The 965,776-nt window shown below is 39.0% G+C and overlaps 8 protein-coding genes and 6 long non-coding RNA genes across 27 annotated transcripts in view; 7 read left to right on the forward strand and 7 right to left on the reverse strand.

Moving 5' to 3' along the window:
* Positions 1–11,518: 11,518 nt before the first annotated feature.
* LOC144293472 (uncharacterized) lies at positions 11,519–12,713 on the reverse strand. The gene is made up of 2 exons (XR_013360698.1): positions 12,393–12,713; positions 11,519–12,052 (listed from the first exon to the last, which is right to left on the reverse strand). It is a non-coding gene; the product is annotated as an uncharacterized LOC144293472 (long non-coding RNA).
* A 29,625-nt stretch (positions 12,714–42,338) lies between these two features.
* Positions 42,339–44,621, reverse strand: LOC144292931 (uncharacterized). The gene is made up of 2 exons (XR_013360334.1): positions 44,482–44,621; positions 42,339–43,683 (listed from the first exon to the last, which is right to left on the reverse strand). It is a non-coding gene; the product is annotated as an uncharacterized LOC144292931 (long non-coding RNA).
* A 9-nt stretch (positions 44,622–44,630) lies between these two features.
* PMPCB (peptidase, mitochondrial processing subunit beta) lies at positions 44,631–57,524 on the forward strand. Its single transcript, XM_077863955.1, has 13 exons — positions 44,631–44,816; positions 45,355–45,495; positions 46,409–46,495; positions 47,084–47,213; positions 49,997–50,195; positions 50,593–50,672; positions 53,423–53,535; positions 54,524–54,667; positions 55,648–55,808; positions 56,627–56,712; positions 56,793–56,881; positions 57,044–57,119; positions 57,202–57,524. The coding sequence occupies exons 1-13, from the start codon at positions 44,646–44,648 to the stop codon at positions 57,264–57,266; spliced, it is 1,542 nt and encodes a 513-aa protein (XP_077720081.1). The 5' UTR covers positions 44,631–44,645; the 3' UTR covers positions 57,267–57,524.
* DNAJC2 (DnaJ heat shock protein family (Hsp40) member C2) lies at positions 55,828–97,235 on the reverse strand. 2 transcript variants are annotated; one of them, XM_077863953.1, is made up of 18 exons: positions 97,079–97,235; positions 92,457–92,925; positions 90,154–90,344; positions 84,844–84,919; positions 73,302–73,400; positions 72,076–72,217; positions 70,139–70,219; positions 68,942–69,007; positions 68,567–68,658; positions 68,366–68,487; positions 67,309–67,458; positions 63,614–63,702; positions 63,475–63,544; positions 61,633–61,817; positions 60,447–60,547; positions 60,241–60,348; positions 57,850–58,004; positions 55,828–57,611 (listed from the first exon to the last, which is right to left on the reverse strand). In XM_077863953.1, the coding sequence occupies exons 2-18, from the start codon at positions 92,518–92,520 to the stop codon at positions 57,537–57,539; spliced, it is 1,866 nt and encodes a 621-aa protein (XP_077720079.1). In that variant the 5' UTR covers positions 92,521–92,925; positions 97,079–97,235; the 3' UTR covers positions 55,828–57,536. The 2 variants fall into 2 exon arrangements, with proteins under 2 accessions (XP_077720079.1, XP_077720080.1); XM_077863954.1 differs by lacking the exon at positions 97,079–97,235 and having other exon boundaries at positions 90,154–90,255; positions 92,457–92,711.
* A 247-nt stretch (positions 97,236–97,482) lies between these two features.
* PSMC2 (proteasome 26S subunit, ATPase 2) lies at positions 97,483–110,855 on the forward strand. The gene is made up of 12 exons (XM_077863956.1): positions 97,483–97,673; positions 99,469–99,506; positions 100,076–100,157; positions 100,950–101,049; positions 105,387–105,518; positions 105,962–106,034; positions 106,429–106,524; positions 107,158–107,322; positions 108,108–108,195; positions 110,101–110,303; positions 110,407–110,503; positions 110,592–110,855. Exons 1-12 carry the CDS (start codon positions 97,604–97,606, stop codon positions 110,747–110,749), a joined length of 1,302 nt encoding a protein of 433 aa, XP_077720082.1. The 5' UTR covers positions 97,483–97,603; the 3' UTR covers positions 110,750–110,855.
* A 773-nt stretch (positions 110,856–111,628) lies between these two features.
* On the reverse strand, positions 111,629–172,726 carry SLC26A5 (solute carrier family 26 member 5). Of its 7 annotated transcripts, XM_077863948.1 has the most exons (23): positions 172,608–172,720; positions 171,572–171,656; positions 169,151–169,277; positions 167,656–167,760; positions 147,934–148,008; positions 147,066–147,270; positions 145,071–145,210; positions 138,996–139,106; positions 137,698–137,864; positions 137,020–137,184; positions 133,748–133,900; positions 132,513–132,595; positions 127,991–128,138; positions 125,814–125,927; positions 124,326–124,403; positions 123,539–123,634; positions 122,981–123,087; positions 121,844–121,913; positions 120,823–120,915; positions 119,638–119,745; positions 118,787–118,987; positions 118,148–118,202; positions 111,629–116,701 (listed from the first exon to the last, which is right to left on the reverse strand). In XM_077863948.1, exons 6-23 carry the CDS (start codon positions 147,215–147,217, stop codon positions 116,508–116,510), a joined length of 2,235 nt encoding a protein of 744 aa, XP_077720074.1. In that variant the 5' UTR covers positions 147,218–147,270; positions 147,934–148,008; positions 167,656–167,760; positions 169,151–169,277; positions 171,572–171,656; positions 172,608–172,720; the 3' UTR covers positions 111,629–116,507. The 7 variants fall into 7 exon arrangements, with proteins under 7 accessions (XP_077720074.1, XP_077720072.1, XP_077720073.1 ...); XM_077863946.1 differs by lacking the exon at positions 171,572–171,656 and having other exon boundaries at positions 172,608–172,726; XM_077863947.1 differs by lacking the exons at positions 147,934–148,008; positions 171,572–171,656 and having other exon boundaries at positions 172,608–172,726.
* Positions 172,727–182,667: 9,941 nt separating this feature from the next.
* On the reverse strand, positions 182,668–681,250 carry RELN (reelin). 2 transcript variants are annotated; one of them, XR_013360335.1, is made up of 65 exons: positions 680,983–681,250; positions 609,575–609,685; positions 532,859–532,994; positions 469,496–469,566; positions 451,027–451,059; positions 448,068–448,146; positions 427,401–427,497; positions 422,235–422,286; positions 396,697–396,793; positions 393,736–393,976; positions 371,709–371,854; positions 354,469–354,620; positions 346,825–346,937; positions 345,069–345,277; positions 344,081–344,209; positions 342,885–342,994; positions 338,964–339,030; positions 334,824–335,057; positions 333,998–334,159; positions 329,441–329,677; positions 313,481–313,673; positions 312,181–312,293; positions 305,600–305,737; positions 304,544–304,730; positions 298,443–298,648; positions 294,004–294,175; positions 293,297–293,497; positions 288,480–288,712; positions 280,296–280,453; positions 278,833–279,040; positions 277,362–277,438; positions 270,328–270,486; positions 269,953–270,141; positions 269,170–269,443; positions 266,354–266,494; positions 266,072–266,249; positions 262,379–262,463; positions 261,327–261,509; positions 258,846–259,017; positions 258,644–258,746; positions 256,429–256,658; positions 251,096–251,316; positions 248,802–248,949; positions 246,230–246,488; positions 245,122–245,371; positions 241,136–241,304; positions 227,903–228,043; positions 226,489–226,666; positions 224,508–224,701; positions 220,988–221,244; positions 217,800–217,954; positions 216,557–216,771; positions 213,828–214,005; positions 210,751–210,926; positions 210,496–210,602; positions 209,164–209,406; positions 208,024–208,199; positions 200,974–201,047; positions 200,016–200,177; positions 199,116–199,273; positions 196,454–196,673; positions 194,174–194,371; positions 193,425–193,523; positions 188,912–192,788; positions 182,668–183,778 (listed from the first exon to the last, which is right to left on the reverse strand). XR_013360335.1 is itself a non-coding variant. In XM_077863957.1 (64 exons), the coding sequence occupies exons 1-64, from the start codon at positions 681,248–681,250 to the stop codon at positions 183,682–183,684; spliced, it is 10,419 nt and encodes a 3,472-aa protein (XP_077720083.1). In that variant the 3' UTR covers positions 182,668–183,681. The 2 variants fall into 2 exon arrangements, 1 of the variants encoding a protein (XP_077720083.1); XM_077863957.1 differs by lacking the exon at positions 188,912–192,788.
* On the forward strand, positions 507,074–512,196 carry LOC144293473 (uncharacterized). The gene is made up of 3 exons (XR_013360699.1): positions 507,074–507,401; positions 509,957–510,052; positions 511,508–512,196. It is a non-coding gene; the product is annotated as an uncharacterized LOC144293473 (long non-coding RNA).
* On the forward strand, positions 680,112–696,215 carry LOC144292934 (uncharacterized). Its single transcript, XR_013360336.1, has 3 exons — positions 680,112–680,650; positions 694,886–694,950; positions 695,609–696,215. It is a non-coding gene; the product is annotated as an uncharacterized LOC144292934 (long non-coding RNA).
* A 34,086-nt stretch (positions 696,216–730,301) lies between these two features.
* LOC144292938 (uncharacterized) lies at positions 730,302–747,885 on the forward strand. Its single transcript, XR_013360340.1, has 2 exons — positions 730,302–730,401; positions 747,541–747,885. It is a non-coding gene; the product is annotated as an uncharacterized LOC144292938 (long non-coding RNA).
* On the reverse strand, positions 736,576–773,476 carry LOC144292936 (uncharacterized). The gene is made up of 3 exons (XM_077863962.1): positions 772,897–773,476; positions 754,276–754,360; positions 736,576–737,952 (listed from the first exon to the last, which is right to left on the reverse strand). Exons 1-3 carry the CDS (start codon positions 773,159–773,161, stop codon positions 737,871–737,873), a joined length of 432 nt encoding a protein of 143 aa, XP_077720088.1. The 5' UTR covers positions 773,162–773,476; the 3' UTR covers positions 736,576–737,870.
* Positions 773,477–773,860: 384 nt separating this feature from the next.
* On the reverse strand, positions 773,861–869,085 carry ORC5 (origin recognition complex subunit 5). Of its 4 annotated transcripts, none has more exons than XM_077863960.1 (14): positions 868,914–869,085; positions 865,477–865,569; positions 864,093–864,293; positions 855,862–855,936; positions 852,251–852,362; positions 846,426–846,556; positions 838,711–838,759; positions 838,531–838,621; positions 833,728–833,780; positions 831,853–831,965; positions 830,826–830,873; positions 826,205–826,315; positions 800,639–800,751; positions 773,861–774,042 (listed from the first exon to the last, which is right to left on the reverse strand). In XM_077863960.1, exons 1-14 carry the CDS (start codon positions 868,983–868,985, stop codon positions 774,039–774,041), a joined length of 1,266 nt encoding a protein of 421 aa, XP_077720086.1. In that variant the 5' UTR covers positions 868,986–869,085; the 3' UTR covers positions 773,861–774,038. The 4 variants fall into 4 exon arrangements, with proteins under 4 accessions (XP_077720086.1, XP_077720084.1, XP_077720085.1 ...); XM_077863958.1 differs by lacking the exon at positions 773,861–774,042 and adding an exon at positions 779,188–779,926; XM_077863959.1 differs by lacking the exon at positions 773,861–774,042 and adding an exon at positions 789,884–790,684 and having other exon boundaries at positions 868,914–869,084.
* On the forward strand, positions 798,518–800,745 carry LOC144292937 (uncharacterized). The gene is made up of 2 exons (XR_013360338.1): positions 798,518–798,754; positions 799,437–800,745. It is a non-coding gene; the product is annotated as an uncharacterized LOC144292937 (long non-coding RNA).
* Positions 869,086–963,051: 93,966 nt separating the features above from the next.
* Positions 963,052–965,776, forward strand: part of LHFPL3 (LHFPL tetraspan subfamily member 3) — a 560,027-nt gene continuing 557,302 nt past the window's right edge. For 2 of the 3 annotated variants that reach the window (XM_077863964.1, XM_077863965.1), the window contains exon 1: positions 963,052–963,547. In XM_077863964.1, the coding sequence (XP_077720090.1) occupies positions 963,109–963,547 (439 nt within the window). In that variant the 5' untranslated portion in view covers positions 963,052–963,108. The remainder of the gene's footprint in view (positions 963,548–965,776) is intronic. The other variant, XM_077863963.1, reaches the window with a different exon arrangement.

Consider the following 965,776-nt stretch of genomic DNA (forward strand, 5'->3'; position numbering starts at 1 on the left):
ATAGATAGATAGATAGATGATAAAATGATGTCACAGCCTATTTGGTACACACAGTTCTTGGGTTGTTTGGGTTTTTTTTCCCTCTCTCAGGTTAAAGAGCATGAAATTGTGATTCCGAGTTTCTCCCAGAATTTTAAGATTGTACTTTTTTTTTTTTTTTTTTTTTTTTTGAGAGACAGCACAAGCAAGGGGTGCAGAGGGAGAAGGAGAAGCAGCCCCACTGCGAGCTGGAGCCCCGGAGCCCGGGGTCATGACCTGCAGGGAAGCAGACACTTCTCGGACTGCACCATCCAGGGATCCCCTGGGATCTTCTTTTTAAACTGCAGGATCACATTATCTGTTTCAAGTAGTATAAACAGGTTGAAATCGCGGTGAAGTTAACTTGAACAGCAGATGGTTGGGCAAGAAGATTCCTTCCTAAGCGTCTTCTGTTTGTGCCTCTGGAACTCGGGGGGTGCGGTGGTACGTTGGAAAGGAACACACGGGCCCCAGATGCAGATGGAGCTGCGGGAAAATGCAATAGTCTGATGGCAGACTATTTTGCCATCTGAAAGTGAAGGTGCAGGGGTTACACTGGAGAAGTACAGGGATCGGCTCAGGTGTGAACCTTACCCTCCTGCAGGCTGGGCTGATGGCATTCGATATTCAGTCCATAGTCAAGTTCCTAGGATTGTCCCAAGAACATGGTTTATAACTTTCTCCCTCTGAGCTAGGATACTCTCTAAACTCATGTGTTGCATTTGCTAACTATGCTTAAGAAGTGGTTTGGCGGAAAAAAAAAAAAAAAAAAAAAAAAAAAGGTGGTTTGAGGGCAGCCCGGGTGGCTCAGTGGTTTAGCGCCACCTTCAGCCCAGGGCGCGATCCTGGAGTCCCGGGATCCAGTCCCACGTCGGGCTCCCGGTAGGGAGCCTGCTTCTCCCTCTGCCTGTGTCTCTGCCTTTCTGTGTGTGTGTCTCACGAATAAATACATAAAATCTTTAAAAAAAAAAAAAAAAAAAAGTGGTTTGAAAAGTTCACTTCCTAACCCTTCTCTCCATATACTCACAGGTACTATGAAGAGAGGAATGTTCACCGGGCGGGCTTGTTTCCTTGAGAGCAGGTACTTCAGATAAGCACATCTCTATAAATCAGTGGAGTTTAGGAGGAATAAATGGTCTTTTAACACAACATTGAGATTTTAATTGAAGCTGTATTCGTTTAGTAGGAGTAATGTTTATGCTTGTTTAACTCCTGGAATACTACATAAACTTTATGGATTGTGTTGTAATCACTGCTCAACACAACTTCTAAAGCTAAATGGTTGGATTTTTTTTTTTTCTAGACCTAGAAAAGCTGATTAGTGTAACAATTTAGATCACTCCAGGCAAAATTTCTACTTTGCCCTGCTTCCCAGTACAGGGCAAAATGAATACTGCACCCTGTGCATTTTACTCATGGTTTAATTTTAGATCCTGACTTGCTGAACTGAGCCTTATTTGTCCTTCCCTCTCTGCCACCCCTAGGAAGTCAGGCACTTAGCATATAATGCTAACTATTTGTCTTCAAATTGTTACTGTTAAAAACCGGTAACAGGCCCCAAATTGAGTCACTCACGCTAAGCTTCACATCTCCGAACTGAGAATTCGATTTTACCGCTCTCAGAAATGGAATCTTTTTTTTTTTTTAAGATTTTATTTGGGATCCCTGGGTGGCGCAGCGGTTTGGCGCCTGCCTTTGGCCCGGTGCGTGATTCTGGAGACCTGGGATCAAATCCCACGTCGGGCTCCTGGTGCATGGAGCCTGCTTCTCCCTCTGCCTGTGTCTCTGCCTCTCTGTCTCTCTCTGTGTGACTATCATGAATAAATAAATAAAATCTTTAAAAAAAAAAAGATTTTATTTATTTATTCATAGAGACCCAGAGAGGCAGACACACAGGCAGAGGGAGAAGCAGGCTTCATGCAGGGAGCCTAATGTGGGACTCTATCCCAGGTCTCCAGGATCAGGCCCTGGACTGAAGGCAGGCGCTCAACCGCTGAACCATCCAGGCTGCCCCAGAAATAGAATCTTAAACCAATGAGGAAATCACCCAGTCAGTCAGCACTGGTGAGATCATCTGCCTGACGGACCCCTGCCATCACCTAAGGGAGAGACCTTGCCATACCAATCCACTTTTTGCTCATGGAAATTTTTTGTCCTGCTCCCTTGGAAACTGCTACAGAAACGTCAAGATGGATGGAAATTAAGATGGACACACTAATGCTTCAGCAAGGCTTGACTTTAAACTGGCAGTTTTCCTTCCTCCTTCATGAAGCCTCCCCCTCCCCTTCCCTTAATTTTCTATAGAACCCCTTGTTCCAGAAGCTCCGTTCAGATGTTGACAACTTGCTGACCACAATGTACAGGATATTTAATAACAACACTCAGGTGGCCAGTGCTAGTCTTGAGACCACCTTGAAGACCGTGAATGGGGCTGGAAACCCAGGCCAGATTCCTAAGGAAACTGCTTGGATCCTGTACTTTCCTATAAAACCCCTCGGCCTTTTGCCCCAGGCACATCCGCAGTGTTGAAGGCCTTAGCCTGTGGCAGCCTCCTTCACCTGGCAAAGTAACACAATGATCTTTGCCCTTTATCGCCAAGCTCTGTTCTATTTCAGCTCCAGGATAGAGATTGGTTTTCAGCACCTTCTGCCTACAAGTCTTTCATTTTGTACAGCTCCTCAGAACTCCTTTCTATCTGCTGGATGTGATGCTGCCCGACTCCTGAATCCTTGAATAAAGCCAGTGAGATCTGGAAAATGTACTCAGTTGAGGGGTACCTGGGTGGCACAGATGTGGCCAACTCTTGGGTTCGGCACAGGTCCTGATCTCAGGGTCATGAGATCGAGCCCCACACTCTCTCCCTCTGCCACTCCCACTCATGTATTCGCTTTCTCTCTCTTGCTCTCTAAAAAAAATAAATCTTTAAAAAAATTTACTCAGGGGCACCTGAGTGTCTCAGTGATTGAGCATCTCCTTGGGCTCAAGTTGTGATCCTAGAGTTCTGGGATCGAGTCCCACATCGGGCTGCACGCAGGGAGCCTGCTTCTCCCTCTGCCTGTGTCTCTGCCCCTCTCTCTGTGTGTCTCTCATGAATAATAAATTTTAATAAATAAATTTAAAAATTAAAAAAAAAAACGTTCCCTAAAGTTTCCCTGGGAGTGGCTAGTCACCAATGTGACTTTTCTGGAGATCAATATTAAATAAAATTATTTTTATATTTAACAATGTTAGGTGCTACTTACATTACTTTGGAAAACCACATATAAAACAATTTTAACATAACGGCTCTCACCTTTAAAATGAGGTCTGTGGGGCAGCCTGGGTGGCACAGCGGTTTAGCGCCTGCCTGCAGCCCAGGGTGTGATCCTGGAGACCCGGGATCGAGTCCCACGTTGGGCTCCCTGCATGGAGACTGCTTCTCCTTCTGCCAGTGTCTCTGCCTCTCTTTCTCTCTCTCTCTCTCTCTCTCAAGAATAAGTAAATAAAATCTTAAAAATAAAATAAAATAAAATAAAATAAAATAAGGTCTGTAATTAGTACTATCCGTTCTCCTCCTCGCTCCAGGCCTAAAGGCACAGAACACAAGACTAGTTACTGGAGGATTTTAATTCAATACATATATTTAGAGCAGCACCTGTGGAATTCAGTTAACTTCTATCCTCACCTCCAGTCAAATCAAAGATGGTTTTCATGATCATTAAGAATCTAGAGGTAAAAAAAAAAAAAAAAGAATCTAGAGGTAACTCCAAACAGCAAGAAAGACCTTAAGTAGCTAAATTCTAATTGATGCTCTGCCACTAACTCCTCTTTGACCTTGGAAAATACCCATCTTACCTCCCCAGACTCCCCTACCTCAAAAATAACTCTAAGCCTCTATAGCCACTTGCAATGTAACATTTGGTGACTTTTTTTTTTTTTTTTTTTAAGATTTTATTTATCTGGGATGCCTGGGTGGCTCAGCGATTGAGTGTCTGCCTTTGGCTCAGGTCATGATCCTGGGGTCCGGGATCAAGTCCTGCATCAGGCTCCTTGCAGGGAGCCTGCTTCTCCCTCTGCCTGTGTCTCTGCCCCGCCCCCCCCCCTCTCTGTCTCTCATGAATGGATAAATAGGAGACACAGAGAGAGAGGCAGAGACACAGGCAGAGAGAGAAAGAAGCAGGCTCCCTGCAAGGAGCCTGATGCAGGACTTGATCCCGGACCCCAGGATCATGACCTGAGCCAAAGGCAGACACTCAATCGCTGAGCCACCCAGGCATCCCATATTTGGTGGCTATTTGAAAAAAAAAAGCTTTGAGAGAAAATCTATGAAGACCGGGTGATTACAGGGGGAGTTGAATTGTGTTAGGCCAAGAGTCAGCAAATATTTTCCATTCAAAGTTTTTCAGAATGAAAAATCCTCAACTTTCATTATAATGTTACTTTTTCTCTTTTTATTGGAGTAAAAAAGACTTAAATTTTAACATCTTAACAATTTTTTGTTAAGTGCATGGTTCAGTAGTGTTAAGTATATTCACATTGCTGGGAAAACAGATCTCCAGAACTTTTCATCTTGCAAATCTGAAACTCTATACCATTATTTAAGACTTTATTTATTTGAGAGAGCACATGAGGAGCATGAGCCTAGGGAGAGAGAGAAGCAGACTTCCTATTGAGCAGGGAGCCCGATGCAGGACTCGATCCCAGGACCCAAGAATCATGACCTGAGCGGAAGTCAAACACTTAACCAACTGAGCCACCCAGATGCCCCTGAAACTCTATACGATTAAATACTCCCCTTTCCCCCTTTACCCCTAGATCCTAATAAAGTATTCTACTTTGTTTATGTGAATTTGATTATTTAAGTATCTCCTATAAGTCACATCATCCAGTATGTCTTTGGAACTGGGTTTTTCCACTAGGCATGTCCTCAAGATTTATCCATGTGGTAGTGTGGGATGGGACATTCTTCCTTTAAGGCTGAATAATATTTTATTGTATTTCTTTACCACATTATTAATCCATTTACCCACTGATGGATACTTGGGTGGCTTTTCCCTCTTGGCTGTTGTGATTAGTGATGCTATCAACAAGGATGTGCAAAGATTTCTTCAAACCCTCCTCTTCATTCTTTTAGATATGTACCCAGAAGTGGGGTTGCTGGATCATTTGGCACTATTACTTTTAATTACTTGAGGATCCTCCATGCTGTTTCCATAGTGGCTGCATCATTTTACATTCCCAGTACCAATGCACAAGGGCTCCAGTATCTCCACATCCTCACCAACATTTGTTAATTTTTGATTGGTAGTAGCCATCCTAATGGGTCTGAGTAGATCTCATTGTGGTTTCTACTAGCAATTTTCTGGTGATTAGGAATGTTGAACATCTTTTTGTATACTCGTTGGACATTTGTATAGCATATTTGGAGAAATGTCTATTCAAGGCCTTTGTCCATTTTTAATTAGACCATCTTTTGTTGTTAAGTTGTAGGATTCTTGGGCAGCCCTGGTGGCGCAGCAGTTTAGCGCCGCCTGAAGCCTGGGGTGTGATCCTGGAGACTCAGGATCGAGTCCCACATCAGGCTCCTTGCATGGAAGCTGCTTCTCCCTCTGCCTGTGTCTCTGCCTCTCTGTTTGTCTCTCATGAATAAATAAATAAAATATTTTTTAAAAAGTTGTAGAATTCTTTATATAGTCTGGATATTAACCCTTTATCAGATGTAGGGCTTGCAAATATTTTCTTCCATTCTATAGATTGCCTTTTCATTCTAATTGTGTCCTCGATGCAAAAGTTTAAGATAATCCCATTTGTCTTTTTGCTTTTGTTGCCTGTGCTTTTGGTATCATACCTGAGAAACCACTGCCAAGTCCAAGGTCATGAAGTTTTATTCTGTTTTCTTCTAGCAGTTTTATAGTTTGAGATAGCAGATATTTTGGTATGGCCTGTGAACTAAGAATGGCTTTTACAGTATTACATGGTTGGCAGAGGGGGATGGGAATCAAAGGAAAAATATGTGACATCTGAAAATTATGTAAAATTCAAATTGCAGTGTCCATAGAGTTTTATTGTCACACAACATTCATTCATTTACACTTTGTCTAACTGGTTTTGCCCTACAAGGGCAGAGCTGAGTTCTTGCACCAGAGATGTTTGATCCACAAAGTCTAATGGATTAACAATCTGACCCCTTTACCAAGCAAGTTGGCTGATCTCTACGTGCGGCTACTTTTCTTCCCATAGTCTCAGTATCTAACATGGGCCAGAAAAGGAAAGGTATAGAGTCAGAGACAAGGACTGTGTTCCAACTAAAAGAAAGACACCATTAAGTAAAAGCTCTCCAAACCTTCTCTCCTTTTATTTTTTTTAAGATTTTATCTATTCATTCATGAGAGACACACAGAGAGAGAGAGAGAAAGAGGCAGAGACACAGGCAGAGGGAGAAGCAGGCTCCATGTGGAGAGCCCAATGTGGGACTCGATCCCAGGACCCCAGAATGATGCCCCAGACCAAAGGCAGGTGCTAAACTGCTGAGCCACCCAGGGATCCCCTCTTCTCTCCTTTTAAAAGCAGAAATAGCAGGGGCACCTGGGTGGCTCAGTCAGTAAGGCACCTGCCTTTAGCTCAGGTCATGATCCCAGGAGAGGGAGGCTGCTCCTGTTTCTCCCTCTCCTTCTTCCTACCACTCCCCCTGTTTGTGCCCGCTTGCTCTGTCAAATAAATAAAACCTTTAAAAAAAATTATGAGAGCAGAAACAGTAGCCAAGAGAAGTCAAATGATGTCACCTTACAGCCATAGCTTCCCAGGTGGGTTCCCCCAACCCAGTGGGTATGCAGGAAGAAAGAACCTCTGTTTATCTTTTTAAATCTTTTGTGCTTTCTGATCTTGAGCTTCACAGTAATATGTATGTATCTGTAAATAACATATTATAAAATTAAAAAACAAATATGCGATATTTGTATGACATTCACAATAAAAATTGGAGACCACTGCAGATCTTTAAATTAGGAAAGTATAGTAGCAACTGGAGAAGGCAGTTGATCTGAAGAAATAACTAAAAATTAAGCCCTTTTGCTTCTTAAGATTAATTTCACACACTACAGTTGTGAGATCATACTTTCAATTTCATTTAGCATTTATCCCACTAGAGAAGAGTCTAGCCAGATAGTATAGTGTTACAATTGTATGAAAAGTAATATATACCTCTTGCTGGTAGCTGGCCAGTTTATTTCACTTTTTTTCTTTTTTTTTTTTAATTTATTTTTTATTGGTGTTCAATTTACTAACATACAGAATAACCCCCAGTGCCCGTCACCCATTCACTCCCACCCCCCGCCCTCCTCCCCTTCTACCACCCCTAGTTCGTTTCCCAGAGTTAGCAGTCTTTACGTTCTGTCTCCCTTTCTGATATTTCCCACACATTTCTTCTCCCTTCCCTTATATTCCCTTTCACTATTATTTATATTCCCCAAATGAATGAGAACATATAATGTTTGTCCTTCTCCGACTGACTTACTTCACTCAGCTATTTCACTTTTTTTCAATCTAAAAGACTCAGGGTATAATCTCCAAACTGGAGAATCTAAGCCCCAGGTAAACTCACCAAGTAATGCTGATTGCTTTGACAACTTTAAAAATCAGAATTTTTCTGAGAAATAGAATTTTCTGTGGATTAACACCACAAAAAATACACGAGAAAATTCCAGAAGCAGAGGGATGAGTCTGCCACCATCACTATCTATTCTACCTGGAAAATTCTGTGCTTCCAGGAATAACACTGAGATAGTACAAGTTAGCAGGCTACTTCGAATCATGAAACTTGAGACATACTTAAAAAAAAAAAAAAGAAAAAAAAAAAAAAAAAAAAAGTTCCTGGATGGCTCCGTCAATAGAGCATGAGACTGGATCTCAGGGTTATGAGTTTGAGCTCCTACTTTGAGCATGAGATTACTTAAAAAAAAAAAAAACCTAAAGCAACCAGTAAATATTTCATGATTAAGAATTTTAAACTTCTGGGGGGTATTTTTTTATGTTTGAATTTATTTTTCATGAATAGTTTTTTAAAGATTTATTTTAGGGATCCCTGGGTGGCACAGTGGTTTGGCGCCTGCCTTTGGCCCAGGGCGCGATCCTGGAGACCCGGGATCGAATCCCACGGCGGGCTCCCGGTGCATGGAGCCTGCTTCTCCCTCTGCCTGTGTCTCTGCCTCTCTCTCTCTCTCTCTCTGTGTGACTATCATAAATAAATAAAAATTTAAAAAAATTTTATTTTAATTTATTTGAGAGATACAGAGAGAACACTCAGGCAGAGTGAGGAGGGGGAAGGAAGTGCAGAAGGAAGGGGAGAGTCTCAAGCACACTCCGAACTGAGGGTGAGGCTAACGTGGGCCTCAATCCCAGGACCCTGAGATCATGACCTGAGCCGAAATCAAGAGTTGCATGCTTAACTGACTGAGGCACCCAGGCGCCCTAAATTTATTATTCATTTAAAATACTAATTTAGGGCAGCCCCGGTGGCCCAGAGGTTTAGTACCACCTTCAGCCCAGGGTGTGATCCTGGAGACCCGGGATAGTGTCCCATGTCAGGCTCCCTGCACGGAGCCTGCTTCTCCCTTGGCCTGTGTCTCTGCCTCTCTCTCCCTCTCTCTCTCTACCTATCATGAATAAATAAAAAATAAAAAATAAAAATCTTTAAAAAATACTAATTTAAAAAAGTAAAGGGATCCCTGGGTGGCGCAGAGGTTTAGCGCCTGCCTTTGGCCCAGGGCGCGATCCTGGAGACTCGGGATCGAATCCCACATCGGGCTCCTGGTGCATGGAGCCTGCTTCTCCCTCTGCCTATGTCTCTGCCTCTCTCTCTCTCTCTCTCTGTGACTATCATAAATAAATAAAAATTTTAAAAAAGTAAATAAATAATACAGTAAAATACTAATTTTAACTTTTATTTATTTTTTTAAAGATTTATTTTTATTTATTCATGATAGACACAGAGAGAGAGAGAGGCCGAGACACAGGCAGAGGGAGAAGCAGGCTCCATGCAGGGAGCCCGATGCGGGACTCGATCCCGGGACTCCAGGATCGCGCCCTGGGCCAAAGGCAGGCGTGAAATCGCTGAGCCACCCAGGGATCCCCTAACTTTAACTTTTAAAAAGATATTAGGCTTGAATGTAGACTTCAGTTTTTAGTCTTCACGTTAATTCAATTAGGAGAAATACATTGATAAGTCAACAAAGAGAATTTGGTTTTCTCCAGGGAGAAACTCTCCACACCTAAGTGGTTCACAGACTAGGATCTGAGTGAAGTCTTCAGGCAGCACACTGATTATATGAAAAATCATGTATTCTTTTGATCTTAGTTTTTGGTTAACATTAGTTTTAGTTCCCATGGAGCTGAATTACCTAGTATACAATGTAAGATTGTAATTCAGAATAAAGAACCAAACATATTCCAAATCTAAACACTAAAACCCAATTGTTAATGTTGAAGGCATTAAATTGTATTCATCTCCTTCAGCCCAGCTAACTAAACACCCTATGTTATAAAGGTTGAGGCCCTGGGATATTTTCCTAATGACTTGAAGGATTAATTGAACATTTTACATTCCATTGAATGCCCAAAGAACTGAAGACTTGATTCCTTCCTATGGCAGTGCTTTGCTTGTGCTGCCTTGTGCAACATGGCCTACCTGTCACGTAGGCATTGCTGTTTGTAGCAGTGAGCGTAGTTCTGGCCAACCTGCCACTAATACACACAGAGCCTGAGGTAAGCGTATTAATGAGGCATCCATCCTACATCTCTAATTATTGACACATTAGACACCAGATTGAAACGGTTAAGTGAAAGATATTCAATCCTCCTACCTTACCAAAATACACTTTCATGAGAATGGGGCCCAGGTCCTTGAGTTTTCTACCTCCTTAGAGCTCTCCACCAAACCCTCGAGCTCACTTGGGGAGACCATGCAACCGGTCCATGATACTGGTTTCAAGTTTTTGTCCTTTACTGTGATGGCCTGGAGCTTACCCATGTAGACCGTCCCCAATGTCTATGTCCCACCCATGCCCAACAGAAGGCCACCCTGGGCCTTGGGGTACACACAGTAGTGTGTTCCCTGACCTCATGAGGACAGACATAGGGTGAGGCTGGTGCAGGCCTGGGACCATTGTGGCAGGACTCCAATTCCTGGGTACCTGGAAAATGGTTGGGGATGGAGCTTGGGCTCTCAGAGAACACATCCCCATGGCACAGTTAGGGGTGCAGTAAAAGGAGGCCAGAGTGGGTCCTGGAGCATGGGCCCCTCTTAACTAGGTCTAAGGATGGTTATGCTCTCAGACTAAAGGCATGTGCCAATCCAGCATCAGAAACTCTGAATCTGGGATCCCTGGGTGGCGCAGCGGCTTAGCACCTGCCTTTGGCCCAGGGTGCGATCCTGGAGACCCGGGATCGAATCCCATGTCTGGCTCCCAGTGCATGGAGCCTGCTTCTCTCTCTGCCTATGTCTCTGCCTCTCTCTCCCTCTCTCTCTCTCTCTCTGTGACTATCATAAATAAATAAAAATTTAAAAAAAAAAAAAGAAAGAAACTCTGAATCTGGGCAGCCCCGGTGGCTCAGTGGTTTAGCACCGCCTGCAGCTCAGGGCGTGATCCTGGAGACCCTGGATCGAGTCCCACGTCAGGCTCCCTGCATGGAGCCTGCTCCTCCCTCTGCCTGTGTCTCTGCCTCTCTCTCTAGCTGTGTCTCTATGAATAAATAAATAAAATCTTAAAAAAAAAAAAAAGAAAGAAAGAAACTCTGAATCTTCAGTATATCCACATCAAGACAACTTATTCCCAGTGCTCAGCCAGTCATGTGGCTCTGCCATTCGTCTTCAGCAAGCAAAAATTTCAGGAGTCCTCTAAGCCTTTATAAGTTGCCCAACACATTTCCAATACAAGGGTAATCCGACTTGGATGGCTTTGGGCAGAGAGAGAAAAACTATTGCCTTCTCCACAAAGGTCTGACCTATCCCTCAGGTATCTGATTCTCCATAGACTCCAGTAAATGATGAGGGTACTTGTCCTGGCTGTTCCCATCCACCCCCCGAATTTCCAAATTCCCAGCCACAAACAGGTATGTGTGGTCTGCACACTTCAACCCAGGGACAGAGAGTACTACTATCGGTAGTAAACAGAACAATCCTCTTTCTCCTTAAAATATCCACCTCCTAATTCCCAGAATCTGTGAATGTTACCCTATGCGGCAAAAGAGACCTTAGGCATGTGATAAAATGGTTTCAGCAAGACATCCAGACTCTGGAGAAAAAGAGGTGGCTGAGGGATCCCTGGGTGGCTCAGCGGTTTAGCGCCTGCCTTTGGCCCAGGGCGCGATCCTGGAGTCCTGGGATCGGGTCCTGCATCGGGCTCCCTGCTTGGAGCCTGCTTCTCCCTCTGCCTGTGTCTTTGCCTCTCTCTCTCCTGCTCTCTCTCTCTGTGTCTCTCATGAATAAATAAATAAAAAATCTTTAAAAAAAAAAAAAAGAGGTGGCTGATTTGTGTGATGATTTAATGAGGGAGGTTAGCCTGGATTATCTAGGTGGTCCCTAACTGTAATCACAAGGGTTCTTATAAGAGGGAGGCAAGAAGGTCAAAGAGAGAAAAGTAGTATGATGACAGCAGCAAAGATCAAGGGGAAGCAGCCACTGCCAAGGACACACTCAGCCTCTGGGAGGAACCAGTCCTGTGATACCTTGACCTCAGCCCAGGGAAATGGATTTTGGCTTTTGGCCTCCAGAACTCTAAGAAAAAACTTGTATAAACCACCAAGCTTATGGTCATTTGTTACAGCAGCAATGGAAAACTCACACACTCTCCTGTAAGCAGTCTTTGATGTCTGATAACAATTTCTTTAAAATATTGATGTCGGGATCCCTGGGTGGCGCAGCAGTTTGGCGCCTGCCTTTGGCCCAGGGCGTGATCCTGGAGACCCGGGATCGAATCCCACATCGGGCTCCTGGTGCATGGAGCCTGCTTCTCCCTCTGCCTGTGTCTCTGCCTCTCTCTCTCTCTCTCTCACTGTGTGCCTATCATAAATAAAAAATAAAAAAAAATTTAAAAAAAATAAAATAAAATAAAATAAAATAAAATATTGATGTCACACTAACTTGACAAATGAGTAGATACATAGATCTAAACTCCAAACTGTGGCTTCCAGGTTGAACTCAGACACCCAATTTCCGAGCGTTATAGAAATAACTTGCAAGGTTGCAGCTAGGGTTCATGGTTGGAGAAAGGAAGGGACCTAGCCCTGGAAGGGATTGCTCTGGTCCTGGTGTGAACAAGTCCTTGACTGCCCTGTGCCACCATGATCACTAAGATCCCTTCTGATTCTAAGATTCGAATCTGGAGCCAAGCAGGTCTTACCTTTAAACTTCACATTCATATGGTCCTATTACAATCTCTCTCCAGTCTTCGCATCCACCAGATGTTCTTCACGCCAACTGCCCACAAGTCCGAGCTTGCACACACGTTACTACTTCTGCTCAGAATTCTCTTCCTGCCTTCATCCTCTGAGCACTCAGGCTCATCCCTCAACACACAGATGGAGAATCATCACCTTTGAGCAGATCTCCCACCTTCCCAAAGCAGAATGGTCATCTCTGACCTTGGTGCTTTCAGAGAACTATTCAAGCAGTTATTATAGTGTGACTCTTTGTTTCCATTTCTGTCTCCCTAACCAGAATGTGGGCTCCTCACATACAAATACTCTGATCCGTATTTATACCTCTGGCCCCTATTTCTGGGGTTGGCACACAGCCCACACTCCTATTATAGCTGTCGACTAGATAAAACAGATGAAAGATTATTCCCTGAATTCTGAAGAGCCTCGTTGGGGCTGGCTCAGGGTGGAAAGTGGGGAGAGATGGAGGTGAAGTATGAGAGGACAGGAAACTCATGTTTCAGCAAGACATCCAGAGCCCTGGGGAAAAAGAGGCGGCTGATTTGTGTGATGATTTAATTCAAGACTATCCTCAGATGCTCATTGCACATGCAATTTGGCATCTCTCTTGACCTTGCTTCAAAGTCAGTTTCTAAGTGGAGTTAACAGTATGAGCTACCTCGCACAGCAATCTGCTGATTAGAAGCTCTTAACTGGGGCGGATGGCAGGCAGCCATACACGATTTGTCAGCTCTGCATCCTTGCATGCCTCTAGGCAGAGGCTACAACTTAAGAATTTTATGGAAGCTAGCTAACAAACTCTGTCCTCATAGACCATTCTGGACAACTCAAAACACTCAGCTTTCCTTCTTAGCCCTTAAAAATGCTCTCACCCCAACTCCTTGAGGGCTGCAGACAGATCTTGCATTTTCTTGACACAAAGTACAAAGGCCAGGGGAACCTGGGTGGCTCAGTGGTTGAGCATATACCTTTGGCTCAGGTCGTGACCCCAGGGTCCTGGGACCATGTCTCACGTCAGGGTCCCCGCAGGGAGCCTGCTTCTCCCTCTCTGCCTGTGTCTCTCATGAATAAAATCTTTTAAAAAAATAATAAAAATCATTTTATTTTTATTATTTGTTTTATTTTTTAAAAAGTACAAAGGCCAAACCCACTCAGAAAACCTCCTTGAAGTAGAAATGAGGCTGTCATTTCCATGCACCTAGAAAAACCATGAAATCACACTTTTCACAATATATAGATGTTAATTTATAATGTGTCCTTGATCATGCAGCACTCTTCATTCGTTATGATGGAGTCCTCTCTGTGTATTCCTTTGCCATTTAGACCTATGTTGGTTTAGAGTTTTACATTTCCAGTTTGGCTTTTTCAAGGTCCACTTTTGTACATTTTCCATGTCCCAGACACTATGCTAAGTACTTTACAATTCTCAATCTTCATAATAAACTCAGACACTAGGCATCATTACACTCTCCTTTTAGAGGAGAAAATGGAGATTTAGAGAGACTAATTAGCTTTCCCGAGGGCACAAATCTAGTAAGATGTGGAAGCAAGATTCAGGCCTATTTCTCTTGGAGGGAGGGATCTAATAATTAGACTAATGTGACATTATATTGCTTAATAAATACTACTCAGCAGTTAACAATAGCCTGGGGCGGAATGGGGAGGGGAAATGAAAAAATGTAATCCTTGTTTCCAAAATTCAAGATTTCTACAATTTCCATTGTGGAAAAGCAAAGGCACCGCCATCATGTAGCATATCATTTAGTACTATCATCTAGGTGGGTAGAGCCGCGTACTCCCCATGCTCAGGGTCTTCCAGCATTAAGGGCTAATGGTTTACCCTCTTAGAAAACAAACTGCTCTGTTTAATTCTTAAAGTTACAGAGAGCAGAGTTAGAGCCCCAAGGATTTTCTACATAGATCTAGGCCAAAAATGAAATACAGGTTTATCATGTAATATAAATGTACATTGAGGGGAACATTAGTGGAAATTATAACACAGTAGAAATTCACAGTAACCTCCAATTTCGGTCAGATTCTGTGCCATCATTAAGACAAAATCCAGGGATCCCTGGGTGGCGCAGCGGTTTGGCGCCTGCCTTTGGCCCAGGGCGTGATCCTGGAGACCCGGGATCGAATCCCACATCGGGCTCCCGGGGCATAGAGCCTGCTTCTCCCTCTGCCTATGTCTCTGCCTCTCTCTCTTTCTCTGTGTGACTATCATAAATAAATAAAAATTAAAAAAAAAGACGAAATCCACTGTGAATTAGGATTTATTTTTTAAGATTTTATTTGAGAGAGAGGAAAAAAAATACGAATGGAAGGGGGTGGTGAGGAGCAGAGGGAGAGGGAGAAGCAGACTCCCCACTGAGCCAAGAGCCTGACAGAGGACTCGATCCCAGGACCTAAGCCAAAGGCAGACACTCAACCAACTGAACCATCCAGGTGCCCCTGGGATTGACTATTTAGTAAACACAATCTGTATAGTATCCTGCAACCTAGATCTTCCATGGAGGGATAAGGACCGTGAAAGAATTTCTAACACAAGCACAGTGAATTTAGGGTTTGCAGATTATTCCAGATTTGCAAGGACAGCCTAAGATTTACTCTTGGCTTGGTCTTGGCTCCTACAAGAAGCTATTCAATTCCCCAAGAATAAGAATAATAGACCTTAGTGATTTCCCAGAGGTCTAGGAGCAAGCCCAGATGATTGCCTAAAAATCACTCGGAATGTGTGTTTAAAATACAGACAGAGAGGCCCCACCAGCATTAGTCTTGGTAATAGCAAGAAGCAGGACTTTATACAGTAGTGTTTACTATGTTCCAGGCACTCTTCAAAAGAATTCATAAACATCAGCTCACTTAACCTGCTCAACAATCCTTTGAGGGCAATATTGTTATCACCACCTATCGATGAGGAAACTGAGGCACAGGGAGGTTAAAGAAGTTGCCTGAGGCCACCCAGCTAGTCAGGGCCCGAGCCAGATTTGCACATAAGTTGCCTGGCTCCAGACTGTGCACTTTCAACCTCTATGCTCTGTTCTCCAGACCCCATACGTGAGCAAGTTTCCCAGGTGATTCCCATGTGTAATAAGGCTCAGAAAGCCCGACAATCCTCCACGGAGTATGAATCTCCTTCTCTAACCACCCTGTACCTGGCAGCCTCTGAGCTAGGATTGGGAGCCAACTACCTCAGGACAACCTGGTTTTTGAATTTCTAGTCATTAGCTATTGCATCCTCTGCTCTGTGAAGACCAGCTCTGATCCTGGAATGAAGCATATAGAAAAGAGTGTAGATGGGGAGTAAATAAAGATATAATGTGGAAGAGCTGTTTGTGTGCATATCTTCCCAACCTTATTTTTTTTTTTTTTTTTTTTTTTTTAGGATTTTATGTATTTGAGATAGAGAGTGAGCACTAGAGGGAGAGGCACAGAGGGAGAAGGAAAACCAGGCTCCTCACTGAGCAGGGAGCCTGATGTGGGGCCCGATCCCAGGACTCTGAGATCATGACCTGAGCCAAAGGTAGACACTTAACTGACTGAGCCACCAGGCGCCCCCACCAACCCTATGTTTAATAGCATTATGTTGATGGCTTGAACTCCCCCCCCCCCCCCCCCCCCCCCCCCCCCGCCATGGGAGTAGTTACACCAGAGAAATCAGCCAACACTACAAACCAGGGTTTCTGTTTTCCCGGAGAGCCAGCAGTTAAACCTCACCAACACACCACTGGATTGGGAGCATAAATCCTAGCTCCACCATCTGTTGGCTACATCACTTTGGGCGCATTTTAAAACACCCCAAGCCTCGGTTTTCTGGTTTGTGAAAATGGAAGGAAAGACTGTGGAAATCAAATGCAGAAGCATTGGACAAAGCTTTGAAGAGATGGATCAAGCGTGGGCACCTTCCCAATATTCTCTGCTTTGCATTTCCCAGTTGCTCCCAAACAATGGAAGGCATCTATTATATTCCCCCATGCCTGCTTTCCCAGGCTCAATTTCTTTCAACTATTACTCATTTGTCAGCATTTCCAGACTTTTTCATATTTTGAGATCCATCACAGAGATCACAGCTCTAGCTCCCGTGAGAAGCATTTTGGTTATTTCCCCGAGTTCCCAAGTCTCACTTTTGCTCCCAGTCTGGACAGCTGCCCTTCCTTCTCCAGCTCACTCTGCTGGCACCATCTCCACCTGCAGCCCTGCTGCCGGTGCCAGACTCCTCCGTCACTTCTGGGTACCGTTACTGGTGCACCAGAGTCCAGGGAAGTTCATGGTCTTGTGGCAAAGCAGGAAGACTGCCCCCCACACCCAGATGGTTGACTCTCTTCCACAAGCACAGAGAACATGTTGCTTAGCCCCCAAATCTGGAAGTGTTTTGGTCAAATTGCTGTTAACAGTTTTGCTCCTGTGTCCTCTCAATAGGAATCAAGTATGAATTTGAGGAAGAGGGATTGCCTGAATCAGGAGATAAATTTAAGTGATAAACAAAATTTAAGATGATGTAATGCATAGCACGGGGAATAGAGTCCATAATACTTTAACACTGGGTGGCAACAGATGGTAACCAGACTTACCCGAGTAACCATTTGGTAACATGTATAAACATCAAATCACTGTCGTACACTTGAAACTGGTACATTGTTGGTCAACTCTTCAATTAGAAAAACCCGTTGGGCCACCTGGGTGGCTCAGTGGTTGAGCATCTGCCTTTGGCTCAGGGTGTGATCCCAGGGTCCTGGGTTCGAGTCCCACATCAGGCCTCCCTGCAGGGAGCCTGCCTCTCCCTCTGCCTTCATCTCTGCCTCTTTCTGTGTCTCTCATGAATAAATAAATAAAATCTTTAAAAAAATAACTTTGAAGGAAGAGGGAGAGGGACATAAACACACTGAGATAGAGAAGAAAAACCATGCTAGAAGGAGCGGGAAGGAAAAGGATGCCCTTGGCACACTCTTACGTTAGGTCTCTATGCAAAGACAAAAGGCATTAGCAAGCTTTTGGACAGTAATTCTAATTATTACCCATGAACACTATTGTCAGAATGACTTTTGAAGACTCTGTTAGTCATACATAGGACACTCTAGCTCTGCTAAAGCTGGGAGTGCAAACATATCCCTTGTTTTCTCAGTTAGAGACTTGCATCCTTTTGACCCCTCACTATCATGACACTCATGCTATATATCTGGAGGCCAGGAAGTCCAAGATCAAGGTGCCAGCACCATCACATTCTGGAAAATCATCTTTGGGATCTTATGAGGAACATCTTATGGCGTGTGAAGTCTGGAAGTAAGATCTGCAGTGGTTTTCCTTAAGCACCATGCAAAGACCTGGGGATACTACAGTGTAGAAGTAGACACAATCTCTGGAATATTTACTTAAGTAAAAAAGAATGACTTACATTAGAAACAAACAGCAACAACAACAAAAAACTCTTAGGATAAAAAAAAAAGAAAAACACCGAAAATCCTCCTGCCAGACCACTCATCCCTTGACACTTAAGGCTTCATGAGTGAGTCGGGGTTAGTTGCCTGACTCTTCCTTTTGCTTCCATTCTCTCCTGAGAGGCTCATTTGTCAACCACCCAGACTCACCGGTGTGGATCTGCATTTCAGCACTAAGTTCTGATAGGTTCACCCCGGGGGGGGGGGGGGGGGCTCCTGTAAAATTTCTCAAGTATATACCCAGAGTGGAACACCTAACATCCTTTTATGGGCAAAAATATGACTAAAGTGATGGGTTTTTACTGAAAGATACAGGAAAAAGGCCTCAAGGCAGACTGGACAAACGTTTAACATTTAGGGTACAGCAGTAGCTCTTGGGCCCAAAACCTCTGGCAACCCAAGGCAATTCAAATGTTAGTGACACCAGTATTTCTGAAGCCCTGCATCTGTCTTTGTTTCCTTGTCTTTCTATGATCATTGCTCTCTTTGATCTACTCCACTTTGTATAAGGATCCATCAGGTAACAACTGATGTTAATTCTCAGGGTTTCCACCGAATTAGTGAAATGGCCCCACAAGAATGTTGAAGCTACTACCAGGTCCTGTCACTCTAAGAGTATTCATGTTTTTTGTTTTGTCTTTAAAGATTTGAGGGATCCCTGGGTGGCTCAGCGGTTGAGCGCCTCCCTTCGGCCCAGGGAATGATCCTGGGGTCCTGGGATCAAGTCCCTCGTCGGGCTCCCTGCATGGGGCCTGCTTCTCCCTCTGCCTGTGTCTCTCATGAATAAATGGATAAAATCTTAAAAAAAAAAAAAAAAAGATTTGAGAGAGTGGGAAGGAGAGAGAGAGTGTGCACGCATGCACGCAAAAGTTGGAAGAGAGGGGAGGGAGGAGCAGACTCCCCGCTGAGCAGGGAGCCTGTCGTGGGGCTTGATCCCAGGATCCTGGGATCATGACCTGAACCAAAGGCAGATGCTTAACCAATTGAGACACCCAGGTGCCTCACATGTTTTCTTACAGTAATGACCATTTCCTGTTATTTTGATATGGAACTGTATTATTGGATACTACCAGCTTGATGCTTGAGCACACTTCTCCACCATTTGGGGGCACCTGAGTAGCTCAGGCAGTTGCGCATCCAACTCTTGGTTTCTGGCTCAGGTGCTGGTCTCCTGGGCCATGGGAATGAAGCCCACCTTGGGCTCTGCGCTCAGCGGGGAGTCTGCTTGAGCATTCGCTCCCTCTGCTCCTCCCTCCACTCACATTCTCACTCTCTAAAGTAAATCAATATTTTAAAAAATCACCATTTTAACATGAATCATAGGTTGCTTATATTGATGTTTCCCCAAAGAACAAAGAAATTGGAGCCAACGGTGCTCATTCACATACAGTAAAGAGTGTTGTTCGTGGAATAGAAAGATTGTCAGCTTGGACTTAGGCAGACTTCAACTTGCCTCTTCTTAACTCTATGAACTTGGGCTATTATGTGTCCTCATTTATATTAAGCCTCCTTATTTATAAATTAGAAATAATTTTTTTAAAAAGAAATAATTGGTACATTTGGGTGGCTCAGCAGTTGAGCGTCTGCCTTCGGCTCAGGTCATGATTCCAGGATCCTGGTATCAAGCCCCACATCTGGCTCCCCATTCAGCAGGGAGGCTGCTTCTCCCTTTCCCTCTGTCTGCTACTCTCCCTGCTTGTGCTCTGTCGAATAAATAAAATCTTTTAAAAAATGTTTTAAAAAAGACACAAGTACACCTACCTTGCAGAAGTGTTTTGAGGTCAATGATAATGGCTGCAAAGTCCTAGAGCAGTGTCTGACACATAGTAGGTGCTCAGCACATAGTTTATTATTCAGGTTCTATCTGTCCCCAACTATCTAATCCCTCCTCTGACTCAAGCCTGATGCCACCTCACACCCCCTCCAGGCCCTGCTTCCCACCAAATTGCTAAACTCTGGATTGGTGTTTAGGCTAATCTGAACCTCATAATCAACCCTTTCCAGCTGCTAGTTTTCCTCCCGTGCCCCCCACCCCCCCACACACTGTGCTTTGAGATGTGGACCGCTGCCCTGCTCCTGTAGGCCTGAGCCTTGGTGCTCCATCCAGTATCAGGTCTGTCTCTTTGGAAATCCTCCTGTCACACCTTCCAGACCCACAGTGCTTCCTCCACAGGGAGGATCAAGGCCAAGGCCAGGAGGCCAATCCCATGATGTGGCCCAAACACCTTGTTAGGCCCACCAGCTAACAAGCATCCGAGATCCACTGCCGGGATTTCCAAGTATCACCTGTTCTGGACTACAAGGCCTCATCCCTCACCATCTGGTATATTCCCATTGGTTGGGGCTAGACCCCCTCACTTGGCTTGGATAGCATATCCTTCCAGATCCACCTTTCACCCAGGACATGTTCCCCCAACACATATCCCAACCCAGTTATCAGGCCTAACTCCTGAATGTGGTTCATTCCCCCTGCCTGTTCATATTGTAGATGTCAGAATAGTGAAACTACTCTACCAAAGTCTTTGGGGGTGCGGGGGACGGAGGGTCACATGGGGGTAAGATCTAATTAGCCTCTGACCTTTTGACCTTGTGAATGATAATGAAGCCTGCCAATATTAGGATCCAGGCAAGTCACCACTTGTGGGGAGCTCTAAGTTAATCTCAAAAGTTCATGTAACAAAGAGCTAGAGTTTGGTTTCTCTTCACATTAATGGTTCACTAAAGACAGCTTCAGTTTAGATGGTAGATTAGTGTTGTTCTAGTAGCACAAAATCTTGAAAAAAAAACAACACAGCTGTCGATTGTTGACTATATTTAGGAGCTAAAAAGTAATGTGCAGGCGGGGCTGGTACTGTTTTGCCAACACTGCCTCAGAGTATGCCCAACTCACACCCAGCAAGTCGCTGGACTTGGTCACCCTCTCTTCCTGATGAAGCGTCTGGGCAAATTTCAAGCACTGTATGTTGTTAAAAGACATGTTTTTCTAACTTTTCTATCTGCCGATTGACCCGTAATCTAAGTAACAAAAAAGACAAAGAACATTTAATGATAAAAATAAAGCATGTTTACTTTAGAACCTCAGTACAGTGAAGCACTAAGAAGCACTAAAATCCTCATCATCTCAGCACGAAGAGGTAAGCGCTGCTGACATTTTAAGCTACAGGAATGAAAGCAAACAAGATAACTTCACATGTGTTTATTAGGAAACAGTATTTGGAGGGGAAAAAAGCAATAAACGTGCCAGCCTCTCTACTAAGTGCTTTCATATTTATCATCTTATTTAATTATCCCAAGAGCCCTGTGGGGTAAACAAAAGCAGTTTCAAGCCAGGCAGCCTGCCTGGAGCAGGTGTTCTAACCCAACAGAACATACGAAGACAAAAACAGCGACTACTCCTATTCCTAGGACTCCGAGGACCAATTTCGAATGTTACATTTTAAGAAACTGATTTTGAAATTCATCAGAAGAGACACCTCTGGTGATTTAGGGAACCGCAGCGATGTCAAGTACAAAGCATCAGCGTGGGTAATGGTTCTTGGACACGGTCTCTCGCAGGCAGGATGCTGGCCTAACTCACCTGGTCGGCTCCCTCGCTTCTTCCTGCAGCACCTGTGGGCCCAAGCAGCGACCGGAGGAAGTGTGGAGGAAGGACAGGAACGTAGAGGAGCGCGCCTGACCTGGGGCGCAGGTGAACTCCCCGCCCTAAGGCCACCTCCTCGCCCAGCGCAGCCTTCCCTGCAGGGCCGCAGGGGGCGCAGGGGGCCGCAGAGGGAGCAGGGCCACAGGGGGTGCAGGGGCCGCGGGGGTGCGCAGGGGGCGCAGGGGGCCGCAGAGGGTGCAGGGCCCGCAGGGGGTGCAGGGGGCCGCAGAGGGTGCAGGGCCACAGGGGATGCAGGGGCCGCGGGGAGCACAGGGGGCGCAGGGGCCGCAGGGGGCCTCAGGGGCCGCAGAGGGTGCAGGGCCACAGGGGGTGCAGGGGCCGCAGGGGGCCGCAGGGGGTGCAGGGGGCCGCAGAGGGTGCAGGGCCACAGGGGATGCAGGGGCCGCGGGGGGTGCAGGGGCCGCGGGGGGCCGCAGAGGGTGCAGGGCCACAGGGGGTGCAGGGGCCGCGGGGGGCTGCAGAGGGTGCAGGGGGCGCAGGGGCCGCAGGGAGCCGCAGAGGGTGCAGGGCCACAGGGGGTGCAGGGGCCGCAGGGGGTGCAGGGGGCCGCAGAGGGTGCAGGGCCACAGGGGATGCAGGGGCCGCGGGGAGCACAGGGGCCGCAGGGGGCCGCAGGGGGTGCAGGGGCCGCAGATGGTGCAGGGCCACAGGGGGTGCAGGGGCGCAGGGGGCGCAGGGGGCGGCTTGCGGCTCTAGCAGTGCCCACTCAGGCCTCTCTGCAGAACAGACACAGCGGCCTCGTTACACATCCAGCTGGGGTGCCTCTTGGGGTGCCAAGCCCCTTATCTGCCCCCCTGACCCTGTGGGCCTCCTCCCGACTGCACACGCTGGGTCCCCGTGACCCCCCCACCCCGTCCCTCCGGCAGCCGCTCTCGAGCCCTCCGCCTGGTCACGGCCACAAGCTGCTTCTCCTGCCTGCGCTCGGAGGCCCCCCCGGAGGAGGTGGCTTTCCAGACCCGCCGCAGAGACCAGCTCCCTCGGGTGGGTTAGGGCACCGTCCCCCCTCTTTCCCAGCGCAGCCCACAGTTCCAGTTTGACACTGGATATCAGTCTCCTTGTCTAGAGCATGAACCCCGAGAAAACAGGCTCCATGTCAGCAAGAGCTCCCAGGGCTGGCGGAGGCCCCAGTAGGCTCCCCCCAACAGTAGGCTCCCCCAAAAATGAGTGAAGGGGGCCCGCCTGGCTCAATCAGGAGGGCTTAGGACTCCTGATTCCCCAGGTTGTGACCTTGACCTCCACACTCGGTATAGAGATTATTTGGAAAAAAAATTTTTTTTTTACTGGAAAGTTTACTAGCTGTTAGTTTTAAAGTAAGTTGCTTATGTGAATTACTGCGTCATTAACGTGGTAGGAAACTGAGCATTAAGCTGATTTTTAATGTCCAGCAAAGGCTAGAAAGCCAATTCCACAGAGAGGGCTTCAGCTCTATGGGATGGAGCCTTAAGGAACCAGGTGTTCCAGGCTTTAAAGCCACCTCCACAAACAGTCCACAGGCTGAGGGGTCCTAACCAGTGGGACGCAGTGGCAGAGCTAAGTCACAGACTGCTGCTGACATTTCACCGTCAGGGCGCTTCGCTTACTTACAAGTACTTACTTACTTACAAGTATTCCAAGAAAAAAGTATTCTATTTCTTTCTTCTGGAGTCCTGACTGCTACCTTGATGTTTCTCGTGCCTTCCACAGCTCAGACTTCTGCAGATCCTTTTTTTTTTTTTTTTTTTTTACTTCTGCAGATCCTTGCAGGGAGAAGTCCTCAAGGAAGACGGGGACTTCTTTTATCTGGTAGGACATTGGGCTGCGTTCACCTGTAAAACGAGGCCAAGGTTCTCTTCCTCAAAAGTTTCTTCTGCAAGATGAAGAGGACTCAAGGGAGATAGTGGATCATATTCTTAGTAGAGACCACTTAGATTTTATTGAGAATGCTGTCCGTGATTTAAATGATAAAATTGGGGGGATCTCTGGGTGGCTCAGCGGTTTGGCACCTGCCTTCAGCCCAGGGCGTGATCCTGGAGACTCGGGATAGAGTCCCACGTCGGGCTCCCTGCATGGAGCCTGCTTCTCTTTCTCTCCCCCTCTCTCTCTCTGTCTCTGTGTCTCTCATGAATAAATAAATAAAATCTTTAAAAAATAATAAATAAATGATAAAATTAGGGGCAGCCTGGGTGGCTCAGCAGTTTAGTGCCGCTTTCAGCCCAGGGCCTGATCCTGGAGACCCGGGATCGAGTCCCATGTCGGGCTCCCTGCATGGAGCCTGCTTCTCACTCTGCCTGTGTCTCTGTCTCTCTCATGAGTAAATAAATAAAATCTTTAAAAAATAATTTAAAAAAATGATAAAATTGGTTTTACTTGAAGACTAGCATACCAAGCCCCTCTAAGTGGTGCTATGCTCCTAAAGACTATTCCCATTTCTTTATTGATATTCTAAATTAGGTCTTTTATGGAAAAGCTCCATAAACAAGTTTTTCTTTATTATTTTTAAATGATTTAAATTTTTAAATGAAATGATGCCTTCAGTACCATAAAATTCAAAGCTAAGGTTGTTTGGAGAGATTCCTTAGACATCTCATGAAAGTGAAGACTTAGGGATGGCAGGGGCGTCCATAAAGCAGAGAATTTGGTCAGAGCTCTGGGTTCTTTTCAGCATCACACCATGATTTCTTAGAAGCTAGGTGATCTCAGAGCCTCCTCTGTAAACTGGCTGTGATAGTATCAGCTGCTCACCACCTTATTGCAAAGACCAGCATTTTATGGGAAATGGTCGACTCCCATACATACTGAGTAACTCTTACTTGTTCTATAAAAATAGCACTTTTATAAAAATAGCTAGGCCTAGTTCTCCACAGAAACCCACATTGCCTCCACCATTGTCAGCAAGTAGATCCTGTGGGCCTTATAAAGCTCAATGTACCTAACTGTTAGGGGACCCGAAACACCAATGTAAAAGATGACCACATGACTGTAGGAGGCTGAAAACCATAATACTGGCATATTTTTCCAAGAAGATGTCCAATCTCTAGTCACCCAGGAAGGAGTACATCAATATTATACATGAATACAGTGTCCCCATCTGATTAAAATTGAAGGCATCATATTGTTGCTAGCCTAAATGAAAACAGTGAGAATATATATGTAAGATTTGGTGGGAAATAAGCACAAGAGTCTAAAAACAGACTTATTAAATTTAATCCCATATGAATACTGGCTTTAAAAGAAAGTCAACATAGACTTGATGAAACATCTGCATTCTCTGTCTCTGTAGGTACATATGAACATATATGTGCATACAGTATATATACACATACATACAGATGGACTGTTCTCCCCAAAGCATTTTTCATTTATTTGCACAAATGAATCGTTTTGTCATTCCCCTCATCCATTTTTAGAGCGGGGAAAGGACTTCATGAATCATTCAAAGTATTTTTTTTATGCCTGAGAAAGTTCTAGCTCTCTTAGAAGCAGGCTGATTTGAGACAAAATGACAGGCCTACTTTTTGTGGGTCTCTTAAAATGCTGAGTAGCTGACATCTACCAGTAAAATCTGTGTGTGAAGACTTTGCAGCCTGATCCTCCCTGAAGGAAAATCCTAATCACCAATTTCAAAAGCCTGAGCTTCGCTAACGAGCAACAATGCAATCTGCAGCCATTATGTTTTACTTGAAACCAGATATCCATCCAACTCCAAGTGCAAAGAATCAATCTCAATGCCCTGAAGACTCTTCAGGCTATTGCTCAGTGATTAATCATGGGAAAAAACCCTATTTTCAGCTTAATTGGTTGGAGGGCAATCCATAGATATAAAAAATGCAATTCACAGCCCACTAATGAACAGCTATTCAAGAAATGCACATGTTGAAAACACTATATACGTTATAGGGAACACATAAAGCCGAATACTGCTTCATTCACTCAATCTTGTTGGTCTTATTTGCTTGTTCTATTTTTTTTTTTTTTTTTTTTTAGTTCCTATCTGCTCCTTCAGTAAGTGAAAAGAACCTCTAGGCAGGAGCCATTGAAACACTCTTTATGTGCATATTTTTATTAAACACTCCAGGCTGAATCACAAGCGCTGATGCTGGCCAAGTAGTCACAGGAGAACAAGGGGGACTTTGTGTCTGTGTGTACGCGTGTGTGCGCGCATGCGCTTGGTCTTTTCAACACTTCTTTATTATTATGAAGCTTTGGGGGATCAGTGAGGGTTTGACCACCTGTGTAGCCAGCTCATTTTGTTGGATTTCAAAAGCAGCCAGAAAATCCTCCATCAAGACTTACAGTGGTTGAGTCTCAGGGTCGGAAGGGACCCTTTATCAGTGAGGGTTTTGGCAGAAAGGCAGCATTGCAGGCAGAGGGTGTACCTGAAGATTACTTCACGGCCAGGTGAGATGTAGGGATGTGGGCAGCATTGAGGGATCCAAAAAGTGTTGAGGAAGCACCCAGGGCTCACCGTGGGGCTGTTACCACCCGGGCCTTGAAGGGAGAATGCAGAAGATGGTTCTGAGAACCAGGAGAGCTGGAGCCATGGAGGGATCTGTAGTCCCACCCAGAGGAAGACACCATCGCTGTTGGAACCTTAGCTGCTGAGGCCGGGAAGCAGCAGGAAAGGCCTCCCGCCTTCCCTCTCTCCCAGTCTCCATCCCTTGGCGGTGCCTCGCAGTGGATGAGCCGAGGGAAAGCAGACGCAGGCATGCTGAGAAGGCCCAGCTCCTGCCTGGGGGAACAGACCAGGGTGGAGAAGGCCAGAGGATGGACTAACCCAAGAGACCCCTAAAGATCGGTGAGCCTAGTGGTTCTCAGACGTGTGCAGGTGGCCAAGCACACGGTCGGCTTATTTCCTGTACGATACATTTAGTGCCATCAACTTTAACTGCCTGCCCACCGTGTGCTCAACCCCGCTAAAAGCAGGTAAATTCAGAGCTGCTTAAAGCATCATTCCCGGTCCCAGAGGGACCTCCAGCCTAGGCCAGGACAGACTAGTGAGGAAATCATTCAGGTTTCACAGACATGTGCAAACCGATGCCTCTTTGCATTCATCTACTACAGTGGGGTTTGTAACAGCCAGAATTAGAAATAAATTTCTGCCAGTTGGGGATTGGTTAAATAAATGGGACCTCAATTCGGTGGAATCCTCTGTAGTTGTGTGTTTATTTATTTATTTATTTATTTAAAGATTTTTTTTTTTTTTTTATTTAAAGATTTTATTTATTTATTCATGAGAGACACAGAGAGAGAGAGAGGCAGAGACACAGGCAGAGGGAGAAGCAGGCTCCACGCAGGGAGCCCGATGGGGGACTCGATCCCAGGTTCCTAGCATATGTGCTACCGAAGTGAGCACAGATCCCAGGTCCCTACGATCATGCCCTGGGCCGAAGGTGGCGATAAACCGCTGAGCCACCTGGGCTGCCCTGTAGTTGTGTATTTAAAACAAAGATCTTAAAAAAATAAAAAATAAAAATAAATAAAACAAAACAAAGATCTTTATATAGTGCTATAGAGAGATCATGGAGTTCTATGGTTTAAAAATCAGGAGCTGAAGGGGCACCGGGCTGTCTTAGTTGGTAAAAGCAGAAGACTCTTGATCTCAGGGTTGTAAGGTCAAGCCTTCCATTGGGTGTAGGGATTACTTAAAAAAATAAAAGCTCAGGGACGCCTGGGTGGCTCAGTGTTTGAACGTCTGCCTTCGGCCCGGAGCATGATCCCGAGAGGTCCTGGGATCGAGTCCTGCATAAGGCTCCCCATAGAGCCAGCCTCTCCCTCCACCTATGCCTCTGCTTCTTGGTCTCTCATGAATAAATAAAATCTTTGAAAAAAAATGAAAGTTCAAATGAAAAAATAAACACAGGAGCTGGAAGTTGTTAATGATATGCCGCCGTTTGTCTAAAAGGAAGGGAGGGGGAAAAAAGAACAGTATGTATGTTGCTTTTGTACACTGGTCAAGGCCTCAAAGGAGTAATGAGAAAGGGGGACATAGGTGGTCTCTGTGGAAGGGAGACGTGGCCAGGACACAGGGTAAAGTGGAGGCACAGTATTTACTTCCTTTTGAATTTTGATCCATGTGCAAGTATTAAAACAATAAATGAATGAAAATTAAAAACTTTAAGTCCGGGCAGCCCAGGTGGCTCAGCGGTTTAGCGTCGCCTTCAGCCCGGGGCTGATCCTGGAGACCCAGGATTGAGTCCCACATCAGGCTCCCTGCATGGAGCCTGCTTCTCCCTCTGCCTGGGTCTCTGCTTCTGTCTCTCATGAATAAATAAATAAATCTTAAAAAAAAAAAACAAACCTGTCATCTTTGCTTGCTGTTGGTTCACGCATTTTGACAGGTTTAAGAAGAGAGTTCCTAGAAATAACTGAAATGGAGAACGTTCTACCAAATAGCTTACCAGGATGGGAGAAGACGCTCACGTTGATGCAGGGGCAGAGCACCTGGTCAACACAGCACTACTTTTCTGAGGGACACAGGGCAAGAAGCACAGCTCTCCTCCAACCCACAGCCCAGTGCCACCAAACCTGACCAACTCAGAGGAGCTGCTGGGGGAGGGACCATCGGACCCCAGAACATACCTCCAACCCTCCACCCAGTCCACAGAGGAGTAAAGGATCCCAGCATTTAAAGTTACAGCTTGGGATGCCTGGGTCGCCCAGCGGTTGAGCACCTCCCTTAGGCCCAGGGTGTGATCCTGGGGTGCCAGGATTGAGTCCCACATCGGGCTCCCTGCATGGGGCCTGCTTCTCCCTCTGCCTGTGTCTCTGCCTCTCTCTCTCTCTCATGAATAAATAAATAAAATCTAAAAAAAAAAAGTTACAGCTTTAGTTTCTGGTCACAGATTGCTTCCTCATTTATTATAGGAGTTGGGCAAGCACTTAGAGCTCTGGTTTCCACATCTATAAAACAGGGGTATTTATACCTGCCTTGCCGATTTCACTGATATTGCCAGAAGAAACTGAAAAACGGTTTGTGAATGTGCTCCAAGAAAAATAAATGAGGAGTTAATAAAAATCCACTGATGACCGTCCCAGACACAAAGCAGACTTGTCAAGCTCATCAGCCTGGACTTATTGAGCATTCAATTACAACCAGAAATAAGGAAACAAAATCTACCATTAATTTCCCCGTTAGTCACGGGGAGACCCATGCTCCACACATTATAGACGTTCAGTAAAATAACAGATCGACTAACGGTAGTTCACAGGACTAACCGGATCCCAGGACTTCTATCTAGTTTTGACATTAACTCAAGCAAAGGAGTCTCCTTAAGCCTTTTACTTAGATGTACTTCAAGGTCATTTAATCAGTAGCTTGAAAGGAAATGAGGTAGGAAAGAAAGACAGGTGTGTTAGAGGCCAAAAGCCCTGGAATCCATTGACAAAGCAGACTGTCCCTTGTTCTGTGTCCTGAGCGAGTGGCCTCGTGCCCCCAAACATCAGTTTTCTCAACACTCCCAGGGGAAGAAACAAACACTACCACTTGACTATACTATTTTCTCCTTTTCTTCCTCCTCCTCCTCCCTCTTCACATGAGGCAAGAATCCAAGTTAATGAAGACTGGTTTTCTAAGTGCTTCCACTTATAAACACGTAACTTGCCAGTCATGGTCCAAGACACAACGTGAGCCTTACATCCACTGCCGGTCATGCTCATCTTGAGAGAAAAACCCCAAAGTCACCCCCTCATTCATCCATTCGACTTATTATCTCCCCCAGGATACAGGGGCCAGGTGCCACTGCCGGGGATACAGAGGTGAACGAAACAGGCGGGTCCCCCCACCGGCCACTCATGGGGCTCACGGCTAAAAGGGACACAAAATGAATAAACCCACAAACAAATATAAAGTTACTATTCTTATATAGGGCGATGAAGGCAAAGAGGGTCTATGTAGGTGGTCGTGGAGAAGGCCATTTCCATTTGGGGCCTCTTAGAGCAGGTTCTCTAGAAGCAGAGTCAGGGGGTGGGGATGCTTGTGCAAGTCATTCATTGAGAGAGTGCTCTCAGGAGAAGCCTGAGAGTGCAAGGGGGAGAATCAGGGTTTCAGGAGAACTCCAGCCTCAGTCTGGTGTCACTGAGAGCTCTGGGCGATTAACGGCAGGACCAACCCTGTCCCACTCACAGGCAAGGGGGCTGAAGGATTTTACCCCCTATCAATTGATAGTTGGCCCAGGTTGCCCTCTGGGGCCAGAATACCCTCCCAGGCATCTCCCAGGAGGCGGTGCCCTCAGGCCAAGGCTCTGCTCTGGGGCAGGGGCAGGTGTGCCGCGGCTGAGGCCTGGGAGCACCGTGAGGTGCAGGTGAGTTGGGCAGGGCACGGGAGCATCCGCAACAGAGCGTCTGGGGAGGCTCCTCCAAAGTCATTTCTGAGCCAAGACTCGGAAGAGGGGTCGGAGTTGGCCAGCAAGAGACTCCAGGCTGCAGAGACCGCAGGAGCATGAAGGGAAACAGAAGATCTCCAGGGCGGGAGAGTTGTGAGGGGAGAAAAAGTGGATTGTGGTTACTTGAGGGAGAGCCTACATCATTTTGGATTTTATCCTATTTTATCCTAAGGACCACAGGAAACTACCAAAGGGTTTTAAGAAGTGAAGGGATGGGGCACCTGGGTGGCTCAGTCGGTTGAGCATCCAACTTGGGATTTCGTCTCAGGTCATGATCTCAGGATTGGGAGAAGGAGCCCTGCCTTGAGCTCTGGGCTGGGTGTGGAACCTGTTTAAGATTCTCTCTCTCCCTCTGTCCCGCCCCCACCCTTGCATGTTCTCTCAAAAAACAAGAGACACAATCCTCCCATTTTTTAAGATTTTATTTATTCATGAGAGACACACACACACAGAGAGGCAGAGACACAGGCAGAGGGAGAAACAGGCTCCATGCAGGGAGCCCGACGTGGGACTTGATCCCAGGACTCCAGGATCATGACCTGAGCCGAAGGCGGCGCTAAACCACTGAGCCACCAGGTGCCCCTCCCCCGTATTTTATTATCATTTCAGATTGGCAGACAACATGGTGTGAGAGCAAAGGGAAGATGCTGGGGGCCGTGCAAGAGGCTGGTTTGTGGTTGTCTGGGCTGTGATGGTGGCTTGGGGGGATGGAAAGGAAAAGAGGGCTCAGGATGATTTCAGAGGTAGAATCAACAGGACTTGGTAGTGAATGGCCTGTGGTGAGGGAAGTTCTATATCTTGATGGGAGATAGAGGTAGAAATTTTTGTTTATAAAATTTTTCCTCTTTTTATCTCTTATATGCAAAACACAGGCCTCTGTTTTGTTTCTGTCTGTTAGCTGGTAAGGCATCCTGAAAAAAACGGACAATGGAAGTAAGGCCACAAAGCAGCCAAGCTCTGGAGATTAAAAGCCACATTTGCTTAATACTGCTGCAGCACACACGCACACGCGCACACACACACACTCAGCAGCTTACTTCACGCATGTGGCCTCCCAGCTTCCTGGGCGCGGAGCTGAGCCAGGCTTAGCTGGGTTTTCCTCTCCAGGGTCTCACAAGGCTGTCACCACAGCGTCAGGCAGGGCTGGGGTCTCACAGCAGACTTGGGGGGTTTCTTCCAAGTTCACACGGTTGTCGAAAGTCTTCATGTCTTTTGGTGGCTTGCTACTCCAGGGCCAGCAGGAGAATCTCTTCTAGACCCTTTGAAAGTGCTCACCTGACTACGTAACCCCAGCCCCCCCCCCAGAGGACTGTTTGATTAACTTAAACTCAGCTGATTAGGTATTTTTACTCCACATGAAAGATCCCTTTACCGTGGCCCTATGATGAGACCTAATCACAGGAATGAGATTCCATGGGAAGGCATTATATGGGGGTACGGGTCACTGAGGGTTATCTTAGAATTCCAGCTACCACATGCGGAAAATCAAAAGAGATCAATTATAGAAGAACGTTTCATGCGAGCTTAGGGATTTGTAGGAATTTTTTTTTTTAAGATTTTATTTATTTATTCGAGAGAGAGAGAGACAGAGGCAGAGACACAGACACAGGCAGAGGGAAAAGCAGGCCCCATGCAGGGAGCCCGATGCAGGACTCGATCCCGGGACTCCAGGATCACGCCCTGGGCTGAAGAAAGGCGCTAAATCGCTGAGCCACCCAGGGATCCCAATTTGTAGGAATTAAAAAAAAAAAAAAAACCTTTATCATTAAATTTCTACTTTAAGATCTCTACCCATATTTGGTGAAATCAGCCAAGGGTAAGAAGCAGGGGTACACACAGGAGATTCGGGTAGGTAGGTAATCAAGCTGACTTGACTATCTTGTGTCCCTGGAAATCTAAGGGTTTTTGTTTTGTTTTAAAGATTTTTATTTATTTATCCATGAGAGACACAGAGACATAGGAAGAGGGAGAAGCAGGGTCCCTGTGGGGAGCCCGGTGTGGGACTCGATCCCAGGGCCCCGGGATCACGACCGGAGTCAAAGGCAGATGTCAACGGCTGAGCCACCTGGCTGCCCCTGGAGGTCTAGGTCAACTGGTAAGTCATCATCCCTACAGCTTCTGACTCTCGTCTTTTCTCAGATACCAGGAAACCGAGAAGATATAAATAGGTTTGACCTACTTTTGCATGAATCGTATACCCAGATCTGAAGCAGCACATCTTGGGGCCCACGTGCTTTAGATATTTGATATTCTTGCAAATTTGTTTTGAGATCGTCATTGAAGCTCTTCCCACATTAAATTATTATTATTTTTAAAATTTTTTTATTTATTTATGATAGTCATACAGAGAGAAAGAGAGAGAGCCAGAGACACAGGGAGAAGCAGGCTCCATGCACCAGGAGCCCGACGTGGGATTCGATCCCGGGTCTCCAGGATCACGCCCTGGGCCAAAGGCAGGCGCCAAACCGCTGCGCCACCCAGGGATCCCCCCACATTAAATTAGAACCTAGACTGTGTCTTCCTCTTTCCCTCTTTGTCAACCCCCTTGGACTCTTCTCTTGAAGATTTAGTGAGTTTAAGTCTATCCTATGGGTGCCACTGGAGACATCTGGAGCAAAACCTGTGTCCAGAAGGCACTGTTGGTCTCCACTACAGGAAACACAGAGCCCCTAGAAGGTTGTGGAGTGCTTAGAAACCAGGGGCAGAAACATTCAATATACATCAATCTGCTGTGAATCAAGGAGCGTAAAATGAATGAACAAAGAGAAGAACAAAACATGCAGGCAATTCCTGATTTGAATTGATCCCAGGAAGACCCCTGGGTGTGGAAAACCCCTCGTAATTTGAGGTCATCTAGGCCAAGAGGAAATGCAAGTGAGAAAGATAGAAAATCAGAGTTTGCTGGCGACCTAACTGCTGGACTCCATTCATGGGAAGAGAGAAGGTGGCCTGGGTAGGGGTAGGTGGGAGTTCAGATTTTGCAGAAATAACTTTTCTTTTCCTACACTCCAGTAGAATTGATTCCTAGCTAAGAAGCAGTAACCGGTCATTTGAAGGATGTGAAGCTGCTTGTCTAAGGCGCCCTGCGTTACCTCCTGCCTCGTCCTCAAGGACCCACCAGCTGCCCTTGTGCCTTGGTGCACAGGCCCACAAACCCACACTCCATTCAGGAACATTCGGTTCGCAGGGAAGTGCAGGAGCCGAGCCCCACGCTGACAATAGACAGGGGCTGCACTGCGGCCTCAGTTCCCATGGTGATGATGCCTCTCGGGCCTACTGCCCCTCGGCACAGCCTCCTTAGAGACTAGGAACAAGAAGAAACAAAGCCCAAACACCTCCCTGCATCCAGATGCAGGGGGCTCCCCCCCCCCCCCCCCCTGCAGCTCGCTAATTGCTCGCTCAGCACCAGGGGGCCCCTGCGGGACAGGCCACATCGGGAACCAGCAAAGATGTTTTTGCTCCAATTCATTTGCGGTTCCTTTTATTACTTTGTTAGTTATGGCCGGATGAACAATGTGGAATCTCCCTGCCTATTTCAGTCTGTACAGGAAACCGTGTGACCGTGCGTGTGTGCGTGTGTGCACCTGTGCAAGCCATGACCCTGGCTGCTGCTCAGTCAAAGGCCTCACTCTTCCCACACCGGTCCTCTCTCCTAACAAAAGCATTTCTTTAGAATTGTAACTTCAGGTTTTCTTTTGACCCGACTTTTTTTTTTTTTTTTTAAGATTTTATTTATTTATTCATGACAGACACACAGAGAGAGGCAGAGACACAGGCAGAGGGAGAAGCAGGCTCTCTAAAGGGAGCCTGAGGTGGGACTCGATCCTGGGACCCCGGGGTCACCACCTGAGCCGAAGGCAGATGTTCAACCACTGAGCCACCCAGGTGCCCCTGATTCAACTTATTTTGAGATCATTGTAGGTTCACATGTGGTTGTTAGAAATAATCCAGACATCTCATGTACCCTCCATCTATTTTGACCCAATGGTACCACCTTGCCTGACTACACCCCAACCAGGAGACTGACATGGACATAACTCCCGTAACTCGCCCTCTCATTTTGCCAGTTTACATGCATTCATTAGTGTGTATCCTGTGAAATTGTATCACGTGTGGAGATTCGTGCCACCATCACCATATTCAAGATAGAGAATAGTTTCAGCACCTCCAAGGTGGCTCACACTACCCTTTAATGGCCATGCTTACCTCACTCTTGTCTCCGCCCTCCTCCCCTCCCTACCTCACACCCTGGCAATCACTAATCTCTTCTCCATCTCTATAATTTTGTCTGTTCAAGAATGTTACATAAATGGAATCAAATAGTATATAACTTTTAAGATTGGCGTAATCCTTTTGAGGTCCGTGCATGTTGTTGCGTTTATCAGGAATTTATTTCTTGGGGCACCTGGGTGGCTCAGTCGGTTAAGCCTCTGCCTTCAGCTCAGGGAGCCCCACATTGGGCTCCTTGCTCAGGCGGGGCGGGGGGGGGGGGGGGGGGAGTCTGTTTCTCCCCATTCATGTTCTCTCTCAAATAAATAAAATATATTTTTTTAAAAAGTTCATTTCGGGGATCCCTGGGTGGCGCAGTGGTTTAGCGCCTGCCTTTGGCCCAGGGCGCGATCCTGGAGACCCGGGATCGAATCCCATGTCGGGCTCCCGGTGCATGGAGCCTGCTTCTCTCTCTGCCTGTGTCTCTGCCTCTCTCTCTCTCTCTCTGTGTGTGTGTGACTATCATAAATAAATAAAAAAATTAAAAAAAAAGTTCATTTCCTTTTAGTGCTGGGTAATATTTCATAGTATGGGTGCACTTTTGTTTAACCATTTAATGATTTAACCATTTACCTGTTGAAGGACATCTGGGTTCTTTCCAGTTTTTGGCTATCGCAATTCAAGCTATTAATAACCACATAGATGTTTTCATCTCTCTGGGATAAATGCCCAAGAGTGCAATTGCTGGGTTGTTGGGTAAACATATATTTAATTGTATTAAAAAAAAAAACCTGCTGAAAAAAAAAAACCTGCTGAGCTATTTTTCATAATGACTGTACCACTCTGGAATTTTACATTTCCACCAGGATTGTAGGAGAAATCTCGTTTCTCTGCATCCTCACCAACAATATGGTATTAAGGCTATTTTTTACTTGAGCCTTTCGACTGTATGTGTAGTGATCTATTATGATTTTAATTCAGATTTCTCTAATGGCTAATGATGTTGATCATTTCATGTGCTTATTTGCCATCTGTATTTCTTTGCCAGTGAATTATCTCTTCATGTCTCTTGCCCATTCTTAATTGGATTGGTTTATTTGTTTAAAAAAAATTTTTTTTTACTATTTTGAGGGTTATTTATATATCATAGACATGAGTCATTTGTTGCATGTATGGCTTGCAATTATTTTCTCTGTCTATAGTTTGTCTTTTCATCCTCTAGCAGTGTCTTTTGCAGAGCAAAAATTCTTACTTTTTTTTTTTAAGATTTTATTTATTTATTCGTGAGAGACACAGAGAGAGAGACAGGGTCAGAGACCCAGGCAGAGGAGATCCCAGGTCTCCAGGATCATGCCCTGGGCCAAAGGCGGTGCTTTACCGCTGAGCCACCCGGGCTGCCCCAAGTTCTTACTTTTGATGAAATTCCGTTTATCAGTTTTTCCTTTTATGGATTATGCTTTTGGTGCCAAGCCTAAAATCTCTTTCTTTAGCCTTCCATCCCAAAGATTTTATCCTATGCATTTTTCTAAAAATTTTATAGTTTTTTTTTTAAATTTTTATTTATTTATGATAGTCACAGAGAGAGAGAGAGAGAGAGGCAGAGACACAGGCAGAGGGAGAAGCAGGCTCCATGCACCGGGAGCCCGACATGGGATTCGATCCTGAGTCTCCATGATCACACCCTGGGCCAAAGGCAGGCGCCAAACCACTGTACCACCCAGGGATCCCATTTTATAGTTTTATATTTAAGTCTCTGACTCATTTTGAATTAATTTTTATAGAGAGTGTGAAGCTTAGGTTGAGGTTCGTTTTGGAAAGAAGAGGGCCGAGGAATATACAATTGCTTCAGCACTGTTTGTGGATAGGCTATCCTATAGCCATTGCATTACTTGTGTGTCTTTGCAAAAAATTAGTTGGGCAGATAAATTATTTTTCAGGTATAAAAAAGTTGCATGCTCCACTTACTGGGTGAGCTAGGTGCCCTCATATTTCAATTTAAACAATAGCTTCTGGGATGCCTGGGTGGCTCAATGGTTGAGCATCTGCCTTTGGCTCAGGTCGTGATCCCAGGGTCCGGGATCGAGTCCCACACCTGGCTCCCCACAGGGAGTCTGCTTCTTCCTCTGCCTATGTCTCTGCCTCTCCTCTGTGTCTCTCATGAATAAATAAGTAAAATATTTAAAAAAATAAACAATAGCTCCTGACCTCTAAAGAGGTAGCTTTTGGGGAATAATGTCTCTTGTGGTGAAGAAATCTTTGATGTTCAATGATTCCTTCAATTTCATTTTAGTTTTTGTTTTCTTCTATTAAATTAAAATTAAATACTGACAAATTATAGTGCTATGAAATCAATTGGCATCCTATTACTGCTCATTCACACTAATATTGATTAACACAAATTTAAAACTTTCAACCAGTCTCATTTCCAGCTTATCCAAGTGGGTTTAATTTGAAGAAAGTTTAACAAGGGGGCTTTTTACAAGGTAGGGATGGTGTTTAGAGAAACCAAAAAGGGGAAGTGCAGTATTCCAGAACTAGCCTTAGAAGAGACCTGTCCCCATTTAGCCTCCAAGGTAGAAGAAGAAGAGAAGACTACTAGAGTGCAGAGGATGGCTGGAGAAGAGGCTGTTCCCTTGGCAGACAGATGCGAGTCCCAGGGAGGAAACTGAGGGATGAACCTCACTTCTCCAGGCTTTTGTATCCTGCTGTGACTTTCATTGGCTAACCCCACCTGAAAAACCCACCTGAAAACCCGATGATTCAAGCAGTCTGTAGGCTGGCTCCCTAAAGAATAGAGTGGGAAAGGATGGGGAGTGAGGATGAAAGGAAGATACCCAGATACTAGTAATAAACATAGCATTAACAAATATCTTTTATCCCATTCTTTTAAAGACTATTGATTGAGAATTCCATCACCACAGCTATGTACTCATCCATCCACCCATCCATGCATCCATCAATCTGTCTAACCCTCCTACCTTTCTAGTTACACATACACATAAAAAGTTATCTAGAATGTTATACCCTAATGTTATTGGTGATACTTTTTGAATGGCAGGATTTGGGGTATTTTTTTAAATTGAGATATAATTTATGTACTATAGAATTTACCCTTTGAAAATGAAATAGTCAATGGATTTTAGTATATTCATAAAGTCTCTACAACCATCACCATTAAATATTTCCAGAAAATTTTCATCATCCCTCATGAAACCCATAACCATTAGCAGTCATTCCTCATTCCTCCTTGCCCCTGACCCCTAGTGAACACTAATCTACTTTCTGTTTCTTTGGATTTCCTATTCTGGACATTTCATACAAATGAAACATATAATATGTGGCCTTTTATGGCTAGCTTCCCTCATAGCATGATGTTTTCAAACATCCATATTGTAACATGTATCAGTACTTCACCCTCTCTTTTTTTTTAAAGTAAGCTCTATGCCCAATGTGGGGATTGAACTGATGTCCTTTCTACTGATTGAGCCAGCCAGATGTCCCAATACTTCGTTCCTTTTTGTCACTGCATAATATTCCATTTGTAGAGATATACCACATTGTGTTTATCCGTTCATCAGTTAATGGACATTTGAATTGCTTTCACTTTTAGGCTATTCTGAATAATGCCATATGGACATTTCTGTATGATTTTTTGTGTGGACCCATGTTTTCATTTCTGGGGCATATACCTAGGAGTGGAATTAACTCTATGCTTAACTTTTTGAAGAATGGCCCAACTGTTTTCCATAGTGGTTGTACCATTTCACATTCCATTTCACATTCCTCAACCAGCAATGTTGAGGGCTGCAGTTTCTCCATATCCTCATCAACACTTGTTACTGTCTTTTTCATTATAACCATCTTGGTGTGTATGAAACAGCAGCTTATTAGAGCTTTGATATACATTTTTTGATGGCATCTTCATGCGCTTATTGTCTGTATATCTTTTTTGGAAAAATATCTGTTCAAATCCTTTGTCCAATATTTGGTAATAGTTTTACTGAGATATAATTTCACACATCATATAATTCACCCACTTAAAGTTTACAGTTCAATGGCTCTCAGCATACTCATAGAGTTGTGCCACTAATTGTAAAGATGTATTTATTTTGAGAGAGAGAGAGAGAGCATGAGCATGAGGGACAGGGGTGGGTAGGAAGACCCAGGCAGACTCTGTGCTGAACCCAGAACCAGCATGGGGCTTGATCTCAGGACCCTGAGATCATGACCTGAATTCAAGCCAAGAATCTGACACTTAACTGACTGTGCCATGCAGGTGCCCCTAATTCCATGATATTTTAATCACCTCAAGAAAGAAACCCTATACCCATTAGCTGCCAACCTCCAGTCTTCCCATTAATCCCAACCCTCAACAATCACTAATGTACTTTATTTCTCTATAGATTTGCCTATTCTAGGCATTTCATAGACAATGTGGCCTTTCATATAATCATTGAATATACTGCTTCTTTCACTTAACGTAATGTTTTTGAGGTTCATCCATGTGATAGTGTGTATGAGTCCTTGGAGTAGAATTTCTGGGTTAGATGGTAACTCTGTTTAATTTTTTGAGCAACCACCAGATTGTTTTCCAAAGTGGCTGTACCATTTTTCATCCCCAATAACAGTGCTTAGAGATTCCAGATTCCAGATTCCACATCCTCACCAGCACTTTTTATTGTCTTTTTAATTTTAGCCATCCTGGTAGAGGTAAAAGGGTATCTCCTTGGTGTTTTGATGTTGACTTTGATTTTCGAGGGAGAGCAGGGGTAGTGAAGAAAAGAGGTACAGCAAAAGTAACCCTAAGACCCTAAGAATATTGGAAGCACCATGCTCCCAACGATGGCAGTGCCTTTGACATCCTGGCCTTTTTTGGTTCCTGCTCATTTTCCAAGCTTGCTTCTCCAGTTCCTCCATTGATTCTGTGAAGCACAAAAGTTTTTAATTTGTTGAAGTCCAATTTATGATTTTTTTCTTGGCTGCTTGGGTGTTAGATGTCATGTCTAAAAAAACTTTCACTGTCCTCTCCTTCTGGGACTCCTGGTATGTGTATGTTGGTAGGCTTGAGGGTCCTACAGCATTCTGAGACTTTGTTCACTTTGCTCAATTCTTTTTTAATTCTTCAGACTGATAATCTCCGTTGACCTGTCTTTAATTCTCTGATTCTTTCTTCCATCAGTTCACACCTCCTGTTGAATCCCTCTGGTAAATTTTTCATTTCAGTTACTGTATTTTTTAATTCCAGAACTGTGATGTTTTTTGAAGATTTTATTTATTTATTCATGAGAGACAGAGAGAGAGAGAGAGAGAGAAGCAGAGACACAGGCAGAGGGAGAAGCAGGCCCCGTGCAGGGAGCCCGATGCAGGACTTGATCCCGGGACTCCAGGATCACGCTCTGGGTGGAAGGCAGGTGCTAAACCTCTGAGTCATCCAGGGATCCCAAGAACTGTGATTAAAAAAAACAAACAAACTATTTCTTTATTAATATTTTATATTTGGTAAGCCGTCATCCTCTACTTTCCTTTAGTTGTTTTTTTCATTATTTCCTTTAGTTCTGTGAACATTTTTATTTTTATTTATTTATTTTTAAAGATTTTATTATTTATTAATTTATTCATGAGAGACACACAGAGACAGAGGCAGAGACAAAGGCAGAGGGAGAAGCAGGCTCCTTGCAGGGAGCCTGACATGGGACTCGATCCTGGGACTCCAGGATCACGCCCTAGGCCTAAGGCAGGCGCTAAACCACTGAGCCACCCAGGGATCCCCTGAACATTTTTATTTTTATTTTTATTTTTATTTTTTTTATTTTTATTTTTTTTAAAGGAGCAGCATTAGCATTGATTAGTGCTCTAATTGGCACTTTATTTATTATTATTATTATTATTATTATTATTATTATTATTTTTATTATAGTCACACAGAGAGAGGCAGAGGGAGAAGCAGGCTCCATGCACTAGGAACCCGATGTGGGATTCGATCCCAGGTCTCCAGGATCGTGCCCTGGGCCAAAGGCAGGCACTAAACCGCTTCGCCACCCAGGGATCCCCCCCTGAACATTTTTAAATAGCTTTCTTTCTTTCTTTCTTTCTTTCTTTCTTTCTTTCTTTCTTTCTTTCTTTCTTTCTTTTCTTTCTTTCTTCTTCTTCTTTCTTCATCAGAGACACACACAGAGAGAGAGGTAGAGACATAGGCAGCTAGAGAAGTAGGCTCCCTGCAGGGAGCCTGATGCACAACTTGATCCCAGGACCCTGGGATCATGACCTGAGCTGCAGGCAAACACTCAACCACTGAGCCACCCAGATGTCCCTAAATAGCTTATTTTAAAAGTCTTTGTTAAGTCCAATGTCTAGCCTTCCTTGGGGACACTTTTTTTTAATTTTTTAAAAATTTTTAAAGATTTATTTATTTATTTATCATAGACAGATAGAGAGAGAGAGAGAGAGAGGCAGAGACACAGGCAGAGGGAGAAGCAGACTCCATGCCGGGAGCCCGATGTGGGACTCGATCCCGAGACTCCAGGACCGGGCACCGCGCCCTGGGCCAAAGGCAGGCGCCAAACCGCTGAGTCACCCAGGGATCCCCCCCTTGTTCATTTCTTGGGGACACTTTATTTTTTTAAAGATTTATTTATTTATTCATGAGAGACACAGAGAGAGAGAGAGAGAGAGAGAGAGGCAGAGACACAGGCAGAGGGAGAAGCAGGCTCCATGCAGGGAGCCCAACACGGGACTCGATCCCAGGTCTCCAGGATCACATCCTGGGCTGACGGCGGCACTAAACCGCTGAGCCACCCGGGCTGCCCTTGGGGACACTTTATATTGATTTTCTCCCCCCTGAATATGACCATAGTTTCTTAGTTCTTTGCATATCTTATAATTTTTGGTTAATAACTAGCATAAAATACAGTGTGGCAATCCTAATATCCAACTCCACCCCATCCCAAGCTTTGTCATTGCTGTTTGCTTTTGTATGTTTGCTTAGTGGCTTTTCTGATGAATTCCTTAAAGTCCTGTATGACTGCTGGGGTCTGGTTAGCTTACTGGTAAGGTAATGATTGGACAGATTCCTCCTAAATGCCTGGAAACAATGACTTTCCCAGTCATGGTGTTTGTTTGTTTATGTATATAAGTAATCTCTACACTCAGTGTGGAACTCAACCTCTTGAGCCCAAGATCAAGAGTTGCATGCTCTACTGACTGAGCCAGCCAGGTGCCCCCCCACCCAGTCTTTGTTGAGGAGCTCTGCCTGCCACATACCATACCATCAATACTTAGCTAGGTAGTTGACAACTATGCCTTAACCTTGACTTCCTGTTTACAGAACCTCAACTTCAGCCAGCGAGGAGAGTGTAGGGCCTTCTCAGGTCTTACCTGGGCAGGCGCACAGCCCTGGCGATGCATATACAGTTATACACATGTGTATGGTCGTGAAGAGTTTCCAGTATGTGTCTGAGTTTTTCAAAGCCTCTATAGGCCCCTCAGGCCTTACCTTTCCGTTTTAGGCTTTTTCTTTTAGCTATTGTTCGCCTCTGCTGTTTTTTTGTTTTGTTTTGTTTTTACCACCTCCAGGTAGCCACAAAGTGAAATACAAATAACTACCTCTACATATTTTCACCCACACCCCCAGAAAAAGACTTTTTGCTTTGAGTCAGGTCAAACAAAGGCAAACTTGCAGTGAGGTCTTCAAAAGAACCACAGGATAGATCAAATAATTTCAGTTCTCTGGGCTTGGGGCTTTGAAGGAGCTTCCACCCAATTCTGCTTTCTCTGGTGGCTGCTGGGTGTAGGACGTGGGTTTTTTCTTTCCTTTTTTTTTTAAGACAGAGAATGTGAGCACACAATTGTGCGCATGCGCACAAGGGAAGGGGACTGATGGGAAGAGGAGGGGGGAGGGACAGAGGAAGGGCAAGAATCTTAAGCAGGCTCCACGCCCAAGAGTTGGGGGCTTGATGTCTCTGCCTGAGGTCAAGACCTGAGCCAAAATCTGGAGAGTGGCAGGGATGCTAAACTGGCTGAGCCCCTGAGGAGCTCTGAGATGTGGCTTTTTAATAATACCGTGAAATTAGAGGAAGGGGGTTCCAGATAAAATAAAGCACTATGAAGCTACTCTTCTTGAGGTTTAGCTGTTTTTAGTAAATGGAAGCTCCCTAGATTACCAAAAGCTTTTGTTTAATTTCCAGAGTTCTGAAAATGTTGCTTCTGGCCATTTTTTAATTAAAATTTTTATTTAATTTTTTAAAAAATTTTTATTTATTTATGATAGTCACATAGAGAGAGAGAGAGGCCGAGACATAGGCAGAGGGAGAAGCAGGCTCCATGCACCGGGAGCCCAACGTGGGATTCGATCCCGGGTCTCCAGGATCACGCCCTGGGCCAAAGGCAGGCGCCAAACCGCTGCGCCACCCAGGGATCCCTAAAATTTTTATTTAAATTCAATTCAAGTAATCTATACTGCATTATTAGTTTCAGAGGTAGAATTTAGTGATTCATCAGTTGTATATAACACCCAGTGCTCATTACATCGAGTTCCCTCCTAAATGCCCATCACCCAGTTACCCCATCCCCCACTCCTTTCTCCTCCAGCAATCCTCAGTTTGTTTCCAGAGTAAAATTTCTGGCCATTTTATTATTATTATTTTTTTTAATTTTTTTAAATTTATTTATGATAGTCACACAGAGAGAGAGAGAGAGAGAGAGAGGAAGAGACACAGGCAGAGGGAGAAGCAGGCTCCATGTACCGGGAGCCCGACGTGGGATTCGATCCTGGGTCTCCAGGATCGCGCCCTGGACCAAAGGCAGGCGCCAAACCGCTGCGCCACCCAGGGATCCCTCTGGCCATTTTAAAAACCAGTTTTCTCATTTCCTCTATGAGAAAAAGAGGTCATTCTGTCATTTTCCTTGACATTCCAAATTAATTTTAAGTGAAAATGGGCTTAAATTTCCCAGGTGCTTCCTGTGATTATACCTAAATATTTGTGTATATATATTTGTATGTTTGCATTTCTTTATTAACAGTTAACACACATTTGTTTTGGAAACATGAAGGAATAACCTTGGCTGTCCTTATTATGTAATAGAGCCTGTGGGCTGAATCTGTGAATCACAGCACCAAGGGGAGGTGGAGAGAGAGGAGTCCAGAAACATAAGTGGGAATCAGATCATTAAGGGCCCTATCTGCCCTATACTAAGGAGCCTCCACTTTATCCTGACCACGGAGTTACTGGAGGAATTCTCATAATAGGACTGTCGTGCTAAAAGTTGCATTCTAAAAAGATCCTTTGGACAACAATCTGAAAAACTGTGACCACTGGGCTGGAACAGATTCAAGAGGCAGGAGAGGGTTGTGTCAGTTGGAGGCAGAGAGGAGAAAAGAGAGGTGGTAAGGCTCGGATCCAGGTTTTTGGTGTGGATGTCTTCATGATTGTAAGTCTCCTTGGCTGTTTTGCATTGGACATAGAGGAACTGAAGTTTGGACAAATTGATCTTGAGCTGCCAGTAGGGGAGTCAGGTGCAGTTTTCTAGTCATTGAATGCTGAGTCCTGGGCCTGGTGCTCAGGAGAAAGGCCTCCAGATAGACCGGGAAGTCCTGTGGGAATAGAAACTGTTGGGGAGAGTGTGCAGAAGAGGCCCAGGTCCGTCAGGCTGCAGAACACCAACTTTCAGGGCAAAGGGTTCAGAATTTAATAGCACAGGCTTTGCAGCCAGACCGCCTCTTGTTGGCATGGTGACCTCAGGCCATTTACTTTACCTTAATTTCCACATCTGTAAATGCGCATAAGAATAGCAGTTAGGAGAGTGCTTACTTTATTTTTTTAAAGCATTAATTAATTAATTAATTCATTCATAAGAGACACAGAGAGAGGCAGAGACTCAGGCAGAGGGAGAAGGAGGCCCCATGCAGGGAGCCCGACGCGAGACTCGATCCCAGGATCCGGGATCATGACCTGGGCCAAAGGCAGAAGCCACCCAGGTGCCCCAGCGCTTATTACTTTAGTTTCATTAAGTGATCTGTGAGTAAAGAACTGCCTGAGAAAGTAAAGAAGGAACTATGAAAAGGAGGAGGAAAATTTCCGATCTACGACGTTCCGCCTTTAGGGCCGTGAGACACGGTCCGTGAAGCCTCCACGGCGAAGCAAGCAGTGGCCTCAGCAAGAGCAATCTCTGTGGCACGAAGTGAACCAGACTAAAAGGCTGAAGAGGGAGTAGGTCGACGACCCACCCTCCCGCCGCGACCACCGTGTCTCTTCCTTAGGGACAGTCTGGGGTCGCTTGCCCTGGGCTTAACCAAGTCCACGGCCGATGGGACAATGGGTCGCAGCGGCGACCTTGAGCTGCTCCACCCCGGAGCCTCCCGCGCCACAGGGGCTCCCGCATTCCCGCTAACCCGACGGCTCGGGCCGGGAGCCCAGCCGCAGGCCCCGCTCCGCGTCTTCCCGGGCGCTCCAGGGAGCGTCATTTCCGCCGCGGCCGGAAGGCGGGGCGCGGCCTCTGCCACGGGCCTCGGGTCACGACCCCGGAAGCACATCCCCCTCGCGGTCCCGAGCGGAGATGGCGGCGGTGACGGCGGTGACGGCGGTGTCGGCGGCGGCCCGGGGGCGGCTGTTCTCCGCAGCGCGGCGGCGGCCCTGGGCCTTCGCGGAGAGGCGCGCGGTCGGAGGCGCCGCCGGGAGGGCGAGCCGCCCTCCGCGTGTGTGGGTGCCGCCCGCGCGCGGCCTGCCGGTGAGGGGCCCGGTCGGGCGGGAGTCGGCCCTGAAGGCCGTGGTGGCACGGAGCCGCCTTTCAGAGCCGGAGCGGGGTTCTGAGCCCGAGGCTGAGCTCCCGCCGCCGCGGGGCCTCCGCTCACTCCCCCAGGGCCGCGGGCGGCCGCCTCGCTTCCCCTCGTGCGTGTCCAGGGCGCCCCGCTTGCCCGGAACCGCGCCCGCGCCGCGCGTAGCGACCCCTCCTCCCCTCCTCCCCTCCCTGCAGCGGCCCCGAAGCCCCGCAGCCCCGCAGCGCCTCCTTGGCTTCCTCTCCGAATAGGAAAGGTTTCTGGGGGAGGCGCTGAAATAAAAAGCGGTTTCTTCCGCGTGAGGGTCCTTTCTGGTTTTCCCCTAAGGGTTGGGCAGGAGGGGCGCCAGGTGCGGGCTGCAGGAGTGCGGAGCGAGGCCCCGAGGCGGCGGGGGTGGAGGAGAGACGAGGGCCCCCGGGGCGGACTTGGCGCTCTGAGCGGCGCGCGGGGTCGGGCCAGTGACGGCCTCGCCTCCTCCCCCCCGACCAGTCGCTGTGTTTAGGAGGGAGTCGCTGGAGAAGTACACAGGCTGCTCCCCAGGTGGTTCTGAATGTTCCTGAGACGCGAGTAACGCGTCTGGACAATGGACTCCGAGTGGCCTCCGAGGACTCTGGGCTCTCGACGTGCACGGTACGTGATGACGGCGACCCCTTCTCTGGGGACAGCAGGTCGATTCCTTTTGTAAGATTTTATTTATTGCTTCATGAGAGACGCAGAGAGAGAGAGGCAGAGATACAGGCAGAGGGGAAAGAGGGCTCCTGCAGGGAGCCCGACGCAGGACTCGATCCCGGGTCTCCAGGATCAGGCCCTGGGCTGAAGGCAGGTGCTCAACCACTGAGCCAGCCAGGCGTCCCAAGAAACACATTATTTTATTATTATTATTTTTTTAAGATTTTATTTATTCATGAAAGAGACAGAGAGAGGCAGAGACAAAGGCAGAGGGAGAAGGAGGCTCCTGCAGGGAGCCCGACGCGGGACTCGATCCCGGACCCCGGGATCACGCCCTGGGCTGAAAACGGCAGGGTCCACCCGGGCTGCCCAAGAAGCAGGTTCTTTAGGCTGCTCTGTGCCAGCTGTTCTTACATAGATTGTCCTGTTTGATCTTCAGTCCTTTGTAGTAGGCATAATCACACCCAATTGAGGGGCAAGTTGAGCAAAGTTAAATGTTTTTTTCCAAGGTCACAGAGCTAAGACATGACAGAGCCAGGATTTGAACCTAGATTTCCTGACAGTCTCTGATGTTCTTTATAACTGTAGTTGTCCGTTGGCTGTACTAACAAGTTGGGCTACAAATCTGGGTCCTCAGTAAAATTGGCAAGTGGATAACTTTAGCTTCCAGGAAAAGCCCAAAGACCAACATTTTTAAATCTCATCGTCCACTGGAATGTGTTGTCAATCCACTGAAGTAAAAAAATCTTTAGTGTTAGGACTGGAAAGCATTTGCCAATAAAAGGAAGGAGCCTGCCCTCTCTCTCCACTTCCATTCCCCCCCCCCCCATAAAGAAAATGATGTTTTATTTAATTTTTCCTTGACTGCATTAAGGTTGGGCTCTGGATTGACGCCGGAAGTCGATATGAAAATGAGAAGAATAATGGCACTGCTCACTTTTTGGAGCATATGGCTTTCAAGGCAAGTTGTAAGATTTTATGAATTTTCTTTAAGAGGCATCAAGCACAAAATCTCATTCTGAGGCAAAGAGAACTACTTCAGTAGCCTGGTTTGTGTACATATGTATTTTTTTTTAGATTTATTTGAGAGGGAGAATGCATGTGTGCGCCTGGGGTCAGGAGGGGCAAAGGGAGAGAATCTCCAGCAGACTCCTGGCTGAGCGCAGAGCCCCACACAGGGCTTGATCTCATGACCCTGAAATCGTGACCTGAACTGAAATGAAGTCGGATGCTCAATGGACTGAGCCACCCAAGCACCCCTAATAGTATAGTATGTTTTATGTATTTAATCTTTTTTTTTTCCAGGATAATTACCTGAAATAATTACTGAAATTTGCTTTGTAGAGTTGAAACAAGGATTTTCTCTTGGCATGTAAGGGTTATCTGAAAGTATACCATTGTTTTTGAGACCCGATGCATTTTAGGAATCAGAGTCGGTCCTTGCATGAAACTGATGATGCTTATGTCCTCAAATTCGTTGTCTGAAGTGCTTAGAATAGGTGAGAAAGAAAGGAAGGTATCATAATTTTCGTCTTCTTCTTTGTTTCAGGGCACTAAAAAGAGATCCCAATTAGATCTGGAACTTGAGATTGAAAACATGGGTGCTCATCTCAATGCCTATACTTCCAGAGAGCAGACTGTGTATTATGCCAAAGCATTCTCTAAGGATTTGCCAAGAGGTATTGTCACTATGTATACTGCAGTTAGGTAATTTCCACAGGTTCAAAAATACTCTAGTACTGTTTTTACTATGTCTGTTGTGAAAGAGTAACCCTTAGAAATGTGAAAAAAAAAAATCAAATTCTGGGTGAGGGGGCACCTATTTTTTATTTTTATTCTCTAAGTATGACAAATGATATCAAATAGTTGTAAGTTGCAAGACTCGTACAAACCAGGCTCTAGCACTTGTTTCAAAAATACTTTTTCCAGATCCTTATGTGTGTAGTGAAACAGTTTTAATGCTTTTGCAGTTTGTTGATGATTTCCTTTGCAGTGCAGAAGTTTTTTAGTGTGATGTAGTCTCACTTGTTTTTTATTTTGTTGTCAGTTTCAAAAATAAAAAATAAAAATAAAAAAAATCGCTAAGACCTCTGTCAAGGTACTTTACTGCCTATGTTTTCTTCTAGCAGTTGTATAGTTTCAGATCTTAATGTTCAAGCCTTTAACCCATTTTTAGTTAGTTTTTGTGTAGTGTGTTAGATAATGATAGTTTCATTCTTTTGGATGTGGCTCTCCAGTTTCCCAACAGCATTTATTGAAGAAACTGTCCTTTTCCTGTGCATATTCTTGATTCCATTGTTGTAAATTAATTGACCATACATGTGTGGGTGTATTTCTGGGTTCTCTGTTCTATTCTTCTGTGTATCTATTTCTATGCCAATATATACTGTTTTGATTACTGTAGCTCTGTAATAGAGTTTGAAGGGAAGGGAGTATGATGTCTCCAGCTTTGTTCTTTCTCAAGATTGCTTTGGCTCTTTGGGACGTTTTGTGGTTTGATACAAATTTTAAGATTCTTTGTTTTAATCCTGTGAAAAGTGCCACTGGAATTTTGGTAGAGATTGCATTGAATCTGTAGATTGCTTGGGTTAGTGATGGGCATTTGAATATTCTCCCAACCCAAGATTGCTTGGGTTAGTGATGGGCATTTGAATATTCTCCCAATCCCAATGGAAGAGCTTTCCATTTACTTGTGTCATCTTCAGTTTCTTTCCTTAATGTCTTGTAATATTCAGAGTTTAGGTCTCTTACCTCCTTCATAAGTTTAATCCTGGATATTTCTTTTGGATGCAGTTGTAAATGAGATTGTTTTCTTAGTTTTTCTTTCTGCTAGTTTGTTATTATTGTATAGAAATGCAACAGGTTTTTATATTTTGATTTTGCATCCTGCAACTTTACTGGATTTATTCATTCTAAAGTTTTTTTTTTTTTTTTTTGATGGAATCTTTAGGGTTTTCAATGTATGTTATGACAGCTTTGCTTGTTTCTAATTTGGATACCTTCTATTTCATTTTCTTGCCTAATTGCTCTGGTTATTAGGAGCATTTTTTTTTTTTTAATTTCCCTGTTCTATACAAAAACAAACTACCACCTGCAAGTAAATAAAATAAAAATTTTATAACATGGTAGTTTAACTTGCATTATAACCAATTAAAATGACAATAGTGGGGAGCATGTTTTGGTTTGACTTGTAAAAAATTGGTAAGATTCTTAATGATTTCCTCAGAAATGTTTTACTCTAGGACTAGTTAGGGATTAACAACAGAGGGTAGACCAGGCTGCTCTAAAGGGTTGTTTATTCTAGCTCATCCCTCTCTTTTTACACAGGAAACAGCAGGGAAAGCAAAAAAAGAGGGCTAGAGAGAGGACAAGACAAGGGAGAAACCACTTTTTTCCTCCTGGCTTCCGGTTGGGAAGGACAGAGCCCCTGCCAGTGCAGTGGAAAAGCCAGGAACCTTCTTGATCGGAAGTGCTCTCTGAAGTAGCTCTTTCAGGGAGTTTGCTTACGGTTTTTATCCCCTCTGTTGGGTGAAGCCTGGTGTATGAGGTCATAACAAGATATTCAGACTAAGGCTTTCCCAAATGTCCATGATCACCCATCCTTGTCGGTAAGAGATTTGGTTACACATCAGGATAGGTATATTTACAAATTAAATACATGTACTAAACACATAGAATATCAAACATATGTTAAAAAGATTCTGATTAAAACAAATTCCAGGGAATTTGAACTCCCACTTGAACAAATACCAGTCCAGACTACCAATTCTACATAAAATAGAGTCTTCACACAGGATTCCTTGTCCTCCCATGTCTTTGGGCTCTTGGGCACCCACATGGCCTCTGGTTCTCGTCTGGACAGATGGTTTTTATTTGATTTTTGCAGATAATTTTTTCCCTTCCTTTGGTCATGATTTCTGCCCCAACATACTTTGGTGTGGCAGTCTTTTTTCCTCATGGGCAAAATGAGGGCAGTCTAGAGGTAACTAATGATAGTTGGAATGTAACCTAATTGCTTCTGAGACAAGGCCCCTTAAAGTGAACTTAAAAGGAACAAAAGTTTGCAGTAAAGAAATTAAAAAAAAATTTTTTTAAGATTTTATTTAATTATTAATGAGAGACACAGAGAGGGAGAAAGTGAGAGAGGTCGAGACACAGGCAGAGGGAGAAGCAGGCTCCATGCAGGGAGCCCGATGTGGGACTCGATCTCGGGACTCCAGGATCACACCCTGGGCCGAAGGCGGCGCTAAACCGCTGAGCCACCCGGTCTGCCCTATGTTTTATATTTTTAATTTTAATAGTGTCCTTGTAGGTATATTGAATGTATAGAAAAATTTGTTTCTTTGTGGTTTAATTATTTAGTCAGAATCGAAGGATGATCAGTGTCGTGGTTTCTGATGCTAGTTTAATCTTAATATTGAAAATTAAGATTCTTGGTGTTTCTTGCTTTATTTTCAATTAGCTGTAGAAATTCTTGCTGATATAATACAAAACAGCACATTGGGAGAAGCAGAGATTGAACGTGAACGTGGAGTAATCCTTAGAGAGATGCAGGAAGTTGAAACCAATTTACAGGAAGTTGTTTTTGATTATCTTCATGCCACAGCTTATCAAAATACTGCACTTGGACGGACAATTTTGGGACCAACTGAAAATATCAAGTAGGTAAAATTCTCAGGATTTTTTTTTTTTTTTTTTGGAGAAAAATTTGAGTTTTGAAAATGAACATTCAGAAACATTCAAAAAGTGTGTTTCAAAATGTACTTTTTTCTTCCCTGATATTCCAGATGAAACTAGTTAGCTATATTTTAGCCCCACCTAACTCTCAGGTATCAGGGGCTCATGGTTACTACTGAAATAACAAGTGATGGTATTGGATTTTTTTTTTTTTTTGATATAAAAAAGTTGAACTTGTTCTGATACTTGTTACCTTTATCTCATTTCTGACTGCCATTTAACTTAGAGGCTTTAAGGGCCAATTTAATGTGAGGTGTGTATTATGTGAAGATCAGTGCCTTTTAGTTTTCTTTTATATTGCTATTCTTACTCCATTTACAGATCTATAAATCGTAAGGACTTGGTGGATTATATAACCACACATTATAAGGGGCCAAGAATAGTACTTGCTGCTGCTGGAGGTTAGTTGATTTAAATTTCTTTATGTTTTATTTTATTTCTTATTGTTTTAAAGATTTATTTATTTATTCATGAGAGGGGGCGGGGGCAGAGACACAGGCAGAGGGAGAAGCAGGCTCCTTGCAGGGAGCCAACATGGCACTCGATCCCGCAGCCTGGGATCATGACTTGAGCCAAAGGCAGGCACCCAACCGCTGAGCCACCCAGGCGTCCCTCTGTCTGTTTGAAACACATAGAGTGATGTGCTTATTACTTGGATCCTGTTGGGATATGTCTTGGGATTTTTTATTTACCAAGCAAATTATTTGATATGCTGTTTAAAGGAAATGTGGAGCACTGGAAATCAACTTTTCCTGTCTTCTCTTCAGTAGAAGTTTTTTAATAGAAAAATTTACGTAGGTGTACACACATAATGGAATTTACTTGCAAGGAAAGGGGCAAATGAACAAACTGGGAGTTAATGGCATTTGCAAGAAGGTGTGTTAGAGTTTGGGAATCTCTTGAGATTTTAAATTATTGAGAACCAACTTCATCCTTGGTCAGGCATGAAATGGGTATGTTGTTCATCCTTTGATTTGTTCATTCACTCAGTAGATGTAGTTACTGAGAAAGGGAAGTTTATAGGGAACCATGAGAGTGTTTAATGGGAACCCAAACATGCAGACGGCATTAGGACAAGGCTTCCTTGGGGATGGGTTTTGAAGCCAGTGGATGGAAGAAAATTCCTGTTAGATTCTGCTGGATTTCCTGGCAGTCTGAATTTAGGCAAACAGTATATTTTATTGGTTTCCAGTTTATTTACTCTTGGTCTTTTTAGGGCAAGACAAAGATAGACGGTGTTCTTTTGTGTAAATTTAATTTCTCTTTTTAGAAATGATAGTAAATTAAAAATCTAGTTGCCTTGGATAGATTTCTGTGCTAATTACTTGGGAATAATAGAGAAAATGAAAATGATGGTTAAGTATATCTCTAACATGTTATTCATTGGCCTCTGAAACTAAATCATGTGACCTTTGTAATAGTAGGCAGTTCCCTCTATCTCAAGAGAATTTAAGAGAATCTCAGGAGAATTCTAAAATGGCTGGTGCTGAGTGGGGGCGTGGGGGTGGAGCCCACAGTTGAAACTGCCTGAGAAACAGGAAGACAGAGGAAGCCTCAACCACTGTGCTCTTTGGAATGTCTCTGTTATTGTTGGTGGCATATGGACACAGCAGGTTTTATCATAGTTCATGGGTTCATTTTGACATTGCTAGAGTTGGGATATCTTATAGTTAATGGCCTGTCCTATGTGAATTATCGGCAATCTATCTTGGTACATAAATGATGAACCTTATAAACAACTGCGTCTTAAATTCAGTGAAAAAGACCAGAACTAGCTTTGTTAAAAAAAATTACTGGCTCCCTGCGTTATGGATAAGGAAACGCAGAGGTTTTGGAGCAGGAACTGAGCACCTGAAATGTCCAATCAGGAGGACTGTAGGTGAACTTAGTAATAAAACAGTGGAAGTTTGTGTCGTCAGGTGCTGAGAACTGTGTGCACGTCCATGATTTTTCACTCTCTGCTTGTCATTCTTGGGACACCAGGGTCTTCCTGGTGTTTCATCACCCTCTGGATTGATAGCCAGGGTGGCTCTCCTACACAGTGCTTCTGAAAACATGCAATCAATCATACATGGTCTTGTTTTGTACCAGATTTGTTTGGGAAATATGGGTGTAAGTTGTACTTTTACATTCTAAAGGAATGTTTCCTATGAAGAACCCTTGGAGGAATTTTTTTTTTTTTTTTAATTTTTATTTACTTATGATAGAGAGAGAGGCAGAGACACAGGCAGAGGGAGAAGCAGGCTCCATGCACTGGGATCCCGATGTGGGATTCGATCCCGGGTCTCCAGGATCGCGCCCTGGGCCAAAGGCAGGCGCCAAACCGCTGTGCCACCCAGGGATCCCCGGAGGAATATTTTTTAAAGCACTTGCTGCATACCTAAATTTGTTTTCTAAATTTGTCTTTGTGTTTAAGAATCCTTCACTGACTGTGTTTGGGTCATGAGTTTGAATAGTCATGTATATAGAACCTATTCTTCTCAAGTTTTGGATGGCCAGCAGTGAATATTTGGATAGCTCTGGATTTATTCAGAAATTTAGATGCAATTATTTTATTCCTGAATTCTGATAGCAGAGCTCAGAGAACACTCATATTTATATTCTTTTCCACTTTAAAAAAATGTACTGAGGGATCCCTGGGTGGCTCGGCAGTTTAGCGCCTACCTTTGGCCCAGGGCGTGATCCTGGAGCCCCGGGATCGAGTCCCGCGTCAGGCTCCCAGCACGGAGCCTGCTTCTCCCTCTGCCTGTGTCTCTGCCTCTCTCTCTCTCTGTGTGTGTGTGTATCTATCATGAATGAATGAATGAATGAATGAATGAATGAATAAGTAAATCTTAAAAAGTACTGAAAAGTGTTTTTGCTAATTTGCATTTTGGGACTTTAAGTAACTTAACATGATTTTGTATGGAATGTCGTATTTACCATCTTTAGCTGTGAATTTATGTTGATGAAAACTGTTAATTATTCTACAGACTAAGAAAGCTGTGCAACCCCTAACCTTATAATAGCAAGGAAAGTGTGCTGTGAGCTTACTCTTTAATGGCTTTAAGCACATTATACCACCTTGAGCTTACTAACAAAGCTTGGCAGTTAGTTGTCTGCTTTAGGTTGTGTTGCTACTAGATATATGAAATATTTTCCTTCAATTTAGGAGTTTCCCATGATGAACTGCTTGAGTTAGCAAAATTTCATTTTGGTGATTCTTTGTCCACACACAAAGGAGAAATACCAGCTCTGCCTCCCTGCAAATTCACAGGAAGTGAGGTAGGGCGAGCCTCCTTAGCTAGTATTTATATTTAGCCCTTTGGGTTTCTTGTGTTGTATTTATGAATGAGTATACAAAATGTGCTTGTTTCTAACAGGAGTAAAATGGAAGAAACCAGAGGCTTAAATTAAAAAGGGAAGAGGTGGGATCCCTGGGTGGCTCAGCGGTTTGGTGCCTGCCTTTGGCCCGGGGTGTGATCCTGGAGTCCCAGGATCGAATCCCATGTCGGGCTCCCTGCATGGAGCCTGTTTCACCTTCTGCCTGTGTCTCTGCCTCTCTCTCCCTCTCTGTGTCTCTCATGAATAAATGAATAAAAAATTTTAAAACATTATAAAAAAAAAAAAAAGGGAAGAGGTTGTATTCACGTGCTTATATTCCATATTATTAACCACCTCTCTTTCCTAAGGAAGCACGGTTTTGAGAGAAATGTTGTAATTTGCTTTTTGTGCTTTTTCTTTGACGCTATGCCCATTTATATATTGTGAGGTATAAAAATGTTATTCTTAAAATGCCCCAAATTTTGACTTTCATCTTGGGTTTACTCCTGGTTAAGTTCTGCCCACAGTATATTTCTGTGAGAATTGGCTACTTGTCAGCTGTAGCCTGAAGCTCATCAGAGGCCTCCTTTGCCACATTAGGGATGATACTGAAAGTACATGGAGAGAGGTGTCTGATGTTGGTAGAGGCACAGGGCTGTGTAGCATCAGTGGCACAAAAATAAGCCTGTTATGTCAGTATTAGAATAGTACTGATTTCTACCAGTGAAATAACCTAATACTTTTTGACCACGTCATCAGTCCTCTGGTGGCTGTCTGTAGTATTTCATTTGGAGACCTTTTGGTGAGGTGTTCTTTCCAGAACCCAAGAAATTTTTCCAGATTAGATTGTTCAATGTAACATGGTGGTGGCATGATTAAATCCTCTTTCTTATTAAGCCTATTAAACAGTGGCAGGCTTAACTGGAGTTTTGTTTTGTTTCCTAACTAGATTCGAGTGAGGGACGACAAGATGCCTTTGGCACATCTTGCAGTAGCTGTTGAGGCCGTTGGTTGGGCACATCCAGATACAATCTGTCTCATGGTTGCAAACACACTCATTGGCAACTGGGATCGCTCTTTTGGGGGAGGAATGGTAAGTTATTTTAAAAATGATTTTCCATAATAAATGACAAGGTGGAACTTTACTGTGACTAGACTTGTAAAATATAAACTGATCCTGAATATCAGAAAGGGAGACAGAACATAAAGACTCCTAACTCTGGGAAATGAACTAGGGGTGGTGGAAGGGGAGGGCAGGAAGTGGGGGTGACTGGGTGGCGGGCACTGAGGGGGGCACTTGACGGGATGAGCACTGGGTGTTATTCTGTATGTTGGCAAATTGAACACCAATAAAAAATAAATTTATTATTAAAAAAATAAATAAACTGATCCTGGATTGTGTCCTGGGCCAGAAAAAATTTTTTGTGTGTATATAATAAAGTTTGTAAGTTGGATAAGTAGTAAAATTTGAATAAGGATAGAATGCACTAATAGTATCATATCAATGTTAATATTCTGTATGGAGGCTAATTTCCTTGTTTTTCAGACGTGTACACAAAACATTTAAGGGTAAAAAATCAGATCTCTGTACTCAAACAGCTGAGAAAATTTGTTAATGATAAACATGGTGAAGTAACAGTTCTTAGGGAATTTGGATAAAGGGAATTTCTTGTACTATTTTTGTAACTCTTCTAAAATTCAAAATACAAAGTATGTTTGTACTCAAGATTTCAGCAGAAAATAGTTCATATAAATATCTTAGGATTCACATGTAATAGATTTTCAAATCTTTAAGCATACACAGCCAAGAGCCCTGCAAATTGGGTTGATAACAGCAGTGAATTACGTTAGAGGTGGTGGGGCTACTATGTTAATTAAAAGATTTCACTGCTTTTACATCGTGACTTTCTGAGGACTTAAGTCTCCTTGAATTTTAAGTTCTTGTTGAGATGTTGCTAGATGAAACAAACAGTCTCTGGGGGGCATTCACTATTTGCCATAGGACTCATTTTTCTTTCTGGTAATTTGGGCACATATACCTATAGATGTCTTGGACAAATTTTTTCCTTACAGAATCTGTCTAGCAAGCTGGCCCAACTCACCTGTCATGGCAACCTCTGTCATAGCTTCCAATCCTTCAACACTTCCTACACAGATACAGGATTATGGGGAATCTATATGGTTTGTGAACCAGCCACCATTGCGGACATGCTACATGTTGTTCAAAAAGAATGGTGAGAACATGAATCTTGCTTAGAATTCACACTTTTAAACTAGTTTCCGCCTCACATGGTTGGTGATTGGTTTTGATGATAGCATTTAATCAAGAGAATAAGACTGAAGAATAGCAGTGTTTGCCATGTTTTTAAAGATCTAAGTCTCATGTGTAGCAGACTTAACTAGAGGAAATTCTTAATCCTTAAACAGATTACTTAAGAAAGGAGATCCTAAAAGTTTGTTTGGAAAGTATGTCTATAAGTTATCTGTCTTGGAAAGGTGGTGTTATGCAAATGAATCCAAAGTTGTCATTGCTAAAAGAAAAATGTATTGTTTTACTCCGAACTAGTGCCTTGAGACAGAGACAGAAAGTCTGATGCTGCTTGGAAAATTTTTTCTTAGCTCTGGTTCCTCTCCTCCACCATTCTGAAATGGCTTACAGGTCTATAAATCTCATCAACTGGGTAATTATTAGATTCAGCTGGATTCTTTTGAGAAACTAGTGGCCTCCAGACCCATCCTTTAGCATGTCAGATCCTAGCATGGGGATTGGGAAGTCTCAAAACGATTGTAACATTTCTCAAAATGTGGTCAGCCTATTTTCATGTTATATTGAAATGCTATCTGTAATCATACTACTTTTGAGAGATTAATGATCCTGGGAAAAGAATCCATGATATTTTAGCTTGTGTGTAGCTACCGAGTTGAAGTCCTAATCACTTCTATGTCTTGGTATAGGATGTGGACTACAGCATCATATCTTTAAGACATTAATTCAAAAAGCACATAACATTTTCAAACTACTTGACATTCTGATTTTTCCAAATGGTTTTAGGATGCGACTCTGTACAAGTATAACTGAAAGTGAAGTTGCACGAGCCAAAAATCTTCTGAAAACAAACATGTTGTTGCAGCTTGACGGTAAGAATAAAGACCTAATTCTGTTCTCATATGGTTGATCTGTATTCCAATATTTAGTTTTTCCTTCTGTTTTTAAACAGGTTCCACTCCAATCTGTGAAGATATTGGTAGGCAAATGTTATGCTATAACAGAAGAATTCCCATCCCTGAGCTTGAAGCAAGAATTGATGTGAGTAGTCTCTAGATACTATAGGGGCTTGTAGAAAAGTTCCTTGTTACAAAAGCTGAAAAGTATGTATCTTAAATCCCTGCTTTAGTTCTAAAAAGTTCCAGGTATAGACTTTGTCTTTACCATAAAAAACTCTGAATGCCGGTATCTTCTCTATTTCAGGCTGTAAATGCTGAGACAATTCAAGAAGTGTGCACCAAATATATTTATGATAAGAGTCCAGCTCTTGCTGCTGTTGGTAAGCCCGGCTCCTGTTCTCTCCGCACAGAGTGCCTAAGTACTGGTCTTTTATTCACTTTCTGTCTTCTTTTAATCCTTAGGTCCCATTGAACAACTGCCAGACTTTAACCAGATTCGCAGGAACATGTGCTGGCTTCGTGATTAAAATGCTCCTATTCTAAATATTTTGGACATGTATATTTATAAAGCTAACTGATCTGCAAGTTTTAAGCTACCAGTCCCTAAAGAAAAAAATAAAAACATGTACTTGGAAATTTGAGTGAACAACTACTGCATCAGACTTTGGAAGGATAAGACCACCACAGTGAATGGTACATCACACTTTCAAATCATCACTATAATCTTAAGAATGAAAATTTGTACAATATTTTCAGTTTTATTATAAAAATGCACACACAACAAAGATTGTCATAAGTCATTTCTTGGCTCTACTTGCATTCAGCACTTGCTCTTGAGCAGCTTTCTTTGCTTTTACCATCTCGACAAGTTCCTAAGAGGGGAGAAAGGTGTTAGTTTAAGATGTTGTCAGAATTTGCATACTTTCCTAATATTTGCTTTGGTACAATTATGTAAAACATTCTCATTGGGTAAATCTATAATTAAGACACCAATGGAAAGGCTTATTTTTACTAACTGCCAGGCTAGAAAGCTTCAAGGTTTGTCATTTCTTTGGAATATAATTTAAATGGTAATGGAATCAAATCCATAAGCTCTGAAAAGTCGATCACCTTATATCGCTTCATGCAGTCCTTCTTTGTCCTGCCAGGCACTGCTTCTGCTATTTTTTCCCATCTTTCAGGTGTATTTACTGGGTATGTTTTTAAAGCCTGTTCCAAAAGCTTCTGTTCTTCCGTTGTCCAAGGGGTGAAATCTGTGCATGGGCCTGTTCAAGAAAAATTTCTATTTGAAACCTCTTATTTTATTTATTTTTTAAAGAAAGTGGTACAGAGAAGCCAGTCCACTTATTTCAAAAAAAATTTTTTTTTAAGATTTATTTATTTATGATAGAGAGAGAGAGAGGCAGAGACACAGGAGGAGGGAGAAGCAGGCTCCATGCCGGGAGCCAGACGCGGGACTCAATCCCGGGACTCTAGGATCGTGCCCTGTGCCAAAGGCAGGCACTGAGCCACTCAGGGATCTCCTGAAACCTCTTATTTTGATAGAAAATTCTGAAAAAAAAAAAAAAAAAAAAAAAAGAAAATTCTGTTGCAGCACCTTCCCGGGGGAGTCTTCTGGTGCACAGGTATCTATTCAAATCTGTGGTAATTTTCAAGAAACTTTTAGGATAGCTCACATTCCCTAAAATATCTCAAATATCTGCCTTATGTTCCTGGTCTCTTACAACCTAATAAATATCCTACCACACTGGTTCAAAAAAGCACAAGTCATATAAGAGCTGCCTCAAACTTTAGGTGGGTGAGACCCTGAAAAACATTCTCTTTGTATACTGGAGGAAAGAACCTAGCAAAATTAAACGCCCAAGGCTTCAGTGCTCCAGGGGCATTAGATTCTGCGTTCCAGTGTGGCATTTTCACATCCATCCACCAAGTTCTTTTGGAGCTACTACTCTACTAAACTAACCTCTTTGTGCTTGACAAGACCTACAGGTATCAGAAAATGTAGGTCTTCCTAAGGATGTAAGTATTACATATCACATTTCTGTAGGAAAATGAAAATGCTAAATTGTTAAAAAGCTGAAGTCAGCTTTTAATTCCAGGAAGCCCTTTGTGGAATTTCTTTTCATTGGTCTCAGGCCCACATTTAACACCACAGATTGAACTCATTTCCTCTCTGGGAACAAAGACACAGGGAGAGGACACAGGGAGAGGAAAACTCCCTTTAGAGTGCCCTCTGCGTGTTCTGGAACTTCCCTTTGTGACTTACCTTAAAACCGCCTAAATAATGCCCAGCCTACACAAAAAAAACCCCAGAAACACTGATTTTTGCAATCACAGTGTGATTTTTTTTTTAATACAAAATAAGCCTCTTTAATACTGAAATTTTGGGATAGTACCAGATTAAGAATACAGGAAAAGTGGGACTTAGAGGACAGGGATAGGTTATCACATAGAGTTAGTTAATGCCGAAACATATTTGGAACTGACCTGGAAAGCATATCCCAAGATTAGTTTAGGGGGGAGAAGAGATTGGTGGCTCACAAATGTAGCAAGTGAAATAGAACTTTCTACATTTTTGTTACTACTCACAGAAAAGAGTCACACACCCTAAATGCACATGTAAAACATGGACAAAAGTTTTACAAATAATGCCCACTTTTTAAAATAAGGTATAATGAATGCACTCTGATATTTGCTATTTGTGACCCATCTATGGGCCATAATTTACAGTTTGAAGCACATTAGTCCAAGGTAATCAAATTAGCTATAACACCGAGACGTCAGCACCCTAACAGGTTTTAACTAAGTTTAATTTTGAAATAACCCCTGTACATGTTACTCAGATTCCCCAAATCTGAACATAATCTTTACCATGCTTGCTTTTTTTCTATATTAACAGAGGTAATTTATTCTGAACCATGTTAAGTTGTAGACATGATGCTCTTTACTCCCTCATTTTTCCTTAAGAACATTTCCTTAATTATAGGGTATTTTTCAAAGTCTGGAAATTAAGCTTGATAAAATACTATTATCTAGTCTGTAGACCTCATTCAAATTTCAGCTGGCCCCCTAAATATCCTTTAATACTGATTAGCAAAATTTGTTAAACGAACCCAGCCCCTCCGCTAACGCATCTGAAACGGAAGAACTGCAGTTCACAGTGGTGTTGGGTGAAGTCAATCTGTGAATGTCCTAGATATGCTTGCTTTCCATTATCACAGTGTGAGCACATGGCTAGCATTTTCTTTCTTTATCTATCTATCTATCTATCTATCTATCTATCTATCATCTATCTATTTATTTATTTATTACAGTCACACAGAGAGAGAGAGAGAGGCAGAGACACAGGCAGAGGGAGAAGCAGGCTCCATGCACCGGGAGCCCGATGTGGGATTCGATCCCGGGTCTCCAGGATCGCGCCCTGGGCCAAAGGCAGGCGCCAAACCGCTGCGCCACCCAGGGATCCCCCATGGCTAGCATTTTCTAAAGAAAAACCATTACCTTCAAATCGTTCTGAAGGTGTTGCATTGTCGGCTTGAGGCACCACTCCATGCTCTTTTTTAAATTTATCAAAAGCCTTTTTGTTTATGTCATCTTTTTGATGAGGGTCTGAAACATGAAAATTACAGTTCTCATTTAGTCTTTCATTAAATTGCATAGATTTTAAAAATATTTATTATAGTTAGCAAAGAAATTGATTCGCTCACCAAGTTTTTGAAGACTCTTTGCTTTGCCAATAACATCTTTGGCAGTTCTCTTGACTCCAGAAGAAGAGTGTATGTTCATATAATTAGCGATAACTTCCCATCTAGAGACATCAATATAGTAAGTTAAAGGGTAAAAATGCCCAAATAAAATTTAGAATGACCCAGATATCTAATACAGAATTAGCTTTAAACTGGTGGTCTCATTATTACCATCTGGACTATAATACCTCTTGCTTTTCATATGTTTAAACCAATTGTATATAATCTTGGTTTCAAGTCTATAAAAAAACCTTACTGATACCTGTGTACAAACCAAGAGAAACGAAATCCTACATTTGTGTGTACTGCCATTTGGACACAAATTCTGTGAACAGTCTGTTTCCTCATCTACAGAAAGAGGGAGGCTGGATCTCAAAGGCTTCTTTTGAGGATTCTTTTTTTTAATAAATATTTTATTTATTCATGAGAGAGAGGCAGAGACACAGGCAGAGGGAGAAGCAGGCTCCATGCAGGGAGCTGGATGCAGGACTCGATCCCAGGACCCCAGGATCACACCCTGGGCTGAAGGTAGATGCTCAACTGCTGAGCCACCCAGGCGTCCCTTCTTTTGAGTTCTAAACTCAGACTTTGCAGTAAGTTCCAGTTTGAGGTGGGAAGCAAGAAAGAAGGATTAAGACTGACTAACTTTGGAACACAACCTAGTCCCCAGTACTAGCCATGGTGGAGTAAGCCAGTGTGAGAGTCAAGGTTTATGTCTCATAATCTTTAATTTCCTGAGAAATTGGTGATGTAAACTGCAAAAACCTGCAGGTTCAAAATGTACTCTGCTTTTCACACTTTTTACTGTGGCACTGAACTCAGCGGACCACAGTCTGTCTAGACTCAAGCATAGCCCTGGAAGTTTCTGCTGTAACCAATGTTATTTGGGTGTTGTCTGCATTTCCCCCAGGCTCCAGTTTGTGCTCAAGAGAAGTGTCAACAGGGGCACCTGGGTGGCTCAGCCGGTTAAATATCTGCTTTCGGCTCAGGTCATGTTCCCAGGGTCCCAGGATTGAGCCCTGTGTGGGCTCCCCTGCTGAGGAGGCCGGTGGGAGTCTGCTTCTCCCTCTGCCCCTCCTGTTTGCGCACTCTCTCTCATGAATAAATAAAATCACTTAAGAAAAAGAAGTTTCATTAAGACCAGTACCTTGAATTTGTTCCAGCAGGGAAGAGGTTCACAGCTTTAATTAGTAATTGCAAATCATCTTCTGACCAGTTTTTACTGCCATTTCCACTTCCACCAGTTGATTTCTCTGCATTCTTGGATGCTTGTCGCATTCGAGCCTCAGCTTCCTCTTTCTCTTTTCTAATCTGCTCATTTATTTCTTCTATCTACACAAATACCACAGGTAAGTCAGGGACTTAAAACATCTTGCTACGCTCTGGTTCTCACTTCTCAGTACCCTCCTAACAACGTCCTACAGGCCTCCCAAGCCAACCCCAGGACGGGCCATCAGCTTCTCTCTCGAGCTTTGCCTCACTCGGGCTTCCAGGCTGCATAGCTCTGCTTGAGGAACCAAGGACCACCCTCAACTTGACCTGTCTTGTGTTCGTGTTGTGTGACTTCTACTTGCGTTGGACACTACTTATCAAGTATACAGTCACTGGGTTATTCACCCATAAGGGTCATTTCAAAGCTCTCTTTAAGCTCATATCCATTGTTTCAGAAGATAACCTCATTTATTCTCTACGAAAAGGTAATGACCTAGAAAGTGGCCTGTTTTATCTTGACCTTTCACCTGTTACATTGTTACGTCCAGGCAACCTTTAAACATGTGCACAAGTAATAAAACCTTTAATGGGCCTTGTTGCCTCTGTCCACAGCTCTCTTGGGGTCATCTGTGACTCATTTCCCCCGTCCATTCCTCAGAACTAGTCACCCAGTGCCAGTGGCTCCAGACTCTCCTCACCTCTCACAGCCCAAGTCCTAGTGAGAATCTTTTAACTAGTCCCACTTGTCCAGCACATCTTGCCAGCAAATGCCAGATTCATAGCACATTAACCCTTTGCTACTTAATTTATCTCCAGTAATGGAAAACAGTTATCATGGTATTAAAAACCTTAACTGGGCGCTACTTTTCCTCACCATTTTTATCTCTCACTTCTTCCTGCTCCGCCCTCTATGGTACGGTTCATGCTTCCCTCTGACCTTCATCTTAGCACTGTCTATCCTTCAAGATGGGATCAATGGGACGCCTGGGTAGCTCAGAGGTTGAGTGTCTGCCTTCAGCTCATGGCATGGTCCCAAGGTCCTGGGATCGAGCCCCACATTGGGCTCCATGTGGGGAGCCTGCTTCTCCCTCTGCCTGTGTCTCTACCTCTCTCTGTGTCTCTCATGAATGAATAAATAAAATCTTAAAAAAAAAAAAAAAAAAAAAAAAAAGCCAGGCTCCAGCCCTTCACTGAGCCTTGCCTGACCACTGTGCCCTGCACTGGGCACTTCCTGTCTAGCCTACAGCATTTACTGCAGACCCTCCATCTTCTGGTCCTCAGGCCTTTTCTCTTCAGTGTAACTTCCTAAACTCCTCTGGAGCAGCAACAGCACTAGGCTTTCCTCCAAACAACCTACACATAGTGCTGTATATTGTAGGTACTAATACTTGTTACACTGAATTGAATTTCTGAGCCTGTTTCCTCACCTGTAAAATAAAAGGTGAACACCAGACAGAACAAAGATTTCTTTTGGTCCTAAATGTTACTGTCCTACAAAGATGTTCAAGGAGAAATCAAAACATTAATTTTTCTAACAATGACTGAAAAAACTATAATGTGCTAGATACCACAAATCCAACACCATCCATGGTAACAACTCCTAGCTAAATCCAGTTAAAGTAACGAGCACTTACTGGAAGCAAAACATACTGGGGGACACAAAAGATTCTTTGCTGTTACTCGTAATTTATATGTTAGGTGGGGAAATACTAAGTGAAAGCAACACTATGAACAGAATCAAATGCTAAATAAAGGTAGAAGTGATGTGTTCTATTACCTGTTTTTCCAGAGCAGCCTTTCCTACTTCCTTTGTAGATGATGTGAGTGTTTCATTCAAGCACTGTAAGCTAAAGGAAAAAAGGGGATGAAACTGTATCCTAAGCCCACAGCAAGACTTCAGCAGCACTTAGTTATACCTTGCTAGTTCAAGCCGATCACAAAGTTTTTCCACTTCTTCCATCATTTTAACCCGCTCTGCCTCATTATCAGAGAAGTGATTCCAGGCCTAGAGGCACAAACACAAACATTTTCATATTTTATCTACCAGCACTGAAGCACATGTCCATAAACACAAATGCAGAGCATGACGTTCTCAAGAGATTCCTAGGTGGATGGAATGCGTGGCCTTCTGACCATTACCAACCACACTCCGGGGCTCTCCCGGTCTGCCCGCAACACAGAGCCGTTACCAAGACGGGGGAGGGCAAAACAAAAAAGGTGATGGCGTGGAAGATCTCTGGATGGTATAAGTCAGGATGATTCCTCAGAGAACCACTTAAATTTTGTATGACGACTCAAAATTCTGTTAGGCTGCCTCTTCTATCTTTGTGCTGAACTGTAAAATTTTATTTTATTATTTTATTTTATTTTAATTAATTAATTATAGACACACAGAGAGAGAGAGGCAGAGGGTGAAGCAGGCTCCATGCCGGGAGCCCGATGTGGGACTCGATCCCCGGACTCCAGGATCACGCCCTGGGCCAAAGGCAGGCGCCAAACCGCTGAGCCACCCAGGGATCCTCTGAACTGTAAAATTTTAAATGTGAAATTAAAAAAAATTCTAATCCCTCCTATTCCTTAACACATTACATTATCTTTTTTATCTATTTATTTTTATTTATTTATTCATGAGAGACACAGAGAGAAAGAGAGAGAGGCAGAGACACAGGCAGAGGGAGAAGCAGGCTCCATGCAGGGAGCCCGATGTGGGACTCGATCCTGGATCTCCAGGATCACGCCCTGGGCCGAAGGCAGCACTAAACCACCCGGGGATCCCATATTAGAAAAATTTTAAGATTGTGCTCAATGTCTCCCATTCCTCACTTTTCCATGTTTCCTTAATCCACACAGTCTGGCTCTTATGAGGGTCCCAATGCTGCTTTTACTGTTGACCCGTCTCTAGTGTCCAGAAGCACTACTGATTTTCTTCCTACCTGCCTGGTCACTGCTTCCCTGGCTCCTCTTCGTTTATCAGTATTTTATTATTTTTTAAATATTTTATTTATTTATTCATGAGAGACAGAGAGAAAGAGAGAGGCGGAGACACTGGCAGAGGGAGAAGCAGGCTCCCTGCAGGGAGCCCAATGTGGGACTCGATCCGGGACCCTGGAATCACACCCCAGGCGGAAGGCGGTGCTAAACCACTGGGCCACCAGGGCTGCCTGTTTATCAGTATTTTAAGTAGGGTGTTTGCATCCTCCATCCTCCTCCCTCTTAATCCTTTTCCTTGGTGATCTCACATGGTTCCTAGTGGCATTGAGATAAAGACTGTTCGAGATCCCACTCAAACTCCAGGCTTGTACGCCCAACCACCTACTCATAATTACTACCTGAGCATCTCAATGCGCTCAACATGTTCTAAACTAAAGTCAACTGGTACAGGTGGAAATGGCAGGAGACTGAACTCATTTCCTTTCAGCTTTTTCCTTTGTTTCCTATTTCATTCAATTACACCATCATCCACCTAGTGCTCCACGCAGGAAACCAGGACTATGTAAATCCTCCTTTACTAACCACCTCCAAAATATGATCAATGGCACACAGGCAGCAGCCACGTCTATCTCCTAAATACTCATTCATTTCCTCCTATTCTATTCCGACCCTCTCAGCTGAAGGCACCATACTCGGGATGCCTGGGTTACCTGTTAAATCCTTCAGGACCCGGTTCCTTACCTCTTCAGCTGCCTCTTGTCTGGGTGCTTCCTGAATCTCTGCCTTCTTTCTGTGTTCCCTGACATCCCTTATCTCTGATCTCATACATATACTGCTTTGGTTAAATCCTACCAGATCCAAAAGCCTGCCTTGACTACCATTCTTGTGGTACTTTCTCATCCTAGTGCTCATCATAATGTGTTTGGTTTTAATTCTCATTAACCAGATTTCTAGAAGGCAAAGACCATATCATTATATGTACATAAATTTTAAGTGCTTGGCACATAATAAGTGCTCACCAGCTATCTGATGAATCCATGAACTCCTGCTAGAAAAGAGCAATAAAAGAGTTACCTAATGCCAGAACACTTAACCCTCATTTATGCATCATGTCTAGGTACTATTCACACTTTCTATTTTCTAATTAGCCTTTTTAGGTTTTTACAGATTTCTCATATGCCAAATGTGCTAAATACTGCATGTGAATAATCTCATATAAACTTCACAACTCAGGGGATCCCTGGATGGCGCAGCGGTTTAGCGCCTGCCTTTGGCCCAGGACGCAATCCTGGAGACCCGGGATCGAGTCCCACGTCGGGCTCCCGGTGCATGGAGCCTGCTTCTCCCTTTGCCTGTGTCTCTGCCTCTCTCTCTATCATGAATAAGTAAAAATATTAAAAAAAAATAAACTTCACAACTCTACTACTAGGTACTGTTGAGCTACTGTATAGATGAGGAAATTGAGGCACAAAAGTAACCTCCCGAGGGCCCACAGACAGTTAAGTGTCTGGTGGAGAATGACTTCAAACCCAGGTAGTTTGCTCTCACACATACTTTATCACTATGATCCAATGCATCCTTCTCAAAATAATTTCCTGGGTGAAATCCAAGGAAAATACTTCATTTTTTTTTCTATTTTATTTCCTCTTGCTGACCAAAAGCCTGAAGAGGCCACTTGTGCTTTTATTTTGACTGAACCGTTTTCAAAGCTTACTGATGGGGCAGGTTAATTTCAATTACATTATTAAGTGAAGATTCAGGATGGTATAAATTAAAATATATATCCAATATCTAGGGCCTCTGGACGGTGACATGGAAGAGAATGTTTCCACACACAGTAAGCACTTACACACTCGCTGAAGTTAACTCCGTGGAATAGTACATAATACTGTATGGCAACCTCTCCCTATACCTTGGCGTTCATTAATTTATTCATTTAGTGCTATTTGATAAAAAACAATACCGGTCTCTACCAGTTTAAATTGTAAGAACAGCTCTTGGGCATAACTACATTTGAAAACTTCTGGGATTTTTTGGTCAGTATTTTTTAGTGAAAACTATCTGAATGCAAAATACTAGTATTCTCCCAAACAATATTTTGATAAAAGTGAAATCTTTAAGCTCCTTAAAAAGAACCCAAGATTAACTTCTAAAAGAACTTTTTCTAAGATAAAAATAGACTTAACTCCAATAAGGAAGCAACCAGCCAAAACCAAAGTCTGGGACATTAGCAGAACAAATGATCTGGTTTTTCGACAAATGAACGGCAATGAGAAACAGGAAGAGAGGTGGTGATGGTGGGGGGACCTGTCACAGACACAACTGAAGCCTCTGTAATGATCCTCTTTAGATCCTAATTTGAATAAATCAACCACACAAAGACATTACTGGAATAATCAAAGACATAAATACAGACTATTAGAATAATTGAACAAGATTATTTTTAGGTTTGAAAATAAACACGATGTTTATGTCAAAAAAACCCAATTACCACAGTTGCCTACTGAAATATGCACATGTAAAGTTTTTAAAAAGTGAATTTAAATTATTTAAGAAGTTTAAATAAGATAAAATGTGTCAAACAGCATATGTTTGCACAGTGGAAGAAAAGAAAAATTCTTAAGTCTACTCAGCAATTAGATTTGTTACCTAGTGTTGGTTCAGTCACAATCTGACGTACCTTGCAGGAGTTTCGAAGTTTTTGCCTTTCCTTCTTAATGGCTTTTTTCTGGATATCTTTTTCCTTCTTCGCCAATAATGCCTGTTGTCTAACTTCCTCCTCTTCTTTCTCTTTAGCTAACCGAGCAGCTTCTAACTCAGCTTGTCTTTGCTTTAATAATGGAAAATAAAATCATTTTAATACGAAACTTAGAATTTCTAAATATCTATAATCGTATTTAAAAAAATCAACCTTAAAATAAATTAGGAAAAAAGGGGACATGTCACCTTATGGAAGACTGAAGGTTGAACTGAGAAAAGCAGCTGGTACAGTTCTACATTTATTAGAAATGTAAAATAGGCCCATTAGAAATAAGCATAGTATTTTTAAAAAAATTTAATTTATTTATTCATGAGAGATCCATGTAGGAGCCTGATGCGGGACTCGATCCCGGAACTCCAGGATCATGTCCTGAGCCAAAGGCAGATGCCCAACCGCTGAGCCACCTAGGTGTCCCTAGAAATAAGCATAGTATCAAAGGATATATACGACATCCTTCTGCTTAGTAAGAATTTGCTGGTAAGGAATATCCCTGTAATTATCAATGGTATCAACTTATTAAGATTTATTCACACAACACCTAATTCTCTACTTCAAGATTATAGTAGTTGTTTTTAAAGTAGGCTCCACACCCAGCATGGAGCCCAACACAGGGCTTAACTCATGACTCTGAGATCAAGAGTTGGATACTTAACCGACTGAGCGACCCAGGCACCCCTCAAAATTAAAATTTTTTTTTTTTTAATTTATTTATGAGAGTCACAGAGAGAGAGAGAGAGAGGCAGAGACATAGGCAGAGGGAGAAGCAGGCTCCATGCACCGGGAGCCTGATGTGGGATTCGATCCCGGGTCTCCAGGATCGCGCCCTGGGCCAAAGGCAGGCGCCAAACCGCTGCGCCACCCAGGGATCCCAACACCCCTCAAAATTATAGCTTTTTACATAGATCTGAAGATTGAAGATTTTATGAATGCTTAAAGCCCAACTTCATCATCTTAGTTTCATAAGATGTCCTCTTACTTTTTCTTTAGCTTCTTGCTCCTTCCGTTTTGCTTCTGCTTTTGCTTTCTTTTCTGCTTCTTTCTTGGCTTTTTCTTCTTCCTTAAATTTTTTAATTCTTGGATCACAGCTATATGCATTGTCTACCAGAGAAAAAGGTTAACTTTTTCAATTTCTAGTATCTGATTAAAGAACCTTTTAAAAAATATTAATTATACTTACCAACTAATGTTCTTATTCTGTTCATCTCTTCTTTTTTTCTTTGTGCCCTTGTTGCTCTGTTCTGCTTTTCAATCCATCTCCTCTCATCACGACTAAAAAACAGAAAATATTGCAAACAAATTACTGAGGTTAAAATGCCATGTCACTATTAACATTAGTTAAAGGGTGTTCTACTTAATGTTAATTTTGGTTGATTTTTGGGGGAATATTCATGTTAAAAGTATTTAACTTGTGAGATGGGGTCTCAAAATACTACTAAAAAACTCAAAAACAGATACACAGAGAAAATTATTTAAGAAAATATATGTAGTATATTTATTCATCATCACAACAAAGAACCAAATATCTTCCTTTATTAGTACCTTACATACATACCATTCTGCTTTTTCTTTTTCTTCTTCATCTAAATAAGAAAATTCTCTCCAAGAATCAAAATTATACCTAATATAAAAACAAAATAAAGTTAAGCCAAAACAAACGAAAAAAAATTTCCTTTTAAAATTAAATTAGATGCATGTAATTCTAAGAAACTTTAATAGCGAATGGATGAGTTCGTGTTAGTAGATCCCACCCATCCTTGGCGGAACTAACACTATGCTCAAGTCATCTTCTGTTTCATCTTTCTGAAATGACTCTGTTATTTGGTATCAAAACCTAAAAGTAGGGATCCCTGGGTGGCGCAGCGGTTTGGCGCCTGCCTTTGGCCCAGGGCGCGATCCTGGAGACCCGGGATCGAATCCCACGTCGGGCTCCCGGTGCATGGAGCCTGCTTCTCCCTCTGCCTGTGTCTCTGCCTCTCTCTCTCTCTCTCTCTGTGACTATCATAAATAAATAAAAATTAAAAAAAACAAAACAAAACAAAACAAAACAAAAAAAACCTAAAAGTACACTCATCACCCATAAATTAAAATCACAACTCCTTGCCATCTCCATTAGCTTTCTCTCTTGCCTGGGACTTGTTACAGTTCTCCCTATCTCACCTATCCTAATCTGTCAAGTTGTAGGGTAACCCTCAAAGTGGTTACTGTATCTCTGATTTGTAATCCTCTGAAGGGAAAAGCAACTATAACTGTTAGAGCTAAATTTGGTCACTTTTGTTTCACAATAATTTTATGTTTTCATTTTCTGTATGCTTAATGAGAAAATATAGCACATGTATTCTAAATTGGCCATGAATACTATTTATTAAACATTAGTGAATCAGTTACAGAGACAAAGCACTGCCTTCCACATGTATTCAAGTATTTTTTAAAATAAGACAAATGAAAATGTATTTATTTTTATTGAAATCCAGTGGCTCCTTATTTTTCATTTTTTACCACTATAGTATGCTTGATATTAAGGGATCTGATTATTAGAAAACAGATTAAAAAATCATAAAAGCTTAAACGTCACATACGAGATAATATAGCATTTTGTGAAAACCTTTTATGATTATTTCTGCATAAAGTGCTTTTGTTCAGGAAAGGTTCTGTGATCCTCTTATCCTTCAATTAGTTTATGAACCAAATATTTACTGAATACTTAGCCTTTTAAATATGACAGCATCATAGAAATAGTGTATTCATTTACCAGAAAGAATAAAACGCATCTACATCTTCAAATGATGAATTCATATCACCAAGTTTAGGGACACTTTTTTTATTTGACCACCTGAAACAATAAAAGAGAAAAATTCAGTTTAAAATTTTGTACAAAGGTCAAGAAACTAATTTATTAAAAAAGCACTTTTGGGACGCCTAGGTGGTTCAGTGGTTGGGCATGTGCCTTCAGCCCAGGGTGTGATCCTGGCGTCCCAGGCTCGAGTCCCACATCGGGCTCCTTGCATGGAGCCTGCTTCTCCTGTCTCTGCCTCTCATGAATAAGTAAATAAAAATATTAAAAAATAGAAGTTTTTACTAATCCCCTATAATCTCCCTCCCCTGTGACTAAGAGATGGAGCTGGAAGATGAGCAGTGGGGTGTTGAACAATGCAGGTGTAATGAGGACAAGGGTACACAGGGTTGGAGAGGAAACAATGAAACCATGTTCTCATCATCAAGTTGTCTTCAGCTCTACAAATTAGCAGCTGTCACACTGCCTACGTAAAACAGGTTTGGAAAAACCCCTTTCCCAAGCATACTTACTCCTGCCTCTAAACAGGCAGTACAAAAGCAAGGTGAAGGCCCAAATTAAAAAAATAATGTTAATAGAGAGATGATTCCCACCTCATCATCACCATGACCATTCCCCTAAGAGTCAGACTTCTCAGTTCAGCACCTCACTCATCATCTCTGAAAGGATCCTGAAGCTGTCACTGACCTATGTTTTCTACTCTATGAAACCATTCCACAACAAAATATATTACACTATTTTGTTTTTACCACCTTCAACACGATTACAAAACAAAAATGAGAAGAGTGGAGAAAATATTAAGCTGCACTAAACCAATAAGGTGGGTCTCAAACCTGACTGCACATTAGAATCACCTGGGAGTATTCAGATACCCAACAGGCATTCCAAACTCATTAAGTCGAAATCACAATTAAATCACAAGCTCTCCAGGCGGAACACAGCCATCAGGAGTTTTTCAAGCTCTTCAGGTGATTCCAATGTGCAGCCACGCTGTGATCTAAGGAAATCTTGCAGCGTAGATGGAATAATAAAAAAAGTAGAATAGTGATATACATCACTAAAAAACTGACTTTAGGGGCACCTGGGTGAATCAGTCGGTCAAGCGCCTGCCTTCGGCTCAGGTCATGATCCTAGGGTCCTGGAATCGAGTCCTGCATCAGCAGGGAACCTGCTCCCTCCACCCCCGCTTATGTGCGCTCTCTCTAATAAGTAAATAAAGTCTTAAACAAACCTGACTTTAATGAAATAAATTATATATACACTAACATTAAAGATCTATCATCCTTTGTTAGAGACCCTTATGATAATGAAATGCTCCAAGAAATAGCTCAGAAAGAACAAAAACTTTATCAAATGATAAGGGGCTAAACTGAGTACATGCACATCAGTAAAGGGCGAGCAAAAGAATGGGAAGTTACTGTCACCTAAGTAATAATATTGCATTACATAAAGTCAGCTATTGCTCTTTCCCACAAAGGAAATCAGAAAGAAAAACATCCCCTGAGGTGTAAGGGAATTTCGCCATGGAGACGCAGAACTTCTGTTTGGAGAGCAAAATAAGAGCAGTCTGGGGATCCCTGGGTGGCGCAGCGGTTTAGCGCCTGCCTTTGGCCCAGGGCGTGATCCTAGTAGACCCGGGATCGAATCCCACGTCGGGCTTCCGGTGCTTGGAGCCTGCTTCTCCCTCTGCCTATGTCTCTGCCTCTCTCTCTCTCTCTCTCTCTCTGTGACTATCATAAAAAAATTAAAAAATTAAAAAAAAAAAAAAAGAGCAGTCTGTTCACCAGCGGGGCTCAATTCTGTTAAGAGGAGGAGGAGGAGGAAGAGAGCAAAACTCTTACCAGAGGAAACAAGCCAATACAGCATTATGGTCACAAGGAGATCCCTTAACTCACCTAGAATTCCTTTCAAACACTGGGGAGAACACTTCGAAGAAATTGTCCTTGGCTTCACTTTTAGAAGGAACTGAGTTATCAAAAGTAGGATCTACACTGTTGAATGCCCGTCTTTTCACTGGATCAGATAACATTTCATAAGCTGAGGAGAAAATGATAAGGTCACATCACCACGACTCTACATTTTTTTTCCTTTGAAACCACTCATAAGTGAGAAAAAAAATTCCCTTCCTTAATAAAAAGTTATTTTTCATATTTAAAAATTTTGTGTGCTTGTGGGAAGGAAAAGATGGACTCTAACTACTGACACCTCCAGCACTTATGGGATCTAATCTCACTTCACAACTTCTTTCAGTACCTCTTCTGGAAGGCACGTAACAAAAACAATGGTTAAATACTCATCCCTTAAGAATGCATGACTCTAAGGAAAAACAAATAGAAAATTAGCTGCTAGATTCCAAGGATGTAAAAAAAAATCAAAGAATCTTTAGCATCTTGAGCACTGTGTAAGAATGGGCCAAAAAGTTAAGTTTGAAACATATGTACACAATTTAAAAAATTTAGCATCTAAATGTACAATCAGGGGCTCCTGGGTGGCTCAGTCAGTTAAGCATCCAATTCTTGATCTCAGCTCAGATCTTGACCTCGGGGTCGTGCGTTCAAGCCCCATATTGGGAGTAAAATCACATTTAAGGACACATTTAGAAATGGCAACAACCTATACTAATTTGCTGAATGAAGATATGGTTATATAAACAGCAATAAACAGTTGTAGGGTCCAAAGGAGGATATAATCAATTTTTGGATTTAAATTAGCAAAACATCCGAGGAATAATTTAGTCCTACTAAGTAGCTGAAATGGAGAAACTAGTATTCTTGTTAGACCTAACACTTAGGATGAATTAACTCTAAGATGAGCTTCTTTAAGAATCACCTGATGATCTTGTTAAAATGCAGTCTGTGTCAGTAGATCTGGGGTGGGGCCCAAGCTTCTGCATTCCTGATAAGCTGTCAGGTACTGCTGATGCTGCTGGTTGGGAGAACCTCACTTTGTTATAGTGAGGCTCTGGGGCAGATTATCAGAAACAACCAGATATAAATGAAAATGTTTTGAAATGTCATGGTGTAGTTAAATTAACTACAGAATATATACTAGGAATCCAATCCCAGCACTTAATAAACATCACCACTATTAGAAATTCCGGACTCTAAAAGTATTTTCTTACCTTTAGTTATGCAAGTGAAGTAGTCATTATCTCCTTCTTTTATTGGTTCACCAGCTGCTTTCCGTTTGTCTGGGTGATGTTTTAAAACCATTGCTTTATCTGCAAAACAGGCCAGATTTAGACAATTTGTCACTTCATGCATCAAAACTAAAAATAAAGATGAAGAGCTTGGGAAGATGGCGGCGTAGGAGGATCCTGAGCTCATCTCCTCCCACGAACCCATCAAGACTGCAACTCACTCTGAAAAGGACCTGAAGACCCAACAGAACAGCTTTTTCATAGCTAAAGATGTAAAGAAAAAGCCACATTGACAGGGGAAGAGATGCTATCCAGAACCAAATCCCCAGTGTGGCAGGAAGGATATTTCAGGTACAGAGGTCCTCCCTGAGGAATGAGGGGATCAAGTGCCCACTGGGCTCCCTTGCCCTGGAGTTTCATACAGAGAAGAGGAGGCCCCATAACATCTAGCTTTAAAATCAGTGGGGCTTAATTCCAGGAGCTAGAAGGCTATACTAAGACTCTGCTTTTACAGGGCCAGTGCACTACATCACTCACCCTGAAACCCAGCACAGAGGCAGCAATCTTTTTTTTTTTTTTTTTTTAACAGAGGCAGCAATCTTAATAGTACATGGGTTGTATGTGACAGAGGTTTACTAACTACAGGGCAAATGCCAGACAGACAGGGACCTGGAGGCACTTTCTGCAGAAGGAAAAGTGCTAGCAGTTGCCATTTTCCTTGCCCTTCTCCAGCCTTGCTGTTCTGATGTTGGTGGGAGCTGGTTGTGACATTCTCCATTTACCTTGCTAACACTAGTTGCCCCACTCCATGCTCCCCTCAGAACCACTCCTCCCAAAGGCGCTCATCCTAAATGACTCCTGACCCACCACCACACCTGGTAGGTAGGTAGCCTGGGTCATCCCCATCCACCTTAAACAATTGTAATCTGACCTCCAAACCAGCTGTGCTAGGAGCAAGCCTGGCCTCCACTGCATCCACAGCAGTCTTGGACCAGTCACAGGAGGGGGCATGCAGTCCCCACACTAAACATTTCTGGAGGGCCTAGTTCTGGTGACGAGGGTGGGGAATGCACTACTGGGCACCACAGGACACTTCTAACATAAGGCAACTACTTTCAAGAACAAGAGAGGGAGAGGACTGACCAAACACACAGACACACAGAGTAACAAACCAAGGAGATAGGAATATGATCCAAATGGAAGAGCAAAACAAGAGCCAAGAAAAAAGAGCTATTAAGCAAAATGGAAATAAGCAATCAACCTGATTAAAGGCTCAAAGTAATGGTCATAAAGATATTCATTGGGTTGGAGGGAAGAGTGGATGATTCAGTGAGTACTTTAACAAAGAGACAGAAATACGAAAAACAAACTAGAAAGGATCAATGCCAGATTAGAGAATGCAGAAGAATGATCAGCGATTAGAAGGACAGGGTAATGGAAAACAATGAACAGCAAAAAGAAAAAAAAAATTTAAAAAATGAGGTTATGTTTAAGGGACCTCTGCAACAACATCAAGTATGATAACATCTGGATAAAGAGGTCACAGAAGGACAGAGATAGGGACAGAAGATTTATTTGAAGAAATAATGGTTGAAAATTTCCCTAACCTGTAAAAGGAAACAGATATCCAGTTTCAGAACACAAAGGAAGCCCATAAAGGAGATGGAAACCCAGAAGGTCTACCCCAACACATAATTAATTGGCAAAAATTAAAGATAAACACAGAATCTTAAAGCAGTAAGAGAAAAGGAAACAGTTAGGAACCCGATAAGGTTGATTTTTCAGCAGAAACTTTGCAGGCCAGAAGAGAGTGCCATGATATATTCAAAGTGCTGGGGGAAAAAAAATCTAAAACCAAGAATATTATACCCAGCAAGGTTACCATTCAGAATTAAAGGAGAAAGAGTTTGCAAGATAAAAGTTGAAGGAGTCCATTACTCTAAACCAGCCTTACAAGAAATGTTAAAGGGAATTCTTTAAGTGAAAAGAATAGGCCATAAACAGAAGAAAATAGTGAAAGGAAAACTTCATTGGTAAAAGCAAACATACAGTGAAGATAGATCACCTATAAAGCTAGGATGAAGGTAAAAAGACAAAAGTCATAAAATCAATTGTATCAACAAAAATCAGTCAAAAAATACACAAAATAAAGAGATGTAAAATATGACAACATATACATAAAAAGCATGTGGGGGAGTAAAAAAGTAGTGTTTTTAATTTTAAAATTTATTTATTCATGAGAGACAGAGAGAGAGAGAGAGAGAGAGGCAGAGACACAGGCAGAGGGAAAAGCAGGCTCCATGCAGGGAGCCTGACATGGGACTTGATCCGGGGTCCCCAGGATCACGCCCTGGGCTGAAGGTGGCGCTAAACCACTGCGCCACCAGGGCTGCCCCAAATAAGAATTTTAGTACAAATGGAACACACTGTCCAGTGTCCTAGAACCACTAGCACTTGTTACAATACTAAGTGAAAGAAAAACCAGCACTAAACTGCTGAGCCACCCAGGGATCCCTCCTTCAAAAAATTTTAATCATTATTTAGTAAAGTACTTCAAGTAGATTTATCATAATTTGACTATTCATTTTTGGATAGATTGCTTCCAATTTTCCACTACTATAAATAAATGCCAATTTTAATAATTTTGTAGAGACGTATTTGCACATATTCTGGATTCTTTGTCCTTAGGATATATTTACAGAGGTGAAATTAGTGAGTGAAAATATAGAACAAGTTCCTTTCTAAATAATGGACCACTTCATACTTCTATGTGAACATGTATTTTACACTGCAGCCTCACAAGCACAAGGTATTAATCATTTAAACCTCTATTATTGAGGAGCAACAATTTTTCTTGTTTCTAACTTTCATCCTTCATCTATGGAGGAAGGAAAAGTTCTTTTAGTTTCTCAGTCTATATGACTGGCTAGCTACAATAACATATAGCTAGCTGTCAATATCTATTGAGCATTTAATATGTGCTAGGCACCATTTATTAATCTTCTCAATAACCCTATGAAGAAAGTGTTATTATTTTCTTCATTTTACAGAACAGGAAATTGAGGCAAAATAGTTAAGTAACCATGACCACTGCAACCCATCATCCATAGTCCCTGGCAAATCAAGCTTCAACCCAGGCAGCCTGATTCTTCAGGTTGTGCTTGTATACTGCCTCTCTCAATCCATAATGCTTGACACTAATGCTTTTTCCATCTGCTGTGATTACCTTCTGTATTTTTTCAACATTTAAAATTTTTGCTTATTTATTTATTAGAAAGATCACAAGCGGGCCGGAGAGTGGTGGTGGGGGAGAGAGAGAACCTTAAGCAGGCTCCACCCCCCAGTATGATGCTCAACCTGGGGCTTGATCTCACAGACGCTGAGATCATGACTTGAGTTGAAATCAAGAGTTGGGGCGCCTGGGTGGCTTAGTCGGTTAAGCATCTGTGTTCTGCTCAGGTTATGGTCCCAGGGTCCTGGGATGGAGCCCCATGTGGTGCTCCTTGCTCAGTGGTGAGCCTGATTCTCCTCCCTCTGCCTGTGGCTCTGCCTATTTGCTCCATCAAATAAATAAACAGAAATCTTAAAAAAAAAAAAAAAATCAAGAATCAGACACTTAACTGGCTGAGCCACCCAGGTGCCCCTGATGACACTTATGTTTTAAAAAAGCATTTTTTTTCCCTTTGGTTAAGTTTCCTCTCTATATATCCCCCATGAGAATCACAAGCTATTTATGTATTTTATAAAGATTTTATTTATTTACTCATGAGAGAGAGAGAGAGAGAGAGACATAGGCAGAGGGAGAAGCAGGCTCCATGCAGGGAGCCCGATGCAGGGTTCAATCACAGGACTCCAGGATTCGCCCTGGGCCAAAGGCAGGTGCTAAACCACTGAGCTACCCAGGGATCCCTTACAAGCTATTTATTACTTACTGTTGTATCAGATAAAGGTTTTAAGTAATACGTGATTTAACATGTATTTTATTTTATTTTTTAAGATTTACTTATTTATTTATGATAGACATAGAGAGGCAGAGACACAGGAGGGAGAAGCAGCTCCATGCCGGGAGCCCGAAGTGGGACTCGATCCCAGGACTCCAGGATGGCACCCTGGGCCAAAGGCAGGTGCTAAACCGCTGAGCCACCCAGGGATCCCCTAAAACAAAAGTTATTTTAAAACAAGTGATCAAAAAAAGTAAATAAATAAAAAATAAAACAAGTGATCACTTCCTTTAAACTCCTAAGTTCTATTAATAAACTTTTTGGCAAATGTAAAGTGCTCAGTTACTAATTCAGAGAAATATGCTTTAAGAGTGATCAACAGATTCTTTAAAAATATTCCTTGCCTGAACTGTTCACTGTACAAGGACCTTAGCTCAATTATTTTGTCACTGTGCCCTGTTAACTCTTACTCATTTGCTTGGAATTACCTCCTGTCTTCATTCACCTAGACCAAATTCATCCATCTCTCAAAGTCATTTTTTACTTATGTCTTCCATGAACATTTTCCTGAATATGGAAATGACTTCTAGATTTTCTACAGTAATTTGGGCTGTAAAATGGCTTATGAGGAACTAATGTAGAATTTTAGAACTAGAAGGGATGCTTTATCTAGTCACACTTTAAATTTTACAGTGAAAAGGGCAGCCCTGGTAGCCCAGCGGTTTAGCGCCGCCTTCAGTCCAGGGTGTGATCCTGGGGACCTGGGATCAAGTCCCACGCAGGGAACCCGCTTCTCCCTATGCCTGTGTCTTGCCTCTCCGCCCCCCTCTCTGTGTCTGTCATGAATAAATAATGTTTAAAAAAATAAATTTTACAGTGAAAAAACTGAGACCCGCAAACTCCTTACTGTTCTATTCCTGCTCAGTAAAGCTCAATTTTCTTACTACCTCAGCTTTAATTTAAAAAGGGATTATCGGGATCCCTGGGTGGCGCAGCGGTTTAGCGCCTGTCTTTGGCCCAGGGCGCGATCCTGGAGACCCGGGATCGAATCCCACATCGGGCTCCCGGTGCATGGAGCCTGCTTCTCCCTCTGCCTGTGTCTCTGCCTCTCTCTCTCTCTGTGACTATCATAAATAAATAAAACATTAAAAAAAAAATAAAAAAAATAAAAAGGGATTATCTACTGTATGTTTCTAAAATGTTTTTTTTTTTTTTTAAGATTTTAAAAATTTATTCATTCATGATAGATAGAGAAAGAAAGGCAGAGACACAGGCAGAGGGAGAAGCAGGCTCCTCCCCGGGAGCCCGACGTGGGACTCGATCCTGGGACCCCAGGATCATGCCCTGGGCCAAAGGCAGACGCTGAATCGCTGAGCCACCCAGGGATCCCTAAAATGCTTTTTCTATGAATATTGTAATTTTGTGATATACATCATACATTCTACATATATCATAACATATATACGTTATTTATACGTATGCAAAACTTTGACTTTTTGAGATGGGGGACTTTCACAGCTAAGTAACCTAATGGGAACTCTAAATAATGGCGCAAAATCCTCAAAATAGAAGTTTTACATGTATAATAACATATATGCATATGTCATATGTATGTAAAGTCACACACATTTGTATACCATATATATCATTTTCATTTATGATTACTGATCATTTCCTTTATAATTTTTTTCAGTACTGATAAACTTATAAAGTACTTTATTCTCAACAATTTTAATATTTTGTAGTTTCATTATTTTTTAGGGTTAGAACTGAAAAAATTTTTATTTTTTTTCTTTTTTTTTTTCTTTTTTTTATTTTTTTTATTTTTATTTATTTATGATAGTCACACACAGAGAGAGAGAGAGAGAGAGGCAGAGACACAGGCAGAGGGAGAAGCAGGCTCCATGCACTGGGAGCCCGATGTGGGACTCGATCCCGGGTCTCCAGGATCGCGCCCTGGGCCAAAGGCAGGCGCCAAACCGCTGCGCCACCCAGGGATCCCTGAAAAAATTTTTAAATTTTAGAATTTTAACATATTCAAGTAAATATCTAAAGCTTTCTAAGTTCTAATAACATCTAATAATCCTTCCCTTCTCCAATGACGTATGTCTCCTTTATTATAGTAAATTTAATCATGGTTTGTTTCTAATTACCTATTCTTGCCCTGGGATCATCTTTAAAATGATTATGCCCTCCTAACAAATTTTTTTAAAATTTTTATTTATTTATGATAGTCACACACAGAAAGAGAGAGAGAGAGGCAGAGACACAGGCAGAGGGAGAAGCAGGCTCCATGCACCGGGAGCCCGACGTGGGATTCGATCCCGGTGCTCCAGGATCGCGCCCCGGGCCAAAGTCAGGCGCTAAACCGCTGCGCCACCCAGGGATCCCCCTCCTAACAAATTTGATGGAAACTTCCAAAAATTATTATTTCTGCGTATTTCTCCTGCATTTAGCTATTTGACTCAACCCCTTTTGGTTTTCTAGATAGATCCCGTATTACCTACAAATAATGTTTTTTCTCTCCTTTCTGATCGTTCTTTTAATATCTTAATTCACTAAACCACACTCCTAAAATAGCATAAACAATAATAGGCAGGTTAGCTTCTCCCATGCATTTATTTTTAAAGATTTGAAAGAGAGCATATGCGCAGAGGGAAGAGGTGGGGTGGGGTAGGGGGAGAAGCAGGCTCCTTGCTCAGCAGGGAACCTAATGTGGGGGCTCAATTACAAAGGCAGATGCCTAATGGACTGAGCGACCCAGGCACCCCCCTCCCATGGATTTTAAAGGTAATTATCATTAACACCACATGATTAAGTTTGTTGGTTGTGGGGCAGCCCAGGTGGCTCAGCGGTTTAGCGCCACCTTCCTCCCAGGGCCTGATCTTGGAGATCTAGGATGGAGTCCCACGTCGGGCTCCCTGCATGGAGCCTGCTTCTCCCTCTGCCTCTCTCTCTCTCTCATGAATAAATAAAATCTTAAAAAAAAAAAAAAAAAAGTTTGTTGGTTGGGTGTGACTTACCAAAGTAGGAAATTAACTGTATTTGTTTGCAAAGTTCTATTTATCAAAAAGGAATGTGTATTAAATTACATTCTATATTTTCACTAATTAGGAAATCATGTATTACTAACCTATAAATAAACTTAGGTATATTAATATATTTCCTAAATTAGATTCCTGAGAGAAATCCTACCTGTTCGTGGGTATCATTCCTTTAATGTGCTGTTGAATTGTATTTGCTATTATTTTTAAAAGCTTATTTTAGTAATCTCTACACTTACTGTGAGGCTTGAACTCACAACCTCAAGATCAAGGATTGCATGCTCTGCTGAGCCAGCCAGGCTCCCCTAAAAACTTTTTTTTTTCAGGAGGTTAACACTTTGATGACTTTTCAGATTTCTTCCTACTTACTGATGCCTGAGTGGCTCAGTTGGTTAAACATCTGACTCTTGGTTTGGGCTCAGCTCATGATCTTGGGATTGTGAGATCAAGCTCCATGTCAGGCTCCAAGCTCAGTGCAGAGTCTGCTGGAGATTCTTTCTCTCCCTATGCACTCCCCATTCATGTATATGCTCTAAAATAAATAAAATCTTTAGAACATCTGCCTTTAAAATTTCTTCCCGATTGTTTTTTTAAAGATTTATTTATTCATGAGAGACACAGAGAGAGAGAGGCAGAGACATAGGCAGAGGGAGAAGCAGGCTCCCTGCAGAGAGCCCGATGTGGGACTCAATCCCGGGACTCCAGGATCAAGCCCCAAGCCGAAGGCAGATGCTCAAACACTGAGCCACCGAGGTGTCCCCCTTCCCCAATTTCAAGAAAGTTAATAAAAAATTTTGAATCTATATTACATTTAATAGTGGTCTCAATCAAAAATATCTTCTGTCATGGTTTTCTTTTTGTATTTCACTATTTTTTTTTCTTCTTGTAAATCCATTTTGGGATATTGTTGTTTTATCTCTTCTATTTTTCTCTCCATGTTCCATAGTGCTATTCTTTTAAACGTATGAATTGGATACCCATTTTATTTTTCCCTCTTTTTAAAAAGTAACCGTAGTTTATTTCTTTTTACTTTTTATTTTTTTTAGTAACAGTAGTTTAAATCAATGAACTTACTTATGGTACAGCTTTAATCACCATTCCTTAAGTTTTGACAGGCAATGACTTTACTCCTACACAAAAGGAATCCCTTAACACAATTTTTGTATATTTCTAGGCTGCAAAGAGTGTAAACGATTTCCCGAGTAATTGTTATTTTGCTTTGTTTAATTACATCTGCTAAATTAAAATTTACATTGAGTTTTGACAATTGTATACACCCCTGTAACTACCACCAAAGAAAATACAGACCATTTCTTTTTTTATTTTTAAAAACATTTTATTTGTTTATTCATGAGATACACAGAGAGAGAGAGGCAGAGACACAGGCAGAGGGAGAAGCAGGCTCCATGCAGAGAGCCAGAAGTGGGACTCGATCCCAGGACTCCAGGATCACACCCTGAACCAAAGGCGGACGCTTAACCACTGAGCCACCCATGTATCCCAATACAGACCATTCTATTACCGAGTTTCCCTTTACCCTTTCTAGTCAACTCCCATACGCTACCCACCTGATTTCCTTTACCACAGACAACTTTTTGCATGCTCTTGAACTTCATGTAAATGGAATTAGAGTTTTTTGTATTTGATTTCCGCTCAAGCTAATGTTTTGTTATTCATCACCATTCTTGCATGTCTTAGTTATCTGTTTTTTTTTTCAAGATTTTATTTATTTATTTATTCATGAGAGACAGAGAGAGAGAGAGGCAGAGACTCAGGCAGAGGGAGAAGCAGGCTCCATGCAGGGAGCCCGACGTGGAACTCGATCCCAGGTCTCCAGGATCACGCCCCGGGCCAAAGGCAGAGCTAAACCACTGAGCCACCTGGCGGGGCTGCCCCTGTTTTTCTAACTGTAGGTTCTGCTCTTCTGTTTTCAGTGTCCATGCAATTCTTTTTAATTTCCCCTAGTCTTTTTCTGCAATGTCTACACCACCCCCCAAAGCAGTGTCTTCGTATTTTATTGACAACATGGGAAGATAGTTAAATCTTCTTTTGAACCTTATGATAGAAGTCTGAGCCATGATGTCTCAATTTTTTGTTGGATAGTCTCCTCTTACGCTGCACAGGATTTTTCTTCATTGAATTCTCTGCCTAATCTTTACTCATGCATGTATGCTAGAGTCTGAGACGGTTCTATACCGTCTCTTGGGGAGGGGACAAAAGATATTTCTCAATATTGAAAATAAAGGAGCCAAAGAACAACTGAAAAAGAAACAAGGGTACTTTGGGAACAGCAGTTGATTACTGAAATCTCAAAGATGCCCCCCGCTCCTCCCACTGAATACAGTTTCTAGGATGTTCTGAGAGAACCGTAGCAAAAAGGCTTATTGTACATTCATATTGCTACTATTATAAGATGTCTCTGAACAGGACTTTTAATTTTTAAGAAGCATAATGAACAGCTTCAGTTTAAAATGCCAGAAATATTTTAAACTAAATTATTAAATTTAGAAAATCCAAGTCACCAAAGACTTTATTTCCATGCAAAGAATATCAGACCTACATGCATCATTTGCCAGTGTAGCTATTTTACTTCAAAACAAAATTATGTAAGCAACTGAAATACCACTTTTAGTATTCAAGTACTTTCTCTTAACCCGTCATTCAACTTTTCTAATGACTTATTCTTTTTAGAGAAGGAAAAAAATGACCACTTACTTTATTCACCCTTAACTGGCTAATTTTCATTACAGCAATTCAAATTACATTAAAAAAAAAAAACTCTTTTATGTGCACAATAGGATGTAAGAATTTGAAAGATTGCAAACGCAGTTAAGACTTTTTAACTGAGCCTACTTCTTTGTGCTAACAGTAACGATTTATAAACACTAACTTTGCATTTTTACTTTTGGACTAAATTTCAGAAAGCAGTAAAGCAGCAACAGCCTATTTTATAACGATAGAGGTAAGAGAATGACTGTTGCCTTTTGAATAAATACTGAAAATACACAGTGGCAGAAAGTGAATTATAATTCTACTTAATGTCAATAATCTGTGTACCAAGGTTGCAAAGCTTCTGGCTATAGAGTATTCAATTAATTTCTATTATGCCAATTTAAGTGATTGGAATTAGAAACAAATGAATGTTTCTTTTAGAGCTTATTGTACGTTTTTTATCTTTAGAGAAAAAAACAATTCCTTCACCTTAAAACATCAACTATTTTCACAGTTCTAAATCACTTCTAATTCTTTCACAAATTTATTTATTTATTTTTATTTATTTTTTTTAATTTAAATTTTTATTTATTTATGATAGTCACACAGAGAGAGAGAGAGAGGCAGAGACACAGGCAGAGGGAGAAGCAGGCTCCATGCACCGGGAGCCCGACGTGGGATTCGATCCCGGGTCTCTAGGATCGCGCCCTGGGCCAAAGGCAGGCGCCAAACCGCTGCGCCACCCAGGGTTCCCTCACAAATTTATATGTTCCAAGACTCATTTGGTATTTGTATGCTGTTCTTTCACATAGCAAGACTTTGCAAGTATTTTCCCATGGCAAATGAATTTCCCTGGCATTCATGTATTTTTCAATGACTCTTCATATACATTAACATATGCTTAGTCTAAAACTATGCCAGCTTTTTAAGAAACCAAATAATAGATCTAAAATAATCTCATAAATTCCATTTCCTTGATAAAAATATTTCCCGTGTTTTTCCTAAATATAGGCATTAATGGAGAAAACTTTGAGTTTATCTACTACACTGAATATCAACTAGTATTTTTCAACATGAGACGGGTGTCATTCAGCCATCTTCACCCAAGTACTCTACTTTCTCCTCTTGACTGGCCTTAACTCCCTAACTCCTTTTTCATATGGTCACAATCTTACCTCCTCTGACCTCAATATCTATTCTCTAGAGTGGAGGGTAGAACATTCTCTTAAAACACAGAAAACTAATCACCTTCATCTTGTTCATCAAACTTTACTAACCAGGTGAACCGAGTGGTGTGAAGGGCACTAAGGGGCTGGTGTTTTATAAGGCATGTGAAGACCAGGTTTCCAACAACTCCCCCCCAATTTTTAATCTTGTTAGTGAAGAGGATAGTAAAACATCATATAATTCTTCCTTGGGCAGAACAGACAGGGTGGTATCAATAAAAATGTAACCTAAACTACAAAATAACATCAAAAAACCTAAGTAACAAGTCAGCTCCCACTAAATACAGCTGGCCATACTTCTAAAGAGAAATGAAACATTTTTTAAAAGCCTGCGTTGGAAAAATGTTTTTTATCTTGGTCACAAACACACCCACCCATGCACCCTCTGATTTCTTATCTCAGTGAGAAAGTCCATGCATGAGATTGTTTTTTTTTTCTGTTCTGAAGGTAAAAAGAGTGTGGTTATGCATCATTATGACAACATAACAAATGCTGTTGAATCTAGATTTATCACTATAGACTATGATTGCGCATACCTTTTCAAAAGGATAACAGTTCCTATACCAGATACTGCATTATTTCAAAACAACTAAGTACTTACGAGCTGCTTTGATCTGTCTCTGTGTAGCCTTGTATCTTACATGTCCAAGTCCAAGTACTGCATAATGATCTTGGTTCTGATAAAGACACGAAAGATAGTCAAATGTGAAATGGAGCAACATATCTTATCCCTTGTGCTGGTATCCTAAAATAGTGCTTCCCATACTAGGAGTCCAATGAGACGGTGCATATAAATGGATTCTGTTCTAAGTCTAGGAAATGTGGACAGTGATACAGCCTTCATGATTTTAATGTACATAAACCTAATAAAGACTCTGAGAAGTCCTGCAATTAAAAAAAAAAAAAAAAAAAAACACCAAGCAAACAGAAACCTATAAAACCCAGCATTTTCTAAACTTACTTGAGAAAATCCCTGGGTGGCTCAGCGGTTTAGCACCTGCCTTCGGCCCAGGGCATGATCCTGGAGTTCCGGGGTTGAGTCCCAGTCAGGCTCCCTGCATGGAGCCTGCTTCTCCCTCTGCCTGTGTCTCTGGCCCTCTCTCTGTGTCTTTCATGAATAAATAAATAAAATCTTAAAAAAAAAAAAAAAACTTACTTGACCACTGAGCCCTTTTTTCTGTTAACACCTACTAATATCTTCTGGTCACCCTAAATCAAAGTATAGCCAGAAAGGGGATCCCTGGGTGGCGCAGCGGTTTAGCGCCTGCCTTTGGCCCAGGGCGCGATCCTGGAGACCCGGGATCGAATCCCACATCGGGCTCTCGGTGCATGGAGCCTGCTTCTCCCTCTGCCTATGTCTCTGCCTCTCTCTCTCTGTGACTATCGTAAATAAATAAAAAATTAAAAAAAACAAAAAAACAAAGTATAGCCAGAAAGATTTCAAAACAAAGGGAAGCATTATTACAGCCCCACAGGTTTGGGCCAGGGCAATGACAGGACTAGGAGTCACGTAGAGCAAAGAAGGTAGGTTGGATGGAAATTTTGAGAAAGTGAGGGATGAGGATTCTCTGGAGAGGAAATACCTACTTTCATTTCTGCTTTGGTTAATGACCTTGTGAATTTTCAAATTGAAGGAGTAACTGCAGTCTCCCTACAAAACTCAAAGGGTGTATCTAGTATTGGAGAAGTGAATGGGGAGGAAAGGAAGTCAAGGGCATGAAACATGGGACAAAAAAGTCAGTTGGGCTGACTGGTTTCCCCTAAATTCAGGACTGCAAAATTCATATGGATGGCCTTCTTCATTATGCCTGGCAATCGTACTTGGTTCTAGTTGGTTTACCTTTCCACTCCCTAAGGTTCCTATTTCTCTAGTCTCCTCAAACCTCACAGATCCTTCTCTACCTTATCAACAGCCCTGCCTCCTGCTTAACTAAAAATGTAAATTATCCCACTCAAATTCCTACTCAATCTTTCTACCACCTGACTTGCATCCATGTATCTTTTCCCTTTCCCTCCACTAAAAATTGAAAAAACCTGTTCTACCAAGACAAGCTACTCCATCCTTCCCGTTGGTTCTGAACACTGTCTTCTCTAAGTCTCCTCAAAACACTAGCATCTTCTATTTTCTAAATTTCAACTGGATTATCTTCATCTGTATAAAAGATGATGTTAGCTTTTTTTTTTTTTTAAAGAAAGATTTGATCAATTTGAGAGAGAGAGAGAGAGAGAGAGAACACCCATGAGCAGGGGGGAGGGACAGAGGAAGGAGAAGCAGGCTCTCTGCTGAGCAGAGAGCCCAATGGTTCTATCCCAGGACCCCGGGATCATTACCTGAGCCAAAGACATCAGCCAGGCGCCCCCATTAGCCCTCATCCTTAAAAACACTTCCATGATTTCCCTTTCCAGCTGCTGCTCTGCTCTCTATTTCTCTGCTGTCAATGAAAAACTTCTTGAAAAACCCATCCCCATGTTTTACCCCCCAAACCACTGCACTTTGGTTCTGCTCCATCCGCTCCCACCGCGGATGTGGTAAGGCTGCTCTCTTCAGTATGAATTTCCGGAGACCAAATCCAAGCTCACTCATCTGCCCTCACTTGACTTCAGCTCTAAGTGGCAGCACAGCAGACTCCTTCCTTGAAATATTACCCTCCTCTAGTGTTTCTGTGATTCACTGTTTTCCTCCCACATTCCAGTACCTTCTTTCAGCTGCTCTGGCTTCTCCAGGACCTACAAGGCTCAGTTCTGGGGTTTCTCTTGTCTATAATTTAGTCCTTGGTGACATGAGCCAGTGCCAGGCCTAGAATACAGTCCTGTGTATGCTTATGACTCCTCAGTTGACTTGAGCACAGACCTTTCCTCTGAGCCCCAAATGCACAGAGCACCTCTAACTCTCGCTATTGCGGGCCTCTTACTCTCTAGTGTTGCAGTTCACCACAGATGTCAAGCTCTTTCTCCTCACGTACCGTTCTCCCCACCTAGCACATCCCCCTCTCTCCATGTGGCTGCCATCTTCTCATCCTTCAGTCTCAGCTTGAATGTTATCACCTTATTTAGAATAAACAACCGTCTCTCCCCATCTCTGTTCCTTCGTGTTCCCTCTAGGGTACTTAAAAATTGTCATTGCTTCAAACTCTCCAATGCCTTTCCAGTGACTATTGTTCCTTACCTCCTCACCACGCCCTTATACACTATTCCACCCATTTGCCTTCTTTAGTTCCTGGCACACTTCAAACTTCTTTCTGCCCCTGCACAAGCTCTCTGCCTGGAATCCACTCACCGATTTTTGTGTGTCATTCAGGTTTGATCTTAAATGTACTCCACCAGCCTTCTCCACCCACTCAGTCTAAGCAGTCACCTGGACACTCTACCCAGCACCCTATTCTACTTCTTTGCCTAGCACCTGGTGACCATGTCCTTGATGGTTTGCTTATCATCTATCTCCTATATAAGCCACGTGGAAGCAGTGACACTGTCTTGTTCATCAGACTCCTCAGCTCCCAGAACAGTGTCTGACACGAACCAGATGCTTGATCCCTGTTTGTTGAAAGAAACAATTAACTGAACCATTGTATGGACCTTACTACCTTGTTCTGACGTCATCTACTCTTTTCTGTATCAAAGATTTTCTCCATCATTCTTTTTCCCTTGTAGACCTCAATGGTCCCTGCCTTTCTCTCAAGTTAGTATTTTCTCTACATCCCATTTTTAAAAGCATATTTCGCACTGTCTCCACTTCATCACCTTCTAATCACTCAACCCAATGTATGGCAACCCAACCGCTTGCCATCTCAACCATTTTACTGGAACTGCTTTCAATGTGGCCACCTGATGTTCATTTGCCAAACCCGTTGACTTTTATTATTATTCATGTTACGTGATGACTGACCTCTCCAAAGCAGTGACACTGGTGACTGTTTTGTCCTTCTTGAGACTTACCCCTCTCTTAGTTTCTGCAATAGTCTAGTGCCTGATGTTTAATATACCTTTGTTGAACTAACAAATGTCTTTTTGTTTTCTTTCTACCTCTTTCACCCTTCTTAGTATCTTTTGCTGCTTTTCCTCCTCTGCCCACCCCTTAAATATGCAGGCTCCTCAATGTTCAGTCCTTTTCTTTTAAAATTGATACGGACAGTATGTGAATCAGCTAATGTTTTGAGTGCTTATCTACTTTTCTAAGCACTTTACACATACACCTCATTTAATCCTAACAAGCTAGGAGATAAGAACTCACTATCCACTATCTGTTCAGTATTTATCACGTGTCAAGTACTACATTAAGTGCTTTATATGCATCACTGCATTAATCTTTGCTATATTCCTTTGAACTGTTAGCAATCTCTCTTTTTTAAAAGATTTTATTTATTCATGAGAGACAGAGAAAGAGAGGCAGAGACACTGGCAAAGGGAGAAGCAGACTCCATGCAGGGAGCCCGATGCGGAACTCGATCCCGGAACTCCGGGATCACACCTTGAGCCAAAGGCAGATGCTCAACTGCTGAACCACCCAGGCGTCCCAAGCTGTTAGCAATCTCATTGCACGAAACAGATTTGTCAACTCTCCCAAGGTCCCAGTGCACTAATGGGCAGAACCAGATTTGAATTTTGACACTCTTAGTTCTACAGTATATATACTGCATATTGTATACTTAAACTGTATGCTACCTACCTGCCTATATCCTTCTCCTCAGCTGATGTCACTCAATTCGCCCAGTTTCAACTACCACCTACGACTTACCAAAGACTTGCAAATGTTTTTGGCTTTATCCTCCTTTCGGAATCACAGACTGATTTTTTTTTTTTTTTAAGATTTTATTTATTTATTCATGAGAGAGACACAGAGAGAGAGAGAGGCAGAGACACAGGCAGAGGGAGAAGCAGGCTCCATGCAAGGAGCCTGATGTGGGACTCGATCCAGGGTCTCCAGGATCACGCCCTGGGCTGCAGGCAGTGCTAAACCTCTGCGCCACCGGGCTGCCCCACAGACCGATTTTTAACCACCTACTAGAAGATTTCACCAGTATTTTTACTAGAACATCAATTTTGACAGAGCCAAACTTGAACACAAACACCATATTCCCCACAAACTCCCTTTTTCCTACATCCCAATTTGGTGGCTGGCATCACATTCCAGCAGGTCATTCAAACTGGAATGCTCAGAGGTCTTCTGAGTACGTCTTCTCTAGTGCCACACAGCCAAGGTCACCAAGCTCTATCAAGTCTACCTCCAAAAAAAGCACATGTTCCCTCTTCCTCAAAACCCGGGCATAAATTTAGCTCAAGTATGCATTCGCAGGCTTGGATTATCGCACTAGCCCTGGAACAGCAAACGATTCACTTCCCCTCCAGCCCTGCTCTCCCTTTTCAAGCAATTTTCTGTACTGCTAGGAGAATTACTTTGCTAAAATTAGCTTAGAAACTTTTGATGACTTCCTACTGCCCTGAAAAATCAAATCTGAGTTTCTTCCTTAGCATGGCATAAAAAGGCCACTACAACTACAATCTGGTCTAGAATCTTGTTTTAGGACTAATTTCTCACGACCACCATTCAAGCACCCTACCCACTCTACTCTTCACTAGTCCCCAAAGAGGCAGTATACATTCTTTTCTCCTGTGTCCTTGCAGATCTATTCCTTCTACCCAGAACACCCTTTCTCCCTTCTCTGCTTAACAAACTGCCCTTCATCCTTTTAAGGCCAGCTCAAACATTACGCTTCTGTGAAAATGTCCAGAATTTTTCCAGCAGAGACAGTATCCTATGATGAGTGCTATCCTACTCCAAGCTTAACAATAAATGAGTGCTCAATTATGGTGCTCTTGTTGAGCATCTTAACTTAGTGTCAGAAAACTTATGGGAAAACCTCCTACACTTAACAAAGCATCTGACTGAACAAAAGATTCAGATATTAAATACCTTCCAGTCTTTGGGATCAAGTGTTTTCAACATGGGAAACTCTTCTAATTGCAATTCTTCATCTTCTGATTCCTCTGATAACTCTTTCTTATCCTCCAGTTCCTGAAAAGAGGCAGAAGCATTTCTGTTTCTCCTCTTAACAAAAGCTTCAAACCATCTTCCCACAGGTTCAACTTGACAGAGTGTTGAGGCTGTGATTGAAAGCGTTAAGAGAGGCTTCAATGTATTGCATGGAATAAATCTATTTCAAGGCAATATAAGATTAAAACAGAGACAGCATCAGAATATAATTTAAAGACCATCAACTAAGGAAATAATTACACTACAGGGATACCTGGGATAGTGCAGGTTTGGTTCTAGACCACCACAAAAATGCAAATACTGCAAAAAAAAAAGGTGAATCTAATATATTTTTTGGTTTCCCAGTGCATACAAAAAATTATGTTTTACACTAGATTGTGGTCTATTAAGAATCCAATAGTATTACGTGTAAAGAAAACAACGTATATACCTTAATTTTAAAATACTTCATTGCTAAATAACGGTAACCACCATCTGAGCTGTCAGGGAGTCATAATCACTGATCTCAGATCACCACAACAGTGTTGAAAAATTTAAAAGCCTCTATTACCAAAATGTGACAGAGACACAGAGTAAGCAAACACTGCTGGAAAAGTTGTGCGGATAGACTTGCTCCACACCGGATTGCCACAAACCTTCAAGTTGTTTAAAAAAAAAAAAAAAAAAAAAAGAGCAGTATCACCCAAGCACAATAAAGTGCCATAAAACAAGGAATGCCTGCAATCCAGTAAACATGAGGGCTAGCAATAATCATTTCCTAGTATTTACAGAATATTCAATCAACCTCTTCCAGTTATCAGACAAATATTCAGCAATATCAACAATGAATCAAAACTTTCCTGAGAATGTAAGAGGAAGGTGAGGAACAGGGAATAAATGCTGCCAACTGCTTTACTTTCAAATCAATAATTGTTAAAAAAAAAAAAACAAACAAACAAATGATAAACTGTCCTAAAAAACTATCATAAAAAAAAAAAAAAAAAGGTTTTCTGAAAACAAGTCAAAATACCTTAATTAAAACCTCGAATTCAGGTTGCTTTTAAAAATGTTAAGAATTTGCTAGCAATGGTTTGTCCTGGAAGACAGCTCTCCAAGCAGCTCATGAGGATCTACTAAGACAGCGACGCTACAGTGAAACTCGCTCTAGATGTGAAGTGAGCAGCTCTGGATTTCGTCTAGGTCTGACACTCGGGGGCTGTGGAGAATGAGCCAGAGATGTACTGCAAAACCAGAACGGTATCTATCTTGCATGGTTCCGTGTTAGACTGAGTGACAAACCACACTTTGAAAACCACAAAGTGTCCTATCAGAGCAAGGCGTCCTCGTCATTCCTGAGAAGCAGGGATAAATCACTGTACGTGCGTGTATGAGCAGTTCAAAAAAAGGGTAATCTGAGTCAGGAAAAGGAAAACAACCCCCCAACACCACTTTGATTTCATGGGTCCGTATGACTGCAAAAAGCTTCCCTGTGTCCAGCAGTCAGCAACTCCGATCCAAGTCTCCCCTTGTACCCGATGCCCACAGCTTTCTAAAAATAAAAATAACTGATTTTTTCGTGCTTTAGTTGCTTGGGAAATTAAGCGTTCCTGTCCCCTACGGAGGAGAGGATTCAACACAGAGTTCGAGGAGCGCTGGCTGCGCAGCACGCGCCGGGGCTCTAAGAGCCTCCTCTCCGGAGCTTTCCCTTCGGGCGGACGCGGACTCCGGCTTCGGCGGGCGGACGCCGCGCACACCCCGCCCCGGGGCCGGCTGTCTGCGCGGCGCGGGTCACTACGGGGCCGCGGGAGGCCGACACGCACCGACCCAACGGCTCCCGCAGCAGCGCGGCCGCGACCTGTCCACGCCGAGGGGCTGCGGGGAGCGGCGTCCGAGTCCTGACACTTGGGGAAACAAAGCCGCCGCGAGCGCGGGGCCGGAGCACGGTGCGCAGCGGCCGAGCAGCGGGGGCCCGGGCAGCCTGCCGCCCCGGCGCCGACACGCTCAGGGGCCTCCTTGGGGGCCGCGGGCTCCGCTGCCGACCCGGGAGTCAGCAGCCGCCACGCGGGGACGACGCCCCCTCCCTCCCTCCGTTCAGCCGGGGCAGGATTTCTCCACCGCCCGCTGCGAAGAGGCCCCGGCGTCCCGGCCCCACGCGCCGGCCGCTCGTCGCCGGGGCCGCGCAGGCGGAGGACGGCGGCAAGGGCGGCCGCGGCGGGACGGAGCGGGGCTGGGCGGGCACGTACCCGAGGTCAGAGCGTGGCTGATGGCGGTGCCCTGGCCGTCCGCGGCGCTCGGCAGGAGCAGCATGATGGCGCCGCGGCCCGGGCGCAGGGCGCTTGGCGTCCTCTCCGGCTCTACCTCTCCGTCCGAGCCTCGCGCCCTGGCTCCGCGACGCCCGGGAGCCGGCGCATGGAGACGACCGACAACTACTTCCGGGATGGACCTTTCGCGGTGCGGCGGCCGAAGCCACCCCCGCACGCCGCGCCAACGTGGGCGGCAGCCCGGTCCGGCCGCTGTCTCGGTCCGGCTGGGGACCAACGCTCACAAAACAAAGGTTCCTAGACGCCTCCGTTCCGCGGCGAAAAGGAGTCTTCTCCACCACCAGGGGCTATACCCGTGAAGCAGGATTTTCCCAAGCGGCTCTTAAAATATTATTTTTAAATCACTCAGTTAGCCCGAACCTAACCGATGATTTTTCCAGTAGCTCTACTCCTAAGAATAGAAAATGAAAGGATATGTACAAATTAGTGTTGAGAATTATTGTACTCTACATCTGTGGAGAATTTTGTACCTACATCTGTAATGTCTTTGCATCTACCTAAGTAATGTCAACTAAGGACGCCTGGGTGGCCCAGTGGTTGAGCATATGCCTTCGTGATGCCCAGGGCGTGACCCCAAAGTCCTGGGATCGAGTCCCACGTCGGGTTCCCCACAGAGAGCTTGCTTCTCTGCCTGTGTCTCTGCCTCTCTCTGTCTCGTGAGTAAATAAAATCTTAAAAAAAAGTCAACTAATGTTTGTTGCGATATTACTAAGTTATTTACCTGTGTTGTCTCATCTAAACCTCATAACATTTAGTGAAAATCACCTCCTCACTGTTAAGATTCTATTCTAAAGCCGGCAATCTTTTTTTACTCTGCTTTAAAAGCAGGAAGTTTTTTGTTTTTCCCAAGATATTACCAATTATAGGGCCCTGGAACTTAGTTGTTTAATGTAAAAATCAGTTGTACCCCTACTATAATTCCTTCTGGGTGGGGATCCCTGGGTGGCGCAGCGGTTTGGCGCCTGCCTTTGGCCCAGGGCGCAATCCTGGAGACCCGGGATCGAATCCCACGTCGGGCTCCCTGCATGGAGCCTGCTTCTCCCTCTGCCTGTGTCTCTGCCTCTCTCTCTCTCTCTATCATAAATAAAAAAACAAAAAAAAATTAATTCCTTCTGGGATTGAGGTCAAACACAAGAACTAGCAAAAGGGAACCAGTACATGAAGAGTCACCCCTCTCTCCACCGCCACCAGCCACGTAGCAATACCTGGAATAGGTTGAGCAAAATCAGAGAATCCGTGTGTTACAGAATACCAGATGTTAAGAGCTTTATTCTCTAGGAATGATATTTTCACTGTTAAATAAGTCGAATTGGCCTGCTGTCTACCACATGATGAAAATGTCACTTCAAATTCGACATTTCTAAAAAAGATTGAGAGACAGAGAGAGAGAGAGGCAGAGACGCAGGCAGAGGGAGAAGCAGGCTCCATGCAGGGAGCCCAACGTGGGGCTTGATCCCAAGTCTCCAGGATCACACCCTGGGCGGAAGGCAGACACTAAACTGCTGAGCCACCCGGGCTGCCCCAAAATCAACATTTCAAAAAGTAAGTTAATTATCTCCCCCTAAACCACCTCCTGACCCTTTTCTTTATTAATATAACCGCTTATGAAAAAAAAATCTTTAAGGGGCACCTGGGTGGCTCAGTTGGTTAAGCATCTGCCTATCGCTCAGGTCATTATCTGAGGGTCCTGGGACCCGGCCCCAGGTTGGGCTCAATGCTCAGTGGTGAGTCTACTTCTCCCTCCCGCCTCTCCTTCCCTTGCTCATGCTCTGTCAAATAAAATCTTAAAAAAAGAAAAAAGAAAAAAAAAAAAAAAACAGGAAATAGCCTGACTCCACTTTAATTTTTTCTCACTCCTACCCCATCCTTTTTTTTTTTTTCACACCTACACATCTGTTCTTACAGTTTCTCTAAGGTCATATGGGATTTTTCAAAATTGTGGTAAAATACACATAGCATGAAATTCACATCCTAACCATTTTTTAATGTACAGTTTAGCGTTAAATACATTCATTTTGTTGTGCAACCAATTGTCAGAATTCTTTTCAACTTGCAAAACTGAAACTCTAGACTCATTAAATAACAACTTCCCATTTTGGCTTCCCTGCAGGCTCTGGCAACCACCATTTTAACTTGTCTCTAAGAATTGTTTTCTTTTTAAATATTTTATTTATTGAGAGAGCATAGTATGCGCACACAAGCAGGGCGAGGGGCAGAAGTGGCAGCAGCAGACTCCCCGCTGGCTGAGCCGGGAGCAGGGCGAGGGGCTCCATCCCGGGACCTTGAGATCATGACCTGAGCCAAAGGCAGCAACCCAGGTGCCCTGCTCTAAGAATCTGACTACTCTAGGTACCTCATAGAAGTGGAATCACTTGCAAGACGCTGTCTTTTCGTGACTGGCTAATTACCTGGCATAATATCTTTACAATTGTACTATGTGTCCGAATTTCTTTCCTTTTTTTTTAAGATTTTTTTTACTCATTTATGATAGACATAGAGAGAGAGAGAGAGAGACAGAGACAGAGAGACAAGAGGAGGGAGAAGCAGACTCCATGCAGGGAGCCCGACGCAGGACTCGATCCCAAGATTCCAGGATCGCGCTCCCGGCCAAAGGCAGGCGCCAAACCGCTGAGCCACCCAGGGATCCCAATTACTTTTTTTTTTAATTTTTTAAATTTTTATTTATTTATGATAGTCAGAGAGAGAGAGAGAGAGAGAGAGGCAGAGACATAGGCAGAGGGAGAAGCAGGCTCCATGCACCAGGAGCCCAACGTGGGACTCGATCCCGAGTCTGCAGGATCGCGCCCTGCGCCAAAGGCAGGAGCTAAACCGCTGCGCCACCCAGGGATCCCTACTTTTCTTTTTAAGGCCAAATACTATCTCACGGTATGTACACTTTCCTTACCCGTTCATCTGCCTATTGGGTTGCTTTCACCTTTTGGCTATTGTAATGCTGCTACGAAAATGGAGATATAAAATTTTTTTTGAGACCTGGCTTTTGGTTCTTTGGAGTATATCCAGAGCTGAAATTGCTAGATCATAGGGTAATTTATATTTTTAATTTTTTTTTTTTGAGGAACTGCCATACTACTTTCCAGTTATATCTCTTTTTATTCTCACCAACAGTAGGGAGGGGTTTCTTTTCTTCACATCCTCCCCAACACTTATTTCCTTTCTCCTCCCCCCTCCCCCCTTCCCCCCCTTTTTTCGTAGTAGCCATTCTATTGGGTGTAAGGCGGTATTTCCCGGTTTGGATTTGCATTTCCCAGTGGCTGGTGCTGTTGAGTATCTTTTTCACGTGCTTGCTGGCTATTGTATTTTTTTTTAAGATTTTATTTATTTATTCATGACAGAGGGAGAGAGAGGCAGAGACAGGCAGAGGGAGAAGCAGGCTCCCTGCAGGGAGCCCGACACAGAACTTGATCCTAGGTCTCCAGGATCACACCCCGGGCTGAAGGCGGCGCTAAACCGCTGCGCCACCCAGGCTGCCCTGTATTTTTTTTTTTTTTTTTTTTAAGATTTATTTATTCATGAGAGAGACACAGAGAGGCAGAGACACAGGCAGAGGGAGAAGCAGGCTCCCTACTGGGAGTCCGACGTGCAGTCGGATCCCGGGACCCTAGGGTCACGCCCTGGGCCAAAGGCAGGCGCCAAACCGCTGAGCCACTCAGGGATCCCCTATTGTATATCTTCTTTGGAGAGATGTTTGAGTCCATTGCCCATTTCTAGTTATTTTTTCAAGATTTTATTTACGTATTTGAGAGTGAGCAGGGGAGGAGCAGCGGGAGACCAGGCGATTTCATGCTGAGTGCCTAGCTCATGCGAGATCCCACCCTGGGGCCCTGAGAGCATAACCTAAGCCAAAATCCAGAGTCCAAGGCTCAACCCGCGGGGCCACCCTGGCGCCCCCAACGCCCCTTTTTAAAAATGGGGCTGTCTGGGGATCCCCGGTGGCTCAGCGGTTTAGCGCTGCCTTCAGCCCAGGGCGTGATCCTGGAGACTCAGGATCGAGTCCCATGTCGGGCTCCCTGCATGGAGCCTGCTTCTCCCTCTGCCTGTGTCTCTGCCTCTCTCTCTCTGTGTATCATAAATAAATAAAATCCTTTTAAAAAACGAGGCTGTCTCTTGTTGAATTGGTTTTTCATATATCCAAGATATTAATCCCTTATGGGATTTATGACGTGCGGATACTTCCTCTCACCTGCAGGTCACAGTTTCACTCTATTCGCTGTCAGGCTTTTCATTTCCAAACTTACAGTTGTTTCCTAACTACTCACTTCTGTTCCTCACCTGATTTTTTTAAAAGAAAATTATATCATTTATTATTTGTCATTCATTCATTCATTCAGTCATTCCTGAGAGACACAGGGAGAGGCAGAGACCCAGGCAGGGGGAGAAGCAGGCCCCCGCGGGGAGCCCGACGTGGGGCCCGATCCCGAGACCCCGGGGCCCCGACCCGAGCCGCGGGCAGGCGCTCGACCGCCGAGGCCCCCGGCGTCCCTAACTTCCTTCCAACGCTGCGCTCTGCCGCAGCTGCCCTGTACCGGAGCACGGGCCTCCCCGCTCCTGACAGGACGTCCAGAATTCCAGACTGTTCACCGCCTGCCCACGCGGACAGCGAACTAACGAGAGCTTCCGCTCCCCTCGCGGCTCCGCCACTCGCTGCGCAGCCCGCGCGCCACAGGCTGAGTTACGGTAACGTCCGGGTGAGGTAAGGGCGGCCCGGGGCGCGGAGCGGTCACCCCAGGCGCCCCGCAAGGCAACGGCTAGACGCGGCGTTGAACGCGGGGACGCGGCCGGGCGGGTCTCGGAAGCTGGAGCCCGGGCCCGCGCCGCTCGAGGCCGGGGCCCACCCGCGTGCCCCACACCGAGCAGTCGCCCCACGGCGCCCACACGCGCAGGACGCGGGCGCCTGGCGTCCGGCCACCCGCTTCCGGTTGTCGTGCGCAGACCAAAACGGTCCCCCGAGCCCGGCTTACTTCCGGCCCGGAAGGGAAGGAGCGGCGCCACCGGAAGCGGCCGAGGTGCTGTGTAATCCCCGCGGAGCCCAGGCCCTCGGAGCTCCGAAAATGCCGGATTACCTCGGTGCGGATCAGCGCAAAACCAAAGAGGACGAGAAGGACGACAAGCCCATCCGAGGTCAGTGGACACAGGCCGGCGCCCGCGGGCCCGGGAGGGGGGCGCGTGCGGGGCGGGCGCTGCGTCCCTGCGGCCGCCGCCCCAGCCCGCCTGCCTCCCGCGCGCCCCCCGTGCGGCCCCGCGTTGCGCTCCGCCCCGCCGCCGTGGCCGCCGGGGCTTTGGGGGCCTTGGGGGCCTTGGGGGCCTTGGGGCCTCGCGGGCCTCGCCGGTCCTCGCTTCCCCGCTGGCGGCGCTCGGTCCCCGCGTCCCCGCCCCCCGCCCCAGGGCACCGCGCGCCGCCCCGGCGCAGCCCGGACCCTGACACGTTGTTTTCTTTAAAACCAAAACAGAACCGTCCTTTGACCGGCTCGTATTCGAACAGGTGAAAACACTTAGGGCGTGAAACGCAGAACACTGAGAAGTGCCTCGTCCTCGGCCCCGGCCAACCATTACAACCGGTGCTGCCATTTTGCGTAGATCTCTCTAGACCTTGTCTGTGCGTCTACAAGCGCTTGTTTTATTTATTTTTACATACATGTAGCATACTGTACGTCTTGCTCCCCCCTCCCCTCAATCTTAGGGCGTCTTAGGGATAAGCTCATACCGTTATAAAGTCAGTGATGTCTGCCTGCCTGCATCTGCATACTTTCCCACTTCATTGGATGAGCAGTAGAATAGATCTGATTAGTCCTCTCGGGGCGCCAGGGTGGCTCAGTCTGTTAAGTATCTGCCTTCGCCCCGGGTCCTGATCTCACACTCCCTGCTCCGTGGGGAGCCGGCCTCTCCCTCTGCGCCTCCCTCTGCTTGCGAGCGCGCTCTCCTTCTGTCAAATAACTAAAATCCTTAAAAAAAAAAACAAAAACAAAAAAAACAACCGCTTGTTGATGCACATGTATATTTCTTCCACAATGATGGCCATTCCAGAGCAATGAGTAACTTTGTTCCTATTACTTTTTTTTTAAAAAAAGATTTTATTTATTTATGAGAGAGAGGCAGAGACACAGGCAGAGGGAGGAGCAGACTCCATGCAGGGAGCTCGACGTGGGACTCGATCCGGGTCTCCAGGGTCTCGCCCTGGGCTGAAGGCGGGCTAAACCGCTGAGCCACCCAGGCTGCCCTGTTCCTATAACTTTTACCGCAGGCACAAACACAAGCTTTGGAGTAGATTTTATTTATTTATTTATTTTTTAAAATTTTTATTTATTTATGATAGTCACACAGGGAGAGAGAGAGAGAGGCAGAGACATAGGCAGAGGGCTCCATGCACCGGGAGCCTGACGTGGGATTCGATCCCGGGTCTCCAGGATCGCGCCCTGGGCCAAAGGCAGGCGCCAAACCGCTGCGCCACCCAGGGATCCCTGGAGTAGATTTTAGAGGTGGAGTTGTCATTTTGATATTGGGAAATTACTCTCTGGCACTTCTGCCAACAGTGCAGGAGATCATGCACACCAAGCCCCCCCCCCCCCCATTTCTTCCCCTTTTAGTCTCTGATTGATTGATTTTATTCATTCATGAGAGACAGAGAGAGGCAGTCACAGGTAGAGGGAGAAGCAGGCTCCCTATGGGGAGCCCAATTCAGGATTCCATCCCACTGAGCCACTCTAGCATCCCTATGTTACACACTTTGTAAAAATCTGCCTTGACCAAATTAGGTAAAAGTTCCTTGAGTCCAGAAACTTTTTGTTGGTTTTATTTAAATTGTTACAACTTTGCATACTTTTTGTCACTCAATAAATGCAATTTAAATTGAACAGAAAATAACTGTCATCTTTAATTTCCTCTTTTTGAAACTAATATATTCATTCTCTTATTTTAGCTCTGGATGAGGGAGATATTGCCTTGCTGAAAACTTATGTAAGTCCTTTCATTGTCTACCAAATATAGATGTTTTATGTTGAAATAAGAACTGTTGTTGATATTATCCTTCCAAAATAATTCAAGGACAGTGTCTAGCAGATTATAATAATCCTTCCTGAAAGAAGTTAGGTATCACACTTTCTCTCTAGATTAGATCAGAGAGTAAATATTCCTGCATGTTAAAGCTTGTACATGTGGTAATATATTGAAGAATATTTGAAATAGTTTTCACAAGTGTTTACTACATTTAAAATGTATATAACTGAACTAGATCTGAAATGGAAAGTTTTAATGCATAGAAATGAGCTTGTAGTTGTGGTTAATTTCAGGCATGATTTTCATTTGTTAGTTTGCATAATAATGGAGTGTTGTCTGGGGGGAAAATACTGGTTTAGAAATACCTATGAAAGATAAGCTCAAAAAAATAGAAAGATAAGCTCTCTCTACTTCCACTTCACAAGGGTTAGGTCAATAATAGCTATTAAAATTGTAACTTAAAAGTTTCTGTCTGCAGTGTAACAAATTGTTGTCTTAATGTTCTAATTAAAGTGATCTTTATTTCCTAGGGTCAAAGCACTTACTCTAGGCAGATAAAGCAAGTTGAAGATGACATTCAACAGCTTCTCAAGAAAATTAATGAGCTCACTGGTATGTATTTCTTTATTTTTATCTCCTGTCTTTAAATGTCATGTGTTAATTATATCAAAATAGTTTAAATACAAATGTTACTCTTTCATGAATTGCAGATTTAAAAAATTATTATCCTTCCTCTCTGTTAAGAAAGTAGATCTCCTTTAATAATTTTTCACTACCTCTTAAAACCAAATTCAGTGTTTAAGTAGTTAAGCAACATCATCCTTTATTTATTTATGTATGTATGTATTTATTTATTTATTTATCTATTTATTTTCCAACATCATCCTTTAAACAAGTAATGTTTATGTTGGTCAGAACCATGTTCGGTAAACTAATAAACAAGTAAAAATTTCTTAGTGAATAAAAATGTGGTCTCACATGGTATTGCTTGAAGTATGTGGGCTGTTGCTTAGCCGTTGGAAACTTTTCTACTTAGTAATTTGAGTGGTGAAGTTTTATAGTTGACCTGCACAAATTTTTCAGATATGGTGTTGAATTTTGGCTTGTGGCTACTTTAGGGTGGTGGTTTTCAAATGGGGTGATTTTGTCGAGTGCCAAGCTTCCTTCAGGACATTTGGCAATGCTAGAGATACTCTTGATTCTCATGACTTGAGGGGGAGGTGGTGCTGGTGGTATCTGGTGGCTAGCGGCCCGTGATGTTCCTATATGAAAATGCACAGGACAACTCCCACAACAAATTATTCAGTTCAAAATGTCAGTAGTGCTGAGGTTAAGAAAGCTTGCTTGCAGGTGATGCATTATGTTCTGGTGAATTTTGTTACCTTTTTTTTATGTTTTATGTAGGTATTAAAGAATCTGATACTGGCCTGGCCCCACCAGCACTCTGGGATTTGGCTGCAGATAAGCAAACACTGCAGAGTGAACAGCCTTTGCAGGTTGCGAGGTATGGATAGCATGCTGGACATTTATTTTTATCTATACTTCCAAGCACTTTTTAGATCTAGGATATAATGCAATAGTTCATAAAAACGTTTTATTCCAAATTCTTTTTATTTATTTTTATTTTTAATTAATTAATTAATTAATTTATTTATTTTTATTCCAAATTCTAACTACATAAAGATTTCTACAGAATTATCAGGGATTAAATTTTATGCCTTCGACAATTATTCAAGAAGTAGGTGAAGACATAATCATATGAAAGATTCAGATGGTACAAAAAGATGAGATGAAAATAGCTAAACCTCCCTTCGCATTTTCACTGTCCTATTGCCCTTTCCTCAGCTGTAACTGGAAATAGTTTGGTCCTCTTAGTCCTTCCTTGTATCTTCATATGTATATTTATGTGCAAAGGAGCATATCCTGATATTTTTTTAAGGACTTCTTTTTCTTGTTTCTCTTGTTTTTAAAAAATTACTCATCTGTAGATTTTGATTTTCAGTTTGTTACTTTACATGGTGCTACCTGAATGTTTATGTTAAATGTTTCTCTGTGTGTGCATATACTTCTGTAGTGTAGCTTATTAGCAGTGGAATTGTGAGATCAAAGGCATTTATGGTTTTGAAAATCTGGAAAGAGGTGGTTTGACCAGTTTACACTCCTTAATATGAGGTTTTGAGGCAAATGCCTGTTTGCCTGATTAGTATAAGATACATGATTTTCTGTTTTTATGCTTTTACCATTTGGGGGTAAAGAAATCTCATTTTAATTTGCATCTTCTGATTGCTAGTATGACAGCTTCTTATACTTACTAAACATTTGTATTTCTGTGTCCGTTCATGTTTTGTTCTATTGGGTTGTTTCTTGTGAATTTTTAGGAGCACTTTTATATATTGTATATATTAATCTTTTTTCAATATGTTACAAATATCTTTTCCCATTCTATCATTTGACTTTTCACTTCTCAGTACCTTTTGTTGTATTAATGTTTAAAATATTTAGGAGGTTAATAAAATACATGAATATTTTCATTATTAATTTTGGTTTTGATTGTTGCTCAAGAAGGCTTAATTGGCCCGATCCAAGATTATAATCTCCTGTGTTTTATTCTAATCATTGAAAATTTTGTTTCAGTTTTACGTCTTTACTATAGCTAAAAATTAGTTTTCCTTTCCTCTTTTCCTTCTATCCTCACTCCCTTTTTTCTGTCTCTCCTTTCCACTTACTGGTTTATTTTTAAGTTTCATCGTGGTTTTATTTATTTTTTTATTTTTTTATTTTATTTTATTTTATTTTTTTCATCGTGGTTTTAAAGAATTAAATAATTCTAGGGCAGTAGCTGTCTTTCCCAATTCCTCTTCCCGGAAGACACCTATTTTCAAAATTTTTAACTGGTTATTTGGTTTCTAACTTCATGATTCTTACACAGTTCTTGTATATTGTAGGTTACATCTTTTTTTCTTTTTAATTTTAGGTATTTTCTGTTGGCTTGAGGATTTTGTTTTGTTTCCTCTGCCTTCCTCCCAAAGACATACCTTTCCCATCCCTACATCCTCCTAATATAATTACATTAAAATTTTGGTTAGAGCAGTAGTCATTGTTTTTGTTGTAACTGTGGCTAAGTAATGCTGTTCACAAAGAGGCAAGTAGTAAAACTGTGATTACTTTTTCTTTCTTGTACCACTTTCTGTTTTCCTTGTCATAATTGTCTTATTTTCTCGTTTGCCTATGTATGTAAAAACTATTGGGTTGTTTTCTATGTATGTAAAAACTCAATCCTCCAGTTTTTCCTGATTGTCTAAATTGCTCTTCAGATGCGTTAGGTCCATCAGGTTTTTTCTCATGTATGCTTCAGGTGCATCAGCTGTGCCACAGGTTCTCTCAGGTCCATCTTCCTGAAGAAGTCTTTCCCAGCACCTGCCGACCCACTTCGGTTTGCACTGTGGCCTATTGCACCTGCTACATCACAACCATCCTGGAGCTTTCTTTGCCTCTCTCCTGTTGCTTGCATAGGAGTTTCTCTTTTTGGTTTACTTACACTCGCATTAGGTGAGCTCTATTCTTTGGAGCTCCCTGAAAGAGGTGAGTTGGGAGGCAGTATTTTGAGACCACATATGTCTGAAAATATCTCAGCTGGTATAAAGTTCCTTCTTCTTCAGAACTTTGAAGACATCATTGAATTGTCTTCCACCTCCCGGTGTTTTTGGTCTGAAGCTGTTCTGATTCCCATTTCTCTATATGTGACTTGTGCTTCATCTGAATGTTGTAATGTCTCCTTGCTCTCATTCTGAAACTTCATGATGACATGCCTCAGTATTGGTCTATTTTCATCCAGGGTACTGGGCTTCAGTGTCCTTCACTGTGGCAGGTTTTTTGGAAATTATTTAATTATTTCTTTCCATTTTCTTGTTTCTCTATCCCAGACTTACAAGCTTTTGGGCCCTTTTGATATCTCTGCTAGTATGCTAGTCTTTTCCTCTGTGTGTGTGTGTGTGTGTGTGTGTGTGTGTGTTTCTCTTTTTGTCTTACTGTTTGTGAGATTTTCTTCACTTTAAGTCCTCTTTTTTTTCCTTCCTGTATTTCTTCCCAAGTTTTTAATTTCTAAGAGCTCTTTATTCTTTCAATACATGTGTTTTGTTGTTTTTCTGAATGTCCTCTATTTTTGAATCATGGTTGTAATATGTTCTCATCTCTAAGGAAATTAATGATAACTGCAAAGTTTCTACTTCATCCAAGATGCTTTTTTCCCCTTTGCTTGTTTGATGTCCATCTTTTGTGCTAGATCTGGTAATCGTACATTGGGATTTGGTTTTAGTGGGAGACTTAAAAGCTGAGAGAAACTAGATTCCTTAGTGAGGCATGTCAGTCGTAAGCTTCACTATAGCTTATGTGATTGGATATTTACTTGGGGAGCCTTCAGTGTCAGTATCTTTAGATCTTTTCATTTGGATGGTCATTTTTCCCAGAGAAGGTTTCAGTCTCCTATAGTATCTAATGTCTAATGTTTGGGAAGAACAGTGAACTAGAGGGCTAGTGAATTTTGGCAACGGGTTCACTTATACTCACCCTTGCCCTCTCCTCTCCCCACTCTCCTCATTTTCAGTAGTTACACCACCACCATCCCACCCGACCCCAGCATTGTTTGATACTTTTGTTTTATTCTCTTCAGATCATTTTCATCACCCCCAAAAGAAACCCCATACCCATTAGCCATCCCTATTCCCCTCTCCCTTCACCCCTAGTAACTATGAATCTCCTGTCTATGGGTTTGCCTATCTTGAACATTTCATGTAAATGGAGTCATACAGTATATGACCTTTTGTTTCTGGATTCTTCCACATAGCATAATGTTTTAGGTTTCATGCTATAGCATGTATCAGGACGTAATTTCTTTTTAAAGCCATAAATATATGAGCCAAACTTTCCTGTTTCAATGTCTCATAATTTTTTGATGGAAACTAGACATTTTAAATAATGTAATATGTCAGCTCTGGAAATTAGATTTCTGTTTTCCCCAGGGTGTGTTATTGTTGCTGTTTTTCCTTTGAATTTTTTGTCAGCCTCTTAATAGCCACAACTGGTAATGCCACCTCACAGTTTGGATATTAAACAATTGCCACTGATAGTCACTAACAAATGCCCTGTTGGTAGGGGTGTTCACACAGGGTGAGCTCTGAGTCAGGCAATAAACAGAAGTCCTGAGAATGGAGCTCTTTGGTTAGCTGCCAGACAGGTCAAATAGTGACATGTCCCTTATGCTTGGGCTTTTGGGGAACCCCAAACCCATTCAGGTATCCCCATCCCCACCCTATCAGTAGCTGCTAGGTTACTGTTTTTCACGATTACCATGGTTGCAAGGCTGTTGGCTTTCAAGTCTATTGCAGAGCTGAGGAAAGAAGACGAGATACAGGCAAGCTGGAACACAGCTAGGCTCACTGTTCCTAAAGGGATGCAGCCATTTTTCTTGAATGCACATTCTTTGGATTGTTACCAGACTGTAATTAATTTCCAGAGTTCTGAAAATGATGACCTTGACTGTTTTACAAGATGACTATCTTCTTGGAAAATAAAATGCGGAGTAACTTAAGATACAGAGGAGTACTATCCTAGGAGAGGAATACAGTTATGAAAATCAAGAAATTAGAGAACTGTCTTAATGATGAAATATGTGGTTTAACTTAATTTTTTATAGAAAAGGATTTTTAACAGTGACCTAATTTCTGCAGTTCTGGTTTGTACCTGCTTGTTAGTATCCTGCTTGCCCAGGAGAGAATCTAGTTACTTGAATTCATTATTAGTGGTTTAGTTTCCTGACACTAATCAAGCCTTCTGTTGTGTTAGGTGTACAAAGATAATCAATGCTGATTCGGAGGACCCAAAGTACATTATAAACGTGAAGCAGTTTGCCAAGTTTGTGGTGGACCTCAGTGATCAAGTAGCACCTACGGACATTGAAGAAGGGATGAGAGTGGGGTGAGATTCTATTTGCAGTAAATACTTTCCTTTCATTGAAGATATGACGTCACAACACATCCTTGGCTTTCTTTTGAATGAATGAACTGGTTGCTGCAGAGTACCAAGAAGTACTCCCATAGAGCACTACTATTGAACATCCTTTCTTCTGCATCTGCTGCTTTGCCCTAACCCCACTAGGGCTTTTTGTGAATGGCTTTAATTTTTTTTAAGATTTTATTTTTTTAATTTTCAATTTGTGAATGGCTTTAAATGTCATATTCAAGTGTAGGACTTTAGAGTTGAGTTTGGCAGTCTATTTAAGGTAATGTGGTGTAAGCAGATGAAACACTTGCTCTGGGATAGTTAGGATTAAATAAGTTAATGTATATACAATACATGATAATTAGCCTAGTAAAGTTTTTGAGTACTTTGAGTGAGGATCTTTTTTATTACCTCCTTAGTGTGGACAGAAATAAGTATCAGATTCATATTCCGCTGCCTCCTAAGATTGACCCAACAGTTACCATGATGCAGGTAAGAAAAGAAAATATGGGAGGGAAAAGGAATGACATGACTATGAATACAGTTGCATCCATCTCAAAGAGTTTTAAAACTTTGACTAGTAAACTGTCAATATGTGGGCCTATACTGAAGAGTTACAAAAATGTTTTGAACAATATTTCAATGAGAAAGTTTTTAAATCAATCCTTTTTTTTTAACTGGTTTTTCTTTCACTTAGTGTTGTAACAAGTGATATTGCAAGTGGTTCTAGGACACTGGACAGTGTGTTCCATTTTTACTAAAATTCTTATTTGCCATGAGTCTGATTTTTCTTTTAGCGTATTGGGTCTGCTTTACTGCATAGAACATTTGAACTAGTATTCAAAAGCCTGTGGCTGTGTATTACACATTTTCATCTTTATCTTAGGTGGAGGAAAAACCTGATGTCACATACAGTGATGTGGGTGGCTGTAAGGAACAGATTGAGAAACTTCGAGAAGTAGTTGAAACCCCATTACTTCATGTAAGTAGCTAAGTCCGTGCATTAAATTGCCTGTTATTTGATAGCTTTAAAAATTTTATGTTTAGTGAAAATTTTTGAGGGGGTACAGGATAGAGAGGTGGTGAGCTGGTACATTCCAGAAGAGAGAAAGCAGAAGGATTGAGTGATCTGACCTATTCAGAAACAGAAAGATCTGCTATTTTGAGGGACAGAGGAGGTTGAGGTGGAACCTTTAGCAATATGCTAACTCTGTTATAAGTTATTATAGAAGAAACCATGTGTTTTAATGATACCAAGAGCAAATAGGCTTAAATGGAGTCAAATTCAGCTTGGGAGGATAATGGAAAACTAGGATATTAAACACCAGATAATACTTTTGTTTATTAAAACACTGTAATTTGTTTAAACTGGGGGGAAAATGTTTGTTAAGCCTGGATTGGAGAAATACCTTTAAAAGCTGTTCAGCATTGTGTATTGATAGGAGTCTAGTTTAGATCTCATGTCTTAGAATAAGTAAAATTCTTACTTAGATCAAGTATATAGGTTGTGGACTTAATTTTTATTTAAATATAATATTTATAGATATGATACAGAAGTAATTCTGTGTTTATTATACAGAAGTGATGACTGTAAAAATAATGTTTCCCATCACAGCCAGAGAGGTTTGTTAACCTCGGCATTGAGCCTCCCAAGGGTGTGCTGCTTTTTGGTCCGCCGGGTACAGGCAAGACACTCTGTGCTCGAGCAGTTGCTAACAGGACTGACGCTTGCTTCATTCGAGTTATTGGATCTGAACTTGTACAGAAGTACGTCGGTGAGGTAAAGTAAATTGACCAGAATCTAAGAATATGTAACCCTGTGAAAGATTTATCATGTGGAATAGCAGTTCCTCATTGAAGGATGGAGACAGGATTGGTGGATTGTGAGGAGGAGTTCAGAAGCCACCAGCCTTCCCTTGGTCATTGGAAACTACTGCCTGAAACTTTTAACCAGTATGCTCCTTCTTCAGAAAGATGACCTTTTCTACAGATTTGGTTTCTAAGACCCCAGAAATGTGGTGAATACATTCAAAAGTATACTTCCATTTCAGGGGCAGCATTTCATATTCTACTGAGAGAGAACATAATCGTCTTTGTATGTGCGAGGGTATATACACATCCATACATGTATACATACGTATTTTTTTGTTAAGTCTAGGACTATATCGCATCTGAAACATTAACGATTAATATACTTAGAATAAGAATTAGTAAAAGAGCTGCATTCTTCTATTCCTTGATCAAAACATACAAAGCAAATAGGTGATTAGAAATGCCAAGTGGTAAAATCAGATGCTTTCATTCATTTCAAGTTTAATGAAGTGCCTTTATTCGACAGTATTCATTTGACCTCTTCAGGTCTTGATGTATTGGCTATTTAATAGGTACAGAATCATGAAATTAATCCTGTTTTTGAAGGTAGTGAGATTCTTCTGATGGAATAGGTAACTTGTTTCTTTTGAAAAAGTTTAGGTAATAATTGAGAATATTGTTAGGAACATTGAAAAGCTTCTTACCATATTTAAAAAATGTTTTAAACCAACTCTGAATTATTTTTCTCATTAGGGGGCTCGAATGGTTCGTGAGCTCTTTGAAATGGCCAGGACCAAAAAAGCCTGTCTTATCTTCTTTGATGAAATCGATGCTATTGGAGGTATGAGTGGTATTTTAGAGAACTGCTTTAGGATTGGTTTTTGTGAACATTCTAAAGTAACATATGTAGAGTTCTCTTGGTAATCTTGTATAAAATTTTAATTCCAACTCTTCTATGGGCTCTGGCATGTCTGAGCTACAGATCTAATAAACAAGAGATACACTGTAAAGGAAAAAAATATAGAGCATTGCTATTTCTCAAGTCTTTATACTTTCCTAATTTCATTCACATGACAACATTTTTAACAACTCCTAACTTGGGATATAGCTCACATTTTAACAACTCCTAACTTGGGATATAGCTTCATTTACTATGTCATAAGAAAGCACTGGGGCGGGCATAACTTAGTTGATGGATTTTCATAAAGTATACATAAAATAAATGTCATTGTTGGCTTCATAGATTTGATGAAATACAGTATTAGCAGTGAGATCTAGACAGGTTATTCTAACTATGAGCCACTGTTCACTTGTCTTATAAAGAGAACAGTTCCTGCCTTGTTTATTTCATGGTTTTTTTAGGGGTTTAAAGTAATAGGGGCACCTGGGTGGCTCAGTTGGTTAATAAGCATCCAACTCTTGATCTCAGCTCAGGTCTTGATCTCAGGGTTATGAGTTCAAGCCTTGCATTGGGTTCCATGCTGGGTATGGAGCTTACTAAAAAAAAAAAAAAAATTGAGAGACTTTGAAAATTAAAGTGTTCTGTAGGCCTAGTAATAGTTTGAGAGTGATCTTTTTTTTTTTTTAGGAGGGGAGGGGCAGAGGGAGAAGGAAGAGAATCTCAAGCAGGCTCCATGCCCAGCACTGAGTGTAATGCAGGGCTCAATCTCATGACCCTAAGATCATGATTTAAGCCAAAATCAAGAGTTGGACACTTAACTGTGACTGAGCTACCCAGGTCCTGAGAGTAATAATTCTTAATAACTCGAGAGATATCATATGTTCAGTTATTTAACAAACAAAAATGACTTGAAAACATGGTGCACCCTGTAAGGCTCTTTGAGGACTGCAGTTAGGTTACCTAGGGTCTTGTCTTTACACTGAATGGGTATTGTTGGGTTTGGAAATCTGTGATTAATGTCTCAGAGGGGCATAACGTGACCACAGTGTATCAGTTGTATGTTGTGACTCTGAAGTTATTTATATAGTATTTTTGGAGTAAGCCTTCTGATGTCAGGATGCTCTGAAGCGGTGGTTTCCAAAGTAGATTGTGTATAAAGTAGTATTAGGGGCAGCCCGGGTGGCTCAGCGTTTTAGCGCCGCCTTCAGCCCAGGGCGTGATCCCTGCATGGAGCCTGCTTCTCCCTCTGCCTGTGTCTCTGCCTCTCTCTCTCTCTCTCTGTGTCTCTCACAAATAAATAAAATCTTTAAAAAAAAAAAAAAAGTAGTATTAGGGTACAGGAGGGAAACCTAGAATTTTTCTTTATACTTTTAATCTCATTTAAAAATTGTTTTTGTTTTATAATGTATGCAATACATTAATTACAATCATATGTAGTTATACAACCTAAAAATGAAATATGTATTTGGAGGCCTTTTGTTTGTTTTTTGCTGTTTTGGTTGAAATGAGAGATTGACATTAATGCTAAGGTCTGCATGTATTTATTCTGTTGCCTTATCCAGGTGTATATATCATGCTGAAAATGGAAGTGTTCTTGAGTGATTTAAAAAAATTCCTAAAAGAGGTTTAAAAAAAAAAACTTTAAAGGAGCCTCTGTTAAATAAATCTATGATGAGTCCTTTTGGAAGATGGACTTTCTAATTAGTTTTGTGTATAGTAGGCTGTTCTTACAGGATGTGCTTCAGAGTGAGCTGTTCCTGATGTGAGCTGAGGCGTACAGTACTTTGGAGTCCCACATAGTGCTCCTCCTGAGTGGACATGAAGAGCTTCTTTCCGTCTTCTCAGGGGCTCGTTTTGATGATGGTGCTGGAGGAGACAATGAAGTACAGAGGACGATGCTGGAACTGATCAATCAGCTGGATGGTTTTGATCCTCGAGGTAACATTAAAGTGCTGATGGCCACTAACAGACCTGATACTTTGGATCCTGCACTGATGAGGCCAGGGAGATTGGACAGGAAGATTGAATTTAGCTTACCTGATCTAGAGGTAAGAAAAGCATTTCATTTTAGAGAATTCAAGAATCCCTACTCTTGAAAATTTTTTTCCAATGATATTTTTCCACTTTAATATTTATCAATTTCACTTTTAGGGTCGGACTCACATTTTTAAGATTCATGCTCGTTCAATGAGTGTTGAAAGAGATATCAGATTTGAATTGTTAGCACGACTGTGTCCAAATAGCACTGGTAGGTGAAAAGGTCTTGCTTGTTATATTTGCTGGTATGTCTATTCAGGCTGCTTTAATAAGCCTGTTGTTTTCTTTTTGTTTGAAAGGTGCTGAGATTAGAAGCGTCTGCACAGAAGCTGGTATGTTTGCCATCAGAGCACGGCGAAAAATTGCTACTGAGAAGGATTTCTTGGAGGCTGTAAATAAGGTCATTAAGTCTTATGCCAAATTCAGCGCTACTCCCCGCTATATGACATACAACTGAGCCCTGAAGGCTTTCATGAAAACACTTTTCATTGGAATCCTAACTTAATTAAATAGACTTGTTAATAACCATTACACACACAAAAATAAAGTGTTTCAAAACTGGATGCTTTTTTCAGATGTCTTTTCTTTGTAGTACAATAGAAGGTGTTACCTGGTGTCGCTAGGGAGAAAAGCTTATTACAATGTATGCGGTGTTTTGATCCACTACCATTTAAGGGTCCCATATCATGAAGTGCTTGTTCAGACCACGTACATTCTAGGCATCTGCTGGCTGAGTGCTGATTGTATCTTCCCATGTGCCCAGTGAGGTGGACCTAATGCATCTTGGTAGAAGGCACACAAAAACTTTCCTACTTCTCACACTTGTAGCAGAGCTGGGATTCAAGTCCCAGTCTGTCAGCTCCACTCCTGTGTTCCTCACCTTCATGCTCTTCCGCCCCCCATCAAAACAGCTCATCTAGGCACAGGACCACGTGTGTCGATGCTTTTTAAAATTTTTTTCTTACCACATTTAAAGTGGAAGAAGCATCTGATATATTATTAGGTTTTACTATGTCATTTGAGTTGATTTCAAATTAATCAAGAAGAATTAGTGACTTTAATGACCAGCAAAGTAGTAAAGCATAAAGAAAAATACATACACATAATCTAATTTAGAAAATACAGAATTGGTTTCATATAGAAAAGTACTTATTTTCATTTTATAAATTAATGGTTTAAAATTTTGGTAAAGCTTCTGTTAGACTTCTGGTGAAGCGAAGTATTTGTAAAACTAAAGTTGTATTGGATCCTCAGCAGATCTAAAATGCAGCCATCACCAAATCCCCTCCCATCTTTCATCACAGTTAGCCTCCCTGCCCAAATACTGAGACCCAAGCACAATAAGGAATGTTTTTATTGCAGTTCAGTATTCATAAATAAGTAGCAAGAGCTGGATACATTTTAATTGACAGGAAAAAGTTGAAAACATAGAAAATGCTTTAAATGTTGTATTGAAATATTTAAAACATGAACATTTTCAAAGAGAAAAACAAAAGCTTTTCATAAAATCCAATCAGCATTCTTTTCTCTTTTTTTTTTTTTTTTGTGAAATGGATCAGAAAGATTTTTCTAAGCCTGCCCTGGTGTTCCATGAGGTACGAAACAGAGCAAGCCACTTCTAGGTGTTATAGAAGGCTTATAATAGAATATACTCCAGTAAATGACTGATGTATGTTTTTGTAATGTTTTAATAAACATAAGCATTTACATCACACTCAGAAGTCTTACCAATTTTTCAGGTATCAGATGCACCAATGTGGGATAACTCAAACTGGCTATGTTGAGCTCACTCAGGCCTAACATGTTACAGGCTCTGAAAAATCTTCATCTGTTACATGATGAAAATCTAACTGGCTACACATCAAACTGACAATTACTTGAAATATTTGAGTGTTTCTGCCCAATACCATTAACCCTATCTAGATTAGCATCTTTGTACTCCACTTTACAAGATAAAATGAACACGCATTTCACCAGTAACCCCCTCCACCTAATCTATATGTGTGTACATATACATGTGTATATGGATGTGTATGGACACATGTATGTTTGACATTCATCAGGGGGCTGATAAAATACAAAGAGTTGATGACTAGAAAAATACTGATGACTACAAATTACTTTCTAATAAGCATTTTAAAAATGTGATTGGATTTATAAAACTTTAATTTCCACAAAGCTCAGGTTTATGTTACATAAGGTGAAATGAAAAGCCTCGTAATGCTTTTTTTTTCAAAGGCAAGATAGGTTTTTGAGATGCTCAAACTTGATTAAATTCAAGTCAGAAAGCCGGGAGGTTACCTGCTACAATGCTGAGCTTTTGAACATTCTATTGTTGGGATCTGAGGGGTTTCAAAGCCATTGCATGCACTTTGGTTGGCTATATGGAGAATTAAGGTAGTACTTTGATCAGTTTTCATACAACTTTTATCAGCACTCAAACCACAATATCAAGAATCTAAACATACTGAATCCTAAAAGCATTCCTGAAAGCTACACTAAAAAGAACCAACAGCATTTTTGCACTCAAACCACACAGTCTCACACCAAGGACATTTTTGAATTTAAAATTTAAATTGATTTACAATCTTTAAAGGGGCAGATATAATAGATAAAACCTTCCCTTCCACGTGCCCTATATTCCCTCTCCCTGACCTCACTCAAGGGCATACAGGACCCCCACCCCCCCAAAAAAACCAAAAACACACCTACCCACTCCATGGCAGATTCTTTGGGTTTGTTACCTTCGCCTTTATCCACACATGAGGGCAAACTCATTTCCTCAAAATGTACCTTTGGAGGCAGGCACCTCCTTTATCTGTTGAACAGGTAAGAATACAGGATCAAACCACATGGAATTGATATTTTAGATGTCACCTGAAAATTAAAATGAGCTACTCACAGGGCTTGCAGAGGATTCATATCCTTTCTTTTTTCTCTGAGTCCCACTGCAGATGATACTGACCATTTCGATCCTACTCTAAGCTGTCCTAAGTTGTCTTTGTCACAAAGAGTTGTTTCCCCGGTCCTTGTTCGCAATTATTTTCAAACATATTCCGTCTATCCACGAGGCAGAAATCAACCACTATCATATTGTGTAGTATTTGAGAAAAACAAAGGACTTCTCTATGTGGGACCCTACCTGAACACAGGGCTTTTCCCTATTGCCATAAAAGACTTGCCAAGTCCCAATATCTATCATTGTGGATTATGCCCATTTTGGCAGTGCAGTAAGACGGAGTTTGAACCAGCGCTGAGAAACAGGAAGCATATGCTAGCAGCTAGTAAGGTCCAGAAAGAAGAACATAGAGGCATACTTAAGGTAAAAAAAAAGTCAGGAAAATTTCCCCTATATTAAATAATTTTACGTAAAGCATTCCAACATATTTACATACAGATAAAACATTTTGAAATGTACTCTTAAATTCTTAGAGGCATGCTGAAAATAAAACAGACTTCCCTTCAGTAAAACTAAGGTGCTTTTTATGTACATGGTAATATTCCACTCACAACAGGTTGAACATTAAAGAACAAAAGTTAAATACAAATCTGTTAGATACTGGTAAATACGGTTTTTGTGCACTACGTTCAATCTACCAACTACTAGGACGTGAATATCTACTGTGTGTGAAGCATTTGCTGAAGACAGGTGTTAAAGTATATGGGGTGAAGTATTGTAGACTTGTTTAAAATCTGAAGTTCTGCTTTAATGGCTGAAATGGTGCCGGCCCTTTGACAAAAGCTTCCACTAAAGCAGAGGTTCTACAAATAAGTGCTCTTTCAGAAGGCAGTCTGTACCAGAATGCAGATGTATCTGCTCTTGTGTGTGGTGATTGCAAGGGAGTAACTGGATGGGAACCTAGTTTCACTCAAGATCTACATGAAGTACTGATTAGAAAGGAGGGGGTCTACTTTAAGTTAAATTAGTAAAGTCACTGAGCAACCCCATAGTTAAAGCAAACCAACCACAGGGTTTGGTTGGAGTAGACCCATGCTAACCATTCTTTCTTGGGATCTGACCACACCACTTTTCCCCTGGCAGTGTTTTCTTCAGGAAAACTAAAACAAGAATAAATAAGAAAACATATTTTAAAAACTGTTAGGGGAAAAAACAAACAAAAACAAACAAAAACTGTTAGGGGCATCTGGGTGGCTCAGTTGGTTAAGTGTCTGCCTTCGGCTCAGGTCATGATGCTGGGGTCCTGGGATCAGGTTCCCTACTCAGCAGGGGAGCGCCTGCTTCTCCCTCTCCCTCTGCTTCTTCTGCTCCTGCTCTCACGTTCTCTCTCAAATAAATAAATACATAAGTAAAATCTTAAAAAAGAACCACAAACTATTAGCAGGAAATCTCAGCAGAGGAGGCTTTAGGCAGGTTAGCTAAAACTTGTGCTTTGATCTGGAATAAGGAGGTAGTTGGAACTACAAGAACAAGACCTTTTGATGACAAATTGGCTTGAAGTTCTCCCCAACTCCTTTTGGACAACTATAAAGAGTGCCTCAAATAGGCATTTAACTTAATCATAGGCTTAACTCTGGGTTTGATGAAGAATTAACTGATAACTCTTATGGACTTCCAAGAAGATACTAAATTATACATAAGAGTCAGCTTTCTTAAGGTTACCTTACTATCAGCAACAACAAAACTTGTGGTCACAGTTGTGACAATTTGAAAAGCAAAAAAGAACAATTATAATGGACTGAAGAACACTCAAACTATAAAAATTCATGAGCCTATAATATGCCAAAAAAAAAAAAAGAGAGAGATGTAAAAGAACCTAATTTGTCATGTTAAACTGACTCCTTACTTTGAAGTTGATAATTAAACAGAAAAAACATCTAACCTGCCTTTTCCAGTAAGAGATGTATTTAAGGATGACCAGACAACTGAAGTGGAGGAGGAATAGTTGTAGTTTACAAAGAAACACCAACTGATAAATGCTGAAGAAATGAGAGAATTAGAAAAAAATCACAAACAATAAAATTATTGATTTGGGCAAGGATTATCACCAGATGTTAAAACCCCTGGGTGAATGGCTAATGGGAAACCGGGTATTCGTTCAATGCCAAAGGAACACCATAAAGTAACTCACTAGTCACAAAGGGAAAACCTAAATGGGGTATCAGGCCGTCCTGTCAATCCAGGGATCTACCTCCGCATCATTAATTGTAGGTCAACTAGATGTTATGTGTTTTCTGATGTGATGAGATTTGAAGCATATGTCTCATCTATGATATATTCTAGCAAAAAAAAGTTTTATTTAAATCCATGAAACTTTTAGATAGAACTTTTAGATTACAGGTAGTTCCGGAAATAAAGGGACAAAAGAAATAACACTTTGAAAAAACCAGATGGGATTCTAAGGACAACTGCCCCAATCTAACTCACGGTCATAAAAGGGATGATGCTGGATTAAGATAGACTTAAGGGACTTGAAAGGACATGACCAGCTGTAGTGTTAGGTCACAGAATGAATACTAGTTTGGACAGACCAACTACAAATTTGAGGATGATGGGAAATTTGAATATAGTCTGAGGTGAAAGTATTCTGGAATGAGAAAGCAAGGATTACTGATGTGGAAAAAATGGGTTACAGAACACTATGTTGAATATGACCTTACTTTGGTTAAAAGATAAAAATATATATGCACGGAAAAAGATGTGGAAAGAGACGCATTCAAGTGTTACTGATAATCTTTGGGTGGTAGTAATATAATGTTTTTCTTCTATTTTTTCTAATCTTTTGATTGTTCTTTGATAATAAAAGGTAATTTTAAAAGAACTTCTAAAAAATTGTGGGTTCGCTCCTTCTGTTAGATAACTCTGATTACAAAAATCCTGTAAATCAACAATTTCGAGAGCAAGGAGCCACTAACCATCTGAGGACAGCATATCTGATCTGTAGGTGAAGTTACTTAAAGGAAATAACTTCTTAAATGCTCAGTTTATGAAGTTAATACTAAAGAGTAACAGAAATGTCACTGCACAATAGATGCAGCTGAGAGGACAATTTATCTTTGAAATATTCCATTAAAAATAAAAACACAAGTAAGATACATCTTGCTACGCGTCATTCACCCTCCAAATCAAGCCTTGACTGCTAGGAGAGAAATCTAATGATACCCTTAGAAAACCAATCTAATGTCTAGTACTTAAAATTTGTAACAATGAGCAATTTCATGAGAGGCCCGTAGCCCATCCCAGCTGAGTTCCTCATCTACGCTTCGGGAGTGGTGGGAGTGGCGTTGGGCTCGGAGTCCTCCTGGGGAGGAAGAGCCGAGGCTTCTTGTTCAGCCAGTGCTTCCCGAAGTTGGCTGCCTAAGACTGCATCGTGGATGCTGTGGAACAGCAGCTCCTTTAACGCAGGGTTTTCAAAAAATCGATTTTGAGTGAGGTCGTTTACAACTTGTGCTATAAAAGAAGGAAGGAAAATCAGTCCACATTCTGGGTACCAGTCTTGAACATTAAAAAAATTCACACTCATATAGTTTCAATACCACAGTGATATACTAAAAAACTGTCACTCCAATCCTGTCCTCATGATATCACACACCAGTAGCAGGAAACTACTTTCTTTTTTTTTTAATTTCAATTTCTTAAAGTTTTTGTTTAAATTTATGGTTAAAATTTATGGCAAAATTGGTTTCTAGAGTAGAATTTAGTGATTCATCATTTACATGTAACACCCATGCTCATCCCAACAAGTGCCCTCTGTAATGTTCATCACCCACTTACCCTATCCCCCTACTCCCCTCCCCTCCAGCAACAGTTTGTTGTCTATAGTTCAGGGTGTCTTATGGTCCACCTCCCTCTCCGTTTTTATCTTATTTTATTTTTCCCTTCCTTTCCCCTATGTTCATCTATATTGTTCTTAAAGTCCACGAGTGAAATCCTATGGTATTTGTCTTTCTCTGACTTATTTCACTGAGCATAATACCCTCTAGTGTCATCCACATCGTTGCAAATGGCAAGATTTCATTCTTTTGATGGCTGAGTAATATTCCATTGTGTGTGTATACACATATCTGTATACATATCACATTTTTTTATTCTAGAAATTATTCTTTTTGTATTTATACAAATAATACAAATCTATATTATTTTTCCTTTTTTCTTACCCAAAAGTATCTCTTTAGCATTATATAAAATATTATACATATATAAGACATGATAATACATAGTATAGGTATAAGAGAAATTATATATTATATATATTTTTTCTGGATTTTTTTTTACTTTTTTTTTTTTTTTTTTTACCACTGCATGATATTCTATTGTGTAGATGTACCCTAGTTGAAGGCTGTTCCATTTTGCACTCCTGCCAGCAGTGTCTAGGAGTACCTGTTGCCCCACGGTACGCCTACAGAGCGTGTTGTCAGACACTTTTCCTTTCTGCCATTCTGGCAGGTGAAAAGTGATGCCTTTATGTAGGTTTCATTTTCAGGCACTGTTTCAACCCAAAGTTTATTATAAAGCAAAAATAGCAGGTGTTGTATGGAAGAACCTAAATAATTTTACAGAACTATGTTTAAAGCAACCCTTAAATAATTACTAAAAAATGGACCAGCCCAGAACAATGGTTTATAAGCTCCTTCTATCCAGTACAGGCCAGGAAGCCCTGCCATAATTGCCTGGCGCGGGGGGTTGCCCATGAGTGACTAATTTCAAAGCTAGCTTTAGAGTGATTTTCAGAAGAACATTTCTCATCTTTTTCCCTCCCCGCCTCTGAATAATTTTCATTTTGGCCAAAAACTGAAATTAAGGGAAAAATATTTCCAAACTTTTAAAAAGTTATTTAAAAAAAGAGAAATGAAACTAAAATGTTAAAACTTCTCCCCATTCTGGAAGTGTACTCACCGCTGCATCCTGCTAAATACACATAAATACCGACATCTCCATATTCTTTTACAATCTGTAATAATGTTGAAATAAAGTTTAGTTTCTCTTGACTACATGCCAGATTTAAGTCTCTTTCTACCAGTATGTAGTCAGTGATACAAGACACTAATTCATTCACCTGAGCTACTTATGCATTTTTGAGCTAACCATTTAAAACTAATTTTGTATTTAATTTTTATATGGACAGTGATAATGAGGGCTAGCAAAGAATTCTTGTTAAATTTTATGTAGGTGTAATAAAGGTATAATGGTACTGATTGGTAAAAGAATCTTCTCCTTGTAGAGCTATATCCTGAAATAGTCACGAAGAGGCGGTGACTGGGATGTGCTTTAGAGTCAGAGAAGTGCAAAGTGGGTTGGGGGGGTGAACCGAACAAGACTGCCCACAAACTGATGAGCTGTAGCAGCAGAGTGGGAGTCCTGTGGGGCTTCATGACACTGTGCTCTTTATTCTCATACAGTTTGGAAATTTTCCACAACCAAGAGTTGAAAACAACAACAAAGAATTTTAAGAGTTGAAAAAGGACACCTAGATCAACTCTCTGATCTTACTGATGGCACAGAGATATGAAACGACTCATTTAAGAGGATGCTTACCCCAGCCAGGGTTTTGACACCAACGGAATCGATAAAATTGACTTGGGTAAAATCCAGAATGACGGTGTGGATGGTATCCCCAGGGGGCATAAATCTTTGCAGTTCTTCAGGGAAAGTGCTCTTGATGACTATTGGGGGATATTTTACTTCATCATCCTCTTGTTCGGGTTTTGTGGCATCTTCTCCATCCACTTCTGCATCCTGTCAACACATAAACCAAACCAGAAGTCTATGAACACCTCGCATGTTGGTTCAGAGAAAGATTCATAAGGGAAAATTAGTTGCCATACTGTCAGGCTCCTGACTCCACCAGACCTCTTCTAAGATATTTGCTGAATCCCATACTTACAATGTGACGGAAAAAGGATGTGTACATAATATGCAGTTTTAGCTCAGTTTCTTTTCTTCTCTTCTCCTTTTGTTGTTGTCCAATGAAATCCACTCTCCTTAGTCATCATATCCAATCTCTCCTCACCTCTAAAATGGTTCCATTAACTTCAGCACAACCACAAGTTACCATAAGCTTGAACAACAAAATCTAGCCTTTGAGGTTTTTTTGTTTTTGTTACTATCAGCTGACTGAATCTATGACAAAGTAGCTATGGTAAAATTTATTAAGATACTACTGTGTGATCTTTTTTTTTTTAAACAGTATTTTCCGGGGTTCATATCCCTACTTTTTTCATAATTGGCCTTATCATATGTCTTTAATAGATAAAGGATACTGAAATGGTTTTGAAGCTTTCCTATCTTAGGGGCTTCCTGCTGTGTTAAGACCTCAATCATGAATGAAGGTGGGGCGTGGTGCAGATTAAGAGAGAAGGAAAAGTTACAGGGAAGAGACCACTCACCACTTTGACAACAGTTGCATTGGCCACATTTGCATTTCCAACTTCCTTGGCATACTTCCTCATGGCCTTTCTTCTTGCTCCCATTATGACTGCTGGGTTCACTCCAGTCTTTGCAGAAGAGCGATACATGCAAAATCATTTGTTGGCACCCAGGAACCCACGCAAATGCAATAAATCTTCAAGTCCCCCCCCCATCTATTTTCTATGCCAAGTTATCACTCCACCTCTTGCTCTACCATTCCCTCAGGCACCCTGAACTGAGTTATTCCCTTAATAAAGGAACATGAGTAACTCTCCTTATTCTTATGTGCATTTAGCAGGATATGGCAGTGATACACTAAAGTATCAAGGGGAATTTTTAAAGCAGTGTTTTTCAAATTCACTCTCAGATTCTCATATTTAAGAGACTCTGGGGGTTGACTGAGAGATTTTCTTATATACTGGGCAGTGTGGGGTCAAGTTCTAAACACCACCAAAGGAACCCACGTTATCTAAAGAGTGAAAAACCTAAATTTATTTTTTCACTTTTTTTTTTAAGATTTTATTTATTCAGGAGAGACACACAGAGGAGAGGCAGAGACACAGGCAGAGGGAGAAGCAGGCTCCCTGTAGGGGAGCCTGATGCAGAACTCGATCCCAGGACCCTGGGATCATGCCCTGGGCCAAAGGCAGACAGATGCTCAACTACTGAACCACCTAGGCGTCCCTCACTTTTTTTCTTAAAATTTTTTTGAAAAGGTAATATGTGCACAAGAGAAGAGAATGACTAGTGGTTTTGGCTGCATAACAGTGTGAATATAAATTCCATCTGCTGAATGATAAATTTACTGAAGATGGTAAAGTTTATGTATATTTTACTGAGAGCGAGTGAGAGAGAGGGAGGAAGGGAGAGAATGGAACAGTATAAAAGGTATATCAAGGCATTTAAATGTCCCTTACATTCCTGTCAATCCACAGGTCCCCTCAAAAATAATCAATTTCTTGGGGCACCTGGGTGGCTTAGTAGGGTAAGCGTCTGCCTTCAGCTCAGGTCATGATCTTAGGGTCCCAGGATCAAGCGAGCCCCTATTGGGCTCCCTCTCAGCCTCTCCCTCACCCTCTTTCTCTCTGTGCCTTTTCTCTCTTTCACACTCTCTCAAGTAAATAAATAAAAATCATTAAAAAAATCAATTTCTTGTGACTCACCTTTCTTTTCAAAGCATTGCTATATAAGTCGCTATTTGCATAATAAATTGGAGCATTTATTTGGAATATTTTTATTCCAGGAATTTCTTTCACCTGAAATAAAATGTCAGTGAATTTAACACAGGGAAATATTTCAGAGTCAAAACTGCACCTGCTTCCCTCCTCCAACCTGAAAATCTACACAGAAGTTGCTCAAGGCCCTCTCTTATAGGGTTTAGATAAAATGGTCACTGTGTCCTACTTACTCGTGTCCTGGACAAAGGAGTTCTGAGAAGAGAGCCTTTAATACACACATCTTCACATTTCTCCTAAGTCTTTGTTTCATATTCACCATAAAACACAAAGAAGGAACCAAAAACTATTAAAAACAAAGAAAAGGAAACAGATAAGAGAAGGGAGGCTGGCACTCAGACCCTGAGGAATAAGCAGAAGGAGAGGTTATGTTGGTGACTCCAGGAATGCAGACGGGCTGAAACAGACCCAAGAGCAACAGAGAAGCCAGAAGCCTCTAGAATGCAGTTTAGAAATGAGAAATCCAGCACATAATTCTCTAGAAGGAGGGAAAATGAGCAATCCTCAAAGCAGTCTCATCTCCCAGTATCTTATAGTGGGTCTGAGAATGTCTTCCCAAACATAAAACAAATCAAAGAGAACTAATTTTAAGAGGTTCTGTAAAAGTCTTTGAGACCCTCTGTAAGGATACTAAAAATCAAGGGAATTTTAAGGCATAATTTTAACATACAAAGCATCCTCTCAGTATTTTGTAAATATATACTTTAATTCCAAGAATATATACTTATCATTACAGAAAAGGGAAAAATAAATATTAGGAGGTTGACTAATTATAGTATAAACTCTAAAACTGAATCCAGATAGTAAATCTCAGTTCATACTTTTCATTCTGACCACTACACCTCCCTACTTTTCAGCTCCACTTTTTGTCCTGTGTAAAAATACTATTTAGTCTGCCCATCACATGACATGCTTACAACCATCTAAAATGACAGGAAAAAGGTCCTACCTCCTCATAGGCATCTATATCAATGTACACATCCGTGTCGGGAAGCTGTCCAAGGACTTTGTAGCTGGGACTAAAGATACAGGGACAGTGTGTTACAATACTATTGTGTTGAGGCCCAGTATGTGATTTAAACATGAGGTTTTCCATGTTCACATGTCATGTATGGACTTGCTAATGAACTCAGGAAGACATGATCCTTATATGGTTACCTTTGCAAAGGGCTTCACATGGATCACATTCTCAGGGCCATTCCCAGCATGCCCCCACACCCTGCCCCCAAGGTACAGGACACACTCACCCTACACACACACTCACACACACATCCCTCACATATCACACAATCTGGTTAGGACAAAAGACTCAGGCATTTAAAGATGGAGGCTAAAGTGAACTGTGCAGAGTTCAAGTCATGCCAGGGAATGTGTAACTCAAATTCTCATCTACTCAATAGAATTGTCTTTCTACTCTCAGTCTAAAGCAGGAGAGGAGTTTTTCTTTTTGTTGCTAATAAAAGGCTCTGACTCATGGGAGTGGTTGTCAACTGAGGGTATGGGAAGAAAAGAAAAAACAACCCTCAAAGTAGCATGGAAGTTTTTTTAAGTTTGGCTCGAATAGATTTTAAACATTGTTTCTGGAGAGCCCTCCTCTTTTTATAGGACAATCTGGCTCAAACTGGATACTGTAATGATGACAGATACTACTGCTTGAGCACCTCATATTACCTTATCATATCCTACATACTAGACTTATTTCTGCTGTTGTATGGCTGAGACGTTGAGGCCTACTGGAGTGTGTTGGTCATTGTCAGAGGGATTGGCAAAGATAAAATATGGCTCAAGGTCTTGATATGACGTTCCATGGACTTGCTACAATGCCCTGGTGCTTCTTAGCAGTATGCACAAGTGCTTTCTGTATTAGAATATATAATATGAATGTGAGCTGTTTTTTCTGGGTGGAGTCTCTCAGTAAGCTTTCAGAAAATATACACTATATGCCCGGGACTGGACTCTGGGAATATCGCCTCCACAATCAAGATGCTCACACTCTAGTGGGGTCTGTTGATAATTATAATAAAATTAAAGTCAATACTGCAATTTCAGGCAGGACAATCACGTCCATCCCAATTTGTACACTTACCTCTGTGTTCTGTAAATCACAGTTAGCAGAGCAATGATCACAGCTGTAATCAGACCATAGTCCAGCCCCAGAAACAAGGAGGAAACAAAAGTGGTAAGCCAGATGGTCTGCACAAAAGACAGAAAACTTTATGTGAGATCACGCTAAAAATTTTCTAAGAGTCTGTCATGCAAACACACACACACACACACACACACACACACACACACACACACACAGTACCTAATGTTGCCTAACTAGATGCTACACATAACAAATGACTGCATTAGCTTATTTTTCTCACATTTTAAAAAGATTTTATTTATTCATGAGAGAGAGAAAGAGTGAGGGAGAGAGACATGAGAGCACACAACCAGGGGGAGGGCCAGAGGGAGAAGCAGACTCCTCCTTACAGGGAGCCTGACGTGGGGCTCCATCCCAAGACCCCAGGATCATTACCTGAGCCAAAGGCAGATGCCTTACTGACTGAGCGACCCAGCCCCACCTTTCTTACATTTTTAGCAGCACATCCATGTGTTGCAATGACATATTAACCTAACACTCATCTTTGTTACTTACCAGTTCTATTTTGCTTGTTCTCCAGAAAAAGGGGAGATCTGAGAATTGCATAAACATTCCTTTCAGGTTGACAATCACAATGGCCGACAGCACAGCCTGAAACAGAGCACATCCCGCATGCCTCTCCTTTTGTGTCCACAGAGCCTCCTTTGCTGGCTCCTCACTGTCCTCCTGCTGCCCTCCCCATGTCTTCTCCCCACTCACTTCCCATGTAGCAGCGATGGTACGTTTGGAGCCTGGACACCTGGATTTTCAGGACTTGGTTAGCTAAAATGGGTCTTGGAAAACCCATTGGACAGGCTTATATCATAGTAGCAAACCTGCGTGGCGGTCAAGAGGTTCAGAGTTTAACTTGGTACTCCAGGAATGATTTGATGATTTGACCCATGGTTTTCCTACATTGTGATTTTCTCCATTCTATATTGTCCCTCATCTCTACTAGATTAAACAGATCAGCAAACAAACGTCTTAGAAGTGGAGGCCATCTCAGAGTTTTAATGGAAGTGCAAGGTCACAGAAGATCAAAGAGAGAAGGAACCTTGGAGATTAATCAGTCCAAACTCTCACTTGCAGATAAGGAAACGGAGGCCCAAAGATGTTGAGATGGTTTTCCCAGGGGCAGGACTGTAGATTGTGGAGCGGGATCTTGATCCCAGCCTTGCTCATTCTTATACCACTCTGCTAGAGTTACAGTAAAAAGGCACGAGATGGCCACAAAAATATAAACAAATAAAACAGCAAAATCTCTACACATGGTAACACCTCACACCAAGTTCAAGCTACGCACCTGGGGTAATGATTCGAAGAGGAATCCAGTGGCTAATATGACCAGCAGAATCATTAGTGAGGCCAAACAACCTGCAAGCTGAATGAGAAAGGATCCATGGAAGGGGCTTTTAGGAGATATGAGTAAGAGGCAAGGCAGAGGGTGATCTCAGTCTTTTTAAAAAAATTTTATTTATTTATGAGAGAGAGAGAGAGAGAGAGAGAGAGAGAGGCAGAGACACAGGCAGAGGGAGAAGCAGGCTCCATGCAGGGAGCCCGATGTGGGACTCGATCCCAGGTCTCCGGGATCACGCCCTGGGCTGAAGGCGGTGCTAAACCGCTGACCCACCCAGGCTGCCCTGATCTTAGTCTTTTGATAATCACTGAAGGAAGATCAAGAAAATATGGATTCAAACAAGTCATCAAAACCAGTGCATAAACCTGTAACTCCTTCATACTCCCTTTCTGAAGTTTTAGTTTCTCTTATAGCTTTTATTTTATTTTATTTTATTTATTTATTTATTTTTATTTTTTACATTTTATTTATTTATTCATGAGAGACACAGAGAGAGAGAGGCAGAGACCTAGGCAGAGAGAGAAGCAGGCTCCATGCAGGAAGCCCGATGTGGGACTCGATCCTGGGACTCCGGGATCATATCCTGAACCAAAGGCAGGCACTCAACCCCCGAGCCACCCAGGCATCCCCTCTTATAGCTTTTAAATAGAGGCTGAGGGGCGCCTGGGTGGCTCAGTCAGTGAAGCACCTGCCTTTGTCTCAGTTCAGGATCCTGGGGTCCTGGGATCGAGCCCCAGGTCGGGCTTCCTGTTCAGCAGGGAGTCTGCTTCTCCCCCTCCTTCTGTGCTCTCTTTCTCAAATAAATAAAATCTTTAAAAATAAATAAATAGAGGCTGACATGATTAAAAACCCTGACTGAAATGCCCTTGCCAGGGGTGAGGAAAAGGAGATAATGACCCAAGCAAGATCCACAAGGGCCAGAAGAATAAAATGGTACCCTGCTGTCCAATGACCACTAGCCACATTCAGTTATTATATTTTTAAAATTAAAATTAAATACAACTAAAAATTCTGGTCTTGGTTGCATTTCTCACATTTCAACTGCTCAAGGACCCCATGTGGCTAAAAGCTGTCATACTGGACAGTGAAAATAGTGAACTTTCCATCATTGCAGGAAGTTCTACTGGACGTGCTGGCATCTTGACCATACTAGGTCTCAGACTTTCATAGCAACATCCTATGTCTGGACTGTGAGGTTTACTGGCAGCAGAGACTGTTGTATAATTTTCAATTTAACTGGAGAATATACCTCTTTCCTATATATTCAGTTCCTGTGTTTCGCTCTGACCATTCATGCCCTTCTCTGATTCACTGCATAGCTCAATAGAGCGTCAATCTTGAGATGGAGCAGCTTTGTTTGGGTTCAGAATAGAATCAAGGGATTAAAGTTTACCACCCCAAATCACCGTCCTGAGAGGCCGGTTGTATACACACCTGTGTCTTGCCTCCGGTTCCCTCCTGAACAAGGCTTCGAGACAAGGAGCACGAAATGGAGAAAGTCTGGAAGAGTGAGCCAATGGAATTGCACAGTCCCAGGGCAATGAGCTCCTTTTTCCATGTGGAAACAAAGCACACCAGAGGTCAGTCATTCTTCAGAAAAAAAGGCAAGATGGCCCATTTTAGACACATTTTCGGCAGTGTAGGGTGTCTCTTTATTCTCTTTACAAATATAAAAGTTTGCTTAGCATGAGTTTAAAATAGACATTCTTAAGATGAGAGAAAAACCACTTAGGGCTTTTGTTCTGCAAGATAAAAGCTGCACTCACTACTTAGTCCCCTCTTTCCCAGACACACTTTCTTACACAAATAATGTTTTTGTCTTTTTTTTTTTTTAAAGAAAACTGCAGCAAAAAGGAACAGAATATTTTTGTTGTAAGTTTTTGGTATAGAATTGTTGGCATCTCCTAAATGCCTCGACTCTTGCCCTTCAATGAGTACATGACATTGTCCTCTTGGGACCAGTGAGTGAGACCTGCTTTCAGGGCTACTTCTGGTCTTTCTAGTTGGATCGTGTCCTTGGGATTGTGGAGCATTTAACATTCTCCTAGAAACACACAGTGTGTTTTTTTTTTTTTTTTTTTAATTTTTATTTATTTATGATAGTCACAGAGAGAGAGAGAGGCAGAGACACAGGCAGAGGGAGAAGCAGGCTCCATGCACCGGGAGCCCGACGTGGGATTCGATCCCGGGTCTCCAGGATCGCGCCCTGGGCCAAAGGCAGGCGCCAAACCGCTGCGCCACCCAGGGATCCCAACACACAGTGTGTTAAAGTAGACACTGTCATGCCAAAATTATGCCTAATGGTATTCAGCTTATCTATTGATAGGTTATAAAAGGAGGTGGCGGGGCACCTGGGAGGCCCAGCCATTTAGCGACTCTTGATTTTGGCTCAGGTCATCTTGATCTTATGGTCATGAGTTCGAGCCCCACATTGGGCTCCATGCTGGGTGTGGAGTCTGCTTGAAGATTCTCTCTCTTCCTCTCCCTTTGTCCCTCCCCCCATCCTCTCTAAAAAACAAAAAAATTTAAAAAGGAGGTGGCAGTTTTCCAGAGTGGCTGCACCAGTTTACATTCCCATCAACTGTGTGGAGGTTCCTCAAAGAGTTAAAAATAGATCTGCCCTACGACCCAGCAATTGCACTGTTGGGGATTTACCCCAGATACAGATGCATTGACACGCTGGGACACCTGCACCCCGATGTTTATAGCAGCAATGTCCACAATAGCCAAACTGTGGGAGGAACCTCGGTGTCCATCGAAAGATGAATGGATAAAGATGTGGTTTATGTATACAATGGAATATTACTCAGCCATTAGAAACAACAAATACCCACCATTTGCTTTGACGTGGATGGAACTGGAGGGTATCATGCTGAGTGAAGTAAGTCAATCAGAGAAGGACAAACATTATATGGTCTCATTCATTTGGGGAATATAAAAAATAGTGAAAGGGAATAAAGGGGAAAGGAGAAAAAATGAGTGGGAAATATCAGAAGGGAAGACAGAACATGAGAGACTCATAACTCTGGGAAATGAACTAGGGGTGGTGGAAGGGGAGGTGGGCAGGGGGTGGGGGTGACTGCGTGACGGGCACTGAGGTGGGCACTTGATGGATGAGCACTGGGTATCATTCTACATATTGGCAAATTGAACACCAATAAAAAATAAATTTATAAAAAAAAGGAGGTGGCAAAGAATATAATGTGGAGTTTGAGTGATGAATCATATATTCCAAGTTCAATGAACAAGGAAATGTCTTCCCAGAAATGGTTCTAGATAAATATTTACTTCTCAGGCTGTGAGCTTTGAAAAATAGGGATAACATCTGTTGGAGTATGGCAAACTGAAAGCCTCATATCCAAAGGTTACATCTTCCTAGCAGGACCCCTACCTGTGACATGAGGTAGGACTGTATCTCAGTGCTCTGATGATCTAATGCACATAATGAAAAAAAAATTGTAGTGTTGAATAAATACATGTTTCCAATACCTCCATCATCAAACTAGAAGTTTTTCTATTGAGACAGAGAAATTCCAATCATTTGCCTTCCACAGCACAGCAGGATGATTATACCATAATGAAACATCTGGAGGGAATTAATGATTTCCTACCTGATTGCCATCAACCTGGTAGCCATGTTTATTTGCCAGGGTCTTGGCCATTGATATGGTCACTGAAAATCCAACAATGGCTATGGCGATGGCATCCACGTACACAAGGTGGAAGAGGCTGGTGTCCGGGTTGGCTGGAGGTAGTAGCCTGAAAGGTCAAGCTGACTTTAACTCAAGCATTGTGACCATGGGGGAAAAAACATGCAACTAGAGGGGAGCATTTCAGGACAGCATCATCTGCAAATGAGGTGATCAATGCTTGGATACCTGTGTGCTCTGGTTTGTCAAAAAGAAACACCCTCTTTGACACACAAAGGTTCTTTTTAGGCTCCAACCCTATTATTACTAGCTTTCTACCTGAATGGGTTATCAGCAGACATCAGATGCGGTTTTATTTAGAAAAGGAGTAACCTCATACCTCATGACACCCTGTATGGCAGGTGTAAGTAAGACACCGAACAGGAAGAAGAGAGGGTCAGCGAAGTGCTCAGATGGCACAAGACATTTGAACCAAAGTCTGAGGGTAGGAAGTCTATCTTAGAGGAGAACTACTGTCAAGACTGTTTCCTTTTGTTATTTCAAGTAAAGACTCTGTTTTCCAGGATCCCTTTAAGTGAATTTCCAACATGGGAAAGGAGCCACAGGTTATCCACTTTGGGTCTCACCTGGTAGTCCTGGGAATCTAGAGGGACCAATGGGGAATCCAGTTTTTGTGGTCCATGCTTATAGTTTGAAACCCTTGTCCTAAAGGAACAGAATAGGGATTTCCTGGAATGGTATGGGGTAAGGGGCAATAGAGGTTTTTCAAAAGCATCTGATTCAATACAAGACATTGGGCTAGATAATAATACTAACCAGTTTAGGTACCATATAATTCTTTTTTACATTAACAACCATTTATTAGGTGCTTCCCCTGTGCCAGGTTCTGTGCTTATTTATCTCAGACAGCCCAGTGAGCTAGGCACCAGTATATTCCTCAGTTTACAGATGATGAGGCATAGTGAGACTAAGCAACTTGTCTAAGGTCAAATGGCTCATGTACACATCGCCACCAGTACAACAAAAACCATGAAGAACTGGCCTCCTTGTGCCTATTTCTCTTACTGTGTCATATCACGGTGATAAAGGGGGTGTCTCAGGTACTGGGGTAAGGGAAAGGGAAGGGGAGAAGGAAAAAAAATTGAACATATAGTGAGCCTACATTTTGTGCTGTATGCCTGAAATACATCATCTCATCTGTCCTCATAGCAATCCTATTAGATGGGTGCCATTAATATCCTAATTTATAGGTAAAAAAATGGATACCTGCAGATGTTATTTGTCCAAGATGGAGCAAGGAGTTAAACCCAGGAGGTCCCACTGCAAAACTTATTGTCTTTCCCTTGCATTTTGCTATAGAAGCACTTGCCATGAGGAAAGCCCTAGCAGCAGACTTGGGACTGCAGAATAAAAGAATGTATTTTTGAATGAGTTAAGGAAAGTAGACCAAGAAACAGGATATATTGCCAAGATTGGGATCTTTAAGAGTCAACAGTCACTTTCTGGACACGTGCTGTGTGTGTATTTGTGGGTGTGTATAGATGCATAGTTTGCTTTCAAATATGGCTGCCAACAGTTCCTCCCATACTTGTATGTGCTGCTTGTCCCCTGAGGCTGGGAGGATCTGTTTCTCCTCTGGTGAGTCTGGGCTGGTCTTGTGATTTGATTGAGCCAACTGAATGTGGTGCAAGTGATGCTGTATGAGTGCTTTTAGCAGCATGGCACCTCCTATTTTTCTGTCTTGTTTCCTTGAGTCACCATATAAGAGTCTGGCTATCCAGCCAGAGTCACCATGTGGGGAGAAGATGCCAGCCAGTCATCACCCATTCCAGGCCTCCACCTGAGGTGTCAGACACGTGAGTGAAGTCCTCCTGGATCCTCCAGCACCAGGCACCCCTTCAGACATCTGTGGCTGCATGAGAGACCCTAAGTGACACCAGGAGATCACCCAGTTCCCTACCTAGGTTGTGAATTGTGAGCAAATAAATGGCTGTTGTTTTGAGATGTTTTGGAGCTGTTACTGAGCAGTAAGACTCATAGATAACTGAAACAGTATGATTACATGTAGATATGTAAATAGGTAAGCATTACTTATTTCCTGCTTAGTTTTGGGCAAAGTTTCAGAAAGTGTAGCCAAGTTATAGAAGGGTAAAAAAAATTTTTTTAAAGTATGGCTCTCACATATGGAGGAAAAGCAACATATTTCGGTACAAAGCAACAGGAAAAGGAAGGTATTGGGTAGAAACGGTGGTGAATTGCATGTAAATTTTTAAAAGGAGAAATCTAACCGTAAGAATTCACATTTAACCAAATTATTTGTGATCAGTTGTTGAATAGAATTGTCTACTGGATCTAGTCAAAGACTAATGTGTAGCACTCGATTAATTATGTTAGGGACCCAGGTGTGAGGTAATGGAAACAGCAAACAACTGAGCATCGGAAGACTGTATTCTGGGTCCAGGCTGGGACTCACCTGTGAGCCACTAAACCTCATCCACATCTCTCAAATGTCACCCTCTCTGGTAGCCTACTTAACAAAGCAGCCCAGCCCCTTCTATCCCTTAGCAGGCCTCCCTTTTCTGCATAGCACTTCTCACTACTTTTTCTCCACCCACCCATCCCTCCACCACCGGAGAATATAAACTTCAAGGTAGCAGACACTTTTTTGCTTGCATGGCTGCTTTTGTTTTTAACTGCTGTGTCTCTGGTACATAGTAGGCACTCAATAAACATATGCCAAATAAATGAACTTCTTTACCTTATAAAATGTATGTATGTCAATAGTGTTATTGTGAGCACCCACTGAGATGGCAGGTATAAAAGTATTTTATAAATCTTAAGTCCAAACAGAAAAAATAGGTGTTATTACTGTGTTTTAGGCCTACACTGAATCATAAGTAACATGTTCATAACAGCAACCCATTATTTTGAAGGGGAGTGCATGCTTCCTCCTTCAACACTTGCTCTGGGGTAGGGGTGGGAGTTAGGGGTGAACTCTGGCTTCCTGAGCAACTCCTGCCCTTGCGCCTCCCAGGAAATTCTCAGATAGAACCAGAGGCAAGGCTTGATGCAGTATGCCAGGTTCATCAGTGGCCAACATCTGGGCAAACATCTGATTCTGCTCATCTGGGAAGAGAGAAGAAGGCAAGAGAAAGAGACAGTACAAGAGACAGAAAGAGACAGAGAGAGCAATACAGAGATAGCCAGAGCGTGTCGGAGAGGAACAGAATGAGATGAGAAGAGAGGCTCATAGTTATGCTAGCTCCTTCAAATATAAAAAGAAGAATAAAAACATTTGAAAGGTAGAGTTAAAGAAGATTGACAAAGCATATATGACTTGAAACTAGAAAATCTGTTGAAAAAATGAGCCACAGAACTTCCAATTAGCATGTCTTCAAGGCTTCGAGGTACACGCTAGGTGGTGCTTTATGTGCACTATCTCCGGTGGCCTCACCATTACCCTTGACACAGGACTTGATTACCATGCTACCCTGGCAGGGGAGGAGGCTGGGGCTTTAAGAGGGTCAGTGACCTGCCCAAAGTCACACAGCTAGTAAGCGTCAGGCTAGATTTAGGTATTTTTGCTCTTAATTCTGATGCCCTTCTCTTAAAGAGAGATTTTAAAAACCAGTAAGTGCTAAACAATATGAAACAAAACACTACGTACCACTGTTGGTGGGACTTTAAAATGGTGTGATCACTACAGAAGATAGTATGCAAGTTCCTCAAAAAGTTGAAAATTGAACTATCACTTGATCCAGCAATCCCACTTCTGGGACTATATCCAGAAGACCTGCAAGTAGGGGTCTGAGGACATATTTGCACATTCCATGTTCACAGCAGTAACATTCACAATCGCTAAGAGGTGGAAGCAACCCAAATGTCCATTGTTGGGTGAACAGATAAATGTGATTGACATATATATATATTGTATACATACACACACACACAGTGAAATTTTATTCAGCTTTAAAAAGGAAGGACACTGTCACTTGCTACAACATAGATGAATTCTGGGGATTTTATGCTGAATGAAATAAGGAGTCGCAAAAAGGTAAATAGAATTCCACTTATATAAGTTATCAAGAGTAGTTAATTTGTACAGAGAAAAAGAATGGTGGTTTCCAGGGGCTGGGAGGAAGGGAGAATAGGGAATTATTGTTTAATTATTGTTGGGTATAGTTTCAGATTTGCAAGATGAGAAAGTTCTGCAGATCTGTTTCACGACAATGTGAATATACTTAACATACTGAAGTGTATGCATCCAAAGGATTAAGATGGTAAATTTTCTGTTACATGTTTTTTTTAACCACAATTAAAAAAAAAAGGCTAAAACTCAAAAAACCCAAAGCCTCAGCTATTTGATACATAGGAAAAAAAAAAAGATTTTGGATTGTAAGCATACTAAAGCAGGAGTTAGAAACAATAATAGATCTATTGATTATTCAAGTCGCACTATCACTTAAAATAAAACTTTTCCTACCCCAGTGGAAGTGTCCCGACGACATCCACGTTGTATGACTCTTTCAAGTTAAACCCAGCTGAAATGCCAGTTCCCATCACCACCTAAAACAGACACAAATCCAAATGCGCCTTCATAGATGAAAATTCAACTGCCACAAAAGTAAGGTTCAAACAGTTGGTCAGCCAGGTTAAAACCTACTTTCACTTTTAACTCAAAACCTTTTAGGAGTTGCCTTTGCCTTTGGCAGTCGAAAGAGTCTCTGGCTAAGATGGCATCAACAAAGGACGTTGAGAAGTGTATTGTGAGGGTGGTACACTGACAGGGAGTCTGTACAGAACCTATGTTTGGACCTATGTTTGTGTCCATGGCACAGCACCAACTGTGGTTACAGGCCTCTGCTGTTACAAGCACCCACCTCAGCTACAGTCAGGGTCACGGAGTTCCATTGTGTGTAAGCCCTCCTGGACAGTCAGGGCAATGTAGAACGAGCTGGTGTGTCAAGTGCAACCCTTACTGAAGTAAGTGCAATGGAAAAATAACAGAAGGAGAAGTAATACTTTTCATCTTGAAGAACTATTGCTCTAGAACTTTCTGAGTGGGTCATCCAGGAGAGTTAGGGCTGGTCAGGGTAGGGAGCCAGGGCCTCACAGTAGTGGCCGCTGCGGGAAACCAGTAATAAGGTAATGTTATAATGAAACAGTTGTGGTCATTTAAGAAGATAATAGAGTATATAGCAGGTTCATTGCATGTGCATTGTTTTTACAATGGTTCCTAAGTTGTTAGATGGAAGTATGTTTTACGTTGTAAATATGTATTAAGTACTAATACATGGAACTGTTGGGTATTTCTTTTGGCCTAGGAGTGCCGGGAACCAAGAAAAATCTGGGAACCTTTGGTCTCTTGCTCTTTTAAAAAATGGAAACAGCTTAATTTTTTCAGGTTATTAAAGTTGTAGGTGTTCATTATAACACAATCAGATGATAAAAATTTGAGGAAGAAAAATATTCCATAATCTCATCACTCAGAGATGATTCATATTAAAATTTTTATGGATGACCTCCACCTATATTTTAAAAATCATCCCTGTCTCTAATAGATTTCCTTTTCTTTCAGCATATTTGTGGAAGTTCCCCTTGACAAATTCTAACCTTCCCTTTGGCAGATCTGGGAGAAAAAAGGTAGAACTTCCTGTTCCTCCTCTGTCCAGATCCTTCTCCAGAATAGCTAGGTGTGTGTGGCCAAAGTTGACTTACCGCAAAGAACTCTAAAGGAATGGGTGCCGGCAATTTCTCTTTAAATCTCTCATTAAACTCCTTGCCACCCAACAGCAAACCAAAAACCATCAGCCCGACGCCTAGAGAACACACGTTGAGGTTTTTAACATTCTGCAACACAGCAACTGTACTCTGTAACACAGTGAACACTGGATGTTTATATCAAGCAACAGCCCCTGAACAGAGACACTAGTGCACTAATTCATACCAGCCATCCCATCACCATGCATTTCTAGTTAAAAGAAAGCTCTCAGACTGAGAGTTCTCTGTCCTACCAAGTAGGAGGCATTTTTACCCAGTCATATAACTTTATAGTTTCTTTTTCTTTTTCTTTCTGAGAGAGAGCACAGGTGAGCAGGGGAGAGGGAGGGAGAGAATCCCAAGCAGTCTCCGCACTGGGCTCAATCTCACATAGGGATCTCATGACCCTGAGACCATGATAGGGCCAAAATCAAGTTGGATGCTTAATTTACTGAGCCACGCAGATGCCCCCATAGTTATAGTTCTTAACCAACAATCTTATACTATAAGTGTTCTTTGATTTGGTAATGGCTCAATGTAGTATATTCAGAAAAGTACCCCTTAAATTAAGTCCTGAGCATTAGAAAAAATTAAAGGTTGATATCAGCAAAATAATGCAAAGATAAATATACAGAAAAATTTTAAAGAAGATTTTATTTATTTTTTTGAGAGAGCGCCAGAGCCCGAGCTGGGTGACGGGCAGAGGGAGACTCCACGCTGAACAGGGAGCCCAATGTGGGGCTCTGGGGCTCAATCCCAGGATGCTGGGATCATGACCTGAGCTGAAGACAGACACCCAAGCGACTGAGCCACTCAGGTGCCCCCACAGAAAAGTTTTAGGAAGGTCAAAGGGGGAGAAAGAAGTCACGGGTAGCAGATGAGAGAGGGATCAGGTGCATTTCAAAGGCGAGAGAGTGCTGAAGTTTGGAAGAAGCCCAGTAGAGTTAGAAAGGAAAGTCTCCTATTTGTATCCTAGGGTTGCAGCCTCAGCACCCCAAATATGGTCAGTACTCATCCTGGACCCCGGAAGAGTGGGTCACAGTGAGCCCAGGCTACACACCACGCCTGCCAATATTTAGAGTGCACTCAGGTGCTGATCTGCTTCCTCTGCAGCAAAGTACTGAGAGAACTCCCGGAGTAGGAAGCATGGCCTCAGCAACTATGAGAAATGAAGGATTTAGTTATTTAAGGGATGTTCCCACAGTTTGATACCATTCTAATCAATCGAGGACTCAATTTAAAATGTCACTGCTGGGGGAATCCCTGGATGGATGGCTCAGCGGTTTAGTGCCTGCCTTTGGCCTAGGATGCGATCCTGGAGTCCCAGGATCAAGTCCCAAGTCGGGCTCCCAGCATGGAGCCTGCTTCTCCCTCCTTCTGTGTCTCCACTTCTCTCTCTCTATTAAATAAAAAAATAAAAAAATAAAATAAAATAAAATAAAAATAAAAAATAAATAAAATAAATCTTAAAAAAAAAAAAAAAAGTCACTTCCTGGGGATCCCTGGGTGGCTCAGCGGTTGAGCGCCTGCCTTTGGCCCAAGGTGTGATCCTGGAGACCCGGGATTGAGTCCCGCATCGGGCTCCCTGCATGGAGCCTGCTTCTCCCTCTACCTGTGTCTCTGCTTCTCTCTCTCTCATGAATAAATAAAATCTTAAATAAAATAAAATAAAATAAATAAAATAAAATAAAATAAAATAAAATAAAATAAAATAAAATAAAATAAAATAAAATAAAATGTCACTTCCTTAGAGTGATTTTCTTAGACCTCGAATCAAAAGGTGTCCCTATGCAACTTTTGGAGCAGTCTGTACCTTTCCTCCATAGCATGTAACACGGTTGTTTTTTTTTTTTTTTTTTTTTTTTTATGATAGTCACAGAGAGAGAGAGAGGTAGAGACACAGGCAGAGGGAGAAGCAGGCTCCATGCACCGGGAGCCCGACGTGGGATTCGATCCCGGGTCTCCAGGATCGCGCCCTGGGCCAAAGGCAGGCGCCAAACCGCTGCGCCACCCAGGGATCCGTGTAACACGGTTTGTAATTCATTACCTATTTTTGCAATTCGTGGTTTACCATCTGTCTTCCCATTGGACTGTGGGCTCCAAGAGGCAAGGGCCATATTTGCCCACTCACTGCTATGTCTGGCATTGTGAATGGCACCTAAACACCTGCAAAGGCCATTGGTCCTTCTGTCCAAGATTAGCTTTAGCAGCATTTGACTGTCATTTGGTTTTAATTATTTCATAATTTCCTCTTTATCCAGGGACTAACCAGAAGAAGGTTTATTGTTTTCCAAATGTATGGGGGTTTTAAAGGTATATTTAGTTATCGGTTGCTGCACTGTGTGAGAAAATACTGAATTTTTAGAACTTGTGATCAGTTTCAACATGATCAGTTCTTGCCATTGTTCCCTCTGTACCTGCAAATAATTTATATTTTCTCGGACCTAGAGGCAAGGGTCTACATATATTTTATTATATTCAATGGGTAATTGTGTTAGTTAAATCTTTTATAGATTTACTTAAAATTTTTTTTGCCTGTTCGAGTAAGCAGTTTCTGAGAGAGATGTGTTCTTCTTCCACGATGCATTTAAATTATGTTAGTTCCCAAAGTGAACACAATTTGGTTTTATTATTATTTTTTTAAAGATTTATTTATCTATCTATCTATCTATCTATCTATTTATCTATCTATCTATCTATGAATGAGAGAGAGAGAGAGAGAGAGAGAGAGAGAGAGGCAGAGACACAGGAGGAGGGAGAAGCAGGCCCCATGCCGAAAGCCCAATGCGGGACTCGATCCTGGGACTCCAGGATCATGCCCTGGGCCAAAGGCAGGTGCTAAACCGCTGAGCCACCCAGGGATTCACCCACAATTTGGTTTTAAGAAAAAGTGGTCTCTTCTGCTAATTAGGGTGAAGATGCAGTCACCAAATAAAGGCCTAGTAAAAAAATTCCTTGTGAGGCATCACATGTTAATAAAATGGGACTGTAAAGTTTAATTCCCCTTGTAGGGTTCTCAGAAAAGTCTTAGAATAATGAAATCTTTTCCATTTTTATTGTATTTTTTAAAAATATTTTTATATATTTGAGAGAGAGCAGACTAGAAAGAGCCTGCTTCTCCCTCTGCCTCTATCATAAGTAAATAAATCTTTAAAAAAAAAAAAGAAGAGAAGAGGAGAAAATAAAGGAGGAAAAACAAGTACCAATAAGTCAGCAAATAGCTTACTTACATACACCACTGAAAAGATCCCACTGTACCGCTTTGTTTTCACTCCAAACAAGTATTTTAACATGGAGGTGAAGACATGCACAGCTGCCGCGGTGGTAAACCCACGGACCAGGGGCTCTGTGAGATATATGGCCACAAATCCAAACCTACAGACACCTAGGCAAAACTATTTTTTTTAATGACAAAGAAACAAATAAGTCATATGATAGATCAGGAAGTAAAAACCAATAGAAAACAAAACAAAAGTTCCTTCTGGACTACTTTCTAACACTACACTCCTGCATCTGCAGTGGCCAGAAAACAGTGGAAGGTTTGGAGAGGCTTGGAGCCCCATGGAGCACTGGGCACACTCACCCTTTCCCTGTCCTTCAGAACTGGGGGCACATTTAGTCAATGAACTTCCTGCTCCTTCCAAGCAGACAAGAGATGTCTTCTTTCCATTACTAATTGTTCCTGCTTTAAACTTTTCTTGCTTTTAGAATCTCTGAAGTACCCAACTGAAGCTTGCTCGTTCCTAATAAATACCAACTTAGGGAAAGCATGCAGTGGGACTGGTGATACCGAGTGCTCTGAATTTTGCTAGCTGGACCCTACCCACCACGTAGACCAGCCACGAAGACTCAATAGATATTTATGAAGTGAACAAATAAGAGCCAATTTTTCCATCTATGAATATTACCTGGATGATTCCTGAAAGTAAGGTCACAGACATGGCGACTTTCACTCTCAAGGCATCTCTTGCCTCTGTGCCATTGGTCGCATTTACTCCTCCTGGAATGACTATATCATCAGGGACTAATCTAACAGCCACACCGCCAATCATCAGGCTAATCACAGCAAATGGACCTGAAATAGTGAGGCATTAAATTAAGGAAACCATTTTCAGTGCATCTCATGTGGTTGCTGGGTCTCCAGGAGACATGGGTGAGGTCAATTAAAAAGCATCACTGATGTGAAATTGCACTGCCCTCCTTCAGACTTCCTCCCCTGGGTTATGAGTAAGCTGTGTTTGTATAGATCATATTCTCAAAAAATGAACATGATGATATCTTCCCTCCCATGGACTCTTCTGGAACCTGGACATCTGCCCATTAGGAGGTAGTCAAATTCCTCTCTCCTTGAATCTGGGTGCACTTGCGACATGTTAATCACCACAAGAATGCAGGAAAAGTGATACTGTGTGGCTTTGGAGGCTAGGTAACAAGGTGATGCTGCTTCTAACTGACAGCTATACTACTTGTTTATGCTTGGGCCCTGAGTGTGAGCAAGCTCAGTTAGGATCATGGGGAGAGAAGGATAGAGGGCGGAGAGGGTGGGAAGAGTGAGTAGCTGCTCCAGCTCCTCCTCTGATTCTCAGCTGCATGACAGACTCAGAGCCGGAACTGCCCAAGAAGAGTGCTTCCTAAATCCTGACCCATAGCAACTGTGCAAGATAATCGAATAAGTATTTTAATCTGCTATATTTGGGGGTATTTGTTACCCAGCACCAGTTATCGGAAACATCATGTGTGGACTTGCTGGTGGCAGTCTCATGCAGCACCAACACTGTTATGAAGTCCATGTAAATCTTATCCTAAATACACTGGGAAAAATCATGTATAATTCAGAGCCTAAAAGAGGATGAAAAGCAATACATGCATAAGTAATCAGGAACATGCAATAACACCAATAAAATAAAATAAGAAAAACCAGGTATAAGCAAATTGTATTATGAACGAAGGTACTTACTTCCCAGATTTCAACAATTGCTCTTTTTACACAAGAAAATGGTCTTTTATTTTCTTGTCATGCCAAGGTTATAAGAAAGCTATTAGTTCTAGAAATCTGGGGGAGGGGGTGTATTTTTATAAAGCACCTACTGGGTATGCTGTAACAAACGTTACCATTTAACAGATGTTCTGATAACAAACATGCTCTTTCTTTGGCACACTGCAAATCTTGGAAATCCAAACTAAAATACCAACTCTAAGCTTTTACCTATGGATATGTGTCTGGAAGTTCCAAGGAAACAATACATGATAACAGGGTAAAATGAAGAGTACAGGCCAAACACGGGAGGCACAGCAGCCAGCATTGCAAAGGCTAACCCTGTGGGATCGAAACCAAACAGAAACGGACAGATCATTAGAAAGCAGAGGGTAATGTGTATTTGTCGCCTGGCTCTCTATGATGAAGAGGTGAAAGCCACATTAATTTCAGCAGCTGTATCTTCACCTGCCCACCCCCTTACATCCCAATCCTACACCTAGGCTGAGACCATTTTCCTGGTCATTTCCTCTTTGCCAAGGGGTGGGTTTTTCTGTTTTATTCTTTCCCAACCTAAGTAAGGGTGGAAAGTCTTACTTGATTGGTGGAGCTATGATCTGCATTGATGGCCAAATGCTGGCTGTTTCTCTAATGGGGTGTTTTTGTGGATTTTTTGCTGATCCCTTTTCAATAAGGAATTCCCAGGTGCCAGTTCTTACACCTCCTCCAGGTCCTCTCTGCTGGCATATGCTCCTCTGTAGGCAGTCTTCTTGGGTAGGTACCTTTCAAATGAGCCAAGCCTTGTTACCTTCCAGAGCACCCACTTATCCAATGGGAAAGCTTGGCAACTTTACGCCAAGCAACTTCAGAAGTGCAAGCCATGCCCACTGGAGGGCTCTCCATTCCGCTTACATGGGTGGTTTACACCTTTTTTTACCTGTAGATTTTTTTTTTTGCAAGAATTAGGCAACAATCCCCCAAAACTCCAGGGGACACATGTCCAGCGCTCTGAGTGGTTCTCTTGCAGTCCCTCGTACCTAGACTTTACATGGAGGAGAAACGTATAGTGCTTTTACCTAGAAAGCACTAGAAAATTCTAGAAATCCTAGAAAATTCTCATTCCAAATCTATTATCATATACCTGGTCCCCAAATATATCCTGTTGAAGTGATGCACTAAAGAGTCTGGTGTCATTCACTCATAGTTTTTGCATCAGTGGTCTGGTATCTTTTTCAGGACATGGAGACAATAAACACCCTTGTTCTCAGCTTAGGGGGCTTAGCCAAATATCTGGGACAACCAGAAAATTCACTTAATACACTGTCATGTTGTGAAGAGAAAAAAATTTTTAGCAAAGAAGAATAGGGGAAGCATCCCTAACCCACATATAATATTATCATTTTAATGTTGTCCTTTTTAAAAACAAATTCTACTTTTAATTAAAAAAAATTAAAATTTAAAATTTTTATTTCAAAGATATGCATGCTCATAGTTTAAAAAGCCAGTACTAAAAGGCCCTGAAGAAAAGCCTCATCTCCAGGTTCTGCTCGCCAGAGGCACTCACTTTCAATTTGTTTAGCTCTTTTTCTATCATTTATCTCATTTCTCTGAATCAGTCATTCTCAACTGAGAGGATTTTGCCCCCTAGGGGACATTTGACAATGTCAGGAGACATATTTTATTATTGTCACTGAGAGGGTGGGGCTGTTCCTGGCATGGTGTGGGTGGAGAAACTTTGCTCTAATGTTACTACTGTTATTCTTAGTTTTTTAGATTCAGATGTTAACCACTATTTTTTTTCAGCTTCCACTTAGTTATATCCTAATTACATGACTTCCCCCCCCCCAAGAAGCTTTGAAATCTTCTATTTATCCCTGATATTCTGAGTTTATTATGCTCTACCTCGTTTGTTTGTTGTTTATTTATTCCCTCCCTCATTCTGCTGGGTACTTGGTGGTTTCTTGCAGTCTGAAAACTCATGTATTTCAATTCTGAAAATATTCCTTAATAGTCTCTTCCCCTCTGTTTATCCTCTTCTTTCTGGAATTGCCAGTGGATGACGGAACACCAGGATTGATCCTCTGGTATTTTTATCTTGTCTTTCTTATTGTGCTTGTATTCATCTTTTTCTTTGACTTCCAGATTTCCTCTATCTTCGAACCCTTTGATTGAATATTTTATTTCACCTATCATATCTTTTTAAAAAGATTTTATTTATTTATTCATGAGAGACACACAGAGAGAGGCAGACACACAGGCAGAGGGAGAAGCAGGCTCCCTCTGGGGAGCCTGACACGGGACTCGATCCCAGGACCCCAGGATCATGCCCTGAGCCGAAGGCAGACGCTCAGCCACTGAGCCACTCAAGTGCCCCTTCCAGCTATCATATTTTTAATTTCTATGAGCACGTTCTTGTTCTCTGAAGGCTCTTTTTAAAAATCACATCCTAGGGTGCCTGGGCGGCTCAGCTGGTTAAGTATTCAACTCTTGTTTTCAGCTCAGGTCATGGTCTCAGGGTCCTGAGATGAAGCCATGTGTAGGCTCTGTGCTTAGCATGGAATCTGCTTGATATTCTCTCTCTCCTCTGCATCTGCCCCTTCCCCTGATCATGCTCTCTCTCAAAATAAATAAAATTTAAAAAATCACATTGTGTTCTTATGTCATGGATTCAATATGTTTTCAGATCTTGCTGAGGATATTACAGAGCAAATGTTTTATTTTGCCCACTCCATTAGTTATGTGCCCAATGAGCTTTCTGTTTGGTTTGTTTTCTTCTTTGAAGCTTTGTGCACATTGGCTCCCTTTGTCTACTGATCAGCTTTACTGTATGGCAACTGGGGGCACCCGCCAGCATCTTGGCCAGAGAACCTCCAGTTGGCACTATAGCTTTTTCTTTCTGGGGGTGGTTCATTGTTTGCCTTGGGCTGTAGGTTCTGACAGGCTCTTTGGAGCTGCCAAGGACAAGGAAGAGCCTTTGTCAGCGCACAGGTCAATGTGTAGACTTCATTCTTTCAACATCTTTCAGTGTTTTCACCCTCCTATCCACTGCACAGTACCGGGGTGGGGACCTGGGTGTCCATGTGCTCACAACTTAGGATAAAGACTTCAAACAATCCTCTTGCTTCTAGCCATCTGCCTGACTCTCACCTTTGACAATCCTTGGAGCTGCCAATTTCCCAATGTTCTCCAAGGCAGACCCCAGGATCTTTCTCAGCTCTGATTAATTCAGCTTCCTCAGCTCTGATAATTCAGTTCTCACTTGTCTATAACTTGCCTTTTTTTTTTTTTTCCTGCTCCATGGTGTTGGCTTTCCCTTTGTGGGAAAAGTGGTGTCCCATTCCCTTTGTCCTTGCTAGTTTACACCATTTCCCCTGTCCCTTACCATCATTTTTTTTTTAATTTTTTTAAATTTTTATTTATTTATTTATGATAGTCACACAGAGAGAGAGAGGCAGAGACACAGGCAGAGGGAGAAGCAGGCTCCATGCACCGGGAGCCCGACGTGGGATTCGATCCCGGGTCTCCAGGATCGCGCCCTGGGCCAAAGGCAGGCGCTAAACCGCTGCGCCACCCAGGGATCCCGAATTAGAGGGATTTTAAATGAATTAGAGAAGCACGTATTGTTTCAATTTGATTCCATTAATGAATCAATTCAACACTTAACAAAGTCTTTTTACTGACAACCAACCAGGAGAAATTAACTTACTATATCTTGCATCTCTGTGTTTGCTACATTTTGTTCTTCCTATTTACCTATCTTCACTGACTAGTGATGGGCAGAAAAACACCTTTTCCATACAAATTTGATTGTGGGATGATTTACAACTCTTAGTGTTCAGCCTACTGGGTCATTCCTTCTTCCTTTCTGTAATACCAAAGGCTCATGGTTCTCCTTCCCCTTTCCAGATGCTTCTTTCTTTTTCAGTTTCTTCTGCTGATTCTTCCTTTTTTGTTTGGCCTTTAATGTTGGATAAAGTTTGATCCTGCTTCTCTTGTCTTTCACTCCACTTTCTCTTCTTAGGTGACCTTGTCTATTGCTATGGTTTAAATGTCCTGTGTATGTCAAAGATCCCCAAACTGACATCTATAATCCATAGCTCTCTTTTTAGCTCATCATATTTTTTCCATATTTTAAATATAAACATATAAACGTTTGTCTATCTCACAAGCATTTCAAATTTAACATGTTCAAACTTACCCTTCAAATCCATTCCTCCTGCAGTCTTTACTATATCTGCAATTAGCCCCTCCAACCCTCAGATGTTAGATCCAGAAACCTGAGAGTCACTCTTGACCATCCTTCTTCTTCTATGTACCCACATGCAACTCATCAACCCAGACACCTTAAAGTAATTCTTGACATGCTTTGCTTCCCCATTCTCCTACCAATCAATCCAACAGCTAGTCTGGCTGGCTTTACCATAAAATATAGCATGTATCTTGAAAATTCTTTTCATTTTATAGCCACCACCCTAGTTTAAGATGGAAGACAGCTAACCAGTCAAAAACAAATTTGTGGAATGCCATTTTAGTGAAAACTCAAATAGGCACAATCCTGAAGATCTCTTTTAAGTATTAATTGACATGGGGCAGTCACTTCCTGTAGCTTTATCTGTCCCACGTTACTGAATGTTAGTTTCACTTGTTTCCCATTTCAGATACTGAGCCTTTGTGCGCTCTGCTCCCCGCCCCTATCTCTGCCTTTGATCTTGTCCCCTTCTCTGCCCTTGGGGTGTTGGTACCAAATGCATGTGAAAAACCATCCTAAACCTGCTGTAAGGATTTCGTTTAAAAGATTTGGTAAATCAGTCACTTGGAAAATTAAAAATGCAGCTAACAGGGGGAAGGGGAAGGGTGTTTGTATGTTTGTGTTTTGTGTGTGTGTGTGTGTGTGTGTGTGTGTGTGTTTTTAATAAATTGATCATTTGGTAATTAATTTTGGGGAAACTGGAGAAGGGAATAGATTCTTGGCCAACTGACCTAGAGGCTATTCAAGCCATTATCACCTTTTGCCTACACTAAGTCACTGTAACCCCTAATTGGTCTCCTCATTTTCATTCTGGTACCTCTCCCACCAACCAAAGCCATTCCTTTCCTGCGAACAGCAGTCTCGGTGACCTCTTAGAAAGAAACCCCAAGTGAAAGCATGGTGATAGCTTTCAGTGCACTCACTCAGAGTGGAATCCAAGAAGTGGCTAACAAGGCTCTGCAGACCTGCCACTGCCTCCACATCTCTCTTCTTCACACCCTACACTCCTAGCAAACTGCTTTTCTGTTAGTTCTTCAAACTGAGTCTTCACTCAGTTCTTTTCCTGTTATGTGTCTTCACACATGCTATTCCTTCTGCCACAAATGCACTTCCTCTCATTCTTTACCTGCCTCCTGCTCACCCTTCAGGGCTCAGCTCAAATCTCTCTTAAAGGGTGCGTGGGTGGCTCAGTGGTTGAGTGTCTGCTTTTAGCTTGGGTCATGGTCCTGGGGTCCCAGGATCGAGTCCCACACTGGGCTCCCTACAAGGAGCCTGCTTCTGCCTCTGTCTCTGCCTCTCATGAATAAATACATTTTTAAAAATCTTAAAAAAAATCTCTCTTAAAGAAGTTTCTGTGACTTACCTAGTTAAGTTCCCCTGTTTTTTTTTTTTAATTTTTATTTATTTATGATTGTCACAGAGAGAGAGAGAGAGAGAGAGAGGCAGAGACATAGGCAGAGGGAGAAGCAGGCTCCATGCACCGGGAGCCTGATGTGGGATTCGATCCCGGGTCTCCAGGATCGTGCCCTGGGCCAAAGGCAGGCGCCAAACCGCTGCACCACCCAGGGATCCCCTTAAGTTCCCCTGTTATTATCTTCTGGTACTCTGTATATTCCTTCATTGTGCTAACATCATTTGTAATCAAACATTGTAATTAAACATTTATATGTGCTTTTATTTACTTCCTGCCTTTCTGCCTAATTGGACATTAGAATGTGGACTTACAAGCCAAGAACCTTAACAATGACAACTCCATCAGCACATTCATTGGGTGACTGATGAACTTAGCAAGAAGTAAGGCCATGTCCAGCCAGTTCCTATAAATATACTGATCTGCAAAACTAGTATCACCATATGCTATTACCACTGTCTTTGGCCATTTATGGGTTAAATGTTTCTGAAGAATTCCTTTAGACAGGAAAAGGTTACTAGAATGATACAATTAAAAACCATGAATTTCCAATCATGATGAAATTAAACAGAAGAGAAGGTCAACAATTGTTGGAAGAGATGGTAGCAAGGGAAACAACAAAAAAGAAATAAACATAGCTACTAACCTTGAGGAAGCTGAAGTACCCCTGTGCTTATGCCTGAGACCAAGTCACCCAACACATACTCTTTGAACTTGTATGCTGGCAACCACTTAGTTATGGGCAGGAACATATAAATGATATTTCGTATCTTCTTAGGAGTACACCTGGGAGGGCAAAAACAAAAAACCAAAAAACGAGATAAAATGAGGAACATTTCTGTGAAATTCACACCAAGGTATTGTCCCTTCCTTATATTCTGGAGGAATAAGGAAAAATTTACATTTAATGTAAAGAATGACCTTTCCACTCTGCAGAGATCAGAAACCAGATGACCTTCATGCAACTTTTTTTTTTTTTAATAGGAACATCTGAATTGGCTCTATAATAATGCTCTACAACTTACCATGAAAAATAAGAAAAATTTAGTTTCAAAATAATTGAGATACCCTGGAAACTATGATTTTAATAGATGAAATCCTAAATGTACCTTCTGTGTTGGTGTAAAAACAAAGTAAGGGGAAAAAAAGCAGGGGAATTATTTACTGATTGAGTAAATTTTTGAATGTGGAACCACTGATCAGCAGGCCCATTTAGTTTCCCCTGTCCTTACACAATGAAGGAAATTTACTCAAGTACTATGAACTTCATGAATATATTTTCAATGCTTTAGGGCCTTTGATCAGATAAACTCAAAAAAACACCATTTGTCACTGGAGTGTGTATTAACAGATTCTATGTATGGCTGTCTTGATTAAGTGGAACATCATGCTGATAAAATCAAGGCCTTGTATTTAATCCCTATATAGTTCAATTGATTTTGAAACATAGACTATGTTCTGGGGCATGGCCAGTCCTTTTGCCAGTCTATGCCAATAACCAAAGACATCACCAAATAAAAGCATGGACAAACAAGTTCCATCACCACTATGACAGCCCCAAGTCCTCCTGGTGACAAGGAAGCAATTTATTCCATTCAAAAGACAGTGCATTCTTGCAGCATGCATGGTACTTTATATAATGTCTTCAGTGGCCAAAAGTATCTGATCATCAGGTGAAGGAAGATATTAGAAGCAAATTTGGGGCATCTGTGGCAAGAGCCATGAATTTGAGTGAAACTAGATTAGATGCCAGTCATCTTGTTTAATAGCTACATTTATGTTTAATAATAGCTACATTTATGTAGTGCTTGCCATGTGCTTTGTACTTTGCATATATGCACATGGAAGCACTACATAAGTGCTAGTAACTCTATGAGTATTATTATTATTATAGTAACCCCTAATAACTATGAGCTTAAGTATGATTATTATCCCCATTTTACAGAGCTGGAAACTCAAGCACACAGTGGGTACATGGTTGGGTCTAGAATTAAAACTCAGACAGTCTGACTCCAGTGATTACATTTTAAACCTCTCCTGATGATCATACCTAGAGCTGAGGGTCCCTGTGAAGTTTACATGAACATAGAGCACAGATCTGTGGTCCCAAGGGCCCAGAACGCAGCAATCAAACCTAAACCTGGGAGCGATCAGGAGACACACGTCTCAAGCACACATGTACTAGCATTCCCAGGTCTGCAACATAGCTGTGTAAGCGTCTCCAAAGTGAAGAGTCCTAGGACACTGAGTGTCCTTGACAGCCGGGGTTGGCACTTAGATTCAGGATGTTGCCAAGTAGAAGTCAGGGTGGACAAAATGACAGAGTGATTGGAACATTCCTGAGAGACAAGGAGAAGAGGTGGATATTTTGAAGGTGGTGAAGTACCGGAAAGCAAGGTGTTTCGAGGAGCTGTTAAACAGATGCAAGTGTAATCAGAATTTAATATATAAGATGAATTATATGTTGAAGCTGGGGTTCAATCAAATACTTATCTCTGAGCGAACCATGTGGACAGTTCTGCAAATCCTAAGCGCTCACCATTTTTTTTTCCCGCCACACCAGATTTTCTTGATACATTTGACCTTGCTTCTGTCATAACTGGATGCCAGGATAAAGGAAATAGGTTAAAACACAACCTACGTGAATGCCTGTTTCAGCTTATCCCCGATGGAATCCGAAATCTTGTCTTTCTTGTGCAGTCTTTCCTGGAGGACCGGGTGACTAAAGATAGGTCTTTCCACATAGTACCTCTGGCTTGCTGTGAGGATTTCATTTTCTTCAGCATGATCCATAGTCCTCTGAGATTATGCATCAACAGCAGGAGACAAGCATTGCCTGAGCGTCACTAAGGGAGAAAATAAAGAGCCTATTTCAGATGCCAAAATCCGACCAATGACTGTCCTAAGCATCTCTTCCTTGTGGGATTGTGAGTTCTTCAGAGGACTTCTTCATCTTGGACCTCAGAGCACCTACCACAGGACTCAGTACCTAGCAGCCACTAATAAACCAAATGAAGTCAAAAATCAATTAAGAAAAAATCCCACACGTGACGTATTTCCTCCCAGGGCAATACATGGTAATGTGTATACTTTCAATAAAAGCTTGTATTAAATTCAGTGACTAAATACTGCAGTCAGCTGGTTCTAGGTTCCTATGGGAGAAATAGTGACTCAGGCTGACTCTGACCATTTACATGTCAAGGAAACAGGATAAGGGGCAAGATCAGTCCTTAAATTGATCCCAAATTTGTTTGTTTGTTTGTTTGTTTGTTTTTATTCTTTTTTAAACATTTTATTTATTTACTCATGAAAGACCCAGAGAGAGAGTCAGAGACATAGGCAGAGGGAGAAGCAGGCTCCATGCAGGGAGCCCAATGTGGGACTTGATCCCGGGACGCCAGGATCACACCCTGGGCCTAAGGCAGATGCTCAACCACTGAGCCACCCAGGCATCCCTGATCCCAAGTTTCTTGAAGGTATATCACCCTCCTCTTCAATTCTGTACTCACATTTGATTACTCCTTAAATTCTCCCATGGTTCAGAATTGACGTTCATACATCTCCATGAGGGAAATTCCTGGTGACTAGTGAGAAGTTACAAGTTGAAAATATCAGTGCAATATTATGATATTGTTTTAAAGGTGATGATATTGTCATGTTTGAGACAATTAGGATGATTTATACATAAATATACATATTATGTGTTATATATATTTAGCATACAGCGCATATATATATATGCTATAAAATGAATGCTACTAATATGAGTAAAAGAAATGATTAAGGAATAAAAACCCAATATATTTGTACAAATGAAAATGTGTGCAAAGATGTTAACTACAGCTTTATTATATTGAAAAATTGGGGGAAAAAACCCTCAAATGTCCTAACTGTACAAAATAAAAAGTAAATCTTGGTATAGTGATATGTTGCATGCTATAAAGTAGTTCTAAAAACTGAACTAAATCTATTTGTGTCATCAATAAATCTCAAAAACTTAATTTTCAATAAAAATGCAAGGCACAGATAGATACTTCAAGGATGCAGTAATCTAAACAAAGTTTAAAAATGTATAAAGCAATATTATATGTTGTTTATGGACACATATATGTAATAAATGTATAAAACCATGAATGATAATGAAAAACACTAGGATCAGGATGGTGGTTCCTTCAGAGAGAAGGGGAATCAGACTCAGGGGAGACAGAGTTTTAACTTACTGTATCTACAATGCTTTAGTTTATAAAAACAATTGGTGCAAACAGAGCAAAATGTTCAGATTTGATTAAGCCTTGCAGTCAGTAAATGGGTGTTACATGATTCTTAGTATTTGTCTGTATATTTGAACTATAAACCTTATAATAAAAATTGAATGCACAACAACTAAAGCCAGTGTTCCCAACTGAAGGAAGTTGACAGCAGAGGTGATGGGGGTTAGCATGAGTTAATGGTTAGTGTCTATGCAGTGACCATAGGAGTGTGGGGGATTACTGATGTGGCTTAAGACCATTCCTGCCTGATGAAAAGTCAACTTTTCACCAACCTGAAATTACATTCACACTGAACTCAGGCTTGTGTGATCAACCACAAAACATCACACAAAAATAAATGCCTATGTCCAAGGAGGTTAAAAATTCCAGAGTCTAGATTAAAAAGGAAGTCTAACAGCAAATGCAGGCAAGTACCGAATAAGGATGGAGAACGAGGATTTTGCAGCAGATCTGACAGATATCATGTGTCTTTTGTTTCAGGCTAGCAAGGCTGGTTGGCCATCTCTCAGCTAACTTTTTATGGCCACTCTAGGAATGCATCATAATAGCCAAAGAATGACAGCACTGATGTATGTGAGTGGAGTCTGACATGGGGCAACACAACCACTCTGCCTTCCACCTGCCCCAACTCCTCCAGAACCTTAGATGAAAGCATTGTAGAACCATCTGTAATTCAGGCAACATATACCATGCTGGTTTACGCCACTGTGCCCACACATACAGTTCCATCCACTCTGAAAAGAAATGCGATTTCCCCCCTCACTCTCCTTCCATTGTCCCTACACCCTAATCATTGTATCTTTCAAAAGCCTGGTTTTGTCTTCTGTTTCTCTTTAGTCTTCCCTTACCACTAATCCCCTGTGGACTGGGTCTATACTTACTAATATAATTTTCCAGTTTTCTTCCACTGATTATAATTAACGGTCTCTCTAGATTGTAATGCCTGAGGCCATATCATACCCTGAGTTCCAAGGGCCTAGCTCAGTCCCAGTCTCTTAGCAGGTGCTCAGTATTTGACGAATGCACGGTATCTTTGGATTGGTGCTCATGACTGCTGATTATGTAGGTCATGCTTCCTCTCTGTTATAGAAGATTAAACCTGCTTTAAAATGTATTATTATTAATTTTTCTATACACCTCCATGGTCATCTTCTGTTCCATTTGAGATATATCTTCCTTCATAAAGCCACTCCAAGAGAAAAAGACAAGGTTGATCTGAGGGAGGTCTAAAAATTAGAGTCAGACTTTTTTTCCCCCTGTTGCAAAGACCCTGTTTTACCATTGATTTTACTGTTCCCCAACATAAATTCACCCAGATGTCAATGGGATGGGTTGTGAGAAACATTGTCTAAGGATGTTGTAACATCTATACTCAGTGGAACCAAACCTGGCCCCTTGCCACAGTGGTCTGGGGAAGATTTTAAGTACTGATGCCAGGGCTTCACTTTGAACCTCCTGAAATAGGATTTCCAGGGTTAGAACCTGGACAGTGGATATTCACTCTCCGTGGGAACGGGCATGCATTGCTGTATGTACCCATATGTGACAGACTTCTCCAAAGATTTCAGAGCAGCAGAATAGGTTTACACTGAAACATAGTAGAGGAAAGAAAATATTTTTTTATTTATTTTATTTTTTAAAGATTTATTTATTTATTTATGATAGACAGAGAGAGAGAGAGAGAGAGAGAGAGGCAGAGACACAGGAGGAGGGAGAAGCAGGCTCCATGCCGGGAGCCCGACTTGGGACTCGATCCCAGGACTCTAGGATAGCGCCCTGGGCCAAAGGCAGGCGCCAAACTGCTGAGCCACCCAGGGATCCCCAATATTTCTTTTTTTAAGATATTTTATTTATTTGAGAGAGAGAGCAGGATCAGGGGAGGAGCAGAGGAGAAAGAGAGAGAAGCAGACTCCCTACAGAGCATGGAGCCCAACGTGGGGCTTGATCCCAGGACTCTGACGCCATGACCTGAGCCAAAGTCAGATGCTTAACCTACTGAGCCACCAGGTGTCCCGAAAATATAATATTTCTGAAGTATTAGACATTCTTATCCTTATTCTCAAAAGTCTTTTGGCTATTCTTGACAGGATTCCTCATTTACATCCATTACTCTGAAGGTCATTTGCCAATACCTCATTTCTCCTCCTCTTTGAACCTCAAAATTCCTTCTACTTTATTAGGCAGGGCAATTACATGTATTTTATTTGTTTTTATTTTTTTAATTTTTAAAAAATATTTTATTTATTTATTCATGAGAGACACACACAGAGAGGCAGAGACACAGGCAGAGGGAGAAGCAAGCCCCACAGGGAGCCAGATGTGGGACTCGATCCCAGGACCCCAGAATCATGCCCTGAGCCGAAGGCAGATGCTCTACTGCTGAGCCACCTAGGCGTCCCTCCATGTGTGTTTTAAAAGTTACCTAGATGCTGGCTCTTGTGTATAAGCAGGACCTGCCTTCGGGAGGACAAGGACAGCACACCCCCGTCCACTGCAGGAAGACAGAGCATCTGGATACAAATGCGCTTAGGCTGGTAGATCTGGTGCTAGAAAGGTGCGTTGTTTCTCTTCTATGAACTGTATTGAAAGGGAGAAGGACGGCACCTGAGTGGCTCAGTCGGTTGGGTGTCAGACACTTGATTTTAGCTCAGGTCATGGTCTCAGGGGTGCTTAGTGGGGAGTCTGCTTGAGATTGTCTCCCTCTCCCTCAGCCCTCCCCACTGATCTTAGAAATAAATAAATCTTAAAAAAAAAAGAAAGAAGGAAAGAGAGGCTGTTGGAGTTCTGAGGAAAGAGAAATTAGACCAGAGATGGACAAGGTATTGCCAGGTAGGAATGGGTCTACTTCTTCTAACTAGAAGAAGTTAGAAGAAACTAATAAACACACAAATTTGTTTTCTTCCACTAAAAAAATAATAAAAATAAAAAATATATTTTTAAAAGATTTTTTTATTTATTCATGAGAGAGAGAGAGAGAGAGAGAGAGAGAGAGAGAGACAGGCAAAGGGAGAAACAGGCTCCATGCAGGGAGCCCGACGCAGGGACTCAATCTCAGGATCCCGGGATTACAACCTGAGCCAAAGGAAATGCTCAACTGCTGAGCCACCCAGGTGCCCCCCCCCCAAAAAAAAATTTTTTTAAAAAGTTCCCCAGGAGATTCAGATGATCAGCTAAATAAGTATTTGACATATTTAAAAAAAAAAAACCACTGGCTTTTAACTCTGCCTAAACTCAATCTCCTCAGGTGCTTTTAAAAACAAGAAATTCAGGTGACTGGGTGATGGGCACCGAGGGGAGCACTTGATGGGATGAGCACTAGGTATTATACTATATGTTGGCAAATTGAACTCCAATAAAAAAAAATATACAAAAAAGCAAAACAAAACAAGAAATCCTAGGCCCTATACCAGACCAATTAGGGCACAACCTCCAGGAGGGGAGCTCAGGCATTTTCTTTAAAAGCATCCTAAGAGGATTTTAATGAGTAAAGAACCACTGATTTAAAACCTAAGAGAGACAGAGGAATACATATTAAAAAGATATAAGAAAACCACAAGTAACTTGAAACGATTTTGAAGATGAATTTGAAATATAAGGACATGATTTAGCAGTAAAAATATTTCTTTGAATTTGCCATTTTCATTTAGGGAAGAGGTTCTCAGCCCCAGCTACTCACTGGAATCACCCGGGCAGCTACTGATGTCTGACTCTACTGCCAGGGATTCTGATTTAATTGGTCTGGGAGGCAGGCAGGGGCTGAGAATTTAAAAAGCTGTCCAGGGGATGATAACTCACAGCTAAAGTTCAAAATCACTGACTTAGTGACTTAGGGAATGGCAATATAAACACCCCACATCCAAACAAAAAAGGAAAACTGGATAGGGTGTAAATAAATTGTGTGCAATGCATTATATCACCATCTTTGATTCTGTGTGTCTTTGAAATATTTAATAAAAAATTACAAAAAATATGTAGCTAAAGTTTTTCAAGCAAAGTTTTCTTTCTATTCTTATATTCTCAAAACAAGAGGGGGCTGTGTGTAGGTGGGCAGTGCAATACCCGCTAAAGTTTATGCAAATATAGTCTCAGTCGTTACAAACATTTCATCTCGGGTTGAAATTAGGAGTAAGTCTCAAAGTTAGACCTCAAAACATTAGATGGATTTAGGAAAGCATTAGGGTATGTACACTCTGTAGGGTTGCCAAATAAAACATAGGATGTCCAATTAATTTTCAATGCCAGACAAGCACCAAATAATTTTTTAGGGTAGGTATGTTCCAAATATTGCATAGAGCATACTTATATTAAAATTTTATCCTTTGGGACACCTGGGTGGCTCAGCGGTTGAGCATCTGCCTTTGGCTCAGGGCGTGATCCCAGAGTACTTGGATTGAGTCCCACATCGGGCTCCCTACTCTTCCCTCTGTCTCTCTCTCTGTCTCTCATGAATAAATAAATAAAATCTTCAAAAAACTTTTTATCCTTTATCTCAACTTAAAAAGAAAAGGCTTTATTTATTTGTGTGAGAGAGAGAAACAGCGATACTGACAGGAAGAGCAGGGAGGAGAGGGCAAAGTAGGCTCTCCACAGAGCAGGGAGCCGGACTCAGAGCTTGAGCTTGATCCTAGGACCCTGGGGATCAGGACCAGAGCTGAAGACAGATACTTAACTAAGTGAGCCACCCAGGTGCCTCCCCGTATCTCAACTGTAACTGGTATCTTATATCTTTGCTAAATGTGGCAACTGTAACACTTTATAGGTTAGGAAGAGACAGAGAAAAGAGGGGATTCTCAAATATTTTTGAGGTGTTAGGACCCTGGCTATAGTCTATGTCTCCTTGAGATATCTGTTTGGCAGTTTCTTCTTACCTGGGAAAGGAAAGGAATGCTGGAAAGGGTAAGAATAGGACAGAAAAGAGGGTGTTATAAAGAAAGGCTGTCCTTTGGGGGAACTCTTAATGCTCATCAATAATGGTTAAATAATTAAAGCCATGAAGGCTATCAATAACCACCTTATCAGAAGAAGAATGGCAAAGAAACCAAGGGACCAACATGAGCAGATCAAATGACCAGGCTCTTATCTGACAGATACTGAGGTTCCAGTGTGCTGATTGAAATATAAATCACCAATTGTAAAACTACACAAACTCTCACATGAGAAAAGTCACTTTCAAGTTGGTCTAAAGGGACAAATCTTCTGACAGGTCTTCCAACAAAAATACTAGTGACAGAAAAAAGAGATGACCTACAGGTTCAAATCCTGTTTTCCATAGCTATGACAGAAGGAATTTAAAAACTATTTAGAACATCTTTCATCAGATTTCTAGATCTGAAAGTAATCTTGAAGATGATCCAATTCAACCCCCTCCCTTGGCAAGTGAGAAAACAGATCCATCTACTCTCATGTGGGGGCTAAGTGACTTCTCCAAAAATATTCACAAAAAACAAACCTTATTTCCTATTTCCTATTCCTTATTTCCTATTTCCTAATCATCAAGTTGAAAAGGCACAAATGTTTATAAATAAAAACTACAACAAAATGGTGGGAATTTTAAACTTCAAACTCAAAGCAAGAATTAGTTGCTTGCCGATAATGGAGATTCACCATGGTTTTGTGGGAGATGCTCCAAAGTGGAGGTCACAGTCAAGGTCCATCCAGGCCTACTTCTGCATCTCAAGTGTCTGAGCCATTCAATACTATTATGGCGGGGCCAACTAGACCAGGGCTTTCCATACTTGAAAGCATGTCTAAATCACCTAGGGAGCTTGAAACGACAGATTTCCAGGTCCTTTAGAGATTCTGATTTAGTAATTCTGGAATCTGCATTGTTTAAAACTCATGGAGGGAGACTGATGAACAACCTGTTGGGAAACTCGACTGTGAGCAGAAACCCAATGCCGTGGATTTCTGTTCAGTGATGGTTATTTAGAACTCCAAAATGCTTGTTGAATGAATATAGGAAAACAACTTTCCTCTTTTGGGTCTTAGTATTGTCTTCATCTCTAAATGATATTTCCAGTGAGAACATTCTGAGAACTGTGTTTGGCAAGTTTGTTCAAAATGCCAATTAAGGGGCAGCCCTGGTGGCGCAGCGGTTTGGCGCCACCTGCAGCCCGGGGTGTGATCCTGGAGACCTGGGATGGAGTCCCACATCGGGTTCCCTGCATGGAGCCTGCTTCTCCCTCTGCCTGCGTCTTTGCCTCTCTCTCTCTCTGTGTCTCTATGAATAAATAAATAAAAATATAAAAAAACAAAACAAAACAAAATGCCAATTAAATCTCTGTGAATTTAGCCAGAATGGATTCAGTTGTCTGAAACTAAGACACCCCACCCCATCATCATATACACATCAGTTCAATAAATCCTTTTAAGTTGGAAAGTAAACATTTTTCACTGTGGACTGGAGGTATCCGAAGACACACTCAGGGCATCCATCCACCTATTCAAAGTAATCAACTTACCTATCTATAGCTCTAATTATAACTATATAATTAATTAATCAATTAATTAGTCTTAATGCCTGTGTTGACCTTTTCATTCCAAGCATGCAAGCACTTGCCCAAACTTACTATAATCTTTCAAATAATTTCTCTACGGGCAATTTCTCTATGAACAACTAACAAAAATAAATGTTATTTAATGGGGCACCTGGATGGTTCAGTCAGGCATCTAGGTTACGATCTCAGGGTCCTGGGATCAAGCTCTGCATCGGGGTCCCTGCTTAGTGGGGAGCCTGCTTCTCCCTCTCCCCCTGCCCCTCCTTTCTTCTCTCTCTTTCTCCCTCTCCTCCCTCTGTGGATCTCTCCCTCAAATAAACAGAGTGCAAAAAAATGTTATATATTATGAAAATTTTCTACACTGCCCAGGGCATAAACTTTACTATAATGGACATAGCATATAGAAAAGGCTCATGACTTAGAATCCAGAAAAAAAATTTTTCACTTATGACTTTATCAGCCTTTTCCTGAAAGCAATTTGAAAAAAAAAAAACAAACCTGCTTCCTTTTCTCTATTCTTTTGGGACTCTTCATATATTATCTGCTTTTTCATATTAACAATCATTGCTTAACTGCAGTGGCCAATATGTACAAAGAGCCAAAGGCCCTAAAATCTATGCGAGCTGCTCCTGAATGTGGGCAGTAGGCTCTGTGAGGCCAGGCCCACTGTCTCTGTGACACAGCACACACTCCAGCATGCAGCAGGCTCCCAGACATTTGGTATTTGCATGGTAGGGGCTAAAGGTGCCAGAGTACCTAGCTTGGGTTCTACCCAACGTTTCCTTCTTCTATTTATCATACTTTTCTCAAATTCCTCTGCTTTGGGACACCTGGGTGGCTCAACAGTTGAGTGTCAGCCTTTGGCTTGTTCGTGATCCCAGAGTCTGTGGATCAAGTTCTGCATCAGGCTCCCTGCTTCTTCCTCTGCCTGTGTCTCTGCCTCTCTGTGTGTCTCATGAATAAATAAATAAAATCTAAAAAAGAAAAAAAAAAGATTTCTATCCAGAGATGCAGCATCATAATGTAGGCGTTGGGTTCAGAAGGACTATGTTTAGATGATGGAACTGGAGCTTAATAGATATATGTTTTTTGCGAAGTACGTAAGTTTTCTGTCCCTTCATTTGCTTATCTGTAAATGGCAGTTGGGCACATAGGCTGTGGAGTCACACAGACCACAGTTCTGATTCTGCCATTAGGACAGGACATCTGGCACATTATTTGACTTCTCTAAGTAGAGTGACTGTAAGCCCTGGCCTATGCTTGCTGTCCCAAAGTAATTATTACTTTCCAAAGTGTCCTAGATGGGAAAATAAATTCTGTTTCCTTTAGATTCTTCAGCTGTAACACTGAAAAAAAATCTCAATATAGATCCATGAGGAATTAGAGAATGTTTCTAAAGTACTTATCAAGGGGCCTGTCACACAGTAGATGCTCAATAAGTGACTATTATTATTACTACTGTAGGCAGGGTACCTAATTTCCTTCAATCTCAGGTTGCTTATACATAAATGGGAATAATGATTTTCTTCTGTTTTTATTTAATTATCTTTCTGAATTACTACTCTATTCACATAGCTCAAAAATTCACATATAAAAAGAATTAAAGTGCAATCTCACTTCCATATCACAATAAGAGTCCTCATTTTTTACAGGTTTATTTATTCACTTGAGAGAGGGGGGAGAGTGCAAGACTGCATGTGGTGGAGGGGAAGAGGGAGAGAGAATCTCAAGCAGACTCCTCGCTAAGCATGGAGCTGGATCTCATGACCCTGAAATCATGACCCAAACTGAAACCAAGAGTCAATACCCAACTGACTGAACTACCCAGGCACCTCCCTCATTGTTCTGTTTTTTAAACAGCTGCATAGCATGCCATTATGTGGATGCTCATAATTTGTCTAGCCAGTCCCAACAGTGCTGCACTGGGGATTAACATAAGAATTATAAAGCACTTAGAATAAAAGGACTCAAGAGACACCTATGATTACCTTTTAAATCAATCTCACCTTTATTTCCTTTCACCTGCTCCATTTCTCAATGCCTTGGGTCTCCATTCATTCAATATGATTCTCCACCTCCAGTTTGGCTGTCACATTCAAGTTTGTGTAGAGATCAATAGGCCATAGTTTACATGCCCTCAGGAACCTTGTCATCTAATGTTTTTGCAGCATTCTACATCCTCTTAAGGATTTTTTTCGAAGATTTTATTTATTCATGAGAGAGAGAGAGAGAGTGAGAGAGAGAGAGGCAGAGGGAGAAGCAGGTTCCATGCAGGGAGCCCGATGTGAGACTCGATCCCAGGACCCCGGGATCAGACCCTGAGCTGAAGGCAGACGCTCAACCGCTGAGCCACCCAGGCATCCCCTTTTAAGGATTTTTTTTTCTTTTAAGGATTTCTTACAGGTAGGTAGAAGCATATGAAATGATAGAGCATATAGGGGAATAAAGAAAGTTCTGGGGATGGGAGTAAGGGATTGTCAGCAAGAAAATATCATTTAGGAAATGAGACAGGGCATCTGATATATAAATTATGGGTTTTTTTCCTCATTATAAAATAAATGAGCACTGTGGAAATTTGGAAATTTTCCATTTTTTCTCATGCATAAATAATACATATTGAATCTGAATACATATATTTGTACATATATATTTACATGGCTGGATATTATCTTAATAGTTTTGCAGTAAAAAAATTTTTTTTAAAGATTTTCTTTATTTATTTGAGAAAGACGGAGAGGGGGTCAATCTGAAATAGATTCCATGCTAAGCATGGAGCCAGACACAAGGCTCTATATCATGATCCTGATACCATGACCTGAGTTGAAATCAAGAGTCAACGCCCAACTGACTGAACCACCCAAGTGCCCCTGCATTAAATATTTTTCACTTAATGTGATATCATAAACATTTTGCCATGTTAATAAGCAGCTTCAGAAGCATAATTTTTAATGGTTGCATAATATTTTCTAATATACACATCTATGCCTTAGTTAACCACCATCCTTATTATTGGACACTTTGGCTACTTTAAGTAAGCTCTACACCCAACGTGGGGCTTGAAACCATAACCCTGAGATCAAGAATCACATGATCTACACACTGAGACAGCCAGGCAACCCCCAATTTTTCGTATTACAAGTAGAATTCTGGCTATGGTCTGTGTGAGTTCACATGCGATAGTAAAAAAAAAAAAATAAATAAAAATAAAAAAAAAATAAAAAAAATAAAAAATATTCACCTGTAAACAATGTTAATACTCATTTCAAGTATTGGGTAATTACAAAGGGAGTACATAAAAACTTACAAGTGGACTTAAAATAATATGAATGGTAGACATTTATGTGAGCTGCTTCTTTATGCACAATAGTTAAACATAATTATAGCAGCTAACATTTACTGAGACTGTGATTACAGAATCACAGTATCCATGAGAGGAAAGAATTATCCACATTTTTCAGATGATGTATTTGTGGCTCTGGTGGAACAGGGATGGGATTCAGGTGTTTTGATTTCAGAAACCCTATATGTATGTAAGGCTGCCTCATTAACCGTGTGTCAGACTGGTCATGCCAGAATGTTTATCTAATTTTATCTAAATTATACTAATTAGAGGCATGTATTCTCACTTGTTATTTGAGGTAATGAGGTATGGTGGTTTTAAGCACATTACAAGTGAGAGCAGAGGTCAAGGAAGGCTTCAGAGAGGATACTGGATTTGAATTTTGGGTAGAAGGCAGAAGACAGGGCATGTGATTCTGCATAGAGAAGTGAGAGGTAAAAATTAATACAAAATGTTCGTAGAATACCAAAAGCACCGTAGAGAAATTATGTTTTAAGTGGTTACAGAAAATGAAACTGGAGAGGTTGATCAGAGCCAGGTGTTATAGGACGGTAAGGGGCCGGCTCTAAGCTTCAAATGAATCCATATGCTCTAGTTATTTGATTCTATTCACGTTCTGCTTTGTTCTAAGTAGAACTACTGATCAGGACGCCCGGGTGGCTCAGCAGTTGAGCGTCTGCCTTTGGCTCAGGGCATGATCCCGGTTCTGAGATCGAGTCCCACATCGGGCTCCTTATAAGGAGCTGCTTATTAGGAGCTGCTTCTGTCTCTGCCTCTGTGTATCTCTCATGAATAAATAAAGTCTTAAAAAAAATGGAACTACTGATCAAAACCACTCTGCCATGGAAAAATTATTTAATTTTATTAAAAAAATGAAGCCCCCCTCCAGCATTAATTTGCTATGACTCCATAAGTTGATAAATTCTAAAATTTATTTTTCAACTGGAACACCTGAAAGATCATTAATACTCACAAGATATGCTTCCAGAATCATCTTTGGGGTAAAAAGCTCAGCAACTGAAATTGATGCTCAGGTTTGAGTGACAGATATTTTAATAAGAAAAAGTTCTGAACTTTATGTAAAAATGGAAGAAGAATCTAGTGGTTTACCAGTCATTTCTTTTTCTGAAATGGTAACTTTAGTCAAAACACTACAGACATGATAAAGCTGCAAGTATTATGGGAGGGCTAGTCATGAAAAACAACAGTTTTCCACCCCTCTTCTCCCCAAGTCTAGCCCAACTTCTTGGAACTATTTTCTTAAAATTATTGTTTTTAGTTCCTCTGGCGGGTTTATTTTGAACTCTATGTCAGTATTTCTCAAAAAGAGTGCTGTTAGTATTCTGGGGGGACTTGTGTGGAACTGCCCTGTGTATTTAGCGCTTTTGTCCCTGACACTCAATGCTAGGAGCACCTTCAGTCACTTTGACACATTTCCAAATCTAAGTTTGGGAACTACTTCCTCAAAAAGTTAGAGCTATCCTATGACCCAGCACTTGCACTATGGGTATTTATCCAAAGGATACAAACATAGTGATCCAAAGGGGCACCTGCTCCCTAATGTTCACAGCAGCAATGTCCACAATAGCCAAACTATGGAAAGAGCCCAGATGTCCACTGACAGATGAATGGATAAAGATGTGGTGTGTGTATGTAATATATGTATATATATGTGTGTGTGTGTAATATGTGTATATATATGTAATATATGTATATATATATTACATATATTACACACACACACAATGGAATATTAGCCATCAGAAAGGATGAAATCTTGCCATTTGTAATGATGTGGATGGAACCAGAGGGTATTATGCTAAGCAAAATACGTCTGTCAGAGAAAGACAAATAACCATATGATTTCACTTATATGTGGAATTTAAGAAACAATATGGATGAACATAGGGGAAGGGAAGTAAAAACAGAAAGGGAGGCAAACTCTAAGAGACTCTTAACTCTAGGAAACAGAGTTATTGGAGGGGAAGAGAAGGAGGAGACGGGCATTAAGGAGGGCACTTGATGTAATGAGCACTGGGTGCAATATGCAACTGATGAATCACTAAATTCTACCCCTGAAACTATAATACACTATATGTTAACTAAATTGAGTTTAAATTAAAAAATTCAAAAATACTAAAAAAAAAATAAAGATTGAGAATTACTATTCTGAGTAATAGAATGATATGGCTATTTTTTAAATCATGGAATTTAGGCATTATCTACGAATGCTTATCATTATAAATGAATATTTAAGTCTCCTTCCCATTATTTTTGCTAGGTTTTTTTTTTTTTAAGATTTTATTTATTTATGAGAGACACACACAGAGAGAGAGAGAGAGAGAGAGAGAGAGAGGCAGAGACACAGGCAGAGAGAAAAGCAGGCTCCATGCAGGGAGCCTGATGTGGGACTCGATCCTGGGACTCCAGGATCACGCCCTGGGCCGAAGGCAGGCACTAAACCGCTGAGCCACCCAGGGATCCCCTTTGCTAGGTTTTATTACTATTTCATTTTGTTTACTTATGGAACAAATACAGGCGAATTCAGTCTCTTACCCCCTTCTAGAATTTCTATTAGACATTGATTGGAACTTCTTGTATCATTGTGTTTTTTAAACCTCTGACATTTCTCATCTTTTTACTTCAACGAGCTGATTCCAGATAACTTTTCTCAGATTTGGCTTCCAATTCACTAATCTACCTTTGGCTCCAATATGTTATTTAGCTAGAATATTAATTTTTAAAAAATCAATGTTTGTATTTTTATTTCTATATCTTCTTTTTGAAATATGCTGGTCTTTTTTTCATAGTGTACTATTTTCCCTTTAGTCTTATATTCATCTCTTTAAAGTTTTTAACACACTTAATATTTTGTCCATTTATTTCCATTATCTTCTATTCTTGAGAATCTAACTCTTCTATTTGTTTTTTTGTTGATACTCCCTTATGGTTGTTGGCAGGTTTTTAAAATAATGAGCTCATATTAAATGGGAGGAGGGGTGGTTCCTTATCTCTTTAGGCCTGAGGCCATGTCTTCTTTCCAGGTCTGAATGTGTGACCCCATCCCTACACCCTAGGATCCAGATCCCACAGAGAGATGCCTATGGGTTGTGCTGAGCATGAGATTGCACATACTGCTCTTTAAAAACATTTTTCTGCATTCTTCTGGTACTCTTTATTTAAAATTCACTATATATTTAAACATTTAATTGTGTTTTAGCCTTTGTTTTTGTGAGTCTGTACCGAGGGGAGGTCCATAAAACTCAGCTTAATCAATCCTTCATGTTGCCAGAAGTTCCATTATTATAATTGTGTGCAAACTCCCCATCACTGGTTCTATCTAGTGAATGGAAGTCAAGTCATTCTTCTTGGAGCTCACTGACTATTTGACCTAATTTGTATTAATTTCTTTCTAAGTCTGGTTAGCATCTTTCAGTCCAGGATTTATTTTAATTGCACTTGAGGAGTTACACTTTTAACTCTCATTTTGCTGGAGCACATCCTTAGGTAATTGATTCAGGAAGTATACATCTAAGTAAAGGGTTAGAACCTTTGAATGTCTGAAATGTCTTCATTTCATGGATAATTTCATGGGCAATAGAATTTTAAGTTCAAAATACTTTTTCCTCATATTTTTTTATTTTTGAGAGACAGAGAGAGAGTGTGCGACCAAGGGTAGGAGCAGAGTGAGAGAGAATCTTAAGCTGGCTTCATGCTCAGCACAGAGCCCAATGTGGGGCTTGATCTCACGATCCTGAGATCATGACCTGAGCTGAGATCAAGAGTCTGATGCTTAATGCAGTTAGCCACCCAGGTGCCCCTTCCATCATAATTTCAAAGGCATGGCTTTATTACATTTTAGTATCCAGTTCATTGATGAGAAATTTTATGTCAATCTTAAGTGACTTTATATTCCCTTTTAGATACTAATTTTAGGAGCCTCTCTATATTCTTGGGACTCTGAAATTTTATAACAATTGTATGTTTGTATGGATGTTATTTTCCCAATCACTTGATAGATCCTTTTTGTCATACTTCTTAAGTACACGGATTTTTTTCCCTAGTATTTCTTTGTCAATCTCTTTCTCTCCATCTTTAAAAATTTTTTTCTTTCTAGAGCTCCAATAGGTTGATATTGGACTTACTGGTCTGCTCCTCATATGTTTTTTTTAATCTTTTCTAGCATATATATTCTCTGTCTCTATGACATTTAGTTGTATCTTTCAGGAGATTTCTTAAACTTTTTTTTTTTAATTCTGGTATAGTTAATATTACTATGTTATATACTAGATTCCTTAAACTTTATCTTTTAGTCCTTCTAATTATTTTTATCATAGCAATCTTTTTTTTAAAAAAAGATTTTTTTTGGTCTGTTATTTTTCTTCTAAAAGAATTCTGTCTAAAAATAAAATAAAATAAAAGAATTCTGTCTTTGTGCATGGAAGTATCTTCTTAATCACTCTGAGGTTACTCAGATTTTTAAAAAACTATTTTGAATGACTGCCCTGAATGATCTCCCCTCTGGCATTAGTAACTATCATTTTTAATACTCCTTCATATGTCAGGTTATTCGTAGTTATATATTTATATTTACAAATCAAAGACTTCATTGACTTTTCTGGTTTTCCTCCATTATCATCTATCAAGTGTTTCCAGCATAGGACCCTTCCCTGAATGAAATGGTGATCAGGAGGCTATTGCACCAGAGTTGGCTCTGCTGAGTGCTTGTTTGACTTTAGGGTTTTTCGGGCAAGAACTGGTCTGTAGGCTAGGGCTCACCCTCTTTCCAAGAGCTAGGAAGAAAAAGGATTTATCTATAATACCAAACTCATATTAGAAGCACTGGTTCATTTTATTTAATGCACAAGAATTTCCATTAATCTCTCTGCTTTAATGCCTCTGCTCATCCCTGCTCTGTCCTTGCTGACTTCATGCCCAGAGCTTCTTTCTAGAAGATCACGCTCATTCCCACCGTGGTCCTTCTTGTGCTAATCTTTAGTTCTGTTTCACGGTTACTTTCCTCCAACCGTTTGTCTATCTCATTCTCTTCAGAGTTCTATTCTTTGCATAATTTTATAGCCTTTTAAAAAGAGTTACAGGATAAAGAGGCAAATGCTTGTGCTTAATCCTTCACTTACTTTTTTTTTTCATTTTGAAAATTGAGGTGTGTGCTAAGTTTATCAATCAAATGTATTTTTAATATAAAATGTATAGGGGGATCCCTGAGTGGCTCAGCGGTTTAGCGCCTGCTTTTGGCCCAGGGCGCAATCCTGGAGTCCCGGGATCGAGTCCCGCATCGGGCTCCTGGCATGAGGCCTGCTTCTCCCTCCTCCTGTGTCTCTGCCTCTCTCTCTATGTCTATCATAAATAAATAAATCTTTAAAAAAAATAAAATGCATAGAAGTATGAGAAGGATTTGAGAGCATTTACTACCAAATTGTAAACAGAGGTTACGTTTGGGTGGTGGAATAGTGGGTAACTTTATTTTTATTTTACTTTCTAGGATTCCCATAGTACACACTATTATTTTTGTGACAAATGTAACAAAAGCAAGTTGTAAGTGCTGATAGGAGTAAAAGGGACTTTTCTGTATCCTCTCAGGGGAGGTGTCTGCAAACACAGGAGACCCTTGGTGGAAGGGTGAGAGTCATGTCCAGAGGCCTCTCAGAACCCTAAGTTTGAGAATAGCACTGAGAGATGGATGTGGATATATATGCTGGTTGACCAATCTAAGCTATCAGGTCTGTTTTCATACTTCACTTATAACCCTGGAGGCAGGTACTATTTTTTCTGCTGCCAATTACACATATCAGGCCCCCTACAGATTCGCTCACCACTGATAGCTGAAACCAAAACCACTGAGAGTCTGCTGTGGGAATCATACAGGAGGGTCCAGGTAGGTAACGACAATGACTGAGGTGAACCAAGTGAGTCTGTGCCAATCTAGAGAGTGCATGCCAACCCAGCCCCTGCTGCATACTGGCTTCCATTTAAACATTTTCTTTATATTTAGGTTCAGTTTACATAGAGCAAACTGCACAAGTCAGTGTATTGTTTAATGAGTGCCACCATGCATTTCAGACTATTATGAATAGAACCTTTCTGTCACCCAGAAATTTTCCTCATGCTCCTAGTCAATCCCTAGTACATCCCTAAAATCATCAAAGATTAGTTTTGCCTATTCTACAACTTTATATAAAGATTCATTTATTTGAGAGCAAGCGAGCGAGCATGCACGCATGCAAACTGGGTGAGGGGGAGTGGGAGAGAGAGAAACTTAAGCAGGCTCTGTGCTGACTGTGAAGTCCAAAGTGGGGCTCGATCTCAGGACCCTGAGATCATGACCTGAGTGGAAACCAGGAGTCAGATGCTTACCTAGCTGCGCCACCCAAGTGCCCCATTCTAACACTTTATTTAATAGAACACCCAATTTTTAAAGAGAACTTGAAACTACGCTTTAATAAAACTTTATCAACTTTTAAATGTCAGAGGCCAACACAGGAATTTATAAAACAATGTGCAGACCCAACAAAACACACAGGCTAAATTCAGCCTACCAGCAATGTGGCCCCTTTCTGCCTGGCCTACCATATAAAGCAAGATATATATTGCACAAACTTCTTAATTTTGCTCATGATTGTTGGCTTTGATAATCTACCCTACACTTTTTATTCTTTAGCAACTAATAGTGCGTTCTTTACGAAGGAAGGGAAACAGGGCATCTGGGTGGCTCAGTCGGGCATCTGCCTTCGGCTCAGGTTATGATCCCAGGATCTAGGGATCAAGACTGGTCTGGAGCTGCCTGTTCAGCAGGGGCACCTGTTTTTTCCTCTCCCTCTGCTCCTCCTCCTGCTTGTACTCCCACCCCTATCCAATCAATAAATCAATCTTAAAGAAAAAAAAAGGGAGAGCCTCATCTGCAGGGTAGCAAGCAAGCAAGGGGAAGGAATGGGAGACTCAATCCTACTCCATAGCCACCTTGGGAAGAAAGGAATCCCAAGGGAAGGAATGGGTAGAGGCTGATTGGTGAGGAAAAGAAAGCTGAAGACCACCCTGAGGGCAGGCGTAAGAAAGAAGAAACATTACAAAGCTGCCAGGATGTTGACAAAACAGTAAGAAGCCTCATCTTCCCATCACTTCATAAGCATCCCACCTGAAAAGGCCCCAAAAGACCCTTAAAGATGACTTTAGCCTCTCCCAAGCTCCTGCCCCACACCCCCCACTCTCCCAGATGGCCTGTCCTTCCCCTTCCCACCTTGCTTTAGCCACCTACCTCCCTGCCATGCTGTGTGCCAGGCACATGCCTGCCTCAGGCTCCTGTCCTAGAGCTGCTCAGAACCTTCTCCTTCACCACCTTCAGGCCTGGGCACACCATCATTTTCTCCAATGGAGCTTTCCCTAACTACCTGAAATTTTTTTTTTTATTATTTTTTTTTATTCATGATAGTCACACAGAGAGAGAGAGAGAGAGAGAGAGAGAGGCAGAGACACAGGCAGAGGGAGAAGCAGGCTCCATGCACCGGGAGCCTGATGTGGGACTCGATCCCAGGTCTCCAGGATCGCGGCCTGGGCCAAAGGCAGGCGCTAAACCGCTGCGCCACCCAGGGATCCCAGCTAACTACCTGATTTTAAAAACTGCCCAGCTAGCTCCTTCACTGCCTTCTCCCGGCTTTATTTTCATCCAGAGCATGCATCGCCCTCTCACCCACACTGTATGTCACTTCATTGTCTGTCTTTGAGAATGAAAGCTATGTAAGGACAGGTACATAATAGGAATTTACGGGACATTTATTGAATGAATGGGTGAAATCAAGGAGGGAGGGAAGAAAGAAATGAAAACCCCTGCTAGCTTTGGAGACTGTTGTTAAGTGTTCAATCAGACAGGGACCAGTTAAGAAAATTTTATCTTTTCTAATTGTCTTGCAACATTTCCACTGGATATTCTTTTCTAATTATCTTGCAACATTTAATTGTTTTGAGGGAGTAAAGATTTAAAAAGCAAACTAATAAGAATCCTAGGGACCAGACCAACCCTAAAAATACTTATTAACTTCAAAAATTAAGTTTGTGGGAGGAAAAAATGCTTAAGCACACAACTGAGCATTTGAGTTTAGTAATAATTTTTTTACTTAAAGTTTTAAGTTAAAGTTTTAAGTTAAAGTTATAAGGACAAAACCCATCTTTTCATAGTACATTTACTCCTGCCTCTTTTAAAAAAGATTTTTAGGGCAGCCCAGGTGGCTCAGTGGTTTGGTGCCGCCTTCAGCCCAGGGCCTAATCCTGGAGACCTGGGATCAAGTTCCACGTCCGGCTCCCTGCTGGAGCATGCTTCTCCCTCTGCCTGTGTCTCTGCTGCTCTCTCTGTGTGTCTCTCATTAATAAATAGATAAAATATTTTTAAAAAATAAAAAATAAGATTTTTAGTAATCTCTACACCTAACATGGGGCTCAAACTCATAACCTTCAGATCAAGAGTCACATGCTCCACTGTCTGAGCCAACCAGGTGCCCCACATTTACTCTACCTTAATTTAAGAAGAAGGTAAAGAATAAATTATGAAATAACAAAATAGCATGTGCCTAATATTACTAAATATTTGAGAATAATGATCAGCAATAAGCATATGAAAATGAATACAAGACTTTTTTTAATGGCAGGGATCCGGCTCAAGATAGATGGAGAGGTGGGAGCTAGCTGGTTCTGTTGGTCTGCATTAGGTCTTGGATACCAGGTAAGGGCAGTTCCTCTAAAACACAAAGGTAAAGAACTCTGGTGTCAGTAGCTTTCCTAGGTTAAGAAAAAAAAATATTCCTCAACCCAAGACACCATTTAGAATTAACTCAGGCCCTGGGATCGGTCAGTGCTGGATTAGACCAAGTGTGTTCAGGCTGCCAATTCACCTATAGAGACACCCCTCCATCCACCATGATTGGAAGATGGCAGGGAACATGCTGGAATCATGGGCCACAAGTCCATATTTTCCAACACATAGCAGGTGAAATACAATGATTTGCCTACGTTTTAGAAAGCCTGAAAATGAATCTGGAGCAGCTATAAGGCCAGCAGCAGAAAGAAGAGAAAGAAATCAAGGGCAGCTCCCTTGCAATCCATGGGCCCTCTTACCCTTGGTTCTATGTCTCCTCCTTAATGCCTTTCCATCTTTTGTCAACTCATGTCCGTTTCTCTTTTACTGATCTGACAGTCACACATACATACTGTTTTTTTCGTCTTCTAGGTGTTTTGGGATGTGAAGGGCAATAGGAGAAAAAAAGAGTAGGATAAACAGAAATGAATTTCATGGATTACAATTTAATAAGTTATATCTTTAAATCTGAGAATAATTTTCAAAGTGTTAACATCTACAGAATTAACAACATAATGGCAACAAGACCGGGTCCCAACGAATGACTAAGGTAAACAATATGCTCTTTTTTTTTCCTATCCCAGTTCTGGTAACTGGATAGTCTACAACTACCTGAGAAGGTGCGAGGATCACCTTTTTTATCTTAGTTTGGACACAGAAGCTCACATTTCAGCAACGATCAAGGTCATCATCTTTATCCCTTGCTGACACTTTTCTCCCATACCCCTACCAGTCACAGATCACCTCTAGGAAAAAATTTCAACAGGCTATTGAACACTGGCATGGATACCCAGAGGAGAGAGACAATCGTCTCTGGGGACACTGAGGAACAGCTAGTCATCCTGGATGGGCAAAGTTACACCGAGTTCAGTCCATCACACGCACTGGGCACTAAGGACTCGCAAAGCACTGTGGGAATACTGAAGCAGTGAGAAGGCACAGCACCTTCCCTGAATGAACTGAAATGGCCCGGTGCAGACTGCTTCTTAGGAAGGCATATTTAGGCTTGGTTACCACTGAGTGTATGGAATCCTGGGCCAGGCTATGGAGACCAGGGATTTTGTGGGCCTGCTTTCTATCTTCAGGTGACATGATCTTAGAATCAGTTCTTGGTGAGTACTTAACCCAATGATTCTCAATCTTGGCAAGACATTAGTGTTTCCTGGTTGCGGGCGGGGGGTGGGGGGGCTGCTTTTAAAAAACAGAGATGTCTGGGCCTGCCCTAGTCCAATTTAAATCAGAATCTCTGATCCAGTTGCTTTCTTTTTTTTTTTTAATAAACTTTTCCTGTGATTCAAATGCATAGAATTATACAACTACTGATCCCATATGACACAGAAAAAAAAATTAATAAAAAAAATTAATCTCTAAAGAACTGACTTGTTACTTGTCCAAGATCAGACACCTAGTTACAGATACACCTTGGATTAAAACCATGGTCTCCACCAATTTACTCATCCAATTAACATCTATCAATGGCATTGTAAGGTTGGGACCAACCACCTAGCTGTCACTCAAGAATAAGGTAAGTCAAAGCTGCTTCATATCTAAGGATCAGTTAGGCTGGTCCTGATCTAAGTTAAAAGGAGAGGGTAAGCTGTGCTGCTTCTGGCAATCTCTCTCTTACCCTTTCCTTCCAAATAGTGGTGTACGATTCAGGACTCTGGAAATGTTAAGAAATCCTGTGCTCTGCATAAAATCTATCACTACCCATGACCTGCTTTCCCATTTTATTAGTTCTAGGGGGCCCTCTACCTACCCAAATCCAATGTGCAGCACAAAGGGCCGGGGACAGGTCCCCAGATGAGAGATCTGGTATAGTTCAGTGAAACCTTGATTAGTAGGGCTGAGAGCTGGAGAATGGAGAGCTCGCTCCTCGGCCCTAGGACAGAAGAAAGGGAAGGTAAGCCAGTGGTTGCTGGTTTGTTCTTTGAAGGAAGTGATGCCCAAAATGTTTCTTAATGTGGTCCATTCATTCCTAATGCCAACCAACTCTCTCCCAAGACACTACTGCTATCGCAGTGGTTTATATGGAATATGGTAGTTATGTAATACAAAATACACACACAAACACACATATACATGTCCTTCCCAAAGGTGAACACTGGTGTGTGTGTGTGTGTGTGTGTGTGTGAGAAGGCAAGTTCAAATTCTGAATTCAACCATTCCCATCCTGAGCAATTCATGGTTACAAAAGTCAGTATGTGAGAAACTGCTCTGAGTAGGGCATTGGTACCAGGAGAAGAATCTCAGAAGCACTTTTCTTGAGAAGAACAAGAAAAAAAAAATGAGATTCATGATGTTCAAGATAGAGGCTGATACTGATCAACTAAAAAATTAACAGGGCAACTCTTTCATCTTTTACAAATAATACAATTATTACTTTCTATTTACAGAGCACTTACTCAAAAGGCCAAGTATTTATTCCATTCCAAAGTAAATGAAGTTGTATCCACTCTGTGGATTTACCCATATCTTTGCTTCATTTCCATTTCCCTCTGACTGAATCACTGCCCCCGTCAAGGGAGGTCTTATTCCCCTGAAAGATATACAGCATTTTGTGTGTGTTTTTAAATATTTTATTTATTTATTTGAGAGACAGAGTGAGCATGGGAGAGAGCACATGAGCAGGGGCAGAGGGAAAAGCAGACCCCTGCTGAACAGGAAGCCCAACACTGGGCTCAATCCCAGGACCCCAGGGATCAGGACCTGAGCCGAAGGCAGATGCTTCACTGAGTCACCCAAGCACTCCAGATATGCAACATTTTGAATAGTGTATGTATTTTCTAGGAAAAAAGTCCTTAGCTTTGACAATATTAAAAAAAATCTGTCTCCTCCCCCAACCCCATTCCCTAATACAACTGTTTATGAGGGTGAAGCTAAAGAGAAGATGATGTAGTTGATGATTGCTGGTATCTACAATGAGTTTCTGAAATTGGAGATTTTCTGGAAGTGTCTTCCAAAAGAACTGAAGGATGTCATGAAATTGGATCTATCCTCCAAAAGGATGAACTTAGATAAAATATAATTTGGGAAGCACCAGAGGATTACATTTATCCATGCTGACTTTGTCTTCTTTTGTGCACAGCTGTACTAGTTTGAAACCAAAGGAAAATCATCTCCTAACTTTGTTGATTTTGACTTTATTAACTTGATGATAATGCAAACACTAGGGAAGATGGACATATCTTCTTATTTAGTTCTATCTCCTAGAAAATCTCTTATTTGGAATAAAATGCTAGAAAAACTACAAAATGATTAGGATATTAGGGGGACACACATGGCATTTAGGGTGAGATAAAAACTCAACTTGTTTTTCCCATATTTCAAGCTACATAACAAAGCTGCAGACATCAGAACAATATGGTATTGGCTGAAAAACAGACACACAGATCAACAAAACAGAGTAGAGAGCCTGGAAATAAACCCGCACATACGTGATCAGTTAATCTACAACAAAGGAGGCAAGAATATATAATGGGGGAAAAGACAGTCTCTTCAATAAATGATGCTGGGAAAACTGAGCAGCTACATGCAGAAGAATGAAACTGGACCACTGTCTCACACCACACACAATAAACTCAAAATTAAGGACCTAGATGTGTGGCCTGAAACCACAAGATTCCCAGGAGAAAACACATTAGGCCTGGAAAACTCAATTTTTAAAAATGATTTTATTTATTTATTCATGAGAGACACACAGAGAGGCAGAGACAGAGAGAGAAGCAGGTTCCCTGCAGGGAGCCCGATGTGGGACAGGGACTCTAGGGTCACGCCCTGGGCCGAAGGCAGACGCTCAAGCGCTGGGCCACCCAGGTGTCCCTCAACTGGTTTTGATTTAAATTGAAGACGCAGCACAAACCTGCGTCTACACCTGACAGGTGAGTCCACTGTTGTTGCTGTGGTTTTAATTGGAAAATTCTTCTATCTTCCATTCTTCTGCAGCGTTTAGCAAAGTGTCCCATACAGGGAAGGTGCTCGAATACTTGCTGGATTGAGGCAATTCTTCGGTATCGCTCATAAATTAATGAGCAACTTGTAACTCTGTATAGTTTCAGAGTAGTTAAAGAGAAAAAAAAGAGATGCTACATCACAGGATTGGGCCTTGAGGTGTTCCCTAACAGACCAGAAGGCTTTCCAGCAGTGCACTTAAGATAGCAGGCAGAGCAACCTTACCTAGGCGGTCTTCCCTCGGAGCTTTTTTCTAATGCAAATTAGTCTGACTTTCTCTCCCGGGCCTCTGGCCTCCCACCTGAGTCTTCTGAACAAAGAAATACTACAGTCATTAGACGGACTGCCCGGCAAAAAGCGATTCCAAGTTTCATTTCAAATAGGCCTCTGCTTCCTGGGGCATACTTCAGCTTGCCCTCTATTTCCAAGCTTAACTTAAATTGTGGATATTATGTGCATTTTTAAAAATTTTATTTACTTATTCGAAAGAGAGAGAGGCCGAGACACAGGCAGAGGGAGGAGCAGGCTCCATGCACCGGCAGCCCGACGTGGGACTCGATCCCGGGTCTCCAGGATCACGCCCTGGGTCGAAGGCAGGCGCTTAACCGCTGGGCCACCAGGGCTGCCTTATTATGTGCATTTTTTAAAAAAAGATTTTATTTATTTATTCATGAGAGACACAGGGAGACAGAGGCAGAGGGAGGAGCAGGCTCTGTGCAGGGAGCCCGACGCGGGGCTCGATCCCAGCCACCCCCCCATCCCGCCCTGGGCCGACGGCGGCGCTGAGCCGCGGAGCCCCCGGGGTCCCTACACACTCGGTGCGCTTCTGGCTAAGGCACGGGCCTCCCGGTTCTCATGGGGGGAAACAGCTGAACCTCGGTGCTCTGCAGCCCCAACTACCATTTCTGCTACGAGCGCTCCCATCCACGGGGGACCAGCGCCAGACCCCGAAGCCACAACCCGCCCCGGCCCCCGCCCCCGCCCCGGCGGCCCTCCCTCCGCCCGCTCCCCCCGCTGCGCGCCCGCGACTCCCGAGCGCCGCTCTTTCCCGGCGTGTAAGGGGGCGCGGGCGGCGGTCGGGGGCGTCTACGAGGAAAGCCCGCGGACTGTAGGCGGCGGCCACTCGGTCGCCTCTTCAGCTTCAGGGAGTCTGAGCGCCGCGGACAGACGGCGCGCCCCGCGGCCCGGCCCCCGCCGCCCCTCCTCCCGGCCCGCGCCCGCGCCCCCGCCCCCGGACGCCGCGCCCCTCGCGCGCACTCACCGGCCGGCGCTGCCCGGGGGAGCCCAGGGCCCAGCCGCCTCGACCCGCGCCTCAGCCTCCGCGCGCGGCTCTCGGAGGAGGCGCCGACCTGCTGTGCGGCCAGAACGCCCCGCGCGCCGCCCGCAGCCCGAGCCCGCCCGGGCCCCGCCCCCTCCGCCCGGGCCCCGCCCCCTCCCGGGCCCCGCCCCCTCCGCCCGGGGACCCCGCGAGCCCGACGGCTCCTGGCCGACGGCTGGAACTTCGGGGCGGGGCGTGCCTGGCGCTAGAAGCCGGGCTGTGGCCTCCCGCTGCTCCGGAGCGGCCGCCCCGCCTCCGCCTCCGCCTCCGCCGCCGCCTCCGCCTCCCGCTGGCCGCGCCCCCGCGGGGCCTCGTGCGGCACAGGGCGGCCCGGGGTCGGCCGAGACGCCGCTTAGTCGTACCGCCGGGGAGCGTGGTCCCCGCGCGGCCACCCCGGCGACCCTGGGACTCACGGCCGGGGGCCGCGGAGACGCAGCGGGGCCGGCTCCCTCCCTAAGGCGCCGTGGCCGCCTGCCCTGAACACTTCCTCTCGCAGGAAGGCACAGATCCGTTCTTGAGCCATTCGAGTCAGAATGTACAAAACATCTTGAAAAAAGAAAAAGTAAAAAAGAAGCAAAGCAGGCGCGCCTTCCACTCGGGAGAAAGGCAGACACCGGGGGGCGGCGGCGGCGAACCGGCCTCGTGTCTCGGGCCGGAGCCGGCGGCGGAGCGCTGCGTCCTGGACGGCGCGGCCCGGGCGCCCCCGCCCCGCCCCCGCCCCGCCCCCGCCCCGCCCCCGCCCCGCCCCCGGGAGCGTGCTCCTGCCGCTAGGTGGGGACGAGGCCCGGCTGCTCCCGCGGCGTCCCCCCGCCGAAGCCTCGGGCGCCTCTGCGCAGGCGGTCGGCTCGCTGCCCGGGACGCAGGGGCGCCGCAGCCCCCGCCCCAGCGGAGCCCCCCCCCCCCGCAGGGGCCGACCCTCGTCTGCGCCCCGCTCCGCGCGGGGGCCCCATCTTCACGGAGACCCGGATCCCGGGCCGAGGACCGACCGCGGGCCCCTGTCCTCACAGAAGGGCGTCCGCAGGGGGCACTGGGTTCCTGCGACAGGGCTGCTGGTGTTCCTTACACATTGGACACTTGGCCTTGCCCATCGTAGCAGGTCCTCTTGTCACCTGCGTGTCTGGGAGCCCAGGACAAGCTATGAGGCAGATTCCAGTCACCTGGGGGTCTTGTTAAAAAGCAGATTCTGGGATCCCTGGGTGGCTCAGCGGTTGAGCGCCTGCCTTGGGTCCAGGGCGTGATCCTGGAGCCCCGGGGTCGAGTCCCGCACCGGGCTCCCTGCATGGAGCCTGCTTTTCCCTCTGCCTGTGTCTCTGCCTCTCTCTCTCTCTCTCTCTCTGTCTCTCATGAATAAATAAATAAAAAATAAATAAAATCTTAAAACAAAAAACAACCTGGATTCTAATTCAGTGGGCCTGGAACGGGGGCTGACATAAGCCCTAGGTCGAGCTGATTATTTATTTATCTATCTATCTATCTATCTATCTATCTATTTATTTATTTATTTATTTTTATTTAGGTGCTGATGTATTTAAAATTTTTTGAATTTAAAAAGAGCACAAGCGTGGGGAGGGGCAGGGGCAGAGGGAGATGGAGAGACAGAAGCTCAAGCGGACTCCCAGATGAGCACCCAGCCCTGGCAGGGGCTCCATCTCACCATCCTGAGACAATGACCTGAGCCAGAATGAAGGGTAGGACATTCACCCCCTGAGCCCCCCAGTGCCCCCGTTGTGCTTTGGGAAATAGCACTGGGTTGCCTGCTGTCACAACGCTTGTCTTAGACACTATGTGGCCGACCCTGGGAGCAAGGAGCACTTTGCTCTCTCCTAGAGTTTACAGCCTAGCAGGAGAGGAGACACTTTACTCAATCACATTAAGAAAAGTGTAACTGCGAATTTGGAAACTCTCAAGGCGAGCAGAGCAAAGCCAGACGCGTGACCACAGGTCAATACAGAATCCAATCCAGATCCGGATGGTGTCGATTGTCCCCCGAAACAGGCAGAGGTGACACGGGGAGGAGCTGGCAGGTGCCGGGGCCCTGTAGGTGTGAGCAGTGCAGCTCCAGGGGGGAGGAGCAGGGGTGGGGGCACAGAGGGCCGTGGAACTGGCCACTGTGGATGGAGCTCGCAGAGTGGGGGAGCACGAGGTAAAGCTGGAGAGGAAGGCGCAGCCAGACTTGTGAGCCCTGGTGGGTCAGATGCTGAGTTTAGGTTTGGGGAACCCTTTGAAGAGTTGGAGCAGGAGGGGTCATGATCATAGGTGCACGCTGAAAAAGGATCAATCCAGTCACTGCTTGAAGAATGGGTTGCAAGGGACCAAAACGGACGTAGAGGACGGTCGGGTGCTGGTTACTGTAATAATCCAAGTGGAAGAGGCCTAGTCTGTCAAGGAGACCAGGATAACACAGAACAGTAAGAGGAAACCTAGAAGGAGAGGCCAAGACCACGGCCAGATCCTAGAAGAACTGGAGAGATTACGGCCTCCCTGGGGGTCTTGTGTCTTCTCTCAGCATCCGTGCAACAGTGGGAAGCTGACCCGGGCGGGGGCTTGCAAACAGGGTAAAGTCTCAGGCTCTTCCCGGTTCCTGCCAGTAAGTTTTCTGAGAAGGCAGGATGGGATTGAACTCAGAGCAGTAGGGGAGAATTTGTCTTAGATTGGGAACGGGAGAGGGGCGCCTGGGGGGCTTGGCGGTTGAGCATCTGCCTTTGGCTCAGTATGTGATCCTGGGGTCCTGAGATCGAGTCCTGCATTGGGCTCCCTGCAGGGAGCCTGCTTCTCCCTCTGCCTGTGTCTCTGCCTCTCTCTGTGTGTCTGTCATGAAGGAAAAAAAAATTGGGACTGGGACAATGATTAAGGTTTTTCTCTTTATCAGCGGTTTTTTTTAATAAGGATTTTTTTGATTTTTCATGAGAGACACAGAGAGAAGGAGAGGCAGAGACACAGGCAGAGGGAGAAGCAGGCTTCATGCAGGGAGCCCGATGTGGGACTCGATCCCAGATCTCCAGGGTCACGCCCTGGACTGAAGGCAGCACTAAACTGCTGAGCCACCCAGGCTGTCCTTTATCAGCAGTTTAAAAAAAACTTTTTTTTAGGGATTTTATTTATTTGGTAGAGAGAGCACAAGCAAGGAGAGCGGCAGAGGGAGATGGAGAAGCAGGACTCCGCTGATGGAGTCCCATGCAGGACTTGATCCCAGGACCACAGGATCATGACGTGAGCCCAAGGCAGATGCTTGAGCAGCTGAGCCTCAGAGGTGCCCCATACTAGCAGTTTTTATCCACTTAATTATGTATGATATGCAGCAGAGCGCTTTTCTTTGCGCTTACCCTGTTTAAAGTTTGCTGTGCCTTTTGGATCTATAGATTGATAGATTTTGTCAAATTTAGAAGCATTTTAGTTATTAGCTCTTCATATCAATAGTTCATTTCTGTGTGAAGGTGCCTGGTTTCTGTATCTTACTGTATTGGATACAGATTGGTGTTTCTGACCCGTCTTACTGAAGTCTGGCAGTTCCAGATAATGTCTATGATGTTTCTCAGCTTTCAAAACTGTGTACATTTGGAATGTGTTGTGATTCATTTTCCTTTTCTAAATAAATATATAAATATAATGGTACCTAATTTTGCATTTATAACTTTGAGTTCTTTCTTTAGGATTATTTATTTATTTGAGAACAAGAGAGAGAACACAGAGGGAGAGGCTAAGGGAGAAGCAGACTCCTTGCTGAGTGGGGAGCCTGATGTGGAGCTTGATCCCAGGACCCTGAGATCATAACCTGAGCCGAAGGCAGATGCTGACCCCACTGAGCCACCCAGGTGCCCCTTGAGTTCCTTCTCTTAAACAGAGGTACATCAAATTGTATAAGCTTCAAGCCCATAAAACCTAGCCCTGCCCGGGTCACTAGCAGCATGGAGGTAATAAGGACTTGAGAAGAAAGTGACCTCCAAGGATTAGAGATAATGTATTGATATAATTGTCTATTTCCTTCTCTTTTTTTAATTTTAATTTTAATTTCAAAAAAAATTTTTTAATTGTCTATTTCTGGCTTACACGGTGATTGAACATCTCTTTATTTGAAGATCAGGTTCATTTTCTGGATCATAAAGGCTCTTGATTATAAGAGGCAAGGGAGGGAAGCTACTCCACTGGAGGTACTTAAAGTATCAAAAAGCAAGTGTTTGTATGAACTAAGGGTTTGGAACGGGTGCAGCGGACTGGCCTGTAGGTCAGGGCTTACAGGCTCTCCACTCCATCAGAGTGGAAGACTTTAACGGCATTTTTGCCAAAACATCGCCTCGGTCACCTGAACAAATAACCTGAAATTTCACCACTGAAGCACTCCTTCTTTTGGCTCTTGAAGCTTTTCTTTTCTTTCTGAACAGAATTTGTTGTGTGACTTACCACGATACGTCTGCCTTCCCTGATGGTAACATCTATCCTGTGCTAACTTCCACCTAAGTTAGTTTACTGGCCCTATTACGAGGCAGTATTTCCTGCACACAGTTCTGTGCCTTTTTATTATTCACACATATATCCATATATTATTCTTCCAGTACTCTTTCCATAAAAAAGTCATGTTTTCAGACGCAGCTTCCTCTTTCTGTGCTGCACCGACATGATTTCTAGACAGTGGATGCAGACCCCGAGATCGCGTAATGAGGCCCCCAGGCAGTGGCCGACTTCCCCACGACTGCGTGCTCTCTGTGTCTATAGAGAGAGCATCAATCTCCATCAGGTTGCATTAAAAAAAACTGTAAAAATTCATTCCTAATAAGTACCCAAAGGACTAAATGGAAGATGCAGTAAGATGACAAAGCCCTCGCACCTCTGAACTGGAAGTCTTTTCTGAATTTTCCGAATTTTAATAATTCTTTCCCTGCACGATAAATAAACTCATGGTTGCTTTTGCATTCACTACTGTATTTTGTAGGTGAGGCAGTTTGTAGTTACTCCGGAGAAGCGTGAATCCTTAGTACAGTTCTTTTCAGATGATTTAAAATTAGACCTCAGCTGTTGTCCCAGATCTACCCATGAATTCCAGTGTCCCAGCTTCCTTCGTCAACTGACTCCGACCGCTCTCCATCCCCTGGTCAGGATGGATTTATCCAAAGGTCATGTGCCCAAAGCCCCCCAGCAGCTTCCTGGTGCCTCTGAATTAAAGCTGAAGTTCCTTGGTGTGAGAAATTGCTTCCTCTCCCTGGCTCCCGGCTCCCCCCACCCCACCAAGTACTAGTCTCCCGCACTCTCTCTGGGTTGCTCCCCAGATGCCCCCTCCACAAATTCAAGAGAGCTGAGACCACCCCTCCGTATTTCCTGCACACATTGCTCATTCTTAGAATAGGTCTCCCCAGTGAATCTGCCTGACAAATCCTATTGATTCTTTACTATTCTTGCTGTAACACTCAGGTCTTCCCATGAAAATGGAGAATAAGACAAAAAATACTTTTGTATGCACACAACTCTTTCACAGCTGAATATTTTGCTGTATCTTATTCTGACTTTTAAAAAAAGAAAGAAAACATTTTAGATAGAGTTGACGTCTTCTACATGCCCCTCTCTGATCTTACTCCCCTGCCTGGGGAAACCACTGTCATGAATTTGTATTTACTATTCCCACACATGCTCTTGCATTTTTGCTGCATATGCATGTATTTCGTAAGCAGCAAGTAGTACAGTTGACCCTTGAACAACATGGGGGTGGGGGTATCAACCCCAGTGGAGCTGAAAATCTGAGTATAACTTTTGGGTCCCCCCAAAACTTTACTACTAGCCTATTGTTACTGCCTTACCCATAACATAACCAATCGATTAACACGTTTTGTATGTTTTAGATCTTATATATTGTATTTTTATAATAAAGTAAGCCAGAGAAAAGAACATGTTATTAAGATCATCAGTACAGTACAGTACAGTAACGTACTGTATTTACCCAAAAAAACTACATGTAAGTGGACCCACGCAGTTCAAACCCATGTTGTTCACGGGTCAACAATATTTGTTTGCAAAGTTGAAAAATCAGATAAATGGCATCGTGCTATATAATTCTGCAGCTTGTTTTGTTGTTATTGTTAATGGGCATGTTCACTTTAACACCATAAAGTATTATATAAATAAATCACAATTTATCCATTTTCTTGTTGATGGACACTTGGCTTTTGATTATTTGCAATTACAATCAATGCTGCTGCGAACATTCTTGCACACATCTCTCTGTGTATACATGTGAGAGTTTTCCTGTGATAAATATCTAGAAGTAGCTGCATTATGCTGCATGTACGTTCAACCTCACTGATATCGTAACATATTCAGTGTTACTGATATCACACTGCTCTCTACAGAGATTTGTATTAGCTACATTTTCTTCTTCTCTTTTTTAATATATATGTGTATATATATATATATATATATTTTTTTTTTTTTTTTTTTTTAAGTAATCCCAACACCCAATGTAGGGCTCGAACTTACAACTGGAGATCAAGAGTCACATGCTCTACTGACTGAGCCCGCCTAGTGCCCCCTTATTTTCTATATTCTTGATGCCCTCACATCTGCAGCCTTACTGAGATTGCCCCTCCAAGGGCTAGCAAACAACTCTCCAAGGATTACGCCTTTCACATGCCAATGAACCAATGGACTGCCCTTCCTTGAAATGCTTCCTTCTGCTAGCTCTTAAGTTTCAGGAGGCAATATTCCTCTGCCCTAATCATTCCAGGGCCTTAGAAACAGTCCCTAATCCCCAGAGCCTGCAGAAGTGATTCTAAGTAGCCAATTGTGAGTGTGCTTACCTTGCCTTGCCTTCCTCTCCCAGGGAGACACAATAGAGGCTCAAGCCCATGCTTTCCCCTCATCCTTTCTGCCTCTTTGCCGACCCTAGTGATGCCCCGTGACCACTGTGTGGTCGCGCATGCCCCCTCCTCTTGGGAACTGTGTGAAACAAACTATCTTTTCAATGGCAATTGTATCCTGACCTGCTGGTCTCACCAGGCGTGGAAAATAATAAAACCTACATTTTAAAAACAAGGTTGTACCAATGTAAACCAGCAAGGTATGAGAGTTCCTTCCAGCACCACTATGTTTGGGTTGATTTTGCCTCCTTGGTTAGGTATGGCATCATTGTTGTTTTAAATGATGTTTCCACGGTTGTTAGTGAGATTGAACACCTTAATCTTTTGCCATTTCAGTTTTTTCCTTCAGTGAATTTTCATCCCTATTCTTTGTGATTTAAAGAAAATTACATTATTACCTTTTAAAAAAAAGATTTTATCATTTTTTTAAAGTAATCTCTACGCCCAGCGTGGGGCTTGAACTCACAACCTTGAGATCAGGGGTGCATGCTCCACCAACTGAGCCAGATGGGTGCCCCCCAAATTATGTCATTACCTTCCATTATCTATTTGTGTGAGTTCTTTATATTTTCTAGAGACCAGTCCTTTATTGATTGCATATTGTGGCTTTATCATCTCCTATTCAGTGGCTGGTTTTTCAACTTTGTGGTCTCTTCTGTTATGCAGAAGCTCGAGAAATGAATCCAAACTACAGACCAATTACCCTATAATCTTTTCTTATGGTTTGTCTGTTTTATGCCATGTTTAAGAAAATCCATTCTTCTCATGATCCCACATGATATTCTCTTCTAAAAGTTGTAAAGTTTCACTTCTGCCATTTATGTCTTTAACTGGGGTTTATTTTTTTTAAAAGATCTTATTTATTTATTCATGAGAGACACACAGAGAGAGGCAGAGACACAGGCAGAGGGAGAAGCAGGCTCCCTGCGGGGAGCCCGACGTGGGACTAGATCCCAGGACCCCAGGATCATGACCTGAGCCAAAGGCAGATGCTCAACCACTGCGCTACCCAGGTGCCTTAAGGGGGTTTATTTTTGTGTAATGATATGTCTAGGGATTTAGTTTTGTTTTTTCACTGGAAAAACAAATTGTCTTAGTACCACTTGTTGACTAGGCCATCCTTTCTCCACTTCTGACAATGAAAGCTACTATGAGTAAGAAAGGCTGATGGGAGCTAATTGTGTGAGCAAGCTGATCTGGCTGGTTCATTACAGAATTCCTCAAAATTCAGTCCATATGTCTTTTTTCAAGAGAAGAATCCTTCAGTGTTCTGTCTGGATGATAGAGGCCCGATTCCAGGATTCGGGGAGTTGAAAGATTCGGGGAGTTGAAAGGGTGGTGTGGTGAGGGAGAGAAGGTCTTGCCCTTCAACTGCTAGGCTTTTGCTTAATACCTTAAAAAAAAAAATACTACACTTATCCTGCTTCCTGAAATCTCTACATCTTTTTCAACCTCTCCGATTCAAGATATCCAAAAAATAAACCTGTCCCTTGCCAGGATGGGAAAGATAGTTTCCTGTTGATGTTGGGATGAATGAAATCGTTCCTTATTCAGAATTTTAACCACTACCCTTATTTTTATCCTCTTGCCTATTCCTTGCTTCCAGAGGCAGTTTTCTCTCCAGTTTCTACATCGTCTGTGTTCTGTGATGTAACTCCCTTCCCTGTAGACAGTTGAGTGTTAGCTTCTTACAGTATGATTATTTACCGCTGGTCCATTCACACTTTTCATTTTCCAAAAGTTTGTTGGCATCAATTATGTTTGTCTCCATCCTATAGTTTGTCCTTTTATGGTTTTATATCATTTAAAATTTTCTAATCATTGTTTAATTTGGATATTGGGACTTAGTCTATTTCCTTTTTTTTTCTTTACTCCATTGGTGGTTTATTATTTTTTTTCTATTTGGTTATACATTATGTTTAGAAATGCTGTTCATTTTTATATATTGATCTTGTTTCTAGCAACTTCAACTTATTAATTTCCATGCTTTTATCTTCAGAGTTCCTTGGGCTTCTGATGAAGATAAGTTTATCAACTGCAACTAAGGAGAGTTTTATCTCCTCTTTTTAAAGTCTTGTATCTCTTATTTCTTCTTCTTGTTTTATTGCCATTGCTATAGCTTCCAATATTAGTTAAGCATGCTTCAAGTCCTACTCTAACTGCCTACATTTTCAAATTAAATAAGCCAATTACATGTAAGTCCCCACTTACACTATTAAAATTTTGAGGAGATGGACTGGTAGGGAGTTCAACCCTGTTCTGATGGTAGGAAGACAGGTGGAGGGGAGCACTATAAAATATCTTAGCCCTAGTCGCCTGGTAGCTCTATGGCACACACCCAAGACTTGGAAAGACAGGCTTTGAGAAAAATTCAACCCCTTCTACCAACTAGAAAATGAACCAAATATGCCATCAAATGGTAAACCAGCAGCAGACAATTTGTGAACCAAGAAAAGAGAATCAACAATTAAGATACAATGGTTACAAACATTCGTGAGCCAAGTACTGCAATTAATTATAAAATATATAATATGTTAAATTAGGCAGAGAAAAGAAGGCCTTGTAGCTCAAAAGCAATGATTCACAAAGGATTTGATACTGACTCAAAATACATTTTAGCTCAACTTCTCAGAGGGATCATCCTTTATCCTTTTCCTGTTCAACGAGAATTACTACTGCCTTCTATTATTCTATTATGCAGATATTTTTTTATCCTCTGGGAAATCACACATTCAACAGTATTGATATACTTTTTATTTTGTAGACATTAGAAGCAGGGAAAATGCCTCAATGGCCATTTTTATTGTCAACATGTAACACAGTGCCTGTCACATAGCAAGCAATCAACAAATACTTGCTGAATGAATGCATGCGTTCTTACTATAAACCAGGCATTATGTTAGCAGCTAACGAAATTCTCAGGAATTCAATAATTTTCAGAACTCTTTATTGACTTTTCTTGGTGTAATTACAGAGTGATTAATAGAAAAAGCTGAATGAGAGAAACATAGCTACACTGAGAGTGTGGCTTCATAATTGTTATTAACAATGACGAAACAACACAGTGAATATATTTGACACCTTCCTTTCCCAAACTGATCGGGCTTACAAATCCTACACAAGATTTAATTAAAAATGAATAAAGACAAATGAGTCTCAAATGGCTTATGGACATAATTTTTATTTAAGCATGGGCTTTTAGCTTGGTTCACCCTAGAGTACAACCTTTCAGTTAGGTTAAAGAAGAGTTCAGGGCTACAGGGCCATTATACTGTTGCTGGTGTTAGCACAACTTCTTCAGAAGGAATGAGTATGACCCACAGGAAAAACAGTCCACGAAGAGAACACAATGAGAACATCCACTGTTTTACAAATCACTCTGTTACCACAGACACGAAATGGCAGTTACTGTTAGTAAATCAGCCACAGAACACTTTAAAAAACCCTTAGACAAGGAGATGGGAACTTTGTGGGAGATAGGGTTTTCATCCACAATTTTTAAGTAGAAAATATTTCAAGGTCAAGCATTTTTCTTATCCACAAAACAACGCTAAACCAACATACATTTTAAGGAGTATATTAAAGGAGATACAATATCTTTACAACTATCTTCTTGAGTAGGTATCTCGATGAATTTTCTGCAGAATAGAAGTAGCCCGAAATTCAGCAGCAAAATATTGCAACAAAACAAGTAAATACAGTGTCAATGTATTATACTGTAGAAGAGAATACATAAAAGAACAAACAATGATAATTTAATCATATAAAACATGATACAGAGCTGAAATACAGTCCACTTAAATAGCTTTGTGACCAAGAAGGTGAAATTCTGTACTAAATGCCATTTTAAACATAAAATCTCTTAAATTTTTGTGCTTAAACTTTTTTTTCTGTTAAACTATTTCTTATTTTCCATACTGCCACTGTAACTGATATTACAACAGATCACAATTTTCACGGACACAGCAACATGAAGACATTTACTTATGAGAAAATAAGTCACTTGTCATTAGTTCACAGTGTGGGAAAGTGGTATACACTCGGTCTTGAGAAGGGCTTCCAGTTAGTCACCAAGTCCTTCATAGAATTTTCCTGATACCAGATGCAGTGCGCGATTTAAAAGAACGGGAAGCAACACATCACATGTTGGAAGGAAAAATAAAATTTTTGATTCTTCAGGGGTATCGTCTAAGTGACCTTCGTCTTCTGTTGTAGAAGTGCCTGAGCCCATGTTGTCGTGAAAAATTCATCATGTAATTTTGTTTGCGAGTGCTGTTGGGATCAGAAAGGATAGAGGTGGGGAGGCAAAGGAGAAAGAGCATGTAAGTCCCATCATTGAAAGTGCAATCTCATCTACATTCTAAGTTACCCTGATAGTTACTGGAAAATTTTCATGGTTAATAGGTCATGCTAACATTGCTACCCCAGGACAGAATAACTCGAGGTTGACACCTGTCTTCACTGCCTTTGGCCTTGAGGAAATCCCCTTCTTTTCAGTAGTGATCTCCAACCAGAAAAAAAAAAAAAAAAGGTAAGTTCTCTTGATCCACAGTGGAAGTAGATGGGAATTATTTTGGCTCTTTGAATTATATTCTTGAACTTTTACATTTACTTGGGTGGATTTCATTTGAGAGGAAGTGTGTGCTATACCCATTACCTTATTTAGACACGTCTCTAACAAGTAGGAAACATCATTTGATTCCTTTAGCAAACATTCTCATTTAAAGCTTAAAAGGCAAAAACAAAGTTGTTAGCTGAACCAGGCTGCCCTTCCTGTTTCATTAGACTTGGGCAAAATAAAGTAAGTTTTTCTCATGGCCTTCTACAAACAGTAAGCATCTGGGGCCTATAAACACGGTCTCATGGAAAGGAGACTCCACTGGAGAGATTATCACAAAATACTAAGAAGATGTAATTAATTGTATAATTGTGTGCATGTCATATATATTTCCTCCACATATGTACATACATATGCATACATACATATGTGAAGCTGATAAAAGTACTGAAAATAGATTTTCAGAGTCTGTAGGAAGTTGCATAATATTGATAGAGATAGCTGTTAAAGGTTTTGGTATGGAAAACATACTTTAAAAAGGATCATTAACTATAACATCACTGAAAAGAATCATACTGCTTTCACACACTGACGCCCAAGTGACAACATATCTATATATGGCATCAAAATGTGGTTTATAAGTATAAGCCTATCAATATTTTTCAAATTCACTGAGTCTCATAAATGCTGTCTAGACACAAAATATTTTCCTCCTTAATTTCATGGAAACATAAAATGTATCTGGAGTGAGATGATGTCATGTGATGTGATTTCATCATGAAGGTCAATAGGACATGAACTTGAGTCAGGGTAAAGAGGAGGGAATGGGTAATTTTGCACTGAGCAGCATATTCTGAGTTATGATCAATATACTAGGCAAGGTGTAAAATGGTACTGTTTTACCTAGTATATTAGGTATTATATTTAAGCACGTTATACTAACATTTATAACACACAAAAACCTTTAAAATGAGGGTCTTATAGTTGTCTGACCATTTGAAAACAAAATTTATAATAAAATGTCTCAAAGGCAAATACATAAAGTGAATGTCATCAAATATGCTTTGTCAAAAAGCAACAGCATCTATACTGAAACCTGATTAAAAGACTCACATTGAAATATATTTTATAAAATAAAATGAAGTGCTAATAACTTTCTACTCTAGGTGGTTTCTATTTTATGAAAAGACTAGAAACTATAGAATGGAAGGTAGAGTACACTCTGAAGACACTGTAGAGAAAAACACCAAACAATTAGGTTTATCTTCAGTAGCTTCACTAGCCCTCCTTCTTCCCCTGATGTGACAGTGCTACATACAGCATCGAAGTTCTCAGTTCCAATTTCATAGTTGAAGGATGAAATGAATTTATCCATGACTTATTATTTGATGTAAATACTAATTGCTGCCTATGTAAAGTCCAATTACAAAAAAAGGGCAATGACCTTTTAGTCTGGATCTAATTACTCATGAACTAATCAAGTGTCAGGAGAAAGAATCTACCTCTTTGGTCACAAAATACAGGGCCTGGCACTAGCCATCTTCCTCGCAGCATGGCAGATCACCTTGTAGCCTTTTCCTTGGGTTATTACAGTGGCCCTCTAAACTAGCCTCCTCATTCTCTCTCCTTATGAAAAAAACAGCCCTAAAGAGAAACCATAAGATCCCATACATGGCATGTACGTGTGTGCCTATCTTCCCACATACATACAGTGTATCTGGCACTCCAGTACCAGTAAACTTTCCCTCAAATGCTGGCTTTACCTTTTATTTTTTTTTTATTTTTTATTTTTTTTTTTTATTTATGATAGTCACAAAGAGAGAGAGAGAGAGAGGCAGAGTGTACACAGGCAGAGGGAGAAGCAGGCTCCATGCACCGGGAGCCCGACGTGGGATTCGATCCCGGGTCTCCAGGATCGCGCCCTGCGCCAAAGGCAGGCGCCAAACCGCTGCACCACCCAGGGATCCCCTGGCTTTACCTTTTAATAAGCCACTTACAATCAAACCTCTTGTCCATGAAGCCACATCTAAGCCAATTTAGCCATATACTTGGAGTCCTCTCTGCATTTAATCTTATTCTGTCAAGGACTTTCTTCCACTACATTCCCATGTAGACCACTCTATTCAAACTCACCCTGAACCTCTTCCACCTATCTCACTTGACCAATATCATTTCTTCAATGTCTACCTTTTTTCCCCAAGTATCACATTTTATTTATTGCTCGCTGAAGGGATTTCCCGGGTACTTTGAATCCTCATTGTGCTCATTTTCTGCTTTGAATGGAGATGAATTGCGTTCTGTTGGTGGAGTGGTCTTTCCCCATCCCCCCACCCCCATACCACAGCACTGAGCCTCCTGCCTCACCCGTGGGTGGTCAAGGCAAGTTTGTTGACCTTTTGGTGACTTACTGATTGGATTCCTGTTGTAAATCATTACTCTTTAACTATAAAGAATAATTGCAAGGTTAAAGCAACGAAAATTATTCTGTTGAAAACATCTTTAAAGATATAAGGTACTCAAAGAGAATTGAAAATAGTTAAAAGATTTGACATAGGAAAAAAAAAAAAACCACCTCAGAACACCCAAGATATTTAGTTATCCCAGTGCAACCTAGATTGACATAAAAGTGATCTCAATATATGGGAACAAAGGAACATTCAATTTTTAACAAAAATTGATATGCATGTTTAATGGCTTTAAAGCAACTTCTCTATAGAACTATTTACTCATTATTCTCCATCTTTATATATAAGAAAATAAATATTAACAGATTGCAGATCTTTAATACCATGACAGTCAGTCCAGCATGGAAGCTTACATGTCATTTAGAAGGCATTTTGATTCATTGGATACCCTTTAATTTTGAATACATTTATAAATCAGCGGCATATCTTTGGATCCCTGAGAATGTTGATCCAAAAATCATGTTTGCTATAGATGCCTCATGTTTATCTAGTCACATTAAAAATGGCCACCTTTTCAAAGCATCCTTGAAACTAACTAGTAATTTCATATGTAAAATATAAATATTTCTGGAGCCTGTTAGGTCAGAATCTAACAAAGCAGGGTTTTCCAGTTCATAAGCTTTTTAAAATCAAGCACTATGGGAAGCTATACTAAAATGGTGCCTGCCTCTTGGACAATTTAATAAACTGATGTGGTCATTGAACAGTTATTTGTGGCTTCTAAAATGTCTAACTTACAGGATTGGGCAATCTTAAGTTGAAAGATCTCATGTTTACTTATTTTTTTGAGTCTGTTCTTATTTCTGATACATGTAGATATATAGCCATAGATGAACTTATGACTAAAATAATAATAGATGGAATTAAGATGTGTTTATCCACTGTAATTACAGGGAAAGTAATTTTTTAAAATTATAAGTCCAATGAAGGCAGGTAATGCTCATCCCAGGACATATCAACTACACCATCTGACCTTTCGATTTGCTCTGGCTGTGTACAGAACTTGGTCCATTTTAAAATTCTCCTCTTGTAAGTCATTAAAAGAAGGCAGAATGAACATCAGTGGTTCTTGGAAATGCTGACTTAAATGTCCACTAACGCTGAGTGAGTTTAGGGACTTAGATGATATGGAGATATAAGATACTTCTCTGTATCTGTATAGGAAATGTGGATATTGCAAGAATTTTCAAGACCGACTGTGCTTTTTTGAATTGTCACTCCTCACTGGAGCCACTGTCTTAGCTCATTAATTTTTTTTTTCTTAGCTCATTAATTATTACAGAAAAAATTCAGTTGATTTTTTAGTGGATTCTAATGGAAATTCTTCTAATGGAAGATAGAGACTTAGTAGAAGTAATTTGAGCTCATAGAAATGTAGGTATTTTTACTGATCCATAATTTATATATTACCAAAACATATGATACAATAAATAACACCTCATATGAAGAAATAAGAATTCAGCGGACTGACGCATCTTCCAGAGAAATATTGGTGAGTGTACGATGAAAAGCTGCTGTTCAAACTAATCAATGAAACTCCCCTGCATAGAGGATGCTAGATATTTTACTTTTAAGACCATGCATTTTCAGGAAGTCTACACAGAAATAAGTGTAGGCTCATATATTTCACAAATATTGAAGATTTGATATTTATTTTCTCTGCTAAGTGGGAAGGAGAATAATATTTGGTAACGTGTACCTCAGGGGGTTTTGTGGATTAAATGCAAACTTCCAGCATAATATGCAAGTGATTAATAAATGATAATAATTTTAACTTCTTTCCTAAGTCTTAAAGTATCTCCATTAGAGGACAGATGCAACTATATATTAAAGAAGGCAAATCTTACGTAAGGATACGATCTAGAACTCACAAATATTATGAATAAGTCCACCAAGCTCTGCCAATTCACTTATTAACTTAGAATAGAATTAAAAAGGCAAGTTACCCTCACGCATCTCCAGCACAAGAGATCTTTTGAAAGATATTACATTTAGTCAGACCCCTAGGTCTTTTGCACACATTTCTAGTTTTAACTTCCCCTTACAACAAGCTTTTGAACTATGAACACTTCAAAAGCACCTAATACAGTCCCAGGCACAGAGCCAAATTTGCTACCTAATGAAGCAATGCTGATTAGCATTCTCTCTATGTTGTTGTACCCAATATTGCATATACATTAGAGAATCACCACAGTGTTGCTGAACTCTGACTTTACATGACATAGGTTTCAAATGTCCTGGTATATCTCATTATCATATATAACTTTGTTTTTACAGATTTCTTTTTTAATTGCAAATGTCTTTGACAACATTTCTGTTAACGTAGGTAACACTGATGAGACTATTAGTCAACAGTTACCCAGAATTAGTAAGAGGACTTACCTTACTCTAGTGGAAAACCAATGACAGCAAATAATGAAATATAACACAAGTTAAAAAATGCCTTTCAATGCATGCAGCACTGTGATTAGTCATAAAAGTCTGATCAGGTTTAGATGCAATATAGGATTTTTCATCTCTTTTGAAAATAAAAATTAAAGAAGTTATTTCTTATTCTTCTATACCTAATATATACATATATTTAACTTTTTAATGTAATGCAACATGCAATATTTGCTCATAACCATATGTCAAGGTACATGTAGCTTAGTACTACATTTGGCATAAATGTTGCATGTAAAGTATAAATACGAAAGTAGTCATTAATAACTAACATTAATTTTACTATCTGTTTTTTAAATTGTTTATGTTTTAGAAAATACTTATTTCTGAGTATATTAAAGAATGGGCTTTAAAAAATACAGAAGTCCTCTACATCAGGTAATACAGTCAAATTAATAAAGGATAAATATGCTTTGCAACAAATGTACTATGCTCATTTCCATAAATCATTTGTGCCAAAAATGACAGTATTTTGATAATGAATAGCATGAGGGGATGGTCATGATGGTACTCATATTATTAAAATCTGATAAATGCATTTAAGACCATAGTTGGCAACATATTGGTTTTCGTTCTCTCATTAAATGTGGTAATAATTCACTTTTAAGTAAATCAATTCACAAAGGCTCTTTACTGAGCAATTTGCTTTCAAGGTACACATGCAAAAATTGGCCCACTTCATTATACACATGACAGGTTGTGACTTAGACACGTACACAAAAAAATGTGATGTGTGAATGAAATGCATAGTTGGGTGAGGGAGATTCTTAGGATAGAAGGGTGAGTGCCCACCAAAAAAGATTAAGACCAATAATTTTCTTTTATCCTAAGAAGAACCCCACCAGCATGGATCTTGTGAGGGGTCTGCCCAAGTGTGTTCATAAACATTTACTGAAAAACATTCTATATTAGTAAGTGAATTCAGAAAGTTAGGTTTCTGACATGACTGTCAGTGACCGTGTTATGCTACATCACTCAGACTTTATAGAATAAGGCCTTTTGGTAAGCTAGTGAGGCTGGATAAAAGTCATCTGTCAATTCAGTCCATCTATTTTATGCCAGAATAGCAGGAGCCAATCATCATGAAGTGCTTTTCATGGGCAGGTTTTATTGAAAAACATCACCAGAATGAAAAGATTTCACTCTCAAACAAGCATAAAGTGTAAGCAACTTTGCTTGTTCAATGCTAAATGGTGCTTTTTATCTTTATGGTGTGGGGTCTGTCATTCTGTACATCCATATTTATGAAACGCAAATCCTTCCACATGGGGATTATTTGAGAATTAAACCATTAAATTACACATTTATTATGTATGTTGTCAATTTAGGATGCAGTCCTAAACCCTGAAATATTTTCAAAAGTGCTGAATTTGTTCTCATCAAACTCATTTCTCTTCTTAGTTAATATGGGCAGTAGTGAGGTTAAACTCAAGATACCATGCGTGACCACACTTTTTCTTTCTAGGGATTTTTAGCATGTGTCCTTAGTGCACATGCACAGAAGCAAAACTATGGTAATAAAGCTAGATTAAGGCCAGTCTGCACTAGAAAAGAAAATACATTTTTAAAAATGTAATGGTTTTCCAACCATTAGTTGCAAAAACATATTAGCAGCCCTCTTTGCAGTAATCAGTTAGGTAGGGCTTGAATCTCTTTAGATTTGCACCCCAGTCTTCTCTCCCATCCACACTTGAGAAGTTAGCCAGACTAGTTTACCTAGCTAAATGCTATCATATAAAAGTATAGTGAATTCGAGCATAGTTTAAATTATTAGGGATATATGGGAGTATTCTATCTCTATTTCTAAATATATATCCGCTCTAGCAAAATTATAATTAGTAATATTTGTGAATCATGAAATTAACTGGCTAGTTTCTTTGTGCCTCATTTGGTTGAAAGGCCCTCTGGAAAATTGTTTTATTTTTCTGAATTCTCTGGAACTTTTTCATTTTAAGTTTATCAAATGAATAACCTAAAGTAATTATTCTGTAGAGCTATCAAGGGCATATTAATCAGTGAGTGCCTTAAAACTTTTCACTCTTCTGAAAAGAAGTACTTTAAAAGGGTACAGCGGTATAGAAATGTTAAATCCTAAGACAAGAGTAAAATATCAAAAAGATAGTTCTGAAAATATAATTTCTCTGTGTTGGTATTTTTCTCAAAAAAAAAAAAAAGAAGAAAGAGAGAAAAGGAAAGAAAACCAAATAACTCCTTTAATTTGAACAAAATTTTAATGTCATTAAAGAGATAGCATTTGCTTTATTTATTTTTTTAGCAGCTGCTTTAAAAATTATCTGTGTAATATATAAAAATAAAATTATATGGTGATAAGTGTGAAGCTAAAATTTTTAAATTATTCACTGAAATTATTCACGTGTGGCGATGCTCTTTTCTCACTCAAAACGTTTTAGTGCCCTGAAAGTCTGAGAGTATAATGCAGACTAAGAGCAGACAGGTGCCCGGTAAGTGATAAATTCTTCAAAGTACTAAAATTCTGGAGATGGAATAAAAGTGAAGTCTTTAAAAATACAGATTGTTTCTCCAGAAAAACACCAGAAACAATAGGTATGATTGATATGATAGGCTTCAGATAATCTGAACTTAATTCTTATAGTAAAATCGTGATGCTGGTGGCTGCTTATAAACATTAATACCAACATCAGGTATTCCAGAAAGTCCCTTGGGAGCTACATGGTAAGGCTTCCTGCTGATGCTCTGAGAGTCTCTGAGGCAGCAAGTCAACAGGGAACAAAGAGCAGAGTATTATGGTGATGATGTGCCTCTGAAATCCAAAATTGTTAACTGAAATTGCTTGGCTGGGTGGCAGGAGAAGAAATATCTACTTGCACACATGATACGTAAGAATTATCATGTCTACCCCAGGGCAGTATTAGCTGCCTTCTTTTGAGGACTGTCAAGCTTTGAAGTTTCCATAGGAGTTGGTAATGCTTTGTCAGGCACAGGAAGCCCCATTAATGTAAACTGACTCGGCAAGACACTTGAAAGATAAAAAGTGTTTATCGACTCTAAATCTGAGTCTCAACCAGTTTATTAGAATCACCTGAGGTGCCTTTAAAAAAGACTGACACTCAGGTCCCACTGCAGATCAGTTTAAATCAAATCATCTGTAGGGATGCTCCTTCCAAAACCTTCTAAGTGATTCTGATGTTCAATCAGACTGGGAAGCGCTGCTCTGAAGGGGAAGTATTTAGGGCAGAAAGGTTCTAGGGGTGGTTTTTGGTCTATTTCGACATCTCTCTCTGGCCTTACTATGTATATACGTATATGTATTCGTTTTAGAGCCCAGGTGATTCTATTCACCTGGAATAGTGTATTCTAAGGAAATGAATATCTAAGTAAACCATCAGCCTCATATATAGATCCAAATAGTTTGGACTGTTATTTTAAACCTTGACTTCGTCTTGTGGGGGCAGAGCCCAGCAAGTTGTCCAAAGCAGCAGAGCGCACAGTGGGGGCTTGTGTAGGGACCAGGTTGCTCTTGGATTTGGAGGTTGATATGGATGCCATGCAAGCAGGTGCCTCAGTGAAAACTAAGACGAGGGCTAACTCAAGACTGAAAAATTCAGCTCATGGCTATGATTGAAAGAAAACAAATCTGGTAGTTTTCCTACCAATTAATCATTTAAGTTTGCTTTCAAAATGCCTGAAATCAGCCAAAGGGCTGATTTCATTTTTGATTTGGTAAACAGAATGAACGTTTGAACCTATCTACCGAGAAGATTCGCCTCTCCTTGCCAACCACTTGGAGCCATCAGTCCGAACCCGTCGAGACATAAGCATTCCAGTTCTACAGGGACTAGATCGTTAGAGAAAAAGCAAGTCATCTCTCTGCGGAACAGTCAACCCGGCGAGGTGAGAGTGGTGCCAACTTTATTACATGGGAGAAACCATGGGGGAACACCCTCAACCTGCTAGGTGCTGGGACTGGTTGGGGGGAATCTGAAACCACAAACTCCATGCTCTAGTTGCAATCGAGTCATTAAACCAAAGAATGCCTCAGGCACCTGGGGCTCAGACAGGTGTTTGTAATGGGGCGTACTAAAGCTAGAAATACTCTGTACCCCGGCCAGTAGGGATCCGTTCTCTTTTAAGGACGTCATGCCATTTTATAAGGCAACCTGGATATGGCAAAGACACAGTTTCCCATTTACCTTGAGACTTCCGTTTCATCCAATTTAACTAACATGGTCAAATCCACAGGTAAATCTTTTGCTTATTGAAGTTTTCTAAGGCATATTAAATGGCTTTTGGGACTTTGCTATCTCAGGTTGGCTTGAGCTACAGATTGCAGCTGCCAAAGAGTGTAGGGCAAAGTCTCATGGGAGCTTCTCATCAAGAACAGTTGTTACTGAATTAAGGAGCATGCCATATCAAAAGAATTTCAAACCTTCCTGAAATGGACAGGGGATGCTACTATGTATCAGATACTCACAGGACGACCTCCACATGGTCCAAAGCCCATTGATCATGACCTGTTCCATTGTGGCGTGGTTGCCACCAGCGCAATAAAACTCCTTTCATCCGTGCCTCCCTGGGTCACAGAAGGACAAAGAGGTTATGTGCTAGAAAACAAAACTTTCTGGCATGCTATTTCCAGACTTCAAAGAGCATAGGACAATTCCAATCAACAAAACTTAAGGTATGGAATTCAGATTTGCCTAGGCGACAGTGCTCTCTAAGGAGCATTACATTTTATTGGCTACTCAAGGACTTGTCATACCTTTCCATCTCCCTCCCTGCTTTCCCTCGCTCCAGCAGGACCTGGAGAGCACAGCATTCGGTCAACATACACACCGTGCCCTCCGTGTGACAGGCGCTGTGCTAGAAGCTGGGAGTAGGATACTAAACACAAGTGACATAGTTGCCTATCCTCGGAAAACTTTCAAATGAGTGCATCTAGAAAATCAGACATGTTCTTTTCTTAAGGACTAGACATATCGGTTAGAGAAAGGGAGAGATGCCCAAAGTGCTTCTGCATGGAGTTGTTCCGGTCTGTTCCCTCCTGCACCCACTCCTGGCCCAACAGAACACTGCCACACAACTTGGGAGAGCTGGCTTAGTCGTGCTCCTGCCCGCCCCTACTTTTGCGTTGTTGCTCCAGTAACCTCACACTTCCAGCTCCATCTCTATGATTCTAAGGGAGCACGGGTGACACCCTGCCTTTCCGTTCAGGCCACTTACAGGGGGACGTTGTAAGACACCCTCTGAGCCTGCGTGAAGTCCTTGGGCTGGTGCTGCGCGATGACGTGCCAGGTGATCCCGTTGTTGACGCTGTACTGCAGCAGCACTGCCTTGTCTACGGCGTGCGGGCCACTCACGTCACTGTTGCAACTGTCCGTCTGCGACGTGCTTCCAATTTGCAAAACAAACATGATTTTGCTGAAAATACAGGGAAATGAGCATTAGGTAGTTATTAAAAGAATTGTATCTTCTAAGTTTTTTCCTTACCTTTCCTGATCCTAAGGTCCATAATTTTTGATGTCAGAGACTAGAAACAGAAGTCTTATAACCAAATCATGTTAACAAAAAAATGTATTTGGGATATCTGGGTGGCTCACTGGTTGAGCCTCTGCCCAAATTTAGCTCAGGTCGTGATCCTGGGGTTCTGAGATCGAGTCCTGCATCAGGCTCCCTGCAGGGAGCCGTGGCTCTGCCTTTCTCATTTATAAATAAATAAAATCCTTAAAAAATGTGTTATATTAACCTTCACCTTATACATATGAGAAATAATCTCAGAAAACTGAGTTTCTACACAAAGAAAACAATTTTGACTTTCAAGGACCCGTGTTCTTGTCTTGTTAGAGTTTCACCTGATATACCTTCTGTTCTCTGGAAGGTAATACGGGCCAAACAGGCATGAGGACATAGGACAAAGTATAAAGCCACAGTATTTTTTATTACATACTTTTTTTTTTTTAACAAATACCTTCAAGTTGAACAGCATGTGCACAAGGATAAATCATCATGGCTATTTTAGGAGAGGATGTCTGGAGATCAGAGCAGAGGGAAAACCGAGTTGGATATGCAGGCTCTGGACCATGTCTGCTATTCTGTTTGAAGTGTCTTTTTGCTCTTCACAGGCATCCTTGCCCTTAGAAGATACAGCTTTTAAACATATGAAATCTATCCTAATGGGAGTCCTAGTGCTTAATAGAGCAGTCCCATTTATGGAAGCTGGTGAAATAAAGCAGTAGACTTAGAACTTGTAAATGCCTAAATTAACTTAAAACAAACTTGCTTGCACAACATGGTGAGCAATTGTTAATTGACAGCTGGTTGTAGCTGTCTATGGGGTCAAGGAAAACATCAAGCTGTTCCCAGATTAAGTCCATCCTTTTGGTAGGAAAAAACAGGACGGGTGAGCACAGCTTTTGGCACCTCCATAGTTACCATATAGGACTTAATTGTATTTTCATTGTTTATTATACTAAAAGGCTGTAAACTTGCCTTTCTGCCTCTGAAAATACATCACTAATAGTTTCCAAAGTCAAACGCCTTAAGTAAATGTCTACATTTATGTTAACCAAGCATCTAATTGTCAAGTATACTTGAAGTTACTGAACATTGGCACTCATCAGTGAATACTTTAGTCCAGGACTTTGCAATCTTTATAAAGTCTTGGAATATATATATATATATATATATATATATATATATATATATGTATATGTATATATATATATTTTAGTTACACAGGCAAAAAAGTCATGTTTGCATTGGATGAGATGGGAGAGCTGTGAAGAGCAGGTGCAGAAGGAAATCCACCCTTCCTGGGGTCCCTTTTTCTCTTTCACTTCCCTGGTCTATTTGCACAGTCTCTGTCCACTCTATTCTGCATTAATAAGCATCTCCTAGAGCATATGAATTTTATTTATTTATTTATTTCTGAGCATATGAATTTTAAAAGTTCTTATCCATCCATCCATCTATTGATCTTCCATTCTGTTTACTGTAACTACATATGCTAAATATAGGTATATGTTTGCCTGACTACAAACCTACTTCACATGTACATTTATATTCACATACTTGCAAAGAGTCAACATTAAATTATCTATATTTATCTACAGCCAATTTAATTTTTTTTGTTATTTTTTCAACTTTATTGAGACACAATTGACACAAAACATTGTGTAGGTTTAAGGTATACATCATGTTGATTTGATCTGCTGCTGATTTTTTCCATTTGGCCATTTCTCTTGGTTTATGCCTATATCACCACCACTCAGCCAGCGTACGTGAAGAAAAACAAGGTAATTCTACAATAAATTTAGGCACAGTATAATTCTGAGTCATGAAAACAAACAATGTTTCTTCATACCAAATTCAAGCAGCATTTAGGTCTCCCCTGTTTCATGACACACAGGCCATGAAGTTCATGGTTATATTTAACAGACCGCAGAAAGTGACCGGTCTCATGACCAATGCCAGGTCTGAACTACAACACAGGAGTTTTGTTACCTTGCTCGAGTGAGATCCAGAGGCTTGGTGGCCGCCTGCCTTATCTGACAGCCATTAAAATAGAGGGAGTCTCCATGGGCATAGGGTGCCAGCTGCCCACAGCCACTTCCTATTACCCCGCCTTGAATGGTCTCCCAGTTTGCTTCTGTGACTCTTGCTGACTCAAAATTATCTTTAATATAACTGGGAAGATCATGACTGAAAACAGAGCAATCATCACCTAGAGGGAAGGGAATAATTGCAAAAGTTAGCTAGGAGAAGCAGAATCATTAAAGATGCAAGTATTTGATTTTAGGTTTAATCTATCCTTGTTACTATAACAATGACAACGTACTAAGCAGATGCAGACTCCCAGAAATAAATGTTTCTCTGGTATTTTAGCAATTACTGGCTTACGTTCTTGAAAAAAAAATCCCATAATCTTTGAATCAATGTGTACTATGTGTGTAGGTGCTAATGTGCTTAGTGCTCACGTAAATCTATTGCTTAAATACCATAGCATCTGGCTGGGCCCGCATGTTTAGCAATGATGGGACTTCATGGAGAGCTCTCACCCTGGCATGGGAGGCCCACAGAATTTCTTTCTCTCTAGCATGATCTGTAGCAGAATATAGGATAAATCATGTTCTTGTTCTTCTCCCAGCTGTATACTTGATTCTTGAGAGCAGAGTCTGCATTTTTTCATTGTTGGATTCTACAGCACCTAACACAACACTTAGCGCATATAAGATATGCAATAACAAGGGGAGATAAATAAATGAACAGTGAACAGGCTGGCAAGATGAGACCACTGAGCTGAAATACTGGCATTTTAGACAGAGCATCAGCAAATGTGTATGTGTTTGCGTTTGCCCTTGATTTGAACAGCACAACTTCTCTAAACATCTATAATAGTTCTAGATCAAAGGGTTATAGTTCTGTTGTATTAGGGGAGAGGGCAGATTCCAGACACCTGGAACACCTCGTGAGACGTCTAATGTGTTCATTTGCCTAAAGTTCAAATGCTTCAGCTAACACATGGACAGATCCAGCTGGTCTCAGAGATAATGAGATCAGAGGAAGGGATGATGGTTAAGTCATTTCTGGCATGAGAGATGTTCAGCCGTCTATATTAATTGCACTCGTTTCATTTGGAGGCCAGGAAATAGCGTCAACTGAGAAATCTAAATATATTCTACTCCAAAAGTTAAATCTGTGGATTTTTACGTTGTAAAAACTTCTCCCTGGGGGACGTTGTAGAATTCTGCTCCTCTTCGGATAAATCTCTCAGTTATGAGAGACAGCAAAGTTGACTGCAAAGAACAACCGAGTAAAGGTCTTCTTTCTGATATTGACTAGCTGTGTCATCTTAGGCAAGTCACTTAAGTTCCCTGAGTCTCAGTTTCTTTACCTGTGAAGTGGGAATAATTATATTAACCATAGCTAACTTATGGGGACATCATAAGTACTGAATGACTGTGCTGAATAAATTGTGGACACTGTGGAAATAGTAAAGTATGAGGCAATGTAAGAATTCATTCAAAAAAGATTTACTGAGCGCTGCAACATGCCAAGTGTTAGGCTCTGGGGATATAATGGTAATTATGTGGACTTTGTTACAACAGAAACCCCTTAGAAACATTGTGCCAAAGGAAAACAGGCTGCAGGCCTTCTATCAGGCCAATGGAGCAATCTCCTATGATGTCAGGAGTTGAGAAGATACTCCATCCCAAATCATATACTCAGCTTCTACAAGCATAAACAGAAATATATATATATATATATATATATATATTTCTTTTTTGAGTCATGGGTGTGTGTGTGTGTGTGTGTGTGTGTGTGTGAGTGACAAAATGACCTGGAAAACAATATCTTGAATCGTCAGCTATGTCTTCGGAGGTCAGTGGCACTGCTATTGGAGAGACCGAGAAAGAAGGAATATTGGCAGAGTATCCAGGGATGGACAGCTAGGCCAGGAAGGAGAGAGGCCCAGAAATGAAAATGAAGTGTGGGGGATTGGGGCAGGGAGTTATGTGGAGGATGGGGAATGCGAAGTGATATAGAATTCTGCATTTTATTTTATTTTAAAAAAGATTTTATTGATTGATAGAGAAAGTGCATGAGCAGGGGGAGGGCAGAAAGAGAGGGAGAGAGAGAATCTTAAGCTGCATGTGGAGCCTGATGTGGGGCTTGTTTTCATGATCCTGAAATCATGACCTGAGCCAAAATCAAGAGTCAGCTGTCTAACTGACTGAGCCACCCAGGTGCCCTAGAATGCTGCTTTTTAAAAAATACTTCAAGGAACATGGCAGAGGGGCAGCCTGGGTGGCTCAGTGGTTTAGCACCGCCTTCAGCCCAGGGCCTGACCCTGGAGACCCAGGATCGAGTCCTGCATCGGGCTCCCTGCATGGAGCCTGCTTCTCCCTCTGCCTGTGCCTCTCTCTCTCTCTCTGTCTCTCATGAATAAATAAATAAAATTAAAAAAAAAAAGAGGAACATGGCAGAAAATTATCCTTGCTGCTTCATTCCAGAGATAAATAACTGTGTAATCAGAGTGTGTCATCCATCTCAAATCACTCAGGCCTGGAGTTTTTCTTTCTTTCCTAGTGGCCTTTGTATACATGTTGAAATGAGGAGAACCTTGTGGTCTTCTATATTAAAAATGACAGTCTGGGCTTCAGACCTTGGAAACTCTCATCACAGATGCAGACGGCGCCAGTGGTGCAGTATCCGTGCCCACTGCAGAGCTTGGGGCAAGCCTCTCCGATGTACACATGGTCAATCGCCCAGCTCTGCTTCTCAGTTTCTTCTCCCTTCTGGATCCAGCGGAACTGTGTTGCACTGAAAGTCCCAGAGAGAGCAGAAGGGATTCAATAGGCTGTTATTTCCCATGGCTGTGTCCAGCCCTAGGAATGGGGACTGTTTCTGAAAAAAGGACTTCCCCAGGCTTCTCCTTAAAGTGCCTAAGTAGAGATGAATGAACTTGTACCACTCAGACTCTGGAAATATATCCCAAAGTGCCACTCTGGAAGCTTCTATCTTCCCTGAGTTTTATTGAATTTCCTATTCTATTCCATAATAAATTTGTGTCCATGTTTCTTATAGAGGTATATCATTTTCTGAATCTTTGAGTAAAGTGAATGCTGCTCTAGGAGGATTGTACTCTACTATGTTTATCCGGTGGCTCTGTGTAACCAAACCAACCCTGCACACTCCAGAGGTTATCTGTATAGGGGATGAGCATACAGCTTTTGGGAATCACAGAGCACTGGAGCAGATAGGGTGCCAACTCCAGGTCTTTGAATGTCTGGGATTTGGGGCCTGTGATTTGAGTTTGGCATGTGCTGTGGTATTTCATCAAAGGCAAATCTGAGATGTGCAGCATTTCCACAAAAGATCCTATATCACTTATTTTTTTTTTCTTGGGACATGCAATTGGCATTTGGGGCATGGGTTGGTAAAAGGAGGGGGGGGGTACTACAGCTGTAATGAATTCTCTGGCCTTAGTTGTTTCAGCTCACTGCATGAGCTCTGTAGAGACTGCCAGATAATTCCACAAAGTTTACCTTAGTATGCAATTTACCTGGAGGAGACATGGTCAGGCAGCTGAATGGTGATTCTCTTCCAGCTTGAGCTGTTGACAGCATTGTAGATGGTGGCTTCATGGAACTGGAAGGGGGAGCAGCCAATGCTGTTTGAAGAGGAAGGAAGGCACTGGGTCTGAACGAGCTGCCAGGAATCAGACCTGCAGAAACCACAGAGGCTGTGTTAGACAACTCTTAGGAGAAATAGATGGCCTGACTAATGTCAACATAACACTTTGGGGGTGAGTTACACTGATGTATTTTTATGTAAATTTTCTATTTCCTATATATATTTATACAGACAATGAAAATAAAAATTGAAAATAATTTCACACAAGATTAACTCTTTATAAGCATAAGAATATATTTACAGATAACAGAATAAAATAGTAGCATGCATGGTGCTGCATTCTAGTGGCTTCCTCTTGCTGATATGTTACCAGAAGTATACTTGGAGTCGATTGACAAAATTCTCTGTTTACCCAAACTTAACTCCCCATAGTCCATTTTCAAATGTGGTGGTGGGAGACAGGCTATCAATATCCCAATAAAACAACGGCACTGTGTCAGACTTTTATTATGCTTTAGGACGTGTCTCTGACTGAAGCATATTTAGATCTTTTATTGATTTAAATTCTCATTAAGGTTGGTTGAAAATGAGCAACATGAATAACTAAGAATTCAACTTTGAAGACTAACATAGTTTCTTATTTTAAAAGAAAAAAGTTTTTTGGCTTGCAGCCAGCCTAGTATGAAAAGTAATTTCTCTTGGTTTGAAGGAAACATTTGAAAATAAGATATACATGTAAATTTTATATAAATGAAGTTAATACATGTGAAATAAACATAAACTGTACTTTTAATATAAAAGGTTGCTCCTCTGTAGTTGCTTTGAAAATAGACAACTGTTTGAAGTTATATTCAAGTTTGGAAGAATGTAAAAAATTATTTACAAACCTTGCATCCTTAGTGTACTCCAACATTACAGAGTGAAGGTCACCACAAGAAGTGGCTTCGCAACCCACAACAATCTAAAACAAACATAAACAACAAATATATGTAGGGAAGATTAAATACCTATCATTAATTAGAAATTCCCTCTCTCTAAATTATCACTCTAAGAAGTAATCAACAAATATTCAGAGAAGCTTTTACAGAGGAGCCTGGCAGAGCACCAACAATATATTTTTTTGAATTCTGTTAAAAACCTGCAACTTTGTGTGAGGATGAGAATTGAAATTTAAAAAAGTACTAAGATTTATTTATTTATTCGAGAGAGAGAGAGAGCACATGTGAGTAGGGGGAGGGGCAGAGGGAGAGAATATTCAAGAAGACTCTGCTGAGCGTGGAACCCAATGTGGGGCTCAATCCCACCACCCATGAGACCACAACCTGAGCCAAACCAAGATTTGGACACTTAACTGACTGAGCCACCCAGGTGCCCCAGTCAATACTTTTTTTTTTTTTAAAGGTTATTTATTTATTTATTCATGATAGACACAGAGAGAAAGAGAGAGAGAGAGAGAGAGAGAGAGAGGCAGAGATACAGGCAGAGGGAGAAGCAGGCTCCATGCCAGGAGCCCGACACGAGACTCGATCCTGGGACTCCAGGATCGCACCTTGGGCCAAAGGCAGGCGTCAAACCACTGAGCCACCCAGGGATCCCCAATACTCTTTTTTTTTTAAAAAGGTTTTATTTTTAAATAATTTCTACAACCACCATGGGGCTTGAACTCACAACCCTGAGATCAAGAGTTGCATGTTCCACTGACTGAGCCAACAAGGATGAACATAGCTGCAGAAATCCTCAACAAAATATTAGCAAACGGAATTCAACAATACACTAAAAAAATCATTCACCATAATCAAGTGAGATTTATTCCAGAAATGCAAGGATGGTTCAAAATTTGCAAATCAAATGATACATAACATTAACAAGAGAAATGATAAAAACTTTATGATTATCACAATAAATGCAGAAAAATATTTGACAAAATTCAACATCTGCTCATGATAAAGACTCTCAACAAAGTGGATTTAGAGGAAACATATCTCAACATATTAAAGGCCATATATGAAAAACCCACAGCTAACATCATACTCGGTGAAAAACAGAGCTTTCTGTCTAAAATCAGGAACAAGACAAGCATGTCCTCTCTCACCACTTTTACTTAACACAGTATTGGAAGTTCTAGCTGCAACAATCAGACAAGAAAAGGAAATGAAAGGTGTCCAAATTGGAAAGAAAAAGTAAAGCTGCAGCTCTTTGCAGATGACACACTATATATAAGAAAACTCTAAAGACTCCACCAAAAAACTAGTAGTTCTGATAAATGAATTCAGTGAAGATATAGGATACAAAATTAATATATTGCATTTCTCTATGTTAATAGCAAAGTAGCAGAAACAGAAATGAAGAAAATAATCCCATTCACAATCATCTCCCCAAAATATCTAGGAGTAAATTTAACCAAGGAGGTAAAAAACCCTATACTCTGAAAACTGTAAGACATTGATGCATGAAACTGAAGACAGCATAAACAAATGGAAAGATACCATGTTCATGGATTAGAAGAATTAATATTGTTAAAATGTCCATACCACCCAAAACAATCTACAGATTCAATACAATACCAATCAAAATACCAATAGCACTTTTCACAGAACTAGAACAAATAATCCCAAAATATGTATGGAACTATGAAACACCCCAAATAGCCAAAGCATTCTTGAGAAAAAAAGCACAAAGCTGGAGGTATCACAATTTCAGATTTCAAGATATACTACAAAGCTGTCGTAATCAATACAGTATGATACTGGCAGGTCAAAGAGCCAAGAAATAAGACCACATTTATATGGTCAACTAACCTATGACAAAGGAGGCAAGAATACACAATGGGGAAAAGATAGTGTCTTCAACAAATGATGTGAAAATTGGACAGCTATGCAAAAGAGTGAAACTGGACTACTTTCATACACCATATACAAAAATAAATTCAAAATGGATTAAAGACCTATATGTAAGACTGAATTCTTAAAAAAAAAAAACCCCAAAACATGGGAAGTAATATCTTGGACATCAACCTTAAAAACATATTTATGGATATGTCTCCTCAGGCAAGGGAAAAGACAAAAATAAATTATTGAGACTACACCAAAATAAAAAGCTTTTGCACAATGAAGGAAACCATCAGCAAAGCAAAAAGGCAACCTACTGAATGAGAGAAAATATTTGCAAATGATGTATCTTATAAGGGGTTAATAGTCAAGATATATAAAGAACTTATGCAATCAAAACCAAAAAAATATAATAAAATAAAAACGAAGCCAAACTCTGATTAAAGAATGGGCAGAGAACTTGAACAGACATGTTTCCAAAGAAGACATACAGATGGCCAGTAGACACATAAAAAGATGCTCAATATTACTAATCACCAGGGAAATGCAAATCAAAACCACAGTGAGGTATTACCTCACACAAGTCAGAATGGCTAGTATCAAGAAGATAAGAAATAACAAGTGTTGGAAAGGATGTGGAGAAAAGGGAACTCTTGTGCACAGCTGGGAATGTAAATTGGTGCAGCCACTGTGGAAAACAGTATGGAGGTTCCTCAAAAAATTAAAAATAGAAATACCAAATTATTTAGTAATTCCACTGCTAAGTCTTTATCAAAGAAAAGGAAAACACTAACTCAAAAAGATATATGCACCTCTATGTTTATTGCAGCATTATTTATGACAGCCAAGATATGGAAGTAGCCCCAGTGTCCATGAATAGATGAATGGATAAAGATAAGGGGTATATATACAATGGAATATCACTTAGGCATAAAAAAGAATAAGATTTTGCCATTTGTGACAACATGGATGGACCTATGGGGTATTATCCTAAGTGAAATAAGTCAGAGGAAGATAAATACCATTTGATTTCACTTACTTGTGTATCTAAAAAATAAAACAAATGAACAAACAGAAATAGACTGATAAATACAGAGAATGAACTGTTGATTGCCAGAGGGGAGGAAGAAGGGGAGAATGGAGGAAATAGGTGAAAATTCTGTAATAACATTGTTAAGGTGACAGACAGTGACTATTCTTATCATGGTGAGCATCGAGCGATGTATATAAGTGTTGAATTGCTACATCATACACCCGAAACTAATATAACATTTCAATAATAAAAACAAAAAAAGTTAAAAAATCAAGCTTTTAACCTTTGAGAAGTTTTTTCTTAAAGAATAAAAGTTTTTTTTACAGAAATGACCAGGCCCAAATTTTATGTCTCTCTACCTACCTATCTAATTTTAGTATTTCTGGATTTAGCTATTGTTCTCCAGTTTTACTACCTGCCAAATTGACCATTTTGGTAAGACAGTCAGATGCTTCTCCAAACCAAAACACGTTTCATACCAATCAGAGCTCGCTGCAAACAGAATGATACCAATGGCTAAGTAGTAAAACAAACAAAAAAAGTACTATTTCTGTTTACTTAATTAATATAAGAACATATTAATCATGAATTTGGGGAAGATAATTTGGCCAAAAGGAAAGTAACATTTGGAAAATTAATACAAAGAAACTCAAAGTGTCATTGGTTCAAAACATTTTCATTGATATCCTAACTTCATGATGCTACTATTGAATTTCTATTTATAACTAAAAATAGCAATTTTTAATTATTTATTTTTTTTTTAAAGATTTTTTTTAAAATTTTTATTTATGATAGTCACACAGAGAGAGAGAGAGAGAGAGGCAGAGACACAGGCAGAGGGAGAAGCAGGCTCCATGCACCGGGAGCCCGATGTGGGTTTCGATCCCAGGTCTCCAGGATCGCGCCCTGGGCCAAAGGCAGGCGCCAAACCGCCGCGCCACCCAGGGATCCCAATTTTTAATTATTTAATACTCATTCTCAGAGTTTTTTCATTTCCATATGAATAAAAGCTTTCCATGTTATATGCAGTTAAATGTTTGAGTCATTAATAATGCACAAGTGCTGTAAACCTTTGGTGATTTAAATTTAAGTCCTAATCATCTACTTAGTTAACATGTACTATTTTAGTGCTGATACTGGGAAAGGTTATTGCTAAAAGTTTCAGGCCATACACTCATGAATAAAACAACCCTGGCTTCACAGAGAATAAGAAGCATATTCCAATAATGGAAATGGAAATTTAAAAGATATAACTAAAATGCTGTGGTGCTTCATAAGAAGGAGAGATTGTATTTGATTAAATGGATTAGAAAATAACTCCTCAGAAGCGGAAGATGTTATATTCCAACCCCAAGAAAGAAATGATAATTATGTGACATGATAGAGGTGCTATCACTATAATGGCAATCATATTACAAAATACATATGTACCAAATCAACACACTGTACAATTTAAATCTGCACAAAGGGGCAGCCCCGGTGGCGTGGTGGTTTAGCGCTGCCTGCAGCCTGGGGTGTGATCCTGGAAACCTGGGATCGAGTCCCACATCAGGCTTCCTGTGGGGGGCGTGCTTCTCCCTCTGCCTGTGTCTCTGCCTCTCTCTCTCTCTCTCTATCTCTATGAATAAATAAACAACAAAAAAATCTGCACAAAGTTATATGTCAAATATACTCCAATTAAAAAAAGAACAGAATAGAATTCATCAAGTAGGGTGCATGTGAGCTGCCTCTAGAGAATGGGAAGAGTCTGAGAGGTGGAGATAGGAGAAACATGCTTAGTTAGAAATAGTGTGAGCAAAGACACATATGTGGGAAGGCACTGTGGCATGTCTACAGCAGAGCATGTGGTATGTTTTGGTCCAGGTGTAGAATGTGTAGACTATTGGGAGAGGAGGTGAGAGAGATTAGTTGAGTTTGGTAGACCATGAACTGTAGTCTGTGGCTTTTGACTTTAATTTGATAGGCAACAGGGAGCCATTAAAGGTTTATGAGCAATGGAATGATGTGCTCAGAGCTGTGCTCTATAAAGATCAGTCTGACTGCATTGTTGAAGACAAGTGGGAGCAGAAAGAAAGACTAGTAACTGGACTACTGATTTAATAAGGGCCAGATTGCAAGGTGGTATTAGTGCAAACAGAGAAGATGGGATGGGTGAGAGGCACACTGGAAATTAGAATCAAAAGGCTGTAGTCACTGATTAGATGTGAAAAGTGAAAAATCGAAGACTACTTCAACCTTTAAAGCTGATGAACAGGTCAAAGGTAGTGTCATCGATAGAAACAGGAGCATCAGAAAGAGGAGCTTGTAAGGAGAGGGAAGATATGAAGTTCACCGTTTGATGTGGTGAATTGAGATGCTGGTACGATGAAGGCAGACAAATGTACACAGAAAGATAAATGTATTGAATTAATTGTTGGTGAGCCAGTCAAGATTGGAAAGGCAGATCTGGGAGCTGGTCTTAAAGACAGACCAGAAGCCAAAGGATGGATGGAATTCCCAATGGTGAGAGTATCTAAGAGAGAAGAGAGCAGAGAAGTACTGCAAAATGCTGACATTTAGGGCGTTGCAGGGAGAAGAAGGGCCAAAAAGGAGGCAGAAGAAGATTCCAAGGAGGTAAGAGGAGAACTGGCAGAGAACCCAGAGCCAAGGGGCAAGAGCATAGCACCAGCTGGAGAGGGCGAAGACAAGGGTTCAGTGGTACAGATCAGAAAGGAAAGGTAAGAAATGGGTGAAATTTAGAAAGTCTGTGGTGACTTGCAACATGCAGTTTTGGTGATACTTTAAGTATTACATTTTTGGGGAAAAACTTTGTTCTTTTTTTTTTTTAATGACTTGGCTAGAGAAGAAAATGTCCATCTCTTCAGTTCTGGGTTGACAGAGGCAGCTAGACAGGAGGCTCCAATCAACTCAATCAAATATGATGACTTTGATAGTGGCCCAGTGTGGGCCTGCCAGAGGGAAAAATCTTAAAGGAGGTGACTTGGAATTAGGGGTGGTGTAACACCGGATATGATCTTAAGCATCCTTCATGCAACTAAGTTAAGGACAGTCCTAGGGAGTGGTAGCATTTGGGGAGATTGCCTCACCCTGTAGTCTCTGAAGGAAGGTTTAACATAAAGCTGAGCAAACAGTAAATACCCCTAACACCTCTCTTTTTTGGAAAAGATCTGAACTTTTAAATCTTGCAAAACTGAAGCTCTATACCCATTAGACAGCAGCTCCCCATTTTTCTCCCCTACTAGCTGTGAATACATTTTTATCTCTCCTAGAAAGGATTCTTACTATTAACCATCATTGCAGGACATCTCTTTAAAACCTTTAAATAAATATTTAAAAATAAACAACCAACGTTTGTCTTTAAAATGATCTAATAACAAAGTATATTATTTCTGTAATGCCCTTTTTTTAAAAGAAAGTGTTTTATCATGAGAAAGACATCAAGTGATATTGCTTTATCTTTCTCCTGATTATCTGACTATTAATGATCTCCTATGGCTTCCCTTTTACCCTCCTGTATGAATAAAATATGCATGTGAAAGATCTGAGAGTTCTTTTAAATGTGAGGATTTGGAGGAATTCCAACTGGGCTACTGTACATGTTTGTGTTTGGAAGTCAGAGGCAAAAAAGAAAATTGAAAGACATGATGGAAAAGGATAGGTAAAGAAGCAAAGTGGATTGATATATGAAATCAGTGTAGAGTAAGAGAAAGAGGTACGGAAACTGTGGGGAGAGAGAGAAAGAGGGAAAGAAAGAGAAATAGGCAGAGTAGACAGGGGTACCTAGATTAGCTTTTCATTTCCATGGTTTGGGAAACTGAGCTCAAGATTATATATATGAAATACAATAGAGTTACATTTCTTTCTATGTCCCAAAATACGAATTGATTTTATCTGTGCCCAAATAATCCTGTCTGATACAGGCCTTTCCTAAAGATGACTTCTTTTATTCATAAGGTAAAGTGTCATTAATGAATGAAATCAATCATACCCTTACAGTTGTTCAAATAAGCATTCTCTCCACCCTCTAACCCCAAATGTAATACCATATTCTGTTTTGAAGAGCTACTTCCCCTTACTTTAAACTGCATCATATATCCTGGCTGTATAATGAGTTCTCTGGAGGAGAGAGCATTGTGGGTCTTGTCCTTCTTTTTATTCGGCCAGTATAGGTGGAAGGATGGATTGCCACAGAATCCTGCTGTCCTCACTGCATTAGGGTAAAAACTCCAATTTTCTTCATGGGAAGTACCTTCTGTTGAGGTAAATTGGAAGCAATATGGCATGTTATTCTTTTGAACTGATTGGTTTACTGTTGAATTACTTAGATGTCTACACTCTGCCTTTTTGCTTACCTTTTAAAATTGATTTTTATTTAACTGGTATAATAAATAAATCCAAGATGATCAATCAAATTTAGGAAATATTATTTAAAGCTAGCATAATGAATACCCAACTTTTAAAAAAGTGTAATTACCAGTCTGCTTGACTTACACCATTACAAAACTTTTGACACACTTTTATTTTATTTTATTTTTTTATAATAAATTTATTTTTTATTGGTGTTCAATTTGCCAACATACAGAATGACACCCAGTGCTCATCCCGTCAGGTGCCCCCCTCAGTGCCCGTCACCCATTCACCCCCACCCCCCGCCCTCCTCCCCTTCCACCACCCCTAGTTCGTTTCCCAGAGTTAAGAGTCTCTCATGTTCTGTCTCCCTTTCTGATATTTCCCACACACTTCTTCTTCCTTCCCTTATATTCCCTTTCACTATTATTTATATTCCCCAAATGAATGAGAACATATAATGTTTGTCCTTCTCCGATTGACTTATTTCACTCAGCATAATACCCTCCAGTTCCATCCACGTTGAAGCAAATGGTGGGTATTTTTGACACACTTTTAAAACAATGCAATGTGTATCTCTGCAGTGCAGAAATTCCTAAAGACACTAAAATTGTTTTGGATGTTGAAATTTCAAATTATACTTAGAGATAGACATCTTATCTTTAACATACTTTATTAAATTCTCAGCTGACATTTCAACAGTTAATTTTGAAGACTTATAAACCCCTGGGTAGAGTAGTAGCTAATGCTCATTGAGCAGTGAATATGTGCCAGGTACTCTTCTGAATGCTTTTCACGTAGTAACTCATCTAAAGACATAAGCAGACAAAAGGCTCACAAAAAAGACAGTTGAATGTCTTGTTTCTTACCATCATCAAAAGTATCGACCAGTTGACTAGGATTGATTTCTGCTCCTCCAATCAGTATGTTGTCCAGAGCCCACTGGGCACGCTCTACCCCAGAGACCACAAGTCCATTGCTGATCACAAAAGGCTGCCACCAGCGAAGTCGAGTTGTGTTGGTGAGGGCGTCCTCAGGAAGAAGTATGTAGTCATGTCTAACAGAAATGTATTTCTGGTAGTCCATCTCATGAAGCAAAGTCCATGTAATTCCTATAGTAACAAATACACCAATGTAGTAACATATCTGGAAAAAATGCCATAAAGCAACAGTATACTGCAGCTACCTAAGCTTCCCAAAGAAATCTTCAACAAGGAAATGGGAATTGATTTCATTGACTTTAATATAAGTGTTCACCACTGTTTCAAAACCAGGCTAATAGTAATGAGGGGATGGGTAGTTAGAAATATTTGGCCAAGAATAAAGACACTGCAGCAAAAATTATATATTTTCTGCTCTTAAAATTTTGTTCTAGATTGGTATGTGCATTATTTTCGTAAATAATAAGATATATCCATGTTTTGCATGTTTCTGGACAGGAACTCCTAGTAATTCGAAATTTTAGTTTAGCTATTTTAATTCTACGCAATTTTTATTTGATAGAAGTTTCCCTCTTATCAGTTGACAAGACTGTAGGTAGGATATTTAATTACTTAAGGAAATACTTTTGAATACCCTAAAATACTTTAAGTTCATCTATTTTTCTGCTAGTTATTAAAATGATACCTGCTAAACTGTTTTCTAAGAACTTCATGGTATTTTGGTCTGGTTTTAGCTACTTCAAAATAATGTAACAGAATTTTATTGAAATCTTCTCTGAAAGGGTCATGAATTCAGACTATCTTCTTTCACAGTAAAGTTTTCTTAGAGAGTTATTACATACTTGTTCACATAAAAGCTTTTAAAAATACTTTAAAATGTTTTAAAAATGATCTTACTTGGAAAACCACATAAAATTTATTTCTTAATTGTATCATTTATTGTCAAGTTTCAGTTAAACACACAGATTTTTTTCTTCATTCATTCATTCTTTCTTTCAAGTTTGGAGCTTATATATATATATTTTTTTTGAGCTTATTTTGTAATGTGATTTTTCTTTTATCCCCTTGTGGGTAGATTCTGTGTAACACACAAGTTGCCTGTATGGAAGTTTAATGTGTTTAAGATCTATAGCTTTTTCTTTGTGACTTTCCCTATTTTCACTGCAAAGTCAGCAAAGCTTTGCAAACATTTTTCTGAGGAGCATTGGATGTAAATCGGGAAATCTGCTCTAAGGTGTGGCTTTCACCCCTGAAACGTGCCTCCATCGGTAGAGTAGTCCAACAGCACGCCTTCCTTCCGGCAGATGGGCCGATGGCAGGAGGTCATATTGTTTTCACTCCCGATGCGCCCCCAGTATTGTAGGAATCTGAACACAAGCACATATTATCCATCAGAATTGTTAATTAGAACAAATAGTCTACTCAAGTCCTGGATAACAACTTCTTCCATAAATGTGTTCCTTACTTTGGTGCCAATTTGCTGTGCTGTGATAAAAATAACAAAAAAAGACTTACTTTGCCCCTCTGAGATCCAAATCTTGAGTAATAGCTTGTCTCACAGTGGATCCCCCAAAATAGAGTGCAGTGTCCTCAGCAAGAATCCCACACTCAGTACAAGTACTTCCACCTTCTAAGGACATCCATAAATCAGGCTTGATTTCTTCACTATCAAAGCGTTCCTTCAGGAAAGTCTGGGAAAAAATAAGTGGGATGTGGTTAAAAATAACAATTTTAGATAATGATTACGGAATAGTTTAGACAACACAGGTTCATCTTGGTCTTTAAAAAAATACAACTTATTTCAAATGTTGTATCTCTACAAAACATCTCTACAACATTCTTTTCCATCATATATTAAGATCATCTAAAGTGATTAAAGAATGTTTAATCATTGGAATTTGAAGTTTAGAAAAAATTTTAAAATAAAACAATTGCAACCCCCCCCCGCCCAAAATAAAACAATTGCAAGTTGGCTATTGTAACACTCCTATTTGTGAAGCTACTTAAGCATATATTCTGCTCTAAATATGTATATTTATTTATATTGTGTATAAAAGTACAATTATGATATGAAACATGCACAAAAAATGAAAATTTAAATGAATAAGATAGAATAAAACAGATGTTCTAGCACTTTTTTCCCTAATATTTTTCAGTGGATTGTTTTGTTTTTCCCCAGGAGTGTGTGCCCCTCACTCTGGAGACTACTTTAAGCAACCAGGACCCTTTAGCTTCTAGGACAGTGTGAACTTGGAATGTCTGTATGGTCAGGCAGGGACATTTGAAAGCAAAGCTTTTTGTATGAATTCAGAGGAAAATCAACCTTGGAAGTCAGTTTTTACATGTTTATCAGGGTGAAGATTCCGGACACTAAGTATTCAAAATATAGAACATTTTCCCTGGGTCGCTAGTTTATCCTTCTAACTAAGAATGACCAACAAACAGGAATAGTCTATTTTCCAAAGAGGGAGATAAATAAAATTCTAGGCTTCATTATGGCTACATTTTATGCAAAATTATTTCATCCCCTCGCATTATAGTAAACATTTTGATTTTTCTATTAATTTTGTCCATAATACATTATTTTGTCCATAATAGTTTTGGACTGTGTTGAGGCATGATTCTTTTGTTTTTTGTTTTTTAAATGGTAGAAATCATATATCATGAAAACAATGTTACAGTTGCAAATTGCAGTAACCATATACAGAAAACCTGTACTTTTTCATTTTTTTAGATGAAGTGTCTAGTTGGTATCTTACTGTGTAGTTAAAATGGTTTAAATGGACCCTCTTCAAACACAGAACATAATCATCTCTAAAGTCAAGCACATGTAGTCACGTGTCAATCTTACCTTACCTCACTGATTTTAGCAAATAAATGCAATATTTTTTTAGAGTAGGCTCCATGCTCAGCCTGGAGCCCAACACGGCTTGAACTCATGCCCCTGAGATCAAGACCTAAACTGTGATCAAGAGTCGGATGCTTAACCAACTGAGCCACCCAGGCACCTCAGCAAATAAATGCAATTTTAAAAATGGAGATTTACACGTAAGAAACATAAGAGTCAGAAGACATGCACTATTAACCATGTAAAATCTCATTGGAAAGGCGTAATCAGAGTTCATAATATACATTTATATAATTTCTTATCCAACTGAGGAATACTAATGAAATTTGAATGCTAATGAAAGAAACTAGAGGTGTGTGTGTGTTTTTTTAAAAAGATTTTATTTAATTATTCATGATAGACATAGAGAGAGAGAGAGAGAGGCACAGGCAGAGGGAGAAGCAGGCTCCATGCCGGGAACCCAACATGGACTCGATCTCGGGACTCCAGGATCACACCCTGGGCCAAAGGCAGGCGCCAAACTGCTGAGCCACCCAGGAATCCCCTAGAGGTTTTTTTTAAAGTTAATTCATTATCTATGGCTCAGTTTCTCATGTTATAATCTCATTTGATAACAAATAGACCAACAGCTTCAGACACAAGTGTTATTGTTCCAATGTTATTTTTTAAAATTTATTAACTCCAAAGTTGTCAGTGTACTCTATAAAAAAATGACAGAACAGATTTTGTTTATAGTTTGCCACTTAAATGTTTGATTTCAGCCATTTGTGCTTTTTGTAGCTTAGTCATTTTTCTGTTATTACAGTGATGAATGCACTATATTTGTTCACAGAAATAGAATGCATATATGGCAAATGTGTTGGGCAAGTGTATTTACTTTGCACATTAAATAATGATGTAACAGCTAAAGTTTCCAAGAATGACCTCTATATTCTTAACACACAACCACAATGTAGCAGTCAGCACCTCAGAACACTGAATTTTCTGAGCAGAAATTCTGGTAATGATAATATGGTGATACTGTTATATGGTGACATAATGGAAACTACACTTATCGTGGTGAGCACTGAGTAATGTATAGAAGTGTCCAATCACTATGTTGCATACCTGAACTAAAATAACACTGTATGCCAATTATAATTCAGTAAAAAGTTCAGGAACTGTTTAGTCATTTTTGAAAGCTTGTTTCTTTGTGATAATGAATCTAGGTTATTTGCTTCATGACATCAGCATCTTCCTTCAAAAGTACATCTACTGAAAAAGTGAAGTAAAGAGGACTTAATATTGATTTCAAATTCAGAGTCTGTTTTTAAAAAGCAGAGTATATATGTTCTTTAATCAATACAGTCTGGCTTATTTTATTATTTATTATTATTATTTTTAACAAAGATTTTCTTTATTTATTTGAGAGAGAGTATGAGCCTAGGGGAGGGGCAGAGGGAGAGGGAGAAGGAGAAACAGACTCCTCACTGAGTAATGAGCCAGACGCAGGGCTTGATCCCAGGATCCTGAGATCATGACCTAAGCCAAAGTCAGATGCTTAACTTACTGAGCCACACAGGTGCCCCTGGTTTATTTTTAAACTGAGTAAATTATACCAGACTTGATCCAAATATTTTTGTATCTACGAAACCTAAGACATATTCTTTTGCCAATCCAAAGGATTTATTTACTGGGGCCCCCAAAGAGTGCTGTGATAAAGTAGTAGTGTGAGTAAATGCTTCCTTCGGGGCTTTAACATTACCTTCAGAGTGTGAGTCAAGTAGCAGTTAGGCCCAGAGTATCCCGGATCACAGATGCACTGTTCCTTTAAGCAATCTCCATGGCCCCTACAGTTGTCCACGCATCCAGGGCCCAGGTAGAAATTATCGATTGCCCACTGCACATCTGAGTACTTCTGATAGAACCTTAATCTTACTGGACTGTTGACAACAAAAAAGCAAAGGAGTGAGAACAAAAGTTAACTTTATTCAGGTCCATTTTCCTATGTGTACATTCAGTACTCAAGGGAAAAAAAAAAAACATTTAAGACACTCTGGCAGGATGCAATGGATAAATAAAAAATATCTTCTGACCATAATTATCTATTCCTAGTAATGGAAGTTTAAAGCCAGTTTCATTTAAATTTTATGATATGTGAACAAATTTGTAAAACAAAATGAAAATTCAGTGGAATCTCTATTTCAAGCAATAGGAACATTTTCTTTTCTTTTTTAGATTTTATTTATTTATTCATGAGAGACAAAGAGAGAGAGAGGCAGAGACACGGGCAGAGGGAGAATGAGGCTCCCTATGGGGAGCCGGATGCGGGGACTCGATTACAGGACCCCAGGATTACAACCTGAGCCGAAGGCAGACGCTCAACCACTGAGCCACCCAGGTGTCCCAAAAGGAACATTTCAAAACACAAATCTGTAATTATCATAAATGGAGCTGCTTATGAACTGAAGTCCAATGGCTGTGTCACATTTAGACCCATTAACTGCATTTCTGAAATTGCACAGAAGGTGAGCAAATCCTTTGACAGAGACTTGTCAGCACAGCTCTCAGCTGACTGGGAAACAGCAACTCTGAATCCCCAGAGATAATCAATATTCTCAGAACTCTGCTAATTAGAAAACAATTTTGAAAGAGTTTTTTAAAGGGCAATTTCACCGAGATTTTGATTTCATCATTGCTCTTCTCTGTCTTCAGGGGAAAATACAAACCTCATAATTAGCCTTATATAAAAATATGCTGTGCTGTTTTGGTATAAAGAGTTCAAAGTTCATGAAGAAACTTTCTGGGGTGATGTAAATGTTCTGTATCTTGTTTCACGTGGTGCTTAAATGGGTTACACAATGATAAGAACTCACACTTAATTAAGATGTGTGCATCTTCCTGAATGTAAGTTATATCTCATTATTAAAAAAAAGAGAGAGAGCATGGAAAGGGTAAAATGAAGCAATGACATTGTGGTGGCTACCCAGCATCCATTTCACCCCAGGTGAGTCATATGAATAATATAACTCGCCTAGCTATTGGTTGAGTCAGGGATGGGCATTCTTTTGAAAATTTTTTTTAAAAAAGATTTTATATATCCATTTGAGACAGGGAGAGAGAGAGAGAGAGAGAGAGAGCATGAGCAGGGGGAGAGGAAGAGGAAGGAGAAGTAGACTCTCCAGTGAGCTAGGAACCTGACGTGGGGCTTGATTCCCAGGTCCCCTAGATCATGACCTGAACCAAAGGCAGACACTTAACAATCTGAGCCACCCAGGTGTCCCAGGGATGGGCATTCTTGAGCTAATTTATACCGATGGGATGCAAGGAGGTAGTTGCTCTGACTCTGAAAGAAAAGCAGCTCTCTTTCTCTTCCAAGAGAAAGATGCATTCTGCTCCAGTCTTCTGGAAGCCATCTACGTTCATGAGGGCTGAATGTGACACTGATGTGTGGACAATGCAGTAAGAATCAGACTAAAAGAGAAAGAAGTAACAATGTCTTGGAAGACATTTTTGAGCTTGTGAAATCAACCAATCCTAGAGTCCACTAATCTTTGGATTTTTTTTCTTATAGATATAATACATTTCATTTTTAATTGAGTCCATTTGAAATTGGGTTTTCTGTTACCTACAGCGTATCCTGATCTTATTTCCTAGCACGTTAATTGACTAAGCCCTTTAGATTCATTCCAGGAAATAGTGAGTGATCACGTAGTAAATGCTATTTACGGCACACTGGAAAAGCCGAGTGCGAGCACCTTATTTAAAGCCTCTATATGTTCTAGTCATGTACCATAATTCTGTTTCATAAGAAGGTTTGCATTTAGGCAGTCTCTATGGTGGAGGTATGCCTGTCATTTTCTTCAGTGTGTCTTTTCTCCTAATTTTACAGTTAAAGGGAAATCTTTTGAAATTGCTTTAAATTAACTTATCTACAGACTTCTCAGGGAGCAGTTTAATCATCTTGGCTCACCACTGCTCCAGGCTAATTACTTTTCACTGCAGGTGCGGAATGTAACGCTTTGGTAAGAGAAAAATGAAATTTACAAACCACACTTACACAGAAAACATGAAGAATTAGGATTTGTACAAAGAGCATGACCAGTTAGTATTTGCTCCTGGCACCATCTACGGATTGACAAGGCAGTAATATGGAAAGCATGTGATGCATGGTGGACCACAGTCTACAAGGTCCATATGGTAACAACTTTTCGTGTGGCTCTAAGACCATCTCTATTGCTCTGTCCCCACGTTCAGAGACTAAAGCATGGGAAATGGAAGGGCCTGCTAAGGCCCAAGTCTAAGGATTAAAACTTGAGGGCTCCTCATGTTAGCTCATCTTGGAAGTCATCAATCAGAGAACCTTTAGAGGTGGGGGGTGGGGTGGGGAAGAGAGCATTTTACCCATAATCACACATAACTTCAGGCTCGACAAATGTCCCTGGTGAACTTCTGGATGCTTGAAACCAGGATTTATTTTAACTTTTTACTTACTTCCCCACTAAGCTTTCAGGGAGTGGGTAGGTGATCCTTTTCCACCCTTTGGTTGGAAAGAATACAGATGGCTGAGAAACACTTCCAGAACATTTTGGGTCTGCAGGTAAGCACTGGGGGACCAGATAATTCCAGCTCACACCAAAGTCAGTAGAATACTGCACATGAATTTGATTCTGGGCAACTTTTTCAGATACTTTACATCCAACAGAGATCTAAATAAACAGAAAAGAAAGATTGTTAAAGCACTAAAACCATATTACACGTTTCTGCTGCAAGGACTTGGCAACAAGAAAGTTGCTGATCAGCTGATAGATGCTGTACCACATCCATCCCGTATTTTCAGGTTCATTATTTGTCCTGCTGATGGACAGGGGAGTTGACGTGGTTGCCCAAGGTGACAAATTACAGAAAGTGCCAAATATATTGTGCAGGGAGTTTGGAGAGAAGAAGAAACCTGTACTGCTGCCATGGCTGGCCGACTGCCTTGGAAGGCCTGGGCCCACTCTTACAAATTGTTGTTTGTTGTGCTAATGGCCTGGCACTCTATTTGGCAGAATGCTCGACCAAGAAGGATTGCTAATAGCTTTTCCAAGTTTACTATTTTGTTGTACAATTTATGACTCTCCATAAATCACTTTCAAATACAAGTAAGATGCAATGAAGTGATAAAAGAAGGTATTTTTAATAAGGCAAAGCACCCTTTGTTGATGTAGATAGGCATAGTGCAACATTTATTGTTAATATGGTGGGAGTGAGGCAGACGATAAAATAGTTGACATAAAATTGGTTGACATAAAATCTTGGTCAAAATTGATGTTGGCATTAAGGCTAATCATGCCTTCGTTTTCTAGAATTTTCTTTCTCCAGAAACATTAAAATGCTCTTGTAAAAAAAAAAAAAAGTAGTTATAACCATAATAGCTTTAATTTTCTCTAAAATGAAGAAATTGGCTAAATCATATAACGATTTAGATTTATATGATGATTAGTATCTTACATTTTGCTATTTAATCCTGAGCAGAAACAAATTTACTCTTATGAAAGTTTTACCTTGGCATCGTTCAGAAGTAAAATCATTTTAATCACTTCTAATCATTAAGATGTCCGTTACCTAAACATTTCATTTTTCAAAGTATATATTAAGTCAATGGAATGTTGTATGATCTTTGTCTTTACAATTTTTAAAATTTTTATATTTCTAATGTATAGTTATTTATGTAATCAAGATCATAACATTTCACCTTGAATTGCATGATCCAGCCTTCAGTGGGAGTCAGGTCATGGGTCACTGCATATACTTCTCTTCCATCATGGCTACCACAAATCATGACACCATCAGGGGAGTCACAGAATCTTTCTACTGTGCAATCATCATGGAATAGCCAATGCTCATTCACTTAAGCAAACAAAAATTATGGCAAAGTTACTTGAAGCAAATTTTCACTTTAAGCAAGATCTCTTATTATTTTCAGTTAAAATCTCTCTTACATTACACATAATCCACAGGCAAAACACATTATTTTAGGAATATGGATACTAGGACGTTGAGATATACCTACTATTCAATATTGGGAAGTTTACATTTAGAAAAAAGTGTATTGTATGTGTTATAAATGAAAAACAAAGAAACATGTAGATCAATTTTTTAAAAAATTATTTGTTTAGTTTTAGTAATCTCTGTACCTAACATGGGACTCAAACTTATGACTCCAAGATCAAGATTCACATACTTTTCCAACTGAGCCAGAGAAGTGCCCCCATACCAATTCTTTTTTTTTTTTAATTTTTATTTATTTATGATAGTCACACACAGAGAGAGAGAGAGAGAGAGAGAGAGAGGCAGAGACACAGGCAGAGGGAGAAGCAGGCTCCATGCACCGGGGGCCCGACGTGGGATTCGATCCCGGGTCTCCAGGATCATGCCCTGGGCCAAAGGCAGGCGCCAAACCGCTACACCACCCAGGGATGCCCCCCCCATACCAATTCTTTTCTGATAGATATTTAAGGTTTTAGGCAGGATTTAAAGAGGATAGGGATTTTTAGTAATACGATAGGAAAGTGACTTAGCTACTTTTACTCAAATTCTGGTGGTGTCATCTGGGTAATTAAAAAAAAATTGTAATAGTGAAACTCATAGAACCAAAGAGTAGAATAGCAGTTACTAGGGGCTGGAGAAAGGGAGACATGAAGAGATGTCAGTCAAAGGGCATGAAGTTTCAGGAATACAAGGCAAATAATTACAGAGGTCTACTGTGTGACAGAGGACCTATAGTTACCAATACTGTACTGTATTAAAAATTTGCTAAGAAGGTTAAAAAAAAAGGTGGTGGTGGTGGTGGTGGTGGTGGTGGTGGTGGTGGCCGTGCAAGGAAACTTTAGGAGGAGAATGATAAATTAATGACCTTGATCGTGGTGATGGTTTCACGGGTGTATACTCCTCTCCAAACTTATCAAGTTGTATACATTACAGCCAATAGCTTTTTGTATGTCAATTTTACCTCAATGAAGTGACTAAAAACAAGCTTGTGAGAGTCTAAGGAAAACTTAGGCAGCAAGACTGTGACTTGATCAGCAAAGAGTAGTTCCTATTGTCTCTCCTATTTCTTAATCACGCACATTTGAGTGCATGCATGTACATACGCACATGTTGCCCACGATGTCCTTTCTTTTCTGAAAGAGGTGTTTTTAACATTATGATTTTATTCCAGAAAGTTTAGGAATGGAACATATCTGTAAGTTGCATCTAATTCATGATATATTTTGATTTTATAGGCCCAACTTTTCTATGGAAGTTTCCTGGTTAGCTCCAGCATTTAATTGGCAATGAATGGGTAAAGAGAGGCTTGGGGCCACTGTGAGAATCACAGGGGTGGATGGCCTCAGGGGAGTCAGAGGAGAAACCAAACAATGCAATTGAAACTCAGCCTTCACTTGTGTTGTGTCCTTTGGCACATCATCATCATTAACACATATAACAGAACAAGCAGTTTACGTCTGGATTCAGATGGCAACCACAATACCATTACATGTTAATTTTAATTCCAATCCCTTCCTGATTCATGGGCTTTGGAGCTACATTTAATCCTGCATCTAGTACCCAAGAGTCAAAGTATATAGAAATTTGAATTCCATTAAGAATACTCCACGCCAGTTTATTCTGGGGCACATATTTTATGCTAGAACTCTGCAATGCTGATGAAAGCAGGTTTATGCTAATCAACTACCTCATCATTCTCTTCTGAAATATCAGAATATCAGAAATATCTATTTCTGTAAGTAGTTATTATGGTTTCTAGAAAACCAGTTTTATAATTCTTCAACTGTACATCACCAATCAAGCCTAAAGTAAAAATTGGTATTTTAGGTACTTGAAAAAAAATAATCTGTATTTGCTTTTATTCATCCAGAAGCAGTGCTTCAATTATTCTCTGACCATAAACTCACTTAGATAAATCGTTACACACAGGGAAAAATAAATTAATAATTTAGCAAAGTCATGAACCAGATCTGTGTAAGTAAATCTTCTTAATAACCTTCAGAAAATGATTTTCAGATAATTATTTCAGATAACACTGAAACAGCTGGTATGAGGTATATAATTAAACATGACTACTTTGCCTGGGAATACTGTTTTATGTAGTATAACCAGGGATGTGGCATGACAAAGCCACAAACTTGACATAAGACACTGCTTTTAAAAAAGGTGATCAGAATAGTTGCATGAAAAATTAAAATAAAAATTAAAAATGAGGATAGCATGGAGAGATCTTTTCTGGTTCACCAGGGTCACTGCTCTACTTTTAGAAAGAATGAAGAGTAACAAGCAGGACCTTTGGATACTCTCTAAAACATGAAATGCCATCACAAAGGCATGTGACATGTAGCAAAACAAGACACTTGTATTTGGATATTAAAACAAATGACCAGGAAATGCTGGCTTTCTACCCAAAGGAGAAAATAGGAAACATAGAAATGAATAATTTCTTTTTCTTTTTTTTTTTTTAGAAATGAATAGTTTCTAACAACAACAAAAAAGGTATTATTATAGAATGCTATTTATTAAAACATTCTTGCTGCTTGAATGAAAGAAAAGATTTAGTTACAATGTTAACCAGAAGTTTGAGAGAAACGAAAGGGTGAAAGCCATTTTCAAAGTCTCTATGCCATTTGAGAATCTGTAAGAGGCTCCAGCTCCACATTCTCCTCTTTAGAAAAGACCTACAACTTTTTTCTTAAAGATTTTTGTTTATTCATGAAAGACACACAGAGAGAGGAGGAGCCCGATGGGGGACTCGATCCCAGGACCCCAGGATCATGACCTGAGCCAAAAGCAGATGCTCAACCAATGAGCCACCAGGGGCCCCTGAAAAGACTGAAATCTAAACTACATTTCTGCTGGGTTTTTATTTCACATTAGTGAAAAATGTACCTGACGTCTTATCCTCCATAAACATGTCAAAGGCAATTCTCCCGACAGGCCCAGCGTCTGCGGGGGAGCGCTCATGCTGGGGCACAGGGGCGCTGCTGAAGGTGTCCAGCATGACGGTCCTCTGGTCGGCAGAGCCCGAGATGAGGACATTGTCGATGGCCCAATCGTTCTGATCCAGGCCGTCATGCCTTGGCTGCCACCAGCGGAAGCGAGTAGCAATCTCTTTTGCATCAGGAGGGAGAAGGATATTTACGAATCTATAAGAAAATGATGGTGGGGGGAGAGGAGGAAATCGTGTCAAATGTCTCATGTGAGTAAAAGATTTACAACAAGAAGTAAGATGTTACAAGTCACATGATGGGTGGGGGAGGACAGGAGAGACAGCTAAAAATTTTTAAAATTTAATTAAAAATTGGTTTAAAATTTAATTTTTAAAAACCATAATAAACTGGCTAGAGTTTATGAAGGCCCAGGAGCCCCTAAATTGGGGGAATGGAATATGAACAAATTCAAGAATTCTGGAACTACTTACTTATACTAACTGGCCCTGGGCAGGCCTTAAAGGGACTTTACAATTTTCTGTTTGCCCAGGTGCATCTCTGGATCTGTAGGCCTAGAGATACGCACTGTGGCAGACATAAAAGCCGAGACTGACTTTTCTTTCTGTCTCCTACAGAGACAAGGTTGGTTTCATCTCTTCCCTTCCCCTGGTACCTCAATTTCATTCTATTCCCATGAGTATCAGCAAATCGCTTAGAATTTGGACACTGGATTGTAGCAGGACATTTGGGCTCTTAGCTACCCGGTTTTTTGTAATTACTTTATCAGTTGTCTGTGGTTTGACATTGACTTTGTCTTTATCTACCAATCAAGATCGATTCAAATGGATGGATGATAGGGTGCTTTTGGTTGGATTTTCAGTACTTGAATTTTAGATACTTTTTTAAGTCTATGTCCATCATTTTGTGTACCCTAAGACCAAGATGCAATCTGTGTACCAAAGGGTATACAAGGAAAGTTATACTGTGAATCCTAGAACCTTACCTCGATAGGTACTAGCACTTTGGAAACCAACAATGCTTTGGCAAATCATGTTTTCCAAGGTTTATTTCCTCATGCATTTCAATTTCAAAGCTCATCTACATCTCTCCTTGCCCTCTTTTTGTAAGATCTTTCTATAACTTATCTGTATTGATTTGGCATGTTTAACATTTTAAAGTGTATTGAGTAATATCAGAAATCTATCTGCTCCTAGAGGGACATCCAATCATACTTCTTTACCCAGAGCAAGGATCTTTATTTTTTTTTCTTTCCTAAGTTAGTTTCCCTTCTCTGATAAATCCTTGACCACATTTTACAAACCTTTGGAGTGGAAATTTATCTAAGGCTGTTGGAAGTTTAAATAAATTATGACTGCTGTTCCTACTTTGGTCAATTTGTTTCTCCTTCAGAGAACTGAAGTAGATCAGACTTCTATCCTAGCTTCCTTCTCTCTGTATAGTATGCTAAGTGTTCAGGAACTCATACCGGAGAGTCTTTATAACTTCCCCCATAAAGACTGAGGAAATGGTTTACTTGGTATATCTTTGATCTCCTATTAAGAGATGAGCACTTTTTTTGCACTATTGTAACACTGTGTTCTTCTTAGCTTCTCTGTGGATTCCTTTATTGATGTACAACTTTAATACAAGCATAGGATTTAAAATGTTTGTTTGTGGCTAGCATTTCCCCAACTGCTATTTTCCTCTTCTTCCTTCATAATAGGAGCCCATCTTTTTGGCGAGGGGAACAGTCACCCAGAGTAAAGACGGGATGTCCAGACTCCCTTGCATCTGGGTGTGTGTGTTTCTGTGATGAAGTTCTGGTTACTGGAATGTGAATGGAAGTATGGGCAACGTTAGGAGAGAGAGAAGAGAGAGAGCGCACACCTTCTTTGCCCATCCTCTCTCCTGCTGGCAGGAATGTGGGAGACCTAGAGTCGCCCTTTTAGTCAGGCGCTGAACGTGACAAAAGTATTAGGTAGGTAGAAGGAACCTGGGTCTCTAATGCTTGTGGAGCCACTGTAGCAGCCCTGGGCTATTTTCTTCTGGATCTAATTTATAATAAGAGAGAGAGAGAGAGAGAGAGAGAGAGAGAACCTTTTGTTTGAATTGCTTGGGGTTATCTTTATTTTTTTAAATTTTTATTTATTTTATGATAGTCACACACAGAGAGAGAGAGAGAGAGAGAGAGGCAGAGACATAGGCAGAGGGAGAAGCAGGCTCCACGCACCGCGAGCCCAACGTGGGATTTGATCCGGGGTCTCCAGGATCGTGCCCTGGGCCAAAGGCAGGTGCCAAACTGCTGCGCCACCCAGGGATCCCTGCTTGGGGTTTTCTATCATTCACAACTGAACGTCTTCTTAACTGATATACTTAATTTAAATGACCATTTACAAGATTTTTAAATCGTTTTTATTTTTAAAGGTTTTATTTATTTATTTGAGAAAGAGAGAGCGAGAGAGAGAGAGAGAGCGAGCGAGCAATTAGGTGGAGAGGCAGAGGGAGAAGCATACTCCTCACTGAATATGGAGCCTGATGCGGGACTCAAACTCAGGACCCTGAGAACACGATCCGAGCCAAAGATGCTTAACTGACTGAGCCACCCAGGCATCCCAATTGTTTTAATTTTACCTAATTTTTAGCCTGTGCCTGGTTTGCCATGCACCAAGGGATTATCTATGCTTCATCTTCCTTTTTGGGTGCTGTTAATTATTCTATGTTTCTTGGTTGGGCTGTTTTCATTACTCCTTTCCCCTCTCCTCCCGTCCCCTCTGCTCTGCTCTCTCCTCTCCTCCAACTTTTTCTTTCTCTCTCTCTCTCACTCTCCTCTTCTCTCTTCTCCTCCTTCCACTTTAACAAATATGCTCTTTTACTTTTAGAAACATTTTAAACTTTTCTCATTGGTCACATTGATTGCTTTTTGCCCTTTGAGAATATATAAATTTTAAATGACTCATACATTATGTTTATTAAATCCACTGTGAGGGTTTTCAGAGAAGCAATTAAAAAATAGACTCTAGGCTTCTTAAGGATATTTACATTTTCTTGTGTTTATTTCTAAGTCCTCAATTCCCTAAAATGGCATGAACACTATATAAAAATGAATGAATAAATAAATAAACACATTGCCTTCCTGTTTCTATTTTCCCAAAATGTTGTTTAAATTAATTACCATTTATTCATTAATTCACGTGGGGTTTTGCACTGGGTTTATTCATGCCTGGCATTGTGATAGCATATTTTTATCTTATTCTGGCGTTCAAAAACTAGTTGTTCTTAAAATAAAAACTCAAACCAGCTGTTTACCCAGCTCACAAACCTTATCTTTACGTCAGTCTCAGAAGCATCTCTACCAGTGGGTACGTCCAGGTGCCCCGCAGTCCCCGTGACTGAAGCTGTCAGACCTCACCAAGCATCTTTGCTCAACATACTCATTATTAAAGATAAAGATATTATTAAAGATAAGATAGGATACAAACCCAGGTTTACTGTACTGATCATAGAAAATTTCCATTAGCAGGTTCCAGGTAATGCCTCCGTTGACAGAATATTCCAGGAGAACACCTTGGTTGCGGTTGTTGGGTGTAATCAGGCATCCGTACATGAAGTAAAATTGGATAAACTCAGCATTAGTGAGGTTCAGATCCACCGTGACCAACAGTCGGCTGCAGCCCTAAGGGAGCAAAGCAGAATCCAACACAACAGTGATAAGCATAATTGCTGGTTCAAGGTTTTCTCTGCCTTCCATCCTTTTCACGTTTCTTTTATAATACAAGTCACATGGTCTTGCAATGCTGGTGTCCTTATCATCTCTCCTGTCATCCTCATTCCCAGCACGGCCTCTGGCACATAGTAGGTATTCAGCAAATATTTGCTAAACCTTGAAATTTCATCATTAGAAACAACTTATGAAGGATGGTGTATTCTAAGGAGATTCACTTCTGTTTTGGCAACATAAGAGCCAAAATTAAAGTAGCGTTCTTTGTCCTTATTATAATATTTCCAGTTATTCACAGGCATTTTTAGATTTTTTAAAAGATAGTAGCTATTTAAAAAGTAGCATGTTGAGATGACTATTTTAATATGCAATTTAAAAATGACTACATCTAAAGATTTCATACACTTTAATTATTTAGAGGCAATAGTTGTTATGATTTTTATTTAAACTTTTATAGCTGATTTTAGTGTCATCTATATGAATTTATTAGTGTAGATACGCAGATATTTCTTAGTTGAATACATGCAGAAAACCAGGCCTCTTGGAGTTCTAGCTAAGCTAGGAAGAGTATTGTAAACACTTCATTCTTAGCGTTGAGGGTTATAGAAATCCTATATTGTTACTGTCGGCTAAAATACTGATTATAAATAATATACTTTATTGGCACAAATGCAAATTCTAAGGTAGGGAATGGTAGAGAAATAAAGACCTGACAGTGAATTTGTAATTTTTTAAAAATTAAATTACTTATGAAGGGTATTTAATTATGGTATTGAAGAAATTCTATTTTTATTTTTTTTAAAGATTTTATTTATTTATTCACGAGAGACACAGAGAGAGAGAGAGGCAGAGACACAGGCAGAGGGAGAAGCAGGCTCCATGCAAGGAGCCCAACGTGGGACTCGACCCCGGGTCTCCAGGATCACACCCTGGGCTGAAGGCGGTGCTAAACTGCTGAGTCACCCGGACTGCCCAAAATTCTATTTTTAAACACTTATCTTTGGCAGCAATTAGAATGACCATAACATTTCTCAAAGAAATTAAAAAAATATATTTTATTTATTTACTTGAGAGACAGAGAGAGAGAGAGAGCATGCACAGAGGGAGAGGGAAAAGCAGACTTCCCGCTGAGCAGAGAGCGCTATGTGTGACTCGATCCCAGGATCCTGAGATTATGACCTGAGCTGAAGCCACTTAACTGACTGAGCCACCCAGGTGCCCCCATCAAAGACATTTTCTAACAGTGCTGTTGTCATATACAAAATAATTTGCTATAAATAAAAATGTCTAGTCATTATTGACAATTATTCTTTCTTTGAAAATTTACAGAAGGAATTAAGTTCAGGAAACACCAAAGCTCACTTTCCTGATTTTTGGTTCCTTAAATCCCAAATCTGTTGCAAGTTCACGAGTTTTCCATTAGAATATCATCCATACGGAAGACCCTCACACCCTGGCAAGTCCTCTCTCTCAGGATGGAAATTCATTTAAGTCTCTTTCAAATCTATATGACGTGTGCTGACACTACTTTGCACAATGAAATGGTCTCAACTGATTTGTGATGGGAAAATGTTGGAAATAATTATTTTCTGATTTGTATAAAGTTGCAAGCTCACATCAGAATTGTGCATTTAGAGCGTCTAATTCTGCATTTGGATTTGCCAATTAAACTCTGAAAGAGACTCAACTCTTTTGGGGGAAACTCAGAGGAGACAGAAAATAACCAACTGCCACAGACTTACCCCGCTGAAATGCAGAGCCATTCCTGAAGCCACAGCGCCACACACGGTACTGAGTTTCCCTCCGTTCACGGTCAACCAGTTCTGGTTGGATGGCGCTCTATTGAAGTTGTCTTTGAGTTGGGTTGGAAGGGAGATCTCGGGCTCATCACAGTAGAGGCCACCCCACTGCTCATCACAGCTAGGAAAAAGAAAGGAAAAGCCAACATTAAACAAAACCTCCACAATTGTGTTCTCAAATTAGTGAAGCCAGCTACTCTTCCTTGTCCAGGATGAGGAAAGCTTCCTTATCTTCACAGAGCTCTGCAGCATTCGCCTGCTTCCCTTAACAGTGCTTTAGGTTAGAAGCAATCTGTGAAGTAACTGCCTCTAGGCATCCCTAATGTATGACTTGGGCTTATAGGGAAAGAAGTAACTTCAAAGAATTTACTAGAGCCTTGTCTCCACATGACGCAGCTCTAAAAAGCTGAGAAGTAAAAGCTGCCCAACTGAACTGGTAGGTCCTAATAACCTATGAAACTAAGTCTTTTTAAAGAGGCTTTGGGCCAATTAGGAGTCCAAGATGCCATGTTCCAGACAGCAGTGGGTACTTCGGATAACATCTCCCACCCCTGACTGAATGACTGACCTCTCTGTTCAACATAGGAAGAGATATGAATATAGGACTGGAGGCTTTGGGGTCTCAGAGGTCATTCTGGATATGAGCTAGAATCAATAACCAAAGGAGAGACCTCCTGGGCATGCAGAGATTAGTGGAGAAGGGGGTAGGAATTCTCTATCAGCATCTTCATTCATACTACCTCATCAAACAGCAAAATCTTTTAAAATAAAGCACATAGGCCTGTAGTACATAAGACACACACACACACACACACACACACACACACACACACACATTTTATTTAAATCCTTCCAAAGATGCTAAGGTTCTCTAAGTAAAATACTAGGCCTTTCCATGGATGGTAAATAAAGCAGGGATTTAAAAACTTTCTTATGCAACCCACACGGGATACCAATCCAACCACAAGTAATACGTATCTATTACATATATTCAGACCTAAGTGAGAGAAATGCTTGTGACATATTATTTTTGGTGAGAATATACTGAACTCCCGAACCTCTTCTACTGTCCTTCTCTGGGCTCAGGTGTATCACCAGAACACAGAAGGAAATAAACACAGTCAATGACAGTTCACCTTTCTTTTGACAAGGCAGCTATTGTTTAGTTCCCAATCTCCGTGCAAGAAGGAAGATATGCTATCCATAAACTCCACAGTTAGCTTAATGTCAGATTTCAAGAAAAATGTATAACTGAAGGCAGCTTTGGAGTGACTACAAATCCGGTTTCTGAAAAATCTCCTGGCTGGAATGGGAGTCAGAAACTTCCTGTGGAGGGAAGAAAAAACAATGTACTTACACACAGCTTCCTTGGATGCACCGTCCATGGCCACTGCACATATCTATACAGCCGTCCCCGATGTAGACGTTATCTATCGCCCACGTCTGCTGCTTGTCAAAAGGAGCTGGTTGATGCCAACGGAAACGAGTTGCTTGGGACCTTTGGAGAAAAAGAGAATTATAATGAAGGATGTGGTGGAAAAGAAAATGTGTTCCGGTATATTTGAACAAGTGCATGGAAGGCTGTAACAAAAATGCAGGCACAACCCCAACTCGTGTTCTGCGAAGCATTCATTTTTGTGATTGCCTATATAAAACTTTGAGTAACATCACCAGACCAAACTACACTGCAATAGCTTGAGAATATATTTTTGGGCTGATGATCGTTCTGAGCCTTGTAAAAACAGACTAACACAGAAACTCAAAATAATCTTAGCCAGTAGCCTAGCCTCAGGGGAAAAGCGAGCCCTGAATTTTGTGTGGAAATGTTGTGGAGTGACATCAGGGCTGATGCTAAGCTCTATTTGCAAATTAGGGAAAGATGCCTGTCTTTGAGCTGCCCCAACCCATCTGCATTTGACTTGGAAAGCAGGATATGGGCTCAATTTCAACTCCTCTGCGCTCCTGAAGACTAGACACTTTTGTGCAGTGGGCATACTGGTCCACCTCATATAGCGTTCATGAGGAATTCTCATAATGAAAGTCTTAAGAAGACAGTAAGAGTGTAAATCAGAGGGATCAATGAAACCACAGATAGTTGGATGGAGAGAAGAGAGAGGGTAATGGGACCAGACTTATTTTATATTAACTTAAATGCGATACAGATAAAATCAAAACAGAGATTCTCCCTTCCAGAAGCAGAAATATATTTGCTAATTTGTACAGTTTTGGGAAGCGTCTTGTTCAGAAACACAAACTAACTTACATTTTCAGAGACACTAGATGGCAGTAAATCCAAACAGTGCCCAAGGCTCAAGTGAATGTGAACATTCAGACACCGGTAGACAAAATAATTAGCCAAAGCAACTTTTGTTTTATGGATTCATATACTTCGGTCATTAAGAGACTATTAGTCACTTGACTGAGAGATACTTGTTTTGAGCAGGACAAAAGTCCAAACAACAGCAAGGGTTGTATGCTTTCTAATTGAACACATATGTTACGTTTAGAAAACAGAAAAGAAATAGACAGAACTAAAATCTCTGTTCTGAAAACGCATAGTTCAGTTTGCTATTTGCTTACTGAGCATCTATGCATTGGTTTTTCCATAACACTTCTTCCTCCTCAACTCCCAGCAGACTACTTAACATCCACCTATCACTTCCTGAGGCATTTAACTTCAACCCCAAACTCCTCCTGGACTCCATCCCCCAGCCCAGCGTCCTGGCTATCCAGGAGCACTGCTCCTCCTCCCAGTTCCCAGAGCTCATAACACTCTTTCGCATTTTCTGCCTGCATATCCTTCCTCTCTCAGCCTGGTTACCCCTTAGGTGTCCTTCAGGTCTCAGAGGCAGCGTCAGGTCCTCATAGAGAAATCTTCTTTTGGGTCCCTCTAAAAATCGCGTTTATTCCGAGCAAACTGTTCTTTTCCTTTTATAGTATTTATCACAATTGTAGTCATATTTATTTGCATATGTATTTCTTAAATGTCTGCCTCCTCTTCTGAAGAATAAGTTATGAAGGAACAGCATTAATCTCTTTTTCTCAACATTATACCCTCATTGTCCAGTGCCTAGCACTTAGTAGGTGCTCTATAGATGCAGGCAGTTAGGGATGCCTAGGTGGCTCAGTCAGTTGGGTGTCTGACTCTCGCTTTTGGCTCAGGTCATGATCTTGGGGTCATGAGTTCGAGCTCCGTGTCCAGCTCTGCACTTAGTGCAGAGTCTGCTTGAGATTCTTTCCTCCTCCCTCCTCCTCTGCTCCTACCCCTGCTTGCCTGCTCTCTCTCTCTAACAAATAAAATCTTAAAAAAAAAAAAAAAGGTGCAGGGAGTTGGTATCCAGAGGCCACCATTCTCACAGTCAGCAGTGGGAAAATGCTCCCCTGGGGTTGTGCAAGTCAGTGGCTGTGCTGTTAATTTTAAGGTTGATTTATTTTAGAGAGACAGTGCACAAGTGTGAGCAGGGGAGGGAAGGGGAAGGGTAGAGGGGAAGGGAGAGGGACAAGCAGACTCTGCTCCCTGAGCTCAGAGCCAACCTGGGGCTCCATCTCATGCCCTTGAGATCATGACCTGAGCTGAAATCAAGAGTCAGATGCTTAACTGACTGAGCCACCCAGGTGCCCCTGTTCAGTTAATTCTTAATGATGAAATTTATTAATTGTTATGCCTGTTTACATGCAGCTACATCTTATAAATAATATATTGGAATATCCTATTTCCATAGCACATGATTACTTGGATTCTAATAACAAGTCAACACATATTATTCTTTCTTTGAGTCTATGAACTTCTGAAGGGCAGGAAATATTTTTATTCCTTCAGGGGATATTGTTTTGTATCTCCAGTGCTTAAAGAGGGTAGGTCAGTTATCTTTGTTCCTCTAATGTTTTATAATGCTCCATCAAAATATCATTTTTTATTCAGAGGGCTTATTTATGTACAGTTTCCTCTGTTGGATTAGTCTCCTTACTTATTTGATTGTGGTGACACCTATACATTGGACTTCATACACATTTACTGAAAGAACAGTAAGTTGACGGCAATAAAGATGGCCAGGAAGCATCAAATAAGAGATGTCTTGTAGGGTGGGTGGGCAGGGACTGGGGGTCAGCGCTGGAGGGGGCAGTGATGTGATGGTTGTCAAAGGAGAAGAACAACTTCCAGCAATTGAGAGGTGGCATGAGCTGCCCAGCAGGTGGTGGCTTTCTGAATGTTGGTTGTGTTTAATCAGTCTGGGCAGCCACTTAACAGAGTTTGTAGAGAAGATTTAAGAGCCAGATGCATTGTTGGGGTTGATAGCTTTTATGGGGACTTCCAACCATGACATGTTCAGTTTGTACAACTGTGGCATTCCACAGAAAAGGAAACAGTGGGAGACCATGTGTAGAATGTACTCAAATCTCAAACCAGAGTTGGCCACTAAGAGTAAAGATATCTAAGGGTGCTAATCTGTACTCTGGCACTAGTAAGTGCTATGTCCGTGGTGAATAACTTAACATAAATAATGAGGGGGTTAATTTAGGGGACTTCTAGGGCCTCGTCTCAAATGTGAGGATTTTATAGTCCTGGGAATAACTACATTTATTATAATTACGTACCCATAAAACAGGGGTAAATACACTATCCAATATTATTTTAGAGAAAAAAAGAGATGCTTCCACTAAGGGGATGAATTGGAATAGAAGTTAAAAATGAAGGTCTGGAAGTTGAATTTCCAGGACTTCTTATTCCCAGCCTTGTCACAACTTTACTATGTATAGGGGCCAAATCATTTATGTTTATGTGCTGACACTTCCCCATCTGTAAAACTAGGAGTGTGCTACTTCCCACCTCACAAGGGTGTTGTGAAAATTAATTAGCTCATGTTTACCAAGACCTATGAGTGTCTTGGTGAAGTCCCTTGGCAGGTATCATCATTTATCCTGAAGTTTCCTTATAATGACGGCCACTACCAGCTGCTGATTCTTGGAGTTGGGGGAAAGATGGCCCCAGAGCATATTTCTCCTCTTCCATATCCTTGAAGTGTCTCCCCTTGCTTTTTTTCTGAATTTATATCATTTCCTGTCCATCAACTACACATAGTAAGTGCTCCATAAGTGTTGTTTAATAATTGAAGATCCACTGCTATGAAGTTAAAAAATGTTACTGTCACTAGTATGGTTTCCATCACTGCTCTCTCCAGGAACCTTTCCCCACACTGTCTCCAAACCTTTTAATGGGTTTATATATGCATTTCAGAGTCTTTGTATCTACACCTTTTTTCAGGACTACTCTGTCTACCTACGAACTCCTCATTGTCATTACCATCATCAGGAGAAAAAGACCTTTGATAAGAACCAGGCAGAATTTTTAAAGAACCCCTACACTCTTCCTTGATGTTTTCTTTACTCTCAGAAACACATAAAATATTCAGGACTAGTAAATATAGCCAACTCTCTTACTCCCTATGAAGACGTTGAAGCCCAGTGTCCTAAGTCACCTTGATTCACTCACACAACTGAGAGAAGGCAAAAATCTCTTGGTTTGTTACTACAATATATTCTCAATGAGTAAACCCTTCAAAACTATCTCAACCTTTACAAAATCATCCTATCCCTACTGTAACTCCTAAGTATGAGCAGTTACTTAGCTATGGGAGACTGTATGCATCACTGCTGTGTGTACACACGAGTCTATCTATCTTGACTTCCACAAGTGAATGTCACAGCTGAAGCCCTTGGCCCTCTGTATTTAGTTAGAGGCTCTGCAATGCACCTAGCTTCAAAGTGTGTCCTATATTTCCCCTGGTAGCAAAGGCCCTGCCTTTATATTAGAAAAAAATTTCCTCCATAAGCCTATTTTTCTGTTAGACAAAAATAGAGAATATTCCAAGGGAGAGGCATAAATGGCTGATAAGTGGATGAAAAGATGTTCATTATCATTAGTTATTAGAAAAATGGAAATCAAAACCAAAATGAGATGCAACTTCATACCCACTAGGTGGCTATAATAATAACAAAAAGAGATAGCAATAACAGTGTTGGCAAGGATGTGGAGAAATCTGAACCTTCATATACTGCTGGTGGGAATGTAAACTGGTATGGCTGCTGTGAACAGGTTGTTTGTTTTTCAAAATGTTGAACACAGAGTCACCATAGAACCCAGCAATCCCACTCCTATGTGTGTACCTGGGAGGAAGCATAGATCAGCTCACCTGAACAGAGTGGACCCATGGGTCACAGCTCATGACATACAGATAAGAGCTAGAGAAAAAGTGGGCTCTAGAGAGGAGGCCTGAGCATTGGTACCAGGTGTGTGAATGATTTACTTAAGGTGAGGGGCTTTACAGGGATGAGCCATCTGCCAGCGGACACAAAGGCCCTCTCCCAGGGGAGATCCTCATGAAGAAGACACTGAACTATGAACAAAAGAAGGAAGTTGAATTTTGGGGTGAAATGAGAGGATGGCTCTTAGAAACTGCTTTGTACAATTGACTCATTTCATAGGAGTAAGGATTGCCATTCAAGGAGAGGGGTCTCTATAGCTTCTTAGTTTAGAACTGGTTTTCAAACAATTATCTCCTGCTGGAGCTGATGTGTTACTGAGAATTTTGGTCATCTTGAATGGCAGGTAAAGGCTGAAAGACTATTGATTTGGCAGCTAGTTGGGGGTACTTAATTTAGGCATCCCAAATCTTTTGGTAGAAAATTCCCTTAGTGATTATAAATAACACTAGGGATTTGTAGAACACTAAACGACTGTAACATTTTGGGATTTTTAGGTAACATTAATCTGTCCATGAAAGAATATATATACTATCATTCAATTATCCTTTCTTCTAAATTTCTTACAAAACACTGGGGTTTGAATACTGGAATGAGAGAAGAAAGCATTTGGACCACAGGTTATGACCCCAAACAAATGTGATAAAGGTAAGGTATCCTTAGAAGGTGACCTAGATCCTTCATGATACCTCTCTGGAACTAGAGTGGAAAGCAGAGTACAGAGTTAGCAATAGAAGAGTTTAAATAAGCCACCCACATGACCTTTATTCCTTCCTTGATAGAGAACAAATGGAGAACTTTTGTACAATCCTGCTTCAGCCACCAACTGTGTGCCTGTGGGGAAAATCATAAAACTTCTCTGTGTCTAAGTCCTCATCTGAAAAGGTAAACAGGGAGACCTCATGGTTACAGAAGACTTAAGAAAGATGTCAACCAATTATATTGCTTTGTATCCTAATATGAAAAGAATGGTAAAATGTTTTATGAAACAAACAGGGATATTTGAATACTGATGCTAAGTAAATACTGAATAAGAAAATATTAAATAAGAAATTTCCATTACTTTTTAGACGGGATCACAATTATGTTTTTTAAAGTCCTCTTTTAGGGACGCCTGGGTGGCTCAGGGGTTGAGCATCTGCCTTTGGCTCAGAGCATGATCCTGGAGACCTGGGATCAAGTCCCATGTCGGGCTCCCTGCATGGAGCCTGCTTCTCCCTCTGCCTGTGTCTCTGCCTCTCTCTCTCTCTGTGTCTCTCATGAATGAATAAATAAATCTTAAAAAAAAATAAAGTCCTCTTTTAGAGATACATACTAAAGTATTTATAGTTGAAATGCCTGGGAATTGCTTCATAATAGGGGATCCAGAGTGAGTGGTGCTATTGAAAAAACAGAGTTGGTCATAAACCAACAATAGTTGAAGCTGGGTGATGATCATATTGAAATACAGTTTGCTATTTTCTTAAATTTTGTACATTTGGATTTTAAATAGATAAATGTAAGCCAAAAATAATCTGTGGTCCCTTCAAACTCAGAGTAAAATTTTGATTTGAGGATTACAAAGAAAAAAAAATGGATATCCTTGTTTTGGTAAAATAAGGATTTATTATTTTTGCTGATAATTACAATTAGTAATGATAAAAAAAACCTACAGTGTTCCAAGTAGGCCTACTGAGAGCATCAAATACATTGAACCATCCTTCAAATAAAAGGAATTTCCTATAATTTTAAAAATGCCTTCTCAATGGAGAATGACCTATATTTAATTGCTAAAGCAATCTTAAGAATCCATACATAGCAATGTGTACAAAGGACAGCCAAATCTCAAGTTCTCTAATAAAACTTTGGCAACAAGGTTGACATCTGAGAAGCTTATTTGGAATGCAGAATTGTGAGTTTTATTTTCCAGTGTAGTGGAAATGGAAATAGATTTTATGTGTCTTAATATAATGCGAAAGTATTAATATATTCAGTACGTGAAAATCCATAGTACCATGGTTTACACCAGACAAAATTATTTTATGTTCTGTTGTCCTGAAAGACCAACATGAATTTAGTAAAGTAATAGCAATGATGTTCAAAGTATCAAAATGACGCATGAGGAAATGGTAATGTAAGAGAAGTCCAAGGCTTCCTTGACCTGATTAAAAATTTTTAATAAGATATTCAGTAATATAAATGCTTGCAAAAAGTCTTTTAAAAGATACTGGAAAACTGGAAGTAACAGTGGAGATAAATAGTACCAAAGCAAGTTTTCAGGATTTCTCCTTTAAAAAATGAACTAGCAATTCCCTTGAATATCCTTCCATGACAAACCCAATAAATACTGCATCTATTCAGTTTCCTTAGCATCGGATCTTTCGTTTGCAGTTATAGTGGGGATCATTATGGAAGCATAGCCTCTCCCCCTAAATCTGTTTACCTGCAAAAAGGTAAACCCAATCCCATTCCAATGTCCCAATCCTTCCACAATCTTTTTGCGCTTTCTTGTGCTTATCACTTTTCCTGTAAACTTCCTGTAAACGTGAAGTAGCGTCCATGCTGTGGCTAAAACCACCTGGCTTCCAGAATGTAGTTAATCTTTAAAGATGTGGTATCAGCCAAGTCATTAGGGCTGGTAGGAGGGAATGGATCATCTTCAAACTGTGACTTAAAATAGCCAAGTCACACCTGAGCTTTCTAGGGGCAGCACCTTTCTCCCCCTTTCTCAGTGGATTTGAGTTACCTGCCCTTCCATTGACTCACCCTGGTTCTCAGGTGACATTTCAAGAACCCAGGCTACTTGAGCCACCTGTTATTTTTAGATCTGGGGTTAGTGAGTAGGAGGAGGCAGATTCAGATTAGGGGCAATGAAATTGATTTTGGCATCTTTGTATTTTTTTCAGCCTTTCTTAAGATCTCTTGCATTCCCCCTTCCTCTTTCTTCCAGGACCATATCTCTTCGGCAAGCGATAAAAATGTAGGACTAATATAGTGGTTAAGCCCATGGGTTCTGGGGCTGGACAAGCTGTATTTATTTCCAGTATCTTACTGAAACTGTTCTTTTGAAGGTCACTATCTCCTTACTGAAAAATCTAGTGAATTTGTTGCAAAACTTTTTTCTTCATCCGTCTCAGCCTATGTCACTGATGGCCACCTCTTCCTGCCTGACACTCTAGTCTCACTTGGTTTTGGATACCATGTTCTTCTGATTTTCCTTCTTCCTCCCTGATTGCATCCTCACTGTTTCTTCAATAATTATCTCCACTCATTCTTTTATTAGATTTAAGGATCCGGTCTTTTCTTTGTAAGTGCCCTCCACAGGAGAGTTTTACAGTGCTGACAGTTTTACAGCATTGCCTCTCACCTCTATGCTCATGCCTCCAAAGTCAATCATCTCTCCCAGGGCTCTGACCTTCACATCTCTGTCATATGGATGCCCTCATTTGTATTTCCAGTCATCACATTGAATTCAGCATCATCTGGTTGAGTTTGCCACATTGTCCCTCCTGGAGTCAACGGTTGCTTTCCTTCCCACTCTCTTGGGCTTCAAACTTTAGAGTCATCTCTTGATGTGTGCAGTGGAGAAGAAACTAGTGAGTTTAACCAATTCTCTCATGGAAATGTCCTGTAATATCTGTCTTATCCCCTCCTTGTTAGCTGTAGTCCAGACCCTTGCCACTTCACCTAAGGTCATTAGCACAACGCCTTTGCCAGTTTCTCTTACTTGAGCCTCTCTGTTCTCTCAATTGTTTTTCCTGGAAGAATATTCTCAGTTCAAAATCCACCACGGTTCATCTTTCCAACAAGCCTAAACTCTCTGCCTTGCTCCAGTGCTACGAAAAGCTGAGCCAACTCCACCAACAAACAACTTCCCCTAGCTTCCAGCTAGGAGCCCTCTGTCTTCATCAGCAACTCCTGGGCTCTTCCCAGGTTCATGGGTCCTGTTCACACCATCTCCCTAATTTATTTATTTATATTTTTATAAAAAAGATTTTGTTTATTTATTTATGAGAGAAAGAGAGAGAGAGAGAGAGAGAGAGAGAGAGGCAGAGACATAGGTAGAGGGAGACACAGGCTCCCCATGGGGAGCCTGATGCCAGACTCGATCCCAGGGCCCCAGAATCATGACCTGAGCCAAAGGCAGATGCTGAACTGCTAAACCACCCAGATGCCCCCTGTCTCCCTAATTTAGAATGTTTATCTCCTTATCTACCTAATTCCTAGCTATCCTATGAGTCAACCAGGGCCCATCTTTTCCATGAAATTCTCTCTAACTCTGGCATTCAACACTGTCTCCCAGTACCTGTGGCAATTTCTAACCCATTCCTCATTGAAGATCTCAATTACATACAGGATATTTTATTTTTATGTTGTTTATTCTTCCCCAACCAGATGGTAACCTCCTCTAGGGCAGGAGCTTAAGACAGTGTCCTACCATTACCATGGGCTTGCTCTTGTTAAGCGAGCTTAGGAAGACTTCTTAGCTTGCCTCAAGATGAAGTGTGATAATCACAAGTGGGATGATGCTGTTAACTCATAAATGTAAAAATGATTTACATGTTATAAAAGTTCACAGGGTCCCAATATCTTCCATGCACACTTATTAGATTTTTTTTATATGGCAAAAAGTCTTGTTTTTCACATGAGGACTCTGCAGCTTTGAGACACAGAATGACTTGCTTCAGAGTTCACAGGATTTAAAAGCTGGAACTCTCCACGAAACCACAATGATTTCCATTCATTAAAAAAAATTTCCAGTAAGATTGAACTGAATCAGCTAATTAGGTTCTAATGTAGAAATGTCTGGAGCACAGTGTGATGTCTTTTGTGTTCAGCTTCAGTGTGTCCCTGCCCAGTGAAATGCACGAGCATCCATTCAGTTCTTCAATTCCTCAGAAACCAGTCATCTTCAGCATTGCCCCTTCCTTCACCTTCCTTTGTCCATTTCGCTATTAAACCCAATTTTATTGCTGCCATTTCTCTTGAATTTCTCTACTTCTCTTCATGTCTCCTGCAGCTTAGTCCAAGCTACCAGCTCTCACTGCCTCTTTGAGTCTCCTTCCAGCTACTCTTATCCTCTCCAATTTGTTTTCCAGTTAGAATAAGCTTTTCTGATGCAAATATGAGCATGTCCCCCAATTCCTGAGCACTTTAGCAGGTGCCAAAGTACTTATATGAAAAAAAAACAACAACAAAGTACTTATATGATGTATCCCCAAATATTAAACATTTAAAAAAAATATTTTATTTATTTGAGAGAGAGAGAGAGATTGAATACACACAGAGGGAGAGGAACAGAGCACAAAGGGAGAAGGAGAAGAGGACTCCCAAGGATGCAGGGCTCTCAAGGGGCTGGAGGGCTCACATGGGGCTCAATCCCAGGACCTCAGGATCATAACTTGAGCCAAAGCAGAAGCTTAACTGACTGAGCCACCCAGACACCTCAACATATACCCAAATTTTCAGTACAACCTACAATATTCTTCATGGTCTGACTCCAACTCACTCCACTTTCTAAGTCAGATCTATTCTTTCAGTATCTCAGATTTACCTGCTACCTCATACAATAGGCTGATTTCCTTGCCTGGAATACCATTCCCCCTACTTTTACCCTACTTAACGCCTAACCATCCTTTATTTCTTACTTCAATTGTGCTTTCCTCCAGAAAGTGTTCCTTGATTTCCTTGATCAAGACAGATTTTCCCAGGACATGTAATGTGTTGACATCATGCAACGTCCTCCATCACTTACCACAGTCAAATTTTTTATTTACTTATGCGATTACTGGTGATTTCTGGTTAATAGCTCTCTCCCCCACTGCACTAAAAGTCTGTTGAGGCAAGGATAAGTTCAGCCCTTCACACAGACCTAGCATATAATTAAAGATTTAAAAAATGTTTGTTTAATGGATGACCAAATGAAGGAATAATCTCTACGATAATTACTGGCCATTTTAGTTTGGGTAATGGTTTGATATGAGTTTGAAGATAATCGACCTCAGCTGACTGTTACTAGCACTGTGCCAACAATACTGAGATCCTAGCCTTGTGGTCCTATGATAAGTGAATGAGTGGACAAATCTACCATCGGCACATCATCACAGTCACTACTCACCTCTACTTAGCACATGGCTTTAAGTCATCAACATCATGTTTGTTTATAGTGAAGAACTACAAACAAATTCTCAATCTTAGTGGACAGAATATCTCAATACTTTGCAGATGTTGAGGCTGAGAGTTCAACTCAAAGAAGGAAATGCCATATTTAAAAATTAATTGGACGTAAGAGCAGATACTGTATAGATATGTTAACTTGTGTTTTAGACAGAATGCTCTGAGTCTGGCACATTGTTCTAATGATCTCTGTCATATGGCAGAGCACAATAAGAGGTAGGTCTGGCTTGCACTCCATTGTGTGCATTTCTTTCTGAATTATCCAGAGGGCCTTATTATAGGGCAGTGTCACCTTTAAGACTATTGTATAACATGGGCTTTGAGGGTAGTACAATGAACAAACTCCATATTTTCAATATGATAACGAGAAGAAATGGATGCTCATCAGATTTTTCAAATGTCATTTGAAAGGGTCAAAATTCTTATGGGTATGCACCAAAGACAAAAGATAGATTAAAAGATGAAGAATAATTACCTTTCTTGAATAGAAGACTCAAGGGTATAATGACTAGCTGGAATAAATCTTAGGTGTCGTTTATTTGCAAAATGCTACCAAGTAGCTGGATAATAATTCACAGAATTCATAAAGCCTTAAAAGACTACTGCCTTAATGGAGTTTTTTTTCTATTTTACTTATTAAGATAGCCTTAATAATTCATGCATGGCAATACCTTTAACGAGCAACAAAATCTCACGTATCTCATTTAAACTTGGCAACTCTACTGACAGTTAATATAGTCTTGTACCTCTGAGACAGCAATTGTAGAGGAGCCCTAGGCTGTTAGTAACTGAAACCATCCCATTTATGATAATCCCAAGAAAAGTTATATCCTAGATGAATAGTTGAATTTTATGATCATTTGCTAGGAAGATTTATTCATTCTTCATTTGTGGGGAGGCAAGTGAACGATAATGAGCCCAAACTATAACTTCTGTTCCACGTGGTTGCACTGGTTGCTTTGCTTCTCTCCTAACGGCAACAACTGATTACCATTTCTTTCTTTCTTTTTCTTTTTTTTTTTTTTTTTTTAGGGAACGGGAATTCCCATCAAGATTTTAAAGCTTTCCTATGATTACCATCTACTTAGTGAAAAGAGAGAGGGTCATTAACCCCACCCATCAGGCAAGGTGAATTCTCTGTTTTACTCAAATAAAGCATTTACCAGACAATGTTATTAAGCCACCATGATTTCCTATAGGCACAATGAATGATTCATTCATAATTGTTTTTCATATAAAAGAATGCTCCAGGTGATAATTCTCAAGATACTATTTGAAATAAAATTTCAAAAGCACACAATAGTTTTAATACATATTTATCTGCTATATCTATTGATATGACACCACTCAGTGCTATAACTATAGTAGTCTGACTGAATATAAAGTAGATTCTGCTTAAATCTATTCTTCATCCAATGTGCCTGTTTTAAATTTAAGTGAATTAAGTTGGAGAATCTCACTGATTCAGCCACTGTTTTCTTGCATACACCATTCTTTCAAAATATTAGCTCTAAATCAAGGTCAGGATAGGCTTGGCTTTTGGGAAAACACAGAAAAAGGTCACCACAAAAACTGGTTTCTACTTTGCCTTTTTCTAAAAATAATTTTTAAAATTATTTATTTATTTAAGTAATCTCTACATCCAACATGGGACTCAAAACTCCTGACCCCAAGATCAAGAGTTGCATGCTCTCCAACCAAGCCAGCCAGAGGCCTTGTATTTTGTTTTGTTTTTTGTTTGTTTGTTTTTTTAAAGAAAGCTCTATGCCTAGTGTGGGGCTAGGACTCATGACCCTGAGATTAAAAGGTGCATACTCCACTGACTGAGCCAGCCAGGTACCTCCTATCTTGCTTATTTTTTTAAAAAGTAAACTCTATGCCTAAAGTAGGGCTCAAACTCACAACCCTGAGATCAAGATCACATGCTTTACTGACTAAGCCAGCCAGGTGCCCTGTTTTGCTTATTAAGAGCACCTTAGTAACTCATGCCTGGCAATATAATCAACAGGTAACAAAATGGCATGGATCTCATTTAAACTTGTCCTAAAATCCAAATTATAATGCCAAATTATATCAATATAATATATTGATATATATTGAATTGAATTGGTGTTGAATATAAAATGCCAAAGTATATCAAATTCGGGTTCACTACATGCAGAAGCATCCATACCTGGTATAATGAGGGAGAGGCAGGGTGATTCTCGTCCATTTGTTGAAGGTGTCTGACACCAGGATCCGCTGCAGGTGATATCGACTGCATTCAACATTGGTAGGTAGACAGTCCCTTACCAATGGGTGCCATGATAATCCAAGATCTACTGAGTATTCCAATTCAATAGCTGGAACAGGAAACATTCTGATTAGCAATACATTTCTGCAGACCCAGGAACCATAATTACTTATGTTTTTTTATGTTTCAATTCAAACGTCAGTTTGATTTTTCCTTCCTATTTATGTTTCCTATTTTGAAATGTTTCTTGATTTTTCCTTCTGCACAATACTAGTTATTATTTTTCACTTTCCAGATTAAAATAATTTTTCTTTTGAGGGGCTATGATCAAGTGAAACATAAAGTAAATTCTCCTGAGTCACTCTGTATACTGAGAAACAATATATGATTTTGGAACAATCATAACAAAACCATTGTTCATATGGGGTTAAAGCAATAGTAATAATAGTTATAATATATATTTATTGTTTAATAGTTACAGTATATTATAAAATTATGCAAATTATATATATGTCCTATATATGTACTATAATAAATATACTATTTATTTATTTTAAATATACTATTTATTTCATGGTTAACATGCAAACACAAACATCATGACCATATATTTTAATGATTACTTTTTTAGTTTTAAAAAATTGAGCAACTTTCTAAAAATTTGACCATTCGACAGGGATCCTGACCAACAATGCCAATTTTACTCCTGCTATAGGCAAATCTTTTTAAAAATGGCAAAATCTCTTTTTTCACATATCCTGCTCTACTGTGTTGTGGAATATACTGGGGAGTCAGAGAGGTATGAGGAGGTAGCTGAAGTCCATGCAATTTGTGCCAAAGCGTGCATCAGGCTGTGGGTCTGCAAAAAGATATTTCTTTCTTTTGCTTCTTCTGAAAAATCCAACTTACAACCTAGGTTTCATATTCCTCTTTATTTCCTGCTTAAGTCTTTATAAACTGCTTGAGCCCCAAGAAATTGAAATTGCTTTCTCTACTGACATCACTTGGGTACCTTTGGAAACCACTCATGCCAGGGTCCCACCCCCAGGGATTATGATTTCACTCTTCTGGGGCACAGCCAAGGCGTTTTGAGCTTTACTGCTCCCCAGGTGATTCTCATGCGCAGCCAGCGTGGGACCACTCACTGCAGTATGGTTCCCAGCAACCCTTTCTAGTTAAATACTGCGGTCCATCTCCGTCTTCATTGTTCTTGTCCTTCCTACAGCACTGGACATTATTGATTATTCTCTGATTCTTGAAACTTTCTTTTCTTTTGGAGGACATTATTCTGAATCTTCTGTCTTACTTTTCTTCTGACTCCTGTGCTAACTAACCCAGCTATGGGCATTCGTCCAAACTCCCTTTCTGGCCTTCTATTCTATGTGTATACTCCTTGGGCTTCAACTATTATCTCTGTGCCCAGATCTGCCAATTTTATGTCTCCAATTAATTTCCTTAATTCAATAAATGTTTACTCAGCCTGGCATGGCACCGGATGTTGGCATATTGTGACGCACAGTTTAGACAAAGTTCCTGCTTTTTATATTGTAAATCCTCCTCGCTCAAGGGTATCTCCACTTAAAGCTGCTTCCACCCAAACTAAAGAACAACTCACCATTTTCCCTCATAAATAAACATCTCTTCTTAACTACCAAACTCTATCAATGGCAATACTTTTGCACTGGTTTTCTGGGTTCAAAATTCAGAAAATATTTTAGAAATTTTGCTCTTCTCTCTTCTTTACTCTCAATGTTCAAACTGTCACCTGGTTTTGAGATTTGCTGCTTCTTTTTGCTTGCACTGTCTCATATCAATTTTATTGTTCCTGTTTCTCTTCACACCACATAGGTGACTTTATCACCTTCTACAGAGATTACCACCGAGGCTTCTTTTTTTTTTAATTTTTTTTATTTATTTATGATAGTCACAGAGAGAGAGAGAGAGAGAGAGGCAGAGACACAGGCAGAGAGAGAAGCAGGCTCCATGCACTGGGAGCCCAACGTGGGATTCGATCCCGGGTCTCCAGGATCGCGCCCTGGGCCAAAGGCAGGCGCCAAACCGCTGCGCCACCCAGGGATCCCCACCGAGGCTACTTTATTTGGATTCTTCCCTATGCATCTTCATCTGCTCCTGGCCAAATCTCCCTAAAACATACCATGTCACTCCCCTGCAATTGTACCCTTTTATTCATGTCCTTGTCAAGCACAGATTCTTGTGTGTGCCTTGTAAGGCTCTCCTTCCTTAGTTGCCAACTCTGCTTATCCACTTTCTTCTCTGATCTTTCAGTTCAATCTTTCTCAAGAGGTTATACCAGGCTGCAGTAGAAAGTACACAGGACTGGGCTTATGAGGGCAGAGTGGCAGTACTGGTGCTACTGTAGGCCTACCGTGTCATAACTTATATCCTTGGGTTCTCATCACTTTCCTATGCTACTGGGGAAATAGGTACCTAGGACCCAAACTATTTTCAAAATCAGCACTCAAAAAAAAAAAAAAATCAGCACTCTTCTCTTCTCTACCAGATGCAAATATTCCCTGTTGAGGCTGGTCTGCTCATGGTTTGCCTTACGGACTAGGAGGTCCCCATCTCTGCTTCTTTGCTTATGCTGTGAGCCTAGCTTGGGATGTCCTTTCTTTTCCATTCACTCTTCAAATGCATTTCAATCATCATTTAAGACTAAGCTTCTTTGTGAAATCTTCCCCAAATCCTTGGATTGGCCATCCATTGGTCATCTCACTCTCCCTGGAGCTTTCATTACATTTCACATCAGTACCAATCCATAGAGCACTTGATTTAGTCATTTATTGGACTCTAACTTTTTGAAGTATCCCCTTAACTAGACCCATTGAAGACAGATATATACCTTATATTTTTCCAAGTTTCACCCCTATGACTAGTTTAGTGTTGACTGATTGAATCTGAGGTAGATTCCGGGATTCCCCCAAAGATATGTCCATTGAATTCAAACTAAGGGAAATATGAAAAATCTGGATTTTTCCAAGACCTTTGAAGTAACTACATTCATCAAACGTTGGCCCCCTGTGGCACTTGACGGAATGAGCACTGGGTGTTATACTATATGTTGGCAAATTGAACTTCAATAAAAAATATACAAAAAAAATGTTGGCCCCCTACAATCTAAGACAGAACAAGGTCCTTGTGAACATTCTAGTTTGGATCTCTTGGATGAGAATGATATGGGGTGGTAAAGGACCAGAAGATCCTCAGAATCCTGACAGGCTTGCAAGTTAGAGTGAAGGATCCAAGTATGCAGTGATGTCAGTTTTCTTTTTTTTTAATCTCCCCAGATAGGTGTGTCTATGTTCGTGTGTGTATGTGTGTGTGTACATGTGTGCCTGCAAGGTATATGTGAGTATGTGTGTCCAAAACCTAGAGGATGCAAATTGGTCACAGTAAGAGTAGCCTAGAATATGCTATAACTAGAATGGCAAAAAGTATAAGGCAACATGGGAACCATAAAATTTCATGATTCCTAGGGGACTGGAAAGAAGACAGTAACTGGACTAATCTAAAGCCCTATGAATTAAAACCCATGTCTATGCAAATTTAAGTATAAATTTGCCTATTGCCTATGCCTAATGCTTATTCTGGCATTCTCTATGTGATGAGAGCCCCTAATTCTGCAAATCTGATAGTAAACAAAAATCTGGACTTTTCAAAAAGAGATAAATTAGGGGTTATTATTCATATGTAAAAAAGTCTTCATTGTACATATACTTAAAAATAAGCTCACATTCTGATGCTTTAAAAAAACGACTTCTATAATTTAATGTATCCAACACCATTTTCAAGAATGTGATTATGGTTTGACTCACGCGCACTTTTGTTTCACTTACAGACTTGTCAGAGGTGCCATAGATGCCCATTTACACATCTGTCCCTCTACCTGAACATAGAATATTTACCATAACAGGAGTCGGTGACCGAGCAGGAGGCAGCAAAATCTATCTGTAGAAATGAATCCTCATTCACAGCAATGTCTGTGGTGACCACATAGCGGGTACTGGCCTTTTCAATGAAGACCAGGGCATCACCAGTAGAGCCACACACAGGCATCTTGGTGCCTCCTGGGTGAAGTAGCCATTTCCTACTGTCCAGGGTTGTGAAATCATCCTCCAAGACTGTATTGCCAGAAATGTTTCCTCCAATAAGAATCTGAAATGTATTTTTAAGAAAACAAATTTTCGATATGGTTTCAAAATCTGAGAGAGTTCAGTCTTTCTGTTTGTTTTTGGCTGTCAGATTGCTCAAAACTGGCGTCACATGGCAAGCATACTGTTTGGGGCCTTTCAGAATGTTTTTGTTTATGTGGTCTGCTTGCCCATCTGGCAAGAAGCTACAGAAAACAAATCGAAGTATTGACAAAACCATTCACAGCCTTCATGGGCCAAATTGTGCCTTTGGGAACTACATGCGCCCAAGCTGGGAAAGCAAAATTTGGCTTACATGTGATTATTTTCCATGTGAAATTTCTATTTAAGGACAGTTGTATCCTAAGGCATTTCAGTTCCAGTTCTTTGCATGGATTCTACCGTTTGTTAACAGGTTCTTTGAGTTCTATTTGATACGCATTTTATTATGTATGAAGATCCTTTAGAACTGTCCATAAGGATATTAGGAAGATTTATTTATTTCTTCTTCAAAGGCTAGGAAAGAGGATTTGGAAGCTACTGCATGTGGTACCAATGCTAATTTGCACATTTTCCTTTTTAGAGAATTATAACCTCGCATCACGCTTGAAAAAGTCCCTCTACCCATATGGCCGATTTCTCTATGAGCAGGACCTGGGCCTTCTGTTGTGTCGTTTGTTTTTATAGGCTCAGGCAATTGAAGGAAAAGAGAAGGAAAGGAAGCTAAATGCCATATCTAATCTAGCTGTGTGCCTTTGGGCAAGTCATTCAATCGTGGGTACTGGGCTTCCTCTCCTGAGAGAGAGGGCCGGACTGAACGCTAGCTAGGCCGCACGCAGCGCCAGTGCCAAAAATTGTAATAGTTAATCCCGAATGGACTGACCTGGTCGATTACCCAGGGACTGTAGAAGTGCCCATTTTCAGATGGTTGCCACCAGCGGAGGCGAGTAGAAGCCGAACGCGCTTTCAAGGGTATCTCCAGGGCAATGTACCTGCCCACGTTGCTCGAGTTGCTGAAAAGGAACTCTTGAAGGAGACTCCATGAGAGGCCGCCATTGAGTGAATACTGTAGAAGCACAGGCTGGCTCCTGGGGTCAGGAACACCCTTACCACATCCTAGTCTCATGAAGAACTGCACAAATCTGCCATGAGTAAGATTTATTGTAGACTTTTTTTTTTTTTTTTTACTTCAGTGAGAAATTCATGCTATTCTCAAAAGGGTCAGGTGGGGAATGCATGGCTTTTAGGAATATGATGACTTAATGAATATCCAAAGCAATCGTTTCAAAGCCCAATTTTCCTTTTTTAATGTAAGGGAGTTAATAAAATGTGAAGTCTGAAAAAAGGCAATTCTGTACCCATTTTCACATTTTGTACCCCTCCACACGGGAGAGTCTGAGGGAATTGAGTGTCCACTGTACTCCTTGGCTATTCTAGAAGATGAGAAGGGTCCAAAGACTCTCCAAGTTTGGGAGTGTGTATTGTCATCTATCTATTTAAGATGAATTTGCCCTTTAGTATCTGCAACTGGGAAAATGTTATGAATACAGCTTATGCCATTAATTGGCAAAATCGTCCATTCCCAGATTTTACCAGTAGTTTTTCAGATCTCGTATTACTGGTTTTGGGAGACACATTGAGATTCTGCAGTTGTAGCACCTCTTTGTGAAAGGCCAGGAATCTTTTGGAAGAGGTGTGTCAAGCCTGGGCCTCTTTTCTGGTTTTCGTGCCGGGGCAGGGAAGCATGAGTGTGGAGTGGTGGTGATGGTAGGCTGTGCCAGCCTCTGACTATTGCTGGGTCTGGGATGGATGATACGGGCCATCGAGAACTGTGGCGGTCAGCCAGTGGCAGCCTTCCCAGCTGGCAGCGAGGTGGACAGAGTGGCAGCAACCAGCTGGGGTGCCAATGAAAACTAGCTCACATGTTATCTTTGGCAGGCAAGCTGCTGGTGCCTGGTCTGGCCATTGTGCTAGCTGGTAATGCGGAATAAATTTCATGTGTAACCCAGCACATACACCCAATTATGTATGTGTGTCAAACATAGGGAGCATATTGGGACTTATAATAAAAGTTATCACTTCCGTATATAAAACCATGCATTCTTCATGGGTTCCTCCCCTCCCCCATCTCCATTAACTAGGCATTCATTTATCTTATAACCCCGAGAAAATTGGGATTTTACATGGAGCATTTTGAGGTCAATATATGCAAATCCTACACAGCATGGTACTGAGATGAGATAAATAATGGAGCTTTTAACATTGGATTAATGAAAAAAAATACATAGTGCCTAGTGATGTTGATATGTATACAAACAATAACCATTTATGGAAAAAACCTTTTAGCCTATTGTCTACTTATATTGGGAAATGTTTATATAACTTAGTTATGGATAAATCCACATCAGAAATCCACATCTATTTATAAATCCACATCTATTTATATTTAGAAAAACCCACTAATTTCTAAATTAGAGAACTCAGCTGCCAATGATAAATCTGAAATAAAGAGCACCAAATTAAACCATGTGCATTAAAATAGGATGAGGAAAAATAAAATTTTGCTTTCTATAACTATAAAATTATTATCTCACAGAATTTTATTTTTACGAAGCATGGTCAAATTTATAATTCAATAAATGAAAGATTTAGGTGAAAGAGGAGGATAAATATGTTAAGATATATCTTGAGATACTCTGAAATGTTTCAAAAAAACAGAAACACCCCTTCTTTGTTCTTCACTTGCAAAAATAGGTCAAGGTTCCATTTTACACATGTTATGTTGTCTTCTTTATTTTCCTGGATAAGTTTTTGGCTCGTCAAATGATCAAGAGATACACATCTTGACAGGACATAATCCTCTGAGCCAGTTTAAAATGTTTGTTTCTCAGAGGCTGTGCTCAAATCAGAAAATGAGTGCCTAGAAAGCATGAGCAAATCATTGGAAAGAAATGTTTATGAAGAATAAGGCTACATTTCAAATATTTTTAACTTAAGTTGCTAATGGATATAAAATTAATGGTGGGTAGTTTGAGGACGTATTGTATTTCAATTAAACTTTCTACTAAGCATGGTCATTTTCTACATAGTCCAAGTGCTCATGAAAAATATTCTCTAGAAGGTGTATAAAAAAATGTAACATTATTTTCTTGAAGTGAAAGGAAGTTAAACGTTGTCATTTTCTAGTCACCATCTTGTAAGTATCACTGATCTTGATATTAATTTTTGTCTCTTTAGCTATGTTTCATTTCTGATCTAGTTTATTTCATAAAGCTCTTTTGGTTTTAGAATGAAATTAGAATGGAAATTGTGTCTTAAGGGAGTCTTAGATAAGGGAAGCTCAGCCCTTCCAACAGAAGGCCTTGTCCTTGAGATGTCTGCTTCCTTCTGATTTGATTATGTTCTGTTACTGCACATCATGACGTGGTTTCTCAACAGCATCTAAAAATGTTTACCTAGCATGTGATAAATCTAGATCGCGTGTCATCAACATGCGTAAGCCATCTTCATTGAAAAAGAGGTTGTTTCCACTGGAAAGGATTCCACACTTCCGAGATGGCTTTCCACCACTCATTAATAAGAATCTATCGGATTCTAGCTGACCTGAAAAAAAAGTGGTAAATGTCATTTATCTAGGACCCCAAATAAAGTCATGTTCTTTTAAAAAGGAATATGGTAAGTGCTTCATGCAGTTTTAAAATACAAAGTTACGAATACTGGAGTCATGGGTTTTGGAATAAGAGGTCTCTTCAACAGTTTAGCTTGTTTGAATGGTTTAACCTTGGCTGTAGAAATTTTTTTTAAAAGATTTTATTTATTTATTCATGACAGACACACACACAGAGAGAGAGGCAGAGACACAGGCAGAGGGAGAGAAGCAGGCTCCATGCAGGGAGCCTGACGTGGGACTCGATCCCGGGTCTCCAGGATCATACCCCGGGTCGAATGTGGTGCCAAACCGCTGGGCCACCAGGGCTGCCCTTGGCTGTAGAATTTAATGGTTCATATGACAGAAGGGAGGTGGGGCTTTTCCCAAGTAGCTATGGTCCAGCTAGATGGATCCTTCCTTTCTGCTCCTACACTGCAGAAAATGACACCTGCTAGTCAGAGAGTGATTCCAGCCAAAAGCAAGAGAGGGTAATGTAGCTCTTCTACTGGCCTCTGAATTGTGTCTTTGCTACTCTCAGGACCAAGTCAGGCAAGTATTTATAAAATATTTTTTTTAAAGACTTTATTTATTTATTCATGAGTATACAAAGAGAGGAGAGAGAGAGAGGCAGAGACACAGGCAGAGGGAGAAGCAGGCTCCACGCAGGGAGCCCGATGTGGGACTCGATCCAGGGTATCCAGGATCACACCCCGGGCTGCAGGCGGCGCTAAACCGCTGAGCCACCAGGGCTGCCCATAAAATATTTTTTAAAACACAGTTTTAATGGAAGAAGTTACAGCATAATTTAATATTTTCCATTAAATATGTCTTTCAAGGGCAGCCTGGGTGGCTCCGTGGTTTAGTGCCGCCTTCAGCCCAGGGTGTGATACTGGAGACCCAGGATCGAGTCCCACATCGGGCTCCCTGCATGGAGCCTGCTTCTCTCTCTGCCTGTGTGTCTGCCTCTGTTTCTCATGAATAGATAAATAAAATAAAAAAAAATATCTTTCAAAACCAGCTCACAAATCTCTCCAGATACTTATCTTAGATCTAGGGTTTTTTTGGATTGTGGTAAAATGCACACAACATAAAATTGATCACTTTCAACATTTTAAAGTGAACAACTCAGTGGCATTTAGTACATTCACATTCTTGTTGTGCAACCATCACCACTACCTACTTCCAGAACTTTCTCGTCACCCTTGAGGGAAACCTTATACCCATTAAGCAGTCACTCCCCCTCCCCCAGCCCCTGGCAACCACAAATCTGCCTTCTGTCTCTGTGGCTTTGCCTATTTTGGATGTTTCACAGAATCATATGATACATATAGCCTTCTGTGTCTGACTCCTTTAACTTGGCATTAAGTTTTCTAGCTTCATCACATGTTGTAGTATGAATCAGCATTTCATTCCTTTTTATGGCTGCATCATACTCCGTTGTATTGATATACCTAAACTTAATATTAAATTGTACCTTAAAATCATAAATACATTATTATTACAATTTTATAGACAACTTGGGAAAAAGAAAGCAATCTTTTGATCTCACTATCTTAACACATATAGCTATTACATTTAAGACTTTCTCTTAGGAGAATATTTTTCCATTGTTTTATCAGACTACATATCCAGGTACATTTTTCTATAACATTATTGTCATATACGATGATGTTAGATTCTAGGTACACAACTGAGATACAGAAAGTGATGAGAGGCTGCTTAATGAGTTGATGATAAACAATGACAGGAATTTATATTTTTGGAAACTTGTTCTCTCTACCTAACATTAACCCTCTAGAGACAGTTTCTAAAATTTTTATTAATCAGAAATTACATGTGTTAGAAAAGCAGTGAAAATAGCTTTAGTTTTCTCAAACATGGCCTTGCTCATTCTCAATGACCCTTGTTTCAAAAATGGAATCCTATACAATTCAGAACTACATGAAGAAATGGGTGGTCCTAACTGTAAGGATAAATAATGAAATGTTAGAATAGAACTTCACGATTACTTTTTTTTTTACGATTACTTTTATATTACAAATTACAGTAAGTATGTAAGTTCCTTCACGAAGCTACATAGGATTTATTTTAAAAGATTACCTTCAAAATCATCCTTGAGAAAGTCAGGATTTTTGGTGCTTATTTTACAGGTTGGGCCTGAGTAGCCAGGGTCACATATACACTTGGTTCCATTGATACAACTCCCATGTCCGTTACACATCTCTTCACATTGGGGACCGATATAGACATTATCAATGGCCCATGTCACTGGCTGAGAGCCAGCAGGGTAAAATCCTTGGTACCATCTGAAACGCACAGATCTGGAAAAGCGGTACATCACTTTAAAAATCCAATCAACAACAACAACAACAACAAAAAATCCAATCAACAGAACAACACAGCTTCAACGTAAGCATATCTGATCAATGAGCAGTGGGCAGTTACTACCTCTGCACCACGCTCAAGAAGTAGAAAATACGATTTGACATTCCAAGAACACACACTACATTCCTCAGTCTCCAGGATTTTGCCAATTATGATCTGCTTCCTGTAAGCCCTTCCCAATCCCATCACCAGGTCAAATTCTACCTGACCCTCCACTTTTTTCAAGATCGACTCCTTTGGTGACACTTTCTCTATTCTGACTATCTACACTCTACTCTGTATAGCTACTCCTTTTCTTCATAAATTGAAGTAAAATTCATGTAACATAAAAGTAATCAGTAGCCATTTAAAGAGTACAACTGGGTGGCATCACATTCACAGTGTTAGCTAACCACCGCCTCTATCAAGTTCTAAGACATTTTCATCATCCCAAAAGAAAACCTTGTGTCTATTAAGCAGTTACTCCCCATAGCATCCTACTTCCAGCCCCTGACAACCATTCATCAGCTGTTTGCCACAAGGGTTTTTCTATATTAGATATCTCACATAAATGAAATACAATATGTGACATCTAGTGTCTGGCTTTGTTCTTGTAACATAATGCTACCAAGGTTCACCCCGGGGGTTGCAAGTATCAGGATTTCATTCCTTTTTATGACTGAATAATAGTCCATTATATGGGTATACCAACTTTATTTGTCCAGTCATCAGTTGATGGACACTTTTTGTTTCTACCTTTTGACTTTTGTGAACTATGCTTCTCTAAACATGCATGTACAAGTATTTGCTTGAATACATGTTTTCAATTCTTTGGGGGTAGAATGGTAGTGGAATTGCTGGGTCATATGGGAAATAACTAGTTCCTTCCTTTCTTTCTCTCTCTCTTCCATATTTTTGATAGGATTTCTATTATTATAATTATCACAGGTGGAGATATTTAAAAGTGTACCTATTTCCCCTATTGGTTATGAGCTCCTAGAGGCCAATGTCTATGTCTCTTTCTTCTTTGACCCTTTCAAGGTGCCTGGCACAGTGTAACATATACAGTAGATGCTCAATAAATGTTGTATGTCATTTGTTGTGAAGAGCTTTAAGACCAGATTAAGGTTTTGTTTTGTTTTGATTTTGTCCTATTGGCAACAGAGAGCCCCACAAGAGTATTTTAAAGAGAGGACGGACAAAATCACATTTGTTTCAGTTAGATGTCTCTTATTTATTAATCTCTTTTTAATCAAAGACAGTTTTCCCTTTTATTTATAATTAAATTGTCCTATCATATTGTTGATGATAGCTTCTTGGAAATAATCTACTTATTTAGGTAGTAGTCCAAAATAGTTTCGTATTATTTTATTATATTCCAAACTCAATTCAAATTTATTTGAATTTGAATTGGATTTATTTTTGAGGGGATGAATATAGAGATGGCATGTGCACTTGTTTTTGTACCCTATGAATTTGTCCCATTTTCAGTTATCATAGGAATCAAATTCAGAATAATTTATTAATTTGAGAAACAGAAATTAGAAGTCAATTTTAGAAGTATTTATTAGGCTCCTAAAGTTTAGTAGATAGTAAAAGCAGATGGAGTCAAGTTCCCACATATAATTTTAACCCTAACTTCACTGTTTATATCAAGACTCCAACCATACTGAGCTGCTCCCAAAATGCCAGTTCATAATTACATTTTATTTTCAAATACTTGTCAAAGTTTAGTCTTGGCAAGAAGCACTTTCTACCCTTTGAACTTTCAGACTGCTGAGCTGAGGGAAATAGCTAGAGTTTTCCTTTGAACAAAAGCCTACATGGATTTTTTTGAACTTCTTATTTATTCAAATGTTCTGCATACAAATGAACCACCTTGGTTGGATATTTATTATTGTTCACCTGCCTTGACTCAGAAACTGCAAGAACTATGATAAATGGGCTGAAGGGTCTGGTTTCACTGTGGTTCCCTTCTGCTGAAATCTTATTTTGAAAATTTCTCACTGCCACCCTCCCTGGTGAATGTCTGTTCTCCCAAACCAGTGGTATTCAAAAGGGTCTGTTTTTTTAAACATAAACTTAAAATTTCAGGCACATAACAGTGCTTTCATTAAACAGGGGTTTTGGTTGACTCATTATGAAACTGTATAAAGCAAAAGCAATTAGGAAGTTTTAAAGACAAAAAGACTCCAGACGAAAAGGACACAAAGGTAATATGAGTAAAACTCTATGGAAACTCAATAGTTCATGCTTCAAATGTGAATGGACTATAGGTCGGGGCAAAAATGGTCATTTCTGCAGCTGAAGACATTTCATATGCTTTTTTGGTACCTGGTGTCCAGTAAGTACACAGAAAAGGGTAATTTAAATTTGGGTCATATATATTTTTTTAGCATCTAGCTTGTAGTGTCACTGTGGACCATGTTGAATACAAACCAAGCAATGGTTCACTGAGTTGGAGAAAATTTAACTTTTGCCTTCCAGCAATTCATGCCTGTGTGGGTTTTAAGAAGGGTGCTAATTCTTTTCCTGAAACAAGGACCAGACAACACTATTAAGGCAAATTCTTCTCTTCGCAGAAATGGTTGAAGGCAATCTGAAAGGTAGGTTTACACTGTTCCGAGAGTGGGCAGGCCTCTTCAACAGATTTCTTTTCTTTTTATAGAAATAAAAAGGATACAGAATACAAATAACATGATGTTCTAGGTTCTGTACTTTCATCATTGGAGGAGGTATATTTTAAACTGACACCCAATAGCAGTAGGTGAAAATATATAAATTCCTAATGTTCAAATTATATTGCTTTATAATTTCTCTTGTTCAGATTTCCAAATTGTATTTCTTTATGTGTAAGCACAGCCCTGTGGACATCACCAATTCTTTCTAAGTGAGGTGGTTTCCATGACACCTCATGGTGCTCATGACACCAGAGCAACTGTCCTGCAACCTTATTTCCTATTTCTTTAAATAGGATTGTTTCCATGTGGGAACTTGCTGAAGCAAGTCTCGGTTGTTAAAGTGATGTAAACTTGTGGCCTACAACTTATCTTTGGGGTTGTTTCCTAGTTAATCCAATTCTTAGTTGAGCAAGAGGAGGATGAGAAGTCCATTAAAGACAAAACCTGGATGCTTTTCAACAATACCATTAATGGTCACGATCTTGGTCATAAACGCCTATGTGATTGGCCAGTAGGCCTTCTCCCTGTCTACACTGCCCATAACCATGGATTTTTGGCATCTAGGCTTTTGTTGCGTAGCTCAGCTTTCTGGCTATAGCTGACTGATTCAGATCTTTTCTAGAAATGTGGAATTAAGAGTTCCTGGCACATGAGAGCCATAGTTTGCTGAGTGATGTGAAAGTCATGATAAAAATGAGGGTCACACTTCTGTTGCTGGGGTCCTCACACTTTCTGAGTGGGGTCCATGAAATTCCCCAGTATGCTTCCAGTATGTTCTTCCACTTTTTGGTAAGCCCCTTTTATTTCCTGCAAGATATGATTTTAAATACTACAATTGATCTTGGCTAAAAAATTTTTCCTGAGCTCTTTCTCCCTGCCCTATTCTTCTATAGATAATCCTCCTCACCCACAGGAATAACAGCTTTCTAGTTATGCCGACTGAATTGTCAGCTCTATCTTCTAGAGAATCGGGAGGACATCCTGCTTAGTAGTGCTTTTTTTTTTAATAGTTGGATTTTCCATTGGGATAATATCATGGTTAATAGCAAGAACTAATTAATAAATGACATACTTGACAGATCAAAATATTCAAGTCCTTAGCAATCAAATTATAAAAATTATGCTGATGATATGATGAGAAGCAAATGGATTTATGTTCAAAGAGAATGCAGACTTGTGAAAATTCACTTTCACCCTTTTGGAAAAATACTAGGTATTCATAGTTTTGCTTGAAGACCCAAGACTTCTAATTATGCTGAGTTTCATGTTGGGAATGTAAATCTATTTCCATCTTGAAAGTATATTAGTACTTTCTTCTTTTCTTGACATACCCTGAAAGAATAAGTTCTTTCTTCTCAGAGAAAAGACAAATTTTGAGGCAGGCCGCTTTGTTGATTTCCTCTTTTTGTTCACTTATATTATTAGTTTTAGTTTTTGAACTATTCATTTCGTTTCTATTGGAATTGAAGTTACTTTATCTCCAGATAGCTTTTCGATAGAAGAGTCAAATATATGTAGCAAGAATGCTGAGAGAGGTTGAAAAAAATGCCTGGGTGGCAGGGAGTGTGGAACAATTTTTTTATGAGGCACCTAGAATATTCTTCCTACCTCCGGCTGTGCCCTCTCCATACACAAGAGACTCAGTAGGTGTCTACAAGTCATAAAATTCTTTTTTGCTTTTTTAGATTTTTATTTATTTATGAGAGACACAGAGAGAGAAGCAGAGACACAGGCAGAGGGAGAAGCATTCCCTGCGGGGAGCCCGATGCAGAACTTGATCCCGGATCCTGAGATCATGACCTGAGCCACAGGCATACGCTCAACTGTTGAGCCACCCAGGCATCCCCAAGTTGTAAAATTCTAACTGCATTTATATTGGGAGGTGGGAGCAGGTGAGAGGGGAGTGGATTACAACATTAGGAGAAAACCATATTTCTGTTGCTTCCTAATTGATCTAATAAAGACCCCTGGGGCATATGAGCCCACTACAGGGTACAGTCCATGGTGTACTCTCTTAAATCTATTTTCAAACTAGGGATGCCTGGGTGGCTCAGTGGTTGGGCATTTGCTTTGGCTCAGGTTCTGATCCCGGGGTCCTGGGATCAAGTCCCTCATCAAGCTCCCTGTGGGGAGCCTGTTTTTCCCTCTGCCTATGTCTCTGTTTCATGAATAAATAAATTAAATCCTTTTTAAGAAAAGAAATCTATCTTCAAACTAAAAGTGAGTCATGTGTCATCTATGTCCTATGCCTTGGAATATTCACTGATCTGCTGAAGCCAAGAACTGAGAAAGAAACAGGGTAGAAGTTGCCCCCAAGAAAGTGTCACATCCATGATGACATCATGGAAAAAATGGTCAAATGAGAAAAATGCTGGCAGTTCCTCTCACCCGCAAAGGTGCAACTTCCCAAAGTGCACGACTTCCCTTCTCCAGCCCTGGGTGGTCCCTGGGTAGTAGGCGCTGCTTGGGTGGTGCTCAGTGGAGCACAGGGAGCTGATGTGGCTGCTGCTGTGGTAGCAGAGGGGGAGCAGCAGGTGCCAAGTGGCCCCGAAGTCCCTTGAAAACTCAAGTCTGACCGGATCAGTAGATGAGCTATCAGTGGAGCATCCAACATTGATCTTGGGGAAGAAGGAAAAAAAAAAAAAAACAAAACAAAAAAAACCGATACAAATTACTGCAGAGCAACAAGCCTTGAAATGATTCACCACTTCATTATTTTCTCAAGAGTCCATTTTCCTGGGAACTGTCTTGCTGAAATATTTAACACGATAAAATTCTGTTTTGCCTAACTGAGTAATATCATATATTACCTTCAAAGAATAATTTTTTCATAAAGAACCTCAAAGGGCCTCATAAAAAATTTATTTCCCCTCATTTTACAAAAAGCTAGGAAGTGGATAAGGCAGGGGCTGGCATGGATTCCAAATTTTACCTCTGGCCTACTTTCATAGCCAAATCAAGCAAATCGTAACAAAGACTATTTCCTTACTTCTAACCATTAGTTTTTTTTTTTTTTTTTCCAGTCCTTCTGTTAGGAATAAAGACTTCTGTTTTCCTTCTTGTGAGACCTTCCAAATAATCCCCAAAGTTTTGCACGTGAAAAAACTTCAGTATGTATTCAATATGAAGACAAAAACAAATACACTTATTGTCAAAAACAAATACAATTATTGTTACTATTTCCATGGCACAGGGAGAGCATTCTCAGACTTTCTTAACCAAGTCATCAGGGAAATAACTACTTCATTCCTTTTCCCATACTTTCAGGTAAATAAACTAAAACTTAAATACATGCAAGTAATTCTTTCCAAGCAATTTTCCCCTCTTGCAGTTGAGATTAATATTTTCTTGCTGTTGTAGTAACCAGACATATTTATATTTATAATTTTTGTGGTTGAACTTACACCTTGTACCTTTTGATGAGTAATCTATCAGCATTAGATAAACTTTTCAACTACAGGCATTTGTTTCTACCTAGATCCTTCTGATAACAGAATAAACCACAGGTATTATTTTTTTAAATTAACATTTAAAGCATACATTTAGAAAATATAATAGAAAGTTATTTAAGTAACTTAAAATAAAATTAGAAAACATAACAGAAATTTTAGAAAATAGATACAGAATAATTTCTCTATGAAAGCATTATTTGGTCTCTTTTTTTAAAAGATTTTATTTATTTATTTGAGAGAGAGAGAGGGAGTGAGCAAGAGAGCTCGAGCGAGGGGTAGGGGCAGAGGGAGTGGGAGGAGCAGATTCCCTACTGAGCAGGGAGCCCAACATAGGGCTCAACCCCAGGACCCTGAGATCATGACCTGAGCAGAAGGCAGACACTTCATCAACGTACCCCTGGTCTCTGACTTTTGAGGTGGAAGAGACAACTCTAGTTTAGAGACTACAGGAGAGTTAATCTAAAACAAATATTCTGAATTTTGTTGATGCAGTTAGGCACTATTGTAAGCTTTCTCAAAAGTAGATACAGACCACAGCTATGAAACAAGTGTTTTTGAAAATTAATACTACTGAATGATGGCTCAATGCACCCTTGGTTCTGATCGATTTTATCTAAGTTTTCAAAATACATAAAAAGGTTTTCTTTTATACATTATTAATTAGCTCTCTTCAAAATTATAAGAAGTCATGAATATTAATGAAATACACAAAAATAATAGAAAGTAGTGTCGTGTTATTTTATCTGTAAACTTCATAGCACCATAATAAATATCATATAAATGTGCTGGCGTGGTATAACAGTAGTTACATTGACTGGGTCTTATGTAACACATAAAAATTGTGACAACAATAATACTAGAATAGTATGGTCCTTTTTGTTTTTATAATGTTTAAAATAATTTATGTCAAAAACTTCCCATTATAGTAGGTAGGGAGATTATGTCATAAATAAAGGGCAAAGATTCAGAAATAAACCTTAGTAGGCCAATTGGTTCTGCTAATAAAAATGAATTATGATGTAAAACCTCTTTTGTCCTTGGACAAAAATGGAAAGTCATAATGCATGAAATTATCTGTTATTTTCCTTTTCTTTCCTGGCTTTTGTTCAAGATAAAATTTAAAGCATTTCTGATAGAATAAAGTCAAGTACCTCAAATTGTATGATGGTGTTCTCATTCACATCCAGGTCACGAGTGGTAATGGAATGCTCACCAACTTCATTTGAAACAAATACCATAGCTGAATCTTCCTCGCTGTTATGTAAGAAAACAACAAGAAATCCATTGGGCAAAAGTTGATTGTGATTTGTATAGAGCAATGGTTTCACTTTAGTGCCTCAATTAAATACTTACGGTGCTCCTTTTGAAGAATATGGGCAATAAAGACCAATGTTACCACCAGGATAGAAAAACCAATTGTCTTCTCTGGGTCCAAAGTCAAATGTATCCAGTAGCATCAGAGGGTTGTTTAGATTATTCCCATCAATAATGAAGTCATCAATAATCCAGATTTCTTCTTTCTTACCTAAGGCATTTGGGGATTAAAAAAAGTTTTTCCACTGGTGAAAATTGGAGAGACATTTCTGCTTGTTACAAGAAGGTAAAGGACAGAAGGGAATCAGTAACACAGGTTACATATATGCCTTCTAGACAAAGAAACATAGACTATACAATAGTGTATTTGTAGCAATTAAAGTATGAAAAAATTAAGCTGTCAATCGTATTAAATTGACAGAGCAGGGAGCAGCCTCACTGATTTCAGAAAGCTGAAATGGTTTATAAAAGTGACTGCCCTTCCAGGAACAGTGGTGCGGTGCTAGAGACTTCCACTGCCAAGAATGGGATTTGAGTTATGTTGTCATGGTTTAGGGGAATCTGTAAGATATTTGAATCTGGAGCATAAGCGGACAAGCCTGTGGATTTAAAACTCAGGTACGCTTGTTGATTTGAGGAGCAACTAACGACATTTTAAAAATTTTATTTATTTGTCTTATTTTATTTTATTTTATTTTTTCATGAGAGACACACAGAGAGAGGTAGAGATATAGGCAGAGGGAGAAGCAGGCCCCCTGCGGGGAACATGATACAGGACTTCATCCCAGGACCCTGGGATTAGTATCTGAACCAAAGGCTCAACCAGCCACCCAGGTGCCCCAACTCATGACCTTTTAGAGTCAACTCATCATTTGGTCTCATGCTATGGTCAGGCTGAAGGACTGTTGTAATTCAAACACTGGCTTGATGCATAATTTTATTCATTTATTCATATTTATGATTTTATTTATTTATTTATTCATGAAAGAGAGAGAGAGAGAGACAGAGAAAGAGACAGAGACAGAGACAGAAGCAGGCTCCATGCAGGGAGCCCGATGCAGGACTTGATCCCAGGACCCCAGGATCATGCCCTGGGCTGAAGGCAGGAGCTAAACCACCCAGGGATGCCCGCATAATTTTATTTAATTGTTAAAACTACACAGAAGAAAATACTGTTATATACTTTTTTAAATGCTTTTCAAATTTTTTATGTTTATTTGGAGATATAAAGGACTTTCTAGAAAGCTAGTAAAAATCACTCCTTAGGCTGTCATAGAATTTGATTCAGCAACACAGGCTGGGTGTTTAAGGAAGATATCTACTGAGTAGGTAAGAAGAGCAAATGCAGGCTGCCTTTGCAAAGCGCTGTTTGGACTCAAGGAAACAAGGAGATAAGACCATCCCAGGCAGAAACATCAAAATTCTCCAAGGTTGCTTCTTTACTGACTATAATTCTTACCAAAAAAAAAAAAAAAAAAAAAAGAATCTGTAAACAGGAGCCTGTAGAAATAACCTGATGATTTAAATGAAGTCATATATGTATGTGTCTCTCTCTCTAATCCTATCACTATTCTAATTCTAGTAGCTGTATTCTCTTTTCTTGTTTTGGAAGCAGTTGGTGAAAACAGTAAAGAAAAATCAGGTAAGCATTCCAATCATAACATGAAGACAATGATCCTCTGGATTGTGAAACTTGGTCGCATTTATTTATTTATTTATTTATTTACTTTTATTTGGTGGTTATAAGAGGTTATTTCTGTCTGTTAATAATAAGTTTAAAAAGTTTTGGTTTATTAGTTATAAAATAAATATTCAGGTTAAATTTTGAGAGAGCAGTACATTTTTCTTATTCATTTCCATGCTACCTCTGCAAAGAATCTGCTTAATGGAATATCTCCATGCTTACTCAGGCCATTAAATGCATGATTTGGTAGAGTCTGGTCCTTTATAATCAGCAGTTAATAGAAATATTGGAAGCAATAAAACATTACAAATTTGTAAAATCATTTTCTGTAACCATCTGAAAATGCTATTAAATTATACATTCACTTTAACTTATGACTGAAGCGAGTGTATGTGATAAGAATATTTTATCTAAGGCACTACCTGGTTGGTGTAAGTCGCTGTCACTTTGTCATGGTATTTTGCTGCAATGTTGTTCTGTCTCACTAATGAAACGCCATACTCAGGAGAACTATTTATTCTTAAATGAATTCAGCAAGAATGTAGCTACAATTGATGAATGACTGATGATTATGCTGAATTATTTTTTACAAACCTTAGCTCTGTAAGAGGCTTTAGCTATATTTACATCATCAAGAGAACTTAGGAGTCAAGTACAAAGAGACGATAAAGATACATAAAGTTAAATATTCACTGAGACTCCTCGAAAGTGAAGCATGTAAAATACGTTATGGATAGCTAAACCACTCTGCTGACAAACATTTCCACCACATCTTAGAAAAACATGGTACAATAGCACAGTCAGTTTTGAACACAGGAGAATGTGTGCACTCTTACCGTTATTATAAGGTTGCCAGAGTCTGAACCTTGTAGCGTTGGTCTGGGCAGTATATGGCAAGGGAACATTAATGAAAAGTATGTTGGTTGTTTGAGGGAAGTAAAATTCATCCATCAGGTGCCAAGTGATTCCCCCATTGATGGAGAATTGTAATAGAATAGAGTGAGACCTCTCTGGGGTACCTAGAAGGAAGACACCACAGGCATAAAACATATTGTGAAAAGAGTGGGGAAGTGGTAATATTCTAAGACTATTCTTTTGGCATCGATGCATAAGCTGACTTAGCTTCACAGAGAGGCCTGTGAGGCCTGTGAGGCCTGTGAGAGAGGCCTCAGAGGCAGCTTAAAGCAATGTCAGGTAGGGCTTACTGTATGATTGTATCTCTAAATGCACACCAGATCTCAGATTTCACAAAGCAGTATCTCCCCCTCTTCCTCAGATATGAACACATATCTTTCTGTATTTCATTTAGGAAATACTACAAATGCTACTTCTATGAACAACACAATTTTATAAATGGTCAAACATTTAAATTTCAGGATACAAGCAAAAATCTGTTTGAAAGTTTATTATATCCAAAGGGCATTATTTGTCAAGGAAATTATTTAGTTAACCTTAAAGGTCATAATAGCAAAGAGCTGTCGTTTGGGGGTTCACATCTGTAAAAGGAAATACAAAATGTCCATAAGTTAAATTTTTAAAATGCAAAATTCCTACACCTAGGAAGTAGCAGTGGAAAAAAAGACTCAGGGGCATGAGGATAAATTTAACTACCACAGAAGAAGTATGATTATTACAGGTATATGAAATTATTGCAAAGTCAGTAGTTATCTTACTCTTATATCAGGATAAATATTAGTATTATAGATTATAGTATTACAGAAACACATATGTGAACATTTATCTACTCAAATTTATGTTAGCTCTTCCATGTAGCAGAATTTATGGGCCTCAAATCCATTATTTCTTTGTGGGGGAGGAACTGTGTAAGGCAAGGGGGAGTTCTCTTGAAGGGAAATAATGAATTCTACTCATAGAAGGAAAGACTTACCTTTTGCTATAAATCTAAGTGAAAACTGGACATACATAGTATTGGTACAGTCTAGATCTCTTGAAATAAGCATCCTCAGTCCTTCCTGAAAACAAAAAAAATGTAAGTTAAGCAATCTTATTTCAGTTGTAAAATTATTATTTTATACACCTAACTTGCATTAGCTAGGTAACAGATACATACAAGTAATGATCCAGAAGCAATGTTTGGTCCAGTTTAAAAGGAAAAATTAATCACTTCCCCTTTCTTAAGGCTTTCATTTCTCATGACTACACAATTTCATTGTCTCAAGTCTAAATCACACTTTGCTGTGACTTTTATAAAAAGCAGTGCATAAAGGACGTTACATATCTGCAGGCCTTTTTAAAAAGTAGCCTCCTTTGACCACAGCACGCCATGAGAGGGGTAATGAGAAAACAGATGGAAATTCTCTGCCAAGCGCTCCTGCTGGAATCTGGGATCTAATAGGTAACTTTTTCAGTGCTCCAAGGAGTTGCAGGGACTTACTACTCCTTTGTGCACTCCGACAGCCTGGGAGGCTCTCATTCAGGCTGACACAACACCCTCCAGTTGGTCAAGTTAAATAAGGCATAACTAAGCAAGTCCCCATGCCTCGGCTGTAACTGTTCACGCAGAGAAGCCAAAGAAGGAAGAAAGCGATCACATTAGCTTTGGTAATTTTTTCTGCTAATTAAGTATTTCTGGTTGCCTGGGATTGACAGCTCCATAGCTTGTTTTCTCCGTGTGTACACAGGATAGCAGTGACAGCCAGTAAAATAGAATTTCACTATGCAAATGTCCTAAGGTACAAATAGGCCTTTTAAGCTTCTTAGCTATGATTTCTGAATAAAGTGACTCTTTAGTGGTATAGGACTGTGTGATACTGGGTGAACACTGGATCTTTCTTTCTTTCTTTCTTTCTTTTTCTTTCTTTTCTTTCTTTTTTCCTTCCTTCCTTCCTTCCTTCCTTCCTTCCTTCCTTCCTTCCTTCCTTCCTTTTTTTAAAGATTTATTTATTTATTTGAGAAAGAGAGAGAGAGAGGGAGAGAATGAGCAGAAGGGGCAGATGGAGAGAGAATCTGAAGCAGATACCCTGCTGAGTGTGGAACCAGACATGAACAAAAGTTTGACTAAGCTATACTAAAGGGGCTCGATCCCAGGACCCTAAGATCATGACCTAAGCTGAAACTAAGAGTTGCATGCTTAACCAACTGGGCCACTCAGGTGCCCCTAGATTTCTTAATTGTCAACTAATGAACACTGGACATCATTTTAACTAGAAAGCAAATTCTTCCTGTTTTTCTTATTACATGGCACAAAATCCTCAATAGCTAAAAAATTGAAAAGAGAACTAATTTTGTAATAGCAACCATGTTATTGAGTGTATTATATGCTAGGTTCTAAAATAGATGCTTTTCCCCTTTAAAGGACATAGCACTTGTAAGGGCAAGATATTATTATCTTTATGATGCAGAGGGGGAAACTCGAGACAGCAATACAGTAACTTGCTCAAGATCGCAAAGCTAAAAAGTGTTGATGGTATAATTCGAATCCAGATATGTCAGAATGCGAAACTTATCTTCCATCCTTCATAGGATGCTAGTGTTTTGTTTATTAAATCATCTTTTGGTTTTGGGAGAAGAAATCTAGATAATATGAAATTTAGAGTTTGGGAATTATTTAATACTGTCATGAAAAAGTAATGGCATGTATAACTGACCCTGAACTTCACAAAGCATCGACTCAAACTTCCAGGATTGCAGGTTGTCCTGTAAAAGCCTTATATTTCCAGTCTTTGCTTTTCTTTTACTGTCATAACTCACTGCCCTGCTCAGTCTGTGACACCTAGTCAATGCCTGTTCTTCATGTCTCGCTGTTGAGAGACACTCTCTGCCCCGTACCCTGACAGGCACAAAGCCCTGATGGCTTTACGGCTTGGTGCCACGTGGAGGTTGAGGTGTTGAGGAAAAGTGGCTTCTTTAACTTGGTAATGGAAAAGCTTTGAGGTGGGTAGTTGATAGATCTGGCTAATAAATAGCCCTTGCTAACATCAAGTTAAAGGAATACGATGATTTCTTCCCCTTTGATTATGGAACTTAAGTATAAAGTTGTTCCCACAGGAAAATATAAATCAGCCCTAAAAGAACCATTTCACATTGCATCTTGTAGGAACAATTATGTTGAAAGTGGGCACGATGTGTATGAAAGTATCTTTCATGTTGTAGTATTTGCTTGTAGTTCAGCACTTGATATTAATTACATGATGGAACTGTCAAGTCCTGCTTCTGTGTACATTCTAGTTCACACGGATAGGTTTCTTTTCTCATCCTTTTTGCAGATTCATTAATCCATTTGTGCTAAATGTGGGAGTTCTTTGGCATCCAACAAGCTATTCTAATAGCTGATAGTACTCCGAAATCTATAGCACTATCATTTCCTTTTTTCTGAAAGAATGCCTTTCTAGGTCAACCTGCACCCTACTGAATGGCCACGCTGAGCCCTCTCTACAGCTTGCAGAGCTGATGGATAATATGTCTAATACATATAATGCTTGGCTGCTCTTGCATTTGGATGGCTAAAGGGAAAATAGAAAACACTGTGTATCTTCCTCCTTTATAGGATCTAGGGACCAAGTTAATCCCACTGCTTAAAAATTTATCAGTAAAGACATTTAAATCATGAAAAGTCACAGGGCCCCTGCTTTTTGGTCTTGTCAATGCTGCAAGCAGATCGGAAGTGAGCTAGTGGTAATCAGAGCTAATGCCTCCAACAAGACTGAAAAACCACACATGCAAAAACCAGTAGTTCCCATCCTCAAACATCCTATCTCCATTTCTTTGGCCTCTCATAGCTCTTAGGGACTTATAAATCTCTCAGACCCTTAAGTGTTTTTTTCTCTCTCAGCCAAACTTGAGAAGAATTCGAGATTTGAACAAGGATGACAGCATCTATCGGCTATAATTGAAAAAGTTCCAGGCTGTCTAATTTTCTAAGTGTTAGGTGTTTTAATCATTAAGGTTGTTTGTACAGAAACCCATGCAGATTTTTGTTAAAGATTTCATCTGCACACCTATATCAGCTGATTTCCCCATGCTGGGAGAGATGGGACATAACAAGTATTCACATAGGAAGATGTGCCAATCAGCATAGTGTTTTACACAACAGCTTAACATCTCTTTAACCAGACATCTAGGTTGAAATACAAAATATACTAACAGTGTCTGAGAATGCTATTTCACTTGACTCAAGTGTTTGGTTTTCTTAAAGTCACCAAAGGGTTCTATTGGCAGGAGGAAAAGGAAAAAAAAAAAAGAAAGGAAAAAACAAAGACCATTGTTTATAATTCCACAAGTCATATATTTCAAAAACAAATAAAATGCTACATTCTAGAAGATTCTAGAAATTGCATATGCACAATTTGTGTGTGTGTGCATATATATTTCTGCTGCAATTTTTAATTGCAGCAGAAAGTAACACAGATCTGATCACCAAAGCAGAGGAAAGATTTTATGCCTAAGTGATCTCAAAGAATGATTATGCTGAATGGAGAAGGAAACATGGTTCGGGTAGGAAGACAACTGCTATGTATAAAATAATGCACCATCTGAGCAGGTTCAGAAACACAATTGTGTGAAGCAGTGAGGGAAGGAGGGAATCCCAGTAGCAGTGTAGAGAAGCAGAATCTCATCTGACCCCTTTAAAAATAAGCGATGTTCCAGATTTGATGGTTTCACCATTCAGATTCCCCCTCTCAGCACCATACACTTCAGGCCAAAGATCGGGATGTAGGTTCCCATTGAAATCATCCTTAAGAATGGAGGGCAGAGGAACAACTGGCACACAGTAGGCTCCACCAAAGCCCCGGTCACACCTAAGGAAAAAAGGAGTGGAAGAAAGGCATTATTTGTCGTGAGTCTGAAAGCCGCTTACGTTTTTGTATTGTCAAGAAAGCAGCTGCTGGTTTTGTTGACTTACACACAGCGTCCGTCATCGCAAATCCCTCGTCCTGAGCACAGCCAGGGGCACCCCGAGGCCAGCAGAACGTTATCAATAGCCCAGGAGTCGGCCCCCATGGTGTAGTTGGACTGAATCCATCGGAAGCGGGTCCTGGGAGATCTAGCCAAAAACAAACAACAAACAAACAAAACCCCCACACTTGGTTAGACAAGCACCCTCAAAAGTAGAACATTTCATTTTAATTCCCCTTTCGCTCTCAAGAGCCCACCTCTATTCCAGTTCCCACTTACTTGAGACAGTTCTCACACCGAGCGTTGGATGCTCTTTCCCGCTGAACCCCAAAACAAGAGAGTAGAAAACATGCTTTTTAAATATTTCACCTTTTATTCTTTCTTTTCTTTTCTTTTTTAAAGATTTTATTTTATTCATGAGAGACACAGAGAGAGGTAGAGACATAGGCAGAGGGAGAAGCAGGCTCACTGTGGGGAGCCTGACGCAGGACTCGATCCCAGGACCGTGGGATCACGACCTGAGCCAAAGGCAGATGCTCAACCACTGAACCACCCAGGTGCTCCTCACCCTTTCTTTCATACAAGTGTCTTCTAGCACATGTGGGATGGGAAAGTTATCTCCAAGGATCAACTTATTCTGTGGTTGAACCACGTGCAAATTTCTGTGTTTTGTTTTCAGGCTTTTCCTGCTGTTGAGGACAAGGAAAGAGAGGGAAGGCATGATAAACATGAGGAAAAGCTGGAATCTCAGGACTTTCTCATCATGATGTTCCTGTTCTGCTGTCCCTAAATGGTTTCTGAGGCAGTAAATGGAAGCCCCATGGAAGTTCTGTCTCCCTGCTGGGCCTGAGGTTCTGGATCCCTAAAGGTGAGGGCCAGAACGATGTGATGCACTCCTGCATTTTCTATTCGATTTGCAATCTGCTTTTGGAATGTGCTGTCAGAAGATGACCTTGTCAAGGAATGTACCAGCCTTAGCCCAACAGTGAAGCGGTCCCTCACTTGGGAGCAGCCTGCACCGCAGAAGTCTGTGACTCACTTATTTGGAATGTGGAACACAGCCTACTTGAAGTAGAATTTCAATAGTAACATTTCGAGTGCTATTGTTTCCCTATACAGATTCTCCCTCAGTGCTACCCAGCTGCCAGTGTGGGGGCTTAAAAATGGAGATCTGATCACATCACCACTCCACTTAACACCCTTCTGATGGCTCCCCAAGGAATGGAATGTCAAGGCCAAGCTGTATAACACCCTCCCCAACCCCCAACAAGGCCTCTTCACCTAGACAAGCTCTACCTCCTTACTCAGTTTAGAGATTGGCCCCTCCAGGAAGCTCGCTCAGATGCCCCTACCCTCAGGTAGTACGCCTGTGTTTCAATAACATCCCCGAGTATTAGCAATATCATCATTTTATATCATAAATAACTGCTGAGATGTCCACTATAATACATATGAGTCCTGGTATCCGCTTATTCCTTTTGCATTAGAGTTCTACAATTAGAGTTCTACAGCAGATATTCAATGAATGTTTGTTGAATAAAAGTACAGTGAATAACTGAGCTACTGGGGGTCCACAGGAAACCATTTTTGGCTAAATGCTGAAATGCTTTGGTTTCCTGCATTTGTTTTCTTTTTGCCACTTGGTTGTCCATCTCTGAATCAGAATAAAATCAGCAAAATGGAAATCACTGAGTATTTAATATAGAGAGCATTTAATACAGGGAACTGGAGGTACAGTTGGTGCCAGACAGAGCTGAGAAGCCAACAGGGGCAAGTGAGGAAACCAGAGTTGAGCAAAGTGGGGAAGACACCACAAGTCCAAAGCTGGGGGGCTACTGGGAGGAGACACTGTTGCTGGTGCCCAGGTGCCAGGGTCATAGGAGGGCCTTCTCCCGGGAGCTGAGTCACTGAGGTTGGCCAATATGCACTTGAGACACAAAGGGAAAGGAAGGGATACCCTGTATTATCTCTGTTTCCACTCTGATTATTTTGCCAGGCTCTGCCCCTAAATCTCTAAGGAAGCCAGCAGATGCAGGAGGCTGGTATGCAGGCTGCAGAGGCTGCCTTGCCCGTAAATCAGCACAGAGTAGTGTCAGGAAGGGGCAGGGATTTGAGGGGGTGACATCCCAGGACGGCACAATCTCTAACCAGCCACCACAGGACACAGCAGTTCTTCAACAGATCCCCAAATTATCCCAATGCCTAAACCACAAACCTGGGAGCCTGCTGTAATTACGCCCAATGCAACTCTTGAAATGTGATCTGAAATCCCAGGGAGGGGAGGAATGATGTAAAAACAATATGAGCATTCTGAAGGAACCAAATTTTTACTCTCAGTGTGGTACTGAGAATAAAAAGAAGGAAAGAAAGGAGGGAGGGAGGGAGGGAGGGAGGGAAGGAAGGAAGGAAGGAAGGAAGGAAGGAAGGAAGGAAGGAAGGAAGAAAGGAAAATGAAGGCTACTATTCTTCCGTGTGTGATGATTCCACATACCGCTCAGCGTGAACAAATATCACTCTGGTTATTGGGTAGATACTAATTTTTACAACAGAACAGAACTTATTTTTAAAACTGGATCCGGTGGGCAGGCTTCATGTTGCCAAAGAACAGGGAGGTTCAGGTCTGTAAAACTTCTGGTACTCACTAAACCCGTTAAAAAATCGCAACCCAAAGCACCTGGTACTTTCCGCAACCGCCACCCCGCCAGCACTCCATGCATAATGATCATGAGGGAGTAATTGCATTGCCAAGTGGAGTCACAATTATTTTCCAATTAGGTGACAGAAACCCAAAGCTCTGACATGAAGCCAAACGGCAATTCTCACATGGTGGAGAGTGGAAGGTAGACGGTGATCCGCTTCCAATTCTGGAATCGTTCGGAGGTGTAAGTTGAACTTTCCGTGTAGTGCAGGCAGCCAATGGTTGGAGGCACACACTCTTCAGTGACCAGGTGCCAGTCCCTGCCGTTGTTTAGAGAATACTGGAGCTGTACACTGTGGGAGTTGCTGAAGGGCTTGCTGCAGCCCATGCTCATTTCAAACTGCAAGAAGGTTGATGCTGACACATGAAAATCCCAGGTCTCTGCATAACGAGGTTTTCCTACAAAAAAGGAAAAGTTTAATGGTAGCCTATAACTGTTCTCTCCTTGCTTATTTTGCATTTGTGCTTTGTAACGAACACTTTCGGTGGCAAACAAAAAATGATGTCTTATCTGAAGTGACTCCGTCTCGCAATAATAGCTTTTATTTGGTTAGAATAGACTTGGACACATGGAAGGCAGCTAGTTTGAAAAGCGTTACCATCTTGAGGCATCTTATATCTGCAATTCTGCAAATTATGAAACACAGGGAGGTGTTCAAAGAGAGATTTTATGGCTCTGCTTTGAAGACACCTGAGTTAGACCACACGAAGGACAGTCCTAATGTAAGCTGCCACTGGACCTAACAGGTTATCTTGGAGGTCAACCCAATTCTTTTTTTTTTTCCAGAGTCTCCCTCAGCACAGGCAGTTATGTATACATTTTTGTATTAGAGTCTCCTCTTGGGTTTTAGTTCATTTAGTCCTCTAGTTAATTAAATATTCTCCCTTTATCTGGTGAAAATATATACCTATGTTTTCAGTGAATATGAGAGCGGTGTCCATAGAGAGACAGTCAATACCAACTTGACCTCCCTGGATTCGGTACCAGCTGGCTTGCAAATCAATGGAGCCATCAAATTTGTCTTGAAACCCAGTTTGAGAGCTGTCATTCATTCCTATAAGGACATCATCCAAGGCCCACTGGGCTGAATGTTTCCCTGAAATCAGATGAATAAAGGTGGTTAGAGAGAGTTCGTTATAGAGCCTATCAGCATCTTTATGACTGTGATTTTAAATCAAATTATCCAGGAAACTGAAAGCAAATTAAGATGCATATGGTACAATGTGGCTTTAACTGCATGTTCTCAAGGCCACCAGGAAGGGTGGCGTGAGCAGTAACTTGCCATGTTGGGGCTGCCACCATCGAAAAGCTGTAGCGGGGGTTTTCGCCTCCCGTGGTAGGTCAATGGAAATGATCTGTGGCTCCAGAAATGACATGAAGTCCAACTCTCGAAGCAAATGCCAGAGTATCCCGTTGTCATTTGAATACTGAACAACAAGCCCTGAGTTAAAAGACATAAATCCAGTTACTTGGACAGCTTTCCTAGAGGCAAGAAAGGCAAGGAACAGTATTTTTAAAATGGCAAGACTGCAGCAGAAACTTCAAATTGCATCTCATAGAACGAGGGCACATTCATCTAACGTCCAAGGAATGAATTAGCAGACCTGAAGTCTCATCAATTCCTTGACAGTTTCTAGGGCACCAACTCCCAGGAAAGGGAAGAAGATGGAAAAAAAAAAAAAAAAACCCGTAAGTTCTTTTAAAGACTACTCAGCTTTGTATGAATGATGAGTAGTTTGGTAAAGGGGACATAAAAAATCCACTCCAGATCATGTATTTGAATTTTATATTGTGTCCTGAACATTCCCAAGTCTCATATATCATTATTAGACACTCAGAAGAAATGTCTCAATCTCCTCAGCACAAAATCAAGTGGTGCTCTTTTTTTGCTGAAGCGCCAGACAGGAAGCATGGCCCAATCTGAAATTCTATTACACAGAAGAAAATCCTTTCACTGGCACTTCATACTGTATCAGACTTTGGCTACTGAAGACAGAATGAAGTCAAATTACTAAATAGCAAAGCAGAAAATTCACTCCCCTTCAATATTAGTTCTACTTTCCTTTCCGTGTCGCCCTTTCCCTCTTTACCCACCCCCCTTACCCAATGTCCCTCCACCTATTACCAGAGTGACATGATTTAGGGACCTGCCCATTAAAGTTATAGGACCATATATGCTGCCCTTGCTACGTCTCCTGGAAACTTTTTAATTTATTTATTAATTTTTTTAAGTAGGCTCCATGCCCAGGGTGGCTGCAGTGCCGGGCTTGAACTCACAACTCCCAAGATCACGACTTGAGCTGAGATTAAGAGTCAGATGCTTAGCTGACTGAGTGACCCAGGTGCCCAGACACTTTTTTATGCTAAAAGAGGACAGGGAAAGGGTAAGCATGAATGCAAAAAAAACCCAAAAAAACAAAAAAACAAAAAAAATTTTGAGAATCAACAGGATATCTATTATGTATCTATGTGTCTGTCTATATATCTATGCATCATCTATTCATCTATGTATGTATGTATGAATGTATGTATGTATGTATGTATCTATCCATCCATCTATCTATCTGTTGCTATTGATGGGAGGGGCAGAAGGCTTTCTTGGCATCTAATTACCTATTCCATAACTGTTCCCAAGACTGGTACTGCATACTCATAATTATGACTGGTGATACTGACGTACTTTCTGAGTATTCACAGAAATTATGTTCAGTAAAGGTGTATTTGTTATACTAATTTTGTTATATCTTAACCTTTTTGGAGAATTTTAAATCATTCATGGTACATACAGTAACTTTTTGATTTTCCCCATCATTGGCTGATGGGAATATCTCAATCCTTTTATCATGCTGGGTAACTAAGAGTTTACTAAAATTAAGTTTCAGGAACTATTAGGATAAAATATAGAAGCAAAAGAATGCCTTTTAAGGCTAGTTGTTAGCACATGGAATTATTGTTACCACATCTGACAAGGGAGGATGCCAGGAACAATAATGACTAATATGCAAAAAATCAGAACTCTCAGGAAAATTAATCTTACCAGATTTAAAATAGAAGAAATCATCATTTATAATGAGAAGATAAAGATAGCTCAAAGAATAGGAACTCTTTAGGGAGAGAGCATGATGCATAGAGGTGTAGAGATTGGCAGTTAAAGCTTCAGTGGGTGGCTGCAGATCCATGTGTTGGAGGAAGAGAGTTACAGTAAAGTTCATGAAGAAAATGGAAGGTAGTCTGTTTCTCGTCTTTATTCTAGTTAAGTTGAGGAATTTCTGGCAAAAATCCAGTCCCCAACCTTTAATGTTTGTTCAAAATATGTCCTATTTGCTTTTAATGTGATTTTGGGTGGCTGAGAGAGCAGACACTTCAAAATTTAGTTTTTCTTGTGACTATTTTTGTTGATACGGTTTACATTTAATAAGATGAGAGAGAGAATAGTTTAGGTAGTTATCTATCTGGGGTGTGTGTGTGTGTGACCTATTCAGAAGGTAGATTACAGAACCAGAAAGGAAGCATCATGAGAAAAAAAAAAAAGTCTCACTGGCTAGTCCTTTCTAGTACCTTCTACTCAAAGTATGGTCCAAGAACCAGCACCGCATCACCTGGGAACAGGACCTACCTGTGGTGGTTTTAAAACCTGTCCACAAATTCTTTGACACTCTTCCCTTCAAAAAGTGGAGCTTGGGGCACCTAGGTGGCTCAGTGGTTGAATGTTTGCCTTTGGCTTGGGTCGTGATCCTGGGGTCCTGGGATCGAGTCCCTCATCGGGCTCCCAGGAGGGAGCCTGCTTCTCCCTCTGCCTATGTCTCTGCCTCTATCTGTCATGAGTAAATAAATAAATATTTTTTTTTTAAAGTGGAGCTTAATCCATCTTTCTTTTTTTGAGTGTCACTGGACTTAGTAGCTTGCATGCAATATATAGAATAGGATAAGAATGACAGTGTGTGATTTTTGAGACCAGGCCATGAAAGGCTTTGCACTTTCTTCCTGTTTTCTCTCATGGTCCTCTTGCTTGAGCAAAGCTGGGTGACAGGTGGTAAGGATGCTCAAGCAGCCTACAGATAGATTCACCAGGAAGAAACGGAGGCCTCTTGCCAACAGCCATGAAAGAGAGCGTATTAGAAATAGATCCTCCAGCCCTGCTTGGGTCTTTAGATGCCTGCCCACCTCCTGGCTTTTATCTTGCAACCTTATGAAAGATTCTGAGCCAGAACCACCCAGCTAAGTTGCTTCTGAATCCCAACTCACAGAAACAAGAAGATAACTAACATTTGTTGTGTTAAGCCACCCAGTTTTGGAGTAATTTGTTCTACAGCAAAGCACCCCAGTCTGGCTGAATCAGAATCTGCCTTTTAAAGCTTCCTAAGGGTTTCTGCCTGCAGGCCTCATTAGCCTTTTTAAGAGTATCACAACAAGGTCTGCTGAGATTAGGGCCCAATCCCAAACAACAATAAAGGAGGGCCTCCCAACAATGAAACAAGGGAGGAATGCAAGAAAGGGAAACAGCAGTCTCCATATTTTATATAAATTGCTGAGCCCCATTAGCTGTGTCATCTGGCACACTGCACATCTGAGAAAAAAACCAAGCCATTTTAGCTCATCTACTGAGAGTTTTGGGCATGTACATTTCTCTCTCTAAATTACAATTCCATCTGCATGCTGCCCCGTCTTATTGAAAATAGCCTAATTTTGATTTTAATTCCAAATATGTAAATTAATGCTTCAGCTTGAGCAAGTAAAAAATCTTTACTGGAAGAGATTGGTTTAAGGATTTAGGCAGATTTACATTTTAACAACCAGTTTTCAATAAAAGGCTGAGAAATGCCTGTGGGATGTGAATTACGTGGCTAGCAAGGAGTTCAATAGCTCAAGAGTAGTTGAGAAAAAGTTACTTGTTCCTAAGGGAATTTGTTCGGTAGGGCCAACTTCATTTTTCTTTCCTTCTTTCTTTCCTTCTTTCCTCCCTCCTTTCTTTCTTTAGATTTTATTTATTCATGAGAGAGAGAGAGAGAGAAAGACAGAGAGACAGAGACACAGGCAGAGGGAGAAGCAGGCCCCATGCAGGGAGCCTGACATGGGACTTGATCCCGGGACTCCAGGATGACGCCCTGGGCCGAAGGCAGGCGCTAAACCACTGAGCCATACAGGGATTTCCCCCAACTTCACTTCTATATCAAGTAGATGCTTCCCAGTATACTCTGGTCAGTTTTTTTTAAAGGTTATATCCACAGAACTGTAATTTTCAGAAGAGTCATGTACACACAATTGCTATATTGTTCCAACCACCAAGTATTTTATAGTAATTTTATGACAAAGGTTAAAGAAATGTTAAAATGTTCTACCTCTCCAATCAGAAAATAAGGTCTTGATGCCAAGGACCCTGTCTTCTGTATATAGCTCAAAGCTCCTGCCTCTGCATGGGCAGAGTACATGTTCTATAAATATTTATATGTTTTGAACTACTTATTATTTCTGTAGGGTGATCTTGTAAAAATTTAAATCAGATTATGTCATCGCCTGGGCTAAAAAGCCTTCTGTTGGTGTCCATGACACACAGACTGAGACCCCATCTCCCTACCATGGCTAGCAACGCCCTGAATGCCTGGGCTCCTGCCCCCATTTCAACGATTCCCTAGCCACACTAGCCTTATTTCTGTTCTCCAACATCACAATTCTTTTCTACTTCGTGGCCTCTGCTGTTTCTTCTGACTAGAAAACTTTCCCTGAGCTCATTATGTTGCTGGCTCCTTTTCATCCTTTAGATTCCAATTTAAATGTTTCTTCCACAGTGAGCCCCCTCCCAGACCACTTTATCTAAATCAAATCACCCAATCAGCAGCTGTCATCTCATCAGCTTATGTATTTCCATCTAGCCCGTCAATCTAACCTCTCAGTTATCTGTTTTCTGACTCCCTTCCCCAGAATGGAGGTGCCCTTCCGGGAAAGGGGTTTTGTCTGCTATGGTCATGAGTGTCACTCTGGTTCCCCCCCTTCTGGCACATGGTGGTTTGGACTTCTTGTCCCCTTCACCATCTTCTCTCTTTCCCCCTGCCACATGGCTGGCCACATCCAGAATCTACCCAGCAGCTGCTTCACTATTCTGGGTGCTGGAATAAGAACCTCAGATGAGCCTCGATTAAAGTGTAGCACAAAGGACAAATCTTTTCTGTTTTAACCCACTGAGATTTATTTATTTTTTAAATTTAAATTTAATTAATTAACATATAATACGTTATTGGTTTCAGACGTAGAGATCAGTGATTCATCAGTCTTATATAACACCCAGTGCTCATTATATCACGTGCTCTCCTTAATGTCCATCACCCAGTTACCTCATCCCCCCACCTGCCTCCCCTCCAGCAACCCTCAGTTTGTTTTGTATGATTAAGAGTCTCTTATGCCTTGTCTCCTCTTGTTTTGTCTTATTTTATTTTTCCCTCCCGTCGCTTAGGATCCCGTTTTGTTTCTTAAATTCCACATATGAATGAGATCATATGATAATGGTCTTTCTCTGATTGACTTATTTCGCTTAACACAATACCCTCTAGTTCCAACCACGTCACTGCAAATGGCAAGATCTCATTTTTTAAAAATTTAATCCACTGAGATTTAGAGATTGTTCATTGTAGCAGCATAACCCAGCTCATCATGACTGATGTGTCAGACATTTTGTGACACTATCTGTAGCCTAGAACATGTTTGGCTTAGAGCAGATTATTTATTTTTTTTTTAAAGATTTTATTTATTTATTCATGAGAGAAGCAGAGAGAGAGGCAGAGACACAGGCAGAGGGAGAAGCAGGCTCTATGCAGGGAGCCTGACGTGGGATTCAATCCTGGTCTCCAAGGTCACGCCCTGGGCTGAAGGCGGCGCTAAACTGCTGAGGCACCCTGGCTGCCTTAGAGTAGATTCTTAAATAAACATTTGTTGAAGAGATTAGGGAATGCAAAATGGTTTGTAAAAGTCTTTAGACCACTGCTTCAGTAAATTGATGATCTGGGTAATTACTAGACTAAAAGTACTGAGATACTCAGAAAAAGTCATGAAAGCTTTAGTTAGTGACGATATGGCCGAGCATATTTAGGACGGATCATTACAGCTATTAGTAGCTCCACTAACAGATATGGTTTAAGCCAACATGTTATACACAGTTATGCCTGAAATAATAACAAACTCAGAAGCTACAAGACTTGTCACACACCATCCATGAGATCAAGGTTTGGAGGAAGATCCATCTGAGAGGTCCATGGATTCTGTGCTGGGAAAAGTTGCATTCAGGGTTCCTTAGGGCATCCCATCCTATCTGCAGAGCTCCTGGAGACCATTTATATATGCCACAAGTATTTTGTATTTCTTTCAGAACTGAATCCCTGGGATGCCTGGGTGGCTCAGTGGTTGAGGGTTTGCCTTTGGCTTGGGTCATGATCCCGGGGTCCTAGGATTGAGCCTCACATCAGGCTCCCTAAAGGGAGCCTGCTTCTCCCTCTGCCTATGTCTCAGCCCCTCTCTCTGTGCCTCTCTCTGTGTCTCTCATGAATAAATAAATAAATCTTAAAAAAAAACTGAATTTCTGAGACACAAAATGGTCAGGATGCCTAGACAAAGCAGAGTTCTGGGCAAGGAGGGAAGCAGTATGCAGGTGGTCAAGACATCCATTCTGGAACAAGCATCAGTGGTTCAGTCTCTGCTCATCCACTTACTGACTGCATGATCTTGGGTAAGTTACTTGACCTACTGTGCCTCAGTTTCTATAGCTGTGAAATAGGACTAATAATGCCTATGGCAAAGAGGTATGAATGAAAATGAAATGAATGAACAGATAAAACACTTGGAATAGTGCCTTGAATATAATATGTGCTTAGTAAAAGTTAAGGTTTATCACCACCAAGAACTGTTTCTTCTACCAAAGGATGCTAATATCACCAGAACATTTATGGGCAGGAAGCAGAGTCTATTTGCCCAATGCAAACAGGCTTCTAGCCCCACACTAAATGTAAAAGGCTCTGCTATTTTTTTCTATTGAAACTTATAAAGAAACAGCATTCCTTAAAAAACACACACTTTGATCATAAATATACCTTGATCAAAACAAATATACTGTGATATGATCCATAAGCTTTTCATTTCAGGCTTAAGGATCTAGATGAGGAACCTAAAAGATCATGGCTCTACACAGCTAGCCATTTAATGATGAAGAAGAGAGAGAAGAAATGATGCAATGTAGTGTCTCAGTTTGCAAAATCCTGGCAAAATTTTGGGAAGAAAGAGAACTAATTTGCCCAAAGTAACTATAATTTCTATGGAAATACAGCAGCTTACCTTCATTTCTAGCTCTTGGTTTGATGCAGGTAATTCCTGAAGTTTTACTTCCAATCTGTATATAAAACTGAACAAGTCTGGGGAAACAAACAAACAAACCAAACTTCAGTTTACTTACAAGTGGGTAAGTTCAGAAGATATTTAACCTTTTGCATTTTGACACATTAAAAAAAAGGTTCTGTAATTCTGAAATATGACTTTTAAACACAAAGGGCATATGAGCAGAAACTGCATAGATTATATAGTCAGCTAATTCTGCAACCATTTTAAAAGGTTAATTAATAATTATTAATTTTATTCTGTAATAATGGTTTAAGCAAAAGGGAACAGTTGAACTCTGCCTCAATGCCACAGTCTGATGTAATTTAATGAAATCACTGAAATGCTCATTCCTTAAATTGGGATAATACTATTCTTGGAAATTCAGGATGAGGAAAAATCCAACATCAAGAAGCTAAATGCTACATCAGTGTTGGGCCACATAATGACCTATATTACTGATTTAGACTCGGATGGTTTAATTTTTCACAGCTGACACTCACTCAGTGTGATGTAAATTAGGCCTCAGTCCACAGTAAACCAACTGAGAGGGCTATGTGACAGGTGCACCTCTGTGAGAACTCAGAAGGGGAAAGAAAGTGAAGGCAGAAAAACCATGACACAGAACCCGAGTTTACTGAGGACAAGGTCTAGAAATTCCAAATATTTCTTCAGTTTCCTTTCTTCCAATTCTTAAATAATTTAATTGAGAACAATACAAAAAGCACAATTTTATTTTAGGCGTGCTACTACTTCATTTGACCTTAAAACCAAACAGTTATTTATTTTACCAGTAGGTGTCAGTGTAGGTATTTAAAATTTCTGGAGCAGTTTTTAGTAAGTGAATACAAATAAACTTTGATAAACGGAATGCATCATTTTTGGACACAGAATTTAGAGTTGAAGAAAAGTCTTTGTTTCATCTGGTATATATAAAAGTAATACCAAATAGTCCTCATAGTAACACAGAACTTTAGAAAACCAAGCTGACATACATTAGGCACACAGACAGTGATGTCTGTAGGCTGATTAATGAATTGGGGTAGAAGTTTTGCAGAAACTACATTATTATGGAGTTCAAGTTATGCTTCATTTTTACATAACAAAATCTATATAGAAAAATCTTACTATGTAAGTCCTCAATAAAAGAACAGTTTTAAAAAATTTTTTACTTTTTAAAAAAGATTTTATTTATTTATCCACGAGAGACACACACAGAGAGAGGCAGAGACACAGGCAGAAGGAGAAGCAGGCTCCATGCAGCCTGACGTGGGACTCCATCCAGGATGGAGTATCCAGGATCACGCCCTGGGCTGAAGGCGGCGCTAAACCACTGAGCCACTCGGGCTGCCCAGAACAGAGAGTTTTAGATCAGATCACAAAGCATGGTAAATATAATGCTCACAGAGAAGTGTACCAATAAACTATTTACCTGATATTCCTGGTGTCCAGGGGGACAGTCCTCGCTTCCCTTTTGCCAGGGCCATTGAAGTAGAGAGATTTGCCATCATTAAGTGTTCCGCAGCCGGTTCCAACCTGGCCTCCAGTTATCTTGTACCATAGAGGGCTGAGCTTCCCCTCAAACCTATCGAACATCTCACTGTGATTAGGGACATTAGACACACAGGTCCCTTGTGCAGCTTCCGAGAAAGGAAACACATAGGAGAGAGGCTTTGTTGAAATTGTTACACATTAGAAGGTACATTCAGAGCATGGGCTAAGGAAGCCTTTCCACAAGTGTTAGGGGAAGGAAACTATGTGGAAATCTGTATCCCACAACTGTCTGCCCAAAATACGGTCATAGCTACCCATCATCAAAAACATTATTCCACCTCTATAATTTTTTATTAATAGAGAGACATTAGGAACCACAGATTTCTGTGGTTCTTGTTCCTAAGAGTACGTGTGCAAACTGAGAAATAGATTTTGTCCACCACAAAATTTGCTCCTTTGTTGTCCTTTTATCAGAGGATCAATAAGGAGAGTTAATCCTAGATTTTCAAAAAACACCCCTGAAACCATGAGTGGCAGTGCTCTCCACAGAAGGCCTGCAACAACATATGTTTGTCTTTGGTCATGCGCCAGATAAAGGGCAGAGCACTGAAACTCTGGGAAGCATCAATTTGAAGTTGCCTCTAGGAAAAACTCTGAAAGAAGATTTTGAAGCTTATAACATTTTCTTTAATTTTACTCTTTAATATCAACTCCCTTTTTATTTTTGCTTGTAACAATAGCTAAGGATGACTTAATCAGAAAATATTTCTCTTATAAATTTCTCTTTTTGGCAGTCTTGAATTTATCATTTCTTACACTGATTTTTACTTTGCACATATAAAATTACATTTCTTATAAAAAGCAATGTAAAGTACAGAGAGCCCCTTGTATAGCCAAGTGGTCAAGTAAGAGCTTAGGTTTGAGTTTTAGAGAATGCCTCACCAGACTTTGAAGCCTAGCTTCAGCAACTCTTCTCTATGTGCCCTTGAAGAGTTACTAAGCTTCTCTATGTCTCAGTTTCCTTAAATATAGACAAGACAATAACAGCATGTACTGTGGCACAGGGTTTTGTTAGAATTTGGGATGACGTAAAAAGCACTTACTATAGTGCCTGGCATAAAGTAGACAGAAGGCAATGTTAACTACTATCACTATTACTAATAAATAAATCTCCCTTAGGGTGTGAAATTGGTGTTACCATATTTTTTTTTTTTTGTTGGGAAGCTCAAAACTACAAATTATCTTTTAGCACCTCAAATGCCTGGGTGGCAAATTCCTACAAGTAGGACTTAAAGAAGAATCATCTAAGAATCTATTTCCCTAGAAGAAGTAACATGGAAGACAGTAACTACAGAAGGATATTTTGCAAACAAATCATCAGACACATGCCTGCGGCCTTACCAGTATATCCCAGGTCACAGAAACACACCCCTGAGACACAGTCCCCGTGGCCACTGCAGTAACTGGGACAAGGCTCAGATATGTACACTCCATCCAGACCAAAGGGAGGCACATTCTTCTGTGAGCTGCTCTCCTGAATCCACCGGAATCTGGTTTTACTATTGGGAAAAACAACACACGTGTCTCTTACATCAATACTGTGGCCAAAAGCACTGAAATATAGAATGGCTCAGAAAAATTAAAGAAAGGTTTCATGCTTATTTGAAAGTCATGTCTGCTTGGTTGAACACTTAATAATGTTCATGATAAGGTGTCTCTACCAGGGCTTTCTCAAAACCTGTTGATTTCCTCTTCAGCCTAAATGTTTAAACACCAAGAGGATATCAGGTACAGAAGACTTTTGATGCTCAGAAACATATTATGGGTAATTACTTGTATATTTTCCATCTCATAGGCTTTTAGTAATAAAAACCAGAAAGGTATTCCTTTCACATAATTAACATTTCATCCTTCCATTGCACTAATTTTATGGGCATTTTCAGAAGAGGCTGTTTAGGAATTTTTGAGACCATCAAATAGAATATTCTTTGTTAGGATATATAAGGGGACTCTGGCTATTTGCCACTGACATGATTCTGGCAGGAAAGAGTTAAGTTTGTACTGACAGAGCTCCTCCCACCTGTTGCCTTCCTCTTCACCTCTCAACTTCAAATCCCTAAGACACTCATTCTATGAGCTCTTAGCAACCATTTGGACTGCCAATGAATACTGGCTACTGCCAATGAACAAAAGACGGACCTGGTCCCAGTACTTTAAAACCCTGGAACATCAGTTGTCTGGGCTGCTGCCCGGTACTTCTTCTCCCACAACAACAGTCTCAAAGCTGCCAAACTAACACTGGTTCCAGTCGCTTTCCAGTCTTTGCAATCCTCTCAGCACATCTCTTTCTTTTCAAATATATGGAAACCTGCACACATCTATAATATCCCACCAGAAAAACACCTCTTCCTTCTCAGTTCTACTGACATCAAGGAAGGAAGATGGATTAGGTTATCTGGAGTCCAATTAATTCTGCTGCCAATATTTATAGACTTTTGAATGAATTCAGTTTCTTCATAAAAGAGGGCAAAGAATCTTAAAGATTAATGAAGACTGTCAAGGATAACTAGAGACAATGTTGGTTCCTTCTCCTCTCTATTATTGTTGAAATAATACAGCAGTGTCAGAATGCATTTCTTTATAGCTTTTCAAATAGCTTTGATTATTTGGCAACACAGAACCATAAACCTGGATTTCTTTCTTCATTATTTTAAGTTACCTACTCCTGGCAAATTTGTGAAATGTAACCAACAATGTTGTTTATGAGATTGAAGTGTTCAGAGACTAATCACTCATTCATGCAAGTCTTAGCACACATTCTTCAATGTGTTAAGAGGAAAGTGAACACATCCTTTATTTCCTGTAAAGTGAATTCGAAATATATTGGTTTTATTTTTTAAGGCAAAAGACAACTGAAATCAGATTAGAAACACAGAACAAAAGCAAAAAGAAAGAAAAAAAAGAATACACAGTGGTTGTGCCATGAACCTTGGGAAAATTCCCCCCATTAGGGTTGTTTGGTTATTTAGGTTGTGCAGATGCTTTTCCTCTCAAAGGAAGGAAATGGAATTGATGACAGTAGCTTTTGCCAACTGCTGCTTTTAAGGAAAAAGGTAAGGCCTCTGGGCCCCTCCCAAAAGATGGTGTATATCTGATAAAAAAGGAAAACAAGCCAATTCTCTGATATGAGTCTCCTTGGATTGGAAGTCATTCTTGCCTCTTCTTTTTGTGTTTCTATAATATAGAGAAACATGGGTTTGCACCTCTTGCTCCATGGAAAGTAAAGAAAGAGGTAGGAACAACTACCCTTTACCCTAGGTTCTCCCATATGGGCCAGATGAGGGCACCTATCAACTGCTCTATTTCATGGAAGAGACAGACTCAGGTGGAGGCCCAGCAGCATTCAGAAGGTTGAAGAATCCCACCTTTAGGTAGAATTCTAGATGCTTGGTAATGTGATTGTGGAAGAAAGGAAAGTAAAACCCTTTGACCCCTCTGTTTCTTGGGGTCCCTATAATTTTCATAACAATAAAAGAATCCAGGTCTGGTCAGGCCAGAGAGAAGAAGTACTCCCATGTCTAAGTCTCCTATAGACCCAAGAAGCAGAGGGTACTGTTAGATATTTGAGAATGTGAAAGACGTTGGGGGCTTAGCATTAAGGAATCCATATTTAAATAAAGTAAAACAAAATAGAACAAAACAAAATGATGAATTATTTGGTTAATAGGGTGAGTCCAGGACATGACAAATCCTAGTTAAGAGTCCTAGCTGAGAGTCCATATTTCAAAGCAAAAGGGCAAGAGATTGTATTTCTTTTCCCTTTTTAAATCTCTGCTACATGGTTTTTAATTTAGTAGGTGCAAATTGAAGCAAGAAAGTTTTCACTGAGCACAACACAAACAAGTCTTGGATTCATTTTAATTTTCCCAGTTGTGTCTGGTTCCTGATGACTACTGCTTGCTGTCCGGTCTTACTCTCCCACCCTGGTCTTAGAATTGAGCACAAATAAATCAGAAACTCAGGGTTGCTGGAATAAGAGAAAGAACTAGTAAAAAATTCACTAAAAAACTGTAGTCATGGAGAGACCACCAGAAGACGTATGGCCAAAGTGAAGTGGGCGCTTCATTTCTTTCTTGAAGAAATAGCTGGTTTCTGATGGTTTAAAGTTTTTCTGCCTGTTTCTTGAAATGTCTTCTAATTCCTTGCCTAAGAGCTATTTTTTTTTATAATAGGATACCTGTTCATCAAACTGTTCATCACTTCTGATCTTTGCTTGAAAGCCTCTTTTTATGCCAGCAAAAATCCACTGTGCCTGGAATCCCACATGCTCCTAATTTAAACACCAGGTTACAAGAGACCTGGCATGCAGAGAATTTCTTGATTCAGCACCGTGAATTCATCATTCTTTCTACATTAGGATATTCGATGCTCACTACAGGAATAGCTTTGTCAACTGAAGACTGGATAACTCTTATCCTTGGACTAGCTCTTCTCTGGGTACTGATACTCAACATGTGAATATGATGGTAGAGCAATAGAGAAGGTTAGTTGAAGACAAGCAAAGTATTATGCTGTCCACCTAGACAACCCTGATTACTACTGCTATTGAGAAGTACATAATCCTAGAAGAGCATCTTTGACCTGATAGTCAGCAAGATCTGGGAAGGATTGGAGGAGATAATGACTGGAGGAAAGACAGAGTTTAATTTTACATAATTTTACTAGAAATAAGCCATAATGTGGCTTGACCATTCAAATCATTGAACAATACTTCCCCTTTGTCTTGCTTTCCCAGATGAGGGAAAAAGTAGAAGGTAAGACTCTATCTCTGACTCCTTTCCCAATTACTTTTGTTCACAGGATGCCTGAGCAACTAGGAGAATAGGCTTCTATAACTTCCTCTTCCAACAGCACATTTGAGAGTGGTGTTACACTGGCCTCTCCAACCTAGAAGATTCCTGTGCACCTACTTGTTCTGTGCAGAGGTGGCACAGGTGACAGTGGCAGTGGAAGAGATATTCTGCAGATACTAAGCAACTATATTTCTAGCATATTCATTCCCTAAGTCCCCCCTACCCCTGCCCCCAGAGATATCAACATTTTGCATTCTGCATAGGGAACCTAGAGTAGGCTACATGACATGATACATTGTATGGTCAGGGATGCTGTTGAGTGTCAGGGGTATACCAACATCTATCTACCGCCACCAATGTCTCTCCTTTGCAGGCAAGAGCCAAGAGAATGACTATGAGGACAAAATGCTCCTTTGAGAAAATCAGCTTAGAATTATTTGTGAAAGAGCAATGTTCTAGTAACTATTATAAGCATGTTGCCTCGTGGCAAAATAGCTCCCAATTTTAACAATTTTCACACTTAGAATTCTCAGCTTTCCAACACTGCATTTGGAGATAGTGGAGTTGAACATATTGCAACAGAAACAACAGAACAGTTCAACAGTTCTTAAAGGGGAAACATATTTACTATTCTTTAGTAGAGAGCTCTTTGTCCTGAATGCCATCAGCCAGAAAGCTGGATGGTATTCAAATTAGCCAGAAGCGGGACTCTAATGAAGACACTTTCTTCTTCCAAGAGCTGAGGTCCAAGACAATATTGATACACTGGGAGCTTCAAAATACTTCTCACTTTGTGATATTAAAGAAAACCTTTATTTCTCACATGTGGCTTTACCATGACTTTCATAGTGATGTTTTGTAGCGCCTCGATATTCTAGTCATTGCAGGAAATACACACCACCTGCTGCTCCTCAGCTTCATGGCAAGCCGTACTATCTATTTGGGAGAGCTGTGGTTAGGTCAAAGTTTCGGAAAAGCATCAGGGTGGAAGGCAGTGGTGGTGGTGAGGACTACAAGGCTGTACTGCTATGTGGCCAGCTTGTGATGGGCGGAAAGTAGGATGAGATGGCTATTAGGATAGAAACACAGATAAAGTCTCATGGCAAACGAGAGATGCCTCAGAAGGTGAACCCTACAGAGCAGAACTAACAGCTGAGAAGAACAATAGATTAGAGAACCACTCCTAAAGAGCAGAATTTAATCAAGGCAACTTTCTTGTCCTGGACATTGCTCACGGAGGAGGGAGTCCTAATAAGAAGTTATCTTGTTCGCTTTTAGAATTCCTATTGGCCATTGGCTGCTATGTGCTTACCATTTCTCTCCCCACAACCCACCCGTTTTTTTGAGTGGAAGTAGCTATTGTTATTATCCTGTCAGTGTCTCACCACTGTATGTTAGATATGGATAATTGTCTTTTTAGTTCATAGGCCTCTAGATCAAGAGAAGCCATATCTGGGGAGCCATGGCCATACCCTGCCCTGACAAAGATCATGAGATCAGCGACTTAGTGCTTGATGCTGTGATGGGATGACACTTGGGAGGTCTTGGAGGAAGAGTGAATGCATCTGGCTATGGGAGAAATGTGAATCATTAGGGCTAGGACAAACTATCATAGATTGTTACAATAATGTCCCCCAATGAATCACACCTCCTTGTGTACATGTTCGTCTGCAATCTGACTTCTCTGCATTTCCTATCAAAAAAGGCAGTCTGTTTTCCCACATTGTGAATCTAGACTGGCCTTGTGCCTTGCCTTGACCTATAGGATGTCACAAATAAAATAGTCTTGCATCTTTTACTACTATTCTCTTGGAACTCTAGAATCATCAACTGTGAAAAATACTGGGCTGAAGATGATAAAGAGAGAAATGTCCTGCGGAGCCCACACACTAACCAACCCACTGATTTTTTTTTTTTTTTTTATGATAGTCACATAGAGAGAGAGAGAGAGAGAGGCAGAGACACAGGCAGAGGGAGAAGCAGGCTCCATGCACCGGGAGCCTGACGTGGGATTCGATCCGGGGTCTCCAGGATCGCGCCCTGGGCCAAAGGCAGGCGCCAAACCGCTGCGCCACCCAGGGATCCCACCAACCCACTGATTATATGGAGTTACATGATGGATCCTAGATAGAGCAGCAGCAGAACTACCCAGATAATCCACAAACCATGAGAAAGTCCATCGTTGTTGCTTTTGTTTGGAGACACAAGTTTTGGAGAGACAGATTGCATAGCAATAGAAAACTGTACAAATATTACCCTAGGCTGTACTCAGTAATAGAAACAAAGGGTAAGGATGATTTTTTTTTAAAAAAGTAATGTATCTGGGCGCCTGGGTTGGCCAGTTGGTTAAGCATCTGACTCTTGGTTTCAGCTCAGGGGCTCAGGTTCTGATCTCAGGGTCTTGAGATCTAGCTCTGAGATCTAGGCTCAGCATTCAGCAGGGAGTCTGTGTAGGAATCTCTCTCCCTCTGTTCCTCCCCGATTTGAGCTCTCTCTCTCTCTCTCAAATAAATAAGTAAAATCTTAAATAAAATCAAATAAAAAGTAATGCATCTATGCATCCCTGACTCCTTTTTCCTTCTAGTGCTTAAGAGATGACAAGATCTGGAACAGCTGCCTTAGATCAAGAGATGAAAATGTTGTGCTCAGAATGGCTGAACCATAATGTCAGCTCCAAACTGCTCACCTCTGGACTGTGATATGAGAAAGAATTTCTATCTTGTTTAAGCCTCGTTAAGCATTTATATTTGTTTCCCTGTTATAGTAGCTGGGCCTGTGTCCTACCTAAGACACGGTGCAAGTCAAATCCTTAAATTTCATCAAAGAAGGCCAACACATCAACATTGCCACCTACACATCAAGTCATCTGAGTCTCTCTTTAATATACTACAAAGAACACCGACTGGCTGATAAAGACAAAGAATTACTTACAAGTAGACTTAGATCCACTGACTGACAAACTCTTTCCTGGAATAATTGGTATTTATAGATTATGCTTCAAAAGTTAACAGAGAACCCAGAAACTTGAACATCCTTGACTAAGCAAGTTCTCTCCCTACCTGGGAAGTTTGTCTACCAAAGTCTATGGTGTAATTTTTGAGAGATGCACACCTAAGTAATGAGGGAAGCCGAGAATATAACCAGCTTATCTAGCTAGATGGTGCACAGTAAGTTTGGTGATCAATTAGGGGACAGAATGGTCTCCAAGGGGATGCCTGGGTTGCTCAGTGGTTTGGCACCTGCCTTTGGCCCAGGACGTGATCCTGGGGTCCCAGGATCGAGTCCCACGTCGGGCTCCCTGCATGGAGAATGCTTCTCCCTCTGCCTCTGTCTCTGCCTCTCTCTCTCTCTCTCTCTCTGTGTCCCTCATGAATAAATAAATAAAATCTTAAAAAAAATAATAGTCTCCAAGGACTTCATGAATAAACCACTCCTGTAGATTGCTAAGCTTTTACCACTGTATCAGTCAGGATGATATCAGTTATTCCGTGGTGACAAACTATCCCTGATCTCAGTGGCTTAACTCAACAAAAGTTTATTTCTTGCTTATGCAAGGATGTCCGGTATAGATTGGCGAGGAAGACTGCTTGTTGTAGACAGAGACCCCGACTGATGTAAACTATATCTCAAAACATGCTTTCATAAAGCAGAGAACATGGCAAAATGCACACAGGCTCTTAAAAATCAAACATTTCATTTCCATACACATTTTATTAGGCCATGTCAAACTTTAAAAGGTATGAGGAAAATATAATCCTACTATATTCTAGGAAGGAAGGAAGTTGGAAATATTGCTGAGTGGCACTAATGAATATTCCAAGTGTATATTAAGTCACAACCAGAAAGCTGTACAAGTAGATTTATATCATCTAGGCTCTGCAGAAATGCGTTGAGTTGGTCACAATTTAATATTACATTCTGGGATTCAATTAAGAAGTGTTCGCTTGAAGAATGTTTCTTTATCTTCCATGAAACCATAGAGTTAAAGATACTGATCTCTGTGTTAGCTACTTTATCTGGCATAAGGAGACCTATATATGCTATAAATTTATTCTAGAATACTGAACATGGGAAAAAACTGTATCTTTTTCTTAAAAATCAGAATGCATTTTTTTTCCTTTTTACCCAAACATGAGAATTAAATGACCCGGCGTCTTCTCCCTTTATCCTAGCTGCTAGAAAACCAAGGGTTAAATTTATTGCCCTATGAATGAATGAGTTCACTTTCAGATTTTTGTTTTCCATTTATCTATTTCTCTGCCAGTTGATTTGTAATCTTTCTATTATTTTAATAGTCGCTTAAAGGGATCTTTCATATTACAGGAGATCTCAAATTGTCCACACAGGGGGGCATTAAATTATCCCAAATCTCTATAAAGTGAAAATCAGACACAATAACGTCTTATGACTCTCTTAGCCTTTAACCTCTTTTGTTCACTGCTGTACTCCCACTGCTCAGAAAGGTGCTCAATAAATATTCACTGTATGAATGAATAAATGAGCGAATCTGTTTCCCAAGCATGCATGGCCATATGTGCATGTGCGCCCATGCACGACCCCCACCCCCACTTTAGGAATTTTGCCCCAGGGCTTTTTCCCTCAGGAGTCATTTTGTGAATAGATGTAGCCAGACTATATGCATTCTCGTAGGTTACTGAAATGATGACACTGAGATAAATATATGCTCCCAAGAAATAACGCCCATGGTGTGTAGTAAGAATGGTCACTTTACCTGGACGCAAGAGACCTTGGGATAATGATGGTGATTCTTGTCCATTCTTCAAAGTCCCCCGTGTGATACATGGTGGGCTCACTTAGTTCCCTGGAGTTTCCTTCACATCCTTTGCCTGCAGAAGCTGGGTAACAGCCTTCTTTCACCAGAAACCAGGACATACCAGCATCGTGAGAGTACTGAAGAAGAACCGGGGCAGCACTGCTGAACTGATTGGCACACCCTATGTTTAGCTGTCAAAAGGAAGACAGAGTTATACAAGGTCTTGGTTCCAAGTTATCATTTTAACACATTAGGTGCTACAGCAGCCAGGGCTCTTTCTACTGATTGCCTTATATTCACAATGATAAGACTCGCAGCTCACTTCCAACCAAGACTCTTCCACGGGTTATAGAAATCTTTAGGTGAGCCACAGGTGCTTTTAAAGAAAATCTGAACCAGTTGCCATTTAGTGGATCTCTTGGAATTACAGAAGGGAAAAGAGAAGCATGGGATCTGTGGTGTTGGAGTGAGGGACAAAATCCAAGAAGCCAAGAGATGATTTTCTTCTCTTATGCCAGGCATACAAACAGAGGGAAGCAGAAGATGAAGAGTAACCTCCTCTGAATACAAAGGTTACCTGAAGAGAGGGCTATCCTCCCTGCTTTTTTTTTCCCCTCCGTGCTTTTAGCGGAACAAACATCTTTATTTTCTTGCCAAAGCTCAGTAAGAAATTATTGCCAACTTAGATGAAAAAGCTAAATTTTTGCCACTGTATCAAATAAGCAAAATAATCTGGAAATAAAACTATTGTTCTGTGTACTCATGTAGGGGAATGTCATCATAGGATTAATAACATAAAAAAACTTGAAAAAAAAGCAACTTAAATCCCAATGCCCTAGCATAAATGTTTTTATTTTTTCTATTTTCTCTTCTAAAATTTATAAAGAAGTATTTTTTTGGTCATATAGTTGAAGCTACCACACTCCTAGAACTTTCTGTCTATTTTGTATTTAATCTATTATTTTATTATTATATGCAGCCTTGCAAAGAATGTTAATTTTTTTCTTTAGTTGAACTATTATCACCAGATAAATTTCTACCAGTAGTATTATGGAGTCAAAATGTAGAAACACTTAACATTTTTTATTTATATGTGTTCATTTTTAATCAATTGGGTTCAATTAATCACTTTTACCACAGCTTTGAATATTATTCAAGTTTAAAACAGCTTCTTTCTAAATTGGTAAATGTATAAATGATTTTATTACTGTTACAGTTTATATTTTTTGGTATTATAAATGTCAAACTTTTTTCCTGATATTTATTTAATTGTATGTCATCTTAAATGATCTATTCATATCTTATTTCATTTGTTGATGGGAGCCACCATAGAATTTTATTGTATAAGACTATAGATAAGATTTGTCCAATTTTGTAGAAAAACAAATTGAAGTAAGCACTCAAAGGAACATGATCATGACCAAAGAATAAAGGATGAAGGAAAGGTAAGGCTGGAGGCAAATAATATTGGCCCAACCAGTTCATTCTTGTGACTATACCTTGATCTGGTCTTTCAGAAGAAGATTCTATATTTTCCTTATTCCCATACTCACAGCTAGAAAGCATCTCTCAGAAGGATTTATAATTGAACTTGTAGAAATTTTATTGTGATACATTTATTCAAGTTTATATAGTTCAATGTCAACAATATAAGCAAAGACTTGACAATCTTGGATTCATGATTAAACTCTTCTAACAGAAATTCCTCTTATTACACATAAGCAAGCATAATTTTCAGTTGGTATGTGGTGACAGGAGTTACAAGAAGCACACACAGTTAGCTTTTTCATCATAGACCTATTGTGACCGTCGTCGTTTCTAAAGTAGGCAAGTTGATGGAACCTTCAGTTCTCTGACAAGTCTGTGCCTTTTTAAATTGACCATTTAGTCTGCCTCTTAACTGTCAGTGTTTTCTAGTATTCAATTCTTGGCTTTCTTATCTTTTTAGTCTATACCTGTTCCTAAATCTCATTCACAATCATCATTTCAAATCTCTTCTGAATACCTGTAACTCCTAGATTGAACTCCTCTCTAGCTCTCTGGAAATGTCCATAACTGATTCCTACACATTTCCCCTTCAGGGATCCACATGCATCCTTGGTTCCACAGTCCAAGTCTGTTCTCATCATCCACCACTCTTACACAAATCCTCCTCTGATTGTATCTTCAATTTCAATGACTGGAGCCAGAAATGTGGGAGTCTTTCTAAACTCCATTCTATCATCCAACAGGTCACCAGAACCTGTTAACTATGCCCCTTTAATATCTCTCAGATCCATCTCCTTATTTTTATAATCCCATGCAATGCCTTAATCTGGCTTCCTCATTTCTTACTGTGATGACTGCTCTAGCATGCTTTCTTTGCTCAGAATATATTCCACTATCTGAGCACTCTTCTCTGCCTTCTCTACCTGCACACAATCCTCATTATTTTTTACCTGGATCATTGCAATAGCTCTGCCCTTGCCTTTGCCACTGTATTCCCAACAGAGTCACCAGATTCTTTAAAAGCCTGAGTCAGAGTCTGTGACTCTTCTACTAGCCATTTTATTCAGAGTAGAAGTCCAAGTCTGATTTTCTTTCTTCTACCTGTCTCCCCATTTTTCTCTTTCTCTGTGCTCTAGACACAATGGCATCCTTGTGATTTTCTGAATTTTTCCAAGCACACTCCTGATTCAAGGCCTCTGTGCTTTCTGTTCCCTATGCCTGGAATGTCTTTCCCAGATAGCTGCATGACTCACACTTTTAGCTTTCATAGGTCTCAGCTTAAAAGTCATTTTATTGGTGAGGGAACTTGACAACCCTTTATAAAATAATAACTACCCTGCACCACCCTAGTCTACACTCTCTGTTCTTATTTATTTCCATAGCCTACAACAGATCCTGGCATATAGTATAGGCTTTATAAATATTTGTTGAATAAATGAATAAATGTACTTACTGATTACAGTTTCTTCTCCTGTTAAGTCAACAGCCATACTGCTGCCAGAATGATCTTTCTAAAACAGGTCCGATTCTTGCACTTAATGTATTAAAAATCTCCCATGACTCTTTGCTCTTGGGTTAATGTCCAAATGGTTTAGTGTTTCATATAAAACCAGTTAGGATCAACTTTCTTTCTTATCTCTGTGGCACATACTCCAAGCTCCAAAAAATTTCTATTTTTTTTCCAAAAAATTTCTAAATTGTCTATTCTTATTTGCCCTTTCATGTATTTTCATATATTTGCACATTAGGTTCCCTCTAACTGGAATTCTTCTCCCTCCATTGTTCATTGGGCAAAATTTGTATTTCCAGAGACTTTCCATTTCAACTTATCTATCCATCCACCCGTCCATCCATCCAACCATCCCATCCATTCAACTAACAGATGTTTTTGGAGTACCTGCTACATGCCAGGCACTATGCCAGGTACTCTCATAGCATCCAGAGCCCATTTCTACTACAATACTCCTGTGATCATGACTGTTCTCTTTTCTGGCTCACTTGCTAGTTTCTGTGCTCCTTGAGGGCTATGGCCATATTTTTCATGTCTATATTCCTAGCAACTAGTGTTTAACAAATGGCATGCAATTATAAAAACTGTACCAGCACTGTGTACAAATGACACCAAGTTCTTGTCACAGATTCCAAATACACATTAATCATCAATCCCCAAATGACCCATAATACATATCAACTATCAACTAACGGCCACAATCAGAAGTTTTCTGCTGGTGTGATTTGAGAATTGATATTTTTATTAGGTGTTGTGCATTCCTGCTGGTTGTTTAAGTACTTAGAACATTTAATACTATTTTCTTAATTTAGATTTTTTAAACACCAGAATACCACCTTGCAGATTTTTAATACCTACACTGCCATGACTTTGCGACTCATTAAATCAAGAAGTTGTCAGGTGAGAAACAGCATATTATTCCAGCCAACACGTTTGCTATTGCTGTTATTTTGTTCCCATTTAACGGCAGTACCAACAAATTATACCAAGTCATATACTGCTATTAATGTTCTTAATTATAGTTTAGCACCAAACTCTAAACAGAGAAGGATAACATTTCACTAATCATTTTATTTATGACTAACTTCCTTGTTTACAGACCTGTGGAAATTATATTTGAAGAGCTGCCTATAAACATATGATCTCTTTAATAATTCCATTTGTAAATTATTTAGCATCTGCATCCCGCCGTTATGTAAGGACCATGTAGTTGTGCTAGCTCATTAAAACTGCATTACTTTCGACCCCAGAATTCACCAATGGGATTTTATTATAAACAAAATGAAATTTTGATTAGGCTTCTAAAAGAAGAGCTTGTCAAAGTAAATACTTGCTACACACATTGACATGTTATCACAGTGCTGAAAAACAGCAAGCTTTTAAGAGAACAATGATAATTAAGGTACAAATTTACTGAATCAAAGGAAGGGAAATTGTTTGAAAATCATACAGTAAAAACACAAAACAACTCCTAAGTCTAAAAAATACCTGTAAACTGAAAAAGAGAACTTCTTACTTGCCATTCAGAAGCACAGAATTCATGAAATCAGAATGAGATTGAAAATCTAAAAGTCAATTTTCAAACTGACCAGCTTTTCTCCTTGTGGGCACAGCTAAATAAAGAGCTTTGCCAGTCCAAGACTGTCAAAGATTTGCTCAAGTGAGTCCCTTCCTTAAAAGAGAGTGTGAAAAATTTGTGTCCTTTCAATTTCACATAGGAGTCTGGAGGGTGCTCTGCTCTTTGACCTGCCCTGGGAAGAGATCTGTGCAGAAGTACCTTGAACTGTAGTACGTATCCAGGTTTCAAAGTCAAATCTCGAGTTACTGCAAATCGATCCCCGTCTGATTTTCCAAATACCATGGCTGATGGCGTGGCAGAGCAGAAAGTCTCATTTTTAACCATTCCTTCATTAGCCAACATCAACCAAACACTCATTTGATTCATTGGGTAATCAAAAGCTGGCTTCTCATAAAAGTTCTAATAGAAACAATACAGACAACACAGGAAGGCAATTTGATAAGCTTTGAAAACAAGAAAGGAATTTTCAGTTCATAATATGCAGGGCCATGTACCATTTTATTTCTAGGATAATACAGCTGAATCTCTAAATTATTATTATTATTATTTTTACTGTCACAAACCTTGCTTTCCTGATGATTTGACAACCGAAAATATTTTGCCACTGTGCATGTAATTTTATAAACACAGTAATAATGTGTTTGATGTCTTGGCTAGCCTTCCTAGTCTTTAAAAAAATACATATATCTAAATATTCTTGGGAACTAGTAGCATAGAGAGATAACAGAACAATGAAGTGCAAACCAGAAAAGTAAGTACAAACACTGAAACTTGTGTCACTTATAAAACTTAATGTTCCCATTTAAAGGCAGTCTAGCACTAAATCTTTGGGGGAAGTGAGAAGTTCTTGAATCCCATCTACTTTACAATCCTGTCTTCTTAGAGTTCAGACATAAGAAAGATACCTGGGGTAAAGTTGGGTTCACAATTGGGATGACCTGCTTTTGCTTCTCTGACAGGATGATGATGTCATCCAATGCCCACTGGTCGTAGCCCTCCCCTGAGAACACAGGCTGCCACCAGCGGAACCTGGTACAAGGGGTCTTAGCAGCAGCTGGGAGCTCCAGGTAGACGAATCTGCATAAAAGCAAATCATTTATGTTGGTAAGGGAAAAGCTGTGTTCCTCTCAGCAGCTGTTAAAATAACAAGAGTAGTAACAAGAGAAAGTTTAGTTTCGTTTGAGCTCTTGATTTTTTGAAAAGTTTCTGTTTGTTTTGTTGAAAGATTTATTTATTTGAGAGAGAGAGAGAGAGAGAGAGAGAGAGGGAAAGAGAGTGAGTGAGCATGCACACAAGCAGGGGGAAGGGGCAGAGGGAGAAGGAGAAGCAGATTCCCTACTGAGCAGGAAGCCTGATGTGGGGCTTGATTCCAGGACCCTGAGATCATGACCTGAGCTGAAGGCAGACTCTTAACCAACTGAGCTACCCAGGTGTCCCCCAAAATTTCCAAGTTTAGACCAATCAACAGGTTTAAAGTTGTTAAGTGCATTTAGTCCTGGTCATGTTTATTCCATTTGTTTTATTTTATTTTCAAAAAGTTTTATTTATTTATTCATGAGAGACACACAGAGAGAGGCAGAGACACAGGCAGAGGGAGAAGCAGGCTGCTCGCAGGGAGCCCATGGAGGACTCGATCCCAGGACCCAGGATCATGCCCTGAGCTGAAGGCAGATGCTCAACCACTAAGCCACCCAGGCATCCCATGTTTATTCCATTTCGAATTGTATCTTTTTGCAGCAAATATTTCTACTAAATTTGATTTACTGAACAGTCTTTTGATGACCACGACAATGGCATCACGTTTTTAAGAAATACCTCAAAAAACTGTTCCTTTGAATGTTATTACATTAAAATAGCATTAAAAATTTTCCCAAAGCAATTCTAACTGTGCATTAATATGCATTAATAACGAAATAGGAAAATCACCCATAATCTTCTCCACAGGGTTGACCTCTGTCAACATTTTGATGTATATCACGGAAGCATGTAATCTTTTACAGAGGTGAGATATACGTATAATTCGGTATCTGACAGTTTAAAATTTCATATTATATCATAAGCACATTCTCATGTCAGTATAATTATTTCTTAAGATCATTTTATTGTCTATGTATTTTCATGATACAGACATTGTTTATTTGACTTTTGTCATAAATAATTCTATAACGAAAATCTCTATGCTTAAAGCATTACCTATACCTCAGTTTATTTCTTTAGGTTAAGATTCCTAGAAATGGAATTATTAGGTTGAAAAAACTACTCATGTTTAAGGCTCTTGCATTTTCCAAAATTTCCTCCTGGAAGAGTCATACGGTTTGCAGAAAGACATGAGAGCACCTGTCTTGCTGCTCCCATATGGAGAGAACACTGGTGTTATCATTAAAAAATGACCGCTAGACTGTTGAAAAATGATATCTCTTTTATTGCAACAGAGGTTGGCTATTACTCATATTTTATTAAACCTCTAGATTTCCTCTTTTGTAACATCAAACTCATTTCTTTTACCCATTTTTAAAATTGGGATCTTAGTGGTGCTCTTGATGATCTGTATAAGCTCTTCAGAGGAACATCAATCCTCTGTTTCTCATATTGGCTGCAAATATTTTGTTTTGTTCTCTTTCACTGTTTTCTGTTTTCTTTGATAGAGATGTGTTACACATGTACGTAGTTTTATGTTGGCATGTAGTATATTTCTAGGTAAGTAGCCCTCTTCTCTGTTAATTCTTCCATTGAATTTGTGTTTAGGAAATTTAAATCTCACTTAATGTTTAAATCTTTAACCAGTCTTTAACAGTTTTTGATGGGGTAAGGTAATGACCTAAATGGATAATTTTCCCCCAGAGCCTGCCCATTTTTTTCTAACATTGCTTGATTGAATAACCATTTCTTTCTCATTGATAGTTCATGCATCTTTAAAAAAAAAAAGATTTCATTTATTTATTTGAAAGAGTGTGCACATGGGCATGAGAGAAAGTGAGAGACAGAGAGAGAGAGAGGAGATAGAGCACGAGCAGGGGGAGAAGCAGAGAAAGCAGCAGACTCCCTGCTGAGCCCGGCTCTATCCCAGGACCTTGGGATCATGACTTGAGCTGAAGGCAGAAGCTTAACTGACCCAGCCATACAGGCGCCCCAGCATTCGTCTTTTCTTAATATACAAGTATTTACATGTATTTGAGTCAATTTCTATGTCATCCATTTGGCCTCATTGTTTGTTCTGTTTATCCATACACCATTTAAATGTGTTTTAATATCATATAGGGGGCAGCCCCAGTGGTGCAGCGGTTTGGCGCCTCCTGCAGCCTGGGGTGTGATCCTGGAGTCCCACATCGGGCTTCCTGCATGGAGCCTGCTCCTCCCTCTGCCGGTGTCTCTGCCTTTCTCTCTCTCTCTGAATAAATAAATAAATCTTTAAAAAAATAATATCATATAGGACATTCGTCTATTTTTTCCCCCCAGAAGGTTAAGCGATTTTTGCCAATTTATATTTCCAGATATAAAGTTCTCCCAAGAATACCACTAAGATTTTGACTGGAATTGCATGAAACAAATGAAGAGAGATCTTCATATCACAATATTTACTTTTCCTATCCAGAGACACTGTATTACTTTCCATTTATTTGTTTTCTTTTATATCTCTGAGGGAAGTTTTGAAGTTTCGTAGTTCTTTACAGAGATGCTCAGTATTTGTTTGCTAAAGTTATGCCTTATATTTACGTATTTGCCACTCTGAATGGGATTTTTTTCCCTGATATCTCCCCACTCAAAATTTCCCAACCATTTTAGTGTCATAGAACTCTTTGAGAATGTGGTGAAATATTCTGGCCCTAAAGAAAAATTCCTATAAATAAAAATGGAATATTTCTGAAATTTGAAGAAGCTATTGAATTTTTGTTTGTCTACATAGTAATCTAGTCACTTTACTGGTTGTTGAATAATTTTCAGATTGACCATGATCATGTTTGGACAAAATAATCTGAATTATTTTAAATTGTTGTTTAAACTAGTTTGGCATCATTATCAATTCTCTTTCTCCTGTCCTGGTGGAAATCTCACCAGTTTCTGTCTCCTACACACCATTTCTGACATTCTCCCTGGATGGTATGTCTCTTGTTTTACCCAGCTGCCTCTCCTCTGGTTTCTGCCTCTCTCTGTGTCCCTTAGAGGAAATATTTTTAGTTCTGTCTGCATGACTCCTTGTGTTCTATTGTGGAAAGTTATGTCACCTTTAAGTGACTCAATGTTTTAAACCAACAAACTTAGCAACCTTGAAGTTAGCAAACAACTATATGGTAGACAGTATGTTCAAATATATTTAATTTGTAAGAATTGGATCTATATAGTCTTCAATAATATTTTCCTTCAATAAAAAAGGTCCAGCTGTAAAATGCAAAATAAGATGTTAAAACTTGAAATGGGTGATGGTCAACATATTAAGAAAAAACTCTGTTGGGACGTCTGGGTGGCTCAGTGGTTGAGCATCTGCATTCAGCTCAGGGCATGATCCAGGGTTCCTGGGATTGAGTCCTGCATCAGGCTCCCTGTGGGGAGCCTGCTTCTCCCTCTGCCTGTGTCTCTGCCACTCTCTTTGTGTCTCTTATGAATAAATAAATAAAATCTTAAAAAAAAGAAAAACTCTGTCTTTATGTGAAGGTGCAAATACTGAGATTATAAAATTGAATACTCTAAAAGTGATATCCCTGAATAGATTTTAATGGCACATATAAAACATAAAGTATAAATACAGAATTTCAAAATACTGCATAATCGTAAAATAACTAAATTTAAATATAGAAAAGTATGTGCATTGCCGGGTATAGGCATTAGTATTAAATATGAATCATTTCTCCAAATTCCTGAACCATCATTGTCTAAGACTTTTATTACATATACTCCTCATCCATGAAAATAAAGATAGGGATGGGCCAGGAAAAAATTTAGAAAAATCTGAGCTCTACAGATATTTTACCTAGAATTAGCTCTGGTGCTATCTGAAAACTTTTAATAAAATCTATTTTGCTGTTAAATCTAACCAATGAACATATATATTTATATGTTAATATATAAATGTGTATTTCTCTCTATACATAGAGTATGTGTGTGTATTCAAAAAACCTGCAAATGGGAAAAGTGAGCATGGGCTGTCCCTATATCATGGAGTTTCTGTGGGAACTCACAATTTTTCTTAAGTTCTTTAAGAATTCAGATATGAAAACAAATGCTTTTTGTTCTGAAACAAATGAAATTTTTATATGTGCAAGCGTTAATGACATTTTGGAAACAGTGCAATGAAAACATACTCTTTATCATTCCTGAAAACCACTGGAAGGCCATCAGAGGCGCTTACCTGGGTTTGCTGAAGTCTGAGAAGTACATTTCTGCCAGCAGGTGCCACTGGATGCCTCCATTGTTGCTGTACTGAAGGAGGACACCCTCCTCTCTGCTGTCTGGCTTGTTACACGCAGCACTCTCTCCGCCAATCTGAATGTAGAACTGGACAAAGTCCACCCAAGAAGTGTCCAGATCCCAGCTCACCAGCTGTCTTTTCCCCGCCTTTCCAAAAGATAGAAGAATTACAGACTCAATCATCTGGGAGCTCGTTGGCATTTTGTTGTTTCAGTTTCAAGATCATACAAACATCCTAGCACCAGGTGGAAATGATTTTGTCCTCATTTAACGTTCAGAGGTGTGAGTTATGCCATTGAATTCTTTGCTCTGGAGGTGGCAACTGTTCCTGAATACATTTGATGAGTCTCTGCATCATTGATTCCCAGATCTAGTTACGAGACCCTTGGGAACTGCTAATTATAGAAAGAGTATTCAAGTCTTTAAAAATAAAGCAAAAATTAATTTTAATTAAAACACTCCCTATATTTGCTTTGTAAATTTCCTCCAGGCAGAGTAGTAGAGAAGAAAGACCATATATGTTGAAATCAGTTGGAGCTGGGTTGGAATTTCAGCCCATTATTCATGCTGTTCACTAGCTGCATGACCTTTCTGAGCTTTTATTTTCCTCAAAGGTATAATATGGGTAATAAAACCTCCCTTATAGGGTGCTGTGACAATTAGATGAAATACAAGTTGCATGTAATTTGCCTAGCACGTGGCAAGCCTCTCCCGAGATACCCCTCACCCCCTCCTCCCTGGAAATTAAAGTGAAACTGGCAAAATAGAAACTTCTAGTCAAAAAAAAAGAGTACTCATGTCTCTGAGGTTCCTAGTCTCTCTGTCTCTGTCTCCTTCTTGGAAACAGGTTTGGAGGGATCATTTCAATATGTTCTTGTGACTAGGAAATGGTCTCTGTGTTTTTAAAAAATATTTTATTATTTGAGAGAGAGAGAGAGTTAGAGAAAGCGAAAATGCACAGAGGGAGAGGGACAGGGAGAAGCAGACTCCCCACTGAGCAGAGAGCCCACAGCGGGGCTCGATCCCAGGACCCTGAGATCATGACCCGAGCTCAAGGTAGATGCTTAACCCACTGAGCCACCCAGGTGCCCCTCTTTAAAAATGTGAAGAATTTCTTCAAATCCAGCAACTTGCTTCCTTTGCTCAGTGCATCCCCTACATGTCACAGTCCTGTTGTGAAGTACTAGATTCAAATTGACAAGTTTTATCATCAGTCCTGTTGTGAGTAAATGGGTTCATGCTAATGGGATGGAAAAAAGGTTTGCTCGTGTGATTTTCCCACCCAAACAGATACTGCCAAGGCTAATCTACAGACTGCACTGAATTGGTCTTGGAAACCTCCCAAGGAGTTCAATTAAAAGTCAGGAAGAAAAATTGAGATAGGATACATAGTATAGAGAAAAACACCCCTCACACTTATAATTTAAACACTTCTCTAATCCACTAAGTTAATTAAGAAGGGGTTTCAGTTATTAGAAGACACAGGGGAAATATTTGGGGATAATTAAAACAGTACACTGTTACTGATAAATCTAAAGCCAATTAAAGAGATTCCAAAATAAATGAGGGTGCCAGAGAAATGAGAACTAAAGTTAAATCCTGAGTCAGGAACTTACTCTTTGGAACTCTCAATTTTAAGTACATATTGAGAAAATCTTAAAAGTAATACACATTTTTAATGTGTTATGTGTGCTTTTGATTTTTCTTTTTGTTGATCTGAGATACTGTAAGTGAGAAACACCTCAGAGGTTATTATAAGCTGGCCTAGAATTTTCATGCCTCAGGATCATTACAGGAAGACCACTTTTAAGAAGAAAACCTACAGAACCTAGCTAGTTAATTCCAATCCAGCAAACATCTATGAAGAATTTGGCACATGGAAATGAGCCAGAAGGATAAAAATCTAGGGTGAGGAGAATTATAAAAATCCAATTATCACAATTAGCTGGTTGGAATGATTGGTCTATTGTGAAATTCACAGAGCGGTGTTGTTTTTCCAGGAGACCACGGTGTTGGTTGACAAAGGTTTTGAAAGTGTTTTGTGGGATTTTTTAAGTGGTGGAAAATATCATACGAATGCTTAGTTTGGCATTGAAGATGTTTTTTTTTTTTCCCCAGAGAATAGCACAAATCATTTTCTTTTGTTCAATGACCTGAAATGCTGAACATTGCTTGAAAGGGAGATAACAAAGAAAAAAGGAAATGGCTCACAGCGAACTTTTTGTCAGAATTTAGAATTTGATGTAACACATGCTTTGCACTTTTTCTATTCTACTATGATGAATGTATTTATGTGTGTATGTGTAGACATATATACATGTGTAACGTGCGCACGCATGTGTGTTGGGAGTAATAGGTTACAGATCTCCTCGGTCTTGGAATGTGAAAAATACTCTCCTATTTCCCCCCAACATTCTAGGTCAAAATGGCTCAGTTCTTTAAGGGTTTAGATAAAATAAAACACGTTTAAGGGTAATGCCTTCAGAATCTGGAGACTTTTTATAATACTATCTCTAAAACTATTAAAATCTTTAATCAAAATGCCACTAGAAAAATAATTCTACTCTATTTGAAAATAACCATTTCTTTAGAACTTCTTGTTTTTCAATTTTCTTTCATTTGTTTATTCATTCCTTTCTTCAGTAATAATTTTTGGGTGCCAATTACACCAGGTACGATACCACAAACTCGAAAGGAGAATTCACCAGTATGTGTAGTGATCATAATGACAATTAGGGCTGCAGACCAAATTTTATTCTTCGTTGAGTCCCATTTGGTCATATAACCATCTATCAATTATCTAATCTATTCCATCTTAAAGGAACTAACCGACTTGTAAATGCCTACCGCATGGCATGCATATTTCTAAGTTCAACATCTTATCTAGAGTTCAGCTCAGTTAGTAGGACTCAGCATCTTGCTGGGTACTATGAGAATAAAAATCAAAATTTGACTTATTTATGTACAAAACACAAAAGAGTGAGAAATTCAAAGAAAGGGGAGATTCGTGTAGTTTGCCATTATCTCACAAAGCTCCATGGAGCAGCAGGATTTGAGCAAGGCGTTACAAGGTAGAAGGCATCATGGTCGGCAGTGGAGAGTAAGCAAAGATAGGGAAACTGGCAAAACTTGGGACCTGGAGGAGATATTTCTGTTTGGAGCAGGGGCGTGACATTTCAGAAAAGAAAATAAGTTGTATAGTTAGGGCAGCAGTACTCGAGAGCATCCTGAATGTCTGTGATAGAAGAGGGACAGGATAGAGCACATTTTGGGTTTAAAGTAGTTTGCAAAAGGTGGTGGATGTGCAGAGCTGTTCCTCTGGGTTACTGCCTCTGCGGGCAGGGGCTGCCAACCTGTGTGCGCCATCTCTCTGCTCAAGGAGTGAGTATATGACTCTGGGTAGGCCAGTCCGAGTACACCATTCCCCAGGACCCTGGGATAGGCCAATCAGAAACCTTTTTCTACAGAGTTGCTCAGAAAGCTCTGTGGCCCTGGCACCACTCTCATAATGACAGCTGGCCTGAAAACAGAGGAGAGAGGTCTGTGGGCATTTGAGTTTCTGGTTCCAGATAATCTCTGAGGCCAGTTTCATCTAAGCCCTCTTGTGTTTTGATGATACTAACCGAATTATCTCCTTTTTTGCTTAAGCTAGTTTTTTCTCACTTTGAATTCAAAACAGATCTCCTTGATATAAGAGAAAAAAGGGGAAAAATGCCCCTCGGATATTCTGACAAAAACTTAGGGAGAAAGCTGGATTGAGAGGGGAAGAGAATGGTTCTACTTTTGAAAGACTGATTTTAAGTTAGTGGCAGGGCATACACATGGAAATATCTAATGATACCAATTTTAAATATGTTCTTATAAAATGTAATTGTGATAGTTAACTTACTGAGCTATTTCTATGTGCCCAACACTATTCTTTATCCTTTACCTTCATTAACCCACCGATCCTCCCCAAATTCCACTTAACAATACAGAAAACTGAGATACAGAAAGATGTTTTATGTCTGCAAGATGAACCAGCTAATGAGTTTTGGAGCTTAGGCACAGATTCAGGTAGCTTTATGATTGAGATAATCTTGAATTAAAGTTATATACATATTAACATGTAACCTTCCTATGTGTAAAGTATTTGTGTGTACACATACATGTTTACTGGGGTGTCTGGTAAATATTGGTCAAGGATTCATAATCTTGTTTTAAAACTGATGCTTCTGGGAGACATAATTTCCCCATTTCTGAACAATTATACAGTGTATCCTGATCTATGCAATGTACACTGGTCACTTGTGGACAATTATCTCTAACCATAATGACCAGTGGATGTTCAATGTCAATGGATAGGAAATATCATCAGATGGAATTCATCCCTGATTTTCTATCATTCTCTATCTTGTTTGCTTGCTGATTCTTTGTTCTGCACCTGCATCAAAACAAAACCTGTACCTATTTTTGCATTTGCATAAATTAACTTATTTTGGATTTCAGCCCAGATTCCACAACATATGAACCCTACAGTATATCACCCACATCTGCGTGTTTGTTATGTGATGTAGACTGGGACATTTCCAGTTGTCCTAGAATTGATGGCTATCATCCTTGCTGGAAAGAAGTGGTTTTAAGGATCTTACATTCTAAAGAGAGCTATTAATAAGCAGGGTTAGACATATAGCTCATGGGGGAGAAGTGGACCTGCTCCCACTCTAGTCCTTTTGAGGACTAAATAAAGAGATGAATTGGGGGGTTGGGGAGAGAAAATAATGTCCTGCCTATATGGTAGCAAGGGAGGAGGGGAAGGTAGTTCGCCCTTCCCCGTTGCTAACCAAGCAGCAGGGGCTGGGCATGTTCAGTAGTAGACGAGAATCAGTCTTAGAGATTCCCAGTGGCACTCTAGGCCCTCAGTGGGGTCTACGGACCTTTCTGCCCAACCTAGTGCTGCCTCTAGTGAAGGTGAAGTGCAAGAAAAACTTCTCCACTGTCTCTGTATGGACTTCATGTTTGTGTGCTCCCAAATCCATATGTGGAAAGCCTAACCCTTAAAGGGATGGTATGATGAGGTGGAGTCTTTATCATGTTATGAAGGTGGAGCCCTCATGCTGGTATTTGGTGCCTGCTTCTTCTCCTTGTGCTCTCGACCATGCGAGGATACAATGAGAAGACGGTCATCTATAAACCAGCGAGCAGACCCTCATCAAACACTGAATCTGCTGGTGCCATAATCTTGGCCACCAGACTGAGCCGACATAAGACATGAGATGTCTGCCCAACATGGACAGGTAGTTCCAGGGAACAGCTCTGCACATCCCCAAACCCCACCATCACCCCTCCTTCCTCCAGTCATATTCTTGAGATTAACGGATTGATAAATGCAACAAACACTTATAGAAGTGCTTTCTAGGTGTTTGGCACTGTTCTACGTGATTTAGAAGTACTAACTCATTTACTCTGCATCACGAGCCTAATGAAGTAGAATATTCTGGTCTCCACTGTACAGATGAAGAAGCCAATTCATACAGAGGTGAAGGGATTTGCTCAAAGTCACGCAGCTAGGGAGTGGCGGGGACTGCAGCAGGCAGTTGTTGCTCTTAACTTCTAGGCTTCCCCTTTGCCACCATTCCTCACTCTTCACCCACAGGTCACACGCTCATGCACCTCCAATGCTGGGGTCAGAAGACACCAAGTCCCTGTCCCACTCAAAGACGCTCAAGACATAAGCCCGGCAGGAAAGGAAGATGATGAAATTTAAATCAGGTACAAGAAGGGCAGGAATTTTCAACTGCCCTAACCTGGGTTTGTAGTAACCAAAAACAATTATCAAGCTATAAAAGTTTCCCAAATAGAGTTCAGCGACAGGAATCTGACAAAAGAATTTAACAGTCAGCAGTGTGTGTGTATGTGTGTGTGTGTGGGAAACTCTCATGTTTGTACCTTCTGAGCGCAGACTGCTCCATAAATCCGTCACATATTGAAATAGCCATTGCCCTGATCACGTATTCCCCTACGTGAGTTGCACCTTTGTCGTCACTTATCCCCAGCTCTTACCTTGCTGAAATACAGAGATGATCCAGATGAGATGACCCCACACCCTTGTTCTGGTTTTACAATTTCTCCCCCGATGACTTCTTGCCAGTCAGACTCCCAACCATTCTGATTCTCAAAGTCTGACATAATCGTGGAAGGAAGAGCAGCTTCCGGGTGGCACTCGGTGCCTTGGTATCCCTGGTCGCACCTATGAGAGTGGAAGGGCCAAGTAGACAAGTCACAGTCCCTTCTGTGAAAGCCATGGCTGTGTCCCTGCAACATTTCCCATGTCTCCCTTCTGCTCAGACCTTAGCATTCACACTAGATTTGTCTCTACAGTGCCAATCTGTGTGTGTGCTGGGAATGATCTTCAGTGTTTGACACCGAAAAGAAGAAAGGACAGAATCCTTTTCTTAAAAGAAATCTGGCTGTAACAGCAGACCTGAGGCACCAAATAGTAATGAAGGAGGACATGGGGGTGTGTGTGTGTGTGCATGTGTTGGGGGCAAGGGGGGGGAAGAGTGGGATCCTCTTGAAAGTCACATAGAAATGCTTGTCTGCTCATCCATCATGTAGCTCTGGCCCTGTTTTATAGCTCCTCCTTCTGATTAAATTACGTCTCTTTTAGAGTCTTTAAGCATTCGAGTGCATTCCTACCTCATCCTCATTAGCGATAACCGCTTCTCCCCCTGCCCACAACCTTGAGCTTCTGGCAGGGTGCGGGAAGCAGCTGTCTGACATGCGCTTTAGGACCATCAGGGGCAGAAGGGAAACAACAGCAAGGCTCTCTTTAACCACTGAAGAGGACTTTGGCATTAATTAATAAACTCTGAAGTTTACACCAGGGAGGCCTCATCTTGAGGTTAGATTTTGAAGCTTAGGATATACATCTTTACGACTTTACTGAAATGTAACAGCATCTTTTATATCTAAAATAAGAACAGAAAGGGGAATGGCTTCCTTTTGGCTCTTTCTTCATCAGTGTGTCCATGCCACTCTGATGACAGCTGCGGTGTCATCCCTCTGACCACAAGTCCTGAGAAGGAGACAATCAGCCACAGGTGGCGGGGTACGTACCTGCACACGCCGTGGTCACAGGAGCCGTGCCCGCTGCACATGTTTGGACACTGCTGCCCAATGTAAATGTTGTCCAAAGCCCACTCGTCCTGGGCTGTGTAGTAGCTTTGACTCCAGCGGAAGCGGGTGGCACTGGACCTACGGACAAGGAATGGTAGCAAAAACAATATTTTAAGTGACATGTGACAGCACAAAGAATGTCAGAGTTCAGACTCTTTCAGATAACTAACTTTCTGGAATTTGCATTTAGCTGCCATTTTCTTTGGTAGTTGAAAGCCTGTCTACTCAATTATAAGCTGATTCAACAATTTTACCATGATGAAAAGTCTAGAAAGAAATCTGTGCTTTGGATATATACCTCAATCTTAATTCAATTTGCGACACTTTAAAGAGAAACAAAAATATAAGATTTCTTTTGTTGTTACACAGAGGTTTCATGCCAGGAAGAATAAAAAGAAAGGAAAAAAGAAAGAATATTAAAAAAATAAAGATATATACAAAAGAGCCTCTCTTCCACAGAGGAAAATGTGAGGTGTTTCAGTTATGGTAATGTAATTTCTTCCAAAAAATAAACAGTAGTTATTGGAAAACTTCCAGTGAGCTATCAGTATAAAACAAAAGTTTTGTTTGGGGGTATTGTTTTGGGATTGAGGGGCATGTTACAATGTACTATAAGAAGAACATGTTCTATAAGTGAGAACATCTGAGTGCTAAATTATGCTTATTATTTCTGAAACATTAACTTGGGTAGGTTTCATGGACAAGCTGATGCTAAGTGGAAACAAAAAGTTAAACAGTCCATTACACACAGAAATATGTAGGACCTGGATTCATCTAAACCAGATAGAAAGTCTAAAGAAGAAGATATTTTGAGAGCAATGTTCAGAAAGTTTCCATCTTCTGACAGTCACAAAAAATTCTTTTCAAATCACATCATATTTTTTGCTTCTAGAAATGTTCAGGGCTTGTGATCAGTTCTTTTTGGTCAAAGTGCAAAACAAAAGAAAACAAAAAGGATTTGCAGACTTAATGTGCATGCTCAGTACCGTTGATTAAACCCTCCTCAAGCACACTGTCTACACATACACTTGACCTTAACTGCTCTGAAAAAAATCTCTTAATGTCTACTGTATCAATTATCCACATAGTAAATACTCCCCAAGTATGTACCAGATTGTTAAAATCCAGACTAAGCCTTTATTGTTTATTTTACCAATGATCTGTGGCTAATATGTTGCATTTTAATTCCTAGTAGGATCATTCCAGGATTCACTGAGATGTGTCCAGTAGACACGGGTTTGCTGCATATCAGTGCTTGTCATGATACGTGCGATGACACAGATACACCTCCGCTACGGTAATAGTCTATATGTGAAATCTAATAGTCACCACAATTGTCATAGCCTCATTAATAAGAAATGGTTATAGAAGATCCTACAAAGTAGGTACAGAGTTTTAGAGCATAGAGCCCTACAAAGAAGAAGCAAATTAAAGTTTCATATCTCAGTGTCATGCAAAGGAAAGATGACTATATTCTTTTAGGACTGATGATAATCTGAGTCAAGTCTGAGGTCACAGGCATCTAGATTGTGAGCTCTTTTGGCGACAAGGCCATCTTTTATTTCAATAGTTGGCACAGGAACAGAAAAAAGTAGGTGTACCAAAAGAGACTGCTAAAAAATGAGTCAATGAGCAGATGAACAAGCCAGGAAAGGGCAGCCTTTTTCTGACTTCTGCAGGTAATGGGAGTAATGAAATGTGCTGGGACTCTGGGGACTTGACCCCTTGGACCCTAGCTTTGCAATTTATCAGCTGTGTGACCTTTAGTGAGAAATTTAAGCCTTCAGGCTTTCTAGTTACTCACCTCTCAAATAAAAGGATTGGGCAAACCAATTTCTAAGATCCCTTCTAGCTCATAAATTTAGTGATTGTTCTGGGGTTGTTGACTGAGGGGGATAGTTTATTTTCTATATAGTCACATGCCTACATGAAACCCATGGCATACATTATTTTGAAGTTTTGATATTTCAAACATTAAAATGGGGTTGGAGGGTTTCAGAAATCTGTCCTAGATTTCCCAGTTTATTTATGTTTCTGAATAGTCACACATAAACACATTCTGAATTTTTTTACTAAGCAAATTAGTCCTTACATACATCTTGCAAACTCTTGAGAAAGATATTTCCTTAAGACAAAAAGATTAAAGTGTATTTTTCCAAGTAAAATTACAATCCATGGTTTAATGTGCTGATCTTAATTAACAGAAAAGGAAGCAAAAAGAGGTTGAATATTGGCTTCGTTTTTAGTGAGAAAAAAAATTAGTTGTGTGAGCAATCTCCAGGTGGTCACACATGAGAACACAAGGTGTGATCTCACTGATTTGCAGCTGCATCACTGCTAAATATTGCCCTCAATACAAATATTTAATTTGCCAGCCCTCCCAGGCCCCAAGATCTAAGCATTCTTAGAAGGAAAATCTTGTGCACTCTGCATTGGGTCTCAAAATGGGACCACTGGTGGGTGGATCATGAAATGAAGTTGACTTGCATTTAAAACCCAAACTCTATGGATTCCCCAAAGCAACAAAACTTGTCAGTCTTGTCTTGATTTGATTTTTTTCCCATATAAACTTCTAGACTGAATTAAAATAGCACTGAGTTATCTCTTGATAGTTCGGTATCAAGGTATCAAGGCTGAGGAATCAAGGTAAATGAAGGCTGACTAAATTGTATTTTCCACCTTCAAAGTTGCTGTAATTACATTTACCCAATTATTTTGAAACTCATTCAGTCATTAGGTGTAGATTTGTTTATGAAGTCAGCAACTGACAGCTGTTTGGGTCTCATTAGGCCCTGTTCTTATGTAAATGTCTCTCATAAAAACAAAATTAATTTTCATTGGGTAACAAATTTCAGTTCATATACGATATAATTTCTCCAAGCAGGTGTATATATAGTCAATATTTCCACTCTAAGTTGTCCTATCTGGCATATTTTCCAAAGCTAACAGATCTTTGATAATGTGGGAACCACATTTGCTTGTGTGTATTCAATTTAGAGTTGTATATGTGTGAATCAAAGCAGCAGAACAAAGATTTGCCAAAAGGAAAACTGCTTCAAACTAAACTGCACTCCCTTTTCCCTAGTGCTCGAGATTAACATGGTATTTGCAAAAGTTTGAAATTAATATAATAAATAAAGTTATCAAGAATGCCAGGGACAAATAATGCACTTTATCCTTATAGCAGAGCTTTAAAAAAGCATTATAAATCCCAAAACAATGATAATAACCAGATGAACACTATTTTTTTTTTGACATGTAGCAATAATGTTTAGTTTAAGGATTGGCAGGAATGTGAAAAGAAAATATCTGATTGGGTTGTTTTGTTTTTAAAAAAATATTTTTACTTTCTTTACCCAGGGCTTTGAAGACAATTTGGAAAAGCAGAGTTCAATTATTCACTTACATGGGCTTAAAGGCAAATGGCTGCAGGAATAATCTAGTAGATATGGAGGCACATTGAATTAAAATTCTACTTAATTCCCCAACATTTAATGAGTATCCAACTTGCGGCAGGCAGTGATGGAACTGAGATGGTTAAGGGTCAAATAGATATCCTCTTAACTGTCTAATAAACACTGATGAGAATTGATCTTTTCTATACTAAAATGAAAGTGTACTCTACTAAACTAAACTATAACTAAACTAAACTATACTAAAGTATATTAAAACTTTACTAAACTTTCAACCCAGTAGTACTATCTTTAAAGCTGGGAAAAAATAATGCAACATACAATTTGAATGTCAAAGTTTTTTTTTTTTTTTAATGAAGGACAGTATTTTTTGGAAACTGCCTAAACTATATTAATTAAGGATAATAGTTTAGAGGCGCCTGGATGGCTCAGTTGGTTGTATCTGACTTCGGCTTAAGTCATGATCCCAAGGTCCTGGGATTGAGCGACACCTTGAGCTCCCTGCTCAGTGGGGAGTCTGCTTCTCCCTCTGCCCCTGCTTGTGTGTTCTCTCTCTCTCAAATAAACAAATAAATAAAATCTTTTAAAAAAAGAATAATAGTTTATAACATTTCTGGGGATGAAAAGATTTCTCTAAGATATACTATCTCTAAGATACACTTACCATCAGAGTTTTGAAATAGTGCCCCACATGTCAATAAATAAAAACCTGGGGCAGCCTGGGTGACTCGTGGTTTAGCGCCGCCTTCAGCCCAGAGCATGATCCTGGAGACCCAGGATCAAGTCCCACATCGGGTTCCCCGCAGGGAGCCTGCTTCTCCCTCTGCCTGTGTCTCTGCCTCTCTCTCTCTCTGTGTGTATCTCATGAATAAAGAAATAAAATCTTAAAAAAAAACCCCAAACCTACATTTTTAAATAATGAGGGTGATACACTTAATGGTGAAATAATCAAAAGGAAAAACCTCAATAGCTTTACAGTAAGTATGATGACTATTTCAATTGTTTGATCTGTTGCTTTTTTATAATTGTGATAGATATGCTTGGAATATCATTGATATTAAATACAAATCTTGATTATATTCTCAGCAGTAGACAGAAAAAAAGTAGGATGTTGGAGAAAGTAGCAACAAAGCATTAACAGTATCCAGGAAATGGCTCACAGTTGGATATAAAAAAATCTGTGGAAATCAAATTTCAAGCATTTTATTCCAACCGACATAATGATGAATCCTTAAAAATAATCAAGGAGGCATTCTTCTATAATTCAGTAATTCAATCTTTCACTAAAGGACATAGAATAATAATTCTGGGTTGTTATCTAACCAATTGTTTTTGTGTACAGCCTAACTTTCATGTAAAATAATCTAAGAAAGGTTTATTTAGTAATTTTCTCTTTACAAAAGGGCTCTTAGAAGGCTGATGCCACAGAAAAATAGAATTGTCTCTTTCATGCCTTTTCTACTATATACATCACAGAATCTTAGAATTCCTGAACTGAGAGTGACTTTTAAGATCTAATTAAACTTCTTCATTCTACTCATAAGAAATCAGGCTTGAAGAGGTTGTGAATGGTTAAAAAAGTGTGATTAATTAATCACTGGTAAGGATATACTGAGAACTCAGGCCTCAGCATATTTCTAGTTCAAGGTTCTTTCTTGGGCAAGTTTATCCTATCCCAGGGCTTCAAACAGTACTCATGGTATTCAACTCTTCAACTTAAACTTCTTTTCTGAGCTCCAGATGCTTAGTCCAGTTGGCTTCTTGAGATTTCTGCTTGGATAGTTTATCTCAAACTCCAACTCACAAAAACAGAATGCTTCATTGCCTGCTCCAAATCCTTCCATCTCTGGGCTTTCCCACCTCGGCCAGTGGCACAACCATCCAAAAATTTCCGTAGGCCTGGGATTTACAAACTGTTTTTGATTCTTCCTTTCCTACCACAGCTCTCATCTAGTGCACCAGCAAACCCCATTTGATTAAGATATATTTCACAAATGATGGCTCTTGTCATGTGTTACAATCATACTCCAAACCAACTAAACATCGATTGCCTGGAAACCCCTAACTTGACTCCCTGTCTTCACTCTTTCTCCTACAATCTATTCCTCACAAGGTTCCCAGAGCGATCAATCTAATGCAAAATTATGTAATATTTAGGGAAAAATGTGTTTTCCTCTTAAACATTATCAAATATTTAACTTTCTCCCTAATTGCTGAGGCTTTAGCTTCTTGAGGATGATTTTTACTGTTACTGAAAAAATGTGAATAGAAAAAAGAAGTGTGTATTAAGCTTTTGAAATAAGAAGTAGGGCTTTGGAGCTAGAAAAGAGCCTTGAAATCCAAATTGTCTTGGCATAGGAGATTTTGGATTTCTGTATCCTTCCCTTCTACATATGTCAAACCTAAAGGAACTGGCTTATTGAGTTGGGCAAAAACAGAGATCAGAAAAAGCTAGGATACAGATGGTATTACACTAAGTGAAGTAAGTCAGGTTGAGAAAGGCAAATACCACAAGATTTCACGATTCACTCATGGAATCTGTAATATAAAACAAATGAATAAGCAAACAAAAAACAGAATCAGACCTGATGGTTGCCCCAGAGAGGGAGTTGACGGTGGAGGATGGTCAAAATGGGCAAAGGTGAATGGGAGCTACAGTTTTCCATTTAGGGAATGAGTAAGTCACGGGAATAAAAGGCACAGCATAGGAAATATGGTCAACGGCACTGCAATAGTGCTGTATGGTGACATACAATAGCTACACTTGTGGTGAGCATAGCACAAGGTATAGAGTTGTCAAATCACTAAGTCATGTACCTGAGACTCATGTAATATTATGTGTCAACCATACTAAAATGAAAAAAAGTAGGACACTTTGGATATCAAATTTTCAAATTGAACTTCAATAAAAAATATATTAAAGAAAGGAAAAAATTTTCATTAGCTCTATTTTTCAAATATCCTCCGTAAAAAAGAAAGATCTGGGTCTTTTGATGACAAAGAAAATTCATCTTTCCATTATGCCTAACTCTTCTTTGCATTCAAGGCACGCTAACAGAGAGAGTAAAAGTTAAAGTCATAATTTTATCTACAGATGTCATCTCTCACCAAGTTTTCTGGGGAAGAAGCACTATGACTCTTCGCCACTGCATGAACTCACTGGCGTGGTAAATACTTGCCGATGTGAATTCTTGACAACTTGGCATACTTGGAAGACATTCCTGAAAGAGAGGAAGGCAAAAATTAAACTCGGCTTCTGTTCCTCCTGGGACAACATATTGACTCACTCATCATAAGTGAAAAAGACCTTAGAGAAATCTAATGTCATAATCTTAACTATTTGCAACATGGATGTAATCCATGAGATTTCCTTCTGTGAAGCTGAAACACTTAGGAAATAATGGAAACAAGTGCCATCATAAAATTAAATGTTTTTTAATTCTCACATAAAAACGGAAATGGATTAGGATCCATTTTTTTTGACCTGTTATCACAACACTGGCATTTGGTAAAATTATTCTATTCACTGTGCTATTTATGCATTTATTGCAGTGTTAGATCACTGTGTATACAGAATTACATTTTATCCTAAGAAGTACATTTTACCCATTGTCATGCAATGATGATCTGTGTCTGTCTCTTTTCTTTCTTTCTTTCTTTCTTTCTTTCTTTCTTTCTTTCTTTCTTTCTTTCTTTCTTCTTTCTTTCTTTCTTTCTTTTCTTTCTTTTCTTTCTTTCTTTCTTTCTCTCTCTCTCTCTCTCTCTTTCTTTCTTTCTTTTCTTTTCTTTTTTTTTTTTTTTTAAACATTTTTATTTATTTATGACAGTCACAGAGAGAGAGAGAGGCAGGGACATAGGCAGAGGGAGAAACAGGCTCCATGCACCGAGAGCCCGACGTGGGATTCGATCCCGGGTTTCCAGGACCACGCCCTGGGCCAAAGGCAGGCGCCAAACCGCTGCGCCACCCAGGGATCCCTCTTTCTTTCTTTTCAAAGACGAGAGATGCCAGATTCTATGGTCTATTTGACAGGTAAAGAAAAAGAAAGGAACAGATGAATATATGCTATAGGGAGAGAAGAAAGAGAGGAAGGAGGAAGGCATTTAGAAAGGTATGGAGAGTCAGAGAAAATTTATGGAGGAAGAGGGTTAGAGGAAATAATATTCAAAACACCATCCCAGAGTATCCAGTCCTGAAGTTATTTCCATTTCTTTTTTTAATTTTCAATTACTCTTTAGCATCTCAAAGTGCAGAATGTGGAATCCTTGTTGCTGACTTTACGTCAATGCTAAGTTACAAATAACATGGTTCCTTTTCAACCAAACCTAAACTTTTGGAATTGTAATTCTCTGCCTCCTATGTAAAAAGAAGGAGCCTACTTATCACAAGGTAAATTCAAGATGGACTTACCTCTTGGACCAGGTGCCAGGTGAGGCCGTGGTTGGTGGAGTACTCCAGTTTCACCTGGTTGTCCATGTGCGGAGTGTATTTCTGGCCACAGCCCATCACCAAACTGAACTGAATCATATAGGATGCTCCTATCTGCATTGATTGTGTTTCCACATAGCGCATACTTGAGGCAAGTTTAGAATCTCCTGTGAAACTGAAAGACAGAGGGGGGAATCAGATTAAAAACAGTGATGTATTTAAGGAAAAATTAAGCTCTTCATTTCATATCATACACCAAAATAATTTCACTTACTTATATCTTGCCAAGCTCGAGAATGGATTGTAGTCAATCTAACAAATGTAATTTAAAACAATCTGCCTATTAAAGAAGCATTTTTTAAGTTAATACCTAGAGTTGTCAAATATATTTGAAAATGTGTACTCACTCATATTTTGTTCATGAGTGTAAATCCTTTGGCTCATTTTTTTTTTCATTTGGCTCATTAATTTCACTTCTTAGAATCTATCCAAAGGAAATAATCCTAAATTCAAGTAAAGTTTTATAAAGTATGATATTGCAAGTCTACTTATAATAGTAATTGGTAACCATTTCAATGTCAAACCACAGGGAAAATGGAATACTTAAGTAAACTGGTAATGCCACAAGACAGATCATCTATATTTCCAATATTTATGAAGGTAATGTGATCAAGTTAACATGCTTATGAGACAATAAATTTTTAAAAATCCACAAAATGATGCATAAAGGAAATTCACCAGAATGCTTGCAGTGGCTATGTTTCGTGGTGGGAAACTAGATAGTGTACAACTTTTCTTTTGTTTTTCTGATTTTTCAAATAGTGTTCAATGCTTAGGCATTAACTACTGAAAACATCATAATGTAGTTTTAATGACTGTGCCTCAAGTCAGTAAAATTTTACTGGGTCCCAGTTGACTACTATGTAATTATAAACTGTTTGAAGACAGGCACAATTACTTTTTTTAGAGCAACCTGCTCAAGGAATTTATAATCCATCAGAGGAGGTTAAAATATGGGCACATTTTCACTGTGGTTAATATGGATCAATGTAAACATTCCCAGAGTTAACTACACTGGGGCTTGTCTGCCACAATACTTGGTACTACTCTTGTGAAGCAGGGCCAGTACCAGGAACAGCAGTATTTCCTATTAGTCTGGAGGCTGAGCTGACATAGATCAAGGGAATGATGCAAAAATTTGTGAAATCTTTGAGGCATTTAATACTTGTTCTTAATTGTCGCTTGCTGAATCAGCAAAATAAGGAGTAGTCTGCCTTGCTTCTTGAAGTCATTAAAATGTCATTTAAAGATGGAACACTGTCCATATAGAGAGGATCATCTTGGGCTTGGGGTCAAGGTTATAAAATGCAAGAAGCTTTTTCCTAACTATGACTAATTACTCTTTAACAATTTTTAATTAAGTTTTTACACTTGAACAACAAATAAAGGAATAAAATGTTTGAGAGCCTCAAATTCTGCTTTAGCTGAATGATCAATAAAAGGAAGTGTCATATTTATAATTGTTGGTGTTACACATCCAATGCTTACAACTTGTTTATCGTTAATAATAAAGATGTCCAACCGTTGTTGAGTCTAGGCCATATCCTCAGACTGTGCGAAGCACAATACCCACATCATCATCCCTAGTTCCATCCTTACAATAACTGAAATAGGAATAATACCACTCGTCAACAAGTTGGGAAATGGGCATAGTAAATGGTAGAGACTCAGTGTGTGAACTCAGCTCTCCATGACTCTAAAACCCCTCAACAATACACAATCTCTCCTTCTCTTGCTATAAGATAGAGAGGAAAACACTGCAGTTTTGAATAACTTTTATATACAGTCATTTAAAAATAATTACTTTCAGTTACCATGTGATGATACTTTGGTATTAGAGATATAAACCCATGATTGCTGCTGTGTGACATAGTGCATAGGATGCATTTTAGCAAACACAAAGCTGCAGAATGCAATTTTTACCAATATTGCAAAATAAAAGAATCAACATAGAAGAAAAACTCTAGTAAACTCTACAGGCACAAACTTGTCCATATAAATTCCAGAGTCTTTTAAGTAAGCAAAAAAAGTCCTGACTGCTTTCTCCATGAGAAATAAATGTTGCTTTTAACTTTAAGGGTTAAATGCTTTTTCTAGTGCCCTTTATGAGAAATATAGTTAGGGGGAGCCAACTAATTAGTTATTTAAATTGTTTACTTTAAAGGGATACTATCCATCCTGGGCATCTGGGAAAAAAATCACCCAACAGTGCCAAGCAGCACAGTTTGTAATTCACGGAGAGACACTAGAACTTTCTCACTCATGTCTGCACAGTATTTCCCCACCCCAGCATTTCTGAAATAATTTAAGATTATTTTCACAATCAGCTCCTTGTAAATTCCTCCCTTCAGAGATGGTTTTAATTCAAAGAGAAAACATTTAATTCAAAGAGAAAGAGAAAGAAATGCTGTGTTTTGTAAATACTGCCCAAGCCTAACTTTTGCATGGTTACAATCAACCATGAATCTAGTTTAAGACAGTGAGTATTCAAACCTGAGAAGGATGTGCTCTGTGAGCTACCCTCACCATAACAGCTTTGGTGCCAAGACACCAAGAAGAAAACAACATAAAAATGATATAAAAGGACAAGAGTCTCAGACACCTGACTGGCTCAGTCAGGGTGTGATCTTGATCTTGGGGTTGTGATTTTGAGTCCCATACAGAGTGTAGAGATTACTTAAAAAAATAAAATGTAAAATGTAAAAAAAAAGAAAAAGGACAAGAGTCTATATGAAGTCTGTTAAACAGTGATAATAAATTTCTTACTTAACACAAATATCTATTCCATCAGTAGTTTTGTCTTTTCTTGTTTTTGTTGTAAGGTAGAGCTGAATGTACTTCTAACCAAAACATCTGCCATACTTCATGGTACCATATGATATATCTTGATACCTTTTTAAAATTTAAATTCAGTTAGCCAACATATAGTACATCATTAGTTTCAGATGTAGAGTTCAGTATAACATCCAGTGCTCATCACATCATGTGCCCTCTTTAATGCTCATTACCCAATTACCCCATCCTCCCACCCACCTCCCCTCCAGCAACCCTCAATTTGTTTCCTAGAGTTAAGAGTTTCTCATTGTTTGTTTCTCTCTCTGATACTTTCCATTCAGTTTTCCCTCCCTTCCCCGTGATCCTCTGTGCTGTTTCTTCTATTCCTCATATAAATGAAACTATATGATAATTGTCTTTCTCCGATTGACTTATTTTTCTCAGCAAAATACTCTCCATTTCCAACCACGTCGATATAAATAATAAGTTTTCATTATTTCTGATGGCTGAATAATATTCCATGTGGTATAGAGAGGAATCTTCTTTATCCATTCATGTGTCAATGGACATCTCAGCTCTTTCTATAATTTGGCTTTTGTGGATATTGCTGCTATAAACATCAGGGTGCAGGTGCTCCTTTGGATCATTATATGTGTATTTTTGGGGTAAATACCTAGTAGCACAATTGCTGGGTAGAGTAGGGTAGCTCTATTTTTAACTTCTTGAGGAACCTCTATATTGTTTTCCAGAGTGGCTGTATACCAGCTTGCATTCCCACCAAGAGTATAAGAGCATTCTTCTTTCTCTGCATCCTTGCCAACATCTATTTCCTGGCTTGTTAATTTTAGCCATTCTGACTGGTATGAGGTGCTAATTCATTGTGGTTTTGATTTGTATTTCCCTGATAGCAAATGGTGTTCAGCATTTTTTCATGTGTCTGTTGGCCATTTGTATGTCTTCTTCGGGTAAATGTCTGTTCCTATCATCTGCCTCATTTCCATAGTGTAGTAGTGGTTATGTTCACCTCACCTATTCTGATAACTTAATCAGAAGAAAAATAACAAGAAAAACACAGACATCTATACCTTAAAATCTTGACCATTCATAGTACAAGTTCACTCAGTTGTTTATGAGTTATCCAAGGCTGGCTGCAAGCCACTGATATTAGGTCACCTTTTCCCCTCCTAAGTACACTGATGTTCTTACTCAGCTGGGGTTTTAGAGGTGAGAATTTCACATTCTTTAATTGATAAAACTACTCCTCTTTGCTGCTTGTTTAAGTCAAGATAGGTTCATAAAGGCAAAACTGAAGCTGAACTTCTCTGTTAGAATCAGAGAAATGAAAAAGAATAGTCCACATCAGCCTTCTGGGGAGAAATTCTAGAGACAGAATGCATTGGGAATCAGGATGCTTAATTTCATTCATGTTGATTTGCAAGAATGCCTCACAAAGAAAGCAACAGTAAAAAAGCTCCTGCATGTAATTACAAGATTTAGTGAGAGAATGGGGATAATTCTTTCAACTAGGACAATCATCCCTGCATCTCCTTAAAGCACTCAGAACCTATGCACCTCACAGAAGCACATAGTATTGTTGCAGGACATTGTGGCTTTCCAACAGCTAGATTATCCTACTTGATCTTTGAGTCAAGGTTATTTGGGAGGCCATAAGAGATCCTTAACACGGGGTTATGGAGTTGAAAAACCTAAAGGCTGAGCTGCTGCTGGCCCCAGGATCACACAATCACTAAAAAGCTAGAGACCAGGGACGCCTGGGTAGCTCAGTGATTGAGGGTCTGCCTTTGGCTCAGGGGATGATCCCAGGATCCGGGATCGGGTTCCACCTCAGACTCCCTGCATGGAGCCTGCTTCTCCCTCTGCCTATGTCTCCACTTCTTTCTCTCTCTCTGTGTCTCTCTTGAATAAAAAACAAACAAACAAAAAAAACCCAAAAACTAGAGACCAGGCCTTCTGATTTCTACTCTGATTGTCTTTTCCACTACGTCATGCCCATTAAAGGCACTTAGAGAATGTTGAATAAAATGAGTGTGTGAGTGAGGCTTCTCAATTGGGAAGAAGGCAAGGTTTACAAAACTATTGTTACTTCCATGCTGTAATGAACACAGATAAGGTTTTGGGTTATTTTCACTTAAAGAAATCACTCTTCCTGCATTTCCCCAGTGGCTCTTTCCCATCTTCATAAAAAAAGGCTCTTTTATATGAAGTATAGATGCACATAACCAATATAAAAGGGAGATTACTCAGACCACAGAGTTCCTTCAAGGCAAATTCACCCAGTGACTGAGCCATTTTCAACAACGGATCTCATCTCTTTAAGAAAGGTTTGATAATGGTGTATCTGGGTGGCTCAGTCGGTGGAGCACCTGACCCTTGATTTCAGGGTCCTGAGATTGAGCCCTGTGTCTGAGTGTGGAACCTGCTTGGGATTCTCTGTCTCCCTCTCTCTCACCCTGTTCACACTTGCATACATGGGTGAGCGCTCTTTCTCTCTCTCTCTCAAAAAAAAAAAAAAAGTTTAGTAAGTTAAACAATGTGTGTGAAGTTTCACAACCCATATGTCCCCAGAAAAGATAATGCACCAATATATGCACCAATATTTACATTTCTTAGAAACCTAAGCAATATTCCACTATTTTCAAGGACCCCACAGAAAAGAACAGTTCTGCAGAGCTCATTTCCACAACAATAGAAGAGCAACACAAAGCTGGTTTTGGTTTGATACCATTCAGAAGTTATATTCATCCGCAAAAGGACTTGTAAATGAATCTAAGCCTCTCTAATATCATCTTTTTGTTTTGTTTTTGCAATCATCAAAGAAAATTTGCTGGAGTTGACAATCTTGTTGATATTGTGGAATTGAAGGTGTCATTTTAACTCACTTGTTATTTCTATCATATTGTATCAAAACAGAAATAACCATACTATCTTAGTGGATTATATAAATTTTACATTTATTAGAAAAAAATCTGACAATATGGAAGTGCTTTTTTTTTTTTTTTTTTTTTTAGAGTAAAAATTCACAGTTCTATTACCTAAAGATGATCACGACAACATTTTGGTATACTTTCAGACTTCATTATGTTTGCCCACACATGAACACTCACTTTTCTTTTTTAAAAGATTTATTTATTTATTCATTAGAGACACACAGAGAGAGGAGGAGACATAGGCAGAGGGAGAAGCAGGATCCTTGTGAGGAACCTGATGCGGGACTCAATCCTGGGACCTCAGGATCATACTCTGAGCCAAAGGCAGATGCTCAACCACTGAACTACCTAGATGTCCCTCACTTTTCTTTCTTTTAAAAAAACTATTACACAATCATAATAAACCTTTTTTTTTTTGTTTTGTTTTGATAGGAGCAGGAGTAGGGGAGGGGCATAGGGAGAAGGAGAGAGAATCTTAGGCAGCTCCACGTTCAGCTGGCAGTGGGAAGTGGGGCTTAATGGACAGAAGATCATTACCTGAGCCAAAATCAAGAGTCCACTGTTTGAGTATCCCTCTTTTTTTTTTTCTTTTTGCAACTCTTTCATTGACCTCTCTCCATATTGAAAAAATGTTGAGAATAAAGCCAATCTCCAATTATGGAACTCTTGGGAGACTGCCCCATTTTTCACTGTTATAAGCAATGCTTGTATAATATGCATTCTTATCTATCTTTGTGTACTTGTCCAATTATTTCCTTAGGATAAATTTCTAGAAGCAGAACTGCTTGCTCAAAGTGAATTTTTAAAATGAGCTTTTACTGCCAAGTTGCCCTCAAGAAAGGTTGTACTGAGATAGGGCAGTGGGAAGTACAGACTTCAGTTATGGAATGAATAGGTCACAGGAATAAAAGGCACATCATAGTGAATACAGTCAATGATATTGTAATAGTATTGAAGGGTGACAGTAAGGAAGACAATAGCCGAGCAAGACCATTTTAAGACTTTTAAAGGACCTTGATAATTTTAATTTTGGAAACTCCATTATACATCAGGGCAAACAAATTAAAATATACTCATATCCATTAAATATATATATATATATATGTTATTTTTTTCATTGCAAAATCCTTCAAGCATATTTTATAATTTTGCCTTTAAATTTTATTTGGCTACTAGTCATGCATGTAATTTACATTTGGTTGTAATTTTTAGCAAACTCAGGAATCGTACCAAAAAATTATTTCCAATATAATGAAATTTTATGAATATTCCAATTTAGCAATGAATGGAGTTAACATATATTATATTTTATAGATATTTAATTTGAATGTATTAATTCTATTTTTGCAATTCTCTTATCATATTTTTGAGACAGTATTCATTTTCCCAGCCCTTGGACTTTATCCAGGCCGCTGGAAAGCTTGCGAGCCCTGGCATGTGCCCAAAATGACTAATGAAAGAACTTCCCAGGAAAAGGCAGAGCTAATGCAAAGGTGCTGGAAGAGGAAAGAGCTTGACTTGTTGGAGTAGAGAGAAGGAAGAACAATGTGGTTGGGGTGGACTGAGTGAAAGACAGGGAGGCAGGAGAGGCCAACTGAGTCAGTTCACTCTATATACCCTGGATATTTCATGAACCACTGTCCATAAAAAGTAATTGTCTCAGCCCTAATGAATTTCTATTTCAACAAGCCATACGTACCATGAATCTAAATCACCAAATGTAGAATTCTCTTGTTAATTTGTGTAGTTGTATATTCTCTTACTTCCAAAACCTCACTTAGCTACTGAGTCTAAATGGAGATTTTTAGGGAAATTCTAACTTTGGAGAAATAAATGACTTAAAAGTCAACTGTTTGGACACCAATAGGACATGAGTAATGGAACATAGCCATTTTATCCATTTCTTTAGCAGGCCCTAAGGTTTTGTCCTTCAATATGTACTTTTAATTGGTCCATTTGTTCACTGCATCATTCTGTTCCTAACATCATTATAAGCACATGCAAATAACACTGTTAGTCTCTGAGCTGAGCTCCTACTACTGCTTCTCCTATTACCCTCTATCATCTGTTCTCCAAAAAGCAGCCATAATTATTTAAAAAATAGAAGTATGATCACATTACTCCTCTGCTACAAATTATCTACTGGATTCCCATAAAACTTAGAATAAATTCCAAAATCTTTATGTTGCTTTATAAGGTTCTAGGGGCACCCAGGTAGCTCAGTTGGTTAAGCATTTGATTTTGGTTCAGGGCATGATCTCAGGGTCATGAGATTGAGCCCTGGGTGTGGAGCCTGCTTAAGATTCTCCCTCTCCTCCTCCTCCTTCTGCCTTTCTCTCCTCTCTATAAATAAATAAACAAATAAGTAAATCGTCCTAATATAATTTAATTCCTTGCCTCAGGGCCTTTGCTCTTGCTATTCCCTCTACCTGTGATGCTTTCCTTGCACATTTTTACATTATTGTCTCTCATTATTCAACTCTCTGTAGTAATACTTCCAGGAGGGCCTTCCTATTTTACCAAAAATCATTTCACTCTCCACTTAGACTACCTAACACTCCATTCATTTATCCTCACAGTACTAACCACTTCCTGAAATATTGCTATGAATTTGTTTATTTGGTAAGTGGTGTTATTCCCCTCTAGAATGTAAGCTCTGCAAACAAAAGACTTTTTCTCTTTTAATCTCCAATACTAACTATGACACCTCCAGCTCAAATGGTGCCAATAGTGCAATCAATAGTCGAATGTACATCTATCAATGAATGAAAAACTTCATGTAATTAAATCCTTATATTGAAAAAGCATAATAAGTAGGCTGTATTTTAGAAAGTCATTTATAAAATCTATTTGGTGGAATATTTAATTATATTACCAATTTTATAGAGGCACTATACTCCTGGGTACTGAAGTACTTTTGTTTTTAAAGATTTTATATATTTGAGAAAAAGAGAGGGAGAGAGATAGATATCACAAGTAGGGGGAGGGGCAGAGAGAGAGAGGGAGCCGACTCCCCACTGAGCAGGGAGCCCCATGCGGGGCTCCATCTCAGGACCCTGAGATCATAACCTGAGCTGAAGGCAGACACTTAACTAAGCCACCCAGACGCCCCTGAAAGTACTTTAAATAGTTGTTGAAAACTACAGAAAGTGACTTTTCAGTTTGTCACTCAATATATTTACCTCATCTCTCTGCTAAGCTTCCTAGATCACTTACTGTGAAATGGTGTTTGAAATGGTTCTTGGGAGCCACATCACCCCAACTGGTTTCTTTCAGCAGCATAACTTGAATTGATTTACTGCTTTTTAATAGTCTCTGTAAAAAATAATCCTAAGAAAACTCTGGGCTTACTAATAAACTATTTAAACTGACAAGATTTCTGCGTAAGATATGGGTTGATGAAAGAAAAATCCTAAAGAAATTTACTTGGCTGTGTCTTCTAATAGAAGCACCTGGCAGTATTGATAAAATTGAGGGTTTGCAACTTCCTGACAATACTCACATTGCTCTGACTGCTTTGAACATTATTGAGCACCATTTCTTTTTTTTTTTTAATTTTATTTATTCATGAGACACACACACACACACACACACACAGAGAGAGAGAGAGAGAGAGAGAGAGAGAAAGAGAGACAGAGGCAGAGGCAGAGGCAGAGGGAGAAGCAGGCTCCATGCAGGGAGCCTGACGTGGGACTTGATCCCGGGACTCCAGGATCATGCCCTGGGCTGAAAGCGCTAAACCACTGAGCCACCTGGGCTGCCCATTGAGCACCATTTCTGTGAGGGAGAAGAAAGTGACACAGTATTACCAGCCCTAGAGCAAGATCATGAATTCTTAAACCACTTAACAACAACAAGAAACACCAAGGCCCCCACAACTTCTGAACCAAGGCCCAAACTCTAAAGGCTTTTTAAAGATATGTCTTAACATATCACAGTTGTTAAGCTTTTTAAACTGAACATTAATAAAATTTTCAACACATCAAAAAAAAAATTAGGCTCATGAGGACTGCATTACATGGGACACTCACTCTGTAGCTGTTCTCCCTCTTTACGACCTCTATCTTTCTGCAACTCTAGGGCTGACCAGGCCACCTGGAGCTGGTATGAAAAACTAGCCTTCCTGAATCTTCCCATCACAACACTAACATTACCCTTTTTTTTTTTCTCATGCCTGTTGTCATTCACAGCTTACTTTACTTCTTGCGTGTTGCTCTTTTATTTTCTCTCCACTTCATGACAAACTTTAGGAAATTTCTCTTTCTAAAAACTGACCCTAACATGATGTATGCTGTTGATTTATTTGTATAAAGAAAAGAGAGTTTTCATTAAAAAAAAATTACACATAACAAGGAATGAGTACCTTTGATTTTAACATCCATGAAAGTCTAGGAAAACTTTCAACATTTCTACATCTCATTGATTTTGAAACCTTTTAATTAAATCTGCTTTTTCTCAAGCATGACTAAAGAGAAAAACTATAGCTTTCTTTTTTCCATCTTTTTTAACTTTAATTTTTGCCAGTTTTACTGAGATATAATTGGCATATACAACTGTATTAGTTTTAGGTATACAACATAATGATTTGATATATGTATATATAGTAAAATGATCACCATGATAATTGTTCACAGTACTCTTACAATCCTTTGTATTTCTATAGTATCAGTTGTAATGTCTCCTCTTTCATTTCTGATTTTGAGGGTGTTTTTTTGTTTTTTGTTTTTTTTTGTGAGTCTACCTAAAGGTTTGCCCATTTTGTTTACCTGTTCAAAAAAAAAAAAATCACTCTTACAGGGCACCTGGGTGGCTCAGCTGGTTGAGGTTGATTCCAAGACTGTGGGATTAAGACCTAAATTGGACTCCCTGCTCAGTGGGGAGACTGCTTGTCCCTCCCCCTCTGCCTCACCCCTTGTTCACGCTCTCTCTAATAAATAAATAAAATCTTTAAAACCCCACTCTTACTTTCACTGATTGACTTTCCTACTTTTTAAAAAAAGATTTTATTTATTTTTTCGTGAGAGACCAGAGAGAGAGAGAGAAAGAGAGAGAGAGAGGCAGAGACACAGGCAGAGGAAGAAGCAGGCTCCATGCAGGGAGCCTGACCTGGGACTCGATCCCGGGTCTCCAGGATCAGGCCCTGGGCTGAAGGCAGCGCTAAACCGCTGAGCCAGCCGGGTTGCCCAACTTTCATACTTTTTAATCTCTATTTTATTTATTTCTGCTCTGATCTTTTTCTTTCCTTCATTCTGCTAACTTTGCACTTAGCTTTTCCTTTTTTACTTCTTCATTTTTTTTTATTTTTTAAAGATTTTATTTTTATTCATGAGAAACACACAGAGAGAGAAAGCAAGAGGTCAGAGAAGCAGGCTCCATGCAGGGAGCCCAACGTTGGGACTCGATCCCAGATCCCCAGGATCAGGCCCTGGGCCGAAGGCGGCGCAAACCGATGAGCCACCTGGGCTGCCCCTTTTTTACTTCTTTAAAGTGTAAGTTAAGTTGTTTACTTGAGATCCTTCTTGTTTCTTAATGTAGGCATTTATTGTTATGAACTTCTTTTTCTGCATTGCTTTTTGCAACATTCCATACATTTTTGGCATGCTCTAATTCGATTTTCATTTGTCCCAAGATTTTTTTGAATTTTTAAAAATTTTCTTGACCCATTGATTGTTTAATCTCTGCATTTATGAATTTTCTAATTTTCTCCTTGTAATTGATTTCTAATGTCATATGATTGTAGTAGGAAAAGTTGCTTGATATGACTTCAGTCTTCTTAAAATTTTTAAGACCTGTTTTGTGGCCTAGCATATGATCTATCTTGGAGAATATTTTGTATGTGCTTGGGAATATTTTGTATGTGCTTGTATGTGCATTCTTTGCATGGGACGGAATGTCCTGTAAATATCTGTTAAGTCCATCTAGGCTAGTGTGACTTTTAAGTAATATTTTCGTATTGATATTCTGTTTGGATGCTCTATCCAGTGTTGAAAAAGTATTACTGAAGTCCTCTATTATTATTGCATTGTCTATTTCTTCCTTCAAGTCTGTTAATATTTATTTTATACATTTAGGCCCGCCTATGTTGGGTGCATACGTATTTGCCAATGTTATATCCACTTGTTGGATTAACCCCTTAATCATTACATAGTGACCTTCTTGATTTCTTGTTACCGTTTTTCCCCTAAAGTGTATTTTGTCTGATATAAGCAATAGCTAACTCTACTTTCTTTTGGCTTTCATCTGTCTGGAATATCTTTTCCATCCTTTAACTTTCAGGTTAAAGTGTGTGGTCCTAAGTAGCTAAAATGAGTCTCTTGTAGGCAGCATGTAGTTGGGTTTTATTTCTTTTATACGTCCAGCCCCTAATGTCATTTGGTTGGAGTATTTGGTCTATTTACATTTAAGGTAATTATTGATAGGTATGAACTAACTATGGCCATTTGTTAATTGTTTTCTAGGTGTTTTTAATTCATTGGTTCATTTTTTCCCTTCTTTTCTTTTGTGATTTGGTAATTTTCTGTAGTGGTATGCTTAGATTCCTTTCTCTTTATCTTTTGTGTATTTACTATAGATTTTTGTTTTGTTAGTACCATAGGCTTACATAAAACATCATATATTTGTAAGAGTGTATTTGTACTTGAAGCTGATAACTTTGGTTTGAATGTATACTATAAAGCTCCACAGTTTTTACTCTCTCTACTCACATTTAATGTTCTTGATGTTACAATTTACATCTTTTTTTATCTTGTATATCCATTAACAAATTACATTAACAAATTATTGTAGTTATAGTTATTTTTACTAATTTTGTCTTTTAATCTTCACACTAGGTTTTTAAAAAAAAATATTTATTTGAGAGAGAGGGAGAGAAGTGACTCCTTCAGCTTTTCTTTTTTCGAGTCCAGTGCCTTAACCACTCAGCCATCACAGCCTGGCCAGCTTTTCTTTTTTAAGTAGTCTCCCAAGATCACCCAACATGGGGCTTGAAATCACGACCGTGAGATCAAGAGTCACATGCCATACCAACTGAGCCAGCTAGGCGCTCTGAACTCCCTCAGCTTTTGCTTGTCTGGAAAACTCCTTACCTCTGCTACTAAAACCAAATGCCAATTCTAATATGCTGTAACAACCATCCCTCACAGTTGTATACATTTTGAAACTAAAACCTCATCTGTATGACAGCAATGTCGTTACTACCTGTATACCTTGCTAGTCTATTTGATAATACAGAGGAATGTCATTGTCCCTCGGTATTGTCACTAATAGTATTAATTGGATAGTCTTTAACAAATCTTTTTTTTTAATTTTTATTTATTTATGATAGTCACAGAGAGGGAGAGAGAGAGAGGCAGAGACACAGGCAGAGGGAGAAGCCTCCATGCACCGGGAGCCCGATGTGGGATTCGATCCCGGGTCTCCAGGATCGTGCCCTGGGCCAAAGGCAGGCGCCAAACCGCTGCGCCACTCAGGGATTCCCGTCTTTAACAAATCTTAATTAAATTATTCCCTTAGTGATCTTAAAATATATGTATGATATTTTAAAGACTATTTCTAGAATATAAAGCAGATAGAGGTTCTGATATCAGATACTGAGCATGGAAGAAAGGAAAGTACTACAAATAATTAACAGCAATTCATTTCTCTATGGAAAAAAGTGCTCTATGGTGACACACTGTAAAATGATTTACAGCATATTGACTGTAATTCTTCTAATGAAAAAGCAATTGTCCAAGTTCTCCCTGGAGAACACTCAGCAACAACAATCCATGCACATGGAAAGTCATGACTTAGAAAATGAGAACCAAATGAACTCACAGCTGGGAAAACCCAATAATAATTAATTTAACACCAGCCATTTGTATGGAACATGTATACATATCAAAATTTCCCTTGAGAGAAGCAAGGTCACTGAAGGGCAGAGGCTACATACTTGAACATGCTCAAATAATGTTTACTTAATAAGATAATACACTCCAAAGGTTTTACATAGAAAACAAATAACTCATTTTGGACTAGGTGGTTAGGATAAATAGCTGGTCAATACCATCACTTGAATTTCAATATTGTAACAAGTATTTCTGAAAAACATTGCCAAAGTGAGTTCACATTGAACTTGAACAATATATTCTTCAACAGCAGCAGAGAGAAAACAATGTCATGAAAAGGAGTTTTATTCTGACTCATTGGCTAAGAAAATGAGAACAGTTTGAGATCTTCCATGTTGCTTCATTTTAATGAGCACCGGGAATTTTTCATGTCCTTATTAAAGTAGTTAATGTATTTCTCTAGTCTCATTATCACCGCCAGAGTATATGCTGTTGTTTCATAACCAAGACGACTCCTTTCCATTACAGAGAAGATCAGAAAGTCAAAACTGATTGCTCACATGTGGTTGTTAATAAAACTCCCACGGTGCTGCCGAAGGTACCCATGGGGATTGTACAATTATTTATATTTTCTTATGGTTTTCTATAATTACTGTCATTGTATTTTCACAAAGTAAATGTATCTCCACCAATTAAAGCAGTGGTGGGTTAAGAATATTCATCAGACTTGTGTGAAAGGATATTGTTCTTAGGGTTTTGATCAAAGCACCGAAATTAAACTGCTGTTATCATGTATTCAATCCAAGTGTTAAATGAAAATGCTCAGCAACTTTGGAGTTTATTTGAGCAGATGTTAACTATTTATGAAAATAAACATGATAACAGGACTTGCATTCGTGATATGACTCTTTGTTGTATTAAAATTGCTGGGGAAAAAAACCTACTACATGAATCTTGGGGGATATAGTTTATGATATACAGCCAACTTGAATTACTATTAGTTCAGGTCAATTTAAATTTTTAGAAGCATATAATTCTAAGAAATCTCATTGTGGTTTACATCTTTGCATCTTCTTATTTTGCCTCACTCCTTTGTCTTCTTTGTAGGCTCTAGGACTAAGAAAGAATTTCCATAAAAACAAGCATCTGAGGGAGGCTATCAAATAGAAAACACAGTATAACCTTTCATACTTTGCTATATAGAAATTTCATTCTATCTAGTTCAACAGTGCTTGCAGCAAAAGTGACCAGCTGTACTTCCATTCCATTAGCTGTCATTTTGATGCTAGAATTTAGCCTGCTGTGTGTGAGATGTGATGTCCATGCACAATTCCCATCAAAGGTAATTTTCTGTGCAATGGTGTGTAAAATTTACCTCTAATTATGATAAGGTCACTGATGGGTCATTTATGATATGCTCTCTGGAGACAACTGCAGTGAATAGCTTTTGGTGAGATTCGTCTGGAGAAATTAAATTGGTCTGACCATGACTCCATAGAAAGTAAAACTCTCTTAGAATATTATTCCTCAATTATGTTTAAAGCCCTAAAGGAACCCAGAGAGGGGCAATATGCACACTGGTGAGGGCTGTGAGTTTTGAATGATGCAGACCTGAGTTTTAATCTAGAGTTACTGGGCCTAAAAGCTCTACAGGATCTGGCCTCTGCACAACTCTTGGCTTCTCTTCCTGACATTCACTCCCTCCCTCCCTGGACTTAATCACAGTCTTAAACTATTTATTTACTGTTTATTGTATAATGAAGTTTGCATTTGACCACAAATCTAAGATCTTGGCTTGGATAGTCCACAATCTTGAAACCCCAACAACATTAACTATATGAGTCAGTGATCCAATATTGCTTAATAAGATGGGTTTAAAAGTAGATCTTAGTTATTAATAAATTAGTGATGAAGAAACTTCCTGGGCTTTATGTAAGACAGCATTAAAACAGAACTACTTATGACAAGTTTTATTAAAATAGTCATTAGAGTGATTTCACATTTTACCATAATCATGATGGGTCTCCATGAAAGGACAATGTATTAGTTACTCTAGTTATTAACACTTTTTGAAGAAGGTTTTTATATGTAACAGTGGGAAATAAAAATTTGAGATTAGTAACAATGGTGAAATTTTATATTTATTTAAATCTATCAGTATTTTGTCTCCAGTCCTTCTTCCCAAGATATCTTACTTGACTTTTGAGGTGGTTCATATTCAGTAAGTATTTGTCAGCAAATGACTAAGTGCTGGATGGACCAGAAGATCATTCTTGTGTTCCAAACCTTAATGCAAATCATAACAACAACAACAACAGAAACTAAATTCTTACCAAAGTGTCCAGTCATGGCTACAGTATGGCTGAACATTTCCAAGGTAGAATCCTAGAGATTGAGTGACCTCCACAAGATTGGTAAAGTCAAGGCTAATGCTGTTGAAAAGGACAGATGTCATGATAATCTCATCAATGGCCCATACATCTTCTCCCTGGGAAGAATGATATGGTTGCCACCATCTGAACTGAATTCCAAACTGTCTTGCATCATCTGGTAACTCTACAGAGATGATTCTAAAGAAAAAAAAAGTAAAAAGTAAAACTTCAGATTGATATTTAAAATACAAACATTCACCGCAGAATATTTTTTTCCCTAAGGTACAACACTCAAAAAAATAGTTCTCCACTATTATAAACATTGTTCTGAGATTTCCACTTTCTTGTCTGTCCCAAAGTCTTCTAAACACATCCCAAAATGTGACTGCTTTCATTCATCTGCTTTCAGAAAAGCTGACTCAATAAAACACAGTTGTCAAAGGGGCAGGATTTGTCTTAGTCTGAAAAAGGATCTTGGGCATTTGTTACACATATTACAGTTTGAGGCTGATTGGAACTGTGGCACTTCCTAATTCCCATGAGCTTAGCACAGTGTATGAGGTGACTTGCTGTGTCATGGTGGCTATGACAACAAACTTGTATGTGACAAATGGGGAAGAAAATTAAGAATAATATCTAATTTCCAGGAGCAATTACTGTACACAGCAGCAGGAACCATACATTAATTGCCACTGTAACGACATCTCCTTGAAAGCTCCATAAATCACAGTACCATGCTGCTCACATCCATACACAAGGTGAGATATGAAGCAAGTGGCAAATGGAACATTTGTCTCCATCAATGTACAATTAAACGCCAGGAGAGGTGTTCCCAGTAAACACATACTAAAGGGACTGACTCTTTCCCAGTGAGCAAAGGAAAGCTCCCTAAGACAGGGGACTAGTTGGATAGCTTAGAAACAAATTATTTAAAAATTTAAATGTCTAAGGCTGGGTTTAATTAGAAATTAGACTGATTTTCATGTTTGTATTATGTTTATTCTTAGTTATTGTGTAAAAAATGTCAAATCACATCTTGGAAATATATATTTTTATATATGTAGAGTTACTAAAAAATAATATCTCTTTTCTCTTTAAATAACTTGTATGTAAAGATATGGGGTAGGATGACATGATTTTCATCACTAATAATTATACAAACTACCAGTAAAAAAAACTGGCAGAATTTTTTGCAATGTAAGAAAACATACTTTTTAAATAATGGAAAATCATTATTCAATTACAGAAATATAAATTTTAAAACACTCCTTAAATTAAAAAGTCACAGCAATAACATTTATGGTGTTTAAATACTTTGAAATACTTACGGTTTTAAACACTTTAAATCTCTGAATTTTTATACCAATGTACATTAGAAGAGTAAAATTTGGTTAAATTATTTTAGTAATTTTCACTTTAATTTTTAAGTATTTACTAAAAAATCAAATAAAATATTTATGTTAACATATCAAATATTTAAAGAAATAAAACAAACTGTACTTAAACTGGCTCAATGATGAAAACATTATGCATTAATTTTAATAATTTAATTTGCTCATTGTGTTACTAGAATATTATAATTTTCCTTTATTTTAATAATTTTAAAAGCAGTTACTATTCTTTCTGATGAAAATAAATATAATTTAAAAATAACAACTGAAAAGCAGAATTTCTTAGGCAACTTCAAAGGTCATTTTCCTTTATTTTAGTGTATGTATATGCATGTGTGAAAACAGTAATTGAAATGACGAATATTTTCCTTCACAGAGGCGTTAAACTATGGGTCTGTAATCAGACTCTTGGGTTAAAGTCTCCACTCTGACACCTAATAGTTAATAACCTCACAGCTGCAGGGAAGGTACTCAATTTCTATGCTCCTTAGCATCTTCATCTGTGAAGTTGGGATAATACCCTTATGGCAAAGTCAGAAACACTATTGTGTCTTAGCACCTAGAACAGTATCTGGCACATGCAAAAACACAACTTCTTACTGCATAAATGAGGTACATATTGTCAGTGTACCCCAACAGAAATCTGAATACTGAGGCACAAAAAGGTGAAATATTCTCCCTAATGTTAAGTGGCTTTTAGGTAACAATGCCTGGAGCTGGATCTAGGCAGCATAGCTGTAGAGTCTGTGCTCTTCACATTTACTTCGTATGTGCAGTGGGGTGGGAATCTCTGCTTCCATTACTCTGTACACGCTGCAGTGGTCGGTTAGAATAGCTATGGAACCATTTGATCCCAATATTCCTGGATGAGACCCCAGGGACTTGGGTCAACTTTCTGTTATCAATCTTCCTTTTGGGGTAGATACTAAGCTCAGACATTTCTCATCATCAAAACAAAAATAAAATAAAAATAGGTCTTATGATAATTTTAAAATAGGAAACAAGCCCTATAATTAAGACAAATCTAGAATAATTTTATTTTCAGCAGTGATATAAGGTTTTACATTAAAAATACCAATTAGCACTCAACATTCTAGTTAGTTTGAATTAAAAGATTAGCTTAGATAAATGTACAGGCTTTACATCTTATAAATAGCGAACAGAGAGAGTTCTTTTATTTACTGAGTGACTCACAGGCAAACAAATTATTAGGAATCAGCCAGGAGTAATAGCGGTTAGCTAACTTGCATATCTAATTTATGGATCATACTTCATTTTTTGAACAGCGAAGGCCGAAAGGGACAATATGGAATTGACAGCAATTACAGGCAGCAATTTATACTCAAGAAAATACAGCAAATGGCTAAAGGCATCAAGATATAAACTTTCCTATGAAGAACTTATATGGTTTGTATTATTTATCATATAAAACATAATTTATCAAATTCTACTTCTGCTGTGTCACCTTTTATTAATATTTGTAAGAAAGAGGAGGATGGAGGAAGGGTCTCATGGAAAGAGGTACAGGCACGGAAAATAAAAGTGTTCTTGATGCCTCCACCATGTTCTCTTTAAAAAAAAAGTCTCCACTTGATCTTAATCTTTCAAGCTATGTACACACCTAGAGCTGAATAGCCATGTGGATTCTGCTTAGAAGAAAAATGTTGCTGTCAAATGGCAGGCAAGATTAAATGCACCTTTGCAATAGCACATTAAATGTGTAATTATTTTTCATATCAACAAAGATTAATTAAATTTCATGATAAAGATTGATTATTGAATTTTGGAGCTGTCCACCCTGGTTAGAAAAAAATGTGTTTTAGGCCAAGTTAACTTAGGACAGTGATAGTTTCTTCCTGCTTTCACCATTATTATGATCAGCTTGATTTTCATTTAATTTTCTTCTAATATTTACTATGGAGATTCTATGAAATGTTTCTTTGGTATTCACAGGTGTCTACTGAGTCAGAAAGTTGAGCTTAGTCTTTCATTTACCTTTACAGGGAAAATATTTGACACATCTGATGTCTTCTTAAAATTTTATAAGGTAGGTAATTTTAACTCATAACCATTGTTAACTATTATTTCTGTTACATCCTACTTTATTTTCTATGAAAATAGAAGTTCTCATTTCCTTATAAACACGTAAATGTAGGGACTGCTGTAGGCAACATTTTTAAATATATGAAGTCTATCATCAGTGCCCCTGTCTTTTTTCCTTGGTGCCAGTGCAAACCGAGAGCCTAAAGCCCTCACTTTTTTTCATATTTCCCCATGATCAAATGTTCTTCCAGAAAGGCAAATGATATTAGTTCTTTACCGACTGTAATGTGGCCACAGTGTTACCTTTTTTAAAGGTATTTTAATTTTCCTATTCTGCAATTTTTAAATGAATTTCAGTGAGCAGGTCAAGAGTGTTCTAGAAGAGGAGAGGACCCTCTGGACATTTCTGAAATTGTACCACTAAGTGTGATTACTATTCCGTGAACATTGAAGGATGGCTCTGCTTCAAGAAAAACTTCAAACTCACAATCACAACTATAGATTGTGAATGTATAAGGTAAAGAAAAACAGAAGTGGCCTGAAGAAAGGACTTTAAGTGAATCTTCACACTCCATCTTTGCCAGGGATGCTATACATGCTAGAAAAATTTATCTGTACCCATTACTTAATCACATTACATGCAAATTTTAAATACATACCAGTCATCAGAGTTTATGAATTATTATCTCATATAATTTGTTATAACATTACAATATATTGATAACAAATACTTGTTAACAGCACTTATAATTTAGTGCCATATAAAAATCGCATCTAACAGGCTGCAGTTGAGTTACATAAGGATAATAGTATTAACTATTCTTCTATTTCCTGGGCATCAAGATATTTCTCTTAGATGTACATCTCAAAATATGAGAATGAATTTCTTCAAATATCAGAAATCAGTATGACAAATGAAATAGAAGAATGTGACTTGCTAGTTTTTTTTTTTATTGCAACTCGCATCAATCTCTGTCATCATCTCTCAATAGAAAAATATCTTGAATCTTATACCAGTTGAATGATTATTTCCCCAGGAAGGAGATATCACTCTAATCATTTTTCCAAATGTTTTCCAACATACCTGGGCTCATGATAGTTGAGATATGAATAGTGCTCCAAGAGTTTCCAAGTTATCCCATTATCATAAGAATAATGCAATAAAACTCCTTCACCAGGCTGGTCAGGGGCTCTGCATGTGCTCAGAACAGACTTGCTCCCCAGCCTCAATGTGAACTGCAGAAACCTAGACATGAATTATCTGTAATTAGCGTGTGCATAAAAATTTTTAATCATAATGTTCATTCTGGCTTTAAAGATTTCTAAACAAATTTAAATGAACTACTCAAAAGCTGGATGTTTCCATTCATCTCTCTTTTATAAAATGTAAGTAATTTCACTATGAGATGTATGAATATGTGTAGAAGATGAGGTCAATGCATGTTTATATGAAGATATGTCCATAAAAATATAAGTGTATATTTATACATACTTGTATACTATGTAGTTGTGTACATACACTTAAAATGCCAATCATTCCCTTCCTGCATTATTTATTAGGCACTGGGGGAAGGGAAGATGTAGACTAAATCTAATCAGCCTCTGCAAGCTGTCAAATAAATAAAACTACATAAATAATTAACTAGCCCTTGGCCTAAGAACACAGTTTTGATGCTAACATTTCATGTGTTTAAAAACCTAGTCAGTCATTAGTATCTTAAAGTCATCAGTATGTCTTTTAATTTATTAAAAACTAGGGCAAATTAACCCTGTATAAACTAACTGTAAGCTCCCTCTCATCTTGAAAGGTGCATATATCAACAAAAAAGGGAAGAAATGGGAAATAAAGAGATCTCAATTCAATCATTAGCATCTGGTTTCTATATGTATTCCACCCTGCCTTAACTCACCTGGACTGTGAGCTGTCAAGGAAAGATGTAATTAGCTGACGCCTCCCATCCTTGTTGAAAACCAGGGCCTTACCACTGGCCAAGACACCACAACCAAAGCTGACTTCAGCACCACGGATAGAGTAAAAGTTATGGTAGGAGGAGAGCCTGGAACTGCCAAAGCTTTCAGAAATAAACATTGGGAATGTCTGGGATGCCATCTCACAGGCTGGGCCAGAAAATCCAGGGTCACACCTGAAAGAGATACCATAAAATAAAATTTTAAGCTGTTGGTCTTTACAGAGAGTCTTGAATCTAATTCAGGGAGGAGGAAGTCTAGAGGCCAGGATTTGACTGAATGGTAAGCAAGGCTCATTAGTCTTTGGAAAACAATGAATCTGAAGACTTGATAAGGGCATTGACTGCAAATATTCCAGAAAAATGCAGTCTGCACAGACCTGCTATAAAAAGCTGTGGTTAAAACAATAATTCAGCACTCATCTTTATCCAATGCCAGCAATATATCTGCATCTATATTTCCCACATTTCCAATTTATTTAATTTTTTTCCAATTTAAAATCTTTGTAAAAGGCATATTATGTATCCAATTTTATTCATAATTATGTTCATTAAATTTGTAAGAAAAACATAAGTAAAATACTTCCTAAGATATTTAGAATAAATTTCCTCTAAGAACAAATGTAAAAATACACATTATGTTGGTGATAGAAATTATTTGAAATATCTGGAAAAGACTGGAAAAGAAATCTATCTTTATTTCAAACTTAGATTAAAGGGAATGTGAACACCTTGACCTGGATAGATGTTCTTAGTAGAACTGTGCTGCTCACCTTGGAATCCCAAATAATAGTGCTTCAAGAAAAAGAAAAACAAAACAGAACACACCCCACACAACTTGCCTCCTACTGTATTTATATTAGAAAATTCACCACAGATAATTCAATAGTTGAACATCAGAAACTTCCTATATTTTAAGGCACTTACTCATTAGGAATCAGTTTTAAATTCTTTATTTTTACTGCACTATTTCTTAGTATATTATATATACTATGTCACCCATTATAAAGTTAAATTGGTGTCTTTTTTGAAGTAGGGTGAGGGGTTCTCATATAAGTATTCAAAACCTCCTAAAATCTGAAACAAGCATTTTATAAAGCAATGAAATACCAATGAGGTGATATTATGGTGATATTATGGCATAACTCTGAAAACTACTTCTCTAGCACTAGTGCTGAAATGGGCACCTATGCTGGCCTCACAGAGGGTCATTGGAGTGTATGAACCAATGCAAAATTGTTTGTGTACTGGATATTATGGGGGAGAAGGTTTATAGTCATCATCATACTGCCAAGAAGGTGGACCCTAAAATGCCAAGAACTACTGCAGTGTGAAGTTTGAAAGTTGTTTGGCATTAGGGATGGGAGTGGGAAAGAAAACCAATATTTATGGAGCATGTAAATAAGCCTCAAACAGTTAACTTCTTTCACATATTATCTCACCAACTTACACTGTGAGTAGCCAAGTAGTTTCCAAAAATGATAAAAACTTAGCTAAAGAGGACACATTTTGATATTAGAAAACGGAATGTGGTTTACCATGGCCACAGATTGGAATTAGTCCCCCAACAAGACTACTGCCAGAACTCATTTCAGGGCAAATGCATTTCTGTGTATCTTAAATGTGTCTTCTTAGGACCAGTGATTGGGAGAAACTGGTGATCATTTAGAGATGACTCACATTGGAGTCAGTTTCCATTTAATGCTTTTGGCAGTATACTTTTAATCAAAAGTTATGTAATTGGGATAAAATGCTTATTTTATATTTAAAAATACATTTGCGGGACGCCTGGGTGGCTCAGTGATTGAACGCCTGCCTTTGGCCCAGGGTGTGATCCCTGAGTCCTGGGATCGAGTCCCACATCGGGCTCCCTGCATGGAGCCTGCTTCTCCCTCTGCCTGTCTCCACCTCTTTCTCTCTCTGTCTCTGTCTTTCATGAATAAATAAAATATTTAAAGAATAAAAAAGTAAAAAAAAAATACATTTTCAGCCTTTGTTTTGCAGAACAGTAGGGGAGCACAGTCGGAGATTTCAGGAATGGCATGAGGCTCTGCTGACTCCAGATGTATCCCCTATTGTACCATCCTCCCATCCTTAGACGTAGCATTGTGGTCACCTTGTATGCCAGTATAAAGAGCCTTAGCGTTAAGCTACGGGGATGACATCCATGGAGGAAGGTTTGTAATGCTCTCTGCCCTTCTCGCCAGTACCTCTTTCAGAGGTGGGCTTATCAGGACAAAGGGTTGTCAATTTACAAACCCTGGGTGGGAATTATATACAGGCAAGAAAGTGCCAGGCAGCCGGAGAGGTAGTATCCTGGTAGCAAATAACAGTAGTGATGAGGGAGCAGAGTGGGAAGAGAAACAAAGCCCCAAACACAAGGATCCATTTAAAAGAAACCAATGGTATTGAATATAAACTTCTTTTCTATGCAATTTTGCTCCTACTTGACAAGTCACATATTGCTGGAAAAGGATGTAGTAGCCAAACGTTTAGTGTAGCCACAAATGAACAAAACCAATGAATATTACATAAAACATTGTCAGAAATAGGGGAAAAACTCAAGGCCCAACTGGTGAAAATATTCTGAAAAACCTCAGAAGGAGGAAAAGGATAGGATTATTCAAGATAATGTACAGTGTCAAAAAAGAACAATGCCCGAAGGCATAAAACTGTCATTCAGATTTCTATTTGCTTTCATGAGTGACACAGATGGTTCCCTTAATAAACCCACCGAGTGCTAACAGGGATACTGTACACAAAAAACGAAGTATAAAGTATAACTATTATAATTATAGATGAGTCTTTTAGAAATAGCACTTCTATTTTCATTAATAAAAGCAGCTGTCATTTTAGATAATTTGTTTTCAAAACTTTCCAGGACAACTTCAGGAATTACACAGATGTCTGGTGTTCTTGTGTTAATTTTATTTGAAATGCACTAAATGAGAGGATGGCCTGGTTACGGATGACAGATGAAGATAACAACTCGAGGAAACACCAGATAATGCTTCCCAGATCTAATGAGTCAGTGTTTCGGAGTGGGAGTTGGTAGTTTTATTAAAAAGCACAGATTTGCATATTTATTTTTTAAATATGAATAGGAACTTTTCAATTCTTTCATACTTTTTAAAACATTTCTATTGTGCAGTGTGATTTCTTTGTTAATTAAATTCATTGCAATATAGTTAAAAAGTTAACATGACACTCTAATGTCAGTGCTGACAAGTGCCTTGCCTCATGCATATAATTTCAGATAGGACTCTCTTTTAAGAGTTCTCCATTAATTAATTATTACTCTTTTTGCTTGGAGGACAAAAAGGGACAGACTAGATGATCAGTTGTTGAAAACTTATCTGTATAACAAAGATTGTGGTTTCAGGAATTTTCAGGATATTTTATAATTAAATATTAATATGGGAATGACAATACATATGAATATCCATTCTTGTTATAAACATAACATAATGCTTCAAGTGAGGACTAGACATTAACTATATATAATTTCAGACTTCATATTCAACATCATTATGTAAAATACATTATATATCATTTTGAAGACCCAAATGATTTTCACAAGTAAGCAAGATGGCAAAATCATATTTAAAGATGAGTTTTCTTATCAAATCAGCTAAATTTGGCTCATTCTAGTTTCCTTTAGTCTTGGGTCAGTATTGATTTGCATAATTCATTTACAAAGTCCGATAGGAATTAAAACATGGCTCAAGAACACTAGAACAAGTAAGTTTATGGAGAAACAGCATACTGAAGAATGTAACCAAAGACAGAAAAGGCAGTCATCAAGCTATGAAGAATTCAAATTTGTTCACAAATTTACTCGAGGTATGCTAAATTTGCTCACAATTTAGCTTAATAGAAATGTTATTTATTCATCAACTTCCACTTACAACATACATTTAAAATTCTATTATGCTTAAATTCCATTTGGAGAATACTACTTTGGTCTTGAAAAGACCTCAAAAACTTAAAAAGGAAATTAAAACAAGTTAAAATGACTCATGGCTTCAATATACAAAGTACATTTCAAAAAAAGAAGTATAATTATTATTTTAAAATGCTTACTTGCAACCATGTCGAGTGCACTGTCCTCTGCCGGAACAGAACTTGAGACACGACGGACCAATATAAACTGCAGGCAGGGCAAAAGACAGCATTTAAGAAAATGGCAAAACAACTGGAAAAGCCAAGAACAACATTAGCATGTGAATCAATTTTGTGAAGCGACACCCATGAAATCTAGCCCATTACATGCATATTGTATGCAGCAATTCAGGGCGACATACAGAATGCTGTGTGATAACGTAAGTGCTTAGCAACAAATCTGCTGGAATTGTTTTAGCTGACTTCTTTTAAGACTTTGATGTTTCATAGCAAAAAAAGGTAGGAACATATGATTTGGGTTCCTTAATGGAGCCTCATTAGCTAAAATGATTTCAGGCGGAATAGTGTGCTGCTGATTTGAACTTTCTATAAAGTTTAGTTTTTTTTTTTTTAAGTTTAGTTTTTTTTAGGTTGGAACAAAGAATTTACAAGGGATCAATTTGATATATCATGAAATGGAGATGTAATAATTTAATTTAAAAACTATAACATCCATTCTTACCTAGGAAAAATCGATAATGCATTGCAGGTGATTGTACGTATCTTTATAAATATTTATCTATCCTTCTTAAAATGGGGAGTTAAAACTTGTTGAGAATTAAGTCTTCTCTGAAATGCAGATCTTTTCCTAAATGGTGGGCCTGACTGATAATGATATTAAAAACCTCAATTTTAATCTTTGGAATGAGAAGAAGAGGGTTCCTGATGGTTTGAATGGTAGATACTCAGACTCAAATACATTAAAGAGTAAGCCTCTTGATAACCAACCAGTACAATAAAAAAATAATAAACCAAAAAGTGTCAAAATGGAACAAAACCAATGAAGAATTAGAGATGCAATCAATGGTTGTTAAGACCTCACATATTCAGTTTTAGGCACAAATTTGGCTTCCATTATCACTTTTTTCTGTCTTGTAATCATGTCAAAAACAGTTAAATTTCATTTTAAAACAAACTTCCCTGTGCCCTATGCTCCTACAAACACTTCTCTGGAGCCAATTGATTTAAGTGTGATGCAGAGAAGCCAGAAACAACGCTTGTGGAGGGAAACTGATGGTTCAGGATGAGATCAGATAGCAGGCGGAGAGGTTGTAGGTGACAACGCTGGATTCAAATTCCCATTTCACCTAGGAAACTCTGCATAAGTGATTTATCCAGTCTAAGCCTCAGCATTCCTATTCTTTAAAGTGGGATAATGATCTTTGGAGGAAAGAGTAAATGAAATGTTCATGCTTAGGATGCTGCCTGGCACCGTCTGGTTATGATCATCATGATACTAGGGTCAAGAATCCTGCCCACCCCATCTGCCTTGTGGAGCTCTACTGAACAGCACAAGTACTGAGAAATCGGGAAAGGGCTTCATTCTTTAGCTTGGTAAAGCTCATGGATTGTTTTTCTAGCACCCTTGATTTTATGGCTGCAGTAGGATTTATTCTAAGTCCTGTAAGTGGTTCGTTGCATCTTGCGGGATCACTCTGGAGGGCTGTCCTATAATGTACCCATGTCATAGGTCAAAAAGCTTCCATTGTAAAAAATTTCAACAAAAAAACCAAGATTTTCCAAATCAATGAAAATATGTAATTAGGAATCTTGTCATCCCTTCCTGCTAAGGATGGGGTCACTGGGATTCAGAGCATGAGTAAGTTTACAGGCTTTTTTCCCTAAGGGTGTGGAAAGGATGGATTTGTCTTTATCGCTATTATTAATTTAATCAAGTTGAAAAATTTTAAAAGTGGTAACAAACATACTTTGCTCTAGGATTTTCCATTTTTCTAAGAATTTCAGGATAATTTCAAAAATAGTTTCTGCACACACTAGCAGGAAAAACATACCTAACAGAAGTAAGATATTTTTTTTTTGCCTTATGAAGAAGCCAGAGAGCAGGTCTTGTTGTTGTGAAAACCTCACATATAGAATGGTAACAGAATTGAGGAGATTGTGCCCCAATTTTTGCATTTGTCCTGCACTGCTAAGCATGCTCATTCCATATATTCTTACCTTTTCTCATTCTACTCACAACACAATGGTGGGACACTTTCTGTATCCCTCTATTTTCCCTCTTGGCATCATGTAATAGCCTTCCTTAGGAAATTTAGATACGCTTTTCAAAGGCTTATATGTGCCTCATAGCATTCTTAATTTCTCATTTGCTTTATTATTGGCTTTTTGACTTCTTTTATTATTATCAAAGTAATATAAGTTCATTATAGAACCCCTAAAAAGTATGATGGCAGGGGAAGAGTCACCCATATCCTACTGTTCAGAGGCACATACTTATTCCTGAGAGCTAACTAACAGGTGTTGTGATTCAAATGCTATACAACATGTTCTACCAATGAAGGAAGTCCATTTTACCAAATTAATCTTTAGATGGTTTTGCAAATGTACTATGTTTATGTCCATATGACTCATGTGGTCTTTGAAGTCTGGGCCTCTTATTGGTCTTTCCCTGAATATAGACTGCTTAAAGAATTTACATTGTCTCATTAGTAAATTATCTTGCCTGGAGTTATTCCTGAGTTTCAAGAATGTATCCTATTAAATGTGTATCAATTTTTTTGATTATTCAAAAATAGCAAAAAGATTGGGACACCTGGGTGGCTGGCTCAGTTGGTTGGGTGTCTGACTTTTGGTTTCAGCTGGGGTCATGATCTGGGGGTTGTGGGATTGAGCCCCGTGTCAGGCTCTGCACTCAGCTTGGCATCTGCTTATCCCTCTCTCCCCTTCTCTGCCCCTCCCCACCCCCCACTCGTGCTCTGTCTCCAATAAATAAATAAAATCTTTTTTAAAAATAGCAAAAAATTTTTTTAAAAAGACTTTTTTATTTGAGAGACAGGGAGAAAAGATGAGCAGTGGGGAGGGACAGAGGGAGAAAGAAGCAGACTCCCTGCCAAGCAGGGAGCCTGATGCAGGGCTCAATCTTAGGACTTGGAGATCACGACCTGAGTCGAAGGGAGACACTTAACCAACTGAGCCACCCACGGTGCCTCCAAAAACATGATTAAAACATGGAAAATCAGCATGAAACAATGATGTAGGCTTTTCCTACTTTATAAAATTGACTAAAGTTTGCTTAAGGATTGACATTTTGTCCCTCCTTTTCACTCCATTTCCACTTCCTCACAGTGCACCTTCAGTCAAATTGATATACTCTGAAAATAGGAAACTTACGAATCTGCCTGTAATTAGAATTATTAAAAAACCAGAGTGGGCTATTAATAACAAACATAAGAAATTTATTGTCATGCACCCCAGTAACTTAAAATATCTTCTCTTCTGTATACTTGTTATAAGTGAAATTGGCTTTAAAGTTATGCAAAAACGATCAACAACGCACTTAAAAATTAAAGATAACATAGGATATATTATGTAGATCTAAATTTTCCTCTTATACTGTTTTCTGAGAGGGAGGTAGAAGTTTTGCTTCAGAAGTTTCATTTTAGAGATGATGTTCCCTTATGTGGTGTCTGCATCTAAAAGATAAGCATTCCAGATGTTGCAGTAGTTACTAAGAGAAGAATGGGTCTTATTTTAATACATGCAGTATGGTAAGTATTTATGTTAATTTTGTGTAAAACATTCAAAGAAAATGTTAGGATATCCCCTGTCATCAGCTGTGAATTTGAGTTTCAGGGCTTTACGCATTTTTACATTATGTATGTTGAAACGTTCTGGCATCTAATATTGCTGACTCTGCTGCCTTTTTTTTCTGATTGTGCATATCCCTGGGCTTCTAACGGAATGCAAAGGAGAAAGGGAAGAAAGGGCGTTTAATGAATCGCAAGACCATGACTTAGAAATGTGATTAAGTCTGTGCCAACGAACAAAAGCACAGGAAGATTCTACATCAATGGCATGTGATTATGACAGGCATAAACTAACCATTATCAATTGCCCACATGTTTCCAAGGATTGGTCCCGTTTGTCTCCAGCGAATTCTGGTGTCCCTGGTTAGTGCTGCATTAGGAAGGGGAATCGTTACTCGGTTCCACCTGCAAGAAATTTAGCACAAAACAGCTTCACAAAACTACATTTCACATCGTTTGAACCTATTTTACATGTCTTTAATGTTCTAGTTTCCGTATGCTTGGGACAGCACTAAAGTTTGGTAACAAATTCTTTAAATTCACCTGTGGAGTTTGTTTAGAGTTTTCAGACAGACACATAACTGCTAAAAACATTCATATCACACTAGAGTAATGGGTTTACTCTTAAAAGCAAGTGATAGTTTGTTTTTAGACATTCTTTTTAGACATTTTTACATCAATACTCAGACCTTAGATATTATTCTATGATGTGCATCTGTGCAGACACAGGAGCGGTATTAGCCTTGATAACTTTTTCTTTTTTTTCCTTCCTTCCTTCCTTCCTTCCTTCCTTCCTTCCTTCCTTCCTTCCTTCCTTCCTTCCTTCCTTCCTTCCTCTCTCTCTCTCTCTCTGTCTTTCTTTTCCTATCCCCAATCTTATGCACATTTAAAAAGAGGCTAAGAAAGAAAATAATTCTCAACTTAATTTTGCCATGCTTGGAGATATTTTTACTGGTTTATCCAGTACTTATTTTGTAAGGTGGAAAGTATCTGGCACAGTCATCTTTAATTCTCCAAACAGCCCTCAAAGGGGTATATCACTGTCCTTAATTTATGTGGAAAGAAGGTGAAAGTTGGAGAATAGATATACTACTCAAGTAGGTGGTAGAAGCAGAATTTGAACCCTCGTTCAACTCCATGGCTTAACTTTCTTCCACCTCTCTATGCTGCAACTTTCCATAAGTATTTGGGCAAGAAGCCTTTGGGCAATAACTGTGTAATCACTAAACAGAATTTAAATTTATGTATCCAAAGTAGAAAAGCCAAGTACACAAAGAATGAGTGACCCTACAAATTGTGGTCTTGCATCAGATTTACAGAAGTTATTGTCTTTTTTTTTTTTTTTTTTTAAATGAGGTCCTTCCTAAATGTCCCTGAAAATCAGCAGGAAACTTCCTGACCAATTATGAAAAAATATAATCTCAGCCTTCCTCACTGATTTTGAGTCACAACACAGATTCAAATCTCCTCTCTCGGAGAGAATTTACTCACCCGCTATAGTTTTCGGAGGAGTAGATAGTGCTGTGGGGGAGGTGGGGTCCAGCACAGATCTCAGGTAAACACTCAGTGTGCAGGAGCGACCAGGAACGCCCATGGTTGGTGGAAAACTCTAAGCTGATGCTGGTAACGCCAGAACAAGCACAACAAAAAAACACAAAGAAAAGAAAATGAAAAGACTCACCCCTCGTTAAGTACTTTAAACATTTGCAGAGCAAGGGCAACGAATTTTAAGATGCTGTTTCCAAAATGATTGTTTTCCCCTCCACTGAAGTCTGACCAGCCTTCAAAGGGCAAACAGTTAAATCACTGCTAGAGAAACAAACTATCTTTTAAAGCCAACAAATGGGAACTTGTGTTTGTGCTCTTCAATTTGAGAAATGGCAAGGCAATTACCACGTCTCACACCGCCACCTCATCCCGTGAATGTGAGACTCACAAAATTCGTAGAAAGGGCGAGCAACACTTCCTCGAGTGAAACTGAGAAGTCAGAGCTCTTGAAGTGCTAATTGATTTCCGTGCCTATTATTAGGGGGTCACTAACCAACATGAGGTCAGGCTTTTTTTTTTTTCTTCCCCCAGTTATTTGTTTTTCTTCTCTCTCAGCAATCTGTCAGCATGGATGGCTGCCATGGAGTGTGCAAACACTTCTGATGCCTAAGACCAAGCTCTTAGAATGAAGTCATTTCTACTTAAACTCATCCAATCATACTCTGTATATTAATTGAAGATCTCCCCTTTGGGGGAAAGTGTGCATTTTTTAAAAAAGGATGTTGCATTAAAAATTCAGCTGAGAACCTACTGAGAAGTCGCTCTGATTCATTTTTTTTAAAGATTTTATTTTTTAAGGAATCTCTATGCTGGCATGGGGCTTGATCTCACAACCCTGAGATCAAGAGTTACACACTCCACCAACTGAGCCAGCCAAGCTCCTCAACGTGTTCATTTGTAATTAGTTCACACACAAAATAGAGCTTCCTACCTGTTACCAGGTTGATGTGTTCCACATCCCAGATTAATGGAAAACTGTATCATGTGAGACATCGTAGAAGGGAGAACAGGTAAGACGTGGAAAAAATCGACAGCCCAGACATTCCTGTTATGCCCTTGGTGGTTTTTTTGCCTGAGACAAAATCTGGTAGCAGGAGTCTGAAGTTCAGGATTGATGACGACGGAAACTAAAGATGGAACCTTGAAAACAAACAAAACCAGAATCACTCATAATCGCTCTGAGTCTGTGAATTCTCCTAGATTCAATCTTACAATTACTATGTATATAACTGCCATTTATTGAGCGCGCCAGGCAAGGTCCTTCATGTCCCACTTGTTATTTCATGTAGTAGAGGTGGTCTTCAGGGGTATTTTTTAAAAAAGACTTTTATTTATTTATTTGACACAGAGAGAGAGCGAGAGAGAGAGAGAGAGAGCGCACAGACAGGTGGGGGTGGGAGAGGGAGAAGCAGGCTCCCCACTGAGTGGGGACCCCAATGCAGGGCTCCATCCCAGGACCCCGGGATCATGACCTGAGCTGAAGTCAGATTCTTAACCTTATGATCCACTCAGGGACCCCTTCAGTGAGCATTTGTTTGAATCACTCAGGATTCCTCTTTTGCATATAACGTGGAACTCTCTGTGACTAATCAGGCCCTCTCTACCTGAAGATAAATTAGTCTAAGGTCTTTAAAAGTTGTCAGAGCATATATATCCCTTTTATATGCCTTGGCACAAGACAAAGGCAACTTCATATTTATACTTTATCATCAGTCCTCTTTTAAAGTGAATTTGTGTGGTATTAATAATGACTGCCAAACTAGGTATTCTGAAAATAGGATGCTAAGCAGTAACAGCCAGTGTCAATGTGTTGATCCAGTATAACTTACATAACTGATTTGGTCTGAGGCACGTAGATGACCAGAGCAGGTGTAACCCTAGCTAGTCACAGGTAGAAAACTAGTCCATTATGAAATCCCAAATGGTATAACTTGGGTGGCCGTAGACCCTCTGGTGTGCTAGATACTTTCTCTGGTTGTTCCCTATTCTAGCCTCAGTGTTTATCTCCTGTCTCCCTAACTGAAACCATGAAATGCTAGGTGCTGGTTGTGTTTGAGCTCTTTACAGTACTGAGATGGACATCAATGTGGAGAAAAGCCAAACTAATCATGAATGTGCGAGTGTAGTCTCGGCACAAAGAAATCTGCTACTAGAAAAAATAATTCTACACCTAATGACAAGCATCACACATAATTTTTTACAATGTTTGTGAATAATCAGAGCCAGTACATGTTCTAAATTCAAAGGGCAAAGGAAAATGGCTATAATTAGAAAAAAGAGGCAAAAGTAGCAATAATCTATACTTCTACAACCTTTTCTGCTTATCGAATCCTAGAATGCTGGATAAATACTCATTATGCTTGATAACAAGTCTATGAGGCTCCATAATTAGAGCCACATTTAGGGCTTTCTTGGGAACAAGAATAATTGTCAGAGTACTAGGCTCCATCTTATCATCTCCAATGGGCTGTAATTCCTTTTTCCTCATAAAATCTTTTTCATTTGTATCAGGAAAAAAATCTGAATATTAAAATGTCCATGTCATTTTTAGAGAAATCTGGCAACCTCCTGGGATTCTAAAAGAGAGTGTTCTCCTCTGCACCTAGCATGGTCTTCATGGTTTTGACCTTGGCTTGTCAAGGGAGATCTGGGGTAGGGCCGTTTAGCACATGGATTGGCATAAATACCTTATATGAGGAATAGGAAAGTGTATCCAGTGTAATGTGCTCTTTTCTTCCTTCAATCTTTGCATACAGGGAGATATCATTTTCATGAGAATCTCCAGGGTCACACATTCCTCCTGTGCAAAACAAAAATTTTCAGTTGTTGCTACCAAACTGCATCTATAAACATGTATGGTATTAACTTGCAGAACTGAAAAATAATTACAGAACCCAGATGTTGTTTAAGAATGACCCTAAATAGAAGTAATCAGACCCAAGGAAACAAATTTTATAATTTATTTAATCTATCTTTATAGACAGTTCAGATAGAACTATCTCATGCTAAAGATCAAAGACTGGATATCTGAAAAGGCCAAAGTAACTATATGCATAGTGAGGTTGCTCAAGTGATAGTCTGCAATGAGCAATGGCTGCATGTCTGTACTTTAACCCACATCAAAAAAGATGTGCTCAAAAAAAAGATGTGCTCTGCTTAAGAAACTGTCACTGTCTTGTATTTGAAATATTAATGGCCAAAATTCAGAACCATTTGATTATGGTTTTTAAAAACTGTGGTGACTCACTGCATCGACTATTTCTGAAGTGGTATTATTTAAGGTGTTGCACATAGTAACCTTACTAATTTTAGCACATATTAGCTATTTGTATCTTAAATGCAGTTCATTTTACATTTTTACTTTTTTTTTTTTTTTTACCTCATTTGGTTGTTGGAAAGTACACAGAGTAGTTTATTCCCTATCACTCTACTTTACAGCCAAATGATATGATGGAACATTACACAGGTAATTAAGATCATCCTGATGATGAAACTGAACAACAGGGCAGGGACCTGAAACTGAAGACCATTCAACAAACTGGTGGAAAAGCCTTGAGTCAATAGTATGTCTTTTAGCCCTTGACCCTTCTATGCTTTTTACTACTGCATTTAGCCAATAATCCTTACTATTGCTGGTTTCTATGAACTGTCTGCAAAAACTGGATTTTAAAGGATTGCATGTCTAACTAGAAGCCTCTCCCCACCCACTGCTATCATTCACAACAGCATAAGTCATAATAGCAGGAATGTAGGTATGTACATGGATTTCCTGGCAAATACTCTATCCAAAATTTATAATGCTAACTCTCAATTTTATTACTATCTTTCAAAAAAAAAAAAAAGCCCCTCTCCATTTCTTCAAGTAACCACCATTAATGTTAATTTTTATCTATAGGCAGTTTCTGTTGCTAATACTCTATGGTGATAGTAAGATAACCTCAAAAATCTAGAACAAGGTTACCTTATGAGAATTAATCTAGTAAAATCAACAGATAATAGTTGAGATTCACCATCTGTAGGAAGAAAGAAATAAGGAAAGAAAGGAGGGAAGAAAGAAAGGGAGCAAGAGAAGGAATGTCTAGCACAATCTCAGCTGGGTAATTGAAAAAGTATCAGAAGAAATTACTGATACGCGATATTTTCAGTAAGAAAGCTAGAACTTAATCTGCATAAGAAAGATCATAATAATAGAAGTAACTTGGATGCTGGTATCCATGAGGCATGGAAATACAGCATGTTACATCTGTTAGACATCTATAAGTTGGCATATTATAAATATTTATTGAGTTAACTAATCGGAACTGAGAATAGAGAAGCCAGATGTGGTGATAATGTCACCCTCATCCTAACAGATGTTTATTGTTTAAGGGTAGCAACCAGTAGAGAGAATCTTTATAATTTTGATATCTGATATATATATTTTAAAGATTTTATTTAGGGACACCTGCGGGGCTCAGCAGTTGAGCTTCTGCCTTTGGTGCAGGGTGTGATCTCGGGGTCCCGGGGTCGAGTCCAACACTGGGCTCCCTGCATGGAGCCTGCTTCTCCCTCTGCCTGTGTCTCTGCCTCTCTCTCTGTGTGTGTCTCATGAATAAATCAATAAGATCTTAAAAAAATAAAGATTTTATTTATTTGAGGGAGACAGAGAGAGAAAACGAGAGAGAGAGAGAGGGAAAGAGAAAATGAGGGGGAGACAGGAAGAGGGAGAAGCAGACTCTCTGCTGAGCAGGGAGCCCGATGCCAGGGCTCGACTCCAGGACCTCAGGATCATGACCTGAGCCTAAGGCAGATGCTTAACCGACTGAGCTATCCGGGAACACTTGTATTTTTTTTTCTAGGACTTCGTTAGACACTTCTATGTTATGGCAAATATAGCTCGTAAAGTCATTCTAAATGACTGTCTCTGGGGGGAGAAGATCTGCATGAACACTAAACCCCTATCTAAAAACTGTAACTTCCCACAAAACAAAAAACAAGAAACTGTAACTTCCCAAAAATAAAAAAATGAAAACTGTAACTTCCTTATTGAGGACGCATTACAGACTTCCAAAAAAAGAACAAAAGAAAGGTGAAAGGTCATAGGCACTATGGATTTAAGACATAGGAACTGAACTGTCAGTACTTTCTAATTTCATTGATCTCTTCCCTGTAACTCTCTGCTGTTTTTTTTTTTTTTTTTTTTTTTTTTTTTTTAACTCTCTGCTCTCTTATGAACAGCTCGTGAACTCCACCTACCTTTCCAAGGAAACGGAAACACACGTGAGAGCTCAACCAGCCCAGAATGACAGAAGAAGAAAGTCCAAAAGGAGCCAAGACTTTAAAATGATGACAGACTTTATCTAAAAGATCCCTCTGGGGGCAATTTATTAGCTCTGTGAAGTTTCAGTGACAGCAGCTCATATAGAAAGAGATGGATTCTTCTTCAGTTTCATTCCTTTTGATGTATTGGGGGAAGGTATGACTCCAGGGGCATTTTGTACAGCAATTAAAGTATAGAAGATTTCAATAAAAACTGGATGGACAGTTTTCAAATATTTTAAATCCTGCTTTAATAGCTCTTAAGATACTTATTTATATTAGGAAAGTGATTTTGTTTTTTACAGGGCATCAGGCTTGAAGGGAAAATAAGCCATGACCTCAAAAAATTTGTGATTTAGCAAGGAAAACAAGATTAATTTACATGAAAGAATGTTAATAGCAGGAAGCTGTGTTGCACTGCCATAATTGCAGTTGAAATTCAGAATGAGAGATACGAGTGTGGCTGAAAGAGCTGGGAAAATGGGAGACGTTCAATGAATACATTGAAGGAAGAATAAATGAATGAGTGATGTACGTTAGGTTATTTTTGTCTTGTTCACTGCATTCTGGCTCTAAGAACAATGTTGGATACCAGTCCTCAATAAATTTGTGTTGAATGAATATATGAATGAAGGAAACAGACCTGAACCAACTTTGAAATTTGAGCAAATTTTCCAGAAATAGTCCCAGGTGATGGATCTTAACCGAGCAACGAAACAAGGAAGAACATACAGGCAGGGCCAGAGAGGAAGGGAGTGCGGTCTTGTGTAGATGAACAACCAGACACCAATTTTCCAGAGATGCCAGCATGAGCTGTCTACCGTATCACGGATCTCTTCCCAAATTGCTTTCCCCTCCATCAGCCATGAAAGTTTTAAAGTCTTTCTATAGGTCCAGTCTTACCCTACCCTATCTTTCCCTACTGTCCTGTCCTATTTCATTCTCTCCTATCCTAAAAACCACCTTTGCTCTGCTTTCTCCTCAGGATCCAGATCCCATTTCTTTTCTTCTGTTACTGATGAACTTTTTTGAAGGCGAGGTCTCTTTTCAGCGATGCATCTCTTTACTTTCTGCTTTGGCTTCCCATGCACTACACCATGGGGAATACTTGCTCAGAAGTCCCTGGGGGGCTCTCGGCCCCTGTCCTAGTTGGCCTCTCTGTGGGCTTCTCTGTAATCCTGATCCTCACCCCTTCCCTTCCTTCTCCAGTGTAGAATACCTTCCTTCTACATGCCTTTATGTCCTTTCTCAGGATCCTCTGTCTACCTCTATGCCTTCCACCTTTACTGAGATGAGGGTTCCCTCTAAGAATTTTTCCTGTCCTTTGTTTACCTGGCCTTCTGCTTGGGAGAACATAACTCCAGTGGCTCCAATTGCCACCTGTGTGCTGATGACTTTCAAATCTGGTTCAGATCCTGAGAGAAAGGTCAACCTTCGTATGGCTTTCCAGAAGCCTCAACCTCAACATACATAATGCCAAAATCTTCTACTCCATATCTGCTCTTTATTTGCTTATTTTTGGACATTTCCTGTTTCAGGAAATAGGAAGAAATCAAAGAAATCTCTGTCCCTTCCAATTGGCCTCACAATCCCCATCGTCTTCTGAGTGTGAACCTCAGCTGGTTCCTTCTCTTCTGCTGTTTATTCCCTGTCCTTTCCTTCATATTATTACCATTGTCACTGCCTTATTCCTTTGTTGCTTGGACTGGTGCAATAGCTTTCTAACTTACAGTTGCCAGATGAAATACAATGTACAAACAATATTTATGTGAAAAAATTATTTATCTGAAATTCAGATTTAAATAGGTAAAGGAGATTAAGAGGCACAAATTTTCAGTTCTAAAATAAATAAGTTACAAGGATGAAAGGTACATAGGGAATGTAGTCAATAATACTGGAATAACTGTATGGTGACAGATGGTAACTAGATTCATCACAGAAGTCATATTATAATGTTTGAAACTACTGAATCACTATGAGGTACACCTGGAACTAACAGGATATTGTATGTCAATTATGCTTCAATTAAAAAGACTTCTTTAAAGATGATTTGTTTTAGAGAAAGACGGTGTGTATGTGCACGAGGGAGGGGGCAGCAGGAGAGGGAGAGAGAATCTCAAGCAGATTCCATGCCAAGTGGGGAGCTTGATGCGGGGCCTCGATTTCACTACCCTGCAGTCACAACCTGAGCCAAAACCAAGAATTGGATGGTTAACTGACTGTGCCACTCGGGCACCCAACTTTTTAAAAAAAATTTTAAAAGCTGTTTTGTTTTTTTTTCCTTGAAGTCTGGCAACCCTACCCTAACTGGTCTTCTGTCCTCTAATCTCTGAATGTTTCAATCTTTCCTTCAGATTCAAGCCAGAGTTATCTTTCTAAAACATAGATGAGAATATGTCACAGAACTGACAGGAATCATCTGGAGGCTCCATGCTGACTAGAGAAAGAACCCGAACTCCTTAGTTGATATTAAAGAGGATCACCATTCTGGTTCCAGTTCTCTTTTCTTGCTCCACCTTCTATCTTTCCATTCAGTTGTGTTGGGAAAATAACCCGCCTCAAATATATCATGCGAATTTATGCTTGTGCTTTTTCTCAAAATGCTGGCTTAGCTTCACATTCTCTTCTCCCTTCAAACCCTTACAAATTTGTTTTTAATATTCATAATTCTTCATGTTTTGAGATGGCACTCAAAATCAACTATCCCATTTGTATATTGGCAGAAATATAGGGATAGGTTTTTACATTACAGTCTCTGTTCTGTCTTTTGTATAAAATAAGATGTCCCTTATTTCCCCATTCCTTGAGAGAACTACCATCTATTCATCTTTCTTAGTACCTTCCTTCCTCTATTCCTTAGAGGTTAGTTATTTTTTTGTTTTTAAAATTTTTTATTCAAGTATAATGAACACAGTGTTATATCAGTTTCAGTTTATAAATCCCTTCAGATTTAAATTATGGCCATCCTTCAAGGACCAGTTCAAATGCTGTCTCCCTCATGGAGTGTTGCCCTGATCCCAACACTGCAGTGACCCAGAGTCCTTGGCGCTTCCATAGGATCTTTGTTTCATTATAGCCCATTACATTCTCTCTTTAAAAATTTTTATTTCAGTTTCAGTACAGTTAACATATAGTGTTATATTAGTTTCAGGTGTACAATATAGTGAGTGATTCAACAACTCTGAGCATTACTCAGTGCTCATTAAGTGTACTCTTAATCCCCTTCACCTATTTTCACCTATCCCCCCACCCTCTTCTCCTCTGGTAACCATCACTTTGTTCTCTATCGTTAAGAGTCTGTCTCTTGGTTTGTCTTTCTCTTTTTCCTTTGCTTGTTTGTGTTCTAAATTCCATTTATAAGTAAAATTATATGGTATTTGTCTTTCTGTGACTGACTTTTTTTAGATGTCACTTGTGGGCAAGAATTCTAAGTAGTTTTTATATATATAGAAAAGATATATTGAGTCTTACCTATTTGCATTAGGCACTGTTTTAAAGGGTTTGCATGTATTCAATCATTGATCAGCAATTCTGAGATTTAGGTACCATTACTATCCCTGACTGTATTCTCCATGTAACCTAACTCAGTGCTCTACATTCAATCAGAATTAATTAATTTTTAAAATTAAATGGAGATGCTTTTATTTGGGATAATGTACTTTCAGCTCATTCAAATGAGTTTTCTCATAGTCAATTATTATTTTAACTGATTAAGAATCTGCTTTGTTTCAGAAAGAGTTAAAGATGACTAAATTTCTTCTACAAAGGTGCTTATATAAACATGACAATGTCTTACAAAGGCACTGAAAGGGTTGGTTTAGTATAATTCACTATGAAAAAAATCAAGAATTCAAATATATTATGTGAAAAATGGTAAAAAGGGAAAACGCTTAAAATTAGAAATACTGACAAGCTGAATGTCTATTACAACTTTTTTGAGGGGAGGGTGAAGGTTTCCCAGGAATCTTTCTTAATAAAATGAGGACCAGTTTGAATTTTAATTATGTAAAGGAAATGAACTCTGGGTCTCTAAGTGTACAAATCATTTCAGAGTCAAGGTGGGGATATCCTTAATGTCGGAGGACCACATAATTATGTTTTATATACACAGCTTCCCTGTTATCAAACAGATCATCATTTAAAATAAGGTAGCATCAAGCAGACAATGTTTTGGAGTTTGATAGAATACTAAGTCTATGGTGCCACTCTGACCTTAGGAAGTAAGGAATGTGAGGGAAATAAACAGCCAGTGCTAAAGCCCAGACTCAGGGGGCCTGTGTGTCCTGATGAGCTGACATCTTTGCAAGTAGGTTCAAAGGTGGTTAATGTTTATTTCCCGTTTCGCTTCCAGGTGTTGCCTGTGCTTTTCCAGTCACTCAACAAAAAAGGCATGTGACACCTACTCATATTTCTGAAAGGACATCCGCTGAAATAATACACAACTAAAATGATAAATTTTATCATTTTAATTTCAACCTCCTAATTCTTCCTTGGGTACTTTTCTAAATGTTTACCTACTTATTTGCTCTCCAATAATATGGAGAAAAATTCATTCTATGAACACTTTCTTTGTGTGTTTGCTACATACTAAAAAGTAGAAAGTATTATTAAAGTTATTTATAAACCGTTTTTTTAATCTTTGCACAAAGAAACAGTTATGCAATGCTGATATATCCATGAAAACAAATGACTTACCTTGATGATTGTTTTTGAGGGAAGCCAGGGAATTTGGACAAAAGAATTACTTTGTTCTCAGCCTGTCTTCCACTGTCTTTTCAGCTATGACCACTGAGGGAAAGGTGGGATGAAGGTATATGGCATTTATCAAGGCATGTCAGGACTAGCTCTCTTAAAGGACGGTTCCAGTAGGGCTGGTCTGAAGCAGGTGTGAGCGCTCTGACTCATCCAATAGAACTCATATTTGATGAATTTCATTTTATGTGGATAGACAACAAAGAATCTTACTTCTACAGGGGTAGAGGCTGGCCTAGGTTCTGCCTTAGGTCAACAAAATTCATTCAAAATGTACCTACCCATGACAAAGTAAAATCTCAAGTTCCCATAACCGGTGGTATCCATATAAGGGGTGCATAATTTCCTCTCTCCATCTTTGAGGAAGACTGCTGATAAACCTGATTCTACTGTTCCACATTCTGTACCAATTACAGCTCCCAAGATGTCCCACCTTAAAAAAATGAGAATCATGAACAGTTGGAATATTAAGTCAAAGCTTTATAGAGTATAACTTTTATTTTTTTAACTTTTATTTTTAATAAGGAACATTTACTTAGTAATCAGTAATTCTGCAATAAAGATGTGGCACAACAGATTCTAGTAATGAAGAAACTTTTAAACACATTCTATTTGCAATTATGATTTTTCTGTAGAAGGATAAATTTAATCAATACTATTATAGTATGCCTATTACATGATAGCCTTTATTCTCAAAGTACTTACAGTCAAGATGGGGGGTCAAATTTGAACTAAAGAAACAGGGAACTATAAAAGACAGTATCATAAGATCATAAACACTTGTATGGTATATTGCACATTAAAAAATAGTTATAGGATGTAAAGTCATAAGAGTGGCAAGAGCCTAGCAAGTCTTCAAAAAAAGATGAGATTTAAACTGGATCATGTAAAAATATATACATTTAGATATACAGAGGAGAACAAAAATATCTAATATTTTAAAACTCTTATTTCTCCCTAGTATTTACTTCTGGTTGTGTCTAATCTGGCCATTGCTATTCACACAACTCGCTTGCCCACAAATGGAGAAACTGGGACACACAGAGGTTAAGTGTCTTGCCTAAAGTCAACTGTCTGTTTAGTTCTAAAATTGAGATCTTCTGCTTCTCAGTTTGCTGTTATTTTAGTAGTTTCAGTTCTAAAGAGTGTATCACGTTAGGGAGATTATGTTGAACCATTTCAGTTTATAATAGATTTGGGACCACGATATTTAGAAAATGCCTATTTTTTTTTGTATTTTAACAGATTATATTAATCACTCAAGAAACTCAAAAATAATTTTTTGAAGCAGCTCTTAATAGTGTTGGACCACTATAAATTAACAAGGAACCTCTCTTGACTCATACAAGAAAATTCTGCACTGGTTCATTGGTCTTTTACTTGCTCCATTTATCCCAATTAAACCACTCAGCCTACTGATCCACAAAGCAAGTTAAGGTTATAAATGATGCATATGATGACTCCTTTTAGGCTTTAGAGTATTTTTAAAGTGAAAAATTGAATTGAAAAAGATGGAGTTGTCAGGGACTAAAAGAACCTTCTATTCAAGTGAAAAATGAAATTAGTCGTCTTTTTCTCATAATTAGTTGTGAATGAATAACTCTTCTAGATGAATCTAAATGAATTATTTTCAAGACATCTACCACAGACAGAACTGTGTGAGATATGGTCAGACTGTGGTTCTTTCTTTCTTTTTTTTTTAAATTTTTTTTAAGATTTATTTATTTATTTTTGAGAGAGAGTGAGCACAAGTGGGAGGGGGAGAAGAAAACGGTGAGAGAATCTTAAGGAGACTCTGTACTGAGTGTGGAGCCTGATGTGGGGCTTGATCACATGACCCTGAGATCACAACCTGAGCTGAAACCAAGAGTCAGATGCTTAACTGACTGTGCCACCCAGGTGCCTCTGTATGTTCCAATGTTTAAAGTCCAACATGTTCAATTTTACTCAACTTTACCCTTTATTTCTTCCACTTTTAAGTGTTGTAAGATAACAAAAGTGAAGTTATTTTCTTTAGAAACTCAAATATTTATAATGAAATTGATAGTGAAATGGAAAGTTTAGTCTGCTTTGAAGAGAAAGAAGCAGAAAGAAATCTAAAAAATCAATTTGTAAAAGTGTCAGTGATTCAAATAAATTATCTTGCATTTATTAAAAATTCGGGAGAAGTCTGTTGTAGCACAAGCTCATTCTTTGATGAATTTGTATAGAAACTGGCTCAGGCCTAGCTGGAGACAAAGTATCCTTGAGAGAGAGCAGAGAGAGCCTTTCACTCCTTGGACTTCAGCATCCAGATCTGTAAGGGCATAATATTGTGGGTCTTTTCTAGTTATAAAAATGACATGGTCCCTGATCCTCTCCTAATAATCAATTACATGAAGTGAAATTATAACATAACCAAATATTTGAGGCCAGGAGTGGTATCTGAGGAACTCTTTAGTTTTAGTAGTATCTTTGATGGCATGGCAATTTTCCTGTAAAGGAGTGTGGCTTCTCTATGGTCTAAATTATGTTTTCCTCAGGTAAATGTGGTTGTATGTGAACTGCATTCGAAGGAATGTCTGCCTACAAAGGAAACACCTCTACAGCACAGCAATTTATATTTATGCTTTGATGACTAACTCTAAAAAAAGAGTCCCTTTATTATTTATTATAAATATAGTGGTATCTATTATTTATAATAGAGTGGGTTGAATTGGGAACACAGAAAAACAAGTTTAATAATCAATAAAATGCCTTAAGGCAACTTTATTCCTTAGACGTAGCAAGGTCACAATTTTTAAAATTTAGATCTTTAAAAGAGAACTTTCTATTTTTATATCAAAAAAGAGGAATATTTTTGTAAGTCAAGATAATTTAAAGCAGTTTTCTTAGCTGGAAAGCTGATGGTCCTCTCTATCAACTATTTTGGAATGCTTTGAGAATAAAATTAATTATGTTGTAATCAGCTCATACTTTGACACTTTTAAGAAAGATACAAGAGAGTAGAAATTAAATCTTCACACAAAAAAGGCGATGGATGTGTTAATTAACTAGATGGAGTTCTTTCACAATGTATATATATATATCGTACCACCAGGATGCACTTTAACTTTCTCAGAATTTTATGTGTCAATGAGACCTCAGGAAAGCTGAAATTAAAAAAGAGTTCCTTCATAAGCTTAAAAATAGAATGAGATCTATTCTTTGAAGGGTAATTTGGTGGTAGCTATCAAAGTGAAAATTACATACCTATATGTATGTATATGCATGCATATATGTCTGATTCTCTAATTTTCCTTTTCTCTTTCAGAAATTTACCTTTCAAAAATACTTTAACAAGTTCACAAATATTTTTATTACAATATTCTTTGTCTATCATAGGGGTTCAATTAGATAAACTGGTTCATCACTTTTTTGAAATAATGATCTATATTTACTGACTAGGAGATACATTCATTATATGTTGTTAGCTTAAAAAAATTAAGTTGTGATACAGTATACAAAATGTGACTGGTGTGTGCGTGTATGTGTTTGTGTGTATGTGTGTCTGTAGAAAAATTTCTTAATGAATATATGTTTACAATTTAACTCTGAGAAATGGGATTAGCATGGGACGACTTTTGATTTTTCCTTTATATATCTGCTTTGCAGTAAGAATGTAATTTTCAGCAAAAAAGAAGGGCATTCAATTTATAGGTATTATAATTCAGAATGAAAACTTAACTGATCTCATTATAGGCTGATGAAAATACCAAGAATATGAACACAGGCAATAGAAGTCATATTTTAATCAGATATTCTTTGCCTACAAATATTGGCATAAAATGCTCTAAAGGTAATGAAGCATTTCACATTATCCATGAAAATTTGTTTTATTATATTTTCCAGAATATATTAAATCACCTAAAGTTGGCTACTTGAGGTTTGAGCTAAGATATAGAATAAAGCCTGGGTATGAGCTCCCACATTTACCAAATTCATAAGGTTTTTTAATCTCTATGAATTCTCTGAGGTTAAATAAGTTCATTCTATCCATAAGGTCTCTATTTGGGATAAATTCTCTGTTATTTAATAAGGGATGTGCTATAGGTAAAGACCCTTCCACATTCATTTATATTCATGAGGTTTATCTTGAGTATGAGCCCTGAGAGGTCTAGCAAGGTGTGCATTTCAACTGAAGGCTTCTCTACCTTCATTTAGAGGTTTTTCCCTCTAGCATGACAGCTTAGGTGAAGGTAAAGGATGAGCTCTATTTGAAAGCTTCCCTGCATGCACTGCATTTCAAAAATTCTTTTTTTTCAATTGGTTCCCCTGTATTTCACTCAAATTCAATTTTTGTTTTAGGTTTTTATTGCATGCATTATGTTGATTTACACTCTTGTCAGAATAACATTAATAAAGAATATTGTCTTCAGAATGGGAGAAAGCGCTCAGCTTTCTCACCAATAAGACAGAAATATGACCTAGGCTGGAGGATGGTTAGAGAAAATAATGTATTGCCTGGGACATGACAGCAACCCCTACACCCCCTGTCAAACGTAGTGCTATCTTTGCTTTAAAGCAAGTTAAAGAGGTGATTCAAATGGGCTTCTAAATTATAATGAGGATTTTTATTATTTTCATGCCAGAATTAGCAAAGCAACAATACTGGACAAAGTTGCAGTACCATGTGCAAGTGCTACTACTTAATCTTTAGGCAAGGGGATAGTGAGCTGAAAGAAAAATTGCACTTTACCTACTGTGGGTTTTTAGTACTATTTATGATTTTTGCTTATGACCTTCTAGGCCCCTCATTTATTATTTATGTTACCTAAATGATCCAAGTGGGTTTTGCTTTAATAAAAATGAACATGTTTATAAAAGAAAAAAGATGCACTTAATACAATATTAACTCAGTTAGACTGCCAACCTGTCTTCAGACCCCTTACCTTGCAATATAAGCTTAAATAAAATCCTTCTTTAGCTTTATAAGCATTTTTGTGGAATGTATTCTAAGGCAGAAGAACATAATTTTTGGTAGGACAGAGGGAAAAATTTGTAGAAAATACAAGAAGATGCTCAAACTGTTTTGCAGAATTCTAAATAATTTTAAAGTCCATTTTTAATAAAAGCACCAATTTGTTTTGAAGAAGCTATCATGAAGATTATTCTTGTTGGTTTATAAGCAGTTTCGATTTTCAATGGTTATGTGTAAGATTCTTTGCTACTATTTCCCTGGAACAAGGAAGCCAATATAAAATTGTTTTATTGAGTTTATATTGCCTTTTACTTGTTCCTCTCCCCTCCTCTGGATAACATTCAATTTTAAGAAAGACACATGGAGTCAGTTGTAGGTGTGATCCAGTTAGCAAGCAATGCCATTAAAACGTATAACTAATGCTTATGAATTTTGGCTTCTCTACAGTAAACCATCTACCAGAGATGAAGCCATGGCTGAGCTTGAAAAACCATGTCTCACTCAATTTTTTTTTATAATCTTAAATGAGCTGTTTTTTTAATATATATTTATTGAAAGAGCTTCTTCAGAGCAAATTCATATAGCAGTTATCTTAGTAGGATATGAGTGGTAGCAGAAGAGGATTGTTAGCAATGGAAGTTGGAGGGAATTAGAAATAGATTAGTAGTTCAGAGACTAGGATCTCTCTATGATCACTGAAAAAGTCAGCAAAGGCAATTAATTATAGGAAAGCAAATTTGACCTCAGGATGAGTCCTGTTTGCCCTCTAAGCATTTTTATATCTTGCTGGTGTACTGAAATTCTGGGTATCCAACATATGCAGTATTTGCCACTAGTTGCTTTTAATTTTTAATTAGAGGAAGACTCTTCACAAAAATGACATCTGTGGCCTGGAAGAGGATATCCACATAGAGATGTACAGTCGGAAATATTTTTTGAAACTTAAAAACATTTTTTATTTGTTTTCTATTATGATACCAGTGTTCTCATAATTGAAAAAAGTAGAAAATAAAAAAGTTGGAAAAAAGTACTCATAACCACACTATCCCACAGACAAGCACAATTAGTATTTTAGAATACTTATTTCTAATATTTTTGTATGTGTATTTCCAAATAGTTGTGGTAATATTGTAGGTGGTTTATACTCTGCCTTTTTTCACTTCCATTAGTAACGTACATATTTTCCAGGCTATTATTACCTCTTTATAAATCAGCTACACAATATTTGGTTATGTATATACCAAACTGTATTTAGTCATTTTCTTATTTTTGAGTTTCAAAATACAATAATAAATAGTTATACTATTTAGCATATTTTATGGGCCTGAGGAATTAAATTGTCAATTCCCTAATGCCCCTGGATGTGTTCTAGAGTACAGGTAACTCCAAGCTACGCTTTTCGAAGTGTCAGAGTTCTGCTATTACTTCACAGAAATTCCTAGATAATCAGGACAGACTTGTGGCCAATATTAATTAAGTGAACCACTGAGGAAGAGTTACTGCAACCTCCTCTGATACCTTCCACAGAGAAATCCTATCACCAGCTAATGTGCCAAGCTGTCAGAAATTAAATTACTTTGGAAGGATTCAGATTTCATTCTCTTTTTTCTCTGTGACCTCAGTGAAGATCCTATCTTGGAAGGGAAGCCAGTTGCTGTTTTCTGGATGCTCACATGGACAGCTGGTTTAGAGGGGCACTAGTAACCAACTAAAGAATGGCAGAACCAAAGCAAAGATGCTGTGTAAATGTGCTGTACATCAAGTGTTTAAAATTTAATTTCTATGAAAGAGTCCAGAACAACATAGCGCTTACTTTTTTGTTACTTAAAATTTTACTGTTTATATTTTAAAGTAGAAAAACAACTTGCTTAAAGAGAAAACCCAGGCCCAAAACAAACCAGAATGAGAAAGATGTAAAATACGTTTTTTAACAGCTTGCAACAAGATTACTCAGATCCATTTTAGCACTTCCATGGTTTTAAAATATATCCAATTATCACTTTAACTAATATGGTCTTTTTTCTTAATGACACTTCATTGGTTTATTTTGAGAATCCAATTTAGGTTTCATTGGCCGATTCAACTTTGTGTTTTCTTCTATACCTCATTAATTAATTTGAGTAGAATTTTCCTTTGAGCACCACTTTCTTCATATCTCAATACCAATAGTAATTATAGTTGGAATAACAACTAATTCTTACTTTTTTTGATTGCTTATTATGTGCGATGCATTGTGGCCAGTACTCCACATATACTGTTGCATAAAATATCTCCCTTTTAGCCCTTTTAGTGCTTAAATTTGAATTTTATTTGATTTGATTCAAACTATATGATATTAATAGGCCTCCTTCTTTTGTTGTGCTTGCCTGGTATATTTGTTTCTCTTCTTTGATTTTTTTTTCAATTTCTTGTGTTATTGTAAATATATAGCTTACTTTTAAAAACTTACTTTGAAAATCTCATTTAATAAATGAATATGATTCAGTAAAATTTATTGGGTTACTGATATGTTTAGATGGATACCTGACAAACTGTTTTCTGTTTTCTATCTATACTGTTTTTTACTGCTTACTTTTGTTACTTTTCTGGCATATATGAGACTGAGTCATCTGGGTCCATGTTACCCTGATGCCTCAGAAGTTACATAGCCTAATCTGGCTAATCTGATTTTTCAACACACATATTTACACTTACAGTTTTCTATTAACATTATTATTATTATTATTAACATTAAGAGTTATCCCAAATCTATGTCCTCACACCAAGCAAGCTAGGAATTTTGGCAGTATTTTACTTCCTTACTCTTCTTTTCTTCTTGTCACTTTCCCTCTGTACCTCTCATGTTGAGGTCATTTAAGCTTTAATTTCAAATCTTTATTAAAACTTTTTAATAATCAACACCTATTTGGACTGAACTACAGGCTTTACTTTTTTTCTTTGATCACTACTCTTTCTTGAATCTATCATATTTCTCCTGGAATATGTTCTCCAGGAATATACCTTCTAGTAATTCTTTCAGAGAGGGTTTGGGATGTAATAAACTTTTTGAGTTTGAATCCTGTGTGTCTAAAAGGGTATTTTTCCTCCCAATTGAAGTATAATTGATATACAATATCCTATTAGTTTCAGGTGTAGATCATGTATACAATGGAATATTACTCAGCCATTAGAAATGACAAATACCCACCATTTGCTTCACAGTGATTTAATATTTTTATATATTATGAAAAGATCCTCATGAAAAACATGTCTCCATAGTTATTATATTATTGACTATATTCTCTATGCTGTACATTACATCCAAAGGTAGAGAGAAAAGTAACAATGAAATACCATGTATGTAATATCCAATTTCAATAATTATCGAGTTGTTTGGGTTCTTTTGATATTGCATTGTGTAAGTTCTTTACATATTTTGGATATTAACCTCTTATTGGATAATGAATTTGCAAGTATCTTCAACCATTCAATAGGTGGTCTTTTTGCTTTGTGGATGGCTTCTTTCAAAGCACAAGAACTTTTAGTTACATGTAACTGTTTATTTTAGCTTTTATTGCCCTTACTGGAGACAGGTCTTAAAAAAAAAAAAAAAAAAAAAAACAAACCACTGCTAAGACCACTATCAGAGAGCTTAGTGCCTATGTTTTCTTTTAGGAATTTTATGATTGCAAACTTACATTCAAGCATTTAATCCATTTTGATTTTATTTTTATATATGGTATTAGAAAGTGGCCCAGGTTCATTCTTTAGCATGTAGCTATCCAGTTTTCTCAACATCATCTATTGAAGAGATAGTCCTTTCTGCATTGTATATAGATTCTTGCCTCCTTTGTCATAGATTAATTGACCATATAATTGTGGGTTTATTTCTAGGGTCTTTATTTTATTCCATTGATCTTTGAGTCTGTTTTTGTGCCAGGGCTATATTGGTCTTATCACTATCACTTATAGCATAGTTTGAAACTAGAGAATGAAAAACCTCCAGCTTTGTTCTTCTTTCTCAAGATTGCTTTAGCTATTTGGGGTCTTTTTTTAAATAACAATTTTAGGACTCTTTGTTCTAGTTCTGTGAAAAATGCCATAGATATTCTGATGGGCATTGCACTGAATGCATAGATTACTTTGGGTAGCATGGGCACTTCAGGAAGATTTTTCTTTCAATCAATGGTATATCTTTTCATTTATTTGTGTCTTCTTCAATTTCTTTCATAAATGCCAGAGCAAGTCTTATACCTCCTTGGTTATATTTATTCCCAGGTATTTTATCCTTTTTGATGCATTTGTACATGGGCTTGTTTTCTTAATTTCTTTTTATGATAGCTTGTTATTAGTGTATAGAAATGCAACAGATTTCTGTATGTTGATTTCATATCCTGCAACTTAATTAATTAGTTCCAACAGCTTTTTTTTGTGGAGGCTTTAGGTTCTCTCTTTATAAATTATCATGTCCTCTACAAACAATGACAATTTTACATCTTCTTTTCTAATCTGGATTATTTTATTTCTTCTTCTTGCCTAATTACTGTAGCTAGGAGATCTAATACTATGGTTCATGAAAGAGGTGAGAGCTGACATACTTGTCTTGTTTCTGATCTTAGAGGAAGCTTTCAGCCTTTCAACCTTCAGTATGATTGTTAGCTGTGGATTTGCCATATGCAGCCTTTATAACATTGAAGTATGTTTCCTCAATATCCACTTTGTTAAAAGTTTTTACTATAAATAGATTTTGAATTTTGTCAAATGCTTTTCTGCATCTATTAAGATGAATATATGATTTTTATTCTTGGTTTTGTTAATGTATCATGTTGATTGATTTGTGGATGTTGAACCATCTTTGCACCCCTGTTATTAATTTAACTTGATCATGGTGTACGATCCTGTTGTCAAATTCAGTTTGCTGATTTTTTGAGGATTTTTGCATCTATGCTCCTTAGGGATACTGGCCTGTTGGTTTGTTTGTTTGTTTTTTGGTGGTGGCTTTATCTGGTTTTGGTATCAGGGCAATGCTGGCCTCAAAAAATGAGCTTGGATCAATATTTTGGAATAATTTGAGAATGATAGGTACTATTCTTCAAATGTTTGGTAGAATTCAAACTGTGAAGCTGTCTGGTTCTGGCCTTTTATTTGTTGAAAGTTTTATTTAAATTCCATTTCATTACTTGTAATTGGTCTATTTAGATTTTCTATTTGTTTGTGATTCAGTTTTGGAAGACTGTGTTTCTAGGAATTTATCCATTTCTTCTAGATTTTCCAATTTCTTGGCATGTGACTATTCATAGTAGTTGCTTATTATCCTTTGTATTTCTGTAATGTCAGTTGTAATTTTTCCTCTTTCATTTCTGATTTTATTTATTTGGATCCTCTCTTGATAAAAGATCTGGAGTCTGGCTAGAGTTTTATTGATTTTGTTTATCTTTTAAAAGAACCAGCTTTTAGTTTCATTCATCTTTTCTATGTTTTTTTTTTTTAAATCTCTATTTCATTTATTTCTACTCTGATCTTTATTATTTTCTTCCTTCTATTAACGTGGGCTTTGTTCTTCTTTTTCTAGTTAAGTATAAAGTTAGATTACTTATTTGGAATTCTTCTTGTTTCTTGAGGTAAGCTGCATCACCATGAACTTCCTTCTTAGTGCAGCTTTTGCTGTGTCACAAAGATTTTGAAAAGTTGTATTTTAATTTTCATTTGTTTCAAAGTATTTTTTTAATTTTTTCTTTGATTCCTTCATTGAACTATTGGTTGTTTACTAAATGTTTAGTCTCCATGTGTTTGTGTTTTTTTGTTTTTTGTTTTTTTTTTAGTTTTGTTCTTGTAGTTGATTTCAAGTTTTATGCTGTTATGGTTAGAATAGATGTTTGATATGATTTCAGTCTTCCTGAATTTACTGAGACTTGTTTTGTGACCTAACATATGAGCCGTCCTGGTAAATGTCCCATGTACATCTGAAAAGAGTGTCTGTTCTGCAGTTTTTGGATAAAATGTTCTCCCCATATATATTCAGTCCACCTGGCCTAATGAGTTGTTTCAGGTAAATGTTTCCTTATTGATTTTCTGTCTAAATGACCTATCTACTGAGGTAAGTGGGGTATTAAAGTCTCATACTATTATTCTATTGCTGTCAATCACTCCTTTTATGTCTGTTAATATTTGCTTTATATATTTAGGTGCTGCCATGTTGGGTACAAAAATATTTATGAATGTTATATCCTCTCCTGGATCGACCCTATTGTCATATAAAGTCCTTCTTTGACTTTTGTTACAGTCTGTTGTAAAGTCTATTCTATCTGAAATGAGTACTGCTACTTCCACTTTCTTTTCATTTCCATTTGCATGGAATATCTTTTTCCATCCCTTCACATTCAGTCTGGGTGTGTCTCTATATCTGAAATGACTCTCTTATAGATAGAATATAAAAAAGGATTAAAAAAAATCCACTTAGCTAGGGGATCTCTGGATGGCTCTGTAGTTTAGTGGCTGCCTTTGGCCCAGGATGTGGTCCTGGAGTCCCGGGATCGAGTCCCATATCAGGCTCCCTGCATGCAGCCTGCCTCTCTCTCTGCCTATGTCTCTGCCTCTCTCTCTCTCTGTGTCTCTCATGAATAAATAAATAAAATCTTTAAAAAAATCCAGTCAATGTATGTCTTTTGATCGGAGTATTTAGTCCGTTTACATTTAAAGTAATTATTTATAAGTATGTACTTATTGTCATTTTGTTGTTATTTTTCTGGTTGTTGTTGTTTTTCTTTGTTCCTTTCTTTTCCTGTTGGTCTCTTCCTTTGTAGTTTCATGGTTTTCTTTAGAGTTATGTTGGGGTTCCACTCTCCTTATTTTTTGTGTTTCTATTGTAGGTTTTTGGTTATGTACAAAAAACACGGTTACCATGAGGTTCATATATATATGTATAGGAGTAAAAAAGTTAGTTTTTTCCTAATATTTGTATGATAATTGACTGGAGAAGAATTTTACGTTCCAAATAATTTTTTTCAGAACTAGATAACTTTTTTCTTTCTTTTTTTTTTTAAACAAACTTATGCTTAGTGCTACCAAGAAAAGTACTATGAATCTCACCTAGAAGTTTTTAGGATTTCTTCTTTTATCGATGTTCTGAAGTTTCTTTCTGATGCTCTAGGACTGGATATGTTCCCATTCACCTTGCTAAACATTTCATTCACAGGAACTATGTCTTTTCTTTCTTCTTTTTTTCAATCTTGGGAACTTTTCTTCAGTAATAACTTTGAATATTTCAATCAAAATATATTCTCTCTGATCTCTCTTTCTGGAATTCCCATTTTTCTAACATCAGAAGAGCCAATTTCCCCCCTATACTTTACATCGTTTTTTCTTATATCCAAGGACCTTAAGTTTTGGATAGACTTCAACACCCAAATTTCTAGCTCATAATTTGTTCTTCAGTTATGCCTATGCTGGTAATCAGTGGAGAAAAAAATCCATTATATTTGTTTCAACAATCTTCTAATTTATTTTTCACATCTCTATTGTTTCCTCATAAAATCTGTTTTAAATTCTCAAATGCAGTATGCACTCTTATCCCTTTGAGGATATTAATTATGCTTCTTATAAAATCTCCATTTGTTTATATTGTTACTTCTGTTTTCTCAGACCTTCATTCTTTGGTTTGATGATGTTTAAATGGAGTTGACTTTTCCTCAGATTTGTTGATTCTAGATCATTTGCTTAAATTTGTATCTATTATTTTTTGTTTTGTTTTGGTATAAAAATGGCTACTGATGGAGGCAGACGGGCCTTTAGGTGGGACTACCATGAGGGGCATCTCTATTCCTTTTGAGGTTTCCAGTCACCTACATTACCCTACTTCTCTGTTCCAAGTGTCCACATTGATTGCTTGTTCCTGGGAAGAGAAGCCTCTACTTGGAAGGAGGTGTATTAAGGGACACACCTGCTTGGCAATCCCGATAGCAGTACTTCAGAGCCCCATCCTGATTCCCATGCCCAGCATCTGTGTCCTGGAGCAGTGCTGAGACATCTTTTTTAGTGTCTTATTCAACATGTGTTTGGGGCTATAATTCCCTCCTTCCATCAGATCTCTTTCTCTCTCTCTCTTTTTGTGTACCATCCTTTTAATTCCTAACCCAACTAGGGCAACTTTTTTTTACTTGTTTGTTTCATGGTGTCATTATAGATATGTTTGCTCATTTTCTGTAATTTCCAAGGATTTGGAGCAAGTGGAGAAGACTGAAGCACACTGACTTGATTCAATATTCTAATATTCATTACATTTGTGGAGTTCTTCTTGAACATGAATATTCTAGTGATGGCAGTAAAGAAAGGTATTTGAATAGCAAAAACATACAATGCTTGCATTTGGAATGAAAGAGCAGTATACGAAATCTATATTATAGCGGGGTGTTTTTCTACAAAACTCTCTCCCACCTAAAGGCAGTTTCAGCGAGGTGAGATATGGTGGTTGCCAATTAAATGATGTGTTTGTAAGGTTAAGCCAAAGCTTAGAAAGACTCATAAATTATCAGTGTATCCATTAAAGTTTCTCTCTTGCTGAAGTAACAGATGTGTCTTCTTTAGGAAAAAGAGGAAAAAAACCTTTATGATCCCACTTAAAAAATAAACCTATCAACATTGGATTTAGGACAGCTTTATGACATGAGAGGCAAACAGCTCTCATCATCCTAGTGATGTGAGATCAAATAGTTTGACTCAAATGTGAGAAAACAGGAATTTTTGGGAAACTGGATTCCAAAAATTGTGGCTTTCTTTTCTTTCTTTAACATTCATATGAAGTGTTTTGAAATTATTAGAGAGGACTGTATATTCATGTTTTCTCTTTCATAATTCTTATGGAAGAAAAATGTAGTTAACAGAAGTGAAAATATATATATTATATTTTAACATATATATATGTTAACAATTTATTTACATTTTTTTATTTTTTAAAAAGTGACCTCAAAACTAAGAGCTCAATCAATTCAATTGGTTGCTCTTGAGTACAGTGGGGATTTACTATCTACATTTTTTGTCTGTTTCAGCAGGTGAGCCAATAATGATAAATTATCAGTGTGGGTGGTGAAGACTGAGTTGAAGAATGAGACAAATATTTGGTAAATCTGGTTGGTTAAACAAAACACAAAGAATTTCACTACCAAATTCCTAATATGTTTTTCTTTGTTAGATCTTACTGTAGTTTTGTAAAAATATTTCATATTAATTTAGTTTTGTGACAGTCTTTTTTCCCTGAAGCTATGATTTAAAGTTATCATGACAACATTCTTCCTAGACCAATAAAGCAACACTTGGGAGTGAGTAGATGGGATGTGGAGAGGGGAGACAGACACACAGACAGACACACACACACATTCATGGACTAAACTAGGATTTTTATCATAACTGCAAACACAGAAAACACTAGATCCTCTCCTTATCCTTTTATACCTTTATAATATAATGCCAAGAAGGATCACTGGGCAACCAGATGAGGGCAACAATTAGGTAAATCTGGGGGTGTGTGGCCTGATATCCTTTTCCTAGGGGAAAAGCTACAAATAAACCTAAGATGTAGTTGCTAGAGTAATTTACTGCTTTTAGAACTTAGATGAATTAATTGTATATCAATTAGAGTGGCACAGGTGCTTTCGTCAAGCACATTATTCTGCGTTATTGGAACAGAGACCTGCTGACAATAGTGTGGCCTGAAAGTATTAGCCTCTTAACTGTGGCCAAAACCCTGATACATCCTCAGTACTGAGAAGTGGCCAAAGAGCATAATTGAAACCACCTGAGTCACTGAGTGAATGGCATTTGTTTTGATGTTCCTCTGTGTCTGTACTGACTTTAGTTCTTTTTTCAAGCATAACTGCTTTTAGTTCCCTCTTTGTTTTGGGAGACAAATGATTTGGTTTAGCCACAAATTCTCTTATATCATTAGTGCTCTGTGAAAAGGAATGTCTGCTCTGTTAATTGGAATAATTTTTTGCAAGCTATGTCTCTGAACTAATTTTCTAAGATATGTTGGATTTCTTCTAATATAAAATCAATTCCTTTTAAAGCTTAATTCATGGTTTTCTATTTGCTTGTACTAAATTTTCACTAATGTTCTTAGCAGATTGCTGGATGGACCATTAATCCATCTAAAAAAGGCTTTTCTTTTGTTCTTTTATAGACAAGCTTTGATGATACAACAAGCTGGAAAAAAAAAAGGAAAAGAAAGCATTATGGGACAGGGACCTAGGTGGATATGAAGGCTATAATTAAAAATAAATTTTATCTCCCCCAGAAGAATAAGAGTAGTAACATTAAAGACTTCAGGAGAGAGGTAGATAGGGTTTTATGTGAGTATGATAGTTGTCCTTCTGGAGATTGTGTTTCTATCTCTGCTTTAGAGGGATAGGGGCTGGATATCACTTGTGTTTCTATCTCTGCTTTAGGGGGATAGGGGCTGGATATCACTGGGAAGCATCTGTGCCCCCAGGGGATATGGGTCTCACTGAAGAGGATGACTTCACTTCCACATGGATGGTATGAGCTTGGAGAGATGAAGAAGTGGAGGTCAATGAATCTCTTGTGCTTCAAGATTTGGGACTCTCTCATAGGCAGTCAAGCTCCATAACCAGGAAAGGGGTTTGAATTGATTATATATATATATATATATATATATATATATATATATATTGAATTGATATTTTGTATCAGGAATCAGAAAGGGAGAACTGATATACTGGTAATGGTTCCTTATCTCCAAAATGTAGGTAAAGAAGCCTTGTTTGCATTGTCAAAATTTTGGAGACTATCAAAGCGCATTGATTTGTAAGGGGAATGGAACACTCCCTGTGTAGTATAACAAGGAAAGAAGCCCGACTCTTGGGGAAATCCTAGAGATGGAACAGAGGAACAGGAGTTGCTGGTTCCTCAAGGAAACACTCGAGCCACACTGGGCATGGAACTTCAAGTATGCCAGGACCTTCCAAGGAGAAGAGGTTTAGGGACTGAAGAGTTTTGAGCAGCACTGCTAGGCTCTGAAGGAATGAGTTCCCTCAGAGTGTCAGCCTCCTTCAGAGGTATACTTGGCCTGCCACAGGCTGGACATCCTTAAGGCAGGGCTGGGTCAGCCACAGCAGAAATCTAGCTTTCAACAGTGAAAGACTCCATTGGAGTAGCTGAAGGTCACAGCAGCAGTGGTAGATCAGGCTGCTGGCCAGATTCTGTCCCATTGGGTCTGAATACAGTTCCTGGACAATGCAAAAGAAGCAGGGAGCCCAAGAGAGCCATGGCCTTCTTGTCTCTTGGGCACTGACAAGTCCCATCCAATTTTGATTTAATTTGTTGAGATCAGAGAGACATGACTCCCTCAAATGCTGTTTTTGGAAAGTTTCTCACCATTAATACTTAAATTATTGCTATCTTATATTCATTATAAAATTACATTTTATGTTAATTTCATTCATCTTCAACAGAGTCTTAGAAAACACATACTAAACAATAAAGACCTGGTATTCTGATCACATGTGTTTACTGAAAACATTTCTAGAGTTTGCTTTCCACTAACACTACCTTATGAATTTAGATTCTCTGAACCTGCAAATTTTTTTCAACTCTAACTTCCAGGAAAATGCTGCTCATTGGTAGGAAATATCTTAAGGGCCACAGGACCTAGAAGAAGGCACCTCGCTCAGAATGGCCAGAAAATACCACCACCAAACTATGCTCATTGCTTTAGCTCTCTTCTTCGTCAACATCAGCTCATATTTCTCCTTCAGAAATCTCTCAAAGAGGGGCACCTGGGTGCCTCAGTTGGTTAAGCGCCTGCTTTCAGCTCAGGTCATGATCCTAGCATCCTGGGATCAAGCCCTGCATCAGGCTCTGCACTCAGTGGGGAGTCTGCTTCTCCCTCTCCCTCTGCCACTCCCCCTGCTTGTGCTCTCACTCTCAAATAAATAAAATCTTAAAAAAAAACTCTCAAAAATAAATTTTACTCCCTAAACAATTTTTATAGATCAAAACCACATTCCACTAAAAATCAAGTAGCAGCATCTATAAATCTCTAGGAAGAAGACTGAAAGTCTCAATATAATAGTAGTAGAAAGATTTTGTCTTCTATACACATTGAAGAAAACGTTTTCCCAGTAAAAGCTGAATAAACAAAGATGAACTATAAGTGCTTCAACTGCAGTTAAAAGGTATTTGTAATTACAAATTTTTACTACATAGAAAAATAGTTGATTCTTTAATGAAGAATGTTTAGGGCAAGTGTAACTATTTGTCCCGTCTGTAAGAACAATCAGCTTTGGGGCACCTGAGTGGCTCAGTCGGTTAAATACCCGACTCTTGATTTTGGCTCAGGTCACAATCTCTGGGTCATGAGATTGAGCCCCACATTGGGCTGGGTGCTCAGCACAGTGGTAGCTTAAGATTCTCTCTCTCTCTCTCCTTCCGCCCTTCCTCCCTCTCTCTCTCTCAAATAAATAAATCCTTTAAAAAAGAATAATCAATATTGATTTAACTATGCTTTTGCTATTTAATAATAGGCACTTAAAAAATGTTCAGTGGAATAAATATAAGTGCTATACACAGCATGGAATAGCAATTACTCACCCTGTAGGCTGGCTTTCAAATTCTTCTGACCACTGCTCTTGAATATCCTCTGTAGAAAGATCTACATCCCGGGTGGTGGCAAAATTGAACTCACTTCCTTCATTTCCGTGGAAATAAATAGAGTTGCCTTCTGACTGACAGCTATGCTGTAGGTGAAAAGAGAGCAGGGGGTGACTGTTGAATTGGTTTTGTAGCTGGATCTGTCTTACCCATGCATAATTAGAATTTTTAGAAAAGTCACTATATTATTCCCTCTATGATGGACTCTCAAAATCAGAAGAGCTTGTTACTTCTTTTTTTTTTTTGTCCTGTTTAATTCAATTACAATTTCTTTCTAACTTATGAAGTTATCACAAAAAAAGGAGTCCAGGGGCCATTTGAGCTTTGCCATGTCAGCCTTCAGTATGAAACAAGAATATTTTAATTGGAATAATTTCCCATCTTTACCTAGTCCTTGTCATGGGAATTAAGAGTGATAATGACTTGCCATATATTTTCAATACTGTGCTTATGGGCTAAATCACACTGACCTTTTCAATATTCTCTATATTTCTGGCTTGCCATTCAAGCCTTTTGCGATTTGTCTGTAAATGGGATAGGAATAGAATAGCCAGCTAATCAAAACATGGAATATAGAAAAGGTCAAAGTAATCCCTGATATGATCGTATATTCTCAGCTACCTCTTGAATAAAAGTTTCTGGTAAGACCTAAGTAGTACATGATGGCTCCCATGAAGAGCTGGGAAATCACAATCTTTGTTATTCTCCCCCAAAGCACAAGATTTGCAATGAATAAAGAAAAAGAGTTTCTTGTGATACATTTTTTAACCTATATTTTTTCAGCTTAAAGTGAATAGTCAAAGGTCAGATCAAACTCTGGAGCTGAGTAAACTGAATATTTACTTTTTTTATGTATAAATCTAAGTTTTTATTAACTAATTTTTGGTAGTAAGTCACATACATAGAAATACTAGTAAAAGAAAGATCAAACAACTTTTTAAGTTTTATATACCCTTAAAATGAAATACAAATGAAGAAAAATAATTGGACAGAATATATCTGGTCCAGTGACTGTGAGTTCTGTAGAGCTGGGATCATGTCCATTTTGTTCAGTGCTGTATATACAATGTTTGGCTTATATAGTAGAAATTTAAAAAATTGTTGAATAATTCAATGATGAATGAATGAATGATACGGCTGTGCCTTTTCAAGTAATCAGTTATTCTTTTACAGAGAATTTACTATGTAGAAGGCATTAAGGAAGGTTAGGGGGGAGGGGTTTATAATGAAGTATAATAATACATAATCTTTGCTTTCAAAAAAATCCCAGTCTCACTGAGAGATATCAAAGATAGGTCTCAATGTTAGGCAGCAGATGCCAAGTGCTAATGAGTGAGAAAAGGTAAGAATTGCAGTCCAGGGCTGGTCTAGATGCATAAGTTCCATGGATGAACAGGTTTTTAACCTGCTTTAAAGGATGGATAAAAATCCAAATTGAATGACAAGTATGAATGAGTGACAAAGGTGATCAGAAGGCATGATTTTGAGAATTTGACCGGAGCCTGACAGTAAAACCACCTTAGAGAGCTCTACAATATTCTGTTGGCATGGTGTCCTAAAATAAGGGAGTGATTTATGCAAAGAAACATTTTATGACAAGCTGGTTATGGCTGGTAAAATCAATTGAGGAAGAGTCAGAGTACTATTTTGAAAGAGTTAAGTAGATACTCCCCTGTGGTTCTTTTGTTTTGTTTTGTTTTGTTTTTTTTTGTTTTTTGTTTTTTTTTGTTTTGTTTTGCTTTTTGATTTGTTTCCTTCCCCCACCCCCCCTTTTTTTTCTCCTTTCTCTTTCTCTTTTTCTTCTTTTTTTCCTTTCGTTTTTTTTCTCTTCCCTTTTTTTTCTCTTTCTCTTTTCTTTCCTTCTTTCTCTCCTCTCTTTTTCTCTTTTTCCCAATACAACTTGCTTTTGGCCACTCTGCACTGAGCAAAATGACTAGAAGGAAAACCTCACCTCAAAAGAAAGAATCAGAAACAGTCCTCTCTCCCACAGAGTTACAAAATCTGGATTACAATTCAATGTCAGAAAGCCAATTCAGAAGCACTATTATACAGCTACTGGTGGCTCTAGAAAAAAGTATAAAGGACTCAAGAGACTTCATGACTGCAGAATTTAGAGCTAATCAGGCAGAAATTAAAAATCAATTGAATGAGATGCAATCCAAACTAGAAGTCCTAACGACGAGGGTTAACGAGGTGGAAGAACGAGTGAGTGACATAGAAGACAAGTTGATAGCAAAGAGGGAAACTGAGGAAAAAAGAGACAAACAATTAAAAGACCATGAAGATAGATTAAGGGAAATAAACGACAGCCTGAGGAAGAAAAACCTACGTTTAATTGGGGTTCCCGAGGGCGCCGAAAGGGACAGAGGGCCAGAATATGTATTTGAACAAATTCTAGCTGAAAACTTTCCTAATCTGGGAAGGGAAACAGGCATTCAGATCCAGGAAATAGAGAGATCCCCCCCTAAAATCAATAAAAACCGTTCAACACCTCGACATTTAATTGTGAAGCTTGCAAATTCCAAAGATAAGGAGAAGATCCTTAAAGCAGCAAGAGACAAGAAATCCCTGACTTTTATGGGGAGGAGTATTAGGGTAACAGCAGACCTCTCCACAGAGACCTGGCAGGCCAGAAAGGGCTGGCAGGATATATTCAGGGTCCTAAATGAGAAGAACATGCAACCAAGAATACTTTATCCAGCAAGGCTCTCATTCAAAATGGAAGGAGAGATAAAGAGCTTCCAAGACAGGCAGCAACTAAAAGAATATGTGACCTCCAAACCAGCTCTGCAAGAAATTTTAAGGGGGACTCTTAAAATTCCCCTTTAAGAAGAAGTTCAGTGGAACAGTCCACAAAAACAAAGACTGAATAGATATCATGATGACACTAAACTCGTATCTCTCAATAGTAACTCTGAATGTGAACGGGCTTAATGACCCCATCAAAAGGCGCAGGGTTTCAGACTGGATAAAAAAGCAGGACCCATCTATTTGCTGTCTACAAGAGACTCATTTTAGACAGAAGGACACCTACAGCCTGAAAATAAAAGGTTGGAGAACCATTTACCATTCGAATGGTCCTCAAAAGAAAGCAGGGGTAGCCATCCTTATATCAGATAAACTAAAATTTACCCCAAAGACTGTAGTGAGAGATGAAGAGGGACACTATATCATACTTAAAGGATCTATTCAACAAGAGGACTTAACAATCCTCAATATATATGCTCCGAATGTGGGAGCTGCCAAATATATCAATCAATTATTAACCAAAGTGAAGAAATACTTAGATAATAATACACTTATACTTGGTGACTTCAATCTAGCTCTTTCTATACTCGATAGGTCTTCTAAGCACAACATCTCCAAAGAAACGAGAGCTTTAAATGATACACTGGACCAGATGGATTTCACAGATATCTACAGAACTTTACATCCAAACTCAACTGAATACACATTCTTCTCAAGCGCACATGGAACTTTCTCCAGAATAGACCACATATTGGGACACAAATCGGGTCTGAACCGATACCAAAGGATTGGGATTGTCTCCTGCATATTCTCGGACCATAATGCCTTGAAATTAGAACTAAATCACAACAAGAAGTTTGGAAGGACCTCAAACACGTGGAGGTTAAGGACCATCCTGCTAAAAGATAAAAGGGTCAACCAGGAAATTAAGGAAGAATTAAAAAGATTCATGGAAACTAATGAGAATGAAGATACAACCGTTCAAAATCTTTGGGATGCAGCAAAAGCAGTCCTAAGGGGGAAATACATCGCAATACAAGCATCCATTCAAAAACTGGAAAGAACTCAAATACAAAAGCTAACCTTACACATAAAGGAGCTAGAGAAAAAACAGCAAATAGATCCTACACCCAAGAGAAGAAGGGAGTTAATAAAGATTCGAGCAGAACTCAACGAAATCGAGACCAGAAGAACTGTGGAACAGATCAACAGAACCAGGAGGAGGTTCTTTGAAAGAATTAATAAGATAGATAAACCATTAGCCAGCCTTATTAAAAAGAAGAGAGAGAAGACTCAAATTAATAAAATCATGAATGAGAAAGGAGAGATCACTACCAACACCAAGGAAATACAAACGATTTTAAAAACATATTATGAACAGCTATACGCCAATAAATTAGGCAATCTAGAAGAAATGGACGCATTCCTGGAAAGCCACAAACTACCAAAACTGGAACAGGAAGAAATAGAAAACCTGAACAGGCCAATAACCAGGGAGGAAATTGAAGCAGTCATCAAAAACCTCCCAAGACACAAGAGTCCAGGGCCAGATGGCTTCCCAGGGGAATTTTATCAAACGTTTAAAGAAGAAATCATACCTATTCTCCTAAAGCTGTTTGGAAAGATAGAAAGAGATGGAGTACTTCCAAATTCGTTCTATGAAGCCAGCATCACCTTAATTCCAAAGCCAGACAAAGACCCCACCAAAAAGGAGAATTACAGACCAATATCCCTGATGAACATGGATGCAAAAATTCTCAACAAGATACTGGCCAATAGGATCCAACAGTACATTAAGAAAATTATTCACCATGACCAAGTAGGATTTATCCCCGGGACACAAGGCTGGTTCAACACCCGTAAAACAATCAATGTGATTCATCATATCAGCAAGAGAAAAACCAAGAACCATATGATCCTCTCATTGGATGCAGAGAAAGCATTTGACAAAATACAGCATCCATTCCTGATCAAAACTCTTCAGAGTGTAGGGATAGAGGGAACATTCCTCGACATCTTAAAAGCCATCTATGAAAAGCCCACAGCAAATATCATTCTCAATGGGGAAGCACTAGGAGCCTTTCCCCTAAGATCAGGAACAAGACAGGGATGTCCACTCTCACCACTGCTGTTCAACATAGTACTGGAAGTCCTAGCCTCAGCAATCAGACAACAAAAAGACATTAAAGGCATTCAAATTGGCAAAGAAGAAGTCAAACTCTCCCTCTTCGCCGATGACATGATACTCTACATAGAAAACCCAAAAGTCTCCACCCCAAGATTGCTAGAACTCATACAGCAATTCGGTAGCGTGGCAGGATACAAAATCAATGCCCAGAAATCAGTGGCATTTCTATACACTAACAATGAGACTGAAGAAAGAGAAATTAAGGAGTCAATCCCATTTACAATTGCACCCAAAAGCATAAGATACCTAGGAATAAACCTAACCAAAGATGTAAAGGATCTATACCCTCAAAACTATAGAACACTTCTGAAAGAAATTGAGGAGGACACAAAGAGATGGAAAAATATTCCATGCTCATGGATTGGCAGAATTAATATTGTGAAAATGTCAATGTTACCCAGGGCAATATACATGTTTAATGCAATCCCTATCAAAATACCATGGACTTTCTTCAGAGAGTTAGAACAAATTATTTTAAGATTTGTGTGGAATCAGAAAAGACCCCGAATAGCCAGGGGAATTTTAAAAAAGAAAACCATATCTGGGGGCATCACAATGCCAGATTTCAGGTTGTACTACAAAGCTGTGGTCATCAAGACAGTGTGGTACTGGCACAAAAACAGACACATAGATCAGTGGAACAGAATAGAGAATCCAGAAGTGGACCCTGAACTTTATGGGCAACTAATATTCGATAAAGGAGGAAAGACTATCCATTGGAAGAAAGACAGTCTCTTCAATAAATGGTGCTGGGAAAATTGGACATCCACATGCAGAAGAATGAAACTAGACCACTCTCTTTCACCATACACAAAGATAAACTCAAAATGGATGAAAGATCTAAATGTGAGACAAGATTCCATCAAAATCCTAGAGAAGAACACAGGCAACACCCTTTTTGAACTCGGCCATAGTAACTTCTTGCAAGATACATCCACGAAGGCAAAAGAAACAAAAGCAAAAATGAAGTATTGGGACTTCATCAAGATAAGAAGCTTTTGCACAGCAAAGGATACAGTCAACAAAACTCAAAGACAACCTACAGAATGGGAGAAGATATTTGCAAATGACATATCAGATAAAGGGCTAGTTTCCAAGATCTATAAAGAACTTATTAAACTCAACACCAAAGAAACAAACAATCCAATCATGAAATGGGCAAAAGACATGAAGAGAAATCTCACAGAGGAAGACATAGACATGGCCAACATGCATATGAGAAAATGTTCTGCATCACTTGCCATCAGGGAAATACAAATCAAAACTACAATGAGATACCACCTCACACCAGTGAGAATGGGGAAAATTAACAAGGCAGGAAACAACAAATGTTGGAGAGGATGCGGAGAAAAGGGAACCCTCTTACACTGTTGGTGGGAATGTGAACTGGTGCAGCCACTCTGGAAAACTGTGTGGAGGTTCCTCAAACAGTTAAAAATAGACCTGCCCTACGACCCAGCAATTGCACTGTTGGGGATTTACCCCAAAGATACAAATGCAATGAAACGCCGGGACACCTGCACCCCGATGTTTCTAGCAGCAATGGCCACGATAGCCAAACTGTGGAAGGAGCCTCGGTGTCCAACGAAAGATGAATGGATAAAGAAGATGTGGTTTATGTATACAATGGAATATTACTCAGCTATTAGAAATGACAAATACCCACCATTTGCTTCAACGTGGATGGAACTGGAGGGTATTATGCTGAGTGAAGTAAGTCAATTGGAGAAGGACAAACATTATATGTTCTCATTCATTTGGGGAATATAAATAATAGTGAAAGGGAATATAAGGGAAGGGAGAAGAAATGTGTGGGAAATATCAGAAAGGGAGACAGAACGTAAAGACTGCTAACTCTGGGAAACGAACTAGGGGTGGTAGAAGGGGAGGAGGGGGGGGGTGGGAGTGAATGGGTGACGGGCACTGGGTGTTATTCTGTATGTTAGTAAATTGAACACCAATAAAAAATAAATTAAAAAAAAAAAGAGTTAAGTAAAGCTTCCAGAAGTTCAAGAGAGTCGGGGCATATGATCTTGGGGGGCGTGGTCATTTCACAGTGGTAACACATAAGATACACCCACAGAACCTGTCATCATGTTAGGTAATACTGTAGCGTGTGGCAAGCATCACCTGCTTGAGAATCTTCTTCATACCACAATGAATACAGTTTATTCACAGATGCTAAACTGAGCTCATTATATGTGATCCTAACTCACACAAACTGATGAAAACTAGGGTTCAGTTTATTTAATAGTAGGTAGAAATTGTTAAAAGGTGACAAAACCAAGAGTCCACTACTTTTATCCTGTAAAGACTACAAATGCTAACTAAAATAACAAAGATTACTTTCCTAATAAATCCACCAAACTCTAAGTAACGTTTTTTACAATTATCTTCACATTTAGTCATTGTCTAAGGAAAAGCCATACATAAAACATCTATATGTATGAAATTTAATTACAATTTAAAAGGACATATTTAGGTAATAAAAAGAGTGACCTACTTAACATGAAACCTTAGTCATTTCCAGCTAAATATCAATTTAATTATTTCAGTTTTGGTTTCATTTGCCTCAGAGTTGTTTGTTAACATTTTAATTCCATGTTATAAATTAAATGTTTTGTTACTCTTCCAAAATTTGTATTATTAAGATTTTGATATATATTTTAATTCATCTGAGATGGAAAATTTATGCAAAAAAAGTCATTAGAAAACAAGATATTGTTTAACTGCATCTTGTTAAACTGATTTCAGAAAATTAAAATCAGTTGGCGTTTTAGAAAACTAGAAATAATTTTAAAGCACCTTTAGTTAGTTATTTTGTGGTTACCAAATAGATTTGGTAGTTGAATAGATCGTTTGTAATTGTATACTTATTGAAAATTATCTACCAAATATGCATTTTGACACTATGACTACAGAGTGCCCGCATATTTACTGTATCAAGGATCAATAAAGCAATCTGAAAAAATATTAATACTCACCTTAATTAAATGTTACCCAGTTTTCATGCTAATCTAATAGGATCCAAAAACTAGTAGGGTCTCTGTCTTTGGTGAGTTTCCATGAAAGAGACAATGGGATAGTTTTTGGCATAGTTTTATTATTTCTATAGGGAAGGAGTTGTTCTTTAACAGCTTGTAGTGAAAGAATAATGATGCCAAATCTAAATTCAAACAGACAGGGCAGTGGTTTAAAACAATCAGTGCTGGTCTTTCCACTGCAAATATCCCAATCCTGTCTGTCAGGTTTATAGGAAGATTCACAGTTAGTTCTCTTCTCCCTTCCTAAATAGGCCCAAAGTCCACTGGGTGTGGAGGGAAAAGTACTGCTCTGTGAATATTCTCTTCTTCATAGCCTCAATGCTGCAACACATTACCCCCAAAAAAGCAATATGCAAAGTAAACAGCCACAGCTCAGTGGGTGGTGGCTCAACTTCTCTGCTCTCCTAGCAAGATGGGGTTGTCATTTTCTGGGCAGCAGGGCCTGGGAATACACACACACAGCAACACATGGCTGCTTGACTCCCCACCATGCTAAGGAGATCAAGATACAGCTTCTGCCTCTGCCATTCTGAGTTGAACCCAGTGTTTTCAAGGTTTAGAGTCAGGGTAATACGAACAACAGGGTCATATTGGGACTATAAAATAGGGGCTAGTTGGTGTGAGATTGGTGTATTCCTGAGTCATGTGAGCAGGAATGAGAGCAGGAACAAGCCTACTTAGTGGTTGACTGTATATAGGCCCTATATTTAAGAATCCTTAAATTCTTAAAAGGGGACAGTTTAGGGTTCTCATTCTGAGGATTCCTACATCAATTACAAGGCAAGTCAGAGCTCCACGTGAATTCTGTTTTAGAATTTGTCATGGAGGCTCAAAAATCTTAGAATGGGCCTGGTTTTCCAGTAACTCTCCAAACTAAGAATTTATGCACGAATGCATTTGGACTGGGATAGAATTCCCTGGACCTCAGCTTGTTTGATACTGCATCTCTGCCTCTGGATGGGAATGCATGGCCTGCTGGGTTACAGGGTTGCCTGAACTCTTCCCTAAAATCTACCTCAATTAATTCAGCACTTACATGAATTGAGGAGATGAAGGTTGGAAAAGAACAAAATCCTAGAAACCAAAACCAATCAAGATGACAAGAAGTGAAGACTCATTTGCTATCCATCCTCAAGAAGTCTGAGGATTGGAACCAGAAGACCTGTTCCAATATGTTTGCTCTACTTAACAGCTACATGGTTTTGCATAAGTCAGTTAACCTCTGCAGGCCTGAATTTCTCAGGGTACAGAATGATGTCTGTAATATCTATTCCCTAGAGGTGTTGTTAGAAGCACAAGTGATATTACTTGAGGAAATGTGTTTCTGAAACTTCCGAGTGCTATGCAATAATCTTATTTTATTTCTGGATATATATATTTTCCAAAAATAAGCTGTTGTATTCCATACTCTTAGCAGTAGGTGATACAGAAATAGAAATATATTTAAATCCATTTTTAAGTATGTTTCTCATTAGAACAGTCTTTAAAATTTTTCAAATCAACTTAAAACCTTTAGTAAAATGTAAAAGAGTATGTCCCAAAATACCATATGGTAAAAATACCAGTAGCACTCATTCACTTTTAGGACAAACAGAAGCATCAATTAGAAGTTTAAAAGTCCTCCAAATTTTGGCAGATTACCAAAAATTCTCTGAAGACCGGACAATTTAATAATGCAAGATGTCCATTACCACTTTTTTCTACTGATGAACTTGCACTGGGTAATATCAGTATACTATGTTAATAATCCAAGCAAAATGTGCATTGAAAATATGAAAAGAATTTCAGGAAACTGCTCTCAGTGATTTTAATACCCAGCCGCTTTTGTTCAACATTTATTCAAACTCATGTCATTTTTATGTAATAACAATTAAAATCTAAACAATTTCAAAAGATAGTTAAAGGTCTAACTTTGTGAGATACACAAACTCTTGGTATGATACAAACAAGAGTATTTTGGAATTCAGGAGTATTTTGAGTATACTAAAAATCTGTCAGGTTTTTTTTTTTTTTTTTTTAGCAAATGATCATAAAATTTGATTTCCTGAGTTCTAGCTTTTGACTGACTTATGGTGAATATATATCAAGTAACTAAGCATATATTTGGGACAAAATAAAGGTATAAATTCTGAAGATGGCTTTAAATATTTCTATTTCTAGCCCTCCTAATATGCATTAATTATGATATTATAATTATTTTTCCTTTGTGTCACTACTTTAGCACTGATCAATGACATATACTTTATAGTTCTAAGTTCTGGAGATCTCCAAATTTTAAAAATCCCTTAAATATAGTCCATATTTGTTTCTACTTGTCAATCGAAAATATTTTCCTACTTTACAGTTAAATGAGTTTCCTTTACTTGAAAAGCAGAACACAGTGTAGCCAAGTGACAAGAATTTGCCATTCAGAAAAGCATCAACAGGAAACATCAGTGCAAATTCCTCAATATAACAAGTCCTTGGCCACAATTCAGGATAACATTTTTCTAAGGTTGCTCCCTATCCTCTGCTGCAAATGTTAATGACTTCACCTCTGTACTTGTAAAAGTACTTGCAATCGCCCCCACCATAGTTTAATTAGGTTTTCATAAAAGATGAACACTGAGGCACCTCTTAATATTATCTCCCTGGGGTCTAATGGCCCCGATGCTTCTTTCAGGCATCTGTAGCTTTACAATTTATTTTTTTGACGATATCCTTTTTGTTGGAATGAGTATATTGGGCATTTGGGCAATGCCAGCTTGCAGAGAGCTGGTAGCAGATGGAATGAAATCTGCCTGGTATGCCTTCCCCTCCACATGAGCAGAGAGCCATCCATTTCCTCCATTAAGGAGTTGTCACTCAGCCCACCCAGCTGGAAGACCATTTTTGATAGCCAAGCTGGTTGGTGGCAGACAATTCAGATACAAAGTGCACTTTAAAAGGAAGCTAAAACATCATTTGTAGGAAAATTGAAAATGCATGGCTTCCACCACAGCCAATTTTTTAATGACTGTAATATTTTAAGTGATTATTTTTGCCACTTCAGATTGCTCCTTAGAGAGGAGAGGTTTTTTAATTAAAATCTAGGCAATGCAAATAGATGAGATATGAGGAGCAGAGGAAAGAGAAATAAGATGAATAAAATTAATTAAAATGGCATTGTTGGCAGAGTCATAAATTAGCCAATGTCTGGCTGGAAATAAAATATATTGGTATAGGAGTTTCTGGACTACACTGAGATGTGTGATTGAGTGATTGGAAATCGACTGACTTATAGCCTACACATCATTGTGTTTCCTAAGCCTTTCTCTATGCTATAGCTATTATCATATAGAAATACATATTTCCTACATCCTGGGTCAATGGTCTTTAAAGGTACAGGTTTTTGTACTATTTTGGAAAAAAAACAAAATAGGAATAGAATGATTTCTTTCATGAGGCAAAATGAATTTCTGTCATTTTCCACACATTCAATTTCTAGGTAATTTAATGCCAGTTAAAAAACTGAAAACTTGGCTATGAACATAGTCCAGGTGCAGGAGGGCTGAAGTGCATTTTCTCTAGTCAACACAATAGATTCAACCATAGTGAGTGGATTTAAGGGAGCTTAAAGAGTATTTTTTCTCATTGTTTTCTGGATTCGCTAAGCATTCACATTTGAACCACTTTTCACCAAGATTCATAAAGATTCGATTTATGGTATATTTTGTGACAAGTGTATAATTACTTGGCAATAGTTATGACAACTCTAAAATGGCAACAATGACAGATTTGAATTGGAGTAATGAGAGTAAGAATAACAATGTAAAATTCCATAGGGTGTCGTTAACCTTGTCTACGGAGATCAACTTGACTTTCACAGGGTCTGAGGTTTTCGGACTTGCCTTCTCAAATTAAGGCCAAGGATGCCAGGCACAATATGGGAGGCTATGAGAGATTGAGGAATGAAAGGGCTGGCTTTATAGTCAAATATACCGGGCTACAAAAAATCAATACTGTTTGATCCTGGGAAAGCCATTTGGCCTCTGCGAGCCTCTGTGTTTTCATCTGTGAAATGGGAGTAATTGTGAGGATTAGATGAGAAACTGTAGACAAGAGACCTACTAAAGATTGGGGAATCTCAGGAAATCAGTAAATGTTCATTGCCCCATCTTCATTCATTTGCTTAACAAACCTTACTTCAGTGAGTGCCACCGTGCCGGTTACTGTGCCATGTCCTGTACTAGGTACAAAAATGATGACAAATGTTATGTTCTTGACATTCATATAGAGTAAAAGAAATCTCACAGAACATTGTGTTAATTACTGATTAAATGTGGCAGGTTCAGATCCAAAACAAACAAACAAAAAGATGCATCCATCAGGGAGGTTCTGGGGTTTGTTTGAATAGTTACTTCCAGTAGAATTTATAAAAATTATTTATGCCGTGTTATCACCACCCTTGTCATGGTGATTTGGCTCAATGCCATGTTTCACTAATGCTATTCCACATTAATTACTATACAAATAGGCAGCATTGGAGGGAAATTGTGAAAAGCACACTACTTATGTTTAACCCTTCATCCCCAAAGTACTCTTATTAGCTTGACAAATTATATTCTGGCTCATTCTACAATATCATGTACCCACCTCTTGGGGGAAACATGACAATAAGAGCAATGCAATCCAAAGTGAAGAACATCCCAAGCAAAGGGAATTTACGTAGACAGCAGGCAATTAACCAAGCTGGAATCTGGCCAGAGATCATAGTTAACCTTCTGATTCTTAATGGAAAAAGACATGGGAACACGGACTAGCCACAAGTCTTACTGAGCTCAGGTTTATTCTCATTAGAAAGCTGGGACTCAAATCCCTGAAGTTCTACACCAGATAGTTTCCAGTACAGTGATTTGCAAAGCACTTTTCTGGAAAGCTTATCTGATTTCCTCCTGTTTGTCTTTATACTCTAAAAAGACAAAATGAAATAATTGAGTGGATCACTTAAACCTTTTTCTGGGATGCTTAATTTCTGGAAGACAAGTTGGGCATGATAGCAGGAAGCTATTGATCTACCTGGGGATTATACCCTCCAAAATACATGTTTAAAAGTGAACTCTGCTTTGAGTGTGATCATCCCTTTCACCATTTGTCTTAGGGTTTTTTTCATTAGCCTTCAACTTGCATTAAGACTTTAAATTTTCAGACAAATTAATTTACATTTTTTCATAATTTGGACATAATGACCTTTATTCTGCATTAACAATTCCACAATTTATGACAAAAGTATTAGACAAGTGACAGCAGAATCCCAGAGTGAAAGTTCCAATTCTTATTCAGAACTGGAGACTTGCCTAGCGTCCACTGGGACAATGAATTTGGCAAATGCTTAATGTACAAGAGCTATAAGAAAATTAATAGACTCTCCTGTTCTGACTTAATGCTTCCCTTTAATGGGTTGTTGATTTACCTAATGGCTGTTGTCTTCATTAGGGCCTTTGGTGTTTGTTAAACAGGAAAATTGTCATTATTACTGCATATTTATCAACAGTAAATGTAGCAAAGAGGAGGCAGTGTGTCTAAATGGAAGTGGTAATAGATAAAAGATTAACATATGACCTTTCTAAATTCTGTATGCCTAGTAAATCCAAATCCCTGGCCTAAATTTAAAAAATTTAATAAATTACTTTTTAAGGAAACTTCTTTTAAATACATGTGACCAAATCACAGCCTATTCTAAAGGACAAACCTTCCTAACAGAATCTGTGACCTTTAGTGTGGATTTACTTCTCAACACGAGTTGACATAAATGTGTAGAAGGAGTAATCTGGAATTCTTTGCTAGGCACCCAATGAACTCGGGTAATAAATAGAGAAAGATTAGCAGGTGCAGGCACAGCCATCAGAGTGGGAAGGGTTCTTAAAAAAGAAGCGTAACAGCACCTATCTCGCAGTGATCTGCATTTAATCTGTGGGTCAATTCCAGAGCTGGCAAAAGCCAGTGATTTATGCCTTTGGAAGCCCAGAGTAACCAGGCAAGCTGAGCAGATATAAACATTTATTAATGGGGAGTGAGCAAAACACTCTCTCCCTCTCTCTCTCTTTCACACACACACACACACACACACACACACACACACACAGATACCAAAGAATCACAAATGATTCGTGCTTTCAAAATACAAATTTTGGCTGCCACTGAAGGTGAGAATCACTTCCATAGCATATTATCCATTTAGAAACTCTGCTTCATGGGGTACTATTAAAGGATGAGAAAAAAAGAAAAACAACACCAAAACCAAAAAACTTGCTCGTCATTCATCCCTGGGCTTGCCTCTGAGTGCTTCACTGATCTTTTTGGCTCTTCTCTGTGATGGAGAGTTATGGAAAGCAGGCTGCTAGCTGAAGGAGCTCCAGGTTGGCCCTCCAAAAACTTATATTTATTGTTTTTCTTTGAGCTGGAAATTAAGGATGTTCTCAGATTGCAGGATGTATGTTTGAGGAGCTCAAAAGAGATGACTTTGTTGAATGTATCCAGATGATTCAAGAGTAACTAAGGAAAATGGAGCAATAAACCTCCATTTACTGACACCCATGGTCTATCTACTTACAGATATAAAACTTGGACAATAAGGCCTTCCTCATAGTGCTGGCACCTACAAAGCACTCATGAAATGCCATCATGACTACTATTCCTACTATTGTTGCTACTATTATTTATCATCATAGAGTGCCTATTATTATTATTATTATCATTATTTAGCATCATGCTAGTCCAAGTATTCCCAGATATGAGATTCCTATCCAAGGTGAAATGCTGATCCTTGATACTGTGTCTTATCTGGAAAGAGCTAAAAAAAACCTTAAACCTTGATGGCAAAACCAAGACCATTGTCACAGAGCTGAAGCACCAGAAGTTACCCTAAGATTAACCGTTCTCCTGCTTCAGACAGGAAGAATGTGCCTCCCACTTTTGAAAGTGGTACAAACACCCACAGCCACCTGACAGGGAGAGGCACCACCATGGGATGGGCGCTGGCAGCGGGGTAGCACTTAACTCCTCTAGCAACTGCAGAGGAACTGGCAGCTATACTCTGTGCCTTTTGAATAGGAACAAATGACACAAATAATTCTTGATTATTCTAGAAATCATGCACAGAAGTTACAAAGGGATGCACTATTCTGTAAACGAAGGCAAAGTCATCTTAACCAATAATTACCACACGTGATTCAATACTGAGTGGGCTTCAGTCCGCTTGCCTTGTGAGTCCACGACCTGCTTACTCTGGGATATTGCTAATGAGAGTGGTGCTCTGGGGAGCTTTGTAACTTGCAGCTTTGTAACTGTATTTATTGGCATTTAGAGCCCCACCTACTTGGTCATGAACAAAGGGCTGCTTAGGGATTTGTGGGAAATAAAACATCATGATGGTAATTAGAAGCATAAGAATGTGGTGTGCGTCTTCTTCCAATAGGCAAGTTTTCTGGAAAAACATTGGAAGATGAGTCACGCAAGGCCATGAACTTGCAGAGGATGGAGGAGAAACACAGAGGCTGTAGAGGAAGAACATATTAGTTCCATAACCTCTTACAGCTTACCAACCCCAAATCAAAAAGCACAACCAATATAAATCCAGATTCTATATTAAAAGCCAATACTGTTATACATCTATTTCATGGTAATTACCAAAGAGCCAACAGATGGTTATGGCCTTCTACCAACCCAGGGGAGATTTAAACTGGTGACTTATAATTGCAATTCTCCAGATCACATAAACTCCTTAAGTTAATTACTCTATTTGGTCTTATATCATTCTGCCCTACTTGAGAAAAACAAGAACAGGCTCAGATGAAATGAATTAAATATTCCCAAAGAAACTGAAAAAAATAATCTAAAGAAGACAAGGAGAAAAATGCACTGTGAATGTGAATCGTTTTCATCTTTCTTATTTGACCTGACACCCTCAAGCATTATTTTCGAGGACATCAGCTAGATAGTTTACATACTCACTACTTTCTATTCCTTTGTTTTATGAACAGCAGAACTTAAAAAATCATTTGATGTTGATAATAAAAACTATTAATAATGCTGATTACATGAGTGGCACTGAAACTTAATTCCAATGGAAACCATTTATCTTGATTGCCAAAGGTCACATATATGGGCACCACTTGTGTCCAACCTAATCACTTTGATGCATTTGATTCTGATATTACTTCAATGATATATACGAATGACATAATTTGTGGAGTCTATATTTTTTGCTATCCTATTTTCCCACGCGTCATAATCAGAGATTTTGGCTCAATCCTTTGCCTTCTACACATTTTCCTCTATGTTCGCTTCCTTGTGGAGCTTATTCTCAAAGTTTCAGTAAAGAGGACACATATCTATTGAACCCTTTCTATGTGCCAGGGACTGTTCCAAGGGTTTTATATGTATTTTCTTATTTGATTATCACAGCTTGAGGTGGATACTATTATTATCCTGTTACAGATGAGGACACTGAGCAGCTAAGACGTTAAAAGAAGTTGCCCCAAACCAGATGGCTAATGAAGATTTGAACCCACATAGTTAAGCCCATTTTTTAAATTTATTTTTATTTTTTAATTTTTTAAAGCCCATTTTCTTAACAGTTGGACTGTCTCTGGTTCCATTCACAATATTTTCAACTTCCTTCAAGTCATCAGTGAAAATGAAATTCATTCTTTCCTCATAAACTAGATCTTGTTTTTTCCAGCTTTTCATTCATTCAGCTAACACCTAACAACAATCCATCATGTGTCAAACACAGGAGATTAAAAAATGGCTGAAATACTCCCCAAGCTTAAAAAACTGACATTCTAACCAGGGAGACAGAAACATAAAAGGAAAGCGATGTTGTAAATGCTCTCATAGAGGTATAGGTCCTGTGTAAGAGAATACTGAAATGGAACTAGTTTTGTATCAGTTTTGGTTGATGGTCTAATAAAATAGGTGGCAACTACTCCACATTCTAGGGTAAGGGTTGGATGGACCAGCTGTAAGGACCTAGTGAAAGAGGTGACAATAGGGTTTAGTTACTCAAATTGCAGGGAGACAAACTTAAAGTTGATGTGTGTAGGAAGCTGGATAGCAGAGAAATGATTTCCTTAGAGAGGACTGGTGGTAAACTGTGAGTCCCACCCATGATTGTATCAGAGGAGGAAGGTACCTTCTTCTTTCCTCAAGCCTGGTGCATTGGATGGTATGCTGGATGGCCTTGGACTAGTGCCTGGAGTTGCCTGGAAGATGGCTAGGTAAGAAGAGGGCTGTGCTTAGAAGTAACGACTCTCCTCTCAATCATGAATCCAAGGTGAATGTTTACTGGAGAGTAGGCTTGGGCCCATGGACACAAGAAACAGCCTACTTTGTCTGAAATCCTGCCCCAGATGGCTCCCTGACAAGAAGGCCGCAATGGAAAGAAGTTGTAGTCATTAACTAGAGGCCCAGGGACTGAAAGTGAAAGCCAACATGAGAGATACATAAAAGAATGGCAGGTGAGAGATTCCCAGCAGTAATGTGAATGGGGAGATTTCCAAAGAGCCCAAAGGTAGATCGAAGAGAGAACCAGCTCTCCAAGGGATCAATAATTCCAGCTTGTAACAATATCTGCCTCTTGCCTCTTCTGCTTCCTCCACACCCAACCCTGGAGGGTTCAGAGGCTGAAATCTGGGGTGGGGGGTGGTGAGGAAGAAGGAGCAGGAACTGACCACCACCTTCTCCATTCCCACTGCAGGAGACCTAAGCTGGAAGAGGGTGGAGAAGCTACAGATGAAGCTTGGAGCTTAGGTTATTATGCTGAACTGATCATATGTATTATTGAACTGAGACTGTTTGAGAGACTAAAGTGATTGGATGATTTATTTGGTCTCTTGGCAGTCTTGGGACCTAGGAAGAGGACAGAGACAAAGAAGATTTCAGATCGAATCTGAATGGTCACTGGGGGAAACAAAGAGATGTTTCCCACAGCCAGTCTCCAACCCCAATTCCTGCTGGATCAACCTAATACTTATAGCAGCCCAGAGAGGAGAGAGACATTAACGATGTAAAAGGTCACATGGACAATGACACTGGAACAAGGGTTTTCAGGATGCTGGGGAATTACCAGACAGAGAAAAAAGAAGGTGAAAAGCATGTCTTAAGTGTAGGAGTGTGAAATTCTGTACTCTGTGAGGCTGGAACACAGCGGAGCAGGGGATGTGGATGAAGGTCTAGGCCCCCATGGGAAACCATCGGAAGTCCTGAGTATGGAGGGAGCATGATGTGATTTCTGTGAAGGAATGATGCTGGAGTTTATGTCAGTGGCATCCTTATACATGGTCTTTGCCTCCTAACTCCCTTGTCACAGGCAGTCCGCTGCCATGAGACTGTCGGTTTCTCTTTCTTTAGCATCACATGATTCTTACACTATACCACCTCCCACACTGGTTACCTATTGCAAATGCCTCCAGCTTCCATAAAGAAAACATGTCAATACTCCCATCCCCTTAAGTTTACTTGAGGTCAGCAGTCAATACCTGTGTTGGTCTAGTAACCAGGACCATGAAAACAAAATCAGCTGGAAGGGCGTGGAAGAGAAGAAAGAGACCAGTGCTTGGGCTGACCTTATATATTCTAATGTATATATATATTCTAACGTATAAAAATCAGCCATCTGGAGGAAGGAATGTGCAGTACAAATGGAATACAGCTGGAGCAAGATCAAGAAACAGGAGAAAAACAAGAATCTTTTAACCTATACTCAGAGAGTGATGGGGAAGAAAATGGGCAGATAATTTAAACGGATGTTGGGAAGAAACATGGGACAAACAGAATCACACTGGCTTCTGTTTGTGACATGTAAGAGCAAAGCCACGTGGTGAATGAAGTCAAGATCAAGTCAGATTCCTCTATGTGAGTCCTGGCTCTCCCATGGGTGAGAGGGATATATTGGACAAGTTACTCAACACTTCTATGTCCACTTTCCACATCTGTAAAATGGGGCTAATATAGCACCTGCTTTATAGGTTTATAAAGAGAAAATTACATGAGAATAATATATATGTATATCCCTGTGTATATGTGTGTATATGTCTGTGAGTGTATATTGTGTGTGTGTGTGTGTGTGTGTGTATGCGTGCATGCATCTGGAATATTAAGTGCTCAATAAAAAGTAGCCCTTATTACTTAGACGAAGAGTAGTATGTCTGTGCCTGGACATTTTTTCCTCAACTGAGCTCTGTTTTGTAATTAAGCACACTTTCTCAATTGCTGTTAAACTCACTCTTTGATTTAGTTAAGATGTAAACATCTTGGAAACTTTTACTGAACACGAAAGGTAATAGGTAGAACAAGCAAACAGACGTAATCCTCAAAACCAAATAAAGCAATGTTTAAAACATGCCTTGTGACCAATGGGAACATGGAGATATGCTCTTGTTTTTTAACTGGTTGTATTTAGTTTTTGTTTCAGATGCCACCAAGTGAAGGAGAAATATTTAATGAAGAAGTTGCATATAGTTTAAATAAACAATTTTATTTCTAGAACTCCAAATCACTGGGCAAAAGCCACTTTATCATGCTCTGATGTTTGAGCCAGAAAGCAAGAGGGTGGTCATGCAAATGAGGTATAATGACAGTTCTTAGATTACATTATTGCAAAGATTTAAAAGGAATTTTCAAAAAGAAACATCAGAGAAAAATTTCTACCTGACAGTCACAGTGGTTTTTTTCGTAGGTCACCAGGCAAGTCTCAAATGTGTGACTGGTAAGTTTGGGAGTAAGATGACGGACCACAAAGCAAAACTATAACCCACACAAGTTGTAATTTAATAGAACATCACCGCTGAAGCAAAACCACATTTCATGCGTTTTTATCATGGGTAGTACTAAAGTACAATCCATTAAGGAACTGAATGGCTAATTAGATTAGTATAACAGCTTGTAAAACAAGGCATAAAAATTGCATTTATATAGTTAAGGGACTCTGAGTCCAAATGATAAATGATCATCATGGGGAAAAGGATGTAAATCCCAGGCCCTGAGGTCCCCGTGTGTTTCCTGGGCTTTCGTGTCTTCTCACCAATGTTGAACAATGTCAACAGAAATCCTTCTAAACAAGTGGCGGTGGATATGACATGAGATATCTTTACAAAGGTTCTTTTCTACACCCATATGAAAGGAATCCATGGATTGTCTTGAAAGGGGCCAGAGTTTTAGAGTTTTTGTCAGAATGAATTTCCATAAGGTTTTCTGGGTGTTTTCTCACATTGAGCTAGCATGAGGCCCATTCCTAACACCAGTCCATTAGTGTGATTTCATCAACTTAAAGTAAGATATCTAGTGTTTGAGTTGTTAAGTAAGAAGTTATGGTGTCAGGGGAGTTCCTGTGTTGAAGGATTCTAAATAATTTGGAATCATTTTTCTAAAATTCGAAAAAATTATTAAAAGGAGGTGAACATCTAAGATGTTTACCTCCTCTGTGCAGCCCGTTGTATCAGTAAATCATATTTTAAAAAATTCTCTAAGCTGTATTTGCACTTTACTTTCATATTTTGGAAACTTGAGAGGGCCCAGTTGAGGGTCTAATGGCAGTCTTTATATTGCCTAGGCACAATTCCTTGCTCCACACACTCTCTGGGCAGGCAAGCCCATGATTTTAATTTCCATGCAAAAGGCTATAAATGCCACACTTCCTCTGAGTTCCTCATGGCTTTCTAACCTCCCATCAAATATTTCTTCTTGCCCATCCCCAGGATTATCAGGATCAAGATGTCCGCACTGTACAGCATGATGACTATAGTTAATAATACTGTACTGCATATTTGAAAGCCGTTAAGAGAGTAGTTCTCATCACAAGAAGAAAATTTTGTAAACGTGAGGTGATGGATATCAACAAAACTTATTGGGATGATCATTTTGCAAGACATACAAATATTAAATCATTACATGGCACACCTGAAGTTATTATAATATTATACATCAAATACACCTCAATTTAAAAAAGATCTATATGGAAAAAAAAAGATTTATATGTCCAGAGTGAATTCATCAACTTCTATGAACTTGCTCCTCCTTGCTTCCATGAATGGCACTGCTGTCCACTCAGCTGCCCAAATCTTGTCCTCACCACCTGCTATTCCCTCATCATCTCAATTGGTCCTGAATCTTCTCCATTCCTTCATAAAAATCTCTATAATCCAACCACATTGTCCCCTCAGTCTGGACTTCCATTACCAGCCTACCTGCACTTTCTCCCTTGTATCCCATCCTCCACCTCAAAGGTGTACTTAAAAAATCTAATCTGATTGTTGGATTTATTTGGAGCAATTCAGTGACTTGCTACACCTTCAGGATAAAGTTCACACTCTATAGCAGCTTGAAAGATCTTCAAGGTTTTGTCACTGGCCACATCTTCAGACTTCACTATCACAAGTCTCAACTCAAAATCTGTTGAGAACTAATTTGAACATTGTCTAAGAGCTTTGTGCTCTCACTGTATGTATTCTTTATGTATGTGATTTCTGATCCTAGAAACACTATTCCTCCCACCCGGTCAACTTTAAATTATCTTTTGGTCTCTTCTTAGATCACTATCTGAAGAATCTTCCTAATTCCTTGAGACTGGATTTGGTATTGTATATTGTACTTCTGGAGCTCCAAACGTCCCCAGCAAATCACAGAAATTGTATTGCTTTGTATTTGCATGTTGACCCGTCTAACTACCCCCACTAAGCTGACAGCCACGTGAAAGGAAGAAACATATTTGCCTTTCTGTGGTTATATTCTCTACTGTTCAGCCCAGGACATGGCACAGTGATTCCTTAAGGATACTTATTAAATGGATGAATAAATGAATGTTTTTTGTATCAATGACTCCCCATCCTTACAAGAGAAGGTAACATAAATAAGCATATTACTTATTCCTTTACTAGTGGATTTGGTAAGAATAGTTATCTTTGTCTAATTTGGTTTATTAAGCTTTAGGTGTCGGAGGGAAGGAGAAGAAACAAAAAAGAACTCAAACCTTAACTGTAGCTCCTGGGAAAAAAAGCCAGTTGCCTGTGTCTACTGGATCAAGAGTGTCTTCTAAAATGACTTGTTTGTGAGCTGAGTTGATGATCAGGATGTTATCTAAGGCCCAGCAGGCTTCATACACTTCGCCTACATGGAGACTTTCTTGCTTCCACTGAAACTGGACGTTCTCCCCTTTGGCGTCTTCAGGAAGATAGAGGATATGGATGGTTGTGCTGACATTGGAAGGGGCTCTGCAACATACAGTGAGATAGGAATTGGTGCCATATCTTAAAGTGCTATATAATAAATGAACAAAAAAGTTCAACAGTATCCATTTCTTCTTTTTTGTAGATCAATTTTGTTTTCTAATTAAAATTGTAGTTTCATTATTTTAATAGTATATGTATTGCAGATTAAATACTCATAATCCCTTAGCCCTCAAATCTTTTAGTATATGCTGATGATTAAGATGTTCATATTAAGTGATGACAGTTTAAACATTAAATGTCTTCAAGAGCTCTTCTTTTAATGCAAGGCAGACACTGAGTATATTCAAGCCAGTAAAGGAATAATTGAAGAGACAATGGCATACACTTTATGGGTCCTGTAAAAAATCAAAGTGTTTCCAGCATAGTTTTTTGCATGTGGCAGAAAATTGCAAAAACTCAAATAATCTCACAGTTAATTTTATTTGATACTAAAAAGAAAAAAAGTAGAAAGACTATAAAATTATCTTAATTTTGATTCTTTCCTTGAAATTTTGTATCTATGAGAGACTACTATATGCTATTACATAATCTGTGTTTAATAACTTATTTCTAGTAACCAGATTCATTTTTATTTGCTTTGTTTATATCAATGCGCATTTTGCCATGAAAATTAAACACTCTATGTAATTCTTCACAACTTCATGCAAATAAATCTTTAAAAGCTTGATATGATTTAACATGATTTTTATAGTTAGAATCTAGGCCCTTCTGCTGCTATATGATAAAGTATTTTTATTAAATATTTTATTCTACCTAAGTAGAAACCTGCTGTAGCAAAAATGACTGCTTTAGCCAAGATTAAAAGTGGTTCTAAAATGCAAACTAGTAGCACCCTGGGCTTACTATTAATCAGTTTTGAAAGGACCATAGAAGAGACATATTTTTCACTCCCCAATGAAGCACACAGATTTCCAAAGAATTGTCAGTGTAGGTTATAGGTGCTGTACCTTACCTTTAGGGGTAACCAATTGCCTTTTAAAACAATATTTCATAATGACTATGTTTTTAGCTTCAGAAAGAATTTAAATAAATGAAAATGGTATATTTCAGTTTTAGGAAGTGATTGAAAGTATGTTCACTCTGACACTCTGATCACTTCTGGTAAGGAAAATTTGCATTCATGAGCATGATAGCTTGGAGCATGGTCTAAAATTGAAAGTCACATTTAGTGAAAAACCAAATGGAGTCAGCTGAATGTGATGTTCATATGTTGTAATTAAATGTATACAAAAAAAAAAAAGGCTTATGGTAAGAAGTTACCATTCTAGAGAAGAGGGTTTAATGAAGGACCAGAGTTTTGAGTTATAATGATGGATCAGATTTCAAGTTTGATATAAAGAAAAAGGCTAACAAGGAAAAAAATATGTATATATTCACTATTCATCATATCAAAAATATGTAGCTGTTTTCCAGCAAAAATGCCTACTACAATTTACCTAAACTATGATGTATTACTACTGGATAGAGAAAAAATGCAGGTATGGATAAAATCTTCAATATGCTGCCTTGTTTAAAGCCATTTATATAAATAAGTATTTAATATGAATCTATTTTCATAATAACTACTAGAAATTAGAAAGAACAGAAAGATGCTGCTATAAAATTGATACAGCATGTCAGAGCTTGGCTTGTACCAGGTCCTTATGAATTATATGGGTATCCTGCCTCAGAGAGACATGGTCTATTAAAACCCATGAGTTGGAGTCACTTTTCTCAGTTTCTGGGTGGGGTAGACCTTGAACATGTGGCAATTTTTAAAATTTGAAATATTGCTGGAAACTTTAGGCAGATTGGTTTAGTTTTAAAGACTAAGAACCTAATATATGCTCTTCTTCCCTAAATAAACTTCAATTCTTTCAATATGGAAATATGGTAGGAAAACTAGTGTGTGAAGAAAGAAAACTGATGGAAAACGTTCTATGTGAATTATGCTAATATTAAGAACTAAACCAATCAGATTAACTACTTTATAAAAGTTCAAATCAGTCTTTTTTCCTTTAAATATCTTACCAGACCTGAAATTAAGCATCCATTTTGAATTGTTTTATGATTTAAACTTTTCGGAAGTTATAATTTGAGTTTTGCTAATTTAACCATATTTTTTCAACTTGAGTGAGCTGCTTCTTTAAAAGCATCCTACTTCATTTTCTTACAGAGGGATTTTTTTTTAAATAAAGAAAATGTAATAAAATAGCTATAAATTGCATCACAATTATGATAATAGAATTTTAGAACCTGCCTATGAGAAGTTGGAGGGGGAATTGACAGAACTAAAGATTAGATGCAAAAGCCCCAGTGGCTATGAACTCATTACCATCCCAGACTGGGAGGAATTTATGTGGTAATCTCATATATTCCTAGGCCTCCAAGCCAACCCATAGCCAGGCCACCTAGAGAGCAGAATGATGATATTTTGTGGAGGATTCCATCATAAAGGTTATTCTCCCAAATGTGCTTTTACCAAAAATGGTTTGTTACAGCTACTATGAATCGTGGGAGGCTCTGAATGGAAAATGACTCTTTTAACAATACTTCTTCAAATAAGGCAGAGAGTCATATGTGCAGGCAGGTAATTCAGGGTAATTAAAAACCAGAATCCTTTTAACCATGAAGAGTAAAATCGGTGGTGGAATGAAGGCAAACAGGGAAGTAGAAACCCACCTATGTCAGGATTTATGAAACTACTTTAAATGATAACAAACCTAATTCTCTCAAGCTGAATCCAGTCTGCGGTATTATTCTTGGCATAGGACATGGTGATGCTGGGGTCCGAATAACTAAAGCGACACGAACCCGAGCCTGTAAAGAGCAATAACATTAAGTTTCAAAGTTAAAAAACACTGTAATTGCATATTATCCTTCTTCATAAATGTGAGATAATTTTGCAACCATTTAAATATTTATTTATTTGCTTCATCATTCCTCCAACTATGCTGAAATTTCTTGTGATTAGTTCTGATAAATACTATTTGATAAATCACTTTAGAAATCGGGAAAAAGCCAAAAAAACCTCTGCAGATTTCTTGGGAGATACAAAACTAAACCAAACTAAATTATAAAATAAACAATTCTATGCCAAGAAATATCTAAATATTCTAGAATAATTAATAATGCCATTATAGTTCTTGCAAGTTAATATTAGTTAATAGTGATTGCATTAAATGGTATATAAGTCATTAAATTGAACGAGGACGAAAAGTACCATTCTTCTGTGTGTTATTTAAATGATTAGACAGCATGTGAGAAACTAAAATACTGTGAAGAAAATTCAAGTACTAAATGAATGAGAACTATTAGATATGATTGATACTATTTTACGAGAGCCCACCATGAAAGATTTAAGAGACATTATTATGTCCCATTGTGAACATTTGGTGATTATTTCTCACTATGATTTTCCACACTGGAAATATGACCAAGGAAAGTTTTAAAACTCTGACAAGGATGTGTTTCTACACATTCAATGAATTCATATAATAAAACATAGCATGACTATCATTTCAAAGATCTTCTCAGAATACCCAAAACAGCCATGAAACATATGCCAGAAGTTTATTGTAACTGAATAGCAGGATTTTTTTCATACTATATTAAAAACAAATGAACTAACAGAAAAAGAAATAGTGCAATTTATGTTTAACTTTCACCCATCTGCTAGAGGAGCCTCGGTTTCAGCAAATGGCATCTGTTGACGGTTTTTACATTTGTAGTTCTCAGGAGTTCCAAGCTTTAATAGACTCATTTATTTTATTTCAGTGGTGTTTAGTACAACACCAGTTAGTTTGCAATCGCCAAAGCTGGCAATGTGCTAAAAGGCCAAAAGGCAGTTTTCCCAGATTTATTCTCACAGCCAAAACGTGGGTAGAAAAAGTATGAAAGAAAGGATATTCAAAGGACAGCTCCCCAGCAACCGTAAGCTCAAACACAAACCTACCTTATGCCATTTTGATCATTGCTAAATTTTACTTTTCATAAGCAGCTGCTTAAAATAAATATCAAGCTGCGAGGCTGCAATTGGAAGGGGCCAGGATTATATGGGACAAACTTTAAAACAAACAAGAATGAGGACTGGCTGACAATCTGTTTATTTCAAAACAAAGTTCAAATCAGCCTAAAGAATTGTAATGGCACTTCTGTGCCTCCCTCGTGTTGTGTTTACCATAAGCTCCTAAAAGCAAATGGAGAAGGTGAATCCCTGAAAAAGGAACAGGTAAAGCGAATGATAGCCAAACATGTGCCTTACAGAAGGCAATTCCTTCAAACTGTTTACCAATTAAGACAGAAGGACAGCTGATAAGCATCAGAATACAAATGTGTTCTAGTGTGATGACAAATATGACTTCTCTCCTATTTCCTTAAGCCGGCATCTCTAGGTTGGGGAATTCAGTTCATTATGTACCTATAGAACATAGGCACCTGGCAGGTGACTCATTTTTCCTAGGCCATTTACTCATTACATTCTTGCATACCTAAAATCTTTATAAATCCATCTTCTCCTCAGCACTGTCAGTAAGACCCTCATTCGCTCCTGCCAGGACACCGCAGTGGTCATTTTGGCCTCCCTGTCTCCAGCCTCTCACCTCCTTCTCTAGCTACACGGCTGCCAGTGCTCTTCCTACAAGTAAACTCATAATCGTATTACCTCCCTGCCTGTAATCAAACCTTCAACAGTTCCTCAGTACCCTCAGGATAAAGCTGTGCTTCTCCCTGCCATGAGACAAAGATGCAGAGCTCCTAGAGATCAGATGTGCACCCCGGAAAAGAGAACTGAAGAAGAAGGCCCTGAGCTGGAAGCAGAGCCCCCAACAGAACCAGTGGCTTTGGCTATCTGCATCGCCCTGAGCCCCAGCCCAAAATCCCATTCCAAATGGTACCAGTTCAATGGGTAAATGATCCCCCACTCCCACTCTGGATGTAGTTGTTCCACATACACTGGGTACCATTTTTCTTCACATATTCCCTTCTGAATTGCAACCCCACTGTCACACAGACTTCAGCCAGAAGATTGAGATTTTCCTTGCCCAGCTTGACAATGGTTACTGGAGTCTATTTGGGATGAGGGGAAGAGTTAATCAATGTCCATGTGCACAGGTGGCTAATGGCACCCCCAATTCCCTGCCGCCATTTGCTGGGATGCAGAGCTGTCACATGCCTCAAAGCACCTTTCACACAGTGAGGAGGGCAATAATGACCAGGGGCCATCTGCAACAGGTACCTCTTTCTTTCTCCTCTCCTTTCTTTCTCGTCTTAAGTCAAAGATCTTTAACTGCCAACACTGAAATTTAAAACTGGAAAGGAAAGTAAACCCAAATGTCAAATTCAAAATACCCTCTTGTTGCAGATCCATTTTCTTCCCCTCAGATCTCTTCCAATGTAATCCTTCCCTCTAAAGTAGCAAATGTGTAAGTGTGCAAAGAAGTGCTAAAGGAGGGAAGATAATTCAGGATCATGGTTATACAAGTACATCTGATAGCCACTGATGGACTTTCACTGGTCTAAAAATCCAAACACTTTCTTTGGTTCCTGACAGGCAAATGAGGAAAGTCCATATGTTTTCATTTCTGTCCATGGCAAGGGTACAAGCAACCTAAGAAGTGATTAAGGTTTGTATTCATAAATAAAATTAACAAAATTTTAGGATTTATTGAGGATCCCAATTCAACACTCTAAGAAAACTGACTCTCACATAGAGCTACACATACAAAGATTACTGAAATTACCCACAGTGTGGGGGAGGACAGGATATTTTTTTAAATTTATTTTTTATTGGTGTTCAATTTACTAACATACAGAATAAACCCCAGTGCCTGTCACCCATTCACTCCCACCCCCCGCCCTTCTCCCCTTCTACCACCCCTAGTTCGTTTCCCAGAGTTAGCAGTCTTTACGTTCTGTCTCCCTTTCTGATATTTCCCACACATTTCTTCTCCCTTCCCTTATGTTCCCTTTCACTATTATTTATATTCCCCAAATGAATGAGAACATATAACGTTTGTCCTTCTCCGACTGACTTACTTCACTCAGCATAATACCCTCCAGTTCCATCCACGTTGAAGCAAATGGTGGGTATTTGTCATTTCTAATGGCTGAGGAATATTCCATTGTATACATAAACCACATCTTCTTTATCCATTCATCTTTCGTTGGACACCGAGGCTCCTTCCACAGTTTGGCTATCGTGGCCATTGCTGCTATAACATCGGGGTGCAGGTGTCCCGGCGTTTCATTGCATTTGTATCTTTGGGGTAAATCACCAACAGTGCAATTGCTGGGGCGTAGGGCAGGTATATTTTTAACTGTTTGAGGAACCTCCACACAGTTTTCCAGAGTGGCTGCACCAGTTCACATTCCCACCAACAGTGTAAGAGGGTTCCCTTTTCTCCGCATCCTCTCCAACATTTGTTGTTTCCTGTCTTGTTAATTTGCCCCATTCTCGCTGGTGTGAGGTGGGATCTCATTGTGGTTTTGATTTGTATTTCCCTGATGGCAAGTGATGCAGAGCATTTTCTCATATGCATGTTGGCCATGTCTATGTCTTCCTCTGTGAGATTTCTCTTCATGTCTTTTGCCCATTTCATGATTGGATTGTTTGTTTCTTTGGTGCTGAGTTTAATAAGTTCTTTATAGATCTTGGAAACTAGCCCTTTATCTGATATGTCATTTGCAAATATCTGCTCCCATTCTGTAGGTTGTCTTTGAGTTTTGTTGACTGTATCCTTTGCTGTGCAAAAGCTTCTTATCTTGATGAAGTCCCAATACTTCATTTTTGCTTTTGTTTCTTTTGCCTTCATGGATGTATCTTGCAAGAAGTTACTGTGGCCGAGTTCAAAAAGGGTGTTGCCTGTGTTCTTCTCTAGGATTTTGATGGAATCTTGTCTCACATTTAGATCTTTCATCCATTTTGAGTTTATCTTTGTGTATGGTGAAAGAGAGTGGTCTAGTTTCATTCTTCTGCATGTGGATGTCCAATTTTCCCAGCACCATTTATTGAAGAGACTGTCTTTCTTCCAATGGATAGTCTTTCCTCCTTTATCGAATACTAGTTGACCATAAAGTTCAGGGTCCACTTCTGGGTTCTCTATTCTGTTCCACTGATCTATGTGTCTGTTTTTGTGCCAGTACCACACTGTCTTGATGACCACAGCTTTGTAGTACAACCTGAAATCTGGCATTGTGATGCCCCCAGATATGGTTTTCTTTTTTAAAATTCCCCTGGCTATTCGGGGTCTTTTCTGATTCCACACAAATCTTAAAATAATTTGTTCTAACTCTCTGAAGAAAGTCCATGGTATTTTGATAGCGATTGCATTAAACGTGTATATTGCCCTGGGTAACATTGACATTTTCACAATATTAATTCTGCCAATCCATGAGCATGGAATATTTTTCCATCTCTTTGTGTCTTCCTCAATTTCTTTCAGAAGTGTTCTATAGTTTTGAGGGTATAGATCCTTTACATCTTTGGTTAGATTTATTCCTAGGTATCTTATGCTTTTGGGATATTTTGTGTTAAAGGCACTTCATTAATGTTGTTTCCAGCTGTTCTTGGCTGTCAATTCTTGATTTTAAATTGACAAATAAATTGATAAATGATAAAGATAAACTTACAGTTATTTATAATACCTGTCATTTTCATTATTATTGGTTATTTAGTGAACCCCATGGTATACAATGGTGGATACTTTTACTAAAAATATTTCTAGCCTATTACTGTCTTACAGGTAGTCCTATGGATTAAGAAACATATGCACTGCAACATAAACATAAACACAAGCCATTTTTACTCTTCTGCTAAAGCAGATATCTACATAATGCCTCGCAACTACCTTGCAATAAAACAGCCCTTCACTAATGATATCTTGAATTTGTACTATTGAATGCGTGCCCATGAGCTATTTTTAAAACTTGCTTTGTGTTACCAAGTTAATAAAACTACTGGATTATTTTTTTTTAATTTTTAATTTTCAGAATTTTAACATAAAATGGTTAAGTCTGAGTTCATTCTTATTAGGTTAAGAATGCAATGCATACAGTTAAGAGAAACAGAAACACAGACAGTAATGTCCTCATCTTTTTGCCCACAGATCTACCTGTTATTCTCTACCTGATCTACCTATATTCTCTCTTCATTGTACCAGTGTTTTCTGCTTCCCTCCTGTTGTAGCAGATGAAGTGTTTCTGTTCTAATCAGTGTGAACTTCCTTGTATGGTCTAGATCCCACCTCCTCTTCGCTCCTTAAAATTTCCCCTTTCTTTGTCCTGCATCACCCATCTCTCCCCATGAGTTTCTTGGATCATTCCTATCATCATAAAAACATCATAGAAACATACAGAACATCTCCCATCTTACAAAAACAAAACATTTTCTTGATGTCACCTTTCCTTCTGCTCCTTTTCATTCTATTTTTGCTCCACTGTACAGCAAAACCCCTCAAAAGGGTGTCCAGTGATTGTCAGCACATCTTCACATCCTATTCTCTCTCCCCACAACTGCCACCCTCTTTCCAGGCTCCTGCTCTCAAGCACTAACCTGAAGCTCACTGCAGGGGTCCATGTTGCCAAATCAACAGACCCCAAATTCAAGTTACTTGACTTCTTTGCAGGATTTGTCAGTTGACCTCTGCCTTTTCCTTGGGTAGTTTCTTCCCTTGGCTTCCACCTCCTTCATTTCCTGTTTCCTTCTTGACCTCAAACTGGCCTTTCTCTTCTCTTACCTACACTGCCTCCTTTGATGATCTTTCTCACTTTCAAGGCTTTAAATAACATCTACCACAGACAATACCCTGGATTATACCTCCCATGAGGTTCACACTTGCAGATCCAAACTGCTATTTATCATCCCTAATGAACATCTCAAACTTACTATATCAAAATTGGAAGTACTGGTTTTCCACTTGCTGAATAGCTACTAGTCTTTTCATTTCAAATGAAACCACCCCACAGGCTCAAACAAATGGATGAAAAAAAAAAAACCCTGGTAGTCATCCTTGATTGCCTCACGCCCCACTTCAGCTCATCAGACTGTGCTGAGAGTTCTGCTTCCAAAATGTAGTTTTGCTTATATCCCTCTCGACTGCTCCAACTCAGTCAAATCATGAACATGTCTTGGTTGTTTGCTTGCTCTCCTTTATCCTCCTGTGATCCATCATCCTCACAGCAGTGTGTGGGGGGGTGTCTTTTAAAAACAAAGGAGTCTTTTAAAATGTTTTAACAATTATACTGTTCCCTGCCTAAAACCATCTCAAGGCTTCTCACGTGCTAGGAACAAAAAGATGAGCTCCTCATCCTGATACACGAAATCCTTCACGATCTGCTGACTCGTACACGTTCAAACATCCCTGTACCGCTCTGCCTCTCATTTACTATGTTCCAGCCATAAAGTACTCTGGACTTCTTTTCTCTTTCCTGACACTCCATCATCCCAGGGCTTCTGCGTTCCTTCTCACTGCCTGAAACTACATTTATTATGTCAATTTCCTCATACCCTATTGTCTCCTCACTCCATTCATATCTTCCCCCCCACCCAATTTTCCCCTGCCTGGATCCCTCTTCTCCCTCAGGTTATCTGTGCAAATAATCCCTCCTCAAAGAAGCCTTCTCTGAGCACTCAATCCAAAGAAGTCTTTCCCAATCACTAATCATCCTCCATCTTATCACTCAGCTTTGTATTGTTCATAGTAGGGATCAGTATTTAAATTTATTGTGTTTATTTAATCATTTACTTGCTCAACATCCATATCCTGTTAGGATGCAAACTCTGTCAGAGTAGGAACTGTCTTGCCCATTACTTATGTCCCTAGTATTCACAATGATGCTTGGTACACAGTAGGAGCTCAATAAACTCTGGCTTGATCATGAATAAATTTGCTATAATTTATTTACTTTAAATTCGCCATTTCTTCACTTTTATTGAGGTATGTTTCTACTAAAAAAGGGAACTGCAAGGGTGTCTGGGTTGCAGTCAGTCAAGTGCCTGCCTTCGGCTCAGGTTATGATCCTGGGGTCCTGAGATTGAGTCCTATGTCAGGCTCTCTGCTCAGCAGGAAGCCTGTTTCTCCCTCTCCCTCTGCCTGCCACTCCCCCTGCTTGGGTTCTCTTGCTCCCTGTCAAATAAATAAATAAATAAATAAATAAACAAACAAATAAACAAATAAATAAATAATCTTTTTTTTTTAAAGGGAATTACAAGAGGAGTTGAGACTTAAGAACTTTTTTTTTTTTTTTTGAGACTTAAGAACTTTTGACTTTACTTCAAGAGTCAAAGTGAAAAGACACTTGGGTGGCATGACAATCATGCTTTAGGATACCTGAACTGCTTATTTCCTCAACCACAGGTTAACTATGGTACTGTTGTACAGTCACCCAGGTAATAATTCCCCCAAATTAATTAGAATATGCCTTAAGAAGATTTAACTGGTTCTATAATCCAGTCCGCTTTTGGAATAAAAATATCAGAGACAAATTACACCAGTAATTATACTCCATTTTTGTCAGCCAGATAAAGTAATGTGAAGAATAATGATAGCCAGATGAGTTATTTTGCTTATTACTAAAGCCTTATTATAATGGCCCAGCATAATTGAAAATAAGCAATTTGCAAAGTCATACAAGGTAGTCATAAGCCATGTAGAGTATTACCCCCAAGGCACGAGTTCTGACCTCTCCACCAGGAATGTTTCTACTGCATGAAAAAGTTTCTTAAGTGCAATATCTTCTTGATTGTGACATTATCTTGTCTAAGTTGATTTGTTTTGTTTCTGTTGGAATATTTGAAAAGATTAACACAATGTTCTTTCTTTTTTTTTAAGAGAGAGAGAGAGCATGGTAGGAGATGAGACAGAGGGAGACAGAGAATCTTAAGCAGGCTCCATGCCCAGCGTGCAGCTCAATGTGGGGCTCGATTCCACAACCCTGAGATCACGACCTGAGTTGAAATCAAGAGTCAGATATTTAACTGACTGAGCCACCCAGGCACCTCAAATACACTGTTCTAAGGGAGAAAAAACATTTTACATTTAGGAACAAACTTAATACAATTGTAACCTTACAGAAAAATGTTACTTTAAAAAACAAAAAGCTTATTTATTTGTTCAAGTGATCTCTACCCCCAATGTGGGGCTTGAACTCACAACCCCAAGATCAAGAGTCACATGCTCTTCTGACTGAACCAGCTAAACACACTGAAAAATGTTATTTTTAATTGTAATGTTATGGATTAATGAGAAAATCTTTGATGGTAGGTGCATGTTAATGTGTCACATAGGGTTTTTGAAAAACATTTATTTATTTGAGAGAGAGAGAGAGAGAGAGAGTGGGAGGAAGGGCAGAGGGAGAGAAAATTCTAAAGTAGACTCCCTGCTGAGTGAGGAGCTAGATGTGGGGCACCATCTCACCACCCTAAGATCATGACCTGAGCTGAAACCAAGACTTGGCCACTCAGCTGACTGAGGCACCCAGGTATCCCTGTGTTATATAGGTTTAAACATACCTTATTTAATTGGTCTTATGAGGGAAGTCTACAAGATAATAAATTCAGTGTTTGTTAGCATTACTAATAATTCTATATAATTTTTTTGACTTTACTTTTTAGAGTGAAATCTCCTCTGACACAACATATCTTTCAGAGAGGAAAGTATGCACATGGGCTAGGAGAGGATGGGGTACTCAGGCTACCAGGGTTGCAATCTGGGCTTAGATACTTCTTAGCTTTGTGACCTTGGGCACGTCACAGATTCCATGTTTGTAGAATGTAAATAATAATAGCAATCTCTCCACAGAATTGACGCAAAGATTAAGGAGTTAACACATGAAACATGCCTAGAAGACAGTTCTTGGCCCATACTATTTAACAGATTCTAGCTATGATTCAATATTTTTTGTTTCACTTCAAAAATTCATTTATCTTAGAAAAAGGAGCACATTTCTGACCATACTTGTTCACAGGCTAAATATTAAGTTGAATTACTGCTTATCAAATAACTTACAGTGCATTTTTCCTATGGCTTCTTTTTTGGGGGGGTTATTTCCAGGCTCTTTAGTGGAAATGCTATACATTCAACACAGAAATAAAAACTGAGACCAAAATGAGTAAACTACTTGTGTGTTAGTATCACTGGTAAATGTATTAGTGGGGAAGAGAAGAATCCACCTGATAAGAAAAAGAAGGTGCTCTGGGAGAAGGGTAGTAAGACAAATTAGTATAAGGTCCATATAATTGCTGGAGTGGAGTTGAAATTTTGATTTTACAGTTCCTAGCATCCAAACAAAACAGAAAATCTGATCAGCATTTCAGTAGCACTCATGAAGAAAAAAATTCTAATAACTTGAAAGAACAATAGTGGTTGCTACGAACAGGTTAGGTGCCACTATGTGCACGCCTCCTTTACAAATAAGGAGTGTTCTGGGGGAGGTTAATGGGGTTCAGAATTAGATAAACCAGAATCACACTTTCACCACTTCACTGTACTGCTTCTGGTGAACAAAAACAGACTTTAAAAAATAGTTCTTCATTTTCACATGGTCACAACAGGTTGGGAGAAGCTTCTGTACTGTTTCTTCTACTCAGGCTTCTGATCTGAAGCCATAATGGCCTTTTTTGGTACAGAGAATAAAACTTAAAGGAATGAACCACCTTTAGCCTAAATATCATGCCTGTTACTAACTAGGCTCTCAGGTTCTATAATAAGAGATGATTAGTGAAACTGCACTAAATAAAAGGAAACAATCTGTTGGGGTGCCTGGGTGGCTCAGTCAGTTAAGTGTCCAATGCTTGATTTCTGCTCAGGTCACAATATCAGGGTCTTGAGATCAAGCCCTGGCATTGGGCTCTGTATTCAGCAGGGAGTCTGCTTGAGATTCTCTCTCTCCCTCTCCCTTTCCCTCTGTCCCTACCCCCTCCTCACAAATAAATAAATAAATATTTTTTAAAAAGGAAGAAAGGTCATGTTTGCTTGGGCATCACTTTCTCTACAGGTGCCCTGAGCATCCCTCTCCTTCCCTTGCAGCCACATAAACCTCTGGACCCTTCTCCCGTGTATATTTTAAATCGATACCTTTCCTTTACCTTCACCACTACCTCCTTAGGTCATCTTTCTCCTCCAGATCAATGGGATAACCTTGTGACTAGGTTTTCAGACCACACACAAAAGGTTAACCTTCTTCCAAAAAGTTTCTTTGTTGTTTGCTTTCAAATCTATAGGAAGGCATTTCAAAGAGATTTTTTAAAAAATAGATTTATTTCAAAAAAGCAATATCCTAACATTTCTCAATTTAAAATATTTTAATTCTGTGAAAAGCATTAACTTGATATAATAGTGCAATTGGGATTAAATTTAAGATACCAGGCAATTCACATCTATATTCTAAATAACAAATTCCAAAATAACTTATAAATCTGTTTCTGAAAAAAACATTTACCATAAAGAAATCATAAATACTTATAAGTGTCAAATAGTATCTATTACTTTTTAAAATTAAAAGAATTAAAATAATGGCAAAGCTTAGTTTTCTATGGTTGCCTCCTTTTACTGTTAGAGATCCTCATCACTGTAATTCAAACAAATACTTCACTGTAATCTTAGTCTGACCTATGAATCATTTACCTCAATTTAAAGTTACAACTGAAACTGGTATCAATTTCTACCCCTGGTTATATTTAAATAGTACTATCCCTAGTATAATTTAGAAAAAAAGAGACAAGTAACTTTCTACTTTGTTATACGGAGCCAGGCCAAGATTATTAATCTATCAATCAACCAATCAATGAGTCAACCAATTATCAGAAGTATTTCTCATGTCAGAGATACATGTGAACTTAAAAACCTAGCTAACTTTCTTGTGATAAAGTCCCATTTCTCTTGACTTCGGCTGTCATTCAGGAAAAAAGCAGAAAATGCATACCCTTTAAGCAACCTTTACCATTTAGGAAGTAAAATAACATTTAGTCCTCACATTTACATAAGGCTCTTGTGGTGACACAACGGCAGTCCACATGGCTCTTACGTTGGCTGTTCCTTTTGCCAGGCTAACTCTTTTACACAATTCAAGCCTCTGCTCAATGGTTACACTCTTAGAGACCTTTTCCCAGCCACCTCCAATAAAACGCTACTCCTCTCTTGCTGAAACCCTGATGTACTTTCTTCATCACATTTATTACTTGCTGACATATTCATTCGTTCAGTGGTTGCCTCCCCTCATCAGAATGCCAGCTCCATCTGGGCAAAGGTCTTGTCTCACAAATCCCATCGCCCCAATGTCTTGATTACTACTTCACATAGAAGAGGGCCTCAGTGAATAGTTGTTGAAAAAGTGAATGAAAGGGTGCCTGAGTGGCTCAGTCGATTAAGCATCTGACTCTTGATTTCAGCTCAGATCATGATCTCAGGGTTTTAACAGCAAGTTCCACATTGTGCTCTCCACTGAGTATGGAGTCTACTTGAGATTCTTTTTCTCTCTCTGCCCTCCTTCCCTCTAAAATAAATAAAAATCTATTAGAAAAAGAAAAAAGTGAATTAAATAAATCTAGGAGTCAGTTAAACTCAAGGAAGAAAGTCATTTGGAAATACAATGATACCATTATAAACTTAAAAAAAATTTATTTAAAAAATTTAATATTTTTCTCCATCTCTCTTCCATTATTATGTATTAAATATTTGTATTAAAGTATAATTTTTAAAAAAGATTTTATTTATTCATGAGAGACACACAGAGAGAGGCAGAGACCCTGTATTAAAGTATGATTAACATATAGGTTACACTACTTTTAGGTATAAAATATAATAACAATTCTATATATTACTGTGTTCATCACAGTATATATAGTTTTATTATCTTTTTTGGTACACTTCTTAGCATATTAAAGAAATAGGGTTGACTTACAGTCTTGGTCCACCAACACAGAGACTGACATTCTTTTATAAAAAAATTATTTTAGAGGGGCACCTGGGTGGCTCAGTGGTTGAGTGTCTGCTTTTGGCTCAGGTTGTGTTTCCAGGGTCCTGGGATTGAGTTCTGTATTGGGGTCCCCACTGGAAGCCTGCTTCTCCCTCTCTCTATGTCTCTGCCTCTCTCTGTGTGTCTCTCATGAATAAATAAATAGAATCTTTAAAAAATAAATTTATTTTAGAGAGAGAGAAATAGAGAGATAGCATAAGTGGAGGGAGGGGCAGAGGGAGAGAGAGAATCTCAAGCAGACTCCCTGCTTACCATGGAGTTCAACAACTCTGGGCTCCATTCTATGACCCTCAGGTCATGAGCTAAGTTGAAATCAAGCATTGGACACTTAATCAACTGAGCCACACAGGTGCCCCGAGACTGACACTCTTATAGGAAGAGCCAGAAAGGCAGCTCATTTGATCTCTCATGTTGAGATTTGTTTGGGTGACATTACATAGTTCACTTGATGTCCCTCTATTTAATATCTTTTCCTGGTGACAGAGCAAACTACAAGTTTAAGTTAACCACAGTTGGTTGAATAAAGATACGGTAAATTGATATTTCTTTGGGGGCTGCCTTAACTAAGACATCATAACCATATGTTCAGACAAAATGTATTCCTAGTTAACTCATAGTCTCTTTGGTACCTAGTCCTAGGATTTAGGACCACTGTGGGAAGGTACTTAGAGTCATGAAGATAAAACACTCTCACTTTACAAACTAGTTGCCAGAAGCCCAGACAGCCTTCAGTGCTTGCCCAAGGTTATGTGGCAAGAAGGTTATATGGTCAACTGGCAGAGAAGGACTGTATGGCCTGACTCCCAATCCAGTGCTCTTTTCCCTTCCCTGTTTATACCAACAGCAAAAATCATTTGTCAATAAAAATGAGCTGTAAAGACATGGAAACATGCTGTACAGTATTATAAGGAATACATGGGCTTAAAATATCTACATTATAAAATCCCTGAGATCTTACAGTTCATGCCTGAAAGAAGTAAGATACAGATTTTCAATTTGATAATGATCCTACACATTTAAGTGACATAATCAATAAGGAGTTAGGAAGGTCAAATGTTAATAATTACCCAAAAAAACCCCTCTGATCCAGAACCAGAATTCTCTATTTCCTCTATAGAAAATATTATAAAATTGTATTTGAAGAGAATATGCAGGAGAATATGCAGCCAAAAATTTCAGGGTAAAAAGTATTACAGAGCATTTCAGTTAGTCAACAAAGATGCTATATTTCTGGATTTGTGATTTGGGGGTACTGTTGGCTTCTAAAACTTTGTAATTTGTTGTGACTCCTGTTCTCATTCTAAATAAATGCATTTGCACCTAATTTTGAATGTGTGATTTTGTATGTTTTTCCTTAAAGAGATCCTAGCCCTGACCCAAAATTATATAAGCTTCAGATGTGGACTCACAGAACCTGGACCCATCCTGTGCAAGAGCACATACTTCTTGTTCCTTTCTGCATTTCATCAGTGTCCTAAAGCACAGAAGGTAGGTAACATAGTTCATTTCCCACTTTGCTTTGCATGGCACATTCAAGCATTAACTGTACTTTTTTTATTTTTTATTTTATTTATTTATGATAGTCACACACAGAGAGAGAGAGGCAGAGACACAGGCAGAGGGAGAAGCAGGCTCCATGCACCGGGAGCCCGACGTGGGATTCGATCCCGGGTCTCCAGGATCGCGCCCTGGGCCAAAGGCAGGCGCTAAACCGCTGCGCCACCCAGGGATCCCTGTTAACTGTATTTTAATGCAGGACAACGTTTAAAAAAAAGAATGAAAAGTTAAAATTTCTTCTCTTTCTACTTAAGGCAGATTTGGCTCAATTAAAACATTCTTAAAAGGAAATGATCACATTATAATGCATTAGGATTGATAAATGGACTTTTATTTTTTATTTTTTTAAAGATTTTATTTATTTATTCCTGAGACACACACACACACACACACACACACACACACACACACACACGGGGGGTGGGGGGAGAGAGAGAGAGAGAGAGAGAGAGACAGGCAGGAGAAGAAACAGGTTCCATGCAGGGAGCCTGATGTGGGACTCAAACCCTGGTCTCCAGGATCATGCCCTGGGCCAAAGGCAGGCTCTAAACCGCAGAGCCACCTAGAGATCCTGATAAATGGCCTTTTAAATGATTGTTTTTTATGTTAGATGGGAGCTACTCACTTTCAGCCTGTGTTGAAGATGAACCTGAATGAAACCTACATTGATCTTCATGAACCTCAGAGGCTCAACAAACGTCCCAGAGGACCTGTAACTTCTGGGCCCTGCTTAACTTGAGTGCTTCTGTGCAATGCTGGCTGAGAAAATCTTCAAGTGCTGTTAGAGTTTATAATGCCAAGAATACAGGAGCACACAAGCAGGTAGCTATTGTATGCTAGTGCATGAAGCCCCTAGGAAACACACAGAAAACCTGTTCATTGTGCAAGAGCCCAGTCAGCATAGCATACTTGTATGAAGATCACAAATACCTCCTAGAGGCAGGAAGTCTCCCCAATTCACAAATGAACTTTCCCCCTTTCTTCCCATCTCTCTTGGGTGGTGCTATAAAAACAAAGAACTTTAAAAGTAGGTTAATTTGGTATAAAATCAAGGCCACCGAAAACACAAAAATATTAGTAATTTCTTCTATTAGGAATTGAAGATTTATTTCCTTTCTCAGAATAATACCCACACAGGTCCATAATCCCTTGAGGTAAGACAAATTTCATGATCCAAATTATTTACTTACATAATTAACATACGGATTTCACAAAGGTGATGTGGTGCATATACCACATATTACGCAACGTCCCCACCAAGGTCTGGGGCAACATTCTGCCATCAAACACATTAGTATTTCTGTAGTGAAATGTACGAAGATCCCATAAATAGTATAAATAAAGATTATAAATAGCTTTAAATTATTTCAAGTCAGGATTTGCTGACAGATGAATCCAGGTCATGTTAGGCTTTGCCATCATGTAAATTTTTTTTTTAATAGGCTTGTGGTTTTTTGGAGTTTTTTGTAATATGGAATTACAGATTAGGGATTGTGAGCCTGTATTTCCAGTAACTCTATTTCCTTTTACTCTTATGGTGGAAGGATAAATCATATGGTTTTAGGCTCCCAACGTCTGGGTCATTTTATTTTTATTTGGTTATGCCCTTCTCCACAAAAGCCTGGGACTTTTCAAAGTAAATCAGAGCAGAAACAATAGAAAGAGCTACTGTCCTCTCGGGAGGCTGCCTCTTTCCTCAAAGCCTCTGCCTGCAAAACAAGCTGCCTTTTAAAATGTCGCACAGAGCCATGGAAGGAGGAGAGAAGTGATCTCACAGAATTTATGGATGGGGACAAGCACTGCCAGAAATCATGCCTCCAGAGAGCAGAGCGGGAGCCCATAAATACTGAGCGCTTGAGGACTGCTTGGACGGGGCTCTGCTGAGAATCCCTGCCACTGCCATTACTCACCCCTCAGACCTCAGAGAGGAGCAGGGCTCCGGGAGCTACATGTAAACCACAGCATTTGATAGAGAAAGATCATAAAGTCAGGAAATGGATGCAATCTGGCTACTTAGAACTCCCTGCTATGGCTGGTACAAATCAGGATCAACACACCTTTTCATCTTTTCAGGGTAGACAAATGGAAGACAGGACCATTAACTCCAGGTTGTGGTGATGGAGAGAGAGAAGAGATGAATGGGGGAACTTTTAGAGAAGGCTTTAAAAAGCCAGACGCTGTCACTCTCAGGGGATGTTACATGTTACTATGGGTGAGGGCACTCAAGAAAGGGCCTTGCCCGCCTCATTCTATAGTGTGAAAATGTGATGGAATACATGAAGATATTGGTAAAATAAGCAGTTCTGGCAGTTACCTACCCCTTTCTTGCTAAGAGTGATTTTTGAGGACAGGACTATTCACTGAGGAGAAAATAATTCCCCTATACCCAAAAGCATCAAGGAACACAGTAAAGGCTTATTTGCTACTTTGCAATCTTCTCCAAAATAATTCGGCCCTAAGCAGAATCATAGATTGTTATTATGCAGGTGATCAATATTTCTATGGTTTTACAAACTTCTTTTCAAATATTTTACTGGGGGCAGTTGTGTATGTTAATTTCTAGTAACAACAATACTGTAGAACAATCATTACATTACACTGAGATCTTTATTTCCTTTGTTACTGAGCCTGCCAGAAAAATCCTAAGGGTACTAGCCCATGGCATCAAAATAATCTACTATAAATAGGGCAACATTGTGATAATAAATATAAAAGTACTACCTGATGAACAGTATTTAAATGAAGACTCCCAATTTTAAGCATAAAATCCTACCATTTCCAGGATAACTGGTTTAATGTTTCTCAGTGTTCATGCTTGTTTTATTCCTCTCCTACTGCAAAAACCTCAGCTTTATTAGCATTTATGTATTATGCATAATATTTTGTTCTGTGGCATATCTATGTACATTTGTTCCATCAGTTTATAAATTTTGTAAAAAATGTAATCATGTTTATACTCTAGTGGTGAGCCAGCTTCTTGCCTTACACTCTTTATTGTTTTTGCTACTTATTATCTTCCTGTACATCACTTATCCACGTTGGAATGTAGAAGTCAAGGAAAAGGGAAAAAAATCTACCTGTGAAGGCGAAAATTTGGCCCCATGTGGACTATTTCACGAATTCTCAGACCATGGGTAGATCAAATACAGGCAGAATGGCTCACAGAGAGTGCTGCATTTGGCCAAGCCAATGGTCTCTCCCACTTCTCAGAGGCATCCTGTTAGCTGCTGTCCCATGTCTCACTGTGCCTACAGATCCTGCCATGCAGGGTTGCTTCAACCTCACTGCCATATAGGCTTGATGTGCCTGGCCTGGGTCTGTAGAGACAGCAGCTCATGTCTTGCTGGGGTTCGGGGGCTGTAGCCAAAGGGGCAGCAGTCTGATTTGTGGGTAAGAGGCAGGGAAGGAAAAAAAAAATGGTTACTGTATCGGATAATGCTTTGTGGCAGTGCTGGGAAGCATCCTGGGGCTTCTCAGTCCCAAATGACAGGGATTGGAATTGTGACTGAAAGGAAGGGGCCCACAGATATGACTTTAATTAAGAACAGGTCCATTCCACACGAGAGGAAATCCTCAAATAACTCTTGGATCTGTCAAGAGCAAATGAATTCAATTTTGGTAAAATATGATGACCGGAGTTGAGATAAATCATTATTTTATTAGTGAAAATTGTCAGCTTAGAGAAATCAACATGTCCAAAATCTTTGATTGTCTCAAAAGGTCAAATAATCAATTTCAAATAAGTCTGGAGTTTATGTCTATACCTCTGTTTTGCCCACAAAAAATGCCCTTGGGGGGTATGTAGCATATTTTTAACTGAAGAAGCATTTTTCAAGGACAGTACTGAGAGATGGACCACTATATGGAAGTGACATTTCCATTTAAAGGATTTACTAAAGACTGAAATTAAGGATTAAGAGAGGTAAAGTAGAATAGTAAAATTCTCAAAACACTAAAATCCTCAAACACTGAAAACAGGGTTCCTTTAAACTCAAAAAACTTCTTTTCTGATGTAGAAAAAGAGCTGGGTTTTCAAAGTGACTTGTCCTCACCTTCTGTTTTGTATTTATTTTTAGAATGAGGCAACTGGCAAGAAATTCTGTTTTGACAGACTTTATTAGTAAACAGGCTACTGGATCTACAAACCTTTCTTGCTGAATAAATGTGACAGTACGTGATTTATTGTACTTAATATTTTGCCCCTTAGTCACTTCTTTGGCTGAAATCCCCGAACCTCATTAGGTGACTTCTTTCAGTTGATGGCAGATGGACAATGACCACAGGATATAAAATGAACAGCTGTCCTCCTCCCCTTTTGTACCTTTCTCCCTTTCAGCCCTATCCCCACGCCCTCACTTCCAAAATATTTATTTTTTCCTCTTTACTGCCACTCCTATCATAAGGAAGAAAGGAAGCAACTCTCTCCCAATTTAGGGAATACCATGCTATTTCCAGCTACTTCTGGATGTCTACCCCTTTTGCACATTTCCTCCCAAGCCCACAGCGTAGAGCTTCCATCAGATCCTATGCTGGGAGAAATAGAAGGAAGAGAAATGCAAAATGTGCCAGGCTTTGCCAGGTTCCCTGCCAAGTAGCCCTTCTTTTCCTAGAGCTAAGGCCATACAACCTAGCCCTAGTGGTCGGGTCCGACTCATTTTCTGGGAGGACTGGTCCCCATCTTAGGCAGCAGGTGTTAAGTACTGTCCCTCCCCACCCCCAGCAATCTGGAAACTCAGCATTACCACCCCTGCTGCAGTTCTGGCTTTGACCTTGATCTTCAGGTCATAGAATAGTCCTTGTCTTGTCCTCCTACAGGCTTCCATCTCTCTAAACTTCTTTGTGGCACTCTGCCTTGGGAGCAGTACTACACCTGCTCTTACCAGTCTCCCTCCCAAATGATAGAATCCTGCCTCTCGACCTCCCTGTGTCTGGATTTTCCAACAGGCTGTGCTCTCACTCTGCTCTGTAGTCTGCACCCTTCCTTGGCTTCTTCTCACATGTGGACTCTCCTTCCAACCATCTCTTTAATAAATAAAATCCTTGCCAGTTAGGCAGTGTCTTGGGTTTGGCTTTCTCCACAGTGGATGCAGACACATCACATAAATATGGTATACATCCTAAAGATCTCCCTGAAAGAATTCCTGATCAAGAGTCCTTGATTGATAAGAAGATGAAAATTGCTGGCTCAAGTTCTAATATTGCCCATGGATCTCATTCAGCTTCCTTCCTTGCCTCAGCAGTCAAGAGTGGGTACAGTACTGAGCACCGGTGTGGAGTATCACTGAGTCTCTTTCCAACCATGAATTTAATCCGATACAGTCCACAGTTATTTAGTTCTAGTTGTGAGCAAAATTCTGCCCTATAAACAAAGAGGATACTTGTTCACTGCTTAGTCCTCAAGGGCTTTAAACAGTTAAGCTTTAAAGGGTGAAAGTGGATGTACAGAAATGACTGGTGTATAAATCAAAGCAGAGTGAAGTAGGCATGATAATATACAGAGGAAGTGGGGGTCAGAGATACCAGGCTAGGAGCATGAGCTGAGTTTTCATAGAAGAGACCGGTTAGTCTATACCAACAATCAATTTCCTCTTGTCTTATAGTTTACTGCTTCTACTCCTCCTACTAGAACAGCCTTCAATAAATTTTAGTAGAACATATTTATGAATGAATTGCTGATATTTATTTTTTAAGCCTCATCAAGCTGAGTGACAAAGAATTAAATATTTCAAAGGGAAAAGGGTACAGTACCTTTCAGATTGTATTTTATTTCACATAATGATAATTATTTAGTTATCAATTGTAATTATTCAAGAACACATCTAATTCATCTCAATAATCTTTGCCAGAACCTTATGCTTAGTAGAATTTTACAATATTTGAGACTATTGCTCTTTTATAACTTAAAAGAGGACTTCAGAATTTGGGGTGAGGTGGATTTGAGATATACATAAAGTTTATTTAAACTGGTCTTTTAAAATATACAGTCCCCAAAAAGGAAAAGAAACTCCATGATGAAGAAGCAAAATAACCTGAATTATAATCGCTTCCAAACCTTTATTTATTGAATCTGGATAACACAGAGGTGTTCTATATATAAAGATTTTGGTTTTTGTGTTAATATAGGTCTTTGAAGATCTAAAACTCAAGTCATAAACAAGTCTTATCTTAATATCTTTTATATCCAAGAATCTTACAATCAAATAAACATGTTATTTAACCTTAAATTCATATGTATTAAACTAATTTCACCATAAAATTCTTCTAAACTTCTGTACTTTATTAATATTTGTTTTGAGCTCAAGTCATCAGAGATTTTGTTTGTCTCATTCTTAGAGATTATGTTTTTAGAAGAGGTTTTCACTATTTCATAACAAATTCCCCAAGGTTTTACTCACTTACCAAGGAGAGTGACTCCTGAAAAAAATGAGAGTCTAATTTAGAAACATATCTCAGGAAGCTCACAGAGGAAATGAATAATTCCTACCAAGACATGGAGGGCTCAATTTTTCCTCCCTCTGAATTAGCTGTTCTGAGAGTAGAGAGAGACTTTATTGGATCAAGTTCTAAGTAATTAAGATGTTTATGAACTAGGCTTGAGGGAAAAGCTGCTTCCCTTATGATAAATGCAATATAATACCTCATACAAGTAGCATTTTATTCATTATATCTATTAAGAAAAAATAAAAATAAAATGCAAGATCTCTTTTCTTTTACAAAGCATATTCCAATGCACCAATAATAGTACCTCAAACTTCTCTTATTTTCTAGTATTTATTTTTCAAACTACACTCACACAAAGTGAGAAGCTCTCATTTATCTCAGAGACTCTGTAGCACACATAGTGCATAAGAGAACAAATCAGGCCTAAGGACACTGTCATATTTTAATCTGTAAATATAAAACATTTATGATTTAATGACTGCCTCCTGTCTTGAGATGGTTAAAAACAAACGAGAAAAAGACAGTAAAAAAAAATGCCCACAGAAAACCCTAAATCTCAGGATATTCATAAGTAAAGCCAAAGGAAAAAGGTACTAATTCTATAAATTATGAACAAGTAATAGATTCTAGCTGGTTCACTAATAACAAACTGATCAATACATGGATATATATTATTGTCCTCTGGCTTCACTAAAAGCGTAACTTATTGGTGATTTAATGTTTCCTTCTGGGTCAACATTTCCACTGACTGAGGTCCTCAGATCACCATGCCCAAATCCTCTCTTGACATGAAATATCGGCATCGAACCAATTCAGCACTTGGTTATGTACTATTACAGATGTCTCTGTAATAGTTACTTGCCACTCAGGCAAGAAACATTTACGAGCATCTACTTAGTTTGAGTCCCTGGGCTACGGGCTGAGAATAACATGACGGACAAGACAGATTTACCTCCCAAGCCAAACTCTGTTCTTTATGGCATATGTTTTTAAATGCTTTACCTTTAATCCCCATTTGGCCTACAAATTCTATTAATCTGAAGAAAGAGCTAGGCTAAACTGCACAAGCACAGTACTTGGCAAGATCTTATTGAGTGAATGAATCCATGCAGATTTATATCAAGGAAGAGACAAGTCTGACTCTTAACACAACTGTCCAAATGGTCTTTCTTAAGAATTAATTTCACTATATTTTTATTGCTCAAGAGAGAAAGAGGCCATTTCAGGCTTCTTCCTTTTTCTTTTCTTTCTTTCTTTCTTTCTTTTTTTTAAAGACCTTATTTATTTGAGAGAGACAGAGAGAACATGAATGGAAATGAGGAGAAGCAGACTCCCCACTGAGCAGGGCGTGACTCAATCCCAGGACACTGGGATTATGACCTGAGCTGAACGCAGGTGCTTAACTGACTGAGCCACCCACATGCCCCCATTTCTGACTTCTATTGACTTTTAAGTAAGTTTAAAATCCCCAGCCAATGAAGAATAATTCTTCAAATGGACCTGATTTTATCTGACATTGACCACAGCCACCCCTGGCCAGACCTTCTGCTCCGGGAAGGTGCTCATGTTCCCACCCTAGGTATTGCTTGAGTCAGTCTTTCTCCTCACCTAGAAAATCTTTGTCCTTCCAGTGACTCATGTCGTCGGCTTTCAGGGATTCTCCTCTTTAAGAAGCCTTCCTGACCTGCTCTGCTCTGAGGACCTGCCCCCATAGGACCTGTACACATGTCCATCTCTGTTTATAGCATTCCTGCAGCTCTCTAGAGGTTTCCTGCTCTGTGTGCATCCAGAGCCTTCTACCAAACTACTAAGTACCATAAAACCCTCTGATTTCTCTCTCTGTCTTTCTATAGTTAGTTAATTCAGGAAAAGGCTGGGAACACAGCAAATACTCAGTGAAATCTTGTGAAGTGAATGAAGGATACAAAGCACTCAGTGCTTCCCTTGACCCCAGGATCCTGTCTGAGAAAGCGGAGTTGGGAGGCATCTGTAAGATAATGGTGTGCAAGGACATCATCTCAAATTTTCCTTCCCTATCCCAGAGGAAATCTAAAGGAAACGGGTAAATATCTCTAAGGCTACAACCATAAATTCCACTAGGTGACTTGAATGAATTGAGTGAGGAGTGTAGCAGATCAATGCTTCAGCACAGACATGGATATGAGATCTTTCATTGGAATGGAAAAATGAAAAGTTCTTCTGTAAACATTTTAGGACACTTTTCAAGATGGTTTAGCTATTGATAACATGATAAATTTCAGGTTGTGGAGCTGTGCTTTCAGGATGCTTTAACTTCAAAACTCATTGGTGAAGACAGCCTGTATACTTACGCATATATTTACACATGCGTGTGCGCAAATGTCTGTATGTGTATATGTTTATGTACTTAGAAAGGGTTGGAGGGCACTGCTGTTACACTGTAGCATAGAAGAGTTTATTTGACATGTTTGGTAATTTAAGATATTTCTGAACACGTAGCTCTGAGGTACTTGGGATTCTGTTGGATAACGCTTATGATAGAATGAAAATGTTTACAAGAGCAGTATAAAAGTATCAAGGCAACAACTTACTTAATTGTGGCTATATGCCCATAATCATGAATGCAATTCATCACTAAAGCTGTAGATAATGACAGAGTTCACTAGAAAATTGACCGTATTACATCCAAATCATCACCCTACACAATGAACATTTAACATCCTTAAGGACTTCCAAGGAGTGACAGGAAATCTGATCATATTAACCATTAGTATAGACTTGGATAATTCTCTCAACACACAAAGAAATATAAATGTTGGGTTGTCTACTTACATTGTTTTTTTTAATAACATGTGCAATATAATTTTTGAACTGAGTGTAAATGCAATGGCTGCTACTTGACCACATTTGCTACTTCGGTATTTGGTCATTTTGGGACTTGTAAAGCTCAGGATGTGTGCCCCTATCTAGCCCCACACCATCCATTAAAGAGAATAATGCGACCACCAAGCACTCATAATGATGTACAGGAAACCATTTCTGAAAAGTTGCGCCCACTCTACTGTACTGACCATTTACCAGCATATGCCATCCAGCTAACACTGTGCCACTCGTTGTTTCTCAGCCACCCTAATCCTTCTTACTTCCCAAGATTTTTATTCTCAAAATGCAGTAAGCAAATGCCCCAGGGAAGTCCTAAGCAATCAGTTATAATTTTTCACAAATATTTTGTTTCATTCCCAAACAATGTGTTAAAATTTCACTTTTGATTCTAAAACTGCCACTCAAAAAAGGTTTCTAAGTATACTTTTTGTTTATAAACGTGAGATATTTTTAATCTGTCTGTCATCTCTCCATCTATTGATCTCTTCTAGCTTCCTGGTTCTGTTACTCTTCCAGTTTTCTAACGTAGGCCTCAAATCCATGCCTTACATAATACAAGCTACTTTCTGGCCTGGTCAACTACAGTTCCTTGTTTGCAGTGAAGTCAAGGGCTCTTGCTAAGGCATGTGTTTAGTTCTAGTCCCAACCCCTTGGTCATGGTGCTTGCTCTGGCTTTGGGATTTCAGGGACCGGACCCTGCACCCTCTGATTAGCTCCCCTTCCTACCCCTGTGTCATCAGCTCTGTTGCTCACGGTAGGGTGATAGTAATAGAAGAGGGAATTAATCTCCACCAGCTCCATAGTATATTCTTTACAATTTATAAAAATAGAATTTTTTTGTCCCCCTTTAAGGCAGGATAGTTTCATTGGAATTTCATAAAATTCCTACCTACCTTGAATAAAATTCAAATACTAGTAGAACTCTGAAGCATATAAAGAATATTCTCTTGTATTCTTTAATTGGTTGGAAATAATATCTGAATTTAATGTTCATTTCCCTAACAAAAAGTTTAGAATAAATACTTGGAATATAGATAAACAGGATAGCATTTTCAGCATATTTTTTTATATTAATAGCATAATAAATTTAAACACATTGATTCTGGTTAAGAATCTCTAAGTCATTTGCATGTCATGCTAGAGTTTTTTTAGAAAGTTGTTTTCGTAGCACCACAACTTTCATAAACATGAACTTCATTTGTTTCTTATTATAAAAGTCTTACACACTCATCCCACAAAATTTAGGATACACTTGCTAATAGATCAAAGAAAACTCTCATAAAAAAAAAGACTCATTATTTTGTTTTTGCTAACGCTTTCCTTATGACCACATATGAACTTCTGAACAGTCTGTAAATTGTTGTAGTCATGCTATTGACGTGAGAAGAAAACAACCCAACTGTAATTTGGGTAGTTTCACATAATACCTACAGAAGCTTCAATGAGGCACACAGATGAGACGGTGACAAGTGCAAGGCTTAAAGAAAACTGCTCTCAGGCACAATCACCCACAGTGAGCTCCTGGCTGTGAGAACACCACTTTGAGATCAGGAGGAGAAGCTACTGAGGGGAACAGTTATTTTGCTAATGGTGGTTTTCCAAAGACAAGAGGGTGAAGACTGTGGGGTGAGGGGTGGGAGGAGGGATGGGACACAGTGAATGAAGGAAACTATTCCCTTCGCTGGGGGCGCAGCTGCCAGCATCTTCACGTCACAGGCAGAGGCCAGTGTTACAGGACCAAGATCAATAAAACTAGCCCCCTTCTAGAAGGCAGTATCTTTCTTTACCTAGAACATTCCTATTGGAAATTTGTCTGTGTTATTAATTAATCTATGCCTTTAGAGATTAGAATGGAAGATAATATAGACAGCAAAGCTGAACACACTTGATTGGGAGGTTCTTTATTTTGGGGTAGCAATTTTTAGCTCTAATATAAAAGCACTTAAAAGAAATATTGCCAGATACAGTCATTTAAAAATTATCCATGTCTGAATTAAACAGAATATTTATGTCAGACATGAAGCCCTAATTGGTTTCTCTCAGGCAACAATAATTATCTCTTTCACTACCAGCCAATAAAATTGCAGGAAATTTAACATATTTCAATCCTAATCCGAGCAAAACACAACCAGTAAGGTAATTCTGCCCTAAGAGTCTCATCCCAAGCATTCAAAATCCATACATAAGTCACTTTAAAACATTTTGGATTATCTATATCATTCTTAAATACCGCTCCCTGCTGGAGAGAAGTGAGAACAGAATGCAGCATTTACAATTTTTAATTTCATTGAAAAAATGTTTTATGTTATTTACAGCAACGCTAAGACAGAGTCTTCTCCAAATCTAAAAGCATTTGGCACTAGATGGGACACTATGATTAAAACATACACTTCCAAGCTAAATTGCTATAATTGCTAAAAATACTTACCAATGGAAAATTGGAGGACAGAGGCAGTTGTTGTATTAAGGCTTGTGGTAATCTAGAAAAAGGAATATACCAAAATAAGACAAGACAGAAAGACAGGAGGAGAAAGGAAAGAAAGGAGCCATAAACAGAGGTTGTATTTATCTGGTGGTTAGCTTATTTTCATCGGTATGTCTGAACCTAGATGCATTTCATGGTGCCCTGCGGGAAATAAGGCTGAAAGATCCTGATGTAGGCACTCCAGGCACATGTCTCAGGGTCCTGTCAAAAACCATTTTTAGTGTGATCTGCCCGGTAATCTTGTGAGGGCACTTAACACAGGCCCCTCCACTTCCCTTCAACCTCCCCTCCATCCTACACCAGCGGGTCTAGAGCCCAAAGCAAACACCATCAAAAGACTCCCAAACAAAAACTGGGAGGTAAATTAAAAGCAAATGATGAGAACAAGATTATCCTGAAAACTAAATAGAAATAAACAGCTAAAGGGTATAGCACTTTGATAGGGGACGACGAGATGTTCTAAAGTTGATTGTGGTAAATGAGTGCCTCATTCTGTGAATAAATTCAAAGCCTTGAATTCTATATTTTACATTAATGAATTGTGGAATATGTGGATTATTTCTCAATAAAACTGTTACCTCTCCAAAAGAAGTAATCATAATTAATTAATTACATAATTAATTAAGTAATCATAAATTAAGTAATCATTAATTAAGTCTAGAAATACCCTTCCAACACATTTCTACCACTTTCCTTTAAATCTCATGAAGAAGCATCCTTCAACAATTTTCCCCCTTTTGAAAGAGGAATGGTACCTTATTTAATTTGAAAAAAATTTAATAAAGTATTTCTTTATTTTGTGGAGCAGTGACTTTGACCTATACCTGCTCAAATGGGATGAGAATTAGGGTTCTCATTTTCAATGACTCTCTTGTTGGGTTCCTGGCCCTGTAAGCTAATGTATGGGATGCCTCCCATGCAGTGTCTGTAAATTATAAAGGGTACAACTGGGTTTTTACCATGGCAAAACCAGTAGGCAGTCTTACTTCTGCTTCTTATATGTCATAATATTATCCTTAGATTTATCCCTCCATGTTATTTGGCTCCCATGTGCTGGAGTCCACAACTGTAGAAGGGTCAGGAAATAGCCAGTTGATGAACTGCTGTGGAAACTACTGGGAAAACGAGTGAGCAAGCATCTTGTTTTGCCAGGATTCAGCCGAGCTGTGAGTATCCAAAGATCAGAGGTATGCTTCCCATTTCTACAATGCAATTTGGAAAGATGACTGAATGTATGCTTTAAATATGTGACTTTAAAATTCATGAGGAAGCAGGTAAAAGAGGGGAGGTCAAGAGAAATAGTTTACAAATTGTTAAATACCAGCTCCTAATTGATTTTAAATATAGCAAAAATCACTGATGTCAGGGTGTCAGAGGAAATTCTGTTTAATTTCAATCCCTCATTATCACAGATTATCTGCTAAAAGAAAACTGGCCCACCATGCCCAAAGCCCTGTTTCCTGCTCTCTTCCCCTCAACCAGAGTCATTAGAGAAAAATGCACTGAGATAATTTTCTTTAAATAACTAGGATACTAGCTCCTTTTTAAGATTCTTTTAAAAGGCATCTGGGTTTTTTTCCCATAATTTTTACAGTAACTTCAATTATTTGTCCTCATAAGTTTTCCATTTGGATAAGTTGATCTTACAGTCCAAAGAGGTACATGAAAATTTTTGAAGTTTTCACATAAATTGAATGAATGTTCTTTCCACCTCTGATTTTATATAATTGAGTAGATTCCCAGGTGAATCATGAAACGCTCCTGAATATAAGTTCTTTGAAACAATGGTTTCCTATAAACTAAAAGCACCATGCTTATGGCTAAGGTAGTGCATGAAACAGACTAGAGAGTCTGAGATACTTATCCTGCTGGTGGAATAAATGATGCTATGTCACCTGCATGATGAAATTCCACAGACATGACCACCACTAGCAAACAGTAAGTTGCTTGGAATTTGGCCAAATTTCAAATTACATGTGCTTACTGAGAGTGAGTGATCCTGGACCTAGATTAGTCATTGATTCTACAATTTTTTTTCTCCACCAGGGACGCTAAGGACTGATACAATGGTTAACTGTCATTTCTTTGCCTTTACTCATTTAGCTCATTAGTAAAAGTGTTGGCTACAAGAAGGAATAGGAAAGACGAAGAGAAAAAAGTAATAGGAAGCATTGCCTATAAAGTCTGTTGACCTATGTTTACATTTGGGTCCTATAAATTAGTTGTTAGCCTTGAGTTCACATATGTAATTTTAGTTTGCAAAGTTATTAAGTCTTTACATCTAACATTCTGAAAACGAAAGACCTCTAACATGGCTTTTGATAAATAATACAGCGATTATGAATGTCTGACAGAACTTTTCTCCTATCAAATTTCAGTGGTCTTAAATTATCAAATAGACTCCAAATCACAGAAAATTAGTACAATCACAAAATGAATATGAACTCACTATAGGTGAGGCTATTGATTCTGCACATCTTCCCTGCAAAATTTTTGGGGACTTGATCCTGTTTTAGCCCAAACTTCTCCTTGCAACTAAAATACATTTCAAAATATATGAGAATAATTCAACAAGTAATTTCTTAAAAACAACAATAACAACAAGAGGGGGTCACATAACCAACTTGTTTCATGCTCTGAGGGAGCACATTTTCTCTTAAAGGAGTAGATAAATGGATTCCTCATCACCTTCACTTTAGATCAGCAAAATGAATAAAGTTAGGGTACCATCCCTCAAAATATGGAGATCTTACTGAGTTAAATAAAACGTGTGAGGGCTGCAGCACAGCAGCAGCTGAAACATAAATGCATGGTGTGCCCAAGTGACAGCAGATGCTGCCTCTCACGGACTCTGGCTTTTATTGAAATAAAATGCCATGTGATTGAATTCACAAAATGGAAATGCTCTTGCTGGCATTATGGAAGATATTGCATTAGGCTTACGGAAATTCTTTGCCTGTGATCCTCTGTTTCACAACTTCAGCAAAAATTGAATTTATGAAATATAAGAAGGCAGATTTGTTAAAAAGTGATGTTTGGGGGGCTGCTACCTTTCATCAGTCTCAGGGACAACAGTTTTGACTATATCCAGTCTTGAGTGCCAAGCAAATATTTGAATTTTCATAAGAATTGTGAACTGACAACTAAATACCTTCCTTTTCATTTAGTTGATCTGTCTTCTGTAAACACAACCTGGGTACAATATATATTTTTGCTCCTGAAACACCAACGCAGCATAAAAATGATTGAAAATTAGAAGTTGGTAGTGTGTAAAATGTGGATGTTATTCCTATATCTTCATTTTATTTCCTTGGAGTCCACAACACAATCCTTCATACTTATGATGGGAATGGAAATCTACATATGTCTTTTTTTTTCTTTCTTGGATGAAGAAAATTACTTTGAGTATTTTGGTTTTAGTTGAAAGGCTAATTTCACATTAATTATAGAAAAAAAATCAAAACTAGTCCATTTGGGTACAAAAACTCTAATGCTAAATAAACTGAGGAACAGTGAAAATAGGATTAAAATATACATGGGTACAATAAACTAGATACTTAAGATTTTATGCTACAGAAATATGAACTTCGGCATTATATTTTTAGATATGTTTATTTCTTATTTACCAGTAGAAACAAAAAAAAAAACTTGCCAAGCATTTCCAGAAATATTACTGAATGGGAGAACATTCTAAAAAAGGCATTTATTCTAAGCTTAATTAACTAAAGTTTTATTTTATTTTAAGGTTTATAGATCATTAATTCGCTCATGGTACATTATGTAAAATGCACTAGCAAATTTATTTTTTCAAGAAGAACTTCACTACCAGAGTCACATTTGTCTGCAGGAATATTATAACACCTTGTGAGACTTGAATTATGAGCACCTATTATTTTAATTTGCATCCAATTAATTCTGTTTGTGTTCTAATTTCAGCTAAAAACTCTTCAATTTATCAATGTTCTGCAGCTCGTATCTTTAATAAATTAAATGTATCCATTGCCATGAAAGGGGTATTCAAGCAGCATAAAATAAGAACCATGTTATAAAAATTAATTGACTTTCACTTTGATAACTAAATCTTCTTTTAATTGCCTAGCTAGTCTTTCTCCCTTTTGTAATGTGGAAGCCAGTCTTTTGGCCACTTTTAAAGTTAATGAATTTGAAACACAATGTGTGATGTAGGGCTGAAAAATACAACCTGTTACCTAAAAGTCCCATGATAAGGAAGATGTGGGAGAAAAAAAGCAGCACTGAAGCTCAAACTGAAAATCAGAAAAGCAGAGCATAGAAGATGCTGTGATGCTGTAAGTAGAACATCTCTCACAAAGAAATTGAGCCAAGAGTAGAACAATTGCTTTTATATCCTTTTTCAAGAATGTGAAATGTAGTCTTTCTGCCAGAACCAAATAACAACAAAAGGCTCATTAGCTGCAATACTGATGGCTGGTGGTTTCATCACTTTTAATTTAGAATGTTCATGTTTCATTTTCCGTGCAATGCAAGAACTTATCTTTGGCAAGCAAAGTCTAATCAGTCTAAATTAAGGGAAAGTAACCTGCTCCTAAACAATTTGGCATAACCCAAAATTTGTTCAAAACTATTTTGTTCAGTGCACTTTAGCTTTTTAAAAAAAATTCAGTGAAGTTCCTTTGTGTTTAGAACACAAAGTTTTGAAATAATGTGATAGAGTTACTCATCTAACATTTTTGGCTTGCAAAGAGAATACAAGATGGTTAAAAGTGGAGTTTTATACAAGAACTTATAAAGCCATAAATTATTTAAATATGATATATATATATATCTGTGTGTCATATATGTCACATGTATGTCATACCCTTATTTTTTAAAAGCCATCTGATCACAATGATGCACCATGTGTATCCATTGATGCTGCCCATTTTATTACTGAATTCTTTATTCTTCCATTTGAAAATAAAGTATAAAACCACTGCTCCCAATTTTGAGATACTTATAATAGGATTCATAATAAAAATAATACTGAAAAATTTCATATGGCTTTTAAGAGCATAAAAGAACCTTTTGTTGGCAAAAAGCTCCATAAAGACAGTGTATTTGGAATAATGTACATAAATAGCATGTACTTACCAATTCTCTCGGACCATATGGCTCACAGAAGGTGACAGCATTGCCATGCATAATTGCACCACACTGTTCTCCGGTCTCACAGTTCTTACATTCAACCCTGTGGGAACAGAGAACACACCCCCAGTCTGAAAATTATGTAGCACAAAGTGGTCTATTGCTCAGGTAAGGAAAGATATAAATCACTGTTTTTCAGTTTAAATCAACATTTTTAGGAAGGTTATGGTTTTTTGTATTGTGACATGTTTATGAAACACGAAACCAGAAAGACTTGAACTTCAATCCCAATTCTTTCAGTCACCGCTATGGTGGGTAAGTTATTTAATTGCCCAAAGTTTTGGTTTTCTCGCCTGTAAAATGAGGGTAATAATATTGACCTAAATCTCTCATAGTTGTCATGAAGATTAAATGAGAGAATGCATGAAACACAAGAGTACAGAACCAATCTCCTAGTAGGCACTTAATGGCAGATGGTATTATTACTAGTAATTACATATAATACATACATACCATATCCAATACAAGGATGTTTACAAATATTAATGATAAGCAAAGTAATATACACTTAATTAACACTTGTACCTCTGAAAACAAAAGATGCTTTACAAATTTTAATTTTCTCTTGAGTTAAGTATAAGTTTAAAATTACTGTCCTCAAATAAATCTGAATGTCTATAAAATATAACATGCTAAAAATAATGGAATCAGCTTATATTTAGTGTACATATTAATATGAAATATATACAAATTCTAAATCAAGCAAATGTTGGATACTGAATTGATACATTAACCTTGAAAATAATTTAATTAGCTGCTTTTTTTTATTATGGCAAAATGAAGTGGTCAATACAATCTTAGGACAGAATGTCAAAAATAAATTTATTCATGCTTTTAGTAGAAACTAAGGTATAGAAATTCTGGATTTGACTCTGCATATTTACAGCAACACAATGCTCTGCATCATGACATCTCAACCTACAATCATTACATACCTAACACGTAGAAAGGATAATCTATGTTTCCTCTATCTGAACCGCAAACCACATGAGAGCTATATTTCATGCAGAAAGGACATTTTCAGACTTTCACATTCTAGGTGCCAAACATTGAGGAAAGAGCAGTATGCCCTTTGTTTTCGTGATCACTGTATTTCACCCTTTCAACTGTTTGCTAATTTCAGAGAAAGAGGGAGTCAGAATTCCCATTCAGGGAGGAAGAAAACAAAAGTGGGAAAAGATACCAGATATCAAAACAAAGCCAAGAAGCAGAAGCACAGTAAGTAAGTAAAAACTTGGCAAATAAAGATTAAGTATTTCCTACATGTGAATTGCATGGATTAAGTGATTGGTATTATTCTTTTGAGCTGTGTTCCCATATAAGCCAATCAGTAATGTCAAGAACCTTTGATTTTTTTTTTTTTTTAGAATAAACAGAGAATAATTTCTGATACGGAATTTAAAATGCTAGTATCTCATAGCATCACAAATCTTAGTTAGGAAATTGAAATCTTCTCTTGATTACCATGAAGCAAATTTCTAAAAAAAAACCTTTGACATTAGAAGAGACATAATAGTAGCTTCATAAAGGTGACAAACAGCTCTCTTCACTGTTTTATGCCTGGCATGTTGTATTCCACAAATATCTGTTGAATGAATGAAGGGATATAAGACAGCCTCATAAACAGTACTATTATTAAGGCTTGAGGTCTTAGAATAGTACCTACACATAGCTAACATGATGTGTTAGTGTGTTAGCTATTATTATTATTTTCTTTTTTATTATTACAGATTTCCACCATTTTCATCCAGAACTGGTATCCCAGTTGTTTTTTTCCCCCAGAAAGAAACTATTACACGAACTTCTTATTACTGTTTCTCTATCTTTAAATTATAAATTAATTTTTTTCAGGGGATGTGATTGTTATAAAAGCTCAGAGAAGTAGCACAAAATTATAGTGGGGTTTTTACTTAGTGATAGATGAGGATTATTTAGCCTCCAAGTCATTGTGAAATGACTTCAGAGAAACATCAACTTTGACAGAGAAAAATTTTAAACATGTTCAACCCTCACAATGGCTATCTGCCATTTTCATCCAGTGACTGTAAACTAAAATCTTCATTATGGGTGAAAAGCTGGAAGATTTTTCTCCAAGATCAAAAACAAGACAAGAGTGCCCACTCTTGCCACTTTTATTCAACATAATACTAAGAAGCCTACTCATAGTAATCAGACAAAGGAAAAAGAAGACTTCTGAATTGGTAAGGAAGAAGTAAAACTGTCATTCTTTGCAGATAACATGACACTATACATAGAAAACCCCAAAGACTCTACCAAAAACTATCAGAACCAACAAATTAACTCCGTAAAATTGTAGGATACAAAATGAATATACAGAAGTCCAATGCATTTCTAAAAACTAATATGAAACTAGCAGAGAGAGAATTAAGAAAATAATTCCACTTACAATTGCATCAAAAAGAACAAAACACTTAGGAATAAGTTTAACCAAAGAGGCGAAAGACCTGTACTCTGAAGACAATAAAACATTTATGAAAAAAATTGAAGATGACACAAATAAATGGGAAGATATACTGTGCTCATGAATCAGAAAGATAAATATTGTTAAAATGTATGTACTCATCAAAGCAATCTATAGATTCAATGCAATCCCTACCAAAATACCAATAGTATTTCTTATAGAACTAGAACAAATGATCCTAAAATTGATATGGAATCACAAAAAGACTCCAAATAGCCAAAGCAATGTTGAGGAAGAAGTACAAAGCTGGAGGTATCACAATTCCAAATTTCAAGGAATACAACAAAATTATACTAATAGAAACAATATGATATTAGAACAGAAATAGATATACAGATCAACGGAACACAACAGAAAGCCCAGAAATATATCCTTACTTATGGTCAATTAATCTGTGACAATGGAGGCAAGATTACATAATGCAGAAAAGAGTCTTTTCAAAACAGGGAAGCTACATGCAAAAGAATGAAACAGGGACGTTTTCTTATATCTTATACAAAAATAAACTTAAACCTGATTAAAGACCTAAATGTGAGATCTGAAATTATGAAACTCCTAAAAGTATACATAGGCAGCAAACTCTTGGACATGGGTCTTAGCAATATTTTTTGGATTGGTCTCCTTAGGCAAGGGCAACTAAAGCAAAAATAAACTACTGGCACTACCATTAAACTTAAAAGCTTTTTGAGCAAAGGAAACCATCAACAAAACAAAAAGGCAACCTACCTAATGGAAGAAGGTATTTGCAAATGATATCTGATAAGAGATCCCCAAAATATATAAAGAATTTATACAACTCAACACCAAAAATCTAAATAATCCAATTAAAAATGGGCAAAAGATATGAATAGACATTTTTCCAAAGAAGACATATAGAGGGCCAACAGATGTATGAAAAGATGCTCAATATTGCTAATCATCAGAGAGATGCGAAGCAAAACCACAAAGAGCTATCATCTTCACATATGACAGAATAGCTAATCAAAAAGACAAGAAATAACAATTGTTTGTGAGGATGTGGAAAAAAGAACCACTGTGCTCTGTTGGTGGGGATGTAAATTGGTTCAATCTTTATGGAAAACAGTATAGAGGTTCCTCAAAAAATTAAAAAAAGAAATACCACATGAACCAGTAAGTCTACTTCTGGATATTTGCCCAAAGAAAGCAAAAATATTAACTCAAAAAGATAAATATACCACTATGTTTATTGCAGCATTATTTATGATAGCAAAGATGAGGAGGAACCTAAATGTTCATCAATAAATAAATGGATAAGGAGGATGTGATACACACACACACACACACACACACACACACACACACACATAGACAGACAGGAATATTATGGAGCCATAAAAAAGAATGAAAGCTCACCATTTGTGACTACACAGATGGACCATAGGGTATTATGGTAAGGGAAATAAGTCAGACAGAAAATGATAAATATCATATAATTTCACTTACATGTGGATTCTTAAAAAAATAGAAACAAACAGAAAGAGATTAATAAATAGAAAACTGGCAGCTGCCATGGGGTGGGGGAGGAATGATATAAGCAAAGGGAATTGAAGAGTACAAACCGCTAGTTTATAAAATAAATAAGTCACAGGGATATAAGATACAGCATAGGAAATAACAGTCAATACTACTGCAATAACTGTGTGATGACAGTAACTATACTTATCATAGTGATACATTTTGTAATGTCTATAAATGTCGAGTAACTATGTTGTATACCTGAAACTAGTATTATATGTCAACTCTACTTCAATTTTAAAAATACAAGGCAAACAACCAGATTAAATAACTAATAATAAATGCATCATTGTTGATATGAAATCTGAGGCTTGATGTTGGATTCCCATAGCAATCACCATTCTATCTATAAGTATTGATCAGCAGTCTCCAAATCAACTGTGTATCAGAAAAACAATACATTCTCCTTCCCACAGCTTTTATTTTAAAATTTATTTTATTTTTAAAAAGATTTTATTTATTTGACAGAAAGAGAGCACAAATAGGCAGAGTGACAGGCAGAGGGAGAGGAAGAGGGATAAACAGGCTCATTGTGAGGGTCAATCCCAGGACCCTAGGATCATGACCTGGTAACAGGAGTTAAAAAGCCAGTAAGTTCAAGAAAAAAAAGCAAATAGGTAAGAGCCCTTCTCCCCATTTGGCTCAACAACCCTTTCAGACCTTGTTTTTCTTCGTTGTGCTATAGATCCAGAAACAAAATAAAATTCATAAAAGCACTGGTATCCTGTTGAATGTAAAGATTTAGAATGACCATGTATTTAGAATTACTCACTGGGTTGCTGTATTTGGAAGAACAATGGCTTCAACAATGATTGATGGAGCAAATCCATCAACTTTCAGCCAATGTCTTTTAAATATCCTTTGCTTGAATGTCTCACAGTCTGAGAAATTATTAGAATTTATCCTGAATGCCCATTGTTCTGGGTGGTCAAACGCAACATACATGTAGCTGCCGATGTGTTATTTATTCATTCATCATTCATTAATTCATTCTTGTAAATAACAAACTTGTGTTAAGGACCTACAGGCACTGAGGTCAAAGACCAATAAAACAGTGACATTTTCTTCAGGAGTGTACACTACAGAAGAAGCAGAGAAATAAGTACGCAATTGCAACGCAGGGTGCCAATGCCATGAGAGCTATTCACTGCCTTCTTTTATGAGTCAGATATTCTAAAGCCTATTTGAATCTCTCAGACTTCTCTATAAGATAGTTGTCAGCATCCTCATTTTACTAACCAGAAAACTGAGCTTCAGATAAGTTTAACATTTATTTGTTCAAGCCACATAGTTGCGAGGGTGACAGGGCTGCAGTCTGGCCCTGGGCTTGCTAATTCCAAAACCCATCACATTTTCCATAGCTGCTCACTCTTTATAACAGGAGTCTGCACTGGTTATTATGGTACCTAATTCAGACTGAGGATGAAGGCAAAGTTCCCAAAGGAGGTGGTCCCAGAACTGGTCCTGAAGGAGGACTGGGAGTTATTCAAGCAAGGAAGAAAAGTAAGGGTGTAAGAGGGCACAAAGGACACAGATTATGACACATGAGAAGAGCTGCCATTTCAGTGAGTTAGTGTGACGAGAACCATACTGGTACCTAGAGAAGGATGGTGTATAATGGGCTCGAAAGTGGGAACCAGTTCATGGAAGGCCTCATGCACCATTTACAAAGTGATAGGTGCTATGCTACTAGCTCTACAAACAATGCCTCAATAAATTCATATAAACCTTCCTCCCTCCATTTTTAATCCCCATTTAGAGGATGTTTAAACTGAGATTTAGAAATATTAAATAACTGTCCAAGGTTATACACTTTAGAAATGATAGAACTGGGATTCAAACTCTCATTATTCTATTTCCAAAGTCATGATACAAATCCAACTCTTAGTAAAATGACTCTAGCAAATGATGGACTGGAGGTAGAAAAATCAGGACTACTGATGTAACACAAGTAAGACATGATAGTGCCCCCAAATAGGGTAGAGATGGGGAAGAGTGGGCATATTCTAGAATATTCCTATTCTATAGAAATGTAAGCCATATATGTAATTTTCAACTTTCTAACGGCAACATTTAAAAGTAAAAAGGGAGGTACCTGGGTGGCACACTTGGTTAAGCATCTGACTCTTGATTTCAACTCAGGTCATGATCTCAGGATTGTGAGATCAAGCCCTGCACCTAGCCCCCTGCTCAGCTTTCCCTTTCCCTTTGCCTCTTCTCTCTGCTCACACAAGTGTGCTCTTTCTCTCTCAAATAAATAAAATCTTTAAACAAATAAAAGTAAAAAAAAAACCAAGTTAGTATTAATTATGTTTTATATAATCCATTAGATGCATTATATTTTAACATATAATTAATTAATGGAAAATTATTAGTGACATAGCTTACATTCTTTTTTCATACTAAGTCTTCAAATTGTAGGGTATAGTTTATACTTACAGCACATCATCTCAATTCAGTCTAGTCACATTTTAAGTGCTCAACAGCTGTATGTGACTAGTGGCTGCCATATTAGACAGCATATCCCTAGAGAATTACAGACTGCTCTCTGGTTCTGCCCATAACTGGAGGTGACCAGCTGACAATGCTTATATGTACCTGAACGTCAGAGAAAGAAGATCATCACTGACATGATAGTTTAAGATATGGTTGAAATCATAGGAGTGCATGGGAATCAGGAGAGAGGGAAGTGAGAAGAGGTCCAAGAATGGATCCTGAGGGAGCAATCAATCATATTGCCTTTAGTCTGGTTTCTGGAGAGCTCTAACCATCATCATGACCTTTCAATGTGCAGCAATCTGGAGGTAGAAAAATCTCTCTCCTATCTCCTTTTCTCCATGATTATAGGCAGTGGGTTCACTTCTGTTCCTAAAAATCTGTGTTGCTCATAAGGTGACTCTCCTAATAGTGACTCTATAATATGACCTTCCTTGCATTTTTTTCTATAAAGTTGAGCATTGTAATACTGTGCATATAAAAAAAGAAAGGGAAAGACAAATTATAATTTCATCATGAAACAATGAGTATCAGAAAGGAAAAGACAGAAAGGAAAAGCAAATCATAATTTCATCATGAAACAATGATCCTGATGGAGACGAGACAGTACAAAGGCAACCAGTGCTCACGGCTTCCCAGAAGAAAAAATGATCTATGTCAGAATCTGAGAAGGTGAGTTTTGAAAATCTACAGATGTAAACAAATATCCAAATGCCAAGAAAGTAATTGCTCAATCACCACAGGATATAAAACAATACCTAATTGCTTTTTTTTTTTTTTTTCCTAATTGCTCTTAAAGTCCTATCTTCCTCTCTTCCCCAGAATGCCTCTGCATCTAACAACTTGATTTGGTTGAGTAGAACTAGGTACTTAACCCCAATGGATGCACTCTCTGAAGAATATTATTATCTTATTCTTCCCTTATGGAAAAGTTCTTAATAACTCAGTAAGGTTTCAATTTGCAGGATGATAAGCAGTGCAATTTTTTTTTCAGGCTTTCAGAGGAAAAAGAGGCAGTTATAAAATAGGTCATGGGATGAAAAGTAAGCATAGGAAATATAGTCAATATTATTGTTATAATGTTGTATGGTGACAGGTGGTAACTACACTTATCGCAGTGAACCTCAGTAATATATAGAATTGTTGAGTCCCTGTGTTGTACATCTGAAACTAATATAATATTGTATGTCAATTATATACTTCAATAAATTTTTTAAAAAGGTGCTGTTTGTTCCTAACATTTAAACTGTGGCCTAACGATTGAATTTTCTCAGGAAAATGATGGGCTTTGTCAAGTTAGGTAGCATATTCTTCAGAGACTGGTTGGAAGAAGAAAGTTTTAACTAACCCAGTTAAACAGATTTTTGTTTTTCAATTTAAAAAGGAATGTTACCTTCCAGGCTAAGGATTAGAAATGAATTACTTCTCTGCCTAATAGTTAAAGTAATACTGAAGATTTCTCTAATCTAAGAAAACTTCCTCCTTCTTTTCCTTTTTTTCTTTTTAAAGATTTATTTATTTATTTCTGATAGAGAGAGAGAGAGAAAGAGAGAGAAAGAGAGAGAGAGAGAGAGGCAGAGACACAGGAGGAGGGAGAAGCAAGCTACATGCCAGGAGCCCGACGTGGGACTCGATCCCGGGACCCCAAGATTGCGCCCTGGGCCAAAGGCAGGCACTAAACCGCTAAGCCACCCAGGGATCCCCCCTTCTTTTCCTTTTTCCCCACTATGAAAAACAACATAAGAATCTGACAAATACCATGGCACATCATATGAACTGCATACCTCTAAATATATTCCATTATGAACAGTATGATTAAAAGACGTTTTAAGGAAAAGGCTTGCTATCCCCAAAGATCATGCAAAGCCTGAATCTATTAAGCCCTCTCTGAACCCATTTATCACATGCTTAGGTTCCACATGAAGCTTATCTATTACTAGAGTTACAGATCATTGCACGTTCAGGTTAGAGTGCATCTGAAATATCACCGAGTCTCGTCACCCCTCATTTTACAAATGATAGAACAGAACTAGAATTCAGATTCCCTGACTCCTTGTCCAACACTCTTCCCATGCCACTTGAACGTAGTCAGTAAAATAAGAGGAAAGAACTCCAATTCTATAAAAACAATTTGCATTTAAAAAAATGTTTGTCATTCTTTTTGGTTCAGTCTATTTTTAAAAGCTACTATGACTCCTCTTAAAAGTTCTTTTTTTTAATTTGATAAAAGGATTTTGTTTTGTTAATGAAAATGTACAAAAATAAGAAAAATGTCATAGACTTCATAGGACATTTTAAGAATGAACTCGACTCCAAGGAATACATACATATGGTCAACAAGCACATGAGAAAATGCCCCGCATCACTGGCCATCAGGGAAATACAAATCAAAACCACAGTGAGATACCACCTCACACCAGTGAGAATAGTGAAAATTAACAAGACAGGAAATAACAAATGTTGGAGAGGATGTGGAGAAAGGGGAACCCTCTTGCACTGTTGGTGGGAATGTGAACTGGTGCAGCCACTCTGGAAAACTGGGTGGAGGTTCCTCAAAGAGTTAAAGAGAGAGCTACCCTATGACCCAGCAATTGCACTGCTGGGTATTTACCTCAAAGATACAGATGCAGTGAAATGTTGGGACACCTGCACCCCAATGTTTATAGCAGCAATGTCCACAAGAGCCAAACTGTGGAAGGAGCCTCGGTGTCCGACAAAAGATGAATGGATAAAGAAGGTGTGGTCTATATAAATACAATATTCCTCAGCCATTAGAAATGACAAATACCCACCATTTGCTTTGACATGGATGGAACTGGAGGGTATTATGCTGAGTCAACCGGAGAAGGACAATCATTATATAGTTTCACTTATACAGAGAATACAAAAAATAGTGAAAGGCATTATAGGAGAAAAGAGAGAAAATGAGTGGGAAAAATCAGAGAGGGTGACAACACATGAGAGACTCCTAACTCTGGGAAACAAACAAAAGGTAGTGGAAGGGGAGGTGGGTGGGGGGATGGGGTGACTGGGTGATGGGCACCGAGGGGGCACCTGACAGGATAAGCACTAGGTGTTATACTATATGTTGACAAATTGAACACCAATAAAAACAATACACATATTAAAAAAAAGAAAATATTAAAATAAAAAAATAAAGAAAATCTTTAAAAAAAAGAATGAATTCAACTAAAGTACATCATCAAATTCAATATTCTTTTGCTTATGTACAACCTTAGATAGAATTCAACACTATTTTATACATAGAAACTATCACTTGTTTTTTTCACTAAAAAACATAAAAGAATCAGTAAACATAAAGTCAGGTAGTTGTTGACCACTATATGTAGGGTCAAACCACAAACAAAAGAAAAAGGGAAAAGAAAAAGAAATGCTTTGAACCAAGGTTTTGTTCTTCACCATAACAAGCTCTTTGGCAATTTGACACTTGTTATTTGATGTCAGTTCTCTACCTTTGTTTTTTATTATTTAGGTGGCTGTGTTTGGGATAAAGAATTCTATGTGATGTGCATTTATGCTGTAGAAAGTATATTCCAGAGGTGTAATTATGTTTTCAATCCTGATTGAAAAATTATTAGGCTGGAAAACATGCCAACCACCCATTCGGTAGGCACAGGGGAAGCTGAAGTGAAACGTCCCTGGAGTATGTGGTCCCCATGTAATGCAGTGACACACATTGGACTTTCAGGATACAGAAAAGAGGAGGAGGAGTAATGAGAAAATTGGCTCCTTCACACAACAGGAGATTTATGAATGGTTGGTGGTGATATCATCCTCATAACAATAAATAAATAATTGAAATATTATTTTCTCAAGAGCAATCTAATTACATGGCTCATTCTTCTTTTTAGATCAGAGTGAAATCACTCTGCCTTTAGTCAGGCATTCTGCTGAGACAAGTTAATCACCTGGAAACTACTGACAATCAGTTATCATCAAATTCTCATTTGAGATACATGCCGTTTGTCCCCAAGATTGAGGACATCGGACTATCTCTCCAGAATTTATTGCCTCTGAAAAAGTCAGTGTCTGGGACTCAGCTGCAAAGCAGCAATCTAGCATTCTATGAATCGGAATTGTGTATTTACCAGCATTTCTGAATGGAGATATTAAAATAATTTTAATATTCATATCGACCAGAAAAAGAATTTTAAATTAGAAAAAGAAAAAGAAAAGAAAAATCTCTTGATCCCAAGGATAACATGGCTCTTCTCTCAGAAACTGCTCATACTGCATGTCTGACAAAATCTGATGTGTGAGTTTGTAAGGCAAGGCCAAATATGAGACTCATGAATCCACCAAAGCAAATAGAACCCTGAGGGGCATTTGGTAGCTGGGCAGTCAGTTGACTGCTTCTGGAGACACCAGAGCTCCTTGTGCTTTCTATTCAAACTCAACAGCCAGAACATTCAACCTTTGACTGTATTTTATAATAGACCATGTTTCATAATGAAGAGGGCATAACTATTTTCTCGTGAAAGATTAAGCTTAAGAAAAACTCTATTCTCTTTGTAAACGTGGAATATTTTTAGAAAAACAGTAAGGAAAGTTCACTCTATAAGACTGAGAATAATATCACCTTCAATGATGTCATGCCTTTTTTTCTACGAAGCTAACACATGCCCTAAATGTGAAAATGAGAAACCCCATTTATGGCTCATCCTCATTACTTCTCACTGAGGTAGGTAAGAGAACTCTTTTTATTTCACTAGGGAGTTTTAAATTTTGATCTCTCCTTTGTTAACAGGTACAATGACAAATATTATTTGGGTTGAAAATAACCCTTCTAATACCCTACTACTGCATGCAATATTCTGACCTCCTACTATGGTGAATTCCACTACATGCTGCTTGAAGAAATATTTTCTTCCTTGTTTCAAATGTACTTGACATTTAATTCCATTGAGTGAGCTCTTACTTCTGTCATCTAAAACAGAGATTAAAGAAGGAAATAATAAGCCTCAAGATTCACACTTTACTTTATTGGTAGGACACCTCCTGGTTAACCTTTCTATTGTAGACGAAGCTTTTCCCCAGAGCAATGACATCATGGTAGGAAAAGAAGAGGAAGGAGGGGGAAGGAAGCAGGAGAGGAAGGCGAGAGGAGAGTTTTGTCATAAGATAAAAAAGTTATTAACAAAAGAGAAGAAAGAGTGAAAAAGAGTGGGAAGAGGTGAAGAAATCAAGAGGGAGGAAATGAGAAAAAAAGTAAAAGATGCACCCAAGATCAGAATATCGGACCTATTACAGAACTCACAAATACATGGTTTTATTAGAGGTTCTGGCAAAGGCATGTCATCAGAAAAAAGTTTTATTTAGCCTGACTATTCTTATCCATTCCATGATCTCTCTTGGTTACCTGCTCTTGAAAAAAAATGTAAGGTTTTGCTCTGTGTTACACTGGGTAAGTCTATGAAGTCATCTGTCTTCTAAATGATCACCATTACGAACCCCACCCCCAGAAATCCTCCAGCAGTACCACACAGTGCTGGGTGTCCCTGGTTGGTCCTCCCCTACTCCCAGAGCTGTCTTCCAGGCTTACTGCCCATGGGTCTGCTGGACAGTGAGCAAAGTAGATGGACTTTTATCCAGTTTCCTTCCCAGTGACACTGTTCATCAGTCTAATTTTTTTCTGATTCTTGGAAATCACTTACATTGCTGTTCTCACACTTGGCTACTAAATGGAGTCCTCTCTGTTTTTGTTTTTTCTTGGGGGAGGATGGTGGCTCCAACATACCAACATTACCATGAAGCAATTTTACTGCTTGCTGACTTCTTTTCTCTTATGGACTAAGCTTTTAATCACTGAAAATCCCTAGCTAGAATAACTTATCTCCCTCATCCTAAAACCTCAAGCTCTTTGTTCAGATAATTCTTTTTCTCAAAGAAAATAAACTGTGATTAGCCAAATCACCCATGTTTTTGCTGTATTTCAGAATAATTGCTCCAAGAAATTAGTATTTTCAAGAGAATAGCAGATGCAGCAGAGTCTGTGATCTCCATTTCGCTAGTTCTGTACTATGATCTTTTACAGATAAAAATGGAACTGTTCTAGGCTCTTCTTGATTTAAGCAATCTTACACAATGCCACCCATGGCTTTAGCTTCCTTAGCTATAAACTGAGGGGCTTTCTGTATGATAAACCAATTGACAGAGGTCTTCATGTACCAGAGGATCCAAGACAACTTCATTTGCATCTTTCTTCCTGATGTCTTATATCCCTGTTAGCATCACAACTTACTCATCTAAGACGCTTCTTCTGAGGACTGACTCCTGTTCTTCCCTGGTCTCTGCTGAAAAGGACATCTCTGTTATAATTATTGTGCTGGAGGGGAAACATCTGCTGTCGTTGAGTTGCCATTTATCATCATGTTTTCTAACAGTCCCACGTTTCCCACTAGAACATCAGAGCCTAGTGATATTACAGCTCCAAATGCCTTCTGTGATCTTCAGAAAACAAGCATTAAAGGGATAATCTGTTAAGCAAAACAAGGATTCTTGCTTGACTTTGTAATTGTTTGGAGGATAAAGACACTTAAGAAAACTTAAGTCATTTTTCACTAGAAATCATTCACTTTCTAGTTCCTTTAACTCTCTTTCTGAACTCTTCATAACTGTGAGTTGTGAATCAATGTCTCCTTTTTATTTTTCTCATTGTTTTTGTTATTGCTGAATTTTTTAATTGAGGTAAATTTGCAGTGAAATATACAGAAATATACAAGCTTTGACAAGTGCACACATCTATGTGACCCACACCCCTCAAGATATATATATAAAACATTTGTCACTCCCAGAAATCTCCTCCTGTCTTTCCCAGTCATCCCCTATCCTGGAAATGATCACTGATCTAATTTCCAGCACTTTACATAATTTTTACCTATCCTAGATTTCATTAAAGTGGAACCATATAGTAAGAACTATTTTGGGTCTAGCTTCTTTCATTCAACATAATGTTTTTGAGATTAAACCATGCTGTTTCAATTAACAAAAATCCATTCCTTTTTATTGCTGAGTAGTATTCCATTGTATGGATATATCACTGTTTATCCATTCACCTGCTGATGGGTACCTGGGATGCCCCCAGTTTGGGGACTGGCTATGTTTCCCTTTAATAAAACAAAAACAAAATTGTGCTCCATTCATATGAAATACTGGCAGTGTTTAGGTCATACTAAAATAGTTTAATTTATAAAAAGGAACTATGAAAGTATAGTTGACGTACAAGTAGTAAATGCTTAAGTGAAATGTTAATGAGATAAAACATATTTGTAGGTCCTCAACTTCTTCTAACTTTAGTTATATGAGCATTTTCTTCTCATCTCCCTTTTTTTGGAGTTTGGAAGATTGTCTCTATATGAATAGACACTCCTGGTCCCTTCTGCCATGGTAATGCAATCGTATTGAATACACTTGATAGGATAATGGAGAGTTGTCAGTAGTGCTGATAAGTTGGTACTGCTCTCATTCCCTTGCATTCAGTGGCACATTCGAATTGATGAAGTTACCACTGTGGTGTAGAGGGAGACTTTTGTGTGTTCCAATATCAGGGCAAAGTTGAAGAGGAGAACCTCACTCTCAACAAGCTTGAGCCTTCACTATATTCCCATGAAGGGACTCTGTTCTCTTCATTTGTAACTTTACTTGTCATCTCTCATTTAAACAAGGCAATCAGAAGTGTCTGGGGCGGGGGGTGGGGGTGGAATACAGGGCCGATTCACTAGCAGAGCCCCAGAGCTATTTGGGGAACAAAGAGCAGAAGGACTCTATGCTCTGCATTTCAGAGCAGTAGAAGAACCCTAGCTGCGTGATAGTAAACCAGAGCACAGCATCGCAAAGATGCTCATGGCCCAGGTCCAGGAGCCACAGAACAGTTTCCTTGCCCTCAAGCCAGGATCAAAACAGATCCATGCCCTGAAGGGATGGTTAGGACAAGGACAAAGGCTGTCTGTGTGGACCAGTCACCAAAGACTAGATGAGACAGGGAGACGCCATGGGTATCTGCAGCAACAGATGATTAAGAGACCAGAGGTACATCCTCATACCACCCCTGCCTTTGCACCAATGAGTCCTCTGAAACTTTGTTACAACATCAGAAAAAATGGGAGAGGGTTAGCCAAGGGTGACTGAAATGAAGTTTTCACCACTGGTAGAAAGGGGACAATAAAAAGAAATTAAAAATGAAAATGAAAAATGAAATTAAATTAAAAATGAAAATGAAATTAAATTAAAAATGAAAATGAAAAGTGAAATGAAAAAATAAAGAAAGCTTGATTTCTCTGATACCCAAGTTTGTGGAGAGAATTTATAACTGACACACTTGTGTAAGCATAAACAATTTCTGAAAGGATTGGCAGAAATGTTAACAGTTGTTGCCCCCGGAGGAAGGGAATATAGGTGTAGTGTGGGAGGAAGGCTTGTTTTTATTCTTTAGTTTTTAATATTATTGGACTTTTTGCCAAGTACATTTACTGATTTTTCAATGAAATCTAATATTTAAACTAAATAGATAGACTGGACATTCAATATTGAATTGACAGGAAAAAAAGTTTCTTGGTTCTATTCCAACTGCAGCCAAACACTTGGAATAGAAACTGAGCTGTTATGTTCACTCATAATAATAGTCATATTGTTTTCTGTTCATTGTTTTTTATGTACAGTAATTTGGTCATGAGATAACAAACTTGGATATCAAAAATTACATGTAATGGAATGAAAAAAATAGATTTTATTAGATGAAGTTAATGGAAGCAAATAAGTTATGAGTGATTAATTTTTAAACTGCTGTACCACTCCCTCACTACATGGACATGACTTTAGTTTCTTAGTTTCTCCTTCAGCTTGTCCTTAAAAATTACAAATTAAATAATGCATATGATGATTTTCAAACCAACGGCAGAAACAGGCTTATAAAAGCAGGACATTTTTCTCTTGTGGCAAATTATATGGTGGAGTATTTAGTGATGGGAATTTGGCCCAAAGCAGCACACCAGACACTCTGCTGTATGTGATGGTTTCTAATTCTGTGGGGCTGAAGAGAATCAAAGACAAGATCATAAAGAACAAAACTCATATGCCAATACGTGTTCCGAGAAAGCGGGTTTCAGGAGAGTGAAAACTGCCTCTAGAGTTCCAGAAAAAAGTAGGGCTTCGTTACTTTACTGGAAATATTTCACTGGGATGTCTGATTTTATTGGGTGCTGGTTTCTGACTTTAGGGAGCTTATGCCTATTTTTAAGGATTTTGAGACAGTGCATATCCTCTCTCTTCCCCTTCTCTATAGTTCTACTTTATTTTCACTAACATATGTTTCATATATTATATAATACAGATATATTTACTCTGAGGTCTGTTTTTCATCCAAATGCCAAGAGGGAAGACTTGAGGACTCATTTAAATTAACTGGTTGAAGATTTTTTCAAGATTTATTTATTTATTTTTGGAGAAATAGAGAGAGACACAGAGAGAGAGAGCATGAGCAGGGTTGGGGCATAGAGGGAAAGGGAGAAGCAGTCTCCCTGTTGATCAGGGTGCATGACATGGGGCTCAATCCCAGGACCCCAAAATCATGACCGGAGCCAAAGTCAGACGCTTAACTGACTGAGCCCCCCCAGGCGCCCCTTGGTTGAAGATTTTTAAACTAATAATGATTTGGGGTCATACCTAGGCTTAGAGGAAGCAAAGAGAACAATGTGCAAATCAGCACAGGAGGAAGAAAGGAAGGCACAAAGGGAAGGAGAGAGAAGAGGGAGAGAGAGAGGAAGGAAAACAGGGGAAGACTGCAGGGAAACCGCAGGGGAGGTGAGGAGGAGACAGAAAGAAGAGGATGGAAAGAGAGAAAAGTATGGAAAGAGAAAGAAGAAGAGAAGGGGGAGGGCATTATCTCGTGCTGAGCACCTACACCTTCATGCATGGTGCCAGACCTTTGCAGGCTCATCAGACTAAAACGGGGTTGTAAAAACAACATTCATCTCACTTTTACTGACAAGGAAATGGGCTCAGAGCGGTAAAGGAAGCTTCTTGCTTTTCTCCAGGAACTCAGCTGGCCTGCGGTGAGCTCAAGAGTCAATTAGAACCTCTGACACCTTTTTGCTCAACAAAGTCACCTGTGAAATGATGAGAGGTTCATAACTGGGGCTTTTTAAAAAAAATCTTCTCTAGGATTTTGATGGAATCTTGTCTCACATTTAGATCTTTCATCCATTTTGAGTTTATCTTTGTGTATGGTGAAAGAGAGTGGTCTAGTTTCATTCTTCTGCATGTGGATGTCCAATTTTCCCAGCACCATTTATTGAAGAGACTGTCTTTCTTCCAATGGATAGTCTTTCCTCCTTTATCGAATATTAGTTGCCCATAAAGTTCAGGGTCCACTTCTGGATTCTCTATTCTGTTCCACTGATCTATGTGTCTGTTTTTGTGCCAGTACCACACTGTCTTGATGACCACAGCTTTGTAGTACAACCTGAAATCTGGCATTGTGATGCCCCCAGATATGGTTTTCTTTTTTAAAATTCCCCTGGCTATTCGGGGTCTTTTCTGATTCCACACAAATCTTAAAATAATTTGTTCTAACTCTCTGAAGAAAGTCCATGGTATTTTGATAGGGATTGCATTAAACGTGTATATTGCCCAGGGTAACATTGACATTTTCACAATGTTAATTCTGCCAATCCATGAGTTCCTCAAACAGTTAAAAATATACCTGCCCTACGACCCAGCAATTGCACTGTTGGGGATTTACCCCAAAGATACAAATGCAATGAAACGCTGGGACACCTGCACCCCGATGTTTCTAGCAGCAATGGCCACGATAGCCAAACTGTGGAAGGAGCCTCGGTGTCCAACGAAAGATGAATGGATAAAGAAGATGTGGTTTATGTATACAATGGAATATTACTCAGCTATTAGAAATGACAAATACCCACCATTTGCTTCAACGTGGATGGAACTGGAGGGTATTATGCTGAGTGAAGTAAGTCAGTCGGAGAAGGACAAACATTATATGTTCTCATTCATTTGGGGAATATAAATAATAGTGAAAGGGAAAATAAGGGAAGGGAGAAGAAATGTGTGGGAAATATCAGAAAGGGAGACAGAACATAAAGACTGCTAACTCTGGGAAACGAACTAGGGGTGGTAGAAGGGGAGGAGGGCGGGGGGTGGGAGTGAATGGGTGACGGGCACTGGGTGTTATTCTGTATGTTAGTAAATTGAACACCAATAAAAAAATAAATAAATAAATAAAACAATCTAAAAAAATAAAAATAAAAAATAAAAAATAAAAAAAAATCTTAAAGGGGCTCTGTGAAGGAGATGTCAGGCACTAAGAGTTAAAGTAAAATTACTCTGAAGTATATTTGATAGAAAACAGAAGTATGTGGCTTTTTAAAGTTAACAAAAGTTTTGTTTTTTGTTTTTTTTTTAAGTGGGAAAAAGTGTGGCTTAAGTGAAAGGGACACAAAATCCATAACTTTGGTCAAGAAAGCATATATCAGATCAGTCATGAAAATGGGTGAAGCAAAATCAATCATGTTTTATTGATTTCAAAAACAACAGATTTTGAACCACATAAAAGTCACATTTTGTAACTGTCAAGAAAACTCACTGAAGACCATGAATTAGCTCGACAGAAATGAACTTGCCTTGAAAGAAACAAATTATCTGCTAACATCTATATTAATGGAATATAAAAAACCCAAATGTCAGGAGGAGTACAGAACTTTTCCTGGGTACAAGCAGTGCTTAGAAAGTTTCTTTGGCCTTTTTTTAATAAAGATTTTCGATTTATTTTAAGAAATTTATACTTAGGATATGTTCACAGGGAAGTGAAATTTTATTGATAAATTATTTCTGAAATGGCATATAAATTTTGAGACTTTATGACTCTGACCAATCTGTTTTCCCTGTATACTATATAGATTGATGTTTCTAGAAAAGACAGGATTTTCCCCATCTAGTATTGAAGCACCAGCACTCTCTATATGTCATCTTCAACATTCAGATCAAAGGCCACTTTCTCCACGAAAATCCCACCAACGTTATCTTTCTTTTGTGGAACTATGGTACCCATGTTATTTGTACCCCTCTATTACACAAGAATAATACAAGAATTTCTATCCTGGATTATAAGGCTTTTAAAATATGTTCTTAGTATATCCTCTATTAAACTATAAGCTACTGGAGAGAAGGAACTATATCCCTTTTTAATTTACTGTATAAATATAATGATTATTGCTTAACATTTGTTTTTTTTTTTTTTTATTTATGATAGTCACAGAGAGAGAGAGAGAGAGAGAGAGAGAGAGAGGCAGAGACACAGGCAGAGGGAGAAGCAGGCTCCATGCACTGGAAGCCCGACGTGGGATTCGATCCCGGGTCTCCAGGATCGCGCCCTGGGCCAAAGGCAGGCGCCAAACCGCTGCGCCACCCAGGGATCCCTTGCTTAACATTTGTTGAACAGTGGAAATAAAAATAGAAATGAGTATCATATGCTGATATTTGAGGATAGAATTCTAGTCTTTTTTTAATTTTTAAATTTGAGTATAGAAAACACATAATGTTACATTAATTTCAAGCATACAACATAGTGATTCAACGTCTGTGTACATACTATTCTGCTCACCACACTATCATCTGTTACCAGACGATGCTATTACATCATTGACTATATTCCCTATGCTGAGTTTATTTCCATTCAATAACTGGAAGCTTGTATCTCCCACTCCCCTCCACCCATTTTGCCCATCCTGCCCTTCCCTCTGGCAACCATCAGTTTGTTCTATGTATTTATAGGACTGATTCTGATTTTTATTTGTTTATGATTTGTTTATTCATTTGTTTTGTTTTTTAGATTCCACATATGTGTGAAATCTCATGGTATTTATTGTTCTCAAACTGACTTATTTCCTATAGCATAATACCCTCTAGGTCTATCCAGGTAGTTGCAAATGGTCAGATCTCATCCTTTGTTATGGTTGTGCAATATTGCATCACAACACACACACACACACACACACACCCCTTCCTTAACCATTCACCTATTGATAGACATTTAGGTTACTTGCATATGTTGTTGCAGCAAAGAATGCTGCAATAGACAGAGCAGTGCATATATCATTTGAATCAGTATTTTTCATTTTCTTTCTAGTCTTGAGCATTGTTTGGATTTTGGTTACAACTTGAAAGTTTAAATTAGAGAGTCAAATTTATCTTGAACTCTTGATTGTATATACAAAAACATTTAGTATCATACGAAATCCACATTTAGATATTCCCTGAAATTACACAGATTGATTATATCTCTAGGTTGACAGACCTATTTTTCCAGTCAGCAAAAATATGACAAATTGCCAACAAATTCATGCATCCTTTTATGTATTCAAAAAATTTTTAGTAAATGAGTTTGATTCATTGTTTCTTTGCCCTCAAATATCCCATGGAGTTGCACCTAAGCTGCCTTCAAAGGAGAGACTGCCGTATAAATAATGAGATGGCCCAATAACTTAGAAGTTAGTTGGAGGTAAGACTCAAGTCATCTGTCATTTCTTTTTTTTTTTTTTTTAAGATTTTATTTATTTATTCATGAGAGAGGCAGAGAGACACAGGCAGAGGGAGAAGCAGGCTCCTCGCAGGGAGCCCAATGTGGGACTCGATCCCGGGTCTCCAGGATCAGGCCCTGGGCTGAAGGCGGCACTAAACCACTGAGCCACCCGGGCTACCCTCATCTGTCATTTCAGATAAACCATTTCTCTTCTTTTGCTCAGCATAAATGCAATTATAAGACACATTAAAGCATAGTTTTTTCCTACATAAAGAACTTGTACAACTGAAAAAAAATCTAACCATACACATGGCTTTGAGCTGGCATCTAGATTCAGCTCTTAAAGAAGTCATGAAACAGACATTATGCAGTCTACATTAAGCCCAGTTTCCTAGTTGAACAACTCACAACTCTCACCAATCTTTTAGTGCTAATGAGCAATTTAATGTTATGTAACTGCTCCAAGGGAGCAGTCAGCATCATTTTTTTTTTTTTTGCATTAAACAAACACACTGAAATGAGGCATATTCCTGTAACTTACCATATATTTGGATTCAACTCTAGTTGGTGGTAGGAGTCAAAGTCATCTCGTAGGATAATGCTTTCGCTATGTACTTCAGCTAAAAGAAAAATAAAGTACTTAGAAAAAAATAAACAAAACAGATTTAGTTACACAGAAGGATCAATATGTTGCCTTTATGAGGATAACTATAAATTAAAACTGAATTTTAAATGAGTGGTTGATTATATTTGCTTTGCCCCTAAACTACTAAGGGACAGAGGTAAAGGTGCTGCTGTTTAGACATACAGAAGTCTGGAAACCAGAATCCCCAAAGAGAAATCCTAAAAAGTTGTCGCCAGGCAAGAGAGGCATGTAGGCCAAGGTCAATACAGACCTACAAAGAGAAGTCATGCAAGACTTGCCTCTCATAGCTCAATAGGCCCAGAAAAGATTCGGTGTTAACTCACTATTTATCTATCTACCTACTTACTTATTTATTTAAGATTTTTATTTATTTATTTGACAGAGACAGAGCTCACCTAAGTAGGGGAGGACCAGGAAGAGGGAGAGGGAGAAGCAGGCTCCCACTGAGCAGAGAGCTCAACGCAGGGCTTGATCCCAGAATCCCAGGACCCCAGGATCAAGACCTGAGCCCGTGGCAGAGGCTTAACCAAGTGAGCCGCCCAGGTGCCCCAGTGTAAACTCACTTTACAGCATAGAAGGAGATAGAACATTCTGGATGTTTACTATCGGCTAATATGGCTGGTATTTAACCTGTTTCCTCTTCTCTTTCCTACTATCTCCCTCTCGCCCTGGCCTGTTTTCTCTCATTCTAACCTCACTCATTTTTTAATTTAATGTATTGCAAATCATTAACATTTTCCCCCTCAAAGCTGCATTGGAGAAATGATCTACATGAGTAAGTAAAAATGAAATTATGTTGAAAGTCAAGAAGAAATCCAAGGAGCCATCATAGTTTAATATTCTTATCATTACAGTTGAGATTATATTACATAAGCTATTTTTAAACTTTAGAACAACTTTGGGCATTCCAAGAGCAAAGACTGTTTTCATAAACTGCAGAACACATAGTATTTCCACTGCATAGAAGGTGGACAAGTTAAAAAACTTCATGGCCCATTCTTAAGTTGGTGTGAGAAATGATAATTATTTCTACTCAAGTTGTAAAAAATGAATTTTTTAGTGCTTAAAAACCCTCTCATCCAATTCCTGTGGTTTGCTTGGGGAAGTTTGTTTTGGCTAATGTAAATTCTCTGGGCCTATATAATTTTGTTCACATGTAAAATAGTTTATATATGCTTTTTTGGAAAAATTAGAATCGTAGGACCTGATTAACAAAAAATAACCAACATTTTTTATTTTTTTCAAAGGTGATTTTTTTTTTTTTGGCTCACTTGAAAATAATTCATCACCTCACTGGGTAACTAAAATCACCTCCAAATATCGGGAAGCATACTTCCATATTCTCTTTGGTGACACTGCCACCCACAGCCACCTTGGCTCTCTTTATGCCAGGTATGCCAGCAGGTAAGCACATAACGAAGTCTGGGAAACCAGTGAATCAGCATGTATTAAGAGCAATGGCCACTCAAGCTCAGAAGCCTTAGGCAGGACAACAGGAGAATATGGATTTCCGCTGGAGAGAACGCTGTGATGTAGTCTGTGCGTGGGAGTGATTTAATGATTCCTCTGAGCGACTGGATGCGGTACCTGAAATGCCTACAGGGTACAGCTCTCCCAAATACCTAACCTGGCCGAGACAGGGCTGGGCCACTGCGGGTCACCGGCCTGCCTGGGCTGCCAGAAGGCATGCTTCTAAGCACTTGCGTTCGTCTGCCAAAGAAGAAGAGCCCCAAGCTGTAGCATTACATAAAAGTAGAGCTTCTTAAGGCAGATTTTCCAAAGAGAAAAATAAATTAATTGGGTTTGTAGGTTGAAAGGAAAAACCCAAGAGACAAATCACTGACCCATCAGCAAGTCCTACCGTGAGAGACATCTGAAAAGGCTGCAGCCAGCCAGGATGATTTATTTTTCATTCTTATTAAATAGCGTAATGTAGGAAATTGCTGTTAAAATAAATCTTCACTAACACAAATGAAAAATTGAACTCTTAAAGATCATTTGTTTTCTAGAGAATGTTTTACAAAAGCGTGGGTAAGTCTCAGTGGTCATTGCCCATATATTTACTTCTTTCCAAATACTGTTATGTCATTGACTATATGATTTACAAAAAGGAATTCATTTCATCCTCATAACAACCCTAGGAGGTAGGTACTATTATTACTTCCATTTTACGGATGAGGAAACTGAAGCACAGAGAGGCTAAGTAACTTACTCAATGTACATGGCTAGTGAGTGGAAAAGGTGAGAAAAGCCTAGATAGTGGCTCCAGAAGCTGTTCTCTTAGCTACTACACAACCCTGCCTTTCACGGCACTATGGAAAGAGCACAAGAAAAATGAGAGGTGGTAACTTTACATAGTGCCGTTAAACAAAGCTTATGATTATTTCAACAGCCTCATTTCAATTTTTAAAGAAATGACCAAATTCCTTCTCTTTTTGCAACCAGTACTAGTCTGAACAGGTAATCTGAAATGACTTCCATTCTTCTATACATCTAGCTCCCTACCACTATCCCTGTGATCTACTATTTATGGTGAGTAGGAGCTCTGGGGAAAATTTAGCATTACAATACAGGATGCAAAGATCACACTCACTAGGATCCCAAAGCTGAATGTATTAACAGGTTCAAAAGTCCCTTAATTAGCTCCAGCTGGGCAGCATGATCACCTCCTTGGTGAGGTCCCATGTTCAAGCATAATCTGAACCTGAGACCAATTTCAGTAAATGATCAGTGAGAATGAGAATGAGAAAGGGTAGGAAGTTTCCTCACCTCTATATCATCTGCCTGCATGGCCAAAGGAGTGACAAGAACATCTAGTACTAAGATTAGTGACATCAGGGTCTTCAGCACTTACCTAGATGTGGGTGCATCGTGGCTTCTGTTGGAGCTGGACCAAGAGAAAAAATGAGAAAAATGACTGATTAGCAATGAAAGCAAACTCCAGTAACAATCAAATACAATGACAAAACTTTGGTCATAGTAAATTAAAGGGTTAGAACCTTTTAAGAGGAGTAAGGAATTGTTAATAAACGCCTTAAAGTAAGACATTCACCTCTCTTTTTAGTTATTACACTTAAAAGTAATGCATTACTCTTGAAGTGAAGAGTAGAACCCCTTACACTCAGAATACTTGTTTATGATATACAAGCTTAGTCAGGTGTCCCTTGAAACACATAATATCAATATGACATGATAGTTAATGGATATGCCAAAACCCAGTACCTGTCAGGGGCTGTTCTGGGTGTTAGGGAAATAGATAAAAGCATCACCTTTGCTCTCAAAAGAGCTTACCATCTAGTAACTAGAGTTCAGTGTAATAAGTGCTATGGCAGAGTGTTGGGAAGAGGCTGGGGGGAGACAGAGGACAGGTAATGGATACCAATTCCAGACTGAACAGTAAGAGAGTTGCCAGGAGAGGTTTTCCAGAGAAGATGATTTCTCTGCTGAGTTGGGTTTTTTTTTTTTTTAAGGTTTTATTTATTTATTTGAGAGAGAGAGAGAGAGAGAGAAGCAGACTTCCTGCTGAGTGGGGAGCCAGATGTGGGGCTTGATCCCAGGACCCTGGGATCACTACCTAGGTTGAAGGCAGATGTTTCACCCCCTGAGCCACCCAGGCACCCCAGTTGTAATTTATTTTATGATATTTCGGAAAATGAATAATTAAAGATCCAAACTTCTGAAAAGAAAGCCAATATATTCATAACCTTGTGAAAAAACCCTTTAGTATAATAGTCTGGGTGGTTTAAACACCTTGAAAAATATTCACACATGTATGGTGTAAATACAGTCCAAAAGCTAGTAAAGTATTAGTCCTGGGAAGCTTATTTTAATCATCTCTCAGTAAGTGATCATATCAATCTAGTTTTATGTAGTATAACAAAATTTCTTTCTTAAATTTTTTTTATTTAAATTCAATTAGCCAATATATAGTGTATCATTAGTATAACAAAATTCCTGAGCCTGTAGGAAGTTTAACCTTCTTTCCACATTTATTGGGGTAAATGTACCACAGAAAAATTAGAATAAGTAGCCTGAAGAAGTATAATGTAGTTTAACATTATTTATTACGCTCCCATTTGGATAGTACCTGCTTTGCTTCACACTACTAACATGGATGACTTATGTGAATCTGGCATTAAGGGCTTTACTCTTTCCTTTATTAAATATAACATGCATACTTTATAGTCTGTCCACCTTCCAAGTGTTTGTCCAGTACCACATTTCAACTACATATATTATATATACTTTCCTACTCCTTTTGCCACTGAACTGTTTTTTTTTTTTTAAGATTTTATTTATTTATTCATGAGAGACACACAGAGAGAGGCAGAGACACAGGCAGAGGGAGAAGCAGGCTCCATGCAGGGAGCCCAACGTGGGACTCGATCCTGGGTCTTCAGGATCATGCCCTCGGCTGAAGGCGGCACTAAACCACTGAGCTGAGCCACCCGGGCTGCCCCACGGAACTAGTTTTGACTCATCTTTCTTGATTGCTTGAATGTTTTTATATCAGCATTTTGTTGGTCTATTACTGATTCTCTGCCTCTCCAAGGACCTTAGACTGCCCTCACCTGACCACCCCCACCTTGGTCCAATTTCCCGGCTCCTTTGACTCAAAATTTCAGGACCAACCCTAGCTACCACATAAAGTTGCCAAATGGCTTAGACTGGAAGTTTTGTTCTGAGAGAGAATAAAGATGTTCCTAAAGAAGTAGGCTTTGGCTTTGGAGAAAGCAGGATAGAAAATATCTTTAACAGGAGTGTAAAAGACATTCCAGTTCTTTCCAGGTATCTCTTCATCAGGAAAAGAATACCAGATTAGACAGCTGACCAAGTACATAGAGGGGAGGATGCACTGAGGATGGGGGTTTTCAGAGGAAATTCTAGCAGAGGTTCTCTGCTGGTTTTCAAAGGGGAATGAATTAGACACAGAGGAAGATGGCTGGAATGGTTTTGTACCCAAAGAGATCACTGAGGGGGACACTTCACGATATGGTCCTGACTTAGCTTCAGTGGTGAACCGCATGAGACTATATACATCAAGGCTGGACAGAACTTTAAGCTGTGAGAACTCACTACTGTAACCCAAAATTGTTAACAAATTTGGATATTCCTAGATTCACAAAAATGATTAGTTGTACATCCTATACTACAGAAAAAAATCACTTCTGAGAAAAATACGAAAAGTTCACTTTAGTTTATACAAACATGTGATTACTTATTAAATCATTTATCTTCCAATAAATATTGGGGCAATTCAGCTTAATATGAAGTTTCTACCAACAATCTGCAAACTGTTATAAACAGTGCAATGGTTAGAGGCCAAACTTTCAATGGTGTTTTAGAATCAAAGTACAATGATCATGGGATACCATATCCTGCAGTTGGAGGTCATGGATCACTCCAAGGAGATCCATGAGCATTGGCAATGGATAAATAAACCCAACTTATAATTCTGAATATCAACTAATTTGTTACTAATCCTAGGCAAAATGACAACACTATCTGGTTTTAACCAGACGGTAAATGTGTAAAGGAATGTGTTTCAGTGAACTTGATGTCATTCAAAATAATCACACATCTCTTAGACTGGAAGTTTTGCACATAGGGGTGCACGTATCTTTTTAAATTGGTGGTTTCATATTCTTTGGGCAAATACCCAGTAGTGGAATTACTGGATCCTATGGTAGTTCTATTTCTAATTTTGTGAGGAACCTCCATACCGGATTTTTTTCATTGATAAGTTCATATAGTTGAAAATATAAGAAACCTGAGTCACTGTTTTTAGAAGGTACTTTAAAATTTGCTTGAAAAAAATATTCCCTGTAGAGTTTTCTTTTTAGTCAGCTGTGCTATTCTTGAAATGGTTTACTAATCTCCATGAGCTATTGTAAGAACAAGACTGGAACTGCCTTGAATGAATACAAGAACTCGGTAGTAATGCAGACTTCATAAAAACAATTATGCCAGGGATAGTGAAGGTGAGTGATTATTAAGTGACACATTGTAAAGGGACCCAATTGACAACAAAATGAGCAATTCATAACTCAAAGACTGAACAGGCATAACATGAAAACAAGTAAATTCTATAGCAAAATATTCAAAGAAAAACATGCTTCTTGGTCTCTTTAAACAATTTACTCTTGATTTGTTTAAAACAAAGTAGAAGAAAATATATACTAATATTTTGTTGAGTAAATTAAAAAAATCACTTGTCTATATATGTTCACATATCTGTGTGTTAGTGTTGGTTCTAGAGTGACAGGTTCTCTCTTAAGAAGTATCTTCATTGGGAAGGGGGAAAAGATTTTTAATAGCTCATTATTTTCTACTCATAGTGAATTAGTCCGACCTTCACCATATTATGAAAATAACTACTTATCAATCCCTTTCCAAACATTTAAACACAACTGATGTTACATATCTGTCCATTGCTTGGCATAGGTAATGTGAATATTACCTTCCATTTGCTAAATACATTCTCTCTGTTATCTCCAATTAATTAGAGCAGCCCACAGACTGTAATAATTTGTCTTATGACACTAATAAAAGAGACACAGCTGAGTTTTGCTGATGGAAATGGAAGATCAGAATGCTTCGATAAACTTAAAAGGCAGCAAACACCTCTATTTTCATATTAGCATCTATGATTTCATTTGGATCTTGGACCACACAGTCATGTTTTTCTTAATCACATTCCCTTTGTTTAAATCTTGTTTTTTTTTTTTTTAAGATTATTTATTTATTCATGAGAGACACAGGCAGAGGGAGAAGCAGGCTCCCTCTGGGGAGCCTGATGTGGGACTCGATCCCAGGACTCCGGATCACAACCTGAGCCAAAGGCAGATGCTCAACCACTGAGCCACCCAGGTGTCCCAAATCCTTGGGTGTTTTCAAGTAAATATCATAAACAATGGATCAAGATATGGTTTCTCAATATCAAAAGGGGGCAGAAATTCTTCCTATCATCAATTCAATTTGTCCAAGAGACAAATTACATGCTGAAGGTAAAGAAGCTTCGTTTCTTAAGAAAGTATTTCTGTGTTTACGCTTTTTCAAAAGCTGAACCCACCAGCATCTCATGAGATCACATCAGCCTAGAAGAGGCACATTAGAAAGAATGAGGTCATGTTTAACTTCCCCAAAGGTTGTTCTTTGGACAAAAGTCTTCATCCTTCAACTCATCTATTTTGGAAGGAAACTTTTAAGTAGTCATGTTACTCCAAAATGTATTTCTGCCCATTTTTTTTCAACAAATAATACAAAGGATGGAGATTTCAATATGCTGAGGGTTGTCTAAAAACAAATTGAGGGAGTGGTTGATGAGCTTTGTGTGAATATTACTGATTACTTAAGAAAAAGCCTTTGAGTCTGGCAAGCAATATATATATGATGACAGGCACTTCTTGCAAATAAAGGTATTATGTTATGGGGACTATATCTCCTGGATCATTTTAGAATTCAAAGGCCCTAGGTAGTTTTGCCTCAGGTATCTCTTCACCTAATTTGAAATTCAAATGTATGAAATTTCCAAAGCTAAATATGACAAATTAGACACGGTCTGTGAAGTTACCATTTAATGAGCTATGAACCTAGACTTTCATCTCCCCAGGAATAATTTCTTTATTACTTTTGTATTTTATTGCAATAAAGAACCATTTGACCTTCAAGTATGATAATTAAGCTTCCAAAAATGTTATAAATTCAGAGTGAAAATAGTTCTCTCTGTGTTCAGGAATATACTTATGATCAGTATAAAAGATTCCTTAATATTTAAAGACAGCTAAATTATACACAGAACCAGCAATATTAGGAGGTGTTTTTCTCCTCCCTTCCCCCCATTCCCATCTCAATTTGATTTGTGTCTCATAACAACTTATCATCTGTCATATTCTAAAATAAATGGAATAGGAGCAAAACTAAAATATATCTTTATAATCTGCAGATGGGGGAACAGAGAAATCTGCCGGTTAAGATTAATTCTACTAGGAACTGTCAATAATGGGATCTTAAGTAGTAACACTTGTGACTCCTTGTCTTGCTCTGCTCATGCCCTGAACTTTTCTGGTATTTTCTGGGGGAGATAACCATACATTTTTCAAGACCTTGCCGAAGATATGAATTAAAGTTTTAAGTGAAAAAAAATCAGAAAACAAAACAATTCAGTTTTGTTTGAAACAATCTACTATCTGAATTGTTGGTTTTTTTGTTTGTTTGTTTTCCCAAATCATTGTGTAATGATCTTTTAAAACATCTTAGACCTCTGAGAACTTGAGGAGATGAGGTTCATAGTTGGGGCAGAGGAGAAGTATAGCTGAAAATTGACCTGTGGCCTGAGCACATATGATTTTTAGATAACAATCAGAGGTAGAAAGAAAAATCATTAGGATCATCACCATCATTATATAATTGATAACAACTACTACAATACCAATACCACACTACTACTCAGAGGAAGCAGCCTTGTTGCTAATGTGAACAAAACTTGGCTAGACATCTGCCAATATCTGTTCTCCTTTCCTTTATTTTAACTGAGTGGCCACCCAGTTAGAGGCATATTTCACACTGTCCCCTGCAGCTTCTTGTGAAGAAGAAATTAATCTCTGCTTAGAGGGAGTGAGCAGAAGTGACCTGGGACACATTTAGGGCTGGATCATGCCCTTTAAAGGAATGGCCATGCTTCTCTGGTCCTTTACCCTTCCTGCTGCTAGAACCTGCAGCAGCCAGCTTGGCCCCTCGGTATGGAAACTATGTGCTGGACACCACAGCACAAAGCCACCTCCAGACTGATTTATGATGAAGAAATGTACTTCTAACCATTTAAGTCATAGTTTGATAAATCTTGCCATAGAAGCTTCATACTCTAATTAGAGTTAACTTCCTATGGGCTGGGGAAGGGGTCCATTTGGGGAAAAGATAATCAATCCCTCTCTATCTCAGCCACAATCCTAAAAGCTGGAGTGGAAATGAGGGCTGCTCAGACTGTGAGTTCCCATGGCTAGAGACTCTATCTCGTGTATCTCTGCATCCCCTGCCTAGTAACAACAATTGGCACATAGTTGCTTCAAAAATGTTAGTTTATTGGGCAACGATAACACAAGACATCAATTATTGGACACTAATAATACCAGCAAGACATTGCTGTTAGGAAATTCTAATGTTCTCTGTTCCCTCCCGTGTTGGTCACTGGAACCTCTGTTATAATCTTCATGTTATCTTACTTCTGACTCACCTTTATAAGCCTAAGGATACACTGTACAATTCACCTTGTTCTAAAATAAAGGCAGCTTATCAAAAAGGAAAAAAAAAACAACACCCCAAAACGGAAACTACAAAAAAGCCAAACCAAAAAGGGCAGACAATCAAACAAGTTAATAAAGCGGAAAACACAGAGATGATGATAAATGAGGGTCAGAATAAAACTACATCCAGTTGACATGAGTAAGATGCATGCTCTGATGTCTTGAGTTGGGTCCTACTATAAAGTGACAGAAGCCATAAAGTTACGGAAATTGAAGAGTTTGTAACATGAAAAGAAAACACATTGCTCAGGACAAGGGAGGCATTTTGGGTACAGAGACTTGAGAGCCGTCTCTCCTGTGTTTTCTTAGAATGAAGACACTGAGTAACATGAAGAACATCATTTGAAAAAACATCCATCCAACTGTGAGTTTTATAGAGCTGCTCCTAACAAAGTCCATCAATGTGGAAGGAGTGTCCAATGCCTAAGTATGATTATAAAAATGATTCTAGGGCGCAGGAAGTGCAGACTGGCCAGTGAAGAAATAATAGTGGTTAGACAATTTTGGAAAGGTATATCTGCTCTGTGTGGTTCATTCATTCCCTCAGCCAATAACTGAGTGCCCGGATGCTGTGCCAGCTTCTGAGGATATAAAAATGATCCGGTCTCTCCTGGATCAAGGGGTTTACAGTACAGTAGAAAATACGTGTAGAAGTTAACACCTAACAATGCAATACAGTGAACTAAATTTGGTTAGTAAGTAGCAGGTGGAATAATGATAAAAATAAAGATGATGGAGGAGAAGAGGCTTGAGCTGGATCTTTCGGATGAGGGCAATTTCATCAGTGAGGTGGAGGAGGTGATGAGAAGGGTGAAGAGTCGGCAGGAAAAGGAAGCAGCATGTTTAAGCCACAGAGACAGGCGACAGGACGGCATGTCTGATGAAGTAAGTCAGTGCTCACTGCAGTTGAGCCAGAGAGTGACGTGTTAGGCGGGCGGGGGGGCAGTGGGAGAGAGCCAGAATGCAGAGATGAGGCTGGAGGGATGGGTAGAGTCAGGGGGCCTTTGAAAGCTGGGGTAAGTGGCACAAATGGAGGCATTTTCAGAGTTTGAGGCTGGGAGTAAAAAAAAAAAAAAACAACAAATGATGTTTGTGTTGAAGAACATTTTGATACATGTGTGGAAGACCTGAACTAAAGAAATGGATATGTAAAAAAAGAAAAGGATTAGGAGATACTAAGAATATACAATAAATTAGTCTTAGACACATTGGATACAGACCTGGATGAAAGAAAGGAATGAGGAAAGGAATGTTACCCGGGTCTCTGATTGGGTTGATTAAGTCACTACCCAGAACTGCAAGAAAGGGATCCCGATGTGGGGAAAAGTCAAGTTCAGTCTAGAATATGTGGAGTTCAAGGTACCTAAATGACATCAAAATGTAAATGCCTAGTAATGATAATGATAGTTAACATTCAGAGAGTATTTATGTGCTAGCTACCATCCTATGCACATCGTTGTTGCATTTAATCCTCACGACTTGACCATGTTTCTTCGGGCACAGAGTATTGTGCCAGGCTCTTGGGAATGGCACGGGATGCAGCATAATATGTGTTAATTAATAATAATGAATTCCAACTCTTGAAAACATGATTATGAAAATCTGTATTATTTATTACATTAAACTGAATCTCTGAATTTAAAAATACAGTTGGATTAATAGGTCGCATGAAATAATATTTTGCGATCCAAAATAAAATTATAATTTAAGGTGTGTTCCATACACTTTGCTCCCCTCCCCTGAGTGATTCATTATAAAGATCCCAAACCTAGGCTTTTTGTCCTTCAAAATATAGGAGAATCTAGCAGATTATATAGCAACTTGAGTAGAAAGTGTACTTCTCTGGATCCAAAAGAACTCAATGTCAAATTCTTCTCAGGCATAAATCTTAGTGTTTTGACTTTGGACTAGATAAAGCTGTCAAGTGGGAATGTATATAACCCTGAGAAAGGAAAAGAAGGCTGTTTAAATCTAGGTTCAATCACCTTGGGATAAATAGCCCCAGTTCAAAACACCATTCTTTAGGAAATTAAAAAAGTAGTCAGACCCACCTTGAGCCAGTAGCAAGAAATTTTACTATGGCCCCATGAGTCAGCTCTTCGTCCTTATTTCTTTAAATCTCATCTGTCCTCAGGATCACTTAGGAACATTTTTTGCCTGCCACAGCTGTAGGAAGGCTATAGCAGGTGGTGAGACCTTGAAGCAAGATTAAGGGTTCCTAGATGGTTTTACCAAAGTCTCCTAATTCAACTCTCTTCGTTTGTAAATTACAAGGATAGGGATGTTAGGAACACAGAGCTGGAACCGCTAAACTGAAATGTAAGCTCCAGAATAGCCATGGGGAAAACAGATGTATTTGAAAAGCAAAAATTTTAACACTGGGCAAATTCAAATGGAACGCATCATTATTTTTCACTTTAACCATTAAAGTAAATATGGTAAAACCCAATTCTATTAGTTGATTCTGACTTGTGCCGTGTGAATTAATCTAAAAAATTTGAATTTCAGGGTACTGGAAAAACATTTAGCCATCTAAGTTACTGAGTAAAAAAAAGAATAGGCAAGGGAAGATTTTGGAAGGTCTTTTTTTTTTAAGATTTTATTTATTTATACATGAGAGACACAGAAAGAGAGAGGCAGAGACACAGGCAGAGGGAGAAGCAGGCTCCTCGCAGGAAGCCCCATGGGGGACTCTATCCCGGGACCCTGGGATCACATCCTGGGCTGAAGGTAGGTGCTAAACCGCTGAGCCACCCACAGATCCCCAATTTTGGAAGGTCTGATGTAAAATTATACGGTGTTTGGGTATAGAAGATATTCTTTTTCAGCTTTATTCAGGTATAATTGACAAATAAAAATTGTATGTATTTAAGGGATATAACTCGATGTTTTGATGTATGTATACATTGTGAAATAATCACCACTATCAAGCTAATTACCATATCCATCACCTTAAAAAGTATTCTTAACGTGCTGAAAAATATCTAGGTAGGTTAAAGCCCTTCTTCCCTTGCTTACTGAACTTTTTATCTCCCTCCATCTCACAGTTTAAACAAACGTTCACCAGTCCTTATTACAAAGAATTTAAAAATTCCAGAGTTTGGGATCTGAATGCAGTAAATACACTGCCTAGCCCGTGGTCCAGCAGCCCCTAGAGGGTACAGCCACACTGTCTACCGCTCTCCGCTCTCAGAGTGATGAACAGCAGAACAACTGCTGAGCATGGCAGAAAGCAGCCAAGGTTTTTGGCTCCTAACTATGAGCCTGATCCCTCTCCCCTGACATAAAACATTTGCCTTTGGTTATATCCACTTCCATCAGCCCAACAACAGAGAATTCCAGCATGGTTTATAAATGGCATGCACCCTTTGGGGCCACTACAGGGCATGACTGCTGTCGGCCGTTCAGCCTGCCATCTGGCCTTGCTAAATAATCAATGTATGTGTGTGAAGGGGGCATGCCAAGAAGCTCACAGGCCACTGAATAAACACACGCGCCATTATTCCCCCTGCCCTGCCCCCACCAGGACGTGGGCGCGCTGCTGGACCAGCAGCAGCCATGCTGGCAACACTCACATCAGCTTCACATTTGCCACTTCTGTCTTACAGGGGCTTCAGAAGTGTGTATTCTCTCCTAGGTGTTCAGGGCATTGCAGTGGCGATGATTCTTTTTTAGTGAAGTTGGGGGTTCCTTTTTAATGTCTACTTTTTAAAATTTAAGAATCTACTTTGTATAATGGAACCAACATTGATTTGGCAGTGAGCCCTGAGATTTGGATTCTAGTCCCGCCATTTATGAGTAGTGTATATTTTGACAAGTTAACTCTCTTGGCTTTGTTGCTAATCTACAGATGAGGAACTTACAGTCCCAGGATCAGGCATAAATTCAAATATGTCCTCATTCCCAGTCTATACATTCGCTAACCACACTTACCTTAACATTTTCAAAAGGCTTCTTATAGGTGATTCTGAGGGATCTGACTTTGGTCTGCAGACCTTTCTATATTGTTCGATAGTAACTCCTGTAAAAGCCTGACTTATCCTAGTTCTTTTCAGGTTTTCAGTCTCTTCTGAAATTGCCTGCTACTCTGATCACCTGTAACAGTGGTTCACAAAACATTACCACATTTGTCTTTAAAATCACTTAGTGGCAGGGTACATGGATGGCTCAGTTAGTTAAATGGCCAACTCTTGGTTTCAGCTCAGGGCATGATCCCAGGTTGTGGGATGGAGCTCTGCATCAGGCTCTACACTCAGTGGGGAGTCGGCTTGAGGATTCTTTCTCTGCCCTTCCCACCACCCCCACAAACAAATAAATAAATCTTGAAAAAATAAGATAAAATCACTTAGTGACATTTTGGACAATCCCCCAGATGGTCGCATGGTTAACTGCCTTACCTCCTTCTTGGTCTTTGCTCTGATGTCACCTCCTCAGTGAGAATCACCTGACTTAGTTGCCATCTATTTAAAATTGCCGTCTGCCTCTTCTCCTTCCACCCAACTGTGTAATCTTACCCTGCTCAATTTTTAGTTTTTGGTTTTTCCGATAGCATTTGCCACCTCCTAACATGTATCACATTTAATCACTTATTATATCTCATATCTGTCATTTCTTTCCTCTCCACTGTAATATAGGCTCCAGGGGAGCAGGGATCGCTGTTCTGTTCACTGATATATCCTGAGATCTAGCCTGGAACAGTGCAGGGCCCATGGTAGGCACTCAAAAATCTTTGCTGAGTACTGAATATGAATATTGAATGAATTCACTTCTTTATCGTCTACTGCTGGGAATCAATCTAAACAGCTTCCACTTTCAAAACAACTGGGAGTATACAACCTAGCACTTCTCCACCCCTAACCCAGACTGGAAATGAGAAACCTCTGGTTCCTCAAAAGTACTATGACATGTCAGCAAGAGATGTGTTTACAATTACTTAGGGCCTCAGGATTCAAGTTCAAAACCTGAAATCCCTGAACTTGGTGTGTGTTCCAACAGCACTGAGGGGACCCATCAGTGTGTAGATGAAAATCTGTGAATAATTTTCTGATTTCTTAAAATGGTTATTCATACATTTTTTAAACTGAGGTCAGTGTAAAGGACATTCCTTTGTGATATAGCATTCTTTTACAGCCATGCTGACCTATGGTGTTCCATAGCATGAGGTCAGGGTTAAAGAAGATCTCTCAGGAGGCACCTGGGTAGCTCAGTGGTTAAGCATATGCCTTCAGCTCAGGGCATGATGCTGGGGTCCTAGGATCGAGTCCCGCATCAGGGCCCCCACAGAGCCTGCTTCTCCCTCTGCCTATGTCCCTGCCTCTCTCTTTGTGCCTCTCATGAATAAGTAAATAGAATCTTGAAAAATTAAAAAAAAAAAAAGATCTTTCAGGAAGGGCAGTGATTTTTCAATTGCAAAGTGTTTAAGGTGATCAATCAGCAAACATTTATAGAGCATCTGCTTTTATGCCAAGTATTGTTAGGTATTCAGAGAAACAAAAAATTAAGTCATGGTTCCTGCCTTCATGAAGCTTTCAGTTGGAGGACATGAGCAGTTAAAGAATTATAACGCAGACCAATCACGTTAAGAAAGTCAGGCAAGGGATCCCTGGGTGGCTTGGAGGTTTCGCGCCTGCCTTTGGCCCAGGGCGTGATCCTGGAGTCCCGGGATTGAGTCCTGCGTCGGGCTCCTGGCATGGAGCCTGCTTCTCCCTCTGCCTGTCTCTCTCTCTCTCTCTGTCTATCATAAATAAATAAAAATAAATCTTTTTTTAAAAAAAAGAAAGTCAGGCAAGTCATCCCAAAGAAAGGGGCGTGGGAGTTATCATTTAGAATCTTACTGCAATTCTTGAAGTCCATTTACCTCAACAGAGTTGTCCCTTCTGCTTCGTAAGTATAACCCTATATTTGTTATTGTGTGTGTGTGTGGGGGGGGGAACTTTTGTTATTCCTTTACAACCTAAATGACAGAAATTTACTGTAAAAATTTTTAAAAATACAGATAAGTTTTAAAAAAATTAAACATCCACAATCTCACCACATTGATCTACTTACTCAGGCTTTTTATTTTGCATTAGCTGACTATGAATAAAACTCTTCTCCAACAAGATCCTTCCCCTTTATCATTAACTGAGCCTGTACTTTGTATCCAGACTCTGAAAGTAAGGTTACACAGAGCTTAGATCCAGAGACCTACTTCTCTATGATTCCAAAGCCTTCATAAAGCCTAAATCCAAAAGTAAATGACTGTCGACCACCACTCTCTCCTTAGCCTCAAGAAAGGAAAAGTAACCCCTGGCATCTGGAAGCTGGCCTGGCACTCATAGATGGGCTTTGCTGTTCTTCCAATGAACGGAAATGATTTCACAGAACATCATCTGCAGACAAAGGTGCTCTGTCTGGGATTGTGATGGGTCAAGACTGACACAGGACCATTTCATAATCATGCCTAAACACAGACACAACCAGAACACTGTCCCACACACAGTACACCAAGCATTCCCTTCTCCTCGCTAATAGTCGTGGCTATGTTGTCTTTTTACAGTCATAGCTTAACCTTCACTCCAGTCTTCCTCCCCTATAGATAGGATTTTTTGAGATCTCTAACCAGAATTACTGGTTACAGCATCCAATACAGAGCAAAGCCCTACTTCTACAAACCTTAGCCAAAATCAGGAAATACAGGCCCAAATATCATAATCCTTTGTAACATCCTCTCATTGAGATGTCCCATGGTTCCATGGCGTGCCTTCTCCATACTGAAACAAACATTACACCCAACCCATCAACTATGAGGGTGCTCCCAGTGGTCTTTGGCTGCAAGACACTGGATGCTTATAAATATGCTCTGTGTCTATCAGGGGGTGTAGGAGGGAAAGAGAGAGTCCCCACCCTTCCCTTGAGTCTGTTTTCCCCTCTGGTCATCCTCTCTCTCTCTCTCTCCTTCCCTTAAATCTTTGATTTTTTTCAAACCCTCAACTTTAAACATTGCCTCACATTTACTTCTCAACTCACAGTAATCTTCCTTCCCTTGACTGTCTGTCTCCAAAGTCTGGGCAAGAGCTTTCCAAACTACAAGGCAGCTTCAGGTGGTCTGGCCTCTCCTGAAACCAACCTCATTTATAATAAAATCACCAATGACCTTCTAACTGCAAAATCTTAAAGCTTTTTCTCATACTTCATCCTCTCTTCTCTCAGAAGTCTTTGTCCCTGCTGAACACCACCCCCATGATGAAATGTCTTCCTTGAGTCTCCCAGTCTCCCAAGCTGGCCCTTTCTCCAGAATCCCTTTTTCTTCCTGCTTCTGAGCCATCACTAGCCTTCCACACTGGGGCCCTTCCTCCCCTCTCCCGAGGATCTCCTGGATGAGCACATTCTCTCCTCAGCACCAATATCCTGAGGATTCTCAGATCTGCCCTCCTTCCCAGCAGGCTGGTGGAAGGCCCTGCAGGGATGGAAGCAACTTCCTCAGGGACAATGTGTTGAAGTCCAATTTGTTCTGTTCTCTTCCAAACACCTCTAATGTTTCTTCATTTCTTCTCTTGGTCCCAGGCATCACTGGCCACCAAGTCCCCCAGGCCAGAAAACACAGAATCACCCTGGACCCTCTTCCTGCCCTCACTTCCTATATGATCACATCTTCTCTGAAGTATCTCTACCATGTCCCCTTCTTCTTCTAGTCGCCAAGACCCAATTTTCATTCAGCTTAAAATTTAGCTCTCACCTCGGCGATACAGCATCCTACTACTGTGTTTAGCTTCCTCCAACTCCTAGCCCCTGCAACCCACTCCACCCCCAATCCCAGAACAATGTTGGAACTCCCGAGCAAATGGAGGGCCCTTACAACCTGCTCCACTTATCTTCCCAGCTTAGCTATAAGGACCTGCTGGGTAGCTTCCTCTTTCCCACATCTATCAGGCTAGTTTCATTCATTCAATACACATTTACTGGCTGCATACAGACATTGTGTGAGGCCTTAGTGATTCGGTAATAAAAAGCACAGTCCCTGTCCTCAAGGAGCCTGTATCTAATGGCAGACAAGGCACCTGTGATAATTTTCTTATTAAAATATGCAATATATGGTTGTCAAGTAAAATGAACACATGCTGAAGGAAGTGCTTCATTTGAAAGGTGGTGTAATGTGATGGTTAATACCATGGGCTACTGGCCAAAGTGCCTGAGCTCCCGGCCCAGCTCTGCCAATTTCTAGCTGTGTGACCTTAAGCAAGTTGTTCTCACTGTGTCTTCGTTTCATCATCTTTAAAGTGGAGGTAATAATCGTTCCTTCTTCAGAGAGTTGCTGTAAAGATGAAATGAAGTCACGTTTGCAGAATGGGTAGAGTGGAGTCTGGCATATAACAGCACTGACAGTGTTTCCATTTGTATTATTATTGTGCCTTGAGAGGTATGCCTAGGGAGTATGTTACCACGTAGGAGAGTCGCCAAGACCAGCTTGATGAGGAGCTTGAGGAAGATCAGAGAGTTTTTTCCTCAGGAGGAGGCAATACTTAAGCAGGGTCTGAAAGCCTGAGTGAGCCACACAAGACATATAAAGGTAGTCCAGCCCAAGAAAATGGGGGAGTGTGTAAATAATACAAGGTGATGGAGTAAGGTGCTTTCTGGGAATTTTAAGGTATAAATGAGAGGATGACAAGAAATGAGGTGGGGAGGGGTTCCTGGGTGGCTCAGTCAGTTAAGTGTCCAATTCTTGGTTTGGGCTCAGGTCATGAGCTCACAGTGGTTGGATCAAGCCCCAAGTTGGGCTCTGTGCTCAGCATGGAGTCTGCTTCAGATTCTCTCTCCCTTTCCCTCCCTCTCTCTCTCTCTCTCAAATGTATACATAAAATCTTTTTTTTTTAAGATTTTATTTATTTATTCATGAGAGACACACAGTGAGAGGCAGAGGCATAAGCAGAAGGAGAAGCAGGCTCCTCTGGGATCTCAGAATCACGCCCTGAGCCAAACGCAGACACTCAATCACTGAGCCACCTAGCTGTCCCAATGCATAAAATCTAAAAAAAACTAAAACAAAACAAAAAAAAAGCAAAGAAAAGAAGTAAGATGGGGGAAGCAAATTGAAGCCACGTTGTAAGGGATTTTCTTTGTATGCTGTGAAAAGCAGTAGAGATTTTTACCTGGAAGATGAACTATTACCTCCAAGTGAGATATTGAAGGGTTTTAAGCAGGGACATGATAGATCATGTTTTCATAGAATCATGTTTCCATTTTAGAAAGCTCATTATAGCAGTCCTGCTTAGGGTGCTGGGAAAGCGGGAGCAAGGAATCCCAAGAGGAGGCTATTAAGCAAAGCCCAAGGGAGATGATAGGGTCTGATCGAAGGTGGGTCAGTAGAAATGGGAAGGAGACAGATGGAAATTCCTCTCCTTTTTTCTTAAGCTGCTGCTAACCCCTCAGGACTTGCTCCCTGGGGAGCCTTTCCTAAAGCCCCCAGGCAAAGGTAGCTGGTCTGCCATTTACGCCCCAGCCCTCGAGAACAGGACAAGGGTCTTTCTTTACATGTATAGCCATATTTAGCACTTGAGCTAAGAGAGGATTTTGTAGGTGTTAGATACATGTTTGCAAAATAAAATCCTTCAATGGATGTCTTTTAAGGAAAAGGACTGAGATGACAGACTAGGACTAGTATGTTTTCTAACCCTTTTACTTTTTCAATATGCTTAGCCACCAATACAGTCTTATAAAAATAGCTGTCCTCAAGCCCACAAAGCAAAATTTGCTTTGTTTAAATTGTTTAATAAAAATCAACAAACCTACTGACTATGTTGTAATTGAGAGACACTATGCTTTGGCATATAGTGACTGTCATTTTCTTCTCTTATAAATACATTAAATATTCACTATCCAATGTATAAGAAATTATAACATATTAAATTTATGTTATTTTATTTAAGGGGATAATTAATGTTTTAATTAAAAGTGGATAGGTCCAAAATAGATATATGGTTTATAGCACCAATTATTTCCCTTATTATTCCTGACAGCAGGAAGCCATCACTCTTTAGTATTTTTTCCACCCTATCTTGGATGGATTGATATGATTTCAATTGATTAGGAGCTGTTGAAAAGCTCAATGTTTTCCTTTGGTCCTGGGCTGAATAGCATTTTTAATAACATCCACATCTACCATTGTGTAAATCATATTTGTGTGCAATCTGACTATATAAGGCTTCTTTTTTTTTAACCCATTGGTTGGGAATTTTTTTCCCACTGGTTTTCTTGGCTTTTTCTTTTCATTTTAAATGAAGCCAATTCCAACAATTCATTTACAATAGAAAAGACTAAAAAATCCAATCCTTAAAAGAGATCAGCTTTTAGAACAATGTTAAATGTTAATAAAATTGGACATATCTTTTTCTGACACCATGTATTTTTCAGGATATTAATGTTCACTATGTTCCATAGTGTTCTATATTTTCAGTATTGTGGAACACTCTCGGTCTGAAAAAAGACTTACATTGTGATAGATTTCTTGAGCTTACTAGACATTTTTGCATCTACAAAAGTCACTGTAAAATTCTGCTCAACCCAAGAACACTGAAAATATATTTGAAGCTATAATCAGAATGGACTTTTCTGAATCAAGATATATATATATATATATATATATATATATATATATATGCACAGAAGTTTGCCAGTAATAATCATCAAGTATCACATTAGTTAGATAAAGCCATATTGAGGATTTATATATTACTACAAATAATAAATAGTATTTTCTTAGGCCTTTCAAAAACTCATATAACTTCTCCTCATTTCTTTCCTAAGCCCATTAGGAAAAATATAACTAGTGGAAATTTCCTTTAAGTTCAAAAATGTAATTCTTAAGTTAACAAATTTCCCCAAAATATCATTGTGTAAACAAAAATTGATATGCCTATGTTGATGGTGAAAATGGCAAAAACTCATATAACTCATATAACTTCTCCTCATTTCTTTCCTAAGCCCATTAGCAAAAATATAACTAGTGGAAATTTCCTTTAAGTTCAAAAATGTAATTCTTAAGTTAACAAATTTCCCCAAAATATCATTGTGTAAACAAAAATTGATATGCCTATGTTGATGGTGAAAATGGCATGACATTAACAAAGACTATCTTCAAATGTATTCACTGTCAAATGCTTAAATCAGTGAATAGATGTATGGCTGAGAAAACCTTGTAGTCAATCTATCGCCATTTTTTTTATTGTCATGTTTTTTAATGGTAATATGCCAAGTTCTAGGGAACCAAAGAGTTCTAACAGTATAGTTCTATGCTTGAGAAGCTCAGTCTCTGATGGGTAGTATTCATTTCTTTTCATAGGAAAATTCTACAGTAAGTGGTAGGTGCTACAATGAAGTCAGGTGGAAAGTCAAGAAATAGAGTGAACAAATTTGTGTGGGGGCATTGATACTGTTTTCCACCCTTTCATTGTGTGTGCATATGTGTGTACATGTGCATATATGCATCTGGTACAAGTAAAAGTCAGGGTGTTAATGAGGCACTCACAAAATGTAAGTCATTTAATGTGACTCCTTAATGTCCAGTTAATGTATCTAAAATGATACAGTATCTACATACGAATCTGAAATTAATGGCCCACACAGTTGAAACAAGAATATAAATACTGTACAGAAGATCATGTTTAAAAAAAATAGAAACATTTTCAATGAAGTTGGTAAGAAATTTAAGTGGTAAATTAAGCAGATATGTTTTTTGTAGAAGTCTAAAACTACTGAGATTTATATTTCTAGGCCAACTAAATGTAATTAGAGAAAAAATGGGAAAAGTAGATAAATTTTTTCTTGGTTTGTTTTACTCACACTTAGTATTTTCAGAAGTCTACAGATCTTTAGCAATAATTATTAAGTATGTAATTTTTAGGGATATAAAGGGATCAATAATTCCATTTTTAAAGCATCGTGATAAAGTAACAGTGATGAAATAGTTACTCAGTACATGGAACATCAGGCCACCATGAATAATTTTGATACAACTAACATAGAGGAGTCAGAGTTGTTTCTTACCTCCTTGTTCACACAACTGCTGGGCTAACGCATCTTTGAAAATAATCTGGCCCCTGTGTGTCGCCGTAGCCCTGAAAATGAATAGGAAAGGTTAACCTAAATCTTGTAATAAGTATGGTGATAATTTCAAGTATTTTTAAAAATTTTTGAAAAAAACTTATTTTAAAATGTTATTTGTATAGATACAATCTTTAAAAAAAAAATGAGGGCATTTGAACAGTGATACAAATGAACAAGAGTCAAGGCTTAAACCAAGGGCTCTGAGTTGAGAATTATCTTCTGGTTTTCCTTTGTAAAGATATTGTAACATTTGTGGGCTTATTCCAAAAACAGCAGATGTGAGCAAATCCTGGATAGAAAAAAAGGATAGAAAGGGTGCCTATTAAAATTTCTTCCTCAAGAAACTGATATAAAATGTTTTGTGAAGCAATAACGATATTAGCACTGGAGAAAGATGCTCCAAATGTACTTTTTTCTAAAATCAACATTTCACCATAACACATAGAACGTTTAGACAGAGAATTACATTTTTCCTAAAGTATTTTTTTAAATAGGGCTATTCAGAGCTTTCATAATTACAAAATCTGCCATAATAAAATACACCTTTTCTCCCTACAGGGTCTAACTCACATTTGAAGAAGATGTGCATCTTTTACTTCTTCTAATCAGAGCTGTGCACATTTATTGGTAAAAAAAAAATAGCACCCTTGCAGCAGATGTGTTATTCAATGGCTATAATGGGAATTGTCTTATTAAAGGGTGACTTATTTATGACTTATATTTGAAATATTTTTCCTTAAAAAGAGCTTTTCTGGCACAAAATGCATTGTTTGAGCAAATTTAAAACAGAAAATCATGCCTCAAGAAAATTGATTTTAGGAAAGAAGCCATACAAAAATCTTTGAAAATAACTAAAAAACATTAACATTAAATCTCAACTTTAGGTCTACAAAAACCACCTCAGGACAAAAAATAATTTGATTCAGCCATCATTTACTGAAGATGGGTTACATATAAGACACTGTGCTAGGTCACCAGAAGGCAAAGTTTGGCCTCTGCATTTCCCCTCCATTTGTGCACCTCTCCGACCTCTCCGACAATATCCTGTACTTTGTGGGGCCCGCAGGACCTCATGGCTCCCAACATTCTCCATCCCAGTCTCTACATGGCTGTGCCTTCCTCCTCCATGCTGTGGACCTTTCCGATTTCTATTCCCCGCTGAGGTGTTGCTATCGTAAGTATCAGCCCCCAGGACCCAACTCTTCAAAAGTAATGTGACAAACTAAGCCATACTGAAATGTTAATGGGTGATATCGCTCCAAGCTAACATATTTCAGCAGTGAAACAGAAAATATTACACACACACACACACACACACAGACACACACACACAATGGCACAACGGTTAGAGCTCTGAATGGTAGAAGGGATACAGAATTGGAGAGAAAAGTCACTGGACAGCCTTCATCTCATCCTACATGTGAGGTTTATAAAGGAATCTGCCCTTGTTGCATATTAATCATTATCAAAATTACTTATAAACAGACTTCACGACATTATATATTCACATATATTTATAGGTTTTTCTTTGCTTTTAGCAAGCTGAAAATGAGGAGAACTAAACATAGGGCCAATCCAAGCCATAACCGTGGTGTACAGATTCACTAAGCAGTTACAGGTGTTATGCCTAGAGGGGACATGGAAACTTGATTTACCTAAATACGTTTCATTGTCAAATCTCAATCAAGTCCAGAGCTTCTGAGTTTGCACACACCTCTAATGGCAACACAACAATCATAAATGAAAAAATTTAATTGGACATTTGCTTTGGAAGGAATATATTTCCTGAACTCACAAACCACCAAGAAAAGTCCCACAACATACGGTGTTTAATTGTTCACTTTAGTTGTCTTCTGATTGTGAGTATATAATGTCCCTATTGTAATATTCCTCATTAGTTATCATTGTGCCAGTCTACATTCCCATGAAAACAATGGGGCCAATATTCCTAGATAAAACTCAGGTAACAGAGGTTTTGTCTTTTCCCTGCATGTCAAAGATATTGAAATAGCCTGGTCGCTGCCTAGCACCTTGTGAATAGTCTTACACCGCTTTCCCCATTACTCCATTTCCTCAGATTTAGTATTTGTTGCTTTTATTCATATTCTTATTTCTGCTACTCTGGTGCCTATGAATAAATTTCTGAGGGACTAGGGAACAACTGAAACTGAAGGCACTTTCATCATCTAGTCAAAATTTCTTTAGCAGTGGTACTCATTCTTCAAACAAATATATGAAATTTCAATATATTTCTCTATTCCTAGCTTTTGATGTCATCGGGTTCCTTCTCCTCATACAACTTGCTCCTTTTGATCTATTCCCCAAAACTTCCCAGGAACTTTCAGGGTTTTAAAGGAGGCAGAGTTTGAAAACTCTTGCACTAAGACCATTTTTTTTTTTTTTTTTTTAAGATTTTATCAGCAGAGGGAGAGGCACTCTCCACTGAGCAGGGAGCCCAATACAGAGCTCAATCCCAGGACACTGGTATCATGGCCTGAACTGAAGGCAGGCGCTTAACTGAGCCACCCAGGTTCCCCTAATCTAGCTCTTTATAATGCATGGATCAGGGAACTGAGGCCATCGAAAACATGCTGAGGGTGAGGGGTACACAGCCTGTTAATGGCAGATAGGACCTGGTTCAAGGTCTTGATTCCAGGCCGTGGTTTCTTTCCAAGTTTTCAAAAAGTGCTCCACAGTGGTACCTAGGGGTCTCCCTGGGGAGTCCAGGAGGAGCAGCAGGGGGTGCTCCAGGCACCACCACTTCAATCAGAGCACTTGGACTTTATGTGTTCTAAAGTATTTAAATTTTTTTTAAATTTTTATTTATTTATGATAGTCACAGAGAGAGAGAGAGAGAGGCAGAGACACAGGCAGAGGGAGAAGCAGGCTCCATGCACCGGGAGCCTGATGTGGGATTCGATCCTGGGTCTCCAGGATCGCGCCCTGGGCCAAAGGCAGGCGCCAAACCGCTGCGCCACCCAGGGATCCCTGTTCTAAAGTATTTAATGTCATTTGAAGGATGGGCTCTGCAATTAGAAACTGTCTTGAGAAGCACACCATGTGCCCAATGTTATTATCTGAAGTCCTCTGCTTGGGAAAAGTCAAAGTAGTAATAATAATATGAGTCGTTATATGTATATATACATATAAACCACTTGTATATATTTATTATGTGTATATACAAACATACATACATGTTTTTATATACATTTAAATATACATACATATATCGATAAATGCACACAGAATATGTATATATAAACATATATATAGTTACTACTACTACTACTACTACTACTATTATTATTACAACTACCCTTTGCTAGGTACTATTGTAAGGGCTCTAAATAAATGAACTCAACTAATTTTGACAACAGCTCTACAAGGTAGATACAATTACTCCCATTTTTTTCTGGGACACAGAATTATTTTATGATTCACCTAATATTACACGGCAGATGGTAAAGCCATGATTTTAATTCAAGCAGTCTGACTGTAGGGTCCTTGCTTTTAATCATTACCTTAAATTTTCATTGATCTGGTTCAAAGGTTTAAAGGTAGCTTTCACTCTCTCAGGTAGCTTTCAGGGCCTGATCTTTAAATTCATGTGGCCTATGGCTGGCACTCTCTACTCCAACCATTTAGTTTATAGCTGAGCCCTTTTATTTAATCTCCTTTTGGACAAAGGAGATTTTCTGTTTCCAACTGGAAATTTAGCCACTTGGCCAGCAACTCCATGGGATTTGCCTTTAAAGATAGCATTTTTTTTCTCTCCTTTAATTTTAATTCCAGTATAGTTAATATACAATGCTATACTGGTTTCAGGTGTAAAAATCAACATTTCTTGATTGCCTCTCCCACAGTATTCTGTGACTCCCTTGGCTTCTAATCAACTCATCAGAGTCCCCTTTCAACTTTGAGTCACATTTCCTCCAACAGCCCCACCACCTCTCATGTCTGTCCTGTTCTCTAATCAAAGACAAGAGCACCAGATGCCAACCTCATCCACACCGCTGCCTGAACCCTGGAGGGATACACAAGACACAAACACATGTTGAACATAATTATCATGTGCATCTCTTTCTTTACAAACCCTTAAACCACTTAGATAACATTTTAATATAAAGATGCCCAACTCTCTGGTAGGTGTATAGTTAATCATTTTAAGGGATTCCACATTCACATATTATTTTGGGGAAAAGAAAGAACAGAACTCAGGTGACCAGCAAGAACACAACGTCCATCGCTTTATACGAGATGTTAGCTCCACATTCTCAGGGTGTGGCTAATGTCAATAATGGCAAGCCTACTGTGAACTATAAAATACTTCATGATGGTCTACCTACAGAATTATGTCACTTATTCCAAAAATTTTCTATGAATATATATATATTTACATGACAGATTAATGTAAATATATCTAAATATCATAAACATAAATTTATATATTTAAACATAAAAATATATTTGTGTTATATATAGTCAAAAATTGCTAAAAGCACAGTAGCTCAGATTCCAAAGATTCAAAAGTGTCCTCCAATTTTTAATCTAACCTATATTTTTCTTTTCTCATAAACAGCTATGGTAGATGTGACAGGTCTCGTTCATTCTTAGAATTATTTTAGTGTAATTTACAGTTTTCCTTTGGGGGAACATCTATCGAATTTGTGGTGCTAATAACCTTGTTGGCACTACTTTCACTTAATTTTCCCTAAGGAGCAGTAATTTTTCAGAAGAGGTCAGAAAAATCCTTATTGTTCCCCATTCTGAGCAAATTTCTTAAACAAGTTTCTAGGAAGTACTTATCTTCTTGGGAGATACAGATACTTCTAGAGCAAGTTTGCCAACAAGAATCCCTATCAAATAAGTAATTTTAAAATTCCTTTGGGCTATTATGATCTATAATTTAAAAACTCTATAGGTTCTGCCAAATGAAGAAAGCTCATTATAATGACCATATTCAGAGCTTGAAATAGTCATTGTTATGAATTTAAAAGAACATGCCAGATTCTAATTTTAAGTTAAGTAAGTAGTCTGCCCCAGCCATTTAAGAATTAGTATATATCCAGGGGAGGTTCTATGTTGAAGCTCAGTGTCTGGAATCAGAAAGACCAGCATTTAAATGCAGTGAGCTGTCACCTACAAGCTGAGTTTGCCCAACTTCCTTGATCACTCTAGTATTCAGATTCTATATATAAAGATAGGGCTTATAATAATTATTATTTAAAGATATAGGGATCCCTGGGTGGCGCAGCAGTTTGGCGCCTGCCTTTGGCCCAGGGTGCGATCCTGGAGACCTGGGATCGAATCCCACGTCGGGCTCCCGGTGCATGGAGCCTGCTTCTCCCTCTGCCTATGTCTCTGCCTCTCTCTCTGTGTGTGACTATCATAAATAAATAAAAAAAATTAAAAAAAAATAAAGATATTAATATTCACTATTCAGATACTTGTAGTCTAAATAGATTTCTTTTTTTTTAAGATTTTATTTATGAGAGACACAGAGAGACAGGTAGAGACATAGGCAGAGGGAGAAGCAGGCTCCCCACAGAGAACCTGATGCGGGACACAATCCCAAGACCCCAGGATCATGAGCCAGAGGCAGACGCTCAACCACTGTGCTACCCAGGCATCCCTCTATATAGATTTCAAACTTCTGGAATAGTAGGAATAGTTATTTAAAAATAAAATATCCCCTATAAGGCACATATCATAAGGACTTCAACATTTGAGAGAATCAAAACTCTACTTTCCAGTTTACAACTCACTTCAAATGTGCTATATTGCAACCTAGTTTCCAAAAATGGAATAAAACAGGGCTTTAATATCGGTGTTACAATGCCTACTCAAGCATATTGTTTCTTTATTTCATGACTCGATTTGCTCACAAATTACTTACAGAATCATTCTTAAACCCAGGGCAATGTGATTGACTTCCAGTAGTAGGTTACTTTCCTACCATTCTCTCCTGCTTTACCAATGAGGTCTGGTATGTTACTGTGTCTCGTCCATTCATAGTTGGAAGTTCATTCATTAATTAGCAATCTGACATGAACTACCTAACAGGAAATGTTATTAATATGTGGAACATGGGATAGGAGAGTAGTGGTCTGAACATGGCAAATTTGATATTCAAAGGAATCAGTTCACTTGCAAAGATTCTTGCCCCCTTTTCATCAGCAAACTACTGTACTTGCTAATTAGGTTGTGAACACAGCTTGACCCTTATTAAAACAAGACAATTCTTTAAAATACATAAAAAGGGGTAATGAATAACTTCAGGGAGAAATTTTATATTAAACTCTCAAACTATGCCAAAGCCATGATAAAAGTTTGTGTGTGTTTTCATTATGCTTTTGCTTTTCAAGGTTCTACTGCTTTTTTAAAATTTATTTTAAGTTTTTATTATTTTTTACAGATTTATTTATTTTATTTTATTTTTTTAAAACATTTTTTATTATTATTTATTTATGATAGTCATACAGAGAGAGAGAGAGAGGCAGAGACACAGGCAGAGGGAGAAGCAGGCTCCATGCACTGGGAGCCTGATGTGGGATTCGATCCCGGGTCTCCAGGATCGCACCCTGGGCCAAAGGCAGGCGCCAAACTGCTGCGCCACCCAGGGATCCCCAGATTTATTTATTTTAGAGAGAGAGAGAGAGAGAGAGCATGCATGTGTGCATGAGTTGGGGGAGAGGCAGAGGGAGAGAATCTTCAAGCAGACTCTCTACTGAGTGCAGAGCCTGAATCAGGGCTCAATCCCACAATCCATGAGATCACGACTTGAGCTAAAGCCAAGAGTCAGATGCTCAACTGACTGAACACCAGGCACCCCTGCTCTCTTTTTATAGTTACATCTTTTATTCCTAAGCCATACCACTGTTTTCCTCTGTCAAATGTATAAATATTTCCTTTCCCTTAAAACAAATTTCAGCATTAGTGTTCACTATCCAGTAATCACAAAGTCTATATGTTCTTAAAGACCACACCAAACTCTTAACTATCAAATTTATTAACTATTAACGCTCAAGTTTACCCTTCTTCTCCATATCCACAGCCACTGTTTTTTTCATTTTTTTAAAGACTTTATCTATTTATGAGAGACAGAGAGAGAGAGAGAGAGAGAGAGAGAGAGAGGCAGAGACACAGGCAGAGGGAGAAACAGGCTCCATGCTGGAAGCCGGACACGGGACTCAATCCCAGGTCTCCAGGATCACGGCCCAGGCCAAAGGTGGCGCTAAACCGCTGAGCACAGCCACTGCCCCACAACCACTGTTTTAATTCACGATTTATCATTTTTCATCTGATACATTGCAATATTCTTGATTAGAACTCCAGTTTAACTCCCATGCCAATCCAACTTCCACATTGTCCCAATTTTCTTGCTAAAATTGCTTGAAATCCTTCTGTGTCTATCACTTAAAGGATTCTGTCAAATTTCTGAGAATAGTATAAAAGGTTTGTCAGGATCTGGTCCCTGCCCATGTGTCTAGCCTCATCTCTCATCTCACCCTGCAACTGAGTGGTAAAGTAGTTCTAGAAGGTTCCAGAATGCATGACTTCTCTCATGTCTCCAGGATTCTCCACCTTTAGTCCACTTCTGCACAGAAGTCTCTTGCCAAAACTTTTATTCTTCCTCTAAAATTTATCCAAAATCAGTCAGCCTGCTATCTTTCCCCAGATGAAATTGACTCCAGAGGAAAAGGAGCTGATGCCAGCACAGCCTATAACTTGCAGAGCTAGGAGCTCTGCATGAGCTGTCCTTCCAAGCTCTCTCTAGCTTGAAGCTTATGCTGGTCCTTTCAGAGCCTAGGGAACCCTCTTGTACCTTCATGGCCTTCAGAATGCCTCCTCAGCTACCTGGTATGTGAGACAATGCAGCATGGGAAATAAGAACAACTGCCTAAGGCAAGGATGGAATGTGCTCCTTGTCCCTGTCTGAACCTGTGCCATCCAGCCTCTTCACCTAGTGTCCTCATTCCATATATGTCTAGAAGGTGTTGCCATGGCAGACATCTTTAATCAAGCACAGCATTCTTTGCAATGGATCCTAGACACAGCCTATCTCACTACCTGCAACCCTAGTCTCTAAGCAGCCCCTATGTTTATTCGGAGTGAACATAACATGTAGCCTGCTTAGCATTTCTGGCCTAAGGACATTTCAGGGTGACAGGACCTAGGCAGAGCTCCAGCGCAGACAGTATAGTCAAAGGAGGACTTAGGTTCTGATGTGGAAGAGCCACGATCTCTTTGAGGACCTACATGTACCTACCTGATGAAGATCAAACTGCATATATTATTGGGAGGAAGTTTCTATTGACTTAGTGAAATAGTAAGAAAGTCAAAAGAGGAAAACCCAGTGTTACATTTGGGGATGTCACATGTGAACATAATTAAGCAAAAAATATTTATTAAATAGAAGTCTGAGTGTCTTTTAAAAAAGGGGGGGTGCTTTTATCTCTTTAAGGAGAGAAGTCATTGGCTTATAGTTAGATTTCTGGGATGAATTACAAGCACTGATATAGAAGCATGAAATACTCTTTCAAAAAATTTAGCAGAAAGCATTGAAAAGAAAGTTTATTGTTTATAACAGGAGTTTAATCTCCATTAAAAAGTGAGCAAGGCATCACTGAAAAAGATGCCATGGGGTGATCTTCCTTCCCAATTCAAAAACTTTCAGAGGCCTCTGGCATAGTGAATCAGTAACAGGAATTTTCCAAAGGATAACTTCAACTTGGAATATAATTTGAAGATCTGTGGGGGGGGGGGGTGGAGAAGAAAAGGAAAAAAAAGCAAGAAAAGGAAAAAGGACAATGAAAAAAAGTCTGTGCTTACAAAAAAAAGCCACTTTCTGTACAACTATCACTAGATCCAGAAAAATTTCTCCCAATAGGGTATTTATAATATAGATCTTACACTCTTTGTAGGGTATTTATAATATAGATCTTACACTCTTTGTGTTCATACATAGTAGTTTTAAAAGTATGCATTTGTGTTCTATTGCTATAATTAATTTTGATATTTTCATGTGTGAAAGAGATTTCAGGAATGGAAATCCAACTAATAACTTATGAATTTGAATGGAGACAGTTTAACTTGAGATCAGGGCCAAACCATAACTCCATTTTCCTCTATTCTGAAGTGGATCATTTTTCCACAACAATTTATGTTTGTGATTTCTGGGAGTGTCTTACTATATATGTCAAAAGAAATTCACCAGCTTCCCAGAAGAGATGTGGGTCATGATGTGTGACCACTAGTGCCTGCATGTGGAAATCTGGCAACACAGTGTGTGACCACTAGTGCCTGCATGTGGAAATCTGGCAACACAGAGATAATCTACATTCATCTGGCCATCAAGCTGAAGGTGAAGCAGGGGTCAGAAAACATGATCCAGACATACAGTAATGGTAGCACCAAGGACCAGAAGCTGCTGCCAAAGGCCCAGCAGATACTGCAGGATAGTGAGACCAAGACTGGCATCATCTGCATGCAGCTCCACCAGGCAGTGTACGTGGGCCAGCTGGAAGCCAGACAGCCCCAGACGAGGCCAAGGGAATCCAGACCTGGGGGCCGTGGAGTCGTGAATTCAGGAGCTGCAGCTCCACTTCCAAGTGGAGCATATAGTGACCAACAGTACCAAGAATCACCAGTGATACTGCGTATAGTCAATCAAGTGTAGCTGGGACTCTGATTCTCACATAGTTTTTTCAATAATTGCTATGTGATACTACATTGCAATAAATAATAATCATTTTGGTGAAAAAGCACTGATAGTTGTAGGGTGTGTAACACAAAAGAGAGGCAAACATTTATCATTGACAGAGTTTTAACGTTTCTTTGCTTTATAAATCAAGAACAAAGTGGATCTAGGGAGGAAAAACACCTCCAAGCAGATAAAACCATGTTGTGCTTTGTCAGTGTGCAAAAGGATTGCTCATTAACTATTAAAAGAAGAAATGCCAAATTTCTCGGGAGTGATCAGAGAATTTTAGAATAAGGGAAGGACGGATTCATGTATCAAGAAGGATTATACCCAGGTGCCAAACATCTGTCAAAAGCTCCCAAATGACATTCTAGGTTTCTAAAACTGAAAGGAGGAGTGCTATATACCAAGATAAAGGACTTTTTATTGTCTAATTTCTAAATAGCTTCATATGAGCTTTATCAGCAATTTGCCTGGTTCGGAAAACCACAAGTAATAGATCTTTGATTATAAACAACAAAAAACACGTACAATTTTTGTTATTAAAAAGATCATGTTATCTCTCCTTCTCCACTAAATAATTCAATAAGCCCTTAAGGATTATGAATGTGATGAAGTGCTAAGATATTAGGTGCTCTAGGTGCTCACATTTCTTAGTCTGGAGTATTGCTATTGACAGAGGATAGGTTGACAGAGGATAGGTGCTCAGCACATAGTTTTTTAGTTAATTTGAACTATGTCTTCTAAACTAGGCTATATGTACCCTAGACACAGGGATTTTTATCTTTTTTTTTTCTATGTTGGCACACAGTGTTGACATATGGTAGTCTTCCTAAATGTTTGTGGAATACATGAATGGTTGGTCGTGTTATGCTTTAATGTTGTTAAATGTTAAATACTTTAATAGCTAATCAGTAAATTATCACATAAACACTTTGAAAAAGATGACTAGGTGATAATAATAAGTGGGCAAGATAAACATTATTATAGATAAGATTTATCTCAGAAATACAATTAACAGTAGAAACAATAAAAATAAATAAGCTAATGCATTTGCTTGACCACTGCAAAATATTTTCATCATTTAACTAACATCTTCCAGACTTTTCTTGAACCACCTGTATCTCAGAAATGCCTTCCAAAACTTCACAGTAAAAATAGTTTTATTATCACCTTTTAAAATCACTAAAATTCATCAAAGAAATTACTGGAGTGGCTCTGTTGTTTAAAACACCTTTTAACTAAGTAAGCCTTGTGTTAATTTGCTTCAAGGGCATCCTTAGGCAAGACAAGGACAAAACTGGTAAAACAGTTTATCAATTCCAAAGAACACCTTAGTAAAAATTATGTTATCCTACTGGATAGAGAATTAAAGAGTCTGCATATTTGTGAAAAGTAATACTAATGCAAAGTATTTAGGGGCCACTTCTGAATGAACTAATAGAGTACAAGTTTCAGATACAAAAGAATAAAGGTTGCAAAAAATAAAAAAGAAGAAGAAGAAAGGAGGTTGCATTCTAGGTCTGGCACTTATTCTCTCCATTACTTAGGCCATATCACTTAACTTCTGTATGTCTCATTTTCTTAATCAATAAAATAACTTGATTTCATTGGGTAACTTCTAACAGTAAATCTGGAATCAGAACAAACATTTTGGGTTTGCACCACAGCTCAATGGTTTAGATTGATAAGTACTTATTTTTCAAAAGAGGACTTTAAAATTTTTACTACCTATTTTTCAGGGCTATGGCAAAAATCGAGAGTTCAATTCCATAAAAAGATTGGATAAAATGTGAAGAATTATTATGGTGATGTTCTAACTGGTCATTTCAGAAAATACTGGCACAGATGTAAAAATCTCTTCTCTCACCACTTTGATTCAATACAGTACTAGAAGTCCTAGCCACAGCACTCAGACAAGAAAAAGAAATAAGAGAATTGGTATTGAAGAAGTGCAATACTAATTCATTGGTATTGAAGAATTGGTAAAGAAGTTAAACTGTCACTGTTTGTGGACAACATGATGCTATTCATAGAAAATCCTAAAGACACTACCAAAAAACTACTAGAAGCAATAAACAGATTTAGTAAAGTGGCCAAGTACAAAATTAATACCCAGATATTGGTAGTGTTTCTATATACTAACAATGAAATCATAGAAAAAGAAATCAAACACACACACGCACACACACACACACACACACACACACCATTTACAACTGCACCAAAAGTAATAAAATACCTAGGAATATACTTAATCAAAGAGGTGAAAGACCTATACTTTGAAAACTATAAAACACTCATGAAAGTAACTGATGATGACACAAATAAATGGAAAGATATTCCATACTCATGGATTGGAAAAATCAATATTGTCAAATGTCCATATTTGATATGGATAGATATCCAAAGCAATCTACAGATTCAATGTAATCTCTATGAAAATACCAACAGCATTTTTCACAAAAGTAGATCAAATAATAATACAATTTGTGTGGAACCACAAAAGACCCCAAATAGCCAAAGCCATCTTGAAAAAGAAGAACAAAACTGAAGGTATTAAAACCCCAGATTTCAAGATATACTACAAAGTTGTAGCAGTCAAAACAGTATGGTACTAGCACAAAAACAGACACACAGGTCAATGGAACAGAATAGAGACCCCAAAATAAACTTACATTTACATGGTCAATTAACCTATGGCAAAGGAGTGCTCACTTTGGCAGTACATATACTAATCTATGGCAAAGAAGGCAAGAATATACAATGAAAAAAAGACAGTGTTTTAATAAATGCTTCTGGTAAAACTGGCCAGCTCCATACAAAAGAATGAAACTGGACTACTTTCTAACACCATATACAAAAAAAGCTCAAAATGGAATAAAAATTTAAATATGAGCCTTGAAACCATAAAAATCCTAGAAGAGAATATAGACAGTAGTCTCTGACTTCAGCCATAGAAATATTTTTCTAGATATGTCTCCTTTAAAAAAATTTTATTTATTTATTCATGAGAGACACAGAGAGAGAGGCAAAGACACAGGCAGAGGGAGTAGCAGGGGAGCCTGATGTGAGACTTGATCCCCAGACCCTGAGATCACGCCCTGAGCTGAAGGCAGACACTCAACTACTGAGCCACCCAGCATCCCTCTAGATATGTCTCCTAAGGCAAGGGAAACAAAATCAAAAATAAACTATTGGGACATTGCAAAATAAAAAGCTTTTGCACAAAGGAAACCATCAAGAAAACAAAAAGACAACCTACTGAATGGGAGAATATTTATAAATGATATATTCCATAAGGGGTTCTATTCAAAATATATAAAGAACTGATATAACTGAATACCAAACAAAAAAATAAACAATCTGATTAAAAAATGGGCAGAGGATCTAAATAGATACTTTTCCAGGGACAGACAGATGGTCAATGGATGCATGAAAAGATGCTCAACATCAATCAGCATCAGGGAAATGCAAACCAAAACCACAATGATGTTTCACTTCACACCTGTTAGAATGGCTAAAATCACGACAAGAAACAAGTACTGGTGAGGATGTGGAGATAAAGGAACTCTTGTGAACTGCTGGTAGGAATGTAAATTGGTATAGCCACGATGGCAAACAGTTTGGAGGTTCCTCAAAAAATTAAAAATAGAAACACCATATTATCCAGTAATTCCACTATTGGTTATTTATCCAGGGAAAATGGAAACACTAACTCAAAAAGATATATGCACCATTGTGTTTATGGCAGCATTACTTATAATAGCTCAAATATGGAAGCAACCTAAGTGTATATCTATAGATAAATGGAAAAGGAAAATGTGGGGTATGTATACAATGGAATATTACACAGCTATAAAGAATGAGATTGTGCCATTTGCAACAACATGGATGGACCTAAAAGGGTATTATGTTAAGTAAAATAATAAGTCAGACTGAGAAAGACAAATACCATATGATTACATTTGTAGACAGAATCTAAAAAATGAATAAACAAACAAAAAGCCAAATCAGAACTATAAATACAGAGAACAAAGTGATGGTGAGGGGAAAAAGGGATATATAGGCCTCCAGTTATGTAATGAGTAAGTCACATGAATAAAAGCAGAGCATGAGGAATAGAGCTAATGATATTATAATAGCAATGTAATGGGACAGATGGTTGCTATACTTACAGTGAAGACAGCATAATGTATAAACTTGTCAAATGACTAAGTTTTACACCTGAAACAAATGTAACACTGGATGCCAAATATACTAAAAAAAAAATCTCCAAGTATTTAGGATGAAAAGTCACCCCCTTACCCTCAAAAACCAAGACTATAAATTCTAAAATGTTTTAGAGTGACAAAGCTGATGAAAGCTCTAATAAAGGATAGGATATCTAACCTAGTTAATCAATCATAACAAATTAGGACAATATTTGGTATATTCTTTTTTTTAATAATAAATTTATTTTTTATTGGTGTTCAATTTGCCAACATACAGAATAACACCCAGTGCTCATCCCGTCAAGTACCCCCCTCAGTGCCCGTCACCCAGTCACCCCCACCCCCCGCCCTCCTCCCCTTCCACCACCCCTAGTTCGTTTCCCAGAGTTAGGAGTCTTCCATGTTCTGTCTCCCTTTCTGATATTTCCTACCCATTTCTTCTCCCTTCTCCTCTATTCCCTTTCACTATTATTTATATTTCCCAAATGAATGAGACCATATAATGTTTGTCCTTCTCCAACTGACTTATTTCACTCAGCATAATACCCTCCAGTTCCATCCATGTCGAAGCAAATGGTGGGTATTTGTCATTTCTAATGGCTGAGTAATATTCCATTTGGTATATTCTTGTAAAAAAAATTCTGCAGAAGTATATACAAGGGTTACTTTGGGAAAAAACTTTTTATTTTTTCTATTACAGAAATAATATGTATATTTGAGAATTTAAAAATATACAGAAGTATTAATCTGAAAATAAAATTACTCATATTCATACATAGGAGAGATAATCACTATTAACATTTTAGTAAACTATATTCCAGCTTTTTAAATTAATTCATGAATACAAAGTTTTGTAGAAAATTTTTTGCCTAGGGGTGCTCAGGTGGCTTAGTCGGTTAAGTGTTAGGTCATGATCTCAGGGTTCTGGGATTGAACCCCATGTTAGGTGCCCCTCTCATTGGGGCATGTGCTTGTCCCTCTCCCCTTGTTCTTTTCCCTCACTCATACTCTCTCAAATAAATGAATAAAATCTTAAAAAAAAAAGAACAGAAAATTGCTTACCTAAAAAGGTTTCTATTCCCTTATATTTAATATTTATTATAAATAGTTCCTATATCATTAAATATTTTTCAAACAAAATTGTTAAAAGCTAAATAATGTTTCATTGTAAGGCTATAGCATGGTTTCTTTAACTATTGTACTCTTATTGGAATTGTATTTGTTTCTATTTTTTAATATTTTAAATAATAAAGTATAAAAATACCTGACTATATCTTTAATTTTTCCCCAGCTTTACTGAGATATAACTGACACATAACACTGCATAAATTTAAGGTGTACAACATGTTGATCTGAAACATTTATACATTGCAAAATGATTACCATGCTAGCATGAGCTAACACCTCCATTCTGTCATATAATTACCATTTCTTTTTTATGATGAGAACATTTAAGATCTACTCCCTTGCAACATCAAGTATATGATAAGTATTGTTAGCTGTAATTATTATGCTGTACATTAGATCCTCAGAACTTGTTGATTTTACAACTGGAAGTTTGTTCCCTTTGACCAACATTTCCTCATTTCTTCTTCCCATCAACCCCTGGTAATTACCATGCTGCTCTCTGTTTCTCTGAGGTAGACATTCATGCATATCTTGTATTTTAAGATGTATTTCCAGGACTGGGATAATGAAATTCAGGCCATAAACATGAAGGCCATAATTCCAAATGGCATATAAGTTATTTCCCAAATTATCTATACATTTCTATTGATTTGAAAGGCTTCAATAAACTTCTACACTAAAAACTTCCCACACTAAACTCAATTATATAAATAGGGTAGTCAGGGAATTAGGAATAATGGTTTTTTTGTGTGTGATTTCTGACTTTAGCAGAAATAAAGTGCTTATATTAGCCATAATTAAATTATACTCAAGTGGAAATGCACAGTGAAACTTTAAAAATCTGTAGATTATGCTTATTTCTAGTTGTTAAACATCCATTGATTTGGATAATTTTAGGAAATAATTCCCATGGCGTTTGAGAATACGTATTTGTCAGCCAAGCATTTATGTGGGTAAAATGTAATGTGGGTAAAATTCACCATTTTTAGAGAATCAGGGCCTAGGTAGCACAGTCGGTTAAACATCAGACTCTTGGTTTCCACTCAGGTCGTGGTCTTGGGATCATGGGATTGAGCCCCATGATGGGCTCTCTGCTCAGTGTGGAGTCTGCTTAGGATTCTCTCTCTTCTTCTGCCCCCCACTCCCATGCTCTAGCTCTCTCTCTCTCTTAAATAAATAAATCTTTTTAAAAAATAATAAATAAATAAGTACAAAATTGAATCAGAGAGGGTCTAGAATTAAGATATGAGGTACAATATGGGAAACTAAAGACTGGAAGATAGAGAGAACACCTCTGGTATGAAGGTCTAGACTCCCACCTTTTTGTGCATTATTCCCATCATCAAGAAACTGAAAACTAACAAGTATGAAGAGAAGATCCTAAAAGCTTCCAGGCAAGGAAAATACAATGACTTTCAAAATAAGAAAAATATTGTGCCACGTTCACGTTCTCAATTACAGCACTGAAAGTCTCCAAAATTTTCAGAGTATTTCTTTTTAATCTGGAATCCTTTTTCTAGCCAATCTGTCATCAAATGTAAGGAATCAAACATTATACTTCCCAGGTATAATCTCTCAGGAAGCAACTGAGAAAGTACTCTAGGAAAAGTCACAGAGTAAATTAAGAAAGAGAAGAAATAAAACTGAAAAGTTGTTCAAGAAGGAAAAAATCATAGCATGCCATTTGGTTTTACAGTGAATAATATTTATATAATCATTGATTAAAACACTGATGACTGATTTTATTTAAAAATGTGATATATTTATATTGGGAAGATATGGGGATGAAGTTGTATATTGGGGGAGGGTAATGGTATTAAAGAAGTATATCTTCTACCACAATATCAAGTGGTCACTTGGTTTAAGTATATTATTTAAAAATATGGGCATCAATACCAGAAGCAGCAGCTAAAATGATGACAATAGCTTACTCTGGGGGAGTTTCTGGAAGGAGTAGGGAAATAAAGTCTTCCTTTTTATTATATAAGCCTTTTCTTATTATATGATATTTAAAACATTTTTGTCAAAAATAAAACAATTTTAAAAATACAAGCCATCCATATTGAAAAGAAAGAAGTAAAAAATATCTCTATTTGACATAATCATGACACAATCTTGTGTATAGAAAATATTAAAGAACCTAAGAGAAAATTATTGCAACTAATAAATACATCCAGAAAGGTTACAGAATAAAATATTAATATATAAAAGTCAATTGTTTTTCTATAAACTATCAATGAATAAACTGGAAATAAAATTAAGAAAATAATTTCATTCACAATAGCATCAAAAAGAATAAGATATTTACTCATAAAGTTAGCAAAAAAAAAGCGCAAGAACTGCACATGACAAAATATAAAACATTGTTAAAGAAACTAAAAGAGGTCCAATATATGGAAAGAAATCTCATGTTCATAAATCAAAACACTTAATATTGTTAAGATGGCAGTAATATCATAATGGATCTACAGATTCAACACAATACTTTATCAAAGTCCTGAGTATTTCCCAGAAATGCACAATCTGATCATAAAATTCAAACAGAAATGGAAGGAGTTAAGAGAGTCAAAATCATCTTGATAATAACAAAGTTGGAGGACTTGCATTTCTTGATACAAACTTATAGTAACTATAAACTTACAGTAATTAAGACAGTGTGATATTGACAGAAGAACAAACAGATCAGTGGAACAGAACTCAGAGTCCAAAAATAGACTTTAACATGATAGTCAATTACTTTTTGGCAAAGGACAGGACAAATTTAATGAGGAAAGAGGTCTATTCAACAGATGGTGTTCAGTCAACGGGAAATCCACATGTAAGGGAATGAAGATGGGAGAACTTTCCACAACACTCAGTGAAAAGAGGAGCAGCACCTGCCTGGCGCTCCTTCCTGCTCCCCTACACTGGCCTCGGATGCTCACCCACTCTAGAAAATGGTGAAAGAAACCACTTACTACTATGTTGTGGGGGTCAAACCAGGTGGCACCCAGGGAAAAGTGAAAAAGTATTATAGGAGACTAGCCTTGAAGTACCATCCCGCTAAGAATCCAAATGAAGGAGAGAAGTTTAAACAGATTTCTCAACCTTATGAAGTACTCTGATGCAAAGAAAAGGGAATCATATGACAAAGGAGAACAGGCAATTAAAGAAGGTGGAGCTGGTGGTGGTTTGGGCTCCCTGGTGGACATCTCTGGTGTGTGTTTTGGAGGAGAAGGAAGGATGTAGAGAGAAAGGAGAGGTTAAAATGTTGTCAGGAACCTTAGGTTTATATGATGGTACAATAAGAAAACTAGCTCTGCAAAAGAATGTGATTCATGATAAATGTGAAGGACAAGGGAGTAAGAAGGAGAGAGGGTATAGTCCCAATTGCCAAGGTACTGGAATGCAGATGAGAATTCATCAGAGAGGACCTGGAATGATTCAGCAAGTTCAGTCTGTGTGCATGGAGTACCAGGGCCATGAATGGATCAGTCCTAAAGACAGATGTAAAAGCTGCAAAGGAAGGAAGATAGTTGGAGAGAAGAAGATTCTAGAAGTTTATATTGACAAAAGTTGAAAGATGGCCAGAAGATAACATTCCATGGTGAAAGAGACCAAGAACCAGGATTGGCACCTGGAGATATTATCATTCTTTTAGATCAGAAGGACCATGCTGTTTTTACTCAACAAGGAGGCCTTTTCACATGTATGGACATAAAGCTGGTTGAAGCACTGTGTGGTGCCTGACAAAGCTACTCTTGACAACCAAACCATCCTCATCACCTCTTATTCAGGTCAGATTGTCAAGCATGGGGATATCAAGTGTGTGTTAATGAAGGCATGCCGATGTATCTACACGATGTGAAAAGAGTTGCCTAATCATCATATTTAAGGCAAACTTTCTTGAGAATAGTTTTGTCTCTCCTGATAAACTTTCTTTCTTTGCCAGAAAACTCCTACCTGAGAGGGAGGAAGTAGAAAAGACTGATGAAATGGACTACGTAGAACCAATGGACTTTGATCCAAATCAGGAAAAATGGCACCATCTCAATGAAGAAACACCTGAAGATGATGAGCATCATCCTAGGGGGGTTGTTTGGTGTCAGGCCTCTTACTGGGGCCAGTGGACAACACTGCTGGCATTTTATATGCAGTAGTGAATGAGGGAAGGAAGATAATCATGGATTACTATTTGCTATTGCTATTGTTTTTGTTTTAATATTTAACTATATTAGTATTTTAAAAGTTAAATGAAAAATAAACTCAAATATAAAACCTCTGACTTTGCCCTGTATGTATGATGACTTCAGCATGCAAGATAAGTTTAACACTTTTAAAAACTACTTTAAAAAAATCTCCTCTAGGATTTGTTAGGCCATACCTTGTCATTGATTTCAGCTCTATGCAAATGAAATAGCTTAGACTGAAATTCTAGGTGTATGTATTGACTTCAGTGTAGGACCTTTAATTGTCTTGTTTGTTTTTTAAGTAAGTTCTACACCCAGCATGGGGCTTGAACTCATGACCCTGAGATCAAGAATTGCTTATTCTACTGACTGAGCCAGCCAGGTGCCCCTAAGACCCCTAATTGTTAAGCTATGAAATTAAAACTTGTACTTAATTGACAAATCAGATGAAGAACTTAATTTGTAGAGAAGTGTTGGTCTGCAGTTACATTAAGTGGGATTCATTGTGATGCTTCTGCACTCATTCTCTTGCCTCACCTGTTACTTGAAGATGGCATACTATGTAATCTGGCCTGTGCTAACAGTGATAGAAAATCACTTCTAAAATCACCTTTCTAAAGAAGGGATTTATTATGATATGCTGCTGCTTGAGGGGGCTTGCACTTGTAGAATTGCACTCCCTTCCGCTGTGCTATCTTTTCCTTTTTAATATTTATGTATCACTCCTGGTTACACATTTTTTCCTTCTCTTAGGATCATAATAAGCTTCAGAGTAGTAACTTCAGGAGCAGTGTAACTTAGAGTGAAGAGACATGGAGAAGTAATTTGCATGTATGAGATAGGAAGGTTTTTTTTTTTTTTTTTTTTTTTTTTAGGTATGTTACAGGCTTACTTTAAACCATTTATGATCTGAATTAACTACAATTTAATGTTGGTAGGATAGCAAATTATGATGAATAGCTTTAACTGTGTGTTTATTTTTTTTAAAGATTTTATTTATTTATTCATGAGAGACAGAGAGAGAGAGAGAGAGAGAGAGGCAGAAACACAGGCAGAGGGAGAAGCAGGCTCCACGCAGGAAACCCGATGTGGGACTCGATCCCAGGACTCCAGGATCACGTCCTGGGCTGAAGGCAGGTGCCAAACCACTGAGCCACCCAGGGATCCCCTTTAACTGTGTTTAAAAGTCATGTTCATAGGATTAAATCTGGATATCATAATTAAGAAATTCTTGAAATGTATGCATGTCTCCTTAACATACTGATTACAAAGCAAAAAAAAAAAAAAAAAAAAAACCAAAACAACAACAACAATAAGAATGAATTTGGACCCCTACTTCACACCAAATACAAAAATTAATTCAACATGGAACATAGACCAAATTGTAGTAACTAAAATTATAAAACTCTTAAAGGATAAGATAGAGGTAAATTTTCATGACCTTGTATTTGTCAATGCTTTCTTAAATACAATATGAAAAGCACAAGCAAAAAAATAAAAACAAATAAACTGGACTTTAAAAATATTAAAAGTTGGGCAGCCCCGGTGGCGCAGCAGTTTAGCGCCGCCTGCAGCCCAGGGTGTGATCCTGGAGATCTGGGATCGAGTCCCGTATCAGGCTTCCTGCATGGAGCCTGCTTCTCCCTCTGCCTGTGTCTCTGCCTCTCTCTCGCTCTCTCTGAATAAATAAACAAATAAATCTTTTAAAAAAATAAAAATATTAAGTTTTGTGAAACAAAGGACACGATTAAGAAAGTGGAAAACAACCCATAGAATGGGAGAAAATATTTGCAAATCCTATATCTGATAAGAAACTTGTATCCAGTATGTACATATGTTTGCATGTGTGTCTGTATATATATATATATATATATTTCTCACATATATAACTCAAAACAATAGAAGATAGCTCAATTTAAAAACGGAAAAAGGATTTGAATAAACATTTATCCAAGGAAGACATACGTAGAGCCAATAAACACTTGGAAAGATATTCAACATCATCCTTCTCTGGGGAAATACAAATAAAAGCCACAATGAGATATCACTAGGCTTATATCAGGATGGCTAAAATAAAAAAGGTAGACAATAATGAGTGTTGATGAAGATGTAGAGAAATTGAAATCTCAGATTTTCCTGGTCAGAATGTAAAATGCCTCTTTGGAAAAGTGTGGCAATTCCTCAAAATATTAAACATCAAGTTACTGAATGACCTAACAATCCCACTTCTAAATGTATAACCAAGAGATTTTAAAACAAAAGTTCATATACACAAAAATACATGTATACAAATGGTCCTAGGAATGTTATTCATAATAGGCCAAAGTGGAAACAACCCAAACATCTATCAACAGATGGATGCCTAAGTAAAATGTAGTACACCCATACTGAATGGAGTATCATTCAGCACAAATAGGGATAAAGTACTGTTCATGCTATTAACATGGACCTTTCAAGAATAAACCTTAAAACATGCTAACTTTAAAAATTTAGCCATAAAAGACTACATGTTGTATGATTCCATCTATATGACACATCCAGAATAGGTAAATTCATAGAAACAGGAAGTAGATCGCTATTGCCAGAGGATGGGGAAATGGAGAGTAACTGCTCAGGTGTGCAAGGTGTCTTTTGGGGGTGATGAAAATGTTCTAAAATTTTTGATGATGATTGTACAACCCTGAATTATACTACAAAACACCTAAATTGTATACTTTAAAGGGGTGGATTCTATGACATGTGAATTATATCTCAATGAAGCTGTTATTAAAAAATAAAAGTGAAACACATTCTAGAATGCCATAGATAAGTTAATAGTAGATAGATACACAATCATTATTAAGGACAGTCAGGAATGTTTGGGGTTATCTCTGTTTTCTTTCAAATGATGTTATAATGGACAGGAAAAGTGCTTTGTTGCTTGAAACATAAGAGAACTAGCTAATTTAGTATTTCTTTACTGCTGCCATCCTTCAATGCTTCATTAAAAAGAATGTAGTAGGTGGCCCAAGGAAACTATAAAGCCTCAAACTGCAACCAAATTTCAATTAAACCAAAGTTTAATTTCTGCATATTATATGCAACTCTGAGCCCAGGGAATGAATAATCTTTCTTTTCCAATGTATAAGTAGTGCTTCTCTTACCTGCCTCAGGACACATTTAGATGAAAGAAAACACATTAAATTATTGATGTAATGATTAATTGAAAGTTCCCTTAAATTACCTAGCATATTTATAGCAAAGTCCTTTGGCCCTGTGCAGGCAAAACTACAACTCTTACAAGTATGTTCAAAATCAGTCATGTGTACCTTTCTTCTTTTCTCTCTCTCTTGCTTTTGATGAATTACAGTATTGAAGGAAGCAGAACGAATGCTTAGGATGTCATTTGGATAATGGCTGACTTCTTCTGTACTTTCTCACATAGAAAAACATTCCTTTAGCTCAGTACAGAACCAAATTTGGACTGAATCTCCTTAGTGTTTCAAGTAAATTCCAGTGCTGCCCATGGTGCTAGATAAAGTGTCCAGGTGGGATTTCTGGTGATATCACCAGTTCTATCACTAGTGAGTCTGATCTTGGGATAGTAATACATGTAATAAGAACCATTCACTAGCCTATGAAAAATAGTGGCTCCTGTGAAGCATATACAATTCACTGCCAAGTGTAACACTCAGGCAGGTGTATTTTCAGGGAAATAAAAAGGGATGGGAAGCAAGAATGGAGTGATCATCACAGGTAGGTAGGACAAGCAAACATTTTGATAGACATATAATATTTTTATTTTAAGGGTATTTAAAAGGTATTTAAACCATCTTGGCTAGAAATTGGAAACTTAAAAATATACAGAATGCCAGGCCCCAACCCCAATCAATTTCTTCAGAATCCTGGTACAGGGCTTGGGCAGACATGATTCTACTTGTAGCAGACTTAAAAAAAAAAAAAAAAAAAAGCTACTGGTCTGAACAGATACGCAGCCATACATTCTTCCCTGAGTCAGAAATGTTCCACCATCCTTCTTAGTAACATCTTCCACTCAAGTAACAACCACCGTCAGCAGCAAGTTATTTTACTCCTCCTTTGTCCAGCCAAAGACTCTTTAGAAAGGATTAAAATTTATCCCACAGACTCTGGCAAGGGATTGCCCCTCATTTCCCCTTGATTTTTCATTGTCTTCGGTAGATGAGAAACACATGTATATTTAACTCACAACAACAGTCAGTAATTTTTCAGCGAGGTAGGACTTCCCTATTAATATTAACCTAAAGGGATAATGCATGAAATGATGCATTTTCAGATTTATCTCTGGTACAGTCACTCACAAGCTGGTGTGGAGATAGGATTTCTCAACATCAGCACTACTGACATTTGAACTGGATAATTCTTTGCTATAGGGGGCTGTCCTGTGCACTGCAGAATATTTAGCAGCATCACTGGTCTCTAACCTCTAGATGCAAGGTATGACAACAAAAAATGTCTCCAGACATTGTCAAATGTCCCCTGGGAGCAGAGGTAAAATTGCCCCTGGTTGAGGATCTTTGGTGTACAGTTTTGTAAGAACTTAGCCCATATCAAAATTACAATTATTTACACTAAGCTTTCTGTTTACCACATTGAATATCATTCGTCTTGACATTTATACTATGAAAAATATTTCAAATTTGGCTCATGTCTAGGAGTCTAATTATATATAATATCTCCTAATGCCAAGTAGCATTTTATATCGAAGTCAATTTCTACAGCACAGTCATAACCAGCTTCCTGCATTGCTCCAGGCAAAAGAGGAAAATAAGATCTGACACACACACGTTCTGCAATAGATGTCTGTGTAAATGGCCCTTGCTGGCCAGCTCGAGCTAAGACTCTGTTTTAGGAAAGTTGTTTAGTCTGATTCACATTTTCTGACTAGCATAGCCCTTAGGGCTGGGGAAGGTGAGGTGTCTAGTATTTTTGTTTAAAAGGCCTTTTCTGGAATTGAACACAATATTGTTAGAGAAAACGCAGTATTGGATAAATGGGAGTGAATGAAAATATAACGTATAAACATCAAAGCTCAAAGTCAAGAACATTCCATAAAGACCAGGGATTCCCTAACAGAACAAAGAAGTTTGAGCCAATTAACCAGAAAATTAGGTATTTTAGAGTTGAATTACTTGCTTCATGATTTTTTTTTCCTTCTCTTTGCTGGGAAGACATGAACAAATCATCCAATTTCAGGAACTTAGCTAAAAGAAAGCCTTTATTTCAAACAAAGGCACAGACAGTGTAGCTAAAAGTAAAAAGTCATGGAAAATGAATATTTTAAAATTCCTTTGGAATTACAAGGCACAGCCCCCTGACTAACAGCACAGAAATGATGGCCCATCATTACATTTTTTGCCCTAGTAAATATACACTATTTGCATGACATTTGGGATAAAGTAGCAACAAGGAAGACCATTCTGACACAGCTTGGTGCTTATAATGTCATTCTTTGCCTTCTTGTGAATATTCCATTTTTGTACAATGCTAAAGAAATCACATTTTCATTTTTCTGTAGTTCATTATGGCTCATTGCTGTAGCAACTGCCAAACCAGTCAATTTGTATAAATAATAGAACAAGCTTCTATTGTCTCTCATCTGACACAGTGCCAACTAGTTGGTCTACCTTTTCCAAGAGGGAAATCATGTTTTTAAACTCTTTATCTAATTTTAATGTCCCTGGAGTTAAACACAGTACATTCTTTATGGAACCCTGAACTAAGAGTATGTATTCAAGCACTTACTCCTTTAAATTAGGTCATATAAAGACTACTGATGCCCATGTTGCCATGAGATAGAGAACAAAACCCTTTGGGGGTATTTGAAGCCCAAGTGAATTTGTGTTCCTTTTCATTTTTTAAAACAGTGGCAAATGTTAGTGACCTTGGCTTTTCTAAATTACTCATCTCCCAGCACATCAATTAATGTTTGCCTAATTCAGATTTCTGGCATCAATCACACTTTCCCAAAGAAATAAAAATGGCTGTGTACTTCTTGTTTTATGACTAAGTCTCAGCTGGTTTTTGTCTTTCAGCAAAACAGCAGTGAGTAGAATAGATACAATCTTCTTATCCTGCATATAATTCACAGTGTCCTGAATTTACAAGACAGAAATATTCTATGGTTAAATAAGCTGAAGGTCTGTAAAAGTGGATGGGTACATAGCTATAGGGTCATCCTTACACATCCTTACACTATAATGTATGACCTACGTGCCTAAAATTCATAATTAGAGATTTATGCCTTTGAATAGCAATTCATCTCTCAATAGGATCCCCTTTCCTACTTTAAAAGTGTTATTTGAAGATGACTTTAGATATACAGAAAAGTTGCCAAGACAGTACAAGAGTTTCCATATACCCTTCACTCAACTTCCTTTAATGGTAACTCCTCACATAACCACGGAACGTTTGCCAATACTAAGGAATTAACATTCAGATTCTACCGGTTTTTCTGATGATGTCCTCCCTCCACCCTACAACTATCCAATCCAGGGCACTACATTACATTTAGTAAGATTCCTTTTATAAATACAAAAATTTCCAGGCAGTGTAATTTATTAAATTACCAACCAACCCTATTATGAACTCATTTATTACATCAATCTTCTTCTGGAAGGAAAAGATAAGGGCAGCATAAAAATCCTGGGCATGTGAGGGAATATAAAGGAATTGTGAAAGGAAGGAAATGCTGCCAAGGTAGGAGGTAACAAATCAAAGCCAAAAGACATTCAATTTTGCCTGGGGCAGGCCCTGCGCAGCTCTGTGTAATTAGCTTCCTCAATTACTACATCTGACAAACTAATTTTCATTTGAGAGAAAACAACAAATCATTAATTATGGTAATAAGTCATGGATTAAAATCTTTGTGTGTAGATTCTATGTGCCCTGTGATTTGCGCCCTTGGTTGGCCGCCATTTTATTTCCTCAGCTTCTCCAGCACCTCACTCCTGGGAATCCTGTGTGCAGACATCTCTGATGTCCAGCCCTGGACAGCACTACTCACTGACTGAACCACTTCTGCTACTGGATATACCTCCTTGGGATGCCCTTAGTGGCCACAGTCTTGTTCTGATAGCTACTTGAAAGCAAAGATGTGTTTTTAGAAGCAGCAAAGTATTATGATTAAGAGCATGAACTTTGTAGTCAAATTTATATTCAGTTCTTAACCACCACTTAACAGTCTTGATCTTGGTCAAATCAAATAACCTCCCCAAGCCTCAAGTTTACTCATCTGTAAAATAGGGACAATATAGGGACCTAGCTATTTTTGATACGGGGACTGAATGAGATGATTTCCATGACTATGTGCTTGACATGTTAGTCATCCCTGACACCCATAAGGTCAATCTTTTAATTTAATTTTATTTATTTCTTTATTCATGAAAGACACATACAGAGAGAGGCAGAGACATAGGCAGAGGGAGAAGCAGGCTTCCTGCGAGGAGCCTGATGTGGGACTTGATCCCAGACCCTGAGATCACAACCTGAGCCAAAGGCAGACGCTCAACCACTGAGCCACCCATGTGTCCCCATAAGTTCAATATTATCTTTGTTCTTAAACCAGTCCTAGAGTCAGGAAGGACAAAGGACATTGTTTCAGTCCTGTCATCCAGGGAGGTTTAGGATTTACCTGCTTCATCAGATGTAGGATCTCAGAGATCAGCCATGATTCTTGAGAACCTGTGTTGCTTTCTACATCTCCTTTATTGCCAGGAAGACCTGGGATCCCTTTCTCACATGAACCTCCCTAAGGCACCCCTTTTATCCCTTCCATATGGTCTCAGTGGACTTCAGACCTGTACCTAGGTACTTGCTAACAAGGCCTCCTGTTTATAATGCTAGGCACTATTCCAGGCACTCAGGATAAGGATAAAGCAGTGAACAAAAAATGTTTTGTGCCCTCAAAAAGTTTACACTGTAGTCAGCCACAGCTGGAGTTCTAGATACAAACCACCCTTTCTCTAGGTTGACTGCGTTGGCTGCCCAGATTTGTCACTGGGCTCCAATTAATGGAAATTCCAACATCAGTCTTCCTTGGCCTCTACTGTCTCCTGCCTGGGCCAGAGTCTCTAGTAATTCTTTGCTGTAGGGTCAAGTTTGTGAGCTTTGGTGTCAGACCTATCCCCTCCTTTGTACTTGCTTTTCCTATGTTGGTGTTGCCATGACCACCACGCCTAGTGACAGAGCTGCACTTTACAAGAGCAATAAGAACATCCGTGAGTTTATAACCTTACTAGTAATAATAAGCTGAAATAATGTCACAATTACCTACCTTAAGTAACTGGTTTAGAAATTCAAGTACTTTGTACTTCCAGGTCTTTTGAATCTTGAATGGGAAACTCATGGGGAATCACACAGCTAGTGATATTCCTAGTTTCAAATCCTGCATTGTCTGTCAATAATATGCATTTTTATATGAATAGATCTGGTTATGTTGAAAGCAATTATATTTAGATCAATGACAAAGTTATACTTTCCACAAGCTGTGCCTCTGTGGGGAGAGATCAGTGCTTCTGAAGTACATGCTGCTCTATTAATATTCCTTCATCACCTATCACATTTAAGGTCTGAGGCCTGCTTTCAGTCCCTCTGACCATCTAACTTTTTCCTACCACAGAACATTTGCATGTGCTGTGCAATTACCTTTAAGGGAATTTTTTTTTTCACAGTCCAGGACCAACTTACAGTCAACCCTGAGGTCTCATCTTAAATGTCTTCTCAGGGAGGCTCTCATTACCTTCCAGACTAAATCAAATTCCTTGTTATAGCTATTCATTATAGCTTTCACTCTTTCTTCATGGCATTTGTTACAATTATAATTATTTTACTTGTAGGCAGCATAGTAAAGCAATCAAGAGCACAGGCTCTAGGGTCCGAATGTCTGAGTTAAAATCTGGTTTAGTACTTATTGGGGGATAAATCACCTGAATAAATGACCTAATTTCTTTGTGCCTCACCCATAATAGTACCTACCTTGTAGAGTTGTGATGAAGATTTAAAGAAATTATCCACATAAAACACAAAATCTGGTATAGAGTAAGCTCTCAGCAAATGTCAGCCATAATAATTATGATATAATACAATAATAACAATAATAAAACAAGTTCTATTGGAAAGACTGCTTTTATTTGTTTATTGATGCATATTTCTAAGGCTTGGGATAATCTATGGCACATAGTGAATAACCAATAAATATCTGAATTACTGAATAAATGAGAAACAAAATAAATACATATCAGGTTCCTCTTGATCAGAGTTTACTGTTTAGATAGAAGGAAAAGTTGTTTGTTCATGAAATTAAGAAAACAAAGGTAAGAGCAACAGGAGAGATCAATAACTTTCACAAATTCAGAAGGAAAAATGTAAAAGAAACAATTTACTGTATTAAAAATTCATCATATTAGCAAGAGAAAAACCAAGAACCATATGATCCTCTCATTAGATGCAGAGAAAGCATTTGACAAAATACAGCATCCATTTCTGATCAAAACTCTTCAGAGTGTAGGGATAGAGGGAACATTCCTCAACATCTTAAAAGCCATCTACGGAAAGCCCACAGCAAATATCATTCTCAATGGGGAAGCACTGGGAGCCTTTCCCCTAAGATCAGGAACAAGACAGGGATGTCCACTCTCACCACTGCTGTTCAACATAGTACTGGAAGTCCTAGCCTCAGCAATCAGACAACAAAAAGACATTAAAGGCATTCAAATTGGCAAAGAAGAAGTCAAACTGTCCCTCTTCGCCAATGACATGATACTCTACATAGAAAACCCAAAAGTCTCCACCCTAAGATTGCTAGAACTCATACAGCAATTTGGTAGCGTGGCAGGATACAAAATCAATACCCAGAAATCAGTGGCAATTCTAGACACTGACAATGAGACTGAAGAAAGAGAAATTAAGGAGTCAATCCCATTTACAATTGCACCCAAAAGCATAAGATACCTAGGAATAAACCTAACCAAAGATGTAAAGGATCTATACCCTCAAAACTATAGAACACTTCTGAAAGAAATTGAGGAAGACACAAAGAGATGGAAAAATATTCCATGCTCATGGATTGGCAGAATTAATATTGTGAAAATGTCAATGTTACCCAGGGCAATATATACGTTTAATGCAACCCCTATCAAAATACCATGGACTTTCTTCAGAGAGTTAGAACAAATTATTTTAAGATTTGTGTGGAATCAGAAAAGACCCCGAATAGCCAGGGGAATTTTAAAAAAGAAAACCATATCTGGGGGCATCACAATGCCAGATTTCAGGTTGTACTACAAAGCTGTGGTCATCAAGACAGTGTGGGACTGGCACAAAAACAGACACATAGATCAATGGAACAGAATAGAGAACCCAGAAGTGGACCCTGAACTTTATGGGCAACTAATATTTGATAAAGGAGGAAAGACTATCCAGTGGAAGAAAGACAGTCTCTTCAACAAATGGTGCTGGGAAAATTGGACATCCACATGCAGAAGAATGAAACTAGACCACTCTCTTGCACCATACACAAAGATAAACTCAAAATGGATGAAAGATCTAAATGTGAGACAAGATTCCATCAAAATCCTAGAGAAGAACACAGGCAACACCCTTTTTGAACTCGGCCACAGTAACTTCTTGCAAGATACATCCACGAAGGCAAAAGAAACAAAAGCAAAAATGAAGTATTGGGACTTCATCAAGATAAGAAGCTTTTGCACAGCAAAGGATACAGTCAACAAAACTCAAAGACAACCTACAGAGGGGAGAAGATATTTGCACATGACGCATCAGATGAGGGGAGAAGATATTTGCACATGACGCATCAGATAAAGGGCTAGTTTCCAAGATCTATAAAGAACTTATTAAACTCAACACCGAAGAAACAAACAATCCAATCATGAAATGGGCAAAAGACATGAAGAGAAATCTCACAGAGGAAGACATAGACATGGCCAACATGCACATGAGAAAATGCTCTGCATCACTTGCCATCAGGGAAATACAAATCAAAACCACAATGAGATACCACCTCACACCAGTGAGAATGGGGCAAATTAACAAGATAGGAAACCACAAGTGTTGGAGAGGATGCGGAGAAAAGGGAACCCTCTTACACTGTTGGTGGGAATGTGAACTGGTGCAGCCACTCTGGAAAACTGTGTGGAGGTTCCTCAAAGAGTTAAAAATAGACCTGCCCTACGACCCAGCAATTGCACTGTTGGGGATTTACCCCAAAGATACAGATGCAATGAAACGCCGGGACACCTGCACCCCAATGTTCCTAGCAGCAATGGCCACAATAGCCAAACTGTGGAAGGAGCCTCGGTGTCCATCGAAAGATGAATGGATAAAGAAGATGTGGTCTATGTATACAATGGGATATTACTCAGCCATTAGAAATGACAAATACCCACCATTTGCTTCAACGTGGATGGAACTGGAGGGTATTATGCTGAGTGAAGTAAGTCAGTCGGAGAAGGACAAACATTATATGGTCTCATTCATTTGGGGAATCTAAACAATAGTGAAAGGGAATATAAGGGAAGGGAGAAGAAATGTGTGGGAAATATCAGAAAGGGAGACAGAACGTAAAGACTGCTAACTCTGGGAAACGAGCTAGGGGTGGTAGAAGGGGAGGAGGGCGGGGGGTGGGAGTGAATGGGTGACGGGCACTGGGGGTTATTCTGTATGTTGGTAAATTGAACACCAATAAAAAAATTTTTTTAATAAAAAATAAAAAAATAAAAATTTAGCCACAGTTTCTGGAAAGACTTTTTAGAGGAGAAAAAGAAACAAAAATGATCAAGTGCCAAAAATTACCATTTTTAGTAACAAAATCTAAGTAAGATATGATCCAATAAATAAATATTGATATTTACTTTGCATGATGCTATGCATATGTTTCTGAAAGGTGTATAAAAGCTTTCAAATATGAAGTGTACAAAGGGAAATTGCTAGTTAAAAGATTACTAGTATGGGTGCCTGGCTGGCTCAGTCAGTAGAGCATGTGACTCTTGATCTCAAGGGTGTAAGTTTTGAGCCCCAAATTGGGTGTAGAGATTACTTACACAAAATAAACTCTCAAAAAAAAAAGTTTTACTATTGTAAAACAAACCCCAATCCTTTAATTGGTCTTTCTATAACCTTGAATATTCATACACTGAATTTAGTATTAGACCAAGGTTCACCAGAATTTAACTTAATTTAAATATAGGCATGCTACAAAAGTCACATAAATTCAAGATACCTAAATGTGAAATTTTGAAAAGCATCTTGTTTAGTAGCAAAGGATAATATTAGCACTGTACATTAAATCCCTAGGAAAATAAACTAGGCTTCTAAGTACCAATATAATTATAAGACTCCTATGAAATCAGAGTACCGGTTCCATTTAAAGGCTTGGATTGGCTTTAGGGATAGTTAAAAAACTACAACTGAAATATCCAAACAGGGATTTTAAAAGTGTACCTTTCATATAAAGTATAGATACAAGAACTCCTCCAATGCTTGTTTTATTAAAACAAAAACAAAGCCTCTGAGGTAGCCATAGTCACAGTACAAAACTATTTTTAAAACCCTAGAATTTTTTTAAATGAAGTTAAAAACACTATTTTTAACTAGGTAATGTATAATAGTCCTATAATGCACTGTTTTCATATTTCCAATCAACATGTAGGATGAACATTCTCAGAACCTGTTTCCAAGTGCATTTAAATTTGGCCAAAATGGAATCATTCACACAGATATATAAAAACCAATTTCTCTCATGGGTCAAAAATAAGCTCCCTCTTCCTAAAACCTTTTCTAGTTTTATAATTGCAATGCTAAAACACTTCATATCTTTGTTCCTTCTCAAGCTCACACTTTATAAACACATTACCATTTGCTGCTTTTCACCTGCCATCTCACTAAAGGCATTTATCTTTTATTCATATTAATGTACTCACAATGATAATGATTAAAAAACCCTAATACATCTAGAGCTTTCAAACACATTGTCACTTTTTGCTTATTTAATTAATTGCCTTTACTTAATGTTTCTTCATGGGCTAGGTGTCTTTAATTTACATAGTATTCTTTCCTTATATACTAAGTTCTTAGGAGATTGGGAATCAGATGATTAACACAGTATTATCTAATAAAACACACCTGACTGGAGCAAGAATAATGGAAAACTTTGGAGACTAACACCATGACTACCTAGTGCTCCAATGGCTGATTCAAGAGATATTCTTTGGCACCTTCTAAGTATGAGGCTTTATGTTCTATGGGGACTAGATGCCCAAACCTTGTTATCAAATTGCTTAGAGATTTCAGTTCTATATCTAGCTTTTAAGGCTGGAAGGAACTCAGAGAAATATAGGATTTTCCAAGCACTTCTGCAAATTATAATGGGTGAAGATCATTATGAGACTTGGTGACAACCTTGGCTCTTACATTTCCAGAACAACAGGAACTGGCAAGGTTATAGATCTTAGGATGCTGTCATTTTTTTTTTTTTTTATTCTGCTCTTCTCCTAGCAACAGATGCAGTTACAGGAAATGCTTTAGAAATTGGGGTTCATTAGCTGTTTTAAAAGGTGGAAATTTTTATAAAGGGTAGAAATTGCACCCAAAAATATCTCAAGGCTATGAAAACCACTGAGGATCTTTGAGTTCTATGTTTAAGATCTTCAAATGATGTGTAATCGGAAAGGAGACCTCCATCATATAATTAGCTTCACCTTCACTCCCGCTGAGGGAGACAGAGCCTATCACACCCATTTATTTCCCCTACTTGTAGAGGAAAAAAATTCCTACTGTTGGAATATTTTTGAAGTGTTCATACCTTTAGGTTTGAGACTTATATTTCCTTATTGACAATTTCACAAAAGTTGATTCTGTTTGAAGAGAAAGGTTATTTCAAGGACATATAAGAATTCTAAGTTATATCTAACATAACCATCATGATTGATAACAAAGCCAAAATATTAATGAGGAGAAATAGCAAATTTCATCTGAAGTTGCTGGACATCTTTTCTATTTCAAATAGGATGACACTAAGTAGTAATCTGAAAAGAAACCTGTAATTTATGCTCTGAATCTCTGACAAATTAGGAGTAATGTCTGTTACACTATGCAGGTCACAGACTGTCAGGTAAGCATTTCTTACTGTGTGGCAGCGACAATGCATATATTAGCTATGTAAATGTGAGATCTACGCACAATTTCCAGGTTAGAATATGTTTAAAGAATATGGTCATAAATAATGCGTAGTAATACCAAGCCTGATTCTGCAATGTCTGGGCATCCACAAATTATTTATAAGGAATAAGAAGCAAATCTTTCAGACAGATCTAATGAACTAATACATGATATCACTAAGAAATGATGTAGAATATAGTAATAGCTTATTTCTCGTTAGCAAATGAAACTCCTAAATCTTAAATATTAGCTACAAAAATTAGTTAGGAAACAGTCTGCCCAACTTACTCAGTGCAGGATATATTTCATGATGTATGTTTTCCTCATTCTTTTATTAAACATCACATCCAGCCAAGATATTTTTAATTTGGAGGAGTGAACAAATGATCATGGCTAATCATGATGAGCAACCCCTGCTGGTCAAGAGATCTGGTAGGGACTTATCTTCTGTGAAAGAATTTAAAAGTGCTACCCAGGTATCTCACACCTATATTCCTTCAGGTTGAGTAAAATAATATCTCAGTATCAAGAAACAATTCAAAATCCAAGAAAAAGAAAACTAGATCCTACTTTCAGTTTTGCCACTAACAGTTTAGGTGAATGAACCCACGCAGGTAGCATAACCTGTCTAAGCACAAGATTCTTCATCTGTAAAATGGGAACAACAGCTGGCCTGGCTATCTCATAGGCTGGGTGAGTAACAATCAAGACAACAGACGTCAAAGTATTTCAAAGCACAGAGGCAGAAGGCTCAAAGCACAGAGAAAATTAAAAACGTAATTTCAAAAGTCCATGCGTTTTAAACCAACTCTAGATATCTGAATCTCATGGCATATGAGTACATATGTGTGGCACATACACAGATGAAAGCACACAAAAATCTTGTGCTGCCAGCTCTTGGATTCATAAAACTGTAAAAGTCCCAAATCCTTTCAAATACTCCAGCCAACTTCCGGCTATTCAGATTTTAGTCCAAGAGAAAATTTTAGTCTTCCCTTAGCCAATGGTCTGCTGATGGTTTGATCTTGGGCGGTGTAAAGATTGTTTACACTTTCCTGGGTCACAGGGTCTTTGAACTCATCAAGAGTTCCTTTAATTGGTCACATAACCACTTTTAAAAAGAAGAATAGGCCAAAATTATTGGATTATATTTACAGGACATGTAGCATATGGTCACAAAGAGAGCAAGGAGGCTGTAAAAGGGACAATGGAATGCTTTCCCAACAGCCTTTCTTATCAGATATTCCATGAGAGTGAACATTGACCTACTAGGGTTTTTTTTTAAAAAATTCTTTTAGCTAAGAAGAGAAAATATATGGAAGAGAAAATGCAGATTTTGAGTTGCTAAGTAAAGAGGAACCAGGGTTTTATATCTGCAGGGAGTTTTTACCAATCTTGAAAAAAAAGTCCTACTTATTAATAAGGGACACATAGTTAAGAAAAATTTAAGTAAAGTTAAGCTTAATTTTTCAGATGAGGTCATACTACTACAATACGTATTCAGAAATAGAGAAAAAACCCAAACATTTCCTTAAAATCTGAGGTAAGTGCCAGCTAACTGCTCTAAGTATTGGAGAGACAGAAGAGGCAACTTAGTTTAGTCACTGGTTAAAGAAATTACTAAATGACTGGTTAGCTTTGGCACTGAGGGGAAATGGAGCTCCCTGTAAGCATTTTCTTACAGACAATCATAAAATATAAGTTGCCTCTTTCACATTCTAAAAGAAGAGGAAAAACAGTGAACTGAGTAGCTGTCAGGAGAATCTGAAAAATGGATTCTCTATTTAAAAAAATATCAATTCATCTTTCTCTTGGCCTTAAAAAATTAAGTAGCACTGTAACGAAATCCTTAAGAGTCAGTATAATCTCTTTAGATGGAGTCAGCAAGAGTATTTCCACCTTAGTATCCTAACATCCAAGCTCATTCATTCATTTAACAAGTATTTCTCAACACCTGCCATGTTAGAGGCTCCATGAAAGTGCTGGAGACAAGAAGACAAATAATACACAGCTTTCAAGTGAATGACCGCACAGACTCCTGGCACATGAGACATGAAGTGGTCATTATAATGGAAGGACATACATTTAATGGCAGCACATACACACACACACAATAAAGGACTCCTCATTCAAATGGGGAGCCTGAGAGGTCATATCTGAGCTGAGTATTAATTGGTAACTGAGAAGTTATCAGGTTTTTTAAAAAAGATTTTATTTATTTATTTATGAGAGATACACAGAGAGAGGCAGAGACACAGGCAGAGGGAGAAGCAGGCTCCCTGCGGGGTGCCTGATGCAGGACTCAACCCCGGGACCCCAGGATCATGACCTGAGCCAAAGGCAGATGCTCAAACCACTGAGCCACCCAAGTGCCCCAAAGTCATCAGTTTTAAAGATGGCAGATTAAATGCAAATATCAACTTCCACTCCTTCCCAAAACCTCACTAAAACACAGTAAAGGCTCTTTTTATAAAGGTATAAACCTGAAGAACCAAGAGACAGGAAAAATGACAATGGCATCAAAATTTGGGAAACTGGAAAGCAGATGGGTGAGTTGCAACTAACCCAGCATACACTGAAACACTGAGTCCCGAGCCAGCAGCAGGGTAGGCTGAGGTAGATTCAGACACTTGGAGCACTGGATGCCTTTTGAAGTGAGGATGGAGATGAGACAGAAAACAGAGACTCTGCTGAAGTCTATTTAAGAAGCTTTCCTTAAGAGCTCTTCTCCCTAATTCTGTGCAGCTCAGTAAAGCCTTCAACAGAACAGCAAAAATTAGAGTTTTATTCTCCAGAGACATCAGGCACATTAGAGGGCAGCACACAAGGGACAAGTGAAAGTTTACATACTAGATGAGACTCCCTCCTCCCAACTTTCTTTCTCCTCTTGGCTCCTATATAGCTGGAAACTAGGTTTATAGTTTGGGAAGAGATTGGGAAATCCTTTTTGGAGACTGTATCCTGCCTAAGGGAAAAACCTAAAGTTCCTAAAATTTTTTACCTTAAGGGGAATCAGTCAAGTCAGATCAACCTACAGTGAAGACAATCACCAGCCTCCCTCATTACCATTTCACTTTCCCTACAGAACTTCCAGGTGGTTTTGCAGAGTACTACATCCAAAGATCATTGGGAAATGATCTTTGAGGAAATTCTCTGTTGAGAAAGAGAGACCAAAACAAATAGGCAAGAAAAAAAAAATAAAGAAATTAGAGATTATACGGAGACTCAAAGAAAAAAAATGGTGCTGTTAAAATATTTCTATTAAAAAAGGAATATCCAAAAGGAAAACAATGTATTAGAAATTTGAAATATTATCACAGAGCTGAAAGATGGCATACAATTTAAAAGACAAAAGCTGAGGAAATCATTTAGAAAGTAGAGAGAAAAAAAAAAACAGTGAATATAGGAGGAAAAAGAAAAGAAAACTAGAGGACCTGGTTCGGAATATCTAATGTCATTATAGAGGCATTTCAGAAAGACAGTAGAGAAAATGAAGATGGGAATGGGATAAATCCTCAGTGAAATAACTCAATACAATTTTCTCATCCTGAAGAACATGAGCCCAGTGAGTTTCTAGGATAACAGATAAAACAGAACCTAACAGTATGTATCACTACAAAATTCCACAGATCCTACAAATTTATACAGAACAAAAGTTTTTCTAGGAAATGTCAAGAATCAGAATGACTTTGGTCCTACCAAGCTACTATGGAGACTAGAAGGCACTGAGCATGGCCTTCCAATTCCAACTTAGAATTCTATACACAATCAACCTATTAATCAAGACATTTTCAGGCCAAGAAGGTCTAAAAACTCTCTTTTTTTCCTACTCAGAAAGGCACCAGAAGATGTTCACTTTCAAACAACAGCATCAACAATGCCAAAAGCAGGGGTTTGGTTATAAAGAATACATCAAGCAAAAGGAATATGTTAAAAAAAAAGGAAACTAGAGATCCAGAGCAGGATCAAGGGAGAGGGAAATCCCAGGGTACCAGCTGTGCAGCAGGCCTAGGAACAGCCAGTCCAGATTCCAATAGGCCAGAGGGCTCTAGGAACACTTCCTTCAAGAGGTTTAAACAAATGGAAAACTTAATGGGTTTGAATGTGTTGAGAGAAAGTTTATACAAGTAAGGGAGAAACAAATACTTAGAAATAAAGCAAATGAAAAAACAAGGAAATTATTAATTCCTGGGAAAACAAAAAGCCTAGAAAAGAAAAGAAGTAACAGTGCTGTGTATGACTCAGCTGTGAATGGAATTTATGCAGTCAACATTATAGAATGTTAAAATTGGTCCAACCAAAATCACAAAAACAACAGTCTAGGCTTCCATTCAGGAAACTCATAATAAGCATGTTATAGAGACTGTGGAACATTCTGAAAGACTCAGCTAAAAGAGGAGCCCCGTTGTGACCACGAGCAGCAGGAACACACACAGCAGGTGATGTGTGACGTTAATGTCTCCTTGGGTGAGCAGAAACAGGCATATATATATATTTTTTAAGGCACCAGAAGTCAGGTTTTCTCTTTGTGTAGGTGGAACCTATTCCTAAATGATACAAATTCCAGGAAGCAGATCTTCCAGTTGATATTGTTTACAGAAATTCTCTTTTAGTAAATTCTTAATCTCACAATTTATATGAAAAGGAGCTACTTGGATTATCCTGCTGTAGTAATTTCCCCCTCCAAGGCACCCTATTCCTCAACACATTTGTGTGCTTTCTTTCCCCTCTGCTGACATGCCCCGGGCATCTTCTGCTCTCACGTGTGCATTTACTCTGCCCTTTGTCCCGAGCATTATGAAATCAATTACTTATTACACTACTAAGTAATGTCATTTCTTCTCATCCCTTTGTCACTCAGGACTTGAAAGCAATAGCTCATCTATCTTCTTTTCAAACAAGGCCCAACTAAGTAGGTCTTAAAATCATCAGGACCTCAAGCTAGGTCTAATCAGCTGGAACCAGAGGAAGGAGGAGAAGACATTTGTGTCAGTTTCTTGCATATGTTGGAATTATTTTCTTTGGCAGAAACATGTCACATTCTTTCTTTGTGACAGTCAGCAGAGCCGATCACAGGGCTACACAGCGGGCCAGTGACGAGGCTCGACAACCTGGCAATCTTGCCATTATCTCAGCGCCCTGGTCGCAGCTCTGCTGGAGCCAGATTACCCTTCTCACCAGGAGAAAAACTCACATCTTCTGCATGGATTGCAGTGCACTCACACTGGTTCAAAGAATAAATATCAGTCACTGTAGCAAGAGTAACAACAATACCAGTAAAATTCTCTAGGACAGTTAAAGTTTCCTTTTTAGGAAACGGATATATGACTTTCTTTGTTGTATGGCTGCAATATTTCCCCTTTCTTGGACTAGACTAATAAGCAAAGATAACCAGGCCCATTTTCCCAAAGTTAATTAAGCATTTTTTAAGTTTTACTGAAAGGAAATGTTAAGGCTTAAAATAAAAGCTCTTTTGACTCGGCATCAATGTACACTTTTTCCATTCTTAAAAACCCTATGCATAAAAAAGATCTAAAAAATAAATTGTAGATATTAACTCATATTTAACTACTAAAGAAGATACAAGAATTTCAAACTCGGAGTAACGGTTCTTTCATTATACCTCTCTCAGTGTTCCTTTCTAAAATATATCCTGCTTGTGGGGACAACAACAGAAACCAATCATACCTAAATAAAAATAAATTGCATTTATCTGAAAAATGGCATAGTGTAGAGCAACCTATTATTTTTACCTGGTATATAAAGTCATACGGAAGGGCCTGGGTTTAATCACAAGAGGTACCGTAAAACACATTTGTGACATCCTCTAACCTAACTCACGCCTACATGAGAGATTGGTACATCTTATGAATTAAACATAAGTTCTGATTTATGTTCAGTTATCCCTCATATCAAAAACTACAGTAGCAGAGCTGTGTCACTGTGAATTCATTTAATGATATTGATGAGACAGCCAGCACAGAGATTGCAAAGTAACCGCCAGTGCATAGCACGGCCCTATAAATCACTTCTGCAGAGTGTTTGAGCAATACATAACAAGTCATTAATTCACTGTAAGTTATGCTAAGAAGCTCAAACTACATATGTACCAGATTGTAAATAAACGCCTCTGGTACAATATTTGAAACAGGCAATGTTTAGCATTAAAACAATTTTATAAGAGCAAAAATTCATTGAGCAGATTTAATTCATTGTGGATTTCCCTTGGCAGACATAAACCAACACAGAATTAAAAAAAAATCAACCCCCCAACTTCTTTAATCCAGAGGGAAACACACTTCAGTTATTAAATCCAATGGAACTTTTTTTAGTGCCTGAAATTATGAATCTATCCAGTGAGTGATAAAACGGTTCTGCCATAAAGCCCTTGAATAAGCTTACAGCATTTCTGTAAAGAATAAGCTAGTGAGAATGAGGCTATTTATTCAAATGGTTTGCCTTGTTGCAGCCACAGGACCAGCAGAAAATAGGAAGCTGTGGCCACAAAGCCACTTGCTCTCCGATGTGAATCAAAAACCATTTAAGTTCAAGTGACTTTCGCTAACCTACAGCTACCACTATCCCTTACCTCCTTGTGAGCGCTTCCTAATCACACTTTCTCCCCAGGCCTTTAGAAACAGTCCCTCGAGCTGTCCAGGGTATCACCTTCTGACCCTACCTCTCTTCTTAGCCTCCTGTAGATCCCATGCCACACATCTGTCCTCCCCTCTACTCGGAATCCTGCCTCTGCCACATGGCTGCCAAAAAGTCTTACAAACAATTTCATTTCCAGATTTATTCTCCCAGGAAATTGGGGCACCCGAGTGGCTCAGTGGTTGAGCATCTATCTGCCTTCGGCTCAGGTCGTGATCCCAGGGTCCTGGGATCGAGTCCTGCATCAGGCTTCCCTGCAGGACTATGCCTCTGCCTGTGTCTCTGTCTCTCTCTCTGTGTCTCTCATGAGTAAATAAAGTCTTAAAAAAATTCTTCCTAGGAAATCAATGGACAATTTAATGGGAACTTTTGGAACAGTAACCCAACTGAAAGTGGTTAACCCAAAGATGAGAACCTCCTGTACTTCTCCTGATAGGTAAGGGACATATTTTAAGGGAAAAGGGGCTTTTTATTGTAGCTTGTTGCTGGCTAGTACTGGATTTTCCTGGGCTATAGGGTATTTGCATACATATGGCAAAATCTAATTTTTTCTTTTTCTTACAGCTTTGTAATCTGTAATCAAGGAACTCTAAATGAGATCTCATCAGCCAACAGTGTTTATCTGATCCTTTATGCAGAATCTGAATACAAGGGTGCTAAACACAGTAGCATTTTAACTATATTACATTTCGGGCTTCTGTCTAATTTTCTGCTTACTATCACCTGAAGGCCTCTTTAATCATTACTGCATTCTAATTGTAGCTTATCTAATATCAGTGTTTAAAATTGCTTCCTCTCTAGATACATTTGCTTGCATTTTTAAGCTTCAATTTTGTTGTTGTTGTTGCTATTTCCCGACTATCTCTAACATTCTTTAGGGACCTTTTGAATTCTGTCTTGTTCCTCACTGGTATTTAGCAACAAACACTTCTTCATTTAGCATCATCTGAGAATTTAATTAACTTGTTTTCTGTTGTTTCAGGTCAATAATGAGGATGTTAATGTAGATGTGATATTAGTCTCCCTGGAAGGTCATTGGAAGCCTGTACTCTTGCTACATACATGGCAAATTATCCCCTATGATCCTCTGATCAGTTTTTTTGTTGTTGTTGTTGTTTCCAATTACAAGATAATGTTCATATCCTTGTCAATTTTAGGATTCTCAGTAAAACTACATGGGAATTGAGAAAAGATAACAGCCAACAGACAGTGCTTTGTGTTTTTACAGTTACTGACACCCAGGAGTATCCAGGAGGCATGCACTGAAACAGTTCTTTATGGTTTTCTCCTAATAAATTAAGAAAATGCTAAGTAAAAGTAACTTTGTCTTTTGAAGGGGAAACAGGCAGAGAAGCCAATGACCTCAGAACTTTAACAACTCAATCTGATTACTTTTGTCTTTACTTATTTTAAGGGAAGGTTGCATATTATTCATTAAAGCCAACATAAATATGTACATAGTAATGCTCCATTATTTGGACATAGCTGGAAAATTGGATTTTCCACATAAGCAAATTTTCCCAATGAGTCCAGAAAATGGAAGCTTATGCCATGAGCCAAGCAAGAAAATCTTAAACTTGGAGTACAAGAAATGTATCAAGAAGAAGGGTTTTGAGAAAAAGAGGAATGCTTGAAGATCTCCTTTCTCTGTATTTTTCTCATCTTCTTTCTCTCTTTCTATTGTAACATGCCAGCTCTGATTCCTTAAAAGACCATGCCCTTTTTCCTTTTATTTTAAATCTCCTTTCTTTTTCCCCCTATAATAGTGGTTTTCCTAAACCTTCGAAACAATACTTATTTAAGTCAATTTTTAATCATATAAGTAGTCTCCACACAATAGTATTTTTAAATGTCTATTTTTTTTTTATTTCTTGTTCTGCCTTTTTCATAGAACCAACAGTCAACTTTGTGTGGCCATTGGAAGTGCATTGATTAAGGGCTCGAATTGGCCCAAGCTAAACCTGAGCTGAAGTTCTGCCTCTTACCAGCTATAAAAACTATCTGCACAATGAGAGAACTATTTAAATACCAAGAGTTCTGACTGCTATCATGGGGATAATAATACCGCTGATTTCATAAGATTGTTGTGAGGATAAAACAAGGAGAAAGACTTTTAAGCATAGTGGATGACACACAGAGAAAATATTTGCAAATGACATATCTGATAAAGGGTTAGTGTCCAAAATCTATCAAGAACTTACCAAACTCAATACCCAAGAAACAAATACTCCAGTTAAGAAATGAGCAGAAGACATGAATAAACATTTTTCCAAAGAAGACATCCAGATGGCTAACAGGCACATGAAAAGATGCTCAACATCACTCATCATCAAGGAAACACAAATCAAAACCTCAATGAGATACTACGTCATGCCTGTCAGAATGGCTAAAATTAACACAGGAAATAAGAGATGTTGGTGAGGATGCAGAGAAAAGAGAACTCTCTCTTTCACTCTTGGTGGGAATGTAAACTGGTGTAGTCACTCTGGAGAACAAGGTGGAGGTTCCTCAAAAAGTTAAAAATAAAGCCACCCTACGATCCAGCAATTGTACTACTAGGCATTAACCCAAAGGATACAAAAATACAGATTTGAAGGGGTACATGCACCCTGATGTTTAAAGGAGCTTTATCAACAATAGCTAAACTATGGAAAGAGCCCAAATGTCCACTGATGAATGAATGGATAAAGAAGATTGTGCGTGTGTGTGTGTGTGTGTGTAGGAATACTACTCAGCCATCAGAAAGGATGAATGCCTACTATTTACATCCACATGGATGGAACTGCAGTATACTATGCTAAGAAAAATAAGTTAGAGAAAGACAAATACCTTATGGTTTCACTCATACATGGAATTTAAGAAACAAAACAGATGAACATATAGGAGGGTGGAAAAAAAAGAAAGAGGGAAACACACCATAAGAAACTCTTAATGATAGAGAATAAACTGAGTGTTGATAAAGGGAGGTGGGTTGGGGGATGGGCTAAATGGGTGATGGGCATTAAGGAGGGCACTTGTTATGATGAGCAATGGGTGTTGTATGTAAGTGATGAATCACTAAATTCTACTCCTGAAACTGATATTACACTATATGTTAACTAACTAGAATTTAAGTAAAATTTGAAAATAAAAAAAAAGTTAAAAAAAGAAGAACGATTTAATTTGTGAAAATACAGACAATTATAGAGCTATTATGGAATTATTTCTCAGTTGATTTTGCTATGGAATTTTTTTCCATTTTCAGGTTTTGAGATTTGAGGAATTCAAATCGCTAGCCATATAATCATATTTTGATTAATATTTAACATTGTGAAGTTTTACACATTTCACAATGACATATAAACGTTTTACTCTTTCCCAGCAAACAAAATAACTGCTTCCCCATGTGTTGAAGTGTCTAAAATGAGCAGCTGAGGGGATGTCTGTGGGATATAATTTTCCTCAGATTTATTTTTTTAAAGATTTATTTCTTTATTTCAGAGAAAGAGTGAATGGGGGAGGGGCAGAGGGGCAGAGAGATAGAGAGAGAGAGAGAGAGAGAGAGAATCTCAAACAGATTCCCAGTTGAGCACAGATTCTGGTGCAGGGCTCCATCTCACAACCCTGAGATCATGACCTGAGCCGAAATCAAGAGTCTGATGCTTAACTGAGCACCCAGGCACTGCAAATTTAAAGTCATGAGTTCAACTGATGTATCAAGTGAAAAGTAAGTTATCTCTGAAATATTAAATATAAGCATATCATTACTATATTTACTACAATTTTATTGAACATCTGCTTTGCCAATGATTCACACTTCTCGTTCAAACACTGTTACTGCAACACTTTTACACTCAAAAATAAAAGTTCTACTCGTGAGTTAGCATTTTGGGTTGTGGGAAGTCATTCTTGTGAACTGGCAAATGTACAACTAAAGTGTGACAATAATAACATATTTTTAGTCCCTTTGTAAGTAAAATGTTTAAACCCAAAGACTTTTTTATTGGCACTCTCCAGTGTGTTACTTTGAAAATCTCCATGAGAAAACAGCATGTTTTTTTTTTTTTAGAAATGCTAATTATCTAAGGCCATGCTCATCTCCAGAACTGCTGTACTGAAAAACACTGTGTAAATGGATTTGAAAAAAAAATGTATTTCAAAGATGTTTGATATTTAAATCCCCTAGTCAAAGCTTCCATTAAAAACACGTATTTTTTTAAGTTTAATCATTATAATATCCTGTAAGTTGAACTGTTACATATCAAGTTCTCTAAAATAGAAAAAAAAAAGGCACTTCTGTGTGCTCTAGATTTTCATCTTCATTTACTCAATGTAAAATTAGCAAAAAGGGGATATAGTTTTCAAGACAGGCGCCATTACATTAAAATTTTTGAAATGTAAATCACATTTTAATTTACATAAAAATATAAAAAGATTATATGCAGGAACATATCTTCCAAAAGACAAACTGATTTAGGGACCCCTAGGTGGCTCAGCAGTTGGGCAACTGCCTTCAGCTAAGGTTGTGATCCCGGGATCCAGGATCGAGTCCCACATCGGACTCCTGTGAAGAGCCTGCTTCCCCTTCTGCCTATGTCCCTGCCTCTCTCTCTCTCTCTCTTTTTTTTTTTAAAGAATAAAAAAATAAATCTTTAAAAAAAAAAAAAGAAAAACTGATTTATAGCAGTACTCCAGATCCTTCTTTCCCTGGCAATATACTCTCTCTCTCTCTCTTCTTCTCTCACCCTCTCTCTCCAAGGTTTCTCCTTCAGGATAGATATAATATAGACTCTACACAAAAATAATTTTATATAGGGATGCCTATATAACTTAACTAACTGTCTGACTCTTGGTTTTGTCTTAGGTCATGATCTCAGGGTCATGGGATTGAGCCCCGCATAAGACTCCACACAGAGTCTGCTGGATATTCTCTCCTTCTCCCTCTGTTCCTCCCTTCTCTGCTCCTTCCCCCACTTACACTCACTCTCTTTCAAATAAATAAATACAATCTTTAAAAAATAATAAAATAATTTTATCTAACATTGCAACCACTATTCCAGAGACTGCTGCCTGTAAGACCACCATTTTTCTCTTTTTAATGGCCCTTGAGAGGCCTTCCAGAATTTGTAGGATCATGAAATCCATAGTAACACTGTCTGAAGTTAAAGACACAGTCCATAATTGGTCCTTGAATCTCCCTCTTGGAAGAGAACTGACAACTTATTATAACAGCTCAAATTATTGTTCCTTTCTCATATTTCTTTGATACATATTGATATACATTTCGCCACTCTTCTTCTCACTCATGTTTACAATGTCATTCTACAATTTATTCATATCACGTTAGCATTTCACTCCCTGGAAGAGTGTAGTGCGACCCATAAACACATTGAATATTTCAATGTGGGTTCTCACTTTGAGGTGATTTATATAAATCAATGAGTTGAGACAAAGAGCAAACAGATATCCAAAGCAGCAGGCCAAGATTCTAAATATATGGCCAGGTCCTCTCTATGTGAGGTAACCCCCTGCTTTTAATAGCAGAGATGAAGGTGAAAAAGACTTTCACCCGGCTGAAAAGGACTTTAAAGAGTCTTCCACATAGTTAAAATGGTCAATATTAAACATGCTCATATTTGTTTGTATAATAAACCATAATTTGTGAGGCATTGGTCTGTAGGATTTCCTGTAGGAAAAGCTTAAGGATTACTTTTGTTAAGAATTTACTCTTTCATGAAAAGACTAAATTGAGTGTGGATGAAAGGACAATGACAATGCTATAATAAAACAGCATTAATAAACAGTAAAATGTAGGTGTTATCACTTATGACAGTTTTAAAGGCTTCTACTATGGGCCTACAATCATTAAATAATTAGGACTTTAGAGAGCAAATATTTATATAATAAAACCAACTCTTATTTACTAGTGGAATTTACATTCTCTATGACAATGCTACATTCAGATTATAGAGCTAAAACAACAAAGATTTTCTAAAAATATAAATATAAAAAAATTAAAATAAATAAAAAATAAAAAATATAAATATAAATATCAGACTAAGAGGTTCCCTCATTGCTGACGAGTTAGTTGCAAGGCCATGTGTTCCGGGAACTTTGGAAAGCAGACACAATGTGCTGCTTTTCAACTGAATTAGTTTGCCTTATAAAACAGGCCCTCTAAAAGGCACTTACTGAAATTTAACAGTGGAACAGAAAATGTTGCAAAGTGAGAGACAGTTTTCTTTCTTTCTTTTTTTGTTCAAGTTTCTATTTAAATTCCAGTTAGTTAACATACAGTATAATATTAGTTTCAGGTGTAGAATTTAGTGATTCATCACTTACATACAACACCCTGTGCTCATCACTAGTGCCCTCCTTAATCCCCATCACCTAGTTACCCCATCCCCCTGCCCACCTCCTCTCCAGCAAACCTCAGTTTGTTCTCTGTGGTTAAGAGTCTGTTTTCTGATCTGCTTCTCTCTCTTTTTTTTATCCCCTATGTTCATCTGTTTTGTTTCTTAAATTCCACATATGAGTGAAATCACATGGTTATTTGTCTTTCTCTGACTTATTTTGCTTAGCATAACATGAGAGACAGTTCTTTTAATTAAAGTGATGACTAGGTATTAGAACAATGATAAGGAAATGGGCATTTATCTTAACCTATGAATGATTATCAACCATTATTATAAAGAACTATTACTGTTAAAAGTTGAAAAGTTAACCTTCATTAGTCTTTGTGATGCTGGCCTTAGCACAAAAATCACAATATGGTTTTATTTTAATCAGGCTGACTTCATAGCTTAGCTTTTCATTTTAATCAGGTTGACTTTGTAGTCATACCATGAAAATAATATGGTTTCATAATTAGCAGTGTGCAAAGAGTATTAGCTGCAAGATTGTTCATTATAAAGCTGCTAAAATAATGAGCACTGGAAACAAGCAAAATGTCCACAAATAAGGAATTGATTAAATACATTATAGTACAGTCATATAATAGAATACTATCCACATGATGATGTGGATGGATGTTTATTAGAAAAACATTTAAAATGTAATGTTAAGTTTTAAAACAAAGCTAGATTATAAAATAGAATATATGGTAGAACCTCAAGTAGTAAAAATAAAATTGAACACATACATATGTCTGAAATATACGCCAAGATACTTACTATTCTTATTTCTGGGAGAAGGAACATGTACGTGTGCACATGTGTGTGTACACAGAAGCAAGTGTCAGTGTGAATGGACATGGATGGGTATATGCTTAGTTGTACTTTTAAATATTTTCTTCGATGAATATTACTTTCACAACCAGAAAACAAAATGAATTTAAACATTTAAAAGGAAATAGTTTTGACTGTCAAGTTTTTTTTTTAATTTTTTTATTTATTTATGATAGTCACAGAGAGAGAGAGAGAGAGAGGCAGAGACACAGGCAGAGGGAGAAGCAGACTCCATGCACCGGGAGCCTGATGTGGGATTCGATCCCGGGTCTCCAGGATCGCGCCCTGGGCCAAAGGCAGGCGCCAAACCGCTACGCCACCCAGGGATCCCTTGACTGTCAAGTTTAAATGTGAAGAACAAAGTCTGTTTGCAGCATACATTTGACTACTGTCAATCTTTTAAATTCTAAGTCCAAATAAAGGCATTCTGCATTCTGACCCAAACATGAAATACATAAAGCCAAAAGAATTTAACTTGACATTTTTACTAAAAAACTAACTCAGAAGACAGAATGTCTTAAAGAAACAGTTGGCAGGAAAAAAAAAGTGTGTGTATGTATATGTGTGTGTGTGTGTGTGTGTGTGTGTGTGTATATATATATATATATATATATATATATATATATATATATTCCAAACAACCTTGGGATTATAAAGTAAGATTTTAAAAGTCTGATTTGGATTTGGAGTTGCCAAAGTGCACTATATAGAACTGAAATTACAGAATAAATACTCCTTAAGAGAAAATTCTGATTCCCTTTGATCTTTAAAGAAGTCATCTCGTCATGCTCCAAATGAACCATTTAGAAATCTCTCCTTGCTGTTGATTTGTATGGGAATTCTGATTTCACAACATATCTGAGAGCCATTATATTAAATAAAGAAACTTATGTTTTAATAGCAAAATACAAGTTAAAAAATTAGGAATTATTTTCCTTGAACTGATGACAGTACAATTATTTATAGTCTTGGTTTCTAATACGCTTTTATTTTTCCTAATGTCCATAAATATTGCTTTAATTTATTATGCCGAAGATCTTTAAATGGAGACAAAAACTAAACACCCTTCTACTTATAAGTTCTGATTATATATATATATATATATATATATGTATAGAGAGAGAGAGAGAGAGAGAGAGAGAGAGATAATATATATTCAGTTCTTTATCTACCAGATATACAAAACAGAAAAACCTCTGTAAAACTATCCAGTTGAACATACATTTAAAACTTTCTCCAATGTGGTATTTATTATAAATTAGAAGGTCTTAAAGATATCAAATATTTCCAAAAAATCAAACATTTCATAATATTTTAGATTTAAATGTTACCATTTAAAATGTCCAAAGATATATTACTTAGATTTATCAAAGTATAAAAATATTAAGAACATTTCATTTCAATACCAGAAAAAAATGAAAGTCATAGTTGATATAATACTTAAAAGACTTGATGTTTTCACCTAATATGATTGTAGGTACATTTTCCTGTTCCATCTTTCCCTCTCTCACAGGAAATGATTTCATGCCAAATCCCTTAAATTCCTCTTTTGAAGTTTAAAATTAATTCCCACAGTTGCTCTTCTATAATCCCCTATCTTTTAAAAAATGCAAAATATGCTTATACTTTTTGAGAAATCAGATGAAATCCCAAATATCTTATGTGTATGCTATGCTTTTAAAAAGAAAGCCCACGTGCTCATTCTCAAAAAAGCTATTCATCAAGGAGTCTAATTCTGTAATTAATACGAGCAAGGTAACAATTTGCGTTAAGTGTCCACTCATAATGTGAAATCAATGTTAAATTATAAAGAGCTTCCATGGAAATACGTAAGACACACACACCGGTTCTAAATGAAATTCATTATGAGCAGCTCTATCATACTGAATAGCAAATGAATTCTTAATAATGAGGCACTTGATGTGTTACCCAGAACCGGGGTTGACAAGAAAGCCACTTAGCTTCACTTTCTAATAATATTATAACAAGTAACTGATACAGCGCACATATTTTTCAATTTGGAAGGAAATCCTGAAAAAAAATTGTTTTACCAAACCTTTTTAATACAGTCTGTTTCCTTCACAGACTTGTCGAAGGTTCTGCTCTCTTTTATAAGCTCATCTTGCCCTCACCATCAGAAGTCCATAACAACAGATGCTAGAATAATTAAAAACCTATCATTGTAGACTCTTCCATCACATCACAGACTAGGAAAATGAAGGCGGTTTATGGGTGTCCTTGTCTCACTTTATCCACCCCTTCGTGGTTGATGTGTAGGCTTTAATGTGCATCCTTGCACCTCTCCTCCGGCAGGAAGCCTGTCTCTGGGGATCACTTGCAGAAAATAGGACATTGAGTCCATAATTAAAGTAATCTCTTTCCAGGCAGATGCTGCAGTTGGCTCTGTTATCACATATTACAAAAGGCATCTTGAGGGTTATAAAATGTACAGCAAATAGCTTTGGAGATGAGAAATGGCAATTTTTCATCTAATTTTGATCCGTAGACATGTAAGCACTGTATTGCTACTTTTTGGTTTCGAGCCAAATAACTATTATGGTGCTAAGATGAGCCGGGCAGTAACCAAAATTAAAGAATACTTTAGCTTTTATCCTCAAAGTGAGAAAAGCTCTTTTGTAACCATCTTTGCACTTAGCAAATAAGGATGCCATCTCAAATCTGAGCATTAATGCCTGCAGGCGGATTTAGAAGAAAGGCTTATGTAGCTTAGCTTTACAGCCTTACTTTCAATATATTTGCTTAAGTTAAAACCAGAGGTTGATTAAGGGACCTACCATCTTGGATCCTTTGCATCTACAGCAAACATTTTTAATTAGAAGCATTTCTACTGTTTATCATTGGTGTAATATTTTTGGACATTGCTCTTTGAAATATATGTCAGCCCAGATAACTAATATGCTCATATTATTCCTAATCCCTTCTCTAAATACTCATAGTGGGAACAAATGGAGGACATTTGACTAACGCATTTTTGTTTCCAGCTTAGGACTTGTCAGGGTGAGTAACCAAATCTGACCTTGATATTGTGAAGCACTAAAATGGAGATGGAAATAATTTTAATATTTATTTCTTAGTGCGAAACAAGACAACTTTTAAATATCCAATGATGTAATGTTAAAAAGTTCATCTTAAAATTCCAGAAAATATGTAGTTTAAATTTATTTCCTCAAAGTGTGTTTTTTTTAAAAAAGTTTAACAGCAAAGTTTTACATGAACTTGGGCCTTTCAATTAAAAAAATACTATGAATAATATTAACCCTTATACTTTATGTTAGTCTAAATAATGTTCAAAAACAGGAGATGATGTTATTTAGCCTAAATAACAATAGAGATATTGTATTCCAGCAATATTTGAGATATCAGAATTATTTAGAAGAACTTATGTATCACTTGAATCATTAGAGAAAAATCGATTGCAAATCAGAATTTTAAGTTATTGAGAAAGTTTTGTTAAATGACCAAATTGCTATTCCAAAATGCTGAAAATGTTGTAATAGAAAGCCAGCTGTCATCAGTGTAGTATCTGGATTTTAAATAGCATAATATAAATCCTAATTCTCTAACAGAGTCATTTGTGCATTCTTAAAATTTTTCATTTACGTATGCTTGCATTCATTCATCCATTCAACAAATAATTTTTAAAGAATTTTTGTTCAAATAATTTTATAATACTATTGCATTTGAAATATTTGAAATATACTCAGTATCTTGTCACCTCTAAGGCAGCTTTCAATTTTGCATTTTTCTTTTCAGCTGTATCTATATGAATGTTATTTTGTCCTTGGGAAGTTATCCCTAATGTTTATCTCTAACATTATTATGGTTTATTTATTTTGTCTGGAATTAATATAGTGATGCCAACTTCTTTTTTTGCTAGAATTTTCCTGGTATATCTTTTCCTATCTCTTTACTTTCAATATTTTTGTGCCATTATGTTTAGGTTTGTCTCTTGGAAGCTGTACATTGCTAGATTTTTAAAATTGCATTTTGGAAGTAAAAGTATATTAACTGGTGAATTTAATCTGTTTATATTTATTGTAAATATATATGTGCAGTTGATCCTTGAACAGCATGGGTTTGAACTGTTGCAGGTCCACTTATAGGGGGACTTTTTGGGGGTAAATGCAATAAAGTACTGTAAATGTCTTTTCCTTATGATTTTCTTAATGACATTTTCCTTTCTCTGGCTTACTTTATTGTAAGAATACAGTATCTAATACACATAACATACAAAATGTGTGTTAATCAACTGTTTATGTTATCAGTAAGGCTTCTGATCAATAAATAGTAGGCTATCAGTAGTTAAGTTCTGGGGTAGTCAAAAGTTATATGCAGATTTTTGACCAAGAAGGGGATTGGTCGCCCTAATCCCTGTGTTGTTTGAGGGTCAACTATATACTTATTTATCTTACATTTTATACTTCTATGCTTTGAGGTTAATCTTTTTTCCTTTCTTTGGAGGGGTTAAGTTTTCTTTAATCTTTTCCCCAATCCCTCCCAGTTTTAGAAGTTACACTTATATTTCAGTTCAATACACTTATGTTTTTAATTGAGTCTACAACTTTCTTCCAGAATAATTTGAGGATCTTAGGAAACTTTAATATGGACTTATCTCCTTCCTCCAACTCACACCTTCACGTTGCTTGGTATTTGAGTTATCCTTTGCCTTTAAATTCTCTTTGAAAATAGTTATTGGTGAATATTTCATATATAAATTTATATACATATCCAAAGCTTATTCGGAATTTCTAGCATGCTTGCTAATTATTATTAACTTTTGCATCACAACATAGTTTTTTACATCTTACACCTTTCTTCTGAGTTTGTTTTCTTCTCTCTAAAGCATTTCCTTTAAAAACTTGCTTTAAAATTATCTGTTTCTGTGTGTGGTAAAAATATCAAACCTCTTTTTTTTAATGTCCTTATTTTGTTTCTCATGCCTGACTCATAATTTATCTAGGTACAGAATTCTAGGATGACAATTCATTTCCTTCCTACTTTGAAGATACTGTTCCATTGTCTCCTGGCATCTCTTGTTGCTGATATGAAAGCCACTACCATACTAAGATGGCAGGAAATCTACCTTTTCTCTTTGGCTGCCTTTGAGATTTTCTCTTTGATACTCTGAAGGTTTACCTGATTTGTATCAATGTTAACTTTATTTATGTTGCTTAGATAGAAAATACTCACATCTTCTTTAGTTCTAGAAAATTCTCCTCTATTATCTCTTCAAATAGATCTGTCCTCATTCTTTTTATTCTCTCCTTCTAAAACTTCCATTAGATGTTACTTTCTTAACTTGACGTTCCATGCCAGGTTAACAGGGAAAGTCAAGTCAGACTCCTGACACACTGAAAATTTTTGTTTCTCCTAAGTGACTTACTTTACCAAAAGTCTCAGATGACAAGCTGTGCAGTTTTCCCAGGCAGAGTTGGATGATACTTTGAGGCTCCAGGCTTCATGCAATGGGCCCAGAGCCAGTTCCTTCTCCTTCTCTTTCTGCTGCAGTCTTTGAAGAGGCTCTCAGCAACAATTCCAGATCCCACTGAGGTTAAAACTCCAGGCCTAGGACCTAAATCCGGGTTTAAAATACCAGTAGACCGCCACAATGTCTGCTCCCACTTCCTTATTCAGTTTTGATACCTCTCCTTTCTTTTGGCACCTCGTGTCTTCATTTTCTTTCAAACTGTTTTTAGATTTATTTTAAATGTTTACTCATTTATTTAAAGTTTCTATGTGATTTTAATAGAAAGACTGTCATGCCTGCTCAATCTTCCACAATGCCAGAAGTCCTCTACAAACAGAATTTTAATGTGTTTGAAATAGTAGAAATGCATTTTTAAAATGTTTTTGTCACTTAATATTCCAAACATCTCTCAAGTTGCTAAACTATCTTCATAATTACTATTTTAACAGCGACACAGAGTGGTAATAAAGGATAGCAGCTAAAAGGACATATTTTGAATGAAAACAGACCTATTTCTATGAGCTCTTCAAGCTCTTTCTCCAGTAACGGTGGTTCTAACAAAGTACAGGAACTGTATAGGTTGTCTGGTATACAGGTGCTCAGTAAATAGAAATTGCTATTTTGTCACACACCCAGTGATCCATCCAAAACCAAGGACTGCAGCCTAAATTCCAAATACCAGAGACTGAAATCTTCAGCCTTGCCTAGGGGAACACCTCGATCTTTGAACCTTTATTGTGTTGTTTTGTACAGGGCACTAGTACTATCATCATCATTGTCATCACCATCAAATGGTATTCCAAATTTCATTATCACTTATTTTCATATTAATGATTAGCACTCTAGACAAGCTAATTTTAAATATTAGGTACATGGTGATAAATTGTCACAGGGTAAAGGACATATTTGAGAAGGCCCAGAACTTAAAATACTATGGCAGGGGGTGACAGGGACTAGCAGGGTGGGGGCAGGGATGGAGACCCAGGGGTGAGGGCAGAGAGAAGAACAGCACCCAGGGTACCCAAAGATTAGTACTAAGCCCTGAGCACTAAATGAGAAAGTAACCAGAGGGGATCCCTACCTGTTACACTTGGCCTACCCTTCCCCCTAAATTAAGGTCTATAGAAATTTCTGCCTTAGCAAACAAAATGAACAATTAGGTAACCACCTTTCTACCAAAAATTGCCCTGCTTGGCCAGGTTAGCAGTTAGGATGTTTTAATTTCATAGGACCATTGCAAAATCTTAGCTTTATCTACTTCTTCGATATGTCCTTTCAAATACATGGTTACATTCTGCAAGTGTTAAGGCAACATTAGGGGAAAAGAGAATTCATTAGAATTTCTCAGGGCTACACATTAGAACTTTCTGTGATGATGGAAATGTTCTAGATCTGTGCTGTCCAATATAGTAGTCACTAGACATATGTGGCTCCTGAGAACTTAAAATGTGGCCAGCACAACAGAGGAACTGAATGTTTTATTTTATTTGACTTTAACTTAAATTTAAATAGCCACATGCACCTTGTAGCTACCATATTAGAAAGTATGGTTCTAAACAAAATTTAGAATATATGTGTGCATTTGTGCATTTAAGCATACATATGTATACATATATGTCTGTACATAAATATATACACAAATATAAACATATACAGACATATGGCAGAGGTATTATGGGTTTGGTTCCAGACCACAGCAGTAAAACAAATATTAAAATAAAGTGAGTCAATGATTTTTTTTGGTTTTCTAGTGTATATAAAAGATATGTTAATACCACAATGCAGTTAAGTGTGCAATAGCATTATGCCTTTAAAAAAATTCATACCTTAATTTAAAAATACCTTATTGCTAAAAAAAATGCTTACCATCCTCTGAGCTCTCAGTGAATCATAATCACTGATCATAGATCACCATAACAAATATAATTTAAAAAGTTTGAAATATTACAAGAATTACCAAAACATGAGACAGAGACATGAAGTGAGCAAATGCTGTTGGAAAAATGGCACCAACAGACTTACTTGATGCAGAGTTGCCACAAACCTCCAACTTGTAAAAATCACAGTATCCACTAAGGGCACTGATGTGAAGCACAATAGCGTGAGGTATGTCTGTAAGTATATCCACGTAAGTCACAGCAGACAAGATCTGGTCTTTAAAAAATTCTTACCCAGAAGAAGCAATCAAATTCTATCTCCTATTTGTAAGAATGCCTTAATATTCAGAGATTTTACTTTAAAAGGCAGAGCTAAATAAAATCTTGCTACTGGTAGATAGTATCCACATCCCTGTATTGGCAAACCACAGAGTTGTTGCTGCCATGAGAAAAATTTATCACCTGGTTCCCAGACATCTTTGTCATCACTATTTTTGACTGAGTAGGGAATTTGGAAAAAAAAATAATGTCACACAGAAGGCCTCTAAAACAGGTTTTATCAATTCTACTAATGAAGAAATAACCCAAATCTCTGTCCATATCTCATTTAGGAAATTTCTATTAGATAAAAAGAACTGCTAATAATTGTAATACATAAAGCTTTCAGATTTACAGACTTTGCTCTTCTTTGCTTTCAAAAATGTTCCATGTGATTTCAAGTAATAAGTGCCAAATGGAGTGGTAATCCCATCTAAACCACAAGGCCTTGTAATAAAGAGCATCCTGTGGATTCCAAACCTCAGTCCATTTACTTAAGTTATGATTCCATTACATGAAGGGAAGGGAAAAATGAAAGGATGGGTTTGCCATCAGCCTGGTTTTTTTTTTTTTTCTGTTTGTTTTTGCTTCTAGACTTAACATTAGGAAAAACTGGTATTTCTACCTAAAATTCACAAACACAACTATAAGCTGTGGGACAGAATTCCACATATGCAGGTCCATCTTTGGCCCCTCGTTTAACATATTTCATTAGTGAAATAGAAACAGTTTCTCACTATAAAGCATGTCTAGTTCTCTGATGGTCTTAACAGTTCTGATGCAAAGAAAAGTGTCATACAAAACTCCAGTAAATTGCCCTACTACAACCAGGGCTGTTTACACTGTGGCTTGTTGGAAGAAGGAGGTGACAGGAAGGGATAAGGAGATAGGTAAAACAGAGAGATTAATTTTTCCTTTTGAATATCTGTTAAAATTTTTTTAGTGTGTTGTATAATTAATATAAAAAACAATCTCTTCAGACCTTCCTGGAGATTAATGGACATATTTTATCTCAACACTATCACACTCCCTAAAATTAAAAATTAAATTCCCAGGAAGCATCTTGACCTCATTTGCCAACAAGTTGATAAATAAGAGTACACATCCATCCCTGAACTTAGACTGTCTCCTTGTCCAAGCCTAATTGGCTATTTAACTTTGATGAAAAACAGGGGCCTACAGGGAGTAAGAACCATCAGGGTCCTAGCCATTCACTTTTAAGAGTAGACAATATTTTTTTGTATCCTGTCATTCAAAGGTACATTTTTGAGCAGCACTGAAATAATTGTCTTGGGTTGGGAAACGTCTGGTTAAGAAAGAAAACTAGACCATCAGGAAAAAATAAGAGATTTGTGACTTAAGAGACAGATAAAATTCCTCCTATGGAAAATAGCATATCTGGTTTTACCAAACAGTGCGGATACAATCATTTTAGCTTTACATGAGAAGTGATTTATTTTTGCAGTCAGCTATGTAAACCTAGAAAGTAAAATAACATTTGTATGTATCAACTGTTGGCATCCTTATCTGTAGGTATGAATGCAGTCCCAATAAATGCACCCATGGGACAGTCCTTGATCTTATTTCAAATGTTTAAATAACAAGGCAAATACATCTGTGAGGCTTCCTTCTGATGGATGGAAATAAATGGGCAACCATACTATCTTTCCTGAGGAATCCTCCAGACACAGTGGAATGGCTCTCATCAAAAATTAAAGGCTTCTGAGATACACTCAAGGCAGCACTTCAAATCTGTGCATCTGTATTATTTCCAGCCTGTCTGGTATTCAGAAACTGCTGTTGTCTTCAATTTTTTAAATGATTTTTTTGTCTTCTTGTTTAGAACACTTTTAAAAATTAGTCTTCTAGGAGAATCTTCCTTTAAAATGTCAAATGTTCAAATACTGTCCACTTGTGTATCCCTTTGCTGACCTGAGTTCATTCTTTGTTGTTGCTTTGGTATCTTAAATAGAACATCACTTGTTTCAATTCGCTTCTTAGTTTTGAGGGATTTGAAACTTATGGTTAAATTGTCACTGATTCAGGCACAAATCTGATCTTCTTTTATGCTCCATTTTAATTCTAATATTATGTTAGCATCTCTGTCCAAGCAATTAAACCTAAATCTAATACTGGTAAAGTTTTGTCTTTAATGCACACATTCCCCCTCAAATGGAATCCCTTTCTGATAATGGGGGGGGATATAATCAGCATCCAAAAATGAACCTGCATCATACTATAACCAGATCAAACCCATGTCTGACATATAAATGTAAAATTTTCTCCATATTTCAGAAACTTAAATAAGTGCCTCTTATATTTGTAAAAGAGCCTAATATCGTGCTTTCTTTTTATTATTATTTTTAAGTTTTATTTATGTAATCTCTACACCCATCATGGGACTCAAACTCATGACCCCAGGATCAAGAGTCACATACTCTTCCAACTGAGCCAGCCAGGTGCCCCTAAAGTGTTTTGATCATAGTAAATGCTCATAGATATTCCTTTTATCCCCTTCATGCCATCACAGACCTACCGAGATATTAGTTTTCAATATCTGATTTGTCATTAGTTTTCCTGTGTTTGCTCATTTTATATAACGTTTTTGAAAGATCTGAAAACTTTCAATAAATATTTTGGCACTGAAAATTTTTAAATAAATAAATAGGCACCTCTTGATATTGGAATGAGTTAGATAATATTACTACATCTCATCCAGAGATAGATCTCAAAATGAGGATAGGAAACCCATATTGGTCACTCAAAAAAATCTGAGAGATGCTGATACCAACTACCAACTCCAAATAATTTTCATTATATCAATACCATGGCTGTTTAGATTATTTATCTATCTAATTAGATTATTTATCTAATAAATAGATAAAAGATCATTTTAGAGGTGTTTGCAAGCGCCTGGGTGCCTGTCGGTTAAGTGTCTGCCTTCGGCTCAAGTCATGATCCCAGGGTCCTGGGATGGAGTCCCACATTCATCTCCCTCTCCCTCTGCTGCTCCTCCTGCCTGTGTTCTCTCTCCGTCTCTCAAGTAAATAAATAAAAATATTTAAAAGAAACAAACAAACAAAACAAAACACCTGCTTGAAACTGGACTGCCTTCTGAATCCAGGCTGTGTTGACCATTAGGTGAGTGATATTAGGCAATTAATTAACATCTCTGTACTTCAATTTCCTCATCTACAAGCTGAGATAAGAACAGCACCTGCTTCATGGAATTACTGTGAGAAGAACATGGATTAATGGGTGTAAACTACTCACAACAGTGGCTGGCATATTTTCAAAAATATTAATGGTATAGTTGCTATTCTCCAACCTCTTTTCCCTGGTAGTTTCTCACTAACTTTTCTTGTTCGATGACTGAAAGATCTCTTTCCTTCCTTTCTTCCTTTTTCCCTTACCCTATCCCTTTTTGTCTCTTCCCTCTTCTTCTCCTTTCCTTCCTCTCTTCTCTCTGTACCCCTCCTTGCCCTTGGGATTTTTTTTGGGGGGGGGGCGGATTTACATCCAAGAAGTTTGGATAATTAAATGTCTCTTTACACTTGAGGCTTACTAGTCACTCAAAGACTAATCAAATATAAAGACAAACCATACTGATGTAAGATCTGACTACTAAGCAGTTCTCTGAGTGAAATGAACACTTAAAATGTAAATGATATCTGGGGTCTCTGGGTAGCTCAGTTGGTTAAGCGTCTGACTTTTGATTTTGGCTGAGATCATGATCTCAGGGTCTCTTGGGATCAAGCCCCATGTCAGGCTCCATGCTGATTGTGGAGTCTGCTTGTCTCCCTATCCCTCTATTCATTCGCTCTGTCTCTCTCTCTCAAAAAAGTAAAATTTTTTTAAAAATGTAAGTGATATCAACAGGTGTCATAATAAAACTGATAAATAATTTTAGTTACTGATCTATTTAATAGATCTGTACCACTGCAGCCAGCAACTTTATCCTCAGGCCACCTCTCCTCAATGTCTCTTACTTCATTATTTTTTAAAGAGAAAGGCTGTAAACAGATGGCCCAAATGACTATGTGGCTAAGTGGTTTATCAATAAAACCTGATTTAGTTCAATAGTGTGCCACTTACTCTTCTCTAAGAAAAGCATGCACGGCACATTATATAATTGTCTTGGATTTTAGTTCAAATGATCCATAATTCTTACTATGGGTTTTTTTTTAAGAATTTTAAATAGAAAACTGGGTTTTAAAATCACAGAGTGTGCATCATACATTTGATGTACTAATATCAGATTATAAAATTAAGTGCAGTGTCAATTTAATTGCCAGCTTTAGAGAGACCAGGTATATGGTAAATGATAAATATTAATTGCTTGGTTTCCTTCAAATCGAAGATGCCATCAATTGTAAGATGGAAAAAATAAAATTAGGATGGGCAATTATAGTTGTAAGATGCCATCATCAAAGGTAAGATGCAACTCTACTTCAGAATTTCCAAAATGTAAAAAAATCTGTATCTTAGAGTTAATGAAATGATCAATGAAATATGATATTATTATTAGTTATTAAGAAATATATTGAGGGCCTTTTATTGTCCACAGTTTCAGCATTGAGAGCTACTAAATACATAAAAATAGTATACATAGTCCTTGACCTTGGGAGACTTAAAGTCCAGTTGAGGGATGCCAGGGTGGCTCAGTCAGTTAAGTATCTGACTCTTGATTTTGGCATAAATCATGATCTTGGGGTAATGAGATGGAGCCCAGTGTTGGGCTCCACACTGGAGTCTGCTTAGGATTCTCTCCCTCCCTCTGCCTCTCTCCTGCCATTCTAAATAAATAAATAATTTAAAATTATTTATTTATCCAGTTAAAAAAGAAAACACATGTGGAAAATTGATAGGAATTAACTTACAACATGAAAAAGTTACATAAAATATATTATGAAAGTACATAAACATGGTTAAAGTTTAATTTCTAAAATGTAATTCTTGCTCCCTTAAAAAATGACAGTTTTGGCGTGCATGGGTGGCCCAGTTGGTTGGGTGACCAATGCTTGATTTCAGCTCAGGTCACGATCTCAGGGTTATGAAATCAGACCCCACGTTGGGCTCTGTGCTGGGTGTGGAGCCTGCTTGGGATTCTTTGTCTTCCTCCTCCTCTGCCCCTCCCCTCCTGCCACCCCTCTCCCTCTCTGAAAAAAAAAAAAAGAAAAAAAACGACAGTTTTAATTTTGGGGATTGAAAAAAAATTTGGGAGATTAGTCAAAAAAGAGAGAAACATGGTATATTTACATTCAAATGCCACAGGTTTTGCATTATTTTATTTTTGTTTAATATTCAAAGTTAATGTTGAACATTAACAATCTCCTTCAAGTATTGCTGAGCACATACTAATTACAGATACTAACTTATGTAGAGTTCTACCAAGCACATCATAAATACTGGAGAAAGAAACAAAGGCAAGCAAGTGCAAGACTTAGTTTAGAAAATTTCAAATAAATTGCTTCAGTGATCCAAGTCCAATCTTCAGTGTTCCTGGACTCTCTCACAAACTAATTAGGAAAAGAAATCAATAAAAGCATGGTGCCCACACAGGAAACAGCTACTCTATGTAACATTCAATACAATCATGGCTTACAATAAACAGAGTTAACCATTTATTGAGAATGCTAAGGGGCACCTGGGTGGCTTAGTGAGTTAAGCTTCTGCCTTCAGCTCAGGTCAGGATCCTGGGGTCCTGGGATGGAGCTCTGGATCCAGCTCCCTGCTCAGCAGGCAGTCAGCTTCTCCTTTTCCCTCTGTCCTTCCCCCCAACGGTCTGCTCTTGCTCTCTCTCTCTCTAATAGATAAATAAAATCTTTAAAAAGAAAGAATGCTGAAATATGCAAGCTGCATCATCAAAATTTTATTGGGAAATATGGGTGAGAGTATACAAATTTCTTTGTAGTAGGTAAATGTTACTTCTTACCAAACTGTATTTTTCTAAGAAAACATTGTTTGGGTTAAGACTTACAATACCTAAGTTATGGGGTGCCTGGGTGGATCAGTTGGCTAAGCGTCTGACTCTTGATTTTGGCTCAGATCATGATTTCCGTGTCCTGAGATTGAGAATCAAGTTGTTGGGCTCCTTGCTTTGTGGGGGGCCTGCTTCTTTCCCTATCCCTCTGCCTCTGCCCCCATCCCTGCTCAGGCGGCACAGGCATTCTCTCTCTAAAATAAATTAAATAAATGAATGAATGAATGAATGAATGAATGAATAAATAAATAAATAAATACATTTTAAAAATACCTAAGTTATTTCTCAGAAGAAAATAGTTTCAGAGTCTGGGAACAGTGAGGCCAGAAGCCATCAAATATCGCCTTTAAACAGACTCAATTCAAAATTATATCTACTTGGAAATAGACAGTTGTATACTGCTGACAATAGATTTCCTTTATGTTCTAGCTTTCAAAAAAGTAATTCTTGCTCTAAATGAAGAAGTTATGCATGGCAAGAATTTAAATTACCTTTCCTAGTGCCAACACGAATAAGATAGAGCATATCAAAAGAGAGAGTCTGAGATCATTATTATAGTAAAGGAGAACACAACACTGTACATCATTTAATTCAAGGGTCATCTTCTGTGGTTTCTACATATGAGATGTTGTACCAACTGTGGGGAGAATCACAAAGAAATTAAAATGTATCCCTGTTTCATCTAATATAATAGGAAAGGCAAGAAATGAACTCAAAAGGAGTATACAGGAAAATATAATCAGCATTATAATAGAGATACAAACAAAATGCAATCGTACACATCACTTCTGTTACTGATATCTTGGAAAGCTTTATAGAAGAGCTGCATTTTAAACAGGTCTTAAAGAACGGGTAGGACTTTAATAATTGGAATTGAGAGGAAATCATGTTTGGGGCTAAGGAAAAAAAGTATGGAGAAAGAGAAAGTCATGTAGTGTTTAGGGAGTTGTGGGGAGTCCTGTAATTTGTGGCCACAGTGAGAAATCAAAGAAAAGATGATACACAGCCAGACAGAGAAGATTCTTCAAACCCAAGCCAAAGGGCTGATCTTCAGGAAGGAGGTTTAAGTCCATCCAAGTTCTGAGTGATCAAGGGTTGTGTCTTAGGAAGATGAACTAGACAACAATGTGCGGGATGGACTGGAGGAGGAATAGGGTGGAGGAGAACAGATTACTTAGGAAGCTACTATTATCATCTTAGCAAAAGGTACTGGATAGAAAAGGTTCAGGTATGAAAAACTTTTTGAAATATAAATGATAGGATGATATATCAATCATTTGGGTAGGTTTAATCTGATATGTGCAGCTTGGGTCACCCAGAGGATAGGCAGAAAGTATATAATCAGTGATGTGGAAGCCACGGGAACACCTGACACTGAACTGAATGTTATCAAAGGGGAAGGAAAGGTAGTGGCAAATTTTACAGTATGCAGGTTTTATCAATTTTGTTGTCTGAGCAAAAGGTTCAGAATAGAAAACCATTCAAGAAAGCTTCCAGCTCTCTTTTGCCTGATTGCCCAAAGAACAGCTGTTCTGAACTGCCGTTGGCCTTATTCCATTGGCCTACTCATCCATTAAACAAATATTTAGTGAGTGTTTACTGAGTGCCAGGGACTGTTCTAGACAGTTGGGGCAAGTCAGCGAACAAAACAGGAAAAAAAATGCTTGCCTTCAAGGAACTTGCATTTCAGCAGGAAGAGACAGACAATAAATAATACACATAATTAAATAAATTAAGTATATTATGTGTTAGAAGTAAAAAACGGTATTAAAAAAAGAGAAGACTAAGAGGTATGAGGCATGGTGATTCTGGAGCAGGGGTAAGGGCATAGTTTACATTGAGAGATGTAGCAAGCCTTTCAACCACAGTGCACTCTTAATATCTAAGGATGCTGTTGGGGCATTCCTCTTAATGAAAACACATGAGAGACTCATTAGGTGTCTGTATAGACTCCTTGACTTCTCACTAGCATAAATCACCTAAATGATCACATTTCTCTCTTTGCACTAATGGCCAGAAAGCTGAACACTAAATCTGTGATCTTCCTACAAAACACATATGGAGCCTCATGGCATTTTTTGGTATGTTCTGAGCTTTCATTTCCCTACTGCCTTGATTTCTTCATATCCCTTTATCTCATTGTGTATTTTGTCAGTGAAAATCCAACTTAGAACTCTTAAAATATAAAAAAATATGCAAAAAAAAAACTGCTAAAGTTATCTTTATGATTTTGACCTTTTTTTGACACCAAAATTAGTGGCTTTAAGATCAAACTGGTTCAAATCATACATTTAAATAGTTACCCTCTATGTGATCCCACAAGATGTACATTTGCCTTCCCTACTGGTCACAAGACACTTTGGGTACTTACATGAAATTCACGCAGCCGGTGCCTGCAGGTGGAGCAATCCAGACGAAGCTGAGGTTGGTTGTGGGTAGATGACTCACATGAGAGGCCACCACACTGCACATAAACTGGTTACCAAACTGGTGGTCAGACATGATCCCTGAGAGACAGGAAAGAAGAGAGAAGTTGTTATAACAACAACAAAGTGTTTCTTATCATGGCATTCACAATATATTCTGGACATTTTTCTCACATGTTAAGATTCATCATGTTGTTTGGCTGCCCTTGTAAGTTATGCAATTTTCCATGTTCTGTTGTCAGAAGGATATAAATCATTTAAAACATTTTTGTTAAGGGGTAATCTACTAATTTCATATTGCTATAATCTTTGCTTTGCTTTGCTTCTGTTGATTCATCTTTATCCATCACCTCAAAGACCACCAGGACCACACCTACAGTACAACAAGGCTGGATTTATTGGAAATGTTTACAGCAAATGAGACCAAATATTATTGGGGACTGGGAAGTATCTCAGTATGAGGATTTTAGCAGAGGCTTGTTAAACTATTTGGGCTTGTGTTAGGTTATTTTAGAGAGTAGGATGATTGAGCTGTCCTGGGAATTTCCTGATTTTAGTACTGAAAGTCCTGCATCCTGGGACCCCCGAATTCTGCTGGGGAGGTTACAGGGATAGTTGGTTTTTCTTCCAGATTTGGTGCTATCAGAAAGTGGGGGCAATTTTATCACTGAGTACCTTAATAATTTTTATCTGGGAGACATGAGGAATGGCATAGGCTGAAGTTGTGATCGATAAAAGTCGTTAGCATGGGGGGGGGGGTGGCCATTTTTGTGATTTGTACCATGTTCTCACTTCTGCTGTGTTCCGGTATGATTACAAAATGGTCATGGTTTGGGCTTAAGCCATCAGTTTCAAGGTGGCTTTGTCTAACGTTGATGTTCTGTAAAACTGCTTATATTCCACATGAGAATACCACGGCCTAGCTGTGAGTGCCAGGTCATCTCCCAGCTGAGCTATCAGGAAATGCTTTTTTTTTAAAATAGGATTTTCTTAGGTTTACCTCAGATATAAAATATTAATAAATAACTCAACAAGAAGAGACAACTCAATTTTTAAAAAACAAATAGACAAAAGACCTGAAGAGACACCGCACCAAAAAAATACACAAATAGCAAGTAAATACATGAAAAGATGTTCAACATCATATGTTATTAGAGTATTGCAAATTAAAACAACACTGAAATGCCACTTCACAACTATTATGGGCACAGTGACAACACCAAATGCTGATGTGGAAACAAGAACTCTTATTCACTGCTGGTGGAAATACAAAATGGTATAGCCACTTTGGAAGACGGTTTAGCATTTTCTTACAAAAATAAACATACTCTTACAGTATGATCCAGCAATCATGCTCCATAGCATTTACTCAAATAAGCTAAAGATTTCTGTCCACACAAAAACCTGCACATGGATGTATATAGAAGTCTTATTCACAACTGTCAGAGCTTAGAACCAACCAATATATCCTTCAATAAGTGAATGGAAAAATAAACTGTGGTACATCAAAACAATGGAGTATATGTCTATTTAGGGCCCAAAGGACATGAGCTACCATGCCATGACAAGACATGAATAAATAAATGCATTTTATTAAATGAAAAAAACCAATCTGGAAAGGCTACATATTGTATGATTCCAACTATACCAGATTCTGAAATAGTCAAAACTATAGTCAAAACTATAGAGACAGTGAAAACATCACCAGTTGCCAGGGGTTTGGAGGGAGGCAAGGATCAATAGACAGAACAAAGGTTTTTTTTTAGGGCAGTGGAACTATTCCGTTTAATACTACAATAGTAGATACATATCATTATATATTTGTTAAAACACATAGAATGTACAACATTAAGAGTGAATCCTAGTGTAAACTAGGGACTTTGAGTGGAAATGAGTCAGTAGTAACAGATGGAAATATCATGTCCCCTCCATCCCAAAGTTACTGTGAGAATTAAATGATCCAATACATATGGAGTACAGTATCCCCCCATGTTTGGATAGATGCCCTTCCTATATGTCATCATAATAGTCCATACATGCTTCATCATAGCACTTGACCTGTGAGGGACTAGGTCTTTAATTTTTATATTCCAAGCAACTATCACAATGCCTGACACATCACAGATACTCAAGAAATATTTTTCTGAATCAATACAAGAATGATTTAACTAAAGAAATTAAAAGCATGAGAAAAGATATCACACAGGTTACATTACCTAGTGAAACAGAATCTTCTGGAATAAAAGAATAGGTCATACTGGACAAAGAAATAGAAAAATAGGTGTATGTTTTGACATATCCTAACGATGCCCTTTTCCTCTTTGAAGTTTTTATTTTTTTAAGCTATGCCTTGAGACAAAATTCATCAAGCCAGAGAAACCACAAGGTTAGGGAGGATAAGAAACTCCCAGGGAAATCACAGAGTGCTGCAGGAGACTCAAAAGCAATGACTCAGGAATTGCTACTCCATTCCGGTTGGGCATAAAGCAGAAATCCTGTGTGTGTGGAAAATGACACATCTGTAGGAGTCGGCCTGACCAAAAAGGAAAGCAAAAGTTCCAGCCACAATCGAGTGGGAAAAGAAATGAATCAAACAAAATAAGGTTTCAGGGTTTCACAGCCTTGGTAACAGGATTCACATTCAAATATCTCCCTATTCTTCAAAACCCCTCCTAGAAAGTGAGTCAATGTCTAGGCTGCATATTACTTCACAACGGTTTATAAAATAGCTATATTGTTGTTAATTACATCATGCCCTACTCTGGGTAAATATACCACAGAACAACATTCTTACAATCCAACAGTCTGGCACAGTAGTTCCCCAACAAATAAAGGCTGGTTCCTAGAGATTCTGAGTTCACTGGTTTGGGATAAAGCTTGGGTACTGAGAGTTTTAGAAGCTCACCAAGCAAATCTCATGTGTGTAGCCAAGAACATGCATGAAAAATGTGTCTTAGTAAAATGTTATCCAGGCTTCAGGGCTTAAAATAATATGGATATGGAACCAATATAGCAGCTTGAAAGTATCTAGCAGTGTCTTACACAATGACACTGATAGTAATACAAAATTTTCTTTTTTAAAAAAAATATTATTTATTTATTTATTTATGGGAGACACAGAGAGAGAGAGAGACAGAGACACAGAGAGAGGGAGAAGCAGGCTCCACGCAGGGAACCCGATGTGGGACTCAATCCTGGGACTCCAGGACCACGCCCTGGGCCAAAGGCAGACACTAAACCGCTGAGCCATCCAGGGATCCCCGTAATACAAAATTTTCAATCCTTTACCCACTACTCCTAGATCCACTCCAACATGTATTCTGAGAGCCTTATTATGTACCTTCAAATATTATGAGTGTGCAGTGGTCTTTGCTTTTTTTTTTTAATTTATTTTTTATTGGTGTTCAATATACTAACATACAGAATAACCCCCAGTGCCCGTCACCCATTCACTCCCACCCCCCCGCCCTTCTCCCCTTCCACCACCCCTAGTTCGTTTCCCAGAGTTAGCAGTCTTTACGTTCTGTCTCCCTTTCTGATATTTCCCACACATTTCTTCTCCCTTCCCATTTTTAAATTTTTAATTCAAGTATTATTAACATACAGTGTTATATTAGTTTCAGGGGTACAATATAATGATTCTATACATTGCTCCATGCTCATTACAATGTTTTTATTTCCCTTTATCTATTTAATTCATTTCCCTGCCCACCTCCCCTCTGGCAATCACTAGTTTGTTCTCTGTATTTAAGAATCTGTTTTTCCATTTTTTTTATTTGTTCATTTGTTTTGTTTCTTAAATTCCGTATATGAATACGGTAATTACCTTTGTCTGACTTATTTCACTTGGTTTTATAACCTCTAAGTCCATCAATGTTGTTGCAAATTGCAAGATACCATTCCTTTTTTATGCCCAACATTCCATAAACACACACACACACACACACGATATATCTTCTTTACCCACTCATCTATGGATGGACATTTGGGTTGCTTCCATATCTTAGTTACCACATTTTAATTGGCATTTTCTTTGAAAATATCTAAAAGTTGGCCAGAGTTGCAGCGATTAGAAATCTATTCATCTTAATATCAACCAGCAGAAAAACAAAAAACAACAGTATTTACAGAATATTTGTTTTGGATCAATCTATTAGGCCCTGGGGAAATACACAGAAGAAATGTATGACACGGTCCCTATCTCAAAATGACTTGACCTGGAAAGAGAAAACTAGAGCAAACTGACATTCTAAATAAAACATCTGGAAAACAAGTAGGTGCTAAATGAACTTGTATTTTAGAAAAATTATGAAATAGGAGAAGAGTGACTAAAATAAACAATTATAATAATGATTATAATAATATTTATTGAGCACTTACTCTGGCCTGGTGCTATGTAAGCGTTTCATGAATATCAACTTATTTGAGGCTCTTACCAACACTGTTAAGTAGTAGGGTTCATTTTACCTATAAAGACCCTGAGATGATGGAGATGAAAGAACATGCTCCTCGTCACAGAGAAAGTGAAGAGTGTAGTCTGGATTTAAACCAGTGCCCTTGCCATCCAGTCAGAAATAGAGCTATTGAAGAGGAGCTGGAGCTGTCTTGAGAGAAAAGCCAAGGTTCCCATATTTGTTTTTATTTACATGAGGCAGCAGAGTATAGTCAAGGGACTACCCCGTCACACTGCCACACACCTTTGTATGACCTTGTCAGGGTGTACTCTCTGAGTACTAAATGAATAGAAGACGGGCACTGGGGGTTATTCTGAATGTTAGTAAATTGAACACCAATAAAAAATAAATTAAAAAAAATAAAATAAATAAATAAATGAATAGAAGAAAGATGGGGGTACGTCTCACAAAGGCAGACATAATGAGCAGAGGTGCAAATATAAAATGAGAATGGGGATAAGGAGAGCAGTCCGACTCAGCTTCCAGCGTACTATGAAACACGATTTACTGCACCTGCCACAATGATCTTCTTAATGGCTTGTGTCACGAAAGACATATACCATCTAATTAACATATGTGATTTGGGAACCTATTCTTGGGATAACTGAAATTTGAATTTGATAATGAACTTAAATTTACGATGGTGCCTTCCCTGCTGCATGTTGGATAATAGGGTACTTATTGAGTTTTTAATATTACTTGAAAAAGGGAAAACTGGATCTATAATAAAATTTAATTTCATGTATCTCAGAGAGATATATGCTTATTATATGTGTATGTGTGTACCATAGTAAGAACAAAGATTTTATTTTCATTGTTATGGTTATATGTAAACTCTCATACAAAAAATTTTCATGTGGAACTTCTTAGAGAAAAAAAGCTGTACTTTCCCAAGTATATTATGGACTATGAGAGAAAATAAGCACTTCCAGAAGTATAGCTCTCCTGATCTAACTTTGGGCAAAGAAAGTAAAGTATAATTTCAAACTCTGAAGTTCCACAAGATTGATAACTTGTCTAGCAAGATTTCAAAGTATCCATGTTACAAACACATTTTCCTTTTGAATATTGTGTATATATATTTGAAAAATAGAATATTCACAATCTAGCTATCATTTCTATATTAGAAAAAGTCAATATAACTTTTTGACATAGTATGGGTGTTTTAAATTCAGTAAGTCATTCAAACCACTGGATATCTAGTTTAAAAATACCTGCCTTCTTAATGATCATTGCAGTTAAATGATAGAAATCTGTACCAGAGTTTCCCTTATCCACATTATACTTCTGCAAGATTAGGCTCATGGTGTCTGTAATTGTTCTAAAGTTGCTTCCATGATTCCTTTTAAGACAGTGATACACATTTCTTTGCCTTCTGGGATGTCATTTTCCTTGACAAGTCTTCAGTTATTTTAAGTTTGTGACTAAACCTTGTCTGAACTCTATTTTCCCACAGGAATACTATTCTATGCTTTTAATGTGCACACCTTGGATCTTCCGAACTGTAACTAAAACTTCTATAATTTCCTCCATCTCTAAAACAAAATGTACATATTCTCATAAAAATGTAGGCCATTCACTTCCAAGAAACACACTGAATACTTTATTACCCAAAATAACCAATATGGTGGAGAAATTACACATTTATGTTGGTTTTATTCAATATTTTGTAGACTAAAGATGTGGTTTACTTAAATCTGTTTAGTTTGCAATTTGCCATGGTTAGTGTTAAAGTGGGTAAAACATGTCCTGGTTTATTTTTCATGAATTTCAAGCACTAAGATATCCGTGGATGAGATATTGCCAAAGAAAGGGCAAGTACATTAATGTTACAGATTTTTGTTTGTGGAAAAATATAACCTTCATATATAAAAATGATAAAAACTTAAAAGAAATATTATTTTATCATTTTAAACACTTTCAGAAAGTACAGTAGAATGTACTGTTGGGAAGTTTTAGTAATTAGATAACTTATGTCTACATAAAAAGCAGGAGAGAAGACAAATGTTTAACATGAGTTCTATTTCCTTTTATTATCATTTTATCTTTCCTTAAAAGGGATATCTAAAGGCTTCCACCGATTAATAAAAAATAGACCCTTCTGCAAATCTAGTTTGGAAAGTTAGTGTTCTATTGTAAGTGAATAAGGGAAAATGAATTACAGAGTCCCTCTTAGTCATTTGTAAAATCTTTTCACTTGATTTAAATATGAATAACTGTTTACTTACAGTATTTGACTTGTCTATTATTTGCCTTCTTTGCTAGGTCAATGTACTCAAACATTTCAACAAAGCTAAACATGATTTTATACTCCGAAAAGTAATCACAGAACTTTCTGAAAATAACCTTATTGCAGCTTATCTGTGAAGCACCAGGCTGATCAAAATGGATATGAAAAGAACAGCTCTCAAGTAGTGCTACTAGATAATGAATAGCTCGTGCATATATGCTCACATGTATACACTGGGTATGTGTAATTTTTAGAACATTGATTTAAAGGCATTTGGTTTCAGGTGTTAAGTCAAGAAGCAAAAAAGCACTAAAACCTTTTAAAATCATGTTGAAATTGTATGTCTATGGGCATAAGTTAGAAAATGTATGAGGATTCCATGCTATTTCCACATTTCTTGTCAGTTACACAAAAAGATCTTTTAAGTCCATCTGATTCTTTCCTCACTTGCTGCAGTTACCCTCTCTGGCCCTCTCTCAGCACTGCCATTTACCAAATGCCTTCTCCATGCCTGGTGGTTTCACCCTATCATTGCCTTACTACTGAGGGGGCAGTAGTCAGGAAAGATTGAGGGCAGAGACCCCAGAGGCAGTCTGCCTGGGTTCAGATCCTTGCTCCACTACCGAGGAGCTATGGAATCTTGGGCAGGTTTACTCAAAAACTCTGTTCCTCAGTTTCCTCTCAAGGAAAGTGGAGATGATAGCAATGGGGTGGTGGCAAAGATCAATGAGTATACAGCACAAAGCATTATATGTGTTAAACATTACTATTTCCATTCTGGAGATCAAGAATTATCAAGAACCAGTGATTTTAAGTGACTTGCAAGGATAACAGAGCTACTGAATGACACCTGAACACCTCTATCTTACACTATGCACTGGCTTCTTCCCTACCTGTATCCTTATGTGGAAGTACCTCAATTCTAGGAGAGACCCCTGTCCTGATCCAAAGGAATTCCTGTCCAAACCCAATGATGGAGGGAAAACCATCTGAGAGTAAGCAGGAGGAAGACTTCTTCTCTGGGCAAAAGCTTAGGTGCTCCTCCTTCACTACCCCCCATCCAAACACCTTAATTTCTCATCAGGTAATTATTAGATATTCTTTGTCCTCTTGGTAGGCACGTATCTGAATGAAATATGGATGTGGGGGGGGGGATCCCTGGATGGCTCAGCAGTTTAGTGCCTGCCTTTGGCCCAGGGCGTGGTCCTGGAGTCCCCGGATCGAGTCCCACATCGGGCTCCCTGCATGGAGCCTGCTTCTCCCTCTGTCTGTGTTTCTGCCTCTCTCTCTCTCTCTCTCTCTCTCTCTGTCTCTCTCTGTGTGTGTGTCTCTACATCTGTGTGTGTGTGTCTCATTAATAAATAAATAAAATCTTAAAAAAAAAAGAAATATGGATGTGAGTGAGATATCTTTAAGCCAAAAGTGTGCCCCTAAAGGGCAAAGCCATTCAGTTTCTTTTTTTTTTTTTTTTTTTTTTTTTTTTTTTTATTGGTGTTCAATTTACTAACATACAGAATAACACCCAGTGCCCGTCACCCATTCACTCCCACCCCCCGCCCTCCTCCCCTTCTACCACCCCTAGTTCGTTTCCCAGAGTTAGCAGTCTTTATGTTCTGTCTCCCTTTCTGATATTTCCCACACATTTCTTCTCCCTTCCCTTATTTTCCCTTTCACTATTATTTATATTCCCCAAATGAATGAGAACATATAATGTTTGTCCTTCTCCGACTGACTTACTTCACTCAGCATAATACCCTCCAGTTCCATCCACGTTGAAGCAAATGGTGGGTATTTGTCATTTCTAATAGCTGAGTAATATTCCATTGTATACATAAACCACATCTTCTTTATCCATTCATCTTTCGTTGGACACCGAGGCTCCTTCCACAGTTTGGCTATCGTGGCCATTGCTGCTAGAAACATCGGGGTGCAGGTGTCCCAGCGTTTCATTGCATTTGTATCTTTGGGGTAAATCCCCAACAGTGCAATTGCTGGGTCGTAGGGCAGGTATATTTTTAACTGTTTGAGGAACCTCCACACAGTTTTCCAGAGTGGCTGCACCAGTTCACATTCCCACCAACAGTGTAAGAGGGTTCCCTTTTCTCCACATCCTCTCCAACATTTGTTGTTTCCTGCCTTGTTAATTTTTCCCATTCTCACTGGTGTGAGGTGGTATCTCGTTGTGGTTTTGATTTGTATTTCCCTGATGGCAAGTGATGCAGAGCATTTTCTCATGTGCATGTTGGCCATGTCTATGTCTTCTTCTGTGAGATTTCTGTTCATGTCTTTTGCCCATTTCATGATTGGATTGTTTGTTTCTTTGGTGTTGAGTTTAATAAGTTCTTTATAGATCTTGGAAACTAGCCCTTTATCTGATATGTCATTTGCAAATATCTTCTCCCATTCTGTAGGTTGTCTTTGAGTTTTGTTGACTGTATCCTTTGCTGTGCAAAAGCTTCTTATCTTGATGAAGTCCCAATAGTTCATTTTTGCTTTTGTTTCTTTTGCCTTCGTGGATGTATCTTGCAAGAAGTTACTATGGCCGAGTTCAAAAAGGGTGTTGCCTGTGTTCTTCTCTAGGATTTGGATGGAATCTTGTCTCACATTTAGATCTTTCATCCATTTTGAGTTTATCTTTGTGTATGGTGAAAGAGAGTGGTCTAGTTTCATTCTTCTGCATGTGGATGTCCAATTTTCCCAGCACCATTTATTGAAGAGACTGTCTTTCTTCCAATGGATAGTCTTTCCTCCTTCATCGAATATTAGTTGCCCATAAAGTTCAGGGTCCACTTCTGGATTCTCTATTCTGTTCCACTGATCTATGTGTCTGTTTTTGTGCCAGTACCACACTGTCTTGATGACCACAGCTTTGTAGTACAACCTGAAATCTGGCATTGTGATGCCCCCAGATATGGTTTTCTTTTTTAAAATTCCCCTGGCTATTCGGGGTCTTTTCTGATTCCACACAAATCTTAAAATAATTTGTTCTAACTCTCTGAAGAAAGTCCATGGTATTTTGATAGGGATTGCATTAAACGTGTATATTGCCCTGGGTAACATTGACATTTTCACAATATTAATTCTGCCAATCCATGAGCATGGAATATTTTTCCATCTCTTTGTGTCTTCCTCAATTTCTTTCAGAAGTGTTCTATAGTTTTGAGGGTATAGATCCTTTACATCTTTGGTGAGGTTTATTCCTAGGTATCTTATGCTTTTGGGTGCAATTGTAAATGGGATTGACTCCTTAATTTCTCTTTCTTCAGTCTCATTGTTAGTGTATAGAAATGCCACTGACTTCTGGGCATTGATTTTGTATCCTGCCACGCTACCGAATTGCTGTATGAGTTCTAGCAATCTTGGGGTGGAGACTTTTGGGTTTTCTATGTAGAGTATCATGTCATCGGCGAAGAGGGAGAGTTTGACTTCTTCTTTGCCAATTTGAATGCCTTTAATGTCTTTTTGTTGTCTGATTGCTGAGGCTAGGACTTCCAGTACTATGTTGAATAGCAGTGGTGAGAGTGGACATCCCTGTCTTGTTCCTGATCTTAGGGGAAAGGCTCCCAGTGCTTCCCCATTGAGAATGATATTTGCTGTGGGCTTTTCATAGATGGCTTTTAAGATGTCGAGGAATGTTCCCTCTATCCCTACACTCTGAAGGGTTTTGATCAGGAATGGATGCTGTATTTTGTCAAATGCTTTCTCTGCATCCAATGAGAGGATCATATGGTTCTTGGTTTTTCTCTTGCTGATATGATGAATCACATTGATTGTTTTACGGGTGTTGAACCAGCCTTGTGTCCCAGGGATAAATCCTACTTGGTCATGGTGAATAATTTTCTTAATGTACTGTTGGATCCTATTGGCCAGTATCTTGTTGAGAATTTTTGCATCCATGTTCATCAGGGATATTGGTCTGTAATTCTCCTTTTTGGCGGGGTCTTTGTCTGGCTTTGGAATTAAGGTGATGCTGGCTTCATAGAACGAATTTGGAAGTACTCCATCTCTTTCTATCTTTCCAAACAGCTTTAGGAGAATAGGTATGATTTCTTCTTTAAACGTTTGATAAAATTCTCCTGGGAAGCCATCTGGCCCTGGACTCTTGTGTCTTGGGAGGTTTTTGATGACTGCTTCAATTTCCTCCCTGGTTATTGGCCTGTTCAGGTTTTCTATTTCTTCCTGTTCCAGTTTTGGTAGTTTGTGGCTTTCCAGGAATGCGTCCATTTCTTCTAGATTGCCTAATTTATTGGCGTATAGCTGTTCATAATATGTTTTTAAAATCGTTTGTATTTCCTTGGTGTTGGTAGTGATCTCTCCTTTCTCATTCATGATTTTATTAATTTGAGTCTTCTCTCTCTTCTTTTTAATAAGGCTGGCTAATGGTTTATCTATCTTATTAATTCTTTCAAAGAACCAACTCCTGGTTCTGTTGATCTGTTCCACAGTTCTTCTGGTCTCGATTTCGTTGAGTTCTGCTCGAATCTTTATTAACTCCCTTCTTCTCTTGGGTGTAGGATCTATTTGCTGTTTTTTCTCTAGCTCCTTTATGTGTAAGGTTAGCTTTTGTATTTGAGTTCTTTCCAGTTTTTGAATGGATGCTTGTATTGCGATGTATTTCCCCCTTAGGACTGCTTTTGCTGCATCCCAAAGATTTTGAACGGTTGTATCTTCATTCTCATTAGTTTCCATGAATCTTTTTAATTCTTCCTTAATTTCCTGGTTGACCCTTTTATCTTTTAGCAGGATGGTCCTTAACCTCCATGTGTTTGAGGTCCTTCCAAACTTCTTGTTGTGATTTAGTTCTAATTTCAAGGCATTATGGTCGGAGAATATGCAGGGGACAATCCCAATCTTTTGGTATCGGTTCAGACCCGATTTGTGACCCAATATGTGGTCTATTCTGGAGAAAGTTCCATGTGCGCTTGAGAAGAATGTGTATTCAGTTGAGTTTGGATGTAAAGTTCTGTAGATATCTGTGAAATCCATCTGGTCCAGTGTATCATTTAAAGCTCTCGTTTCTTTGGAGATGTTGTGCTTAGAAGACCTATCGAGTATAGAAAGAGCTAGATTGAAGTCACCAAGTATAAGTGTATTATTATCTAAGTATTTCTTCACTTTGGTTAATAATTGATTTATATATTTGGCAGCTCCCACATTTGGAGCATATATATTGAGGATTGTTAAGTCCTCTTGTTGAATAGATCCTTTAAGTATGATATAGTGTCCCTCTTCATCTCTCACTACAGTCTTTGGGGTAAATTTTAGTTTATCTGATATAAGGATGGCTACCCCTGCTTTCTTTTGAGGACCATTCGAATGGTAAATGGTTCTCCAACCTTTTATTTTCAGGCTGTAGGTGTCCTTCTGTCTAAAATGAGTCTCTTGTAGACAGCAAATAGATGGGTCCTGCTTTTTTATCCAGTCTGAAACCCTGCGCCTTTTGATGGGGTCATTAAGCCCGTTCACATTCAGAGTTACTATTGAGAGATATGAGTTTAGTGTCATCATGATATCTATTCAGTCTTTGTTTTTGTGGACTGTTCCACTGAACTTCTTCTTAAAGGGGAATTTTAAGAGGCCCCCTTAAAATTTCTTGCAGAGCTGGTTTGGAGGTCACATATTCTTTTAGTTGCTGCCTGTCTTGGAAGCTCTTTATCTCTCCTTCCATTTTGAATGAGAGCCTTGCTGGATAAAGTATTCTTGGTTGCATGTTCTTTTCATTTAGGACCCTGAATATATCCTGCCAGCCCTTTCTGGCCTGCCAGGTCTCTGTGGAGAGGTCTGCTGTTACCCTAATACTCCTCCCCATAAAAGTCAGGGATTTCTTGTCTCTTGCTGCTTTAAGGATCTTCTCCTTATCTTTGGAATTTGCAAGCTTCACAATTAAATGTCGAGGTGTTGAACGGTTTTTATTGATTTTAGGGGGGGATCTCTCTATTTCCTGGATCTGAATGCCTGTTTCCCTTCCCAGATTAGGAAAGTTTTCAGCTAGAATTTGTTCAAATACATATTCTGGCCCTCTGTCCCTTTCGGCGCCCTCGGGAACCCCAATTAAACGTAGGTTTTTCTTCCTCAGGCTGTCGTTTATTTCCCTTAATCTATCTTCATGGTCTTTTAATTGTTTGTCTCTTTTTTCCTCAGTTTCCCTCTTTGCTATCAACTTGTCTTCTAGGTCACTCACTCGTTCTTCCACCTCGTTAACCCTCGTCGTTAGGACTTCTAGTTTGGATTGCATCTCATTCAATTGGTTTTTAATTTCTGCCTGATTAGCTCTAAATTCTGCAGTCATGAAGTCTCTTGAGTCCTTTATACTTTTTTCTAGAGCCACCAGTAGCTGTATAATAGTGCTTCTGAATTGGCTTTCTGACATTGAATTGTAATCCAGATTTTGTAACTCTGTGGGAGAGAGGACTGTTTCTGATTCTTTCTTTTGAGGTGAGGTTTTCCTTCTAGTCATTTTGCTCAGTGCAGAGTGGCCAAAAGCAAGTTGTATTGGGAAAAAGAGAAAAAGAGAGGAGAGAAAGAAGGAAAGAAAAGAGAAAGAGAAAAAAAAAAGGGAAGAAAAAGAAAAAAAACGAAAAAGAAAAAAAAAAAAAGAAGAAAAAGAGAAAGAAAAAGAAAGGAGAAAAAAGGGGGTGGGGGAAGGAAACAAATCAAAAAGCAAAACAAAACAAAAACAAAAACAAAAACAAACAAACAAAAAAAGAACCACCGGGGAGTATCTTCTGATTCTGTGTTCTTTAAGTCCCTTGGCTTCTCCTGGAAGTTGTCTGTCTAGCTGGTGTTCTGGGGGAGGGGCCTGTTGTGCTGATTTTCAGGTGTTAGCAGTTGGGGGAGCTGCTGTGCCCCTGCCTGGTGCAGGGCTCGGTGGGGGTTGTTTACCCCGTGAGGCCGCAGGAGGAACAGCCCCAGTGGCGGGGCAGCTCTGGAAACCTGGATTCAGCTCCGGCAGGAACTCTGTCTGCAGGGCCTGGAGGCTCCGGGGCGGGGCCGCTGATCTGCTCAGCTGGGGCAGGAGCGTCCTCGCTGTCCTGGGCCCTCCCGGCCTCTGCCTGTCCCGGGGTAGGCGGGATCCTGGGCTGTGTCCCGGCGCCCTGTGCTCCGGAGCCTGCGCTGGTGGATTCGCGCTCCCGGGCCGCGCAACCCCCTCCGCGGAGCTGCCGCCCGAGCCTCTCCGAGCTGCTCCTGGAACCGCGCAGCCCCCTCCGCACGGAGCCTCTTCGTCTGCCCGAGCCCCTCCGAGCTGCTCCCGGGCCGCGCAGCCCCCTCCGCGGAGCCGCCCCCGAGCCCCTTCAGCTGCTCCGGGTCCCGCCGGGTCCCGCCGTGCGCGCTGCAGCCCTTAGGGAGCTCGGCGCACTCTCCTGGGCGCGCAGTTGCTCTGTTACTGTCCCCGGGAGCCCGAGGGCATCCCCGCCCTCCTGGTCCTGCTCCACCTCCCTGCGAGCCCCTTTCCGCCCGGGAAGGTCGGTGCAGCTCCTGCGTCTCCGGGACGGGGCTCTCCTGTCCTGGGGACACTCGCCCCGGCCTCAGCCCGGCTCCTCGCGGGGCCCCTCCCCCTTGGAGGCCTTTGTTCCTTTATTTCTTTTTCCCCGTCTTCCTACCTTGATAGATGCGCGAACTCTTCTCACTGTAGCATTCCAGCTGGTCTCTCTTTGAATCTCAGGCCGAATTCATAGATTTTCAGGATAATTTGAAGGTTTTCTAGGTAGTTTGGTGGAGACAGGTGATTTGGAGACCCTGCTCTTCCGCCATCTTGCTCCTCCTCAGTTTCACTTAGATCCATGTGGCCACTGAGTTTGACAGAGCAGCAACTTTTCCAAAGAGCAGCAACTTTTCCAAAGTGAAAGTTTCTACTAACTGAAGCTCTCTGATCCTCTGGTTCAAAGTATACCTCTGCTGCCTTTCCTCCTAATGCTACATACCACCTCCCCTCCCCCATTAACAGCTGTTTGGTGGCAGGTAATCACTACATCATACTGTCTGCCACCAGCCTTTCCAAACTAAGTGCACCACACTGGCTTCCTGTCCAGAACTATATATTGCCTCACTACCTTGCTTGCTGGTGCTGGTGCTTGCTCCCTTGACTTGCCCTATGTATGTTGGATTCACAGTACAATTTCCAGGCAAGAAGTCAGATTTTACACATCTGCAGTCAAGAAAACTATAAAGAGGAAGAGGCTTTGGAAACCCAAGCCAATATAGAAGGGTGAAAAGAGCCTCAGCAAGGCTTTCTTTACAAAACAAAGCATCCTGCATAACTGAAACTTTATACCCATTGAATAGCAACTTGCCATTTCCCCTCTGCCTCAGCCCCTGGCAATCACCCTTCTTCTAAGAGTTTGACTATTTTCGATACCACATATAAATAGAATTATGTGGGATTTGTCCTTCTGTAACTGGTTTATTTCACTTGGCATAATATGGTATAGGTTCACTCATGTTGTCACATATGGCAAGATTTCTTTCTTTCTTTTTAAATATTTCTTTTTTTTTTCATTATTTATTTGAGAGAGAGAGAGAGAGAGAGAGAGAGAGAATGAATAAGAGGAGCAGAAGGAGAAAGAGAAGCAAACTCCCCACTGAGCAGGGAGCCTGATGTGGGACTCCATCCCAGGACCTTAAGATCATGACCTGAGCCTAAGGCAGACACTAACCAACTGAGCCACCCAGGCACCCCAGATTTCCTCCTTTTATAAGGCTAATATTCCATCATAAGTATATACCAGATTCTCTTTATCCATTCATCCATTGATGGACATTTAGGTGGTTTCTGTACCTTGGCTATTGTGAACAGTGCTGCAGTGAACATGAAAGTACAGATACCTCTTCAGGATTCTGATTTTAATTCTTCTGGGTATCTACTCTTAAGTGGAATTACTGGACCATATGTTACTTCTATTTTAAATTTTTTAAGGAACCCTCATTTTCCACAGTGCCTGTGCATTTTTGCATTCCTACCAATAGTGCATAAGAATTGCCATTTCTCCAAATCCTTGCCAACAACTTACCTTTTATTTTATAATAGCTCAACAAATGTGAGATATTTATCTGATGATTAGTGATGTTGACCATCTTTTTTTTTAATTTTTATTTATTTATGATAGTCATCACACACAGAGAGAGAGAGGCAGAGACATAGGCAGAGGGAGAAACAGGCTCCATGCACCGGGAGCCCGACGTGGGATTCGATCCCGGGTCTCCAGGATTGTGCCCTGGGCCAAAGGCAGGCACTAAACCACTGTGCCACCCAGGGATCCCTTGACCATCTTTTCATCTACCGACCAGGTATTTATTTGTCTTTGAAGAAATGTCAATTTAAGTTCTTTGACCACTTTTTAATCAGGTATTTGTTTTTATACTATTGAGTTGGAGGAGCTACTGTTTGACAGACATAAAGTTTCAGTTATGCAAGACAAGTAAGTTCTAGAGGTCTGCGGTACAACAGTGTTCTAGTTAGCAATATTGTGCACTTAAAAATTCGTTGAGAGTAGATCTTTTTTTTAAGATTTATTTATTTATTCATTACAGACAGAGACAGAGAGAGAGAGAGAGAGAGAGAGAGAGAGGCAAAGACACAGGAGGAGGGAGAAGCAGGCTCCATGCCGGGAGCCCGACGCGGGACTCGATCCCAGGACTCCAGGATCTCACCATGGGCCAAAGGCAGGTGCTAAACCGCTGAGCCACCCAGAGATCCCCGAGAGTAGATCTTAATGCTGAGTGTCCTTACCACAATAAATAAATAAGCAAATAAACACGAAAAAAATTAAGAAAAAAACAAAACTATATACTGTTGCCTTGCTGGAATAACTCTATAACCTATAAGCCACCCCTAGCATATGCAAACCTACCTCTCCTCTTCTTTCCTTCTTGGCAAAGAATTGCTCAGCTGATGTATTTAGGGATTTTAATGTAATTACAGAATTACCTCTAGAATACTGGTTCAGAACTCTCCTTATCCTCGTTTTTAAAAGGAGGGAGAGGACAAGGTGGAGGAGAAGATGACCCTGGAAAAAAAAATAACACCTAACATTTTCTGAGTATTTAATGATACATATCAGTTCTGAGTATTTACCAATTAACCCATTTATTCATTAAAATCCTAAGAAGTATTATTATCCCGATTTTATAGATGAAGAAACTGAAGATTGAAGACATTAAATAAGGGGTCCAAGTCACTAGTCTCTAGACAGACCAAAGTTACTTGAGATCCAGCCCTGTCACTTTTTGGTGGTGTGATCTTGAGCCAGGTTACTTAAATTCTCTAAGTCTTATGATCATTATTATTTATTATGTAGATAATAATAAGACCTACTTAATAGAACTATGGAAATGATTAGGTAATAATTCATTTTGTGAGAATTAAATGCTCAAATGTGTGTAAACTGACTACAAGAGTGCCCATTAAATGTTGACATTTTATTTGCAGATTTAAGAATATACCCTAGCCCTCTGTTTCTACCACATTCAGATAAAATTCCCCTTTAAAGAGGTAAGTGAGCTGCAGATCCCCCAGACTGCATGAAGCTCAGAACAAAGCTATAGACAAGGGGCATGGTAACCCCTGGCTAATCCCTGAAAGTTTCTGTATGAAAAAACAGGATCTGATTATCTTAACTGTATCTCCACAATGGCTGATCTAAAAGAATTATCTCTAGAGTAAGCCAAATTTCTAAATAACCAGAGACTGCTGACATGTAGATACAGCTCCAGGTCAGAATGCCGTATCAATATTTTATCAATGTTTCAATGAACAATCCCAGTCTTCTGTCTTTAAGTGCTCAACATCTTAAAGGAATAGAGAATCTTCCTTCCTTCTCTCCTATCTTGACCATCATAGCCCATACTGTCACTGTACTATCTGTGAATTGACCCTGTTGCCAATTTAGTCTATGACAGTGTTTCTCAAACTTTTTGTTTTGTTCTGTTTTTATTATCATTCGTCTCACTAGTCTTTTTAGGCATTTTCCCCTAATTTTCCTATCCCCTGAAATTTTATATAAAATACAGTATCACTGAAGCCCTGGGTATACTACTGATACTCTCAGTTACAAACCACAGAATAAAATCTAGATTAAAGGAATTTTGAGTGATATGAGGCAGCTTCTCTGGGAGATACACAGAAATAAAGCTGGTGTTGCACAGCAAGGAGTGAAGTCCACCCACAGGAACGGTCCAACAAAATCAATAGCTGCCACCACTCACTCCTTGATATCAACCATATTTGGACTAAAATAACAGAGCACCCACTACAGATATTCCAAAAAAAATAAGAACTTTCCATGACTGCACTTGATTGAATGGATTTCCCCAATGCTTATTCCTCAGCTCAAACTGCACTCTTCTGTATCCAAGTCTCATGAGGTCTAGGTAGTAGAAAGAAATTAACTTAGAAGCCCTCACCCCTAGAAAGGAAATATGGGAATTCTATTTTGGAACAGTGGTACTCACAATGTGGGAAACTTTATAAAAATGTTGGAAAATCACAGATGATATATGTCTACTACAGAAAGCAAGTTCAAGCTCTATGAAGTTCTGATTTTTTCAATCCAAAAATGGCTAAAACAACTGATAGCTTTAAACAACCATGAATTTTATGTCCATGAACCTACATATTGAGTTCGTTATCCCTTACCTTGAGCGTTCTGGCACAGGAAAGATACTTCTTATAGCATGTGATCTATTTGATAGAAAGGAGCAAAGGCTTCCCATACCTTTCCTGGAAGCCTAACAGATTTCCTGAGGAGTTATACAAGAATAGACAATACACCTCTGCCTGCTGACTCTAGATGGTAAATATCTGCAATAAATGGCAGAGATCCTTTTGCTAGCTAGAGCTCTTGCTAAAGTAGCAACATCAGTGAGTTAGTATAGTATTTATTATCTCAGTTAAGGAACACTCTCTATCCAGTCATGGATATGTTACTGACCTCTCCCCCCAGCCCCACTCAATCAATCAGGAAGTCCTGATATTACCCCAAATATTTTTTCAACTCGGCCTCCTCTTGCCTATCCTTTCTACCATGGCTTTATTTCAGGCTTTCATTGTCTCTTTTTTTTTTTACCAATACCAACATCTCCCTAACTGGCTTTTTGAGTTCAGTTTTGCTTCCTCAGGCTAACTCTTAATACATATCTTTCTGAAATGCAAATCTGATTTTATCATTCCACTGATTTAAATCCTTCAATGGCAATCCATACTTATAGAAGTAGGCCTAACTTCCTCAACATGACATTCTGCTCCCCTGTCCATTTCTCTGGGCTCATTAATCATGCCTCGGATTCAAACTTCACACTCCATCAAGATCAAATTGCACATGGCTATATGCACATACCTCTAGTTTTGCTCTTGTTCCCTCTGCTAGACCAGAGGTTAGCAAATTATGGCCCAGGGGTCACATCTGGGCCATGTGTTGTGTTTGTATTACCACTGAGCTAAGAAGGAGCTTTTACATTTTGAAAAATTGTAAAACAAAAAGAAAAATATGCCTTCCTCTGTTCATGTCTTTTGCCCATTTCATGATTGGATTGTTTGTTTCTTTGCTGTTGAGTTTAATAAGCTATTTACAGATCTTGGGTACTAGCCCTTTATGATACGTCATTTGCAATTGAGACCTACCATTATGACCTAAAATGCCTAAAATGTTTACTATCTAGCCACTTACAGAAAAGGTTCACTGACCCCTGGCCTAAGTACCCTTTCTTCCTCAAATTTGGCTAAACCCTTACTCATCACTTAACACCTATATGAGATCAAAAATCATCTCCTTCATGAGGTTTTCCTATACAACTTCCTCTTCTATCCAGGTTAACATTAGGCTCTCATAATACCCAGAGAATAGTTCTTTTATTGAACCTACTCATTGCATTACAGATAATTATCTGTCTTCCTCATGAAACTGTTAATTATGTGTTAGGAATTTTTTATTCACAAAGTCTATGACAGACAGATAATAGATGTTTATGGAATGAAATGTTGCTGAATAAAGGCGTTACTACTGACATCATGGGGTAGCACAGTAATTTAAATGACAGGAGCTCTCCGTGGTGCTGAAGAGATCTTCCTTCAGCTCCTTCCCAGAACCTTGTTTTGTGTTTGTCAATTACTTTCACCAGCCTCTATAATGACTTCATGACTTTTTCTGTCATTTGCCAATCAACTTCCTGTAAAATACAAACTCTTGTCCATCTCTCTTCATCTCCAATTAACTCTACATACCTTTTGGTCAAGGTATTTATTGTTTACCAAATAGTCATATGCTCCCCTACACTTTCTAGCCTCTGCAGTTCAAAAAGGCCATGCGAATAATTTTGACCAATGGATATATGCAGAAATGAAGTATTCTATTCTCTGGTTGAAGTACAGAATAGAGTGAGTCCTCTACATTCCTTCATTCCCTTGCCATGATGGCAAAAGAAGCCACACACTGATATAGCATAGTCATAGTCACAATATGGAAATACCTTAGATTGCTGAGTCCCTGTATGGGGGACAATTATCCTAAAGAGTCTTTCTGACTTAAATAGAACTGTTCAATTAAGCTATGATTTGGGGTTAATTTCTTACCACCACAACAAAACTGAATTTCTCTGGTTAATACATCCTTTTAATATAACCCTTAAGACAGTTCATTGATTTCTATTTCCTTTACTGCATTATACATTTCTTAAGAGAAGTGATTTGATCCTATTGATTTTCACAGCATCACTCAAAAATTGTTTGCTAAATAGATGGATGGACTTCTGCCTTTCTCTTCATGATATTTTCTACTTTCAAGAACAACAAACTGTTTAATTTACAGCAGTTAAAGGAAAACTGTGATGAGTGCAATTTCCTCATATGTGAAATATGGAAGACAACAGTACCCAACCCACTGGGTTACATATTTAACATATGTAAAGCACATAATAAATGTATTATATAAATGTTGACTATTAGTACACCATTAAAACTTCTTTTTAGGACTCCTAAATTTCTATCCATGTCCCCAGTGACTTACAAAATCAATGACTTTTTTTTCTGGTAAAGGCACTGCATTCAATAACTCTAGTCGTTGTTTTATTATAAAATTAATGAATTTAAAAATATTAAACCACATATAACAAAAAATACAGATTAAACATGTATAATATTATAATTATCGCAAGCACTTTATCTATTTAGATCATGGTAGCAGCTTATGTACCATAAGAAAACACTGACAATGAATGAATTCTGACAATGAAACATATTTTGTTTTTCAGCTCAAGTGATTCTAAATCAGATACAAGAAATACCAATACATATTAAAAGACAAAACACAGGAAAATATGATGTATACTACTTTTATTTATTTGTTTATTTATTTAGAGAGTGTGAGCACATGAAGGGGGAAGGGGCTGAGGAAGAAGGAGAGTGAATCTTTAAGCACTCCCTCCCAGCAGAATGCCATGCACAGAGTCCCATGAAGGGCTCCATCTCAAGACCCTGAGATCATGACCTAAGCTGAAATCAAGAGTCAGATGCTCAACCGAATCACCCAGGCACCCTGAAACAAATTTATTTAGATTTGAAATTATTTTACCTACAGCTTCTAATTGAAAAGACAACCCAAACATTTTTTAAAAGAATTCATTTACACATTTCTATAGTTGGGAAGAAAAATATTAGAACTTTTATATTGTACTGTCAAATTTATATGTCTTATGATATAAAAAGTATGTGGGTGCCTGGGTGGCTCAGTGAGTTAAGTATCTACCTTGCACTCAGGTCATGATTCCCGGGGTCCTGGTATTGCGTCCTGCTTGGGCTTCCTGCTCAGGAGGGAGTCTGCTCCTCCCTTTCCCCCTGCCTCTCACCCGGCTTGTGCTCTCTCTCACTCACTCTTTCTCAAATAAACAAATAAAATATTTCAAAAATATATATACAAAGTATGTAAGCACAGGAGTGTATGTACTGAACTTATAAATTAAAAGTAAATAAATAGACAAGTATTTAATTATACATATGTGTTCAAAAATTTTACTAATAGAGGAATTCTACATTTGGTTTAGAGACTTCACCAGGTCAGGGAGGGAACTAAGAGATTAAGAGATTTGGTGTGAAAAAAAAAATCATCTCCCTTGTGACTTTCTGAGACAAGAGAACTGTCAACTTTTTTTTTTTCTTATCCTCCTGTGGTCAGTCAGGAGATAACAATAGTGATGAGAATAAGAACAGAAAAGGCTTTGATTTGAGTCCTTTGTTGTATTCTTCAAGGGAATGAAGGGGAACATGACAGTAGGAACACAGCAGAAGCCCACAATCAGCAGTGTGTTTCTGGGTGTGCTATGGAATTATGATCTAGCATGAGGATGCCAGACTTATGTGTTAAGTGTTAAAGATGCTATGAGGGCCTAATACAATGGAATACTGCAAAGATATTGATAATCCAAAGCAAATTACTCTATCATAAAAGAAGCCTACATTATTTTGTGAGCTCAAAGAGATAGCAAATGCATCTACTTAGGACAGAGAATCAATAAACCACTACAGCAATATTTGAGACTGGTTTTGGAAGGGAAATAAAATTTCCTTTTTATTGTTTTGTTTTTTGTTTTGTTTTGTTGCAAAAGGAACAGCATGCTCAAAGTGGAAGAGTGCTGGTCATACTGAGACAACTAAGGAGAGATGAGAGCAGCTGGGATATAGTGGTATGTACAGCAGGCCCAGGGAGGAAAGTGCAGGAAATTGAGAGAGGCCAAAATAGAAAGATTTTTGATGCCTCAGTCAAGAATTGGTACTGCTATAGGCACAATGGGGAGTGACCCTCAGAACTGTGTATACATAGAAAGAAAATAATAATGTGGTAGTGGTGTGTAAAATGTACAATCAAATCAAAGAACATCAAGGACAGTACCTAGAAAATTAACACAAGAGACTAGGCAAGGCATGAAGAGGGTTGAAATTCCAGTGTTAGGAGGAAAGTTTTTGATTTGAATCTCTTGTCTTATGCCTTGTATTATGGTGCTAGGGCTGCTATAACAAAATATCACAAACTGATATAATGGAATATTACTCAGCCATTAGAAAAGATGAATACCCACCATTTGGTTCAACATGGATGGAACTGGAGGGTATTATGCTGAGTGAAGTAAGTCAATTGGAGAAGGACAATCATCATATGGTTTCACTTATATGGGGAATATAAAAAACAGTGAAAGGGATTATAGGGGAAAGGAGAGAAGATGAGTGGGAAAAATCACAGAGGGTGACAACACATGAGAGACTCCTAACTCTGGGAAATGAGCCAAGGGTAGTGGAAGGGGAGGGGGGAGGGGGGAGAGGGTAACTGGGTGATGGGCACTGAGGGTGTACTTGATGGGATGAGCAGTGGGTGTTATACTATATGCTGGCAAATCGAACTTCAATAAAAAAAAGGAAAAAAATTATCACAAACTAGATGGTTGAAAACAACAGGAATTTATTATCTCACACTTCTGGAGGTTAGAAGTCCAAAATCAAGGTGTCAGCATGCTAGTACTTTCTGAAGACTGTGAGGGAGAATCTATCTCATGTTTTTTTCTCAGGCATAGGAATAATAACATCATTCCAATCTTCCTTCCTCACATGGCATTCTCCTTGTGTCTCTGTGCCCTCCTATGGTTGTCTTATAAGAACACCAGTCATAATAGATTAGGAGCCACCCTAATCCAGCACGGTGGATCCTAATCCAGTACAACTTTATCTTCACTTATTTCATTGTATGTACAGGAACCCTATTTTCATATAAAGTCATCTTCTGTGGTACTGAAGGTTTAGGACTTCAACATATCTTTTAAGTTACATTAGACTCAATGTAACCAATAATGTGCCTCAGGGAAATGAAGAGAATCATGAGGAGCTGTGGCATTCTCACTTAGAAAAATACATCTGTGATGATGAAAATATGGCTGGTGTTCTGTGACTCAGTGTTAGGTAGAAAGGTCATGATTTATTAAGATGCTATCAAAAAAGAGGAACTCATTTTCTAAATATTGATTTATAATTCAAACTTGCCTAACATACAAAGTATATAGTAAATAATACCACATAAAATCATGGTGGAGGGCTCATTAGAAGAATGGGCAGCAGGAGGGGGAGAATTTACGAGAGAGAGAATTTACAGAAAAACAAACCAAATAAGTTGACAAAAGTCCTAGAAAAAATTCTAGCTTTGAATTTAGAAACTGCATGAAGGGGTACACAAGACTTCTGAGAGTAATATGTACCTTTAAAGAGAGGTAATCCATTGTCAGCAATATATATATATATATATATATATATATATATATATATATATATATTTTTATAATGAAAATCACTAGCTAACATAAACTCAAAAAGAACAAATAGTTAAGTAAAATGATCATTAAATTTATCATCAAAGACCTTCAACAGGATAAAGCCATTGTACCTAGCAAAGTTATCAGTAAAAACTATCCTAGTTTATTTGCCAACTCAATTAACTACACTACCACGCCCCAACATATGTTATTGATAAGAGCCAGGCGAAGGGTAAGATTACATTATAATAATACAGCTCCTTATAAAGATGTCACAAGAAGTGACATCAAGATCTCTTTCTAAAGACTGTGCAGCTGGGAAATGCCACTATCATTGAGTAGATTTTACAAAAAAAAATTGGGGGGGGGAATAAGGAGTACCCCATGATGAATGACTGTGATTGCATTTCATAAAAGAGTGACTACACAAAGCCCACCCATATTGTCCAGTTTTGAGAGGAAGTTAATTTGGCTTCTTTTAAGCAGATTGTCTTTTCCTTTCCATTCAATGTAGAAGGGTTAATACAGTCTCACCTGGGTGTATAGGGATTTCCAAACACAATTCCAATTACAAGGAACAGGATTTGCACACGTAAGGGCCTGCCCAGAGTGCTACGAGTTCACCTTCTAATTTGCAGCTTGGCCTCCAGAGGCTGAGTGTGATTCTGCCCACATATGGCAAGTATGTGGATGCCTGTGTCCAGTGCACCAGGTGGGAGGTACGGAGTTCTCAGTCAGGGAGGCTGAGCAGATGATTTACAGCTGACGTTTAAGAGCTCCGTAGAGAACCTCAGAGCACTGTACTAAACGCCACCAATCAGGCAAATCCAGTCGTGGAAACAAGCTTGGCATTAACAACAGAAATAAAATATGCTAATCAGTTGTTCTACTCCAGGAAAACAAGTCACCAGGGAAGGAGGCTGGGAGGAAAAGCCACATCTTCAAGGCTTTGCAGAGGTTTCTGGTTAAATTTCCACATTTATGTCTAGTTAGGACTTCACTGATATTTCTACCTCACTTACAACATAGTAAATGTTTTACACAACCACCATGCTTAGCAGCCTCTTTGGAAATCTCTAAATCCCCCTCCATGTGACCAGGAGTTAACTATGGCATTTAAAATACCTATATCATGTCTACTTTACACTTAAATACTCTCTGTAGGATGCAGTATAGTGTCATAGTTAAGTACAACAAGACTGGCACGAGGCCAACTAAGTTCAAATCCTGCCTCTGCCATTAAATAGCTGTGTGACCTTGGCCGACTTAAACTCTCTCAGCCTCCACTTCCTCATCTATAAGTGGAATTAAATAATATGTGATATTTAGAATTGCTGGAAGGATTAAATGAGGTTATATAAGCAACATTCTTAGAACAGTACCTGGCACATGGTATTCAATAAATGTTAGCGACTATCATTCAATAGCTGTTCACCTTTAACATAATTGCATTCCTAATAAATATAATATACAATATGAGTAATCAAATCAAATACTTTGATGGCTTATAATAGCTGGGAGTACAGATATTTAGAAATAAGATCTTTTATAGGGGAGGCAATAGAGGGGCTTATTTTTAAGTATAATACTAAGCATCATGAGAAAATACAGTATTTTATTATACTTAACTTATCCACAAGAGCCTTTCCTTTCCACCTTGTGCCAGCACTGGTTTTAGCATATGCCTTCCTACACATTCTTATTGCATCATCTTGACTACCCATTGCTTTAACTAATAAAATGCAAAGACACTCCAACAATGTAGCAATGATGCTCCAAAAGCTTTTCTTCTTTATTATAGCAAATGTTGATGATGTGATACAAATTTTATTTACTAATTAATGATCCTATTATGTCCAACTTCCCTTAGAAATGAATACTAGCCCTACAGAAAGAACCTCGGTACCCTTCATTATATATAATGAAAATCAAGCCTAGGCTTGCCTACACGACTCAAATAGAAGACCAAACCTCAATTCTGTATTTCAAGTCTTCATGACTGTGGGCCAGTAACAATATTTGATCTTTTAGCTTTAAAACTGGAAGTGGGGCAGCCTGGGTGGCTTAGTGGTTTGGCACTGCCTTCAGCCCAGGGCCTGATCCTGAAGACCCAGGATCGAGTCCCACATCAGGCTCCCTGCATAGAGCCTGCTTCTCCCTCTGCCTCTCTCTTTCTCTCTCTCTCTCTCTCATGAATAAATAAAATCTTAAAAATAAATAAATAAAATAAAACTGGAAGTGTAAAAAACAAACAACAACAAAAATGGTTAACTGAATGGGTAGACAGAAAAAGGGAAGACTACAGAAATTATCAGATTATCTTTAGTGGGAAAACAGTGTATGTTTGGTGACCTGCCTTCAGTTCACTGGGAAAAGATTACACATGGAAGAGAGATATCCCAGGGAAGACACTGAGACCACTTCAATGCTGTTTTTTTTTTTTAATGTGCACAATGACAGCAATTAACATTCCTCAAATCCTCATGAACAAAATGTCAAAGTAATGTAAGTAAACCATTAAGCCACATCTATAAAGGCATTAGTAAATTACTTGTTTTATTAGCTTTAAACATGCAAGCCAAGCCACAATAAATGGAATTGGGCATATGTTGTTCATTACATCATAACTATAAATGGAAATTTTTAATATTCCCGAGCTGTTTCTATCAATAGCAGAAGGTAATTAATGATGACAAGACCAAAAAAAAAGAAAAGAAACCTCAAATAACTTTATACTCAACCCTCAAAACACTTAATATTCATCAAATTATGAAATCTGTGAGGCAAATACATTAACACTTCTTTACTATATTCCCTAAGGGATCAAGGTATTTAAGTTTTTATTTTAATTATAATGAGCAGAAAGCCAATTATTATATGGAGTAAGTCAGTGAATGGGATCACACTGCTTTATGGGTCCTTTGATAGTACTGAGAACTGAATGTTTAGATGCAGGAAAAGATGTAATGAGGAAGAACTTGTTGAAGGACTCTCTCAAGTGAGAAGGGGGTCTCATTAGACTAGAAATAATAATAACTGGGAAACCTATCATTTACTGATGCTTACTATTTGACCTGCACTTTTCCCCCCAATAAATCCTACTACCCTATGAAATAGCACTGGTATAGTGGAGCTAGCTTACACTAGCTACAGAACACTGGTCATACACTTCTCTTCCTACCTCTTCCCAACTCAGTGATATCACACTGATAGCTTGAAATCAGCCACAGTGTGAGCATTTACATCATACAAATTGGCCAATGCTACAAATCAGGGCTTATATTCCCAGAGGGCTGGTTACATCATGTATCAGCACGCCACTGAAAATAGGTTATGATTATTCCCACATTACAGAGGAGGCAATGGACATTTAGTAAGATTAAGTGATTTGATCAAGGTCATAAAACTTAAGCCTGAGATCCACCTCAAAACAATTTAGTAGAGGGGCACCTGGGTGAATCAGTTGGTTAAGCAAATTTGCCTTTGGCTCGGGTTGTGATCCTAAGGTTCTGGGATCAAGGTCCTTCCTCTTCACTGTCAGATTCCCTGCTCAGTGGGGAGTCTGCTTCTTCTTTTCCCTCTGCCCCTCCCTACCACTCAAGTGCTCTCTCTCAAATGAATAAATAAAATCTTTAAAAAATTAAACAATCTAGTAGAGAAAGAGAAAATGGGTGAAGGTATAGACAAAACAAAATTGCCTCTGAGTTGATGATCATTAAAAATGAGTAACAGATGTATGGGGGTTCAATGAGCTATCACATCTAGTTTTACATGCTATTAAAAATTTTCATAACAAATAGTTTAAACACACACACATATACACATACACAAACTATTGACACTTGGATAAACAAATCAATCCAATATGATAAAAATCCACTGAATCAAAAATTGAAGAAGCAGGGCTCAGCAATGTCTTTTGATGTTAAGAGTTGACACCCGGGCAGCCCGGGTGGCTCAGTGGTTTAGCGCTGCCTTCAGCCCAGAGCCTGATCCTGGAGACCCAGGATCAAGTCCCACATCAGGCTCCCTGCATGGAGTCTGCTTCTCCCTCTGCCTGTGTCTCAGCCTCTCTCTCTCTCTCTCTCTCTCATGAATAAATAAAATATTTTAAAAAAGAGTTGACAACCACTGCCTTATACTACTACTTTTCCTTTTTTACTACTACTTTTCTACAGCAAAATATGTAACACAACCCGAATGACCACTAATTGATGATGAATAAACAAATTATACACAAGAAAGTATTATACAGCTGTAAAAAAGGAATAAAGAAATGCTCATATACTACTGTTGATTGATTTCCTAGAAATACCTCTAAATTATTTTAAAACACCATAGATATAGGAACTGCAAAAGTTTCTATTTATCTAAGAGAGGGAAGAAGATATACAGATATAGATATATACAAAAAAGAGACATTTGTAAATATTATAAAACAATGAAAAGATAAACCATAACTTATAAAATAGCTATGTAGACAGGGGAAAATGAAATAGAGTAGAGAAACTAGACTTCTTTGAATAAATCCTGTTTTGTGGATTTTATACATACTTTGCAACCATGTAAATTATTTACCTAATTCTTAAAATTAAATAAACAGCAATCCCTGATAACTGAAAGTAAAATTAAGCAAGTTAACTTAATTATTAAGTTACTTAATTATTACTTGGTGGCACAATTACAGAAAACAACTCTCCTAAATTATCTAAAATACAGTAATTTGATTCTATGTCCCTACTGATTTAAACTTTTAAACTTAAATCAGCAATGATGGGGTTATTTACACCACAAAAACTGGCAAAAACTACAAATCAGGCTACATACCCATCCCCACTTCAGAGAACAGGTTGTTCAGTATTTACTACTAAAGTTGAATAAAGCTCAGCACTAACAGTAAGTAAAAATCTTGCAAGCCTAAATTTGAAATAGAAGAATAATGAAAACTCATGATATATTTTATCCTGGACATGCAAAGACATAAAGGATGCATTCTCTCCCCCCCCCCCCTCTCTCTCTCTCTCTCCCCCTCTCTTCTAAGTTTTGTTTACTGGAAGGGCCTAAAAACAATAACCAACCCCAGAACAACACCCCAGTAATATCATCAAAATAGCATTTCCAATGAAAAGTAAACAGTAAACCTTTTGAAGAAAAGTTCTAGTAAATGAAACATCCGCGATGAGCCTAAAACATCTTGTCATATCAGAAAGCAAGCAAACTACCAAGGATTCAGGGCTCAACTTAGGTAAGTTTCTTTTTTTTTTTTTTTTCCAACTTAGAGAAGTTTCTAATGGCCAACAATGAGATAATTTGAGCACCAGTTAGGATTATAACCTCAATGGATTGAAACACATCAAGTATATTTAAATCTTAAATTTAAAATGATACTTTAAAAATTCATAAAAACAAATTGTGCATTATTGGAAACTAATTCATTATTATTGGAAACAGGAAATAATACTGCTTTTTGTATATAAATTCTACCTCAGAGTAACCAAAATGTTGATGAGGGGTCATTATTTTGAGGAAATTATACTAATGAATAAATTAAGAAGAAAAAAAGAAGTATTACCATTTTGTAACCCATAATGAACTAATGGATCTAAGCAATGATCATGATTATAACATGATGGCTTGTAACATCACAAAAAAGATAACCAAACACTATATATTTCCTGATGGAAACTCCCAATACCACGTATGAAGAGATTTTGTCAAACAATGTCAATGCCATTCAAGCTTCCAGATCTAACCAAAAAGGGTTGGAGGAACACAACACTTGAAACAATATCACAAGGATACAATTTAGCGAAGACAAAAATTAGGATACAATTAGTCTAGGACAAAAAAATATGATTTCTTCAACAATAACAACAACAAAGCAAGAGGAAAAAAGAATGGAGAATCTATAGTTTTTTAAAAGAGATTTAAGAGACAATGATGCATACCAATGTATATATTTTAATTGGATCCTGGTTCAGAAATGTCATACACCTGAAAACACACAAAGCTGTTTAAAAATGTAAGTACTACCTGGATGTATGATGATATTAAGGTAATACTGTTTTATATAGGCATAATATTAGTCTGGTTATTTTTTTAAGATTCTCTTTTAGATACATATTGCAATATTTACAAATGAGTTTCTATGTCTGGAATTTGATTCAAAATAATCAAGGGCAAGGGGGAGAGACAGGTATGTGGATACAAGAGTAGTCAAGAACTGATCATTAATTACACCTGAGAGATGGGCACACTGGTAGTTTATTAGAGCATTCTCGATATGTATATTTTGGATATTTTTTATATTAAAATATTTTTTAAAGAGAAGAATCTGTATTTCAGCAAGGTACTAATGAAGATGTATCAAAAAAGACCAAAACCACTATGACTTACTAAAGAACAAGTACTGAATTAGTTTAACAGCTCTTGAGGTAGCAGGTACAGTGACTGGAAGAGAAAACTAAGAGGCAGTATATTGGAGGCGTAGATACAAACTCAAAATTTCCTTCATATTTCTTTTTTTCTCTTTTTTTAATAGCTTTAAAATATAATTTACATGCCATCAAGTTCACTCATTTTAAGCACACGATTCAATCATTCTTAATAATTTTAGAATGGTGTAACCATCACCAAAATCCAATTTTAGCATATATTCATCACTCCTGCCGAACTTTCCTTTGATTTATAACCAGTTCCACTCAAAGGTGAAAATGTAGAAAGTATCAACATTGGGTATTGGCTCTTACATTGGTATCTATATTTTTCTAGTCAAAGCAGCCCCTAGACACATATGTAGGTCACAGTTATGGTCCATTTGGGATAATTCTGGGATGTAACTCCCAACATTTCACATGGTAATTAAAATTCCTAACAAAGATTTTTAATTTATATAGAAGACCGTATGTGGGGATTTGAGATAGCTAGATATTTCCTGGAAAATACACCAATTGTAATTCTAAAACAAACAAAAACTTAAGGAATGCTATTATAAAAATGCAGTGGTTATTTTAATTATTACTGAGGATCATAATGATAAATGGTTTACTGACTCCTTACCAACTCCCTTTAAGTAATCAACAGCATGATATGAATGTGAAAATTTCCTAACATCCTAAGGATAACTCTGCCATGTATTTAGCATTGCAAAAAGTGAGATCAAAGGGGCATTTGGCTGGCTCAATCCATAGAGCACGTGACTCTTGATCTCGAGGTCATAAGTTCAAGACCCATGCTAGGTGTAGAGCTTACTTAAAAAAAAAGTAGCAACAAGAATACAGACCATGCAAAGCTCCTGCTAACAAAGAGTTTATAACCCCAAGGAGACTAATAAACATTAAAGCACAAGACAGAAGATAAGTTCTAAATTATAAATGCAGAAGTGATGTCAGAGTAGGAGGTATTCTCTTTTGCTTGGGCGGGGGGGGACTACTTAAAATAATAGTTGTTGTTGTTTCTGATGTACACAGTTTCGATTGAAGGTTCTACAAGGTTCTAGGACCTGGTGTTAGAACATACTTTCAGTTCTCTGAGGAATCCACCTCAAGCAACTACAAATACTATCCAAGTTAAAAAAAAAAAGAAAAAAGAAAAGAAAAAAGGTCCCAAATCTCCAGTATGCCAACAGGTTCCTACAAGGTTCACTTTTAGGAAAGAATGTAGCATATTACAGATTACTGTGTTGTGGTCAGCCCAGGAAGAGAGAGAGAGAAGAGGCTGGAGGTTGGCAGAAGCCAGGCCATGAATCACACTATTTGCAATGGAATAGTGAAAATATTTTTTAATGAGTGGCACTCTGCCTCACTACATTTTGGGTAACACAACATAGAGCTGCTATAGGAAGACTGGTCATAAACGGTTACAAAGACTTGCGTTCACCAGTAGGAAAACCTGATTTTTGTTTCACAGCAAAAAAGGAAGTTCCAGACATAGAGCAGGGTGGCCACCAGTGTCCAATTCTACCAGGAGACCAGGGAAGGTGTGATTAAAAATAGGCCACTTGACTTGGCTAAGAGAATGTCATCGTTGACTTTTATGGAAGTAAGATCAATAGTACCCTGGGCAAAAAGAAAGCTTTACGATATTGTATTGAGCAGTGAGTAGGAGGTGAGAAAATGATATTAGTAGATACAGTGTTTTTACAGGATAATTGGCAATGAAGAAAAGCTGGGTGTGATGATAGTCTAAGAAGGAAGACCAAGTACAGAGGTTATTTTGGGGTTTTAGTCTTTTGAGCATGTTTGTAAGCTGAAAACAAAAAGAGAAGAGGGAGATTGGAAATAAAAAAAAAAAAAGGAAGTATGCTAAATAGGTTCTGGTACCAATTCCATCATTGTCAGTGGGGAAGTTCCTCACACCTCCACATATTTCTCCGGATAGCAGCTAGGGGTCCTACAGTTGACTCAGTTCTGACCCTAGGTACCATCACATCCCACATAATAAATGTTCAGTCCTACAACACTGCTCTACCTCACTCCACATGGTTAAGTTGTACTTCTGACCAACCAGCTATAATTCAGAGGTTCCTTTGTTCCTCCTCCTTGGGTTTGATTAATTTGGTAGAGAGGCTCACAGAACTCAGAGAAACACATTACTTACTAGATTCCAGACTTATGGTAAAAGGATATAGCTCAGGAACAGCCAGATGGAAGAGATGCATTGAGCAAGATATGGAAGGGGTGTGGATCTCCCATGCCCCTCCAGGCCACTCTTCCAGCATCTTCACATATTCACTGACCCAGAAGCTCTAACAAACACTGTTATTTTAGATCTTTATGGAACCTTCATTACATTGCCAAAATTGATTAAATCATTGGCTATTGGTAACTGAGTTAATCTCCAGAGATTGGGAGGTAGAGTCATTGAAAATTCCAACCCTTTAATCACAGGGTTGGTTCCCCTGGCAACCAGACTCCATTTTTAGGTTACCTGAGGCTTTTCCAAAATTGATCTCATTAACGTAACAAAAGATACCTTTATGGCTCTTATCTAGGAAATCTCAAGGGTTTTAGTAGCTCCAGAACAGAAACTGGGTCCAAGACAAATATATATTTCATATGATAAAACATATGCAAAATAAAGTTAGACTAAAAAAACTAACTAAATAAATAAATAAAGTTTGACTTTGCCAGTAAGAAACTCATAAATTAATTCAGTGGCTGCCCATCAGGTCATAACACTAAGTTCTCTTGGATAAGGCCAAGATGTAGGTAAATCCATGAAGTAGAGTGGAATACAAGTACAAATTTTACTGAAGAAGGAAAGCTAAGACTTTTCGGGTAGTACAGAATGGCGGATATTTTACGGATCTGTCATCAGTGTATTTGAAGTATTGCAGTATTGTCTGTGTATCTGTACAGGATTGCAGTTGATACATGTTCACAATGTGAGGAGGATAAAAAGCAAACGTTAACTGGAAATTAATCTGTAAGTACAGTATTGACCATCAATTGTGGTCCTGGTGTCTGCTTTTGCCTTTATTTATTTGTCCATCCATTCATCCATCTATCCATCCATCTATCTCTGCCTCATCTCTCAACTTCTTTCTCTTCATGGCCATACCTACACGTGCCCCTCACTCTGTCTCTTTCACTCCTATCCTCTTTCTCTTATTTTTTCCTATTCCTCTTTCAGTGTTTCCACCTTTTGGATTCTCTGATTTATGGCTCCCCTTTTCAGAGCATGGTTCATGATAGATCCTTACCATCTTCTACTGAAATAAAGAATTAAAATTTTACTCTAGGGGCACCTGGGTAGCTCAGTCAGTTAACCATCTGACTCTTGGTTTCAGCTCAGGTCATGATTTCACTGTTGTGAGATCAAACCCTGCACTGGCCTCCATGCTGGGTGTGGAACATGCTAAAGATTTCTCTCTCTCCCTCTGACCTCCTCCTGGTGACCCTCTAAAAAAAAAACATTAAAAAATTTTAAAAGAATTAAAATTAAAATTTTACTCTATGAATTCCTCATCTAAAGGCAAACGTGATGATTCCTACCTAGCTAAGGGTCCAAGGAGAATGAATACAACTGAATGGCAGAAAGGTCAGGAGTACCAAAACATAAAGTTGAGAAGAAACAGAAATCTAAGCCTCAGGCAGCCATAGGCATCCAAAATGCTGCCTTCCAACAGAAAGGAGGTAAGGTCTATAAAGGATGGTCAAAACAAAACAAAACAAAAAAACCCACCTTAATTTTATTCAAAACAGTTAGGAAACCAGAGACCAGACATTGTTCTTTCTCCCAATCAAGAAATGCAAGGATTGACTTTGGGAGAGCCACATACTCAATGGTGAATATCTATTCAAGTTCATATCCACACTCACAGGGGATGAGAATGTTCAACAGGCTAGGCAGTGAGAGAACTGAAACAGGCCAGAGTGAGCAAAAGGAAGAAAGCTTTAAAAACTCGGTCATCCACCATTCAAATTATAAAGCCCAACAAAAAAAAAACTTGAAAGAATAAGCAACGGGGGCTCACCAATATGGAGCAACTTGGCAACTATGGAAAAAGCAGTGGGAGGGCAGCCCAGGTGGCTCAGCGGTTTAGCGCTGCCTTCAGCCCAGGGCCTAACCCTGGAGACCTGGGATTGAGTCCCACATCGGGCTCCCTGCATGGAGCCTGCTTCTCCCTCTGCCTGTGTTTCTGCCTCTCTCTCTCTCTCTTTTTCTCTGTGTCTCATGAATAAATAAATAAAATCTTTTAAAAAAGAAAAAGCAGTGGGTCATTTTGAACGAAGGTGTTAAAAGATATAATGCTTAAAAGCAAAAGGAATAATTATCATCCTTAAAGCCCCCACCTGAAAGACAATTGTGACGCCATGTGCCATGTGATCAATTAATATTTGAGGTAGAAGGGGCCCAGCTCAGATCAAAAACATCTGACTTAATCTCCTTTTGCAGACGAGGAAGTAGACCTCAAGAAGATACAAGGATTTGTCCAAGGACATAAAGCTCATCAATGAGCTTTCATCTGGGATCTCAGAAGCCCAGGCTGTTGTGCTAAATATCCCCCATCCTGGGATGGGAGCAGTCCTTGTAATGGCCTCCCATTAGTGTTCTCCTCAACCACATCTGCATAGAACACTAACTCTTGGGAGTTTTGAGGAAGATATTTATGAAAAAGCCAGGGAATGGGCTTAAAGTGGGGCATCCAGAGGACTTCACTTGCACTGTGGAATGCAGACTGTGCCCAGTGGGATTAGACTACACAAAACACTCAATACTTATATAACCTTTATCTGTATAGTGATATTTTTCCAAGGTGCTTTTCTGTACATTTTTTAAACTTGAATCTCCCTCAGAGATTGGTAAAGTGGATATTATTAGCCCCATTCTACAGATGAGGAAGTTTTACTCCAAGTTTTACTCCAAGACAGTATGGTAGAGTCACATCTTCTATTTCCCATAAGAAAAAAATCACTTGTAATCAATATTTTCCTGTCCAAAATCTTCCTGCTCAGCATTGGAAGAAATCACTGTTTTGTTAGCTGAGCGCCAAATGAGGTAGTTGGCTTACACAAATGTCACATATGTTACATAAAGCATACACATCCTTAAACAATAGTTACACTGAGCTCAGGGGATGTTCCCACTATTGGAGGCATGAAAGAATTCAGACAAACACAAGCAACAACAGACTCACATCCCCCATTTTACCTTCACTCAGAGGTTAAGTGCTCTTTGGATGTGAAAATAGCTAGAATCACTCACACACACTTATTTTTATTCCTCTGTCTCTTTCACCTATACAGTTGATCCTTGAATAGCACAGTTTTGAACTGCACTCTACTTACATGCAGATTTTTTGATACTGTACAATACTGTAAATGTATTTTCTCTTCCTTAGAATTTTCTTGATAACATTTCCTTTTCTCTAGCTTACTATAGTGTAAAAATACAGTATATAATACATATACAAAATACATGTCATTCATCTTTGATCTTTTTGGTAAGGGTTCTTGTCAACCAAAAGGCTATCAGTAATTAAGTTTTGGGGGAGTCAAAAGCTGGATGTGGATTTTCAACTCTACAGAGCTTGGGGGGGTACCCCAATCCTCATCTTGTTCAAAGGTCAACTATAGTTGAATTCCCATAACCTGAACACATATATGATACAACTCCACCCCAAGTGACTAGCTCAGGGTCACGAGATTAGTTAGTGTCATTTCAGGTCCTTAGGTATACAGTATCATGAAAAAGTTGATGGAAAGTGTTTATTTGGAAAGACAGAGAGTGAAAAATCCCTGAACTTAGAGTCCAGACACACCATTAATTTAGAGCACCCACGCTGAAAACCATGGAATCTTGGTCAATTTACTTAACCTTTCAATTTCAGTTTCTTTACCTGAAAAATGAGGTTAATATTACCAATCTTTCATTTATAGTATGTTATGTAGACCAATGGAATAATTCCAGTTAGAATATTTTAGAAACTGGAAAGCCATAACAAATGCAAGAATTATTCTTATTTAAAAATATCAGTTGCTACCTTGGAATTGGTCCTGGAAATGCAGTCAATGCTTCAGTCTATCACTAGAAGCAAGCAATAAGTACTATTTTACCATATACCAAAGAGCACTAGCTTTTTAAAAAACAACAATCCTGATTAAAAGTGGGAAAAACATATCAGAACAGATTTGTTTTGCCATGATGGCTCTCCCAAATCGAGTCAAGGTGCATTTTAAAGACCCCTCTAGGGTATGACAGTAGATATGGGTTTGCTTCTTTTTAGGGATGGATGTAGCTTTGGTAACCTAGTTTATTAAATGCACAACTGATTATATTTTTTAAAATATAGATATTTGTGATTGTACCTCTGAAATCATTTAGACTCCAGTAAATCATTTAAGTAACCAAAACAGACAATTTACAAAGTAGTTATCTTTCTCTCTTTTTCATATTTTAAGTCAAAAAGAAAGGTGTTATAACTGGATCCAAAATGAAGCATCTCTACCAGCAAAGTATTTTTGGAACACTTACCACAGTATATGTGCCTTTATTTTATAAAATATACACACTTATTTCTATAATATTATATTATGTATAATATAAAACAGGCCTGAAATTAGAAATTGTAAAAGGACAGGACAATTATTAAATAAAACAACATAGAGTTTCTGATATTTTCTTTACATCCAAAAGATCATCCTTTCTGCCCTCTATGACATATGAATAGCCTCCCACCATCCTTCGACATACACACACTTTAGAGACAGAACTAGATGCTTCTTCACTCATTAATTAGAGAAGAAATTAACTATCTCTAATCACTGCCTTAATAAGTCAACATATTTCACCTATTAAAGAAAACCAGCTGATATGTAAAATACAGATGTATAGCTTAAATTAAGCAATCTAACCCAAAATGAGAACTGGTAACACTGAAATTAGACTGCTTGAAACACAACCATAACTGAAAAGATGTTACCTAAGTTCTGCAACAGCTGAAGAAGTGACAGTTAATATTTACTTAAAGCAATTCAACTAAACATTCCTGTAAGGATTCTTGTTACAAGATAAATATTATTTATGTACTCTTACTATTGCACACAGTACATTCAGACCATGAGGCAGTACCTTCATTTAAAAGAGAAACTCAATAAACCAGACTATTTATATTTCCCAGTTTGATAATAGCACCCCCAAATGCCAACCATTCAGAGAAAGATTAGTTCATTATATAGTCTTATTGAAAAAAATTATTCACACACAGGTTTGTTATGTATCCTTTGGGCATGAAAATATGAAGTCTGGAAGATTCTTGCTACTTTTTATTTGGGAATATATATCACAAACCATTTAAAATATGCTGGATCAAAGCTGCTGAGCTTTCTATGCAACTATTATACTTAAGTAAGAAAAGAATAAAAATTTAACTGGGAATATGAAAGCATATTTCCTAGAAGAAAAATTAGTATTTCTTCAACTGAAATAGCTAAGTTAATCTTTGGCTCAGAATTCTTACCTTTGAATATGCTATCTAAAAAACAAAATCTTTGTTGTTGCTTCTGATTTGGCATATTTTTCTCTGTGTCATCCTGAAATGTAATCTCCTCTTGACCACAGGAAGCTATAACGTTTAGTAACTATACAAGTAGATATACTCCTGATTTCATTTTACAGAAGAGCAACGGGGGAAAATATCTACCAATTTTCTTTGGGTGATAAAACAATGTGTACCAATCACAAACGGCCTAATTCATATTCTAAACCAGAGTAGACCCCAGGCAACACTGTGAAGTGAGCCAAATTCGTCCACTGTGTCCTCCCACCTCCCTTTTCAATGCCTTTTTGCCTCCTGGCGCCAAGTGCCCTCCTGCTCTGTCCAAGTGCTCCACAAAATTCAAAGCACTGTTTAAAAAAAAAATTTGGCCCTACCCAAAGGCACCCCTAAGGCCACCTCCATGCATAAGTGGAATGGTGCTCCATACGGACACAAATACAAAAACAGCGCCTGAATTTTCATAATGAAATACCACCTGCCTCTCTGTGAACTAAAACACATAGATCTCATTTTAATCCATAATATAGGCTATCAGGAATCAATCTGAAAATTCACCGTCAGACTGACCAAGTCAAATGCTTGGTTGAACCATCTGATATCCTAAGAAAGCTTCTCAAGACTATGTTAATATTTTTAGCCTTTCTAAATTCTATCTCTGTACTGAAGTAAACAAATTTAAATGGCAAAAAAAGAGTTTTCTTTACCTATCTCCACACAGAAATCAATTAAATGTATTTTATTAAAATTTATTTTATAGAAAATGTAAAACAAGAACATCAATTTAAAAACTGTTTCTACATCATTTGAGAACATTAATCCACTATGAAAATGTCCTTAGCTAAGTATCAATGCCATAAATCCCTCCCTGAATTTACTGCTAGTCTGTTCATCTAGATCACCCTCCACTAACTAGACAGGACAAGCTAAAAATTATGTTTCCCTTTTTGCCTGGTATGCTTTGGAACTCAGACTTAAATTTAAAATCTCCCACTATGATTTTGAATTTGTCTATTTCTCCCTTAGTTCTTTCAATTTTGCTTCACAAATTTTGAGATTATATTAAATGGTACATACATAGTACATCTATTTAAGATCATTAGACTTCTTACCGAATTGCATTTTCTGTTCTCATTAAATGTTCCTCTTTATCTTTTGCAACAATCTTTGTCTTGATATTTTGTCTCACATTACTATAGCCACACTTGCTTTTTATATATACTGTTTATGTGGCATATCTTTTTCTATCCTTTTACTTGCAATCTGTTTATATTTTTCTATTTAAACTACACTTCTCATGACAGAATATATGTGGATCTTGATTTTCATGTCAAGTCTGATGATCTCTGCCTTTTAATAGGAACATTTAATCTACTTATATTTAATGTAATTATTGATATGGTTAGGTTTAAGCCTATCACTTTTTCATTTGCCCCTCTGTGCCAAAAAGTTCAGGGGCAAGTAATAACCTTACAAATTTTGTGAAAGTGTGGAATGTAAAGTATAAAGGTGTGAAGAAGTTGGAAATGTGACAAAAGATGTATAAAAGGTCAGGTGTGACATGATACAATAAATAGGCATTTTAAAATCTCATATCTTAATATTATTGTTTTTTTTCTCTCTTTTATTTCAGGAAATTACAAGGAGAAAAAAAATCTACTATATTCTATGTTCACCCACTTTCATACCATTTCCAGTTTATTTTATATAGACCCAGGTTTCCACTGTTATTTCCCTCTCACTAGAACAATGTCTTTTAGAATCTTCTACAGTGCAAATCTGATGACAATGAATTATTTCAGTTGACATTTATGCAAAAACACCTTTTTAAATTTTATTCTGAGGATATTTATGCTGGATATAGAATTCTGGGTTGACAGTTTTGTTATTTCTTTCTTTCCTCATCTTAATGATGGCATTCAACCTTCCTGACTTCCACTGTTTTTGACAAGAAGCAAGCAGTCACTCTTACTTACATTTAAGGTATCTTTTTTCACTGACTGCTTTTAGGGTTTCCTTTTTATCTTTGGTTTTTAGGTGTTCAACCAGTGGCTCTAGGTATGAATTTCCTTGTATTTAACATTGCTCAGGATTTTTTGAGCATTTTAAATCTTTCAATCAATGTTTTTCAATGAATTTGGAGAATTTTTGCCCATGATTTCTTTAAATATTTTTATGCTCACCTGTCACTCTCTTCTGGAAATCCTGTTATTCATATTTTAGAACACTGGCCCACAGTTGTCTTAAGTTTTTCTTTAAACTTTGTCCTATTTGAACTGCAGATTGAATGATTTCTATTAATTTGTTTTCAAGTTCACTGAGTCCACTGCCTAAATAATATGGTGTTAAGCTCAACCAATGAACTTTTCAGTTGTACTTTTCAGTTCTAGAATTTCCATTAGCCCTTTTATTATTGTTTCTATTGCCCTATTAAGAGTCTCTCCATATTAAACTAAGACCATGTTTTCATTGAATGCCTTGAACATATTTTCCTTTAATTCTTTGTACATTTTTACAATGGCTGCTTTAAAGTTTTTGTTAAAGCCAATATCTGGGCAATCTCAGGACTAGTTTCTATTGACTGCATTTTTTTAAACCATGAGTCCTATTTTCCTATTTATTTCCATATATAAATTGTCGGTGATACCATGTAAAGACTCTGAATTCTGTATTTCTCTCTGAAGAATTTTGATTTTTGTCTAGCAGGCAGTTCAATTACTGACTATCTTAAGTTGTGTAAGCTTTGTTTTATAAAATCTTTGTTAAGACCGATCTATATCATGCCCAATGGATTTCCTAAGTCCATCTAACTTGGCAGGATTCAGCATCTAAACTCTATCATCCTTGAGGATCCTCGTCAAGGATTCATGATTCTAGAGAAAGTCTTGTTCTAGATTATGTCCTTGACCCTAAGGAATGGCCTTTCTGGTCTTCCTGGTATCTCAGCTGGATGCCCACAGTGTATCAACAGGATCCCCTCACTCTGGCTAGGCCAGAACTTCAATGTCCTCCAGCACTACACACCCTCTACTATCCATATTCTGTTTCCATTCCTGTATGAGCCTCAGTTTGGTCTCATTCTGCACTCATGCAGCCCATCTGCCAACCAAGAAATCATCAGCAATTTCCACAAAACTGGTGGGGTTCTTCCTCTGAAAAATTCCCTCCCGATGCCCTATTCCACAGATACCTCCCAATTCACCTGCCCCAAACTCTGATCTCTGCCTCCTCATTTCAGCAGGACTAGTGCTTGTACTCTAGCTACTGCTCCGTACATAGAGACAGAAAGCTGAGGTAATCATGAGGCTCGCCTTCTGTCTTACATTTTCTGGTGTCCGTAAGCAAAAACAGTTTCCACATATATTTTGTCTGGTTTTAGGATTGATTATAGTGGGCTACTGAGTCCAATACCAGTACTCCATTATGGCTGAAATGGAAATGCTTCAGAGTTAAACTGAGTACTCAACTAAATAACTCAAAGTGGCTTCTTGTTCTTCTTTACTTTTGAACTCCTTTTATAACTCCTTTTATGTTGTAAGTAATCCTCATCTATGGTTTTGCTTTCTGAGGTTTCAATTACCCACAGTCAACTGTGATCTGGAAGCAGATGATCATCAGAAGGTCAATAGTGGCCTAATGCTATATCACAATGCCCATGTCATTCACCTCACTTCGTCTCATCACATAGGCATTTTATCATCTCACATCATCACAAGAAGAAAGGGTTAGTATATATAATAAGATATTTTGAGAGAGAAAGAGACCACATTCACATATATTTTTATAGTATATTGTTATAATAATTCTGTTATTTTTAGTTATTCTTAATCTCTTACTGTGCCTAATTTATAAATTAAACTTTATTATAGGTAAATATGTATAGAAAAAACATAGTACTATAGGGTTTAGTACTCTCCACAGTTTCAGGTATCCACTGGGGGTCTCAAAATGTATCTTCTATGGATAAGGGAGGAGTACTGCATCTCAATAGATTTTTAACTGGGGAAATTTAAATTACAAATAAACAACAACCAAATATATTTTTATTTCCTATCATACCAACTGTTTTCAACAATATACAGAACACATGCACCATACAATGCCTAACCACCAGAAACTTATTTTCAAATTAGGCTATAATTACCATATTAGTATAAGACAGTCACAGATTTTTAGGTCTATGGCTTCAAAACAAGAATAACGACCTTGTCTCAGTGACTTCCTCAATTTATTGACATACTACCATCTGTGGAGTGAAAGAGTAGAGTGGCAGCAGTGAGTGAGCTGACCTATCAAGCTGACAACAGCCAAGGATCACAGAGAAATCCTATGGGAAATACTTTTATTTTAGGTATCAGTCATAAAGTACGGCTAGATTAAAACTGAGAGAAGGAGGATAAATAAGCAAAACAACATTTTAGCAACCACTCTATCATTCTAATAATATCAACTCATCTTGGAAGGGTGCATAATTCTGGTGTTATAGTCTGGCTTACTCATTTGTATATTACAACATTTCTGTGTTGCAAACTAGGGGATTGATAAGAGGCTTTCAATACTAGAGTCCATCTTAGAAACGATGCATCCATTTTTACTATTAAAAAATCAATGAGATATAATGCTAATTCAATCATTTATTATTTATATTCTAATACTATATGAATAACATATAAACATAACTTTGAAGAGAAATTTCTAATGTTTTAGGAGACCACATTTTGAAATACTATCTAAATATTAAATACAGGTTAGTACTATATTTAATACAAACTTATTTTATTTATGTTACTTATGTTAAATGTTACATTGTTAATGTTACATATTAATTGCAATCTAAGCAAACTTAGAATGCCTTGTTAAAATTACCAGGTGGATATAAACCTGTGACTTCTCAAATGACCACAGCAAAAGAAAATATATACTAAACTTAGGAATTTTTTCCAAGCATAGTCTGGAAATGTCAAAGATTGCAACAATTAAAACTCAAAACCCTGAATCTCTCCTTCATAATTGATGAATGCAAATCATCTTGGGAGCTTCTAAATGAAATTTCCTTGGAGTACGGTGATTCTGAAGAGATTCAAGAGACTTAGGGCATAATTCATATTTTAAGTACAATGTGAGAGGCAACCCCCAAAAGTCAATGCAACATCACATAAAAGCCACTTTCTAGCAAGCATTTTTGCAGAAGCATTCTAAAGACAACATAACTACACGAATTCCCACAGTAACCAAGATGTTCTTGTTGCAGGAGACCTATTTGTTTGTTTGATTATGTACTCCTCAGGGACTATTGATTCTAGTTTCTGTCTCACTTTCTTTAACAATTGGCCATTACTGATACTTTCTTAGGATTAACTTGTATAGAATGACTGAAAGAAAGGCATTTCATTAGGGATTTAATTAAGATGAAATGTCAGAATATATCTTTTTTATCCCCCCAAATATATGTTTGTTTCATCCTCTAAATACATATATCTGTGGAAGGTTATATGCAAGGGCAACCTCTCGAAGGACAAAGATGTGGAGCACTAATGTTTGGATTTACTCTATTCTGAACACAAAGAATGTAAATGACTATTTTCCTTAATCACAGTGACTTTCTGTTCCTGCAAAAGTATTTATTTGATTATAAGCTTTTATTCATGCTTAAGTAGATATTGAAGTGCAAAATATTATCAAATATAAGTTATTACTATTATTTTTTATGGCTTTTGTACCGTCTACTGATGTTAGTAATGTTTTATATTATAATTATACCGAGCATTAACAGGATAAACCCTGATGCATGGTTGATTTTATTTTCACTGTGGGAACTAATCTCTATCTAAGAAGTTTAACAATGTTTGAAGAAACATACCATGTGATCACTACTGTTACCCGAAAATGTTTTTATTCAAAAGATGAAAAAATAATCAAATCATTTTAAAACTGAAAATTTTAATTATTAAAAAATGTCCTTGGTTAAAAAAATATTTCAGGCTTTAAAATAGAAATAAAAAATTAGTTACTTTTACTTATTGTTAAATACTTGAAAAATTCCTAGACATAGAAAGTCTAACTCAAGATCACCAGCACCTCTATACTGCTATAATATACAGACATTCTTCAGGCTTTTTTGTACTTGATTTCACCCCTTTGACCTGCTGACTTCCTCATCCCTTCTGGAAATGCTCTCCTCCTTGGCCTCTGGGATACCCACTCACTTGGGTGTCTCCCACTCCGTAACTATCTTTTCTCAGGGTCTTTTCAAATTCCTGCCCCTCCCTTAAATATTAGTATACTTCAGAGTTTAATCCATTCCTCTCTTCTCTTTCCCTTCGTAGGGTGATCTTATCCGATCTATCTATGGCTTCATTTGCCATCTATGGAAAAAAGCTCATTCCCAATTTATATCTCAAACCAAAGACCTTCCCCTGAGTTTCTTATTGTTTCTTATTGAGCAGTTCCATTTGAATGCTCAACATGTCTGACTCAACTCATCATCCTTGATGTATTCCCTGTCAGAACAAAGACCACCACCTTTCTCTCAGGTCAGAAACCTGAGGGTTAACTCTGACCTGTAACCCTCCTTCAACTCCAACTTCCAAACCTCTAGATTCTATTTCCTTAATATCTCTTAAATAAATGTACTTATCTCCATGTTTTCCATCATCGTATTTGCTTACACTCATCCCTTCTTCTCTGGATTTCTATTAAAAGTATCCCTCTTCCATTCCTGCCCTTAAATAACTGATTCTCCATATTCTGTGATCCTTCTGAAATACAAATTGGTCATATGACTTCCCTGATGAAATATCCTTAAGTCTAGACTCCCTAGTCTGGTCCATAAGCTCTCTCTGGCTCCAGCATCTTCTCGGGATCCCATTTTCCATCTCCTTTCAAGCTATGCTAAATTTCTTCTAGTTATTCAAAAGTGCCACATTCTCTCCTGCCGTAAGCCTTGTCCAAGCTGGTCCTGCTTTCTGGAATGTCCCTCTCCTTCCCGATGCTTCAATTTCACACACACAAGTAAGCATCTTTTATGTTTTAGCTAAGAAGAAACTTTGTCCCTCTTATGTTCCCTTAGCATTTGTCCTTACACTGAGCTTTCAACAATGGCACAACCAGTTCCTCAGACTAGGACTTTGACTTCTTCAGCATTGTATCTCTGGTGTCTACTTTGATAAATACTTATCAAATTATTGAATACTTATCAACTATAGGTGTTTTTTTCTCTTCTTGTTCCAACTTTTTTTTTAATTTTTATTTATTATTTGTGATAGTCACACACAGAGAGAGAGAGAGAGGCAGAGACACAGGCAGAGGGAGAAACAAGCTCCATGCACCAGGAGCCCGACGTGGGATTCGATCCCGGGTCTCCAGGATCGCGCCCTGGGCTAAAGGCAGGCACCAAACCGCTGCGCCACACAGGGATCCCTTGTTCCAACTTTCAAGTACACATATCTCAAAGATCCTGAGAAATGACCCATCCAGTAATGTAACAGGAGTTTCTGCTTATGCTGAAAACAAGAGAAGGTGGAGATCACTAGAAACTCCCACCTAGAGTCTGCTAGAGGCTACTAGAGGTGGGTGAATAGGGCTCCTCCAACTGCAAAGTCTGACACATTAATGGAGATGCATGATGGAATTTCTTACTTTAAACATTTTAGCTCTAGTGTATGCGTCTAAATTACACAATCATTTGTGCCTAGGATGGAGACAGAATATTACAACACTAGAGCTCAGTAAAGAAATAATACTGAATTTATTTCCCTGTCTTCAGGTAAGGTGCAATTACAAAGCCCTTCAAAAAATATCCAAACGCTTGTCTCCAACAGAATATATGCTTCCAACAGATCAACACCAGGTTGATTTCTATTCTTAACTATTTCCCTACAGATGGGCAGATGATGAGGGTTTGACTCTCCTCTTGCTCAATTTCAAACACTAAACTTGAGGCCAAGTCCTAACTCTGGCTTTTATTGCAACGTGAACCTCAGGCTGAGACCCAAATGTTCAGTAAAGCAAAGGATAATGAACATGTCTAAACTATCTTGAATTTCAAGCCATCTAGAAAATATCATCAACCACATTCTCTTCAGACATGGAAAAGAGTATAACCTTAAGGCTGAGCTCTGGAGTTAGACCCAGATTCTATTCTCAGCTCATTTCCTATACAATTTTGGGCAAATTAGTCAAACTCTCTTAGCTTTCATTTCCACACAGATTATATCTTTTCTAAAGCATTTGAAATACAGTACTGAGCTAATACATGCAAAAGACTTAACAATATCTGATACAAATAGGTATTAGCTACCTTTAATAATATCCTTACCATTTCTTCCTCTTCTGTTTTACAAATCAGGCAGAGATAACTGCAATTAGCAAGGAGGAGGGAGGGGAAACTATGTCTTGGTTTTTCATGTTCTGATGTTTGTATTAAGTGCCATAGGATTGCCCACCATAGTGAGGGACTGAAACCATACTTCCATATTCCATCAGAAGGATTATGTACCACATGCAAGACTCTTGCCAAAACATTTGTCTCATTTTGACTCAAAGGGCAAAGAATGACCTGCCAAAACACCAAATCAATGCTTCCTGCAACATGTGAATTTCTCTGACAGGTGTCTGCATTCCAAACACTGACCAGGCCAACAGTAGCTAGAACAGATGGCCCAGTTGGCAACATACGCATTTTTATTATTTTGCAGTTTCCCACAGGTGCTAGGAATAGGTAGGATAATGCAGTGTTTTCTAATGTTTTGATGACCTTGACTTCTGTCTTTCCCACGGGCCAATTTTGTTTTGGGCATATATCTAATTTCTAACATTTGACAAGTGAAGACACTGATAGACACTTTTCTAAAAACTGATCTTCCACACATATAATCATACAGCTGGCTCCTTCCCAGATATCAAAATCTCCTTTCCTATCTATAGGAAATTGAGCCATTTTTCCTATCTATATATCATGGCAATGTTTATCAAAATATCACAAAAAACTGCTTATAACCATTTTCCAAAAGCTGGGGTTTGATACTATAGTGTATTTAAACAACACATTCATCCTTTAACTGAAATGAAAAACTACACTCCTTCCCAATAGCAGCCAGGGCTGAGCTTACTTGTTCTTCATCTATGTTACTTCTACTGTTCATCCAACAGATGGCTGATTTAAGAAGCAGGAAATTTTAACATCCACCATCACAAGCAGAGAGGTGGCATAGCACATCTAAGTAGAAAAGCTTACACATCCTAGGTGTAATTCATAAGTAATTTTATTTAGAACCTGAAAAAAATATTTAAAACACAGGTTAGAACTTTATACATGCAAATACTTCACATCTTTTTAAAGCTCTTTTTAGCTATTCTTTTATTTTTAGCTCACTTGTGATGTAGATCATGAATCATTATCATTATAAAGCTACTCTTTCAAATGGAAAAAAATTAAGGCACCAATAATTATAGGCTGCATATATACAATGTCCACTTCATTAGTCAAAATTCAGTGGAATTCATCTCTTACCATCATCATTATTATCATCATCTTTGTTATCAGCAGCATTGCATATAGTAGCTAGGAGCACAATGGTTAAGAGCATGAGCTCTAGAAAGTGAGATGTAGGTTCAAGTTCTTGCTCTTTCTCTTCTTAGCTGTAGGACCTGGAACTATTGGCTTAATTTTCTGAGCTTCCATGTCTTCATGCAGGGACATAATAAACAGTAAATATATTTCGCCTGTTATTTACCAGTTAGTTCTCACTAACTCACCAAGGCCTCTCTCATCTTAAACAAATGAATCAATTCTCCCCCATCTTCCTCTAGCTACTGTTCTCCTACTCTCTTTCATTTTTTAACTTCCTGCTAAGTGTTCAATTCATCGTAATTTGGCTTCTGTTCCTACTAAAACTGGTCTTAGTAAGGCTACCAACCAGCATTTCTCATTGCTAAATCTAACTGAAACTTCTCATCCCTCATCTTCCTTGACTTCTGATCCTGTTGATCACATTGTCCTTAATACCCTCTCCTCCTTCGATTTCTGTGGTAACCCTTTCTCTTTGCTTTGTTTCCTACTTCCACCTGCTCCTTCTGATTTCCCGTAAACTCCTTCTCCTCAACAGAGCCTTAACTGTTGGCATCATCAACACCTGCTTTAGACTCTTTCTGGTTCAACAAACATGACCCTTTTTCATCTATCCCTGCTTAATTCTTCAGCCTGAAAAAAAAAAAAAATCTTCAGCCTGAGCCTTATCCACATACTCCTTTTTCTGCCTTTCTCTGGACCCTTCACACACTGACCGACCTGAAGTACCCCGAATACATGATATTGTATACTGTTTCACAGTCTTACACACATCATTTCTTCTTTTTCTTTCATTTCTCTTCTTTGTAATGTTCAAAATTTTGTTCTTCAATTTTGTCCTCAAAACTCAGTTCAAGCAATACCTCCTTCTCCAGCCATCCTAAATAAGGCGGCCTATTTCTGAGTGAAAAAGTCATCTTTGATATTCCATCCTCAAGAGATAACTTCATAGAATAGAGACAAATTTCACCATGAAGCTCTACCCAAATCGCAGAATCATGAACAAATAAACGATTGTTGTTTCAAGCAACTAAGTTTTGGGTGGCTTGTTAGACAGCAATAGATATACAAAACACCCCCATCTTACTAGATTATAAACTTCTCAGAGGCAAAATCATGTTGAATATTGTATTCAAACCAAAGCTCCCATGAATGAATCAATCAATCAATTAACTAACCAACTAACCAATCAACTAATCAATCAGCATTCCCTGGTTCATGAAGCTCCCAAGAATGAATGAATGAATCAATCTACCAGTTAATCAATCAATCACCCAACCAACTAACCAATCAGCCTCAATCAATCAAAATTCCCCAAATTTAGTATTTTCCCCCTTGTTTTAATTGTTTCTTTGAACCAAAGAACAAGGGAGGCAACAAACTGAGGGAAATGGAGAGATAAATGAAAAAACTAATGCTACTCAAATTCATGTCCACAGAGAGACCTTCCAATCTAACGTGCTAGCTCTGATCTGCTTCTATGGCCACAGTCTCACTTCCTCTAGTCGCTGCTATATATTTTCACTCAGATGTATCCACTTCCAAGACCTCAAACTGAACTTTTACAAATCCTCCAAACTAAGGCCCCATTTGATCATTCTAGTTATATTACAACCATTATTCATTTTCTAAGTCCCATAGTTATCTTTGACGTCTCTCTTCATTTCTTCATCAATATATCCAGTCTCTATTTACTACCAATTTAGTTTGGCTACTTTTTTTTTTTAATTCATCACTTCCTTTATTATTTTTTAAAGGTTTTATTTATTTATTCATGAGAGACACACACAGAGAGGCAGAGACAGAGGCAGAAGCAGGCTCCCTATGGAGAGCCCAATGCAGAACTCGATCCCAGGACCCCAGGATCATGACCTGAGCTGAAGGCAGACACTCAACTACTGAGCCACCCAGGGTCCCTTCATCACTTCCCTTAAAATCCTTCTATCTAGTTTATTTCAAATTCTCATCATCCTCACTCCTGGATTACCCTAATAAATTTCTAAATATTTTATGTAAATTTTAAATGCCCTACCTTTAAATGTATCGAGAGCTTTATAGCTGCATTTCCAAGTCACAGGTGTGTCCAAGCTGAAGCTCTTTTTTTTTTTTAAGCTCTTTTTATAAACTAAATAATGTTCAAGTAATTAGGTCATTGTTAAAAAATGGTGATTATTTTAATAGCCATTATGCTCTTCCAAAAAGAAGTTATATTTGTAAGGGTGAAAGTAAATAAATATTAAAAATAATTTCTGTTAATTGAATACATATTAGAGCCTATTATTTAATGAGTTTTTACCATGGCAGTGCCATGAGAATAGGTGATAAATGATGTCTGCAATGAAGAAGCAATTTAAACTTGTTTTTGTTAGTCTTAAAACCAAAATGAAATAAATAGGCAAAAGGAAATGAAAAAAAAAAAAAAAACCCAAGTTGGAATGCCATCTCTTTGGTATTCATGAGTCCAACCTCTGTTAATAGGATAGGGAATTCATTATCCATATCAAGAGGAAATGGACAAACATTTTATGCCTGATAAGATTTTTTTTTCTTTATGCATCAAAGTCTTTAAAAGATATCCAACTGAAAGATATTTTTCATCATGGGAAGTTTGGAGAAGGGATTTATCCATATGCTAAAATCTACCAAAGCTATTTCCTGAGTCTGTACTAACAGAAGCTAACCCCAATTAGCCTTTTTCAATCAAGGGATTATCTTTCATGTACAAAGCAATGCACATCTTGATTTTAAGCTATGGTGAGTTATTTGTTTTGTAGGAATATAAAAGTCATTTTGATATTCACAACAAAACCTAATTCTAATTAAGTAAATCCTATAATGTTATAATCTTATCTAGGAAACAGCTATGAGATAAGAATAGCTGTTTATGAACTAACAATTGTGATAACAATTAAGGTCACCTAAACTTATCACTCCCTAATGTAATGTCATTATTTTTACATCATTGTAAGGACATATCACCAATGACAAGACTATACCTACAATGTAGCTATCTTCAAAATAGATGCTACAGAGTTCATACTACTCAGCTGCCACTTTGAACTCATTTGCTAGCAATCTAGTGGAGATACAAAGTGGACAAGGAGAAATTAAGAGCAGAAAGAAATAAATATACTAGCAAGATAATACAAATAAAAATAATACAAAGAACAGTACAAGATGATTTTTCTGCTTCATGCAAGTGTTTCTATCCAGATTACTATCAAGGGTCTTTACTAACTAATCAGCAGAATAGTTATTCTAAAACCTCTGCTTGTTCTCATCTCTGGGTCCTGGCAAATGATTTAATTACCAAAGACAAAGCATGTCAGTTGTGACACAAGGTAGTTAAAGAGCTGAAACAGAGGTTGGGGGAATTCAGAATTCACTTCCAACTTCACTGGATTTGGAACTTCAATATTTGGCACCCCAGACAACTTCACCATATTGGCACTGGGGGATTAACTCCTGTGAAGAAGAATGGGTTAGTTGAATCCCCTATGATGGGTGGGTCTAGGTGAACAGAAGAAAGCTGCCTCACCATTGTACCTGAAACAATGCAGAAGGGAAGAGTCTGCTCCTGATATAGTTATAAAAAAAAAAAAAAAAACCCAAAGGTGAGTTGCAGAAGAAAAGTTATAAGAAAAAAAAACAAAGATATGTTGCATTAATGGGAGGACACTAACTCAAATACTGGCAACGAAAGTGAAATTATGTAGAGCAGAGCCAAAGTGCTAATTGACTGAGGCAGTTGAGATGGGAGGCAGGGAAGTAGGACTAAGCATTGGATATTGTATGAGTAAGAAGTTCCTGTGGTCAGACATGAGATCAACATAGTCTAGACAAGAAGGACATTCACAGGTCACACAGAGGAGGTACTCTGCCTTTGCTGTAATTAAAGTGTTTCAGGGTATACCTGGGAATCACTGGTGGAAAAAGAGATGGATGCTTGGATTTAATCAAACGGCACCAGGGCTGGGAAATATCTTCTGTTTCCTTACCTTTGCCTTTGACATTCTCAGAAGAATTCTGAGAAGAACATGTTCAGTTTTCATCTTACGCACAGACACAGAATAGCAAAATTACTAGGGTTGAACTAGTCAGAGGGTTCTGGAGAAAACTCTCAGTGGCACGGATTAACTTAGTGTCTTTTGTTCCAGAAGCTAGTGGAAAAACACAGACTAGCTTCAGACCTCCAGTGTGTTCACTGCCTTATCCTGCCCTGTAAAGGTTCTCTGCAGCTTCCAATATCCTAAACATAACAAGAGTTCTAACATCACCTTCTGGACTGTCCCAAAATCTCATACAAATCTTCTTTCCCCTAATAAAATTCCCAGGCCTCCCAAACTGACATGATCTGAACTCTCCTGTACCAGCTCATCTAAGAAAAAGATATAACCTGGGAACCTGGAATCAAATGTGTTTATGGAGTGAAGATACAGTGATACCTAGGGAAGAATCACAGGGAACTCCTGCAGGTCTCTCAACTCACCTCGGAACTCCAATGCCTCCTCCCACAGATGTGGCTTGGGCCAGGACCTCTGATATTTGGCTGTTGAAAGCCACAGAGGATCCCAAAAGCTGAAGCAGAAACTCCTTTCCTATTTATATTTCCCTGATGTTAGTATATTGGTAATATTTGTCAGGGCCTAATCTCAACTAATAATTTACAACTTTTCTAACAACCGCTTATTTAACATCATGCCAAAGAGATGCCCTCTAAATCCATTCATCCATTGATGGAAATTTAGGTTGTTTCCATAACCCTTATTGTGAATAATGCTATAATGAACATGGGTGTGCAGATAACCCCTTGAGATTCAAACTTCGATTCCATTGGATATCTACCCAAAAATGGAATTGTTAGATAAAATAGTAAATCTATTTTTAATTTTTTGAAGGCCTTCCACACTGTTTTCCATGGTGGTTGCTCCAATTTACCCTCTACCAACAGTGCATGACTCCATATCCTCACCAACATTTGTCCTTTATTTTTTTTTTATAATAGCCACCCTAACAGGTGGGAAATGATATCTCATCATGGTTCTGATTTGCCTTTCTCTATGAGTAATGATGAGCACTTTTTAATGCCATTAACATTATTCATTCTTAAAAAAAAGAAAATCCTGTCATTTGTGACAACATGGATGGACTTGGAGAGTGTTACATGAAATGAAATAAGCCAGACACAGAAAGACAAATACTACATGATCTCATCTAACTATGGATTCTAAAACAGTCAAACACAAAGCAGAGAGTAGGATGGTAGTTACCATGTCTGGAGGAGGGGGAAATGGTGAGGTGCTTGTCATAGGCCATGAAGTTTCAGTTATGCTAAGTAAGTTCTAGAGATCTAATGTAGTAAAGAAGATACTCTGGCAGAGCCATTGCTAGCCTGTTTTTGGCCTCTGTAGAAAACAGAAAGACACTCCTTCTGGATGGATGAAGCCCCATGGCCCCACAGCTTGGTAATCCATGGGTGTTTTCTCTTGGGAAACAGCTCCGCACCAAAGCATGAGACTTAGCAAGCACATCAGATTTCAGCCCCAGTTGTCAGGAGGCTTTGTGTAAAGCACAAATGTACAGTCATTCACAGCAGCTCTGTTCCCCAGTTTCCAGCCACTTGTCCTGTCTCTGGATGACTGTTACTGACCTACCCTTATCACCCTAGCTTTCTGGTTCCCAGATCCTGGAGTGCCTTGACATTCTCACTTGGCCTGCTGGCCATGACCTGCAAGCCATGACCTCAACATACCAAAAACTCATGAGTTGCAGCTTCTTGTTCTGATCTCCTGTTACCCTGCAATGATTTATGATAAGAGAGAAAATGCAGAGGCCAAAACATAATTATACAGGCTTATATTTATCCAGAGTGATAATGTCAGGAGTGAAGAGGCAGTTTAAGCCATCTTTTAACCAATCTATGTACTAAGATCCCAGACTTCTTTCAAAGGTGAAAAGTCTATACTTCACGTCATGTAAGTAAAATGCTCTTGCTTTTCTGATTACACACCTTCAGGAGGCTATTAGCTTTGCTGGCAGCCCTGGAGCTACATGAAAATGCTGGTAGCAGGAGGGCAGCTGATTTCACCCATTAACAGTGGAGGATTGAGGGGCATCACCTTTATTTCTCTTCTGAGAATGCTTCTAAGAATTTAACGCCTAACTTAAGAGCTAAAGTGTACAACTCATGGGATGTGTGAAAAGCCACATAAAATTGTATTCTTCTGAGAGTCAAGAGGGTTTAGAGAGGAAAGGCCTGGTGTAAGGCTATGGAAGGAGACTTCTTGCTTTTCCCACTCTGTAGGCACTACTGACAGGGCCAGGTTTATAGGGAGTCAGACACTCCTCCAGAAGATAATACATCCTTCTAGGGGTTATATTAATGTTTCCACATGACAGGGACAGACTAAGAAAGAAAGAAAAAAAGGCAGACAGACAGAGGAAAGCAGGCAGGCAGAGACATGGAAACTATAAATGGGAACAGCACTGTGAAGACTGGTAAAGACTCAGTCAAATGGTAAGATTTCTGTTATCTACAAAGACTCAAATACTTCCCTGTTAAAGAAGACACTCTTAAGACACACACTCTGAAGTCTTTGTCTAATGATCTGAAACAAGACACATTTTCCCAGCTTCCTCCAAGTAGGTGGCACAACACAATAATTTGTGTCAGCTAAAAACGTAACCTCTCCAACACTGATTTACCTGGTACACTTCGTGTAGACTTCTCTGTAGACTTCTCTGAGATATGGCCAACTAGTTATCACCAATTCAATATTTTTTCAATTTCATGACCTTTTTACTAATGCACTCTTCAATTCACTCATATTCCTTTGACCTCACTCCAGTCCCTCCCATGGCACATTTGGTAATAGTTTTCCCACACTGCTTGTCACCATGCCTTTGGTTTGCTCTCTCCATGTCTTTGATGTCCTGCAGTTGTACCTCTGTCTTAGGCCTTCTTAAGAACACACACACAGATATTTTTAAAAGGTTTTTCTTACCAGTTAAGCAAGAGTCTCATCTCATTTCACCTCATTGCAGCTCTAGTACAATGTATCTACAAAACTGTAGAAGATTTTCTTTTGATTCACCCTATGAGACCCTATGATAAGGGAGACACCAAGGCCCTTTTGGTATCTGAGCCACCAAGCACCCTGGATATTTAAATGCTACAGAAAATGGTGTGATCCTTGAGTTCCATTCTCTCTGAATCAAAAGGTAGGGAGTAGTAACTGAAAGTGGAATTCCATCAAAGTCTTTATTTGCCTGAGGAGAATTAACTACTGATCTAACTGGGTCATCCTCCATTTGTATTTAAAAGGTCTTCCTTGGCCTCCCTGCCTAAGCAAGAATAAAAAATGCTCTTACATCTTGAAAACAATAGTGTTCAGTTTAGACAGTTTAAGGCTTATGTTAGTGGGATTACATGCCTGACACTGGTTTATAAATTGTAGCATATCATACAAATGTGCTGATTAGGATGGTGAGTCTCACCTCATTGTGCTACAGGTTGGTAATAAACATCACTGTGAAGCACACAGCTTATCTCAATGGCCACTGACTTTGCATCAGACTGGTGGTCTTCCCTTCAACCCTTGCCATAATTGTGAATGTGGTCAATGCCAACATGGATGGCCATTCTTAATAGTCTTTCCTCCTAGCTCTCTGAGAAACTCAACACCAATGACCTTCTTCTCCACTTCACTTCAGCAATACTTCAAATGGCACACTAGATATTTTCCTGGAATTGTTGCACTTTTAAAGTACCAGCTCCCATATCCCATCTCTGACCAAATACCCCTATTCTTCCGGTCCTTACTACTTTACCCCCACCTCACTGTTTATTCACTATTCATTTATTCAACGAATATCTACTGCCTTTACAACATCACAGAGCCCTCTATTCCTTTACTTCTCTCATCAATCCCCGTTTCTAGGGCCCTATAGGCATTCATTCCTTTTCCAATCAGTTCAGACCCATTGTGCAGGGCATCATCTGCACCCAGGACACTCTCTTGCTAACACCCAAGAGTCCCTTTGCTTCAGCCCAGAGGAACAGACTAACAAGAGAAGGTAAGAATCTAGTGTGCTGGAGCAGAGGTGGGAGAAAGAATGTATCAGAGGTAAGTCTCTGTCCACAGAAAGTCACGCTCCCCTTGGCACAGAACACAATTATTGCTGGTAGGCAGCTGCCTCATCTAGAACTATATTTTCCAGTGTGCCCTTGCCTCACCGCAATGTATCCAGACTAAGCTGTATGATTAGTTTTCATTCACCAAATGTGAGTGGAAAGAATATATCATTTCTAGGCCAAGATAGTTAAAAAGTAGTTGTGCCTTTTACTCTGTTTTCTCTCTTCAATCAGTAGGAAACTGATGCTCAGGTTCACCTAAGAAGCTTTGTGAAGACAGCAGAGTCTCTGTGCCAACCAGAAATACCCACAGTAAGCTGATACACAAGTGAGGAAACAAATTCCATAGTTTCGAGCCACTGAAATTTTGTAGGTATATATGACAGCACCTAGCAATTCACCAGCAAATTTAAAGAGTGAAAGCAGAGACAAGAAAACAATCATTGAGAGTCTATGTTTTATACTAGGTGGTTTTTCCTCTATGGTTACCACCATTTCCCACCACAGCCACATAAAGATATATCCTTTGTAGATGTGTATTAGGGAATGTGGATAACTTTTGATAAGGTCACAACCAATTCTGATCAGGTTTGTTTTGGAATCCTTAAGAATGATGGAGGACTAATAAATTTATGATGCTTTGTACCTTGGAATTCATTTCATATTTCAAATACTTTAAAGAAAAATTATGAGCAGGGAGCCCAAAAGCTTATTCAGTAATTTTAAATATATTTTAAAATGTGCTCTTAGGGGATCCCTGGGTGGTGCAGCGGTTTGGCGCCTGCCTTTGGCCCAGGGCGCGATCCTGGAGACCCGGGATCGAATCCCACATCAGGCTCCCGGTGCATGGAGCCTGCTTCTCCCTCTGCCTATGTCTCTGCCTCTCTCTCTCTCTCTCTCTCTCTCTCTGTGACTATCATAAATAAATAAAAAAATAAAATAAAATAAAATAAAATGTGCTCTTATAGCAAGCAGACTTGTTACTTCAAAATTTAATTTTAAAATGTGTTTTTTTCCACATAATAATCAATCACCTGACAACAGCTCACAGTTTCAGGCATTCACCCAGGACTGCCATATCTCTGCATACCTCATGATGCATCTTGATAAGCCTGCTCTGCTCCTGACATGCTGTGAACATGGGCCATACTCTCTCTGATTATGTAAACTATGCCAGGAACCTAAATACTATCATTGTGGATAATCCAAGTAGCAAATGCTGCTTACATGATGTGTGAAGGAATGAGGGGACAAGGGATCCCTGGGTGGCGCAGCGGTTTGGCCTGCCTTTGGCCCAGGGCGCGATCCTGGAGACCCGGGATCGAATCCCATGTCGGGCTCCCAGTGCATGGAGCCTGCTTCTCCCTCTGCCTGTGTCTCTGCCTCTCTCTCTCTCTCCATGTGACTATCATGAATAAATAAATTTAAAAAAAAAAAAGGAATGAGGGGACAAGAGTAGAGAGTACACTGAGGCCAACAGAAAAGGCACAGAGAAGAGAGCTGAGAAAACGTGGGGGAAGGGACAATGGGGAAGAAAAAATATAGGATTAAAAGAAGGATGAAAAGGAATTATGGAATTGAAAGAAACGAGCAACCACCTAGATGTAGGAGAGAAAATAAGTAAAAGCACTAATGGGGAACTAAAAGGAAACCATCAACAAAATGGAAAGGCAATCTCCTGAATGGAAGAAAATATTGGCAAATCAGATATCTGATAAGGGATAAATATGCAAAATATATAAACAGTTCATACAACTCAATAACAACAACTCTGATTTAAAAATGTGCAGGGGATTTGAGTAGACATTTTTCCAAAAAAGACACTTAGATGGTCAACAAGTACATGACAAGATGCTCAACATCAATAATCATCTGGGAAATGTAAATCAAAAGTGCAAAGAGGTATCACCTCAAACCTGTCAGAATGGTTGGTATCAAAAAGACAAGAACTAATAAGTGTTGGCAAGGATTCAGAGAAAAAGGGAATCCTTATACACTGTTCGTAAGAATGTAAATTGGTGCAGCTACCATGGAAAACAGTATAAAGGCTTCTCAAGGAATTAAAAATAGAATGACCATATGATCCAGCAATTCCACTTCTACGTATTTATCTGAAGAAAACAAAAATACTAATTTGAAAAGATATATGCACCCCCATTTCATTGCAGCATTATTTACAATAACCAACACCTATAAATAGCCTACGTGTCCATCAATTAATGAAGGGATAAAAAAAATGTCACACACACAGAGAGAAATATTATTCATCCATAAAAAAGAAAAAAATTGTTATTTGCAACAATATAGATGTACCCTGAGGACATTATGCTAAGTGAAATAAGTTATACAGAGAAAGAAAAATACTGTATGAGGCACCTGGGTGGTTCAGTGATTGAGCATCTGCCTTTGGTTCAGGGCATGATCCCAGGGTCCTGTGATTAAGTCCCACATCCAGCTCCCAACAGGGAGCCTGATTCTCCCTCTGCCTATATCTCTGCTTCTCTCTCTGTGCCTCTCAAGAATAAATAAATAAAATATTTTTTAAAAAGAAAAATATTATATGATATACATGGAACCTAAGAAGCAAGCAAAGTAATAAAAATTAAAATAAAGCTTATACAGTTTGGCTATCGTGGCCATTGCTGCTATAAACATCGGGGTGCAGGTGTCCCGGCGTTTCATTGCATTTGTATCTTTGGGGTAAATCCCCAACAGTGCAGTTGCTGGGTCGTAGGTCAGGTCTATTTTTAACTCTTTGAGGAACCTCCACACAGTTTTCCAGAGTGGCTGCACCAGTTCACATTCCCACCAACAGTGTAAGAGGGTTCCCTTTTCTCCGCATCCTCTCCAACATTTGTTGTTTCCTGCCTTGTTAATTTGCCCCATTCTCACTGGTGTGAGGTGGTATCTCATTGTGGTTTTGATTTGTATTTCCCTGATGGCGGGAAATATCAGAAAGGGAGACAGAACGTAAAGACTGCTAACTCTGGGAAACGAACTAGGGGTGGTAGAAGGGGAGGAGGGCGGGGGGTGGGAGTGAATGGGTGACGGGCACTGGGGGTTATTCTGTATGTTAGTAAATTGAACACCAATAAAAAATAAATAAATAAAAAAAATAAAAATAATAAAAAATAAAAAAAAGATTTTAAAAAAAGCAATTCATAAATTTTTAAAAAAGAAAAAAAATAAAAAAATAAAAATAAAATAAAAAAATAAAAATAAAATAAAATAAAATAAAATAAAATAAAATAAAGCTTATAAATACATAGAACAGATTGGTGGTTGTCAGAGAAGAGGAGGTTGGGGAAGTGGGCAAAATGAGTGAAGGGAGTCCTAAGATACAAACTTCTAGTTATAAAATAGTCATGGGGATATAAGGTACCTGCAATAATACCATGTTGCACATTTCAAAGTTGCTAAGAGACTAAATCTTAAAAGTCCTCATCACAAGAAAAAAAATGTTGTAGCTATTTATGATGATGAATACTGACTAACTTTTCATGGGGATTATTTTACAGTTTATACAAATATTAAACCATGATATGCTGTACACCTGAAACTAATATGTTATGCCAACTATACCTCAATTTAAAATATTTAAAAAGAAAAGAGTGAGCAATCACTAGACACAGAGAGAGAAAAAAGAAGTAAAAGCACCAGAGGACTAAAAAGAGGAATTTAAGAAAGAAGAGATGAAAGTAAAAAGAAGTGAGACAGGGCAGAAATGAGAGAAAAGAGAAGAAAATACAAAGAAAAGTAAGGAGCACCCATAAAAGTCATAATGCCTCTCACAAGCCTCATGTGATCCATCTACCAGCTGCTGAACATCCTCTTCTCCCTCTCCTGTCTTCCCTCCATAGGCCCAGCATCCTGTCTCTTTCCCCAGGGATGGGTCTCTTGAGGCTACTCCAGGGGAATAACAACATATCCACTTATGAAATAGTCCTTCTTCCTAAATAAAAAAGTATTAGTAAGTACTTCCATTATACATAAGGTAACTTAATATTTGAAATTTTTTTTAATTTCTGGAACCAAATCATTTAAAAAATTTTTAGGTTCAAGCATGTATTCTGTTTTTAAAAAATGATTTTGCCTCAACAAATCTGTGCAACCCTTTGAGATTATAATTCACTTTTTTTTTTACCCTAGTATATAAATTAGTATCTCATTTAAAACTAAAGGCAAAAATAAAATAAAATAAATAAAATAAAATAAAATAAAATAAAATAAAACAAAACTAAAGGCATTAGGTCTTGCCAGCATAAGACTGCCTTTTCTAATCCACTCTGAAACTACGATTGTTTTAGGAATGTCCTATTATGTCCATAGGAACTCCTATAGTTCAGAATGTACCTGCAATCAATTTGTATATTAGCAGTATAATAAAAAACTGATGGCAGAGCTAAAGGGATCTTTAATTCTGAGCCCAAAATAGGAGTTTCCATAGACAAGAGAAAGACTCTGGGACAGGTTTCTGTGACTGCTATGTCAAAAGGGCTTTGAAGGGAGGCCAGAAGGATCTCTCTGTATCCTTCCAAAGGGCATCCTCCCCAAGTGCATGGGCAGAGGAAGAAAGAGACTGCACAGGGAGAAAAGAAAGAAATTAAAGTTCCCCCTTTCTGGTCCCAAAAGCTGTATTCACAGCTGACTCTCTGTGAGGATGGAGTCCAAGGATGTCAATACCCAGCTAGAGATGAGCCAGGCCCCCAGACACTCCTATAGGATGCAGAGCCCTCATGTGGGGCTCATAACATTGGAGAACCCTAGGGATGTGAGCACCCAGGCTAAGACTCTTCACTTTCCCTCATGTTCATCTGTAGCTCTCATAGATAACCTCTTTGAGGGCTATCTTCACAAAGAAATAAAAGTTCTTGCCACTTTCACACTCCATGAGAACAGTTAGAGAAAAACAAAATGCGCTGATATATGGGTAGTGAGTGGTTACTCACCAAAACTTGAAATGTGTCCTATTCAAATCTGTGCTGTAGCTGAATAACAAGTTATTACATGGTCTTGCTCTCTGCAGGGCTTACTGATCACTCGAAACTACAAATAGTTAAATCCTACACACCAAAGATCTAATGAATGTAAATATCTGCACATAAGTGCCCACACACTTAAGCAACCACAACATTGGAGGGACGGTCTCTTAAAGCAGTTTGCTTTTCAAACTTCTGTAATAAGCACAACCTAGCAGAGAATATACTTTTTATTATGCGACAAAGAACACATAAAAATACACTGAACCAAAGCAAAAATCATGAAACAGTATGTATCTGTGTCATGATGTGCTGAAACATTAAAGAATAAATATTGTATATCCCAAGGCTGAGGGTCATTAAGATTAGAAATGTGTATAACTGATAAGTGAATTGGTTAAGTGATTCCTCATCATCAAACTAATTAGCAGTCTAGTAAAATGGAGTAAAACAATTAACACCACACTGATTCTCCTTCTTTCATTCTTTGAAGACAGTCTTTGAAGACTAAGATACGGCTGAGGTCTGAATATAAGGGAATAGATGACAAAATTAAAATTTCTATTACAATAGCCACTTCCAGAACTTTCAGTGTATTAAGTGTGTGTGTACAAGGATTAAAATGTTCCTGCTACAAAGCTATCGTTACTTTCATTCATTTCAAAAGAAAGTAGAAAACATATTCTTCATTTCCACCACTATCTAAGAAACCATAGATTCCTACCAAGTGTTCTTTTTTTTTTAATTTTTTTATTTATTTATGATAGTCACAGAGAGAAAGAGGCAGAGACACAGGCAGAGGGAGAAGCAGGCTCCATGCACCGGGAGCCCGACGTGGGATTTGATCCCGGGTCTCCAGGATCGCGCCCTGGGCCAAAGGCAGGCGCCAAACCGCTGCGCCACCCAGGGATCCCAGATTCCTACCAAGTGTTCTATTATCTTCCTATCTTTTGAACAATTCAATGTTTTATTATTCACAGAACTTCTAAGTTCTACAAGATTTTTTCACCTACAGTATACTCTTCACTGCAATGAAGATTTTGCAAAAAATAAGTTTTTTTTAAAAGTGTGCATTCATAAAGAAATAACTGAATTTTAATTTTTGCTCAATGATTAAAAGACTCCCCAAACAAATGGAATTTTAAAACACTTAAATTATCAGGCAGTGTGTATTAAATGCTTGGCACTACCCACTCACTCATTAGTATAAATGAAAAAATTAAAAATAGGTTTAAAAGCATGCTATTCTTTAACAAAAAACTGTTAACTTTAAAAAAATGATTTAATGGATATGTTTTCAAATACTCATGAAGAATAGCATAATGGTAACTCCTGCTTAACAAAAACAAAGAAAACTGGCAGTCAAGCTTTTATTTTCTTTTTGTGAATCTCCAGCTATCCATTTCACACACTCAAGTCTTAACTCTCATAAGCTGAAAAACACAGAGGAGGCTGTGGTCCAATTTCATAAGGACATTTTAAGCTTGAGAAAGCCCATGCAATTATTAAGATCAAGAGAAAAGCAAATTAATGAAGCCTCAAATCCTAGGTGTTAACAGCAGAGTAGAACCCAGCAGTGGGTGTTTTTAATATTTAGCACCAAAGAGACACTAATTCTTGAATGTAAGGACTGCCCACCTGAAGCACTATAACACTAGGTCAGGGTCACACAGTCTTTACTCCCTCCATGCCCGGTTCTGGCTCAAGGATGTCATCTTTCCATGGTGTATCTATTTATTTAACAAGAGAACTTTATCTGTAAACTTTCTTGACCAACACTGACTTGGCATCAACTCATCAGTTAATTAACTGTTAACAGATTCTTCTAGATATGACTGCTACACAGATATTTTATCTTCCTGTTAATTAGTAATTATGCACTGGCAAGAAAAACAGTGTTTCTTTCCAATTATCCCAGAACTCAGTGATTATTTAAACTTGGCTAATTAGCATTAGAGGGTTGTACATCTTCTGGGCAAATTGTGTTTGATAATCCCTATTAAAATATACATGGTGGTTGTTGACTTGTAACAAGAAAAAAAAAAAAGGCAGTTCAAAGGGTATTAGATACAGCACGAGGCAAACGGGGGCCCATTAAAATTTCCCCGACTGCTCTAATGAGAATGCCGAGGGTCATTTCTGCCTAGTTTACCATCTGTTTGGTTTCTGGCATGTGTCTCTGGTGTGAAGGGAGTGTCCTGAAGCCCATTTGGCTTATCACAGTGTAATCCGGGAGTCTGAAGCAATTTCAGTCGCTTGTAATGTGGTGCATTAACATCAGGAGCTTACACATGTGGGATGACAAAGTTTTAAGTGTAAAAATAATGCCACATTAATGAAAAAGTTCCTGACTTTTTTAAAACAAGCAATGGTTAATGAGAAAATTTTAGAAATATTGTATATGAACTCTGTATCTACTTTGTACTCACCTGAAGATTACAAAGATTGAAAATAGCTACTTTAAAAAAAAATCAAGCAGAATAGTTACTTTTTTAGTCTCCATCTCCTGGAGCACATTAAAAAGTAAGATTTGCATTAGGACAGGCAATGGCTTCCTTAGTCTGGACACAGAAAGCAAAGACCATAAAAGAAAAAACTGATAAATTAGAGTTCATCAAAATCTAAAACTTCTACACATCATAAGAATCCATTGAGGAAATGAATAGGCAAGTCATAGGTGGGACAATATATTCACAAAACATATACCTACTAACAGACTAGTACCCAGGGTATGTTAAAACTCCTATAACTCAATAATAAGACAATTCAAATTTTTAAAATGAAAAGATACTTGACAAAAGTTGCCAATAGCACATGAAAAAGTGTTCAGCAGGGGGTGGATCAGTCGGTTGAGCATCCAGCTCCTGGTTTCAGCTCAGGTTGTGATCTCATGGGTCATGGGATGCAGTCGTGCTTCGGACTCTGCACTCAGCAGGGAGTCTGCTTAAAGATTCTCTCCCTCTGCCTCTCCCCCACTTGCACATACACACTCTCTCTCTCAAATAAACACATCTTTTTTAAAAAGTGCTTAACATCATTAGTCAGCTGGGAATGCAAATTAAAACCACAGTGAGATACCACCATATACCTACCAAAATGGCTAAAATTAAAAACACTGACAACACCAAGTGTAGATGAAGATGCAGAACAATTGCAACTCTTTTATAATTTTCTAATGTTCTGCAACATTATATCCCTGTACTTTTATTAATTTATATTTAAATTTTTATATTATAAAAGTATCCATGCACTTTTTATATTCAGAGTATGAAAAGTACAACCTTTTGGGAAAAGGTCTGGCAGCTGCTTATAAAACAATACACAGCAGTTTCACTGTCAAGTATTTGCCCAATAAAAATGAAAACAAGGGGGCACCTGGGTGGCTCAGTCAGTTAAGCATCCAACTTAGATCTCAGCTCAGGTCTTGATTTCAGGGTCATGAGTTCAAGCCACAAAAGAAAAAAAAAAACAAAAACAAAGCAAAAACATATATTCACAAAGAGACTTACATGACTATGTACATATAGCAGCTATATACATAATAACCAAACCAAGAAACAATCCAAGTGTCCAAAAGAATATTACTCAGCAATAAAAGGGCACAAAGTATTGATACAACATGGAAAAATCTAAAAAAATATTCTGCTAAGTGAAAGAAGCTTATACAAAAGGGTATGTATTCCATGACTGCATTTATACAAAGTCCCAGAACAGGCAAAACTAATTTATGGTGGAATAAAATCAAAATTGCTTTTGGGAAGTGAGAGTTGATGGAGGAGAGGCATGAGAGAACTTTCTGGGGAATGGTAATATTCTATATTTTGATAAGGGTCTGAATTACACAGGTTTACACACTGATCAAATCTAACCTTATGTATCCCTAAGAATGTGCATTTCAGTGCATACAAATTTTACCTAGCTAGTGGGTGCTCACTGTAAAATTCTTTAACTGTGATGTACACTTGAAATTCTTCATAATGAAATGTTTTTAAAAAAAGACTGAGATACTTCAATCAAATCCCTATTACATCATCTTTAAAAATAACAACAGTTCATTAGATGAGTACCTAAACATAATATAAAACCATATAAGTATAACTGTGATGGCATTTCTTTCACCGGCTCATTTGGTCACATGAGTCTTGCACAAGCCAGAGTAGGTACCATTGCTTAGTTGGTTAAGCATCTGCCTTTGGCTCAGGTCAGGATCCCTGTGTCAGGCTCCCTACTCAGCAGGAGAGTCTGCTTCTCCCTCTCCCTCTGCCCCTCCCTTCACATGTGCTCCCTCTCTTTCTCTCTCTGTCAAATAAATAAAATCTTTAAAAAAATGAAGAAATATATTCTTCAATATGTTTAGAAATGGATGAGCTTTGAAAACATGTCAAGTACAAGAAGTCAGTCATAAAGGCCACGTTGCTACATGATTTTATTTATATCAAATGTCCGGAACAGGTAAATACATAGAGGCAGAACGTAGATTAGTGGTCAACAGGGGCTGGGAGGAGAAGGATGTAGGACTGACCATATTTAATTGGCACAGGGTTCTTCCTGGGGTGATGGAAATGTTTTCAGATTAGTTAGTGGCAATGGTTGCAGAACACTAAACGTACTAAGAATCACTGGGTTGTCCACTCTAAAATGGTTTTATGTTATGTGTGTTATGTTATCTCAAAATAAAGGTATATTAAAGATTCTAAGAAGTGTTATTTAATTTTGTTTAACCAGCATATTGCAAGCTTTTTTATATCTCCATACCATGTGTCTTGCTATTAATGTATCATAAGACAATAATGACTGCAAGAGGCAATGTGGGAAAAAAGGTGCTGTTAGCACAATATTTTAAAATTCATTCCAAGACATGTCTGGTATCTCTTTGTTAGAAATGGGACAAGAAATAGGGAAAAGGGAGAGGAAAGGCTATGGACTTGAAGGATAAACTTCGTCAACCTTGTAATTGTTCTAGATCCGCTCATTTGTCCCATTCTCTAGAAACAGAAAGCCAAACGTCAACTAAATTCTTCCTTTATTAGGAACAGATTTCACTCCATTTCTGTTCTTAGTGTTAGAAATGGTGTTGGATTGCAGAGACAAAAAGCTGGTTGAAAAAGAATCTTCTCAATGCAAATAGCTAATTATTTTAAGAAGAAAACCATTAGGATTAAACAAATGTCTTCCCAGGGCATGATCTCTGATAGCGCCATTTGTTTCACTTTTAACTTGCTGTTTACTCAAGTTCATGTGGAGAGGTACTGTTCTGAAGAAGAACCAGAAATAACATAATTAACTAGATAATGGCAACAACATGGTTCCAATGTCTGAAAACATGTGGAAGGAAAAAGCAGGAGGGAAGCTCTGTCTGAACTTTTACCAAAATACTAACAATTTCGCTATTCTCTTTTCCAAAATGGCAACTCCCACATGAGCAAGCATCTTTCCATTCAGACATTCAGAGTCCCCCAAAACAGTAATTTAGTTGTGTGCTTGCCTCAGAGAGCAGCCTACACATCTATTAGGCGGCATGCAAAGCTCAGCATCAGAGGGCTGAATGCAGACTACACAATGGAAGGCAAGAGTGGAAACAGAACCAGCACTTGGTGAAGTGCCATTACTGGACTCCCACATCTGCTGTCAAATTCGTATGCTGCATCCAGAACTATTTTTTAGGTGGTGCCAAGGATTTACTTTCACGACTTTTTTTTTCTAATACTCCAAAGATTATTATCAGAATTGTTTCTAGGAAGTAATAACGTGATACAATTATTTTAAGTTGTTCTGAGATTCAACTGCCAAGAAAGAGGCAGCCAAGGTTAACCAAGAGTATTTATAAATCAATTCCTGTGAACATGGAACATAAACTCATTTATCATTACCTACATAACCAAAAGAAGGATCGGCAAACTTCAAGAGTAAATCACATTACAAGCAAAATGACTGCTAGATCAGAGTCAGAATTCAAAGTCTATTCCCTTAAGCGTATACTTTGATCTTTTTTTTCCTGTTAAAATGGACAGTCTGGCATACTACGAAAAGTGTCACTCTTCTAGAAAATAGTGTCTCTCATCAGCAAAGAGCCATGATTCCTAAGTGGTTTTTAAAAGTATTATTTAAGGAAGAAAGTAAAATATTCCTGACTTGGTCTTTATCTATAAGACCTCATTTATAGAAACTTATTTTCCAGAATTACTCTTAAAAGCTTTCACATCAGAAAGTACCCCACATAAAAACCTATTGCTCTGTCCTAGTTTTTTCAAAGCCTCTTCACAATATGTTAGCACTGACAGACAAAATCATAACAAAATAATCTCAAAAAATCATAACTTATATAGCCCAGTGGCAACTTCCATTAGAATTCGCTCTAAACATGTGACCTTCCTGACATTTATTTATGAACAACCAACCAGCTTTCTGTGATTCTGAGCACATGGATTTGACCAGAAATAAGCAGGAGAAAGGAATCGGAGGTTCTCTCCTTCCTTAGGGATACATTTTTAAAGTATCTACAAGGGTTCCAGGGCATATATTAAGGCTAAATTCCAGACTCTGCTAAGTGTCCAGAAAAAAACTGACAAGATAAAGTATGAAGGAGCTATGAAATAGATGAGTGTGGTATTTTTTTTCCTAAAGGAAAGAAACAAGTTACTTACTGATTTTTTAACAAACATTTACCTTTTTCAATTGCATAAGAAATTATATGAGAAAAGCACTGAAGTTGAAACAGGCAGTTACATGTATATACCAAGAAACCTTCCTTAATCATCCCACTTGATGTAATCTTAAAATATGTTCCAAAGAAATTACAGAGGCATCATTTTTGAAAGGTCTAAGAGATAAAATAGTAACTTAATGATATGTATCATTAGGACACTGACGTGCCCTAAGATAGGAGGCTGGAGTGGAAAATCTTGAATTTCTTTCTGTCCCTTGATTCTAAAGAAGTCACTTTATCAATCTTTCTCCTATCTAAGGGCATTGGTGCCTGCCACCACTGGGAACAAAAGGGACAAAGTGGTAGGCAGGGTACTAAATTTTCCCACAATCTCTGATGATAAAACTTACATATTTTTGTATGGTGTTAAATATATGGACATATGTATAGACTTATATGTACATATATAGATTCAGAAATATCCTCAAAGTTAAAGACATTAAATATTCACTCTCTTGTCCATACCAGGACACCGGTGCACATGTTTACTGATGTCAGCTCTAGTAGTAAAATACCCTACAAATCCTGAAAGATATGTATTAGTTTATTTATTCAATAAATATTTATTGAGTACTTGTTATATGCTGTAAGAGTGAAGAGGACTAGATCATCTCTTGTCCTCAAAGAGGGATAAAGGTTTTAGACAAGCAAATTCAATAGATTGCTAGGGATAGCTGGTGGAGGTCAGGGAAGAAACTGAAATATGGAGGAGGGAATAGAGAGTTCTAGGTGGGCGGGTGCCAGGGAGGAGCAGGGAGTGGGGTCATAAAGGGTCAATAGAGGAGGTGAGTCAGGACAGAGGTCCTAAAAGATGGCAGGATGTCTGCCCAGCAGAGACAACCAGAAGGAACTCCAAACCCTATAAACAAAGGCATGTAGTTTAAAGTAGCTGTGATTTTGGAACTGTATGCAGGTTATGATTGGTGCACAGGTGTCTGTGTGTGTATGTGTGTATGTGTGTGTGTGTGTGTGTGTGTGTATAATGAGAATGGACTGGAAATGTGGGTTACTGTGATTGGTGTATGTTTGCGTGTGATGAGAATGTACTGGAGATGTGAGTTATTGAGAGTGGGGTGTGTGTGTGTATGTGTGTAGTAGGAATGTATGTGACTGTAAAGGATGGAAGGAAGAGTCGGGAGCCCTAAGACAGGGCTAGAGCAGAAAGGGCCTTATTTGAATCAAGACTCTTTGGGTTGTAATATAAACCAACTCAAGTGGGTTTGGAGGCTTGGGCTGTGAGGAGAGCTTAAGGAGAAGCTATAGAGTCGAGTTTTAATTATGACTTCGCAACTCCCTTTACGTGCCCTTCAGCAAGTTACTTACCCTCTCTGTGCCTCAGGTTCTTATTCTCTATAAAATGAGGATAATTAGTAGGATTTTTGTTAGGATCAAAAGAAGTAATACCTGCAACACGTCTGCTATATAGCAAGTGCTTGATAAATGTGAGCTATTTTTATTATTGTTTCTTAAAACCCAAGAAAATCAGAACCTGATGGGAAGAAAGCCAAAAATAAGAGCCTGGAAAGCTCTGGCACATCAGGCAGCATTCTGTCTCCACTTCTCTTCTCCCCACACAATATTCCTCTGAGCCCTTGTTGATGATGGCTTCCCAGACCTCCCAAAGGTTTACACATGCCTTGATCTAGCTCATGAAGAGTTGGACTGGGAATGAGACTTGATTCCAAATTCCTATACTAGTAAATTTAATTGACTCGGCTTGGCTTGTAGATCTCATTCATGGTTTACATGGGGCCAAAGGGTTAGGGTAAAATCATGCCACAGTGGCCTATCTCTCTTGAATGGCATGAAGGGGGGCAGAGAAAAAATTCATCTTGATTTTTAGATTTAATCATTTTCGGGTCTTAAGCCACAGAAGAGACTAAACAATTTGATCTTCAGAGGTTTTAGAGCTGCTGATAAGTATCAAAGAATGTTGGTTTTTCCAATTGCTTTACATCTTCCTTAAACTTTTTCTTTCCCAATTTGTACAACCCTATGTACAACCCTAGCTCCTTTTAAGAATCTGGGAACTGTCAAACTTCCATCTACTAAACAAAATGTGGTCTAGCCATACAAGGGAATACTATGTATAACTATAAAAAGGAACAAACTCCCGATGTCTGCTACAACATGGATGAACCTTGAAAACATGATGCTAAGTAAAAGAAGCCAGACACAAAAGGCCACATATTATAGGATTCTATTTACACAAAATGTCCAAAATAGGCAAATGCGTAGAGATATAAAGTAGATCAGTTGTTGTCAGGGACAGTGTGGGGAAATGAATGGGGAATGATTGCTAGATGGGGATGGAGTTTCTCTTGGAGGTGATGAAATATTCTGAAACTAGATAGTGATGTTGGCTGTAGACCCTTGGGAATATACTGGAAATCACTGAAATGTCTATTTCAAATGGTAAATTTTATGGTATGTGAATTACATTTCAAAAAAAAAAAAAAGTATTTGAGAACTGGATATGATGTCGGAACACCTGGTTTTACTCATCACACTTACACCATTTCTTGTAATACCATGACTTGCCCTTAAGCCTGGCTTCCTTACCTATACATTGGGACAGGGACTGGGCCAGGGTCTACCAAAGGTCTATTTCAGCTCTAAATTCAACAGGAAAGAAACTGGGTGCATTACTTGCATCCAAATAAAGTCAACCTTCCTCTTTCAAACATTCTGCCACTGGAACTATTTGCTCATTCTGTTAGCTCTTTCAAAGAAAGAATTCTCACTTCTTTCTGAGTTTTTAAATAATACCGATTTTAGGGGCTCAGTCGGTTAAGTGTCCCGCTCTTGGTTTCAGCTCAGGTCACGGTCTCAAGAGTCGTGATACTGAGCCCCAGCCGGACTCCACACTCGGGAGGAAGTCTGCTTGAGATTCTCTGCCCCTCCCCCTGCTTTCTCCTGTGCATATGTGCACACGTGCTCTCTCTCAAATAAGTAAAATAAATAAAACCTTTAAAAATAAATAATACCTATCTTAAGTACATATACTAGGCACTTGAATAGATAACTCATTTAATCTACCCAATAATTTTGTGAATAAGGCGCCTTTGTTATCATCCTCATTTTACAAATGCAGACATGGAGGCTTAGGAAAAGAATGAATGTGGCCTAAGTTAGGAAGAAGCAGTGGCAGGTGGGCGTGGAACCTGAACTGTCTAGCTCTGGAGGTCATGTGATACCTGAGGTGCCTTTCTCCTCTAATTCCTCCCCATGGCCCAAATCTCATGCCCCTCAACTTTTGCTTTAGCAATTTGTTAACTAATTTGTTAACAGCTTTACATTTATCATGTCCACTATTCTAGTAAATGATTCTTTATAGTTATTTAAGAATTGGGAAATAATCCCCGAATTCTTTGTCATATGTCAAATACAAACTACATTATACTATTTCTTAATGAAAGTAATGCTGGCATATGCAAATGGAATTGAGACCAAATTAATGAGTTAAGACCAAACTTAGGTTAATACCCAGTAAATAGGAAAAATTAATGGCAATTTCAACTCTTGTCAGCTATGCTCCTGGTACCATTGACAACAGCAATTTGTTTAATTAACTTAAAGTCTTCTTGTTAATTATAGATCATTTACCATATCCAATAAAAGGTCATGCCTTCAAAATCCCTGAATATGTTTAAAATTCCTCAAGCGTGTTACAAAGCATTTCTTTTTTTTTTTTTAAGATTTTATTTATTAGAGACAGAGAGAGAGAGAGAGAGAGAGAGAGAGAGAGAGATGCAGAGACACAGGCAGAGGGAGAAGCAAGCTCCATGCAGAGAGCCCGACGTGGGACTTGATCCCTGGTCTCCAGGATCACACCCTGGGCTGAAGGCGGCGCTAAACTGCTAAGCCACCGGGGCTGCCCCAAAGCATTTCTTTGTAAAGAGACAGACAAAATAAATTTAACAAGATCATTCTGAGTAATTTAGCTTAATTCAGGCTAGCCAATAAATAGCATTACTATACAGGATTCATTTAATGAAGTTGCTAGTGGCTATCCCCTCTTTGTAAATATTAAAACCTAAACATACGTATATAGCATTCATAACATAGGTGGGTCTCAAAGGCACAAGGATAGGACACCTAAGATTGAACTGTAGCTAATGCCCAGTGATGTAGAGGTCCTAGTGACAATTAGTAAAGTCATAAGGTTTTACTTAGTTTCAAAGTGAAGGAATACCAAAACTTAGCTTAAATGAAGCCTATATTTCTATTTTTAATGACAACAAAACAAAGTAGTGACAAAAATTTGCATCATGGCAATGAAACATTAATATACAATCTAAATCTACTGGTAAGGTACACATTTTTTAACTAGTAACCAACATAAGATTTACTACAATTTTAAATCTTAAAACATGTAAATAATTTGTTTTATAAGTATATCCTTATTCATCTAAAGTTAGAGTGTCAAATTATAGTAAAAAAAAAATCAGATCATTAATTTAAAAAGTTCTACCACCATGTTTTTAAAATGGTACTGAAGATATTAAATTTGTATGTTAGTTGCCTAATCTCTATTAAAAACATAACGTGGAGGGCGCCTGGATGGCTCAGTCGGTTAAGCATCTGCCTTCAGCTCAGGTCATGATGTCAGGGTCCTGGGATCCAGCTGGATGGGCATCAAATTCCCTGCTCAACAGCTAACCTGTTTCTCCCTCTCCCTCTGCTACTCCCCTTGCTTGTGCTGTCTCAAATAAATAAAATATTTTTTTAAAAAATGCCATGATTGACTGAATGTTTAAGAGAAAAAAATTAAAAAGAAAAAATCTTGGATCTATTCACCCTATTTTCTCCCCAAACTTGGATTTTATCAAATCTTGCCATTTTAAGAATTTTGTTATTTATCAAATGACTGGCTCTAGAATGCCTCATTATAGAAAAAGGAAATACATAGAAAATTACAAAAGTTTACATGAAAAACTGTTAAAATGGCTCATGTACTAGCTGAGCACAATGATTTAGCAATGGCAAAGCACAAACGTTTAATTTATGCAAGGTCTAACAATTTGAAGTGTGGCTGCTACTCATCAGACCTGCAAACCCAGTTCTCCGGTTTTAGAGCCAGAATACCAAAAATTGAGTAAAATGCTTTTAGAGCCAGAATACTAAATATTGAGTAAAATGCATTTCAGCCTCTGGAAAAAGAATAATTTTGTATGAAAGGATATTCAAATAGCCCTTCATTGAGCGACCACAAAGAGCCTTGAAGATTTACATGATTGAGCTGGAATTCAATGCCAAAGACAAGAGGAAGCATTTTTTTTTTCTTCTGGGATGCACAAAGAGATATCCATAATTAAACATCACTCTTCCCTAGAGCTGCATGTTTTCTTATATTGACAAGCAAAATGAGGTATTTCAAATCATGCATTGCTGGCATACAGTCATCTTTTGCAAAGCTATTGTTTTAATGTATTTCTGGTTATTAGGCATTTGTCTATTTTTGGTCAGTGAGGCATGCATTTTAAAGAATTCTGGTTTTGCATAAAAGGCTGTAGTTATGTTAGTGGAATTACATTTATACAACAGTATCTTAAGAATAATTATAGCCTTATTTTGGCTAGTCACACACACATTTTATATTTAAAGGAGAGCGGCTGTAACTTTCATGTAATTAGTACAATTAAAATTAACTATAAAAGGAAAAAACTTTCAGAAGTACTTTTTTAGACTCAACTTTATGTTTTACTTTGTCTTATTTAACACAGCTAGTTAAATATATCACACACTAATCCTATGGTATGTTGGGAAAATGCCAAACAAACCAAGTTTGCTTAACATTCCATCAATCAAGTCAGAGCCTAATGACAGATTACATATTCAATAACTCTTTTGTTCTAGATCAAAGAATGCTACATTTTTTTCAGCCTGATCCTAATAATATAACTACTAAACTACCAAAAAGCAGCAATTTTTTTTCCAATTTACCTTCTGTAAGAGTTTCTTCTCCTTTCTTAAGTGCACCCCACTCAAATCTTCATTTTCTTAAGTTGGAAAAAATACGTCAAACTTAAATCAAACACCAAAAAATTATTGTGCTTTAGTTTTCTAAAGTGACCATTTATCTAAAGACATTTTATCTGCTCTCTATTCAAAAACATCACTTACAAAAATTAAGTCTGTTTAATAATATTGAGGTGTATAACAATTTTCTTTTTAAGGTAATGTACCGCTATCATCTAAGTCCACATAAAATTATTTGGATATCACTGGAACTTACAAAAGATCTCACTTATCTACCCACCCATATAAAAATTATGTCCTATACTGGTAGGAGACCTGAGCTGTGGTTACAGAAATCAAACCACCATGAATGGACTTCATGTTTTTGAAGCCTCTTCAGACCAACAACCTAATGATACAGGGTTAATAGTGATGGGAAGACTAGGTACAATTTAAGATAATCAAAAAACATTCTCATTCAAGTGAAACTGCCTTTTTTACAGCTTTCAAAGTCACTACAGAGAATGTCTCAAAGCCCAAATGTCTCAAATAACTCCTAACAATCGGGGCACCTTGGTGGCTCAGTGGCTTGAGCCCCCCAAGTCAGGGCTCTGCATTCAGTGGGGAGTCTGCTAGAGAGTCTCTCTTTCCTCTCCCTCTGCCCCTCCCCTTGCCCGCTCGCTCTCAAAAAAAATCTTTAAAAAAAATAATAACTTCCAACAATTGCATTTTTATTTTTTTTAAGATTTTATTTATTTATTCCTAAGGGGGAGGGGGCAGAGACACAGGCAGAGGGAGAAGCAGGCTCCCTGCAGGGAGCCTGACATGGGACTTGATCCCGGGACTCCAGGACCATGCCCTGGGCCAAAGGCAGGCGCTAAACCACTGAGCCACCCAGGGATCCCCAACAATTGCATTTTTAGTTTTTGTTTGGCTTACTAGCTAAAAACAGAAGCAATATGACACTTGCATTTTATGTGTCCTTTCAAAATGTGTTTACAATGTACTTAGGATTTTTCATGATTTTTTTTTTCATTTAAAGCCTCTATATTGGCAAGTGATAATTATTTCATTTAGCCGAGTCCCCTCAAATCATCTGATCTACAAATCCCAGATTAATTCTCCCAAGAACTGCTTTTTGCCCCTCAAAGGAAGTACATACAAGTCCTGGACCAGGGTGAGCAACTGCGTTAGTTATCAGGATAATTCTGGAATACCAAGTTTTACAGAGTGTTTCTCCTGTGCTTATTAGGGCTTCACATAAATAACCTCCTTTAATTCTCATGAATCTTATGAAGGAGGTGCCTTACCAATGCCCTTCACAGATGAGGAAATTAAGTTGACATCTCAGCTCAACCCTACTTCCTGAGGAAAGCTTCTCTTAACTTGATCCCATTCACTCCAGACTAGATGGAGTTTCCCTGGCATACTGTTTCCCTGTACTCAGTACTTCTGCAAGCTTGCTTCTAGCAAGGTTTGCAATTATGTATTTATATGGTCATTTAAATAATGTCGGTCTCTCCTATTTAATTAACGAAGAGTAGTTCTCTAACTTGAGTGTGTATCTAAATCACCTGGAGTGCTTCTTAGAAAGTGGTCACTGGGTCTCACCCCCAGAGTATCTCACTCACTGAGTCTAGAGACAAGCCTGGGATGCTGTAATCAGATTCCAGATGCTGCTGCCGCTGCCAAACCTGTACTAACCCAGTACAGCAATTCTCAGCCCTGGATGATCAGTTCTTTCAACCCAGCAACCCAAATGACATTAAGAACAATGGATGCCCACACCCCACTCCCAGAGGTTTTGATTTAACTGGGCTGAGGTAAAACCCAGAATGCCTTATCCCAAATATTGTATTCTTTGACTCAAAGATGGTTTATCTAAAAGTCGAATTTAACCAGATGTCCTGTAAATTTTTACTTGTGAAATCCGGCAACCCTGCTTATGAGTCCTGTTGTAACGTAACAGGCAGCATATCATATATATTGTGTAAAGATACAGGACTGTAAATTGACCTTTCACCTCTGCAGCGCACAAAAAGGATGGGGCTAAATAAGCCAAATTTGGGGACCTAAGATTTTTTTTCTTGAGGATTAGAACTTAGAAGTAGTTATCAACACATTGTACAAGCTTACCTGAGATCTTTTAAAAATAGGGCAAATTCTCAGGGTCAAATAATTTAACGTGATGATTAAATGACTTCCAGGTTCTGTTAAGCCCTGAGGCGGTGAGTGTCCTATTGGGCCAGCAGAGTGACAATGGGACATCACCAGTACTGCTCTGACATCAATCAGTGAGTCACCTGGGCAGAGCTACTGCTAGGACTTGGCGCAGAGGAGATGCCTTTCATATATCAAAAGTAGATACAAATTATCTATTTAATAAATACCCCAGAAAAGATAAAATGCTGAACACATGGCTGCCTCTGATAACGCAATTCTATCTTTTTCATATCAGTGTAGGGAGTCTTGTGCAGTTTTCCAATTTCAGAGTAAGATCAGTGATTTCATGTCTTACATAAACGGATATATTAAATTTGCATTTTTGATGCTGAAAAGGGACTATTTAATTCCAGCTTGGCATGTTTACCGCATAATGGGTAAACTAGGGATTTCCAAATTGAGAATTCTCTGGGCTCGGTGATGATCCTGCAGCCTTCTGTCTCCCCATATAAGTAACCTGCCAGGTCTCTGATGAAAGGACAAGGACTCCATAGAAGTGTTCTAAATATTAAAACACATTCTTTTCATGAATACTTACGGATTTCAATCATTTCAACAATCATTACTATCTTCCACTTTGTACAATGCTTACTTGCCAAACTTAACATGATACTTTGCACTTAACCCAGGATCCTAAGAACTGTTTATTAAAAAAACAGTTTATTGAGGGGCACCTGCTGGCTCAGTCAGCAGAACGTGCGACTCTATCTCAGGGTCATGAGCTCAAGCCCCATGTTGGGGGTACATTTATTTTAAAAAATAATAATAAAACTTAAAAAAAAGGTTATGAACTAATTGCATGGGCATCAAACAGAATGCCAATTCCAGCAACCTAAATGTCAGAACACAGAGATTTACTTGAACCCACAAGACCCACAAGTATAATAGTAGCAGTAGATGGGGAGGGATGGAAAGACTGCCACACCAGGCTTGTGGTTGGCTGTACATTCACATGACATTTCAATTCACCTAACCTAACTTCAAACAAACAACACAAAAATCACTTCAGGTTAGTTTCTCTGAAGTCATCAATGTCTGATACTTTTAAAACGGATGTTTAAAAAAAATAAGGCCTATAACTGTTTAAACACTGACTATTATTGATTTTTTATGTCAGGAAAGCTTACCAAATCCAAACGCATTGGAACCTCCAATGCTCTGTGAAGCCTGAACGCTTGTAGATGTGTATAGTCCTGTCACCAGCAAGCCATCAAAGAAGGTACTCGTTGAAATTGTCACTGAAATACAGGGAGGGAAAAAGAAAAGAAACCCCAATTAATACAGAGTACAGAGATACATTCCTAAAGAGTTCAACATTGTCAAAACAATTTTTACTCATTATTAAAAAATTATTTTTATACTATTAGTAGTTACTGTTTTCTTTATATTTGGAATTACTGAGGAGCAAAAAGAAGCTCAGAACTCCAAAATCTGTAATTGTTAGTCCTAAATTTAGTACATCAGATTTCTCTGCATTCATTTACACGTTCCCCAGCTATATGCAAAATCATCGGAAAATAATGTAGTATTGAATAGTTAGCTTCCCCACCTCCACCACCACCCCTGAAGGCAGTCAAAGGCATTGCTGGAGTTTTGGCATTGTGATTAAACACTTTTTTTTTTTTTTTAAGTATTCCATACTGTGGGAAACAATCTTACAATCTTACATCGGCTGGAAGAACAATAAGATGCACTGTATTTCTTATTGCATCTACATTTCATAGATGAATCCCCTGAAGTTTTTCAACAAAAGCAGACTAATTTGCATGAAGACGGTTAGCCTTTTTCCTTTTGAGAACAAAAAAGGAAGACCACTGCATGCTTTAAGTTTCAGAACAAAGTCTGCAAGAGGAGTCCAAATGGTTTCATAACCAGAAAATCAGGATGTTCCTGGGGAAAAAAAGGGTCAAATACAATGTATCTGTATGCCACTCAGGTTTGGCTTCTTAAAATTTTATCTTGCTCACCACCCTAAAATAATGATTATAATTTCCTCCTTGACATAACCTTTTCTCCTGCATCGGTTTTACAATATTAAGATGATGCCATTTGTAGGAAGCCGCCAGGAAAAGGTAATATTACTCTGGTAGTGCACAGTGCAAGACTATTATCATGCTTGGTGGCAGTAAGGGGAATGGCCAGAGTCACATTAACTTTGATGAGAATGTTTAAATTAAACTCCAGGAAATCCAGTGAATAGAGCTGAATGGTTTGAAATACTCATATTATAAAGCGTAAAACAAGATTCATAGATCAATAGAATGGCCTGACATCTTGCTACCCTCACAGTGGCATTGGATATTGGAGTAAATCACCTTCACATCCTTTAATGATAGCTAATATTTTGACTGCCAGCATGTAAAACACTCTGCTGGGCACTGAGCTAAGTAGTTACTATGTATTATTTCATTATCAAAACATTTCTATAAAAGGGGTACTGTTACTGTTCCTGAGATACAAATGAGGAATTTGTGGCACAGAGCAATTCAGAACTTGGTCAGGACCATATGACATCATCTAAACATGTTTGATGCTGATTACCTGGCCATCTCTCATGTTCTCTCCACCTGCACACTGCCCCCTCCCCCATGCCCCACATCTTACAGAAGCCAAGTGACATGGGCAAACCCTTGTTTAATTACCTATTTCCCAGGTTATTCACATGCACGAGGAGTATTTGAAGAAAAGGAAAGTAAAAGCTGCAGGACTCAGTGTCACTGGTATTAGAGAGGAAGGGGACTAAGGTTGGCCAGGACACGGTGGATGCAGCACCAGGCTGGGGAAGGGACAAGATCTGGGAATCAGGTACTCATCTGCTACTATCCGTTCTTGAGCAAAACCATTTCATCTCTTAGAGTCTCAGTTTCCCCATTTATGGAATTACACCCTACTCATCAGCCCCCTGTCTTGTCTACCCCAGATTCCCCCAGTTGATTTTACCACTGCCTCCACCCATCGGTTCGATGAGTCATCTTGGCCGAGGTAAAAAGTGGCTAAACGGCTTCTACGTCCCCATCCAGTGGGGTTTAGAATTAAGTTGTTTTCTGTTAAATTCGCTATACTAGCCACTGGACTGTAATGCAGTGTCTCAGGCTGCCCTTCCAGCAAACCAGACCCAGTCCGCAGTGTTTCACTGTGAAGCTCTGCCTTGCTTTCCTTCTGGAGAACTGGAGTCCTGTACAGAACTCCTGACGTTGGCTGAAGACATAGCCGATCACTGGGCTGCCCACATCTGAGTCCTGCTGCCTGCCTGATTGTCCATCGAGCTTCCTCATCCACTACACTTCACTTCCAACCACAGTCTACATCAGGTCTCCACTGTGACCTCAGCAGGCTAAGGATAAGTGGCATCTGAGCTTGTTATTAATTTGCCCTCTCTTCCAAAAGATATTCTGCTGAGTGTTAATTTAAAACAGAGGCTAAACACTCTTGGAGAAAGGGCTAAAAAAGAGGAGGACCATATGTGACAGCTCTTGGCCATTCCTCCACTGCTGTCAGCTAGTCAGCTCTGGTCTCAAACAGCTCTGCATCTCCCAGCAAAACAAAAGCTCTGCTGGGTCTACCATGACAACTGATAAATTCCACTTGATAGCTTATACATATCTAGTGATATTTCAATATCTGGGACATGCACACTTAGAAAGCTGCCTGCATGGCCTGGGAATCACTGGGTATTGAGCACAACTAACATCTGCTGTACCTTTCAGATGTCCACTGAGGCTATTAATCCCTTGCTAGGCCTGCCCTCATCTGCCACAAGTGCCTCTCCAGACCCAGAGGATGACGCAAATTTTGATCTTAATGCCTCCACATACCACAATGCCTGCTTCAGAGCAATTCTTTTCTTTACATAGATTCTTGGGTGCTGAAACAGCGAGGTCTAGTGAAAACATCCAAAAAAATAAGAGGATTGGAACTTATTACCAACAATAATGTGCAGTGTCAGATTGAGCAAGCGTTTTCCCTGCTTGGTTCTATTCCTAGTAGTAGTGAGATGAATACTGATTATTTGGTAACCTTGTGGCTAGGTGGACAAATCACTTCTAAATACTGAGTATCTTAGAAAACAAAATTGAATTACTGAGAAAAAAATTTATTCTTAGAGTCTCTTGGCTTTAAAATGCTATACATAAACTGACTACTCCCAAATTTCAGTTTCCTGTCCAGATCTCTATACATCTTTATATATTCCCCAGATATATATCAAGATGCTGCTCAACATCCCATCCCCACTTGGATGTTCAAGAGACATCTCAGCCTTAATATAACCAAAACTGAATGCCCACCTCATCCTTCAAACCTGATTCTCCTACAGCCTTCACCAAATCAGTTGTTGGCAGCTCCATCTTTCCTGCTGAGTCAACTTTGGAGTCCCCTTCTCCCATACTTGGCATTGAGCCCATCAGTAAATCCTGTCGGCTCTGCCTTCAGAACATATCCAGAATCTGACCACTTACTACCCTATTCTAAGCTGCCATCATCTCTTACATGGTTTACTGCATTAGACCTCAGTCTGGTCTTCCTGGTTGTACCTCCTCTCTCTAGAGTCTATTCTCAGTGTAAGAGTCAGAGGAATTCTTTAGAATATGCATTGGATCATGTCATTCCTCTGCTTACAACTTCCCTGCTAGGTTAATGTCAAAGTCTTCCCAGTGGCCTACAAAGTCCTATGTGACCTGCTTCCATTTCCTCTCTGTCCTCATCTCCTTCAGCTCTCCCCCTGGCTCACCCCACTCCAGGCACACTAGCCTCCTTGTTGCCCAGTCTTTGCACCAACACATTCTTCTGCCTTGGACTCTCCTCCTTCAGATTATCAGGTAATTACGACCTTCCAGCATATTATACTCATACATTCACTCACAATGGTTTTTTATTATGTTTATTGTCAATTCTCATTCTGTAGAATGTGAACTCCATCAAGGCAAATATCTTAAGTGTTTTGTTCAGTAGTACATGTCAAGCATTTGGAATAACTCCTGACATTTACTGGGTGTTTAATAAATATTTATTGGAATATTTATTAATTAATAACTCATTCATACAAAAATAGCACAAGGTTGTCTTATCTTCAACTTGTTTCCAGAGGAAAAGTATGTCGTGAATCCTTGACTTTATATGTCAAATGAATCCCACTTGGAAAAGCCACATGGAAAAAAAAAGACAGAAAAGTCGGCTATTCATATATTTAAAATGTTTTCAGAGTGTAAAATGATAAGTGCAGAGGCCAAGAGATCAATCGAAGACATTTGTAAAAACAAAAAAAGGCAGATCACCTTACATTCATCATACATCCTTACAGGCTATATGTTTACACAAATTACCTAAAGGAAGAGTTCCCTATTAGAAACTAATTGAATATCATCTATTTGCTAGAGTTGGGAGTTTAAAATTATTTTCCAGGGGGAAAAGAAATGATATTTAGCATTTGAAAAACTGCTGTCTTGACAAGCATTCCTTCTCCTTCTTTAAACAGATGTAATGCATAATCCATATGTGAACTGGTAATCAGTTCTTTTTTCTTAAGAAAGAGGAAATGTTGCCCAGACTCTTATTGGCTATGAGACATAGCTTTCCAATCACCATGTTCCCTTTTACTCCAGAAGACGACGGGTCCAATTTCTGCATTTGAAAAAACATCTGACACAGTTTGGATGCCCTGATAGCTTGCAGGAAACTTCAGAATGACTGCATCCTGCATGTTTCTACTGACGAGAGCACCAGCAGTGAACACATGAACAATCTGAGCAAGAGGCCGATTGTTCTACACCAAGGCACTCCAACTTTGAAACTATGTCAGGAATACACATCTCTTTGTCCTTCATTTTCCCTTTCATCAAATGCTTCCACTTGTCTCTACCTGCAGCCTCTGAGGAGTCTGTTTAGGGTTTCCTAGACCAACAAACAAAAACCCTACAGAAACAAGTAATTGAGGCACGGAGGCTGCTCTGGCTCGCTGTCCCTTACTGGGTGATTCTGCATCATCAGTCACTGCCAGTTCGATTTTTCACACCTAATAATTACATTATCCTCTGATATTTTTCCTGGTTGCTTTCTATCAAGTTTCATCTGACCCCCAGTGTGCACTAGCCTGTATCCTTCCTATGTGTCCTGACTTGACTTTCGTTCCTCTAATTCCCGTGGGACTCACCCTTCAAGCACTATCTGACCTTCTCCAATCCTAGCTCATCAGTTACATCCACAAACTGCTGCCATCCAGGCAACTGAAATAATCTTCTTGAAAGCAGAAGAGTGATCTATGATGAATTTTTTTTTAAGTTTACCATATACACAGTACAAACGAGGCTCATGAGAGAAAAAAAATTGAAGCTCGTATTGCTGAATGTAAAATTATGCTAATATATACATGAACTAGAAGGAAAATTTACAACTTTCATATTTTTTAAGTTGCTGGTTCAAAATGTTATAGCCCCACAACATAATTTAAAGTTTTTGTAAAGCTAATGTCATTTGCAAATGTTTTCCTCTAAAAATATTTTATGAAACTACCTTTGCCTAAGTAGAAGTTTCAGTTAAGATATAAATTTGGACAGGGGAAAATTTTTTAGATCTGAACTACCTTTAAGATGAACAACTATTAGGTCTACCTGTATCTAATTGATACCAAACTAGCCCAGTTAATAGGCAAACCCTTCTTTCTCTTTCCAAGATTATGAGCCATGTGCTGTAATTAATAGTAACAAGATGGAAAACAAATAATATTTAGCAAGTATCAATTCACTTTAAAAGAAATTTATTATATAATATGAATAATTGCTGAATCTAGGTGCTAGTCTTTAAAATTTTGTTGTGCTCGTCTTTCAAATTTTGTTTCAGGGCAAACTAGGAGTGACGGAAGGGGAGGTGGGTGGGGGGGGTGGGTGTGACTGGGTGACAGGCACTGAGGGGGGCACTTGATGGGATGAGCACTGGGTGTTATTCTATATGTTGGCAAATTGAACACCAATAAAAAATAAATTTATATAAAAAAATTTGTTTCAGGGATGCCTGGGTGGCTCAGTCAGTTAAGCATCTGCCTTCAGCTCAAGTCATGACTGCAGGGTCCTGGGACTGAGCTCCACATTGGACTCCCTGTCCAGTGGGGAGTTTGCTTCTCCCTCTCTCTGTTCGTGCTTTCTCTGTTTCTCTCAAAATAAATAAATATCTTTAAAAATTTTTGTTTCAGAAAAAAATCCTATTTTAAAAGGAAAAGGAAGTTTATTATATTTACACATACTACAAATGCACTTAAGATGGGCAAATGTAACCCAAACAGTAAAATGCAGGAGAAAGTACATAATATATTCAGACTTTAAGAACTAAGCAATATATATGGAAATATATGTATATTGCTATATATATGTGTACAGATATAGATATACATTAAACCTTCTATGAGCCAGGAACTATATTAGAACTATAAATTGGATTTCATTAGCTAGAAAAGCAAAAAAAAAAAAAAAAAAGATATTTAGAACTAGTTCCCCTATTAGCAAATGCTCATAAATTCTATCTGATATCCTATCAATTCCAGTTATTTTATAAAAATTGGAATATATCACCATCATAAGATAGCACCCACCAGTGATCCATTTTGGATACCAAAGGTTTATATCAAATCATCAAATGTTTTAATGATTTTAAATAGGTAAGCAGGGATCCCTGGGTGGCGCAGCGGTTTAGCGCCTGCCTTTGGCCCAGGGCGCGATCCTGGAGACCCGGGATCGAATCCCACGTCGGGCTCCTGGTGCATGGAGCCTGCTTCTCCCTCTGCCTGTGTCTCTGCCTCTCTCTCTCTCTCTCTCTGTGACTACCATAAATAAAAAAAAAATTTTTAAAAAAATTAAATAGGTAAGCACCTACTTAGACACAGCAATCTGCCCTATTACCTACTTCTTTTATGGTTTCACAAATGTTTATCATAAATTTATAAAACCCTTCCCCAAAAGACTATTTTCTTAGAGTCAATTTTTATATATTTTATATTTTTGCGTTAAAATGCTGTACAAAGAACTAGCTACTTTAATCATAAAGGAATAAAAGCAATATCAACATTATGGATTGCAAGTAGAATTTTGGACTTACCAGTAGATTTTAGAGGAAAAATAAAGCATATATATGATTACCAATAAACAGGAAGCAAATGTGTCTTTTTCAGATCACATCATTTCTTTGTTCAACAAATATCTTTAGCTTCCTATCGCCTATAGATTAGAATCCTGTCTTCAGTGTGGTTTCAAAGACCTACAGGTTTGATCATAACCATTCTCCAGTCAAATTTCCCTCTTTCAGCAAAAAATACCCTTTGACCCAGTTAAACTAGAACCTATTCATTACTTCCCTGTCTCCTTGTCTTTCTATACAGGGAGTCCTCACCTAGAATGACTTTCCCTGTTTCCTCTGGTTAAAATCCTCCCCATTCTTCAGGCACAGACCCAAATGCCATCTCTCTCACAAAGTCTCTTCTGATCTCCTGGGAAGGCCACCTCTCCCCGCTCAGTGACCCCACTGCTCTCATAAACTGTGGAACACTTGATAGTTCTCCACCTTCCACAGAACTTGGCTTGGAGGAGGAGCTTAATCAACATTTATTGAATTCAACTCTATAGAAACACTGGTTACAACATAAAATAACATTAAAATAAAATGAAATATAACTGAGAATGTAGTATAGCTGATGAAATTAAAATTGTGATATCTAGCATATCATATTACAGAGAAAAAAGAACCAGCATTACTCATAGAGGTCTATGAAAATGAAGGTTTCTCCTGAAAGGACACAAAACCTGAAAATCTGTACAGTATTTTAACATGGTACTCAAAAACCAGAAATGTCTGAGAACATTTTGATGGAATTTTACATTTAACCATAATAGTGTTTCTTTCGCACATGTGTACTTTATGTGTGAATATATACACACAACACATATTTTATGTACATACCAAATTAATCTTCCAATGATTTTGTCACTAAGACACCTTATGCCTTATCCTCACTCTGAAGTTAGTCGGCCATTTCCTCAAATAAGAAATAAGAAGGGATCAAAAGGCTGAGGAGGTTGTGCATATCGCTCCCACATCTGTGTTAAATTGGCAATGAGCTCAGCTCCAGGAGTCTATGAATATGGATTGCTGGGCTGTGACAGCAGAATGAAAACATGATGTAGCGACACAATTCAATTCTTATCAGTGGCTCAGAGAGTACCTCTGTCTTGAAATGACTAATTACAGAGTCAGTTATTATCTATTAGAGCTTCTATTAACTGTTCCCAACAAGATCCTAATACCATCCTTGCAGAAAATCACTGTAAGATGAAAGTCTGGAAGAAAATAAATTTCAACATTTAATGCTGTTGCATTTCATCCTAAAGCCTCTAGCCTACAAACGCTCTATGGGCCATTAAATTTTGATCATTTCAAGCATATTCCATTACTATTTTATATAAAAGGCCTTTAATATGTGCAGAAAAGAAACATATTATATAATATACGAAATGATGTTACCATCTTTTTCAGGAGGACAAACATCAAAAGACAGCAAATAGCAAAAATGTTGAGATTAAGTATTAGTGATAGTGCAATGATTGCAGAGTTTCTTATTTTTATATATTTTGAAAAATACCAGCAGAACTAATATTGTCAATATTAAAAAAATGTTGCCACATTTTTGCCTTATGAACAGAAACTTGTTTGCCTTTTGAATGCAGAACAGATTAAATGGCCTGAGGAACAAACATATTACTCTAAAAATGAAATAAACTGAGTTTATTTGCTGCAGAATTTCATCAACATAGAGTGTTCAACTACTGGTTCTTCTTTAGTTAAAGTGCCCCTAGCTCTGGGTACCAAATAGAGACCATCTAAAAATACATTATAATTTAATTCAAAACCTCTATAAGCATGATCCCTGAACTACTTCTCATTACATACATTAAGTCCATTACAACATGATTTTACATAGCTTTCAAATATTAAGCCACGCATTTCAATAATAACATCCCCAAACCAACAATAGCTGAGAAAAAAAATTATCCCAGTAAATATTTAAAAGAAATGACTGGAGGCCAAGATCTCCAAGGGAGGACATGAATGCACAGCAGTAAACTGAATACGAAGATCTTAAAAAATCAGACCAGAAACAAATGGACTCTAGTCAGCCTTTTGTGAAGGGTAAGAAGAGGTCACACGTGTCCTACCTATTTATTCCAACAACTACCCAAAGCACAGTGCCTTGTGGCATGTGAAAGGTGGCTCTAAGAAATGGAAGCTGTGCTCCTCAAGCTAGATGGGCTGGATTAAATACACCACGCTCCATCTCCTGGAGATCTTGAGAGAATGGCAGGGGCTTGACCTCCTCTTGGAAGGCAGTGGCATTACTGTACCCTCAAGCCCCAGGTACATGGGCCCAGTTTCCCAGGAGCATGCCCAGCAGCCTGCTCTGTAGAATGCATTTAACCTGATGTTTGCTGCACTAGTCATTATTACTGCCCTTTACTATTGGTATTATTACTCCTCTTTTTCATTTTATATGGATTTGTACTGTTCCTTGGGAGACAAAGGAAGCAGAAAGAATGGCCTCCAGGGAGGACTAAATGTGGTGTAATGGAGGACAAGGCTGATGATCAAAATAATAAGGTCAACGAGCCCTGGATCAGCCCACCTCGGAAAGCAGGGAGAGAATGCCCTAGCACTCACTCCCACCTCCCATCTACACCTGAAGGGAGAGGAAAATTGTGACCAGTACAGGAGACTGATTGTATGCAAAATTTAATGATGGACTAAAGCATTCTCTAGAGTTTGTAAAAATGCTCTTTGCTGGCTGGAAGAGGGATCCAGCAGCTCCGTGGAAGCCTATTCCAACATGTTTATTATGGATTTAGAGATTCAGATGAACCACGCATAGTCTCCAAGTCTTCTCTTCTAGCAGCACCAGTAATAAAAGGAGAGCCACTGGGATTTTTTCCCTCCTTTTAAAATCATCTTGGGAGATGAAATGGGTGCAGTCAAATGTGTTTGTGAATTTATCATTTTAAAATTAAGCCCTCTGGAAGTAAGTTTAAATGACAGCCTTTGGTGAATGTAAAGTAAATCTGTTTCTCCAACCCTCCACATTGCCCTTCTGTTTACTCTCAGGGCTATCTGTCTGTCTCTCTCTTGCACATGCACACATGCACTCACACACTCACACATGCACACACTCAGCATTTCTGAATGCCCTAACCTTTGGGATAAAATCTCACATACCTTATTCAGGTGAAATTCTGACCTGAGAGTTGGAGATGTATGTCAGAATAAGCAACTCATATGAGACTTGGAACGTTTATGAAACCTTAAGATTGTCCAATCTATGCCTAAACACAGATTCTTTAACTAGTTATCTTAAAATAAAGAAGAAAAACATAACTCTACAATGCTCCACTCTACTAATACCAATTGCAGTTACAGTAATGATGTTTTTATCATCCACTTTTGACTTTCATAAGGTAACTCTGAATTTTAAAAAAATTCCTACAAATAATGATAAAATTATTTAGTTCCTAGAACCAAAAATATTTATTCTCCTCTATAATTTACACTTTATTGTAATTTAGAGAACTGCAGTCAAGAATTACTGGTATTTGTGACTTATCTCTGGCCTTATTTTTCATATGTTACTTTCATATGAGGCTGGATGATACTCAAACATGAAAATTTCATATTGTTGGCTTTGCACTTGATAAATTATTAAAGTGATGTGAATGAATGTGGTGTTCAGGTTTTCAGCAATTTTTATCCTTTTGTTCTTTCCTTTTTAAAGAAAAGACTACCTTGTCTATAACTTCACAACTTTTTACAATTTAAGCCAAGACTAGCCTTAAAATAAAGCATTTTAGGAATTTAATACCCCTAGCCTTCTCAAAGGAGTCCTAAGAATTTTTTTCTTTGACACAAGGATTTTTTTTTGACACAAGGATGTTAATTAAGCTTTTCTAGAATGAGAAAAATACACCTAGTTCTCATAACCATATATGTAAATACGTTACATATAAATATATAAATACATTACAATAAAATGCACAGCTACCTAAAGAAAAAAACACTTGTGTAATTTTTTCAATATAATTGGATGTTCAAAGATTTTACACAATCAAAAGGGCCTGTAATAGTTTTGTTTTCATTATACTTTCTTGAATTTTTTTTTCTTTTTAATATGAATTGCCTCCCAATTCCTACAAAATGTGGTTTGACTGGGGGTAACTAAAGAAAATGTGAACTCATGTTAGCAAACCTCAAGATGACTCCTAGTAGTGTCCCAAGCTGTTCAACCATAAATATATGCTTTGTAGTTCTGTTTGATTTAAAAATATATTACTATTTTCAAAATACTTTCATATTTGCAACAACTGTATACTTGTTCAAGAACATGCCCAAGGATGACACTCATGTGCATGTCATATATTTCTACATGTTATGTGACAGAGACATATAGTATACATATTACATATATTATATATCTGTTATGTTTGTAAACTAAGTCAACATTATTAATAATTGTTAGAAATCCTGATAGACACAGTTATACTGAATATAACTATAGAAATAATATTTTTTCAAAAAAGGGTTTTTCCATAGTATTCTCATTTGGCATCTCTGTATGTTCATTTAAATATACTTAACTAATTATAAGCAACTGTGCTAAAATCAAAGAATTCATTTAAATACATACTGAGTAAATTATACATATGGCATACATATGATTAAACTATAAAATTCTATAATTAACTTATATAGGACAAATAGAAAATTCTCATTTACTTTATGGTCAGAACTAATGTGTGTGGGTGTGTATCTTGCTCGACTCATTCACTGAGCAGATAGTAAGTTCTACTACTACTTGATACTGGTGACATAATGTGAACCATCTACATGTTTACAAAAATAACATTTGAATAATTGTTCCTGTTCCTTTTCAGAAGAATCTGTGTTCCATATTTCAAAATTCAATTCATAAAATCCAAAATTGCTAACACTAAAATTCACAAAATAATGTTTAATGAATGATGTGATGGAAATTTTCAGGGACAGACACAGCTAATTGCTCCTTTAATAAGCTACAACTAAATGCTCTTCCAAAATCTTTAGATAAGAATAATCACTAAATAAGAATAGAACTTAAATGACATTTACATTGATAGATGGCATCTGATAGTTGATAAATTACTAAAAAGGAATAAATGCACTGCTAATTTTTATAACATCAAATTGTAATTACACATTTCTCCTATTTGTAAAATGGAAAATTTGCACTTTATATTTTACAACATGGCATTTAGTATGATGAGTCTTAAAATCCTTCTTAAAATATCTTGCAGTTTAATATAAATTCGCATTTTCAATATAACTATAAGACAATTTTTCCAAGGACACAGATAAAGAAAAACTGCAGGTAAGAATATTTATCAGGAAATGTCTTAAGACTTGGAATTATAGGAAAAAAACTGATTAGGTAAAAAAAAAAATTTTTAATGAAAGTAGTTTGCAAAGGACTAAACATGTTTTGTATCTGTGCTATTCCTTATTTTCTTGTACAGGATTTCTAAGTAAATTTTAATCTAGCCTTAGCATATTGTCGGTTTTGATTTGTTCGTTTTTTAGAAAATTAATCTAAATTCTTAAGTTGAAGACTTTCCATAGACAACGAGAGTTGGATGAAAGGTAAACTTGCATACAGATACATTTTTATAAACATACATTTTGTTTGCAAGTATTTGTATATGCCTATTTAAGAATTTCAAATAGAATTTAAAAATATCAGTTATGATATCTATTCAACACATATGGACTCATAATCTACAAGTGCTAGCCCTGACAAATAAAATTATTACTTAAAATCAAATAATGAGTATTTGGTAGGACTATTAGCCAAACTAATTTCTCCCACAGATTATTTTACTTTTTCAACTAGAATTTTCAATCACCTAAAAAGATTATTAAAATTCAGATCCCTGGGTCTCCCCCTCTCCCTTTCACTCCCTTGGGGATTCTGATCCTGTAGATCAGATTGGGATAAAGATCAGGAACATCATGTTTAACAGCATTCATCTTGGATAAATTTTGTGTAGGTGGTCCTGGGATAGACCAATTACAGTCACATGAAATGCTCCGATACCTCATGGAAAATAGAATTTCCAGTGAAGGCTATTCATGGGACTAAAAATTATAATTGAATTAAGTTGAAACTACATTAGGAATTCCACTACAAAAAAAAAAAAAAAAAAGGAATTCCACTACACTAAAAAGCTACTTTGCCTTTTATTATACTGCAGTTTCCTCCTAGTGCAAATGATGTTTAACAAGATGAGGATATAATGGGACACCTGTTCTTAGGAGACCTCATGCGTGCCAGCAAATTTTCTGTCACTGATGAGGACAGAAACAAATCCAGAATGAGGATGAGCAGCCAAGGTTGCAATGGATTTGGGGAGCACACTGAAAGACCAATGTCAGAGCCTGTATTGACGTTTTTGGCAAAGACCACTATAGGTCCTGACTGTGAATTAATGATAAAGAAAAGAAGCTAACTAGTTCCTTAACTTGCAGATATGTCTTTACACAAGATGTACCCAAAGTTACACAGGTTATGAACTCAATACCAAAAAAACAAAACAAAACAAAAAAAGAAGTGGAGGTAAGGAGCTAAGATAAATTAGCATAGCATACCTTGCAGAGAGCCCTTTCTGGATGCTCTAGAACACCTCTTTTCTGATTGCTAGTAGAGGTCATTAGAATTTCTAGAATTTACTAACAAAGCAATGTAAAGCTAAATGGGCTGTGGTTGCTGGAATTTTTATCATCAGAAGTACTTGTATCACTTCTGCTATCTCTGAAACAGAAAAGGTGGCTCAGTAACAATGTGGTACATTTTTTCATCTCAGGGCTGGAGTGTCTAGGATCTCACTACTTTTCATCTACTTAGAGCTTCACCTCTCCTCTCATGTACTTGTGTTCTACATTTTTCATTTGGAATAAGCTTCTTGGTTGAGAAGGTGAAAACGAGATTTGGATGGTGAGACTTTTCCACCTCCTTCCAACAACATACACCTGTTTTCCATTATACATGATATTTATGTTTTATAAAGCCACCAGGGGGATGCCTGGGTGGTTCAGTAATTAAGCGTCTGCCTTCAGCTCAGGGCATGATCCTGGAATCCCAGGATCAAGTCCCACATGAGGCTCCCTGCATGGGGCCTGCTTCTCCCTCTGCCTGCATCTCTGCCTCTCTTTCTCTCTGTATCTCTCATGAATAAATAAACAAAATCTCAAAAAAAAAAAAAAGCCACCAGGAACACTAAGTCAGTGAATACTGAACCACTGCTCCTGGGGGACATACAGGACTAGATTCCTTTCAGCCTCTGGTCACATTTTCATCAAGTCATCATTACCTCACCTTGTTTCTGTTTAAAGACAACCTTATTTGATGTATATTATTGATTTGTTAACATTTAGATTAAGGCCAGCAGCATGCCTTAATACCTCATGCCTGAACAAAGTTTATCTAACACATGTATTTTCTCTAAAATGCACATCACAGCTTTCAACACCCCAGCACTACCACTTGGGGACCACTGTAAACAGCAAAATCATCAAACACAGCATAATGCATAAACTTGTCCAATCACTGTGTTGTGTACCTGAAACTAATATAGCGTTGTGTGTCAATTATACTAAAAAAAAATAAAGTGCATAGCAAAATTATCAATAAAAAGCTCAAAAATGGAATGCAAAAGGTGCGCCACTAAATAGATGGTGACAAGGACACTTGTTTACAGCCTGAGTGCTGAAACAAGATAACAGAGCATTCAATCTTAGCCAGGAAAACGCACACACGACCACTCAAATGTTTCGCCTCTCTCTGAATGTCTGCAAGTGATTGCAAAAGCACCACAGTTATTGATTTGAGGGGTTACAAATAAATTTCAGTAAGTGGTGGGGCACAAATACGGAACCTGTGAAAAATGAGGATAGCATCATCTGTGCCAAGCCAAAGGCCCCGCTCATTGCTTACTTCATGCCAAAGGTATTCATTTTCTAGGGCTGCCATAATAAGTACCACTGGGTGGGTTAAGCAACAGAAATTTATGTCCTCATAGTTCTGGAGGCTGGAAGTCCAAGATCAAGTTGTTGGCAGGTTTGGTTTCTTCTGAACTCTGCTAGTTGGCTGGTAGACGGGCTCCTTCTCACTATGTCCCCTCTGTGTACAGACATGTATGTCTGTGTCCAAATTTCCTCTTTGTATAATGACATCGGGCATGCTGTATTAGGGCCCACACAAAAGATCTCATTTTAAGTTACTTAACTCTTTAAAGGCCTTATGTCCAAATTCAGTCTCATTCTGATGTTCTGGGAGTCAGGTCTTCAACATATTGACTGTGAGGGGTACACAATTCAGCCCCATAGCACCAGTGATGCCTTCTAGCACACATAACTTCTCTCCGACTTCAGTGCATTGCTGGCTTGGACTTTCCAAAAACATTCTTTGTGTTATGCTTCTTCATTGTGTGTGTCTCTCTTTTTTGCCTTTTTTCAATGGTCTTTGAAATCCAAGCTGATAATGGCTGTCTTTGCTTTATTCCTCATTATAATGAGTTACAATTTATAATTAGAATTGACGGCTCTGAGGCCGCTGTCCCTCTTAGGTCTTATAAAATTCCCTTTGGAGCCTCTGCCCAGAGGATCAGACATGTTATACAGTTTCTCTGTGTCTTGAGTACTTATTATATTAGGAGGCATACCAAGAATTTCCTACAATTCTCTCCAGGCCTTCACAACCCACGTGTCTGGGCTTACATAGGGTTCCATGCTCCCGTAATTCCAAGAATGTGAATACACAGAAACAGCTTCAGGCCTTTGTTCTCATTATTCTCTTCACCAGAATTCCTTTCCTCTCTATTTTTCCCTGTTGAAATCCCTCCAATTCTTCTAAGTCTCCCCTAAATGTTACCTCCTTCAGGCTTCTCTCTATAATTCTGATCACCAATTCCACAGTTTGGGGCATTTTCCCATGCCACCAAGCAATTCTCTGACACCACACCAACCAGGTGTCCTGCAATTCAACTCAACTGTGACATTATCCATCCAGAGATAGGATCAGATCCCCACATGTTAAAGGCTCAGTCCCACAAGACTGCTCCCCACTTCAGATGCCTATCCCAAATCCAAGTTGTTGCCTGTGCTTCTGGCCAAAGTACATATCCAAGCCCTATATATCCAACGTTCTCACAAATCTCTTCTTTGACTTCAATTTATTTGCTGAAAGTGGCTCACAGAGCTCATTTTACTTACTAGGTTATAGGTTTATTACAAAGGATACTAAAGGATACAAATCAAGAGTCAGATGGAAGAAATGCACAGGGTTATTTGGGAAGGCGTGTGGAATGCCCATGCTTTCTAGGCATACCACTCTCCCTGAATTTCCATGTGTTAACCAAATGGACACTCTTAGAACCCCACCCTTCTGAGTTTTTAAAGAGGCTTCGTTATATAGGCACGATAGATGAAATCACAGGCCATGGGTAAATGAACTCTATCTCCAGCCCCATAGTTCTCCCCAGAAGTTAGGGGGATGGAACTAAAAGTTTCAACCTTCTAATCTTATGGTTGCCCACTGGCAACTAGCCTCCATCCTTACGTGTCTTCCAAAAGTCACCTCATTAAATTAACAAAACACATCTTCATCACTCTCGTAACCTAGGAAGTTCCAAAGGTTTCAGGAGCTCTGTGCCAGAGAGAGGGATGAAGACCAAGTATATATTTCTGATTATAACGCACACCATATCATACTCCCTTCCCATTCGAGCCTTCATTCCTCCTCCTAAGAGCTACAATCACTCAACTATATGAAACTTAACATCTCCTAACCTTAAAGTATTTGTGTGTGTACATGTGACATTCCTTGGTAGGTTATAATCTTCTTGGAACTACTAGCAATGCCTTATTCATCATATCCCCACACCACTGAGCATAGTACCTAATAAATTAATACCAAGTATTCTTTGGTGGGTTTTTTTTATTACCAAGTGTTTTTTAAATGAATGTGCTCTGCTTTCAGTAGAATTTGAATTTGAATTAGGTGAACACAGTTACAGTCCCTCATGACTACTCTATCTTGTTTTTCTGCCTGCTATGAGAAAATCATCTTCCATGTGCACCATCTGGCTAGCTGGTTTGTTGTTGATTCTCACAGGATATCATACTTCTGCCTCTTTCCTGATCCAAAAGTTCGCCTCCTAGTCAGCACTACTCTCCTCCTTTTCACACACTCTCTCAGAAGTGGACCTTGAGGAAGGTAGAGGGAACATCAGCACAGAAGTGAAATAAGTCATAGAGCCAAGAGAAAGTACAATACAAAGCAGGCTACCATCAATCCTGTGGGAAAACTTTAGGAAATAGTGTAAAATACTTGCCTCAAAATTACCTCCCTTCAGGATGAAGGGAGCTGGGGTATTTATACGCTGATTCCCATCATGCTGTGGTGGGAGATGCTAGTGTGAGAGTTTATTCCTGCCTGGAGGGAACACGGACAGGAGCAGAGTAACCCAACAGAAAAGGTCCTCTGGCTCAGGGATGCAGATATTGCGTTAGAAGTGTGCCGGAACACAATGAAATAGCACGCTCAAGGTGATGGGCACTGGTGTGCAGTTAAATGTGTAACAACTGCCTCTCTGGAGCAATGTGTAACACTACAAATTCCCACTATGGCTGATTCAAGGCACCAGCTGCTAGCTCACTGAACACTGAGTTGGGAAGAGAACCACAGCATACATTATTATTTCACCATAGGATATTTCCCCCATAGAGATACAAGAAACATAAATAATATTAAGATGTAGCATAACGATTAGGAAGTGATGAGTTCATCACTTTTGTCTTAATATAATTTACTTATTGGTAACTTTACATAATTTAATTCTTAATAATCACTGTGTTTAACAACTGGCTCACGGAATTCCTGAAAATTTAACAGATGGCATTTGTGAGCTGATTGGATATGGGGGCAGGAAGCACTAAGGTATCAGTTGCACTGTCTGTTCTTTTTGAACAAAACATATCCATCCTTTCTATGCTATATTCTAACCATGTATTTTATTCTACCTGCAGGGCAATGAGCAGAATTGTTTAAAACCCCAAGTGCCTGTGGCCTGGAAACTAGCTGGAAGTGGGTCCTCCAGCTAGGAGGAGGATGTACCCAAACTTAGCTTCCCATAGAATTGGGGGGAGCTTTCTTCCCCACTGTGGGCCACAATACTCCATGGGCCCCAAGTTTCCAGAGGCTGGGCAGGTGACTTTCCAGACAACTCTTGATTTCAGACTGCCTGGCCGGAAGCAGACTGATTATTCTTCCACTTACAAGACTTTTTTTTTCACTTGCTCTATAAAAAGGGAGAACCAGTAGGGGAAAGGAGGGACCCTCCGCTGAAACACAAACCTACACCAAGGGTTCCACACCCCCCTAGTCCCTGCCCACCTCTCCTTGGCATGATGAGACACAGCATTAAGCTCCTATTTGTAGATGCTTGTTTTTTACGTTTTCCCAACAATCCTTACTTATTAATCCACACCACAACATGGTGGAATTTGTCCCAAACTCTTTCAAAACTAATGGCGACCCACCTTGCAAGATACCTCCAAATCCCAATAATACCTAGGAAATAAGTTATTATCTTGTATTAAAATTTCATATTCACTCTGTGTATTTTTTCCTCTGTGATTCTTTCTACTTCACACCTGGTATCCTATAGAATATCTTATGGGGAGTTTTTTGTTTGTTTTTCAGATTTATGTAGGCATTTGTTTCCCACTTTCTCATATTCAGTGAGAATCACATGCCTGTTAGGCACATTATTTCTTGTCTTCATGAGATATAGTTTATCCTTTGCCAGGAGTCCATTATTCTTGCAGCTTAAGCCATAGGCAGAAACCCAAATCCTGTTTTTCAATACTTATCTATGTAGCCAGATGATTATATGCTATATTACCCTTTCACTTCTAAATACAGCTTCAAAAGACAGTCCAGCTTCCCAGCCTTAGAACCACAACTTCTGGAGGTGACATGGAAGGCCCATGTAATCACTGTGTCCGTCAAGACCCTGGAACTAGAATATATTGCACTGACGGACATCAGCACCTCCTCTGTTGCTAGGCAACTACGCTGACCAGCAGCACATGTGTGCTCCTGTTATTCCACCTGGTGGTGGTGGTAGCACTTATATCCTGGCTCTGAGATCAGAATGGCTGGCAACAGCAGGAGAGGATATGTCAGTAACTTGGGACTCCCATTAATAGATAGACATAAAGGGATCTCAGGATGGCAGTGATAAGAATGTTCACCTCCTCTGCTCCTGCACAGAATCACCACCTTTGAGGAAGCAACTATACTGGGAGAGGACCCAAACAGAACAGCATTTTGACCTATAGACTTACCTAACCCTTTAAACATATAACAACCATTGGCTGAAATCCAGGGCTACATACATCTCTAATCACAGTGTCTACACAAGAAGGAAAAAGCCATCACCATGACTTGCTTATTTCTCCAGCACAAGAGTGATTGGTAAATGTTTGGTTATAAGTAAATGAAATTTCTCTGCATCCTAAGTATTTATGCTAAACATCATTCCAGTTTTCCTAATTCCTGGGTTTTTAGTTATTGTTCTTAGCCTCAAATCTGTTTTTGGAAGCAGATGGCAGGTATATAACAAATTAAATAAATATATGAAAATGTCTAAAGAAGTGGGCACTGTATAGCTACCTAATTAACCAATTAACTAGAAATCAGAAAACCTGGCTTCTAAACCCTGTTCATACTAACTTTACTAGGAAGATGAATATTTGTTCTTAAAATGTGATTAGAGAGATTGCAAATTGGGGCACCTGCAAGCCAACTATGGCTATGGATATGTTTCATTAGGATAGCATGGGATTTGAATAAACTTGAACTCGATGCTTTTATGTGGGGCCAAACTCTCTAGTTTCCATAGTCACCATCACTTCCTACTGTCTTTTCTGGGATAATTTCACAGAACATAGGTTCTGTTGGCCCTGGAAGGTATTTGGGTTTGAGAATTTAAAAGACTATATATAATCTCTAAGGTCCCTTCCTTTTTTTTTTTAATTTATTTTTTATTGGTGTTCAATTTACTAACATACAGAATAACCCCCAGTGCCTGTCACCCATTCACTCCCACCCCCTGCCCTCCTCCCCTTCTACCACCCCTAGTTCGTTTCCCAGAGTTAGCAGTCTTTACGTTCTGTCTCCCTTTCTGATATTTCCCACACATTTCTTCTCCCTTCTCTTATATTCCCTTTGACTATTATTTATATTCCCCAAATGAATGAGAACATATAATGTTTGTCCTTCTCCGATTGACTTACTTCACTCAGCATAATACCCTCCAGTTCCATCCACGTTGAAGCAAATGGTGGGTATTTGTCATTTCTAATAGCTGAGTAATATTCCATTGTATACATAAACCACATCTTCTTTATCCACTCATCTTTCGTTGGACACCGAGGCTCCTTCTACAGTTTGGCTATCGTGGCCATTGCTGCTAGAAACATCGGGGTGCAGGTGTCCCGGCGTTTCATTGCATTTGTATCTTTGGGGTAAATCCCCAACAGTGCAATTGCTGGGTCGTAGGGCAGGTCTATTTTTAACTGTTTGAGGAACCTCCACACAGTTTTCCAGAGTGGCTGCACCAGTTCACATTCCCACCAACAGTGTATGAGGGTTCCCTTTTCTCCGCATCCTCTCCAACATTTGTTGTTTCCTGCCTTGTTAATTTTCCCCATTCTCACTGGTGTGAGGTGGTATCTCATTGTGGTTTTGATTTGTATTTCCCTGATGGCAAGTGATGCAGAGCATTTTCTCATATGCATGTTGGCCATGTCTATGTCTTCCTCTGTGAGATTTCTGTTCATGTCTTTTGCCATTTCATGATTGGCCAGGGGAATTTTAAAAAAGAAAACCATATCTGGGGGCATCACAATGCCAGATTTCAGGTTGTACTACAAAGCTGTGGTCATCAAGACAGTGTGGTACTGGCACAAAAACAGACACATAGATCAGTGGAACAGAATAGAGAATCCAGAAATGGACCCTGAACTTTATGGGCAACTAATATTCGATAAAGGAGGAAAGACTATCCATTGGAAGAAAGACAGTCTCTTCAATAAATGGTGCTGGGAAAATTGGACATCCACATGCAGAAGAATGAAACTAGACCACTCTCTTGCACCATACACAAAGATAAACTCAAAATGGATGAAAGATCTCAATGTGAGACAAGATTCCATCAAAATCCTAGAGAAGAACACAGGCAACACCCTTTTTGAACTCGGCCATAGTAACTTCTTGCAAGATACATCCACGAAGGCAAAAGAAACAAAAGCAAAAATGAAGTATTGGGACTTCATCAAGATAAGAAGCTTTTGCACAGCAAAGGATACAGTCAACAAAACTCAAAGACAACCTACAGAATGGGAGAAGATATTTGCAAATGACGTATCAGATAAAGGGCTAGTTTCCAAGATCTATAAAGAACTTATTAAACTCAACACCAAAGAAACAATCTAAGGTCCCTTCCAACTGTAAAAGTCATCTGTGCCTGTACTGTTATGTATATGAAGTAGATACTTATGAAATAATAGAGGGGAACTAGATTTGGTTGATATCAAAATGTAGAGCAAAGAATAAACAACAGGGAGGGGGCACCTGGGTGGCTCAGTTGACTGAGTGTTCAGCTCTTGATTTAGGCTCAAGTCATGATTTCAGGGTTCTGGGATCAAGCCCCCAGTCAGGCTCCACACTTGGCATGGAGTCTGATTGGGATTCTCTCTCTCCCTTTGCCCATACCCCTGCTTGAGCTCTCTTTCTCTCTCTCAAAATGAATAAAAAAAGTATTTTTTGGAAAAAAAGAAAAAAACAACAGGTTAAGTTCAAAGTTAACATCCAGATATTCAAAGCTGCAGAGAATATTCTGGCAAATTTATTTCCAAAAAAGACAAAAATAGCTTAATGCTTATAACATCTGGAGATAAGAATTTTAACCAGGGATTAAAACATACTTGTTAAAATGGCCCCATCCTAATAGGCTCAGACCTGCAGGTTATTTGTCCATATTACATAAAACACTGCAATCTGCCAGTTCTGGTAGACTCAGCTCAGTAACCAGGTTCAGGATAGAACCAGAGGCAAATGAAGATGCATTTGGCAACGAAAAACAGACCTCTCACATCACTGATATTGATCCTCACTTTTCTGAATGAATTGCTTTTTCTTTTCTTAAAATTCCACCACCTCCATGCAAAAGCTACTTTAAAAAATACCAGTTCCTGAAATTTTTAAAGATTCCTATATTTTATGTCTCCCCAATATAACAAAAAATCCAATATATCTTTAAAACCTGAAAAACAACCTATCATAACTTCTCCATATACCGAGCAGCTAACTATAAAGTCTTTGATATGTATCATTTTAATTCCAATTTTATTTAAAATCCTTCTTAAATTTCAGGGGAAAAAACACAAATTTTTCTCTAAAACAGTTGTTTTCCCTAAAACAGATTTTTCTCTAAAGCAGCATGCTTTGAAAAAGTTATTGTAAAGGGAAAACTTATTTTGTCACTTTCTTAACTTTTAATGAGCTTTAAAAAATTCTCTTTAAAAAAAAAAAATTCTCTTTAAGTTTTATTGGCTTTTATATCCCAAAGAAAGTGTTTTAAATTGAATAAGGTAAAGCTTTATATTTTAATTTCTACATACAATTTCTACATACAAGAAACAGAAAAATAAACTAACTTGCCCAATAACATACAAAAGCATAATAATAATATCACTAATAATCAAGAAAAATTCAAACAGTTGTCAGATATTAATTTGTAACTATCAAAAAGGCAAAGTTACACACACATATGCTTGCGCGCACACACACACACACAGAAAACCCAGTACTGGAATATGGCCACTCATAAAGTCTGGTGAATTTTGGTATAGTCATTTTTTAGAGTAATTTGTTAATATGTATCAAGAGCTATAAGATATTCACACACACTTTGATCTGGTAATTACACTTCGAAAAATGTGTCCTTAAAAAAATAATCAAAAATGCAGCCAGAGATTTATGTTCAATACTACAGTCTACTACAATACTATAATAATGAAAAACTGAAACAGCCCAAATGTCTGATTCAAAGAACAGTTACATAAATTGTTGCATACCCACTTAAAGATTTATCACACACAGCCATTAAAAAGCTTGCTTCTTGAGGAATCTGTAGTAACATGGGAAATATCTGGCTACAACATGGTAAAGTGGAAAAAAGCAGGATGGGCAACTCTAGGTAACAGTAGGATCCAGTTCTGTGTAAAAGTATTTATAATGGTGCTGCTTGTTGATCTGGGTAAAGGTTTACAAGTGTGTTCAGTTTGTGAAAAGCCAATAAGCTGTACACATGCATTATTCATACTTTTCTGTATGTATGATATACATCAATAAAACATTTGTTAAAGGTTGATTTCTCAGGTTTTATACAAATACCTGGTCAAAAAAATGGAAGGAAATACCATAAAAAATTAATATCTAGTATTTGCTTTGGTAATTTGTTAGAGTTGGAGGAAGGCCCACCTAAAAAGCAAAAACAATATCTAGAAAGCAAAGGGGAGCTATAGGAATTAAATGAGGTAATTTACATAAAGTTTTCAGAATACTGCCTTGTACACGTGTTGTATGTTCAAAACTGTTAGATTCATTATAAATCCCTTAAAACTACCATTGAATAGGACTTAAATTCCTATTGTGATTGAGGTTATAAATTGAAAGCAATTACTAAAAACACAGATTTGGAGAGGATATTATGTTAGTGATTCAACCTCCGGCCTCATGATTATCACGGCTTACCAGCAGTGGCTCTCACATTCCCACACTCACGTCCTGTTAGGGAACCTCTCATTCCTCAGTGCAGCTCACCACGTTCTAGAGCTAGCCTGGGAACACCCTGAGACATCATCTCTCATCTGATCCCTGAAAGGTCAGTCAAATCTTAAACCTGAAGTATAATCAAACTGTTCTAATTTGTCTCCACATGCAATGAAATCACTTACTTTGGTGGTGACTGGATGATAATGAATTTAGAGAAGAGATCTCTAAAACCAAAAATTTCCATAGCTGACTTTGTTAATGAAGTAATCTTACAGGATATCAGCTGTGGGTAACATTTCCTTCCTTTGTTGAGGTGGGGTTTTTTTGTTTTTTGTTTTTTTTTTACATTATGTAACCTTTGATGGACACTTTGGATTCATTCCTCGCCTAGAAACTACATTGCTAAATTAGTAATAACCTCTTTTTCCAAGGGTCAAGTATGGTGGAGGTTGGTTTTACTCAATAGACATTTGAAGCCCAAATCTTCCTCTCTGGATGATATCACTCCCTTGGTCACCTCTCCCTTCCTTTCTACCCCATACCGTTGGGTCAAACTATCTCCTCGGAAGAGATCAGACTTCCATAACTGTCACCATGGGAGAATTTTCATACAGCTGTGAAAGAGAAAGACATGCTGAAATTTCTACTACATTTACTTGAACCATAAATCTCAGACCTCCTGTGTTTCCCCTAAATGGTGGCTCAAACATTTGGAACTTATTAAGACAAATACACATTGTCAAGATTGTCCAAAGGGCATAGAAGAATTCAAGCTGTTTCTTCCCTTTTAAAGGAGACTGACTTTTTCCTCCTTTAGTCAAACTCATAAGTAAAATCTAGAGCTGATTTCTTCTCTCGTCAGGATTGCCTTTCTATTTTGTTTTTATTTTATCCTATTGGTTATTTTTAGTCTCTATCTCCAGCCATACCTAACCAGAAGAAAATTATTTTTCGCTTACTAAAAGTAAATTTTTCTAATTATGAATGGAATGCCTACTCATTCCAAAATTTTGAAAAAAAAATTTAATGTTTAAAAAAATAATAAAATCACTTGAAATACCATCATCCAGAAATCACTACTATCAATATTTTGTTCCAGGCAAATGTTTAGAATTATAACATTTAACAAAGGACATTTGTCTGTTACTTCTCTGATAATCAAAGAGCTCATAACTTTTAAAGCTAAAAAGATTCAAGTGAAGTTATGAGTCCACTGGTAATGCTACCAGGTCATGTCAAAAATCCACAGGACACTAGGTCACTGGGACACAGAGAGCGAGCTTGTCAGACAGGAATATCTAAGTAAAGTTGACATGTACACTTCACAATTTAAATAATATATAAATATAAGTATATATATCAAATATATAAACATAAATATATACAGTATTTGGCTTAGATATAGCTAAGGCTTAAAATATAATCTGAATTACTATATTTCATTTACACATTCTAAGTATACATCTATTCTAAAAAAACTAAATATATTTTTAACCATAATACTTGTTAAGGGACGTACTTCCTAACCCAGTGATTCTCAAAATGCGGCCTACAGAATACAACTTATATAGGAGTCATCTAGGGGACTTGGTAGTAATGCAAAAGTCCAACTCCTACCAAAGATCTAAGAAAACAGAATTTCTAAGGGCTAAGTAGGAGTGGCAGGGAGGAAGACCTGAGGGAATCTGCATGTTGATAGGTATTCCAGGTAATTCTTAAGGGCCTAAAATTAGAGAACCACTTCTTTTTTTCTTAATTAATAGAAATGACAACTGCAATTGTTTTTAGAATCAAAACTCCAGGGGCACCTGGGTGGCTCAGTGGCTGAGCATCTGTCTTGGCTCAGGGCATGATCCCAGGGTCCGGGGATTGAGTCCTGCATTGTGCTCCCCTGGGGAGCCTGCTTCTCCCTTGGCCTATGTCTCTGCCCCTCTGTGTGTTTCTCATGAGTAAATAAATAAAATTGAGGGAAAAAAAAAAAGAAAGAATAAAAACTCCAAAAATCAGACTTACACTTTTTGGTGTCACTGTACGGATTTGGCCAGTAATAACTTCACACTTAATACACTTTATTTATGAGTGACTTTCTCCCAAATTGAATAAAATCAACAATATGTAAAAAAGATAAAAAGAATCATACCATTGCAATCCTAACTTTCACCTTTCAATATCGAAAGGTTTTCTTTCTTGCAAGAGAGAAGGAAGGAAGGCTTTAACTTTGGTCATGATGCAAGTTAAAGTGGGGGGGAGGGGTAAGTACCAAGTTGCAGATAAATGGGTCATGCAGCACAATTTGGGTTAAAATTGTGCTAAGAACCTTAATCCAGAGACACATTTTAATCCTGACCACCAGCCTGTTAGAATAACCATGCAAAGCTTTGTGCATGAGATTAAATGAAGTTGGGAAGCCATGATGTTAATAGCGTACCAATGGAAATTTAATGAGACCTTCCTGAGGTTACACTCAAGGTGTGCAAATTTGGGGAGAATACACTCCTGAAGATTAACTATGCCAGCCAGAGAACTAAATGCTACGTGAGTTCACAAAATGTAAAGTCTTTAAAAATTCCTTTCAGAAGAGATAAATTAGTAATCACTAGTTTTCCTGCCATTTCTATAGACAACGGTTTCCTTCAAATTTAGAATCCTTCCTGGCACAATAATGTTAGACCTGGTCAGACTGGCTTAAGGTCTCAGTCCCACACCCTAGCTGAGACCAGACCCCTGGGGATTTGATGACTGCCGTGCAGCTTGTGATTAAGCAGGTACTAGAACTCTTGGAATGGGCCAACTGCCTCCAGAAACATGAGAAATGCTTACTGAAGGAGACTGGAGACAAAACCATGAGAAGTTAAACCACAGACCATGTAGTTTTGGTACTGATAGTAGAAAGTCTTATTAGTAAATTAACAATCCTTAATAATAACTCTAATCTTTCTGCTGAGAGTTATAGGAGCATGGTGGACAGTAGGTAGACGGTGACTAGGATTCTTGGACCAGATTTATCACTTCATGGAGAGCAGAAGTACTGGGAAGAGAGAGCTCTGACACCATATTCTCTCCCAGGGATAAATACTGTATGGGGCACCGGGGTGGCTCAGTCAGTTAAGCAACTAACTCTGTATTTCAGCTCAGGTCATGATCTCAGGGTTGTAAGATCGAGCCCCCACAGTGTCAGAGGAGACATGAAGTCTGCTTAAGATTCCCTATAGCTACGGGGCGCCTGGATGACTCAGTCAGTTAAGCAGGTTAAACATCTGCCTTAGGCTCAGAACATGATCCCAAGGTCCTGGGATTGAACCCTGCATCAGGCTCCCTGCTCAGTGGGGAGTCTGCTTCTCCCTCACCCTCTACCCTTGCTTGTACTTGCTTTCTCTCTCAAATAAATAAAATAAAAATTTTTAAAAGATTCTCTCTGCCCATTCCACCTCCTGCCCCTTTGCCCGTGGATGTGCACACTCCCTCTCCCTCTAAAAAACAAAAAAAAAAAAAAAAAAAGAGAATACTACAGTTGGTCATCTGCCAAGGGGTTACAGAATAAGACTGGGAAGTCTAGAAATATTCAAGTCCAGTTCAAGTAAGGATGATTTAAGTAAGGAACTGATACAGTATTTGAACCCAAATTCAATGAATCCATTGTGACCATCAAGGAGCCCTCTGAATCCTCACTGGTGGTGGCACTAATCAGGGCTGAGAAGAAAAAGGAGGGCACTTTAGGGCTATCTTGCAAGGGAGGACTTTAGGAAGCCAGATGTGATACAGCTATTCCCCTATCTCTTGAAGATGAATCCCTGGCAAAACTCTCTCAGGTGCAAATTTGCAGGTTCTCAGGTAATGTTCTGACTTGGCTCCCAATGTGGCAAGATGAGCCATGAGTAGCCTCACTCCTAAGGTTTGCAGGCTCCAATATGAATGACTAAACACTGAAGAATGAATAAACACTGTCTGAGCTTTGGGTGTGGGAAACCACCCTGTGTCTGTGTCAGTTTGGGATAATAGGACCCTATAACTTCACTAAAGCCACTGAATGGGGAGTCCTCCATGGCTGTTCCCTGAGAAGTCAAAATTCCCAGCCCCCAGGTATTTTTTTTTAAACTTACAGATTCCCTTGTGTGTCCACCTGGCAGTGCCCCAGTTCACCCCCAAAACAGAATTACAAGAACTATGATAACTCTTAAGCCCAGTCGCATAAAGAGAAGACAAGCTGCAAACAGCAAAAATCTCTGAACTACACTGTCAAATACTAAGAATTCCCACGGTGGTGGGGAAGCTCGCAAAAAACCGACCAGGGGAAAGTACTGCAAATTGACTGATGTGAGAAAGTTCTTCTCCACCTCCAACCCTGCCAAAGAAATCCTATAATGTTACTCTTTTACCCAGGGTCGGTCTTGATCATGAGTACTCCCCCTCCATTATTACAAACTGAGATTACAAGATGATTCTGCAGCCTTCTCAGCCAGTTTGCAACAGCTAATCCTAACCTACAGAGGAAAGTCATTCTCAGCTATGATATTATTTTGGACTCCAAATTTGATTCAGTTTACTCCTCTCCCAGACTCTTGGCCCTCAAGCCTTTATGTGTGGTCTTCCCTTCCAGTTCTTTGCCTGACCAAGGGTTATAATGCCTGAAAGTCACATCATAATTGTTTTTCCTCAAAGAAGCTTCCCTAATCCACCCTGACCAGGCCAGGAGCTCCATTACATATTCCCACAAAATCGCACACTCCTCCTACTTGACACTTACCATCCTGTAATTCAATAATTATTTGAGTAATTATTTGTTCGATCTCTAAATTCCTCATAGACCATAAGCTTCATGAAGCCATGACACTGTCTTAGGCATTCCTGACTGTAACCCCAGTGCTGAGTGTGTAATAGATGCTGAGCAATACCTACAGAAAGAATTTTTTTAAAATGCCTTAAAAAGTAAAATCTATGTAAAGGTATCACTAATGTACTTTTACTTTTTAAGACTATGCAAACTTAACCTCCACTATTACTTTTAAAGATAAATAGGTATAAAATATGTAACAGATATAATTAACCTTTAATTTTTCAATCAGCTTTAGCTTATAAACTGAACAAAAAAATCATGGCAAGTTCAAAATAATATGTACCTAAAACAGAATGAGACATTTTATAAACTGGGCCTGCAAATAAAAATGGTAACTGAATAGTCTTACAATGACCATGGTTCCAGTTAAATAATATCCAATCGAGGCAAGATATGCGTATTAAACATTCATGAGCTGCTCAGAATATTATGAATTAATCAGTGTTTCCTCATTTAAATGTTTAATATTTAATGCAAGTGCTTCTACAGTCTCTTGAAATTATTACACTTTACTATGTACCTTACAACCAAATAACAATAAAGTTGATATATAATATCTGAGAACTCTGGTTCCATAGTGATTTGTACATTAGAGGAAAACATGATTGTAGTATATTAAGATTTTGATGAAATTCTCAAAGCATTTATCTCAGATGCAAAGAGATAATACAACAACAACAAAAACAACTCATGATAAGGAAAAGTAAGGGCTTGTGGGACGTGACTGCCTTTCATTCATGATGAATTATTTGTAGAAGCTTACTAAAAATCTGGCTTTCATGAACTCCCCATGAAATGTAAGTGGTATGCTAAAGGCATTTTAGATAATACAAAGTATTCCAGCTTGCATGTCAGTCTAGTAAATCTTCTAAACACTAGCTGTGGAAATAGAATAACTCCCCAAATGAATTAATTTATTCCAAGTCCTCTCAGGCACCTGGCATTTAAAAATTCAATAACAGACACAAATGGTTCATTCTTACATATACTTTATCACTCAGAAATCTCAAGGAAATTAACTACGACTCATTATATCTTACAACATACTCAATTCCTTTAACCCTATTAGGGAAGCACTTTCTTGCATCGAATACAAAACAATGGCAACTGTTATGGGTTGAATTGTGTACCACTCCTAAAATTCATATGTTGAAGTCCTAACCCCTAGTACCTCAGAATGGGACCTTATTAGGACATAGGGTCTACCTAGAGGTAGTCAAGTTAATGTGACGTCATTAGTGCGGGCTCTAAACCAATAGGGCTGGTGTCCTTTTAAAAAGGGGAAATTTGCACACAAAGACAGACACACATGCAGGGAAGACAATGTGAAGAAACAACACAGAGGAGACAGCCATCCATAAGCCAAAGAAAGAGGCCTGGAACAGATCCTCATGGCTCTCAGAAGGAATCAACCCTGCCCTGGGGATTTCAGACTTCTAGCCTCCAGAACTTTGAGACAATACATTTCTGTTGCTTTAAGCTACCCCGGCTGTGGTACTTTGTTATAGTTGCCCTAAAAAACAAATACAGTGACATAAGTAAAATCCTGAGCTTTATAATGGAAATATTCTATTCATAAAATATGTAAAAATTAAATTTCCCAGTGAACTGTAATTTGCCTCTAGCAGATATATATTACCATGAGAAATTATTATATATTATATATTATTCAATAATAATTTAGTGTGACTTCTTACAATGTCAATGTTACTTAGGAAGAGTTATAATTGCTATGGCATTTGTTCCTCTGAAATTTCTTTTTCCACACTGATGTATTTTTTTTAGCATAACATTTCCTTTTTCTGTTTTCCAATTACATTATTTCTGTCTATATCTATTTATAGCAAAACTAACTACAGCAAAAAATGAAATATAAAATACGGTCATTTTCATCAGATGAATATCCTGAGTTTTCATTAAGTAAAGCAAATTTAGAACAGATACACAAACGCATAAACAAGTATGCCTACATGCATATTAATTGTTTTGCGGTGTTGATGCCATGACCATAATCATTTATGCATTAAGAATATTCAATAGGACCTGTGAAACATTTTTAAACAGTTAATACCTACATGCATTGTGTTTGGATGCTTTATGCTAGAACTAAATCTTTGTGAATGGAATTACATTCTAGGTGCTCTTGAGTCTTCTAAATAAAGAAATATTTGGTGAATACACACACACACACACACACACTTCCTTCTTTGTATAATCAGTGTGTATATATAGGTGTGTGTGGGTGTGTGAATGTATTTTTCAACTTCCTTCATCTTACCTCAATTGATTTTTTTTATAACTTAGGCTTTCATCTCAAGTTTGCATAAACTAGAGCAATATTCCTCTAGCAATGTTCCTCTAGCAATATTCCTCTAACTAAAAAGGGGAATCCCCTTTTTAGTTAGTTCAATAAGTTAGTTAATAAGTTCTAATTCTCAAAATGCCTATGTGAGAAAAATCCAGAATGGAGAACATTCTTTATAATCTGAAATTTCCACTAAGTTAAAAGTCATCTTCCCAACATCATAATTCAAAGGCCTAATGTGGGACTAGACTGTTCCCATGTGATGGGAGAGAGGCAACGAGATTCTAGATTACAACCATTCCTTTCATTTTTTTAGTGGACATTTTAACTAGTATGATATTTTAAGAATATAAATTTGAAAATAACATCTTCTTTCCTACTTTGCACCTCTCACATAATCTATATACAACATTTAGCTACAAGATGCATGGTTAATACCCAGAAGTTCAGTCTACATTTCTACTGCTATGTCAAAATGCTAAACAATGCAACTTGGCAAGATTTTAGCACACATGTTTTAAAGGAAACCAAGTTCTCAAGACATAGCCAAATGCAAAATAATTAAGAGTATAGTTTACTAAGATTCTACAAAATAAATCATATTCTAAAATAAAATTTCAGGGAATCCCTGGGTGGCTCAGCAGTTTAGCTCCTGCCTTCGGCCCAGGGTGTGATCCTGGATTCCTGGGATCGAGTCCCACATCTGGCTCCCTGCATGGAGCCTCCTTCTCTCTCTCTTTGTGTCTATCATGAATAAATAAAACCTTTAAAATAAATAAATTAAATAAAATTTCAAGAAATTTTAAAAGTAAAACTACTATTAATTCATGATAAACTAAGATATGAAAAAATTTAGTAGTATAAGTTTAGTTATCCATAACAAGGTATATAAAATGTTAAATCTAGGGGCACATGGGTGGCTTAGTTATGTCTGCCTTTGTTTAGGTCATAATCTCAGGGCTCCTGTTCAGTAGGTTGCTTTTTCATTTTGTTGATAGTTTCCTTTCCTATGCAAAAGCTTTTTAGCTTGATGTAGTCCCAATAATTTATTTTTGCCTTTGCTTCCCTTGCCCTAGGCAATAGATCCAGAGAAAGACTGCTAAAGCCAAACACTTAGGTTTTCTTCAAGGATTTTTGTGGTTTCAGGTCTCATATTTAGCTCTCTAATCCATTTTTGAAGTTTTTTTAAATATAGGGGTAAGTAAATGGCCCAGTTTCATTCTTTTGCATGTAGCTGTACAGTTTTCCCAGCACCATTTGTTAAAGAGATTATCTTTCCCCCATGGTATATTCTTGCCTCCTTTGTCATACATTAATTGGCTGTATAAGTTGGGTTTATTTCTGGGTTCTCCATTCTGCTCCAGTGATCTATGTGTCTATTTTAGTGCCAGTACCATACTGTTTTATTTATATATATCTTCATAGTATAGTTTGAAACCAGGGAGCATAATTTCTCCAGTTTTGTTCTTCTTTCTCAAAATTGTTTTCGCTATTCAGAGTCTTATGTGGATCCACACAAATTTTACAACTATTTGTTCTAGTTCTGTGAAAAAAACTATTGGTATTTTGATAGGGATTAGATTGACTCTGTAGATTGCTTGGGTAATATGGACTTGTTTTTTTAACCAGCAGGTTCCCCAGTCCTTTCCTAAGTCTACCAGCAATCAGATCTAACAGAAATCTGATACCACTTGTACCAACTAGTTTATCAATTTACCAGCTGTTAATAGTCAAGTATCTTTATAAACAAATAACATTATTTCAATACACTGTCTTTGGGTTACAGCTAAATGAAATAGGGAAGAATCATACTTTGGAGGGTAAACATCTATTTTTGAGGAAAAATAAAATACCATGTTCTTTTATTTAAATCTTGTAATTGCCTAATTATGATATAATTACTACTTTAAATACTTTACATATCACCAAATCATAGTCCTAATAAATCACACTGGAGAGGCTAGATGTTATTATGTTCATCTCAATTTTTTCAACAGCAGTCTGCTCTAAGGAGATAGTCCTTTCACTCCAACATTTAGCTTTAACTTTGCTTATCAAATCTTCCAACAATCCTTATCATGTAACCGTTTTCATTATGTCCTTTTATGTGCTTATGTGATTTAGCTCCCACAAGCATCTGTGTTCTAGGCCTCTTTGACTTTAGAGCCCCTATTTTTTTTTTAATTTTTTTTTTTTTTTTTTTTTTTTTTTTTTTTTTTTTTTTTTTATTTATGATAGTCACAGAGAGAGGGAGAGAAAGAAGACAGGCAGAGGGAGAAGCAGGCTCCATGCACCGGGAGCCCAACGTGGATTCGATCCTGGGTCTCCAGGATCGCTCCCTGGGCCAAAGGCAGGCGCCAAACCGCTGCGCCATCCAGGGATCCCTAGAGCCCCTATATTTAAAAGTCTAATGGACTTATATTCACACACTCGGACACTAGTTTGTATTTGGATAGTCAAACATCTCTTTGTAATAACAACTGTTAAGTTAATCCTAAAGAAAAAAATTTATAATTGGCACTATTGCTATTTATTGATTTCTATGGTTCATTTAAAATTAGTGGTTGTGTTTTTGTTCCAATTTATCTCAATTTGTTTATTAATTATCTGATGAAGTTTAAAGCAGCAAAGGGTTGAGTAGAAGAATCCATGAGGACCTTAAGTCTGATTTTTCATATCATCTCATCTATTTGGTAAGTCAGGAAATATAAGAAACTGATTTTCTTTATTTCTTTTTTTTTAAGATTTTATTTATTTATTCATGAGAGGCACAGAAAGAGAGGCAGAGACATAGGCAGAGGGAGAAGTAGGCTCCCTGCAGGGAGCTCGATACGGACTCGATCCCAGAACCCCAGGATCATGACCTGAGCCAAAGGCAGACACTGAGCCACTGAGACACCCAGCCATCCCAAGAAACGGATTTTCTAAAGTATGTTAGTTATGTACAACTCCCTATGATTCTTGACTTTGCTAACATACTGTAAAAAGTCATTTTAAAATAAATTTATTTCAAAGTTTACCCTTTGGTACTTAAGCAATTGTGAGTTAACAACTTGCTCTCAGCCTCTTCCAATTTCCAACTAAAATGAATACTTCTTCTGATAATATTTCTATAAACCTTTCTTTAAACAAACACCATGTCTCTTTCTCTTTCGATATAAACTGGAATACAAGAAAGTCTCTGAGGTATTGAACTATGTCATCAGGAATGACCCAAAATGCATAAATCCATATGAAGCAGAGATACGAAAACCCAGTATCTCTCAATATAAAGCATTAGGGAGATGTACACAATAAAGCATACACAGCAGCTGTGTACATTCAAAAGCTCAGGGGAAAATTTTTTATATCATTATATTGTTTAAACAGTAAGGATGATGAGCAATGACATAGTGTCTCAGACACTTTCACAGAAGAATAAAAGAAATATTCTGATTTAAAAAAAAAAAAAAAAAAACCTTTTTGTGGGGCACCTGGATGGCTCAGAGTTTGAGTGTCTGCCTTTGGCTCAGGTCATAATCTCAGGGTCCTGAGATTCAGTCCCGCATCAGGCTCCTCGCAGGGAGCCTGCTTCTCCCTCTGTCTGTGTCTCTGCCTCTGTGTTTCTCATGGATAAATAAATAAATAATCTTAAAAAAAAAAAAAACCTCTTTGCTTTAAAAAAAATCATTCTTCAAATTCCATCTTCCTGAAGAAAATGTTATTTTAATCTAGAAATGGACTCTGGCCTCATTAAAAGGTGTTTTCCCTGCTAGTCCCTCAATAAGTGAACTCACACTCTGCAATGATGTCACAGCCATCACTAGGTCCAGCTCCCAGTGAGCCTTCTGGTGGGGACCAATCACCAAGGCCCCATTGCTCCCTTTCTCTTTCTCATCCTGTGTGTGGATCCAAGTCCCAAGATTCCTGCTGACTTCAAAGGGAGACATGCTCTAAGATCAGTACCGGTGGGGGGGGGGGGTCATGAAAGAAAAAGCTTCCAAAGGAAAACAAACTCTTGAAAGTACCCTAAATTCATATTTACTACAAATATAGTTTATTGAAAAAGTTAAAATATTGCCCTATCTAAAGCTTACAATAACTCAAAGACAACCTACAGAATGGGAGAAGATATTTGCAAATGACATATCAGATAAAGGGCTAGTTTCCAAGATCTATAAAGAACTTATCAAACTCAACACCAAAGAAACAAACAATCCAATCATGAAATGGGCAAAAGACATGAACAGAAATCTCACAGAGGAAGACATAGACATGGCCAACATGCACATGAGAAAATGCTCTGCATCACTTGCCATCAGGGAAATACAAATCAAAACCACAATGAGATACCACCTCACACCAGTGAGAATGGGGAAAATTAACAAGGCAGGAAACAACAAATGTTGGAGAGGATGCGGAGAAAAGGGAACCCTCTTACACTGTTGGTGGGAATGTGAACTGGTGCAGCCACTCTGGAAAACTGTGTGGAGGTTCCTCAAACAGTTAAAAATAGACCTGCCCTACGACCCAGCAATTGCACTGTTGGGGATTTACCCCAAAGAGACAAATGCAATGAAATGCCGGGACACCTGCACCCCGATGTTTATAGCAGCAATGGCCACGATAGCCAAACTGTGGAAGGAGCCTTGGTGTCCAACGAAAGATGAATGGATAAAGAAGATGTGGTCTATGTATACAATGGAATATTACTCAGCCATTAGAAATGACAAATACCCACCATTTGCTTCAACGTGGATGGAACTGGAGGGTATTATGCTGAGTGAAGTAAGTCAGTCGGAGAAGGACAAACATTATATGTTCTCATTCATTTGGGGAATATAAATAATAGTGAAAGGGAATATAAGGGAAGGGAGAAGAAATGTGTGGGAAATATCAGAAAGGGAGACAGAACGTAAAGACTGCTAACTCTGGGAAACGAACTAGGGGTGGTAGAAGGGGAGGAGGGCGGGGGGTGGGAGTGAATGGGTGATGGGCACTGGGGGTTATTCTGTATGTTAGTAAATTGAACACCAATAAAAAATAAATTAAAAAAAAATAAAGCTTACAATAATGATTTGAAGGGTTTTTGGTGTTTGTTTGGTTTTGAATCCACATGCATAGCTTATTGCATTCTTTGCCATAAGACATCAAGAGGATTCAGGGCAACTTAGTGTGATTCAATCACTAATAACATTCAATTTTCTCCACAGCTTCACTAAAAGCAGTCTGAATGTGCTCTTGATAAATTATGTTTTGGCAGTGCTCATATTTTTAAGGCACTGGTTGAGGAAACACACACACACACAATTTATATAAACAGTATTAAATATGCCAATCTAAATATCAAATGAGAATGTAATCTTAACTAGCAGCTAGACTGGATTTGTTTTGGTAAAAATAAATAATCAAAACCTACAAGTCTTATTTAATTCATATCCTACTTTTATCTCTTGCAGTTGTTAAGTGCAGTTGCTAAATATGCTATGGGGATAGGCACCTAACCAAACACTTTGGAAGACAACAAGCGTGTGTGTGTGTGCACATGAGAGAGAGAGAGAGAGAGAGAGAGAGAGAGAAAGATTTACTCCTATTTTCCTTTATTAGGAAAAAAAGAGTATTCTTCATATATCCTTTCTGGCAATCCATTGAAAATCCTTTCCCAACTGTAGACAATCTGAATTAAGGTTTGAACTAGTACCAAACAAAATACACATGAAATACTAGATTTCTCAAACACCCTCGAAAACAAGGTCTGACTTGGAATATAAAAATGAATAATTCAACATAAAATTAATATACCACAAACAGACTTTATAACTAGAATATCAAAGCACTTAAATCTAGGTAGGCAAGAGTCAATTTTTGTGTTCTGGTAAACTAATACAGATATGATGAGGAGTTATAAATCTGGATACAAGCTAAATCTTCAATATTAATCTTCAATACTTCAAAAGCACACAGACAGGAGGAGGTGTTTCTATGTATATTTTATACTGATTCTTTAAGATCAGTAATTTCAAGAACCTCAGAAAACAATCAGCAAGACTGAGAATAATTTTTTTAAAGCTTTTTTAGCTGAAGAAAAAGCCAACAGCTTTCCTTCATAAAAGAGGTTTTGGCTACTGGCAGGCCATTCTGCTCATCATACACAGGAAGGGTATAGCAGCCAGCAGCCGTGGTCTGGTGTTCAGCCCTTAAATGTATCCAGTACTTATATTTTTCAAATAGTATACTATTTAATATTCAATTTTAACCAGGTTCCGGTCTCATCTTTCCAAAGCCATGAGTAGTCCAAACAAGTTTTCTAGACCTCACTTGAATAACTGTATAAGTAGATTCAAAGACATACAAAATGTTTTCCAGCCCCAAATCTCTTATGACTCCATGCTGTTCTTATGAGATGTTTTAATATATTACCATGGACAGTTATTGAATTCCTTTCTCTGGAAATTCAAAATGAGTAAAAATAATAAAATGTCTGCTAGGACTTGAGGCCATTTTCTCCATCAACAGAGGAATGGATACACCTTAGTAATTCCTTGTACCCCTACAGCATCCAAACTATTATAACTCGGATACAGTGTCTATTTTCAAACTAAGGACTCAAAACTTTCTCCAGTTCTAGGAAACTCTCTGCCATTGTCCCTTTGAATGTTTTACCTGCCCTGTGGGCTCACTGCTCGTCTCTTGAAGTCCTATCAGATGTAGGATCATTTGTTGCTATGTTCTTGCTTAGGCTTCTAACTAAATTCAGTGTAGAGTCAGGCCTCTACCTATGGGTCCAGCAGTCATTAGCTTCTGTTTCTTTCAAGCAACCCTTTTCTTCACCCCAGAACCAAAACAAGAAGTCTACTCCCATGTCACATGTCAACTCTGATGGGCAGAGATCTGCAGGTACTCACACGGAAACAAGAAGTCTCCAACTTAGCTTTGGGTTTTTTGCTGCAAGCTCAGGTCCACCTTTCCATTATGTTCACAGCCCTGATTCCTTGATCCAGACTTAAAAATGTCATTTCCTAGGGCACAGATTAGGTCCAGATAGCCCTGTGGGTCTCTGTAGCTTCTATTCTTACTAACAACTATGTCTTTGGGTCCTGTTTGGCTGATGGCACCTGAAGATTTCTCCAATTTGCTTTTGAGTTCAGCTATGTACTTAAAAATCTTTTCTTTCATATCTTATCCAGCATTTAATATGTCTGGAATGGCATTAGGGTTTTCCCATGTTAATTCACCCTCTACCTATTACTCTATCTACATTCTACATAGACAGTAAAGTGCTACATCCCTCAGGCACATTTAATGGTTCCTTGGGCACATTAAAAAAATCAGATGTGGCAGCCCGGGTGCCTCAGCGGTTTAGCGCCGCCTTCAGACCAGGATCAAGTCCCACGTTGGGCTCCCTGCATAGAGCCTGCTTCTCCCTCTGCCTGTGTCTCTGCCTCTCTCTCTCTCTCTCTCTTTGTGTGTGTGTGTGTGTGTGTCTCATTAATAAATAAATAAATCCTTAAAAAAATCAGATGCAATGTCACTTCTACTTGTGCAGCTGTTATCCATCAGAGTCACCCATTTATCTGGAAGAGCAACTACCTGAAATGAACAGACTCCCTGAAAGACAAACGACCACAGTCAAACTGATTTTAATATCAGAACTAAGTGTTCAATAAGGAAAATAAGTAAGAATACCGCTGAATCAATCTACTACCAAGGAAAGAAAAGGCCAGGATACAGCCAAGCAGAATTTGAGAAACATGACCAAAAAATGTGAGTTTTGATCAGCACAACATAAAAGTATCTCCTTTCAGAATGATTTCTGGGTATAACAAAAAATAATCTTGTGAGAAAATCTCTCCTTTGGGCTAGTTTTGAAATTTTTTTAATTAGGAATCCTACTGATGTACTATAATCTTTGGATAGAAGTTTGGTTAACAAGGAAAAGATATGAAAGTGTGTTAGATTAATATCATGTTTATATCTTCTCCCAAAAGGGGTTATTAGCAAGGACTTAAGAAGGCTTAGAAGTGCTAAAATTTCAATGTAGACTTGAAAGGAAGGTAGACGCTAAGAATAAAGCTGTAGATGGCATGGACTGTTATCCTGGACCAAAGTAAAGAATGAAATCACTGGAGTATTAAAAGAGAACTGTCCTGGCAACTTTACAACTTGTTCTTAAAAATGAGTCAAGAAGGAACATGAAAAGAAAAACAGGGAGGAGGAGGATGAATGGGATGTTTTTGGTGTCTTGGGATTCTCTTAGACAGAAGGTTAATACTTCACACTGGAACAGGAAGCACCAACACAGGTAATAGGACACTATAAGATAACTGCCATAAATCAGGAAAGAAAACTGACCGTGTACAGAAAAGGATAAATGACTCATGTTGCAGAGGTATAATTGGAGGGGCACTGGTTGTTTGCCTTGGCTTCATCAAGCCATTCTCATTGGAAATATCTCTGGAATTCAGTTCCCTTGAGTCAAAGAAAAAAAAAGTACTTTACTCAAATCTGTCTCAAGTGAAAAAATATTTGTTCAAATTTTTCTCAGCACTCCAGAAGAAAATTAACATATGAAGGAAAACAAATTATTCTTTTTATATTTCGTTTGCTGAACAAAAATAAGTGGAGTTACGATAATTATCTCAGGGATTAAAACTAGGATAATTGAGTCTGCTGATTTTTAACTATAATAAAAAGTTACCTAATTCTAAAAGGGTTGATGCAACCACCATAGTAGACCTTTACGTGTGTAATGTCATAAAACACTGCCCCATCTCTAATTTAAATCTCGGATTAATCTTGTAATATAGAGAAATTGGAGATTGCCTGAGCTCTTTTGCCTTGTGAATCAAGGCCCAGAAAAGGTAAGTCTCTTACCTTGGTTGCAGGTGTGTGCACACGTGCACGCATGAGTGCGCATGTGAGCATACACACAGCCAACAGCAACAGCAGGGCCTTTGCGTGATGCCTACTCATCCCACCTTTATCTCAGGCCCCTGCACTCCCCTACAGTCCCTTCCATTCTCAAATGCATTTGTATTAGCTTTATAGTGTTGGAAGATTTTCAGATGGGACTTTTTAGATTTCACAGTGGTTCCTGGATTGCTGGCTAAGTAATGCTCACACATTTGCATGACAAAGGGGACATACATTAAATCTGCAGAAAATCTGCATGAGAGGCACCTGGGTGGCTCAGTTGGTTAAGCGGCTGTCTTTGGCTCAGGTCATGATCTCAGGTTCTACATTGGGCTCCCCGCTCAGTGGGGAATCTGCTTCTCCCTCTCCCTCTGCTTCTCTCCCTCACTTGTTCATGCTCTCCCTTTCTCTCAAATTAATAAATAAAATCTTAAAAAAGAAAAAATATCTGCAGGTATGTTTGTGTGGATTTGAAAAAGCATTAGTAATAGTCTGGAGGATAATAATGTACAGCCCAGTTGTTCCCTAAGCACTGGAAGCCACTTGAACAGCACACACTGGTAAAGTGCCAGCAAAGACTTAGACCATTTCAGATCCCCTGAGGCAGACCCCACTCTCCTAATTTGGCTCTCCTTACCTGTACACCCCACAAATTACAATGTGTCATGGGATAAACATGAACTTAGAGGCCCCAGAGCACAAATTCCTAAATTTACCAGCCCTGCTGGTATGACCCAAGGCAAGGAAACTAAGGTGTTCGTGCCTCAGGTTCTTATCTACACAACAGACAAAATAGCATCTACCTCACCATGTTCATGTAAGGATTGATGAAACCAAGACAATGCATGTGAAGCACCCAGTAGTGCCTATCTGAATTAAGTACTCAATGATTATTCCCCTCCCCTAAAAGTCAGTCACTCTTCACTAGCAGTTTAGGGAGTGCATTTGTCCTCTGTCATGAACTGGACCTGGTGCCCAGTCCTGTTCCTGAAACTTTAAAGATCTTGTGGAGGTTTGGCTTCCATTAATTCAAGGGAAGATAATAAGATCCATGGGCTGAGATTCCTGAAATATGAGATAAAGTCTGACTTGTGACTGATTTCTAACAAATGTAAAGAAAAGGTACATGTACACAGAATGCTTCTGTCGCATGTGAATGAAGCAGCCTCACAGGTAAATTCTCTACCATTCACTAGTCCTCAGGCTTTTAAGCATCTCCCCTCCCAGCAAAGAGCACAGAGCAGGAAAATCTCCACTGCTGTGAGCGTCTCAACATGTTTTTGCTTTCAGTGACTATCTGCGTGTGAGTCTGTGTGTGTATGTATGTATTTTTGTGTGAGAGAGTGGGAAGGTGCAAAAATCAAACTGATAAAAAGGGATTATCAGAATGCCTGTGTACAGGAGCATGTGTGTGCACTTCTGGCCTGATTTTCTGTTTGGACAAAGACTAGCGTCAGAGACAGTACCTGTGAGCACCTATTCACAAATGACTCACTATACAACAGCTCTCAGAAATACTCTTACTGACCTCAGATTAAAGTATCTGAGCTCCACTGCCTGAAAATTGAAAAAAATCAGAACATTAAACTTTACATTTTAGAATGTAAAATGTAAATTTAGATCTCAAGGGCCCTTGAGATCATTTAGTCCACGAAAGGGATCATCTAAGACTATTTACTTCTATATTCTACAGACAGGAAAATGGAGTATGAAAATAGAGATTTGTTGAAAGTCACACAAACCTTGCAACACACAGACCATTAATTTTTTCCTAATCATTCACTGCTCCTTTCCTTTCTGCATTACCTAGTACATTCCATGGACTTCTGAACACACTCACTCCTGATACTGTTGATAATGATACAAATGATATCTGTACAATGTACAGATGTACAAATGATATCTTTTATAACATTTATATTCCCAGCCTAGACCTCTGCCTTGAACACCAGACTTTTACATCCAAGTATCTACCAGAAATCCCTGCACATGTCCCAACAGTTCCCTGAAATTTAACATCAAACTGAGCTCCTTATACTCTCCTCCTCTTCCTGCAGTCTTCCCCATCTCAATAAATGACAACTGTATCCCCCAAGTCATTCAAAACAGAACCCTTGAGCCCATCCTGCCCCCCACTCCAGGCCATCTTCAAAACATTAAAATCTGATACCCCCGTGATCTAACTTACTGTCTTTTGCCAACCATATTGTGTTGGTGGCCTCCTTTCTCACCCCTGCTGCCCTTCCTCCTCTGCTACAGTTCCTTCTCAATTCAGCATCCCAGAATGATCCTTTTTAAAGGAATAAACTCAGTGGAATTGTTCCTTGACTCAAAACCCTTCCCAAGGTTCCCTGTCACTCAAGTCCACACAAAGGCCCATGAAACTCTACATTAATGGCTCTACCTTTTCCCCATTCCCCTCACCTCCTTCTGCTGTCCCACCCGGATGCACCATCCACCCTTGCTGTGACTCAAAAGGGAGGCAGGCTCCCATGTGATCATTTTGTTTCTCTCTGGAGAGCTCTTCTTGCAGATCACTGCAGGGCTCACCCCTCATCTCCTTCAAGTCTTCACTCAAAAGTCATCTCCTCAAAGTGAAGCCTCCCTCCCCACCCCCCACCTTTCCTGTCTTGCCTTTTTCTCTCCTCTAGATTTAGTTTCTCATCTAACATTCTATACTTTTTATTTACTTATTATTTTATTTTTTAAAAAATATTTATTTATTTGAGAGAGAGTGTGTGTGTAAGAGAGAGGACAAGAATGGGGAAGGGGCAGAGGGAGAAGCAGACTCCATGCTGAGCGGAGACCCCGATGTGTGACTCCATCGCAATGGGCCAAAGGCAGACCCTTAACTGATCGAGCCACCCAGGTGCCTTGTTAAGGTGCTTTATTTATAAAAAGCAAATTTTACTCTTTGAAAATCACTAACAAGCTGGGTAAACTCTCAAGGATGGCTGGTGTTTTGGAGGTGAGTGTGCACAAGAGGGATATGCAAATTGTTAGGGGAGACAAATTTCTTTAAACACCAATGTGGACTATGTGTCTGATCAGCAAAATGCTAGTGAACAGGGGAATGTAAGATGTTGCTTATGCAAGAAATACAAGAATAGACCCCTGTGTTCTTGGCTAGCTAAGGTGAATGGATGACAATTTTGGGAGAAGCCAGAATTAAGATGACACTCTAAAAATGTCCCAGGTCCTGATGAAGAACTAATCCATTTTCCCCCAAACTGTAGGATTTTAGTACACTTCAGATTTTAAGAAATTCAAAACAATCATCTTTAAAATTTATGGCTGGCAATAGCCATCTGAGAAATATCTTGATCTATTTTTGCTTTACTCATGGAGTAACTAAACTGAGGCTCAGAAATCACAAACTAATGAATTTAGGTCCCTGCCCACTCTGTCTGCAATCATTTATATTCTAATGGCAGCTCAGAAACAATAAAATGGGCAAGATAAGCTTAAAAAAACACACAAAGAGAAGCTCGCTGATTGAGTAATGTACTCACCAGGTGCCAGGTAATTCCCTCATGCATAATGGAAAATGGTGTCATCTTATAAGCTCAAGAGCAAAGCAAATATAAGCATCATGTGCTGCTGAACTAGTTTCTGACTTGTTTTTTGTGGATGGGGGCTGTTTTTGGTTTTTTGTTGTTTTTGCTTTGAGACAAATGCATCAAAAGTAATTCAGGATTGGGAGTCCAAGGTCTAGGAATCGTTCCCCTGGACCTGAATTCTGCTCAGCCACTTATTAACTCTATGACCTTAGAAAGTCACTTAAGTCTCTTCATACCTCAGTCTCTCCACATGTAAAATGTACATAAATATCATTTCAAAGAGTTGTGGTGAAAATTAAATGAGAAAAGTGATATAAAGTATTTAACAAAGTATCTCTAGGAAGCATGAAGTAATCATTAGCTATTTTTTAGTAATAGTAGTATCTAAATTCTGAGTGCCCCAACCACCACTGGGATGGGTCTTTCTGTCCCTGTCCTCACCACCACAGAATAAAGGTTGGTTCTTACTTTACAACCTTTAGGTGGGGAGACTTGCCCAAAGCTATCTTCTCTCTGAAAAATGATCTTCCTTCTTTCTTGTCTTTCTTTTTCTTTCCTTTTTCATCTCTGGATTATTTTATTTAATCCCTAATATATTCAGCTACCTAGAGTTGGGTAGAGAAAGCAATATCCTTTAGCAAACAAACAAAACATCTACAATCAAGCATCCTTCTCCACTCCCTTGGCCATATCCTCAGCCTCCTCCCTGCTCACTGCCATCCTTCCCCTGAACTCAACTACACACTGGCTCCTCCTACTCCTCAGGGTTCACCTCATCCTCTGAGCCCCTCCCACACAGTCCTCATAACACAAACACACACACACACACACACACACACACACACGCCTTTACAACTTGCTGGACTCTTCCCTTTCTCTTGCTACATGGCCATCCCCACTTTCCTTGCAGCCTGCCCTTTGTTCCTCATGGTTCTTGCTTGCTCTGCCAACCACTGGCAAGCGTGATGTGCCTCCACAGAGCGCTCTCTGCCACAAACAGGTGGTCTGCCACAAAGTCACTGTGCTGAGGCACCTCACCAAGAGGAGATTTCAGCTCTGGATAGTACAGAATGTTCACAAGCACAAAGGAGGGAAGAGGACACTTCCCAAAAGGCATTTTAAAGCAGGTTTCTCTGGGTATTCCATTCAGAAGTATGTGTGTGTGTGTGCATGTAGGTGTTTGTGAATATAACATAAATAATATATATGATATATTAGATAGGTGGACTAATGAATTCATGGCTCTGTCTTTACCAAAACACAGCAGGACAACTAAGAATTTGTCGGAAAGCCAGAGAATTCCTTTTGAAATGATAGCCTAGCCAGAAAAGATAAAAATAATAAATGAGAGGGAAAATTTATGACTTCATTTTTATATTAAAGAAAACTATTATGATTACTTCAGCTGATATAAAAAAAAACTTTTGAATGTGCAAGTTAGGCAAACCTGGCAATAATAAAAAATTTCATTTTTCTTTGAAAAAGACCTTTGAAAGATATGGCACCTTTGAAAGATATGGCATCTTTGAAAGACCTTTAAAAGATATGGCACCCTAAACCAGTGAAGATAATGAAGGAAGCCTAAAAAAAAAAAGTCCAGCTCTGTTAGGTGTATTAGAGACAGAGACACTGACAGTGAGAGGGAAATAAGCCAGTAATGTTCCAGAACAGTAAGACAATTTTTCTCCCCCTGCAAGTTTCCTCTCTTTTTCCTTCCCATTCTCTTTTCTCTTATTGTCTCTCTCGGCTCCATCTATCCTCTGTCTTTGCTTTATGTTCTCTTCCCACCCCAGCTTTTTCTCCATAACCAATTACAATCAGAAGACCTTAAAACTACAGAACAATAACACTGCCTACATTCTGAATCACTTTATACATTACAAAACATTTTCACCTAATGTTCTGTCACCCTTTGAGATAAGCAAAGCCAATATTTTAAATTCTAGTGTATAAACAGGTGAACATAAGCTTAATGAAGTTCATGGGTTCTCTATGTTAGGAGTTTTCATATATTTTACCCCTTTATAATTTTTTTTTTAATCAGAGTAACCTTATGGACACGAGCCCACTTCAGCACATTGCTATCCCCAGGCAGGACACATGAGTTGTGGTGGGAGTAACATTGGGTTGGGGAAAAAGGAGTTTTATATCTCTATTGTTTCATTTCCCTTAAAAATCTGAGCAAATGTGGTAAATACTTGTATCTGTCACATACATCTGGTGTTAAATCATTCTGCTTTCTCTCTGTTTGAAATATTTCACAATGAATACAAAGGAAAGAAAAAATAACACAAGTATGTGTTAATCTCTCTTCTTTCAGATGAGGAAACTGAAGTACAGATCTGTTAAATGATTTGCCATTTAAAGTTATACTAATATCTTAAGTTGTGGATAGGTACAGGATTCACATTCTTCAACTATTAATAACTAAGAAAGATCTAAATACTAAGTCCTTAGCCCTGGATATTGTGGTAGAAGCAAATAAGATTGAAGTACATCTTTATTTCTGTGATTACTATCAATCTAAAAAGTGATTAATCTCCCAAACAGTGGAGTGAAGATGACTTGACAACATGAATCACAGCCAACTGGGGGATCAAGCTAGGTCTCTCCCAGATCAGAGCTTGAAGAGGCTCTTGTGTGTGTGTGTGGGGGGGGGGTCCTCCCAGCTAGCACCAACCACCACCACCACATGATGTCACCCAAAGCAATAATACCTCATCTACCCATATGACTTAGGACCAAATCTATGATTATCATAATAGTCACTCCTACGTCTACTAAATCAAGTCATTGGCACCTCAACTGGGGGCTGTGTAGAAGTTTAGAAACTTTCCATTTTCTCTCCTCTTTTATAATTCAAAACTTAACAGTTAAAGATAAAACCACAGACACAGATATTTACCTTCTGCCATTTCGTCCATCTTAATGTAAAGTTACTACTTTACAGTCCCCAAGGCATTCTCAAATAGTTTAGTTCATTTAGTTCTCTGTAGAATGGGACTAGAAGAGTAATGCTGAGCAAGGCCACTCTGATGGGGGACATAGCCAGGGACTTGTGGCCAGAGACCTGGGCATGCACACCAGCTCCACCAGCTATGGGTCATGAGACTTTGGACAAGTTATCCACTCTTTCTGCACTTTAGTTTTGTCATCCCTAAAATAAGGATAATAATGCTACCTCACAGATGTATTGTGATGAACAAATAATTTATTTGAAGCCATACCAAAAACTGCAAAGCACTATTAAAGAGTGAAGCATTCTTATTCATAGAAATGTTATTAAAAACACGTTTTTGTGTAATCACACCATACTTTTAAAAATCATGGCCAGAGAACGCTTATTTCTTTTATGGACTTTGGGGCCAAAATTTTCAAACTGTCTTATGACATCTATTTCTCCGTCAAAATTATAGGGATTTTAAAAAATGATATATTCATGGGCTACTGAACACAAAATGCATTAATGTAAAAACTTAATATATCACAAGAGATGCTGAAGAGAACCCAGAATTTAAAATCAATGAATTGCCTTGGTCCACATGAATAAAAATGGTTGCCCTGAGCACTTTCATCTATAGTTGGTAGAAAATACATTATAGCTTTTTCAAATGATAAATAAATAAAACTGAGTATTATACTGTTATGCTCATAAAATCATATCTTTGAATAGAAACAGTATAATGAAACCATCATTTTTATGTAATTTAAGGACTCTGTCCCATGCTTACTTCTTGGTCTCTTGGTATCTTTGGGGGCCAGAGCTCCATTCTAAATAATCCATTTGGGCATAGAAATTTAATCTTGACATTAATGGCAATGATGACACATTTTATTCACATATTTCCCCACTCACCTGGCTGGATCAATCCAATTCCCAGACCTTTTCTCTTTCCTGCCAGCACAGCAGACAGTCCTTTGTTTCATAAAAAGCTACAGAATCTAGAGCACTTTTGTGAATAGTATTCAATATTTGGGGAAGAATTTATTTTACATCAAAAATATAAAAATTTAAATTATTAAAATAATTATTTAATCTCATAAACTTAAGCAAGAACTTATTTGATCTAAATCAATATTCTTTGCTCTTTCCCTATTCCCAATATTTGAATTATTCCTACCCCTATCTATGTTTACCACATCAAAATAACAGGCTTAGAATTTATTACAAAAAATTATTTATTTTGCACATAGCATATGACAATATGCATTTAAAATTTTTTTAAAACCATGGTGATTCTTTTTACAATGTATAGATGATTGCCTCAGATTAGAGATAAATATACCAGAACCCAGGCTATAGAACTCCTTTATTTTCCTAATATAGATACTCACTGAACAATATGCTGCCCATTTTGGAAAATTTGGTTGTTCTAGAATAACTCACACATCTTTCGCCTGAAGGAAAATCATAGGCAAAATGAATCCACAACCTAAGAATCTGCACATCTTTCTGAAACTTCTCCTTTCAAATGCCACTGTTTCCACCATTTCTTCCTCAACTCCGATGTTGGGGGAGTTGCAGATTCTATCTCCCGTTTTGTCCCTCTACCCAACAAATCAAGAATCTTTATCTTTCCTTTAAAATTTCCTGTAACCTTTTCCAACCACCTCATTGCCAACAGTCAAGGAACAACTGATAAATATTTAGTGCTTACTGTATGCCAGATAATGGGGCTAGGCCCTTTACCTGCAGTTACTGAAAAATAAGTGCTGTTATTTGCAGATGAAGCTACTGAACTTAGTAGTGGCAGCTGCAGGACAGTAACACCCCCAGACCAACAACTAAGTCATAGTCTCATCCACTCTGCCTCATGCCTCCCCCTTTTGTTATTACTGGTAGACTAGCATGTGGCCTCCCTTCTTTAGGCTTCCATCACCCCAGTCCACTTTACACAGCCCCACAAGAGACTAAAACCTTCCTGTGGATGTGAACAGCCTCTGTCACCTTCTTCCTCGCCAGTCACCAGCTTATGGAGGCAGTTGTTTGCACTTCCCCAGGCAACCCCAAAGCTGCACACCCACCAGCTGTTCTCAGATGAAACAGGCCTTTTCTTGACTCAAGGTCCAGGAGACTCCCAGAAAACCAAACAGGCTTTCAAGGTGCAACTACCCAGCTCATAAACGTTCTGTGGCTCCCTGCTGCCCAGAGACAAAAGGAGTGCCTTGAGTCTCACGTGCAAGGCTCATCAAGCCAAATTTGCCAAGATCAGCCCCACATCTTGCCTTTCATTTAAATAATGCCTCACCTTCAGCAGGACTTTCCCACAAGTCTCAATAGTACTACTTTGCTTGTACCCCTCCTCAAAGGGGGCTCAGCACCATTTAGCCTTCTTTCCCTTCTATCAGAACCCTAAGCTTCAAGATTCCTTCTGAACCATCTCTGATTGCTCTGGATCAGAAGGGCTTTTCTCATGTCTAAAGTTTGATAGCTCATGGCTTGTGCCACTTTCCTGTCATATCATTTATTGCTTGGTATTAATGCTTGCCATCTGATTTTATTTTCAAATATATATTTTATATATATATATATGAAAAATATAAAAATATATTTTACGCATATATATATTTGAAGTAGTTTACAAACTACAAACTCCTTACAAACAGTTTTATTTCGTTGGCCATATAGAATACTTTTTTATAAAGCAGGCCCTCAATAAACATTTATTGATTTTAAAGTAAAATAATCTCACTTCTCAAATAAGAAAAAAAATTAGGATGTTAACTATTACTTTAGAATGCATTGAGTATAATCTTCAACCAAATAACTTGTTAGACATAGCTGAAGGCAAGGGGGAACATCCTAAAATTCTACTTACTGTAAATTCAGAAATGAAAGAACTAAAAAGAGTATATTGCATTACCTCAGGTATGGTGCCTGGAACACCGAGTGCCCTTTTACCATTTGGTTTGATATCTGGGTCCACAGGCACCAGCAGTCACTACTGAAGACTAGTTAGTGCCCCATGAGAAATAACTAGGAGGAACAAAGGAATCCACTGTGTGCTGGCACCACTCTCATATGTCCTAGCAGAAAGCTGATGTGGACAAAGCCACCAAAACCCCTTTCCCTCGCCGCAACACCTGCACCCCAATGTTTATAGCAGCAATGTCCACAATAGCCAAACTGTGGAAGGAGCCTTGGTGTCCAGCGACAGATGAATGGATAAAGAAGCTGTGGTCTATGTATACAGTGGAATATTCCTCAGCCATTAGAAATGACAAATACCCAACATTTGCATTGACGTGGATGGAACTGGAGGGTATTATGCTGAGTGAAATAAGTCAATCGGCAAAGGGCAAACATTATATGGCCTCATTCATTTGGGGAATATAAAAAATAGTGAAAGGGAATAAAGGGGAAAGGAGAGAAAATGAGTGAAAATATCAGTGAGGGTGACAAAACATGAGAGACCTCTAACTCTGGGAAACAAACAAGGGGTAGTAGAAGGGGAGGTGGGCGGGGGGTTGGGGTGACTGGGTGATGGGCACTGAGGGGGGCACTTGACGGGATGAGTACTGGGTGTTATGCTATGTGTTGGCAAATTGAACTCCAATAAAAATAAATTAATTAAAAGAAAAAAACCCTTTCCCTGCACACTCATCCAATTCCTCCAAGATCAGACAGGGATCATCACCCTAAGACTACTTGGATGAAATCTTTGCAGCTATCATGCTTTCATTCCCAATGTGCTCAATTCCAAACTGCAGGTTACTAGAAGACAAAAAAAAAAAAAAAACAAGGAAAAATTGAGTAATTGTTTTAAAAATTAAATACTGGGGTGCCTGCGTGGCTCAGTCAAGTATCTGCCTTTGGCTCTGGTCATGATCTCAGGGTCCTGGGACTGAGCCCTACGTTGAGCTCCCTGCCCAGGGGAAAGTCTGCTTCTCCCTCTCCCTTTGCCCCTCCCCCTTGCTCTCTCTCTCTCTCTAATAAATAAATATTTTTAAACATTTAAAAATTAAATATATAACGAAAAGAAGAGAAGAAACAGAAAAAAGAGAAATTAAGATGTGCAATAAATTTACAAAGGTAAGTAAATATAAAGAAGATGAAATTAAATCTCTTCAGAGATCCAACAAAGCAAAGGATATTACTGCTGCCTCGTTCAAATCTAACCATCTAGTAATTCTTTTCACTAGACTGTTTCTGTAATTCATTTGCAAGTAGAGATAAGAGGCACTTGACTACTAAGAGCCAGTTAGAAAAGATGGGGGAAAAAAAGATGAAAATGATCAACCAAAAATGCTAAATGATGTCAAAGTTTTACATTGTGCCTAAAATCAAAACTAAACAACCCACATTCTGCTGCAGCCAAGTAGCTGGGGCTGGAGCTGGGGCTTGAGCTGGGGCTGCCACAGTGTGGACAACAGGACCTGCTTGCTCCCAAGGGGTTAAGGGAAGAATGAAGTGTAAAATCTCACAACATTTAAAAGAATTTTATATGAATTGTCATGCTTTTATTGAAATATAAAAAGCCAGTCATACCAAATTCAATGAAAATTTCAGGATAATGGGAAAGAAAAGAACTGATTTTGACATTTTGTAGGTTTCAATACCCCTCTGTACCTCCATTATCCCAACTGTAAAGTGGGAATAATACTAGTATCTACCCCATGAAGTTCTCATAAGAATAAATAAGCTAATTCCACAAAGGGTTTAGAGAAGGGCCCTGCACACAGTAATGAGAGCTCATTTAATGCTGGCATTTTTGCTATCTCATCTGTTGTAAGTATTCCTACCATCCTGGTTTTTCCATCCACAAAATGAAGGCATTTGCACGCACAAAGGCCTGTAAGAATAATAAACTAAGGTTTTGAAACTTCTTCCATTCAAATGTTCTAAAATATCAATGTACTATTTTTGCCCTACTGACCTGTTGTAAATAAATGTTAACCAGCAAGATGTAAAATTAACTTGTTTTGACTCCTTTCTGGTTTGTATACAATCTACCTTCTATCTTCTTCCTCCATTCTGCTCTATTCATTTTCTTTTTTTTTTTCTATTCATTTTCAAATTCTTTAAAAATGCTTCCTAAAAATAGGGGAAAATCAATTCCCCAAAATATTTGTAAAAATATTTGGAGTTCAAGAAGATGCCTACCTATAAAATATACAAAAATCAGTATCATTTTCCTATGTGTTAAAAATGGCCAACACTTATACTAAAGAATAGTTAAGAATTAGCAGGAGAAAAACGTTCTATTCAATAAATAATACTGGCAGACATACAGGAAAAAATTAGATCAGTACCATTCTTCTTAGAATGAATTCCAAATGAATTTGAGAGTTTAACGCAAAAACTAAACATTTTTAAAGTACTAGGAGAAAGGATATAAGATGTTTTTGTAATCTGAGGGTTTGTGACATTTTTTTCTATACATAATACTAAAGGCAGAAACCATACAGCAATAGTGGCTAACATCGACCAGCTTACTATACACCAAACATACATTATTCTATTTATTGTCATATCATCTTAATATTTTTTAAGAGATTTTATTTATTTGGCAGAGAGAGTGAGAGAGCACAAGCAGGGGGAGCAGCAGAGGCAGAGGGAGAAGCAGGCTCCCCACTGAGCAGGGGTCCTGGGACTAGATCCCAGGACCCTGGGATCACAACCCAAGCCTAAGGCAGACTGTTAACTAACTGAACTACCCACATGCTCCTCTCATATCATTTTAATGTCAGTTTTTCTTTTACACAGAAAAAAAATGGGCCTTAGCAGTGAATACAGCCAATCCTCATTTTTCACGATCCCTTAATTCCCCTACTTGTTAAAATGTATGTGTAACCCCCAAATCCAAATCAAGACTCAAGATGCTTTCACAGTCATTCACAGACATGTACAGGATGGCCAAAACTTAGTCATCTGACACACACATCCCCAGCCAAGCTCAGACAAGGCAACACTCTGCCTTCCTATTTCTGTTCTTACATGGTAAACAAGTGTTCTTTTCAAGATCTATTTAGTGCTCCTTTTTTTCACGTGTTTCTGCTTTTTGTTGGTGATTTCACTATTTAAGGGACTCCTGGGTGGCTCAGTGGTTGAGTGTCTGGGCTTGATGCCGGTCCGAGGATGGAGTCCCTGCATGGAGCCTGCTTCTCCCTCTGCCTATGTCTCTACCTCTCTCTGTGTCTCCCATGAATAAATAAGTAAAATCTTTTAAAAATTAAAAATAGTCACCAACAATGGTACTAAAGTGCTGCCTACAGTCCTTAAGTATAAAAAAGCTATGAGGTGCCTTATGAAGAAAGTACATTCGTGCATGAATTCTAGTGTTGTGAGCCATGAGTTCAATGTTAATGAATCAACAATATATGTTAAATAAGGTACCTTTAAATAGAAACACACATAAAACAAGGTTGTGTATTAATCAATTGATGAAAATGTGACCAGAGGCTCATGGAAATCTAACTCTGTATTTCCTCTAGGAACAATGTTTTAGTGTTTGTTCAGTGTTTGCAGAGACTTTATAGAGTGTAACTACCACAAATAACTAGAATAAACTACATTAAAAAAATTGCAGAGCCAGAATTAGAATCCAGGCATGTCTTGATTCTGGACACCCTACTACCACTGTTATCATCCTTGCTCTGTATAAAGGAAACAACTAATGGGTTTGACTACATAAAAATCAAAAGATAAAGGACCAACTGGGGGAAAATATTTGTAAAATACATTACAAAGGATTTACTAATATTAACAGTGATTTTTTTAGTTCAATATGAAAAAGAGGAACTCTAAAACAGAAAAACGAGCAAAAGATTTGGCAGGTATAGTTTGAGTCCATTCCTTTATGCATGTATATATGTGGATAAAAACGTAGATTGCTTACAAGAGATCAGATTTAGAGATTAGCTGAAGGGTTCAGTCCAGAGGATTTCACTGGACCTCACAGCTAAAGTTCAAAAAATTTTCCCACTGAGTATTTCTTAGAATTACAGGGCAAAGAGGTACAGCACTGTCCCATTGAGAAGCAACGACAGACTGAGGTGAAGTATGGGCAGATTCCACGTCACAACGACTGACATTGGTCACCTGACTTCTATCTGGAACAGACAGTGCAGTCATCTATTTAGGATTCCTTAAGTTTGATATCACTAGATTTAGGAGAAGAGAAGGCCATGATGAGATACACCATCACCATCAGACAGAGGCTTACAAAACACAGTAGGGGTTGAGAGCAACAGGAGGAGTTTGAGAGCTAAACTGGAAAGAATGAGAAACCTGTACAGTTTGCATGTCTATTATGTTCACTTTCTGGCTTATTAATCTTTTCTCTGATAAAGGGGTAGATGCCTTATATACTGTTAATGTATGTGGGTATAAAACAATATACATGTGCTATAAGATTAGATAGAAATGTCTTAAGATTGGCAACCCAAAACAGGTACCATCAGCAAAAGCATACATTCATGATGTCAGCAGCTTCTCTGATCCCTTGGTGTTTCACAATTGAGAATATTAGAATCCCCCAAAAAAATTCTGTGCAGGAGAGTGAAACAGACTCTGCTAAAAGCAGTAAAGATCCCCTGAAGGCTTTAGTAAAGGCACCAGGCATTTGCACTCAGCCACTGTAATCAGTAGCAGTAATTCAGCCCATGTGATGCATAGGACAGCTTTTCCAAGAGCATTTCTGACAGCAGCTAAGACAAAACAGGTAATGGCAGAAAGTTACTGTAATAACAAAGAGTGTCTCTGTGGATCTAGGGGAGCCACTTGCCCCACATGAAAAGAAGCATAAACAAATGAGATCAACACACTTAGCAATGCATGAAAGTTACTATAATCCACTACTTAAAATATAATTAAATTGGGAAAATATTTATATGATTGTTTGCTTAGTCTCTAAGTAGGAAAAGACCCTCCAAGCACAAAAGATAGATATATCTGTTTTTATAAATGTATTTATATAATCTACATATAAAATTTCATGAAATAATAAAAATAAGACCACAACCTGGGGGAAAGCATTTTGCCAAAATTTGAAAGAACTGCAAGGTATTCATCATAGTGTCTATATCATTGAAAACAAAATGATTCTGCCAAAAATGTCAAACAGACAAATTTATAAATTATGCTACAAGCAAACAGAATATTATGCAGTCATTAAAGTTATGTTTTTTGAAAAATGTCAATATAATGATCACATAAATATTAAGAGAATAAGAGAAAAAATTATAAATCCTATTATTATAAGGATAGATCTATTTATTCACAGGGATAAAAATTAGAAAGTATACTGCAATAACAATAATAATACCTAACATTATTTTCTGTGCCAGGCATTGTGTTGCTCTTTATATGTACCATCTCATTGACATTTCATAACAAACCTATGAGACAGGTAGTATCATCACTGCTATTTTTCAAAATATAAAACTGACACATAGAGAAGTGAGGTCACATGCTCAAGGCCACACAGTTTGCAAATGCAAAGTCCAAGAATGAAGCCAGCCAGTCTCCAGAGCTTATGTGCTCCATCACAGAACTCCCAAAGGTTTAAGTCTCCTCTGGTTTGAAAGGCTCATAGTGTATCCAAACATGTTAGAAATAGAGTGGGAAATTTCTTTTTTAACCTTATCTATAAGGACTTGAACAATTCTCACTATCAACACCTGAAAACATTCATGTTGACCTCTACAAGCTTGGAACCTCTGATCCTTTCAACATATAGAGTATCGGTAACTGAAATGTAATGAAGATCCAGAATCCTCAGCTGCTATTCCCTTCATATACTCATCACTATTACCCAAATAGATTTCTCTTAAAAGATTAAATCTTTTGAGAAATTTGAGGGTTTTGTGTGTGTGTTTTTCTATAAGATTATTACATATCTGTTGAGTATGGGGCCAAGTTATTTTTGTCTCTGTTCTTCCCATTATTTATTCCCATTCAGATGAAAATTTAAATACAAACTAGCTACCCATTCATCAAAATTGCTTCAAATTTATTTATGGTGCAGCACAGAGGAGCTTCTGGGAATAAGAGCTTAAAGTCTATTATAGTTTCTATTAATAATTGCAGTCACTAATTGCTATGAGAACTTTTTTTGGATATGCTAACATATAGTTAAAGCAAAGCCAATCCAACAGACTACTATAAATAGCATTGCATGGTCTCACAAAAGTCATGAGAATTTTGTAAGTTTGGAGGGTGGGAAAGTACAGACATGGTTTTCAGATTTCTTAAACATTGTTATCATGGATTCAAAAGGCCAAAATGTAGAATTATACTCACAAATTCTTTATAAATAATCTTCTTGATTGCCTTATTTACTTTTGAATTACCACTTTCCTAAGACAGTTTTAACTATAACTGAGATTAGACAGGGTTCCCAAGTGCTATTTTCACTCATTGATTCATTAAATCAAAATGTTTAAAGTGTCTGCTGTATGCCAGGCACGATTCTAGGCACTAGCAATAGAACAGCAAACAAAACAGACAAAAATCCTTATCTTGGGGGAGCTTAAAGGCATTATACTGATGGTATACAGAAAGCAAAGTAAAGAATAAAATGTTAGAGGATGATAGCAGCAATGAAGGAAAACAAAGCAGTTCAAGGGAGAAGGGAGGCCACAGTGGTAAAAGCATGGTCAGGAAGGCCTCACTGAGACGGTGACATTTAAATCTGGACCTGAGTCAGGAAGGGAGGAAGCATGGACCTATCCAGGGAACAGCATGCCAGACAGGGGAACAGCAAAGTCAAAAGTCTTGAGATGAGCTCGAGCCCATATGTGTTTGAAGAACAAAAGAGAGTCTTTAGTGGTTTCAGGGGAAGGTAAGACAGGAAGTCAGAAAAGTAACAGGGGAGCCACATGCTCTAGGGCCTTACAGGCCATACAGGCCAAGACTTTCTTTCTCAGAGAGACATAGGGAGCAACGAAAGGGATGGACAGAATTATGACAGAATTTCTCATTCAAATTTAGGCACCTTTGTTGGTAAAAATGAGAAGCTGATGGGTCACTGGGAAAACAGAAGCAGACCATAGCTGTTCAGGCAACTTGGCGGAATGGACTAGCCATCATAGGTATGGAGCAGAGGAAGGACATGATCTTGGCTTAAGCTCGATCACTCTGTCTGCCGTTTTAAGATTAGAATGAAGGTGAGCAAGCCCTGAAGCACGCAAGTGGTTAAGAGCCTGCCATAATCCAGGTGAGAGGTGGTGGCCATGGCAGCTTCTGAGTGAGTCTTAATAGAAAACCAGTAGGGCTCTGGGATGGATCAGAGGTGAGATGTAGAGAAAGAAGGTTTGGGGACTGAATAACTGTAAGGCCCCACATGGCAATAATGAAACTGAGGAGACTCAAGGAGGAGCTACCTTGTGGGTGGCAGGATGAGGAGGAGCACATTAAGTGTGAGATGCCAACCGACATCCAAGTGGAGATGCTGAATGGGGAGTAAGACACAGGAGTTCAGAGTCATGTGGGAGTCACTAGCATGTAGATGGCCCTTAAAGCATCAGGATGGGTGGTATCCTTAGGGAGACGGGGCAGATGAAAAAGAGAAAAGGAAGAAAGAACAGAGCTGAGTGCCCCAGTACTACGGAGTCAGGGAGGAAAGGAAGGCACAGCAAAGGATGAGAAGGGGCAGCCAGGGAGGGAAGGAGAAACTAGGAAAGGGTGAAATCCCAAATGATAAAAGTGTATCAAGGAGAAGCGGGTGATGAACCATGACAATGGTGCTTTGGTCCTGGCTGCTGAGGACTGAGAGAAGCACTCTGACATCTTCCTAATGAATCCAGAGGTGGTTTGTCTATATTGATGCATGAAAGGAGAGGCATGTACTCATTCATTTACCTCTGATGTTGCCTTGCAGGTCATGGGGGTGATCCCTGGGGGTGTGACGTGAAGAGAAGCATACACACCCCAGAGAAGCTGGGTTTTTATTTTTATGAGAGACACAGAGAGAGGCAGAGACATAGGCAGAGGGAGAAGCAGGCTCCCTGGGGGGAGCCTGATGTGGGACTCGATCCCAGGACACTGGTATCACAACCTGAGCCAAAGGCAGATGCTCAACCACTGAGCCACCCAGGTGCCCAGATGCTGGGTTTCTTGTACAAGTATAGGTAGTCTGTATCACACTGTGCAGCTTTCAGAAAAGAATTAGACATGTTCACAAAGCTACAGAAACATGATAAATCACTATTAGGCTAAATCTACCCCCTCCACTCCCCCTCAAAATCACTAAACTCTCCACATTTATTTTTTTTAATTTTTTATTTATTTATGATAGTCACACGGGGGGGGGGGGGGGCAGAGACATAGGCAGAGGGAGAAGCAGGCTCCATGCACCAGGAGCCCGACGTGGGACTCGATCCCGGGTCTCCAGGATCGCGCCCTGGGCCAAAGGCAGGCACCAAACCACTGCGCCACCCAGGGATCCCAACTCTCCACATTTGATGAAGGATGCCACAGCACCCCCGGAGAACATTGCTTCTCCGCATGGCCTGTGCTCTTAATAGCACATTTACTATTCCAGAGGTCATTCCACACCTTTTTTTCTTAAACAAATATACTGAGTGCTGTGGCAGTTATCTCGTGTTTTGCCTGTCCCACACCCACTCCCTTTTCTTTGGAAAGATACCTGCTCAACAGCCATCCAGGTGTGATGGCCACACCCCAGGTAAGCCAATGAGACGTGTGGTCCCAGGAATCAGAATTCAGTGACACAGAAAGGAGGGGAGTTGAAGAGGATCCATCCTAACCGCAGAGACAAAAAAGCCCCCAATTAAAAAAAAAAAATCCAGAAATATCAGAAAAGTCAGAAAATCATGGTCCTTACTATCTCAATTCCTTTAGCAATTGACCACTCCCTCCTCCTGGATGTACTATCATCATTTCTGACATTTGGATTTTCCTTCCATTCTGCAAGTTAACCCACCTTCTATAAACAAATACCTTTAGCCCAAGCTAGCCAGAGCAGGTGTCTGTGGCTGGCAACTAGATTACTCTGGTATACTCACCACTCTCCAAACTCTCTGGTAGCTAATAAAACATCAATTTTCAAGTCGGGTCCATTTTCCAACATAAGTAAAAATGAAGGTTTAGAGGCTGCGATTATATTGCCAAAATAAAAGCTTAACAAATTATTTTATTTGGTAATATTCTAATGACCATTCTTAAATTCTGATTGTAAATGTTCGTATCACTGGCAAACATTTCTAATGAGAAACATTCTTTTTATTCATTGGAAACATTTGTTTGTCTTTAATCAAAGTAGTAGATTTTGTTTTTCTAATGGTTGTTTCATTAGGATGGCAACCAAGTATGTGCCTCACTCAAAGATTTCCTGTTCTTTCCCTATTCTGCAAGGCTCCCATGGTTTTCATGCTTGGGAACAACTGGTATAGTGTGGATAGGACCAACTTGTTTGAACAAGCAAAAATCATCCAGCAATTCAGGTCAAACCAGTGAGTATTATTTTAATTGTGAAGAGCTTGATCTCCAGAACATTTACACTTTACTTCAGTGACTATAGATAGGTATCCCTTGGGTACTCATTAGTGATACCAATTTTGAATTTTCATTGATTGTAGTTTTCTATATGTTTAAAATATTTCACAATGTATTTGGAATTGAAGTATCTGCCTCACAATTTCTGTTAAAAGGCTGACATCAACCATTTGTGTTTGGGAGAAATATTCTAAAAGGTTTAATGCCCGCATCAGGGCAGATCACCAGGTAAAGCAGCCTTATGCCTTCTTACCCACACTTGAGGTTCCCAGATTTGCCCAGTAGGGCTACAACTCCACACAACTCCCCAGGGAAAGCTAAAAGGAGAAACGATCTGGTTTGTCCCACCTGAGAAAAGGAAACATCTACATGTGGACCTTCTCTACATTCTTTGGTAATATCTTTATAAAAGCCACTGCCCTTTCATTAAAACCCAGTGAGGCAAATCTTTCCCTCTTAGTAAAAGCATGGGCCTCCCTTCATGTCTCTGAGAACCTCGGTGGGTCCCAAGCAGGAAACTCTTCTGCGAATCTGTCCTCCTCTCTCTGATTTAGTTTCCACCATGGGTCAATGGATCTCAGTTTAGATCTGAAGGCAAACTTTGACATAAACTATGATGGTGACAAATCAGAAAATATTTGCATTACTAACATAAGTACAAGACAAGTGCAGCCCCTGCTTCTCAGGACTACACACTGATGGCTTTGCAATCCCTCATGTGTCACACTCACCTGGTTGCCACATAGCCTAAGGCTGACCTCTGCACTTTGTGGCAGGAGGTGAATTATTTGTGAGTAAGGCAGAAGAGGATCTTTGGCAGTTGCTCTTTTTTTCTTATTCAAATGACCTCAACAGAAAGTAGGCTTTTTAAAGATTGGATCTATGTACAAAAAATAACCCTACATAGCCAAGTGCAAAGTAAACATGATGTCACTGGTGTCAATATCTCCGTGTGAGCAGATCTTTGGGTACTGAGTGGCTCAGACTCTGCAGAGAGCTCGGGGTTGTCACCGGGACTCAGGGTGTGCTGCATCACTCAATCCACAGGCTGTACCTGCATACCTGCAGACTGGTAACACATCAGGAATTTCCTGAAGGAAGAGATATATTACCAGTACATGAACTTTAGAGAAAAAAATTTTAAATGTCTCCCTGCCTAAGTTTAAAATTCTCCTCTTGTATTCCTCTTACATTCTGGTTCTACTTAATTCTATTAGTGAACAAACTTCTATTAGAGAACAAACTTCCTACCTACTTTAAAATCTTAATAGAAATCACGTTCATCAAAATGCTAAAAATAAATGTGAACAAAATCTGCAAATCACTTTTCTATATTTTTGTCATCATACTTTGAAGGCATGTTAACTCTTTCAGATCAACAGTATATACTAAGCGATATCTCTGCTACCTGCTTTCTCTGGAAGATAATAATAGTGTCTTAGTCAATGACTATTTAGGACTGAAATTCTGACTTTGCTTGGCATGGATATCACCCTTCTGGTTTAAGTTTGCAATATTCATATTAAATAACAAAATTGGCTTTTACTGTTGTTTTCTCCTTCTTGGCATGTCTTTTATTATTTCTTATTATCCCTTTCCTGAAATAAGTGTCATTTCTACAAATAAATGCATTCCAGCTAGAGCAAGACCAACAGAGTACTCCTGCCTAATAGCTCTGAAATCTTGGGCAAAAGACATACCTCTCTGGGACTCAGCTTCTATATCCATAAAAGGAGGATAATAGTCCCTTCCTCATAAAGTTGATGTGAAAATTACATGAATTAATATATGTAAAGATTTTAGATCAGTGTCTAGCACACACTAAGTACTACTTTAGGATTTGCTGCTAATATGTTGCTCTTAACTTATTTCTAAGTCCTTCAGTAGCCTTTTTAAATTTTTGATAGTATCAGTGCTTGGAATGGGAATGTGAACCCACTTTTTCTAAAAGAGACTAACACCAACTAATTTCTGTATATTCCTCCATCACAAACACTAGACATAAGACTTTTTTTTTCAGCATAAGAATGCAGGAAGTGTTTCTGTGAGAAAAGGAAGTAAGAAAAGAACTGGAGCTATGATCATAGGATATTTCAACATTCATAACAAAGGTGGCCTACATGAAAAGATGACATGTTCCTAAAGGTGAGACTGAAATGCCTGTTTCCTCTGTCAACACACAGCAAGCAAGAGAAATAACAATGTTGGATTTGGTCCTAGAAGCTGAGCCAGACATAACAAACAAGGTTAAGGTTGGGGCAGAGCTCACATTTACAACCATGTCATACATCTAGGTATTTTAAATGTCAACAGGATTTATATATGGTGATAGTACATTTTAGAGAGAAAGGATTGTCAGGAAACAAAGTTTGGGGAAGGAAACTAAATAGCATAAGCTGTCAGTTATAAGAAACTTTAGAAATTGGAGGTCAGGGACAGGTTAACTTCTCAAAGCATTACTAAAAAGTTAACATAAAATGTACTATTTTTGCTACCTGCAGAAGTAGCATACCTTGAGGAACATTTTTTATATCAAAAGTGTCTTAGTTAACATCCTAGCTCCATCAAAGAGGCCAAAAGTAATTCTATGCAAGGACCAGAGAAATTTAGAACTTGATACAAGAATTGTGACTGGGGCGCCTGGATGGCTCAGTCGGTTAAGCACTGCCTTCAACTCAAGTCATGATCCCAGGGTCCTGGGATGGGGCCCAGCATTAGCTCGCTGCTCAGTGGGAAGCCTGCTTCTCCCTGTCCATCTGCTGCTCCCCCTCTTTGTTCTAATAAATAAATAAAATCTTAAAAAAAAAAAAAAAAGAATTGTGACCAGCCTAAAAAAGAACGTAAATTGGGTCATCTGGGCATTTAGAATAAATAATTATTTACCTGCACATAATAGGAACCTAATTTTACTTAATATACAAGAAATCCAGAAGAGGGCTGGGATAGTTGGTCAAAGGTACAAATAAAGACAAAGGCTCCTTCTTGAGGCACCTGCATGGCTTGGTCAGTTAAGCATCCAATTCTTGATTTTGGCTCAAATCTTATCTCAGGGTTGTGAGATAGAGCCCCATGTTGGTCTCTGCACCGGGCATGGAGTCTGCTTAAGATTCTCTCCCTCTCCCTCCGCCCCTTCCCTACCATGTGTACATGATCTTGCTCTCTCTCTCTCTCTCTCAACATAAAAAATAAAGATCAAGGCTCCCCTAAATTCCTCGTACACTCTTACCATGTGACCATCACCCTCAAGGTCACACACTATGGCTAGAAGAACGTGGTAAGAGTAAAGCAAAAACCAAGTATTTGCTAAGTCTTTCTAAAAATCACCTTTATTGATTTTATCAATCATCTTTCTAAAGACCCCATTTGGTAGACTTCCAGTTCATCTTACTAAATTATATGGCAAGGGAGCCTTGGAGGTATTTTTAACTGGATGCATAGTTGTTCTCAACAAAATCAGTAAAGAAAGAGAGTTTCAGTAATGACTAGATAGACAACAATCAATGTATGTGACATCATGGGCACTATGGAGTCTAGGAACAATAATCCTCCTCTGCTACTGTCTGGGGAAGAAGAGGACAACCAGCTCAGTTGACATGAGTTGGCCAGAGAAGTTTTCCTAGATGCTGGAATCTGCCATTGTGATCATCTAACTTCATGCTCCCAAACAACCTGCTAATAGTCACTTGTCTAAAGTGGACTGTCCACTTTGCTTCAGTGGACAGCCAAAGCCTTTATCCTGACAATATTTTTTTTAATTGTAAATGAAGTGACCTTCTACTTCACCACTTAACCACTTGTGGATCTAAGTTTCCTCTACCAGTCCCTGAGGACCTATTGAGCTCTGGGTTCACTATCAAAACCAATTTCTCTCAGTTCTAGTTTGGCTTAAAATAGTTTTGTATTTTAAAAATATTTTACATTGGTTGTAGACATATATATTATAGGATTTGACAAAATACATTAAACTGATGTCAATATTTACTTATCTTGGCATATCTCCCAGACTACACTTAAATACACAAAGTTTGGTCAATATTATGACCACCAAATAAAGAAAAATACTCAATTTAGGAACAGGAAGGTTTACGTTAGAAATGGGCCAAATTAATAAAAGTTTGGATTGTACTAGAACCAGTCTCTTAATTCTAGGCAAGTCATATATTATTTTGACTGGGAAGCACTTTCTGATCATACATATTGATGAGTTGATTTTTTTTTTTTTTTTTTACTTTTATGACTCTCCTCAATAACCAAACTTCAAATTTCTCTTGAAATCTGCCACATATTGACAAGGCACAAAATCCAAGGGTAAATGGCTCCTAGTTGATATACAGCACTTTAAATACCCTTATCTAATGTTGGGTGATTGTACCAGATGTTAACCTACCATCTAAAATGCACCTATTGTGTGCCAGGTGCCTTATATGCATAATCTCACTTGATGATTGCAATCTTGAAATATGAATATAATTATTTCTGCATTACAATCAGAAAACTAAGACTTGATAGGTAACCTGCTGAAGGCATACAACTAATAAGCGGCAGAGAAAGGACACAAATGCAGGCCTCTCTGCTGCCAAAGCTTGCACTCTTGCCACTGTATACACACATGCCTATACCTCCCTGGATTATTCTTTTTTAGTGTAATAACTCCGAACTCTCAGCCAACGTATCGTTGAATGGCACAAAACAATAAAATAGATCTTGCTTGGGATCCCTGGGTGGCACAGCGGTTTAGCGCCTGCCTTTGGCCCAGGGCGCGATCCTGGAGACCCGGGATCGAATCCCACGTCGGGCTCCCGGTGCATGGAGCCTGCTTCTCCCTCTGCCTATGTCTCTGCCTCTCTCTCTCTCTCTGTGACTATCATAAATAAATAAAAATTTTAAAAAAATAGATCTTGCTCAAGAAAGACCATGGTACTTACCCCGGAGCAACACATCTCCAACCTAGTGTTTGTTTTATACCAAGGCCCCCACCCCACTTTTTGACCTATGTGCCAGCAACCAGATGAGATGGCATCTTTATTTCATACCTACACAACTGCAGTTATGAGCCTTGGCAGTGAGACCAGCAAGTAAAAGAGACGACTTGAGGTGGTTGAGGTGATGATAGAGAAAGTCCTTCATCGGTTTACTACAAGAGATTCTTTGGATTCAAGCATTCAGATGTATCCAGATAGAGCTGTCTTTTAGATTCAAGCCAATTGTGCATGCAGTTTTCTAATTAATGTAAATTCCCCTCCCAATGTGTACAAATGCTTCTGTGCATAAACTTCAGAATCTGCAGTCTGACCAAATAAGGGGCAGTGGAGAAAGTGGCCAACTCAGGATCAAACTGCTACAGACAGACCAGAAAGTTTTTCTGAAACACTTTACAATGGAGGAGGAAGGGCCTGCTTTTCTTTTAGGAGTAATTAACCCAGATTTTTTTTTTGAAAGGCAAATGCATGTCACAGAAATATTAAGTTTTTAAGAGAATAATATAAAAGTCTACCCATCCGCTTCTATGATTTCAGATACCCAATGAGTACAATAATTGATATAAATCTACTGATATTTTTCATGTTACAGACAATGGAGTGAAAAATTGAGATGATGACAGAAAATCTGAACGGAAGAAGGAAAAGAGAAAAAAGAGAAAGAACAGAACGCACAAGAGAAGAGAGTTGTAAAGCAGGGAAAGCAAAGACCTGCAACACGGTAGAAGGAGGAGGAAAGAGGATGAGAAAATTTAGCGGGAAGAAGAAAGGGACCAAGGGGGACAGAGCAGGTGAGATACAGATGGAAGGAGAGCAGGCTTAGCAGGAAAGGCAGAAAAAGTCAATTTCTGTGGTGAATGTAGCAGTGACTGGTCAACTATGCTCATGGCCCCATGTTACTTGGTGTGTGGGGACCAGCATACATCAATGGCAAACACTAATGAGTTCTTCTCTAGTTGCAAAGAATCTTTTAATCAATAAAATTTAATTTATTCTGCTTTCCAAATAAAGTTTTTTCCTCCTAAGGATAATTTTATTATTCTAAGATAATTTAGTATCAAAAGATAAGCTGGGTTTCAGTGTTTACTCTGGAACATCAGAGTTCCTATAACTACTTCTTTGCAGCATTCAAAAGCTACCTAATTACCTTCACTTTGCTTTTTGAGTGATTAGAGCTGCCTTAAGCCACAAATCGACATCTGTACATTTGTACTGATCCTTCCACACATCCCCCCATCTGCTGCTATATTGGTTCCTACATGGGATTGAATAAAGAAGGAAAAAATATGTATAGTTTTAGCAAAGCACATCTTAGAAATAATTGCTAAACCCATAGGCACAGCATTCAATCCTTTAGAAGCTTTCTTCCCTTCATTGAGATGGGCATGAGTATCATTGAGATACCGTGGTGAAAATCACTCTCTGAGCTATACATCTGAAACCAAAGTAAAATCACCTCATGGGGAATTACTGGACAGCCAAGAATCATTTTTTTAAAAAATACACCATTCCTGAATTTGGGCAGTCATTAAGAAATCTTCAAATTTGAAAACTCAATTTCTGAAAATATGTTTTTAATACCTTTTGCTTAAGACTGAAATTATGCAGTTTGGTTATTTAATAAACGACTCTAAATAATCAGTGGGATGGATTAATCAAACGTTTCTTGGAACCAAAATATTTAGATAAATGAGTTTCTCTTTTTGTATGTGTTTATGTCATTCCTCAGACGAAGCCCAAACCATTTCTCTTTGTTGATAATGAACCTACCATTTTAACAGAGTGCATTCCACCTTCCTTCTCTTCCTGACAGAGTATAGGGCCATCCATTTTTGCTATTTTTATATTACACAAAGAACTTAAATTTTTTTGAACTTTATATTTTGTGTGAGTATACAATTTTTAAAATGCCAATGTTCAAAAAGTACTGATTACTCTATTTATGCTTTTCAAATGTAAAGGCTATTTGAAATACTAAGGAACCATCTGTTAACATTAAAGACATAGTGAGTGCCATTTGAAATAATCAAAAGAACAATTATGGCTTAATATGCAACACATTCTAAATAATTGATAATGTAAGGTTCCCAGGTCATTCTATAAAGTTGATCAATTCCAGGGAGGAAAAAAATAAATCAAAAAGGCTTTCAGATCTATTCTTTTGAATGAACTAATTTATTAAAAATTTTCTTTTTTTTTTTTTTTTTTTTAAGACCGGAGATCATGAGCCATATACTCTACTGGCTGAGCACCCAGGCACCCCTAATTTGGAAAAAATTTCAAAGTCAATTGTATGGGCTTTAAAATCTTGTTACAATACTTATAACCTACTTTTTAAAGGTGAAAAGAAAAATCTATGGGAGTAAGTTCTGTCAAAAATGTATGATTACAATTATGCAACTTTATTTCATTCTTTAACATTTTTAATGAAAACAAAAATAAGTTTAAAATAAAGATTCATAAAAATTGGAGGGTAATACTCTAATCAAATAAATTCTAGAAATGTACTGTGAATAAAGTAAGAATATGTGCCTAAATGAGGTGTTTTCAATTATGAGTCTAAGACCCGATTTAAGTTTACAGTTGGAATCGAATCTCACAAGGGGAATATATATTAAGGCAAGATTTATATGATTTAAGAAACAATTTGAACCACATCGGTAAAACATGTGTGAAATAAATTGTAGAGAGTGAGATGAAATATATAACAAGTAGAGCAAAATGCTTTAAACTGGTCAATTTTCACAGTCACATATAAGTAGGACACAGCTGCAGTTCACTTATAAATTGCATCTGACAAATTATCCTAAGAGTTTAAATGTGCTGATTCTGGAATCAGGAGACAGGTAAAGGGCAAATACCTACACACCTGATCAAACAATAGTTACCTTAGCAACATCAGATTACTTTAATTCAGATGATAAAATCATTTCTTTGAAAGGAATTTTATCTGGAGTATATTACCAAAAATTATGCCTGACATATATATCATTCCTATATTTGAAAGGTCACTACATTGCACTGCCTTCAAACAGTGATTTTTAAGTAGCAACCGTTGATTCCAGAACACATGTATTAATAATAGTAGTATCGGTGACTGTTATAACAAAGTGCTCTTTGTCCAATTATGTCTTTTTTTTTGTAAATGCTGTTTTAGCAGTAGAAATTGATTTTCCCAATCACCCCACAACACAATTAAATAAATAATGGAATGGAAACATAGCATGCAAGACGTACCAACAGTGCTACTGCATTTACAAAATACAATACAATCCCCCTATTAAGCAATACACCATATCACTAATTCAGTTCTGCTAAAGATAATTTTTCCCTCAATATTTTAGAATATTTTTTCACTATAAGGGAACACTTCCTTTCACCTCACACCCCCTTAATAATAGGGACTCTAGCCTATTTTGGGACTCAGATAAATTGTGTTACCCAAGCTCAGACACTTTCCAGACTCATTTACCTATGCTTGGCTTTCATAGAAGCTTTTTCTAATGTCTGACCTCTCCTCTCTGATGGTGACTGAGTAAAGCCAATCTTGTGAGCAGGTAGGTTCTTAATACATGATTTCAGGGATTTCTAAAAGTCTTTCTATCCCAAAATATATTATCTGCCTGCTTGGTGATGCTTAAAATTCTTCCAAACAAAAAGAAAAAGGAAAAATATTTTTCTACCAGTGTAATTAAGACTGTGGGAAATTTAGTATTGATGAGTCACAGTCTCCACAAATCAGCTGGGGGAGGAAGTTGTAAACAAACAAAAAAAAAGGATAGGTAGAAACCTGAGGTTGAGGGGGAGGAAAAGGGATTATCAAGGGAAGGGAAAGGTGCAGACATCAACTCGACCTTTGCATGTTTCACAATACTGCCCTGGTCCCTAGGAGAAGGCGCAGAGAATTGCCAGGCTTGGTTAGCAAGGAGAAATGGCCACCCGGCTAGACCAACTAGGTTTCTATTTCCTATCTGCCCATTATTCACAAACTTCTAAAAAAAAAAAAAAAATTAGGTTTGGTCCTGGAAATCATATTGTGGAAACTGACCATATTTTGGGACTTGTGCAAAAACAGTAAATCCTGGAAGGAAGGAAGGAAGGAAGGAAGGAAGGAAGGAAGGAAGGAAGGAAGGAAGGAAGGAAGGAAGGAAGGAAGGAAGGAAGGAAGGATCGTTTTGATCCTGAGACCTTTCCAATTCAACATGATATACGCAAGATCTCTTTCTGCTGAGCTTCTACAATGTGGTATACACATGCAAGGACACCACAGTTCACTGTGACTAATGATGCCATCTGAAGAAAGTCAGAATTTAAAAGATGTAAGAAGATGAGGGTGCTCAGTCAGGTAAACATCTAACTCTTGATTTCAGCTCAAGTCATGAATTCAGGGTTGTGAGATTGTGCCCTGTGCCGGTCTCTGTGCTGGGCATGTAGCCTGCTTAAGATTCTCCCCCCACCCCACTCTCTCATGAATGAATGAATGAATGAATGAATGATATAAGCAGATGAAAACAGAGATAACGAGTGACATACTTTAATTAAGAGATGAAAACTAGTAGAAGTAATCATGCACTGTTTATAGAGTTGCCCAAACTGCAAATACATAGGTACACTACTTAATGTTGGAAATATGACAACTCTGTTAGACATGCAAGCTTCAAATTCTTTAGTATTATATTTTTGTTTTTTGAAAGATTTTTTTAAATTTTTATTTATTTATTTGAAAGAAAGAGAGAGCATGGGGGGAGGGGCAGAAAGAAAGGGAGAAGCAGACTCTTCACCAAGCAGAGAGCCCAATGCTGCAGGGCTCCAAACCCAGGACCCCAGGATCATGACCTGAGCTGAAGGGAGACACTTAACCGACTGAACCACCAAGGCATCCCAAAAAATGTTCAATAAGATCTTTGCATAAAGATTACACATACAGAGACCTGTAATTTTGAACCACGCTTATACAAGAGTGATTTCTGCCTCTGCATTTCACATCCTGAGCTCAGTCACACAGCACAAGTCTCCGAGGGCAGCTGACATAGTCTGACCCACAGTAACGTTCTGTGTTAGGGGCCCTTGTACACACCTCTTCCATCTTGATGCATTCTCTTAGGTAAAAAAGTGACACCCATCACCTCTACCCAAACATGATTGCTCCAGATGATGAGTTCGATGTAAATCATCAATAAGACCGATTTTTCCTGACATAATAGCTATCTTTAAAGATTGAGAAGGTTAGAAACAAAACCTGAAGCTAGTATTTTACAGATTTGTGAGCTTTAAAAAATTTTGAATGATCTGCTATTTTGGTCTCATATATGTTGAGCCAACCAGAAATGTATATTAAGTTTTCCCCTCATCAATTCAATTCCTAAAGATGCTATATAATTTTAACCTTAATTTTTAAAAGTCTAAAAAAGAAGACACACAAGGAAGCATCATTTCATTTTTAAACAATTCTTCTACCTGTAGAACATTTTACAGGGAAAACTCTTACTGAAGGCCTGAAGCTACAGGCAGTTTCAAATCTAAGTGTTTGGGACACCTGGGTGGCTCAGTGGTCGAGCATCTGCCTTTGGCTCCTGTCGTGATCCCGAGTCCAGGGATCCAGTCTTGCATCGAGCTCCCCACAGGGAGCCTGCTTCTCCCTCTGCCTGTGTCTCTGCCTCTCTCTCTGGGTGTCTCATGAATAAATAAATAAAATCTTTTTAAAAATCTAAGCGTTTGATGTAACGGTTTAGCGCCTCCTTCAGCCTCAGGACGTGATCCTGGAGCCCCTGCGTGGAGCCTGCTTCTCCCTCTTGTCTCTGCCTCTGTGTGTGTCTCATGAATAAAATAAAATCTTTTTTTAAAAAATATGACATTAATGATTCTCAAAGTTTATAATAATCCGAACTTCTTGAAGCTGCATAATAAAATTCCTCTACCTTTTCTGATGGCAGAAACGAGGTAGAAATTGAAGCTTTCCCCACAATGTCCAACTTGAAGTATTACACTTTTTTCTTACTCTCTAGCACTCATTCTTTTTCAGACTTAGGGATGTGATTATGGTCAGTCTCTGGATGACTTCTATTTGCTAGCTTTAGAGCAAAAGCAAAGGCTATGTCATATTTTAGTATTAAGTTTTCTATGCCAGCACCTTACAAAGGATGCGGAAAACAGAGGGGGGGGACCCCCAATAACAAAGCTTTGTATTATCACCATGGTCTTCCATCACTACCTGACAATCATACCTTTTAGCCCAGCTTTGGCTCACTTACCTACCACTCTCACTTAGAACTAATGACAGGCGAGCACCTCTGCTAAGGGTCACACCAAGTGACAGGCTCAATCAATCAGTCTTTGGGTTAGGTCTGGGTTGCCATCATATTGGCTGGTCTTTCCACTTAAAGATTCTTGAGATATCAGAGAAAAATGCCAGAACATTCTTGGGAAGGGAATGAGAGAAACACTTTATTAAGGAAGGGACTCGTTACAGAAAATTAATTTTTCAAAGTCTAAAATTCCCCCTGAATTTGACTCCTACTTTACAGACAAGTCTGCCATCACGCACAAGAAAGTTGTAAGAGCACGATTTTAGACCTCTAGAAAGCATTTATTGACGTAAAACATTTTAAAGCAGACATGAAGAGGTGTGTGTGTGTGTGTGTGTGTGTGTTTTTAAGAAAACAGAAAACTTAAGGACTCTTATCATTCGTACATGCATGTTTATCTGAAATGCCAGCTGCTCGGTGGATTATCTCCCGCTATGTCAGTAATTGTTACGAGCCTACAAGACATCGAAACTACAACATGAGATCACTAGGCAATAGTCTCTATTTGGTTGGGTGCAGGTATTTTTTTGCCTTGAAATTCTAATCAAAGAGTGCCTGTCACACCGTTAGAAGCACCACGGAGGCGCGATCTTCAGGAGTGCCAGGGGAAATTACAGAAAATGGACAATACCGCATTTCCCCCACATCCTCGATGTACTGGCTTAAAACAGTCAAAATACAGGCATCATATAAAATCGTATTTCTCGGAGCTACAGTAGACTTCCTCAGCGTCTGATTTTGATGAAGGACTCCGCAATGATCCTTTTAAAAAAAAGGAAAGAAAGAAAGAAAAAGGTACCTTTACACTATAAGGGGCTTGCAGCCCTTACCTGGAAATCAAAGCTGTGCAGATAAAAGACAGAGTCATCAATAAACAACACAGAGATCACTTTTGACAACAAGCAGCACGTTCAAAGTAAGAGCAATCTTCTCTCTCTCTCTCTCTCTCTCTCTCTCTCTCCCCTTAAACCCGTGTACTCGGGACGCGGCGGGGACCCGTCCCTGTGGGCTCGGGCGGCGGGAACTTCGCGGCGGGGACGGGCGCGCCCCTCGGTCACCGGCCGGGGCCGGGCGCCAGGACAAAGGTCCGGCCGGCGGGCGGGGCGGGGGCGGGGGGCGCTGCCCGGGTCGCCGCTGGGTCCGGCAACTTTGCGGCGGCCGCGGAGCGCGGGGCCCGGGGCGCGGCGGGGAGGCGCGGAGGCGGCGGGGAGGCGGCGGGGAGGCGGCGCGGGCGCGGGCGCTACCTACCGTGGTACTCCTGCCCCGGCACGTAGTAGGTGGGGTTGCCCGCGAGGTGCAGGGAGATGAGCACCTCGCCCTGCTCGCCGTCCCCGGCCAGCTCCCCGTGGTGCGTGCACAGGAAGAAGAAGGGCGAGAAGCGCGGCGAGGAGCGCGGCCAGGGGCCCGGCGAGGAGCCCGGCGAGGAGCCCGGCGAGGGGCCCGCCGCGCGCGCCCCCAGCGTCGCCCCGAGCAGCAGCGCCACGAGCCACGTCCGCGGGGCCCAGCTGCGCTCCATGCCGCCGGCGGCCCCGCGGGGAGGGGCGGGCTCGGGGCGGCCCCGCCGGGAAGTTCCGCGCGAGGCCGCGGCCCGCAAACTTTCTGGCGGCCGCGGGGGAGCCGGCGCGGGCTGCGGGCGCCGGGAGCGCGTCGTCCGCCTCCGCCGTGCGCCTCCCTCCGCCGCCGCCGCCGCCGCGCGACGCCCCTCGGCCGGGCCTGGGAAAGCGCCCGCCCCGCTCCGCACCTTCTTAAAGCCCCGGGCGCCCCGGCCCCCGCCCCGCCCGCCGCCGCCGCCGCCACACGTGTCCCGGCCGCGCCCCCGCCCCGCGCCCGCCCCTCGCGCGCCCGCCCGGCCCCCGCCGGCCCCCGCCCGCTCCGCCCCGCTCGCCGCGCGCACCTCGGGCCCCGCCGGCCCCCGCCCCCCGCCGCCCGCCGCCGGTCCCGGGAGGGGCGCTGTCGGGGCCCCCGCGGCGAGGGGCGAGAGGCGGGGGGCGGGGGCCGGGCGGCGGCGGCCGGGCCCAGCCCGCCTCTTTGTCTGCGCCGCCCGCGCCCCGCGCCCCGCGCCCCTCGGGGCCCCGCGGCCTCGCTGCTGGCGGGGATGCGCCCCCGCCCGGCCGCCCCCGCCCGGTCCTCCGCAGCCGCAGCCGCAGCCGCAGCCCCGACCGCAGCCCCAGCCGCAGCCCGGCGGCCGGCGAGACCGAGCGGCAGCGGCCCTGGCAGCCCCGACAGGCGCTCGTCGCCGCCCGCGCGCGGGGGACCTGCTGATTCTTAAAGTCAGTGTTTATTTCCTTTAAATGTCAGCCGCGACCAACGTCCCCGAAACGGGGAAGGGGAGCGCGTTCCGGGGGACGCCGGCAGCGGCGACCGGGGCGGGAGCTACTGCGCGGCCGCCGGGCCCGCGGGGAAGCGATGGGAAGCGCGTTCCCGGGCGGGGACGGCCGCAGCCCCGGGGCGCCCCGAGCGAGCCCGCGGACAGCGGCGCGGCGGCAGGTGTCAGGCCAGGTGTCAGCGCTTGTCCCCGCCCACGCCTGCTAACCGCCCAGCCCAGAGACACCCGCACGGACGGAGATGACTAGATCATAAAACTGGAAAGGATGGGGTCTGTGCCTATGGGGGGGGGGGGGTGAAAGGCAGGGTCCAAGGGGGGGACCTCCGCAGTCATTCCGTTGCACAAATAAGACCTTGCTTCTTCTTCGTCTTACCCAGACCGAGCTCAGACCGGCCGGAAGGGCCCCCCCCAGCTGCCTTCTGTGCTCCCCGCTACGAGCCCCGAGGGCCCAGCTGCTCTACATATATTTGATGTAATCATGGTCACCCCTCAGCTCCGTGCTGGGTGCAGGCTACATGGGCTGTAGGTAAATTACCACATGTTACAGGCACACCACCCCAGAGGCAAAAAAATAAAAATAAAATTACCCATTTCACAAGGGAAGAAACAGTCAGAAATGTTCATTTGCCCAACATCAGTCACAAAGGCTGGATGCGAGACCGGCTGGCTGCCGGCCCTGCAAGGCTCTCACCCAGAAAGCCCTGCAACCATCGACAACCTTAGCTGGAAGGCCAACTACCACCACCACCTGTTCACAGCAGGCAGCGTTGCCCCAAACAGAATTAACAAGAAACTTACCCCACAGCTGGCATAACTGTTACCATATCTTCCCACCCCGTTATGTGCACATAACCTAAGACAAAATGAATCACTGCTAGAAAGAATCCAAACCGTTGCACATTTTTAGCTGACACTTTCACATGTTTACTGTGTGCCAAAGTGCTATCCTAAACACTTCATACATTAACCTCTTCTAATCCTCATAACAACTTTATGGGGAAAGTACTCTCAAGATCATCATTTTACGTGTTATGAACGTGAAGCACAGAGAGGTCAAGTAACTTGTCCAAGGTCACACAGCTGGTAAGTGAGAGAGCCATGACTTAAATCTGATTCCAGAGTCCCGGCACTTAACCAGCTCAAACCACTTCTAAGGAACGCATATTGGTATTGTTCGAGGGATGGGAAGACAACAATTCTTTACTAACATCAGATTACCTCATTTAATCCTTACATTACCCTGTGAAGTAGATATAATTATCCTCACTTTTCAGAAAAGAAAGGTAAGAGTCATGGAAGTTAAGTGATTTGACAAGGGCCCTCACTAAGAAGAGGAGTCTGGGATCAAATCTGGCCATGCTTGTTGCTAAGGTTGCTGCTTTATTTTTTTTTTTTTCTAAGGTTGCTGCTTTAAATAGTCTTTAGGGGCACCTGGGTGGCTCCGTCCATTGAGCTTCTGACTCTTGGTTTTGGTTCATGTCATGATCTCATGGGTTGTGAGATCAAGCCCTGCATCAGGCTCTGGGTTCAGCAAGGAGTCTGCTTGAGATTCTCTCCCTCTGCCCCTCACCCCACTCGCATGGTCTCTCTCCTTCTCTCTAAAATAAATAAATACAATTTTCTAAAAAAGAAAAAATTGTCTTGAGGAAAAGCACCGATAATTGGTCCAGGACATAACTGGCACTTAATTCCCAGAAGGTTGCCAATTCCCAGAGGTCCCCCTCTTTCTATTCTGTAGGAGATATTCTCTTGTACATCTCTCCATGGCTTTCTTGGCATTCAATTGATGTAACCAAGTTCATTTTCCAACCTTCCCCTTTTATTTTTTTTTAAGATTTTATTTATTTATTCATGAGAGACACACAGAGAGAGAGAAAGGCAGAGACACAGGCAGAGGGAGAAGCAGGCTCCATGCAGGGAGCCCGACATGGGACTCGATCCCGGGGCTCCAGGATCAGGCCCTGGGCCGAAGGCGATGCTAAACCGCTGAGCCACCTGGGCTGCCCTCCAACCTTCCCCTTTTACTGTGCTTTCTTCACTTTTTACAACATTACTTTGCTATTGTATTTTGGTGACTTTTATACTCTTAACTACTCAGGCTCAAACCTCTGACTTCAGCCCCGTGGTTGTTCATTAACAGACACAGAGACTGTTTAAATAATGCCCTGAGTGGTGTGGAGTTGCTTAAGAAAGGGGTAGATGCTGGTACACCCCCCTTAGCAGTCCTTTGGACAAACATGAATACTTGTGTTCTTACAGTAATAGAGGTCCAAGTTTACACATCTCTGATACTTTCACAGTCAGACCCAGTTCAACTCGCTATTATTAATACTTTTTAATAATCTTAAAAATAATACACAAGATCTATATAGAATCACCTTGAACATCAGGAATTAGCATCTTCCTCATAGAGCAGTGTACTTTAAGTCCCACAAGAGAAGGCAAAGTAGGTTACAGGTCAAAACTTCCAGTTTCCCAGCTCCTGTGCTAAGCCTTAGATCTTATTTCTATTTCATAAGTCATAATAAACATCTTCAAGAATATCTGTCTGGTCCAGAAAATCTACAAGCCTTCAAACTAAGTAGGAAAGTAGAGAAATGCTTTTCAAGAAAAATTGGCCGTCATCAAAAAAAAAAATCTGCAAAAAATAAAAAGTGGTGTCAGGGGTGAAAAATGAGTAAATCTGTGGGAAAGGGAGCTTAAATGGGGTAAGATTCTTTTTTAATTAAAACTGCTCTGAAGTGGTAATTAGTCTACCAAAAAAATTACACATAGGCATTTTTAGACTATAAATCCTTTCTTTCTGGGAATTAGAAATCATTGCCCAGTATTGAATTCGAATAATTATAACACAATGGGAAACACATATATTGTGTATGTATATGCATATAAAATCAGATCCACAACTTTCAAATCATTGGGAGATGATCAATCCAGATAAAAATACAAAACAGAAAAAAAATTTAAAAAATACAAAACAGACATTGAATCACTTTTAAAAGTTGTAAGAATGCACTCACTGTCTGCCTTTTATTTATTTTTTGACCCCCAAGTAGCAAATGTTTTGATATGTGTGAGAAAGTAAACTTCTACTCTTATTTACTCTGGAAAAGTCAAGCAGAAAGTATATAAAATTATATAATATATATATCACATAATATAATATCAATATGTATAATATAAATATGTATATTATGTAAATATATAATAATATAAATATATATGTGTGTATATATACATATATATGGAGAGAGTGAACAAACTGGAATCAATCAACTCTTTAAACTTTAAAGTAGTAATAAAGGGCCAAATAACAGGAAACCCTTCCTTACACAAAAGTAAACTTCCCAAACCTATTACTTGTAAAATACGGTACAATCTGAAAAGGTTGAGACTCTTAAGCAAAAGAAGGGTTAGTGAAGTCTCCAGGGACTGAAACTTCACTGGGAAAGGACTGGTTCTGATATGCATGTCCTGCCAGCACATGTCACTTAATGCACCCCAAATTTAAATACAAAAATGAGATAAACCACAGGTCAATAAAATGTCATCGTGTCATAAAATTTCTGAAAAAGATCCCAATTCCTCAATACTAAAAATCTCTCTCTCTCTCTCTCTCTCTCTCTTTTTAAGCTTCTCTACTTCCAAGGATTCTGTCTTTTCTCTCTAGCATGTCCTTTCCAATCCTTATACCCTAAGTACACACTCTCAGCCTTCCTTCCTCCACTTCACCCCCCACTTGGATGCTGTTAACTCAGCCTCCACATCTCCATTTGCATGCTTTTTTCCTCTCAGACCTTTCCCTTACCTTGCCTACCCCCCATCCTAAATCAGGTTCTCTAGAGCTGCAGTGTCCATTATGGTAGGCCCTAGCCTACAGGTTCTATTCAAATTGAAATTAAACAAAATTTAAAATTGAGTTTTTCAGGCGCATGAGGCACATATCGAGCATTCAATAACTACATGTGTTTAATATTTACTATATTGGACAGAGCAGACTTATAGACTATGATAGTTCATTTTGTATGTCAGCTTGACGGGACCAAGGGATGCCTGGTAAAACATTATTTCTGAGTGTTTCTATTAGAGTGTTATGGGAAGAGATTAGCATTTCAGTTGGCAAACTGAGCAAAGCAGATGGCCTTCCCCAATGTTGGTGGGCATCACCCAATTCATTGAGGGCCCTAAAAGAACAAAAAAGTTCTATTAGGAATGGAGAACCCTCTCTTCCTGCTTGAGCTGACACATCTATCTTCTCCTGCCCCTAGACATCTGTGCCCCTAGTTCTCAAATTCTGGGACTCAAATCAGGACTTAACACTATTAGGCCTTCAGACTTAGACTAGATTATGCCATGGACTTTCTTAGCTCTCCAGTTTACAGATGGCGGACTGTGGGACTTTTCTGCTTTTATAACCACATGAGCCAATTACTATAGGAAACACCCTCTTATATATATCTAGATAGGGAGAGAGAGATCCTAATCATTCTGTTTCTCTGGAAAACATTGACTAATCCATAGTCTATCCATATTTCCATCATCATAGAGTGGCCTATTGTATAGCACTGCCCTACATTCAAAGGATGAATGAATGCTCCTACACTTTCACATTCATTAAGTCATTTGATCAATATATATCAAGCATCTCATATGTGCCAAACTGCTAGATACAGTAGACACAGCACTGAATAAAGCTAGTACAGTGCCTGCCCTCATGGAGTTTACAGTCTAGTGTTGGGAACTGAACAGTAAATGAGCACAAAAAAACAACATAATTCCTGACACTGGTAAATACTGCGAAGAAATAAAACAGGATGATGTGGTGGAGAGCATCGAAGGCAAACTGGTCCCTTTAGATTGAAGCGGCAGGGGAAACTTCTCTGGAGAGTGAAATTGGAAACTTCATGAATATGGATGAGTCCACCATGTGAACATGTAGGCGGAAAACAATCCAACAAGACCATAGAACTAGTATGAAAGCCCTAAAGCAGGACAATGCTTGGGATGTTCAAGGCTCAGGAAGAGCAGCATGACAAGGGAAGAGTAGTAAGGGATGAGGCCAGAGAAGCAGGAAGGGGCCAGATCACATCAATACGATGGGGAAGATTTAGGTCAAGAAGTGACATGATCTGAAGGAATTAATTAATTTTTAAATGCCAAAAACTTTCTGAGGAAAAAATATTCTGCTAAATTTCTCCAAGGGTTTAAATAAATGTCCGGTGAATATTTTAGCATAATTGTCTCTAGCGCACTTTCTGTTACAGTATAGCAAAGTACATTATTAATTCATTCATTTACTCGGCAAATATTAATTGAACGACTATGACAAGCAGAGCACTGTGTTAGGTTCTGGGAAAAGTGGTGAACAAGACCGATGCAATTCCTGCTCCATAAAGCTTACATTTCAGTGGGAGAGACAGATATCAACATCAATTACTACAATCAATGAGGGACTTATAAAAGTGATGCATGCTTTAAAGGGGAATACAGCATGAGAAGGGAAAAAGAACAGTGGAGATTTACCTGAGCAAGAGGGTGAGGTTAGGATTTATGAGCAATTAGTTTGGTAAAAAGGGCTGAGGAAGAAGGAGAAAAAACATATTTCAGCCCAGAGCACCTCTGTGTGAAGAAGATGATGACGGGGAAAGCAAAGTGGTGGATTCCAGACCTGAAAGCATGTCAGAGCTGATGGAGTAAAGAGCATCAAGGGAGACTGGCCCTGATGAGCTGTGAGCACAGCAGTAGATAGGCTGGGCAGGGCCTTTTCAACCACAGCAGGGTCTTCTTGCTGAAAGCAGTGGGGTGGCACTGAAGGGATTGTAAACAGGGACATACCCCGAGGTCATATACATTTGAGGGACACCTTGGGTCATCTTGGTTACATTGGATTGGGGAGCATGAAGGTAAATACGGAGAGAAGACTCAGATGTGGTACAAGTAGCTCAGCTGAGATGATGGTCTGGGAGGAGAAGGAGGGGGGAGGGCTGAATGGGGAATATTTAAAAGACCCACAGCCCCGTGTGATAGACTGAATCACTAGACACAGCGCTAAGGGGAGGGAAAAGATCGTGCCCAATTTTCAGGCTTTTGCAGATTAGTGACTGTTGCTGGATAAACTATTTTTTAAATATATTTAAGTAAACCTTTTAATAAAGCATAAATATGCACCAAAAGGTAAGCAAATCAGAAGTACAGAGCTCAATGGATTTTCACAAATGGAAGACTCCATATGAGCAGCATCAGGAGAACATTAGGCAGAAGTGCCTATGACCTGTTGGAGCCACCACTCTTCCCCCAAGACACGGAAGGGATTTTAAGCAGAGACATAACATGTCTTCAAGATGGTTCATTTCACCTGTTTTTAAACTTTATGTAAACAGAGTTATGCAATATATGTGATTTTATGCCTGGCATCTTTAACTCAACGTCATGTTTTTAAGAATCATCCAGTTGCTGCGTGTAGCAATAGTTTGTTCATTCTTATTACCATACAGTATATGGTGAGGATCACAATTTATTTGTCTACCGTTAATGGAAATTTTGGCTATTTTCAGTTTGGGCCAACTAAAAAAATGTGGTTAAAAACTACTTTTGTGCATGTCTTTTGGTGAACTTATGTATATATTTCAGTGAGGAGAGGGAACACTGGATCATGGTGAAACCGCTTTTAATGCACTGCCAAAGTAGTGACATATAAAGACAAATCTACAAGATGTAAAAAATGAAGCAAAAGCAAGAATCAAGAGATAAGCGAGTAGGTGCCCAATCCACCCAGGACTCTGACATCTCCCACTTCAATAGACTTTGAACTTCCATTTTGAAGGCTATGGGGGGTGTGGGAATAGGAGATAAAGCTTAGGGTCGGCCCAAGGTGGGAAGAATGATAGGATTGTACTACCCAAAGTGGGGCTTGCAGAGCGGTCTGTAAATTATCTGTTGCCAGTCCATGTTGAAATATGTACATAAATTAAGAGATTTAGAAACTTTTAGAATAATTTTACAGTGTAGTAACATCTGAGCAGCAATCCATTTTTCTAGTAACTAATTTTAATTGTATTTTATAAAAATTTCTTTTGGTGACATACCACAGATAGTTCCTAAAGCACTGCAATAGAAAACCCATGCCTAAAGGTATGATTGATCTTCAAACAGCTAGACTTTCAACAAAAAGGTGAACTAGAAAAATTTTCTCATTTGTCTCAATCTTGGCATAAAGTAATGATGGCAGGGGAATGCTCTCACCAAAATTTGAAACCCAAGTCTGGCTCTCAAGAACATGTGGCTCAGGAGGTGCCTGGGTGGCTTAGTTGGTTAAGCATCTGCCTTTGGCTCAGGTCATGATCCTAAAGTCCCAGAATTGAGCCCAGGGATCAAGCCCCAAGTCAGGCTCCCTATTCAGCAGGAAGTCTGCTTCTCCCTCTCCCTCTATTCCCCCCGCCCTCCGATTGTGCTCTCTCTCTTTCTCTCTAAAAAAAAGAAAAAAAAAAAAAAGAACATGTGGCCCAAATTCATACTTCTGTTTTATTTGAAAACCCTCAAGCCAAGAATTAATTTTAAAGTGGTCCTGGGTTAAAAGTGCTCCCAGGCATCTAGAAGGAACAAATTCAAATGGTCTCTATGAAGGAAAAATAAACCTCCTTTAAGCCAGCCTTCAAAGAACTACAACAGATAAAGATGCATTGAACGCATGTTTGCAATCACGAGTCACTAATACTGTGAGAAGGGAGAAACCAGTGAGTCCACGGGAATAGTAGATAATCAGAATCGGACCCACAAAGACTTCAGACGCTGAAATTATCAGCTATAGAACACCAGATGTGTTTATTGATAAAATGCAGAAAAACAAAATGTTTCAAAAATATAAGAATAAGGGACTATCAAGAATGACCAGGCAATCTCAAGACCTGATACCTAAAATTTAGAACCCTCATGGCAGACATAGCTGCTTCTGGCAGCCTGGAATATTAGACATTCTGGGAGGCCTGGTTCCTGTAAAACAGCTAGATCCAGCATAAAACATAATTTTCTTGTGTTATTGGGCTCATAGGAAATAAAGGAAATCACTAAGAGACCAGAAAAAATTTTTTTAAAGATTTTATTTATTTACTCATGAAAGACACACACAGAGAGAGAAAGAGACACAGGCAGAGGCAGAAGCAGGCTCCCTGCAAGGAGCCAGATGCGGGACTTGATCCTGGATTCCAGAATCATGCCCTGGGCCAAAGGCAGACACCCAATCGCTGAGCCACCCAGGCTTCCCGAGACCAGAAAATTTTTAAAAAGGAACTAATCATGAGGGGAAACAGGAACCATGTGCAGTAAACATATATGAATGGGTTCCCAACTATATAGAAGCTCAATGTATAGCAGTTGGCACTGCAGATTAAAAGTGGAGGGAAAAGTGGACTTTTCAATAAACATCCAGAGGCAATTCTTTATCTGTATGGAAAATAATAAAATTGAAACTCCACTTCCCACCTAGGGCCACAGCCTTAGGTATAGAGCCTTCCACTTGTATGAGTCTCTTCCAAGGCCCTGTGGGGAGACTAGAAATGGGTTCACATAGTCATATGTTTTTGTAAAATTTGAAAATATATGTTGAACCCATGGTTAAGATCTCCCTTCCTTTCTATTCTAACTACTCCAAATTTCTCCTTGTGTAAGATTGTCATGGCAGTGGCTGTGAGCATTTTTTTTTTTTGAGTGGTTAAAGGGAAGTCGACTTAGAGATTTGAGTTTTGTTGGTTATTTTTATGTAGTTTGCAGTTACTGTGTATACACTTAAGTTACTGCTAGCTGCTGTCCCAGTAAAGAATGACTTTCAGAAATATTTACTGTCTGCTCTGTGGACCTCACTGGAGTCATGATATGTAGGTACAGTTTAGACATTATATTATAAACTGTCCTTTGGGCCCTGGCACCAGAGATATGTGAAGAGTGGAAGGATAACATGGTGTGAAATGTATAGAGCCAAAAGTTAGTGTGTGGAAAATTCTTCCAATTACAAGATATTTCAAAAGTTCAGAAGTGCATGAACTAATTCAGTATCTATAATTATAACAATTTTTTGATGGGATCACTTGAAATGTAGTTTAACTTAACCAGAATACCTATATATTTTCTAAAGAGTTTATTTATTTATTCATGAACAACACAGAGAGGCAGACACAGGCAGAGGGAAAAGCAGGCTTCATGTGGGGAGCCTGATGTGGAACTCGATCCCAGGACCCTGGGATCATGACCTGAGCCAAAAGCAGATGCTCAGCCACTGAGCCACCCAGGTCCCCCTCATATCAGAGATTTAAAAGTTAAGTTGTGGGGGATCCCTGGGTGGCGCAGCGGTTTGGCGCCTGCCTTTGGCCCAGGGCGCAATCCTGGAGACCCGGGATCGAATCCCACGTCGGGCTCCCGGTGCATGGAGCCTGCTTCTCCCTCTGCCTGTGTCTCTGCCTCTCTCTCTCTCTCTCTCTCTCTCTCTCTCGCTGTGTGCCTATCATAAAAAAAAAAAAGTTAAGTTGTGGAATCCATATATAAAATGTAATTTGAGACTTCAGAGTGTTCAGGAAGAGCACACTAACTTCAATCTTTATTAATAAGAGTCTAAACATCAGGATGCGTGGGTGGCTCAGTCGCTTAAGCATTTGCCTTTGACTCGGGTTATGATTTTGGGGTCCTGGGATCGAGTCCCACATTGAGGTCCCTGCTCAGCGGGGAGTCTGCTTCTCCCTCTCACTCCCCTCCCCACTGCTTGTGCTCTCTCTCTCTCTCAAATAAATAAATAAAAACCTTTTTAAAAATTAGAGTTTAAAGATCATGTTCAATACATCTGAGTGTGTGGGGCTTAAGTGAAGAATGACGGCCACTGAGGAGGCAGGAGTGGCAGACGGAATCAGCTTGGGTACCATCTACCAAGCCCAAACAAGACAGTAGGAGAATGGAAAGTTATGGACCAAACGTGATCACTTATGCACAAATTCTAAGCAAATTACTAGTAAAGAGAATTCAGCAAAATATAAAAAAGATAATATAGGATGACAAAGTTGGGTTCACGCTATGCCAGAAAGAATAATTTAACGCTAGCAAAGCTCTTCATTATATTCACAATTAAAGAAGAAAGATTAAAGAATAATTTCAAAAGATATAGGAATTTTGGCATCTATTTGTAAGGATCAAAATGAAATATTGAAAGGAACTGCCTTAATCTGATGAAGGATAGTTAACAAAAAAATTCTACAGAAGCATTTTGCAAATTGGCGAAATGTTATAAGCATTACATTTAAGATCAAGAATGAGACAGGTGCCCTCCCCCACCATTTTTATTTCACACCAAATTAAAGGTCCTCGTCAGTGAAATAGGACCAGAATAAAAGGAAATACATATATAAAGACTGCAAAGGAACAAACTGAATTCTTAGTTGGCAGTTAATTCCTTTCAGTTATTGAAGATAGTACATTGTTTCTTGGCTTTCATTGTTACCACTGAAGAGTGAATTATCACCTTCACTGCTACTTACTGGAAAGGTAATCTGTATTTTTTTTCTTACTCTTTTAAAACTTTTGCTGTATCTTTGAGGTTCTTCAGTTTACCTATGATACTTTTTTTCTTCATAAAAATCTAACTTTTGTAACTCACCTATTCATTCAATATAGTTTGTATATTTTAGGAGTGATTTGACTCCCTACAGGGAGAACAGGGAAAAATATAAAATAATTCTACTCAGAGAAGCACAACGACACAAGAACAAAACAGGTTCTGCAGGAATAAGTTAAAATATGAAGTTATGTATAGCTAAAATTATAAAATAATTTTCCCAAGTTACAATCTCTAGGAAGTGGTAGAAACATCATTCAAACCTACGCACAATGTCCCTTAGCATCTAACCACTACACTGTCTTGCCCTTGGCCACAGAAGGCAAAACGGTGTCTCCTACCAGATGAGAATGTTGCAACGAAAATTAAAACAAGATACCATTTCATACTTACTAGACTGCAAAAGTTAGAAGTCTGACAATAGCAAGTATTGGTGAGGCTATAAATTACAAGAATTCTTATACATTGTTGCTAGAATACAAATTGTGGCAACCATCTGGAAAGCAATATTTCAATATCTGGCAAAGTTGAAGTAATATAGTAATTTTGCCTCTAGCTATACAGCACAGAGACATGCCCAGGGGGTGCAGAAGGAGATATGTACAAGAATGCTCAAAGCAATATTGCTATATTAATAGCAAATACAAAAATGAAAACCACCTTTAATAGAAAAATAAATAAATGATCTGGTCGTACAGTGGAGCAAAGTTTCTTGCTGTTTAAACAGCTTCACTGAGGTTTAATTTAAATACCATAAATTTCATCCGTTTTATTTATCATTTTATCATATATTAATGATTTTTAGTAAATCGTTTAGAGTTGTGCAACATCATCACAATCCAATTTTAGAACATTTCCATTACCCTAAGAAAGATCCCTCCAGCCCATTTGCAGTTAATCTCATCTGCCTTGGTTCCCCCAGACAACAACTAATTTACTGTGTATCTATATGTATCTATTTTTATACTTGTCTTTTCTGGACATTTAATACAAATGAAATTTTAAAATTTAGTCTTTTGTATCTGGCTTCTTTCACTTAGTATAATGGTTTTGAAATTCATCCATGTTGTAGCATGTATCAATAGTTCTTTTTATTTCTATTTTTATTTTTTTTAAGATTTTATTTATTCATGAGAGAGACAGAGAGACAGAGAGAGAGGCAGAGACACAGGCAGAGGGAGAAGCAGGCTCCATGCAGGGAGCCCAGTTAGTTCTTTTTAATTGCTAAAGTATTATTGTAATGTATAGATAGACCCATTCACTTTTTTTTGGCTATTATTAATAGTGCTTTTTGAACATTCCCATGTAAGTCTTTGTCTGGATGTGCATTTTCATTTCTTTTAGGCAGATATCTAGGTGTGGAATTGCTTGAGAGCAAAGTTTCTAACTGTGTTTGTGCCTAGGACCTCTTTAGCAGTCTGATGAGACCTATGAGCCTCTTCTCAAATGTTTAAAATGTTTTAAATGCCTTGAAATATATAGGATTACAAAGAAACAAATTGTATTGAAATATGGTTATTATCAGCATACTAAAAAGTTATGATATGGTAATATATGTTTTATTAACTCATTAAATAGAGTAGCAAGATAACTAACAATGTCAAAGTAAATATCTGTATTTCAAACTCTCTCTCTGTATTAACCATAGTGTGATATGGAAATACCCATGATTCCTCTTGGTAATAAAGTCACACATAACTATGGTTGGCTTCCCACTTTATAATTAAAGGAAATGCTTAAATTTCAGCTAAAGTTAAGTAAAAATTCTGTTTCATAGATTTCCCCCACCCCCTGGCTGGGTTCTCAATTGATTAAGAGCTTGAAATATAATATTATATTGTAGTGAGAATGAATGAAAGAAAGCTACTCATTTCAGCATCAATGAATTTCATAAACATAAGGTTTAACTTAAAAAGTAAGTTGCAGGAGAAAACATACACTATTACACCACTTATGTAAAGCTTATTTATCTCCTAAATAATACTATTTATTGATCAGGCATTCATACATGTATGATAAAGTATGGAGCAATGCATGGTAATGGTAAACAACAAATTCAGAATGGTAATTATCTCTAGGAGGGAGGGAGAGGGGTTTGTCCAAGAAGAAGGTAAGAGAGCTTCAACTTTATTTGTAATGATACATTTCTTAGGCTAATAGGTATGTATGCAGATGTTGGTTATATTATATGTTATTTCTTATGTTTCTTTTTTCTTTTTTTTTTCCTTAAATAGGCTCCATGATCAGCATGGAGCCCAATGCCGAGTTTGAACCCAGGACCCTGAGAGCAAGACCTGAGGTGAGATCAAAAGTCAGATGCTTAACTGACCAAGGCACTCCTCATATGTTTTTATATTTTATGTTTCTAGTGTATTTCCATATGTATGAGATATTTCATAAAATATTTTTTTCATAAAATATTTTTAAAAGAATGAATTAACCCTTTGAAAACATGTAATTAAAGAAACATTATAGCCTCTACTTAAAAATCAATGATAATATTAAAATATTCATGCCTAAAATATGACTAAAATACTTAAAATGCTTATACCCAAGTTTGTGAAAGTAAACAATGGGAAGTGAAAACATAATAGTATCTTTTCTCACCTATCATCACCAGCTGAGAATCTAATTTTTGAAAATAGCTGGAAAATTTTAGAGATATTCATTCTCTTCATATTTTCTTTAAATTTTCAATTATTTGAGCTCTCTGGACTTTCCCCAGACATCTTGTCCAGATAACTTTTAAATTTCATTACACTATTATTTGTAGATTTGAGTTGATAGACTCTTTTGGTTATAAGCAATGGAGACCCTAGTCACATCAGTTTAATCCAAAAAAACCTACCTGTTGGTTAAGATAACAGAAATGTTCGAGGGAAGTTATAGCTTCTGTCTAAATAATGCTGCTGGACCTCCACTCACTCTTCATCTCTCAGGTCTGTTTTCTCCTGCAGGTCTGTCACTCTCAGGAAAACCTTCTCAACACGGGTAGCCGTTGGCAAGTCTAGGCATCCTTCGTCATTACAGGACCAAGCCTCCTTGCATCGGCTTAGAGTTGTGTGCCAATCCCTAAACAGTCACTGTGATGGAAGTGCTGACTGGCCCGGTCCTAGGCATATTTCCTAGAGCCTAGGGTGACTGGGTATAGGCCCACCAAAACCACAGGGATTATGAGGGAGGAGGGGGTGGGTCCCCAAAAGAAAATGTATTAAGAGACAGGAAAGGACGTGCTAAACAGAACAAACAACAAATGTCCAGTACATCATCTGAGGATTGAAATGTCCTCCCATTGTCTAGCAGTGGAGGCTCACTCCGGTGTCATGTAGCTCTCTAGTAACTGCAGGATGTCTGACACATCTGCATGGATTCTTCCATTTAATGATGAGTGCTGATCAGGGCTGGCTTTCAGAATTAGCATTCATGGCAAGAGAAATTTTGACCTGAGCAAGAAAATTCTGGACCTTTGTAAAACAGAGGCCAGGACTCCCATGTTCTGTAAAATTTAATAATATCAATGGCGTTTCCTATTCGGATCCTCAGTTTGCTACTTCCATGATAAAAGCCTACATGAATATTATATGATTCTGTAAATCTTTCCAATAAAGTTATATAAAAAAGAAGGATTTGTTTAATACTATTCGATTCAATGCTGTGTACTGACATAATGGGAAAATTATTCAGGAACATTTCATTCTTGAGAAAATACTGCCTACATTATCAATGCCTCAACATACCTGGGCTTGTAAAAAACTATAATCCATACTTTCTGAGCATATGAACTTGTTGGCAACTTTTCACCACAAAAAATAATTTATCTTGGAATTCAACAGCTATTAGCAGTGCTCAAAAAGTGAAGTTTTCTGTAACAGAAAAGGATACAGTTGCAGATGATATTTACCGACTTCGTTCACTCAACAGTCAAGGAAATTTCCTGAGGAGGCTCTCTATTAATGAATATTCTTCCAACTGAAATAGGTAGCCCAATTTTTTAAAAAGATATATATATATATATTTTTAGATAAAGAGTGGGGGCGGTGAGGGAGAGAATCTTTCAAGCAGACTCCCCATTGATCACGGAGCCCAACATAGGGCTCGATCTCATGACCCACGAGATCATGACTTGAGCCAAAACCAAGAGTCAGATGCTCAACCAACTGAGCCACTCAGCTGCCCCAGTAGTGAAAATTTTGCTTATAAGGGGCCAAACTGAGGAAGATTAATAAATAGTGATTCATTAAGTATTATTTACCTATTGTATGCCAAACACTCATGCCAAACCCTGGGGATATAAGAGTAAAGAGAAGAGCTTATAGTTTAATAGAGGAAACCTACAGACAAGTAATTATAATAATGATGACCAAGACTTTGATGAAATCAATAATATGCATTGTGATACTTAGAATAAGGGTCAGCAAGAAAAAGAATGAAATGGGATGGTAGAGGTACAGAGAAGGCTTCCGTGGGTAATAATAAATGCCTTAGGGGAGACTTGGGCTAAGTCTTTTTTTTTTTTATTCATGAGAGACAGAGAGACAGAGACATAGGCAGAGGGAGAAGCAGGCTCCCTGTGGGAGCCCGATGTGGGACTCGATCTGGGGACCCCGGGATCACAACCTGAGGCAAAGGCAGATGCTCAACCACTGAGCCACCCAGGCATCCCTTGGGCTAAGTCTTAAGGACAAGTAGGAACTATCTCTGTACAAAAGTGTGGGGAATGGAAGAGCAACTCAAGCAGAGTCAACAGAAAAATAGCAAATATAGTGGGTTTGGCAAACTAAAAGTAGGTTTCAGTAAAGGAAGTATGTAACTGAAGACAGAGGTACTTTCTGGTAAGCCTTGAGAAGGATACTTACTAAAATACATCTATCAAGTACCCACTGAGATTTTATTCACATAATTGCAATTAATTTTGTCTTAAATGCATCTTATTTTATTTTTTTAAAAAGAATTTATTTATTTATTCATGAGAGACACACAAAGAGGCAGAGGGAGAAGCAGGCTCCCCACGGAGAGCCCGATGTGGGAGCTCCATCCCAGGACCCCGGGATCACGACCTGAGCCAAAGGCAGATGCTCAATCACTGAGCCACCCAGGCATCCCTGCACTTTAATAGGTTAACATTCTAGGGGGTGGTTTGGGGAGAAGTAGTCATCCACAATGTAGTGTCGATTAATTTAATCAGTTTGCTGCTCTAACATCTGGCCTAGATCAGGGGTCGGCAAACTTTTCTTATAAAGCACCACATGGTAACTATTTTTGGCTTTTTGAACCAGACCATTTCTGTTGCAACTACTCGTCTGTACAGTTTTTTTTTTTTTCTTTCTTTAGAGAGAGGGAGAGTGAGAGAGCACACATGTCGGGGGTGGGGGTGGGGGAGGAGAGTGGTGGGAGAGGGAGAGAGAGAATCCCAAGCAGGGTCCACGTTCAGCATGGAGCCCAACACAGGGGGCTGGATCTCACAACGCTAAGATCATGACCTGAGCTGAAACCAACAGTCGCCCACTTAGCCGACTGAGTGGTCCACCCAGGTGTCCCTACTCACGCCTCCTGTCGTATCATGAGAGCAGCCATAGGCAATACATGAGCACAGGGATGTGACTGTGTCCCAGGAGAACCGGATTCACACACAGTGGCAACTTCTCCAAGGTTTCTACTAAGTGAAAGATCTGTGAGTTAAACCAAGGACTTTCGATCCCTCCAAACATTGATTCTTCCTAGCCTCACTGACCCCAATTAAAAAGCCCTTAAACTTTTAATATCTGCCTGGACAGACAGCCCTTGCCTCGCATTGTCCTCTTACATGGCCACCTGCCAGAGGCCATATAAGATCTTGGTCTGTTTGGAAAATGATGCTCAAGAGAGAGGAGAAACCCTGCCCCTCTCTTCTCAATTCATCTCCTGCCCTGGAGAGGCAGGAGGCACAAATTCTATACAGATAAGTGGCTCCTCTTGTCCTGGGGTAAGCCTCCCTTGCAAGTGTTCAGACCACTTCCCGTCCTCATCGGCCTGGTCTGTGCATGGCACTTCAGTGCACATGGAAGTGATGCTGGCTATGTGCAGGTTCCAGGGAACACTGCATTCTGACTCTGAATTTATTTTCCTCCCCTGCAAACCTCCCCCAAAGATAGTAAATCATAGTTAGGGTTTAAGCCTAAACATGAAAGCCTATTAAACACATTACATAGCTGAAATATAGCACTATTCTACTGCTAGAAGCTCTGTCATGTTTAGTAAAAGTGTGGGTCTTGGACCATGAAACTCACTCTGAAAGGCATAAAAATATTTAAGAACTAAGAATCCCAAGCCTTTTGGGAAGGGAGAAAAAGAATGAAACCGGCTACCTTTCATAATTTATTTCTCTCATTCTTTATCCTCTTTTGAATTTGAGAAAATCCTGAAGGCTTAGAGGGGACTTGTTCATACCAAACAATTTATCTCTATGAATTCCTTTTTTGTGCCCTTCACATGTCACAGACACACAATAATGCCACCATTACTTGCCAGTTGCATGAACTTTGATCTCAAATGGGTCATGGGGCAGTTTCAAACAAAGCACTAAATGTGAAATGATAAGCAACTTCCATGCCTATGATATTACGAGATTTGATTTTTCACATGGTGGGCACAATGGCATATTTCTGTCTTTATTTTTCAGTTAATGACTATAATGTGGATATTGCTAGAAGCCAGGGACAGGTCTAACAATTTCATTGAAAACAGAAACTTCTCAGCATTACACAATCCAGCACAATATATCTGATTTCTAATAGCTTAATGGACATTTCATTGCTCATTAATATTAGAGGATTTAATGAAAGAAAAGCCATTGACAGAATTGGCCTTATAATTGAAAATCTCACATTTTAAGAGTTATGAAGCTGGTGACTGGGTGCTTTAAAGTTTTTATTTAAGTTCCAGTTAGTTAACATACAGTATGATATTAGTCTCAGGTGTACAATATAGTGATTCAACACTTCCATACATCATCCAGGGCTCATCACGACAAGTGCACTCCTTAATTGCCATGACCTATTTCACCCCCCGCCCCCCATGTTCCTCCTCTCCGGTGACCATTAGTTTGTTCTCTATAGTTAAGAATCTGTGTTTTGGGGGGCACCTGGATGGCTCAGTCAGTTAAGTGGCTGCTTTCGGCTCCAGTCATGATTTCAAGGTCCTGGGATCAAGCCCCCCATCAGGCTCCATGCTCAGAGGCAAATCTGCTTTTCCCTACCCCTTCACCCCTTCCCCTGCTTGTGCTGTCTCTCTCAAACAAATAAATAAAATCTTAAAAACAAAACAACAACAACAAAAAAGAGTCTGTTTGTTGGTTTGCCTCTCTCTATCTCTTTAAAACTGGTCACTGTTAAGACCTGGTTTTCGAAGTTGTTACTGAAGCTGCGAGTATTCATGCACAGAGTCGTAATAATTTTAAAACCTTAACTTAGCCAAATACCCTATCATTTATATAATTCATACAGGAAGCGTTAAATATCACACATTTTATATTAAAATGTGAGGCAGGGTATTTATAACAAGACCAGTGCTGTAGCTTCAATATTAAGATACGTAAATGAATTTGGGACCTACGTCCAAAAGTGCTCAAGGCCAGGTGGTCATGCTAAGTAACTGAGTGTTACAAATGGTGACTATAGTGTTAAAGTTTCAGATTATAACCAACTATCTCTAACCAAACCCCTAGTCCTTTTGCTAGCCCTCTATGGTCCTGATTATTCTAGAAGGTTCATGAGTTTTGTCTTATGAGAACCCACAAACCTAAGAATCCAAAAATACAGTTCTGACTCAATTTAAGTTATATGCTCACTTTTCAGAAATGGTAGCTATGATTATTTCTAAAATATTATTGTACTTATGAATATAGTACTTTTTGAATGATACAGATGATAGTTTGGCCAAATGGAAGCCTTTAAAATTATCACCATTATTATTATTTTGCACTAGTAGGTAAAACGTGAGTAGCCAATGTGTGCAAGTGATGAGTTTCATAAGTCTTAAAGTTAGATTTCTCAGTTACTAGATTTTGTTAATTGCCTTTCTCTTATTAAATTCTTTTTAATAAGACTCACAAAATGATTTATGACATTGTTCTTCGTTTATGGTAAAACTCCTACTTCAGCTCACCAAAATACTGCCTGCAAAATAGGTTTACAACTTTTAAAATTCTTGTAATCACTCTAGATAGATTTTATCTGGAGTGTTTCTGAAATATTGGTGATCACAAAAACCTTCCGTTTTATAACAGTTCCTAGCTTATTTTAAGGTACACACAATGTGAACCAGTAGCAGCTTGCCTTTTCAGTAAAGGTAGAAGTCACGTCAAAGGAATTAAACAATTTGTAACATTTCCTCGGTTCAGTGGGATTACTTTTAAATCTTAAAGGCATTATAGGCTGAGAAAGCTTGCAAAAAGGACCAGATTTTATGCTTTTATAATGCATGGTTCTCAGGTATTTCACTGAAATACCTTCAGAGTTAAAAATATCCATATGCTTGAGGTTGGCCATCAGCTGTGTTACTTGCAGTATAAGGATTGAGTATAAGGATTTTCTAACTGATGAAAATGAAGTCTAGCCACCCTGCTTTATTTTGCAGCAGCCTCTCTAGTGGATAAACCATGGTTCTTCCAAGAGTCATCTAAAGTGCTTAAGAGTAGATTTTCTCCAAAGATGGGCAGTTCAGGTTCCACATGAGGAGAGCTCAGAAATCCTTCCCCATCAGAAGGCCCAGGAGCCAGGCACCCCCCTGGGAGGATGACACAGCCTCTGTGTACGGGATCCAGGCTCTCTGAGCTCAGTGGAAAAGCGGATCCCTATCCAGGGGGACAGAGGCGGAGGAGTTATTGAGAGCAAGCAGCTTTGCTTGCTGATTCAAAAGCCTAACTTTGTCTGTCAACAAGCACTTTCTGGGCCCTCAGGAATGGGTGTCGACCACAGCCCTTCTGGCTGCCTCTGTTAATCATTGAACTCTCTTTTTTTCTCAATTTGGGAATGAGTCATGGCTTTAACTCTAGGGCAGCCTGATAAAGGTCCCGCATCAATGGCCTGCCCTAGGATTTCCAGGTCAAAGGAAAAGGAAAAAAGAGGAAAATGATAACTGCCAACTTAAGAGAGGCCCAAGACAAGTGTTTGTGTTGAAAAATAATGTCGACCTCAACATGACCTTCAGTACAACAGTGCTCCCTGCTCAAAGATAAGTAAGCCTAGACTAAGATACCACATCTGAAAGTAGCACACAGCTTCTTTTGCCCACCACATTTTGAGTTTGGGTAATACTTGGTATAAATGGCTAATCTTGATTGGGACGTCTATGGTCCTGATCTACATATAAAGCAACTGGTTCACTGAGGTTCGAAGTGAACATGTATGACTGACTCTCCAAGAGAGAAAATCATACCTAAACATGTAAATAGTATATGGTATAGTGACTGCATCACTCAACACTTACTATTGATATAATTGGATACGATTTTGTTGTCTTGCCGATTTTTATTTTACGACTGTCATTTTAAGTATCCAATTGCCTGTGTTCTTTAGAGAGCCTGAAGCCAAAATGAGGGAGTGGGTTTTTTTCCCCTTTGGCCAAATTAAATATAAACAAGGAAATCTGAACTTAGAGAAGAAGAAAATCACATTTCAAAAATTCAATAACCAGAGTAATTTTCCTAATTATCCTGCCAGATGAAATTTTTAAGACTTCCAATGACAGCAGAATATGTAAATTAGGTCAATGTGTGGTTTTATGGTCAAATAATATTGTTTGACCTAATTATGGAATTAAAAAAATATATAGAAGATATCTGAAATTAATGATGTACTGCATGTTCGCTAACTGAATTTAAATGTGCATGTATATGTATTATATATATTATATATATAAATATGCAAATATTTACATATATATATAAAATGAAGTCCAGGAATCGAGGAGGTCCTGAGATCACCTCTTACTATGTACCAGGCACACCCTATCTGCTGCCTCAAATTCCAGTGAGCAGTCCATTGCTAATGAAATTTATTTTCGAAATTGCTTATTATCGAATGATAAACTATTAAATAGGGTCAGGGAAATAAACACAGTAATCGTTTAGTAGATGACTCAGCAGTCTAGCCGCCCAATTTTAGTAGGTTCCAAGCCACAGATTTCACATTCTCCTAACATTCTATAATTGAGAAAACGCTTGCCCGCACAAGTCATCATTCTATTTTATCCTCAGAAAAAACCCAGAAGGTTGGTATCATCACTCCATTCTATAGATGCAAATAGCGAAGCTCAGTGAGTTTCAGAGCCTTCAGTGGGGCCTTCATTCCAGCAGTTGTTGGGAGGATGCCTACGACTTGCCGGGCACAGCCAGCGAACACAGCCAGACGGGAATCCAGGAAGTACATCTCTTGTCAGAAACGTGTTTGCGGCATTTTCCTCAACACGGAGAAGCAGGGCAGCTTCCAGGCTATTCAAGCTGCCACGTGAGTTGCCGTCTCTTTGCCCTCCCAGCACTGTGCCAAGCAGCCTCCGACAGTCTGAGAGCTAGAAAGGAGAGGCGTTATCCAGCCTCGGAAGCGCTGATTACAGGCTGAATTAGGAGGTGGAGCAGCGTCCCCTACACCCCAGGGCCCTTCTCTGGACTTGGTCTCCTCTCTGCCTATGTCCCACCCTTTCTATTTCAATGAACTCTTCCTGGAAAAGCAATCTTTTAAAAAGTAGGCTGCAGGCCTTTCCTGGGGTGAGCCGGGGGCAGCGGCGGCGGGGGGCGTGTGCGGGGGCGCTGGGCCCTTCCAGCAGCTGCCGCCGCGTCCCTGAAGCCGCGGCGGGGGAGGCCGCTTTGGGGCAGGGAGGCCGCGGATGCAAGGAGGTGGCGCCGCGGCCCCGGCCTCCGGTCGCTGCTCAGCCGCTGCCCTGGGCCCCCGTGCGGCCCTGAAGGGGACGAGCGTCGGCCCCCCTCGGGGAGCTTTCGGTCCATCGGGGCGTCACCTCGTAACCAAAGCTGATCGCTTCGCTCCACCTGTTTGTAAGCCGGTAGCTGCGGCCGTGGTTTTCGGCGGAAGAGCAACCTTCTAGACAGAGCTCCGGGCCAGAAGGTCACACCCGTTTTTGCTCTCTCCGCCGTGTCTCACGCTTGGCCTGGAATGAATGAAGTATCTGATAAATGCTTGTTGGGTGAAGAAAGCACAGACGAATGCAAATACATCCTCTCAAACTTGGAGACGTGGTCTACAGGACGGCCAACACCGGAGCACAAGAGTACGAGCAGGGGGAGGAGCAGCGGGGAAGGGACAAGTGGACTCCACCGAGCAGGGAACCCAATGTGAAACCGGACGCCACGACACCTAGATCATGACCTGAGCTGAAGTCAGGAGTCAGATGCTTAGCCGGCTGAGCCCCCCAGCCCCTGCCCTTCGCTGAGAGGGAGACCAGGTGATGTCAGCCATGCCCCTGAACGCCTGGCACCAGGAGTTGGTGACCTTTAAGGACGTGGCTGTCTACTTCACCCAGACAGAATGGGCTGGACTTTCTCCTGCACAGAAGGCCCTGTACAGAAGTGTGATGCTGGAGAATTATGGGAACTTGACATCCCTGGGATACCCAGTTCCCAGACCTGCTCTGGTCTCCCTTCTGGAGGGAGGGAATTTGCCTTGGGGCTTGGAGGCACAGAATAACCCATCTGCAGAGAGGTCCAAAGGCATCTGTAAAGGTACTGAGACCAACGTTGACAATGAACCCACATCAACACAGGGAATTTCTGAAGAAAGAGATGTGATGTTGTCACATGGTTTGCAGAAGAATGTTGTTCAGGGAACCAACTTTCTAGAAACCTGTGAACTACAAAAGCACCAGGAAATTCCCACAGTGAAAAATATTAAAGGAAAGGTTCCAAGAATCCACTGTGCAAGGAAAACGTTCAGATTGTTTGGGTATGGCAGTTCCTCCCACTTTATTCTTTTTTTTCCCCAAAATTGTTTGAAATTGGACTTAAAGATTAAATCAAGATGAATGTCCTTTCTTTGAAAAATTACCTGTGCCTTTCTATATACAACTTCTTACTGATGGTGGCAGAGGTGATGGTGTAGTCCCCGAGTATTTAAGTTTTTCTTCATATATGTCTTATACATTTATTAATAAATGTATTAACTTTTAAAAAAAATAAAATAAATAAAAATAAAAATAAAAATAAAAAGTAGGTTCCAGGGCGCCTGTGTGCCTCAGTTGGTTAAGTGTCTACCTTTGGCTCAGGTCATGGATCCCAGGGTTCTGGGATTGAGCTCCATTCCAGCTCGGTGCTCAGCAGGGAGCCTGCTTCTCCCTCTGCCTCTGCCCCTCCTTGCTGATCCTTCTGCTTGGACTCTCTCACTCTGTCAAATAAATAAATAAAATTGAAAAAAAAAAAAAAGTAGGTTCTTTAAGGGGGGGGAAGGCTGTTCAAGAAAAAAAAAAGCAAAATACATATATTTTTTTAAAGAAAAGTTTAACCACAGATATGGAAGACACTATAGAAATTGTGGGGGAAATCTCTGCAACCCAAGGCAATAAAATTGAACATTAATTTCACTGAGAGTAATTTTTCAGCAATATATAAATTATCAAAATTAACCTAAGAAAAGAATGAAAATCTTTACAGGCCAGTAATCATAAAAGATAACTAAAGATGTACCTTTAACAAAATCTACAGACTGAGATGGTTACAGACATAGTCTTAAAAAGTGATGATTCATGTCATTTAACACACTTGAGCTCATAGAAAAATGCAGTAATCTCCATTTTATCCAGCTAGCCAACACCTTATTAACAAAACCCAAAAGATAGTACAAACAAGAAACTTATAAGTCAGTTTTGTTTATGAACATAGATATGAAATTCTTTTTTTTTAGATATGAAATTCTAAGTCAAATATTATCAATCTAATCTAGCAATAAATATAAAGAGAAACAATTTGAGTTTATTCTAGATAGGCAAGTATATTTCACTATAAATAATCTTTCCAGATCATTCATTATACCAACAAATTGAGTGTGAAAATGAATAGTTATAATTATAACGATAGTATACTAAGACAAGATTTATCAGAATTCACCATCCATTCCTAATTTTAAAATCCTCCAAATAAAATAGAAGGGAAAGGAAAATGTGATAGAGACTGTTTGTCACAATCCAAGAGCCAACATCAAGCTAAGCAGTGAAATTAAAGCCATTTTCCTATTAAAATCAGAAAATCAAAAACAATGCAGCATATCCACATTGGCATTATTATTCATTTCAGAGCTAATATATTAGATAAGAAAAAATTCATATAATAATGGAAAATAAAAGACAAAATTATTCTTTTTGTAGGATATGATTATACACACAGAAACTAAAAAAAATCCCTATTTTAATAAATTAATAGCATAAAAATTAGCAATAATACACTGGGTGCTCTTCTACATGTTTATGTCTACTAACTCATTTACTCCTCATCCCATCCTATGAATTAGGTATAATCTCTTCTCCATATTTAAGATGATGAATCTATAGCCCCAAATCAAACAATCAATAAATAAGAAATTCAGAACTTGAGCTCAGAGTGTCTAGTTCCAGAAACTGAGCACAACTTAAACTGCTTCTTGCATCATTGACTAGAAAACACATTTGCAACGTGTACTATCAACAATTATACCAGCAATATACAATGAATTCTAAAAATTAATAATAACAACTCAATGGAAACACTGCCAAAGGATATGAATGGTAAATTCAACTGGCCAATAATCATAAAAAATGTTCAACCTACAAGAAAATACCAGACAAGTAAAAGCAGTTGGCAAATTACAAAGAATGATAAAACCAAGTGCCGTCTCTCCCTCTGCCTGTGTCTCTGCCTCTCTCTCTCTCTGTCTCTGTGTCTCTCATGAATAAATAAATAAATAAAATCTTAAAAAAAAACAAAAACCAAGTGCTGTCAAGGATGTTGGAAAACAGTTATACTCATATGTTCCTGTTGGGAGTTTGAGGACAAATTGCCATACTTTTAAAATCTAGTCAAAATGCTGAAACTGTAATATACACATATTCTCTTATCCACAAATTTCACTTTTAGGAATCTCTCTTATCAAAATAAACACATGAGAATGTAGAACTACTGCATAGGATAGTTATTACAACATTGCTGTAGTTTGCAATTAGTTATGATATATCCATTGTAAGCAATATCGTGTAGGTTTTAGAAAGAAAAAATAAGATTTAAAATATTGAAAAGACTGTTACCTTTCAAATACGTGAATTGTCCCACTTGAAAAAAAATGAATCTAAAACTGAATACCTAAACGGGGTTCCTGGCTGGCTCAGTCAGTGGAGCATGCAACTCTTGATCTCCGGGTGGTGAGTTCAAGCCCCGTGTTGGGGGTAGAAATTACTTTAAAACAAAACAAAAAAATAGCTACCTGAAAATGCAGAGAAAATTTCTAGGAGATCCAAAAGTGGAGAATTTGAACATGGTAAAGGCAGAAACGTTTTCTCTTTACACTCTTTTGAACAGTTTGAATTTGTTTTTTGAGCAATGAACATGTAATTATTTTTAAAAATCTGATAAACTAGGGGCACCTGGGTGACTCAGTCAGTTGAGCATTCAATTCTTGATTTCGGCTCAGGTCGTGATCTCAGGGTCTTGAGATCGAGCCCAAAACCAACTCCCTACTCAGCAGGCAGTCTGCTTCTCTCCCTCTCGATCTGCCCCTACCCCTGCTCACACATGCTCCCTCTCGCGCTCTCAAATAAATAAATAATTTTTAAAAAATTTTTTTCAATTTTTGAAAAATCTGATAAACTAATTCCAATGCTTGACAATAGCTTAATGTTACTCTTCAAGGGATATTTAAGTTTTAATGGGCAACCCTGGACTTTTTATATGGGAAGAATAAGTCCATTTCAAATATACCATCAGTGCCAGTAAGAGAGACTCCCTACATCATACCATATGGTATGATTGACTTGGTGAAACTACTCAGACCTTTTTAAAAATATTTCCTGTCTCACGTGTGGAACTTCAGTTCTTGAATTTAAAAGCTTCGAACTTGTCAGGGTTTCAAGGAAGCTCGGGGGTGCATTTAGCATTGGGGTAATAATCCACGAAATGTGGAGGGGAGAGGTTGGCGAACACAGCATACACACCTATTAACGCTCTTCATACCACCCACCCACCGCAAGCCATTTTGGTATCAGGCTGATTCACACATCAGAAAGAACCAGAAACCTCTGCGTGTCAAAATTATTTTTTGTTTACATGTCTCAAGGAAACCTGAAGTTGGTGATTGCATTTCACAAGGACACTGGGAAAAGCCATTTGTAGCTATCTAACTTTATGCTATCAGCAGAAGGTAGACATTGATCACACAAAGAACAGATGGCAGTACTGAGAAAATAAGCATTCTGCTATTATTCCTGGGTAAATCCAGTGGGCAGAGATTACAATAATCAATAAAAAAAGAAATCAACTACTTACATAAGTCATGTTGTAATAACTGAACTGGTTGGATACGGAAAAGCACAAAGAAACACTTAAAAGTTCTTATTTGGAAGTCTTCAACTTCAATTTTTCTCTGTATTGTCTTAATAAATCACACATCAAATAAATACTGTTGAAGGGGAAAAATTAAATGAAATGGGTATTGAATGTCAGGCTGAGTAGGAAATTTTAATTGCAGAATAATGGAGATGGATGGATATAGATGACACTTTTAAATAAAGTTATCACTTCCTTTCTCCTGTCTCAGCTCCTAACACAAAGTGATAATTGCTTTAAAAGCAAAATAGTTCTGGATACACACTGATAGGTATTTTTTTTCCCAAGGACTATAAGTAGCAAATTTCAACACCCAATGAATCATGTTATTTCTCATCTCACTTAACAAATTCTAATAGGCAGCTAAAAGTCTCTTACAGGGTATTCATTTATCTCCATACAAAATGTTTGAGGTTGAGATCTGGCCCAGAAAATGGAGCAGAAAGATTAGGAAAGGGAAATTATATAACTGTCATCACAAGTAAGATTCTGTTCTGCTGGATCTGAATCATACCATTTTCACCACCAATGCCTATATTTCCTTCTCAAGAAAAAATAAAGAAATAATTTAAAAAATTAGAAATCTCAATAAAATATAGATAAACACTGAGTCTCCTAAATGAACTCATTGTGAGAGAGTTAAAAGAAAATGGGGAAAATATACTACATAAGGGTTTCTTTTTTATTTTTTTTTACAGAAATGGAACAAACACTTGCAACATTCACAGAAGAGACAGAAGATAATTGTGGTCAATTATATTATACTCCTACTCCTGAGAAAATATCTCACGGTCCAGGAAATGAGTTCTGAGATCCTTCCTGGATGTGGTAATATGTCCCAGTGAGCCTTATTGTCTATTAAATGCCCTGCTCTCACACGGTCTAAGAGTAGATATGCATTTTTATTGATTTTTATGTACCACACCTTTTGTTCCAAAACAGATTTTAAGATAGCTTAAAAGGACACATAATGGGCAACAAGACCTCATAAATTAAAAGTACAAGCAAAGGAGAAAGGAAAATGTGGATAGGAGCATAAATGGATAAAAAAATACGGCCAAAGAAGACATATTATGATAACCTCACTCCTGCTGTTCATGGGCCACAGATTTGGTGCTAAGCTCTCTAGTAGTGGCTGCGAAGAAGGAGACATCAAATTCGAGCATATCCTTGCAAATGGAAAATAATCCTGGGACGCCTGGATGGCTTAGTGGTTGAGCATCTGCCTTTGGCTCAGGTCGTGATCCCGGGGTCCTGGGATCGAGTCCTACATCAGGTTCCCCACAGGGAGCCTGCTTCCCCCTCTGCCTGTGTCTCTGCCTCTCTCTCTGTGTCTCTCATCAATAATAAATAAAACCTTTAAAAACAAACAACAAAAATACAAAGGGAAAACAACCTGATGAAGCTTCAGCATTGGCTTCAATTATTCTATTTGTAGTAAGAATAAAAATATAGCAATAGAATAGATCTAACTCATAGAGTGTTTACTATAATTTCGGGTAATCCTCTGAACACATTAACATTTAAATCATTTAATTCTCACAAAAATGAATGAAGTAGATGGTACTATTATTCCTTTTTTATAGATCAGGAAACCAAGGAACAAAGGAACCAAGGAACAAAGAGGTTAGGCATACTGCCCAGGATGGTGCACCTAGTAAGGGAAAAAGTAAGATACTACTAATTGTGTACTTTGATTTAAGTACAAGTATAATCTTCCTGTGCCGATGGCTTTTATATATTCACCTATAAGAAACAAGTTGCCTAAATATAAACAAAGCTATAAAAACAAACCAGCTAATAAATGATCCTGTTTGAAACTAAATGCTGCTTCCAACATTAACGTGGAAGCATGTGTAATGATGAAAGTTCATTTTTAAGTTTGGAGTGCTATACTTTGATGACTCAATTTTCTTTCTATTTTTCTCTAATTAGACTACTGAGAAACCTAGTTCGTATGGCCTGTTGTGATACCGTTTGGCCTTCCTTTGGTGAGAAGACATTCTCAATATATCAAGCACACCAGGTTTTTTTTTTCTCATCAGCTGGCAGCAGTTCAAGAAATAACACTTGACATCAACTCTATTGGAAGCACAAACAGAGACTTAGGCAGTGAAACTATGGAGCAGTTTTCAATTATAAGATAAAAAATGATCCAAACTATGCTTATACTAATTTGTTTGCTAGAATGTCATTTGAATAAAAACACAAAATTTAAGCATTCTTGTGAATAACTCTCAAGTCCTCTCTCTTGGGAAATACTTTTTTGAAGAAACATACTTGACAATGTTCTTAATTTAAAAAATTAATTGCTCCAAGTATTATTAATCTCCATGCTAAAAGACAGTTATTTCTCATGGAGGACAATATAGAGTATAGTGTGGAATTAAATTAATAATGGTTTGGGCATCTCCATCAGAAAAGACAAGATCTCGAAAATATAGTGATGACGTTGCATAAATGTCTAACTCAGTAAATGATGATCTGGTTGGATTTGGGGGCATATTTTTAAGAGGAGGGAAGTCAAGCTTTGGGGAAAGAAGTCTGTAGCAATGAACTTAGAGGTGTCTAATACTTCGTCGACCATGTGTTGCTGATTGAATATGGATCTGTGGACTTCAACATCAAGAAGCTCTGGTATAGAAAGCAAAAAAAACCAGTAAGAAACAACCTGAATGGACACATTGCATTTCTATTCACAGACAGACCAAGAGAATATTCCTTAGAAGTATGCCATCCAAGAATACATATTTATATGATGTCCTTAAACTCAGAAATCAGCAAGATCTTAAAGATGCATTATTATTTCATTTGTTTCCACTTTTCATACTCTTAATAGGATGCTTTCAAAGCATGGTTGTCAGTAGTAATAAGGGTGGAGGATTCTTCATTTACATCACCAGAGAGCAAATACGTTTCTCCCGTAATTATGGAATCAGATTCCTTCCTTTCAGTCAGACCCAAGAGAATGCCATGAGCTGATTGTTTATGTAAGGTGACATAACCAATCACCACGATTGCTTTCAACTAGTTAAAGCTTACCCAGAAGTCGGTGTGGGGATCATCTTTCCTTAAGTCACATGGGCTGCATTTTGTGGATGCCTCTATAAAACCAGGGTTCCACTGTGAAGGGGTAAATAGAGACAGGTTGCTGGGTAGACAATGAACAGATACCCTAGACACAAAATTTTTTCCTGAGAAGGCCAAGGGAAAATATTTTGTATTATCCCTGGTATATCTCGGATGGGCTATAGGGGGCAGTAGTGGCTCAGTACTCACTGAATTTCCACCACGTAGTGAGGGACACTTCTCTGGAGAGGTATTTTCCTTTAAGGGTCAAATATCATTTGCTATCACTAAATCATACCAGAAATAACTGGTATTTTCATCAATTAAAATCACAGCTGCTTAGAGTCGAAAACACCGACATATTGACTGGTTCTTTTTTTATCGGTATCTCATTATAGGGCCTTTCTGTACCTTTCACTTAACACGCAGAATGATCTGAGTTAGCAAGAACAGTTTATGCATTCAATTGACATATTTTCCCCATCAACCACTTGCCTGCTCTATGCTACAGAGTGAGTGAACAAGCAAAAGATACTTCTCTGTATTTATTCAATACAAAGGAGCACGGTTAACATTAAACTCAAATGCTCCAGATGTTCAAAAAATAAGCTAATAAACATGCCAAGTTCTGATTTAATCAGAAAGACCTCTTTCACTTAGACTCTGAGCTGGAGATAAATAAAAAGGAAGACAGAGAGGAAAGGTATTCCAGGTAAACAGGCTCCAGTGGACAAAAAAAAGTCTAAGCAGGGTGGTAATAATCTGGAAAGACAGTTGTGGATGGGAGGACAGAAGAGAGGACCATGGGACTAGTTCACTGTTAACTCAGGGTGGAGCTACTGGGCAGTGAGAAACCTTGTAAAGGAGATAGGAAGGAAGCTAACATTTGCTGGTTGTCGCAAATGTGTCAGATGCTGAATGTATTTCATTTATTCAATCATCACAAGAACCTAGCACAGTGAGTTTTATCATTATCATCCACTTTTATGGATGAGAAATCTGAGAATCAAAGAAATTAATTGTCCAAATCACAGGTAGTAATTGGCAGAAGAATTTGAAGCCAAATCCTGAGCTTTCCTCCACGGTCTGATGTCTCCTGTTGGAGGAGAGAATGATATAACAAGAATCATAGCATTCACAATTAACCACAAGCTGTCGGAGGAAGATCTGAGCGAGGGCATTCCAGCAATCTAAAGAAGGTGATGACTGCATAACTCTGTGAACATAATAAAAACCATTTAATTGTAAAAAAAAAAAAAAAGAAGAAGAAGAAGAAGAAGAAGAAGAAGGAGGTGGTGGCTAGCCGACAGAGCTTGTGAGAAATGCTTAATTATAGAGATCGAGATGAGATAAGGTCCCGGTTACTCCTACCAGTTAACTATGTGAGGCAAAGGATACTAAGGTAACCCCAGGTTCTGTGCTTGGCTCATTGGTCAAATCATTCTGCTCCAACCAAAATATAGAGGACAAAATGTCAGGAGTTGATTGTCATTGCCGTCAAGGATAGTGACTGGGCCAAGTGACATTTGGGAGATATTTTTGTATATAGCCGCATGGGTAATATTCCAGCGATTTCTCTCACTTGGAACAGAGCTAAATTTCAAATCTTCTTAAAATGTACTTAGTACTCAACCCAGTTGGAATTTGTTCTAATTTGGAAAAGGAATGAGTTAAATTTCTCTTTTTTCTTTTACAGATTAGTGACATAAAGAAGATATTTTAAGATCTAAATTCTCTTCCCCTAAACTTTAGAGTTAAAACAGAGTATTACTTAAGTTCAGTTGACAAAGGAAACAAAATAATGTGAATATTCACATTAGAATAGAATTCATGGTAGTACTCCATGAAATAGAAGCTCCCCTCTGTCAATTTTTAATACATCTTCCACTCACCTTCTAAAAGTCCTATCTGCTTGAGAGTGCCTATGTTACAAGTGAGGGGGGTTCACAGGTTTGTTTTCCTCAACACGAAATTTCAGGGCAGAGAAGAAAACTTCTTTAGTGATTTAGGTTCATGGTAAATGCTTGTTGACTGATAGGATGTTCATTAAATGCAAATTGAACATTTTATATTAGTATTGTTGGAAAGGAAAGCGCTCCTGGTTCCTTGGCTTTCTGGCTGCACAACTTCAAGTTCTTCAGCATTCTGAACATTATTTTTTTTTTCATTCTGAACATTATAAACGATGCCTACTGCATAGCATTCTGTGCAAACATAGCAATGTATGCAAAAGCACCATATAATTTATTTTACTGAATAAATGAAGTTACAACTGGGCAAATATTTTAGACAGCATGTGTGCATCACCTTAGCCATGCCAACAAGGCAAGCCTTGATAATTCACTCTGAGGATTTGATAGTAAGAGACCTTCTCTCTTAGCATATTGTATACTCCAACTGTCTTATAAATTCAGACTGAAAACTCTCAAAAGATTCCTTCTTTCTACTGAAATGAAGTTTAATAATAATAAAAAATGGGGGAAAAAGACCTGAGAAACTAATACATGCTTCCAGAATATCAGAGTTGGTTTTTTTTCCCACTTCCCCTTATCTGTTGACATTCCCTGGAGCACAGAAGTGGACTATTTCTTTAGATTTTTGCAGTACATCTACTCTGTACATTTCAAGTCAATGATCATATAACTCCCAAATGACTGAAGTAAGTTTTGGACTAAAAACAAATGTCAGTGTTAAGAGTATGAGAAATAAAAAAGGACTCTACCGGGGAAAGACTGGAGGACACAAAGTAAGAGAATGACGGGAGAGGCTAAAAACTATGGTTTCAGTCTCCGCTTGGAGGTTGGGAGAGAACAGGAAAAATCAGAAAGGCCGTAACTCTGGAGAATCCAGCAACAGTCCCTGTAATGAATTCTAAGAACTTGATTCCCCTCAGACACATGCACTTTGTCCAACCACCATTCCTTTCAGGTGCCATGCAAAAAAATAAAGCATTTTTTAATTTTTATTTTTTAAAAGATTTTATTTATTTATTTATTTATTCATGAGAGACAAAGAGAGAGAGAGAGAGAGAGAGAGAGGCAGACACAGGCAGAGAGAGAAGCAGGCTTCATCCAGGGAGCCCGACGTGGGACTCCATCCCAGGACCCAGGATCAGGACCTGAACCAAAGGTAGACGCTCAACCACTGAGCCACCCAGGTGTCCCCCCAAAAAGCATTTTTAGACATTGTCTGTGAGAGCTACTAGGGTGCTGGGAAACAGAGAATAAATATAGAATTAACTTAAAGGCCAATGCTGTTTGTGTGTAAGTCTAGGCCATGGCACAAAATCCTTACCTGCAACCTTACCCTGAATCCTTACCATGGGCCTGCCAAAAAAAAAAAAAAAAGAATATAAAAGGGAGGAAGCAGAGTTGGAAACCTCTGGCTGTCACGGTTCTGCCTGAAACTGGTCGCTTTTCTACCGTTTTCAAAGGAAACAGGCGACAAACCAGTCATTAAAACAATCAAGCTTAATGCAGGGGAGATTTTTAATAAATATTTTTAATAAAAAATGTCTTCGGGATTTTTATTAAAAACCTAGAGATTTATTAAATATTAGAATGGTTCTCTGCAGACTTATTATTGGACATGAAAGCCTTTTACCTAAAGGCTCCCTCCACTCTCCATCCCTACCTGGAGGGTGGTTATTCCGCTCTCAGTTCTCTAGGTAAGGAAAAATCACAGCGTAGCTGTTCACAGCTCGAGGCCTGTGGTCACACAGTTGAGGACTGAATCTGATGCAACTCCCTACTGGCTGGGAGGTGTTCAGGAAGTGACTCCATCACTCCGTGCCTCAGTTTCCTCAAGCGAAAGTAGATATAACGACAGTCTTGCCCTTATAGAATTGTCAAGAGTGTCATTAAGCTCTGTACCTGACATGTAGATCCAAAAAATGGGACCTATTAATATTAAACATGCTCCCTGTTGGGGCACCTGGGTGGCTCAGTGGTTGAGCATCTGCCTTTGGCTCAGGTTGTGATCCTGGGGTCCTGGGATCGAGTCCCACATCAGGCTCACCATAAGGAGCCTGCTTCTCCCTCTGCCTATGTCTCTGCCTCACTCTGTGTCTCTCATGAATAAATAAATAAATAAATAAATAAATAAATAAATAAATAAATAAATAAATAAACAAACAAATAAATAAAATCTTTAAAAACAATGCTCCCTGTTAACAGAGTAGGATATCAAGGGGCTGCTAGCTCAGGAAAAACTGTTCGCCCTGAGAGGTGTACCAGGGTGTAGGTCACAAAGACGTCTCATGAGCGCCCCCCCTTCCCCAGGAGTTACTGGATGGTCTGTTATTGGAAGGAAACCTGGGAAGGAACAGCCCCACGGGCTCCCAAGATGGGCAGAGAGGACGCAGTCTGCCCATAGCTGCACCTCCTTGCATGGATACTTGTGTGAGCAATAGATTGTTTCAAATTTTTCCCACTTTTAAAGTTCCTAAAGGACTGCTTGCAAGTGAGCTTACGACCTCAGGGCCAGCCCTTGCCTTCAGGGGTTTGAGAGAATGTAGTGTTGGACTTTGGGGTTTAGAACATTAAAGGGATTGTACATCTCTTTCCTTGTGCAGCCTCCAGGCTGAGGATTATCTTTCATTTTATAAAGTTTTCATTTTTCAGGGTCCCTTGATACTTCAGATTCATTTTACATCTGATTTTTATAGCTGTTATTTACATTTATATGTTTTTTGTCTACATTTATCTTTTCTCTGTTTTCCTTCTGTGCTCTCTTTTGGGGTATTGTTTTTAGGGGACATGCTTTGGGTTAGAACCCAGCTCATACACACCAATGACAAGAATGTCCACCATGAGTTTTTGAAATTGATGGATAATAGATCAGTAGACTACTTTTTAAAAATCTTTTAAAAGACTACTTTGACAATTATTTTTAAAAGTCAAGGATACGGGTTAGCAGCATGTTCTTTCGGGATCTATTGCAACACATATGATTTAAGAAATGACATGTGGGATGTTTTTAAAACCTTTTATCAGGGATCCCTGGGTGGCGCAGTGGTTTGGCGCCTGCCTTTGGCCCAGGGCGCGATCCTGGAGACCCGGGATCGAATCCCACATCGGGCTCCCAGTGCATGGAGCCTGCTTCTCCCTCTGCCTGTGTCTCTCCCTCTCTCTCTCTCTGTAACTATCATTAAAAAAAAGAAAACAAAAAACCTTTTATCAGAGGCTTTCTGAATAAGATTTTATTGCAGTGAGCCCACAGATCCAACTTATGTTGAAAACAGAGGTTCCAAGAAGCTAACAGAATTACCCAAGATCACTTAATAAACTGTAGCCAATCCAAACATGGAGTCCAGGACCCTTCACCAGGGCAGGTTTCTTTACCCACATCAGAATGACTGAAAAGCTTTTCAGACATGGAGGTTTTCTCATTCCTATGCTGCAAGAATGCACTTCAGGAATATAGGAAATGGCTTAGGAATATTCATTTTTATATATATTTATGTGTGCTATTTGTAATAACCCTGAGGCTGGTGGTCCATGGGCCATACTTCAAAAGCTGTATCTTTAAATTCAGTTCAGAGCTCTAAGACAGAGTCTCAAATTTTTGGTTTCTAGAACCACATAAACCTTTAAAAAATATTGAAAATCCCCCAAAGCTTTAGTTTTTGTAGTCATATCTATTATATGTAGTGTATTAGAAGTATGAATGGAGGTATTTAGATATTTACTTACAGATTCATTTAAAAATAATAAATCATGTTGACATGTTAACATAAACATACTGATTGTGAAAAATGACTATATTTTCTAAAATAAAAAAGTTGGTGCGAAGGGTAGTATAGTTTCATATTTTTGCAAATATCTTTAATGACTGGCTTGATAGAAGACAGTTGGATTCTCACATCTGCTTCTGCATTCATTCTGTCGCAAAATGTTGCTTTGGGTTGAAGTGCATAAGGAAAATTGGGCCAGATGCAGATACTTAAGTTGGAAAAAGAGGGACTATTTTAATAACCTTCTTATGTACTTGTGAACATTTTTTGATACTACAGCAAAACTCAACAGGTAGAAATTTCTGAAAGGTTATCTGCAATGTGGAATCTGAAACCATATTAACAAAGTTTTTGTGTTCTATCGCATTGAGACCCACTGGTCTCACTTATGTGTTAACTATCCTTTTTATCTGTTCCTGATTTAACATCATATGTTAGTCATTTGGAAAATATCATTTCACTGAATTATGCAGACCTTCCAAATTCTGGCATATTTCACTATACAATATTTTTTAAAAATCACACTTGTTAATATCACCACCGATGTTGTGAGAAAAAATCATTACATTTTGAGACACTGTTAAGCTCCTGGTGGCAGATACAATCTTTCCAAAGTCTTAATTTTCACCTGAAAGCTCATATTTATCACTGGCAACAAATATCTAAAGTTAGAACCAAGGCTTGCTTGGTTCGTTTTTGAAAAGTCTAAAAAGCCATATTGTATATGTCCGTTGTTCTTCAAATTAAAATAGTGTTTCATAAAATAAGTGGCTAGTTCAGCTCACAAGTCAATTGCACTATTGCTCTCCCTTACACTTTGGTCCCTATGAGCACTTACCATTTTGTCACACAGATTAAAAAAACATGTTCTTAAGAGATTGAGATTTCACAAAATTAATAATTTTCCCTGCTTTATCAGGGACATTCTTAACTGAATCTAGAACTTTTTCTTTTTTCTTTTTTTTTTTTTTTAACTGCAAGAGCATAATGGTGAAGAACAACTAGTACAATGTGGTACCATTCCTTGATTTGGGGTAAGTCACCAACCCCCTGCTTTTGTACTCTCAAGGCAACATCAATGCTGCAAAAAAAAGTCAAATAATGTCTTCGTGTTTTTACAAACTAGTTTTGACCTCGCAGACCTTCTGTTAAGGTCTCTAGCACTCCCAGGGTCTACGGACCACACTTTGAGAACCACTGCTCTAAAAAAATAAAACACAGTTTGTCATTGTTCTGATATATTCCAGCCCGGAAAATAACACAAACTATTTCGCTGGTTGTCCTCATTTTTATTTCATCTCCACCAGAGGTAACACACGAGTACAATTAATTAACCCGTCGTTCCCATTAAACCAACTAAAACTATCATGTGTCCTTGTAAAGCTGGCAAGCTGAGAATTATGCAATTTGGGATAAAATCTCATTACCATTTAGAGAAAGGGGGATAACTAACCCAGGCATCACTGAATGGAGAATCCACTCACTCTAAGTTTCACTCTTGGCTCCACACACAGTAAAGGATTAAAAAGAGTTTAGGTGAAGTTTAGGTCACTGTGGCTCTTGAGGCTGTTTAATCACAAAGGAAAATATATTCCCTTGCTAGGCACCACTGTGTACCATAAGCAACACAGAGAAAAGTCTTCATCCATGGGCAGAAGTGTTCTGAATGGTAGAGGTTGAGGGAGTTGCTATTGAAAAGATAATAATGTGATGGGGGAGATAAAAATAAATTTCTTTTTGTCCCTTAGGCGTTCTTCTGCCAATGACTGGATGTTACCCTTGCATGGCTTCCTCCCTTCAGGCACAAAGATGGAAAGGTACTTCAAATTCAGAGTAAAATTTGAATAGGCTAGACATCTGCCTTCCAGCTACGGCTTTCTACACCGCTCAAACTGCTAAGAGCCCTAGAGCCCCTTCCAACTTATTGTAACCAGTCAACTTTATTATTTTTTTTCATTTTTTTAAATAAATTTATTTTTTATGGGTGTTCAATTTGCCAACATATAGAATAACACCCAGTGCTCATCCCCTCAAGTGCTCCCCTCAATGCCCATCACCCAGTCACCCCCACCCCCCACCGACCTCCCCTTCCACCACCCCTAGTTCGTTTCCCAGAGTTAGGAGTCTCTCATGTTCTGTCTCCCTTTCTGATATTTCCCTCTCATTTTTTCTCCTTTCCCCTTTATTCCCTTTCACTATTTTTTATATTCCCCAAATGAATGAGACCATATAATGTTTGTCCTTCTCTGATTGACTTACTTCACTCAGCATAATACCCTCCAGTTCCATCCACGTTGAAGCAAATGGTGGGTATTTGTCATTTCTAATGGCTGAGGAATATTCCATTGTATACATAAACCACATCTTCCTTATCCATTCATCTGTCGCTGGACACCGAGGCTCCTTCCACAGTTTGGCTATTGTGGCCATTGCTGCTATAAACATCGGGGTGCAGGTGTCCGGCGTTTCACTGCATCTGTATCTTTGGGGTAAATCCCCAGCAGTGCAATTGTTGGGTCATAGGGCAGGTCTATTTTTAACTCTTTGAGGAACCTCCACACAGTTTTCCAGAGTGGCTGCACCAAGATACAGTCAACAAAACTAAAAGACAACCTACAGAATGGGAGAAGATTTTTTTTTTCATTTTTTAAGGATTTTATTTTTAAGGAATCTCTACACTCAACATGAGGCTCAAACTCACAAGATCAAGAGTCGCATTCTCTACTGACTGAGCCAGCTGGGTGCCCTGGAACTGGGACACTTTAATTTTTTTTTAATTTTTATTTATTTATGATAGTCACAGAGAGAGAGAGAGAGGCAGAGACACAGACAGAGGGAGAAGCAAGCTCCATGCACCGGGAGCCCGACGTGGGATTTGATCTCGGGTCTCCAGGATCGCGCCCTGGGCCAAAGGCAGGCGCCAAACAGCTGCGCCACCCAGGGATCCCCTGAGACACTTTAATATGTAGTTTATTTTATTTTATTAACGTGTATTTTAGAAATTGAGAGATTGTTTAATGACTTTGCAATTAGTTTTTGGTTATTGCCTTCAGTCCATGGGCCACTGGTTTGTAGAGAAGGTAAGAGCCCTGAATGCTAGTGCTTTCTCATTGCCTCATTAACCAGCTGTATGGCCTTGAGCAGGCCTCGAATGTTCCATCTCATCGGTATAATTACGGCCTAGACTCTAGAACGCACAAAAGACTGGAGTTGTTAAGTCTCTGGAGAGTATTATATACTTCAATCCACTTTTTGTTCATGCAAAAATAGCCATTGCTAATTTACCGTTACTACAGCCAGGTGTCTCCTAAGGGTTGTGCGCGTGTGAGCTGATCATTCTCCTTATGACAGAGACGGTCCCTTAGGCCGCCACACGGGGTCCGCGGTCCTAAAATTCACCACTCGAGGCAAAATCGTGCAATAGCGCGTGGAAAAGTGGGATTGGGGTACAACAGGCAAAGACTTTGCAGTCTCACATTTTCAAAAAGATAGCAACCCGATACGAGTGCTGGCACGGTGTGGCAGGTGGGAGAGCGAGGGGCTGCAGCGTCAGGGCAGAGAGGATGGGCACCGCCCGGGGGCAGGCTGCGGGCGGCGAGGGCGCTGCCACCTGCCCGGCTCCCGCCCTGCGGCCACCGCCCGAGGTACAGAGCGCGAGAGAAAAGAGAAGAAAATGAGAAAAAAAGAGAGATGGAGGGATCCCTGGGTGGCGCAGCGGTTTAGCGCCTGCCTTTGGCCCAGGGCACGATCCTGGAGACCCGGGATCGAGTCCCACGTCAGGCTCCTGGTGCATGGAGCCTGCTTCTCCCTCTGCCTGTGTCTCTGCCTCTCTCTCTCTCTCTCTGTGACTATCATAAATAAATAAAAATTAAAAAAAAAAAAGAGATGTAGAGGGAAAGTAGGAAATAGGTGGAGGGGGAAGAAGGAAAATGAACAACAGGGGAGCAGTGTCTGCAAGGGAGTGGGGAGGCCGGGGTCCTGGTTCCCCCCCCCCCAGGGCAGGGCCTTGCCCCCCACCCCCGTGTGAGTGTGAGTGTGTGTTCCACTGGGCCTCTGTTCAGCTGGTGCCCTTTCCTGCATTCTTCCAGCATCTCTTGCTCCCAAACAGGGCCTTGTGCTCCACTTCTTTGAATAAATTCACTTTTTTTTAACAGGCAAGGAGAGTAGAGCCAACTCTATCTCTAGTCCAGATGCGGGGAATCAAAGCAGCAGAAAGGTGGGACTTCTTGAAGATTAGTTCAAAAGAGGCACAACCAGTACTTGCACGAGGGCTGTTGGCACCAAGAGCCACGCGCTCAGTCCCCGCGCCAGTACCCTCCCGGCCTCGGGGGAGGTGACTGCACCTGCAGCCTACACATTTCAGTCCCCATGTCTAGAGATCTCAAAGCAGGAAAGGAAGCAAAAACGGACAGGGAAAGAAGATGGCAGCTGACACAGGGGTGGGGGGTGGGGGGTTTAGAGCAAGCAAGTGATCACGTAAGTTTGGCCACGACCAATCCACCCTACAGCGAGTGTATTCATTCCCAATACTCGGAGCTTAAGGCTGCAACGTGAATTCTCCATGTTTCACAGTCCCGAAAGCATTTTCTAACATAGTCTCGTTCTCCTTTAGCCCACGGCTAAAAGAAATGTGTGTGTTGTGCCCCTGAAAATTCTGGAAGAACATAAGAAGGACAAGCATTTTCTTTATCAGTACAGAATATTAGCATGGCAGGGAAAGGGGAGGCATTACTCAATGCACCAGGGCAGTGATATACTGAGAAGGGGTGAGGAGAGCCCATATTTGTAACATCTGCCAATTTTGTGGAGTAAACACTCCCAGCATGGCCAATTTCAAGCTGCTAAGATTTACAACCAACTTCCAGGAGTCCTGATATTTAGCATTCAGTTCTTCCAAGCCAGTAGGAGATGTCTCTGGCACAAGCCTGGAGGCTCCCAGACTCCCAGGGTTAATGGGAACCGGGAGGAGGCTGGACTCCCAAATAATAAGCAAACAGCTACAGTTACAGCCAAGCCATAAAAACAAAAGGATGAATCCCAACTCCACAATTTACAGATTGGTACGCTGAGGCCCAGAGAGGTTACTGAATTCCCCATGACCACCCAGTATCATTAAACCTCCTGTTTGCACTCCTGTTTCATTTAATAGTCTAAAGCAGTTCTCAAGTGTTCACTTGCATTAGAATCACCTGGAGGACTTGTTAAACCACAAGTTTGCTGATTCCTACTTCCAGAGTTCCAGATTCAATAGATCTGGGGTGGAGTTCCCGAAGATTCCTCACTCCCTACGTGCACACCCTGAATAATCTCCTTTTCGGTTATGTTCAGTGAGACTAAGTATATGATAGGATTGTGCCCCTGTGATTAAGCTGTGTTACAGAGCAAAGTGAAGGAATTTTTGTGGATGTAATTAAAGTCCCTAATCACTGGCTTTGAATTAATGAAAAAGGATATTATTTTGGGTGGGCCCGATCTGATCAGTGAACCCATGAAAAGAGGGAGGAATGGAAAAGAAAGAAATACCTTCCTTCAGGGAGAACTGAGAAAGGGTCCTAGAGGAGAGAGATTTGGTTTGAGTCTCCAAAGTGAGGAAAGCCCGTCACAAGGGGCTCTAAGGACAGAGAGTTGCCTGAACGAAGGCCAGAAAGTATGAAGGTCCAGAGGTCCAGAGGAATTTGAAATAGCAGGCAAGAGCAATAGGTATAGAGGGAATTGTATTTTGACATCCTAAGTTTGAGGCTTCCTGCAGTGCTTGTTTCCTGAGAGAGGTGGCGTGAAAGTGAGGAGGGAAGTCAGAGACAGCTATGCAGAAGCCGTGGTGCAGGGAACATTGGTGAGATTACCAGGTGAGAGACAAAGGGTGTTGGAGAAGAACCACAGTAAAAGCCCAAGCACTGGGGGCAACTGGGTGGCTCAGTGGTTTAGTGTCTGCCTTCGGCTCAGGTCATGACCCCGGGTACTGGGATTAAGTCCCGCATCAGGCTCCCTGCAGGGAGCCTGTTTCTCCCTCTGCCTGTGTCTCTTTCTCTCTCTGTGTTTCTCATGAATAAATAAATAAATAAATAAATTTTTTTAAAAAAGCCCAAGCAGTGTTTTCTTAGATGTAGGTTAAAAACAATGAATCACTACACTTAAATTCTATACTGAGTGTAAATTCTATACTGAGACCTCAAATCAGAAAATATTTCTGACCTATGGTGGGCTTTACTCGCTTCTAAATATCCAATGTATTAAAAATTAAACTAGAGTGTTTTGAAGGTTGTGTTATAACAGTGGTCCCTGGACAAAGAACCTGAGTACCCGCCTGGAAAACTCTTAGAAATGCAGGTTCTTGGAGCCCGTTCTAGACTTCAAGTTTGCCAGCAATCTGGCTTGGTTTTTTTTTTAAGCTTTTTTTTTTTTTTTTAATTTTTATTTATTTATGATAGTCACAGAGAGAGAAAGAGAGAGAGGCAGAGACACAGGCAGAGGGAGAAGCAGGCTCCATGCACCGGGAGCCCGACATGGGATTCGATCCCGGGTCTCCAGGATCGCGCCCTGGGCCAAAGGCAGGCGTCCAACCGCTGCGCCACCCAGGGATCCCTTTTTTTTAAGCTTTTATTTATTTATTTGAGATAGAAAGAGAGCATGAGCAGGGAGGAGGGGTCAGTCTCCCCCCTGATTAGGGAGCCTGATGCGGGGCTCAATCCCAGGACCTCGGGATCATGACCTGAGCTGAAGGCAGACGCTTAACTGACTGAGCCACCCAGTTGCCCCTGCCAGCAATCTGTTTTAATAAGCCCTCCAGGGGATTTTTGTACCACCTGAAGTTTGAGAAGCAACAATGAAGTTAGGAAAAGAATGGTCATAATAGTTAGGCAGAGACTCTCAGTACTGGTTGAAAAGAGTAAGAGATGGATCGTCTGATTTAAGGGATGTTTGCTATCGGGTTATCAGAAAAAAATCAATCTAAATGTAAAATCAAATACAGAATCATGTTGATAAAATATCCTCAGAACAGGTATTACTTTCCCGAAAATATGTTGGTTATTTGATAATCTATCATCAAAGCCAATGTTTATATTAGGAAGCAGTCATAATAAAAAAGACCAAGGAGGTGATTGGAAACCGTTAGTTGATCATTACCCTGTAGAGTTCTATAACTAACCAACCCCCTATTTTTCATAATAAGATGGGAGAGGAGACAAAATCACACCCCACGGAGCATGATATTTTCTCACCTCATCCTCCAGCACATCCAGCCGAAAAATAAAGCCCAAGAAATTCTGAAAGCCAATTTGCCACACATAAACTGAGAACATGGCACCTTTTAATGGGTTATAAGAACTGGATTGTTCCTTTGTGAATACTTGGATTAAATAATCTACTTGGAGAAACTCTTGGAAAGTTTGTTATACAGAACTTTCTATCTATCTCAAATAAATAAATAAAATCTAAAAAAAAAAAAAAAAAAAAAAAACCCAAAAAACAAAAGACAAAAAAACAACCAAACAGATTGCTGGCAAACTTGAAGTCTGGAGGAGGACCCAAAAACTTGCATTTCTAAGATTTTTCAGGTTTTTTGTCAGGGGACCACTGTTATAACACAACTTGTAGAACCTCTTGGAAAGTTTGTTATAGAGAATCATCCTCAGTCTTTCTCAAATGTTGCTGCTGCTGCTGATTATTATTATTATCAACATTTTGTATCAGAGAGTGCTTTTGGCTGCAAGTGAGAGAAAAGAAATCCCTAGCCCAGAACAACCCAGGCAGTAAAAAATGTAACTAGGAACACAGAGGTAGGGCAGCTCCAAGCCCAGCACCTCAAGGTTCCAGGTCCCCCGCCCTCCTTCGCGTATTGGCTTCGTCCACAGGCTGGCAGCAGGATGGCTCCAGCTGTTCCCATTATCACCCCAGGCATGACAATATCCAAAGAAAGAAGAGGGACCGGTTCTTTCTTGTAGCTCTTTCTTGGCAGCAAGAAAATCTTTCCCAGAAACCTGCCAGCAGACTTCTGCTCTTATTGTCTAGAATTGGGTGACATGCCAGTCTTATTGACACAATTCCCGCTACATGGCCACAGCAAATCTCTGGGGATTTACATGTCAGACTCATGGACCCCCTAGCTTTCTAGGTTCCCCAAGGATATTTATCAAGTGGAGTTGGCATTGAGGCATTTTTATAAAATTATTGAATATTTTTTCCTTTTGCTGTCAGTAAAGATACAGCCAGGCACAACAAGGGTAAGTGTGCAACCATGACTAGCTCAGATGAACCCTTGGGGTGGAATAGATATTGGAGAGATAATCACTATTATCACTACAAATAACAACCTCCACTAACAGTTACTATGCGTATTTCCATTGTGCTGGGAATTATGTAAATCCTCTATAAGTGTTATATCTTTTGAAAATAAATCCAGAAGATATGTAATTTTAAGAATGTCATGTTACACATGAGGAAACGTGGGTTGAGGTTGGTGAATCACTTCAAATTACACACCCAGTAAATGCTGAGCCAGGACCCAAGCCTAGAAACCACTCTGCTGTATGGAGAGAGCACACTTAAAATTACCTGGTAAATCTGAATGTACAGTTCAAATATCAGGACTAAGCATGGCATGGACCTCAGCAAAAGGAGAATAGAAAGATAGGAGGAAAGAGGAGATACCAAGAAAGCATGCCCTTTGTTGCTTTAAATGTGTCCAACCTTTCAAGCTCTACAAACTGTATCCCAAAACATGGAAAGAGGTCGTGTCTATGACTTTGGGGATGTCACAAAGGTAAAAAAAAAAAACAACACAAGAAAACTGGAGAGAAGCAAGTGCCTGAATTTTCAAGGAGCAAAAAAGAGAAGATTGTGAACCGAATAATAACAGCTAGCATTTATTGAGTGCTTCCTTGATGCCTGGAATTGGTCCAACGATTTTGTGATGTAGAATTATTATTCTCCGCGTGTTATAGATGAAATACTGAACTCATGGGGCTTCTGAAAGGATTAAATAAGTGGTTAGATAAGTAAAGTGTTTGGAATAATTCCTGGCACATAGCAAAACCTTCCATAAATGTAAGCTGTTATTGTTACGGAGAAACCAAAGAAGTTCTCTTCTTTGTGCCTGCAGTGTGCTGTCTTTATTTAATTTATTTAATTCGTATTTATTCCATCTAGAGCCGTCATCTGCTTTCCTAACTATTTTTCATCAGCAATCGTTTGTAGCCAGAGTGTATATCAGAAGAAAGTGCAAGGTTAGTAGATTTATTTTGCAGATAAAGAAAGAGGCAAACGGATTGGCTTGAGATTCTGTGATTTGCTTAGTTGAAGCGGTGGTAGCCCCACTAACAGTAGGACATGAGAGCTCTTAAAGTCCCCCTCTCCCTCGCTGGTATTAAGGACCCCTGAACCCAGCCGCTTGGGCAGTCTCAGGCCGGGCAGCTCAGCTCCTCAGCCGAGCTGAAACTGCTGACCTGTTATTTACTAAACTATTCTCTTTTCCTTCCCTTTGTGTCTTTGGTCTTTATCTGCAAGCAGTCATAAAAGTTTCATATAATGACAGGTAAGGGACTAGGAAAAGATGCAGGCATCTGAAATCTGACACTTGAAAGATGTACTTGTCCTGCAATATGTGTCAAACAAAGCATTTTTCTGGGCATTAAAACAATACCAGTGAAAGAACCCCAGCCCTGCCAAGGCTAAGTTATTTGGGCACAAGAGTCATCTTGCTTCACCTCATAAAAATAGGTGTGTTTGGTTCCTGGACACACTCGAATCTTTGGGATGTCAGAATAGTTCAAGAATGAAAAATGTTGCAAGTTCTGAGGTGTGAGGACGGTGGTTTTGTTTGATTGCTCAAAAAGGAACTTAGACCTTTTCTGTCGCAGGTTTTATTAGCACATATTTCCCACTAGATGGCTACAACAGCTATCTGGAGATTCATCTTATGAGGACGAGTGGACCACGCCAAATTCACGGGCCCCTAGCTTTGTCAGGTTTTCCTGGGATGTTTACCCTGTAGCATTGGCATTTAGACATTTTTGTAAAATTGTTGACTGTTTTTCCTTTTCCTATCAGTTAAGATATTAATTCTGAGTTCAATTCCTTTCTTGTCTCCTAAGTTGAAATCACTCTCATTGTCATCCCAAATGTGTTTGTCTACTAATGTAATCAAGGGTCACCTCATAAAGCAACCTGTACAGCTGATCCTCCAACATATGAAAACTGTATGTAACCATGGTCTGGATAATACAAAACCAAAGAGAAAAATTCAGCTTTCAAAATCTTTAAAAAAAAAAAAAAAAGGGCAGCCCAGGTGGCTCAGCGGTTTAGCGCCGCCTTCAGCCCAGGTTGTGACCCTGGACTCGAGATTGAGTCCCACGTTGGGCTCCCTGCGTGGAGCCTGCTTCTCCCTCTGCCTGTGTCTCTGCCTCTCTCTCTGTGTCTCTCATGAATTAATAAATAAAATCTTTAAAAAAGAAAATAGAAAATTTCAGCTTTCATGCCTAACATGAATTTATATTATTGAAACTAAGAAACTAGGCCCTGTATCAGGGAAGAGAATGTTCATTGGTCCCACTCATGGCTCTTTTCACCTCCCCACCCTCAGACTGGAAGAACCAAAGAGTTTTGCTGCTGGTAATCTGGGAGTGATGGTAAGGGTGACCTATCCATGTCTATAGCTAATCAAAAACAGGTACAAAATCCCATCAAATGTTACCTACCGTTTTTAAAAGAGATTTTATTAATTTTTTTAATTGACAGAGAGAGACAGAAGGAGCACAAGCAGGAGGAGTGGCTGGCAGAGGGAGAGGGAGAAGCAGGCTTCTTGGGAAGCCGGGAGTGAAGTAGTAAAAGAAACTAAGAACAAATATTTTTTGCAAAGTTCAAGAAAAAGGTGGCAGAACAGATGTAAAGAGATAGGGCAATGGATAGAGAACTACATATTTGGATTCCCTTCAGTTTTTTTAATTTTTTGGTTGTTTGTTTTGTAAGAGGGAATCATAAGGAATGGAATTCCCTATTGACTATTTTTGGCTATTAACTAACTGTGTGTCTTTATTCACATTTTTAAAAATAGCTTTTTTTGAAATATCAGTCACAGATCATGCATTTTGCCACTTTAAAGCATACAATTCATTGGGTTTTAGCATATTCACAGAGTTCCGCAACATCGCCATTATTTAATTTCAGAATATTTTCATCGCCCAAAAAGAAATGGCATAGCCACTATCAGTAACTCCCCATCACCTCTTCCCCACCCTTGCAACCACAATATACTTTCTGTTTCTGTGTATTTGTCTATTCTGGACACTTTCTGTAATGGAATATTATAATATTTGACCCTTTGTAACATAATAATCTCCCTTAGCATAAGGACTTCAAGGTTCGGTGCACCTGATGCCCACTGTTAAGTGTCCAACTCTTGATTTACTGCGGCTGCTTTGAACATTCATGTACAGGACAGGTGGTATCAATTCTCTAGAAGTAGAAATGCTGGGTCTTGTATTAGCTCTATATTTAACATTTAGAGAAACTGCCAAACTCCTGCACTATTTTACATCATCATCAGCAACATGTGAGAGCTCCAATTTTACCACATCTTCCCCAAAACTTGTTATATCGCTATTCTATATGCATCCTAATCATTTTGAAGTGGTATCTTGTGGTTTTGATGTGCATTTCCCTAAAATCTAATGCTGTTGAGCATTATTTCATGTGTCTGTTATCCATTCGTATATATTTTAGGAAAAATGTCCTTTAATATCTTTTGCCCATATTTATTTATTTATTAAAATATTTTATTTATTTATTCATGAGAGACACAGAGAGATTGGCAGAGACACAGGCAGAGGGAGAAGCAGGCTCCACACAGAGAGCAGGAAGTGGGACTTGATCCCAGGACTCCGGGATCACGCCCTGAGCCAAAGGCAGACACTCAACTGCTGAGCCACCCAGGTGTCCCCTTTGCCCATATTTAAATGGATTATTTGTATCCTTTGTCAGGCATATGGTTTGCAAACATTTTTTCCCATTCTGTGAATTGGGGAAATGTCTTTCATGAGAAAATTCCCTTCTGTTCTGTGTGTGTGTGTGTGTGTGTGTGTATGTGTGTATCATGAAAGAGTATTGAAATCTGCCAAATGTTTTTTCTGGATTTGTTAAGATGATCATGTTTTTGTCCTCTATTTTATAATATGGCATATTATATTAATTGATTTTTTGTATATTGAACCAGTTTGCATTTCTGGGATAAATACCACTTGGTCATGTTATATAATCTTTTTATATGGGTTCAGTTTGATAGTATTTTGTTAAGGATTTTTACATATATATTCATAAGAGATATAGTCTGTAGTTTTCTGGTGACTCTTGTCTGGTTTAGCCATCAGAATAATCATGGCCTCTTAGAATAAGTTATGAAGTGTGCCCCTCCTTAATTATTGGAAGTTTGTGAAAGATTGGTGTTAACTCTTCTTTAAACAATTAGTAGAACTGACTACTGAAGTCACCTGCTCCTGAGATTTTCCTGGTAGGAAGTTTTAAACTTACAAATTCAATCTTTTACTTGTTCTGTGTCTTTTCAGATTCTCTATTCCTTTGTGAGTAAATTTCAAGTTTCTGTCTTTCTAGGAATTTGTCCATTTCATTTAAGTTACCTAATTTGTTAGCATGTCCTCTATATTCCATGCACAGTTTCAGACTCTAGGGATAAGGGGTGTGTGAGAGACAATACCTTGCCCTTATGGAGTATACACTCTCTCATAAGAGAGGTGGACAAGAAATATAAAAAAAATAAATAATATAATACATAATAAGATGTCAAAAAGAGTTTTGATTATTAAGTACAATTTAATAGATGATAGTTATCAACTGTTTGGATGTTATATTCCAATCATAATAAATTAATAAATGAGTATAACATGCTGATAGGATGCCTAGCAGGTTAAACACATTCTCATAATGAATTTCCTTTCATACATCAAACTCATATAATGAATGAATTTGCATATGTATTTTATTTTAAAAATTAAAGTGTGTCCACAAAGATATTCATTGGTCAGTTTAGACAATTCATTGAGAAGAGGGACAAATCAAGTCAAAACAGCTGTCTTCTTAAGTTGGCTAGGTGTTTTGGTGGCACTTAATCTCATTATACAGCTTCTGTGAGCATTTTATCAGTAGTCCCATTTCAATTTAGTCAAAATTAAAGAGATCTAGCCTGACTGAATGGAAGGCCATCAACCTGATTGACTCCACATACTGTACCCCTCTGGGCAAGCCATTTGTGTTGTGTCATAATGGTCTATGATTCAGAGCTCACCTCAGCACCTTGGACAGCAGCACCTGGTTAAGTTCTCATGTTAGCACATGAATTGCTAAATTCTTTATTAAAACAATCTCATTATCCATAATAACACTATAAGGTAGGTAATATCATTTTTTCTGTATTTACAGATGAAACTGAGGCTTTGAGACATAGGTACAGAGTTAATAGGTGGCAGAGATGGAATTGAAACCCAGGAAATTTGATTCTAAGCCAAAGATTTTTACACTGTATTTTTCTGCCTCCCTTATAAGTAACATATTATATACGTAAAAAGTTCTTACTTTGTCAGAGGACATCACAGAGGACATGTTTTTCCCCAAATATTAGAAAACAACACAGTACGGGATCCCTGGGTGGCGCAGCGGTTTGGCGCCTGCCTTTGGCCCAGGGCACGATCCTGGAGACCCCGGATCGAGTCCCACGTCAGGCTCCCGGTGCATGGAGCCTGCTTCTCCCTCTGCCTATGTCTCTGCCTCTCTCTCTCTCTCTCTCTATGTGACTATCATAAATAAATAAAATTAAAAAAAATTAAAAAAAAGAAAACAACACAGTACAAATCTGCTTCACACATTACTAGTAAGTAAATGAATACAACCTCAAGTATGAGGACAATCTGTTGTCAGGCAACTTCTTGGCTCACTTCTATCTTAAAGCAAATCAAACACTATGTTTTGGTCAAGTGCATTGTGCTTCCATTGCCTGTGTAATTCACAATTACCATAATAAGGGCACTTGGTTCTCTCTGCACTATGACGAGGACATCGGAGGAGCTAGTTGGAGAAGTTCAGAAGCACGATCAGTCATTGTCTGGAGATTTATGATCCACATATAAGATAAACAGTCTGGTACATTCTGATTCTTTTACTGCTGAGCTGCACCATCTGTCTCCACCCAGGAATCTTAAAGATTTCTTAGATAACGTTGCAGGATCATCTTTTAAGAGGCATTGTCGGTGGCCCTCCAACCCATTGTGACTAAAGCAAACTTGATAGGAGGGTGCTAACCAATGAGTCTCGGAAATTAAAGGACTTAGTACAAATAAATATCCTATCCGTGAAAATAAGCTTTTATTAACAGGTGTAGCAAAGGGAAAAAGAAAGTGTATCTCACAATTTCTGAAGATTTAATTAGACATGCCAATACCTACTCTGGCTATAGATTTAAGATATAAAATGTAGGTTTTGACACAGTAAGACTGCCTTGCTAAAATAAACCATCACTGATTTAAATGATAGCATGAGAGCTGTGCTTAGCTACAGTGACAGAGATCGTGCTTACCAAATACTCAGTGGTCTTTCTATCGTAGTGCCTTTGAAAATTATTTGGCATAGCATTCTTAGGGTATGTTTTTCTAAAGATCAACCTACACCTTCATTATGTATTTTCCCATCCCCCTTGCAGTTAGATTAGGAATATATGAGTAAGTTGACCAATGGGCTCTGACTATATCCCTTCCAGGCTGAGGCATGTAGGAGCCTTCTCCATGTCTCCCTTCCCCAGCAGAGACAACCTTGGAGAGCATACACAGATCACAGATGTCCTAGAATATGGAGGCCAGCCTGGGCAACGCTGGGTTGTGATGAAAGTGAGAAAGAAACTTTTAATGTGTTAAGCCCCTGAGATTCAAAGTTATCTGTTGCAACTAATTACTCTGAATAATACAGCCATAAATATCAGATGGCATTGAGATATATCACCACTAGGGAAAGTCTTATTTTCACTACCAACCTGGGAATAAATCAGGAAAGAAGAGTTTCTCTTATTGGAGGAGTTAAAGTTTTGTAGCTAATCCACGTATTGTCTTTAAAAAGTTTGCTGATTGCAGGGGTCTTTGAGTGCTTTTTTTTTCTAAAGATCAGCTTGTACCTTAATTATGTTGAGAGATATGCAAAATAAAGATCTCTGCCCCTGGATCTTGTTGTTTTTAGTATTATCTTAGTCTTATTAGCAGGTTGAAAGAACAACATCTAATTCCAGTATCCTGAGCTACCAATACCAGCAGTCTCCAGACCAGAGTAAGCTACCTCCCTGGCAAGAGCTTTAATGTCACATACTTCCTTGATCCATCTTTTGGGGCTAGGTATATCATATTAATTGCGTGGATTTGAATGCAGTATGGACAGGGTAGCCAGGAGAGAAGGGCAGAAGAACCAAGCTTTTAACAAGCTGCCATCATTAGCTATCTGTCTATGAAGAATTAATTTTATGGGGAAAATCTCATTGTTATTTCAGGAGGCATCTGTCATATTATTTTAGCTACAATAGATGAAACATAATGAAGCAATTGTTTGCAAGAAGGCCTTGGCCATAAGCTACTTTTGGTGACTCAGAACTGATTACATTATTCTAAGGGTTGTAAAAGACTATGGTGTATGTAGGAATACTGACTATAGGGATCCCTGGGTGGCGCAGTGGTTTGGCGCCTGCCTTTGGCCCAGGGCGCGATCCTGGAGACCCGGGATCGAATCCCACGTCGGGCTCCCGGTGCATGGAGCCTGCTTCTCCCTCTGCCTGTGTCTCTGCCTCTCTCTCTCTCTCTGTGACTATCATAAAAAAAAAAAAAAAAAGGAATACTGACTATAACTCATCAAAGGAAATCATCTTTCATGAGATGTGATTAAGAAGTCTTGATCAAGAATATATGTCAACTTCCCATACCCACTCTAGATGGAGAAATCTCTATTTTTAAAGATGTCTCAAAATGGTTTCCCATTATTTACTGAAATTTTGTGTGTCTCCTTTTTTTTCCACAATGGCAGCCTTACTGCGCATTAGGGTATACAAAAAAAGGGACCCTGCCTCAGTATGACAACAATGAACAGGGAATCAGCAATTTTCCCAGGCTCAAGGGGAACTATGTGGAACTAAGTATTTCCCCATCCACAGGTTTCTGTCCTTGTAGAGGAACCATTGCATTACATTCTTGGACTCTCTCACCCCTTCTTCATCCCCAGGAAAGAACAAATTTCTTATGTGCTGTGAGACTTTAGGAACAGGAACTATGACTCTGTACGTTAGTCCCTCCTTTCTCTCTTTTCTTTCTAGGATTTTTCTGATTGCAGAGAAGATATGCCACAATGTAAACTTAGGGGTAAAGACTCTGCCCCTGCAGGGGGAGGTCATAGTTTTTCTATGCTACCTGTTAGGGGTGGAGAAATTGGTCAAGTTCTGAGATTTAGCATCAGGGAATCCTCTCTTGTCACATACCTAGGTTATATCCTTCAATTCAATGTTAGTCGGCAATAAACCTTATACTTTTATCTTCATTTGCCTGACTCCTTTATCTTCTGGTTCAGAACTTGGTATGAGAGGAAGAGGTATGCCAACTCAGGCCAGAAATCTACCTCCAAACTAGAGGAATGTGTGCGGAAGACAGTTTGTAAAGTCCCCAAAAAGGGCCTAAATGATTCTGATTAGCCAACTGAACCCAACTCAGTTGGGGCAAGGGATGAAATGTAATTTCACATGAAGATAAAGTCCTATTTTATTGAACTCAGGGCGAAAAATCTTTTGGTCCTCAGGAAGGAACTAGAACCAGGAAATGCAAGCCCAAATGGAATCTTTTCCACCCCTTGTCTTGGCGTCTCTGTATACTTGCTTCATTCTTTCTCTGCTTCTCCAGACCATACAGTGGTGTGAGTGTGTGTGTGTGTGTGTGTGTGTATGTGTGTGATGGGGGTGTCCGCAATGATCCAATCAATTTTAACCACAAGGAGAAAAATCATATAGAACAATGTGTATATTGTATCAAGAAAGCAATAATGTAGGTTATCAAGTGTTAGGAATGGGAAACAGCTGTATGAGGTTTGAGGACAATAGTGTAAAACAGGTGGATGGGAGAGTGAGACTGGAAATTCAGTATTATAGCCTTGATAGTCTGTTCTGGGGGTACCTGTGGGATTTGTGGTCCTGTATTAGAGACCAGTCACCCCAGTCACAGTTGCCTCCCTAGTCATGGACAGCCCCGGACGTGCAGACATATAGCAGAGGCAGAGAGCTGAGCTTAACCTGCTATGCTTTGTCAGGTGAGTAAATCAGAGGAAGAGAAGATATTGATGGGATTTTGCAGAAATAGGTAAAACTACCTTTGCTCTCTTTTGGTTTTCACTTAAATCCACTCTTATAGAAGACCGTGATTTGCTCTTCCAATTTGGACCAAGAGCATGGCTTTCCAGGCTTGCTGTAGAATTCTCCCCCTGGAATTTCTTTTTTTTAGTGGGCACTGAATTAGTGGCATCATTTCTTACATCTGACAACCTCTCTCACATTACTTTTTATCTTATTTTCTCAGGATATTCTTTAGATGGAAAATTTTACATGTGAATTTCCCGAGACTCTGTATATCTAACATTGTCTTTATGTTACCACCATTGTTGATTGATAATTTGGATGTAGGATCCTAGCTTGAAAACTATTGTCCTCAGAATTTTGAAAACTTTGCTTTCATGCCAGTCTGACTCTTACTCCTCTATATGGTGACTTCTTTTTATTCCATGCAAGTATTTAGGATCTTTCCTCTACCCCTGAAGTCCTGAAATTTCACAATGGTATGTCTATTTGTGGGTCTTTATTCATGCATCCTTCTTGAAATTTGGTGAGTAAATTCACCCTTAATTTAAAATAATCCAACTCAGGGATGCCTGGGTGGCTCATCAGTTTAGCGTTTGCCTTTGGCCCAGGCGATTATTTTTTTTTTTAATTCAACTCAGATGAATACTAATTTAATTTTAACATTATATAGGAACTTTACCCCAATACAATATCCCTTTCTTCCTTCCTGCTTGGGCTATTATTGCCACACAAAGTACATCTTTACATATTATAAGTCCAACAGTATAATTAGTTATAAATGATTATTATTAATTATAGTTTTATGTGGTTACCCTTTAAAGCAGAAAGAGAAGAATTATGAGAAAGGCAATTTCAAATCTAAAGATTCATGTCTCTTTGGCTCTGACAAATTTTCTTCTATTATTTCTTTAATAGTATCTCCTTTTTTTCCTTGTTTTCTTTTCATAAAGTTCATATTAGTGAGATTTGTTGTCTCTTTGTAGCTTTGCTCTGCTATCTGAACTCTTCTGTTATTCAACCAACGTTTACTTCCTTTTTTTTGTTATTTCATATTTTATTGGACTGATGTACATTTCACCATTTCTGAAACATAAAGCTAACATAGAACTAAGAATGTAGGATAGTAAAGGTGGTGAAGCCATCCACAACTGTATTGAGTAAACTAGAAAGATAGCTGGAATCAAGGGAAAAATGTTTTTAAGTCTGAGGGGAGGTCCTTAGTTCCTAACAAAACCCTACAAACTCTAATAATACAAAGGTCAGTTTATGGAAAAACTCCAAATTGCCCATTAGGCAGGAGAAATGGGCAGGATAGAAGAACGTGGGTTGTGGGGTCCACAGCAGGGATGGCTGGGCTGGAGGCTGCGGCTTCAGGCCTGGACTTGTAGGTAGGATCAGGCTGGAAGAAGTCTAGAGGGCAGGTTACTGCATTCATCCACAGCCCTGGCTTCCCTGTCAGTCTCTAGGATGTGGCTGCTTTCCTCAGATCAGGCAAAGTGTACTTTCTAAAACCTTTTGTTGTCTGTTCCCTTTCTTTCTTTCTTTCTTTCTTTCTTTCTTTCTTTCTTTCTTTCTTTCTTTCTTTCTTTCTTTTTCTTTCTTTCTTTCTTCCTTTCTTTCTTTCTTTCTCTTTCTTTCTTTTTCTTTCTTTCTTTTCTTTCTTTCTTTCTTTCTTTCTTCTTTCTTTCTTTCTTCTTTCTCTTTTTTAAAAAATATTTATTTATTTATTCATGAGAGACACACAGAGAGAGGCAGAGACATAGGCAGAAAGAAGCAGGCTCTGGTGGGGAGCCTGAAACAGCACTCCATCCCAGGACCCCAGGATCACGACCTGAGCCGAAGGTAGACGCTCAACCACTGAGCCGCCCAGGAGCCCCATGTCTGTTCCTTTTCTATAGTACTTTGTTCTTAATTTATGGATATATTTTATAAATTTAGTAAGTTAACTAGTAATACACGCTCCTGGGGCAAAACTCAATAGTTCAAAAAAAAAAAAAAAATGGATAGTGACAACTAAGCTCTCTCTCTCATTCAGTTCCCGGCCCTAGAGATGACTTTGTGAATAATTTGTTGTGAATCCCTCAGAGATATTTCAAGAGTTTTAAAAACATACCTACCCTTCAAGATACAGTCTTGAATCTCTCTGAAAATGTAATTTCAGTTTTGCTTTCCTTTTTTTATTCTTTCCTAAATTATCTCGTTTTTTTTTTTTTTAAGATTTCATTTATTTACTTGAGAGAGAGAGAGAGGGCTCACAACCAAGGGGAGGGGCAGAGGGAGAAGTAGACCCCTCGCTGAGCAGGGAGTCCCAGGAGGGGCTCTATCCCAGGACCCAGAGATCATGACCTGAGCCGAAGGCAGATGTTTAACTGACTGAGCTACCCAGGCACCCAATTATCTCGTATTTAGTGGATTTTCTCCTGTTGCAAGTGTTAGTATATTTTCTTGATATTCTAGTAGTAGAAAAGCTGCCCAGGAGCTGTGTTCACATGTGGTAACAGTGGTAGAGTCAACACGAAGGACTTGTTTGAGCGGTTGAGAGTTGGTCTCTGTGCTCATCAAATGACTAAATGGAGGGGCTACAAGCTGCCTGGCAGCCCTTGTCAGGCGGTCTCTGTTCTATGTGTTTACACAGACTTCAAATTAATGTCTGTTGCCCATCTCACTCCTCACTCCCACCTTCAACCCCTGCCAATTCCTTGACCCAGAGTTTCTCGGGGTTTCGCTCTGCAGTTCAGAGCTCTCCATGCTACTGTCCTTCTTTGCATTCACCCCTGGCCTCCACCAGTTTGTAGTCATCATGAGGCTCCTCCACCAGATGGAATCTCCCACCTGCTGGTGGTGCCCTCCAGTACCCGGGGCTTGGAAAAAGTTCTGGCCATTGGAAAATACTGCAGTGTAAGTGCCCCAGAGTAGCCTGTCAGGACATTTGTGTAGTAACGTAAAAGGATAGCCTATAGTGGGGGTGGGGGCTTCTCTATAGAAGGATATTTTTTTTCATGTGAAGAGATGAAAGTCTGTTCTTGTGGACTTGGAGACATATTTTGGGGGGAGCCCCAGAACACAGGCGGGAGAGGAATGCTATTTTTATTCATATGTTCCTACATCTTCTTCTACTCCCCATCTGGAAGTTTGGTATTTTCCTGAGAGACATCTGGCAGCCCTGTCTGTTCCAGGGCTCCTCATTAGTTTAAATTTTTTTTGTTTTGTTTTTTATTCATGATAGTCACACACACACACACAGAGAGAGGCAGAGACACAGAGGGAGAAGCAGGCTCCATGCACCGGGAGCCTGACGTGGGATTCGATCCCGGGTCTCCAGGATCGTGCCCTGGGCCAAAGGCAGGCGCCAAACCGCTGCGCCACCCAGGGATCCCTCCTCATTAGTTTAAACAACACAACAATTCACAGTACTTATTATTTCTTCCTTATAAATACAGCACCGTGCGATGCTTGCCACACTCTGGAGATGACCACGGCTCCATCTCCCTGGAACTAGCTCCCATTTCCTAGTTTTAGGCACGTTGTTCTCTTCTTCTGACAGGAGGGCCCGCACTCATCTAGGCTTCTAGCAACACTATAAAATTAGAAGGAAAAAAAACCTTCAGAAGTTGCAAAACAGATGATTAACAGTAATGCTGTGGCCTTCCTAAGTTAAGGATATCACGCTGTTTGCCCATTCACACATGCTTATTGATTTAATGTTTTGTAAATTTAGCTCTCTTGAGTCTGGGCTGATGTGTGGGTGCGTACACCAACCAGATTGATATTTGTGCCACAAGTGAGAAATAACTTGATAATTTATGAGCGGTGAAACCCAAAGTCGGACAGGTTTTCCCTCGGGGAAGGAAAAAACATATGCAGCTCATCGTAGACAACTCTCTTCTTAGGTTCTTTGGTTTTAAGGAAGTAGGAACTTTCTGGTGCAGTGGTCGAAGGGGAGTTATGTAGTCAGTCGGCCCACATTTTCTTTTTTGAAGTGGATCTGAGAGGAATGTGCCTGAGTGGCGGGGTTTCCTTCTTGCTTTCTCTCTGTATCGGTGTGGAGGCTGGTGTTTGCTAACCAGGACATCCTGGGAGTTCAGTGGCCACATCGAGGATGTCTGGGCATGGCTACCGAGTGATTGGCCAACGGAGATGCCACGCTGGGGGAGTAATTAGTAGGTTGGGTTCTATGCAATGTCTGATATGAGCCCCTGTCTTTCTTATATGCCTTGTGTTCAACAAAAGAGCTCTCTGGGTTCTTCTTTTAAAGTAAGGGAAATGGATTTGGTTATAAAGGGGCAAAGGAGGTTGCTTCATTGGAGAGAAGGGTATATATCAGTTGGGGGAGGAGAGATTGCTTGGAGATCCTCTTGGAAAATGCACTTCCCCCTTCCCCCAAATACGTATATTTGCATACACACTGCTTGCACAAGTATTCATGCTCACTTGATGGGAGGGATGGGGAATACTGAAGGCAAAAAAGGAGGAGCCAGCCAGTCCATCCCCTTCCCCAACAACCTTGCTCTCTTTTCACTTGGAGAGGTCCTTGGCAGCTCAAGGGCACCTGAGCCAGAAAACTGATTTAAAATACAAAAGCTCGTGTCAAAAGTTCTTGACCTTCAGAGCAACATAGATCCCTCAGGGGCCATGCGCTTCGGTGCAAGACACAAGTGACTTTGGCCATCATGGAGGAGAGAGAGGGTTGGAAGTCAGGAAGGTGATTCAAAGGTTGAAGCTGAAAGGGGAAGGAGGCACAAGGGTAGGCAGGCAGTGGTCTGTGGTAGGTCTGGGAAATGGTCAGGCACGTACTGTTGATTTGTTCATGAAAGCCCAATGCTGCTGCTTGGTTCTTACTCTCAGTTCAAGCTGGCAGTGCTCCCACCAACCAAATTCTCTTGTGTTCTGGGGCTTCTCTGCACATCATGTTGTAAGTGTCATGCGCTCACCCACGTGTACTTGCTGATGCGAAGTATGGGCCAAGACAGCCACAACCTCAGATCTCCTTAAGATGAGCTCTCTTCTACCTGCAGTCCTTACGAAGTTGCTGCTTGACAATCCCTCCAGAGTCTAAGAAGCCCCCCTGTTCAACAGAGAGTCTGGGAAGCACATCCCAGACTCTCTGTTAGGATCTAAAGACCCTAACATCTTTAGAAGTTTTGTCTATTTAAAAGAGGCTAGGAGGTGGCATCTTAAATTATTCTGAGGTTTTAAAAAGGATGACTCTTACAGGTCCATCCTAGATTTGATCTTTGCCTGGAAGCCATTTCTTAATGTGAGAATAGTTTGCTATCTTAAGAGACTGAGAAAATACATACTTTTATCTTCAAGTCTAAAGAGTCCTGGCTCCCTTACATTTCTTCAAATTTTGCTTGAAATCAAACAGTTGCTGTATTCATTTTTTATTTCTGCGTAACAAATTATTACAAACTTCGTAGCTCAAAGCAACACAAATTTATTATCTCACAGTTTCTGTGGATCAGGGGACCAGCATATTTCAACCACGTGTTCTGCTCATGGTCTTATAAGGTCAAGGTGCCAGCCAGCCATTCTTCTCTGGAGGCTCCACTGGATAAAGACCTGCTTCCACACTCCCTTGGTTGATAGCAGAATTGATATCGTTGGGTTGTGTAATGGAAGTCCCACTTCTGGCTGCTTTCAGCTCTCAGGTCCTTGCCATGTGGCTCTTCCATGACCTCTCACACTTCAAGTCTCTTCTCGGAAAGGGACTCGCCTGATTAAGGGCTCATCTGTTTAGATCAAGCCCATCTACGATAATCTCTTGATTACCTGGAAGTTAACTGATTGGGGATTTTAACTACATCTGTGAAATGCCTTCTGCTATATCTCTTTCTGCTTTCCTAACCTAACCATGCATGCAACAGCAGGAGGTAGAGATCATGGGAACCATCTTAGGGTTCTGGGATCACAGCTCCTTTCTTGGGTTATTTTCCTTTTCCTGTTCTATTATAGGTAGCTAAAAAACCCCAAGCAGAACCATCAGTGCTCTTCATGAAAACTTCCTTAGCTAGATCATCAAGTTTATTACTAGATTATATTTTCTATTTTTCATGTTCTGATCCTACATAACAAGTGTCCTGTTTTTCTAGCTTCTAATAATAGTTCCTCTCTTTCCTTTAGGCTCTTACTGACAGCTTCCTTGAGACTTTTTAGACTTTTCCTAACACTCTCCTTGAGGCCCTTTAGTTTTCACTAACATTCTTGTGACCCTTGAGACCCTTCCAGCTTCCATGTGGTACCAAAGCCAAAGACATGTTTGGGGTTTCGCTAATAGCAGTCCCCAAATCAGACACAAGTACCAAAATCTGCATCAGCTGGCCACAGTGATATAGCAAGTCACTCTAAAACCTAATGACTTAACACAGCAACAATTGTGGGGGGAGGAGTTTGTTTTTTTTGTTTTTAGCTCTTGAATCTGCCAGGATAATTCCAGACATAAGTCTGTGTTTACTGAACCAATTAACACATAAGATGAGATGAGATTACTCTGTTAGCATAAAGTTCTCTGGTCTAGGAGTTCTACTTTTTTTGCCATTGAAAATCAGTTGTTTGGGCCAAACTCCCCACAGAGAACTAAAAAGCTGGAACACACACACGCACACACACATACACAGACACCAAGACAGTTAAGATGTATAGGGAAAATGTCTTAGGTAGAGGAAGGAAGCCCAAAGAGGTGATTCTAGCATTTGGTGCCACTATCCTTTCAAGAGAAAGAGCACTGTTATTACAAGCAGTAAATCAGAAGCTAAGCAGAACTTTTAGCAGACACAGGCCTATGGGGCAAAAGCTGAAGCTCAAGGGATGTCAGAGAAAAGGAATCTATTTCTAAAAGGATTCCATAGGACTATATATAAGAACTAAGAGTAGACCGGAAATAGATCGGTCATCCCAGATACTGACGTCCAACTTCATTCAAATCACTGTAATTTCTGGTCATAAGGTGATCTGGAGGCACTAGCTCAAGGTCCACTTCCAGAAGTAAAAGATCATATTCTTTGAAGGAAGATAACATTATGCAGAGCTTCGATTTCCTCTCCATTTTTATATATAGTGCCTGGTACCAAATCAAAAACATTTTGGGGGCAGCCTCAGTGGTTTAGTGGTTTAGCGCCGCCTTTAGTCCAGGACATGATCCTGGAGACCCAGGATCGAGTCCCACGTCAGGCTCCCTGCATGGAGCCTGCTTCTCCCTCTGCCTCTCTCTCTCTCTCTGTGTCTCTCATGAATAATAAATAAAATCTTAAAAAAAAAAAACTGGACACATGCTAGTTCACCAGCTTCTCCAATAAATTTCGTAAGATTAAAATCAGAGGGTATATTCCTTGACCACTGTGGAAATAAGTCAAATATCAATAACACCACCATGAAAAAAAAACTACAAAATTTCTGTACGTTTGGAACTTAATTCACTTCTAAATAACACATGTGATCCAAAGGAAGTTATAATGGAAATTAGAAAATACTTAATTGAATAATAATGAAAATCAGACATAGAAAGTTTGAATAATGAAACCAAAGCAGTGCTTGGAGGGAAGTAAATGGATGTCAATATATATATTAGAAAAGCAAAGGAGCTTCAGATCAGTGATTTAAGTATCTATCTGAAGTTATAAAATCAAAGGAAACCCAAAGTAAATAGAAGCAGGGAAATTATAACTCTGAGAGCAGAAATTGTTTAAGAAGAAAAATAAAGATTAACAAAGCCACAAAAAGCATTCCTTGGAAAGCCTAGGAAAACTAGTAATACTTTGACATGACTGATCAATGAAAAAGAGAAGGCACAAAAAATCAATAATAAAAATGAGAAAGAAATATTACCACTGGACCTTCTGACAATAAAAGAGATAATATAAAGATATTAGGATTATGATGAGAGATTAGAAAGTTTAGGTAAAATAGAGAAATTCCCAGAACACAGTTGCTACCACTGACAGCAAAAGGTAGAAACTGATCAACATTCTAAAATGTATATGGAAAGAATAATAACTGAGATAATCTCGATGAAAAAAGAACAGGGTTGGAGGAGCCAGATTACTGAACATCAAGATTTTTTTAAAAGATTTCATTTATTTATTCATGAGAGATACAGAGAGAGAGAGAGAGAGAGAGAGATGGAGGTTCCCTGCGGGGAGGGAGAAGTGGGTTCCCTGTGGGGAGCTCGATGCAGAACTCGATTCCAGGACTCCAGGATCACAACTTGAGCCAAAGGCAGATGCTCAACCACTGAGCTACCCAGGTGCCCCTGAACATCAAGATTTGTTATAAAGCTACTACAGCGGAGACTGTGAGGTTGGCACAGGGATAGATTAGCAGACATGGAATGAAATAGAATCCAGCAAAAGGCCCATCAATAAGTGACACCTGATTTATGTGAAAGATGGCACAGCAGAGAAGGGAGAAGAGAGTTTTGTTGAGTCAGTTGGATATCCACACGAGAGAACACTGAAAATAAGATTCAGCTACTTTTAGACTGTAGGAAAATTTTCTAGGGACGCCTGGGTGGCTCAGTGGTTGAGCATCTGCCTTGGGCTCAGGGTGTGATCCTGGGGTCCTGGAATCGTGTTCCTCATCAGGTTCTCTGCGGGGAGCCTGTTTCTCCCTCTGCCTGTGTCTGCCTCTCTCTCTGTGTCTCTCATCAATCAATAAATAAAATCTTTAAGGGAAAAGAATTCTAGAAAAAAAAAAGGAGAAAATCTTCATGGAGTCAAGTTGATAAAATTTCTTAAATGGAACACATAAATCACTAACCATTAAGGGAACAATGAATAAATTAGAATAAATTAGATGTAGGAACTCCCATTCCAAAAGGAAAAGACACCAAAAAGAGAGTGAAAGGCAAGCCACAGAGATTTTATATTTAGAATCTGAAAAACATATACAAAGGGCTTGTATCCAGAATATGTAAAAATGTCTATAAATCCATAAGAAAAATACAGAAATCCTATAGAAACATATCCAAATGGCCAATAAATATCTGAAAAGATGCTCAATATTATGATGAATCAGGGAAATATGCAAACTAAAATCACAATGAGATACTACTACCCCACCACCAGAATGGCTAAAATTAAAAGACTGGAAATATCATTTGTTGGTGGGAATATGGGACAGCGAGTGGTGGTGGGAGTGAAACTGGTGCAACCATTCTGGGAAAGTGTGCATTACATGTACATCTATCTTATGACCCAACGAGTACTCTCCTATATTTATATTGAAGAGAAATATGTATGTATATGAGCCAAAAGACACAGCACCATTATCTGTAATAGCTAAAAATAAATAAATAAATAAATAGATAGATAGATAGATAGATAAATAAATAAATAAAAACCAAAGTTCCACTAACTGCCAAATGATAAATACCATGTGGTTGAATCATAGAATAAACGAGCACACAGCAATGACCATGCAAATGCTACTGCCACACAACACGGATCCACCTCACAAACATAATGTCAAGCAGAACCGTCAACTACCCCCACCTCGGCAACATACAGTATGTGATCCCATTTACAGAAAGTTTGAAAACAGGAAAAAATCACCTTGAATGGTTATCTCTGGGGAGGACCGAGCCTCTACTAGCTCGGTGGAGGTCTATCGGAGGGTGGGTCTGTCCCCAGGCTCATGGAGCTTCCACAAGCACAAGTCAGCATTCAGCCAGACTCAGCAAACACTTTGCTAATCTCCAGAGTTTTCTCTGTGCAACTTCCTCCTCTTTGATATGCTGCTTCCCAAATTCTAGCCCCCCTAGCCTCCCAGAACTCCTCAGCAAGACCCTCAGACTCTGGGTTCCCTCTTGCTGAGCTAAGGACTGGAAACAGCCTCCAGGCAGGATGCTGAAGCAATTGAAGGGCTCACTTCATTTGTTTGCCTTCGTGGATCACAGTCTTGCAAGGCCTGTTACCCAATGTCTAAAAACCATACTTTCATCTTCGCTCCCTCGTTTTCTAGTTGTTTATGGCAGTACTGTCATTAAAGGAGCAAGTGTTTGGATCCCATTCCTGGAAATTCTGATTCAGTAAGTCCAGAGTAAGGCCCAGGGATTTGCCTTTTGAAAAAAATATGCATCAGTGATTCTACAATGCAGTTCCCCAGTTGTCTATGATTAAGAAAAATAATAAGGCCATTGTCATTCATGACAGGCCTATGGTTCCCTATTTGAAATACTGCTGGTCACATTTATGTTGAAACATATGCACACGGTGTGCATATTCAGTTAGCATATAATCATTTCAATGATTTTGCATTTATGTTTATGTTATTTTTTATATACATGTTATTTTCACTACACCAGACATTGTGAATCTACGAATTTGAACTATAAAGTGAAAATATGTTCACCACTTTAAAGTACAAAGTCAACTTGGCTTGATGTGCATGCCTAATTTTACAAATCATGTTGGATAGCCCTATATAGACGACATCTCTGTTCAAGGGTATTTGAGACTTATTGATCTTTAAAGAAAATTGCTGAGCCCACTTAAATTCAGAATCTGTAATCTATAGTAGTTCTTAGATTATGCAAACACACACACTCTAATTTGCATACATATAAATTTTGAAATAATAGAATAGCATCGATAGCTAATATTTACTGAGCACTTATGTGCCAGGCACTGAACTAAATTCTTTATAATGATTTTATCTTTTGAAGCTCAAAACCACCATAAAATGTAGGTCTTATCATTATGTCCTTTTACAGAGCCTGTTATGTGGCCCAATGAGAAGGTGTAGAACCACAAACCAAACCAGAAAAATTCCCTCCAGTGTTTTGAAATAAGTAGATGAAACAGTGAAAGAATTTTAACCAAACTCTTTTCTCAGATTAATAGGATTTTAAAATAAACCTCTTTTATGGAAAGAAGTAGGGTAAAAAATAAAATTTGCAAATGGTAAGTTCCTTTCCCCCCTGAGTAAACAATGACCCCTCAAGTCAATATTTACTATTATTGATTGAAATCTAAACATACGGGGAGTTCAACTGAAAAAGGAAGTTTTGCCATATCAAAGAACTTTGAAGCAGATAAAGAAGAAAATGATTAATCCTGGAGGAATCAGAACTTTGATCCCATGTTTACCCTCAGGTGAATGGCAGCAGACGCTTTACCAAAGAAGAGTCATTAAAATGAAATCAGGGACTTCAGGAATCCCTGGGATCAATACATAGCTTTCTCCATTTTTGGAAAAGCCTGTCATCTGTCCCTGTGCAGTGTGGATGGGGTCTGTTCAGACATCTCTCCATACCTTACATTTTCTGCTCATTAAAGCCACAAAACTCAAGGTGGTTACCTGAACTAAAGCCACTGAACTCAAGATAGTTCAGCCATTAGGTCAGGAATTGTCCTATCTCCAAAATAAATATTATTAATTTTCACTAAAAACCTCAAGGCAGTCTATGTAGATGTGCTTCAGAGCCTACCATAAAAGGGAAGAGAAAGGGATATTTTTCCATTGCTTCTGGGTTTTTTTCTTTGTCTAAGATATACAAACTTCCTCTCCTTTGTCCTTCCATACCCAGAAACATTTGCCTGTTTTCTAAAACTCAGTCTAAAGAAACTGAGGTTAATGAACTCCACATAAATGGAAATGATGTCCAGGTTTCCAGAGTGAACATTTAGGTTTGTTCATCTCCTCCACCTCTTACAGCAATTGCCAAGTGAGAGCTACACCAGCCCGGAGGCCTAATGAGCACCTGTTTCATTTACTAGGGATATAACTTGAGCTGCTGCAAAAATTGCTTTTGCAGAAAAGATGAGAAATGATAAACAAGCTCCTCTTCCCAGAAGCATAGTAGCTTATCCATAACTACCACTTCATAAACAGATTCAATCCAATTCTTATCTTTTGGTGTCTCCAAGGAAAGCAGTTACCTGCCTTGGAAATAGTGTAGGAAAACATTCGATCTGGCTCAAACTGCTTGGATTTGAAATCCAAGACAACCACCTGCTAGCCGTGTAATCTGGGAAGTCACTTAGCCATCATGTGCCTCACTTCCTTATCTGGAAGGTGGAATAGTAATAGTGCCTATCTCACAGGGTTTTATGAGGATGAGTAGGCATTTTTTTAAAAAATAAAATTCAGCTTTATTTGATTGCTCCCATGGATATTGCAGGAATAAACTCTTCCAAGTATGTATCCATCTTATTTGAAATAAGATAGGTGATATCTGATAGGTTAAGAAATATCTAAATCAATCACATTTGCAATATACCCTAGCTAATTTCATTGAGCCTCAAGACCCCTTATAAATCCCTCCTATACACAGAATCTACCATGACTAGCCTTGACCGAAAGGACATCATGCCTTTTCCTTCAAATTCCCAAATTACTGTAACTGCTGCCTGGCTCAACCCTGTGGTTTATCACATACTGTCTTGTATTCTCAATTATACTTCTTTCATTTCTGCATCATCTTCCTAACAAGACTGTGAGCCATCAAAGGTGAGGGCTATGTTTAATAGTTCTTTGATTCCTCCCTTACACTTAGCATTATCCCCATTGTCATCACCACCGTATCTCTTATTTCTTCAGCTAAGACAATCTCCCAAAAGGGCTGGTGCTGAAGACTGCTGGCAGCACTCCCAATGGCTGGGGTAATAAGTTCTTCATTCCTGAAGGGGACCTGGATGATATAGTGGTTGGTATAATATCCACAGAAGATAGTGGTTGGTATAATATCCACAGAAGGTAGAGCCAGACCTTCCCTCACTTGGGCAAATATTTCCTATCTGTCTCTTTGTGATATAGGTTGGTGCAGATTTTCCAAGGGGGATAGACTCGATGACTTCTGAAGGTTGGCCTTGTCTATTATCAGCATGTGAGTCAATGGCAGTTGAGAGGTTTCCTTGGGCAAACAGTTATTGCCCTTGTGAATCAGATTGTCAATGCTAAGAAAACATAGGTATCTGTTTGAGCAACCGCATTCAATTTACAGATCCAGGCAATTCCACTGATGATTCCTGTCCTCAAACTGAATCCAAGAGAAGCCGAAGAGCTCAGAGCTGGCTCTGCAACTTTAAAAAACAAAACAAAAATAATGGGAAACTGAGAAATAGGAGGTGGTTGTGTCTGGGGTGGGTAGATGATAATGCATGCTCTAAAGCTCCAAATTGGGATAGGCCGGTGAGAATTTTTTAGTTTAACTCTTTTTTCTCCCCAGCATTGCCCTGAACAGGTCACTGACTTTTCTGCCACAACCATGGGACCAATAAGAGAATATTCTGGAAGTTCTGAAGCTCAGGAGGTAAAGAACAGACAGCATAAGTGCAGATGAGTTGGCAAATCCCTGAGAAACCTGCTCCTCCTCAGTTTGAGCAATTGTAACATCTTTGGATAAAAGCAGTTCTTGGGAAGAGTGAACTTCCAAGATGGAAAGAATGATGGAGGAGTGGCTTAATCCTGAATGTCAAAACAAGGCCCTCTCCACTATGGGGCACTCCTTCTAAGTCACTTGGTATAATGCTCCCTATCTAATGCACTTGGAGAAACCCTAGGCAGGGCCTAATCGGCTTTTGTCTCTCTCTCTCCAGGTAAATAATCCTAGTTGAATATACTAGTCAGGGTCCCAGCAGGAAATGGTGGCATACTCAAACCGATGATTTGAGAAGACTTCAGTAATAAGACTATTTATAGTTATGTGGCCAACATACAGCAGTACTCAAGTGCTAGAAAAAGGCCAGGGAGTGGGAGAGGAGGTAGGAGGTCTCAGATTCATAGGGAGAAAGCCTTTTGAAGGGGTCTGTCTTGACAGGAGTTCTGACCTTCGGTCAAGGACACACCCAACATCATAGAGAGAGAAGTGAGAGAATAAGTATCCTTGACTGCACATTCTTCCCTTCCACCATTCTCCTGTTGGGTCTCCCCAGTGGCTGAACCCAACAGGAAGCCAGAGGACAAGGGATCCTGTAGATGTCATCTGCACAGGTCAGGCTCAGGAACACTGAGCAGGGTGGGGATGGTGGAAAGTGGATCTAGAAGGGCAAACAGAAAACCTCCGAAACACCAAGGTAGCTGATAATCTCAAGGGACAAATAATGAGATATTTTGTAAGCATTTTAAACACTATAAAATGGGAGCAAATAATAAAAATCTTGCCCTCAAAAAAAAAAGGAGAATTTATGTAACTAAAAGATTTTTAAACAAATAAGTAAATAATATTTAGAGATATAAAGAGGAATATGGGAAATATGATGCAGAAGAAAATGATTATGAAAAATAGGCAATAGAATATATTGTGATGGAGAATAATACAACAGATGGGCTTAATAGCAGAATGATTATAGTCAAAGAGCAAATTAGTGAGCTGGAAGATCAGGTCAAGGGACTCATCTTGAAGTTATTTGGATGGGGTAAAAAGTTTAGGAGAATGAAAGAGAAGTTAAAAGACATGAAAAACATGTTAGTTTCCATCTGCTGGCAGTCCCAGATGAAGATAAGGGTTAAGTGAAAACAAGAATGTTTTTAGGAAATAATGCCCAAAAGTCTCCCAGAATTAAAGAAACCCCTAAAGGGGGCATGGGTGGTGCAGTGGGTGTGACTGCATCTGACTCTTGATTTCTACTCTGGTTGTGATCTCAAGATTGTGAGATCAAGCCCTGTGTCAAGCTCACATGGGGGCAAGAAGCCTGCTCAAGATTCTCTCTCTTCCTCTGCCCCCTATACATCCCCTTAAAAAAAAAAAAATCTAAGTCTCCAGAATGACAACACTGTTAATGCTGACTTAGAGCCCAGAAGAAAAAAGCCTATTCTAAACACATTATAGTGAAATTTTAGAACATCGAAGAACAAGAAAACCAGATTTCTCAACAGCAAAATTGTATAGAAGATAGATATATAATCTCATTATATACTAAAGTACTAAAAGAAAGCAATTTTTAATCTTGAGCTTTATATTAATTAATCTATCATTTAAATGTAATTGGAATAAACATATTCTCAAGTATGTCTCAGAAAGTTTACCATGCCAACATTTTGAAAGACCTCTTGGACTCTGCACTCCAACAAGAAGAGAAATTAATATAGGAAGAAGCAACAAGGTATGAAATGAAAGGATGAATAAAGAATATATTAGGATTTACTCTTGTTTAGTTAAGCCTTGCCCAAGACAAATTACAAAAAGTATATCCATAATAATCCGGAACTAAAATCTTAGCTGATACCCATAGGGTAGGGAAGGGGAAGGGGACAGGGAGGAGGAAATGATAGTATGCCAAAGTTCCTATCTTCTTCGCAGGAACACATATTTTCTGATGACCTTTAGATACTGTTGGAGAAAAACAAGCATAGGCAAGATCTAATAATTGAGATCCTACCAACAGATAGATTCATGAATATAAGAACTTAATACTTGATCTAGATAATATCACAACCAGTAGGAAAAGAATGAGTCATTTAGCAAATGGGAATGGAAGAACAGGCTCACTATATGGAGAAAAATAAGATTGGCTCTCTATACTATGTTAGTTAACATTAGGGCTGTAGATTTAGCTGTCTATATATTACTCTCCGCCACCAAAAAAAAGTGACAGTGTTAAATAAGGCATAAACTATTTCTCTCTCCTATAAGAGAAATCCAGAAGTAGGATGCAGGGCTGGTACTGGAACTCTGTAATTTCACCAAAGCCTTTCTAATTTACTGATCTGCCATCCTCAGCATGTGGCATCCAACCTCAAGATCCTTCTATGGCTCAATACAGCTACTGATACTCCAGTGTCATTTTAGCAGTCCAGGGTGGAGACAGAAAGATTCAAAGGGAGAAAAGAAGGGACATGTCTCCTCCATTTTAAAGAGTCTTCCCAGGAGTCTTTCACATACTTTTGATTATATCTAATTGCTGAGGACTAAGTCATGTGGCCTCACTTAACTGTAAAGAAATCTGGAAAATGTCTTTATTGTGGGTAGCAATATGCCCAACTAAAATTGAGGCTCCTAAAGAACAGAGGAGAATGAGTATTGAGAAGTAACTATTCAATACTGACTACAAAATAATAAGCTCCAATGTGATTAAAGATACAGAGTCAATTAAATAATAGGATAAGATGAGGGCACTTGAGTGGCTCAGTTGGTTAAGTGTCTGCCTTCAGTTCAGGTCATGGTCCCAGTGTTCTGGGATCAAGTCCAGAGTCACTCCCTGCTCAGCAGGAAGTCTGCTTCTCCCTCTCCCTCTGCCCCCTTGTGCATTCTTTCTCACATATATAAATAAAATCTTTAAAAATAATAATAATAAAATAATAAGATAAAATATAGAAGAATATCTTTGCGATATTGGAGCAGTGGGAAGAAGGTGAGTATCAGAAACCAAACATAAAAAACCCAAATCGTAAGAGGAAAATGGATGGATTAAAGTACAGTAAAATAAAGATTCTTCCTAAATGAAAGGCACTGTCGGTCAAATTTTCCATGGAGGGGAAATAAGATATTTGCAAGAAACCAACAAGTATTAATGTCTAGAAAATACAAAAACTTTTCAAATTATCAAGAAAAAAAAGATAATTTAGCCAATGGAGAAACCAGATGGTTATTAAATACATGGAAAGATCCTCAACTTTAGTCGTGGGCAGCAATATGCTAAACATAACAACAATGAGATAATTTTTTGTACATTAGAATGGAAAATATTTAAAAAGTGTCATTAAGTGCTGCTGCTGATGTTGGGAAAGAGGATTCCTTGCCCACAATTGGTCCAATGATTCTGGAAAGCAACCTGGAGGTACTTATTGATACTTAACATTTATGGTCTGGGTCAGGGATGAGGTATTCACCAGAAAGACACTCTGGGAGCACTGATTTCTTCATTCACAAACATGGTGGGACATTGGAAAATGTCAGTGAGCCAGGGATCAGTTCCTAAGACTGGTAATAAACTGTAATGTTAGGTTAGGACACTGGCCGATGACAGACAAAGAAGGGTGAAAAAAAAGCAGCTGGACTGGAACAATTATACTTGACACCAAGGACTAAGGTTGTGACCATCTTCCCTGTGCTTCCTTCTGTCCCCTTACCCCAAAACACCACACGACCCACTCTCTCAGCCCTCACCAACTCTATCTCAAGTACAGAAGGCCAAATTCATTCCCAAAACCCTACAAAGGGAGGTCCTTGAATGACAGTACAGCCTAACAGAACCAGAACTCAGAGATAACACATAGAGGCTAAAAAAAACCCTGTTGTGTGGAACGAAACAAACCAGATGAACTTATTAGCCACAGTAAATTTAAAGTCAGAAACTTAGCTTTAATCACTGAAAAGGGTAGACTGTCAGAGCTCAAAGAACCTTACATATTACCTGATTTATAAATCCACTCAGTCATCCATTCATTCAATTTTCTGAACACATACAATATTCCAGGTACAGTGTTAGGCTCTGGCGATTCACTGATGAATCAAAGCTCATTGCTCCCTGGCCTTCACCAAGTTTCAGTCTAGTGGCAGATACAGTAAAACTCCTTCCTGTCTTTGAGCCTTCATCCTGCCTGCAAGAAACTTCAAATGAAAGTATCCTCTGAAATGTTCTCTAGGATGTAGCTGAAATGTTAGAAGCCGGTCCTAGCAACCCTTTCTAAATTGGACCCTGCCCCCAATACATACACGGGTATCCTCCCATCATAGCACCCCGTTCATATCCTTCATAGTAATACACTTATCACTTGTATTTAAATTATATATTCATTGACTTGCTTTGCTCAATATGTACAGTTTATAGATGGTAAACAGGTCTAGAACACACAGGAAGCTATTATCAGAATCAGGATTAAAACCCAAGCCACCTAAGTATACAGAAAAATTAAGAAGCTAGTAACTTCCCTGAATCTCAGTTTTCCAATCTACAGAATATGGTTGATGATCTAACTTACCATGGAAATCAGGCAAGAAAAAAGATCTAAGTAAAGAGAAAGTCATCCTATATTCATGGATTGTGACACTTAATAGTGTCACGATGGCAATTCTCCTCCAGATTCAACGTAACTCTTATTAAAATCTTATCTGACTTCTAAAGCAATTTTGAAAAAAAAAGAGTAAGGTTAGAATATGCACACTTCCCATTTTAAACAGTATTGCAAAACTACAGTAGTCAAGTATAGACATAAGACATAGACATAGAGACCAATGGAATAGAACTGAGAATAGAGAATAAACCCATATTTTTACAGTCAATTGATTTTGACAAGGATGCCAAAATAGTTCAACACAGGAAAGAATAGTTTTTTCAACACACAGCGCTGAGACATTAGGTATTCACATACAAAGAATGAAGTTCGATTCCCACCTCATACCATATACAAAAATTGACTCACATTTTTACTTAGTAAAAGTTCAATGTTGAAACTATGAAACTCTTAAAAAAAACACGTAAGGGTAAATCTTTGTGACCTTGGACTGACCACTGCTTCTTAGATATGACACCAAAAGAAAGAAAATGATTGGATGTCCTCAAAATTAAAAACTTATACTTCAAAGGGCACTATCATGAAAGTGAAAAACAGCCCACAGAATGGGAGAAAATATTTGTAAATCGTGTATCTAATAAAAGCCTCGTATCCAGAGCATATTAAAAAAAAAAAAAACTCTTACAAGTCAGCAATAAAAAGATTGGCTTGGATCCAATAAAAAATTGGATTTTTTAAATCCAATTTTTAAAATGAGCACAGGATTTAAATAGAAAGTCCTCCAAAAAATAATATACAAACGGACAATAAGCACGTGAAAAGATGGTCAACATTATTACCGCAGGTTAGGATGGCTATAATAAAAAAGATGGACAGTCACAAGTGTTGAAGATGTGGAGAAACTAGAACCCCATATATTGCTTGTGAGAATGTAAAAACTGGCTCAGTTGCTTTGGAAAACAGTTTGGCAGTTCTTCAAGATATTAAACATAGAATTCCCATATGTCCCAGTAATTAAACTCCTAGGTATAGAATGAAGAGGATGAAAACACATATCCACACAAAAACTTGTACTTAAATGCTCATAGCAACAGTATTTATAATAGTCTGAAAGTGGAATGAACCCAAATGCTCATCAACTGACAGATGGACAAACAAAATGTTGTATACCCTTTCAGTGGACTAGTATTAGGCTACCACAAAGAATAAAGTATTGATCCATGCTGCAACATGGATGAGTCTTAAAAACATTAAGAACATTATTGTTCTTAATTAATGTTCTTAAGATTAAGAACATTATTAAACATTATTGTAGGATACCATTTATATGAAATGTCCAGACCAGGTAAATCCATAGAGATAGAAAATGGCTTCGTGGTTGCTGGGGCCAGGAGAGGGGGGAATGAGGAGAAACCACTTGTGGGTGAGGGGGTTCTTTGGGAGGTGAGAAAAATGTTCTGGAATTAGACAGCAGTGATTGTTACACAACTTTGTGAATATACTAAGCCCCACCAAATTGTACATCTTAAAAGGGTGAATTTATAATATGTATAATATGTATATTTATAATATGTATAATATGTTTATTTATAATATGTATATATATACATATATAAACATATATGTATATATATATTTATAATATGTAGATTGTAACAACGATAACATTTTAAGAATCTTTCTGAGTAGGAGTGCCTGGGTGGCTCAGTCAGTTCAACGTCGGGCTCTTGATTTCGGCTCAGGTCGTGATCTGAGGGGTCCTCAGGGTACTGGGATTGAACCCCGTGTCAGGCTCCATGCCCACTTTGAGTTTGCTTGAGAAATTCTCTACCTCTCCCTCTGCCCTCCCTCCTCAAATAAATAAATAAATCTTAAAAAAAATTCTTTCTGGGTATAGTGCATATCAACTTCTCACTTTCCCCAATTCTGATGTTCTTGAACTTGCCTCACTCACCACCTCCCATCCCCCCGACCCCATCATCATGGGAATATCTAATAGGACACTCACGTTTGTATAAACCCTACTTCCTGGACTCCATCTGTTGGTCCCCATGAATCTCTAGGAATCAGGATACTTCTCCACGATTTTGAACCTGGGAACAGATAAAGAAACAGTCATTTCTTCATCAGTGTTAGAGGCTGTTAGAGCTAAGCCTGACTGGAAATTGGAAGCTGTTACATTGCATGGAAGGAAAGTCAGTCTGCAGTGAGAGGCAAATTAAGCTTATCTCAGAGAAGGGGCAGGAATGAAAAACAAAACATGTCCTGAGGGGCCTTCAGGTCCTGATTCCAGAGGTCCTAAGCGTGAGATACACCTGGAATCTTCCCACAGTTCAGGGTGTCCAGTCTCCTTGGGTTCCATAAATCAGTAAGCTGTCTCTCTTCCTAAACTAGTTGTCTCTCTGGCCACACCATTATACTTTAATGCGGCTTATTGTGAATGACAAATGGATGTAGGGTATGAAAAAGAAAACAGTATTAAGAGCTAAGGGTTACGAAGGCCTTACTGTACGTCAGACCCCACTGCAAGTGTTGTAGCGTCCAACGAGCTCAGCCCAACATAACAACCTTAGGAGGTAGGCTCTACTCCTATTCCCATTTTAACTATGAAGAAAGCAAGGCACAGAGAGGCTAAGAAGCTTAGCCAAGGCCACACAGGTAGTAATTAGCGACGTCAGTATCCTTAATCGTTGCACTCTGCGGCCTTATTCGGAGTAGAACATCGACTACGGGTAAGGCGTTATCATTACTTGGAAGAAATTAGCACGGAAAGTGTCCCAGTTGTGATTTAACAACTATTCTAAGACGTGGGTTTCTTTTAAAAAGCAGTATCTTCGGACACCGAAGCTTGCAGGAACTCCTCATGACTGTTGGTACCTCTAACCAATGATTTCAATTTTCTGACTTTAAATACTTCTATGACCTGGATCCAAATGAACTTTTATCGTGGTCCCAGTTATTCTGGATGATTGATGACAGTATTTTGGCGTTTACAGCAGCGTATGGGGTCTGTCTCTGTTAGCGCCTGAAAAAAGAAATGTTCATATTCTGATGTCCTTAGTATCAGGAGAGTCAGTCAATGATCCACACGGAGACCACACTGGAGCCGCGGGGTTTGCTAGGATATGGTCACGTCTACAGTACGTTCAGGGTCTGCTCTTCCAGCTGTAAATCAGCAAGACTAACACTCGTGCTACCTGGTTCTCCTTGCAAGAGCCTTTCTAAGTTCATGTTAAATTTATAAGGTGCTTTCTCGAGATGATTAAAAAACCAGATTCTGGTGAATCCCAATGCTTACCCAATCTATCCCCTGCGCTGGCAGGAAAGTTGCACATTAAGTTTTTCCTCTCCCCTTCCTCTCCGCCTTCCCTGCCTAAGAATGTGTCAACTTTTTGTTAAAAGAAGAGCTCAAGGGATAGAGGCTTTTTCCTCCAGACTATTCGGTCCCCTGTGTCTGATTTCCCACGGAGTGCTAATTATTGGTGGAAACCTGTTAGATGAAGTTTGTGCATTGGGCATCTTTGAACAAGGAACGGGAAATGAAATTACCACTTCATTTCAGAGAAATATCAAGTTGTCACCAAGAAGGCAACACCTAATGCCAACTGCAGATAGGGACCAGTGGCCCCCAGGGCCCACGCTGGCTTTAGATGTAAGTAAGAAGTGTGCTGAGATGGGCAAGGAAACTAAGCTGGCCAGAAAAGACTTCCTCCTCTTGCAGGATCGTATCACTGTAGATTCCATGGTTTGAGTTTCACTCTTTAGTCTAAGACTTTGCTCGGTTGAGTTGCTACTGATCTAAGGAAAGGAGACATTTAAAGTCTTATCAATTCTTTGTATCTTACTTGAATGAATTTCAGTTCTCGTCTCAGGACTGTATTTTTAGGAATGGAAAGAAAGAATAAGAACACACCCCAGGAAGGAGACATGAGAGACAGGGGCTTACAAGGAACCCAATGTTGCCCAAGTGCTGCCTTGCAGTGCCATCTCTGACCCATCACTGTCTCACTGGGTTGCTCAGCCACTGAACCAAAGGGAAATCTGAGAGGCCCGGCCAACCAGCAGGAGGAATTGGAGAGGCTTCTTTCAGAAAGAGGAAACCGGGCACCTGCTCAGGTCGTGATCCCAGGGTCCTGGGATCGAGTCCCACATGGGGCTCCTCACGGGAAGCCTGCTTCTCCCTCTGCCTATGTCTCTGCCTCTCTCTCTCTCTCTCTGTGTCTCTCATGAATAAATAAATACAATCTTTTAAAAAAAATTTTTAAAAAAGAAAAGAAAAAAAAGAAAAAGAAAGAAAGAGAAAATCACAGCTGGCCTCTAGTCAAGAGAAGGAAATATTTCAGGAGTCCCAGGATGTGAGTGTCCAGCTGAGTCGAACATTTCTGTTTCTACTCTTGGAAGACCGCCCTGATGAATATTTTTCCACCAGCAACTTGGAAAATAAAGTTAGCCATCAAAATAATTAGGGCTAACTATTCATCATCTGACCCTAAGCGGCCCTGAGATTTTCTAGAATTTGAATAGAAAAGTAAAGTATGTCATAAGCTTGTGAAAGAAAAGAATGAGGGTAGAAAATTGACTTAGCATAAAATGATGTCACAATTCATTCGTGATGGCCACTCCAATCTCTCAAAATGCAGAGTTTTTAAATAAAACCATTGAAATCTTTATAGCCTTTTGCAAATTACCTCTTGATTCTCATTATCAACCCACCAAGGACTATTTATGATGTGACAAATGATGAAACTTTGGGGGACTTACCTTTTGTTCTTTTTTTCCTCAGTTTTACTTTATGAAACTTTCAAATAAAGTAAAGAGTACGGGGACACTCAGATGCCCACCACGTAGATTGCACCATTGTTAATATTTTGTTGACTTTGGTTTATTCATACCTGTATAAAGATATTTCTCTTTTGCCAAGCCATTTGAAAATAAGTTACAAACATCATAAACTTTATCCCTAAATATTACAGAATTCATCAATGAAAAATAATGACATTTTCTTTTATAGACGTATCATTCTTACCCTACAAAAATTAGCAATTATTCCCTAATACTGTCTCATATTTAGATCATGTCTAAATTCCCTCAATTGTCCCCTTAAAGGTCTTTTTTTGTTTTTGTTTTTTATTGAGATATAATTCACATTCCATAAAATTAATCTTTTTGTAGTGCACAATTTAGTGGGATCTGTATATCCCATCATGATGATCTAATTCCGGAATACTTTCACCCCTTCAGGAAATCCCTGACTCATTAGCAGTCACTCCTCATTCCCTCCCACCCCCCTCCCACCAACTACTAATCTACTCTCTGTGGACTTGCCTATTCTGAGCATTTCATATAAATAGAGTCACATAGAAGGCGGCCTTTATATTTGGCTTGTCTCAGTACAATGGTTTCAAGGTTGATCCATGTAGTAGGATGTATGAGCAAGCGCTCCTTTTCTTTTCATAGCTGAATATGACTCCGTCGTATGGATATATGTTGTGTTTATCCAGGGACATTGAGGTTGGTTCTAGTTTCTGGCTTTTATGAATAATGTCACTATTGAATATTAATGTACAAAAAAAGAATATTAATGTACAAATTTTTCTGTGGATGTATGTTTTCAACTTCTCTGAGTCTGGACTTAGGAGTGTAATTACTGGGACATATGATAACTCTGTGTATATTTGGGGGAACTTCCAAACTGTTTTCCAAAGCAGCCAAACCATTTTACATACCCACCAGCGTTATGTGGGCATTCCAGTTCCTCCACGTCTTCACCAACACTTATGATTGTCCATCCTTCAGATCATAGTTATCTTAACATATGTAAAGTGGTTTTGATGTGTATTTACCTAATAATGATGATGCTGAAAATCTTTTCCTATACTTATTGACCATTTATGTATCTTCTCTGGAGAATGCTCTATTCAAAGTCTTTGTTCATTGTACGATTAGGTTATTTTCTTATTGTTGAGTTGTGAGTGTTCTTTACATATTCTGGATATCAGACCCTTATCAGCTATATGATCTGCAAATATTTTCTCCCATTTTGTGAGGTGTAGTTACACTTTCTTGACTCTATCCTCTGAAGCTCAAAATTTTCAATTTTGATGACACTCAATAAACTTAGTTTTTCTTTTGTTATTTGTCCTTTTGCTGTGACACTTACAAAATGACTGCCTAATTCAAAGTCACAAAGATTTGCCTCTATGTTTTTCTTTTAAAGATTTCATAGTTTTTGTTCTTCTGTTTAGGTCTAGGATTAATTTTGGACCAATTTTTGTATACAGTGTGAAGTAGGGGTCAGACTTCATTCTTCTGCACGTGGATATCCAGTTGTCCCAGCATTATTTGCTGAAAAGACTATTCTTTCCCTACTGAATTCTCTTGGCACCCTTGTCAAAAGCAGTTGACCATAAATGTGTGGGTTTGTTTCTGGACTCTAAGTACTATTCATTGATCTCTATGTCTAAACAGATGCTAATTTTATGCTAGTCTTGATTATTGTAGCTTTGCAGTAAGTTTTGAAATTGTTAAGTGTGTGTCCTGTGTTCTCCAACCATGCTCTTCTTTTTCAAGATTGTTTTGGCTATTCTGGGCTCCCTGTATTTCCAAATGAATTTTAATATCAGATTGTCAATTTCTCAAAAAAGGACAGCGAGGGTTTTGATAGAGACTATGTTTAATATTTTTAAAACTTCCAAAGAGTGACTTTTAGATGATAGCCAATAAGCTTTTTCTAAGAAAAGAGGTTTTTCAAGGACAATCACTTTTAACTATCTTAATTGTTTCAAAGGACTAAATGTGGGGTATTTATTCTCATTTTTAAATAACTTCATTCATTTTGAAGAAAAAATACATTAAATACATGCAAAACTGAATTTCAAAGGGTGTTCATGAATAAAGATGTGGGCTGCCAAGTAATCTACAGCACTCTTACCGAGAACTAGTGCTCTTTAATCAGCAACTTTTTTATTTAAAAAAAAAAAAAAGATAATTTTGCCAGGGATTTTTTTTTCCTTTTGAAGAAATCTGATTGCTAATTATTAAAGAGAGTACTACATAGCTCCGGCAACTAAGTGAGAAACAGACTAAAGATGAGTTTTCAGCGAATGAAAATTCAAAATGCACCAACCTCACTTCCATCTGTTGGTGGAAGCTCTTAAAATGCTACTTTACAGAAGCCTGATTGCCTGGGACTTCAGTTAGCAATAGTGTCAAAGAAAAAGATTTAAAAATGCTTCCTTATGAGTTTGGTGCCAAACCCTTGCAACTGATTTTGTTTTCGCTGCTCTTTCTCCTCCTCTGTGCCTCCTCATCACTCACTTCTATCTCATCCTCACTGACTGCTGCCTCTTTTTTTTTTCACCCTCCAGGGAATTTCAAGTATAGATTTATTATTTTTTATTTTTTAATCTTTTTTAAGTATAGATTTTTTAAAAGTGTCTTAAAATAAAGTTAAAATACATCATTACTGAAATAATTTATTTTTTTTACATCTAGATCTGTGTTGACTCATTCTACACCAAGCTCTTGGGTCATGTCCTGGGAAAGTGGCAGGGGTCCAGGGCATGGAGGAGGGGGAGTCGGGCACAGGGGTGGGAGGCGGGGGGTGGGAGGGAGCATACAGATCAACTTGGGTGAGCGTGTGTGTGAATACTGAGATACGATGCTGTCTACCCTCGTCACTCCACAGCAAGACAGTCTTAGGCGTAAAATTTCCTAATAATAAAAATCTTTTGGAACTTCCAAGACAAATCCATCTTCAACAGGACTCACCCTTGCTTAGACAAATTCAATTTTTCCCTACGGCAAATGCTATGCAATAGAAGACATAATATCCAAACGTCTATGTCCTAAACGTGAATTGTGCCAGCTGCAAAATCTCTTAGGACACAGCTACTCTCTGGACCACAGGAGGTGAAATGTAACCTGAGTGGCAACTTGCAGCACTCGGTTTGTTTCTGAGTCACCTACTTCTGTCCACTGTCGGAGTCTGGGTGCAGAGGAGGAAACTCACTTTATCACAACTCTGTAGGAAAGGGAGGAAGGGAAGTAAGTCTTGTAAGAAAATTCAAGTAGCATATTCCAAAACAAATGTGAGTGATATTTTTCTTATCTAATATTTTGTGTTCTCTGGTCCTCCGGCCTCCCCGGTATTATCCTAAATCACTACAAGTTGAACGTATGTAGATCTAATGGGGTTGGGCTTCCAAGGGGAACAGGTGTTAAGTCAAATAACCACTCACACAGATACGTTCACCCTCACCTTTTGTACTGAAAGGCTGCACTGGCTGGTCTTGTGCAGTTTCTCTCTCTCTCTCTCTCTCTCTCTCTCTCTATTTTGGTGCAAAATGGTAGGTTTATTAAAGCACAGGGACAGGACCCGTGGGCAGAAAGAGCTGCTGTCTACTGCTCCCTGCTGCCTACGTGCAGTTTCTGAGAACATTCTTGGGGCCCCTGGGTAGCTCAGTCGGTTAAGCATCTGCCTTCGGCTCCGGTCATGATCCCAGGGTCCTGGGATCGAGTCCTGCATCCAGCTTCCTGCTTAGTGGGGAGCCTGCTTCTCCCTCTCCATCATGCTCGTTATCTCTCTCTCTCTCAAATAAATAAATATAATCTTTTAAAAAAGAGAGAGAGAAAAAAAGTTATTTAGCCTACTTTGAAACAATTCATGCCTTAACTCTCCTTGCTACAGAATCCTTATGGAAAATTATTATAATAAAATACACTTGCCCAAAGACTTGGGATGTTAATGCTCCCAAACATTTATTTATGTATTTATTATTTATTTATTTATTTATTATTTATTTTTAATTATATATTTATTTTGCTTCCAAACCTTTAAACCTGTGATTCCAAACCTTTAAACCTGTGATTATTTTGCTTCCAAACCTTTAAACCTGTATTAAAAACTGTACTCTATGACAGTAGCTTTGAACCTTTTTTTTTTCACTCTGACCCACATAAAATATACATTTTATATTGTGCACACGCGTGTGCGTGAAATGACAATTTTTTAAATGAAACCGTTACTACATGCAATGCATTCGGGTAGTTTCTATTCTATTTCTTTGATTTTGTAAAAATGCTGAGCAATCCACCCAGCTGATTTCACAAATCAGTCGTAGCTCCCAGCCTGCAACACTGTCCAGAGAAAGACAGTCCTATCACCACAGAGTAATCCAAGGCTCGCACTTCAGTTTGTTGCCTGATAACCTCCGCTATGACCCAGAGGCCACCCCACTCTGAGTGACAGAGAAGCTTACATTCTTCCCCGTTTTCTTTCTTCTGTAGGAGTCTCCCATCCACACACTGCAGGGACATACAAACACGCAAGGAGATAAAACTGAGCAATCCTGTAGCATCAGTCACAGGCTTAAAAAAAATCCCTCGTCTCCCACATAACAATCTATAAAATTGATGATTGTGTAATCAGCAATCAGGAGAAGGGCAAATATTGAAGCCAAAATAGAGCCACAAAAGCAAAATATGCATAGTGTTAAAATTCTACAATCTGCCTAGATTCATTTCTTACCCTCTCTCCTCTGTAATGTCTAATTTTTTGCTCCGTGGGTAGAATACAGTTGCCTTCTTTGCCCTAATGTCTGCTTTTTTCCCAGAAAGTTGCTTTTCTCTTGGACTCATGGCAGCCTTCCATGCAGTCCCTCCCCGTCCTTCCCCAGTGCTCACTGAATAATGGAAACTCTTTTATTCAATCCAGGGCACTAGCTCTCACTTGACTCCTCACCCACTAATCAATCACTCATTGCCCAAGGATTCCCAGTAAACTCTGGCTCCCCTTCCTCCCCTGCCACCACATCTCTCTAGCTCTCATCACACAAAGGCACATGACCGCATAGCCAACCTAGATAAGAATAACGTGAAACAAAAGACGGATTAAAAATTTTTTAATTGCATTACAGACCACATCATAGTCTATTGGGTCCATATTAGTCACTGTATCTACCCAGCATAAGATAAAGGTTTTATTTTATTTGCCCAAGGATTAGGTGAAACTAATTGAGCCACAGGGAATTCCCTGCCCTGGCTCTGGCTGGAGGAAAATTGCCTTCAGTGAATCTCTCTTTCTGTTTAATCACACACATCACCTTGCTAGCGAGGCTATGTCACTGATAATCTTCCATCTCATCACTTGGTCGTTTTTTGTTAATTACTTTTACTCTTTCTACAGTGAGTCTTCCTTTTCTTGTTACCTGCGTGACTAAACTCAATACAAAGTAGACTTTGTATCTACTCCCCAAATGGAGTAGAACTAGGCCGTCACCTTTTGCTCAAAAATATTGTTTCGGCATCTGCTATGTCACCTTTCTAGAAGTCATATTTGTTCACATCATCACATCTGAAAAAGATGGACTGCATGACATTTCCTACCAGGTGACAAATCCCAACAGAGAAATAACCGGCTTCACCTGTTTTATTACTTTATTATTTTTTCCTTGATCTTAATGAAAAGATGGCCACATGTAATTTTTCCCAATATTATATAAAGGTAGAGAGATAAAAGTGAAAATCAACAATTGTTCCACCACCTAGAAATAACCACTGACAATTTACATATCCACAGAGACATATTCCTTGTGTACACATCACACACACACACACACACACACACACACACACTTGAATACAATATTTCAGAAAATCTCAAAAGCAGTTGGCTTTGGGTGGTTGCACTAGGGATAATTTTTAAATACTTCTTTAGATCTTTCTCTGCTTTCCACAGTTTTTTTTTTTTTTAATTCATGAGAGACACAGACAGAGAGAGGGAGAGAGGCAGAGACACAGACATGGGACTTGATCTCCAGTCTCCAGGATCACGCCCTGGGCCGAAGGCAGGTGCTAAACTGCTGAGCCCCCCAGGGATCCCCTTTCCACAACTTTTTAACTGTCCTTGCATGGTTACAAGTCATAGTAAAAGAAAGCCAGAAACTAACAAGTCTAACCAACCGAGGAGCTGTGGTGTCAGTGCCAGGAGAGGTCATGTGGCAGGGTCGGCAGGGGCAGCTGCGTGGTGGGCTGCAGGCAGGGAAGGGGATGTGCGTGGGGGTGGAGAAGGGGCTGCCCAGGAAGGAAGTTCCCAAAAATTATTCCTAATTCTCTGCTCCTGCTGTTGTCCTCTCAGAACTTTGACACTTATGCACCTTCACAGTGACTTCCGCATGCATTTATATTTTCCAGGACTTAGTTTGGGACCTTTCGATAAAGAGAAAATTATCTAGATCTTTCGCCAATGTCAAGAAGTGAGGAATAATTTATACATATTTCCTTAACTTCTGCTATTTGGATCATTATGAAAAAATCCCACTCCCAGGTAGGATGTAGCGGGCAGGAAAGATGTGATGATTATCTGCATTGCCTCCACCAGGCTCAGGGGGGAGGAAGCGCACACATCTCTGCAGGGCTAGGGCTGACTCCCCACAGGCCACTGTTTCCATCCAGCTCTGCTAAATTACACTCCTGCGCCAAATCCAGGAAACTCCCCTTCTTCCCTAATGAAGCATTTATCACCCCTTCCACACCGAATCTACAGCTTGTTCCCTCTCCTGCAACTTCATATCTCAGTACCATCCATCTCTTCCCTTTGTTTTCCTTTAGGAGGGAGGCTTGTTATATATTGCCTGTATAATGCTTTAATCATGGATTATGGGTTGCTTTACAGCTCCCCGAATACCTTGGCAAGGTCTCTATATAAATAAAATTATTATTATTAAAATCAATTAATCAGAGGCACAATTCACTTTTCAGTGTCTGACATCCTGAAAGCTTAGCGATGCAGAGAAGTCTTTTTTGTTCACCTCCAGTGGAACAACATTTTGGGGAATCAACAATATAAAACATGGGACTATAGAGGTCCTTAGTTAGATTATAATTTGTACGTACATATGGATGCATTTCTTTTTGTTGACTCATTAAGGATCAATGATTGATCGGCACTGCAATAAGATAGGCTACTGAGTAATTATGTTTGGGAAGTGCTAGTGAGGCTGGTCATATAATTTGCAAGCCATTTTAATTCATACTCAGCAAAAGAAAGGAGAAACAGCTCATTGTAGAATTTGAATCGCTCATCCACATCAATTGCTTTTGATAGGGTCTCTCTGGAGCAGCTAATTATTTGATTTTTCCTTTTTTTCTTTTAGTGAACTTTTGATTGAAGCATGCATAACAGATAAATGGAAAACTGCACAGATCACAAGTGTATAGCTCAATAATTTTCACAAAGGAAGCACAAAACAACTACCACCCAGATCAAGGCATAGAACATTCCCCCTCTCCAGAGGCCCTTTCTACCCCTTCCCATTTATCACACTTACTCAAAGGCAATCCTGACTCCCATCCTCAGATTAGTTGTGTCTGTTTTGGAACTCTTCTTTCTTTTTTTTAAAGACTTATTTATTTATGGGGAGGGGACCGGGGAGGGCAGGAGTGAGAGAAACTCAAGCAGACTCTGAGCTGAGTGTGCAGAGCCGCAGACAGGGCTTGATCTCAGGACAGGGGCTTCACCTGAGCGGAAACAGAGAGTCGGGTGCTCAACCAACTGCGCCACCCAGGTGCCCCTGGAACTTTCTTTATTTGGTATAACACAGGATGTATTCTGTGTCTGCCCAATGATTTTGCTTTTATGGGACTTCGGTTTTTCATTTATTATTTATTAAGTACCTGCCATGAGGCGGGAATCACATTAAGGTCAGGGACTATAAAGACCTATTAGAGACCACCCCGGGCTTGACAGCCTTTCAGTCCTTGCGGGGGGAGGGGGTGGGGAGACATATACCTGCACACAGATGGTGGCAGGTGCCTGTTAGCGGTTCTCTGAAGGAAGGCAGTGGGGCTCCAAGTAAACGGGGTTCCGTCCCACTGGGGTTCAGTGTGTAGATTAAAGAGGCTCTCCAGACACGTCTTCATACGTCTTATGAAATTCTCTCTTGACGAAAGAGTAGGAGGACATAACAGCATTGTTCGGAAAATGCTGGAGGGCCTTCTCTTCCCTTTCAGCTAATTCCATCCTCATCTCCCTTCTAGTTTTTCCACTGCCCACTCCCGACCCTGTTCTCCTCTACTTTCCCTTTCTCTCAACTCTCCCATCTTCCTTGGTCTCCTCTCATGAGGATCTGCAGGTTCTCCACCACCCCCTACCCCACATGTTCTGGATCCTTCCCTTCTGACTGACCCCAGGTTCCGGGGTGAGAGGAGACAAAGGCCTGAAGCCTCTGTGTTCTCTGCTCATGTGTTGTGTGCATCCACCCCCGGGTGGGCTTCCTTGGGGGTCGTGGGTTGCAGCACCACTGGTGGCTGAGGGCTGAGCAGGTGAAAAGGAAAGATAAAAGGAAGGATAGACGTGAGTGCAGGCTAAACACAAGGGATGAAATGGCTAAACCATTTCAACTAATTCTTTAATGGCTTCCCTCAAATCCTGTGGCCAATCCAACTGAGTGTGGGTGATTTAATATCTACCGTGCTCCTTTACCACCGCCAAGTGCCATTCAATTTCGGGGGCCGAGGTGGAGTGGATAGAGTTCTTTGTTTTGTTTTGGCTCCAGCCAATACAGCCTTCTCTCCAAAAACCCGAAAGGTGGTTTGTGGTGATGGCTCGTCCACCGAGGGGATGCTGCTCTTGTGTCTCCTGCCGGAGGGATCCTCCCTGTTCAGTGTCAATAGGAGACCATTTGAAACACCAGCAAGGGACCTGGGCCTCCTGCTTCATCATTATGCCAAGAATTCCCAGCCTGTATTTCTTTTTCATCTGATTCCAACGGGGTGGTTTTTGTATTTTACCCACTGGCTGCTTAAATTGGAGACTTGGCTGAAAATGAACTGGCTGAAGTTCAATCCAGACAAGATGAATGCCCAGCATTGGTAAACTATAGAAATTGGAAGAGATAGTCCTGGTCCCTCCTACGTGGGATTTTCCACGGGGGGATGTTGGTGTTCCAGAGGACAGAATGGGACCGCCATTTGGCAAGTGTTAGGTTGTGTTAAGAGGCAGAGGAGTGAGATGGTGAACATCAAAGGGCTCTGGATGAAACCATCTGAGTTTAAACCCTGGCTGCATCAACAAGCTGGGTGGCAGTAGGCAAGTTGCTTAAACCAAAGCCTCTTCACCGGTCTGTCACTTGGGTAGTAATGCAGGCCTCTTAGGCTGCACTCCGTGGAATGCGTATGGGAAGGGCTTGGTGCAAGATCTAGCACAGCAACTTGGGTGACGTGTGTCTTTACCTCTTCTGGATGGGATTCTGTTTTTAATTTTTTACACTAAAATTTTTTTAATTGATGTATTAGTGACTTATATTAGTTTCAAGCATACAACATAATGACTTGATATTTATACGTGTGGTGAAATGATCACCACAATAAGTCTAGTTGACATCCATCACCATACATAGTTACAGAACCTTTTTTTTGGGGGGGATGAGAGATTTTAAGATCTTACTAAGATCTTTTGAGAGCTTTTAAGATCTTACTAAGATCTACTCTTAGTAACTTTCAAATATGCAATACAGCATTATTAACTATAATTGCCATGTTGTACATACCACTAGCCTGTTCTCTGTATCTATGAGATTTTATTTTTTAGATTCTACATATAAGTGAGATGATATGGTATTCGTCTTTCTCAGCCTGACTTATGTCACTTAGCATAATGTCCTCAAAGTCCACTCATGTTGTTGTTAATAGCAAGATTTCATTCTTTTTTCATAGTCAATAATACTCCATTATGTATATGTGTGTATTATATATAAAGGATATTATATATATGTATATTATACATATACATATTTATACATATATTGGATAAAGTAATAAAAATATATAAATATATAAAAATATATATAAAGGATAAAGCATATGTATTGGATATGTATCACATTTGTTTATCTATTCATCATTAATGGACACTTAGGTTGTTTCCATATCTTGGCTATTGTGAATAATGCTGCAATGAATGTGAAGTGAATACATCTTTTTGAGTTAGTGTTTTTTTTTTTTTTTCAGATAAATACCTGGAAGTGGAATTGCTGGATCATATGGCAGCTTTACTTTAATTTTTAGAGGAAACTCCATACTGTTTTTCATAATGGCTGTACCAATTAACATTCCCACCAGTACACAAGGGTTCTCTTTTCTCTATATCCCCTCACCAGTATTCTTTTATCTCTTGTCTTTTTGATAATAGCCATTCTAATAGGTGTGAGGTGATATCTAATTTAATTTGCATTTCTCTGATAAATGATGATATTGAGCATCTTTTCATGTACCTGTTGGCCATCTCTCTCTTCTTCAGAAAAACATCTATTCAGGTCCTCTCCTATTTTAATCAGACTGTTTGGTTTTTTGTTATTTAGCTATATAGGTTCTCTATATATTTTGGATGTTAATCCCTTATCAGATATAATTTGCAAATATTTTCTCTCATTCAGTAGGTTGCCTTTTCTTTTTTTTTTTTTTAAGATTTTATTTATTTATTCATGACAGACACCAAGAGAGAGGCAGAGACTTAGGCAGAGGAAGAAGCACGCTTCCTGTCAGGAGCCTGCTGTGGAACTTGATCCCAGGACCCTGGGATCATGACCAGCAGGTTGCCTTTTCATCTTGTTGATGGTTTCCTTTGCTCCGTAGAAGCTTTTTAGTTTGACGTAGTCCCACTTGTGTATTTTTGCCTTTGGCGTCAAATCCAAAAAAGCATTCCCAACACCAATGTCAGAGAGCTTACCACCTATGTCTTCTAGGATCTTCATGGTTTCAGGTCCTACATTTAAGACTTAATCCATTTTGAGTTGATTTTTGTGTATGGTGTAAGACAGTGATCCAGTTTCTTTCTTTTGCATGTGGCTGTGCAAAAGAAGTTTCCCCAGCACAATTTATTGAAGAGACTGTCCTTTTCTCATTGTCTGAGGTTGTTTTAAAACCACATGCTGCTCTGGTGCTAAATGCAGAAGCTTGCTGATTTCAGGGCCCTATGATCAAAGGCAGATTTTTGAAGGGGTCAGATTTTAAGTCCAATTGAAGTTTAAATTTCAGAAGGAGTATGGTTGAAACTCAAAAAATGTAGCTCTCTGGTTGCATGTCTGATGAACAGACCTTTCAGAATGCTAAAGGCCCCAACACCTCTCCAATAGACAGTACGTGTGTAAGGGTCTTCTGGGCTCATCCTGAGCCATCACCAGGATCTAGGCACTGATGACAGAAGATTGATCCTACAAAAGAATCTCCTTTTTCTTCTTCTAGCTGAGACTTCCAATAAAAATCAGAAATCATAGCTTAACTAATATGGCTCTGAGGTTATAATGGCAGAAAAAAAAGGACTTGAGGCCAAAAATTTCTCTGTTTCTCTTACATGCTATGTCCTCATAAGTCAGGAAATCCTGTCAGTTCTACCCTAAAAATAGAACTAGAATCTACCTACCTCTCGTCACCTCTCTCACTACCACCATAGACCAAACCATCATCCTCTCTCACATGGAATAGCCTCCAAACTGGTCTCCCATCGTACTCTACCTAAACACAGCAGCCTGGGTGGTCATTTAAAGTACTCAAGGCCCTCTATGATGGGCTTTCTGTTTCACTCAGAGTAAAAGCCAAAGTCCTCACAGTGGCCCTAGGAAGTCTGGGTTCCCATTCCCTCTCTGACATCATCTCCTACCTGCTCCCCTTGACCACCCGGGTTCCCTGCTCCTCCCTGACCTGTCCTCCCAGCTATCGCAATCCAGCTCTTTGCACTAGCTCTTCCCTCAGCCTGCACCATTCTTCCCCCTAAAGCCACATGACGTACAAACTTCTATTCAAATATCACTTCTCATTGAGGCTTACCCTTAACCACAGTATTTTAAATTATCCTCATTACACACACACACACACACACACACACACACACATGCACATACACACCACCTCGGGCACGCTGGTACTCCTACCTAGTGCCTTTCTATCACTGATTTACTGCTCTACATTTGTGTACTTTACTTGCTCATTCTGCTTATTGTTTACTATTCATCTCCTTCCACTAGAATGTCACCTCCATTTTTTTTGCTGTTTTATTCACTCTATGTATTCATTCATGTATTCTAAGCATCTAGAATATTTAACAATACATATTTGTTAAATGAATGAACTAATCACATAACCAAGGTAGTTAGCTAACTTCGAAATAATCTGACCTCCCAACTGATAACTCAGACTTTCCAGGATGCATTTAATACACAACCCAAGAACAACCTGTACTTCCAAGTGCTCTAAATTCAGTTCCGCTAAGAGTGCGCTCCTTGGCAACAGAGTTGTTTACATTCAAGATTGATTTTGACCAGTGCTTCTAAAATTATCTACAGTGAGGATTTTGTTTTACAGATTCAGTCATTTATTTGAGAGAGAGAGAGAGAGAACCAGTGGGAGGGGCAGAGGGAGAGAATCTCAAGCAGACTCCACACTGAGCAAAGAACCCCACATGGGGCTCCATCTCACAATGCTGAGTTCACAACCTGAGCGGAAACCAAGAGTCAGATGCTCCACTGACTGTGCCACCCAGGTGCCTGTGCAGTGAAGGATTTTTAATTACAACCTGCAGTGGACTAATATTTTTAAACGTTACAATAAAAATTAATTACTAGAAAAATAAAATTTAAAAACACACACATAATAGTTGAGTTAATAAATAAAATATATTATTATTGGGTTCAATGTTAATATGGTTACTTTGTCCAACTGTGATAAAAATTCCGAACACTTAATTCCTACCCTATGTCATGGTGGACACGTGGCGACAGTGCAAGGAGCACTAGTCTTGTCTATGCTTCAGGGTCCCACTCCTCTCCTGCCTTCCAGGCTCTCACGCTGCCCTTGCGCCCTCAGGTTAACGAGGGGTGGCCTATGTGTTTTGCTAACCCTGTCCACAGTTTCTTTCTGGAGGAAGCTTCCAGAGAGCTTCTGTGGAATTTTTGCCAATGGTAGTTTAACAGAAGCCCAGTGAGTTGACCTTTGGAATGTGGAGATAAAGCCTTATCTTTCCAAAGTCTTTTATTCTTCTGCTGGGGAACAGCAAGGCCATGGTTTTTGCACTTTATTTTATATTTCATTATGCTGCTGTTACCAAAGCCATATTTCTTAAAATGCAGCATGCCTGACAAGGTGTGTATGTATATCAGGGAACCTCCAAAATATATCTCAAGTTTTTTCCCTATGCATGAAAGTCACAGACAGTATATTTTTCTGATGTCACAGCAGTTGATAGTCTATCACTGGGGTACAGGAATCCAGAGGATCATATCCACGAAGTGGTGTGACCATCTTTAAATTGCCACAGATGTTTTTTGGGGAAGGAAGTGAAAATATGATTTAGAAAATAAAGAATGTGATCCACTCATATTTCTCTAGACATTTACAAAATATATCCAGGCGTCAGAGTTCACATTCAGTAGGCTGCAATTTCTCCTCTTAACAATACCCCAATTGAGCTTTTGTGAAATTACCAGGCATTTGTTTTCACTTTATGTACAGGGATTTCTCCATGGAGATATGGCCATAACATGAAGGCATCCAATATAGAAAATGACATGCAATGCCTTTATTCTTGCAGTTTAATTAATGCCGTGACAACCAGTTGGCACAGCGCACGGAGGAACGGAGGCCTCTGTAGGGAACCGCCCGATCCGCGCAGCGAGGAGATTGTCAAACTCTTCCTGGGGCCGACGGGGCAAAACCCGAAGCTCCCTGTGCAGCATCCCTATCATCCGTGAGCTAAATCCCAAAGAGAACAAGCAACTTGCAAAATGGGGTTGTCTAATCTAACAAAGAAGAAAGCTGACAGCAGCCGAAGTCCTAAGTCTTTCTGCATTTCACATTTCTAGAAAATGGTTTTCCCACCTTCAAAAAAATAATCCTTACCTATCAGTGCCTCGAGTTCTCCAAGGGACTTAGGTTTCTTTCCTTCCTTCGGGGGGTGACTGCCTGAGCAGTCGGGTTTAGGGGTGTCGGCTGTAGGGGTGAAGGAGACAAAGTCCCTGCTGCCAGGTGAGGCGGTGGGGATGGACAGGCGGCATCAGACCTGGGCAGGGGGTGACGGTGACGTGGGAGGCCACCGCAGATGGGGGTGCAGGGGACGGCTGCTGGGATGTCTGAGCTGACACCTAAGGGAAGAGAGTGAAGAAGCACCGGGAAGGAGTGTTCCAGGCCTGGCGGGGAGAGAGGGCAAAGCAGGAGCCTGTTTGCTGGGCTGGAGGGGGGCCGGAGGTGGTGTGTGTGTGTGTGGGGTGCACAGGGAGCAAGGGAACAGGTGCAAGGCGGGTGGGGGAGTGTTAGGGGCCCATCCCTGACGCTGCTTCTCCATGCTATCAAACCGAAGCCCCTTCTACATAAATGTTTTCAAATGGCCCTTTGACTCTCTTGTAATAAAATCTGTTGCTAATACAACCTTTACTCATAACTTTTAAAAATGAATACAATATCCTAACTCCAGGAAGAAGTAGAAGGCCTTCAGTCAAGTATTCCCCAGCCATACCAGAAATTATGATGATTTAGTAAGATCATTGCACCCGCATGTAAAATCCCTGTGAATCTGAAGCGAACTGATGCCAGCGTGCTGGCGACCCAATAGCATAATGTTGCCGTCAGTATAGAGATTTTCTGAAATAGCGACTAGATTTCGAAGACTGGCTTTTTGTGTTCCTGGATAACTAGGTGCACGGTAAGAAGCAGTTTGTGCTTACGTGTTAAATGGACTCGGGATCTAAACTTAGGTCGTAATCAATAGATTTCAGGACTTTCAAAAGTCTGCCTGCAAACGGGACAATTTTGGGTTGCATCCCGTCTGGCGTCCCCGGTCCCCACCAAGTGCCAGCAGCGCCTCCACTGCTTCCCATAAACCTCCCAGCAGAAGCACTCCCGCCTCGGAACCCACTGGGTGGACCAGGACGGGGCTTTGGGTTCTAGGGGACGGCGTTAGGGGTCTGCGGCATCGCTAGAGGCCCGTGCAGTCCGCGGAACTCCATGCAGGGACACAAATGCCCCATGCGGGCCGCGTCCAGGAACAGCCGCTGCGCGGGAGCCACTGCGCCTGAGCCGGGCGAGGGCGGCCGAGGGAGGGAAGGCGCAGGTTTATTTAATTCTAATTTATTTAAATTTAAATAGGCACAGGTGCTCGTGGCCGCCGTGTTGGACGGAACAGCTACAAACACTGATTCCCCACGAACCGTTTTTTCCTTTTGCACTGGTCCCTCCCTTGCCTCATTTTCACGCTCCTTTGGAGTCTCCTGGTGCACCCACCTGCCCTCAAACACCGGGGCGGGGCCGGACGGCGGGCCCGGCCGTGGCCGCCCCTTCCTGCAGGGCTCCCCGGGGCTCCCCGCCCCCGCCCCGCGGCCCCCCATGGAAGCGCCCCTCCCGGCGCAGGCCCCGAGGGACCGCGGGGGTGGGGGTGGGGGTGGCATCCCCGTCACCAAAATCCCCAGGGACACCGGCCCGGGCGCCAAAGCATCTTTGCAGGCGGCTCGGGGCTGGGGGGGGGGGGCGGCACCCTGGGGTGTCCGGGCGGGCCCAGCGTGGGGACCCACGAGGGCTCACGAGGGCTCCGAGGCGGGGGAGGGGCGGCAGGCGGCGCCCAGGAAGCCGGGCCTGGACCTCTCACCTGCGGAACTGGGAGGCACGGGTCGCGTGGTCCTGCGTCCAGCGGCGGGGGGAGCCTCGAACCTTCCACGGTCTCGGCGGGTCTCGGCGTCAGGGCCTCCCGTGCGGGCGGGCGAGCCCCTCGGCCTGACACCGCCGAGACCTCGCTCGCTGCTCCTTCGGGCCCTGGCCGGTCCCACGGGGTCAGAGGTCACGCCACCACCTCCCCGGAGCGCAGGGCTCGCCCTGTTTAAGGAGCATCTGTGCCTGAGGACGGAGGGTTTCATTCAAGACATCGATACACCTGAGTCTGGCCAGAGGCCGTGGGGGCCTCCGCGCTGCCTGCAGGCCGCGGAGCATCTCGCAGACGGGCGGCGGCCCAGGCTCCCTGACCGCCCTTCCTCAGTTTACCGTGTTGCCCGTGCAGTGGCCCCCGTCCTGCCGAGTGTGGGCTTTGTCCCAGCCGGGTCCGGCCTCCCTGCCGCCGGCTCGCGGGCCCAGCACACGCTCCCCCGTGACCCACGTGCTCTGCCCACCTCTGCGGAGTCCGTGAAGCCGCCGCCGGCACTGCCCAGAAGGGACGAGCTCTCCGAAGCAGCCTCCGAGGGCCCGTGGCTGGGAGCACCCTCCCGGGCACTGCGGCCCCTCGCCCTCTGTGATTTGACAGCCCTCTACTCCTCCCAGGTGACATTCTCACTGGCATCCGGGACCCAAATTTCCCTGGCGCCTGCCTCGGCCTTCCCTTCTTTCCACCACTGCTCCCTGCAGGATTTCCTTCCTGGTCAGAGCTTCAGCTCCCGTCCACAAACTGATGAAAAATCTACCCCAAATCGACTCCAGCTCCGAATTTCTTCAGAGATACTCGGCATCTCAGAGGTAGCTAACCACTGTAGGGCAAGCCTGACACAGGAAGAATAATCTCGAACAACACAAAGTAATACATGACGAGCCCTAAATCATCTGTTAAAATCAAATGGTTTCCTGACCTTGCCCCCTGACAAAGCCGGACATACCACCTTGATCTGTCAAACCAGTCCTCAGTGAAGGTGGTTGCGTTACTTCGGTGTCTCGCTCAGGCTTCTGTGGACACGAACACCAGCTGTAAGTCAGCGTCCTCGTTTCAAAAATCCTTCAACAAACAATGAGCCGGAAACAGTCTCCTCTTCACCTGACATGAGAATAGGTGGAGGAAAACTCTGAAGGAATAGAATCAACTGGACTAATTAGATGTCCTCCATACACAGCCCCACCTCTGCCCCAAGCATAATCTTTTTGGACAGCCACCGTGCCAGCCCGTGGGAAGCTGGGAAGGTCAACCACCCGGTCCCCATCATCCAGCACGCACGGTGGCATTACAGTTTCCTGGGACTCCTTGCACCCAGCAGTAAATATTCAGTAGACGTGGTTATAAATATACCGTCTATAAGCGACATCCTGAATTTATTGAGGACATGGCGGGATGATCCTTCAAGTAAGTGATTCTGTGTCAGATGAGGAAACCCTCTGTGATGGGGGCACCTGTCTTTGTTTTTTTCTAAATGCTCATGTTTGCTGTTATTTGTCTAGATGGGTTATTTTCCACTGTATCTACTCTTCTTTCCTGCCCACTGATAATTTAATTTTACGGCTTGCGACACTGATTTGCAACCAAGATAATTGTAAAGTATCCTGAATCCTCCATTCGTCCCACGCAGCACATTTATAGACCCAGTTCTCACATGAGTCCTAACCTAAGTCCCAGTCTCCCCTGAGCACTCCTCACCCTTGAGGATGCTGCTACTGAATTGTCCTTTTATGGGCTTAATATTTTATTTTATTTTATTTTATTTTATTTTATTTTATTTTATTTTATTATTTTATTTTATTTTATTTATTTATTTATTTATTTATTTATTTATTTATTTATTTATTTATTTTATTTTATTTTAGAGAGAGCATGAGTGGAGAGGAGGGCAGAGGGTGAGGGACAAGCAGACTCCTTATGGAGCAGGGAGCCCGATTCGGGGCTTGATCCCAGGATCCTGAGATCATGACCTGAGCCAAAGGCAGATGCTTAACCAACCGAGCCACCAGGGGCCTCTGGGCTTAATATTTTCATCAGCGCACTTTTAGATGTATTGGTTTATAAAAGCTAGTTTGGGAAAGGCTTTTTTTTTTCCCCAGAAGACTTAATTTTGATATAGACATGCCTTGACTCTTCTCATTCAATTAGTTTGTGAATTTACAGATACAAGGCCGGGATGTTCAGGACATAATTTTCAAACCCTTGCTGTGTTCTTAATAATGTCACAAGTCATAGATTTTAAAAGTAGCGTGTTATGAGCCGTGCCTTTTCTTCCTCTGTCAGCATTTAAAACAGATTCCCGTGACAACTGAACCCCGCTTGCTGCTCATGACTTACAAGACTGAAAACCCAGCTAAGCTTGATTTGCAGGGGCACCAGCTCCACGGCAGCCCCACCCCATGACCCAAGAGCATTTCCGGCGGGAAGGAGACATGCCTTCCCCACACAGGAGCTTCTTGATTGAATTCCCTCCCGAGCTACTCAAGGGCAAGCCCTCAAATGAGGAACAGTCTGAAGCCCACGAACACGCTGGGCTCTCTGGAGTTCAACACCATGCAGATATGCGGACTCTGCACTTGGCAAAGGTAAACTAAGAGCCCCCCACCGCCCAACTGACATCTGACGTGCCTACATTCCCTTTAACTAGGGTTCCCAGGTTTATCTCAAGGACTCAACCTGTGACATATGCAGTTTCTAGAGAACACAGTATTGAAAATATATTGATCAACCCAGATTCATCAAAACGATAGCCAGAATAATAATAATGTAGGGCTTGGGTTTGAAACCTGGCTCTGCATCTTACCAGCTATGTTTGGAATAACATTTTTTCTTTTTTTCAGAGGTGGGGGGTGCCCCTGTTGCAGGTTTGTCCCTACCATTTTTTAATTGAAGTATAATTAAAATACAATTTTATACTAGTTTCAGATGTGCCATATATTGACTCTGCAATTTTGTACATTACTCAGTGCTCATCATGGTAAGTTCAGTCACCAACTTGTCACCGTCCCACGTTATTACGATATTAACTGACTATATTCCCTACGCTGTACTTTTCATTTCCATGACTTATTTATTCTACAACTGAGGTTTGTACCTCTTGATCTCAGTTTAGAGGAAATAACCTCGTAACCACTCCAAAGCCTTGGTTTCTTCCTTGATTAGAAGTAAGAAGAGTATCTTCCTTTCAAGGTTGTTGATATTGTAGCAGAATTTTTTTTAAATGGGAAATAAAAACCTAGCATTTTCTTTTCCCCTCTTGATTTTTGCCTTTTATTTTGCTATTATGAATAAAACCATTATAAACTTTTGGTTTCTTTTGTTTCATTTTTGTTGGGTGAAGATTTTCATCTCTCTTGAATAGAATCTTAGGAGAACTGCTGGATTGTATGGTGAGTGTTTAACTTTTTACAAAACTGGCGAAGTGTTTTCCTAAGTAGCTGTACCATTTGGCATTCCCACCAACATCAACAACACGAGAATCCCTTCTGGTCGCTCTGAAGCCTTGCTAGCACTTATTATTTTCAGTTTGTTGTTGTCTGTTTGCTATCTTTAGCTAATCTCATCTGTGTGTAGAGGTATCTCACCATGGTTTTAACATGCATTTTTCCACAAATTTATGATGCTGAGTATCTTTCCTGTGTTTTCTACCCTCTTAATATACTTTTTGATAAAGCATTTGTTGAAATCTTTCATTAAACTGTTAATAGATTGTTTGTTTTATTTTTATTATTGAGTTGCATGAGTTCTTTATATATTCTGGTTACCAGCCTGGTTCCTTTTGCCAGTATGATCTCCCAGTCTGCTAGTTTTCTTTTCATTTTCTTAACAGTATCCTTGAAGAAAAATTTTAATTTTGATGAAGAATGACTTATCATTTATTCCTTATGTGTTCTATCATTTATTCCTTATGTGTTCTGTGATTTTTGTATCCCAATAAATCTTTGTCTAACTCAAGATTGCCAAGATTTTCTCACGTTTCCTTTGAGAGTTTTAGTTTAGGTTTTAAATTTAGATCTACAATACATTTTGAATTAATTTTTATATATGATTCAAGTTATGTGTCAAGGTTCTTTTTGCATCTTTGTGTGTGTATGGATGTCCAATTGTTCCAGCATCATTGAAAAGACTATCCTTTCTCCATCGGATTATCCTGGCATCTCTGTCAAACATCAACTGGTATTATCTATAATCAATTTATAATGTATTTATAATATATACAATGTGTATTTCTGGAGTCTCTATTATGTTCCATTGACTAAGTATATATACTTTAAATCTGTTCATGTAAATTCTCCAATTTTTTCTTTTTAAAAAATTGTTTTGTTTATTTAACTTCCTTCACATTTCCTTGTAGGTTTTATAATCCACTTTGTCAATTTTTACAACAGCAAAAAAAAATCCCACTGAACGTTATTGCGTTGATTTTACATATAAATTTGGGGAGGAGTGACATCTTAACAATGTTGAGTCTTTCGATTTATGAGCACAGTATACAGTTAGCCCTTGAACAGCACAAGTCTGAACTCCATGGGTCCACTTATATGTGGATTTGTTTTCAATAAATACAGTACAGTTCTGTATATGTATTTTCTCTTTTTTATGATTTTCTTAACAACATTTTCTTTTTCCCTAGCTTATTTAAGGTAAGAGTATAGCACATAATATATATATATATATAACATACAAATTAGGTGTTATTCAACTGTGTACGTGATTGGTAAATCTTCAAGTCAACGGTAGGCTATTTAGTAAAGTTTTTAGGGAGTCAAAAGTTATACATGAATTTTTGACTTCTAAGTGCATTTATGAGTCCTAGAAGGTTTTTTGTAGATGCTTTTGAATTTCTTACATAAAAGTTCTCTGCAAATACTAACAATTTTATTTTCTTCTTTTTCTATCTGCATGATTTTTATTTCCATTTCCTCTGTTATTATATGGGCTGGAACCTCTCGTATGTTTATTTATCAGGATTATATTTAATAGGAATGGTAAGAGTATACTTTATAGGAGTACTGAAAGTACACATCTTTGCCTTATTTGTGATGCTGACGGAAAGCATTAGATCCTTCAATATTAAGTATGATGCTAGCTGTAGGTTCTTCACAAGTACCCTTTTTCAAGTACAAAAAAAATCTCTCTCATTTACATGGAGTTGTGTTTTTTTTAAGTCATCAATGGATGTTGAATTTTGTCAAATGATTTTCTGCAACTATTAAAATAGTCATGTGGTTTTCTTTAATCCATTGACATGATGAATTATATTGATTGATTTTTGAGTGTTAAATCAGCCTTGCATTTCTCGAAAAACTCCACTTGGTCATGATGTATAATTATTTTTATATGTTTACTGGCTGTGATCCATTAATATTTTGCTAAGAATTTTTTGTCTTTTAAGGCATAGTGGTCTGCAGATTTCTTGTTATGCCTTTGGTTTTAGTGTCAGTTATGCTGGCCTTCTAAAATGAGTTGAAAGTATTCTCATGTTTTCTCTTTTCTGAAAGAGTTTGTATAGGCTAGAAATTGTGTATTAATTCTCCATTAAATAATCATTAGAATCATTAGTGAAGGATATGGCTATTCTATTTCTTCTTGTTTCAGTAGTCTATGTTTTAGGAATTGGTCCATTTCATTTAAATAATCAAATTTATAGGCAAAGAATTGTTTATAGTATTCTCTTTTATCCTTTTAAAGGCTGTACAATCAGTGGTTATGTCCTTTCTCACAGTAATTTATGTCTTCTCTTTTTCTTGGTTAGCTTGACAACAGATTTGGCTAATTTTTCCCAATGGTAGACAGATTTTTTTCTGTTTCTTTCCCTTAGCTGCAGTGTGTCCCTAAAGATTATTGGACTTGGTGCCTTCCTCCAGTGGCCAGTGGTGTATGCCTTTTTTTCATGAAGAGGTAGGAGAGCAACACATGAGAGAGGCTTCATGCCTTTCCACAGCACCTGCTTCTCCTGCCCCAGGTCTGCACAGTAAAGGATTTCTTCAGTCTCTCGTCCTCCAATCTTTCTTGCGAACACTTGGTAAAGAGCCTGTGAATGCATGCAAATTGTCTTTGTATCTGCCATCTCCCAGGAATTCTATATTCTCATACCAGCCCACATTCAGTCTTTAGTAATTTGTTAAAAATCTCAGCTGAATTCTTTTTTTTTTATTTTTATTTTTTATTTTTTTTATTTTTTTTTTACTCAGCTGAATTCTTATCAGCTTATATGACACCCAGCATCTGACCCAGGTAAACAAATGTTCATGTCCCATTTTTCTTTGATTTCAAGTCCATCTGTCTTTCTTTAGATTTCAAGCTAGTTTATTGCTCTGCTACCTCAGCTATTTGATGGGCTCAAGAGATGTCATGATTTTTCACACTTTTTCCAGATACAAGGTTAGGAATGTTCTGATTTTCTACATTCTAAACAGAAGCTAAAAGTGCAGCTTTTGGTATAGCAAATAATTTTTTTCAATATTTATCAGGAAGAAGCATCACATGCACTTTGCATTCACATATGAGGGACAATTATATATATTCATGGTCTTACTCTAGAATTATGCTAATTCTCCTGCTCTCTGTTGCAATATAGCCAAAGGGCCCTGAGCCATCTGGATATCATGTAAAACATAATGTTGGTTTACTGTGTGGATGATATGGTATTAATTGGGCCAACTGAGAAAGAACTTCAAGGAAGCTGGATGCCTTGGTATGACCACACATGTCCTCCATGTGCTGGATGGGAAATCCTCATGAAGATTCAGAATCCTTCCACATCAGTGAAGTTTCAGGCAGCTGGTGGTCTGGGATAAAATGTGACATCCTATCCAAAGTAAATGTAAGTGAGGCACCTGGGTGGCTCAGTCGGTTAAGTGTCTGACTCTTGATTTCAGCTGTCATGATCTTGGGGTCATGAGATAAAGCCCCATGTCAGGGTCTGTGCTGGGCGTGAAGTCTGCTTAATGGTCTCTTTCCCTCTGCGCTTCCTCTCCCATTCTCCCTTAAAAAAAAAAAAGTAAATTTGAATCTATCACCCTTGTATCTCCAATTGCTAACAAAGAAACACAATACTTCTTCAGGTTCTGGGGGCAACATACACTATCTCTACCCATTTACCAGTGATATGGAGGGCTGCTATTTTTGAATGGGGAGCAGAGCAAGAAAGAGAATTGGAGAAGATCAAGGCTGTGTAAAAGCAACCCTGTCTCTTGGGCCATACAACCCAGTATCACATAATAGAGATCTGTGTGGATGCAGCATGGAGCCTCTGGATTAGAGAGTAGGATGCTGTGTGGAGCCTCTGGCAAGCTCCAATAGCAGAGCCCCTTTCAGGGCTCAAGCAAGCAACTCTTGGGGTGCTATAGTGCTTTGGTAGAAGGTGAGCTTCTCACCAAGAAACATCAAGTGTCACATGGCCAAGATTACCCACTGCGATGAGCTTCGGACTCACAGACCCACCAATTCACCCGTGGCTATCCATTTTAAAATGGAAGGGATACAATGGGGATCAATCTCAAACAGGTCCAGAGAACATAAGAAAGCTGCAGGAACATGTGGCCCAGAACCACTGTGGCACCAACGCCTCTCCTGCAGCTCATACCTATGGTTTCATGGGGGGTTCCCCCAGGATCAACTGATGAGGGAAAAAGGCTGGTTTTGCTGCATGGATGGGTAAGCTCTGTATGTTGGTGCCAAGTTGAAAATCGACTGTTGTTGAACTAGAGCCCTACTCAGTGGAATTGAAAGACACTAGTGAGTTGACATCCTCCCAGTGGATAGTTTTGAGTGGTAACCCATTCCATGAGGAGTGAGTAAAGGAGCCCCAGATAAGGTTACAGACAGACTCAGGGGCACTGGTGTACAGCTTGGCTGGTTGATCAGAAACTCACAAGGAACAAGGCTGAAAAATCAGGGACAAGGGGGTCTGTGGAAAAGGCAGGTAGAGGGACAGAGGACAGTGGGCACAGACCGTGAGGATCTTCTACATCCAAATGCAGAGGATGCGCTGAATCACCAAGTGGAAAAAAGCCAGTTTTTGTCCTCAGCTATTCCGATACCTGCACAATAGGTTCAGGAATAGCACAGATTCAGGCTATGCATGGGCCTAACAAATACGGGTGGAGGGGGTGGAAAAGAATCCAAGGAGCTGAGTTTAAACTAGAAGAGGCTGAGTTAATCTTGAATTGACCAGTTAGTTTTTACTAGCAACAGAAGTGAGGGCTCAAAAGCTAAGTGAATTTCAAAATAGATTGGGGCGCCAGGGTGGCTCAGTCAGCTAAGCGTCTGCCTTCAGCTCAGGTCATGATCTCAGGGTCCTGGGATCTGGTCCTGTATGAGGCTCCCTGCTCAGCGGGGAGTCGGCTTCTCCCTCTGCCCCTCTCCCCATTCATGCTCTCTCTCTCTCTCTCAAATAAAATCTTTAAAAGATGATAGATAGATGATGATAGATAGATACATAGATACATAGACACACAGATAAAGTGAGCAAACAAGCATGTGATGCTTTTTGCTTGGGTTTGTCATGACCAAGATGTATTTGAATTCCTTGTCGGGAAGGAAGGGGTTTGAACCTTAAATTCTCATGCTCACTTCTAACCAATTTCTAACGTCAGCTAACTTTGTGATCTCTGCTTGGTATCCTTTAAAAGGAATTTACTCTAGTGTCACTCCATTAGTAGGAAACCGCCTCTTTTTGACAATCTCCCCCAAAACATGGCTGTGGCATGCAGCTGTCACAGGAAATTTAAGGGTTCCACAAAATAGTCACTTTTTGAATTGTAAAGCATTAACTTAAAACTTCTCTTTGACGTATCACCCATACAGTGGCCCAGCTTAAAGACTCCTTTTGTGTTTTTGCCCTGATCCTCGGGAGCAAAACTAAATTCTTATGGCTTAATGCAGAAGGGTTTAGCCATGTTTCTGCTGCCTTACTTCCTCCCAGGGTCTCATCCTCTGCCCTTTCTGCTGCTTCTTTTCCATTGGGGGTCCTAGTTGCTCATATGTATTTTCTTCCCTAAAAGGCATTCTAGGCTCAGTTCTTTATTGATTTCATTTTTTTTTCATCCAAACCAATGATGTATGTGAATTATCTATTCCAGTGCCAGGCACATAAACATCCAGTTGGTTGTTATTCTTACACTCACACAGTTTTAACAGTGAAAATCAAAAGAGGAAAAGAAAAATCAATTTCCATCTCAAAGGAGAGTACGTGTCCAGTAGTCCCCATAACTTTCATCTTCCTCACTCAGGTGGCCCTGAGTTCTGGTGTGACAATGATGGAACCATATTTACAGTTGTAACGACTGCACAGGTCCAACAGTTTCACTTATTCTGCTTCATATGACTGTCTTCTTAATGAGCACCAATAGGTCACGATTGCAATGAAGAGAAAACCAAGGCAAACCAACCCAATATCTTTTTTTTTTTTTTTTAAGATTTTATTTATTTGAGAGAGAGAGCACCCATGAGAGAGCACGAGCGAGGAGATGCTGCAGAGGGAGAAGGAGAAGCAGGATCCCTGCTGAACAGGGGGCCCGATACAGGGCTTGATCCCTGGACTCTGGGATCATGACCTGAGCCACAGGCAGATGCTTAATGGACTGAGCCACTCAAGTGCCCTAAACCAGCCCAACATCTTGAGCCACAACTCCAAGCATGTCCCCGTTCGAGTGGGATTCAGAAGTGGATTTATCATGATATGAATAAAAAAATATATAACCAAAGGTGGAAGGATGGATATTTCCAGGAAAAAAAAGCTACTAATAACCAAATATTCCACACTCAGATCCATTTAGAAGGAATTTTTATATATATAGGAGAAATTCTTCATACAATCCTATTTCTGAAATGGAAAGAAAGTAAATGTGTAGTAACAGGAATGGCTTTAAAACAATGGGCATTTGGGCAGCCCAGGTGGCTCAGGGGTTTGGCACCTGCCTTCAGCCCAGGCTGTGATCCTGGAGAGCCGGGATCGAGTCCCACGTCGAGCTCCCTGCATGGAGCCTGCTCCTCCCTCTGCCTGTGTCTCTGCCTCTCTCTGTGTGTGTGTCTCTCATGAATAAATAAATAAAATCTTTAAAAACAAAAACAATGGGCATTTGACATTTAATTACATATTTATTAATCTGCGAACTCAGTATTTAGAAGCCATTTCTTCCAGACTGGGCATGATATACATTGTTATATTGAAATCTATGACCCACTCATGCCTTTCCTGTCATTTTTCTTTTGAATATTGCAATGACTATTTGAAATTTTAGATTAAAATTTAGTATGTGAGATTTCAGTATTTAAGAAATTCTAACTATAATACGCATCCTAGCTTCCCATACCGAAGACTGACCGAAGGCTCCTTACAGTTTAGTAGCAACTCCCAGGGAATGGGGTCACTTTCCTGAGGGGTTTGAATGCTCCTGCAAAGGAACTCAGCCGGTGAACAGGAAGTTTTCTAACCCAGAAGAGGCGACCATATTGCCTTCTATACACATTTCCCCAATATGCTTTCATCTGGACACTGACAACACTCATGTTTATGTCTCCACCTGGGCTTCTCTCCTGAACTCCAGACTTATCTACCTAACTGCCTCCATGACATCTCCTCTTAGATACTTAACAGAAATTACCAATTTACCATGTGCACACCTGAACCCCTGATCTTTTCTCCCCTCCACACATCCAGACGTTCAGGCCAAAAACCCTGGCATTATCCTTGACTCTGTTTCACAACTGATACCCAATTAATTAGCAAGTCCTTTATACATTTCTTTTAAATTATATTCTGAATCTGACAACTTCTTACCACCTCCACTGTTAACACTCTTAACTGAGCCACCGTTATGTCTCACCTGGATTACTTTGATAGCCTTCTACCTGCTCCTTCTGCCTCCAGTCTCATCTCTTCTATGGCCTAGAGTTACGTAGCATCCAGTGATCCTTTTCAAAATCTAAACCAGATCATGTTGCCTTTGCTCCCTATGCTCAACTGCACTGGCCTCCTTGCAGCCAGGGCTCCTGTGCTTTGGAAGAACCTGCTGCACTGATTCAGATTCTAAGATGACATAAAATATACTTCATCTGCATTCCATAAAAATATTATTTTCAGTTTGTTATGTTTTGTGTAGTGACTTAACGCATATTTTGCAAATCCTTTGCCACCCTATCAAGAAAGGTGGGTCTATTGGGCACTCAGGTGGCTCAGTTAAGTGTCTGTGTTCTGCTCAAGTCTTGATCTCAGGGTCCTGGGATCGAGCTCCACATCGGGCTCTGCTCAGCGGGGAATCTGCTTCTCCCACTCCCTCTGCTCCTCCCTCTACTCATGCGCACTCTCTCTAATGAATAAATAAAATCTTAAAAAAAAAGAAAAAGAGAAAGAAAAACATGTTCTAAAGCATTTTTTCTTCGGGAGGTCTCTTCACATTCTTTCCTTCTTAATTTCTTTCCAGTTTAACCCAGACCTTTGATCATAAAAGAAATTCAGGCAACCAGCCCATGCTGCAGGGAGCTGTGGACAAGTGTCCTCTTCCTTTCAACAGTTCCAAAGCTTCATTCCTACCTCAGTTGGGGGCTTCTGTTATGGCTTTCCTACCCTAGTAGTCTAAGAAAATGTCTTTTTCATTGATTCATGTTTCATTTCTCCCTTACAACTTTTAGTTATATCACAATTAAAAAAATAATGCAATTACTTAGATCCACTTAATTCCTTTCTCTGTAGGTCACTTCAGCTTAATTATACATTCAGAGGCATTCATAGCAGCTGCCTGTTTTATCCCTGGGGACATGTGGCTCTTTCTCACGTCTTTCCATCCACTCGGCAAGACTTCAGTTAGTCGACGTTGTTCAATTTAAAAAAGACTGATGTAGTAAGGTACTAGGGGTTTCTATTTTAGCTCCCTTCTTCCTGGATGTTTATGGGGTTGGTATATTGAGGTTCCTCTGAGGCTCCCCTCATTTCTGGCTGGATGAGTCCCAGGAACTAGGATGGCTAAACCTTCCATCCCAGAGGAAGTGAACGTAAAGAGGCTTCAGAAACTCCAGGGCACACCTGAGCAACAGCAACACCTCTATTATTTTAACAGTTGGCCAAAAGTAATGAAATCATGTGTTTGGAACTAATGGTTCTCCATGGAAGACTCTTAAGTGGGTCTGATTTTTCATTTTGGGATCAGATACTAAATGGGACTTAGCCCATGTCTGTTCTGCTGCCGCTTCATATACTGGAGAGAACAGGGTGTATATGAACAGTGGAGATCTGTTATTTGAAAAAAAATAAACTTGCAGTTCTGTGGTGAGCTGAACAGCAATAGCTGTGGCCACCTTCTATGTATTATTTTCTTTAACTCATTTCCAGATGGTTTCTTCCTCACCAGGTCAAGGATCCGACTTTAAGAGACCTCGGCCTCACTAAATAGCCCCCTCTATTCTGATGACCTCTACATTTATACTTGGCTGTCACTCGGATCTCTTAGATGCAACTATTTCACACTTCCACTTGACTAAGCATCTCAACGGCAACATGCTCACAACTGAACTCATGATCTTCCTCATCCCACAGATCTAGTCCTTCCTCCGACATTTCCCATCTCATAGAATGGTTCTACCGATGCTGAGAGCCCTTGTTGTCCAGGCCAGATATCTGATTCCTTTGACTACTGCTCTATCTCCTCCCTCCCCAACACAATGCCTGGCACACAGCTGGGACTTAGTATTTTTTGGATGAATATTCAACATTTGTAAGGAAAATGCCATTAGACTCTCAAGTCCCTCAAAGACCAATGAAATGGATTGTGGTTCATCTAAAACCCAAGCAAATCTTCACTGTGTCTAAAATCCAGACTCTTTCCCCTATGCCAAAGCTACCACTATTTACTCAAACAGCTGAATGCCTTCTAAAATTCCCATCATTACTGTGCAGCAACATGCAGTTAAATGAATGAATTGATTATAATTTTCTCTGCTCTACCAAATTTCTGCTTCTCATACTGTGCTTCATGAATGTGTCACTGCTGGAAAATGAACACTAACTGTGTATTCAGGGCATTTAATAGCAAATTTGAGTGGAATGTTGGTATCTTGATAGGAAAGATTTTTTTGAGCTCTACTAAGCGTTTTTGAAAGCAAAATGTGTCAGCAGACTGAAATTACATGCAAAATTATTTAAAATATCTACATATGATAGACAGTCCCACTTTGTAGCAGATGAAGCTTTCAAAATGTAGGGGATGAAGCTGAATAATATCAACCTCTGGTCTAATTACTTCCAAGTCTTTGCTCATGGCTAAAGGCATAACATGCAATCATGATACATAATAGTGTGAGTATTCAGGTAGCAGAGGACACTATGACAAAGCTCTAATTGCACATGTGGGGGCAGCTGCTGCATTCTACCTACTATTTTAGAGACAGCACTTAGTGCAATAAGGGATGCACTATCCCTGGACTCGGTGCATTACTTTTCTCTGCATAGTACAAGCAGTAGTACACACCTTGAAGGGACTACGGAAGCTGCTTCTTAAGCCCAAGCTTTCCATGCTCCAGACCATCTTAATTAAACAGCTGTCAGTTAACTAAATCCATTGGAGGTATACCATTAATTGCTCAACCATCACACCTTGAGGGAAAACAGTGTGTCACTTTTTCTCTGATTTGATCACCCTCAGCACATGCTTTTCACTATTGGACAAAATTCTGAAAAATAAGTAATGAAATCTGCGTGTGAACTAGAACCCAGTAGATAATCCTTCAGTTTTAAAAATAAAATTCCAAGGTACTGTGTCCATTTGAATAATCCCAAAATCTCAAACAAGAGATGTTTTCCTTAGGTATGGTTAGGTAAGAGGACCTCTTTCCTTTTTAGTTGGAACGTTGCTACATTCCCTCACTTACCTTTCTGGGCCACAAATATTTCATATCCTCAATAGTTAACATTTACTGAGCACTTACTATGCTGGGTACCTTGCTTAGATCAGGGTTTCTCAGCCTCAGCACCACTGACATTTTGAACCAGATAATTCTGATGTGGGGAGGCATGTAAGATGGTAGCAGTACAGCACCCATCCCTTTACACATCCCACAGTTGTGACAACCAAAGATATTTCCAGAAATTGCTAAATATCCCCTGGTGGAAAAAACTGCCCCCAGTTGAGAATTACACTGCCTCAGATATATCAACTTATTTAATCTTCTGAACTATTCCAGGAGGTAAGTTCTACTCTCCTCTGTACAGGTGCAAAAACAGATGCACAGATTCAACCTGCCCAAGGTCGCACAGCTTGTAGAGATACAGCTGGTCTTCCATCCAGGGCAGTCTGACTCCAGAGCCCCAACTCTTGACTGCCGCCCTAGAGCCCTGAGCCCCTTCTGACTTCAGGGCTTCATGAACAGAGGCTTGTTAGGTCAGAATCGCTTCCAGAGTTCTTGAAAAGGAATTGCTTCAGCAATGAAGACCAATTCAGGAATTGAAACTAACTTGAAAGTAAGAGGGAAGAGGGCACAGGATCTTCACCTAACTAGGTATATACCTGAGTCACAGTAACTAAAAGAAAATATTTTTTGAATGGCTAGTCAAATATATATATATATAATATCTAAAACCCCACAGTGTGGTTAACTTTCTTTTCCTACCGCCTAAATCATTTTTAGATCTAAGCAGAACACTTGTGGAGCATAATTTAAGTGCTCCTCTCTTTTTACAAATGATGCACCATAACATTGTTCTAATTATATAGAAAACAAAATGATTTCCTGATATATCCCAACATAGTATATTTCATATATTTTGCCATGTTTGGTGTTAGAAATTAAAATGTTTAGAGATTTTATTTATTTTGAGAGAGATAAAGAGCACAAGCATATGAGCTGGGGAGGGTTGGAGGAGGAGGCAGAAGGAGAGGGAGACAGAAATGGAAAGAATCTCAAGCAGACTCCCCTTGCTGAGTGGGATGGTCAAGGCAGGGCTCGATCCCAGGACCCTGAGATCATGACATGACTAAAATCATGATCTGAGCCACCCAGGCCACCCCTGAGATGTTTATAAAGTGTATATTAAAACTAGGGTTGAAGAAAGTTAAATTCTTTTCTTGTGATGAGAACTTTTAAGATTTACTCTCTTTGCAACTTTTAAATACTCAACACAATATTTACCATGCTACATAATACATTTCCATGACTTATTTTACAACTGGAAGTTTGTACCTCTTGACTCTCTCTTCATCCATTTCACCTCCTACCCCACGCCCCCACCACCTCAATGCCCTTCCTTCCCTTGTGGCAGCCATCAGTCTGCTCTCTGTATCTAGGCATTTGGTTTCTTCTTTTTTTAATTTCACATGTAAGTGAAATCAGAGTATTTGTCTTGCGCTGACTTATTTCACTTAGTGTAAAACCCTCAAAGTCCATCCACACAGCTGCAAATAACAAGATTTCATCCCTTTTTATGACTAAGTAGTATTTCATTGCATCTATGTACCACATCTTCTTTATATACTGATCTATTGATGGACCCTTAGGTTGCTTCCATATCCTGACTTCTGTAAATAATGCTGCAGTGAACATAGTGACACATATATATCTTTTCAAATTAGTTTTTCATTTTCTTCAGATAAATACCCAGAAATAGAATTGCTGGATTATATGGTGGTTCCATTTTTAATTTGAGGAAACTCTGCACTGTTTTCCATAGTGGCTGCACCAATTTCCATTCCCAAGGCACCTCCTCTCTTAATGCAAATATCTGGCCCATCAGCCAGCATAATTCTCATCATTAGATTCCTTCTTATAATTGGAGATTCGTATCTTCCCATTACAGAATTTGCAGATGACCCTTCTTAAAATGCTAATATCCATATTAAGCTCTGTTAGCCTTCATTTAAATAAATTAATCAAATTAGTGAGTCATTTAGCAATCCATTAGAAAGTAAATAACAAACAGAAGTTCCTATGGTCCAGTCAGGAGCAAGGAAATTCTGGTTACAAGGTCTTTGTAGGGAAGCCACATTTAGGGCTGGACAGGACAGGCGAGGTGCTGGACAGGGGACAGGTAGCGAGCAGTGAGGAGTCACTCACATTCCTGGAAGTGTACTTTGCCTCCTTTTTATCCTTCACCTCAGTGCCCTATTTGACAATCCCTTTCCCCTGTGACATCCCACAGTTCTCTCAAAATGCAGATTGGTCCCAGCCTATCCAAGAAGGCTGCACAGCAGACCTGCCACTCTACAGCTAACTATGAGGTGCTGAAGACTCCCCCAGGTGGCATTGCTCCTCCTTGAATCAGCTACCCATGTTGTTTTCTACTTTAATGATACCTGGATTTTTTTTTTTTATTAAAGATTTTATTCATTTATTCATGAGAGACAGAGAGAGAGAGAGGCAGAGACACAGGCAGAGGGAGAAGCAGGCTTCATGCAGGGAGCCTGATGTGGGACTCGATCCCGGGACTCCAGGATCACACCCTGGGCCAAAGGCAGACGCTCAACCACTGAGCCACCCAGGCGTCCCGACACCTGGATTTCTATGTGCATGAAACCAAAGCCTGAATTGGCAATTTAAATGCCTTTCCCCTGGTCCTGGTTTCTCCAAACATCTGGAACACAAAATTTCACCATTTTCTGTGGGGCAAGAGATGTAGGGCAGGGTGGATATCATCCTTTGGAGGCCAACAGGAAGCCCATTCCTTCTGCCCCTCTCATTACCTCTAAACAAATTCAAGAACACAACTGCTTTTTTTTTTGATCTAGAATGTGGCAGACAATAAGTACATGAAAGTTTCTTATCTGGTCGTGCCTATTATGAGAATTTTTCTTCAAAAAACAAATGAAAGAATAAAATGTCCCTGAAATGTAAACTAGGCTCTATAATTAAGCACTTTAAATCTGTTCAGAACAATTTTCAAGTATTCAACTGCTAATGGAAGGCTTCTTCAAAAATATGAACAAACAAGAAAACCAGACCCAAGGTCCATAACTGATATAAGAAAACATTTTATTGTGGAACTCTTAAAGACCAATGATTTAAAAAAGAAAAGAAAACCATCATGCAGATTAAAAAGCTAGGTTGGGTGGTTAATTGCAAGAGTGACCAGAAAAACCACACACAGGCATACTGCAGATACTAAGCAGGCTTAGAGATGGAAAGCTGGCCTATATCTGATCAAACTACCTTGTGCTTTTTTGCTTTTTGAGAAAATCAGGGTGAAGGATAAGCATATACAAGCGTGGATTTAAAAAAAACTTCTATTTATTATATTTTGCAACTATGATCTTTTAAAACGGTGGCCTTAGGAAAATCTGCTTTGGCAAGCAACTGCAGAGGCTCCTGTGGAGAGGAAGTGAAAAGACTGGGCTTATATACAAGGGCTGCTGGCACGTTCAAAGCGCAGGGGATAGTTCACAGAGCAAAATGTAGTCCTAAGTAAATGGGTTTCAGGCAATTTCAGTGTTAAGATAACATCATTAAGAGTAGAACAGATTGTGCTCAAACCCTGCTGTTTATAATTAACACGTTGCTTCCAAATACTCCAGGGTCCCTGGTAAATAGTCTTCTGCTCACATCCACCCAGACCAATCAGAGTGTTTTCATCAGATTCCATGCTGGGCCAGCACCTGTCTGGACAAATCCAATAGAGCCAAAGAACTCCTCTCCCTGGCCAGCTAAGTAGTTGGATGAACACAGCTTGGCTTAGTCATTGTCACAGTGTCCATATGGCTTTGAAGCTTGTTTTCACAAGAAATCATACAAGTATTTTATTATGTCAAAGTTCACCGTCCTATAAACAAAAATAGATAATATGTTAGCATCCTCACCCCCTAGACTGCTCAGCTTTGTATGTGTGATTCTGAGAAGCACATGTGAAACAGTTGACAACTAATGCTAACCAATCCTATAGTGCTATCAAAAGCACCATGATAGGAACAGAATTAATTTTATAAAATGTCACTAGGCATAAAGTTTCTTTAAGAAGTTTCCTTTTTTCTCCTATGCATAGTTTGCTTCTCTGAAAGAAAAAAGGAAACAAAGTTAGAATTAGAACTATTCAATATTCTGTATTTCAATTGCACTACAGAAAGTTTAGATTTCATTTCAAAGCTATTTGCTTTTTGTCTAATAACCAGAATAAAGTAATTAGAGATGCAAAAGTATTTAAATCTTCTCTGTTTCTGAACATTGTTTATCTTCCCAAACACCTGTTTTATCATTACATAATGCATAGCTCATCTGTCCTCATTTGTAGCTCTCATTCTTTTCAGTCTTTTAACACTGGTGACCTGTATGTGTATTGTAACTAAATCTGTATGATCCAAGAATATGATACAACAAACAGACGATGCGAATGTATATTTTTGTACTCTGATGGCAGGCAGAATAAAATAGCAGAGAGACAGAGCCATATAATTATTTTCCTTCCCCCAAACTCATTCTTCACTATAAATATTCAGACTTGGAGGTTTTTTATTTGAATAAGTGGTCAAAATAATTAGTTATAATGATCTAGTGATAAGTATAAAATTAAAGCCTTAACATATTCAATTCTACAAAAATAATCATCCATGGGAGAACAGTCTTTTAAAGATTCACTAATTGCACACTCTTATTTATTAAACCATCATCGATTAATGTTTTTGTCTATCATTTTGTAATACATTTTCTAAAAAAGTTTCTAAGCAAATGACTGACATATTAAATATTGTTTAAAACTTGGAACAGGGAACTATGGATACTGCTTATGAAAACACATTTAAAAATAGCTCAAATGAGATGCTCCAGCTATTGTTACCTAATGTAGGACCAAAGAATACCTTACTTGTTTCATTACAATAGTGCTTCTGAAGAATACTAAGCCTTTCCAAATGGTATAAAAACATTGCCAAGACAATCCTGTTATCATTAACAGTAATAAAACAACTAAAAACAATTACTCAAAAAAAAATCTCAGGCATAACGACATAAAATATATGGTTATCATCTCAATCTATTTTAATGTTTTTCTTTTGTTCAATTCTAGGACCTTCCAAATATACTGGCAACAAAGTACCACTAAACATTTTTTTAAATAAAGTCATAATTAGTACAAACTTCCAGTTGGACTAAATTGCCAAAAAAAACATAAATCACATTGGTTGAAACGATGTCTTTTTAGAGGATCTTTGAAGGAAACAGACATAAAGGCTATTTCTAACCACAGGCAAAAAGGGAAGGGGTATTTGTATATTTCTTCAGGCACATATACCCACCACCATAACTTTGGGTCTTAAGGTTATAAACCTAAAGTAATGAGTTAAGGTGGACTTAATGTTAACTTTTATTGTTTTGCGTTTTTTTTGTTTGTTGTTTGTTTTTGTTTTGTTTTGCGGTTTTTTGACATAGTGTGGAAAAAATTTAGACGCAGGTAAGATTAAAACATATACATTTCAAAACTACATGATTAGAAACTATTGTAAGAGACAATCACACAAAATGACTAATACAAAGACACACCTACAATACTAAGAGGGAAAAGGAGAACAGAATTACAAGTCGGTAGTGACAGCACAGGAGAAGCATCTGTGTGACCTGGACTAGAAGAGAACATGAACAAATGAAATGCTGTGATTTGTTAGTGGCAGGACTCCTTTACTTTACTCAATCTAGCTGTGTAACTTTGAGTTTCTGCAATAAAGTGTTTTTTGATAGAATGAATGGACTGACTTAAAAACACTGCACTATTTAGGTATATTCATTTATAAAAGTTCACTACATTTCATTTCTCTGCTTTGCCACTAGAAGGTACTCAAGCAAACTGAATGATACCATTAAGATTTTTGGATTTTTTTCAAGACAGTAAATTATTCAGGAATTGAATATGTAAGATCATTCCTTTAAGAAACATTTACTGCCCAAGATGTACGAATGTCTTTATCATCCTTCCATCCCCCCGCCCAGTGTAAACAAACAGGTGACTTGCTATCTGGTCCCCATATTTATTATTCTAAGATATGGCAGATTTTGAAAGAATAACTACAAGGAAAACATCAAAAATTATGTCACACATTCCAAAGATAACTTTGAGCTTTACAGGACTCAGAGACAAACAATTCACTGTAAAGAACACTTTAAATTTCTACAAAGACAATTATGTACTTTCTATGTGCTTTCTCTTCAGATGCATATTAAATTTATATAAATATGATTTTAAGATTCTGGATAGTTTTCATTTAATACAGAAGATTCATAGCACTGAAATGAATTATTTTCTAAAGTAAGCATATAAAAAAAAATAGGATAAGACCAAATAATATTAGTGACAATTTGCCTAGGGATAATTAATTCTTAAATCAGAATCTGGAATACTTTAATACAAGTTAGTTAAATGGCATATCTAAGGATTTAATTTTGCCTTTATCCTCTATTTCACTTTATTGATTCTTTTACTACACTGAAATACTGTTTTTCAGAGAAACCATGAGAGACTCCTAACTCTGGGAAACAAACAAAGGGCTGCAGAAGGGGAGGTGGGTAGGCACAGGGTAACTGGGTGATGGGCAGTCAGGGGGCACGTGATGTGATGAGCACTGGATGTTGTATGTTGGCAAATTGAATTTAAAAAAATATTTTTTTTTAAAAAAAGAAATGCTGTTTTTCTCATGGGATACTATTTTATTCCATTCTACTTTTGTGGGCAGTTTGGGTTCTTTTTTGGTTTGGGTCCACTTACAACTTGCAATGGGACAACTTCAAGCAACCTTGTTATTTTATGTTGTCTTCCCCAATGACTGTGTAAGAAAGAAACTTAAAACTACCATTCACATTAAGAACAACCCAAGGACAGTATTTAATAAGCTTCTCATCATCTGTCTTCTCCCATATTCTACCTCCTTATTTTGTGCTTCTTTTAAGGACTCTTACTGCTTCTCTGTCCAAACTTTTCCACCATTCCTTGGTCAATAAAGTTCTCTATGTCCTCTACCTCTTCTATGAATGTTTTTTTCTCTTCTGGGCTTAACGGAAATCTGGCTCCCTAAAGGACCTTGCCTCTCTTCAACTCTTTCCAATAAGGTTAGACTCCAGGCAGTCCTGTTGGGTGGGGGTCGGTATCCTGATGCAAAAAGCTCTGCTCTCCTCCGAGACTCAGATTATTCCATTCACCACCCTGTGTCCTCTTGCCACTCTGTCTTAGTCACTGAATCATGCAGCATTCAGTTCAGTGTTCCTCTCCATCCCAAGATCAGCATCAGCCTTTAGTGACCTCACTGCACATCTGTCTTTCCTAACTCCAAATGACCTTCTTTTCTACTCTCATGATCATATTCAGAAATATTCTACCTCTAAAAACATAAATTCAGGCATTCTATTCTCTGATCACCAAGCTCTTTCTCTAAGCTTTCTGGAACACTTGACACAACCAGTTCACAAACCCCCTCACTTTCTCCTGATCTACAAACACTTACTGAGTATTCCGTGCTAGGCTCTGAACTACTGAACACTATCCCTTTGCTGTCCCAGCATTTAGCCCATGGAATGCTATTAGAGAAGATTCTAAGTTTCACAGATTGGTGTCACTGTAAATTCAAGATCAGGAACCTTAAATGGGCCTTTAGTACTCCCAGCTAGTTCCTTCCCCTGATAGCACCTTCCTCCATTCCCCACAGCAGCTATTTCAAATATCCACGTTCCTCTCAAACTGCTACTACCTTATCCTTGGTCTCAGTTTTGTCTACTCCTTTAAAGGCAAAATAGAATACATCACAATTCCCTCAACTTCTTGCCACCAAACTTCTAAACTTGGCTCCATCTGAATCCACTTCTTCCTCATGTTATAATGCACAGAGTCCCCTCTTTCATCCAGGGCTATTTCTTTCAACTCTGTTGAAAGATCCCATCTTAATATACCATTTCAGGCTTTAATCTCTCTCTGTCCTCTGTACCATTAACTCTCCTCTATCATCCCTTTCCCATTCAGCACTTAAATATGTTCAAACCTTTAAATAACAACCCTCTCACAACTCCACAATCCCTTCAGTAGGTAACAATCCTCTCTTCTCTTCACAGCAACAACAAAATCCTAGGTTCATGAGGATAGGATACAGATCTGTTCTATCTGTCACTATATCCTCAAAGCCCAGCGCAGTGATTATAATGGGCAACAGAACAAATGTTAAGTAAACAAATGAATTAAAAGTATTCTATTTGCTGCATCAATTTTCTTATAAATACTATATAAGTATGCTATAATCTGACTTCTAACTCACTGTATTCCTTAAGTGTTCCTGATAAAGTTACAAATGACCATTTTATCATTAAATCAGATGGACTCTGCTTGATTTCTCGGCATCAGTTGCCTGTTTTGATCATTACTCGCTTCCCTTAGATATTCCTACTTTTTTTTTGATATATAATTCCCTATATATAACTGCTTTACCAACTTAAGCTTGTATTTTTCACTAGTATTTTTCTGTGTTTTTATGCTTCAAAAGTATGATTTTTAGTAACTGCATAGTGGTTTTTAAAAAAATAAGAATGTACAATAAATTACTGATTCATTCCCTTGTTTTGGACATTTAGGCTGTGTCCTCTGATCTAATCATTCATTCTCTACCACAGGAGTCTGGAACTCGGCATATCTACCTCTTCTATGGTAACCATCCTTGAGATCTCTCATCTCTACCACACCTTGATTTGGAATGAAACTCTGTCTCCTTAGTGCCCTTCTTGTTGCTGCCCAAAAAACAAGCCTACAAAGCTTCCTTTCACCTGAAGCTTTAATGTTAATCATTATAGGAAAACATGAACTATTTATGTATTTAGCACATACTAAGTTTAAAGCATTGTTTAAGTTTGAGGTAAGGCAGTGTTTGACAATCTCTGTTTTGAGCTTCATGGACTTATACTGTAGAAAGAAAGATGAACTCTAATTATTAAGTAATTAATTATAATTATGTTAAGTATCAAAAGAAAACAATGAGACCCGTATACCTACATAGTGTGACTGGAGTGGGGGGATGATGGCGGTCATGGTATGTTTAAGAAGGCTTCTTTTCATTTAAATAGAAATCTAAAGGTTATGCAGCAGTTAGCTAAATAAAGGAGAGGAGGAGATGGAAAGTGCTGCGTTTGCAAAGATAGGAAGCAAAATGGTGAATATGAAGAACTAAAAAAACAGCCAGCCAAGTTAAAGAACAGACACCTGGGGGAGCAGTTTCGTACCAGAAGTGGCTGGGCAACACAATAATGCAGCAGGGGCCAAATCATAGGGGCTTTCATAGGCTACATTAAAGATTCTTGTTTTTTTTATCCCAAGAGTCATAGGAAACTATTGAGGACTCTGTTTTTTTTTTTTTTTTAAAGTAAAATTGATGTATAATGTTATATTAGTTTCAGGAGTACAACATATTTATTCCACAATGCTATACATTACTCAGGGTTCACACACTAAGTGTAGTCACCACACAACATTATCACAATCTTATTAACTATTTCTTAAGCTGTATTTTTCATCTCCATGAATTATCTATTTTGTAACTGGAAGTTTGTACCTCTTAATCCTTTTAATCTATTTCATCTGTCTCCCCCACCATTTCTCTGGAAATAACCAATTTGTTGTTTGTTTTTAAAGAGTTTGTTTTTTAGATTCCAGATATAAATGAAATCATATAATTTCATTTTCATCATTTCATTCAAATAATGAGAAATCATTATTTCTCAGCCTGATTTATTTCACTTAGCATAATACCTTCTAGATCCATCGATGTTGTTGGAAATGGCAAGATTTTTTATATGAATGAGTAATAGTCCATTGCATATATATACATCTTTAACCATTCATCTATCAAAGGACACTTGAGTTGCTTCCATATCTTAGCTATTGAAAATAATGCTGCAATAAACATAGGGGTGCATATATCTTTTCAAATTAGTGGGCTATTTTTTGTAAGGAGTTAATGTCCAAAATATATAAAGAACTTACACCACTCAACACAAAAAAATCCAATCCAACTAAAAAATAGAGGATTAAAAGATGATTTTTTTAAAAAGAAGATTAAAAGAGATTAAAATATAAACAGAGGACCTAAACAGATACTTTTGCAAAGAAGGTATATAGATGGCCAACATCCACATGAAAAGATGCTCAATGAATCCATTAGGAAAATGCAAATCAAAACCACAATGAGATAATACCTCACACCAGTCAGAATGGCTAGTATCAAAAAATACAAGAAATAACAAGTACTTGAGAGGATATGAAGAAAAGGGAATGCTCATGCACTATTGCTAGGAATAGAAGTTGGTGCAGCCCCTATAAAAAACAGTACAGAGGTTCCTCAAAAAATTAAAAATAGAAATACCATATGAGATATAATAATGCCAAATGCCACTTTTTTTTAAATTTTTTTTTAATTTTTTATTTATTTATTTATGATAGTCACACAGAGAGAGAGAGAGAGGCAGAGACACAGGCAGAGGGAGAAGCAGGCTCCATGCACCGGGAGCCCGACGTGGGATTCGATCCCGGGTCTCCAGGATCGCGCCCTGGGCCAAAGGCAGGCGCCAAACCGCTGCGCCACCCAGGGATCCCCCAAATGCCACTATTCAGTATTTATCCAAAAAAATAAAAACACCAATTCAAAAAGATACATTGAAGACTTTTAAGTAGGAGGGTGCCATTAAATTTGTATAAGATCATTCTGGCTATAGTGTGGACAACAAATTATAAAGGATAAGAGTAGACAAAAGACCAATTAGGAGACTACTAGAGAAAAGATGGTGGCGGCTGGTTTAGAGGAGTAACATTACAAATGGTAAAAGTGAACGAATTTGAGATCTATAGGAGGGACTTAGTAGTCAAAAGGACTAATGCTTGGATACTGTTTGAGTGTGGGAGAGAAATGTCAAGAATGACTCTAGGTTTCAGGCCTGTATGATGTGGCTGACTGTAATGTTAACCACTGAAACAGGCAACACTGGAGGAAAGCTGGGTCATTCTTTTTTTTTTTTTTTTTTTTTTGGTGGCAGGCAGAAGTAAAGGTTAGGATTCCTGAGTTCAGTTTTGGAAATGTATTGATGTAGCTGAAACATCCAATAAAGGTCAAAAATATTAGAATAAAGGTCTGGCCTTTAAAAACTGAGGAGTTATTAATACAGAGATGGTAGTTTAAGTCATAGGTATAGCTAAAATTGCCTAAGGAAGAAGTACGGTATGAAGAGAGGAATGAGCCAAGTCTCAAGGACCCGCTACATTTAAAGGTCGGGTAAAAGGGATAAGCTGGCAAAAGAGTCTTAAAAAAAAAAACAAAAATTAAAGAGGAAAACCAGAAGACTGGAATCATGGGCTCTTAGAAAAGAGAGTTTTAAGAAGGGGAGTGGTCACCAGTGTTAGATGCCACTGAGAAGATAAACAGCCTGAGAACATTTCAAAAAAGGTTCTGGAGAAAAGGTAGGAGATAAAATTCAGATCACAAGGGGAAGAGAGACCCCACCCTACTGAAAAAGGAAAGAGAGAAGATGAGCACCAGGTAGGTAGCTAAAGCAGTTCTCAACTGATGGTTTCAATTTTGTTCTGTAAAAGAGTGAATGCTGAACAGAGTTCATTTGAATAGTCAAGAATCTTCAAAAAGAAGCCTGTGAATCATGTGTTCTATTCTTCAACAGAATAGGGTGGAATGGGTGGGAGGCCGCTAGAAGTTAATCAAACAAAAGGAAAATGGGGAAACAGCCAGATTGTACAAGTCTCAAAGAAGTCCACGTTTCCACAAGCGGGGGGCTGACACAATCTGGAAGTGGCAACAAGAAGGAAGGCTGGCACTTCAGGAGCATCCAACCTTGAGGGATTAGCGTTTGAGATAATAAGTAGCTACCATTACAGGTAACTTCAGGGGAAGGAGTGTCCCCAGTTAAGAGTCAGGTTTTCATTAAGGCAATGAGGAAGGATATTAGAAGACAGCAGGATATGGGAGGGAGAGAAAGAAAAAATAGGTTAAATGAGCAGAAAAGGAACACAAAACATGGGATAAGGGAGTGGAAGAGGGAAGATGTAGGAAGAAGGAAGTGGTTATTCTTTGGACACTGCCCATGGAAAGCAAGGAAGAGAAAACGAGTAACAAAGCAAGTTGTAGAGTTCCCAAGTTCTAGGACAGAATCCGAGGTCTACAAGTCCTGTTCCCTTCTCAGGTGGTAAATGGAAGTGCACTTCTCTGGATGTGTTTAATATCACTGATGCTATGAATTAAGTTTCTGTTTGGTTTACTATATATTATCATATTGGGCATTCATAAGCCTCTGTCCTGTATATGTTTATGTTGGGGCACAACCCAACACATTCAGAGTAATGATGAAATCCCTGGAAGAAATAGGTTTCATTCAAAAATTATGTCTTTGATGGAGGCTCTTAGATACAGAAGTTTTTAAAATCATTGTTTAGAAAAAGAAAGGTACTGCTTTACAGCCACACTGAATACACTCAAAGTTTCTGTTCAATTTCTTTTGGGTAAGAGTTTGCCTAGTTTTGCCAAAACAACACATTTCAAAACCCCCATTTTATGTTTCAGAGTCCACATGCCACCAAAATATCTCAAATACCTGCATCATAATATCACAGAACTTTTTCTCTACACAGAAGAGACTTCAGGGCAGAGGATGCCAACCTACAGACTTTACAACTTTAGGAAGCTCTTAACTTCATTTGAGGAGACCTGCAAATCCATACCCATGTCAGGCACTATTTTAAGCCTGAATACATAATGTTTCATGCCTATATATAATTTTGAAATATATGTAAATATTTTCAAGATTAATTTTGAAAGATACTAAAATTAAATCTTCATATTCAGATGAGTTGGAAAAGCACTGTCTTACAGACTGTCTTGTTCCACCTACCAGTCTCCACACATGTTACTGCTACTACAAGGCCTGATAGACTGCTAGCCAGCTGCAACCATGAGATGAGGTGATTTAGTATAAATGGCTGGAACATTTTTCATGACAGTAAGTAGACTTCTTTGTGAGGAAACTTGTTACATTTTTAGACAGCTCTTATTTTGACAGACATACTTTCTTCCTTAGAACTTCTAATGGTCTACAACTACTCAGTAGTCTCATCCATACTGTACAAGAAAGTCCCTGATATACTCGATAGACAGTGACTACATCCTTCCTAGGGTTTTTCTCTCCTACCCTGTCTGTCAGTCAGGGAAGTGACTTGACTCCTCATTCTACCATTCTACCACTCTCCTCCTGTCCCTCCTTGGCATGTGCCCATTTATCAATGCCCCTGTTAAAGCACCAAGCACAGGACAGCACACCAGATTTGTTATGCCTATAGGAAAACAGAGCACACCTATTACATCCCCGGAATGAGACACCAGGATTGTTGAAACCTTGCAGCCAGCTAAAATACTCAGGTCTTAAGCCAGGCCTCTCCCACCTTATTTTAGGACATCTGTGTTTTTTGTAGTCAACTGTCTGTTAAATCCTACCTTGCTTCTATGGGACTATTTTCCAGTCTTTTAAGGTCCTTCAGAATCTTCCTTTTTGTTTCTAACAGATTAGCTACTTCTCCCAATTTTATGTCATTTGTAAAGTGATGAGAGGATTCATTCTACAGTGAAACTGATTCACTCTTGGCACTTAAATGATCTTCTCTTATTAAATGACTAATGACATTACATTAGGAAGAACATTTAATTTTTATATTTAGTATATCATTTACATAATTCAAGACATTTTACATTAACGATTATTCTATGCTTACCTAGCAATAGCTCTGATGAAATCTAGAGATACTGTGCATTTGTATTTTGGTCCATCAAGCTGATCATCATGGCCAACTAGGGTTAAGAGCTGGAGGGTCACTAAAGAGGTAATCTAAAAATAAAAAAATAAAATAAAAACATTTTTATGAGCTGTTTTGATGAGATTACGTGAAGCTCTCAAATCTAAAACGTTTTGTAGTCCCTTTAGTAAAGACATATAACTGAATTCATATGAATAACTGCAGAAAATATAACTTCGAAATTGGTATACAGAAATCTGTATATATGCTTGAAGTACTAGTTAAATTATCAGTCTTTAAGGATTCCACCAAAAACAGGTTTGTTTCATTAATGATTCACATGATTGCTAATCTTTAAAGCATATTCCTCTGTACTCAGAATCTTAGGGAATTTCTGTTGTAACACTTCAGAATATCAAATCTGCACTCCCTTGAGAACTGAGCAGTTAAAACGTAGATGTGGGCCTTTTCCAGAGTTGGGTAGCTGGTTAGATGAGAGAGAAATACATCCTTCAGACCTGGGCTTAGTCTTGCATTAAAACTGATCACCAACTAGGTAATCAGGAAAACACCAAAGGATTGATACTGTCAAAACCTGGGACACCTGGTGGCTTAGCAGTTGAACACCTGCCTTTGGCTTGGGGAGTGATCCTAGGGTCCCAGGATCCAGTCCCACATCAGGCTCCCTGCACAGGCCTGTCTCCCTCTGCCTATGTCTCTGCTTCTCTCTGTGTATCTCTCATGAATAAATGAATAAAATCTTAAAAAAAAAATACTGGCAAAACCAAAAGTGCATTTTGATAGGTCAAACCAAAATATAAGGTAACTTTACATTCATAAGCCCAACAAAAGCATTATGTATGCTAATATCCAAAAAGCAAGCTGATCCAAGAGCTGGAATTCCTTGAGCAGCGCAATCTCTTCTCCCTACCCCCCAATTTCTTATTCTCATCTCTTGGACAACAGAAGAAGAGGTCAACAATGGCAACAAGAAAAGATATGGAGACTTTGCTTTGTGTCAGCATAAGGGATGAGTTTTTAAATCTATAATACCTAATCGCAAGTCTTAGCAATTAAAAATACTCACTTAATTTGATACCAATATTTTGCAGATGCTTGGTAAACATTCTATGAGTGATTAAAAATAATAGCAGTAATGATTTGCTTGGTACCAAGGATTTGATACACAGTATCTCATTTATTCCTCAAAATCTTAGAAGGTGGACATTATTACACTCACTTTATAGATGAGCCTTAAAGGTGTTAAGTAATTTTCTCCAGATCCTAGAGTTAGCAGGTGGCTTAGCAAGATTTCAAACCTAGAGTCCCTGCTCATCCTACTATACTACACAGACACCATTCTGTCTCCTGTTAAAATTCTAAAGAGAAAAGTGTTATGCAGTGTTCAGTCAGCTGTCATTACTTTATTAACAAATTAAAAAATGAACAGATGGTAGATACCACAGTATTTTATATACAGAGAATTCTATACTTAGCAAATATGAAGCATTTTTGCTAATTAGAAAAAACATTTTGTGTTAATATATCAAAATATGAAGCTCTCACTCAAAACCCTAAGACTTTAATTTTTAATTCAATATCACAAATTAGGTTATGCCTTGAAATGTTTTTTATAGATGTTGTGTGAAAAGAGTTATGCATTCTGCAGCTGTTGTACGCTGTTTTACATGTCTATTAGATCAAGCTTATTTGCAGGGTTGAAATCTTACATACTCCATTTTTTTATCTATCAAAATTGGCAAAGGCATTAACATTTTCCCATTATGAGAAGTTTGTCCTTTTCTTTTTGTAACTTAATTTTTGCTTTATATTTTTGATCCTGTTATTAAGTGCATTCACTTAAAATCACTGTTTTGCTAGCAAATTAAACCTTTTCATTATTATCTAATGGTTGCTTTCTAGAGTAATGCCTTTGCCTTACAATGTATTTTTTCTAATATTAATATACTTGTATCAATATTCTCTTAGGTGATAATTTTTCTTCCTTTTTTAACATTTTACTTTTGAATATTACATTTTCTTTTTTTTTTTTTTTTTTAATTTATTTATGATAGTCATACAGAGAGAGAGAGAGAGAGGCAGAGACACAGGCAGAGGGAGAAGCAGGCTCCATGCACCGGGAGCCTGACGTGGGATTCGATCCCGGGTCTCCAGGATCACGCCCTGGGCCAAAGGCAGGCGCCAAACCGCTGCGCCACCCAGGGATCCCTGAATATTACATTTTCTTAACTTTAGACAGTTATGTAAACAATATGTAGTGGGATTATCTTTTTATAGGCAGTCTGAGAGTCTTTATCTTTTAGTTAGACTATATGCTCCATTTGCTTGTACTGTAATGACATTCTAAAATTTTATCCCTACCATTGTTAATCTTTCTACTTGTTTTTCTTGTCTTTCTTGCCTTTTAAAAAAAGATAGATTTATTTATTTATTTAAGACAGCATGAGTGTGCACATGAGTGGAGTGAGGGGCAGAGAGAGAGAGAGAATCTTCAAGCAGACTCCCTGCTGAGTGTGGGACCTGAAGCTGGGCTCAATCCAAGGACCCTGAGATCATGACCTGAGCTAAAATCAAGAGCCAGATTGCTCAAACAAATGAGCCACCTAGGCACCCTTTTTTCTTGCCTTTTACTGAACTGAATTATAATACTTCTCCATTTTGTCATTTGCTCTACTATCTTGGAAGTAGTTATACACTCCAGTTCTAATTTCTTTTTTGATTTCTTCTTTGGCCCCCAAGGCATTTTAGAATTCTTTAACTTCCAACTCATGAAGTTTTTCTAGTATTTTTAAATTTGAAGATTGTAGGGAGTGGGGATGGGAGGGAGTTGCTGCAAATCACAGGATGTGGTCTGTATACTAGCAATCCTTTGAAATTTGTTGAGACACCTGGGTTGTCCAGGAGCAAAGAATGTACAGGGACCCGAATGTCACTGCAACAGAGTGAAAATGACCACAGTAGTCACCCTGTCTGTCCTGCCTGCCAGGCCCCTTCCCTCTTTGTCTCCAGCATGTGTCCAGCTGATAGTAACTGAGCACAAAACATGCCCACAAATGTGATGACCTCACACCAGGCAAACAGACTGGAATGAGATAACAGTCTTCTCTCTTACTTACAGAAGTACCTATATAGCATATCCTCCATTTTGTCTCTGCCTACAAAACCTAAAATACTTAGTGTGGCTCTTTACTAAAAAGTTTGCAAACCCTCATTAGAAAATGGCTAGATTCAGGTAATTAATTTAACCAATGTGGAAATCCAGATGCTCACTGACTTGCCCGAAGTGATTATGACTGGACAGTGCCAGAAACTCAATTGGCTAGGATTTAGGTTTCCTAACTGTAATTCCAAAACTTTTGAAAATCGTAACTAAACTGTGATCACAGCTTAGAGAGCTAACATCTAATGAGTTGTATTAGACTTCTGTCTGAAAAAAAGAATGTGTTGATTGAATGGGGATGATCTGTAAAAAAAGGAAGCATTCCCGAGAACAGAACTGGCGGTGTGCCTCCAGCAACAGGACGAAAAGACTCTTTGCCCTTTCTGAGTAAGTCTCATTGTGGAGGTGGAGTTGTTTAGCTGTCACGCAAGGTATTAAGATCATCCAATAATCTCCTTCCCACTCCCACTCCTGAACCTATCTGATTCCAAGCTTAATCTTCTAATTTCAGATGAGAAAGAAAGAACAAAGTTAGGAAGACCTATCTTCTTTGACTTAGTACAATTCAGATTAGTCACTTCAACAATATGAGCCTCAATTTTCAAAACTAAAAATCAAAATAACAACAAACCAACAATGTAGTATGTTCTAAGTATTTATGAGATGACAAAAAATGAGCAGAAAGTCAAGGTACTATTTCAATGCCAAGCACAGAGGAACTGCCTAATAAATCACACCTATTAAATAATCAGTATTTTAATTCTGAGTTTATTGAACTGATTCATTATTATTATTATTTATTTAGTTTATTGAGTTTATTGAACTGATCAGTAAACTTAAATGTCTCATCTGCTTAATTTTTTCAATATTTCAAATATAACAATATTTATCAATAAACTGGCATTCTGGCTTACATATCTGTCTCCTTATAATTAATTCTAATCATATTCCTGAGATACTGATCACCTATAGGAAAATCTACAAAACCCTACAAAAAACTTAAAAGCTAACAGCCAGTTCCTGAAGGGCCGCCCAAAAAACTGCTCTGGAGTCCTGACTCTATAGGCTACACGAACCAGATCTTACCACTGCTGCCCCTAGTCTCACACTGAGCTTTCAACTTCCATTTAATTTTCCAAACTGTGACATGAAAATTTTAAACTTGTTTTTAGTACTTATAAACATCAAGTGTTCTAGATGAGACACTGGTGTGTTTGAAGTTCATAAACTGTATCTGAAGGGAAATCAATTCCTTTATTCAAATAATTATATAAATAAGTGATAGGAAAAGTTTAAAAAATAGCCAAAATTAATGAACTGGTAACACTTGCTACCTATCTAGAAACTTAGTCATCAGACATAGATTTTCTAAGGGGATAAAAATCATTAGGAGGCAATCCTATTGTTTGTCAACAAATTTACATTTATATCTTAGAGAGCCTTTGTTAAAGGGTAGACAGAGGAAAAGAGCCAAACCTTAATGTATCTCCTATGATCACCATAAGAATGGAGCATCAGACAATGAATGACATGAAATGAATAAATGAAAGTTCCTTTCAATATGAAGCACAAAAGTAAGTGCTTCCTTATATCATTTTAAAAACTTTTCCTAGATTCACTGACCTCACCTCTAGAACCACTTCTGTTTATTACCTGCCCAGCTTCTAAGCCACACTTCAGAAGAGATTCACCACAGGGAATACAAAACTCCACTATTATTTATATGAAGAAAGTAACATCTAGACTTTTACTAGAAACTAATCATATTTCTCTTTTCAACTTAAGCCAAAAATGAGTAATATTTGTTTTATAATGACCTATTACATACATTTTAAAATTCATTAGACAAATATTTATTGCATACTTACTATGCATTAACCATTTTGGCATATGTGCTATCTTCCAGTTCATAAAATTACAAATGGTATATCCCTTCTATCCTAGTGTTTGCCCCCAAATAATATAATGGTGTTCACAAATATCAAAATTGGTACATATTACAATAGAAATATAAAAAGAGTATTTTTAAATCATTACCTTTAACTTTTATTTTTGAGAATTTAATACGTATTAGGTGAAAAGTCAAAGAACTTGTTGTCTTGACAAATTTTGAATAAGACAGGGACTCAAATGAAAAGAGTCAAATAGGTAATCATTTCAATCCCATTAGATTCCTTCACATTTTCACTGGAAATGCTAAGAGGAAAATGAAATGATAGGAATGGGAATCCAGGTGATACAAAAATCAAAGAGAATCTGAAGTAAACTACAGGTGGCAGATTACTATTATTTTTCTAAGTGAAGTTATTTCTATTGTTAGCATCCTTACCTTATCCCATGAAGATATAAGGAAAAGTAAAACTGATTCAAGGCAAAAATGATTTCATAAGCCAGTAAATGCTTTTCTTAGTAACATTTTATATGCACATATGAGTAAAGTTAATGAATGGTTAAAAAATTAAGTTATTTAGCATTTTTATGAAAGATAAAAGCTTCCATTTACCTAGTGTAGGAGTTAAAGTTCAATGAAACAAAAATGGTTAAAATTAAGTTGGTTGTTAAGAAAGTGTGAAATAGTGATGTACCTATCAAATGAGGTCATCTGTAAAGTACTCAGCACAGTGCCTGGGACACAGTATTCAGTATTATGAAGTATTATTTACATTATTACTACCTATTAGCATTTATTTTTCTATTTCAAATTTAATGAGTTTTTCTAACAGCCCATTAATTTATTTAAAACTATATTATTTTATTTGAAAACACTGAATTTCCTATAGCGCTCTGAATAATATACCATGCTTGACTTGTTTAGAAACAAAGTAAAACTTAAAACTATCTGCAGGCTAAAAATATTAGTATTAAAAATGTAAAATTAAAAATTATATGGCAGCTTGGACCCACATGTAGAAAAAATTAAGGAATGTGAGAATAGTTCTGAGGAAACAACCCAAAATGCAGAAACATGGAAAATGTGAAAGAGATGATTGAACATATTTCTAATCAAAGATCTAGAAGGAAAACAGAGATGGACAAAAGGGGGCACAAGCAATATTTGAAGAGATAACAGATGGGAATTCATTTGAGGAGACAAAAAACAATAAACCACAGAATTAAAGAGGTAAATAAATCCAGAGAAGGAGAAATAAAAAGAAATCCATACCCAGACATGTCATAGTGAAAGTGTAGCCCACAAAAGATAAAAACAATTCTTGAAAGTAGCTAGAGAAGAAAACACATTACCTTCCAACAAGTGGCAGTTGGACCTACAGATTTCTTAAGAATAACGAAAGCCATAAAATAGTGAAAAGATAGCTTCAATGTACTGAAGAAAATCACTGTTAACTCAGAACTGTACACAAAGAAAAACAATCTTTTAATACTGAGGATGAATTAAATGCATTTCTAAACTAAGAACAACCAAAAGTTTGCTACCAGGAGATCCTAAAATCAAGGAAATTCCTAAAATGTGCCTCCAGGTGAAGGCAAGGCAAAAAGTTAAAAGGTGAAATGCAAGATGGAATGAAGAATGAAGAGTGGAAAATATGACGGTAAACCTAAATGAATGTGCCCACAGAGTTAACAATATTGTATTATGGGTTTAAAAAGATTAAAAGTGCACAATACCAAAAATATATAAATTGGAAGTACAGAAAATGAAGTTGAAATGTTCCAAGATCCCATGGTATCTGAGAAAATAACAGTATTATTAAATTTTACTTTGATAAGTATGAATGTTATAATTTTTAGAATAACAACCAAGAGAACAGAAACAAGAGGATGTACTCCTAAATTAGAGAGGAAAAAACTGAATTATAAAAATAATCAAAAATAAAGTAAGAAACAAAAATAGAAAATAATAAAATTCTATTAGTCATTATTTTAAAAGTAAACTACTGAAAATTAAAAACAAAGATTATTAAAAAAAAAAAAAAAAGAACAATTATACACTGTTTAGAAGAGATACCTCAAGGGCAGTTTGGGTGGCTCAGTCAGTTAGTTAAACATCTGCCTTTGGCTCAGGTCATGATCCCAGAGTCCTGTGATCAAGCGGAGCTGAGCCAAGGAGTCTGCTTCTTGGGTTCTCTGCTCAGCAGGGAGTCTGTTTAGTCCTCTCTCTCTGCCCCTCCTCCCACTCATGCTCACTCTCTCAAATAAATAAATAAAATCTTTAAAAAATAAAATAAAATGGCTTTAAAAAATAGAAGAGATATTTCTAAAACAGAAGAATACAGGAAAGTTAAAAGTCAAAGGACAGAATGAGATACATCAAATACTAACTAAAAAAGAAAAATCAAAGTATATCAACACAGATAAATCTAATTTTACAAGAGATTTAAAGAAAGGTTCGCTTAATAATGACAACATGCAGGCCCCATGTTTGTCTCTCTTGAGATCTTTACTACAAAGGGATGAGACAGAACAAGATCAGCAGCCAAGGAATAATGGGGGTCTTTGGGGAAAGAGTACAAATCACTAAGAATCAAGACAAACTCATTATCCTTCCTATTTTGGAAAAAGGTAGGAATCACAGTAAGAAAGTAGGCCTGAAATTTCAAGAAGGATATACAGAAAAGAGTAAACACAGTTTCCTATAGCAAAATAAATTCATTAACTTCAATCTTCTCTATTTTTCTGTAAGGGATTCATTTGCTAAAGTAGGTTAGTAATAGTCATTTGAAACTCACATTAATCTTATTGTTAAATGTAGTTTTCTTAAGTAGTTTTCTTTTAAAATATAAGAAAACATTAATTACCGTTACTCTGCCAGTGGCATTTCCTTATATTTCTTATAACTTCTACTTTCCTGTGATTCAAATACTCTCACATATTTAATCTTTTAACTCAAATTGTATGCTATATTACTTTTACGTATTTTTTCATAAAAAACGCAAAAATCTGTGTTTAATTTAGTTAAATCAGAATTTCAAGAATATTTTTGGATAGCTTACACTTTTATTACTTTTATCATATTAGTTACAATAAAATTCCAAAGACAGTAAGTAGAACCAGATAGTTCCTTAAAGTCACTACCAGAATTGCATGAATAATCATGTAAATTGTGCAAAGGATACAATATTGCTTTAAGATGTAGCAGTCAAAAGTCATTTCCAAACTATTAGTAAGATTACTGTAAGATTACTGCTCAACTGGGGGTTGGGGGGATGATTTAGGAAAGGTTAATACACAAAAATATCTAAAACCAAAATGAAGCAATTAAATTTGGATGTGATTTTTCAAATTAAAAATTATTAACTTCTAAGATTTTTTTATTCCTTGACTTTACCACATGAAAACATAGAAACAGAGTTTAAGAGAGTATCACATAAAGCAGTGTACAAATGTACCAACAATTTACAAGTACTCTCCAGTTTATTATATCACTAGAGTAAAACTGAAAAAAAAAAAAAAAACCCATGTACAAAGATTAACCTGTGGTATCAACATTTTGAATCTCAAACATATTAACTTATACGTAAATGAAAACTTGCAGAGGTTTTCATATATGAAGCTTTCGTAAAATTATTTCTATATATGCATAAGCTCAAGGATAGCTACCTTCTTCTCTTCATTAGCCAATTCTTAAAAATTATCTAATTTTTATTTCCAATTGCATATTCAGTTAACTTTTAAGTACTGTGCATCTATTGATTTACTTCTTTGCCCAACTTTAAATGTTCATGACAGAATAATGAAATCCTATCTCCAGGTTGGCATTAATACCTAAATAGTTTGATATGGTCAGTGGGAATATGGCAGAGGGGTGAAGGTACTCAGGACCAGATTCATTATATTGTCTCAGTTCTGTGTGTGTACCTATGCATACAGGAGGTACAGGTGAGATGGGTACAGTCTCTCCCATCTGTCGCAGCAACCAATCTTGTCGCTAGTTACTACCATTGTTAAAACCCCAAATTCAAGAAATGATTCTGAGTAAGGCTCTGTTTCTAGCAAAAAATAAATTGCAATATACTGCAGTCAATAAAATTAATGTCTTAAAAGGATTTAATCTTGATTGGGTATAAATTCCCTAAATAACAATGGTAAAATATACTTGAATATTCTGAAAATAATTTTAGCACTAATTTTCAGAAGGTTTCTCATGCAATTGAACTTTGAATTACCCTTGAATATATTTTATAAACAAATACTAACAAAGAGCCTAGAAAGTAAAGTTAGAAAGAAAATATTAAAAAAATAAAATTAAAATACAGGAGAACTTTTGGTCCAGACAAAATGGCATAGATTCATATTTACTGTTCTTCCCTGGACAACCACACACTCTGGAAATAACCTAGGAAGCAATCAAAGGAGGACTGTGAAAGGTAGAAAGAGGAGGATGAACCACTTACGGACCCATAACTAGAGGAACAATATAAAAGCAAGGAGTCCTGGGATTCCCCACCCAACAAGCACAAAATGACCCCTAATTCTCAATTCAGAACAGAAACCTAACCACGTAGGCCTAATTTCTCCCTGAACTGAACACAAACCCTTCCTCCACAAAACTGGCAATTATGAGTTCTATGTCTCAAAACACTGTCTTTCATGAATAAAGTGGACATAAAGATATTCTCAAAATGAGGGAAAACTAAAGAATCTGTCCCTAGCAGATCTACCTTTAGAGCATGGTTAATGGATTTTCTTCAAACAAAAAGGAAATGATCAAAGGAGGAAACCTGAGTGCTGAGAAACAAGACAAAACAGTGGAAAGAGCATGAATATATAGATAAATCAAAAAGACTATCTCTTTGTGAGTTTTTAAAATCCTATGATTGGGGCATGTATGATTGGTGGCTCAGTGGCTGAGTGTCTACCTTTGGCTCAGGTTGTGATCCTGGGGTCCTGCATTGGGCTCCCAGTAGGGAGCCTGCTTCTCTCTCTGCCTATGTCTCTGCTTCTCTCATGAATAAATAAAATCTTTAAAAAAATCATATCTGATTAAAAATTATACCACCATTTGATATTCAAGACAATATTAAAACCACAATGAGATACCACCTCACACCAATGAGACTGGCTAAAATTAACAACTCAGGAAATAACATATGTTAGCAAGGATGCAGAGAAAGGGGAACTTTCGTACACTGTTGATGGGAATGCAAAATAGTACAGCCACTCTATGACCCAGCAATTACACTACTAGGTATTCATGAAAAGGATACAAATATAGTGATTCAAAGGGGCACATGCACCCCAATGTTTATAGCAGCAATGTCCACAATAGCCAGGAAAGAGGCCATACGTCCATCGACAGGGATAAAGAAGGTATGGTATACATGGGCACACACATGTGCACAAAGGAATAGTACTCAGCCATCAAAAAGAACAAAATCTTGCCATTTTCCAAGGACATGGATGGAACTAGAGGGTATTATGCTAAGTGAATTAATTCAAAGAAAGACAAATACCATATGATTTCACTCATATGTGGATTTAGGAAACAGATGAACATAGGGAAAGGAAAGGAAAAATAAGATGAAAATTGAAAGAGAAGCAAACCATAAGAGACACAGAACTCTAGGCAACAAACTGAGGTTGCTGAAGGAGAGGTGTATGGGGGAAGAGATAATTATAATTGGGTTATGGCCCTTAAGGAAGGCACTTGATGTGATGAACACTGGGTGTTATATGCAACTGATGAATCACTAAATCCTACCTCTGAAACTAAAAAAAAAAAAAAAAAAAAAAAAAAAAGACAATGCCAAAAAAAGGTGGATGAATCTTTAAAAAAAAAAAAACAGTGGGTAAGCAAAGGGTTTTAAATGGAAGATTACCATACTTCACAGAAAGTGGTAAAACACGGACACCACTTATAAAACAAATATACAGTTATTACCTAGCAACTGTACTGGGCATTTATCCCAGAGAGCTGCATGTTAACAAAAAAAACCTACACACGAATGCTAATAGCAGGTTTAATTTGTAATAGCCAAAAATGAAACTACACAAAACAAAACAAAGAGTAGGAAAGCTGAGATGTCCTTCAAGGAGTGAACAGTTGAACCAACTGTGGTACTTCCATATCATGAAAAAGAAAAATAATGAACTATGACACATGCAACAATTTGGATGAATCTCAAAGGAGTTAATTATGCTCAGTGGAAAAAAAGCCAATCTCAAAATATTACATACTATATAATTCTGTTTATAAAAATTCTTGAACTGATAAAACTTCAGAGATGGAGACTGGTGGTTGCCAGATACTGGCAGAGGGAGCAGGAAGGAGGTGAGTGCGGTTATAAAAACAGAGGTCCTTGTGGTGACGTCAACGTCTGTGTCTTAACTATAGTGGTGGATATACAAACCTACACATGGGATAAGATTTCACATAACCCAAATATACATGGATAGATATACACAAAAATAAATATATAGGAAAGTGGGAAATTTGAATAAAATCAGTGGATTGCATGAATGCCAATCTCCTGGTTGTGACACTATAGTTTTGTAAGATATAACCTTTTGGAGAAACTGAATACAGGGCATACAGAAAGAGCCAATGTTATTTCTTACAATTGCATGTGAATCTACAATTGCCTCCCCCCAAAAGTTTAATTAAATAATTAAATAATGTTTATTAATTAAAATAAACATACAAGATCCAATAAAATAAATACACAAGAAAAAATCTGTAAGGAAGTATGGTGAAAAATGTTATCTAGACCTTACTGTGGTGATCATTTCACAGTGTATGCAAATCTCAATTCATTGTGTTATATATCTGAGACTAGAATAACATTGTATGTCAAATATACCCCAATAAAAATGTACATACATACATAAATATACTGATAAAATACACAAAATAGAGAGGGCTTTGAGAAAAACCTTAAAACCTGCCAGAATAAATTTTTTCTCAAAATGTTTAAGTACCTATGAAGTTAGAAATATCTACTTGTAGAAATAAAAACATTTTTTGACTCATATTTACAGGGACTTAAAGAAATTACTTGATCTTAAAATGGGCAAATTAGAGACGTTATTGTGGTGAGGCTACGTGGATTTTAAAAAGCATATAGATTACAGGTTTTCTTACTGAAAGCCAGATAATTAGTTACAACTTGTGGCTCAGCAGCAAAGGATTTGTAGCTGCCGGTTTCATGCTCTGAGCCCATAAAGGTCTCACAAAGTTTCTCGAAACCCATGACTTGTACAACTTATTTCCTCTAGACCATACGATTATAGCAAAATTATTACTATGTAAATCCCAACCTGAATGTTCCACATTTTCCAAAAATTTACTTTTTATTTCTATTTCTTAAAACTGTGAAAGTTTTTGTGTTGGGTCTATAAAAACCAAACGCTTCAAATTTATTAAAAAACAAAATGTTTCAATATAAAAATGACTACAAAATAAAAACCTAAGCTAGTCCATCAGGACAGAGAACCTTGGAGATCAATGCCTCGTTTTACGGATGAGAAAACAGACATCATAAAAGGATGAATAGCATTATCAGTCCCTGGTCAGTCACCCCAAACAAATATGTTGAGGCACTCTAGCAGATGTTTCAAAATTATTTAATCCAAAAATCCCAGTGAAAAATACATATAACATGTATATCATACTAGAGATTTACAAGTAACAAAAACATCTTAGAGTTGTAATAATAAATTTTAAATTAAGCAATTAATCTTAAGAATCTTCAACATATTAAAAATGTTTAGTCAAAATAATGCCTCACTTTGGGTGTTGGTGAATATTAGAAGATGGTCTGCCAAGGCTACTAGCTACTGTACTAAAGACCCCAGTCAGTGCTTTTTAAATCTATTCTTCTAGTGTCCTTCAAAATTCCTGAGAATGACATATATGTAACCTAGCATTCCTTCTTTCCTTCAGGACCTAGTAGAGGATATGGACAAACCTGAGAGGAGGGAAAAAGAGCTACAGGACTGGTTAATATCAGAGACCATGGGTAACACTAGCATGGGGACTGCAACTTATTATTGAATCCAAGCTCTATAGATCAAATACAGACATTGACAGATCTGGATCTCTAGATTATAGATACAGACACTGTGGTAGGCACTTTAATTTCTTCAGACCTCACAAGAACCCCACGAGTCAGGTATGTACCTCTTTTTCTAGATAAGGAAACAACTTCAAAGAGGTTAGTAAATGTTTAAGGTCACTGAGTTAATAGTTGTAAGAGCAGCACTGAATGTGAACACCATCTGAATCCAAAGCCCACAGTCCTTATACTACCCCAAAAGGGAGCTACAGAATACAGGAAAAAGGTAACTTTGTTGGGATAGACTAAGGAAAGCTTTATGGAAGGAGTAAAATACAACTCTGGAAACATTACACACTGAAAGTAGGTTCTGTAAGTATGCTTGCTGGAGATTAGAAACCCAGCAGCAAAGATACTGCAGTCAAAACAAAGACCTTGATGAAACTGTAGCAAAAAGGATAAAGAAATATTTCAACACAGGCAAATGTCCAGCCCCATGGATACATGTAAAAGCCTTGAGAATTAATAATCAACAACCTCATGAACAAAACTGTCAGATGTGAGGGTGTGATGTCACCAAAGTAAAATATTGAGTGGAATTTAATAGCCTAATGAATTTCATTATGTTAACTTTTCATAAATCAGACTAGACATTAGACATAAAATTACTGCTTCTAAGACTTAATTTTTAAAAGATAATTAAGGGTGGGGAAAAACATGATTTCTTAAAATCTGAAATTACATAACACTCAAAATGGTATCCCAGTGCAAAATTTCCCATTTGTGGATTAAAGATCATTTATAAAAAAATCATAATATGTAAGTAACAGTTTAAAACATTAAGTTAGGATAAACATTAAAATTTTAAAAAGCAAAGTTAATGAAACATTTTAATTATTTAAGTAGGTTTAAATATTTGTGTGGAAATTATTACGCCCTTTTTTGGTTTCTTTTACCTATATAAGGCACATTCTTTTGCCAATAATTTTCAGATTTTAGGAGGGTATATACTGTTTTCTACAGCTGTTTCTCTTGTCTAGTGAGTCAAGCTGAAATTCAAATGAGTGAAATTCAAATCAACATCAAAGTAGCCTACAGAGTGGATTTTCTTTTTTCAAGTCAGGATTTAGATTTTGTGCCAAGAAATACAGAATAAAGTTTTTAAAAAAATAAAAGCTGTACTGGAAGAAGTCAGGATCTAGCAGAGGATATGGAGTAAATTTGAGAAAAGGGGGAAAAAGAGCTATGGGAACAGTTAATGTTAGTGTTAAGTTTTAGTCGTATGTTGCCACTGATGCTTTTCCTCAAAATTTCTGGGTTTTAGTACTTGATTTAAAAATAAACAAAACTCCTAAAAGTCTGAAGCATCTTGCTATCAAAGAGAATGGTATTGCCCTAGCTTTTATGTACTAGCAGCATATTGATCATAATTAAATACTTTCATTTCACTTTAGCTTTAAATAATCAATCTGCCTAACTCAAATGCCAAAGTATATTTTTCCCCTCTGCCTAGCTCCTAGGTCACGAGGGAGGTATTCAAAGAAAAATTACAAGTGAAAACCTTATGCTTGGAAATTTTTAAATTTACATGTTAAATGGGGTCGTGCAATATTTACTTAGTTATTAATCTTTGCTCTGTGTACTATTATGTTCTTTGTTCTCATCCATGTAGGGGATGAGCTGATTATTTATGTCTTAACAAGAGAGGTTCATGTAACCACAGTGAGGATTTTTTTCTTAATCTGAGAGGCAGTCACTAACAAGCTTCAGCTGGAAGTGCTTGATGTTAAAACAGTGTGAACCTGCTCCTGGGCTAATAAACTATGTTCTTTCTGCCAACAAAAGGAAATCAATTTACAACTGTAATTAATTTTTAACATGCTCATTATTTTTATACTTTCATAGGTTGAGATCTATGTCAATTGATTTGTGAAATATCCTGTCCTGTTTGTCCTGGAGGAGTTTTACAACCTGAAACATATTAAATTATTTAAATAAAAGCACTTAACATGTGACATGTTAATACATGAGATTCATACAAACCAACCAGCACCACATTTGATCTGATTTCAGGTGACGTGACAGTTCATGAGCATGTGGCGGACATCAAGAGTTCAACTGACAGTTTTACACACACAAGGTAGGGCTGATGAGTGGGGCAGTGGAAGGGACAGGCAAATACTGTCAAAGTTGCTCAACTTAAAACCATCACCTTTGGAATTTTATTTCCCAAAGAAAAGGCGAGGAGTAGCTAGTCTTCCCTTACGCTCAGATAAACAAAAACTGGCATGTATGTTTTCACACAGAGGAACCAGAGAGTGCCTATAATCCCTGGAACTTATTAGCACATAAATGACTGCAAATTGTCCATATCTAGAAGGCGATAACTGCAAGGTTAGGAGAATGGGAAATCACTCATTCAATAAGTGAATCTCATGTTGAAGGCACTGTGCAAGACACAAAAATGAAAAGACAAGAATCTTTGTGACCTCAAAGGATTCAATATATCACATAAATCAAATGGTAATGACACAATATGAGAGATGCTACTGATGTGTGTAAACTCGGCTATCTGATTACAGAGGAGAGAGTGAGTAATGGAGGGGGGAGGCAAAATGTGGACTCACTGAGAAAAGACATTTGGAGTGTGGATCACGAAGCATAAAAGAGAGCTCAACAGTGGTAAGGTGACAGCACATGTTACAATACAAAAGAAAAACTGGTGTGTTTTCAGACAGGAAACAGCTTATTGTGAATGGTGTAGATGGTGAATAAAGGAAGTGGCAGAAAATGGGGCCGGTCTGTGAAGAACCTTAGAGGAAATGCTATGGAATGGTGAATTGATTTTACAGATGAAGTAACTCATTTTTTTGTGTTTTGGGGTTTTTATTTTTAAGATTTTATTTATTTATTCATGAGAGAGAGAGGCAGAGACTCAGGCACAGGAAGAAGCAGGCTCCATGCAGAGAGCCCGATGTGGGACTCGATCCCAGGACCCCAGGATCACGACCTGAGCCACAGGCAGACGCTCAACCACTGAGCCACCTAGGTGCCCCATGTAACTGGTTTTAAAAAGTGTAAGTAGAACAAGATCAAGTTTCTTTTTAAGATAAATTTAAAAGTACATGGTGACAGGGAGACCAGTCAGGACACTGGTACACTAGTCTAAGAGCTAATGAATCTATGTATTTGAGGCAAAGGCCATGTGAGTGGGAAGGAATAAGTCCAAGAGACATCCGTATTTAGGAAGAAAAAAGATTGAACTTGGTGACCAACGATGGGGAAACAGAAGTGTTCAGAGATGATTTCTCCAGTGAACTAAAAAAAAACCAGTATTATCTTTGCTTTCCTAGCACCTAACATCCTGTACGCCACAAAGTTTGAGCTTGGTAAAAGGCTGAATAAATAATTTTGAAATCTAGGTGAGGCTGAAAAACAGAAAAAAGGTTTAGGGAATAATTTCTTGTTTGGATATATACACGTGTGTGATGGAACCAGTACCCCTACGTATGATTATTCAGTTGACAATCTGAGTCCAGACCTAGAGAGGATAATGGCTAGAAATACAGGATTCAAAAGATATCAGTAGACACACAGCATTTGAAGGGAATAGATAAGATAGTTCTGGGTACACTTATTTCACTTTCTGATTCCTAACAAGAGCATGGTTATTTTTGATCCTAAGAATTCAACTCTATCACATTTAGGATGTCCACGGTGAGGGAGCTATTAGGTTCTACAGATGACTTGGCACTGAGAACTCCAATTTCTTACTGAAAAACTGAAATATGTCTTTGTATAGGCAGGTGAGGCCAATGTCCTCCAAAGGACTTCAATTAGTTGTGAGCCAACAAGGAATCAAGACAATTTCTCATTGGAAATCCCCTTAAGGGGCAGCCCGGGTGGTTTGGCGGTTTAGTGCCGCCTTCAGCCCAGGGCGTGATCCTGGAGACCCAGGATCGAGTCCCACATCGGGCTCCCTGCATGGAGCCTGCTTCTCCCTCTGCCTGTGTCTCTGCCTCTCTCTCTCTCATGAATAAATGAATAAAATCTTTAAAAAAAAAAAAAAAAGGAAATCCCCTTAAGCATGAACATTTGTCATTATCATTTTTTGAAGAAGTATTTTAAATACAGTACACATTCCTGTAACATAGATTTTTTCCAAATCACTTATCTCCTAATCTGTTATTAAAACTTCTTTCCAAAAAAAAAAAAAAAACAAAAAAACTTCTTTCCTCTTTAAAACAAACTAGTCATAAAGCTCTAAGTACACATTTGCCCATATAGTCACTATAATAGTACAGGTTTTACTGTACATGCATGTACAGGCACATACTCCCATACATTCTTTCGTGCTTTCAGCAAAACAAAATCTGCCAAGTCAAATAAAATTTATTAGTGTTGAATATATCTCCCCCTAAAATGTGAACAAAAGGCATACATTTGGGATATTTATTAGAAGTCTTATGAAGCTTTGAGAAAGGTGACTATAAAATACTGCCTATGAAAATAAGGTACCAATGTATTATTTTACTTAGAAGTTGAAAGCATAATTTATGCAATTTTTTTTTTATCCCTTAGGCAGTATTTTACATGTTGCCCTTAAGCAATGGTCCCATTTTTCCAGAGTCAGGTAAAAACACCTATTGCTGGGCTGATATATTCACAAAGGTAAAATGGCTATGCCAAAGAAATTTAGTATTAGATTTAGGGAAGACAAGAGAGGAGCGGAGTAGGGGTAAACACTGTTCTTTTACAAATGACAACAAGAAATTTAACCTTTACCCCTGGGCAATAGAGTATAATATACTGTGCTTTTTTTTCATACTTAGTAATAATTAATATTAGTATTCCTTACCACCAAAGTAACTTTGTTCTTTTCAAATATGAAATATCCCAGAATAGTTTTTTAAAAATCTCCGGAAAACAGAGTGGTCTCATAGTAGAAGAGTAATACACCCACATCAGGGGTAGGAGTGGATTTGAGAATCTAATTTACTGCACCAGTGGAGACAGAGCTCCATGGCAGGCAAGCCCTTCACTGCGAGGTAAGGGTCTGCCTCTGTCAAACAGCACCCCTGCCGATCTATTCATCAGTGAAGTAGGCATTAAATAAGCCTCCTTTACCATGTTTGCAACGAAATGTTCCACAGTCTCAGCTGCAGTTAAAAAAATAGTAAGTTATTAGAAAATGTTAGCATTCAAGGTATTTTCTGTGATTTATATAATTTACCTTCATAGCATCAAGTATTTAAGTTGGATATTACAGAAAGACTGGAATGCTTGTACAAGCCACATGAAGCACAGAGAAATCACAAAAGAATACCTTTTCACATTTTCTAATACTCTAGTATGCAGGGAATTTGTTCTCAAGAAAACTGTTTTGTTTGCCAACCTAAATATAAAGAAAATTATCATACTTAATGTCACTTTATATGAATATATTACAGCTAGATTTTAGGATGTTACCCTTTATGTTTACAAAGTTCAAATTCTTACCTAATATATGCATGGGACAATATTTCATTAACTATAATTTCTGGTGTTATGTATCATTTGACAAATGTAATTACTTTTTCTCTAAAAATATGAATCAAACAACTGTAATACTATACAATAAACTGATTTTTTTTAAGGTAAAGAGGTTTATAAGCAAAGTCTATAAAATCATCTTATTTGGTTAAAGTAGTTTTGGTTAAAAATTTACATAAAGTTTGAAATACTGTATATAAAAGAGTGACATAATAGCATAATTTTTAATCATAAAGTATTTGAAATACGCCCATGTAACTTTTTAAGACCCACTTAGTATACAACAAGCCAAATATAATACACTACTTATCTGTCCATAACTTAACAAGTTTCAAGTCTTAACTGAGATTGTTTCAATACCAATAGACACAACTAACCAAATCTAATTTAGTTACAGCTAAATTTAATTGGGTATTAGCAAAATTTGGTTATGACACAGGCATGTCAGAAAGATTCAACAAACAGGTTTGTTAATTTTACTTGAAAGAAGACACTCAAATACATATATTATCAAATAAAAGGAACTACTGAAGGGAAAAATCCTATTTTCAACTATTCACCTTTAATATTTAAGCATTAATTTTCACTTTAAGTATTTTAAGTTATTAGTTCCTTCATTCAGCACGTTTGTCCTCCCAATAAATACACACATGGGCCATTAACCCTAGTACAAGCTAGAAGCTGGCAGCTGCGCCAAGACCAAATGAAGGGCAGTGGAAGCCACAGACTGTCTAGAAAGTCCTGAGGGCAGGAACAGCATTCTCTTCACATTTGTATTCTCTTGATCTAACACAGAGCCTGCAACATAGCAGGCCTCAATAAGGATCTGTTAAATAAAATTTTAAGCAAAGAAAGAGAAATTTAATTCCAAACAGGGAAAAAAGATTAATACTAACTTTGAATCTGAAGTATGAATTTAAGTATATTAAATAGATTAAAATTTTAATTTTTAAATGTTTTCAAGTTAAATATTAACAAAATCCCTTCTATACTTTAAAAAAACAGGAAATTATAAACATTTACTGTGCATCTACCTATATTTGAAGAAAAATGCCAAAAGTCTGTTACTGGTTGAATGAAAGGTTAGTGGCCCTGACAAGTATAGCAAAAACATCTTCCAGCTATGGTAAATTAGAGATGAAGCATCTGCTTCAAAAAGTTCTCAACAGATAACCAAATTATCATTCTGTGTTCTGACTGATGATGATTTGGAAAATATCACAATTATTAGCTCAAACATTTCTTGTATAATATGCTTATAAACCAACAATGAAATGAGCAGAAAGCTTAAGGTTATCTAAATGCTACTACAATTAATGCAACCTTTATGGGGAAAGATCAAGTTGATTCATGACCAAAAAATTAAACTGATGTAACAGATACAGTACAAATATATCTCATGATGTATATGGTATCATATGTGAATTCAAGAGCAAAGAGAAAATGAAATGTATATATTTTTTAAAATGTATCTGTATATTACACTTTGCTCAAAAAAATTTTTATACTCTTAAGAATGAAAATTAATTAATAAGGAGGTTTTGATTTAATTTTTCCTTATGAGATTATATACACCTAATTAGGAAGCCATTCAGAAATTAGATATAAATTACTGAAAAAATTCAACTTATCAATATGGTACATAGAACTATCTTTTAAAGGAATAATGCACGCTCCTTTTCTTTCAGCTATTTCAAGATACTAATTTAGAGTGCATTGCTATAATACAGCAATATAACAATTATAAACTTCTAAACTGGGGCACCAGGGTGGCTCAGTGGTTGAGCACTTCAGCTCAAGTCACGATCCCGGGGTCCTATAATGGAGTCCCACATCAGGTTCCTCACAAAGAGCCTGCTTCTCTCTCTGTGTCTCTCATGAATAAATAAAATCTTTTAAAAAATAAAATAATAAAAACAACAAACTTCTAAACTGTACAATTATAATGAACTATCTTCAAAAATAATTCTCCAAAATAGTAACTAATAAGATCAATGATAATATGTAATATTTTGTAATTGAATGTCCTTAATTTTTTAAAGACAATTTTCCTCTTAAAAGTCACTTTAGAAACCTATGCCAATAATTTTAGAAATAAACTCTTCAGCAAGTTTATCCACTGGGAAAAGATAAGGCAATATAGCTTAACATTTTTGTTTTTAAGATTTTATTTATTTATTCATGAAAGACACATAGAGAGAGAGTCAGAGACACAGGCAGAGGGAGAAGCAGGCTCCATGCAGGGAGCCCGATGTGGGACTCGATCCTGGGACTCCAGGATCACGCCCTGGGCCAAAGGCAGGCGCTAAACCGCTGAGCCACCCAGGGATTCCCATCTTAACATTTTAAAATAAGTAATATACTCTAAGATCTTAAAGAACTGTATTCCTACTATCTTCACCTAACTACAAGACTATAGAGGAGGTAGGCAAGGGTAAGACACAGCATATCAAAAGGATGAAACAGATCATGTAAAGATTTCCAAGCAAATTATCATTTTTTTCTAGGAAAAAAGTTAAAATAAAAAAGCATAACGTGGCTTTGACATACTTCTGAAAAAAAAAAGACAATTCAGTAGTATTTCTTTTAAAGATGGTAAATGGTCTTCAGTAACATCTAGTCAAATTAAAATTTGAAAGTAATATCTCTAAACTTTACTACTTCCTGTATCTAAATGGCATATAGTTCATCCATTCTAACCACAGTGACAGGAGAAAAGAACGAAAACACCAGAATTAATGCATTGCCATTCACAAAGTTCAGATACATATATAAGAGCTACGTTGTTTTATGTGAGTGACAATTTTAAAATGATCCATGATCTTGACTACAAGATTATACTAAACTGGATAAGGCTATGACTATCTTAAAAGTCTCAGAAAAACTGCAAAAACCTATTTCAATTCAATAACTCTGACCATTAATCTGTTAATCTTTACAATCTATATAAAATGTTAAATATGCTAATATTCTTTTACTGATTTATGAGACTAAAAAATTAATGAATAAAATTTTATTTAAAATTAAATAAAAATAAATTAAGAATACCAACTATAATACAATACTACTGTTACTAATACTATTATGAATTTGATTATTATTCTCAATTGAAATTTTAACTTTAAAAATTCCTTAAGCTACTATTTTTGTAACTTTTTTACAGAGTAGATTTAAATAGATTTGAATATAATGCAATGGAAATAAAATTTCACTTCAAGAAAATTGTGAACATATATACATTTGATCAATTTATTATATGTAAAAATAATTATAAACTGATAATTCAAACTATAAGAACAGCACACTATTATGAAATAAATCTTAAAACAGGTGTATATAGAATGATTAGAAAAATAATATATTATCATCTCACATAGACACATTACAGCCAATAAAAAGCAATTTACTTCTAGGTGGAAAATACTCATGCAACATAATTCTTTACCAACCTTATTTACATTTTCATGAATGTGTAAATATGTGTGCACATTACACATACACACATATATCATTAAACGTCTTCAGGCAATTGTATTTTTGTTCAAATAAATCAATGTGTTCAATTAACAGCTTTCTCTAAACATGAAAGACTATGAAGTTGAGTACAGCTGCTTTCCTAGTTCATCTTAAAGCTAGAGTGCAGCAATATCGCCATCTAGTGTTCGTATCAAATAAGCACTGCCAATACAGACGTGGGCATACTTGACTTAAAAAATTAAGTGAACACCAGTAAATTGTCATTCCTTCGGGCAAGAGTAGAGTTTGATAGTTGAATGATATGATAAAAATAGAAAAGATCACTGGGACTCAATGGGAGGGGAAAAAAATAAAACTGTGGGAGAAATACCCTTTTTCTGAATGTGACTTTAGTCACATTTTGTTCTCAAATACTGTATGTATGTTTCTTGATTTTCTTGGATACTTTATTGACCAAGCAAAAGTAGAGGTTAACTTCTTAGGGTTAGTTGCATCTAATCCCACTGTACTCCCTCACCCTTTGTATCCCAAAAGGGAATCACTGAAATCAAATCCTTTTAAATTCATTTAAAGTCATGTTTTAAACACACAAAACTATCATTTTGATTACTACTAAAGAAATAAAGAATAAAACCTTCGTATAGGTTAAGGTTGAAGAGAATTTAACTTCATTTAAAAAGTAAAAATACATTTAGGCCAAGCTGTTGCTTAATTACATTACAGACACTGTTGAAAGCCTAAAGACTGGTGATACTGTTCTTCTCTAATAAAAGCCTCAGAGTAACTAGTAAATCTCCAAATCAGTAACCTCTTATTGGTTTTGATTGTCTATCCCTATAAGCCCAGGCCTGCTGCGGGGAAAATCAGCATCCAGGTCCAGATCCTGACGATGATTTGCTGTGTGGCCTTGGGTAGATCTTGTAGGCAATCTGAGCTTCAGTTCCTTCTCCTTTTTGAAGATTAACTTAGTACATGGCAAGACTATAAAATGCAAAGTGTTCTACACATGTAAGGAACGATATGTAAGGCATCAACAGCAAGGCATGATGTGCGGTGGTAGCAGTACTTCTACTACTGGACCACAGTGACAAGCACTGCTACCACTAGTAACAATACATCCCATCCACTCTCAACAAAATCAGTGCATTAGTTCACAAATGTACCTTGCTTTTTCCTACTCCCAACCCATTGCTCATATCATCTCCTCTTCTTTTAAAAAATATTTTATTTTTTCATGAGAGACAGAGACAGAGAGAGAGAGGCAGAGACACAGGCAGAGGGAGAAGCAGGCTCCATGTAGGGAGCCAGATGTGGGACTCGATCCCAGGACTCCAGGACCACGCCCTAGGCCAAAGGCAGGTGCTAAACCACTGAGCCACCCAGGGATCCCCTCATCTCCCCTTCTTAAATCTCTAGGCTAACTGAACTCTATCCATGGAAAGGAAGGTGTCAACTTTATTACTTTTTCATTTACCCTTTTGTGCTTTTTTTTTTGGTACAATAAAAAATGTACCAAATAAAATAAATAAAAATAAAAATGACGGGTATCACGTCAACTAGAAATACTTAAAAAAACAAAAATCCTGCTCATCCTCCACAGCCCAGCTCCATTTTTCACCTTTTCTGTGAATCTGTTTCACTCTGCCCAATCCAGAAGCGATCTCTGTCTACTCTAAAATTCTCAGCAGCACTATCCAGCATCCATTTACAGCCCTACATCATTATTTTAATGTACATGTTTTATCCCTTCAGAATAAATCACTATCTTATCCTTCTGTCTCCCACAAAGGTAATTTTTGGGCACTTGAGAAGTACAATCAAATGTGATATAAATGTCTTCCTTTCCTGTTTGTTTATTTTTTTTTAGGATTTTATTTATTTATTCATGAGAGCCACACAGAAACAGAGAGAGAGAGAGAGAGAGAGAGATAGAGAGAGAGAGGCAGAGACACAGGCAGAGGGAGAAGCAGGCTCCATGCCCTCAATCCCGGTACCCCCAGGATCACGATTTGAGCCAAAGGCAGATGCTCAACCGCTGAGCCACCCAGGTGTCCCTCCTTTCCTGTTAAAAAGAACTGCCTACTTCATTTCTCTAGGCTTTGGTTCTCAAAGATATACTCATTGCATCATATTGGGAATATGATTTAATCTCTAAAGCTCAATTCCTTTAATAAAGATTAATAATACCTGCTTTCTGTTTCATAGTTACTGCAGCAGCAAAAACAAGACAAAAAAAATCATCTACAATATGTAGAAAGTTATTAACAGTGTAAATTTTTATTAAAACCTAATTTCAGACAAAGCTTTTTAAAAAATGGGGAAAAAATCACTATAATACAGATTAAAACTCAATTACATTTTTAAAGTTACCAGCATTAGGGGCTGCCAATCTACCTACCTAAGCTAGTTATGTACATAACCTAATCAACCAACCAGACTACCTTTCTTCAAGAATACAATACGTGAAGACACAATTTTCTAGAAATGTTGATTTACATAAAAAAATTATCTAACTTCAATGTTGAGAACACATCTATGTTTGGTTCTCAAAGTCTTCTTTACATGAAAAATTAAGTCACCTCCATACACTGGATTACAAGTCAAACATCCATTCAGGTACTAAATTTATTTGCAGTGAATTAAAATGCAAATGTTATTATTTAATATTTCTCAACCTAGAAACATATATATATAGAACAAAATACTCATTGCAAAATCTAAGATGCTTTTCAAGAATATTACTCACATCATTTGTTTTATCTTCCAGTCATTCATATCATATGCTAAGAACTGTTTTTCTGGACCATTGAAGATCTCTATTGTGACTATATTTTTAATAAATAGTTTTTCTTAAAATGTCAACTGAAAAAAAAACACTGAACAACTTTATTTTTTTAAAGTCATATTTCATATTTATATGCTACTGCTGCCATCTAGTGAAAATTTTGAGAACTTAATCATTCTGGAAAATCTTTTGTATCACACTGTCAAGGAATAAGGATGTTACAGATTACTTTCTTACAAATAAATTTTTTAAAATGTTGTGTTCATTATATATTTCCACATTATAATTCATCAATTTAATCACAAAGCCACTTATTTAATCAGCAAGAAAATTCTAACAATTTAAAAATTCCTTTACTGAAAAAAGAAAACATCAGAAACATCAAGTTGGTTTTGTCATCAAGTTATACCTGTAAATAGAAGCAAATTCAGGAATACCCTCAAAGATTCTATATATTTAGAACTTTCAAGTACTTACCAAGAACACTGTTCATTACTTAGCTCAAGCAGTAACATTTGCTGACTGAATATCTAAATGCCTGGAACTATACCAACTATGCTACCTTAAGAATTCCATAAAGACAGAGGGGACAAGTGATAACCTATCATTAAGCTTACCTGGGAAAAGATATTTGCTGTTGGAGCAACTCTGCTGTCCACGATACTATATAATATTGCTAATAATCTGTCTAGTGGAAATGGTTTTGGTCCAAGAAGATGATTGCTTGTCTGTAACAAAAAGAACATGGTTTTCTTCTTATATCAGGGCACTTGCTTTCTGTACCACAAATTCCCAGTAACAATATATGTATAGTGCTCCTCAAAGATCCTACCAATTCTAACTTCCATTCCCTACGTTAAAACCTTAGCTGGTATGATCATGACTTATCTTTCAACATTTTCTTCAAGATTTTCTGACTTAGCATAAACAGATATTAAAGAGAACAACTCACAGTGATCCATTCCTAATCCTGAATATCACACCTATTTTGTTTTTGCAACCAGATGGTGAGTTAAGGCAAGTCATTTGTCAAAATGGTGCATAACCAAAACCAGGGTCCAGGTACTAACTCAACGAGAACTTACTGCTTACATCTATTCATTCTTTTTTGTACCATCACCAGGAAAATATATTTGTTCAACATTAATAGTTCTAAAAAGATCAGTTATAGTAAATACCAGCTCAGAAAACTAATAAAAGATTTGATAGTTTGTGAATATCAGCCTGAAACAATGTAAAATTTAAACACTTGTGTACAAAACCATATGGTACAATTTCTTGTCATCAGAAAACTGAAGTGCTCAAGATCCACTCTATAATTTTAGTAGTACTGTTAGAATGTAAGTACTCTCTATTAGCGATGGCAAATAAATGGAAATCTATATTTACATGCATGAGAAAAATTATTTAAGAATGACTATAAAGAAAAATACACATAATTACAAAATGAAGTATGTATTTACTTTAGCTATTTATATCTAAAAAATAGTTTAGAAATCATTTTCCAATCTTAAATTTTAGATCCTTTCTCATTAAATACTTCAAACATTTAGAGAAGTAGAGGCTTCTCTACTTCTCTATTTATTATATCAACAGAAGCTGATACAATAAATAACAGTGGGCCCAGCACCCAATTTTATCAATCCCTAACATTATGCAATATGTGCAAAGAAAACATTAGATCACATTACAGATTTGAAGCTCCCTTACACTCCTCTCACATCCCATTTTCTCCCTAGAAGGAACCACTATCTGGAATTTGATGTTTTTACCACTTTCATGACAGTTTTTATATTACTACTACATATGTATTCATAGACAATATATAGCACAGTTTGCAAGATCTAATCTCATATAAATGATATTATTTTGGACATACCACTCAATCATGTTGCTTTTTATCCTTCAATAGGTTTTTGAGGTTTATCCATATTGATACATGCACTTCTAAGTCCCACTTTTAAACCCTATGGAATTCCATTTTATGACAAATCACTATCTACTCCTAAAAATTCATCACTATAACTCATCAAAAATAATCCTGTGACAGACAATCCTGTACACTTCCCCTTCAGCACATGGGTGAGTTTCTCTAAGTGGGACTGAGAAATTAAAGTAGAAGGCAGAGATAATGCTGTGTGTTAAGCAACACTTTCGTCTAGGGCGCAGAAAAGACTAGTATCTCCTGCCCATAGATGACTGTGGGTGAATGTGATGTCACCTACTTCTAAGCTTGGCCTTTCAAACCTTTAATCTCCTTTTAATCCATTAATCTTCTTGCCCTTTGGAGGCCACTTTGGAAATCACCATGTTTCACTTGGCATCACTATAAAAGGCTACCCAACCCACACTCCATTGTGTCATGAGCAACATATAAATCTTTGTTATGTTAAGCCACTGAGGGTTTGGGGGTTTGTTGTTTGCTACTGCATAGTCTGGCCTATCGTGACCAATACAAAATACATTCACATATTAACTTCATTACTACCAACCTACAGAATATGCAGGCTCTTACTCTTCTACATTATCACTAATATTTTAAATCCTCAGATTTTTTTTTTTACTTTTGCCAATCCAAGAACATAAAATAACAGCTGTTGTATAAAGTTTCATTTCTCAAAAAAATAAAAATAAAGATTCATTTCTCTCACTAGTGAATGAGGCTGATAATCATGTCAGGTTTTTTAGACATTCAGGTTCTTTTCTGTATCATTTACCCACTTATTGATTGTATTTTTTACCTTCTTACTGGTTTAAAGAAGTCTTTAAAAAAAATTCTAGATACTCAACATTTGTTACCAAACATTTGTCAGTTGCATGAGTTTAAGAACAGTGGTTAACATCACAGCACCTGGCTGGCATAGTCAGCTGAGCATCTGACTTTTGGTTTCAGCTCAAGTCAGGATCATGAGATCAAGTCCCTCACTGGGCTCCGCACTCAGCACAGAGTGTGCTTGAGATTCTCTCTCCCCCCTCTCTCTACACTATGAATTCTGCCCCCCACATCAGTGTTAAGCCCTAGCTTCTGGTTGAAATTCTCAGTGAAGATTTTTTTTTCCTCTCTTCATACAGGGTCTGAGTTTAGCAGGGAAATTTCCTCACCAAATCCATTTGCTTGAAATGGAAAATTTTTCACTTTTTACATTTTTCTGATTAGAAAATACATATCCAATTTAAAATTAAAGTGTTCTAGTGGCATATAAGGTATATGATATTTATTTTCCTATTTACCATAGGTTTTGATGCTATACATGCAAATTGGATTCCCTCCTAGAGGAGATGGAAAAGTCTGAGAAATACCTACTAAATCCACTATAGAGCTTATTAAAGAGAATGAAGGCTTGTCAAAAGAGAACAATCAGGGGATCCCTGGGTGGCTCAGCAGTTCAGCGTCTGCCTTCGGCCCAGGGTATGATCCTGGAGTCCCAGGATCAAGTCCCACGTCGGGCAACTTGCATGGAGCCTGCTTCTCCCTCTGTCTGTGTCTCTGCCTCTCTCTCTCCCTCTCTCTCTCTTTCTCTCTGTGTCTCTCATGAATAAATGAATAAAATCTTAAAAAAAAAATCAAAAATGGAAATCAAATTCTTGAGTTAAATGACATCAAATTTGGTGTCAAGTTACACCAAGAAAAATAGAGACAGAAACTTTAGAGTTATAGATATTTACACTAGAAAAACTAAAACTAGAAACAATTCAAAGAAGAGGGGAATGAGACTATGGTGAGGAGAGGGGAAAAACTGTTGCTTTTCTCCATAAACTGATTGGTAAGTAATCTGGTATCACGCATACATTAGCCAAATTAAAAAGCAAACTCTTAAAAAATAAGTGTCAGCTAAGGATACTCAGAGAAAAAGAATTATACAATTGAAGATATATAGGGGTGCCTGGATGACTCAGTTGGTTAAGTATCTGCCTTTGGCTCAGGTCATGATCCCAAGGTCCTGGGATGGAGCCCCACATCAGGCTCCCTACTCAGCAGGGAGTCTGCTTCTCCCTCTCCTTCTGTTGCTCCCCCTGCTTGTGTTCTATCTCTCTGTCAAATACATAAATAAAATCTTAAAAACAAATTGAAGATATATAGTATTTTTAAAACAACTGTTACTATAATTATTCATGTGGTTTCCTTTTAATATTTAAAGTCTTTTTTTTTTAATTTTTTATTTATTTATTTATGATAGTCACAGAGAGAGAGAGAGAGGCAGAGACACAGGCAGAGGGAGAAGCAGGCTCCATGCACCGGGAGCCTGATGTGGGATTCGATCCCAGGTCTCCAGGATCGCGCCCTGGGCCAAAGGCAGGCGCCAAACCGCTGCGCCACCCAGGGATCCCTAATATTTAAAGTCTTGATTAGATTGAGAGCCTCATGAAGGCAGAGACAATGGCTATTCTGTTCTCCACTCTATCCATAGCATCCAGCAGAGTCCCTGGCATAAAATAAGCATTCAATCAAGATTTCAGGAAGATAGGAACAAAAATACAAACTAGTAGGTATACACAGGGAGCTTTCAGTTAAGCTCAGATTTTAAAACGACATGAACCAAAGACAAGAGGCAAAAGTCAAATCTGTAAGTCAAATCAGTAAGAATCACATCAAAAGAACTACAGTCCCTTTACAACTAAAGACATTTTCATGAAGTCTTTGTTCACATGGTTCCCTCTGTCAAGACTGTCCTTCTTGGGGACTTGTACAAATCCACTCTTTCCAAAGGGATGGTCCAAATTCCCCTTCAGCCAATTTCGTTGTGGCCCCATACCTGGCCTACAAACACTCTAAGGGCCCCTAATTTCTAAGCTGCTCCAGATTCCTCAGGTCAAATCTGCTTGCTTTTGGGCTTAGGTGCCGCTTGGTCATCTATGCATCTACCTACAATGCAGTTTCACGTTGTGTATATTTCTTAGTCCCTCCATGTTCGTCTTTCTTATTTCTTCAGTGTCATTTTTGTGGGGGTTTCAAAGGGTAAAAGAGGAAAACCAGCTGTGTTTAGTTAAAAATTCTAGGGTAGTCTTTTTCATCTATGAATTCACTAAAAGAACTTGTCAACTCACTTTCATATCTACTACCAGCTCGTTTAATGTGCTTTCATCACTGTACCAAATACTAATAGAACATTATAATGGCACCTTACCAATAAAGAACTTCTTACATCCAAATGACTAATAAAAGCATGCATTCATCCACTTCCTACAGTATCCTGAATTCATGACTTTTTCTCATCAGAAAAATTAAAATGTAAATACCTTTTCATGTTTCTTTAGAAAGTTCGTTTTCTTAATTTTCCCATGATGCTGCAATTAAGGAAAATAACTATTAAGATGGGGGAAAAAAGGTAAGAGTCCACAAAAACAGAAAATATAATTTAAAACAGTTAAAAAAAACTGTTAATTTAAAACATAATCTAAAACAATTAAAAAAATATAATACTAATTTATGTATCTTAGGCTTCTTATTTTATTTACTAACACTTAAAATATCAACATATTTTAGTGCTTTGACTTAAGATTTTGATTGTATACAAGATTACTTCTTTACATACGTAAAGAAGAAGGTGTTAAAATAAAATATTGGTATTTCCTAAAAGATTAACTTATATTGACAACATATTTGTTTCTATAAAAACAAAACTTCCAAAGATAAATGGGTTTTTATTCATCTTTAAGGTAGACTGTCAATTCACATAGAAACACAGATTGAGAATATTCAGTTAAGCACGTGGTACTTATTTGTAGAGAAACAAACAGATGTGGTCCTTCATGATACTAAAGACTAGTGCAAGACATAAGCAAAACAACAAATAAATTTATTACAAATACATTTAATAATAAATCAAATTGCATATTTTTTTTCAAAAAGAAAACAATTCCAAAGTGGGATTTCTCCAACTAATGTACATGCAGAAGCAGCTTCTGAATGCTCTGGATAATGCTGTATGCAGTGCATGGCACTATTACTATAGAAGCTCTAGAACAATAAAGGAGTTACCATCCTTAAAATTATTCCCATCTCTCATACTTTACACAAAACCTTATTTATTTATTTTTTAAATCTAGAATTATTACCTAACGTATATCTGAACTCTTCTGTGAAACTACCTACTTCCCCCATTTAGGCTGTGACCATAATTTAAAGTCTTTGAAGAATAAGTGCTAAATATAATAAGTATATATTAGCAATCTAATCTCTGCCCCTGAAAAACTTAGAGGTGTTTAGAAACTTCAAAACACTCCTGGACTCTTTGAAAACAAAGTAAAAAGAATTAATAACTACCTTAAGGAAGAACCTCTTGTCAGTTCTTGCTGGATTGTATGAAGCGAGGTATGCAGCAATTAGAATAAACTTAGAGTAATATGGAAGTTCCACATGAGTATATGCCGAGAGACCTATGTAACAAAAATCTTTTATGAAGCCTTTTTTTTTTTAAAGATTTTATTTATTTACTCAAGAAGAGACACAGAGAGAGAGGCAGAGACAAAGGCAGAAGGAGAAGCAGGCTCCCTGCAGGGAGCCCAATGCGGCAATCAATCCCAGAATTCTGGGATCATACTCTGAGCTGAAGGTAGATGCTCAACCACTGATCCACCCAGGCGTCCTTATGAAGGCATTTAATAAACTACTATTAGATTTTAAGTATCTCTTATCTTTTCTCACTGATCTTTTGACTTCTGTATGGTGTTCCCTGGTAAAAATCACCTCCTCTCCGAGTTTAAAGTGCCATTAAAATGCACCGGCAGTGGTGATAAACATTACTATCAATCATATGCTTGTTCATTCTATTATTTTTGCTTAGCTTCTCCTATTCAGAAGCCTAAATCCTACCCATTCTTCCCTTCAAAGCCACACTTTCCATTAAACTTTCCCTGCTGCTTTTCTATCATACCAAAATAGAAAAATCTATCCCTATGAATTCCTACTTTGTGAATTTCTCTTATGACTCATGTAACTTTATACCTTGTATTAAGTTAATTGTACGTAAATTTTATTTCTTACCAAGCTATACTATTTACTGAAGAAATCACATCTAATACGGTTTTGTATGTGTGTGTGTCCCTACGGTACTCCATACAAAGGAAATAACTGAATGCATAAGAAAAACAAAGGTCAAATAGCACTGATGTTTACAGAAAAGTTAGGAATCTGATGTTTACTGAATATCTAGTATGTGTCAGACACTGTGAGGTGCCACCTTATTACCGAGGCATCTCTAAATCTTCACAGTAACTTAGATATTCTTCTCATTTTATTTTTTAAAAGATCTATTTATTTTAGAGAGGGAGAGAAATAGCACAAGTGTGAGAGGTAGAGGGAAAGGGAGAGAGACAATCTCAAGCTCCATGCTGAGCATGGAGTCTGATATGGGAGGCTCAATTCTAGTACCCTGAGATCATAACCTGAGCTGAAACTAAGAGTCAAACACTTAAGCGACTGTGCCACCTAGGCACCTTTCTGTTCATTTTAGATGCAGACACTGAGTTGGGCTCAAGGTCATACAGTTAGGGACCAATTACTGAGATTTTCTAATGCCCAGCATCTATTTCTTTCTACTAGAACACACAATTGAAAATTACTTATATAGCATCTAGGGCACTTAGAAACCAAAATAGGTAAAAAGAACTGCAACACCACTTAATTTCACACTATTTCTTTCAATCACTAGCCAGTGATCTACTTTTTAAAATAAGAGTATTTTAGATACTCGCTCATTTTTTTAAGTAAAGTTGTTCTATTGGGATAAATCCAAAGTAATAGCTTCTTTAAAGAAAACAAAAGCACAAAGCAGTTTTAAATATAACCAATAGAAATGCAACCCCTAAACTGAGTTAACATAAAACTCAAGAAATACATATATGATAAAACTGTGTCACCCAACTGAACAAAAGCACTTAAAGAAATTAAACTGCTTAATTTCTACATGATATAATCCAACATTTAGAAAATGTAAAATTGGTATTCAAATTATTTCCTCTCATAAACTGGAGCTTCATTTAAGAGAAAATCATTAATTAAAGTATCATCGTAGTTTGTAAATTCTTTTCTGTAACACTATTTATTGACTGATGCTATCTTTAGTATTAACTTCAGTATCTTGATTATTAGTAATTAAAGAAATGTCTCTGTTCACTGTCTCAATACTTCCTTTGATACCTTTCAGTTGTGCTGGATCTGTGTCATCTTTCTGTAGCTTTTCCCACTGTGAACTGAAAGAAAATAGAAGAGCAGTAATGGTTTGAAAATATATATAAAAATCAATATACTGTACTTAAAAGAATTCTAGAAAAACTAAATTTTTTGATTGAAGGAAATAGTCTATCTCCTTATAAATAAGACAATATATACATGTAACTGTACATGTTGATACCTCAATGAAATCATTTAGTGAGTATTAGAACAATATAAACTTACATAGCAATATCCAGATGCTGATTTTTATGATTTTATTTATTTATTCATGAGAGACACACAGAGAGAGGCAGAGACACAGGCAGAGGGAGAAGCAGGCTCCCTGCAGGGAGCTCGATGTGGGACTCAATTCCAGGACCCCAGGATCACAACCTGAGGCAAAGGCAGACAGACGCTCAACCACTGAGCCACCCAGGTCCCCCAAATGATAATTTTTTAATCTCTTTTCCTGATCATAATTCTGAAGCTACCAAAAAGTACCAATAAATAAATATCACCTATCCTTCAGTAAAACTCCCAATGCTCCAGTGAGCGTATCAGATGCAACCATCTTCTATGGGTACAGTTTGTGTACCCAAAACAATTAAAATGGTAAGATCACAGATTACAGATCACCATAAGAGACAATAAAAATGAAAAAATTTGAAATAGGGGGCACTAGGGTGGCTCAGTCAGTTAAAGTTCTTGCCCTCGGCCCAGGTCATATCTCAGGGTGCTGGGATCGAGTCCCACATTGCGCTTCCTGTGGAACAGGGAGCCTGCTCCTCCCTCTCCCTTTGCTCCTCCCTTTGCTCCTTTTCTCTCTCTGAAATAAGTAAAATCTTATAAACTATTAAAAAAAAATAGAAAGTTGAAGACCATAGGTTAAGTTGCCCCAGGCCCCAGAACACCCAGCCAGTCAGTAATGAAGCTAAGAACTGAATCCTTGTAGAATGCCTATAAAGTTCATGCCATTTCCACTATCTCCCTCTGATCTTACCATTAAAACTATTAAACGGCCTCAAATATTATTAAGAATATGAAGTAATGATATGACAAATCAAATTCATTAGGAAATATACTACAGTGCAAGGAAAAAACCTGCCCTGAAAGACAAGTTGTAGCTGTATGACCTTGAATAAATCAATAACCTTCTCACCAAAAAATAAGGCAGTTAGATGCAATGATCTCTAAGGACCTTCTCAACTCTGTAACTCTGCCCTTAAAATACTAATTTAAAAATAAATGTCAGACCAGGACTAAATATCCCAAATCAAACTGAATGTATTTTTTCAAACCTGCAAGCATAGCTGAAAATTATGGAAATACAGGGATACTTCATTTTACCATGCTTCACTTCACTGTGCTTTGCAGATAGTGCATTTTTTACAAATGGAAGGTCTGTGGCAACCCTGCATCAAGTAAGTCTATCAGTGCCATTTTTCCCAAAATTGCTCACTTCATGTCTCTTTGTCATATTTTGGTAATTCTCATACTATTTCAGTTTTTTTTAAAGATTTATTTGAGAGAGATTGACAGCATGAGTGAGGGAAATGGCAGAAGGAGAGGGAGAAGCAGGCTCCTTGCTCAGCAGGCTCGATTATGACTTTAGCCAAAGGCAGACACTTAACCAGCTAAGCCACCCAAGCACCCCCTATTTCAAATGTTTTCATTTTTATCATTTTTTTTATTTTTTTTTAAATATTTTATTTATTATTTATTTATTTAAGTCACAGACAGAGAGAGAGAGAGGCAGAGTCACAGGCAGAGAGAGAAGCAGGCTCCATGCACCAGGAGCCCGATGTGGGATTCGATCCCGGGTCTCCAGGATCGCGCCCTGGGCCAAAGGCAGGCGCCAAACCGCTGCGCCACCCAGGGATCCCTATTTCTTTATTTTAAAAAAATTTTTTTATTGGAGTTTGATTTACCAACATACAGCATATCACCTAGTGCTCATCCTGTCAAGTGCCCCCCTTAGTGGCCGTCACCCAGTCACCCCAACCCCCCACCCGCCTGCCTCCACTTCCACCACCCCTTGATCATTTCCCAGAGTTAGGAGTCTCTCATGTTCCATCACCCTCACTGATATTTCCCTCTCATTTTCTCTCTTTCCCCCTTTATTCCCTTTCACTATTTTTTATATTCCCCAAATGAATGAGACCATATAATGTTTGTCCTTCTCCAATTGACTTATTTCACTCAGCATAATACCCTCCAGTTCCCTCCACATCAAAGCAAATGGTGGGTATTTGTCGTTTCTAATGTCCACAATAGCCAAACTGTGAAGGAGCCTCAGTGTCCATCGAAAGATGAATGGATAAAAGAACATTTTTATTATTTCTTATGGTGATCTGTGATCAGTGATCTTTGATATTACTATTCTAATTGTTTTGGGGGTCACCAACCACACCCACAGAAGGTGGCAAACTTTAATGCTCATGGACTGGCCATTCCCCCATCTCCTCCTCTCCTTGGGCCTTCCTATTCCCGGAGACACAACAATATTGAAATTAGGCCAATTAATAACCCTACAATGGTCTCTGAGTGTTCAAGTGAAAGGAAAAGTCCCGGTCTCTCATTTTAAATCACCAGTTAGAAATGATTAAGCTTAGTGAGGAAGCAAAAGCTAGGCCACTTGCACCAACAGTTAGCCAAAGTGTAAATGCAAAAAAAAAGTTCTTAAAGGAAACTGAAAGTGCTACTCCAGTGCACACACAAATGATAAGAAACCAAAACAGTTTTACTGCTGATATGGAGAATATTTTAATGGTTTGGACAGAAGATCAAACCAGCCACAACACTCCCTGAAGCCATAGCATAATCCAGAGCAAGGCCCTAACTCTCTATGAAGGCTGAGAGAGGAGAGAAAGCCAACTTGAAAAACAAGTTGGTTCATGAGATTTAAGGAAAGAAGCCGTCTCCATAAGAGTGCAAGGTGAAGCAGAAGGTGCTGACATAAAAGCTGCAGCGTTATTCCAGATCCGGCTAAGATCGTGAATGAAAGTGGCTGCACTAAGCAACAGATTTTCATTTTAGGTGGAACAGCCTTCTATCAGAAGATGCCATCTAGGACTTTTGGAGTTAGAGAGCTGACTCTCTTATAAGGGGCCAATGAGGCTGGTGACTTTACATTGAAGCCAAAACTCACTGACCGGTCCAAAAATCCTAAAGTGATTTCATCTGTCTTTCACCACTACTAGTGACCCCATCTCCTACTTCCTCTGTCCTCTCCTTGCAGTCACTGCCTAATGTTTTACATCAGCATGAGCTCCAGAGCTGGCTCCCCTGCCTTCCTTTCACTAATTACATATAAATTGAAGTTTGTAGTTAACTCCATAGTCTCCTAGTTATAAGGCAGGCAAGAGTTATGAGTGATTTTATCTGCTCTCCTTATTGATCTTTTTTTTTTTAAAGATTTTATTTATTTATTCATGGGAAACACACACAGAGAGAGGCAGAGACATAGGCAGACGCAGGGAGCCTGATGCAGGACTCGATCCCAGGATCCCGGGATCACAACCTGAGCCAAAGGCAGACACACAACCACTGAGACACCCAGGAGTACCTCTGCTCTTATTGACCTTGTGAAGAAAACTGGATATGTGGCCATCACTACCCTACAGGAAACTCTAAGTACTTTCATTATCATGTAAAATCATTTTAACAAGCATCCAAAGTTTCCTACCTTTAAAAGAACAGATCATAAGCTTTTCTACTCTGTGACTTCCAAAAATCATCAAATGACTTTTTATTATTGAAGAGAACAACAGTACCTTTGTAATGTTTCTATTTATTTAAAAACGTAAATTTCTCCCTGAATTATAGTCTAATCAGCTAATTGTTTTTTAAGATTTTATTTGAGAGAGAGTGAGAAAGCACAGCAGGGCTCGAGGCACAGAGGGAGAGTGAGAAGCAGGCGCCCTGCTGAGCAGGGCCCCAGATCCAGGGCTCAGTTCCAGGGGCAGAGGGACCCAAGAATCATGACCTGAACTAAAGGCAGACACCTAGCCAACTGAGCCACCCAGTCAGCCACCCAGCCACCCTAATCAGTTAATTAAATGAAAAGCAAAGTTAGTATGAAAAGTAATTACAGATTAAGGTATTTATGAAAGAAAAATCATAACACTACTGTACTGACCAGTGAGAAAAGTAGATTGTGTTGTTGATGTTTTTAAATTTCCTATATTGTTTTGTAACTGAGGCTTACTCACCTGTAAGACACTGTATCATTCACAAACATTTTCACACACATCCTTTAAATTTTGGAAGAACTGTGAGAGGAGGAAGCTGAGGCCTAGAGGTTTCTAGGTGACTTGCTAAGATCACACAAGGCAGAAAATGGCTGAAATAGAAATCAAAACCCCGTTCTTCCCACTGCACTAAATGCTACCATATCTCCTGAGTAGTTTCACTACCTATGAAGTTCTAATAAGACAAGTGTAGACCTACAACTTGATTTACACATTGCTCTAATAATCAAGTTTTCATTAAACCTATTCAAATATCTAACACAAATATAAAAAACAAAGCTAAAGCTGATTTTTCTGTAGCTTTCCAGACTTAAAAAAAACAAAAACAAAAACAAAAAAAACAGCAATTGTGAGATATATGCCTTGCTCCAAACTGTGTGATATACTGGTTAAAAACTGTCCTTCCAAAAGTAAGAAGAAACGATTCAAAACTCATGTTTTCCTAATGTGAAGAAGGTGAAGGAAAACATATACAGTTTAGTAGAAAAAACATCCAAACTAAAGATAAAAATATTATACACACTAAACAGAAAATTACCTTGATATTTCCCTGAGATAAACAGTCTGCATAGCTCTCTTCAAATGAGGTTCAATATTCCTCCAGAGTTTGCGAGTATCACGTTCATTTGCTACCCCAAAAGACAGAAAAATTTCAAAAATTCAGATCTTACAGAAATTGCTTCAAAACAAATATTAAGAAGTAAAATTACATAGTTACCTTCTCCTTTAACCACAGGTTCACAATATTTAGGAAAATTAAGCACTGCCTGTAAATAAAAGGAAAAAAAGAGAAAAAGCACTTATCTACCACAACTGGGAATTATTTTCAAGTAAAATGTTTATTAGAATGTAGGCAATTTTATTTCAATATAATTAAAGTAAAATATTATTATAGCTTATTACAACAATAAAACAAATATCGAAAATGACAGTAAAACATGTAAAATACTCCTGAATTGACTAAATCCTAATGTATTTGCTTCTAGATATAAAGTAATATAGTAAAGCGTAATTTGTCATTTTAGTTTATAATTCTGTTGCAAAGGACCATAAAACACACAATACCACTAGCCCAAATAATTAACCTGTTACTTTCTAAGGTCTGAACATTCTCACAAAACAAACATCATCTCATTCAGTACAATTCAAAATTATGAGATTGGCAATACCACCTGAAACGACGATAAATTCAAGTTTTTGGCACCATGCCAGGCATACTAGATCAGAATCTCTAAGAATGAGATCCAGGATCCATGTTTTAACAATCTCTCCAAAAATCTATGTATTCCAAAGTCTGAGAAGTACTAACTCTTATTTCTAAATAGAGAGAGAGCATACACAAACATGAGCAGGGGGGAGGGGCAGAAGGAGAAGCAGACTCCCCACTGAGCAGGAAGCCCAACACTGGGCTCCATCCCAGGACCCTGGGTACATGAGCTGAAGGCTGGGCTGAAGGCAGATGCTTAACCTACTGAGCCACCCAGGCACCCCCAAGAAGCACTAACTAATCATAATTACTTAATAATTTTTCATGAATCAACACTGGAATTCTACTGAGAGGTAGTTTGAGGAAACGGATAAAAACACACTGCTGTCACTTATTACTATGAACTTGATTGCAAGTATTTCTTACTTAAATGATTCCATAATAAAGCCTGGTGAAAGAGAGATGTAAATGTATTAACTATCCAACCTCAAATCTAGAAGGTAAGAGGGAGCTGAGAACTAATCCTTTAAACAGTTTTTCCTATTTTACTCCATAAAAAGCAACTGTTTAGGGTAGAAAAATCTTCCAAACTCTGTTAATATTAAGTGTAGAGAGGCCAACTTTCTTAACTTAGTTTCAGGTTTTCAGATCAGAACCCTGCTTCATAATTCAGTAACATGTCACAATATCAGGAGTAACTGGTAAACAAATTGAGTAACTGCTTTTTTTTTTTCTTGGCCCAAACATTAAAATATATACTTAATCATTTACAAATAGCAGTAAAGAGGTAATGAAGATAATTTTAGGAGACTATTTTCCTGTTTTACTTTAGTAAGTTAGTATTTTCCCCATGTCATTCCATAAGAACTTGCTGAGTATATTAAAACTATAATTGTGAGTACCCTTAACTATCCAAATACAAGCTCTGTATCTAAGGAAATCTATAAATCCTAGACCTCATTAAAAAAGGCAATTGACAAAATAATCTGTCCAAATACAAAATAATTTTCATGGGGTGCCTAGGTGGCTCAGTTAGTTAAGTGTCTGCCTTTGGCTCAGGTCATGATCCTGGGGTCCTGGGATGGAGTCCCACATCGGGCTCCCTGCTCAGCAGGGAGTCTGCTTCTCCCTCTGCCTTGCTTGTGCTCTCTATCCCAAATAAATAAATAAAATCTTTAAAAAATAATTATTTTCACACCTTTGACTATTAACATTCAAATGTGCTCTCCAATATTATGCCCAATATAAATCCTCAAATATAAGCGAATCTTACTGCCTTGTATTAGGATTACTTACAGCAAATCTAACTTCAGGTCCACTGGTATTTTAAACTGTCTTCCCAACTACCCAGAGAATGGAAATAAAAAGGCTGCTAATAAAATAAAAAAAATAATAATTCCAAAGCCCAGGCAGATATAATTTTTAGATAATTTTTTTATATAATAAATTTTCACTCCCACGGAACATTCCTCCCATTTATCTCTCCATTAAACCTTAAGTATATATTATACTCTTACCTGGTCACATTCATGAAAAGGGGTTGCACGGTAGGCAAGACAGAGGCATAACTTTAAGAAATGACCATGTGCTCAGCAAATGATCATGCTCATAATATTAACAGGAGAAGTACAGTATGATAATTATTAGTTATGGCCACCTATTATCTCACTTATTCCTGACATTTGCACTCTTCTGATACTCATTTATCAGCCGAGTAATTTGCCTACAGACAGATTCCAGTCCCTGAATTCATGATCATGGATTTATGAGATGTTCTGGGAATTTATTTCTAAATCAATAAGGGTGCAATTTTTTTAAAGGTTGTATTTATTTATTCACGAGAGACACACAGAGAGAGGCAGAGACATAGGCAGAGGAAAATGCAGGCTCCATGCAGGGAGCCTGATGTGGGACTTGATTCCAGGACCCAGGATCACTCCCTGAGCCAAAGTTGCACACTTAACCACTGAGCCACCCAGGCGTCCCAACTGAGGGTGCAATATTATTGAACCCTGATCCAGGTGAAAAAACTACTTCCCATATTGCCAAGGAAAACTTACATTGCTTTAAGATCCATTGTGAATAGTGACTAAGCTGCCACAAGACAGAGATAGGCAATTTAGGAAACTTCCAACTCTTCCTCAGGGAGATTTTCACTAAAACGTCATTATTCTATTTGAAATTATTTATTAGAAAATCATCTGATGGGGCACCTGGCTGGCTCAGTCGGAAGAGTGTGTCACTCCTGATCTCAGAATCGTGAGTTTGAGCCCCATGTTGGATGCAGAGATTACTCAAATAAAAACTTAAAAAAAGAAAAAAAAACCTCATCTAATACATGTATATTATAGTAAGCAGAACTCTAAGATAGTTCCCCAAGACTGTCAGCCCCTGACAGACAGGCACACCTTCTCCCAGTTATTCAAACACTAATTTAGGTACTGCTATAAAAGAATTTTGTAGATGTAATCAAAGTCTCAAAGACTGTACTATTTATGGGAGAAAGACAATCAGATGAGTCTGACCTAACCACACAAGCCCTTCAAAAGCAGAGAGTGTTCTCTGGCCAGTCACAGAAATCAGAGATTAGGAGTACAGGATTCAATAAACCCTTGCTGGCTGATAAATGGGTAGGTCCATGCCAAGAATACAGGCGCTCTCTAAGAGGCCTGAGACTTGGGTTGACAGCCAGCAGGACAGCTTCAGACCTCATTCTTACAGCCAAAAAACCCCCAAATTCTGTCGTCTGAATGAACCTGGAAGCTATTTTTCCCAGAACCTCAATATGAGAATACAGTTTAGCCAAAACTTTAATTTCATCAGTGACATCCAGAGCAGAAACCAGCAACAGTGCCTGCATTTCTGACCTACAGAACTGTCAGCTAATAAACGTGTATTGCTTCAAGCCACTAAATTCATGGCATTTCGTTATACAGCCACAGAAAGCTAATAATACACATGTTCAAGTACAAATGTAAAGACATATTCCAATATTCCAAGGTCACAGAGAAATAATCTCTGAACTCTTCTGCCTTTTTAAGACTACATTTCATCTCTGAAACATTAGAGAAATAAAAATCAGAACTGAGAACATTTATATTAACATTAATCAAGCAATGGATGCCTTACTACATGCATTAATTCATTTAATCCTCTAAATGAGGGGCACCGGAGTGGCTCAATGGTTGAGTGTCTGCTCAGGGTGTGAACCTGGGGTCCTGGGATCACCAAAGGGAGCCTGCTTCTCCCTCTACCTGTGTCTCTCATGGATAAATAAATAAAATCTTTAAAAAATAAAATCCTCTAAATGAACCAATGAGGTAGACATTATTATCATCCCCACCTTACAGAGAAGTTAAAGTATGTTTCCAATCTCTGACTTCCCCTTCTTTGGTCAGCCACAGAAAATTCTGCTTTTAAAATGCTCATGTGATTAGGTGTCACCCACCTGGTAACTACCCTAATCTTAAATAAGGATATCTTGAAGCCAGATAGATATGATGAAGAGTAAGGTATTTATAAGGTTTAAAGGTATTTCCCCACAAAAAGGAGAAAAAAATACCATCTTCACCAAACGATCAAAGTGAACATTATCAGTTACAAAACAAAATGAAATCCTGTAACATCTGATAAGCTGCAATGAGAACAAAGCATCATTTCTGTGATATTCCTGTCAGATGCATAACCTGAATCTGACCACAAGCACACATTAGACAAATCCAAATTGAAGTTGATTCCACAAAACAACTGGCCTGTAATCTTCAAAGGTCTCACTCAAGACCATGAAAGTCGAAGACTGAACAACTCTTCCAGATGAAAGTTCAAGAAACACAGCAACTAAATGCAGTTTGTGATCCTGAACTGGACTCTTGCTCCCAGGTACATTACTGTGACAACTGGCAAATACTGAATAGGGTTTGAATTAGGTTGAAGCAATAAGGCCACTTTCTCATTTTGATGGTTGTACTGTAGTTATGTGGAAGAATGCCTTCCACATATACGCACTAAAGTATTTGGGGTCAAGGGGGGGCATCACATCACAAACTTAGCTCAGGTTATCTGGGGAAAAAAAAGAAGGAAAAGTTCTTTTTATTGTACCTGCAGTTTTTTTTTGTAAATTAGAAATTGCTTCTGAAATCTTTAAATTTAAAACTATCCAATACTTTCTTTATCTTATAAATACTGTATCTAATAGACTAATGAGAGCAAACTATTAACATGCCAATACCACTGAACATGGTTGTAATACAAAAAGAATTCTTAATTATTCAAGGCCAAAAATAAAGGTATCCAGTAAAAGCCCAACTGGAAAAGCTAGCTAAATACAGCTTCTTGCTCACCCCAAGTCTAAAGATGGCTACGAGACCACTTAAAATATGCCACAGCTTCATTTAACATGGATGAATATCTCAAAATGTTGAGCAAAAGTAGATAGATAAAAAAGAATGCATATTATATGTTTCCATTTAGATAAAGTCCAAAACAGGCAAAACCAACCTTTAATGTTCAAAGCAAAGATACTGATTACTTCTGGGGAGGGAAGAAGAGGTAGAGATTGGGAGGAAGCATGAAGTGGGTTCCTTGGATTTTCTACTTTTTGATCTGGATTATGTTTACATATGTTTCCATTTTGTGATAATTCACTGTGATATATATGTATTGTTTCTGTGCTGTGCTTTACTTTTTTTTTTTTCCTTAAACTCTGCTCCACAGCCAGTATGAAGCCCAAAGTAGCACTTGAACTATGACCTGAGATCAAGACCTGAGCTGAGATCGAAAGTTGGACACTTAACCCACTGAGCCATGCAGGCACCCTTTGTGCTCTTCTCTATATATCCTATACTTTAATCAAAAAACAAGAAAAAATAAAAGGAAAACAAACCAAACTAAGTTATTTCTCCTAATTGAAGACTCTGTGCTTCCCCCTTAAGTACCTTTCACCAAAAAATAGCTCTTCTCTATGTGGAAAAGACAACCTCATTCATAAATCAATCAGTATGAAGATATAAAAGAATGATGAAGGACACCCACTCACCCAGCCATCTCTCAAACCAAACCTGGCAATCAACAGAATGATAGCTGTTCTGACAGGTCATCCTTCAAACTTCATATTTCTTTAATAACATGACTTTAATATGATGCAAAATCCTACAGCAGTTTTGGTGAGCAGTCTCCATAGCCAAGCCATGGTTGATGTCATTGAAGACAGTAAGATTACAATAGATTTTAGGTCTATGAACCTCTGCTCAACAGAGGGAGGAAAAGAACTAAAATTAACTGATCTCCTTCAGCTATCAGGCATTTTACATGTGTTTGCTTCTGTGTGTGTGTGATTTTTTTAACCTCACAAAATTCTGAGGCAGGTATTAAACCTACTTAATAGAAAACTCAAGTTCAAAAAGGTTAACTTGCCAAGAACATACGGCTGGTAAATGACTCATCTTGTGTTTCTTCATCTATAAAATGAAAATTCGTGATAATGCCTTCCTTCAGAGGGTTGTTACAAGAATTGAGTCAATATTGGTAAAAGGCTTAAAACAGTGGCCAGTGCACAATAAGTACTCAATAAAACTGGCTATTATTAAGAGGTAGTTGTATTATAATACTTATGAAACTATGTTGTGAAGCCAGACCCCATGATTCTTTATTCGCAAAATTTTATAATCTAATTCATTTTAGTTCTCAGGGACCATTTTTGCCTAGCATACAATCATATCATAAATAAGTAAAAATAACTAATATGTATAGAAACACATTGGTGTATACTGTCCTCTTGAGTCAACAGAGACCAAGGGGACAAATCTGCAACCATTTCAGAATTGTGACAATTCTTGCTCATAAAAAATAATAATAATAGTTTGAAAAATACATGAAAGAATTTCAGATTTGAGAGTCATGACCATTAGAAGTAGAATTATGCTGGGTTGGTCAGCGGCATGTGAGACAGGTGAGTTATGTGCAAGGCAGAAAACTCGGTGCCAGCTGCCTTCACCATCCTGCAGCCCGGAACCCACATCTTCCCACACTCCAAACGTCCATGGGACAATCTTCCAGGACAGATTCCTACAGGATTCAAGGACATCAGTGCTAAGTTGTGTTAACTGCGAGTTACATCCCAGGTGATGGAGGAGTATTTTCCTGTGACTCCACCTTATACAAGGACTGTGTACCGACCCTCCCTCCTCTCTGTAAGCCCTTTTGGGCACCAGGGATCCAAGACGTTCAACTGCTGGACAGATGTTAGTGATGAGCTTGAACTAGAACAGCTTGTCTCTTGTTTCTTCCCTACTGAAAAGACACTTAATAGCTACATTTAAATCAGAAGAAGCCTAAAATCTAAAACTTAGAAAACATACTAAATGTGAACACAATTTTAAACGGGCACCTTCTTCTACATTCTGTCTCAAACACACATTCAAACACATACTGAATCCCTCTAAGTGACTCTTCAGTGCAAAAAGTAAAAGAAAATGTGCTAAGATCTATAGAATCCGTTTATTTTAAAATAAAGGTTTTCCAGCCTAAGATATATTACTACTTTCTCTTACATGTAGATAAAAGCTTAGTATTAATGGAACATTTCTAAAAAGGAAACAAGATATTCTTGCCCCCTCCCCTTCACATCCAATTAAAAAGTAGAAAGATCAAAGAAAAATTAAATGATTACTTTCCAAATTACCTATGCAATATAAATAGCTTTCTGCTCTTTTAAATAACTTTTTAAGTAAACTTATATAAATATTAAAAGTAACCCCTTATGTAAAGTACTAATTCAAGGTCAGTAGCTCATGAAAGACCTGTAATTAAGGCTTCTGACTATCCTCAAGTTCATCTAGACGCCAGACCACGACTGTTACATACACAAAACCTGAAAGAAATGTTACAAAAAAATTAAAAGACAATTACTTATTAAGCTTTTACATCTTCTATTTCTCTTCATTTTGATTTTAATGAAGTCTTACATTTTCTGCAATTAGAAAAAGAGAAAAAAGGAAACAAAAACACTCTTAAGGAAGAGTGAAAAGATAGAACTAAAAATGAATGAAGGCTTTCTGATCAGATTGAAGTTTGAATTAAGGCACAGACACCCACCTACTTAATGTTAGCTTCAAAAAGCCTATCCATATTTCCAGAATAAATTTTCAGCGGCTAGCCTACCTCACACCATTTTTATGTGGAAAAATATTAAAAGATGTGCTTTTTTAAAAAGTAAAATGCTCACTCACCAGGTATCTGAGCTCTTTCAAATCTCGGCAGACAGTGTAGAAAACTCCAAGAAGAATATTAATGTAGGCAGCATAGAAATCAGCTGAATACTCTGGAGGATGATCGTGTGACAAGATCTTTTGAAGGTTCCCTGTTCAGAGGACAAAAATGAACTTAAGGATTAACCCAGAACCCCAGTTATCTTCTAGCATTTTACAACAGAGGTATAAAATAATAAATATACAAGCCCAGCAAATATTAAAGAATAAGAAAACTGCTACAAGATTAGAAATATAACACAACTTTTGAAACTAAGGTTAAAGAATTATGAATCTAATGTTCCAAAAAGAGGTACTAAAAATTGCTTAAAACAAATATTAAACAATGACATCTAAAGAAAATCTCAAGAATCCCTGTAGGCAAATCAATATCAAGAGTGAAAATAATATATATTCTACTTATTTTCCTGCCTACAAGTAAATCAACTAAAAAAAACAAGAGTACTACACAAACTACCACCAAACTGGAAAGTGCTCTTCACTTTTTGAAAAATAAAAAGAATTCATAAGTTTTTATGAAAATCATCATCGTTACTTTATCATTCCCCCTTTTATAAATCACGTTTTCGGGGCAGCCCAGGTGGCGCAGCGGTTTAGGGGGCTGCCTGCAGCCCGGGATGTGATCCTGGAGACCCGGGATCGAGTCCTACGTCGGGCTCCCTGCATGGAGCCTGCTTCTCTCTCTGCCTCTCTCTCTCTCTCTCTCTCTCTGTCTCTATGATTGAATGAATAAATAAATTTAAAAAAAATTTTTTTAAATCAATCATTCATGTTTTCTGCCTAAAGCTTTGGTATCTTTATTTCTCTTCTATCTTAAACTCTTTATATAATATCATTGGTTTAGAACCCTAAACTTTCTTTTATCCTGCTGGAAATATATTGTAGAAGCACAGTTAAAATTAAAAGAGAAACAACCACCCATTATTCAAAATTTCCCAGGTATAGTATATGAAATCAGTCATTCATTCCTTATTATAATTCCCTCTGAGTCCTTGGTGCAATGAATGGTGTCTTTAGACTCCTTGGTTAGGAGTTCTTTGACTATGACTAATACTTTAAACCTTTTTTTTTTAATTTTTATTTATTTATGATAGTCACAGAGAGAGAGAGAGAGAGAGAGAGAGAGAGAGGCAGAGACACAGGCAGAGGGAGAAGCAGGCTCCATGCACTGGGAGCCCGACGTGGGATTCGATCCCGGGTCTCCAGGATCCCATCCTGGGCCAAAGGCAGGCGCCAAACCGCTGCGCCACCCAGGGATTCCCTATGACTAATACTTTAAACCTCTTTCCACAGGTTCAGGATTTTTGTAATACTTAACAAGTAAAAAGTCTTAGAAGATTTCTGATCAAGTCAATTTCCTTTTAACTAGGGTTCCCTTTAGGTGAGTATTTTTACCATAGACACTATGCTATTTACCATCAGCCCTTGACTCTATCACTCTCTTGTTCCTTACATCAATTAGATATAGGTGCAAGATCAAACAATATATATGGCCTATCACTGGATACATATAAACTTATAGCTATATTAAGGGGCTCTTTTAGATAGGGCTGCTGCTGAAGGGAAAACAACAAAAAAACAAAACAAAAAAAAACATAGAACAACATTTCAAAGCCTAGCCACATCCTTGGAATATTACCCTGCAGGGATTCTAGATGGGAGACTCTTATTAGATCTGCATTTTTAAAATAATGACCACTGAAAAAAAAAATACACAAAGTCCAAAACTTAACTTTGAAGTCTATGTATTTTTTACATTCTAATAAGACATTTTAAATTTATTGTTACTAAGCTTTTTAAAACTATGCATGGGAAAATACTGGATACCTGAAAGTTTCTAAAAGGTGCCTTAAAACTTGGAGATAGAAGGGATAAATGGTTGGTCAGATGAACATACGTAGGCGAAAAAAGTGCTCTACAAATGCATGGGTGCAGAAATCTGGAAAACAGTCTCCAGCTGAGACTGCACTCCTAACATCCTCCTGTACATCTCTATCTAGATAACCCTTATTGGTGACTCTAAGTGCTTCACGTGAAAGTTGATTAGGTGCTACCACTGGCCCAATCCTGATGAAAGTGTTGTAAGAGTTAGCTCATTGTGTGGCTATAAAAATAAACCAGCTGCTTAGTTAGACTACAGGCAAAATTGCAGAGTACAACCGTACATTATAGAAACTCTAATTATCTGGGACTGTTCAAACTTACGGAAAAATGCTATCTCTAATAGGAAGCCAAAAATAGTGCACTAGCAGGTAGTAAAAGGGAAGGAGAAACCATCTGATTGGTCTCCTGTTGTCTTAAAATTACACTATCAAAGAACAGCTTTACACACAAAGAACAATCATTTCTAACTTGAAGAGGAACTTCAGCTTCTAGTCATGAAAAAGTAAGAAGCTCCAGAAATACTCTCCTGTAATAAACTAAAAACTGGACAAAATACAGAAAAACACTATTTTCAGACTTCAAACAACAGGCAATAAAGGACTGTGATATCTGAGAAAAAGGAAACAAATGAGCCATCAGCCAGGCTTTCTAATAAGAGGTAACTGTAATTTTAGAACTACGGTACAGGAAAGTTCCAAGGAATCATTAATCCCAATAAGTTGAGAAGATACAGATCAGAGTAGAGGGAGCTATTTAAGGCAGTTAGAATGTGCAGGGTAGAGTATAAGAGAGAAAGAGCTATGGAAAGAAAGAGCTCCAGAAATCTACATAGGGATCCCCCGAGTCTTGTCTGAATACCAATCTGTATATGCACAGAGTAAAACCCCACAGGCCAAGTAAGAACAATTTCTGGGGTTAAACAATTAGTGGAAAGGTGTCAATCAAACAATTATCAGAGCTCATGCAGAACTATAAATCATTCATACTGCCACCAGTCAGAATGAATGCACAAAATATTGTAGAACCAAGTAGAGATCTCAAAAGGGCTATGTCTTAGAAGGAAGGCTTAAATTACCCCTGGAATAAAGATTACTCCAGCACATCCCTTCAAAAAGACTTAAGAACTGCCCTAAAAGAATCAGATATATCTTTAAGAAATTTAAGTGCTACCTAGAAAAATGTCCTGCATATAACAACAAAAACCACAGTATCTATTATTCAATAAAAAATTATAAAAGAGTTGCAGAAGGAGAGGTGGGGTTGGGGGATAGGGTAACTGAGTGATAGGCATTAAGGAGGGCATGTCATGAGATGAGCACTGGGTGTTACACTATAAGTTGACCAATTGAATTTAAATTAAAAAAAAGAAAAAATAAAAAGAAATTACTAAATACACAAAGTAACATAATGAATACCAATAACAGATAAAAATTACTCAACAGAAACAAACCCAAAATGAAAGAGGTCATGGAATCAATAGATAAGGATATTAAAACAACTTATTATAAACATGCTCAAAATCTCAAAAATACAAAGGAAAACAAAAGTACAAGATCTATAATGAAAAATTCCACTGGATGGGATTAAGTACAGAATAGACACTTGTAGAAAAAAAAGTAACTTAAAGACAGAAAAAAACTATCCTTGATAAAACAGAGAGAAGAAAGATTTAATAAAATTTAAGTAAGTAAACAGATTCAGTGAAACAATATCAAGTGGTCTAACACACATGTAATGCAGTCCCAGGAACAGGAAAGGAAAGGGGGCACAGGTAACAAAGATAAGGTATTTGAAGAAATAAGGGCTGAAAATTTTCCAAAGTCGATGAAACTATACAATTCATATTTCCAAGAAGTTCAAGCAAGATAAACAATAAAAGATTTTTTATTTCTTTCAAGTCCAAATAATTTAATATGGCGTTTATAATAGGGCACCTGGGTGGCTCAGACAGTTAAGTGTTCAACTCTTGATTTTGGCTCAGGTCATGATCTCAGGGTGGTGAGATCAAGTCAAGCTCTATGCTCAGCGCATAGTCTGCTTGAGAGTCTCTCCCTCCCTTTCCCTTTGCTCTCCTCCTGCTCATGCTCTCCTTCTCTCTCTCTCAAATAAATAAAATCTTTTGAAAAAATACAGGGTTTATAATAAATGTAGAAGTAAAACACAGGACAATAGACAAAGGTTGTGAGATAGGAAGCTACGTCACTGATATTTTCAGAGTGCTTATTGGAGTATAATATATCCTGAATGATACAATACTAAACCAAACCAAAAAGCTGATGAAGTACATTATAATTCACCAGAAGGAAAAAAAAAAAAAAAAAAAGCCTTACCAAAAGATGAGTAGTCTGTATGTGGTAGAGGTCAGAAACAAGAATTCCAAACTGGGCCCCTAGTATTCACTGCTGAGAGAGGGCATTCTGAACATCAAATATCATATTCTTACAGATGGTATGTGATTCAAGTTATGATTGGATGACATAGCCACTAAGATTATCCCTTTGCTCTGGTTCCATGCTTACTCTAACTACAATTTGGTTTATCAATTAATGTTTCCTTTTTGAATGCCTTTCTGTGTGATTACAGTGTTTTGCTTTAAAAAAAAAAAATCTTGGCATACAGAAGGACCTAAATTAAATCATCAGATTATCAGATTAAATGTGACTCCATTATTATACTTCAAAATCTAGTAAGCTATACTCTCTGAAATTGGCAAGATCGCTTTATTTAACTATGTCCCCAAATTCTCTCCATCTATGATGCTTTGTATCTTTACTTTCTAAAATTTTCAATCATATTCTACAATTATGCCATGCTTTAATACTTCACTAAGATGTAGAAAATCAGCTTTTAAAAAATAATTTTCTTAAATTCGAAATAGTTTTCCAGTACTTACACCCTGAAAGGGTCATGAAAAAAGTTAACTTTGAACAGTAATGACACAGATACAAAGGAATATTTTAAACGAATTCCTTTGATTTATTCCTTTTCTTCTTACCCCTTTCTTTTACAATTTTTATGGAAGAGAAACTATTGAAAATAAGGGCTCCCTTCATCTATTTTGGGTTCCTTTCTTCTATTTCAGTTAATTAGCTAAAGGAATGTGTCATTTGATTGCTGTTTGGGTGTAAATAGGCAAAAATGTGTTTATCTTAACAATGAATGTTCACAGCTGATTAGTTCAGAGGGCTAGTGTTAATGAGGCCAAGGTCAAGAAATGCTATTTTTTAATAGCCTTGTAACCACTTTAAGCTTCGCATTTATAAACTCTGAATCAGAAGTGTCCTATTTGTATAGGGACAACACAATACTAATCTACAAAACTATTCAGCAACACAAAAAGCTACAGTGTTCTTCCAAAGACAAAAATAATCAAGATCTATGAAATTTAAGATTAAATACTAACGAAAAAGAAATAAGAAACACAACTGGCAGCTGGTATTATAAGAGGAACACTAACGAAAAATAAAATGAGATTTACAAAGTTAAAAGACACATTTCACATAGTACTTAACCCAAATACATGGTAAATAAAGATTTCTATACAATTTAAATGTGCTCTGCCAACCTAGTCTAACTTTTACTTACACAGATGTTACCATCATAATATATGCATCTTACCAGTATGGTAATCAGTATGATTAAAAAATGTGATAATACACCATTATTAGCACAAATATGTGAGGAACACACTCAAAAAATTTTAGTAACTGTATGAGAATAACCCCTCACAGTTCCAAAATAAAACCTCTCTAAGTGCAGATCTATAACATTTTGAGTTTGGCATCACACCTGAACAGATTAAGATATCAAAGAATTGCATTTGAATATGCTAGCTTAATCTTTCAAATAACAAAAACTCTTCTGGTGAATATCATCTATCAAAATGAAGTTTTAAAATTTACCTATGCTATAATCAGGGAAATACAAGACAAATGGCTCAAAGCACCCAGTATTTGGACGAAACTTCTCCCAAACAATTTCACTGAGAAACAGAACAGTCACATTTCTGTCAGTCTGTAAAAGAAAGAGAAATAAAAGTAACTTTGCATTTGAAAATCTTAATCAGAATAGCAATTCCATTTGAATTTTTCTTTCAAATAAATCCAGCAAAGTTACAAGGTGTAACAAATTATTTGCATATTAATAAGCCTTATTTATAAAACCTAATCAAGGAGCTCATCCACTTGCAAATTTTCATACCTAATTACTTAGAATTTCCATAGAACTTTTAGGTTAATTGACATTTCAGTTACCCATGAAAGCTAGGACAGTCACACAAGGGTTTGCTTTATAGGAATGACAAGGTCTTTTTATGGGAATTTTCAAAGAAATCATTAGCTTTCAATTAATAAAAAGGTGTGGAATATATCTATCTCATCATTAAGATACCTACAGAAACCCAAAGAGGAAATAAGAGTTAAAGGAAAATAGATATGCCATACTTAAAACCATATATTGAGAAATTTTAAGGGTTTTTTTAAAAGGCTATTTTCATACAAACTACTGAGCAAAACATGTTGAATATACATTAAAAACATTAAACATACACACAAAACACCACTGTTAAGTGAACAGTCATCTTCTGAAGTATATTTAGAAAGTATTATCAGTATACCAAAAGGAAGGGTAAGAAAACAAGCTCAATATGTATACTATCCTACAGAGTGGCCACAAATGGCCTATGCATGCCAGTTAAGAATTTATCTATGGACATGCCTCTGTATTTTCAACACAAGTTTTTATTTTTCTCCATATTCTTTTTGACATCTCCTAAGGTGACAGAGCAGACATGATTAACTGTTTTGTTCTATAACTATTCTTAGGATCCAAACACTCAAATTATACCATACTTTGACGGTGATCTGCTGTTTATTGATTCCTAACTTATATGTAATCTTATGCTCCAATTTTCATTACTTAGAAAATCAGTTTTTTGGCTAACAAAGATAGTTGAGTTCAATAAATTAATAATTCCACAAAAATCTAGCTTCTTTATGAAAAAAAGGAAAAGATTTTTACTTTCAAATGCTTTTTATCTTCTTGAATTAATTTCTATAGGGGTAAAAAAGTATGCTCCAAATACAATCTTGATTACAAAGCATGGAGTTATTTTGCTTTAAAAAATGATTATCTAAAAAAAAAAAAAGATTATCTAAAAGCATTTGAGGGATGCCTGGGTGGCTCAGTGGTTGAGCATCTGCCTTCAGTTGGGGCATGATTCCAGGGTCACAGGACTGAGTCCCCCATCAGGTTCCCCAAGGGAGCCTGCTTCTCCCTCTGCCTGTGTCTCCTGTGAATAAATAAAATCTTAAAAAAAGAAAAAAGCATTTGATAAAATCAGTTCAAAAATAGGTCTAAAAAAATAGAAGATATTTATCTAAGGATTTTAAGTTGGTAATATTCACATCTGTTAAAGTACATTCAATATACAATGATATCTATCATAACTCAAACTTCATTTTATTCAAATAAATATTTAATATAAAAAACATAAAATGCTGGGGCACCTGGGTGGCTCAGCCAGTTAAGCATCTGACTTTGGCTCAGGTCATGATCTCAGGGTCCTGCGATTGAGTCCCACCTTGGGAGCCTCTCATTGGGCTCCACACTCAGTGGGAAGTCTGCTTCTCTCTTCTCCTCTGCCCTTCCCTCCGCTCGTGTGCACACATGTGCTTTCTCTAACTAAATAAAATCTTAAAAGAAAAAAAAAATCATGATATGTCTTTACTTGACTTCTCCTAAATGAAATACACTTTTTAAAATCAAGCATGTAAAAAAATAAATAAATAAAATAAAATAAAATCAAGCATGTTTCTTTTTTCTGGTAGAGTTTAGGTTACTATAAATCTTCATTTTCTTCAGTTTCCATAATTACAACTAAAAAAATATGAAAGGCCTAACTACTATGAAGGGACACAAGAGGACCACCACTAGGCATGAGGGGGGAGAAACAAGGAAAGCTATAGTGGAAGAGCAAGAGGACAGCAAGAATGTGTTCTAGACACCAGACAAGGAATCCTAGAGCAATGGGGGACAATGAATGAAGGTATGCAAAAACAAAAACACAAACACAGCACAACAAAACAATAAAAAGAGGAATGCCTGGGTCGCTCAGTAGGTTAAGTGTCTGACTGTTGGTTCTGGCTCAGGTCATGATCTTATGACTCCATGCTCAGCAGGGAGTCTGTTTCAAAAGGTTCCCTCCCTTTACCCCTACCTTCACTCAAGTGCACACCTGCTCGCGCTCGCTCTCTCGCTCTCTCTCTTCCCCTAAAATAAATGAATAAATCTAGAAAAAAGGAAATGAAGGAGGAGGCATCTACTCAAAGACAACGAGTTCCTGGTCTCAGTAGTAAAATGCCAAGAGTTGATCTAACTAGCAAAGGCTAGACTGTATGAGGAAATTTCCAGGATGGCTACGGATGGCTACCAAGAGCTACACCTGTCCCTCCTCCTTTCTTCCCATTGGGCACCCCCACCCAATACTATTACTAAAAGTGGATTTCAGGAATCAACCTTAGGCACATAATGATTTCAACAGCACTTGCAAAGCCTCTCTCAACTTCTAACGGTTTTTCAAATTTCAGTAATTATATTCAGTAACTGTTTAACTTTTCAAAAGTGGAAATGTCATAAGCTCTGTCTCTCCAAATATTAATTTTCATTATAATGTTACTTAATACTTAAACGCAGACATAAAACTAGGTAGGTATAAACTATTTATGCTCCAAGCACTTAAAGGATTATAAAACAAAAATAAACCTGTAAGTTACATACAAAACTATAAAATCAATAAAACTTAAATTAACAGTAACTAAATATGATTAACAATACTGTTTTGATCAAACTAAATATTTGCTCACTTGTGATTATGGTACAAACAGAAAACTCAAAACTTTTGAGTTTAGCATTGCCATACCATGCAACAGGTATTGGTAGACCATGAAATCTCTCCCCAGTTGTCTTTACTCAAACTTCTGCAAAACCCTTTTCTGCCATAATATTATTATTTGGTTTTGACCTGGCACATATGCACACTAAGTCCATCCCTATTCTTTTCTCATTACTCCATGACAATTAACAGTGGTATTAATACTATTTAGTGCCAGCACAATTATAAATTGTAATTCAAAGCTGGTTCTGACACTGACTGGCCATGAGATAGTAGAACTTGAGATTCTTTTCCTAGATTACTGAAAATTTAAAAATTCTTACAGAAAGTCTAAAGTCTAGGCCCCTACCATTGACTCTAGCAAACACCTACAACTTTTAAAAGAAAGCATAGTCACTTCACAATTAGAAATAGAAAGCTAAAATAATTAAAGAATAAACGTTATCAAATTGTAAGCTGTTTTTATTTTGGAAAAAATGCTCAATAAAATTCATAATAGAGAAATGAAAATATAAATTACATAAGCTTCATTTCTCACCTGTCAAATTGGCAAAACAAAAAGCTCTGACAAGACCATCTGTTGATTAGGTCACAGGGCAAAAAGACTTATACATTACTTACCAATTCTTGTAACCTAAGAAACCCAGGCAAAAGGTTTGCTTCCATATCTCTTAGATATTCTGCTTTATCTAGAACCTTATAAAAAAAAAAATGCAGTGTCAAAATCAATTTACAAAACTCTCTATAAAACATTTACATTATATACTACATAATTCAAGACTTGAATTTTCCATGTTAAAAAAACTGTAACCTATGAATTAATTTTTAACTGGTATTTACATTTGTAGAAGATATTTCAAACAAGTCAAATTAGTAAATTAAAAAACAGACTACTTACAATGTATTGGAACCCAAACTTCTGAACAGAAAATGAATCATAGCTACATTAAAAAGGTTTCTTTTATAGCTATATTATCAAACTCTAAGGCTACCTTACAAGGCATACAAGAAAAATAACTGGATGTATTTTTCTTTGGTGGATGCATTTTTGATTCCATCTAATAAAAGTTAAATTTTTGTTCAATTATAAAACCATTGGTATTATGTTATTTTAAAAGATACTTCTCTTCCACAGATATATAGTACGTATAGATATAGCACATATATTCATGGATAACACATATATAATGCATACAGATATGTAGAAAGAATGCATATATGTTTTTATGGATAATATAATAGGTGGCAAGGAACAACGTACGGGGTAAAGATGACACAAGTCTACCACATGTTAATAATAACTGAAGCTGAATGATGGGTTCATTGGAGTACATTACACTATTTATATATTTGAAATCGTGATGATAAAAAAATGTTATAAAAAAAAAAAAACTTGCTTCAAGAGGTCATCCATTAGTCCATAAAACTGAAATCAAGGTCTTCATAGCACTAAAATAATCTAATCCTGTTTCTACTTTTTGTTATGGAAATTTTAAAGTATATACAAAAACAGGGAGATCAGTAACTCCCACATATATTTCATCCAACCCCAACTAACATCAACATATGGTCAATCTTGTTTCTTCTATACATCTCCACTCTTCTCCTCCACCATCTCTCTGGATTATATTAAAACAAATCCCAGACATACCACTCCATCTGTAAGTTTGTCAGTATGTAGCTCTAAGAGATGAAAACCTTCTATTTTTTTAAAACATAACCACAGTATCATTATCATTCCTTAAAAATGTATTGTTTCTTAATGTCATGTAATAACCAATAATCAAATTTTCCCACTTGTCCCACAAAAGTCTCCTTAGAGTTCACTTGCTTGATTCAAGATCCAAAAAAATTGGTATTTTACATCTTATCATATTTGATTTGTCATCTAGTCAATTTTAAATTATAACATTTCCTCTGACCCTTCCTGTTTTACTTGTTATGTACTTATTGAAGAAAATAGGTCATCTGGCATGTAGAATTTTCCATATCCTAAATTGGCTGACTACATCTCTTTAGTACCACTTAACATGTTATTATGCCTTACTTTATGTATTACATCTTCTATCTTTCCTGTAAAATAGTCAATAAATCTAAAGGTTTGATCAGGTTCAGGTTCAAGTTTTGGGCAAAAATACTTCCAAAGAGCAAATTTCTTACTGAATCACATCAGCAGGAATAGAATACCTGGCTGTCTCTGAGATGTTAAGAATGATGCAGAGGTTCAAGTATCAGTCTCATCCATTCATTATAAGGTTCCCCAGCAGCCTTTCACCAAATGATTTCTGCATCAATTGATGATCATTGCCTTACCCAGAATTTTGTTAGGTATTGCAAAACTATAATTTTCTATGATTCTTTCTGCATTATTGAAGGACATTCTTCTACAAAGAACTTGCCCTTATCTGCTATTTAGTTACTCAGAAATAAAGCTCACACAGGACAGAAGGGATAAATGCTTGGTTCTTTTATCTATCAATTTTCAGAGTAAGTTTATGCCTCTATTAGTTTTCTGTGGTGGTTGTAACACATTACCACACAAACTCGGTAGCTTAAAATAGACTAAAAGTTTATTCCCTCACAGTTCTGCAAGTCTTAAGTCTGAAATCAGCTTCACAGAGCCAAAACCAAAGTGTCTGCAGGGCCACACTTCCTCCAGCATCTCTAAGGTAGAATCCATTCTTTGTCTCTTCTAGATCTGGTGGCTGCCAGTATGCTTTGGCTTGTGGCTGCACCACTGCATAACCAAGGCAAGCATTTCACATTTCTCTTACTCTGCTTCCATTATCTGGCCTCCCCCTGGGTGTGTGTGGTTTAGTGAAGGCCTCCCTTGACCTCTCTCCTACAGAAACATTTGTGATTGCATTTTGGGATCACCCCGATAAACCTGGTAAATCTCCCCATCTCTAGAACCTTAACTTCATCATATTTGCAAAGACCCTCTTTCCAAATGAATTATTTACAGGTTCCAGGGATTAGGACCGGATATTCTCGGAGGCCATTATTCAGCCTACTGCGCTGCTCTAGTAAATCAAACTCCTGTGTTAACCAATGAGTAGCTTTTTATATATCTGTTAAGTATCGTTATAAATTCATGGATTTTAACACATCTAATGTGCTTCTATCTACTAAGTTGATTTTTCTTTTTGATGGCCAAATTGTAGTATGTTTGGCCAGTAGAAGCCCCTTCAAACTGCTTTTAGGTCCTTTTTGTACTCTCAGCTTTGAGATGTAACTAACACATAATACTGCATAAGTTTAAGGCACACAACTGTTGATTTGATACACTTAGATACTACAAAATGACTTCCATGATAGCTTTGGCTAACACCTCCATCACCTCATTTCTTTTTTGTGGTGAGACCATTCAAGGTCTGTCCTACTCTCTAAGCAACATATATGTATATACAATATAGCATAGTATATGTAACACGGTATAGCATAACTATGACCACTACATGAATAGACTTATTCATCTTATAACTAGAAGCTTGTACTCTTTGACCAACATCTTGCCATTTCCTTATCCCATAACCCCTAGTAACCAATCATTTTACTTTGTTTCTATGAGTTTGGCTTTTTATATTCCATATATAATTGTCTCTGCTTGATTTATTCCACTTAGCATAATGCCCTCAAGATACACCCATGTTGTCACAAATGGCAGGATTTCCTTCTCATGGCTGAATAAAATTCCATTGTATATATACACATATCTTCTTTATTCTGTTCTATTGGTCTATGTATCTATTTTTATGCCAGTACCATACTATTTTACCATAGCTTTGTGGTATAGTTTGAAAACAGGAAGTACAATGCTTCAAGCTTTTTTCTTCTTTCTCAGCAATGCCTTGGCTATTCTGTCTTTTGTGATTCCATATAAATTTTAGTATTGTTTTCTCTATTTCTGTGAAAAATGTCATTGGACTTTGATAGAGATTGCACTTAATCTATAGATGGCTTTGGGTACTACGGATATTTTAACAATATTAATTTTTCTAAAACATGAGCTTCTGTGTCTTTTTGAAATGACCCTCATTAGAGTTGATAGTTTCCTAGCTTTCTATTATAGCAAAATTCTCTGGGTTCATCTTGTACATTTTCTTCTCAGAACTGAAATAAAGAAAGCTGGGTTGTTGTTTTGTTAAACATTTACACTTTTTTTAAAATTTTTTATTTATTTATGATAGTCACACACACAAAGAGAGAGAGGCAGAGACACAGGCAGAGGGAGAAGCAGGCTCCATGCACCGGGAGCCCGACGTGGGATTCGATCCCGGGTCTCCAGGATCGCGCCCTGGGCCAAAGGCAGGTGCTGCGCCACCCAGGGATCCCTCACATTTACACTTTGTTAATAAATCTTATTGGAAATTATAATCATTTAAATTAGGAATAAAATTAAAATGCAAAGAATATATTGTTTCCCTAAGTATTCCAAATTGTTATAGGTTTTATTAATTGACAGCTTGAAACAATCTATGAGAGTAATCAACTTAAGACATCTCATTCCTAATTAGACAAAATAAAGCTAAAATTATTTACTGCTAAAAAGATATAAATTATTTTCTCCAGTATGCAATTATACAATTTCCCCATCAATCTCCATTTGAATAACTCTCTAATCCAGGACACAGATTAATTCAAATAATTGGTCCATTTTTATGCCCATTCTAATGCGAATCACAAAGCTGAAGCAATAAATTAATAGTTCATTCTTCTAATTTAGTTAACCCACTATAATTAATGATTTCATGATATTCTAATAAATGATCCTTCTTCAAAAGCAATTATCAGATAATATTCAGAGAAGTAAAAATTTTAATTCAGATCCAAACATTTATCTTAATAATTTACACAAAGGCATTCTAACAGACTTGATTTGCAAGCTGGTTTACTGACTAGAAAAACATTCTCAGCCACCTTTCTTTTTCTGTATTTCCTAAATATTGAAGCTTACCAATTCATATATTAGATAGCCGAACCATCTACAGATGTACTCTAAAATATGTTCCAAACACCTGCATACTTTCTCACACTTAGTGTTTAGTAATCTAACAAATACTTACTGAATACCTACTTTTACCCAATAGATCTGAAAAACAGAACAGCCCTACTTACTCGTCAAGGCTGTTTCCAAAATATTGATTTTCCCTCCTACCTAAAGACATTTAGCTTTGAAATTCTCCTTGTTGTCATATATACAGAGATCATTCCTCTTCATTCTTTAAATGTAACAGTTTCTTACTAACACTTCCCTATGATAGCTCCTATATTTTTTTTGGATATTTCAAAACCCACATTAATGCCCCCCTTCTGATAGGGACTCTTAATTCCTTAAATTCCTCTCCACTAGTGATCTTGTCTCCTACCTTACTTCACTGGAAGACCAACTGTATTTCTTAGATCACTGATTTTTGAGCTTTGGTCTGCGGCCCCCTGGGGTAGGAAGGGTGGTCCCTGATATCCTTTCAAAAGGATAGCAAGGTCGAAACTATTATCATAATAATACTGAAACATTATTTGCCTTTTTTCACCATGTTGATATTTGCACTGATGGTGCAAGTAATGGTGGGTTAAACTGGAGTTGCCTTAGCATAAATCAAGGTAATAATGGTGCGGTGCTGTACTAATAGTAGCTGTATTCATCACCATGCACTGCATTTTAAAAGAAATTAGACTTCTATCTTGAAGAATATGAGGGTAGATATATTTTTTCCCATTCCTTCTGCTAAGTAAAACTAAGAATCTTGAATATTATATACAAAACTGGGGCACCTGGGTGGCTCAGTGGTTGAGTGTCTGCCTTTGGCTCAGGTCATGATCCCAGGGTCCTGGGATCAAGTCCTGCATTAGGCGCCCTGGAGGGAGCCTGCTTCTCCCTCTGCCTATGTCTCTGCCTCTCTCTGTGCATCTCTCATAAATAAATAAAATAAAATCTTTAAAAACAAACCAAACAAAACAGAGCTCTGAAAGGTAGAAAGGAGACAAACCATCTAGGGACCTCAAAAGCAGAGGAATGCTCACTTCAGAGGGTATATTGTCTGAGTTGTCTTTTTGCCTCACACAACCCATATGTGGAGCTGTCAAAGACAGCAACACAGAAAGGCTGATGAGCATAAACCAAAAATGCCCCCAAAAAAACCCTTTCATAGTCAAGAGTAGGAATGGGGCAGCATAGTGAGACTTCTTTTTTTTTTTTTCCCTAAGACACTGTACTTACCCAAATTTTCTTTATACATCATTGATTTCTTCTCCGTCCCCATTTGTTTTCTCATCTCCTTATCCCATAACCAATAGATCGCCACAAGACTCAGGCACTTGGACTCACCTCTTTTCACTCACTCTCCCAGTAACCTAATAGTCTCACAGTTTTAAGAACTACTATATACTCACAACTCCCAAATCCTATCTCCACAATGGGCCTCTCTTGACGTAGGACTCCAGTCTCCAAGTGCCAACTGAACATCTGTACTTTGACTTAACATGCCAAACCAAACTCCTGATCACTCTTTTCCTGCCCAACAAGACCCTAACTGCTATAGTTTTCTCCACTATCATGACAACTATATACTTTAAGTGCACAGAAACTTCTGAGCCACCCTTAACTTTGTTCTTTCCTCCTCTGTAGTCCTTCTATCAGAAAACTCTGTCAAAATATATTGAGACCACTTCTTAGCACATCTACTGCTACCACCCTGGCCTAAGCCAATGTGATGTTTTGCCCAGATTGTTATAAATTCCTCAGAACTAGTTGTATTAGTTTCCTACAGCTGCCATAACAAAGTACCACAAACAGGGTGACTTAAACAACAGAAATTTATTATCTCACAGTTCCAGAAGCTAGAAGTCCAAGATCAAGGTGTTGGTAGGGCCATGCTTCCTCCAAACATGCTAGAGAAGGGTCTGTTCCAAGTCTCCCTCCTGGTTTCTAGTAGTCCCTTGGCTTGCAGCAGCTTAACTCCAACCTTTACATGGCATCCTCCCTGTGTGCATGTGAATCTCCAAATTTCCTCTTTTTAGAAGGACATCAGTCATATTAAATTAGGGGTCCAAACTACTCGAAGTATAACTTCATCTTAATAATTAGAACTGCAATGATTCCATTTCCAAATAAGGTCATTCTGAGGTTTTAGGGGTTAGAGCTTCAACATATGCATTCTTGGACGAAACAATTCAACCTGTAACACTAGTCTGCATACTTCTATTCTTCTACCCTTCATTTCATTCTCAACATTACTTCTCCCCCACACTTAACTAATCCAGCCACAATGGCTTCCTTGGTATTCTCTGAATTCACAAAGCAGAGTCCAGTCTCCTTTGCAGTCTTATGTAAGTCTCTTTACCTGGAATACTCTTTTCCACATATTTTCATGGCTTGCTCCTAACTTCCTTCCTTGTTCCTCAGGTTTTAGTACAGTTATCATCTCGGTGAGTTCTCTGTCTTCCCTTTTTAGAAAAATAACTATTCTCCCCTACCCAATTAATTTACTCTGTTAACATATTGTGTCTGACATGCTACATATTAACTTGCTATTTATCTACCTTCCTTAACTACACTATAAACTGCAGGAAGGCAGAGACTAATTTTGTTCCCTGTTCTATCTCCAGTATCTAAAATAGTACCTGGCATCTATAAGGTGCTCAATAGTTATTTGCTGGATAAATAAATGAAACTAAAATGTGGAAGGAACAGTTTTATACATTTCAGGAGATGCAAGAATGCCTAAGATTTGGTCCTTTTAGTGTTACAACTTAGCTGCTATAATAAGGCATTATATTAAAATTTAATTCCAATTCTAAAGATAATCATTTTTTTAAAAGGACTACAGTATTATTTAAAAATCCACTAAAGGGCAGCCCCAGTGGCGCAGCGGTTTAGTGCCGCCTGCAGCCCAGGGTGTGATCCTGGAGATCCAGGATCAAGTCCCACGTCAGGCTTCCTGCATGGAGCCTGCTTCTGCCTCTGCCTGTGTCTCTGCCTCTCTCTGAATGAATAAATAAATAAATTAAAAAAAAAAAATCCACTAAAATAAAACACCTTACACATTCTCAGTTGTCTGTTAATCATTTTCATATTGATATAACAACTACGATTCAGACTGTAGCCACCCCAAAATCAAATGATTCATTTTTCCCCATAAACCTATTCCACACACAATTAAATATTTTGACATTCAAGGTCTCTTCCATTTACTCCTTTCTGCATCTTCCACCCAGGTCTAGTCCAGGTCCACCATTCTTTCAGACTGTCTGTCACAGCCACCCCTCAATCCATCTACTTAACATGCTTTGCAAAGTAATCTTCCCAAAACACATGTTGCTCTAAAATGTTCACTACCTCCTCACTGCCTAAATAAAATATAGCACTTTAGTAGAGTTTTCAAGATACTCCATGACCTGCCTCACCTACGTTCCTAGCTTTATTCTCGCTTCATACACTGTTACCAACTAAAACTGTACTATCTGCATTTCCTACCCTCCACTGATCTGCATACCTTTCCTTACATAATTACTACCATACGAAATTCCCCTTCTTCAGTTTCTTTCTATAATCCTTTAATCATCCTCTTAAGTCTTCAAAAGTTATCACTTCATGAAGCTGTGCCACATATGCCCGAGTCCGTACTTTGCATCTCATGGCTATCACTTATCACACTCCGCAGTCACATGTAGTATGTGACACAACTCTTCCATTAAACTGAAGTTCCCTTTGGATAAGAAATATATCTAAAACATTTTTGTATCCCAAAAGCACCTTGCACAGTGTAATATAATAAGACTTGAAACAAATATACAGAAATTGACCTAATAGGCAGTTTTCGAATAGGTGGTAATGAAATTATATTACTCACAATATATACAGTCTGATCCTTAAGACTTTCAGCTTTGGTTACTTGTTTAAACAAGCGAACAAAATCATTAAATGTTTCACAGGTTACTTGAGTAGAACATCCATCCTCTGAAGAACAAAGATGATTCAATTTGTTTAAAATTTGTTCCAAAAGTAGCCTCGAGGTAAAGCATTCAACACAATTCACAAAGACATGTGGAAGCTGAAAACAAAAATTTAAAAAACGTGTAAACAGGAAAGAAAATCCACATATACAATAATGGCTCTGCTGGATATTGCCCACTGGTCCTTCTACTTTATACCCCACCCCGACCCCCCAACTGACTCTGTGCACCCCAGGAGGCTGACCACTACAGACTGCATCACCTAGACTCTTATTTTCTAGCTCTGCTTGGATTCAGCCAAAGAGAAGAACCTGAAGCCTGAAGGAAAGCAATAAGAAGAAACAAGATGGATATTCCCTTAACCTACCCTTTGGCCCTCAGTTCTATCATGGCTACATGATTGTACCAAAGGCCACAGCTCCAGCTGGGCAGCCCCTCATCTAAGGCTCCAGCTCTTACACTGATCTGGGAACAGCTACTTCCCATGGTCTGTTCAGATCTGGGGGAGGTAAAAGTTCTCAGTGCTTTACCATCCCTCACCGGTTCCCTTAACATTTCTTCAACCTTTGTACAACAGTATCTTCATTAAACTCACTTCAATTATTTGAGTTTGCCATTTGTTTCCTACAGAGATTCAGAGCAAACTTATACTTTAAAGAATTCTTAGAAAGAAATCCTAGTACATGTTAAAATTCTTAGCAGGAATTTCCTACTAATTATTTTAAGATAATATTCTAATAATTAACCTAGATCAAAAAGAATTTTAAGAAATTGAAACCATAGTAATCCTTCTATGAGGATTAAGCTAGCTCTTCCTTTAGAGATCAAAATGTAGTTCCAGAAGTAACAAGGAAACAAAGACTTCCTTACAAATATAGTCTGTTCTGGAAATGAAATCACAAAATCACAATCTGAGGAAGATAACTTTTGGCATGGAACACAAGTAATGGAACCTGTAACTAATTTTAGTGACATTCCATAAATCTCACCCAAGAAGGAAGCTTTTCCTTCTCTTTTCAGAGCAACAATGTAACTAAGGCTACCTTATATTCTCAGTCACAGTTTCACTAACACTTGCTGGGCTTTTTTATCCCTATTCCCTGATGAACTAGAGTCACAAGATCTCGAACGAAAACAAAAGTTAGTCAGAAATGTTTCATGTAGAAGATATTCCTTCAAAGAAAGCTAAACTGTTCTAAATAATCTCCCATATTCCTTCCATTTCTAGGAGTCTATGAGTAAAACAAAACAAAACAAAACACAATTAATGGTTACTCTTACCTCTAAAGTTTTCAACAAAGTTTGTGTTACATAGGTCTTTCCACTGGCAGTATGTCCATAAATAAAAATTGATGGAAAGCTGAAATGATGCCTCTAAGAGAGAAAGATAAGTATTAGTCTGCACATACAAAACAGAAAATTAATCATTATCAACTCTTGAGAAAGTTTTACGTGGCAAAGTAAAACATTCAATCCGAATTATTTCAACAGTGACCATACTGGATCCATGATTACACTTTGAACTTACCTGAATTGAACTCTAAGCACTTTCTCTGTTAGGAAATTAAAATTTCTGAAAAACTATTCTTTGGCATATTTAGTATACACTACATGTATGATACGATACATATAACATATATATTTATACTTGTTACTATTGTGTAGGTTTATATGTACGAATTCCTGTATTTTCAAATATATAGATTTCAGAGATTTTTCAAGGATAACTTTGATCATACTCCATTTTTAAGAATCTAATCTCACTTTAAAGAATCTAATCTCACAGGCTGCAACTTCACTATACATTTTAAAGCTCCGAAACGGTTGCCTGGGTGGCTTAGTCGGTGAAGCATCTGCCTTTAGGTCAGGTCATGATCCCAAGGTCCTGGGATCGAGCCTCGCATCGGCTTCCCTGCTCAGCTCGGAGCCTGCTTCTCCCTCTTCCGCTTGTGCTTATTGTCTTGTGCTCTCTCCACGCTCTCAATAAAAATCTTTAAAATAAATAAATCTCTGAAACAAAGAATATGTAATCACAAAGTTGGAAAGAATTTTAAGAGTCCTTTATACTTAACAGAGTATTTTTAAATTATGCATACTATATTTACCCTGGCCTGAATGTACACATTTCGTCAAATAAAACAATGATAAAATCTATGTATATTTCAAAACACTGATTCCCAAGAAACTCTTGCTATGTGTTAAGAGTCAGTTGCCTACTGAAAAGTAAAGATTGTCAAATGGACTCATTAATACTCCAAATATGTTTCATACATTTATTAGACACTCATCAATGCTGAAAACCATGATGGATTGAAGAGTACAAATATCTGTTAAAGACAAAATCTGCTCTGAAAGAGTTTATAGCCTAGTGGGATGCACTCACTTTAAAAAATAATTACAAAAAAAATGGGATGATGCAATTCCCACAAGAAAGCAGAGTAGTATCATCATGATCTACCACTGCAACAATAATCATTTACTTATTTTTATTTACATATTTACTCTATATTTACTATTATTTTTTATTAAACATTTATTACATTCTAGCCACTAAGTTACACATTTCCTCTTGCAAGACAAATTAGGGCCTAAGATTTATACAGGAGAAAATTTTCTTTTTTTTTTTTTTAAAGATTTATTTATTTATTTATGATAGACATAGAGAGAGAGAGAGAGGCAAAGACACAGGAGAAGGAGAAGCAGGCTCCATGCTGGGAGCCCGACGCAGGACTCGATCCCGGGACTCCAGGATCGTGCCCTGGCCAAAGGCAGGTGCCAAACCGCTGAGCCACCCAGGGATCCCCTACAGGAGAAAATTTTCTAATAGCATGTGCCAAAGCAGTCCCAAAAGAGACTTAAGATGGATCTTTAAGTATATGAATCCTTTATGTTAATACCTAACAATGCTGTAAATCAACTGGCTCAAAAATGCTATCCCAAGAATTAAATGTATGCTTGTTGAGCATCTGTTATCCAAATACTATAGTTCACCTTTAAAGAGAAGGTCAAGACATACTGCAGGAAGTTTTTCCAAGCTACACTAAACACTCCTTTTCTGAAATCCTGAAATTAGTCTGCATCCACTGTTTGTTGCTTAGTGATATTCCATCTTACAACATTACCTAGAATCGTATTGAACTCTTGCCTGTTACTCAATCTTTCACCCTCCTAAATCTCCTTAACAAACTGTAATTAGCCAGTATCTGGAAGGTGCCTAACACAGAGAAGATGCTCAGTAAATATCTGTTGAGCAAATAAATGAATCTGCTTAGAAATAAGAACTGGGTTTTTTTGTTTGTTTGTTTGTTTTTTTAAAGTTTTTGCATCTCCAACATGCACCACACCTTGATGAAAAGCGATGATAATGACTGTTAAACGTGAACTGCTGTAAAAGCAAAGGTCGGGACCCTTTATGTTATCAACACTAAACCAATACTAGTCATCTCTATTTGACAATATGCTTTTCCTGGAGGACGGCTCTCAGAGTTACCTAGTTTTATCATCTCCAAGGAAGGAATGCATAGACTGTAACCAAGAAAATATTTCTGCGATGGTATGGATGGCTCTATCTGGAAGCATTAAAACTAGAACACTAGAGATGCAGTCCTTATCCTCTTATTTCCCTAAGCATTGTGCGCTTTTGGAAGAAGGGTGGTACTTTTTCTTTCACTACTTCACAGACTCAGACTCCCATCCAACATTTTTTTGCTGGATTCAAGTGCTTTAAGTAGTTAAGAAAGCAAACCAAAAGATGGGTGGGGAGGAGGGCGGAGTATGAGCCTAAACCATCAGTTATTCCACTCACACATAAAACCCAAGTCTGACGAACTTATTAACTCCATGTCTAAGGAATGAGGCTGAAGCAAAAGACTCCTCAAAGGCCACCAGAATATAATCAAAAAGAGATGTTTTGAATTGGTGAATGCTACCTCCTAAGGAAAGGACTCCCTAAGCTGTGCTCATTCAAACACACTTCATCTCTTCTCCCGGGCTCCCCCTGAACTGCTGGTCAAGGATTCTAGTCGGCGGGGGCGGGGGCGCCCGGGAGGCTCACTGGCAGAGCATCCACCCTCAGCCCTCAGCTCGGGTCGTGATCTGGGTCCTGGGATGGCGCCCGCTTCTCCCTCTGCCCGTGTCTCTGCCTCTCTCTGTGTCTCCTATGAAGAGATACATAAAATCTTGGGAAAAAAAAAAAAGAGAGAGAGAGAGAGTTCTAGACAAGATCTCTGCAAGGCTTCTGCCATTCTGGAAAAGCCGTTTTAGTCGTTAACCTGAAGCCTGCTCTGCCCCGCCCCCCGAGGCCTCAAAACCACCACCTCATCACCTAGTCCCTCAACGAAACGTGCGAGCGGACGCGTGAAGAGAACGACGACCCTGCGAACACGCCTGTTCGGAGCATCTGGCAGCGGCGACGCCGCGCTAACATCACCTCAGCAGCGTGGCGTGTGGGAACGCAGCCGGCCCGGGCCACCTTCCTGAGGGGCCGGCCGCCCCTGCTGCGCCGGGTCGGTTTGTTTTTTTTTTTTCCCCCAAAAGGGCTTCATCAGAAGTTACTTTGGGTGCGGGAGTGTGGCCGACCTACAACAACCCCTTTCTCGAGGCAAAACCACCAACCGACCGACGGAGGACCGCCCCCTCATGACACCAACACGGAGACGGAAAATTCAGAGGAGCGCGTCGCAGGATTTGGAAGAGAAAAGCCAGCCCGGCCACAGTACCTCTCCAAACAGGGCCTGCAGGGTGGACACTTGAGGCTCGCGACAAAGCACCATGTTTTCCAAGTGAGGCATCCCGGCGGGTACGGGACGGCGCCACCGCGGGGCCGCAGGACCGCGTCGCCCTCGGTCCGCGCTCCCGCCGGAAACCAGACTTACGAGGCGGTGGGCGGGGCCGGCGTGCCCGTGCGTCGGCGTGACGGCAGCGCGCACGCGCGGCGTCGCCCCGCCCTCTCCCTCCCGAGGCGGAGGAGGCGGGCTGTCGGTGACCGGGCGCCTCGGGTCGCGCTTTTCGCCGCCCGAAGGCCGGGAGACCAGGCGGGGGTGCCGTCGCCGACCGAAGAACGGCTGGCCGGAGCCCCTGGGTTCGATTTTCTTGCCTGCGGAAACTTGAGGTCCCAGGAGCTTTCATCGTGGAGCACCACCGAGGAAGTCGAGGCCGGCGAGCGGCTGAGACCCTCTCCTTACGGGGCCTGCAAGGCCGGCTGAGAAAACCCGTCGTCTGGATGGCCGCCACGAGGGTGTGGCAGTCAGGGCTCCCCGGTGCCGAGGAGGAGCTGAATCCCTGGTCTCCGCGCAAGCCTACGTGCACGTCCGGGAATGCCTCTCCCTCCAAAGCGATGAAGTTCTAAGGGGAAGGTGTTGGCCGGGCGCCGGGGATGACAGTAATGCTGCCCTTAGCGTAAGGCCTTCTGTGGATTTATTCGAGGAACACCTGCTAGGAAGAAACCAGGCCCTGGAAGATTCTGTGAAACAGATACAGAAGTAGGGGATGCCTGGGTGGCTCCGCCGTTGAGCGCCGCCTGCAGCCCGGGGCGTGATCCTGGGGACCCGGGATCGAGTCCCGCGTGGGGCTCCCTGCATGGAGCCTGCTTCTCCCTCTGCCTGTGTCTCTGCCTCTCTCTCTCTCTCTCTCATGAATAAATAAATAAAATCTTTAAAAAAAAAAAAACAGACCCTGGAAGATTGTGTAAAAAAGATACAGAAGTAAAGAGAAATGTGTGTGAAAAGAGAAAGAACTTGGGTTCCTAAAACAAGAGCAGAGAGACCTCCGTAAAGACGTTGAACCATTCATTTTGAACCTCAACTTCCTTATCGTAAAATAAGGATAATAATAGCTGGGGTATTGCTAGGAGTAAAAGGTCATATACTTAGTGTCTGGTACATAGAATTAATTGTGCATATGATGGTCCGAATCGTGGTCTAAAGGATCTTCAGTTACTTATTCTTTGGTTTTTAACTAAATGTTTTGTTTATCAAACAAAGATGTTTTAGTCCTGAGATACGGAGTTTCAATACCATTGTGAAAGTCTAATGTACATGGTGATGTACTGGCATCCCAGGATTAGTTTAGGGACGCCTGGGTGGCTCAGTGGTTGAGCGTGTGCCTTCAGCCCAGGGTGTGACCCCGGGTCCCGGGATCCAGTCCCACGTCGGGCCCCCTGCAGGGATCCTGCTTCTCCCTCTGCCTGTGTCTCTGCCTCTCTCTGCGTGTCTCTCATGAATAAATAAATAAAATCTTATAAAAAATAAAAATAAATTGTTGAAAAAGTAATCTGGAAGTAAGAAAATCTCAAGTAATGATTGTGGAACTTAGCCATGCCATCAAATAAACAAGAGATAAACCCAAATGTAGATGGAAAACAATATTTTGGTATAGCAATAATCTAGTCTTATGTAAATTGTCATCCCGCTGCTCTGATCCTTCTCATTTCCCATTCCACCAGATTCCTCAACAAGTACACGACCCTGTAGAACATGCTCCGCTCCCCACCTCACCTCTTCTCTCACCTCATCTGCTCACTCTCCTTCACCCATATTGGCATCTTTGCTTTCTCTGGAACAGGCTAGGCATGTTCCAGCTTCTTGTGATTCTGAGCTTGCTGTTCCTCCGAGACCATTTGCTCAACCTTATTCATGTGGCTCACTTCTCAACTCACATCTATGCTCAAATGTCACCTTACTAAAGGGGCCTGCTTTGACCCCTTAAGTCTCTGCTGTCCCACACTCCCCCTTTTTTTTCTTTATTTTTATTCACTGTACTTCTTAAGTATGTATTTTACTTTTTAATTGTCTCTTACACTAAAATTAAAATGTAAAGTCTCTGAAGAGCTTAAATAACCTAAAAAAGTTCCTAGTGCAGAGTAGATACTCAATTGTTGAGAGGCTCCTGGGTGGCTCCGTTGGTTAAGCCTGACCTTCGGCTCAGGTCATGATCTTGGGTTCTTGGGATGGAGCCCTGTGCTGGCTGGGCTCCCCACTCAACCAGGAGTCTGCTTGTCCCTCTCCCTCTGCTCCTCCCCATGCTCATACTCTGTCTCTAAATAAAATAATAAAATAATATAAAATAAAATTCTCCCCCTTCATCTCATATGTGCTGTCTCTCAAAAAAATACATAATTATTGAATTAATTAGTGACTTATTCCAAATAACCAGCATGAGTTCTAGTACACAGTAATGTTTAATCACATTTGCTTTATGAAATGAACTATTAAGGAAAAAATCTAAAACACCAAAAAAAGCCCCAAATGTCCTAGTTTTAGTTGCAAAAATGTTTTCTGTGCCTTGAAATTTAGCATCCCATTTTTACTCAATAGTCTGATTATGGTAGTTGTAGCCACTTTGGAGACTACCCTGAGCTCAAAAGAAAGTAGAAATGGTTGTCCATAAAATAAGCATATAAATAAATAAAATTGGGTTAATATCCAGGCAGTTTATTCTGAAATGAAACTACCCTTAGGTCCTTGGGCCATTGACTGTTGAAGTTTGAATGTAAAGGACCAACATGGTCATTAGAAATTGGATAATAAAAGGGGCACCTGGGTGGCTCAGTGGTTGAGCATCTGCCTTTGGCTCAGGTCATGATCCCGGAGTCCTGAGATCAAGTCCCGCACAAGCTCCCCACAGTGAGCCTGGTTGTGTCTGCCTCTCTCTCTGTGTCTCTCATGAATAAATAAATAATAAAATTAAATTATTTTTTTTTTAAAAAGGGCTGCCTGGCTGGCTCAGTTGAAAGAGCATGCAACTCTTGATCTCAGGGGGTCGTTAGTTTGAGCACCTGGTTGATTATATAGATTACTAAAGAGAAAGAAATGGGGTAATGTATCCTCAGTACCACGTAATGCTCTTGTGAAAGTCCCTCCAGGTACATGAGGACATTGCTAACAGTATTATTTGAAAATACACCAAATATTGACTTTTTTTCCAAAATAAATATATTTTAATAACATGTAAATAAATACTAATTAAATAATAGATAACTATATTGAAAACAGTGCCATACTTTGCAGATTGCTGTATTTTATGTACCTTCTCTAACCTTAACTTATTCTATGTCTCGTTAGTTCAATCTAAGTATGATGTCCATTTTTTCAGCTCCTTCCAGTTACCGCTCATGATAGGTAGAATAATGGCCTCCCAAAGATAGCCATAACCTAATTCCAGGATCTATGAATATGTTAGATTACACGGCAAAGGGGAATTAAGGTTGCAGGTGGCGGGAAGGTTATCAGCTAGCCTTGACATGGGGCGATTAAACTGTATTATCCGCATGGGCCAATGACAAGAGTCATTATTACTGGAAGAGGTAAGCAGAAGGAGAGCCAGAGAGGTGGCAGTGTGAGAGAGACTGGGGTTGATGTTGCTGGCTTGGAAATGGGGGCTGGAGGGTTGGGTCATGACCCCAAAGAATGCATACAGCCTCTAGAAGCTGCAAAGGGGAAGAAAATGGATTCTCACCCAGAGCTTCCAGAAAGAAACGCAGCCCTGCTGAAGCCTTGATGATAGCCTAGTGAGACTCATTTCAGATCCCTCATCTCCAGAATTATAAAAAAAAAAAAAATTGTGTTGTTTTAAGCCTCTAAGTGTGTGGTAATTTGTTACAGTGACAAAAGAAAACTAATGGACCACTCGTTATGTTAGAGTTCATCCTGACCTTTCTGCTGGTTTAAAATATATAGACACGCCACTCTTAGTACGCATATTGGTTAGTCTTCCTAGTGATCATGTTTGAAAGTAATTTAGGGATATTAAAATGGTTAAAAAGGATACTTGTCTCTACTCATGGATTTCAAGGGTGAAGATCATAACACAAGGGACCTTGAAGTATTATAAATTTTTCATTGCATCAAATTATAAAACAACCCTATTAAAATTACATCAAAACTTAAAATTCCAAAACTGGTGGAAATTCAAGAAAAAGATGTCAAACCCACTACTATTGCAGGAGATTTCAACCAAATGTCTCTAAACACTGTTAGATCAACCAGACAAAAATAGTAAGGATATAGGAGGTTTTACAAACACAATTAACAACCTGGATTTGCCAGACATGCATAAAACCATTGCTTTTTACGATATTCTTTTTTTTTTTTTAAGATTTTATTTATTCACGGGAGACAGAGAGAGAGGCAGAGACATAGGCAGAGGGAGAAGCAGGTTCCCTACTGGGATCCGGATGTGGGACTCGATCCCAGGACCCCGGGATGATGACCTGAGCCAGAGGCAGACACTCAGCCACTGAGCCAGCCACTCAGGTATCCCTTTTTTCAAAATTCTTATTCCACCCTCAACCCTTGAGCCTTCCTGTGGACTTGCAGTTCAGAGGTGGTCTCTCTCCACATTCTAGACTCTTGCCCCAGAGACAGAATACTACTTTTTTTACTCACTACTTGCCTGTCTGATCAGAGGGTTAGGGAGTTTTCTCTTCTGTCCTGTCCTGCTGCGGTCTTGGGCTGGCCCTGGAATTTAGGAGTGGGTTTTTTCTCAGTAAACCTGTCCTTCTCTCCATAGCAGCTAAACTCTGCAGTGTTGGGGGGAATCTTATTTGTTAGAGTATTCCCTGCTCTGACCCTAGGAACAGAGGGTGTTTTCCATTAACCCTTCTCCCCGCTGTGGTTTTAGCTTTTCATGTGTACTCTGTAGGTAAGAGGGTTAGTTGCTTTTCTTCTGAAGGCTTAAGACTTTTATTTTATACACAACAAGAGTCAGGGCAGGATTTTGTTCATGTCCCAATTTCCACATTTCTAATTCTCTCATTTCTCATGTCCTCTATCTTATACCTCTGGGGGACGTTCTCTCCTGCTGTCCCCTCCTTGATCTTTCTTGTGAGCATCCAGTGGAGGTCCATGGAGATGAGCCTGTGAGTGTAAGCTCCCTCTGTGTCTGTGGCTTTATTTTAGCCACCAAATCATTAAAAATTTTAGCTGAATATTTTTACCTGCTTATATGGCACCTACCTTCTTTCCTACCTCCTATTTTGCTACAGGTGAGCCCATCTTTCCTTAGATTTCATGCTACTTGGTTTCCCTGTGACCTTAGCTCTTCTTTAACTCCTATGGGTTAAAGAAAAATTGTTAGTTTGTCTACCTTTTCTTGTTAGAGTGGGAGTAATGCTCTTTCCAGATTTTTACAATCTGGATTATAGTGGAACTCAACTAGTTATTTCTTATTTTTCTTTATTTATTTTAAAGATTTTATTTATTTGACAGAGAGCACAAGCAAGGGGAGCAGCAGGCAGAGGGAGAGGGAGAAGCAGGCTCCCCACTGAGCAAGGAGCCCAATACAGGGCTTGATCCCAGGGGATTGTGACCTGAGCTGAAGGCAGACGTTTAACCGACTGAGCCACCCAGGGACACCTCAATCAGTTATTTTTTAAATCCAAGCTCACACATGTTCTCATTTCCTTTTTCCCTTGTTGTGCCTTTGGTTCGAACCTTTCATCTGAAAGCATTTTCATCATTGACTTAAGCTGTATCTTATAGGAAACCAAACCGAAGACATCTGCATCTTTTAAGTCCAAGCTCCAGTGCCATGAAACTCTCCAATTTTCTCAGCAAAAACTTTCCAATCTCTCAAGTCTCATAGGATTCATTACTTTACACTCTACAACACCTGAAATTCTCAGCCTTGTATTATGGATATTTGTGCTTGACAGTTTTTGGGGCACCAGTGGGACTAAAATACTCCAATTCATTTATTTATTCCTTCATTCATTAATCTAGCATTTAAGTGGACTGCCATGCTGGAGTGCCAGGGATGCAGTATGACCAAGAGAGACATTGTACTCTGTCCTTGTGAAACTTACAATCCAGAGGGGAAGACAAGGAAGACATAATTAGAAGCTTATTAGAAGCCCTACAAATCCCAAATCTCAGTAAAAAAATAATAAACTACTACAATGCCTATAGAATAAATGAGTGAATATAGAATAAATATATGAATAATAACCTTCTTCACAATTTTCTCCTCTTTTCTTTGTATTACATTTAGCCTAAAATGTAATGTTTCCTATGGCCCCTCGCACATTATTTGAGAATTTCACTGAATATAGCCTCAGGAAATATTTTTCACAGAGTTTCTTCTTTGATAAGTGATCAAAAAGTAGCTCTTCCCAATGTTGGGTTCTCATAACAGGACCACAGTTTTCAGTGCACCTTACCCTCTGAGAGCAACTAATATGTATTAGAAATCTTTTTAAATATTCCATTGAATGGGACAAGTATTTTGAAATTCAGCTCAGTTCAAATTTATTTCAATGAGATAATTTTTAAAATTGTATCACAAAAGAAAAATTAATAAAAATATGTAATGAAACTATATTTAAAGTAATTTATGTAGTGAAATATAAGAAAATCCAATATCAGAGTGCGATTAAATCAATATTAAGTAGAAAAAGCAAGTCAGTTAACTTTTCCACTGCAATAGCCAGATCCATTATTTTTACATTACATCTTTTTAAATTTTCAGTACTGCATTTCTAAGGACGGTTTATTGGATGACTAATTGAACACTTCTTAAATGACATTATCTTCCCTTTAGTGAATTTTCATGACTACATTCTTACTCAAAAGATAAATAATGAAGCATAGGCTCCAGTGTTACACAGATGAGTTAGTGTCTTCGCTCCTACACTTCTTTTTTTTTTTAAGATTTTATTTATTTATTCATGATAGACATAGAGAGAGAGGCAGAGGGAGAAGCAGGCTCCATGCCAGGAGCCCGACACAGGACTCCCGGATCACACCCCCAGCCGAAGGCAGGCACTAAACCGCTGAGCCACCCGGGGATCCCCGGCTCCTACACTTCTTAAATGTGACCTTAGGCATATTACTTTTCTAAGCCTTGATTCCTCATCTATAATGTGGGGGGAAATAAAAAATACTACTTCAGGAGGCTGACATCTCTATCTCCAGGAAGAGATGATGCCCACTCACATTGAACCTCCTCAGCAGGCTGACTGTCCTTTGTGAGAATGCAAGCACTATAATAGAAGGCAGGGATTTTGCTGGTTTTATCCAATACTGTAACTCCAGATCCTGGGATAGTGACCAGCCTGTATAAGGTGATCAGTCACCTTATAAGTTAATGTCAAGTAAATGTATGATATGTTTATCAGAGTACCCAGCACATGACAAATACCCAATAAATATCATTATGGTTGTAATTATTTTGTTGAATAATTAACCTGACCAAAACCAAACTTAATTCTTACCATGTTGCTCCAATAGTCATTCCATCTCTGTAAATTGGCACTACATTTTTCCACTGGCTTAGGCCAAAAAGTTGGAAGCCATATTTATTTCCTTTTTTTAAAAAATAAAATCCATCATAAACCCTGGCTCTGTCTTCAAATTACTGTTGTGAAATATTTTTTCATGGGTCTCTCACATTTCTGCATATCTTGTGAACAAGTCACTGACTGCCCTTTTCTCAAGACTATCTCTTCTAAGAAGTTTGTCTAGCTTTGGAAAATAGAGATAGCATCTTTCTCTGGAGCAAGAGGACAGGCAAACTTTCTGCCCAGTATAGTAAAGATAACACATCTCTCAGGGGCCAAAAAAATAAAAAATAAAAAATAAAAAATAGGCATGTTACTGCCTGTTATAAAAGATTCAGTTTCCCCAAACTCAGGGTTCCCTCTCATGTAACAAAACCCACCATGTGTGCGGATGTTGTCTGGTCTTTGTTGTGTTGTTTTTCAGGAACTAATGTTTGGGCAATTCACAAAGAAATGCTAATATGGGGCATAGAATTAAAAGTGTATGTCATAGAAGTCTTTCTAGAGAAAATAGTATCTGATGTGAATACTGAAATATAAGTAGAAGTTAGGTAAATAAAAAGAATGTGTAAAGGTTCAATGTGCAAAAGAGCATGAAAACAAAGTTTCAGATGTCTTGGCAGAACCAGAGTAGAGGGAAAGAAATGGAAGAAGAAGACTAAGAGACAAAGTCAAAAAATTTGGAGAGGTAAGAGTATCCTGGGCACTAAGGGTCTTAAATGCCATAACATGGAGCTTAGACATGATCTTGAAGATTTTGGAGAGCCACTGAAGGATTTTAAGCATGGATATTTGCACCTTGGAAGGATCACAGTGGCAGCAGTATTGAGAACATTGAAACAAGCAGGAATGAAAACACAGAGATCTTTTAAATATCTGATTTAGTAAACTGGTTTAGAATATTTAAGGAATTTAAGCAGGAAAGAGCAGAAGCAGAGCCAGATTAAGGACTCAAATCTTGCAAACATTATGACATTTTCAAGTCTCCCCCATGCATATTTCAAATAAAAACTGTATTAATCCATAAAAATATTTGTAAAGAAATTTAATTATGTCCTGAATTATGTTGAATATATTTTTTTCATATAGAAAATATTAAAATTCCTTCCAAATTTTGTCTTGATTTTTTGTTTGTTTTTGATTCCTGAGGTTTTAGAGAAGTTATTTAATAAATATCAGGTAAGGGCAGCCCCAGTGGCCCAGCGGTTTAGCACTGCCTTCAGCCCGGGGCGTGATCCTAGAGACCCAGGATCGAGTCCCACATTGGCTCCCTGCACGGAACCTCTCTCTCTCTCTCTCTCTCTCTGTCATGAATAAATAAATAAAATCTTTTAAATAAATAAATAAATAAATAAATAAATAAATAAATAAATAAATATCAGGTAAGACTTCCTGCTTGTCACGGTGTCAATTAAGATTCAGAACATTAAATGATAAAAATCAGTCAAAAGGTTTTTTTAAAGTAATTTTCATTTCTTTAATATTTTTATTAATAATATCAACTCTTATCTATGTGCTGGTTCTCAGTTCTCTATTGGTGAGGTTTCTTTTTTGGAACTGTCCCATAATTCTAATGAATGCCTCTCCTATCACTGGGGTGGCTGATAAAATGATATCTATTTACAGGTAAACATTGCAGACATGATCTTATCACTGCTTCCCAGGGGAGTTGGGAGTGGGATGCAAATTGAGTGCCTCTCTTTTTTATATCTGAGATGTTTGACAGTTACGATGTCTAAATACAACTTTTCCTTTCTTATTTGGGACACTCAGAAGTGGGCTTCCTCTATTGTCTGTTAAAAATATTACTAAGGAACAAATATATAAAAATTCTCGTGACTGAGCAAGATAAGAAGATTCTGAAAAACATCTAATGTTTTAGTGTCTTTCTCTTGTATAACACATCAATTATTTCTTGGGAACAAGATAGGGAAGGTACTGGTCTTCCAGTGCCCATTTATCAAGTTCATTTTTTTCTTAGGTGAGTGTAGAATTCTTACATGACAAATAGTCAAGAGTCTTGGCCCACAAGGTAGGTGTTTGAGGATTTCCTGGGACCCCATATTCTGCTAGTGCCCTAGTCATGCAGTGAAGCCATCTGTTAGATAATCTGACAGCAGGAAGGGAAATGAAGATAAACAGGTTTGAGAGCTATTCAGACGGTAGAATTGACAGACTTATTTGATTAAGGAGAGAAAGTAGAGAAGAGTGGCTGCTAGGATCCTGAATAGAGGTGGTGACCATCCCTAAAATGAGAAATACTGGGCAGAGCAGTTTTGGAAGGACAGGGAAGATGAGTTCTGTTTGGGGCAAGCAGAGTTTGAGGATCCTGGAAAATATCCAAATAGTGATGCCCAATTGGCTGAATGGTTCTGGAACTTAGGAAAGCCACTGGAGCTAAACAGATTTGAGATTCCCTAACACTTAAATGGTTGTTAAATTCATGTAAAAATTTATGTCCCTCAGGGTCCCTGGGTGAGCACAGCCTGTTAGGCATTTGACTTAGTTTCAGCTGGGGTCAGGATCTCAGGACATGAGGTCGAGCCCACCTCTGGCTCTGAGCTCAGCGCAGAGTCTGATGAAGACTCTCTCCCTCTCCCTCTGCCCCTTGCCCCTGAGTATGGGTGCGAGCACACACTCTTTCGCACTCAAATGTATAAATAAATCTTTAAAAAACAAAAAGTGGGGCACCTGGGTGGCTCAGTGGTTCAGCATCTGCCTTTGGCTCAGGTCATGATCCCAGGCTCCTGGGATCCAGTCCTGCATCAGGCTTCCTGCAGAGAGCCTACTTCTCCCTCTGCCTATGTCTCTGCCTTTCTCTGTGTGTCTCTCATGAATAAATAAATTTTTTAAAAATGAAGTCACTCAAGGAGAGTGGATAGAATGAGAAAGATAAAAGAAAGTGAATATGGAAATCTGAAAAATATCAACATTCAGAAGTGGCAAAAGAATAGATTAAGAGATTGAGAAGACAGCCAGAGAGAGAACAGGAAAATTAGGAGTGAGGAAAGATGTGTCATAAAACTAAGAAAGTTCCAAGAAAAGGGATGATCAGCAATGTCAAATGCTGCAGAGGACAAATGAAATGTATATCGGGATCATATAAAAAAAATGGTGTTCTATAAATGGTCTTTTTCTTTAAACGATATTGCAAACATTTTTTTCATTTCAGTGACTATAGATCTGCATTATAATTTTAAATAGCTACAACGTAGCTGCTACATAGAATTCAATTGTATGGGTGCATCATAATTTATTTAACCAATCATCAACTGAAACTCAAAATTATTTATTTTTGCTTTTATAAAAATTTCTGTGAATATCTTTGTATATAGACGGTGACATGTGTTCAAATATGTCCTTCGGTTAAAATCCTAGAATTGGAATTATTAGGTCAAAATGTCTGTAGATTTTGAAGATTTTTGATATATACTTACCAAATTGCCTTCTGGTAATTTGCTCCATTTAGCTAAACCTGAGACTTCTGAATTAAGCCAGGGAGTGACTGGGAGAGAGAAGGGGTGGTCACAAGCCAGTAATGCCACCTGATTCTGGGCAAAAGGAAATGGACATGCTTTCTAGAGAAAAGCATCTATTATCAGGGTCTCCATGGATTGAAACCTGCCAACCCCAGCCCCTACTATAAAATTGCTGGACTGACCAAAGAGGAGGAGGCAGGCATGCTCCCCACATTCTCGAACAGTGCGGGCAGAAGCAGAGGAACATTCTCCCAGCCTGAGGCTGTACCATCTGGAGAGATCATGCCAAATGAGGAAAATCCCTCAGTTGAGCAGGATTGTCAAGTAGAGTGATGTGCTTCTGGCTCTGGGCCGAAGTCTTTGGGTTTTGCAGGCAGCTGCAGCTGTAGGGTAGAGAAAGAGAAGCCAGAGGACTGGGGGAAAAACCTTGGTCCGATCCACAACACTTTCCAGGCTGGGAAAATGGGAAAGGGAAAAGTTAATGCAGTTTTTAGAGAAAGAAAACCTCTTGGAGGGTCAATGAGGAGGGAAGAAAGATAATGCATGAGGAGGCCCTGGGGATGGGGAAATTAGATTCCTTTTAGAGATCCAAGCCCTTGTCCTTGCTTTCCAAACCCACACCCTTGCAGTCTCTGAAGACGAGGGGGACTCACTAGGCTGTTCCCCATCCCTCCAGGTCTGGTGCAGGTTCTACTAACCTGGTCCTTCCAGAACCAGACAGTCACTACTCTGGTTGCTTCTGTTGGGACTAGACGTGGAGCTTGGTCATCCACGCCCTCCCACCCCCACCCTGGGTTGCTGATGCTCACAGAGGGAGGACCCCACGTACCAGGTTTAGTCGTGGGGCTTTTGGCTAAACCAGGAGAGCTCATCACGTCTCCTTGTTAGGGTTAGGGTTAGGGTTAGCTTTCAGAATGGAGGCCCAGCCCAACCGGAATGAGTTTGAAATGGGCGGGAGGGGGTCAGATATTAAGGGAGCAGTCTCTACCCTTGGCAGGAGCCCTTGGTGGGGGAAAGAGGACCTCAGCACACCGCGGGAGGGATGATTCAGACACAGGTGGCTCCCCGCATCTCTGTAACTACTCTTCTCTGCCTCTAGATGTCGCCCTTAGAGTCCGAATAACAAATCGTGGCTCCCTGAGAGCACAACCCTCCTAGATTTCTAAATCTACCTTTACTATCCCTCAGGCAGGATGACAAACCCTAATTAGAACTTACACACATCCCACCCCAAAACTGTGGGCTGTGGGAGGTGGAAGTGGGGGCACATAAATGCCATCTCTTTCCCTATGTCAGAAATGTGAGGAGAAGGGAGTTTAGGGGCTGGAATTATGGTACAACAATTGAATTACCTGAAAAAGAATCCATCTCTCTGTGGCCTGGACAAGGAACTAGCTTGGGCTGGTAGCTACCTCATACCCCCCAAGAAGAGGGGCTGTATTGTCTTATTGGCCCCAAGATCTTCAAGGTGCTGGGCAGTGAGGTTCTCAGAAAGCCCCTTGTAAACACCTAATATCTGATTCAGGATTACCTAGAAACCAAGTAGCTTGCAGTTGCCCCATTGAGAAATGTATTCTCCTGCTGCCCACTAAAAAGGGAGCAGAGAGGAGGCGGGTGTCTCTTTGCTGCAGCTTGGTTGTGTGGCCCACAGTAGCACAGATTTCAATGGGGTGCAGGAGGAATTAGGGCACTGAGGTCTTTGCTTGATGCCTTTGGCTTTTGAGTTTTCCCCAATAAAGCATATTCCCTACCACATCATGTGATATTGCAGAATTTACCTTTATCCACCTCACCACACTGCAGAAAAGTGAAAACAAACAGAAGATCATAAAGATAGCCCAAGAGAAAAGTCAGATACCTAGCAGGAAACCACGAATAGACTGATCGGAGATTCCTAGTTAACAACAAAGACCAGGGAAGGAAGACCATAGACAAAGAGCTGAGAGAAAATACCTGTCTCAAGTTGTGTCCCCAGAAAACCTCCTGTCAAGAATGGGAACCAAAGGAGCACCTAGGTGGCTCAGGTTGTGATCCCGGGATCCTGGGATCGAATTCCATACCAGGCTCCCAGTAGGAAGCCTGCTTCTCCCTCTGCCTATGTCTCTGCCCCTCTCTCTGTGTCTCACATGAATGAATGAATAAATAAAATCTTAAAAAAAAAAAAAGAATGGGAGCCAGATAAATGAATGAATCTGTTTTGGTAAATAGACACTTAGAGAATTTGTCATCAACAGATATATACTTAAGTTCATGTAATTCAGTATATATATATGTGTGTGTGTGTGTGTGTGTATACACATACACTATATCCCATTCTGTTTAATTCTGCATAATATTTTACTGTCTGAAGGTACCATAATTTTTTTTAATTCCATTTGTTTATAATTTGGTGGTTTTGTTGTTACCACTGTTATTTTAGTGTCCCAATAGATAGTCCCATATATATCTCTGACAATTTGTGTGATCATTTCTATAGGGTAGATTATGAGAAACAGATCAAAGATTACATGTAACTTTAATTTTGATAAAGTCAAATTCATCTCCAATTCACAGCCCAATAAATGAGAATGTCTGTTCCCCTGCAACTTCCTCAACACCAGGAATTAAAATCTTTTGGATTTTTCCAGTTTGATTTATAAAATGAGTTTGAAATGTATTGTTTTATTTTTTTTATTTTTTTATGATAGTCACAGAGAGAGAGAGAGAGAGAGGCAGAGACATAGGCAGAGGGAGAAGCAGGCTCCATGCACTGGGAGCCCGACGTGGGATTCGATCCCGGGTCTCCAGGATCGCGCCCTGGGCCAAAGGCAGGCGCTAAACCGCTGCGCCACCCAGGGATCCCGAAATGTATTGTTTTAAATTTCATTACCTTGACTTAATAAAAGTATCTTCTTATTTTATTGGCTGTTTACTTTTGCAAATTGGCTATATATCTCCTCTTCTTGTTTTTATTAGCTTTTAGTCTGGTTTCAGTTGATTTTTTAAGTTTTAATGGGGGGGATATGATCAATATACAATAAATTGTACATATTTAAAGTGATTTAAATGTGCAACTTGAGAAATGTTGGTATGGCATGTACTTGTGAACATATCACCACAATGATTAATATCTCTGTCACTGCAAAAAGTTTCCTCATATTTCTTTATAATTCCATCCTCCCGCCCTTCCACCCCACTTCAGCCCCGGACAAACATAATCCACTTTCTGTCCCTGTACATTAGTTTATAATTTCTAGAATTTTATATAAAGGAGATAATGCAGTATGTAGTCTCTTTTTTGTTTGGCTTTTTTCATTCAGCATAATTACTTTGAGACTCATTCATGTTGGTGCCCAAAGCTCATTCTGTATTTTAAATATGAATCCTTTGTTATATATAATGAAGATATTATAATTTCTCTAAGATGTTCTTAAAGTTCTGCTTATATTTAATTGTGGATTATTGTACTTTATAATCTGACTCTTATGTTTTTTTTATTTTTATTTATGTATGATAGTCACAGAGAGAGAGAGAGAGAGAGAGAGAGAGGCAGAGACACAGGCAGAGGGAGAAGCAGGCTCCATGCACCGGGAGGCTGAAGTGGGATTCGATCCCGGGTCTCCAGGATTGCGCCCTGGGCCAAAGGCAGGCGCTAAACCGCTGCGACACCCAGGGATCCCTGACTCTTATGTTTGGATTCACAATTAAAAGGTCTCCCCCATCCCACAATTATAAAAACACTGAAGAATCTTCTAGCACCTGTTTTCTGGAATTAAATTAAATTTATAGATTAACTCGAGAAAGAATTGAAACCTTTATAATATTGACTCTTATTATCCAGGAACATGTGTTTCTCCATTTCTCCATATCTTCCTTTATGTCTCTCAGTAGGGTGTTATAGGGTTTTGTTTTTTTTTAAAGTTTTATTTATTTAAGTAATCTCCACATCCAACAGAGGGCTTAAACTCACAACCCCGAGGTCAATACTCACATGCTCTTCCGACTAAGCCAGCCAGGTGTCCCTATAGTTTTAAAATATAAACATGTCCTTTTCTTTTGACCTTACCCATAACAATTACTATTTGGGGTTATTGTGAATATTTTCCCTTGTATTTCTCTTACCAGTTTTCTAACCAGATTAAAATGTACATTCTGATTGTTGCTCTGAGTCTTATAGGTTTATATAATTTCATGTCATCAATATAGTCCCCACTTTGCACAGTTTCAATGCAATATCCAATTTCAGGTACCATGATTTAGTTATATAACACCAGTTCCCCAACAACGTGATTCAAATCTCAGTTACCAGGGTTTATTGGCTCTGAGTAATGGCATATAGAACTCAGTCTGCAAATCAGTGCAGACATAACAGATGAGCATCATGATCAGTGACCAATCACATCACTTCCTTCAAAATCTGTCCCTGATTGGTCACCTTGCACTTGTTCTTAAGTTCAAACACGGAATGGTAAGCATGTAGTTTTGCTGCCTCCTTTTGCTGTCTCCTGGTGATAGATTCATATGACAGACATTTTACAAAAATGAATATTAAAAAGAGGGAAATTGTCACCAAAGGTAAAAGTGCAGCAAAGAAAAAGTGATAGTGTTGGAAGAGAAATTTGAGTCATTGCACAAATGGATTTATAGAAGTTACAGGTGACTGTGGGTAACTTGCCAGTGTTGCCATTCAAGAAATTCTAGGCACATAGCCAGAGGAACTTTGTGAAGGTGAACTTATTGACATAAATAAGGTTAGTAGTTGTAATGAAAAGAATGAAAAAGAAATTACACCAACAAAAATCTTCTCCTTAAAGGAATGCTCAGAAATATTTCACAACATTGAAAGCACAAAGGACAAAAGTAAAAAATGTTTAAGCCAGTAATAAACAGTTCAAGAATGTAATTTAGAAATTATTTGCCAAACAACAGTAGCAATAATAAGGTTTTAACAGTAAATCTAAGAAAATAATCAAGACTTTTAAGAAACCATGAGCTTAAAAAAAATAAAAAAAAAAAAGAAACCATGAGCTTACAGCCATCAGAAAGGACAAATCCCCACCATGTCCTTCAGTGTGTCTGGAACTGGAGGATGTTATGCTGAGTGAAGTAAGTCAATGGGAGAAGGACCATCATCATATGGTTTCACTCATATGTGGAATATAAGAAGTAGTGAATGGGACTATAAGAGAAAGGAGGGAAACTGAGTGGGGGAAAATTAGAGAGGGAGACAAACCATATGAGACTCCTAACTCTGGGAAACAAACAAAGGAATGCAGAAGGGGAGGAGGATGGGGGGGAGGTGGTGACTGCGTGAGAGGCACTAAGGAGAGCACTTGATGGGATGAGCACTGGGTGTTGTACTATATGTTGGCAAATTGAATTTAAATAAGTTTTTTTTTAAAAAGAAACCATGAGCTTAGCCCTCTAAAAATATATACCTGTATGAAAACTTTGAGCTACTTGGTCCTGCCTGCACTTGCTCAGGAGAGACATGGGAAAATCCTCAGGGTCACTTGCAGGAAGACCCTGTAGGGAGGCAGGATGCCAAGAAGACCTTAAATGAAGCTGGGTGTTTGTCCAATCAGGAAGCCCTCCGTATGTATTGCTCCTCCTTTGCAGTACCTCCCAGACAGACACCTATGGCCCATTCAAGATGTGCAATGATAGCCAAAGCATCTACTGGTGGCTTCTTCCTGAGGGACATCCCATGGTCTCTTGGGAAAACCTTTCTAGTGCCTAGGATGCCCTTCCTAGACCTTGATACACAATTACTGAGGTTCATACTTCAATTTTTTTTGTTCTCAAAGATATAACACTACTTGAGTGGTGTCAGTTGTAAAGTATTGATGTACTTATGGAAGATGTGTTTAGGACACTTGACACCTTCTTATACTGCTATTTGCTGTCAGCACAGAAGCAAGGAGCACAGATCTAAGTTCTTAGAGCCTTTCCATTCTCACATTTAGTCTCTGTTCCCACATCCTAGCCCAAGCCAGAGCCTTACCTAGGAGACGTCACAGATGGATCCTTATCAAGAAAAGAGAATAAAATAGAGGGCTAAGAAAGAAATGCAAAGACATGAAAAAGCATAAAATATAAAAAATAAAAAGTACAAATCAAACTGTAGGTATCAGGAGTGAGATGGGAATATATCCAGAGAAGCAGCCCAGGGACACCTGGCTGGCTCAGTCAGTGGAGTTGTATGACTCTTGATCTTGGGGTTATGGGTTTGAGCCCTACAGTGGGTGTAGAGATTATTTTTAAAAGCAACCAAGAGATAAGAAATGTGTGTGTGTGTGTGTGTGTGTGTGTGTGTGTATGACAGAGAGAGAGAGAGAGAGAGATGTTGGAAAATCAATGATGGTAAATATGAATCTATATACTCAGGTGTGCAAAATCATTACCTCATGTTATTTCTTTAAAATTCAATTTAATATGACTTTGGTCTCAATTTCTATGACCAGGTTGGCAGAAAGTTTAATCTCAATCATGTTGGAAACTTCTGCTCTCACCCAATCCTATGAATTATGCCAGGAGATTTACAAAATATTGGGGGTGGCACCTCCCATCTTCCATCCCCCCTGATTACCAGTAATATCCCCATTGTCCTTGTTAGACCTTGGCAGGGCTCTTCTACTTCTTTGGGCATATGAAATTTTGTCAATGCTAGGCTACTGCCTAAGCTCAGGCTGCTATATAACAAAATATCATAGACTGGGTAGCTTTAAGGACAAAAAATTGTTTTCTCACAGTTCTTGAGGTTGGAAAGTCCAATATCAAGCTTGGAAGATTTGGATCTGATGAGGAACCTCCTCCTCGCTTGCAGAGGGCTACCTTCTTGCTGTGTCCTCACACTGCAGAGAAAGAGAGAGCAAGTGCTCTGGTTTCTTTTAAGTACACTAATCACATAGTGGTCTTCACCCTTATGACCTCATCTAAACCAAAGTTTCTTCCAAAGTCTCTACCTCCAGATAACATCAAAATGGGGGGTTAGGGTTTCAACATATGAGTTTGGAGGTGGGGACACAAGTGTTCTGTCCATGACAGTGCCTGTGCCGCCAACCTCCCACTGAAGTCATGCCACCTTTCCCAGTGCAGCCTCAGATCCTCACTCCCTCTGGAAACTGCTGACCGCCAGACTCATCCAAGTACTAGAAAAATCTGCTTTCTCTTCTTCTGTCACTCCTCAAAATCATTTACTTCTAGTTCTTCCTAATATAATTCCCTCGAGAATTTCAGTCTTTTGAGAAACAAATACCAAAAACAAATGCTTCTTGTCTACCCAGAAGCAAAGGAACACAGAGGAGCTGCCTACCTTCTTGAAACTGGAGGATTGGAGAAAAATCTGAGAAAAAAAGCAAAAATCAATATCTCCACAAATTATCCTTTCACATTAAAGTTGAAGAAATCTTCTATAATCTCCGCCAGGCTCAGCACCCTTGATTAGTCAGTAAATGGATCACACAGGAATGGCAGCTTGTACTTCTCAGACTCAAAAGAGACAGTGTCTGATCAAAGCCCCCGATTGACAATACTAGCAATGCAACCAACCCAGCAGGTGATTGGCCAGTGCTGGATAAATAACCAAGCAGTGGCACCCAATCCATTATTAGCTATTATCTATAATACATGTCTGAAATCCAGAAAGCTCTGAAAAATAAAAGCTTTTCGGTACTCATTTGGAAGCAAACTCTGGCCTGGTCCATCTTGAAACAGTTTATAGTCTTTATTTGCCTTGTTTCTGTAAGTAGTCACATATTTTGCTGGGGAGGTATTAATGTGTTTGATGAAAGGATGTGGTCTCAGATTTGCTGGGAGTGTTAAATAATAGATGGCCCATGCACTGTATTTTCTTCATAAAATTGAAAAAAATCTGAATTTGGAAAGATTAAACCATAAGGATTTCAGAAAAATGACTGTGGAACTAACTCGTGTACTTGGAACTTACTGGCTCATGCACAAAATTGTTCCAAGGTGGACTCCTAAAGTCACTCATTTCCAACCACAAGGAAATATAACATCAGAACAGAAGTTCTGAGTAATCACTCTCAAGATTGATGAACCTGAGAGCCTGGTCTCTCCTAAGGGCAGACAGAGGATAATGAATAAAGAGAGGTAGCTTGTGGCCAGGTCTGACTCTCTGTGCGGTAAGTAAGTCTACTGGCCAAAGAAGCAATAGGCTCAGGACTCAGTAATTCCCTCCCTGCTGGTTGGGCTTTATTCAACCATTAGGAATGACAGAGGAAGGGTGGGGGGTTCTATGGCCTTGAGATGGAGGTGAAAGGTAGAAGGAGGAGGGAGTGGGCAGTCACTGTTGCCCAGCAGGAAGCTTTCTAGCACAAAGAGATCTTTTGGAGAATACAAATCAAGGTCTTACAACTTACTAAGGGGCTTTGCCCAGTAGAGACCACAAGCTTATTAGATCTCAGCTTTATATGAAAAAGATGTAATTGAGCAAAAGAAAGCAGTAAAGGAAATGAAATGGCAGGCATTTCAATAGGAAATGGGTTGTTTCTTTACATGAGCAGATGAGAGTTAATACACAAAGAGGAAATTCTCCAAGAGGTGAAAATGCAGACAAGAATCCAAGAAAATCAAAAGGAAAGGCACCAGCACGCGGATTACCTCACAGCTTTGTCACGGTGTGAAAAGACATCTGGGGGTTATTTTCACAGTAGGAGGAAGCATCCATAATGTGAAGACTTTATTGCATCAGAAAGTATAAACATGAGCTGGTTCAAAGGATTTGATAAACAAAAGAGGTGTAAATAAGTAAATAAATATGTATCATTTAAAGTCATAGACCACAACATATATGGAACATACTTATCTTGGAGATATTTAGTGTGTTTCTTATACCATACCATTGCTGTGAGCTTTAGGAAACTCACCAGGGGATTTGATGGGCTTAGGATCTTTCATCGGCATTGGAGACTTATCAACCTATCTTTCCCGTAGGATCCTTATAAACCATACACACTAGAGGAATGATGCACATGATGCACATTCTCATCAAGAGGTGGAGACAGGGTACAATATTCGCAGGCTGATTTCCTCAACAGCTCAGGAACGATTGAAGTAAGGGTCACATTCTCTTGTCTAGGTTGTGATGTGGCAGGGGGTCTTCCACCCGTCTGTGTCACAAGGGGCCCCCCCTGACACAAGACATATAAAGGGCTACTGACCTACTTTCAGGAGCTGCTGGTTCTCATCTGAGATTACCTCCAGCATTCTTGCTAATTGTCTTTACTCTCAGCTTCTGTTTTCTCACTTTTGGGGGGCTACCTCCTGAGATTACCTTCTGTTCACCCTTAGTTTTGTTACTTCCTGGCTTTGCAATGTCATCCATCTTGCTTGCTTGCCTGGCTCCCATCCATCATCGTCTCTAGCTAGATCCAGTTTACCCCCATTCACTCAGTCCTCTTCCTAAAAGAGGCTGTATTTCTCTCTGATTAGCCTCCTCCTTCTATGTCACACTCTTAACCAGTCTCTCCTTGATTATTTACACATTCAGAGACTGGAGACTGCCTTATATGTCTTTTTTTAAATATTTATTTATTTATTCATGATCCACATTGAGGGGGGTGGTGCAGAGACACAGGCAGAGGGAGAAGCAGGCTCCATCCCAGGAGCCCGATGCAGGACTTGATCCTGGGACTCCAGGATCACGCCCTGGACCAAAGGCAGGTGCTAAACCGCTGAGCCACCCTAGGATCCCCTACATGTCTTTTAAATTCTGCATAATAGCTATCTACATCGCTGGACACTATTAACTGCTCATTGAATATTTGTTGAATATCAATCAAACTCGTTTTCAAACCACTCACAATCAGTTGTGGTCATGAAAACACTTTGGTGAGTTAGGACTAGGGTTTGGCTTGTTTTGTTTTAATGAAGTAGAATATGCTAGAATGAAAAATATCTGGTACCTTGCAAAACAGAGTATTATTTTCTAAAATTTGTGTTTCACAAAGGGTAGGAATCTTAGGATCAGTTCTTTTTCATCCCTGTAGGTCAAGGTTAAAAAATGCAGAGTGGATTTGATGAACTAGACATTTGTTGTTTTTGTTTGTGTAACATCTCCAGCCGTATTTCTGGCAACAGAACCACTTCCATTCCCTGCTTTCATTCCCGGTTAGTGTTTTATTTACTTATTTGACAAAGAGAGAGAACCAGAGAGCACAAGTGGAGGGAGCAGCAGAAGGAGCAGGAGAAGCAGGCTCTCCACTGAATAGGGAGCCCAAAGACGTTGGGCTTGCTTGATCCCAGGACGCCTGGGATCATGACCTGAGCTGAAGGCAGACACTTAAGGACTGAGCCACCCAGGTACCTCCCCTCCCCACCCTCTGCCAATGACTGAGCCACTCAGGCACCCTACCCCCACCCAGTCAGTGTTTTCCCCACCCATCCAGCCATGTTGCTAGAGAAACCCATCCCCTTGTCACCATAACTGGCTGAGGAAGAAGCAAGTGGCACAAACCAGTCCAATCAGAGTGCTCCTTGAGATTTTCTAGCTCCCCGAGAGCTATCAGAAAAACTCTTTCTTTCCACTGGAATTGCCAAACTGGTATACTGTGATTTTAAGACTAATTGTGGGCATATTGGAGAGACTTGGAGAGAGAGAGAGAGAGAGACACTGCCTCTGGTCCCAGTGTTATCCTGGACTTTCCCATTACATAAGTCAGTGTACTTCCTTAGTCTAAATTGGAGTTTTGCCTTTTGCAACCAGAATCCCAACTAATATGAAAGAGCAGGGGACAAGGAGTGGGGAAAGCTGGATTTAGGCCTAATAGTGTCACGTACTGGTTATAGGACTCTTGGAGAGGATCAAAAGCTGTAAAGATCTCAGTTTTCTCTTCCTCTGAAAAAAGATAAGTGGCTTCAGACAGTAACTCACAATCCTTACTGGTCATCCGAGTTCCCTGTGGAGCTTTAGAAAATGTAGATGCCTGAGCTCCATGCCAGGCTTAGGTTTCCTGAATCAAAACTTATAGGAGTGTGGCTGAGGCAGGCATTTGTCACTGTAAAAGGACCACACATGATTCTGATGCACAGCTGATGTAAGTTACATTGTCTCTAAGTTTCTACCCTAATACTCAGTACTCTGTGACTCTTCTGACATAACAGAACCTGATCAGATTTTCAGCGGTTGACGTAGTGACGAACACAGACTCTGGATTCACGCTATTTTTATTGACTAGCCTGAAATCAGTGATGTCATACGAATGCTAATAACGACGAATAAAGATATGCTATCACTCTTCCTAATTAGCCTTATAGAGAAGTAACACCCACCAACGCATCAGTCATATTTTCTCAGCACAGACACCCACGGTATGGCCTGCTATCATAATTCTCTCTCTCTCTCTCTCCCCCTGAAAGGCTTAAGGGGAGGAGTATGGAAATAAAAAAAAAAAAATAAGTGCAAGAAAAGTCAGATGATTAAATTTGTCTTGTATCGTTACAAATATTTCTGGTGCCAGAAAGCGACACATTTCACTTCCTCCCTGTGTCAGAGCACACATATAAATCAGAGTTGTTAGCCAAATGATAATACATTGACCTCAGTGATCTTTCCTGAGTAATTGTTTCTTGCCTGAAGAGTTCATTCTGTATAGAAAAGGCATATTTCTCTCATTAATAATAATAAAAAAAAAAACCCCACAGAGATAAGTCTCATTACCTCAACAGATTTGTGTCTATTTTCCTCTTTGGTATGCTTCGAGATAATTCATTAGTCTGTTCATTGTTTTTCATAGGGACACTAACAAGACTAGCAGATGTGAGATTCTTTGTCTGGGAGACTGATGTCTTGGTAAATTTTCATTACGTTCCTCTCACTCCCACTCTTTGGTGGAAAATGCAGTGGGTTGTAGGCTGGCTGCAGAGATGTGCACAGGCCCTCAAATGCACGTGTTCAACTCAGTATTCTGGGGGCTCTGGGGTAGTGGCCACGGAGAGGAGAAATAGTGTAGCCACTCTTTGCATAGAGACCTTCTGGGGTGGAGGAGATGAGGACGACCAAGCAGGCAGGATGGGGAAGGCGAGATAGGAGACAATTTTGCACCTAAGGAAATAACTATTTTTGAAATGTTAGAGTAGCCTGTCAGCCTTGACAATTTTTTTTTTCAGATTCAGAGGAAACCAGGGTGAGTAATTATAGGCAGTGACTGTCATTGTCAAGATAGTTCTGTAATTAGAGAAACACAAAATATGTCTCATTTAGAGGCACCTCAAATAGAGCTGTGGCGACAGCCATCAGTTAGAAAAGGTTAATAAAGTCAGAACAGTCAGACGATGGGGCGAAAGCTGAGGACTACGACAATGTCTGTGACAGGAGAGGACGTGCTGCCACCCTTAAAGCAGGGAGTTTGCCTTTTTTTTTTTTTTAACTTTTCAAATTTTTTTATTTCTTTAAAGATTTTATTTATTTATTTATTTATTTATTTGACAGAGAGAGAGAGGAAGAACACAAGCAGGGGGAGCAGCAGAGGGAGAGGAGGATGCAGGCTCCCCACTGAGCAGGGAGCGAGATACCGGATACCGATACCAGGGCTCGATCTCAGGAATCGAACCCAGGACTCTGGGATCAGGATCTGAGCTGACAGCTTTAACAGACTGAAATACCCAGGTGCCCCAGAAGTTTGCTTTAAAGCAATCTGGATGGAGCAGTCTGGAAGAAGAAATGGCTCCTGGAATTTGCAGTAAAAATGAAGGAAGGGCACAGAGACAAAGCCTACTAAATGTCTATTAACTACACAGATTTTTAGGATTCTCTTTCCTTTTTTAAGTTAATGGAATAAAAAACACTTTGGGAGGAGGAGCAAAATTCTTTCCTTAGACTCATGATACTGTTGCAATCCATTTCTGCTCATGTGTAAATCTAACAAAATGGTTTAAGGGAGGTAGCTCACTGTCTAAGCAGTCGGTGTTTTAACAAATATTAAGTCAAAATCTTAACTATCTCACAATTTCGAAAAACAAGGTACTTTCACCATGAAAGCATGTAAGAAGAAATATGTATGAATTGAAGAGAATTGTATAAAGGAGTTGAAGAGAAATCATTTTCATCATTTACTTCATAAACAGGAGAAGCAGTTGGGTGCAGTACCTTTGGGCATCTCCTCCAGGTTTACAAGTGCCCAGATAGACAACCTCACTTCTAATAGAGGCACATGGTTGGAATATCTGATTTACACATGGTTTTCTTACATGCGATTTTTGCTTGTTTTTTTTAAATTTGGAATGTCTTATTTTTACCACACCAGTATAAGGAACTTAAGAAAAAAGCTTTCAACTTTCTATGTAATATCTTTAATTTTTTATGTAACCATGTGCTTAAAATGATTTCAAAATGTAAGTAAAGTTCAAGAAGTTTGTTTCCTATATAGCCAGGTGATATAGTATCCTTTCCTCCTTCACCTCTTCCTTTTCTCCTCTATCTCTCCTTTGAAATTTATATTTAGGATCTGACATTTCTCTAAGAAAAATGTGAGAACTATGTGAAAATTAGGCTAAAATGAAAAGCTTTATTTATTTTGTTCAGGAACACCTTATTCATCAGTCACAAATAGATGTGATCTTTAAATACTAACACTGTGTCTCAGTCTGGATGTAAGAATAATTTTACAAATTGAGTTTATTTTTTAAAGATTTATTTTAGAGAGAGAGAGAGCATGAGCAGGGGAAGGGGCAGAGGGAGAGAGAGAATCTCAAGCAAACTCCATGATGAATGCAGGGGCCCAATGAAGGACTTGATCTCAAGATCCTGAAATCCTGACCTGAGCTGAAACCAAGAGTGGGACGCTCAACCAACTGTGCCACCCAGGTGCCCCTAAAAGTTGTGTTTTAAAAGGAAATCTAAAGTATTAAGATTTGAAATGATTCTACTAGAGTGAAGATATCTGCCCACATATGGAACTTTTTTCCTTCCCATTTAATATTCAGTATAACAAAGTCCAGTTTTCATTCTGCACTTGAACCAATCACATCATAACCAGTAATCAGTTCTACATGGGAATAGTGTTACCTGTCAGTAGGTTTGGAGGAAACAGTTAAACATCATTGATGGCCAAACAATAGTTATGGCTGTGGTTTCTAAAAAGAAGCTCCTAGAGTTTAAATTGTTATGGTCTAATGAGTTGATTAAAAATTTAACATTTCTGGCTAAAATTCAAATGTTAATTACTTGTAAAACACATAAATGAAAAATGGTGTTTTTGTAATTCCAAGTTTATATTTGAGAGGCTCATGGCAAAAAGTACCATTGAGTAGTTCCATTTCTGTTGAAATGGCATCCAGAAGCTGGGTGTTATCTTTTTTTAAGTTTATTTATTTATTTATTTTAGTAATCTCTATACCCAGCGTGTAGACCCTGAGATCAAGAGTGGCATGCTCTTCAGACTGAGCCAGCCAGGAGCCCCTGGGCATTATCTTTAAAGATAATGCAATATAACTGCAAGATTCCTCCACCTCCAAACATGTTGGACCTACTCTTTCATTCTTCAAATATTCATTAAGATACCAGGGTAGAGATACCGAGGACATGAAGATGAAAGAGATGTGATTTTGACCATCAAGAAGCCCAAAATTGGGGCAGTTCAGTGGCTCAGCTGGTTAAGTATCTGCCTTCAGCTCAGGTCATGATCCCAGGATCCTGGGATCAATCCCTGCATCAGGCTCCCTGCTCACCATGGAGCCTGCTTCTGCCACTGTCCCTGTCTGTATTCTCTTGCGCTCTCTCAATTTTGCTCTCTCTCTCTCTCTCTCTCTCAAATACAGTCTTTTTTAAAAAAATAGTCCTAGTCTTAAAAACAAGAAGAAGTTCAAAGTTGGGGTGTTTGGGTAGCTCAGTCGGTTGAGCCTCTGACTCTTGATTTTGGTTTAGGTCATTATCTCAGGGTCATGAGATCGATCCTTGCATCAGGCTCTGTGCTGAGCATGGAGCCTGCTTGGGATTCTCTCTCACCCACTGTCCCTCTCCTCCAAAATATGTTGCCCAAAGTTTAGCCAAGAAGAAAGACATTTGTATACATATAGGTTCAGACATGGAAACATGTCTAAATGCTTAGGAGAGTCTAACTCTGCCAGGGAGAGTCAAGAGAAAGTTTCAGAGGGTATTTGATGTTTTAGTTGAGTCATGAGGAATAATTAGAAGTCTCACAGACAAAAAAGAAAGTTCCAGAAAGGTGAAGCACCTATGCAAAAGCATGGAATGATGCATGAATGTTGGAGAAGAGCAATTAATTTAATTTGGCTAGAACAGAGATCGAAAACTTGGAGGTTAACTAAAGTTAAGGAGACAAGAAAGATAAATGGAGGTCAGATGGAGTTTGCATTTTATCCAACTGGTCAGTGATTCTTAGCTTGAGGAAGTGCACATATAGCTCACTGCAAAAAAAACTCCAGCATGATTCATAGATTTCCTTTCCCCATTTCCCACCCCCTTCATTAAAGTCTTCAGGTTAAGAACCCTGCTGAAGGCAGTAGGGACCACTGCAGTGACATAATAAAATTTGTGGTTTAGAAAAACTACTCTTACAGCAGAGTAGAGAATGTCACTTGATCACCTCTCATGTGCCAGGTTTGAAGGACAGGCTGGAGGCAAAGAGATCCATTAACACCTCACTCCACTTAGTTTCTTTAAAATCTGGCTCTTGCTCCCATAGGTAATTAAAACACACTTGAGAAGAATGTCAGGATGCAAGTGATATATGTGTATCTCTAGTTTCCAGCCTAGCTCCTCTCGACTGCCACACAAATTGACTTTCCTCCTGGCCCATGCCCTTTTGAACCACTGCCTAAATTCTGATTAAGATCTCTCACTTTGTAGGATCTCACAGAGTAATAATTGGCTACAAACCCCTTTGGCATAGACTTAAGACCTCTCACATCAACGTATGTTTCTTAGAGGCTGCTCAAACCAGATTTTCTCTAGTTCCATGAGCTGGCCCCAGACAGTAAGAAGGCCAATGTCATTTCTAGGTGAGAGGTGATAAAAGACTAAACAAATAGGGGGCTGAGGGGTGGGAATACAAATAGGTCATAGGAAGAATTAAAGGGCCTTAGCCACCTGGGGGCACCTGAGTTCAAGCCCCATGATCCATGTGGAGCCTACTTAAAAAAGGGGGGGGAGGGCCTTTGCTCCCAGTTGGATGTAGAAGATGAGGATGAGGGTGTGACATGAATGACATCCAGGTTTCCAACTCAGAGAATGGGATGCTTAACAAAAGGATAAAAGAGAAAGAGGAAGTGTGCCTAGTTGGCTCAGTTGATGGAGTATGCAACTCTTGATCTCCGGGTTGTGAGTTCGGGCCCTATGTTGGGTGTAGAGGTTACTTAAAAATAAAATCTTAAAAGAAAAAAGGAAGAGGAAAAAAACATACAGGGGGAATTTTGGATCTGCTGATTTTAACCCTTCTTCAATTCATCCAGGTTCTATAGAGCATGTTCTGTCTGTTAAATGTTAATGAATCCTAAGGTTTGATTCTTACTTGCCTTGTCTTACCCTTGCGCACAGACTACTCGATCTCATTCATTCTCATGGCTTCAACCACCACCTGCCCGAAGCTGTTCTCTCTGCTTCCAATCTCTCCCTTTGTAACTGGATAATAGGAACTCAATGAATATTCATCAAGTAAATGAATGTATGGTTGACTGAACTCATCTTCCATAATGTCCCAACAGTTCTCTTCCTAAAATGTAAATATGAGTCTGGAGTTAAGAATCATGGTCACCCTGAAGCTGAGACCCATTAGCGTGGAATCGATTAGTGAAGCCTTGGCAATGCATAAGTTCACCCAAGGGTAATATGTGATTAGTCAAAAAAAGATGATAGAGGACAGAACTTTAGGTGTCAACAATATATGAGAGTTAAGCAGAGGAAAATGAATCAGAAAGCTACTGAGAAGAAGAAACTTGGTGATGGAAGAAAAACCAGAGGATTCTTACATCTTCACAGTTAAGCAAGAAAATGGTTTGGAGAGGAAGGCCCATGAGTGAAATTGCCATGGTGGCAGGAATGGAGGATAAGAATGGGTCCAGCAGCATGGACTACACTTACCAAGACTGTTCTAGTTACTGGTATCAGTAGAAACCAATGCTAATATCCAACCTATCAGCACAATTTTCAAATTGTTATCAGTAGAAACCAATGCTAAGATCCTGTTATGTTATGATCTCTTGAAGAATCCACCTACCAGTTGGTGGCAAGTTGACTATGCTGGACTTCTTCCACTCAGGAAGAGCCAGCAATTCATGTTGACAGAAAGGGAGACATATTCAGGTATAAATTTGCCTTTTCTTTCTGCAAGGTCTCAGCCAGCACCACTATTCAAGGGCTTAAAGAATGTTTGACCCACAAATGTAGGATCCCACATAATATCCTTTCAGACCAGGGGACTCACTTTATAGAAGAAGAGGAGGAGAATGGCTTTTAACCAGAGGGATCTACTGTTCCTGTCACCCCGCACTTCCCGGAAGTTAATAGCCTGAGAGAGCATTAGAACATCCTATTAAAGGCATAGCTAACATGTAGCTAACATGGAAGCTTGGAGATAATACTTTACAAGAATGAAAGTGTGCAATATATATACTCCAAGTCAAAGAACTTAATGAAGTGTGTCTTCAGTGGGAAAAATAGATGGGTCCAAGAACAAAGAGGTGAAAGCAGGCGTGGCTCTGCTTGCCATCACTCCCAAGTAACTCCCATGGCTTTCCATGTGAGGCATTGGTCTTTCCTATCCATGCAACTCTGACTTCGGCAGGTTTGGAAGTTCTAATTCCAAAATGGGAAATAGTTCTACCAGGGGACAAAGTAAAAGTCCCATTGAGTTATAAACTATGACTGCCATGCATGGATCCTTGAGCCAAGGGACCATCAGGTAAGAAGGGGAGTCACCATCCTGGCAATGGTAATTGACCGTAAGCAGAGCTTACGGAGGCAGAGCTACACAATGGGAGCAGGGAGGAATATGTGTGACACTTGGGTGACCCACTGGGCCATCACTTGGTACTTCCATGCCCAATTTTTATGGTGGATGGGGAAGTACAGCAATCTCATCCTGAGAAAATCATGGTGATCGGGGTCTGACCTTGTGATGTGATGTTGAAACCAGCAGAGGTACTAGGTGAGGGTGAAGAGAATCTAGAATCGACAGTTCGGAGGGAGGGGATGAGTATCAGTTGTAGCCTTGAGCCCAGTTGGAGGGGCAGGGGTATAACTTACCCCACTAACCTTCTCTGCAAAGTTCCTCCAGGAAGATCCACTTCCAGAATAAATATAAAGAAGTGGATCTGAGCGACACTGTGGTAGATGCTGCGATGCACTGCCCAGATCCCTCTTCAATGAAGGGTTGGTTGCACCAGTTGCTGGAAGTGCTAGCTGCAGATGGTCTTCAGCTGTCAGCCCTTCCAGGGCTTGCCTCAGCTGCAGACAGTGGCTTTGCTCAAAGTCATGCCCCTTCCCAAGGAAGCCCACATGTGATAATCAGTGAGTGTGGAAGTAAAAAAGCCTGGCTATCCTGGGGCAACTTGAACTAACCTTGAAGGTCCATTGAAGCCTGAGTCCTCCTTGCAGTCAGCCAAGACTGTCCATCATTGGGCTACATTGAAGCTCCACTTCTCCCCCTTCCAGTCTACCTTCCTTCCTCTACCTTCTACAGGTATTGATCTTAAAGACTTTCTCTCTCTCTCTTTTTTTAAAGATTTTATTTAATTACTTGAGAGAGAGAGAGAGAGAGAATGAGAGAGACAGATCACAAGCAGGGGTAAGGGGTAGAGGGAGAAGCAGACTCTCCCCTGTGCAGGGAGCTTGATGTAAGACTCAATCCCAGGACCCTGGGATCGTGACCTGAGCCAAAGGCAGATGCTTAACTGACTGTGCCACCCAGGTGCCCTCAAGGACTCTTTTCAGCAGACATCTGCATGCCTCTGCTCTGATTTGGAACTTAAGGTTCTACTCCCTAGGGAACGGAACCTGTGACTCTTCCCTAATGACAAATCACATCATTAGTCCTGGATGAGGGTTATCTTCACACACTGTTCATCATTTCCTTAGACCTGGCATCAATCCTCTTGAAGGTCAAAGTCCTTGCTTTCAGCTCATAGGGTCCTCTTACAGGTGAAGTCGATCTGGCCTGCCATCTTTCAGCCCATTTCAAGCCTTCACATTTTCCCCAGCATGGCTGCTGTATTCAGATGTGGAGCCTTGGAATACCCTACAAGTCTGGTTAGGGGTTGAATCCCATTCAGAAGATTACACAGAAAAGGAAATCCAATTCAACTAATGTTTATTGAACAGCTACTGCAGCACAGATACCCAGCTACCATCTGGGAGTTTACAGAGATGAATTAAGTCTTTTCCCAAAGAGTTTACAAAAATGTGCTGGACTAGTAATTTTCTCTTTTGAAGACTAACCCAGGAGCAGCAAAACGTTTTAGGTTTTTACACATTACATGCTTCCTTTCCTTTGGAGTGCAACTATTGCTGTGAGCTTCAAAAGCAACATTCAGAAAGAGTGACTGAACTCATCCCAGCCTGTCTGCCCTTCTGTCTTCCCAACCACAGGATCAGATATCCAGCTGTTCCCTTCACAGAGGTGCTTCAAGCCTGAGTCCAGTAATGGACTAAATACCACAATTGGGGGTCTCCTGCCTTATCTTCACTGGGTGGTAGATGAGGATGATGATTTCATCCAGGGTGCTCACCAAGTACCAATCGCTGAACCCTATTCCGTAGGCCAAGTAATTCCTAAGGCTGGGTGGCCCTAAGAGTCTATTTCCATCGGCCTACATTTAAGCACAGCAACTGAAGAGGTCAGGGCCCAGAATCCTGGTTACAGACAAGCAAAGTCATGTTCAGCATTGCACACTCTTACACACATGCTCTTCTCCCTCAGAGACCAGTTGCTCTCCTGATAAACACCTTGTATTGTTTTATCAGAATAATAGGTCTAGCTTCACCCAGGCAGATGGAAGGGGGCTTAACATCGGTTTCCTTGTTTGTAAAAGAAGCACAACAATGCCTATCCAGGCTGCCTCACAGTTTATTATGCTGCTCAAATGAAAACATAGGAGTTCATTTCATAAAAACTAAAGCACTGAGCCAATGATCTCAATCACATAGCTCAGAGACATGTTGGGTTGTGACAGAACAGTATCGTAATGTTTTAAAATTTGGGCACTTTCAGATGAATGACAGTCCCCAATGGATTTAACACCTGGTAGGCTTCATTAATTTCTATAAACTGCCTGGCCCTGAAGGCTTTTGCTTGTAATTCTGCTTATGCAAATGTAAGATCTTATTATCAATGCTTTAAAAGAAACTCCCACTATTATAATGGTGCATGCGTCCCTAACAATGTCTAATAAGTTACAGATAAATCTTTCTTTTTTTTTTTTAGGATTTTATTTATTTATTTGAGAGATCATGAGAGGGGGCAGGAGAGGAGGGGAAGCAGGAGGGGGAAAAGGAGAGGTGGAAAGAGATAGAGGGGTGGAGGTAAAGCGATGGGGAGAAGCAGGCTCCCTGCTGACCAGGGAATCCAAGGTGGGGCTTGATCCCAGGACCCCAGGATTATGACCTGAGCTGAAGGCAGATGCTTAATGGACTGAGCCACTCAGGCGTCCCCCAACAAATCTCTTTGTATATCAATTGTAAATGCATCTCATTTGACTATGAACTCACTGAGGAGAAATAGAGTATCTTCCAAAAGCTAAGATGGTGTCTGGGCATTGGGAACGCTCAATTAATACTTCTTGGGCCTAATTGAACCAGATGGTGGGGAAAGTGGGTCATTATAACAGGGTAGATGTTAAGGAGAAGCAACACATGGAAATGAAAAAAAAAGAAAAGTCATGAAGTATGAAAAATGTGGAAATACCTATAGAGAAGAGAAAATACAAGACAACAAATTCTGAGCACCAAGTGGACGTGGAGACACAGGGAGGACAGTTTCGACCCCAGGGGTAAGGTTCAGGGAAAGGGAGTTGGAGTAGGTCTCTGAAAGACAAAATACTGAGAAGCGTGTCAGTCCTATATGAGGCAAGCACAGCTTCTGAGTGCTGCTGATTGGAAGGCAGTATCTGGGTGCACTGGATGCCCCGTGTTGGGCAGCGGGAGGTGGGGTGCTGCATACGTGCAGGCACCCGATTCAGGATTATGACATCACCTGCCTCTGCTGCTTACATAAGATGCCAGTGTAAAGATTAGGGTGTTCAGCTCACTTCTGCAGGGTGCCCTCATGGAGATCATGTCACCCAGTCCCCTAAGTACAGATGATCAGCTCATGGATTATTAGCCTTAGATCTTTCTCTTTCCTTCAACTTCACACCCACAGCTCCCCAAGGTCCTGGCAATCCCTCAGCAGTAAGCCACGGACTGGACTGGAGAGTAAGCTTCAAGCATCCCATGCCACAGCCTGGACTTTGGGTCTAGACACCTCTTGGCTTCCAGACTCCGACGTCTTCTTTCTGCCTCCACTCTTATTACATTGGGTTTCTCTCTCCACCTGAGGGCCCTCACTTGTTTTTAAAATCAAAGTAAAATTCCATCCTTATCTTCCCATGGAAACCTCCTGCTGCATTCATTCATGCCCAGGCACACCCTTTGCCCCATCAAGTCACTACCCTTAAAAAAAAAAAAAAAAAAAAAGTCACTACCCTTGCCCTCATAGTCTCCCTCTCCTGAGGCTGGGTCTCGTCTACTTCCCATTTGCAATGGGCTCCCCACTTTTCTTCACTAACCATTTGTAATTGTAATTTTAATTTAATATTTCTTTTTTTAAGGAAAATTATTCCTTTTATTACAAAACGTAGTAATTTAATGACTTCTGTACTTTTCCTTATAAGAATAAGATATAAAAAAAATCACTAATGATGTTCAAAATCAGAAACTAGATAATCAGACCAAAAAAATCACATTTATTTCAATAGTTCAAAGTGCAAATACAGCAAGTTGGTTCACAATGTTTCAAGATACAGTTTTAAGTATAATGAAAACTTGATAAACAAAAAAGAAAGGGTAAATAGCAGAAATAAAGCTCAATGTAAAAAAAAATTCAAGTAGCCCGAAAATCTTTAGATTAAAATATTCCATTTACGACAATTCAGAAATGCCTTAATTTATAGATAGCAGTAGCACATTGCCATCCAAAAGAGCTTCTCCAAGAAGGAGGATCACCCCAAACCAGTCAGCTCAGGACCAGAGTAGAAGCTCTTGGGGAGGGCTATTCCTGATTTGGCAGCCTCACTCTCTCTGTCGATCGATATGGTTTGACCCATGATACTTGGATGTTTAGGCAAATTCTAGAAAATGTTTAAAGTTCAATATGAGGCCAACACCCTGATAAGAGATACTGAAATGGCCACTATATATTTACAAGATTTTAAAGACCAATCTTAGCTTCAGGCCTCTGGTGTAACCGGGGGAAAGACACTGACGGATGCTTCTTCCATTACTTAAAACATCTCTGTAAGGTTAGCAACATGGCCTTTACAACCTCCTCCTGAAAATCATACTTTGTTATATACTTACTTATTTCTTTTTTTATATTTATTTATTTCTACACATACAGAACTTTTATGTAAAGTAGAAAAAGTTCCCACTAGGAAGATAATTAAAGGTTGTTAATCTTGAAACATGGCCCTATAAGTGCTTTTCAGATATTTTGGCATAGGAATGCATGGACTCAGAAAGTAGCGGTCCTAGGCATGGCTCGCCTCTCTAGGTGGATGGCCTTGTCTCTTTGGAAAGGACACACAGGGATCCCTGGGTGGCGCAGCGGTTTGGCGCCTGCCTTTGGCCCAGGGCGCGATCCTGGAGACCCGGGATCGAATCCCACGTCGGGCTCCCGGTGCATGGAGCCTGCTTCTCCCTCTGCCTATGTCTCTGCGCCTCTCTCTCTCTCTGTGACTATCATAAAAAAAAAAAAAAAAAAAAAAAAATGGAAAGGACACACATCCTATGGTAAGAAAGGAAGGGAGTCCCTGCACCACCCACAGGAGGGTGGATAGAGCAAAATTACCTTCACCTGGAGCAGGCGGTCAGCAAACTGGGGCCTGCTGGTCTAATTCAGCCTGCCACCTGTTCTTGTAAATGTGACTTTATTTGAGCACAGCCACATGCACTCATTTACATACTGTTTATGCTTGCTTTCATGCTACAATGGCTGAGCTGAGCAGTTGCAATAGAGACCATATGGCCTGCAAAACCGAAAATTGAAATTCAGCCTCTACCCTTTGCAGAATGTTTGCCAACACCTGACCTAAAGTTTCCTTATTTTAGCCTGTCTGGTCTCCCCCATCGCACTGCAGCCTGCTTAAGAACAGGCCAGTATCTCCCGCTTTGTGACTTTGAATACGCCCCATACAATGGAAAAGTGGAATTTCTGATTGAATGACAGGCATCCATCCAAGGAACATTTTCAAGTGCATCAGATGAGTGGGAAAATCTAGAAGTGATTTCTATTTTATGTGATGGAAAGGCTATTTCCATGCCTTTTTTTCTCAATACGTTGAATTTTTAAAGTTTTACTTCACAGGGGCACCATTTCAAAAAACCACATCTCAGGATCCCTGGGTGGCGCAGCGGTTTGGCGCCTGCCTTTGGCCCAGGGCGCGATCCTGGAGACCCAGGATCGAATCCCACGTCGGGCTTCCGGTGCATGGAGCCTGCTTCTCCCTCTGCCTGTGTCTCTGCCTCTCTCTCTCTCTCTGTGTGACTATCATAAATAAATTTAAAAAAAAATAATTGCAAAAAACCACATCTCAAACTTTGTTGAAGAGGTTTTCAGAAGACAAGGTCTCTTTGAGGAAAGAGACTCTCTGGTTTACTGCTGCGGTCTCCTCCTACTGCAGTGCTGGGCACAGAGGAAATGCTCTACAGATATTAGTTAAATGAATGAAGAATAAATGAGCTTCCTCTTCTGGCTGCAAATAATTTTATTTAAAATATGGTGTTTGAAAACATATGTAAACTTGAATTTCACAATGTTCATAACTCCACGGTTAATTAAATAACACCCAGGCATATGTTTGTTTGGAAAATACCAGCATATTTGCAGGGAGATCATCGGAAAAGCAAGTGCTGATATAAGAAGCCCATCGGGCCAATTCTGTATATTACGAAGAATCCCCTTTCCACCCCAGGGCAGATAACAGCATTATGCTCAGAATGAACGTAGACAGCCTCCATTTAAAACACAGGTTGCATTTCAGAATTTATTTACAAGCCAAGACTTTGACAGGCGTTTCTGCATAGAAATACTCTCATGGGGAATAGCTAGGTTCTAGTCCAAAAACTCCACTGTGGCAAGGAGGACTTTATTTAGAGGAAAACAAATCTGGGTTCAATCAGTCCCAGCTATGTCACTAGTCAGCTGACTTGGGCGAGTTATTCTCTTTTGCCAAGCTTCTGGGACTTGTTTTTGTTTGGGGATTTTGTTTTGTTTTTAATCTATAAAGTGGAGGAAAATGATACAAATTTTGTTGGGAGAATTAAGTGTGATCATATACGTAAATTGACTTTCACAATTCCTGGCACATGTTAGAGATTTAAAAAATCGAGTTTCCCCTTGCCTGGGCAGTGGTGGAATTGACATTTGAAGCTGCCGCCTCCTTTCTGCACGCCTTATTCACTTCTAGCACCTTCACTCCGTAGAGATCTGTGATATAGAACCTTGTCGAGGTCGATCTTATTGCCCAGAGTACTCCAAGCTCCAGACCAACTAAAAATCTTGTTCTCTCATTCAGCTGATCTTGCTTGCCCAGGTGTTTTCTAACACCCAAGCAATGTGATTGAATTAATTTACACTACAGTGTTAATGGCTCACCAAATACTATTGCTATTTTCAAAAAGAACTACGAGATCACCCAAATGAATCTCTAACAGTTCAGCTAAAATGCAGGCAGAGAAAATGCCATTCCATTTCCTCTCTTAAAATGATCTTCCCTTGGGGTGCCTGGGTGGCTCAGTCACTGTCCAACTCTTGATTTCAGCTTAGGTCATGATCTCAGGATCCTGAGATGGAGCCCTGCCTTGGGCTTTGAGCTCAGTGTGGAGTCTGCTTGAGATTCTCTCTCTCTCCCTCCCCCTGTTCATAATCAATCAATAAAATCTTGGGGAAAAAAATAATCTTCCCTCTTTTCACCCTGGGGTGACGTGGTCCTTGCTGGGAGGTTCTTGCTGGGGTCAATATTTCCAAGCCTGGGTTTCTCTGGATAAAGTCTGCAAACACCCTGAAGATGCATGAGTTAACATATACATTTTTTCTGGAGGGAGGATTCTCAGCTTTCATTAGATTCTAAAAGTGATACCCCATGATTCCAGAATGGTTAAGAACTTCTACTCTAAGCTTTACCTGATTTCACAATTTCTTCCCCCTCCGTCCTTCTAAAAACTAAAACTACCTAAACTGAATCAAGTTCTGATCGTTTTCCTACAGGCATCTGAGGGACAGTCTAGTCGCTGAGATGAAGGGGAAGGCAGACAGGGTATGAACATCCCTGGCTATTTTCCCCATAGAAATTTTTTAAAGATTTTATTTATTTATTCATGAGAGATACAGAGAGAGAGGCAGAGACATAGGCAGAGGGAGAAACAGGCTCCCTGTCAGGAGCCTAATGTGGGATTTGATCCAAGACCCCAAGATCACGACCTGAGCCAAAGGCAGATGCTCAACCCCTGAGCTACCCAGGTGCCCCCACATAGAAATTTTTGAAACATAATTTTTCCTTACTGAAGTGAATTCTCAGGGTTCTGGGTGGCTCAATAGGCTAAGCATCCAACTCCTGATTTTGGTATAGGTCATGATCTCAGGGTTGTGGGATTGAGCCCCGCATTGGGCTCCACACTGGTCACAGAACCTGTTTAAGATTCTTTTCTCTCCCTCTGCTCCCCTCTCTCAAAAAGCAAAAAAACAGAAAACAAAACAAAACAAAAAGAAGAGTTCTGAAAATAGTTTTACTTGCAGAGATCCCCAAAACCTCTATTGTTAGGCAAGTAACCCAAAATGTAAAGTTCTAGATGACTGTAGGGGGTCCACAGCAAAGCATACTGCTGGCCCTTCCAATAGGTGGCCACATTCAAAATTCTAGATTGGTTGCTTTCTCTTTCAGGTAAAAAATGAGAGAATAGAACCTCCCTATCTTACTTGCAACATTTAAGCATATTTTACACCGGAAAGCAAAAGAACCTACACATTTAGAGAAAGACAAACTGAAATTAGGGGTTTTCTTAGACTCTCAGTCTTAAACATGTCCAGAATCCTGCCTCTTGCAAAGGTCTCAAAAATATTCTGAGAACCTAAGCTGACTGGAGAGTCTTGAGACCTCTGGGACCTACCATTTCTCCCCACAGCCCCCAATCCAATGAACTTTGGAAAGTCTGGGCTCAGAAAGCCAGGAAGAGGGGCACCTGGGTGGCTCAGTTGATGAAGCATCTGCCTTTGACTCAGGCCATGATCCCAGGTCCTGGGATCGAGTCCTGCATTGGGCTCCCAAGGGGAGCCCACTTGGGGAGCCTGCTTCTCCCTCTGCCTATGTCTCTGCCTCTGTGTGTGTCTCATGAATAAATAAATAAAATATTTTTAAAAAGAAAAGAAAAAAAAAAAAGCCAAGAAGACTAGGAGCATGAAGTAATCCATCTTCCAACCCCAAGGCACATTTCTCATGAGCCTGTGTCACCTATGAAGCTGTGCCCAATAGCAAAGGGCCCTGATGGATTTCTACCCTGTCAAAATACCCTTCAGTTTCGCCCTTCTAAAGTACTGGCCTGTGCATCAGACCTGAGATAAAAGAGAAGGGCTTGCCATGGCTTTACAAGGGACAAAGAAGTAGTCACTCTCCATTGAGGGAAAAAGCAGAGTGTGAAAAGGGAAATGTCCGTAGGAAAAACCATTTCAAGTGGAACAACCAAAAGCTAGAAGGAAGACCACATGGAACTGTGTCTGTTCCCTGTTGTCTCACCGATACAGGAGATTCAGTGAAAAGAACATATTTGCTAATTGGAATGCTCAAGCAAGTTTCTTTGTTCATTTGTTTGCTCATTCATTCATTCATTCATTCATTCATCCAACAGGTGTGTCTTGAACTTCAATGATTTTCCTGGCCTGTGGCATGGGAGATCAGAGGAAAGGATCTAAAATTTTCTCTTTACGTAGTAAATTCTAACTGGAAGATTGACGTTTACCACAGTGTATGGTTGTTTTATAAGGCATATCTCCAGGTGTGGTAGGAATTAGAATAGCAGCATCTTAATCTTGCTGGGAAATGATGGAAATTTTTGACAGAGGGTGATGTTCTGTGCTAATCCTTGAAGAAAGAAGAGGTTGCCATCACTGACCTCCCAAGGGCTTTGCTTATTGAAACTGTGTGCCAGTTATTAGCAAAGAAAGACTATCTCCTCTCCTAAAAGCCAAATAATCGACATTTTAATGAATTTCTTTTTGCTTATGTATTATTTTCTTCTGATGGCTTTATTTTAAATCAGAATGTGTCTCAGGACACCTGGGTGGCTCAGTCAGTTAAACATCTGTCTTCAGTTCAGGTCATGATCCCAGTATCCTGGTACTGAACCCCCACGTCGGGCTCCCTGCTCCATGGAAAGCCTGCTTCTCTGCCTCCCTCTGCCACTCCCCTGCTTGTTCTCTCTCTCTCTCTCTCTCACACACACAAATAAATAAATAAATAAATAAATAAATAAATAAATAAATAAATAAAATCGTTTAAAAAATAAAAAAATAATAAATCAGAATGTGTCTCATTTAGAGTTCCCTTTAGGGAACTATCATATCTCATATCAACCAAATCAGCAACGTATCACATTTTTAAATTTTTAAAAATCTACAAAAGTGGCTTAAACAAGATAGGAGTATATGTCTTTGTACTTTCTTCTCTTGTAAAGGAACTCTGGAGGTCAGAACTCTAGAGCTGGGAGGGTAGCTTCATGATTGTGGAGGATCTTGGCTTTTCCTGTTCGGCTGCTGTACTGCGCTTGGCCTAGTATGCCGCTTCACAGTTAGGATAGCTGTCAAAGTTCCGGCTATCACACATGCACTGTACCCAGCAAGAAGAAACAAGGGAGACAGAAAGATCTCCCGATCTTTTAAGGGTACTTGGTAAAGTTCCATAGATGATTCAGCTTATGTGTCATTGGCCAGAACTTAGTCTCAAGGTTAGAACTCATGGTGAGGGAGGCTGGGAAAAGTAGTCTTTTAGCCAGCCAATAATGTGTCAAACTAAAAAAAAACTGAGCTTATTACCAAGGAAGAAAGAGTGAGTGGATATTTGGAGGCAAGGAGCAGTATCTGTCACAGACTGTCAACTCACCAGGACTTGAACACACAGTGCCTGAAGACCACCACATCACGGTCTCCTAGAGCCCCAGAGTGCAGCCTAGTGGAGCAAGGCCAATGGAGTAAAAGTTTTATGAAAAGTGGATACTGTATAAAACAAGTTTGGGGAAAATCGTGGTACAAAGTTAGGTTTCCGGGATCCCTGGGTGGCGCAGCGGTTTGGCGCCTGCCTTTGGCCCAGGGCGTGATCCTGGAGACCCGGGATCGAATCCCACATTGGGCTCCCGGTGCATGGAGCCTGCTTCTCCCTCTGCCTGTCTCTGCCTCTCTCTCCTTCTCTCTCTGTGACTATCATAAATAAATAAAAAAAAAAAAAAAAAAAAAATTTCAAAGTTAGGTTTCCTTGTTGTAAGATTTCCCAGAATCCTTTATTTGTTAATGTCTATTAGGAATCTCTCAAAGGTCCCAGGGAGCTCTATGACAAATTTCCCATTATCATTTAACAAGGAAGTCATTTATTTGAAAGTCGTTTTTTTCTCCAAGAGATTTTAATAGGCTTAGTGTTCCAGTGCACATATATTGAGAAATGCTGATCTAGTGAAAAGACGGTGGGCTTTGCAACCAAACTAAGACATATTAAATCCCTGCTTTTACTTAGTAGTACTGCATCTCTTGCCATTAATTTTGAGGATAAGATGAAGTAATATTAGAATTAATTCAGGTACAGTCTCTAGTAAATAACAGGCATCTATTTTCTTTTTAATGAATAGAATTTACTTTTTAAAACTGTCTTGGATTTAGAGAAAAATTGAGCAGCTAGTACTAAGAGCCCCTATGTATCCCCTCTACTATTAACTACAGTTTCCTCTACTATTTCCTCTATTATTGACAATTTCCTCTACTATTAACTATATCAGTGTGGTGCATTTGTTAACAGTTAGTGAACCAATATCGATATATTATTATCAACTAAAGTCCATTGTTTATCCAGACTTCCTTGGTTTCTTCTTAATGTCCTTTTTCTATTCCAGGGTTTTCCACCCAGAATACTAAATTACATTTAGTCATAATGTCTCCTTAGGCTTTTCCTAGCTATGACAGTTTCTAAGATGTTCTTCCTTAAAACAAGGAGTTTGGGGGCACCTGGGTGGCTCAGTCAGTCCAGTTTCCGGCTCTTGATTTTGGCTCAGGTTGTGATCTCAGGGTTGTGAGATCGAGTCCCATGTTGAGCTCCACGCTGAGCATAGAGCCTGCTTGGTTTTGTCTCCCCCTCTCCCTCCCTGCTCCTCCCCCACCCCCCAACTCACTCACTCACACTCTCTCTCTCTCTCTAAGAAAAATTTTTTTTAAAGTTTTGAGGAGTTCAGGTCAGGTAGATTATAGGATGTTCTGCTATTGAAATTGATGTTTTTCTCATGGTTAAACCGGAGTTTGGGGTTTTCAGAGGACGATCACAGAGGAAAAGTTCCACTTTGATCATATCACATGAAGGCTACATTCTATCACCATGATTTATAACTATTGACGCTGACCCTGATCATCTGACTGAAGTGGTGTTTGTCAGGTTTCTCCATTGTGAAGTTGCCCTTTCCTTCCACTTTCCATACTGTACCTTCGGGCGGGAATGTCACTGTGTGATCCCACACTTAGAGACAGAGGAATTACATACCCCCTCCCTTAAGGTGAAGTATCTACATAACTTACTTGGACTTCTTCCCCATGGGAGATCTGTCTCTTCCCACCGCTTTGTTGATTTGTTCAATCGTTTGTCTATATCAGTATGGACTCATGGAGACTTATTTAAACTTTGAGTTATAATCCAATACTATTTTATTTTATGGCTTAGATTGGTGCTGCCTTGGTCAGGGGAAGCTCTCTTAGTCGACCCTGTGCCCCTTTGACATGTCTATTGATGTAGGTTGCTTTGTTTTGAGAGTTTCCTTCCTTTCTGGTGCTACAAGATGCTCCGGGCACCTCTTACATATTTCCTTTCCCAGTCCCAGAATCAATCATTTCTTCTAAGATCTCTCTTCCTTTTATTGGAAAATGGTTTTAGAAACGCATACTAGGTGTTAGGTGTGCTCATTGCTATTGGAGTATCATTTTTAAAGGCTCTATCAGCTGACAGAGAAAAGAAATACATAAGCGTATACTAACCTATGCATATGCACATAACCTATAAATATTTCTACATGGAACCATCTTATCGATATGAATTTAAACATGAGCTCTTGGGATCCCTGGGTGGCGCAGCGGTTTGGCGCCTGCCTTTGGCCCAGGGCGTGATCCTGGAGACCCAGGATAGAATCCCACATCGGGCTCCCGATGCATGGAGCCTGCTTCTCCCTCTGCCTGTGTCTCTGCGCCTCTCTCTCTCTCTCTCTGTGACTATCATAAATAAAAAAAAATTTAAAAAAATAAATAAACATGAGCTCTTACGGATATCCCCAACTCTCACGCATTACCACAAAGATCATTCCAGCTTTCTCCCCTTGCTGATCTGTCAATTTCCCCTCTAGCAGGAAGGTATCTGGCTCCCACCAGCAGCCATCCATTTACTTAATCGTCTAATTCCAGTAAACACGTATAGATATCTCTGAATTGTTAACCCATATTCCTGGGGGAAACAACTCTATAGACCAGAGTGCATTATTTATGTACAGTTCCTTTTACCTTTCACGTTACATTCATTTCATTCATTTCCAAAGTTACTTAGCCCAGTACCTTCTCCCCACCACATTCAGTGAGGCCATTTCATGCATTTGCAATACAATTAGATTCTCTTTCCACAGACTACTTTTTTTCTGGGATCTTCAAACCTCCTAAATGATATATTTTTAAAATATGCCTACACCAAGTCAGTCTTTGTGTTGTAGAACTCAATGGGTTTTGACTCACGAATAATGTCATGTATCTGCCATTCTCTATCGCACGGAAGAGTTCCACCACCATAAAAATTGCCCATGCTTCACCTATTCTTAGATTTTTAAATTTATTTTATTATTATTTTTTATTTATTCATGAGAGGCACAGAGAGGGGGGAGGGGGGCAGGCTCCATGCAGGGAGCCTGATGTGGGACTCGATCCTGGGACTCCAGGAGCACGCCCTGGGCCGAAGACAGGCGCCTAACTGCTGAGCCACCCAGGGATCCCCCTGCTTCACCTATTCTATTCCTTCTGCTCTATCCTGAACCATTGATCTTTTTTCTTGTCTCTATACTTTTACTTTTTCCGGAATATCATAAAACTGGATCCTACAGTCTTTCCAGACTGACTGCTTTCACTTGGCAAAATGCATTTAAGGCTCCTCCACACCTTTCTGAGACTTGACAGCTCTTTCATTTTTATTGCTAAATAATATTATGTTGTATGGATATACCACAGTTTGTTTATTGATTACTTACTGAAAGACATCTAATTGCTTCCAGGCTTTGGCAATCATGAATAAAGCTGCAATAAACATTTCTGTGCGGGTTTCTGCATCGACATATTTTCAGCTTAATTGGGTAAATACCTATGAGCACAATTGCTGAGTCATATGCTAAGTCTGTTTAGCTTTGTAAGAAGCTGCCAAACTGTCTTCCAGAGCTGTTATACCATTTTGCCATCCTACCAACAATGAAAGAATAATCCTGTTGCTTCACATGATTGCCAGGTTAGTGTCATGATTCTCAGCTGTTTGGTTTTTTGGTTTTTGTTTTTTGGCTATTCTAATAGAGGTGTGGTGGTATCTCATTGTTTTAATTTGCAATTCCCTAATAACATGATGTTGAGCATTTTTTCATATGCTTATATGTCATCTGTATATATCCTTAGGTGAAGTGCCTGTTCACATCTTTTGCCCAATTTTTTTTCTTGGGTTGTTGGCTTTCTTATTATTGAGTTTTAAGAGTCCATTTAAAAATGTTCTTAATATTTTATTTATTTGGTTGAGAGAAAGAGCATGAGCAGGGGTCTGGGGGGAAGGTGGTACAAGGAAAGGGAGAAGCAGATTCCCTGCTGAGCAGGGAGACCAATTTGGGGCTCTATCCCAGGACCCTGGGATCATGATGTGAGCTGAAAGCAGAAGCTTAACAACTGAGCTACCCAGGGGCCCCCAATTATTTTTAACAAAAATTTATTTTAAGTTTTTATTTAAATTTCAGTTAATATACAATGTAATAATTAGTTTCAGGTGTACAATTGTCAGTACTATCAGTTTCAGGTGTACCATTTAGTATTCAACACTTAACATACAACACCTGGGACTTATCAGAACAAGCGAACTCCTTAATCCCCATCACCTATTTCACCTATCTCCCCACCCCCCTCTTCTGGTAACCATCAGATTGTTCTATATAGTTAAGAGTCTGTTTCTTGGTTTGGCTCTCTCTTTTTTGCCTATGCTCATTTGTTTTGTATATTAAATTCCACATATGAGTGCCATCATATAGTATTTTGACAAAATTTTGTGACAAAAAGATTATAGTTATAGTTGGGATGTATTGTTTTTATGTATAGTAATACTGTAAAGAACTTAAATATTATTGACTTACTGATTTTAAACATAATTATTTTATTCTGAAACTTACGTGGTTTTCCAGAATTTTATACTTCATTTCTTTTATGTGTTAACTCTTCTTTCCATTCAAGTTTTTTCTTAAAAATGTTCTTTCTTTAGAACAACTAAAAACTAATCTATTTTATGTGTATGGATAAAGACTGGCTGATATTGTAGAAGGGTAAAATCAGGCTTCCAACTCCAAAATAATCTACTCCTACAATATTCATTCATTAAAAATTGGAAGATGGAATTAGAGTAATCCAAAAGATTTTTTAAAAGGCATTTTTAAAAATTGCTTTGCACAGATAATAATAAGTAGATTTCATTATAGGGCCTTCATTGTAAAGCCAAAGGAATGGAAAATAAATGGTGGCAGTCCAGGAACAGTTGATAGTGGCAATTAATATTCATAACAGCCATCATATAGCTATAAAATATTACTGATTGTTATAGCTAGTATATAAAATCCAATTGACTTCCTCAGGATTAGCACAGTAATGTCATTATAGTCTGAAATCATGTTATAAAACTGTAATCATGCTGGCCTAAATAAAATGAGAGTTTGTACCCGAAAAAAAATTAATCCATTTACTTACATTTTGCATTTGACTTAACTCAAATGCCTCATATCTAAATTGTACATCACATAGCCCTATTAGAATTGTACAAACTTGGTAGAAAATGAAGGTACTAACCAAGGTGCCATCTACAGGGTATCACAGAAAATGCAAAGGTTATCTATTGCCGGAATATCTAGTTAACAGGAGGCAAACCTATAGGGTATGTCTAGGATGGAGAACATGTAGAAGCAAAGTCTCAAAAGGCAAAGCAAAATACAGAATCAAAGGAGCTAGGTAATTACAACTTTTGAGTTCCATGAATGGAGTAAACTGCATAATTCAAGAAGTGAGTTCCCACCCTCATTTGTACAAGGTTTTATGATTTTTCTATGCACCAAATCAATGAAAAGAAGCTTGTAAGAAGTTCTTTTTGTATCTCTGAGTCATCTAGGGGGCATTTTAATGAAATCGAGACTCTCACAAAAAGAGTTAAGAGATCTGGGTTCAAGTCCTCTTGCCACTTATTAGTTGTGTAATCCTGGATTGTAATGTTGAAAGTATGACCACCGGAGGCTGGTTCCTGGATGTGGATTTTGACCTCCTCTTCCAGTCCTTCTCCCTTCCTCAAGGTCTCCTAGCTTCTTTCCCCAACATGTCTTAAATCCATTCCTCTCCCTTCTGCTTCTGTCTCTTCCATCTCTGCCCTCTGTGCTTTCTCCTTCTCTTTCCCCTAGTCACTGTTCCCCTATGGCTTTCTCCTTCTATTTCTGAAAGATATTCACAAAACTTTTCTTTGTTAACCATTAACCAAATATTCATAATAAAGGTATACACAGTTTGTCTTTTGTTTTCATTATTGCGATGGGCATGTGTCATGTGCTCTGACTGTCCAACATATTTTTTCCCAACATACTTTTTAACACCCTTGCTATCTTTGAGGAAGTCACAGCTTATGAATTCAGTGTGCCCCCCCACCCCCACCCCATCCCAGGCTTCTTTGCAGTTAAATCATAGGCAAAGGACTTAGTTAGCTTCCATCTATGGACTTACCCACACAGAGACTTGCAATTTGGAAGAAGATAACATGGAGCTAGAGACTCTGCATGAAGGCAAAGCAAGGGGACAGAAGTGTGGCAACCATGAGAATGCACGCCAGACCTCCAGCTACGGGGAGCATAATTGATCATGGACCCCAGCTACTGCCCCCTGAGAACCATTGCTTCGTTATACTGCTGCCATGCTTTCTACATGTCAGTGAGTGACACAGAAACACTCAGGAAGGCCCATTCCTGTCCTCTGATGACCAACTTCAGTTGCAGGACTCCCCGAAGGACCCTCCAGAAACTTCTTTAGACCGTAGCGGTCTAGCACACTTTACTCAGCTTTCCTCTCTTCTCCCTTCACTCAGGGTCAGACTTGATTAGAGATCTGATAGTTCTCTCCTCCTATTCCAGCACCTTCCCATTTTCTCTCACAGAGGTATTCCCCCTAATAAAATGTGTCTGTTTCTAGTAGGACCCAGAGTAAAACAAGAGGCATTTAGCTTTGAGGGAAGGCAGTGGCTACAAGGTCAAGTCCCTGGTGCTGAAGTAGCAATGTTTGCAGAGCAGTCAAAGTCTTGATGTCAGTGCTTGGTGAGAGCTATGTGTCCTTATCAGAGTAGTTCTAAAGTATGCTTTGAGGCAATTTTCCCCTAGAAAATTAGCCTCAAACCTCATTCTCTAGCTATCTCTACAATTCCATGAGCTTCTTAATTCCTAAATTTATGCTTAGTCAGCACAAGTAACTTTCTCTTCTTTACAATTAAGAGCTCATGATACAGAAATCAATTAAGAAGTCGCTACTGGCAACAGAACCTCAGAGAAAGGGAGAAAATCTGAAATGGGTTATTTGGCCTAGTTGGGGCTAGTAGCTCCTAAAATCCAGCTAATGTTAAGGGACTGTGGCATTACATGACAAGCACCATGACAAAAGAGCTAATTAAGTTAGGTAGTACAACGAACACCCGTAGATGTGTGGAATAAAGTGCCCATTGAAGGCAAGACTCTGAGTGACTGAGTGGCTGCTACCACAGCACAGAAAAAAACAGGAATGTTGTGAGGAATTTAAGGGCCATGGGATAAATGGTTGCTACCACTTGAAGTAGATAGCTTAAAGTAAGAGAAGAAAAGTCTCAATCTATTCTCAACCTCACAGAACACCGTGCCCGGTCCATGATTAAGATATAAGAACCTCTCACCAAACGTAGTTGCAGGAAAACATAACAGAAAATCAAACTCCATCAAATCAAACATCTGATTCTCTGAATTGTTTCATCATATGAGTGGAATTCACAACCAAGTCTGTTTTCTTGTAAGAAAGTTCAGGGTAAAAAACTAGACCCCAAGAACTGGAATGGGAACTTCTGGGAAGATGTGAGTGACTCAGAATACTCCAACTCATAAACTCAGCTGAGCTTCTCCTTAGGAGAAGCACCATCTGCTCCTCTGTCTGAGACTCCTGCCTTGTGAAAAGACCTGTGATTATCACAGTTTCCTTACAAAGGGAAGGTGATTCTCCTGCCACTTATACCATCTCCCTCCATCTCCAGACCTGGAGAATCAGTTACCTGGGATCAGTTCCCAACAAACCCAAATTAGGCAAGTGTAATGTCAAACCCAACAATCAAAGACACACACCAAAAGTCTTGCAAGATTTTCTAATTGTGTTGATGAATGAAAGAAAAGAGAATACGCATTGAAATATATTCTAAAAGAGAGAGAATAAAGAGAAGAGAGGGGCACCTGGGTGGCTTAGGTCATGATCCCAGGGTCCTGGGATTGAGCCCCAGGCTCCCTGCTCAGTAGGGACCCTGCTTCTCCCTCTCCCTCTCCCTGCTGCTCTGCCTGCTTGTGCTCTCTCTCTCTCTGTCAAATAAATAATAGATATATAAAAAATAAAGAGAGGAGAGTAAATAATTTTATTGGACAAAATTTATCTATGTGAGTACACTTACCAGAGTTTCTGGATTAATATTTGAATTACATAAGTACTGTTGTTTAGTTGTTTGACTGAAACCAGACTTAGCAGCACCTACCAGCCCTCTGATGATCCCCTGGATCCACATGTAGAGGCTGTCAGGTAACCTCTTTCCTCTGCCAGTCCAAGGCTTTCTCAAGGGGCTCGTGGAAAATGTAACTAACTCAGCCAGGATCAGATTTGGCTACTTGAAACCGAAGATTCTAAGACAATATGTATTTTTAATCTTAAAAATTAAGTAAGTTGTATTATTCGAGTTTCCCCAGAAAAAAAGAGAACCATTAGGATAGGCATATACATAGAAAGATATTTATTTTAAGGAACTGGCTCATGCTATTATGGAGAACGCAAGTCCCAAATCTGCATGGTGGGCTGAGAGGCTGGAGACCCAGAAAAAGCCAGTGCTACAGTCCAAATCCACAAGCTATCTGCTGCAGAATTGCCTCTTGCTTTGGGAAAGTCAGTCTTTTGTTTTACTCTAGTTTTCAACTGATGGGATGAGTCCCATCCAATGGAGGCCACTGTGCTCTCCTCAAAGTCCACCTATTTAAATGTTTGTCTTATCAAAAACCTTCTCACAGAAACATCCAGAATAAGGTTTAACCATATATCTGGGCACCTTGGCCCAGCCAACTGACAGATCAAATTAACTCTCACACCAGATTTTAAAAAGCTTTTTATCAGAAGAATACTGAACATCTGCATTATAAATCAGAATTATTTCTAGAGATGACTGTATTCAGTCTTTTTGTAAGTCACTCAAAAAGTGAATGACTAAGACAATGTAATTTTCAGTCTAGTTTAAAATGTTGAATTTAAAAACTACAAAATTCTGTACTATCCATTTTTTAAAATTGCTTTTTCTGATGATTAATGGCTAGAATAGGAGGGCACCAGTCTACCATGCTTAGTCTCAATTCTTTTCTCAGTCGATATGGTTTATTCAGAGATTCCAAGCAGGTAAACTTGCTATTCATGGCACATCTCTAAATAGAAATCTGTGAAAGATAATGGGCAAACATTAAAACTCTAAAGTTCTGATCCATGGGGTCATCAAGCTATTGATCTTTCTTGTTTATATTTGTCTTGCCAATGGAAATCCTAAGATATGTCTTCTTGATGTGTATTATAGACAATAACTACAAAATCACGGGATAGATCATACACTCTAGTGAGGGAGAGGCAAACAGATAAAAATGAGATTTAGAGAACATTTTTGTCCCCAGACAAATGCAGACTTAACAATGAAAGTACACTCTTTTTATTTAATTCAGCCAGGGTTACTTTTTCGTGATATTAGGGTGATAGAGGCCCTACAGATAATATTCTCATAAAAATTTCTCTACCAAATACATATACTCAAATGAGATATAAAAAGAATTGGTGAATTATTCTGTTGAAAGCAACTTTTTTTATAATAAAATCCACAGCAAAAGATGAATTAACTTTATACATTAGGATATAATTATTTGACCTCCCTTGAACCGAGACTCTTAAGGACTTCAGAGAGCCAGACAAAAAGCTATTTAGTCTCACCGAAGGCTGTATGAATGTCTCCTTTAAACCAAGCTTGGATTTAACATTCAAAGTGATTATTACTTAGTGACTCGCAGCAGGAGGTTCTTGCCCACTAACAGAAGTGGTATCCTAAACACACTAGTTTCACATCAGGCTTCCCTTTGTCAGAACCTACAGGTGCTCCTCAACACTGCCTTTGAAGAAGCCTGACCACTCTCGAAAGTGTCATGGCAGTGCATAAATAAATGAACCTTTCATGGTAGAGCACTTAAGAAGAACAATAACAATTATTATTTCAAATCATCTTCAATAGTTTAATGATAAAACTGGGTATGGCATGGTAAAATATTTTCTCTTGTATCTCAGTTCATAAAATCCCTGTGCAATTTGTGGCTACCGCAGTAGATGGCAGTATTTTAAAACTTCCTCTTCGCAATCAGGACAATTGAATGATTATCTTTAATCAGACTATTTATATTTTATATAGATGAGTCCATACAAAACAGTCATGGTTTAATTCTCACATTTCTTACTTCCTGGACAAATGCTAAACTGCAATAAAACTTGAATTAACAAACATTATCGGTATACTTGAGAGGTGCTGGGTGTTAACTTGGGGACTACAAGGATTTCTCTGAGCCATGAAAACAGGAAAAGTCAGGGTTAAATTGTGCTGAAGATGGTCATCAGAGGAGACTAAAAGAGCCCAGACAACATTAAATGTGTTTTTACAAAAACCATTACTGAAATAGGGGTTTATGTTTTATATAATGGGGAGTTAGTAACCCGGGATAGGTGAAATCATTCTCCCCATTGAAAAATATTCTGACACGTGGATTTGCATCGGAAATCTTTAGAAAATGCTTTTGGCTGAGTATTGTGCAGCATCAGTAATATGTTATTCATTTTCACTGACTATTATAGACCTATGTGTCTGGCTTTTACCAACCTCACTGAGAAGCAGTTATTTAATCTTTGCTTTGGGAGGGGTGGGGGGCATCACTGTGGTTTTTCACCATATAGCTACAATGAAAATATTTTTTGTCATTATCCCTAGAAATAGGTGGATGTTCCTATAATTGGAGGAAAATAATTTCTGGAAACTTAGTAGTCAACCACCATAGCTCCTGATTAATTAAGCGTTTTGTGGAATCCACTCTTCTCCACCCTGACACTTTATTTTCTTCTAACACTTCGTGAATGGAGAATATTAAACACTTCAACAACCAATTATGAGTAACAATTTTGAAAACTCTGCTTCATATATACATAATATGTATTCTATTTTTTTTTAATTTTTATTTATTTATGATAGTCACACAGAGAAAGAGAGAGAGGCAGAGACACAGGCAGAAGGGGAAGCAGGCTCCATGCACCGGGAGCCAGACGTGGGATTCGATCCCGGGTGTCCAGGATCGCGCCCCGGGTCAAAGGCAGGCGCCAAACCGCTGCGCCACCCAGGGATCCCTATTCTTTCTATTTTTTAGATTAATCCCGAAGTCATGTTTTTTGTCCTACTCCCTACTACTTCCTTTGTAGTTTTGCTCCACTAATTATCCATCCTGTCTACTGTCTCCTCAATTTTTCCTTTCCATTGACTTCTTCTTTTTAGCCTAGAAGTGTGCATAATCTTGTCCATCCTAAAAAATTAAGTTAAAAACCTTTCCCCGGATGCCTGGATGGCTCAGTGGTTGCCTTCAGCTCAGGGAGTGATACCCGCATCAGGCATCCTGGAGGGAGCCTGCTTCTCCCTCTGCCTGTGTCTCCATCTCTCTCTGTGTGTCTCATGAATAAATAAATAAAATATTTTTAAAAAATAAAATTAATTAATTAATTAAAAGCCATTCCCTTGATATAGACCTTATTTTGATTATTGTCTGGGTTTTGTGGTTTTTTTTTTTTTTTTTTTTTTTTTTTTTTTACATTTTATTTATTTATTTGAGAAAGATGGAGAGCGGGAGCTAGAGCAGGAGCACCAGCAGAGTGCAGGGCGGAGGGAGAGGCCGACTCCTTCCTGAGCAGGGAGCCTGATGTGGGACTCAATCCCAGAGCTCCAGGATCATGACCTCAGCCAAAGGCAGATGCTTATTCTACTGGCCATCCAGGCGCCCTGATTATTATCTGTTTTAGTTCCCTCAGGCTGCCATAACAAAATACCATAGCCTGAGAGGCTTAAACAACAGAAATTGATCTTCTCACAGTTATGGAGGCTGGAAATCTAAGATCAGGGTGCCGGGATGATCATGTTCTGGTGACAGCTCTTTTCCTGGTTTGTAGATACGTTCTCAAATGGCAGAGGGATTTCTCTCTCTTCCTCTCCTTATGAGGTCACTAATCCCATCATGAGAGCCCCCCTCTAATGATCTTATGTAACCCCAATTACCTCCATCTGCCCATCTCCAAATATCCTCACATTACTGGTTAGGGCTTCAACATATGGATCTGGTGGAAAGGAACGTCAACCTACAATCCCTAATTTTCACCTCATTTTCCTTCCTCTGGAGCTGTTCAGATGACATCTGGGAAAGGATAGTTCTCCTTCCTGCTCCTCTACCTCAGTTCTCATTTTCCTTCACCTCTCCACACATTGGCTTCTATCCTTATAATGTAAGTGACATCTAAGATATGTTTGTGAAGTTCAAAGATTCCTTTTCAGTTCTTGACTTACTTGGCCAATGCTATTGACCATTTTGTTTATTTGTTGCTTCTCCCTCAGGCTTCCAAGAAATGATACTGTTTTCTGCCTTCACCTAGCTCTGGAGTTTCTCCTTAATATCCTTTGCATTGTCTTCCTCGGGGACAGTGTCAGGGTTCCATCCTTAGTGCCCTTCTCCGTTCAATCTATATTCTCCTCTTCTACTTACCCCCATGTCTTCATTATTGCCTCTATACTGTGGTAGATTTCCCATGGACCTCTCTGTCCATGATGTAAAGGGAGCTCCTTGTCTACCAGGCAATCTGTACCACTGTCCATGTTATTTAAATAAACATTTCTTCAGATGGAATTGGAATCTGCCACCTTGGTGATTATGGTTTCTTCCTTTTGTGGCAATATAAAACGAATGCTTCTCATGTCTGTAGCAAAACTCTTGAAGTTTGTGTTTTAAAATATTTAATATTGACTTTCTTGATTTTCTATTATCAATACTAGTAGCATATTATCTTCTATTGCTCTTCAGTAGCTATGGACTCTAGGCTGCTCCAATCACCTCTGGATACTTCAGTATTTGTCAATGTCTTTCTTAGAATGTGCTACTAAGAAAATCAACTACAATATTCTAAGACTGAATGAATTATTAGTTTCATGCCTGAACTCTATTCTTTGAAAGATAGAATGATGTTCTATTTCCAAACCACACTTCCAAAGCACATGCTTGGGGTATTTTTAAAACTGAAAAACAGGGACGCCTGGGTGGCTCAGTGGTTTAGCACCTGGCTTCTGCCCAGGACATTATCCTGGAGTCTTGGGATCGAGTCCCACGTCGGGCTGCCTGCATGGAGCCTGCTTCTCCCTCTGCCTGTGTCTCTGCCTCTCTTTCTCTCTCTCTCTCTGCATCTCTAATGAATAAATAAATAAAATCTTTTAAAAAAATAAAAATAAAACTGAAAAACACATGAAGTATTATTTATCGCTATTAAAGTTCATTCTGCAGACTTTTAATCCAGTATTCTGGCTCATAGAAATAATAAATTGTACTTAGGTAATCTCTTGTGTAGTTTCTTTCTACTGAATAAATCATTATTCTTAATTTTACCTTCTGAAATTTGGATAATCTTGCTTTCTGGGACTTTATCCAAGTCACTGATATTATTGAATAGGGTGAAATCAAGGAAGAGCCTCTAATACTCTTTTGAAGATGCTGCTTCACTGGCTGTGTTGTGTGCTTTACTCAGGATTTGCTCTGGAAGCGGCTGACCCACACAGTATCATTCATTAGCATCAACCGTGGATGTGTAAGCTGCTATAACTCACCAATGCTGCTGTCATGCCAACAACCTATCCATAAGACTGTCATGGAAATCTTCATCAAATAGTTATTAAACATCAAAATATGTCTAGGACACTTTGCTGACACAGTTCTGCAGCATGGTTTGTTACAGTGATGAGAACCTCTCTATAACCTGAATAATATAGATTCCTCCTCTCCCGTAAGTCTTATGTGGCACACAAGAGTTCCCCAAATATAAACCATGTTTTCATTGTCCCTTACAAATCAGAGTCTCCTCAGTATGTTAGGAGATTCAAAGTGTGATTTTTCTTTGGTATTTTAAACCCAGGCACATGAACATAAGTATAATTCAGGAAACTGATTGTTCATATCATGGGTTCATTTCACACTCCGTTGCAAACATTCCAAACACTTTGATTGGAGTACAAATGCTTAGCCTCAAGATTCTTGCACATTCCAAAATATTGCCTCAAAAATGATCGTTTAGGATCCTTCCCAATTTTCACAGCTTTCCAGAAACATCTTAGCCAAGCACATACACAAGTATAAATGCCACTACCTTTCTGTTTTTGATTCTTCTAGACTTCCCCTGATCTATTTGTCATTAGAGAGTTGCCCAAGAGGACAGAACAGCTGTAGGGGCTCTCTTAGTCTTCCAGCCACCCGCTATCAGGCTATATTTCTGCTGGAACTCCTCCTTTCCTGTCTCTTGCCCATCACCGACAGCATCCCAACCTCACAATTATTGGTCTATCTTTTATGTTTTCAAGCCTAACAGTCAACCCTCATAAGCAACATTTGCAGTTAGATCCAATCTCATCCACACCGAAGCTTAATTCTTCCAGGTGTTTGCCCCTGATTTCTAGCTGTGAAATGAGACACTTTGATTCCTGTGAAAAGAATTTCAGGCCACAGTCAGCAGGTAGAAGGTTCTGTTTTTGGTAGGGGAGTTATTTTCTTCTTGCTCTTGAGCCAGATATACATAAAGTTTGGCTCTGAAGTGGGGAGGTTGGCCAGAAAGAGCAGTGGAAAGTCTGAACCAGTCCCTTAAGACAACTATTTCAAGAAAACTATAGATCAGGGGATCCCTGGGTGGCGCAGTGGTTTGGCGCCTGCCTTTGGCCCAGGGCGCGATCCTGGAGACCCGGGATCGAATCCTACGTTGGGCTCCCAGTGCATGGAGCCTGCTTCTCCCTCTGCCTATGTCTCTCTCTCTCTCTCTCTCTATCATTTAAAAAAAAATTTTTTTAAAGAAAAATAAATAAATAAATAAATTAATTAATTAATTAAATTAAAAAAAGAAAACTATAGATTAAAAATTGGGGGAACAAAAAGAAACAACCCTACCCCCCAAATCTGGTCATATGTGGCCATTTTTTAACTAATTATGTAATTCTTAGATTGATAGTTACCCTAAGGTACAGAGACATCCAAGACAGGGAATCATAAAAAATCTCTAGGGTACAGTGAAAACTGAAATTGCCATTCAACTCTAGAATAGCCAAAAGGAAGTCAAACAATTGATACCTCCTTTGTACTTTTCAGGCCTGTAATTAAGTCTTTTAAGAACTTAAGAACTGTATTGAATTGTATTTTTTTTTCCCAAACCTCATGGGTTATAATGAACTATTGAAGAGCATAGTGAGAAGCATTTGACTTAAGTTGATTCTGTGTGCCCCTCGGAAGAAGTCTCACATGAGTTCAACTGTAATTTCTGATAAAAATGATGAAGTCATGGCTCTTAGTGAGAGCCTCTGACAAGTGGCTATGTTGGAGATCAGAAGATGACTCTTCCAACCAAAAATTTTGTTAGCAGTCTACGTAATGATAAATTATTGGTGATTCCCTATAAATGACCAGTCTTTTTTTTTAATATTTATTTATTAGAGAGAGAACATGAGTCAGAGGGGAGGGACAGAGGGAGAGGAGAAGCAGACTCCCTGCTGAGCAGGGAGGCTGTGGGGCTAGATCCCAGGACCTTGAGATCATGACCTGAGCCAAAAGCAGACACTTTACGTACTGAACCACCCAGGTGCCCCCATAAATAACCATCTTCAGGAAAGAGAAAGCCCAGGAGATATGAAAGTAATCTTTCTTTTATAAAAAAAAAAATTAGTCTACCCCTCAAGTTGACCCAAGTCATGAAAAATGCAATATTTCATCTGGAAAAACCAAATATAAACTTTCAATATTCAACATTTTGAAGTGGTGGTATATCAGTAAGGCTGACATTAGTGCTAGCAGAATTAGTTGGTTGCTTAGATATAAATACTTTATGTTAAATCTATACTAACAAAATATAAAGTATTAGTATAGATTTTCCCAGGCACAGTGAGGATCCATGGTTATTACATATAATGTATGAGGAAGGCTAGTAACTTGAAATACACTACACTCTTATGATACAGAAATAACTTGGAACTTTATATTTGTTTGGTTGATTCATTTTTGGAAAATGAAATAAAACCTAGATTGCTGAAATTTCTGTGAATCTCACAAAATTTTTCTGCTTAGACATTCTGAGCAAATATTTTTAGAAAAAGCCTTCCCTAGAATGGTACAGAGGAACTGCATATACAGATATATTTATCTTCATTCATTTATATTGGCATATTTTCAAGGAAACTGCAACCAGAAAAAGGTATGAAATCCATTAAGTAAATACGTAAGTCCAGTTTCAGTGAAATTGGTATTCTATCAGAAGGTAGGACATCGTCCTCTGACCAAATGTTAATGCATGAATGACTTGATGACATATCTAATTCCACTTACACAAAGCAGATGGCCTTCTCAGATCCCTCATTATCCCTCAGTTGTTTTCCTCCACCCTGACTACGATTAACATCCATAGGTTTAAAGAGATGGTGGCCTTACACTGTTTCTGTTGCTCTACTGTGAGCTTTTGCATTTCTCTCTCTCTCTCTCTCTCTCTCTTTTAATATGCCTCATAGAAACCAGTCAGAAATCACTCTTCAGAAATGGATTATCTATTCTTATAAGGGGAAATAGTCTTAGCCAAATGGGTAGTCCCAAGCGTCCTATGCAACATTAAAGAACTCTCTAACAATGAAAGCAAGTGGTCCAGAAGTTGGAATCTGGAGGTTCTTTAGTCCTAAACTTCATGAGAATATCTGGGTAAGTAGCTCCATGTTTGACATCCCCAATGTAGCACTAAGATCAGATACCATTGACCTTAACATAAGAATTGGCATTGTCTTCACACCAAAGGTGTGGTTTTACTGGGGAACAGCAGCAGCAGAGACCACAAATTGAGTGGCAATTAGAGGATTACTGAAAGTGTTTAATAAGGACAGATCATGAGGCCAGGAGCTCATATTTTATATAACTCAAGATCTGCAAATAGCACTCTTTCCTAATATACCTCTGTCTTCTGGGGAAAGAAGAGCTGATCACAGGGGTGCCTGTGGCTGTCTCAGTTGGTAGAGCATGTGACTCTTGATCTCGGGGTTGTAAGTGAAGTCCCATATTGGGTATAGAGATTACTTAACATGAAATCTTAAAAGAAAGAAAAGAGAAAGTCTGATCACAAATGGACATTTCAGCCTCCGATGGGCTCATGGACTCTGGAAGTAGCAACAGCAGAAGCAGAAGGAGCAGCAGTAGTAGGAACAGTGTGGATTTGTATGCTGGTAGTATGTTACTTACATTTACTGAAGAGATGCATCTCCATTTGTGTGTGAAGTTTGTTCATTTCAGAAAGTGGCATTACCAGTTCTCCTCTGACTTAAAAATAATCTAGTATTCACAGTAAAGACCTGTATTTGCATAAGAAAAAGCCAAATTTACATTGGGAGAGTGTTAAAAGGTGGGATGGCATGGAAGGTGATGAACAGAAGAATAGATGAGTTGATCCATAATTCCCAAAGGCATGGGAATCAACATTTTCACCTCTTGAAAGGATAAAAGGAAAAGGAAAAAAAATATATTCAGCAATGTCTTGGCATTTGCCATTAATTGTAACATAACCCAGTTGCATAATGAAGAGCAGTTACAGTCCTTCAAGATTTATGTAACACTTATAACAGTATGATTTATTTACAAAGAGCTCCTTTGATGTGCTCTTTGAAACAGCCCAGCAAAGTCATATCTCTTCCATCCAAATAATGTTTGATTTGAATTCCAAATTCAGTCCTGGAAAGGAATGCAGGCAGTCAAGTGCATTTGCTTTGGACATGAGCCATGTGAGGATCCCAGGCCTCTCGGAATCCACGCCTGCTGCTCTGTCCCCTCTGGGCCCAGTAAGGTCTCCTGGGATTGCCTTTTTTTTATCAGCATGTTATGCTGAATACAGGAGGTGCTGGCACAGTGATTTGTCCCCTAATCAGCATCTGATCCCTACTATGTCAGTGTGCCTGCCCCAGGTTTGCGTGGGAGAATTAGCCCTCCTTCGTTCACCGGATACAGACTTGATATAGATATATGTATATCTCCAGCAAGGTGGTATAACTATCAAAATGTCCTGCCATCCCACATTAGGTCCTTGGAGGATTACTTCTGGCAATCTGACTCTTGAACTAAGACTGATACAAGGGACCTGGCCTATTCCAGTGATGGCACTTTGAAGAGACTGTCCATTGGTTTTTGTTATTGGTGTCCCAGACCGCTCTGGACCCTGTCCTTACAGCATTACCAGCTGGTTTGAATTTGTAAGTCACCTCAATGACATTCTTTCTTTCTGCCTTCCTTTTTTTTTTTTTTTTTTTTTTTTTGGCTTAAATTAGCTTTTTTTTTTTTCCTCTCTTGCTTGCAAAGAAGCTTAACCACTGAGTTACGCCTCTCGGTCTGTAAAATCTCTCTGTCTGGAAGACCTGTCCCCAAGGCCAATCTTCTGCATTCACTCCACTCTCCTTGAAATCTCTAATTGACTCTTGGTGAGTAGCCTGAAGACTGATGGGTCGAGATTCTTTAAGAGAATATAGTTAAGGATAGGAAAAGAGATGAATAAGGATTTTAGTAACAGATACTTAGTGTGTTGGATATCCGATCCCTTTTTTCCCTAAGATTGGAGGTACTTCCTTACACATCTGAACCTTGATATACCAAAATTGCCTCCTGCTTCATCAGCAATTCAAATAAAAATGCTCATCATCAACCATCAGCAATTCAAATAAGTTCCTGGCATGCTGCCTGAGAACTCTGTACACCCTACTATTGTCAGGAATGGTTCTTGCTTACTCCTCTCTAGTAAATTGTATACTGGGCAGGCTTAGGTGGGAGATTTCCCTTCAGGGGTTTCCTGGAAACCACCTTGGTGAGAACCAACTGTGCCCCCTCAAAGCTTTCTCTTTTCCCACCTTTTCTCCCATAATTTCTTGTCTTTCAAAGCCTTCCAGCTGCAATTCCACATTTACTTTTCTTAACATCAAGACTTCTGGTATGAAGTACAGAAAGCTGGTATAAGGTTCTTTATATAGAAATATTGTTTTTCTTATTAATTTCTAAGTACGCAAGCTAATCAAACTCTATTATATAAATAAGATTAATAATCTTTCTTTCCCAAACATTTTTGCTTCCCTGAAATGATTAGTAGCAGCACCATTTACATATACCCATTAATTAAAAATCTCAAGTCACTTTACTTTATAGAAGTCAAAAATGTCAATGGCATTTCATTTACTGAGTAATTTTCCTATCTCTATTTTCACTATATATATATATCACCTATATAGGTGTCCTTACTGACCTCTTTGTCACCCTTATATCCAACTTCCCCACTGACACCAGTTATGTTGAGACAGAAATTTGATCATGGTGTTCTTCTGCTTGCAAATGGCTAATGGCTCCCAACTTCCTACAGGATAAAATACTAACTCCTTGCAGAACACCCAACCCCTTTCAGAACCTGGGCAAACTTTGTCTCCAACCAAGATATCCCACTCTTCCTCTATTGGAGCCAAACCAAATTTCTGTCTCTCACATTAACCAACTTTTGTACATGTTACATCTCTCTGCCTGAGAAAGGAAAGGGTGATGGGTCATCACTGACTGTCTGCCATGGATGAGGCCATTGTTCTACCCATTTGTCCTCCAGCACTCCTAGAAATTAGTTTTTTTTCACCTTTTGAAAATAAGGGAAAAAATCACGCTTCAAAAAAATTAAAAACCTTCCTCAAATTCATAGAATGATTAAGGGCTGGAACTAGGATTCAAACTTCAATCTTCTTGATTCTAAAGTGCAAGCACTTTTCACAAGATCAGACTGTGCTCTCAGTCTCATACTCTCTTTGTCCTTTAAGACCCAGTTTGAAATGCCACCTTCTTCAGAAAAATTTTTCTGACCCCCAAGGCAGACTTAGTCATTTCCTCCTTCCAGTTCTGGTGTCACAGTACATACTTCTCTGTGGCAGTTCTTGTCACACTGTTGTGTAGTTAGGTAGGCATCTACATTCCCCTCAGCCTGTGGGACAAAGCCGCATCTAACTGATCAGTGGGAAGACCGGCTGGGGAGGTGGAAACAGCTTGCCAAGAGTTGAATCCACCTTCTAGTATCTGTTAACAATGCAACCTTGCCAATTTATAGAAAATGTCCTCACCTGCCCAATACTGATGATGCCATAGGCAAACTTTCTAGTATATAGAAGGCTCTCAGCAAATGTAGAAAGAAAAACTTGCAAGACTATTCAATAGTTTTGTGGTCCTTTCAAGACATAAATTTTCATTGCTATGGATCTTCCACAGAACTTTAATAGTGGGATTTTTTATATTTGTGAGAGAATGGAAGGAGAGGTAGTTTGGGGCAAGCTGAGGATCCAATACCCTTCCTACCCACCGTATTTTGGTATCCACCAATGTTTGCCTTAGCAAGATAGGCTGGACCTCTAGAAGAAAAAACTTATTCTTCTATCTCTTCAGCACCTTTTTACAAGAGTCAGAGCCTAGGCCTGTGCTAGGCAGGTGTAGAGAACATAGTCACTGATTCACTGATTTGCTACCCCAAAACTCTTAGCTTCATAAAGAAAAATAATACGCATTTTATTGTACATTTATGGAAAACACACAATAATAGACTTTGTTTCACAAAATATCTTTTAAGAAAAATGTATCCCCAAAATATCTTTTATAAAGCTAATTATTGTGTTTTCATATTTATGTGAATCTTTCTATTTAAAGAGACTCAAAAGCCTTTTGCAAACAGATTTATTACCTATGTAGTGTGTTCAAGTCAATTAAAGTCAAATTCAATTAAAATGCAACCACCTCCGAAGTGGGGCACAGCAGATGTTCAACAGCCCACAGTGACACCTCACAGCAGCGACACTTAAGCAGCAGTTGACGAACAAAAATGAAGAATTCCATTTTCTATTTAAGCCACAGGAGCAACAGAGAGAAGCAGAATGTAATTATCCAAATTAGAAATTTTCTGTGACACTGAGGTCACCATCTTTGCTATTCACAGAGGGGCCAAGGGATATTTATTGATCACATGCAGCCAAGAGCACTGCTTTATGTCTAGGCGGATGGCTGGCCCCTCGGGCACGTGGCTTCCAAGTACTCCCAGCAATGAAGATTTATGACAGAGTCAGGAATGCTGTTCAGGACTTTAGAGAGGCGGTCCCTTCTTATTCTTCTATCCCTGGACTCCAAACAGGGTTGACCACCAGACTGTCTACCCAGGGACACAAGGAGAATACAATGTGAGACAGCCAGAGTGTTTCTTTTTGTCCAGTGCAGTAGGGTTGTTACTGGGATTCAACTCGGTCCTGGGTCTGGTTAGAGTGGAAAACACCCTGACAGCTTCCTTCTGGGATTTCCACATTCATTGTGGCTGAAGAGTAAGGGCTACCGAGGTGGGAGGTGGGTCAGGGTTTCTTCTACAGGTGGATACACGATCTGGAGAGAGTCACTACCCACTATCAAAGCAACCTGACGAAGAGTTGAAAAAATCAACCACTATATGAAAAATGCCTGGATGGAGAGCTGGATACGTCTCCCCTTCTAGATGTGAGCTGCTCTAAATTCGCTTGATCATCCTGCATGTACCAACCATATGCCTATTATATTACATTTAACTTAAATATTGGCTAGAATAAGTTTCCACATAGAAGAAGAGCAACCTCTTATCTTCAGTTTATGTCAAACTGAATGATAATTTGACTGACTCAGTTTTGCCTTAATCTGATAGAATTCTAAAATTGGAAGCAAGCAGCAACACGTTAATGGATTTGCCTCTGGGTCAAATTTCTACCTCAACTCACTCTCGTCATGCTATTATTTAATTAACTCATTTTGGTAATGGCCACTTGCAAACAACTTACTGATACATATAGAATTAGCAATTATTCTGTCCCTGCACGCTGAGGAAAGGACATCTCCAGAGTCTGAAGGAGAGAGGAGCTAGCAGTTTCTGGGAGAGGCTCTGTTTACTACTAAATCACAGTCTATTTAGATGCTGTTACAATTTTACCTAATAAGAAATACAACAAAGGCTGCTTAGATAATATGGTATGACCTCACATCTAGCTTACGAATTGCAGGAATTAAATTCTGGGGTATATATTTTCCTCCCAAGTAAAAAACATGGAAGTCTTCCTTAAGAGGGTCGCAGGGACTTGATCCTCTCAGGATCAAAGCACATGCAAATCGACACGATTACACCCCCACTGTGTGCATAAAATTGTGCTGAGCACGAGGCAGACATAGAAAGATGAACACAATGATCCTTCAAATCCTTATAATATTTCAGGGATCTAGGGAGATAAGGAGCAAAGACTAAGAAACAGAGATCACACAGAATGTTTGTGGTCGAGCCAGAAATCGTATTAGAACTTCTTTTTTTGTAATCTGGGGCTGCCCTGCAGAAGTAGAATTTTGAATTAGGCCTCAGAGATTTCAGTCCTCAAGGGCACGCATAGTCATGGAACCAAGTAGGTCACCTTCAAGACAGCAGAGGAACAGTCACTCCTGGCCACACAGGGAGGAGACTCTGTTTGAACACCAAGGTGGAGTCTGACATTTCTGTCCAGATTGAGATTTCTACTGTCACCTGAAAAGTGTTATTCCCTCTGTAGTTCCCCTCTCCCAGATCTGCCACACATCTCTCTGACCTCCCTGACCACTGGCACAGAAGGTGATAAACACCCTTATGTCCAGACTAATCCTATAAACAAGCAAAGTCTTAGCTAAACCCTGAGCACCTGGGACGGAGCTCTTAATCCTCCTTCCATCCACAGCCAGGCTCAAGGAAGGAGGAGTTGTCTGCACATATGGCCCTTGCTCATTTGTCGAAGTTTCACCTCAGGCACCAGCAACTGGGCAGCACACTATCGAGATTGTTCTCCTAAGATCACTAGCAACCACTTTTCTATGGTTCATCTCAGAGCAATGATCATGCTGGCCATCCTTCCATCTTGAATCTCTCTCCCTTCCCACTGCCTTTATGATAGCACTCCTTCTAACTGCCCCCCTCTCTCAGACCACCCTCATTAGGACCCTTCTTGCTCCATTCACCTCTTCAATTCTTGATCCTCTCACTTCCCAGAAACATTGGTTGGAATGTTGATTCTTGCACTTATTGACCATATGATTTTGAGCAAAGTACTGACCTCTCAGAACCTGTCTCCTTGTCCTCAGTAAGATGGGACTAATCATGCATAAGTCATCAAGTCCCTGTAAGAAATAAATGTGAAACTATGAATTTCACAAAGACATGAAAGACATGGGTCTGCCACAAAGTATGTGCCCATGAAATGTTCATTCTCCACCTACCACCGCTGTGTTAACAATGCCTCCATTGATTTCTCTAGCTTAGACCTTACCCGCTCTCAGTGAAAGTATAACATCAAGCTACCAAGTCACCTACAAGTCACCTTAGATTTTTTCTTCTGCCTCATTTATGTAGAATTCCATTGCCTTTAAAACTCTAGAATCAGTTATCCTCTCATTTTCCCACCTTGACTCCTCTCACTTTGGGGTACCTTCATCCTTTACCTGAACTATTGCTAGTCTTCTAGTTAGTCTCCTTCCAGTCATTCCCACGACCACCCCCACCCTTCTCCCTTCATAGCTCCCATCTAATGCATCTGTCTTCTCTACTGGAAAGTCTTCACTGGCTCCCCATTCCCTAGAGAACAAAGCTACATCATTTGCATGGCATGCAAAGCCTCTCAGAGTGTTCCTCTTATTATAACTTTCCACCTTTATCTGCAGCTCAGATATCTTTTTCCTTTGCACAGACCTCCTGTCCTCCATTCTTATCAACCTACTAGTAAGTTTCCTAAGTCCCATGTCCTTACTTTCTCTCTGCCTTTTACATTCTGATTCCTCCGTTAAAAGGGAAATATGAAGTGTCCTAACACGATATGGTGTGATGTGTGTGTTTTTGTAAGTGTAAACTCCTAACACTTTGTTCCCTATGGTGGGATAAAATAACCCGAGATGGAGAGTGAGAGAGAGAACACCAAAAGCCAAGAAGGAAAGGGAAAAAATAGATTGTTGAGATCTTGAATAATGTTTTACCAAAGTAATTAATAAAATAAGAAGTATTTCCAATGTAGACCACTTAGATAAATTTCCCCAAGCTGAACCCACATGTTAGGAATTTAAACTATTGAGTATTTAGGAGCATTGCTGCTAGGTTAAGAAACTGGTGGCTTTTTAAATTGATATCTTAGTACATTAATGGCTCCCAATTTTCAGGGACCATTTCTCTTCTGAAAAATCGTAAAGATGCGAAGTTTATTCACTTTAACCACCAGGCTGCCTAGAAACTACAGGTTTTCTGAAACGGTCATTAACAGTAATTTTAGAGAAGAACTGTGACACTTCTGGCCACCAAAACTGGTGTATCAAAGTGACTTCCTCTTTGTCGTGCATTTAATTTACTTAAGGCAAGCCACTTTCAATTCAGTTGAAAATTAGGAATAATTACTCCTAGTTAAAAAAAAAAAAAAAAAAAGAGTACCTCTATTTATAAAGGACATGACCAAAGGCTCAGATTGCTTCTTACACTTTTCTTTCTCTAATTTTATTACTCAAAAAGAGGAAGGATTTGGGAAACAGATTTAATAAAAGCTAGAAACCTTTGTTATTTATGACAAAACAAAGTTGATCTCTGAGCACAGACGTTGAAGGAAATCAGCTTGGTTATTTTCCTGCTTTCCTATTGGGTTCATTCCAACTTTGGGTACAGATTACAGGTTGTCACTCCTAGTCATGAAGGAAAATCTCTTCTCCTTTCACCTGGGAAACACTTCCTGTAGGACACGAAATTTCTGAATAATGGGAAGGAAAGTAGTCAGTGTATTTCCCTCCGAAGGTGTAAAGCCTGGGCACTGAAACCTGACTACCTGGCAGCAAATCCACATTTACCACTTACTGTTTACCTTCACTATGTCTCAGTTTCCTTCTCTGTAAAGTGGGAGCAATAACAGAACATGGGTCATAGGGTCCTGATGAGTTTTAAAACTCATTGATTAATACAAAGTACCCAGAATAAGTCCTGATCTGCAGTAGGCTTGTAATAAATGTTAGCCCTTATGAAATCTGTGGCTGTTCTGAATGACCTAGTGATGACTTACAGAATGTCTGTGTGATTTATTTCATCAAATCATGGAATGTTTGTGGTGGAAAGGAAAAACTTAAATATCACCTGATTATACATTAAACAAAGACTGCCTCTCTCCTTCGAGCACCAACTCCCCCCACCCCCACCCAGCACGGTCGATTTTTTTCCTTAAGTAGTCAGAGCGATCCTTCTAAAATGCAGATGCAATCAATGACTCACCATCCTCAAGGGAAAGACCAAACCATTTCCCCCAGTGATAATACTCTAGTTGGTCCTCCCCACCCACCCACCCATCACATATCAAATATTTGAATCTGTTTTGCTAAGATCCCCTCTACATTTTCAGGAGCTGTTGCTTCTGCCTCACACACCCTACTACTCATCTTACTATCCCATTCCTACTTATCTTAATGTAGGGCCCTTCCCGTGTGCTTGGGAATGCCCGTGCTTTCTCCCTTAGCTCCCATCATGCTGAACCATAGTGACCTCTTTGTCTGTGTCCAGCTACTTACCCCCAGTTCTATGAGGAGAAAGAGCATCTCTGTCTCCTCCATAGGTTTAATCTTCAAGAGTAAGTTGATCTTTAAAAAAAGAAAGAAAAGAAAAGAAAAGAAAAGAAAAGAAAAAAAGAAAGGGCTCCTGGGTGACTCAGTTGGTTAAACATCTGCCTTGGGCCCAGGTCATGACTCCAGGATCCTGGGTCTGAGCCCCATATCAGGCTCCCTGCTCAGCGGGGAGTCTGCTTCTCCCTCTTCTGTTACCCTCCCCCCTGCTCATGCTCTCTCTCTCTCTCTCTCCCAAATAAATAAATAAAATCTTAAAAAAAAAAAATAAAAAACTAAGTTCAGTGCCTGGTACATAGTAGGTACAAGACAAATAATTTGCTTTATGAATGAATCGACACATGATTTTCTCCCAAGTTAGTCAGGGCAAAGATGACCTTAGAATTAAGACCTTTCCTCCATAGGTATTTGATCAGCTCTTTGAACAAAAAGGAAAGGCTTTGTTCTGACCGAAGTTGTCAGAAGAAATGTTTTTCCAAATAACAAATGTAAACACTATTATAGAAAAAAGCACCAGGATTATATTTTGAAATTTACTCCTTATTTTTGCCCGTGTCTATTCCTCATCTCAGCTTCTTATAAATATGAAAATATTTTCATTTCTTGTTGGTTTTATTCTTTCCACTTGGCAGATAACCGTTTTTTCCTTTGTGTGTGTATGTTTAATGGAGCTGAGATTAACATGGATATTTTTGCTTGACAACTTCAATTTCTGAAGCTTCTTATTATAACCAAACATCTTTAATTTGATGCTATATCAGCAATTAGAAAGGGAAAGTTTTTGTGATGAGGAGTAAATGTCTCAGTTACTGATTGTTGTGTTTGTGAGAAAGAATAAAATCATTCACCTGATCTCATAAATGTGCCGCGAGCTTTAAATTAGGCAAACACTGCTTCTCCCCTGTGCAGAATCGAAGAAAGGGCTGCAGAGTGTCTGATGCTCAATATAAGTCACTCTCTCCAAGCCTTCACATCAACTCTGGTGGAAGGCAATGAGACCCCAACGCGCTGCAACCCTGCCAAGGCTCTCACCTGTCTCTCCCCCACACACCCCCACCCCACCCCCACCCCTGCTGCTCCCCACAGGCACAGCCTCTGGGGCTGCCCTGCTCTGACAATCTCAGCGCTGATTTCATCCGGTTCTTTATCCCTGCTTACTTGAGTTACAGGAGTCCAGGATGCCAAGTGGTCTTTTCTGCCACCTACTCTCCAAGCAATTTGGCATATCCTCCTTTTAGATTTTCTCTCACTCCCTCTCTTCCTGCCAGCTCTCTGAAACTCATGCTCCACCATCAGGAACTCTCATCAATCTTCTCTGAACATTTCCTTTCTCAATAGGTGGCATTCCCCTCAGGACTCTGCTCCTCTCTGGCGGTTTCAAATGAAGGCTGCTCTCTTGCCCACACTCCGAGCAACTGGGCTTGCAGGTGGTTGTTGCCTCTCCTTGCCACTTGTAGACCATTCTTGGTCTTTCCTCCAGCCCACAAATACCAGCTCAGAAATTTGAGTCATTGGAATCTGCCATCATCCTCTACCTCTCTGGTTGATATCACCTGCCGACTCTCATTATTTGAAAATTTTACCTTAGTCATTATCTTACATTCGGGTTCCCCATGAAACAGACTCTGGAATATTTGCATGCAGGAGAGTGCGTTGTGGCACAACACTTGTGAGGCAGGGAAGGAAGTAGGGTTAGACTGAGGAGAAATTGTTCAGTGAAGAAGCCCTGGGAGAGGCCTCAGCTCACTCCACAGATAGCAGTGGAGTTGAGATGTTCCTTCAGAGTCATCCCTAGTTGAAGGAAGGAGGTCAAGACTTTACGTTTTATCATCGAACTCTTACTGTCTGCAGTGTGTGTCTTACCAAAGTCTCCAACATACTTATCATTTCTTGCTAACTCAGTCTGATTAACGTGATCCCACTGCTATAATGGGCCAGTGGGATGTTCTGCAGAATGTCTCGATGTTCTACGCCCTTCAGACTGTGGCAGAGAATAAGAGAATTAATACAGGCCTGGATCAAGACACAAATGTATACTGTTGTCTATGCCACATTAGTGTAAATGACTCCTGATTCTTCTTCCTGAGAGTGATTTAAAAAGTGCACTTACCGGATCAATGACTGCATATTGTATCACTAGGCTGCATTAATCTGCTGTAGGAGAGACACCACATCTGGCTTGCTGCTCTTCCTCGGTTGAGTTTGCAGTAGAACTGCTGAAAGACATGAGCACATGGTGGGAAGCACCAGGCTGGTAGCATTTCCATGGGTTTAGAGAGGTATAGACATGAAAGAGCCAACTTGTGGGGGACTTGAAGGCAGCATAGGGGAGTTTGGAATTGATCCAACTCACAGTAGGGAATTTCTTTAGTAGAACAATGAGTTGGTGAAAGTAGGGCTAAATGACTTAAATATCCTGGCCAAAGAATAGATGGAGCATGGCAGTCAACTGGGCCAAGTATGATAGAAGACACTGCAGTATCACGGGCCTGTGGTGACAGCTCAAGTGGTAGCTGTAGAAATTGGAAAAATGGGGGTAGGAATAAGGAACATCTGTAAAAACAATGGATCTTGATAATGTAATAGAATCAGCAGATGAAGGATTGATAGTTGTCAAAAGTGATTCCACCCTTTCACCCCTGAGCGGTGGAGGAATGCTGTCCTCTTTAGGATAATTTGGAAATGAAGGAAGAGGTGGAGAAGAAAAGGGGAGTGTTTAAATGGAGGATGATGAATTTGCTTTGGATTTGGAAACGTTGAGCATGAGGTTATTGGCAGAATGTGCTGTTGGAATGGTCCCTTAACAATTGTAAAAGTGAAATTATAGACTTGGGTAAGCATTTGGTAAAACTATAAAAACTTAAAACTATAAAAAATGCTTTTATATATAATTTTTTTAGATTTTATTTTCAGCAATCTCTACATCCAACATAGGGCTCAAACCCACAACACTGAGACCAAGAGTCACACACACCACCGGCTGAGCCAGCCAGGTGCCCTAAAGGAACCCTTTTAAAGAGATCAATTAGAACTCATTCAGGTGCTTCAGTGGAGGATAACAGTGATGGTTTTTAGGGAATTGTAGAATAGGGGTCTGAACCTGGGGGCTCAGTCGGTTAAGCGTCTGCCTTCAACTCGGATCATGATCTCAGGGTTCTGGGATTGAGCCCCACATTGGGCTCCTGCTCAGCAGGGAATCTGCTCCTTCTCCCCTTGCTCATGCTCTTTCTCAAATAAATAAAATATTTTTAAAAAGAGAGAAACTGTACAATGTTTATGAAGTATATGCTTGGGTAATATTTGGAGACGTTAATTCATATTCTGCACACCTCCCCAGCGTTTTCCTATTCATTTTCTTCCATTAATTCAGTAGTAGACTCTATGCTTGGTTGACTATGGGAGAGTAAGGGAAAGGCAAAAATTCCAAAAATAGTCTATATGACCTAGTATCTCTAAAAGCAGAAGTCCATTAGAAGAGGTTTAAGCATGAAACAGTGGACTGAGAGAAGTAGAAGGGAGAGAAAGGCTCCCTCAGATTAAAAGAAGACTCTCTTGGGATAAAGAAGAGCCAAGTGGTCTAGAGGATCCTGAGACAGTTCAACCATAATTGCACATCAGGTAATCCAGAGGGAATTTTTGGTTATTTATTTTTTAAAATTTATTTTTGTTTTGGTTTGTTTTGCACTTTGTTTTTTGTTTTTTTAAATAGCAATATCCAAGTTTACCTCCAAAGATTCAGATATATACATTCTGGTTTGGGCCCAGGAATAGAGTAGTTTTTTTTTTTTTCTTTCAAGAATAGGTATTTCTTAAAAAATTCTCCAGGTAATTTAATGAGTAGTCAGATTCACTGGTCTAGGGTGGAATTTCTCAGGCTCATTACTATTAACATTTTGGATGGATAATTCTTTGGTGGCAGGGGAGGTTGTACTATCCTTGCATTGTAGGATGTTTGGCAGCATTCCTGGCCTTTAGTCACTAAATTCCAGTAACACCCAACCACTCCAAGTTGTGACAACTAAAAATACTTCCAGATATTGCCAAATGCTCCTGGGGACAAAATTGCCCCTGTTGAAAACCACTGGTCTAGAAAAAACATAAGATTTGAGGTTATTGGCCTCACCCATGAGTGACATGACACACTACTGGGAGCTTGTGGATCTGGAGGAAACATTGGACAACTCAGAGGAGCTACCTGAAGACTATGACCAATGTAAACCAATGGCTGATGATCGGAGTATCCTCCTCCCCATTGCTCACATCTAGTGTGGTTCACTAGTGAAAGTGAGGTCTTGGCATAACTCAAGGATGAGCGTGAAAGATGGGGAACTGAGAGAACTCCAAAGTAACTATAGTGGAATTTCCTGCTACCCTGGTGGAATGAGGGCTTAAAGCTAAAAATGAAATATTAAAGAGAGAGAAATGGAAAAGTGATATTTCTTGAAAACCTGAGTTTGTGACCCAATTTTCATGCATTATACAAGTTCACGTCCTATTGCCCTGTTAACTATTAGAAATACATCACACCAAGCTCTGCTATGCATACATATCCATGACAATCCTGCAATAGACTGGAAGGCAAAAAAAGTTGACTAAAAGGGATCACTAGGTGGCTCAGTAGTTTAGCGCCTGCCTTCCGCACAGGGTGTGATCCCTGGAGTCCCAGGATTGAGTCCCACATCGGGCTCCCTGCTTGGAGCCTGTGTCTCTGCCTCTCTCTCTCTCTCTCTCAAAGTCTCTCATGAATTGAAAAAAAAAAAAGTTGTTTAAAATGGAAGCAGAGCTCCTACAGTGCCTGGCTAAAAAGTCTATAAGTGATGTCTAAGCTTATCCAGGTGATAAATGAAATGGCATTGCAAAATAAGTGCTATAAACCAAAGACATATGGGAGTCTCTTCAGCAGCTAATGTAACCTATGATGTCTTATCCTCCAAACTTTCCTGATACCTGGGAGCTCAATAATCTCTGGTGGACAGCTGGGAACTCAGGTAGACAGTAGGGATGACATCTGTGCTCTAGGGGGCTCATAGCTCCAAACTAAAATGCCCACCTCTAAATGGCAACTGTCTATCCACTCACCTCTTGAATTTATAAGAAAGTTTGTCATCCCAATTGCCTTCAGAATCAAGACATTCTTAATATCATCTAGTTGAATCTCATCATCTAAGAAATAAGAATCCTGAAGTCCAGAGATATGAAATGCCACTCACTTAATGTTGTACACCTAGTGAGTAACAGCACTAGAGCTTGCTTGGGTCTGATGACAACCAGACTGGTAACTTTTTCACTCATAGAATGTCTCAAAATATAGCTTTTCAAAAACATTTGTCTATTTACACTAGAGATTAACAGAAAAGGAAAGGCAATATGATGTCAGTGTATAGAGATTCTTAATTGTGGGGTTATTTCAGGCAGTGGCCCAGATTCCATCAAGTCCTGAGCAATAGAGACAAGGAAATAGCTTGTATATTTCAGCAAGATGGCAAATCCCAGAAGTTTTGGGATGGGCAGCTTTGGCTTATGATAGATTGTGAAAAAGGAGATTTTGTCTTTGCTCTCAGGATAGCTGTGGTCTATGTGCAAAAGAGTTGGTTCTCAGATTTATGTATATTCCCCACAAAAAATGTTACTTTTATCATCGTATATTCCTCTTTGCCTCTCTATTACCACTTTCTTTTAAGGTTCATGGGAAGGGCCTCCAGAAAGGGTTTGAGACTAATGGTCAGATTCCTCACTTTCAGAGTAAAATACATTAAAAAAAAAGTGATGACAGGGCTATAAGGAAATGTTTAAGGGAGGTGGAAGCCTCAATAATGCAGGAAATTAATCTGACCCAGATAGCCTGGGCCCTTTCAAAATACAGAGTGGTTGCCAGGGTTGTCTACTCTACCCATGGAACCAGGTGATGACTCTTTAAGTTGGGTCACCTGAATCCCTTCACTTTTGAAGTGAATTCTCTTAGGTTCAAAGGCTGGGTGCCCTCATGGTTTCCAGAGACTAATGAGCTGTGATGCATTAGAGATTGAAGGTGTGGTAGAGATGGAAACAGAGCCGGTTGGCAGTGCTGGGACCAGAGAAAGTGTGGGACCAGAAGTGGGGTCAGCACATGGCATCAGAGACTAAAGTTACTTTGTAGTCAAAACTGAAATGATGGGGTGCCTGGGCAGCTCAGTCACTTAAGGTTAAGTATCTGCCTTCTGCTCAGGTCATGATCCCAGGGTCCTGGGATTGAGCCCTGCATCAGGCTCCCTGTTCAGCGGGTTGACTGCTTCTCCCTCTCCCTCTGTAGCTCCCTCTGCTTGTTCTCTCACTCTCTCTGTCTCAAATAAATAAATAAAATATATATATATATTTTTAAAAGCAAACTGAAACAATGATGCAAATAGGCCGTGGGAGAGCAACAATACCTACTGCTTCTTCCAGTAAAAGTTGAAGCTGGTGTAGCATAGAACTAAGGGTCACTTCCACGGTCAGTCTTATTTACTAGGGCTACCGCCTTGCATCCTTCTTTACCTTGGTCGATCAGTCCCCAGTCCCTACCGAGCTTAGTTCTGGAATGTAGCAGAAGCACAATGAACTCAAGTGACTTGATCAGGTATTCAAAGAGTTTACCTTCCCAGTCTATTTGCATTTAAGGAGGACTCTTTCTGGAATTAAACATTTATTCCAATACACCTTCCTAAGACTTGAAAATAAATAAAAATGCAGACTTGAAAACAAATAAAACACAAATTAAGAATATTAAAAATTCAACTTTAAACACTGAAGAACTGACACAATAGTGGAGAAGTGCCAGACAAATTTCTGCAAGAAAACCTAATCCCAAAGAGGCAAGGAGAGTCACTAGGCACTAATGCTGACTGAGGGGCATTTGCCAGCAATAGAAAACATACCGGGGAAACCCAGACTTGGATTCTTCAGCCTCAGGGGTTGAGGGGACAGAAATGAAGTCTGTTACCAGCAAATTCTACCTAATATTCAACAACGAAATCTTTCAGTGATGAAATCAATCTGATACAAACTCTTACAGAGAATAGGAGGAGAGAACATTTCCCAACTCCTTTTGGTGAGGTTAGCATATCCTTGATTCCAAAGCTCCATGAGGATGGTATGCAAAAGAAAAAGTAAGGCTAATTTCAATAAATGAAAACAGAAACCCCAGGAATGTGAGATGGGGTTAACATTAGAATCAATTAATTTAGCACACAAAAGACTGAACTAGAAAGATCATAGGATCAATTCAAAAGATGAAGAATACATAGCCCATGTTTGTCACCAATAGGGTACAATGGAATACCGTATGTACCCTCCACTATAGAGCCATGATGACACAGAGCAGGGACCTAATTCAGATCCTCTCAACCCTGACCACCAAATCCAGCATTCCTCAATAGCTAAAGCTCTGCCCTTGGATAACACATCTTGCAGGAATGGAGGCAGGAGGCTTGCTGAAAGGAGGAACTGGACTACAAAGACTGGCCAGCACTGGATCAAACCAGTCAGCACCAAGATGGACCCCAGAGCCAAATTTTCACCCAACTTTCCCTCTCATTCTAATGATAACAATCATTTCTAGAAATACAAATTGTGCATGTTCATTAGACACACAGTGCATGAAGAAGCATGACTTTTATTTATTTTTTTTTAATTTTTATTTATTTATGATAGTCACAGAGAGAGAGAGAGAGAGAGGCGCAGAGACACAGGCAGAGGGAGAAGCAGGCTCCATGCACCGGGAGCCCCACGTGGGATTCGATCCCGGGTGTCCAGGATCGCGCCCTGGGCCAAAGGCAGGCGCCAAACTGCTGCGCCACCCAGGGATCCCAGAAGCATGACTTTTAAATGCACGGGTGCTAAAAATCCCTGCCTCTCCATGCTTAATATCATCCTTTTCCCACCTCAGTTTCTTTAAGAAAATCTCCCTGACCTCTCCTTGGAAACTTAGCCTGAGGATAATTTCTTTTGTGCTCTCTTGTTCTGGAGCATAACCTTCCGCCCCGCCCCCCCAAGGCTCTGCCTGAAACTCCTGTTTGGGCTCTGGCCAATTTCTGTTGCTTAGAGAGCCCAAAGGCTCAGGGAACATGGGTAGTGAGTTAACTGTAGCTAAATGCCACAACTCAAATAAATCTTACATATAATCTTAGCAAAAGAAGCAAGACGATCAAGAATACCTATAGCAGAATTCCACTTATATAGCTTTTAAAAATGGACAAAATGTAATTGTGTTCTTTAGGAATGCATACAAAGCAGGTAAAAGTATGAAGAAAAGAAATTTATTACTGTAAATAGAAGAACACTATTACCTCTGGAAAAGAGGGAAGGGGCTGTGAATTGATGATGATGTAGGAAAAGACGTTAGGGTTCAAAGTCAATGGCCAGAAAGAATTCTTGAGGCGTCTTTGGTGCAAAAAAGGTGTTTTTTTTAAAGTACAGGAACAGGACCCGTGGGCAGAAAGAGCTGCACTGGGGTCATGAGGAGTGGCCCATGATGTACTTTCAAGTTGGGAGGGGGTTAGGGAAAGCATAAGTAAGGAATTCTGGAAGCAGGGTTTCTAGGACCTAGAGGGGGCTAGCTGCTATTGGGAAAGGGTCATTTATTTCTGTCTAATAAAACCTAAGTCATGAGAGCCTTCAGATATGTATGGTGGGTGTGGGCCATATGTTTGGGGGATGATTGCCAACACTATTTTGGAAGGGTTAGAGATAAAGGAAATTTCCAAAGGAATTTTTACATGCTAAAGTAGACTTACAGGATCCTGGGGAGGAGGGGGTGGGGTCAGGCTATGATTGCCTTTTGCCCTTAGCAGGGTATTTATATTCAGACAGTTGAGTCCCTAGAGGAATGTCTCTGCCTGTTTCAAGGACTTGTCAATGGGCTGTAGGTAGTAAGAAAATTTAATATTTTTTTCCCTTTGTTTCCCACATCAATGGGATACAGGGAGGCTTTTGGAAAGTGCTGTCAGTGTTTTATATCTTGGTTTAAGTGGTCGTTACTTAGATGTTCACTTAATAATTACTGTAATCACTAAACTTCATTTATGGTTTATGCACTTCTAAACATGTATCTCATATATCACACCAAAAAAAATCTTTTTAAAGGAAATCTTTTGAGATTTACAGAAATAAAGCTCCAATTGTGGCATTTCAGCCACCATGTCTGACATGTAACAGGAAAGATGTTTTGGGGTAGGGTGGGCAGATCCATACTCCCTTCAGGAACATTACATATCCAACTGTTTACTCTGCTTCTCACATAGGCAACCTCCCTCTCTGCAGTCCAGCTCACTAGACTGAAAAGCCTGGTCCTGGTCATTTATACAGTGGTCTACTGATTTTGCCATAATCTTTCAGAACCAGCCAAACCAACATTATGACTACTTCAACCATAACATATCTTAAATTTAAATTGAAAGCACAATAATTATTTTGTGTTTTTTTTTTAGAATTTTTGAATTATGCAAACTGATAAGCGTGATCCCAAAGCAACTAAGAGGATTATTTATGCATTGTAGTTTGTCTGGTCAGGGGTCATAAGAAATAAGAAATAAAACATACTGAAAGTCAATGATAGAAAATAAAAATGCAAAACTTAGTATTTTTTTTTTTGAGTGATAACAGCAGCTCATCAGAGAAGAGACTAGGAGTTGTCATGGCAACGGTAATATGGGGAAAGTAAGCCTCCAGTCTCTGAGTCTCCTTTTTCTCTTTTCTAGTACTGGCACTAAATAGTAAAGAATGGTCCCAGATGATGTGTAAAACCCATAATGTTTATAAATTAGTCTCAGTTAACTCATACAACAACCTTGAGTTTCTAAACAAATAACATGCTGATGAATGTTAAGAGAGTAGAGACATCTTTGATGAATGTACAATGCATCTAGGTCTCATAAAATAAAATAATACAGCATATGGCTGGGTTTAATGATGGTCTGTGCATATCAAACCTGACTAGCATCATGTGTAGTTTCAAGCGTTGGATTTTGCTCCATCTTTATGACACTTTACTGTAATACACTCATTTCAACCCTCACGTATAGGCTCTCACCCTGATCTCCACTGAGCATACACCTTATCTATTACACAATAAGTATGTAGTAGGATATACTGGTTAAGATAGTGAGGTTTTGGGTCAGAGATCCAAGCTCAAATTCAAACACTACCACTTGTTTGCTGGGCAATCTGGGGTGACTTACTTAATATTTCCAAATTTCAAATTCTGAATCTGTAAAATGGAGAGGACTATAATTATGATAGCTCTTTCAGGATGGTTGTGAAGGCTAAATGTGATCATGTGTATAAAAGCATTTAGCGGAGCACCTGGGTGGCTCACTTGGTTAAAGCATTTGCCTTAGGCTCAGGTCATGATCCCAGGGTCTCAGTTTGGATCCAGCCCCATATCAGGCTCCCTGTTCAGTGGGGTGTCTGTCTCTCCCTCTCCCTGTACCCCTCCCCACTGCTGGTGCACGCACAGGCTCTCTCTCTCTAATAAAATTTTTTTTGAAAAGGACTAGCACAGCTCCTGACACATACTAAATACTCCAAATATTAATTTATTATTATTATACATAAAATACTGTTATAACCTGTAGTTATGGCTATTTCAAGCAACAGTTGAAAGTCACAGAAAAATTGGAGTTCTTAGAATTGTAATTCTCAGCTACTTTATTCAACTGTTTCTATTTCTGATTTGGTGTTTCATTTCTCAGTTAATGCTTGGAAGCACTATTCAAAAACCACTCTGCCAGCCTTCCTCTATAGCTCTCACTGCTTATTATGCTTGTTTGGGTCCCAATCTCAATCACAATTAAGAGTGGCAAACTCTGGGGGCGCCTGGCTGGCTCCGTTGACAGAACACCTGACTCTTCATCTCCAGGTCATGAGTTCAAGCCCCACACTGGGTGTGGAGCTTACTTAAAAGTAAATAAATAAGTTTGATGTGGGGATATTAAAAAAAAAAAAAAAAGAGTAGCAAGTTTTCTAAGAGACAAAGCTCAGTTTAATTCCTATTCTGACCACAGTCTGGTGAGTGAGATATAATGTAAGTATGTCATGTCTATGAATATTAAAAAATGGGATATTGGACAACTTGCAAATCTATATGATGTACCATCAGCTGACAGCTATGAATTAGGAGTATAAACTTGAGTCGGGCTGCTTGCTCTCGCTCTTTTTTTAAACTGAGGTATAACATATATACAGAAGCACAAATATTTTGTGAACTGCTTGATGAATGTTTACAAAGTGAACATACTCACGTGCCCATTGCCCAGATAAAGAAATAGAATATTGTCAGCACAACAGAACCCTTCTTTAGACCCCTTCCGAGTTACTACCACCTTCTGTCCTATCCCTTTTCTGTCATTGTCAATTAGTTCTGCCTTTTTAAATTCTGCAAATAGAATCATCTGATTACTTCTGTGTTTGGTTTCCATTTATCAACAATATCCTGTGAGAATGCAATACTGTGATTTATAATAAGAAATATATGTTGGGGGCACCTGGGTGGCTTATTCCATTAAGCGTCTCCCTTTGGCTCAGGTCATGATCCCGGGGTCCTGGGATGGAGCCCCACATCAGACTCCCTGCTCAGTGGGGAGCTTGCTTCTCCCCCTGCCCTTCCTCTGCTCATGCTTTCTCTCTGTCTCTCTCTCAAATAAGTAAAATCTTTTTTTAAAATTTAGAAAAAAAATAAATATATACTTGATTTCCTACTCTATTCTCTGCATAGTGCTCCTAAAAACCTTTGGATTTCCTAAGGTCAGAGCGGTAAATGTGTCTTTTGTTAAGTTAATGAGGTGACTTACAGAAAGCCTTTAGGTTAGCTGAGGATGGAGGTTGGTCGTTGGGGAAACAACCACGGGAGTACAGGAGAACTAACCTGGGCAGGAGGGTCCTGGAAGTTAAATCAGTTACCAGTGGCCAATGGTTTAATCAATCATGACTGTAATGAAGCTTCCAAAAAAAACCCCCCAAAGGACAGGATTTCGAGATCTTCCTGTTGGTGGATGTATAAAGATGGGCAGAAAGTGGTACACCTGGAAGAGAGCGGGGAACTTCTTGGCCTATATATTTCTTCCATCTGGCTTTTCCTGAGCTATATCTGATGAGAACAAAGGCAAAAGAAACGTAGACAAAATTAACTTTCCTTACAATTTGCAGCCCATCGATAAATACCTGAGACAGGCAGAGTGTGACTTTCCTCAAGATGTGCACCACGGCCTTAATGTTAATGCTTTGCTAGAGGGGGAAAAAGCAACCTTAGCTTGACAATAGCCAGACCCGTTTGCACATTTTTCTTTTTCTCTTTCTTTCTTTCTTTCTTTTTTTTTTTTTAATTTTTTTTTTTTTTTTTATTTATGATAGTCACACCACAGAGAGAGAGAGAGAGAGGCAGAGACACAGGCAGAGGGAGAAGCAGGCTCCATGCACCGGGAGCCCGACGTGGGATTCGATCCCGGATCTCCAGGATCGCGCCCTGGGCCAAAGGCAGGCGCGGAACCGCTGCGCCACCCAGGGATCCCCTCTTTCTTTCTTTCTTTCTTTCTTTCTTTCTTTCTTTCTTTCTTTCTTTCTTTCTTTCCTTTCTTTCTTTCTTCTTTGTTGTTTCACGTATTTATTTAAATTACACTTAGTTGGGCGCCTGGGTGGCTCAGTCAGTTAAGCACCCAACTCTTGGTTTCTGCTCAGGTCTTGATTTCAGCTCAGGTCATGATCTCAGGGTCATAGGATTGAGCCCCATGTCAGGCTCCAAGCTCGTTGAGGAGTCTGCTTGAGGATTCTCTCTCTTTACCTCCTTCTGCCCCCCCCATTCACACGCTCTCTTTCTAAAACAAATAAATGAATCTTAAAAAAAAAAAAAAAAGAAAGACTCTGAAGTTGGAGAGATGTATGTTAAAATCCTACTTCTGTTAGTTGTTTTACTTCTCTAAACTTGAGTTTTCTCATCTATAAAATGGAATCAGTAATCTCATCTCCCACATGGTAGTGCTATTGATGCAGGAGGGCTCCGTTCTTGTCTCACAGTCGAAGAATGAATCTCTCAGACAGAGGAGAAACGAAAGAAGTTTACTAAGAAAAGATACAGAGAAAGCTCTCAGAAGTGAGAGGGTCCTGACAGGGTTGCCATTGAAGATTTTTTTTGGCTGGCCTTTTATACAGAACCTGACCAGGGAGTTTACGGCCTTGACATTTCTTATGCTTCTTGAGTGAATGACATATGGCTTTTTGGGGGGATCTGGTGAGTCTCTGTGATTACTTTGTAGCCGTCAAAGGAAGATACTCCCTAACATTTGGGGCCAGGTGGCTGGATCTACTTCTTTATCTCCCTTTTCTGGCATTATCTCTGTTTTTGTTGCATCTTGGTGTCCTTGGGATTTATGGGAGTTTGACTCTGGGGCCTTCCCCTTATCTTTTCCTGCCTAGCCCTATCTGTCCCTAACTCTCTATGAAGATTTAAGGGGACCATTTGTTTGAAGCATCTAGAATAATACTAGGTATGCAAACTGTTTATTATAGTCCACTCATTGTCAATGTAATAATCATTATTTTATTCCCATGTTAAAATATATACGTAGTAAAACCACAATTTTAATAGTTTCGCATCGTGAGTAAACACAATTAATTTGTTCATATAAATTTAATATATAAACAAATTTTCTGACACTGATATTGTATTGCAGGCCTGGGTCATGCAGTGGAGTTGAAGAGAATTTCCTCCTTGTCTAGAATCTATTTGATTTTCCAGCATAGTTGATTTTGAGTCTTCAGTTGTCTTTTCTTTTTTTTTTTTTTTTTTAAGATTTAATTATTTAGAGAGAGGGAGAGATGGGGTGGGGGCAGGGGCAGAAAGATGGGGAGGTAGGGAACCTCAAGCGGATTCTCTGTTCAGCTCGGAGTCTGACATGGGGCTTAATCCTATGACCCTGAGATCATGACCTGAGCTGAAATCAAGACCTGAGCAGAAACCAAGAGTTGGGTGCTTAACTGACTGAGCCACCCAGGCCCATGACCTGAGTGAAATCAAGAGCAGGACACAACCAATAGATCAACCCAGGTGTCCCAAGTCTTCAGTTGTCTTAATCCATTTTTATATTTTATCGTATCAGTTATGCATTAATGGAAGTGAAATTCCACTGCATTATGTAGATAAAACCTTAGAAAAAGGAAACGTACTGCGTTATTCTTCCTTTAATCTCACTGGGAAAACATTCTTATGATCACATTTAAACAGTTGTTCATCTAGATTTACTTAAACTTTATTAAATGGTTCCCTGAAAGTAAGGTAGGCATTTCTGAGAACTGGGATCACAACCTGAACCAAAGGGAGACACTTCACTGACTGAGCCACCCAGGTGCCCCAAAGATCTGACATTCTTTATTCACAATTGCTCTATACTCTATTTGCACCCTGTAAGTCGACACTTAACCTTTTGGGGGAGACTGGAGCAATTTTTCTCAAGGTATATTTTTTTTTTTTTTTTTTTTTTTTTTTTTCAAGGTATATTTTGGAGAGAGATTAGTTATATATCTCCAACCACAACCATAACCTTACCAGCTTAATTAGCAGCAATCTTGCAATGGATTCACAAGGTCCAATTTATACATATCCTGCAAGACACATGTCACAAAACTTTCAAAAGTAAAATCAAGAACCTAAAGCATTCCAGACACTTTCATCCAGAAGAGATGTCACTGAAAATTCCTTTGATAAGCTATTTCCATTATTCTTGTAATAACTCTTTTAAGCTGCTTCTTTATCGGTCCCAAAATTATCATTGGCTTGAACCCTGTATCACAAAGATGAATATACAGCAATTTAGATTTAAATAGTACGAGAATGGGAGATGAAGACAGGAAGTGATAGACTAAAGAAAAATAATGGAGTAGACAGAAACAAAGCATACAGTAGGGGTCTGGACTGAGTGAAAAGCATAAATCCTCTACATTAATATGATTTCTTTTATGACTCTTTGCTATGCTGTTTCGATGGTTGCTTCTGTTCTATTCAAGTTTTAACATGGTTGATTGAAAAGCATTAAGTGAATGATCAGATACTAAAGATTCAGCGATCTTGACAACCTAATCTGGCTATTTTGTCGGTTAGATATGGATCTCTTTTACTATGTATTCCGGTTATCTCTTGCTGTGTAACAAACCATCCCAACTTCAAGGCTTCAAATAGCAGCAATCATATATTGGTGGACAGGGCTTTGCAGAGGTGGTTTATCACTGCTCCACACTGTGCTAGTGGGGTGGCTCAACGGGGGGCTGGAGGACCCATTTACAAGATGGGTCACAAACATCACTACGAGATGACACTGGCCGTCAGCTGGGAGTTCAGCCAGGACTGTGGGATGAAGGGCTCAGTTCTTCATCTTCCGGGCTTCTCCATAGGCTGTTTGGACTTCCTCATGGCTTGGTGGCTGAGTTCCAAGAACAAAAATCTCAAAAGAACCAGGCACAAGCTGTTGCCTTTTATGGCCTAGCATTGCTTCTGCTTCTGTATCACGCGACATCACTTCTGCTATAATCATAGCCTGCCCAGATTCAAGAGGAGGGAACATGGTTCCCACCTCTCAACAGGAGGCGCCTTGAAGCCACACTTTAAGAAAGCTTGTGGGATGGGAGATTCTGTGGCCATTTTTGGAAAGTGCAACCTGCCACACCATATGTGTTCATTCATTCATTCATACAATAAATATTTATTGAGCACTGAATTAGGAGTTGTTTTCAGTAGTGAGGAAAAATATACACTTACTGTGTGGTGGGGGAAATAGGCTTTATTCGAACAGTCCCAGAAATAGATCTGAGATTATAACAGTGATAAATGGTGCAAATGAGAGACCAGGAGAGAATGTGAGGAGATCTAAGACGTCAGTCAAGGCTTCTTTCCAGAAAAAGAAATGTGAGTTATGCTGAGATCTTAAGGCTGAGGAAGGGTAAATTTCTCAAATGGCATTCCAGGCACAGGGAACAGCATGTGAAAGGCCATTCGGAGAAGGGAGGGACATGGTGAGACCAAGGACACGAAGAAGGCCTGTGTGGCTGGAGAAACGAATGAGAGAGAAAGTAGGAGTTGAGGCTGGAGAGGCCGGTAGAAGAGCTGTAGAAGACCAAGCAGGGACGCACAAGAGCGTTTTGCCTTAAGTCTCAAAACAGCAAGAAGCCATTGAAATGTTTTGAGCAGAGGACAGAGTCAGACTTGCATTTCAGAAAGTACCCTGTCCTGGCGTGGAGGGTAAACAGCAGAGGGGGAAGGCGAGAGAACAGGATGTGGCTGTTGTCGTCACAGTTTGGGCAAGAGGTGACAGACAACACACACTAGCCTGGTTGGTAGAGATGGAGAGAACCGAACAGATTCGAGAAATGGGTCAGAGGTTCTGCATTTACTTAGGGCTCCCCTCAGACACTGGATTCTGGTTCTCTAGAGCAATTGGGGTCAAATCTTAATAGCGTTAGAATCTACACTATTTAGCCCGGCCTCTGGAATGTGAGAGGTAATTAAGGAGGGTTTACTGGAGGGTGGTTGGATGGATGGATGGATGGATGGATGGAGAATGAGTATGAAAACAGACACACCTCCCTTTCAGTTCCAATCTCCCTAGTTCCCGCCTGCCTTACTGCCTTTTCTTATACTGCTCTCTTCTTGCAACATCTGCCTTCATGGTCTCACATCTCTCCACCCCACCCCCTGGTCAACCCATCCTTCACCAAGGAAGCATCCTTGGATCTCAAGCTGGTTGGGTGTTTCCCCTTTCAGAAGGCTTCTCTGTCATCTGTCACAACTTACCACACCACATTACAATACTCCATTTGTCTCTTTTACCTGATTGCGTGAGCTCCCTCCTACAGAGATCGTGTCTTGTTCATGTGTTGCCCCAGCAGCAAGTACAGTCAACAGCCTATAGGAGGCCCTCGTTAGTATTTGTTTACATCAATGAACAGAGGGAATGACGTCTCTGTGTGTAAGACCCCCACATAAGAGGGTGTCACGGCTGACATTCTGTGAGGGGAAATTCAGAGGACAACTTTCATAAATACTTGCTGCTGCGTCTGCGCAGAGTAGGCCAGAAGGTTGCTGGTGAACTGTTTCCCTCCCCAGGGTGCAACCACACCTCACCCCCAGCCAAGAATCTGCTTCAGCACTTGAAGGAATACTTCAAATCTCAACTGAGATTTCAGAATTTGCCATCATAAAATACAGTAGCAAGGAGTTGGGCCTGAAAAATATTTAAAAGCAGGTGTTTTCAATAAAAACCTTAATATGTAGACTACCCTTCCCAACAGAATACTTCGCTGAAGCACTATTTCATGCTTTTGGTGGGGACCCTAACGAAATAGCCTCATAAAACTTAGAAATACCACCAGGTGAAATGCATAATGATCTAGGCCAGTGTCTCTTAAACTGAGATCCGCATGACATGTTCTTAGCATTTATGAGTTCTCTAGAAGGATTTTTAATTTTAGTTTTTAATTAGGTGCTAATTTAAAAATTAATATAAGCGTAACTCAAATTATCGGATACATTTACTGTCTGGTGGGGAAACAGGCTGAAAAGCAGTACTGACAGTTTTAGAACAAAGGAAGACTTCGTCTATATGATGTCTTTGATGCTCAGTGATCCACCCAAGAGTTTAGTTTTAAATGTACTGGTAAGCATGTCCAGCTCCACGACACATCCTAACATCTAGATGATGACACTCATCCCACAACTACCATTATATAACTCTTACTAAATATAAACATAGAACAAAACAAAACACACCTCTTCATTTTTGCTGTGATAACTTGCAATTGAAAATCATTTTCATAGAATAAGATGTTAATTTCTTATTTCCTAACTATGATACTATCATTTGAAAGTGATAGTTTCAGAGTCATGTGGTGAAGTAATAACACATAATAGAAGGAGTCTTTTTTTTTTTTTTTTAGGTTTTATTCATTTAAGTAATCTCTACACCTCACATGGGGCTCAAACTCATGTCCCTGAGATTAAGAGTCAGGCACCTTTCCAACTGAGCCAGCCAGGCTCTCCAGAAATGGTCTTTATGTGCAAATTCTTTCTTTCTCCTTTCTTTCTTTCTTTCTTTCTTTCTTTCTTTCTTTCTTTCTTTCTTTCTTTCTTCCTTCCTTCCTTCCTTCCTTCCTTCCTTCCTTCCTTCCTTCCTTCCTTCCTTTCTTCTTTCTTTCTTCTTTCTTTCTTCTTTCTTTCTTTTTCTTTCTTTCTTTCTTTCTTTCTTTCTTTCTTTCTTTCTTTCTTTCTTTCTTTCCTTTCCTTTCCTTTCCTTTCCTTCTTCTTTCTTTCTTTCCTTCCTTCCTTCCTTCCTTCCTTCCTTCCTTCCTTCCTTCCTTCCTTCCTTCCTTCCTTCCTTCCTTCCTTTCTTTCGATATCTGCAATATGCCATGCACTGTTCTCTGCTTTGGGGACACAGAGTGAATCAGAAAAAGTCTCTGTCCTTATGGAGCTTACATTCAAGTGAGTGACATCTAGGCACCAAATAAAGCCAAATCAATCACGTTATGATCCAACTGTGTCAAGAAAAATTTTGCAGTAGTTTGGAGGGAAAAAAGTGGTCAAAGAATTGAGTGTCACAGGGCACATTTTACTACAGACGTTGTCACCTCAAAAAACCAGTGCCAAATCAATCATGACTACTACATTTACAGTGAGAGAGGATTTAAAAAAATTTTTTTTATTTTATGTTATTTATTTATTTATTTTTTTATTTTATGTTATTTATTTATTTATTTATTTTATTATTTTATGTTATTTAAATTCAATTTGCCAACATATAGTATAACACCCAGTGTTCATCATATCACGTGCCCTCCTTAGTGCATGTCACCCAGATACCCCTATCCCCCCACCTGCCTCCCCTTCTGCAGCCCTTTATTTCCCGGAATTAAGAGTGTCTCATGGGAGAGAGGACGTTTTTGAGTTGATCTTATCTTTATGCATATCAACTTGTGGCATTAGTATAAATGACTAATATTAAAAAATATTTTTAAGGGATCCCTGGGTGGCGCAGTGGTTTGGCGCCTGCCTTTGGCCCAGGGCGCGATCCTGGAGACCCGGGATCGAATCCCACGTCGGGCTCCCGGTGCATGGAGCCTGCTTCCCCTCTGCCTATATCTCTGCCTCTCTCTCTCTCTCTCTGTGTGACTATCATAAATAAATAAAAATTAAAAAAAATATTTTATTAGATAATATCTTTAAATTTCTCAGTTATATTCTGGAAATGTTAATTTGAATTTTATTAGTTTGGTAGTTTGACCTATGCTTAATTTGTAAATAACTTTTGTGTTGATAATTTCATTGAGTAGGTTTTCAAAATGTAAAGATTGGGAGTTTAAATTTAATTTTGTAAAAAGTTTTATTGAAGTATAATTTATATGCCATAAAAGTCAACCAATGTAACTGCAGTTCAATGACTTTTTACTAAATTTCTACAGTTGTGCGACCATCACCATAACCCAGTTTTAGAACATTTTAATTTCCCCAAAAAGTTCTTTTCTGCCCATGTGAAGTCAATCGCAGCTCCCAGCTCCAGCTCCAGGCAATTACTTATCTACTGTTTCTAGATAGCTCCCTTTTCTGGAAACTTCTTGCACATGGAATCTTTTGCACCTGGTTTCTTTCATTTAGCACAATGCTTTCAAGGTTCATACATCTCATAGTATGTCTCAGTTTTTTCATGTCTATGGTGGAATAAGTTCTGTTGTTTAGGTAAAATACATTTTGTCTATGAATTATCAGATATTTGTATTGTTTACTAGCCAGTCTGACAGTTTCTGTCTTTTGATTGGAGTGTTTGATCCATTACTTTTTTTAAAGATTTATTTATTTATTTGAGAGAGAGAGCATGGGAGTGGAGGGAGGGGCAGAAGGAGAGGGAGAGAATCTCAAGCAGACCCCCTACTGAGCATACAGCCAACTTGGGGCTTGATCTCACAACCCCGAGATCATGACCTGAACTGAAATCAAGAGTCCAGCACTCATCCAACTGAGCTATGCTGGTGCCCCATTAAGTTTAAAATATGTATATATTTAGGGGTGCCTGGATAGCTCAGTCCTAGAGCATGTGACTCTTGATCTCAGAGTCGTGAGTTCAAGCCCCACCTTGGGTATAGGGATTACTTAAAAATAAAATCTTTTTTTAAAAAAGATTTTAGGGATCCCTGGGTGGCGCAGCGGTTTGGCGCCTGCCTTTGGCCCAGGGCGCGATCCTGGAGACCCAGGATCGAATCCCACGTCAGGCTCCCGGTGCATGGAGCCTGCTTCTCCCTCTGCCTGTGTCTCTGCCTCTCTCTCTCTCTCACTGTGTGCCTATCATAAAAAAAAAAAAAAAAAAAAAAAGATTTTATTGATTTATTTGAGTTAGAGGAGGGCACAAGTTGGGGGCGGGGGAGGGGGCAGGCAGAGGGAGAAGGAGAAACAGACTCCTCACTGAGCAGGGAACCCAACACGGGGCTGGATCCCAGGACCTCAAGATCATGAACTGAGCTCAAGGCAGACACTTAACTGACTGAGTGACCCAGGCGCCCTAAAAATAAATTTTTTTAAAAGATATATATGTTTATTTTTACACATAATTTTTAAAATTAAACTTTTATTTTTATTTTTTTAAGATTTTATTTATTTATTCATAAGACACACACGGAGAGAGAGAGAGAGAGAGAGAGGGAGAGAGAGGCAGAGACATAGGCAGAGGGAGAAGCAGGCTCCATGCACTGGGAGCCCGATGTGGGATTCGATTCTGGGTCTCCAGGATCGCGCCCTGGGCCAAAGGCAGGCGCCAAACCGCTGCGCCACCCAGGGATCCCTAAACTTTTATTTTGACATAATTGTAGATTCACATGCAGTTATAAGCAATAATACAGAGAGATCCTTACCCTTTATCTACTTTCTCCCAATTGGTTACATTTGCAAAACTCTAGTACTATAGTTCAACTAGGATCTTGACATCCATATGGTCGAGATACAAAACATTTCCTTAAATGCAAGGATTCCCCCAACCAGTTGCCTTTTTACAGTCATACCCGTTTACCTCCCATAACTATTCCCTTCTTGATGCTTAGCAGCTGTTAATCTGGTCTCCATTTCTTTTTCTTTCTTTTCTTTCCTTCCTTCCTTCCTTCCTTCCTTCCTTCCTTCCTTCCTTCCTTCCTTCCTTCCTTCTTTCTTTCTTTCTTTCTTTCTTCTTTTTTCTTTCTTTCTTTCTTTTTCCCTCCCTTCTTCCCTCTCTCTCTCTCTTTCCTTCTAATATTTTAAAGTAACATCTACACTCTACATGGGGCTTGAATTCACAACCCCAAGAGTAAGCGTCGTACGCTCCACCGACTAAGCCAGCCAGACAGCCCTGGTCTCCATTTTTATTATTTTGTTATTTTAACAATGTCATATGAATAAAATCATGCAGTATGTAATGTTCTGGAATTGTTTTTTTTTTTTTCCTACTCAGTTTAATTAACTGGATATTCACTTACATTATTGCATGTAACAATATTTCCTTTGTAAACATTTCTAAGTGATATTCAGTTTTTTAAAAATATTTATTTATTTATTGATGAGAGACACAGAGAGAGAGAGGCAGAGACACAGGCAGAGAGAGAAGCAGGCCCCGTGCAGGGAGCCCCATGCGGGACTTGATCCGAGGACTCCAGGATCAGGCCCTGAACCAAAGGCAGACGCTCAACCACTGAGCCACCGGGACGTCCCTGATATTCAGTTTTGAAGGACAGTTTTCCTGTCTTGGCTTATAGTTAATTTCCTTTCAGCATGTTGAATATATCCTCCAAATGCCACTGGCCTCCAGTGTTTCTGATGTGAAGTTATCCATAAATTGCATTGTTGTTCCAGTGTTCCTATGAATTGTTTTTCTCTTGCTGTTTTCAAAAATTTCCCCTTGTCTTTAGCTTCAGCAGTTTAACTATGACATGCCTAGATACAGGTCTCTTTGTGTTTATCCTACTTGAGATTTGTTGCCCTTGGATCTGAAATGTTTTTCATCAAATGTGGGACGTTTTCGGCCATAAACTTCCTGCCTCTTAATGGGGCTCTCATTACACATTCTTGGGTACATTTGATATTGTCCTACAGATGTCTGAAGTTCTTCCTTTTTTTAAATCTTTTTTCCTCTGTGCTCTTCAGATTAGATCATTTCTCTTGATTTATCTTCATGCTCACTGATGCTTTCTTGTATGATATCAAATCTGCTGATATTACTGAATCCATCTAGCCAAAGGCAGATGCTCAACCACTGAGCCACCCAGGTGCCCCAAATTATTATTCTTATATTTATATTTGTTTAATCTGATTTCCTAGAGGTTTCCCCTAATTTTTTTTAACGTATGCTTCATGCCCAGTGTGAGGGTTGAACTCACAACCCTGAGATTGAGAGTCTCCTGCTTTACTGACTGAGTTGTCCAGGAGCACCCCAAGTCTTCCTCAGCTTTCACTTTCCACCAAATCCTTTTTTGCCTCCCCTGAATGTGCACACTATTCCTCACTTGTCCAGGAATATGTTGGAGAGCTTATCTAGCTTGTGTATGGCTCTCTCGTTTCCAGACCATCCCCATCAAATTTGTATCTCATCTGCTGCTTGTCCCAAGTGGGACCTCAGGCTAGTAGAGCCCTGGATTTTCCACACTCATTTCCTACTGAGCTTGCTAATTTTGGTAATAAAGTTGTTTGGCATGGACTTATGTACTCCACTCCAATGAAGTCTTCTCCTTCAGGCAGAAGCTGGTGGTGTTCACTGTCATCCCTGCTTTGCTAAAACGATATGCTGATTGAGCCAGCGTTGGGGGGGTGGGGGAGGGTAAGTAGGAAGAAAGTTACCCCAGGCAAAAAGACCACAGACTTCCAAAGATCTAACCAAATTCCAGAAGTTCTTTCAGTTTGTTGCCTTCGGTCAAACTTCAGAGCCTTAAAATAAATGGCTGTTTTGACACTTTCATTCGGTTTTATATTTGCTTTCGGGGGAGAGGATGCACTGCCTTCTTCATGCTGCCCTGAGTGAAAGTTAATTGTTATTCCTTTATTATTTACTCTGTACATTTAAGTAACATTGCAATAATAATTACAAGTCATTACTGTCAGTGTACTACATTTTTTTGTTGTTGCTTTTATTTTTTTTTAATTTTTAAAAAAGGTTTAATTTATTTTTTCATGAGAGACACAGAGTGGCAGGGGGAGAAGCAGGCGTCCCTGTGAGGAGCCTGATGTAGGACAAGACCCTAGGATCCCGGGACCTGAGCCAAAGGCAGTCACTCAGCTACTGAACCACCCAGGTGCCCTGTTGTTTTTACTTTTTAAAAAGATGTAAACAGTTTGTGAAACACTGTAGACGTGTGAGAATTCACAAGGCAACATGTATTTACTTCACTTTGAAACTGAATGCCGTTTCTGATCAAACACCCCTCAATGGGAAGAATCACCTATCGTGTCTGAATACTGTAGAGTGAGGAAATTCATTATGAATTTAGCTTCTCATAAGACCTTTTTTTTGCAGTGTATTAATTTTCCATGAAATAAAAAGTGGCAGATACTTAAAAAAAAAAGAATAAATGGGATGAAGTGTTTATATAAAGTGAAATAGTCTGTACCATTCAGGTGAAAATCAAATATGCATATAGTCTTTCCAGGAAACATTTGAAAAGTAAGTTGGTGTTAAAGTTTTATCAGAGGCTGGATGTGGTAGGTTTTATTAAAGTTCTTGATTTTTCACTCACGTGTTTTCTGTAAGAGTGTTTTATGTCTCTAGCACATTGACTTTTGGTTTCTGCATATGATGTGTGTTGGCCAATGGAATATGAGATGACATGCTATATTTGAGCAGAAGTTTTAGATACAGTTTTATAATTTCCCTCCGCCTCTTATACTTCTGTCCTTATGCCAACACATCCCAGGTAGGAGAGTGCTCCTTCAACTTGGACCTCAGAATTACAAGACAAGCAGACCTGAAGTTAGGTCCACTGCCTAGAGCAGAACCTTAGCCAACTGGCGACCATCATGCGCTGTAGGGTGGAGGTAAATGTTTGTGGGTAGAGGCCGTGAATCTGGGTGCCCTTCTGTGGTTAAAGATGACTAAAATTGGCATAAAAATGTGCCTCTTCAACAAAAGCACCAAATCATCAAAATTAATATTTCTGTATTGCTATAGCAGTAAAAGAAAGCATGTGGGTGGGTTTCCTTTACATTTAGAGGGGTATCTGGGGTGATAAGACTTAAAATACATGCTTTGTGGATTGGGGATATTCTCAGAAAGGCTGAAACTGAGGTTTGAGAGACTCAAGTGATTGTCAAGGGGGAGAGACAAGGTTTCTGAATAAAGATGTGTCTAGCAGAGAATCCAAGCAGTGGTTTCAAATAAGAGCTCAAAACTGAAAGCACAAGGGTACATGTTCCAAATGAAGGTGTTGATTGTCAATCAAAGTGCACACATTGAATGGAAACTCCATAAAGCAGTTTCAGAATTAACAGCAGATACAATTTTTTTAAAGATCAGGAAGATGAAATGAGTGCGAGATGGAAAGAGAATAGAACACACATACCAAACTGAAAACTTTAATATAATTGCTTCATTACAGACTTAAAAAGTCATACTTCAAATGATGATTACATACCTATAGTCTTTTATTCAATAGAGGTCACTACTTAACCTCAGATAGAATTGTTCAGAAATCATCTTTAAAAGGTTAACGGAGAAATGGTTCTTCCAGCACAGGCTGTAGAGGTGTTCAGCCTATGAGAAAACAACTTCTGTTCTTTGCTGGGATCTGGAAAAGTGGAAAGAACTTATAAAAGGACTGATTCTTACATAGAATACAATTCAAAAGAGAAGAAAAAGGGGGAGGCATTGTGGTGCATAAACAGAGGAAAAGTGAAAGAAGAATGATTGATATTCCTATTTCCCATTTCTTCCCATACGTGGAACTCATATCTCTTTGCAAGTGGTATTTTCTAAGGTGCCATGAAATCAGAGCCTTGTGATCAATGTGATCTTGATTTGCAGGGGGCGTTGAAACACTCAAGGCTTCTGATTGCCACTACTGACCTAGTAACTGATGAACTAAGAGGTGTTTCCAGACATCTGAAAAGCCCTAAAAGAGAACTGAGAGGGGGCAGGGACAGAGAGAAATCCCTGGTCAGTGAAAAGAGATTCAATATTAGAATCTATATATTCTGGAGTGGGATCTGATACTGACCTTGGTAATAGCCCTAGAAATTGATGAAATATCAGATTTTAGAAATCATCTCTTTCTCCATTTTCCAAGGTCACAGTAATGAGTTACCCGAAAACACTAAGTACCGATTGCCTGAAAAATGATCACAGTTGGACTTCAGGACGGATTTTCAGTTTCAAATAAAATGTCTGCATCTCGAGTCTGATATCTCTGTTAGGTCTCGCCTCATTTTTCTGCAAGTACTGGGTTTTATCTTTTTATTTATTTATTTATTTATTTTGCAAAGTCAGCCTAGAATAGTCTTTGTAGAACAGAATAGAATTCTACTGAGGAAAGGGACCTTGGAATTCATCTGATATCCTCTTTCCCTCATCATAATTGTAAAGATGAGAAAATGGAGCCCCAAGAGCTTCAGGCTCTCCCAGCTAGGCAGAGATGACAATTGCATCTGGATCCTGTCTTTTGTCATCCAAGGCTTTCACACTTTCCCAAGCCGTCGCAGATTAGTTTGGGATCAAAACATCTCATTCTTTAACTTACCCAGAATCTTTTCAGTTGTGTTACACAATCCAACTATTCTTCTTTTGTTGTTTTCTGTTTTATGGTCCTCTCGTTCATTAACACACAGTTTGGGAAAAGAGTGGGTCTCACTACTGACTCTTTGTGGCAGTAAGGGAAAAGCATTTTTAACAGTCAGGTTTGAGATTTGAATGTTCAGTGTGTCTAATTTGAGGCTGTCAGTGACACTGACTTCTACTAGTTATTTAGCACATATGAATCATATTATAGTTTGAAAATACTCTTCTATCAATAGTAACTTCTTAGCATGAATCAGGCTAATTTTATTATTTCCTCTTCCCCAAAACAGCTTTCCTGGTCACATCATATTTGATAAATGTAATGAGCTGCCCAGGTGCTTAGGTGTCTGAAGTCCTAAAGTCTACATGGTGCCAGACAAAAGCTTTACATTCATTTTAGGGACGGTGCGACCTCTGGGCTTTCTGGTTGCAAAGGGCAAGATTGAGATGGGCAATGGAAGGCTCTGGGAAGATGGGGAAGGATAATCTGCATTCACGGATGGGAACTGAAGAGTTTACAGGAGTTCTGGCTCATTCTTAGTTCCAAGAATCTTGGGAACTCCTGCTCATCCTGGAAATCTGCTGTGGTACAGGGCAGGATAAAGTTCCAGAGAACAGCCATTGGCAGCATTCAGTTCATCCCTGATGGACACCACATCTCAAGGAGCAAGAACTCAAATTCTCAGGGGAATCCATGGACGCACTTAAGTTCATCAATACACCAACACCAGTCTGTTTCTAGTTGCCATTGACCAGAGTAGACACCTTGAGTGTGTCCCCTGGTGTAGTGATTCTGAGCACGAACCTAGAGGCATTTCTGAACCTGGAATAAGAATAAGGCGCTCCTTGGGTATGACTCAAATAGAAAAGCTCTTTGAATCACAACATTTGAATCTGAGTCACTCGCCAGTCTTTTCTCTGTCCTATAAAGGCAATTTAAGCACTGAGGTCTAAACTAGGCTTTCTGATTCTCCGCCTTTCCCCTCTCAGCAACCTTCTATCTCAACTACCCCATGGGAGCAGTAAGATCTCTTTTAGGCATTGATTTTAAAGAAAGACCACTTCATACAAGCAAGTTTGGGGGGATTTGAGGGCTTGGGAGAATCGTTAGAAATTATTGTCAGTTCATGTTGTAAAGCTATGTCTGCCCCTGGGAACCATGGCCTGCCAGATGGCCCCATAAATCTGATTACCCTCACCTTTCGTCTTCTTTCTTCCATGCTAAAACTCTTCTGATTTTCTGATATACCAGCAACTTCAGGGGAGTTAAAACAAATAAAACCTAACAGAAGTTCTGACCCTCCATTGCCACCAATGCACTGATGATGCATCATTGTGAATTATATTTTTAGAGGCTTGCAAGTGTTATATTGGGCTGGCTGATATTTAGGTCACCTTCCCACCTCCTCCAAATCCCTCTGATTTTTTAAAGACCTTCTGAGAATCTACGACCATACTTGCAAAAAAATTCTTAGCCTCCTAAACTTACAAGTCTCACTCATGCTTCTGTTTAATTCTGTCCCCTTAATCTCCAAAGACCTGCCTAAAGGACCTGGAACTGTAATACCTGAACATCATGCTTATAGGACACACCAGATGTAAGATTCCAACACTAATCCTTTTATTTATTTATTTATTATTTTATTTTTTTTTAACAGTAATCCTTTTAGATTCTTTCCCAGTTCCAGCAACTGCCCCTTCATTATTTCTTGCCTCTCATATCCCTATTTCCACTTCCTCTCTCTCCCCATACAATCTCAAATCTTCAGGTTATCAAATGATGGGCATGGTTGGTCTTCATCATTTAGGGTACATCTGAATCCTCTTCCATATGATAGGTGCGTAAGTAGCCCAGTACCTTTTGGAACTTGCCTGCCTGCCTTCTCCCCTTCCTTCCTCCCCAACACCCTCTGCCCCTCATTGAACCGTTTTAGCTTTCTTATCCATTCCTAGTAGTTTCAAATTCCACCTGGTACTCCCCGTTACTCACTGCTCTTGTAAGGTGGTCAATTTGGGCATAATGGCAAGATGAGGTCCAGGAGCTTTTATATGTTTTTCATCATAGTAAATTGTGGAAGTGAGTGGAGACTTATGGGTCAAATTCTAACAGAATCCTCTCCTTTCTGCTTAGAGAATTCAACGGTCATATGGCCCGAAATGGTTTATTACCAATGGGGTCGCTGCTATTGCGCATTCTGGTTTCATTGCTTTGAGTGCAGGTTGCCTATTTCTTTACATCGGAATCCGAAAGAATCAGAAAAGGAGCCAACTGAAATAAAGGAATGGAGATGGAAAGGCAGGAACTGTTAAAAGAGCAACAGAATGACTGTAAAGGGAAAACATTAAGCTAAGGAAATAGTACGAAGTGCAGGTGTAAAACGGCAATGCTACACGAGAGTGTAAGGAATTACACTGTGGCTGCTTCACGGGGAAATTGCTCTGAAGACAACTCTCGGGGTCGCTGGAACTTTGGGGTGCGAGGGAGGGGAGGGACCCGGACGGTGCAAACGATCACCTGCCTCCTCCTCACCGGAGCCTTGGCACCCCAGCACCGCGCCTCGACACGGAACAGTTGCCAGGGAGTATCTGCGTAAGAAACACAACAGCAGCCCAAGTCCCCGGTGTTTTCAGACAAACTACACATTCCCGTGACACAGTCACTTGCACGCCCCGCAGTCTCCATCTAAGGCAGGATTCCTGGGGGAAATGACCTGACTTCCAGGAGAGTGTAGGGCCTCCGCGGGCTACAGTTCTTTGGGCTGCGTGTTGGGGCTCGGGGCAGGGTGGGGGGTGCAGAGAGGGCATAGCTCGGTGGAGCAGATACGGAGCGCCCTGCAGGTGTGCCTCTGCTCCTCCGCCCGGCGGGCCCCCGCGCACTCCTGCCCCCGCCGCGGGCAGCTCTGCGGGGGTCACCGGGAGGCTCTCGGGGGCCGCACGTCCCCTGTGCCTGGCGCCTCTCGCCTGCACCCGCCGCCCCTGCAAGGATGCCGAGGTCCAGGCACGTTGCCGTGCGGCGCCCAAGTGCTCCCCAACACCAGCCGGGGATCCCCAAGTCCAGGCCCGCCGGTCGGGCCCCCGCCCGCCGCTGCCGGGGGGAGGTCGGGGTGGGGGGGGGAAGGCGGGAAGCGGAGCGGGGGCCCCGGAGCCCCGCTGCCCCGCTGCCCCGCTGCCCCGCGCGGGATCCGGCGCCCCGGCTGCCGCAGCTGCAGGGTGGAGGGCGGCGCGGCGGGCCGGAGCCGGGGGGGGGGGGGAGGGGGCCGCGCCCCGCGAGCCCGGGGGCCCGCGCTCCCCGCCCTCCTTCCGGCGCCGCGGGGCTGGGGCTGAGGCCGAGGCCGGGCAGGGGCGGCGCGCGCGGCTCGGCGAGGGCGTCTCGGGAGCGCCGAGGGGCGGGGGGAGGCGCAGGCCGCGGAGGAGGCGGAGGAGGGGGAGCCGCGGGAGGAGGGGGAGATGCCCGGAGCCGCCGCCGCCGCCGCCGCCGCCGCGATGCTCCCGGCCCAGGAGGCTGCCAAGCTGTACCACAGCAACTATGTGCGGAACTCGCGGGCCATCGGCGTGCTGTGGGCCATCTTCACCATCTGCTTTGCCATCGTCAACGTGGTGTGCTTCATCCAGCCCTACTGGATCGGCGACGGCGTGGACACCCCGCAAGCCGGCTATTTCGGGCTCTTCCACTACTGCATCGGCAACGGCTTCTCCCGGGAGCTGACCTGCAGGGGCAGCTTCACGGACTTCTCCACGCTGCCCTCGGGCGCCTTCAAAGCCGCCTCCTTCTTCATCGGCCTCTCCATGATGCTCATCATCGCCTGCATCGTCTGCTTCACCCTCTTCTTCTTCTGCAACACGGCCACGGTGTACAAGATCTGCGCCTGGATGCAGCTCACCTCCGGTGAGTGCGCGCTGCCCCGGGGGCGGCGGGAGCGGCGGGGGGAGCCCCGGGGTTCCCCAGCCCGGCCCCGGCGCCCTGTCCCGGGCTTCCCACAAGCTCCGGAGCGCGGGGGCCGCGCGGGAGGCGGGGCGCCTGCTGGGCCGGGGGGTGCGACCCCCGGGCGCCCGGGGCGCCAGCGGGAGGCGGGGCGGGGGCGGCTGGGGGAGCCCGCCGTGGAGCAGGGCCCGGCCGCGCCCCGGGAGCCGCTGGCGCGGGAGGGAAACTGTTTCACTCCGTCCCGGGCAGTTATGCAAAAAAAAAAATAAAAATAAAAAAATAAAATAAATAAATAATAATAATAATAATGCATCCTCCACCTGGAAGGGAGTAAATGCCGATTCTGCTTTGGGTTCCGCTCTTTGAAGAACAGAGCAGCTTAGACCGTCCCTTCGCAGTTCCCCAGGTGTCACGTCCTCCGCTTGCTCCCTTGTCCGCGAAGGTCCTCACCTGAAATCCTCCAACGGAGAGCCCCAGGGGGTCAGGACGTCTCGGGGTCTCATCCCGGGGAAGGGGCTGTAGGGACATGGGTTCACAGGGAAGGTCTCGTTTCTGTAGCGTTTCTGATCACTTTTTTTTTTTTTTGCCCGTGCATGCGAGATTGTTGCGAGCTGGAGGATATGAAAGTACTTTTTTTCCCTGAGCATCAAAGTTACTTTTAACCCAGGAAGGATGGGAGGTGCATTTCTCGGTGGCTCTGGAGACGCCCGGGGCCAAACGGACGCCCCTCTCGGCTGCCCATTCTGCCTGGCACCTTGGGTGTCCTGCCCTCTAAGGGCAGCCTCGTCCCTCGGACACTGGACACCCTCCTGTTCCGACACCGCGGGGGTCTTTTGGTTTTATGGATGGTCTGGTTGTGGAAGACCGTAGGATATCTCAGGCAGTCAGGCTGTCTAATTTGTGTCCTGTTTTATTGCCCCCCCCCCCTTTTAAAAGCTGTTACCTTCAAAGATTTTGTACTTCTGCCTGGAGAGGTTTTTTGGGGGAGAAGGGATCTGATCCCTGAGTTTACCAGTGTTGTAGGATGATCAAGTCCTTTTAGAGGTGCTGGGTGAGAGCATTAAGGTCCCTGATCTTCTATTGCTGGTTGATATAAGAGAAACTTGTGGGAGACTAAGCTTGGGTTATGGAAGTATTTGCTTTGTATGAAGTGTGTCTCAGCTGATTGTGATTTGCCGTGTTCTTTCTGAGAACACGTGCAGGTGAAAGGCAAGAAGTGAGCACCAGCTGAGAAACATGCGTCCCCCTCCTTCTCCAGACTGCTATCCTCCCGAAATGCTCCAAGCACTCCATGGACACCCTGTGTTTTTATCTATAATGTTAACTTCTATGGCAATTTCAGGAGCAGACTAACTTTGACATTGGGAATGAATTCATTTATTACAGTTCTTGACATTTGGCTCCGGTTTGACTTTGAAGACAATAAGACATTGAGGATGCAGATGCTTTAGAAAAAGAATTGACCCTGCACAGCTAATTTTAATTTTTCTAAGTTAAATGACCTATTTAGACTGATGATTCAAATTAGATTGTTTTTTGAAGGTTTAAAAGAAATTTGCAGGTGATTTCTGAACAACATGTCCTTATTTTATTTTAATGAATTTTTGTACTCTAAACCCAAGCTTTTTTTTTGTTTTTAGTTTATTTTCAAAAGGAAAGAAAACAATCTTTGGGAAAGAATGACCAGTTTTGGAGTTAATACAACTGTAACTATGATAGAGTTTTTTTTTTTTTTTTCTTTCCTTTTTCTGGAATAGAGCACACAGGAATCATTCTGGGGTAGTTGAAATGCGATGTCATGTTTTCAGAAGTTTCACATAAATATACTATCCTGTTTCCCATATGTCAACATCAAATGTGATGATGGCCTTTGTACTAATGAAGATATTTGGATGTTTGCCTCATTTTTGGAAGAGTCCAGGTCGTTAAGTTCTAGGCATACTTTCTAAAACCTTTATTTGCAACTTATTTTGTATTTATTCCTCAATAAGCTACAGAAGAGCATAATTTTATTTATTAATACAATTTATTAAGGAAGAATGATTATGATGATGGGCAGTTAAGAGTCAAAGTCAGCTATATCCACAGATTTTGAAAGAGTGGGATATGGAGGATATTTTTGAAGGATATCTCATTTACCGTGGTTCTCTTTTTTAAAGTCTCATGGCACTAACGAGAAATCTCGCATGATGG

This window comes from Canis aureus, chromosome 21, assembly GCF_053574225.1.
Source record: "Canis aureus isolate CA01 chromosome 21, VMU_Caureus_v.1.0, whole genome shotgun sequence".
Lineage (NCBI taxonomy): Eukaryota > Metazoa > Chordata > Mammalia > Carnivora > Canidae > Canis > Canis aureus.

Coding starts and splice junctions, on each gene's coding strand:
- PSMC2 (XM_077863956.1), top strand. CDS start 97,604: ATGCCGGATTACCTCGGTGCGGATCAGCGCAAAACCAAAGAGGACGAG. Junction 97,674..99,468: donor GGACGACAAGCCCATCCGAG/GTCAGTGGACAC, acceptor CTCTTATTTTAG/CTCTGGATGAGGGAGATATT. Junction 101,050..105,386: donor CAGCCTTTGCAGGTTGCGAG/GTATGGATAGCA, acceptor CTGTTGTGTTAG/GTGTACAAAGATAATCAATG.
- PMPCB (XM_077863955.1), top strand. CDS start 44,646: ATGGCGGCGGTGACGGCGGTGACGGCGGTGTCGGCGGCGGCCCGGGGG. Junction 45,496..46,408: donor CTGGGCTCTCGACGTGCACG/GTACGTGATGAC, acceptor GACTGCATTAAG/GTTGGGCTCTGGATTGACGC. Junction 56,713..56,792: donor CATGTTGTTGCAGCTTGACG/GTAAGAATAAAG, acceptor GTTTTTAAACAG/GTTCCACTCCAATCTGTGAA.
- RELN (XM_077863957.1), bottom strand. CDS start 681,250: ATGGAGCGCAGCTGGGCCCCGCGGACGTGGCTCGTGGCGCTGCTGCTC. Junction 354,621..371,708: donor TTTGAAAGCCAGCCTACAGG/GTGAGTAATTGC, acceptor CATTTTTTTAAG/GTGGGACATCTTGGGAGCTG. Junction 342,995..344,080: donor TCCTCCGAAAACTATAGCGG/GTGAGTAAATTC, acceptor AATTTCTTGCAG/GTGGAACCGAGTAACGATTC.
- SLC26A5 (XM_077863949.1), bottom strand. CDS start 147,217: ATGGATCATGCTGAAGAAAATGAAATCCTCACAGCAAGCCAGAGGTAC. Junction 133,901..137,019: donor GGATCTTTTCAGTGGTGTAT/GTAAGTAAGCTA, acceptor ACTGTGTTACAG/AGTACAGTTGCTGTGTTGCA. Junction 124,404..125,813: donor GAACCGGAGGCAAGACACAG/GTGTGTATACAA, acceptor TTTCTCATTCAG/CTTGCAGGTTGTTTGGCCTC.
- DNAJC2 (XM_077863953.1), bottom strand. CDS start 92,520: ATGCTGCTCCTGCCGAGCGCCGCGGACGGCCAGGGCACCGCCATCAGC. Junction 72,218..73,301: donor CTTCACTTGCATAACTAAAG/GTAAGAAAATAC, acceptor TTTTCTCCTCAG/CTTATGAAATGTTATCTGAT. Junction 60,548..61,632: donor CCTGCTGGAACAAATTCAAG/GTACTGGTCTTA, acceptor TGATGTCTCTAG/ATGGGAAGTTATCGCTAATT.
- LOC144292936 (XM_077863962.1), bottom strand. CDS start 773,161: ATGAAACCCTCCGTCCTCAGGCACAGATGCTCCTTAAACAGGGCGAGC. Junction 754,361..772,896: donor CGTGCCTCCCAGTTCCGCAG/GTGAGAGGTCCA, acceptor ATCTGTTCCCAG/GTTCAAAATCGTGGAGAAGT. Junction 737,953..754,275: donor GAAGTAGGGTTTATACAAAC/GTGAGTGTCCTA, acceptor CTAATTTTATAG/TGTTGCTAGAAGCCTAGATG.
- ORC5 (XM_077863958.1), bottom strand. CDS start 868,985: ATGCCTCACTTGGAAAACATGGTGCTTTGTCGCGAGCCTCAAGTGTCC. Junction 833,781..838,530: donor TATCTCAGGGAAATATCAAG/GTAATTTTCTGT, acceptor ATTTTCTTTCAG/TTCACAGTGGGAAAAGCTAC. Junction 826,316..830,825: donor TTCTAAAGAAACATGAAAAG/GTATTTACATTT, acceptor TTTTTGTTACAG/ACAAGCAATCATCTTCTTGG.